Here is a 1153433-nt window from a genome sequence, read left to right as displayed (position 1 = left end):
GGTACTACTTCGACGTTGGCAACCGCGAAAAGGAAAGCTGAAACCCTCGACGACAAACACACGGCTGAGATGGAAAAGAAGAAGAAAAGGCTCGAGGCAGACATGGCAAGCATCTTGCAACGCAAGAAAGACTTCGATGACAAAATGAGATTTTACAGCATTCCGTCAAACCACGCCCGAAGCCGAAAAGTGTTTTGAGGAAATTCAACCATCTACCACACCAGAACCTGGCGAGGAACAGGAGGAGGAAGAGCTGTACTACGGCGATGTCGAAGGGGAGGAAGACTAGCAAACTTACCAGGGCTCAACATCCTCAGAGGTGCAGGACTTGCAGTGGCAAGATCTAGGGTGTAGAATCCTATCCTTCGAGGCCTTTGCTGCCGGACGACATGGGGATCTACAATCCGGTCATCAAAAGAGCTGCAGACACATATGGAGTGCAGCTAGAGGAAGAAAAACCCCAATCTTGCTTCCTTTTGGAAACATTGTTGCCATCACAGACTAGAAGCCAGTTCCTGCCCATGCTCACAAGTGTGCTGGACCAGGGGAAGGAGGCCTTCAAGGAACCTGCTATGTGTAAAGCAGTAACCCCAAGAGCAGAGAAGAAATATAAACATTCTTCAAAGGACCCTATTAGGGGATCAGTACCAGCCGACTCGATTATTACATCCACAGATTCTCCGAATAGTGCATTAGGGAGAAACTAGAAAGAAATTACAAAGGAATCAACAGTACTAAAATACTTAATGCATCTACTATAAAATAAACTAAGCAACACATCTCTAAGGGTGCACTTAGCGGCCATAATGGTTTACTCAAGAGGAGAAACAGCAGAGAGGTTCTTCACCTCCCAAGTAGTAAAGAGATTTCTAGAAGGGACAAAGAGAATCGCACCTCCAAACAGAATGCCAGCTCCAGCATGGAACCTCAACGTAGTGCTAACTCAATTGATGAACGAACCATATGAGCCTATTCACAAGGCAACACTGCACATGCTCAGGCTAAAACAGCTTTCTTAGTAGCTATCACTTCGCTACGAAGAGTGAGCGAATTACAAGCGGTAACACTACAAGAGCCCTACCTATATATACACAATGATAGGATTGTAATGAGAACAGACCCACATGTCATGCCAAAGGTGTTGTCACGGTTCCACATCAATCAGACAATGCAAATACCAAGTTTTAACAAAAACCACCCACAAGCACCGAAAGGGCATTACACACACTAGACGCCGGGAGGGCAGTATTGCACTAAATAGAAAGGACAAAGGAGTGCAGGAAGACAAAGCAATTCTTTGTGTCTTTTGCCAGCAGTTTTTTGGGACGACCAGTTACCAAAAATACCATTGCACGGTGGATTGCACAAACCATACAACTCTGCCACAAACAAGCAGGGCAACATTTACAAGGAGCAGCTCATGCTCACTCAACAAAGAAAGGAGCAACATTTGCATTTCTAGCAAACACACCTATTCAAGACATTGCCAAGCCTCAACATGGTCCTCAGTGAACACGTTCACGAAGCACTACTGTGTAGATATTCAAATGAACAAAGAAGCACAAGTGGGACAGAAGGTTTTGCAACACATATTCAGTAACCAGATCTCATCTGCCACCCAGCCACCACCAAATTAACAAACCGCTACAAAGTCTATGCACAGCATACTGAATCCAGAAAGATTCACGCTGCAAAACCTATAGTTTCTTACCTGTCGGTGTAGTTTTGCAGCTTGAAGACTTTCTGGATTCACTAGCGATCCCACCCTCCTCCGCCAGAAAAATGAAACCGGAGGAAGACTATTAAAACAGGAGAAAGACTTTAAAAAGGAGAAAGAGTAAGACAAGACGAAGAAAAAAGAATCCAACAATGGCGACCAAAGGTGAGAGCTTCCGGAGGAAGCGCGTCGACGTCACGAAGGACACCAAATGGTGGTATATCTACGCCCACCTGGGCCACGAAAAAAGAAAAAAAAAGAGAAGAAATACTACAATTCCAGACCCAACCACTAGATGGCGGAATAATGCCCAGCATAGTGAATCCAGAATTTCTTCAAGCTGCAAAACTACACCGACAGGTAAACTATACATTCACCATCAACAATAAATATTTGGTGTATATATTATGCCTCCCCAGAGACTGGAAGTTGGAGGATTTTAATGCCTGCTCATCTTTTAAGCTCAGAGAAAACATAATTTTGACATTTCGGGTAAAAATGGAGATAGTGTAATCAAATGTTGAGAGAAATCTATGCAAGAGACGGGTTTTTTGAAGGAAGAAGATATTTCTGGGAAGGCTTGGGGATACATCACTCAGATATGATCTTTAAATACGCGTATCCAAAGTAGTTCAGAAACTGAATCCAATTACTGAAAAATTGTTACCACACCTAACGACCGTAAGTCTACAGTATCACTGTTGATGGACATTAAAATGTTGAGTAAAGCCAAACTGTTGAAAACAATAGAATCTAAGTGAAACGTTGTAAAAGCAAAGGCAAAAAAAGAAATCATCAATGTCAAAGGAACATCAGGTCGTAAAGATTTATAAAAAAAACATCATTCTGGTTCTACAGAGGTGCAATGGAATTGTGCAAAATTTTAGACCTCACATCTGAGGGAATCCAGATCTAAAGGGATGTGAGAAATTTTGGACTTGGAACACAGTAGATGTCGAAGAAGTTAGGGTATCCCAATGTACTTTTGCTTCAGAGCACGATAGTTTAAAAAATAGCATCCTACCAACTCTACTTCAGAGTACAATCGTGTTTGGAAAACCAGAGATAAGCTGTCGCACCAGACTCTCAATCATGATCTAGTTAAAAAATATTAAAGAAAAACCTGTGAAGCCGACCAAAGATATAGCTCTAAAAACAGAAGAGATTGTAGTTGCATGGAAAATTTGCATGGCTCTCAGTGCCGAAATAGTAGAATTGAGAAAAAAAAACAAGAGCTTTGAAGAAGCTTTAGCTTTTCACAAATTTCTAAAATGATTGGTATTAAAAGGCCTAGATAAGACCTAGAAATTCTAAAACGTATGCTATCTATACCACCATCGTTTGAGGAGGAACACACACAGGCAGAACTCCTGATGGAGGAGGTAGTAGGTGTTGACCCAAACACAAATGATCCATATTTAAAATCTGATTTACACGATGAGGAAAATGCAACTTGTCAGGATGCGGAGATGCAAGTCACAGGAAGAAGTGAATTGTTAACCCTCTTCTCTAGTTGACAATACATTGTATCATAAATTCATTGAAAGATCAACTGACACTTTTGGGATGCAAATGGACACAGAAGACAATGTTATTTTTCTGATGGAAACATTGAGTCCGCACTACCACTTCACTTCTTGCTAACAATATAACTGTAACTAAACACTTTCCTTAAAGCAGCCACAGCAAGATCTGTACTACCTGAATAAAAAAGAAATATAAGCCTTCTGTGCAGAACCCACAATACTTCAAGTTTCATGTAGGACACAAGTCTTTAATTGAAGATACAATCAGGGAAAGCACTATGCATGGTCCACCACCTCATAATAGCAGTAAGACTTAAGGTGTCTGGAAGAAAGATTGAGACTTTAACAGCTACTCTTTTGTGCTGTAATTTCTAATGCACTTAAAACAGATATGCCAACTAGCAGTGGGATGAAGTGGAGGAATTTATGAAACATCTTACTGAGGAATTAAAAAATTGAGAAACTCATTTGTTTGACCTGGAAAAAGCATTGCTGACACTGCTGACACAGATTCGGCTGGTAAAGTGAACAAATAGCTAACGTCTGGACCAGTCCTCCTACATGCTTGGCTGCAGATCCCAGGGTTAAGACCTTAACTGCACCCCAATACTATAGAAACGGGGGAAAATAATTTTGGAGCTCAGCTGGATGAATTCGTCGAGCACATGGCCAAGTCTTTGTAAGCCTTAATAATGAGTGCTGTTTCATAGAGAACAGGTCAAGGAGGGCAATCCAATGCAATTGATTTTCAGAAGCAGTTCTATTCATCAAACGGCATCATCACGCAGACTGCCCATCAAAACCAGATAGTTTTAGGAAGGGACAAAGGTAGAGGTCAAGCCTCAAAAGAATCTGCACAAACAAATAACGTATTAATCTTGTTGGCTCAACATTAAACAATAGTGCAAGGTAGAGTATAATACTGACAAAAGCTAACCACAATAATAATAAGATATAGGTATATATAGAGAGCTCTTAAGGAAACCACCAACAATATGCCCAAAACTGCAAAATACAAAACAGTGCAATAAAATATTTGAAACAAGACAGGAGTGTACTGAGTATACTTCCTGTTTCCAAAGCAAGACCCAAATCTAAGACCACTACTGGAACTGCTATTTGTAAACTAGGGGGTAGGGATATGGGAGAAGGAACACCAGGGACGTCGGTTTGCAGCTCAATTTTCCAGATGGAGGTTCTTTCAGATTTTTGGAGTCTCATGCGTGACTTTTTCTGAATAGAACACAAGAAACTGTTACTGTCTGCTCTTACATCAACTTAACATTCATGTGGTTTTTCTCACAGATGGGGCATACAGTACTGGCTTTTAGGGTGCCCGCATGAAGCCTGAATTGACTAAGCTGGTGATTATGGGGAAGTGGGTGTCGTAATAGTAGGGTAGCACCTATGTGCCAGCCACAATCCTGTTCAGCATGACTCCTGGATTACCAGATCTGACAACATCCTGGGTGGCAATGCCTGAGAAAAGTGAGTGGAAGGAGTGGCCAATAAGGCCCAGGGGCAGAGGTGGGAGTGACTAGGCTTGACCACCTTTGACAAGCCATGAGGCAAACTATCAGCACACACATCTGTTGACAGTTGCAATCTTGAAAAATAGTTCAGCTGGAGCTTCAAATCCTACATCTGTGAGCTTGGTCTCTGAAGTCATAGTTTGTGCACTTAAATCTGCCAGTAAATTGCATGGCTGTTGGACTTGGCCCTCTCTGCAGGGTCATCCCCCAAAGTCTTTGCCTTTGCCCTCCTGTTTTTTGAACCCATTTTTGTTGGCCCTTAAGTCTCTGTGCACTTTGCAACTGCTAACCAGTGCTAAAGTGCTTGTGCTCTCTCTTTTAAACGTAGTGAAATCGGCTTACACCCCAATTGGGACATTTAATTTACTTGTAAGTCCCTAACAAAGTGGTACATGCACCCAGGAGACTAGATGGTAGCGTTGGACTTATTTTTACATTCCCGTCCTTCAGTCTCGCAGACATTACCTGTGATTTAGGTGGGTCAGAAGCCTTTTCAGTTTTCCATGCTCCCCTTTTGCCTGATCAGTGGGCCTCTGGTGTTCACAAATGTAATGATGGTAGTTGCAGCTCATTTGCGAAAGTACCTTACCTGGATGACTGAAAACTGAAGGTGGACTCATCTAAGTCATAAGCCACCTCCAGCTGACAGCAGGCCTGTTGACATGTTTGAGCTTCTCCATCATTGGTGCCAAAGTGACACCTGACTCCATCACAGCAGTTCCTCTTCACTGGATCCGTTTTGGATATGGTGTATTTACTAGTCATTTATCTACCTCCATGAGTACAAGGCAGTCCACTAATAAGATCCCAGTAAAATGCACATTGTCGATATATTTTTATGATGGCGCCTGAGGCAATTCACAAAGTGAGGGATCTGCAGTTAGTCTCCACCAGAAAAGGCATTACCAAAGACACCGAAAGGAGGAGTCACCTACCTCGTGACTGGAAAAGACTTCTTGGACCAAAAACAAAGTGCAAACATCCGGACCCAACACTAGATGGCAGACTTATGCAAAGCATTTGAATCTACAGCTCTACATGCCAAGAACAGATGCATACTGGGTAAGTAGCATGATCCGTTCAACTCAACCAATCAGTTCGGTTACTGCCAAATGAATCAGAAAGGGCTCTTTATACATTAGATGTGGGATTAGCTGTAATAAAGTACATACAAGAAACTTAAAACATTAGAAAACGTATTTTTCATTGCTCACGCCCCATATCTATTGAGAACCATAGTAACTAAGGACATTATTACGTGATGGATTGTACAAACAATCCAGTTGTGGTTTTTACTCACTTTTATTGCTCAGTACCGGCAATCCTTTCCTTCCTGATGATGTAATTAATCTAAATAAAATGTGACTAAACATTTCTAATGAGTTTGGTCCACTACCAATCATTCACGTTAACTTATCTTTAGTCATACATTCACCCTTTTGGGGAACTGTTGAATATTAACCTTTAAAAACGTAACTGTCCATGATCTGGACAACTTATTTAGGTTAACTAAGCTCAATGTGCCATGAACCGAGTTTGTAACAGACACACTAATGGATGGAATGCTGAACAAATCAGACATTCGCCCCCAGTGAAGAAATCTGGGTTAAATCCATTGTCCTTTTGCTCACCATGCCACCCCAGTTTAGACCAAGCCATATGCAAATCAGTCTTGACCCTGCTCCTCATGGGAACAATTCAGCCCGAACTACCAAGCCAGGCTCTCTCTGGACCGGACACAGGCATCCTGGGACCAGTTTCGGGTTGTGTGAGAAAGTGCCCTCTTTGTGCAGTCACCCCCACTTTTTACCAAACTGTTGATGTACTTTGACTGAGTGTGCCCTGGGTTCCTGCCAAGCAGATACCCATGGCCTATGTTCTTTCCCTAAACTGCAAACAAAACACAATTGCACTCTTTGGGCACAGGTCAGTCCTTTGTAAATGGTACCACAGGTACAGAGGGCACTGTGGCGAGGCCTCTAAGGGCTGCTGCACTGATTGTGCCGCCCTTAGAGACCCTGCACCTTTACATACATACATACATACATGCATACACACACACACACACACCCTCTCACTGGAGGGTGGCTTAATAGGGGGTGTACCCCCTCCCAAGGAAGAGACCCATTGGGCCCTACCTATACCTACTTGTAGCGCCCCTAGTATTTAGGGGCAACCCTGAACCTTGCCTCCTCAGACAAGAACAGACAAAGAAGAGAAGGACGAAGAGCTGTGCTGAAACTAAGAGGAGGAGGATGCCCACTGACTTGGCCCCAGCCCTAACTGCCTGTCCCCATCTCAAACCTGCTCCATCGAAATCCCGGTGTGTCCTGCAGCCAGCAGCCTCAAGAACCCAAAGGACCTTCCCTGCCTTCCAAACCAAAGACTTTGTCTCCAGTGAGCACCGGTTTGCTCACCCACAGACTGTCTCCGGCCAAATCCGCAAGTCTACACCACTCTGCACCCGACGCCTGCGGCCAGAGTTCCAGTGGCCCAATACCACAAGGACTTCTCCCCGGCGATCCTGACCTGAGATCTGGTGATTTCTGACCTGCCTAGAGTCTCCAAGCGAAGCCTGCAGCCTCTTTCAGGAGTGACCGGAGCTGATAAGGAAAACCAGACGCCTGCAGACACCCCTGCGCCCGAAGTCCCACAGCTTTCGGTGCCCCAACCAATGGTATTCCAGCATCTCCAAGCATCCCAACTTACCTCTCCAACCGGTGGTCACCTCCAGAAGATCTACATCCCTGAGCCTGCAGTCTCTGTTGCAACCAGAGAATCCCCATTGAAATCAACAGGGCACCCAACGCCAAAACAGCACCGTGCACCCAGCCTCCCCTGCGCAGCTGTGGGTGTACTTTGGGTGCTAACTCTGATCCCCCTTTGCCCTGAGCCTAATATCAGGAGCTTTGCTCCCATAACCTTGTGGCCTGCTCGTGAGCAGCCACCAACCGGAGGGCCCCTATACCCCCATCGGATTACATTGGGCCTCAGCACTCTGCCCCCGGCCGCCCTAGTGCCCTGGAGGGTGTTCCAAGAGTGCATCCTTGACCCTGGGGGAACCCTGACTCTAACCCCAGAGTACCAACTATCACAACCAAATACTTACCTGTTAACCAATAACCCCATTTTCTCCATAGGAATACATTGACTGTTTTTCATAAATTGTTGTTAGTGTGGAGTTGGTTTTGTATGAGATCATGAAAAACTGCAAATAACTAAAAACTGATTTACTTACCTTTTATTTAAGAAATATCCAGGCATATCACACTGAGTAGAAGAAGAAATCCATAAAGTTATCTGTAAAGTAATCTAATGGTAATTTCCACCGTATTGAAAAGATTTACAAACCTGTAGCAAATACATTTTCATTCAGCTTGCTTGTATTGTTCAACCTGCCTTGAAAAGTACCATTTACACTTACCTGTACCAGGCTTGCTTGGTCCTAGAAAATAAATATAACTAAATATTTTTTTATACTAACAAATTGGCCTGAGTTCAGTCTTTGTGTGTGTGACATCATTTGTTGCCTGAGTGTATACAACAAATGCTTAACAATACCCTCTGATAAAGCCTTACTGCTCGCCCACACTTCCACAAACCGAGTAAGGTGCGATCTACTTTTACCCCTGCCTACCTTTCGGGTACCACAGGATTCTGTGCCCACTATACCTCATTTTGGTATAGTATATACAGAGCCAGCTTCCTACAGGGTGTCATCCCTCATCAGCCAGGTGAACATGAATCCAGTGACACAGTGAGCCCGGGACCTACGTCTGGGCATACCCAGCGCACTTAGGGTGAGAATCAAAGGAAACCTGTTCCAGGATGCTTATTTCCGGTCCAGAGAGGACCAGCCTGTTAATTCGGACTGGACGGTTCCCATGGGGAACAGGTTCAAGACTGATTTGCATATGTCTAGGTTTAATCTAGAATGGCATGGAGAGCAAAAAAACTATGGATTTCGGCCTAAATCTCAGTACTGGGGTGAATGTTTCACATTGTTCAGCATTCCCATCCATCAATTATTTTTTTGCATTTTGTCACCTGAGTGGGACCAGTATGCCAAGACGTGGAGTTAAGCTAGCCTGGGTGATGAGGTATGATACCCCGACACCGGTCCCACATGGCTGGGTTTAAACTAAAACGGCCTGGGGAGCAAAAAAAGATTAAGACCCAGATCTCTGTGTTGAGGTGAATGTTTGACATTGTTCAGTGTTCTGTCCATCAATTGTTCTTTTTGCATGAACCGAGTTTAAAGCATTGCACATTTGCATAAAGAGAATCTACTGTTCTGTTTAAGTACTGGGCAAAGGGGAGGGACATAGTCCCTTTTATCAGACAAGTGCAAAATCATTACTGAATTGTTTAAAGAGTCCCAGCAACTACCTTCAAGAAGAAATCTGTTCATTAACTGAAACCTTGCAAAAAAAAGAACGACTTGGCTAAAAAAATTAGTTTTGCTAATAACTTTGGCGCCATTTTTTGATGAATCTTCACAAAAGTTTCAAAACTAGTACGACAATCACTTCAGCTGCTTTCTGGAAAGTTTTGGGGAGATTTGTCAAACTGGAGGCTAAGAAAAGGGAGGATCCAGAAACTCCTTTTCCATAATGCAATACCCAAAAAGGATTTTGAACATGACTACAGCCCAAACCGCTGAACATTAATTACAACAAATTTGACATAAAGCTAGATCTCCAGTATTGAATCTTTCATAGATTCACATGCTTCAATATTCCCCATAGTCATGGTGAGAGTCTCACTGTATTTTACGAAGCAGTACAAAAAGTACATAGAAACTATTGCAAAAGCAATTGAATTTTAATAACACATTCTCATCTTTATAAAGATCCAAACTTCAGCCAATGAGGTGCCAGCACTGAGACCACAAGCCCCCGCAGACCCACCAAACCTCCGATTTCTAACAGCACATCGTTTAAGGAGTCGCCCTGAGCTCTGCTCAGTTCTTCATACTGGTGAACTTTTGACCCTGACTGTTCCTGATTCCGAATTCTCTTGAAGGAAGTCACTTTAAGGTATTGTTTGGCTTCTTTTTGAAAAGGCTAGAAGGATCCAAGAAGAGATTATTCAGACATTGTAGGTCTTCTAGAAAGGGAAGATTATTCTCTGAGGATCCTCATAAGGAATGCCTTTATTGCCAACATCCCAGTCATATACCAAAGGATTGTAAATACTCCAGAACCATGTCTGCCAAAAATATTAAAGACAAAGGCAAGATTGTTATTGTGGCTACAAAAGAAGTCGGCTCTGATATTGAAGAGGGCTCAACTTGCTCTACTCCTGAGCATAAAAGTAAACATGAGGCTTCTACCTCATCTAAAGCAGATTCAAAGACAAGGGCCAGTAAAGCTTCTGAAAAACTAGCCTCTTCTGAGCCTTCTACGAGCTCTGCTCACAAGAAGTCATCAACTTGTTCTTCAGTGCCTCATACTCCTCACAAACCCTCATTGACAAAAAAGACTCATTCGACGGACCTGTCTACGGCAGCTCCGTCTGACAGCAGAATAATATACTGCGCCGTCGACAACTGCAGTCAGGTCCATGCTAACTGCTTCAACGATGTGACGATACCTTCCTCGGCGGGAGGAGTGACCTCGTTGCCATCTTCGACGGCTGCCCCGGGGAAGACGACATCCTCAACTGCCACCCCAAAGACAACTTTGTGGATTACCTAGTCAATGGCCGTTCCGTCGAGGATGGAGTTTACATCACCCATGCCAATTCAGGGATCGTCCACGACAATAACCATTAAACGCTTATCACGGTCATTGACCTTGTCGACGGAGCGTATGAGACACCCTACCACTGGAATGTAAGTGAATGTCATCAGATCGGACATCCTTGAGCAAAGTATCGCCGCTTCCTCCTTCACACCTTCTAGATATGGAAGAGTAGGCAGATGAAGGTTCGGTCAGACCAGCATATAGTCCATCACAACTGAAGGTGAAATGCCAGGACCCTGACAGCGAGGAACAGTATCAAAGGGATGATTCAGAATTTATGGAGACAGATTATTCCTTTAAAGATTGTACTCAACCTAGGTCACACCGATATGATTATTTCCAACAGCATTCTGATTTTGAGGAGGATTATGATAATATGCCTCCTTCACGAGAGAATACCATTGCGGTATCAATGTCACTGATCACGGACCCCGGACACATTTTGGATGGTTATTACAAACGTTTCCCAGATTCACATACTCCTGCTTCGCACACTCTGACTCTACATGAAAAACAGCAAACGCCTCCTCCAGCACAAGAGAGTTGTGGCCCCTCGAGTCATAACCATCAGGGATGATTACATCGTAAGTGATCTAGAAGATCTACAGAGGAAGGAGACTTCGTCCACAGCGCAGTTCCTGTGGGTGCGTAATGGGATGACTACATTGCACCATCCACAGTCTCCTTCACCTTCTCCAGCCAATTCCCCGCCTGAGGACATTGGGCAGGTTCCAAGAGCTATTGGAGCGAGCCTCTAAAAGGACTCACTTACCTCTCCCCATGAGACAAGCTGAGTGCTTCCTATATGATTTTAAAGATTCCACCAGAAAGTCGATACGGGCCATCACACTGGTGATCTACATTTGGGAGGAGGGACTCAAGGTTATGAAAAATCCAGTTTCGGTGGCTGCAGTAGGTCAGAGAGTTAATAAAAAATATATGGTCCAGGAGTTTTCTCCAGCATGTCACCCAAGACCGGAGTTAATTGTCATGCAGGCAGCATAAAGACGCTCCAGAAGCCCTTCTGCTCTGTATTCAGCACCTCCCAATAAGGATGGCAGAAGAAGGTATGGTATAGGGAAGCGCTTTGCAATAATGGCGGCCATCTTAAGCCGCTAACGCAGTCAGATGTGGTATGACTTGGCACCTTTTCTGGACCATCTCCCTGAAGTGAAGAAAGCGGAGGCCATGCAGAAGGCGCCAGAGCAGTCTCCGAGGTCATGGATATAGAGATGGGTATATCCTCCATCGCTTTCGGAGAAATGGCTGTAGAAATAGTTCTTCGCAGAGAGAACTGACTGACCGCTTCCTCTTCCCACCGGAAGTTCAGTCGAAGAAATGCCATTCAACAGTGAAAATCTTTTCGGAAAGCATATTGATGACACCCTGTAGGGCATAAAGGCCGACACAGAAACAACCTGGTCACTAGGAACCCTCCAGCAAAAAGCGTTTTCAGTCATGTTGAGGAGGTAGAGGAAGAGGTCAATATCAACGAAGATCTTACTTTCTATTCTGTAGAGATCAACCATATGCGCAACAGGGATATCACTGATATGCGAGTCAGCAGCAGTTACAAGCCTCTAACGTGCCACACAACAGTCAGCTCGCCGATGTCCTCCATCTGAAGGAAACACGTTCATTAGATTCCTTACCTTAGAATATTCCCAGGCGTGCCGTCCCCGGAGCCGTCTTCGGACGACGTCGTCCCCAGTTTTAGTCCCGGTCCGGCGTCGGAGTGGCTCCGATGGATGAGCAATTCATCTACCGCCCGGCTCCGTCCTTTCCACCGGTCTACCAGGAGCCTGATGACGGGGACGACTGGGAGGGGTCTGAGGACCCTCTGGCGCAGCAGTGCCAGTTTAATCCGGACTGGGCAGAAGAGCGGGGGCATGCCAGTGGTCTCGATACTTCACCTGACTCTGGCTAGATCTCTCCTCCCTCCGTGGCTATGGAGGAGGGTGCAACCTATTCTGTGGCGCTGCGCAGGGCTGCCGAAGCCCTTCATCTGGAGCTCCCTGCAGCGGCCGTGAGGACAAACCTCCTCACTGAAGTGCTTCAACCTCCAGTAAGCTCCTTGGAGCCTCTACTGCAGTTCAATGAATAGCTCACTGACGTTCTGATGGGCACCTGGTCCAAGCCCTCCACAGTCACTCCTGTGGACCGGAACGAGGCCCGGCGCCACCGCCCTGCTCCGGGCGACCCCAGCTTTCTGTCGGTGCACCCCACCCCTGTGAGCCTGGTTATCCAGGCCTCTACGTCCCAGACCGCCTTCCCGTCTGCTCCTCCAGATCGGGAATCCAAAAGGTTGAAACCGTTTGGGAAGAAGCTGTTTTCCTCCCTCCGTTTGGGGTTGCGGTCCATTAATACCGCATGCCTTTTGGACCGTTACACCCACTCCTTGTGGGATATGGTGGCGGACGTGCTGCCCCAGTGTCCGGAGGAGGCCAGGACACGGCTCGCCCATACTCTTGCTGAGGGGTGGGATGCAGCACGGTACTCAATTCGATGTGGGCTTGACACCACGGACTCGCTAGGTAGGGCGATTGCGACGATTGTGGCGATTCGTCGCCACGCCTTGCTGAGATCCACAAATTTCTCCGGGGATGTTCAGAGCACCCTCATGGACATGCCCTTCGATGGCCATCGCCTTTTTGGCGACAAAGTGGATAGTGCGCTGGATCGCTTTAAGGACTCCAGGGCTACGGCCAAGTCCTTGGGCCTCTCGGCCCCGCGCCCGCAAACTTCCGCTTTTCGCCCCTTTCGTGGTCATGGAAGTAGCGCCCCCGCACGTCCGTCTAGCCACAGACCGCAGAACCAGCCTTAACGCGGACGTGGATTCTGCCGAGGCGGAGCAGGGGGACAGAGAGCCGATCTGCCCCCGCAGCATCTGCCTCGAAGCCTTCCTAGTCCGACCTTTCAGGCCCATTCCACGCCAGTGGGTGGCAGAGTTTGCCATCACCTGCTCCACTGGCGTACCATCACGCCGGACAGGTGGGTGCTGCAAATCGTCCGAAGGGGCTACTCCCTCCCCTTCGAGGCGACCCCTCCAGCAATGCCACCGCAGTACCACCGCATGTCATGTCGGGGGATCACTTGCAACTTCTGCAGGAGGAAGTTACAGCCCTCTTGGCCAGGGGGGCCATCGAGCGCGTTCCTGGCCCAGAAGTAGGTTGGGGTTGGGTTTGTTACTCCCACTACTTTCTGGTTCCCAAGAAGGGCAAAGGGGGCCTATGCCCTATCTTGGACCTCAGGAGCGTCAACGCCTTCCTCCGGAAGGAGAAGTTCAAGATGCTCACCTTAGCTCAGGTTCTGGCTGCCCTAGACCCTGGAGACTGGATGGTAGCATTGGACTTGCAGGACGCATATTCCCACATCCCCGTCCTGCCGGCCCACCGGCGTTACCTGCGGTTCACGGTAGGCCACGAGCACTTTCAGCTTACCGTGCTCCCCTTCGGCCTCACCTGTGCCCCTCGGGTGTTCACGAAAGTGATGGCGGTGGTCGCAGCTCATCTGCGCAGATTAGGGGTTCCAGTCTTCCCCAATGTCGACGACTGGTTGTTGAAAACAGGCTCGCCCCAGGCAGTCGTCTCCCACCTCCAGACTACGGCCGACCTCCTGCATTTACTGGGGTTCTCCATCAACGTGCGGAAGTCTCATCTGAGTCCCTCCCAGAAGCCTCTTTTCATTGAAGCGGTTCTGGACTCGCTCTGTTTCGGGTCTATCCTCCAGAACAGCGGGTTCGGGATATTAAGGCTCCGATTCCAATCTTTCAGCCTTGATCCCGAGTTTCGGTCAGGTTGGTGCTGCGGCTGCTGGGTCTAATGGCCTCCTGCATCCTGCTGGTACATCATGCCAGGTGGCGGATGCGGGCTCTGCAGTGGGACCTGAAGTTCCAGTGGGCTCAACATCGGGGCAACCAGTCCGACCACGTCCTGATCTCGGAGGGCACTGCAAGACAGTTGCAGTGGTGGCTCACGGGCCGCGATTGGGTCAGTGGCAGATCCCTCTCCCTACCCCAACCGGAGCATGTAGTGGTGACGGATGCGTCCCTCCTGGGATGGGGGGGGCCACATGGGAGAGGCAGAGATCAGAGGCCTCTGGTCTCCGGCGGAGTCCCGGCTCCATATCAACCTATTGGAGCTGCGGGCGATCCGGCTTGCACCGAAGGCATTCCTTCCCTCTGTTCGGGGAAGTGTAGTGCAGGTGTTCACGGACAAAACCACCACAATGTGGTATTGCAACAAACGGGGCGGGTGGGGTCGTGGACCCTTTGTCAGGAGGCTCTGCGCCTCTGGACATGGCTGGAATATCAGAGCATCACCCTGGTGGTTCAACACCTGGCGGGCTCTCTGAACGCCAGGGCAAACGAACTCAGCCGCCGGTGCATGATGGATCACGAATGGCGTCTGAACTCTGACGTGGCGCAAGGCCTCTTTCGGCATTGGGGAGAGCCTTGGTTAGATCTATTTGCCACCGAAGAGAACGCGCAATGTCATCAGTTCTGCGCGTTGGAATTTCCAAGGTGGCACTCGCTCGGAGACGCTTTTCGTCGACCGGTCCCGAGTCATCCTTGTGGCTCCGGATTGGGCAAGAAGATACTGGTATCCCGAGCTACTCTGTCAATCGATCCCCCGATTCGACTGCCTCTTCAGGAGGACCTTCTGTCGCAGCAGCATGGGATGGTCCTCCACCAGAACTTGTCCAGCCTCCACCTCCATGCGTGGAAATTGAGCGGCGACAGTTGATGCCATTTGACTTGCCTCCTGAATCTGTGATGTCATTCTGGCAGCCAGGAGTCCCTCCACTAAAACGGTATAGGCCTGCAGGTGGAACAAATTTGGGGCATGGTGCACAGCAAAGGCTGTGGATCCCCTTTCCGCCCCTCTTTCTGAAGTTCTCCTCTTTCTTCTTTTCCTGGCCCAGCAAAGCTCTGCTCTGGGCACCCTCAAGGGATATATTTCAGCTGTTTCTGCCTTCTTACAGCTTCCTGATCAGCCTTCTCTATTCAAGTCCCCGGTTGTTGCTAGATTCTTTAAAGGCATTACTCACATGTTTCCTCCCGTCCCTTTCGTAATGCCTCAGTGGGACTTGAACCTGGTGTTAACCTATCTGATGTGCGCTCCTTTTGAGCCACTTCATAATTGTCCTCTTCGTCTTCTGACTCTTAAGACTGCTTTCCTGGTTGCCGTCACCTCTGCCAGAAGAGTGAGTGAGCTCCAGGCTCTTTCTTCTAAACCTCCTTTCCACTCAGTCCATACGGACAAGGTTGTTCTCAGGACTCGTCCTTCCTTTCTCCCTAAGGTGGTTGCTGCCTTTCACATCGGCCAGTCTGTTACATTGCCCACCTTCTTTCCGCCTCCGTATCCCTCGAAAGAGGAAGAGAGGCTCCACCGTCTGGACCCAAAACGTGCGCTCTCCTATCTGGACTGCAGGAAACAGTTTGGGGTGGACGACCAACTCTTCGTTAGCTACGTGGGCGCTAAGAAGGAGCGGGCAGTGCACAAGCGGACCATCTCTCGGTGGGTCGTTTTGTGCATTAAGGCCTGTTATTCCTTGGCTAAGAAGGAACCTCCTGTGGGGCTGAGGGCCCATTCCACTCGGGCCACAGCGGCTACTACTGCCCTGGGACGGGGAGTCCCTCTGCAGGACATTTGTCAGGCAGCAACGTGGGCCTCGCTGCACACGTTTACTAAGCATTACTGCCTGGACAGCCAAGTCCGGAGAGACTGCTTCTTTGGCCGTTCCGTTCTCCAGGACTTCCTGGTGTGATCTTGGTTCGCAGACCCACCATCGGGGTTGGTATTGCTGGGTTATCTATTCTAAGGTAAGGAATCTAACTAACGTGTTTCTTTCAGATGAACAAGTTACTTACCTTCAGTAACGATATATCTGTAAGAAACATTAGTTAGTTCGATTCCTTGCCGCCCAACCCATCCTCCCCGTTCTGCGAACTGATATCTAGGGTTAAGGTCATCCCTTTCAGGGCCCCAGTGTCGGTTTCTTGCATGGCTCTGCGTTCCTGGCGCGGGAAGCTATGTACAAGAACTGACGTCTGCGCGCGAGGGCGGCGTCTAAGTCCTCCGACGTCATCCTGGCGATCACGATGACGGACGCGGAGCCGCAGACGACGCCTAGCGACGCGCAAGGGTATTGCTCACACAAAATCTTTCCGGATCCAGCCTGACGCCTGGGGATATTCTAAAGTAAGGAATCTAACTAACTAATGTTTCTTACAGATATATCGTTACCGAAGGTAAGTAACTTGTTCAACAAGAGGAAAGTCACAGGATGACTCCAGGCGTAAGTGACACTTTGGTTCCACCAGTCACCTTGTTCCAACACAAGCCTGGTCAGACTCACTACCTGTCCTCTTATTACCAGCAATGGTGCAATATTACATCAGACAAACGAGTGTTTGACATTATTCACCAGGGACACACCCTAGAGTTTGTCCAGATGCATCCTGGCCTCCGCCCTATCTTCAAAAAGCATCAACATCTAACTGAAAAAGGAAATATCAGACCTTATCCTGAAAGGGGCAATACAAAGTTGTTCCACAGCAACACCGCAAAAAGGGATTTTATTCAAACTTCTTCCTAATAAAAAAGGAACAGAGTGGCAAATGGAAACTGATAATGGATCTCAGAGGCTTGAACAAGTATATAAAAAAATAACCCTTCCGAATGCTGTCGGTGCAGGAGATTCTTTTGATGATCAACAAAGGAGACTTTGACATCTCTATAACTCTTGAATGTTATTTTTCACTTCCCCATTCACGTACGGCTTTGAGAATTTCTACGGTTCAGGGTGGAAGGTTGCCACTTTCAATTCAAAGTTCTGCCCTTTGGACTCCGATCAGCGCCAAGGGTGTTCACAAAGTGTATGGTGCCAGTGGCCACTTTCTTAATACAGCAAGGACACCCAAGTTTATCATTACCTAGACAATTGGCTCGTCAAGGGGCCAACATACCACTCTGCAGAAAAATCTTCATGGGCATCAAAGCAGTAGGCCTACGGATAAACGTGAACAAATCATCCCTCATGCCGAGCCGATCTCTGGTGTTCCTTGGTGCAGTGCTGGATACCAAAACAGCAAAGGCTTACCCTAGGACATAATGCATCCACAAGATCTTGCATATAACATTGCAAATACAAAGAAAAACGTCCGTTTCCGCGAGAACGTGCAAATCCATGCTGGGGATGCTTTACTCATGCATTCCACTGATCCCAAACTGCCGGCAATATATGAGGCCGCTTCAGGAACAAATGGATATTCGGTGGATCCAAGTTTAAGGCTCATTTGACCATCTCATTATCATCACTCAAGAAATTCAAGAAGCCCTGTCATGGTGGAAGATACGGGAAAATAGATTTCTCAGCCTAGCCTTCGAGCTGCAAAATCCCAGTACATAACTACAAACTCATTTTCTTCAGGACTTGGGGGGGGGGGGGGGGGGGGGGCACATCTTTAAGAACTGGCGATTCAGGGAAAACGGAACATTCAAGAGGCACAGATGCACAACCACTCTTTAGAGCGAAGACTTAAGTGCTCAAGCAGGGAGGAACAAGATCACAGATTTTATCCTCACAAGCTCAGGAGCTATGTCAATGGCTTATAAAGCACAACAGCGCTCTTCAATTGGAACATGTCCCCAGAATACACAACACGTGGGCAGACTCTCTGTGCAGGCCCTCAAGTCACAAATGGGGGTTGAATCAACTGCAGATTGCCCGGATCTTCAAAAGACTGGGTACACCAAGATTGGACCTGCTTGCAACGACAGAAAATGTGAAAAGATTGCCAGTAGATTCCCTCAGAAAGGATCATAGGGGAATGCTCTTCAGCTTCAATGGATGCATTTCCACCGTTCCCTCTCTTACCAAAGTTAGTTCAGTAGATGAATTTAGAGCCTTGTCGTCTGATTCTAATAGCCCCGGCATGTCCGAGACAAATTTGGTTCTTAGAGCTGTTAAGGATGTCAGTGTCTCTTCACATCCGCTTCCCACCTCTTTACAATCTCATATTTATAACAAAGGGCAGGTGGTACACCCGCAGATAGACTTTGAATGTATCCGCTTGGAACCTCATGACCTGGAATTTGAATCCCTGAATATTCCACAAGACTGTAGAGACATTCTGAATCACTCAAGAGCTTTTGCCTCTAATAAAACTTATGTCTGTAATTGGTGCAAAAATAACAATGTGCAGTCTACACTGGATCAGATATTGCCATACTTGCTCTAGTTAGCAAGATCAGGATTAGCACATTCCTCTATAAAAATGGATTTGGCCGCAATCCTGAGATATCGGAGAAAGCCTGGACATATATTACTTTGGTCTTTCAGAGTGATAAAATAATTTGTGAAAGGAATCTTCAGGGTGTTTGTCGATAAAGCGTCCAGCAGTTTCCTGGCAATTAAATACTGTCCTTGCTCAACTGATGAGGATGCCTCTTGAGCCTATACATAAGGCGGACATCAAATTTGTCTCCTGGGAAGACCACGCTCTTGCTGGTGCTGACATCGGCCAGGAGAGTAAGCGAAATCTAAGCATTCTTTGTCTGAGAACCCTTTATTCAATTAAAAAAGACAAGGTGCTACTGAGAACAAACCCAAAATGCATTCTTAAAGATCCAAGTGCGTTTCACCTGAATGAGCCCATTATATTACCAACGTACTTCCAGGATCCATCATCTTAGGCAGAAAAGTCTGTCCACTCACTGGATGTCAGGCACTGTTTGAGGTTTTACACTAAAAAAAGAAACTTTTTGAAAATCGGATCAATTACTCATATCCTTCGCTCCTCCCAGGAAGGGATACGCTTTGACGAGAAGCAGTATGTACCATTGGATATCATCAGCTATTTATTTTTGTCAAGACCAGGCAGGAAAACCGCTGTCGTCAAAGGTGAATGCCCTTCCAACGCGTAAGAATGCTACGTCCACAGCTTTATTCGCAGGAGTTTCGCTCCCAGACATCTGTAGAGCAGTGACATGGTTGAATATCTATACTTTTACCAAACACTACTGTTTGTATACAGCATGGAAAGTCGATTCGACGTATGGGCAAGCAGTTTTACGCCGACCATTTCAAGGTACACCCTATTTTCCTAAAAATATTTCTATATATATTTGTGTATTTATATGTATGTGTGTATGTATACATATTTGTTTGTGTATGTATACGTGTAGATGTATGTGTATATATGTATGCATGTGTATGTATATAGATATAAGATGAAAATTAGGAATTCTTTGGTTTCTGTTAACGATGTGCATCTATTTTCTATTTCTATAAATTGGTTGACAGAAGTTCCTTTTTTCAGGGAGAAAGTGTCCATGCCTTCACACGCTTTATTTTTACGGTACTGTATTGCTTACTATTCTGATTAAAGCATGTGAATCTATGCAAGATTCAATACTGGAGAAAAAAACAAGTTACTTACCTGTATGCTGTGGTTCTCCAGTATTGACATCTTTCAAAGATTCACATGCGGCCCGCTTACCTCCCTGTTTTAGGCTGTCCAAGCCACCTATACCTCATGACATTTAGCTGGTAGTTCACACTTGTGCTCTAAATCAGATGTATGGGGGCTCTTCAGAGGTTTGTGGTCTCAGGGCTGACACCTCATTGGCTGAAGTTTGGACCTTTATAAAGTTGAGACTGGGTTAGCAAGATTCAATTGCTTTCTAAGTACTTCTTTTTGTACTGCTTGATAAAGTACCGTGAAACTCCCACCATGATGACGGGGGAAGATTCAAGCATGTGAATGTATGAAAGATGTCCATACTGGAGAACCACAGTGTACAGGTAAGTATCTTGTTTTTTAATGGTTCAGAATGAGCCCTTTTTAGGTCAAGCATTCGAGACCTCTTGTATATACTTGTATGTGTATGTTCTTTGTGGGCTCTGGAGATCAGCCCTAGGACTTGTGTGCTTCTGCTTAGGGATTTTTTTTCTGTTCAACTGCCTCTATTTAACTGTCTTGATTGAAAACGACCATTAGAGGTCAGTAAACATCCCAGACTTGCTTTCTGCTTGTTCTACTGCCTCTATTTACTGTCTTGATAGAAAAACTACCATTAGAGGTCAGTGAAATACCAGAATTGTTTTCTGCTTAGGGACTTTATTTTTTGAATTTTTCTGGCAACTGCCTCTATTTAACGTTTGTGATTTAAAAAAAAAAAAAAAAAAAGAAAAAAAGCCAGCAGAGGTCCGTAAAATACCAGAATCACCTTAGCATTCTCGAGATTCCAGTCCATACAAATTGTCTTCCACAAGCACCCGTAGACAATTTGTTTTTCAAATCTTTTGTTTTCAAAGATATGACCACCGAAGGCCCTTGAATTTTATATCAAAAACAGAGCATTGAACTGTACCATTTAGCGCTGAAAGGCAATATTTATCTCCATGTGTTCCCATACTTGGCGTGTCACACATTTTGGTGCTTAAGTTCCCTCCATTTTAAAGAACAGTAATGTTTCAGCACCCAGGCCAATTTGCTGCATAACTAAATACATATAAGGTCCCAAAGGCAAAACTGATTGCATTGCAAATGCTTGTTGTAATTTGGTGTAAATCTGCGAAGTAGTTTTCGAGTTATTAAAGAAAAAGATTTACAGAGATATAGGGAAGCGAATCCTCAGCAGATCCGACATCTCTTGGTGAGATCTGATTGGCTGTCAACTTCAACCAGGAAGTGTTGGCAGCCGTCTTGGGACTCAGGACTGAGCCCAACCCCCTCCCTCAGCCCCCACACAAAAAACAAAAGGGGGCAGTGTAGGAATACCCTGAACTCCCCTAGGCTTGGTGGGGAAATTCCACATGGGCCCCCCCAAAAATGTTCTTTCTTTTTTTTTACATTTTTCCATAAATTCGCAGTGGATCTGCGACAAAGTCTCTCGAGCTTGTTTTTTTAGATCCCTTGGATGGACCAGGTCCTTGGTGGGGGGGAAATAGTTAGATATTAGGGTAGGGGGGAGCACATAGCCCACCTCCCTGGGCTATATTCAGCCCAGGGAACCCATCCCACAGTGGCCAGTCTCATAAACTACTGAGACGTGGGCCCCAATCCCCTAGGGCCCTGTCATGCAAAAAAATAGAAGGGGGCACGTAGCCCCCCGCCTAGAGCCATGAATGTGTGTGGGGACCCAAGCAAGGCCTGCTCAGCTATGTCCCGTGGTACCCACCCTCAGGACACAGCGATTTCCCTGCCCGCACTGGTGTGGGCAGGGAAACCTGTGTTTGCTCTCGCATGGCCAGAGCAATTTCAAAGACTCCACCATGCGAGAGCAAACACTAAGTCCATTTCCAGCCACCTGGAGCATGAAAAATGCTCCTGCCCTTTGGGAGCAGACTTCATCTGTTTCCCTGTCTACACTGAAGCAGGCAGTCAAACAGATGAAAGTAATTGCTCCTGTCTGCAGGGAGCAGCGTTTTTTTACTGCTCCCTGCGAGTGCGAGCAGTTTTGGTTCCTGCTGGAGGCCAACAAAGACACAGTGGGTGCTATGCACCCACCATTTAATGGTCAGGCCCCGGGGGATGGTGTCCCTGGGACCAATTTTGGTCAGGGGAGGTGGGGCTGCATGCCCCCTTCAGATAATGGCTGGGCCCGGGAGATGGGTGTGGCTATTGCCCTGCCTGTCCACTTTCTTGTCTCTGGAAAGCTTAGCCATTCACTGCTCTTTCTCCTCTGGACAGTTTTCGGAAGCCTTCCCATCTACCCTGCCAGACAGAGAATCTAAGTGCCTAGAAGCAAGAAAGTTTGCCTGGTCGGAAGCATGACATCAAAGTCTTTGAACAACACTTGCCTTGTGGTGAAATACACTCATGCAGTGTGGGACGTTGCCCAACTTGGTGTCCCTCATGTGCGGAGTGACCTCAGAGCTCATTTCCTACGAGTTAAGGACAGTCAGGATGCATTGCAGCACAACTTTAAATCGGGTCTGGGTATCTCTGACTCAGTTGCTCACACTATGGGTTCCTCAGTTGTGGATCACGCTTACCTACAAATGTCTAGATTTTTAATGAATGATTTAGCCACTCCCATGGACTGTCCCTTTGATGGCTTCTGCGTGTTTGCGATTCTTCCTTAAACATTTTAAGGCTAGTAGAGCTACAGCTGGTTCCCGAGACCTTAAATACCAATAGCTTCTCTGAGAATACAGGCAATTTGCCGCTTTTAGGGCTTTTTGAGCAGCTTCAGTTTTCTGAGCGGCAGTCCTCTCAGCCACAGTTGCAACAGCCCAAAAATACCTCTGTTCTAACAATGTAGGGCAGAGCCAGTGATAAAGGTTGAGGTACCCAGCATCCCACATTCTTCTTTTCTTACTTCACCCCAGCAACACAAGGAAAGCCGTCCTAGTTTACTTTAACTGGACCAGGAGCTTCTAACAGGCCAGGTGACCTTCTATTTAGTAATCTAGATGGCAATTAATGTGGACCAAAAGGTCATTTAGCTAATGTATATGGGGTATGCCCTTCCTTTCCCACTTGCCCCTTCTATCCTTCTACCCTATCCAAAGATCATCTCTCCATCTTGCAGTAGGAGGTACTGCTGATGAAAGGGGCAGTGGAGTTTGTGCCAGAACAGGAAGTTGGACAAGGATGCTACTTGTGATACTTCCTTGTTACCAAGAAGGAATGTGCTCTTTGTACAATCCTAGACCTCAGAAACCTGAACCTTTACCTCTGGAATATAAAGTTCAGTCTGCCGACCCTAGCTGAGGTCCCGTTGGTGTTGGAAGCAGAAGGCTGGTTGGTGTCACTTTATTTGCAGGACACATACTTTCACTTTCCGATGTGATTGCAGGATCGAAAGTACATTTTGTGGTTGGATCCACTGATTATCATTTCGCCGTACCTCCTTTCGGCTTGACATCCGCACATCAAGCCTTTAATAAGGTGATGGCAGTGGGTGCAGCACATCTTTTATGGTTGGGGATTCCAGTTGGCGGACTAGACAATCAAAGCATAGTCGCCAGGGTTGGTACTGCACCATCTGCTGTCTTGACATCTTTGCTGTTCAATCTTGGCTATTACATGAAGAGGCCCACATCTCACGGGAGCCCCAGCAACAACTCTTGTTCATATGGGCTGTCTGGGCACTAATCTTCTCAATGCCTCCTCCCATTCCCCCCTCCGAGGATCACCTGAAGACTGTACCTTCCATCCTTCCTTCCTGGAAGACGCACAAGTTCTAGTCTTGATGTTTTTAGAACTGCTTGCTCTCCTTTCCTCCTGGTCATGCACCTGCATTGACTTATGAGGGCTCTGTAGTGGTACCTCCACAGGCAGTGGTTCCAGCACTGAAAAAATCTTTTGGAGACTGTTGTCTCCTAGGACGTTGCGGAGGATGCGGTCTGGTGTCGGAACAAGGTGAACCTTCTCCGATAGACATCCTTCTGTCCCCATCCAACTGTGATCATGAGTGTTATCTGCTTGAGGTAGTCTTGGACATCTTCGCACTGTGGGTTACCCCTCAGATGAACCTCTAAAAATGCATACTGTCAACAGTTTTCCATCCTCCAGTATCCATTAAGGTAAACCTTAGGGGGCACTTTTCAGGTGAGATGGAACTTTGAGCTGTGTTACGATGCCCTGCCACCTCCTCGCCCCCATCCCTCATACACTTTTTTTTTTTTTTTGTTTTTGAATTTTTTTTATTGTGCATAGAAAGGGTTACAAACACGGGCCTACAACCACCAGGGCCGGCCGCTAGTAGTTGAAGTGTTCCAGCATATCAGAAAACAATGACTGGCCCACAGGGGCTCCGCAATATCACAGTAGATCAGACTGCACATAAGGGAAATCAGAATACACACTTTTAATATAAGTAACAACAAAAATAAGAATACAAAAATACAAAAAGCAAGGCGAAACGACTTGAGATGGGCGGCGAACCACAGCCGGGGGAGTCAACACCCAACCACCCGAGGGCGGTCAATAAAAGAAGACCTGAGAGGGAGGGGGGGGGCCACGGGAGAACCAAATCTGTACTCCAAAGTACGAGATACACAAGGAACCCTCAAGGATCAGGGGGACGAGGCAACCCCGGACGTATCCACCAAAGGGGGAGCACAGATAGACCCACGATACACGTTCCACTGCCCCCAAATTCTACCCCAAGCCCCCGGTTTACCACGAGCCACATACACAGTTTTCTCCCTGAACATGCACCAGTCCATGTTCTCCTTCCAGACGGACACGGTGGGAGGCCGCTGGGAACCCCAAAGCTGTGCAATATCTCTCTTTGCAATCATGTTCCCCAAGGCCGCCCACCGACCCTGAGCCGCATTGCAGTCATTGGGCTCCCATACATTCAGCACACAACGACGCACCTCCGGCAGCAGAGCGACCCCGGTGACTCGTCTCATGATATCATGCACCCGGCGCCAGTATTCCGCCACCTCGCGGCATTCCCATAGGATATGGAGAAAAGTGGCACTGAGCCCGCAGCCACGCTTAGAGTCCGTCGTCTGAGAACCCCATCGAGACCAAGCGGGGGCCCGTCACATATACACGATGGAGAATCTTAAGCTGGACCAGGCGGAGACGGGCCGGGATGGCCACCTCCTTAGGGGATGACAATATCCCACATACTCTTGATCCTTTAATTTCTGAGAAAGACTGACCAAGGCTGGGCCCAAGTCATTCTTATCTTCTCATTTTACCCAAGAAGTGTGTGGTTTACAGACCCTTCATGCCTCCCCCTATGTCCCTATCTTTGGCTGCCTTTCAGGACAGATCTTCTCTCCCAGTCAGTTGAGAGAGGGCAGGTGTCGGATAGTTCTCGATGCCAATCTGCAGAGCCTCCACCCTCTGAGATTGAGCGGGTACATCTAAGCTCCTTCTAGCTACCACCACAGGTGGTTGCCATCATCTTATTAGCTTGCTGCCTTCCCAGCAAGATTCTGGGAGATGGAACAGGTTTGTTTTGTGGTGTGCAGAAATTGTGGCCCTCTTGCAAGCCTGACTCTCCGATATCCTCCTGTTGGCAATCTTTCGAGCTCAGAGAGGGTGGTGCTGCCAAGGGGTATTTGGTGGGGTTTACATTGTTCCAGCCTTCCTTGTTCAAGTCCCCTTTTGTGTTGAGGTACCTTAAGAAGTTGACAAATGGTGGGGAGTCCGTTTGAGCCACTTAACAGTTGCGGTTGTAAACTAGAAAAAAAATTGTCTTTTGTGGTTGCTATTACTTGGGCGGAGCAACTCCGTGAATTGCAAGCTTGAGTACTTGTTCGTTCATGCTTTTTTTTTTTTTTTTTTTTTGTCCTGACAAACTGGGTTTGTAATCTAGGGCTGCTTTCCCTCAAAGTGGCTACTCCCTTTCACCTGGGTCAGTCCATCACCCTGCCATCTTTCTACCCCCCAACCCCATCCCATGAAGGTGTAGGAGCAGTTGCATTACCTGGATCCTAGGTGGGCAATTCGTTTTTATCTCAATCCTAGTAGGGACATCCGATCAGATGACCAGTGCTTGGTTGGCTGCCGAAGCGATAAATAAAGCAATTAAAAATGCAGTCCGTTTTCCTTAAAGGAAAATGGGGTGCATTTCTAAAACAAAAATTAAAGGTTTTCTTTTCATTTTTTTAAGAGTAGGTTGTGGCCTGTGGGACCACTGCCTGCTCTTAAAAAACGCTGTAACAAACATTCACAAAGGGAAAGGGGGCCCAAAGATTGTCAAGAAGTGGAAATTATCACACTAGATCTTTCTCTGCATTAAAAAAAGTGTTATGCCCTTGCCAAAAAGGAACCTCTTGAGGAAATCCAGGACCATTTTACTCATCGAGGCCCATTCATAGTCTTTTCCCCTAGCACGAGGTGTCCTCATCCCAGAAATTTGTAAGGAGATTTCATCGGTGCCCCTGTACACCTTTGGCCAACACTACTGTTTGCACTCTGAGGTCTGTCAATATAGACACTGTCAATTCTGTGCTCCAAGATTGCCTCATCTAACCTACATCATTCCTCCTCCTGGAAAAGTATTGCTTGATAATCTATTCGACAGGTGAGGAATCTGCAGGTAGAAGTATCTATTGGATGAAAAAGTTACTTCGGTGGATAATCTGTCTACCTGCAGATTCTTTTTTCACCCACCTCCATGTCTCTGATAGATGGATGTACACGAAAAGCTTTAATATGGTCTAGCTAGAGTTTGGCACTACACTCTACGAGTTCAATGTTGGCCCGTCTGTTCTCCTGAAAGACATGAAAAAACTGAAACTGATGCTGCATCAAGATGGGCGCTGCATATGGCTTTGGTGTCACTGTGGACCCAACGTCTCCTTGTATTGTTGACCTTTGAAGTTCCAGTCCAATAACTTAGGCTATTCAACCGGTGACGAATTTGATTGACACCAAAGTTAAGTAACTTTTTATTTTTAAATCCAGTCATATTTATATTTTTAAGGTACATTTGATAAATTCTAATTCTGGAAGGAAAATATATTCTTATAAAACTCGTGTAGCGGTAACAAAGACAATCTAATTTAAACAGCTTTTATCAGAAAAGTAGTTTGCACGTAATCAAAATTCTCACAAGAAAGTCATTTCTCCATCTGTAGGAGTTGTATATTAAACAAATTAACTACGTCCTGTAAACATTTATGTGATGAACCCATATTACTTTTCTATAGTACCAAAGCAAATAGGGAGGATTTCCTCCAGATGCACGATTGTCATCCTCATTTGAACCCAGACGTCATCTGGGTTCCACTCATTTATTTCACCAAGATTTTTTCACATTTGATCATCCGGGTTTTTAGACCTTTACAGTGAGTGAGCCTCACTACCTGGGTCTCACTCATTGTATTTTACAGTTATTGGACTGAGCGTGTTGATCACCAGTGCCTGCCTTTTTAGACCAGGCTGTTAAAGCACAGCAACAGCAAGGGTTAAGGGCTTGCTACACATGAACCTGTGTGTAGGCTGTGCTTGTTAGACTATGTTGTGTGCTGCACAGTGATTGCGCACTGGTAGTCATTCATAGAAGGGACTTGACAAGTATAGGTGCTGACCTGGGGTAGACCTTATACTATTAGTGGGCATTCATGGATAGGTCAGTACGGGTTACTGTAAAATCTGTAGTGCTTTCACTGTATTGTGTGTTAGGTGAAACCTGCCTTAAAGTGCAGTTTTTCTCCAGTTAAGTCTACACAGTCTAGCAACATGTCGAACTGGGGTAAAACATGCAGGTTGAGCTTGATTTTGCAAGTTACAATAGCATACATACACATCTTATGGGACCTCAAGAATTAGCATATTTATCTGGCACAGCTCATAGGCCTTGGTCCAACCTGTGCCAAGTTAATTATTCTGCACCCCCGCCGAGGAAAGGCCTTTGTACACAAAAAGACCAATTATCAGTGATTGACCCAGTTTCTGAGGAAGAAAATGGGTTTAGGGGAAATATGCATCTAATAATTAGCTTTTGTATTGTACCTGGGCTGGGTCTGCAGAGTAGCTCCCACCCTAGAACTGCACAAATTACACAATTTCTTAAGCTTCCCAGGAATTGTTGGTTTTTGAGCTTCTTTGTGACCAACCATGGATACAGGATAACTATCAATACAGTCTTATATGGAAGAATAAGGAATCTGGATTACACCTGCCAATTAATTGCTACGATTTTCATCAGCATTATATAGTTGCCATTTGGAACACTAATTTGTCTCAATGACCCACAAGCCTCAGGATTTTTACCTGTTTTTTGAAAAACAAGATTTCCCTTTCCTAAACTAAGGTAGTGGTGCACCCCTGTCCATGAACACACTAAATTCAATGTTCAGTCTTGGAACGAACTGTTTTTGGTAAACCTTCTATATCTTAGCAGGGAGCCTATCCTCCCCGCAGGTGACCGTTTATTACACTTGAAGGTTTCTTTCATAGAGACTGAAGATACAAGAGATTTTCGTCTTTCTGGTGTCAAGTTGTCCTGGTCCTTTCGATTGAAAACGACTTTCTTTATCAGAAAGGGTAAGCTGTTCAGTGTACAGATTGCGTTCGAATTGGAGTTGGGTTTTGACCTGTTTTTAATTTTCCACTCTATTTTATTATTTACCTTGAATGTGCCTTGAAAAACAGTTAAACTATATAGAAGTTCTGGCTTAATTCATATTTTCTTCGCTTCTGCTCTCAAAGCTGAAAGACGAGAGATATTTACTTCTGATGAATAAGTCCAAATACAGATTCCTCTTTTTAGAATATTCCCCAGGTGCCACACTGGAGACTGAAAATTTCCCCAGGAATACTTCCACATACTGCTAGAAGGAGCCACGTGGCTCCGCTTCGACTCCCTACTGTCGCGTAAGTGATGGAAGTAATTGGGTCCTGGCCCTGTAACAGGAAGATCTGTGTCTTTAGACTTGTTTGGCGCATCAGAACATCTTCATTATTGCGAACCATCTGGCAGGAGCTTTGAGTGCCAGAGTGGACAAGTATAGCAGATGGCATCTGGTGAACCGCAAATAGTGATTACTTTCTGAGGTGGCACAAGGCATCTTCAGGCAGTGTGCAGAACCCTTGCTAGATCTTTTTGACACCATCAAGAATGCGTAATGTCAAACGTTGTGCACATTTTACTTTCTACGAGAAAGCTCACTACGAAATGTCTGCGGGCTAGAATGAAACTCTGGACTCCTGTATGCCTTCCTACTACTGTCTGTCCTGCCCAAAAGGATCAGAATGACCAGGTCCAAGTCAATCTAGTGTCTCAGGATTGGGTCAAGAGACTGTGGTACCTCCAGCTTCTGGGCATGGGTACAAGTAATCTGATCATGTTGATACCTCGGGAGGACATGTTGCAGCAACAGGGCAGGGTCCTCCACCGTAATCTGCGAAATCTGATCCTCCTTTGAGCAGCAGCACTTGGGATGCAGCTGGAAGTGTTGAATGTCTTCCTTGCTGCCAGGCACTTTTCCATAAACTCCATTTATGCTGGCCATTGGTACAAGTTAGTATTTTTGTCTGGTATTCACAAGATTAACCATTTCAATTCAAGCTATCAGACTTTCTTTTGTTTGTTGTATCTTTGGCCCACCAAGACCTTTGCCTGCCTAAACTTGTGACTCCTATCCACGTTGGGCAGTCTATCTTCCTGACTATGTTCTTCGCTCCTCTTTATCCCTCAAAAGAGGGAGGAGAGGCTTCATCCGTTAAAAAAATATATATGTTGTTTGTACCAAGGAACACAGTGTCGGCTGTCCACTTTTTTGGAGCTCTTCAGAGAAAGGGACAGTTATATAGAAGAGGACCCTGTTGAGGTTGATTAACCTTTGCATGAAAATCTGCTACTCACTGGCCAAGAAGCAACCACTTAAATGTCTAACAGCCCATTCCACCATGGCTAAGGCTGCCACCACTGCGTTGCCATGCAGAGTACCAGTACTGGTCATTTGTCAGGCTGCATTGTGGGCTTCATTGTTGATTACACTACTACCTTGACTGGAAGACTGGAAAGACATTTTGCCCGCTCAGTCCTAAAAGTATTTTTGGTCTGAATCCATTTCACAAACCCTCCATCTGGGGGAGTGGAGGGGCAGGTGTGGGTTTGGATGACAAGGGGGGGGTGCAGCTTTGATACCAATCCTAAGTTGAGGAATTTGCGTTTAAAGTATCAGGGAGACGAACAGCCTACTTACCTTTAATAACTCTTTCTGGTGGATCCTTTATCTAGCCACAGATTCCTCATTGCCTCCCAGCCTTCCCATTCGGTGGAGTGACCTCTTTTTATCATTTAAGAGGGTCACAAGTTAGGAAAGTTGCAGTGTGCTGCCTATATGCGTCTCTCCTCTGTCACTTGCATGGCTATACGGAGTCAACGAGGAACTGCATGGCATTGCCTGGCAGTATACTGGAGCATTGCTGTGGAAAGTTTTCCAGACCCAGTCTGGTGCCAGGGAAGCATTCTAAGGTGAAGAATATGCAGATAGCGTATCCAGAAGATGATATATTGTTTCCCATTCACCACAATTGAACAAACCAGCAGTGGATCCTCTGTGTAAATAGAGGCTCACATTGAAAGAAGCTATTTTAGAGGAAATACATTTCCAGCCTCAAGATATTACAGCAGTAATATCAATGACCCTCTAACACCACCACACCCTCCAGAAGAGACACTCGGATATGGAGTTAAAATGGGTGTGATCTTCCCTGCCCCAACAGGAGGATCATGATGATGCATCGAAAAGATATGAAGTTTAAATCTGATGATGAAACCTAAGAGCCATACCCTAATAAGGATTCCTCTCGTTTTGAAACCTCTTATTGCGTTGTCAGCTTTTCAGCATGGGGACACTCTAAGTCGATGTTAAGGATTTTCTAATTCAGTCTCCTTCTCCGTGGGGAAAAAAAAAATCTGTTCCTCCCAATGTTAACGGGTCTCATATCCACAGCAGCGGAGTTTAATAACCCTGTTTATCATACTTGGAGTGTAGCAGATGTACAAGGCAGCGTCCCAGCGCCCTATTTATACTAGATGCTATGTATCCCTATACTCAGTGGGGGTGCACACAGCACTTAAATGTTGAGTGCCACAGGCACTCGGGAAGGTGGGTCTTCGGACAAAGAGCATAAACATAACAAGGCTGCAAGGAAAAGTGTAGCAACAGGTACAGCATGACATGGGGCATAGCGAAGTCTCAGGCTTTGCTTAGCCAGTAAGAATGCCATTGATAGGAGCAAGTGAAGAAGCTAGCACAGCACATTTCAAAACACAATCGTGAGTGCTCAGAAAATGACAAAAAGAGTGGGCAATTATTAAACAGTCAGAAAACAGTCCAGTAGGGCCACAGATGCAGCAATGTCAGCCCCTTAGCAGTATTCCCGAGAACTCGGTCCAAGAAATGGCTTGAAGGCTTAACTTTAACTATGTTTAACTATGTTTTTAAATAGATTACGAAAGAGGGTTGAACCTAGTCCATTTTGTTTCTGCTTTACATGTGATTTTAAAGTCCTTATAGCCTTGGAGATAAAGTAGTGAAAGTTCAGTGGAGCTCGCTTTCTGTTTAAGGAACTTGGAGAACTTTTCAGATTTGGTTGCAGGATCTTCAAATATGAAGTCAGGAGAAGGATTTTGTCTGATTTGACTTGGTCAAAGAGCGGTTTCAGGAGGCCTTCTGGCTGCCCATGGATTTAACTGGTCAGAAGGGGAGAGCATTTGCTTCCATTTGTTTACCAACTTCTGTAGGGATTTTGGGCCAGATGTACGAAGATTAAGAAGAGCAATTTCCTAATTGAGTTTTTCTGTAAATTGCGTTTAGGAAATCGCTATTCCTAATGTATGAGCTTCATTAGCGATTCCTAGTGAGCCACACATTTGTATTTGTAAGGAGATTTATATAGCGCATGTATACCGACAGGTCTCTTAGCGCTGACAGAAGGAGATTTGCAAAGTTAACCCGATCAAGACAGTCCTGGTCATAGGGAACTTAGAAGCTGTCTCTAAAAAGCAGCGTTTTCAGTATCTTTCGAAAGGGGAGTAAGCCTGGTTCTTTCCGTCCGACGTCCGGCAGTTGATTCCAAAGGCGAGGCAAGATCACCGAGAAAGCTCGCCTGCCCTTGGAGGCCAAGTTGCTTCGGGGACAGACCAGATGAAAAGCGTCTGTAGAACGAAGTAGGCATCCCGGAATATACCTGGCCAAACGATCCCTAATATAGCTGGGAGCGTGACCATAGAGGGACTTGTGGGCGATACATAGGGCCTTGAATTCAGCGCGTTGTCTAACGGGCAGCCAGTGCAGCTTTAGAAGCAGAGGTGATGCATGAGACCTTCGAGGAAGGCTAAAGACTAACCTAGCAGCATCGTTCTGTGCCACCTGGAGCCGGTTAGTGAGTTTCTGCGGGAGACCTAGGTACAGCGCATTTCCATAGTCAAGGCGAGATAGAATAGTAGCCGAGACTATGGTTTTCATGGTAGAAGTGGACAGAATGGGGGCCAGTTTCCTCAATTGCCTCATAATACCCGAGCAAGTGCCCACCACAGAGGAGACTTGATGGCTTAGTGAGAGTTCTGCATCAATCTTGATTCCCAAGCTTTCACAACTGGGGATGGGCATGGAGGAGTCCCAAGTTCTTTGGGCCAGAACAGGCCACCCCAGGAGTTGTTAATAGTTGGGATGACGAGGACCTCCGTTTTATCCGGGTTAATTTTCCAGAGAGTTGGCAGTCATCCAGCTAGTTGTGAATCTTAAAATGTTTTGAGCCGTCTCCTGGGCCTGAGCTGAATTGTCAATCCTCAAAATGAGCTGTGTGTCGTCAGCATAATTAAAAACACGACAGTCAAGATTGGATAAGGCGGCCACTAAAGGTTGCAGATAGATGTTGAAGAGCAGCGGGGATAGCGCAGAGCCCTGTGGAACGCCGCATGGAATGACACCTTTCTTAGAGGAACGGTCGCCAAGCTGCACCCTTTGCGAGCGACCCGAGAGGAAAGATTTTAACCAGTCAAGGGCCGAGCCCCTGAGTCCCAGGTCCAACAGACGGCTCAGCAGGATGGAATGACTGACCGTATCAAATGCTGCAGAGAGGTCCAATAGCACAAGTGCGCTCGGCTCTCTCTTATCAGCATTCAATCTAAGGTCGTCGAGGACGGACAGCATAACTAACTCCGTACTATGGTATGCTCTAAAACCTGCCTGACGAGGATGTAGAAGCTTAAATGTGTCCAAAAAGCCAGAAAGGTGTTTTAGGACATGTTGCTCCATGACTTTAGCCAGAAAGGGGAGCTGTGAAATAGGCCTATAATTTTTCAAATCAGCCTTATCAGCTCCTGGCTTTTTCAATAGAGGGTTAACTCGAGCCTCCTTCAGATTACTTGGCACCTGACCCGTGGCTAGGGAGAAGTTAACGAGCGAGAGAATCTGGCCTTCCAGGATTGGGCGAGCCAACTGGAAGATCCTCGGAGGGCAGGGATCGGCCGGTGAGCCGGATTTGATCTTGTTTATCAAGAAGGCCAGCGCTTCTGAGTCCAGCGGTGGGAATTGTGCAAGACATTGGGCTGGTGAAGTTTGAGACGACACCAGTCCTTGACTAGCATCAGTTGCAGGAAGGCTATTGATCTCAAGTAAAATATTCATCACTTTCTGCAAAAAGAAGGACTGCAGGGTGTCGACATCGAAGGGTATTTGAGACGAGGACACATCAACCTTACTGCTGAGTTCTTTTAGGATCTTAAAGGTTTCCTTTTGCTTATTAGGTGCCTCAGAAATCCGAGCCTCATAATATTCAGCTTTCCTTGAAGTAATAGCTCTCTTATAGAGGGCCAAAGCAGCTTTATAGAGGATCAGGTCAGAGGCCTTATAGGCTCTTCTCCACTGTCTTTCTACTTTACGTAGGCTCTGTCTATGTATTCGTAAAGCCTCGTTAAACCAAGGGGCCCCTTTGTTTTTAGGCTTGACTCTTTCCCTGCGTACTGGTGCCAGATGGTCAATGGCCAGGAGGAGAGTATCACTAAGAGACTGGCTGATTAGGTCAATATTAGTATAACCCTCCTCAGGCCTGTACGGGGGGAGTCTATGGAGGAAGTTAGTAAGGTTATCCGACTTGATCTTGTGCCAGCTTCGCACTCTCCTCCACTCTGGAGGTGGACGGGTGGAGGGACCGCCCAGAGGGACCCAGCAAGAAATAAGGAAGTGATCCGACCAGACACATGGGAGACATTTTAAAAGTCTATCTTGCTGGCTGGTAGACCAAACCAAATCAAGGGTGTGTCCCTTGACGTGAGTAGGGCCATTAACCAACTGATGGAACCCCAAGTTAGCCATAGTCGTATAGAGCTGACAAGCCTGAAAATCACGTGGATTGCTGTCCCAGTGGAAATTAAAATCGCCCACAACCATGAGTCTTTGATAGCGTGTACTAAGATCTGATAAGGTTTCGCTAAAGTGATCGCAGAACCCTGGTGAGGCGTCCGGAGGGCGATAAACTGTTAGCAATACAAAGCAAGAGGAGTCAGACGTAAACTTAACTCCTAGGAGCTCCGACTTATCCAGGCTTTCTGATAATATTTTGGTGGCCTTTAGACTAGATTTGAAGAAAGTCGCCACCCCCCCACCTCTTCTATCCTCCTGCCTGTTGTGCCAACAGACATCAAAATCATCTGGCAGGGAGGAAATGAGGTCGGGGACAGATGCCTCCCCCATCCAAGTTTCTGTCAGTGATAAGATATCAATATCGCCATCTTGAAGGAGGGTGAAAATTTCAAGACGGTGTTTGTTTAAAGATCTTGTATTCAAGAGAGCCACTGTCAGGCCCGGCGATTTCACTGAACTAGATACAGGGAAGACTGGGGGAGCGTCAGCGTAGGTGGGAATCACAGCGGGAGTCCTAGAGATGTTTTCCTTTCCCAAAATTGACAGAGTATGGGGTTTAAGCGGAAAGGCCAATGTGGCAAAGGACATCAACTCGGCAGACGAATACCTCAGCATTTGGCCAGGGTTTATGGCCCCTGGTCCCGGCAGGGCGCGGACGGGCGCAGACGGGCTTGCCTTAGGCGCGCCTTCGGCGCGCCCGCTGCGCGCGTCCGCTGCGCGTTCGCTCCAGCGCACTAAAGTACCGTCCCCTACCACCGTCCAACCAATCAGCTCTGCTGTGCAGCAGCTGCTAACTCCCTCCCTCTTGGCACTAGACTGCGCTTAGGGCAAAAGTGGTGAGCCAACCGGAAGTAGGTCAAAGACGTGAATTTTTAAAAAACAAGCGTGACTTTAACACAGGTTTTAAACAAATTTAAAATGCAATTTTCATATGCAAACAGATACTTAAGCGCTGCTTTTGCCGCGACACATGAGGCAGGACTACCAGAGGGCTATCAATGCCCCTCTCGCTTCGTCCGCTGCGCGTTCGCTCCAGCGCACTAAAGTACCGTCCCCTACTGCCCTCCAACCAATCAGCTCTGCTGTGCAGCAGCTGCTAACTCCCTCCCTCTTGGCACTAGACTGCGCTTAGGGCGGAAGTGGGGAGCCAACCGGAAGTAGGTCAAAGACGTGAATTTTTAAAAAACAAGCGTGACTTTAACACAGGTTTTATTTAAAATGCAATTTTCATATGCAAACAGATACTTAAGCGCTGCTTTTGCCGCGACACATGAGGCAGGACTACCAGAGGGCTATCAATGCCCCTCTCGCTTCGTCCACATAGACCTCCCTCATGAATATTAATGGTATGTCGCAATTTGAGACCCCCTAGGATTTGCTGCCATCACCGGGATGGTGGCCTGCTAGGATCAGCAGACCACAATGTCTGTGATTGCTTTTAAATAAAGCAGTTATTTGTTGTTAAATGCAGCCTATTTTCCTTAGAGGAAAACTGGACACGTTAAAAAAGAAAAAAAATGAAACTCAAGTTTCATTTCTTAAGAGTAGGCGGAGTGGGCCTGCTCCTAAAAAAAAATATGAATTCAACCAACCATTCTTGAAGGGAAAGGAGTCCCTGAGGGCACCTTCCCAATTTGTTACCTCCAACTTTGAGTTGATGGTAAATCGAGAATATTTTGCCACCACATTTTGGTCATAAAACATTTGTACATAACACTGCAAATCGGTATTAACCCCTTCAGTGCCACGCCCTTTCCCCCTCCTGTGCCGGGCGTTGCACTAGTGGGTGGGGTTCATGACGAGATAGTCTCGTCATGGGCACAGCGCAACCGTGCTCCATGACGAGACTATCTCGTCATGGGCACTGAAGAGGTTAAGAAGGGATGTCCTAAACACGCCCTTTCCAAACACCGAATCACAAAACCCAAAAATTGTGATTCGGTAACAAGTTACTGAAAATAAACTTGGGTTTTGTACAGCAGAAAAAGCAAACAAACTGTTTCTGCAACTGCAAAAATACTTTCTACATCTGGCCTTTTGTTTCTTGAAATAGATGTTTGCAAAACAAGGAGTAGGTGGTTTAGGGCTACTTACTTTGCTTCAATGGGGCACTAGATCGTACAGAGCCTCTGCTAAATATGGAATGAAGATCGTCCCTTCCAGAGGGTGTGGATATACTCTTTGTAGAGGAAGAAGAATGCTTTCTAGTGGTGGTGGTCTGTTATTCCTTTAAATTGTTCTCCAGCTATTGTTTTGAAAGATGTTAAAAGGCATCCAGGGTTTCTAAGAGCAAAATGTTGAAAGCAGGCTCGATTGGTAACTTTCAAAATAGTAATGTCATCAAATTAATTTAGTTATCAGATTTGAGGGAGAGGTGTACTAAGGAGATAAGTTCTCTGCAACACTGGATGCCATTTCAGATGTGTCTAGATTGGTAATGGTATAGATTGATTAGGAGGATCTCACTGAGATCAATCTCTTAGCAGGAAGAGTTAGGACTGAAACTCTCTGTAATCGCTGTTGAGACGATGGACTAGGTCTAGTCTTGTTTAAAAGGTCCACTCATTTGATACAAGTTGGGTTTCTTAGTACCAGTGCTAGAGTTGACCAACGGAAAAAAACTTGAGAATTGAATTGGGCAGTAGTAGAAATGAGACGTTGCACAAGGTGGTAGTAAGGCATGCAGATGGGGTGAGATAGAAGAGAAAGCAGGTGTGGCCTCTTCATTGAAAGTTCATTCACCTTGGTGGCATTGAAAGTGGCAGAGGCCTTGAAACTATTCTCCCCAAGACCAACTGTTTGACTAAAATCTTAAAGCTATCTTATGTGCTACAGAGCTCCTGCTTCCTATCAACAAAGCACTCCTAGATCCTGTTTTGGCTGCCTGTGAAAAACTTATTTTAGGGACAGGAGTCTACAGACCAATTGCATGATGACAGACCGCTACTCCAGACCCAAAATTTCTGTTGTACACTTCTCTGGAGAGCATAGTGGTTCAAACCCCTTTCCCTCAACTGAACCCTCGTACTCTGGCCCCTCCAGACTGAGTCTCAAAGGCTTAACTTTAATGGCTGAAAAGTCTTCACCTCTGTCAATTTAGTACCTTTGTGTGGTTGACGCTATGTTCGTGGCTTTTGGAATCTGGTGAAAATGACTGTTAATAATCTTCCCGACCACATGAAGTAGCAGTTTTCATGTGTGGTTAATGATGTCCTGTATGCCTCCAAACAGATCCTGAAATGGTGGCTTGGACTCCACTGACATATTGGCTCGATGTCCAAGCAACTAGTGGATAATGAATGTCTGAAAAAGTGGATTGCTCCTTGGAGTTCTACTGAAACTGTCCTGTAAAAGTAGGCTCGCTACGCTTGGCCTTTCCAGAAAGACAGTTTCGCACCACCAGTGTAGTAAATTTTGTGGCTTTTCCTGGCACACTAGTCATAACCGTAACATCCATTCTGAGGGCCTGAGCCCCGCAAATACCACAGCAGATGTAACCCACCCTACCTCCCCCACCGCCTGCTTCCCCCCACCACCACCACCACAGACCTCCTGTGCAGTCTGACATTCCCATTTCTCCACCAAATGAGGGATGATCTGACTGATCAGTGAAGCTACAGAGTACTGCACATCAGATGAAAGGGTTGGGAAGTGATTCCAGATCTTGTACATAAGGGAGGGTGGGGGGGGGGGCGGATTGCACAAATGCATTTTTACATACATATAGGCACAGGAAGATTACATGTTTTGTCCAGAATCACACAATTTTAGATCTAGCTCTGAAGCCAGTATTCAAAGCTGGGTCCCCAAGTTCTAAAGCTAGCGGCTTGAGATACTTCTCCCATTGGTGACCTTGGAGAAAAGCGCCATGGGATTTTCCTCTTTAATTCTTTATCACAACTCTACATCTTGATCTGTTAATTTAGCAGGACGTCTTAATAATGTTGTCCTTGATCAAGATATTTTCATCCTCTGAAGGGGATTGGCCGGTGTACTTGTACTTCCTCTGTTTGCTGCCATTTGCCAATTCTCCCTACATGCTGGTACTACCCAAGGTTCAATGTGGTGGTGTAGCATTATAAGTTCGAGGTTCTACCATTTTGTCTGACAGCTCTTCAGATGTTCAACAAGGTGCTGGTGATGGTGGTAGCTTCACTAAGGAGAAGTGTCCACAAATCTCCATAATTAGATGACTTTCTTGTGAAGGCAGGCTCTCCTGCTCTGGTTGCAGAACATCTTTAGTGTACTAGACCAGCATGCATGACTTGGACTTTACCATCAATGCCCAGAAGATGCCCCTTGTCAAAGATGTCTCAAACAGTTGTAAACCACCTTCAGACAACGACCAACTTGTTGCTATTATTGGGTTTTTGCATCAACATGCTGAAGTCACTCCTCACTCCTTCACAAAGTTTGCCCGTCATTGGAGCCATCCTAGACACGGTGCTCTTTAGAGCATTCCCACCAGGACAAGATGATTATTATTTGCAAGATGGTAGCACAAAGCAGGTGTTAGCGGGGTTGGCCCAGCCTCTGACAGACTCATATTGGCCTGTCTTGATCCAATCGTCGCCGGAAGAGACCGTGGGCACATCCCTCGCTGTGGGACAGTGCTTGTGATTTGTATAGCGCCTCTCTCTCGCTCTCATCTTTCTCATGTGTGCCCTGTGAGAAATTGGGTTGTTGGTTGAGGGGTGTGTGAGCCCTTCTCAAGCAACAGCTACAATCCTGGTCAGTAAACCACCTATATCACTGAATTAACCTGTGCTTATCACTCTGATAGCGAGGCACAAAAGCAGCCATGCTTAACTTAAGGGGCCAATGTGTTCAGTATTTATGCAGCACTCAAACAGTAATAAATCACAAACGCAACACAAGAAAAATCCCACACCAATATAGAAAAATGAAGTCACTCAAACTGGAGATGGTTTCCTTCTTGGAATTTTTTTATATATTTTTTTAGTTCTTGCACATCTGAGTTTGCTCTCTGCTGCAATTTTAAGTTGCATCATAGCCACACATTTACTCAGGTAAGAACAACTGTTGACAGTACATGAAAGCAACTTGCCTGTTATAAACACACGATGTAGGCTGTGTTTTATGGAGTGTAGGCATGTGCTTATGTTTTTATTTAGACACTTCTCGTACAGAAGTTTGGTTAATGTTTACATGAATGTGGATTGTGCACGCCCTCATGGCTTTAATAAGGTGTGTTTTGGAGACGTGGTTGCAAGGGTGATGCTGCAAATCATGTGTGCGCAGATTGTAGTTTAAAGATGCAACTTTCGGGTGCTCTTGAAGGTGATAGAACCGAAGATCGATCCCAAAACCCTTCTTTGCTGATGTTCATTAACTTCTTGAATCAAGTTTGTGTGCTTCTTGTAATTATGCGTATAAGCACTCACTGACACCTGCGGATCATGTGTTTGAATTCCATCTGGGCCATTTCTGCTTTTTATACATCAGTTAGTTGACATTAGCTCAAGAGACCGAGAAGCTAAGCCTATTGTGGTGTAAGCAGTACACATGGTCCTAAAATGAGCTTTACACCTTCATTCTGAGTATGCTATTGTCATTGTAAATATGCTAATTCATAGGTGTAAAACACATAGTTGCCTTTTGACCCAAGCTGGTAACTCTCTCCAGCTCACCTAGTCAATCAGAAGGGGGTTATATTCTATTGCTGGTTCTTTAAATTGTTATGTGCATTTGTAAAGCGCACTATCACCCACAAGTGTATCTTGGTGCTGAGTAGGTTTGTGTGTCTAACCCTACCTATGGAAGGTTTATTTATTGAAAGCAAAATATTCAGAATTTTGCAGAAGAAGAAAGGAGGAGGCTCTGATGTGGAGAGGGTGCTGATTCCACACTTTAGGACTAATGTCAGATAACGCTTTTCCTCCTGATCTGGTTCTGTGTATGCATGGGATGTTGGTAACTAGGAGTTCTGTGGAGCAGAGGTGTCTGGATGATTGGTGGAAGATGTATCTCTTCAGGTAGGTGGGGCTAGAGATGTAGAGTGCCTTGAATATGTGTGTGAGGAGTTTGAATTGAGCATGTTTGTGTATTGGAAGCCAGTGTAGTTCCCCGAAGTGTGATGTAATGTGAGTTCTGTGCGGGAAGTTGAGGATCAGTTGGGCTGCAGAGTTGTAAGTCTTCTAGCGAGTTGCTTGGTGATTCTGGTATAGGGGGTGTTCCCATAGTCCAACTTGCTGGTGACTAGGGCGTGAGAGACAGTTTTTCTTGTGTTGCTTTGGGAGCCATTTGAAGATCTTCCTCGGCATCTTCAGGGTTTGGAAGCCGGATGCAGTGACACTTAAGACTTGTGCAGTCATGTCCAGTTTGCTTTTAATTATTATTCTGTGGTTCTTGGCATAGGTTCTAGATGTGGGTCTAGTTCTGAGTTCAGCCATCCACCAGTTGGAGTCCTATAGTGGGGTATTCTTGCCAAAAAATCACTACTTATATCTTGTCCATGCTGAGCTTGAGGCAGTTGGCTTAACATTAAGGGAACAAAATGAGTAAAAAATGTCACAGTACGATGTCGAGGGAGAATGCACCCAAAAATTCAGAATAGAGATGGGGGGGTCAATCAGTGCTTCGTACTCGCCCCCTTCCTGTTTGCATTGTATATTAACAGCCTGGGAAATGTGCTAGTAAACAAATGTAGCAATCTTCCTCAAATCGGTAATCGTCCGATCCCGACTCTCCGCTGTGCTTACGATGCCATGCTCATAGCCCGTACTCCATTGGGTTTGCAGTCCCACTCACGAACTTTTAACAATTTTAAACAGGATTTAGGATTATTAGTCTATCAAAGTAAAACCTTCATTATGAAGTGCGGGAGCAGGTGCTCTAAGTGCTGCGACATAACGATAGGCAGCTCCAATATCTGTTCTACTGCAACCTTTTCCTATTTGAAAATTGTATTTGATGAGGAGGGTTCGTGGGTACAATCCTTCAATCCCTGAATGCTTCAGTTCATGAAATCCACAACGGCCCTGTGTAATTTTGCAAGGAAACAGGGTAGGAAGCCCCCCAAACAGATGCTAACTATTGACAAAAAAGGCTAAGTGATTGCCCACTGCCCTATACAGGGGTAGGAGGGGGGGGGGGCGAGTGTGGTAACATATCAATTGTCAAACCCTACAAGTGGTGGAAAACGCCTTTTTAAGGCATTTTCTCTCAGTTCCCAGTAGCTGCTCTATAGTTGGATGTCATGCTGAATTGGGGATATCCTTCTTAACAAACATAGGTAAGATCCATCAAATTCTGTGTTGACCTAAGATTTTTGGACATCTGAGCATACCGGACTTAATCCTGACATTATCAAGGCCTGTCTTAAATCCCCTCTTGCCCTTCATATCCCTTGGCTGAAATACATCAAAAACTTCAAAACTTTGTTAAGCCTGAATATCTAGTATATAGATCAGTCGAAATTTACTAAAGGCTGAATATGTCACTGCTTGAGGTTTTAAGGATGCCCACAGGACTGTTGAAGCCTAGTGTACTTAAACACCAAATGATGCTGTTCACGTTTGATATGCAACCCTATCTTGAATCAGTACACGACAGGCATAGGTTTGTTCTAACTCGTTTTAGAATGGACATATTTCCCCGCCTGACTAACTTCCCTAATATAATGGATTGGTCCTCGCCTTTAAGTGACTGTGTCGTCCCAGAGCGCTATACATATTGTTTTCTTCTGTAAATTCTATAAGAGACAAGAGGATGCGTTTAATTATACCATTGTTGAGGTGTTGTGATTATATGCAATGTCGGTCTGCATATCTGTTTTTACAAACTCTCTCTTTTTATTTGTAATATGTCAAGATTTTTATGGGCTGTGATTCATTGCAGAAATTTGTTAGTTTGTAATCCTGTTCTCGAGGAGTATTTTTACTCTCATTTGCAATCACGAGCAGCATCTGAAGCTTGTATTGTAACCCATGTAAATATGATCTTTTGATTTTATTCTGGAGGATGATTTCATGTATTTCATTGCATGCTTTTATGATTTTTAAAGTGAAATCAAATACAGCTTATTTGACTGATTATTTGAATGTGAATAAAATTTTTAAGAATACGTAATATTTTTGACCACCTTTTGAAGGAGGCTACTCGTGGCATCTGATATACATCAGAAAACATACTTTCCTTTAAGAGGAGAAACTGCCATACATTATTCAAATTTCTAGGAGAATGGGTTTAGAGGTTAATTTAAAATGACCAGTAGTTGTAAGTGTTCTTTTGTTGGTAGTCTGCAGCTACTTCTTGAATACACTGAACTACTGCGAGTTGATCTGTGCTCCTTAACTTAGTCATCTTTGAAAAACAATTGCTTTCAATTGTGTACTTGCCTGTTGAGAGATGCACATTTCAACTAGCTGGACGGTAATGAATATTTATGATCACTTTAAGTGCACCCTGAATTTTGGATCACATACACCAATGCATATTCTTGTTCTGCCACTGGGCATAGCTGCTTCATCATCCTTTTGGTTGGATGTGCTGTATGTTTCCACTTCTGTCAAGAAGGAACTAATTTTTCCTTTCATTTTGGATTTTTTTTCTCCCCTATTTGCCTATGCAAACAAACATTGACAAAGCCAGTTAACTCTGTGGTCCCCTTTTAAAAGCAAGATTATTGGCTTTGCCAGTGCTTGTTTAAAAAGACAACCACATTTTTTTATGTTCAGACTGTAATAGGCACAGAACTTACTGTAGCTTGCGACGAACCGAGGAAGGTCCGCAGATGATCTACAACTCCCACAAGTTGATGAGTGGTCCTTCACTTATTCTTCACCTTGGGCCTGCTGTTGAATGTTATTGGTCTGAATTGTGCAAGTGTTGTTAACGCAGTGTAAGAAAGAATCGAAGAGCTCATTAAGTGAAGCCATTACTTTTGAAGGTCTGCCTTGATACTGTTTTACCAATGTTCTCGTTATGCATTCTTTTAATGCTTTTCTATTTTCAATCGATTGCAGGCTATCTCCAGGCTTTGTGAAGATAAATACAAAGACTTATCTAAAGTTGCTATGAGAAGATCATTCAGCGCTGATAACTTAGTGGGCATTCGCCGCTCTAATGCCATCATCTCCTGAACAGAAGTCCCCAACTACAGGGGTAGCACTCTGGTCTAACTAAAGAACACTGCCACCTCCTGCATCACACAACCAGCCAGCTGTCACGGTGTCTTCCAGCAAGAGAAGGGGGCAATGGAGAAAATATGGAGACCTGGCCTACAGACCGCTGGTCCGAAGGAGCACGCTTTGTCGGGGCAAATAAAGAACCTGTATTACAGCCTCAATTTCTCGTCCTTAACGTTTCCAGAACTGCAAAAATAATTTATTTTTAAAAAATCTACTCTTTAATCTACCCCACGACCTCCTTCAGATGTTTGCTTACTGTGTAGGCATATAGATGTGAACTATGTGAGTTTTTAATACGTAATAGTTTTACATTTTAGGACCTTAAACACTAATCATGTGATTGTAGTTCAATTTTTCTTTCCTCTTCATTCTTTTTGTCTTTTCAGTTTTTATCTTTGTTTTAATTTATTTTTAATTTTACTGCATGCAATGAGTCTGTGCAGTTCTAACATTAAGGTATGAGGCTCGTCCGTACAGTAAGCCACGTTGAACCTGATAAAGTGTAAAATTGAAATACTTGTTATTTTTCCCCCTTAAAAACAGTTGGGGATGTTCTCTCCTGTCCTTTGAAAGACTACTAATAAAGCTGCTAAATGAAGCCGGTGCTCTTGGTGCAGCCTGCAGCGTTGCACCGGATTCCGAACGGCACTCGATGCTAATATTTCTCCATGATGGCTTTTGATTGAAGGGAAATAGTGGCAAGAAATTCCATTGCTAGTATTGCTTCTTGATTGTGCATTTTCCTTAGAGTCCATTTGGTATTTCTGAACGGATTCAATGGTGCTGTTCGTGCTACTGCTTTGAGAGAGCTGCAACCTGTATGCTTTTTAAGGCGCTCTCAAGTCAACGGTTACTGCGACTCAGCCACATCTGCATTAAAACACACTTGTGGTTGCGTCATTCTAGTGATGAATATTTTATTATGAGTTTTTAGAATGCCTCCCTGAAAACCCTGCCAGAAACTGAATGCAATGTTCCACGCATCCAATCTTGAATGGTTAACTGGTTTGTTTGCTAGGGTTTCAGAGTACAGTGCAATCCGAATATTCTAGACTCTGGCACAGAGCCACATGAAGCTTTCCTTGATATGTAATTATGTTTGAAGATGGAATTCTGCACCAAAGAACAGAGCTCATACACGACTAAACTGGCAGAAGATTTAAGTCCATGACGTCCAGTATGTTTTTTTTTTTTTTTTTTTTTAGCAATGGAAGAAGGCATAGCGCCTTTTAAATTTCTAGTGAAAGCGAGTTTGAATCTTACTTCATGGCAGGTATTTTCCTGCATGAGTCTCTAAAGAAAGACCCTTTTTGATGTGACGTGGAAGGAGCATGAACAGGGATACATTCTAAAACACTGCGTTCTGACTGATGGTCCTTCAGATGAAACCAGTCATGGAAAATGTGATTTAATCCATCAGGTAAAACTCTTCAAACCCAGAAGTGAGAGCTGCTGTTTATCTCGTATTGCCTTATATTTAGTATTAACAAAAGCTACGTTTATGTTACTCGTTAAAACACCTTTGTTCAGAGGCATGCTGCAAAGATAACTCCTTGTTTGTGATGAGTAGAGGCTTAAATAACATCCTGAAAACTACAGGCAGACCCTCTTTTACTTGGAAGTAGTTTTCTGGTTTTCCCAGTAGATTTGGCGCATTACAGTTTTTCTTAACTAACGCGCTGCCTTATTTGCACCTAACGTTTCTCCATCCTCTACGCACCATTAACACATGCATCCTTTAAAGCATCCCCCCTGACTAAAGTGATCGACAGCAAAGCATAACCATTACTAATTGGCGCCAAATGTTACAAATGCCTTCTTGAAGGATTAACAGCATTCGTATTCATGTCAACTCCGAAAGTCTCAAACGTGGTGTTGGATCAAATAATTTGTCTTTTGGAAGCCCTCTTCTTCTGTTGATCACTTTCTTTCCAACTGTTTTACATATACGAACTGGGTATTTCAAGTACGGAAGCCTCGCGGCTCCTAATCTGTGGAGCCTTCATTAACCGATCTTGGATAACTTTGAAAACAATGTAACGGGCATCGGGTTGTTTTCCTGTCATGTTTATATTAAAAGAAAAGCTAATAATAAACTCTATTTTAATTAAAGGGATATGTGTTTTTGTCAATTATTAACCATTTTCTTTTCTTTAGAAAGTTACCTTCTATCCGGGCATGGCATGAGAAAAATCTCCGAGCACGTTTTACATGAATGCATTTACTTTACTAAAACTTCTTTGTAAAGATCACATGCCCATAGGACGGGTGCGTTTGCCACTTCAAATAAATTATCGGAAAATGATGCTCATGTATACATATGCATTCTGCAGTTGCTAGTTTAAGGCTTCTAGCAGCAGGAACGTCCCATAATACATAGCAGGGGCAATCAAGTAGTTATTTTTTCTATTGTAAGGTATAGACTGATCGTCGACCTCTGTTTTATCTTCTTCAATGCTTTTAAGTGTAATGTAACATAAGAACGACAAGAAAACAGGTGATAATCACACCACTGGTATTAGCCAGCAATCATCCACTGTCTCAAACGTTGTTCTTCAATCCACCTCACCCATTCCAACACCTAATCACCTCATCACGTCCCACAGTCATCCCCGTCCTATAGGCCTGCACATCCAGATGTACACATCTACAACATTCAGACTAAGATACCAAACACATTCCTCCTTAAATATACAAAAACAATACTCTGTCAACAAAAGAACTAGAATAACTACTCAACTACTTGATAGCCAAATCCCAGGAGCAACTAAGCAAGCCTAAACTAATAAAAATAGATCCAGAGCACGACCAAATGTAAAATTGCTATTAAAAGAAATCAGTAAGTGTGCCTCTTCACAAACACCCTTGCAGCACTTTGAGGCAAATTCTCTTGACAATTGACTACTTCCTTCATTCAAACCTCTACTTGCTCTCCTGCAGTCACCAGCTCATTCAGTCTCATTTCACCATTTATTTCCTCGAAGGATTTACTATGTATCACTCAACCTTCACTAATCACTAGATATTCATTCACATCCTGGACATCCGCATCAGCATCCCTCACTGCTTTCCCCCCGATTTGCATAAGGATACATGCAAAATGTTAGTCTGCCTTGATTCCACTCCTTGCATCCTCCACTCTAACTGCTTAAAGCACACCACTAACCCACAACGGATGGAACCACCTTGCTCGTCCTTTTTCTTCACACATGGGCCTCTTGTACCAACTAACTAGTGAGCCTTATTGCTCTTTTCCCTGATAATGCCTCTTCTACAGTCCTTATGTGCATCGTCTTTTCCTTGTACCTCTTGCCCTCAAACGAAGACCACTCGTCTCCCCGTGCTTCTCACCTTATGTGGTGTTGGCCCACATCAGGGCCAATTTGGTGCCTGGTTTATGTACATTTAATAATTCAAATAGCAAAACACCTGTAACTGAATTCAATGTTTTGTTGTATGGTTGTTTCTTCGAATGCATTCTTCCATAAAATGCCACCTTAACTGCCAGTTAAACTATTTGATTACCCTGCTCAGCCTCTCCACTTGGCCACTGGCATCTGGATGGTAGATTTTTTTTAATGTGGGATGCCACATTTTTTTAATTACGCATACAATCTTTAAGAGTACTGTGATCGGTTATCCAAAACCTCAGAGTAACTTCTCTGTTCATGAATGTGTGTCCTAAAATCTTGACACAATCTTAGATGTTATTTTCTCAACCATTTATACCTCAGGCTGGTATGAGTGGTGATAGAGGAAGACTATAGAGAAAGTTTTTCCTTTTCTGGGAGAGACTACTTAAGTATCCATGTTATCTATCACAACCTTCTGCTGGCTGGGGAGCTACAGGAAATGCCAGTGTTTGTAAGTCTACCAAGCTTGAAGTGATAGATGCACAATCAGCCTCACTCAACTGACACTTCCTTACATATCGGTCTGCCATCTCAACAGTACATGGCCACTAGTAGAACCTATGCACCCTTCTCTCAGTTCCAGACACACCTACAGGGCTAACGTGACACGCAAATGCTTTCATGTCTCTGCGCAGGTGGTGGGATAATTGTCACCCCTTACCAAAATTCCCTTGCACTTTACAAAAAGATTTGCCTTCATCATTTGTCCTCTCCCCTGGCCAACCATCCCTGACATAAGCCATCACATCAGACTCCGGTATCAGTCTTCATTTCTTCAACCAGTGCATGTTCAGACCGCACCAAATACCCTTCTCCGATCACCTTCCTCTCATTTAAGATACACATCGTTTTCACGCTCATTCTTTAACAGGATAACGTCAAGTCTTTCATTGTCATGCACTACATATGCAATCAGCTTGCAAACTAAACCTCCCTAGTACATAATGTTATATTTATATACCAATAATTGTTTACCCACTTGCCAGTTGTTCTGTAAGTAAGACACTACCACTTTCAGGAGCCAACGTATTTATCAGTGACATATTACAAAGTTGTTCCCCATAAAAATACTTTGGTCATGTACTACAGTCGAGTATTTGTGAGAGATTCTCGTTCATTGGCCAACTAATGCTTTCTGACTTCCTGAAAGTTATTGATTCATACGAGTGCTCCCTTTTCCTTTTCTTATTTATGCATAAGAACTACACCAATCCCGCTATTGCTTTTCCCTAGTCAATGATTTCAATTATGGTGGAAAATATGGTCTTTTATAAGGCTTAAGTTACACTTTGTCCTGTCCCCCACCCAAATTTACCACCCTTTGAGCAACTCCCTTCACGGTTCTGTTTCGCTTGCATAGTCTTCCACAAACTTAACATTAATCATAAAGATGAACAAAGCTATTTTTTTTTAAAGATACAAGCCCTTCATCACCTTAGTCTCGTTCTGTTTCAGCCGGATACGGTGCGATAATATTTGTATTCCTTACTTATTCTCTAATTATTCTACCTTGTGTAGTACAACATTCTTTGCAGTGTCATGAACGCTCGTTGGACACGTGCAAATTCAAGTGGTGAAACTGGTGGTGCCTGCATATGGCGGCAATAGTCCATCAATGTTTGGAAGGTGATGCCAGTCAAGACATATTTACTTGTACAGACTCTTCAAGTCAGTGGCCAACCTCGGGTCTCCAGAGCTTTTCAAAGAAATCACCACTTTATCCACCCCTAAGGCAAATGTAACTGGGTCTATCATGCTTTCCTTCCACAGGACTTGGAGCAATTCTTTCAGTTTAGCCGTGCATGTTTAACAGGACATTTCCCTCTCTGGTCAATAGAAACTCCCTTCTCATTAATCACTTAACTATATCTGTGTTTCAATGTATCCACATAATATTCGTACACCCCATCATGTGGAATATTCGCTCCTTCACCACCACCCCCTACTTTACAATCCGTGGCATGTTCAGGACTGTGCTCTCATTTCATTTTATCATCTACGCTTGAGGCAGCCTAATATGGAATCTCCTCTCTCAGCCATGTGCACTTTCACTTTGGCTCGGCACCTGTGGAAATCTAACTCTGCCCAGAATTATCCCACAAGTTCTGATGCCAGGTATTGTGTCCTGGTTTTATTTCCGTTTTAATTATCTTTCTTTCTCCCCATAACCTGCCAATTAACATTTTGCTTAAAATGGTAAACTACGATGACCACATCATCTTTTACACTACTTTTATGTTACACTTGCTAACGTTTTACATCGACTTCAGAAAACACCCACATATTTCTACATTAGAATTCAAACTGAAAGCATCCTTTTCTTCCTCCTCTCCTGGCACTAAGCGGGCCTTACTCCCCGTTAAAGCCTCTACACACCCAAAGTGACCTCTCTTCTAACACCTGTTGCAGATTTGATCAAAGCTAGGTACGCTTTAGTATTTCCCAAATGGCTGTAACGCCACCGTTCTCCAAGTTTTTCTGACAACCCCCAAATTCATTATTCATCCTCCAGTTATCTTTGATTCATGTGTTCCTATAGCATTGAAATCACGTGTGCAACGGTCTTCAACATTATATTCTGATTGGTTAACAGTCCTGACAGTATCCGTGCCAGATTTAAAAAAAATGCCCCTGCTCACCACATCCTCTCATGCACATTGTTTTGCTCTTGGTCCGTATTAAAATGTTATCTCAATTGCACGAAACCGCTAAAGACCTAAATATGGCAACATGTTTGTCATTTTCCGGCTAGATAATCCAGTATCGCCTCAATATGTAGTTCTATATTTCTCATGGTATTGATTCCTAGCCAATTTATAAAGAAATATGCCGAAAGCATTTCTACGGAGAAAAGACCCGTTCTGTTATTGCAAACCCAAACTGTAGCTGCCTGAAGTGTACACAACATGTGAATCTACAGAATTACATGGTACAATTTCCAGGACTCAAACGTATATAATTACTGGAAAATTATAATCTTCTAGGGAACAGTAAGAAATCAGATAAGAGGGTGGCCTTTTGTTAGCAAGATTTTATATTTTCAAATGTATTCATTAAAAAAAAAAAAAAGACCAGTGACCAGATACCACATCACATATGACTCTGCCTTATGCATTCTCATTAGAGGCAAACTCCATCAAACGATGACCACAAAGTTCGAAACACAAAGTATTTTTGTTGGACAATCTCAGCCAGATCTGACCCCAGTAACAAAATCTTGGGGGCTACTGTAAGTACTTAGTTGAAAGGGACAGCAAGCATGGTGACAAAAGATCAACAACAACTTAAAGCTAGAATTTACCTACTTAGTCGTCCCTAAACTTATGAAAGCAAATCCTCCGCCTGCAATTCTGAGGGAGAGGAAAATGGCCAGACCCAGTTGCCGCTCCAGAAGTCACTCAGTCCAATCCCCACCCAGCTGCAATCCACATCTCAGCTGGACAGTCTTAAGGCCTATGCTTCACTTCCAAAAGTCGCCACTGAATCTTTCTGGAAAACCCACCGATGCAGTGACACCCTTGATCACCAAAGGCTTTTTGACGTCTGTAAGAAATTAGAGTATTAGTTGAGGGGATTGAGAACCCTCTTCAAATAATAATCAAAGTCCTTCTCAGGGCATCCAGAAAAGCCACTAGAAAAACCTTGGTAGCTTGGCAGAAAGCTGTTAGGCTTAACTTGGAGGCAATGTGTAAAGTATGCATGCTGTAAAGAAACGGAAATAAAGTTAAAACGCAAGAAAAATCCAAAACCGTTTTAATATTTAAAATGACACTAAAATTCCATTAAGTAGACCCGGAAATATGAATTTTGAACATTTGTTTTCAAATTTGCACCAACCGCGGTTATCTGGTTGCGCTAGACCAAAGTCAAAAGTTAAGGCCGGCCGCAATGGATCACCAGTTGGATACAGGGACCAAGTTGGGGGTTAGGACTCACTCCTACAGACGCCAGTAGCAGGGTCCAGGGCAGGTTCAGTTGGAACTGGTTAGCTGGGTAGTTACAGGGGTAGAGGCCTCTGGCATGCTTGGTGGGTCCATGTAGCTCAGACATGAGGTCAGCCAAATGACCTTTGGAGTCTCCTCTGCAGTACTGTGTTCAAAGCAAGCTGGTCCAATCTTCCTTCAGTTTTCAGACGACAGAGTAGTCCTGATCTTCATGGGTCTAGGGTTATGAGGAGGGTTCTAGGGATGCTACATGTATGCCCAGTACCAATATGTTGGATGGAAAATCCCTACCCATTCCCTAACCAATGGGGTAAAAGTTTCCTGGTGGACTCTACTCACTTTTGCAGCACTTCCTGTGTGTTTTACTGGAAACTATCCCACAGTAAGTCTTTCCCTAAATCCAATGTGGCAGAAACTTTCTTCCACTATTCCGAGCTCGCTGTGCCCACCCAGTGGTGTGGTTATGATAAAGGGGAAACTCTCCCGGTTTTCTCCAAACCAGTTCTGGGTTTGCGGTGTCTAAGACAATAGAAGGGAGGCAGCGATGGTGAGAGCTGCACCTGCTAGTTACCGAGTAGACTGCCTTTGAAGCTCAGGAAGGGGCTGGGCTTGATTTGCAGACCCGGAGTACAAGTGATACCATATACTAGAGACCTGCAAGTAAATGATGTGCCAATTAGGCGTATGCCAGTTCTAACCTGTTAAGAGAGAAGAACGCAAGCACATTACCACTGGTTAGCAGGAGTAAAGTGTGCAGAGTCCGATAGACAGGAAAATGGGTTCAGCGACAGAAGGCAAATCTGGTGAATACCATGTGAAAGATGGCCATTTCCAACATGTGAAGCAGAAAGCCGGGAGAATGACCCACCCTCATGGGTGTCCTCATTGCTAAGACGAAAAAAAACAGAATGAGCATCAGATCTGGCGTGTTCAGTTCCTGGGCTTTGTTACACCACTAAGTCCATTCCCTGTAGGGAGATGGACCACCTCAACAGTTTAGGATTCTCACCGTGCATTTGCATCAACCATGTGAGATGTCTGTGATCTGTCTGAACCTGGAAGTTTGTTTTGGGTACAAGTATCACTGGACCGGACCAGGGACTACGTGAGGGCTGAATCGCTCCTAAATACTGAATCTTGAATACCTCATCCTTGATGCTGGTTCTCACTTTGTCAGACAACCTGTCGATTGTATTCTTGACAGGCATGCTGTCCCCCTCCCCATTTCTTCGTCTTGGTTACACTAATCCGTGAACCCTAGAGTAAGTGAGAAAAAGAGGCAAACGACCCCAACAAGTGGCAACAGTCCTTTTGCTGTGGGGTTAGGGGAGATGACCGCTCCTTCCACTGACCCATTTTGCTCCTTGGAGGACAGTAGGTCTTCGAGGGGTTCACTGTCCTCCTCACCATCATCTCTCACCAAGAGCATAGTTACTCCAGACCTCTTAAAGTGGGATATCAAGCAGTTCACATGGAGGACTCTTTTAAGGATTCCTACATGTTTTGAGGTCCACCGTGTAGGTTACCTCCACTTCATGCTCTTCCTTCTCCATCACCCACACCTTTTGGCCAGGCGAATACTCCAGCATAGATTATTCTGGTTGTACCAGTGCTTCATGACTTCCTGACTGGTTCTCAGTGGCCTCTTTCCAGAAGTGCTATCATGTAGCTCACTACATCTTGAGGGGTTTTCATGGAGGCTTGCTCTCGCACCTCCTTCACAGTACTGAGAGGTCCATGCAGAGGGTGGCCTAGCATGTTCTGTGGGACTGAACTCCACTACCTTCTGAGACAATTTCTTGGTTGTAAATAGCAGGCATGGCAAAAGGATGTCCCACTTCTGCCTAGAGGGCTGCGATAGGCCCATAATCCTGCCTTTTAGGGTTTTGTTGAATCTTTCAACCAGCCCATTGGCCTGGGGTTCTTATGGGGTGGAGAGCTTGTAGGTTACACCACATTGACTTCGTGTAGACAAACATGAAGTTGGTGCCTCTGTGAGACACACCCTCCTTGGGGTAAACCCACATGGTTAAAGATCCCCATCTGTGTCCTGGTCATCACTGGCACAGTCACCATTCTTAGAGGGATGACCTCAGGCTACCTGGTGGTTTGATACTCCAAGGCAAGGATTAACATGTTGCCTAAGGCATTCTTGGGGTCCAGAGGTCCAACAATATCAGTGTCTATCCTTTTATTCAGTCTTCCCACTAGCCTGGTAGATTATGCAGGATCTGCAGAATGCAGCTGACTGCGCCCTTATCTGGGGCCAATGAAAGTAGGTGACCAGTTGGTCGGAGGTTTTGGCCTGCTCCAGACATCCTGCTGGTAGAATATAACCGACGACTCCAGCACTGGGGGACCACTAACAAGTGGGTTGACCTATGTGCGGGGACCATACACTCACTATACAGGAGACCACTCTCCCAATAAATGAGATTACCACAGGTGTCGCCAGCTGCCGGGCCCTCATCTTGCCACTGTAAGCCCTCAAGAGTGGGCACTCCTATTGCGCCTTTCAGAACTCTGACTGGGAATGTCCTCCCTTCAGTTTGCCCCCTGGCTAACTCGGGTAGGTCTCCCAGGGCAGCAATGTCTTCTCTGCAGGTTCTGAGGCGTCACCCTCAAGATCAGCCTCCTCCCGGAATGTGGGAATTTGTGGAACTGGTTTCCCCATCCCCTTTCCTCTTGGGAGGCACCGGGAAAACGTTTTCAGGCTCCAGCACCTTCTTACTTCCTGATGGGCTGCCATCAATCTTGTGGTCAGGCACACCCATTCAGGCAAACCCAACATCTCCAGGTGGGACCCGAGTTCCACCTCTTTGCAGATGGTGTCCTCTTGGTCATTTCCTAACACACTCAACAGACATACCTGGACTCACAGCTACCTTTAAGAAACCCGAGCCACCCCCCTCAACAATGCAATGAAAACTAGAGCCACTGAATAGTGACTGTCCAGTGCTGCCGCAACATGTTGGACTACATCAGGGCCTACCTGGTGTGATAACACCAAACAGTAAACATACTTGCATCTGTCTCTCTCAGCACCTCCATCCTCTGCCCATTGATAGTGAGCCACTTTGTATAGTCTTTTAAGTACTGTCAGGCACGTGAGTTTTAGGCACAATCTCCTTGTAACCCACAGACACTAGGGAAACCTCTGCACTCGACCAAAGCCAGCTGGGGCAACTTCCTTCCCCAGCATTACACTGGCGATTCCCACATAGGACTTGAGGTGAAAGTAGCTCAGGGATGACTTCCCATTAAAGCCACCCCTTCTGCTCAGAGTTGAAAAGGGATTTCTTCCCTTGAAAAATCTTTTAGAGGCCTTTATAGAACTCCTTTTGGTTTACCCTATTTCCCTCCACCCTCCCCTCCTACTTCTGTTGTTGGGGACCCTGTCCACCTTTCTTGGGGTCTCGCTGAGGTACCTTCTTTGACAGCGTGGTATTATTCCAGAGGTCAGCTTCCTTCGCAAGCTCTCTGGGCACAGTGAACTTTGAATCAATCAGGTGTTGGCACAGCTCTGCAAAGTAATCACTGAATATGTGCTCTCTCATGCATAGATAGTACAGCCCATCATAGTCACTCACTTTGCTGCCCTTCACCTATCCATATTATACCTTACTAGAGTAATCCGCAAAATGTATCCGGTCTGCTTAGACAGTTTCCGGCAGTCCCTAAACTTTAAGCAGTATTTCTCTGGGGTGAGACCACACCTGTCAACAAGGACTTTTTTCATAGGGGCATACCTCATGCTGGCAGCATTATCTAAGGCCAGTAGGGTATGCCTCCTGGTGACTGGCATATCCTTCTAGAGACTATCCTCCCAATTCTCCTCTGGGATTCTGTGCATGCACAAAAGCTACCTCATAGACTTCAAACCACTTGTCAATTAAATGTTGTACGGTTCCTCCTAATCAAGTAAGACTGTGCGTTTGGACAACATATGCATCAGAATATGGGTCTTAGCCCACGCAGATCATCAGAATATATGGGCCCAATTCCTGGATAGCTCAAGTGCTCTGACTGCCCCAAGGAAATCGTGAAAACAGATCCACCCTTTTGCGGTTACCTTAGGCATGTCCAAAGGGCGACACAAGAAATGCGCAAATTGGCATTTCAAACATTTATTGAAGAAATTGGATTTTTGTGTAAAATACACAAGCTGCAATTATTATTAAATGGAAACATAGCATTGTTACCAGCATTATAAGAATGGTGAAGATGAACAATTCAACCATCATAACGTTATAGTGATTATATGAATGCATGAATATATATCATAATGATAACTCTACCAACCTCTGACTATACTTTAGTGAACGTAGAAAGAAGTGTGATCTGCCAGATCTCTTGAAGCAGTTTAACTCCCCATGTGTATGTGATGTATCCGGAAGTCAGCCTGGTGTAGAACAGGCTGCCATCCTTCTCAGGGTATTGATGGAAGTTAGCAGGGCTGGCAATCAGTCTTAGGTGAATATCCAGGATAATCCATGGAAGGGCTCCTCTAACAAGCGAAGTTTCAGAAGTAGGATATATAATAAAACTGGCTCTGTTCGCACTTTGCCTGAGGCCCTGTACTAAGTCATTTTTTTATATTTCCGATTCAGGTCGGTCTCCAAATAGACAACAACATACAAGAGCAGTGTGCTTTGGGTACTTTATCCTTGAACATAATGTACAACTTTGTGATAAAATGTTTACAAAGAAATGTGCGTTGCAAGCGGAACACTTTCCAAGTATGTTATCCTGTGCATGCAAAGTATGTTAAGTCAGTCTAAAAAAGATGTCAAGTTTAAACGTGACTTTTTAAAATGGAAGCTTTCGTGCACGGCCCTGTTGAAACCCACAGCCGTCATCCACCTTAAAATGACAAAACTACAGTAAGTAGAACTGAAGATACGAATTTTTAAAGTTTAAATTAAAAATGACCCCAAAAAGTGTGGAAATATGGATTTTTATGATCAGTTATGTCCCCTATCTTGGACCCCAACGGTTTCATGTATAAATCACAAGTACATGTATGTTCCCTCCAGTTCCAGTTATGAAGACGCAAATACATGTGCGTCCACCGTTAACATGTCCTCTTTCAGATCCGCCATGAATGGGCCGGATATTCCATTCCTAAGTACGAAAGGCCACCGGCTTTATATGGTTCACTTATGCTATTTTTCAGTCCAGGCGAGTAGGCCCTGATTCTGCCATCAAGCTTTTCATGCCTCAGAACGCTCTGAAAGCTACAGCTACGTATCCTTGGCCTTGCACACTTGGGCCTCAGCCAAAGGGGCCCTGTCACAAGGTACTGAGACAGTATTGAGCACGTTTATCTGCTTACTCTTACTGAAACCACATTCTTGCCTGGTGAAGGAGGAATGAACGCGCCCATCTGCAAGGAGGGAGCCCAGCCCTACTGTCTCTCTTTGTGAGATTGCAAAGCTCACGTCAGTAAAAAGCCCATAGCCCCCATGTAAGGCTTCTGCAGTAAATAAAGTAAATGAAGAAATAGATGCCACATCGGCTCTTGGTGATGAGCAACCTATGTCACAAATCAGTCCCTGCTCCAGACATCGGATATCAGATAATACAAGATGTGCTGGTCGTCTTGACACTGAAGGCCTCACTAACTGAAGGCCTCACTTCCAGACTTGTTCGGTTGCATAGCAACCCTCCCCACGTCAGTTACACGTCATGCTCGAGTTGAGCACAAGTAAGGCAAAGTTCCAGTACAATTCCAGCAGATCACGCAACCCCCTCTAGGTATCCACCCACACATGACAAATTACCCATTATCATCAAGTGGACGCCCACATGGACGCCCACCTTCACGCCTACTTACACGCCCACATGCTCTTATCTCATTCTCTCTTGCTCTTTTGCTTACGTACAATTGAGAAATGTATATATACTGTACTCTGTGAATAATGTTTTGAGAATATTGAGAATACTTTTGAGCCCCTTTCCAGATCCAATTTTGGTGATGGAAATATTCTCCCTTTGACTCGAGTTATTGGAATAAATCCCTTTATGAACCTGATACCACAGACTCAGCCTCTTGCTTTATGCATGATCTTATTGATATTCTGAAATACATAGAGCGTAATATTTTATTTACCACATAATGGCGCCCGAACAGTTTAATCTCTTTCCCCACACGCCGGAGATGAAGGTCCAGTTTTGCCCCTTCCATAGCCGTGACGGACTTCAAGCGCGCACGTCGCGGGTCTTCCCGCCAACTCCCTCAGGCCAACGAAGGGGACAGACTGCGACCAGGCATCCATACGAGGCGGTGAGGAACGCAGATAGTCCTACCCAGAGCCCACCTGCGAGAGAGCTGTGTCCGAGGTATACAGAGGCCCACCAGATTCCGAAGTTCCGAAGTATCCAAGTCACGAGTCCAGTCCAGTCCAGTTTAGTCCAGTCCAGTTCAGTTCCGAGGCCTTCCGTTCCGAGCTACCCGGTGAGTACCATTGCCGGGGAGGCGTTCTGACGTGCACATAGGTTGTGCCGGTCAAGACGGGTTTGGGTACACAAATCCGGTCTGCACTGTTTCAGCAGTGTATCTGTACTGTTTAGCAGTATATCTAGTATGTCTAGTATATAATTCAGAATCACCTAGTTAGTGTCGAGTATTATGCTAAGTGATTAGTTCCCTAATGGCCATCATTGTTGTTCGTTAAATGTTAAATGTTAAATGTTTTAAATACGTTCTACATATTGTGGTGTGAATGACTGTTCATTATTGTGTTTATTGTATTAAGTATGTTCAAGTAATAAGGTCTAAAAATGCGGCTCTTTTCAAAATTAAAACAGATCAAAACCAGAAAAGGGGTACTCGAAGAAGCTGTTCCCATTCCACCTAGGGACACTCCAGGGTTCTTTATGTATCATAAGCATGGCCTAGATGCCGTATTATTTCTTGATTTATGGGTGGACTACACCAAGGATTTACCAGAAAGTCAGAGGTGGCCCGCAGTTGGGACATGGGATGCAGATTGCATCATGAGAGTAGAAGAAGAATTATGGAAAAAGATAACCAGACAGTAACAGAAAGATGCCATTGAATTATGGCGTAAAGAATAGCATAGACGCACAGAGTAAGCGCTCAGAAAAGAAGAGAAAAGTAGGGAGGATTCAGACCAAGCCCGAGAAAACGTGTAAGTTGAGGAAGGTATCCGAGTACAAGCAGATCAAGTAGATAGACAACGAAACACTCTTATGAAAGAGAAAATGTAGACCAGCTTGGAAGGATGCCATTGAGTTTTGGCGCAAGGAGTCACATAGGAGGTCAGAGTAAGTGTTTCACGAAGCAGAGAGAAGTGGAGCAGGTAAAATGAGCGCAGGCTGACAGAGAAAGAAATATTGACGTTGCTGGTATTTATCCCGTCCTTTCAGAGGACCTAGCAAGAGTGGCCCCAGTAGAAAGACCAGTTAGAGTGCCACCGCAAGTACCACGATACATATAATAATGATATAGTAGCCCAAAGGTTCTTGAGCCACCCACCAAATGAACAGCGCATAGCTGGTGTTTACATGGTCCAACATTTGACTACGTTGTCAATAGGAAATTGAGAGGGGTGTAGCTAGAGAAGGAGCAACACCTGTGATTTGATGACACCCCTAATGTACAAAGTGTTAATGAAAAATAATTAGTGAAAAGTTTAGCTTGAGAAAAATTGTGGGTATTTCGAATTTACAAAATTGTTCCAGAATCCAGGTTTGTGTTCTTGGTGGTCCAGTGAGCCAATGTGCTGGGTCAAGTCGGTAAGATTATGACCCCCTGAGTGCAAATTGTATGTAAAAATAATTTTTCAATTGAGCGAATTATTGCAGTTTTTATGGAATTGAGTAGTCTTTTTGTCTTTGACAGCTTCAGAGTGAGGAGAAGGTGGGGGCTGTGTAGAGCAGTATGTGATACAGAAATCGGAGACAGATTCTGACCTTGTAGCCAGCGTAGGTGGGGGCCGGTGAGAGGAGCAGAACAGAGGCACTGCTTAGAAAGCTTCTCTGACATCGCATCTGTGTAATGCCTGCAGCCGGAACAACGAAAAAAGTTGGCTGGCAGCCCAGGCTCAGGCCGCGCTGAGGGGCTATTTTTAACTTCTCTGATAAGACAGGGCAGCTGAGAAATGTAAGTCGAGAAAGATTCCCTTGTTCTATTCTGTGCAAAACGAGTGCCCCGAGGAAATGTCTATGGAGAAGATTTGTTTTATTTTTTAGCAAATGCTATATTGCTTCTGGCCAGAAAGTAAAATGTTGCTCTTGCTTGGAATTTTAAGGGCTATGTGCCTATATAAAAACGATTTTCAAATTCAGACATTTTTGAATTGTGGCCACAAGCTGCCACCAGTTGCAGTGGATAAATGATCCAGTGGTTAAAAGTCTGTGAGGAGAGATGAGAGGTGCGTCTTCGTCTGGGACATTAGGGTACATTGTGACGAAGATGCATAGCTCATTTTTATAAAAGAAAACAAACAGGTTCGTGTGTTCTTCGTTTTTGATTATTATTGCTGATTCTGTTTTTATAAAAGAAAACAAACAGGTTCGTGTGTTCTTCGTTTTTGATTATTATTGCTGATTCTGTGTGTCAGACTTGACACGGTGATTTCAGATGGGGGTGTATAGGGCAGGTAAATAAGTTATTGATTATAAGCCTGACAAATTAAGCAGGCCAGAGTGTTCGCCTCTGAGCTGTAGGTACTATAATTGCGCATCACTGCTCATTTATATATGTTAGTGTAATTGTCTATGCTTTTTGTGCTTGGTATACTGATGGCTTGGCATATGTATTTTATATATGTTTTGTTTTTGTGTTGTATTGACCAGTCTGTTTAGCGTTTAAATACAAAGTTCTCCTGTGCAAGTACAGAGATTGTCGTGACGACGGCAATCTTTGCACAGCGTTTGGCTGGAACTTGTTCACAATTACTAAAATTCACAGACATGATATTACCTTTATCATGCTGTCAAAATAGCAGACAACACGTTATCAGTGTATGTCTAATTGGTGTTGGAGATGAATGAAATAAAAGAAAAAGTTATGCAAGACTAAAATATTTTTCACATGACTGCCTTTCTCTTATAGACAGGCAGCCTCGGTCATATGTTTCCAGATTGGACATTAAGGAACAATTATGATCTGTGCACTCGCGTCTTAACTCTTGAAAGGCCTGTTTTAAATAAGGACTGCCACCCCAGAGTGACAAATGAGGCTCGGTATTTAGGGTAATGAGAAAATATCTGATAGGATTTCCTTTTTAAAGTTTGCTTTAGTAAGCTCATTCTTGTAAGTGGTGGCCCCAAAAGTTGACTTGTTTTTAAATTAGGCTGTTTATTGTATAGGTGGAAATTATTGCAGAATTACTGATTTCTTTAGCAGATAAATTATTAATTATCAACATTAACAACTGTTCTTAAACTTGGTTTTCCGAATATTTAGGTAATTTAGCATTCCTATTAGGGCCTACTAGCATTAATATTGACTTCAGGTTGGTGTAGGTTCATGTAATAGGGACATTTGCATATGAGATGTCATTTGGCTAGCTTATGAGCTAACACAATGAGGTTTGTACATTAATTTGAAGGATTTCTCGCCGTTTCAAATACGCTGTGTACCTCCTATAATTTTGCTTACGCCCAGTAGCTACACACAGGGATTAATAGTGTTGACCAGACACAGGGTTTGATAGTGTTTGACAGCAGTGAAATCTGTTTCAGATTTCCTCCTGTCAAAAAGGGGGGGAAGGAGGAGAATATTGGCTTTCTGCTGGCCCCTGAGGAGGTTCGCTTCCCGCTAGCCCCTTAAGAAATTAAGCCCCTTAGAAATTAGCCCCCTTAGAAATTAAGTCGAGGAAATAGGTATGGTGCTTTCCCCTTTTTCTCATGTTTTATTGTGATCTTTCAGGGGAATTAGTTGTGGGCACCGGAACGTATTCAATTGATTTCTGGTTTTTCCCAGCCCAAGACACAAAAAGACTAAAGTCCTCAAGAACACACTGTGGCATTTGAAGAATTAAAGAGAGCTTTATGTCAAGCACCAGTTTTAGCAAACCCTGATTACAACAAATCGTTTATGCTTTTTGTGACAGAGCGGGATGGAACAGCACTATCTGTCCTAACACAAGATCATGCAGGAAAACACGAGCCCTGTGCTTATTTTTCTAGTACATTAGACCCAGTAGCACAGGCTTTGCCTGCGTGCCTAAAATCAGTTGCAGCAACGGCCTTAGCCATAAGACAAAGTGACTTGATAGTGCTGGGCCACCCTCTGACAGTACAAGTACCACACGCAGTAGAGGTTCTCTTGAACCGGACACAAACACAACACCTGACTGTAGCTAGACTGACAGGCTATGAGCCAACGTTATTTCAACCACACATAGAGATCAGACGATGCAACATACTGAATCCTGCTACCCTTTTGCCCTCCAGTACAGAAAGCGTTTCACCACACGACTGTGTTGAAGTAATACATACCGTGACTAAACCAAGACAAGACTTGACAGACGTTGCACTCCCAGACCCCGACCTAACACTATATGTTGACGGCTCATGCATGAGGACAGGGGCGGGAGAATTAGTGGCAGCATATGCAGTGACTACTGATACTGTAATAATAGAGACTAAAAGAATAGACATATTGTCAGCACAAGCAGCAGAGCTCATCGCCCTGACACAAGCGTGCATAAGAGCTAAGCACCTGAGAGTAAACATTTACACCGATTCTCTGGCGAGAAAGAGGTTTCTTGACCTCTCATGGGGCCAAGATACAGCATGGCCCCCATATTCAAGCCCTACTGGAAGCAATACATTTACCAACAGCCATAGCTATCCTAAAATGTAAAGCACACACTAGAGCCACAGATACCATTTCCCAAGGCAATGATCTGGCAGACGGAACAGCTAAACAGACAGCTCAGACCCCACTAGACATGACAAAGTTACAGGTTCAATAAGTGTCCAAAGCCATGACAGTTAGGGATCCTTCCAAGGATGTACAAGACATACAGACACATGCTACGATGGACGAATTAAAGAAATGGTCGGAACAAGGAGGGGTACTGACTGATCAGGGTTGGATGACAAGGGCAAATCCACATGGCTTCTTCCTGATTCAATGGTACAAGTGATTATAAATACCGCACATAGTCCTGCACACTTAGGAGAGAAAGCAATGATAGATAGCTTACAGAATATATGGTTCAACAAGCACCTGCGTGCAGCAGCGAAACAAAAGGTCAGAACATGTATGATCTGTTGCCAATTCAATCCAGGTAAAGGCATTCCGATGGAACAAGGTGGATTCCATCCACCTGACCACCCTTTTGAAGTGCTCCAAATGGATTATATCCAAATAAACAGATGTAGAGGTTACAAATATGTCCTGGTACTAATGAAGCAGGTGTCCCTTCTGTTAGGGTATACCTGGAAATTCCATTGTGTGCGACATCCTGAAGCAGCAGGCCTTGTAGAAAGACATAAACAGACATTAAAAATTTGCGCAGACAAAGGTGTAGATTGGATGGTAGCCCTGCCGGTTGCCCTCTTTTACATGCGAATGGTAGCTCATTCTAGAACAGGCTTATCTCCCTATGAAGTGGTCTTTGGTAGACCACCAAATATGTGGGGCACTCCAATGCCTAAAAGATTACTGATGCTGACAGATTACCTGGCTTCCTTGATGTCTGCACTACTCTCTTGTTGTTCGCAGGTTGCTGCCGCCTTCCCTGACAACACCCAGGTCAAAGAATACTCCATCGCTCCTGGATGAAAGGCGCCAAAGTCAGTGCTCTGGACCACGGGGACGGCCGTTAAAGTCAAAGTGCACCTTCACCACTCTTTTACAAAGGAAAAAGACTTTAAACTTGGATTTTGGATTTTGAACACCATTTTCTAGAGGAGACTCCCCAGAAGTTTCCACAAAGCTAAACTTTGATCTAAGAAGTCAGAACCCGTTTGATCAATTAAGTCCACTAGGTGGTGAAGCGGTTGAACATGTATTCTGGCTTGCATAAGATCTTGGACAATAACATTGATATAAAAAAAAAAAAAAGAGCAAGATGTGCATCACGATAATATGTATCAGCTTAATACTACATGCTATTTTTCCTCCTATTGCCTCACTCTTATACTCCTCCACTAATGATACCATAAAGCACACATTTAGTGATCTGCCATCCTATGAGCTATCATATCGACTTGCCTTACGCAACAATACCTTTATTCAGATGCTGCACCATTCACATCAGACTAGCAATGCTACAGACTGCTGGGTCTGTGGCCGACTCCCCCCCTATCAGAACTATAAGGGAGTTTTGCCCCTCTTTCTCTATCCGTTCACACACAATGGCTCCTGTGGAGCATGGTTTAGTTTGATTAATTCCCTAGATTCGAATTCCGCAGTTTATCAAGACAACTGGGTATGGGGAAACCTGAACTTAGTTTTGCTTAAAGTCTGCTACCCTAACAAGGAGGGACTTCCCAAAAGAACAGGAACTGATCTAAGAAATGAAGTATATGGATTAGGTAATTTTACACTTAACCTCATGATCCTGAACGTTGAATCTGAAGCTACACCAATCTTGCCCGCCATGTCCGTATTCCCAGTAAAAGGGGAATTATGTATAAGAAAGAATGGCTCCATACACATGGGCCATAGTAAATGCACCACTGTAATAAAATTCAGTGATCAAGGCAAGTCTACATTTAGAGCTTCTCGTCATTCCTACTTTATATGTGGCCAGACCGCATATATACGCCTACCTCTAGATTGGGATGGTACCTGTTACATAGCATTCCTCCTACCACCTGTTTTCCTAGCTCCTCCTGATTCTCATAGAAATACTCATTTAGTACACAATAGACAGCAGAGAGATCTCCCAATTGTCGATTACACTGAAACAGCATGGGAAAAATACACAGATTTCAATAAAGGTTTCTTTCCCTATATAGGTACAGTTACCAATAGTAAGCTGATACGTAGATTAACCAGAACCCTTGAAGCAGTAGTGAACGAAACTATTTCCGCCTTAGGCAATTTAACAGAAGAGCAGTCTGCTATGCGGATTGTTGTGCTTCAAAATAGTCTTGTCCTTGACGTTATCCTGGCCGATAGGGGCGGAGCTTGTAGGGTCATCAAATCAAGCTGTTGCATTTTTCATACCAGAAAATTCGCCATCTGTATATAAAGCCATAACTCGCCTTCATAAGATTGTAAGCCAGATACACCAGAATCCAGGCACCTGGACTTGGTCCGGTTGGTTTTGGAGTGTATTATCTACCTTTGGATGGAGGGTCCTATCCTTCCTAGGTATTGGCTTTCTCATACTATTCAGTTGCTGCTTATGCCTACAATGTGGACCAGCGATTTGTGGTCTGTGTGCCACATCGTGTATTCCACCACCAAGATTTCATTCATCCCGGAAGAAAAAAGAAGAACAAATGATGTTATATGAACAGATCAATGGATTGATGAAGATTGATATCTCTTGACGGGCAAGTAGGGGACAAGGAGGGAATGTGGAAATATGGATTTTTATGATCAGTTATGTCCCCTATCTTGGACCCCAACGGTTTCATGTATAAATCACAAGTACATGTATGTTCCCTCCAGTTCCAGTTATGAAGACGCAAATACATGTGCGTCCACCGTTAACATGTCCTCTTTCAGATCCGCCATGAATGGGCCGGATATTCCATTCCTAAGTACGAAAGGCCACCGGCTTTATATGGTTCACTTATGCTATTTTTCAGTCCAGGCGAGTAGGCCCTGATTCTGCCATCAAGCTTTTCATGCCTCAGAACGCTCTGAAAGCTACAGCTACGTATCCTTGGCCTTGCACACTTGGGCCTCAGCCAAAGGGGCCCTGTCACAAGGTACTGAGACAGTATTGAGCACGGTTATCTGCTTACTCTTACTGAAACCACATTCTTGCCTGGTGAAGGAGGAATGAACGCGCCCATCTGCAAGGAGGGAGCCCAGCCCTACTGTCTCTCTTTGTGAGATTGCAAAGCTCACGTCAGTAAAAAGCCCATAGCCCCCATGTAAGGCTTCTGCAGTAAATGAAGTAAATGAAGAAATAGATGCCACATCGGCTCTTGGTGATGAGCAACCTATGTCACAAATCAGTCCCTGCTCCAGACATCGGATATCAGATAATACAAGATGTGCTGGTCGTCTTGACACTGAAGGCCTCACTAACTGAAGGCCTCACTTCCAGACTTGTTCGGTTGCATAGCAACCCTCCCCATGTCAGTTACACGTCATGCTCGAGTTGAGCACAAGTAAGGCAAAGTTCCAGTACAATTCCAGCAGATCACGCAACCCCCTCTAGGTATCCACCCACACATGACAAATTACCCATTATCATCAAGTGGACGCCCACATGGACGCCCACATGCTCGCCTACTTACACGCCCACATGCTCTTATCTCATTCTCTCTTGCTCTTTTGCTTACGTACAATTGAGAAATGTATATATACTGTACTCTGTGAATAATGTTTTGAGAATACTTTTGAGCCCCTTTCCAGATCCAATTTTGGTGATGGAAATATTCTCCCTTTGACTCGAGTTATTGGAATAAATCCCTTTATGAACCTGATACCACAGACTCAGCCTCTTGCTTTATGCATGATCTTATTGATATTCTGAAATACATAGAGCGTAATATTTTATTTACCACAAAAGCACAAAGGGGATTTCTGCTAAGGCTAGACTGATTAAGGGTAAAAAATGAAGGTCTACCGTGATGGACTGTTGGCTACAGGGACCAGGTTCGTCCTGGTGAAACGTTTACCTTCGGACAACATTGATAGCTCGTGGGGCAAGCTGAATTTGAAGTGTGACTCGACCGTAGACTGCTGAGCAGTGGGCCCCTTGTCCAGTTGTTGTCGAAGGCAGGAAAGTTCCGAGCAGTGAAGTTCGGAGTCCATGCCCAGAAATGCCTGGGCATCTATCTGCTTTGGCTCAGTGTTATCTCGGTTAAGCCCTCTTCATTTGGACTTAGAAACTTTTCGGGAAGTCAGCTCTCCTTCAGCTGGGCCAACCAGCTTGTCAAGGCTGACCTGTGATTCGGCAGCTTTGAAGGCAACCCAGGTCTGTCGGCTCCCAAGGCACAGCCATCACCATGTTTCCTGAACCTTCATGGGATTCCTCAACTTCTGCTTGAGCTGAAAGCCTTCCACCCACTGCACCCTCTGATTGAAGGCCCAGCAAGTACCTCAGCACTTCTCAGGCACTCTGGAAGCATTTCGGAAGGGACATATAGTATGTCAAGTACTCTAACAAAAGTGCTTCACCATGTATTGGCCACTGCTTCCTTCTTGTCCTCGAGGATGACTATGGCAGACTTGGGGCTCTATTTACAGTGGAGGCGAACTTTTACGGTGGCGTGGTGGAAAGTTAAATACTTGCATACCTATAAGCAGACCCCCTGTTTGTTTAAATGATTTAAAGACCCTCAGACCTTTCTCCCGCCAAATTTTCAACAGTGATGTCCTGCACCGCCTGTTCCATAGTTAAAAGCTCTGCCAGGGAGGCCATCCAATTTCCTATCTATTCTGCTCAACAGATCTGACTGCCCGTGGTTTCCTGCATGTGTGTATTCAACTGTAGGAGTGGTTTTTTTCTGTATGGCAAGTCTCGTTGTTGTGGTCGAGGGTACCCTCTGCTTCTTCTGCTGTAGTGCTCTGTATGGCATACATTTTATCTTGCCGGACGTCCCTCCTGGCTGGAAAGGGAGGGATTTCCCAAGGTTACCCCACCGGGATCGCAGTTGGAACCGCATTCTGCTGTGTATTTTTCTTGGGCCCGCAGCCCCCTTTGACCAGGGATCGAAAGGAGTGAGGGGGGCAGATTTCAATCTTGGAGCAGCCGTGCTTCTCTGGTGGGCTTGCTCTTCCCTATCCCAGGGTCTGCCCAGGGCTTTAAGTGGGCCGGGTCTCACCGATACTGAGCACCAGCAGTTTTTAGGTCTCGCCTAGCTATTGCGTAGCAATCGCTATGCGAGACTCTAGTAAGGGGCTCCCAAAAGTGGAATGCATGGCGAGCACGCGCACAATCACGTGCATCATGCCGCCATGCAATCCACTTTTGGAGAAGCGCTTCAGCCCACTGGCGCGTGCACTGGCGACAAGCATGCGGTTACGCGCACAATGACGAGCAGAGGCGACATATGGCTTTCCTCTCTCGTCATGGTGCGCGCACATCGCACACCACTCGCCAGCCAGCCTGCTTTCACTTTAGCGCCTCAGTCTTGTTTTTCAAATATATTCATTCAAACAGGTTCCATCTCAGGCCAGCTCGTCTGCCCCATCTCGAGTCGCTGTGGGTGTAAGGCTGTCATGCAAACATTTGACGTCAGTCGTCGAGTATGTTGTCATGCGTTCGTGTAATATCATTATCCAGTCACAGCGCATCATATGATGACTTTCCGTTTGGTGTCTCTGCCTATCACAGATTCCCAACTTCATTCGGGCTGGGACAGTCGGAACTCTGGGCTCTCTGAGCTTGTCTCGTATCACAAGCCCTTTAGGACTCCTAGTCAATGCCAAGGGAGTAGGGAAACAGCGAGTAAATAAAAGAAAAACCTGAATACCACAAGTGTGGCTCTTGTGTTTTTTTTTTGGTTTATTTATTACTGAGTTTTATATAGCGCAAACTTGACCGGATGGTATAGGGTATCAGAGCGCTTTACACGAGCACCAGTTGCGTTACATGAAGGAACATACATTTTTTTTTTCTTAGCCACGGGGAGATTAAGTGATTTGCCCAGAATCACAGGATGTTGCGTCCCTGCCGAGACTCGAACCCGGTTCCCCAGTTTTGAGGATGACCGCCCTAGCCCTTAGTCCCACTCCTCTCCCCTGGCTGTCGACAATGCATTGTGTGCAGATTTGGCACCTATTACATCCGTCTGTGGGGGAGGTGACGTGTGTGTCCCATGTCACCCCAGTTGTGCGCTTGTATGGTATACGGTACGGCTGTCGGGTCCGTCATCTAATCTCCTATTCCATTTGGTGTGGCTCCCCATCACCCTCCCTCCTCCCTCCCCCCGCAGCCCTCCTTCCCCCTCCTCTCTGTCCTGTTCATCCAGGGCACTTTCTTCAGGATCTGTGTCCACGCCCCCCCCCACCCCCACACCTGTGCTCCCTGCGACCATGTCTCAGCCGTGGGGGGCCTCCGGACTCCCCGGCGTCTTCTTGATACTATAGGTGACCCTTATGTTATAACATACCCGTAGTCTTGGAGTGCCACCAGTTACTCATGGCTGTCATCCCGTATGCCACGAATTTCATCCCGTATGCCACGAATTTCATCCAGCATGCCAGCATTATGCCACGGGTGCCCCATACGAAGAACTTGCCCCAGTATGTGAACACGAGCATTTCCCACAGATGCCTCTTTGCCAAGTACTTACTACCTCTAGTGTGCCAGTGTGTTCCGGGTCCAGTGACCGACCTGCAAGGATGACTACTTTCTCACTCCCTTACGTGAACTCACTCATTCGTATTTACTTGAATTTATGTATTATTTGTGATTCACTTTCACTTTTTTTGTGCACTCTCTTATTGACACTCTGACTCAACCAGTCATACTTTCTCACTCTCGTCCACTCCCTCTCATGGTCACCGTCTCAATCTGACTCTTATTGCCACTTCTTTATTCGCTCTCACTTATATTTACCTAGTCTCACTCTCCTATACTTTCTCGCACATGACTTGCATTCGATGTTAAACTCACTCGTTCTCACTTATTCTTACTCACTGACCCACTCGATCTCACTCCATTACGCTCACTGTCACGCACTCCGTCTCAGCCACACCACCTGCACTGCGGAACACTCTCTCACACTCCCTCACACTCCTAATGCCTTCTCACACTTGCAGCCGCTCTTTCATTAAATCAAGCTCACGAACACTTAGTCTCCCTCAGTCTCACTCCTTGCTTGTTCATTCTCTCATACACAAATGCTCGCACATGAAGTCCTGTTCACGCATTCAAGTGCTCTCCCACCTAGCTGGAAGCAAGCCATTGTCAAGGCCCTTCTGAAAAAGCCAGGCCTTGATCCGGCCGATTTGGCGAATTACCGTCCCATCTCGCTTCTGCCCGGGCTGAATAAGATTGCCGAGAAGTTTGCCAACCGCCACCTTTCGCATTTCCTGGATTCTAATGATCTACTGGGTCGTACTCAGACGGGCTTTCGGCCTGGCCAGGGAACCGATTCGGCCTTGATTTCAATGGTGGAGGAAGGCAGATGCATCTTGGATTCGGGAGGATCCGCTGCGGTGGTCCTCCTGGATCTAAGCGCTGCATTTGATACGGTTGATCATAATATCCTGATCAACCGTTTGGGGAAGATTGGAGTGAGAGGGTCGGCCCTCAAATGGCTCGCGTCGTACTTGAGTGGCCGGACTTATCAGGTCTGCGAAGGCAATCTTCGATCTCTGCCTACCCCCCTTCAGTGTGGAGTACCGCAGGGCTCCTCACTGAGCCCTACGCTTTTTAACATCTACATGGCCCCACTGGAGGAGGTGGTTTCACCCTTCGGGGTGAAAATCGCAACCTACGCAGACGACACTCAATTGATCGTCTCGCTGTCCCTCTCGGAAAGCCAGGGGGAAAAGTTCGCTTCATGTCTTGTTAACATCATGTCATGGATGTCGGAGTCCCGGCTCAAACTAAATGGGACGAAAACGGAGCTGATGCTTCTTGGCAATCTATGTTCAACTCTCCCCAAATCCATGTGGCCGGACAGTCTAGGTGCCCCCCCAGTTCCCAAAGAAGCAATAGAAAGTTTGGGGGTTTGGCTTGAACCTGAACTGTCAATGACCACTCAAGCTAAACGAGTGGCAGGGACCTGCTATGGACTGCTCAGGTCAGTACGGAAGATCCTCCCGCTACTCCCGGAAAACTCCCGAAAACTTCTGGTTCAAGGATTAGTCATGTCAAGGCTGGATTATAGCAATGCCTTATTCCTTGGCTCACCAGAATCCACCCTGAATGTGCTCCAAAGAGCTCAGAATGCGGCTGCAAGAATGCTCACTGGTACTGCCAAAAGATCATCAGCTAAGCCTGCTCTCAAGGCCTTGCATTGGCTTCCAATCCGAGCTCGCATAAAATTTAAATCCCTTTGCATCGTGTTCAAAGCTTTGCAAGGATCAGGCCCTCCAATCCTTAGAGACCTGGTGCGCCCTTACAAACCTACGCGAGCCCTTCGCTCGGATGATGGTAATTTTGTGGTGATACCCAGAGCCAAAAAGGTGAAGTCCGGCGGTCGCCGGTTCTCTATTAATGCAGGCCAACTATGGAATGCTCTGCCGACGGCCCTGCGGAAAGAACCCAATCTAGTGCGTTTCCGCAAGGCACTGAAAACTTATCTCTTCCCCCGTTAGGCTTTGCTTTAGTTGTGTTTGGGTGGTGGTCCTGTGTTTTGTTTCAGCGCTGGGACGCTCAAGGGCAGCCATGCGCTTTACAAATCTCTTTTCATTTCATTTTTTCATTTCATTTTCTCCCACCCACCAGTGTGTGCACAATATTCGCTGTATTTTACCTCCCTCCGCTGCCAACCAATGTCCCGTCCCAGCTTCTGACGCTCCAGGTTTGTTTGGCTATTACCTATTGGTATAATAACAAGCATTGGCATAGACAATAGGTCTCGCTTTTGGGACCTTATAAGTGTTTAGCCATGCAACAGTTGATGTTGTTGCACCAAGGATATTGTGCTGCAGAACTAAATACTTATAAGGTCCCAAAAGCGAGACCTATTGGCTATGCCAATGCTTGTTAAAAGGAGGCTTCGAAACTGGTCTCTATCGGGCTCTGTTTTGTGCCTGGCACAGGCGGTCCGTTTTTTTCTGCACTGCAGTGGCAGCAGGCACATCGATGTGCGCTGCTCACAGGCCTCACTTCTTGGTAGTGGAGACGGTAGGGCATGACGTCATGCCAGGTGAGCGTTGCAGGGGACGGGAAATCCTTTAAAGAGGGTCATTTTCTCTTTTTGAAACTCAGGAGCAGCAACCTTGTTGTGGTGTCACCAGGTATTTAAGTGGAAGCTTTTTCAATATTATATACAAGCCATATATTTATCTTATGCAACTAACTATTGACAAAGCCAATAGTCCTGACTTGTTATAGGTATGATGTTACTTATATCCTATATCTGGATGCATTGACGGAAACAGCAAAATACAAGTTGGGCGGCACACTTTGCTCAGCAACACAGATTTGTAGCTTACGTGTTCAAGCCACGCCCTTAATTGCATTTGCCTCGCCCCTTTGAGAGACCCCATAGTTTTATCATCCTACTTAAAGCCCTAGGTCTACCACTCCATCTGTGGTGTCGGTATGCCGCAACACTGCAGGCTCTTTGCTCCTCGCGTAATCCTATCCACCCCAGTTTCCAGTGCTGCCTGAGCCATCCCTGGAGTGTCTCATTCCCAGGGATGGTTACATTGAACTCGCCACCACCACAGTTGTGGCAACATGTATGTAGGCTGTAGAAGACATGGGGCTGCATACCCACTTGCCACCACTTCAAAACAGCGCATCCTGATATTCTGTGGCACTTCTCAGGCCCCTGGAGGGCAGGTGTTATTTCATCCGGTTCAGAAGTGTAAAATCATATCTGCAGAGTTCACTGCCCATGCTCATTAAAACTTCCACTTCTAATCTTGCATATGAAGGTGACCCGAAGCAATCTTGGAGGTGGTCTGTTCAGAATCCATTAAGTCCTTTGGAATTTCGAAATGTTTCCAATAGTAACCTTCTCCTCCCCTTGTGACGTCGATTTCAGTTGGATATTGGGGATACAGTTCCGTTTTTTGATTATTATTTTTTCCATTAGAGAAATAGTAGAGAAAAATGACATGCAATGTGGAAAAAAATCACCCATGCCTTCTTAAATAAGCGGAAAGGAAACGAGTGAGGGATGAATAAAACGGAATGCGAATTAGCTATTTAACTGAATAGATTGATTCGTCACCAATATGTATCGATACTGATGAAAGAGTTGAATACAACCAGTTAAGAAAACTTTAAAGTATTGTGTAAAAGTTATACAGGAGTGATTTGGGGATCAAGGGTGCCATTGCCTGAAGGTGCAGATTAAGAAACTCCAACCTCCCTTAGTAGGAGGAGGCCTGGTGAATACTGTGCTACGTGCAGATAATGTTGTAATATTTGATTTAGCCCCTATGAAACTTTAGCGGGTTTAGAATGTAATAAATGAATTCTCTAATCGATATTTTTTTAAAGAGTAAAATTGTATTTTTTTAAAATATAGAACAAATTCGATTTTGGTCAAAAATATATATTAATGCTCTAGAAAGAGTAAAATCCCATTTATGTATTGGGATAGTGCTCTATCAAAGCTTTCTAGCAAATTACACATCGGACAACAAGCACGCCAACGTATTTATCATGACAGTGGAATTTCACATTTGTATAAGGTAACAGGAAAATACAAAAATTAACATCTTTGGACAGTCTGAGGCAAAAGTTGTTACTATGAAGCAGTAGAACCTATTAAAATCACACTGACTGTAGAGTAAAATTGGCTCCTGAAAAGAGTTTGCAGGCTTTTGGGGAAATAACTCTTCTCAAACTCAGGTCGCTATTCGACCTGATGGAGCAGGGTTTTGCGAAATAAAACCTGCTCGATCAAACTTCTCATTGTGTGAATCATTAACAAAATGGTGTGAAAATGAACAGTGCAAAACTAATGGAGGATGATGAAAATTGCACAAGCGCAAACGTGTGCTGGAAGAAATTAATGTTTCCAGTATTTTCATAGTAGGCCATAAATGTGAATGTATAATGTAGAAATAACAGCCAGAGAAAATAATAAGGCATACATAATGTATAGAATAGTTGCATAAATAAGTGGAGTTTTGTAAAACAACAATGATAATCCTACATGTATTTATTTTTCCTAGAGCACTGTTCACTGCTTTGCAGAGAAGGCACCAGTAGTGTTTTTTTTAGGTTTCATTGGTTTTCTAACATGCAGGCCGCAAAAGAAAAATATGTTATTTGTTCTTCTAGAGTTCCTGATGATGGTCAAGGATGTGTGGAGGAAATAATCAACATTATGAATGAAATCTATCTCCATGCCGAGTGGAGTATGTGGACACTTTGTAAGAGTTTGATACATAAGCGAGCTGGAGAAATGTTCAAATTAATGTGGAGTGACCAGACACCCCCCTCATTTTGACCAATAGGGTTAGAGGATTTTGTGTGTGATGATACATGGGGGTTGGATCTTTAGTGAATTAGGGTATAACTATTAGTGATAATTTTTCATAGTTAGGCAGACTAGGAGAGACTTTGCGAGAGGAGAGAGCCACGTTGCTATTTCCGAATGTCTTTGGCTGGCTTTTGTTCTGCTAATCTCGACTCTTTGACTTTGCTCCTCAATCTTTGAGGGTGCCCCAGCTTACACTCTCAGCCTGAGGCTAGCTTTCCTTACTATTAGCAATTTATGCTATGGTTATTTCATTTGTGGGTATATTCTCAATTTGCATATATTTTATTTGCAAAAGTCTTTATTCTTTTCTCTTCATCTCTCCACTACCCCTATGTCTCTCCTATATGAGATGTGTTTCTGAGAATTACTGTATTGTTTCTCTTGTGTGGTGATCTATGGTTCGAGCTGTATTGCACCTGATGAGCATTCATATGAATTTAGATAAACGCAAATTGATCTGTAATTAGAGTCTGTGTTTGTTAATGTACAGAGGTCATATTGATTGATTATTTTCTTTATTCAGGTCCCTATTATTAGAATACTGTTAGTCTTTTTCCAATCCGTAACAACTATCCAAGATTCATCAGAGAGGAGAAAGGACCAAAATAGGCAAAGAAAATGGTAACCTGTTTTAAAACTCATGCAGCGTGAAAGGAGCTGTTGGGTATTGATTTGGGTCCACATGGTAAATATTAGCAAAATCCCCTTTCGCTGCATCAGACCCAAGTGAAAATGTTATCTCTGCATTAGCTGTACTGCAGTTAAATAACGAGCATTGACATAGCCAATAGGTCTCGCTTTTGGGACCTTATACGTATTTAGTTATGCAGCACAATATCCTTGGTGCAAGAACAACTGTTGCATGGCTAAACCTTGTACCTTATAAGTGTTTAGCAATGCAACAGTTGACGTTGTTGCACCAAGGATATTGTGCTGCATAACTAAATACGTATAAGGTCCCAAAGGTGAGACCTGTTGGCACATGCCGTATTCTGAGCTTTAACACAATACAGACTGTAGATTGAATGAGTCCTTTTAAAAGCATGGTCTAGCCCCAAACTAAAAAATAACATGCAGTGCGGAATGGAATCTTCCAACTGAAGCCGTGACCTTTGCACCCGTTCAGATCATTCGATTAATGTATTGGCCCCTGGGATAGCAGGAAAGTGTGTTTTGTTAGGGACAAAAGCGAGATCTAACCGCTTATGTCCAGATTTTCAAGCCAGAAAACAAAAGTTTCCATTCTGCATCTGTTTGAAAGCGATGCAGCCCCCTGGATCACATCTGTTCTGAACCTTTCCAGGTGCAGACAGCACCGTTAGTGCCGATGACGTCACTGAGAGCAGTAGCAGAAGCAACTGTAGGGTTCTGAGCGGAAGCAATAAGGGATATAAGCCCACAGCTGTGCTGTCTGGGTTAAATGGGAACTGTGTTTAGGGCCATCAGTATTCAAATTGCATTCATACCGTGCTTTAGTGGAACTACATTTTGTATTCCCTTTCCATTTATCCACTGGAAGTATAGTGATTGTAGTTAGTATATTTCTCAATTGTCTCAACATTTGAATTGTTATGCTTCCTGAATAGAATCCAGCACAGTGAACAGGTTCCAGAGATTTCATGAGTGTCCCTGAAGGGTCTAAAGGTGTGCGAGTGGGTTGTATATGGGTGTTTTCCAATCTGTGATATGAGCAGAGGGCATTCTACGCTATCATGTAGTACAAGCCTGGAATTGAAATCCATCAAATTATTTTAGATGCACCTTTGGGGCCAGTGATCTGTATGGTGTTCTTTAAATTGTGCATTTTTGCAGACATGTGGAATGTATACTTCAGTTATTATGGCCATTCAGCAGCATAAATTTCAAACAATTGCACCGTGGTGCAAATAGCCCATTGAACTCCGAAGATGGTCAGTGGTAACTGGGTATTCACAAATATTTTCAGTATTCCCACACTGTCTAAATGAAACCATGATAACTGGTTCACTAAATGTTGTATAGTGCAGTAAAGGATATGCGTGGCAGATCACCACGTAGCTGCACGATTTTTTTTAACCTGCACGTATGTAGTGGGTTGTTAGAAACACTTGAACAACCTTTTGTAGGTGATTAGCGAGCAAAATGAATGTGCCACCTATAGATAGAGATAACTTTGCTTTATGCTTGCTATACCACGGTGTGTGACTTTCACGGGTGATATCCTGCAAGAATCTTCCTGGAATATAAACTTTTCAGTGCCCTACTGAAGAATAAAGTAATATATCGAATATTAAAAATACTGCTAAATAATGCACAGGGAGACGTAGTCATAATGAGTGAATTTGATTGGGAGGTAGCACTTGTGTAACCTACGGAGGCTGCAATTAAGTCCAGTTTCTGCCCATTGCAGTTTTGACTCCTGCATAGTGTGCTAGTCCTTCGGTGTCAAGCCTCTTTTGCCACCTGTACTAGGAAAGCTTCCTTGCTCGATAACAGTAATAAGACACCCTCATGCATTTCCCGCGGCTCCTCTGCCACCGTACGCTGGCATGTCTGCAAGGGCACAGCTTGAGTGGCAACGGGTCGATATATTGTTTGAGATAAATAAGTGATTACTGAGCATATTTGTTTGCAATAGAAGGTGTAAAAACCTATGCAAACCGACAATAGCAAGAGAATGATCGAAATACTACTTTGGAGTGATGTCAGATCCCACAATTTCTATTCGTAAACTTATTGGTAATAATAGGTCGGTTTGACAGTGAAAGATATCTAGAGCCAGACCTTAAAAATGTGTTGTGTATTCCACCAGTACTGCCATCAGCAGCGGATGCTTATTTAAGTCACCAAGAGAAGCTGGGGCTTCCGAATGCATGCTAGCAAAACAGAGCTTTGAACTAAAGCTGCTGATAAGTAGCTAGAGGTTTCGAAATTCTGAAGAGTAGACATGGGCAACATATACTTTAGTTTTTTACCATAATTGTGTCTCCGACATGTTAAGAGGTAACAGCGCGATTTGATTCTACCGAGAGAAACAACGCTTGAAATGCTAACCAGTGTGTCTGACGCTTTTATTGGTGACGAAATCTGCTGTGGCTACCAAATGCTTAAGCGAATAACTGACGTCCTGTTGTGCGCCACGCGTCTGTGAAAGCGATCACGATCGCGGGGACGCGCTCTGTGGTCGGGGAGGGGTAGAGCGAGGCACGCTGCATTGGAGAGGCGGACTGAGGCGCGCGCGTAATCGCAAGCTAGTCGCCGGGAAAAGCCTTTGGCAGCACTTCGAAATGCCACTGACTAAATGTCTCGGCCAGATCAGCGCATACGCTGGATCAGGCGAGACCTAAAAATGAATTGCATGTTTGTTTGTCAAATGAAACCTATGATTTCGAAAGCAGTTAGGATTGCTAGTTTTGTGGCTGTTAAGTCTTACTGCTGCAAGAAATTACATTTGAGTTATATAAGTAATCTGGTTTAACACAATTGTGTTCAACCCTATCTCTTAATGCTTGCCAAACATAATCTAAGAACTATTTACGTAGTTTAGGTCAGCAGTTACGACACTGACTGTACTGGGAAGCGGGGAAAACATATTGGAAGCAGGAGCAATGCCATTTTTGTAATCTTCTCATTAAGAATCTTGATCATGTTATGAAAACGTTTATTAAACTTCGTGTCACTGAATTATAGACTGCAGAAAACAGGTGAAGCAAAGAATTTTATTTTAGTACCACCTTCTAGTTGCTGCAGAATTTTTAGGTATTTTAAAATATTTAAAATGAAATAACGTTAGATAATTGACAACCAAAATGTTTCATTTTGTGCACTTGGGATACTTTTAAGTGATATTTTGTAGGTCTCGTACATAAATTAATATTATTGAGACCTTCATGTCCCCAGAACAACTGAGAGCTTGCACCGCTGCTCTGAGTTACTCGAGGAGTGAGCCATTTGTTTTTTGTACTCTTTCTTTTGCCTCTGCAGACACAACAACTATCATTCTGTCCGCTGAGGATGCAAGGTATCTTGGATTGCGTCCCAGAGCAGGGCTCTCTAGCCAGGAGGGGAACCTCCTTAATCGAGAATGACTACCGCCTGCTTGCTTCCTGAGCTTTTGTAAACTGGCAGGCGGTGGTGATAGTGATGTGTTAATATGGCAAGACTTGCCTTTTTATAGGATAGGGAGACTTCCATACTGTCTTCCTTTGCCAGTCTGGCCTTAGTTTTGTAAATTGGTCTGCCAGTCCCCTGCAACCAGGTCCTTTACTGTTCCAGTTGGGTGTGGATGTCATGAGTGTATAGCCGAATGAATAAGGAGTGTACACTCCATAATTAACTGTAACAATGAATTTTTTTTTAAATCATTTTCTCTTTGGGACGAGTTTGATGTACAAAATAGAGGATTAAGATAGAAGGACAGACGCTCCATGCATATTGCTGTGCTCCTCCAATGCATTCCTGAAGCCTTTGGGCTATGCCAGACTCTAGGGTGTGAGAGGACAGTAGAAAGTGGTACACTCAAATGCAGAGATAGTCTTTGCCCATGCCTTGCCCTTGTGTTCCCTCGGAGTTGTGTTCCCCCTTTATCAAGATGATAGGTGCAGATTATGTAGGCTTCTTCCTCTATTGTGCTGTTTCTGGGTCCTGTGAGTTTAAGACTCCCAGCCCCACCCCTCCTTATACTCAAAGTAAAAACTATGGCTGGCCTCTCTCGAAGGAAGAAGTAAAGTGATTGCCTGAAACCAGTCCCAAAACCAGGTCTATAGAATCTACATGCAAACTGTCTGAAAACTTGGTGTACGAATGTAACCAAAACCCCAAGTTATTGTTCTAGGACTTCACCAGTGGCAGGACAACATTCTTCCTGGGTGTTGGAGAGATTTCTGTGATCCCGTGCCGGCGTCTCCAACAGCTAGGTTCTCAGTCCGGTAACGGAACATCATGTGGGGTCCAAGGATGTCTGCTGGAAGCACTGAGGATCTGCCCGGAGAAGAGGCTCTTGTCATTGCTGCTGAGAGGAAAGCACCTAAGTTGTTTCTGCAGAAGAAGATTGCCTAAGGGAGAGCCTTGTCCAGCTGCCTGGAAGAGCAGAGCTGACCAAGGGAAGGACTAAATGAGTTCATCGAGTGACTCCTACACTGCAAAGCCCAGGCAAAGGTCAGCACTGCAAAGACCAGTGGTGAGCTCCTGCTCGCTGATTGTGTTTCCAGCTACCTGATGTTAGGCCTCAAGATGGTCCTGGCCCTTCTTCCCTCGCACTGAGGAGTACATTGACCACTAGAGTTTTAAGGGAAGGCTCAGAATCGGACATAATCCTTAGATTCTGTACAGATTTGAGAAAACATGTCTTGGAGCCAATTGGCAATACTGAATCCATGCGGACAGTTTGTGGATAACATTTTGGGGGCATTTTTGCAAGGTCCTTGCACCACCGGAGCATCCCTTTTTTTATGCTCCAGTTGGGCATAATGTTGAGTCATATTTACAAGGCCATGCAAAGCTACCCTGCTTTATTTTTCAAGGCCTTGTAAATATGGCCCCCTTTTATGCATTACTCAGCCTGAAAGGGGCGTTCCATGGTTGTTGCTATGGCTTTTCCCACACAACACCCGTGGATTCTGAGACAGTCACAAATTTATAAGATTTTGTAAACCTGGGAATGCGTCCGATTCTAACTCCTCCCCAGGGGTAGCATTAAAATGGTACAATGAGGAGAAATGCCTTTATTTCTCCTTTTTTTTTTTTTTTTTTTGTTCTTTCCTTGTGCTCTGCATTCTGCAGTCCACATTGAAGGAGCAAAGCACCATCAATGGCCAAAAACCATCATCCCTGCAGTGCAAGCATCCTTGCACTATGGTGCAAAGATGCCTGCATTGACACTTTGCAGTCAATTGTGCGCCAGTGCAGAGGAAAGCACAGAGATGCATCAAATTGTTGTAAATATTCTTCAGCGCCGGGGGTAGCTGTGTGCTTAATAAAATTCTTTATTATTATTATTATTAAATAGGATGCCTCCCTGCACTTTCCCAATGACGCAGTTTGGCGCAGCAAGAAAGCTTGCAGCGCCGTGCTGCATTATTTTCTAGTAGATGTGGCCCTTGCTCTTTAAATGGGTGTGATTAAAATAACATGTTATATATTCACCACCTAGTGTAGCAGAGACATTTCTTTAAACTGCTGCAGGGAGAGCCATTAGAATCTTGTGTTTTTTCTCAGTAGAACACAAATTGTGTCATCAGCGTACATATAAAAAGGCCCCTTCCAATTTGTTGGAGGGGTGTTACTATTTGGCGGGGAACAGCCGTTACAACGGAAGCGTTACAACGCATGCTAATGCAACGCATGCCGTTACAACGCGAAAGGCTTGTTGCAGGGGATAGAAGGTGTTAGATTTAACTCCAACACCTTCCTTACTGTTGCACACACTGGAGTTGGAATAGTAAATTATACTATTCCAACTTCCAGCGTACCTCCGACAGCAAGTCGGGGTAAAGATATGCGTTGTAATGGCATGCGTTGTTATGCCATACAACCATAGTTGGCATAGGTAGGTATTAATCAATATAAAGGGCAATATTGGCTCCATATAGAACTTTGGTGATTTTGAGTTGGCTCTTGATGGTGAGAGATCCACTAATTGGCTTCTGTTAAAAAAAAAAAAAGGCTGTATCAGCCAGAGAGCTATGCTTTCAATTCTGTTTTCTCTAAGTTGAGGAAGTAAAATAGAATAATCTACCGTGCCTAATGCAAAGGAGAGGTCAGTTCGGATCAGAACTCCGACCTGTTAGCTGTTCTTCTGAGTTCATCAGGTACAGCTCCTCCATAATGGAGGTGGCGCGCCGCCCCCTGCTTAAGGAGGAAAAATAAAATGATGATAAAAGCATTTAATTATCATTTTATTTTAGCCTGTCTATCAGCTAATGACGCAAGTCTTCAGTGGGGCGGGGCCAGGCCAGGCAATCCTGTTCGACAGGCATGGCAGTGGTAGGAGAGGTGGGCACTTTTAAATGTGCATGTCTGTTTGGCCAGCCGTTTTAGGCTGGCCAAACAGACATGCGCACTTACGTTTTTCAACCCAGCTGTGTTGCACGGCCGGGTTGGAAAAACACCCCAGGCTCCAATGCACTGTCTGAGGGGCAAACGTAGCAGCTCATAGCAATCCCAATAGTATTCCCACCATCAGAGAAGTGCTGGGATTTTGCACCTAGGAGCCTGCGCAGTCGGAGTCCAGGATCGGAGGAGAGGGGCAAGGCGGCGGCCGTCGGTACATCAGGTAAGTGTAATTTTAATTATTTTTAATTGTGCATTTAGTTTTGATTGGCTTTCTCTCCCCCCTCACCCCACCACTAAGCAATTATAGCAACTGCCACTGAAGTTCATCTAAGGCAGAGCCCATGACCAGCTTCATACTTGCCTGGCAGTCACCCAAGAACTTTTTACCTTCCACATACGCAAGTAACTGGGTATAAACCCACTTTTCCAGAATTTTCCCAAAGAAAAATAGCAGGACGATAGGTCTCCACTTACTCATATTAGCACCTAAGATGGTTGTTTTTTCATGAGGAGTCTAGCCGCTGCTTATTTTCACGTAGTCTGCATAATGCCAGACTTTAAACTACTATGAAATATGGGTAAAGCACATTTGGGAGTCAAGATGGTAAATTCTTTAAGACATTTAGCCTCAAGAAGGAAAGAGGAAGTGGTTGGGTTAAGATTCTCTAGATTATATAGTCCGGGTCATATATAGCCTTTGGTAAGAACAGCTGTCTTAATGTGTACCTAGGAGTTCTCAAGTGAATCAGTAAGCATCTCTGAGCAGATTGTATACTACGGAAATCCACTGTTATGAACTTAGTACCCGACTGACTGGTGATGTTGAACTTAATCAACTAAACAACTTTTAGACAGGTTATTGGAATTTACTTTTCTGACCAAAACATACTTTTTATAATTTTGGATCATTGCTTTACAGCATTTCCCAAATTCCCTAAATTTAGATTTGGTCTCAGCATCATAAGTTTTGCACCATTTATACTGATGTATTGTGGCGTCTACATTTCAAGATGATGCAGAGTCTTCAGTCAATGTAGTATGCCCTGTCTAGGTTTATTTGTTAACTTGAAAGTGTAGTGTCAACAATTCTACATGTTGGAGCTTCCACCAGAGCACCCATTAAGAGGCACATTTCTGCTGAAATGGAAGGCCGGACTTGTGTACGCATTTCCGCCGATAACTCTGCTGCCTCAAGTTCTAAAGAAGATCAAGACAGACTGTCCCCAAGTCATTCTCGTCACCCTGGTCTGGGCCAGGAGATCGTGATACCCAGAGGTTTTGACCATGAGTATTTGTCATCTGATCAGGCTTCCAATTCAGTGGGGACACTTCTCAGTAACAGGGCAGGTTCCCTGCATCCAATTCTCCATAACCTACACCGCCATGTATGGAGATTAAGTGGCAGCAACTAAATATGTTTGACTTGCCAGCCGAGGTAGTTGTAGTTATTCGTGCAGCTACCTTTCCATAGAGTCAATTAATCTTGAGCAATGGGACAAATATGTTGCTTTGTGTAGTGCCCAGAACACACCCCTTACAAGCTGGGATTTTGGATGTTCTTTTGTTCGTCTTTCGTTAGTACATTAAGGCCTTTCAGTGTGCAAAATGTAGAACAAAAAAGAACCCTATCAAGGTGGACAATCCTCTGCACCAAAATCTTATACGCAGTAACCACAAAGCAGGCTCCAGAACACCTGCAGTGCCATTCCACCACGTCCAAGCAGCTGCAAGGGTTTTTGCACAAAAGGTGTCAGGGCTAGATATCCGCCAGGCTGTGACATGGTGCATGCCTTAAAGAAACACTACTGCCTTTGCAGGTCCGGTGGGAGGGGCACTTCGCTGGTTTGGTTCGGCAGGACCTTTCGATCTGAGTCCACTCCCCAGACCCTCCACTTTGGCATGTGCAGCTATAGTATCAATTCTAAAAGGGAAGAATCTGCATTTAGAAGTATTCATCAGAAGGATGTTACCTTTCATAACGCCCTTTGTGGTGAATACTCTAATCATAGATTCCTCACTGCCCTTCCACTCCCCATTTCTGTGGATTGGCCTCTTTGCCATGTAAAAAGTCTCAAGATGGGAATAAGCGTGCCATCTCAGACAATTTGCTCTACACTCCCTATCTGAGAGCACAGAAGGAGAAAGACACAAACAAAAAACTGATGTAAGTGCTTAGATGGGGCTCTGCTTCATCACCTTTGGGGTGGTATGGATTCTCCAGAGTCACACGGTGCCACCTAAAGGTGCACTGAAGCATTGGTTGAAGAAGTCTCTGGATTCAGTATGGCGCCTGGGGATATTATAAAGGAATGAAAGGCGAGGAATATGTAATTAGATAGAGTATCTATCAGAAAGGGCATCGCCAACAGAAAGGGCCCGATTACGATGTCAAATGGACAGTCACTGACAGACCGTCGGTGATGGTCCACCCAACATTCAGGGCCATGGTCTGACAGCTGTATTATGATGCACACGGTCACAGCGCTGTGGTTGGGGGGGGGTAGACGCTCCCTCTGACTGGATCGGAGATCCCATCATGGCGGCAGTTGGACTAGTGATACCTGAATGGTGGCGGCGCCTGCCCCAGGCACTGCCAGTGGGATTACGATATCCATTTTCCTCTGCCTTTTCATGGTGGTCCAACCGCCATAAAATGGCAGACGGAAAGGGCCTCTGGAGGCCCCAATCAGGGCCCCTGTCCCACCTGGGCATTTGCTATAAGGTCTGGGGGCTCACGTGGTGCCCCCCCACACCCATACACCCTGTGCCAGACACCATATGGTGCCTGGTACACGGTGCAGGAATGTTTGTAAACATGCCTTTTGCCATTGGGGCTTGTGCTGCCTCAATGGCAAGATGCATGTTTCTGACCACCTATAGGGTGGTCGGATCGTAATTCGGCGGGCGGGGCTGCTGCCTACCTGTCGGCTGGTCCTGATGCCGCAATGATGGTGGAAGCTCGTCTGACCGCAATCGTAATAAGGCTGTAATTAACTTGTTTGTCTCTACTGGCTTAGGTGACTCCCAATCCTCTAAAGACTGCTTTCATGACACTTCGCTAATAAATGAGAATGTTGGAACTTCCAGAAGGTCTATTAATTTCCAAAGACAAAATATGGATACTCCCCTTAATGCTATCACCGGTAATATTAGCCCTTGATCTTGGTTATTCGCCTCAATTAATTCACATACAATTGGGAAAGAAGGTGCAGTACTTTTTTTTTTAACAATTATTTATCAAATATGCTCTTGGAATGTGGCTCAGCTTCTTTACTACAAAGGAGGAAAAATATCTCCTGGGTACAGTAACTCCTATGATAATCTGCCTTCGAGAAATGTGGGTATGTGATGAAGTTGTATTCAATACATATGATATGGTATGTTGACCAGATACTTGTTCCGTTTGAGGCCAGGCCAAGGGTAATCTGGCTGTTCTTTCAAATACTTCTATTAAATGGAAGTAGGAGAAATTAAGTATGGATTGTAATATTGTTGCATGAGTAAAAAAAAACTATGAATTACTCGTTCGACCCATTGTTATTTAATGTTTGTATTTTTCGAGGATATTCGAATAATTCTGTAAATTGAAGTATTACAATAGATATATTCACACCGGGACTGCACTGATAATATTTTGATCTTTGGAGATTTTGAATGCAAAATTTCAGCATAAACAATAAATAAAAATCGAGATTAGGCTTTGGAAATTACTTGGAATATCCCAGAACCAGTATCTGATCACAAAATCCAAGGCAGATTCTAAGGCAGGGGAAGTTTATCATGAAGTCAAAATTTACAAATTTGTTGTGTGTGCGTGTGTGTAAATGGTCACATTGTTGGGGATATACCAGCTAATACTACTTGGATTGTGACAAATTCCTAGTCATTAATGAATCATGATAGATCTACTTATTGTTTATTTTCATCAATGCTTATTCTATTTTTTCACCTCTTGTCATAGTGATCATAAGTTAGTTTGTCAGACTTTCCTCAATTTAAATCAAATGATCAACTATACTGTGCATCTAATACAGGCATTAATTTACAGGATCTGATTGTAACAACAGCCCAATTTGCTCCTCGAGCGTAAACATGCAGTATACAGCTCTTTATGATTTTATTGATTCAAGAATTGATAATCCGTTGTTTATTTATATCCTCTCAATTTTAGTGTATTAAGTACTGGTATGGAGTGGCAACTATGGGCAGAGCTGAATAGAATAATATGTATGCACTTTCTGTTTTATTGTACAGATGATGTGCAATTGAAGACCAAGCTTTGTGTTCTCTCCAAGAAGCTGCTAAATGAATACCCCGCACAAACACTGGTATCTGTTCGCAAACTATTCTTGGTCACAAACATCAAGATCAACAATTTCTATTACTGAGCAGGAATACTTGTGCTTCACTATTTTATGCTTGAAACATTTCGGACTCAATAGATTGGGTAAACTTAAGTTTCTCATATAAGTCACTTCATATAGCTTCCTCTGCTCTCAGCTGCTCTGCTAATAATAACATTTCGAATTTTGTGAAAAACACCAGAAACCCAGGAGCAGAGGGAGGGTCTTGATGGTATTCCAGTTACAGTAATGAAACATGATCCACTGAGTTTAGGGTACTTTTTTACATCCTGTGTTGAAGGAATGTGCTTTGTTGGGTTTAGTTCCAAATTCAAGGGGGGACTATTATTGTCCCTCTTAATAAAAAGGCCTTTAGAGACTTGCGGCAGAACTACACACATTGTGCTTCTGGGTGCCTGCAGTAAGTTATTCAATCTGGCTGTTGACCCCAAAGCTCTGTTTCTAATTGCATAGGTGTGGTAAATACTATTTAAAACATATATAATTTGTTTAGAAACCAACCACTATATCCTGATCTGATTAATTTTACTACAGCTTTTGTTGATCATGTGTTTGATATTCAGGTCACAACATTTCTGCCAGATACTGTCTGCTGATTACTTAAAGGATGTCCATTAGCTCCCTTGATCTGTCATTGCCTCTCAGGCATACATTTTTTAGAATGGCTGGTTATTGTTTTCAAAAGATTTTAGTCTATTTAGTCCAGGCCCTCGCCATGCACTACTTATGACCTGACACCCATGACATGTTATGTGACATTGTTGTAATATTACTGATGACAACTAAACTGACATCATTGATGACAACATTGTGGATGGGCGGGGCTCAATTAATAGTTACTTGAAATTTCTATAACTGTTTTTTTTCTAGCTTAAAACATTACATTTAAACTGACATTTTCACCTAACTATAAAGCCATCAGTGGAAACAAAAGGTGTGTATATTGCATACTTTTTTCCTTGGAAAGAAAGCTTGAAAATTTTAAGAATCTACAATTATTTGTTATTATATGGACATAAGGTGTAATTACGAGAAAAAAATGTATAAAAATCTTTACAGTGTGGCTATGAGAGGTGGGAGAATGTTGGAAATGTGCCCTTCCTGCAGAGTCACCCAGAATTGTTTGTCTTTTTGTAATCCTATTTATGTGTTGGCTGTAGAACTTTGTGCACTTAACCCCTCCTACCCAGTGGTAGATTCTGGTGCTCCCCTCTTTAAAAATGGTAACATTGGTTTACCTCTGGCACATTTATAATCTCCTTGTGTAGGGTACCACCTGTACCCAGAGCCCACAAGTTAAATTGTACTAGTGCACCTCTGCACTCATTGTACAACCACTACAGTGGAACTGCAAAACATCTCTTCATGCCAGGCCTGCCACTGCAACTTCTGTGTGCAGTTTTAAACTGCCATTTTGCCTGGCAAGATAAACCTTTTATCAGGCCTACACTATCCTTTTTGATACTTATAAATCACCCCTAAGGTAGGCCTTACAAGCCTATAGGGCAGGGTGCATGGTATTTAAAAAGTAGGACATGTATATTTCATGTTTTACACGTCCCGGCAGTGGTAAACCTCCGAAGTCGTTTTGCACTTTGGCAGGGCTAGCGCTCCCATAAGTTAACACTATTGCCTTTATTAAGTGTTAAATTCAGTTTGGGAATAGCTAGAAAAATGGTTCAAGGACACATTTTAATAGTATTTAAATAAAACGTAATGGTCATGTCGGATTTTATATTACAATTTTGAAAATTACACTTTTAGAAAGTTGTCAGTTTCCTGCCTAAAACCAAAAGGCTTTCCTGACAGTGTCTAGTTGTCACCTGACCCTTGATGGCTCATCTGTGGCGAGATATGTATTGCTCCCAACCAATGGGAAAAGGGTTCTGGGTGTGGAGAGGGAGACTTACCCCTTGACAGGATGGCTTTTGGCCTGTGCCTGACACTTTCCTGTGCTTTAGGGATGCCGACCTTGTCACTTGCAGATTTCCCTTTATCTCTCTAGTCAGAATGGGACCAGACCCAGTGGGAGTAGAGGAACTAGCCAGACCTTGTTTAAGGGGTGATAAAGATTTGTCATCTAACCACAGGCTGGCGCTGAGCATAAAGGTGGACCCCCACAGTCCTCCTCAGAACACTCCTGGACAAAAGATCTATAACTGAAAACCATATGGGAGAAACAACTTAATACAAATTAAAATACCAGAATAATCCGAAGGTAAAGACTCAAAATGTTGTGCAATTGGTCTCCTACAAGTTGCAATTTGTAAGGGTGATGAAATGGGGGACCTTGCTAAAAAAAACTCCAAAGGGTACATCGAGACCCCTTTAAACTGTACCCAAAAAGGCAAAGATTTGAAAACATTTAATAAATGTTCAGACCCATGCTGTACACAAGCATATCCCAGGAATCGTATTAAAGTCTAAAGCAATGGAGGAAAAAAGTACTACATTCTTAATAAAATCATATATACATCTTGCCAGGAATGAAAGAAAATGGAGACTAGGAAAGAGAATGCAGGAGCTCAAGCAGCTAGGTGCAATTGGACAAATGCACTTCACAGCATTGCTGAAAATGATGTAACATAATCAAATGGACAATGTATGCTATAAGTAAAAGGTAGATTCCCTCATCGTGGATCTAAAAAGTTGCAAATAAGAGACTTAGATAATGAGTTGATATAGTGTCAACTACCTAGATACTGTACATATCCTGGGTGCTTGTATTAGGCAAAATCAGTCTGTGTCAGACATGTAAGAGGAGTGTTCTTCAGGGAGGTTAAGCACTAGTTAGATAAAGAGATGAGCATGGCTTGGGGAGCATTGGGGGGAAAAAGTCAAAGAAAGAAAGCAAATTGTGATGTTTTGCAACTCGCAATGTGTGACTCGCAAAATGGAATGTACAACAGTGTCTGAGACACTGTTTGCGATTCCCAATGGGGTTGCATATTACCTTCCTCATTAATATTTATGAGGCAGGTCGCAATTTGTGACCCATAATGAATAGCACTCACAAGGATGGTGGACTGCTGGGGTCAGCAGACCACCATGTCTGTGACTGCATTTTAAATAAAGCAGTTTTTTAAAATTTAAATGCAACCCGTTTGCCTTAAAGGAAAACGGGATGCATTTAAAAAAGAAAAATGAAACGTTTCTCTTTTATTTTTCAAGAGAAGGCTGTGTTAGATGGGGACCACTGCTTTTTTCGCTGCCCTTCACAAAGGGGAAGGGGTCCCCTGGGGATCCTTTGCCGTTTGCTACAGACTTACCACCTACTTGAAGTAGGTGGTAACTACAATTGTTTTGCGACCGCATTTGGGGTGGCAAAGCAATTGTACATACCAGTGCGACTTGCTATTAAAAAAAGGGACACCGTTGGCACACCCCTTCCTAATGGCGACTCACAAACCCTATTTTGCGATTCGGTAATAGGTTACCAACTTGCAAAATAGGGTTTGTACATAACACACACCTTTTAAGCAGTTGCAAATGGGCCGATTTCCCATTTGTGACAGCTAAAAAGGGTTGTACATTTGGCCCTCTGTGCCCTACTTAACCCCTGTCTAACGATGGGCACACAAGTTAATGAAATTGGTGTAACACCGAAGTACTAGTTTTAATTTGTGAGAATGATTTTGTGTTCGTTGCTTGCCTCACAAAGCTCCTATAGCTAGAGTTGTGCTCTGCCCTAGATGATAACAAAGGATCCCGGCCCTCTGTGTACTCCACTGGCAACATGCTGGCATTGGCTATTTTTCATAAGGGCATTTTTAGCTTGGCTCATATCAGAAGCCTCCAAGCTATATTGTGTCTTATTTAGAGACCGGATTATGGAAGTGCCCTGTGAGCCGATCAGGCAGTCGGACCCTTTTTTTGTATTACAGGAAAAGCAGCAGTCTTGAGGGCACTCCTAGCATTTCCATCGTGCTAGTGCACATTTAGTGCCTAGACAGTGTGAAGCAGGTGGTCCTTCATTTGTATATGGCAAAGCCTCATGCAAATAATGGGGACTCCTTTCCCCATGCACTGTCCAATTCTGCAGACCATGACTCATGGATAAAGTTCCTCCTACTGCACACAATGCAATCTTTGACATCGGTCATTTTAAGATAGAATGCAAAGCCTCTGTGACACCTACATGTGTTTAGTAACATACTGCACCCTCCCTGCTGGTGGGTCCATGTACCTCTTACAAAGGCAGGCTTGGTCAGTCTGCACTGAAAGATAGAGGTAGTTTCCTTCTTTCTTTCTTTTTGCCTTATTTTCTGTTTTCCTTCTTGCCTTCTTTGTTTTCTTCTGTCTTTGTTCTTTCCGGTTTTCTTGCCTTCTTTCTGGTTTTATTTCCTTCCTTCCCTTTATGCCTTCCTTCCTTTTTTACCTCCCTGCCTTCCTTTCTTCCTTTTTTTGTTCTTCCTTCCTTTTTGCCTGCCTTCCTTCCTTTTCTGCTTACCCGCCTTCCTTTCTTCAATCCGTTCTTGCCTTTTCTCTTTCCTACTGCCTTTCTCAAATGAGAGGCAAGAAGCCAATACCAGACCGATTGACTATTTTAGGTCTGTGTTAGTCAAGACATTTTGACTTTACTAAAAGTAATGTATAACATAGTTACTTATAGGGGTTTTCAGACAGAGTCTGCATTTGTGTCATTCACATTTTTCTTCCACCCACTTCAACTTGCATCAGTAAGCAATGTGCCAGGCCACTTCAGCCATTGGCTGACTTCACTATGAGCTATGGCATGCTGCCCATTTACAAGGAGCACATCCACACACAAAGTATATCCCTTCAGTGCCAGAGAGTACTATAGTAGTGCCTACTTTTTCAGACCGAAAACATTTTTTACATTTCTCCAATACTTTTTTTTTTCTTCAGAGTTTAGGAGGGCCCAAAAGCTTCCTCAGCAATAAAGGTTTGAAAAAATCATGAAAAAAACAAAACACAAATTGTCAAAAGGCTGGCAGCCAACAACAGACCTACTGGCTTTGCCAATGCTTGTCTAAAATTGGCCTTATTAGTCCAGGCTTTACCAGCATGCCTAGTGGTGGTGTGCATTTATGCAAAGTGATACAGTTTGACTGACCTTTACACAGGTGCTTTTAGTAAACAAGGTCAGAGACGATGATGAGTAGTTCAATTCTCCTATTGAAGATGCGTATTAAGAAGCTTAAGCAAGATACTTCAGTATATGGGTTGGGTTTCCAGCTCTCAAATGCCAGTTCTTGGCATATTATGACACAACATTGACTTCTGGGTTACGGGGGTATGTTGTCACTAAGTTTTAGCTATGCTGACTGATGTTCTCATGCAAGTTCCACTATATATATATATCTTTCTGTGAGTGCAGTTGTTCTCATACATTAAAGGAAATGTCCTCACTAATGGCCATGGGACTGGAATGCACCTTGCATATCAAGCACTTCAGAATTTGAAAGGCAAGAAGGACGCATGCACTCTTTTAGGCAATGATAACTTACATGCCAGCTCATTACATTACACACTTCCTAGCTCTACCCCAGTGTTAGAAATGTAGGTCTCTAGTTGGCAATGGTTAGCATATTTATCCAAATAGGGACCTTTGCTTCTAGTCAGGGTAAGAGAGTTACGCCATTAGACAACACCTGCTTACCCCCCTTAGTAGCTTGCCTTGAGCAGATTTTGAAGGGCTATCTGTCCCATAGGATAGAATGGGAGTTATTTATAACATCTTATAAGTATAACTTCCCATTGGGACAAGATGAAAAGATGGAGTTTAAAATGCCTGAACTCAGAATATAAAAAGGCACCTTTTAGTAAAGGTGATTTTATCATTGTGGGCTTGAAAATACCCCTTTTAGAAAGTAGGTATTTTCTTGCTTAGCCATCCTGTGTGCCTCTGCTGGTTTGTGGATTGACTGTCTGGCTTTGGAGTGGCAGGGGCTTGGGATGTGTTTTTATTGTAGATGGCCACGGGGGGAGGGGTTTTGAGGTGTGTCCTGCCTTTCCTGGCTGAATAGAGCTGGGCTGCATTTAGAGTAGGGGGAGGAGATTTCCTAGCAACTGAATGGGCCTGGTCTGCCTTACCCAATGCTATCTTCACCTCCTGCCTGAAAGCTGGTCAAGAGAGGAAGAATTGTTTTTGACTGAGCACTGAGCCTCTCTGCCACCAGAGAACATTTGACTGACAGGCCCTGGGCACACACAGTGCACTGTACTACCACCAACAGGTTGGTGTGAGGTTGACTTGCTTAGGGACACTACATATGTATAAAAAGGTGCATGCATATGTCTTTCATGTATTCTTACTTGTAATTTATATATTTTGTACATGACAATCAAGCAAGATATAATATGACATGTTCAGTAAAAGTGTATATACATTTTTATAAATAGACATTTCACAAAAAAAGGAAATAAGAAAATTATTAATAAAATTATTTAGATTTTGTATACCCATGTATTGCAAGATTTCTTATTGCACCGTTTACAGGCCACTAGATCTAAGAGATATAGGTCTGGCAGGAGTATTTTGTGATGTAACTACCACCAACACCAATCCACAGTCATAACTTACAGAGGGAGCACTTTCACTTTGGCACTGATCAGCACCTCTTTTCTTATTTGTCTCATTAGATTCCCTCTTTGACCTCTCTCCCCACTTTCTCCAAGTTATCTCTCACACCAGTCTGCCTCTTTATCACCTCTCATGTCTCCCCTTCTCTAGCTCTTTGAATTGTCTCTTCATGATCTGTCTGCCATCTATTTCTTTGCTGTCTCTCTCATCCATCTGTCTTCATGACTTTTACTCGCAACTGTCTCACCCTCGCTTTCTGTCACTTCAACTGTCTCCTAATCATCTGTTTTTAGGTCTCGCCTGACCCAGCGCATGCGCTGGTCTGGCGAGACTTATTGAGAGGGCTCCAAAAAGTGCTACCAGGCCAGCCTAGAGCTACAGTGCATGTGCGCGGGCGCCGCGCTTTTCCGTGAATACTTTCGCAGCCGCACGGCCGCTTTGATGTTTGATCGCGATCACTTTCGCGGCCACACTGCCGCTTGTTTAGGACTTGTGACCTGGTTTCCTTCCTCTCTAGGTATTTTCGCGTGCCAGCAATATACATTGTTTCTAAGCTGCATTATGACTAGTATTGAGAACGGTGTGACAGCAGCATATACTTCATGTGACTCAGTATATATGGAATGCAAAATTGTGATATTATAGGCCAGCCTACATAATCGAATAACATATGTGAGCATATATGTATGGGCTAGTTGTATAGTGAGAATGTCAGCAAAGGCAGTGGAGCGCTGTACCGGGTCCGATTACAGAACCTTGCTCAAATTCATTTGCTCAATGGTGCTTTTGTAACATGGGTGAAGCAAAGTGTATTTTTATCAGGGCAGATATGACGCAAACAGATTCACAGTTTAAGTGTTGTTTCGACTTTATAAATTGATTTCCTCATTCAATAGTTTGGAGGTTGTCGTACCCCTCGTGAGTTTAAGGAGTGTTGCACGCTGCATTGAAGTCCCTCGGGGGCCTTTGCAAAGATGGAAGTGCTAGGGTCATGGCAAAGAACTTTGCAATGTGTCTGTCCAGGAAGTTTAGTTCATATACAGGCGGGGCAGGTGGGCTTAATTGAGACCCATTTTTTGAAAGATTAAAACGAAAAGTCTTGAGTTTGAAAGGCCTAAATAACATACTAAGGAGAGGTATTTGACCAGCGGCAACTTCATAAAGACAGAATTTATTAGAGGCCATAAATGAGCTTTCATAATATGATGCAGTCAGGCTCCAGCTGAACAGAAGCTGCATTATTCCATATTGCACAAGTAGAAACATTGTGCTGATACATTTGTCAAGTTTTTTGCACCAGTGAAAAGTTTAACCAGTGAAAAGTTTCTGTAATATGGTTTAACGCGTCTTAAATGCCGACTAGGGACACATTGTTTATATTTAACATAAAAGTGAAACTGTTTTAGAACGGCATACAATATCAGAAGCTGAGCAGATACTTAGTTCAAACGAGACGAGTACAGTCACTAGGGATAAGGGGTGAGGCGGCTATAGGATGGATTTTTTTTTATCTGAAACAGTGGCTATTATGAATGAAGACATACAGTAGGACAGACAGGCCAAAGTCATTGAATTCCAAAGCTGATTGCATTAGAAGGCTACCATAAAATGTCTTCACGTATATTATTTTTTCTTGGTACAATGCATTTGGTGCTGCAAAGAAACATCAGATTTTGAAATGAAAAGACACACTGAAATTGCTACCTGGTTTCTTTCAACAAAGAGAAATGCTATTTGGGTTTATCACATTTTCGTCTAAATACAAATTATAATTGAACTGTTTCTTAATATTGATCAAAACAACAACGGATGATGGTGCACTTGTGAATATTTCAGTGTGATTTTTTTTTTTCTTTTCGTTTTATACAGAGTTAACATAATATTCCCTGCCAAATACGAATGTTCTTCATCTTTTCTAAGATTTAATATAATGAGAAGTAATGTGCTTTTTTATATGTTTATGAAATACTGAAATGCAGATTTGGAACAGCAGTCCCTAATTTCTAGCGTGGCAGAGAGTAATAGCCGCATTTAAAACCATTTTAGCATACCCCCCACAAAGAGCATTGTGGTCGATGAGCTTAGGTTCAGACTCATTTAGGACCGTGTTTCCATTGGAAAAGCATTTTTTGACTCTCCTATTACTTTGGCGTTGTTTGACCAATTGTCATGAAATTTCCCCCCAAATGTGTCAAAGTAGGTTCTGTGAGTCAGCATGGAAAGTTTGGGGGTGCTCCGTACAGTTGGGACCGAGAAATAGAGACGTGACAGAAGGATGCATCTGTAATGGTAATTCCCATCGGAACAGACTGTTGAACATACAGCCTGAACCGCTGGACGGAATTACACCAAATTTGGTAGAAAGGTTGATGTTGTGATGCAGATCATGGTTTTTGTTATTAGGTGCAAATCCGTTCAATAGTTCTTGAGAAATTAAATCCAAACAGTGTAGTGACATCTGTGGTTGTGGATATTGCACAGCGGTTTCACAGTGATCACTGTTAAATTGCGAGAAGTTTGCGATAAACCATGAAAGCACGCCAACGGAAATGCTGTGATTGGCTGGACGTAACCTAAACTGAAAGTTGTGGCCACCATTTTATGCATCAAGGACGGTTCCCGAGGCTGTAATGCTTTTTGAAAGTGGCATAAGGGGTCAGGTTGGAGGTACTCTGATCCCATGTTTGAAAAAATGGGGGTTTTAGTGACACAAGTTATTTGTCCCAAAAAGATTTTTTGAATCACACGCAATATTTGCAACATCACCACGACCGCCGCCCTTGTGTATTATCACTAGTATCAACTTATTTGCAATGCTTGGGATTCTAGCGAAAACAGAAGATCGATTTTAAAGAAGAACGTTATACAAACTACCTTGAAAAATAGGATTTTGAGCAGTGCACTAATAAATTCCTAGGCACAGATGTACGACCAATTGAAGCATGCGTAAACGGGTTAGTGACCCGTTTGCACATGCTAAAATTGGTATGGCCATGTACTAACACAATTTTGCGACTCGCAAATGAATTGCAACTCGCAAAAAAGTGTTAAGAGATTCGCTATTTAGAAGGGGCGCTCCTTTCCAAATAGCAACTCTGTAACCAATGTCCGAATGTTTTGCGACTGTAATTGCAGTTGCAAAACAATCACAAATTACCACCCTCTTCAAGAGGGTGGTAATGGAGTCACAGAGGGGAAGGGGTCCCCAGATTTTTAAGGGCAGGCAGTGGTCCCAGAGACCACTGCCTGCCCTTAAATAAATGAAACAAAAAGGTTTCATTTAAAAAAAAAAATGCATCCCATTTTCCTTTAAGGAAAACGGGCTGCATTAAAAAAACTGTTTTATTTAAAAGCAGTCCCAGACATGGTGGTCTGCTGAGCCCAGCAGGGCACCATACCTGGGAGGGCCTGCCATTCCCAATGGGCTTGCAAATTGCGAGAGGCTCATTAATATGATCAACATGTATAAAGTGGCAGCCGGGTTGTCGGCAACTGCACTACCTAGGCTAGTCACGTTGTATATCCTGTATTAGTATTGCCCACCTCAAATGGCCAGCTGCCACATGACCACAAATAGAAACATGAAGAAGATAGTTGTGAGGAAATATACACAAGCAGCAAATTACAGAGTGTACAAAGTGATATTGAATCAATAGTCATTAGTTGGTGTTGTTGTATGTCTTTATTTCACACACTCTTGGTGTACAGCTTTACAAACAGCCAACACGTTTCGCCCTAGCAACAGCTTCTCCGGGGCTGTAATAGCATACAACATAAACACATTTTAGACATCACTCTTGGAAAATCATAATGGCTCTTATTTGAAAATGGAGCAATAAAACAGTTCAGAGTAGGATTGGACAGTCATAGTCCAAGAGAAAAAAGAATGCGCCTCAATAATCATGCGAGAGGAAGGAATAGCTGTGCCGAGTGAGAGCATTGCTCGAAGTTGAGGAGTTTGTGAGAAGCAAAAGGAAAAAGGAACGCATGAGACAAAAGATCTCCAAAGCCATAGTATAATCCCACAGTGGAGTCAACAACCAAAGTGCCACTCTGTGAAAAAAGGTTTTCAAATGTCTCCTCATCAAATGCTTACCAAACAAGAATTTGCAATGCAATAGGTCTCGCATTTTTTGTTTGTTTTTCACAGAAATGCACGCAGTTGCTTCCTTGTTATGAAACAGCTTATTCTTCAGATATTCTTCCTCATTATTTCTCAGTCACCCTGAACTTTAATCTTTGCCACCTCACCTGTCAGTACCTACAGGAGTTTCATTGACTGCACTAGTGTAGCTGCCCTAACTGATATCCAGGCCAGCGATATCCTTCAAAGCCGAGCACCTCACACAACAACTAAATGATTACACAGGTCGAATCAATAGTAGCCCATAGCAGAAATCACCCACTATTGGAAAGAGAGCGACATGAGAAAAAGGGTTGTGTTGTCCACGATTGATGATGGAGTGAATTCTAGGCAATAATCATCCTGACTTAAAAGCTTCAATCCCTGAGACATTGTCTCTGGAGAGAGGTGTTTCGTGAGGGTAGCTTCACAAATCAGGGGATGCATTACCGAAGGCAAGAACAGCAGATCGATCTATATGCGAACACACACAGCTGTGGAGCACTTCAGAGTTATGGAGGCTTTGTTAGCTTCTGGACTAGGGAATATACCAAGAGCAATCACAGGTGCAAACAGCTGGAGATTTACAGGGCATATTTTACATTACCGAGTGAATGTGGCAACAATACAGGTAAGCGTAAGCAAACAACAGCCAGAGAGGACAAGCTAAGATGCCCTGGGCTGTTTGTGTTCCAATGAAAGTATGGCATCTTATAAATAAAAGTCCAACGACCCATTACCACAGGCCTAGAATTGGGACCTGGACACGAGGGTATCTGAAGGGAGTGGATCTACTTTAAGTAACCTCTACATTAGTAGGGCATTGTGAATAGGGAGGCAGAAAAATAACTGCCTGTTTACGGGTCACTTTTCCACTGCAAAAGTGTCATTAAAAGACACGACAACTGACAAGGAAGGTGGCGTAGCAGGGTCATGGCAACTTGCTGGTGGGAATCATGGCAACCTCCTATAGACCTTTAAGAATGGAGAAGGCTTCATAATCTGTTGACTTATGTCTTAGTAGATTACATTTGGACATATCTAATTTATAAACTGTGGTCTCTTGTGGGAGTTGAACAGAACTGCAAACAGTTTCAGAAGGCAAACGGCCAATGGAAGATAGCCTTACCTTATTTTTTTATACAGAATACATCCTAAAAGGCTGTAGGGCTCAGCTCTCACAAACTACATTTGGCCAATCAGGAAGGAGTTCTTCCTAGTGCAGATGAACAGTCACATTTCTCTAGGGGGCATTCAGATTGATAGGCTAGAGTAGTTTACAAGCTACTTTAATATGGCTGACCGAAATAGAAAAAAACCAAGCATTTTCAATGCAATAAGTCTCCCATTTGTGAGAGTTTGAGACGTTGGCATTGTGAATGACAAGGCCTTTTATTTATGTGTTTTGAAAGCCTGCAAGCGCGCGTAAATATGCACTTTGTACTTATAGTCCTTGCTTACGGAATGCACTGCTGGCAGTAAAACGAGCACAGTTACTGACAGCCTTGCTTCTCGTAAGCAACTACTATAAGTACAAAGTATGAGTTTATGCACTGATTGCAGGTTTTCAAAACACATAAATAAAAGGCTTTGTCATTCACAATGCCAATGTCTCAAACTCTCACAAATGCGAGACCTATTGCATTGAAAATGCTTGTTATAGTCTGTCTCTTTCCCTTACTATTCTCAATCTCCCTTTCATGTGCTAATGTCTATTGCTATCACATTTTGTCTTTGTCAGCTGTATCATTACTGTCTCCCTTGCACATACAAAAACACAGAGATACCAGTCTGTCTTTCTGTTACTGATCTGCCACTCTGCAGTCCTCCTCCTGTCTTCTTTCTGCTTGCCTTTGTCATCTCCCCCTATTTCACACTCACATTCTGTCTCTCACTTTCCTCTTTCTATCATCTTTGTCATACACTGATTTTTTTCGCGCCCCACAATTGCTCCCGACAGCCAAAGACATGGAGACGCCTTTCTGCCATGAAATTGTGTTTCGTGCCTTCCTGAACTACAAAGTTTGCTAAGTGGTACCTCACAGTAGAACGCCTAGCACACAAATGATGATGTCATTGTCAAGATTCACATAAAAGCATTTTGTTTCACAGTAGCCGAGTGTTCCACTCCTAGACGCATTTATTCCCATAAACAGTCTGTCTAAATAACTGCTGGCTACTCAAAGTAGACAAGACTCACAAAAGCCCCCTGTTAAATTTGTGTTACTGTCTCTGCCTTTGAGACATCTTATGACAGGGGTCGCAAAGGCAGTGACATGGGTAGCAGGGGGCAAGTCAGGGGTTGCAGATGCGACCCCTCAATGACGTCCATTCGTGATATCACTGGTACCAATTGCACCAAAGTCTGCTGAGTCTTGTTCTAATGTGTATGCAAAACCCAAGACCTCAGAGCCGCGCTCTACCGAGCCTAGTTCTCCAGGGCACACTTCAGCTTCAGCCATGCCAGAAATGTCTGCCTATCAGATAAGTGCATGAGTGGGTGCTACTGGACGTCTTCTGTAAATAGGGGGCGGGGGCACTGTATATAGGCAATTGAAATGTAGCAAAAACAGAGAATTTGAGCCAGGTTCCAGGGTCTCTGCTTCTATTCAAAATATCATTTTGACAGAATAATCAGTACCATATCTGTACATGCATTCCTTGCCTATATATATATATATATATATATATATATATTCACTTAAAAAACCATAGGTTTCACACATGTTTTAGTTAGCTGGACATTTCACTCGTAAAAAACCAATGAAATTCCCCCGTTATAGTTAGTGCAGGCAACTATAACTCACGCGACCGCAATCCTCTGCTGATGACGTCAGATATTACATCACTGATGACATATGTGTCTTTATGAAAAATAAATATTTGTAATATATGTATAGCTAAAGATTAATGGAAGAAGACATGGGTAAATAAGTGTCTAAATACAGTGATGTAATATCTGACGTCATCAGCAGAGGATTGCGGTCGCGTGAGTTATAGTTGCCTGCACTAACTATAACGGGGAATTTCATTGGTTTTTTACGAGTGAAATGTCCAGCTAACTATAACATGTGTGAAACCTATGGTTTTTTAAGTGAATTTGCAAGGTTTTTTAAATGCTAATTCGTAACTATAACGTGTGTGAAACCTATGGTTTTTTCAGTGAATATATAAACATATAAATATAATCTGCATATCTATATAAATATAAAATCATGCAAACATATACATATATGCAAACATATGCATGGTATGTACATGAAAGTTTGAAAAACTCTAATACAAGCAAAGCTAAAAAGCCACCTAATTACACACAGAATTGCTTTAACTTAAACGAGGGCGAGACCTATTGCATTTTCAATGCTTGTTTACTTTGATTCCATCAAGAAGGCATTCAGATGTGTCCCACATTTTCCATAAATTCTGAATGGTAGCACTCTAGTTGCTCATTAGATCACTGTAGTAAAGCTACTGCTCACCAGGGAAGTCTGCTGCTGGTATTGAAAGTGCATGTTTCAGTCTGCATGTCAGAATATTTTATTGAAATAGAAGAGGATTTGATAAGTCACTCAAAATGTGCCCTAATTTTTCTTTTTTCCTCACTAATCATAATTTCTATGGCAAAATGAACCTCCTCATTGTGTTCCTTTTAAATTAAACTACTCACTCTCTACTACTCACTCGCTACTACTTTCTACTACTCACTCTCTACTACTCACTTTCTACTACTCTCTACTACTCTACTACTCTCTACTACTCACTCTCTACTACTCACTCTCTACTACTCACTCTCTACTACTCTCTACCACTCACTCTCTACTACTCTACTACTCACTCTCTACTACTCTCTACTACTCTCTCTCTACTACTCTCTCTCTACTACTCCCTCTCTACTACTCTCTCTACTACTCACTCTCTACTACTCACTCTCTACTACTCTCTACTACTCTCTACTACTCTCTACTACTCACTCTCAACTACTCACTCTACTACTCTCTCTACTACTCACTCTACTACTCACTCTACTACTCTCTACCACTCACTCTCTACTACTCTCTCTCTCTCTCTACTACTCTCTACTACACTCTACTACTCTCTACTACTCTCTACTACTCTCTCTGCTACTCACTTTCTACTACTCTCTACTACTCACTCTCTACTACTCACTCTCTACTACTCACTCTCTACTACTCACTCTCTACTACTCACTCTCTACTACTCACTCTCTACTACTCACTCTCTACTACTCACTCTCTACTACTCTCTACTACTCTCTCTACTACTCTCTCTACTACTCACTCTCTACTACTCACTCTCTACTACTCACCCTCTACTACTCTCTACTACTCTCTCTCTACTACACACTCTCTACTACTTGCTCTCTACTACCTACTACTCACTCTACTACTCACTCTCTACTACTCTCTACTACTCACTCTCTACTTCTCCACTACTCTCTACTAATCACTCTCTACTACTCACTCTGTACTACTCTCTACTACTCTCTCTACTACGCTCTACTACTCACTCTCTCTACTACTCTCTCTCTACTACTCTCTCTCTACTACTCACTCTCTACTACTCACTCTCTACTACTCACTCTCTACTACTCTCTATCTACTACTCACTCTCTACTACTCTCTACTACTCACTCTTTACTACTCTCTACTACTAACTCTACTACTCATTCTCTACTACTCTCTCTCTGCTACTCAGTCTCCACTACTCACTCTCTACTACTCTCTACTACTCACTCTCTAATACTCACTCTCTACTGCTCCCTCTACTACTCACTCTCTACTCCTCTCTACTACTCCCTCTACTACTCACTCTCTACTACTCTCTACTTCTCACTCGCTACTACTCTCTACTTCTCACTCTCTACTACTCACTACTACTCTCTCCTACTCACTCTCTGCTACTCTCTCTACTACTCTACTACTCTCTCTACTACTCTCTCTCTACTCTCTACTCTCTATTACTCATCCTCTACTCTCTACCTCTCTACCTTTCTCTACCTCTCTCTCTACTACTCTCTACCTCTCTACCTCTACCTCTCTACCTCTACGTCTCTACCTCTACATCTCTACCTCTCTACCTCTCTCTACCTCTCTCTACACGCACACATATGCACATATATGCATTTATATATATGTATGTGTATATATATGTATATACATACATATAAAACATATATATAATCTGCATATCTATATAAATACAAATATAACTGCATGCATACATATACAGATATGCATGTTATTTACATGAAATTTTGAAAAACACTAATAAAAGCAAAGCTAAAAAGCCACCTAATAACAAACAGAATTGCTTTAACTTAAACGAGGGCGAGACCTATTGCATTTTCAATGCTTGTTTACTTTGGTTCCATCAAGAAGGCATTCAGATGTGACACATTTGCCATAAATTCTGAATGGTAGCACTCTAGTTCCTCATTAGATCACTGTAGTAAAGCTACTGCTCACCAGGGAAGTCTGCTGCTGGTATTCAAAGTGCATGTTTCAGTCTGCATGTCAGAACTTTTTAATGAAATAGAAGAGGATTTGAGAAGTCAAAATGTGCCCTAAGTTTTCTTTCTGCAGAACTAGTCATAATTTCTATGGCAAAATGAACCCCCTCATTTTGTTCCTTTGCAAATTAAATGTTTTAAATGTTACCACTTTATTCCAATCAAGATGGCTGCAGGTGTGCCATACCTTTGTCATAAGTAAGACTGTTAGCGCTCTAGTTGTTCTTTAAAACACTCTGGGATTTCTGTCATTGGGCTATACTTGGGCTACATCTCGGTGATATTTGTGCTACATTTGGGCTCTTTTGTCTCTGGTGGCCATCTTGGGAGACTTGTTTTGAAGTTTCCTAATTTCCTCATTTACTGCAGTCTTCTCAGTAGGCATACTGTCAGTTTTTTACTTTGATTCAATGAAGAAGGCATTCAGATGTGTCACACATTTGCCATAAATTCAGAATGTTAGCACTCTAGTTGCTCATTAGATCCCTGTAGTAAAGCTACTGCTCACCAGGGAAGTCTGCTGCTGGTATTGAAAGTGCATGTTTCAGTCTGCATGTCAGAATTATTTAATGAAATAGAAGAGGATTTGAGAAGTCACTCAAAATGTGCCCTAATTTTTCTTTCTGCAGCACTAATCATACATTCTATGGCAAAATGAACCCTCTCATTTTGTTCCTTTTTAAATTAAATGTTTTAAATGTTACCACTTTATTCCAATCAAGATGGCTTCAGGTGTGCCATACCTTTGTCATAAGTAAGACTGTTTGCGCTCTAGTTGTTCTTTGGAACACTCTGGGAAGCTGCAGTAGAACACAAAGGAATCAACTGACAGTCTCTGCCCTTGTTGGATGTACATGTTTTACTGAGAATGGCAGACTTCATTCTCACATGACTGAGAAAGATAATGTGAATTTACAGAAAATATGCTCTCAGTTTAGCTTATAGATCACCTTCCAAACCTCTGTGGGAAAAGCATGTGAAAATAGTTTTCTCTCAAACATGATTCATGATATCCCAGCAGAAGGCTTTTTCACATGGTAAAATCACCTTAGAACATACTACAATTCCTAAAATGAGTATGGTACCATCAACAAATGATTTATAATGTAACTAAAGTCTTAAAACCTTCTATTAACTGCAATGCTTTTTAATGAGGTACTATCATGTATATTGGTCCCAAGATGGCTGCCAACACTTCTTGGATGAAGTGCTGACAGCCAATCAGATCTCACAATGAGATGTGTGGTTAGGCTCCGCCCAGATATGTATATGACTTTACTTTTGATTTTCTCAGGAACTACTGAACGGATTTACACCATATATGCAAAAGGCACATGCCTGACCTGAGGACTACCTCTTTGCCAAATTTCAAGTAATTCTGTTCAGCCGTTCTGGCTGTAGCTGTGTCTAAAGGTCCTATGGAAAAATACATGGGGAAAACGCGTTTTGGGACCCCCCTTTTTTCTCGGCCCCCGCTTGACGAATCACCCCGAGACTTTCAGGGTAGGAGCTGAACGGAGCGCCCCATTAGTTTTGAAAATTTCGCGAGGATTCGTCAACCGGCGCCAAAGTTATTCAAAATAGAATTTTGAGATTTCCTATGGAAACTAGGTTGTAACTATAACTATCTACTGGCGACCGCCAGTAGATAATATATATATATATATATATATATATAGATATATGCCACGGAGTTTTGCTCTGGCAGACCATTTGTACACTATCCATAGGACAGCGTTCTAGATCCACTGAGGCGTAGTTCCCAGTTCCTGATCTCAATTGCACTTAACTGGAGATACTACTGCAGTCTATCTCAGCCAGTTGGGGGAAAGGGAAATGAGGCAGAGAAAGAAAAACATTCCAAGTTGTAGGGAATCTCGAAAAAGTGTCTAACGAATCTGCCGCCCTTTCTGATGTCCTGGAGTCACTTGTAACATTTGCTGCAAAATCTAGGTGCTTGTCTTAAGACTATGGGTGGAGGTACCTCGTGCAATTTCACGTAGCGTAATCATGTGGAATCACCTAAGAATCCCACAAGATTATGCTTGAATTGTGTGAGAAGAGTAACTCTACATCCAAAATGAATGCGAGGATGCACTTTGTGTTAAGAAATAGCGCTAAATACAACAAAACATGAATAGTGAGCCCAGACAGCCACTCACACTCGTTAAATGTGGTCTGGGGGTAGGATTTTCCCCCAACTTTCTACCCGCAATTAGCAATATTTTCTTAGCTCAAAATGCACCCTCCCATCCAAAATGGACTTGAGAATGCATTTTGCGCTAAGAAACAGCACTAAATGCAGCAGAGCACGAATAGCAAGCAGCCCTGGCACTTGTTAAATGTGCTCGAGGGGTAGGCTTTGCCCCTTGAAATTACTCCTAATTATGCAAGGAGGAGTAAACACGTAATTATCGGGAATTTCTAATCAAAGAGTATCGTGGAATTACCAAGATTACTTCAATTACTCTGACGTAATTAAAATTCTGCCCAGAATTGTGTACAAAAGAATAGTGAACAAACACGTTAGTAAAAGCATCCAATCTTTGAGATAGCATAATAATCTTTCTCAAGTTTCTCTAATTTAATTCCTTCTTTCACAATAAAGAAACAATACGAGCCTTTCTCTTTCTCTTTGAACTATTCTGTTTCTGGTGGAAAGAACATTCGATTTCTCAATGGCTCATCACCTGAGGACATGCCAATAAATAATTCTACATTCACTGGTTCCTCGTACCTGAGTAATCAAACAATGCTCTGGCTTACTGGTAACTAAAAGGAACAAAGGGAAAAATATCTCAGTGATGTCTTAAAGCCAGTCTCCATACTAATGAAGCAATGTCCCATAAATCTGAATCATAAAATAAAACACAATCTGCACGTTGACCAATGATATCTTCTTTTGATGGTGCCTAAGTGTAAACCCTCGGGCAGGCGTGAGTAAGGTTCGCAATTTAAATCCGAGTATCTTTAGCGCTTGCGGGTTACCTTGGTTGCTGTAAAATAACTAATCTTGGTCCTTTCTTGTGGCTTCTAGGACCCGGTTTCACGTCTGTGGAGTTGAAGAGAGAAGGTCCTTGATGCTGCTGATAATACAACTAAGATTGCCACCTCTGGAGTAAAAATCAGTGAGTAACCATTAAGTTCAGGAAAGAACCATCCTCTAGAATTATCTTGATAGCAACCAATGGCGCATCAGAAAATACCCAGCCATGCTGAAAATGGCTTACTCTCTCACAGGATTAATAGGTCTTACAAGAGACCTTTTGTCCTGGTCGCAGCTACCGATGCAGTATGTAATTATTGTAACTGTAATTGGCTGTACCCTTGTATCATGCGACTGTTGTAAAGCGCTCTGATGCCTTCAGGCCATGTCCGCCCTATATAAAATTGCAAAAATAAATATAATAAAAAGAAATAGATACAGCACATTCAATAAGCTCAAGGGGCAAAAGGGACTAGATCTACAGGGTATGATTACAAATCCAGATGCAACACAGAGAGACAAGTGCAGTCCTAAGCGCCTTGAACATGGTTATGCTCTAATGTGGAGATGAGGGCACAGATATAGCAATATCACTTTTCTGCTGGGCATCATTGTCTGTGACTTTAGCCTCAGGGGCGGTAAGATCGGTGGGGCGGGGAAGTGGGGGCGGTAAGGCAACAGACAACGGGTTAGGTAAAATTAAATAAAAAAATTAATAAAACCACTTGCCTTGTGCTCGCTACATCGCCGAGTCACCACCCCACCGCTCTTGCATGTGCCGGCCGCACCTGATGCCCAGAGGCTAAAGTGACAGACGATGTCCAGCAGACAAGAGATAGGCACGCTACTTTGCTCAATGTCTTAGAAATAAAATCAATACTGTCCCAGCAGTGCTACTATCTACAAACTTCACTTCAGAGAACTTGGAAAGATAATCAACCAGTACAAAGGCGAGAGGTTTATCCAATGGCAATGAATTAAAAGGGTCAGCAATATCAAAGGCCAGTTTCTACCATAGATAATGTGGCCATTGGGGAATGGGACACATTAGTATGATATTGTTCCTGAGATTTCTGGTCCTGTATACTCAAAGTTCACAAATCATAACACACTTATTAGGACCTCTGTCGATCTCTGGCCGCTAGGAAAGGGTCTTCATGGGTGGGTATTAAGGCACAGACGTGCTCTGATTCCCTATGTTGTTATTCTTTGAGAATATAATGACGTATACCCTCAGGGTATTAATTTGTCGTTTCTCTCAAGGAGTTCACCCTTTCTTCTCAACTAAAAATAGGATCACAAATGTCCCTATGAATCCCTTCTAAAAAGCATCCACCTCTTACAATTTTTTCACTAATTGCTATCAACAATCCCCCACTGTACAATGTAATGTATAGAGGCACCAACACCGCTTTCTTTGCACTCTTCAGCCGTCTGAATATCTGAAATGTAAAGCAGCCAAACTATCTGTAGTCCGGTTTACTTCCAATTACAAATATCATAATGAGACGGTATTCCTGTAACTTGTTGTCAAATTGTGCAAGCAACGCATGAAATTAAGCTCTGCACCAATGACACATTGGCTATTTTTAGGCAAATAGCGCAAGGTACATACATAATTGTGCATGGGCTAATACAGACCTACCCATTTTGGGCGCAAATAAGTTAGCCCCGTAGTTGTAATCGGCTTCTTGGTGCATTAAATGGATTAAAGATGTTTCCTTTGTTTCATGGTCTGGTTTATCCACTGCTGGTTTCATTCACTTTTTTTTCAGTGTTCCATCGGATAATGCCATCCATCCGGGCTGCGCTGCAGGGCATGTATTATAAGAGATGGAAAAGAGATGTGTAATTGAGAAGAAAAATATCTCGCTCCAATGGGAAAAAGAAGGCATTAGATGCTGTTTCAAGCAGCTCACATGTACATACTCTGGGCCATAGATGACTACATAGAGCTTCAGTTTCGATAGGCCTAGGCGTAGATGTGAATAATCGCTGGGCTGTGATTACCTAGAGTTCCTCTCGCAAATAGTTAATTGTAACTAGCTCGACAATTTTTAGGTTCGTGTGGTGTGATTTACACTGAAAATTGTGACATTTATTTGCAGAAGAGTTTTAAACCATGTATTTATTTTTAGGTCTCGCTTTGGCAGCGCATGCGCTGATTGTGCTTTCTCAGCGAGACATAAAGTAATCTGTATGTTGGCTGAAACTCCGTATAATTTGTCATACCACTTGTGATTCGTTTAACTGTGGCATTGCTGTTCTTATCTTGCTTTCTGTTGAATGTTGATCCGATACGTAACTTCCGTGTAGTCCGGAAGCAGCATCGACCAACTACAGTAAACTTACACTGCAGGGCGGTATCTTTCAATGTAAGAACTACTTTGTTGTTTTTTGAGTCTCGCATAGGCAGCACATGCGCGCGCCGCTGAATGTCCTCTGTGCCTTGAACTGCAGCCCCCAGGCCCTCCGTTTACTGCCCTGTCCGCACCGCTCGCTATGCTTTCCCCCTCCCGCTGTCGGTGCTCTCTCCCCTGCAATCCCGCTGTTGGTGCCTTCTCAATGCGCAGGTACTGCCGCAGGCAGGCCCGACACAAGCGCAGCTTGATCTGCGTTCACCCCCACCCGCAGCAGCTGGAGGATCGCCATGTGGGTGCACTATAGATTTCAAATGCTTGTTTATCTTATTTTTGTTTCGCGTCCCCACCTTGCCTTCCCGAACCAGTGATTCTGCGCACTCAAGATTTGCCCCAATCACGGTTTCACTCCCCTACTCATCTCTACCCTTTTCCGTTCCTCATGCATGAAAATGCAGGCAGGCTTAGAAGCCGCTGCTGCGATGGCCATTAACCACTGGGATCGCAGGAAGACTCTGTGCGCCTTTTGTAATCATTTCATGCCATGAACGTCCCAGGATACGCTTTAACTGTGAGCTGGGCTCCCTTGCGGCCGATACTTCAGTGTCAGCGTGGCAGCTGTTTCAGGAGCGCCTCGCTTATTTTACAAATTGCACGTTTGGGATGTACCATTATCGAAGCAGAGCGGGGAGTATTTGTTAATATAGGTTTTAGGACAAATGCTTAAACATGCGCTAGAATTGCTATAAAGTTCTTTGTTTAAAAATACATTCAGTAGCGCTGGTGCGTTTGCAATGTTGCGGAAGTGCCCTTTAGTGTTTTTCGGTACATAAAGCAGTAGTCTTCTGTCAACACAGGCAGGCAACAGAATGCCTAACCTTACGTAAGATCTGCCCAGCCAGCAGACGCGCTTTAGCCTCTTTAAAACAGTGTCTACAGAAGCCGCTGAGTGCCGTGATACAGGTAAAATGACTGGGCAGACACGCCCAAAGCAGACAGGAGGCACGGCAGTGACAGTGCAGAGGTTTTGGGCAGAACCTGTACTCCAGACAACCAGAAACGTCAGCTGATTGGCAACACAGACTTAACCCCATTAACAACTGACATAAAATGAAGTCCCAGCACAACTGAACACCTCATAGTCCCAACCAGCACTGGCTACATAATGGGTGGGCAGCAAGTACATAACCACGCCTGTGCCTTAAATTTCAGACACAGGATGCACTCAGTACAGGCTTCAAACACATTTCAGCATGCACACGAAGCGAGTCGGCAGAGAGACTCGTCTTCCCACCAGGCAGCAGAGGAAGGGCCAACGCAGGCAACTAATACACGGCAGCATTTGCACAGGCAGCAAACACGCACCTCGGTCAATGAAGCTTGCAACTCCACCAGAAATCAGTGGGCAGCCCCCATTTCGTTGACTCCATGTAGTTCCAGTACTGGCAGCAACCGTTACAAACAGGTGACACACCTCCCAGCCTCACCGCATGTAGATGGAAACTAGATCTTAATTCTGAAACTGCACGCACCTTGCTCCGAACCCCTCCTAAGAAGCTCGGGCCTGCACTTCATTCACAGCCGGGCAGCCCCGCTCAACCAGGAAGGGTGAGGGTCTGGTACCGGGACTGGGCAGTGAGAGGTAGTTGTGCCACAATGCAAGAAAACAAAGAGGAGCCTACCATTTGGTCATATGAACTTTTCCCTGTTACGCATGTGTAAGGGTCACTGTGTGGACGCTCCATAATAAACAAACATAATGGCTAAATGCATAAAAAATAGAACACATACAAAGGAACTCTTTAAAGTATTTATGCAAGTTTACACCAAACTTTACACTAAAAAAATAATGCATGAAGTCTGAAATCCCACTTGAAATTCATGCATCTAAATGTTATTAATATAACTGGGTATCAGTATTTTGTTTTTAATAGTATTCGCGTGAGGCGAACTATGCTGCGACAGACGTCTGGCTTGTTTTAAGAATCCCTTAACAAAATCGTTCTGCTTTTGAAGCTGGCATGAAAATAACAAAGTCTGAGTAAACAGCTCTTTCACCCCTGTTACTGAGAGGTCACTGTAAGGTCCTCTTTCGGCACAAAGGGGATGTAGCCTCACGGACTGACTTGCCAATTCTTAAGCTGGCGAACCAGGTTTGAGCCCTGGCATCTGTTACACATCCGGTGATTCCGGGCAAAGTACTCAATCTCCCCATGCCTAAAAACATGATTCTGGTCTTCTGTAATAACCTAGTGCTGGTGTAAAGCGCTTGAATGCTGGTCAAGTGCTATACAACAAAGCGTGGCAGCAGCGAAGGTAAGGGATATAGGGTTAGCGTATGCAAATGCATCCCTTAAAGCACAAATATTACTTTAGCCACCCCCCAAGGCTGCTAGCAGTCATTGAGCACTAACAGTACGCTGTCAGGACATTTTACACATTGTAGCTGACACTTTTCCTAGAGTCCCTGTACCATATGTTTTAAGTTTATTTTATCTATAGCTTCTTTAGAAGCCTTTAGAAGTTAAAAATATTCACTTCTCAACAGAAATAAAAGCATGTATGCCTTCATAAAATATATACTAATGTAAAAAAAAAAAGGTGACATCGCGAAAAAGGATTCTGGGTAACATAAAGGAGTTAGTGCTTGCTTTCTGCCTGCTTAAAGAGTTGGTGTAGATATCTGTTTTGTGTTACTCAGACAGCAGGGCACACAAAAACATATGTGTTAAAGAGCTTGTCTCTCTGACAGGCATAAGTCGCATTTTGAATTCGGCAGAGGGTTGTTTTGCCATTGTCCTGAAGTTCCTTGTACATGTAAGCCAACAGTGCGTAGTTTTATGTAAAAAAACAAAAAACAACAAGAGTTGCAATGCAATAGGCCTCACATTACTGAAAGTTTGAACTATTGCTTTTGCATTATTATTAGCAACACCAATAGCTCAAACAGTAATACGAGACCTATTGCATTGCAAATGCTTGTTAAATATGTGAAGTACCCCAAAGCAAATCTAAAACTGCCCCACGATAACTTAGTGAGTTTCAGTTCTGCCAAAGTTAAGTTCATAAACTGGATCTGTAATCTTGGGACACAATCGACAACAATTATCCCGATTTCATGTCATAATTACATTGCTGAAATCATCCCTTTTGGTTCAATTTTCTTGTTTGGATTAAATTTGGTTTCATGTATTTATTATTATTTATACAATTATTTTGAAACTTTATGTTTGGGTATCTTTTGTTTTTCATAGATTGCTTTTTTCGATTTTTGTTTTCTAGTTACCATCAATGTTATCTTGCTTTTATGGTGTAGACCTCAGTGTACCCCTTCCCTGTTGCCTCCCCATCTGCCTGTGTTGCCAATAACCCTGGGCAGAGTTGCACTACGCGGTACTCTGCGAAGTGCAAAAAAAACCCTCTGCTGCACTACACAGAGCTCCACAAGCGGCAGAGTACGATAGAAAAATGCCATTCGCTGTGATTGCACAGTGCCAGATGCTTGTCCGCACTGTGCAATCATCGCGAATGGCACCATGCACAGCGCAAGCGGTCCCTGCTTTCCTTTTCTGCCGCTCGAGTAGATTTGTACTCGTGCGGCAGCTTTCTCAACGCAAACGGGTTGTTTCTCAACATGAGAGGTCACGAGCATACGCGACCACTCGCAATGAGAAACCTGACCCCCCCGCGTTGAGAAATCTTGCCAGGAGGTTGATTTTCCACGCTCGCGCTCGCCAACTTGACTTTGACGAATGCAAGCGAGGTAAAAACTCCACTCCGCTACGTGGGGCGGAGATTTTCACAACTCCGCGAGCTCTGCGTAACGTGGAGTGCAGAAAACTCTGCAAACTCCACGAGTGGAGCAGAGTTCACCATCCAGGGTTAGTTGCCAGCTCCTTTCTCAGCATGGTGGGGATGAGGCCACTTCCACATTCTACATTTCCCCCTTTACACTTTTCCCCAGACATTCCTTCCTTCTTTTTCCTCATTCATTTTTGTGTGGATGTCTGTCTCGGGCATCTTTGCCTCCACGTCTGCTCCCTCTCATAGTTGCTTATTGTGCGCTTTTCTTCCTGTTTATTAGTAGAGAAACTAGACAGTTTTGATGATCTGCAAGAATGCTCAGTCCTTCTTGGCGTAGGCACTTCAAGAACTAGACAATAGGGAAGGAGTATGAGCACTCCTAGTGATTAGCAGTAGAAACAATAGATACTGGTGCAGGGTTATGGAACACCTACTCTTCCTTCACTGCCTACCTTGTTGATCATTTCGTAGGTGCTGCATGCCACTTTCAAGCTCCCTGGAAGTGGAAGGTGACTCGGCCGGCCTGGCCACAAAACCAGAAAGTTGAGTTTGCCACTTCCAGTCGATGAGCTCACCTGTTTGCTCAGTTCGCACCTTTGTTGCATGAATTGCTAAGCACTGTAGTAGGATCCGTGCTTATGAGGATTAAGATTTTTTTTACCTGACAGAGGAGGGATGTTTACACAACTTTCTAAATGTATTTGTGTACAATTGTAATTGAAATTTGAGATTCTTTGTAAGTTGATTATGTTCTCCAATAGAAGGTGTTCTACTAATCACCTGGACTACGGGGTGTGGAAAAGCAACCTCTCTCCTTGAATGCTGTAGTAGTAGGACTCTGTAACCTTGACCTGCCCATCAAGAGGCTTCCACCTTCTAGAAAGTAAACAATGCTCAGCGAAGGCTTCAGCTTCTTTTGATTATGTCTATTCTGAGTTCCTCTCCGAGACTTGTCAAGAAAACTGGAGTTTGCGTATGTCAGTTCCGATTTCTGTGCTCTCATCTATGCTCTACTGCTACGTTTCACGATGTAATGGCTGAAAAGCATGTGGGGATGCCCGGTCTTACCATAACCTTCTTCAGAAGACTCTTCCCATTGGGAAACCTGGTTAACGTGGTGAAAAAGTCCATCCCAAAAGTGGCCCTGATTACAGGCCGATCAGAGACTCTGAGCAGTCACTGGGATTTTCTTAGTATCATGCCCTTCACTGTCAAAAATGACAGGGTCATACCTACTCTTGGCGGGGATTTGGTCTGGTATTAAACTGTGCCAGAATTTCCTTCCAGGCCTGCCTCCTTGACGTGATGCTTCCAGGGGTTCCAAGAAAAGCAGTTGTGATTAAAGTCCATATTAAGAATATAGAACCTTGCTGGAGTTTTGGTCTGATCGCTATTGTAAACGCTGCTCATGGTGGTACCACCCAAGGGCCTTCGTCTGTCACGTTTCATCATGAGAGACTGACTCAAGATCAGATGGGGCGACTGAACAGTCTCAAAGAGATGTTCAGAATCCTCCAGACTCTAGGCTAACTTCATGAATAAAGTGACTGCAGAATGTAGTTTGTGACTGGTAACATTTCACTGAGTAACTCTATATTGTTGCTTCCCAACACAAGTGATGCTGACAAGGACAATGTCTTTAAAGTCACAACCAGTATGTATTGATATAGTTTATGTTCTAGAATAAAGACATTTTAAATTTGTTATACTTTGTGCACTCTTAAGGTTGTATAGTTTAAGAATTTTAAAAAATAAGTTGGCCTAATGAAAGAACATTTTACCAGTGGCATTGCCGAAAGTCCCCATTTACTACAAGGTAAAGGCAAACAATTGCATAAAATTGTACACGAATACCAGCGCCCACAATTATTTTATCTATCCACTGTTTCATATGGTTTTGAAAGCTCTTTGAAATAATCGAAAGGTGACATGTTAAGCTTTATAAAATTTCAAATTGAATACCAATATATGTATACCATTGCGAGAATGCACAGGGAGTGCGTCTGAAATGTGCCTTCCATAGACTCGGTGTCACAGATATCTTAGCCGCCCAATCAGGGGGCTGACCCTGTTTCCCCTGTGCCACGTGCTTCCAGTGGCGGCTGGTGACATTTGAAAGAGGTGAGGCGGAAAAGTTGGACAATATTACATTTGTAATGCTTGACTGTGATGCCATCCTCGCGGACCATTTAATCCCCATTCCTCTGCCCCCTGGCCTGCAGAAGCAAATGTTTCAAGAATTATGCTTGACGTATTTGTAATTCGTGCAAGAATAGAAACCGATCGACGTGGACTGAAGTACGCACCCTCTCGAGAACGGGAATGTACACTACCTAGGTTTGTAATTTGAACAGCGTTTCCATGTTTCGAGAGTAATAATCCTCAACAAGAGCCCGGAAACTTTCAGCGTTACACTTAGCACTATACCAGCGCCCCCAAATTAAGTTAGCAGCACTTTTAGAATACAAGTTATGAAGCGCTATTTAGATGCTTAAATGCAGTACAGTTTTGGCGCTGCAAAGAACAACGAAAGTGGTCACCGCCAGTGCGTGGACGCCCAGGGACAGGCCGAGGAGCACACAGAGCAGCTGCAGCGCTTTCATGGCGAATTCCGTTCCTTTGTGGTGAGGAAAGGGGTGCTCCTTTCGGACATGAAACGACGCAGGTTTAATATTTAACCTCTCTTAAAATACTACCGAGGGGCTTCTTTGGAAGATCAGCAGCACTGGAATGTGTAAAGAACCCGAACCCAAACACCGCCCCCAGGAGCCTGGCCAGTATGAGGCTGTAAAGCAAGGGATACTCGAATTCCACCGATGCCTAAATACGATTCAAATGTTTCTGCTGCTCAACATGATATGTTGCATAGCAACAAAACGCCTAGGCAAATAAATACAAATTAATATATATTTTAACGAGTGGCTCTGAGGGTCTGCACATTAAAGCGTTTCTCATGTCTTAAAGAGGAATTCAGGGATCTGTGGTGGTAACACGGAATATTTGGTATCTTCTACTTTCCCATCATTTAGAAACGAAGTGACAAAACATGTTTATAACGACAGAAAGGTGAGAAGGGTTACTGAAGCGTGACACATTTGGACGGGATTATGACCAAGAAACAAAGCAATCCATCGGTTTTTTATCACGAACAACCTTGCGACGTGTGTACTGTTTAACAGACGCAAACCCTCTGTCCCCAAAACGACGTGGGCAAGGAATGGAAATACTTCTATAATAATGAATGCAGAGATAGACCCAGCAAGGAACAAGTCGACACAAATGTATGCAGTCATGGCTCGCGGGGGGGGTGGGTCGCGCACGGGGGGGAATGAAATATATATTTTTTTAAACTTACCTCACAGCCGGTCCACGGGTCCACGCCACCTCGCTCACAGACCTCTGATCCCCTGGACGCCTTCACTAACGGTACTGGAGGAGGGGCCTGCCAACCCCTCTCAACCAATCCTGGCGCTGCCAGCAGCGCCAGGATTGGCTGAGGACACAGCTTACGCTACACCCGCCGCCTGCCCATTAGGAGACCGAGGGGCTCCTAATGGGCATGCGCAAGGCAGTAAAAATACAAGTACGCATGACTGAGCACGGAGTAAAAATTAATCTCCATGCCCACTCATGCGCACTTGTGCTGCCTTTCCCTGGCTTGTGACAATGCATGTCAGTCAACATGACGCTGGACCGCCCACGGTCCGACGTCATGCTGACTGACATGCATTGTCAGTTAGTTCTCCCCACCCTCGGCGTCTCTGAACTTAAGTAAACTAAGTTCAGAGACACCGAGGGAGCTGCGGGCGCGGGCAGGTGTGCGGGCGGGGCGGCTACGCCCCAACGCCCCAATGGACGATCTACGCCTGCGTGCTTCAAAGCGCCCGCCCATCTCCCGCAACCCAGGATGCGCCCAAGCGAGACTGGGCTGCGCCACCCTCTTATCATCGCCCTCTCAGTGTTTAAAAACATTTCCTCCTTCTGCTTTGTACAGCTATAGATTGGTTACATGCTGTACCTTCACGGGGCGGGCTCCTATCCGCCAGGCTACTCCTGCTCAGTAAGGATGGGCCTACCAGCAAACATTCTTTGTTCCCTTCGGACGCCTGAGGCTGGGCTGGCCCATCTCTTTGAGGAGGTCCTTACTTTGCCCAAAGGACTTTGCACTATGTTTCCGGCACTTGATGGAAATTTACATTTAATTACCATGGGCAAGCGCAAAGTAACGGGTCGTACCACACTACCCCGCGGACCGAAAAGCATAGGCGCTATGCTTGAGCGACCAATAGTGGTGGTATCAAACGAGATAACTCTAACAGAGCGTAGATTTATTATATTAGCGGGGGCATAAGCTGAGAGGCTAAATATTGAGACATCTAACCCGATTATTGCGGCCTATTTACTCTTAAATCCTGAGAACTCCCCGACTAGCTATTTATGGAACGTTAGAGGGAGATGGGATCGCTCGTTATTGCCTCGTTTTAGGGCCGACACGAACACACGCCTGCTCTGTTTCCCATCAGGCTACCATCATAACTTGGAATCTAGAATGTGCCCCTGCAAAGATATCTCCGGTCAATCAATGAATCGGGCTTGGTGAAGCGTAACTACTCACCCTGTGAGGGTCTCCAGGCACTGGGGGAGGGGGTGGCTCAGTTGAGTGGTGGGATCACCCGTAAAGCCAGGTTTTGGGGTCCCTCCTGAACTGGGGCAATGTGGGAGATTGGTGGCGGGGAGGGTGTCAATCCATATTACATTTTATTTTTTTCTGCGGTTTTTGCTAAATATTTACTAAAACGTTTTCAGTCCTTTTATGAAATCTAGAACTTTAGACCGGCTGCTCAGGCGTCTCACCGCCCCCGCCTGCTTCTGTGTAGGTTCCTTCCCGCGCTCAGTGCGTTCTAGGGGCGCAGCGCACTGTGACTAGCTCCCCGTCCTCTACCCCTACATATGCTTTTACACTGCGTTATTAGCTCTGATTGCTGAGTCTGTTTAAGCTTCTGTGGAGATCTCGGATATTCTTTTGTCCGTTTTTTCCGCACTTTAGCACTTTGTGATCCATCAGTGCTGCATGAAGACGGCGGCGGAGAGGGTTAGTTTGATTTTACCGTATCTATGAACTTTTATGCTACATCGTCAGTGCTGATGAATGCTAAGAAGAAGTGGATATGTAGGCCTGTTTTTCTCGTATTTTTATGGCTGGATTCAATGACCCATGGTGTGATTCAGTTGTATCATGGGGCCTCAGTTTTACAGTGTTGGAATGAAATGAATGCTATTAACAATTCACCATTTTACAGGACTTTCTTTCTCATTCATCCACAAAATTTTAAGCTGCTGGGACACAATTTCCTTACAACCTAATAATATACATTAACTTGCATCCTGTAAAGAATGCTTCTAATTGGCTCTCAACTGACGCTCCTCACCACCCGATCCTATTCAGCGCCTGCAGGGCTTTAAGTGGGCCGGGTCTCACCGGGTCTGAGCACCGGCAGTTTTTTTAAGGAGGCCTCGAAACGGGTCTCTATCGGGCTCTGGTTTGTGCCCTGCCCTGGCACAGGCGGCCCGTTGTTTTCCGGCCTGCAGTGACGGGCACATCGATGCACACTGCTCACTTCTCACTAGTGGAGAAGTTATGGCGTGACAAGTGAGCATTGTATGGGAAGGGAAATCCGTGCTTCTTGTATCTCCCATGTGTCTGCTTTTAAAAACACAAAACTCCGAGCGCTGTTGCGAGTGAGCGTCCCTATTGAATAGGGCACACTGCAAATTGCCACTTCTTTTTTGAAACTTAGGTGCAGCAACATTGTCGCGGTGTCACCTTATAAACAAGCCATAGTTGCTGCTTATTTATCTTATGTAACTAACAACCATTGAGGAAGCCAATAGTCCTGACTTGTTGTAGGTGTGATGTTACTTGATGTATCATATATCTTGATTACAGTGACCGAAACACCAAAATATAAGTCGTGTACTATGGTAAGCACAGCTTTTTAGCTTGTGTTTTAAGCCACGCCCTTAATTACATTGGCCACGCCCCTTTGAGAGAACCTCCTCCCCCCCCCGTTTTTTCATCCCACTTAAAGCCCTGAGCGCGCGCCTGGATACCCCTGCGGGTGATTAGTTCGTGCTTTACAAATCCTTTTGCATTTAGATCCTTTTTACTTTCACCCAGTAGCAGATCATTTTGACCTATTGTCCCTGGGTGTTTTAGAACTAATGAAATAAAATAAAAAAACACCCTGCTGACAACGTTCTGTGTTTTTTGTACAAGATGTCCGGCCCTTGCTTCAACTGGAGACCTGCAAACCAGGAGCCAGGCATTGACATTCACACCTGCGCGCTCCCTTCTCACAGTGTGGCAGGGAGTCGCGTAACTATTAGACACGCAGCCTTTTCGCGATCACCAAAGTGAGGCCTTTCCGTTCTGTAGGAGGCGGCTCGGTTTTGTTTCCAAGGCGATGCACTTCATGGAAACACTCGAGGCGAGACAGGCCGGTGAGAGAACAGCGAGGTCTGTGAGAAAACACGTGTCAGGGGCACCTGCGTATGTGAGGTGATTGAGAGAACAGGGCCAGGCGTGATAGAGTGCCGGAAACAAAAGAGGGGCCGATATTAAGGCACTTGTTATGTAAATGTCAAATAAGTACGTGTGAAAAGACCGGCAAACAGTTGCCTAGATAAGAAGATGGAGGGACCAATGTAGGCTCAATCAGAAATGGACCAAATCCAGAGTGATCGTAGTTTATTTTCGGAGTGCCTGAGAGTGCTTTTCATTGGCTGCTACTCGCATGGGCTGAGTACTAGCACATCTTATTTGTTGCCATCTAGTACCTGCCATCTCCCTTGGAATAGGAGAGGGGGTAACTGCATTGTTTGCAGATGCAGAGAGCCAAGGAGAAGGCTCCCGGAGGAGCCCCTCTGAGCGCCCCTGTGACAGCCTGGCTCCATTGTATCCCGAGGCTGCTGCCAAAGTATTCAGCTCTGGCGCAAAGGCATCGAAGCTTCGGCTGCGCAGGTTTTCGGAGCCTCTATGTCACACTGGGACGACAGTGTAGTGCCCAACCAGACTAGTGATTTTCCAGCGTCAAACTGGTTTTACGCTGAAAAAAAGATTTAGCTTCATTCTGTTTAACTTTTGTGATGCAAACACAGCGTAAAATCTTATTGCTAGTATATGTTTTGCTCATCCGGGAAATTCAGATGGCTGGTTCAGTGGTTCAAAGCAGGGCCGGACTGGGAACTGAAACCGGCCCTGGCGAACTGCTTGGCCGGCCCCCCTGGAGGGAAGGGGGGGAGCGGCCGAGCCGTTTGCTAGGGCCGGTTTCTGCCGATTTTGTTACAGGGGGCCGATATTGCCGACCTCGGTAACAAAAACAGCCCCCCAGGGGCCAAAAACCGTTTGCGTTTTGCTTCTCGTATGTGTGCATGCATCAATGATGTGCTCAGTGCCCAAATGCTGACACTGGCATACTGGTGGGAAGTGCTAACCTGTGTACTCGTACCCAACTCTTGTTTTATTTGTGTCTTAACAAATACAATGTTCTTACCACCACCACCACATGCACCCACTCAATTGGGATTACAGGCAGCAACTGATTCTGCAATTCAATCTGCATAGTCCCTTGGTGGCGACCTGTCAAGGTATTAATCATGATAAAGTAAATGGTTTCGATCTCATATTCTGACCCCACTTGGTTAATCTAAATAATATATCCTTCTTTGATAATTTGAATAACATACCTAACATTGTGGTAGAAAACTCCCAATTATTGAGAAAACTGCATTATAGAATATGATATGTTGTACAAAAAGGATGGACAAAGATAAATATATATAAATCATCAAAGCACAAATTACAGACTTTATATATTATTCTAGGAGTTTTGGAAATACTAGATATGGTATTAATGTCGGCGTATGTATGAATAGGATATTTAGAATTTACAAATTAGAGATGTGGATTCAAAACATGACTTTATTTATTGTCTACAAATATGTATTTATTGAGAACTAATTTATAATAACTTGTATGAATAAATGTTTTTGAAGATAAAATATACATCTGGTTGTATCTATATATTTTTTTTAGGAATCTTCGGTTCACTAGTTTAATAGGTTCCCAAGTGTCTTTTCGCACAATTTATATTTTTGCCCTGACTTTGGAACGTATCTGCTGCTCAGGGGTATACTCTGGTATTCAAACTGTGCTTCACAAACTCAAAACACAAGCTCTACAGAATCTGCTTTCGCCTATGTTTAGTTTGCACCTTGATCTCTCAACAGGGCTGTTGGAGTCCCCCCCCCTCCATGTTATCCTTGGCAGTAATTTGGACCAGACAATCGTTTTGCCTAGCTGTCTTGACAGTTCTACCAGGAATCTTGCAAAGCATCTCTTTCCTCCCGATGTTTACCAAGTAATTGCTTCCTAGATGAATGACCAGCATGTCCAGGAGCGATGTTTCTGTTAACTGCCCCCTTGATTGTCTGGATAAGCTGCCCTCTCTTCATTCCTGGGACTCCAGGTATTCTGCAAACTGGTAATCCTGCTGTGGAAGTTCTGGGTCACCTATCTTTGTGCCCTGGGTATGTGCGAGGGCCGGTCAGCCAGACCCTCTATGGTCTAACCCGTCTCTCTCCTGCTAAGATAAACACAAAATACTAGATCACTGCCCTGCTATCGGCTGGTTGTAGGGAGTTGGGGGAGGGGAGGCAAACCCGGCTTCATTTACACTAACTGAGATCTTATGTAGCCCTTGTAGGCCCTGGATTGCCATCTGCCCAATGCCATAATTCCCTCTTGCTGCATGCCCTCTGCACTGCCGTGGTTGCAGCCCAATATAAAATGAATGTGACCTGAACTGGCATGCCAGCAAAGCTGTCCATCAGCACTTTACACATTACTGCCATGAATTACAATCTTCTGAGATTTTCCCCCTCCGCCTTCACAAACAGTGGTTGCCCGCCCTCAAAGCAAATTCCCATGTACCTCATTAAAAAGCAGGCTAGGCATTGCTTGTGGTCAGTCAGGCACATTAGAGTCACCATTGATGCCTTCACCATCTGTTTCATTTTAGACCACTTGAAAGTTATATCTGAGTTCACTCTCTGAATTCTACCTCATCACTTTCCATCTTTTGTCAGTGCTACCAGTTCACCGACTCTAAAAGCCACCAAAGAATGAGATGGTGAAGGTTGTTTTGACCAGTACAGCCTCAAACCCCAAGGCTGTGTGCCTCTCAATTGCTGTCAATAAGAATCCCAGCTTGTTAGAATATATTGGGAGGTGCTTATCTCTCTTCACTCCTTCCAGGCACCTCCAGCCTCTCATAGCTGTTTTTGTGTAATGTGAACTGATGGGTTAGGTGGGTCTGTGCTCAAAATGTGGACATTTCTACTGCAAGCGCTCACCCTATAAAGAGCTCAACTGCTGCAATACTGCTTCGGGCGTCCTCAAACTCACCCATGTCTGTCACCCTCTTGAAACTGACCGCAGAATTGCAGTATTTCTTTGCTAGCTTTGGCTCCAGTGCATTCTCTGTTAACAGTGAAAGGTCTGGTCTGCCGAAATCCAAATCTTTACCGGGAATGGGGTCATCAACAGCAAAGCCTGAGGGGCCAGACTTCTGAACTTGTCCATCTGGAAGCTAGAAGGCGCATTAGCTCACGAGTTGCCAGTCCCTGTATGGTGGTGGACTGAAAGAAGGTGAAAACAGCGGTGGACTCATATAAAAGGTAATGCATTTTGTCTTAAGAAGCTACCACAGACCTGTATCGTCTGGGCCGACAGCTCCCAGCAACTGTCAAAGAGCACAACGGTTTTCATATAACAACCAAACTGAAAACTAACCAATACATTACTTTTCCCTTTACCCAATAACAATACATTGCTTCAATACATTGAAATTACACTATCCTTTTCCTTACAAAAAAAGAGAGATTAAAAAAAAACATTAACAAATAAACCAAATTAACAAAATTCTTCTCTGGATTGACCATGGCAGTCAAAAGTTAAAACTGTGAAAATAGTACAGGACCAGTGACCCACTGTCCCTGGCATACAGGATAGTGCATGATGATGAAACATAGGTTACTTCCTGAATCTAAGAGGAAGACATCTAGAGCGGCTGCTCCTACGAACAATGGGACTGGTACTTGTTTCAGGAACTGACCAGCTTGTGGAATATGGAGCTTCATCTGATGCTACTGATTTGCCACACACCTCCTCAGGAGCCAAACATCCCTCTTGGTCAACCTTACTACAACACGTGACAACCCTTCCAAAGTTCCACCAGTTGGAACCGTTGACTGATTGCGTTTCCACACACTTTATCCACATCAACCAGATTACTAAACTTCATACCACTTTCTTTGACACGGACTACTTTTTTGATAGGAACTAGATCTCCAACCTCTACTTTCACCTTGCTCACACGGTTGCATTCATCAAAGCATCTCTTTTGTTTAAGTATAGCCTCAGCAATATTTCTCTTGTCTCTAGCATCATGTTCATCCAGCTAAACATCAAATTTGACCCATCTGTTCATTCAATTAGGACAGACTCTGATTGCTGGCTTCCAACCTCTAAATAGTTCAAACGGGGAGACCTGAGAGGTAGAATGTGGACTTGTCCAATAACACCATATCATTGAGCAAATCACATTCAAAACAACACACTTGTTTCAATAGCCCATTGGACAGACTGTGACAACACTTTATTCGTTCTCTCAACCTGGTCATTGGTTTGGGGACGATAAAGTGAAGTTCTAAGATGCTTAACACCACCTGCTTTAAGAAAGGCATTCACCTCTGTATTCACAAATTGAACTCCATTGTCTGATAAAAATTTAATTTGGGAAAACTTTTTCTGAGAAAAAATGATTTTAGGAATCCTATAACAGCCTTAGCATTGGGTTTTGTCACAAACTTCACTTCTGGCCATTTTGAGTAGAGGTCAACTGCCACCAACTAGCATAGTTGATAAGGCAAACAATTAAATGGACCAACCAAATCTATGCCAACCTTCTCCCAAGCTCTAGAAGGGCACTAAATCGGCTGCAAAGGAGGCTTTCTCACTACTATGTTTATTTCACGACCAGCACACAAGACACATTCCCCCACAACAAAGTCAACCTCTCTGTCCATGGATTGCCACCACAAAGTCTGTCTAATTCTACATTTCGTGAAAGTCTTTCCCAAATATCTTTCATGGGCCAGTAAAATCAACTGACGCCTGACACCCTTCAGTGGTACTAACTTGTCACCCCTCTTTCCACTCCTCAGAAACCGCATCCAGCTCTTCTAAGTCCATTACGGCAATCACACAATTTTCATCCAACCCTTGTACCCCTCATTCATACTATCATCCCTCCTTTTAAGCCACCTGCTAGGTCGGAGTCCTGGCAATTGCCCTGCACGGACCATGCTCCGCCAAACCCACTCCATCCTCACTTGACCGTCCCTGACTCTCAGATCAATGGCCCTCCCTCCCTCCTACTCTCACCAACCCCTCTATCCTCACATAATGGAACACTGTAAGTCCACGCTGACCAACTGCTCCCCCTGGAACCTCAAAATACTACCTTAGACCTCTCTGGTACACAGCTAGACCCTTCCTTTTGGCCAGACCTCCCCACTCAACATTTACCCCTCACAGCATTCAGACCTGGTGGCGCGCCTGAACGATTTATCTCTCAAGTTGCACCTCCTCACCGTCGAACTTCATGATCTGAAAGCCTCCTCGATTGTACATCTCCCCCTGACCAGTCCCCTCCTTTCCAGTGCAAAGTTGTCCAGAGCACCTACTAGTGTCAGTACTCACTGTGGTCAGCTTCTCCCTCGATCCTTCTCCAAAACCATACCACTACCTAACTCTCCCTCCCGCCCCAGAAGAGCGAAGGCCTATCTCGCATCTAATGATATCAAGGACTTACTCATTTTCTACTCATTCACCTTAGACACCAACAAGATCACTGAGGGTCAAATTCTAACCATTCACGCTAACCTGTACAGAGAACCGCCTCACAACCCTAGAGGCGTAAATATTGACAACCTTATGAGAGTGAACACCATATAGTCGCCTCCCCCTCATTCTCCGGTCCAACTTAAATGAGTACTACTCAACTGCAGGTCAGCCAGCAAACACGCTTCTGACATATTCGACCTCATCCAACACAATGAGATAGATGTCATCATCCTCACTGAAACTTGGCTCAATCCCGCTTCCACTCCCTTCCTAGACCTCTTAGTGCCTCCTACCCATGACATAATCCGTCTAGACAGAGCTTTGAAGACGGGTGGTGGCCTAGCTTGCATACATCGGAGCTCACTATCGGTCTCCCACTCTGAGTCCTCTACCCCAACCTCATGCGAACACCTTTGTCTCAATATCTTTAGTCACAACCTTCCAGTTTGCAAATTACAAACATTTTACCACCCACCTGGGGACAACCTCCCCTTCTTCGAACAATTAATGGGAATCATCTCTGGCAATGTGGATTCCGCTATGACCCAAATCTTCCTTGGCGATTTCAACTTGCACTGGTCCAACCTCAATGACCAAGCTGTTACATGCCTCAAATCATTCTTAAATGATCATGAACTGACCCAACACTGTGACCAGCCAACCCATAATAAAGGAGAAATTCTGGACCTCATCATCTCCAAAGGTCACACCATCACACTGGACACCATTTCCCTGTGCGATTGGTCTGATCATCACAGCATATTCTTTTTTATCAACTTGGAAGTTTCTCTGAGGAAAGCGCAACCAGCGAAATCGAAGATTTGGAAAAGGGACCTCAGAAATATCAATACAGCTGATCTAGCAACCGACTGTATATCTGCCCTCTCTCCACAAGCTGACATGACCGAGGTACATGCACTCACCAACTTCTACAACTCTACTATTTCTAGCATCATGGATTCCATTGCCCCACTCCAACAAAAAAACGCCTCAACTAAAATGTCCAAACCACGGTTTAACGACAACTTAAACACAGAGCGCTGCCACCTCAGGGCAGTTGAACGCTCATGGAAATTGAATCCATCCTTGGACCAAATAACAATCCTTAGAACGATTAGGAGCTCCTATAACAAACAAATCAAGATTGCTAAGGCTGACTACTTCAGATCCCTACTTAATCAAGCAGCTAATCGCCCCAAGAAACTTTTTGAGTTGGTGAAACAACAATCGGTGGAAACACCAAACCGCTCTGTCTCCGAGGTCAACCCACCCTCTTGCGAGAATCTGGCCGCCTTCTTTACTGAGAAATCCAGACTCATCAATATTGACCTTGACTCCAGGAAAGCACTCTTGCTAGCCGGGGGATCGGCGCCCCCTTCGTCCTTAGCAGAAAAGTTCGAACCGACCGGCCTGAGCACAAAGAACAATGCCTCTTGGGACACCTTCACTCCCCTCAGCGAAAAAGACACCAACAAGATTCTTCAGAGTATCAACCCCTCTAATCATTTTAGCGACCCGTTACAACCGTCCATCTTCAAAGAAATGAAGGAGTTCCTCACCCCCATATGGAAAAAGATTGCCAATGCGTCTCTCGCACAAGGTACGATACCGGATTGTCTAATAGCTGCTCAGGTAACACCTATCCTGAAAAAGCCTACAGGTAATAGTACGGACCTTAACAACTTCCGTCCTAACTCTAACATCCCCACCCTTGCCAAACTCCTAGAAAAATGCGTCCAATCTCAACTCTGTGCCCACATCGAGAATTTCCATCTCTTGGATCAACACCAATATTGCTTCCGGAGTGGGCACAGCACAGAATCGGCTCTCACGCACGTTATGGATGACATTTTAAAAATGCTCTACCAAAATGAATCCTGCCTCCTTATCCTCCTGGATCTTTCCTCAGCGTTTGACACTGTTAATCACGACAACCTCCTATCCATTCTGAAGCACAGGATGGGCCTTTCCGGTTCGGTGCTCCAATGGTTCTCGTCCTTCCTCCACCACAGATCCCAAAGAGTTAAGGCAAAACACTCTCCCTCCCAGCCATCACTAGTATCCATGGGGGTCCCCCAAGGATCCGCCTTATCACCTATACTCTTCAATTTATTCTTAGAACCTTTAGCTAATGCTCTAAACTCCGCGGACATTCTCTTCCATATGTATGCGGATGATACGCAACTTTATCTGAAAATCTCATCCTCGAATTACCTCATAGCACTCAACTCTACCCTAATGACTCAGATCTGGTTAACTGAGAACCACCTCTTGCTCAACACCTCCAAAACAGAATTCCTTCTCATATCTCCCCCGAATCACATCCCCAAGATAGACCTCTGGATGAACCACCTCACTGCCTTCAACTGCTCCCCCCTCATTGTTGACTCAGCCAAATCTCTTGGACTCACCTTAGACAAGCATCTGAACATGAAATCTCATATCAGCAATGTGTGTAAGGGAGTGAATCACCTTATGAGGATACCCCGGAATCTCAAACCTTTCCTCCCACAAGCTGACTTCAAGCAAGTGGTCCAAGCACTTGTTTTACCAAGGCTAGACTATGGCAGGGCTACACTCGGTGGCCTCCCCAAATATACCTTGTCCCCACTAAGGGCTTCACTAATGCGGCAGCCAGATTGCTCACGGGGACTAAAAGAAACAAGCACATCTCCCCAGTCTTAAAATCCCTAAATTGGCTTCCCTATGAATCTAGAATTCAGCTAATGATTGCCTGTCTATCTCACAAAGCCCTCCACTTCAAAACTCATAGTTATCTAGCGCAAAAGCTAGAATTATCAGGAGGGGGCAGACCTTCTCGGAGTGCTAAATCTCTCCTCCTGAAACCTTAGATCTTTCGCAAAAAGAGAACGTGCCACCGATCCGTCTCCGGCTCGGTGCCAAAGATCTGGAACTCTCTCCCACCTGAAATACGCAGAATCTCCTCCAAGGTTACCTTCAAATTGGAAGTAAAAAGATTCCTCATGAACAAGTTCCTACCTTAAAAGGGTCTCGGATCCTCTGCTCTAATGCTTGGACATACACCCTAAATACCGCGTTTGGTGTTATTCTGTATACTGTTCACTTGCTCCCCTCCCAGTTCACTAGGCTCCAGTTTTTTTTCTTACCCTTACTGTCCCTTTCGATTGTAACCTCTTGTTTGATATGCATATGTGATTTGTCTAGGTTGGTACCCCCTCTGATGATTGTACTGCTACTATTACCATCCTCTCCCCCAAAGTGTAAAGCGCTCTGATATCCTTCGGGATCATGTTCGCGCTATATAAAACTTTATAAATAAATAAATATCATCAGTGGAAGCAAACCGAGACAAAAAAATCGACTCAGACATTGTTGGCACCCTGAATATGTGAATATGTGATATTTCAAACTGATATTGTATTAGTTTTGTGGTCAATCCTGCAATTCTAGGGGTTTGGTATTTGATTTTCTTACCAGCCAAGATCACAACAAGTGGTTTATGATTGGTAGAAATCGAAAACTTTGTTCCCCAAATGGATGGTTTGAATTTTTGTACCACCCACCAGCATGCAAGCAGTTCTTTTCCAATTGTCGAGTAATGGGTTTCTGACTCCCTCAGGACTCTTGACGCATAACAAATGGTATTCTCTACCTCACTATTAACTTGGTTTAGTACTGTCCCCAGACCCTGATTGCATGCATCAATAGCAATAAAGCACTTGAGCTCTGGATTAAATGGTCTCAAAATCCGGGAGCTAGTCAACTGTTATTTAATCCAGTCAAATCACTCCTGGCATGTTGAGTTCTATTTGAAGGATACATCCTTCTTCAGAAGAACAGTCAAGGGTTTTATATGAGCTGAATAATCAGGGATGAAATGGGAATATATTTCGCACATGCTCATAAAGGACTTCAGCCCAGTTTTATCAGCCGGTAGGTGTGCATCTACAATGGCACTAACTAACCCTGATCTGGGTTCTTTACCATCCTCTGATACAACGTGCCCAACATATTCAACCCTTGCCTTCCCAATCTCACATTTCAATATTTTCAACACAATTCCTTTTCCTTGAAGGATAGACACCTAATTTAGAATAGCCTCATGTGCCTCCCTTGTTGCTGCAAATACCAACACGATGCCCTGAAAAGTGACTACCCCTTTTACGTCCTTGAGTACCTGGTGCATTATGCTTTGGAACACGGATGCCATGGAGGCTAACATGAACGGCATCCTAGAATACTTGAAAGTACCTCTAGGTGACATGAAAGCAGTTAAGTGTCTAGACTCTGGTTCTAAAACCACCTGATGATAGGCAAATGATAATTCAAGCTTGGAAAACTATTTTGCACCCGTCAATGAAGCCCAGAGTTCGGTCATTTTTGGGAGAGGGTTCAAATCGATGCAAAATGGACATGTTTAGCCATCGTAAATCCATGCAAACCCTCAAATCGCCATTTTTGTTCCTGGCAACAACAAGGGGTAGTAACCACAATGATGATTCACATAACTTTAAAAGCTCTTTCTCGAGGTCTTCTCTTGGGACATTCCACAATTTGTGCTTTATCAGATTAGACCCTTCTTTAACCTTGATTTTGTGTTGGAACTTCTTCATGGTGCCCGGTTTATCTGAAAATACTTTAGGGAACCTGGTACTAATGTTTGAAAAAAGACTTTCCCTAACCACAGTCAGCTGATCTTTACTACCAGGCCTTGGCACTATTTTGAATAGACCTTGGTGGAACCAACGCAGGTGTTGGACCTGGCCCTTTTGCAGGGTTATCCCCAAATGTTTTGACTTCTTCCTCCTATTTTTTCTGACCATCTTCTTTTGATTTTAGAACTATGGGCACTTTACCACTTCTGATCAGTGCTAAAGTTTGTGTGCTCTCCCCTTGGTTTGCACCTGTTTGGCATATTTAATTTACTTGTAAGTCCCTTGTACAGTGGTGTCCTATATACCGAGGGCCCGTAAATTAAATGTTACTAGTGAGCCTGCAGTGCTGCTTTTGCCACCTACTGACTTAGTCCTTCAAACCTATCTCAGGCCTGCTACTGCAGGGCCTGCATACACACTTTACTGCTACATTGACTCGGCATTTAAAACTGCTTGCCAGGTCTTAAACTCCCCATTTAGTACATACAGGTCTCCCCTAAGGTAGGCTCTTGGTAGTCCTATGGGCAGGGTGCTTTGTAACTGAAAAGTAGGACATGTGCCTTTATTGAGTGGCATGCCCTGGTAGTGACAAACAGCCTAATTTCTCACTACTATGAGGCCTACGCATCTCATAGGCTAGCATTTTGAATTTCCTTGTATGTGCTTAATTGGTAATTCATGATCTGAAAGGAGTAGCGTTGCCATGTTTGGTATGTTTAGAATGTTAGTGACACACCCTGCTTATTAGTGTAGGTGGATTTTATATTGGTATTTTAGAAATGCCACTTTTTGAAAGTGGACATTTCTCTGTGCTTATAACTGTGTGCTTTGCAGCCTGTCTCCAATCCATGTCTGGGCCTGGTTGACAGCTACACTTTGTGCATACTTTACAGACATCCATCACACAGGAAGGGTTGGGTGTGACAGGGTTACATCTGCATACTGATAGTCTTCCTGGGCTGAGAGAGAGGGATGCGGGGCGCACTAAGATTTGTATAGGCTGTGTCCTGCCCACGCGCACAGGGCTGATTCACCCCCTATTGATGTCTCGGACCAGGGCTGGGGTTGAAAGGGAGTGTTGTGCACTTCTAAGGTTTCTTATGTGGTACTCCCTGGATCAAAGACATTTTAAGTACTAGCATAGGGGCTCTGACCACATTATGGCAGAACACTTTTGGAACTGGGACTGAACTTCTGTCAAAAGGAATGCTGCGCTACTCAAAGGACTCATCTGAAAGAACTAACTGTTTTTCTGCTTGCTGATCTGCTGCAGCTGCTCCCTGACTCTGTTCTACCTGAGGATTGGTGTTTTGTCAGGAGAAACCGCCATTTGGACTACCTACCTTATGTGCTGGCCTGCTGCTTGCTACCACCCTCTGGGCACCGCGTGTTCTCCAGGGGCTTGCTGGTTGGCCCCTGCTCCCTCAGAGTCCCAGTGCCAATGGAATTGTTGTGGGGGTTCTGAGGCCGACTCTCTTTAAAATAGCGCATGGAGAGCACTTTATATTTCCACTTCATTTGTGCAACCAGCGAGTAGTGGGTGCTTTATTTTCTGACCTCTTCCAAAATTTGCCCTTGGTGAGTGCTGTTCATTGTCCCTGGGACCGGTGTGTCCTCTTGCCCAATTAATGCTCTCCTAATCGATTGCGCCGAGGCACCGTGCCGGGAAAGAAGAGTGGCGTATGGGACTGCACCAACAAAATGGGCCTGACCGGTGAAAGCCGCTTTTGTTTTGTGACATGGGGCAGGAAAGCACTCCAAAGGCTCACTCTGGCCAGCCCTGCCCCCCTGGTCTCAGCAAGGCCTGACACAAAGCTTTCAACGCGCCCGCACTACCCAGGGAAGCCCCATGGCCTACAGAACTCCTTCCCCGGCCCGACAGGCATTGAGGGTGAGTGGGGCTGGAGAGGGAGAGTAGCCCTGCCAGCTGGTGAGAGCAAAGAGAAGGAGATCGGACCTCCGAATCCTGGTGGCATCTCCCTGCTCCCCTCTGCTGATAAACACAGTATGGGACAGTTTTCCTTCTGCAGTTTTACATGTGGGGAACCCCGTGAGGTCCCCCACCCCACCGACAGTGGGTGTGTGTGCCCAAACCTGGGGGGCCCTGGTGCTTGTTGAGTATAGGTTTGCGAGTCAAGTCCTCCACTGGGGCCCCGCTCTGGAGCTCATTATGGGGACAGTACCCTCATATTGAATATTAGGCACACAGGGATTCCTGTGCCCTACATCTGGCTGATGAATGCAATTCTAATCTTGAGACCTCTGATTACCATAATACTCCTAATAGGAATGCAAGTGTCTTGGTGCCCAATGATTGTATTGGTAATTTGTGTGCTTTTAAAAGCCAAGAGTGGTGAATTTATGTACCTTTTTTCCATAACCTGATGCATTTCATGCCCTAAAGATGTACTGATGTTATGATACATGATTTCTACATGGTCAGGATAACGAGTAACATTTCAGGATTTGCATTACATGCACAGTATTTATGACTCCTGTCATTTTGGTCTAAATTTATGTATAATATACGATATATTTTTATATAATCCTGTGTGAAATCTCTTGTGGTGTGTTAATTTTGTTTCTGTGTGTGTTGCACAAACGCTTTACACATTGCCTCTGATTATAAGCCTGGCACCCCGCGCCAAGCTGCCAGAGGATGAGCACAGGCTATCTATGGTGTGTAACTTACTTGCCCAGACTAGAGTGGTGGGTTATACCCAGCTTAGGTGAATACCCTAGCCAACCAGGAAACCCCATTTCTAACTCCCGGATACACAACCCCTTAACTGTCACATAGTCTTTCCTGAAAATGTTCTTGAAAACCAAGGCATCTTCAAAATATCTGGATAACTCAATAGCCCTCCCTTCATAAGAGACTGGTTTCACAGTCAAGAGGTTCAAGACCTGTACCTGACCATAATTCAATGAACAGTACTTGGGTTATCATTGTGATCCTGGCTCGAGTCAACTAACAGTCTAACTGATCTGTCACCTACAATCACATCGGCATACATGTCAACACAATCAGCAGGATCACCAGTGCATACATTCTCTCCAACCACCAGAACCATGTCCTGGAGATCATCTTGTAATGTTTCTAATTGTTCATCACAATCGCCCACACCTCAGTTGGCTACTACATTGTTCCATTTGCAAGACAGGTTAGTTTGCCTTTGGCACACTTTAACAATTTGCTACATTTCCTACAAACGACACTTTTAGCTGGGTATTGTTTACCAGACTTGAAATGTGGGACATTCTCACATCTAAAACAAACATTAGACTGATTTAACTCGTTCCGTGCTCATGACGGAACCACGCCGTCATGAGCCACGGTTGCCGTGTGCTCATGACGGAGTGGTTCCGTCATGCTGCGGCCGTTGGCGAAATTTCCGCCGCAGCGAAGGGGTTAAAGAAACCCTTAGCAGATCTTTAACACAACCTCTTTTGGTGTATTTTTACTTCTCATTCAAATATTCCCCACCACTTCATTTATTTTCTCAATAAGCTCTTTAACAGATAACTGTGACCTCTCTATGCTTTCCGCAATTTGCAATGTTTCATCCAGTGTTGGATTGCTAAGAGACAGTAGTTTCTGTTGGATTAATTTGTTTGCACTACTGGCAAATAAACTGATCATGGACAAGTTGATCAGTAAAGTTCTCAAAGTTACAGTTTGTGACCAACCTCCTAAGTGCTGACACATACACGTCAACACTCTCGCCACTAAGTTGTTTTCTCAACAGAAACTTGCATGGTTGGACTTTCAACCATTTCTCTAATTTCTTCACAGCTTCAGTGAATTCCTCCACCTGTACCTCCTCTGTGCCTATCTGGGAGATGTTTAAAAATTGCGCTGCACTCAAACCCCGTCAGTGAAGAAGCAAACATTTCTTTCTGTCTGCATGGAACCTTGACACTCCAGTTGCCCCCAAATGGGTTTGAAAAGCGTAGAACCAGTTTCTCCAAGTCACCAGGGGCTCTGTTTGACTTTCTGGAAATGGTGATAGCTAGTTAAGACTGCATGCTGAGTGTAGATAGCAAATGAAATTAATTTTTTTTATCGATTTTATATGTAATGTGTATAATTGATTCAAACTTTTTTATTGATTGTATGATTGTTTTATGACGTGCATCTTTTATGGATATCCTTATATCCGAATAAAGATAATTGAAATTGAAACCCTTATCACAACCTTCAAATGTTGGTGAATGGCAACAAAAATGGCCAGAACCCCCAAGTAAATGAATTAGGAAACTTCAAAACAGTTTGTGTATCACTGTTGGACGTGACAGTGATACACAACATCACTACATCACACGAAAAGAGTGTGTGTATCACTGTATAGGATGCTTAAATACTTTCAAAAATCCAAAACTTCTAAAGAGTGTGTATCACTGTTACTCGGTGAAAACATTGGGCTGCGTATACTAGTGTGTGTATCACTGTTGACAATGACGGCATGATACACAATCTCTTTTAAAGTGTGTGTATCACTGTAGCATTCCAACAATATTTGGCTATTTTTATCAGTGTATTGGAAATACGAATTTTTATAGAGTGAATGTCATTGATGAATCGACTGCTAGATTCACAATATAATCCAACCAGCATACAAAACTGGACTTTCTGAAGCCGGTTCCGTCGTATTCAGACTAATGCACAGATGCTATTATGTGTATTGCCCGCGTGAAATGCGTGTTGTGAAACAGGATATTAGGATATAGGATGGCCTAGTTGCACACCCCTAACAATCGGGATGCATGCATGAAGGCGCTGACATAATAAAACAACTGGGAAAATGGTCCAAACACCAACCAATTTTTCAGTAGCGGCTGCTACAGGACGTGGGTGGTGAACGGGGACGGATGAGGAATGCAACAAAAAAAAGTCTTACCTTTTGTGGTCTACCGCCGCCTCTCCTCTGTCCTCCTAATCTTCCTGTTCCAGACAGAGGCAGCAGGAAGCACCTGGGCAGTCAGGCTCCCCTGAGCCAATAACAACACTGCAATGCAGCGCTGTGGTTGGTCTGAGCACCGTGGATCGGCGCTCAGACTGGAACAGGAAGCCTGTGCATGTTCCTGACCAGGCTGTGTATTGCAGCCTGTAGGAACATGCAAAGTGCGCATGAACTGTTTGATCAGCCCAAGAGGGCCGGCCAAACAGTTCATGTGCACTTAGGAAGTGCACATCTCTGGCCAGCCCGCCCCGCCCGAGCACTGATTGCAATAGGGAACATAAAATGATAATAATGATATGTTATTAGCATTTTATTTTCCATTTTGCGCAGTGGGCGATGCTCCTCCACCATAGCGGAGGAGCCGCCACTGCAATACTTCCTAAATTGCCTATGTACGTACAGCGCTCAAGAGTTCACTGTGCGTGCGTAGAAGAACACTGACAATAGTGATACTCGAAAGGAGCGTGCACAGATGATTGCAGACGTAAGTAAAGCGCAAGAAAAGCAGCTTAGATTGCTTGAACTGCGACCATTACTCTGGAGAAATTCGGTGCCAAAAGATAGTAAGCAGAAACACTTGCGGTTATCTGGATGAGTGACCATCAGCGGTTCCAACGAGTGATCATCGTGGCAGCTCCTGTTCCTCCTCGTTGTCATAAAGAGCTGTGGTGGTCGACTTAAAGGAGGCGAGAAATGGCGGTGGACTCAAATTAAAGGTACGTTTAATTAGTATTAAGAAGCTACCACAGACACGTTCTGTCAGCGCAGACAGCTCCCAGCAACTGACAAACATTTCATGCCAACACTCTGCCTAAACTGAAGAACTAACCATTACACCCCTGGTACATGCTTAGCTCTGATCTTCAGGTTACTTTCCAACTGCAGCCCAATAATAAGCCACATCAGCCTCAGCAATAATGGACGTTTTGCTGAGCCACGATGGATTATCTGTTCTATTGCCCTATTGTCTTGCCCATAGCATTAGTTTCAGGTGGTGGGAGCATATATGCATTACTACCACAATATTACATTACATCAAGGAATGTAATGTTCCTGTTAAGACCTTTCACCATCCACTGTGATGGCCATCCTTAGATCATGCCTCATCCCGCTGTCAGCCTCACGTGATGATGGTTATTACCTGTACCTTTTGTGAGCTGTGATAGCCTGCTAGCGTACCACATGTCTGCTGTCATCACCTTTGTAGCGAAGTTTAACATGCCCATTAATGCCTGGACTTTATGTATTGTCGCCTTCTGCAAGTCCATCATCTTGGCTGTCGCTTCTTAGCACCACTACATTGTCTTAGGGGATCCTGGATGTGCGGCTGACCAAGTCCAGCTCTATTTTCTAGGAAACTAATCAAGATGTTGGTCCCATTGTCTTATTTTGTGCCTGCAGAGCCCTCAGGCAACTGTTAGTTTCCTGAATGCGCCTAACAGGCGGGCACATTGTTCAGATGCAGGTCCCCAAGGAACATGAAATCATCTATGTAGTGCAGTTTGCCCCCTTTGAAGGTACTGCTCGTGGAGAACACATTTCAGGAACGTGCTGAAGCTCTGAAAGTAAACAAATGATAATGCACAGCCCACTGGCATGTGTTTGCGAAAGTAGTATTGGACTTCTTATTGAAAACCTAACAAATGGAAGCTTTTCGGGTTAACTGGCAGTAATCTGAATGCTAACCCAATGTCTTCCTTGGCCATCAACGTACCTTTCCTTTTGACCTGACCAGTTCTATGCATTGTCAATAGATGTGTAGAAACTGTGCATACCTCCTGACTTATTCTGTCGTATACTGACTTGCCCTGAGGGAAAGATAAATGGTGGATCAACTGGTATTAGTCCTAGATTTCTTGGGTACCACCACCAGATGGGACCTAACCCGATTCACAAGGTGGGCAGTGTTTTAATGGACCTTCAATTCAGCCCAACAAGCATGCCTTCTGTACCTTTTGATGCACAACTTTCAAATGCTCTGTTGCTGCTGGTGGTCCTCGTGCTCATTTCTCTCTTAAATGGGTTTTAATGTCTTTATAGCATTCCAGCCAGCAGCAACAGAGCATCCAATTTGTTGTGATGAGTGTTGAGAAAGTACTTGAAACTGCTGTCTCTACAGTCTGCTGTCTCTACAGTGTTGCCCATTGCATTGCTATCCCTTCTTGTGTGCCTTTTTCTTTTCCCCTGCTCCTTTCTCCTGTTGCATTCTATAGTAGGGTTTCCCCTACCACATGTGGCACATACTTGTTTGAATTTGCATGCTGAGCCCCAGCAGCATTCGTTCTGCACTAACTTCCACCATAGGGCTGGACCCCCTTCCTGTTGTCTGACTCTTCCACCCAGTATATGCTGTGCCCATTGTAGAACTGGGCTTGTCGTGCCTTGCCTTGAAGCCTGACTGATGAAAGGAATGTTTGTCTTTAACTCCTTTGCCTCCGGCTGCCACCATTTTGTGAATGTAACCTGAACCATCTATGTGTCCCATTCCATGCTTGGCCATGTCTGCATCTCCAGTCGAAGCCACTTATCATAATATAACCAAGTCTCGCAGGGGAATCGTCTGTTTCTCATGTACCCTTGCCTCGAAAAGCCATAAGTCTCTACAATAATGCATGCCATGATCCTAAATGCATCCAGACGGTTGTTGATGTTTTTCTCCTTTATGATTCTGTTCTCCCTTTTGTCTTAATCCTTCTTATTGCTAGTCACTGGTACACGCTTTTTAGGTGTACCTCCAATTGTGAGACTATATCAATGAACTATTTTCTCCAAAGGCACTCTTTTACTACCAAAGAGATGAAGCTAGCTAAGCCTGTTTTCGTGACCATGGGTGCCTGGACTGAACAAGTCCTGATGTAAGAGCCAACCTGTTGGCCATAAAGTGATGGATTGCCCCCATTCCGCTCTGGCTGAAGTTGGCTGCACACATCCATAATGGGTTACTTGAATTGCCGTATGACATTAGCGCTGCATGCAACTTTGTGTGCAAGCTCTTGAGCATGAAGGGCTGTTGTGGTACACTCACCAAACGAGTGAACCCTCTGGATTTAACATTATGTTTGGATGAATGGCTGTGTTTGTGGACTTTCCCCATCCTGCCTTTTAACCCTTCATTGGTTGTGTTTAATAATTGCAAGAGGGTGGATGGTTGGCTCTATCCCCTCTGGGATCACCTACATTGGCAACCTGTGACCTAGCCTAGACTCTCAGCATATCTACTGGAGTGTTTGGTTTTGTAGTTGCACTAAGTCTGCCGCTAGCACTTTGCTATATAGCTGCAAAATGCGCCCTTGCCCTGCAAACAACATGGGTGCAAATAACTTAAGGGATTTTTACACAATTGTGCTCATTTGCTCACCAGTGCTGCTCATGCTGGTGTCCTACTCGTGGACCTTGCTCTGCCGCCTTTACTTCGTATCCTCTCTTGTTCACTTAGCTTCTTAGCCTTTTCTTCAGTTGTTTGCTGCCTTCCTCCAGCAGTTTTCTTTCCACTTGCTACTTTTTCCCTGGATTCTCACTTTTGCTGCCTGCTGCTGCCGTCTATGCCCCCACTCCGTCCGGCGGGCTGTGGTCCTCCTCCACGCCATCCGGTTGGTGCTGCAGTAACCATTCTTTCCTATGTTTAGCTGCTACTGACCATTCTGCATGTATGAGGCTGGCAAAATCCCCACTGACTTCTGTCTGCTCTTCTGCCTTATTTGTCTATGTCTCATGTGATTAGTGCATCAGTCCCTTCACTGATGCTCATCCCGTGCTGTCTCTTGCTTTTGGGCATTGATTCTAGTGCTCTTCACTGTTACTATTCCAAATTATGAGGGTGTAGGGGCATTAGTCAGGGGGTTGTTCCCCTGGACCCGACTGCTGATCTTCACTCTCACCGACCTTCCTGCTGGATTCGTTGATGTTGCTGACTCCGCCCCTTTTGCATCAGTGGCTCCTCCTCATCTAACGCTGCAGTACATGTCTGGGCTGGTACTTTCAGTGTGGCCCTCAAGACTTGTGTTATGTCACCAACAGTAGTTGGTGGTCCCCGGCGATGTCACTGCTTCCTCTTGTCTTCACCTGCAGCAATCTTTTATGCCTCACATGATGCTGCAGCACTCATGTGGAATGGTTACTTTGGTATGGCCTCCAAGGCTCAAGACATATCACAAACTGCTGGTGGTGGTTCTCGCCTGCATCACTGCTGCTTCTAATCTTCTGTGGCAGTCTTCGATGCAGCATACAGCAGGATCTGGGTCATGGCGGCAGATCCTTTCTCCTACCTCGCCGCAAAGACATGGAAAACCCTCCCCACCCTTCTACGCAAGACCCCGGACCTGCTGACCTTCAGGAGATGCCTCAAGACATGGCTGTTCGACCAGTAGCTGCTGCCCCTCCACCCTCGTTCTTTGTCGCCCCCATCCTTAGCGCCTTGAAACCCTCACGGGTGAGTAGCGCGCTCTACAAATGTATTGATTGATTGATTGATGTAACTTGCCTCAACTGGCTGTCTCCAGTGGTGTCTCCAGAAGCTGTTCACTTTCTGGACCCTTTACGCCATCTTTTTGTCCAATGGGGTACCACGGTTGCATTGCTTGCAGGCCACTGGCTGTTCCCTGGTGCTGCTCTCCTGTCCTTTCTTTGTTTAGATGCTAGCGTCAGGTTATGTCACCATCACAGAATTACCCACTGATAGACTTCTGAGGCCTGCAACGCCACACCAATGCTTCTTCTTTGACCGCAGTGCTGCTCCATGCCTCTTGGGATACTGTTCCTCTGCCGATGCCTTGCCACATTCTTCCTGATGCCCAATGAAGAGCCCCTAAATCCACTTAAATCCACCTTCCGTAGGGTAAAATCATTTGGCACCACTGTATGTCATTGGTTATTGCTTTGTGCACCTCAATTGTAATTCACACCAGAGATGGCAATTTTGTATATGGTTGAATATGAGCATAAATTCTTATTTCATTACAACTAATACGGTAGCAAGATTACTAAATTTTATCACTACATAGACAATGTACTTTGCATCTGGACAGGAACAAATGAAGCTCTCAGACAATTCACCAGTTGGTTCAATATGATATTACAACATATCAAATTAAGTATGAGTTGTGAACAGAAGATCAACTTCCTGCATACAGTTACATGGGATGAAGGATATCTAGCAACCAACCTGTATAATAAAGCTACAGATAAAAATAGCCTGCTACAGTATTATAGCTTTCACCCAAGAAGCTTGAGCACTAGCTTTCCATATGGACAATTTCTGAGGATGCGCCCAAATTGTTCCACCAAAGGTGAATACTTTAGAAATGCAGAGGGAAATAATAGTATGACGCTACCCAAAAGAACTGGTGAAACATGCACGCAAACAAGCCTGGTTCATACCATGGGAGGTATTACTGGAAAAAAGGAACAAGAAAAAATAGGAAACTATAGCCTGCATCAACCAATCAAAAGCAAAGATTGATCAATCAGGACTGCCATTTGCTTTCGGGCCTCATAACCACTACCTAACCCAATATTTGCACATAAGAAAAGGAAGTGCATCAGAGATAATCTTTTAAGGGCCTACGCAGACCCCAAACAGAGAAAAAGAAACGGACATCTGACAATATGAAATCTTGATCCTATATCAGGACCCCACAAATATGGTGAATTCTCCACATGTGCCAAAACATTGGAGGGTTTGATACTTTGCTTTAAAAACAAAAAACCATCCACAAAGCCTTCTTGAACTGCAAAACCAGGTACCTAATCTATGGGATTATTTGCTCATGATAAAAACTATATACTGAAAAACAAATCAGCACAAGAACCTGTAAGATGCAAGGTAGCACAGCACCCATAGTAAAACGTTTTATGGAATATAAGCATCAAGAGAACAAACTGAAATTGGCTGTAATAGAGGTGGTCAGAACAGGACAACACAAAGCCCATTTTAACCATAAAGGAATATCCAGCAGGAATGAGTACTGAGACAGTAACACTATGAGATCAACTAAGAATTCCACATGTATATAGCAACATAACGTGAACTTTTTTAAAAAAATATGCAATAACTAAATGGGAACATAAATTCCCAAAACAATTTTAGTTACACAATCAAGAGAATGAATATGTTCCAATAGAAAACAATATACATTAATTAAATCTGCCAACATCCTTCATAAACAAATTAGGCACGGAACTAAAAAACACACATTTCCCAGCAGGTAGAAACTGATGAGAGACTATGCACTACTGAGAAAGTACAAAGACGTGACGAGAAGGCACCTGTAGAGAATGCAAAGGGAAGATATCATCTATCAAAGGAAGGAGCGGGTGGTTAGAGGAGCGCTGCTTGCTACTGAACATGACTCGTCAGACAAATCCTGTGCTGTTTGTACCCTATTGTTTTCTAGTTGGACAGGTGCCATGTACTCTGCTATGCACTTTATTTAGGCATGCTATGTACTTTAGTTTGAGTGCACTGTTTCAAGTTCTGTATAACTAAGTGTACATGCTTGGAATCTATATTTGAGAAAACGTGGTACTGATTAGTTAAAAACCTCTGCTTCCTGTTGAACCCAAGGTTGCTTGTTATGCTTGCTAGTTTTTATTTGTTTACTGCAGCATTAAATAGATGGCCATTATTTCCTACCACAGTTTCCTGCCAGAGACAGTCTTCTAATTGAGAGGAAACACTCAGTAATCTTCTAGAAGTGTCCAGAATAACACTTGCCTGACCGTCTATCAATACTTCTTTCAAACACAGACCACTGTTTGGCCTCGTTAATCTGTCTGCATAGAGACCTCTGTATCCTGCCAGTGCTGTCTTTAGGTTCTGAGCCCCGCTGCCTGCAACAAGAGTATGCTGGATATCTTCACTTGGAAACTGCGGGCCAGCAACGCCTATTGGAACTTTGTCCCTTTGTGATAGCGTCCAAAAATCTTGAACGCTAGAACCTGGTCGATCAGATGGTGCTGCTGTGCTCCTGTTGCCTTGACTACAACCGACATTTTGCTGTTGAACGCTCCAGGTTAGTGCACTAACCGGGCACTTCTAGTTATAGTATCCCCTTTTTCTTCAAGGATACCCTAGCAATTTTAGTTTGAGTAAGAAAGCCATGGCTAAAAGAAAAGGACTAGTTGGGTGAAGTAACACAACATTAAAGAGAGATAAAGATTTTTTAATCATCTGAGCAAAGGCTAAAGGATACACACTCAGGATTCAGATCAGGGGTCTTAACATAATATATTAATCATTACTAAAGTGGTTTTAGACTTGAACTTCAACCAAGAGACCATTCTAGCCCCGTTCCAATAGAGCTGTAGAAAATTGTCGTAATCTAGACCAGAAAATAACTTTAATTTTCTAACTGGACCTCACCACAGAGAGTTCAGACCCTTACCCCAAGGCTCTTCATCGCCTGTGTTGGAAATATTCCAGGAAAAGCATCTGCCATTGCTAACACTGAGCATTCACTTCTTCCACCTTGTCATGAGGTCAAGGAAATGTCAGAATGGGTTATGCTTACTCTTCCAAAGATGGGAAAAATCCTTGATTTTTTTTTAAAAGGGCTCCCTCTTGGCTTCACTCACCATGTATTCAGTAACATTGTATTTCTGGAGTCCAATTCTAGAGTAGATCTTTAGTTTGTCAGAACTTCCCCCATTTAACCTCCATCACCAGAGCCCAGTCCGGTCTAATTCGTAATTTATTCCCGAATGTGAAAATAACAAAGATCGGAGAGATACCTCTCAGCCCTTCAAGGCCCTGCTCCTAGTGCTGGCTTGGGCACTCCATCGTCAGCTCGAACATGGGTCACAGGTCCATCTGAATGCAACTCTCGGCCATTACCAATGGGACAGGCCCGCTCATGCCTTCACTACTTGCAACACTCTTTTTGAGCAGTATTAAAAAATGCATGGAAGTCAGACCTTCCACCGAACCTTGTGGCATAGTCACTTGATCTAAGTAGATGTGCGCATAGAAGCAGCAAGACTGTGTACACATGTGAAGGTATATGGCAAGATGTCTGTTTGTGGGGTATGCTCACAACGCACATTATCACTGCTATTCCTTCTTTCAAATTCTGCCTCGATGCTGCATCTTCCTTCCCCCACTTTCTTTAATGACTTGTCATTCTCATGGACAGATTTGTTTTCTTTAATTGTGTCTCGTCCTTGAATCCTTCTTTGCTCATAGGAGCATCTCCGTCCTTTGATGAGAATCCGGCGGGTACCCCTGCCCTGCGCCTCGTGCATCTCTGCCTCCTCCCTCGGAAGTCATCCCTGCTCTATTCCTACGCTCAGTCTCTCACTGTTGAAGGTATTGAAATACTCGACCCTGCTCAGTTCTTCATGTTGTACTCTGCGGCCTGAAGGGTTGCATGGAATTCACGCTGCTGCTTCCTTGGTGCAGCTGCGCTGCAGTTAAAGCCTGGTTTGATGTTACTTATGGTTAGTCTGTTGTTATCGGTCATACTCCTGTTTTATCTTGTGGAGAACAATTTATATCATTTATAACTTACAACATATTTGTATTTCATTCTGTGCCGCTGCTGACGTTTTCTTGTATACGTATTATATGTGTAACTCGAATGCATTTTGATCAGCAAAAGTTAAATAAGTTATATGAAGCAAAAAGTAAAGTTTGAGAGCAGTTCTAGTTCCTACCACCACAAGGCGCTAGTCACCCGTGCTCTAAGCATATATGCTACCACTCCGAGTCACTGACATTCTTTTCCTTCCATGGCGCGTGTCTCCGAGGCTCTCCTTCTTTCTAAGGTAACCTGCTTTCTAGGAACCAAAAATATTTCATTGCCTATGTTTTAAACTTTAGGTATGTCACGTCAGGATAGCAAACACGGTTACTAAGATAATAGCTCCTATTTAAGGTCAGTGTTTCAGGATCACATCTGCATAAACGATATACTAATGTAAACAAAATGACTTGCAAGCTCTGCATAGGGCTTACATTTGGCACTCGTCATGTGACATTGACAAGAAGGCGCTCTGGCCCCTGTGCTACATACACCGGACCTTGCAGGCAGGAGCGGTTGTTGCATGACCTGCATGGACATCTCAAGGACTTTGAGCAGAAGGCGCCCCCTCCATGCGGCGGGGGCGGCGGGGGCGTCGATGCCAGTCGTGTTGTCCTGGCAGTGGATTTTCGGGTTGGATGCCGGCTCCCTGAGGCTTTGTGCTTCCTCTGTCGTTTACATGTCCAGTCAGTCCTTCTTGAGTTTGTTTCAAAAATAAGCCAAAGGCGATGTTTGCTGTTGGAGGCTCAAGATTTGGGAGCAGGTGCCTGGTCACAAAAAGAATGATCGACGCTCGACATGTACACCTCTGAATGAATCAACACGGTCTAATAATAATTTGCTTTTTAGATAGCGTGTCAGACTGCATTACTGCTATTTCTAAGCGCTGTAAATGACAGGCGCTACTTTACCCATCTTTAGTGGTATTCAAATTAACTATGGGTGACTGTCGTCATCTATTCGAACTTCTGCCCTGCAGATTACTGCCTGTTTCAGCAGGAAACATGGAACCGCTGAGATTTCCTGCCAACTATGTATGTACCAGTATCCACTTCAGCATGACCACACCAGATGTCAGGATCTCAGGCTCACCCCCCACCTGTTCCCACATCGGTCCTTCTACAACCACACATGGGATTTGCAAACTGCAAAGACAAATGTCCCTGTGCAGGTGAACTATGGGATAAAATAAATGTGCAAATTCATAATTTGAAAAACACCTCCGTGAATCGAACATAAATGTAGAATATAGGATTCAGCATACCTGCTTTGGCTCTAATGGTATGATACATTTTATTAAACAAGCAACCTAACCTGTCAAAGCGGCACCAAAAACTGAAAATCAAATGGCGGCCACGAGTCTTCCAAAATAAATCTATTCCATCGATGAACCAGACTTTACTGTATATAGTAATGAATACATTGCTTATAGTGTTTAAAAAATGTGGAAACCCGTACAATCCAAAACATTACTTCCTCTGTGGTTATGTGTGTAATGTAAATATAATGTCATCAATAAAAAGATTTTTTTTTTTTTTTTAAATCACTCTATTCGTTAGATACATGATAGCCGGAATATCCGATGTAACCCACAACAGTTTAATCAAAATATATTTTGGACTATTGTTGAAACATGGCGATATTAAACTACAGTGGGTTGCACCCTGAAAGCTGTCAGATTCCTGGGCAGCTTCGTTGTCCTTTCCTTTCTTTCCCCACCCTGCACTCCCTTTATGTCTTTAGCTTGGTCAGCAACAGAGCAGCCTATTATAGGGTGATCAGACGCCCCGCATTTGCCGGGACGGTGCCGGTTTTCCGGCAGTTGTCCCGGCAGATTTCGGTAAAAGTGGCTCATGTCCCCGTTTTTTGACAGGATAAACTGAAACAGTGAGAGGCACTTTTTAGGTGTTGGAAAGCAGGGCTAGTAAGCAGCTGTTATGAGTAAGCAATTTAATTAACAGGTATGATGCTGGTTTTAAAAATTACATATTATTTATTTTCTTAGTGCCTATTCTGTGTTTCTATGGGGATGAGGGCTGTCATTCTCTGCCACTTTATTTATGTACATTTGTAGTCCTTCCTCTATTTTTGCGAAATGTCCCGGTTTTTGGGTCGCAGGATCTGGTCACCCTAGCCTATTAACATAGACATTCTTGTGCTTAACTGTTGATCTCAACAAGGCGTGTTTAAGTGGGGAAAACACTAACCTTGGGTTGAGGATTAAGGGAGCAGACGTCGGTTTCCGGTTTCCGCCGCCCTGCAGTGAATTGCTGGGTAACCTTGAGCCGGTCACCCCTGCGCGCCTCTGCTCTTAGTTTACCCAGCGGCCCTTGGCTAATAATGACACTTGGTTGTAAAGTCTTCAGGGCAGCGATACTATTGTGCTGGGATTCTTTGCTGTGAGTAAACCCAATGGGCTGTGTAGACAAAAGGATTAGCAAGAACTTCCCAAGCTGGGGAGCCCCAAAAGAGAACCCACCCCCCCCACTGACCGCCCGAGGCTGGCCTGATGGTTTAGTGGCCTGGTCAAGTCCTGACTCGTTTTAGGCCCTTGCTCCTTTCACACTGGATGGCCCTGCTGGGTGAGGTGAGAGGTTGGAAAGGTTGCAGGGGCGTAGCTTCCTGTGGTGCAGCAGGCGCAGTGGCACCGTGTCCCAGAGGCCTGAGGGACCAACTGAACCTTAATTATTGCTGTAATTCTCAGTTAAAACATTGGCCTGGGGACTCCTTACCTTCCTTGTAGTAGGGCCGATGGCACTCTGGCTAGCCACTGAAAGGTTGTTTTCTTGAATGTAGGGAGCAGGGGTGTGCAGAAGCGGCTTCCTATGAAAGCAGCATCATTTTTATTCATGTGTCATGCTCTGGAGCACCTTTGTGTGACTCAGCACTTTACAATACAAGGTCAGTTTGAAAGAAAATAAAATTTGCGCTGCGGTGATGTTCCAAAAAATGCTCAGTAAACGAACAAGATAGATAGGTAAATATTTATAGAGCTGTCAGGCCGTACTTCAGTAGGGCACTCAAAGTAGAGTACATTCGAAATTAGCTGTAATTAAGCTATATAAATATCGTGGTGATAAGTTTAGCAGATAAGTGTTAAAGATTCCAGCCGGCCACCTTCCCTGCATTAGGAGTTACCAGGCCTAGGATTGGGGAAATGATGCAGGTCTTGGCATGACCAGATCCGCTTCTGTGTGCGCCCCCTCCTGTGTGTGCCCCCTCTTCTGGAGCCCCGCGCGTGAATGTTTTCCTTCTGCTTTGAAGAGGAGGAAAATGAGCAGCAACAATTTTGTTTTTTATCCTGTGCCTTCTTGCACTTGGTAAAAACTGTAATAGGGCGGCAGCCTCTCTCCCCAAGATTACCTCTGTCTGACTTGTAGTGGGCCCCATAGAGTAAATAAAAGACCTGTGCATTACGGTTTAGGAGGACTACAAAAGAGAGCAAGTAACCTCAACAGAGTAGGAATATCACCATGACCAAAAGTGGGCTATTTGGCCAAATTTAGTGGTCACATCAAAGCTTTTGGGTGGGAAGAGACATAGACAGGAGGCAACGCCTTGCAGGCCCAAATCCCATTGTGCAGAGGCAGAGAGCACATGAACAGCACACTGACAGGCCAGGTACACAGTAGAAGTCAGCTATGCAGATGGAATTGTAGGGTCAGACCTCTTGAATTCAGGAGTCATCGGTTGATATCCCAGCTCTGCGATGACAAATGATTTGATCTCTGTGTCAACGTTATAAACAGAGTCAGATGTCAATTTAGCGCCTAAGCCCAAGATAAAAAATTGCGTATTTTGTTCTTACTTTATGAAAGTATCAAAACATACCTTCTCACTTCTGCTGCCTGTTCCTAACTACTTTTGTGAGGTACCTGTCATGCCACCTGTCAGAATTATGGAAAAAATTCTAATGCCATATTGATAGACGACCACAGTGTTTCACAGTGCACATATCTGCATATAAGTCAGTCCTGATTATAAATGGGCGGAAACATTCTGACCCCTGTCCAGGCTTTCAAATAATGAGTTGGTTGATGCCACACAAGATGTATGCGTTCAGAACATGGAATCGACTGGCTTCCTTCGACAAAGGGTTTTCCTGTCATCCCTAGGCCTACGCATTCAAGGCGCTCTACAAGGTAAAAGACAGTAAAGTATTCACCCTTTATGAATGGGGCAAGAGAACAACGTTTGGCAGAACATGGACATCTCGTCCTTCAGGATAGGAGTTGGATACCATAAAGAATTTGGGGTAAGAGTGGCCTCCTCTCAGTTTTAAAGTAATAGTGCATGAGATGCAGTAAATGAAGGCCCTCCTCGCCGTACGAAGAATGATCTCATAGCAATAGAAGAACATTCCTGCAAAAAGGTTCTTGTGTAAGAACTGACCCTGTGTGTTCTTGCAATACACCAATCCTGGCTGTTGGAGTACTTAAGATCTCAAGCATTGCTGGGAGGACCTTCAGTTCACCAATCCTCGTTGGGAGGCATTTCAGCATGCAAAATTGCTGAGAGAACTGCACAAAAGCAATTGTTGCTGGGTTGCCCCACCCACCCATAGCTGTTTACTTTAATTTGTCATGCTATAACTTGCCATTTTTACCTTCTCAATTACCACTGACACATTTAGCAGTGCATTGCATTCCACAGTGTAACATTGGGTCTAATAATAAGGCTAAGACGATTGGTCTGGGCCTAGGTAATAGTGGCTGACTAACGAGAAAGGCTTAGAAGAGTTAATGGTGATTTGGCAAGGGTAGTTTAAATGTATAGAATAGGCTGACAGTGTAAGGATATTTCAGGATAACATATTAGGGAAATAGTAGATGAGGAAGTAGTAGAACTGACAGTGGCAGATTTGCTGGGAGAATCTGAACAAGGCGAGCAATTAACAAAACAACATACAGGAGACCACCCATCACTGTAAGAACTTTGTGAACATCAGTCATTGTTGCAAGAACATTGTCATAACCTGCTGTTCGCTGTAATGTATTCTCTCCATAGATTTTCTGTTCCCTGCTGCTCAGCCAGTGTGTGATTTCTTGGAATGTTGATGTGTGCCTATAAGAGTGTCAGAGAGAGTGGACTGAGCAGTTAGGATGCTACTCCTGGTGGGGTATTTACCATGTAACTTGCAACCTAAGCTGTCGTTTCTTCAAGAAACGTACAATTTATTAATCTACATGAACTGGCTACATGACTCCTGTCTACCACAAATACAACAAACATTCAGGACACCATCTCCAGAGGAGCCTTCAGGACACCAATCATTATTTAGAGTAATTTTAGGGTCTCTATAGTTACAGAGAGCGTCTTCAGGATACTTGTTTTGCGTGTGCTCTTGCATGATGTGAAGACACACAAAGTGACAAAGAGCATTGCTGAGTAGATTTACTTACCATTATAAACTTCCTCTGTGTTCAGCGCAAATTTGTGCTTCTTGACAGCCTGCGCAACCCTTAGTAAATCTAGGCCTCAGTACGTTTTGGAGAGCTAACGAGAGAACCTCAAGTAACAGTTTCTAGCTTACTGGTTTGGAAGCAGTAGCCTTTGACACACAGCAGTAATGCACAAACTTTAGTTTACAATCCAAATCCAATAATATCCAAAATCTGCTAAACAAATTATTGTTTGTGCTTTTAGAAACATCGTCAATTCATGTTGCCTTTTTAGATCGAGCATTCAAGACCTCTTGTATATACCTTAGTATATACTTATATGTGTATGTACTTTGTGTGCTATGGAGATCAGCCCTAGGACCTGTCTGCTTCCGCTTAGGGACTTTTTTTTCAGTTCAACTGCCTCTATTTAGCTGTCTTGATAGAAAATGACCAGTAGAGGTCAGTAAAATACCAGAATTGCTTTCTGCTGAGGGACTTTGTTTTAAATTTTTATCGCAACTGCCTCTATTTAACTTTCTTGATAGAAAACGACCAGCAGAGGTCAGCAAAATACCAGAATCACTTTAGTATTCTCTAGATTCCAGTCCATAGAAATTGTCTTCCACCAGCACCCATAGACAATAATATTTTTTTCAAATCTTGTGTTTTCAGTGTTATGACCACCGAAGGCCCTAATTATAGATTAAAAACAGAGCTTTGGACTATACCATTTCCCGCTGAAAGACAATATTTCTCTGCATGTGTTCCCATACCTGGCGTGTCACGCAGTTTGGTGCTTACTTTCCCTCCATGATAAAGAGCAGTAGATGTTTAAGCACCCAGGCTAATGTGCTGCATAGCTAAATACATATAACGTCCTAAAGGCGAGACCGATTGCATTGCAAATGCTTGTTCTACTTGCTGCTGTGGAGGTTTGTTTTGTGACCCTTCTTTGTTCGATATTACCAGGAGACAGATGCAAATGCCGCCCGCCTTGGCAGGCTATCTATAGATGCCTTTGTGGTCATCCAAATCAGTAAGCATTCACGCAGATGCCCGAGTCCCTCCAACACTCGTGCTATCCAAGGTACCAAAGCTATGCTCTTGCATCTGTTTTTACGTTGCACCGGAACAAGGTTTGGCTTCCCCAGTTTATAGCCCCAAAAGGTATTGCACAACACTACGTGTTGCAAACTGCAAGTTTTTCTCTTGGGCACCTGCTCCTCTGTTTCGAAATCAGACTTTAGCACCGGGTAATTGCAAGCATATTATTTTACGGCTTTTCTTAACTTGCTCTTGTATTGACTTAAAGAAAAAATACTAACTGTATTGATTTATCTTTGTGGGTGCGAATTGCGTCATTCATCAAAGAAATAAAACTTTGAGGAGCCATCAAAATCTATTATTTTTTTGTACTTGCCTTTGCATGATGATTTTGTAAACCACACTTGCATTTACATGTTTTATTGTGGAGTTCAACATTTTTAAAAGTTCATAGTTTGCCTAGTGGCGAAGCATAGATTGGTGTCATGGGACATAGGGGTAGGTGGGAGGGTGGCATTGATGCATCATTATTACATCGCCTGCAAGAAATAGAAAAGGCCACATTATGAATCATTTGAACATCTGCTTGTAAAATGTGACATGAACATCCTCCTCGTTCACCTACAGTGTATACTACCCCTGTAAAAAGCCACCCTGAAACCTTCCATGCGTATCCGGACTCGCACAGTTCAAAATGTCTGCGCCTCAATTCCCGTGAATCCGGAGTCGTGTTGACACGTGGGCAGATGATCTGTAAAACGTTTGTGCGCAAGGAGTGGTGGAGGACATGAGCAATTTAAGATTTTCACAATTTGTTGACATTCCGACCCATGGTGCAGGTGTGCCATCTGTTTTCTCAAACGCCTAGCTTCAGCATCAGTCTGAGAAGTTGGCCTGATATATGCTGCCCACTAGTTATAGTGGCCACCCTGTATCAATCCAAACAACCCCTTATGGTGAATAGGTTAAAGACAACCTTTATTGAAAGCTATCCTAGTGGTAGCTATGGAGAGCAGCCTTCAGGCTAAGTCTTGAAGGAATGTAAAGCAGCTTGTTTTACCAGTCTATAATCTCTTGAATGACCAAATGAAAGGACAACCACACCAGGTATATATTTAAAATATATGTATTTAAGATAAAACACACCCCTCTAGTTGCTTTATGAGACTGGAATTCGAAGTACTTAATTTACAAGTTGGCAATCAACAGTAATAGCAGAAATACACGTTTGGGCCCTAGGGGCGTACCAAACCATATCCCAATAAAGTGGTATAAGAACCACGACTGAACTAGACACAAGGCCTAGAGCCTGTAGGATCGCTGGGACCCCAAGGAACCACCCAAGGTAGTGACACAGGGGACCCACGGGGGCCGTGTGCAGTGTTTAAACACAACCATGGGTTCCCGTTAGCTTCTATGGGCAATGTTGCGGTTGGAAAATTAAAGATTAGGGACACTTAGAATTGCGTCAGGACCAAACCCTTTTGGACTCAGGAATTTCTAGGGCTAGCACCCACTGGAGCACCGGAGTACTTGTGTTACCTCACCCGGGGAAGCCGGGTGCATAGGTGTCTTTTGGTGTTGGGTCCCGTCGTCGATTTCAATGGCAGCTGGCGAAGAAGTGCTGCTGCCGTGAAGAGGAGAAGTGTCCGAAGAGATCCAAGCCTGGATCTAGGATGGAAGGAACCTGAAAGCAGAGGGGACAGAGTCTGGGTCACTTACCATTGACCAAGGGCAGGATGGACCAATGGCCACAGATGTCGGGTGCTTCAGGTGAGTTGACGGGTGTCTTGACTCTTCAGCCACGAGGTCCAGGAGGCGTCAACGAAGTCCACAAGCCGGATTCGAACTGCCCCACAAAGTCTGTCGAGTGCTGCGGTATCGGTGACCAGAATGGACCCAACAAGCCTTGGCAACGGGAAGTCTCGTGGAAAGAGAAGGACGACGTCGGTGCAGACTAGCAAGGTCTGAGGGACTCACCCAGCAAGGGTAAGTTGGGGCACGTCTGGAGCAATCAGGAAAGCCCAAGTAGAAGAGGAGTTGCCTTCGTGTGGACCCACTAGCCAACGGGCTAGCGATCGCGAAGGAGCCTCAAGTGGTCAGAAAACTTTGGTGCAGTCAATGCTCAAGGCTGGGGCTACTCGGAGCCCAAAGCAGAACTTCAAGGATAAACAGGAAGTCGATGTACCAGCAATAGTACGTGGTGCCCAGGGGTCACGGTTCCTCGTCACCCATGATAGCTACGGGCCTCAGCTTTGCTGTGGATTCAGGGTAGCCTCAGGGAAGTCAGGAAATCCACCTCTGGTGATGCAGAAACTTCGGCGTCCAGCGGGAGCTTCGGAATAGCAGACCGGACAGTTGCTTCTTTGGTGCCTGCCAAGCAGGGGAGTCACTCCTTGACTCCAAGGGAGATTTCTTCAGTCTTCTAGTAAGGTTCGAATGTCGAAGGTCCAGGATATATATTGCAGAGTTTCGTCCAGGGTAATCTAAAGTTGCAAAGACTGGGTTCCCATACAAAGTTTGGGTGTTGGACATACTCTATGGACCCACCTATGGGAGGGTTTAGAAAGAGGGGTGGTTACACCCATTTCCTTTGTCCAGTTTTGCACCAGAGCAGGGGCAGGTAGCCCCTGCAACCGGTTTGAACTGGACTATGCACAGGGACACCAAGTGTGCCCCCAGTGCAGGACTTCAAAGCACCAGAGAGTGCTCCCGCCCAGCCCCAATACACATCTGCCTGTCTGGGGAGGTGGTTACACCTCCCTGCGACAGGAAACCTATTGTCCAGGCCTCCCCTGCCGGAGTTTTGGTCAGCAGCAGGAGGCCAGACCCGTGTCTGTGGCAGAGGCATCCATTTTGTGATGCCAGGGCTATAGAAAGTCCTACCGGGTTAGACCTGTGTGAACATGTCTCTCCCTCTAGAAGGGTGGAATGCTACCCCCGCCGCCAGAACTGTATTCCAAAGCGTTTGACACCAAACACGACATGTTTCCGTGCAGCCATCCCAAAGTTAGCATTTACCGCGAGGTTATAATGCACTTACGAGTATATGGTCAGGCTGTACCACAAACCGCATCAGAGAAGATACTCCGAACGCTGCAGAGGGGCTCTGCTCATGCAGGGGCACCCTCTCCCATAAAAACCAAGCACTCTGCCTTCAGGATTGTTAAGGCCTGCCATAGGAGTGACTTATAGGTTTTATATGTGTGTGCAATGGAAGTGATATAGGTAGCCTATACCACTCTAAGGGGTGCAAGCACACCCTTACCCAGGCTGCAGTAGCAGACCTGTGGTGCCATTATGGAGTGCTTCCCAGGGGTGGCATAATACATGCTTCACCCCCTGGTAGGCCTCTGAGGTACCTAGGCCCTAGGTACATAGTATACCATATACTAGGGGCTTATAAGGCACTCCAGAATCCAATTAGATATGTACCTAATATACATGCAAACCATTTTAGAGAGGAAGCAGCTAGGCTGTGATCCTGATTAGCAGGGCCACAGCCAGACTAAGGTCGAAAAACCAGAAAAAAGTGGGGGTACCCATGTGAAGCAGATCCTACTCTCCTACAATCAGCATCACGGATTACCAGCTCAGTGCCAGGGCTGACCGCAGCCTCGGTCACTTCACCTCGCCTGAATACATCCATTCAAAGGTCATGCCCAAAGGTCAGGATGCCACAGTTTCTTGGCTGGAAATCTTAATAACATCTAACCTAATGACATCCTGCAAGCATTTCCAAATATTATCTCACATCACCTCACCAGACTGATCAGACATTTTGCTTCACAAGGACCGTCCTGCAAATCTTCCCGAATATGACATCACTCATCTCTTGAGACATTTTATATTACCTTGACCATCCTGCAAGCTAGCACTGGTCATTATAAGGCGACTTTGCTTAAGAAGAATGCTAAATCTTTTAAGGCACATAAAAATAATGTTTTCAAATGAGCTACACAGAATGAAATGGAAGGGTAGGGGCCACAAGAATGTTTGATAGAAATCACGCATACCAGCTAAACGAACAGCAATCCATATACACGATGGCTACAATTTAACAATTTTGCATTTTTACAGAAAAGAAAAGGCTTATTAGGTTCTGCCTTAACTAAAAGTGGTTCTGTGGCAATAATGGTCATGGTCCTGGGAGATAAGATTGGAAGGAAATTTGCAGGCCTGGAATTTCTTAACCTATAAATCAACTTTTCGTTTTTGGGATAAACTTTTGGTCCCAAATACACAGAAGATATCAGCCTTCTGTGCTGTTGAAATAGCAGGAAGTGATTTACAGTGGGCGAAGAAGGTAAAGAAAGGATTGGAAGTCATCGCAGGAACCCTAAAATTAAAACTAAAAATAACTGAGGCCTCACTTTCTAAAGCAGAATTTAAAATAGCCTGTAAAAAAGAATCAAGGTTGGTGGACTTGAAGTATGTAAGGATGTTAGAAATGGGGGTCTCTAGTTGGCAAGGGCTTGCACCTTTGTCCAAGTAGGGACCCATTTTACTAGTCCTGATGAGGTCGTTACAGTCCTAAAATAACCCCTGCTCATCACACCCGCAGTGTGTACAGCGTTTGCACATAACCAACAGTAATACAGTGTAAGCACTACAAAAGGACACCACACCAGTTTAGAAAAATATGCAATATTTTTATGTGTTTAAAACAAGACCAAAAATTATAAAAAAAAAACACAATATAATACTTAGAAATCTTCAGTTATCAAAATAACCTTGAAAAACAGTTCCTTGAAGTCGATATGACCCTCTGGGGCTATCACGGCGTTGTGAACAAACAAAGCAGCGGTGTCGATTTCGGCGTGGAGCAGCTGTGTCGGGGATACCAAAGCAGCGTCGTAAAGCGAGGCAATGCGGAGTGCGGTGCCCACAGGTCGCGGTGCGAGTAGTGGCTCACTGGCGCCATCAGCAGGCATCGTCGGTGAGACCAGGGTCGTGGTGCGGCATTATGGCGGTGCCCTCTGTGGTGCCTTCAGGACACGGAGTCGGCAGCGGCGTCGTTGACGCCGTTGGGTTGCATTTTCTTCTGTTGCAGCACAAAACACACAGTTCCCAGTTCTGAAGGCAGGAGAGCTTGAAGTCTCTGCTGTTCCTGAGACTTCTTGAACAGGGGGCAAGCTCTACCTCAAGCCCTTGGAGAAACTCACAAAAAATATATTGCAGAAAGTTCAGTCCAGACCTTTCACTGCCCAAGACAGAAGCAGCCACTGCAGGCCAACAAAGCAAAGCACTCAGCGAAGTGGTAATTCCTCCTCACAGCTTCTCTAGCTCTTCTTCTTGGCAGTCTTCTTGGTCCAAAGGAGTTCTAAAGTTCTGGGGTCTGGGCCCCAATATGTATACTGCCAAATCCTTTGTTCTCCGAAGGCAGAGAGTGTCTGTACCCAGCCAAAACCAGTTCTGCCCTCTCTGTTGTGGCTTCCTGGCAGGAGGTGGGGACGGCATTGTCAGAGGCAGACCAGGCCAATCAGGCGAAAGGACATCTCCTCACCCTACTCTAAATGCAGCCCAGGTCTATTCAGCTCTTTCCTGACCCACCTAGACTATCTGGAGCCACAGCTCCTCCCCAGCCCCTGTCATCCAAAACCCAGACAGTCAATACACAACACCAGCAGAGGCCTACTGGATGGCTGAGCAAGAAAACACCTACTTTCTAAAGGTGGATTTTCAAACACAGAATGTAAAATTCACCTTCACTTAAAGGTGCATCTTTAGATTCTGAGTTCAGGCATACTAAACTTTATTTTTCTACCTAGTTACTAGGGCCAGTTATGTTTATAAGAAGTTATAAACAAACTCCCCATTCTGTCCTATGGGAACAGGTAGCCTTGAAATAGTGAAAAAAAGAATTGGCAGTAATTCACTATCATGACATTCCACACACCAGGGCATGTCCTACCTTTCACATACACTGCAATCTGCCCACAGGGGTACCTTGGGCCTACCTTAGGGGGGACTCACATGTACGAAAAAGGAAGGTTAGGGCCTGGCAAGTGGGTACACTTTCCAAGTGGACATGGCAGTCACAGACTGCACACAGGCTCTGCAATGGCAGACCAAAGTGTTACATTTACAGGCTGTTTGTGTGGGTGGCACAATCCATTGCTGCAGCCCACTAACAGCATTTGATTTACAGGCCCTGGCACAGTCAGTGCACTTTATTAGGGACTGACAAGTAAATAAAATATGCCAATCATGGAAACACCAATACATAACACAATTTACGGAGAGCATATACACTTTAGCACTGATTAGCAGGGGTAAAGTGCCCAGAGTCCTGAAACCAATAACAGCAGGTCAGGAAAAAATAGGAGGAAAAACCAAAAAGTTTAGGGATAACCCTGCAACAAGGGCAATCTCCAAAAAAGGAATAGACCCTCTGCAAAGCATATGGGAGATTCATGGGAAAACATGAATGTATTCCCAGATTTATCTGCACTTCCGGATGCCCGGTAACGATTAGTTCTATTAAACTCCGGGTAGCCTTAAATGTGCGCTGTGTAAGAGCTGAAAAATTTGAAGTCTTTATAGACCAAGAGAATAACTGCACATGTGGACCACCTTTTCAAAACTTTAATGTTCATGTTTTAATTGATTGTCGTCACTTTCATAGGCTCCGCTGCTGAAACATTAATAAAGTATGAACTGAACATTAAGGGTCACATTTGAAAGGCTTTTCACATTTCAAAATGTCGACTGGGGAAATGGGCTGGCACACTTAGAAAGCCTTGGACTCACTACGCTCGACTCTGTTACCTTTGGTCTTACAAGTGGAGAAGTGTGGCTCACTGGTTAGAGGAGGCAGACCTGGAAGCAGAGGTCAGCCCAGGACCAGGGTTCAATTCCCGGCTCGGCTGGGTCTTGAGTCCATAAATGTCCATGGACTCGATAATTCTCGCTCCAGTGCATACTCAACTCATGGGTTCACACTCTGTGACTCTGGGCAATAGCTTGCTTAATCTCCACATGGGCCCCTCGCGGCGGGATGCCTGGCTTTCACCTTGCGGATACCCTGCCGGGTTATCTCACAGGGGAATACCAGGACGGGTTCCCTAAGCAAGCGCTTAGAGACCGCTTGGTGATTTGCGCTATATAAATTCCTGCACATTTACATTTACAAAGTTAATATGATCACCACCATCTCCAATAAGATAAAGAAGCACAGTAGAAAAAACATAAATCCCCCATCTAAGCTCTACCTAGCCTGCTGGTCTTCATAAAAAGGCTTAAAAACAACCCTGTTGAAGTAAGATTTTTCCAAAACTTTGAGACTACACCACACCCCGCCTACACAAAGCCAGTAACTGAAATCGCCAAAGCATTATTCCCACCACACTTAATACTCCTCAACCACATTATTGATTGGATACATTCAACAGTCTTCCATCTTAGCATTACAAAGTTGCCTATTTGACATGTAACATGCACAATTCATAAATAAACCAATTATTTTCAGTCTTGTGTTGCTGAAAGTGGAAACCTCAGAAAGGAATTCTTTCAAGGAATGATCTCAGCATCCTAAGAAGCACCCCATGTAAAATCATATCAATTGTGGTGTGCTGACTTGATGGCTTTCTATAAAACCACTATCACCCACATCATTACCCCTCAAGTTGCATTTTTCTGCACCTATACCCTTTCAAGGCTTTCACAGACATGTTCCTCCCAGCCTCAGAGGATATCATTGTCAAGATCATCAATAGACTCTCATCCTCCACATTATCTTCAGATCTCTACATCACTAAATCATCACATTATTCTAGGTGGCCATCAATTCAGTCAACACTTAAATTGCTTATGCCTCTCTCATCTTATGTGTACTGTCTGTAAAGTAAAGCATGTAACCATAACTCCATTATTAAAAAATGACCAGCAATACAGAGCTGTTGACTATTTTACACAATCGTCTCACGTACACCCAACATTGCAAGCATTCTTGAAACGGTAGTCTCTTTCCCAAAGTCTTCCCATATGAAATCAAATAATATCCTTAGTTATTTTCAGTCAGGGTTCAGATTTCATGGGGGCAAGCTAACCAGCCTAATGAACACTGGGGATACTGTTCCTTGCTAGAGACAAGGGTCAGAACTGCACAGTGATGGGTCATGACCTCCCTGTGCCTTTGCACACCCAGACCACAATATCGCCCTCTCCTAGTTTGGGATCACCTGCAAAATCGAGAGTTCGGCACCATGTTGATTCCAGTCATTCCCATCAAATTCCACTTAGTGAGAAAACGGCTTTTCTTCTTTTCAGAATCCACAAAAGTGACCTGTGCCCCCCATGTTCCTTCCTGTTATCAGACCTATTCAGCATCTTTGTGGAACCTATTGCAGTCCTCCTGAGTAATCCTAATATTGGTTATCACGTACACACGCTGTGAGTCTCTGGCTGGCATATCCCCATCAGATGTGTCTTGATATCCGACTGTCATTTGAAGTTATCTAGGGTGGGTATAAAGTCTTGACCGTACCTGCAGTGCTTTTTGTTTTTATCCTTTTGGCTGAAACCTTCATCCCCGATACCACTGCACTTAAATCTATTTCTTCATCACTAGCAGGAAGCAATTATCACTTGAGGTTCTCTCTAGCCAGTTACTTGAAATTAGACCATCCTCTCACACTTCTGCCCCCAGTTTCCATATTTTTGTAGATGATTTTAAATCCTTTCATATATTGAAAAGCAGTTACTGATTACAGATTATAAAGGTTAGTGGGCTATAATATCGCAAGCTGAGGTCTCAGTGTTGGGTTCCTGTTTGCTTCTGAATATGGTGGGCCTGAACGTAAGATCTCCTCCACTCCAAATTCAAATTGGCTACGGCCGCACCCGCCTTGATGCCTGCCCCCATCATGGCCTTCTTGCCTAGGTCTGAACCATCAGTTCACAGGCATGCAGCATCCCTGATCCCAGAGCAAAGGATTGCTGGCCTGGCCAGCAACAAAGTGACTGGGGACTAATTTGATGTGACTTTTCACATGTAGCACTCCACTGAGCCTCTCACCTTCAGACCGCCCCACTAGCAGATGGCTGAGCAACTACTATTGTCCCCTCCTGGACGACTCAGCACGTCAGCTTCACCCAGACTACTATGAGCCTTCTCTGCCTCATGTTATCCAGCCAGATCACGCTTCAGATTAAGGCTGCAAATTCCTTCCTCTGGACTTGTTGACAAGTACACACATTAACTATATCTACTATACATAAATAAAAACACAGTGAGTAGAGATTGTAGCTCTAATCCAAAACAGCCATCCTGCCAACTGCCTGACTATTGCAGGCCTTGAGCCCTGCTGTTCCCATTATTTATTTTCAAATAAAGCTTTTTCTTGAGAAAGCTGCTGTAATGGTCCCAATTATACAAGTCTCACAAAACATTTCAATTTCATCTCAGTCCTTCTTTATTAATGTAAAATATCAAGATCAGTGGTCTTTAGTCAGCAAAACTGAATACCTCTAGACAAACCATTATCATGTTTTATCATTTGAGTAGGATTGACACGTGATTTGAGTACCCACTCCTCCCAAGACCTGTATATGGTTTGAATGTCATGGGTCTAAATACAATAAATCTTAAATGCATTTTTACATGCCCTATGACAAATATATATTCCTTCGTAACTTCACTGTGGGTCCCAGCCAAACTCTTAATTCGCAAATGCACTCAAATCCCCGGTGAATACCAAGATATGGCACTATGACAATCACCTTTAGTTTATCACTTCTAGAACTGGTAAGGTGCCCTCATTTGAAGGATGGGATTCTTCACTCCAGCTGGTATGCCCAGCACATGGATTTTCAATTCTTTTTTTATTCTTTTCCCGGAGAGAGGATCTCTGTCTGTCCAGTCTGGCCATCGGACCAGCTTTTTACCTTCCACAGAGGCCCACACAGCGGATCAACCCACACACACATTCCAGTTTGGTAATTTATATAATTGTAAAGTGAGCATTGCTTTCGCTATGGTCTGCTTTCCCATGGCACTAGTGTTACCAGAAAGCTCACCAGCCTCTGCAAGGAGTCTCAGGCACATTCACAGTGCCTGCTGTTTTGCTGCTGATCTGGCGCTGGAGGATTTGGGGGCATATTTGCTTCTATTTAGCTCTCCCAGGAATTTGTGTCCACTGTCGAGCTTCAACTAGGCCTCTCATAGCCTATTCCATCAATGGAGATGCCACTGTCCCTGCATCTTTTGCTGTCTGAATTGAATGCAAAGCCTTGACTGAGGCAAATGAATATATGCACACAAATATCTTTAATTATGGTCACTGTGATAAGGTATATACACAGAAGTCCAGGGGTACGAAAAAACAAAAAAACAAGAAGCACACAGTGCAGTGGACCAAAATAGAACCTGGAGGATACTTAAACTAATGCCTGACCTAAAAAGTCCTCAAAAAGAGGACGTAATCCCATCACCCACCGTGGTGGCATGCTTCATCATATGGGATCTCCTCTTAACCAAACCTGGTTTGGTTAAGGAGCTACTACTCCCAGGCTGAATCTACGGGAGGAGCTCGCGGATGTTTTAATCTACGCTGATGGAAAAAGATCTCCTAAAGATCGATGAAGATAGCCTAAGTTAGGTGAGACCCTATAGTGCAGTGTAAACCTAAGTGATGTAAAATTGACTACAGGAAAAGAAGACTATTTAATGAGAATTTCCCTGTGCCAATATTAAAAGCAGAGTAGTAGCGCGGTCTGACCAAATTAACGAACGCGCTTACAATAAACCAGGAAAAGGTCTACATGTTTCAGCCAATCAAGATCAATAAATTGTGATCAAGGCTTTCTTCAGGACCAAACAAAAAGACTACTGCAACTGCAAATTAGTGCACAAAGCACTAACATAAACAAGTGTCAAAAAATATAGTCAAATGGATCGATACGTCCAACCTTGTACCTCAGAGTCGATTCCAAAATTTAGAATCCTACCGGTCAAGAAGGTAAGTACCCGTATTAAATCGGGACTGCGCCTGCCGCTCCTGGTAGCAACTCAGGGCGTGAGGCAACGCTCTCTCCGTCGCTACCCCGAGCTTCCTTCCTGGGTGCTCCCGGCGGCCGCCGGGAGCACCCAGGAAGGAAGCTCGGGGTAGCGATTCTAAATTTTGGAATTACAGGCTACTGGAGGATGTGCACATGTGCTGTTGCAAGTTCTCCATTCTCATTCTCTGAGTTGGCAGGGCTTTTCACTCCCTTGCCTTAAAAACAAGCATTTGCAATGCAATAGGTCTCGCATTTGCAAAACTTTGAGCTACTGGCATTGTAAATGACAAACCTTTTACGTACGTGTTGGTTTTCAAAACAGATACATAAAAGGCATTGCCATTTACAATGCTAATAGCTTTTGATGTTGGTTATGTAAACTGCTCCTGTGTCAGATCCTAAAAGTACAGAGCTAGTTCATGAATTCAACTTTGGAAGAGATTCTATTTCTAAATATATAACTTAGAAGCCAATATAATTGGGGAAAATGGCTGCGAGAAGCAGCATTCTGCCTTGTTTTTAAACATAAATCGTCTGCAGGAGGGGCACGCTTCCCAAATTCCCATGAGGTGTTTGAGGCTCTCGCTACAGTTCAGAGCTCCTATTACACATGTGGTTCTTAATTCGGCGCTGTGCATTCGAGATGGGGGAGAAAAAGTGCTGTGAGGAGGAGAAACGGAGAGATAGAGGGAACATTGAGTTAGTGGAACACTAGGAAAATTGAGACTTGGAGACCGGACAAGCCAGTTGAACAAGAGGAGGAAGGAAAATAAAAGGTGAAATAAACAAGGCTGACAGCCCGGCAGGGATAGAAGAATGATAAACATCACACCGTACAAAGCCCTGCAAATACACATTTTACAGAACAAATCCCGATGGACACAGGGCTGAAGCTGCCACGCCTCCGAGGGACAAGCTGCCAGTATCAAGCATACACAAAGTGCTTTTCAGATAAGGCAGAGGATAAAGTGTGTCCAGCCATCCTGTAACCAGCCTAGAATCACGAGTGGACTGTAATACGCTTGCCAAAAGCGCCCTGTAATTTCCTGATTACAGGCAGTGCTGATGACACAACCAGCTGGAATCAGCCCACGGCTACAAACCAAGGACGGGGCAGCATCATTTGACTCCATGTTAATGTCTGCTCTGAACCAAAACACTTCAAGGCATCTGGAAACACGGGCAGCGCCGAAGAAGCCGTAGGGTGTTAAGGCTGCACTCGTGGCTGGCATAGGAGCACAGGAGACAGCCAAGGGGTTGTAAGGAGGAAGAAATGGCAGTCAAAGGCGGCAACTATGCGCTTGGATGCCTGGAGGGAGGAAGAGTTACATACTGCAGCAGTGCCCACAGACGCTACAGGTCGAGCACCGGGGAGCTATAACAGGGTAACACAGGAGACACAAGATTCACAGCTGAGTAGGGCAGTGTTGTTCCCTCACAAGAGAGTGATAACACAAGAAGGGTAGGTACTGTGAGAAGAATCCAATACACAGGTTTAACAAGCTGATCGCAGCAAAAAGAAGTGGAGGCATGCTTGTTTTTGTTGTCAGTTCCCCCGGGGCTCAAGCAGGCATCCACTTCTGTCAGGACAGCTGATAGCAGCAAAAAAGACAGAAGTGGATGCCTGCTTCTGCACCCGGGGGGACTGACAAAAAAAAAAAACACGCAAAGCGTATTGGCACCAGATGGCACGGGTGTTGAAAGGACCTCATAGGCGACAGTTTTGTTTGATTGCGGGGGAAAAATGCTACCGCCGGCCACAGCTTGCAGTACATGTGCGCGCGCAGCAGTAATCATGCCATATGGCGCCTCTGCTCAAGCGCGCGCCCGCGCACATGCACTGCAAGCTGTGGCTGGCAGTAGCATTTTTGGAAGCCCTTACTTAAAGTCTTGCCAGATCAGCGCAAGTGCTGGGTCAGGCGAGACCTAAAAAGGATGAACTCCAGGTTTGGATATGCACTCCTGATGTTGGGAAAGAGAAAGATAGTGTTTCCGCAGAGCAACCTATTTAATATCTGCTATGTACACTGGTATGGACCTTTATCTATAACTGAGGCTCAAATCATAAATTCAGCAATAAATCAATGACCGTTAAGCAGAATCTTACCCCACAGCATTGACAGGGAAGGGTCATTTTGCAAACCATGAGCGTTTATTAACAAATTAGTAAAGTTACAATCTCAAGCCAAATCAGTTCAGCACAAATAAGTAGTCAACTGAATTCAGCATGTATTATTATGAGCCAGGAAATTAATTTCGGCAAATGCAAGTACACGTTATTAAAGACAGCATATGCAAAGAGAGATACAATTCCGTTCCCATAAAGGGAAAATCCCTAATGCTAAGCTGATATTGTGGATAAGTTGGACAATTTTGTAGCAGCTGGTGTCAGCAAATATAGCATTGAAAGTTGAACCAAACGAGGGTTCCAAACATAAAAAGGAGAAATATACTTGCACTAGAAAGTATCTATGAGCAAAACTATAAGGATCATTGGTCTCAAGAGAAAGAGGGGACATCCACCTGCAAAAGTGGACAGGGGTAAGTCTCTCTAACTAAAGCTAAAGCATACAACTAAATCATGAAATTCAGATACATTTTCCACAGTTCCCACCCATAGTAAGAACCATTAAAAATTCAGTGCTCCCAATGTACTTGGTATCACCCTCCCTCACGGATAATACAATGACAGATACTTCCGTCATCGCGGCGTTCACAATATCTCGTAAAGGAGGGTCCATCTGCTTTGCCTCCCATCTCGTGCAGTGGCTGAAAACCATGTCCAACCAACTAATTGCAACAAACATGACCTTGACAGAGCAAGTTAACAGAAAATAATTTTTAATGAGAATAATGTTGACTCTGGTGCACGAAACAAAAAAAAAGTTATGAACACACAGAGCGAAAATACAATGTTTAAATGGAGTCTGGAACCTAGACCCACTTATATCAATGCTAAGATGCATATATCCAATTATAGCTAATTTGAAATCATTAACTTCACTTGTTTCACTAAATCTGAATATAAAATATGTGCAAACATATAAGTAATGGTTAAGCATGCTGCGAGTTAACATATTACTAAGTGCAAATGAATGATGATAACTTTGCCTCACCACTCCCAAAGTACACTTTCATAAATAAAGCAGATAGGATTCTAGCCACTTTTCACATTCCTTCAGCTGAATTAACAATACCTGCCTGTGGACAGTATTCTCTCTCATCAGGCTTGAGAAGATTTCTTAACACAGGTCTGCAGCTAAGACTCAAGGTGCTCAATAGACAGATTTCAAAGGAGATTGTTTTAGACCAAACTTGGCATAGTGTCAATGACCTTGGTGACTATTTCCAGCTTTTGTATTTTTTCTGGGCACAGTGCTGAGAGTCTCCAGCTTTAGGCTTCAAAGTACTCTACCAGTCTGATGGAGGAATCATCCATGCAGGGCTGGTAATCCTTTGACTTCCTCATGGATAGAGGCAGGGCAATGAGGCCCTTTCTCCTCTGCCAAATAATAAATATTATAAAACATTTAAACTGAAAACAAGTCAGATGGGCTGTACAATTAAACAGGCTTTCATAGTCATGTATATGTGTTACAAATGCAGGGTATCTCTGTGTATATTTATTATTCAACCTATACTAAATAACAAAATTAAATAATACTATATAATTTTTCTTTGCACATATTCTTCGGGTTGTTAAACAAAGAAAAAACAAGAAATCAAGCAATACATAAGGCAAATGTTTCTAATGAACTATAAATCAAAAGAACATATTCAGAGTATGTGTTGTCTTAGTCATATTAAAAATAAATTATAGCATCAAATGATAAACTTTGAAGCTTGTCGATATAGATGCATAAACTACTAACTGAATTTACCTTTCCTTGGAGCATTGTACAATATTCGTTTTCTATCCTCTTTATCCTACTAAGGGGCCGATTCCAATGCTAAGTCCGTCCGACATCAGTCAGGAGCCGTAACCGACCGACCTGCTGTCGTCGGTTACGGCCCTGCAAGTACGATGCGACCGAACAGGGTTCAGTCGCACTCGTTTACTTCACAATGGGAGCATGCATTCCGAGTGGAATGCATGCTTGCATTGGTAAAAGCAGGGGTGCAGTTCACCCCTGCACCCTGTGGCCGGCCCCACAAGGTGCCTGCCACTGGGTGCAGGGATCAACAGAGGGGCACCATAGGTGCCCCAAGGCCGCCATTCGGCAGCCTCACACCCATGGGGGCCCTACTCGGGGCCCCCAAAGACAGTTTCCGACTGCCTTTTCGTGCCGGAAAGACCGGCACAAAAAGGCAGTGAAAAACTGCCATTGTAGTCCCTCGGCGGTAAAGAGGCAGCCGGGGGAGTACTGATGGATTTCCAGACGGCGGACGGGCTCTCCGAGCCTGTCATCAGCCATCCGGAAATCTGAGTCGGATTCCTTTCCGACCGAGCCCATTGGAATGGCTTGGTCGGAAAGGAATCCGGCTGACACGCTCCGATTCGGTTGGAAGGGCTCCGACCATCGTTGGGAGCCCTTCCAGCCGAAATCGGAATCGGCCCCTTAGTGATACCTCCCCTGAGCAATTTGTTATCATCAAGCAGAGAAACAATCACAATATAGGTTTGACATTAGGAAATACAGACTGTACTTTGCTCAACTATTATACCTTGTTGAGTAAAGAATTTCTTCTTGATAATTTTTCTTTATATACAAATAAAAGTGCTTTATTTTCCCATGAAAGTTATCATCTATATTTTCAGGGTAATAATTTTGTCAAGATCTTCACGTGTTTGCTAGAAACTAAAAGATATTAAAATTTCTCATATATTTTGCTCTGCTTTATAAAGTAGTATCTATGAAATCCATGATATGAAGGAAGGATATTATTTTAAAATTATCTTTGGAGGAAAGTTGCATTCCCAACATTCATTTGTTTTTCTCTAAGCCTTCTTGTCTTTTTTTACACATTTATAACCTACATTTGGCAACATTTCTTCAACCTTTATTTCAATGTATTTAAATGTTTTTTGGGTTCTCTTAAGAAATGTGATAATGTGTATATTTTTGCACATTTACTTAATGATTTTTGACTACCATAAATTCAGATTCCCCTATTTTATTGTGAATAATGCCAGCTTTTCTCTTGGTATCACCATTTTTATTTTCTTCATCTTGAGTTTATTTAAAACATCATTAATTTAATTAGAATTGGTCTCTATTGCTATAGTAGCTTTGGCAGGTGCTTCCCATCTAATATCAGGAACATGTTGTCATAAAACAGATCAGAACCCAACTATGGGGTCTATTAGGATGGTGGTCGGAAAATCTCCCCGAACGCCATGGTAGCGGGAAAAGACTGCTCGCGAGGACCGTGGCATAACCGCAGGTCCAATTAGGATGCTCCGCAGTCGATATCCGACCGCGGCGGTCAGATTCTGATGATTAACATTGTGGCTGCTGCCAGCAGCACCGCCACAGTGTGAAAAAGAGCATGTCATGCATGTCACTGTACTGCGTGGCAGGCACTGCACAGTGCCTGCCACCTGGTTCTGGGACATGTAGGGGGCTACCATGGGTATCCCCACAGTGCACCCACACCCCCCAACACATTGGGGGCCCGCAATGAGCCCTCGGAGACATTCTCTGCATGCCTTTCCATGGCGGTTCCACCGCCGCGGAAAGGCTGGCTACCGCCGGCATCATAATCGTGCCAGCGGTGCATGGCCCTGATCCGCAACAATTGTAGCGGTCCGGCTCTGCCTGCCAGGCAAGCGGGCGGACTGCGACCGGCGGAAAAGTGGCGGGTGGAAAATCACACTGCGTCGGTCACGACCGCGATGCTAATCGGACCGGCGGTTTTCCAGGTTCTGATGGCGGCCATCCGCCCGCCATCCTAATAGACCCATATGACTTTAGAATAGCCCACCCTTTTGTTAAATATTTGCTGTATACCACCAAATGAATATCTACACAACAAACAACTGCAACTCGGCTTACAAGGTTTAGTGAATGCCCAACACAGTGAATATACTTAGCATATTTATTTGTTTCGAAACTGTTTTGCTGTATATCATTCCATTTTCCAGACATATTGTCTGTACTATCCTAGGACTGACCTCTACAGTTCTTAACAACAATTTGCATTTACGTATAGGATAATAAAACTCCATATTAGCTAAATTTTCTCTAGAATGGCTTTCTAAATAGAACAAATGTTAATTTTTTTTTTTTCTCCATAAAATGATTGTTATTAAGAGATGCATACCCTACAACGTCAGATAATTATTCAACAAGTAAGAGATCTGGTGTACAATCAACTGACAAATTGAAGTAAACAGCTTGCTTCACATCATCCAAACTAGATTTATTTACTTTTTTCCCATAATGCCAATTAGTTTGTCGCATATTGTTTTGGACAGAAACGATGACTTCCAGATCCAGAACTTCTATAAAATTCAATATAATTAGCAAGAAACGGATCAAGTTTGGACATTAGTTCTAAGGGTCTGAGATAACTCTCTTTTTGGGCTAATTAAATTTCTTGTCATCTCCCGGGAATGGTAATCCAAATAACTCTAACAACAGATTAAAGTATCTGTAGCCAATAATCTTTTTTTTGTTGGTACTCCTAACTTTGATTCCTAAGTGGATCCATGTCGTTAAGAAATCTCTACTCAAATCTGCTGTATGTCCACCAGAATTTTCATGACATTTAATTCATTTAGGATTTCGACAGTCATATTACATTCATTATTAGCTGGCGTGGATGATGAAACTGAAAAAAGCCTTTAAATAAACAAACTCAGACAGTTGTAGGGGCATATACTAGCTACTCTCAACTTCATTTTTCGCTATTTATGGTAACAGAGTGAAAAAGATCTCACTCGATGTTTAAATGTACACTTGAATTTCTCAACCAAATATTTCTATGTTGACAAGCAAAGAGCCTTTTTGAATCCAAAATGATATGTCTTCATCATTTTAAAGTAGTACAAACATTTCTAAATTATATTTCTTAAATTTTTGCCTGCCTCCCCTTCCAAAGGGGACCCATAGACTTTGAAGATACACCAGCTATTATTTAATTAATGTATTCAATATTTACCTGCCTCTCCCTGTATCCCATAAGGTCCCCATGGGCCCTGGAGGGACAACAGCAATTATTTAATTTATTCATTCAAGTTTTGCCTGACTCCCCTTGTCAAAAGGGTCAATGGGCCATAGAGTGAAAATAGCTAATATTTAATCAATTTATTCAGTTTCTGCCTACCTACCATAGGTCCTGGAGGGACACAAGCTGTTTTTCAATTAATTTAATAAATGTTTGCCTGCCATTCTTGTCTCCCTGGAGGTCCATTAGGCACTCTAAGGACAACAACAATTATTGAATTTATTTATTCAGTTTTGCCTCCCACAATGTCCCCATGGACCCTGGAGGAACACTCGCTATTATTTAATTAATGTATTTGATTTTTGCCTTTCTCCCCCTGACTGCCATAGGGCTCCCATTTTCCCTGACACCAGCAAATATTTATTTAATTTATTCATTTTGTGTCTACCTCCCAAAGGTCTCTCATAGGCCCTGGAGGGGCACCCGCTAATATCAATTTGATTTTTGTCTGCCTCCCATGGGGTCCCATAACCCCAGAGGGATGCTGGCTATTATTCAATCAATCTAATCAGTTTTTCGTGCCTCCCGTAGGCCCCCATGGACCTTGGAGGGACACCAGCTATTATTTAATTTTTTTTTTCTGATTTCCTTATGCCTCCCATAGGATCCAAATGGGCTCTGGAGGGACCTTAACAATTAGATTTGTGCCTGCCTCACATAGGAGGTCACATCTGCCCTCAAGGGACACTACCTTAGCTTTTCGATTGTAATGCCTAACACAGCCCAAATAGTTTATGTATGGGGTACAATATTGTTAAGCATTTGTTATGATGACAACTTGTATTACATTGATTAGATTGCCTAAGTCTCACTGACTTCTTGCTTTAGTTGCGTGCAGGTGCACAAACCACACATGATACTGAAAAGTAGAGAACTCTTTAAATTAGTTGACACAGACAGTAGAGTACTAGGCTAAGTGCATCTGCTCATACTGAGGGGCCGATTCCGGATGCAAAACGTACCGACCGACACGGACCGGCGTCGTACGACCCGTGCAGTATGATGCAACGCGTGTGAATTCCATCCGACACGTACGGAATACAAGCCGTATAACCGAGCCGTAGGGAAAACAGTGATTCGGCCGGAAAACCGACGTGAGTTGCACCGACCGACACGTACCCGGAATGATCCCGACCGACACGTACCCGCGATGTCCGATCCGCGCAGTACGATGCAATGCGTGTAAACCCAGACCGACTCGCACGGAGCCCAAGCCGCATGACCATCACACACAGAAAACCGGGAGCCCAAACAATAGAGATCTCCGTGTCCAACGCGTATGAAACACAGAAGAAAGTCAGCGTGAACGAGGCGGAGAAGCCCGCACGAGCCAACATCAGCATCCGTCTCGGTCAGAAGAACGTCTCCCAAAGGAAAAAAGACAAAAAAAGGACCAAACAAGCAATGACAAAGCCAATAAATATAAAAAAAAAACCTGGGACAAAGACGTACCCACAACTCCACCTATATGAAAGGACATCAATCACTACCATGATCCTTTGCAAATAGGAGACAACAGCCAGCAGCGAACACCACCACACAACAAACACAGACACACTCACAACTCACCCATCACACAACTCACACACCATTAGCACCTCACCAAAAGCACACACACACAGCTAGCGAAACCAACACTAACCCACCCTCACTTGCACCCTCACACACACATCACTCATCACCACCACCCATCACCAAGTCCCCAAAGAAGAATCCAAAGTTCACAGATGATGAGTTAGAAGTGCTGGTAGACGAGATCATCAGAGTAGAGCCACATTTGTTTGGTACATTGGTCCAAAGGACCCCCATGTCACAGAAAACCAAGATGTGGGCGAGGATTGTGGACAAGGTGAACGCACAAGCACCAACAAGGCGCACAAAGGACGATATCCAGAACAGGTGGTATGACGTGCGCAGGAGGGTCAAGAAACTCAGCGAGAAAGATCACGCCTTGAGTCAGTGCACTGGCGGTGGCCCTCCTGCCAAACCAGTCTACTTCAGGACCTGGGAGGAGAAGGTGCGGGACGTCCTACTACCAGAGAGCGTCCATGGTCTAGCAGACATACCAGAGCCTGGTGAGTACACAACCAACATACTCAATATTGTGTGGCAAGGGGACAGTGAAACCATGCACTGTTAGCAAAGCCACAGTAACCAATAGATAATCATCCCAAGATGTGTATGCTAGTCAGACAAACACAATACCTGCCATCTCATAGTGACTTGGAACTGTGTCATGACATGTACAAACCTACCAACAAATAGAGCAAGGCAGTGGCGCAAAGCCAAATGAAAACTGTCAGACAGTTTGCCAACACAAACACACTACCTCACAGTGCAGCTGACTGTGACTGACAGGACGGAATAGTGGGTATGCAGGTGAAGTGAGTGTATCCAAAAGCATGATGGGGTTTGTAGTCACAGATAATGCTCCCCCTCCCAATTGGCCCATCAAGACCTCTCTGAAACATGCACACATCACAGGGAGAGTGGAAAATGACTGACAAGATGTCTGACACTGTGTCCTGCTGTGGGGAGCACAAGGCCCTGGTAGGGGTTGTGCGCAAATCAGAAGCAGGACACCACTGACTGACATCCTGAAAGACAACTTGCACGCCCTTGAATGGAAGCACGTTTCATGGTGGGATGTCTGGCAGGGTGGGAAGGAGGACTGACACCTCTGACAATACTTACCAGCATGTGGAGACACACAACCCTCAACACAAACTCCACACAACTCACCGGGTAGAATGCATTGACCCACACCTCAGTGAAATATCACCAAAAGATACACCGTACTGGGTGCTGCTATGTGAAGCACAGGGGCTCTCTTTGGACTTGTAATCAAACAAGCACCAGGATTTCACAGACAGCCAAGTTGCCATTGCTGTCACACCCCCTCATAGGGAAGCAGAGTCAAGAGGAAGGAAGTATGGGCATGCTGGGAAGGGGGGTGTAGCCAAGAGCATGATGGGAGTTGCAGTCACAGACAATCCCCAGCCACCCACATGGCCCAGCAAGCTCACACTGAACCATGCTCGCCTCACAGGGAGTGGGAAGAGACTGCCAGGATGTCTGACACTGGGCACTGTTGTGGGGAGCACAAGGCCATGCTGGGAACTGGACACCAACAAACACCAGGACGTCACAGTCAGCCATCTTGCCATTGCTGTCACACCCCCTCACAGGGAAGCAGAGTCAAGAGGAAGGAAGTATGGACATGCTGGGAAGGGGGGTGTAGCCAAGAGCATGATGGGAGTTGCAGTCACAGACAATCCCCAGCCACCCACATGGCCCAGCAAGCTCACACTGAACCATGCTCGCCTCACAGGGAGTGGGAATGGACTGACAAGATGTCTGACACTGGGCCTGAGAAATGATGTGGCTGACAATCACACATATGCACTGGCCAAACAAAACCCTGTCGCACATACAGCCATTGCAACCATATGTTCAAAATCATTTTCTGGGGATGCAGTGTCCAGGGGTGCCCCCTGGCGGGCTGGGGAGGTGTGTCTTGCAGATGACAAGTGTGGAAAGCCATATATGGTACATTGCACAAAACACACAGGAACTCACATATACATCATTGACAGGGGACATCTGACAGTGAATGGAATGGACACACCAATATAGCCGACACCATAGCATGTTCGCATTCACACTCAGTGCTGTTGTGAGCTGCATTCCACTCCTACATCGTGCTGAAACATATGAATCCTTCACACAACACACCACTCACTGACATAGACACTGTAGACACAAGGTCTAACCTGGACTGCATTGGAAGAGACATGCTACTCACAGCAGCCAAACTGCAACACACACACCACCGGCCCTCACTGTCATGAGCACTGAAAAGTCAGAGTGCTACCTTGCCCAATCCATGTCACCATGGAGAACATTGACAAGTCAAATCACATATGCGCGTACAAAACTCAGCACCAGACTCATTAACGATGGTGACATCTTCACTTGTATGAAATGAGATCGGAACTAGGAACACTTTAAAAAAAACACTTCCTCCAAAGAGATCACAGGCATACCGGACTGTGACCATGTCGTACCAATACACCAATGTGGCACACAAATACTAGCAAAATCTGCTACCACACATGCCTCAATAGTACAACATTTCCCCAGTGGAATAGCACGTATGTCCATGTTAAAGCTCACATGTGTACAGGGATGACACACCTTTGTCAGCAACGTGATGGCCCTTGAGTAGTAATGGTCATGTACAGACAAATCTATCCATGAGCTGCGCATGCACACACTTCGACATGCACATTGAAATGTTTCATTTTGGCTGGGCAATGTGCAACAACAATTTCAATCTCTGTCCGTGACAACCCGGAACACAGCAGTGTACAGGCAGGCATCCGTTCGTACAGTAGAAAATGTCATGTTTGTGAACCATTGATGCCTGTAGAAACCTAACTTACATTGTGTGTCTCCTCCAAACACAGGTGGTGCTGGGGACACAGCATCAAATGAAGAGGATTCCCAGTCCCAGGCTCTGGTGGACACTGAGCTCTCTGGTTTGAATCTGTCTCTGTCCTCTTCGGATGACGACGTACAACCTGTCACCTCTGGTGTGAGTCATCATGCAGCACCAGCAGCACCAACATCTGCACCCCCTGTACCCACGCCTCCAGCATCTGTAAAAAGACAGGGCACCCCCGCCAACACAGACAGACCAAGGCCACAGAACACCGACAGCACAGGGACACAGGACCCCCCGGTAGCTACAGCCAACACCACCAGCAACATCACCCAAGGGGTCCCAGTGTCACCTGTGCGTGCCGCCGCTGGTCCTGCCCGTGTGGATAGGGGTGCTGGGAGGGGTGGGAGGCAGAGGGCGCATCTTGCAGAGGGGTCTGGACTGCATGATGACCCCCAACTGGCACGCATCATAGATGCGTACCAGGATAGCACCAGAGGATTTGTCCAGGTAGTGGGGATCCTCAAGGACATACAACAGGAGCAGGCTGCCCACCATGCCCGCATGGAGGCAAAGTGGGATGCACTTACAGAAGTGCATCGGGACATACTCCAATGCCTCCGCCAGATCAGCACAAACATGTCCACACCTCCCTGTGTGGCCACAACATCTGTTGCCACACCATCTGCTAGTGCCACAGGGAGGGAGGAGGACTCTGGCGGAGAGTCCCCTGCATCTGCACCGCAGAGGCCTGCACCTGAGGATCCCCCCCCCCAAGAAGAAGAGAGGTCATCTGAAGAAGGACATGTGAGAGGCAAATGTCCCTGCACATCTCCCAGGGCCTCTAAACCTGTTCTGGACAATGTTCTTTGTGCGCAACCCGTTCACCTTGTCCGATCGGACACAACTCGCCCACATGACATGTTGTGCCAATGTAGCAGATGACTGTGAACTTTACTTTGGACATTTCATCTACCAACACTTCCAACTGTACTGTGAACTTTGGATTCAAAACCCAATGTAGAGCACCCACCATCCTGTGCACTATCCTCACACATGTTCGTAAATAAACTCACCAGTACACCATACTTGCCTCTGTTGTGATTCCAACTTGTCATGGAGATGTTGATCTGCTAAACAACACAGTTCATGCCAAATACTACAACAATGTGACCACCGTTATGTGAGTCATGGTGATGTGACACATGTGAGGGAGACACACCACTATGGCACCACAACACATACTCACCATGATCATGTTACTCATCCCACACAATGATGTTGACCTGAAACACATTGGTATGCACAGACACAACACCTATCCACAGTCAGTGGTAACAAGTCCACAGGTGAGGTAAGCAAATGTCACTCAGATGTGGGAAGACAGACAACACACCTAACAAAGCATAGCACAGGCTCATTACACATCAGCAACATGTTTATTCTAAAATAGTTGCAAGGCAATTGTACGTTACGATGGACACACGGTCACAGAGTGTCTGAGAATTGAAGTCCAGGGGTGTGTGGCACATCACTTGATGGCAATTGACTACTCCCACACCGGTGTTGGATTCTGGGTGTTGGGGGTCAGTGTTGTCCAAACAACAGGCAAAGTACCCTGGGAAGGACAGACACAAGACACAGTCAAAAGCACAGTAGAACAGGAGAGAAATGCAATACACATGCAAAAAACATGTCACAAGAAACCTACACAGAAACAAGTTAACAGCACTACACTATTGTGGAGTACAGACCACCTGAATGGACACATCACTGCACGCATCCAGCCAAGTGGCACACAGACACACTCATTGAGCAACAGAGCAGCCACAACACATTTCAGGCTTACACCATACATTGACATAACAAACCTGTAAACTCACATTCAGGTGAAGAAGTTGTTGATGAGCTGTGTGCGGACGTCACCCTCATCATCATCATCCCTGGCATCGTGTCCCAGGCCGGGATCCTCCACAGGTGGCGTAGGTCGGTCAACATCATCCTGGATGAGAGGCACCTTCTTCCGCACTGCCATGTTGTGTAGCATGCAGCATACAAGGATAATTTTGCACACCTCTGCAGGGTCATATGGGAGGGCCCCTCCGGTCTTGTCCAGGCAGCGGAAGCGGCTTTTCAGGAGACCAAATGTCCGCTCAATCACCCTCCTGCTCCGACCATGTGCCTCATTGTAGCGCATCTCGGCTGGTGTCACAGGGTTCTTGAGGGGTGTCAGCAACCACGGCATGTTGGGGTATCAGGAGTCACCTACACACAAGCAATTGAACAATTAGCAGAGTTTTGTAGGAGTGCGGAATACAACATTGCCAAACACACACAATGGTAAACAGTCAGTACACACCGACAAGCCAGGCACGCTGGTCTGGCATCTGTGATATCAGCGTTGCAATGCGACTACTCCTCATGCTGTAGGCATTGTGCGCAGAACTAGGGAAATGTGCACACATGTGTGATACACATGTCTGCAAGACATACCACCAGAACATTGATGGAGTGGAAATGTTTTCTGTTCCGGTATGCCTGCTCATGTGCTTGTGGTGGTATCAGGGCCACATGTGTACCATCAATAGATCCGATGACGTTCGGCATCCCCCCAGTGTATAAAAGGCACCCTTTATCTCAGGGAGTTGAGCTGGGCTAGGGAACTTGATGTACAGGTCAAGGAAATGCAACATCCCCTCCAAGACATCGCGTAGCACACGATTAAACATTGTTTGCGACATACCACCAGCAGTAGCCACAGTGTACTGGAAGGTACCAGTAGCAAAGAAGTGCAGGGCTGCCATCACCTTCACCTCTGGGGTCAGTGCTGTAGGGTATGTCCGGCCAGGTAGCAGATGTGGCGCCAACTGCTCTGCCAACTCCTCAATCAGTGGCCTGGTGAAGCGGTACCGTCGGATGTAGTCGCATTCCTGCATGGTTTCAAGGTCTGGGAACGGTCTATGGACAGCTGCTGCCCTGCAGAACAGAGATGCACAAAGGACGATTGTTGGTTCATCCACCCATGTGGCCATGACCAAGCAAAATATCACATGATACATCATGGCAATACACAATGTACTGAGGTGTGTGCTGTTGGGCATGGACACATATGTCACCTACATGGACATCACCTCACATCTCAAGTCCACATGTCCACTTAAGTCCCATGTAGTGCAATGGCCAATCATTGGGCTGTGCCACCCTACCTATGTACTGCTGTGATGTTAAAAACACCCACCACAGTGACAAGTGATGCCTGATGTCTCCCAGGCATCACAGATCTTTGCTATGCAGATACCCGGGTTCCCTGTATTGCCACATCAACACTGGCATGACATGGCGTATCACGTACACACCACAAGGCAACCGTGAGTCCTACAGGTAGTGGCCACTGTTGTCTCTGCAAGCCCTACATGTACGTCTCTTAGACACACACACAACATCAAGGTTGCTGCACAAACCACATGGATGTGGAGACTGTCTCCCATTGGGCACATTTGATCAGCCACATCTGAGACACAACATGCACATAGACTGTGGGTGTACATCAGAATTGTGGCTACAGGTCTCACCGTGACGTACATGCCATCACCCCCAGGACTCAGGGTGTATGTGACATGTCCGAAACATATCCAACCTGCAACTGTGTCCATGACTCATGCCCATAAATGTACAGTTGCACATCACAGTGGTAATGTGCACAACACACAAAGGATTCTGCCCCCATGAACACGTGCACAGCCTGGGAGTGGCTGCACAAAAGTGCCACCCAACAAATCAAATGTTGCCTCCCCAACACACAGGGAATGCAGCCTTACATGCCATGGGAGACTGTGTGGCCAAAGCTGTAGTGTGGTAGGTGTGCACATGTGTCCCTGGCAAGTAATTGTGTGTTGAAGCCGTCAAATAGTTTCACCAATGAGGTCCGACGCGGGTGACTGCGTATGCATTGCATGGTTCATGACCGAGCCGTGCGTACGCTTTGCCATTGACTGCAATGAGGTCCGATGCGGGTGACAATGCATACGCATTGCAAGGTTCATGTCCGAGCCGTGCGTACACTTTGCCATTGACTGCAATGAGGTCCGACGCAGGTGACAATGCGTATGCATTGCAAGGTTCCTGTCCGAGCCGTGCGTACCCTTTGCCATTGACTGCAATGAGGTCCGACGCGGGTGACAATGCGTACGCATTGCAAGGTTCATGTCCGAGCCGTGCGTACACTTTGCCATTAATTGCAATGAGGTTTGACGCGGGTGACAATGCGTACGCATTGCACGGTTCATGACCGAGCCATGCGTATGCGCGTCGGGCAGGCATGGTCCGAGGCAGGCGTACGCCTTGGCCATTGAATCGTATGGAGACGGGTGCATGTGTAGTTTCAAAATACGCGTTGTACAGTCAGTTGACCGAGCTGGGCGCACCCATTGGCCCTGGACTGTCATGGAGACGGATGCAGATTCAAAACTTGTACGAGTTGTCCGATGGAAATTCAGTTGGATGCCTACAACAATGTTGCAATTTCTAGGGTTTTATGGAGGTGAAGATTTGAACAATGGAGAAGACGTGTACGAGTCGTACATTTCCATGGATTGGCCAGATTCATAGAATGCAACCGTGTTGGACCTACCACTGGGGACACATGGCATAGAGTCTGCCTCTGCAGCACAGATATAAGGCTGGCTGTCCCCCAGGGAGCTCACTTGCCTGCACTACAAGCTACTGGACCACATCCCTGCTACCACTGCTGCTGTCTCTGCATCCTCTGGCTACTGCTATGGCACGTACCCTGGAGAGGGCCCCAGCCTTCACTGAGGAGGAGAACCAGGCCCTGCTGGTCGGGCTCCTTCCACAGTACAGCAAGCTGTATGGGAAACCAGGGGAGCAGGTGAGTGTACATTCCACTGCCTTCCTAATTATGCTTGTTGTCTGACTAGCAGTACTAACAGTGTGTACACCAGTGGCAAGCATACTCACTGAGTACTTTCATCCCCCAAAGTGTGTAGGTACATGTAATGAACAGGTATTCTGTAGCTAAGGTGCATTTGTGCAAGCTTGAACTTCCCAGGCATTGTTAACATGTCAGACATGCAGGGCATTTGTCCTTTTCCATGGGTGCACTACCTGTGTCACTCATTTTCCTTTGTGATGATGACATGTATATCCAACTGTGTGCAGCACAAATATGGGGCATGTGTGTTAATGGACTTTTAACTTTGTCATCCTCACAAGTTGATGCCCAACAGAAGCAGGAGATATGGCTGACCATCGCCCGGGCAGTTCGATCGGTGGGGGTCTACAAGCACCGGATCTGCAACTGCCAGAAGAGGTGGCAGGACCTTCGGGGCTGGACCTGGAGGATCACAAGGGTCCAGCTGAAGCTGTCGCCTCCTCGCAGGAGGGGCGGACACCTGAGCCTGACCCCCCACATGCTCCGGATACTGGCGGTGGTCTTCCCGGATCTGGATGGGCAGCTGAAGGCTAGACAGCAGCAAGGAGGGGGTAAGTCCATGCCTAATCTGTGTACTATGTCTGACATGCTAATTGCAGTCTTTTGGCTTGGTCACACGTCCACATTACGTAGGTCTTGTAGTCCAATACTCATGTCCCTCAATTGTGTGATGCGCCCGCCTCATCTGATCCACAGGTGTGGTCCCTACAGTCTGTTGCTTGTGTCACTAGGGCAATGTGTCCCTGCAGTCAGCTATGCTTCAGCTTCCGGACAGCATCTGTTCCCGTGACTCTGTTGTGTGTTTCATGGGTGGGTCAATTGTTTACCCAATGCCTGAGATCTGACATGTGATCTGTGTGTGCCCTTGATATGTGTTCCAATTGCTGGTCTGACTCGCCACATGTGGCTGGGGTATTTCAAACAAAACCATGCAGCAGGGGACTCCAATTTGTGTGCCTCAGGAGTATGTATATCAAGTGTGTCACACTTGCTTAGCCACCTGACTACTGTCCAGGGCTAAACACTGTTTCACGTAGACCTGGGCAGTCATGCCTACTCAAGGGCATTTAGAAACACTCTGTAATCCCACTCCTGTGTATCAACTTACAGGTTGTGCTTAGTGACATGTGCCTTCAGGTGTCTGCCTCTGTGTCATTGTGGTGTGGCTTCCTGTTACGTACAACTGTGGTGTTCATGAGTTTGAGGGTCAGCAGGATATCTGAGATGTGACAGTCAATCAATCAATCATTTGTAAAGCGCACTACATACCCGCGAGGGTCTCAAGCTGCTTGGGGGGGGGGGGGGGGGGGCGCTACTGATCGAACAGCCAGAGAGACAAGACCTGTGTGACATATAGGTGTGTGATCATTTGACAGTGCACAGTGGTGTATGCAACTATGCACTTCAGGCAGATGGGTTACATGCACAGCAGACTGTGATGTGCTAATGTACAGGGAGTTGTGTTCGCAGAGACTCATATGTCGGATTTGTATGGTGTGGGGTCTTCTGGGTCCCGCATATGTTGTTTGCAGGGGATGGGCAAGTGCACTTGTCAGCTGCAGAGTTTGCTTTACCCCTGAGCTATGATTGTGACACAGTGCATACTGTTGTTGTCTGGATGCCCTGCCCCTGTGACAGGAGACAGTGTTGACTGACTTTCCAGGCTTGCCAGTGCCATGGCATTTAACTTGCTATGAGTGATCCTGCATCGTGTTCAAGTGTGCTCCATGCACCCCATTGTGGCATTGACTATCAGGACATGAGAACATCATAGTGTGTGTTGCTGGCATGCATCACAAGCATGAGAAATGAGTCTCTGCCCATCCCTTCAACCGGACACCTGTACTGAGTCAGCGGCAAGAGATGTGCTGTGTTTATAGTGACATACTCCTACATGTTCACTTGCATGTTCAACAAATGTGTGGGTGGTGCATGTCGGCACATTGGGGTATTAGCATCCAACATGCAACAGACATATGGGTGCAAGTCCAGGAGGGATATGAGTGCCATGGTTAATGGCGCGAATGACAATTTGCTTATTCTAAACAGTGTGAGCACTTTGAGCAGTGTTCAGCTGATGATACCAGGCTTGCCCTGTGATGTGATGTACTCACTGTGGTGTGTGCAGTCAGTGCAGGTGACTGATGTTGTACTCTTTTTTCCTATTTCTATCCAGATACATCCACGGCCACAGGAGGGCTCAGCTCCATGGACCAGGAGGAGTCACAGAGCCTGACTGGGACAGAATGCGAGGAGTCGGGGGGACACAGTGGCATGGAGGGCGAGTGGAACCACACCAAGGAGTACTCCGCACCATCCACCCCAGCTGAGGGCCACAGCAGCTCGGAGGATGACCCCCTTGTGCAGGCGGGTGTCAGCAGCTACCAAACCCCAGCTAGTGAGGCATTCCGCTCACATTGAGTTAGGCACTGCAGTGGAGTCCACAACCACCCGTCTGACTTGAGCACTGCAGTGGGGACTTAGTCCACTCCATCTGACCTGCCCACTGCAGTTGTGCCGGCACCCACCTCATCTGACTTGTGCCCCACAGTTGTGACTGCACCCATTACTTCAGTCAGCTCCACTGCAGTTGCCAGTGACTCTCCTGCATCCATCACCCCTTCACTGCCTCCTTCTGCTGTGCCCTGATCCTGTCTCTGCGGTGCCTGGCCTGCCCCCATGTATGCCCCTCCAAGGGGATGACCCCTGTCCTTACCAGTGCAGGCAAGCAACGTGTGACACTTGTCACTCAAGTTCACTTCTTGTCATTTGATAATGGACTGGCCATTGGCCTTTGTTTTGAACGGACTTTTAATTTTTCATCTGCTGAATAAAGCTTTTTTCTTTATCCTTGTGAATTTGATTTAGCCGTACATTATGTTGATGATGTTTAGCATGAACTTGCAGTTGTAATGCTGTATTTCAAATGATGAATACTGAGGTGTTGATGTGAGGTACTCCATGTGGTCCATGAAATGTGTATCCTATTCTGATCATTATACATATCTTCCTTTGCAGCTAAATGGGTGTGTCATGATTAACAATTAGTGGACACTCTGAAAACATTTAATTTGCATGGTCACATCTGTGGCTTGCACACATGCACATATGATGTGCTTCCCATTGTCCAATTTGTCTATTTCCCTGACTGTGGGCGCATCTCCACTGGACATGTAAGTGTGGGCATCATTGGTGTAGGAGCAACTGGGTCCTCTGTGCAACTTGCTGGACATATGTATTGAGTATGTGCAGATGACTTAAGGGACACTGCCGTACCCAGGCTGTTGTGACCAGAGCCTTCATTGTGTGGTAACTGATGGCTGACTGACCAAGTGTTCTGCTGACATGACTGAGACCTGCTGGGCTATGTTTGGCACAGCTGAGCTTCCACAGGAGTTGAGTCCCCTCAAGTAAGGGTGTTGTTCCGTGATATTGCCACGGCCCATGTTGTGTGTTGTGTGGGCATGTGTGTGTGTCCACATCCCTTTTCATACACAGGCAGTGTTCCCTTGATATGTCCCTGTTGTTGATGCTTGCTGAGTGGTACTGTGTTCATCCCACAACTTTGCCATGGGCTTCCAGATGTGTGGGTGCATGACACACTACTGTTAATTGGTGTTTCATCATAGGGATTTGTCAGTTCTGAGTGGTGATGATGTTGTCAGACGCAGATGGGACACAGTCAGGGGTCCCCAAGGCACTTGTTTGTTCGAAATATCATTTAGTTGTCCCTAGGTGGTACCTTTCAGTGATTGAGACATGTGTATGTGTGTGTGACTGATCCCACTTGTCCGGTTCAGGGCTGCAATGTTTGCAGGTGTCAGCATGTGTGCCTTGTGGTTTTCCTTGGCTTCTGCATTGTCCTAGGACTGTGGCAGGTATTCTGCAGGTTACGTGAGCTTTGACGTCATGGCCATGTACCGCATACTGTGCAGTATGTCTGCCATTCACCAGGGTTGTAAACTGTCCTTGTGTGATGAGTCTGTGCACCTTAGTTCCTCCCAACATTACTGTGTTTGTCATGGGTGCGTGTGCAATGTCACCTGTCCATGTGGGCTTCACAGATGCCCATTGGTGCAGTTCAGGGTGTGTGGTGTTGAGGGTGGACTGATGTAAATGTTTGCATGGATGGGCCCCCGTTTGTCCATGGATGAGGGGCCATGCTGAGTGATTTGTGTTTGTGTAGGTGTGATGTACGTTTGTGGCACAGGACACATGTCTGGGTTTCACAATTTGTACGACATCTACCGTTGTCAGCACAGTGGAGGTGTCATGCATGCTTGTGTCACCCCAATGTCTGGTCCCTGGGGGTAGTGCTGTTGTGTGTCAGTCTCTTGCTGTGTTAGTCTGTGTTCATTCCAGCTTGTGTCACATGTGTCTGTTGTGCTCCCTCTCATCTCACAATGCCTAATTGCCCACTAAGGGGGGCCCATTGATGGGTTACTTTTGTATGGCACTGTGTCCACATCTGTCTCACTGTGGTTCAGCCCCCCTCATGTGTTGTGTAGTTGCCTGGGGATACTAACACACACACACACATGTTGTGTCAGATGTGCAGTGTGAGGTTGCCTGTTTGTGTTTGTCCATCTGCACCAGTGCATTGGTATTGCTGTTGTGGGCCAGTGTCTGGATGTTGTTTTTGTGATTTACTCTGCTGTCTCTGTGAGTCATATCACATCATTGTGCACATTCATCCTGGTTGTTAGGTGCCATTGCTGCCATGGAATGGGAGTTTGTGACCTGACACCTACAGTCTACACAGGTTGTTTTGATTTGTGTGTCTATTTTCGAGATGTGTGTATGCTTTGTGATGGTCACTTCTGCTTTTGTGTCATTGTACACTGTATGCATTGTCAGCCCCCATGGGTGGTGCTTGTCTGCACATGGCCGAGAGTATGTTAGGGTTTCACAGCACTGTTAGCCTCAAAACATCTCTGTGGGTATGGGACACAACCACTACTTTGCCCCAAAAGTGTTTCATGTGTTGGGACGAGAAATCATACATGCTGTTTGGCATTTGCAGCCTTGTCCATGATGACACTTACCTTTTGGTCACTGTGATGAGGGGAGTTTTGGACCCCATCACTACAATGCTCAACATCTGCTGCAGTTTGGAACCCCACACTTAACCTTTGTTCTACACAGTGAGGGGGTGTTATTTTTACATTGCCACAGAGCTAGTGATGCTTGCCTTGTGTAGGCCACACTCTGTTTTTGGCCACACATGTGATGGTAGTTACATTGTATGTTCGAAGTCATGATCACTGTTGTGGGCATTTGTCACAGACTACACATTGTTGTCATGATGTTAGGGGGGATGTATTTTGCTGACTTACCTAATGTTGGTGTATGATGGATGTGTGGCGCATCACACATCCTATGAGTGGGGGTGGCATTAGTGATGGGCAACAGGTCCCCTATGGGTGGGGGTGGCAGTAGTGATGGGCAGCATATTCCCTATGGGTGGGGGTGGCAGTAGTGAAGGGCTACATAAGCCCTATGGGGGGGTGGCAGTAGTGATGGGCAACATAAGCCCCATGGGTGGGGGTGACAGTAGTGATGGGCAACAGGTCCCCATGGGTGGGGTGGCAGGAGTGATGGGCAACATAGTCCCTATGGGTGGGGGTGGCAGGAGTGATGGGCAACAGGTCCCCTATGGGTGGGGGTGGCAGGAGTGATGGGCAACTTAAGCCCTATGGGTGGGGGTGGCGGTAGTGATGGTCAGCATAAGCCCTATGGATGGGGGTGGCAGTAGTGATGGGCAACAGGTCCCCTATGGGTTGGGGTGGCAGTAGTGATGGGCAACATAGTCCCTATGGGTGGGGGTGGCAGGAGTGATGGGCAACAGGTCCCCTATGGGTGAGGGTGGCAGGAGTGCTGGGCAACTTAAGCCCTATGGGTGGGGGTGGCAGTAGTGATGGGAAACATAAGCCCTATGGGTGGGGGTGGTAGTAGTGATGGGTAACATAGTCCCTATGGGTGGGGGTGGCACGAGGGATGTGCAACAGGTCCCCTATGGGTGGGGGTGGCAGTAGTGATGGTCAACATAAGCCCTATGGGTGGGAGTGGTAGTGGTGCTGGCCATACAGCCCCTATGGTGGCCTGTTAGTGGCCAGGATATGGATCCCCTGTGTGTGTGTGACATTTTGCGGGTACATGTCGTTTGTGTGGTGGGTGTCTGACTTACCGTCTGCGCCATCCTCGTCTGTTCCTGATCCGGTCATAGATGTAGAGTACTGGTATGATCTGCGCAATGGGATTCATAATGTGTTCATCTCGTATACGCTGCTTGTTGCTCCGTCTCGTACCCGTTGCAAGCTGGTCTGTCTCGTAGCCGTGGATTGAGTTATGGTGCGAATCGTACCTGATATGCTGCTTTCCCGGATGCTGTGACGTGCTGTATGTGGTGACCCGTCTGGCGCGTAGGAAGTACGCATCGTACTTGTCCGGGCGGAAACTGCTATGGATACTGCTTCCGGGCGACTCGGTTGGGCGTTAGGAGTTAGGGCTCGGACGGAGGATGAAGCTTGAATCACAGCCTACGTGTCGGTCAGATTTTTGGCAGTTATGCGCATCGTACTTCATCAATTGGACGGACCAACTCCAGCGTCAGCAACGAAGACACCATCAAAACCATGAACTCCATCCACTCCGGATCCCCATCGGACCCCTGCCCTTACCACGTCTTCAACAAAGCCAGCACAACCATCGCGCCCCACCTCCGGAAAACAATCAACTGTTCCTTCGAGACAGCAACCTTCCCAGAAAGCTGGAAACATGCCAAGATCAACACCCTTCTGAAGAAGCCCAAGGCGGACCTCAAGGACCTCAAGAACTTCCGGCCCATCTCTCTGCTCCCATTCCCGGCAAAAGTGACTGAGAAGATTGTCAACAAACAGCTGACCCGCTACCTCGAAGACAACAAGATCCTGGACCCTTCCCAATCCGGTTTTCGCAGCAACCACAGCACTGAGACCGCCTTCATCACCGCCACTGACGACATCAGGACCCTGATGGACAAAGGAGAAACAGCCGCCCTCATCCTCCTGGACCTATCAGCAGCCTTTGACACAGTCTGCCACCGCACCCTATCAGCACGCCTCCATGACGCCGGTATTCAAGAGAAGGCCCTGGCCTGGACCACATCCTTCCTCTCCGGCAGAACCCAGAGCGTCCGCCTCCCACCCTTCCGCTCAAAAACCACCGAGGTCATCTGCGGCGTCCCACAGGGATCCTCCCTCAGCCCGACGCTGTTCAATATCTACATGGCACCTCTCGCCCACGTCGCACGACAACATAACCTCAACATCATCGCCTACGACGACACCCAGCTGATCATATCCCTCACCGAAGACCCCCATACCGCCAAAGCCAACCTCCACAGAGGAATGAAGGCCGTAGCCGACTGGATGAAGGACAGCAGACTGAAGCTGAACTCAGACAAGACGGAGGTCCTCATTCTCTGACCCACCCCATCAGCCTGGGACGACTCTTGGTGGCCCACATCACTAGGCACAGCCCCGGAACCCACGGACCATGCACGCAACCTGGGGGTCATCCTCGACTGCACTCTCTCCATGACCAGGCAAGTAAACGCCGTCTCCGCCTCCTGCTTCAACACCCTCCGAACGCTCTGCAGGATCTTCAAATGGATCCCCCTCGACACGAGAAAAACCGTCACCCAGGCCCTCATCACCAGCAGACTCGACTACAGGAATGCCCTCTACTCAGGAACAACAAACAAGCTCCTGAGACGACTACAACGAATCCAGAACGCCTCGGCTCGACTGATCCTCAACGTCCCCCGCCACAGCCACATCACACACCCCACCTGAGAGGCCTGCACTGGCTCCCCGTCAACAAGAGGATCACCTTAAAACTCCTCATCCACGCACACAAAGCACTACACAACACCGGACCCACTTACCTCAACAACCGACTCAGCTTCCACACCCCCACCCGAAGCCTCCGCTCAGCCAACCTCGCCCTGGCCACAGTCCCTCGTATCTGGAAAACCACCGGCGGCGGCAGATCCTTCTCCTACCTCGCCGCCAAGACCTGGAACACTCTCCCTACCAGCCCACGACAGACCCAGGACCTGCTGGCCTTCAGAAGACTCCTCCAGACCTGGCTCTTCGATCAGTAGCGGCCCCCCCCCAGCGCCTTGAGACCCTCAAGGGTATGTAGCTCGCCTTAGAAATGCAGTGATTGATTGACTCCGGGTACGGGCAAGGTAAGGCTACGAACAGCTCTTGGAGAGCTGTCCGACCCGGATCGAAATCGACCCCTGAGTGTTAGGCCACACAAGAAGTAGAGAAGATCGACCCAAAAAGGGAGGTTCTTGTCAAGAAAGTGGTCAATAAGTAGGATTCTTTTGTCAGTATCACCACTGGCATCAAGCTCAAATGTTTTTTTCAAGAAACTCAACACCTGCTACAAAGGCTGGGAGGAGGATCATCTAGATCACCGGCACCAACACCACCAAACAGCATGTCTTTAAGCACCACAGTTACTGCAGTCATGGAGATCCACAAGTCTGGAACTGTGTCATTCAGGCAGCAAGCTGAATCTCCAGAAGACAGACAACAACAGGAACCACAGCCTGCAATACCTGATCCTCCTGAAGTACTAACAGAGCAGGAAGCTGAGTTTGCTGCAGAGCAGTATGTTGTGATTCCATTGGATAAACCAGCTTCACGATTTACACCAAGGAAAAGAAAGAGCACTTCCACATCTTCTCCAAGCCCCCCTTCTGATGATCTTGACTTGGATTGGACCCCGTTGCAGATTTGTCATGAAAGACAATGGACAAGGACGTTTGCCAAGAGTTTTGGAAGTGAGAAAGCTGATGAACTAGTGATTACTAGTGGGCAAAGCACCACAGAAGTACAGATCACCTCTATTCAACCTACTCTGAGTCACATAGGTCCACCAACACTGCATGCAGCCATCTGTTCAAGTCCACAAAAGCCTGCAACAACCTCCACCCTACTGTAGTCACAGCCAGCCCTAGTGAAAGGCAAACGAGACAGCCTACCTCTACCTCAACACGTTCTTCAGGCTTAGGTGCAGCAAGTACCCTCTCCTCCGCAGTTTGGTGCTTCTTTACACTCGGGCCACAGGAGGGGCACATCACAGAATGCTCAACTTGTTGCAAAAAAAGTTAATTATAGTAAGCCTGGTGGACATTAAGGTACCGGGGGCCAAGTAACCAGTCTGAAAAATCAACATGTAATTGTGTGGAATTTGCATCTCAAAAAGATATCTGCTGGTGAGAGAGAAAACAGTGAACTGACAGGACATGATATTGAAGAAGAGGATGGCAGCATCATGCGAAGCATCCTTTGACTGTTGCTCATAGTATGCAGGCATTACCTACAGCAACATCAGAATGGCTCAAAGGACAGATGGATACAGTCTCTGCAAAGAACCCAAGCAGCCTGCCTATTCCCCTCAGGTCACTAGGCTATTGTTCACCAAGGAGTCACTTGAAAACCAAACTCATGATCAAGTCCGTTAATAGAATGGGAAGCTGGCCATAATAGAAGGTTCCAAGCCAGACCAATTTTTCCTCTGTTGCTGTGCCAATGCTGTACCACCAAGTTCTGCAATTGGTTGGTGAATCTGTGAAAGAGAGAGCTATTCAGTCTATCGATTTCACAGCAGACATGTGGACCAGTTGTCAAGCAACAGATTACATGTGCATCCCTGCACACTGGATATCCTCAAGGGAATGAAGCTGGTCCTGCCACTGATGATGTTTTTCACGACATTTGGCGGTATGCAACAGTTGTGATGTTCGCCATGGAGAAACTGCATACAGCTGCCAACATACTGGACAAACTTAATACCAAAATGTATGAATGGCTTGAACCTAGAGGTCTCAGCATTGGATTTGTTGCCAATAGCAGTAATATTATCAAAGCCATGGCAGACAGAGGATACTTCAGAGTCCTATGTTTAGGGTAAATTATAAACCTAATTGTGCAGGACTTCATCGAAAATGAGGAAGTAGTCAACAGCATAGTCATCATCTATCAAAGAATTTTCAATAATTTTAATCATTTGTCTAAACCCAGAAGCAGTTAAGAATCATTCAGCATGCTAATAGAGTACATGTAAAAGCCCTCATACAGGACTCGCCAACACAGTGGTACTCCACCTACTAATCACCCACCTACCCACCTTCAAGTAGTGCAGGTCTATCAATGATTATGTACTTCAAAGGAAAGGGGATGCTACTGAAAAAGTCACGATGATGGAGGTGGACAAATAGGAGCTGGTGATTCAGGTATTACTCACTTTTGAGATTATGACACAGGAAGTTAGCAAGGAGGGGAGTATCATGAGCCAAGTGATCCTGTGCAGCTGCTTCAGAAACAGTTGCAAAAGGTGGAACAAACATTTAGCAATGTCGATGAAGAAGCAGCTGCTTTGGAAAACAGCTTAATCAGTAGCATGAACATTAATCAAAGGCTAAAGAAAGAGTTTGTGTTTTCCCAAGAGTACACCTGTGCCATGATACTGGATCCACAGTACATAAAGCTCTGCCCATTTTCATTCCTTTCTCAAAATTGAATGTCACAATTTACTGTAATTGATCGATAGAAAAGCGTGTGATCTAGAAGATGAACAAGTGAAATACAGTCTTCAACTTTCAGAGAGGGTGGTGACTGAGTCTTCTACAAGTATGCCATCATCATCACAACTGCAGTAGCTCAAGAACTTCGTCAACACATCACATGATGCTAGCTTAGCAACAGGCATTTGTCCACACCATATTTAGAAGTGGCAAAGCTTAAGTGGACAAATATTACAATTCTTCCAGACAGCATCTGCTGTTACTAGCACATTACATTAGCTTTGAAAGCCCAAACCGTCACAAATAAAGGACACATGAGTAGCAACAACCCCACCACCTGGCCTCTCCTGATTGGCATGGTGTTCAATAATTGTGTAATGTGCTGGGGCTGGTGACACCCCTGTCCATCATGTCTGAGGAACTATCTTATTTTTTGTGATTTTGCTGGACATAAATTATATGTATTGTGTTCGCCTTCTTTTGTGGTTTTAGACAATAAATTATTGTGGTAGACTTACTCTTTTAGGACATTCAGATGCTAGCTGTCTGTCCCCTTTCTACACGTATTATAATACATTTTCTCTTTCATCATATGTGCTGACAGTTTGAGTTTATTTCATGTAGGATTCTACAGCAGGACTTAATTCACGTGCACAGGAGCAGGCATAGGAAGTTGCAGACTATCTCAATGGCACAACTGAGGTGTACCTGGATCAAGAACCATTGCCCTATTGGCATGGGAAGAAAGAGGGAACAGTGGCCAGAACTCAGCAGTGCGGATTGGAAGTACTACATAGTGGAAAAAGGTTGTGGCTGGCACGAGGACAACAGATTGGCGAGCGTGAGCGCTGATTTGGTGTTGCTCGCGCTCAACTTCCAAAAGATGCCTAGACGCCCCTTTGTGTGTGACGTCCCTGGCAACGCCTGTGCTGGGATATAAAGTGAGCTGCATCACTACATCTGTGCTTCCCTGGCAACGCCTGTGTCGGGATACACCATGGGGTGCCTCATCGCATCTGCGCACTCTACTTCAGCGCCATATTGGAAGCCGACCCGACACGGAAGACAGAAGAGGAGTGTTCATGCTCCTCAGCATGTGTGGTGAGCAGCGTGCATTGTAGTGATGCACAGACCGTATTCATGCAGTAATTTTATCTTGCAGCGGTGCTATGTTGTACTTCTGAGCAAGTATAGTGAGCAGCATGCATTTCGGTGAAGTGTACAGCATACCTGACAGCAGTCATCTTCCCTTAATGCAGTAAGTGATACGCACACCTCGTTGACCCTTAGAGTTACTTAACATTGATAGTGATATAGTAAGCAGCATTAAGAAGCTTAGCTTCTCGCAGCATATTTAAGTGTAGTGATGTAGTGCATTTTAATAGTATTTATTGATAAAACGTGTTAGAAGACATTTTCTCGGCTTGAGTTCACAGAATTGTGGACTTACACTGTTACTGACATTTCTTACATGACCAGGTGATCCAATGTGAAAGTGGCCTGACTGGAGAGAATATTGTTTTTGGTATGCAGACAGAACATAAGTTGAAAATGTCAACGTACACAAATTTCGAGTTGGAAATATCGTGAAACAGAAATATCGACAGCAAGAATATCGTGGTCAAGAATATCGAATTTAAGGTAAGAAATATCGTTTAAAAAAATATCTAAGTCATTAATATCATTTGCAAAAATATAATTGTTTACAATATCGATTTTTTAATTAGTGTTATGTATTTTAGTATATATTTTAAATGTATGTGATCTATTTTTTTGTATAAGTATCGTTTAAAAAATATATATATATATATCTGTTAAATTTCTAGTAGTTATAAATTTTATTTCAATTAAAGTTTGCGTTTTTCAATTCCGTAGCTGTTGTGGGTTTATAGGGGAATAGGGTGGGAAGTAATTTATTTATAATAAATTAATGATTATTTTTTAATATTTATTTAATTTACATATTATAGTGTTAATTGAGGTAAGTAATTTATTAATTATTAATTGGTTGTTAAATAATTAAATAATTGGTAATTCATTATGGTAATTGTATCTTTTTTTTAGGAGCGGGTTGTGGGGTTTATAGGGGTAAAGGGTGGGAAGTAATTTAATTATCATAAATTAATGATTTTTTAAAACTTTATTATTTATGTAATTTATATTTTGTATTGTTAATTGTAGGAAGTAATTTATTAATAAGTAATTATTAACTGGTTGTAAATTATTATAAATTAATTAATTGGTAATTACGTTAATGGTGTGGTTTATAGGGGTACAGGGTGGGGAGTAATTTCTTTTTAAATAATTAGTTATTTGCTAATAAATGCTAATTAATTAATTAAAATTTAAATATGGCAATTCTGTAATTAATTTTAGATGTGAGTTGATTTGTTTATAGTGGTAAAGGGTGGACATTTTTTTTTTTTTAATTAATTATTAAATAGTTAATTGATAATAATTTATTATTTAAAAATTAATTATGGAAATTATGTAATGATTTTTAGGTGTGGGTTATGGGGTTTATAGGGGTAGAGGTGAGAAAGTAATTTATGTTAAATTAATTAATAATTAGTTGATCATTAATATTAATTCATCAATTGATAATTAATTGGGGTAATTTTGAAAAATGTAGATGTGTTGTGAATTGTGCGGTGTTCCAGGGTAGGAGATACAAAAGATTACATTTATGTAATTAATGTTTTTGTTTATAAATAATTTCACATTAAAAAAAGTTATTTGTTGGTAAATTGTTTTTAAATTTATTTAATATAATATTTGTATGCATTTGTCATATCTATTTGACATTATATTAAGTTTCTATTTTATAGATTTTTAAGATTTCTTTTATATTTTTCAGTTTAAAAAAAAATAATTTGTTTTGGTGATATCTTGTTTGTTTTTATTTTGAACTGACTGGAGTGGGAATATACATTTTTACCCCTCCGCTATCCAACACTTTCTCTACTGTTGCACTCACTGGAGTGGGAATAGTAATTTTTACCCCTCCGCTATCCACCACTTCCCTTACTGTTGTACTCACTGGAGTGGGAATAGTAATTTTCACCCCCCCCCCCCCCGCTATCCAACACTTTCCCTACTGTTGCACTCACTGGAGTGGGAATAGTAATTTTTATTCCTCTGCTATCCAACACTTTCCCTAATTTTACACTCACTGGATTGGGAATAGTAATTTTTATTTCTCCACTATCAAACACTTTCCCTACTGTTGCACTAGCTGGTGTGATTGAGGAGGGGTAAAAAATAAAATACTATTCCCACCCCAGTTAGTGCAACAGTAGGGAAAGTGTTTGATTGAGGAGCGGTAAAAAATAAATTACCATTCCCAAACACTTTCCCTACTGTTGCACTAACTGGTGTGGGAATAGTATTTTTGTTTTTACCTCTCCTCAATCCAACACTTTCGCTACTGTTGCACTCACTGTAGTGGGTATAGTATATTTTACCCCTTCGCTATCCAACACTTTACCTACAGTTGCACTCCCTTAAGGGGAAAATTTAAGTTTAAAGACTTTTAAATAGTTCAATGGTTTAATTTATAATATAATGTTTTTTTATTAGATTGTATGTTATTGGTGTATATATATATATATATATATATATATATATATATACATATATATATATATATATATATATATATATATTTATTTATATGTTTATTTGTACATTTTCATATATACAATTATAAAATAAATTAAAATAGTTCATTAATTGTTCTAAAGTAAATATATATGTATATTACCTTTTATATACGTATGTTTACATTTTTCAAATTAAATTTATTTGTTATAAAATGTATATTAAATCTAATTAATTTTATTTAAGTTGATTTTATTATTTAATATATTTAATATTATTGTTTATACATATATTAAAATCGATATGTTGTACAACTATTTTTTTTACATCAATGTTTTTTCTCTCAATATTTTTGTACTTACCATTATAAATATAGGATGTCGATCTTTTTGACCGATATTTATAATTCGATATTTGTGTATGGGGATATTTGAGGGGTCGATATTCTCAGTGACCATATTTTTTTTAAACTACATCCCGGCACTAAGAAGAAAAAGGTCCTGTTACATAGCCTGGGACCTGGAGGGTTGCGTGTGTACAGGCGCAAATGGAGAAGAAAGTAAGGGCACTGAAGGATGTTTTCAAAAATGCATTGGAAGACTTATATATTCATTATCAACCAACTGTATGCACAGACATTTACAGGTATACCTTTTTCCAGAGGAAGCAGAGTCAGTGGAAGATTATGTCGCAGCTTAAAGAAATTAGCAGTCACTTGTAAATTTGGTCCATTACTTGATCTTATAAGGGACCAATTAGTGATGCAATCAAATAATGCAGGAAGTCAGGAGAAATTGTGGGTATGTGAGGATTGCCCTTTAAATGAAATAGTAACAATTATAAAGAAGGTGGAAATGTCTAAGAGGTGAGCAAAAGCAGCTTTAAAAAGCAATTACAAAGGGGAGGTGGTTCATAAAGTTTCCAGTCCTAAAGAGGATGAAATAAACGGTGGAACCCCGCAGCAAAGGTAATGGGTGGAAGGGGCTTACTAAGAGTAAAACAGAAGTTGAAGACAAATGTCCCAAATGTTTTAGGTGCAGGAATAAAGGCCATATAGCCAGGGACGGAAATTGCCCCACAGTCAGATCAAAATGTGCATTCTGCGGAATCATGGGCCATTTCGCAAAGGTTTGCAGGAAAAACTTGAACAAGGGAGATGAGAAGACAATTCTTTAATGGACAATGAAGATGAGGGTGATGGCAAGAATAAACCCTTGAGCGATGAAGGAGTTCTAAACTTTGAGGATGTGGTTTGCTTAGAGGAGGCAGTTCTGGATGTTAGTACCAACTTGAAGAACAAAACTTTGTGTGACATTATCATAGGCAGAGTACAGTTACAAATTGTTTCTGATTCCGGTTCATCATGTACTGTAATACAACACACAATGTAGGATGATATGTTTGCGAGAGTGTTAAGTAACTGCTTGAAGACGATGGATGTACATCCTGTCGCGTTTACTGGGGAGAACATTCCTATGATTGGATTTGTGGAAGTCCAATTTGAATTTAAGAACAGGTCAGCTCGGGGAAAAATGTATGTGGCAGAGAAGGTACCAACTGTACTTGGGTGGGTATATCAAGGAGCAATAGGTATCACCCTTGATCCCAACAGGAGAGACCAAGTAATGCTACTTAGTGAATATACAAAGTCCATGGATAATTAAGTCAGGGTTGTTCCCTAGGGTTTTTTCAGGGAAAGTAGATAAAAATGTGTGGATTTGTCCACAAGATAGTACTAAAAGTTGGGATGGGTACCTACACCATGATTCTTATCATAGTACGTTTTGTACAGTTTTTGCATTTTCCTCAAATTGGATTTCACTACTGACGGAGACCACTTGCTGCATATTTTTATATTGCTCCAAGCTACATTGTCCTTCATGAATGGTCATGAATGGTTCCCTCCCTCTCAGATTTCTAAACGGACTGTGTCTAGTCCCTGTGGGTACAAAATGGGCAATGGTGTGCTAATTCTTACAAAGCTCAATTTATGTTAAGACCATCATTAGGCAACAGAAATTTCCAGAACATCCTTGGGAGGATTTGAGTATAGACATGCTGGGAACTATCCTTGATGATTAGGGTGAGTCTAAACATTGCTATCGACCATTACTCTAAATGGCCTGAAATCGAAGTTGCTGAAGCAGATGACACAAATACCATAATTGCCTTTCTGGAAAGGATATTTTTAAGGGGAGTTATATCAAGGTCTATACTGAGCAATAACGGGCCACAGTTTATCTCTAAAAAGTATGAGAGCTTTTTAAGCAGAAATGGTTTCATAGGGATGAAAACCCCGGTCTACAATCCTGCCGTGAATAGCATTGTGGAACGCTTCAACAGGGTGGTGATGGGGAGTGTACAAGCATCCATTAATGCTGTTAAGGATTGGGTGAAAGAATTATACAGGACCATTTGGGCATACAGGATAACACCCACAGGGATTGGATACAGTCCGTTTAGAATTCTATGGGGAAGGGAACCATTCATGAAGGACAATGTAGCTTGGAACAATATGAAAATATGCAGCAAGTGGTCTCCCGCAGTGGTGAAATCCATTTTGTGGAAAATGCAAAAACTGTACAAAACATACTATGATAAGAAGCATGGTGTAAGGGATGTATATTTGGCCCCTGGAGATTGGGTAAGAATAAGATTAGGCTACAAGACTAGGAAAGGCAATAGCAAGTTTTCAGAACCTCTGCAGATTGAGGAAGTCTATTCAAAATCAGCCCTTGGATTCAAGCTAGCCTGACCCGATGAGGGGGCGTTACCCCGAAACTGGTCCCAGGATGCTTGTTTCCGGTTCAGGGGAGACTGACTTGGCAGTTCGGGCTGGACTGTTCCCATGAGGCACAGGGTCAAGACTGCTTTGCAGATAGCTGGGTCTGGACTGAGGTGGCGAAGTGAGCTAAAGAACGATGATGGAATCAACCCAGATCTGTGACTGGGGATGAGAGTCTGAAAAGTTTCAGCGCTCCGTCCATCATCTCCTTGTGTTTGCTTTGTTCGCCCTAAGATGGCAGGGTATGCTCAGACATGGATCCCTTGCTCAATTTGCCACTAGATTCAAGCTAGCCAGGCTGATGAGGGGTGTTACCCCGATCCCGGTCCCAGGATGCTTGTTTCCGGTTCAGGGAAGCCGTGGCTTGGCAGTTTGGGCTGACCTTTTCCTATGAGGCACAGGGTCAAGACTGATTTGCATATAGCTGGGTCTGAACTGAGGTGGCGAAGTTAGCTAAAGAACGATGATGGATTCAACCCAGATCCGTGACTGGGGGTGAGTGTCTGAAAAGTTTAGGCATGCCGTCCATCATCTCGTGTTTATTTTAACAGAATGGCCAGGTGCAATAAAAGTCTGGATTGGCAAATGTCTGGAACGGCACAAACTCCATCATCAATGGGTTGGCTGTAGGAGGAGGTAACAAATACAAATGAGAAAATACCAGCTTTCCCCTTGAAAAAGGGAGGTGGAAGATCAACCCATAATTTAATTGCTGAATCTTTGGTCCAGAGCAGTAGCACCACAGAGACACATGTAGGTAGACTAGTAGTGCTACCTAAGACATTTTATAATTTCCTTATATAAGTGTATATGATGAGAAAAAAGGGAACTTGGGGTTGATCTCTGATGATGCATAGCGCCTGATCGGGAGTACTGTTCTCTGATACTTCATGTAGCATATTCTGATATTGCATGTTAACATGTATACTACATTGACCTGTCTAGTTTTATTATTTAGGATATTAAACATTGTCTGCTATCTGTTATTTTGGTACATATTTCTTTTTATTCTTGTTTTAGATATTGAGGGATGTTGTGTATTCCTTTTCTCTCTACCAGCTATAAAACAATACCATACCACAATGTTAGCCTTTTAGTGCTAGTTACTTAGAGTATATATTGTATTACAATATAAGTTTTGTTAGTTGTGTAAAGATGGAAGGTGCAGTATCCTGGTTACCTGTGCCTAGGTAACGGGATGCCACAGGTTCTGGAATGTGGTGGGATGGAAAGGAGTGGGTGGTGACAATCAGAGGAACTACCGCTGGTGAGAGGTTGCCACCAGCTTGCTCACCAAAAAATGTTGAACTTCCTACCTTCATCGTGTGTGTAGTTTTACAAGCAGGCTGGCAATAAAATATCTAGCATCTCCAGTAGCCAGTGTCTTTGGACTCCGTGTTCAGTACAGCTGGTGCAGTTGTCACTGTCAGAAGGACCAGTATCTCTTCTTGAAATGTGAAGAAATTGACACTGATTAATTGAACAAACACTACATGCCATTAACAATAACATGTAATGTTCCTGAAGACAGTACCAGGGATTTGGGCAATTGGTCTACCTGTGTGGCGAGTGATCTTCCTCCAGATGATTCCCTGAGTTTGAGGACAAATTCTATTTTACTGATTAAATAGGAACAATAACACAACAACAGATATGAGTGCTTTAAAAACAAATATAGATATATATGGTTTGAGCTAGTGTGGCTTACTCCAGCTATCGTAGTTAAAATTAAATGGACCATTGTTCACGGCACATATCGTCAATCAAGGAGATCACAAGCCATTTTCTGCCTGGGCTGACTGAACAATGGGAAGTAAGAAAGACTGATTCAATCTTCGGTTCAACAGTAGACTTTGAAAAGAGCAATGGTATAGTTTGCAATGGAAACCTCCATTTCATAAAAACAACTAGAAGATCCCACTCCATCTCTATTCTTTGTTCTAGTTCCATGCTGGGCTGCCAGTGAAGATTCAAAAGACTGCACTGCCTATTTGTAATGTATATTGCTTCCATGGGAAACAAGAGAAAAAAGATACCACGCTTGGAACAGTTTACTTGCGTCAAGAAATAACAAATCACGATGATTTGTGTGATGGCTAGGAGGGTTTGCATAAGTAAACTAAACTTGATGTGTGTTGTTTGAGTTACCATTCTGGATTGCCTTCCATATGTCACTGGGATTGTTACTTTACTTAATTCCTTTTGTTGACTTAACATCTCTAGGTTCTAGTGGGTGGTTGAGAGATACTTAGGGATTTAGAAGGACAAAAAGAGGACATTCATGGATTTTTGTCAAACGGTAGTATAATCAGGGTTATTAAAAATATTTTCAGAGGAACAGCAGGCATCCACACACCAGTTGTCTATGGAATTATGCAAGTTATTCCATATTAATGACTTTATTCATTAGTATCTATCATGGGCAACATATATATTAGTTAGAATGTAACAGGTTTATCTGCCTATGTTAATGACTACTATTAGCCTGTTAACTACATAAGTATAATGCAGACATTATTGACCTGGAGGAGACTCATCTAACTTATAAACACTGAGTGTGGTTGAAACAACTGGGTTTTCAACTAGTAATCTGGTCTAACCAAGCTGCTTCTATCTGAGGTATCACAATTATAATGAACCCAAAAAATGGAGAGGTGGTTTGTACAATGAGTTATAAACATGGTTGCTGAGCAGTAGTCGAGATTTATTTAGACAAAAAACAAGTCGTAATGTGTTCTGTATATTGCCCCAACCAGGACGATCCAACAATATATGATGAACTAGCTTTTGGGCACAATTATAATGTGGGGAGACTTTAATGATGCCTAAGAAGGACACCACTTCCTAGTCAGTCAATTGTATGCAGGTAGTCCACATAGCTATAAACAGACAGATGGAAGTGTTTGACTTAGTTGACGCCTGTTAGGGCTTCCATATAAGCTGAACAAGTTACATATTTCATTCTTACTAATAAAGGGTATACTTGTATGGATTTCTTTTTAGTGTCTGCCAACATGATCTCTAATAATCACAATTGACATTTATCCTAAAACTATCTCTGAGTACAGTTTAACCTAATGAACAATGGCAGTCAGAACAGGATATTTGTTAGAGGACTATTAAAAGATGAAGAGATTCACCAACCGATTACCAAATTCTTAGAATTTGATTTTGGCACTGCAGCTCCATGTTTTATTTTAGATTCATTACATGCATATATATGGGTACCACTATCAGGTATACAGTACACAAAAAAGCTGACAAAGAAAGGAGCACCAAACCGGAAGAAATATTTTGCAACTAAAATCCGAGCATGCGGTTGCTTTAAGCCTTGGGGCTAGTGGTAAACAGGCAGTTTTTCCCCAGTTATTAATCATAAAATTTTGATTACTTTAAACAATGTGTGAGAAAACAACTACTCAATATTTTAGACATTAAAAAATATACAAATACAGCCAGTCTTTCATGGGCGTAATGACATAATGTACAAAGTAAGAAAGGCACAACAAAAAATGTGTTGTTTTTTCACTAGGTCATGGCTTAGTCAAATTGTGGTGTTACCTGGGAGGGCCCCTCCCGTGGTTCCAATTTTCCTGGGATTGTCAGGTTGGTAGTGGCTGAATTCCCATCTTTGCCCTTAGGTTAGCAGCATACTCCATTCCATGCACACACCCCTTTAAGTTCTTAGCTCAACATCATGGTGCCATCACTGATGTAAATAATTGTCATGGAGGAGGCTCCACCATCTCAGAAATTATAGACTGGTGTTTTTTGTCCACAGAAACTGGACTGCCCTGTGCCTTAGTGGTTTCAAGTCACAATTCTTTCAAAGTGGGAGCCTGCTCTCGGCTACTACTGCGATACCCTGTCCAGTATGGGAGCCGTTTGTTAAGTCTTGAGGATGTGGCAGGAGCCAGTGAATTAAAGGAGGATATCGTCTCTTTTTAGATTTTAGTTTCTTATGTATAGCATCAGGTACATAGTTCTAAGCAGGACTGCATCCTCTGGCCAACTGTATCTATCTATAGGCTTTGAACCACCCATACACACAACAACACTCTATTACATCATCATTTATTCTCAGCTTTTCAGACATCAGCTCAGACATAAAGGGGCCTCAAGGATGCTGCAACATGCCAAAGCACCACACACTTACCTCCGATTGGGAGTTCAGCTAGCTAAATCCCCTGCATGCATCTTAGAGTAAAAATAGAAGTACACAGTTTCTGGTGGAGGTGGAAGGGCAGAGAAATTAATGCATTTAGTTAAACATGGGATAGTGGAGGTTGGGAGGATAGTGGATAGGGGAGGTTGCTTTCTGTCTTTTTTTCTGTCTGTTTTCTGTGAGGCAGTTGGAGCTGCACGATTGGATCTGGATTTTGAGGGTATAGAGATAGAGGGAAAGGCAAGGGATGAAATAATATTGCTCAGTGACAAGGTCTTTGTTGAGAAAAGTAGGGAGCATTTAGGAGTGAGTCATGTTCAAAGCCCACTGGCTGGTAGGTAGTCAAAGTAGAATACCTGGAGACAGAAGAAACAATCGGAAAGGTAGTTAGTGAACCATCTGAGGGCGGTGAGAGCATAGCCGAGCGATGGGAACATATAGAGTAGGTAGAGTGATTGTTTAAAATACAGCTGACAGGTAAAGAAAAATAAGTATAGCTAACAAATGGTTGATAAATTGGGCTTATGTATTTGGGGACTTGAAAAAATATATGTTTCAATGGAATGAAGAAATTGAAAGCCAGGATGAAGAGAAATAAGGGGACAGTGAGTGGTTTCTCAGAGATAAAAACTTATTTCAGACTTGACAGGAAATGGCATTTGAAAGACTGGTTAATACTTGGAGGGGGTGACTATGGTGTTTTTTAAGAGTTGAGAGTATATGACAGACAATGCAATTTTGGTAGATGCTGGCGATTGGAGATATATTGAATAAGTCAGAGAAAGAGAAGTGAGGGCATTTAAACAGCAAAAGGTGAGTGGATTTGAGAGGGGAAATTCAATGGTGCACTGGAGAAGGGTGTGTCCATTTTACAGCCTGAGGTCCACTTGTAGCCCACTTGTCCTTTACTAGTGGCCCCCATAGTGAGCAACAACCTTGGGAGTACTTGGGGTACTGTTTACCAGACTGAGCACTAATATTCAGAAAGATACTTAATGGGCAAGCATTTATTTACATGTTAAGTAAAGTAGAGGAAAATAAGCACAGAAGGTGTCTGGCACACAATATCTTTAGTTACACCTTTCTGTTTAAGGCGACTGTGCAACAAATATTAGAAAAAATGATGAATTTTCTTCAAAACCCCAAAATAGTGTATTTCCCTAACTTATGGAAGTCTTTCACCTTAGTACATGAGATCATATCACTGCATTGAATATAATTTATTAGAATGGACAGTTTTCTAACATCAACTTCGAAACATTTATGCAGTCCCCCACCCATTGCTGAGCATAATGCCATTAGTCAACTATGAGGCAAGTCAGTAGTCATGTGTACCCTGTATGCGGCCTAAGTTGTTTCTATATATTGAACAGAATTATAGTCTATTAAATCAAACACAAGAGCAATTTTTGTACAGCGCACATACTGAATTTCAAGGTGCTCTGATATATGATATAAAAGAAAAGTGAGGTAAGGTGACAATTGTATAGGATCACACAATTTGTTCAAGTGGGGAAGCAGGGATTGTTCCCAGTTTTCTTTCTACATTGTGCAATCAGACCACTGGCTAGGTATCTCTTTCTCCCTCTCATTTTACATCAAACGTTAATACTTTGGCTTTAATTTGTTGTGCATAAGGTTAGAACGTGGGTGGCAGACAGAAGCCACATGAAACTTGTTCCTTTTAGGCCTCCAGGATCCAAAAGGGCCTCGAGCTCAGCCAAGCCAGGCATCTTGCTTGGCTTGACTCAAATCTTCAGTGGCTCACAACTACTTCTGTCACATAATGTCAATTAAGAGTACAAAGGCATAGAAAGAATGATTTTACAATTATCAAACAACGTGGTGAAGCAGGAGTACTAACAATATAGAACAGGACTCTTTGTTTCAAGGTCCTTCATTTCTTTTCTCTCCACATCACATTTTTTAGTTTTTTGTATAATTCTTTTTATTATAGACAGCATGATAATTGTATATGTACAGTCATAGGGAATTGAAGTGATCAGGTTAGGTACACATAGGTTCTGGATGGTACATGTTTCTAACTGGTATGTTTGTTAGTTTCCAGCTTGACTAGTAATTATAGATTCATCAGGAGGGAGAAGAGAAGGGAGAACAGGGGGAGTACAAATATTCCCACAATAGACATTCTATTTAGCTGATATTTGGGACCAATTCTTCGGCCACCCTCTAGAGACATACACAGTTTTTTTCCTGAAACATACACCAGTCTATGTCTTGTTTCCATAATTTCAGGCCCCACATCACGTTTTAGTGAGTGAACTATGTGACTTGTGGGTCTTTTAGGATGTAGGGTGGATTGCCACAGCCCCCATGGCGGTGGCAATCTACCCTACAACACACCCCACACCCCACCCATTTCCCCCCCGCGGATGGAAAGACCGTCCGCCGGTTTTTCGCCGGTCACACAGGTGACCGAGCAGAAAAGGGTGCTGATATCGTGGCGTTGTCTGCTAGACACCGCCATCCATATTAGGAAGCCAGCGGGAAACAGCCTTTCACCACGGAAAGGCATGCGGATTGTGCTTTCGGGGTCCCGTTACGGCTCCCTGGGCATTGGGGGTGCACATGGGGGTACCTATGGTACCCCCCTACATTGTCATGGACAAGGTGGCAGGCACCGCGCGGTGCCTGTCACCTTGTGCATGAAAATAGACACAGTGCATTCCCAGCATTGTGGCAGGCGGTGCTGTGAGCACAGCCCGCCACAATGCTGGGAATGGAGGATGCCACCGCCACGGTGGCGGTGGCATCCTAATTGCAGGTGCGGGACTGCCGCACAACTGGCGGCTGGTCCCAGCACCGATAGGGTGGCGGGCGGCATCCTAATAGGCCCCTTGGTGTTTTCTCCACCATGGGTAAAATCAAATGATTGTTGGGTTAAAGTCCTGTTTTCTTATCACATACTTGCTACCAATGTTTACTTCGATTTAATTGCTGCTATCTCTGTAAACAAAAAGGAGCAGAGAAATAAGTTTAAAAAGTGACTTCCCGAGAGCACTCAATTTGTCACAAAGGGAGGGTGAGATTAATAAAACCCTGTCTTCAGGACCCATAATTTCCATCTTACTCATTATGCAACAACTGGGTGTGAGTGGTTCTGGTTAAGAGACTCCGAGACGACTACTCACCAAAGGGATTCCTCTGTGTTGTGTAACCTGTCCAGGCTTTTAAAACCGAGTTCACAACCAGGATATTTAGGCAAAGTGGCAAAGCAAGGATTAAATGTCAAGTCTTCTATTGCCGTGGCTATGACTTCCCCCTGTAGTATGTCTACTGGTGGATCGTTGGGTGTTTGTGTGTACCGACCTCAGTGAATTGCACAACTTATTTGGGGTCTTTGTCAAGGACATTTTATAGCACTATCTTAACTAAGCCTGTTTCTAAGTGCCCTCAATGTTTACAGATAAGAGAATAAAGGCACAAGAAGATTTTGAGGCCTAAGAGTCTGTTTCGTTCTAATTCAATAATGAAGTTATTTCCTTTGTACACGTGGACTCACTAAAAGGAGCGATAGCAATCGGAGAAGGCTTACTCCAGGGTGCAGTGGTGGGATCGCAACTCAGATACAGGATAACATAGTATTGTCCAATCTATGACTCTTATAGAGACTATTTAGAGGACAATTTGGAATGAAACCTTCAAAATAACTGATGACTCGCAGTACTTACACCCTCCCTGGCCTACCCCCTCAGGATCCCTTTCTGCTGGCATCAATTTTATTCTTATTTACGCCACAGATCATACTTTTTGGCCCCTGGGAAAATGTTTGTGAACCCCATGTGCCATAAGGATTAGCAGCTATGCGTAAGGGATTAACGTCCTCAGAGAGTGGTGAAGGTGACAGTGAACCCATTAGATGAGGACAGGTGGAAGGATGAGTAGACGGAGCGGTATTCATGTTCTGTATCTTGGAAAGCAAGTATACAGACATCAGCTAAAATAGAGGGTTTAGAGATGAGAGTTTGAGATGCAGAGGAGCAATTGCTACTTAGCCATAGATGCTTTGGATGAGATCTGATTGGGATGGGATTGAACTAGTGTCTTCTTTTTAGCAGTGTTAAGGACTGTTGTGGTGGAGCTGAGTACAGATTGCATACTTCCAGGTAGAGTACATTGAAGTCTTTGCTCCTCCAGCCAGCTGGCTTCAAAGGATTCGAAACCTGATCGTAGGGGGACAAGAATTCTTCCAACTTGAAAGACCTCTTGAATTAAGCGATCCATCCGGTAGACAAGGGCCTACCCCATCTTGGTTCGTGTAAAAGTAAATGACAATCTTTCTTTTAGAACACTATGCTATGTCGAAGGAAGCTTCGCGAGGGTTGCTTCTGTATGTGTAATGCACATACACCGATTCTGCATTGCCTGGGAAAACTCACATTTCTTTACTCCATCACAGTGTGTATTTATGGAATAAATCTTTTTTTATTTGTTTCTTATCAACAGGACGTGTTACATGTCTGCAGTTAATGGCCGTCAACGGATTTCAAATGTATCAATAAGGACACAGCAATGCGCCTACAACCTGGAGGCCGGCCACAAACATATTAAATGGAAACAGTCTGCATAGCAGATCACGTGCGAATGCATATCAGATTATTTCGCCATTTCATGTAAAACATAAAAAGAATAATAAAAAACATCGAGAATGGACACAGAGACAAAACCAAAGCCCAGAACTCAAACATAAAACTGTGCCCCCCCTCCCTCTTATCCCATCTCCTCTGCACCCATTATTGTTCCTATGTTGCTTCTGAAGTGTTGACTCTAGTATGTTCCGTGTCAACTCCCTTGGGTATCCACACTTTGAGTGGTAGAAGTGAAACGCAAGATTTGTAGGAGCTTGGGGCAGGTTAATTCCCTAAATTCCTTGTTTACAATTGAGATACACAATGGGGGATAGTGTGATAACTACTGCAAAAGTAGCTTAATGCAACTCTTCACATCGCAGTCAATTGCGGGAAAATAACACCGTGTTAACGTGGTATTCTCAACCCGGCGGCACCATGCGATAGACCCACCACAATGTGTCAAATGACCGCGTTAAAACCAACGTGACACTGCAAAAATGTGAAACACAAACCAAAAAAAGCTGCAATGAGGCCAATTACGATACAAAAATCAGCGATAACCAGCGATAGGCCTACAAGTCCCACGTGTCATGCAGGAAAAGGCACCATAAAAGCAGAGTACAAAAACGGTGAGATGCCAATGTACGAGCACAACCCCACATCCGTGACGTAGGACAAATGACCATTGTCCCACATCACATAGGCATCTCCACACAGTCACAATGTACATTGACATGCAGTCTGCATGTAAACTGCGCCAATGCAGACACATGCATGGAACACACAGTGAAACCGCATCTCCCCTTCAAATTACAAGGGACAAGAAACTCCCCCTGCACACGTGTCATTGCCATGATCAATCAACAATGACAGCGTGGACGAATGTAGGGGCAGTGACTCCTGCTTACGTACATGTTGCCCATGTCGTGGGACTTGAGTCACACGGGGCATCCTTGCATCATGGTGGTACAAAACTGACCCCAAAAGGAGCCCTGTTGTCACCTGTAGGTCACAAATGGCAGCCAAAATAGAATGATCTTGAACACACGTAAAACGCCGAAGAGTGGGATACCCTACTAACTGTGACACACAGAACTGGCAGTTCAAATACGTGACACCCCAAACAGCCCCAGTGCACAGAGCCATCCATGAACACATCATAAAATCGTCATCAACACATGTCGCACTCACACCTGTCTGAGTGATGTGCCTGAACAGATAAGTGACATGCACTTAGGGAATGTTATTTTGGAATGCATTTATTTGCACATGCTGTGCCTGTAGTCATCCTGTACTGGCCCATGAGTTCCAAGGACTGTCACAATGTGACGTGTTCATCAGAAGAAATTTGCAATGATGGTGTCCCTGCGGGTAATTCCTGCTGCGGCTGCAGTGGGGTGTGGTCCACCTGCCTCATCTTCTCCTCATCGTCTGGTGCCTCTGGAACTGGTATCCATGGTGCCTTGCTGCGTACACATATGTTGTGCAACACACAACATGCAATGATCATCTTGCACACGATGTCTGGGCTGTACAGGAACCTTCCACCTGTGACGTCCAGGCACCTGAAACGTGAATTCAACACGCCAAATGTGCTTTCCACGATGCCCCTGGTGCGTTTGTGTGCTGCATTGTACTGCCTCTGGGTCTGTGTGTTCGAGGCTCGGTGCGGCGTCATCATCCAAGCGCCGAGTGCATATCCTTGGTCACCTGTGACAGTGCAGAGAGACATGAGTCAATAGTTGGTCCTGCGTGATGTGTTGGCCGGCTCACTGGTTCATTGGTGTGTGATATGTGCAATCTTGTGATTCCTGTATGACATGTACTGCTTGTTGCAAATGAGTGGCATCAATGTGTATCGTGTAGCCTCACTTCTGCTCCTCCCTCCCCCTGATCCCCTTCACCAGTGTGCGCAGCGGGGTTGCATCACTTGCACCCCTACGGCACACCATTGTCATGCCCGTCTGTGCATGTCCACAAGCCTGACAAAGACACAGTGATGTTGTGCACTGAAGGCGGGCGTCCACGTGTGTGGTGGTAAGGACAGAGCGGACACAGATGTAGAGTTCATGCTTGGCTGAACTCGCCCTGCGGTTGAGTGTATACTTTTGGCCTTTGCTGCGGAAATAGCAACACACACAGAAGTTGGTATGTATGATCCCGGACCCTGGGCGGGCTTGCTCACCCTCATGCACCCCTCGGCCGAGGCTGCAATCCGTGGGCATGCGACATGGCAACACTGAATACTACGTGACGGCTGGCGCAGACACTACACCAGAGATACACGCATCAGTTACCTCCTTGTCAAAGCCAAAACTCAACCACGCCCAGAGCCACGTGTCGAATGACCACAGCCCTACGCCGCACTGCCCTACGCCGGTCCACTCACTTATGCTCATAGGGGGGTCCGGAACAGCTACATGTCCCAGGTCTACCCCATTGCCTGAGGTGACAAGGTTGCGCACGCTGTACACAGCACAATGTGATGTCGTATGACCCGGGGCCCTCATGCATACATAATGACCACACGGACACACTGAGAGAATTTGTGGAACTGGCTACGAGCACGTGCGCCCGGCCTCTTTTATTGCCAGGGTCACACGTCCAGTGACGCCTGTGCTGGATGGGTGTTGATAGTGTAAGCAAACCCTCTGGGGTTGGTTGGTGCTGGCAACAACTACAACAGTGATCAGACAATCAGAAGTTCAAAGTTCAAAAAGCAAGGGTTCATGACGTGAGCTGCACAGTTAGTGATCGGCACAGGCACACCCGCAAGGGACAGTGACTTATGGTGCACTGAGATAGGGCCACGAGTGCTGAGCGGGTCCTCGTTGATGTCCAAGGAGAATGTTGTGGAGTGTTACAGGGGACAGTGGAAGGTGTCCATCCAGGGCATGATGCAGAGGGCAGAAGCAAGCAGAAACAGGCAGTATGGAGGAGTTGAATGCTACAGTCTCCTTTTTCCCTAACATGTCAGTATCAGCTACATGATGAAGACAACCCCCAGGCCATAGACTCAGACATCAACAAAGTTCAACGGGAGAGTGCCCATGACTCCCGTGGCAAAGAGTCAGTGGCACCAGAGCTGGAAGGGAATGCAGTCTGCGATGAGGCCTGTACAATGATGTCAACTCTGCAATTAACAAATCAAGGCTCAATTCCAATTGTGTGTCCTATTCGACCGCAGTGTGTGCCAGAGGCAGCGGTCAGTGTGGGGCAACCGCTGTGCAGCCAGTTCCTCCTGGATCTCTAACACACGGCGTTGGAATGGCATGTGGAGAAGATTCCTGGTTGATGGAGGTGGGGGCACTAGAGCTGAGCGGGTGTGAACCCTGCGACGATGCCGTGTCCTGCCTGGGACGGACTGGATTTGATTTGTCTGGGGCCTGCTGGACCAGTGTGCAGGCTTAAGGCAGAAGTCCTCAGGGGCCCACAGACACGTGTTATCTGAATACTATGCACAGAGTTGGTGGCACCACATCGAAGGGAGTATAGGGATTTAACCTCTGCCTTAAATATGCATTGTGTGAACAAGACTCAGTTCCAAATGTGTGACCTACTTGTCCGCTGTGTACGCCGGTGGAGTACATCAATGAAAAGGGAGTACTGCGGGCCTTGCTCGCAGAGGCCGTGATGGTCTGAGGAGGCTGCCAATGTCGCCGGCCTCTCGCTTGGAGCTTGCACCGGCACGTGGTGGGCACTCTTGGAGATACGCAGGTAAGCAGTGAGGCCTGGAATGTGCAGGGGCGGACAAGACTGGTCCTGGGAGCAGCGGCCCGGGCTGCGGCAGACGCCCAGGTTTGCAGGCACGGCCGCACACGGCATCGGCCTCGTGGCGGGGTGAGAGGTGCCACCCTGGCAGAGACGTTGGGCATTCCGAAATGAAAAAGACGCCCAGAGCTGCGTGCTTTTTATTAACACCCCTACGCTAGCCTGGCATACGCCGGGCAAACCCACTCCGCACTCGCTTACAGGGGGGACGTACCAAGCTACATTTCCTTGATCTTCCCCACTGGCTGGGGTGAAATGGTTGCGTCCACTGTCCACAACACTACCACCACCAGTATTATATGTTGACATGGATATGTCTGTCGTCTGCATACTGCAGTCTGTCCAGCACATCCATGCCACACTTGGCATCGTGTACATTCTCATTCATGGGTCAGTTGCCTCCTTCGCACATGCCTGGTTCCCACCTCTCCCCACATTCTGCTATTGTGTGGCTGAGGTGCCATGCCGTTGATGGCTCATGTACATGGCTAGCCAAGGTTACCACAGTAAGTTGTGCTGTCGTGTCTGGTGGGTGGGCATGTTGTTTGGCATGTTGTATGTGTGTTTGTAACATGTGTTTTGCCAGCGTTGTGAGTTGCATGATAGTGGAGTTGAGGTGTGTGGTGTGTTCATTTGATACTTACCAACGAGCACTGCGTTTCCGTAGGTGCCATCCTGGAAGCACCAGTTGATGGACTGTCGGAAGATGTATGAGTCATGCACACTACCTGGGTAGTTGGCGACGACATTAGTGAAGAGTTCCCGGTGGTCCACTATTGCCTGCACATTTATGGAATGCGTGTGCTTTCTGTTGCGGGAATTGTGTGCAGTGTCGGCAGGGGGCACAAGAAGGACATGTGTGCAGTCAATTGCCCCCAACACGCACGGGAATGCAGCTATAGCGTAGAAGCCTTGCTTGGTCTCCAGCTGTTCCTGCGCAGTGTGGGGGAAGTATAGGTACTGGGGTACCAAGCTGATGATGGCATCCAGGACAGGTTTGAGGAACTTGGATAGGGCTGGCTGTGAGACTCCGCCGACTCTGGCAGTTGTTGGTTGGAAAGTCACCGAGGCCAACAGGTGTAGCACAGCCAGCAGCTTTGTCTGCGGAGGGATGTTGGTTATCCGCTGTGTTGGTGCCGTCAGCCTGTGGACAATGATGTTCAGGATGCGTAGGATGGTTGTCCTTTTGAGTCTGTAGTGGGCAATGATATGCTCTGGTGTTAAGTGTGTGAGGCTGGTGAATTTTCTGAAGGTCCGCTGTCTTTGTCTGCGCTGCTTCTGTGGTGGTCGGGTGGGCGGTAGGAGTCTGGGGGAGGTGGCGGTCCTGGGGGTGGTGGCGGTGGGTGTTGTGGCCTTGTTGGTGCTCCGAGCTGCATGATGAGTAGCTCCATGACATCTGTTGTTCTTCAGGTGTGGCTCTGGGCTGGGCTTCCTTTTATGCTGCAGGTTGTCGCCCGGCTTTGCACCAGGTCGGAGCAGTTGTTAATTTCCTGCTGCTAATGCGCCTTATCGCCGGTTTTGGGATCTTATCGCCGATCTGGCTGGTCGTTGAGAATGTTGTGGAGTGATGTTGGTGCGGCTTTTTGCTCGGGAACGCCTACTCTGCATCTCATTAGCGATAGTTGCCGGGGTCATCCGTGGTGATGTTTTTTGAGGATGCTATCGCCGGAAAACTGGTGATATCGGATGCTAGCACCAGCTTGTGAATGGGGCGATAAATGTATCGTGACTTTGGCTGCGCTAAAGTGCCGATTACTCTGCGATAGATTCTTGAGAATATGCCCCAATGTGTTTTTAACAATATTGTTTGAAAATACCAACCCAAAATTAAGGGTTTATCACTAATGCTTCATGTTGTTTGAAAAACATTTTGTTTTAGACTTCCTCTGAAAAGTAATGATATTACATGTTTATAAGCGGAGATAATCATTCTAGTATGGGTGGAAAGCAGCATTCTTAGATGCAGGTGTGTTCAGACTTTGCTCTGCTGCATAGTGAAACAAAGCAGAGCAAAAACTTGAAGGGGTATATACTTTCCAGCACAAAAGATTTTTTTTACTCTGGAAAAGCGCCCTTTTTTGCAATAACAGTGCTTTGCAGATATTTTTAAAGGGGGACTCACGTAGATGGTTCATGTGTATTCCACTGCTAGCAACTAAGTTTTTTAAATGCAAAGCCCTAGCTTCTAAAATTGTCAGACCGGACTTAGCATTAAAAAAAATAACACCTGTTTGAGGCAAGTGCAAAGTTACTGAAATATACTTATTTCTTCAAACAGTTCACGTATTACATGTTTGCTGAACTGTATAGCACACATCCACTGTGTGAAATGTTTTACAAACTTACTATGCATAGACTTTTGCACTGGATGTGCAAAACCAATTCTGCCCATCATGCACGGACCTTAGCATGGCACGAGGCAGCACATTTGTGCACCAGTGCTAGGAAAGACAGCAACAGCAGGCCATATTTAGTATTTTATGGACCTGATTCACAAAGGGCCTCTGCACTTGTGGCGGAGCGGGAGCAGTGGCGTAGATAGCTCTTGTGCTGTCCGTGGCGGTCACTGCTTTTGCCACTTGCGGTGGTCAAATTGAAGACCTCGGTGGATGCTGGTGTTTCCTGCGTTTGCTGCCTGACGGCCGTGGGTAGGGGTAGGGGTGGAATCGGGACTGACGCCCCAAAAACTCATGTGCCTAATGCGGATATCCCCCAAACCCCCCTTTCAACACCACTGTGGCGGAGACCCCACACTGGGAAGTGTCCCTCCCCAAATAAATTCTAAAGGCTGCCGCAACTGGCCACCAGTGCCGCGCATGCGGCCCAATTTGAAAGTAGAAGTGCAAGTGCTTGTTGTTGAAACTGCTGCCGCTGCGACGTCACGTCCCGCGTTTCTTTGTGCTTGTTTGTTGGTTGTGCCTAGGGCCTTCAATCTTGTAGTGCGCGATGACGGCCTCTGGCATCATTTTGGCCAGCCCTCACGTGACGCGTCTCGTGATGAGAACGTAGCAGTGACGCCTTACGCGCTTCACCGCTACGCGCTCTGGTGAGGAGGCAATTCTGCCATGGGGCAGTGGTAGTGCTGGTGGGCGATTTGCTTGCTGGCGGCTGCTGCAGCTGAAGTGAAGGAACCAACCCCTGCCTGCCATAGAAACCCTGAAGTGAGGTAAGAGGAGAGCTCAGCTTGCTAAACATTTTCAGACGGTGTTTACAATACCTTTTTTGAAAGAGAAAAAAACCCTTCATGCTATTCATTATGAATTTGCTAGATGATTGTACTATATATTTAAAACTAATAAACTGTGAATCACCCTCCCACCTCCCCCCTCCACTGGTGACCCCTTGTGTTTCTGTGGAGTGTGAGTATTAACAGTGGCCTTGTTTGTGTCTTTTAAGTGGCGTTTGAATTTTTCACTTTTGCTGATTTGGTTCGTCATGCATGGACGTCCAGGGACATGACCCTTGATGTACTGGGGAAGATGTGTTGGGGCACATATATGCATCTCGTTGTTTAGTTATTCATCTTTACGGTTTTATGCCTGGTTTCTAGCCCTAGCTAGGAGCTTAGTGTACTGTTCAGTGAAGTTAGAGGTAAAAGTGCATATGTTCAAGAGGTTGGTAGGTCCACGGTTTTGAAAGCTTCAATGAGGGTGTCCCAGTCCATTGCAATTGGTTTCTTTCACAGGCATCTATATTCCTCCCTCCGGAGTCCTCCGCTCTCTGCCCCTCCCCACTGAATAACATCTTCTTGCCAGGTTGAGATAGTTGGGGGGATGAGGACTTCCATGCTTTAGTTACTTGACGTTTCGTGAGAAGAAGGGCCAGGTCTATAAATGTAATCTGTGCCGTGCAATTTTTGGCACGGGGATGCAGACCCAACAAACAATTCCCAGCTGAGCATCAGATAGGGCCCCCTATAACCTCTGTTACTTGTGGCCAATAGGTTTACAGGGTAGGGCAAGACCACAGCATGTGTATTAGTTTTGTGTCTTGTGTATGGCATCTGGGGCATGCTGACAACGCTTCTGGATACATAGGTGCCGATCACGATCCGGTAAAAACCGGGTACGAACCGTCGGACGGAGCATATTTTCCGTCCGACGCGTACCCGGTCGTCAAAATATACAAACATGGAATTACGATTCGCACGGAAACACCATTTCCGTACGAATCGTACAAAACCCCGACCGACGATCTTAAACGTACAAATGCGATCCGGGAAAGCGCCGACGTGACGTCGGGACGCACGCAGCCTGCCATTCACGAACCAGGAATTACGATTCGCACCGACGTCATCCCGCACGGTGAATATTTTTCCGGCTGCCAAAAACTGCCGGAAAATCAGGACGACGCGAACAAGGAGTACCGGTACGCGACGGACAGACAGGACGACGCGAACAAGGAGTACCCGTACGCGACGGACAGACATGGACCCGAACCTACGTGTCATCCCGGCCCTCATAGCAGTCGACCTCCTCTACAGGTTCCGACGCAGACGCCGCAGAAGGTCAGAACAACTAAGGGAGGGGGGAAAAGGGGGGGGGGGTGGCAGGACCAGGGCAGGCCACAAAACCCCCACCCAAGTCACACAGCACACATGCCCTGGACATACCTGACCCTCAGGCCCTGGTCACTACGAGGGGGTGGGGGCGTGTCCAGCTAAGCCAGCGACCGCCACAACGGAAGTTCTTGACGACGCGAACCGGCAACACAACCAGACAGGTACATCCCGTACCCACGCCTTAAGAGCGTGGGTACGAGTCGTACCACGCCCACACCTACGTCACCCCAACAATGGCGGGACGGCTCGTACCCACGTGGCAAAGGCCTGGGTACGGCCCGCACAAGCATCACATAGCGTGGGGACGGATATGTATGGACCGTACCCCCACCCAGTATGCATGGAGCGTACCCCCAACCCCAACAGTGTAAGTATGACACGTACCCCCACCCGCATATGCAAGGAGCGTACTCCCCCATGCCAACAGTGTAAGTACGACACGTACCCCCACCCGCGTATGCAAGGAGCGTACCCCCCATGCCAACAGTGTAAGTACGACACGTACCCCCACCCGCGTACGTATGGAGCGTACCCCCCACCCCAACAGTGTAAGTACGACACGTACCCCCACCCGCGTATGCAAGGAGTGTACCCCCACCCCAACAGTGTAAGTACGACAAGTCCCCCCACCCGCGTATGCAAGGAGCATACTCCCCATGCCAACAGTGTAAGTACGACACGTACCCCCACCCGCGTACGTATGGAGCGTACCCCCCACCCCAACAGTGTAAGTACGACACGTCCCCCCACCCGCGTATGCAAGGAGCGTACTCCCCCATGCCAACAGTGTAAGTACGACACGTACCCCCACCCGCGTATGTATGGAGCGTACCCCCCACCCCAACAGTGTAAGTACGACATGTACCCCCACCCGCGTATGCAAGGAGCGTACCCCCCCAACAGTGCAAGTACGACACGTACCCCCACCCGCGTATGCAAGGAGTGTACCCCCCATGCCAACAGTGTAAGTACGACACGTACCCCCACCCGCGTACGTATGGAGCGTACCCCCCACCTCAACAGTGTAAGTACGACACGTCCCCCCACCCGCGTATGCAAGGAGCATACTCCCCCATGCCAACAGTGTAAGTACGACACATACCCCCACCCACGTACGTATGGAGCGTACCCCCCACCCCAACAGTGTAAGTACGACACGTACCCCCACCCGCGTATGCAAGGAGCGTACCCCCCAACAGTGTAAGTACGACACGTACCCCCACCCGCGTATGCAAGGAGCGTACCCCCATGCCAACAGTGTAAGTACGACACGTACCCCCACCCGCGTACGTATGGAGCGTACCCCCCACCCCAACAGTGTAAGTACAACACGTACCCCCACCTGCGTATGCAAGGAGCGTACCCCCATGTCAACAGTGTACGTACGACACGTACCCCCACCAGCGTATGCATGGAGCGAACCCACACACGTGTATGTTCTAAGCGTACATATTGTGAAACAGGAGGGGTGTGTGCAGAGCCCTCCCAGCAGTGCCCAGACACAGGAGGGGTGTGTGCAGAGTCCTCCCAGCAGTGCCCAGACACAGGAGGGGTGTGTGCAGAGTCCTCCCAGCAGTGCCCAGAGACAGGAGGAGTGGGTGCCTATCACTCCCAGCAGTGCCCAGACACAGGAGGGGTGTGTGCAGAGTCCTCCCAGCAGTGCCCAGACACAGGAGGGGTGTGTGCAGAGTCCTCCCAGCAGTGCCCAGAGACAGGAGGGGTGGGTGACTATCACTCTCAGCAGTGCCCAGAGACAGGAGGGGTGGGTGCCTATCACGCCCAGCAGTGCCCAGTCACAAGAGTGGTGTGTGCAGAGTCCTCCCAGCAGTGCCCAGAGACAGGAGGGGTGTGTGCAGAGTCCTCCCAGCAGTGCCCAGAGACAGGAGGGGTGGGTGCCTATCACTCCCAGCAGTGCCCAGAGACAGGAGGGGTGTGTGCAGAGTCCTCCCAGCAGTGCCCAGAGACAGGAGGGGTGGGTGCAGAGTCCTCCCAGCAGTGCCCAGAGGCAGGAGGGGTGTGTGCAGAGTCCTCCCAGCAGTGCCCAGAGGCAGGAGGGGTGGGTGACTATCACTCCCAGCAGTGCCCAGAGACAGGAGGGGTGGGTGCCTATCACGCCCAGCAGTGCCCAGTCACAAGAGTGGTGTGTGCCTATCACGCCCAGCAGTGCCCAGTCACAAGAGTGGTGTGTGCAGAGTCCTCCCAGCAGTGCCCAGAGACAGGAGGGGTGTGTGCAGAGTCCTCCCAGCAGTGCCCAGAGTCAGGAGGGGTGTGTGCCTAACACTCATAGCAGGGCCCATGAAACGCAAAGGGTGGAGTAGCCACAGATACCATGCCCACAAATTTCAGTCAGGTACACAAAGACCCTGCAGTACATGTACCACATGTGTGCGAGGCTGGGAGTATACGCATGCATAGCGCAGAAAAGAAAACATGTACACATGAAGTCATGTCAATAGTCCACATACACAAGTACAATGACTACCAAGAATGCCACGAATGATGCAGGTGGAGACATTGCTCAGCATGCATGTGCAAAGTAGAAGGAGTCCGTCACACACCCAGCTAATGTACACACAGCTCTGCGCTAAATATTGGGAACACCCTGCAGGGAAGATGTCAGGGTACACAGAGGAAGGAATACACCTTTGGACAATTTCACCATGCAGCAACTGCTTACATGAACACAGAAACCTAGCTAACACCGTGTGATGGCACACAGATCCCAGGGTCCCCCCTATGACCAGCACACTACTACATTTCCCACACAACCAACACATGATCACCACCCCAAATCATGTAGCAGCCCCACCAACAGCAATATCAGAAAAGCAGTAGTGTTCAAAGGAAACAAAAATGGCTTTAATCAGCATGATCAAAAATTGTATGTTCGTAGAAAGTTCAATATTTACAAAGCCCATAGGGCAGTCCAGAAGTCACAGCTGGATGGGGGACACAGTGGGATGCGTGTCCCCTAGCTTGCCTGCACAGTTACATTCCGTCGTCTTCCACAGGGGTGAGGGCATCATGTGGGGGGGAAGAAACAGGCACCGCAGGGACAGGAGGGTGAAGGGTAGGCGTCGTGGGTGCAGGGATGGAGGACTCCACCACAGGGGGTGGGGCAGGGCCAAAGGCGGAGGCCAGGATCTCGCTGCACACCTTAGCAAGGTCCTCCAGGGAATCCCCTGCACCCGAAGGAACCACAGGCCCCAAGGAGGGGGGGGTCAGAGGGATGGGTTGCAGCGCCACTGGGGGAGGGTGTAGACAGGGGGGGGAATCAACCACCCTGACCGAGGACTTCCTTGACAGCTTGCGTGGTGGCGTCACTGTGGGGCTCAGGGACAGAGCGGCCATGAAGGAGTCTTTGGGGGAGATGTGGCCAGGAGAGCTGAGGGGAGGGGATTTGGAGGGAGTGGATTGGGTGGAATGCGGACTCCCACTCTGGCTGCGTGTCAAACGTTTGCCCCCAACCCAGTGGGTGTGCCTACTTCACCCTGTGTGTGCGTGTCAGGAGGTGTGCGGTGGACCTTCCCTGCTGGTGTGGTGCCTGTGTGTGTTGTGGTGGGTGCATGCTGACGTCTGGGTGTACGTGGGACAGGCATGGGAGTGGGAAGTGTGGATGGGGCAGGGGTAGGGGGTGAGACGTAGCGCTGCAGGAGACCCACTGCTGCAGTCAGTGTCGAGTCTATCGACCTCAGCAAGCTGCGTTGGTCAGCCTGCGATGAATGAATGCCCTCCAAGTATGCCTCCATGTTGTGCAGTACTTGGCTGTGGCCATGGAGGACATTAAGGATCGCAGCCTGACCAACCTGCAACTGCCGCTGGATGTCCACAGACTCTGCATTGGCGGCAGCAGTGGAGACAGGGGCAGGGGGTGCGGTGCCTGGCAGGAAGGAGACATGTGGTGACCGGGCACGTTGGGAAGGGACACGAGCAAGTGGGAGGCGGCTGATGGCAATGGAGGGGGCGGGGCGAGATGTAGTGCCGCTGTCAGCTGCTGGTGCAGCCGCCGCCCACTCGGAGAGATCATCCTCAGACCCGTCAGCTTCATACTCTGTTGTGCCAGTCGACAGGTCCCCGGCTTCACTCTCCTCCGCCTCAGTCCCACTTGATGTGCCAGCCCCGATGTCACCGCTGGCACTGGTGCTCGGTCCCTCTGCTCCGTCAGTGCCCATGTCTCCCTCCGTGTCCCCCGACAATGCTGTGGGCAGGGTGAAGAGACAGAAATTAATCATACACCTGTATACATATGTCACATGAGTCCAATCTACATAGGTCACAGTGCATAGCCTGAAACAAAAGAAGAGTTACATCTACAAAACAAGGTACATATGTAGGGCATGCAAGACACAGTTGTTTGACCCACCATGCCACCGATAAACTATGGAGAGCATGACACAATAGCAAATGAGATGGAATGGAATTTTGACTGAGGAGCAAGGCCCTGGGGACAATCCAGCACTGCATCTGCACCACACAGCGTGGCAGGAAAGAGGGATGAGCAGGGACCATATCCAGGAACAAGAGGCACATGCAGCATAGGTTATACTGAAAACATGCCCACCATGACTGGCCCACTGCACCTTGAGTGCATGTCCAGACAAACATCACACACTGGCCAGTCCTAGCAAGGAGATATCAGGTTGTGACATGAAGGCCATGCCCGCACCACCCACCCCCTACATGAGACTATTATTTGGAGACACAGGAAGCACTTACATCCCTTAGTCTGGGTGAAATACACATGGGATGCAACAAATCAAGGTTGCACACAAAATACCCAAGGTGCGCCTGTCCAAATAATCATGTACAAATGGCCATCATCAGATGATTGTAACAAGACACACAGGCAATGTCCACCGTGAGTATGAACAAGGAAAATCAGGTCAGTCTGTACAGTGGACACTTGTACTACATTTCACGTCAATATACATTTGGCCAGGGGACAATGGCACAGAGCACAACCTATGCTGTAGACACAGAGATTGTCAACATATTCGGATTACACACATGATACCTAGGAAAATATGCCCCTGGGGACAGTAGTGGCCACACAACTCCATGCTCCTGAATGGGAATGACTGCAACACATGCTACCATCCCCGCACTATGCGTACTGCACACTCATGCACATCATGTCACAGGCCACCACATAGGACATGCGTGCTGTAAGGCCTCACACTTGAGAGCCTAACTCCCATGTCTGGACTCAGCATTAGTGCCAACTGACATGGAACCCACAAGACCAGAACTGGACAGGGCACAGGCAAGGTCCCAAAACCTGTTACACACCACCCCCACACATGATGCTGCAGGCATTGTACATGTGGAGAAGGTGCCAGGCTACATAACCTTGTGACGGAGTGACTTCACACAGACCAGGGAACACATTGCAAGGAGGGGAAGGGAGGCAGGAGAGCACTGCAATACTGTGGGTAACAGGATCTGCACAGCACCATTAAACCCTGGCAGTGCATCCATGGAACAGTGCACTTACAAATGCTGGTGAAACACAACAAACACACATGTACCTACCCCCTTCCTGCTGCTGCATCTCCTGTAAGCGCCTGTCCAAGTCTGGATATACCACCGCCCGCACACGCTTGTGGATGTGGGAGAGACGGCGGCGCCCGCGGTTCTTATGGCTCTCAGGTGAGTCCCCCAGCAGGACCCGTGCGATCCTCCGCGTCCAGCACCGGATATCCTGCCAGCGTTTCCTCACCTGGGACAGGCGCCGCTTCCGACCATCCGCACTCCTCACGGCACTGACGGCGGTCAGCCAGATCTGCTCCTTGGCAGAGGCGCCTACCTGTGAGGATGAACAAGTGACACTACATCAATACACCTGCAACATGTCACAGAGACACATATGGGAACAAATTAGCTGGTTACAACAAGGCATGTCATGCAGCCAACGCATTGCACCTTTGCCATAGGGACATACACCTCTGGGGAAGGGCAAAAGCAGTACGTGCCAGTGAAAGTACACAGGTGGAATGAGGGCAAAGACACAATCAATTATCAAGGCTCACACTGTGCATCACACCCACCCCTCCTTCCTCTGGGCACTGCTGGGAGGACTCTGCACCCACCCCTCCTGACTCTGGGCACTGCTGGGAGGACTCTGCACACACCCCTCCTGTCTCTGGGCACTGCTGGGAGGACTCTGCACCCACCCCTCCTGTCTCTGGGCACTGCTGGGAGTGATAGGCACCCACCCCTCCTGCCTCTGGGCACTGCTGGGAGGACTCTGCACACACCCCTCCTGCCTCTGGGCACTGCTGGGAGGACTCTGCACACACCCCTCCTGTCTCTGGGCACTGCTGGGAGGACTCTGCACACACCCCTCCTGTCTCTGGGCACTGCTGGGAGGACTCTGCACACACCCCTCCTGTCTCTGGGCACTGCTGGAGGACTCTGCACCCACCCCTCCTGTCTCTGGGCACTGCTGGGAGTGATAGGCACCCACCCCTCCTGCCTCTGGGCACTGCTGGGAGGACTCTGCATACACCCCTCCTGCCTCTGGGCACTGCTGGGAGGACTCTGCACACACCCCTCCTGTCTCTGGGCACTGCTGGGAGGACTCTGCACACACCCCTCCTGTCTCTGGGCACTGCTGGGAGGACGCTGCACACACCCCTCCTGCCTCTGGGCACTGCTGGGAGGGCTCTGCACCCACCCCTCCTGTCTCTGGGCACTGCTGGGAGTGATAGGCACCCACCCCTCCTGACTCTGGGCACTGCTGGGAGGACTCTGCACACACCCCTCCTGTCTCTGGGCACTGCTGGGAGGACTCTGCACACACCCCTCCAGACTCTGGGCACCGCTGGGAGGACTCTGCACCCACCCCTCCTGTCTCTGGGCACTGCTGGGAGGACTCTGCACACACCCCTCCTGTCTCTGGGCACTGCTGGGAGACATCAGGCATTCCCCCCCCCCCCCGGGACCCCCACTACAGTACATAGCATGTGTGTCACACCTGGACACAATGGCAGAAGTCACAGTCACAAAAAAGGGACACAGTCTGTGCTAGTAGCTCTGCACTCACCTGATACCCTGGTCTCCCATACAGCAGGGGGTACTGTGGGAGGATCACATCCAGCAATGCCAGGTTCTCCTCCAGGGTGAATGGCTGTGACCTCTCCACAGACCTTGACATGGTTCCAGGGAATCAGGAGCAGCAGCAGTGTGGTAGAATCGAAATATGTGCAGGCAAGTGCTCCCTCATGGGACCTGGCTGCCTTATATCTGCCTTGCTGGCCTGTTTCATGCACAGGAGTACAGAGTGATTGGTCACTCACCTTTGCATCCTATGTTTCCTCCAATCCCTTCAAACCTTGCACAGTCAGTGGGTTCTTATTGTGTTTTTTTCTTCAGCATGATGTCAACCCCACAAACACATTGCAACAAAGTAGATTCATTCCAACTGACTTCTGCTGTGCACCTTCCAGAACAAATTCAAACTTAAAACTTGGTCTCCATGACAACCAGCATGCATGTACGCCTTAATACTTGTCCCTCATGTGTCCCCTATGTAAAATTGAGCTTCACCCACAGGTACGGTGCGTTCCGGGCCCCTAGGGCACCCCAAATGCATAGCAACGGCCCGTACACGCGTGCGTACGTTCACTATCACTATGGGTGTCCTCGCGTATGCGTACTCGTAGTGGTACGGCCCGTACACACGCCTGTACGTTCACTATCACTACGAGTATGCATACGCGAGAACACCCATAGTGGTACGGACCGTACACACGCCTGTACGTCCACTATCACTATGGGTGTCCTCGCGTATGCGTACTCGTAGTGATAGTGAGCGTACAGGCGTGTGTATGGTCCGTACCACTATGGGTGTTCTCGCGTATGCGTACTCGTAGTGATAGTGAACGTACAGGCGTGTGTACGGTCCGTACCACTATGGGTGTTCTCACGTATGCGTACTCGTAGTGATAGTGAACGTACAGGCGTGTGTACGGGCCGAACCACTACGAGTACGCATACGCGAGGACACCCATGGTGATAGTGAACGTACAGGCGTGTGTTCGGTCCGTACCACTATGGGTGTTCTCGCGTATGCGTACTCGTAGTGATAGTGAACGTACAGGCGTGTGTATGGGCCGTACCACTACGAGTACGCATACGCGAGGACACCCATGGTGATAGTGAACGTACAGGCGTGTGTACGGTCCGTACCACTATGGGTGTTCTCGCGTATGCGTACTCGTAGTGATAGTGAACGTACAGGCGTGTGTACGGGCCGTACCACTACGAGTACGCATACGCGAGGACACCGATGGTGATAGTGAACGTACAGGTGTGTGTACGGCCCGTACCACTATGGGTGTCCTTGCGTATGCGTACGTACTGACCGTACACATGCCTGTACGCTCACCATCACTATGGGTACACATACGGCAGCACTCCCATAGTGATATGGGAACGTACACAGGCCCTCTTAGCAGCAGTATGGTGGTTTTCACACATCACAGTGGTGACAGGCAGCACACAGGAAGGAATAGGACGGACATACTTGTCCATGGATGGACATCAAGGCATTGTCTGGGCAGTACTACATGTGTGGGGCACAGGTGTGACAGGCTGTGATGTGGCACATTACTCCTGAGTCGAGAAGGCACCAGATGTATGATGAGATGTGTACAGATGTAATGTGTGACGGTGCAATGTGTGCCAGGCATGCCCTTGACTCCTTTGACATGTGTGCATGTCGTACTGCACACTTGGGATGAGCGTCACTGGCATGGCACGGACACCAACACACGGAAGTGTCCCCTGAGGCCCGGTACAGGGGTTACCACACCTGACATGTGACTACCCACGGTGCACGATGTGTCTATGTCATGTATGTGTGGTGTGTTCCCATTAGCTTGATGTTGGTGCTCCCTCAAAAGCATCAGCTGTTGCAGCAACCAACATGTGTCTGTGTGTAGATTGACATTGCACACTGTTCCGCACACCATGTCACATGTGGTATCGGATGTGAGGTGCGTATGTATGCATGGGACACGGAGTAGCGTAACAAGGACATGTCTGCATCCTCTCTATGAATGTGTGGTGAGTCATGACATGTGCACCTTCATGGCAAGGTGTGTGGGCTGTCCTAGTGTAATGTCATGTGACCTGTGGCTCTAGTGTTCCGCTACCAGTCTCTGCAATCGACATCCTACTTCTGCTGATGTGTGGGTGTATGTCACTCCTGTCTTGCGTCTGGCTGTTCACTTGCACTGGGACACAGCTAATCCCATGCCATGGCATGTGGAGGTTCTCAATCTCCGTGTGTAGCTGGGTCTTGGTAGGAGTGTCACCTGGCAGCCATACGTGTCCAGGGCATGTGGCACATACCTGACTCTGTATGTAGCATATGTGTATAGACAGATTAACATGTGCTCAGTACAAATTAATTGTTGTAGTGGTGCACTCACTCTTCCTTGTCACTTCCAAATTACTGCAGAGCGCCGCCTCTTCCCCGACCAATTCCGGACTTGGCTGCCATGCGGGAGAATGACTGTATCCGGTGCTACCGCTTCCCCCAACGTTTGATTCTGGATTTGACGGCGAGACTGGCACCACACCTGCAACCGCTGCACAGGTATCCTACGGCACTGACACCCAAGCTGAAGGTAATGGCAGCCCTACATTTTCTAGCCACGGGTACCTTTCAAAATACCATAGCTCATGTTGGTGGCATGTCCCAGAGCATGTTCTGCCGTCTGCTGCACGATTTCTTAGAGGCCATGTTGATTCACCTGGATGACTTCATACATTTTCCTACCCCTGAAATGTTGACTGGGGTCAAGTGTGGATTCTATGCCCTGGGAGGGATGCCCCATGTCATTGGGTCCATAGATGGGACACATGTTGCTTTGGTACCACCACAGGCACAGGAGGTAGCGTACCGGAATCGCAAGCACTACCACTCCATCAATGCCCTTGTGGTGTGTCTGTCCAACATGGTGATTTCACATGTCTGTGCTCGTTTTCCAGGATCAGCACACGATGCCTACATCATGAGGCGTAGCAGGGTGCCTGAAATGATGACGCAGCTGCGCAACGAACGAGCATGTGTTGTTGGTGGGTACAGTCTGTCTGTCCTGTATTTTGCGTAGACTTCCAGCACGACCGCTTCTCCTGTTCTAACGATGTCCATGTGCTTTCCATGTAGGGGACGCTGGCTATCCCAACATGCCATGGCTGATCACACCTCTCCGCAACCCCATCACGCCGGCCCAGCTCCGCTACAACACCGCCCATGGCCGGACAAGGCGAGTGATAGAGAGGATGTTTGGCCTGCTGAAGAGCCGATTCAGGTGCCTACACAAGACCGGCGGCACACTCCCATATGCCCCGGCGAAGGTCTGCAAAATCTTCATGGTCTGCTGCATGCTGCACAACATGGCAGTTGAGAAAGCTGTGCCACTCATCCTGGATCAAGATGACGAGGACCATCCACCCGTGGAGGACGAAGGGCTTGGCAATGGGGCTAGTGATGTGGAGGATGTGGAGCCGCAAGAGGACATCCGGACTCGGCTCATACGCGACTTCTTTGCTTAGTGGTGAGTACCAGTGTCTGAGTGTGCACGCATTGGTCCCCGTGTGGCATGTGTTGTGATGTGTGTCTCCACCTGCATGTATGGCACGTGAGTCAGAGGTGTGTGTGGGTGTGTCACTGGAGTGATGGTGCCAGTGATGGTTGTATTTCCCCAGTCATAATTGTGACCTAGCATGTTGTCATCCATACATGTGTCGAGTAAATGCACATGCAAGTGGCTGTTTCCTTTTTTTGGCTGACTTCTTGTGTGTCTCTCTTCCCCAGGTACTTGCGCATGCCGTCTGCTGCTTGCATTGTTGTGGCACTGCTATTCCTCATGGACACGTCATCGTGTGCTGACTCAGCGTTACAGGCACGGACACGTTTGGAAGTCTCCTTAGGGTAAGGGATGCATCAGGGGTGTATTGGGTGTGGCACTTGTTCACGATGTATGCACACTGCCCCTGTCGATGTTTGGTTCCTCTGCAGACATGTTGCATCACCATGGTACACATGACATGCAGCTGGGTACACCTGAATAGATGGTCAGACTTGTTGACAGTCATCAGTGATGGGATAGTGGATTGTGATGATGGCATCAATGTGTGTAACACTGCCCTCGGACACATACGGTTTGCATTGGCTTGACATGCTCTGGGACTTCCACATCAGCGGATCAACGGTGTATGGCAGGCTCTCCGTGAGCAGCTGGGGGTGTTTAGCTGTTAGCCGACACTTGTGTGCCACTTCCATGGCTATCACGCATTTGTGCTGCAGAAGGGGGGTGCCAGTGTTGGACCCACATGTTACTCCACATGAACTGTTCATGTGTACTTCAAGTAGCCTCTGCAATCCCGAAAACATGACTAATAAAGGTGTCCCTATGCCTCCAAGGTGCCTCTTCTCAGTCAATGCTGGTGTGTTGCCACGGTGCATCCAGCATGTCTAGCATGGTTTTCCGTGATAGTGGCTATGTGTCTATGTGTCGAGTAGCAAGATGCAAGCTGTGTGTGTGGGATGTGTATTGTGCATGATGTCCATGACTGTGTGGGTATTGTGACATGTGCCATCCCCATGCATCCAACGTTGGCCAGGCCCCCATTATCTGCATCCACCGGACTCAAGCTTGCAGGACATGGTTCTGCCACCTGTCTACACATACCTGGGTGCCCCCCAGGACACTGGACATGATCCCTGACTTCTGCGCATGACTGTTGCTGTACTCAATATGTCTGTCGGCACGGTTGTGCGGCCACCCCCTCAGCTGGTTGGGCCCATCACGGGTGTGTATGGTGCTCCATGTCTGTCTTGCCTAATACACTGTGACTCGTGTGTCCTGTGCCAGACTCAGGCACCAGGGTGTGGATGGTTGCAGTCAAAAGAGAACTCAGGCATGCTTAGACTTTACAAGACACATGTAAGGTAATAATGCAACCAGCAGGCATCTTCTCTTCATGGTGTGACTTTTTATTTTAGGGTGGGGGGGGGGGGAATGACATGAGTGGCTTTCCGGGTGTTTGGAATCCAAAGTTCAGTAGGGGAGTTGGTGTCCTTGCCATTTGAAATCCTCAGAGTCCATGCCACAGTCTTTGTCAACATTGGTCAGACAGTGACCAGCAAGGCCATGTGGCGGAGAATGTCTTTTGATGCTGTGCTGCTGTTGCTCCAGTGGGCCAGTTGCCAGGCCAGGTGTCCTGGGAGATGGTGCTGTAGCGCCGACCCTCACGGTCTTTTCCGTGGACGACCCGCCCTCCTGCGGGGACCCTCAGAAGCAGGCCGTGACGATGTTTGGGATGCTCCATCGGATGTTTCCTCCTCCTCCTCCTGATCCCTCCCTGTGGGTGGTGATGTTCTACGCCTTCTGGCACAGGGAGGGTTGCCCATGTTGTCGGCCATCCGACGGAGTGTGCGGTGAATTCCCGTGAACACCGTCACGAGCTCAGCCTGTCTGTCCTCCATCCTCCGTTGGTGTTGCAGTAGACAGGCATGTAGCTCCGCATGTTACTGGGCCTGCTGGGTCTTGATCCCCTCGAGGACGGTCACAACCTGGGCCATGCCCGTGGTGTCTTGCCGGTATGTGTCCAGGATGTTTCGGACATGGGAATATACCGGTTCCCCAGCCAACTGGTCAGGCTGGCGCCTCCGCCGTCCTCCACTCCCACCACCCCTGCCCACTTGCACCTGGCCTGCCCTTGTGGGCACATCGGGTCTCCGGGACCCCTGAGGGGTGGCATTGGCGTTGTCGCCTGCCTCCTCCTGGGTGCCCGGGACACCGTGTCCCTCCTGGCCAGCCTGGCTGCTTTGTGGTGGTGGGGCAGGGATCCTGGGTGTCTCCTGGGATGTGGCAGGAGTGGGGGTGGTGGTTGGCCCCGTTGTACCTGACGCAGGTGCTGCAGGTCGTTGGACACCAGAGGGGCCAGGTTGGTCGGGTTCGTCCACAGAGTGGTGAGAGTCGTCGCTGCCGGTGGGATCGGCCTCCCGCAGAGCCGGGTCCTGTGAGTCTTCCCCCCCAGTGTTGGGGGGTGAACCACGAGGTTGACCTGTGTGTGAGAGAGACAATGTTAATTTTGGTCCATGCAACATCCATGTTTCATCAGTTTCAAAGTTGGAACATTTCCTCTGGGAATTTGGATCTGTCTTGCATTCCACTCACAGTGCACTTGTGCATGGGTCTGTCCCTTGGGCACAGCTTTGGCGCCTTTAACTATGTGTGGCACAGTCTTACTTGCTGCGTCAAGTGTGACTGCAGTCAGCAGTGGAGTGGGCAGGTGTGGCGAGCCGTGCATTGGCGCCTTCCGTGTTGCACTGTACGTGGGCACATGAAGTTGTTCCACACACTTATATGATGCAGGTAACTGTCGTTGTGCTCGTGCACAGGTTGTGACATGGCCCTGTGTTTTGCCATGGAGGAGAGGGGGGTGCTGGCACTGGCCACCCTTGTCTACATGCACGCAGTCCACCTGCTGACGAGCAGACATTCCCACACACCACATGGCTGATTTGCTCTCCCTGTGTCTCCCTCCCTCTCTATCCCCCTCTCCCTCCCTCTGTGTGTCAGCCTCCTCCCTCTGTCCGTCTTCCTGTGTCTCCCTCCCTCTCTGTCCCCCTCTCCCTCCCTCTCTGTCCCCCTCTCCCTCCCTCTGTGTGTCAGCCTCCTCCCTCTGTCCGTCTCCCTGTGTCTCCCTCCCTCTCTGTCCCCCTCTCCCTCCCTCTCTGTCCCCCTCTCCCTCCCTCTGTGTGTCAGCCTCCTCCCTCTGTCCGTCTTCCTGTGTCTCCCTCCCTCTCTGTCCCCCTCTCCCTCCCTCTCTGTCCCCCTCTCCCTCCCTCTGTGTGTCACCCTCTGTCACCTCAGCCCAGCTTCCTGAGCACACACTGTTAGCAGATCTTTGAATGGCCCTTGGCTTGTTGATGTGAGTTTGTTTCTGATCTCCAGGCACCCATTGGGTGTAGTGTGTGTCTCTGCGCTGCTGCTGTGGTGGTGTGTGCTGCCACTCTTTCACAGTGTTGGCTGTTCATTAGCTGCTGTCATGTGCAAAACAGTGCCTTCACCCCCATGTGTTAATGCATGGCGTCCGCCATTTGCTGGCGAGTCTTTCCTGTGTGGGGACACACTGTTTGTCTGGCTGTGACCTAGGCCATATGGGCAGAGGGCATTGTTGTCTGCTTCTGAGTTGCACTATGTGATTTTTTTGGGCCCACCCTCCCGCCATCCGGGTTACCGTGTCATGTGTTGGTGTCTTCTGTGGCCTGTGACTTAACATTGTCCAGCTGGGTGCATGGGGCATGGTGGCACCAGTGGCATGTGCGTGTTCATGGAGTGTGGTTGAGTCATGCGATAGCTTGGGGTGGTTGCGTGCCTGTTTGTGAGTTTGGTTGTGGATGACATTCCCCCCATGTGAGGTGCGTTGTTTGTGTACTCACCCGGGTCTCGGAGTCCTCCTAATCCTTCGACTGCCTCCACCGGCAGTATGGCCATCACCCTCTCCTTCCAGGGATGGTAGTGTACGGGTCTGCGGGACGGCCCTCCTCCAGTGACGTTGGCCTGGTTGTGTTCATCCGTCATCTTGGCTCGGACCCTCCTCCGCAGATCGTACCACCTGGCTTGGCATTCCTGCTTGTTCCTTCTGGTGTCCGCAACAGCATTCACAGCTTCGACGATGGTCTGCCACATGGCTGTTTTTTCTGAAATGCTGGTCTGTCTGACCAATGTTCCAAAGAGGTGTGGCTCGACTCTGAGGATTTCATCGACAAGGACCTCCAACTCTCGGTTACTGAACTTTGGATTCTTGTTAGTGGGCATGGTGAGGGGTGTGGGTGTGGATGGTGGGGGGGGGTGAGGATGGTTGTGGGTGTGTGGGTGTGGTTGTGCAGGTGTGTGTGTGAATGTGATGAGGGGGTGTTTGTGAAGGTGGTTGTGTGAAGGTGTGCAAGTGTAAGGTGTGGTAAAGCTTCTAGTTTGGTGCTGTAGGTTGTCTGTGGGGTCTGGCAGCAGTGAGTCTGTTGCAAAGGCTCATGGTTTGTGTGTGTGGGCCCTTTTAATTGGTCCATTGGTGGGTGTGGCTGTGTTTGAAGTTTGGGTGGGTGTGTTATAAGGAGTGGTGGTGTTTTGTGCCATTCGAATGGTGTATTCTTGTGTTGTTTTGATTTGTCCTGGTTGTGTACGTGCGTTTTTAGCGTGTGTACGGGGTGTACATGGGCCATTTTGTTGTACAGTGCTGTCCTTGTGTGTGGCTTGGTGCGACTCGTACATGCGGTTGTGATGTTGGGGCCTGGGGTGCGCTCCGTACTTAGGAGGTTGTGGTGGGGGTACGACTCTGATGTACACGGGTGTACATACACGGTAGGGGGTACGACTCTAATGTACACGGGTGAACATACACGGGTGGGGGTACGACACGTACAGGGGTGTACATACAGGGGGGGTACGACACGTACAGGGGTGTACATACACGGGGGGTACGACACGTACAGGGGTGTACATACACGGGGGGTACGACACGTACAGGGGTGTACATACACGGGGGTACGACACGTACAGGGGTGTACATACACGGAGGGGTACGACACGTACACGGGTGTACATACACGGGTGGGGGTACGACTCTAATGTACACGGGTGCACATACATGGGTGGGGGTACGACACGTACAGGGGTGTACATACACGGGGGTACGACACGTACAGGGGTGTACATACACGGGGGGTACAACACGTACAGGGGTGTACATACACGGGGGTACGACACATACAGGGGTGTACATACACGGAGGGGTACGACACGTACACGGGTGTACATACACGGGTGGGGGTACGACTCTAATGTACACGGGTGCACATACACGGGTGGGGGTACGACACGTACAGGGGTGTACATACACGGGGGTACGACACGTACAGGGGTGTACATACACGGGGGTACGACACATACAGGGGTGTACATACACGGGTGGGGGTACGACACGTACAGGGGTGTACATACACGGGGGGTACGACATGTACAGGGGTGTACATACACGGGTGGGGGTACGACACGTACAGGGGTGTACATACACGGGGGTACGACACGTACAGGGGTGTACATACACGGAGGGGTACGACACGTACACGGGTGTACATACACGGGTGGGGGTACGACTCTAATGTACACGGGTGCACATACACGGGTGGGGGCATGACACATACAGGGGTGTACATACACGGGGGGTACGACACGTACAGGGGTGTACATACAGGGGGGTACGACACGTACAGGGGTGTACATACACGGGGGGGTTTGACACGTACGTACGGGGGCTGGGGGGGTCGGCGCGTACGTACGGGGGCTGGGGGGGTCGGCGCGTACGTACGGGGGCTGGGGGGGGTCGGCGCGTATGCGGGCACATGTCTCCATGGTTGCTATGGGTGTTCGGTGCGGACGGTGTTTTTTCCATACGGTTGTAACGTCTGACGCACGGGATGGATCGTGATTCCGCGGTCGGACTTCACTTTTCACATTTGTACGGTGATTCGTCCGAGGACGTGTCGGACAGGTTCGATACTGTCCGGGTCCCAATGTAGTTTTACAGACCACGTTATGCTTGCATGTGTAAGAAATAGGGAGTCCGGTAGGTTGTGTGCATTTATAAAAACCATGTGGATTAACAGCGTAGCATCCGCAAACAATCTCCCAATTGTGGACACTCCGGCCTGTTCCCATATGTGTAAGTGTTGCGACGTCAGTGAGCCCGTTGGGGTGGGGAGGCCTAGAAGTGGAATATTTGGTGCATATGGAGTTGTCTTTGCCGTGTATTTAAGGGTCAGTTTCCAGTATATGAGGGTGGCCTCGGGTGGGGCATCAGAAGTGGGCACGCCATGAGTGAGGGAACCAACCGCAAGACTTGGCTCCGTTGCTGTCAAGGGAGCACTGCCTTTTTCAAGATCTTGGGGTATGGTGGCAGTTAATTGACTGATCATCTGTGAGGATGTTAACTTTCCTTGGCAATGTTTGCAATGACCCAGACTGATAAAATGGACAAATCAGAGTAAGTGGAGGCAATTGCAGAGTTGAGGAAGTTATGTTTTAAAATGGTGGGAGAAACCGAGGATGTATACATGTCCACATATGGTTTGAGACCTATCAGCCCTCCTGGAGGGCTGTCACTCATAGGCTCAGCAGCACTGCCCTTCCCCCCAGCCCGTGTCTCGACTCGGTGCATGTTTGCATTGTGCTGAGGGGATTACCAGGTAATTGTTTACGCAGCTCTCTGATGGATGTCACATGGGGTTTTTCTGAGTCCCCAGATAGATCATACAGTCTGTGTGTTCTCTTTTGTACTGCCAGTCACCGGTGTATTCAACTGTGCAGCCTTGGACCGTGTCATATATGTGCATGTAACTTGCATGATCGAGGTAACTATTAGCGGCAATACTACGTGTCTTTCGGACCTCTTTCAAGTGCTCGCCGTCCTTTTTCACCACCCCCCCCCCGCAAGGGCGGCAATCTGAGGGATAGCCCCGGGTGCCACAAGCTCTAGCTACGCCAGTGAGTCTCCGCAGTCGCGGTGGAGGCCCCACAGTCGTGGGGGAGTCTCTGCACTCGGTGCGGAGTCTCAGCAATGAAAATTCTTATCATGGAGATTCCGCCCGAGCCAAGGCCCTTTGTGAATCAGATCCTATGTATCTGCGCTGCTTTCTTGGCTTTATGCAACGCTGCGCAGCAACTTTGGTTGTTGTGCTGCATTGCCCTAAAAGCTAGTCATCTGCCCCCTAGCCTCTGCTGTGGGTAGCACAGGGCAGACTTGTCTACAAACAGGGGATCGCAATTGTCCTCAAGATACCCTGCAAATTTGGTGCACATGAGGTTTACACAAAAATGCATACTCTTCAGCTAACACCTAGAAAGGGGGACAGAGAGAAAATAATCTGGGGGCACAGTAAAGTGCAGATGCTTCATCTGCGGGCCCCCGTGCCCCAGACTGCATTATGATTACTTTTATGAGTGTGTCTCATACTACAGGGGACATGCCACAGCTTTCAACACTTCCAGTTGGCCTAGACTGGGGTACGCCCTCCCCACCAGGCTGAAGCTTAACTCGGCCTCGTAGTACCTAATGTGCAATTTAGATGAATCCTGAAAAGATGCGTCACTGGGATAGAAAAAAAACTCCACCTGTTTATTTGGCCCATTGATTGTGGCTATAATAAAATGTGCGTGCTTTTTGGCGCCAATGTTAAAGTGTTGTTTAAACTGCAAAATCTGTAAGAACACATTCACAAAGAAACGCCAATACATGCAGCTCTTTAAACAAAATCAATGTGATAACAGCATTGAGTGAGTCATAAAAGGATTACGCCCAGGTGCTAAAGTCTGATTTTGAAACATAGCAGGTGCTTCAATCAAGGCTCGTTGTTCATAATAAAAAAATTAAAACTACAGGCAGGGCGCCTCAGACAGTGATACACGTTTTAGGGGTGGGCGGGACATGGTGCCGTCACAGAGCTGTGGTGGAATGTGCAAGAAAGAGCGCGAGTGGCCACAGAGACTGAGTCCGGCCGTTTGCTTGTGCAACTCCAGGCTCCTGTCTCCAGGGGTGATAACCACAGTAAGGGAAGATAACCCCCTCAACCTGCACTGCAATCAATATGGTCTGCTTAGTCCTGGTTGGGGGGGAGGGGGGAGGGGGAGTCCATGAATTCCTTGCCTCAAAGGCTCTGAGAAGGAACGTAGAGTGGTTTAATCCATACATTGATTTTATTTAGGGGTGTGTGAAGCTGCACATTTAAACGTTTTGCAACCTTGAGCTGTGGCATGATGCCTGTCTCTGGCACAGTGCGCGGCCTAGTGCCTGTTTCAAAAATAGTGTTTTATGCGCCCGCAGGTCGCAAACTGGCTTCATATTACCCAATATTTCTCCATATTACTGCGTTATTAACAAACAGCACTGCTCAAAAACAGAAAGAGGCAAACCTAGGCTCCTTTTAGCGATCTGTATTATCTGAAAATAAAGCATGAACTCAAAGAAATATTGGCTGAAATCAACTCACTTTTCGCCTTGCAGGCGCCCCTCTCTGAGCTGCGCACGAAAGGCCACCCATGACATGGACCCTGGTGTCATTTAAAAAAAAAACGTTATCAGACTTGCCAAGTGGATAGCTAGCTAGTATAAGAAATAAATGGCATAACTTTGAGAAAATTTTACTGCTGCTGGCGAGTGGCGAGGGCTGCTTGCCCTCTTCTCCCAGACACTCTCAAACCATGCACCGCTGGCCGGAAGCACTCCTAGTTAGGATGGGGCATCAGGCAGAAAATGAATGGACGTTGTAGGGCTCAGTGGCGGCTCCTCCTGCATCGCCCCACTGCTTTTCAGCAGTGGAAGGAACAACAAAATGATAATATCTGAAAGTTACCATTTTATGTTTTTCCTGTTGCAGGCGCGTCAGCTTTGCCAGGCCTGGTGGGCAGGGCTGCTCTGCTGACAGAGAAGGGGAGGGGTGGTTTGCACTCCTTAAAGTGCGCATGTATGTTTGGCTGGGCCCTCTGGGGCCAGCCAAACATTCATGAGCACTTAGCATGTTCTCCACCCAGGCTGCATGCCCAGGCTCCCTGTCCCTGTCTGAGCACCTAGGTTTGGCGCTCAGACCAATCACAATATTTTTTATTTACCCCTCGTCCCCCCTCTCGGACTCTCCACCACCGATCCATGCCGGCCGCCACTGGTAGGGCTGCATTTGCAGGTATTTCAAGGTTGCCCTCTGCGACTCAGGGCTGAGGTTAGCGTTGGTGCTTAATTGAGCCGGTGGTTGCTAGTGGGAGGCACCGGCACTGATTTTTCCACATCAGCTATTTTCCTAAGCCAAGAGAGGGAAAACACACACAAAAACAGTTAGACGGGTGCCGACAAGGATGGAAAAATCCATCACCAAGGGACAAAGCAAGAACCTACAAGAGTGTGATTAACAGGCAGGGAGCATCTGGTATTAAATTAAAGAGGCATGAGGTGGCTTTAGGACTCCACAGTCTTGGCCAAATCTCCACCTAGAGCGCAGCCACTTGCCTCTAAACCAGTGGTCTTCAAACCTTTTTACACTGGGCACCGCTTGAGCAAAATGTTTTGGAGCCAGGCTCCCCTCAAACCTTTCAAGTGGTAGATCGAGATAAGGGTAAGGATGCTACTAAACAGGGGTGAATTTATATTTTGTGAAACCTTTCAAACACAGATAAAAGTGGTGGGGGGCAAGCAGCCATGGTTGTTCAGACCCATGCCTGCACAGGTAACCCAGCAGCAAATTGTTTGCTACTGGGATGTTGGTTTTCTTATGTTAGGACACTTAGCGCATGTGTGCTATGTTGTAAAATCTTGGCATCAAAGTCTATGTGAAAACAGTAATGGCAAGCAGTAATTGCAATCGAAATGGAAATAGAAATAGCAGTTTTCAAAGACTTTTAAAGTTTAAAACGATGTTCATTTACTTAAATAAAAAGTTATTTGGATTGCCCGCACCTTGTTTTGCACAGGCAGATAAAGCAACAAGTGATTTGAGGCTTGGCGTTCATGGCTCTATTCATTTATGAATTCACAGGCCACGAAGAGAGATGGGTTCACTAAAATTGTCTAGGTGCACAATGCATAGAGCTTCAATTAACTAATGCTTGGCAATAGGAACCAAAGAAGGGATCAAAGTGTCCGTGACAACTGGGCTGCAGCATTCTGGATGTACGGCCTCAGAAGAGATACTGCTGGGCTTGAAAAAGGTTTCAACTGGTCTTTGCTATGATGATAGACATATTTTGGTAAGAGGTTATGCCACTTGCAAGGCTTATCCCTGGGGTATTGTTACTGCTATGAATTTTCCACCAGAAGGTGTACTTTGGAAAGTAAGCCAAATATCTGAAAACACACTTTCTGCAAACTAAGCCATACTAAAGTGATACCTTCTCAGTACCTATTGTAACTACCCTAACACTGCTGATGCAGTGCAGAGACTGCTGGAGCGCTATACAGAAGCTACAGATTAAAACAATAATTTAAATAATCAAGGTTAAACAAAACAGGTCAGACAGAGCTGAAGTCATATTCTAGAAAGAAGTGCTCCAGAGTCTTCTATGGTAAAACAAAATGTAACAACTCAGCAACCTGTGGAGCTTGCAATAACTGGGAATCGAAAATACAAGCAATTTTTTTAAATACAATTAATAGTTTGGATAGGTTCCCCTTAGAAAGGAAAGTCATAATTCTGAGATCAACATGAAATTTAATGATCACAGCTTCAATGGGATAACGTTTTGACAAGTTATTAACTGGTGCTTTTATAGAATAGAGTAGAATTGGCTATTAGCATTGCATGGCATCTCCATAAGTGCCCAAAGGAAATGACACGGAACATACACATTGACCAATGTGGAGGGCTGACACATTCATGGCAAACTGACGTCAACTTTACACGGGGCTTGAAATGGAATTATGCAAGTGTAGGTTGTTTACACCAGAGGACCTACTTGCTTTTTAGATGTGCTGATACTCTCCAATTAAAAATATTGCGCATCTGCTGAGAAGTGCTGGCACTCTACCTCTCAAAATAAAGAAGTGCAGGCACTCAGTACCGACCCATTTAAAGCACATAGCTGACAAGATTCACAGGTCCATGTTTGATGTGGTCCTCCAGTCCAGGTTTATTCTTTTGAATTCTGGGACTTGTAGTTCCGACTTATATTCAACTAAACAAGGTTACAAGTTGCAGAAATCAAAGAAAAAACTTTAACTGGAGCAGCACATAAAGCATCGGCCTGGAAAACTGAGCTGGGCTACTGACTTTAAACATTTAGGCATGTCTCTCCTTTCACTACAACTAATACAGTTCAGTTCATAAACTTTATTCGGATAAACATTTGTATCCATAAAAGTACAAAATAGTAAAAAGAAATGTAAGTGACAAAAGAAGAGTAACAGTAAATGCTAATAAAAATGTTCAGTTATAAAACTCAATGTTACAGGTTCGAAGTTGTAAATAAAACGAAAGATTCATTATCAGCGATTATAAATTTATCCATTCATGACTTAGAAACTCAAAGGTTGAGCATTGTATTACGTGCCCGAGTAGCAATTCTCAAAAATGTACTTATACGAAAAACAAGCTCTTCTTCGGTCAAGGCAAGTATACTAAAAAGGCAGAATTCAAGCTAATAGGCCTATTCCTATTAAAAAAAGGATAAAGAAGCTCCTTGCTGTATTTCATGTAATATTTACAAAAAAACGAAAAATGTGAGGTTGATTGGCCACTCACCCCGTCACAAGGACAGGGTACTAAATCAAGTTTCGAATGGAAGCCAAGAGGAAAACACAATGCAAATTTAACTGTCCCTGCTCTCAAGCGGAATAGAAGGCTCCTTTCCCAGTAACTCATAGGTAAAATAAGATAATTTGGTAGAGGGTGGCAGTCCCGCTCAAGAGACATATAACTAGAAACCAAGGGTTTCTTCGATTCCAGCGCGAATCTTTCTGTACTATATGACAAATAGAGGGTGCTTCTGAGTTCTTTTTTATGCCGAGTTTCAGCTTTGCTGGGGTTTAAGAAGATACAGCCTTTATTGATGCTGCATAATCTCTGATATACTCCAGATAGCCAGGGAATGTCCATCCCCTTCTCACACTTCAAACAATCGGTAATAATGTCTCTAGTTAAAGTCGCTGCCTCGCTCTGCTTGACCGATAACCAGAAAAGGGCTGGATGAGCACGTATAAAATCAGTTATATAATTTAAGTTTAATTCTTTGTGGCAAATATATTGTGGGGTGGAGATTGGGATACCCAGCAGTTTCCTGCAAAATCTATTTTCTTCCTGCTGGATGCAGGAACTGTTTGCAGTACCCCAAATCTCGGCTCCATAAGTAGCCACTGGAACACATTGTAGTTTAAAAAATTTTTAAATAGCTAAAATGGCACCTGAGTTCTTTGGACGGGGAAAACTGAAAATCGAATTGATGGTCTTTGAGAACTTGCTCCTGGAATGGGTAAGATGCTCAGTCCAAGAGCCGTTCGCAGCAAAAACCAGCCCACGGTAGGGGAATTTACAGGTGCTTATCAATTTTTGACTACCAACAGCAATAGAGCTGAGCTGGTGTTTCCGAGGGCCACAGGACATTAAAAATTATTTATCAAACTTAACTCTTAGGTCCAGACTATCCATATATTTAACAAAAGACTGTACTAGAATGCGCAGAGAATTTGGGGTGCTGCATATAAGAACCGCATCATCTGCGTTTAATAGCACAGGGAGGGGTTTCCCATTAATCATAGGGATGTCTTGGGTCATGGATACTAGTGATTTGTTCAATCCATTAATATAAATGATAAAAAGAAGAGGGGCCAAGACACGTCCCTGCCTGACCCACCTTCTGACCTTAATGGGTCCTGAAACCTCCCCGCCTCTGCCAATCCTCACTTGTGCCTGGAGGTCTTTGTGTAGATATGCCAAGAAATGGACCAAAGGCTCATCCAGACCATAGGCCAACAGGATAGCCCACAGCTATGACCTCTTAAAAAGGTCAAAAGCTGAGGACAAATCCATGAAGGCCAAATAGACTGGAGAGTATATTTCCCAATTACAAGGCTAAGGTTGAGACATTGTTCATTAGTTCCAACCTTACTGCGGCAGCCTAGCTGGCAGGGCTCTAAAGTGCTACATTTCTCTGACCATTCCAGGATCTTATTATATAAATCTCTGCCCAATATTTTAAGGGTATTATCGATCAATGAAATAGGCCTATAATTACTGGGCTGCGACCTATCCCCCTTTTTAAATATTGGGACAATAATACTCTTTGCCCAGGTGTCAGGTAATGGAGCATACATTAGGTTATTGAAGACGTTCAGAAGAAGCGGTGCCCAAAAGTCCTGTTTCCATTTGATAAGATCTATTGGTAGCCCGTCAGGGCCGGGGCCTTATTCCCAATGCTCTGGTGGATAGCTTCTTCTACTTCGGAGAGTGTTATCTGAATACTGGTAAATGAACCATATTCATACTGGTCGGTCTCCGATAAGGGGGTGGCATAGATTTTAGAAAAGTGGGTTTCCCAGGATTGGCTAGAAATGGTGCAGCTAATGGGAGTTAGTAGCTGTCCCATAGATCGAAGATCCCTCACAGCAGACCAAAATGATTTACCCTTTTTGTCAATTGCAGCCTGCGATAGGGTTTCCCAGCGATCACTTAAGAGTACTCCCTTCCGATTATTAACTGCTATATTGTACTTCTGCCTAGCCAGTTTCACATCTGGAGCACACCTAGGTTTAATTGACAACACCCTACACAGATTCCTATTATCCAGTGAACATTCATTGTCAAACCATCTAGGGCCCTGCTGTCTCAGAGGTGCAGGCTTCGACAGAAGGGTTTTAACAGCCAGACAGAGTTTAGAAAAATCATGAACTACCTCTGGATACGGATAATAAATCTCTAGCCCCGCATTCAGAGGGGTAACATCTATGTGACCCCTCTTGCCAGGCTTATTAGATCTTTTGGGATGGAGGTAGTCTCCTACGCCGATGATACGCAGATACTCATGTCCCTCGCCCAACCGGTCTCCTCCGCTGCCTCCAATTTTAGATCTTGTATGGAGGCAGTTGCTCAATGGATGGTCTGCAATTCATTGAAGCTTAATGGCGAAAAGACTGAAATTCTGATTTTCGGAGGAAAGCAGGATATATGGTCGGCGGAATGGTGGCCTCCCACACTGGGCGTGTGTCCGACCCCCACGAACTTGGCCAGGAACCTGGGAGTCATGATTGACCCTTTGTTGGGAATGGACCAACAAGTAAAGAGGACTATCTCCACCTGCTGGGGTCTACTGAACATCCTGCGGAAAATTAAACACTACCTGTCCCCTCAGGCCAGAAAGCAAGTTGTAGTCGCACTAATAGGCTCAAGACTTGATTATTGTAATGTCCTATATCTAGGCATCAATAAGGGCCTGTTGATGCGACTCCAAATGGTGCAGAATGCCGCCGCCAAGTTCGTTTTGGACTTACCTAGGCGGGCCTCTGCCTCGGCGGCTAGAAAGACACTGCACTGGCTTCCAATTGAGGCCAGAATTTCTTTTAAGTCCCAGTGTTTGATCTATGGGGCCTTGGCCACCACAAGATCTGATGGGCTAAGGGACCTCTTGGTCCGCTATACCCCCACCAGATGTCTGCGTTCCGCAAATAAGCTCTTGTTAGCAGTTCCCCGTGCTCGTAGAGCTAGGTGGGGCGGGAGAGCATTCTCAATCTTGGCTCCTAAATTGTGGAACACTCTGCCGGCCGAGATAAAATCCCTTCCCTCTAAGCAACTCTTTAGGAGAGCCCTAAAGACATGGCTATTTGCCAAAGCCTATCCCCAGCCCTAGATTTGCCTTGTTATGATCTCTGTTTGCTAGGCGCCTTGATGCCTCCGGGCTGAGTTGCGCGTTTATAAATCTCATTTCAATTCAATTCAATTCAGATGAAAACGCAGGTCTCGAAGCCAATCTCAATGCTATTTTGATAGGGTTGTGATCCCCATGGATAGTAGCAACAACCTCTGCGGTAATTAAGTAATCCGCGAGCGAGGGAGAGATAAAAACAAAATCTATTGTGGACGAGTAGCCCCTGCCTCTGAATGTCGGATGGTGATTATTAGTAAAATACACATCTGATCCATGACATTAACCAAGTTATGGGACCTCAAAAACACTGCCAGCTCTACACCCCTGTGGGAAGAAGGACATAAATTATAGGGCTCTGCACAAAAATGCATATCATTTAATTTTGCATTAAAATCTCCTCCTAGAATAATCCCAATAGTATTGCCCGAACATTGCTGATAGTCTAAATTAGAGATAAAATCAAAAAGCTCAATAAAATTCTTGTTGGGAATGGAAAAGAAATCATTATTGTAAAAATTTACCAAATAAAAGGAAACTCTTCTCTTGTAAAGTACAATTTAAAACTTGCAGCTTTTAGTTGAAAGTATCTTAAAACTGCCTCCAGCTGCTACATTAAGCCCAATATAAAGGCCCCCTGATGGTCGGCCCAATTTATGGCGAGATGCTGCTACACTAATACAATGAAACCCCTCGATATGCAAGTTGTGTGTGGCCCAAGTCTCCTGAAACTTTACTACATCTTGTTCTTTAACCAAGCGCAGCCAATCCTGGTCGTCAAGCTTAGACTGTAACCCTGCTACATTCCAACGGAGGATGTTCAAATCTGCTCCGCTGTTATCTCTAGTTGGGGGTTGATCGTCATTATCACTATCAGTTGTTACTATGATTACAGGGGAATCCTCCAAATAATGCTGCTGGTGCTTCTGGGCATTCATCAGTGGTGGTTATCAATTCTGTACGACTAAACTAGAAAGTGCGTTGAACCTGTTGGTTGTCAAAGGCAAGAAGTAGGCATCCCTGGAGGGTTTAGAGGGTGGTTTATAAAAATAACCCAAAGGGAACGCACTAATGTGGGTGTTTTGCGTGGGGGATTGCTCGGAGAGACTCAGTAAATGGCGAACCATATGGGGTCTGCGGAAATTAAGGACAACACAATCGCCATTTATGTCCTTGGCAGAATGACCAACCCACCCTACTCTTCTGGCCATAAGGATGTCATTCATGTTGGAGGAATGGAACCCCTTGTGTTTGTAAAGCCAGTCTACGGACTTGTTGCGCAAATCTGCCCAGGATGCCCTTTGATCTCCAACTAATTCGGGAACTCCAGCCAAAACTAACACATAGGGACAGGAGGCAGGGGGTAGACTTAGCACGTCAGTATTTGGTCTCAAGCAGGCGTTCCTAGGGCAATTCGGAATATCCCTGTTTAAACTTATATCACTTGCAGGGGGACTGGGACGTGAGTGAATGAGACGGCTTCTTCCTGAGGCTAGGTTAGAATTATCTGTATTTTCTAAAGGGACACCCTGTCTTTCCCTTTGTTCGCTATGGGGGTTTAGCCCAGGGAATACATTTATATTGCTGCAATATGTGTGCAGGATAGCAGTTATAATTTCTTTATGAAAGATAGAGCTGGGATGTGGTTCTTGCCCAAATGTGTTACTCATAGAGAATGGAAGTATTCCATCCCTACCAATGTTTTGAACAGAGTTCACATTCCTGCCCATTAGGTTAACCAAGTCAGAGTTCAAACATTCCATTTTCCCCCCACAATAAATTAAAATTCATATCAATTACATTCTTAATGTCAGTTAAGGCATTTTCAATAGGTTTCAGTGCGGACGAGGCAACAACAACGTCTCCCACAGCACCTATATTAGTGTCATTACGGACAGGGTTGACAGAGGCATCAGTCAGTGCGCCCACTGAAACAGTGCAAGTATCCACCAGATTTGTTACATTATTAGCGGGTTGCCAACCTTTTGGATTTTTAGACTTAGTCATCCCTGCATTTCTCTTTCTTTTTGCAGGTTGTGTTTTCACTTTAGCGTTCCTTTGAGGGCATGCCGCCCGTGCTCTAGTGTTGATGCCAAGTGCATCGGGGACGTCCATATTAGGGGCTCCCGGGCTTGGCGATGATGAATCTAAGGAAACAGAGCATACTTCCGTTGGGAGTGACTTATGGAGGGTTTCACGTGTTACACTATCAGTGATCAAGCCGCCTAATGATAGACGGGAGTGTAATGTTACAGGGTCCATGGACAGGCATCGCTCTGTCAGTTCGATTTCATGAGTCAGCAGGGACTCTGCCCTCACAATAAAAGCATCTAATGTCCCCGCTACTCCTTTGTGTTCGCTCGTCATTCCAAGGACTCAAGACGGTCCAGTTATAACACCGCAAGATGGCACAATGACAAGCAATGTATGACAAATCGGATCGTATTACCTTGGAACACGAGTGTAGGTGTTGTTTCCTCGATGAATATCAGAGGGGTGGCCCAGCCCAAACTCTTCCGGCCCCTGACGGACACAGACGGGCCCGCCCTTGGCCCTGGCTTCGCCTGGCGCGCGCCTGCGTGCGTCCCGCGAAGCGGGTGCCGCGAGGTATGTTATAGCCTTCCCCCTGCACAGGTGAGGCGCGTTGATGGCAGCAGGGCTTCCTGGGACTTGCAGTACCCCTCAGTAGGTCACAGTGTCCTCCTCCTGCAGCGAAACTAATACTGAAACAGAGGAAATGCATGTACTATGAGATAGAAAAAAACACCAAGCAAGTAGAGATTAAAACAAAGCTGGGTAAAAATATGTTTTATTTAATTAAAATATTAGTACTTGATGGCAACATTCAGCTACATGACTTAAATGTAGCAAATTATTATTATTAACTGTAGGGGGTGGCAAATATCATGATAACATGCAAATGGCAAAATTAATTATGTTTTACTAACAAACAGACTATAAAGCCTACAGAGTGCTTGAATAAAGAGTTGTAAAGTGCATTCTGCCACACTGCCCAGTCTTCCCACCCACCCTTGCTTCCAGCCTGAGCCTCCAGTGTTCCTGCAAAGGGCATTTTTGTCGATAAGGAGCATTTACATTAGAAGCCCAACTGTCTTTAAAAATAGGGCTACAAAATAGAAAATGACGAAGATAAGTTGTAAACAATTTCGATAGAAAGTGCGAGTAAACTTATGACTCATGAATCACTGGGGGTGTGTAGAGTTGCGCCCCCCCCTGCTGAAGTCTCCACGCCCCCCCAGGCAGGTGTGCCCCAAAGTTCGAAGACCATTGCTCTAAACTGACATCTTGCTCTTCCTTGTCATGATATTTAGGTGGAGGGTGTCAGACATGTCAATCTTTTTCTTTTGTTTATTTTATTTATTTTAACGGTTTCATATAGCGCTGGCTAGACCCAGAGGTATCAGAGCGCTTTACAGGGGTTGGAAGTGGAAACAAGTTACAAAATAACGTTCGTACAAAAAGAAAAAGCATGAGAAAATATGAGCAAAATGTGAAGAACAGTAAATACCTAAACAGAACAATAAGCAGTACATTTAGTCCATAACAGGATTTGGATAGATGTGTCAGCGTGGGAGGCCAGGGATGGAGGGGGGAACGTTTGGAGGTAGGGTGAGACCGAAGAGGGAGAAGGGAGAGGAGAAAGCATTTAGGAGTAGGCAGTGATTATATGGGAGCTAGTAGAAGGAGGGTGGGGGAATGTGTGAGGGGGATAGGCGGGGGAAGTGAGTCAGGTATAATGTGGTAAGAAACGTCACACCATCCTGGGCATGTAGTGGGACCCTGAAAGGTAGCCGGAATTAAGGACCCCAGTATTTGTGGAGAAGGTGTTGCTTCAGATCTTTTTTGAAGCTGACGTATGAGAGGTTGCAACGTAACTCTTTGGGGAGTGAGATCCAGATAGTAGGAGCATAACCTGAGAAAGAGCGTGATTGGGTGGATTTCTTGTGTACCAAGGGAGGTACCAGTATGAGGGTATTGGTGCTCCTCAAGTCTCTGGAGCAGCCCGCTTTTTTTGTGAGAGATACAGTGGGGTTTGAAGATGCAAGGCTTTGTGCGTAATGCACGCGTTCTTGTAGGTGGATCTGCCTCCTGCCTCCTGCCTCCTTTGATTTTATAGTAAAGTTGGGTATCGTCCGAATAGAGGTGATAGTTGATACCTGCTTACTTTAGAATGAGGGTGAGGGGCTCCATAAAGAGGTTAAATAGAGAAGGAGAGAGAATAGACTCCTGGGGAACTCCCAAGGAAACAGGCATAGGTTTAGAGAGGCAATTGTTGATTTTAATGGGTTGGGTTCTGTGCTGAAAGAAGGAGGTGAACCATTCGAGAACAGGACCAATGAAGCCGAACCGATCCTTGAGGGTATTGAGTAAGGTAGAGTGGTTGACAGTATCGAAAGCAGCAGAGAGGCCGAGAAGGATGAGAAGGGATGCCTCCCCTTTGTCGAGGGAGTGATGGATATCATCAACAATGTTAAGCGTCGCAGTTTCAGTGCTACAGCCTTTACGGAAGCCTGACTGTAGTGTGTCCAAAAGGTTAAAAGAGTCGATGTGGTTGTCCAGTTGGAGCAAGGCACATTTTTCGAGGGCCTTGGATAGAAGGGGAAGATTCGAGATAGGACGCAAATTGTTAAGGTCGTTAGGGTTAGCAGTGGCATTTTTGAGGATGGGAGAGATTTGGCCGACCTGGAGGGAGACGGGGACACAGCCAGTGGCCAAGGAGGAGTTGATGATGGTAGTCCAATAAGGCGCAATGATGTGCTTTAATTCTTGAACGAGTTTGGCTGGGAGCGGGTCAAAGGTGTGAGAGGAAGGTTTAAGCTTAGTGATGATGTTGAGGACTTCTCGCTCGGTAACTGGGCTAAAATAAAGCCAAGATGTGTTATTTTTTAGCTGCGGGCAGGCAGGGAAATGTTCAAGGGGGGCACCAGAGTGCTGGAGAGGGACAGAGTCAGGTGGGGGTGAGGGAATCAGAGGAGACTTGGGTGGGAGGACATAGAGTGGTGATGAGCTCTGTGGTGGGGGCATAAAGCAAAGGATAGATCAATCTTGGCAATTTTCTCAGAAAAGAAGGAAGCAATTTCCTTACATCATTCGGTAGAGGCAGTCAGTTTGGGAGGGGCAGAAGCTGTTTGATTTTTGATAATGCTGAATAGTTCCCTAGGTCTAGTCTTGGCTCGGTCAAGCTGAGCGCGGAAGAAGGAGGCCTTTTCATTGAGGATGTGTTTTTTATAATTGGCCCTAGCGGTTTTGAGGAGGGCAAGATTGGGGGGGATGGATGTTGTCTCCATGTGCGTTCGGTCCTCCTAAGCGCGCGTCTCTCATTGTTGAGATCAGCCTTAAACCAGGATTTGGAGGGAATGTTTTTTTGGTAATTTTAATTTGGCCGGGGCAATTTGGTCAAGGACCTCAATGATGGCTTTGTTGTAGTGTTCAGTAAGGGCATTAGTATTTAGTGAGGGAGGAGGAAGTTGGAGTTTCGCTTTGATTTTATACTCCAGATCACCCAGAGGAATCAGGTGAAGGTTTCTGGTTACTTTCTTATGTTTGATGTTTTTGGGGGAAGGGGGAGGAGCAGCACTGTTGATCGTGAAGAGGATGAGGTGATGCTCTGACCAATCAATAGGAACAATTTGCAAAAGGGAAGCCAGGTCTTTGCCAGTAATGATAGCGTCAAGAGTAGCCCCTTTGGAATGTGTAGGTGAATGGCAAAGTTGAGTCAAGTCTGTAACGTCAAGGAGGTCATTGAGGATGCTAACCGAGTGATCAGTCTTATTGTTCCAATGAATGTTGAAGTCACCGAGGAAGATGTTTTTGGAGTTGGAAATCGAGGCTTGGGAAAGTAGGTCAGACAATTCCTCCACAAAGGGCAAAGGGTCACCAGGGGGATGGTAAATGTTGTGTAGCCGAATAGAAGGGGACCCCTGAACTTTTAGTTTGGCTCCCATGTATTCGAAAGAGGTTTGATCAGAATTCTTGATAAGGGTGAGTGGGAGTTCATCTTTATAAATAATGGCTAGTCCCCTCCAATTTTGTCAAGCCTATCTTTTCTGAAGATAGAGTAACCGGGGGGGAGAGCATGTCAAGAATAGATGAGGAGTGAGTCTTGAGCCAGGTTTCCGTAAGGAAAGCGATGTCGATGGCTTCACTAAGGATAGTTTCCGAGATTTCTGTTGCATGTCGTGCAGCCGATCTACAGTTGACCAGCATGCAGTTAAGGGGTTTATGGTTGATTTCGGGGCAGCAGCCAGAATGGATAGTGATAAGTTGCTGTGGGGGCCTGGGTGAGCCAGGGGAGGTAGGTGTACGGCTTGTCCCCAGGATCACGGGAATAGTGGAGTGAGGTGTCGGCGGATCGGTAGTAACAGTGCGATGTGGAGAAGGCATGGGCGGGCCAGTGGAGGAAGGGAAGAGGTTTCTAGCCAGTGTCATCGGAATAGTGGAGTGAGGCATAAGCGAGGCAACAGTCAAGGTACAGGGTTGGTAAGTATTGTTTAAGTCCCCAGGGTTAGGGGAGGAGTGATGGTTCGGAGCTTGGGAAGGTATAGGGAGACAGTTATCAGGAAGTCCATCGTCTGAGAGCTGTAAGGGGTAGGACATCCTTGTAGTGGGAAAGAAGTGTTCGTAAGTGAGTCACCGAGTGAGAGTGGGTGATTGGCTGGTTTAGTTACAGAGAGTGAATTAAAGTCTTTCCTGAGAGATGAAAGTGCAGACGTCAAGATGGAGAGGTGAAGTTCAATGTTCAGAAGCGATTGGGTTAAAAGCGTGGATGGTAAGGAGGAGAAGAGGCCAGAAAGGAGCGGGCATGGCCCCGATTAGCCAGGGATAGAGGAGTGGGAAGTGTACGTGGAGGGAACCCAGGGGGAGGGAGGAGAGGGGTGTTCAAGATGCTCGATTGAGGAAGGCTTGTAGTGTGGGCGCCCACATACCCAGAGGTCTGGTGGTTGCTATGAGAAGATGAGGGGGAAAGGAGCAAGTGAGGATAGGTGATATCATCTGTTTGGGGGTGGGAGTCATTAAGATAGGAGGGGATTGGTATCCATCGTGGAGCAGCAGGGGGGATGATGGGAGGGAACTTAGTGTGTAGGGGGGTCAGAGTAGGGGATCAGTCTGTGGGGGATGAGAGGAGTGAGAGGTAAGAAGGGAGGGATTGGGGTTGGATGGGTGAGCTTCAGGGTAAGGGGAGAGGGTTAGGGTGGCCAAGAGGGGTGATGGAAAATCAGGCGAAGGTGGAGAGGACAATGAGGCATGGGGAGAGAGGGTTTGAGTGGCTAAGTTAGATGTGGAAATGTCATGTGAAGGAGAGGATGCTACAGGAGCAGTGGGATCAAAGGTCTGGGATTGGAAGACTTCAGAGAAAGCAGCGGTATCTTGTAGTGGTGGAGTTGGCGTCAGAAGAGGCGAAGTCGGGAGGACTTCCTGTGAATGTGAGGCTGTAGAAATTTGAGCAGGAGAGTCTACTAGATCATGTAAGGTGTTGAAGTGGTACTCAAAGATGGTGAGATGGTTTTCTGAGGCTTGTATGAGGATATTTCCGGATTTAAAAATAGAGATGCCAATTTCGCCTGAGGAAGTGGAGGAAGGAGTGGTGGACAGATTCAAGCCATATGGGATTTTGCAAGATTTCGTTATGGGGAGGTAGTGGAGGAAGATTATTTTCCATTTAGAGGGGCGTCTGGAGTAGAAGATGTAGTTGGTTTTAATAATGGTGGTGAGGCTTATGTAACTGTCAAAAAATTAGGTTTCTTGGTGACGTATTAATAGTTTGTATTTCAGGTTCTTCTTGGCATTTTTAGAGAGGTTGGGTGGGTAAAGGATGGTCCAAGAGTTGGAGCCAAACCTAGTAATGAGTGGATCCGGTGCAGTAAGGGTGTTGTTGGGGGGAGGCATGGTAATGCAACTAGGGTGATCGAAAGTGCTGGTAAGAGATAGGAGGGATGCGTAAGGCTGGGAGATGGTGAGAGGGAGAAACGTCTGAGAATGGGAAAATAGGCCCCAAAAACCAGAGTAAGGACCTTGTATTACGGTGGCTTGAGACAGAGAGGTGTGGTAATAAGGAGGGCTATCCAGAGGCTACGACCGTAATCTGGATCAGCAGGAAAGGGAAGGCGAGGGTGGTATAGTGATCAACTGGTTGGGGAGAACACACAATCGAGATAGACAGGAGGAGGATGGGAAAGTAACATGGGAAAGTAAGAGAGAGATCAAAATGTTACTAAGGGGCAAAGTGCGGTGTGGAATTAAGTGGATAATTAAGAAGCAGGTAATATAACAGTCAAGGCAATAACATCCAGCTGAGGAAGATCAGTTAGGGTGCATGAGGGACAGTTAGACAGAGGAACATCAGATCACAATTCAAATGAAATACTGTTAGACCAGTGACAGGCAAGGTAAACTTTGAGAAAAATAGCATCAGAATGAGAAAGATAAATTTGGGTACAAATAGCGCATGCGTTTACAAATACCGAGGACATTGACATTGGACATTGATATTAAACATTGACATTAGACCAGGGAATCTCAGGGCACAAATTCAAAAAGGATACAGTTAGACTAGCAGCAAGCAAAGTAACCTTAGAGACAAATAGCAGAAAAATGGGGTGGATAGATTTGGGTGCAGGTAGCGCATAAGGTTACACAAACCAAGGAGCTAGCAGCAGGTAACGAGACGTTTGAGATGTAAGAGCAACAGGAAGAGGTAGGTCAACAGGCTAGTGACAATACAGGAGAAGAATTACAAATTGACAAGCAGCAGGCAAGGAATACATATAAAATATAGCATCTTATATCTTTGAGGTAGAACAAAATAAATAAAGGGGAGGTAGAAAACCTGAAAAACATTAGTGATAATACAATCACCTCATTAAGTAGTTCAGGTTAATACAATAGGTGAGAGGTATCAGGATGGGATTGGTATTTTGTTGCAGTGCTTTTTACTGCATACTCGACCCATAGGTATTGGCGCGCTTTACATGAACACCAGTTATATTACACAAGGATGCAATAATTGTTCTGCTATTTAAGGCACAGGGAGATTAAGTGGTTTGCCCAGAATCACAGGATGTTGAGCCATCTCCAAAACTCAAACCTGGTTTCTGAGCTCCAACGTTACCCCACATCCTCTCCCCAAAACTTCACCTTTGATGAAACCTTAACACTATGCCCATCTTCAGAAGGGTGAAATTTCATCACTTCAAGGGCTACGTTTAAACTTTGCCCAAAGTTAATCATTACGATTTGAGACCAGAATGGTCTCCTTTTAGCAGTTTACAAGGAGCAGTGAAAACTAGAAAGTAGTAGGCCTGCAGATTTCCCTACCACTCCCTCACCCGGTAACACCTTATCTGGTGTTTCGGTACCTGGTGATTTCAGGTCTGGAAACACCAGACCATGTGTTGTATGGTGGAGGATATCTACCCTGGTGAGACCACGCAGCAGACTATTAGGGCATGATTACGACTTTGGTGGTGCAGCGCGGCAGCCTCGCCGCCGCACCGCCAAACCCATGGTCAGGGCCAGATCACGAGTTAAACTCGTGCCTAGAGGGCTTTTTTGGGTGTTTCCTCTGCGGTGCCATTAAACACAGGCACCACAATGGAAAGACCAAAACAGTTCCTGCACGGCATGAACTCAAATGTCCATGACGTGCAGGAAATTGTGTGCATATATAGGGTGTGAGGCACAAGGGGGCCCTGTAGGGCCCCCATTGCTTTCTCTACACCAAGGTTTTCATGGTGGGGAAACTTGTAATATGCTTGCCACGACCACACTGGTCCCGCCAAGCACATTGCGGCCTCTGGACCGCTGCACCACCTCCAGTGAATGGTGGTTCAATCGCTTGAATTGTAATCGGGGAGTTGGAGACTGCCGCAACCCTGCAACACTGGCGGTCCGTGGACTGCCAGACTCATAATTGACTCCTTGGTGTCGATCAGAGAAATGTAAATAGCTTGATCCGAACCCACAGCAAGGAACTGAGAGGTCAAGAATAAGAGCAAACTGTGAAGGTATAATATTGCATACAGGAGTTGCTTAGTGCACCAAGCGGTGCAGAAGTAAGAGTGCTGACAACTTGAGAAAGTAATGCACGTCCTTGGGTGGCTGGGTGAGAAGGTCAATTTCTTAGCTCAGAAGTGCATTAAAAAGAATATTCAACACTGCAGGACACCGACAAAATGTCGCTGACCCTGCATGCCACTGAGGAAGGAATTCCTTCAACACAGTCTCCCACCACAACCTCATCACCAGACTCCACCAAGTCAGCATCAGAGGAAACGTCCTCAAGTGGATTACCTCCTTCTTTACAGGACGCACTCAGAAAATCCACCTATCGCCTTTCGCCTAAGGATTCTCTCTCAGCCCCATCCTTTTCAACACCTACATAACTCCACTGGCAGACATTGCCCGCACCCATGGACTCAACATCATCTCATACGCTGACGACACCCAACAAATCATATCTCTCATGGAAGACACCACTACAACCAGAGTCAACTTCCAGAACGCCATGACCAATGTTGCCGACTGGATGAGATCCAACTGCCTGAAGCTGAACAAAGCAAAAGACACACAATTGATGGACGGAATGCAGAAAAAAATCAAAACATTCACCCCAGTCAAGAGATCTGTGTTAAATCCAGCATTCTTTTTCTCACCAGGCCACCCCAGTTAAACCTGGCCATATGCAAATCAGTCTTGATGCTTGTTTACAGTCCAGGGAGGACCTGGCTTAGCAGTTCGGGCTGGATTGTTCCCATGAGGCACAGGGTCAAGACTGATTTGCATAAAACTGCTTAGCTGGAATGTTAACGCACTCGGGGACAGGGTGAAGCGCACTTTGGTCCTCCAATACCTTAAACGCCACTCCCCAGATGTGGTGCTCCTCCAGGAGTCCCACCTGATGGGAAATACTTGTAAAGCCCTAAATCGGTGGGGTTACAAGATGATCACCCATTCCGGATTCACGGCTAGCTCACGGGGGGTAGGCATCCTTTTGAAAAACACATGCCCCATTTACCTGCAGCAGACACGATCAGACGACGGGGGTAGATATGTGGCCATCACGGGGCGGTGGGAGGGACACTCCATTACTCTGATCTCGATCTACGCCCCACCCGGCCTTCAACATACAACACTCACCGACCTGGGGAAGTTGCTATTGGGACTCCCCGAGGGCATCCTCCTTATAGGTGGAGACTTCACGCGGTGGTCTCGGGCTCCCTGGACCGCCACCCTCCAAGGGACCTAGCTCCCTCGAGCCGCTGGCTACCTGACTTACTTGATTCCCTTGGGCTGACAGACACATGGAGAGCTCTACACCCCACCAGTATCCAACACGCATTCTTCTTGGGAGCCCACAGAAGCCTATCCTGTATTGACTATGTGCTCACCCGGGCCACGCAACTTGCCTACATATAAGAGTTTGAACACCTGGGGAGGGGCATTTCGGACCATTCCCCACTGTGGGCGCAAATAGGGTTGGGAGACACACAAGTGGGAGGGGTCACACTGATTAATCCATGGTACTTGCGGAAACTGATGGTCAAAAAAGAACTCCTAAAAGTGATACGATGGTACTTTCAGGAAAACCAGGGGTCGATCGAATCCCCCCAGACACTCTGGGAGGTGTTCAACTCAGTTATATGAGGCAGTGCTCTGTCCCTTATTGCTGGAGTTAAGAAAGAGAAATACAAAGAATTGGAGAGAATCAAGACTGACATTCTAGACTTGGAAAGGTTGTCGGATGGGGATATAACTCCAGACACATTGCATCTCCACCACTTAAAGAGAGAAGAGTATAAAAACATAGCAACAGATAAAGCCAAGGAATGGGGTGCGAAAAGAGATGGGAGAATCTACGAATGGGGAGACAAGGCCGGCAAGTTGATTGCCTGGCTCGACAGGAAAAAAAGGGCCAGCAGACTAGTCTCAGAACTAACAGTAGAAGACGGTAATATAATCAATAACCCCATAGAAATAGCGAATAAATTTGCAGAACATTTTAGTGAGGTATACAAATCCACTTCGCCCTTAGATGAGGAAGACTCCACAGCTCTCCTGCAGGATATAAGACTGCCTGCGCTTTCCCCAGACGAAAATCATATTTAGAGAGCAACATCACTACAGAAGAGATAGCGCAGGCCATCCAAAGTCTTAAACCGGGGAAGGCCATGGGTCCCAATGGCCTCCCCATAGAAATGTACAATCTCTGCCCTGACATGCTCTCCCCAAATTTGAAGGCAACGTATGAAGAGAGTAGACGTGTAGGCACTTTCCCACCGGATCAGCGTCTGGCCTCCTTGGTGGTGATTCACAAAGAAAACAAGCCCAAAGACAAATGCTCCGCATACAGGCCCATCTCCCTGCTCAATGCGGAACCCAAAATCCTTGCCACAATACTCGCTACTAGGCTATATAAGGTCGTCGGTACACCTGGACCAATCGTGATTTATGCCTCAACGAAACACAGCCCTTAACCTGCGACGGGTGCAAGGAGTTTTGGGAAGGGGGGACACGATTCAGGAGGACGCGATTATACTTTCCCTAGATGCCTCAATGGCCTTTGACACCCTCGAGTGGCCTAATCTAATGGCGGTGCTTGAGAAGCTGGGATTCAGGCCTATTTTCACGTCCTGGATAAGACTGCTGTATGCGGCACCGCAGGCGCAAGTAGTGGTCAACAATAAACACTCAAGTACCTTTGAATTTAGCCGAGGTACTCGTCAGGGGCGCCCCTTATCACCCTTATTATTTGTCCTATCCCTGGAGCCCCTGGTGTCCTGGATCCGACGAGACCCTGTTGTTCGAGGGCTGAAATGGTCGGTGGAGTGGGAGGATCGCATTTCGCTTATGCGGATGATATACTCCTTTTTTAGCCTCCCCCCGCAAGTCGCTTAGGTGTATCCTGGATATCTTCACAATTTTTGGGAGACATTTTGGTTTTTCGATTAATTAGGATTAATTAGGATAAATCCATAATGTATGTGCTCAAGGGAACTCCCCCCAGACTGCCCGACGATTGTCCCATCCAAACCGCCGATGGAGGATTTCGTTACTTGTGAATATTTGTCACTCCTGACCCCAAATTGCATTTCAACAGAAACGTGCGCCCACCTCTACAAAGGCTGCAGCGTGATACTGCCACTTGGAAGGCACTGTCTCTCTCGCTCCTCAGAAGGGCAGCTCTGTTTAAGATGATGTCGCAACCCCATTTCTTGTACGCATTACAGAACGCCCCCAACCCAGTGCCGGCTAGTTATTTCAGGGAGATTGAGGGGCTGCAGAGGGAGTTGCTCTGGAATGGACGACCTCGAATAGCACTTAAAAAACTGGTCCTCAACTGGTATGATGGCAGTATAAGCCTCCCGGACATTAAAAAGTATTACTGGGCTGCCCACCTTATTCCGTCAACCAGGGCACATACCGCAGCCCACATGACCCAGGCTATGCTATGGACAGATGGCTTCTGCCGGGTGGAAACTATAATAAAGCACTACACACATCCCACAAGAAATTTCCACTAACTGGCTCAACTAGACACACAGTACAGATCTGGCATGATGCCCACAAGAGTCTGGGGTGGAGTGGTAGGTTAACCCTGTCCACTCCATTGTGGGACTTTGAACGTCTGGGGCACTTGAGGACCTGCAAGGGTTTTGATAGATGGGATCTCATTGGCATATCATGTATAGGAGATCTTTCAGCCAAAGGGGAGGTGGTGGAGTTTCAGAAACTACAACAACAGTATGAGTTAGCAGATACAGAATCCTTCCGATTTTTACAGATCCGCCATGCCCTATATACGGCTATACTGAGGGGCATGTCGCTCCCGGAATCCTCTCCACTAGGCTAGGCTCTTCGATGGCTTGTTGCAAAAAGCAATTTCTCTTACTTATAAGAAACTGATCAATAATACCCCTCACTCCCTTGAGAGACTTAAGGATTGCTGGGTAAGAGACGGCCTTGAGATAGATGAGGACGAGTGGCGGGAGGCGGTGGCCTCTCCCCGAGAAGTGAGTATCTCTGCCCGACTGAGACTTGTCCAACTCAAGATCCTTCATAGGATATATGTCACAGGGCCTCAACTGGTATGCATGGGGAGGGGAGACGAGGATGAATGTCGTTGAAGGTGTGGGCAAGTGGGTGTATACATGCACATCATATGGGAATGTGACCACATCCAGCAGTTCTGGCAAGGGATACATAGAACTTTCAGGGCAGTCTTGAATAAAGACATACTCCCGAGGCTAAACGGTGTCTCCTTAACATATGGGGCCCCAAAGATCTCAACACCTCGGAGAAAACATGAGTGACACTGGGACTCACTGCCGCGAAACGGGATATTGCACAAAAATGGGGATCGGATGTAGCACATACATTGTTAACCTGGAAAAAGAACCTAGATTGGTGCATGTTTAGAGAGAAAACTGTATATATTGCACGGGGTGTCCAAAGAAGTGGTCCGCAAACTGGGGTAGCTGGAATGCATATAGGGGGGATATTTGTGTGGCTCCTTTGATACCGACAGAAGATGAGACACTATCCCCTTGAGTCCGAACCATAGACCTGTTTTGTTCATATAGGTCCAATTTCAGTATTTGTATTTATCATGTGATAGAAGCTCTGTAATTCGCTATTGCAATGCCAAAGATATTTTTTTTTTTTAAAAGACTGCTTTGCATATTGCTGGGTTCAAACTGGAATGGCATGGTGAGCAAAAATATGATGGATCTAGGCCCAGATCTCTGTACTGGGGTGAATGTATGACATTGTTATGCATTCTGTCCATCAACTGTTGTTTTTGCATTTGTCACCCCGAGTGGGACGGGTATGCCCAGACGTGGGTCCTGTGCTCTACATGCCACTGGAATCAAGATATCCTTGCTGAAGAGGGGTGAAACCCCGAAACCGGTCCTAGGATGCTTGTTTTCAGTCCAGGGAGGACCTGGCTTGGCAGTTTGGGCTGGACTGTTCCTATGAGGCACAGGGTCAAGACTGATTTGCATATGGCTGGGTTCAAACTGGAATGGCATAGTGAGCAAACAAAATGATGGATTTAGGCCCAGATCTCTGTACTTGGGTCAATGTATGACATTGTTCTGCATTCTATCCATCAACTGTTGTTTTTGCAAGTTGAATAAAGCCAAGACAGAAGTGCTTATCTTCACGGAAGAACACCTCTCCATGGGACGAAATGTGATGGCCCTCTGCACTCAGACCCTCCCCCAACCCTGCCAGCCACACCTGCATCCTCAGCATCATCCGGGACAGCAATCTCTCCATGAAGCACCAGGTCAACGCAGTAGCCTCCTCCTGCTTCCACACCCTCCACGTGCTCCGTAAGATTTTCAGATGGATCCCTGTCAACACCCGTAAAACAGTGACCCATGCCCTCATCACCAGCTGACTGGAATACAGAAATCTTCAATATGCTGGAACAACCTTCCATCTCCTCAAATGACTACAGAGTATACAGAATACCACAGCCAGACTCATCTTCAACCTTACCCAAATGGACCAGCATCACCCCTTCTCCCCCCCACCTCCGGAACCTCCACTGGCTTCCCGTCCAGAAGAGATGCCAGTTCAAGCTGCTGGCCCACCCCTACAAGGCCCTCCACAATGCCGGACCCTCCTACATCAAGCACCGCCTGAATTTCCACTAGCGACCAGACAAAACAGATCCACCTCCCTTACCCTAGTACATGTCCCCCTCATCCAGGAGAGCCGCAGCAGAGGTCGTACCTTCTCCTTCCTTGCCGGCAAGTCCTGGAACGACCTCCCACTTTACCTCCGAGCCTCCCTGTCACTCGCCGACTTCAGGAAGGGACTCAAGACCTGACTCTTCACCCAAGGCTCCCCACTTCTCAGAGTCTGGATACCCCCCCACCAGGTTGCTAAGCAGCGCTTTACAAATACTGATTGATGGATTAATTGACCATAACGTACAACAAGCTCAATGTCAGATGTAACAGTTATGGAATGGCAACAAATCCCAGATGAACGTATGCAGATCAGCAGGCAAAGAAAAAGAGATAAAGGCCACATTTTGTGCTGTCACCACCTGCATGAGATTTGTCTTCAACAAAAATAGGCATGGTATTCATTCTAAAGAAAGAGAAGACCACTCATTCTTACTCATACACAGACCCAGCAGTTAGGTAAAAGTCTTCCCCAAGAGGTTTCTCCAAACGCATGGCAGTAGTAACTTCTCGTTCAAGATGCAAGGTATTGTTGTCCATCCATATCTGGATGATTAGTTGGTAAGACCAGCAGTTTCAATGGCGTGCAGGTTTCTCTCCAGCACGCACCTTAACTCCTACATGGAATACGGTTTTCCTTGAACTGGGTAAAGTCATCTATAATGTCATCCCAAAAAGATTTAGGAGCATATTTAATAATATTTTATGCAATGCTTGGCAGAAAGCAAAGCTGAAGTGGTGTGTTGTGTGAAAGGGAGAGCAGAAATGCTCTATATTTACAAAGATATTGTATTTTCTGCTCCCTCTCTATACACTGGCACAATATGTGCTGCCTAGTGCCACCACAGGCAGGATTGGTTTTGTGTATGAAGGGGCACATTCCTGCACAAAACAATCCTTAGAGGCATTTTCACGTGCATCACATGTGGAAAGCGGAAATAACAGCGAGAAATAAAGATATTTCAGCTCATTATGAAGCACAGGGGAAGACAAAGCATTTTGACTCATTCCCAGGTTTACTAGCTTTAGTAAATCTATGAATACGCCAAAATCCTTGGGTGCATGCACGGGAACGCCCATGCTACACCCATGGAACACCTCCCAAGTTGAAATGTAATGTAACGCAGTACAAGCATCTGTGTTGCGTTACATTTCTATACAAAGGCTTGCAAGGTGGCGCAAATCACCCCTTGCGAGGCTCTATAAATATCACTGAATCCTTTGCACATGGCTCTATAAATATCACTGAAGCCTTTGCATTGTTTTTGTGTCACCTTACAAGATGCAAGGACAATGCAAAGGCTTGACAAATCTGAACCATCATTACTAAGAGCCATACAGGACATAGAAGGAAAAGTGTTTTCTTCAGAGAATAAATTCTTATGCCTTCTTAAAAAAAAGCCTTTCTTTTCCTAATGGGTGATACTCTGACAAAAAGAGAGTAGCTTAAGCAATGGCAGACTCATGAATTCCTGCAGCTTCCTGAGTCTGCAAAGAGATCTTTCGGAGTGTCTTGACAATCAGCAGCATCAAGCTTCAAGAAATCGAAAGAAAAGACCGTCATATGCAGAAAGCAGAGAGTATTTGAAATAGCGGTGTATCAGAATCAACATTTTGAAGATGTGCCTGTTGTTCCTGATGCATCGCTTCAAGGCCCATGAGCTCTTCTGGATGAAACCATGGTACAAGATGTTTAGTTGACAGCAGAAAAGTAATTACTATATATAAATAAGTTAGAACCTAGAGTAGTTAATATTTTTACAAGTGTTTTCCTCCTATTGACTCAACAGAAATCTGTAGAAGTCTAAAAGACAAATCAATTCTGATGTATTACACGAGAAAGGATGGAGGACAAGCTTGTCCTTTTGAGGCAAACTCAGACTGTCTGGAAATTGACCCGAAAAAAAGGACTCTCATTTCTGGCCATGCATCTCCCTGGTCAAAATCAAATTTATATTCTTCACATCTAGGGTTGAAGCTTGCCATACCACAAATTATTCTCTAAAGAAAACAATACAAAATGCATCCATGTTTCCAGAAATCATAGGTTTGAGAGAAATGCCCTACCAAATCTCTGTCTAAAGGCATTTCTCAAACACACAAATGGTGATGGGAGGAATGCTTGCAATTTTTCTAACTACTGCCAATTGTTGGAGTAGCATCCCAACCCATCGTTCTTTTGCTTACCATGCCAACTCAGTTTGAACCCACCCATATGCAAATGTCTTGACCCTGCTGCAATAGGAACAATCCAGCATAAAGTGTAAGGTCAGGTCCTCCCTGAGCCGAAACACAAGCAAACCGAGACCGGATTCGCCTTTATTAGTGCTCATCAGTCAGGTATAGCATGGTTGCAGTGGCACAGTGAGCAAGAGACACATGTCTGGGCTTAACTTGCCACTTAGGGCATTACATTAAAGACACAACAGGTGATGGGAGGAATGCTTGCAATTTGTCTAGCCACTGGCAATTGCTTGGGGTAGCATGCAACCCACTATTATTTTGCTCACCATGCCACCTCAGTTTGGATCAAGGCATATGCAAATCAGACTTGAGAAGTCCAGTCTGAACTGCCAGACCAGGTCCTCCCCGAACCAGAACAGATAGATCACTAAGTAGGTTGAATAGGATCTCCTCATCAGTCTCTAGCTGCTCTTTGGTTGTGATGTACCAGATTTTATTTCCTCTGATTGATTTGAATGAAGGCAATTCAAGCAGAAATGGATATAAAATCTCTGTCTGGCAGCAAGAATGTTCCTCAAAGGCTGCACGGTTCCTGTTCTTGAGCACAGGCTTTAGTGGAAGGGTTCCACGTCTTGCCATGGCAACTATTCTTCTGTTTCTGAAGGTTGGGATGCTGGAAGAGGACATACACACAAAGAGTCTGGCTGGGTTAACATTTTCCATTGCTTTGTTCTGATCCTCCACCTGATGTTTTAGGAATTGTTTTGGTAGCTTTGTGTTGATTCCTTATTTGGTCAGTAGGCGTAAGTTTGGGTTATCTGTGCCAGTATGTGACCGAGTGGTTTTGCTTCTCTCTCCCAGGCCATGGCATATTCTGCATTGCAAAGTGTTCCTTTCATGCCTTTATGCTTTCCCTAGTAGGCTGTTCCTGTTTGTTTTCAGCGGGGTCCTGCTGATGCGCCAGAGGTCACTACCCCTGAAGGGAGACTTTGTATCAAGTGTGTTATAAGGGAAATAAGCAGTCCCCTTCCCTTCCACTATACCAAACTGCTTCTGGGACCCGCTCCCGTCTCACTATGCTGGTGTGTAACTGGCTACCCTGGGCCTAAAGAACAAAGGATATCCCTTCCTTAGGTCTCCCTTCTGAATGAGTGGGCTTCACTTCTGTCCCTTCCAAGTAAAAGAAATTCCAGGAACCTCCCAAGCTTCTCTTCCTGAGCTGTTATGTATCACACTCTCAACAACCAACCCAACCTGTCACCAGGCCAAAGCTATATCTGCTCTTGGAGCAGTTTTCACACTTCATTAAGGTCATGAACTGCTCAGGGGCAGCAGCTGACAGCCTAATGCACATCAGCCTTCAGGAGCTTCAGGCAAGGTAAAGGTAACTTTCTATAAGTTATGTTTCATACATTTTTATTAAAAATCTCAATTTACAATTGAATTTTCAAAATATTAAATATAGAGGTTGAACCATTTATGTAGCTTGCCACAATACAGAGATATTAAGGGCCATATCTGCGGTCACGGTCCGAACGCTGTGAGCTCGGTGGGCCACTGTTGTATTACGAGGTGGGCAGATTTCTATTGCAAAGACCACGGCCGAACTATCGACACTGCCAGCACACCGCAGACTGCCCTTGTCGGGAAAAAGCAGCTGCCATAGGGCGGTACAGGGAAGTTTCATCACCGCCCGTATTATGAGTTGGCTTTTCCATGAGCTGACTGCAGCGGTGGGACCGCCAACTTTAAGTCAGCGGAAACAAAGGATTTGGGGTGCATACTCACCCCTTTCTTGTTATTTTGGTCAGAGTTCGACGTGGGGCCCTTTCTTCAGGTATCCCCTTCACAGATGTATCTTCAATCCGAGGATTATGGTGCTGTTTGTGGCGATGTACAGGTGACTCCTTTTTGTACCATATTCCCATTGCCTAGACTGCCCATATATGGGTAGGTGGAATATTTCTACATGTATCATGTGTATGTGAGCATCCGACACATATGCAGTCAAAATACTCACACAGGCTCAAATACATATTGAAAATAATCACCACTGCTGCAAAATCTCTGCAGCGTAATATGATGGTCGGAAGACCACTGGTGCTGCGGGCTCCTGGCGGCTGCGGTGTTCGGTGGTCATACTGACAAACTCGTAATCAGGCCTTAAATGTATTTATTAATTTACACTCTAGATTTCCTCATAGGACTGCCAAGGCCTTCCACAGTGAAAATAGCTTTTAGGGGCTTGTCACTGTAAGGGCATGCGAACATTTAATAGCTACATATTTCATTTTTAAATACTAGGGACCCACCCCTAACCCCTTACTTAGGGGTGAATTATTAATATTCATTATTATTTAAAAGGAAAGATTTTTCTTTGTAAAATGGTTCATTTTGACAGGCTGTACTACAGGTTTAATCTGCAGCAGTCAGGCTATATTGGTAGTCCTGAAGTCATATTTTCCTTGTCACACTAGTGGATTTAGTCCACATGTGACATTTAAATTTCCATGCCATGGGTGTAGTTCTTATGCCATATATTCCAGCCATATAAGAGAGATCTAGATATGCCAGTTAGGGATTAGCCAATTTTTGGCATGTTTTAAGGTTCAGAGCATATACACTGGACATTAGACAGCTGTGTCGCAGTGTGTGAAGTCTAAAAAGCAGCAATAAAATTCAGCAAAAAGGTGATGATCATGACAAAAGCAGTAGTGTACCATGCAGCAATTTTCTGTTTCAGTGAGCTAGGCCTGAAGCACTATGGGTGTGTGCGTGTGATCAGGCTGGAGTCATCTGTATACAGTAAGGCAGGTATCTGGAAGTATTTTATCAATGGAACGACATGTGAGGTTTCAGGACTTCATTGTAGAAACCATTAATGTAGAGTAAGACCAGTAACTTACAGAGGAGGCCGCCCTGTTTAGCCACACACCTATGGCCTGTTTATGATGTTGGGTCTCGGTCCTGGGACCGACTGACCTCCGTTCAGTGGTCCCGACCGGCTAATTATAATGCAACCGAAAACTCTTCGGTCGCATACTCCCATTTCTCAATGGGAGTTTGTGTTACGGCCGTAAACCGGACGTATTGCAAGCTCCAATTGAGAAATGGGAGGTGTTGTTTATCCTTGAGGTGGCTGCCACCAGGTGCAGGGATCAACAGGAGGGCACCTTAGGTGCCCCCTCAGCCCCCAACCAGAAGCCACGCACCTAAGGATGTCCTGCTGTGGGCCTCCAAACACACTTTCGGACATGGAAATGATGCTGGAAACCGTACATTGTAATCCCATGGGACAAAAGGCCTGATCTTTGGGATTGCGAGCTGGTTCTGACTGGCTGACGTGCTCCTTGAGCCTTTCGGAAGCCAGCCAGAATAACCGGCTGGTTTACTTTCCCACCACCACCATTATATTGCGGCGGTAGGAAAGTAAACCGAGCGGCCGATTACGATGCTGCCCAGAAGGCTCCGACCGTTGGTCTGTTGAAGCCTTTATGGGCCGCATTGTAATTGGCCCCTTAATTGTGAACTTCCAGCTCAGACATCCATTTTTGTTCAGTGTCACTTGTGAACTTGTGTTGGATGCATCATTTTTGCGAGAGAAAGCAGTACTGGATCATGCCCTAACAATAAGAGCTAGCTTCACATCCTTTACTTTGGGACAAGGTCAAAAGTCCAGGTGAAGTCTAGAAAGGGGATGTAGCGTGGCAACTTCTTTGCGTACTGTATTTGTGGATGATATGTAGTAATACAAAACATTGAGAGACCCTCTTTAATGTCTCCTTGAATTGGATTTATTATATATTCTTTTTCCGTCAAGTTCACTCTGGCCTTGAGCAGTACTTTTGTGTATATTTTGCAATCAATGTCAATGAGGCAGATGGGTTTGTATGATTTTGGGTCATTTTTGGCTCTTTCTTGTAAAAAGGAACGAATATGCTGCTGAGCCAAGATATTGGACAGGTTTCTGTAGATCAAGTCTTTTAAAAGGTTGCTGTTTGGATTTTTCCCGCCATTTTAAAGAGAGTTGGAAAACTTCTGGGAGGACCATGTTTCGGCCCTGAGCTTTTCACTTTGGGAGCTCTTTGATAGCTAACTTTATGTGCTCCTCCTGAAAAACTGGTTCAGAATTTGAACTTTGGCCATCATTATTTGGTTCTTTTGAGGGGAAAGGAGATGTGGGAGGTAGGTTAGAGCATATAGAATTGTCTTCTGTGAAGACGGTTTTGAAGTGGCTTATCCAAGTTTCGTCAGACATGTTAGCTTCCAGGGGACCATCCTGACACAGCAATATGTGTGGTAAAGACATGCATCTGTCTTTACCACACATGCCCTTACCAGGCATGTGTCTTTACTACATATATTTGTTAAGTGTAAGTAATTTTAGACACTTTATGAATAATTTAGGTTTGTGTTAAATTTGTATTCCATTTAATAGGTCATACAATAACCATTTAAAATAAAAAAAATCGATTAATATGTGTCCTGATGTATGGGTTATAGGGATATTGAGTTGGGAAGTGTATTAATACTTAGGTATTAACTATTAATACCTGGCTATTAAGTTTTAAGTTTTATTTATTATTAAATGAAAAGATTAAATACATTGAAAACAAATTAGGCTACTTATTAGGCATGGAATGCAAGGGAAATAGGGGTATTGGGTGGGGAAATGTATTGATACTCGGGTATTAACTAAGAATACCCGGATAATAATTTTTAAGTTTAATTTAATATTACATCTAATGATTAAATACATTCAAAATAAAATGTAGGATACGTTTTAGACAAGAGCGATGTAAGTGATACAGAGGATTTGGGTGGCAAAGTGTATTCATACTCAGGTATACTCAGGTATTAACTTTGAATACTTTGGTAATAATTTTGAAGTTTAATTTATTATTAAATGTAATGAATAAATAAATTAAAATAAAATATAGGGTACATTTAGGCATGGGATGCAAGGGATATAGGGGTATAATCTCAGATATTAACTATTAATACATGGTTATTCATTGTTTAAATAAAAGTACTGCTTAAAAGTGGATAAAATATATTTAATATAAACACCAAAAGGTAACAGATACCTTTATAATAATTAGAACGTGCAAAATTAAAAGAGCCTTATTAGAAAATATTATTTACTTTTAAATCTTAAATAAAAATTCAAACCAAATTGTCAGGGAAGTTATATAACTTTAATAACACTAGAAACTGTTTTAATAAACATTTAAATAATTCTTTATTAATATAAAAAAAATCCATTAAACAAAATAAATGAGTAATTGTATGCATTTCATTTTACATTATAAAACAAAATTGAATATTTTGGCATATTTCCCCATTGATTTCAATTGTCCTTATTCAGTTTTTACTCCTCAGGTTTTCGAATCTTGATTGTACATCTGTTTCTACAGTTGGTGGAGCGTCGTGGGCAAGATCAGAAGCACTGAGGAACTGCGGTCAAGTAAGATTCACCTACTTTATACAACATTACATGTAGGTTAGCCATTTTGTTTTAGGGAGAGAGTGAAGGAAGTAGCTTGTAGTAAAATAATGTTTAGATTTCTGAAAAGTTGCTTTTAACCATTTTTACATTCTCATACAGGCTATGTTTGTATGCACATGTCTTTATTAGTATGTTTAAAAAAAGAACTTAAATCGAAAATGCTTCTTTATAACCCTAGATTAAAAATAACAGCCATTTTACAATTTTTGGTTGTGCGTTTTTCGATATGTGTTTAACTTTTAGTGAGGAAGACCGCAGAGACTTTCTAGTAAAATGGATGTAATTTTATTTTTGGGAATAATTAAAACATATTTATGGAAAAATGTAAACATTTTTGGGTTTTCTTGGTTTTGAATGGATGTTTCTGTTTTGGTGTAACGAGGAGGGATTTTGAAGTGCGGACACTGTTTAAGACTTTTTTTTTAAGTTTACAAAATCTTTGGGGTTCGCTAGGTTTTGGTGAATGTTTATTTTTTGGTGCAAAGAGGATGAAAATTGGAGTTTGGATTCTATTTACCGGTACTAAATTTTCAGATTACCATAGACTGTTGGTGAATGGATCATTTTATATACCATGCACACTTGAAAAAATAAGACATTGGCAGGTAGGACATTTAAAAAAAAATGTAATGTACAATTTAAAAAATGCCAATTTAATTAAAAGATTCTGTAAAAGCAGGATAATAATGCACATGTTTCCTTAGTACAATTAATAATTTAGGATGCGAGCAATGGACCTCCCAACACAGAAAAGTGTTGGATTTTGGCTAATAATCGTTCTGCCATTACTTTACTTTACTTTTTTTTTTTTTAGACCTGAGGATTCAACCTACTTGTTAAAGATTATGCCTGTCTCATTTTCTGAAAACGCTGTTCTTTTAAAAAAAAATCCAGGAAATCATACAGATTGTGGTGCTGTTTGCCAATTAAACTGTGAAAGAAGTTATGCCAGTCCTTAATAACATTATTTCTTTTTGCACCTACCGCTAAGCAGATCGAGTATCACTTCCTCCTTTCAATTGGAAAGTGTTTCCTCCTGTGACCCGACTTGCTTAGATGGCCAATCCATGTATCTTTAAAATAATTTTAAGGGGGAGACAATTTTTCCTAATTTTGAGTAAAGAAATCAAATTATACAATCACACTGCAGAAGTCATCCACATATTCAGGTGGCACAAACACAAAGCTGTTCGTTTTCTACGTTCAAAATTTCATTTACTGTTTGAGAGTAATCATCTGCTAAGACATCTTTTGATTTTTTTCCAATATGCCGAGGAAAAGTATGAAAAAATCCGTACATTTCGGCATTTGGATACAGTATGAATTGTGTTAATCATCTATAATTCAAAGTTACTTATTATTTTCCTAGGATGTTTGTTTATTGTTTTAGATTTGACAACTGACATAAATGGCGTATAGGTTGATGATTGCTTGTCAGGGAGTAAACAATAAATTAGTAGGACAGTAGTGTGATTACTGTTAGCATATATTGTGTACATTTGGGTAAATGGATGGGGTGTGGATTTAAAAGTGCCATCCATCATCCAAATTTCATTGTTTTCGAGTGTAACCAAGGGGCCAATTATGATGATGGGAAAACTGTCACCGACAGGCTGTTGGTGGTGGTCTCCCCGCCATCGTTGACATGTTCCCCACCCGACATATTACAATGGCGGGCGGGTGTGATGGCGGTCGGAATGTCTGACCACCACGCATCCAATGGGCTCCTTGAGCCCGCCAGTGCGGTGGAGGGGCTTGTAGTCCCTACCATGTTGGTGGTGCCTGCCAGGCGCCACTGTAGAGATTACAGTGTCCTTTCCACCAGCCTTTTCATGGCGGTTAAAATGGAATTTTGGGGGCCCGTAGTGGGCCCCCCTTCTCACTGGCCCCCCCAGACATGGAACATGGGGGGCACCTAAGGTCCCCCCTACAGATCCCTGCACCATGTGTAGGGCTGAGACGCCCCAAGACGTTTCCGGGGCTGCGCTCTAGTTGGAACGAGCACCGCCTACCACACGCTATTTAAAGGCCATTATGGTCGCGCGCAGCGTACGTGCGCAGCGTCGCGCCGGAGGAGCGCCAGAGGAAAGCCCGTCTGTGCCCGTCCGGGCCAGGATGGGCCAAAGGGCCAACCCCCCTGGCTGTCCACGGGTCTACTCACCTGCTACCCTTAGATCTCTCCGACCAGGTGTAACCATGCTGGATGGGACAACATATGCCAGTCTTCGGTCGGAAGCTTTGCTACAGGTAGAGGACAGACCTAACTACACTAGTACACAAGGTCTGATAATGGCCACGCTCAACACACGCTCTCTGTATAAACACCATCTGGAGGGAGGTATTTACACTTCTGGCCGAGGGCGAGATAGACATCCTTGAGCTCTCAGAAACCTGGCTAGGTACCTCATCAACACCGGACATTTTAGCAGCCCTACCTCCCAACTTCGATGTTCTGTGGTATAACCGCCCCAAGGACAGCAGAGGGGGGGGGGGGTAGCAATTATGTTCAAGAAGAATCTTAAGGTGACACAGATTATTGCAGAAAGCTGTGATTGCGCAGAATTATTAGGGATAAAAATATCATTAAAATCCTCATGTATCCTGCTACTGTTAGTATATCGTCCACCACAGAGCTCACCAGATTTTAATGATTCCTTTTTTGAACTGCTGACAGATCTGGCCTCCAGATATAAGTCCCTCGTAGTGGTTGGGGATTTTAACTATCACTGGGACAAGGTTCCTAGGGGGCCCATTGCGACCGAGTTCGGTACTAACCTCGCCGCTCTCCATCTCAACCAACTTGTAGAGGGCCCCACCCATGTGAAGGGCCATACTCTCGACCTTGTTTGGTCCTCCCTGCCACTGATGAAAATCCTAGAAGTTAGCCCTTGCATCTGGTCAGATCAATATCTGATCAAGTGCTGGGTTCCGGGAGACCCCTTATTAGCGGACCCTCCACAAATAAGAAGGAAAGTCCGCCCTTGGAAGAAGATTGAGGCTGATTCCTTAGTCTCGACTCTACTCTCCTCCTCCCCTCCTAAGATGAAGCAGGTGAATCTGGACTCATATACTACGACCTTTACGACCTGGATTCGATCTGCTTTAGATAAGCTTGTCCCAGAACGACTGGAGCTCACTCGGAAAAAAGGAAAAGGTGCTCCCTGGTTTGATGCATCTCTTAGAGAAGAGAAGCAAGCTCTCCGTAAGGCGGAGCGTAGGTGGAGACTGAATTATGGCCTAGCAGAGTCACTAATGTATAAATCACTTCTAGCCAGCTATAAACTGGCTATCCTAGCAAGGAAATCCGCCTTCTATGAGAGTCGTATCAGGGAGGCCACGAATAAACAAAGGGAAACCTTTGTGATCCTAAGGGAACTCACGCAGCTAAACGATAAAAGCTGCGGGCTGGGTCAACCCGACTGCGACACCTTTCAAGGATTCTTCCTCCAGAAGGTACAGGATATCCTGAGGGATATTACCACGCTTTCAGATAGTCCGTCATTGCAACCATGCCTAGACACCTTGCAGCCAGCTGGGGCTTTGAATAGCTTCCCTGATATTGATGGTAAGCACCTGACAGAACTGGTCAGTTACATCAAATCGGGATCCACTATAGATCCCTGTCCCCCGAAAATCTTTAAACTGGCTCTGCCAGGAATTCAACCCCAGCTGCTGCACCTACTGAATGCCTCTCTGGAAGCGGGCTACCTCCCAGCATCTCTGAAGGAAGCCAGAGTCTCCCCACTTCTGAAGAAACCGGGTACTGACACTAAGACATTGAAAAATTATAGGCCCATCTCTCAATTGCCTTTTCTAAGATCTTAGAAAAACATGTCTTGAACGCCTTGGCCAGCTATCTGGAAGAGCACCATCTACTTCATGCCAGGCAGGCGGGCTTCCGGCCACAGCACAGTACAGAACTGGTTATAGCTACGGTCACCGATGAGTTACGAATCAGAGCAGACAACAAACAACCATGTGCCCTGATTCTGCTCGACCTGTCGGCAGCCTTCGATACGGTAAGCCATACCATCTTGCTGGACCGCATCGCGAACCTGGGGATAGCTGGCCAGGCGTTCAAGTGGTTAGAGTCCTTTCTATCAGGCCGCACTCAGAGGGTTCAGATGGGGGACCAGTTGTCCGGGATTAAGGATGTGACATGGGGGGTGCCTCAAGGGTCCGCACTTTCTCCCTTACTATTGAACATCTATCTGCTACCTCTGATGGAAGAACTCACGTGTACAAACTGCGTGATCTTTAACTACGCGGATGACACGCAGCTATTGGTGCACAAGAAGCCCAGGATTCAGTAAGGAATCTGCTTAGATTCACGGTCAACTGGATGACCAATAATTTCCTCAAAGTGAACGCCGAGAAAACGGAAGTGTTGGTACTTACCAACAAGGCCAACCCTTGGGATGATTTGTACTGGCCCCCAGAACTCGGTAAAACTCCCATCCCCGGCACAGTAGTGAAGAGTCTCGGCCTACAGATCGATGCGGATCTTACCATGGCCCCTCAAGTGTCGGCTGTGGTGGGTTCTTGCACGGCCGTGATGCGGCAGTTACGTAAGCTTACCACCATTCTTTCAGCTTCTACGCTGCAAACCATCGTCTCAGCGACTGTTATCTCGAGGCTTAATTATGGTAATGCTTTGTATCTGGGCCTATCGCAGAAGCTGTTGAGGAAACTGCAGGTCGTGCAGAATGACGCAGCCAGACTGATCTTCTCTCTCCCAAGAAGCTCACATGCAACTATACTTCTTCGTAAGCTGCACTGGCTGCCTGTGAAGTTTAGGGTCCAATTTAAATGTCTTTGCATGGCCCACAAGGTTCTCTTTGGCAACGCCCCAGAGTATATTAAGCAACGCCTGAGGAAGTATGTTCCCGGCAGACCCCTACGATCTGGTTCTGTCTCCAATCTGGCCCAATCCAGATTTAATCTAAAAACCAAAGGAGGCTGTGCCCTCTCAGTACTCATTCCCCAACTTTGGAATGACCTTCCGACCAGCCTGAAGGAAGACTCACAACTACTCTCCTTCAGGAAAAAACTGAAGACACACCTGTTTGGAAAGGTAATACCTTCAGTTTAATTGGAGCAGGCAGCGGGCACTGAGGCGTCAGTATGTATGTGTTTTTTTTTGTTGAGCGCTTAGAGACCGGTGGTGATAGGCGCTATAAAAGAACCTTATAACATAACATAACATAACATGTAGCAGACACCGCATGGTGCTTGCTACATAGTGCAGGGATTTGTAAATTGTCCCTTTCTGCAGTGCGGCGGGTGCTGCAGCCAGCAGCACCCTCCACAATGCAAAAAATAGGTATTGCGACCGCCGTGGTTGCGGTCACATCAAAATATCTATGTCTGGACAGCCGACAGCCTGCCAGGCGGTCCCAACCCCCGACATAGGTCTGCCCGCCATCTTAATTGGGCCCTATGTTATGCAGGGTCGTAAAGATAAGAATATGTTTTCTGAGGGTGTTAGTTGTCATAAAGTAGGAAAGGTTTGTGGTTGAAGGACTGTTCATTCTTGGGGAATTGTAATGTTCGAGTGTGAATGAGGAGTTGTTAGTCGGGGATTGCTCGCCTGTTTTTGACATTGCACCATTCCCAGATTGGGAATTGTGGGCAAACTACTAGCAACATGCTCAGGGATGTTCTGGGCTACCTCTCTGAATATTGAACCACATATTTCATTGGAGGTGGCACCAAGTGCTTTGCGCTGTACATTTTCTGTTGCACATGGGTTATGCTCGGTTGCTCTTTCAACTGTATCACCAAGTGTAACATCTTTGCCTTTGCAGCAGGATGAGAAGTACTCTATACACTTTTAACCACTCCTGGGTTCAGTAAGTCTCTCCTTACGATAAAGATATTACAGTATTTTAGGAGTGTATAGCCCCTCTTTGGGAGTACGCATTTGGCTTGTTTTGAATGATTTGAATGTAAATCTTCCTCTTTTCAAAAAAATGTTCAAAATATGTTATGGAAATATTTATTATCTTAATCGTTTTCATGCAAAAATGTTTTAAAATGTAATACTGGTTTTTAGTCTCTGCTTCTGAAAGTTAAAAATGTTATTTGCTGTAAGTCTGTTTGTGGAGAAATGTTATGAATTTAATAAAATGGTTATTTTATCCTTGGTGTCTTGTCGAAAATAAATAAAATAGTTCTGTGAAATCTTTAGGTAAAGAAATTTAAACTAAGGTTATATTTCCGTTTGAAGGAAAAAAAAATATTTTTGTCTTTATAGGAAATATGTTTATGGTTAACTTCTGAGGTGGAGTTTGGCTTTTAGTTGACTATTTGCTTCTGAGGTGCCTCCAAGAAAGTTGTTGGAAGATTTTTCTATTTTTCTTTTCACGATGTAATTCTGAAATAATGCAAAATCGATAAAATGTTTGACATATGCTTTGAAAATGATGGTTCTTGCAGTGAAGAAAACCAAATGTTATGCATTTGAAACACATTTTACTTAAAATGTTTGGATTCAAATTTTGCTTATGGTATCTGATTCTTCTTTTTGTTCCTGTAAAGTAAAAAATGATTATTAGTGTTAGTAAAACAAATTGTTTATTTTCAAAACTGATATTCTTTTCTTATGGAGGATGGTTTGATGTGGTTCTAGATTTGTAAGATAAAGATTAAGGAAACTGTTTAAACTCAGAAATTAATATGTCTCATTATTTCAGTTTATGGCACCATACCAAGTTGGCACAGGGAGGAGTTGGAATAGTAATTCTACCCCCTAGTCAGTGTCCAGCACCTTCCCCAAGTTGGCACAGGGCAGATTCGGAATAGTAAATCTGCCCCCCCAGTCAGTGTCCAGCACGTTTACCGAGTTGGGACTAGGCAGAGTTGAAATAGTAATTCTGCCCCCAGTCAGTGTCCAGTACTTTCCCTGAGTTGGTACAGGGTGGAGTTGGAATCCTGATTCTGTCTCCCACTCAATGAAATTTGCTTCTTTAAAAATAGGTTTGTTGTTGAGTTATGAAAATGTATTACTTGAACATTTCTGAAAGTGCTAGAAAATAATATTTAAAACTTCTTAGAAATGATTTGTAGAAATGGGCTTCAATTTGCTAATCATTATTGTGAGAAATAAAACTTACGTTTGGCAATAGTTGGCACTTTGAAAGTGAGGCAGTTGCTGCTGCTCGGTGTAGGTGTGTGTAGTCACCTCAGTGGTTAATGACACACTGATTACACAATGGTGGATGCCCGTTTATAAACTGTTTTGTGATAAACTCTAAATGAGTTTCAAACAATTTGTGTTGGAAACGTTGAATTTTTCTCATTAAAAACATTATTAAACCTATAATTTAAGTGGTGTATGAATGTTAAGTTATTAATAATGACCTTATCTTGTTTAGTCATCCGCCATCTTATAATAATTGTCAGTTTAAAAAAATGCACTGTAAGGGTATGCATGGTAACAGAAATGCATTGTAATGGTATTCATGGTAAAGGAAGATTTAACATAAATGGATTGCAATGATAGGTAAAGACATATGCGTAGTAAAGGCATGCGTAGTAAATAATGTGTGGTAAAGGCATGCATGTTCAAGGCATGCATTGTAATTTCATATATTCCTTCCAGGATGTTCGTTCTGACATCCAGTCCTTCACCAATTTTCATTCACAATTATTCTTTGACGCTGTTTTTTTTAAGTTGTTTAAGGTGTTTTGCGTGCCTCTTCCTTTTTTCTTCTTACCAAAGTTTTGCAGTCGTTCCTGGCTGTTTAAATTTCCTCCATTAGGGCCTTGGAGTTGATTAATGTTTTCAGTTCCCTCTTAGTATAGCTATAGACATCATTTTAACAGGACACAAAGTTCATTTGTTTAGAGATCTCAGTCTGCTCCTGCTTAGTTGTCTTGCTGCTAATTGTGTTATCTATCCAGGAGGTTTTGATAGCAGATCAGCCAATTGTCCTTTTACACTGTGTTAATTTAATTCACGGTGTTTGGTCTTCTCGCTATTCTTCTAACTTAGGATGTAAAGTCTAGTTCCAGTTCAGTCTCTCTTTGGTAAAAGAAAAAATAATCCCACATACTATTTAATTCTCGAGGTTGTGAAATCTCTTTGAGGGTTATAACCTTGGTATTGAGGAGGAGAGTGTTGTGGTTGCTTTCTATTCTCCACAATAGCCTGCAGTTACCATATCTACTCTACTCTTTGGCTTGCAAGAGGATATAATCAATGACTTTTTGGGTCCTCCTGCATTGAAAATGGGATTTAAAGGATGAGCCTTATATGATTTTGTATAGAGACAACTATGTCCTTCATATTTGCCCTTCTTTTATATCTGTAGCAATTTTTCATTTTCAACGAAAAAAACTGCTGATTTGCCTGCCTTCTTTGTTAAATGTACAGCTCCCTACACACCAAACCATGCATTTTAATCAGAGACATTCACAATAATGGTTTGTATCTAATGACTCCATGGGAAAAGAAATTCTCCGTCTAAGCAAACCTTGGCATGATGAATGGCTGTCTGCATTGGTTTCTGCTATCAATATGTCAAGTGACCTTTCCAAGAATACTTAGCAGAACAGTTTGCCAGTGCTGCTCCCTTGATTTTGGAGAACATTCGAATCAATAGAATGATAAGGCTACTTTATTTGGAGGAATTTCCATAGGGGTTCTAAATGGGCTTTGAGAGACCCCTCGCTAAGGGGCAGACATACCCCGGGAAATGGGACCGCCCGCAATGCATACGGCGGTCCCGCACATACCATTAGGATGCACCCGCCACACTGGCGGGTGCCTGCCATGTTGTACATTGAAATGCAGGGGGGTACCATAGGTACCCCCAATGTGCACCCCCACCCTCCAGAATCCCTAGCGGGCCCCCAATGTAGAAGACCGCATGCCTTTCACGGAAAGGCGTAACCCCGCATGTATCTTAATATGGATGGCGGTGTCTACCAGACACCGCCACCATATTAACAGCTTTTCCACCCGATCGACTCATCAACCGGGCGGAAAACTGGCAGACGGTCTTTCTGTCCGCCGGGGTCCCCCCCTCGCCATAGTAATATGGTGGGGGGGAATTTACATTCGGGCAGGAGGAAATGTCGGGCGGATCGCCACCGCCATGCGGGTTGTGGCGATCCGCTCGACATACTAATGGGCCTCATAGTGTGGGGCCTCAGCAACTAGACTAAGCTTTCTGCTATGATTCTACCAACCGTGTAATTCAAGAGTCAATTGTGATATCATATGTGTTAGAATGATAGAATGTAGTGGTAGTGTGTGGTGCAATGTAGAATGTGTTTGGATACAACTTAGAGGAGAGAAAGTTGAGGAGGTATTAACTATTGGCTGGTTTGTGGGAGCATGGTGATGTATTATATATTGTTCCTTTTATTGAATCCACATTATTCCAATAAAGTGGACCAACAGGAGCAGCAACAACAACGTGGAGAAGTGAATGAGATTAATTCTGATCATCCACTACAAAAATGTTAGATTACTCTGACTCATTTGTAATTGGTGATCTCTCTGCTCAGGTATTTTGGTTCTGCTCTTGGGTAGCTGCTATACATGTGCTTACCAACTGGTCATTGCATCTGAAGCAGCAGATGCATGCTCAGCCATATTGAGTAAGGCATGTGTTGGTTTACACCATCACGTCATCAATCATCGTACTGATCTAAATTGGGTTTGTTTTTAATGTAAATGTTTTTTGTTGTAATCTAAATTATTATATTAATAAAATGTGTTTAAGATTGGAGTGTGAATATTAAATACTCACAAGTCCAACACTTTCCACAAAGTGGTTATATTTGGAGTGGGAATAGGAAGTGCGACCCCTCAAAATTCCAACATATTTTCCAAAGTGGTTAGGTTTGAAATGGGAATAGTAAGCAGGATCCCATTAAACACCAACATTTTCCCCAATGTGGTTAAGTTCGAAGTGGGCATGGTATATCTGATCCCTCCACCCCCAAATTCCTAAACTTTCTCCAATGTGCTTAAGTTTCGAGTTGGAATAGTAAACCTAACTCACCCCCACCGTCAGACCTCCAAAGTTTAACACTTTCCTCAATGTAGTTAGGTTTGGTATCGAAATAGTAAATCTAAACACCTCAAAGTCCAGCAGCTTCCCCAATGTGGGTAAGTTTGGAGATGGAATGGTTCAGACAAGTTACATAAATAGTGTTTACTTTGGTTAAGTTGGTTAGTATAGTTCTATTGTATTTTGTATTGTTATAAATTATGTTTACAATTTTTTCACGCTTCCTATTTTTAAAAAAAAAATTCAATAAAAAGTCAGACCTTTTATTGTAACAATTTTTGTTGACCTTCAAACATATTTCATTATTAAACACATATTTTCAAGTGTGTAATCATAAAAATATATTTATTCGCATATACATTTCTATAAACTTTTCATAGATATTCACAAACATGTTGTTATAATTTTCTACTAAACAAGCTTTCACATTTTCAATTGATATTATTTCAATGTTTTATACATTGTAAAACACTTAAGCTGAGTACCGGGTGGACAGCTCCTGGGGAGATAATGCAAATTAGCCCTCCGGAGCTTCAGACAGGGTAAATGTAGCTTTCTAAAAGGTATCTTAATGCTTATTATAAGTCCAACTTTATGGTTAGATTGTATTATTATTATTAACTTTTTAAAATAGTAGTTTAATTATTTTCCGTGCAGATCCCAAGCTCAAGTTAGCAATGTTAAAGTTTTAATCTGTTCTCTATTTTTCTGTATATGACAGCCAGGTCTGCCACAGTGAAAATAGCTTTTGGGGGCTTGCAACTGTAGGGACATGGTGACGTTACTTTTCTATGTATTCCTCTTACAAAATACCATACACTTTACCTTGTGGACTACAGGGCCTAAACAGAGGAGCCTTTCTTCATATTTAAAGGGAGACCTTTCCCTGTGAAAAAGGGTTATTTTAATACGTTGCATTGCAGGTTTACACTGCAACAGTCAAATTGTAATTGTAGGCCTGAAGCCATGTTTTGCGGACCTACTTTGAGGACCATGCAGAAAAGGCAAATTCTTTTTTTTCCCAGAAATGGAAGGCTGAGAAGCAAGGTTTGACCTTGTGAAGTCACAGATTGTACAACGATCCCCACAGCAACTGCATCAGCCCAGTATATTATCTTATCAGTTTGGGACCCGAGGGGTAGCAGCTGCACTATAATATTAAAACAAAAAATGATGGACGGACTCCTGAACAAATAAAACATTCCCCTCCAGTCACAGATCTGGGTTTCATCCATTGTTATTTTAGCTCATTTTGCCACTTCAGTTGGACCCATCGATTGGCAAATCAGTCTTGACCCTGCTCTCCATGGGAACAGTCCATCCCGAACTGCCGGGCCAGATCCTACCTGGATTGGAAACAAGCATCCTGGGACCAGTTTTAGGGTATCACTACTCATCAGCCAGGTAGTGACACAGCGACTAAGGGACTCGCACCCATGGCCACTGAGGGCGAACATAGCAAACACAACAAGATGATGGACAGGATGCTGAAACGTTTCAAACACGCACCTCCAGATCTGGGTTAAATTAATCTTTCTTTTGCTCATCTTACAACCCCAGGTTGGACCCAGCCATATACAAATTAGTCTTGACCCTACTCCCCATGGGAACAGTTCAGCCTGAAATGCCGGGCCAGGTCCTCCCCAGAACCGAAACAAGCATCTTGGGACCGGTTTCAGGGTTTAAACCCTCATCAGCCAGGCTAGCTTGAATCCAGCGAGCAAGGGACTCACGTCTGGGCAGACATTTGGCCACTTAGGGCGAACATAGCAAACACAGCAAGATGATGGACAGAGTGCTGAAACTATTCAAACACTCAACCCCAGTAAAGAGATCGGGGTTAAATCCATCTTTCTTTTGCTCACCATGCCACCTCAGGTTGAACCCAGCCATTTACAAATCAGTCTTGACCCTTCTTCCCATGGGAACAGTCCAGTCCGAACTGCCAGGCCAGGTCCTCTCCAGATCGTGAACAAGTATTCTGGGACCGGTTTCAGGGTATCACCCCTCATCAGCCAAGCTAGCTTAAATCCATTGGCACAGCGAGCAAGGGAGCCACGTCTGGCCATACCCTTGGCTACTTAGGGCGAGCAAAGCAATAACAACAAGATGATGGACGGAGTGCTGAAACTTTTCAAACACTCACCCCTCAGTCAAGAGATTTGGGTTAAATCTATCTTTCGTTTGTTACCATGCCTCCCCAGGTTGGACCCAGCCATATACAAATCAGTCTTGACCCTGCTCCCCCTGGGAACAGTCCAGCCCAAACTGCCAGACCAGATCCTCCCTGGAATGGAAACAAGCATCCTGGAACAGGTTTTGGGGTATCACCATGGCATGGTGGTGAAAACATAACACAAGCCTTTCCACACACCAACAAAATTCATAGCTGCAAAACGTTTCATTGATATGTGTTACCTTTAGCGAATCGTGGCTATTAACTCAACTGCACTTTACTGCTGGGAGTTCTGGGTCTATAACTGGAATGTTAACATCACAATTTTACGTTCCAGAATACAATGTGATGACTGTGAGAAGGTCAGGACTGACTTAAACGGACATTTGCCATGAGGACACTTGGAAGCCAAGGATGTCTAAACAACAGCAGCAGCACTGCCTTAATGTAGTCAGGCAAAGAGTGCAGGAAAGGAGTGGTGAGCATGCTTACGGCGTCATGTTTCAGGTGCCATGGAATGCATGGCTACAAATTAATCTGGTGTCTTTCAAAATTGTAAAGGTTTAACAGGGTACTGTGCTATTAGCAGGGTTGACCACCCGTGCAATGGTATAATATTAAGTAAATAGTAGGTGAACCACCCACTATCGTGTCAAGGAATTCGTTTCATAAAACATTTGAATGTAGCACTCTTCTTTTTTTAATCCATTAATTGTCCTGTAAACCAGACAGAGACCTGACAGAGTGAGCGTGAGAGATACTGAGATCTGAGAAAAGGTTGTGAGATGTGAAGGGGAGTGAAAGTGCAATACACAGACTTTCTATGCTCATAACAGTCTAAAATAAGCCCATTGGACACACTGCCAGTTGGAAAACACTGCATACGCTGCATTTCTTCTCTTTTAAATTAAATATGTGCTTCATAAGAATCACTGCAAAGAAAACATGTTTTGTATACACTGGGAAAACAGAGTTTGTCTCTATTTTAGGAGTTGGGAAGCTATTAAGCATGGATAAACGTGATTGGGCATTCCAACAATTAGATCTTCTGCTGGGGATCTCATTATGCATCCAGAGGCAATTTTCATAGCATTTGAGAGTTTCTTCGCGTCATTATATGATTAAATAGGACTAGCTTTTGGAGACTGAGAACCGCTTTTTGGACTCTCTCTGTGTCCCGTCTCTCAAACAGATTCTAAATATCAAAATCTCTGTAGAGCAGCTTTACATGGCAATGGCTGATCTTCCCACCTGTAATTTCTCTGGATGAGGATGACTTCCCCAGCAGAGTTCTTCAAGGCATGCAATGCACAAGTGACCCTGATGCTCCATGAGGCCTTTAAAGAGGCAGAATCCTCAGGCTCCTGGGAGCTATTTCTAATGAAGCAGTTAAAACCCTTTTTAAATAAGGAGTAGAAAAATGTATTGGAATATAAAACTGTAAATCAATCTCTCTTGTAAATGCGTATTTTGAAAATGTGTTGGCCGCTATTCTCAGCATAGCCATCCCATCCTTAATCCATTCATCACAGACAGGCTTTGTAGCAGACTGTTCTTCATGAAATACTATGTGAACACTGGCACATCATCTCTGGGACTCTAGGGATATGTGGGAAATGGCCATGGTGATCTCCCTGGATGTCAAAAATGCCTTTGACTGTCTTGATTGGTATTATTCATTCAAGATGCTGGACAAGTTAGACCTAGTTAAAACAAAATTGTGCAAGGTCAAATGGCTTTGCTAGGGCCTTCAGCATGAGTACACTGCAGAGAAAATTTTCACACTAGATATTAGTAAAGCAGGGCACCGCATAGGGGTGCCTTTTATCCCCACTGCTCTTCTTTCTAGCTTTGGACCCTTTAACTTTTGCCATTTGTTCCCTCCACCAGTTTCTGGGTATCCCTACCAGAGCTGGCCCAATAAACTTCTTTTGTATGTTGATGACATCTTAAAGGTGGTGACCAGGCCAAGCTCTTGTATGCTGATACTCATTACCCTACTCGACTATTTTTCAGACTTCTCTGGTTGTAGAGAAAGCGGGGAAAAATGCAAAGTGATGTCTATGTCCTCGGCCATGATGACGGCCAGCTTTGAGAACCTTAACCTGAAATGGGTTTCCAAGAGGAATGCATTATCTAGGCATTAAACTGAATGTAGGCATAGCCAATGTGATGCAGAACAATCTAATACCCTGATATCCAACACTAAATTAGATTTTGCTAAGTGGTATTGTCTTCAGTTATTCCTGTGGGGCCAGACACAGAGCAAGAAGATAGTGACAATGCCATACTAAGAATTGTATTGGAATAAGGCCTGAAACTGTCCCCAGAGTGCTGATAACACACATGACATTAGATATTAAATCATTCATATGGGCCCAGACAGGCCTTATCTGTATAGCAACAAACTACTCATACCGAAGCAGGTGATTTTCGGCTATTGCATATGTATTTTGGCTACTTAGAGCATCATTTGTGCCAATTGCTGTTCTGGAGGTCCACTGTCCTGAACCCATCAATCGGGATGGTCATTGAAATGATATTTTGTCCTGTATTCCGAGCATCAATGCACTTTTCAATTTAAAACACTTACACCATAAATACAAAATCCAATAATTGAGACTATTTTACAAATGTGGAAGAGCAGAATCCTTGGATGCATGGCTCTGCCCCTCTTTAGGTTATCACAGACATCAGGGTGGATGGGTCAGGTTTGTCATAGGCTCTTTGGATGACAGAGGGTATACACTCTGTAGGTCAGTGTAGGAAATGATCATTTTTGGGTGGTATACCCCCAGCATTTTCCCCATCTGTGTTGGCTGTACTTTACCCCTGCTAACCAGTTGCAAAGTGCCTGTGCTCCCCCTTTTGACGTGGTTGGATGTGTGTACTTCTGATTGACATATTTAACTTACACATGAGTCTCTTGTGTATGGTCAAAGATGTACCCAGGGCCTGTAAGATAAATGCCACTAGTGGACTGCAGCATCTATTGGGCCATCCACTAGAGTAGCAGTGTAAACATGGCGACAGGTTTACCATTGTAACCTGACAGCAGCAGTGTTAAAACTGCAATTTGAACTGCCACATTAAACTCTTTAAACAGGTCTAACCCTTCTTTTTGAATATTTATAACACCCCCCATACACCTCCTAGCCCATAAGGGAGGGTGCATGCTATTAAAAAATAGGACATGTAAAGAACTAATGCTAAACATGTCCTTGCAGTAACTAGCACCTAAAAGCTAATTTCAATATAGCAAGGCTAGCTGTTCCATTGAGAAGCACTGGGATGCTCTATCAGACTTAATGCTATATTTGTCTAGGAAACACTAGAAACATAGGAGCCAATTACAATTCCACCCGCCATCGAAACATGGGCCGGTCCCGCACCCCTAATTACGATGCAACCACCACCGTGGCAGTCGCATCCAGCAGTTTAACATTGCGGCGGGTGCTGCTGGCTGCACCACCCGCCACACTGCTAAATGGCCATGTCGTGCATTTCCCTGCACAACGTGGCAGGTACCACACGGTGCCTGTCACCTTGTGCATGGAAATCAGTGCGCAACTGGCTCCCCCAACACAGAGGGGGCCCGCAACGGGCCCCCAAACCCAGCCTCAGTCGGCCTTTCCATGGCGGTTCCACAGCCATGGAAAGGCTGGCTGACGCCAGCATTGTAATCTGGCGGGCGGTGCCTCCTAGGCACAGACATGATTTCCCAGATCTTATCCGCTCCGCCAGACAATCGTAACGATTGCCTGTGGTGGACGCATGGCGGGCGGTCTTTGGGCCACCACGCTTGCGGAACGATTCCCCCCGTCATCCTAATGTGGCGGGGGGAAATAGGCAATCAGATGGCGGAGGGACCGCCACCGCACGGCTGGCGGTGGCAGACCCTCCGCCATCGTATTCGGCCCCATAGTTCCAGGACTCTTTATTTGTAATATTTATTAAAAGCTTAATGCAATGATGAAGTCAGATTTTTAATAAATATTAAGAAAAAGGGTACCTGTAGAAAGTTACATTTTCCCTGCCTAAAGCCTCCGGAGACCTATTTGCATTAGCCTTCAGCTACAGTCCTCTGAGTGCTCAAGCCCTAAATAAGGTGTTAAAACTGCGCCCAGTACGGAAACAAGAGCCTGTGTGTTGGGAGATGCTTTGTTCCTCTAGTGGGATGACCCCTTTGGCTGTGTCCAGGGACTTAACTTACTTAAAAGGTGACTCCCCTGTCACAGACAGATGTCATATGACACCTGGACAGGGCCTTCTTCTGTTTCTCAGTCATGCAGGCACTAATCCCAGGGGGAAGGGAGCTACCCCCTGAACTGGTTTAGAGGGACCACAGATGAGGGGCTGCTCATTACCTTAGATATACCTTTCGATGGGCACATTGGCTCTGCACAAGGGGAAAATAGTTTCAATATTGCAGTTTTCGTCAGAGAGGGACACTGTGGGATTGTTTGCATTAGGACACACTGGAAATGATGCAAAGGTGGGTAGTATAACCCCTGGGAACTTTTACTCCATTGGTTAGGTGCAAGTCAGGTGTCACCCCCACACACAAACTGGTATCAGGCATAAGTGTGGCATCTCCAGTACCCTCCACAGAACATACTGGACATGAGAAAGATCAGGAGAGGACCAAACCTGCTGTCTGTAACATGAGAAGAGCCCATTATGACTGGACCTGTTCTCTCTTGTTCCCAGGACATAGAAGTGTTCTCCAAGGTTTATAAAGCTGACTTCCTGTTCAAGCTACAGGGGCACAGCAAGCTACAAGAGGCAACTCCTGCAACTGACCAGTTCCTACTGAACCTGGCCTGGACTCTGGCCCCAAGTGCTGCTCCTGAGGTGGTGAACCCCTTGGCTGTAGCTGCCTTCACTTCTCCAACCACACCAGAGAACCTGGGTCTTTGAAACTTTCTGGCTCCAAAGACCTGTGAAGGACCAGGACAAACCTGCTAAGCAAATCCAAAGAAGTTGCAGTGCAGCTGGGCTGATGATAGAGGTTTCTCCTACATTGAGCTTTTTTCAGGATGGCAAATCTTCATTGGTGGACCTTGCGGAGATGGTATCTGGCCTTGACCTGCTGGAGGAATCCAAGCTCCAGTTTGACTAAGTGTGAATTAAGAAATATTGACCGGGCGAATGCGCTATATGTATCTTGCCAGTGAGGGAGCTTTCCTGGATGTAAAATTCAAACTACTCCCCCCCGCTCCCCTGTGCTTATGCATCAAAAACCAGCTGCTTAATCGACACCTAGTCCAACATCTATCCGGCCTCATGGAGTCCTCTTTGGCTACAGCCTGCTGCCTTGGATTTTTGACTTACATTAGTCTCAAGTTAAAACCTCTAACCGCGTTGAGCCACGTTTCTGTATCCGACCCACACTCCATTGCAGTCAGCCTCAAATCATGCCTTGAAGTGGTTGGTGCTTAACTCTTTTTTGGTGCTGTTTTTATTTAAAATGTTAAAAACACTTATCTCTACTTCCCCTTATTCAGTGTTTGTAATTTTAGAGTCATTTAATGTATTAAAATATTTTCTCTTTTTCTAAATTGGTTTGGGATTTTTATTGTGTTTAGTTTTGACTTTATCACTGTTTTGGTACTGCATAAATGTTTTACAAATTGCATCTAATTTAAACCTGTAAACTCTGTGTTATAGTTTCCTGTGGCTTTAGCTCAAGTTAATTTCGTGGCACTAGTGGTTTAGCCTGACAAGGCCTGTGTATATTACTTAAGGGGGTAGGCACCCGTTTAACTAATAATTCAATTTCTGATCAGTTAATAAATGATGAAACCCTAAATCCTTTCAGGATCTCAGTTCAGAATATGGGCAAGAACAGTACTAATACTTGCGGTTTTTAGGTCGAGGACTACCGGTCTGCCGAAGGCAGAACCGGAAGTCGGAGATTTAATGACTTGGCGAAGAGGGGCTTGAACCCGCCCCTCTTCTCCCCTGTTCTCCATTGGCTGGCCTCTTGAATGCTGGCCAGCCATTGGAGAAGAGGTCAGTCATTCCGATTAGGCCCCGTCCTTTTCGGATCGGGGGGCGTGTTTTTTGCAAGAAGTCTCATTCTCTCCTCCAGCCAATGGCTGGAGGAGAGAAAAGACAAACACGCCCCCGAATCCGAAAATGCCGCTGCCTTTCTCCGAGGCATTTCTTCTTGACCTCGGAGAAAGGCAGTGGTGTGCCTTTTGCTCTGCCTTGTTTTTTAAAGAATCAGCTCACGTTTCTTCAAAAACACTGTGACGAGTGAGCGTAGGGCGTTGCGCTACAGGCGAACGTCTGGTGACGTCAAATCATCCCGTCCAATGTGAAAGCAGTTAAGAACGATGACATACGAAGAAGCTCTGCGTCACTCGAAAGCCGGAACTTCAGAGATTAGCCACGATCGAAGGAACATGGAACATCGACTATGTGACGAGTGAATGGAAGGTGAGCTGCGGAGCGTGAGGGCGTACAAAATAGTTTGAAAAAAAATCAGAGCTCCACATGGCTGCAGCTGCGCGCTGCACTCAATGCTCGTTTTTGTAATGCTTCTGACGTACCCTCGTGTAGAACAGTGCAGTATACACAACAGTAACTCCCAGCACAGTAATAATATGATTGGCCACTTAGTCTGTGTGTTCTTGCTGTCGATTACGCTGCAAAATGCAGTGGTATTTTTATTACAACCGAAAAGCAGCAGGAATAGTAAATAAAAATGTGCGGGAAACGTCTTTGGAAAATGTTTAACATTTCACTAAAATACTGTAGTACTCTAAACAAGGACGATATGGAGTAACATATGTTACCATGCAGTATCTGTATTTAGGTATGTACACAGTCACAGCAGACAATCACCCACTATCCCAGCCAGTGTGTCTATTTCCCGTCCCATAGCACTTGAAAACTCTAGGATGTGTCACTCATGTAGAATGGTGTGCTGAGTCCAGGGACGCCACTGGCGCTGTAACCATGCTACCACAGTCAGAGGGTGCGGTGTTGCTGTGTGATATCCCAGGTTAAAACATGCGGTATATTCACGACCGTGTACGCACCTACCGCAGAGCACATTTGCCAGCATTGCTTTTTCTTCACAATCACCTCCAGTCTTTTTATGTTGATACCTTTGGTGAAGTAATGTGGCATTATTGGATGACTGACGTAGGGGGATGGCGGAATGGAGTAAAGAGTTCACATAATCAATTTCCATTTCAGTCATTACTGCAAGACTCCACAGACTTCAAAGACTTTGATGTTAGCAAACGTCTTGCGCCTGAATTAGGTGTATTGTTAGTGAATTTTCAGGAGACAGGCTTCTCTTTGTCACATAAAAATATGACATGTTATATATAGCAGGGGCGTTACACAGGCCCCTGCTGCGTAACTCTCCAGGCCTATAAATATCTGCTAAATATTGAATATTCAGGAACCCCTCATCACATTCTGCAGGGGGTGCCCACCATTTTGTGTTACGCCACTGACATATAGGATACATGACGGTCCTATGTTGCTATTGAGCAGTTCTGTTCGGGTGGTATAAAGACCCACGAATGCAAAAACCAAGTCGTTTGCAAATGACACTAGGGCCCCAAGATGGCAATATAAGACCATTTAACACATTGTACCCTATGTGTTATTTATATTGCATTGTATTTGGGGGCTGTCAGCCTCGAAAATATGAGTTTTTTTTAAAAGAGAAGTGTTTTTTTGTAAACAGCGACTGCGGTACAGGGCAGCACTTTTATAAGCTGAGACAAGCAATATTCTTAATTATAAAGCGAAAAAAGTTGGATTTCAGAAATAAACAGTTAAAAAGAAAATCGAGCTGTTCTCTACAAAATGGAGCGAACAACAGGCACTGATTGAAATGACAATGTCCACCCTTTGATAACCTTTCATGAATAGAAAGGTGACTATAAAGGACAATGGTAAAGCTGTGCAGAGTGGTCTGAGGCTACCATTATGATTGTTTCACAAGGAGTAGTGAAATATTTTCCCTGTTTCACCGGGACCTATGAAATATTTCCCTGATCTCTGAATTATCGTTTTTATACCACTGCATTTTGTGCAATAAAAGCACCCAAATATGTAATATATTGCAACAAGAAGGCGGCCGGCTTGCATACTATTGGTCTTTGCATCATGAATCATGATGCTGTCGATCAGGTAGGAGACGGGCCCCCTCACACAGGTATCTGCCAATACTTCCCATCTGGAAACGTTCACTGTAACCGGGGTTCTGTCAGCAATTACCAGACAAACAAGCATTTACAATGCAATGGTCTCGGCATTGGTAAAGTTAGAGCTAGTGGCATTGCTCATGACATTATTTTTGTTTATGTTTTTGTTTTTAAAACATTTAAAGAAACGGCAGTGTCATGAGCAATGCCAATAGCTCTAACTTTAACAATGCCGAGACCGTTGCATTGTAAATGCTTGTTACAGTTATCCAATTGCATCAGAGACAGACTGGACAAGGCCTCTATACTTTTACATCCTTCCCAAATACATGCATACTTATTAAAATGGGGTAAAGATAGGCATTTATGAACATATGATGGAATCCATTCACTTACACTCAATACTAAATGCGATTGGACAGCACTGGCAAACACCCCTAGGGCCCAATGTTTTCAGTAGGGGATTTGTCTTCCCTGATGGAGTCGTATGATGCTCTCCTTAGAGAATTCAAACTGACATTTTCCTACTTTAAACTCCTACTTAATTGGCACTCGTCACCGCTTAGGTTGTATAGAGCAGGCCTAGTACCACAAAGGAACTACTGGAGATGCAGGGATGAGGATTGTGACATAGGCCATATCTTATGGCATTGCTCGAAATGTTCACAGTACTGATCTGGGATACGATCAACTGTATAGGATACCGACAACGCGGCTATCTCTCCTTCCGTGTGGTTGGGATATTTCGGATGATGTAGTGCACACAAAACACAGGCAATGGTGGTTGACCACAGCGCGAGCAGCTGCAAAATGATGCATCCTCAGGCACTGGAGGAGACCTCCACTCCCATCCAGCTCAGACTGGTTGTCCGACCAAGCCAGAATTGCAGACTGTGAGCATAAAATGTATATGGATCTATGTGACTCAATATGAGAATTCTTTGTTGTCCCAGCCATAGATACACACTAAAGGTCTCTCTGGCTTCCCTGGGAGCTGCTCTCTCCCGAAGCTTCCTTAGAGTCACGCCCCTCACTCATTGCTATTTCTTGGTGTGTAAATGGCAGTTGGTTCTGTCCTGTGATTGATAACAGTATTAGGTTGATTTGGGGATCTTCGTCTGTTCATGTATGATCTTTACCAACCTTCGTGATACGGGGGGGGGCGGGGGGGGAGTTGGGATTTTGTTCTATTCGATGCACTATGCTACTACACATTCTACACTCAATTGGGAAAATGCGACTTGCTGAGGGTGTCTTGTAGTTGTGTTCTTTCTTTCATCACAAATGATAAAGATATTGATACAGGACATCTTCCTTTGTCCTTCTTTTCTTCCAAAAATATTTCTCTCAAAATATATTGGGATTCATTCACAAACTGCACTTGCGTAAGTTTACACTTTCGAGTAGATTTACAACTTTTTGGTATTCACAAACTGCACTTTTGTAGTAACTTACACATTTATAAGCCCAGCACTACACATGGCCAACAACTGGCACTGAAACACCTACCCATAGAAAATAATGACAGTAGGGACTAAAAGTAACACCCCAGTAGGAAATTATGTTCAATTAAATTATTTTAAAACGCTAAAAATGTAAATAAATGCACATCAATTTAAAAAATATTGCACATAGTACATATTTATTTTTTAATTATAAAATATGTAATAACCTATTTTACATTTAAAAAATAATGGCACAATAAATGTTATTCGCTTTTAATATTAATTTTAATATTCATTGAATGCTCTATTATTAAATATGTACTAATTTATTTAATTTAACATTATTTCCTATTGGGTTTTATTTTAATCCCTTCCTCTATTATTTTTCTATGGGAGGGTGTTGCAGAAGTAGTAGTTGGCCATCTGTAGTGCTGGGCTTACTACAAAAGTGTAAGGGGCACATCATCAAGCCGGCGCAATAACATTATCGCCGCTTTAGCGTCCGTTTTCGGACAAAAAGCAGCGATAACTTTATCGCAGTATCCGCAAGGTAACGCTATCGCGTGAATCCTTGCCTTAACGCCCTTTTTCCCAACGCCCAGCTATGCATCTCTAATGAGATGCAAAGTGGGCGTTCCTTCCCAAATTAACTGGAGAAATGTCGCTAACCGACATTTCTCCAATTAACAAGGGAATCGCTAACCTGCTTAGCGTTTGGAAAATAAGCGCTGACCGCGCTTAACGCAGGTTCCTGTATGCCTGCTTTTAAGCTGATTTAGCCATGTAATCCAATGAAAGGTGGATTACATGGCTAAGTCCACCCTGCCCTATCAGCAAGGTATCGCCTGTCAAAGTGCGATTATCGCTGGATTTCCAGCGATAATCGCACTGTTTTGTAGCTAAAGCATGGATTTCTATCGCTTTGGAGGTAAGCGTTGCTGATAGCACGCTATCTCCGCGATAGAATCCAGCAATAGCCGGTGATAATTATCCTAGCGCTAAGTGCGCTGAGGGATAATTATCGCCGGTTGTTGCTGATATGCCCCTAAGTTATTACAAAAGTGCAGTTTGTGAATACTGAAAAGTAGTAAACTTACTCAAAAGTACAAACTAACTCAAAAGTGTAATTTATCTTTGTGAATCAGACCCATTTTTCTCACAAACACCTCGGCTCAGTTTAAAACTTCCACGGTTGCTCCTTTCTCCCATAATTCCTTCATTTCCATATCTTCCAAGCATATATACTTGCCTCTGAAAGCAATTTCCCTCTGTCATCTTTCTTGTTCTGTATGACCTATAAACTTTACCAATAAACTTCTGATGGTCTCCAAAACCCACAGATCCTGATAAAGTTCCTGCTATTTGCCATAAAACTGGGAAAGTTTGACACCCAACTTGAATGGACTGGATAAAGGCATAGATCTAGACCAACTTGTTGTACCTTATTGGTGCCTCTCATTTCTGCCTACTCAACCTCGTGCTCTTTTTCTCTAAGAGAAGAAACTTGAATGCAGGCTGGAATCGAACTGTCCAAACCCATACTGGGATATATAACCACAGAACCCTGCAGCTCGTGGTGGATATTATCCCCTTCCAGGACCCCGACCCATTGTTTTTCCAACCCAGCTAAAAACATGATCACCATACACTTTCCTAATATATTTTTTGTGACATCTGAATGGGATGGAAGGCCCTCACAAACCCAGCCGTTTTGTTAACTAAGTCTTCACCAGAAAGGAAATCCTGCGTTTAGTCACCTCCATATCTGATAGTCAGGTCAACCAATTTCTGGTCAATCTTTCGAAGAATACTCTTCCTTCTTTCCAGTGTCGCGTTCCCACTAAGCATGCTGGCCTTTGCACCCATTGATGCAGTTCCTCTTCATCCGCTCTATCTCCCATTCAAATAGGAATCCTCTGCTATCACAAACATTTTTGTCAATGGGCCACGAGCAAAAAGCAATCTGGTCTAACAAGACCTCAGTACTCTGTCCAAGCATTTTCTATTGACCTTTCCTCCTTTACAACTAAACGGCAAAGCATTGGCATCAAGCTCGGGAGTCACGATGATCTTATCAGCTACAGTTGGTCTTGAACATTCAGCCCTCAGCCTAGTTCTCACTTACATAGAAATCTCCTTGGGCAGACAATGATTTAGATACCGAGCTATGTGATGGGAGAGAGACCATTCAGGTGAGGGAGGATGCTTAATTAAGAAAGGGCAAAGATATCGTACCCAAGAGCATCAATTAGAGGTTTGTTTGAGGCCTTATCTGCCTCCCCAGGTGCTTTATTGCAACTCGCCTAAACTGTTTCTTGATCACAATCAAACTCTGAAGAGCTTGAAAGCTCAATGGCTGCATCTTTTGATAAATCTTAGGTTCTCTGAGTTATCCTTTCTGTTTGCCCAAAGTTTTAGTTGCATAAACACCAGCTGGGCCTTCTATCTGCCCATCTGCAATGCCTTCAGTACACTCACTGCTCCTATTTGCATCATCCTCTGGAGATATATCATTTGCCTTCTTACTCTTCTTTCCACCAACAACAATAGAAGACTCAATTTGTCTTTTCTGCTGTATTTGCCCTACTCAACCACGACAACCTTCTTGTTTTTCAAAAGTATTGATCACCTCAGCCCTTAAACTCGATAAATCCTTGACCTGTTGTTCCAACACTGGCCAAAAGCTTTCCAGTTTTCTCATAATTGCCTCATTGATTCTATCTATTAAATTTCCCATTGTTCAATTAACTGAAATTTCAGTTTTGCCATCTCCATTCTCCACATTTGATTGCTCTGTCATGATCCCAATTTATTCAATCTTCCACCATCAAATCTCTAAATCCATGCTTGAATTGATAGCTGTATAAATGCCCCAGTTGTCAAATTGTTACTTATAAAAGCTATTGAAATCATCCCTGGGGTAAGACTTCCTGTAATGAGGCAAGATTTCCAGTGATGGGACGGAACTTCCTGTAATGAGATGACAATACTTGTAATAAGTCAGGGCTTCCTATAATTGGGTGGAACATCTTCTAAGAATGTGTGATTTCCTGTGAGGTGCCAGAACTTCTTGTGATGAACCAGGACTTCCTGAAAGTGGTCTACCTTCAGCGATGTAGAGAAATCACTCTTTCCTTTTTCCGCTTCAGCCTGTTCCTTTCACATACTTATACTACTAGAGTGCAGGCTAACACAAATCAACAGTGACTCTTCTATGACAGTATTAGAGGTCCAGCCTTCTTAGGGCCATATGTATGAAATTTTGGTTTTGCGATTCTCAAATAGCGATTTTTAGAGAATCGCTATTTGAGAATTACAAAATGCTATGTATGTAGGATTTGCAAATAATTTTCCGAATCCTACATATTCCTTAATTGTTAATCGCAAATTGCAATTCGCAATTAATGAATGGGAAGACATTCTCAATTTGCGATTCTCAATTAGAGAATCGCAAATTAAGAATGCAATTTCAAGGGTTCTAGGGTGTCAAAAGGACACCCTGTTGCACCCCTGAAATGTACATGTGTGCACATGTGGCACACATACATGCCCTAAGGGCATGTATGTGTGCCACATGGCACTTTGAAAAATGCAAAAAAGTGAATTTTTCAAAGAAATCGCAAATTACCACCAATTTGCGATTCCTTAAACCCAAATTGCACTTTTTCTGGGCCTCTTACATTGCATTTAAGGAATCGCAATTTGCGATTCCTTAAATGCAATCGCAAAATAAGGAATCGCAAATTTTGCGATTCCTTATTTTGCGAGGATGTTTTCCTTTCATAGTTCCCACCTAGCTAAACTGCCATCGCCGAAATTCTGTGAATTTCGGCGTGTGCGGTCGCAATTTTGAATGATACATATTGTATATTTATCTTGCAACCTTTATCTTGCACGATCGAAACAGGGAGAATGAACTTGGCGGCAGCACCCGTTGTCGCCTAAATGTCCTCAAGCATGCCACTACTGCTGCTTGCAAATATTGTGGGTAGTCATTGCATCATGCATCATGCAGTCTCTGGACCACGTTGGCGCTGAGCTGTGGGCTGGTAGGCAGACTTTAGTATACCATCAGGATGATGTATGCTGACAAACATTGGAGGAAAAAAAGAAACAACAAACATTCTGCTGCTGTCTAATTTCTTTAATTTTTAATGTTTTGTTTTGCTCTACATATCAGCAACAAAGAAACAAAACAAAAATAGACTTCCCTTTGTGTTCATATAAATAGCTAATCTTGATACACAGTTTTCTTTTGACTAGATTCTGAATTCTTTAAGTTTTCACAAAATATGATACATATATTTTTCTTTAGAAGAGAACATAGATTTCTAGCATCCTCCGACTCACACTTACTGTACATATCAATTACAAGTTGTCTGCAGGATACAAACAAAATAGAAACTTCTTCGTGGGTGAATCGCTAATTTAAATGTTTTGATGAGAAAAAGTTCAAAGGTCATGGTTTTCAACCAACCTTTTATCTTATGGAAGAGATCATGAACCTTGTTTGGCACCGTTTAACTATCATCGGAAAGCAACAGTCACCTAAAAGTCACTTTTCACTTGGTATTCATTTGTGTGATTTGCACAACATACACATACCTTGAAGGGCACATTGGACTTCATGCTTTCCCAACAAGGAGACAGAACACTATCTCGCCTGTGTCTTTTTGAAATGTAATGTCCAAAATAGAAGAAGAAAATCGCCAAAGAATATCGACTTTCAGTGGCAGAACAGTCAGCCATATCACTTCCTTCCTGCTTCCACACCGGTAGAGTAATTACCGTGTACTTCGTTTTCTGTTGTACACAAAGCAACTTGATCAGTGTTTCTAGTGTGACTCATCTGGATTTCTGTTTCGGACCAAGAAAGGGAATGTATGGAATTATAAAAGTAATGTTGTTCTTTGATTTTAAATATCACAGCCTGTAACTCACAGAAAACACTGGAACACACACTTTGTGAGGCACCATCTCATCAGCTGGCCTAGTACATTTGGTGGAATTCTGTGGACACACCCAGGGTGCAGGGGGGCAGTGACTCATTCTGGATCAACAGAAGCACATTAGACTAGGTTTTGCCCTTTTTATTTTATTATTTTCAATGTGTTATTTTATTATTTTAATGTATTTCGGTGATTTGGCTTTCTTTCAGTCTGGCTAAATCAATATTTGCATTTCAAAAACCATTGATTTTCACGGCAAACTGTACTACAATATTCAAATCCTGCAGGGGGCCCTTTGCTTTGCCAGGATTTTTAAATATTGTACGAGTGTAAACTCTGAAAAGGTTTTGGTGCTTACAGGATTCAGTCAGTTTCTATTCACTAGAGCATCTGCCTCTTTGAAGCTCCTGTGTGCCGCAGTGCATTGTGGGTATAGTCATGCATGTGTGTGTATATACAGAACTCCATTTTTCACGATGCGTTGGGAAGAGAGGATGCTCAAAGTTAGATCTTGGAAGGCATGTATGTTGTGAGCAAAGGTTTCAATGTGCTCGTGGCAGGAGTGAGTGGTCCTGGCTTTCTCCCTGCATTCTGGAACTTGTAGCGCTGCATTGACCCTTGGAATGAAGGTGTTAATGAAGCAGATTTGTAAGAAAACATAGAAGAGTGGAAACTACTCACACCTGACATAGGGCATTCGGCGATCTATATTAGTGAGCCATTGCATTTTAAAACATATGACTGCATTTTATGTACCACGTGAGGTGAGCTGTGCGGCTTCTGTAAAAAGGAATGGCACCTGTAGCTGAACCAAGTTCTGTAAATCAGATTTAATACAAAAACAAAAAACAATCAATGTCATGGATGCCATGGACTAGACACAAAAGTTAAAGTTTACCCATTCCAAGTGTGGCTCATTTAGGAGCATATACCTGCAATACACCTGTGTAACGTTTGCTAATTTATATATATATTTATTTCATGTAGCTATTTACAGTATATACAAAACATATGTACACAGTGATTATTTACAGTTTGTAAAACGACAAAGCGCAGTTTTGTCTGAAAGAAAGTCCTGCACACACACTTACACACACACACTGTCCACGCGCGCACAGAGCCACACGCACACCTGCACGCACCTACATTTGCAAGTGCCAGAGCCTTGTGTTCCTGTAGTTTCAGTGCAGAGTCTGGCAAAGCTTTAGGCCTCAATCCAAGATGGTTTCCTCGTGCTTTCTGAAATCAATGTCCATGTTGCTTCTTCCCTCCCCTCCTGTCACTCTGCTATGTCATTTAAAACCAGAGAAACTTCTTTCAAGTGCAAACTCTACGAAATCCCCTACCCACCCTCTGAGCTATGGTTGACACTTGTTCTTCCAATTAGACTAAACAATCCTATAATTGCCTGTTGCCAGACCCCCACACAATATAGGCCAAAAAAGTGCAGATGGGCTCTCCGACACCATCAATAAATTCATTCAGACTAGAATTTTATACATGACAGTAACTCATTGGATAATGTATTACTTTTCAAAAATCGGACATGAGAAGTACTTAGATGGAGGTATTTTACTAGGTAAAGTGATGACACTGTTCTAAAGGGTAAGATGTATCTGGTGGTGGGGACGAGGGAGTGGGGCAGACAGGAACTTCGTTCTTAGATCCAATTAATGAAAACTGTGGAATCCGGAGACCAGAGTTCAAATTCCAACCTCCACCGAGACCAGTTTGTGTGAGCTTGGGCAAATTCCTTTACTTGTGTGGCTCAGCTTCTTTACCAGATAAAACTAAGACATGGCTACATAAGCCTACAAACCCACTAACCCAATGTATACAACAGATTTCTCAAACACCACATGTATGCGTAGATGATGTATGGAGTGTTGCAGGCCGGCTGGTGTCTGCTTCAGGAACATACGTGAAGGCTGTTTTGTAATGAAAGCTCGAAGTGACGGCCTTCAGCCCGGGTAAAGTCTTCATCTATGTTGACACATGAACACAGGGTCGTTGCATGTATTGTGAGGGGTCAATAATGTAGCTTTGTGAGTTGTGTCCGATGGTGCGGTCTGCCTACACATGCGTGGTAAAGGATTGGCTGCCCGTTGGCCCACCCAAGCTTTTACTTTTGATAATATATATGTGTCACCAATTTGGAGATCATTACAAGTCATTCAATGTGCGCTGCAGCTGCAGGCATTTAGCAACGAGCTCTGGAGAAGTAACTCACTGACCTGGAAAACTTGAGGGCTCTTCTTTACAAGAATTCTAAGGAAATGTGATACTTCAATTAGTTCAATTGAGCTGTACCAAAACTACAGTTCCCAGAATGCATTAGGTTGCAAAATGAAGACCAGGGCTGCAGTCTTTCAGGCATGGACGATCTGTCAGCTCTAAAGTATCCAAAAATAGCTTTAATATCGTCAAATTTGGTGTAAGCGCTTGTAAAAGCTTTCAGATGAATAACTATAAGTAGCACTTGTTTAAGAGTGAAGGGTCAGAGGGGTGGGGGTCTAGTGGTTATATTGCTGCCTTTTGAACCCAGACGCTGGGCACAGATTAGATCAACTCTGCCGGATGCAATGCAATTCTGGGTCAATATTTTCACTCTGAGTGCAAAAACAAAATGTTCAGTGGCCATGCGGGGGTGAAAAGGAGCCTGTAAGACAGGGGTAACGAGACGGGAAGTGCAGGAAGAGACATCACATACCATCTAGGTACCCCTGGCAGTTGGCACCCCTGGCACTCAGCAGCTCCAGCGGTGGGCTCCCACAGTACCCCTCCTCTGTGCTTCTTTTTATTCTGTATTTATGTTTTTACAAATTAGCGCAGCGGTGCCTTTGTTGACTGCTGGCCCCAATGCTAACGAGGGACCCAGAGGGCTCGCTCTGCCCCCCTCTGTAGCCAGAAATACGTGCATGTGCAAGAAAAGTGTGTCTGTCTCCTGCGGAAACGCGACGCGCCCAGCCGATGGCCGTTTATGCCGCGAGAAAACAGAATGCCCGACGGATGCGTTAATTCCTTTCTGGTAAATGCACGAATAACAATTGACTGACTGCTTTAAAATCGACAAAAATAAAGAACGCCTGTCCCACCTTTCTGTATCCCCATGGTGGCAGATGCGTTCACCTAAGTATTATCAAACGCCATTACATTTTTAGATAAAGAAAACTTAAATACATATGTTGTTCACCAATTTAAAATTCGCACTAAATGTTCAAGTGTTTAATATAAGCAAATGACCTATTACGATCTGCTCTCTGCGTTTGTCAGATGTGAAAACGAGGCACCGGAAAACCTAGTGATCTGCCCAGGATCACACAGTGAGGTTAGGGCATTAGAGCTCATGGTTCCTGGGTAGACAGTCAGTGGCTTAACTATCTTTGCGTGCAACTCTGTCCGAAAGATATACGCATTCATACAGAAGCGTCACCGTGTGAGTTTCTCTTTCATTTGTCCAATGCCGCACGCCGTATGTGCGTAAATACAAGGAAGGAAATGGAACAGGTATTGAGCAACAAGGAAATCTCGACGCTTTGGTTCTCCGGGCCTTGTAACCAGGCGTTGCAAGGTTCTTCTAATTCTGAAACGAAAAGGCTCTAATTTGCTACCAAACACAGTGCTCCTTCAGATTGGATTTAGTCTGGCCATTTCACAATAGAGGGAAACATATTTGAGGGGACTTTTATAGTGGTTCTGTTGTTTGTATTACTGAGGATGGGGAATTTATTTCCAAAATACCCGTCAGTAGCATGTCATGTTTAGATGTGGTCGGTAGGGAGCGCACTTTCTTGCTACCTTCGTGACCGAAATCTAAAGATTTCCACATAAAATAGATCAGTTTGACTATACACCGTGCCTAACGGGGGGCGCTATGCTGATACCCCTACAGGCGGATGCTGCTGTGGATTGAGAGTAGCCTGCCGGCACCTGTACTGATAGAATCATAAAAATTAACACTTTAATCTAACAATGATACTTCTTATTAATAGTGTTTCGAAGTGCATTCATACATACTTGATGGTGCCATTATAAGACGAGGTTTAGGGTAGTCTGTTTTTTTGCAGTTGTTTATAGTGCCAACTGGACTTGGAGGTATTGGAGCGCTGTACATGAGCACCAGTTACAATACATGACATATTTTGGTTGGCGCAGAGAGATTAAATGATTTGCCTAGAATCACAAGGTGTTGAGCCGACGCTGAGACGCGACCCTGGTTCCCCAGCTCCAAAGCCGGCAGCTCAGGGCGTAATACCACATCCTGCACGGGGATTGAGATTCGGGGCTAATAAACATAGACAGAGCAGGTGCGAACCACAATCTTTTTGTTTTACGTTTCGTCGGAATCGAACACGTATGACACCAGAAGTGTTGCCATTTTAGGGTGCCACGCGTTCAAAGCAGGCCTTCAGTGGCCAGAGCGTCTGGCGGGACCAACCCACCCTCCAGCAGAGGGGCGCTGCCTGCCTCAGGCATGATAAGTGATGTCAAGCGCCCCCCCCCCCCCCCACACACACACAGTGGTCGCGTTATAAAACCCTCACTGCGCGAGAAGCTGTTTTCTTCTGACGTAGTTTTTGCAGGAGTACCACATACTTGCTTATAACCACGACGAGCACAGCACAAGCAAACAACAGCAACCTCCCACGTGCAAACTGTGCACTGTGCCGCCGGGGTCGCTGGAGGCTCACGCGTGCTCCTACCCCTCCCCCGCCCTCCTACCGCGTAAATGCCCTTTTGCAAGCTATGTCAAGCAGAACTAATATTTGCCAAATTGGGCAACGATGGTGGGGGCCAAGGACGTAAACATAACAAGTGACTACGCTGAACAGGTCAATTTAATAAGATTCAAAAGAGGAAAAAGCGTTTTGCACTTGTGTAGATTTTATTTGTTTTTTTATATGGGCTGCAGCATAGTGTCCTCCCAGCGCCTGCACTTTGTTCTCAGGTGAGTAATGCCAGTGTTCTCTGACATTACATCTGCACTGGCGACCAGGGTATTAAATCAACGGGCATATCAGGTGAACGCGTTTGTCGTTGTGCTTAGTTTGTAAGGTGCCAAGGTGGCACTCAGTCTGTCCAGTAATGATTTCCTCCTCTTGGTGTCAGACCGGCGAGGTGAAGGTTTGTTTTACAACACGAAAACAGGGTCATATTTGAAGCCCTTACAAACAGCTCTGCGAACTCGCGTTGTATGAGTGTTTTTTTCCTGAGAGTAGGTTAATATCTCTAGGGACCATGCCTTCCTTTTAATTGTATAAGGGTGGATTAACTACTACTCTGAAAGCGGAGCCCTTTGCACACCTACATCACCGCTTCTGCTTTTCATCATCTGCCCTGTCCGACCGGATTGCCACAAACATTTTCCAGTGCTCATTCAAACCTTGGTGTCTTTACTGTATTAAACGTCGTCTCTCTTGTGGAAAGGGTGGACTCCAGCAACAGGAACTGCACCGAGACCCCAAACGCAGGCCACCGGATGAGACACGAGGCGCTTTACAAGAAGGCGACTGGTGTAAGTGCCATGTTTGGCTGCATACAAAGTACAGCACCCACGAAGCAGCATTGCCAAAGACCACACACTAAACACAGGCACACAGAAGGCAGTCACACTACACACGCGGCTTGGGATGAGGTACGGGTGCTGCTGGCAGTAAACTCATTTAAGATGGGGTGTCCAACCCCTTCCAGTGCCCTGCCCCTGCATAAACTGCCCCCTCCCTGGACAATTTACGCGCCAGACCTAAGCTCTGGTGTGGCCCGTCACCCCCACACATTCTAAGAACATTGTAAATACTGTAGGGCAGAGTTCCTGCTCTAACACAGGCCTGCCTCGGTGTTAGGACACCTTTGAGTGACTACTGCACCCCTGTCTCCTGTTCACATAGGGTGCGGGCACCTGTGAACCGCGGGGCAGTACTGTCACTGTCAGACACGGCTCATATGCCTTCAATATGACAGTACCGCAGGCCTCAGTAGGGTTTCTGTGCGTCTAGCTGGTTAGTAGTACCTGAGTTTGTCAGAAGGAGGCAAACACCGGGGGAAAGAGACCCCCACCCCTTCAGTAGTTCCATTTCCAGCACCGCTCTTCAGCTGTAGGCGCTATTCACAGACATGTTGCGCATCCCTCTGCCGCAGTGGCTGTAACCTACACCCATCATTCACTGTCAGAACCCCAGTGTAGGGATGGGGGGCGATGTCAGCTCACTTCCAACGGTTAGAAAGCATCGCCACACCCTTACACCAACCCCGGGCTGCCCAAGCCTGCGTCTCTACCCTCTTCTGCGGGGCCACTAATTCAGCTAAAGAGGAACATGAAATGAACTGTCTCAAGAACCCACGGTGGCAGGCGGGGTCACACGTGTGAGAGTGGTACCTGCTTGGGGTACAGGGGCAGGCTGCCCACACCAGTCCTGGCTGCCAGCGCCCTGCTGGCCTCGCTGTACCCACAGGCGTCCACGGACTTGCCCTCCCGGCAGCACCTGCCCGTGAAGCGCCTCCAGGAGTCCAGAGTCTTGCCTGACCAGATCCAGACCCCGGAAGTGATACCCACCACCAGGCACATGAAGTACTTCAGCATGAAGACGGCGTAGTCTGGCCTCAGCTTCCTCTTGTCCCCGGGGCACGAGCAGTTCTGCGCCTTCTCCCAGGCTTCGCGGAAGTGCTGCTCATAGATGTAGCAGGCGACCACGATGGTGGCGGGCACCGTGTAGAGCACCGTGAAGATGCCGATCCGAATCATCAGCTTCTCCAGTTTGTCTGTCTTGGTGCCACCTTGCTTGATCACACTGCGGATGCGGAACAAGGACACAAAGCCAGCCAGGAGGAACATGGTCCCAGTGAAGAGGTACACCACCAGAGGCGCCAGCACAAACCCGCGCAAGTTGTCCAAGTTCTGGTTGCCGACGTAGCAGATTCCAGCCACCGGGTCCCCGTCCACAGAGCTCATTGCCAGGACAGCGATGGACTTGATGCTCGGGATGAGCCAGGCCGCCATGTGGAAATACTGAGAGTAGCTGGCGATGGCCTCGTTGCCCCACTTCATCCCAGCAGCTAGAAACCAGGTGAAGGACAAAATGACCCACCAGATGGAGCTGGCCATTCCAAAGAAGTAGATCAGAAGGAAGACCACTGTGCACAGAGCGGGTCCAGTGGTCTCATAGTGGACATGGTTGTAGTCTTTGTTGCACGCCACATTGGCATGGCCAACGATGAGCCGGACCATGTAACCGATGGACACCAGGAGGTAACAGGCCGACAGGAAGATGATGGGGCGCTCCGGATATTTGAACCTCTCCATGTCAATGAAGAACGTGGCCACGGTGGTGAAGGTAGAGATGAAGCACAGGATGGACCACAGCCCTATCCAGAAGGTGGCAAAGGTCTTCTCATCTTGGGTGAAGTAGGGTTGAAAGCAAGGCACGGCGCAGTTGGACACCTGGCCGGTCTTGATCCTGTTGTATAATGGGTGAGACTCTTTAAGTATTGGGATGAATGGGTCCCGGCACTTGCAAACCCCATCACATGCGCTGTTTGGGGGCCGTTGACCGTGCAGCGGGGTGAGGTTGTTGTTGGGCCTCCTGGATGGGTGGGTAGGCTTTGCAAAGAAAGGTGGCAGTGTGGTGGTGGTCTCTGTCCTGTTGTAGTCCATGCACAAGTTATCCGAGTCTCCATGCACAGGCAGCATGTCGCAGTCCATCCTTTCTGGCCAAGCAAACCCATACTGCGTCATCAGGGGAGAGCACCCAGATTTAGCTCTCTCGCACACCGACCGGCAGGGGGGCAGCGGCTTCATATAGTCTGCCAGGCAGATTGGCGTGTACATGCTGCAGAGGAAGAACTTCAGGTCTGGGGAGCAGTGGATTTTCACCAGTGGCCAGAACTGGTGCACCTCCAGACCCGCCTCGTCCTGGGTGTCGTGGTTGAACGGGTTGGGCATGTAGGTATTGTTGTAGCCGATGCCCTTGCACATGGGCACAGTTATCTCTTGGCAGACAAGGCCCTTTGAGGCTGCCGTAACAAGGGCAGGGAAGCCCAGTAGCAGAAGTGCTAGCACAAGACCCAAATGCGAGACTGTGGAGCCACACCTTGCCATAGAGCCCATTTTCCACCCCATCAGTGTTCTGGAAGCAGGGGTCAGTTCTGCACCGTTCTCATGATGTCCTCCGGAGTGTGCATTCAGTCCATGGGCAGAGTCTCTTCGAGCTACAGCAAGTGCTCAGATGACATATGCAACCTTTCACGAGCAGGGGGCCATTCTCACAGGGTTGATTGCCCCCAGGAAAGGCATATTTGTACAGCGTTTGCACAAAGGTCCAGTCGCTCTTCTTTCTCAGTTCAGAGTGTTCCTACACAAGCCATATATCCAACCTTGTAGTCCCTTAATGCACACACGCGCTTGTGCATGCACTGGCTCTGTGACCAATCTAAATGTATACAATGTCATTGGTTTCTTCCAGGCAGCGGGGTTTTAGCTTTAGGGGTACCCAGGTTCTCGGGTTACGAAGGCGGGTCCGTGAGGATGACAGCAGGCAGAGGGATTCACGAAAGGACCTTTCCCCGCTCTCGGCTCCTACGTGCTGCACACACGAATCTTCATTAGATGAGCAATAGTAATTTTCCAAGCGATGACAACATTTGACAAAATTTAGATTTTTCTCTTGCAATGAATTGTGATATTTTTCACTCACAGCATTGATTTTTTCTCAGTTCCCAAGTGATTTACCAGGACTGAACAGAGTCCTGTTTGCAACGAAGAGGACGCATTAGTTGTTTTAAGAAAAAGTTCTTCCCGATCCTTTTTTGCAGTCCTTTCCGAAAAGTTCTTGGACTTTGTCTTGTTTTATACAAAAAATGCGGCTCGGCTGACAAGTGCGCGGTGAATAGTTCCGTTCCGAGCTGGCCAGATCTGTCTTGGGCTTCCAAACTACAAACTTTGCAAAGCTGGCGGGTTCCAGATTTATTTCGATTTTTCAGTGGGCGGTGCCCTCCTGTTGCTGCCAGTGCACATGGCTTGTCGTCCCATAGCTTCCTTGGGACCTGTGATGTCCAAAGATCATGCAGACCAGCTCAGACGCACTCGTGGCCAGGACTTCACCCCTGCGTTGGTCCTGCCCGTGGACTCTTGCCGGTGTCGCCCGTCCTGCTGCTCGGATGCGAAATAGTGCACAAGTCGCAGAGACAAACTCTGTCCCAGAGCAGCTCCGGCGGCGCACTCACTCCGTCTCCCCGTCTGGACTTTCTCCCTGTGGGCAGGCTACCTGCACTCAAAGGGACAGTTGAGGCCACGCCCAGCTGTCAATCCACAGCCTCCGAATGCGCGCTCCAGGCCACGCCCTTCTACTCGGCCACGCCCCCGTGACCCGCCCCTTTCCCTTTCAGGCCTCTCCTTTCCAGTCCCTGTTTGTCACCAGCAGAAGCCCGTGTGTGATCAGCGGGGTGGGGATGAGGCCGCGGCGGTCCTTTCTGCAGCCTGTCGCCAAGACTCAGATGGGGGCAAAAGTGTGTTCGCTCACTCATTTATTAGTTTACGTTTCTTAAATACCACGTTGAATTAGATCTTGATACAGTGAAAATCGGAACACATTTCCTTGTTTATTTATGCCCTAATAATAACATTGATATTTAATTAATACCATGTTTACTTTTACAATACGTCTGTGCACTTTTATTTTATTTTTGGTATGTATTTCAGTGTTATATATCGTGCCAACTTCCCAAATCCGAACCATACCTGTATAGGCATAACACCAAAGATAAGCGGAAAACGTGTGCATAGTTTAGCTTAGATTAGAACCCGCCATGCCTAAGTAATTTTTTTAAAAATACATTTTTCTAAAAATGTCCAGTTACGGGCATGGCCACCACCTCGACTTTAACTCACCTGAAATCCATGTTTAAATTACTCCCCTGTTCGTTACTTTAGGACCGTATGTAGTCCAATTAAAGGCTTAGCAACTTTGCATCATTTTTAAAAAAAATTCGCCAGCTTCGCAGAGTGTTTAGATGGAGTAGTTAAAAAGCACAGAAAAGGGAGCGACGGGGGACGTGATGCTCATGGCTGTTGCAGTAATTCCAGGCTGCTGCTGAGGCTGAAGGCAGCCCTGGACGGAAGTGGGAGCACTCTCACCCAGGAGCCACTTGTCAGTCATCAGAAGTCCTGCTCATCTAGGGCGGGGCATCCATCCTGCCGCGGGACAGTGGGTCCGCTGGCATTAACTTGCCCTGAGTCAAAATCAGGAGGGTTCACCTGCCTTTTCAAAGGAAGACGTTTTCCCAATTTTACGGCCGGAGATTAGACCAAACGTCGCAAACACCATCCTTATGACTCTAATGGTGACAACGTCATAGGTCGATTTAATGGATTTTGGAATATAACCATAATGTTTTTTAGTTTTGGTTTTTTGATCGAATTTTGGGGATTTAGTTTCTCAAAACCCTTTTATTAGAATTTTCCTCTTATGTTTTTTAACACCGTTTCCTGTAAACTTTGACTTTGATTCTTGAAATGTAAATTCTGGTTTGAATATCAGCAGCGGTCAATAGAAATGTTTGTGAACCTCTTATTGGCTCCCTGTATCTGGGCTTGGTCCGGGGCTGATGGTAACACAGTGTATATCATTTACAAATAGGAATGCAAATTGCCTCCACTGGGCGAGTGCTAAAGGGTACAGCCGGCAGAGGTGAAGCCAAAACATGCTCTGCCCGGTGCAATGCAAACACCCACAAATACTACATTACTGAGTAATTATGAAGGATTGGCAAATATTTTACACATTTATACCAGAAATTAATTTGTATTCAAATTAACCTAGATTATGCTGTGTGCAAAGTGCAGTTGATTGTTCCATACACCAGAACGTGGCATGCAGAGAAAAAACTCACAATTGAATGTATCGATTGCCGCGGTTTCTACTTGCAACTATGCGCATGAGTAATATATGCTTATTATGCATGAGTAATATATGCACAGCATACATAAGGCCACCCTACGGTTAGGGAAATGGTCATAAGTAGACAATGTATGTGAAAACCCTACACAGGTGCACAACATGCATACTACGAGTACCTTAAGCATGTGTCCTACTGAAATACATGCAAATTCAGGCAACGTGGGAGCAGATGTACTTAGTGCGGCCTCGCACCAGCCCTGTTTTCATACGTAGAGCATATTTACTATGCAAAGATGTGAGATTATGCAGGAGAGCAAAGAAAGAGACGCCGAGCACCCTCCGCCTCACTCACAATGTCGATGAGCCACCCTAATGTTTAAAAAGTCAGGTAAAGCGGTGCAAAACACACCACAACTCTGCCAACATGGCAGGCCAGGAGAAACAGGAGTACACAAGATATGTCAGAGTTGCAGAATTTGCATGCCGTCATCATCCCATGTCATTGTCTTATACCTCTGCGGTGGTCGAAAGGCCGGACAAAAACACCGAGCCCCTGGTATAATGAGTCTCTCGCAGAATTGAAAAAATCCTGTCGTAAAACAGAGAGGGAATGGAGACGTTCCTATGACCCTGCGCTGAAAACTCGGTATTTCACTGAGTTGAAGCTCTATCATAGAGCTATCTGCAGAGCAAGAGCTGCATTTTATGCTCATGAATTTGCTACCAGCCCCAATCCTTCAAAATTGATTTTCAAGGTACTGAAGCACCTTATGAAAAACAGATCCTCATCAGAGGTGATTTGCACAGATTCGCACTGTGATAAATTAGCCTCCTTTTTTGTGGAGAAGGTGGCAAAAATCTATCATGGGTTCGACACACTCCACCAGGACCGACTGGCTTCTACCTCTGTTACGACAGATCTTGAGCCTTTGGCCATTTTACCTGAACTGTCTATTGAGGCCTTTGACAGGTTCAGCCTTAAGGTCAAGTCAGGCTCTCCTATGGACCCGTTAAAGCCAGCCTTCATTAACACACTTTCCCCGCTGTGCCGTGACCCCATATTGAATCTCATCAATATGTCATTGTCTTGTGGAACGGTACCCGCGGCATGGAAACAGGCAGTGGTCACTCCGATATTAAAAAAAACCAACTCTGACCCCCGATTGCCAGAAAACTATCGACCTATCTCCCTGTTGCCTTGGATTGCCAAAGTAACAGAAGCCCATGTCAACTCTGTTCTGTCCGAGCATCTGGTTCGTAACCAGATTCTGGATTCCAGTCAGAACGGCTTCCGGTCAGGACACAGTACCGAGACGGCATTACTTTACATCACGGAACATCTTCGCCAGGTACTTGACTCAGGTCATACTGCAGCGCTTATATTATTAGATCTAAGCGCTGCCTTCGATACTGTGTCCCACCATATACTTATCCAACGCTTACAGGAGGCGGGAGTGACGGATGTCGCCCTCCAGTGGTTTCGGTCTTTTCTGGCAGACCGCTCCTTTAAAGTGGCTATACCACCTGGTCAATCTGCCACCTATCCCTTGGAGCTCGGGGTACCACAGGGATCTTCGTTGAGCCCGACAATGTTCAACCTCTATGTGAAACCGTTGGCTGGTGTCGTCAAACAGTGGGGTCTCACGATGGCCTCATATGCGGACGACACACAGCTAGCGGTGACACTTAGTGAAGACCCTGAGGTGGAGGCCCCCAGATTCCGTGCGGGTCTCTTGGCAGTAGCCGGTTGGCTTCGCACCAACTGCCTTCAGTTGAATGCCACCAAAACGGAGGTGTTGGTCCTAGGTAAGCATGCGGAGTTATGGGGAAATCAGTGGTGGCCATCGGAGCTTGGTGTCACTCCTATTCCAGCCGCTGGACTGAGAAATTTAGGAGTATGGGTAGATTCTGCGCTGACCTTCAGAGATCACACCAAGAAGGTGGCTGCTACGTGTTACGGAATTCTGCGTGGTACTAGGCCGGTCTTAAAGTACTTTGATCCCCCTACCAGACAGCTTGTAGTCCAGGCCTCAATACTTTCTCGGCTGGACTACGGCAGCTCATTGCTGTTAGGGGTGAATCAAGCGGAGGCCTCTAGGCTCCAAAGAGTACAAAACGCCGCGGCACGTGCCATTGTGGGCCTTCCCAGACATTGTTCAGTGTCTGGCACCATCACGGCCTTGCACTGGCTCCCGGTCAGACAGCGAATTAAGTTCAAGGCGCTGTGCCTGGCCTTTAAAATTCTGAAATCTTTTTCGCCGCCGACACTTGTTCCTCTTCTTACACCCTATATGCCTTCGAGATCCTTGAGATCGGAGGGGCTTCATCTGGCCATCTGTCCGCGCTTCAAGCTGAGCAGAATGGGTGGCCGCTCCTTTAGGGTGCTAGCGGCAGGCCTATGGAATTCGCTCCCTGTACACATTCGTGCTCTTGAAGATCTGCTCACCTTCAGGCAGGCGATTAAAACCTTCCTGTTCCCGGTATCTAGTTAATCTCTTTCCTTTTATTGTGTGTTATGTTATAGCATCTGTCAAAGCGCCAGGACGCCCCTTTGCTGGGGCAGCTGTGCGCTATAAAAATACCAAATAACATAACATAACATAACATAACATTGCTTTCTCTTGTGAACTGTTAACCAAAGGAACATGTTCATATGTCACTGTGCTATATTAGGATTGTAACTTATGAACTGCCAGCAACAAAAGGATCACTGTGACAAAAGCAGAGAACCCACTGACCTTCTATGTTCTGCATGGTGCAAGTTATTTGCAGTAGGCATATTAACGCTCTGCTCTACTTTATGATGAGTCAAAACTGCCACTAGACACAAAACTCTGAACTCTCTACAGTGGGAACATTAATCACTAGAGTTATTACAACATTTTTATTGTAGCCTGAAAAATGCTGGACAAACAAGGAGCACTGCAGTTGTTTTAAATCCAATATTTCTGAACATAGCGACCTCCCCTCGAGCTCAGCCCCAGGAGCGGCTGCACCACACGCACCGCCCTAAAGCGGGTCATTCTTACCCACAAGTCCCAGTCTGACCCCTCTGCACAATTCCGGTTCCGGGCTGAGCGCAGTGCGGCCGAAAGGGAGAGAGAGCCGAGCCAAGCCGAGTACCCACTTCAACCAGTCCAAGCATCAGTACTGATACCAACCTCAGGGCAGAAAACTCAGCCAGTTCACCAAACCCAGTGGAAACAGCAAGTACATACTCAAGCTATGACAAATACTACGGGGATCTCTTCAACATCCCCAACTATTCCTTCATCTTCATCTATATGCATAACCACACCATCATCAGCAGAATGCATAAATGAAGCTTCACAGAACAAAACACCACAGAGTAATTTTAAGAATAACATGATAGCTGAACTCTCTCCAATCAATCCTTCAGCTAGCCACAAGGCGCAGCATAAGCCATCAAATATGCAGTTCATAGGAGACTTGACACCTCCTGGACCAATCCAATCTTATCCTGGTTCATCCTTAGGTTTATCAGGACCTCTGAAATCTCAGAAATCTCCGCGAGTAGAAGCCCAGAACTCAACAACAGCAGCTAACTTACTAAATGCATTAACTCCAATCATAACATCAGGAGCACCTCAGAATATGCAAACATTAAAGATCCTCAAAAGAGGAGCCCAATCTACGGCAAAGGGAGATAGCCAACAGACCAACTGGAGCAAGCAGCCCGGGCTAGAGGCACCTAGTGCTGAAGCTACGCCGATCAAACAACATCCTTCTTGGGCAGCTGAAGGATTCACCACTGGATCTCAGAATTCAAATATATCCAACGGCGATATGATTAACACAACTAAGGGTGACCTTAGCTCCATCATCCAGGTTAGCCATAAGCTAAAACCCCCGCCAGCCAACTTAAAATCTCCAAAGCTGGATGAAGGTAGGGCTGCCTTATCCTACTTGGGAACACAGGAATGGGAGGATATGCTGGCAGCATACTCCCCAGACCAACAGACGGGTTCTCCTAAGGAGAAGATGAAGCATCTGCACCCGCCCTCATTGGACAATCAGCCTTTGCGAGGAAAGAAGGAAGTGGACCCAAAGGAGCAGGGGGTCACAAACCAGTAGGATGGTAGTCCCTGGGCCTCCCTCCTAAAAACCATGCAATTGTCAGTAGAGGCGCTTCAATATCAATCAGACAAGATGGACATACAGCTCTCATTATAAAACACTCTAGCAGTATTCACATCAGGGTTCAATGAAAAACTGGGGGAACTCAATACACTTATAAGAAGGGCACAAAAAGAGTCATACCTCCAATGCGGGTGCAGCCAGATTGTGGATAAGCTGGCAACCCTTCCGTCAATGCTTTCCACCACGCTTAATGAACTGAAGAATAGATCAACCTTCACTGCCAGTGCTAGCTGTCCCGCAGTAAATTTAACCGCACTCCCGACAGCGGACAGCAACTTAAAACTCCTCTGCAAAAACACCAAAATTGACCCTCAACAAAGTGTGGGTACCACTGGCAGCAGCGGTGACCTTCTAAAGACAGCTTCGGTTATTTTAACCGAGACAAAAACAAATGCCAAACAACGCCGTCTGTTGAAAAGAAAAGGCCGTAATCAGAAGGCATCTCTGCTCAATCAAGCAGCTACTTACCCAATTTTAAGTAAACAACGTCTCAATTCAACCACTGCTCCAAAAGTGGGCGATATGCAAAATAACATGGCTCACATGAAAAATCTTCAAGTCATAGCACCACCCTCTTGTTTCCATAACCTTGGAGGGCCTCCAACAGGAACAGACGAATGGCCTTTAAAGCAAGATGAGGTGGACCCAGGGCCAGAAAGGAACAAAGTCACCAACAGTCCAACCCTTGATCCTCTCCTACAAACCACCAGCTCTAATCCAAAAAGGCAAGCTGGGCTTGCTGACCACCATAACATCCAGGCCTCAATAAAGGATAGTAACCAGGAGCATACCCGACAGGAAACTGGGCAACTTCTATCCATCCACCCAGCGGGAAAAGACGAAATTATTACGAGAACGATTTGCACAACTCAGATAGTGGCATCCTTAACGGAGGGGAAGCAACCGAGGATAGCTCCGGACCAACTACCTCAGGCTTCTCTTCCTTGGCATCAACAGAGCCAACCAAGAAACTCATCTCCAACAACAAGTACGGAAAAAGTTTCCAATGCCATTCGTACAGTTGTGCAATCAGATCAAAATGAGCCTCACTGGCAAACACATCAAAACATCGACGCTAATGGGACAGGGCAACTCCTTAACCTTTCCCCCAAATGATCTGTCACTGGCCCGAGATATATATTGCTCAAACCAGAGTATATTAGGAAAGGTCGCCACGATCTGCTGAATCGAGGTAACGTTTTAAAACTACTCCGGGCCATACCCACTCTAGCAGACCTGAATACAACAGATCTACTCGCAATTGAGTTTCTTACTGCAGATAACCCAGCCAACCCAGAAACAACAAGGGCACTATGGAAGACTACCGCAACAGCGCAGAGAGTACTAAAGCACCATCTTACCTTTAAAGACTGGGGCATCCAAATCAGCCCCTACCAACCTCCAGCCTACCCAGTACCACTGTTAAACCTGAGCCCAAGGCCAGGCACCAAACAATGCTCAAGGCCCTCAACCTCTGTACTAAGAGGGGCACTTGGCCACTCAACGCCAAGCAGGTCTTTCATCCAAGGCACACAATATGGATCTCCAAGGGCGGATATGCCACGAGGACGCAACTCCTGGAATGCTGAACCAATCACAAGAACCATAACCCTTGAGACAGCAACTCCATGACATAAAAATTATACAGATCTCAGTAACAACAGACAAAAGGAACTAGCGATACGTCTCTGCTCATGGAACGTAAACGGCTTAGAGTCAAAAATCCAAGACCCTGAATTCCTGCAATATCATAATAATTTTGATATCGTTATGCTCCGGGAAACGTGGCTCATGGAACCACTATTTATACAAGGGTTCCTCTGCTTTGACCGACCTGCCGTCAAGGGCAGCAAAATGGGACATTCCTCTGGGGGGCTGGCAACTTATATTTCAACATCATCCATAACAACAGCAGTGATAATTGGCCTGGAATCAGATATAGCTTTAGCAGTCAAACTTACTCTTTACTTGGCAGGGGTACAAAATGAAGTAACACTGTTTAATGCATATATCCACCCAAAACGAACAGCAGTGGATTCAGCAAAGATAATAGATCAAATAACTTCCTACTTAGGCATCGCCGAAACCCCAAATTTAATTCTATCGGAGGACATGAACTTATACCTAATGGGCTCATCCGAAGCACAGGAAGTCTCCCTCCAATCGTTAAATTACAATTTACCAACACAGGGTTCCTCTACGCATGGAAGGCCAAACAGGGTAAATAGACTCCTGCTGGAAGAACTAGAACACCTAAATCTTAGGGCCCTGAATGGAAGAACTGACGGTGATTCCCCCCAGTGGCAAGCTATCACACTGAAATAACAAGGTCGCTCTTAGTTTACACGTTTGTTAGCCTCTCGTTGTTTCAATACTTAGGCTTTAAAATGGGAGATAAATGGGACAGTGATTACCGTCCACAAGAGATCACTCTAGCAGCAACTGCTGCGATTAGTATTCATCCTGCCCCACACCTAGGCTCAAGCTACAAAACGAATTATAAGAGGATTAAGTTTACAACAGAAAGCAAAGAGTCCCTAACAGACACTGCAATCAAGCTTCTATTCGCTCAACCGCGTGGAAAGAACCTGATACAAACCTGGGAATGCTTCACAACTAACCTCAGCAACTTGAAGGCAACAGTCACAAAAACAAGGAGCGTTCCGGCGCAGACACAAGAGAAAAAGCTAACTAAGGATCAAAGAACACAAATAAAGGCAATTAAGAGATTGATAAACGGCTTCATAAGATCTCTACGCCATGAACCAGGCAACACACTGCTCCTTTTATCCCTGCGGCTACAAAGAACTCAACTAAAGAGGCTGAAATGGAACATTAACAACAACAACGAACAGGTTTTCTGGGCAAAACTCCCCCACAATATAAAGCATAACGCCAGTGATCGTTTTTGGAAAACAGTAAACACTATCATACACCCGCATCGGGGGGGACTCACTTCCTACATACTTGAGGAGACTTGGGCAAGCTATCTAAACATCCACTTTAATAGTCAAAGTATTTATCAGCCAACACTGGAGCAGAGCAGCTACGGTCGCACAAAATAACAACATAGGAAGAAGGGAAAGATGTAAAAACTACTTCCCTGATGGCTCCGCTGCCGTTAGCCGCTCCAGGGCAAATGTCACTCTGAATTTTCCTGACTCAAGTCATCATGAAGAGGAAAGGCCACCCGCCACCGATCAACCAACAATTAGGAAACAGATCAGGAGAGGAAGAAAGGAAGGAGCGCCGGGCCCGAATTGTATTCCACCAGCAATGTTTAAAGAAAGGCCGGAAGATTGGGCAGACATACTCCATCCACTATTCCTGGAAGTAAGACGACTGGGCATAATCCCAGACTCGTGGAAAGGCTCAACGATCATTCCAATTCATAAAAGCGGTAGTAAGCTCCTACCAGCCAATTATCGGTTAGTTGCACTGATTGATAATGAGGCCAAATACTTTGCGGGAACACTGTTGGTGGAACTGACAACTTGGGCTGAACATAATGAAATAATTCCGCTAAACCAGACAGGATTCCGAAAAAACTCCGGCACGATATGCAATATTATGGCAATATCATTGATAACGGATGCGACAAAACTAGTGAAAACACAGCTGCATGTCTGTTTCATCGACTTCAGCGACGCATTCGACAACGTGGTGAGGTCCAAATTGTGGACAAAGCTAGCCAGATGGGGGATTCCAAACACCCTTTTATCAATGATAATGTTTTTACATACCGACACCTGGGTACAGGTTAAATTAGGCTCAGGGTCCCATCTCTCAAGAAAAGTTAAGACAACGAAAGGACTGAAACAGGGCTGCGTGCTGGCCCCCATCCTATTCAATTTATTCATGGCAGATTTAACACAGACATTGAACATCTGCAATTCCCATGCGCCTAGAATAGGGGGCACTGCATTGTGCAATCTACTCTACGCGGACGACGTAGTCCTACTTAGCCATACAGCAGTTGGCTTGCAAAATCTTCTTAATGGTCTGCAGGTCTATGTAGAAGAGAACAGCCTTTCAATAAACCTAAACAAAACTAGGACCATGACAATCAACAGCAAACGAAAAAAGAGCCACCTATGGTACCTGGGTGACAAACACATTGAATCAGCGGAGGCTTATAAGTACTTGGGAGTCTATTTAGACAAAGAAGGATCATTCACGCGTCAACAGAAAGAGATCAAAAGGAAAGGGATGATCCTTGCTCTAACCATGAAAGGCTTATCAGCCAAACTACTGGGCCCTACGCTGAGTTCTCTCTTGGTGGTAGCACGGGCCGAAATCCTTCCCACTATTACCTATGGCAGTGAAGCATTGCGCCGGAGAGATACCAATCTTTTGGACAAAACGCTCGTAAAAGCATATAGAACTATGTTCAGCCGCCCGACCTATACCTCTCCGGCACAAATCCGATTGGAGTTTGGCCTCATAAAGCAAACTTGGGCCAGCAACGGAGTATATAGCAACTGTTGGAATAAAATCAGAACATCAAACACTAAAACCTTAAACCACCTGCTGTGGCAAGAACTACAACAGAGGGAGAACTCGCCCGCTAGACGGTACTTGCAGGAGGCTCTGGCAAACACTGGCTTATTGCCCCTATGGGATACACATTGTCACCACTCAATTTTCAAAAAATTAGTGTGGAAGGCATTGAAAATACCGTCATTGGTGGAGTACAAAGCTGCCTTTTCTGCCAGAGCGCATGCTTGGATGACTTTGAACTCGTATAGGACTCTAGCCCCGCAACAATATTTTAATTTGGGCTATTCAAAAACACTGAAACTAAAATTCTTAAAGTTATGACTTGGAGTGATGCCATGCACACAGCATCTCCCCCCATGGAAAAGGGACCCGACCTTTACAGTATGCAGTCTATGTAAAAAAGGCCAGGGGGACATTATCCATACCATCTGTTCTTGCACGGAGATGCTTCAAGAAAGGCGGCAACTGTTAAAAATTCCCTTTAATCAAAGGGGGATTTGGTCAAGGAGGCAGGCAGTATTGGCCTGCTTTGACCCAGCATCACCACAATTGAACATTAGATTAGTTAAACTTCTTGAAGTGGCCCGGGCAAAAATGCCAAACTGACACTAAAATCTTGGGCACCGCAGCTTTAGGCTTATTAGTTTTTGCTGGTGGTGATCCAATTGATGTAGGCGTCTGGGACACTTGTATAGGTGGCTACTGTATGTTTAAATTAGTATTTTAACTTGTAAAATAACAGAAGTGTTTTATACTAACAGCATGATGATATTTTATTACGGAGGCCGTATATTTTACATATGGTTTTACTTTTGCATGTATGCATTGTTTTTAAGTAACTTTGCAAATAAACAAACTTCAAACTTCAAAACTAAAGCTGGACCTCGATGTACACATGAGAATAGATTTGAGGTTGACATTGTCTTCCTGCATATTTGTGTCTTCTAAAGCTCTTAAATTGTCCTGATCCCAATGTTGTGCTCGGCTGTGTGGTTCGAACCACCACAGCTGGGAGTTTCATGTGTCATGATTTTGTGTGTTTTGAGGTTTATGCAGATCGCTCGATAGCCTTTGCATTACTTTCTGTACAGTGGTGTGTGTGCCCCTCATCGACCAATGCTTCACAGAGGATATATCATGAAATACCTATGCATGTGAGCTATGTAGCTGCTGACTTCTCATTCACCATTACACAACCATTAAGTCAGCCACAGCAGCAACACAGGACATATAATATATTTTCTATGAGAGATTTACATTCTATGACCACTTACTAAGTTGTGGCCCATCTACGTACGCCCTGCTCTCAAACTCGTAATTTTTGGGGGAGTGCTGGAAGATTTAGGCATGGTGTGCATTCCCAGGGCACTTGGCCACAACATTCGTGAAGTGTTACCATTTATCACAAGCTGATGGAGTAGGTGTGCTTGTGGTTCCGGTAGAGGTGAGTGGTAGCAGCTGGTGGGTCAAAGCCCATTGCACCCAATGCAATTTGGAATTGGGCTGTCTGGTAGAAGCTGTGCTTTAACTGGCAGGAATGCAGGCAGTGCGCTCTGAGAGAATCCTGCCACCTTGCTACTTGATTTGGATTGACCCAAAGGCAAGTAGATGGAGGTTTGAATGAGTTGGTGTGGCATATGCCCTAGCTGTGGCGGGCTCCAAGCTAGATCCCATCTGGTCCAACAATGCCTTGATCATGTCCTGGCTGTGGTATGTACAACTTGACTATGTCTTCATCTCTGTCTTCGAGCAGTATGATTCTGTGCATTAAGGCCCTCTCCTATTTCACTCTTCTTTTTCTGGCAGGTTGATGTAGGAGCTGACTTTGTCACAGAGTAGCAATCTCTATGGTTGTTTTCTAGTGTGAGCTATGTTGCCTTCTGCTCGTTTTTGTAGTGCTGGTAAGGTTAGCCCTGAATTGTGCACCTACTCTAACCTTGGACTATTTTTCAGCACAAATCAGCTTTTGCCCGACTTTACGTCAAATTGCCTGATGATCATAGTATGTCAGTAGTGCAATGTGTTTGCTCTGGTTTCACCTGAATTGTCCACATTGCATAAAATTAAAGACACAATTTTGACAGGTTCAAGACAGTGACATGACATGCTACAAGATGTTGAAGAATATACCCAGTGCCCACAGGCCACAGCTACAGGATATTTTCAACAGGCGCTGGGGATATCGTACTTGCACAGGATGTGTCTCTAGGCCCTGCCTTCTGCCCCGAGTCTAATGGGCATGGCCGAAAGTTATGCCCAGCTGGTATTCTGTTATAAGGTACACAGGTCCCTAAACAGAAATAGAACAAAGTGTGATGCACTGGGGATATAAATAATATACAGGGAACATCCAATCAACTTTTTCTAAAAAAAGACATTTTATCAATACATACAATTAAAAAGTGGTATGTAGGGGTGGTACTCCTGTGGGGCGCAATTATGCAGGCATCACAAAAAAAAACAGGCAAAGAAAAGTGTGTGTGACCAGGAATGCTCAACTATCTATAACACATAAACACCGCGACCAGTACACAATTTAAATAATCAATAAAAACGAATATGCGAAGAGTCAATCATCATGCATGATTGACTTCGCATATTTGTATTTTTTCATTAGTCTCTTCTTTTTCGTTTCCTTTCTCCTCTCCATTCTTTTGTGGCTACAGGTTTCATTTTGATTTAATTTTTAATGTGTGTCTTATATAATCCACTGGTCGCAGTGTTGATGTGTTATACAGAGTTGTGACTTGTACTGTGCATTTCTGGTCACACACACTTTTCTTTGCCTGTTTGTTTTTCATTTGTAATGCCTGTATAATTGCGCCCCACAAGAGAACCTTCCCTGCATATCACTTTTTAATTTTATGTTTAATAAAATGTCTTTTCAGAAAAAGTTGATTGGACGTTTTCTGTGTATTATTTATATCCTCAGTGTATTACACTTTGTTCTGTTTCTGTTTAGGGACCTGTGACCCTTATAAAACAGTACTAGCCCCATATATATCCTTGGTTTCCCTTGTGTTATAAAACAGCTGGTATTGTGGGCAGTTGTACTGGGCATCGGATCTGAATAAAGGCAGAGCCCTGCACCCACAGATTATATACTTGGGGTTCTCAGGCTCTTGGTACAAGCTGTGGCTGACTGTCCTGCCCTGTGCCCTATACCTGTCACATAAATGGGCAGGGATACTGGGTACTGGGAATGGTTGAAGGTCACATCCAGGTCCCAGTGCCCCCTAGGCATGACTATTGGGTACGCCCAGTGGGTGCTGGGGTACTGACAAGGCCTCAGGCTATGCATAGTGGATAATGGGGGTGCTGGGTGCAGTCATGGGCCGAAGGCCACAGTTTGTATCCAGTGCTGCAGGTGATGTCTCGCACGTGTAGGGCACTGGGCACAGGATGTGACATTCGAACTCTGCTAAGTACCTTTTCCCAAAATGCAATGGTACACAATTAACAGGCATGACGCCATCACCGTGAAAAACACGTTTTCTGTGCATTAAACACACATATATGCATATATAACATAAATGATTATTAAACTTTTGTAAAACTGCGAGATTACTTTAGTAACCTCTGAAAGATGAAATGAAGAGCTATCATAACTAGGGGTGGGCGCAATTTGCGAAATTCACTTTCGAAAATTATCGCGAAAATGTTAAAAATCTCCGCAAACACGCGAAAATATCGCGAAGATGCGGAAGTTTTTTTCCCGCCCGTTCGCGGTATTTTCTGCGTGGTCGCGGCTCGCCAACTTACCCATGCGGTTGCTCGCGGGCGTGGCCATCTTGTTTTCACTGGTCTCGCGGTGCATGATCGCGAGAAGAAAGACGTGATCGCGCGATGCATGACGTTACTGCGGGCGCGAACTGTCGCGAGACAGTGAAAATGGCTACCAACAATCCAACATCTCGTGGAGAACGCGACCGGATCGGGAAAACTTGTCGGCGAACGCGGGGATTCAGGTAAGGCGATCGCGCGCACGCGAGAATGTATTATTTTACAGCGCGAGCAAGAAACAAATTATCGCTAAGCTGCGGAATGCGGAAATTTTTACATTTTCGCGCTTTCCGCGGAACGCGAAAATGCCAAATTATCGCAATTTCCGCGAACGGAATGAAATTTTGGCCCAGGCCTAATCATAACACAGAAGATTCACACACAAATATATATATATATATATATATATATATATATATATATATATATATATTCACTGGAAAAAAAACATAGGGTTCAGGGGCGTTATAGTTAGTTGAACATTTCACTCGTATACATAGAAATTCCCCCGTTATATTTAGTTCAGCTAACTATAACTCACAACCCCGCAATGCACTGCTGATGACATCACATATTACATCACTCATGACATGGTCAGTGACATCACTGATGAAATCACTGATGACATCTCAAATGACATCACTGATGACATCATCCAGTCACTGTGTGTTTCTGTAAAGTTTAAATATGTTTAATATATATAGGGAAAGGCGAATTGAAGAAGGAGTGGGTGTATAAGTGTCTGAATGGATGATTTACAAGGTGCGTGACTGACTCTATAAGTGAGTGGTTAAACGTATCTTACTGAATGCATGGGTTAGTGACTAAACTGTGAATCTCTGTATCCGTCTGTCTGTTGGTGTGTAAGCGGCTGCATGGGTTTGTGAATAACTACATAAGTGTCTATATGCGTTATTGATTGGTTGTCTGAGTATCTGTATGGGTGTCTGAGTGTTTGTATGGGTGGGTTGTGTGTGGCTGTGCATAGATGTGTGAGTGGGTGATTCACTGGGTGCATGGTTTCAAGAGTGCATCTGTGATGGACTATATGGGTGGGTGAGTGTGTGTATGGGTGTGTTAGCGAGTGAATATGTATCTTAGTAGTACATATGTGAGTACCTACATATGTAAAAGGCAGTATATATGTGTGTTATAGTATATAGATGGCTATAAGTGAGAGTGTGTGATTATGAGAGTAGCTGTATGGATGAGTGTGTGCTTGTATCAGTGATTGTATAAAAACCTAAGAATGTGGTAGTATTTGTATGAGTAAGTAAGCTGGCGTGTGTATAACTGTATAGGTGAGTGCATGGGAGTGTGATTAATTATTTACATGACTGACTAGGTGTGTGAGTATCTCTGTGGATGAGTGGCAATGTGTGAGTGTCTGTATAGGTGTATGAGTGTATATGATAGCCGTGTACTGAGTGACTGTAAGTATGAGTGACTGTACGGGTGAGTGAGTGGATGTATGTGTAAACCTAATAATCAGTGAGTGGATATGTAGTTATTGGTGTTGGAGTGTCTATGGTTTTGAGAATGGCAGTCTGTAATTTAGAGTGGGTGTATCAAAAGTTATATTTGAGTGTGAGAAGATGCATGAAATTATCAGAAACACATAGTCACTGGATGATGTCATCAGTGATGTCATTTGAGATGTCATCAGTGATGTCATCAGTGATGTCACTGACCATGTCATGAGTGATGTAATATGTGAAGTCATCCACAGTGCATTGCGGGGGTGTGAGTTATAGTTAGCTGAACTAACTATAACGGGGGAATTTCTATGGTTTTATACGAGTGAAATGTCCAACTAACTATAACGCCCCTGAAACCTATGGTTTTTTCAGTGAATTTCTAAGGTTTTTTAAATGCTAATTTCTAACTATAACGTGCCTGAAACCTATGGTTTTTTCAGTGAATTTCTAAGGTTTTTTAAATGCTAATTTCTAACTATAACGTGGCTGAAACCTGTGGTTTTTTCAGTGAATTTCAAAGGTTTTTTAAATGCTAATTTCTAACTATGCCTACAGAGGTATGACATGTGCTGAAAGAGGAAGAAGTTAAAACTACCACTAATATTTATATTAATATTTATTAAACAATATTATATACTTTTTTGAAAATTGCAAATCTTTTTCATTTATTTTATAAAAGTGTTATAATGTATAATTATAATTTATTTTTATTTTATTTTAATATAATTATATAATCTCCTTTTTAAAAAATTATATATATTTTTTTCAATTTTTTGGGTGGAGTTGCGCACCCAAAGCGCACCTAACACTGCGTGTGCGCATATTCTAGCAGCCATTTTGGAAAAGTCATGTAGGATCCGCGTAGGGACTGCGACGGGTGCGTGGCTTCCAATTATGTCATATATGTATAATATCACGTGGTATGCGCGATAGGTATGCGACTGATGCGCGACTCCTTTTCCCGCGTATTCACGACACATGCGCATTAAGGTACGCGATGCTTGCGCGGTGGCGGGCCCCGCGTGACGTCATATATGTGCTGGGGCGCGCTGGGTGCGTGACTCCCGTCAAAGTTTTTATATTCTAAAATAATATGTATGTGTCTTTAATGTACATATTAGGCAAGAGATTATCTAAGGTATTCATAAAAATAATATATTTGTACCTGTAATAAACTTATATTATTGTTTAATGTATTTTCGCGAAGTCGCGTCGGGTGCGTTCATCGTGAGCACAGGGTGCGCGAATCCCATGTGACCTAAAAAAATGGGATTTGATTGGTTTATAACATTTCCCATTGCAACAGTTGAAGGACCCCACCCATTTTAGTCATTCTGTTTGGACCACTTGATGAGAGACATCTCTTCTCCATCAAGAGCTGGTTTTGCAATTTTTTTGGTGTTTGTTAAAATATTCCATTGGAACAATGGCATCCGGGTCAGAACCTCCTCATCATTCTTCAGATGAAGATATCTTGGAAGAAAATCCACCCAAGCAGAGGCCTGAGTCAGTGGTCTGGAAATTTTGTACCTTTCTGGCTGGACAAAAAAAGGTAAATGCAACAAAAGTCACATGCTCGCTGTGTGACAGGGTCCTGTCGCGAGGCAGTGAAAAAAAATACTTGTGTGGAACTGCGAGTATGTATAAGCATTTACGTACCATTCACCCCCGGAATCTGCACGAGAAGAGATGAGACGTGCAGCAAAAAATCCACCACCAGGTATTGCTAGCACCTCCGGAGCGTCCACATCAACAGCTCCGATAGACATTCGTCCAGAATTCGCATTTCTCCAGCAGCACTTCACTAAGTGCAAAGCCATCATCTGCTACGGTGAACAATCAGTAGATGCTGTTTGCGCAGCACAGCGCAACCATAAATGCAATTTATTTTTTATTTTTATGTTTTTTTAATGCTGTTTAATTCCAAAACCTACCTGTTTACTTTGTTCCATTTTTTGTTTACTTTTTAGAAAAACACCAAAAAAACTTGTTTAAAAAAGAACTATAATTGCATAGTAATGTCTGAAAGTTTGGTTGAATATATGTGTAGAGCATGATTGACTGAAAGAATGCATTAATAGTGTATGGTGAATTTATAGGGGCAGATCTATGAGGAAGTGCTGCAGCATGGCACTGCAAGCCCTTTGGCTGTACCGCGCTGCGACATGTCCGAAGCAAAGGGATGCAAAATATTTACATGAATATGTTGCATCTCTGTGCTTCCCTCTGCAGTGGTGCATAAACTGTAGCCATGCACTGGCACAGGCACCCTTGCACCATGATGCAAGGATGCCTGTGTTGTGGTGAGAGTGTTTTTGTGCAGGAAGGGACACCTTCCTGTATAAAAACAATCACTAAAGGCATTTTCCTCCTTCAATGCATGCTGTGGAATGCAGCACGCATTGAAAGAGGAAACAATGAGGAGAAATTAAAACATTTCTCCTTGTTGCACCTTGCTATGCCACCTCTACGGTGGTGCAGCATTCACACGCATCTCCAGATTTACAATTTCTTTTAAATCTTGAGATGTGTCTTGCTCCATGGGTGTTGTATGGGAACATACACAGCAACACCCATGGAACGCACCTTCAACACAAAGTGCTATGTGTGAAGGGGCCGTATTTTCAAGAAGAGGAAAAACCATGCACAGTGGCTTTTCCTATCTTTGTAAATATGGAGGTGACCCCAGTGCCACCACTACATCACAAAATGTAATGTACTGGTGGTGCAGGGGGCTTGTAAATCTGCCCCATAAGTGCTTAGGTTTTGACAGAGTGATACCATAAGAACATAGTGCCGGATGGGTGATTGGGAAGTGCATGAGACTGACAGGAAGAATCCTAGACTGTATGAGTACTAATTTAGTATTTACCGGAGTGTACCAATAGTATGTATGTGCTTAGATGTTTGTAGGGATTGTGCACAGAATATTGTAGGTGTAGTTGTGTTAGTGCCTAGGCCATTCCATAAGAACATCACTAGTAATTGCAATTATCACAGTGCTGCAAATAGAGTGCATGGTCAAATTATAAGTGCTTAGGTATTGGCAGAGTGATAGGATAAGTAGATAGTGCTGGATGGGTGGTTGAGGAAGGGCATGGGAGTGACAGGAGGAATCCTAGGCTGCATGGGTAGTACTTTAGTATTTAGAAGAGTGTACCAAATAGTATGTATCTGGTTACTGGTCTGCATGCATTGTGCAGAGAATATTGTAAGTGTACTTGTGTTAGTGACTAGGCCACTCCATAAGTACATGACTAGTAACTACCATGATGACAGTTCTGTAAACAGAGTGCCTGGTGAATTTATAATAGGCTAGGTATTGGCGTACTGATAGGATAAGTAAATAATATCGGATGGGTGATTGGAGAACTGCATAGGAATGACAGGAGGAATCCTAGAGTGCATGGGTAGTACCTTAGTATTTAGAAGAGTGTACCAGTAGTATGTATCTGGTTAGAGGTCTGCATGCATTGTGCAGAGAATATTGTAGGTGTACCTGTGTTACTGGCTAGGCCACTCCATAAGTACATCACTAGTAATTGGAATGATTACAGTGCTGCAAACAGAGTGCTTGGTGAATTTATGAGTGCTTAGGTATTTGTGGAATGATAGGATAAGAAGATAGTGCTGGATGGGTGATTGAGGAAGTGCATGGGAGTGACAGGAGGAATCCAAGAGTGCATGGGAAGTACCTTAGTATTTAGAAGAGTGTACCAATAGTATGTATCTGGTTAGAGGTCTGCATGCATTGTGCAGAGAATATTGTAGATGTACCTGTGTTACTGGCTAGGCCACTCCATAAGTACATCACTAGTAATTGGAATGATTACAGTGCTGCAAACAGAGTGCTTGGTGAATTTATGAGTGCTTATGTATTTGTGGAATGATAGGATAAGAAGATAGTGCTGGATGGGTGATTGAGGAAGTGCATGGGAGTGACAGGAGGAATCCAAGAGTGCATGGGAAGTACCTTAGTATTTAGAAGAGTGTACCAATAGTATGTATCTGGTTAGAGGTCTGCATGCATTGTGCAGAGAATATTGTAGGTGTACCTGTGTTAGTGGCTAGGCCACTCCATAGGTACATCACTAGTAATTGGAATGATTACAGTGCTGCAAACAGAGTGCTTGGTGAATTTATGAGTGCTTAGGTATTTGTGGAATGATAGGATAAGAAGATAGTGCTGGATGGGTGATTGAGGAAGTGCATGGGAGTGGCAGGAGGAATCCTAGAGTGCATGGGAAGTACCTTAGTATTTAGAAGAGTGTATCAATAGTATGTATCTGGTTAGAGGTCTGCATGCATTATGCAGAGAATATTGTAGATGTACCTGTGTTAGTGGCTAGGCCACTCCATAAGTACATGAGTAGTAATTGGAATGATCACAGTGCTGTAAAGAGAGTGCATGGTCAATTTATAAGTGCTTACCTATTGGCGGATTGATAGGATAAGAAGATAGTGCTTGATGGGTAACTGAGGAAGTGCATGGGAGTAACAGGAAGATTGCTAGGCTGCATGGGTGGTAAGTGGGAATTTGCACGAGTGTATGAATAGTATATACCTGGTTTGAGGTCTGCATGCATACTGTACAAAATATTGGAGGTATTCTTATGTAAGTGGCTAGACCACACCATAAGTACATTACTAGTAATTGGAATGATTACAGTGCTGCAAATACAGTACACGGTCAATTTATGAGTGCTTACGTTTTGGCGGAGTGATAAGATAAGCAGATAGTGCTGGTATTCGCAAACTAATAGGATAAGTAGATAGTGGTTGATAAGTGATTGCAGAAGTGCATGGGATAGACTGCATAGTTAGAGTGGTGGTAGTTGACATTAGGGTGAGTTTATAAGTGCTTGTGTTTCAGCACAGAGATTAGATAAGGACATGGTTCTGTCAGGATGATTGCAAAAGTGGACAGAGTGATTGGGGCACTGCATGAGTACTACCCAGATTATTACAGGACTGAGTCAGTAGTCTACAGGGGGTTAGGGGCCTGTATAGATTGTTCACATTTGACTGTAGCACTGTGTCTCTTCATGCCTGAGTCATTCTACAAGTGCATGGACAGTGACTGGGTAGGTAGAGTGCTAGTAGTTGACAGCAGGGTGAGTTTATAAGTGCTTGTGTTTCGGCACAGAGATTAGATAAGGGCATGGTTCTGTCACAATGATAGGAGTGGACAGAGAGTGACACTCTGATTGGTGATCTGCATGGCTACTCCCTGGATTTTTGCAGGAGTGAATCTAGAGACTGCAGGGGGTTACGGGCCTGCATAGATTGTGCACATTTGACTGTAGTACTGCATGTTCTAAATGCCTGACTCATTGTACAAGTGTATGGACAGTGACTGGGTAGGTAGAGTGCTGGTAGTTGACAGCAGGGTGAGTTTATAAGTGCTTGAGTTTCAGCACAGAGATTAGATAAGGATATGGTTCTATCAGAATGATTACAAGAGTGGACAGAGACTGACAGTGTGATTGGGGCACTGATGTATTTTAGAAATTAATAAGCAATGAGTAGGTGTTTAAAGGTGTGTATGAATAGTGCCTCGATGAATGTAGTAGTGGATGGATAGTGTTTGGAATATGTAACCTTACCATTACAGTAGTAGATATCAAAATATTGTAAAATTGTTTTTCAGTTGGTTGGAATATTTTAAAGTTTAAAAACCTTTTAACTTTAGAATTAGGATCTGTAAAAGAGAAGAAAAAATACAGTTATAATATATAATATTATCATGTTATAAATATAACATAACTTAAGCATAATATAAATTATTTTTGTTGCCTTTTTTGCTGTTTTCAGAATATATTGAATTTCACTATAAATAGTGATTTCAATGTTACTCATCACATAACAGTGGGCAAAAAAAAACAATCAAGAAGATTGTTTAAAAAAAAAACAAATCTATCAAAAATATTTTCAAAATAGTGAACATCCTCAATAGCATAGCATATAATACAAATCACACATATATAAAATGCTTCTTTGTAAGAGAATTTTGTTACTACAAGATAAAAGAAGCAAAAAATAATTCAATCAATAATTCTTCATAATTTACATATACTCAAAATGATGTTCTTTAAAATATATGCTGTCAGGATATCCCAGAAAAAGTGCTTAATTCACATTAATATCTTTCCTCTAGGCCAAATGATATTCCTGAAATCCTTTATACTGAAATTGTCCAAAGTAATCGTATTAATACAGTTTAACATATACCCAATAGGCCAAATTATGTTTTTAGAACTGTGGCTTTAAGAATATTAGGTATGAATTTGGTAATTTGTTTGGCAAACGATATCTAAAAACTAAATGAGCATCATTACAATATGTCCATCCTTTATTGCATTTTAAATAGACATTGTAATGTCCAGATGTTGTAGAAGGTCCATCGTGGAAAATAATTGCTACTGCTACAAAAGTTCTTCCTGATATTGATAGTTGACTTGCTACAAATTTTTTAATCAAAGTTTCCAATTTTCTTCCATCAGCTGTACAACGTTGTATCATTAAAATTATATATTGTCCAAATTTTTGTATAAATAGTGTTGATAACATTTCTGATTTGCATTGGCTACACTCCATGTTTTGATTTGCTGCTTTAACTAATTTGTTGAAAGACACTGTTTTACAATCTGGTATTGTTAAATATATAAATCTCTCAGTGTCAATGTTAGTGGTAGAAGTAAACGTCCAATTTTCACATTCATGTTCCCATTTATAACAAAGTCTAAATAGATTTTCAATTTGCATTCCTTCCTCTTCTAATACTGCAAGCATATACATTAGAAATTCCTGAGCATCTTATTGCACATTCTGTGTAAATTGCGTAGAACCAGAACATATATCCAAAAGATTCCGAATATCAGAAACACTTAGGATTTTACTTTTCAGTTCTAAATTTTTCAAAAATAGAATACAACAAGGAACAAAAACTTTTTTCTCTATTCTCCATAATATGCTGTAGCAGATTTTCTAGAAAAATGCAACATTTACCACTACATTAGCATAGCAGTTGATACCTGAACTATTTTCTAACTGATATCCGACAATCTCTTCAATAGTGTCCTTTTTCATTAGCCTGATTTTTTTTCTTCTCTTTAACTTCACTACAGATATTCTCATACCTTCTTTTTCGACCTACTACACGCTTTTCATATACAGGATATTCACCTAAATTGGAAGCATACAGTCTCCTTAACCGATTATACCCTCTTACACAAGTAACATCTGCACTAATCTTTCTCTCATCAAAATCAATCAAATACAATCCTGATAAAGTTCTGACTCGGGACAAAGCAACATATGCCATACCCTCTTTTAATACGGTACTTTCAATATTTACCAAAGCACTGTCTACACTTAAACCTTGAGATTTATGAATAGTCACCGCATATGCCAAAGAAAGAGGAAACTGTTTTCTACGAACATACAAATCTTTAACAAGCAAAAAACGAGCAGAACAACGAGCAATTTGTTTTACTTCTTCAATCTGATCAAATTTGATTTTCAAATATTCAATTCCATCTTTTTTTTGATAATTAGCATAATCAACAACTTTTCCCATTGCTCCATTTACTAAACCTTTTTCCACATCCAAATTACGCCGTAAAATAACCCGACAGTTTACACATACATGTAAATTCTTTTCTAAACCAATTTTGTTTTCAGTTTTTCTGTCAAAATAATAGTAATTCCTTCATGCTCCGTTTTATCAATGGCTTCCAGTTTTATTATTTGTTCATTTTCCAGCTTTAAAAGTTCTTCATTGAATGTACAACACTCTCGCAGTGTTGGCATGAGGCAGATTATAGATTTATTTTCTGCAATTTTTTTGTATATTTTTGCAGGATCTATATCACGGGTACTCACAGTATGGCCCGCGGGCCGCCAGCGGCCCGGCAAGCCTTCCTTGGCGGCCCGAGGACCTTGCAGACACCGTACCTCTGCTTTTTTATATCGCCGGTTGCAGCAGCGGAGCTATGGGGGCCGGACGATTCTTTTAAAGACCATTCACTTGTTAATAAGACTTTGTTGTATTTCACCTCTTCTTAGCGCCCCTGAATCTCCACTCTGATTGAGTGGTCCACTCTGATTGAGTGAAGATACAGGGGCGCTAAGAAGAGGTGAAATACAACAAAGCCTTATTAACAAGTGAATGGTCTTTAAAAGACCTGTGAAGTACTTGGGTGCGGCGGCTGTGTGTGTTCCGGAAAGCTGTCTCAGCGCGGGGTGAGGTGACAGCGGGTGACGAGGAGAGCAGGGTGAGGTGACGGAGGGCAGCAGCTAGTGAGAGCAGCGGGTGAGGTGACAGCGGGAGGAAGACAGAGTGCGACAGAGGGAGGGAGAGAGAGAGGGAGAGAGAGAGGGAGAGGGGGAAGACAGAGAGAGGGAGACAGAGAGGGAGAGACAGAGAGAGAGGACAGAGGGAGACAGAGGGAGAGGAAGGGAGAGGGAGGGAGACAGAGGGAGGGAGAACAGAGGGGGAGGGAGACAGAGAGAGAGGGAGAAAAACAGTGATTGAGAGAGAGAGATAGAGAGAGAGGGAGACGGAGAGAGAGAGAGGGAAGGAGAGAGAGGGAGGGAGACAGAGAGAGGAAAGGAGACAGAGAGAGAGGGAGACAGAGAGAGAGAGGGAGGGAGACAGAGAGAGGTACGGAGACAGAGAGAAATGGAGACAAACAGTGATTGAGAGAGAGAGATAGAGAAAGGGAGGGAGACGGAGAGAGAGAGAGGGAAGGAGAGAGAGGGAGAGGGAGGGAGACAGAGAGAGGGAGGGAGACAGAGAGAGAAGGAGACAAAGGGAGACAGAGGGAGGGAGGGAGACAGAGAGAGAGAGAGGGAGGGAGACAGAGAGAGATAGGGAGACAGAGAGAGAGGGAGACAAACAGAGTGAGTGAGACAGAGGGAGGGAGGGAGACAGAGAGGGAGGGAGGGAGAGAGAGGGAGACAAGAGGGAGGGAGACAGAGGGAGGGAGACAGAGGGAGGGAGGGAGGGTGACGGAGGGAGGGAGACAGAGAGGGAGAGGGAGACACAGAGAGAGGGAGATACAGAGTGAGTGAGACAGAGGGAGACAGACAGAGGGAGGGAGACAGGGAGGAAGACAGAGAGAGAGGGAGGGAGACAGAGAAAGGGAGACAAACAGAGTGAGGGAGACAGAGGGAGAGAGAGAGAGAGATAGAGAGAGATAGAGTGAGAGAGAGAGAGAGAGAGAGGGAGGGAGGGAGGGATGGAGACAGAGCGAGAGATAGATAGATAGATAGATAGATAGATAGATAGATAGATAGATAGATAGATAGATAGAAGATATGTGAATGCCGGGTCTGGTGGCTCAGTGGACGAAGGCGTTCGCTGCAGGGGCCTGTGTTCAACCTCATGGTCATAGTTTTTTTTAATGTTCTAGCCCCGCCCCCTCCCCCACTGCCCCCGCCCCCACTGGTGCGGCCCTCGGGCACAAACCACACTGTAAATTTGGCCCCTGAGAGAAAGTTTGTGAGTACCCATGATCTATATTTTCATTTGGAAACAAGTTGGTAAGTAGCCGACTTTGCAAAGCTTGTTTGCCATGTTCTGTCAATACTCCAATTTTTATATCTTGAAGAATGGTTCCATAAACTTCATCATTTGCTTGTTGCATATTTTTAATGAGTTATTTGTACTCAAAATATGACCAAATGTTAACGTTTCCAACACTTCCCAAAGACTTTCTGGTGTCTTCATGCACAAGCGGTTTAAATACTGGTTGCCCTTTTACAGGAGTAAGTTGCAGTAGATCACCAAAACCTATCACATGTTTTCCTCCAAATAAGATATCGTATTCTGTTTTTAAAATTTGCTGCATTCTTAAATGCACAAAGGCAAACATTAAGTTTGAGACCACGCTCACCTCATCAATAATCAGAAGTTTTATTTTCTTTAGCACTCTTGAAACTTCATAACAAGCTTCTCCAGATAGCTTGTGAAATTCCAATTTATTTTCATGTTCCACAGGTAGCATTAGTAAACGATGTAATGTAATTCCTTTAATGTTGTGTGCTGCCAATCCAGTTGGAGCAGTTACAACACAAGACAAATGTGAGTCAGTTATTTTCCGTAGATAAGTGGTCAAAACTTTAATCAAGAAACTTTTTCCTGTACCAGCTTGACCACTGATATACATTCGGATAGGTTGAAATGATGTGCATGTGCATTCTTTCTTTTCATGGAGAAAACCATGGTCGATCTGTTGTCTAACTTGCTGATATATTTCTTTCTGTTCAATATTTAGTTGTTCTTCCAAGTTTTCTAAGTCCATAATATCTTCTTGAGCTTGATGCATTGCTGTTTCCACTTCATTCATGGCGATTGCTACTTAATTTTCAAGAATTGGTTGTCCTAGTGGATCTTGACTCAGAGGTCCAGAACTTTGACTGTCTTGAGAACTGTCTCTAGCAATCTCAGCTGCAATAGAAGCTTCTTGATCAATTTCTTCATTCAACATTTTCAGATAATTTGCAAAAATTGGTCATTCAATGCTATCTTTACATGCATTGAAAATCTCCAAGTAATTCCAATTCCGTACGCCAAGGCTTGAACAGTTGTAAAAGTGCTAAATAGTAAAATTCTCTTTTGTCAGCAGTATCACAACTCAGTTTCCTGTGATTAATCAGATTTCCTTTTACTATGTTTCACCAAACATCCTTCTGAACCAATCACTGCATATTTTCCTTCATTTATGTTTTCTGTAGTATTTTTCTTAAAACTGTAAAATTGCAGCACTTCATAAAGACATATGTTCTCAAGATGACGACTTCTATTTGGAAAGTATGTATTCAACATGTTTGTTTTGACAATATCTGTACCTCCCGGTTCATTTATTGCTAAATATTCGATTTCTTGTATAGGTTTAAGTACTCGATTTCACGTTGCAGCAAGACCTAGACTCACCCAAAAGATCCCTCTTGACTTTGAATATAAACTTGCAGATGACAACCGATCCGAGCATTCGTATGCTCCAATCTCTCGATGGGATAACATCTTCAAACTAAAACTGTACAATTTCTTACTAAGACTCTTCTCGTGGGAAACTTCTTCCCACATTTCTTTCAACTCCGTCTTTTCTGATTTTGTTATGTATGATGTTACGTACCGAGCAATAACAATGGACTTGTCCGCAACATACTGGATATCCATATTAGCATTCCACATTGAGAGAATAACTGGATTATAATCATTGATATACTTTGATTCTTCACTTTTTCTCAAATTGTACATATTTTTGGGAGATTTTCTAGTGATGGTATGTCTCACTGCTGACATGACACTGTTTACTCTTCCTTTGGATATTACTGGACGTGGAAATCCAAAACGACAGTTGGTATAAAACTTTTCCTGCGACTTGTATTTCCGTCAACAGTATTTGCCACATCGATGACTTTGGAATCGTAACACTTGTTGCCTAAAGGTGTTTTCTTCTGTTCTTTTTGGTTAGCACATGTGACATAATCTTCAATAAAAGATAAAACTGTGTCATCCGAATCAGTTCCAAATTTGGGTGCATCCTTGATCCATAAAAGCATATGTACATGAGGAGCACCTCTAGCTTGATACTCCTTTCTCCAAAAGAAATCAATAACTTCTCCAAGAGGAGGATTCTTTTTATTGCAGATAAAAGACATCGTAGTTTCAAACCTAGGGTTGAAATATCTGCATACATTTACAGGATCCAAAGAGCACAATTCTCCAGGTGTCTTGTGTTCAATATTTGTAATATTTGAATTTGCCTCTCGAAGAAATTCAAGTAAATCATCCCAAGCGTATTCAGCACAGCTTAGGGTAAGAAACCACGTAGGAGTTCCTAAGTTCCTTAGCATGCATTTAAGTTCTCCATGACGACGATACCAATACTCATTAATACCACGCTGACATGCCATCAAATTAATCAGTTGAGATTCTAAATGATCGTCTCTCTGATGTACTTTATCCATGAATTTCTTTGCAGAAACATTTTGAAGATGTACTCCTGTTTTTAAGATGTGGTTGATTGCAAATGAAAGTCCAGACAAGTCACTCTCAAACAAAAGATGAAATATATATGGGATACATTGTCGAAAGCTTGGATCTTCTGCATACAATCTTGTTGTTCGATATTCTGATGGAGGAATCTGTACTGATCGTTCGTCATATCGTCCACCTTTTCCAGTTGGGAACAGCTGGGGAAAACAACAAGCTTCCAAACTTTTTTCCCATACACTCATGGGAGCCCCCTTCGCTTTCTTCATTTGGAATAATTCAATAGTATTCCCCATCACTTCTTTTGAATGAAGTGGATGTACACTATAATGTTCATACATTTCTTCACTTTTGGACATGTCAACTTTTTCAATTTGACCACTTGACATTTCACTATCATCTCCTAAAATTATTTCTTCTTCTTCTACATAAATATTTTTGTAGTAATCATTGTTTTTTATAAGATATACTGTTGCCTTTTGCACTTTCCTAACATCAACTAATTCCTGCCAAATTTTCTTACTCTTTGTAGGAACACCATTAACTAGAATAACTAGTGGTTCACTTTCTACATTTTCTACACCAATAGTTTCAATATTTTTCTTTAAATCTAGAAGTACATATACAACTCTACCTTTTAATCCTCTCTGTCAATCTGTAGGAGGCAATTTACCTGTTTTAGGCTCCATACAAACAATAGCCTGAAATGGGTGCACACATTGAATCAGAATAGACTCATATGTATTTAAATCTATCAGTTCTGGAGGAATAGTTACCAACTCTAGATTATTATGGACAGCTCTAGCAGGCATTTTATTATTGTCTAATTTGTCATAACAATATTTACAAATACGCTGATAAGAAATCCCAAATCAAAGCAATTCTCTACCAACAAATAAGTTCCAAACTCCTTCCATTTATCATTATTTTCTCTTTCACTTTTTAAATATAGATCAACAGTCCTAGTCTGATTTCTATAGTGAGTTCGTCGGCAACAAATACAAATGTAATTTGGCCTTTCACACGAAATTACCTTAAACGTTGTAATTTGTTCTTCAAACTTCACTGTACTACTATTTTCCACATTTTCTTCCACATCTACTTTTATCAATGTCTCCCTTTGTCCACTCTCTTCCTCAGGACCAAAGTAACAAAACTCTATTTCATCACAAACTTTTGTAACATTTGATACTGTTCCATGCAAAAAAGCATTGTTTAAGTCATTTAAAATTAGTGCTGGACTTTTAGCATAATACAATCTTCTCACAAACTTCCGCATTTGAGAATGATGTACTGCTAACATTCTAAAATTATGAAAAACACTTTGACATATTTTTCTCGAAAGATAAGCCAGAGAATGACCTTGCAAACCAGTATTGTTTCTTACTCTACAAGGATCTAGTCCTTGCAACATCTTAATCTTTTGTTTAACACTTTTTTTTTACTATAGACTCGTAAGAAATTGCATAAAATTTCAATAGATTCCTGTCGTATACTACAAATACTGCTACAATCCCAAGTATGCACAGGAGCTTTAGGACGTCTCCTTAGAACTTCATCAGCTATCACTTCTTCTACATTTCTGGGAACCATCTTCTCTTTCTCAATTGGACAACCATTTTTAACCTCATAAGCTCGACCACTGGTATCAACTGCAAGCAACAATGTATTGGTTTGAAAATAACTCTCTTCATTAAAAAGGCTCTGAACTTGAACTGTGTTTCCATTCACCCCAAAAAATATCACAAAAGTTACTTCTGTTAATTACTCTCTTCTTCTTACTTTTGGCCTTCATAAAACTTATTGGCTTTTCAAGTGATTGAATTCTGTTTAAAACTAAAATGAATAATTTCCTTTTTAATTCAAAAGCCTTCTCAACAATAGTTTCAATCTGTTATTTCTTTTTATAAAATGCTGATCTTTTATATTTCTTCACATCTTTCAACAAATTAAAAAAAACTCTATTGTAAAACATTCTCTTTCTCATTTCTTCAAACTGATTCTTTCTCCTTTTACCATACATTGATTCTTCAGAATGCATTTTTCCATTAACTTCTCCTTTTTTCTTATTTTTCTTCTTTGTTGTTGGGGCATTCTTTATACGTTCCACATTGTGCACACTGTTTTTAGCCTTTGAAAGTTTTTTAACAAATTATTTTGTTCTCTTACCAGAAGACTTTTTCTTTTTTCCCACATGTTGTAGTTCATCTAATTTTTGCTGTTCTGTTTTCTTCAAATAATGCTCCTTTTTTTGTTGTTTCCTCTTTTGTGTTATTCTAGTCATGGTAAGTGTTTTTTTAATGATGATGAACAATATCTGTCAAAAAAAACTTTATGTATGACATTATTAAAATAAATTTATAAAATATACTATTGTATTACTAAAGAAACACGTATATAACCTTGTACATGGCTACTACTTGGGTAACTGCAGAAGTGAATCAGTACTCTGCATGGGGTTGTGGGACTGAATAGATTGTGAAAATTTGACTGTAGCACTGCGTGTGTTAATGCCTGAGTCATTGTACAAGTGCATAGACAGTGACTGGGTAGGTAGAGTGCTGGTAGTTGACAGCAGGGTGCGTTTATAAGTGCTTGTGTTTCGGCACAGAGATTAGATAAGGACATGGTTCTGTCAGGATGATTGCAAGAGTGGACAGAGAGTGACAGTGTGATTGGGGCACTGCATGAATAGTACCTAAATTATCACAGGCGTGAATCAGTAGTCTATAGGGGGTTAGGGGCCTGCATAGATTGTGCACATTTGACTGTAGCACTATATCTCTTAATACCTGACTCAATGATTCTACAAGTGCATGGACAGTGACTGGATAGATAGAGTGCTGGTACTTGAGAGCGGAGTGATTTTATAAGTGCTTGTGTTTCGACACAGAGATTTGATAAGGACATTGTTCTGTGAGGATGATTGCAAGAGTGAGCAGAGAGTGACAGTGTGATTGGGGCACTGCATGAGTACTATCTGGATCATTACAGGACTGAATCAGTAGTCTGCAGGGGGTTAGGGGCCTGCATAGATTGTGCACATTTGACTGTAGCAATGTATCTCTTAATGCCTGAGTCATTGTACAAGTGCATAGACAGTGACTGGGTAGATAGACTGGTGGTAGTTCAGAGCAGGGTGAGTTTATAAGTGCTTGTGTTTCGGCACAGAGATTAAATAAGGACATGATTCTGTGAGGATGATTGCAAGAGTGGACAGAGAGTGACAGTGTGATTGGGGCACTGCATGGGTACTATCAGGATTATAGCAGGACTGGTAGATGACAGTAGGGTGAGTTTATAAGTGCTTGCATTTTGGCACAGAGATTAGATAAGGACAAGGTTCTGTCAGGATGATTGCAAGAGTGGACAGAGAGTGACAGTGTGATTGGGGCACTGCATGAGTACTACCTAGATTATCACAGGAGTGAATCAGTAGTCTATAGGGGGTTAGGGGCCTGCATAGATTGTGCACATTTGACTGTAGCACTATATATCTTAATGCCTGACTCAATGATTATACAAGTGCATAGACAGTGACTGGGTAGATAGAGTGCTGGTAGTTGACAGTAGGGTGAGTTTATAAGTGCCTGTGTTTCGGCAGAGAGATTAGATAAGGACATGGGTCTGTGAGGATGATTGCAAGAGTGGACAGAGAGTGACAGTGTGATTCGGGCACTGCATTAGTACTATCAGGATTCTAGCAGGAGTGAATCAGTAGTCTATAGGGGGTTAGGGGCCTGCATAGATTGTGCACATTTGACTGTAGCACTGTGTGTGTTAATGCCTGAGTCATTCTACAAGTGCATATACAGTGACTGGGTAGATAGAGTGCTGGTAGTTGAGAGCAGAGTGATTTTATAAGTGCTTGGGTTCTAGCAGAGATTAGATAAGGACATGGTTCTGTGAGGATGATTGCAAGAGTGGACAGAGAGTGACAGTGTGATTGTGGCACTGCGTGAGTACTATCAGGATTATCGCAGGAGTGAATCAGTAGTCTATAGGGGGTTAGGAGCCTGCATAGATTATGCACATTTGACTTTAGCACTGTGTGTGTTAGTGCCTGAGTCATTCTACAAGTGCATAGACAGTGACTGGGTAGATAGAGTGCTGGTACTTGCGAGCAGGGTGATTTTATAAGTGCTTGTGTTTCGGCACAGAGATTAGATAAGGACATGGTTCTGTCAGAATAATTGCAAGAGTAGACAGAGAGTGACAGTGTGATTGGGGCACTGCATGAGTACTATCAGGATTATAGCAGGACTGAATCAGTAGTCTACAGGGGGTTAGGGGCCTGCATAGATTGTGTACATTTGACTGTAGCACTGTATCTCTTAATGTCTAAGTCATTCTACAAGTGCATAGACAGTGACTGTGTAGATAGAGTGCTGGTAGTTGACAGTAGGGTGAGTTTATAAATGCTTGTGCTTTGGCACAGAGATTAGATAAGGGCACAGTTCTGTCTGGATGATTGCAAGAGTGGACAGAGAGTGACATTGTGATTGGGACACTGCATGAGTACTACCTAGATTATTACATGAGTGAACCAGTAGTGTACAGGGGGTTAAGGGCCTGCATAGATTGTGCACATTTGACTGTAGCACTGTGTCTCTTAATGCCTGAGTCATTGTACAAGTGCATAGACAGTGACTGGGTAGATAGACTGGTGGTAGTTCAGAGTAGGGTGAGTTTATAAGTGCTTGTGTTTCGACACAGAGATTACATAAGGACATGGTTCTGTGAGGATGATTGCAAGAGTGGACAGAGAGTGACAGTGTGATTGGGGCATTGCATGAGTGCTATCAGGATTATAGCAGGACTGAATTAGTAGTCTACAGTGGGTTACGGGCCTGCATAGATTGTGCACATTTGACTGTAGCACTGTGTGTGTTAATGCCTGTGTCATTCTACAAGTGCATCAACAGTGACTGGGTAGATAGAGTGCTGGTAGTTGACAGTAGGGTGAGTTTATAAGTGCTTGTGCTTTGGCACAGAGATGAGATAAGGACATGGTTCTGTAAAGATGATTGCAACAGTGAACAGAGAGTGACAGTGTGATTGGGGCACTGCATGAGTACTATCTAGATTATCACAGGAGGGAATCTGTAGTCTATAGGGGGTTTGGGGCCTGCATAGATTGTGCACATTTAACTGTAGCACTGTATCTCTTAATGCCGAAGACATTCTACAAGTGCATAGACAGTGACTGGGTAGATAGAGTACTGGTAGTTGACAATAGGGTGAGTTTATAAGTACTTGTGCTTTGGCACAGAGATTAGATAAGGACATGGTTCTGTCACAATGATTGCAAGAGTGGACAGAGAGTGACAGTGTGATTGGGGCACTGCATGAGTACTACCTAGATTATTACATGAGGGAATCAGTAGTGTTCAGGGGGTTAAGTGCCTGCATAGATTGTGCACATTTGACTGTAGCAATGTATCTCTTAATGCCTGAGTCATTCTACAAGGGCATAGACAGTGACTTGGTAGGTAGAGAGCTGGTAGTTGACAGTAGAGTGAGTTTATAAGTGCTTGTGCTTTGGCACAGAGATTAGATAAGGACATGGTTCGGTCAGGATGATTGCAAGAGTGGACAGAGAGTGACAGTGTGATTGGGACACTGCATGAGTACTATCAGGATTATAGCAGGACTGAATCAGTAGTCTACAGTGGGTTTAGGGGCCTGCACAGATTGTGCACATTTGACTGTAGCACTGCATCTCCTAATGCCTAAGACATTCTACAAATCCATAGCCAGTGACTGGGTAGATAGATTACTGGTAGTTGACAGTAGGGTGAGTTTATAAGTGCTTGTGCTTTGGCACAGAGATCAGATAAGGACATGGTTCTGTCAGGATGATTGCAAGAGTGGACAGAGAGTGACAGTGTCATTGAGGCACTGCATGAGTACTATCTGGAGTATTGCAGGACTGAATCAGTAGTCTACAGGGGGTTTGGGGCCTGCATAGATTGTGCACATTTAACTGTAGCACTGTATCTCCTAATGCCGAAGACATTCTACAAGTGCGTCGACAGTGACTGGGTAGATATAGTACTGGTAGTTGACAATAGGGTGAGTTTATAAGTACTTGTGCTTTGGCACAGAGATTAGATAAGGACATGGTTCTGTCAGGATGATTGCAAGAGTGGACAGAGAGTGACAGTGTGATTGAGGCACTGCATGAGTACTATCTGGAGTAAGGCAGGACTGAATCAGTAGTCTACAGGGGGTTTGGGGCCTGCATAGATTGTGCACATTTAACTGTAGCACTGTATCTCTTAATGCCTAAGACATTCTACAAGTGCATAGACAGTGACTGGGTAGATAGAGTACTGGTAGTTGACAGTAGAGTGAATTTATAAGTGCTTGTGCTTTGGCACAGAGATCAGATAAGGACATGGTTCTGTCAGGGTGATTGCAAGAGTGGACAGAGAGTGACAGTGTGATTGGGGCACTGCATGAGTACTACCTAGATTATTACATGAGTGAATCAGTAGTGTACAGGGGGTTAAGGGCCTGCATAGATTGTGCACATTTGACTGTAGCACTGTGTCTCTTAATGCCAGAGTGATTCTACAAGTGCATACACAGTGACTGGGTCGATAGAGTGCTGGTATTTGAGAGCAGAGTGAGTTTATAAGTGCTTATGTTTCGGCACAGAGTTTAGATAAGGACATGGTTCTGTCAGGATGATTGCAAGAGTGGACAGAGAGTGACAGTGTGATTGAGGCACTGCATGAGTACTATCTGGAGTATTGCAGGACTGAATTAGTAGTCTACAAGGGGTTATGCGCCTGCATAGATTGGGCACATTTGACTGCAGCACTGCATGTGTTAATGCCTGAGTCATTTTACAAGTGCATAGACAGTGACTGGGTAGATAGAGTGCTGGTAGTTAAGAGCAGGGTGAGTTTATAAGTGGTTGTGTTTCAGCACAGAGATTACATCAGGACATGGTTCTGTGAGGATGATTGCAAGAGTGGACAGAGAGGGACAGTGTGTTTCGGCATTGCATGAGTACTATCTGGATCATGGCAGGAGTGAATCAGTAGTCTACAGGGGGTTAGGGGCCTGCGTAGATTGTGCACATTTGACTTTAGCATAGTGTCTCTATATGCCTGAGTGATTGTACAAGTGCATGGACAGTGACTGGGTAGGTAGACTGCTTGTAGTTGAAAGCAGGGTGAGTTGATAAGTGCTTCTGTTTTGGCACAGAGATTACATAAGGATATGCTTCTGTCAGGATGATAAGAGGAGTGGGAAGAGACTGACACTGTGATTACTAAACTGCATGGCTAATTCTTAGTTTTTTGCAGGAGTGAATTAGTAGATTGCAGGGGGTTATGGGACTGTAAAGATAGTGCACAATTACCTACATACTAACTGCGAAATTAGACATTATAGAACCACAAAAACACTTCTCATGCACTTATAAAATCACATATTCACTACCTGTGCACTCCTGTAACCTATCAGGTACCTCTCATTAATTCAGTAAATATACCTACAAATATATAAATGTAATCTAAACAAATACATGACTCATGACATACTATTCTCTATAAGGAGACAACTGCTACATACCAGAAAGAGTAAAATGTAGTGGTTTTCTTTTGAAGTACATATTGCCAATTAAATCTAGAAATATGCAACATCATCAAACTGTACCTCTCAACAGACTTAATTAAGAAGAGTAATCAACAGCACCTTTTTTTATGAGGATTTCTAAAACCACACAAACTGTACAAACTAATTACAGAATTGTAATCATTAACACCCTATATGATCATCTTGCAAACAGCACAGTTGTACCTCATTTTACTGATGCCATTTTATTAAACTGTACCTTTTTAAAGAAATATGCATGCCTAATAAACTGCACATATATATAAACTTTTTTGAAAATACACATTCTTTATCCATATTAAACCAATTATTAATAATTAAGAAGCATCATTCAACTATACCTTTCAAGACACTTAATAATATATATATTTGTGCACATACTATTTTTTAAACAAAGTTCAAATACAATAGAATTATCCCAATATATATCTGTACATTTAATAAATTAATTTAACCAGCAAAGTTTCATGAAAATGTCAAATTTATATTACATAAATCTCTTAAAAATATAACTCACCTTTTAAATAAATCTGTTGAATGAAAAATCTCACACACTCAACCAGGATTTTCTTTTTCACACAGAGAATGTAGATGAGCACACTCTCCAATATAAAACCAGTAATGGCAAACTTTCCCTCTAATTTTCCATACATTATACACATAACCCACGAATGACATTGCTTCCTAGTGTTTTTCAAATAGAAAAACGATTTTCCATTGGTTACAGAGAATAAGACTTTTCAACTGACATCTTCACCCCTTGTCCTTAATTTCAGTTTTCATAGCAACAGTTCATGCAACATTCAACTTGGCTGCCAAGTCACAAGTTCACCACACAATGTTGCAAATGACAACAGCAGGTGTAATTGGCTTTCCAAAGCATGCCCTTATCCTTTCTGCTGTACCTTTCAAACATTTCAAAATAACCAATAAGAGACATACAAAGTAAAATGCACCCTATATTAGAATGTAGAGTGTTCATAAACAGCCAATCAAATCTCTACTTTCTTAAAAACAGCATCTTGTCCACCATTTTAGATAGATTTGATTCTACCACCTACCACCTGCCTTCCTCAGGTACAGACATCTTCTGATTACCTACAGAGATCCCTTCAAGATGCTTTCAGTGTGGATTGTTGGGCACAGCTATGTTTTCTGGTGCAAAAGGTATGCTGAAAGCAGAGGTATTGACAAAGACCTAGCTTTACAAAATGTAGATATTAAATGGATTGGACAGAGAGGATTGAAGTGGCACCAATTGATGCCATTGGTTAAATCCTTTATGCACTTCCAACCCCTGACCTCATGATTGTGCACTGTGGTGGCAATAACCTAGGCACATTGACTGGGGTAGGTCTGGAAATGCTAATGAAGGACACCTTTGCAGAATTGATGTTGCTTTTCCCCCAAACTGCCTTTGTCTACTCTAACATATGCCAAAGACAGAAATGGAAGTGGTCCATTCAATTTTGTCCACAGATTGAGAAAGCTAGAAAAAATGTCAATAACGCTGTTTCTGCTTATCTCAGAGACCATAGTATGGGGTCCATATACAACAACAATCTGCATTTTAATATGGATGGCATATACAGGAGAGATGGTGTACATTTCACAGATGAGGGAAACAGAGTCTTTCTCTACAACTTCAGACTCTGCATCAGCACTTACAAGTAGCTACAAAAATCTCCCAATAAACACAAGGGCTCTTTTTAGAGCCACCCAAGATGCTAACATATAATATAGCTTTTTAATGAAAAAAATCTTAATTTTTTGTATTAGGAGTCGCGCACCCAGTGCGATTCGAAGTCGCGCACCCCTCGCATGCACACCAGGGGGCCGCGCTGGGAGTTGCACACCCCTCGCGTGCACACCACACACTGGCTCCTACCAGTAATTTATATAAGCCCTGGGGACCACATCCCCCGGGGCCTATGCACTTCGTAGGGGACCGTGGGGGGAGCTCCAATGCCCCCACGGTCCTGCCGGCTCCCCGCATCCTGCGGGAGTCGGCATTGCTTTTCCACATGGGGAGCTACTAACATGCAGCTCCCCGTGTGGAAAAGCAATTCTGCTGTGGATTTTGGAAGAGAGAGCAGGTTTCCCTGCTCTCTCTTCCAAAATCCAAACCAGAGTTTGCTATGGTAGGGCGGGAGACGTGCTCCCTCCCTACCATAGCAAACACCAGTATCCCAGGGGTGGGCACCCCGGGACACTGCAGGAGCCGGCCCTGGGGGGTGGCGGTCCCCAGGGCCATCGAAGGCTTCAGCGGGGGGCCCCATGGCCCCCCTCACATCTTTTCCAAAGCCCCGGGGAGGTGGTGGTTCCCGGGGCTCGGGGGTCCAAAATGGACCCCCGCAATTTAACAGTTAGTGCCCCGGGAGGTGGTGCTCCCCGGGGCATGTGGGGGGGCTGGAGCCCCCTCACACAATTTTTTTTATTTTTATTTAAAAAAATAGAGCCCCGGGGAGGTTGCGGTCCCCAGGGCTGCGGGGGCCCCAGCGCTACATTATACATATCCCTGGCCCACCCGGGGGATTAAAAGTAACAAACGAGGAGCACTTGCACCCAGCACGCATTCCGTTCTGTTTTTAAAAAAATGCTTTTTTAGGCCCTAGGGGTCCTTTTAGGAACCCCTGACCAGGCCTAGGGGGTCAGAGTGTTTCTACCCTGCCCCCTTTTCTTCTTTGTTACCTTGATTTCCCTGTTTTCGTCTGACTCGGTTATACCGAGTCACAAGATGGCTGCCAACACTTCCTGGTTTGAAGTGTTGACAGCCAATTAGAATAAAGCTCGTGGTCGGGTAGGTGCGCGAATCCACCACACGGGTCCGCGGATCCTCCGCGCCTCTAAATATCGAAACATTTATTTTTGATTTTCACAGCAACTACTAAACGGATTTACACTATTTGTTAAAAGGTTGCTTTCTGAGCCAAGCAGTACCTTTTTGCCAAATTTGGGGTAAATCCGTTCAGTAGTTTTGGCTGTAGCCTTGCATAAAGTTACCTATAGGAAATTGATTTTTTGACACTTATTTTTTGAATTTCTCAGCAACCACTGAACGGATTCACACCATTTAAAAAAAGGTCTCTTTCTGAACCAAGGGCTACCTTTTTGCCAAATTTGGTGTCATTCCGTTCAGCAGTTCGGGCTGTAGTCTAAAGTTTCCTATGGGAAATAACATGGAGAAAATGCGTTTTGGGACCCCCTTTTTTCACGGCCCCCGCTTGGCGAATCACCCCGAAACTTTTAGGATAGGAGCTGACTGGAGCGGGCTATACGTTTTGAAAATTTCGCAAAGATTCGTCTACCGGCGCCAACGTTATTGGGAAAAGAAAAAATGCTTTTTGAATAGAAACAAGGTCCTAACTATAACTACCTACCAGCAACCCCCAGTAGGTAATCATATATATATCCCGCTCTCGTGCACAAAAGAATGCGAGGCACTCGGGGGACGGATGCCAGACTTGCGGTGGTGCTCCACAAAATATAAACGCTCAGAACCTCCTCAAAGTTCATGAAAGGAGAAACGGCACTCACGGGGCTTCAATGTAGCAGTTTTAATCTTCAGACAACAGACGTGTTTCAGAGAAGTTCCTTCATCAGTGTTGTTTACGTAACGCATTAGGCGGCAACATTTTAAAGCATCATGGGCATTATCATGAAAACAAACAAGGGCTGATGACAAAACGCTCTATTGCGAGCGCCATGTTGGGAGAGTATATCTCTTCGTAATTACAAATAAACACAAAATTGTAATGCGTTACAAGTCAAGATACGTATATTCTATCATGACACCAAAGTTCTATTTAATTAACGCATCGCAAATGTGCTAAAGTAACAATCTTGCCGTGTATCGCCATTGGCAACCTTTATTAACGGTTGCTAGCATGCCCACATGTTTCATATATAATTCTGCCGTATATCGGCATTTACTGGATGCAATTTTAAGAAAAGAAAAAAAAGACCCTAAAAGAAGAACCACTTCACTAATTGTCACAGAGTGCTAATTAATTGCCCAAATGTACTGTCAATTCTTCCCCACTATTCAATCTATTGGGGGATTTCGTCTGTAAGTCCAAAATGTAACGGGACTCCAGTCCCCTCAACCTCAACACTCTATCACCTCCTCTCTCATTTAAAGGTATACAATCAATGCTGAAATACTGTAACAGATCCCTGTTACTTTTGTGTTTTATGGCAAAATGACGTGCCACAGGATAATTAAAGTCCTTTTTTACAATGGCACGCATGTGTTCCAACACTCTCAGTTTGACACTATTTATGGTGCTCCCTATGTAACTAAGTCCACAGGGACACCTTAGACAGTAGACTGCGTGTGTTGTTTGACAGGTCATGAATTTATTGATCTTTTTATCTGGTTTCAAACCATTGACTTTATAGGTTAAAACTATTTTACTGAAGGCGCAGGCTTTACATCTCCCACAGGGATAAAACCCCTTCATTTCATTCAATGTTCCTTGTTTCGCTGGAATACTGTCCAAATGACTATGTACTAGTCTGTCTTTCAATGAGCGTGCCTTCCTGAACGTTATCAACGGTGTCGCTGGGATATCGGCACCAATGATAACATCCGTTTTTAGCACATGCCAATTCTTCTTCAGTATATTTCTGAGCATGTCAGCATCGTCAGAGTAGGTGGTTATCAAGCGGAATTTACCATTCTAGTAAATCTTTCCTAGATAGCAGTCCTACTTTCCTTAAAGTTCTTTCTAGGAGTCCTGCATCATACCCTCTTGCTAAGAATTGATTGGTACTCTCTTTAGCTGCTAAATCAAAATCAGATTCCCTGGAGCAATTCCGCTTTAACCTCAAAAACTCCCCATAAGGAATAGTGTCCTTCAATTTCTGTGGATGACAGCTTAGTGCGTGCAGTGTGCTGTTCCCAGCAGTGGGCTTTCTGAATAAAGCTGTGGTGACCTTTCCATCTTTAATCTCGACTTTTAGGTCGAGATAGTTTGCTGCCACCAAACTAATCTCACCTGAGAATCGCAGATTATTTTCATTCTCATTCAAATATGCTACATATTCTTTGGCCTCAATGACTGTACCTCTCCATACCAAGAAAAGATCATCGATATATCTATACCATGATACTATCTTGGTGGTCCACTTCTCATTGATAGAGGACCAGGCCACCTGCTCCTCCCACCAGCCTACGAATAAATTCACATAACTGGGGGCGAAGCAGGTGCCCATCGCGGTCCCCGAGACTTGCCTGTACAGCTCTCCCTGAAAAATAAAAATGTTGTTAAACAGACAGAACTCTATTATCTCTAGCAGCATGCTGTTATGAATCGCAACTTTTAGTGGCCTTTTTTGCAAAAAGTATTTTACAGCATTCAAGCCTTGTAGATGATTGATGCAAGTATATAGACTGGTGATATCTAGGACTATCAAACAGTAAGATGGCTGCCATTCCAGTGCTTCTATATGTTCTATAAAATTCGCAGTGTCCTTTATGTATGATTTTAATTCAAGTACTGCACTAAACAGGAAATGATCTAGAAATCTTGAAAGATTTTCTGTAAGACTAACCAGAGAAGAGACTATTGGTCTCCCTGGTGGTTTGTTTTTGTCTTTATGCACCTTCGGAAGGTGATAGAAAGTGGGTAAGATAGGGTTGGTAGTTCTCAAAAATAAATATTCATCAGAATCCAACATCTGTTTATCATGCCATTTTTTTATAAGAGCATGCAATTGACGACACCGTTGATAACGTTAAGGAAGGCACGCTCATTGAAAGACAGACTAGTACATAGTCATTTGGACAGTATTCCAGCGAAACAAGGAACATTGAATGAAATAAAGGGGTTTTATCCCTGTGGGAGATGTAAAGCCTGCGCCTTCAGTAAAAGAGCTTTAACCTATAAAGTCAATGGTTTGAAGCCAGATAAAAAGATCAATGAATTGATGACCTGTCAAACAACACATGCAGTCTACTGTCTAAGGTGTCCCTGTGGATTTAGTTACATAGGGAGCACCATAAATAGTGTAAAACTGACAGTGTTGGAACACATGCGTGCCATTGTAAAAAAAAGGACTTTATTTATCCTGTGGCACGTCATTTTGCCATAAAACACAAAAGTAACAGGGATCTGTTACAGTGTTTCAGCATTGATTATATACCTTTAAATGAGAGAGGAGGTGATAGAGTGTTGAGGTTGAGGAGACTGGAGTCCCGTTACATATTGGACTTACAGACGAAATCCCCCAATGGATTGAATAGTGGGGAAGAATTGACAGTACATTTGGGCAATTAATTAGCACTCTGTGACAATTAGTGAAGTGGTTCTTCTTTTAGGGTCTTTTTTTTCTTTTCTTAAAATTGCATCCAGTAAATGCCGATATACGGCAGAATTATATATGAAACATGTGGGCATGCTAGCAACCGTTAATAAAGGTTGCCAATGGCGATACACGGCAAGATTGTTACTTTAGCACATTTGCGATGCGTTAATTAAATAGAATTTTGGTGTCATGATAGAATATACGTATCTTGACTTTTAACGCATTACAATTTTGTGTTTATTTGTAATTACGAAGAGATATACTCTCCCAACATGGCGCTCGCAATAGAGCGTTTTGTCATCAGCCCTTGTTTGTTTTCATGATAATGCCCATGATGCTTTAAAATGTTGCCGCCTAATGCGTTACGTAAACAACACCGACGAAGAAACTTCTCTGAAACGCGTCTGTTGTCTGAAGATTAAAACTGCTACATTGAAGCCCCGTGAGTGCCGTTTCTCCTTTCATGAACTTTGAGGAGGTTCTGAGCGTTTATTTATATTTATATATATACATATATATCACTGAGCAAATTGTCCATTTGACAGTGGGAGCTCCTTAGCCAGCTGGTGCCCGCGTCGAGACCAGGACAGGGTCTCGTGCGAAATCTTACTCAAAGATGAAGTACACGGCACACCTCTTGATGATTTTTAAGTTGTTTATTCAGTTTGTGACTGTCTCCTACGCGTTTCGAACCGTAGTTCCTGATCACGGTAGAGTGTTATTCTAGTCCTTTTTCAATTTCCTCTTAAATACACTATGACTCTTTCTAGTGCATTATGGGTTATGTAGTTTTTACAAACATATTTTTTGCATTTTTACATTTTACAAAACTTTATTGTTTATGGCGCTAATCATTCTCTTATCTGCGTGGCGAGTTTGAGCACCATAAAACAAAGTAATTTAGATCAGGTTTTTACTTTTGTCGAGTAACCTCCATGTAGTGATAGGAGCGGTCCACTGATAGTAGCGGGCGTGCCAATATTGGTAATTTGTCCAATATATTTTATATGATTACACATGGGGTGAACTTGAACTAAGTGTTCACAGGTTAGAGGGCTGAGTGCCCCTTACTTTGTTTTTGATTACTCATGTCGCCAGTTAGATGGAGAGTGTGCGAGCATCATTGTTATTAATGCAACTGCTGTGTAGGTGTTGTTGTCTTTCTCAACACAGTCATGATGTGTACACACAATTCTACTGCAAGCATGTTCTTGAGAGTTCATTGACAGAGCAAATTAGTCGGGGTTTGTATTTCTTGACTTTCTTTCTTTTTCCAATCAGTTTAAAGGTGAACATACATCTCCTCATCCCCATTGAGACCCAGCGGTTGTTTTGTCCTGAATCTCATGATCATGCTGGACTCTAGGCGGCGTAGTTTTTGTACTCTGTTCCCTCCACGTTCATTTGTTGGAACTGTTATTAGTCCTGAGTATCTGATGTCTAGCCAAGTTTTGTCCTTATGCATGGTCATGTGTTTCGCGATAGCGTATGTGTTGTCCATGTTTTGTATCGCTCGGATGTGTTCCAATATCCGTTTCTTAAGGGGACAGATCGTGCTCCCTATATATTGTTTTCCACAATAACATTGGAGAATGTATACTACATGTGTAGATTCACATGTGATAGTTTCCTTTATTTCAAAGGTTTTGCCCGTTGGGTCACTCAAATTCTTCAGGTTTTTGCCGATTTTACATGCCTTGCAGGATGTGCATTTGGTGAACCCCTTAGATCTCATCTGTAGCCAAGTTTCCGGTTTCTTGTTTTCAAAGTGGCTTCTGATCAGGTGGTCATTGAGATTTGGCGCCCTCCTAAATGAGACCAAAGGCCGTTCTCCAATAGAGTTTCCTATGTCTGGATCTTTTTTGAGTACATTCCAGTATTTGGTTATTCTTTTTTGAATTTCATAGCTTTCTTTGCTATAAGTGAGTATAAGCCGTGGTTGATTGTTGTTAGCTTTTATAATACTCTTTTGACTGTCTGGATTGTCCTCTGTGTCTGTGCTGTTCTCTTTACTGCTCCTTTGTTCTTTTTTGGGCAGTAATGTGTCCGCTCTTGTTTTTTGTCTTGCTTTCATTTCGCCACGTCTTATGTCTGCATATTTATATCCACGTTGTTTGAAGTGTTCTTTTGTTTCTTCAAATTTCTCTTCCATTTCCTGCTCCTCCGAGCAGTTTCTTTTCATCCGCAGGAGTTCACCGTAAGGTATACTTTTTTTCAGTGCTTGGGGATGAAAGCTTAAACCATGGAGCAGACTATTTGTTGCTGTTTTTTTGCGGTAGACTGTGGTATGCAGTTGGTTGTCCTTGACGTATACCTTTGTGTCTAGGAATTCGATTTCTTTCGGGCTTATGTTGTAAGTGAATTTTAAACCTACATCATTCTCATTGAGCTCCTCGAAGAAGTCTTGAAATTGTTTCTCAGTTCCTCTCCACAAAATAAATAGATCGTCAATGAATCGTAGCCAAAGGGCTACGTTTGACATGTGGTGGTCGTTTTCCTCTCTCCAAGCTATGTTTTTCTCCCACCACCCCATCATGAGATTCGCATAGCTTGGAGAGAAAGAAACTCCCATGGCGGTACCGCAGCATTGGGCATAGATTTTTTTGTTAAATAAAAAAACATTATTGTACAGGCACAAAGTGATCATTTCAATCAACATCTTGGAATGCTCTAATTCATTCATAGGTCTCTGTTTGAGAAAATGTTGGATAGCGTTCAGTCCCTTTTGATGATCAATTGAGGTGTAAAGTGACACCACGTCAATGGTTACCAGTAGGTAGGTTGGTTGCCATTCAGTATTCATGAGTATTCGCAGAAAGTCCCCAGTGTCCTTTATATAGGAACTCAGAGTTGTTACAAGGGGTGCTAGATAAAAGTCTACATACGTTGATATGTTTTCGTACAGGCTTCCACAACTCGAGATGATTGGACGACCTGGTGGTTTGTTAAGTGTTTTGTGCACCTTTGGGAGGAAGTAGATGGTTGGCATTATTGGGTGTTCAACCATTAAGAATCCTTTTTCATTTTCGGTCAACAGACCTTTCTCTTGCCACATATTTAGTTTTCTTTGTAGGTCTGATATTAGTGTAGCTGTTGGGTCTTTTACTAGATTTTTATAGTTTTTAGTTACAGGAAATGGAAGAGAAATTTGAAGAAACAAAAGAACGCTTCAAACAACGTGGATATAAATATGCAGACATAAGACATGGCGAAATGAAAGCAAGACAAAAAACAAGAGCGGACACATTACTGCCCAAAAAAGAACAAAGGAGCAGTAAAGAGAACAGCACAGACACAGAGGACAATCCAGACAGTCAAAAGAGTATTATAAAAGCTAACAACAATCAACCACGGCTTATACTCACTTATAGCAAAGAAAGCTATGAAATTCAAAAAAGAATAACCAAATACTGGAATGTACTCAAAAAAGATCCAGACATAGGAAACTCTATTGGAGAACGGCCTTTAGTCTCATTTAGGAGGGCGCCAAATCTCAATGACCACCTGATCAGAAGCCACTTTGAAAACAAGAAACCGGAAACTTGGCTACAGATGAGATCTAAGGGGTTCACCAAATGCACATCCTGCAAGGCATGTAAAATCGGCAAAAACCTGAAGAATTTGAGTGACCCAACGAGCAAAACCTTTGAAATAAAGGAAACTATCACATGTGAATCTACACATGTAGTATACATTCTCCAATGTTATTGTGGAAAACAATATATAGGGAGCACGATCTGTCCCCTTAAGAAACGGATATTGGAACACATCCGAGCGATACAAAACATGGACAACACATACGCTATCGCGAAACACATGACCATGCATAAGGACAAAACTTGGCTAGACATCAGATACTCAGGACTAATAACAGTTCCAACAAATGAACGTGGAGGGAACAGAGTACAAAAACTACGCCGCCTAGAGTCCAGCATGATCATGAGATTCAGGACAAAACAACCGCTGGGTCTCAATGGGGATGAGGAGATGTATGTTCACCTTTAAACTGATTGGAAAAAGAAAGAAAGTCAAGAAATACAAACCCCGACTAATTTGCTCTGTCAATGAACTCTCAAGAACATGCTTGCAGTAGAATTGTGTGTACACATCATGACTGTGTTGAGAAAGACAACAACACCTACACAGCAGTTGCATTAATAACAATGATGCTCGCACACTCTCCATCTAACTGGCGACATGAGTAATCAAAAACAAAGTAAGGGGCACTCAGCCCTCTAACCTGTGAACACTTAGTTCAAGTTCACCCCATGTGTAATCATATAAAATATATTGGACAAATTACCAATATTGGCACGCCCGCTACTATCAGTGGACCGCTCCTATCACTACATGGAGGTTGCTCGACAAAAGTAAAAACCTGATCTAAATTACTTTGTTTTATGGTGCTCAAACTCGCCACGCAGATAAGAGAATGATTAGCGCCATAAACAATAAAGTTTTGTAAAATGTAAAAATGCAAAAAATATGTTTGTAAAAACTACATAACCCATAATGCACTAGAAAGAGTCATAGTGTATTTAAGAGGAAATTGAAAAAGGACTAGAATAACACTCTACTGTGATCAGGAACTACGGTTCGAAACGCGTAGGAGACAGTCACGAACTGAATAAACAACTTTAAAATCATCAAGAGGTGTGCCGTGTACTTCATCTTTGAGTAAGATATACATATATATATATATTACCTACTGGCGGTCGCCAGTAGGTAGTTATAGTTAGGACCACGTTTCCATAGGAAAACCTCAACATTCTATTTTGAATAACTTTGGCGCCGGTCGACGAATCCTCGCGAATTTCTCAAAATAGGTGGGGCGCTACGCTCCGCTCCTACCCTGAAAGTCTCGGGGGGATTCGTCAAGCGGGGGCTGAGATAAAAGGGGGGTCCCAAAACGCGTTTTTCCCATGCATTTTTCCATAGGACCTTTAGAACGAGCTACAGCCCGAACGGCTGAACAGAATTACTTGAAATTTGGCAGAGAGGTAGTCCTCAGGTCAAGGAAGTGCCTTTTGTAGGTTTGGTGTAAATCTGTTCAGTAGATTCTGAGAAAATAGCCTTTAAATCAATATATATATCTGAGCCCGCTTACGGTACGCTTACCGTACGCTTACGGTAAGCGTACGGCGGCGTGCGCGAGCGCGATTCTGATTGGCTCTTAGATCTTAGTAAACATTCGAATCGGTCGAAACCAGGAAGCGGCGGCCGCCATTTTGTGTATTTCACTCTGAAAAAAAAGAGTGAAAACAAGGAAAGGGGGCAATGAGGAGAGTTACAGACCCCCTAACATTTGTAAGGGGGTCAAAGAAGGACAGAAAAGTACAAAAAAAACATTTATTGATTTAAAAAAAAATCACGGGGTACGCGTACGGTAAGCTTACGGTAAGCGTACGGTAAAAAAAAAAAAAAAAAGATAAATGAAAAGCAGATTTAAGAGTTTAGAAATTAGGGAGCTCTAAAAAGAGCTGTTGTGTTTATGAAGTCATTTTTTTAGTGGTACCTACAAGTAAGTACCGATGCAGAGTCTAAGGTTCAAGAGGAAGACTCTGTTCCCTTCATCATTGAAGTGCACACCATCTCCTCTATAAATGTCTTGCATGTCATAACGCAAGTTGTTGTGGTAAATGGCACCCATACCATAGTCACGGAGGAAAGCAGAAACAGATTTGTTGACGTGCTTTCTTGCTTTGTCAATCTGTGGACAGAAATGATTGGACCAGTTCCATTTTTGCCTTTGGCATATGTTGGAAAACACAAAGGCAGTTTTAGGGAAAAGTGTAAACAGTTGTGCAAAGGTGTCCTTCATAAGCATTTCCAGACCTACCCCAGTCAAAGTGCCTAGGTCATTGCCACCACAGTGCACTATTATGAGGTCAGGGTGTTGGATTTGAATGAAGGATTTCACCAATGGCATCAATTGGTGCCACTTTAACCCTCTCTGACCAATCCATTTAATGTCTACATTTGGCAAAGCAAGGTCTCTCACCATATCTGTTTTCTCTGCAAACTTTTCACTCCAGAAGACATAGCTGTGCCCTACAATCCACACTGTGAACATCTTCAAAGGAGAACTGGATGCACTCAGGAGGTGTCTTTCAGTAGAATGGCAATAAGAAAAGAAAGACAGTTTGGAAATGGAGGCATACATATTTTTTTAAAACAAAAAGAACTGATTGGCTGTTTCATACCATTCTAGAATAAAAACTAGGCTGTATGTGAAAATTAATAGAAGCATGTTTTGTATTGGTACAAAAAAATGTGTAACCAAAGAACAGTACTATGGATTTGCTGTAAGGTTTGAAAAGTCAAGCACTCTTGCTCTGTGGAATTGAAACATTGTGTGTCGAACTTCTGACCTAACTGCACACAGCAGTGTTCCATGAGCTGTTGCTATGGTAGCAGGCAGAAGTCAAGTTGGGGGAAGGGTACTAGGCAGAAGTCAAGTTGGGGGCAGGGTACTTTTGGAAAAGGGTTGGTTTTCAACCAATAGAAATGTGTGAATACATGTGAAAAAAAGGGGGAAGCACTGAGATTTGAAACTTACATGTATATGTGTGGAAAAATAGAGGGAAAGTTTGCCATTATCTGGTTCTGCTGAGAGGAGAGAGGTGAACAGAACAGAGATCCTGGCTCTGATAATCTGCTGTTTGAGTGTCACATTTCTTTCACAACTAACTAATTTTAAAGGTGAGTTTACAGTTTGAGAGGGGATGTATGTGGTAACTTAAGAAATGAATAATAGAAATGGGAATTGTTTTTGTTGTAGTTACACATGGTGGTTTCATAATGTGTCAGTGTGTAAAAGTGATTTACACTTGCCCCGAAAAAAAAAAAGAGCAGTAAGTGTGCTTTCAAATTGGCAAAGAAATTTCGTTTTGGCACTAATGTGAAAACATGACTCTGTGTGCATAGAAGAATTATAGGCAGAGATTTATTGCGTCTTGCTCTGGTGATTTCACAGTTGCATTAGATGGAAAGGGGGAGCAAATTTTTGGGGGAAGAAGCAGAGGCTTAGCACACACCCATGTCCTTGCCGTGTATAGTCATGCACAGTATTTACAAGCGAGTGGGGTTTTCAGGTTTCAGTCTGTAATGCAAATACATTCAGCATCACTAAGGCTGGTTGCCCTTGGTGGAGTGTAGGCAGTCACAGAGAATGCACATGGTGGTGGTCTGAAAAAAAAACAGCTTGGACACGTGCAATTAAATAAATCAAAAATAGTGGTTTCATAATGTGTCAGTCTGTAAAAGTGATTTCAAATTGTAAAAAGAGATTTTCACTTGGCCCGAAAAAAAAAGAGCAGTAAGTGTGCTTTCAAATTGGCAAAGAAATTTCGTTTTGGCACTAATGTGAAAACATGACTCTGTGTGCATAGAAGAATTATAGGCAGAGATTTATTGCGTCTTGCTCTGGTGATTTCACAGTTGCATTAGATGGAAAGGGGGAGCGAATTTTTGGGGGAAGAAGCAGAGTCTTAGCACACACCCATGTGCTTGCCGTGTATAGTCATGCACAGTATTTAGAAGCCAGTGGGGTTTTCAGGTTTAAGTCTGTAATGCAAATACATTCAGCATCACTAAGGCTGGTTGCCCTTGCTGGAGTGTAGGCAGTCACAGAGAATGCACATGGTGTTGGTCTGAAAAAAAAACAGCTTGGACACGTCCAATTAAATAAATCAAAAATAGTGGTTTCATAATGTGTCAGTCTGTAAAAGTGATTTCCAATTGTAAAAAGTGATTTTCACTTGCCCCGAAAAAAAAAAGAGCAGTAAGTGTGCTTTAAAAATGGCAAAGAAATTTCGTTTTGGCACTAATGTGAAAACATGACTCTGTGTGCATAGAAGAATTATAGGCAGAGATTTATTGCGTCTTGCTCTGGTGATTTCACAGTTGCATTAGATGGAAAGGGGGAGCGAATTTTTGGGGGAAGAAGCAGAGGCTTAGCACACACCCATGTCCTTGCCGTGTATAGTCATGCACAGTATTTACAAGCCAGTGGGGTTTTCAGGTTTAAGTCTGTAATGCAAATACATTCAGCATCACTAAGGCTGGTTGCCCTTGGTGGAGTGTAGGCAGTCACAGAGAATGCACATGGTGGTGGTCTGAAAAAAAAACAGCTTGGACACGTGCAATTAAATAAATCAAAAATAGTGGTTTCATAATGTGTCAGTCTGTAAAAGTGATTTCAAATTGTAAAAAGAGATTTTCACTTGGCCCGAAAAAAAAAAGAGCAGTAAGTGTGCTTTCAAATTGGCAAAGAAATTTCGTTGTGGGACTAATGTGAAAACATGACTCTGTGTGCATAGAAGAATTATAGGCAGAGATTTATTGCGTCTTGCTCTGGTGATTTCACAGTTGCATTAGATGGAAAGGGGGAGCGAATTATTGGGGGAAGAAGCAGAGGCTTAGCACACACCCATGTCCATGCCGTGTATAGTCATGCACAGTATTTACAAGCCAGTGGGGTTTTCAGGTTTAAGTCTGTAATGCAAATACATTCAGCATCACTAAGGCTGGTTGCCCTTGCTGGAGTGTAGGCAGTCACAGAGAATGCACATGGTGGTGGTCTGAAAAAAAAACAGCTTGGACACGTGCAATTAAATAAATCAAAAATAGTGGTTTCATAATGTGTCAGTCTGTAAAAGTGATTTCAAATTGTAAAAAGAGATTTTCACTTGGCCCGAAAAAAAAAGAGCAGTAAGTGTGCTTTGAAATTGGCAAAGAAATTTCGTTTTGGCACTAATGTGAAAACATGACTCTGTGTGCATAGAAGAATTATAGGCAGAGATTTATTGCGTCTTGCTCTGGTGATTTCACAGTTGCATTAGATGGAAAGGGGGAGCGAATTATTGGGGGAAGAAGCAGAGGCTTAGCACACACCCATGTCCTTGCCGTGTATAGTCATGCACAGTATTTACAAGGCAGTGGGGTTTTCAGGTTTAAGTCTGTAATGCAAATACATTCAGCATCACTAAGGCTGGTTGCCCTTGCTGGAGTGTAGGCAGTCACAGAGAATGCACATGGTGGTGGTCTGAAAAAAAAGCAGCTTGGACACGTGCAATTAAATAAATCAAAAATAGTGGTTTCATAATGTGTCAGTCTGTAAAAGTGATTTCAAATTGTAAAAAGAGATTTTCACTTGGCCCGAAAAAAAAAGAGCAGTAAGTGTGCTTTCAAATTGGCAAAGAAATTTCGTTTTGGCACTAATGTGAAAACATGACTCTGTGTGCATAGAAGAATTATAGGCAGAGATTTATTGCGTCTTGCTCTGGTGATTTCACAGTTGCATTAGATGGAAAGGGGGAGCGAATTTTTGGGGGAAGAAGCAGAGGCTTAGCACACACCCATGTCCTTGCCGTGTATAGTCATGCACAGTATTTACAAGCCAGTGGGGTTTTCAGGTTTAAGTCTGTAATGCAAATACATTCAGCATCACTAAGGCTGGTTGCCCTTGGTGGAGTGTAGGCAGTCACAGAGAATGCACATGGTGGTGGTCTGAAAAAAAAACAGCTTGGACACGTGCAATTAAATAAATCAAAAATAGTGGTTTCATAATGTGTCAGTCTGTAAAAGTGATTTCAAATTGTAAAAAGAGATTTTCACTTGGCCCGAAAAAAAAAGAGCAGTAAGTGTGCTTTCAAATTGGCAAAGAAATTTCGTTTTGGCACTAATGTGAAAACATGACTCTGTGTGCATAGAAGAATTATAGGCAGAGATTTATTGCGTCTTGCTCTGGTGATTTCACAGTTGCATTAGATGGAAAGGGGGAGCGAATTTTTGGGGGAAGAAGCAGAGTCTTAGCACACACCCATGTGCTTGCCGTGTATAGTCATGCACAGTATTTAGAAGCCAGTGGGGTTTTCAGGTTTAAGTCTGTAATGCAAATACATTCAGCATCACTAAGGCTGGTTGCCCTTGCTGGAGTGTAGGCAGTCACAGAGAATGCACATGGTGGTGGTCTGAAAAAAAAACAGCTTGGACACGTGCAATTAAATAAATCAAAAATAGTGGTTTCATAATGTGTCAGTCTGTAAAAGTGATTTCAAATTGTAAAAAGAGATTTTCACTTGGCCCGAAAAAAAAAGAGCAGTAAGTGTGCTTTGAAATTGGCAAAGAAATTTCGTTTTGGCACTAATGTGAAAACATGACTCTGTGTGCATAGAAGAATTATAGGCAGAGATTTATTGCGTCTTGCTCTGGTGATTTCACAGTTGCATTAGATGGAAAGGGGGAGCGAATTATTGGGGGAAGAAGCAGAGGCTTAGCACACACCCATGTCCTTGCCGTGTGTAGTCATGCACAGTATTTACAAGCCAGTGGGGTTTTCAGGTTTAAGTCTGTAATGCAAATACATTCAGCATCACTAAGGCTGGTTGCCCTTGGTGGAGTGTAGGCAGTCACAGAGAATGCACATGGTGGTGGTCTGAAAAAAAAACAGCTTGGACACGTGCAATTAAATAAATCAAAAATAGTGGTTTCATAATGTGTCAGTCTGTAAAAGTGATTTCAAATTGTAAAAAGATATTTTCACTTGGCCCGAAAAAAAAAGAGCAGTAAGTGTGCTTTCAAATTGGCAAAGAAATTTCGTTTTGGCACTAATGTGAAAACATGACTCTGTGTGCATAGAAGAATTATAGGCAGAGATTTATTGCGTCTTGCTCTGGTGATTTCACAGTTGCATTAGATGGAAAGGGGGAGCGAATTTTTGGGGGAAGAAGCAGAGGCTTAGCACACACCCATGTCCTTGCCGTGTATAGTCATGCACAGTATTTACAAGCCAGTGGGGTTTTCAGGTTTAAGTCTGTAATGCAAATACATTCAGCATCACTAAGGCTGGTTGCCCTTGGTGGAGTGTAGGCAGTCACAGAGAATGCACATGGTGGTGGTCTGAAAAAAAAACAGCTTGGACACGTGCAATTAAATAAATCAAAAATAGTGGTTTCATAATGTGTCAGTCTGTAAAAGTGATTTCAAATTGTAAAAAGAGATTTTCACTTGGCCCGAAAAAAAAAGAGCAGTAAGTGTGCTTTCAAATTGGCAAAGAAATTTCGTTTTGGCACTAATGTGAAAACATGACTCTGTGTGCATAGAAGAATTATAGGCAGAGATTTATTGCGTCTTGCTCTGGTGATTTCACAGTTGCATTAGATGGAAAGGGGGAGCGAATTTTTGGGGGAAGAAGCAGAGGCTTAGCACACACCCATGTCCTTGCCGTGTATAGTCATGCACAGTATTTACAAGCCAGTGGGGTTTTCAGGTTTAAGTCTGTAATGCAAATACATTCAGCATCACTAAGGCTGGTTGCCCTTGGTGGAGTGTAGGCAGTCACAGAGAATGCACATGGTTTTGGTCTGAAAAAAAAACAGCTTGGACACGTCCAATTAAATAAATCAAAAATAGTGGTTTCATAATGTGTCAGTCTGTAAAAGTGATTTCAAATTGTAAAAAGAGATTTTCACTTGGCCCGAAAAAAAAAGAGCAGTAAGTGTGCTTTCAAATTGGCAAAGAAATTTCGTTTTGGCACTAATGTGAAAACATGACTCTGTGTGCATAGAAGAATTATAGGCAGAGATTTATTGCGTCTTGCTCTGGTGATTTCACAGTTGCATTAGATGGAAAGGGGGAGCGAATTTTTGGGGGAAGAAGCAGAGGCTTAGCACACACCCATGTCCTTGCCGTGTATAGTCATGCACAGTATTTACAAGCCAGTGGGGTTTTCAGGTTTAAGTCTGTAATGCAAATACATTCAGCATCACTAAGGCTGGTTGCCCTTGCTGGAGTGTAGGCAGTCACAGAGAATGCACATGGTGGTGGTCTGAAAAAAAAACAGCTTGGACACGTGCAATTAAATAAATCAAAAATAGTGGTTTCATAATGTGTCAGTCTGTAAAAGTGATTTCAAATTGTAAAAAGAGATTTTCACTTGGCCCGAAAAAAAAAGAGCAGTAAGTGTGCTTTCAAATTGGCAAAGAAATTTCGTTTTGGGACTAATGTGAAAACATGACTCTGTGTGCATAGAAGAATTATAGGCAGAGATTTATTGCGTCTTGCTCTGGTGATTTCACAGTTGCATTAGATGGAAAGGGGGAGCGAATTATTGGGGGAAGAAGCAGAGGCTTAGCACACACCCATGTCCTTGCCGTGTATAGTCATGCACAGTATTTACAAGCCAGTGGGGTTTTCAGGTTTAAGTCTGTAATGCAAATACATTCAGCATCACTAAGGCTGGTTGCCCTTGGTGGAGTGTAGCACTGTGGACATGGGCTTTTTAAAAAATCTGAAAAGTGGTTTCATAATGTGACAGTTTGTAAAAGAGATTTTCACTTGCCCAAAAAAAAGAGCAGTTTGTGTGCATTCAAATTGGCAAAGAAATTTCGTTTTGTGACTATTGTGAAAAGAAATGTAGTAATATATTTAAATACAATAACAGATTTTTTTTTTAGTTTTTTTCAGGTATTGCTGAAGAACAGTGAACAAAATTTAAGATGCCTACAAAATCTCGAGTTCAAAAAACGCTAAAAAAAAAACTATATTTGAAGACAACTGGAGGACCAAAGTTAGTAGAAGATGCTGATGTTGGGAAAAAGAAAAAATCTTCTGGTAAGCAAAAAAAAACAATTCCTAAACAAAATATTTAAAACAAAGAAAAATGTACAAAATGTCTGTTCTCGGAAAAATGTAACAAAACATAGAGAACAGCAAAAAATTGAGAATTTAGTTAATGCAAATATACCTTCTGCAATTGAAAAGTTTAACATAAACAGAAAAACAGCATTTAAAGAGATACGTAGAAAAATGTTTCAGAGAAGAGTTATGTCCAATTTGATAAAGGATATAAAGAAATATAAGCAAAAGGCTAAATATTACAAGAGAAAAAAAGAAATTGAAGCCATTGCAGCAAAAGCATTAGAATTAAAAAGGAAACTATTCATATTAATTTTGAATAGGATGCGTACATTAGACAAAATGGTTAATGTACTGAAATCACATAGCAAAAGGAAAAGAGTAGTGAACAGAACAAACTTTTGTAAAGTGTTTTTAGGCAAGTGGATGCATAGTTCAAGTAGTGAACCTTTTTTTAATGAAGAAAGCTATTTTCAAAGTAATAGTTTGCTGCATGCAGTTGACACCAGAGGTCGTTCTTACGAAGTAAAAAATGGTTGCATAATGGAGAAGGAGATAATGGTTCCAAGAGATGAGGTACAAGTGATGGCAGATGAGGCTATGGGGAGACGTCCTAAAGCCCCAGTGTACACTTGGAATTGTAGTAGTATTTGCACTGTGCGTCAGGAATCTATTGACAGATTTCGAGAGTTTCTAAGAGAATATAGTAAAAAAAGTGTAAAACAAAAGATTAAGGTGCTTCAAAGTCTGGATCCATGCAGAGTGAGAGAGAATACTGGTTTGCAGGGTCATTCTCTTGCTTGTCTATCTAGAAAAGTGTGCAATAGTGTTTTCCATCATTTTAGGATGCTGGCTGTTCATCATACTGAAATGAGAAAGTTTGTGAGACGGTTGTATTTTGCCAAAAGTCCAGCAATAAAGTTAAATGAATTGAATAGGGCTCTGTTCCGAGGAACGGTATCAGATGTAGAGAAGGTTGTTGATGAAATTCAGTTTTGTTACTTTGGTCCTGAACAAAACAGTGCAGAGAAGGACACAGTAAATGAGGAAGAAGTGGAAGAGAATGTAGAACCCTCTGTAAGTAACACATTTAATGATCACATAACAAAATTTGCAATAGTCTCTAATGAAAGACCAAATTTTACTTGTATTTGTTGCCGCAGAACTCATTATAGAAAACAAACTAGGAATGTTGATCTCTACAGAAAGAGTGAAAATGAAGATAATTATAAGTGGAAGGATTTTGCCACATATATATTTCTAGAAAATTGTTTTGAATTGGGTGAAGATCAGCGTATTTGTAAATACTGTTATAACAAGTTAGAGGAAAATAGAATGCCGACCAGAGCTGTACATAATAATTTAGAATTGGATGCTATTCCTGCTGAACTTTCTGAATTAAATACATATGAGTCTATACTCATTCAATGTGTTCATCCGTTCCAGACCATAGTACGTATGGAGCCCAAAACTGGTAAATTACCTCCTTCAGATTTACTGAGAGGTTTAAAAGGTAGAGTGGTGTATTTGCCCTTGGATTTGAAAAAAAATATGGAAACTATTGATGCGGATACTTTGGAAACTGAACCATTAATTATTCTGGTTAATGGTGTACCTACAAAGAATAAGAAGATTTGGCAGGAGCTGGTAGATGTGCGGAAAGTACAAAGAGCAAATTTGTATTTGAAAAAAAATAACAAATGGTATGAATCAATTTATATAGAAGAAGAAGAAGAAGAAGAAGATTTACAAGGAGACACAGAAACACCAACTGGACAAATTGAAAAAGTGGACAAGTCAAAGGAAGAAGAAATTTATGAACATTTTAGCATACATCCTCTCCATTCGAAAGAAGTTATGGGAGACAATATTGATCTCTTTCAGATGAAGAAAGCAAAAGGAAATCCCGTGAGTGTATGGGAGGAGAGCTTGGAAGCTCGATGTTTTCCCCAGCTGTTTCCTAAAGGAAAAGGAGGACGATACGATGAACGTCCAGAACAGATTCCAGCTTCAGAGTATCGAACTACAAGACTATATGCTGAAGATCCCAGATTTCGACAAAGTATTCCTTATTTGTTCCATCTTTTATTTGAAAGCGACTTGTCTGCACTGTCTTATGCAGTAAATCACATTTTAAAAAGTGGAGTACATTTACAAAATGTGTCTGCTAAGGATTTTATGGAGAAAGTGCAGCACCGAGATGATCATTTGGAAACACAACTGATCAATCTGATGGCTTGTCAGCGTGGGACAAATGAATATTGGTACCGACGCCATGGTGAACTAAAATGCATGTTACGCAATTTAGGAACACCAACATGGTTCCTTACCCTAAGCTGTGCCGAGTACGCTTGGGATGATTTACTGGATTTTCTACGAGAGGCCAATTCAAACATTAAAAACATCGAATACAAGACAGCAGGAGAACTGTGCTCATTGGATCCGGTTAATGTTTGCAGATATTTCAATCATAGATTTGAGGCTATGATGTCCTTCATCTGCAATAAAAAAAATCCACCCCTTGGAGAAGTAGTGGATTTCTTTTGGAGAAAAGAGTACCAGGCAAGAGGTGCTCCTCATATTCATATGCTGCTGTGGATCAAGGATGCCCCAAAGTTTGGAACAGATACTGATGAAGCAGTGTTATCTTACATTGAAGAATATGCAACATGTGCTATACCAAAAAGCACAGAAGAGAACAAGTTAAAGGAGCAAGTTCTACGTTTCCAAAGTCATCGGTGTGGAAAATACTGTCGACGGAAATACAAGAGCAAAGAAAAATACTACACTAAATGTCGATTTGGATTTCCTAGACCTGTTCTTTCAAATGGAAGAGTCAACAGTTTTATGTCAGCTGTGAGACATACTATCACAAGAAAATCACCTAAGAATACCTACAACCTTAAAAGAAAAGAAGAATCTAAAAATAAAATTACTACAACCCAGTCATTTTATCCATGTGGAACGCTAACATGGATATACAGTATGTTGCTGACAATTCCATTGCTGTTGCTCGATATGTAACGTCTTACATTACGAAATCAGAAAAAACAGAATTGAAGGAAATGTGGGAAGAGATTTCTCACGAGAAGACTGTCAGTAAGAAGCTGTACAGTTTCAGTTTGAAGATGTTATCGCATCGAGAAATTGGATCCTACGAATGTTCAGATAGGTTATCTTCTGCAAGTCTCTACTCGAAGTCAAGAAGAATAATTTGGGCAAGTTTAGGCCTTGCAGCAATGAGAAATCGGGTACTGAAATCTGTTGGAGAAATTGAATATTTGGCTGAGAATGACCCAGAAAGTACAGATATATTGAAAACAAACATGTTGGACACATATTATCCCAAGAGAAGTCATCATCTGGAGAACATGTGTCTCTATGAAGTGTTACAGAACTACATTTATTCACGGAAAGCTGCAGAAGACATCAACAGTGGAAAATATAAAGTTGTTGGTGAAGAAGGATGTTTGGTGAAGCAAACCAAAGGAAGTTTGATAAATCACCGGAAGCTGAGTTGCGACACTACCGACAAGAAAGAATTTTACTACTTGGCTCTTTTACAGTTGTTTAAACCATGGCGTACAGAGGATGAACTACTGGGAGAATTCCAGAGCTATGAAGATTCTTTTAATGCTTGTAAAGACAGCATACAATGCAGTACATTCTCAACTTATCTGCAAATGTTAAATGAAGAAATTGAACAGGAAACTACAATTGCAGCAGAAATAGCTAGAGACAGTTCTCAGGACAGCCAAAGTTCAGGAACATACAGTCAAGATCCCCTAGGACAACCAATCGTTGAAAATGAAGCATCAATAGCCATGAATGAAGTGGAAACGGCTATGAATCAAGGTCAAGAAGAATTTATAGACTTAGAAAATTTGGAAAGACAACTGAATCAAGAGCAGCAACAAATTTATGAAGAGATCAAAAACAAAATTGATCACGGATTTCTACATATCAAAAAAGAGTGCTCATGCACATCATTTCATCCAATCAGGATGTATGTAAGCGGACAAGCTGGCACTGGAAAAAGTTTCCTAATTAAAGTCATCAGAAGCTACCTAAAGCAAAAAACGGATTCTACTTTGTCTTGTGTGGTTACTGCTCCAACTGGGTTAGCAGCATATAACATAAAAGGAATCACCTTACATCGTTTGCTAATGTTACCAGTGGAGCATGAGAACAAAATACAATTCAACAAGCTAACTGGAGAAGCATCCTTGGAAGTTTCAAGAGTATTGAAGGAGATGCAAGTTCTCATTATTGATGAGGTGAGCATGGTATCGAACTTAATGCTTGCCTTTGTGCATTTAAGAATGCAGCAAATTTTGAAGACAGACTATGACGTGTTATTTGGTGGAAAACACGTCATAGTTTTTGGGGATCTTTTGCAACTTACTCCAGTTAAAGGACAACCAGTGTTTAATACTGTGACACATGAAGACACGAAGAAGTCATTGGGAAGCATTGGAAATACAAATATTTGGTCCTTCTTTGAGTACAAGGAACTTACAACTAATATGAGGCAAGCAAACGATGAAGAATATGGAAGTATTCTGAAAGATATCAGGATTGGAATACTCACAGAAGTTGGGAAAAAAGCATTACAGAGTCGGCTGCTACATAATTTATTTCCAAAGGAAGAAATAGTTGCAGAGAAAATATACAAGAATATTGCAGAAAACAAAAGTGTCATCTGCTTAATGCCAACTCTACGTGAATGCTCAATATTTAATGAGGAGCTTTTGAAATTGGAAAAGGAAGACATCAGGAAATTGGAAGCAGTGGACAAAATTGAGGATGGAAGAATTACTGTCACAGTAACAGGCAAACTGAAAAATAAATTGGACTCACTAGAGAAGAACATCTCCAAAACAGCAGGATTAGAAAAAAATCTATAAGTTTGCATGAACTGTAGAGTGTTTTTAAGGAGAAATTTGGATGTTGAGAAAGGCTTAGTGAATGGAGCAATGGGAAGAGTTGTGGGTTTTATTAATTATCAGAAAAAAGAAGGAATTGAATGTTTAAAAATAAAATTTGATCAGATAGAAGAAGTTAAAGATATTTGTCGTTGTACAGTTCGTTTTATGCTTGTGAAAGACTTATATGTACGTAGGAAGCAGTTTCCGTTTTCTCTAGCATATGCTGTAACTATTCACAAGTCTCAAGGATTGACTGTAGATTGTGCATTTGTGAACATTGGTTCAACTGTGTTCAAAGAAGGTATGGCATATGTAGCTTTGTCACGAGTCAAAACATTATCAGGTTTATTCATGATAGACTTTGATGACTCAAAAGTTAGTGCTGATACAAACTGTGTAAAGGAGTATAATAGATTAAGAAGAAGCTATGCTCCTCATTTAGGTCAGTATCCTGTGTTGGAGAAACGTGTAGTTTCTCGTAAAAGGAGAAATGAGAATATCTGTAATGAAGATATAGAGAAGAGGAAAAAAAAGAGGAGTGATGTAATTGCAAGCAAAAAGAAAAAGGAAAATGAAGAACAGGTTGTAGGATGTCATTTTGAAAATAGCTCTGGTGTCAACTGCTATGCAAATGTAGTGCTGAATGTTGCATTTTATCTGGAAAGTTTGCAAGAGCAGATAATAGTAAATCAGGGAAAAAGATTCTGTTCAGAGCTGAGTCTCCTTTTTCAAAAGCTGAGTAAAGATAAAACTCAAATAGAAAGTGCTGCTGACATTAGAAAACTTTTAGATGTATGTTCAGGACGAACACAGTTTTCTCAAAATGAACAGCAAGATGCACACGAATTTTTGATGTATTTTCTTCAGGTAGTGGAAGAAGAAGGAGTTCCCATTGACATTTTTTTTGGTCTCTCTTATAAATGGGAACATAGTTGTGATAATTGTTATAATATATGTGGCTCTATTGTTGATAATGAAAGGTTTATTTATTTGACATTGCCAGAGAGTAAAACAGTCACTTTTGCAAAATTAGTTAAAGATGCTAATCATAGCATGAAATGTGGTGAGTGTAATTCTGACATGTTATCAACATTAATTTTAAGGGAATACGGACAGTATGTAATTTTAATGATGCAACGATGTAGAGCTGATGGATCAAAATTGGATACTTTAATAAAGAAGTTTACAGGACAGCAATTATCAATTTCAGGAAAAACTTTTGTAACTGTTGCAATAATTTTCCATGATGGACCTACTGTTACTTCTGGACATTACACAGTTTATCTAAAATGTGAAAAAGGCTGGACACTGTGTAATGATTCCCAATTGATTTTCAAACAACGTTTGCCTTTTGATTTAGCAAATTCCTATCTAATCTTCCTGAAACCTAAATTTTAGAGAGACTTGGCAAGATCTGGACAAAATAATTTTACCATTTTACTGGATTACCATTGCAATTTTGTAGAAAAAATATTTTTAAAATTATCATTTGGCCTAAAGGAAAGATAACCAATTGTAATGTGGACTTTTTTAATTTTTAATGCAATTTTGAAAAACCAATAATTTAGAGATAATCGGTAACTTCTGCACATTTTAAATTTTGGAATGCTATTGAACTGCCATTGGAAATTTTTTTCAAAAATGATTTAAAAAATTACTATTTGGCCATGTGGAAAAGTAAGCAATTCTATTGTGGACTAAATAAATTATTCAAAAAATTTTCGTGAACCAAAATGTTACAGAGAATCGGTGAGATCTGGACAGATTAAACTTTAGAATTTTAATGGATTTCCCTTGGAAATTTATTCCAGGAAAAAAAAAAAAAATACTATTTGGCCTAAAGGAAATAAAATCAGATGTATTTTGGAGTTATTTGAGATATAATATTGTGATTATACTTCTCAAACAAACATATCAGACGGTATTTTAAAGAAAAAAGTATTGTTTTTAGATGATATTTTTTTAGAATAATATGCATTTCTGTAATGATAAGTTTAAGTGAGAAGAGATTCTGGGCTTTTTTAATACAATCTTTGTGATTGTTAATTTTTTTTGCCCGCTGTAAAATGATGAATGCAATTGCTTTCACAATTAATAGTGAAATGCAATTTATTCTGAAAACAGCAAAAATAAGGCAAAAATATTTTTTGGTAAAAAATGTAAATATGTGTACTGTATTATTAAATGGTTTAAAAATATTAATACTTTTTTCTTTATTTTCAGATCGATATAGAAAATTTTCGGAAACTACAACCATTTTAAAAACTATTTTTTAAAAAAACAAATGAATAAATATTTTTTTGAGTGAGTATGGTAAGTCAATAATAAAAATTGTAGTCTCTCAAGGACTTTATAATGTGATAAATGATTTTTAGTGTTTTTTTTTAAAAAATAAAAAAAAGGTACGCTTACCGTACGCGTACGGTAAAAAAAAAAAAAAAAAGTTTTTAAAAACAAGTAAAAAAAAGATGGAAGATAAGGTTGGCTCTTAAAAGAACCGTTGTGTTCATGCAGGGACAGAGGAAAGGAAGCATGGGAAAATCATTCAAAGCTACAAATGTGCTGATCTATTTTGTTGTTTACTAGGGAAACACTGGTCTCCCTATGACAAATTAGACCTTTACAAAATGTGCAATGAATATCAACCTTCCGAAATCGAAGGTTCATTTCCAGAGGGCCAGCAAAAGGAGATTCTCCCCCCACAGATGAAGGGCTCACCTGACCTGCAGAAGAAGGAGTAAGCCCTGCAGGTGATGGTCCAGGCTGAGCTGCTGTGGATGTACTGGCTCGTCTTTCTGAAGAGTTACCTCCAAAAAGATGACCATGTGTCCTTCTGTGTACATCCTGGAGGTGTCTCTTCATGGTGTGATTCCCAAAGGAATACTTCCTGTTAGGATTACCTCTAGAAAGTACACGCTTACACAGCTTGCAAGTAACTAAGGGTGCATTCACCTTTTGCTGGCCTTCTGGAAAAGTAAAATAATCCCAAACATAAGAAGGCTTTACTTTCCTCGCTCTCTGCCTCAAGACAGTGCTGCTGGTGCTAGCCTCACTCTCAGAAGAGCTCTGCTGTTCTGCCATCGTATCCCAAAGACAAACCAGCTCCTTCTCCCAAGGGATCACAAGCAGAAATGAGGGGAATGGGTGTGGTGTAGGAGAGTTCTAGAACTGAAAGTACTTTCAACCAATCAAAAGTTGTGTTTCATGATCACATGACCTACCGTACGCTTACGGTACGCTTACGGTGCGCTTACGGTGCGCTTACGGCAAAAAGTACGCATGCGCGTAAAAAAGACACGCGCTTGCGCGCATGCGCATAACAGTCACTCCCCGGCACTTCCGCGTAACGTGCGCGTGTGGCGTAAGCGCGCACGCGACCCACGCGCAGTACGCGCGGCTACGCAAAGTACGTAACTATACGCAAGCAGCGTAGATAGATTACGGGCGTTGCGTAAACCGTACGCTTACCGTGAGCTTACGGTACGCGTACTATAAAAAAAAAAAAAAAAAAAAAAAAAACTGGAAATAAATTTTACATGTTTATTTTAAAAAATTTATATAAAATAAATATTTAATGATTTTAAAAATTTAAGCATAGTCTTTATAAAAGGTAAGAAAATTAAATTAAAAATATGTTTGAAAAAAATGAAGAATAAAAAAAAAAAATAGCATTTAAAAAACCTTGCAAATTCACTGAAAAAACCATGGGTTTCACACACGTTATAGTTAGGAATTAGCATTTAAAAAACCTTAGAAATTCACTGAAAAAACCATAGGTTTCACACACGTTATAGTTAGGAATTAGCATTTAAAAAACCTTAGAAATTCAGTGAAAAAACCATAGGTTTCACACATGTTATAGTTAGCTGGACATTTTACTCGTAAAAAACCAATGAAATTGCCCCGTTATAGTTAGTTCAGCTAACTATAACTCGCGCGCCCGCAATGCACTGCTGATGACGTCACATATTACATCACTCATGACATGGTCAGTGACATCACTCATGACATCACTGATGACATCTCAAATGACATCACTGATGACATCACTGATGACATCATCCTTGTGATAGAGTGGCAGACCTCCTCTCACCTTAATATAAGCTTTGATACACACATTCAAAAATAGAGACTAAAATTTTCAAAACAATGGACATACCAATACCAGTTACAACAACCTCTTCAGTAATTCTAAGATCAACATACACATCCACTCATTCACCAACAGTCCTATACAGTCACTCATACATGTACTCACTCATCATATGTACTCATACACCTATACATCCTGTTACATAATGCCACTCATCCATAGAGTTACTCACACACATAGTCACTCATGCTAGTAAAGAATCAAACATACATTCACCTGCATATACAGTTATACACACACCACCACACTTACTTCTACGGAAACTTACACATACTTAGTCTTTTAAACAATCACTTATAGAAACACATACTTATTCATACAGGAACTCTTTCAATCTCTCCCTCTCACATATACTCACATATATACACCAATAGTCACATATACTAGTTTAAAACATATGTAGTTACTCATAAAGACACTATTGAGACAGTCATTCACTCACTAACACACCAATACACACACGCATCCACCCATGCAGTCCTGCACACATGCTCTGTTCAACACATACAAACAGTGAGTCACTCATTCATGCACCTATGCACTACGTCATACCCCCCACCGAACCATGCAGACACTCAGACTAATACTCAAAAAAACCAACTAATAACCTATATAGACACCCATGTAGCTACTCACCAACCCATGCAGCCACTTATACACAAAGTGAAAAAATGATACAGATATTTACATATTTAAATATTACTCACTAAGCCATGTATTCACTATGATACACTTAATCAGTCAGTTACACAATCAATTTTTCAAAAAGAAATCATCCATTTAGACACTTATATACCCATTTATTCTTCCATCGACCTTGAGATATACATATATAAAACATATTTAATTATCAGAAAAACACACATTCACTGGATGATGTCATCAGTGATGTCATCAGTGATGTCATTTGAGATGTCATCAGTGATGTCATGAGTGATGTCACTGACCATGTCATGAGTGATGTAATATGTGACGTCATCAGCAGTGCATTGCGGGCGCGCGAGTTATAGTTAGCTGAACTAACTATAACGGGGCAATTTAATTGGTTTTTTACGAGTAAAATGTCCAGCTAACTATAACATGTGTGAAACCTATGGTTTTTTCACTGAATTTCTAAGGTTTTTTAAATGCTAATTCCTAACTATAACGTGTGTGAAACCTATGGTTTTTTCAGTGAATATATATATATATATATCCACTGACACATCATGTACATTATGGCAGCACAGAGACGGACTGGCCTTTAGAGTAATCAGGTGGTGCCTGAAGGGCTGGTCTGACAGGTAAGTGTGGTGGCTGTTTATATGGGCTGGGTTTATACCCTGATGGACCTTTTTTAGGAGCCACCACCAATAGCACCACCACCTTCAATACCATCAATACCACCACCACCAATACCACCACCACCAGCAATACCACTACCACCACCAATACCACTACCAATACCACCACCACCGCCAATACCAATACCACCACCATCTATACCACCAATACCCGCACCACTAATACCACCACCAATATCACCACCAATACCACCACCACCAACACCAATACCACCACTAATACCAATACCACCACCACCAATACCACCACCACCAATATCACCACCAATAACACCACCACCATTAACACCACCAGCAATACCACCACCACCACCAATGCCACCACCACCATCAATACCACTCCCACCACCACCACCACCAATACCACCACCACCAATACCACCACCACCAATATAACCACCACCAATACCACCACCACCAATACACCATTAATATCATCACCACCACCACCAATACCACCACCACCAATAACAATACCAATACCACCACCACCAATACCACCACCACCACCAATACCACCACCAATACCTCTGCCAACAAATACTTCCACCATCACCACCAATACCACCAATACCACCACCACCACCACCAATACCACCACCACCACCACCAATACCACCACCACCAATACATCCACCACCAATATCACCAGCACCAATTCCACCACCACCACCATTACATCCATCACCAATATCACCATCACCAATTCCAGCACCACCACCAACATCACCATAATCACCAATACCACCACCACCAATACCACCACCACCACCATCAATATTACCACCACCAATACCACTACCATCACCAATACCACAACCACCAATACCATCACCACCAATACCGCCACCACCACCTATACCACTACCAATACACCATTAATACCACCACCAGCAATACCACCACCAATACCACCACCACCACCAATACCACCACCAATACCATCACCAATACCACCACCTATACCACCACCATCAATAACAATACCAATACCACCAATACCACCACCACTAATACCACCACCACCAATACCACCACCACCAAAACCACCACCAAGACCCCCACAATACCACCACCACCACCACCAATACCACCATCACCACCAATACCACCACTACCATCATCAATACCACCACTAATACCATCACCACCAATACCACCACCACCAATACCACCACCACCAATAACAATACCAATACCACCACCACCAATACCACCACCACCACCAATACCACCAACACCACAAATACCACCAACACCACAAATACCACCACCACTATCACCAATACCACCACCACCACCAATACCACTACCAATACCAATACCACCATCACCAATACCAATACCACCAATACCGCCACCACAATACCGTCACCAATACCACCAATACCACCATCTATGGTGGCTTCTATATCAATACATGGTTACCTTAATTCTATTAATTAATTTAGGTATTCAATGTCTGTGTTCATCCTTTCTCCCTTTTTTTCTAAATTTTCTTTTGACGATTCTATGTACAATGCGTCTGTAATCACCCTTTACCAACACGCGCATGAATATACGCTGATTTTCACTGGTCCAATATGGCGAATTCAGCAGTCCTCTATTTGTGTTTACATTTTTAGAGAAAGCGGTCTCACTCTCTATCTTTTCCATCCGATTCGCACACCAGAAACAGTTTTCACTGTTTGAGCCCGCCTCCTTTGAGTTTAAATCCCACGAAGCGGTGGCAGTTCATTTAGCGTCCTTCCCAGAAGCACTCAATTGCAGCTTCAGAGCATTGCGGCCCGCATTCAGCGTGTGAAGCCTTTCTCCTTGTGTCAGCGATATCTATGGCAGAATTTCCTGACATTGACACCGGCCACTTCTGGTCTGTGTTTTTTTGTTTTTATTTATTTATTTATTTTCATATTATAACAACCGTAAATTACATCAATATGTTCACATGGTTACAGAATACAGTTTAGCATTTGGATATAGCTCAGCAACAGTTCAGCAGTGGCAGTAAGATACATAGCGCGACTTTAGCTGATAGTGTGTATTGAATTGTTATTGATAACCTCATTGATCCTCACTACTAGCCATCATATATGCAGTGAATGGACCCCAAATTTCACGTGGCTTGGAAGCATTTGGCAGTTCTTCAGCATACCACGTAAGTTGATCGCGACAATATGCAATGTCTGCTAACCAATGTTCATGCTTTGGCGCAGGTCTACCTCTCCAGTGAATTGAGACTCTTCGTTTTTTTTTGCTAATAGTAAAGCTATGGCCACCAGTTTGCGATGAACAGCTTTGATTTTGAGCACATTACCTAATAAACATATTATCATATTACAGTCTACCTGCTCGCCCACCATTTCTGTCAGTGTACAAGTAACTGTTGTCCAAAAGTCATAGATCTTGGGACAGCTACATGCCAAATGCCTAAAATCAGCATTATCTTCACCACAGCGTATACAGCAATGCGAGTCTCTTATTTATAAAGTTGTGCAGGCGTATAATACATTTGGTGTATATATTTGTAATGAATGAGTCTAAGATTCCCATTTGCGGTGAATTGACCGTCATCCTACAACATGCAATCCATTCTTCCTCCGCTAATGACTGGGGTAGTATATTGTTCCATTTCTCCATGGGACCCATTTCAGCATGCATTGCATCTGTCTGGGAGGCACTATATAAGTGAGTAACCAGTTTGACCCGTGTCTGCATTGTATATATTAGTTGCAGTGCTGCTAATGTCTGGGGCTCCTCAGGAAAACATGGGTATAATGCCCGCAAGGCCGCTTGCAGTCGGTTATATATGAACGTTAGCATGACTGAGCCCTCCTTATCTCCTACTAATCGTGCAAGCTCAATAAATTTCCCGTCAGGATATAAATCTCACATTGTATGTATCCCCGCGTTTTGCATAACCTTTAGCGAGCCTGCCTCACCCGTCACAGAGAGCGCTTTGTGATGCGACAGCGGCATTGCTGAAGCATAGAATGGTAAACGCTGCGCCCTCTTCCCCAGTTTCTGCCATGCGTGAGCTGTACAGCGCACCGTATCAATTTTGTCCTTTTCAAATACAGTGGTGTTGTTAACAGTCATTGCTTTGAGTGGTGTTGGGTGAACAGCGTCAGCTTCCACCGCCACATGTGATGTGTATTGTGGTGCATGCTGCCAGTAGTAAGCATATTGTGCTTGTGCACAAAGATAGTATAATTGCCGATCAGGTACTGTAAATCTACCCATTTCATACGGTAATGTTAGCATCTCCCATTTAACTCTCGACTTTTTACCACACCAAACTAGAGTAATTTACAAGGCGCGTATTGTATTAAAGAAATGTTGTGTTAGCTTTATGGGAATATTGACGAATAAGTATAAAAACTTTGGAAGCACGACCATTTTGACTAGTGCTATTCTATCCGCAAACGTTAACGGGAGTTTGGTCCATCTGGCGACTTGGTCTGTGAGTCGTGTGATTGCCGTTCCATAGTTAGTCTGTATAATTACCTGCGGGTCTCTATGGATCCACATACCCAAGTATTTAACTGGATCTTCTCCCCAATCTAGTGGATACCCCAAGTCCACCCGCGACGTACATTCTGTCAATGAGAGCAGAACGGATTTATTCCAATTAATGGCAAGTTCTGAGTGCCATTCAAAGCAGATGTATTCCCGAATTAGCTGCTCTAGATGTACTGCTGGTTAACGCACATAAAGCACCATGTCATCAGCGTGCATGGATACTGCCAGCCGCCTCTGGTGGAAGCGCAACGCCGCCTGTGCATGCCACTGACGCAACACACAGGCCAACGGCTCCAGCACTACCGCAAACAACAACGGCGATAATGGGCAGCCCTGCCTTATACCGCGCCGGATCTGGAACGTATCAGATGTTTGCCCATTAACGTGCACACGTGCCATTGGATCAGTATACAATAGCTTGATCCAGTTTGTATCAACATAATGTACCCCCATGCGATACAACGCTGCAAACATATACCTCCAGGAGATGGAATCGAATGCCTTGGCGGCATCAAGTAGGACTGCCGCAGCTGGCAAGGCAGGCTCGAGAAGGTGCAGTACTGCAAATAGTGTCCTCAAGTTGTGTGCCGTGGATCGAGTAGGGATAAACACTGACTGATTGGGCAGTACCATAACTGGAAGCAGCAACCGCAATCGATTTGCCAAGACCTTTGCTAAAATTTTTACTTCCGTGTTCATAAGTGAAAGGGGTCTATAGGACTCACAGTTATCCGGCACCTTCCCTGGCTTTAATAGAGTGATGATCAGTGCTTCACAGAGTGTATCCGGAAGTCGTTGCTGCTCATATGCCTCTTCATAAATCTTGTGCGATAAGGTACCAGCAAGTCAATGTACTCCTTATAAAATTCTGCCGGGAGTCCATCTGTGCCCGTAGCCTTACCATTGGGCAACGCAGCTACAGCTTCCCGAATTTCATCCACCGTCAGCGAGTTCATTAAGAAATCCTGCTGTTGTCGCGATAACCAGACCAGGGCTATGTCCTCTAAGTAATGCGCTATGTCGTCTTCTGTTGCTGTGTGCCTACTGTCATACATAGTATGGTAGTATTGCACAAAGGAGTTAAGAATGCCCAGCGTATCACAGCGAATAGTGTCATCTGCTGCAACAGTTTTCACTATATGGTTTTTATTCCATGGTGCAGCAATTTTGGCGGACAAGGCTCTCCCCGGTCTGCCCCCTCTCGATAGTACCGGGTCACCATCGACGCGACATGTGCCTTACCTCCTGATCTGCCAGATCATTATATTCAGTGACCTTTGATAGGATAATAGCCAGTATGGTTATATCTGGTGTGGTTTCATAGCTACGTTCAAGGTGCATTCGTTCCGTTCAAGGTGCATTAGTTCCTGTTACAACCGCTTCATGGACCCCCTTAAAGATTTGAGCACTCCCGTCTGTAACCCTATGCATATTCCACGGATCGTAACCTTAAATGCTTCCCATAGCGTGCCCACACTTTGTACTGATCCAACATTATTAGTAAAATAGGTTTCTATAGCTTCACGCACCCCCTCACGGAACACCTGGTCTTGCAATGCAGAAGATTGCAACCTCCATTGAAATTGTGGTGGTGTATGTGTGGGTATGATCATGGTAAGCAATACTGCAGAACGATCTGACAATGTGCGAGGTAAATGCCGAACAGTGGTCGTCCACGAGTTCACATCACACGTGGTCAACCAATAATCAAGGTGAGACCATGACTGATGGATATACGAATGGCATGTTCCCTCCAGCCCCTCAGGATGTCTCAGCCTCCAAGTGTCTAATAAATACAAAACTTTCATGCCATCCTTGACAGCTTATGCAGTCTTTTTTACTGTGTACTCTGCAGTGGAGTGGCGTTCGAGTGAAGGGTCTAGCACAACATTATAGTCGCCTCCGCAAATAAGCGCAGCCGGTGGCAAATTATGTATCTTACTCCACAACATTTCATAAAACCCAGGGCCATCTATGTTACGCCCATATATATTGACAATAATCATCAATTTATTAGCGTTCAATTGTAGGCAGTTATCAGTCATCCAACGGGCTACTGAGCTAATTCCCTCACGGAACTTAGCAGCTTCAAGGTCGGAAGCCCCACTTAATGCAGCCGCCAGCTGTGTCATTGAGACGCCCATGGAGCAAACTGAAATTAGCTGACTTCCATCGGCTCCTTGGCCAACAATCTCTGGGTCCTTTCTCCGACGTGGAGTCGGGATATGATCTTTTTTGCAATTGGCTGACTGGAGCTTTGGATTGTCTGATTCCAACTGCTGAGATTAAATGCCGCCGTGTTGAGCCTAATCCTTGGTATGACGATGCGCTTCGACTTTTAAGGAAATCTTGTAAACAAGCCGAAAGAGCTTGGCGTAAGTCATATCTGCCCGACAGGAAATCGGAGTATCGCGCTAGGACTAAGCTTTATCACAGAGCGGTCTGTAAAACTCGGGCTGCTTACTTTTCCCGCGAATTTACCTCTAGCACCAATCCTACCAAATTAATTTTTAAGGTGCTTAAGGATCTCACAGCTAGCAGAGCTTCACTTGATGAGATCTGCTCTGCATCTTACTGTGAGGGCCTGGCCGCCTTTTTTGTGGAAAAGGTGGAGGCCATATATCGTTCCTTTCCTGACTTATCCGCCCCCTTGGAAAAGGAGGAATTTTGTCTAACGACAACATTGTCTCTGTGTTCTCTCCCTGAGCTCTCGATGGAGGAGTTCAATAAAATTGTGGCTAAAGTTAAATCAGGTTCACCTAAGGACCCTCTTCGTCCTGCTCAGTTTAGAGAATCTGCGTCACTCTGTTTCCCTCCTTTGCGTGATCTTGTCAATTTATCTTTAACGTCTGGCTCTGTCCCTGCTAGTTGGAAACAAGCGTAGGTGATGCCTATTTTTAAAAAAACAGCCTTAGATCCATCTAAATTGGAGAATTATCGCCCCATATCGCTTCTTCCGTGGGCTGCTAAACTGACTGAGGCTCATGTCAACGCCATTTTATCTAACCATCTCGATCGCGCGGATATTCTGGATCCTACTCAGAACGGCTTCCGTCCTGGCCATACCACTGAGACGGCGTTGCTTTTTATGGTCGACCATTTGCGAACATTGGTCGACTCTGGTCAAACGGCGGCACTGGTGCTTCTTGATCTCAGCGTCGCGTTTGACACCGTCTCCCATGCTATCTTATTACAACGTGTGGGTGAGGTCGGTGTCAGTAACATGGCACTGGAATGGTTTCGATCATTTCTATCCGATCGTACGTTCAGGGTTGTTACACCTCCCTTTCAATCTAAACCTTACCCTATCGCCCAGGGCGTCCCGCAAGGGTCGGCTCTTAGCCCCACACTTTTCAATCTATATGTTCAGCCGCTGGCTGCTGTCGCTAAACGCTGGAACCTGACTATGGTATCCTATGCGGACGACACGCAGCAGGCGGTTGCATTAAGTGGGGCTTCCGACCTTGAAGCTGCTAAGTTCCGTGAGGGAATTAGCTCAGTAGCCCGTTGGATGACTGATAGCTGCCTACAATTGAACGCTAATAAAACCGAAGTGCTCATTGTCGGCAAGCAGAGTCATCTTTGGGGTGACCACTGGTGGCCTTCGGAGCTTGGTCCTACTCCCCTCCCTGTCACGGAGGTTAAAAACCTTGGGATTTGGCTGGATTCTAGTCTCAGCTTTGTTCCCCACACAAAGAAAACTGCTGCCACTTGCTTCGGGATTCTTCGAAGGCTTAGACCCACTTTCAAATTTTTTGATGCTCCAACCAGACAGCTCATTGTACAGGCTACGATTCTGTCTCAGTTGGATTATGCGAGCTCTCTTCTGCTAGGAGCCAACTTAGCCGAACTCTCTAGACTCCAACGCGTTCAAAACGCTGCCGCCAGAGCTCTGGTCGGCCTACCGAGATTTTGTTCGGCCAAAAAAACTATCGGTAAACTTCATTGGCTCCCTGTCTCTCAGAGGATCAAGTTCAAGTCTCTATGCCTACTGTTCAAAATCCTCAAGCATTCTTCTCCTCAGATTCTGGAGCATCTTATTCAGCCTTATGTTCCTTCGCGCTCTCTAAGGTCCTCTGGTCTCCATTTAGTCACAGTTCCACGCTTTAAGAGGGCTAGGGCTGGTGGCCGCTCTTTTAGAGTACTAGCGGCTAGGCTTTGGAACTCTCTCCCTGCTTATATCCGTGCCATTGATGAACTTCTGGGTTTTAGGAAGGCCGTCAAAACCTTCCTTTTCCCCCAAGATTCTTAGTGTTATGCTCCTGTCTCTGGTTATGCTTTTGCCTGGTATTTTGTCCATTACAGCGCCGGGACGCCCCTTTGCTGGGGCATCTGTGCGCTTTATAAATCTGGCTAACATAACCTAACATAACATAACAATGTACCGCACAGCTTCCCCTGTACAACTATATAGCGGCTTTGCTCATCTTCATCCACATGCAAACTTTCAAACGGGATATTTTTCTTCATTAAAATCATAACACCTCTCGCATATGAGGAGTTAGAGAACATCAAGCGTACCCCCGCCCATCTAGTGGCCACCACTGCCGCTGTCTGCTTAGTAAGGTGAGTTTCCTGCAATAATGCCACCGCTGGTCTGTTTACATCACTGAAGAGGTATTTTACTTGCTAACCATTCATGCCAGATATTGTACCCTTCTGGTTATAGAATTTGTATTTATAATTTGTTCATCTTGGCTTTTCAAATAGGAGTTCATCACCTCGACATCATAGTGACTAATTCGTGCCCGTATCGTTTTTATCAACTTACAACGTAAATATCTGTTTATTTGTCTGAATTTCTGGCCTCAAGCTTGGATTGTTTCAAGGTATGAAACACCTTAGCTTTTAAGAGCCATTCTTTTCAGTTTTACATCATCGTGCGATTAACCTGTTTAGCAGTTGTAATTACAAATCGCCTATTAAAATAAAATATATATATATATCTCCTTATATATAGGAATCCTTTGCACATCATCTTTATTCCATTTATAACACGCCGGTTCCTTTCTGCATCGAGGATTTAGTGCTAACATCGGTCCATCTACAAGATTGTATCTCATCATTATATGAGGTAAGACATAGGACACTTGAAACCACAAGCATTTATATTTAGCATCTTGAGAACATATTTTAGAAGCATTGTTATATATAATTTTCTATCGTTTTCACTATAGAGTGAACTACTTTATCTTTCGACCTTGCTGAATATCTGGTGGCGCTCCCATCTTTTAACAAAGCAGTATAATTGCACAAATACAGAGCAGGGAAGCAACTTATTATGATCTCATGAATATTGGGTAAGAATCTGTCCTTCGCTCTAATCTTGTTGAATTAATTCCATTATAGATGTGCGATTAACCACCATCTTCGTTGTTTTTTTAGACGCTCTTTTTACATCCATCACTGCTAACAGTTTTCACTTTAAAACTTAATGTTTAGACGACCGTCAACAAGGTAAATTTACCTTAGAGAGCACATAGTCTTGACGCACTAACTTGGGATAGTGTCATCACATAGACTTTGACGTTGTCTCTACCACACTATTAAGGTTCAATCCTGTATATACATGGTTCTTCATGAATTTTTCTTTCTTTTTCTTATTCCACGAATTCATGATGTTTTGATTTAAATAAATGGGGACTTGGTTCTATTCTATTAAAATTGCACTGTGTCCCCTTACTTTTTCTTCTATCATTCACTACTCTCAGTCTTTAGTAATAAATTGATTCTTCTTTTTCTTTCTGCTGTGACATTTTAAATAAATTAATTCTTTAAAATCATGCTTCTGATTTAGTAAAAATCCTTAGTAGGACCATTATTATGTGACCAAGATCATCATTTTTGTAATAATTGGGTTTTCTTTCCAGACGCATATGGCTACCTGATGAAGGCGTACCGCTGAAACGCGCGTAGATACAAATTATGTTAGCCATAACCACATTGTTTGGTTGTTGATTATTATATATGTATTGAATTTGATTTTAGGTGTTTGTATTTATTTATGTTCATCAAATATAAAATCATGCTTGACATGCCTTAACACAATATGATGCATCATTAGGCCATCTATGAATAGGATTAATATGTATATATGCTATTAACTATAATGCTATACTCTACCTGTATTACATACATAGGCAAAAGGAAAAAGGAAAATACATCGTATGTCTTGCCACTGATGTTATGTTTCATTTCTTCTTCTATCTAAAAAGAAAAAATATCTCAATACTTTTATGTATAAAAAATAAATTAAATAATATATTTTTGATAATTGATCCTGTTTGGTCACACGTTGTGTTTGTTTAGTATAGGTCCACTTTTTATTCATTTCCTAAATGGTTATTTACACACAATAATTTAACCCTGATTTAGGAACTTTATTCAGGGTACCCCTATTTTCACACACACCAATACCACCAATGCCACCACCCCAATACCAGCACCACCAATACCACCACCACCACCAATACCACCACCACCACCAATACAACCACCACCACCACCAATACCAATACCACCACCTCAGCGCCGCTCGCTCACTAGTAATAGCAGGGGCACTGTACTAGGTCAGAGCTGCAGTCGAAACCATCCCTCCCTCCCTCCCTCCCTCCATGCCTGCCATAAAGCACAGCCCGCCCTGCACCAGGAGGTGAAGACAAGGCCCTTCTACAGCTGGAGTGTTTTTTATTAGGCCAAAGATAGCAGTGACAATACGCAATGCCACACTGCACACTCAAATCATGGAGAGGGCAGGAAATAGCCCCCTCCCCACTCTTCCTCCTGAGCCGCGACAGTGTAATCACAGAATGAAAGGTGTTGAAGTGCTTTGTTACTGTTTATAGCTCAGATCATATGTAACTCTCACTTCACACTTTGTGTCTGTGTAATTTACAACACTTACACATCTTCTTCACTGCACTATTTATCATTACTTCGGAGATGTCGCAGGCCGGTGTCTTCCTCCGATATTTAAAATATAACAAGCGGTCGAGAAGGCCGTTTATTGCATAGCAATAGGTCTTGCATTTGCGAGAGTTTAAGCTATTATTATTATAAATGACAATGCCTTTGATTTATGTTTTAAATCCTAAAGCATAAATAAAAGACATTGTCATTTACAATGCCAATAGTTCAAACTCACTTGAATGCGAGACCTATTGCATTGAAAATCCTTTTTAGGTCTCGCCTGAGCCAGCGCATGCGTTGCTCTGCGAGACATTTAGTTAGTGGATTTTTAGAGTGCTACCAGAGGCTTTTCCTGGCCTCTAACTTGCGTTCACGAGCGCGTGCACACGCGCAGCCGCCATCTGTCTTTCCACCGCCTGGCTGTCATTTTTTCCCCTTCTTATTTGCACAACAAACCTAATTTTTGTTGGTGATGGTGTGGCTATATAATATTATTTTTTCAGCTTTCTATTTCACAAACTCTTATATCTTTTTTTAGGCCCTTTTGAAAAAAACTCTTTTAGAAAAAAGTTTTTTATTGCAAATATCTAAATGGTAATTTTGTACCTTATAGATTATTTGGTGAGATGCTCAGCTATCTAATTGTCCTGATGATGACCATGTACTTGTGACAAAGGTCGAAACGCCGTCGACGCATTTGTGGCCACAATTCATAGAGGACACATTGTTCTGTGTGTTGAAGTTCCAGTGTTGTTTTGGAACTCCGACTTTTATGTAAATCTCTGTTTGTGTACGCCATTTTTTGTCTGTTTATTGAATTGATTATTTGTACCAGCTTGTATGTCTGAGCATTATATTTTATTTAAGAATATTTTATGCTGATGATTAAAGTTGTTTTTTGTATAAGGGCCTTATTTTCCATTTTTCTATCCATTTTTATAATTTGTTTGGTTTTTCATTATTTTTAGGAATACGGTATAATTTGTATGGTTATGTGTTGATCATATATATTTTTTATATGTTGATTATTTTGTAAACACTGTGAACCATTGTTAGGATACATTAGTCATGGCACATAAAGCACAGCGCTCTCCCAAGCGCCTCGCTCTGCCCCTCCCCACCACAGAGCACGTCCCTGCGATCACTTCCCGCTCACTTTTATTTTTTTCCCGCGGCCGCATCAGTTTAATTTTTATATGCTGCTATACATGCACTCCAGGAACAAATGACATTTGCAACCATGATTTACTTTTATAATTGTGTAATGCTGTAATAAAACCACTCAACTCCCCAGAGTAGTAACTCGTTCTGTAAAAACACATCCCGTTGCCAGCAATCCCGTTCTAGCTACTTTGAGGCTTTTTGTGACACAGTATTAATTTATCCCCAGGGAGCGTGGCAAGCGTGCATTTTCTTAAAACCTTCTTCCTGTGCTGTCTGGAAGCTGTTCCTTCGCTGTTCTCTGTCGTCACACCTGTTCTATCCATCGCGCGTGCCAGCGCAAGGCATGTTAGTTCCGCTTTCTTCCTGCCATTTCCTCTCTTATGTGTTTGCACAGTTATCTGTTTGTTTAATTCACACTGCGAGAGGACAATGCCAAAATAGAAATTCAAACCTGCTTCCACGCCTAAATTACAATCTTGGGCAACCTTGACAGATTGTCTTCTATTGCTGTAATCAGGCTCCTCTGCTTGCACTTCCCCCTCCCTTCTCCCCCTCCCTCCTGGTCAGCTTCATTTGTGTCTTCTATTGCTGTAATCAGGCTCCTCTGCTTGCACTACCCCCTCCCTTCTCCCCCTCCCTCTTCCTCAGTTTCATTTGACTCTTGTATCCCTGTTGTTATTAGTTTAAGAATTTACTTAAGGCCCCAAACACTTGGATTGTTTTTTGCTACAATTAATTTTTTTGTCCCTCATGTTGACATACAGCTCTCCCCCGACACATTAAATTAGGCACTGACATTATACACATCTCTCATCCATAAAGTAATAAGCATTGGCATATAAGTGTTTAACTATGCAACAGTTAATGTTGTTGCACCAAGGATATTATGCTGCATAACTAAATACTTATAAGGTCCCAAAAGAGAGACCTATTGGCTATGTCAATGCTTGTTACTGTTGATTTCTCTAATATTACTACAATCATTGCCTGCCACAGGCTCAAAGGCATGTTGTCTCCTATACCTCGCAAAATATCTATACAGCTTGTGTTACAATTTTAAAACTGCCCCGATTTGTAAATGTGAGCCACTTTTTTTTAGGGGAGGGAGCTTTTCATTAGATGCCCAGATATTTACTGTCCTAGTTCGACCCTACGCAGCAGCAGTGCCCAACTTAACCCCTTCGCTGCTGCGGACATTCCGCTGCAGCGCTGGGGGGGGCAGGGGGGCAGCGCGGTGGGCCTGTGCTCATGACGGAGCCGCTCCGTCATGAGCCACAGTTGAGCTGTGCTCATGACGGAACGGTTCCGTCATGACTCCGCCCATTTGCGTTGTCCCCCCGCACAGGCGGGGAAACAGCGCCGCGCAGGCGGAGCGGCCGCCAACGGGAGTGTCATGACGGAACCGTTCCGTCATGAGCACACGCCAACCGTGGCTCATGACGGAACGGTTCCGTCATGAGCAGGGAAGGGGTTAAATGGGATTTTTTTTGTCAACATTCAGATGTAAACAGAATATTGCCTTGTTTTCTCTTAGTTAAATCCTTATTTGATTTCCAGAGTAAAACATTTCCCTTTTATGGAGCAGGCATTGCCACTTATCCTAACAAAGGCTGAAGAAGGTGCAGCTGTGCTGTGGGTGCCTTCCAGGAATGTGCCCTCACACCTGCCAGACGCTGCCACAATGCCACCTCCACGCAGACACGGAGGGCTGTCTGAGAGGGAAGATCTGATTTGAATGCAGGTGGTCGGACCACAATAGGAGACCGGTAGCTTTTATTTCCAAACACTGCGACCTCCTGAGGAATAAAGAGCGCCTGGCTAAACATCGAGAGAGCCCCGAAATAGACAGACATAACCACACTTCACAATGCATTTTGGGAAGTTTTATTTTTGGAGAGAACTAAAAGATCTATTTATACATCTAGAGAGCAGATCACTGAAATAATTAAAGACGACTCAGCATTTTCTAGTGTCTCTTTTTTTCATACCTACCTACACTTTTTGGTGTGCAAAAAAATAGGTCCACAATGTATATACATATAAAATCAATAAACATGCAGAATTTCTGATTGAAAACCTTGGATCACGCTTAGTCGTCTTGGTGCGTGAGCCTAAACAGAACTAAAACGTTCAAATAACACATATTTCATTTATTCCAGAATACTCTCCCTTCAGCTCGATATTAACACGTTTTGTCCATGCGGCTAAACCTTGCATTGCTGTGCCTCTGTAGCGCTGTGAATGCAGACTTAATGTTATTGCTAAACAGCAAGCCGTTGGAAAAGCCCTGCACTTGAACCTGGCAAGGGGGTCAGACACAAATACCTACAGCAGACACGTTAACACACCGAGCTATCTTGCCGTCGGATTTCACGCAGCGTGCACCTCACGTCTTCTCAGAAGTCCATTCATCCTGAGCAAACATAAGGCAATCTGCGGGAAACCTTCCCAGATGCACTTTAAAGAACGTACACAAATCCCAGTTTAAAACACAAGGGGGTATATTAATAAGAAACGGCGTTAAAATTATCGTCGCTTTAGCGGCAGAAAACCGCCGCTAAAGCGGCGATAATGGGCTTGATAATATGCCCTTAAGAATTCCCATAGAAGCCCATGTTCTGGTGTCAACATGGGCGTCTATGGGAATTCTCTGCGGCATATTATCAATCCCATTATCGCCGCTTTAGCGGCAGTTTTCTGTTGCTAAAGCAGCGATAATTTTAACGCCGTGCTTGATAATATGCCCCAAGAATCGCTGTTTGCTCGACTCCAAGTCTGATGCTAGAAATTACTGCTGCAGAAATAATAATATGCGCCTTTCCATTTATTAGTTATATTTTTGGTTCTATTTTGATATAAACCTCGCACCTGTATTATTTATTTAAGAGTTTGCAATGTGACAAATGTATGGCCTTGTGGTCACAACAAAAAACTACAATGCTTACAAATGGTGCCTTGTCTGTGTATTATGATATTTTGAATGGGTAAATACCTATGAGTGGATTGCTTTCTACAGATGGGTTCTAGGTGACATCACATAAGCAGTGAGAGGAAAACTTGAGATATCTGTAGTGTCATTTGCAATGTCACACACAAAAATGGGGGGTCTAGAGGAGATTTAAGGACCTGCGTGGGCACACTCCCCACTCGTAATATCTGCCACACAATGAGCCCACGGGTCCGGGGTACAAGTCCGATAAGTATGCAGACTACAAAAACCATACACCAAAACGGTGCGAGGAAGGGGAAAATCCCTTTTTAAGGATGGTACCCCTCACACACCAGAGGTGTCACGCTTCATCATAGGGGTGCCTTCTCGCATCAAGAACCTAGTCTTGGTGCGGCTACAACACGAGGGAGGAGCACAGGGAAGTTTTCAGCACATATGTATCTAAACACCCTATGTGAGCGTGGTGTATGAATAAATGTGATGAGTAGTGCTGAGGTGTATGTGAACGTGAGTTAAAACTGCTTACAGAGCTAGCTATCAGCAAACTTTATTCAGCTACCCTGTGACAGGATTAAAAACAATAAGCTGAGTAATGAGACTGTCGACATTAGAGACAGCTACATTAACAAAATCAGATTAACATGTTTCGGCCTTCGGTGACCTCTCAAAGTATCATGGCCTTCGTCAGGATGAGAAAAAACAGCTACTGCAAAAAGTGTATACAAACAGAAATTAGAAGAACATTTTTATAGAACCACGGTGTTTCATACTGAACCAGAGATCCTTGTGTTCAGTTGGTTCACCGATGGAACCAATTTAGGTAAAAAGAATTACCGCTTCTGTCCGGGGCTTTCTAGCCACAGGTACATACGCCAACCAACCACTCAAGCTTAGCGTGCTCTTCCAAGGCGTATGTCCAACCGGCAGGATCACGTTCACATACACCTCAGCACTGCACATCACATTTATTCAAACACCACACTCACATAGGGTGTTTAGGATAATTTATGTGCTGAAAACATCCCTGAGGTCCTCTCTACAAGGGAGGGGGTTGTAGCCTATGCCAAGACTAGGTTCTTGACACAAGGAGGCACCCCTATGATGAAGCATGACACCTCTGGTGTGTGAGGGGAACCATCCTTAAAAAGGGATATTCCCCTCCCTCGCCCCCTGTTTTGGTGTATGGTTTTGCACCCCGGACCCGTGGGCTCGTGTGTCATTTGCAATCCCAAGACCGAAAACACTGTTAACGAAAAATAGGATAGGATCGAATTTGTAGAGCGCACTAATACCCATAGGTGTCATGGCGCTATCGCGGACCCATATTGAATTTGAAATTGTGCCGGGCTACCCCAGATGCGCCCCTGTAAGATGATCCCAAGGAGAAGTTGTGTAGGAGAGAAAAATCAAAGGAGAGCCACATAGAAAAACCCTACTCACTCCACCTTTCCGAGGCACCCTATCTCACATCCCTTTTCTACCTTCAAGCAACACCCAAATGTTAAAAAAGACACAGCTGATGTTCTACCATGCTCCCTCACTACTTTCTGCAATGCCCTGCCCACCCCAAAGAATAAAAAAATACCTGTCACCTCTCACCCTTACTGACCACCCTCAGCAGCACTCCCCCTAGCACAAATATTAAACAGTCATTGGCCACATCAATAGGACTGGCCTTTTAAGTCAGCAGCAGAATTATAGAGTTTGCCAGTGCTTGTTTGCTTTGGTATATTTTACAATTCTTTACCATTTCCCAATGGCCAATATGTTTAGAACCAACATTTCAGCCAAGTTGGAAAGGTAGAGAAGAATAAAATATGCCAAATCCTTCTTAGATGCTCGCCCAGGCATGTGCACCCCTGCATATGCATGTAGAGCCATCTTGGATTTTGTTTTGTCAAAGTATATGCTTGTGCATTGATCTGTGTGTGCATGTGTGCAGACACTCAGGTGGCCATTTTGGGATGGTGTTTGCCATTTTTTCTGAGTTACAAAGAATGGTAAACACCATTTGAAGAGGTTTGCTGCCAGCATTGCCCACTCTGGATGAAGTGAACTGTAAGTAGCAACGAGGGCTCCATAGCTAAGGCTGTCTCAAAGGTTAGACCTAAAAGTGGTATTTTGCCTCATTCCAACCATCCTTGCTAACTCCACCCCCTGAATCTACCCAAATACTAATTTGAAAAAAACGAATCCTGCTGGCCGGGCATCCTCTTCCATCTCCCGCTCAGCCTTCTCTCCCAGTGCAATTAAGGACAGACATTGCCTTGCTGATGGTAGCGCTGACTGAGTTATGTCAGCATGGCTTGAAATCTATCAGCCAAGAGTCTTTGCAGACTGTGGGCTGAAGAGGAAACAGTATTTGTTGGCACAAGTGCCATCATTATTCCCTTAGAACTGTAATCTGCAGAGACACAAGGGAACCGGGCATTAGGCAGATCTTCATCAGGGCCGGACTGGGAACTGAAAGCAGCCCACGCAAATTTTGCCAGATCAACCCCCGTCCGGCGCGTAGCGAGCAAGCGTGCTCGACCACTACTAAGGGGGTTTGGGGAGATTCTCCCCCCAAAATATTTTGGGAAAAATACAGACCAAAATGGTGAATTTTACAGCACATTTTTCATTACATATTCAATTGTATCAACTTTCCAAGCACAGTAAATAGTAGATGATGACCTTAACCCCTTCAGTGCCCGCCCCTTTCCCCGCCCTGTGCCGGGCGTTTCATTAGCGGGCGGGGTTTATGACGAGCTGGTCTCGTCATGGGCACAGCGCAACCGCGGCCCATGACGAGACCAGCTCGTCATGGGCACTGAAGAGGTTAAAGAGCACCAGGTTACCAACCCAGTCATATGTACCCATAGACATTCTTTCAGAGAGCACCAAAAATAGACACAAGTAATGAATCAGAGAGAACAAAGTAAAAGTGAGACCAGCCCCCACGTATAGCGAGCAAGCGCAGTGAGCAACCACTACTAGGGGAAGTTTGGGGGGTTGTCCCCCCAAGAAAATGTGGGAGACGGAGAGGCCAAAACAAAGCATTTTTCAACACATTTTTCATTACATGTTAGATTGTATTAACATTTGAAGCATAGTAAATGATTACCTTATAGAGCAGCAGGATACCCAGTCATAAATCACAGATATTCCTACAGAGAACACTAAAAAATGAAATGTCGAGCACGAAACATGAATTTAAATATAACCAATTTATTCTTCATATAAAATAGCATTAAGACATTTAAAAACGCACTTAACTTCAAACAATTGTGCAAAGGTTCAGAGGAAAAAATGTACAAGACAATGTGCAAACATTAAATGATTTTTATATCCTGAGGGCACTTATATGATAATTCACTTGTGTGACAACTTGTAGGACACTTTATGACAGGCATGTGCTTTACATGTGCATCGCATGTGCGCAGCCTTTTGAATCTCAAAATAACCTGGAGGGGAGTACGGAGAGTAATCCCATTTAAATGGATGGATATATGGCTGGATGGATGAATGAATGAATGGATAGATGGATGGATGGATGGGCTTTGATGCGAGGACAAAGATGTATGCGAAGGACATTGTAAGAGTTTGGCCCGACAGCTTTATCACAGTATATCGAAGATAAAGCCCTCGCAGGTTCAAAATACAAACAGTGCACCATCATATATTATAATCGCATGGCCTATGCACACATTGTGTTAATGCATTCAATTAAAAACTCTGGGTTTACAATCCGGCAGATCTGATCAATCTCCCACCCGTACAAAGCCAAATAAAAGCGTAGTAGCCATCTCCACTTATTGTTAGGGCAGACACAATGCCTGCGCGCACCAAATCAACATTTTTAATTATGATGATTGTCACATTGCCAGGTATTTAAAAATGATCATTTGCCCTTAGAAGGGTAGACACTTCCTCCACGTCTATATGGTCACCTGCTATCAGCATCTACATTGTTTTCTGCGGCACTGCGCGCGGCATCGAGCTGCTGGTGCGGGTGGATTTTAATAAATTATAATCATAGTAGCCTGCCTGCCTAAATTAAATTGAAATCGGGTCACTGAGTCATGGACGGTGCATGCGGTGCAACACCAGCATTATGCAGAGAGAGCTCTGCTTGTTTAATGTTTGGTCAGGCAGACTACTGAACTGGCTCAGACTCTGTCTCTGACTCACGGTCGGTCACTGTCAGGGTCTAAATCGCCCCCAGCAACAAAACCAGCCCCCTGTCACAAAACTGGCCCCCACCCCATCCAGCCTACTGGGGGATTTCCCGGTGCCTGGAATTACCAGTTCGGCCCTAGTGTGCATATGCCTCTTCCGGTCTACTCACATATAGGCACACCGTGTGTACATGCCCACAACTTCAACATGCCAGTGAAAGTGAGCAATCTTCACTTAAAAACACATTTGTCCCGTTGAACCCCAGGGAATCCTAGATATTCTTTCATTGGTTGAATTTAATTCATCATCAAGGAAAGCAAGAGATCAAAACTCTGGAGGGTGAGTGTAAATGCAAGTGAGTCCTCAATGGTTGTATGTGACAACACAAGACTGCAAAACACCTTTCACAACAACAGAGACTTAAAAATACAGACTGCCAAAACAATCTTACCCCAATGTCTCTCTACAAAAAATGCATCCTAGTTTGCAAATCAAAAACGAGTCCAACTCCATTTCCACATATATTATTTTGGTGTTAAGGGAGGAGAATTTGGGCCTACACAACATACCACACACGTCCTCACACACAAAGTAACAAAAGCCTACATGGTCCGTATTTGAGCTACACACGAGCTAACGTTTTTCACTTTTCCATCGTTTATTTGCTCACTGGACACAGAAATCAGCTACCCCTCCCCCATTGCATAAAACAATTCATGGTGCAATGCGAGTATGTAAACAATATTATTCGAACGTGTCCCCCCTGCCCTTAAACAGGCGCATCTTTCTGAAAGTCATATGTAAATAGGATTTGATCAATAACTGTGGCATTTGAAGAAAGTTTACAGGAAATAATTTAAAGATAAAATAAATGCTGCTTAGTAGTAGCTATTGTCTATATGGGGTGCGTGCCATTCGCTGTAGACAGTGGACCTCTTCCAGACACGGGTCGTCGTTATGTGGTGTGTACAGGCCTGTGTGTGTGAATACAGGGTGCTATGGGCAGTGAGTTTGTGTCAGGCTGATGTGTGTTGCCCGGGTCGCGCCGCCAAAGGAGTGAACAAAATAAACCATGTCCAATTCCCTAATGTCAGGACGTGCGCAGCTTGCTTTGGCATACACATCGTCTGTGTGTTCAATTTAGATAATAGACAGGATTTCACTTTGCTGTTCCATTTTGGAATAGTGAAAGGGGCGATGACTAAGTTACAACATAGATCGGGGTCCAGGATAGGTCCACTCCGCAAGGGACGTCACTCTCACTTCACAACTGAGTGACTGATTTTCCATGGATGATGGATCGATGTGTACAGTACACTAGCATCAGGGTCACCCAGGCAGATGCTAATGTACACATAATCGCTGCCGCTCCTCGAGTCATAGCCTAGGCCTAGAGCTAGGCTGAGGTCAGCCACCACCTCGCTCCGCCCCTGCTCTCAACAAAATCCACTGCGGAACCGGGCCGGGGCCTAACCTTTTGCTTTTAATTCCGGCCTGGTCGCGACGCCCCCAGACAGTGCCACGAATTAGATCAGGCCAGGTCATAGGATTAGGATTGCATGCAATTTAAACGACTGGACAGACAATAGACTCACCTGCGGGCGGCACACAGGGGGGCTAGAAATAATTAAATTATGAGGTGCCCGTGCCTCTCTTTTTCAGTCGTCACTCATTCTGGCCTCTGAGATGCCTGCCTCCTCGACCTCGCCTCACCAGCAGTCACGCGCACTTTTTATTGCGCGAGCCCCAATCCGCATGATCATCACCAGGCAGACTCCACCCTAAGGCTGAACTGTAAAACCGCGGCGCGCAGACGCGGCGGCGGAGACATCTGCGCGCGGCATGGAGGTGCTGGTGCAGGTGTATTGTAATAAATTATAATCATCATAGTAGCCTGCCTGCCTAAATGAAATTGAAATCGGGTCACTGTGTGTCACGGACACACACGAACGGTGCGTGCGGTGAAGCACCAGCATTATGCATGGTCAGGGTCCAATTCCAAATCAGCCCCAGCAACAAAACCGGCCCCCTGTCACAAAACCGGCCCCCACCCCATCCAGCCTCCCGGGAGATTGTCCGGTGCCCGGAATTACCTGTCCGTCCCTGATCCGCTATTCCCCGCTTGATTTTGCCCTCTAGATCCTGAGGCGAGTCATAGGAACACCAGGGAAGCGAGCACTGTCTCAAGCGCAGTCACAGCGGTGGAAAAACAATGTTTGCTTTTCACTGTGATGTAAGAGCAGCAAATTCTGTGATTTCAGATTTAGTATAGACAGTAATGGTCTCTTACGGAAGTTAGATATGCCTGGGAAGCATCAAATAAGATACCACTATTGCCAGTCGTAACAGCAATTGAACCCAGTAACTCCCACAACATTACAATGTTCAGTCTTTCTAGAAACTGTTTCAGTGACATAATATAGTTGAAAACAATATCAATTCACAAAAATATCTAAAAAAACATATTACTTACAGAAATATCTCCATCCTATACTTAATTACCAACACAAATAGCGATTACAAAAAAATCACAGTTAAACATATCCATCCCTACTAATATCGAAACCACAAATATTGTAAACAAAAATATTGTAACCTATAAATATATATGCACAATATTGACCACACTAAAATTGCAAAAAATAAAGGCAAATTTTACAAAATAATAATCTCATAACTATATTTTACTTTAAACAACAAACAAAATCAAATTCTGCATAAATCAAGAAATTGTCTAACTACATTATTTAAATTTTGAACAATAAATAAACTTGTAAAACTTTCTACAATTAATGTAATTTAAAAAATAACTACTAATAAATAAAATTGAGCGCCAAAACTACACCCAAAACTACACAAACAACTGAAATATATTTCACATTAAAAGAGAAACGCTAATTAGCGAACACCATAAAAGGTAATAACTGACAAAAATATAGCAAACTAAATAAAAACTAACCAATAAAAGCACAGATAACACAAACTAGCCAAGAAACATAAGAAATTACTTAAAAATACAATACAAAAGGAGCTGAAAATTGCAACACTTGCCACACCAAAAACTCTGAGGCCCTGATTACGAGCTTGGTAGTCAAACCACTTGGCCACAGGATCGGCGGTTGGGAGAACGTCGCAAAGCCGGCATCCCGACCGCCACATTTGGAGTTTACTGCTGGGCTGGTGGTGTGCCGCAGCAGTCTTGGTACGACGGCTTACTTCGGTTCACAGAGGGAGCCTGAAGGCAATGCTGGCGCACTGCAGCGAATGCACTGTCATGCGCGCACTGTTGCCATGCACCATGGGTGGGGTGTATGCTACACAGTGTGTGCATGACAGTGCAGGCATGGGGGTACAACATGTGCCTCTAGCCACAATGCCCAATGGGCTAAAAAGCCAGAGGACTCTATTTGGGGCTCCTTTCCTGCCTTTCTGCAAACCTTTACATGAAAATGTCAGCGGAAAGGCAGGTTGAAATCAGCACGCCGGTGCCGGCATAAGCACCGCCTCCATGACCTGTCGATTGTCCCACTGTCGCCACTGTAGGATCCAAGATCCTGGTGGTTGTGGTGTCTCGTGGCTGTCCAACCACCATACTCTTAATCGGGCGGTTGGACCGCCACCAATGGTACGGCAGTTTTGGGACCACCACACTCATAATTATCCCCTAAAGCTTCAAGATAATGACACTCTGCTGGATTAGCAACAGAAAACCAAAAATTATAAACTACTTTCAAAAATAAGTATAACATTTCTTTTAAGATAGTGGAAAGTAACTTTAAAAACAACATACAAATAACTAATCAAACTCTCTATTTTTATTTATCTTACAAACTTTAGATACTACAGAACAAGTATAATACCTTCTGCAACCTACAGACCCACCAATAAAATTTAACAATCGAACATCTAGAAAAAGCACAAAAAAGTGAGTAAAATCAAACCACTTTTAAATATCAGCTAAACGTTAAGCGTAAAAAATATATCTAAAAGCCCTCAACCCCTAGAAATTATCTACAAGTAAACATTTAAAATATACCTAATACAACTTTTTCCCCCTACAGCAAATAAGCCACGTAATCCACATTAGAACACTTCCAACGAAAAACTGAAGAAAAAAACTGCAAATATAATAAACAACACATATGTAGGTATAAAATGCAAAATGTTTGTCAAAGCAAAATTAATATTCTTACAATTTAACTGTATTATTAAACTATTTTCAACAGAATTACAGAAAGAGCTAAATCTATCACCTCACAGAAAGCCACACAATTACCACACTTACAGTCCTGAAAGCACAAGCTTCGAGAATGTTAATTGGAAATGTACAAAATAATGCATGTTATGGGAGGACGTCTATGAAAAATTATGTAATTAACATGAGAGAACACAATCACCCCCTCCAAATGTTACCACATCGAAGTAAGGCATGTTCTTCAAGATTTAAAAGAGGCAAACAATAGATTCCAAGAGAGCATTACTAGAATAAAAAAATATATACTTCCTAATGTACCTGAACACATCGCAGGACAACTACCAGCTATACCCACTTTAAATTGCTTAATAGCACAAACTAAAAAAGCCACCAGTGATACACCTGCTGCCCCTAGAAAATACAAAGTCATCCAAATGCCTAAACACTTAACCCCCACATATAATGATGAACCCTTGCTCCTACATGAGAAGTTAATTAATGACAAACACATTATAATATTTGCTACAGCAGATCATTTATTAAGATTAACCCAATGTCAAACATGGATGATTGACGGAACATTCAAATTGTGCCCTTAATAATTTACCCAGATATACACCATACATAGTTCATATCAAAACACCAGAATACCCCTCAAATATGCCTTGCTGTCAAATAAATAAAGTAGCTCTTACTACGAACTACTAAACTTCATTAAAATTAAAATGAACAACTACTCCCCACATAAAATAATAATTGACTTGAAACAAGCCGTGATACAAACAAAACCTAAACTGCATCCACACACAGCCATTCAAGGCTGTTACTACCACATTATTCAAAGCATTTGGAGACATATCCAACAATCTGCACTAAGGGGCAGATTACTATGTCATTTGAAAACTGTTCCAAACGACTCGGTCTCGGAATCGTTTCCGAACTAATCGGGTCCTGTGAGTCCGAACGACCAATTACTATGCTTCCCAACATCGTTCGGTCGGTCTCGCATTGACTTCAATTGGAGCCTGTTTTCCGCACGAGAACACGGGCTCCCATTGATGAAACGGGTGGTTGGGGAAAACCTTGGACCCTGTGGTGGGCACTCCATGGTGCCTACCACATTGTGTATGGGTGAGAATAGGGGTCCCTTGCGTACCTCCATGGGCCCCAATCAGACAACTCCAGGAAAAGGGGGGAGCCCAACGGGCCCCCAAAGACAGATTCTGCTTTGTATCGGGCAGACCGAATCGGAACGGCTGTCCGAATCGGTCATCGTAATTGCTCGTTCGGAAACCGTGTCCATAGAGCTGTACGATTCAGCTCCAAAAGACTCGGGCTGTCTGAATGCCTTTTGGAACCAATTTGGACTGCCCGAACGGTTTCCGGGCATCATAATCGGTCATTGGGAAATGTGTACGATTCGTACGGAAACAAGGGTTCTGCAATACTGAATACCATTTGGAGCCTTTCCGAACGACATTGTAATCGGCCCCTAAATGTAGACTATGCAATAAACAACCAGTTTGCCTTCAAAATAAAAAACAAATTGCACTAGTCTATGTCCCTGTAACAGAGGTAGCTAACCACTCCAATTTACTTACTGAAAGCCCATTTTACCAACAAAACAAACACAAACTAAGTCTCCTAATTGACTACTTTAAAGACACTTGGGTTAGCAGACTGCACCGCACTTGATACAGATGCTAACCCGAATTCCACATACCATGGTGGAATTTCTATGACAGCACCATGGCTCAAGAAGCCAAAACCAACAACGCTGTAGAATGATGTCACAATGCCTTCCAAGTCACACTAGAGAGAACCCAACCTACACTCTACAAATTCATAGAAGCCTTACAAAAACAACAAAGCTACCACCAACCAAGAATCGAGCGATCAGTAACCCATGTTAAACATAAAATAAGTAAACAAACCAGTAGAATGTATGAAATGCTACAATGTAAATTTTGAATCTTTGTAAATAACAAAGGAGTGCCTACTTACAATCAATAACAAAATTATTGTTATAAAACACCTATCTACCTACACATTATCCAAGAAACCTCATCAAAGGTACGCACCACCATAAATTAAGGACTTTAAAATAAATAATATCTATATAAAATAATATATGTTATATATTGATTAAAAAAACATAGAAAAGACATACATAAAAATAATATGTTTAATAATGAATTAAATGTCAGCACATCAACAATCACTAAGCACAACATTGTTAATAAACACTAAATCTAACCAAGAACATCCACACATAGAATTGTAAAATAAGACATTCAATTACAGCAAATACACAGACGTAATAAAATGTAACATTTCCCACCCATAAATAAATAAAACTTATAGTTGAACTTAGATCGCCGTCCACATCCTTGTTGTCAAAATGTAACCCACCGAAATAGAAAAAGGAAAGTCCAAAAAAGCCTCAAAAAATGCAAAAATGAAAAAGACCAAGGTAAATCCATGAAGTAATCCAAAGTCATAAAGAACCATAAAAAAACAAAAAAACTGAAAAAAAGAAATACTTCAGGAAACCTGAAAAATCAAAGGAAAATGAAAAAAAAATATTGGTTTACAAGAAACAAAAATAATTTCCTTTAAAAATTTTTAACAAACACTGCTCCATGGGATGACACTGACACGAAACACTATTTTCAAATACAACTTACACTTTACATTCCAACTTTAATAAGCACAAAATAGTACATAACAAAATAACATCACAATCTACCAAGCTCTAAGTAGGCCTAACATACAATACTACTGAACAGCAGAACACAAACTACGATTAACTAACCCTGAAATTATAAATAAAACACTGTAGCTACCATTAATTAATTCTACCCATATTCCCCCAACCCTCAAACCTTCTAGCAAAACTTGAAAAGTTTTTACCTTATCTAACGATCAGCAGCAGGTAACCATGACCCACTCCCAGCAAATCCAACGAAAAATGATAGGAATAGACTAGTAAAGTACACTTGAGGCCGATTAAGGTCTGCCACCCTGCTGCACCGCCATACCCGTAGTGAGGCTGCCCGTCAGCTTAGGAGTTTCCTTCTGTCTGCCAGGATGTTTTTTGGCGTTCCCATGGCGGTGCCTTTACAAACAGGCTCAAGCAATGGGAACGCCAAAAACAGTTCCTGCACGGCATGGACTGAAAAGTCCACGCCGTGCAGCAACTGGTGTGAATGCACATGGGGGCACATGTGGTGTCCCCTGTATGCATCCACAGGGCGCAGAGGCATGAGGGGGCGCTAGAGGGCCCCCTTTGTTTTCTCTCTGCCAGGGTTTACATCGAAGAGGAACCGCCATGTAAACCCTGGCAGAGCGGAAATTCCTAATATGCTTGGCGCCACCACGGCAGTCCTGCCAAGCATATGGATGCCTCCTGACCCCTGCATCCCTGCTAGGGAACAGCAATTCCCTGGCGGCTGCAGCAGGCTGTGGCGGTTCCACTGCCCATCTCATAACAGGGCAGTGGGGATACCACCAATGCCGCGTCCCACGAGTCTGGCGGTCCATGGACCACCAGACTCGTAATCAGCTTCTTAGTGGTAAAAGAAATAGCTGCTAAATGAAAACGAAAAAAAAGACTATTTCCATATAGAAAACATTGATCGTTAAGTAAAAATTGTTTATAAATATGTAACATAGTTATAAAATTTGCAAGAAATGTGTTATAAAAATATAAATAATTATGTAATGGAGAAAATAAATAGTACTATAAATATATAAAATAATGTAATGTGGTACTATTTACAAAAAAATTTGAAAAGTATATCAAACCTGTTATTGCAAAAGTGCGCCTAACAAATGTACATGGTTAAAATTTTTTACCATATTTCCCAAAATTTTGAAAAATTTCAATATGTAAAGAAAGTTTAAAAAAATAACGTTTTGTACTTAAAATAAAATAAGAAATGTTGTTAAAACATTAACAAAAAAGCATTTTTATTTTATGTTTAAAGATATATGTGAATAAAAAATGTAAACATATATTATATAAAATAAAAGAAATAAAGAAAGAAAAATATAAAAATCAGAAAGGATAATTTTCTGTCCTCTTGAAAAAAAAGAGTCAATTCTAAAGCTGTATGTGAAAAATGCAATACTTTGGGGCTTATTATGCGTTCGGTGGTCCGTGGACCACCGTACCTGTAGTCGCGGTCCAGCCACCGTGAGCTCGGCGGTCCGACTGCCATATTATGAGATTGTCAGATTGCCTTAGCAAAGACTGCGGCTGAACCGCCAGCACCGCGAACACACCACCGGACGCTGGGGTCATTCGAGGGAAAGCAGCTGCCATAGGGCGGTACATAGGAGAAACACCACCGTCCGTATTAGGAGTTGGCTTTCCCACAAGCTGACTGTGGGGGTTGAACCGCTGTCTAAAGGTCGGCAGAAACAAAGGATTTCCCCTTTCCATTTCTTCCCATCAGATTTTGATGTGGATCCCTTTCTCCATGTCCCCCCTTCACAGCAGCATCTTCACCCCGAGGAATAGGACCCTCTCTGTTGCAATGCACAGTAAGTGCTCTTTATACCATATACCCATTCCCGGGCCTCGCCACATATGTGTTGGACTCCAGCAACGGGTAACTCGTATTTTTCCACAAGTATTATGTATATGTGTACATTCAACACATATGCAGCCGAAATGTGCATTGAAATGTATGGAAATACATTGCCCACCACCGCAAGACTGCCGCAGCTACACTGCAGACACCGCAGTCAACTCGTAATACAGTGGCCGGAAATCCAACAGCGCTGTGATCATCTCACGTTTGCGGTCTATCGGCTTGAGCACCGCAAAACAAATTTTCAGCCCCGAAGGCCATGATTACGAGTACCGCGGTGACAATCGTACTGACGCCTACTCGTCAGACCGACCACACTATTATGAGTAAGGCGGTAGGATTGCCTCAAGCCTGATACAAGACCGCCGCCGCCCACAGGACTGTGGATTTCGCAGCGGTGGCAGTCGAGAAAGCAGCTGGAAATGGCGGTGATGCAGATGCAGACACAGCCTTCAGAATTACAAGTTGCTTTTCCGATGATCTTTCCATGGTGGGAACCCTGCCATGGAAAGGTCTTTGAAACGGCATGGAAGGGGCCCCAAACAGGGCTCCCGGGCATTGAATCAAATTGTAAAGTGTGGCTGGGGCACATGTTGTGCCCCCCTATGCCTACACTGTTGTGCGAGCACTGTGTGCCATGTGTGCATGTCAACAGTGCACGGCATGGCAGTGCAGGCGCTGCAGTGTTGTGGCATTGCCTACAGGCAAACTCTGTGAGCCTAAGCATGCCACCGCCATAGGACCGCCGCCAACACACTGCTGCCCCGGCGGTCATCTCCAAATGCAGGGGTCGGGATGTCCCCTGCTTGGCGGGGTTCTACCGACCGCAGCAACAGTGGTCCGGAGGTTGGACCGCCAATCTTGTAGGCGGGGCTTTAATGATTTACATCTAATACTCACACTGTAATAGAACATATTAGATTTAACATGTTAAATACTAATCTATTTACATTAACTACTTCCACTACTATTAAAACCATTTTAGGTGTTATGTTTTACACTAAAAGGATCACAATTACTATTCCCACACCAATCTGTGCAATTTAGAGGACGGTTTTGGACAATAAAGTAGTGACATCAACTATTCCTACTCCAATCTAAGCCGTTTAGCGGAAGGTTTTGGACACTAAAGAGGTGTCATTAACTATTCCTACTCCAATTCAAACCATGTAGGGTAAGGTGTTGGAACAGTAACGAGGTCACATTTACTATTTCCAGTCCAATCTAAGACATTTAGGGAAATGTTTTGGTCACTAAAAGGAGTGAAATGTACTATTCTCACTTCAACCTAAGCTATTTAATATAAGGTTTTGGACACTAAAATTGTGACATTTACTGTCCTACTCCAATGTAACCCATTTGGGTAAGTTGTTGGACACTGAAAGGATCACAATTACTATTCCCATTTCAATCTAAGCCACTTAGGGGAAGGTTATAAACACTAAAGGGGTCACATTTACTATTCCCTCTACAAACTAAGCAATTTAGGGGACATATTTGGACACTAAGGGGCTGATATTTACTATTCCTACTCCAATCAAAGCCATTTAGGGAAATGTTTAGACACTATTCCCACTCCAATGTAAGCCATGGAGTGGAAGATGTTGGACACTAAAATGGTCACATTTACTATTCCCAGTCCAATCTAAGCCATGTAGGGGAACATTTTGGACACTAAAGAGGTAACTTTTACTATTGCCACTCCAATCTAAGCCATTGAGGGGAAGGTGTTGGACACTAAATTGGTCACATTTACTATTGCCACTCAAATCTAAACCATTTAGTTAGTTGTAGACACCAAAGTGGGTAAATTACCTCTTTCCAGTCCAATATAAATTAATTTGTTGAAGCTTTTGAACACTATGGGCCTTAATATGATATTGGGTGGACTCACGTCCATCCAAATCCATTGCGGAATTGGGACCGACTGACCTCTGGCCAGCAGTCCCGACCGCGGCATTACAATGCATTTCTCTATGAGAGCTTGTGCTGTGGTCGTTAACCGGCCATAGCACAAGCTCACATAGAGAAACGGGCAAATCTGTTCATCCCTGCACCTCAAGGTGCCGGTCACACGGTGCAGGGATTAACAGGGGGCACCACAGCCAGAAGCCACAGGGTTAAGGGGGCCCCTAGTCACTTTCCGGCAGGCTGCCCATGTCAGCAAGCCCGACATGGAAAGCCAGTCGGAAACCGACATCATAATCCCTACGGCAGAAACACCGTCCATAGGGGTTATGGTCAAGCCTCCGACTTGCCGACAGGCTCCTTGAGCTTGTCGGAATCCAGCCATAATGGCCGTCCGGTTTCACTTTCGACTGCCTGTATCGTAATGCAGCAGTCGAAAGTGAAAGCTGCGATGAGTCTCAGAAAGCCTCCGACCTGTGGTGGCTTTCCAAGTCTCATCGTAATGAGAACCTAAATATAACACTTCATATATTTAACAATCATATCAATAGCTAAATAATATTAGTTAAAAGTTTATTAAAAAGCTCACATATTTTATATTAAAAGGATTGTGACATCTTAAAAAATTATATACAATAATATTAAATGATATCACAACAGACAATACATTATTATTAAATAAGTGTTATTAATAGATAATCATTTTGCATCACATATACTTAAATACAAATGGTGAATAAAAAATACAGCAAATAATTAAATATACAACCATTCCACAGCCAACATAAAGGAAAACAATTATTTAGAGCTATAAATGATACAAATTAGGGGGTCCATTAGGATGTAGGGCAGTGGCACCACCGTGGCGCCGGCGGTGCAGAAAAATGCCTTTTTCTGCCCGCCAGCAGCAGACATCACGCCCGCCATATTAGTATGGACAAACATAGGCCATTTCCTGACTGCCGCGGTGCGACGCGCACCGTCATCAAAGTGCACCCGCCACCGCGGCGGTGGGAGCCAATGAAGACTCACTGCCGTGCGGAATGACGTCCGCACCGCTCCACAAATTAGGATGACTCAAGCAAGCAGACGCACCGCAGCGGAGACACCGCCCAACCAGAGACGGCAGAAGCTCGACAGCGGAGCGCAAAAGCGGAGTCCCGGTCACGACCGCCATGGACCCAGCTCTACACGTCTTTCCGGTGCTGTACCTGCTATATCACCAGGAACTCATGGACCGCCGCGGACGCCGCCACAGGTATGCAACAACACAACACACGGGCTGACACAGGGTCCAAATCCACATCAGACACCCTAGGGGGGACAGGGACACATCCACAAGGGCACCCACACATCACCCACCTGCCACAAAGTCACCCCGCTGGATCCTGGACACACAGCCATGCAGCAATATCCCGGTCATGTCACTGCAGCAGTGAACACAAGCAAATACATGCGCACAATGCAGAAGGCAGGGCCAATGCCAGGCATGGGCAGGACACAAAGACCACAGGGCCACACCCCTTCCCAACACACACTAGCACACACCATGAAGGCACATGCCATGTTTCCCTCCTGTGCACCCCATGCACAACAACAAGCCAGGGCAATACACACCCTGCACCGCACAACAAACAATCATGGAGACACACACTGCAGGGGTGGCTGCACAGGAACACACAACACACAGCACAGTAGCACAGGGCCAGGGAAACACACACAACTCCACACTCAGGGAAATATAAATGAGGACAAGTAACAAATGAACACATACAAGGAATTAACATCCAAATGGACACACAAACTGCACAGTCACACATACATAACACAGAGTGACACACACATACATACACACCCCACATGCCAACAGCAAAGGAGCACAACAAATATGGAAACCAAGGTGGCCTGCACACAAATGGAAGGCCATGGAGACACACAACAAGCATGTGTACATCACATCAACACAAGGAACAGAGCACAACACCCTCACACCATCAAAGCACACATGGCTGGCACAGTCAGTGAACTCAAACCACAGACAGCTCAGTGCAACAACACAGGGAGACAGTAAGGCAAGCCACGTATAGGCACAAGGATGAAAGGAAGGCCCTGAAGTCAAACTGTGAACAGCCAAACATCCATACAACTACTTCACAGGAGTACACCAGCAGCACTACACACAGGGCCCATCGACACACCTCAGGACTGACAAACACCAGTAAGAATCTACACACATACCCTCCTCACACCAGCAGCACACAACACCAGTGCCAAACACACTGAAAGCTGGCAATACTTGACAGTCAATACACACACAAACAACCACACACCCTGGGCTCAGCCACAAACATCACACACACACACACACAAGGATGCCACCACACATGTTGAAACAAATACAACAGACAAACACATAGCCCAACAGAAACACACACAGAGCCACAACAACTACAACAGACATGCCCCGTGCAGCTAAACTGGGGAAAGGCAATGGAAGCACAGACACAACAGGAGTACACAACCTCATCACTCAGGAACAATGCACAGACAACATACCACAACACACACAAGAAGTGCACCATCACAGAACAACACAGCCACAGCAAACAAACAACAGATGCACAGGCAGAACAATCACATAGCAAACACAGCAGGACATAAGGGGATGCACACCAGGCAATCACAAGGCAACATACACACACAGCACAGCATGCACAACAAGTTGTGTGTGTGCATCAAGCATACCAGACACACACATACATCAGTGACAGAACAGCAACCCACACAACACCATACAGCACAGCACAAAGACAACAGCACACCCAGGAAGTGAAGCAAAAACACAAACAATACACATACATCCAACACAACACCCAATAGATGCACAAGTCTGGGACACAAAGGCTGAAACAACTTGACCACAGGACTGGGCAGCACACACAGTTGAACTGCATAGGAGCAACCATGACTGACAAACAGCACCAGAACATCACACATGACCCATTGGGGAAATGCCCTGAGTGACACATTGACCCTGGCCAAAGAACTGCACCACAAAGCACAGTGGCACAAATGAAGTCATGGTGAGGCACACACATATACAAACCAAGGGGACAGCTCACACCAAAGTGAAGTGTACTGCATATCAGTAGGGGACATGGCAGGTGTGTACCATACCCAAAGAGAGGGAGTGCAGACCCACAATGGGTAGGCAGCTGAAGCACAGAGAGGGGATGGCATGACAACACACACAACATGCCACACTGGAGGCAAGAATGCACCATGTGACAGCAAGGCATGAGAAAACACAACCACAATGGCAGTGTGGAGCAGCAGGTCTGCACAGTACCCACAAACAGCAACAAGACACATGGATGAGCAACAAAACACAACACTGACATGCCAGTAACACTCTCTGCATACTCACAAGTGACAAAAACAACAAGTAGGAGTCAGACAGAACTGCAAGGACACACCAACACACTGCACAGTGCACAACATACAACTCACACATGGGCATACAACCACATCCACAGGGATGAACAATCAAAACAACACTCCCCACAAACTCACCCCCTTCACACTGCACACTACCTGGCCATCCAAGAACACACATGGAAAGTAAGCCATGGGACTAGGATGACTGGCCATCACAAGATGACCACACACATACACCACTGGGCACACATAAAGGAAAAACACACATACATGATGACCCTGGACAGCCTACCTGCAATACTGTGTGCAGAAACCCACTCTGTGCTGGCAGTGACCCCCCCCCCCCCCCCCCAACATGTGTACAATAGAGCCAACATGAACTAATCAAGTAAATGACTACTGCTAACCATTCAAAATTGACACCATTGCCACCACAAGTATCTGGGTCAAGCAGAAATGAAGACCCTGTCATCCCTGAAAAAAAAGGAGTAAGTGAGCCCAAACATTGACCATGTCGAAGTGCTACACAGACCTTGTGGCACAGTAAACCATTTACACACAGCAAAAAAAACTTTATTCAGTAGGGACACTGACAAAATAGACAACAGGAGAAACTGTCTTTATTCACATATTGCACAGATAGGTACCATGAGAAGAGAAGAGCAAGGCACAAGATGCAGAGCATGTCCATGAGAAGCGGCACAGGCAGGGGGCACACAGCAGTGAATGACAATTCCAGTGGCCAGGACAAAGTGCAGACTGAGTCCATGAGAAGCTGCACGGGTAGGGGTCACACAGCAGTGAACGACAAAGCCAGTGGCCAGGACAAAGTGCAGAGAATGTCCATGAGAGGCTGAACAGGCAGGGGGCACACTGCAGGAACGACAAGGCCAGTGGCCAGGACAAAGTGCAGACTGAGTCCATGAGAAGCTGCACAGGGAAGAGTTCACCACAGCAAAGAGCAACAAGGCCAGTGGCCAGTCCAGGAGAAGCTGCACAGGGATTAGTTCAACACAGCAAAGAGCAACATGGCCAGTTCAGGGTGCAGAGTATGTCTATGAGAAGCTACACAGGGAGGGGCACACAGCAGTGAACGACAAGGCCAGTGGCCAGGACAAAGTGCAGGCTGAGTCCACGAGAAGCTGCACGGGCAGGGGCACACAGCAGTGAATGATAAGGCCAGTGGCCAGGACAAAGTGCAGACTGAGTCCATGAGAAGCTGCACGGGCAGGGGGCACACAGCAGTGAACGACAAGGCCAGTGGGCAGGACAAAGTGCAGACTGAGTCCAGGAGAAGCTGCACAGGGAATAGTTCAACACAGCAAAGAGCAACAAGGCCAGTGGTCAGTCCAGGGTGCAGACTGAGTCCAGGAGAAGCTGCACAGGGATTAGTTCAACACAGCAAAGAGCAACGTGGCCAGTTCAGGGTGCAGAGTATGTCCATGAGAAGCTGCACAGGCAGGGGGCACACAGCAGTGAGTGACAATTCCAGTGGCCAGGACAAAGTGCAGACTGAGTCCATGAGAAGCTGCACGGGTAGGGGGCACACAGCAGTGAACGACAAAGCCAGTGGCCAGGACAAAGTGCAGAGTATGTCCATGAGAAGCTGAACAGGCAGGGGGCACACTGCAGTGAACGACAAGGCCAGTGGCCAGGACAAAGTCAAGACTGAGTCCATGAGAAGCTGCACAGGGAAGAGTTCACCACAGCAAAGAGCAACAAGGCCACTGGCCAGTCCAGGGTGCAGACTGAGTCCAGGAGAAGCTGCACAGGGATTAGTTCAACAAAGCAAAGAGCAACGTGGCCAGTTCAGGGTGCAGAGTATGTCCATGAGAAGCTGCACAGGGAGGGGGCACACAGCAGTGAACGACAAGGCCAGTGGCCAGGACAAAGTGCAGGCTGAGTCCATGAGAAGCTGCACGGTAGGGGGCACACAGCAGTGAACGACAAAGCCAGTGGCCAGGACAAAGTGCAGAGTATGTCCATGAGAGGCTGCACAGGGAAGAGTTCACCACAGCAAAGAGCTACAAGACCAGTGGCCAGTCCAGGGTGCAGACTGAGTCCATGAGAAGCTGCACAGGGAATGTGTGCAAGTGTACCTTTCCATGGTCAGCAACACAGTCAGGGGCAAAAATGTGCAGTACAGGCCCACCTGTGTGAGAGACAGATGTGTTAGGGTGACTAACACTCAGACTTGGCTGTCAGGCGGACTGGGAGCTGGCTGTGTCTTGGGGACTGTCAGGGCACTTGACGGGGGAGAGAGCGGAACAGCTGAGGTAGAGCTATCAGTGGCTTGGCAAGCCAGAGTGCTGTTAGGACCAGGTGGTGTAGTGGCACCTGGAGGTGGAGTCATGCAGATGTGAGACACGGTGTGGCTGGGAGATTGTGGAGGGGTGCCCTTCTACTTCTTGGGGATCCTAAATGGCTTGACTGACTGTTGATCAAAGGGAAGTGGTGTGGGCACAACAGGCACACTCACCTCCACTGCTGCAGCAAGTGCAGGCGCTGGCAGTCCCTCTGGTGATGTACTGGACCCAGCGGAACGCTTTGCCTGGCTTCGCCTCTGCCCCCCTTCCCCTGTTTACTAGGTGTTACCCCTACAGTGCCCTCCGGCCCCTGCTTCACTGGGCTTGGAATGGGAGTTGAGGTGGTTGGTGATTCTGGCTTGGAGCCCTTCCTAGGTGTACCCTTGGCATGCACCGCCTCCTTTTGTGGGCACAGACACTGTACGATTATCCTTGCTCGATGCTTTAGGGGCAGGAGAGTCCTTGGATGGGGATTCCAATGAGGCATGTGTGCCTGAGGTCTGCTGCTTTGCTTTTTGTCCACTGGTGTCACCTGACGGGCTTTTCTCCCTGCGCTCTGGGGTGGCTTTGGTCTTCTGTGAGGATGGTGTCTGCGCCCGGAACCGCTTGGGTTGCTGCTGCTGTGTGCTTCGTGTGCTGTATCGTGACCGTGATCCCTTTCGTAAGACGTGGACACTGCCAGAGGGGTGGACCAAGGGACCGGAGCTGGACTGTGAGTATGTGCCTGTTGCAGGGCAGACGTCACTGTTGATGACAAAGCCTGGACTGTCCAGTGCAGCCCACCCACGTCGGAATGTATGCCCTCCATGAAAGCAACCACCTGGGCCAATTTCTTGTCGTGTCCAATGAAGGCATCGAGGAGAGCTGTCTGGCCTACACACAGCTGGTGCAAAAGGTCCACAGACTCAGCACTGATGGCAGCAGGGGGGACAGGGGCAGGGGCAGCGGTGCCAGGGGTGAAGGACACTCTTCCCCTCTTACTGAGGCAGACATGGGCAGCACCAGAGGAAGTGGCTGGGAGGGTGGGCAATGGCCGCTGTGTGGTGGAAGTCGATGCAGAGTCCCCGTTCCCTGTGCCCTCCAACATGGATGCATCCCCGCTGGCATCGGATGATGTGGTGCTTTGAGTCTCAGGCTGGGACTCCTCCAGCAGACTCCTGTCCCCCTCTGAGGCGCTGGTGACATCTGTGTCACTGGGCTCCTGGGCAGCTGTGGTGCTAGTTTCACCCCCACTGGGGTCCGTCTCCTGTCCCTCTGTAACCATAGGTGATGCTGCATGAGAGAGAGAGAGATGTAGGGTCAGGTTAGTGGCAGCAACAGAACAAACATATGCAAGCAATGCATGACAAAAGTTGACCAAATCTACATGTTGCACACCACCCTGTGCAATCACATCATGCCAACTCACTACATAGACTCAAGCAGTGCGTGGAAACTGGAAACTCAGGCATGAGTGAGCCATGTGATGACCACACAGCTTGTGGCTCTGTTCAAACAGACACACAACTAGTTCTGAGCACACCCAGAGACATGATGGGGGCACACTACTTGTTGCCAATGGCAGAACTGCACGGAACAGGAGGGGACAACACAGACCCAGACTACAACATGACAGTCCACAATGGACATTAGCCCATGCCACCCACCATGTCGTACCTTGGGGACAATATAATGCTGCACATTGCTGTAAGAGGTGTAGGCCTCCCCAATATGGGTGCATGCAATGGACGCATTGATATACGCACAGTCAGATCGGGCACACTGCCGTTCCCTCCCATGGGATTCCCGAGACTACACCAATGCAGAAGAAACCTGAAGAGCACAACTCAGAATGTAATGTGAAGGCACAGCATCCAAATCACCTTTGTAAGTACAGGTAGGGCAAATGCATGCCACAGGCACCTAGGCAAACAGCCACTTACATGCCACAGCATCACACTACCAAAATCAAATAGGCCAGAGCTGGCACAGGCTCTGTACACATGCCGCCACTCCCAGCCAAACTCAGACTCCCAAAATGCTCACCCCTGGCTTGCTGCTGATGCTCCTTCAAACGTGCATCCAGCTCAGGCTGCGTCACCGCCAAGATGCGCCCTATTAGTGGTGTCATGCTGCGCCATGCCAGATGCCCAGTGCGAGGAAGCAGCCCCATGGTCATCTCCGCCACATTCTTTGACAGCCGGCTGATGTCGTCCCATCTCTTGTGGCAGTCGGTGCGCCATCGGTTTGGGACCCCCAAAGCTCACACCTTCGCTGCTATGGCCCTCCACACGGCCTTACGCTGGTGTACCTTGAGCTGCAGGCATGGGAGACAAGAGGAGGAAATGATCAGTGACACAGTGTCATGTACCGACAGCTATCAGTATAGCAGCAAGATACAAAATCATCACATATCCAACGAAATGGCAATCAGAGACTATAGTACAGCTCACATGGGACACCTGCATGGGAAAAGCTGATGTTAAAGCATGCAGGTGTGAGGGGAACACAGTCCCTACACATCTCTTGCACATGCAGGATGCCAGCACTGAAACACCCATGTAGCCTGCCCACATCTCCAGTCCATTGTTGGCTTGAGCAACACATACATCACATGTCAACCTGTGTTTGGGGGTGGACTCACTGTGTCCAAGACTGCGCAGCCATCAATGTCCCTGTCCTGTGAATAGATGAATGTGTCGTGGTGGTCACATTGAGGGACATGATCACACAAATACAAAATGCCATTCACAAGGGCAGTTGTGTGCAAAATACAGTGCTGAGATGGCCCATAGCTGGAGTGGAATGTGAAAAGACTCATGTCATACTCTGTAAGTTAAGTGAGATGTCCTTGTCTTTGTAGGCAGGGACTGTGCAGGCCAGCTGGGCTCACACTGAGATGGACTACAGGGGCACACACAGCCATCCAGCCAAGCAATCACTGTTCTGACTACAGCATGAACAACCTTCTGTGTTACTGTATGGCTGACAACACAACACAGGTCACTCATACATACATATGCAGGGAGGGAAAGCTGTGGCATTGGGTACACACACCCTCCCACTGGAGACAGCATGCCAGGCAGTGCATGACACTACCCCACACTCCCAGGCACATACTGCATCAGTCCAACTACATGTGTGGCCCCCCTGCCCTACCCCACCACTGTTGAAGACTTACCACGACATTTGGGGCACCATATAGCCTTGGGTACTGTGTGAGCACCTCATCCATCAGGACCTCCAGCTCCTCGCTCGTGAAGGGACTGGCACGGATCTTCTCTGTCCTTGCCATCACTGTGGACATGAGACAACACCGGTGGAATTGGGTGGTGAGGGGTCTCAGGCAGCAGTCCCTAGAGGCAGCAGCAGATGAGGGGTCTCAGGCAGCAGTCCCTGGAGGCAGCAGCAGGTGAGGGGCCTCAGGCAGCAGACTCTTGGAGCAGTGGAAATGTGAGGCTCACTCCCACACATATATAGCCCCTGGGGTCGTTTCAAAGGTGCCAAGCTGCAGCAATTGGTGGTTCAGGTCTACCTCTTTCAAATGCATCCGCGATGGCGAAGTACGCCTACCGCGATCTTCAAAATTGCATCATGCCACCGCATTCATGGCTCCCATTGGCTGTAAGGGCATGCTCCATGGCAGTGACACAACGCTGGAGCCTGGGGTGCACTACCACGATGGTGCATCTTTCAAATGCAGCCAATGTCCGCCTCCGCAGTGGCGGAGCACGCCTACCGCGATCTTCAAAATTGCATCATGCCACCGCTTTCGAGCTTCGCATTGGCTCTAGGGCAAGCTCCATGGCGGTGACACGCCGCAGGGGCCCGGTATGTACTACTGCGATTTTAGTGGCAGAGCATGACAACCGCCATTTCCACATGTCTCCATGCCTATCACTACCGCACTTGTGTGAATGGGGGTGCTGGTGACACACCGCCGGGGCCAGGCGATAGCTACCGCGATATGGGTGCCATACATTGACACGAACTCTGCCATTCAGGCGGCGGAGCATGCCAACCGCCATTTCCACATGTCTCCATGCCTATCACTACGGCACTTGTGTGAATGTAGGTGCTGGTGACACACCGCCAGGGCCAGGCAGTAGCTACCGCAATATGGGTGCCATACATTGACACGAGGCTCCGCCAATCAAGCGGCGGAGCATGCCAACCGCCATTTTCACATGTCCCCATGCCTATCACTACCACACTTGTGTGAATGGGGGTGCTGGTGACACACCGCCGGGGCCAGGCGGTAGCTACCACAATTTGGGTGCCATACAATCGCAATGGCCATCTGTCAAACATCAACAGTGCACAGTGCCAACATGTTCACTGGCACATCATTGTGCACACGATGCCAATGTTCCATTTACTCCACTGATGGCTACACATGCCATGTTTGTGTGTGTGTATCGTAGATTGGCCTGTACCCACTCACATGTCACTTATGGATTTGATGTTGGTGTAGGCAGGATAGTGTTGTTCTGGACTGTACAATGTGTACACATGCCAATGTATTGAGGTCCAGTGACAATCACAGCGATGCTCGTCTCAATAAATGATGATCAATTTTGCATTGCCTCTCATGTCTGCTCATGAACACATTCGTCATTCCAGCGCCGACTGTGGTCATTGTGTGGTGGATGTGTGCCAGGTTGTAATGACGCATTAAGGTGTGACAGGTACAGCAGCTAGGTATGAGACAGTGGTTTTGATTAGTTACACATATGCTGGATGCTATACTTCCAGGCGTGCCCATGTGAAATGTGGCCATATCCCTAAGTGCATTCACATTGACCAAGGTGGTGTTTGAGGTAGTTGTCTTGTGTAAGTTGACAGGTGTGCCCTTTGTGTAGCTGAAGGTGTCCCTACATGTAAGCTGGTCTGTTAGTCAATATTGATGTCAGTCATTGTTGTTGTTGTGTCATCCAGAACGTGATATGCTGTGCACATCTCATGATGTATTGCATTGACATGTGTCCACTATCATCTCAAATAGGAGGAGGCCAAATTTGACTCGTCACTTGATGGTGCTGGAGGACATGGAGGATGTTGCGATCATACGGAAATGCCGGCTGGACAGAGCCACCCTGAAAACCCTTTGTGATCTGTTGGAGCCCCACCTACAGCTCCGCAGGACATATCCAACAGCTTTCACCCCTACTTATAAGGTGATGGCAGCCCTGCAATTTTTTGCCACTGGATCGTTCCAAGAGACAGTGGCCAGCCCTGGTGGGATGTCACAACCGATGTTCAGCATTGTGCTGCGTGATGTACTGTCCGCCATGATGCTATACAAGGACAGATACATTCATTTCCCCGGGGGTGCGGAATTGCCAGCTGTAAAGGGAGACTTCTATCCCCTTGGACACATCCCCAATGTTGTTGGGGCCATTGACTGCACCCATGTCGGTCTTGTGCCACCACAGGCAAGTAAGCACATTTACCACAATCGCAAGCATTACCACTCCATCAATGTGCAGGTGGTGTGCCTGGCAGATATGACCATCTCAAATGTGTGTGCCAAATTCCCAGGCTCGGCCCATGACTCCTACATCCTGCGGAACAGCATAGAGCCCCAGCTAATGGCTAATCTTCTTCCCGAGATTGCATGGATTGTTGGTGAGCATGCCTAGTCGTGTGGCGTGCTGTGTGTGTGACCTGCTGCCCTGAGCCTCTGCAACGTTGCAATGTCTATTTGTGTTTGCCATACCTAGGTGACTCTGCATATCCCAACCGTCCCTGGTTGCTGAGCCCACTGCGGAATCCCAGGTCCCCGGCTGAAGTCCGCTACAATGAGGCCCATGGGAGGACATGTCGTGTGATTGAGCGTACTTTTGGTCTGCTCAAGTCACGTTTCCGCTGCCTGGACAAGACCGGAGGTGCACTGGCATACTCGCCCAGGAAGGTGTGTCAGATTGTAGTAGCATGCTGCATGCTCCACAACATAGCCATTCGCAAGGAGATTCCCCTGCTCCTTGATGATGGTGAGGACCCAAGGCCCCATCCTGCAAACCAAGCTGTGTCCAGTGATGAGGACAGTGGAGAGGAGGAAGGTGTTGACCTGCGTGAACAGCTCATCACCCGCTACTTCACTGGACGGTGGGTTTCAATGTGCGACATACCCATTGTCTGATGATATTGCTGTTGTCGTAAAGGGGCATGTGAGAATTGTAGCATCAGACTCAGTGGTGGTTGGAAATGTTTCTGGGACATGTCATTTGGGAACATCAACAGGACGTGTATGTTGCCACTTGGTGGCCATTGTGACATGTGCATGTTTGGTTATCCTGATGATAGGGCTTCTGTGATGTCTGTGATGCCACACCCAGACCAGTGACAGTTGTTCTGTTGTGTTTCCCTAGGTGCCTTCGACTTCTCTTTGCCTACATACAGCCCATGCTCCTGGTACATTGTGATCATGTTGAAGACTGTACATCCTGCAATAAAGACGGAGCAGACACAACAACATGTGTGTGAGGATATTTTATTTACAATGGTGAGATGCAAGGGGGGGTGTACATTTCCATTGTGGGTGGGGTGGAGCAGTGAGTTTACAGTTGTGGTAGATGAGATAGTCGAGTAGTCACCACATTGCTGTGATGACCCAGTCCAACAGACAGATGCCATTCACAAGGCAGTGTGGGGAAGGACAGTTCAAAATGTCAATGTAGTGGTGGAGAGGGTTGCCATCATGGCTGGCTCTGTGACTGGCGTCTGGCAGGTGCTTGGTCTCCAGATACTCCCAGGGTCTTCTTAGGATGGCCCCTTTGTCATTTGGCAGGGGGGCCCTGCTGCAGGGTCAGTGGGGTCTGAGGACTCACCCCTCTCTGTGGGCGAGGGGAGGATGGTGAACTGTCATTTTGCGGCCCACCAGAGGGAGGTGGAGGTGTTGTCTGTGGCGCATGCCTGTCCCTCAGTACCGCCACTTGCTGGCCCAAGAGGTCCACGATTTGTCCCATGCGAGTGTCGATGGACCTCATCAGCAGGATGAGCTTGTGCAACAGTTTGTCCGAGGACCCTGGACTCTGGTGATGTGTTCCAGGGAGTGGGTCCCAACCTCCTGGAGTCCCTGGGTGACCCTGCGCCTCACCACTGTGGGCACCCGCATCCTCTCCCTGCCCTCCTCTGTCGGTGGTGTGTGCTGGTCATCCTCTGGGACAGAGAGGGTGTCACAGGCAGCACTGGTAGTGGTGGTGGTGGTGGCGGTGTTGATGGTGGCGGCTGTGGCCGCACAGGCCGTGACAGCAGGGCTCTCGGGGACGATGGGGTCCTGGGACCTGTTGCTCCCTGGCACACCAGATGGGTCGGCCTCAAGCTCATCGTCCATGGAATCCTGGGAGTCAACATCCGACTGGCTCTGAAGGTTGCTGGTGTTGTCCTCTGCAGTGAGTTCTTGGTCACCTGTGGGTCAGATGTGAAATGGTCATTGCAGTGCACCCGGCAAGCTTTGTGTTAGCTGTGTGTTATTCACTTTGTGTACACTGCACAATTGACATATCATCACATTGTTGACTATGTGCACTACTGTGCTTCCTCACATGATGCAGTGATACAAGCATTACTTGTCCATGGTGTGAGGTGTCAAGGCTTACCATGCGACCGTGCACTATTAAGGTTTACAGAGACTTCTTAAGAAGGGCCATAAGAGGCCCGAAATGCATTGGGCAGGCATGAATATGAAAATCATGGATTATATGTTATTATGTTTCAGACTACAATCAAGATACTTTTTGTGACTTCAACAAAATAAATGTCATTTCTGTATTGAGAGATTGTGAAAATTTTTCTGGCTGTTTTTATTCACATTTATATGGTTGATTTTGTTGAATTGATAAGAAAACTTCAAAAGAATCTTTTTAGCATCAGCTATAAGGGTAAGGTGCTCAGAGGGCAAGTTTTGTCAAACTTGCATTAAGTTAATTACAGGGACTTCTTGCCATCTTGGGCCTGGCACAACATGTGTTTAATTGAGAACTCATTGTTTATTTGTCTGACCTAGCAGACGTCACATCTGGCCATGGACTGGCCATTGTCATCTCCTGCATACCTTTGTCCTGTCATGTGCATATCTTGATTTGTGCCACCACACATGCTTTCATATTTTTCTAATGGTCCTTGTTGCACTTGGCCCATGGCGATGCACATGTAACTAGGTGCTGTGTATGATTGTGCCCTGACTTTCTTCTACTTGTGCATTGGTGTGTCACACTTTGGTAGCTGTGACAGTTTCCTTAGCTTACCTGTGTGCACACTGTGCTTGGCAATGTGGTAGGTATGCCAATTTGTGCAATGAGAAGGCTGGCCTTGTCATATGGCACCATTTAATTGGTGAAAAAAGGGTTGGGTGCACGTACTGGCTACTTACCTGTAAGTTTGTTTGGTGTACTGCAATGGCTTCCAACTGCTTCTGGGTGGGGGAGGGCTCCATCCTGCTGAGGTGTGGGACAGAGGGAATGTTTGGAGTAGTAGTGCAGGCCTCCCAGCCACAAACACCCTCCCAGGGAGATGGCTACCTACCTGTATGTTTGTTTGGTGTACTGCAATGGCTTCCAACTGCTTCTGGGTGGGGGAGGACTCCATCCTGCTGAGGTGTGGGACAGGGGGCATGGTGGGAGTAGTGGTGCAGGCCTCCCACCCCCAATCACCCTCCCTGTGAAGATGGCTACCTACGTGTAAGTTTGATGAGGGTGATGTAATGGCTTACAACTGCTGGGGGGGAGGGCTCCATCCAGCTCAGGTGCGGGACAGGGGGCATGGTGTGAGTAGTGGTGCAGGCCTCCCACCCACAAACACCCTCACTGTGAAGATGGCTACCTACCTGTAAGTTTGTTTGGTGTACGGCAATGGCTTCTAACTGCTCCTGGCTGGGGGAGTGCTCCATCCTGCTCAGGTGTGGGACAGAGGGAATGTTGGAAGTAGTAGTGCAGGCCTCCCAGCCACAAACACCCTCACTGTGAAGATGGCTACCTACCTGTAAGTTTGATGAGGGTGATGTAATGGCTGACACATGCTTCTGGGTGGGGTGGTGGGAGGGAGCCATCTTGCTAGGCTGTGGGACAGGGGGCATGGTTGGAGTAGTGGTGCAGGTTCCCCACTCCCAGACACCCTACCGGGGAAGATGGCTACCTACCTGTGAGTTTGATGTGGGTTGTGTAATGGCTGACACGTGCTTCTGGGTGGGGTAGGGGAGGGATACATCTTGCTAAGCTGTGGGACAGGGGGCATGGTGGGAGTAGTGGTGCAGGCCCCCCACCCCCAGACACCCTCCCGGGGAAGATGGCTACCTACCTGTGAGTTTGATGTGGGTTGTGTAATGGCTGACACATGCTTCTGGGTGGGGTGGTGGGAGGGATCCATCTTGCTAGGCTGTGGGACAGGGGGCTTGGTGGGAGTAGTGGTATAGGCCCCCCACCCCCAGACACCCTCCCGGGAAGATTGCGACCTACCTGTGAGTTTGATGTGGGTTGTGTAATGGCTGACACATGCTTCTGGGTGGGGTGGGGGCAGGGATCCATCTTGCTAGGCTGTGGGACAGTGGGCTTGGTGGGAGTAGTGGTGCAGGCCCCCCACCCCCAGACACCCTCCCGGGGAAGATGGCTACTTACCTGTGAGCTTGATGTGGGTTTTGTAATGGCTGACACATGCTTCTGGGTGGGGTGGGGGAGGGATCCATCTTGCTAGGCTGTGGGACAGGGGGTATGGTGGGAGTAGTGATGCAGGCCGCCCCACCCCCAGACACCCTCCCAGGGAAGATAGCTACCTACCTGTAAGTTTGTTTGGTGTACTTCAATCGCTTCCAACTGCTTCTGGGTGGGGGAGGGCTCCATCCTGCTGAGGTGTGGGACAGGGGGCATGGTGGGAGTAGTGGTGCAGGCCTCCCACCCCCAGACACCCTCCCAGGGAAGATGGCTACCTACCTGTAAGTTTGATGTTGGTTGTGTAATGGCTGACACATGCTTCTGGGTGGGGCGGGGGTAGGGATCCATCTTGCTGATGCTGTGGGCCAGGGGGCCTGGTGGGAGTTGTAGTGCTATCTGTCTGTACACATGCCCCCATGGTGATGTTGGTAGCTATGTTTGGGGTGAATGGGAGTGGGTGAATGTTGGATCTGTGAGCCATGTTTTTGTGAGTGTGTGGTGCAGATGGATGGTATGTGTTCTAGGTGGTGTAGCTTTGTAGTTGTGCAAGACAGTACATAGCAGAGTGGCAGTAGTCATTTGTTTGTACTTACCAGCCTCTACTCCCCCGGCTACTCCTGTGAGACTCTCTGGATGCAGTATGGCAAGCACCTTCTCCTCCCATTGTGCGAATGGTTTTAGTGAAATGGGAGGGCCACCGCCAGTCCTCTGAGCCAGCTCACGATTCTTGCTCCTCCTCTCCTTGACCAACCTCTTCAGATCATGCCAATGCTTCATGATCTCCTTTTTTGATCTTGGGGTGGTCCCTACTGCATTGACCCTTTGGACTATCCTTGCCCACATTTGTGTCCTTGTGGCTAATGGTGCCTGTTGGACCGGGGTACCAAAAAGCTGTGGTTCCACTCCGACTATCTCATCTACCATGACCTTCAACTCACTCTCAGTGAATTTGAGCATGTTCTGTGTGGCCATGGTGTGTGGTGTGCAAAGTGGTTGTGGGTGCAGGAGTGTGAGTGGTGGTTGTGGTTGTGTTGTGTATGGTGTGTGTTGTGCAGGGGGTTAGTTGTGCTGGTGTGGAGGTGGTGGTGCTGTGTGTTGTGTGGCTAGTGATGTTGTGTCCTTTGCCTCTCCTGTCAGCTGAGGTATGTGTCCCTTCTCTCCTAGAGTTTTGCAAGGGATTGTGGTCAGGGAAGGGGCTGGTTTTATACTCAGCTATGTGGCTGTGTCCAATTGGGGTGTTGCTGACAGGTGTGTTGTCCTGGGATTTGTATTTTTCGTTTTGCCATGTGGTTTTGTCATTGGGGTGTGTTTTGAGTATTTGGGGGATATGGCTAGTTTTCTGTGTGCACTTTTTGGCCTTCTTGTGGGGTTTTGGCTTCGTCCGCCATATTTTTTACGGTTCGTCCGCCACGGTGGCTGTGCTTCAGCTCTTCCGCTGGCTCTTCCATTCATCCCATTGTGCGACCGCGGCGGTCGGAGACAGCGGTACGTACCACGGGACCGTCTGGGATATCCTAATTTCCGGTGCGGTGTCTCCGCTATACTTGCAGCGGGTTGGTGTTTTTCTGCCGCTATTCCGCCCGCCGCGGACAGATTTTGGTCATCTCTGCCTGACACGGGCGGTTTTTCTTGGCCTCATCCCGCCGCGGTCGGAATTTTTGGGCATTCAATCCTAATTTGGCCGTTGGTTTTCCGACGGTGCCGGCGGGCGGTTGTTTTCCGCTTCCATGGAGGTCGGGGTGATTTTCCGCCCGCCATTCTAATGGACCTCCATGTATTCATATAATATTTTTTTTTAAATGACATAACAGTAAAACTATATATTACACATAAAAATTGTATAATTAATTCTTCTTTTTCTACAATACACTTTGAAGTAATATTAATCAAATAAACAGACCATTTATCTTTTTTTTTGTGAAGTGGCAGCGTTTATTCAGCGGGCTGTTGGCCAGAAGTTGCAGTACATTTTCTTTATTTGTATTAAATGCTTTTTATTGGTATTTTGTATATTTATATACATCTTACAATCACATATTTGCATTGCATTTGCTTCATACATTTTTTACATTCCTTCTCGAACTGTTTATCTTTTCAATGGTGTAGATGAGGCAGTATGTGCTGTATGTGGTACATAAACTTGTGTGTTCATCTGATTGCTTTATTGTATGCTCACAATGTATCTTTTATTATATAAATATAAAACATTTATATTTAAAACATAATAAATAATGAAAAATCTATGCACTCATACTTAATTTCATATGAAAAATAAGTTCTAAATAATCTACACTTAGGTGCTGATTCCGATCCTGTAAAACCCGGGTGCAAATGGTCGTACGGAGCGTTTTCTCCGTACGACTCATACCCGGGAATTCCACCGTACAAACCAGCAAGTACGATTCGTACAGAAATACCATTTCCGTACAAATCGTAAAAAACACAGTACGGCTAAAAAATACATACAATTCCGATCCTGGACATCGCGTACGTGACGTCCGCACGGAGTCAGGCAGCGTTTTACGGACCAGCAAGTACGATTCGTACCTACAGCACTCCGCACGGCTAGATTTATACGGGAGCCAAAAAGTGCCGGAAAAGGTAAGTACACTGCGATGCACGACAAAAAGGGGGCCCGCTACGCGACATACACGCCATCACCCACATTGTACGTGTCATCATGTACGGTGCGTACCCCAACATTGCATATGTACGGCCCGTACCCCCCACCCCCCTGTATGTACGGACCATACCCCCCACCCGCGTATGTCCGCACCGTACCCCAGGCGTACCCCCCACCCGCGTATGTCCGCACCGTACACCAGGCGTACCCCCACCCTTGTATGTCCGCACCATCCCCCAGGCATACCCCCCACCCGCGTATGTCCGCACCGTACCCCAGGCGTACCCCAATGCTCGCGTATGTATGGACCGTACATACACGAGGATTGGGGTACGCATGGGGTACGGTGTGGACATATGCGGATGGGGGTACGCCTGGGGTACAGTGCGGACATACGCGGGTGGGGGTACACCTGGGGTACGGTGCGGACATACGCGGGTGGGGGGTACGGTCCGTACATACAGGGGTGTGGGGGGTACGGTGCGGACGTACGTGGGAGGGGTGGGAGGCTGGGGGGGGCTGTACGACTTGTACTCCGGACACAAGTGTACTCGGGGTAGGGCTCGTACAAAGTTCGCTCCGTACAGAGCCTTTTCCATGCGCTTGTGTTTTCAGACAGGCGGTACGGATCGTACTTGCGCGCTCGGACTTCAGTTTTACGATTTGTATGTAAAACTGTCCGGGGACGTCTCGTAGACTTTTCCCGAGGTGATTCGTATGTATTTTTCACGTACGAATCGTAGTTCGCCGTTTGTACGGGACGTGTACGATTCGTACGTAAAAAAATACGTATACGAGTCGTACGGGAAAAAAAATCCAGGATCGGAATCGACCCCTTAATATATACATAATTCTAAATAATATTTTAAATGTTTTAAATTTGTACACAATTAACAACACATTAAAATATTTAAACCAGTTTAAATTATATAAATTACTTCATAATAACATATATAAATAAATGCAATTGAGCATTAAACTGTAATTTAAAATGTCTAGCAAAGTATATTAAAAATGTCACATTTAAAGATACATTTTGTTAAACAAATTAATTCAAATAAAAAATGTAGTGTTTATCAAAATAATGTAAAACATTATTTCTAATATTGTGTACTATATTATGTATCAATTTTATAGACAAAATTAATATAAAAAAGAAACAATCTATGTACCAACACATTAAGGAAATGTATAATTTAACAAAATATTTTTCTAAATTGTCCCAAATATATTTTCTTATTAAATAGAGAATATTAAATTTAAAATTACTAATTACATTTCAAAAGTGCCAAATAATTACTAATACATAACATTTTACATAAACTTTAACACACACATATTTCACAAACTTCTCCACACTTTTCCCTTCCAAGATCCCACTCCTTTGACAGTATAAAAACATAAAATTCCACTAATACTTAAAAAGTAAAAATATTTACAAATTATATCAAATAAATTATAAATAAAAAATTAACAACATAGTTTACTTCCAACACTAATCAAATACTACAAAAAACACAATAAAATAACCAAAAAATGATATTAGATACAACAATAATTTAGTAAATGATAATTTTGATAACAATATTAAAAACTACCCTTAAAACTATGTTCAGACCTGCCCAATATGTTCTCAGAAGAAGGCATCCCATTCCACCCCATCAGAATATTCATGAACCTTGCCAATGCCCTGACATCCTTGGAGTACCATAAGCATGGACTTTATTACTGACCTCCCCGACTCCAGTGGCTATACAATCATTTGGGTAGTAGTGAATCTTTTTTCCAAGATTGCGCTCTTTATTGCCCTAAAAGAAATACCCTTAGCCAAGATCCTCACCATGCTGTTTATTCAACAAATCATGCGATTACACGGACTCCCTTCGGTCATTAGGGGCCTGAATTAATATCCCGATTCTGGCGCAGTGTTTGCAAATCATTGGAAATTGATGCCCGACTCTCATCGGCCTATCACCCCCATACGGATGGGCAGATGGAGCTGGTAAACCAGTTTTTAGAACAGACACTGCAATGTCTATTGACCTCTACTCCTAACGTTTGAGAATCCTTATTACCTTTTGCTGATTTGCTTACAATAACTCACAGCATTCAGCTACTGGGGTTTACCCTATCTATTGTTTAATGGGTACGCATCCTCCTATGTTGCCTGAAAACATTGTAATGCACCCTGAAAATGTACTTGCCATACAAGACTTTGTAAAACATCTGGCTGATTCACAACAGCAGGTGTTATAACAGTTACATCAGGCTAAGTTGAGTATGGAAAAACATGCTAACACACATTGACACCAACAGCCAGACTATAAGGTTGGAGACCAAGTTTAGCTGTCCACTAAAACCCCTGTGATTACAAGTGCCAATCAAGCTGCAACCTAGATATGTGGGTCCCTTTTCTATCAAATATTGATTTACCCATTCACCCAGTATTTCATGTGTCCCTATTGTGCCCAGACCCATCCTGCTCCCTTTCCCTCATCCCCTTACCCATTACACTGGATGGCCATTTTTTTTCTCCAGTGTTTTATATAGCGCAAACTCGACCGAAAGGTATCGGAGCGCTTTACATGAGCACCAGTTGTGTTACATTCATTCATTTTTGTTAGGCACATGGGGCCCGATTCACAGAATTAACTTAAGACAAAATCCTAAACTTACTACTTTTGGTATTCACAGAATGCATTTACTACTTTTGGTATTCACAGAATGCACTTAATAATTTTGGTATTCACAGAATGGATTTACGACTACTAACTTTATGTCTGCACTCGGGCCGGAAATTCCGGCCCGGAGGCGGGGCTTCCGGGCCGGAGGCGGGGCTTCCGGGCCAGAGGCGGAGCTTACGGCCCGGAGGTGGGGATTCCGGCCAGTGGCAGAGATTTAGCCATGGCCAAAATCTCCACCTCTGGGCCAGAAGCTCCGCCTCCGGGCCGGAAGCCCCACCTCCGGGCCGGAAGCTCCGCCTCTGGCCCGGAAGCCCCGCCTCCGGCCCGGAAGCCCCGCCTCGTAAAGTTAGTAGTCGTAAATCCATTCTGTGAATAGCAAAAGTAGTAAGTTTATTCTGTGAATCGCAAAAGTAGTAAGTTCATTCAGTGAATACCAGAAGTAGTAAGTGCATTCTGTGAATACCAAAATGGTACTAAGTTTAGGATTTTGTCTTAAGTTTGTTCTGTGAATCGGGCCCCTTGAGATTAAGTGATTTGCTCAGAATCACAGGATGATGAGCGTTGTTGCTGAGACTCGAACCCGGTTTCCCAAATTCATGGTTGACCGACCTAGCCATTAGGCCACATCTTCTCCCCTCTCCCATTTGGAACTCCAAGTACAAAGAATCTTTGACCCTAAGCGTGAGGATAGACACTTGTTTTACTTGATAGTTTGGAAAAGGTATGGTCCTGAAGAGCAGTCTTGGGAACCAGCCTGCAATGTTAATGCCCCTTGCCTGGCTCATTCCTTCCATGCCTATCACCCAGACAAACCACAAACTGAAGGTCATTCCTTGTGGAGGGAAACTGTCACGACCCCCTCATGTGCCCTCTGTGCAGTGGGCCTAGCATGCAGGGCTCATGTGGCTTTAGTGCCTGGCACTTTATGGACCGCTATGATATTCATTACTGATGTTTCCCCAGCACCCTCATGTCCGATGCATCTCCAGCACCCGTAATTTCCATTACACTGAAACCGCTGCAATTATTCCACACATCCCGTGAACCAATGGTTTAACTGCTCTTGCAATACCTAGGGCCTTGGTGTAGTATCTATTAGGTCCCTGCAAGCTTCTCCCAGTATACCATGAGCCAATGGCAAGCCTTGCTCACACTGTTACTGGGGCCTTGGGGTTGTTTACCCTTATGAACGTTCAAGCAAAAATTATACATTCATTTCCTGTTATTTGGTTCCGATCAACAAGCTGCATCTGCCTATTCTGTATGGTCATAGAGAGTGTACTAACACGTGTTTTCCCAAAGGTTTGAGAACCTTCCAGATGGCCATGTGCCCCATGTACTGCTCGCAATTTAGCTATATCCATCAAGCCTTCTAGATGGAATATAAGTTCCACCAAAAACCGAATTGTGGCATGGCCTCACTCCCTGCAGAATGAGGTTCACCCTTCCCACTCACCTGAAGAATCCTGCTGGAACCAAAAAGTGATACAGTCTCCTTAAATTCCATCTGAACTGGTGGTTCCTGTGGCAGCCGCTCCCTCGATGTCTTCCTCCTTGCTCCCTCGTGAATAGCTACTCCGTACTAAGCATCTCCATGAGAGAAGGCTTTGAGATCTTCTTCGAACTTCAAAAAAGTTGAAGAACTAGGCGAAGTACTTGATATCAGGTTAGTGTGCACTAAACCTACTACAGTAGTAAACAGGACCAAATTTCCCTGTCTTCAAAGACTATAGACTTTTTCTCCATTCCTTTTCTGTGATTTACCCCAGCACTTCATGTGTATTTAATCTCCGGACACTCCCTACTACCTTGGTGCTAGAATTATATCACACAAGGATAAGAACTTGTGCTCCGTGTTTCTCTGATGAACAGTAGTGACTGGAGAAAATACTTCAGAGTTTGTCTTTGCTGTATGTATGGACCTTGTACCAAAATCGGTATTTCAAGTTATTCCTAGGAGCGACTCACTACAATCTGTGATTATGATTATTCTGCTCTCATGCCGAACTGTTCTTGAAACCTGTAAGTTTGTATCACTGAAGTTAATACATTTTCATTGTCTGTAGAAACTTGTTAGGATACAGATGGTAACTAGAGACCTAGAGACCTTTGGTGATTGGCGCTCTACAAATATAATCTAACATACCATAACATAACATAACTGCTCGCTTTTGTTATTTCCAGTGCATTGCATCATCGCAAAAACAGAGGTTCTGGTTACAGGCTCATCTACTTCAATAAATGTAGAAGGTCTCAGAAGTGACAAATCCCGTTACGCACTGTCGTACAGCGGTTGAGTAGATTCAACACTGCAAGTCTCGCTTTTCTTATGTAATCCAAAACCCTCTTCCCCCTTGGGACAGTGTGTGTTTTAAGGTTTAGATTCTTAGGCATTAGCTGTCTTTGGGAGAAATAGGAGGCCCAGCATTGGCTCCAGTGCCGTCCCTGCAGTTGAGACCAGGTGAGAGCATGACACCGGGCCAGTCCCTGGATGCCTGCTTTGTGGAATCGTTATATTGGGATGAGGTGTGCGATGGTGTTGAAGGCTGTTGATAGGTGTAGAACGAGAAGGGCTGCCGTTCCCCTCTGTTGGGTATCATACGGATGTCACCCATTGCTGCTATAAGGGTGGTTTCCTCATTGTGGTTTTGGTTTGGTACCTGTACTTCAAATACAATTAAGATTTCATAAGTGGGTACACTTAACTATTTGGTTGGATTATATGTAAAATTATGGTATTACTGATGTGCTGCTATTAGTTGGTTGCAATAAAAAGATTTATAAATAATAAAAATATTTAATAATTGGTATATTGATATCTCCCTATAAACCTCTGGATGTTACATTCTTGTTACAGGTGCATTCTAATGCTAGACTATGCCTGTAACAAATTATTACAGGCATATATAAACACCACTTACTTTTGTGCTGCTCGACTTGAGGTTTTCCTAACTACCCCGGTCCTGACCTCATTTACAGGAGGAGGGAGTCATTGTAGCTGGCAGTCACAGATAATCCAAAGAGTGAAACCTTGCACCTTCCAAACTGTTTGCCATCAGTAGCCGATTGAGCCACAGTGCAGTCATCCTGCTCCATCTGAGGGGTCTCCTATATTCTCTCCAAGATCTCATCTATAGGAGGAAGAAGCCCATCCAGATACCAAGGGGCGCCAACCATTCATAGTCCAGAAGCTGACATCATCAGTTGTGCCAGCCTGCTGCTCTATCCCTTCTGCCTGTTTCTAGAGCTGTGGAATAAGCAATACCTTTAGTACTCTACATGGCCACCGAACTCAATGGTGAATTACAATATCCTTAGAACACACAGGTGAAGGTACATTATCCCATATGTATATTGTACACACTGATGTAGCATTATTCAGTAATTTTTAAATAGCGGTTCAAAATTTTTCACCTTTATTGTTTGTACTGCATGTAAAATAATGAATAGGTGAGAAAGTACATGAAGGTTATCATTAAAATATGTGAGTGAGAGAATATGTGCACATGCATGTAATTCAGCACTTGAGCAGTGACTAAACTAAGTGATTAAAAGCATTAATAAATATATTATAAAGTCAATGAATACTAGAATAAGTGATTGGGATTTTGAGTTCATGAACAGATCAGTGAGCCATTGAATGTGCAAGTAACTGAAATAAGTGTGACTGAATATGTCTGAGTGAATATATAACTGCATGAGTACGCGGGTGAGTGAGTCCATTAGTGAATGAGTGATGTATGCTTGGCAAGTGAATAAGTAAGAGTGTATATCAGTGAGCATGTCTGTCAGTGAATCAATGAGTAAGTGAATTGAGTTTGTGAGTGAAGGAGAGATTATGAGAATAAATGAATGAGTACAGGATTTGATATGTGAGTATATATGCAAATGAGTTAATGTAATGTAAATGTAATGTAATGTAAGTATGCATTTATAAAGCGCAAACTGTCACTTCGTAATGAGCAGATGAGTAAGAATATGAATGAATGTTTATGTGCATTAGTGAGTTTATTTACAGAAGCTAGTCAATAAGTGAGAACGTGTATAAATCAGTCAATGAGTTGATGAGGGTGTACGAGAACAAGAATGAAACTGAATAAGTGGAATAAGTGAGTGAGATCGCAGGCGAGTGTGTATGAGAGCATTTGGTTGAGTAAGTATATCAATGGGCGTGAATGAGTTAATATGTGATAGTGTCTGAGTGAATGTATGAGCGCGTGATTGATGAGAGAGCTTAGGAATATGGGAAGGAGTAAGGGTGTATATGAATAAATGAGTCTGGCAAGTAAACATGTGAATGATGATTGAGTGAGCTTGGATGTTAGTGGGCTACTGTATTTGTAAATTTGCCATGAAGGTATGAGTCAGTGAAGGCGTGATTATATGAGTCAATAAAGCTGTAAAGGTGTGCTGGATTGTCTATGTGAATACTGTGATCTAATCCATCAGAATGTGACCGTGCAAAGTAAAGTGGATATGATATTAAATCAGTGAGTACCTGAATGAATATCCAAATAAGTATTTGAGTGAGAGCACATGCATCTATTTTGGTATGGATGCATGTATTTGTATTTATATAGTGCAAACCTAGCTATACAGCAATGGAACATTGTACAAACCCTGGGGATCAGTGAGCATTGTGAATAATGAGTGAATCTGTGAGTAAGCAATCTACCACACACATTATGCTCTTCTGCACATTGTACCACACTTTAAGAGCCTGCTATTCATACTGTTTTTACGGGCCATGAATTTTTGCGAACGCATAGAAAAGGGCTACAGTATATGCAGTGCCTAATATCTCCCATCTTATGTTATACAGTTTTAAAATGTATTGTCTCTGCCCTGATATTAAGGCAGAAGTATGCTAGTGGATCGTGACTGAGTTTCGCTCTTTGCACAAATGTGTTTTATGTTATAATCAAGCTTTTCTTTTTAATGGTACATAAATAGTTCTCGATGTAATTGAAATTTTCTGACAACTTACCCATGTTACCCTGTACTTGTCCGCTGTGGCCTTTTTTGGGAAACATCATTCTGTCCGGTTCGGAACTCTTTCTTCTAACCTTTAGGTGTGAAGATGTTTCCTAGTTCCGGGTCTTGAGGGTTCTGGTCTATCTGAGGTAGAGGCGACCCTTTTTGGTAGCCACGGTGCTGCTGACAATTCAACGTCAGGGCAGACAGTGCCTTCCCGAAGGAGTACCCGAGAGGAAAAAGCCCTGAAGGGAAAAAACCTCAGATGGAAGCAGTGACTCCAGAATCCAGGCAACAGGACACGTCAAGGAGGATAGTCAGCAAGGAGCAGACGGACCTGATAAGAAGAGGAGAATTGCGGAAGAAGGAACCCACAGGAACGAAATACCAAACTGGAGCAAAATGTCACTAGCAGAAGCAAATAGATATCAACAGGAGCGAAGAGACACTAGCAGGAGCGAAGAGACACCTGCAGGAGCAAAGAGAGTTGCAACGCAAGAAAAATGAGAATTCCAGACCCTTATATACCCAAGGGCAGGAAGTGACGCAACAGGAAAAGGAGAACCACCATCTTGGTTTGGGAAGAAAAGAACCAGACAGAGGAATTATGGGAGGAAGAAACAATAAAAAATGTCCCTAAACCATGACTGCAGGCAACTTATTGTAAGGTCCCTCCAAGATTCAGGTAAGTCTACAGCACCTGGTATTCCCAGGTGGTCTTCCATCCAGGTACCAACCAGGCCTGACCCTGCCCAACTTCCGAGATTAGACTAGACCAGATGCCCTCAAGGTGGTATGGCCGCAGGCAGGCCGCCGCCTACACTGGTGGCGTGCCCCAAAAGAATAGAGAAGTGCTGCAGCGTGCATCTTTGCGTCCAAAAAATAAATGGGGAGCCGCCGCACTGAGCTGTGGCGTGCCCAGTGTCCAGAAAAAGTGCCGCTGACAGTGTTACGGCCTGCGGCGGTGAGTTGGGACGTGCTGTGGGCATAACACTTTCTAGTAATGACCTCTAATGTTTTAACTTTTTAAATGTGTATTTATGACTGATTTCTGCTTGTTGTATGCATTTTAGATGTGCTTTTATGGTCATTAATGTCAGTAAGTGACTATGTGATGGGTGTATGACCCCTACACTATTTACAGAAAGTTTAATTAAAACCATTTAAATCGAAAGTCATTACAAACTGTATGATTAAATCCCTGAGTGGGTGAATGAGAGAGCATGAGTTTACGGGTGACTATAGGAGTAAGTATGTGAATACGTGAGTATGTGAATGAATATGCTAGTGACACAGTATTGAGGAAAATAAAATATCATGAGGCCTATGTGTCCCCGTGTGTTCCCCACCACTCATGTGCACATACATGTAACCTATGTATTTCCCCTCCATGGCCTGTCTATCATGATGCTTATGCTATAACGTGGCCTACCATAATCCAGTCTCCCATGAGAGAAACGACAATTCTGCTCTGAGGCCTACACGTTTTGCATCATGTTTTCCCGCATTTCCATTATTGCGGCTCAGCCAGAGCCGAAAAGAGGTTTCAGACCTCAGAACGCTCTGAAAGCTGCAGCTGTGTATCCTTGGCCTTGCACACTTGGGCCTCAGCCAAAGGGGCCCCGACCGAGGTGCCGAGATAGTATTGAGCATGGTTATCTGCTTACTCCTACCGAAACCACATTCCTGCCTGGAGAAGGAGGGATAAACATGACCCATCTGCAAAGGAGAAAGCCTAGCCTTCCTGTCTCTTTTTGTGCAATTACAAAGCTCACGTCAGTGAAAAGCCCATAGCCCCCATGTAAGACTTCAGCAGTAAACGAAGAAATAAATGCCACATTGGCTCTTGGTGATGGGCAACCTATGTCACGAACCAGTCCCTGCTCCAGACTTTAGATATCAGATAATACAAGATGTGCTGGTCGCCCTGACACTGAAGGCCTCATTTCCAGACTCCAGACTCCCCGGTTGCATAGCAACCCTTTCACACGTCAGTTACACGTCATGCTCGAGTTGAGCACAAGTAAGGCAAAGTTCCAGTAAAGTTCCAGCTGATCACGCAACCCCCTCCAGGCATCCACCCACCTATGACACTTACCTATTATCATCAAGTGGACGCCCACCTTCACGCCTACTTACACACCCACATGCTCTTATCTCATTCTCTCTTGCTCCGCCTGAAGCACTCCTGCTTACGTATATTATTACAAACATATATATACTGTACTCTGTGAATAAAGTTTGAGAATATACTTTGAGAATCCTGGTCCTGATCCCTTGTGGTGATGGAACTATTCTCCCTATAACTCGAGTTATTTGAATAAAGCCCTTTTTGAACCTGATACCACGGACTCAGCCTCTTGCTTCATGCATGATCATATTGATATATAGAAATTCCGAACGCGTAATATTTTATTTACGACATTAATGGCGCCCGAATAGGGACAAATCTCCTTCCCCATGCGCCGGAGATGAAGGTCCAGTTTTGCCCCCTTCCACAGCCGTGACGGACTTTGAGTGTACACGTCGCGGGTTTTCCCGGCAACTCCCTCAGGCCAACGAAGAAGACGGACTGCGACCATCATCCATACGAGGCGGTGAGGATTGCGGATCGTCCCGACCCAGAGCCCACCCTGCGAGAGAGCTGTGTCCGAGGTTTCTAGAGATCCACCTAAGATACGCCATTCCCTGCGCAGCGTCAAGTGTCCGAGGCCTTCAAGTTCAAGTTCAAGTTCTGCTTCCCGGTGAGTTTCTCATGGGGGTTGCAATAATGACGGGTTCATTTAATGAACACGGTAAAGACGTGTCTCACTTGTGAGACCGGTATGTTCAAGAGCATGCATTCAAGAATTAAAGTCCAAGTTTTCAGGTGCACCGATATAACTGTGTGAATGTTATTGTCTTAGTAAGGTTCAGTTAGGTTTGAATGTGTCAGGTTTTTGTGTAAGTTTGTTTCATTGTGATTTTTGTTTTTGTTTGTTCATTGTGATTTTTGTTTTCGGTTACATTCCAACATGCCGTTATTTTCAAAACTGCGTAAGATATGTACCAGGAAAGGTGTACTAGAGGAACCAGTTAACATTCCGCCTAGAGACACACCTGGACATTTCATGTACTGTAAGCATGGTTTAGATGCCGTGTTGTTTTTAGAACTATGGGTGGATTACACGAAGGATTTAGAGACAAAGTATAAATGGCCCATTACGGGAACGTGGGATGCGGAATGCATTATGAAGGTAGAGGAAGAGATATGGAAGAGAAAATCTAGACCTGCTCAGAAGGATGCCATTGAGTTATGGCGCAAAGAGTCACATAGAAGAACAGAGAAAGAGTTCCACAAAGCAGAGAGAAGTAGACAGGAGTCCGAAAAAGCCAAAGAAGAGAAATTACAGGAGGAAGGGGAGCGGGTAAAAAGAGAGCAGGCTGAAAGAGAAAGAAATACTGTCGTTGCTGGTTTTTATCCCGTCCTTTCAGAGGAACTAGCAAAAGTGGCCCCAGTAGAAAGACCAGTTAGAGTGCCACCGCAAGTACCCCGAAAAATAAAACAAACAGCATCCGAAACGTTCATTAACACCTGCCTAGAGGAATCCCCACCAGCATACGTGGACGGATTTTTCCCTGCACCCCCAACGCAAGAACAACTCCAGGAGCTCGAGGACGGCGGGGAGGGAGGATCCGGGGCAACATCAGGAGGGGGGCCGACAGTAAAAGTAGACATCTCCGAATGTATATATGATCCAGATCCAGGAAAGGGCAGAATGCTCGTGTTTTCACTACGGCTTAGACAAGCAGTCGCAGATTTGGAAAAATTACCAGATATGGATAAACATCTAAAGAAAATGTACACATTCATAATAACAGGGGAAGGTCCTGAGTGTATAGCAGAAGCTGTACAAAATAGAAAGGTAATTATTAAGAACTATATCCTTCGCTTCCTAATTAATTGTCTGATTAGGGAAAAAGACGAAGGCGACGGGGACGTAGACCGTTGTTATATTGGTTGGAGTGATCGCATAGATGCCGGTCAGCATGATAAATCAGGCCAGACAGACAACATGTTGACCAAAATCCGAAAGGCAATAATAGCGTCACACGAAGGAGGCCCGAACGAGAAAGCTGAGTTATCATCTGATGACGAAGCAGGGGACAAAGACAGAATACATTATGTGGGCCGTGCCCGGCGATTCGAAAGGCCCAAGGGCCTCAATCACCGTAAACAGGGAACTGCCATAAAAGAAAGATATTCCCTTGAAAGTTTGTTCCAGATCACCGAAAAAGCGGTGAATAAATGGCTAGGTAACGATCAGCCCCTCACCCCGACCGAAAATGAATTAGCACGATCAGCCACCCTGTGGATATCCCAATATGATATATATAATAATGATATCGTAGCCCAAACGTTCTTGAGCCTCCCACCAAACGAACAGCGCATAGCTGGTGTTTACATGGTCCAACATTTGATCACGTTATATGAGAGTCAATATTCTGGTCCTGGTCTATTGTATAAGTTGCTGGACGACATAATACTAGACAGGTGGATGAACATGGGTACTGAACTGATTAATGTCATTCTGGATCAACCACACAAGTATATAGTATACATGACTAGATCCCTGCTTCCCGCTCCACCCCAGGTTAAGGAACAGTCATACGACAAGCTGAACCCCCTACGAGAGGTTCATCCTGTAAAGGATGCAAACAATGAACTGCAACGGGTGTATGTCTACACCCCCTTGTCGAAATTAGAGATACTGGAAATGAAAAAAATGTTACCATCCCATGATAAAGACCCGGGGGGTTTTCACCGAGAACTAAAGGACATTCTTCGCTTAGGAGAATATACATATGCTGACATTCTAAAGTTATTAAAAGTACTATTGCCTGCTGGTATTTACGAGAAGCTGAAAGGACAGGACTGGGAGGTGGGAGAGAAAAGGCTCAGCTGGGATCTGTTGGAAAGAGAGGAAGAGGGAAGAGGCCCGGGGGTTGGTCTGGGTCCCCGAGCTAAAGACCTACCTGAACTCCTTGTACAAGTTTTGCCCAGATTACTAATTACCAAGAAAGAAGACTGGGATGCTATTTCAGCCTGTAAACAGAAACCATACGAGGACACTAGCGATTTTTACTCTAGGTTTGAGAAATGTTTCACTATCAATAGTGGTCTTAAGCCCGGTAGTGATTCATATCCCCATCTTTTCGTGAGCAAACTAGTAGAGAATTCCCTACCAGAGGTGAAGTATAGGGTACTGAAGGTTGAGAGTACTTGGCAAGCAAACAGCCCTTCACAAATGTTACAGATGTTACAATACCACCAGAACAGAATTAGAGAAGAACACGAACAGGACAAGAGACGCATGAGAGACACAAAGATGAAGATGCTGGTGGCCCAATCGACCCCGGCAAACACAAACACGAACAAGAATAGCACGAAACAAAATAATGGGACCTGTAATTATTGCAAGAAGCCAGGCCACTTCGTAAATGAATGTGCGGTCCTGAAACACAATATAGCGATAGGTAAAACAAAGCCACGTCCTTATCCTCCCAAAGAAAATAACACGCATCAGACATCAGATACATTTCCACCGCCGCCGCCGCCTGTCCATGCACCTGCACCAGCCCACGCCACAACACAAATGTATGAGCACGCTCAGACTAACTATCCAGAATACCAAGCATATTCGTGAAGAAGCCCAGAGAGGGAATTCGACTTGCCCCTTATTCCAGTTCCTGTGGACCAAGCGGGTCCCTATGTGCATGCACGTTTACTAGGAAAGAATAAAAAGTTTTTGATTGACACTGGGGCAAGTAGAACTACCATCAGTCATTCTGAGGTTCCAGGGGCACCCCTCTCGGGCTCAAAGAGTATATCCCTGGGCTTTTCAGGAAAGCCTATTATCAATGAGGTTTCAGAACCAGTCTCTTTAGGAGTTGGTCCACTAATACATACAACAGACTTACTGCTTACTAAATCATGTCCAGAAAACTTACTAGGCATAAAAACGTTAAAGGAACTGGGGGCAATTATCTGTTGCTCGCCAGAAGGAGTGCGACTGTATTTACGTGATTTCAAGGGACATTTTATTATGAAAGATATTGACATCAGGCTTCAAAATGTACCACAGCACCTATGGGCACAAGGCCCGACTGACGTAGGTTTCATGAACATTACACCATACCAGGTCACCCTCAAGGAAGGAGTGGTGCTGCCACGGATTAGACAATATAAAATTCCACCTGAAGCTGAAGTAGGGTTGCTGAAAATTATCGATGAACTCATCGCACAAGGGGTGGTGATAGAGACAGAGTCAAACATATGCAATTCACCTGTTCTTCCTATTCTTAAAAGAACTGATCCCAATGCATCACCTGTCTATAGATTAGTTGTGGACCTGCGAGAATTAAACAAATGTGTGGTGCCACAGTACCCTGTGGTCCCGGACATTTCTTCATTATTGACTGCCATTGATGCGAAGGCTACGTTCTTTACAGTTATCGATCTGAAGAATGCCTTTTTCAGTATCCCAATACATCCGGACAGCCAATATCTTTTTGGTTTCAGTTTAAAAGGCCGCAGCTTCAGATTCACAAGAGCACCACAGGGCTTCACGGAAAGTCCTAGCATCTACAGTCAGGCACTCAAAAGACAACTAGACAGTATTCCTATGCCTACCACTACAGCACTGATACAGTATGTAGATGACATTCTCATTACTGCACGATCGGAAACTGACTGTGAAAATGCATCACTCACTGTTTTACATTTCCTGGCTGACAAGGGGCACAAAGTGTCCCCTTCGAAGTTGCAATTCTGTGAACAGCAAGTGGCGTACCTTGGGCACTTGCTATCCAAGGAGGGTAGGCGACTGACACCAGAACGTATTCAATTGATTTCTGGCCTTTCACAGTCCAAGACACAAAAGGAGGTACGTGCATTCATTGGCCTCACTTCATAATGCAGGCAGTGGATTCCCCAGTATGCTCACATAGCCAAGCCCCTAATACAGTTGACGACACAGGAGGTAGCTTCTACTAAAGTCCTCCCTTGGACACAAGAACACACTGTGGCATTTGAAGAATTAAAAAGAGCTTTATGTCAAGCACCAGTTTTAGCGATCCCTGATTACAACAAATCTTTTATGCTTTTTGTGACAGAGCGAGATGGAACAGCACTATCTGTCCTAACACAAGATCATGCAGGAAAACACAAGCCCTGTGCTTATTTTTCTAGTACATTGGACCCAGTAGCACAGGCTTTGTCTGCGTGCCTAAAATCTGTTGCAGCAACAGCCTTAGCCATAAGACAAAGTGACTCGATAGTGCTGGGCCACCCCCTGACAGTACAAGTACCACACGCAGTAGAGGTTCTCTTGAACCGAACACAAACACAACACCTGACTGTAGCGAGACTGACAGGGTATGAGCTGACGTTATTTCAACCACACATAGAGATCAGACGATGCAACATACTGAATCCTGCTACTCTTTTGCCCTCCAGTACAGAAAACGTTTCCCCACATGACTGTGTTGAAGTAATACATACCGTGACTAAACCAAGACAAGACTTGACAGATGTTGCACTCCCAGACCCTGACCTAACACTCTATGTTGACGGCTCATGCATGAGGACGGGGGCGGGAGAATTAGTGGCAGCATATGCAGTGACCACTGCTACTGAAATCATAGAGACTAAAAGAATAGACATACTGTCAGCACAAGCAGCCGAGCTCATCGCTCTGACACAAGCGTGCATACGAGCTAAGCACCTGAGAGTAAACATTTACACTGACTCACAATACGCATATGGGGTAGTTCATGACTTCGGAGTACTATGGAGGGAAAGAGGTTTCTTGACTTCTCACGGGGCCAAGATACAGCATGGCCCCCTTATTCAAGCCCTTCTAGATGCGATACATTTACCAACAGCCATAGCGATCCTGAAATGCAAAGCACATACTAAAGCCATAGATACCATTTCTCAAGGCAATGATCTGGCAGACCGAACAGCTAAACAGACAGCTCAGACCCCACTAGACATGACGAAATCACAGGTACCATTAATGTCCAAAGCCATGACAGTCAGGGATCCTTCCAAGGATGTACAAGACATACAGACACATGCTACTCTAGACGAATTGAAGAAATGGTCGGAACAAGGAGGGGTACTGACTGATCAGAGTTGGATGACTAAGGGCAAAGAAACATGGTTTCTTCTTGATTCGATGGTACAAGTGATCATAAATACCGCACACAGTCCTGCACACTTAGGAGAGAAAGCAATGCTAGACAGCTTACAGAATATATGGTTCAACAAGCACCTGCGTGCAGCAGCGAAACAAAAGGTCAGAACATGTATGATCTGTTGCCAATTCAATCCAGGTAAAGGCATTCCAATGGAACAAGGTGGATTCCATCCACCTGACCATCCTTTTGAAGTCTTCCAAATGGATTATATCCAAATGGACAGATGCAGAGGTTACAAATATGTCCTGGTAGTAGTATGTTCCCTATCAAGATGGACAGAGGCCTACCCAGTCCCTGATTATACTGCTGTAACTACCGCCAGACAATTGGTGCGAGAGTGTTTCCCACGTTATGGATTACCGCGTGTCGTATATTCCGACAATGGTCAGCCTTTCTCCTCTGAACTCATGAAACAGGTGTCCCTTCTGTTAGGGTATACCTGGAAGTTCCATTGTGTACGACATCCTGAGGCAGCAGGCCTTGTAGAAAGACATAATCAGACCTTAAAGATAAAACTAGCAAAGATTTGCGCAGACAAAGGTGTAGATTGGATGGTAGCCCTGCCGGTTGCCCTCTTTTACATGCGAATGGTAGCCCATTCTAGAACAGGCTTATCTCCCCATGAAGTGGTCTTTGGTAGACCACCGAATATGTGGGGCACTCCAATGCCTAAAAAGATCACTGATGTTGATAGTAACATGCTGACAGATTACCTGGCTTCCTTGATGTCTGCACTACTCTCTTGTCGTTCGCAGGTTGCTGCCACCTTCCCTGACAACACCCAGGTCAAGGAACATTCCCTCGTTCCTGGGGATTACGTAGTCATACGGAACTTTGATAGAACGAGCCCTCTTGAGCCAAGGTGGAAGACGCCCAAGTTGGTATTATTGACCACGAGGACCGCTGTTAAAGTCGAAGGACGGAAAGGATGGGTTCATCTTCATCATTGTAAACGCTACTTTGGAAATAACGATTCGTTTAAAAAGGACATACACTCTTCAGACTTTGAGCCCCCTTTACTAGAAGAGACTCCCCAGCAGGAGTACAAAGCTAAACTTAGATCTAAAAAGTCAGAACCCGTTTGATCAATTAAGTCCACTAGGTGGTGAAGCGGTTGAACATGTATTCTGGCTTGCATAAGATCTTGGATACTACTGATGAGAAAAAGAGCAAGATGAAAAGCAAATACTGTAAAATATTACGTGGTAGATGTATAGTGACTTTGATTTTTTTATTTCTTCTGTGCATCACGATAATATGTATCAGCTTAATACTACATGCTATTTTTCCTCCTATTGCCTCACTCTTACACTCTTCTACTAATGATACCATAAAGCACTCATTTAGTGATCTGCCATCCCATGAGCTATCATATCGACTTGCCTTACGCAACAATACCTTTATTCAGATGCTGCACCATTCACATCAGACTAGCAATGCTACAGACTGCTGGGTCTGTGGCCGACTTCCCCCGTATCAGAAGGTGAAGGGAGTGTTGCCTCTTTTCCCATTTCCATTCTCCCATAATGGTTCTTGCGGAGCATGGTTTGCCTTAATGACATCCATCAACGGTGATGCCAAAGAATGTCAAGACAAGGAGTGTAGGGGCGACTGGGTATGGGGTAACTTGAATAAAGTCATGAATGAAGCATGTTTCCCAGATGAAGAAGGTCTTCCCCAAAGGAAAGGTACAGATCTAGAAAATGAAGAGTATCTGCAAGGAAATGCGACCCTCGACTTTATAGTGTTGAATGTTAAGCCCATACACAATTTAGGTCCATCCTCAATCACAGTCCTGCCAGTAAAAGGGAACTTGTGTGTCAGAAAAGAAGGCTCTGTACATTTGGGGCACAGCGAGTGTAACACTATACTGGTGTTTAAAGACAAAGGAAAGTCTTACTTCAGAGCATCACGACACACCTACTTTATTTGTGGCCAGACAGCCTATGTGCAACTGCCCTTAGACTGGGGTGGGACGTGCTATATATCGTTTCTTTTACCACCCGTTTTCTTGGCCCCATCGAACTATCATCAAAATCTCCAACTAGCACTTATCAGACACAGACGAGGGCTCGATGCCTCCGGCATTGACCAGACTGAAACAGCTTGGGAACAATATACAGATTTCAACAAAGGATTCTTTTTCTTCATAGGTCCCGTCCAGAATAGTAAACTGATCCGCAGACTAACAAGGATTCTAGAAACAGTTGCTAATGAGACTGCATCCGCCCTGGGGAACTTGACCCAGGAACAGTCTGCTATGAGAATGGTCGTTCTTCAGAATCGTCTTGTTCTTGACGTCATCCTAGTGGATAGGGGCGGGGCCTGTAGGGTCATCGGTTCCAGCTGTTGCGTTTTCATACCTAATAACGCACCGTCTGTATACAAAGCAATAACAAGACTCCACAAGATTGCCCAAAGCATACACCAAGACCCAGGCACGTGGACTTGGTCCAGTTGGCTTTGGGAAATAATATCAGCATGGGGATGGAAAGTGTTGACAGTCTGTGGACTAATACTACTGATGATATTCAGTTGTTGCCTATGTCTGCAGTGTGGCCCGGCCATTTGCGGCCTGTGTGCTACTGCATGTGTTCCACATCCCCATTTACAGAGCATTGAAAATGGTAAAATAATGCTGCAAGAACAGATTGACTGTCTCATGAGAATAGATATGACACGAGGGTCCACTAGGGGACAAGGAGGGAATGAGGAAAATAAAATATCATGAGGCCTATGTGTCCCCGTGTGTTCCCCACCACTCATGTGCACATACATGTAACCTATGTATTTCCACTCCATGGCCTGTCTATCATGATGCTTATGCTATAACGTGGCCTACCATAATCCAGTCTCCCATGAGAGAAACGACAATTCTGCTCTGAGGCCTACACGTTTTGCATCATGTTTTCCCGCATTTCCATTATTGCGGCTCAGCCAGAGCCGAAAAGAGGTTTCAGACCTCAGAACGCTCTGAAAGCTGCAGCTGTGTATCCTTGGCCTTGCACACTTGGGCCTCAGCCAAAGGGGCCCCGACCGAGGTGCCGAGACAGTATTGAGCACGGTTATCTGCTTACTCCTACCGAAACCACATTCCTGCCTGGAGAAGGAGGGGTAAACATGACCCATCTGCAAAGGAGAAAGCCTAGCCTTCCTGTCTCTTTTTGTGCGATTACAAAGCTCACGTCAGTGGAAAGCCCATAGCCCCCATGTAAGACTTCAGCAGTAAACGAAGAAATAAATGCCACATTGGCTCTTGGTGATGGGCAACCTATGTCACGAACCAGTCCCTGCTCCAGACTTTAGATATCAGATAATACAAGATGTGCTGGTCGCCCTGACACTGAAGGCCTCATTTCCAGACTCCAGACTCCCCGGTTGCATAGCAACCCTTTCACACGTCAGTTACACGTCATGCTCGAGTTGAGCACAAGTAAGGCAAAGTTCCAGTAAAGTTCCAGCTGATCACGCAACCCCCTCCAGGCATCCACCCACCTATGACACTTACCTATTATCATCAAGTGGACGCCCACCTTCACGCATACTTACACACCCACATGCTCTTATCTCATTCTCTCTTGCTCCGCCTGAAGCACTCCTGCTTACGTATATTATTACAAACATATATATACTGTACTCTGTGAATAAAGTTTGAGAATATACTTTGAGAATCCTGGTCCTGATCCCTTGTGGTGATGGAACTATTCTCCCTATAACTCAAGTTATTTGAATAAAGCCCTTTTTGAACCTGATACCACGGACTCAGCCTCTTGCTTCATGCATGATCATATTGATATATAGAAATTCCGAACGCGTAATATTTTATTTACGACAGTATGAGTGAATGGGTGGGTGGGTATGTGACTGAGTAATATGAAAATGGCTGCATGAGTGGATATTTGAATATGTTGAGCATGAGAGAGTGAGTTAATATCAGAGTGAGTGTGAAAAAAATGAGCAGTGTATGCTGTAGGTGGGCAGGTGATTACTTGTGTGAGTAAATTTGTGAGTATGATGTATTGTGTTTTTATGCTACGTCATTGTCCGCTTATTTCGGACTCTTGGCACAGTTGGGCAGAGTTAACATCTTAAATAGTGGGGTTCACCATTGGAGCTGACTCTGTAGATATTCTTTGTCTTCTGTCTGTATTTGAACAGTTTCTATTTTGTGGATAATCAAAATGTATGATGTCCAAAGGGAGGGGTGTTGCTGTCTTCCACAGCACTTGTTTACTGGCCTGTTTTGGGAGTAGTTGTCGATAGTTTTAAAGTGCCCTATCGTCTAACCCATGTGCACACGCTCCATGCTACGATGTAGGCAATTCCAAAGTAAAAAGGAGAATAACTGAAGGTGGAGAGAGGCAGCATTGACACCTTCCTTTAGTCTTGAGTCTGGGAATCCATGAGTCAGTTGTTGCAATTGTACTGGTCTCACCCATCACCTTGTGTGTGTTTTAATTGACAGAGTATTCTAAAATGAGCATTGCAACACTGTGATCTGGCATCTAGTTCATGCTAGTGTAGTCAACATGTCTTGCCACGATAAAGGCCTCTTTTTCCGTTTTGCCTCGGCTCCTCATTGAGTATGAGAGTGTGAGTGTGAGGGGCATGGTTGTTGGGAGTTGGAGGAGAGCTGTTGGAGTAGAAGAGGGAAGATGGATGATGATGTCAGAAGATAGGCAGTCATGAGTATATGGAGATGATGTAGGGACATTTGTGGGTCGTGGTATTTTAGGTGAGGGGTGGGTATAAAACTGCTTGGAAGACGGGGCAGAGGTTCTGTTGAATGGATAAAAATGTGGTGTTGATCAGCAGGGAAATGGTAGTGGGGAGGGTGATGCTGTCAGGGGGTATTGGTAGGTGGACAGGGTCATAGGGATGTGGTGTGGGGTACGGATTGTGTGGTGATATAGTGAAGAGGGAGACTAGTATGGTGATGGGCAGTGATGATGGCAAGGTGTCAGGGAGAAAGTGGGCAGTGCTGGTGCGGTGAGGTATGAGGAGGGTTTTCATCAGGAGGTTGACAGAATTAGATGCATGGAGTCTGGTGTGGGTGGAAATGTGGGTTATCTCAGGAGGTGTGCAGATTTGTGCCTTGAGTGAAGACTGGATAGAAGAGGTAGGCTGAGTAGGACAGATGAGGCTGTGGGTGGAGGTCTATATATCAGAAGGTGAACAGTAGGTGGTACGACGTTGGAGTGTTTGCATGATAACATAAACACAAGCGGTGAGAGAAAGGACATGGGTGACACCTTCCACCCTCCACCCTAATCTGTGCGTTTATGTCTCATCAATCGGTCTGTGGCTGGTTAGTGATTAGTCAATCTGAGAGTTTTGAGTAGGGTGGCTGGAGAATGCTTTGAGGGATGGGATAGGATGGGATGAGTTTTGTAACCTGCCACAGAACCCGTTTGTGTTTGTATGATCAGTGGGTCTCTTTCTTCTACTAAACAGTCCATCTGGGATTGTGGTTTGTCCTAATGTGTGTATGTGATAACTCGAGTCTCTGTTTGTGGCTGATCAGATGAAATCTGCTGTTTAACCTACACCCCTGATTAGGGATATTTTATTATTGCCTCAGTATTCTTATGAGTTTCCATAACGTGTCTTAGAGTTAATCGCGACCCTTTGTCTGTGCCCGCCCACTTGTGACACCCCATCAACCTTGTGTATCTGTTTCTTTCTCTTGCCCCCCAGCTTCTCAGGGTGCACCCCCATTATTTTACTGTCTGATCACTGCATTGCCTGCTCTACATTGTCACTGATGAGTTATATAAAATAAGTTAACGGCAAAGGGCTATTTAATTAAAAAATCAGGTGTTTCCCCTTCCCCACCTTTACATGATGTAAAGCCCTGCATGTAGTAGCAGGGCGGGCAGTAACATAATTCCCTTCTCTGTCTCTTTGTCTTGTGTCCTAGCGTGGTCATGTCTTGGTGTGGAGGGGTGGCCATTTGTCTCAATGTCTAGAGAAGAGGGCAGGGCAGGACAACGAGTGAAGAGAGAGGAGTGAAGGTGAAAGCTACGGGAAAGAGGGGCGTTAAGAAGGGAATTGGGGACAGGAAGGCATTGTCTCATAGGGGCATATCTACAAGCAGGCGATAAAAAATTATCGCCGCTTTTGCGGCCGTTTTCGGCCGAAAAGCGGCGATAATTTTATCGCCTAAATAGCAAGGCCACGCTAACGCGTGAAACCTTGCTTTAGCGTCAGGATTCCTAACGCCCAGCTTTGCATCTCTAATGAGATGCAAAGTGGGCGTTCCTGACCTAACATGACAGGAGAAATGTCGCTAAGCGACATTTCTCCTATCATCAAGCCCCACGCCTGCTTCAGGACTGACTTAGCCATGATATCCTATGGAAGGTGGATATCATGACTAAATTTGTGGGTCCCTATCAACAAGCTAACGCCACATTGCGTGAGATTATCGCTGGGTTTCCAGCCATAATCTCACGTTAGGCAGTTAGCGTGAGGATTTTTATCGCTGAGGAGATAAGTGTTGCTAATAGCACGCTATCTCAGCGATAAAAATCCACTTTACCCGGTGATAATTATCCTCACGCTAAGAGCGCTGAGCGATAATTATCGCCGGGTGTTGCTGATATGCCCCATAGAGAGGAGAAGGGAAAATGAGAACAGAAAGAGTGGCTGGAAGGGGGTGACGTAGTTAGGAGAGACAGGAGCCTAGCAGAGCAAAAGGGGACATGAGAGAGAAGGGCAGGAGGTAGAGCCCTTAAAGGTGGCTTCGAAGACGGCAGGAGGTGGTTTGGAGGGTTGAGGAGGAGTGCAGGAGGGCTGGGTGCACGAGTTTACTGGTTCCTGGTCAGAGCAGGCCACACACTGCAGCTCATCCTTGTAACTCTCTGGAAACTTTACTCCTGGATGTATAAGAAGGTGAACGTGACTCTCCCTACATTATATACGTTCCAGCAGCATCCACATTCACGGATACTTGCTAATATTTCAGCTTGAAATGACAGCTTGGCAGAAATCTGTCGCGTTGTGAACTTTTTGTTATGGAAGTCTGACCTGCTGCGTTGTAACAGATCCATGAATTCATGTCAGTGGAGGAAATTCCGGCGTATCCCGGGTCACAGTTCCTGTTTTGAAATGACACATTTGTTCTAAGCACCCGAAGAACATTTTCAGATTTGTATCTGCACCCTTCCGTGATGTGATTTTTCACAGCGGCCCAGGTTACAAATCGGACAAAGCCATTCATCGACCCTACATGAAGTACTTTTTTGGTGCAAGCTTTCTGCTAAGGTGTCACTTAAGTTATTCAGAATCAGTGGCAATGTGGGCGGAAAAGGGAGAATCTATTGGCCAGTGAGTGAAAATCGGTGGCGTCAAGAGAGCAGACCGACTATTTATGAGGTCAGGATGGAATATGACCTAGAGATCAAGTGAAGGCAAGACCAGCCTCACGCCCTCACTTGAAAGTTTCCAGCCAGATATCAGTGTCTGGTACCTAGAACACCATCTCTGGTCGTTGTGTACACTAATGTATCTAACTCCTCGAACGCAGCTCAGTTCCTCTCTTGATAGATGACAGGCAATGGGATAATAAATGCGATGATTCTTTTTCCGAGGGTTGCAGGATGTGGCCCGGCGACCAACACATGCACCAGGAATAAGGGTCGTAGAAAATGGGAACTAACTGGGAGCAACACATATTCATACTGCGAACCAATCCATCATCCTTCCACTATCTTCCCTCAGGAACTTGGGCACCAAGGAAGTCCCTCGATGGCAGTGAGGCATCAGTAGACTCTAACTTCTCGCTAGTACTGAAGGGAAATCAAGTAAGCAAAGGTGCCTTCGACGCTTTGCAAATCATATATCTCATCTGTCGAGATGTAGGATTCTCTTCCAGTGTGCAGGCCATTATTGCACTATCCTGGGGCTTATTTCTACTTATCCTGCAGCTCAGAATGTGGCTTCCAGAGAGTTTCTTTATCTATGCATGCCCCACGTAATTCCTACTCTACAAGCCCTACCCTGGCTGCCTGAGGCCAAACATATCACACGCCGGGTTCTCTACTTTCCCCACTAGAAGATCCATGGTGCCAGACCGATGTTTCTTCAATTTCCAGACGGCCAAGCTTTTGGAACTTGCTCCCTCCGACAGTAAAGATCACCAATAAAAATGTTGTATACTGGAATGTGATAAACACATTGATGTTCCAAAACTCATGACCTTCTAAGGCACAGTTCATACCAGCAGAAGATTATCTGTAAACCCAAATCTATCTATCCACACCTGTTTTGCACTCTGTGCGTTAGTGCACCTAAAAGTCCACCACACCGCGCCTCGAACACCCATCGGACCTCATGCGTAAGAGTCACTTCCTGCAAAGTCCACAATACAAACTGATATTCTATTAACTACTACTTGATCATCAATATAAAGGTATGTATCTATTCAGGTCGAACGCTAGCCATGGTATGTATCTATGCAGGTGGAACGCTAGCCATGGTATGTGTCTATGCAGGTGGAACGCTAGCCATGGTATGTATCTATGCAGGTGGAACGCTAGCCATGGTATGTATCTGTACAGGTGAAACACTAGCCATGGTATGTATCTATGCAGGTGGAATGCTAGCCATGGTATGTATCTATGCTGGTGGAATGATAGCCATGGTATGTATCTATGCTGGTGACATGCTAGCCATGGTATGTGTCTATGCAGGTGGAACGCTAGCCATGGTATGTATCTATGCAAGTGGAACGCTAGCCATGGTATGTGTCTATGCAGGCGAAACAGTAGCCATGGTATGTATCTATGCAGGTGGAATGCTAGCCATGGTATGTATCTATGCTGGTGGAACGCTAACCATGGTATGTATTTAAGGAAGGGGAACGCTAGCCATGGTATGTATCTATGCAGGTAGAACACTAGCCATGGTATGTATCTATGCAGGTGGAACGCTAACCATGGTATGTATTTATGCAGGTGAAACTCTAGCCATGGTAAGTATCTATGCAGGTGGAACGCTAAGCATGATATGTATCGATGCAGGTGGAACGCTAACCATGGTATGTATCTATGCAGGTGGAACGCTAGCCGTGGTATGTATCTATGCAGGTGGAACGCTAGCCATGGTATGTATCTATGCAGGTAGAACACTAGCCATGGTATGTATCTATGCAGATTGAACGCTAACCAGGGTATATATCTATGCAGGTGGAATGCCAGCCATCTTACACATCTCTGCTGCAGTCCACTGGTAAGCATGGTAACAAAATTGCCCCAAGGTGACTGGGGTACCCTTTTAATCCTCATGCACCTCATACACACTGCCTCCCACACTATTAACCACCACTCTACGATCCTTGTACAACAAACGGGGTAGCCTCTTACTCAACTCCTAGGATATGGTTTTAGCCTAAAAGAGTGAACGGAATGCTACACACATGCTACTGACAATACATTTACAGTCCCTACTGTTGCTGCTTGTTTGGGGTTGACCCAAGCAAGTTGAGTTTCGATGACCTTCAGGGTTCAAGAACACCCATCCGAACCCCTGGATAAACTTTGTTTGGGTCAAAGAGACAAAACCATGGGCATTTTGGGGGGAAGGGAGTGTTTTGGGGTCTGGAAAAGTTGAATATCTTTCGGTGTGACTTAAAAGGCAGAAAGACTAACAACCCTTCCATAGCAAGGTCAGGAAGGGGGCATTAGTTCTGCACCCAGCATTCACCCAGCGCTCCGCTGCCTGAGTGAGTGACATGCCACACCCGGCTGAAAACAGCTCCGCTGAAAAAACACTCTCCCCGGCTGTATCCTGTATTGTTCTCTGTTTATTTAAAATGTCTGTACCAATTCACCGCTGATGTGTAAACAGTTCGGGGAAAAGGGCTGAATGCTACATTAATCTACGTCTTATAAACATTCTGTGCATTAGGCCAGGAGGCGGCCTCAGAAGCACGAGGAGTAGAGAATAGACATACAAGTGTAATGGAGCGGAAAGGTTACCATAATGTATGACCTCTTGACCTTTCAGCGTGTGCTTTGTCTAGGTGTTGTTTCCACTCCGTCCCTACCTCTTCCCCCAGCAAAGTATATGCATTTCTAGAACTTTTTTCTTCTTCTAATAATACGCACCTTCCTATTGCCCTGGGTCCTTATTTGGCATTTACTTTTTAAAAGCGGCCTGCTTTTCTAGTACTGCAGCATTCTTTAACCCGATCGAACGCTGCAACGTGTGTTTCAACCAGGTGTATGTTTTAATCTGTTTGTGTTTGCTTTTCTTTTGTCCAGGTAGGAAATAAACGCCCGTGGACACGTTCCCGGACATTTTGAAAGAAAGTGTTCTGCTTAGAATCAGAGTGTCTGTGTTGCTCTTTAAGACGATCTCTAGCTATTCTTGGTAATTTTGTCTTTACGTAGGGGAGTGGCCGGGGTGGTTTTACCAGCACGCTGTGCAAGTACCATACGCAGCCATCGCTCGCAGACAAGCAAATGTTTATTCATTTTTTTAAATAATAGAGCATATATGTAAAAGTGTCTAGAGGGTTTACAGTTTGGTGAAACAATCCATGAATGCAATGCCATGATTTTGTAGGTCTGTCTTGACAGCAGAGCTGCCTGCATGACCAATTGTCACCACTTCAGTAATGAATATAATGGAGCCGGCTTTGGCGCAATCGGGAGGAGAGTTTCTCTATTTCTCACAAATCATGTTATTGGCTGCTGGGTGTATCATTCCACCTTTAAAGAAGTGCTTTGAATGGAATAGAAAAGGGATTACTTCACATCTGAAAAGTACCCTCAAACATCTCACTGATTGCCACGGTCACTTATTTATCTCATATATGCATTCTCTACAGAAAGCAATCCCTTTTTGCTTCTTTTTCCCAGTATTGATGTGAGAAGTTACACATTGGTTCCTCCGTTTTGCCTCTGTGATTTTGCTCACTTTAGGACTGTGCGAAACAGTGGTAAAGTGCACATGCCTCTCCCCAAAAAACAAGCTGCGCATTACAACTCCCTGCAGACACTTTCAACTTCTCTGTGAGTCCATTATAAATGGTGCCTAAAATTGATCTATGGCTGGGAGATTAGAAGGCCTAAGTAGGTTGCAATGTGTATTTCCATCACCCGTATATATAGCTGGGCTCGGTGTAAATGCACTGCAGTGATTTATGGTAGGGATAAATGCCTCTGCCATGTAGGATAAAACCCTTTATACTATATTTATGTCACACAAAAGTGCGCATTGTATACCCACAGGGCAGGGTGCTAATATGTACATACACGCCACACTACATATTGGGGGTCAGTGTACTTTCACAGTGAACATTTTTTTGGGGGCCCCCTCAACACAACCACAGGATGACACATCAAGAAAGCATGCTGGTTCACCCCTGAACTCCAAGAATCCAAGCGCTCCTGCCTGCGACTCGAAAAGATATGGAGGAACAACAGAAGCCAAGAAAACAAGCACCGCCTAGAGAGCAGCCACCACAGCACACCACCAACTTATCAAATCCACAAAGAAGAAATTCCTCCAAGACAGAAGCCTCACCAACGTCCACAACACCAAAGAACTCTTCTCCATCATCAAGGAATTTGCCAAGCCCAACAGCGAAACAACAGACTCCCCCCTCTCTCAAGACCTCTCCAACAGACTCCACACCTTTTTTCACCTCAAGATTAAGATGATCTACGACAACTTCGACAACCAAGACCTCTGCACCACCAGATCCCACCCCCAGCAACACCAACCAACAGACCCTGCTCACCAGGACCCTACTTACGGCATAAGACACCGTAAAGACCATGAAGAGCATCCACTCCAGAGCACCCTCCGACCCCTGTCCACCGCACATCTTCAAACAGAGCCACTACGGCCATCGCACCCGAACTACACCGGATGATCAACTGCTCCCTTGAAGCCGCCACCTTCCCGATGACTGGAAACAAGTTGAAGTCAACCCCCTCCTGAAGAAACCCTCCACAGACCCGACATACCTAAAGAACTTCAGGCCCATCTCCCTGCTTCCATATGCAGCCAAGGTCATCGAAAAGGCTGTCAACACCCAACTAGCAAAGTTCAACAAAGCCACCACATCTTGGGCATCTCTGAATCTAGATTCCGCAGCAACCACAGCACCTAAACTGCCCTACTCGCCGCCATCGACGACATCCGCTCCCTCCTCGACCAGGACAAAACGGCAGCCCTCATCCTCCTGGACCTCTCAGCTGCCTTCGACAATGTCTCTCACCGCACACTATCGACCAGATGCCACAACACCGGTATCTGGAGAAAGGCCCTTGACTGGGTATGTTCATATCTCACAAGCAGAACTCAGCGAGTCAGACTCCCCTCCTACCTCTCAGCTAAACAGGGACCAGATATGGAGTGCCCCAGGGATCCTCCCTAATCCCCACCTTCTTTAGCATCTACATGGCCCCCCTCAAAACCATTGTCAGAAACCAACATCACTAGGCACAATTTCCAAGAAGGGATGAAAGTCTTTGCCACCTGGATGAAGAAGAGCTGCATGAAACTCAACTCCGAGAAAAGAGAAGTCCTCATCATTGGCTCCACCCCTTCCAGATGGAATGATACCTGGTGGCCCCCAACCCTCAGAAACCCGCAACTTCAACGGACCATGCACGAAACCTCAGCATCAATTTTGACTCTTCTCTTCCAATGAACCAGCAGATCAATGCCGTATCCTCGACCTGTTTCAACACCCTCCGCATACTAAGTAAAACGTTCAGATGAATCCAGATAAACGGTCACACACACCCTCATTAGTAGCAGACTGGACTACGGCAACGCCCCCTCTACGCCAGAATTAACATGAAACTACTCCACAAACTCCAGACCGCCCAGAACGCCGCAGCCAGACTGATCCTAGACATCCCATGTGACAACCACATCACCCAACACCTCTGCGAGCTCCACTGGCTCCCATCGAAAAAAGAATAAGCTTCAAGCTCCTCACTCACGCATACAATGCCCTCCACAACATCCGTCTAGCATACCTAAACAACCGCCTCCTTCCACGGACCCAAGAGACACCTCCGATCAGCTGACCTCTCTGGCGACCATCCCATGCATCTACAAGACCCGAACGTGAGGAAAGTCCTTCTCCGACCTCGCAGCCAAGGCCTGGAACGGCCTCCCCCTCCACCTCCTGCAAGTCCCTACACTGCTCCAGTTCAGCAAGGACCTCAAGACTTGGCTCTTTGGATGACCCCAGCATTCTACGGAGTCCCCCCCTTCACCCTAGCGCCTTGAGACCCTCGCTGGCGAGTAGCTGCAGTTTACAAATCCTTAATTGATTGATTGATTGATATGAAGACCCTGTACCTTGCGCTGACATCGTGTGTGCATGTCAATTGCATGTGTATGTATGGTGCGCATGTGATACCTATTTGATAACAGCGCTGTGTGTGTGTGTGAGTCTGGATACTAAAGTCAGAAGGATCTATTTTGGATGCTTCTGGTTTAGCATGGCACAAGATGAAGAATGACCACAGATTCCCCAGACAGTGGTAGTGTACTGCCTGCATTCCTGTCACTGGAAAGTGGAGTACCAGACACTAAAGTGAGCAAAATGCTACCTTTGGTAATCCTATGAACACTTTCTTATCGTGGAGCTGCTGATTAGTTCTTTCTGAGCACTGTCATTTAATGATTTGTAGAGGTGAGTGGTGAGATTACAGTTTTTGCTGTTTAAGATGGAGAAGTTTCATTCCAGGCTTGCCATTTTGTCTGTTCCTGATTTCTGCTTCACTAAGTCTGATGGCAACTGAATGCAGAGATGTCACACTTTATTTATTTGGGTACTGCTGCTTGGTAGAATCCCCACTGCTACATGCTGTGAGAAGCACCACTTTCCTAAAAGGCTGTGCTTGCAGATCAGCTTGTGAAAGACACCTGAACCAGAACCACCTCAAGTCTGTTCTGAAGCCTGGGGCAGTGGATCTGCATGTATAAAAGTGGTATCCAAACCACCCCACATTTCTCCAGTCCCAATTTCCTCCTGACCAAAGAAAGGAGTGCTTTAGAGCACTTGAATAGCTGCTTTGTGCTTAGGGCTGGTGTCTGCCTGAAACCCAGTCACAAAGGGTTGAGGGGCATCACCTGAAATTTGTTCTTTCTGTTGGGGGAGCTGAGAGTCTTCCTTGTACCTACAAGCCTTCTGCTTGTCTGCTGAGAGCAGGAAGAAGTATTCTTGGCTCTGCTGGAGGAGAGACTATCCAGGAGGAGAAGCCCAGCATGTTCCTGGTGCGGTCAACACTCTGGGAGAGCAGACTACATTAGAGAGCAAAACCATGAGTGACCTGTAATGTAAGTGAGTCCCCCTATCTCAGTTCTTGCTAAAAGTTCCCCCAAACACATAATTAAATCAAAGGGGCAGATTTACTAGAACTAAAGTTGCTGTGCTACGTTGCGTGAGAGGGAGAAAATAAGACAGTACTGTATCTACTAAGATATAGCACTGCTGCTCTATTTACAAGTGCCGGTGCACACACCTCAGCAACAGAGGCCCAAGGGGCATATCATCAACGAGGCGAAAATAAATTATCGCCGCTTTTGCGTCCGTTTGCGGGCAAAATGCGGCGATCATTTTATCACCTAATCAGCAAGGTCACGCTATCGCGTGAAACCTTGCATTAGCGCCTGAATTCTGAAAGCCCAGCTTTGCATCTCTAATGAGATGCAAAGTGGGCGTTCCTGCCCTGACATGACTGGAGAAATGTCGCTAAGCGACATTTCTCCTGTCATCAAGCCCCGCGCTATGAAGCATAGCGGCAAGAACAGTAGCGATAACCCCTGTTATCGCTACTTTCCTTACGCTTGCTTCAAGACTGACTTAGCTAACGCCAAACTTTGTGAGATTATCGCTGGATTTCCAGAGATAATCTCACATTTGGCAGTTAGCGCTAGGATTTTTATCGCTTTTGAGATAAGCGTTGCTAATAGCACGCTATCTCAGCGATAAAAATCCATGTTAGCCAGCGATAATTATCCAAGCTCTAAGTGCGCTTAGCGATAATTATCGCCGGTCCTTGATGAAATGCCCCCAAATTTTCAAAGATTGGGGTCACTTTTTTGACTTAGTCCAGATGCAAAATCTATTTTGGTATTTAGAAAGTAGTGGAAATGTCAATTTATATTGCTATGCAAAAAAAAAAAAAGAAAAGTAACGCAATGCTTCGCATTGTGCTGCCTTGCATTGCTTGGTGTCAGGGAGGCATAGATACTTGGTAGATAAATAGGATTTTTGTAAAATCCTATAAATTATTTTTTAACATGGGTGTTATCTCTCTGTTTACTTTAATAACCTTCAAGGAAAAAATTGGATTGGGAAGCCCCAAATACCTTTTATTCAATTTCTTTATGTGTTTGATGTTTTAAGTTCATATTTCAACAAAGAGAAATACCAGTTTTCACAGATTTTCCCATTTTTGTTTTATTATCCTTGACCTTAAAAATCCTGGCCAGGCTAGTAGAACGCCCGGTAGGTGGCAACCCTCGTTATAGGATGCACAGAAGCATGATTTCACTAGGGGTTAATTTTATCTAACATATCTACCTTCTTGTTTAGGGCTGACTTGACAGTGCAGCAGGGCCTATGTTCCCTAACGGCATTACAGAAGATTTGCAAGCTGGGATGAGCAGAGCAGGCTCACACATTGCCTTTGTATGGTACATGTCAAACTCAAGACACTTAGACATCCAGTCATGGCTCTTTTCCATTCCCTGGAATAGAAACACAAATACACCAAGGGGGCTGAGGCGAAGTGTAGGTGGTTGAGACACTGGAATTACAATAGGGTTATGGTGAGGAACGATTTGTGGGAAAGGGACAGATACCTTGATTCCAGGACAAAAAAGGGATTGAGAAAACATATGTACTATGCCATGAGAACTCTCTCTCGCTATACATACTGGGTGGTTATAGTTAGGACCATGATTCCATAGAAAAAGCCGTTTTTGGTTTGCTTGTAATTTTGGTGTTGTTTGACGAATCTTCACAAAACTTACCAAAAGAGGCGGGTGTGGGACTTATAGTTACTTTAGGGCTAGAGTTATAACTATTTGATATGACTATAACTGTTGAAATTCAGTGGTTTTGCTTGTTTCAATTTCAGCTAACTGTAACATCCCTTTAGCCTTTGTTTTTTTCAGTGACTATATACTTAGTCACTGAAAAAAACCAAAGGCTAAAGGGTTTTTGTAGTGACTAGGAGAAAAGCAAACAGCAGGGGGCTTGTTATTTACAAGCCACTTGCACCACCGGTATGTAACTTTTTGCCATATTAAAAGTCACGCACCGGTGGGCAAGGGGCTTGTGAATAAGTCCTCAGGAGTGGAGTGGCGTTTTTGAAAGATGATTTTGCATGTGAAGATGTTCTTATCGTCACAAACTACGCAGTGCAAATTCTCTCCAGTAAAATGCAGGAGTTCCTGAAGAGCAAGTTAGTTACACACCACAAAACAATGTTGTATGCCCCAAGTGAATGGGTTGGCAGAAAACATGAATAAACTTGTTAAGTCATGTATTAGAAAGCAAGAGGAGCTGGTTGTCCTTTCAAGGATGTTCTGCAAGAGACAATGTGGGTGCATCTCAACACATCAAATAGTGTTACACAAGTCTAAAATTGTGTGTGCTGGAGAGAAAGTATTGCAGGTTCAAAGGTGAATCCATTGTGGCAAAAGTGTGAAACTAGGCACAGGAATCCACAGCGGGAGGAGACAGCTAGGAGGAGAGTTGTGTATCAAAGACAGTTTGATTACAAGAAAAGGATTTTTCAGAGGGAAAGGCGTCTATGTTAAGGATCCAAATGTTGTGAAGAAAGGGATATCAACGTATTTGGGCCCTTACTTGTTCTCTGAGGTGAGATGGAATGTAGTGGTGTTAGAAACTGTTGATGAGTGGAACATGTCTAGGTAGCCTAAGTGTGTGAAGAATGGAAGGAAGTCAATTGATTTGGAATAAAATATGTGTTGCAAATAGAAGTGGTAAGGTGTTGGGCAAGATAAGTGTGGAAAGACCAGGTTAGTGGAGAGACTTCATGATGAAGTGGTAGTTGTGTGTGGAGAATATAGCATGTCCCTTTGTGTATTTTTTAATGCACGTTGTTGACATTAGTGATCTTATTCTATTTCAAGTTTACATATCCATTTATTTGCCATTTTATTGTAATTGATTTTGTTCTCCTATATCATTGTTTATTCCTTACTTCTTGATTTGTGCTCTCTGTTTTATTTGTTTAAAAGTGTAAGACGTGCTGTGGTCTATGTCTCTTTAACAGTGGGTGTCACAGGGTGGAATGCTGTGGGTGGTACATTCCAAGAATGCTAAGAACACTGGATCACAGGGTTGACAGCATCCTGATGGTGTTTACTGGATTAAACAATTAAGGGGCATATTTATTCAGCTGTGACCGCCTTGCCCCACACAAGGGGGCCTAGGGCGCCGCAACTATTAAGTTAAATTTATCAAGCAATGCAAGGCCACCTTGCGTGGCCCGAGTGGCTTGTTAAATGTAGAGTAACGCAACAGAGCAAATTACTTTGGTGCGTTACTCTGCCCCATGGAGGTGTTCCATGGAATGTGGGTGTTCCCACGAATTCACCCCTGGATTATGGTGCATTCCCAGATTTACAATTACTGGTAGACCTGGAAATGCATTAGAATGCTAAACCTTCCCAGGTGAGGCATAATGAGAAGAAATAGCTTTATTTCTCCTCATTGTTTCCTCTTTCTATGTGTGCAGAATTCTGCAGCACACATAGAAAGAGGAAAATGCCTCAGAGGATTTTTTTGTGTAGGAAGGTGTCCCTTCCTGCACAATAACAATCCTTCTTACAACACAGGCACCTTCTAACATGCTGCCTGCATTGGCGTTAGGCAATACATTGTGTGCCAGTGCGAGAAATAGACAAAAATGCATTGTATAATGTTAAATGAGGGGCATTCCTGCCCTCTCCCTTTCATGCAGGGCAGCAAGGTGTCTTGCTGTGCTGCACGATTTCTTGATAAAGTTCCCCACATCTCTCTAGAAATTTACTACATTATTTGGAGATTTAATCTCAACACTCACTTAGCTATCACACTAAAAATGTGTTCACTGTGTTTGAAAATTTAAATGTCTCATGAAACTGCACAAATCCTTGGGGTGGTGTTTTTAATAAAATTGAACAATAATATAGTTTATAGCAACTGTGCAGTATTAACATGTAACTTTAAAAAAAATGAAATGCATTTAAATGCATAATTTGTGGTAGACCACTATACTTACTCACTAGGCCTGAAAAGCTGAAATGACATTGGTTGACCCAAAGCTGACATGACTAAAGAATGCTGACATAACCCAAAATTTCTCAACCTTTCCATGAATGCTTTTTAAAAGAAAAATATTAGTTGTATAACTCTTTTCATATATTTCCGAAGAATGTTTCTATTCACACAAAAATCACTGTTAACAATGATGAGAAATTAGCTTTTAATGGGGAAATAGGAGTTCAAACATGTAGATTCAGCATTTAAACTTGATCTTGACCCTTTTAAATAACATGTATTTTCTATTATAAAAGTGGTTCCTGCTAAATGTTTTCTTTTTGTATATTGATGTTTCAACTTCTACATAGACCATTTTTAATAAACTCAAAATATTGGAAAGTTAGAAATGTAGTTTACACGTTGGAAAGTAGCCCTGAATGACAGAAGAACCCACAAGAACATAGAAGAGATACAATTTAGCAGCAAAGTAAAAATGGCCATCTGCGGACTATTGTAGTCCTGTGAGGAGACAAGGAATGATCCTGTTCTCAGGACAGCATTGAAAGCTGATTGGCTGACTGAAGATGGAAGAAGTAAAAGGTTGCAAAGCTTCATCAATCAATCAGTTGACTTGTAGAGCACTTCTTGTCACTTGTGAGGGTATACAGGTGCTCCAGCGGAAAAGGGCAAATTTACATATTCCCTCTATGTCACAGACTCGTCACCACACTAACTCATTCATACATTCATTCATTGGTGGGGCCCATAACACCAACACTCATACGTCTCACTCGCATCTGTGCACAGGAGAAAAAGAAGCGCTGGATATGTGGGGTACCTTATTACCTGTCAGGAGTAAATATCTTTACATTATATACATTATATACATCTGCACCTATAGAATCCTAACTTTGACATCAAGGCACTCCACCACTTGGTCGATGGACCAATTAGTTGGACTGGTTGATGGTGATTGTCAAGACCAGCTTAACCTCACTACAACAATAAATTGAATTGCATAATTAATTGACTCTAAAAGAATCACAAACACCTGAAATCATTTAAAAGATGTATGTAATTAATTTGCATAAAGAAAATTATCATTTCTTCTCTCACTATTAATTCTCACTGAGAATTGCCATTAATTCAGGACATAAATCAAGAAACTGTTTAATAAAAGTCATGAAGAGAAAATGTAGGTTTGCATTCATTTCATTATTCTCAAAATGGAAAAAAATCAATCCTTGGTCATGTAACTGACAGAGGGTTCCAAAATGAAGGATCAGTGAACCATAGTTAAAACATGCATTTAATTCTAAAGATTTCCTACACTAAAACCTTCCTACCCAGCACTAAAACTCCAACTTACTTAATTAACCCTTGGTCTCCTCAACAACTTCTCTCACCCAGGCTAGTGTCCCTCAACGATCTCGAACCTACAGGGGTCATCAGTGCGCATTCTGGCATAGTTTCAAGCTCCCAGCATTTCTGCAAACAGCTTCTCTCCAATCAGCTTCTGTCCAACTAGCTTCTCGGACACATAACCCCAATTTTGGTCTGATATTTATACTGTGTTTGCTGGCTCTCTACCCACAAATGTTTCAACTCTTGCCGTTTCCCTTGCTCTGATTGGTCAGGACATTGCAGTTCTCAGCTCCCAGGATGTCCGGTCATGACAATACAGTTCTCAGCTCCCAGGATGTCCGTGAATAACTTTATGTTTGACAAGCTGATAGATACAAATTCACTGTCCCACAGTTCATTAGCAGGCATTCAAATGTTTATTGGCAGGGATTCAACTGTTTCCACGTGGTCATTCTTTGGCAGGCATTCGACTGTTTCTCTTTTCTGTACACTTTCTCCCACTTTTCTCTTCAGTATTTCTGAAAGGAAACATACCATCAGTCATATTTGCATTCCGCCATCTTCTCATTCTGTCATCATGACTTTCCTGCCCACACTGTCTACCAAACATGTAATTATACCTTCTTCCTCTCCGATGCCGTTCTCTTTCATACGTCTTTTCTTCCCACTCCGTCAAAGCCTCGAACTGAGTAGGTCTACGTCTCGGTTCTAACCTCATCATTCTTTTTCTTAAGTTTCTTAATACAGCCAAACTAAACGAACCACTTTCTGGAAACGCTAGAACTCCTTCCTCTTTTGTATACTTTGCCCAATTCTCTAACCAAATACATGTATGGTACCCATATTTAGCTACCATAAAAGATGCAGGCGATTTCGGTGGAGGAAGTATCTGTCCTTCCCTAGTCACAATCGGCTTATCCCTTTTAAATAGATTTTTAATTTTCCCAAACCATGATTTTTTCTCTTTCTCAGGTGGATCATAGTACATCATTTTTATTTTTCCTAGTTCTGAATCCCAAGACTTTTCAAATCACTTCCCTTGTGGCTATTCCATATGCTCCCCAATCCCAGCGCGACTCACACTAACGCACCAATCCTGTGCATCTAAGTCACTCCTGCAGTTCTCCAATCCCAGCGCGACTCACACTAACATACCAATCGGGAGCGTCTACTTCACACTGGCAAATTCTCCACTCCTAGCGTGGCTCACACTAACGCACCAATCCGTGAAAGCTTCGTCTCTCTACGGCTGTCCAATCCCAAATTTGTTAGTAACAACATAAAAACACCACCATTGCCTGTTTCGCTAAACCAAAGAGATAGTTTTGTTCATTTACACAAGAATTCTGTATTTCCAGTAGGCAGCGCTTACCTCTACCCTCCCACAGAATTATTTAGTTTCACTGATAAAGTAGCACTTCCCTCTACCTTACCCTTCTAACAAGCAAGAAGGCTAACCGTTTCTCTGGGGATAAAACACATTTGGAGACTACAATGCTCCTGAGAATTAAGGCCAGAGTTTCACGAGAAAACCTGTTGCTATTTCACTCAGGCACATTCACACGGAAAATGTCCTTACCGATAACACACAACGATGTTATCAACTCGAAACCAGACAATGCGTTGTGCGACTTCACTTGCCACACATTTCCCCGTCTACATACAGGGCTACCAGACAATACACTGTGCTACTTCACTTGCCAAACATTTCCCCGTCTACATACAGAGCAACCAACTTCCTACGTCCCGGAAGTCTTTAAACCAATTGACAACATAAAACGCAACACGACTCAACATAAAGTGTTAAAACATAAATCAATAATCACCATACCAATGCAATAAACCCATTACTAATCACCAAACTAGCCAAAAATAACCATAACTCTGCTACCAGAAAACTGCTCCAGCGTAAAAGGGCAAATGTATATATCCTCCCTATGTCACAGACTCGTCATCACACTTGCTCATTCATACATACATTCATTGGTGGGGCCCATAACACGAACACTCATACATCCCACTTGAATCTGTGCACAGGAGGGAAAGAAGCGCTGGACATGTGGTGTACCTTGTTACCTATCGGGAGTAATTCCTTTACATTATATACATTATATACATCTGCACTTATAGAATCCTAACTTTGACATCAAGGCACTCCACCACTTGGTCGATGGACCAATTAGTTGGACTGGTTGATGGTGATTTAGAACCAGCTAAAACACAATTAAAGCTTCGGAAACATTCAATACCTTATTAAAGAATCACAAACTCATTTCTTATTAATTCAATTTTAGTTTATCTAATTTAGTTCACTCTGCATTAGCATATTCAGGGTTACAGTTCAAATAATTCATCTATTTAAGAGACTCCAATCTTTTAGTCTTTAGCATAAAACTTTACATAACATTTATATTTACCGAATTTTGAATATTGGCGACCTTCCGACCACCCTGAATATTATTCCAGTCTCTGCGACACTCTCCAGAAGAACCCGTCAACCCACAGCAATAATCAAAACCCTTCGGATGGAATCGTCCTCTTGTATTCAAAGAAAACACAGGTAAACCAGGAAATCTCCTTCAGTTCGACGCAGTCCCAACGCCAAAGATGGGCATTCTAACGAACCAACGAACCAACCAAAGAGTGGATGAACGAACGAACCCCCCTCTGCCAGTTCATGGACTTTTTATACCTTTTTTCTCCTTACTTAAGGTCAATGTGCAACAATTTAGGGGTAGAAAGTGTTCTGATTGGCTAAACCAATTTCAACTTGCAAGTCTCCCAAATGTTCCCAGGTTTGCCTGTTTCCCATGAGACTGGGCATGACATTTCTCAATTGTATTCTTTTGGGTAATTCACAGGCAAAAAGTTCTGAAGTAACAACATGCAAGCCTTCTCAGGTCCTTCATTGTCCCCTCGGTCATTCGCACCATTCTTCGTCTTGGCAGTCCTCCATGTTCCTATCCTTGACAGGGAACACTCTGGTTCATGTTGGAGGTCGCTTGGAGATCTCCAGAGCCATCCGATTCTGCGCAGTAGACATCGCGCTTACATGACGGTGGCATCTTCAGAACTCCATCTTAAGTACTGCGGCCTAGTAGGCCCGAATGCCAACTTAAGCAAAAACAAACATAACAGTAATTAAAATATAGAAATGAAGATTCTAATGTTTAAACCCACGCTAATCCCAATATATATTAGTATTTTCCTAGCTTGTAGCAACATTTAAACCAATAATACTCACCATTCTGTAGCACTGGAAGTACAAACCATCACAAAACACAAAAGCAACAGGAGTCGTGCAATTCTCTATTTCACCACATTCTAAGGTTAATTTGCGTACCACAGTTAATCATTTAATTGTTTGCCATGCAATTTGCATTTTAGTCCCACGTGTATCTCGTGTTTATTAAGGTGCAAAGGTTGATTAATCGTGCCATTTCACACTAGTTAGTACAAGTTAGCACTTAACATAATTACATAATTAATTTCAATGCAAATAGAGGAGGTATACAACATTTTGTTTTACCTGCTCCATCACAGGTGTGGGCAGGATCCAGTTGATTAGCCGAATAGTTAGGTCTTCAGAGACTTTCAGAACTATGAAAGAGATGGGGAAGTCCGTAGATGAAAGTGTAGCTCATTCCATGTATTAGGTAGAAGGAGCAACCTCTGCATCTGCTATGTCGGATGCTGGGGTGAGGATTAGAGAAAGGGGCATGGAGCTGACGTGTCTGGTGGGCTTATGGAAGTTCAAGCTGCGGTTCAAGTAGGTGGGTACGTAGTTGTGTAGGATCGTGTATGCATGGGTCAGAAGTTTGAACTGGCATTGTTTCTATACAGGGATCCAGTGGAGATCCCAGAGGTGGTCAGGGGGTGTAGGCTCGTCTAGGGAGATCCAGGATGAATCTGGCTGCTGCATTCTGTATGGCCTTTAGTCATCGGAGGAGGTGAGCTGCGATCCCTGTGTAGAGAGCATTGCCATAGTCCAGTCGTCTGGAGATGAGGGCCTGGGTGTTGGTGTGTATTGAACTTTGGGGTAGCCATTTGACTATCGTCTGAGGACATGCGGAGGATGAAGAAGCAAGAGGAGGAGACACTGTTGACTTAAGTAGTTTTGGTTAGCGTGTTGTCCAGAATGAAGACTAGGGGGCATATCAACAAGGGCTTTATCTCTGCTTTTTTGGCTTTAAAAGCCAAAAAAGCAGAGATAAAACTAGCGCCCTATCAACAACAGGGTGCTAACACGCAAATTTGCATGTTAGCACCCTTTTACTTTACGCTTCCCCTTGCATCTCTAATGAGATGCAAAGGGGGCGTTCCAGAGTAAAATAATAGGAGAAATGTCGCTAAGCGACATTTCTCCTATTATCAAGAATGTCGCTAACCCTGTTAGAGACAAAAAAAGCAGCGCTAACCGCGGTTAACGCTGCTTTTTTACGTCTGCTATTCTTCAGACTTAGCCATGATATCCTATGGAAGGAGGATATCATGGCTAAGTTTGCCTGTCCCTATCAACAAGGTAACGTGTGATTATCGCTGGGTTTCCAGCGATAATCTCACGTTAGCCTGTTAGCGTGTAGATTTTTATCGCTATTGAGATAAGCGTTGCTAATAGCACGCTATCTCAGCGATAAAAATTCACGCTAGCCGGCGATAATTATCCAAGCGCTAAGTGCGCTTTGCGATAATTATCGCCGGTTGTTGTTGATATGCCCCTAAGTTCCTAGTGTGGTCAGTGGGGGGGTGGGAGTAGGTCTGAGTACTGAGATCCAGCAGGATGCTTCCAATGGGGAGATTTTGTTTAAAAAAAGCAGTATCGCTGGCTTGTCCAAGTTGAGCTTCAGGCAGTCATCCTTAATCCAGTTGTTGACATCTGTCATGCAGTTGTGGAATTTGGTCTTGGTGTCAGTGGTGTCTAAGGAGAGGGAGAGGATGAGTTGCGTGTCGTTGGCGTATGATATGATGTTGAGTCTGTAGGTTTTAGAGATGTTGGCCAGAGGTGTCATATAAGTGTTGAAGAGGGTGGGTCTGCGTTAGGATCCTTGGGGTACTCAACATATGAGTTCCTTGGGTTCATGGAGAAGGGGCAAGGTGGACTTTTTGCGTTCTCTTGGTGAGGCTCTTTGGATGGCTATGTTCTGCAGCCTTGTGATAAGTGTGTGGTGGGAGACTGTATTGAAAGCTGCTGAAATGTCTAGGAGGATCAGAGCCGCAGTTCTTCCTTGGTCGAGTAGGACTTGGATGTCGTCGGTAGCCGTGATGAGGGCTCTCTTGGTACTGTAGTTGCTGCGGAATCCTGATTGGGAGGAGCGAAGTATGAGGTACCATTCCAGATGTGAGGAGAGTTGTTGGTTGGTGGCATTTCCTAATACCTTGGACAGGAGCAGGGAGATCAGTCGGTAGTTGTTGAGAACATTGGACTCTGCTGATGGTTTCTTCAGTAGGGCGTTGACTTCGTGTTTCCAGTCCTATGGGAAGGTTGCTGTAGCAATTGAGGCACTGAAAAAGGTGGTGGGGACGTGGCTGATTCTGGCTTCTCCTAAGTTGATGATGTGGTGAGGGCATGGGTCGGTTGGGGCTCCTGAGTAGACCAAGTTTATGATGGAGGTGGTGTCTTGTGGGGCGAGTTGGCTTCATTCGGTTAGTTGGATGTCTGTGGTGGTAGCGGGGTGTTAGAAATGGGGGTCTCTAATTGGCAGAGGTATGCACATTTGTCCGAGTAGGGACCCTTGCTTCTAGTCAGGATAAGGGGATTACACACTTCAGATAACCCCTGCTCACCTCATTGGTAGCTTTGCACAAGCAGACAGGCTTATCCCAAAGGCAATGTGTAAAGTATTTGTACCCAAGCACACAATAATTCAGTGAAAACACTACAAATGGACACCACACCAGTTTAGAAAAATAACGTCTCTTTATCGAAACAAAACTAGACCAAAACAGTAAAAATCCAACATATATGCATCAAGACACCACTTATTAAAATGGTTACTTCAAAAATAGAACTGTAGAAACAAAATGGCTCTAACTGGGTCTATTACAACATAAATCCAAAGCATGGTGCCGATCGTGAGGTGTGCGGGCCGGGCACTGAGTCACGCGGACACCCAAACAACAGTACCTTGGAAACGAAGTCAGCAGACGATACACACCGTTGTGGAGTTCAGGCATTGGTGCTTAGGAGAGGCTGGTTGCCAAGGGGGAGGCGAGGCGTTGCGTCTGTGAAGAGGTGAGGCGTTGAGTCCAGGACAGGGGAAGTAAGGCGGCGGCAGTGATGAGGCATCGGTTCTGGTGAGGCGATGCCACATTGAAGAGTTTGTGAAGTCACTCTCGCTGTTTATTATCCCCTCGATAACGGGATGCAGGTGCTGGCGGTGACGGCATTGATGCGAGCACCGCCGTCAGGAAGGCCGATAAATGCAGGGGTCGAAGGGTGTTGGGGCTGTGGGGCAGTGTGTTGGGCACTTCACGAGCAGTGCCCCCGGTCTAGGTGCAGGTCGCAGCATCACTACCGGCATCAGAGTTGTTTTTCTTGCTTTGTAGCACCAACCACACAGTTCTCATGGGCAAGGAACTAGAATTGGTGCCCATTTGAATGCAGGTTTCCACAGATGAGTCCAGGTGCGGGTCAGTGGATTGGAGGTGAAGTCTTTGTGGAACAGGAGGCCAGCACACAAGCCCCCAAGTAGGTTCACAGCAAATTTCCAGTCTTTGTCCTCTCCTAGGCAGAAGCAGCAACTGCAGGCAAGCCCAGCAAAGCACACACTGCAAGGGGCAGTACTCCTTGCAGCTCTCCAGCTGTTCTCCTTGACAGTGGTTTCTCTTGAGTTCAGAAGTGGTCTAATTCTCTGGGGTGTAATGTCCAATGCTCCTACCACATTTTCTCTTTGTTCTCTTTGTGGCAAGAGTCTCTGAGCCCAGTCCAAACCAGTTCTGTCCTCTCTGGTGCAGCATGATCACAGGAGGTGGAGATAGCATTATGCAAAGGAGACACAGCCTATTCAGGAGCAGGTGGAACTCCTCCCACCACTCTAAATGCAGCCGATGTCTATTCAGCCAAGCAATGAGTTACACAGGAAAGGCAGGACACACTTTAACCTCCCTTGTGACTCTCTACAGTGAATGCACATCCCCAGTTTCTATCACTCCAAACCCAGACAGTCAATACACACACACAGCAGAGGCACACAGAATGGTTAAACAAGAAAATGCATACTTTCTAAAAGTGGCATTCCAAAAACCATCTCCCTAAAAAGATGGGCTATTAAATTCTGAGTTCAGAGAGCCTAAACTCCATTTCTCTATCTTGTCCCAGTGGGAAGAAATACTTGTAAGAAGTTACAAATTAACCCTCATGTTAGCCTATGTGACAGATAGCTTTGCAATAGCGAAAAACGAAATTGGCAGTATTTCACTGTCACAACATGTAAAATACACCAGCACATGTCTTACCTATTACATATGCTGCATCCTGCCCTTGGGGGTACCTTGGGCCTACCATAGGAGTGCCCTACATGTAAGAAAAGGGAAGGTTGAGGCTTGGCAACTAGGTGCACTTGCCAGGTCGACATGTCAGTTTAAAACTGCACACTCAGACACTCAGACACTACAGTGGTAGGTCTGATATAGATTTACAGGACTACTAAGTTGGGTGGCACAAGCACTGCAGACCCGCTAGTAGCATTTGATTTACAGGCACAGGCACACTCAGTGCACTTTACTAGGGACTTACCAGTAAATCAAATGTGGCAATTATGGATAACCAATCATATTTACAATTTACACAAGGAGCCCTGCACTTTGACACTGATCAGTAGTGGCAAAGTGCCCAAAAGCATCTAAGCCAGCAAAAACGAAATCCATCACATAGTCAAAAAATACAGGAGGTAGAGGCAAAAAGTCAGAGGAAACCACACCAAGGATGCCAAGTCTAACACAGGGTCATTGTATTTCTTCAAGAAGTTGGTGGCCATGGGATGGGATTTGAATGTTCTGCAGATATTGGCGATCTTGTCGTGAAAGAAGTTTGCAATGTTGTTGCTGAGTTCCTGTGAAGGATGATGTTGTTTATTGCAGCTTAGGGGTTGGAGAATTCTTTGATGATATTGAAGAGTTCTTTGCTGTTATTGGAGCTTGATTCGATGCTTGACGCTAAGGCCTTTTTCTTCAATTCTCTCAACTGTCTGTGGCAGAGGTTGAGGGCTGTTTTGAAGACGGTCTTGTTGGTCGTGTCCTTGCTGGTGCGCCATCTCCTTTCTAGTTTTTTATAGTGTTGTTTAGTGGTTCTGAGGTCTTCAGTGTACCAGCTGGCCTGCTTGGTGGACATTCTGTGGGTGTTGTTGCTAATGGGAGTGACGCTGCCGGTGCACTTGGTGATCCAATTGTTGAAGTTTCCAACTTTCTTGTCTAGGTTGTTGGAGAATATGTGGTGGATGGTGTTGACGGGACCGGGGGCAGGGGTCCATGAGCTGGTGATGTTGAAGTGGACGATGGAGTGGTCGGTCCAGGTGAGTTCTGTTGTGTGGCTATACCTGATATGGTCATTGGAGGTGAAGATGGGGCCTAGTGTGTGGCCTGGGCTGTACGTGAGGTCGTGAACGATTTGGGTTAGTCCAATTTTGTTCCTGCTGTCGAGGAGTTTGGTAGTGTTGATATCATTGTGATCATCGAGATGGAAGTTTAGGTCACTGAGGAAAATGTAGTTGTTAGGGTCTATGGTGAGGGGGTTCGATGAAGTCAACAATGAAGCTGCAGAAGACTGGACGTGGTCCTGGAGGACGGTAGGCGAGGGTGCTCCTGATGGCGGTTTTGATGTTAGTTTTGAGTTGGAAGTTGAGATGTTCTATGTCTGAGGTGATGTCATTTTTGGTGGTGCACTGGATGGAGTCCTTGTGTATGATGGCGATCTCTCCACGAGGGATGTATGACGTTACAACGCATACATTTACATCGCGGTACACTACAACGCGGTTTTTACAACGCAAGTCGTTACAACGACTTGCGTTGGAGGGCGCTGGACTTAGGAGTAGTATAATTTACTATTCCAACTCCAGTCTACATACAGTAGGGAAGGTGTTGGATAGTAAATTATACTATTCCTTGTCCTAGAGCGCCATCTAGCGCAAGTCGTTGTAACGACTTGCATTGTAAAAACCGCGTTGTAATGGCATCGCGATGTAATCCCCGCGTTGTAAACGATGTTTCCCCTCCACGAGGCTTGTTGATGAGGTCAGAGTGGGTGATCTTGTATACTTCGGGTACTGTGGTGGCAATGTCTGGCGTGGAAGTGGGGTTAAGCCAAGTCTCAGTGAGGAAGAGGATGCTGGCTGTGAGGGTGGAGATTAGATCCCAAATCTCTGTGGTTTGTTTGCATAGTGAGCATGTGTTGAGAAGGGTGCATGGTGTTTTAGTTCAGGTGGTGTCTGTGGTGTTTTTGGGGTAGGCCTGGTCGGTGGGCTGGTGTGTGTGCTGTGGCAGGTGAAGTGGCAGTGGGTGCAGGCGAAAGGTCCAACTATGGAGTGTGGGTCAGCACAGTGGCAGTGTTTGTTGCTGCACTCGTGGTCTAGGCTGTAGACCTTGGGGCGGGAGGGCCAAGGGTCGTGGCGCTGGGCACGGTTCAGGCATGGATGGGTGCAGTCGGGCTTCTCTTTGGCACGCCAACGGCCACCCACTGAGCGTGGTCGTGCTGAGGCCTGCATTAAGTAGGTCCTTGAGTGGACAGGGCTTCTATTGGTGGGAAAAACAATGTGCGGGGAAAACCCAGTCGGGGAAAGCTGGGCGGGAAACCCGGTAGAAGAACTTGGGCAATGGCAGTGTCACTGGATCAGACTGAAACGAGCAGGAACTGAAGGCCACAGGCAAGTGGCAAGCTGGGTGCCCAGGTGCCTACTAAAGTGCCTACATGAAATGTGTAGCCTATAATAGTTCGTGTTCCTAAAATAGGTTATCACTTTCCACACGATTTTCCATGCCATTATCCTGTCCAGCTTTCACGCTGCTTTGAGACCTCTTTATGAGAAGTTCTGCTTTGAATTATTTTTTGAACTATTGAGCTGACTTTAATGCTGAAGCTTTATGCTTTTCTCTCACTCTCTCAAACTAGAACTATTTATGGGTTTTGACTGATACCTTTTCCTTGATTCTTAGAAAAGGGATTCTTTCCTTTATGGAACACACTTAATACATTTTATTATGATTTAAATCAACTAATACTGGTCTTGATTTCTGTATCATTGAAATTAATACAAAGTAACTTATGATCTTAAAAAAAGATGATCTACTAAAAGATTTTATTAATAAAACCCTTCAACTCACACCAAACTCTCTTTACTGAAAGAAAATAGATTAGTGATTGTGATTATAATTTATGTGATGCAGAGCTCCTGATTTTCTCTAAACCACTGGTAAAGCTCCATAAGGCCCAAGAAAGGTAAACAAAGCGGGAATTAGTTCGGATGATGGTAAATCAACAACTCTTAAATTAAAAAATGATTCTCGTTTCCGCAAACTATTTCTTTTCTGTCTGTGTTTCACTAAATCCTTACTAACAACACTGTTCTTTGCAAATCACTGCCTTACAAAATCAAAACATACTATCATGGTCAGCACGCAACAGTTTTTCGTTTAAAAAAACAAAGTTATTGACTATGACAATGCTTGCTTTCTTTCCTGTAGATCACCTCGGGAGCTTTGTATTTTCGACAGAAAGCCTTTACTCTAAAGAGACTATTGGCCATGAACCAGGAGAACATTGTCTGAAACTAAGGGGCATATTATCAAGCATGGAGTTAAAATTATCGCCGCTTTAGCGGCAGAAAACTGCCGCTAAAGCGGCGATAATGGGCTTGATAATATGCACTTGAGAATTCAAATAGAAGCCCATGTTGTCACCAAAACATGGGCTTCTATGGGAATTCTCAAGGGCATATTATCAAACCCATTATCGCCGCTTTAGCAGCAGTTTTCTGCCGCTAAAGCGGCGATAATTTTAACTCTGTTTCTTGATAATATGCCCTTACATTTTTAAGGAACTGTATTAAGACTAATCATGTTCTATGTAATGTGCCAACATTTTAGAACATGATCCATACAGTGCTGCTAAACAATGTTATGCTTTACTCCCTTTGGTGCACATTTATTTGCCTCAGAAAGGAACCTAGCATCTGAGTTCTCATGTTATATTACTGCAAGGTTTTTAGGGTTTTGGCAGACCAGGGATGCTTTATACCAGTTACTGGAGTTTTTGACATAAATATCTGTGTTGAGGTAAAAGGGCTCACTGTGAAGAAGAATAGTGTGCGCAATAGCGCCTGCCAGCTAGTTTACACAAATATAGTGCAAGATACTATTCTGCTCTGAGCACAAAGAATACTGCTGTACATTGGCTCAAAGCACGTTTTCAATCACACACACGGGCGCCTGCACCAGTGCAGGTACATTTGGTGTCGAGGGACGCCCCCTGTCAGGCCTGCAGCCCTTACCTATTCCAGCCTCCATCTAGTCCATGAATGACATTCAATATTAATGGTGTAGGCACACGCTACTTACCTTCTACGTTTGACTGACATGGGATAGCACTGCAAATGAAAGCAGGGCTGAAGTGAATAAAAACCACTCTTACTTTTATTGAACTCATCACCACAGTGGCGTAACGAAAATTAAGGGGCCCCCTGCAAAGATATTGAAGGGGGGGGGGCATTCTCTGGACCTAGACATGTGATCTCAGGCCTTGAGCCAGCCACCCACGCATAGTCCCAGAGGGCTCCCCCCTGGAGCTCTGGGCCCCCCGCACCGCGGGGCCTGCGGGGGCTAGTGTGGCATCACCGCCTGCTCACCTCAGCATAATCCTGCCCTGTTTTCTGTATTCCGCATGTATAGTCTATGCATGGATAAAGAAGGACAGGCGTTAATATACCTCTAAGGGAGCAGCAATTATTTTCTAATTAAAGGTGTGCTCTGAATCATAGAGCACACATAAAAAACGCCATTAGTCGATATAGCAACTTACTATTCCCAATATTTTATCACAAATCCCCTTTACTCATTTTTGTGAAGTACGCCATAAAACCAACTGGGTATGACCTTAAGACGTATTTACAAATATATATTGTATTTAAGCTCTCCGCACATTTTGATTCAAATTATCAGTGATTACTGATAGGATGTGGCTATCAATAGTGCAGCAGGTACAGTGGCACAGGGGCTTAAGGGACTCATTTGGTCTCAATTATAGCTGTTTTTTTAACTAACAAACTAAACGCTAGATGGCCCATTTACATTTCTTCTATTAGGCCCACAGCACCCTTGTTTACTGCCGGCGGTAGTAAGTACTTTGCCCTGAATTACCTCAGATGTGTTTCTGTAGTGATTTCCCTTCTGGACCCACTTTGGTTCTCCCTTAGTTTGGCGTCTAAGATGTATTATGCTACCTCTGCTCACTCTTCATAGCCAGATATAATATATTTGTTTTTGTGAGATCATTCTGGGAATACGCTGAACAGGTTGTTTGTTGTTCAGTGACTCTTCTTGGATACAGTTGACACATCTTGTAGAAGGGTGTTTGGAATACTTAACATATATTGTACTGTTTTATTTGCTCGTTCATCAACAGCTCCTAATGGTTAGGACATAACACGGGAGAACAACTGCATCTCCAGCACAATAGTTTTTATCATATGAACTGTACTCAGTCCCCTTGGGTCAGAGAGGAGAATCCCGGCAGAGAGCACTGTTCTGGAAAGACCACAGTTCCTGATATGCTGCTCTCCATACACAAGGGGGCAGATTTACAAGAAACTAACACAGCGCGGTACCGCAAGTCATTTTGCTGCACCTCGCTGTGTTAGTTTGTGTTGTATCGCCATTGCCTGTCCCGATTCTGTCCCAGGGTCAGGCATGGCCGGAACGGGAAGGGGAGGAGCCGCGGGGGGAAGCGGCAGTTCACGCTCAGAAAGGGTACAATAAAGGTGTATTCCTCAGTATGTCCCGTGTCCATTGCATTCCTTTGGGCATGGGGACATGAAACTGGCGACGAGGGTGAGATGAGAAGTCACCCCCCTCCACCTCTTTGCAGATCAAACGAAGCGTGTGCTTCCGCGAGCAAAAGCAGAGCGCCTTGCAGATCAAACAAAGCGCGGGTGACAGACAGCACGTCCTCGCGGCCCACAACCAGGGGAAGCAGCAGAGGGACTCATCAAAGAAAACGTAACCCTGGTCACACGAAGAGACAGAGCATGAAGACAGGGGTAAGCCCAATAAGAATACCCCTCTGAAGATATGACCATGCATGCATAAGTCCCTTTCGGCAGCCATCTTGAGGTCAGGCATATTACACTGGCTAAACTTAATCCTAATACGGCGGCCATCTTAGAGTCAGGCAACATATTCAAAAAGCCCCAAAGCTTACAAAACATCATACTAAGTCTCACAGGCGTCTCTAAAGCCCACTGGAGCCCCATTATATTTCACCATGTCAGACCCTGACTCTTCACAACGAGCCGTGCCTGGCCCAGCGCACAATGCCCCGCCGCCCGGACCGATACTCATAGGAGTATCATACCTACGCCCTCCTTAACCACTACCGCTGACGTCAGGAAACAGCATGGGCCCCACGTGGAAGAGTTGGCTTGAAAACTTTGAAGACTTTATGAAAGGGTCACAAGTTCGTGACCCTAACCAACAACTCATCGCCCAACGCAATCTTGTTGGTAAAGACATTGGACAAATCATCAAAGACTTACCGCCGGCTAATACTGTGTCACATGAAAGCGTGAAAGAAGCCCTGAACAAGAAGTTCCTTCACAAGCGGAACCTCGACTATGAGCGCTACACGTTCAACCTCGCGTTTCAGGAGCCAGACGAACCAATGGGTGATTTCATCTCCCGCCTCAAGCGCCTAGCCCGCCATTGTGAATTCGACAACTTCAACACAGAAGATGCCCTTCGTCTGCGCATCATTGATGGGTGCCAATCTGAGTCATTACGCTGTCAACTACTGAAGAAGCACTACACGCTAGACGAGATAGAAGAACTCACTTGCATCAACGACCAAGCTAAAGAGCACGCAAAGAAAATGGAGGCCAGCAAAATTGAAAAAAAGGAGCAAGCCCTCCGTGTGCACTCTCACACGGAACCGAGGCATCGCCCAGACCGACGCACATCGGGAAGATTTGCAAGACCGCATCATATGAAGTCACCCCACAGAGGGACACAGAACAGTCATTCCCGTAGACAACCTCCGCAATCCTACCGGTGTGGACAAGACTACCCTCACACGGGTCAGTGCCCAGCTATTGGACAACAATGTCACTGAGGCGGTAAAGGCAACCATTTCTAAGCTGCTTGTCAAGCCCGTCGCACGTATACGAGACAGACCAAACAGAGCACAGGGTCACGTCACCATGGAAGGGCTGTACAAAGTCAAAGAGATCATTCAACAAATTCCTCCAGATCCAGTACACAGTCACACAGCTCATACCGATCTCAACGGTTAACATCCAGAGAGTCATCCTCCCTTACTCCTATATCACAAGACAGCGATGAATATGTATGTATGGTGGCAGACCCGGATAGACTGAAGAAGTACCCGCGACTACATATCTGAATTGGAAGCTACTCTGCTAAGTTTGTTCTAGACACAAGCGCCTCACTCAACTACATCTGCGCCACTGAATACCAAAGCATGAATCTGAAGCCGAAATTAGAGCCAGCTGCAGTGCGGTTAAACACTTGGATGTCCAATGAACCATTGCCATGCTTAGGACAATTTCGTACCACGCTGACCTACAAAGACAGAAAAATCCAAGTACAAATTCACGTGATCGAAGGCCCTGAAGCAGCAGATTGCCACCTCAGTTTACCAACGGCGGAATGCCTGAAGCTAGTCGAGATCCTATACAAAGTAGACGACTCGCCAGACATTGTTAACAAGTTCCCAAAGCTGTTCAACGGCCTAGGGAAGCTCGCCCATTTCAAAGTCAAGCTGCACGTCAATGAGCAAGTGACGCCAGTGGCACAGCACCACAGGAAAGTGCCCTTTCACCAACAACAAGGGGTAGATGATAAACTCCAAAACATATTAAAGGCAGACATCATTGAAAGATCAACTGGACCCACTCCATGGGTGTCACCTGTAGTGGTCGTACCCAAGAGAGGCCAAGACAACAAAGTACGCCTGTGCGTAGACATGCAAGCTCCAAATACAGCCATAACGACACCCAGGACCTCACATCAGTGACATGATCACACGCCTGAACGGAGCGACAGTCTTCTCGAAACTAGACCTCAACAAGGGCTATAATCAACTTGAGCTGCACGAACGTTCACGCTACATCACCACTTTCACAACACATCAAGGACTCTTCCGGTATAAACGTCTCAACTTTGGGATCTCATCTGCTGCTGAGATTTTCCAGGAGGCTGTCAGACGAGTGATACAAGACATTCCGAATGCCTTTAACTACAGCAACAACATCTTGGTGTTCAGAGAGACCCAGAAAGATCACGACAAAGCGCTGGATCGGGTGTGCCATGCTCTACTCAATGCCAACCTCACACTCAACCAGGACAAATGTGAATTTCACAAGTCAACTCTCAAGTTTTACGACCACATCTTCTCAAAGGAGGGCATGAGACCCGACCCCGACAAGGTGGCAGCACTCTCGGACACTCCACAGCCGCACATCAGTGATGTTCGCTCGTTCCTGGGAATGGCCAGCTACTGCGCCCGCTACATCAAAGGTTATGCCACAATTAGCTACCCTCTCAGACAACTAACGCGACAAGGGCAAAGCTTTCAGTGGTCTGATGCGTGTGACCGAACTTTCAACAAAATCAAGGCAGCAGTGAATTCGGCCATCAACCTTGCGTACTTCAACCCCAAACGGAAAACCGAAATCACGGTAAATGCCAGCCCCGTTGGGTTAGGTGCGATCCTGGTGCAATATGATGATGAAGCCGACCAACGCCACATTGTCGCTTACGCCAGCCGCAGCCTCACTGACACAGAAAAAGCATATTCCCAACCAGAAAAGGAAAGCCTGGCAGTCGTATGGGCGTGTAAGCATTTTCACCTTTTCGTGTATGGCAAGCACTTCACACTCATCTCCGACCACCAGGCGTTGATCACCATCTTCGGGAACCCCAGGGCGAAGATGCCTCCACAAATAGAAAGGTGGGGCATCCGCCTACAAGACTACATGTATACCATCATTCACAAACCGGGGAAGGCGGAAAATCCGGCGGATTATATCTCACGGCATCCTCAAGCCCTGACGCAGGTGCGCCACTCCGTGGCTGAAGAATATCTCCACTTCGTCATTGACCAAGCCTGTCCACCGGCTATTTCCCTTGAGGCTATCATTGATGCATCGGCAAATGATGTCACAATTCAAAACATCATACATTGTGTCCGCACTGACTCATGACGACATCTAGAAGAACCGAAGATGAACGACACCATCAACGTGCAAGAACTTGCGGCATTCAGGCATGTCAAAGACGAACTCTCCGTCAGTAATAATGGCCTACTATTAAGAGGCCAGAGACTCATCATCCCCAACCAACTGCGACAGGAAACTGTAAATCTGGCACATGAAGACAACCGAGGGGTGGTAGCCACGAAGAAAGCGCTGCGGGAGCGCCTCTGGTTCCCCTTCCTTGACCAGATGGTGGAGACCACACTCCGAGACTGCCCACATTGTCAACTAGTAGGGCAAGAAGAATCACATGCCCCCCTGCAGATGTCGAATATACCAGACAGTGTCTGGCAACACGTAGCTGTTGACTTCTTTGGCCCACTGAAATCGGGGAAAATACATCATCGTCATCATGGACCAATACTCCCGTTTCCCCATCGCTCACCAGATTTCCTCCACCAAAGTGACCACTGTCATACCTGAAATTGACGAAGCATTTGCCGCATGGGGCATCCCCACAGTGGTGAAAACTGACAATGGTCCACCATTTAACGGACAAGAATCAGCAGAATTCGCGAGACAACTCAACTTCAAGCATCGGAAAATCACTCCCTTGTGGCAATGCAACAGGCCGAGCTAACTCACCGTGATATTCAGCCAGCACTAAATGAAGTACTTCGAGCATACAGGACCACACCACACAGTACCGCAAATCAATGTCTGGCTACTCTGATGCTCGGGCGGATCCCTCTCACGCGGATGCCAACTGCAGACACTGTCATACAATCCAGAATCATGACCACAGACCACGAGACCCTGGTAAACCTGGATTGGACTAAGAAGGCGAGAATGAAGGAATATGCAGACCACCGCAGACACGCCAGGACATCTGATATCCGAGAAGGAGACTGGGTGCTGGTAAGACAAGAAAGAAAATCCAAAGCAGACAGCCGTTACCACGATCATCCACTACAAGTAACAAGAAGAAAGGGGACCATGATTACAGCCGAATCTGAGGGTAAGAGAACGACCGCTTCAAAAGGTGCAACCCGGCAGCCTACACAAGGGCTCGAAGACCTGACTGGGACACAAATGTGTCAAGTCAAGAAGAGAGTAGTCATGAAGAACCCATACAAACTTCAGATACATGAGAAGGGAGAAGAGAACGTCCTCACAGTCAATTACATTCCAGCCGACCACGAAGAAACACCCAAAAGCCCGTTCGACTCATTGAAGAACTTTGAGAGAGACATTGAACACTATGAGAAACTCTGAGAAAGACACTGAACGTCTAAAATACAAAAGGGGGAGATGTCGTATCGCCATTGCCTGTCCCGATTCTGTCCCAGCGTCAGGCATGACCGGAACGGGAAGGGGAGCAGGCGCGTGGGGATGCTGCAGTTCGCGCTCGGAACGGGTAGAATAAAGGTGTATTCCTCAGTGTCCATTGCATTCCTGGGGCACGGGGATATGAAAGTTTGGAAGCACAGGGATGCGACATATTTACATCACCATGTTGCATCTCTGTGCTTCCCCCTGCGCGGGCGCACAACCTGCTAACATGTGCCGGCACAGGCACCCTTGCACCATGGTGTAAGGATGCCTGCCTCGTGGGTGGATTGTTTTTGTGCAGGAAGGGGCACCTTCCTGCGGAAAACCAATTGAGGTGATTTCCTCTTCCAATGTGTGCTGTAGATGGCAGCAAACATTGAAAGAAGAAAAATTAGGAGAAATGAAAACATTTCCCCTTGTCACACCTCGTGACGCCATCCCTAGGGTGGCGTAGCATTCTGACACATTTGCAAATTTACGATTGCTCGTAAATCTGGAAATGCATCAGTAAACACCGACAGCAACACCCTTGTCACACCCTTAACATGCAAAGTGTTGTATGAAAAGGGGCGATATTTACAAGCACAGGTAAAGTCATGCAGGGTGGTTTTACATGTGCTTGTAAATATCACTCAGCAGGTTGCGCAGCCGGTCCGACATGCATTGTGACACACCGGCAGCGCAAGGGGCTTGTAAATCTGCCCCTAAGTTTACATTCATGGTGCGGACCACGTAACTACATACAGCAGGTATGAGGTCATAGGCCAATCCCAAAGATTACAAATATATCCTGTGCTCACACAGTAAGGGCATACCTAGACATATATATAATTTGCCATGGTTGGGATGTTTGTCCTATATGCCCTGTTAGTAATGCTAATTACTTTGTATAGTTGCATCTGCCTAATGATTGCAGTCCATTTGCTTCATAGTAGACTTCGATAGTTTCAATAAATGTATAGTAAACTTTCTTTGTGTCTTTCTTTTACTAAGGGCATGTATGAGTGAGTAAGTGAGTAACAAAAGGGGAGGATCTGTTTGCGTGGTTACCTTGAGGACTAGAGGGTCATGTTCTAGGTTTCTGAAATAACATGTTACTTTGGGAAGGTTAGATGTCTAGGTGAGATTCTGTGAGCTAGCCAAGATTGGGCCGACAGTTACTGACGTAGAGAGACTCTGGACTGATTTAAAAGGCCATTGCGCCGCCGGTGCATCACTTTTTCTGATGCACCGGCAGCGCAGTGTGCCTGCCCATATTTACAAGGCCACATAAAGTCACTCTGGATGACTTTTCATGGCCTTGTAAATATGGGCCCCTTTTACTCATTACTTTGAGTGAAAGGAGCGTTCCATAGGTCTTCCTGTAGGTGTTACCATGCAACATCCATGGAACCTGACACATTCTCAAATGTACATAGTTTTGTAAAGCTGGGAATGCGTCAGAATCCTATGCCTCCCGAGGGGAGGCGTAAGAGTGGCACAACTAGGAGAAATACTTTTATTTCTCCTCGTTATTTCCTCTTTCTAGAGGAAAATGCCATCGATATTTGTTTTTGTACAGGAAGGTGTCCCTTCTTGCACAAAAACAATCATCCCTGCAACGCAGGAACCCGTACAACATGACATAAGGGTGCCTGTGCTGGCACAGGGGAAAGCACATTGATGCGTCATATGATTGTTAACACGATGCATCCCTCTGCTTTTAAAATGGCGCAGCTCGGCGCAGCAAAATGACTTGCGTCATCGCACTGCATCATTTATTTGTAAATGAGGGCCTCAGTCCCTACATTCTGATGTCCTGTAGTCCTAACACAATGTTCTGCTTTATCAGCAGAATTCGTGCAACATTTCCTGTTTATTTTCTTATGAATCCATCTTTGAACACACACTCCCTTGAAAAACATGCCATGAGCCTAACATGCAAATGTCAGACACTGAAGCTCTAAAAGTGTAATCGATCTTTTTTTTTAACCAAGGCCTATATTTTAAGTATATATGGTACTCAACTTTTAAACTTCAAACACTCTGTGCAATTCAGCAAGTCCTCTAATAACGTATTTTACAAGAATGGCCGTCATGCTGACATATTAAATGTATGAAACCAAAACAGGACTGACTGACATCGTTTCTAAGTGCAATTGTATTGTGTCGAGTGAAAACAGTAAAATGAAGTGTTGTTAAAAAGATAAGAGGTGCGCTGACCACTTCTACATGGATGAGGGTTCCTCTCTCCATCCTTCACTGGCGGTCCACCGGTGGGGAGGGGCCGGTGGGAGGGGTCGCCCCTCCCCCAAATCTGACTGACACCGATTGGATTGGCCAGGGTGTAATTTGGCTCATCAGGTGGCATGCAGCGAGGGACTGCCTGCTTTGGGATCGCCCGTAAGCTAACCCACCAATCTTGGCATTGTTGTAATGCTAATAAACCTGCAGCAATTTTCTCCACAAAGAAGGTGTCTTGTCTGGTTATTTCGCTGAGAGATTGCTGTATGGGGGGATGGTGAGTGTTGCCGATATTGGCACTATGCTGGCTGCACGGGGTCCACAAAGGAGACCCGCTAAGAGGGCGGCAGCCTCCCAGTGTTTAGGACCCTCAGGGGTTCGGCGTGCTACGTCACTTCCAAGAAGAGGGGGTGGGGGGTTGAGGTACATATACCTCTCCCCACCCACTGGGCGCCCTCTTTACCCACTACCCTGATGCCATTTCCCTCCCTACCGCATACCCGGCGTTCAGGCAGGGTGTGGGGGGGGTTTTGTCTAATGTATTCTTTTGTGTTGCAGGTGGAGTTACAGGGCGATCCAGAGGCTGTAAGGTACAGAAGGGTACCCTCTGCACGAGCACAGTAAGGGTGCTAAAGCCAAATATCCACAGGGAGGTCCTCGCGTTGGACCCTGGAGGAGCGACGGCGCCCCGTTAGTCCTACGGGCGGTTGTGGACCTGAGCAACTGGGGGTTGCCTGGAAGGCTCCGCCCCCTATGGGGCGTGAGCAAGGGAGTGTACTGGCGGTCCACCGGTGGGAGGGGTCGCCCCTCCCCCAAATCTGACTGACACCGATTGGATTGGCCACGGTGTAATTTGGCTCATCAGGTGGCATGCAGCGAGGGGCTGCCTGCTTTGGGATCGCCCGTAATCTAACCCACCAATCTTGGCATTGTTGTAATGCTAATAAACCTCGAACAATTTTCTCCACAAAGAAGGTGTATTGTCTGGTTATTTCACTGAGAGATTGCTTTATGGGGGGATGGTGAGTGTTGCCGATATTGGCACTAAGCCCTGGACAAGCTAGAAGCATGCACATGTCTGCTAAGACCAGGAACTAGCATGGGCTAGCAAGGGCAAACCTAGCTAGATCACTGGGTGTTAGGATTAAAGATGGCGATGCTATTGATACATGGCCCAACATGAGACGAGGCGTACCAGCCTAGAGAGCCACCTGGTCCATCCCACACTATCCTGGCCTGGCTAGGTAAGTCAGGTGCAAAGCTTGCCATGTCCCCGAGGCCTGTCTCTGACATGGCCTTGTACAGTGGGATAAGATGATCCACCACAATAGACAGGGGCGTGGACGAGAGTGCACTGCTGTGGTGCTGTAGCTGCAGCAAATGATGTCTGTGCCTGTTCTAAACGTGCCTGCTTCTGCCCCATGGCTGCTACAAGGCGCAGAGGTCCAGGATCCCTTAGTTCACTGAGGCCGGAAGCAGCTACCGGGTCCAGAAAACACCGGGGGTTTTGTTAACGCACTCCTCACGCCCATAACCAGCCCAGTTTGGGCGCTCCGCCCTTTGAATCAGCAGTCACGAAGGAGAGCCGAACGGTATCCCTGTGGTGATATTCAGAAATCATTGTACAGTTTTAATTCGCACACAGGGTCCCCATTTGAACAGCGAAAATCTGATAAAGTGACACTGAATATAGCGTATTTTTGTTGTCTCCTGATAGCTCTATTAACTATATGCTGGTTTGAAGCAGCTCAAAGGAGTGGAATACATGACATGTAATAATGCACTGTATGCACACATAACGCCGGGCCCAGTATTGCCACCAGGGGCACCGGGGCCCAGAGCCCTGATAACTGCTGTATCTTACTACCTCACCAGCAGTCCAAGGGACAGTTTCCAGCAGGGGTCATGGCACCCTTGCTGTGCTACTGACTGCCATGCGCGCCTGCCCTGCAGGAAATCTCCCCTGCCCTGCTGCTCTCGCCACAATGAGAGGTTTCGATTCCACGTGTGCGGCGTGTCTGGCTCGCTGGGCAGATGTGTTTTTTCTTCTAGCGGAGCGTGGTACAGGCCAGGTGGTCCCTACCCCAGGGAAGGTGGATGCGGCCACCCCAGGCCTGCATATGTCAGCAGAGTGGCGGCTCCCGAGGGGATGCCCGACAGGGCCGACGCCGCTCAGTTCCGGGAGTCTTTTACCTTAGGGCATGTTACATTGAGGCGTCGTGCTTTGCATCGTGAACGTGACAATCCCGCACTTCCTGTCTTGGCGGCAGCCTTTAGGCATTTGAGATCCCCTTCAACTGGTTGATCGAAATTCATAGCGCCCCACTGACCAGCCAAGCATTTCAAGCCAGTTATTATAGTGTCTGCTATAGAAGTGCAGTAATTCACTCCTTCAAACGGGGACGCCTGCATTTCAAGCGTTTATTTAGAATTAAAAATAGGCAATTGGCTTACATCCTTTCCAAAGCACCGCAAGTCAACCAGGCATTCAGAATCCCATGGGCCTGACAACTGGAAACACAAATCAGAGTTTTGGAAGAGACTATGGCTCAGCTCAGATTTACTAACACTTAGCGCCGAATTAGCATCAAACTGTATTGGGATATTTACTTTCCAATGCAAGTCATGAATTGCACTGGGATGAGGCCTGAAGTAGCCCAATGTGCTACTTTCACTCTGCGGACCGCGGGCGGCACATGGCCCTTCCCATGCAACCACAGGCGTTTTGATGCAAATTCCTGCCTATTAACATTTGCAGACAGTAATTTGCACCAAATAATTATGCTTCCTCGAGACAGGCATCAGAGTGGAAAGTCTTGCCAACTATGCAAGTGTGCTGCACTGTACAACACACATAGAAAGTGGGAAAAGAATTGAAGCATAGTATTGGAAGGACGCCCTTCCAGTACAAAACCCATGCTTGACAGAAAGCACACACCCTTGCACTATGGTGCAATAGTATGTGTATTGGTGCACGGCACCCGGTGGAATTATAGTGAGATGGTTCTGGTTTTCTGTCACCCTTTGACACAGTACAGAAACTTCGGTTGCTGCGCTGCGTTGCACCAAAATGTAATAAATCTGCTGCTAATTCTTTAAAGGGGGGGGGGGGGACACCAAACTATAATGTTTCCCCCTTTTAATTAAATATATTACAGATATCAACAATCCGCTTATTGCCTAGTTTGATGAGGAAGGGCAATCTTTTAAAATTTGCTAGCTGTTCCTTTGTCTACCTAAACCGTATGTAAAGCGCTCTGATACCCATCTGGGTCATGTTCACGCTATACAAAACTCTACATAAATAAATAAATTTGTCTTTCTCTCTTCTCTATTGGACTGAGTAATGATCAGTGAATATGCATACTTTGCCTGCACAAATTCATGTACCTAATTATTACCGTAGTACAACAAGGATTCTGCTGTTTCTGTGGGAGAAGAAAGTTGGAGGGAGAGCCATTTGCTATGAAGTTACCCAACTTGTTAGAGGACTGAATGATAAAGTCAATAGAAATGGGCCAGAACCTAGCGAGACCATGGAAAACGACATGGCTGATGCCACTGTACAGACATTACTCTATACACGTTTTATCAGTAAGGTCACCATAACATTTAGAAACGCTGTGAATTAGGTTAATATGTGGTTTAATGCTAAATTTAATGCCAAACTTGAAGGATGCAGCTGAGCATAAGGCAGGCAGGAGTGAAGAGTTACGTTTTGCGCTGTTAAAAAGAAACCTAACACAGGAATAAACCCAAAAACCACTGAAACAGGCACACAACCAACCAGTCTACTTATGCACAGAAATGGGGGTCTTTCATCTTTCACTCAGACCATAACAGTCATCTTGTGAATACACAATGGGTAGCTTTCAGCCCACACTCATTCCATGACAAGGCATCTTGTGAATTATACAACAGATGTCTTTCAATCCTCAATCTTGCAATATGAAACAGATATATTTCAACTCTCAATCATCCTACTTTAGCATAGTCCCATGTGCTTGGTAACCAGTCTGGACTTCGTTGTTCCACCAGGGGCCCTATTATGTATGGGGCGCACTTCCCTGTTTGCGCCTGGGCAAAAAGGGAAAGTGTGCCCTATTACATAGAATGTGTAAATAATGGAGCAGCTTTGAAGTAGCCGGAATGTGTTTCGCTGTGCAGGCGGCAACCCACCTGAATGTTTAAAGGGGATTAGAGATCCCCTTTCAGGCAGGTGCAGTGAATGACTGCTCTCACCTGCAAGGGGATGTCTGGGGGTTCCATAGGATCCCCTTTACTCCCTCCAGAGGGCTGCTATCAGGGGGCACACTGAAAGTGCACCCCCTTTTAGGTGGCTCACTGTCAGTGCGCCCCCTGGCAGCTTCTTTGCCTCTGCATCCGCGTCTATAATAATGTGCGGGTGCAGAGGCAAAGGGATTCCCTCATTTGCATGAAACCACGCCCCCATGCAAATAAAGGAACGCCATATTGAGAAAGGGCAGGTGCTGTATGTGCGCCAGCACTTTCAGTATTACAGAAGGGGCTGTACAAGCATCTGCGGCCCCTTCTGTAATACCAAAGTGCCCAGGGAGCACGCAAAGCGGGCGCAAATGCCCATTGCACCCCTGGGGCACTTTGTGTAATTTGTCCCCAGATAGCTTTTTTACAAGTATGTCTGGGTAGGTTCAGGAAACATCTGGTTCAGTTGAAGATTACAAATATACATCAACAGTATACCACACCAAGACATGGCTCTTCCCTGCTCAGTCTCCCAGTCTCAACTGGTGTAACTATGAGGGATGGGTGAAAAATTCTGTTCTGCCGTTCGAGTTCACAGAGTTTTGCCCACTCCACATTCTGCTTAGAGCGCAGAATTTCGGCAAAACTCCGGCAACAGCTGCGTAGGTTTCTTGTGTGCGGCTTGCTTATGTTAAGTAGGCGAGCGAGAATTTGCATCCCCTACCGTGATTTTTGGTGCTAGAATGCCTCTCCTGAGATTGCTCAACGTAGGCTTCCATGGTAGGTTGTGACTGTTCGTGTTGACAAAGCTGCCACTGGAGTAGAAAATATACTCGAGCAGACAAATAAAGTAGCCCCCTCTGGTGCGCAGCGTGGTGCTATTTGTGCTGATTTTACAGCATGGAAAAAGCTCCCGGCACTAAAAATCAGCGTGAGCAGTGCGATGTGGAGAATTCTGCCTGCTCGCGGAACTCTGCGGAATCTCGCTGAGTTTTTATGTAATCCCGCAGATTTTTGCGGAGGTAAACTCCGAGAGTTCTACCCACCCCTAGCCACTATGAGACCAACACTGCATGTGAAATGAAATGGAGCATCAAACTCATAGTGAAGAAGAGACAAATAGAACACAGGCACAGCAAGATGCAGCAATTACCTATTATGACCACTGGTTTACTTTAAAACAAATTAAGTCTCTCAGTTAAGATCTTGGTGTTATGACAATGACCTTACTGCAGATAGCTGTAGAACAACACAATCTATTGTGCCTTTTAAATGTGTGGGTACAGCAGACATAGATGAAAAGGATCAATTTATTTACCAATCTTAGTTAGATAAGGAAGCTTGTATTGACTCTTGCCTGTCTAGCAAATAAAATAAATAATAACACAAATATCTCTTGACTTGATAGCTAAACCTCACTCACAATTCAGACTAAATATTGAGACAATTACAAGTCCCTATTACCAATCAGATTTCTAAATGAAAATTAGATTACCAAATGGCTACTGATTTAATGGTCAAAAAGCATTAAAACGTTCGATGGAATAACCCAAAGTAAGTTAGTTGGACATTTGGAATTAGTACTCACCAACAGGAATTATGATAGAACAATTGGCTCCGGAGTCTCTGCACATGTAAGTATAGATCGTGGTGGTAAATGTGGGAGGTACACAGGGAATTGGGTGGGAAAAGGGTTAGACTTACTACTAAAGGGGATGGGATAAGGGATGAGTAAGTGGGATTTATGGACTACCAAGGAGAGGTTTAGGAAGGGAAGTCACCCACCCACACAACAGTAAGCCAATTACATTACTCCGGGGGGTGAAGAAAAGTAATTTACACTTTAGATGTAAGTTTATACTTGGAGTTTGTGAATACCAGAGGTAGTAAACTTACTAGAAAAGTGTAAACTTACTCAAAAGTGTAACTTACTTTTGTGAATCAGGCCCTCAGAATACTGGCTGGTCGTTGACAATGTGATGATAATGAAATAAGAACTCTGACTGGACGAATGGAAGTGGGTCAACTGTCTCTAAGAAATAAAACATAGAGTCTGTCAAATATAGTCTCAAAATTAGAGAACTATTGTAATGCACTGGAAAAATATGTTTCTAAATTATCTTCCCAATTTGAAAAAATAAGTAGGAAAATGTCAACAGAAAACTACAGAACCAGCAGAATATAGTGAGGAAGGAACCCTTATAATTACCGTTTGTCCTCTCCTTCAACCTGTTTTTGAAAGCCAAAATAAATAAAGTCCTACACTTTTAATATCTTCATTCACAACTCTCACACACCAATACTACTCACTTATAGGTTCTAATCCCACTTTGAACTATTTGGTTCTGGTGAAGGACACCACTATGATGCATGCATGCCACTTAGTATGGTTGAAGGGATCTGTCCTTTTTTTTAAGGAAATTCGGGTCAATGATAAAAAAGTGATAGAGATCCCGGAGTCCCGGCTTCATCGCCCTGCCGGTGCCCCTCTCTGCCAGGCGAAGACAAGTCCATCAACTTGAAGGGCGTGACACCACAGTACACATTACTGGATCGTCTCACCATCTAACAGCTGCTCATGCTGGCCTGGGCATAGTGCATATCGCTGTCCTAGCCTAGATTGGGCATCTGGCAGACTGTCTTGCTATGATTGGCGATCACTGTGCCGGATTGCCACGCCTAGCCACCGCTATAAATTTCTCTTGAATGAGGTAAAACAGGTTTAGAAAGATTCTTACCCACAGCACCGGACAAATGGACACCCCTCTGGCTCCATCAGTGGTCCCACCTACAGGACTCCAAGCAACTTTGGACTTGGACCCTGATATAAGCAAATTAGACTGTATTCCCGAGGCCATAGAGGGTTCCCTGGCAATCCTAGGAGCAAAGATCGACACAGTTTTCTGTAGACCTCACCCTGCTTTTTGTGCAGGTTTATTGACAAAGTCCACGCCAAGGACACAGCAAAAGCTGTGCTGACTCCCCAATTGAAGGACATGGCTGAGAAAGTGCAAGTGCTAATGGAACAAGTTCTCCAGCTGGAAAGCCGGGCTGAAGATGCAGAGGGACACTTTAGAAGCAACAACCTCCGTACAGTTGGCCTCCCCAAGCGCACCGAGGGATCAGACCCTACCGCATTCAACGAACATTGGTTGCAGTCTATCCTGTCACCAGTGGGCCTATCTGCATGCTTTGTGGTGGAGCAGGCTCACAGAGTCCCCACACTCAGACTTACTCCGGGAACACCGTTGCAGCTTATCCTAGGTAGGATCATGAACTACTGCGACTGCGATCACTTGCTGCAAGCCTCTCGCTGCAAGGGTCCCATCACAGTTGATAACTCTAAGGTGATGATGTTTCCTGATTTCACCCTAGCGGTGCAGAAAAGCAGAACCACCTTTACCGCGATCAAACAACGGCTACATGACCTGGGAATTAAATATGCATTGATGTTCCCAGCCAAGCTAAAAATTTTGACAACACAGCACACAACTTTCTTTACTGACCCTGGGGAGGCTGCTGACTCGCTAGACCACTCTCAGTGAGATCCAGGTGCTATTATGAACTTTACCACAGATTACTGGACACAGAGTAAGCCTAGGCGGCAGCGCCCTAGATGCTGTGGGTGGGGCATTCACACGACTGCACCACCCTCCAGGGACCAGGCCAGAGAGGCCATAAGATCAGCAATTAATGTATGGAATTTACAAAGCGCGAACAGCTGCTCCACCAGGAGCGTCCCAGCACTAATTACAGGTAGGTAAATAAGAACTACTAGCAATTTTCTATCTAAAAAGAAACAAAGAGGAGAGAAAAAAATTCTGAATTTTTTAAAGAGATGAGTCTTTAAGCAGGGTTTAAACGGAGCATCTAAGGACATGCTCCAAAGGTGACCAGGAAGTGAATTCCCCACAGTTTAGACACCAGTAAGGAGAAGGTCCTACCTCCAGCTGTGGATTCGGACAGCGGCTGCCCTATGGGGAGATAAAGAGTACTATCACTTCAGAAGATAGCACGGGAGACACTGCAGCTATTGTATCTTCGGATCGACTACCTAGCGTGACCCTACAAACCGCAGACGAACTACTCTGAGACTCACCCCGTATTGAGCAGACTGCTGCTCATCCCCCCTTCGGTTTGGCTACGGAGTTCCACTCCTGCGGCTGGCATGAGGCTGTGCCCGTCACCTCCTGGCTTGAAGATCCACAGCATAAGAAAGAGAGTGGCTGCTATTGCTGCCATTGCCGCAGTCCCCCTCTCATCATGAGCTTTGCCTGTTGGTCGAGATGCTTCGTACTCCAAAGGCTCAGACTTGGATACCATTGGATACCACGACTATAAGTCATGCTTGTTATCATACCCCAAATTCAAGTGCCCGTTCACTCATTGTTTTGCTTGGAACACCTATATTCCAAAGGGGTAAGTTGTTTAGGTTGGCACATGTTTCTTTGCTCAACCGTGAGTTCTGGGGAGGGAGTTCTAATTCCAATGAAAGCAGTTAAACCACACATAACCACGAGCTTACAGCCTACATACCTAGCACTTGTTTTCTCTTACTCGAGCAAGGGCTACCCTCATGGCCTTGCGGAACACCATTGTCGATCGAGGTCAGCAGGGAGATATATCTTTGCTAGTAATCAAAAGAGGGATAAAGAGATATTTAGGAGTTACAGCACCCGTGCTCCTAAGAGCATATATATAGAGAAGAGAGTGCTGTTCCCAACAGAGGACAGTGGATTCAGTTAGATGTGTGGATCCAATTTTAAAAAAAACACATTGACCCACTTTCAGACCCACACACCTACTCACACATACACTCACCTACACACCAACACAACCACTCACAGAGCCACAGAGCACTCACACAACCACTCACAAACCCACACAACCACTCATACACCCATTCAGCCGACCTTTGGGACCCCCCAAATCCTCTTGTTCAGTTCTGTAAATCCACCATTTGTGGTTGTGCGTTTGCCTCCCTTCCCTCCCCCTTCTGTTGAGAACAGCACTCTCTTCTGTATAGATATATTTTTGCCACATGGAATAATAGGGGAATGAGTAATCCAATCAAACGCTCTAAAATAGATGCACAGCTGAAGTGGCAACGGGTTACTATAGCGTTCCTGCAAGAGCCCACCTTAATGAGATTGAGGGCAGTAGGGTTGCAAATAAATTGAAAGGTCAATTCTACCACACGTCTTATTCTGTTTATGACATTGGCGCAGTGATCTGGATGAGTCTTGGTACGCCTTTGGAATTACTGACAAAAAGATTGATCCTGGAGGGTGCAATGTTCTTCTCTGTTGTCACTTAGATAGTCAACTACTAGTGCTGAGTAGCCTAGATCAATTATAATTTTGAGATGACCTGGCGAGAGTGCTGGCTGACTAGGTAGATGCCTTACCAGGAGCCCCTACTGTTTACAATGCAAAGGCCCTGAAATACTGGCTTAACCATTGGCTCCTGATGGATGCCTGGTGCGCTCAGAACCCTGGAGCTCTTGAGTAGTTGTACTATTTCCACATGCACAACCTACATGTTTGACTGGATCACATACTTTGGTCCCCACACCTACAGAGGGCCGTTTACGTGACTTAATACACTGGAAACATGACCTTGGGCCATTGCCCATTAGAGATTGGCATTTATTGGGCCACAATATCTACACCAATCCCTACCTGGAGACTGCAGCCATCATGGCTGGAGGATCTTGTAGTTCGGGGTGACCTACAATGGGAGATAGTGAACTATTTTCAGAACAATAGGGCTTCCACCAATTCAGGCCTCACTGAATGGGAGGCCTTTAAGGTCGTTATAAGAGGAACTTCTCTCCGTTCCACTATAGGGGTGTGGAAAATACTCTATTTGGAACTCCAACTAGTAGAGCAGCAGTTATGCATGCTGGAAAGGGAGTAAAGTGCTGACCTCGCTAAAGAGAACAAACTGAGTGGGATGCGTAAAACTCATGCCTCATAGAACGTATCAGGTGCCTCGACTACATGAGGTTTGCTGAATTACAACATATAATAGGTAATAGGGCAGGGAGACTATAAGCCTGACTCATCAAACCCCCGCTTTGAGATACCCCAATTACAAACTTAATTAATCTCTGTAGGCAACTGGTTCAAACACAAAGTGACACCAACTTAGCTTTTGAAGAGCACTGTGAGAGTGTATATGCTCCTACACTCCCTAACGACCAGCTGAGAGTGGAAGAATTCTTAGTAGACCTTCCCCTCCCACAAATATCTCCTGACCAAAGGTGAGATTTAACGGAGCCACTTACAGAACAAGAAATAAAACAGACCATACTGCAATTGGCGAACTGTAAGACATTGGGGTCAGATGGGCTACCTACAGACTTTTATGCCACTTACACAGCATTACTGGCCCCCAAACTGCTCACACTATTCAACTCGACTAAGACAGCCGGCTCCCTTCCTCCTACCACCTGAGAAGCACTGGTCACCTCTATTTTGAAGCCCAGCAGAGACCCTACAGCACTGAGTTCCTACAGATAGCTATATATTTTGATCACACACTACAAGATCCCGAGTAAGCTATTAGCAAGCAGTCTACTTCTTTCTGAACTGGTCCATACAGACTAGAATGGATTCATTACATCTCACAATTCGTCCTTGAATTAGAGGCAGCTATACCAAATCATAGAACAATCCCCTGCGACCTTGCCTCATGCAGCCTGTTTTGCTATAGACGTAGAACAAGTCTTTGACACGATATGCTGGGACTACATCTATGCTGCATTGACCCAGCTTGGCTTGGGACCTAACATAATAGGCTAGACACACCTGCTTTACTTAGCGACTACTGTGCAAAAACAGACAGGAAGACACATTTGGGAGAAATATACTATTGCCAGGGGTACCAGGCAGTTTGCCCATTGTCATCTATCCTTTTAGCTCTGGCCCTCGAACCCTTGGCCGCAAAACTGAGAGCCCTGGGAGATGAGTTGGGGATCTGGGTCAAAGGAGAGACATATATCGTCTCGCTATATGCTGAGATAGTCGCACCAAACCTGACGAAAATCAGCAAATTATTGTCCCGTTTTCGCAAGGTTAATGGGATTTTGATTAATTATACTAAATTATGTTTATTTCCATTCCAATCCTCTGAGCTGAAACGTCAGTTATTCCTGGGAGGCCAGAAGCTCAGATGGGAGCGCCACACATTCATATATTTACCTGTCAACATATATCATGAGGAGTAAGACACTAAAGAAGGTAAGTTACACCGAGTCCATAAAGTAACTGCGCTCTCGAATATTCTTCTGGATGAATTTAGCCCTGTCAGTGGCCGGTGGCAGAACACTTTCCCAAATGGTAATGCTCCCATGCCGCGTACACCTTTTTACCAACCTCCCCTTTGTATTACCCAGGGGTGTGTTCAAAGAGTTTGATATGCTGTCAGGGCAGGTGTTCTGGGCATCGGGTAGGTTCAGGATAGCACTTAGCAAACTGAGGCTGCCCAGGGACGGGGGGGACTGGGAGCACAAGACGACCAGAATCATTCCAACGCTGCTTACTTACAATGGGCGGCCTGTTGGCTGGAGGTAGGCATCATCCTGATGACGACTTGATGGGGGGGGATTGCAGACGTTGCTCTTCCCAGGAAAGCGTCTTCATCCTTTACTGCCACTGCTGCCTATCGCTGCATTGCGCTGTTGGAAATGACCTTTAGCATTGTTCACGAGGCGCTGTCACCTACGCTCCAGAAATTCCACTTAAGGGACTGGGGATGAGCAATGCTTCACTGACCCGCTGCGCACTACAATCCTGAGAAAATGCAGGTATAGACACACTGGGGGATCTCTACGGCAAAAAAGCCTTGATACAATTTCCCACATTAGTGGAGCAATTGGACCTCCTGCATGGCCAATTCTTTCTCTATAATAGAATTTTAAAAAAACTATAATATTACTGACAAAAGGCTACCACCGAACCTCCCACACATACATTAGTGCAAACAATTTACAAGATAGGATCTGGACGATGCATGATAACATGGATATAGAGAGCCCTGGTGGAGTACCCTGGGGTGTGCCTACAGCCCTTCAGGGATAAATGGGGCACAGGTCTGGGAAGGTGCTTACACGATAAAGAGTGGGAAAAGTCTTAGCTTGATATATCATGCGAAGCTCGATTTAAATTCATATAATTTAATATCCTACATAGAGCATATCTTACCCCCAGTGCACTCAGCCGGATGTTCCCTTCCACACATGCACATTGCCCCCATTTCCATGTGGACGTAGCGGACTTCCTACACATGATGTGGACTTCCTCCAAAATATGAGCCTACTTGATTGCAGAATTAGGAGAATTAACACAGGTTACTGGTCAAGATGACTTCCACTAGGAGGATGAATGCCTATTAGGTGATTACCCCTGGAGGGCATGACTTATGTGGCAAAGATGGCAGCCGCGTTTTATTAAGGCTCTGTGCCAATTGCCCTGGAATCCTTCGTTAATCCTGCTCTCCCAAACTAACTGCTAATGACACAATGCTAATGCACCTGCCCAGGCCGCAGTGATCCCAGTGGGCCATTTAGTTGCAACAGTGGGTGGATGGAGACCGGTTTGAGGGGCCGGAGCCCTCCGGTGCGGCCGTGTGCTGAGACATGACCAAACGGAAAAGACAGATAAACACTGCCTTCCGCCGTGCTTTTGGGTGAACCATCTGGTGCGTCGTCCCTGCGAAGTGAGGGGCTACTCTTCATTTCTCCCCCCTGTTGCCACTGTTGGAGTTCTCTGCAGCTACATGGTGTGCTTCATCAGGACTCTCTCAGGGGACCCCGTGTCTGATGCTGTTGCCTGGCCCACCCTCACGGACAGTCGGTACACTTAACAGGCCTGGACAGGGCCATGGACACCCACCTGCACCGCCTTTCAGGTGGACGCATGCCCGGCCTCCCACTGTGGGGGCCCATTGGAGGCTGCAACCTCTTGTTGCTCTCTACCTCTTCTCCTGTCTGGAGGTATGACTGAGCAGATCCAGCTGGTGCAGACCACCAGGGCCTACTGCGAGGTTGTGGCTTCTTGCTACAGATGCCTCTGTGACATTACGTCTCAGGCAAACACAACACAGGCCCTAGTCAGTGGTGATGTGAATCCAAGTGTGGGTGGCCCAGATGCCTCGGGGACTGCGCCGCGTACAGCCCCCTTGCTGGGCACGTGGCCCAGGACTGGGGGATGATGCAGGTAGGCCACATCATATAAATCTGCTATTACCCTGTACATGAGCACATCAAATCTCACCGGGGTGGTTAGACACAACTACATCCCGAACAGAATTACTGTCACGGATCCATGCGGATTTGTGGATCCACGCACCAACAGCAATGCCGTGATTGACTAGACGTAATCTGAAAGGAAAGTTGCACCCATCATTTTGTTAATCGGGACTCGGTTTCCAGTGGGGAAAAGTTTATTTAAAAGTGATAAAAGGGTCAGTGTAAAGGTATCCTAAAACCATGGGACTAATATAGGGGTCTGTAAGAGACCCCTCATGGGCAAGAAATTGTCCAAAAGCAAATGTGATTCAGTTAGATGTGTGGATCCCGAACCCAATTTTAAAAAAAACACATCGACCCACTTTCAGACCCACACACCTACTCACACATACACTCACCTACACACCAACACAACCACTCACAGAGCCACAGAGCACTCACACAACCACTCACACACCCACACAACCACTCACATGCCCATTCAGTCACTCTCATTCACAGACCCACACACCCACTCACAGACACACACAGCACTCACACACCCACACAAGCATTTACACACCCACAGAACCATTCACACACTCACCCACACACTTACACAGCCATTCACACACCTACTAACAAACCCACAAAACAACTCACACACCCACACAACCATTTACACACCACACACCCACTCACACACCATTACAGCCACTCACAAACCCACTCACAGACCACACAGCCAGTCACACAGGCACTCACACACTCACCACACACTCACACACCTACTTACACACCCAAAAACTACTCACACCCCCAGGTTATATGGATGTTATTGTTAGCAAATAACATTTTACAAACCTTAGAAATTCACTTAATAACACAAAGGTTACAGGGATTGTATAGTTAGTTCAGATTTTACACTCACAAAACCATCGAAATTCAGCAGTTATAGTTACAGTTATCACAAGTAATTATAACTCGTGCCCTAAGATAACTATAACTATCGCCCTCACCATGCACTGCTAATTATCTCACATATTACTTTATTCATGACATCTTCAATGACATCATTGATTATATCACTGCAACATTTGCAGTGAAATTATAGATGAGAATATTGTGCATGGCGGGGTCGCGAGTTGCAGTTACTTGAGAACTTGAGATTACTCTAACTATAACTGCTGAATTTCTGTGGTTTTGTGTGTATAAAACCTAAACCTAACTATAGTAGGCCTGGGCAGAGTTCGCGGAGTTCTGCCACGCAGAACTCCGAGAAGTGGCAAAAAAACTCTGCTAAGTTACGCATAGTTCCGCGAGCAGCAAGTGCATTGCCTTGTGCCGTTCACGCTGAATTTTAGCGCTGGGTGTTTGTCTTGCACTGTAAAATCAGTGTGAACGGCATCACGCACGGTGCAAGAGGACGCTTCTTCTTTCTGCCGTAGAAGTTCTACTCGAGCGGTAATTCCTCAACAGGAATGGAAGATTTCTCAATGCGAGCAAAAGTGGCCATCCACGACCACCTGCGTTGAGAAATCTCGCTGGGAAGCAGTCTCGCATTGGATTTTGCTCGCTTGTGCTCGCCAACTTACCGTTATTCCGAACTCCGCGGAGCGTGGAGGGCAAAAAACTCAACAAATAGAGCAGAGTTCACCACCCAGGCCTAATAACGACCCTGTAACCTTTGTTTTTTTACAGTGAATATATATGCTACACAGTAGCGGTAGCCCCTGTGGGGCATATTTGCAAGCTGGTTTGCATCACTCTTGCACCACACACCGTGGTGCAAGAGCAATGCAAACCATAAGTCAGGTGCAGGTTTATGAAACCAAACAACACCAAATCAATTAATTTGGAGGAAGGCAACGCATCACAAATCACTGTGTTGCCTTACTTTGCCATGGGAAGGCTTTCCATGAGCATTGCATGGGTGTTCCCTTGCAACTCCCATGGTTTTTGACGCATTCCCAGTATTACCAGAACTGGTAAAACTAGGAATGCACCAAAAAGATATGCCTTCCCAGAAGAGGCATATTGAGGAGAAATATCTTTATTTCTCCTCATTACTTCCTCTTTCTATGTGTGCTGCATGCTGCAGCACACGGAATATGCCTGTCAGGATTGTTGCTGTGCAGGAAGATGCGCCTTCATGCACAAAAACAATTCTGCATGCAATGAGGCACCCTTGCACCATGATTCAAGGGTACCTGTGTGGGCGCTAGGCTGCCAAAAGGGCACCAGCGCAAAGGAAAAGGCAGGATTATGCCGTATTCACTTAGATACAGCACATTCCTGCCCTTTCCCTATCATGCAGTGCTGCGCAGCAAGGTGACTTTCTGTGTTGCACTGCATGACAAGTTTGTAATTTGATGCATCTTCACCAAACTTTCCACAAAAAAGGTTAAGCCAACTCAGCTCCTTCATGAAAAGTTTTGGGGTAGTCCCTCAAGCAGGGGCTGACAAAAAGAGGGGGTCCCAAAGCTTATTTTCCTCATGCGGTTTCCCATAAGAAAATTAAACAGCACTACGTCAAATTGACTGAACAGAATTACACCAGATTTGGCTGTATGCTAGATATTTACTTTTTTCTGAGTTGGTGTCAATCTGTTCAATCGTTTTTGAGAAATTATGGTTCAAAATGTATATATTTGTTGCATCACGGTGCTTCCATGGAGAACATGGAGACTTGAAGCTGAAAACACACAATCTGATTGGTTGGCTGCAACATAAAGAGAAAGTTGTGGTTTCCATTTCATGACTCGGGGACTCAAGTCAAGTCAAAATATCTTTATTCGGATATTGAAACATCCAAGAAAAGAACAATACATTTACACATTTCACAATACAATAATATGAGCAAATGATCTTAAAATAATTAAAATAAGACATTTCTACAGGGTCTGTCCGGGGCCTTAATAACAGGATTACACGAGAATTTATAAAAAGGCTGCGAATTCATAGAGTTTTAAAGTGCAGGGTGCTAACAGCTATAAGGTACGAGATACCAACACAGTAAAATTATTTAAAATGCATGATCATAGCCAGTTTAAAACAATACTTTAAAAAATAAGCTATGACATATTAAAACTTCATAAAACATCCCAAATACACTGTACCATACAATTCATAATTTACATACATCCTCTGTAATGTCTACTGTTGTGTGTAGAATATATACAAGTTTTAAGAGGAGACTTTAATCATAGAACCCAACCCTCTGTGTCCAACAAGCAAAGTTGCTTACACCTCACGTCTAGACTTCCTTAATTTTGCAGCTAGTCTTAAAAAGTTCACGGTGCAAAACAAGGTAAGGGGTTCCGAGGAGAGTTTCAGGTATAAGAGTGCTACCCTAACTTGGGTACTCAGTCCCCATGTCATAGAAAACAAATAAAAATACAAAAGGGGGCAGGAAAGCAGTACCCTGACCCCTGGCCCTTGTGGGGGATGCCAAAGGGACACACCCTGGAGTCAACTCTCTTTTGTGGTGCTTGGTTACTGCGGTACTACCTCAGGCTCAGCATAGCCCCCTGTGTAATTTTGCGGTAGTACTGTGGTGTCATGGAAAAACAAAGGCGAGCCTTGGGGTGCTGCAAGACAGCCAGGACACGGATCTTGGCTGCACCTAGGGGATTGTGTTAAAAAAAAAACTAGAGACTCACGGAAATAAACAAAGGTTAAAGTGACATTATAGTTAGGTATGGTTATAATATCTTACTTTACGTTAAAAAAATACAAGACACATTTACTGAGAAAATCAACCAAGATCTTTGTGAATGGCTTTTAACCATTTGAAGATGCCAGCCTGTGCTTGCGCATGCATACACACAGACAGCCATCTTTAAATAGGATTCCAAGTTTACCCCCGCTTCTGTGCACAGGTGAGGCAGGCAAAGGTGGCCATCCTTCAAAAGTTTGTAAAACATAATTACAAAAACATCTCAAAGCAGGCTGGTTGTGCGCACACATGCTTGCGTGAGCAGAGGTGTCAATTTTTTTGTATTCCTTTTTGTAATAGAAATGTACAACACCTTTAAAAAGAACAAGCATTGGCCACCACCAGACTTATTGGCTTTTGCGAAAACGTTTTAAGTCATCTCGCCAAGCCAAAGAGAGAGCAACCTGTCCAACAGGATCAACTGAAATACTGAGCTCAATTTATCTTGCACTATTCTTTACTTTGAAGACTGGTGTAAAGACTGACTGAGTTTTTTTAAGTTTAACTAACGGCTGCACTCACAAAAAGCACCTTTGCTTTGGGTGCCAAGGAAAAATTAATCATTCTTTGACCACCTGGTGCATCCCTCTCTTTGTTGCTTCTGCTGTCATGTTGTCCTCTGCTAGAGACAATAAAAGGCGAGGCGGATACGGTGAGAGGTTTCATACAAAACTTGCAATGTTTGCCCATATTTCAGCGTGCATTCCTCCTCCCCTGTTCCTCTTGTGTTTTCGCGATGGTGCAAGGTGGTAGCTACATTCCAAGATGCACCGCCTTTTTTTCTTTCTGCAGCCTTGCGGCCACCTACCTCGAGCATTTAGAAATATAAAATAGGCACATTTTGAACAAAAGACACATTTTAATCAATTTCTCCACGCAATTGCATGGTACACAGCGATTGGGAACCAAAAGCAGCCCTGGCAAAAGTGTTCAAACCAGCCCTGCTCCTTCCTCCTCACCCTCTTTTCTCTCTTTCTCCTTCATTCCATTCTCTCTCTCTCCTTCACTCTCTCCTCGCTTTTCTCTCTCGTCTCTGGAACTTCCCCACCCCCCTGGCCTGAGAAATCTGGAGAAAGTGGCAGAGGTGCCAGCAGTGGTCTTAAAAACCGGCTTGCAAACGCTCCTGCCCACCGGGGAAATACCCAGTGGGACATCGCGTACACATTGGTCTGTTTTAATCCTATAGAATGACTGGTACTCCTGAAGAGGGACGAATGAGACTTGTGGCAGCAACCACTGAAGAGGACGCCCGCTGCCCCGGCTAGACTGGAGGCAGTAAACAGAATGTCACTGCTTCATACTGTGTACAAGTAAACGCCTGAATTGAAACAGTAGGTTTGTTTTAGTAGACTTCCTCACAGGCAGGCCTACAAACCCCCTATGATTGGGCAGAGATCACAACTGATCTTCCCTAAATGTACTGGCCTTTCAGATACACTAGCCTCCTCAAAACGTCGCTTCACTTCAGGACCGATGCTAGGAGTTCGGCTCACTTGGTAAACTAACATTCATCAGCCTGCGGGGATGGAGCATTTTCTGCAGATAGGTGCAAATTTATGAGGCATACAGAAGAAGAATGTGCCGCCTTTCAGTGAGATGGTGCGAGGGTGTCTAACAAGGCCCTTTGGACCTGCGTTGGACCCCCTGTACTTTAGTGATACCCCGAGCCAAGTCCAGGTGTTTCAGGGGAGCGAGCTCCCGCATGTGTTGGTCCCAGGCCCTCTGGTAGCTCGCGCGCCTCTTCATACCTTCTCTCAGAAAGCTTTTTAAAAGAGGTCATGGAAAGCGACAGAGAGAGAGAGAGAAGGAGGGCGTGTACCTGGCCGTGTGAGTGTGTGTGTGTCTGCGTGTCTTCCTCTCTCCTTTCTCCATTTCTATTTTAAGGCCTTGCTCATTAGGAAAGTGGCGTCCCCTCCACACACCCCCTCCCCAACCTCAGTATTGTCGTCGCCAATTAGTGCATTGTCGGGACGCACAGTGCAGTTACTGTAGCCAGTGGATGGGTCGCTTTTGTGCGTCTCCACTCGGCCGTGGGGGCAGTCAAGATTCATTTAAGGCCTCACGCAACATGGACCAAAAATGCCATCAAAAAAAGCACAAAAAAGATTTCAGGGAAAAAAAGTTTGGGAAGGCACAGCGCTGTGAGGGGAACGGAGAACAAAAATTATATACTATTCAGGAGTTTGCCTCAACCCATGAAAGGCCCAGTTGCCAGCGTGTCGTATTGAAGCCTCTTTCTTAGAACACAACACGCAGCCAGAGCTTAACAGTAATTAGTGGTCTAACTGTGCAAAGACCACGGTGCCTCTCCAGTGGATTGTTCAAACTTCTGCGTTTCCCCCCTTAAGAAATGAGGGAGGAAAAAAGGGCCCTCCTTCCCCCCTCCAGCAGTCTGCAGAAATGCATTCAGCTGTTCTCTTTTGACCGGCAAATTGGATTTTATTCTCCAAAGCTTGTAGCCAATTATAGAGAGCATTTCGCTGAAAGAACGTGCCATATGTGTAGATTTTGAGTCAAAGTTTTGCTTGTTTCCCATTGCATGAAAGAAGCAATGGCAGTGTGTCACTGGTATAGACTTTTGTTGCTAAATTGTTTCACTTTGGGTGTTGTAATTCTCTGTTTCTTTTGTTTGTTTTACGTTTTAGCATTCTTTCACTTTTCTCCTACAGGAAAGTTGGGTCCTTTGAGGAGTCACCAGTCCCTGGGATGGCGGTGTCAAGCAGATGGGAGGGACGAGGCGGGAGGTGTTTTGCTGGAAGAGAGATGTGTGCCTGCCAGTTTTGCTTTTGCAAGATGCCACATCAAAGAGCTGTCATGTTCTGTGCCACAGGCTGTCTTTAGTGCGCGCTAATGCTTCGTTAGTGCTCGACCCCGGTTGTACAGCTCCAGGGGTAGCTATGTCCTCCTCAACAATGAAAGACAATGAAGCACTGCCATAAAGTGTACTGAGCGTGGGCACAGTTATAAAAAATAAAAAAAACATTGCTGGCAGAAAAGCATACGCTGGACATCCCAGTTCTATGAAAAGTCACGCAAAACAAAAGTAATCTGCTATTTATAAACTGGTTGTGGTGGGATAACAACAACAACATAGTTGTTCATGACAGGGGTGTTATCAATTACACTCTGGAACAACTGGAAGAGTTGGTTGGTTGAAAATAAATATCAATAGTCATGCAGAAGACCATTTAGAGAAATCTAGGTGACTGAAACGTGCCTATGAATACATTATGACCTGCCATTATATATGAGCTGTTTTGCTGGGATGCTGAAGCATGCACACCAGGCATACTGCATTGGGCTGATCTAGTGATATATGATCTGCACAGTTCACATATATTTTCATTAAGTTTAAACACATGTTTTACTTTTATTATCATGGCACACTAAAGGGCGGATGCAAATATGTCTAGTTTTCAACGGTAATAATGTACATGAAGGTTCAGGGATGTTGGCCGTGGATGCTATTGAAGAAGCTCACTCTTGGTCCCACAATGCTAATGTGTATCATTGAGTAGCATATAAGGAATTGGGGAATGGAAGAGAAAGCAGATAAAGCAGAAGTTCTACGACAATATGAGACTTACAGCAGTAAAGGGTTAGAGAAGTACTGAGCCACCAGACCAACAAAGAGTTGCTTTATAAGAAGCAAGCACAGCAATTGGAACAATGGTGGTGAGAAGCTGAAGAGAGCAGAGTTGTACCAGAGGGAGGTATGAAATAAGGCAAGTATCAGCAGGAGTTTGGTAAGTATTATACCAAGTATCAGTAGGTTTATGGTATGTGCTTAAGAGGTAGGTTCCTCAACAACAGTTGCTCTGTGAGGTTGCTCGAGCACATAGATGCGATAGCTAGTGAATTATAGGAGAGAAGTATGGAACAGAAGCAGTGAAGTAGAAGGTCTGACAAACATGACTGAAGTCTTCTCAGACTAAGACATGAAGAATGCAGAGATAAGTAAAAGAAAGAGGTTACGCTGGCAGCTAGTAAAAGTCGATTGAATTGTCGAAGTTGGTAAATATGGAGTGAAATCTCTAGACAGAAAGAAGTAGTGTGAGAACTTGCTAAGAAGAACAGGATGCTGGTAATCATGAAGAACTGGATTTATGCTTTTTAATATATGCCAAAAAAACACACTGATGATGGACGGAATGCAAAGCAAATGAAACATTCACCCCTAGTCAATAGATCTGGGTTAAGTCCATCATTCTTTTGCTCACCATGCCACCCCAGTTTAGACCCAGCCATATGAGAATCAGTCTTGCCCCTGTGCCTCATTGGAACAGTCCAGCCTGAACTGCCAAGCCAGGTCCTCCCTGGACCGGTAACAAGCATCCTGGGACCGGTTTCGGGGCATCACCCCTCATCAGCCAGGCTAGCTTGAATCCAGTGACACAGTGAGCCTGGGACCCACGTCTAGGTATACCCAGCGAATTTAGGGCAAGAAAGCAAAAAAACACACAGATGATGGATGGAATGCAGAGCAAAGCAAACATTCACCCCCAGACAATAGATATGGGATAATCCAATATTCTTTTGCCCACCATGCCACCCCAGTTTAGATCCAGCCATATGCAAATCAGTCTTGACCCTGTGCCTCCTGCGAACAGTGCAGCCCGAACTGCCAAGCCAGGTCCTCCCTGGACTGGAAACAAACATCCTGGAACCGGTTTCGGGGCATCACCCCATATCAGCCAGGCTAGCTTGAATCCAGTGACACAGTGAGCCCGAGACCCACGTCTGGGCATACCCGGTGCACGTACGGCAAGATAGCAAAAAAACACACAGATAATAGACGGAATGCAGAGCAAATCAAACATTCACCGCCAGTTATGCCAGAATAGACCTAGAACATTTTCCCAAACGAGAGTAATATTGGTAAAAATAAATGGACAGCTGTGTGCTGATATGGCTAGGAATTAATGGCCAGAGTGGAAAATTATGCCTCTGTGGCAAAGGTGTAGCTAGGCATGTATTTGTGATGACTGGAGAATCCCTATTGACTATTCAGATATTTTGCAGTTGCAAGCATTGGGTTGCTGCTACTGTAAATATTCAAAGGAGGCGTAAAGCACACACTGCCCAGCTAGAGATGAGTTTGAGGTTTTTATTCTAGTGGTTATGGTACTACAAATGAAAATTTGTAAAGAACAAGACCTCTGAAACGAGAAGTATTATTTCAGCCATATTAGAAGAAGAATAAACAAGCACAGGAGCAGCTTCATACATAGTAGTTTTACAATATCAATGGGATACGGACAGGTCCCTACTCTGAAAACATATTTCTCCATAAGCATTGCAACATTACGCCACAACCAATTAATAATCCTGTTGACAAAGTAATATTTTAAATGGTATAACAGACAGAAAATAAGCAGAATACCACGCAGAAGAATACTGTGATAAAATCAGGACAGTTGAAAGGGAAATTGACACATAACAATGACCCTTTTAGAGATGTCTGTGGAGCTATCTCCTAAGCACTTTGAATATTTGCTGAATATTCTGTTAGGATCAATTCAATAGCTAGTGAGCGGAATATAGTCTAGTGACTAAGGGGGTTTTAATCTATTTTAGTTTTTATTAAACATTTGATTATCACAATTTTACCAAAGCCACAAACAATGAAACACACAGAGAACACTTTTATAAAATTTCTTTAAAAAACCCTTTAAATATTTTATATTTATACAACACATATTTGGGGAGTAATACACCTCATCAATTACGAATACATGTTTTTTTAACCTTTTCTTTAAAAAGGAGACAACATAAGAGAATGCTGTTGAATATCGAAAGTGACACACCATCAGTAAATTACACAAACGGTTCAGTAGAAGGCATTTTTATTCAGTAAGGTACGTTTATCGCAAAGTGCCAGAAAATCATGCCCTCGTATTGTATTACAACATATTATGTTCTAATTATCTTTTACAACGATATCACTTGATTGGAGTTATTAATAGAAAATCTTCACCCAATGGAGTGATATTTTTGTAAATTATATTTAAGGCTCCCTGTTTTCCGTTTTTACTGATTTGTACAGATAAATATAGACAGAAAACATTTGATTTCTTGTCTGTATTTATTTTTAAATGTGGATAAAAAACTGAAATTTGGTTGCTTTTTGAGTAATTCTAAATACTGTCTGCCATGACTGCCAGGCCAATAGATGTGTGGATTGATAGATAAGGGGGTTACTATGAAAATCATTTTAGTAAAGAGACTTTAACAGCAATAGATATAACAAGGTTGATATTGAAATTTGCATAATTTCGTATAAGTGCACTGATTTATCTTCTGCAGGTGTTCATATCATTGAAACCTGACAGACATTCAAGCATGAATGCATATTTATCGGTTAAATAAATGTGGAAATATATTAATTTCAGGTTAATTTTTCCACAAAACCCAAAACAAATATGGATAAATACAGATAACGTTATCAAAATATAGATACAGAAATGGCAAAAAAATAAATACCATAAAACCGGGAGCCCTAATTATATTTAAGCCATGATATTTATGTCATATGATAATTTTGGTATTGATATTGTAACATACAACTAAATGCAACTGTATTCATGAGTACATAAAACTGAGGCAGTGTTTACTATAGGAGGTAAAAAACCTCTTTTAAACTTTGGCAAGAGATAAAATTGAAAAACCTTGTCCAACTGATCTAGAAGGTCTTAACATTTCTGGGGTAAGCATGTTGAAATGTTTAATAATGTCTGGTATGTTTTTTTGGCATGTTACTGTTACTTTGCAGTTATTACATCATACTACTAGTTACCTTGTTTTTATATTGAGGTAACCTGTACAAAAGGAATTGTTACATAGTGTTACTTTACTTCGGGAGCCATTAGATCACAATGGTAAATATAAATAAGTAGAGCAAGGACTAGAAATTAGAAGATTTTAGGATTTGGGATTGTTGGTGTTTAGGAGTAGACAGGGTTCCGGCAGGGGTAGTGTTTAGTGGTAGTAATAGTTTATTAGGCTTCAGTGATGTGTGGGGTTTAGGGGCCATAAGGGTTTTTTAGGGTTTCAGCAAGAGTAGAGTTTAGAGCTAGTAAAGGGTCGTTAAGGTTCAGTCATGAGAGGTGTTTGGGTGCTAATATGTGTTTTGAGGGTTTAGGGATGGGTATTGTTTAAGAGGAGTAAGAAGCTGTTAAAGTCCAAAGATGGGTAGAGTATGGGGCTGTAGGGAGCTAGGGTGATGGGGCACTGCTGGGTATTCTTTTCTTTTTGTGTAAGCATTTAAGGACAGAGGATTAATGACAATGAAGTATTGGGTTATTTTTTTAAGATTCAGGATGTGCACTTAATTTCTGGGGTGTTGGTATCTATTTATTTATATTTAGTGTCTTAGGTTTTAGGGTTGGGTTACAAGGATGATAATTATTTCAGGGGATGGCTGGCGACTAACATTTATGTATATAGGTTATTATTTTTTGGGTGGCTATTTTTTGAGGAGGTTGTGAGTATTTATGTTATTTAATCTTTAGAAGTTTAGTGTTGAGGTTGTTTTTTGTTAACTTTATTTCCACATTGTGCATTTTTAATCAACTGTACAAATACATGCTCCATTTTAATTATCATAAATATATTTATAAACATTAGTAATAAAAAATAATTTACTTTGATGTTTTTAGAACCTATTTTTTAATTAAATATATTAATAAAAAACGTGCAAACTATGCTTAAATAATTGTGAAAATGTTTTCCACGATTTCAATTAGATTTTTCTATTATTTCTACGTTTTTCATGGGTTTCAATTAGTTACAGCAGAAATTAAAGTTTTCTGTTTTTACCACCACCATTTTTTAAACGTTTTCCTGTTGATGCATCTGTTTCTTCAGTTGGTGGGGCATCATCTTTGAAGACGGAGGGAGTGGCTGCTACGATCAGGTAAGAATTATTTTTTTAAATAAACAATTACTTGTTAATAGGGATAACTTTATTGCAGTCTAGGGGTAAGGGAGGTTATAATTATTAGGAAATGTAGTTTTTGTTATCATAGTTTGTGACTGCCTGGTAACGTGTTCTTCTATAGGATTTTTTAAAGAAACTAAAGGGTACCCGTAAAGTATAAAGTAATTTTACTGTATGGTACTACTATATTCTTTGTTTTCAGGCTTTTAATGTGTGTTCTGTGTTTTAGTGTCTGGGGGCTATATGTATCAAAAAAGAGTTTTGCGATTCTCAAATTGTGATTTTTAGCGAATTGCAATTACAGAATCACAAAATGCAATGTCTGTAGGATTTGCTAAATATTTTGCGAATCCTACATATTCCTTATTTGGGAATCGCAAATTGAGATTCGTAAATAAGGAATACCTTTCCATTCATTCCTTTTGGCTAGGAGGCCCATAGGAATGAATGGGAAGACATTCTCAATTTGCGATTACCAATTAGAGAATTGCAAATTGAGAATGCAATTTCAAGGTTGAAAGGGTGCCAAAAGGACACCCTGTTGCACCCCTGCAATATGCATGTGTGCACATTTTGTGCACATACATGCACTAAGGGCATGTATGTGCGCCAAGTGGCACTTTGAAAAAGCAAAAAAGTGCTTTTTTCTAGAAAATCACAATTCACCACCAACTTCAAGTTGGTGGTAATTTGTGATTCCTTAAGGCCAAATAGCAAATTCTGGTGCTTACAGAACTGCATTTAAGGAATCGCAATTTGCAATTCCTTAATTGCATTCGCAAAATAGAGAATCGCTAATTTTGCGATTCTCTATTTTGCGATGGCCTTTTGGGATGATACATCCCAAAAGGCTTTTTCCCATTCGCAAACAGGCAGATTCTGAGAATGGCTTAATGGTGCTTTGGCTTCAATTGTTAAGTGGTTTCAAGTGTAAAACCTGACTTAATTTCTTCCTGCTTTCTTTTGTCCATTTGTATTGGAGCATTTTTTATAGTACGTAAAGACCATACTTATTTTTGGTTTTATTAATGGCATCGACTATGAATTATATTTTGAAGGCATGTGCATTTTTGTTTTCTTAAACAGGAGTACGTTTGTGATTAACTTAAGCTTGACTTGTTTACTTTAGGCTTTCCAGAAGTGATTTGTTAAAAATAAAAACTATCACATTTTGGATGGTTTACACCTTTTAGAATGTGAATTACTAATATGGATTACTATGGAAAGGAGATAGCTCCAGATAGGATTTGGCTTTATGTTTATTATCTGAATTATGAATTCAAATTTGAACAGTGTTTTGTGTTCTGTTCGTTTTTAAAGTTGGGTGGATAATTAGAAGATAGGGTATGATTATAGTCAATTAGTATTTTTAAAGAAAAGGCAAGCACGTAAGGTAATTGTTAGAAAGAAATCAGTAATGTGGGATAGTGTATTTATGTAGATGAAGAAAATATGTTATGCCAAACCTGCGTAGAATGGTCAATCCATGTGTCCTTGAAATAATTGAACAAAGAACCTTATTTTTGTTCATTGCTTGAAAAGTAATTAGATCGAACAATTACAGTGTATACATCATCTACTTGTTCCAGAGGTACGAACTCTAAGGCAATTTCTTTTATTTCAAATTGCAATTTGCCATCAGTCATGTAGTTCTTCGACCAGGGATTTTTTTCTATTTTTCTTAACATATCCTAGGTAAAGTGGTAGAAACATCCCTGAAGTTGGGTGCACTATAAACATTTGTAATCATTGAAATCATTTATAATTCGGAGTCTATCCGAATTTCACTGTTTTCAAGTGTTACAAGATTAAGCAGAGTAGCAAAAATATGATTTTTTTTTTAGAGTTATTTTTATTATACAGAATAAAAGGTTAATTTGAAAAGGTCATGGTTAGTTCCTCAGGAATTGTTCTATCAGGGCAGGTTTTAGCCTGGGGAGGAGATACTTACTTGTTTTCCAGAAACTTGTTTTCCTGTTAATAATTCTCTTTAAATTTGGAATGTCAGGCATTTTCCAGGCAATATGCATGGGACATTTTGTGTAACCTTCTTCAACTCTGAACCAGAAGGGTAATTTGGAATTTGGCTAGATCTTTGATTTTGCTGAGCTGTTCCTCTGACCACAGTGCCAATAGCAGAGTGTTTTTTCTCTGACGTTCTTTCAACAAAGTCCCCAGAGTAATCACTCAGCCCCTGCAGATGCCAGAGAAATAGTTGACATGCTTCCAATTAGAACTTGGTTCAGTATGTCTTTCTTTACAATAAAGGTACCTCATATGTTTTAGTAATTGGTTCCCCCCATTCAACATGACATAGGCTGCTGGGGTCATGTGCTCTATATTTTTTTATCTTTTGTTTAAATAGATTATAATTGAAAGAAATGTGTTTAATGCCATGGTCTATATGAGAAAACTGTTTAAATGTTTTGAGTATGCACATTTTTGTTTAGATTTTGTTTGAAGGCTGCACTCAAGTTAAGAGGTTTTCCTTTTCAAACAGCCTGTTCTTCTGTTGTTTTTTCTCATGTGATAGTCTAGTTTCTCTTTTCTGAGGACACTAGTTTGCAGTGAACAAAAAATGTATGTAAGTCTCATATTTCATTTGCCTGAATTTTTTATTGTTTCCCATAAAGAAAATGTATTTTTTATTATTTGAGATATTTAAAAATGTATTTTGTTATTATTTGTGATATTTGTACTTTTTAAACAATATGTGCTTTAAATAGCACATTTTTCTTCATAATAGTTTGCAGAAAGAATACATGTTAGTTAAATCAAAATTGAGGTGACCAGTATTTCTCGGGTGGTAGCAGGGAGGGAGCTGGCTGTCTTGGCCGAGTTGAATAGTGTGAGTAGTTTGGGGGCCAGTAATGCTGCGTAAGTGGCATAAACTTCTGCAGGTAGCCCATCTGACCCTGATGTCTTACCCTTAGCGAATGGCCATATGGTTTATTTTATTTCTTGTTCTGTGAGTGACTCAATTACATTTCTCTTTTGGTCAGGAGATATTTGAAGGAGTGAAGGTCTGCTAAGAATTCCTCCACTCTCAGCTGGTCGATAGGGAGGTTAGGGGTCTATAAAGTCTTGTAGTGCTCTTTAAAAGCTAAGTTCATTTCACTTTGTATTTGAACCCGTTGCCTACTGAGATAAATTATGTTGTTATCTGAAGGTGGCAGTTTGATGAGTCAGGCTAATATCCTCCCTGCCCTATTACCTTCTGTATGTTGTAATTCTGCAAACCTCATGTAGTCAAGGTACTGATACATTCTATCAGGCATGAGTTTTATGCATCCCACTCAGTTCGCCCGCTTTAGAGAGGTCAGCACTGTACTCCCTTCCCAGCATGTGTGTGCCGCTCTACTATTTGAAGTTCCAAATAGAATATTTTCTGCACCGCTATAGTGGAACGGAGACAAGCTCCTCTTATGATGACTTTAACGCCTTGCATTCAGTGAGTTCTGAGTTGGTGGAGGCCTCATTGTTCTGAGAATAGTCCACTATCTCCTGTTGTAGGTCGTCCTGAACTACAAGATCCTCCAGCCATGACGGCTGCAGTCTCCAGGTAGGGATTGGTGTAGGTATTGAGCCACAATAAAGTCCCATCGCTAATGGGCAATGGCCCAAGGTCATTTTTCCAGTGTATTAAGTCATGTAAACGGCCCTCTATAGGTGTGGGGAAGAAGTATACGATCTGGTCAAACATGTAGGTTGTGCATGGGGGAATAGTAGAAGTACTCAAGAGCTCTAGGGTTCTGAGCGCGCCAAGCGTCCATCAGGAGCCAATGGTTAAGCCAGTCTTTCAGGATCTTCACTTTGTGAACAGTAGGAGCTCCTGGTAAGGGCAGAGGTGAACAGTCAACATTTAAGTCGAGCACACACTTGTAGTCATCCCCAAGATCCAAGAGGCATCTGTCCAGTCAGCCAGCACTCTCGACAAGTCAACTCAAAATTAGGATTGATCCATTTTAGGGAAGTATAAGCTACCCAGGACTAGTAGCAGGCCATCTAAGTGACTACAGAGAAGAACATAGCGCCCTCCAGGATCAATCAGTGTGTCAGTAATCGCAAAGGGCGTACCAAGGCTCATGCAGATCGCTGCACCAATGGCATAGACAGAATAAGACGTGTGGTAGAATTGACCTTTCCATTTATTTGCCAACTTTCTGTCCTCAGTCTCATCAAGGTGGGTCTCTTGCAGGAACGCTATAGTAACACGTTGCGGCTTCAGCTGCGTGTCTATTTTATAGTGTTTGACTGGATTGCCCATCCCCCTAATATTCCATGTGGCGAAGATATATCTGCCTACTGACCTCATAAACTACAATGGTGTTCCTCAAGGCCATGGGAGTAGCCTTGCTCAGGTAAGGGAAAACAAGTGCTAGGTATGTATGCTGTAAGCTTGTGTGATGTGTGGTTGTAGTGCTCTCATTGGAATTAGAACTCCCTCCCCAAAACTCACGGTTGAGCACAGAGACATGTGCCGACCTAAACAATTTAGCCCTTTGGAGTGTAGGTGTTCTGGGCAAAAGAACTAATAAACAGGCACTTGTATGAGGAGTGTCATAACAAGCCTGCCTTACAATCGTGGTATCCAAGTCCAAGCCTTTATAGTACGAAGCATCTCAACCAACAGGCCAAGCCCAGTGCGGGAGGGAGGAACTCCAACAATGGCAGTGATAGCAGTCACTTTCTTGCTTATGCTGTGGATCTTCCTGCCAGGAAACGGTGGGTGCAGCCTCATGCCAGCCACAGGAGCAGAATTCTATATCCAAATTGAGGGGGAGGGGGGCAGTCCGCTCAATACAGGGCAAGTCTCATTAGAGCAGTTTGTCTGCGGCTTGTGGGGTCACACTAGGTAGTCTATCCCAAAATACACTAGCTTCAGTGTCTCCCGTGCTATCTTCTGAATTTTCAGGACCCTCTATGTTCCCATAGGGCAGCCGCTGTCCAGATCCACAGCTGGAGGTAGGACCTTCTCGCTTCTGGTGCCTAAATTGTGGAATTCACTTCGTGATCACCTTCGGAGCATATTGTTGTAACTTGCACTTTAAATGTAATGTTCTCTTTTAGGAATGCTACCATGTCAGCATCGGAACGCGTTGACCTCAGTAGTTGAGAGTCAGCTGTAGCGTCCGGTTGCTGGACTGGTTTATCTGGTGGGTGTATATTAAACCTATCTTGAAGTTTCATGGACTGACCTCGTTTTATTACTGGCAATGAGGATGGGATCCGAACCCACGCGTGCAAAGCACAATGGATTAGCAATCCATTTTACCTAACATCAATGAAGCACTGACAAAGTTAGGTGGTGCTCGCGTTTTCAGTGTTATAAACTTGTCGTTGGCCTACCATCAGGTAGGACTCTAAGGCCCTAACTTCATTTGTGACACCGTTGGGTTCCTATAGGTTTATTAGAATGCCTTTTGGGTTGGCGAGTGCTGCTGCATGTATTCAAAGAATTATGAAGAATGTTCTTTCTGGAATAGATTCAGTTCTATTTTTCCAAGATGACATTCTTGTTTTTGGACAGAATAGAGACAAGCATGATGAAATACTGTTCAAAGTGTTGTCCAGGTTGTAGGGGTCTCACTCTCAAGAGAGAAAAATGTAAATTCAGGTTCAATTCTGTATCGTATCTGGGACATTCTATTTCTGGTGAGGGAATAAGTCCCAAAATTGACCTTGCCGAAGCGATTTTGCAGGCCTCAGCTCCTTCAAACAAGGATCAAGTCAAATCTTTCCGTGGTTTGGCTGAGTTTTATTCAAAATGTATTTACAATTTTGCATGTGTTGTACAACCTTTGAGATTATTACTAAGAAAAGGGGGCTGATTTTAAATGGTCAAATGAGTGTGAAATTGCCTTCAAGATTATCAAAGGTGAGATTTTTGCCTACCCTGGGACATTTTGATGTACGAAGAAAAACATCCTCACCACCGATGCAAGTTTACGAGGTTTGGGTGTTGTTCTGTCCCAAATGGTGGATGGTAATGAGAAGGTCATTGGTTTTGCCTCACGTTCACTGAAGGGAGCTGAAGAAAGTTATTCAGTAATTGAACGCGAGGCGTTGGCCTGTTATTGGGCCATCAACCATTTCAGGTTCTACTTATGGGGCGCACTTTCCCTTGTTCGCACTGATTATAAGCCCTTAGTTCATATGTTTTCATGCAGGAATGGCGAGAGTACTACTCTCAGAATTAAAAGGTGGATTGAAGGACTCTGGGAATATAACTTTACAATTGAATATTTACCTGGTCTTAGGAATGTCCCAGAAGATTTTCTCTCCAGAATGCCTGTTGGAAATGCCTTATCTTTTTCCCTTGATTGTGCTGTGTCCTGGGTAAACGAATGTGCTCTCCATAAACAAGAATGGGAGTCTGGTGCTGCTTGTGATGAAGCCACAGAACCACTGATGGAATTTGTTGTTAATGTTTGGCCTACTCTTTCTGAAATTCCCAGTATTGTCAGGCCTTATTGGAATGTTTGTGACGAGTTAAATATTATCGATATTGAACGTTTGAGAGGTGATAGATTACTTCCTCTACACTCTCTCAGAGGGAAAAGTATTAACTTAGCACACAAAGTTCATCTGGGGCATAGCTTTACCAAGGCGAGAGTCAGGGAGTCCTACTGGTGGCCAGACATTTATAAACAGGTTGAGGAGGTTGTCAGGGATTGCACCATTTGTGCTGCCAATGATAAGCCCAGGAAGCTCAACGCTTTCTCCTGTGGCTCTTCCTGAACGACCCTGGTCCAAACTTGCCATCAAGATAGTTGGTCCTTTTGAGGTTTTGGCTTCCACTGAAAGGTTTGTGGTTATTTTGGTTGACCACACTTCTAAATGGATATCTGCATGCTGTATGAGTTCTGTTGTTAGTAAAAACATTATTGAATTTCTGAAGGATATTTTCGTCTCTGAAGGAATACTTGATGTTCTGGTTTCCGATAATGGTGTGCAATTTACTTCCCATGAGATGAGTGATTTCCTTAAAGATCTCTCCATCACCCACCATCGTACAGCTCTCTACTTGCCACAGGCTAATGGTTTAGTGGAGAGTATGAACCGGCTTGTGAGAGCCTGTGCCCAGACTGCTGTCGAGACTGGTTTCCCTCTCAAGGGAGTTCTTAGAGAAAAAATGTAGGCACACAGGAACACACCCAACAATATCACTGGTTGCTCTCCCTAGGGGCAGGTTTGCTGGTTCAAAACTTAATCCCGTATGGTTGAGTGTCATGGACAGAAATAAGACTGTAGCTAATTGGAGAGTCGGGAAGTATCAGGATGATTACAAACCGAGGTTTGATGCCAAAATGGGTGTGCGCAAATGCAACTGGAAGGTGGGTGACCTAGTGTTTGTAAAAAAGGCTGTGTGGTCTCCCAAAGGTGAATCCAAGTTTTTAGGTCCTAAACGCATCATCAAAGTTATGAAAAATGTTGTTATGCTCACTGGTGGTGATATTTGGAGTATGTCCCGTCTTTCTAAATGTGGGAGTGGGGATGGTGGCGATGGTGGCATTGGTTTTGAAACCCAGGTCAGACATCCTTACAATGGGGATGGCGTGTGTTTGAGGGTTCAAGTCAGTCAACTTCATTGAAGTCCTAGACCTTGTCAGGGTGTTCGTTCTGATCTCTCTGGACGGCCTAGTAGATCCAGAAGACCGCCTTCACACCTGCAAGATTATGTTCTTCAGTAGAAATGTTGCCTGATGCTTTGTTGTTCTTTGAATCTCTTTCTCTTTTGTTCCTTTCCATATGCTCTCTTGTTGTTGTCACTCTGCTCTCACATCTTCTTTGCTTCTGTTCTTTTTCTCTTCTTTCTTTTTGTTTTTATAATGGGAAGATGAGTTGTAACTTGCACTTTAAAGGTAATGTTCTCTTTTAAGATTGCTACCATGTCAGCATCGGAATACGTTGACCTCAGTAGTTGAGAGTCAGCTGTAGCGTTCGGTTGCTGCACTGGTTTATCTGGTGGGTGTATATTAAACCTATCTTGAAGTTTCATGGACTGACCTTGTTTCATTACATATCATCAAAGGCCTTGTTTGAAGCCTGCTTAAAGACTCATCTCTTTAAGAAATTCGGAATTTATTTCTTTCCTCTTTGTTCTTTTTAGATAGAAAATTGATAGTCATCCTGCTTTACCTACCTGTAATTAGCTCCAGGACAATCCTGGTGGAGCTGTTCGTACATTATAATTTACATTCATTCATCGCTGATCTTATGCCCTCTGTTGGCTGGTCCCTGGAGAGTGTCACAGTACAGCAAATGCCCCATCCATGTCATCCAGGATGCAGCCGCCTGGTCTTACTCTGGGGCATATCATCAAGGGCAATTTCGTCGCTTTTTAGAGGCACTTTTTGCCGCTAAAGCAGCGATATTTTTATCGCCCTAACAGCTGTTAGTGACAGTTTACTGGCAAAAGCGCCCCTTGTCAGCACGCCTCCAATCGCATTGCTAATGAGATGCAATGGAGGCGTGCCTGACAAGAATCCCTTGGGTAAATATCGGTAACCCAGCTTCGTCATATTGACAAGGAGGGTTAGCGATATTTAAAATCATGTTAAGTATGCCTTAACGCAGGAATTTAACGTCTGTTAAATTCCTGACTAAGGCATACATTACATGGGGGGTTGATTGTGTGACTAAGACCACAGGCCCTATCATCTAGGATATCGCTGTTTTCCACCATGGAAAACGGCGATATCCCCACTATCTCTGGAATTTTTATCGCCTCGGCGATGCGCGTTGTTGATAACGCGCTAACCGGGCGATAAATTCCAGAGATAGCCGGCGATAAATATGCAAGCGCTAAGCGCGCTTTGCGATATTTATCGCTGGACCTTGATATTATGCCCCGTGTGTCCAATCATCTGCGGGCAGGTTCGGGAGGGCACCTGGGTCTCATTGGAAGTGGTTAGCAAGTCCGCAGCCTTCCTAGGGTCTGTAAAGAAAGTCGTGTGCTGTGCTGTCATAATTTTTAGTTTTGCTGGGAACATCAATGCATCTTTAATTCCCAGGTCAAGTAGCCATTGCTGGATCATGGTAAAGGTGGTTCTGCGTTTCTGCACCGCTATGGTGAAAACAGGAAATATCATAACCTTAGAGTTATCAACTGTGATGGGACCCTTGGAGAGAGAGAGGCTTGCAGCAATTGATTGCAGTCGCAGTAGTTCATAATCCTCCCTAGGATTGGTTGCAGCGGAGCTCCCAAAGAAATTCACTGTGTGGGTACACTGTGAGCCTGATTCACCACAAAGCATGCAGATAGACCTACTGGTGACAGGGTAGACTGCAACCAATGTTCGTTGAATGCGGTACGGTCTGATACCTCATTGGACTCGGGGAGGTCAACTGCAGCACTCGCACTTTCTCAGCTATGTCCTTCACTTGTGGAGTCAGTGAGCTATTACTGTGTTCTTGGTGCCGACTTTGTTCTTAAGCTTGCGCTAGTCGTGGTGAAGTAAGCTGAGGTCTGTGACCAGTGTGTCGATCTTTGCCTCTAGGACTACCGGTCAACCCACTATGGCCTCCGAAAAATTGTCTAATTTGCTTGTATCAGGGTCCAAGTCCAAAATTGCTTGGGGTCCTGTGGGTGGGTCCACTGATGAGCCAGAGGGGTGTCCACCAGTCTGCCTATGTTCCGCCTAATGTCTTTGAATAGGGCCGGGGCGATTCTCATCAGTGCAGCCCGGGGGGACTGCAGCCTACCAGGCATTATGGGCAGGCCTCTTCCTCTGTCACACCATTCTGCAAACACACCCCTGGACTATCTGGCCCTCGATCCAGTCCCTTTGGGCAAGGGGAACACTCCTGGACTGATTGTATGGACTATGCCGGTTTCCCCCCACAGATGTTGGTAGATATGCTTAGTCTGGTAACGGAGCCCTGAATTAAGTGTCTGCCATGTTTGGTGTTTGACCACAGACCCCCACCCCCAGAAAAAAGAACCACCCTGCTAATATCAAACTTTGACTAAAATCACAGATGTGTATCACTTATCTGTGAGGGGAAAGCTCCGGGATTGATTGTTTAGGTTCCAGGAGGAGTAGGTGAAGCTTGTTGGCAGGACATGCCAATGCTCAGCGAATTTTGTTTTTTAAAAAGAACATATCCGGTGTCTAGTTTGCTTTCTATCCCCCTCGGAGCACAGCGAGGGGATAATCCCTCAATTTCCCAACCAGCGGAGCAGAAAAGCTGTTTGATCTTTAGGTATGGGGATGTGACCCAATACCAGAACAGGCTGACACCCACGCCATTATTTTTAAAAGAAAAACATTTCCTGGTGTCTAGTGTGCTTTCAATCACTGGAGAGAGCAGATACGTGGGGTAAATCCCATAATCTGCCCTCCTCAGAGAGGGAGAGAAAGACTTGGCACTGTTGGGAGGGTATGCAGCCCAATGCTAGGATGGGCCAGTCTCCACCCTATTTTCTTTTCAATAATGCTTATCCATGGTGCCTATTGGACTTTCTGCTCCCTGAGGTGGGAAGATTGGGGATAACCCCCTCAATGGAAGGTTTCCCTTCCATTCCTTTCAGGTCAAACAAAGGATTCCCTTCCTGCACAAAAATAATCATACCTGCAACACAGGCACCCATGCACCATGGTGCAACGGTGCCTGTGTTGGCGCACAGCAGCCCATTATGCACCAGTGCAGGGGAAAAGGACAGGAATGCACCATATCTGATAGATTCGGCGCATTTCTGCCTTTTTCTTTTGCCGTAGGGCAGTGCAGCAGGAAGGCTTGTGGTGTTGCCCTACGGCAAAAACTCATAAATGAGGCCCCTAGCGTTTATGTATCTCGTACAGGGTTTGGGAATCAGCTCACAAACTACAAACATATTTTATTTGACCTCCCTAAGGTATGCTCGCTCTTCTCTTTGCAAGTAGTGCTTCCTCAAAGCCCTCAACTCATTTGAACACTACAAGCCACTTGTGAATTTCTATCAGGTTATGGTACACCTGGTTACATTTACTGATGCTAACAATGGAGCATTGCCTATGAAGGACGGCACATAAACCTTCCATGACTGCTGATAACAAGGCTTTATCAGACTCTTTGCTCAGACCCAGAATACATGAAGTAGACAGTACTGTCAGAAGCAGTATAACACAGCTCCACTCGGGGGCTTGGAGAACCTTATGGCTTGGCTGAAAAAATGATATCCTCTGGGAAGGACATAGTTCTGATCATTAACAGTATATGAGCGGGCTGAGGACCAACTGGAAAACACAGTGCAGGGAGTCAGTATGGAGCATGGTCTATCCATGGGATGAAATCCCCGGCATGGTCGCTAAAGGGAACCTCAGCATCAGGGGGACTAGACATCTATATCAGGTGATGCAAACATAAAATCACAAATGGGATGTGGGTGAACAACAGGCACAAGCTGTATTTTAGACAGTAACAAATAGTCATATCAGCCAAAAGTACAAAAGTACTGACAATGAATGTGCTGCGGCTTCAGTCATACTGTGAACTGACACTTAATTGATAGCGTTTTTCTTTTCTGGGTGATTACAATTTTACTGATGGATTGTTTTTTGCTATACAAAGAAGAGCATATACATGTCAATGCGTTCAGTCTGCATCAGTCTTTCATCTTGTGTCAGCTTTTAACAAGGCAATACAATGTATAATAATGACTCAAAGTAAATAGCCGAGAAGAACATGGATAACAATTAAAAGGAGCTCACCACATTATTTCCTGATTTAAAGCAAAAAACAATATTGGCCATTCAATCCTGCATTCTGATATTTGAAGATATTCTGGAAACACCAGAGCGATCAATTCCGCACAAATTAGACATAATACTTTTTTGACGCTTTCCTCCAAAACACTTAATAAGCATTCTCTCAAACCATACAAATGCATTATGTCACAGAAAACAGACATTGAATCATAGCCAAGCCAATTAACATGTTTTTACTAACTGGGTCCGGACGAAGTAGGTGAAACACCATCTCTTCAAGCAACAACTTGGCAAGCACTCGGATGCTGGACCATCCCTGCCAATTTCCTAATCCCACATCACCCACTTTCTCATCCAGTGTTCCACTGCACATTCCGTCTGTGAGTCTCACCTCAGCAACTTTGCTGTCTCCAATATATTGATGCTGTATCCCCCACTACTTCTGCCTATCCTTCTGTTCTACCTACTATAATACCCACAGAACGCCCTCCCTTTGTAACTGAGCCAGTACAATGTAAGTCACCTACATATGTATACATCTAATAGTCGTGGGGGGGGGGGAGGCCTAATATTAAAGGACTAGAAAAGAGCCACAGTCCATGATTACAAGTTCAGAGCTAAATTCTGATCCCTGTGCAAACAGACATTTTCACAGGGATTGAAATTGCATGTTTGTGATAATAATCACACCCAACTTTTTCCCACCTGACAGATTTCAGCAAGTTGAACTTGAATAAATTAATCAGGGAAAATGACTGGAGTAAAAAGGTAAAATATGTAGAATTAAGTAAATTAAATACCTATTCTGCATTTTATGATGATATCTAAGATGAAAGCTTGGAATCGAACGTATTTACCATACCCAGTGAACTCCTCACCCCAGGGTGATAGCACTTTCAAGCTGTACTAACAACTCTCTCTGTTCTGCACAACTTGTAATCAGGTCCTAATTTTATTGATATAGCTGTATGACAATCTGTGAAAATCATAACGGGCATACGTTTGTTCCACCACTCCTGCAAATATAATATTTTTATGACATTTGGACTGATATTAATGAAATATTTTATCTTAGTAGTTTAAAAAAAACATTTACAATAATATCATAGTAACAATAGTATGATAATTACACTATAAAACATATAGGATAAATATTAATTCTATATTAAAAATGTTCGATTAAAATGTGTTATTGAAAATATGAAAAACTTCTTTAACTTATGAAAATGTTAAACGAATACTATATACAATTAGTTTGAATCTACTCGAGGACTGAAACCTTAAATACAGTGGCTAATATGTCAAAAATGTTGTTCATATGCTTGACACAAGGATGCTCTAAGGTTGCATCCAGTGGTACTACAGTTGGCAGTGTTAAAGATTTCAACTTTGTCTTCTTGATAGATAGGAATTCCATTGTGCTTCCTATGATTTTACACTAGATTCCCTTGAAGCATGAAACTGTTGCTTCCATTATTGTTCTAATTCCATAGATGTTAAAATTGTTCTCCAGTATTCCTTATGTGCGTCTGAGTTTTGGGCATATACAAAAATATGTTCTATTGTTTCTTTGTAAGACTGACTTAGACAATAGAGTGTTGACCCATTAGTAGTTTTGTTCTATGCTTTATCACATTGTGATAACGGTATATAGAGGAGTCAAAAGCTGAGAAAATAGTTTTTTGGGTGAATTAATGTTTTTGTCCAAATATGATTGTCTTTTTGTTGCATATGACTAAGTTAAGTAATTTTCATTATTATAATGTGTCCATTGTTCAACGTCCAGCTCAAAGTGGGTCAGGTTTACTTCGTTATAAATTACTTCAGCTCAATCCTAGTCATCTTTGTCAGAATATAACTAGATGGCAATCCATATTCCCCCAATATTGATGATAGGTGATGTTGAGTCAGTGAATTATTCTTTCCGGGAGAATTCAGGATTTCCTTCTTAATCATATTTAAATGTATTCTCCTTGTATACAAAACAGTCACAAATGCAGTTTAAGAGAATTTTTTTTGTTTGCTGCAGTCAATGAAGGTTTGCCAAGTTTAGCCTAAATTTAGAGTGATGTGTTGATGCTCTTTAGATTCAGTATGTTACAAACATAATTCAACCACAGCTTGTCAAGTTTAATGAGAATTTGTTTTTTCCGGACTAGTGTTTTATAGGTGATGGAGGGGTAATTTCGTAACTGTGGGACCAATATCTTCCGTTCCTATGTTTGAAAAAATGTTTAATTGCACTTGTGATATTGGTACATTTATTAGTAGGACCAGTAATGTGTTTAGGCCTATATTGTGGTTTTTTTCCTTTTTAATTATATTAGCAGAAAAGTAGTGGGGGATCATATACATCCTTGTTTTGAGCCACTATTAGTCTTAATTCTTGAAGACAGGCCATTTCCTTCATTGAACTTTATCTGGACCCAGATATCTGTGTTGAATACGACTATAAGATGTAATAGTCATTGGTTAATTTCCCAAGAAGATAATTTAATTCAGAGCTTGTTTGTGTTTACTGTGTACACTCTCAAAGGCAGATGAGTAATCTATAAACACGTGTGTATATTATTTTCTTTTGTTTATAAGGCTTTTATTGTCAGACAGTCCTAATATTATCAAGCATTAAGCATCGTTTTCAGAAGCCTGTTTGGTGCTATTTTATTAAGCCTTTATCTGTTGCTCATTGTGAAAGGAATTTTAAAACAGCTTTAGCAAATATTTTACATTTAGCATCTAAAAGGGCAATCAAGCAGTAGCCTTTAGATTCCTGCCTTGGGCTCCTCTTGTAAATAGGTTGTAAGATTGAACCTTTCCAAGAAACAGTAATGTTGCCAGTTTGAGTTAAGCTTTTGAAAAGTACCATTCAAATTTTGCTCCATCTGTGCATGTCTCTTTTCATAATGACGATATGCTGTTAGGTACAGGTGTGCAAGATGACTTGCTGCCTATTATTAATTTGGCTGTATGCTCTTCAGTAAGGCCATAATAAGAGATACCAATCAGATTTTGAGGATTACTGAACACTACTTCACTTCCCAGTTTTATAAGTGATAAAACGATCATCTTTTTTCTTGTAGCGTTTTGTGCCACACCTGATCAGGGACTAGAACGTACAACAATGTTTTTAATTTGATTTCTTCCTGAAGCTCTATCCAGAGTTCTTGTTGTTGTCTTTTTACAACTCAATATTTAGAGGTTTAATACAGTTGTCGCCTTGCTTTTGCGAAGGAAGATGTAATGCTTGTCTTAGCCCATTTCGATATAAGCGCTTAAGACTCTGTATTGTAAAAATGTGCTGATGCTTGTGACTTAAATTTTGTCAATATTGTACGAAATGTAGATGATAAGAAATCAAATATTTTTAATGTTAGCAATTCTCATAGTTTGACCCAGGGAATTTAACCTTTTTTCAGATGTGATGTTCAAGATATCTTTCACAAAATTGTCGTTCCCACAATCTATTGACTTGGTAAGAAAGATTGCAGTTCCACCTGATATATTTTGTATTTATTATAGTCACGTCCCTTACTCAAAAGTGTTTCCGGAGCTTGATGAGGCTATTTCAGAGTTATGAGCAGTGGTTCGTGTCACTTTCTGCTCTGGAGTCAATCTTAAAATTGATGCAATTAGAACATTCTGAGGTATGAATGAAGGTATAATCAACATTGCTTCTTTTCGCAGAAGATTGTCAGGTGAAGCATGCCGATACTTAGATTGATTGAAAGAACATCGGACGATATTTGGGTGCTTGTGTATTTCTCACCAAATCCAACAGATGCTAAAGGGATTCGATCATTACTAGAGTTTAGAATACAGAACAACAAGCGCATTAATATTTAACATACAGATATTTTTACAAACTTTTTTCAAGTCTAATAAACTTTTATATTTTTCTCTATACTATACCATATACCATCGGGAGACTCCACAGTCCATGTAGAAATCTGCGTTTGTTTAACTATAAGGGAAAAGTTCTCTATTTTTCACCGTAGGGAGATCTCCTCAGTCGTGGCGGAAATGCACTGGAAATTAATTAGGCTTTGCCTCCTTTCGTTCACCTATCGTACAGCTCATTAGACTTTTCCAATATTTAGATCTTTAGGAAACTCTGGAAAAACTGTATCCAGAGTGAGGAGCAAGGTTGCTACTCTTGTCAGCCTGCCTGGAATTACGCCAAGATTCTCCTAAAGTTCTACTCGTCTGTCCTGCTGCTGTTGCTGCTCTTGCACAGCATGTCTCCCAAGAAGTCCTTTGTGTTGTCTAAACTTACTGTATTTCCTACCATGCGACAGAGATAGGCTGAAAAGAATTCCACTTTGTGGGGCATAGGCGTTGGCAAACATCTGTTGAGTTCCTTGAACCCTGCATCATCAACAGAGACAAGACAGACCTTACATGTGTAGTGAGATAATAATAATAACAACCCGGTATGTGTAAAGCGCGATCTAATCCCCCCTAAGGGTCTCAAGGCACTGGGGGCCGTCGGGAAGATTAAGCGAGCTATTGCCCAGAGTCACATGGTGCTGGGCTGAGCTGTCGCCGGGGAGCCCCATGCTTCAGAGCCGCTGCACCACACCTCTCCCAGATGGTGGTGAATCACCCTGGTCAACCCACCCCTCTTTGCAACACCTTTTATTATTTGTCTCCACTTCACTTGCTCCATTTGACCTGCCCTTTGTTGGAGCCTAATAGTCAGTTGGCTAGCCATATCTGTTGACTCGGGGGGCCTATGTGGTACTCTCTTATCTCCATGTGCTTTAGGGCATAGGCCAAGAAACAGCTAGCCCTAGAGCTCTGGAACCAGTCCCAAGGAACAGTGTCAAACGTGCAGCTGCATGTCTAGTTCAAGTTGAAAAAATTAATGTTCAAAATCTTTTTACTGATGATACTTTGGACTTTTTTTTAAATATTCTACATGGTATGTGCATACATAGTGCAAATTGATCCATCAACAATTTTAAATGTTTTTGTCCAACGTTGATTCTTCAAAGCTGATGTGTTGTTAGCCATGATAGAACATTCATAAATTATAAGCCTCGATGCATTTTCAGGTCACTGGGACCCTTCGCAGGGGAAACCTATAAACCAACAAAATAAAATGCACATTTATTCGACTTCAAAACTAATGTCCTCATGGGAAACTCACAAAACGAGGGTAGTACCCACAGAAAAAAATCCAATTACCCTTGCTGTGACTCTTTGGAAATAGGATCACTGAACTTAGAAAAGTGAGAACACATCCGTAATGTGCATGTCTGCGTCATGCCAACACGTCTTATGAAAAACTAAGCAACCAGACTGAGTATATGTTGAATTGCGACATGACTGAAACCAGCATCACCGTGAATCAAAATCCATTAAAAAAGCCAGTGATTCGGCAACTGAGTGAACAAGTGATGGATATAACACAAACAATGCACTGGAACTGAAAACAAGCATCCCAGAGAACGGATTCAATATCGCTGACGTGGTGAAACACATAAATCCATTCCCAAAGAAAGAGTGCCATGTAGGCGGCACACAATTGCATGAATACCCTATGCCTGAGCTTACCTGTAGAAGCAACTAGTACTATGTACGTGTGAATACCGGCCTGCCAAGCTAAAAAAGGACATTAGATTTTATACATTCTAGCACTGAAGTAAAGAGCTTGTGAATGATGATGGGCCCCACTATGTAGCATGTCAATGTTTTAGAAACCTTTGCTGGTGAGGTCCAACTCAATAGCAACATGAAAAAGTGAAAAAAGAAATTAAAAAGCGGGAAACACATTTCACACAGTGCAAAATCCCTATATCAAATAAACTGAAAGAATTATTAAATGACAGAGTCTAAATGCTAAACAGATATGCATGAAATACATTTGATACAAACCTGATCAACAGAACAGTTCCAATACCATAAAGAGGGCATTGTGAAAAAAATATGAAAAACTAAGCATTGCCAGGCATTGTAATCCATCTATAAAAAATTGAAAGTTAACCAAATTAGCGAACCATAGACATTAAAGAAACCACAACATTTCCATTCTCTCATTCATCCTCATAGGTTGCAAGGTGTTTAAAAGTTTTAAAACTTATAGTATGGGCAGTGGACCAAAGCACATATACAGCACCCATACCATTAATCACCAAAGCATTTTATATCAAATAATATTAAACATCTTTGTGTCCACTTCTCCGTATGCACAACCTGCCCATAGGTTACCGCTTCACAAGGAGATATGAACCAACAAAGCAGAGTCGGAGATGCACCACAGATAAGTAAACATATGTATAGAGTGAGAAACGAGCAACAAGATGTTACGGTCAAATATGGCACTTCTATAAAGATAACAATGTAAATGCGATCCATATGTTAATTGCTTCTTTTATTAAGGTATTTTTCAATCATAAAAACATCAGCCAACGTGTTTTGTCAATTTAGACATTGGACTTCTTCAGGGCTGTAAAATTGTAAGGCGCCTCTGCCAATCACAAAGGTGCACCTTAGTTAAGGACAGTTACCAAATGGCTAATATCAATTATGGCATCTGGATGGAACTGAGAGAACAGTCCAAGCAAAGAAGCAAATCTCAGGAACAGAAATAAGTACCCGGTGTAGAGAAAACTGATAGACAGAAACAGTGGAGTCCATTACCACAGGTTCCATCCTGAATCATTGGAAAGACACCTTTCATTTTCTCAATGTACCAGGTTAAAGAGAATAACATCTAATACAATTGAATATGAAGAAATACAAGAATCTTACAAGGACAGACTTTGAAATCGTGATTATCCAGATATTATTCAGGCCAAATCCATTGAACGTTTGAGTAAAACTAACGACATCACACTATTGAAGAACACTTGTAAAGGAAACTACGAGAATAACTGTTATTTCAACATTTTCTTCTAAGTGTAATACCATTAAGAAGACAATCAACAAGAGATGGGAACTATTACAATCTGAAAAAGATTCTGGTGATTTATTCAAAGAAAGACCTTTGTTTGCTCTCCAGCGTTTGCTCAATTTTAAGGAGGCCCTCTCATTGAAAGACAATAAATCACTAGGAAAGGGTTTTTCCTTCTTGCTCTCTTGCAAAGATTTTTGCAATTCATCCTGTTCAAGTCTTTTGCTGATCTCCTGTTTAACCAATGTGATTTCTTCTTCAAGTGGACTTTGATCATTCCTCGATGATGAGAAGAATCAAATCCAATGAGCACTTATTTAAAATAGCATACCAGCGTTCAAAACGGTGAACACCCGAAATATCGATTCCAAAATATCGACTGCCCAGAATATCGAAGTTTAAATATAGAGTGGACAGAATATCGAATTATCAAAATATAGATAGGTCAGAATATGGAAATTGGGGTACAAAATATCGATTCCCATAATATAGAATTTAAAAATATAGAATTCCATAATATCGAATTTTAAAATATAGATTACCATAATATCGAATTAAAAATATAGATATGTATAATATCGATTTTTTTTTAGTGTTATGTATGGTAGTATACGTGTTAAAATTATCTATTTTTGTTATAATGTATGTTTAATTTATTTAAACTAATGAATGTTATGTAATTTAATTTTTGCGTAATTTAATTCCGTAGCGGGTTGTGGGTTTATAGGGGAATAGGGTGGGAAGTAATTTAATTATGGTTAATTAAATATTAATTATATTTATATGTTTTGATAATTAATTGATTGATAATTAATTATTAATTGGTAATTAATTTTTATTAATTGGTAATTAATTTATATTAATTGATTAATTGATAATTATGTTAATTGTATTTTTTATTATTAGGAGCGGGTTGTGGGTTTGTAGGGGAATTGGGTGGGAAGTAATTTAATTGTAATAAAGTAAATAATTATTTTTTTATTTATGTGTATTGATAATTAATTGATAGTTAATTATTAATTGGTAATTAATTTGTATTAATGGGTAAATAATTTGTATGAATTGGTAAATAATTAATTTCAAAATTATTTTTAGTAATTGATTAATTGATAATGTTAATTGTATTTTTTATTATTGGGAGTGGGTTGTGGGTTTATAGGGGAATTGGGTGGGAAGTAAATTAATTGTAATAAAGTACATAATATTTTTTTAGTTATGTGTATTGATAATTGATAATTAATTATGAATTGGTAATTAATTTGTATTAATTGGTAATTAATTTTTATTAATTGCTAATTAAATTTTCAATGGTAATTAATTGTTATTAATTGGTAATTAAATTTAATTAACTTTTTATTGGTATTGATAATTAATGTAATCTTATTTTAACAATAAATCATTACTTTTCCTACTTTTGCACTCTCAGGAGTGGGAATAGTATTTTTCACCCTCCCGCTATCCAACTCTTTCCCAACTGTTGCACTCACTGGAGTGGGAATAGTAATTTTTACCCTCCTGCTATCCAACGCTTTCCCTACTGTTACACTCTTTGAAGTGGGAAAAGTAATTTTTACCCCTACACTATCCAGCGTTTTCCGTCCTGTTGCATTCACTGGAGTGGGAATAGTAATTTGTACCTCTACGCTATCCAACGCTTTCCCTACTGTTGCACTCACTGGAGTGGGAATAGTAATTTTTCCATTCCCGCTATCCAACGATTTCCCTACTGTTGCACTCATTGGAGTGGGAATAGTAATTTTTACCCCTACGCAATCCAACGCTTTCCCTACTGTTGCACTCACTGGAGTGGGTATAGTAATTTTTTCCTTCTTGCTATCCAACGCTTTCCCTACTGTTGCACTCTCTGGAGTGGGAATAGTATTTTTTACCCTCCCGCTATCCAACTCTTTCCCTACTGTTGCACTTACTGGAGTGGGAATAGTAATTTTTACCCTCCTGCTATCCAACGCTTTCCCTACTATTGCACTCTTTGGAGTGGGAATAGTAATTTTTACCCCTACGCTATCCAACGTTTTCCCTACTGTTGCACTCACTGGAGTGGGAATAGTAATTTTTACCCCTACGCTATCCAACGTTTTCCCTACTGTTGCACTCACTGGAGTGGGAATAGTAATTTTTACCCCTACGCTATCCAACGTTTTCCCTACTGTTGCACTCACTGGAGAGGGAATAGTAATGTTTACCCCTACGCTATCCAACGTTTTCCCTACTGTTGCACTCACTGGAGTGGGAATAGTAATTTTTACCCTCCTGCTATCCAACGCTTTCCCTACTGTTGCACTCTTTGGAGTGGGAATAGTTATTTTTACCCCTACATTATCCAATGCTTTCCCTACTGTTACAGTCACTGGAGTGGGAATAGTAATTTTTACTGCTACGCTATCCAAAGCTTTACCTACAGTTGCACTCACTGGAGTGGGAATAGTAATTTTTCCCTTTCCGCTATCCAACGTTTTCCCTACTGTTGCACTCTGTGGAGTGGGAATAGTAATTTTTACCTTCCCGCTATCCAACGCTTTCCCTACTGTTGCACTCTTTGGAGTGGCAATAGTAATTTTTACCCCTACGCTATCCAACGTTTTCCCTACTGTTGCACTCATTGGAGTGGGAATAGTAATTTTTACCCTCCTGCTATCCAACGCTTTCCCTACTGTTGCACTCTTTGGAGTGGGAATAGTAATTTTTACCCCTACGCTATCCAATGCTTTCCCTACTGTTACAGTCACTGGAGTGGGAATAGTAATTTTTACTGCTACGCTATCCAACGCTTTACCTACTGTTGCACTCACTGGAGTGGGAATAGTTATTTTTACCTTCCCGCTATCCAACGCTTTCCCTACTGTTGCACTCTTTGGAGTGGCAATAGTAATTTTTACCCCTACGCTATCCAACGTTTTCCTTACTGTTGCACTCACTGGAGTGGGAATAGTAATTTTTACCCCTACGCTATCCAACGTTTTCCCTACTGTTGCACTCACTGGAGTGGGAATAGTGATTTTTCCCTTCACGCTATCCAACGATTTTCCTACTGTTGCACTTATTGGAGTGGGAATAGTAATTTTTACCCCTACGCTATCCAACGCTTTCCCTACTGTTGCACTTACTGGAGTGGGAATAGTAATTTTTACCCTCCTGCTATCCAACGCTTTCCCTACTGTTGCACTCTTTGGAGTGGGAATAGTAATTTTTACCCCTACGCTATCCAATGCTTTCCCTACTGTTACAGTCACTGGAGTGGCAATAGTCATTTTTACCCCTACGCTATCCAACGCTTTCCCTACTGTTGCACTCACTGGAGTTGGAATAGTAATTTTTACCTTCCCGCTATCCAACGTTTTCCCTACTGTTGCACTCACTGGAGTGGGAATAGTAATTTTTACCCCTACGCTATCCAATGATTTCCCTACTGTTGGAGTCACTGGAGTGGGAATACTAATTTTTACGCTCTCACTATCCAACAACATCTCTACTTTTTTTACATTACTTTTATTATGTTTACATTTTAAGCTTTTTTATATTATATTATGTATGTTTTAGTTAATTGTTTTTAATAATTAATTACTTTTATATTATTTTTAATACATTTAAAAAATTCGATATTTTAGCTAACTATATTTTAACATTCTATATTTTGGAATCGATATTTTAGTACTTACCTGTTTGTAGATAGGGAGTCGATATTCTGTCATTCTATATTTTGGCGTCGATATTTTGTGTAGTCGATATTTTGTCTCTCGATATTAAGTCACTGAACCATTCAAAACATCTTTTGTCCCCCTTACAGAGCATTTGTGCAGAGTCACTCATAAGCCATGGGTATTGTTTTAGCCTTGTGATATTGAATTAAGGTGGTGGATTGTTAATGCTCAAAGAATTTTCTCTGCATCAAATTCTACATGTGTCTGATCTGTTGTGCCACAGTTCCTGTGAATGATTCATTTTCCTAATGAGGGCATACATTTCAATGTCCTCTTCAGAAGTATATGCCACGGTATTTGCTCTATTTTTGGTTAAGTGAACTATCTCTTCAAAGGACATCTTTTTGATGGAGTAAAAGAACTCTGTGGACAGTACCAATGGAACTCAATAAATCAGAAGTACTGTAGTTGCACTAAATAATATGTGGTATGTAAACCAATTCGTATCATCAAAATGTTAAACATTGGGTTACATGCCACATATTGTTGAGTGCAACCAAGTTATCTTGGGCAGCTGCCCCTTGTGTGCTCGTTGGCACTCTTTTGGTCAGTGCACTTCCACTGCACCCCCCATCAATGTTAATGAACTTGCTTCTGCAGAAGATTTATGCTTCTCCTTTTAGTTTAACAGTTGCTTTGTCATTTCCCCATGCAGGTTATTCTAGGTACACTGCGATCATTAATGCTTTTCACTCATCGAACAGTGTATTTAGCATTGGGGCTAAGGTTTTATACCTGTATTGTGTACTGTAGCTTCTTTGATTGTGCCGAGTGACCTAGCTCAGCTGCGGCTCCTCCACTATGGCGTAGGAGTTCCCCCCCCCACCCCACCCCAACTACCAGCAGCCTCTAAACGGCAGGAAAGGAAAAATACAATGATAATAAACATGTTTTATTATCGTTTTTTTTTTCATTTACTGGTGAGTCTTTGGGCAGGGCCATGGGGGACGACAGGCACAGGAGGAGCCATATTGCACTGTTGTCAGTGCGCATGATGGTTTGGCCGGCATTCTCAGGCTGGTCGAACCATCATGTGCACTGAAGCTGTCTCCAATCCAGCTGCATTGCTGGGTTGGAGACAGCAGGCACAGGCTCCCAGTTTCCCTGGGAGTGCAAATCCTCGGTACTCAGGCCAGTCCTTACGCTGCTCTCATGAAATGGTGCAGTGGAGTCCGGGAGCCTGTGCATGCGAGAAGAGGAGCAGAAGAGCGTGACGCGGCCGGCTGCAAGTACATTTTTAAAAATGTTTTTTTAGTTTGTCCCCCGCTTGACCCCCTTAAGCACGCTCACCAGTCTTCCACAGCACCAGCCACTACTGACCTAGCTAGAGATTATCCCTTCTTGTTCCCGATCACTGGCTCTTTGTACTATTACTGTAGATTGCATATTCTGTTATGTGTTCTGTATTACTGTGTTGCATTGTATCTAGACGCAAGGTCTCCAACCTTTTCTGCAATACAAGCTACTTATCTACAATGAAAATCATCCCAAGCTACTAATATTATTAGTGTTGTCGTAGTGACCACATCAAGCAAGATTACATTAGTGACCAGCATATGCAAGACTGCCAGCAGTGATCACCTCAGTGAATCAGGCATGGTTGCAAGTAGTGATGTAAGGAATGATTTGTCAGCGTGGAATGCCTCTTCATCAATAGTACATGATAGCCATAGATGCAATGTCCCTGACACCAGGATATTATTGGTAATGTCTTTGCAATGTTGCATGCTTTATCACTTTAATATCAGCTCTAAATATTGTTTGGAAATGTTGCCATTTTTCTTGAAACAGCTGCTTGTGAGGATTGAAAATGCACACTTTTATGTCTCGAATCTTGGCATACGTATATTGTTAGAAATGGGGGTCTCTAGTTGGCAATGGTTTGCACCTTTGTCCAAGTAGCGACCCTTCTTCCTAGTCGGGGTAAGGGGGATACACCTCTCAAATAACCCCTGGTCACCCCCTTGGTAGCTTGGCACGGCAAATAGGCTTATCTCAGAGGCAGTGAGTGAAGTATTTATGCATGCATACAGTAACACAGTGAAAACACTACAAATGGACACCACACCAGTTTAGAAAAATAAGCAAACTTTATCTAAACCAACAAGCCCAAAAACAACAAAAATCCAACATACAATAGTGTAAAAATAGCTACTGGGCAAAATAACCTTTAAATTGCAGGAATAACGTGAAAACACAGTTCCTCCGATTCGGCTGCTCCGTTCGGGGCTACAGCGTTACTGAACGCGACAGAGTCTAACAATTCCAGCCAACCGCGTCGGTACGGGTCAGCTAAAGTGTCAGCCGACTCGGAAACGTACCTTTCTTGTTACAGTCAACACGCCAGTGCAGGCAGCAACTCGTTGACGGAGTCGCTGAGACCAAGGCCTGCGTTGCAGGGTAAGACGGTGCTTGATGCGGTGCTGGCAGGTCATGGTGCAGGGACAGAGCCGGTTGATGTTTGAGTTGGCAGAGACGGAGTCGGTGAAGTCTGTACAGCATGTACCGAATCGGTGTGGAGTGCGGTGCCGACAGAATGTGGTGCAAGCAGAGGCACGTTGACGGAGACGGTGAGACCAGGGTTGCGTTGTGAAGCGAGGCGGTGCTCTCTTCAGTGCCTTCAGGACACGGAGTCTGTGACAGACTCGGTGACAAAGTCGGCTGCTCTTTTCTTCTGTGGTGACTTGAACCAGCGGAACCAGAGACAGTGCCCAGAAGGATGGTGAGGTCTTTGCTGTTCCTGAGACCTCTTGAACAGGGCGTAAGCTCCACTTCAAGTCCCTGGAGACACTTTGCAAGTAGGATACACACACAGTTCCTCTCCTAGGCAGAAACAGCCACTGCAGGCCAACCCCTCACAGCACACAACAAAGGGACAGTACTCCTCCTACAGTTTCTTCCAACTCTTCTCCTTGGCAGAGGTTCTTCTTGATTTCCAGAAGTAGTCTAAAGTTTTGGAGTCCAGGCCCCATTATTTATACAGCAAAATCATTTGTTCTCTGGTGGCAGAGAAGCCCTGTGCCCAGTCAACACCAGTTCTGTCCTCTCTGGTGCAGCTTCCTGGCAGGAAGTGGAGACAGCATTGTGTAAGGCAGACCAGGCCCATTCAGGTTAAAGGAAATCTTCCCCTCCTCTAAATGCAGCCCAGGCCTATTCAGCCCAGCCCTGACTCACCCTGGAAAGGCACCACACACCTAACACCCCCCCATGACTGTCTGAACAGAATGCACATCCCCAGCCTCTGTTACTCCAAAACCAGACATTCAATACACAACCTAGCAGAGGCACACTGGATGGCTAAGCAAGAAAATACCTACTTTCTAAAAGTGGTATTTTCAAATCCAGAATGTAAAAATCACCCTCACTAAAAGTTGCATCTTAACATTCTGAGTTCAGGCATACTAAACTTTATTTTCCCATCTTGTTCCCATGGGCAGTTATGCTTATAAGATGTTATAAGCAAACCCCCCATTCCATCCTATGGGGACAGATAGCCTTACAATAGTGAAAAACAAATTTGGCCGTATTTCACTATCAGGACATGCCACACACATCAGGGCATGTCCTACCTTTCACATACACTGCACCCTGCCCACAGGGGTACCCTGGGCATACCTTAGGGGTGACAAACATGTAAGAAAATGGAAGGTTAGGGCCTGGCAAGTGGGTGCACTTGCCAAGTCGACATGGCAGTAACAGACTGCACACAGGCTCTGTAATGGCAGGCCTGAGTTAAATTTATAGGCTGCTTATGTGGGTGGCACAACCAGTGCTGCAGGCCCACTTGCAGCATTTGATTTACAGGCCCTGGGCACACACAGTGCACTGTACTCGGGACTGACTAGTAAATCAAATATGCCAATCATGTAATCACCAATCCATAAAAATAATAACACACTGATACCCTAGAGAGGTATATATGCTGCAGGTGTGTTTATTCCAACTCCACGACCGAGGCCACAAAGGATGCCCCTAGCTCTCTATTTTTAATTAGACAGGAAATGGAAGTTACTGCTTCCGGTTTGAAGTTCAGTGCTAAATTTTGCTGCTACTGTATGATCACTTCCTGTTCTATCAAGGGGCGCAGGAATGGAAGGCATTTCTTTACCAAAGATTATGTCGATAAGTTCCGTTTTCTGCCCCTTTCAAGTGACCATAAACCTACAGAAGCTACATTTAAAAATCTCTGCATACCTGTGGTACGTGTCGGCATTTCCTGTTGATATCAACATCCAAGTCTAAGAAAATGGCGTCCTTGTTTGTACCTTGGACTTTTTTCTTGGTTGAGTTTTATTAGCACTCCCGAAGGTAAGAATGGAGATCAGTCCACGAACAAAACATGAGGTCAGCAGAGCTTCCCCCCACCCTACCCTCCCTCTGAGCACCGCCACGACAAACCCACAAATGAGTTTACCTTTGGTGTATGCACACATAAACATATGGCGCTGTCAGCGGTCATTTATCACAGAAGGTTTGCAAAAAAACCACATGCAAGGCAGATGGTGCCAGCAAAATGTCAGGTTCTGGCTGTGCAGAACACCAGCGTTAATGATTCTTTGTCCCTGAACACAGTTAATAAATGAGAAATATATTTTCATTTCACAGGCTCTGCCGTTCTTTGCTCCTGAACAGTTGCCAAGCCTATTGCGAGTGAAAATCCAGATTTACAGTTGCCTTTCAATTTACCTAAATGAAGGACCTAGTCTGAAATCTATGAGGCCATGCTGTTGATTTGATTTGGATCGGCTGGGTTCTTTTACATTATAACTCGGTTAACTCTGTGGGTTAACACACCTTAGCTTGGATTTGCTAACATTTGAGGCAAAACAGGGCAGCAACCAAATTTGCTGCGCTACCTTGCATCAAAGCAAAGGAGAAAAAATGAACCATATCTACTAAGATTTACCAGATTTTTCTCTCCTCGTGTGCTGGGGCACTTTTGACTGCCACGCACCGGCGCACACACCCTGGCACCATAATGCAAGGGTGTTTGCGTTCTCTAAAACTGAGCGCCATATTTATGACCCATTTTGCGTCGCTCTAGAACCACCCAATGTGATGCAAGAGAGACGTAAACCTAAAGACAGAATTTTGGAGTAACGCAACACAGCCCAAATGGCAGCATTGTGTTACTCTGCCCTGTGAAGGCATTCCAAGGATTTTGCGTGAGTTTTCCCATGCATCTCCAGTGATTTTTTACACATTTTCAGATTTACAGGAACTTTTAAACCTAAAAATGCGCCAAAATCTTGCACCCTCCCAGGGACGGTGTAGCTAGGAAAAATATATCTATTTCTCCTGGTTTCTTCCTCTTTCGATGACTGCTGCATTCTGCATAGAAAGGTGCCCCTTCCTGCACAAGAACAATCCTGCGTGCAATGCAGGAACCTTTGCACCATGGTGCAAAGGTGCCTGCGTGCATTGGCACTAGGAGCTAAAAGGGCGCCAGCGCAGGGGAAAGGACAGGAATACGCACAAATTAGTCATAATACTTTTTTGATGCTTGCCCCAAAACACACTGGGCCATATTTAGGAAGAGGTTCGCATCACACTTGCACCATGCAACATGGTGCTTGACCAACGCAACCCTAAATGCGATTTATGGCGCCATACAAAGCCACTTTGCATGGACCTGAGTGGCTTCATAAACCGAGGGCCATATTTATGACCCAGTTTGCGCCATTCTTGCAGCACACAACGTGGTGCAAGAGAGACACAAACCTTAAAGCAGATTTTTGAAGCCATGCAGAACCAATTTGCGTGACCCCCATTGGCTCCATAAATCAGGAGTAACGCAATGCAGCGCAATTCGCTGTGTTGCATTACTCTGCCCTGGAAAGGCATTCCATGGGCATTGCAAACAACTACCATGGTTTTTGACACATTACCAGATTCACCAGAACTGCTAAACCATGGAATGAGACAAAAAGTTACGCCTTCCGTGGGAAGGCGTAACAAGGAGAAATATCTATTTTATTCTGCATTTCCTCCTCTTTCTATGTGTGCTGCATTATGCAGCACACATTGAAGGAGGAAGATGTCTGCCAGGATTGTTTTTGTACAGGAAGGTGCGGTTTCCTGTAAAAAAGCAATCCTGCATGCAAGAGAGGCACCCTTGCACAATGGTGGAAGGGTGCCTGCTTTGGCGCTAGGCTGCCAAAAGGACGCCAGCACATGGGGAAAGGACAGTAATGTGCTGTATCGCCTTAAATATGGTGCATTCCTGCCCTTTCCCTGTCTGGCAGTGCAGTGCAGCTGGCTTGCTGTGCTGCACTGAGTGACTTGGCCATAAATGTGGCCCCTATGTTTTATACTGAAATGCAACACTTCCATTACAAAGCAATCCTTTAAGACTTTTACTACTGTCTGTGTGTTGTAAAAAAATAAGAAGAAATGAAAAATGTATTTTCACTATGCCTGTCTCAAGGAGGTATAAGGTTTTGACACAGTTCCCTGTCTATGAATGTTTTTAATAGGATTCGCATCAAAACCCATCGATGGTTGCATGGGAATGCTTATTACTACCCATGGAATAACATCTTGAGGGAGAGTTGAAAAGTATGTATTTTTTCATCAATGAGGATATTTTATCGCATATGGTTTGAGAACGAGGAATGTCCATTGCTTAAGGTTGTAAAAATGCGTTGGCAATTTAAAAAATGTTTTTTTGGTTGGATTGGCTTCATCAATTTGGGTGGGAAAAAAGGCCTTTTTTGCTGTCTTAATCTGACCATGCTAAGTTTTGAAAGCTCTTCTGAATTAAAGCAGGTCATCTGCATTATACGCTCTACACCATTTCCTTCCAGATGTATACTGTGGCGCTGGACCGGAGGGCTGAGAGCTCTGTTTATTCTTAAAGGAATTGTTTTGGGGACCTGGCCCTGGCAGAGGGGAAGGTAATCTACTTGACTCAATCAGAAGTCTAAATGGGGTCAGCATATGGTCAGACCAGACCTGCCGGTCCATTACCAAACTGGGGTTATTGGAACACACTCCATCCAGGATATGCCCTGCAGTGTGAGTGGGTGAGGTGACCAATTGTTGAAGATCAAAATTACTTAAGGTGTCTATAAAATTGGCCACCTCTGAATTGGTACTTCATGCCAAATAGAGGTTGAAATCTGGCAGAATTGTAAAATCGCATAGCGAAGTACAGAAGGAGCAAGAGCTTTTCCTAGGAAAATGAGAAAGAAGGAGCAAGAGCAAGGGTGTGATATAGGCATACCTTATGACAAACTGGCAGGGTGGCTGATTCTGGTCATGGTTAGGCCCCGGACAGGTGCAAACAGGATTATCTTCAGCACACCAGTGGCATGCCCACTGCACGCGTCTGCTGCACGTCCAACGCATCAACCCTCTTAAATAGTAATTGCACATGAAAAGAACTAGAGTGCCGACAACCAAAAATGGACGCTCTAAGCAGAACTCCGATAGCCCAGGAAGTGGAGTTCACTTTAAGTGTGAGGTACGATGTACCAAGGTAAAAGTAATTCAATAATTAAAATTTCCCCCTTCATTGACATTTTTTTTTAGATCTCACATTAAAATGCCCCCCCAATTTAGTATTGAACACAGGTAAAACAAATGAGAATACAATCTCAGCGTTTTAGGGGGCAAACCAACCGCTGCATGTCTGCGGCATCCACCCACTTAAATAGCTATTACACATGAAAAGAACTAGAGCACCGACAACCAAAAATGGCCGTTCTGAGTGGAAGACCAATAGCCCAGGAAGCGGGATTCACGTAAAGTGCCAGGTGCAGTGTGCCAAGGTAAAAGTAAGAAAATAATTACAATTACCCCTTCAGTAAAAAACAGATTTTAGATCACATAGTAAAAGTTTCTCTGGGAGAGTCACCCTCTGCTTTTCTCCTTACAGATGGCATTTTGATTCTGCCGCATGTTGTGCTTCACTTTTTTTCCCAGCTTCCTGGTCCTCTGCTGGTCTTGTGACTATGGTTGGCTGATAAAGTACGTGCCCTTGCCTCCCTACTGAGGTTATTTGGGTCTGTTTGGTTTTACTGGGCTTTGGACAGGGGTTGAGATTTCTCTACTTGACAATGCTACAGGCTTCCATTGATGGATAAAGATTACCCCTGCTTGGCCTTTGGGGGGTTTGATGTGTAGCCACCTCTGTGTGCTCCTTGTTGAGGTTGGGGCTGGTGAGCACTCACTATGTGTGAGCACTCTTCACTGGTGGACAAAAGACTTTCCCGTTTCTTTTAACTGTGGAGTGGGTTGGACTTGGGATTCACCATATGCAGCCTATGTGGCTTGGGATTTGTGAGCTGTGTGCCCTGGCCTCCCTGCTAAGCTGATTGTGGACTGTGTGGTACTGTTCCAATGTTCAGGATACCCTTACTGGGCTTCCTTCTGTGTGTGGGGGCCAGGAGTGCCTGCTACGTGTGGTTCTGTAACCAACTTTACTGGAAGAAAGGTTATTATCCCCTGGTTCTTGAGGTGCAGGCTGGCCTTGTACTTCCCCTGAGCTTACTACTTGGCTTGGGATTTGCGAAAGGTGTGCCCAGTTTTGCAACCTTTTTGTGTCCCTGCATCCCTGCTGGGCTTGTGGGAAATGTAATTCTGGTTCCGCTGTTTGGTCAGGTCTTTCCTGACCCCCACTGGGCTTGGCCTTTTGTTTGCTTTTTGCCTTGTTGAATGGCCTGGTACTTATGGGATAGGGTTGTGGCTCCCTATCCCCATCCATGACCCTATCTATGCCCCTTCACATTTGTTGTAGGGTTTTGTGGTGGGCTGCCACCTGTACTTCTTGCTTGTGTGTCTGTGTGACAAAGTTGGGCCTACTCTTTGTTGGGTGCCTCCTTCATAGGGTGGGAAATAGTAGTATTCTCCCTGTCTACCTTTGTGTGCCTCAGTGTTTCTTGGGAGGCGGCTTTGCCTCCCTTTTCCACCCTACATCCCTTTCTGCCCATTCCCTTTTTTTGTTTGGTGTGGTGGGTTGTGTGGACAGGATATTTGATCTGTTCTATGTTAGCATGCTCTGGGTGAATCTGCCATATTTTGTGCCTCGTTTGGTCTCCCAAGCTAATGTTTGTTGGGTGTGATCTTCTCTGCCTGGGGTTGCTGCTCATGTTCCCTTTTTTCTTTGGATGGATTCTAGTGCTAGGCTACTCCTTGTGTTTTCCACTTAATTGTTGTTGGGATTGGGCTTGTGTGTTGCTTCTCTGATTTTCTCATATGATTTCGGCTTTGTGTTATCCCCCATGCCTCACTGCTAGTGAAAAAGTGGTGTATCTTTGTGCCTGTGCATCTGTCCTACTCCCATCCTGTTCTTGTGCTTGAGATCTGTAGGTGATATGCGATGCTCTGCCTCTTTTGCCTCATTTTGCATGTTCTGGCGCATAGTTGAGTTTTGCTTCGGGCACGTGTCGTGTTTTGGGTGGATTTCTCTGTACCTGCTTGGTATCATGTGGGCGTGTTTTCCTAACTATTTGTTGAATCCCTATGACTTGCTGGATCTGTGTTCCTTGGTACATCTTACAGCACCGCCATGTCAATGTTATGTTGGTTATTAGGATACTCTTGGTGAGACTGCTGCTTTTTTTACAGATGGCCTTAACCCTTTTTTGTTTGTGTTGGTGCACAGCCTGTCACTGCTGTCTTGGGATTGGTCTCTTCAGTTTGCCTGAAACCTTTGATTGCTGGTCCTTTGGACCTCTGACTGCTTCTGTTGCCCCTCACTTTGTGTTGCTTAGAAAGGGGGAGCAGATGTTTGTTGGCACAGTATGGGTCTTAGCAATGTAGATTGTGCTTCGTCTCCCTCCTTATTCTCTGCAGGCTTAAGGCTGGGTGATCTAGATCCAGAGGTTGAGCACTCCTGCCTATTTAGCGTTAGATGTTTTGCATCTCCTTTGCCTTGCTCGATGTTGGGCTTTCGTTTTTTTTAATGTTGTGCCTTGTCCATGGTCGTAGCCCTATGGCATCCATACCCCAACTATTTTGGAAAGGGTGTACAAGTCCTGTTGTAGGTTGCCACAGTCGTTTTGGAGTATGCACTTTGCCACTGCAGTGTACTGAAATATAGGTGATTATGCTTTTTGTAATGGTGATACCCTTCCTGGTCCTTGCTTGGTTTTGTTGCGAAAGGTGGCTTCTCCTGCTGGTCAGATCTATTGATCTTGATTTGGGTCCTCCACTCTGGAGCCTCTGCTGGTTCCTCTAGGTTAAGTAGTTGTACCCGCTGCTTGACTTTCGGTGGTGGGTTTGGGTTAGGTTTGAGGTCTGGGCTTTAATTCTGCACTCCTATTAGTTTGAGGTTTGGTCTGGCCTGGGTGTGCTTTAATGTTGTATGACTTATTGTTTGAACTTTGTGATCCATCTCTTTCTTACCTTCTTCTTGTAGGGTCTGGTTACAAACTGACCTTTGTTGGACATAGACCGCCCCTGCTCATAAGTGAGGTGGTTAATCACTTGCTTTGGGTTCTCTGGTGTTTCTCAGCTATGTTGGATCCTGAACTTGGCTGCTTTTCCTGCACTCTGGTGTACGTAGTGTTGCCTGTCTGCCAGTCACTACCTGGCCCTGGGTCCTTTTTTAGCTTGCAGTATTCTCAGCCACGGTAAGAGATGTGGGGCCGGGGGAAAGGGGAGGGGAGGATGATTTTGAAAAACGACCACAATGGAAAATGAATTAATTAATTAATTTCCCCTCATCGTCGTTTGTCAAATCCTCCCCACCCGGCCTCACTGCCCCGCCGCTCTTACCTGCATGGGCCGTGGCTGAGTATTCTGGCCTTTTAGTTAGGGGCAATGGCGTTCAGCTGAGGATAGGATTTTTCTCTGGTGCATTCTTGGGATTCTTTCCCTGGTGTATCAGATCCACTGAGCTGGTCCTTACCCTTTTGCAGGACTTGGATCTGTGCTGCTGCTGTCTGGTCCAGGATAATCTCTTCTTTTCTTCTCCCCACATCTTTGGTGTGGTATGTGTATGCCCTCCCCCCCATGTATCCTATTGTGCTTGGAGTTTGTTTAATTGTGTGCCTTGATCTCATGTCCCGGGCTGCCTTCTGATCTTCTTATGCGTCTTTCTTGTATCTGACCCACCTTCTCAAGGATTCCCATAATTTATGAAAGATGCTATGTTTCTCACATGTAGTTAGGAAACTTTCCTTAATGCTGTTTTTTACATTACAACTGGGAATTCCATGACCCTTCTAGTTTGTTTCCAGAATAAATGATCACCAAGGTCAATCCAGTTTCAAAGCCGCAATGAACATAGTTTTTAAGTCCACTCCTGGGTAAATGGCACATTAATTCCCAAGTGCTAACTACCCCTCACATGTAATTATTAATATGGAGACACGATACTGCCATTTTGTTGGGTAAAGCTACAGATGTGCGAAGTTGTAGAAAAAATGGAAAGCTCTGCAAGCAATGGTAAGGCCAATAACTGGAATCCACAGGAGACTCTGCTTGCTTCTGAATGACTATGAAACAAACAAACAATGTGAGTGTTGGGCCTCTTAAGGCATGGCAAAGGTGGAGCCAAATCCAACATACCAAATAACAATGCTTTGCTCCACCATAGATCATAGTTTTTACTCCAATCATTCTCCATAAGGACTTAATTCTAGTCGAAAATTATAATCACCTATTATTTTTAAGAAAATTATATCCAACAATTCTCACTTCATTCAATGAAAATAACCATGTTTAGGTTAGTATGACAGTCCAAAAAGGTTTACATTTCTTATGGAAACGTTTAAAAATCAAGGTGAATTCTGCACCTTTCTACAATATGTTTTCAAATAATTCTTGAAAAAGTTTTTGGATATTTCTGCCACGACAAATAACTAGAATCTAATAGATAGAAAAAGAGTGTTTTCCTTCTAAAGAGTCTCCATCTGTATATCTTGTCTTTGTTCCCACTGAGGGTGATGTGGCCATTGTTGGCTATCTTACTGGGACAGGTCAACAAACTTTTGAGACTGTAAATCATCAAAACTTCACTAAATTGATTCACTTATTAGTACTGCATTATAAAGTAGTTCAAACTATATTGCATGAAATATTACATTTATGAGATCTTCATCAGCAATTAAATTTTTTATTTATTTTTTATTTAAGAAGTTTTATATAGCGCATTGCCTGACCCGAGGGTATCGGAGCGCTTTACACCAGTTGCATTGCAGAAAATCACACAATACATTAATAGTATATGGCATGGATGGAGAGTTACAATTCGTAGCGAAACCATGAGGCGCTGAGGTCTTGGAAAGTCTTAGAAGAAAGTTAATGTCATGAGCAGTGCTCCACTTTCAAGGAGAAGTGACGAGAACAAGGTCAGGGGCGAGTCGGGGGTAGAAGTCTTGAGGACACAGAGTTGAAGCAGTGCGAGGTGTCTGCTTCAGCGTTCCAGCAGCTTCTATCGGTTCACTAGGGAATGGTCGAGGAACAAGACTTTGAGCTGTCTTTTGAATTTTGCAAAAGATGGAATAGTTCCGATGTAAGGGGGGATAGGTTTCAGATTTTGGGCGCGTTCCCCGCAAAGGACCGGGCCGCGGTTTTTTGTTTGCGTGTTTTCAGTGGGATGAGTGTTCGAACTTCTGAGGTTCCTGGTCTGACCGCCTTTTTTGAGTTTGGAAGCCAGATATTCCGGTTTGCCGGTGTGCAAGGCTTTATGCGTGAGGCAGGCTGTTCTGAAGCTCGCCCGCATTTCAACTGGGAGCTAATTTAGTTGGCTGCCGCATTGAGAGTTGTTTTGAGGGGAGCAAGATGTGATTTTGCTATTCCTGAGAGGACTGCATTCCCATAGTCTAGTCTTGACAACACCAATGATTGGGTGGCTTGTTTGAAATCATTGGGCGGGATGAAAGGTTTAATTTTGTTCAGTAGCTTCAAGTTAAGGAAGGCGCTCTTAGCTGAGTTCCTAATGTGTTTGGTCATATCCAATTTCGGGTCTAGCGTGATACCTTGTGATTTTACAGAGTCAGCCAGGGTGTGGTTCCCGTTGAGCGCATCTATAGCTTTTAGCCGTTCCACAATTTGGGGGTTCTCTTCTTTGTTCGAGATGAGGAGTATTTCCGTTTTGTCTTGATTAAGTTTGAGGTGGTTACTTGACAGCCAGTGTTGGACTTCTCTCAATGTGTCGTTAGGTCTTTGAATGTCCTTGATGGAGGAGGTTTCCAGATAGATCTGAGTATCGTCCGCATACAGATGGAAGGAATGTTGGCTTTGTTGAGTAGGGTGGTGAGGGGTTTCATGTAAATGTTGAAAAGTTGCGGGGAGAGCACTGAACCTTGGGCGACTCCCCTGCTGACTGGGTGTAGATCGGACGTGAAGTTTTGGATTTTGATTCTTTGGGTGCGGTTGTGTAGGAAAGAAGAGAACCAATGGACGACCACCTTGTCAAGTCCGGCCCTTTCTTGAAGGACCTTAATGAGAAGTTTGTGATCGACCGTGTTGAATGCTACCGATAGGTCTAGGAGAATGAGGAGGCAGCAATGGTTCAAATCAAGTGATTTGTGGATATCATCAATGATGTTGAGGATCGCGGTTTCAGTGCTGCAGCCTTTTCTGAAGCCAGACTGATGTAAGTCAAGGAGGTTGATACTATCCATGTGTTTGGTTAGTTGTTGGAGCACGCATCTTTCCAGGATTTTGGATAGAAGATGTAGGTTGGAGACAGGTCTCAAGTTATTCATGTCCTTTGTGTCAAGGCCAGGTTTTTTCAGCAGTGGCGTGACTTGTCCAACTTTGAAAAATAAACAACAGTATCTCAACCGGATTCAGTAGAAATAAATACACTTGTATGTACACGACATTACAGGCAGAGAACAAAAGAGAGAGACTTCAGATTAATCGTTGAATGTGCTCAAGGCATCATATATTTAAAAAAACAAAAAAAGAGAATAAACACGACAGTTATAACAGCACTGTTAGGCATGAATGCAAAGGCAACCCTAGAAAACTAAGTACACATTGTGCTTGTGACAGGACGTGATGGCGCAAGTGACAAAGTGTGGAACACAGCGCTAGGCGCAAAGTGAAAGGTGAGATACAATATATATAGGATAGTTGGTTCAACACAATGATTTTTTTAAGAGACTTAGATACGATTTAGAACGATTTCATGAACCAAAGAAGGATGTGCGCCATAAATTGCACTGGTGTGGAAAGGTCGACGGCGTTTTGATCCTATTGAATTAGGATCATCATCAGGACCGGGTAGCCAAGATAGAGTGTGCTGTGGCACAAGGCGAAGTGGACCCAGGGGTGGAGGGGTTAAGTCCTGGGAAGAGGCGGCAGCGTCGAGGGACGTCTGCAGAAGATATCGGTACTCAGGAGTAGAATCGCCCCATAAAAGAATGAGGGAGGCAGGGTCGGAGCTCCGATCCACTGCAAGGGGGACCGGTGTTGATTCCTATTTAATGACGGAAACGAATCCTCGAAGGCTGGGGGGTCAGTAACGCCGGGCCGCCACAGACGTGTGCGGGTTCTACGGTGTCTCGAAACTATTAAGCAGTCTGGAACGACTCCGCTTCTCAGGGAGCTGTTTATGATCTTGCACCAGAGCGGGGCTAGGGAGAGTTTCAGCTTTTTGGTCAGTTTGGGGGGGGTAAAGGATCTAGGACGTGAGATGAGGGATTGGAGATGGAGATCAATTTGACTATCTCTGCTTCCTGAATGGGGTGGAAGAGTAGCCAGGGTTGGGTAGGGGGTTTGGGAGCATTATCATATGCCCCAGACGTGCTGCTATTGGTGAGGGGGGTGGTGTTGGTGTCCAGTGAGAGCCTGATCTTCGTGATCTTGCCGTTAAAGAAGTTGGCGAAGTTGACGCACAGTTCTTTGGAAGCTGGCACTGAGGACGTAGCGGGCTTGGAGGTTTGTTGCCTGATAAAGTTCAAAGAGCGCTTTGGGTCTGTTTTTTGCGCTGTCTGGCATGGTGCAGAAGAAAGTATTTTTTTTGTTCTTAATGTGCTTTTTTTACTTCCTGCGAACTGCTCTGAGTTGTTCGTGAAGAATAACGGTAGGATTGTTCCTTCAGCGTCTTTCTGTGGCTCTTAGTTGTCTCCTTTCGGAGTTGATGTCCGAGTTAAACCAAGATCTGGAAGGAGTGACCCTGCTTTTTTTTTTATTTCAGGGGAGCTAGTTGATCAAGCGTGGCCATCATATTTGAGTTGTAGAACGAGGTGAGTTCAGTTGTGGTGAGGTGCTCATTGGTGCTGGGGAGGAGCGAGCTTATCTTTTCTTCTAGGACGAGAAGGGGAATCAGGGTTAGGTTTCTAGCCCATTTGGGAGGGTCTTGTATGTGTGGCTGGGATAGCATTTTTTGGTTGATGTGAAATAGGATGATGTGGTGGTCCGACGAGTTCACAGGGAGGATGTGGTAGATCGTAACTGTGTCTCATTGAGCGATAATGGCATCCAAGGTTGCTCCTTTATTGTGCGTTTCCTCTGAGCAATGTTGGGATAGATTGTTGTCACAGAGAAGATTGTTTAGGGTTTAAATTAGCGAGTTGTTCACTTCATTCCAACGTAGGTTTAGGTCACCAAGAATTAGGTTGCTAGAGTCTCCAAGTGAGCAGTGCGCAATCAGGTCGGAAAAGTGTTCCCCGAATGCGGAGGTGTAGCCTGGCGGGTGATAGAGAAGATGACAGAGTATTGCTCTATTATCCTTTGTCTTGATGTTGGCAGTAAGACATTCGAAGGTGCTGTACTTGAAGGTGTCCATTTCCACTATGGCGATGTTGTCCTTGTGAATGATAGCTACACCTCCACCTCGTTGATCCTTTCTGTCTTTGTTGATAATATTAAAGCCTGGGGGCACAAGCATATCCAAGCTTGGTGAGGAGAGGTCATTTAGCCAAGTCTCTGTGATGAAAGTGATGTCTATGTCAGGAGATAGGATGGCTTCTGCTAGTTCAGTTGCATGCTTGGAGGCTGATCTGCAGTTTATGAGCATGCAGTTGGTGGAAGACCCTTCTTTGCTGAGGTTTTTTCCAGGGGGGGCCCTACGTATGGCGGTGAGGGACGGCGGGCGTCGAGGGGGTAATCTCTTCTGAGACCCGTGATCACTTGGATCTTGGATTTTGGGGAGGCTGTGGGGGGAGAGTCGTACGTTGAGGCTAGATCAACCGCTTCTTCTGAGGACATTGCGGCTTTGGTTCTTATGGGTCTCTGTGTCGGGATCTCTGTAACAGTTCTTATGGGTCTCTCTATCAGGGTCGCGAGGGTGGTTAAGGATCTGGTAGGGCGCGTTAGTTGGTTGGAGCTGGTCGGAGTGGGAGCCCTGGGAGGGGATTTCCTGGGCTTTCGGGCCTTGTCGAGGTTAGTTAAGATTTCGCTTAGTCCCAGGAATATCGTTTCAAGCTGGCTTTCTACTAGGGCGAGACGCTGCGCCATGTTTTCCGGGGCGGGGTTGAGGGAGTCGTGGGTAGGGTTGTCCCGTGAGGTGGTGGGTGTGTCTGAGTTATGGTGCCTATTGTTGCTTGTGTTGTCCATGGTGCCTCTGTTTGGGACCTTGGGTAAGGGGTGCAGTGGGTCGTGTCATGATTTCATCCTCCTGCTCTTGATGCCTACGGGTGGGGTAGTGTAGTTTGTGGTCGGTGCTGGCAGGGCAGGGTCATGATGTTGTTGGAGGTGAATCGGGGGGAGGCTTAGGTTGTCGTTCATCGGGGAGTTGGAGATCACGATTCGTGGGGGCGGAGGTGTGGGTGGTGAGTCGAGAGGGGATGATGGTGGTTTTGGCAAAGCGCGCGGGAATGGTTGTTTGATTCTCCTGGTGAGACATATTGACTGTGGGTAAATAATGGGTCAGGGAAGGTCGAAGCGTGTGCAAGTGGGCGTTTCGGAGTGAGGGGAAGAGGGAGTCGAAGGCCCCTAGGTTCTCATTGTTTGCCTGTATCAGGACTATGCCGTTCGAGTAGATGGTCACAGACATGTTCCCGCCCCGTGTCGAGCGGTTGGTGAGCGAGGTCGTCAATTTACAGCTATGTGTAGTAATCGTGGTTTTGGAGATGTGAAGTTGCGTTCTGAACGTGGTGTTCCAGTTATCGGGTCTTTCTGTGTGGAAGATGAGATCCATCTTTATCTGCCCTTTGGAGGAGCAGTGATATGTGTACGTGAATAGTGTTTCTGGATGCTGTCTAATCAGTCTATGTTTGAAGTTTCTTTTTGCTTTAAGGGAGATGTTGGGGGGGACTAATCACAAAGGAGTTCGCGCCGTGAGGTTTCAAGTGGGTCGGTACGGTGGAGGTTAGTGAAAATTGGCATGCCCGGTGACATTGTTACGTTTCCTTGAAAGGGGGACCGTGATTCTGATAGGGTGAGTGATTCACACTAGGTAAGGGGATGCGGGTCACGAAGTGAGATTGGAAGGCGAGGGTAGGCCCACACTAATAAAGGGACCAAGGGTCTATGGTTGGAAGTTACCCTCGGCGTAGGGATGATGAAATCAGGTATCTGTGATTAACTGTTGCCCTGGTCTGGGGTGAAAGGAGGTCAGGATGGTAATGTGTGGTGTGGGGGACACTAATCTGCTGTAGACTGATTGTATTGAGAGGTGGACTTACCTTTTGAGGTCTGGTTAGGAAAGAGAGCGGGCTTGATAGATTGCTAGCAGTGCACTGGGGTAGGTTGTGTTGCTGGGCGCTTCAGCGGGAGGTGGCTGTGATTTGCCACCTTAAGTTGGGTCAGGGAGGTAGGGCTTAACTGACCTGTTGTGCTGCCCTTTAGCTTCCTTTCACTGCCAAGGCTTCCGTCTTCAGTAGATGTTCGGGCACTTGATCCCCAGATTGGGTCGTTGGAGTGACTGCACTCACAGAGCTGCAATTTTGGGGTCAGGCATCTGAGTTAGTTATCAGCTGGTCTCTGCCTCCTTACTGCCTGAATCCGCTTGTCGCGGCGCGTTGCTGCATGAGGCTCTTGCCGTGTACCTTTGTTTCAGTTTAGATGGGCACATCGGAGGGGTTACGTCGGCCGTGTGAGGTCTCGGACTGGGCCAGGAGTGTTCATTAGAAGTGCTGTGTACCAGAGACTTTTATTTTTGGGCTGTGGATTTTCTTTATTGCCGTGACAGCCGTGGCAATCAGGGGTGATTGATGTCAAAATTCACAAGCTAAACTCCCTGTCATCGGTTCTCAGGGGTCTCAGCTGCTCAGTTTCGGGATCCGGGTGGGTTCCTTGGATAGCCAAGTGTGGCCATCTTGCGATCAGGCATATACGCTGGGGTAATGGTAATAATGTCAGGTCTGCATTTCTTTGATGGGTATTGCCCAGCGGGTCTAAGGCGAGGGGCGTGAGTGGCCTAAGAAAAGGCCCGCTTCGTTTGGGCGGACCAGGGGTCACCAACGGCCGGGAGTTACCCTTTGATGACCATCACAGGGTCAGGCAGGTCCGGCAGTTGAGTGGAGGTAGGACTATTCTTCTCTGCGTTCCAATGGCCGTAGGCTTAACGCCGAGTTGTTAGCAATTAACAATTCGCAAAAAACATTTGGTGAATTGGTTTTGTGGCGTTAGTTTCTGTTTTTAGCGGCACATAATTCCCCGTGGGACCATATGTATGCCAGTGTCAGCCATCTTGAGGTCAGGCAGCCTCAAGATGAGGGATGGTGGTCCATACAGGTCCAGTGACGGTTTTGTCTCTGTCCAGGCCTCCTCCGGTCTGGTCGTGGAAGGTGGAAGCCGAGATATGCTACACTGAATGGTCCGGTGCTCAGCGGGACATAGTAGTCGTTGGGGGGGAGGAGCCAAGAGAGGACCATGAGCGGCATCTTGGGGTCAGTCAGTCGCACTTGCGGAACTTCGTTCTGTGCAGATCTGGAGGAGAGTTCATTCCGAACCAGGTTCCTGGTAACCGTGCCCAGGTGTGGTCAACAGTCGGATTCGGGACTCTTGCGGGTCCAAAGCGGGGCTGTCTGGGGATCGCTTGGTGGGTTCCACCGCGATGGTCACCTCAGCAGGAGCACTTGCCATCCTGGAGGCACCGGGCGAGGGACGTTGTTACCTTGCGATTCAGGCTCGCCGCTGTTTGGTTCTGCTCCTGTTCGATTCCGGTGAGTCCCGGTGAGGAATGTTGATATTTGAGCACTGGTAGAGGAAAGAAGCATCAATCCCATATTCAAACCTGAATTTTCAAGGAAGCATAACACTGCTGCTAAGAGTTGAGTCATGTAGCAGAATAAAAGAATGATGAAAGGATATTATTCGTATGAAAAGTAACTGCAACACTCAAATCACATAAGGTTGAGATACAAACTGTAAAGTGGATCATTTACCAGTGAATTAGTGACCTGGCACATTTATATTATCGAAATATACACTCAAGGTTCACCATTCCTGGTGAAGACCATATACAAGTAATTGATGTCTATGACACACTATTCAGCGAGTTAAGAGAACTTACTATGGATGCAACATTACAATCATTTGGTCAGTGTGTGAGAAATCAGTTTCAGATTACGGGTTCTCCAGGTGTCAGTTCCACAGAAATCCATTCCCACCCAGTTCAGACTTAGTTTTCCAAGGGTCCTAACAAGTTACAACCTGGCCTCAAGCATACAGAGGTCTGAACGCTCAGCTGAACAGGTAGATAGAACCAGCGAAGGCCCTTTACGGCCGGAGCTGTGAAGTTCAGGCCTGAGTCGTCTGCTACTGGTTTCACTACTGAGTTGGAGAGGGAGTGTCAGCTTAGGACAGCAAGCATGGAAAACTGTGCTTGGTAACAGTGGTTTTTAGGCCTTCTTTGCCTCTGACTCAGTGCATACCTATTTGGCATGTTTATTGTGTTTTCCCTTTCCTTGAGTCCCTTGGTAGTTAGCTCCTTTTGAGGCAGGGCTCTACTGATTTTCCCTCTGATCTCTACTTTGCTGCAATACTCCTCATATGGCATTCAACCATTGGTTTTGGGTTGCTTACCGAAATTCCAAGACTAAAGCTCCACTAGATCGATGCTCCCTATCCTTTTGGTTCTGTGGCTGTATCCTGGGAGCAGGGGGCCTAGTTACAGAAGGGCATATTTATGAGAGCCTTGGCTTCATGTTTGCCCCACGCAAAGTGGTACATGTGTGACGCAATGCTCTGAGTCAGATTTATGAAGCCATGCAAAGCCACATTGCAAGGCTTTGAGTGGCCTAATAAATCTTAAGAAAGGCAACACAGTGCAAATTGCTGCGTCACCTTACTCTGCCCATTCCATCGGTGTTGCGGTGGGTGTTCCCACGCAACTCCCATGGGTTTTGACGCAGTTTCAGTTTTCATGGACCTGTAAACCTGGGAATGCGTCAAAACCTTATGCTTCCCTAGGGCTGGCGTAACAAGGAGAAATAGCTTTACTTCCCCTCTTTCTATGTGTGCGGAGAAAAATGCCTCTATGTATTGTTTACATACAGGAAGCTGCCCATGCCTGCTCTTAAACAGTCCTGCCGTCAACACAGGTACCCTTGCACTGTGGTGAAAGTGTGCCTGTGTTCGCGCTAGGCTGCTGAAATGGCAACAGTGTAGGGGGAAAGGACAGGAATGCACCGTACTGGATAAATAAAGTGCATTCCTGCCCTTTTACTTTGACGTAGGGCAGCGCAGCAATGTGACTTGCTGTGCTGCCCTACGCCAATTCCCCATAAATTAGAGTTTCCCCTACAAAATCTGTGTAAGTACCATAGTGGGTATAGGATTTTGGAGTAATTTGTGGTTGTTATAAATCTGTTCTAATGTGCGGTGTACTTTTGTTATAGAAAACCCAAAGGTCTAGCGAGTCCTTGTAAATTCCTGTGATCTACTAAGTCACCCTAAAATCTAGACCTCACCTGTCTCTCTCGCTCTCTCCTTATCACTCTTTTCGCTGGGGAAAGTGTTATCTTCCTGTGTATTACTTGTCACGCGGAGGGTGCACTGTTGTATGGAGAGAGGTGGCTTTATCTCTGCGCCTGAGAAATCATGACCAATCTCAAGTCCTAACAGTCTGAGTTTGCCATATCATAGTGACCTTCATGGAGTTGAAAATCCAATAAGATTTAGGCGCTGCGGGCGGACTGACGCCGCCACGGATAGCACGTGCCTTAAGTTGCTCCCGGGCTGAGGTTGCCGAGCCTTGGTGTGGCTGCTCTGATTGAGCTCTGAGGGGAAGAAGGAAGATGGCGGACTGACGTGCCACGGAGAGCACATACCTTCACTTGCTCCCGGGCTGAGGTTGCCGATCCTCGGTGTGGATGCTCTGATTGAGCTCTGATTGATGTGATGCAGTAGCGGAGATCGTTTATGGCATTCTACTTATTATAGAGATATTCTCAAGGAGACGGGCGAAGATTATCCCTGGCTTTTATGTTCCCGATACAAACGCGGGCGGCTCATTGTTTCTGGCAGTCTGCCAGAGCTGCGAGGTGGCTGGTGAGACGATCTGCCCTCAACTACATTAGGCTGATCTTTGCGAGCCGCATAGCAACTATGGCTCCACAACAAGGAGGGAGAAATCAGCGTGTAACTGAGGCAGCCCTTCTATTGTCAGAAAAGACTGACAAAATCGATAAGGAAGTTGTGGCTGCCCAAACAACTTGAGCAGAGACGGCGGGACGCCGCATAGGCAATGCAACAAAGACACACAGTTCCCAGTTAGGAAAGCCTATTTTAATGCTACTACATTCTGGGAAAGCTACGGATATTTTACAGACATGTGGATTAACATCAACTACTGTGGAGCAGACTATGGCAGATGCTTTATTGGAGGCAGTTCATCAGGAGGTCCCTGAGTTTAACAATGTTGCTACTGGTTTTTCCGGCAACATGAGGAGCAAAGAGAAGGATGATCAGGCTCGGGACGCTGAGAATGACATTGCACTACAAGGTAACTCTTCTCTGCATACTGCTTCGATTTTAGGTGCTAGAAACACTGCTGCTGTTAATGTAATATTCCTTTCCGCTTGGTGATTTCTCTGATCGCAGCGCTTTATCTACCTCTCAGATAAGCCCTACTATGGATAAAATAACTACTGGGTCAAACATAGAAGGGCTGGTACAGGCTCCTCTTGCTATCGCTGGAATAAGTCTTGGGCTTGACTGCTCACAGATGCATGGTGGACGGGCTATGGAATCTAATCTTGAGAGTCATGATATGAACGAGGTAGAGGCAGAGGCCAGTACTAGCACACAAACAGCTAGCTGGACCTCAGATTTAAATAGTGACTCTAATGGCAGCATTAGTTCACTAGGTGAGGTCGAAAATCTATCTGCACCAACTTCAGCTGCTGGTGCCGCGAAGTCTATATCTGATGCTATTACCAAGATAAATAATACAGAACTAGAGAAACGGGCTTGTATTTCTAATAGCACCTCTTGCCGTGCCGAGAGGAAATCAAATTCTAAGAAATCTACTAGGAGCACAGCAAAAGGTAAGAATCATTCAGTGATATCACGAGGCGCTTTAAAGGCACAGCCAGAAAGCAAATCATCTGATAAAGCAAGTCCTATTCACAAATGGGTAGCTGCTAAAGGGGAAGTGAAAGCTATAATATCAAGGCTGTCTGGCTCATCTTCTGGTGGTGGTATTCCTACACCTGCAACCCCTGCCTCTTTAAACTTCACTTCAGGAATTGAATTGCATGGGCAGGAGACACCTAATGGCACTGAAATTGTGGATGGAGAAGGGGTCTTCATATGCCCGAAATCGACTGTAATCACGATTCCATCGATCACATCTAATGATGAGTCTGGTGATGAGCCTTTGTTTAAAATGATTCTTCAGGCACTTCGCGCTCAGAGAACAGTGATACAGGAGCACTTTAGCCAAGCTAAGGCGGATAGTAGCTTACTACAGCAAGCATTGTCCGAGGTATCAAGCAAAGTGGCCGGCCTGACACAAGAGATTTCAGAATTACAACGACGTGTGGTACATACAGAAGATCAATGTGCAGCTACAGCTAAATCCATTAAGTCACATGATGATCAACTGGTGTTTCTTATGGATAAGGTTGAGGATTTAGAAAATCGTCAACAAAGACACAATCTGAGAGAATTTGGTATACAGTAGGAGAAAGAAGGGTCTGACCCGCGGGCCTTTTTGGTACAGCTTTTTCAGAGCTGTTTCCCTGACTTATCGGACTAGGACTGGGACTCGCAAATACAGAGAGCGCATAGACTACCACCATTTATAAATCAGGAATCTAGAGCTAAGAGGCAACATCCGCGTCCCATGATTATTTATTTTGGTAATTTTTTGTTATGCCAAACTGGTGTTTTCGGGCTCGTTATCATTCTCTGCAAGGAAACTATGGCACAGCGTTGGAAACTTTGCCAGATGATTGATCCGATGAAAGCTGCTGGAGCTCAAGCTTTTCTTCAAGAACCTGCGCGCCTAAAGGTTATACGGAATGGACATACATGGACTTTATATTCGGCGGATGAGGCCCAGCAGATACTTAACTCTTGGGGGGTATCTGGGTAGGTAGGACTATTGACAAACTGACCTTCGAATTATGTTTATTGATTATTGGCAGTTAGTTTATCTGTCTCCCATTAAGGTCTTTTTTTTTCTTTCACTATATGTCGTGAGACAAGGATCAACTGATTGTGTTTTGGGACCATGAGGGGGTTTTAATTTTCACGCCTCGGCGGCAATCTCCACAATGGGTAGCACAGGGGTACCTCTGCTCTCTCTCTTAGCTGTCAGGTCATCGACGGCATGGGTGGGGTGATTTCTTCTTCAGGAATCTGGGGGGGTCCTTTCGGGGTGGTAGGGAGGGCTGCATTCACTGATAGAGTTAGGAAGGAGGGGGATTTCAATAATGAAAGATTGATGGGAATGGACCTATGTTTGATTATTGTAATGGTTGAAACAGTTTCAAGTTGGGTTTTTCGATTGAATATAAATCTTTTGTTATCTTTTGCTCAGGTATTAATGAGAGCTAGGGAGGTAAGTATGTTCTTTTTTTGTAATTTGTTCATCCAAATCCTTTATGGAAATGATTAAATGCCTATGTTGGAATGTGGCGGGCCTAAATTCTGCCAATAAACGTCAGATGGTTAGGGAAGAGCTCAGACATTATAAGCCTCATATAGTTGCCCTCACCGAGACTCATTTAGCTCACAAAGATAGACATTTTTTAAGACATTTAGGTTATAAGGTACTTGATTGTACCTCTCAGACCGTTTCTATTAGAGGAGTTGCCATTTTGATAGACAAATCATTTAATTGTACCCTCCTCAAGGCTGCACATGATATTGGAGGCAGGTGGATAATCGTCCAGGTTTTGATTAAAAATCAAAAGTTTGTATTATGTACAATATATGGACCAAATTCTGATGAACCTCAGATGATTGATACTTTAGCAATGGAACTATTAGAATGGCAAGGCGATCTAGTTGTTATGGGTGATTTTAATTGTATTCTTAATCCTAAAATAGACTTTACCAATCGGTCTGCCTCAATTAGGTTGAGGAAAGTCAGAGCAGCAATCTTAGAGATGACCTGCCTGCTTAATCTCAAAGATATATGGTGATTTTTATTTCCTTCGTCACCCGGTTACACCTATTATAGCGCACCACATAAACACTATTCCAGGATAGATTTGGCCTTTGTTAATAACAATATTCTGAGTACGGCACGGTGTGAGGTGTGCCCTAAAATTGTATCGGACCACAACCCTATTTTATTGTTATTTTTGATTGGCTTTACTAGCAGACAACTGCGTTTGTTTTCTTTTCCACAACATATTGATTATGTTCTATCTGTTAAAAATAACATTAGGGATTTTTTGCCCGACAACGAGGGCACTGCTTCCCCTTAGTAGTTTGGGATACACTCAAGGCTTATATAAGGGGGGGGTCACTCAGCAGTATATTGTTCAACAGAATATGAGTAAAAACACTGCTCTTAAATTGGCTAGTGAAGAGGTTCTGCAGCTAGAAATGGCTCATGCTGCAGAAGTCAGGATACAAGGGCTGACGCAGGCACACTCGCCTATCTATCTGTCTCTGATTGAAAGAACGGCGGCACTGGGGCGGATATTCAAGGAGAAAATAGCGGCCAGATTCAATGAAAATCGGGCTATGCAGTATGAGTATGGGGAACAAATCGGCAAGGTCCTAGCACATCAATTTTCTGACAAAAGTGCGAGGCGGGAGATAAAAATTATCAAAGGGAAGGCGGACAATTGCATACACAACCACGGTCAATAGTAGAAGAATTTGCCCGCTATTATTAAAACCTATATAGCAATTCGGGCTTGTTTAATGAAAGAAAATGTCTTGAATACGTTGGAAGCTGTGATTTACCTAAGCTTGAGGAAGAACAAGTATGATCCTTGAATATGGCTATTACCAGGGAAGAAATGTTTGATGCAATAAGGGCTCTTCCATCGGGCAAGGCTGCTGGCGATGATGCCATACCTGTTGAGTTTTATAAAATATTTAAGGACTGTATGGTGCTGTTGATGATCAAAGTAATACAAACTATGTGAGAATGGGGATGCACCTAAATCGTGGGAGACAACAAATATTGTTTTTTTTCTTTAAAAAAATAAACCATCGGACGAACGCTGGTCGTATCGCCCCATCTCACTTATTAATACAGATGCTGAGGTATTTGCAAAAGTACTGGCATCTCGCTTAGGATCTTTTGATTTCACAACATCAACACGGTTTTATACTGGGTAAAGATACCATAGCACATGTATATTCTACCATAATAGCTTTTGACGCGGCGAAGAAGCTAAAATTGGAAATGGGAATGGTCATGCTTGATGCGGAGAAAGCATTCGACCGATTTACATGGGAATGTCTCTGGGCCACCCTGTCGGGCTTCAATATTCATGGTTTATTTTACACTTGGTTTAAGGCTCTGTATAAACAGCTGAAAGCAAAATTAGTCTATCAACAAACACAGTCTACTTCTTTTCCGATATCTAGAGGTACTCGTCATGGCTGTCCCCTTTCGCCCCTTCTTTTTGCTTTATACATAGAACCATTTATAAGGTTGCTCTAGGCTAACTTACTCATACCTCCGGTGCAATTAAAATCAGGTGAACTGAAAATAATGGCATATGCAGATGATATAGCCGTCTTCTCTGCAAATGCTATAGAAGCTGTAGGTGTAATTCAGGTGGAAGCCAGAAGGTTTGGCATTTTTTGAGACTATAAACTAAATATAGAGAAGACGCAGGTCCTTCTTAATTTTCATACTAACCAGATAGTTTCTGGGGCCTGCTCGGTTGCAACATACTTGGCAGTGCTTTATCTGGGGCTATAAACAACCTCACCATGCAATAAAGTATTTGAAGTTTTCATTTAGACAGGGAGAGCTTCAATTACCTGATTTTAAATATTACTTCTGGGCCTCGTTTGCTGGGCGACTTCATAGCCTTCTTTCTGTTGGTGCTCCAGGATGTCTCTATAACCTAGCAATTGGTGCCAATAGCAGAATGTTTTTATATAGGGTTAATGACCCGAACTATTTTAAAAGAGTTCGATTTAAGACCCTCCGAGACATAACCTACATCTGGCGAGAAATAGTGTTGAACTGCTCCTTACCCGAAATACATGGTAGTATACCACTCTGTGGCAATCCACAATTTCCGGAAATATTTCATGACGCACAAGCGAAGCTTTGGGCTAGTCACGGGCTGAGCCAATTAGGGCATCTATATGATACAAATGGTTTTCGCACTTTTGATGATTTACAAAGGGGAGCGAGTCTCCCAAAACAATCGTTTCACAAATACTTACAAATTAGAGATTATCTTCGAGGGTATAGAGGTATAAGAAAACTTGTAAAATCAGATATCATGACTTATTGACACTCATCAACAAAGTTAATCATCAGCCAGGCTTACCAGTTATTCTCTCAAACTTGGGGCAATGATAATTGGAAGCTGGTATCTAAATGGTGTGAGTTATTGGGGCAGCGGGTTACCTCTGTGCAAAACGAAAATGCATTGGCCACGCTAGATGCTGCCGTTTGCTCCACTAACTTAAAACTGCAGCAATCTAAAACCATTTGCATGCTTTATTATACCCCGAACGAATAGCTCGTTGGTCAGCTGGTAGGGGTGCTGTTATGGGTGATAAAACTAAATGCCCAAAATGGGGATTAATTGCTGCAGATAGTCTGCATATGTTTGATACTTGTCCCGATTTGGCACTGTTTTGGAAAGAGATCGATCGGATAGTTACAGATCGGCTTGGCCTCAACCTGTAACTAACCGAGGCTGAGAGGATGCTTGGTTATAAGATGATGCTTGGTCAAGGGCTAACGCATTTTATCTCTGTCCTTTTAGTCACAGCTCGTCTCTGTATTGCAAGAGCATGGATTTCGAAAGTGGCGCCCAGGTAACCAGAGTGGTGGGCAATGCTAAATGAAATATTTGAAAGGGAGAAAACTATAGCAAAAACTAAGGGGGTCCGATCAAAAATTCTATCGTATCTGGGGACTCATGGCTAACTCATGGTTAAATCTTTAAGTGCTAATTCTCTTAATTCCTTTTCCCTTTCTTTTTGTTTCTCACCATCTCGTTCAATTCTCAGTACATGTATCTATCAAGTTGTAGAGAAAGATTTTTTTTATAGCTCGAACTGTATACTTCTGTTTTCTTATGCTCTTGATTGCCTTTTTGTAATGTTGGATTTTTTTTTTCCCCCTTCTTTACGTTGTCTATTCTCGGAGACTAATACAAAAATTTTAAAAAAAGATTTAGGCACTGCCTGTTAAGAAATAGTGCATTTTTTTTTAGACTGCATTAACATGATAGTATCTTGAACTACCAAAAGTTCCCCAAATAGTAGCACAACCATCACTACTATTTCCCCCACAGCTTCAGGAAATATCATTGCACTGAGCGGTGGAGGCAATGGCATTGGGGTGAATAGATTAGCAGCAGTACCGGAATGACCCCCTCCAGAGAAATAGTCTGGCGATACTCACACCTTCTCTGCATTCCTGACCCAGTGTAAACTTCATTTCCTAGCTTGCCCACAAGCATTTACAACTGATCAAACCAAAGTCTCTTTCACTTTGATTTTATTTATCAAGGGGTGCATTGGCGTGAGTTGCCCCACAGATCCTCAATCGACGTTCCCAACTATGGAATTACAGCTGGTTTCTGAAAGATTTCAAAACTATATTTGGCAATAGATAAACCACGCAAAATACTCAAGTGAGGGTTACTGACCTGTGGTAAATAATTTAATTACCGGGACTTAATTTGATGCGGAAAATCTATAACAATAGCTCAGTAAAATAAGAGGCAGAATCCGTGGTATTAGAGGTTCGGAACGGGCTTTATTCCAGAATCAATTTAAATTGAGGAGCTCCATATTCCATCACCGCGAAGGTTCAGGAAGTGAAGGACCCCCTTTATTGACAGATAATCATTTTTATACAATAGGCATTACAGTGAAACAAATGCAGGAGGTGTAACAGTTGATAGTAAAGATAAGAACATACATGCGTCACTAAAGTAGGTGTAACTGGGCGTAGCTTAAAGAACGTCATTGGATATGACGTCATAAATGGGTGGTTCCATGAAAGAATTTCGCAATGTCAGCAGAAATACTTGGTAGAGATGCGCACGCAGCAGCATGACGTGTGATTGACGTGTAACTAGGGGATGAAGAAGACTTGACATTTAGCTCTACATGTGGAGACAGAAGTCTGGGGTTATGTCAACCTAATCCCAAATCATATCTAACATCCTATGTTTAAAGAACTGTGTTATCCAAAAAGAAAGGTCTTCTTAGGATAGAATCTTATTCTATACTGACTATACTGACTGTTAGTGCGTGTACAAGCGTCTAAGTGTCTACACTAGATGCGAGGGCAGAAATCTTTCATAGTAATAGGGCTATGAATTACTTGCATAAAGACAGAGAAGCCGGGCCTTTTGCTCGGTAGCTGAAAGAATGTTTACTTAAACTACTAGACAGAAATGCATTGGATAGGGAGCGGAGCAGAGCAGATAATCTTGAAGGTGAAATACAGTTTTTTGGCAAGCAACAGGCTGGAGTCAGGCACCGTTAGCCGCGCAGGGAGTAGGACAAAGTTCATGGATACAGATGCGAGCTCAGACTGAAGCTTTCAGAGGCAGAAGGCAGAAAAGGCTTGATGGCAGAATCAGGGCCTACTTGCCTGGACTGTAAAATGGCATAAGTGAACCATATAAAGGCGGTGGCCTTTCATACTTAGGAATGGAATATCCAGCCCATTCATGGCGGATCTGAAAGAGGACATGTTGGCGGTGGACGCACATGTGTTTGCGTCTTAATAACTGGAACTGGAGGGAACATACATGTACTTGTGATTTATACATGAAACCGTTGGGGTCCAAGATAGGGGACATAACTGACCAGAAAAATCCATATTTCCACATTCCCTCCTTGTCCCCTACTTGCCCGTCAAGAGATATCAATCTTCATTAATCCATCGATCTGTTCATATAGCATCATTTGTTCTTCTTTCTTCTTCCGTGATGAATGAAATCTTGGTGGTGGAATACACGATGTGGCACACAGACCACAGATCGCTGGTCCACATTGTAGGCATAGACAGCAACTGAATAATATGAGGAAGCCAATACCTAGGAAGGATAGGACCTCCCATCCAAAGGTAGATAATACACTCCAAAACCAACCGGACCAAGTCCAGGTGCCTGGATTCTGGTGTATCTGGCTTACAATCTTATGAAGGCGAGTTATGGCTTTATATACAGATGGCGAATTTTCTGGTATGAAAATGCAACAGCTTGATCCGATGACCCTACAAGCTCCGCCCCTATCGGCCAGGATGACGTCAAGGACAAGACGATTTTGAAGCACAACAATCCGCATAGCAGACTGCTCTTCTGTTAAATTGCCTAAGGCGGAAATAGTTTCGTTCACTACTGCTTCAAGGGTTCTGGTTAATCTACGTATCAGCTTACTATTGGTAACTGTACCTATATAGGGAAAGAGGCCTTTATTGAAATCTGTGTATTTTTCCCATGCTGTCTCAGTGTAATCGACTATTGGGAGATCTCTCCGTTCTCTATTGTGTACTAAATGAGTATTTCTATGATAATCAGGAGGAGCTAGAAAAACAGGTGGCAAAAGGAATCCAATGTAGCAGGTACCATCCCAATCTAGAGGCAAACGTATATATGCAGTCTGACCACACACAAAGTAGGAATGGCGAGAAGCTCTAAATGTAGACTTGCCTTGATCACTGAATTCTATTACAGTGGTGCATTTACTGTGGCCCATGTGTATAGAGCCATTCTTTTTTATACATAATTCACCTTTAACCGGAAATACTGACATAGCGGGCAAAATTGGTGCGGGTTCGGATTCGACATTCAGGATCATGAGATTAAGCGTGAAATTACCTAATCCATATACCTCATTTTCTAGATCAGTTCCTGTTCTTTTGGGAAGTCCCTTCTTGTCAGGGTTGCAGACTTTAAATAAAACTAAGTGCAGGTTTCCCCATACCCCGTTGTCTTGATAAACTGCGGAATTCGAATCTTGGGAATTAATTAAACTAAACCATGCTCCACAGGAGCCATTGTGTGTGAACGGGTATGGGAAGAGAGGCAGAATTCCTTGATAGTTCTGATAGGGAGGGAGTCGGCCACATATCCAACAATTTGTAGCATTGCTAACCTGATGGGAATGATGTAACATACTAATAAAAGTGTTGTTGCGCAGCGCAAATCTATATGACAACTCATGCGGGGGAAATTCACTAAAAGAATGTTCAGCAGCAACATTATGAACATGTTTAGAAATAGGATAATATATGTGCAACAATATACTTGCAGCTATTATTAAAAGACATAAGAAAAACAAAATTAATAACGTCACTGTACAATGACTACGCAGTGATTTACAGTACGCATGTTTTTTCATTCGCTTCCTTTGGTGTCTTTCTCTATTCAGGTCTAGGGGATTCATGTCAGGGACAAATTCGACCGATTCACCTTGGAGAGGACTTAAACAATCAAATTGTCTGACTTGTTGGACCGTAGTTTTAGTCTATATTGTTCTGAGTTATTTTGTTCAACCAAAGGAAGCTTTGAGTCTGTCTTTGAGGAAATACAGGGTTTAGTCTCTATATCAGATGGTAGTCCATGAAATTTCTTGATATGACTTGAATGTATCCAGCCTTTTCGACCTTCGATCTTCACGGCTGTCCTCGTTGTTAACAATACGAGCTGAGGCGATCTCCACCTAGGATCCAGCTGGGACTTCCGGTCAAAGTTCCTCACTAACACCAGATCCCCTGGAATTACGTCATGGGGTTTCACCTCGGTGTTGTCGGGAAAGGCTGCAGCTACCTGTGAACGACAAGATTGTAGTGCAGACATCAAGGAAGCCAGGTAATCTGTCAGCATATTACAGTCAATATCAGTTATTTTTCGTGGTATAGGCGTCCCCCACATATTTGGTGGTCTACCGAAGATCACCTCATAAGGGGATAGCCCTGTTCGAGAGTGCGCTACCATTCTCATATAAAAGAGTGCAACTGGTAGGGCTACTACCCAGTCGACACCTTTCTCTCTACATATTTTGGACAATCTAATTTTCAGAGTTTGATTATGTCGTTCCACGAGACCTGCTGCCTCGGGGTGTCGGACACAGTGGAATCTCCACTGATAGCCTAACAAAAGTGAAACGTGTTTCATTAGTTCGGAGGAGAACGGCTGGCCGTTATCTGAGTAGACAGCACGTGGTAAACCGTACCGTGGGAAGAATTCTCGAACTAACTGTTTGGCAGTAGTCGGGGCAGTGTAATCTGAAACCGGGTATGCCTCTGTCCAACGGGAAAGAGCACACACAACTACAAGAACGTATTTGAATCCTCGACATCGTTCCATCTGGATATAATCCATCTGGAGGACTTCAAAAGAGTGATCAGGAGGCTGAAATCCACCCTGTTCTACGGGAATGCTTTTACCTGGGTTAAACTGACAACAGATCATACAGGTACGGACTTTTTGTTTAGCTGCTGCTCGTAAATGTTTGTTGAACCAAATGTGTTGAATGCTGTCTAGCATAGCTTTTTCTCCTAGGTGCGCTGGACTATGTATAGTGTTAACGATAACTTGGACCATTGAATCAGGAAGGAACCACACAGATTTTTCCTTCGTCATCCATCCTTGATCCGTTTGGGTCCTCCTAATTCAGTCCATTTCTTTATTTCTTCTGGTGTAGCATGTGTCTGTATGTCGATTACGTCAAGAGCGGGATCCTTAACCGTCATGCAATGTGTTGGTGTCGGAACTATTGTCTTTGTCATGTCAGACGTGTGAGTTTGAACAGTCTGTTTAGCTGTTCTGTCAGCTAAATCATTGCCTTGGGAAATGATATCAGTAACTTTCGTATGAGCTTTACATTTCATAATTGATATTGCAGTAGGTAGATGTATTGCATCTAGTAAGGCATGAATAAGGGGTCCGTGCTGGATGTGGGTACCGTGGGAAGTTAAATAACCTCTCTCTCGCCACAGCACGCCGAAGTCATGTACAACTCCGAATGCATAACGTGAATCAGTATATATGTTGACTTTCTTATTCGTAGCTTGAATACAGGCTTGTGTCAGAGCGATGAGCTCTGCTGCTTGAGCTGACAAGGTATTAATACGATTTGTTTCAATGACTTCAGTGTCTGTTGTGACTGCATACGCGGCCACTAACTCTCCTGTACTTGTTCTCATACATGAACCATCTACATACAACGTCAGGTCTGGATCTGACAATGGGACGTCTGTCAAGTCTTGTCTAGGTTTCGTCGTGATAGTGATAACTTCAATACAATCATGTGCAAATGGGTCTGTTCCGTTTACTGGTAACAGTGTGGCAGGATTCAATGTACTACAACGTCTGATTTCTATATGTGGCTGAAACAATGTTAATTCGTAACCAGTGAGTCGTGCTATAGTCAAGTGTTGTGTCTGTGTGCGGTTCAAGAGAACCTCTACTGCATGTGGTACTTGTACTGTCAATTGGTGTCCTAACACTATGGCATCGCTTTGTCTAATTGCTAAAGCTGTTGCTGCCACTGATTTCAGGCACGCAGGCAGAGCCTGAGCTACGGGATCTAATGTACTAGAAAAATAAGCACACGGTTTGTGTGATCCTGCTTGTTCCTGTGTGAGTACTGACAAAGCAGTACCTTCGCGTTCTGTAACAAAGAGTGTAAAATGTTTATAGTAACATGGTGTTGCTAAAACGGGTGCTTGACATAAAGCTTTCTTTAGGCTTTCAAAAGCTTGTGTATGTTCCTGTGTCCAAGGGAGGACAGTCGATGTGGCTGCCTCCTGTGTTGTCAACTGAATGAGTGGTTTTGCTAGAAATGCATACTGAGGGATCCACTGCCTACAATATGAAGTGAGACCTATAAAAGCCCGCACCTCCTTTTGTGTCTTGGGTATTGGCATGTTAGCAATTAACTGGATGCGATCTGGTGTAAGCTGCCTTCCCTCCTTGGACAGCGAGTGACCAAGGTAAACAACTCGCTGGACACAGAATTGCAGCTTAGAAGGGGACACCTTGTGCCCCTTTTCGGCCAAGAAATGTAAAACCGTCAGTGAGGCTTTTTCACATTCAGGTTCACTTCTAGCGGTGATCAGCAGATCATCGACATATTGAAGCAGGGCAGTGTTGACTGGCATGTGTATACTGTCAAGTTCTCGTTTCAGTGCTTGGCTATAGATGCTGGGGCTTTCCGTGAATCCTTGAGGTGCGCGTGTGAATTTAAAGCTTCGTCCATTTAAACTAAATCCGAACAAGTATTGGCTTTCCGGATCTATTGGGACGCTGAAAAAGGCATTCTTGAGATCAATTACAGTAAAGAATGTTGCTTCGGAATCAATAGCTGTCAGTAATGAAGAAATGTCTGGAACTACGGGGTATTGTGGTACAATACATTTATTTAATTCGCGCAGATCAATAACCAATCGATATACTGGCGGAGCCTTTGGATCAGTTCGTTTAAGAATCGGAATTATCGGTGAATTACATACATTGGAGTCGGTCTCCACAACCACTCCTTGGCCAATAAGCTCGTCAATGATTTGCAGTAAAGCCACTACAGCATCTGGGGGTAACTTGTATTGTCGCATTCGTGGTAGTACCACTCCTGCCTTTAGTGTGACTCGATATGGTGTAATGTTCATGCAACCAACATCTGTAGGGCCTTGTGCCCATAAATGTGTGGGTAAAGTCTGCAGTCGGGAATCCATGTCTCGGGACACATAGTGCCCTTTGAAATCACGTAAAAACAATCTTACTCCTTCCGGAGAACAACATATTATAGCTCCTAGAGCTTTCAAAGTTTTTATACCTAACAAGTTTTCTGGGCATGATTTAGTAAGCAATAAATCTGTAGTTCGTGTCAAAGGACCAATCGTAAGGGGAAGAGGCTGTGATACTTCGTTAACGATAGGTTTTCCTGAAAACCCAAGGGAAATATTCTGTGAGCCTGAGAGGGGTGCCCCTGGAACTTCACTACGTTTTATGGTTGTTCGGCTTGCCCCTGTATCAAGTAAAAATTTTCTATCTTGGCCTAATAGTTCACTGTGTACATAAGGTCCTTCTTGATCTACAGGGACCTCGATAAGGGGTAAGCCAACTTCCCTCTCTAGGCTGTTTCATGAGTATGGTTGATAATTAGGATAGTCATACTGTGCTGTCTGGTACATCTGTCGTGTCGTTGTTTGTGTGGCAGCAATGGGCTGTTGTGGTGGAGCTGGCATGGACTGTTGCGGAGCTGGCATGGACTGTGCATGCTGCGGAGCTCCTTGTTGATTCTGATCCTGTCTAGGTGGCCGTGGTCTTTCTTTTGTATTACCTATGGCGATATTATGTTTTAAAACTGGACAATCGTGTACATAATGACCTGGCTGTTTACAATAGTTGCACGTCCCTTTTACAGGACCTGTTGAAACACTGGACTGTGTCATACCCTTTTTATGACCGTCAGCTGGAACTGTCTGGGAAACTAGCATTTTCATTTTCGTGTCTTTCATGCGTCTTTGTTCATGTTCTTGTTCCTCTCTAATTCTATTGTGATGGTACTGTAGCATTTGTAACATTTGTGACGGAGTGTTACCTTGCCAGGTACTCTCGAATTTCAATACTCTATTCTTAACTTGGGGCAAAGAATTTTCAACTAACTTTGTCACAAACAGATGTGGATACGATTCGCTACTTGCTTTTATTCCACTATTTATACCAAAACATTTTTCGAATCGGGCGTAGAAATCACTAGTGTCTTCATCTTGCTTTTGTTTACAGGCTGAGATTGCACCCCAGTCTTCCTTTTTCGTAGTTAATAAACGTGGCAGTACCTGTACTAGTAAACCTGGTAGTGTTTTGGTCTTCTCCCCAAGCCCTGCACCTGGACCTCGAGCTTTTTCCTCGTTTTCGAATGCTGTCCAATCTATCTTTTGGTCTCCCACTTCCCAATCTTTTTCCTTGAGTTTTTCGTAAATGCCCGCAGGCATTAATACCTTCAATATCGTCATAATGTCTGGATAGGTATACTCTCCCATGAGCAACATGTCTTTAATTTCACGGTGGAAACCCGCTGGGTCTTTGTCATGACTGGGTACCACCTTCTTCATTTCCAATAGTTCTATTTTAGATATGGGTGTGTATACAAACACACGTTTAAACTGATTGTCCTCACCTTTTATCGGGTGCACTTCACGTAAGGGATTCTGTCTATCCATATAGTACGTCGTTCTTTCCTTGATGGGCAGTGAAACATGTTCGGGACATACAAAAAGAATGTACTGCTTTCTGAATTCTAGTATTTCTCTAATTAACTCAGTACCTGAACCTCTCCATTTATTCGTGAGTAATTTAGTCAATATATCAGGTAATGGACCAGGATCGGAGTGTTGGCCTTTATATAATATAAGGAGTTGTTGAATCATATAGGTACCAGCTAAACGCTGTTCATCTGGAGCGAGGTTCAAAAACGTGTGTGCTAATGTATCATCACTATATTTTCCGGGACTGTCAACCCAATGAACGGCTGACCTGGCTAATTCTTGTTCGTCCATAGAATCAAGTATATGATAACCCCTTCGTTCTCGGAGTAGGTTGTCAGCGGCTTGGAACGAATGTTCGGGGGACCTTATATTTATTATAGGAGTTTGGAAATTTCTGCTATTATCTGGACGTACCGGACGTATCGGATCAGTGAAGCATCTAGTATTATTGCAAGATCTTCCTCTACCTACATAGGCCATGGTTTCTAACTGTCCTGTGGGCAGTTCTAATTCCTCCTCTTCCTCGGTTTGTTCAGGTTCGTCTACTGCTAATCTGTCTTCGTGTATTCGTTCTATTTCTTTGCGGATTTTTCGGCACATAGCTACTATACATGATCGTTTATCATGTCTCCCCTCTGATATATTCTGACTCCATGTGGTAAGAATTTGCATTTCTTTCGGATTTACCCCTGGTCGGTCTTGATTTCTAATCACACAATTTATGAGGAAACGTAACAGTTCCCCCTGTATTTCCACTTTTTGGTACTCCATGGCTCTGTCAATACTTTCGGAATCTCGTCCTGACTGGACAAAGTGATATATATTTTCTAAGTGCGTAGTCATTCCTGGTAGCTTCCCTAAATATATAGCAGCTCGTCGGATACGTAATGATGCTAGCATCATTTCGTCCCCTTTGCCGGGCACCGGGTCATATCTACAATCTATTAGAAGTTCCTTGAGCGTGTTGGGAGTTACTAGTTTGGGTGTACGTTGGTGAGCTAATTCTTGAAAGGAAAGTTTATTTACTCTGGGTGGCGTGGAAAAAATGTTTGATGCACCTCCGGTAGCCCCACCTGGGGTGCTGGATGTGAAAGGATTCGTCGAACGTGATATAGCAACTATAGGTGTGGATACAGATGTCGAAGCAGATGTGCTTGCCTGAACTTGTGTCGGAGTTTGCTGTTGCGGAGGTACAGACGGAAGAGGGTCTTGGCGTTGAACCCCCTCTGCAGGCGGTCTATGTGGCGCAGCATTAGTATACTCGGGAGCTGCGTCGTCTAAATACGAGGAAAGAAAAACATCTTCTGCGGTTCTGGGATGTCCTTTGGGATGTACCTTTATCGGAAACAATGGGGGTGGCAAGTCTTTTGGTATCTCCGGCGTAGCCTTAGGTAATCCTTCGGCCAGGAGAGGATACATACCATTCATAAGGGTATTTCGTTGTCTGTCTACTTGTTCTGATTTTACTCGAATACCTTCTTCAATTAATATATTTTCTCGAACTTTATTTAAATTCTCCTTACTCTTCTCTTCCTGTCTACGTGCTTTTTCTGTACGTCTATACGATTCTTTACGCCATAATTCAATGGCGTCTTTCTGTGATTGTCTAGCTTTCTTTTTCCATAATTCTTCCTCTACTTTCACGATGCACTCTGCATCCCAGGTCCCAGCTGCGGGCCACCTCTGACTTTCTGGTAATTCCTTGGTGTAGTCTACCCATAAATCAAGAAATAATATGGCGTCTAGGCCATGTTTATGATACATAAAGTACCCTGGAGTGTCCCTAGGAGGAATGGGAACAGCTTCTTCGAGTAACCCTTTTCTAGTTTTGATCTGTCTTAATTTCGAAAAGAGCGGCATTTTGAGAACTGATCTGATCTGATACCTAATTTTGAACACGTTTAATACAAGGAAACACAATAATGAACAGTCATTCACACCACAATATGCAGAACATATTTAAAACATTTAACATTTAATGAACAACAATGATGGCCGTTCACTAAGCATAATACTCGATACTAACTAGATAATTCTGACTTCATATACTAGACATACTTGATATACTGCTAAACAGTACAGATACACTGCTGAAACAGTGCAGACCGGATTTGTGTACCCAAACCCGTCTTGACCGGCACAACCTATGTGCACGTCAGAACGCCTCCCCGACAATGGTACTCACCGGGTAGCTCGGAACGGAAGGCCTCGGAACTGAACTGAACTGGACTCGGACCGGACTGGACTCGACTCGATACTTCGGAACTTCGGAACTTCGGAACTGGTGGGCCTCTGTATACCTCGGATCTTGCTCTCTCAGCTAGGCTCTGGTCGGGATACTTCGCACTTCTCACCGCCTCGTCTGGGTGTTGATCGCAGCCTCAGTTACCCCCGCTCGGCAGGAGGGAGATACAGGAAATCCTGTGGGTACGCGTTGTTGTCCGTCCAGCTGTGACAGGAGACCGGGCCTGCAACGCACCTCCGGCGCGTGAGATGAGAAAGTGTCCCTGTTCGGGCGCCATTTATGTGGTAAATAATTTAATTACCGGGACTTAATTTGATGCGGAAAATCTATAACAATAGCTCAGTAAAATAAGAGGCAGAATCCGTGGTATTAGAGGTTCGGAACGGGCTTTATTCCAGAATCAATTTAAATTGAGGAGCTCCATATTCCATCACCGCGAAGGTTCAGGAAGTGAAGGACCCCCTTTATTGACAGATAATCATTTTTATACAATAGGCATTACAGTGAAACAAATGCAGGAGGCGTAACAGTTGATAGTAAAGATAAGAACATACATGCGTCACTAAAGTAGGTGTAACTGGGCGTAGCTTAAAGAACGTCATTGGATATGACGTCATAAATGGGTGGTTCCATGAAAGAATTTCGCAATGTCAGCAGAAATACTTGGTAGAGATGCGCACGCAGCAGCATGACGTGTGATTGACGTGTAACTAGGGGATGAAGAAGACTTGACATTTAGCTCTACATGTGGAGACAGAAGTCTGGGGTTATGTCAACCTAATCCCAAATCATATCTAACATCCTATGTTTAAAGAACTGTGTTATCCAAAAAGAAAGGTCTTCTTAGGATAGAATCTTATTCTATACTGACTATACTGACTGTTAGTGCGTGTACAAGCGTCTAAGTGTCTACACTAGATGCGAGGGCAGAAATCTTTCATAGTAATAGGGCTATGAATTACTTGCATAAAGACAGAGAAGCCGGGCCTTTTGCTCGGTAGCTGAAAGAATGTTTACTTAAACTACTAGACAGAAATGCATTGGATAGGGAGCGGAGCAGAGCAGATAATCTTGAAGGTGAAATACAGTTTTTTGGCAAGCAACAGGCTGGAGTCAGGCACCGTTAGCCGCGCAGGGAGTAGGACAAAGTTTATGGATACAGATGCGAGCTCAGACTGAAGCTTTCAGAGGCAGAAGGCAGAAAAGGCTTGATGGCAGAATCAGGGCCTACTTGCCTGGACTGTAAAATGGCATAAGTGAACCATATAAAGGCGGTGGCCTTTCATACTTAGGAATGGAATATCCAGCCCATTCATGGCGGATCTGAAAGAGGACATGTTGGCGGTGGACGCACATGTGTTTGCGTCTTAATAACTGGAACTGGAGGGAACATACATGTACTTGTGATTTATACATGAAACCGTTGGGGTCCAAGATAGGGGACATAACTGACCAGAAAAATCCATATTTCCACAGACCATTGAACAGTCCCCACAAGACTTGTTTTCGTATATCAGTCTCTTAAAACAATTGTTGGTTGAGATTGTCTGGACAGATGAGGCAGCGGCTACTGCCTTCTACAATGGCCTTGGAGAAAAAACAAAAGATCCTCTAGCTCTGGAGGTAAATCGCCCTGAATTTCTGAATGACTTGATTAATTTAGTTTTTCAAATTGAATCACAACAGAAAAGGAGAAACGAACAACACCTGGATTTTTTCAGGCTACTTCTACTCCTATGTCTCGTCCTGAGGGTTATGGTTAGGAGCCCATGCAGAATGGTAATATGAGAAAAATACTGACATCAGTGACACAGAAAAGAACACAAGGACTGTGTCTCTATTATGGGGGAGCAAAGCACTTTTTATGTAACTGCCCAAAGAAGCTAGGAAACTCTTCGGCTCGACTTTGAATGGCAAGCCCAGGTAGAGCCCTCGTATACAGAAGGGATTTGCCTCTTCCAAGACTCATGATTGCATGGCAGTAGCATTGACGATGCCAGCTAGTTCTTTAACCCCTTCCCCGCTCATGACGGAACCGCTCCGTCATGAGCCACGGTTGCCGTGTGCTCTTGACGGAGCGGTTCCGTCATGCCACGACCGTTGGCGGCCGCTCCGCCCACGCGGCGCTGTTTCCCCGCCTGTGTGGGGGGGACAGCGCAACTGGGCGGAGTCATGACGGAACCGCTCCGTCATGAGCACAGCTCAACCGTGGCTCATGACGGAGTGGCTCCGTCATGAGCACAGCGCCACCGCGCTGCCCCCCGTGCTGCGGCGGAATTCCCGCCGCAGCGAAGGGGTTAAAGTGGGGGGTCTTACTTGATTGGGGCACCTCTGGCTGCTTCATGTATACTGCATCACAACACTCCAAGCTTCCATTTAACAAGACAGCTTTAACGGAGTTTATCCTCGGTGTGGATGGCACCTCCTTAACATCAGGAAATGTGGAGTGAGACACTGCTCCTTTAGAAATGCCCATTGAAACTGGACACCTTCAAGCCATAAGGTTTGATCTGACTGAGGACCCTGCTTTCACTGTGATTTTGCAAACCAATTAGCTGTGTACAAATAACCCCCAGATTAACTGGGTTGTATGCAGCATTTTCGCACATCCATTTTGTGAGAGTCGCTGTTTCCCGAGGGACGGCATGCTCAAGGAACAACCTATGTCATTTTTGACTGTGACTATAAACTCCAACCTCTTAGAAGTTCAAGAGCCTTTTAAAGATGTTTTAAAAAAGAAAGTTGAGGCTCCATTACCTTAACACGGACCGTACATGTGTGCCATTTATAATTACAGACTGATGCAAAGATTCCTCATGGAAATATTTACACTTTGAATCCCAAAGAAGATCAGGTCGTGATAGAATATTTTGATGAAAACTTAAAGAAGGAATGTATGCGTGATTCCACATCCCCTGCAGGAGCTCTTGCCGTTTTCATCCCAAAACCTGGAAGAGATAACTGGCCTTGCATTGACTATTGTGAATTGAATCAGATCACCCTTAAAAAAAAAACTGTTGCCATTAATTTCTGTTTTGGTATAACAACTACAAGAGACCAAGATTTTTAAACTACATTATTTGGGAGGAGCATATCATCTTGTTTGTGTCCCAGAAAGAAATGAATGGAAAACCTCCTTTATGACATGTTAAGGGCATTTTAAATATCTGGTGATACCTTATGGCCTGTGCAACATTGTTAGAAATGAGCGTCTCCAGTTTGCAATGGCTTGCACCCTGTCCAAGTAGGGATGGTTATTCTAGTCAGGGTAAGGGAGTTATACACCCAAGATAACTCCTGCTCTCATCCCCTTGGTAGCTTGGTACTTGCAGTCAGGTTTATCTCAGAGGCAATGTGTAAAGCATTTGTATAAACACACAGTAACACAGTGAAAACACAATAAAAGATCGAGATATGCGGCCTCGGTTCCGTACTGCTGGGCAACGTCGATGAAGAACTTGTTGCACAGGTGCGATGCCTCAAAAGTCTGGACACACTGGGTCGATGCGGCAGTGGCAAAACAGACACTACATTGATTTTACAGCTGTGAAGCAGGTGTTGCCTCGATTTCTTCAGCCGTAGAGCAGGGTCTGTGTCGGAGTTGGAGCAAGTGGCTTGTACATCGGAGACACAGTGCTCGAGACTCGGGCTGTGGCGATCTTGCTGCGGCACAGCAGGTGCTACGTTGATTCTTCAGCCGCAAACTGGCGATGCGATGATTTTTCAACCTCATGGTTTTGCTGCAGCAGGAAAAGCAGGCTGAAGGTCAATGCATGGATTTTCTTCAGTTCTTGCAGAACTGGAATTGGCACCACTTGCAGGTCAGAAATCCTAGCAGAGGACTTCAGGGGCTGCAGGTGAAGTCTTTGATGGCCCTGAGACTTCTTAACAGGAGACAAGCACACACAAGCCCTTGGAGAACCTTGTCAAGCAGGATACAGAAATCAAAGGCCAGTCCTTTCACTTCCCAAGACAGAAGCTGCAAGCAGTAGGCCAGCACAACACAGCAACAAGCAGAGTGGCAGTTCCCCTCCTACAGATTCTCCAGCTCTAGTTCTTGGCAGAATCTCCTCTTAGTCCAGAAGTGTTCTGAACTTTTGGTGTCACAGTTCCAGTACTTATACCAGTTTCTGCTTTTGAAGTAGGCAAACTTCAAAGGAAAGTCTTTGTAGTGCACAATACTCTGCCTATCCCTGACCTGGCTCCAGAAACACTACAGCGGGGTGGAGACAGCTTTGTGTGAACTCCTCCCACCATTCTAAGCCAGGAAGACCCATCAGCCGGCACTCATCAGGATATGCATGGCACAACTCAGCTCCCTTTGTGTGAGTGTTAAGAGTGAATGGACAAGCACCCTAACTTTCACCCTTCCTCAGATGTTGATTCTACAGGCAGACAGAGGCACAGAATGGTAAAGCTACTAAAAAGTGGCATTTTCAAACACGCAATTTGAAAACCAACTTCACTATAAAATATATTTTTAAATTGTGAGTTCAGGTATGCCAGACTCTAAATCTCTATCTCTTCCCAATTGGAAGTTACACTTGTAAGAGTTTACAAGCAGCTCCAATGATAACCTATGAGAGAGATAGTCTATTTATTAGTGAAAAATGAAATTAGCAGTATTTCACTATCAGGACATACAAAACACACCAGCATATTTTCTGCCTTTTAACTACTCTGTACCCTGTTCATGGGACTGGCTACCTTGGGCCTACCTCAATGGTGCCTTACACTTAGCAAAAAGGAAGGTTTGTGTCTGGCAAGTGGGTGTACTTGCCAGGTCGACATGGCAGTTTAAAACTGCACAGACAGACACTGCAGTGGCAGGCCTCAGACATGATTGTAGGGCTACTCATGTGGGTGGCACAATCAGTGCTGAAGGCCCACTAGTAACATTTGATTTACAGGCCCTGGGCCCACACAGTGCACTTTACTAGGGACTTACCAGTAAATCAAATATGCCAGTAATGGTTAAACCAATCCCTATTACAATTTAGATAGAAAGCATATGCACTTTAGCACTAGTTAGCATTGGTAAAGTGCCCAGATTTCTATAGCCAACAAGAACAGGTCGGAACAAATAGGAGGAAGAAGGCAAAAAGTTTGGCGAATACCCTGCAAAAACTGCCTGGGCCAACACACACCCAGCAGCTTTCCAATCTTTTACTATTGATACTTTTTGAGATTTACTAGACTCCTTTTTCATCATTTATCTGCAAGACATACTCATCGTCTCCAATTCTCGAGAGCTGCATAGGGTTCCTGAGAGAACATTACTGGATTATATAATGGCTACTTCTCTGTATGCTATAGGAGACAAGTGTATATTGGAAAACAAGGAAGGCACCTTTTTGGAGTTCCATATTTTTGACAAAGGTGTCCACATGGATAGCAAGGCTAAAACGTTAAGAGACTGGCCTTCCCCCATCCACCGTTAGATAAATTCAGAAGTTCTTAGACTTTGCAAATTCCTACCAACAGTTCATTGTAGATTTTCCAGGATTTTCCTCCTTGTTACTGAGATCACCAAAAAGTATTGATGAAGAAACAGATTTTATACAACTCATAGGCCTTTACAACAGTTCCCATATTAAGAGACCCTGACCTTACCTTACCCTTATAGTCAAAACAGTAACCAACTCATATCAGGGGAGGCTGGTACCCTTTGAAAGTGGTGGGGCAAAATCAAAATCAAAATAAAACACCACCTCCCTCTAAAACCCCAAAGAAAACCACCTCTCTTTCCAGAAGCTCAAAATAAAATATCCCCTCCCTCCAAAATAAAACAACCACCTCCCTCCAAAAGTAAACAATAACAACTAGAATACAATTTTAAATAAATGATACTTATCATCAGCTTCACATCCTCCTCATTTGCACTTCTGAATCTGCAGTCGAGCTCCCCTAATCAATCCAGACACTGCTCTCATGCTTTTAACCAGCATGAGAGAAGAGCCTGGATTGGATTGAGTGGGCTGGCTGGACACTCATTCAGGCCTTGTAGGCCTGTGCTAGGTCTCCACCCAGCGGTCTAAGACAGCTGAGTGGAGAGCTTCAAAGTGTGCATGTCACTTTGGCCGGCAGAAGACAGCTGGCCAAATTGACATGTGTACTTTGAAGCATCCATCCAGCCACTGCTCCAATACTGTGCTGCAGATCGGCAGCAGAGGACAAACCCCTCATGTCCCTGGGCTCTGGTAGGCTAGCTATTGCAGTGTTCCCTTCGGAAAAATAAAATGTCAATGAAGTCTTTTCATTGCCATTTTATTTTTTCCTGCATGGCTCTCAGAGGGTGGCAGGGTGATGCTACCCCCCACTCGTGAAGAAACTGCCATTGCCTCATATACTGTTGGGGCAATATTGTCTAAGAGTAATCTCTGGACGCAAGAGCTTCATCGAGTGCCTTATGTTTTTCACAATTTAAATGCAGCAGAAACTACACTATTTATGACAGTGCATTGTTGGCTATTTGTGTAAAATTCTGTCACTGGAGACATTATTTGGGAAGAAGCAGCTTTCCCATGATGATCGGGAGTGAACATAAAAATCGTGGCTATCTAAAATCAACTAAGTGTATGAACCCTGAGCACACATGTTTGTTCTTTCTTCTTTACATAGATTGTGCAGCAGGCGCAGTCAGTCAGAGTGCAGGGCCCGGTTGGTGCAAATCCAACTTTTCAACATGTATCCTACTTCTTCTTTTAGTTTCAAGCAGCAGATCTGAGAGGCACTGCCCCTCTCAGATACTTATCCAGTGTTATCTGGGGTTACACAGGAGGGCATTCCTGTCCAATGAGATGCAGGGCAACACCCTAGAGCATGACCATTCCCTCCAAAGTGTGGCACAGTGGTCGCCCAGAAAGCACTATTTCTCCAGAAGTCTCAGCAGCGAGGCAAGAGCCGGCTAAACCAACCTCCAGGGTGGCTCATCTCCATAGACTCACTCCCCCTGGCATCTGCACATTCCTTCCTTAAGCTTGCCATCTTGCTGTGGTGTAAATGAAGCTGGTATCTTCAGCCTGGCTCCTCCTCCTTCTGAAGATCATGGTTTACGACCCCTCCCCCTTGCATTCCTATGCAGCAGAACCCTATCCTCCCAGCATTGCTGTTTCACCCCAGGGGCTACTTATCACCTCATCAAAGCAGCTTGGCTAATCCGCTCAACTCTGACCACTCAGAGCACATCACTGGAAGGCTTACAGACAAGAAAGTTAATAATTCCTTGAATGGTAGTTTTCAGTGTTTCCTGGTAGGAGTTATAAATTCATAACTTCTTGCCATGTTAACCTATGTGGCTGGGGATCTGCAATGGGGTAAATGAACTGGGCAATTTATCCATCACCAGGGCTTATAAAACATCTTTTATAAGGACACTGCCTATATCTACAGAACCCCTCCACCCCTGGAACACCTAGGGGAGACTTTAGGGGTGCTGAATATGTAAGCATATTGCAGATCCTCGCTACACAATGCTCCGAGCCCAAAAGTCTATTTAGGGAAGGACTTTACTAAATTGGCGGTAGTGAAATGTGCAGTTTCACTAAACCTAAGGCATATACAACCTATTTTAGAAGGATCCTCCTTATAAGTACCTGACTCCCACCACTGGGACACCTAGGGGAGACCATGTGGATACCTAATATGCCAAAATGTTGTAGTTTATTAATTTATATGTACCCCAAAGTCGAGTTTGGGCACAATTTACATGTTCAAAGCAGTCCTGCAACACAGAGCTGATTTAATCTCACCTCAGCAGTGCACATATCCAAGTGCAGAAAGGGCTGCTGGTCTCTAGACTGTCATGCCCTATTATATACTAGGGACCTAAAGGTTGTTTTGATGCCCTATTATGTACTAGGGCCTTATAGGGGAGTCATGCCAATTATAGGGGTACCCTAACCCATAGTGTACCCTAGTGTATGTAGATGTTGTCACTGTATTCTAAGTGTGTTTGCAGCATAGCGCTGGCCCTGGGCCAGGTTTGGCAGAGCCCAGGGACAGAGTCAGTTATCACCAGTACCAGTCAGCAAAAAATGGGGGTGCCCAGGGCACAAGATGACTTTGCAACACTCGCTTACCGAATCCTTAAAAACTGAAGCACTGCTGGATCGATGCTCCCTACCCTTTCAGTTCTCTGACTGTATCCGGGGTTCTATAGCAAAAGTAAACAACACATTAGAAACAGATCTATAAGAACCATTAATTAATGCAAAGCCCAAACACACTATGGTGCTTACCGGGGGGGTCGAGTTGGGCAACCTCTGTAATAAGCCCCTTGGCTACCAGGATACAGTCACAGAACTGAAAGGGTAGGAAGCAAAGATCCAGCATTGCTTCGGTTTTGGACGATTCGGTAAGCGAGCAAAAAGCAATAGAGGAATTCCAACTGGTGAGTATCACAGGACTGTAGGGATTAGAGAGAAGAAAAAAATGGTTAGGTCCCTGCTTTAAAGGGAGATAATTGTGGAGGGGTAATCTCCATTTAAAGTAGGGACCAACAAGTTTTCTTCTTGCCTCTGATCCCTCCAGTCTGGTAATATTCACCAGTTGGCATTCCTCCATTGCTTTTGTTCGCTAACCGAAACCTCTAAAACTGAAGCACTGCTGGATCAATGCTTCCTACCCTTTCAGCTCTCTGACTGTATCCTGATAGCTGAGGGGGTTGTTCCAGAGTTACTCGACCCCCGCTAGGCACAATACAGTGTTTGGGCTTTGCAGTATTTAATAGTTCTTATAGGTCTGTTTCTAAAGTGTTGTTTTATTTTGCTATTGAGACCTGAAGGGTAAGCCATTCGTAGTAAATTCTTTTGATGTGCTGAACCACCATACCATCACTACTCACCTGCTTCTCTCTCTATCTCCTTACCTCTCTTTTCACTGGGAAACCGGTATCTTCCTGCGTGTGACCCATCATGCGGAGGGTGCCTTGTCCTAGAGAGAGGCAGATTATCTCCGCTCCTGAGAAACCAGGACCAATCTCATAACCTCCCTGTTGACCTCCAAAGTCATGTTCTTATTTATAAAACTGATATGATATTTTTCAACTGGGGGTTCACTGCATCCACGTTTAGGAACACATATGAAAGGGAACGCTAACAATTGGTAGAACTCAAGAGTCAGATCTTATACACAAGATTCCAACCTTGTGTCCATACATTCAACATGAACACGACACTGTGGAGCATTTGAAGTATTTATTTTTCCTATACATGTTTGCCTTTTGTGACCTCTGGCCTCTAGGTGCACAGCAGAGAAGCATGGTGTTACTGTGCATGTTTACTTGGCCATGTAAAAAACACAGTATCAAAAGAAGACAGAGCTCATTTTTGTATAGGTTTTTATTCAGTCAAACTCAAGTGGTGAATGCCAGATACTTGAGCATCTACACAGGTATCACAACTACTTCCACAGGCATCAGCAGACTGTATTTTGCAAGGTATAGCATTGAAATATTTTCCCTTTCTTATTTTATATCCTATCACCCATTACTCCACTCCCTTCAATCAGAACTTTAAATGCCAAAGTAGAGTTAAGCATTTCAAGGTTACCACATTGAATCTCTAAGAAAGCAAGGATTGTACCTCCACACTTGTGGGAAGAGTTCCTACGCAGCAGAGTCTCCAACAGATCTGGGGTATCTGGTCAGAGGAAATCCAGAGCCTTTTTTATTTTCAATGGATCCTGTCTTTTTGATTTAGCACAGGGCATAGCTGTTTTTATCCATAAGGGACACATTTCACAGCAGTGTACTTTATGCATCTAGTGTAAGTGGATTGCCCGTGCCTAATGCCCTTACCGAAAGATTGTTTGAACTTGGCCCTTGAGGGGCACAGATTTTTAGGATACACACATGATACATTTGTATTCATTTAAATGTGGCCACATATCTTCGGTGGCTATCCTGCAAATCTTTCCTGGATCCGCTCCTTGTAGACCTACGTTATTCAAACTCTGCCTTATAAGCATTGTTAAAGTGAACAGAAGCAAAATGTCTGTCCTGGTTACCTTCCTCGCCTAATGCAGGGCTAGGGACCAAAATGTCCGAAACAGGTTGATGGAGGTAATCTCTTCTCAACTCCCCCTCACCACTTAACTAAGGGGCATATCAGCAAGGGCCAGCGATAATTATCGCTCAGCGCGCTTAGCGCGAGGATAATTATCGCCGGCTAACGCTGAATTTTATCGCTGAGATAGCGTGCTATCAGCAACATTTATCTCAAAAGCGATAAAATTCCAGGCGCAAGCTGCCAAATGTGCGATTATCGCTGGAAATCCAGCGTTTATCGCACAATGTTTGGCGATAGCTTGCTAATAGGGCAGGGCAGACTCAGCCATGATATCCACCTTCCATTGGATATAATGGCTAAGTCAACCTGAAAGCAGGCGTAAGGAAAGTAGCGATAACCACGATTAGCGCTACTTTTCTTATGCTTGTTAGCGTGCCCATTGATAATTGGAGATATGTCGGTTAGAGACATTTCTCCAGTTATTTTGGGATAGAACGCCCACTTTGCATCTCATTAGAGATGCAAAGGTGGGCGTTAAGGGAAAGGGCGCTAACGCAAGGATTCACGCGATAGCGTGACCTTGCTGATAAAGCGATAAAATTATCGCCGCTTTTCTGTCGAAAATGGCCGCAAAAGCAGCGATAGTTTTATAGCGCCGCCTTGATGATATGCCCCCAAGAGTCTCTCGGATATTTGCATATCTTTTTTGAACCCTAGCTCTACCCTTTCAGAATGGCATTCCTGCAGAAGAACTCGACAAACAGTATGTGGCTTTACACAATGAATTATTAGATTGTTTTTTTTCTCAATATGGACACCAGGTAACCTGCATGTCCAGACTTATTACATAAAAAAGTATTTTGTCAATGAAAATACTTACTTTAGTAGTTATATACAGTTGAGCCCTAGGTTACTTAAATTTAGTACTGGGGGGCTTTTTAGTTTTAGTTTGTTTTTTGTCTGTTATCCATCTTGCTATCAATATGTTTTGGTTCCATAGTGTAAAGTATTTGTTTCTTTTGATACTTGTAATCATTTTGTCTCCATTTATTTCTTACAGTCTCATTTGAAAATATGAATGGTTTCCAGGGTGTTCCACCGCCTTTCAACACTGATTAGCAAAGTTGTCTTCCCGATGGGCCACACGTTGCGACTCGCGGTTAGATGGTGTCATATTAAAGACTGGCTTTACTGAGAAATGTGAGGAGATGCAATGCAAAACTATAGCAAAAGAAAAAGTATGTTTTTTTAGATAAAAAGTTGTATGAAAGAAAGAGACTGGCCCACATCGCCACAATATATGACAACAGGTCTTATACCCGACATATCTAGAAATTCTGTCTACACAAGAAAATCCCAAGATGTCACTTATAGGAATTCTGCTGTATAATTTGAAGTAACAGTAGCTACAGGTTCTGATATGACCATAGGAAAGCTTTTTTTTTTTACTGAAATATGCAAATCAAATACAGAAAACCCATCGAGAGTTCTATTGCCACAAATTCATGAGTCAGGAATTCTGATACCAGGAGGGGAAGTAAATAAAATTTACAAGAAAGGAGGTCAATGCAGCCCTAAACGAGGTCTAATGAGAATGTAAACACAATGAGGGCCAGGCCAGGCTTTGGCTAACTACTCTTTTTAGAATTCAAATAAATTGGTAAACTATTGTGATTAGAAATACAATTGGTGACATAATGCCAATATGTATTTTCGTATATATATATATATATATATATATATATATATATATATACATACACATACACACATATACATATACACACAAATAATAAATAGAAGTCATCAGATGACAAACGCATGTATAAAACCTGGCCTTATGCACATGTATCAGACCAGCTTCAAATAATTATTAAAGCCATCTCAGTCACCGTTTTTAAGTCTTGAGAGAGTAAAATCACATCAGCGATTACACGAAAGGCTGCCAATGAATGTCTAAAATGCAGAATATTCACATTATTTCAATAGTATAATGGGCACTTGTATTTTTGGGTTTCCAGCCTCGGAAATCCCTTCATAATTATAACATCCAATACCAAGCAATTTGAACGAAATGACACACCACTGGTGCATTGCAATTTGACGTGTCGCCAATTCCACAAATACACAGTAAATGATATGGTGCATGTGTCGACTCTGTAAACATTCCATTTCTAGAGCAGAAGTTTTCAAGAACAAGCACAAACTTAACCCCAAAGTTATATTTGCTTCATGTACAACAGTCGCGACTTCATATTTTCTTCCCTCCTGCATCCTGTGCTCTTTCTGCCTGCAGTGTGGGAACATCTCTCAAGCTCCCTCTTCCCTGTGGGACTGCTGTCTCTCTCCAGCTACTGCCCGGCCGTCACCAAGGCCGAGGTGTTTCTGCAGGGGCTTGTTGACTGGTGACTTGTGAGGGACCAAGACTACTCGTTGCACAGGGCAAATGGCAGCACCCTGCATCAGATGAGTGAGGTCCATGCGCAGGCACGTGTTCCACAGAGAGACATGTCAATCAGCGAAAGGTTCCTTGAGTATATTTCACAAAGGAAAAATGATACTACCAAGATACATTTGTCTTTTGAGATGGATGAACCTTCCACATTTATGAGGGTGAGTTACCTCAATTATTAGCACAATGCAAGGCTTTTCAAAAAAAATATATATATTCATGGGGATCTTACATTGAGTGGAGATATACTTCTGTAGCCGACATACTATGGAAACGAAGGAGAATTTGGGCAAACTTTGGGGATTGTTCCCCACAAGCTGAACCAGAGCACTGTTAATCTGTGTTTTTAGAGATCCTGGAGGAATTAAATGAACAGTTGCCCCAAAGTCCTATCCCGTCTGCTGCCCACCGCTATAACTTCTGTGAGGTGGGACAAGCACAGAGGAGTTTCGGATGGTTTTAAACTGTGACTTGAAACATTTGAAGTAGATGTCAAGGCCCTTCGATGGGCCATGGGGAGCAGACATGATCTTATTTGCTCATGTATTAGTCTGAAAAATATTGAATCTGCAGGAGGACAAAAAAAAAAAAAGTTTTTTATGATAGTAGGCAAATATTGGTACGCGCCTCTCTATTCGTCCACTGAAAATGGTTATACCAGGATATTTCACGCCCACGTTGTCCGAGTTCGCCTGTGTTCACACTCAAGGAAGTCATTATTAGCAAAGCACTATTAGGCACTACTACTTCTATTAAATATCTTAGGAAACAGGGCCCTCACCATTTAGTCACTCTCTGACCCCCAATGCCGACCGTCAGAATGACAAATGTCAGGCAATGAACTAAAAGTCACTTTGTCACGAGTTTGCACAAGGATCGTTCCTCAGGAGCTATGGCGGGGAACAGACGAGGAAAGTGCACAGTCTTGTACAAGTAAAGTGCTGCTCTTAAAACATTATACTAGAAAGAGGAGGAAGCTGTACGGTACAATGCTACATAATGCGCCTGGGAGGCATGCCTTCGCGTCATGGTTTCTGTAAATGCTGCTCTGGAGCACACTAAGAATAGATAAGTTACATAAATAAGTCGTCGAGGGAATGCTGATGGTGCAAAAAAAAGGCAAATGTCTTCTGCAGCGAAGTTTCTGTGGTCAACCAAAGTAAGATGGACTGGAAACGCGTGCCACAGGGAGTGGAAGCAGTGCAAGTGAGACACATCTTTAATGGGCGGGGGTCGCTGATGTCCACTGCCAAGTATAACTCGGCTGGCCCTCAAGTGAAGCCACCCAGGCGCCCCTGTCCGAAAGGAAACACAAGGGAGGTCAGACTCCAGTGTAACCGACTAGATTCTTATCCCAACTAAGATCTCAGCTTAGCCCACTAACCAAGAAGCAGTCTGTGGAAAAGGGAAGAGCTGGGAGCTTTCAAGAAGCAGGTGATTGGGAGGAAGACCACAAGTCAGGTGTTGTGGTAAGGCAGCTCAAACATGCTGCACGCCTCCTCAAAGCTTTCGTCCATGTCCAGCCGCTTCCAGAAGGACGTCTGCTTCTTCTGCAGCTCCCGTCGAACGCACTTCGGGCAAGGGACAGTCTTCGACTTGCACTCGGCGTGAAAGACAGCGCCACAACATTCACATCTACAAAATGAAAAAGTTGACAAAGTCATAAAATGTAGGCAAAGTTTATCTGTACAGTTACGCAACTAATTTGACAGCGAACTGGTGAAGATACACAGCGCCTTTAAGCACCCGGCCATCAACTTCAAGAGAGAACGCCCATACACCACACGACCACCCACTTCAGCAGAGGTCTGAAATTAGAAGGAAATTCTAGAGAACTTACATTTTGAGGGACGTTTAATTTTGTTTTACCTATATTCCAGATTTTGAGAATGTTCACCATTATGCTGATTGAGGGTCACCGGTGAAGAATGAGGGTTTTGAACCCCTAATTTCGAAAATGACCAATGGCTCCTGGGTTTACAACAGCACATTATATTTCCAGTCTTAAAATGGAACTTGAGCCCTCACCCCGCCAATAAACATAAAAGAAGCATTAGCATAAGAATAGGTCTGGCCTTTCCAGAATGGTGTAAGCATATGTCACAAAAATAAAAAAGAGAAGAAAATATGTCACCACTTAAACATAGCCATCATATGCTTGGAAAAAAAGTAAATAAAAAAACCACACTGATATACTATTGAAGTTTGTTTTAAAAATAAGAAGGCTTTCAGTTGCGCCATACATTTTTTCCTATTATCTGTGTAGGAGATGAGAATAAATCACCACTTAATCAAGAACTGAAATGGCAGGTATTTGCAATGTCACTAGAACACTTTAAAAAGGCATATGGAATATAAATCACCATCTAACTGGGCACCAAAGTGAAGACAAAAATCAATAGCTGGCATTTAAAGTTAGTGCTAAAATATAATGAAAACCAGGCTTTGGACCAGACTTATCACGAGGAAAAAGAACACTATTACTAGGCGGATGTGAAAGATGTGCACAGGCTTTGTGCACTCACTAAAAGTGAAGGGAGCCAGTGGGTAAAGGGGGCTGACCCATTTCCATAAGCTGTTTGCTGTAGAGGAGGGAGGCAAAATGTGAATGACAATTTAACTGACCAATGGCTGAAGTCCACTGACCAAAAGTCCCTCTATGTATGTATTTTAGGTATGATTTTGAAAAAAAAATAGACTGGAGCAACAGCTAGAGTCATCTCAAAGGCAACACTTAATAATATTTTCAGATCCATGGTTAAATCACACCCAAAAACAATCATCTAATCAGTGCGTACCAGACGTAAGTGTCAGAATCCTCAATAATTAGCAGGGGCACAAGACAGGAATATGTGCAACAGCAGCTAAACCATTTGCATGCTTAGTACACAACATGGGGACAGATTGAGGGATAGAGTTACAGGGGATACAACACATAATATCACTGTAAGTGGATGACCTCTTGATATACCTTTGATGTCAGCACAAGCATTGGACATTTCGGGTTGGAATTAAAGGGACATACATGGGCCTTGCACTTAAGAGTGAACTCTGGGAAATCTTGCATCTCCCTGATACACTGAGGTGAAATTAGAGAAACTATGCCAAGACGCCATGTTCAAATTAGTTGGGAATAGACAACATTTAGGTATCTAATGGAACAAATTTCCAGAACAAAGCATAAGGTGGTTGATCGCAACTTAGCTAAAGTGATTTCAGCCTTAAGACTAACCTAAAGTTCTGTACTTGTCGCCCATTATCAATGATGGATAACAAAAATGGTGATGCTTCCTAGACTATTATATTTCTTGTGAATTTGCTGGTATTCTTGACAGCCCGCTTGTCCACGGAACTCAGTGGGATGCTCGCTGATCATAAAGGGAAGGAGGATAGCACTCAAATAAACGATATTCCCAGCAATCGAGGGTGGACTAAGAGTTCTCGATTTTGAGCTCCATTACTGTGCACCTCAACTACCGTGGATCTCAAAATGGTGTACAACACCTGAAGCACAAGACGCAAAGATGGCCCTGAACCAGCTGTAAAGAAGGTGTTAGAATGCAATGGGAGGAAAGGAGGACAACCTGGTCTATTTAGAGGTGGCAGGTACAGGTGGAAGCAATGTATGAAAGGAGGCAAAATCAGTTATACACACACACCTGCAATTCAAATAGTGAGTCTCCTGGGACTGAGGGATGCTGGAAATGTACGTATCTTATAAATATGAGCGAAAGTAGGATTAACTAAGATCTGAGACCTGAAAGAAAATAAGGCGAAGAGAGACTTTCCGGTTTGCCTGGAGGCCAAAATCAGATATGCTCTGATGCAAGTAACAGACACAACAAGGAGGTAAGCCTAAAATATTTACAGTACTGTAGTTACTTCAATAGGAGGTGGCAGGCGACTGATTATATCACTATATAAAGCGCTCCTAATGGAGACCAAACTGCACTTGACTCCCCTCAGAGACAAATAGTCCCAGGATCTGCCAGAATTCTGGAAGTCACTGATTGGACTCTAATATAATCTAATGCACCATTAATGTCAGGGTCAAACTGTTATAGTTCAACATCTTACATGGGACCTATCTCCCCCTAGCAAATTACGTACCATATACAATCACCCATTTGCTTACCTGAATGTAGGTCAGATGTTGCCCAGAGATGAGGGAGTATTGGACTAAAATAAGAAAATCATAGATGAGGCTACTGGGAGAACAAGTCTCCCCAAAGCTTAATGCCTAGATCTCGGTAAACTAAAAACACTACCAAGTTCTTGGAATTGGCATCACTAATAGCCAAGCGTTGGTGGTAATGCAGTGGAAATCAGTGAAGGCGCACACAAAAGATGAGTGGAGGTCCATGTTGAAAAGATGGGCAAAATGGGAAGCAGAAGCTTTACAAATAGGAAGGAGGAGAGTAATGATAAATGCTGAGGAAGACAGTGAATAAAAAGCAGAAGATAACTGAAAACCCTGCACCAGAACAGATGAGTCTTAGACACGCCGCAGCACAGGCCCCTCTTCACTCTACTCAGCTCACTATTTCTGTCACCCTTGAACCCAGCGGGGTTGCACCACGGACCCACAGTTTTTTTGTTTTTTTAGTAGCACATTTCACTAAGGTTTTGTAATAGTTTGCACTTGTACAGCAGGGGAAAGAACAAGGAAACATCCGCTGGGTTGCCATTGTAAGTTGATAGGACACATCCAATGAGTGCATGAGATATGGGCAAGTGGGGAGGGAATATGGTTTGGGCCCAAGATTGCGGGGAAATGTCAGCGCACCTCCGGTACCGGAATGAGGTATCGCAGCACGGCAAATTGTGGGGGGCAGGGCACTGCCTGCGGGGTCCAACGACTCATTCCTTGTTCAAGGATTCTTTGCTAGAGGTGGAAAGCAGACAACCAGCATAATCTATGAGCGGCCAGTTCTGCATTATCTGGTCCTAGGTCTCTGTGTAGTCTGGCCTGTGCTGGCACCTTTAAGCCTCAAGCTTAATAAAGGTGCCTTCACATTCAGACCGCTTGGAGAGTTCACATCTCCAACTCTGTATGGGACGACCAGTGGGGGACTTCCAAAACATGGACAAATCTGAGCGGGGCAGGACAAGAGCAAGGTAAGCAAATTTAGTGACAATTGCTTTGGAGCTGCGTTTAGGGAACAGTCTAAGCAAACAGATAGCCTAGGTCCCATGTAGGTTTTGGCCAGTGGCAGCGTTAAGGAGGCGGGTGATGGTCGAACAAGCCCATAGCATCTGGTAAAAGTCCTCCCCTACTAACTGACATCTGGGGCACGAAGCCTGCACTCCCTGGAGCATTTTGCTAAGGCGGCTAGGGGTCAGATATACCCTGTGTAGGTAATAATACTGGATGAGATTAAAGTGGGCGTTACGAGCAATCCGAGGGGGGTGTTGGTTAGGACAGTAATGTAATATAATCCAGATTTGTAAAGCACGAACATATAATTTCTTAAGGTTTCAAGGCACTGGGGGCCATCAGGGAGATTAAGTGAGCTATTGCCCAGAGTCACATGCTGCAGAGCTGAGCTGCCACCGGCGCCCATGGTAATGAAGACGAATGCAGAGTAAGGGGAACGGCTCCATTGCCAAGGGAATAGCAATGGCAAGAGGGGGCAGCCCTGTCGTGTGACTCTATCTAAGGGACACCGTGCTGAAATAGTGGGACCAGTCCTCACACAAGCCACCAGGTTCATGCACAACAGTGGTTCCATGCAAGAAACCTCCTGGCCAACCCCATGCTTCCCATTCTGAGGTTGAGGCAATCCAAACATAAGGAATCAAAGGCTTTCTCGATATCCTCTTCAATTGCTACAGTCTTAGTTTGTTCAGTCATTGACGTTTGTAAAACGTGGATCAGTTGTAGAATGTTCGCCACTGTGCTATGGGTATGGATAAAGCCTGACTGATCCTCAGGGATGAGGTCACTGACATGTAGAAGCACCCTGTTGACTAAGGGCCTGATTACAAGTGTAGCAGTGTGGAAGCGGGCTGCCATGCCAGTGCCCCGCTCCCACACTACCAAACTCGTTCACCTACTGCCCGCCAGATTAGGAGTTTTCTCCTGGTCTGGCGGGCACTGCTGTGGTGGTCCTAGATGGTGAGCCTTAGAAAGTCACCACAAGAGAACTGGGGGCACATACTGACAGGGGGGTGCCACATGTGCCCCCCTGCATGCAATCCCTGGATCCGGGGGCCATAGGCGGCCCTGAGAGCCCCCTTAGTTTCCTCATTGCCACCCTTTTTAGGGTGGGCTCACCGCCATGAAAACTGTGGTGGTGAGGAAACTTGTAATATGCTTGGCGGTGCCGCAGCAGCACCAGCAGCATATTGCAAGCCTCTGAATGCTGCAAGATTGCCCGGGATCACAGATCCCTGGTGGTGCCAGCTGTCATCTGGCAGTCCGACTGGAAAACTCATAATACAGTGGTCGGCCCGCCAGTGCGGTGGTGCCTGCACTGCCACCGTGGCTGCGGCTGTCCATCAGGCCACCGTAGTCATAATTAGTCCCTAAGACTGTACGTAATATTTTATAGTCAACATTAAGGATAGAGTGGGGTCTATAAGCGGATACACTATCAACATTCCCGCCCTTCTTCAGAAGAGTGACCAACAAGTCTTCTAGTAGTGTTGAAGGGAGACAGCCAGAGGACTTTGCCTTGTTAAACAAATTAGTCAGGATAGGGGTGAGGGTATTAGCATACAGGGAATAGAATTCTAGGCATAGGTCATCTGTGCCAGGAGTCTTGCCATGGCCCAATGCCTTGATGACTCCCCGTTCTTCCTGGGCCATTATATCCCCTCCCAGCGCTTCCTCCTTCGTTACAGGGAGTTTTTGGTTGCAGCATCCACGACATAGTCATGGATGAGATGAGTGCAATGCTCCCTCTGCCGCATTTAGAGCTAAGTGTAATAGTTGAGAAAGATTCCATTGATCTCGATTTGGGAAAACACTGGCATGTGAGCAGCATAGCGCAGACGAAGGATCTGGGAACCTCGTCGATCAGGGTTGGCCAGTCACGCAGACTGTCTTCCAGTCTTTTAGCGCTCACTGTGCGCATAGTCATACATTTTGGGGCGCTCTATGAGTGTAAGAAGGTTTTCCCTTTCCTGACGCAGGCGGTCAGATGGGGCCGGGACACCAAGTGGCGGCAACTCTAGGTCAGGCAGTAGATTTTCATGTCAAATAATCTCTGCATGTAGTTGAGCCCTGACCCCTGTCGTCTTAGCAATGCAGTGCCCTCAGATAACCAACTTGAATGTGGAGAAGATGCTGTGCCCTCATTCTCAGTGAAGGAATTCTGGATTGCATCCACAAGATTTGATCAAAAGACCAAGTCATCTAAGGGAGCAACATTCAATTTCCACGTGGGAATGGGCTGTCTGGGGGAACCGCAGGTGCAGGATAACAGAAGTGAGTTGTGGTCACAGTGGGTTTTCACAAGGTATGCGGTTTGGTGTACCAGGTCTTGAAGTGTGGCGGTACACAGGAAGGTGTCTAAGCAGATGTATAGGTCATGCATGCCAGAGTAGAAGGAATATGCATTGCCTCTCAGGTTATGAGCCCTCTAGCAATCCGTGAGAACTCATTCAGCCATCCAAGAGCAAAAAAGCAAGTACTCTCTAGCAGCGATGCAGAAAGAGGGGGTGAATCTGTCCAGGTTGACATTGTCCACACAATTCTAGTCCCCACCCACCAGTAGAGGGTTGTGCAAGAGAGCAGTGATGTGAGGCGTGATGAAGGACAGAAAAATCGGTTGGTCTACTCATCTGGGCAAAGAATGGAGCCCCAAGAAGTACCCAAATCAGCACTCCCCCCAGCTAATGTGGAATAGGTAGTTCCATAGAGCTTACCCCACCAATATTTTGAAGGGTTAGACTATCCGGTATTGTGAGGTGGGTCTCCTGGAGAAATGAGACCTTCTGAGAAAGGCTTTTCGGTATTGTTTATTAGGAGAATTAAGGCCTTGTAAGGATCCACAATTGATAATACACTCTAGAGTTATGTGAACACAAGGCTCTGGAAGTGTCTCCCCTCAGTTACAGAGGAAGAGTTTAATATATTGAACTACTAACTTCACAGAGTATGACCAAGTGGTAAAATGTATACCATGCGGACATATTATTATGAACTCGCTACAAAACATCCAACACGAGAAAACACATCTAATCAGCTCCACACTCATAACTAAACTAAGTTGTCTGTCACACTGCATGGCAAACAAGGAATAAGCAAAATGAGTCGTCAGTCGTGGCTGGCACGGATTGGGGGTGGCGGAGGGGGTTAACAGGGAGGAGGGTAGTAGAAAATATAAAAATCACTTACCTCCTCACTGGCCGCATCTCTCCTCAGCTTCCCCTCTGACGAGTCCAGAATGGAAGCAGGAATATTCAGGCTTCCCCTAAGCCAATTACAACACTGCAATGCAGCGTTGTGATTGGTCTGAGCGCTGTGGTTCGGCACTCACACAGGGACAGGAAGCCTGTGCATGTTCCTCACAAGGCTGTGTATTACAGCCTGGTGGGGAACATGCAAAGTGTGCATGGCTGTTTGGCCGGGCTAGGGCGGCCAGCCAAACCGTCATGCGCCCTTAAGTGATCACCACTACTTCCCCTGCTCTATGAGTAGCCTAGCACTGTTCCGCAAAACTGTCTCAGCAGGGAAAACTAAAATGATAACAACAGAGTGTTATCCTTTTATTTTTCCTTTTTTGCACTGCTGAAAGCAGTAGGGCGATATTCCTCCACCTTAGTGGAGGAGCCGCCACTGTGAGTCGTACAGGAACAACAGCATGTCAGAGAAATGAATAAGAAGCAAATTCTGCGGTTGATAAAATCATGTGAATGTAAGAAATCTCCTCATGAGCTGAAAATCAATAAAATATTTTTAAATAGTTTAATGTATGTATATTTTTATTTATGCCTTTTGTGAATACACGAGGGTGTGATTACATATGTAATCACAAAATGTATAAATATAAGAACACAAGACATAAAAAGTAATGATTTAGCCTGCCTCTGAGGGTAACCTGTGTGGAACAAACTCACTAGCCTCTCCAGTTAGGTACTATATGCAAAAATAGGACAGAAATATATTTTTTATTAAAACTGCATACATCAAGTGCGTCTCTTAAACAGGCATCAAACCTCATTTGTATTCCGAGCTCCACTCATGGCTGCAGTCTTAGCAATAGTCCCTTTAATGGAAAACGACATTTACACGCTTTTTTAAAGTAAATGATGAGAGGTAATAATTCCTTTTGATCCTGATTCTGAAACCCTTCTCCTATTATCCACATTTATAGCCTCTTCTGAAAGTAGTCCCAGAGGCAATTCACATAATTGAGTATAAGTATTCACAAGGCTCAAAACGAAACATGGCCCCTATGTGCAGCCAACTTACGGAAAAATATGGAGGGAGAACTGGAAGACAGGTAGAAACATAAAATGAAGACATGTAAGGAATACACAGTAGTTTAGAAAGGAATTATCACCATCAACAGAACTAAACTACCAAATCAAAAATATTTTCAACTTATCTGAAATGATGTCAACAATTTCCCGACAAAACAAAGCAGTTGGGAACTAAAAAGAACGAAAGGTGCGTTCGGGCTGCTCATCTGGAATCAAGTACAATTTCCGATTTTGGAACTTGAAAAACAATTTTCCCTGAAAATGAATTGTAAAATATAACAGAAAACAAATTCTATGTGCCGGAGTCTGTTGTGTTTGAAATACAGAAGTCTTTTCTTTTGTTAGATAACACAAAATATGGGGCCAGATGCATGCAGAAACCGTTTTGCGATTTCTTAATTACAAATCCTTGCGATTCGCTATTAGGAAATCGCAAAACGACATGAATGAAAGTGTGTTGAACACTTTTTTGCGATCTCAAATGACCTAACTCATGAATATTAATGAGGTAGGTCGCAATTTGCGACCCCTTAGGAATTGCAAAAATCACAGTGATGGTGGCCTGCTGGGGTCAGCAGACTACCATGTCTGTGATTGCTTTTAAATAAAGCAATTTTTTTTTTTTAAATGCAGCCCGTTTCCCTTAAAGGAAAATGGGGTGCATTTCTAAAACAAAAATGAAAAGTTTTCTTTTCCTTTTTAAGAGCAGGTTGGACCACTGCCTGCTCTTAAAAAAAACGCTGTAACAAACATTCACAAAGGAGAAGTTCCCATTTGCGAATGGGTAAACACCTACTTAAAGTAGGTGGTAAAATGCGAATGTTTTGCGACCGCATTTCGGTCACAAAACATTCCAACATACTGATGCGATTCGGTATCAGGAAGGGACGCCCTAAACACGCCCCTTTCTAATAGCGAATCGCAAACCCATTTTGCTATTCAGGAACAGGTTACTGATTCGCAAAATAGGGTTTGCTACATCTGAAAAGCATTTTTTACGTTCGCAAACGGGACGATTCTGCGAATTGGCCCACTTGCGAAGACAAAAATGCTTGATATATGTGCCCCATAGTTCCCAAAAACAAATATTTCTCACACAGAAGAAAAGCCAATTGTTTTACAGGAAGAAAACAGGCATTTTGTCAGTCCTTGAAATGACAATTTTAATGGTAAAGGAGTAACTTTCAACAGAAAAAGAAAAGCACATGTGCATCTGCTAAGAAGCACTGACAAAGCCAAAAGAATTGACTTTTTAATATGAAAAGTGTTTGTGTGTTAAGCATGAATGTGTGTTTTAAGTACAATGGGGGTTGGGGGCAAATTGCCACCTTAAAAGGACTGTTAATATGGTCATCTGGGATGCAGTGTTGTGCTGTAAGGGTACCACAGTACTTGTGGTAGTTAGTGCAGAGCCGGGCTGACAGTGCATTGATGAGGTTTGGCAGTGTGATGTGTTGTGGTGATTGCATGGAGTCAAGACCGTCAATGTGTGATAAACCATGGTGGAAAACGGAAATGTGGTGTTCTATGGAATAGAATAGCGGAATGCCAATACAGGTTTGATACTGCAGTGGAGTGGGGTGGGGTCATAGTAATGTAGTGTCGGGTGCTACTGCTAAGTTACGGCTGGTAGGCGGGTGCTATTCTCTTGTAGTGCTAACATGAAGAAAGTATTGTAGCGGTAGAGAGGGATATTGTAGTGCCCTGTGTGTTAGATCAGGACTGGCATGGTAGGGTGTTCCTGGGGAAAACAAAAATATGATGGGTGGAAGGCTTGAATAGTTCTCAGCCACAGACAATTACTCAGTGGTAGTACAACACAGTTCAGTGGTAGTGCTTTAATAGGAATTTAAAGTCGGGTGTTATTGCTGCTGCTATGGTTGGAAGCGTTCGGAGATGATAGTGCAAGTGTGTAGTAGTAGAGCACTGGTAGAATAGATAATAAGGTAAGTTGACAAGGTGTTAACGGAGTAGTGTGGCATGGATGGTTGTTATAGGTGGTAATAATGCAGTGGTGATGGTGGTAGTACAGTGTTCAAGCCACGTGACTGGAAGGTGGAAGTGCAGTAGTGTGGGGTGGTAGCGCAGTGCTGGCAACGCATGAGCAATGGTAGTCATACAATGGGAATAGTAGTGTGATGCTGTAAAGCTGAACTAACAGTAGTGAGTGTGGATTGTTTGAGTTTTTTCATGGTAGGATTCTAATTGGGAAGTGTTGCTGAGGTGAAAGTTAAGCGCTGGTAATGGTAGTGCAGTGTGTTGGAATGGTAGCATGGTGGTATCACATTGATAGTAGTTCAGTGGTAGAGAGTCAAATACCAGCGATGGTAGATCAGAGTGGGCAGAGGGTGTGGCAGTTCAGTTTTACATTGGCAATACAATGGTGGGAGTGGTAGTAGTGTGGTGCTAGGAAGTGGTAATGCTAGGGTGGAGGTGATAGAGTGTCTACCATGATCTGGTAGTTCAATGCTGTGGAAGGAAAGCAGTACTTGGATGGTAGAGTGCCATTGGAGGGTGGTGGTGAAGTGACGTGCAGTGGTAGGAGAGAGGTAAGGTGATATAATGAGTATGGATGTGTGAGACGGCAGTGGTGTGATGTTGAGTGGACGTCCATTGTTGGTTTTACTAATCCAATGGTATGTTGGTAGTGCAGTTGTTGTAGGTGGTGTTTGGAAGTGTAGCCCTGGGGTGGTAGTGCAGTAATGGGGTGTAGTACTGGCCAGTGCACTGAACATGGATGCCATTTTGGTGGATGTAGGTACGGTGCAGCACTTAGCTCCACCAATCAGCACCCCCAATGCAACGAACCATCGAAAAACCAGACAAGCCCCACTGAACATTAGAGTTGTAATAAGACGTTAGTAGATTAATTAGCGCCTCAAGAGATCTAAAGCTTTTTTCTGATGATCCGACACTTGAATTACATCAACCAAAGTGTTTTACCAAAGGCTGCAATCACTTTCGAGTGTAACAGCCTCTGTCACATAGTGCAACATCCTCTTTTACAAGACATGCAGTTTGAGACACAAAGCAGGAAAAGAGATAATTACTTTCTTGCTCTTTCTTTTCCTTTTCTCATTTCACTTTTCTCTTTGTTCCCATCGCCACTACGCTTAGGTGAACTTTACACTTAGAAAGTAATAATAATAATTTGAACGCGCACTCTCTCAGCTGAGCACAGAATGGGCCAATGTATTCCTATCACAGTTGTTTTTGTGTCTAATGGAAGCCTTTGGCACACTGAATCTACTGAGCATAATTTCTAGAATGTGAAGAAATATGCATAACCGACTGTTCTGACAAAAATAAATCAATGCACAATCGATTATGCTAGAGTGTAATGGTCACTATATTGACACGGATAAGAGGATTATTCTAAAAGAACTGACAAAAGTGGCATCTCAGATGACGTAGGTGGCACAGCCAAGAGGATACTTTTTAGCGCCAATATGAATGAGAAATTAGCTTTTATATATGTTGTGCTCACCACTAGGGCATCCGAAGCGAGGCCACCTGGGTGGCGAAGGCTTGGCCATTTGGGAAGCTGTGTTTGTGCATTAATACTGACAGCATTGTCCTATTAGAAGGAGATTCTTTTGTAAAGGACAAGATGGGCTGAGATGTAATGTTGTCGTGTACAGCTCTGAGAGACTTGAACAAAACTCTCATTTACCATCAATGCACCAACATCTCTGATACCTGATGTGTTCAATGCCCTGGCAATTTCAGTGGTAGATACTGCTAATGCACAGCTATACACTGCCAGTATCCTGCATACTCTATTTACGCAAGTACCACAGCCATCACAGTTGTAGTGAGATGTGGGAAACTCAAATCCAAATGGAAGGAGTTCCCTTCTAGAGATGTGACCTCTGGGGTGCCAGGACTAGGTTTGTGTTCATTATTACACCCATAACATAACCGTTGCTCATAGTGGTTGGTCTAGTTCCTCACTGCAGCGGCCAGATATCAATGGACTTGGAGTTTTCAATGGGTCGATCAAGCAATGTTCCGGTCTTTTTGGGTGTGATGAAGAGGAGAGTTCCCACAGTGTAAGCATTCCTGCTCACCTGTTCTTTGTGCGGAGCAGACAGGTGCTCTGCACGGTGAAACAGGACAGTGTGATTTTAAGAGGACGCTGTCTATCATCCAACTAAAGAAATTGTTCTCAAACAAGTGGATCAAGTTCATGACACCTGTGATACCAGAGTAGATCCCTGTGGCATGCCACGTCATCATTTGACGGAAAACCAAAAGATAGGAGGAACACTATATGATACTCATATGACTTAGTCGAGTGCTGGACTTGCAGAGAAGCTGCAAATGCAACCAATTGGATGCTGTTAAGCTGCTCCATTTCAGCCACACAATAAATTTCACAGCATCTACAGACATGTCTATCTGTTCATGGCGGATGTGAGTAGGTGTTTCAGCTCTTGCTATCTGTTGGAAAAGAAAATCTCCTGCACTGCTCCAGAGAGCTGTGGTCCCCTGCCCTGTATCCCTGAGTGAGCATGACACTCACACAAGCCTACAGAGGGATCTTTGCTAACTGACTCTAGACCCCGTAGGTGTGCTGTGATGGCAAGGTGGCACCAACACTCCTTTTAGGTCAAAGTGTGGCAGACAGCTGTAAACAAATTATTGGAAACAAGTCAATATGCCCATTGCTTTGCATTTTTTTTTTTTTATTTTGTTACTCTTATCTTCTTGCTTTTTTCCATAGTTTTATTTATGTTAGCTCATCCATCTAGTCTTTGTCCCCCTCATGGAACATAGCCTGTTTACTATCTCTCTTGATGGCTCCTTTTATCCATCCACAAGTGTCTGCTTTTTTGGAACTTTTATCTTTTTCTAAAAGCACTCAATGAAAGTGCATGTTTTCCCTCCCCTGAGAGTGCATGGGTTTTTACCATTCAGCGTGTTTGCCCGCTCCTCTCAGCATATTTATTTTCATAACATTATGAAAATTATATCTTTGCACAACTTTGCCAATCAAGCTGCTCTTATGTATTCTTAGTTTTTTTACAGCGTCTCCCTTTGAGCTGCTCTCCCGTGAACTTTAACTCAATGTTGCTCTCTCTTGTTGGTTCACTTCCACACCCTTCCATGTTTCTCTGTCTCTGTTTATTTCCAGCCCCGTGCCCTCCATGCTGCTTTTTTCACCCATGCTCTCTATGTCGCTTCCTCTCCGAGACCCCAGTGTCTCTTCCACCTGCCCTCTATGTTGCTTCTCCCACCCTCCTGTTGCTTCCCCATGCTCTGTGATAACACCTGCCGTGTTGCTTCCCCACACCTGTGTTCTTTCCCCCACCTACGTTCTTTCCCCCCACTTCCTTTTTGTTTACCTATCTAGCTCGGATCAGTAAAGATTAAAATTAAAAACGCTGGTGTAATTTTTCAGGCATTTGCATATTTGGTGCGTGCGCCTATAAAATGATGTAGCCGACCATATAGGCTTGAATTGCTTGTTTTTTAGCTATGCTGACCACCATCAAGGATGCAAGGATGCTGAGCAGCATGGCTAAAGTCCTTGGCAAAGCCAATAGGTCCCAAGGCGAGAACTAATGGCTTAGCCAATGCTTGTTTAGGGAGTGGTTACTTTCATCTCTCTACCTGGGCTTTGAGAGACTTGCAATGGTTGCAGCATGATTAATAGTAATGGGGCAGGTCTTTTATTGGTACCTTTCAGTGAGGAGTGCTTACCGGCCTCCCTATTGAAAGATCCACTGTATCTCCCTTATCTTAGATGCTAGCTCTACATTGTGTGTGGCTGTACGCGCCTATGCATGGGGAAGTGTGAGGTCCTAGAGTGTGATTAGCCATGTGCACAGTGTGCAGGCGGATGTTCAATGCATCTCACATATCTGTGGCTTTCCAAATGGAGGCTGACTTTGTGATAAGCCTGCCCAGGTCTCACATACACACTCCCTAGACCAGCAGAAACCAACGCTGTTCATGAGACGTACATTTGCAGATCATGTAATGTCCATGCTCTATGGGATTTGAGAAGCCACCCAGAATTCAGAGTTGCAGGAGAGTTGACTGGTCAGCCTGCCAAAAATACTAGATCTATGACCAGTACCTTGCGCCAGGATTTTCTCTACACCCAAGGAGGAGCAGTACACAAATGTAGCGTAGAAGACTGTGTTTTGAAGGTTGCATATGATGGTGTCTACATTTCTTTCAATATGGGGATCATCCTTGTCCCAAGACCCAAGGAGGAACACTGCTCTAACCGTCCTGCGTGAAGAGAGACTGTATTCCACCTGCTGCCTGAGAAGCAAAATGTGGACTGTGGGTTTCAGAAAGAGAGCCCCTGCCAGTAAGGCCCAGAGGCCAGAAGAACTGTACTGGATCTGTGTAAGTCACTAGGAGACTGCACCAGCTCCAGTACAGGAGATCTCCCTCCAGTCAGTTGCTCGAGTTAGTCATCATTCTGATGCACAGCGAAACTGGGGCAGAGAGGAAATAGTTGGAGCCTTTTGAAGCTATGCATTTAAGCCTGATTCAACCCTGGCCCTATCTGTGCAGTGACTTCCAGTTACCTCCAGAGATCTTGAGGAATACCTTGAGACTTCATCTTCTGGCTTGGGGAATCAAAGAGGTAGCTGAAGGGGGGTGTCTTGAGCTTGGAACCTCAATGTGCAGTACATTGTCTCCAGCTATGTCTTTGCTTCAGGCAGTCATTGCTACTGCCAGGGACCTGTGGGCACCCCAGGAAAGGAATTTTGTCAAAGCAACCATTGGGCATTATATATAGACCTGAAGATTTTGTGAGCCATCTACACAGGTATTCTGGCAATGGAGAAAACTAAGTGCAAAATGAGTCAGCCTCGTTGGCTGGCAGTACCCAAACAGATTGTGCCTCTTTCTTATGGGCACTGCCACTGATCCCTTACTTTACCCACTTTAAGAAATGCTCGAATATGCCAAGACTGGGCGGCCATTTTGCTCTTTTTGGGTGAAGGTTTCACTGCTGTATTAGGTCCGAAAAGGTCTAACAGGTGCATAAACATTCCCTAGAAACATCATTAATGTTGCACCATCACCATCTGGAACTGGAATTTAAGCACTGCAAACAAACAGAGTGTATTCCATCTTTGAAAAGTAGGGAGTTTAGCTCTACTGCTTTGAAGGGCATCATGACCGATATTTGAGCTACTGTTTGTGGTCCTGCCATAATTTGGGATCCTCTGAAGTCGCTGAATCACGAACATGCCCATGAACCTGTTCTCTGTGAAACTCAGTAGATCAAGGTAACTGTGCTTATACCGTTTAGCCCATACACATTCATAGCGTTCGGGGTCATATCTCTGGACAGGAATCTAGGGCTATCTGGGTTTCTTTGCCTATCATTGTTTTTGTGTAATATACATGTCTTTTGTGTATTGAGGTTCTTTTTCACAAAATAAATAACTGATTGTACAACATGCTATTAGACGGAAGAGCTATATTCAATCAATCGATCAATCTGGACTTGTATTGAGCGCCTTATGATCCGAGAGGGTATCCAGGCGCTGAATTGCATTCTGAATGTCTGACAAACAGCAACTGTTTGAGTAAGCCCTCAATTGCTCTGGCTCGCTACCCTAAAAGAGACAAATGCTAAATATGCGTACTTGAGTAATTCAGTTTGAGGTGCAACACTACTGTGGCCCCATGATCCCAGTGGTAAACCATTCCAAATACTGCACATGGTGTCCAGTAATCTGCGACTTTCCTGGGACTCCAAGGTTCTTGAAAACTGTTGAATCACTAATATAGATTCTGGATCCATTCCAACCATATAGAAATAAGTCTTTGAACTACCTGAAGCCGGCAGTCTATCCACTCTCTTATGCTACATACTCTCTTAACAGAAACACAAGCAAGTCCAGAGCAGGACAGCCTCATTTGGGCTGACTGATGAAGTGCAGCTTGGGTTTCTACTGCACAGTGACGTTGAGGCCCAGGTCTAGGCATGCCAGTGCCACACAGGGCACCCACTTAAAATAGCAAAAGAGTGATGGGTGTCAATGGAAGAATCAGACAGGTCCACTAGTAAGCAATCATAATGCCTTGCATTCTATCGAGCCTGCGCCATTACACAGACCAACCGTATGGAAATCACTCTTGGCCTGTCCCAAAAAAGAACAGCCTAGCCCCAAATACTAATGTTAAGCAAGTATCACTGCCCATGCAAGTAGAACTTCAATAACTGCAAAAGACAGGTACTCAGGGCCCTGAATTGTGTTATTTTGAACAAGAAAAAGTCAGAGCGGACAGATACGTTACCAGAAACTTTGTACGCATATGGTTGTGTTTGCAGAGCATTCACTGATGCTAGTTGCAGGCCTACAGTGTGCTCTGCCTACATCCTCGAGTCATAAATGCAGTGCACTGTTCTGCATTCAAGGGGCATTAATCTAGCGCCCTCAACTCCATGCCAGGGACAATAACCCACTACAAGGACTGCTAGCACACTACACTGCTCTGAATCCTAGAGACACTAATTACATTGCACCTTAGGGAGAAAAACGCCACACTGTATGGTATACAAGGCGCTCCCACCCATCTCACTGCGCTGTACCGCAAAGCTAATCTCCTACCACAATGCACTGCATCTTGTCTACAAAAAACGACTGATACGCACAGTATCGAGGGAGGCCAGCACATTATTACATTGTACTTTTATAACCATGGGACACCAGCCCGCAACAATGCCTTCTTTCCGACTAACACTAACCCACTAATTAGCACTACATGGTACCACCTCAATGACATTAACACAACACAACGCACTGCCCAGTCAGAACACCAACTCAACACATACACTGTATCATAGAAGCAATGCCCGCCATAGTGAAAAAGTCTTATGGACAATGCACTGCATTCTAGGGGCACTAACCCAAGCAGTGCTTCTTACAGACAGTGACCCATCACACCACACTGGTACCTAGGGGTACTACACCATTGTTTATCATTACAATAAGTCAATAAACATGACAGTGTTTGGTCTCTCCACCGCAGAGCAGCGCAGCAGCAAACAGTGCACTTCAGGAATGAATACCTTTTGGTTCTTGCAAGGAGATTGGTAAAATAGGGCCTCCTGAGGGGAGGCCTCCGTGGCTGCCACCTCGCACCAGGAGTGACACCTCTGCCCCCCAGTCTTGCAATCTGGAAAGGGAGGAAGGGCGGTAAAACAAACAGAGAAGGTGCACGCACTACAGAAATCCATACACCTGTCACCTTAGGCAAACAGTGACAGAAAAAACGATCATTTGGACTGAAAGAAAGGATGATGGGTAGGTGTGTAACAGCATGTCTAGAAAACGTTAAATCACTTTGAGCTGACACTAATGTTGCAATTACCGCCTTAGTACCGCCTGTTAATCAGTGATCTACGTGTTTCTGAAGGTAGCTGCAAGGAAATGATTGATGGCAGGAACAGTTTTGTGTTCGTTCCCTGACACTCCCTCGTGTCTGCTGATAACTCCCTGCTGAATGCCAACACGGTTAGGAGCTGGTGACGCTGCCACCCGTAAGCTGGCAGCCTCGGCCAACCGCAGCGGCGGGTGCGAGCCAAAGGTCGCTGCGCGGGAAAGAAACCAGCAGATAAAGGTGAGCAACTGAAAAACAATAACAACAATAAATCACTGCCCTAGGCACTGATTAACTCAGGTGCGGCCAGAAATGCTTATTCCAGAACTTGAACACTGGCACCACCCTAGAGAAGTATTTTTTCGAGGAAGGGACCGGTCCTGCAGCTGCTTCTTGGGTGAACACTCGCGCGGTTGTACGGGAATCACGTTTGATAGCATCACACTCACATTTTCCGGGACCTGCGACTAGCTGCTTAACACACAATGGTTAAGCAAACTCACAGTGGCATCATTATAGCAGATTTTGTTCGGACAGTGTCATGCAAAACCCAAGACATTTCCACGTGCTTGCATAGCCTAATATGGTCATTTTACACCGCTAGAGACTTGCCCAGTCCAGCAATGCTAGAATCTTCCACCCAAACAGTCCGCATGAAATACTGAGTTTGTAGTCCAACCTCAGTAAAATCAGTTCTCTCCACAAAAGAGAGAATTCGAGAAAAGTCAAAGATGTCACCCTGGTTTATAGGAGAATAATGTGGCTAACTCGAGCTTGAGGAATCCAAATGTGGGACGCAACATACGTGTCCACTCATGGGAGTGGGGATACCCGAAGGTATGTAAAACAGAGTTGTTACCAAACGATCACAGGGTTTCTCTGGAACTCTGTTGTCTGGTTCCGAAGGAGTTACACAGCATGAGGTGTGCCGGGCCAAAAAAAGTCATGAGTGCTGAAGCCTTTCAGAGACACCCATTGGCCACTCCAGAAACGTGTGATTTCTTCTCAGAAACTATATATTGTGGGTCTTTAGTATAGTGACTCACTCAGAGAGACTGGATTTTTCACTTTGCTTTATGGTCACAGTGCTTAATTTGTGCCAGTTATTGAAGGGTAAGGGCAATGGGACTTGTTTCTGAGGACCAGTACTTAGTTTTCCCACCAGACTAATACCCTGAGAAACTCAGGCGAACTCCTAAAAAACACTTTGGGCCCCTGCCTTTATTATTTTTTAACCAATAATCATTGTCTAATCAAATTACACCAACAATAGGAAACATCAACAGATTCATGTTTTTTTTGTAAGGCTACTAGTTGATAAAAATGTGAGCCAAATTGAGACTGATCCCAGTAGGAGTAACTGTAGTTATACACATGTCCCATCTGTGAGGCACATGCTTATTTTGACACCCTAAATTAATACAAAGTCAGGCCTTCCTTCCTATTAATTTAAGGAGGATTTAAATTCTACAATACTGTCTTGGGAAAGGAGTGGTTTTGTAGAGAGTTAGGAATCAGAAATGGAAGGTGTTTGCTCTTTATGACTCTGAGAAGAAAGCATTCTCTAGCTCCAAATTTGGTGCCACCCATCCATGGTTAGACAAATAAAGTGTACATTAGAGACATGACCTCTGCCTCCTAGGTGGTAGATTGTACCTCTAAGGTAACTGGCAATTACCTAAAACGTCTTTCGATCTAGCAACACTTTTGTGGGGGCACTTATGCGGTGTGCTTCAAAATTAAAATATATAAACAATGACTGGTACTCATGTAAGAGTTAGCTGTCCTCAGAGATATTTTAGAAGTTATTCTGCTTGTGTAAATTAAACTTTGGTCTTGAACAGATGTGATACTTCCGTTCATCAGCAGTAGAACAGTCGCCAACACTCAGTCATCTCAGAACACAATAGTTTAATTGCAATTAAATGTGTTTCCTCCCACCTCTGTTGACAGTATCCAATGTATAACAAAGTGATTGATGGGTAACAGGAAGAGTTTGCGTCCTTGTAGGATACTGCACTTTTGCCAAATGCTGTAAGATCTTCTTGCATTTGGGGCACTACCCCATTTTGATGTTGATTTTTTGCAGCGCACTACACACTTGTTACGGCTCTCCTTTTCCAGTGAATTTCAGCAACTTTTTCCTTCAAAGAAACCAACCCGCGCCCAATGCTAAAGTCCTGTGCCACCTCCACAGGAAGTACTTGGCAGCTCTTGTTGGAGTTAAACTCCTGAGTCTGAGTCTTGGTGCACATCTCCGGAAAGAAAGTGGCCAGTCTGTGAGGGCTCTCTGCTGATTTTCACGGGTACAAAAACAGCTGGATGAACTGGAAGACCAATAGTATGTTACAATTTTTTCATCTGTGTTCGTCCAATATTAGGTGTTCAGAATTCCCACCAAATACAGTCCCTGATTCACTTGAGATCACAAAATACCGTGACCCTTACTAAAAACACTCAGGGCCCAATTTAGATATTGGAAGAGAGGTTCCTCCATCATTTATAGACGGGCGGCCCTTACATTTTGTATCGATCTAACCCCATTTGGTCCTGCCAATGAAAACTTCCTCCAACGGCCCAACGCAGTAGGCACTGTTGGAGGAAAGACAGTAAACTGCCAGCCTTATTTAAGATGGATGATGTAATGTCTTTTCTCCTACTCAAGGGACAGAAAAAAATAATGACCCCTACCACACCTCACACCCCCACACAGACCATGGGAACAATTCCCAGGGTGTGGAGGTCATTACTTGTTTGTTTTTCTGAAACAAACTCCCAATTTGGACGTTAGTTTCAGAACAAGACATTTTTGAAAAGTTTGGTGAACGGCAGTCAAAACAGATGTCAGTCGTGCACCAAACATTTTTTACATAAAAAATAAAACCGCTGTGATAGCCAGAGATGACCGCTGGGAAACTTGGTATAGTTTGCCAAGTTTTCCATCAGCCATCAATAGTTCAATTTGATGGACCCTGGTTTTTTAGGATGGCGGTGAAAATGTCCTTCCCCCCCCCCCCCCCCTGATAGATGTAGTACTATCCGTCAAATCCTAAATCAGGGGCTAAGGTACAAGCAGTGCCAACAAAAAAGGTGCAACTTAAGCAGAACAAGGACTCAGTGCACTTGCTGCTGATTGGAGAACATGTTAACATTCCATCTCTGAACCAGCACCACAAAGCGCCCTCTGTGGAATGGGATTGTCATTTGTGTCAGGTAGTACCTAACTCAAGTGCTGTGACAGGGACTCTAGATAACTCTCGTCTTTCTCTCTTTAAGTGAATTCTCCCTTCTGACCTAGAAGTCCTTTGAATAAACTCTGATGCAGAACAATAAGTTATCAATACTGCAACTATACAGCACCCTCCAAGCTCCATCAAGCAGATGTACTGGGAGGAACTTGAGTAAACCGACGGGCCACAGAACAGAATTTAATTACGGCCCTCACAATGAGTAGCATGGAAAATGGCCAGGATTTTCCACACCCGTGAGATATTGATACCTGGGATACTGGTAACTACGAGAGTGGGTAACATCTGGACCATCACAAGATGAATAACCAGGGAATCAGTAATTCTGGTCCTAGTCTCCAGTTAATCCCCATTTCTTCCTGGGTGTTCACACACAGATTTTGACTACTTTCAGCATCTGAAATCTCTTTATGAGAATGAACAGATCAGTGAAAACACTGCGGGTCTCATAATTCTGAAGCAGCCTACTGTTATCGCCCCAGACAAATCAAGAGGCCACTCCTAATGCGAGCCAAATGGTCTCCTTGATACTTTGGAAGCTTCAAAGCTATATTCAGCCAGGCGAGGTTCGCTAGGGTTTCCTCTGCTCTGCTGATAAACTATTTACCCCACAGATACGATTGAAGGCTCAGGTTGTGTACCCTATACAGGTCAATGCTTGCGTGGTTGTATATCCAGAATGGCGCTGCCTCGTGGAGCTCAGCCACTTTCCCCTAAGAGCGCATGAGGCGACAGGAGTCCCCTTGAAGGCACAGCACGATCAGCTCCCAGCTAAGTGTCATTAAACCCTAGAACACAACCAGGGAAGCGTGAAATAAAAAAATGGCCCGAGATTTTGTACAATAGCACAGGCTTTGCAGATCAAAAAAACAACAGGAAGAAAAAACAGGCTGGCGTAGTCTGGGATGTGTCAGAAGCAGCAGTTAGTGACACACTGAGTGAAGTATTACACAACAGAAACACAGGATCTGGCGCTGAGTAATTGACAAATCACCAGAGACAGAATAATGATCAGGCAAAACCTGACAACCGTCGCAGGCGATTAATCACCCTCCGTGTGAGGCTGTCAAGGCGAGGCTGGCAGTGTGCCCTCCATTTTTTAGCATGTTTTATGCTCATTTATGTTCTTATGGCTTTCCCAGGTTTCTTGCAAATTCCCTGAAACGTGGCAGAGCTGTGAAACATTAACTAATCATTAATTTGACACTTTTAGTTCAATAATATCTCTTTCAGACAAACACAGAGACACGTGTGAGGGCAAACAAGGTCTGCCCAGTCTGCCCTCTTGCCCACGTGTTCCACTTGGGCGTAGATGTTTGCCACCCGCGCTGCAGACTTCTCATACAAAAGGGTGATAATGTATCCCCAGCTCCAAATAATTATGTCATTTGCAGCTCGGCCTCGCTGGAAGCTACGAATGCGAGTCCACCTGCAACCTCTGTTTTGTTACACATGAACCTGCCGTCACACACAGCTTAGGGGTGACTTGTCAGCTACTGCGTCTCACCAAACAGGTTAAGCTCATAGCTCATCTTATCTGGTCACAGTGAGTGTCTGTCCCGCAGGAAACTATGCTGTGAATATTTGTAGAGGGTTGGGAAAATACCCCTCACTTTTGGGACTATCAAGTCCAAAGGTTTCAAGAGGACCTAACATAGCGTTGAAAGTGTTTGGCTTGAACAAAACTTGGCACCTTTATGTAGCGACCATACATGGCTTCCTCCTTTACTGTTGTCTAGGCAATGATATATAACCAGAGAACAAAGACCTGTTTGATTTAACCCACCCCACACTTTCTGTAGGTTTTAACAGCACTTTAGGAACCTCGCCTTACTATCTGTAGCATTGGATGGCTATCACAGGAATGGGTCATGGGGCAGAAAATTACAATATAGTTCATATGTCCTGGCCCCGCACATGAGGGTGCTCTTTACTATGTAAGATGCCTTACTGCACAGAGGTGTGGGCATAGCAGGCAGACAAGCCTTGCATTGCACCTTTACCTGCAGAGTTCTGTGCCAGCTAAGGACTCGCGCAGGGAAAGGGCAGCTGGTGGACGGCTGAGGTCGCGGTGCTTCCCTCTGTGAATGAGGGACCAACTTGGCTCTCATCCTGCAGCATCTTTAACACAGCCGCCAGGCACAAAGTACAGCCCATGCCCGCACTGCACATCATCCCCGAGGTTGTGCACATTCAAATGAATGTTAACAACTACAGACTTTTTCTGTGAATTTAGTGATGAGCAAAATGTACTTTTCCCCAATCTGTAAAAGCCAAAATCAGCATGTATATATGTATGTATGGTTGTGGTTTTTTTATAGCGCACATCTAGGTGAATGGCCTAGTTCTGCGCTTGAAACAGTGGAGTACCGTAGGGCGCTCTACGGTGTCAAAGATGCAGTCAAAGAGTGATTGGATGGGTAGCTGGTTTCTGAGATTGGAGGTGGACTCTTATTGTGTTGTTTTGCAGTGTGTTGTAAACACACTTTGTTACATGTGGAAATATGGACTAGAAATTATTATCGTGATTCAAAAAGCCATTTACAGCCATAAACCTATGTTCACAGCCACAAATGGCTCCAGGTACAGCTGTCAGTCATCCATAAAGAGATGTGCAATATGTGTAAAAACAGCGCGGTGAGGGGGTTGGGCAAACAACACGAGGGATGAGGGCATGAGTGTGGGGAAACAACAGACAGATAGAGGATGGTGGGGTGGTTGGGAACCATTGACAGCAAGAGAAGGGCAGGGATGGGAGAAAACAAGCAACGGACAGCGTGAGGAAAGCGGGGGGGGAGGGTTAAAAAAAACAGACAGAAGGAGGAGGGCAGGGGAACAAGCAACGGATAGCAAGATAAGGGCAGGGGGTGGTATGGTGAAACAAACAATGGGCAGTGGGAGGAGGGCGGAGGTTTGGGGTAATAGACAGCGGGAGTAGAGCAAGGTCAGCAATACAAGTGTGCTGCAGGGGTGAAGGGAGAAACAAGGGGAAGGGGCGGGCAGACCATACAGTACTACGCACTCTTATGGAGTGCCTGGCAAAAAGTTTAAAGAAGTAGATGGAGCAGAGCGTGGGCAGTGGAAGGACACTGGACGCAGACAGGAAGTGGTGCTAGGTCCATGCTCCACGGCAGCAAGAGAAACCCTGTAAAGAATGCAGGAGGAGGAGTTGAGCAGCCAGCAGGAAGCAGGAAGGGTGACCAGTAAGAAGCAAGGAAACAGGAGTGACGTGGAAGCCAATCAGTGGTAAGGAATGGATGGGTTCTAAGCTAGTTTTCAGGTGTTTTTTTTAATTAAACAATAGCTTTCGCTGACAGCACATGTGCGCTGTAGGTGAAACCTAAAAAGCACCTTTGGAAATCAGGCTCCAGTGACCGAATGCGGGGTTACCTTGTGTATAGTTCAGTTTTGGGGAAATAGCAACTATCACGTGATATTTCCAGTACTACACGTGGAAAGCTATGACAGGTCCGCATTCCAAACGTACACCATAAGTCACACATTTACACTTGTTCATGGAAGTACGTCATGTGAATGTTCGAACAATGTAAATGTGAGTGGTTTTGCTTTTTGTTTTTATGAAATGACTCCTATGTTTTCCAAGTCGATAGATGCAGCTATTAATCTGGTTCATATATAAGACAAAATCATAAGTTCTCTAATAAGTAAAAATTATTAAGGGCTTCGAAAAAAGGATCATTAATGTCCAGTATATGAGGTGTCAACGTCAGAAGACACTGTTTCTGTACTGTAACATAAAGAGAGCTTGGAAAGACCACAGTGACCATGCACTCACATTTCTGCAACCGTGACATACTGAGAAGGCGAAACCTCTTTCCCTCTTCAGTGCTAACAGCACAAAAGCACACTTGGCAAATGGATAGCGCGGGACCGCTGCCAGCGGCATATGGTTTCCTGCGTGGGACTTCGTGGCACAGTGTTTACTTACAGATCTCTACAATGCGCGCGATTGCATCACACTTCTGTACACACTTAAGGAAGCCGATCTGTACACATTTGTTTTGTGTATATAAACGATAATATACACCATGGATACTTAACTCAAACGTACAGCCACACACTGAAAAACTGCAGTAAGATGTTGACATTCTTTGAATCGGGCCACACCTAGGTTGGGTTAGAAAAGAGGTGGCTGGAGGAGAGCCCGGCCCACAGCTGGCTTGTCATGTGCCCACATAGCATGAGTGACACCTTCAACTGGACGACAGCAGATTGCATTCTGGGAACTGTAGTTTCAACTTGTCCACTTTAACTGGGAGCCTAGAATCCCCAACATAACAAGGTCCTTGTCATATATTATCTCAGAGTTATACCAAATAATTGAAATGAACATCACAGTTAAGTTGTGTGGAGGTAAGCGATGAGAAGGAGTGGGAGGGACTGACAGGCACAGTGATTAAATGGAATGCCACTAGATGGGAGGGAGTGTGTGTGGCATTTTTATCCAGTTTACACCCTATTTTTGCAACTTTAGGCTTGGTTTGTTAGATGCATTGCACTGTAAGCACCTACTTTTTAGGTAAAAATAGCATTAAAACTTGCTCCACAAAGCCTTAACCCGATGCCACTGCCATCCTCGTGTGTCCTCTACAAGTCACTGACACACAGCAAGGTGGAGAGTGGTTTCAGTTATTATTAGAGAGGTGCATATGGCTTTCCCATGGAGGCAGGTATGGATTACCAAAAAGTGGGTAAATGGGATCTCTTTTCCTCACAGAGCAGTAAGGGAAATCGGCTTCGATGGGTAGGAGAAGGGCCTTATGGACAAAACTCTCTTCTAGGTAGCCTAGAGCAACATTCAGAAAACAGATTTGTTTGGGAAGTTTCAAACTTTGAAACTTATGAGCTTTTTGCTTCAGATTAACCCCCACTGTGACATTTTTTTACGGGTATTTGCAATTTCACATACAATAGTTGAAATTAAAACTGCCCATTCGTTCAGACTTACAACACAAACTATATTTCTTTTAAAACAGCTTGGGTTTTTATTCGTTCACTACTCAAGTGGCCTTCTTGCCCCTTGGAGTGTAAACACACAACAGATACTTAAGATTTTCGTCTCTGTGTAGATCGCGTCTGGACAGATCAATAATATAGCTAAATTGCATGCTCAAAAACATGATCTGCATAAGCATGAGCCTTGAAAGTTTGTCAGCTGGTCCCAACTCTTTCAACCACAATGTAAATGCCATATTGAACATGGAAACTTTTTAGGATAAACTTGGACACAATGTGCTCCTATGTCGGTTCATTGACACAACATCGTTGTAAGAAATATCGATATAAAAAATATCGAGTTAAAAATATAGACAACAAAAATATCGACTCCTGTACTTAAACAGGTACGTACAAAAATAATGACTAAAAAATACAGATGTTAAAAATAAAGATGTATAAAATATTGGCTTTATATACATACAAAATAAAATATATATTAAATATATTAAATATAATTTTAATAAACTAAATGTAACATACATTTAAATAAAATATAATAAATAAACGTAATAAAAAAATAAACACAAACATAAAAATGTATACATATATATTTACTTTAAAAAAAGAAAGTATTATTTTTAATTTATATTAAACTTAAAAATAATATAAAAATACAATATATATTAATGATTTAAAATATAAAAAAGCAAAAATCTATAATTAATTAAAGTATTAAACTATTATAAAATATTTAAACTTAAATTTCACAATACAATCAGTGCAACAGTAGGAAAAGTGTTGGATAGCAAAGAGGTAAAAATAAGTATTCACACTCCAGTGACTGCAAAAGTAGTGTAAGTGTTGGATAGCGGAGAAATTAAATTTACTATTCCAACTCCAGTGAGTGCAACAGTAGAGAAAATGTTGGATAGCAAAGGGGTACTATTACCACTCCAGTGAAAGCAACAGTAGAGAAAGTGTTGGATAGCAGTGGGGGCACAAATGACTATTCCCACTCCGAAGAGTGCAACAGTAGGGAAAGTGTTGGATAGCGGAAGGGTAAAAATTACTATTCCCACTCCACTAAATGCAACAGTAGGATAAGTGTTGGATGGCGGAGAGGTAAAAAATGTTATTCCTACTCCGGTGAGTGCAACAGTAGGGAAAGTGTTGGATAATGGAGGGATAAATATTACTATTCTAACTCCAGTGACTGCAACAGTAGGGAAAGTGTGGATAGTGGAGGGGTAAAAATTATCATTCTCACTCTGGTGAGTGCAACAGTAGGGAAAGTGCTGGATAGCGGAGAGAGATAAAAATTACTATTCCCACTCCACTGAGTGAAACATTAGGAAAAGTGTTGGAAAGCGGAGAGACAAAAGTTACTATTCACACTCAAATAGTTAAAACAAAAATTAAAAAATATTAAAACATTTAAAAAATCATAAAAATAAACAATATTTAAACCATGTAAAATCAAACATATTAAAAATATAAAAAGAAAACATATTAATAACAAATAAAAACCTACAAATATATAAAATAAAATAATACATTTACAAAACATAATTATTTTAAACTAGAACATATTTACAAACAAAAATGTAATTAATACATACATGTATTTATATTCTTTCCTACCCTGAACCACCACACAAATAACAAAACACTTCAACATTTGTAATTACATTTACTTACATAATTAATAATCAATTAAAAATATTATTAATAAAAAACGAACATGAAATGACTACAAACACTTTAACAGTATAATATCCACAATTCACACATAAATAAAACCATAAATTAATAAAACACAATTAAAACTTATTTTTAATTAAAAACTATTACTATTACCAACTAATAATAAAGTGATTCAAATGTATTTAATACCCACCCTTTACCCCTTTAAAAGTACAAACGCACACAAAAATAATCAATTACCCAAAATAAATATTGATTAATTCATTAATATATAGTTGTTAATTAATGTTAAATACAAATTACTTCCCACCCTTTACTCCTATAAACACCACAACATACACCTAAAATTAATTACACAATTACCATAATTAATTACCAATTTATAAACGAAAATTAATATCCTGTTATTTCATAAATTAAAAAAAATAAATTACTTCCCACCCTCTACACCTATAAACACCACAACACACACCTAACATTCTACAATTACCAAAACGAATTACCAGTTAATTAAAATTAATTAACCACCAATTATTGATTCATAAATTAAAAATAAATTAGTTTCCACCCTTCACACCTATAAACTCCACAACACACACCTACAATTAATTACACAATTACCATAATATTAACCAATTATTAATTAATTAATAATAAATTACTTTACACATTTAACACTATAACATCTCAACTAAACAAATATTAATAAATAACAAATAATCAATCAATTTAATATAATTAAATTACTTCCCATCTTATTCCCTTATAATCCCACAACACGCAACAGGACTAACACGCAAAATTCAAATTAAAAAAATTAATAACTACTAAAAACTTAACACAAATATTAAAAGTACAGTTCTTTTACAAAAAACATCCAACACATATAAAATATATACTAAAATACCTAACAGTACTAAAAAACGATATTTTTAATAACTATATTTTTGGAAACGATATCAAACACTTCGATATTTTTAAAATCGATATTTACTTACCTTAAGTCGATATTCTTGACCACATTATTCCTGCTGTCGCTGTTTCTGGACCAAGATATTAATGACTCGATATTTGTGCAACTATATATTTTTTACTCGATATTCTGTCTCTGAGCCCCTGTATCAGTATATCTTTGAGTGACTATATTGATGCAAATGTGTTCAGAACATTAGCTTTATGTCCCTCATTGGCGTGCTGTAGCTTCAGCCTAAAACCCCTGCTTACACTCTGTTACATCTGGAAGCGATAACCTTGCTCACATTTTCACATTTCACACTACGTCACTACGTCAGAAGATGGAACTGCCATTCAATGCAACTGATGGTAACAACAGAGAAATGACCACTTACCCAACACTGGAAGGGAGGAAGAGAGCAATAGGCTTCTCTGGACTTATTCTGTGGACGAGGTTCAATCCCCAGTCAGGCCCTAAGGCATCAGAGCTATTGGCATTCAAGACCGAACATACAAATACCTGAATTTACCTTGTTGAGGCACTTCACTAAAAAGTTAACATTTAGGTGCTAAATGTGACAAGCTCCATGTGAACTTCGGTTGTAAAATACTCATGCTTTGGTGACTGTTAAACATTTCTACCTACACAATGCGTAGATTGCACATGGAATAAAACCGGGTACTCAAAATCTTATTAAAAAGGGACACTTCTGGTTTTGCCCCCAAAGTATTGATCTATATCTACTATACCCCTCATGAAACAACACTAACGTAAATTCAACTCAATGGACTAAAAAAGTCTCCCACCTTCTGTCAAGCAATCTTCCTACGGTGTTACCGAATGATGGCATGCATGTACAATAATGTTAACCAAACGGGGTAGGAGAGGCTCCTAGTGTTATTAGGTAGTGACTCTGATATGTCCTCCCCATCACAACATATATACCTTCTCACCTCAATCATTCTGTTGCTATGTGGCAGGTAAGCAGCATGACAAAATTCTGGCAGTTGCATGCTAAAGATAGTTCTTGGCAAATGAGTCACCCATTGTTTATGGACAGCATCAATGGCAAAATTCTGGCACTGTTAAACTACCAGTATTTTTTGGCATAGAGGAGGAGCATCTATGGATATCTGGGGCACCCATGACAAATGCTAGTACTGGCACAATAAGGTAAAAATTGGGTGGCACCCCACTTCGCATTTTGAAAAATATGGTGTCAACTAAAAAGAAGCATCAGATTCAATGGCTTGGCATACCATAAATGCAAAAACAACAGTTGATGGAAAGAATGCAGAACGATGTCATGCATTCACCCCAGTACAGAGATCTGGGCCTAAATCCATCGTTTTTTTGCTCACCATGCCGTTCCAGTTTGAACCCAGCCATATGCAAATCAGCCTTGACCCTGTGCCTCATGGGAACAGTCCAGCCCGAACTGCCAAGCCAGGTCCTCCCTGGACTGGAAACAAGCATCCTAGGACCGGGTTCGGGGTTTCACCCCTCTTCAGCCAGGATAGCTTGATTCCAGTGGCATGGAGAGCGCGGGACCCACGTCTGGGCATACCCTTCCCACTCGGGGTGACAAATGCAAAAACAACAGTTGATGGACAGAATGCAGAACAATGTCATACATTCACCCCCAGTAAATGTAAATTGTAAATTGATACTTGTATAGCGCACTACTCACCCGCAAGGGTCTCAAGGCGCTTGTACGAATACCGCTGTGGAACCCATCCTGGCTTTCCCTGTGAGGCGTCCACTCCTGGGCACCCCCAAGGTGGAGGCCAGGCATCCTTAGCGTTGTGGGGGCCGTTGTGGAGATTAAGCAAGCTATTGCCCAGAGTTGCAGAGTGGGACTCCATGGTTGGAATGGCACCGAGGCGAGAATTATCAGGTCCGTGGAATCTTTGAGCCCAAGACCCGCCGAGGCGGGGAATTGAACCCTGGTCCCGGGCTAGACCTCTGCATCAGGGTCTGCCGCTCTAATCATTGAGCCACACTTCTCCAGTACAGAGATCTGGGCCTAAATCCATCGTTCTTTTGCTCACCATGCCGTTCCAGGTTGAACCCAGCCATATGCAAATCAGCCTTGACCCTGTGCCTCATGGGAACAGTCCGACTCGAACTGCCAAGCCAGGTCCTCCCTTGACTGGAAACAAGCATCCTAGGACCGGTTTCGGGGTTTCACCTCTCTTCAGCCAGAATAGCTTGATTCCAGTGGCATGGCGAGCATACCATAAAAGCACTTAAATATTTAAGGAGTACCATTCATTCTTGGCTTTTTAGAAAATGTATGTAGGCATTGTGATTTAAAATGCACAATTTAATACTCCTGTTTTAAAAACATTCTTTGGGGGGGGGGGGGGAGAATATAGGTCCACACGCTGGAATTCAGGGCAAGTATTATGCCCCACAACTTTCAAAAATCACCTGGTCCGTCCAGAAATCCAACAGGAAATGAGGCAAAGTCAACCAGAAAGAAACCTGACGTTTAAAGGAATATTTATTATAGTGGAGATAAATAACAACTTCTTGTCCTTGGACTAAATCGAAATAAAACCATACCATTTTATTTATTTTTCAAAAGCTATTATGGGGCTATTATAGAATGATGGACTGCGTTATTTGTCAAAACTCTCCACAGTTAAGGTTGTCAAGTAAAGCTTTGCTTTGATTTGTGACTACTGTAGTACATTTTCATGAGGCCCAGTAGAAATTTCCCTCACTCCAGCATAATCTTGCATAATTCCAGGAATTTCATGGTCAACTTGTTAGGTGAAATTCTCAAAATGACGCCATTACACTAGGTGGAATAATTACACCAGATTTGTAGCAAAGTTTTAGAATGGGAGCATAGGAACAATGCAAACAGCCAAAAGGCGAGTGTCCAACATGTGTTATTTGCACTATTTATTAGCTCGAAATGCACCCTTACACCCCAAAAAAGTGGACTCAATGACACATTTCAGACAAAAATTACATCAGTAAATGCCGGTTGCGAATTTCACATCATTTCGCTTAATTTTTGCAGAATTTCATATAACTAAGGGAAAGCAAATTACACGAATTTCACACAACCCTTATTTTCAGATAATCTGTAGGCAAAAATACACAGTCTTCGTGAGGATGATATGTATTATTCCAAGCATGTTTGGCATTCCCTCGGTGTTTCACAAATAAATTGCATGTACCCATGTACGTTTAAGAAATACGGCCTCTTTGGAGGTTGTGTAATTTACTACTTACTAAATTATGAAATGCCGAAACGTTGAAAATAGATAGCACCACCTACACAGTTTATCCTAAGACAACACAAGTCAAAACCCAGTAGCAACCATCTATTCACCATGGTACTGTGAATGATACACTCAGATCGGAGCAAACACAAACCCACAGATATCCATTCTTGGGAAGATAGATGGCACAGTTTTACTTTATCCCCTCAAGAAGAGCTCTTTACTCCAAACCTCCATTAACCCCCTTTATTTTCTACTGATTCTGTGCTTTTCTTTCTTTAGGTTCCCATGCATGCATTCTTTTTTGCATGTTTGCTTTGTCGCACTCCTATTATATACCACGATACTCCCTTTAGGTACTAAGCACTATTTAGCTTGGTCACACACTTCCTTGAATTTCACGGGCAGTTTCATGATCTTAAGTCCCCAAGTCATATGCTCTTCAACTGGGTGGTGTGGCCCTTAAAGAAAATACACATCTAAACAAATTGGCTTGTTTTCAGGTGTTTGTGGTGCTCTATGCGGGAAGTTGCTGCTCCATGTCACAAAGGAGATTGAAACAATAACAATCATTTCGTAAAAAAAACCTAAGCATTGTCCACCTGCATTCCACCCAAACCCACACAGGGTAAATGAGAGCAGGCACGATGTCCTTAGAAAGAATACTCAAGGAAGTCACTGGGAACAATGTGTGCGCCTCTCCGAGTCCCCAGAACATATATATATCTGGTTGACTACTTGCGCTTCAAGTTTTCAGTGGGAAGAGGTACACACAAAAATATGTTAATCTACAATTTCATGAGAAGTAAGAAGGCCAATAACAAATAACTGAGAAAGAATGTTGAGTGCTAGATTGAAGCCCGACATACAAGAAAACTGCCTGAATCATGAAAGAGTTTTTTGATGTGCAAGAGCATCCATTTTCTTTAGTTTTATAGTTGTTATTGTTATTTAGTATTTGCATAGAACACAGTTTGCCTTGGTTGTCTGGGGTCCGACTTTCCAAGTGTTTCCCTTGTAGGAAAGTGCCTGACTTGTATTTGTGGAGTTGTGCGGTCGGTTAATAAGGTGAGTGTATCAGTTGTAATAAATTGTAAGGTTGTTGGTTGGTGAGACTGGAGGGTTGCACCAAATTGAGCATTTAGTTCCTTGGCTGATGACAAACATACAAATGTTAAGAGTAGCGGACAGTAGCAAGGGCTCTTGGTAAGCAATAACATTTTGGGATAAAGTTGACGAGGTATCTGTTACAGCTTTGACTCTTATTTTAAAAAGATCTTATTACCAACATGTTGGCCAACGTGTTGCAAGGTATGCTTTTCCTGCAGGTAGAACAGACAGATAACTCTGACAGGATTTCTGTACTGGTGTGGAGTATTAGTAAGAGAAGTAATGATATGGAAACATGTTGAATGACCCGTGGTTGAAACTGATACAGTCAACAACGAAATGCGACTTCACATCTAATAAGGAAAACTCTATGATATTCACTGATATACCTTAGTGTATTTTCAACAAGTATCAAGTACTGACACCCATTCTGTTATCTGCGGTTGTTCATAGTATGGACATCCAACCCAATGAATAGTTTTATTTTGTGCTATGAAGTTACTAAATACTTAAAATACTGAGGAGTTTTAATAGCTAATATGACTAAGCATTTCCATATTGCCTATGATTTGATGAAGTTATAGTTTTTCTATCACAGGGGCAGAACATTTCAAGTGTTTAAGAAGAAATTTATATGAAAAAATAAATTCTGTACTGGAGGCAAACACATTCAGTTGTTGACAATGAGGGGCAAGTGCAGTACCCCTCAAACATTTTGGCATGTATAAACCCTGTCAAAAGTGCTATTGGTTGATGCCTTTTATCAGACCCCATTCTGGGGGTCAGAGGGTAGCCTGGGGCTACTTGGCTTTAAACATGGTGAAGAACTTCTGGCAATGTGTCCTAGGGTTCTGTCCTACTAAGGCATTGCAAACTGGACTAAGTGCAACCCTTACTACATTTGACTCTCACGTAAGCGGGGGCAAAGGCGAATACCATTTTAGGCAGAGAGGCGGCCCAGGCCCTTTGCAGCAATTTGAAAAGAAAGTGCGGTAACGAGGTTTCACTAACAGTGCCTGCAGCTCAGCGACACGTTGTGCAGAAGTGATTGCAATAAAGAAATCGGTCTTAATGGTCAAATGCCAGAATGATCGGTTATGGAGGGGCATGACCGAGGTGAGGACCAAGTTAAGGTTGAAGCATGATAAATGGTTTCAAGCAAATCATGTGTTAAGAAATTGAGAAAAGGCATCTCAAAAGGTGACTGCAAGAGTGAATGCTAGTCTTGCAAAGTGCGATAGGGCCGACTTGTAAACTTTAACCTGCCCATTGAAAAGCTTTCTGTTTCAATGATAAAACCATAACTCATCTGAAAATGTATCCTTCAAGGTATCGAGATGGTCCCAACAAAAAGCCATAAACTTCTTCCAACATCCTAAATAGATGGATTTTGTCGCCGGACGTGTGGCTGCCAAAAGTCATACCCACCGCCTCAGACAGCAAGTAAAAACTGTTCAGTTGACACTGTTTGATCTCCTTGCATGGAGGATTAGGTTGTAGAGATTCAGGTGCAGGACTCTGCCCTGCTGCTGAGATGAGAGGTCCTTTCGAAGAGGCAACCAGACGAGAGAGCAAGTGGTATGGGTAGCACACTCTCCTGGCTCTATCCAATGATATCAATATCACTTAAGTCCTGTCTGTCAGGATTTCCTTCAAAACTTAAGGCATGATGGGTAGTGGTAAGAATGTTTACATGAAGCCAGTGTCCCATTATAGATGAAATGCGTCTCCTAAGGGCCTACCTGGTGGGCACTCCGGGGCACAGTAGTTGTGACACTGCACATTGTCGTCGATGGCAAAAAAGATCCAGCCAAGGTAGATCCCGCTGGATGAAGATGTCTTAAGCCGCTCTGTGAGGAAGACTCCATTTGTGATCCGCCAGACAATGGCTGCTCAGTCCATCCTCTCTGGCATTCAGAGACCCTGCCAGGAGATTCGGCACCAGAAAAATCCCCTACTATTCAAGCCGCCACCAAAAGCACAAGGCCTCCTGGTTCAGGTCTAAGACTCCGCTGTGCCCTACTTATTGCAGTATTTACTACATGGCAGTAGTGTTGCTTCTGAGAACCTGTACCAGCCTTCCTTTGATGGTCTGTAAAAAAACTTTCAAAGCTAGCCAAATGACTCGAAGATCCAACAGATTGAAGTGGGGCTAGTGCTTAATAGGAGACCTCAGACCTCTAATTTCACCTATTCCAGGTGATGCCCACCCAACATGGAGACAATGTATCTATCACTACTGTGAGTTTAGGACATGATAGGGTGGGCGGTCCTCACAAGCCAGGTTGGTGTCCGCTTGCCACCGCTGAGGATCACAGGCCATCTCCTCTGGGTTACAAATGATGTTGAACAGACTACCGCAATGCTGAGCCCACTTACCCAGAAATGTTCTGCTTTAGGGCCCACATATGTCATATAGCACATGGGACAGAGAGAATGCATTAAGATAGGAGCCCAAGTTGCAACCATCATTGTGCTGTCTTACACGTTTGACTGATTATCACAAAGAGGCAACTTGTGGTGAAAACCTTACTTCCTGAAACCCAGATAACATCAGCTAAGGTGTTTTGTAGGCAACACCAACCAGCACCACTGGCAAAAAACAGGTCACATGTGTAAGCAGTGAGGCGCTGAATGACTACAGACTCTGAATGCTCTCCCAGCTGCATCCATTGTGGTCAGTGTGCACAACTACCACTGGAAATGAAGACTTCAGGTTCAATTGGCATCAACACAACAGATTTCGAGGACCAAATCCATATCATGATTTCAACCAAGTTCCTAGAGGTGATCCAGTTCGCACTCAGCGATATACGTCAAAAGTCACTCATGCATGTGAAGTTCTGGGAACATGATAAACTCATTCTAAATAAGCACTGATAAAGCCAATAGCTCTTGCCTATTAGACATACTGGCTTTGCCAATCTTTTTTTAGCAATGATGTGCAGCATCGTGGCTGCTGTGCAGCATAGCTACATAATGCAGTGCGCCTACATAATGACGTGTTTTTTTGTTGTTTTATTTACTGATCTGGGATGATTCAGTAACTAAAAGAGAATGGAAAATCGCTGTTTTGAAACGCAGAAGAATTGGGGGAAGGGGTGAGGGAGAAACAACACAGTGGGTGAGGGGAGAAGCTGCATGGCAGGTGGGGAGAGAAGCAACATGAGTGAAAGATAGCAACATAGACCAGGGAGAGGGAGGAAAACACACGTTGGCAAGAGAACGCCACATGAGTTTGGGTGGGTGGAGAGAAACACATGAACGAGAGAGAGAGTAACATGGAGGCGGAGAAAAGAACATGGGAAGATAGCTGGAAAAGACCTGCACTCTCATGGAGTGGTTAAAGCAAAAAAAAAGTTCCTTTAAGCAGGCAGTGGAAGGATAGAAACCAAGGATTATATTCATCAAAGTTTTGTGCCACCCTTGCGCCACGCAAGATAACGCAAAAGCATCGCAAAAAAACCTAGATGAGATTTACCAAGCCACACACAACCTCACCTAGCGTGGCCCTGTCATGCTTGGTAAATCTGGAGTAACACATGGCAGAGAAACTCGCTGCCTTTCGTTACTCTGTCCCAGTTAGGGGTTCCATGGGTGGAGCGTGCACTTTCCCACGCATCGACCCATGGATTTTGGTGCATTCCCATATTTACCATGAGTGGTAGACCTGGGAATGCGTCAAAATGCTATTCCTTCCCAGGTGAGGTGAGGAGAAATATTTTTCTTTTATTCTTGTTTTTAACTCTTTCTACATGTGCTGCATTCTACAGCACATGTGGAAAGAGGAAAAAGCCTCAAAGGATTGTTTTTGGACACAAAGACAATCCTGCCTGCAATGCAGGCACCCTTGTGCCATGGTGCAAAGGTGTTTATGTTGGCGCTATGCAGCCCAACTTGCGCCAGAGTAAGGAGAGAGCAGGAATGTGCCATATCACAATAGATCTGGCTTATTCCTGCTCTGTCCCTTTCACGCAGCGCAGCAAGGTGTATTGCAGCGTTGCGGGAACAAAGTAAAAATGTGGCCCCTGGTAATCAAAGAGATGGTAAAGAGGTTATGCTCCATAGGAGGGACAAACACAAGATTCACATTTTGGGACACAATAATAAGCAGGAAAAGGAGAATGACAGTGAAGTCAACCAATGATAGGTATTGGCTGGACTCCAAGCCCCTCTATGTTCTTATCAGGTCCACAATAAGTCTTTCTCAAACAGACATTACAAGCTGTCCTCGACCTAAAAATGGATCCGACCAACGATATCCTAATTACTTTAGTTCTGTGTAATGCACTGAGGTTAACAAACAAAAAAATGGCTACCTGTTGAATATAGCACAGCAGGGAAAACATTTTGTTTTCCTGAATTACACGCTTGTGTGAATACTCCACCCCATCGGTTTTGCACGGGAATCTGATGCCTTCCCTGCTGTGGGGCAGGATGCAACAGGACTGCCAAGCAAGACCTACAAAACCGGCTAATTAGCGGCGCTGATTGTGTTTGTTTTGGAACCATTTACTAACAAAAGAATGTGTCACACTGATTAGTGAGGGAAGGGTAGGTAATGTTTGTGTATTCAAAGCCAGGTGAGTGCATAATCCAGGTATTCAACGCGTTTGCTTAAGGACTGACACAAATGAACACCGTGCAAACAACCTGGCCCAAGAAAACGGCCAGCCCTTTCAGGAGGGTCGACTGGTGCCTCGCATTGTCCCGGAAAGAAAACCCGAGTGAAGGAGAAAAATCACCTTTCAAAACCTGGGCCATCCTTCACAAGCTAAAGTGCAACTGCAAACAACCCTCCGACGCTGGGACGTTTCTGTGAAAGGGCTTTTCCTCTCAATCAGGTGACGTGGGGGAGAGCGGCTCTGGGAGCCACTGAGACTGTGTGTTTACTGCGGCCCTTCACGCTCCAGAAATGGCAGGCTAGAAAATGCACAAGGATGAGGTAAAGACAACACGACCTTCAAACGGTCACTTTAATGAATGGAGAGGGGGCAGTGCCGTGGGTGGTGGGACTCCGAGTGCGCGGGGCGCCGGAATACGAGGCCTCTGAGGAGTTACAAAGTACCACTGCCCTTAAAACCAGGTCGCCATGTTGTACGCTCATCTTTCCAGTGACCCAGAACCAAATTTAAGGCCAAGGGCAGTTACTGATTGTGAGACTGCAAAACAAACGCCAATGTCACCTTTTACACAGACAAAACAATACTAACTGCACCTTGTAAAAAAGATTACCTATTGTGGCATTGACCCTTCAGAGGATTATATTTATTGTAGATTTTGAAGCACTGGTGACAACAAGAAAGAGCCCTCTGTTTCCCATAATTATACGTATAGAGCGCTTTAAATGGAAAACATGAAGTGCAGATACTCAGCAAAGGGAGCAGTGGACTGGGGGTGGAGTTTAGGGCGGGCTTAAGGGCAGTGCGGAGGGCAGGAAAGGACTAGGTTTTCGACCTTTCTAAGCTCTGTATGCAAGAAATTTGTATGCATTGGAAGAATGTCTGATGTATCCGTCCATGAGTTTTTAAACTAATAACCATTTATATAGCACTTATTTACAGTGTTTACTATTATCCAAGGGAATCCTTTTTCAGCAATGTTAGACTAACAAACTATTGAGGGAAAACAGCAAGGTTCTCAATGTATGCCTTGTAGTTTGCTTGCATTTCCTTGAAGCAGGATCCTATGTCACTAAGCCTATATGACAACGATGTTAACTTGTGACCTGAAGGTAACACAAGGATCTCTGCAACAAAAACAATAACCAACGGAGCTATCTACATATCATACATGATATGTATGTTTTATACTGTTCTTTTCAGAAGGCACATTGGCCCGCCATGCAATTTTATGCTGAGTTGAACCTTTGATTAGAATGCACACAGAACTTTCCAGCAAGTACATTCACTACCCGAATTATTGAAATTGCATGGTTCCCTGGTATTTGAACTTCAGTCCGTTGTGAAGAGTTAAGCAAGCCAGAATAGAGTTATCACATCTGTCCTGTTATCAAAGCTGGCAACCTGAGCAAAACTTACAAAACATTTTAAAGGCCCAAAAGTTCCTCCACTCCTAGTCCAAAAGAAGCAACATTCTGAGCAGAAGTTCGGCCTATTAACTCTCATGTTCCAAGGCTCCAGAAGGTGGATGATCACCAGTCAAGCCAAGGCCCAGGCCCTAATTAGACTGGAACTCTGCACATGTGTGGGTAAAACACAAATCATAAGGTAGTGTCCTCAAAGAACAAGAGCAACCCAACACACCCATTACCATTCTGTCTTTACCCCGCCATGTGAGCAGAATGGTTTCTTTTAGATCCCGGAGTCCTTTGCTGTTTCTTGTTAACGTGAGGTGGCATCCTCCTTCCCTCCTCCAAAACAGTTTCACTTTCCTTTTTAGTAGGGAATGAGATTCATGGCAATCTGACCTTCTCTAAAGCAAAAACCTGAATGCAAAACGAATTGTGTTTTTTTATGTGACAAATATGAGTCAAAAATCATATATCTCCAATCTTTGTTCAAATTCGATGCATGTTTGTACAGCCAGGAGACAAATTCTTAACCTCTTTGGTCCAGCTGTATTTAGCAAGGCCTAGAGGGTGATTAGAGACAAATACACGTTTCAAATGTGGTTTTCAATTTGGCAGTCACTAACTAACAAATGCTTCTGACCCAAAACCATGTTAGGTTTAATTCTAGCAGTGACATTGCCTGGCTCAAGAACCATCTCTCTATCGTCCATAAGCTTAAATGTGCAAGGCCTACCTCAAGATGAACAAAATGAAGTTGGAGCTCGTACATGGGCTCAAACATCACCGAAGAAGCAACATTAGGGTCCTGTACTGGCTCAATGAAATGAGTAGACTGCTTCATACCTCAACAGCACAGACAAGTTCCTGCGATTCCAAATCAACACCTTCTCTAGCTTCAGGAAAGATATCTCACACCAGACAAACACCGTCTGGTATCAATTGTGTCTACTCTGCAAAGTGGAACTTTTCCTCTCTGAAGACAGCATTAGAACAGGTGTCCAGGTGCTGTTACTAACACCCCTAAGAAATGGTCTTGATTGTTCAGCATTTCTAAAGACAGCTTCAGGAAGACTGACAGTATAAATCTCCACCTGCAACATCCTAAAGACGTGTTGCATTACCTGCAAAGTAATCAGAGATGGCACCCACATTAACGTGTAAACAAAATCAGAACACCAGAAGGAAGGCACAAGACCCACAGTAGAGGAATCACCTGATTAGACACCAAGAAATTATATTACAGCATACTGACTCATTTTATATTGTGTACACATTACAATTATGTGACCCCTGAGCACTTAGGCAGTAGAAATAAAAAAAGAAAACACCAGGTCTTTGCTTGCTAAACTCCAATGGTGTGTAAGCAGGGCACAAGTCCTAAAAAACAGAAGTGGGGGGACTAACCTAATTAATCAGTATGCAGGTGGCATCACAGCGCGTGACATTACGACGCGTGACATCACGGCGCATGACATCACAGGAAGTGGCATCACAAGAAGTGACATCAGATCTTAAACCCTCACATATATGTTTAGCAGGTCTGTCATTTGAGCACATTTCGAGTATACTTGCAAACCCTCCTGATTTAGGCAGAAGATTCACACTTTTGTAAGCTTCACATGAACCAATGTTACCTTTTGTCAGAGCAAAGCTTCTTTTACCCATAGTGCTTTAAAAGGCAAAATAGTGATATTTAAATTATTACAACGCCTCCTCAGTGGTCCTCCAAGGGTGACGAGGGGTGCGCATAGGGAATACTGGAGTGAGTGGCAGGCAGGTGAAGGAAAAGAAACGTGAAGTGACTGAGAGGAGCAAAAGCACAAGAGACAGCAGGAACACACATGCGCTCTCATTGAATTCTAAATGAAAAATATAAAAGTAGTTACCTAAATGTGAGTAGAGGAAGGCTACAAAGTAAGCCAGTCAAAATGATGGTAAAGATGATATGCTCCAGTGGAGGGACAAACACAAGAAGAGGAAGGCAAGGCATCAAATAAGAAGCAAGCAAATTAGAGTGACAATAAAGCCAAACAGTTGTAAGGAATGGGCAGGCACAAAGACCACTACAGGTTCTTGGTATGGTCCACAAGCGGGAGGAAGTTGTCTGTAGGCCATATCAAAACCCTGTGAATCAGAAGAACAAGACGTATGATTGGGCCTCCGACAAGGACAGGATAGAGGGTGAGAAAGTTGGGCTCAGCAAAACATGGAATTGGAATATCATCACCTATTTAGTGTTTGGCAAGAATCCATCCAATATAAAGGGAACTTGGGGCATAATGAAATACAGTAACAACAAAAAAACGTGGGAGAAGGTCCAAGGGAAAGATTTTAAAGACCAGCAGGTTGTAAATCCCCTTAACCGAATTACTGTAACACTGGACAACCTGGGTCTGGTGCTGGGTCAACAAAGATAAACAAAAGGCATAACCACTCATTCTGACATCTCTAGTTAGAGAAGAACCCTTTAGGGAACAGAACCCATCAATCACCGAGGAATCAGTGTGTTGTCATCATCTGGGTCTGTCTCTCTTGACACACCACGCCAGATCTAGATAGAACGGCCTGGTCGTGGGTCAAGGGAGGTGGCATACAAGGGTTGTGATCAGATCTCCACCAGATATGACGAAAAAGTAAGTTCTCCTTCGCGTGAAAGGGGTTCAGCAAAGTGCAGCACTAAATCAAAAAAATGTGAATAAAAATGGCTAGAGAAACTCAAAAGTGCTTTAATCGGTAGAGTACCTCTGCCAAAATTAAAAAGCAAAATGGCAATTTAGCATAAATACATCGTCATTATGCTCATTGTCCATAGTATTTTGGTCGACATGTTTCTGCCCACTGGGATCTAAATAGTATCAAGGGCATTCATCAGGACCTCAATATTGCTGCTACTATGAATAAGTGAAAGTGTAAAAGTATATTATATTACAGACATTCCTACCACCGGTTGAGCTCCATGGATGTCAAAACCGGATACCTAGGAAAGTGAAAGAACATAAATAAGGAAATGCGGAGAGCTATCCATGTTAACATGACCAGCAAACAACAGTATAAATATACCGCCATACAAAACACAAATTTGTGTTGGTTACATCTAAAAGTGTATTAGATTGCACTTACCCTACAATTATGGGTGATACCCTCACCTCAACCTGGTTCTACTCAGGGAAGGGGGCCCCGCTCTGATAAAGGGGAGAAGAAAAAGAAACAGGGCTGTTGTAAAACATGCCTAAATCTTTATGCTCCCCATCCCAAATGACTAAGAAGTATAAAGTTTATCCATGTCTCTGAAAATAGGTGGAGGCACAAAGTATGGCAATGATGTCCTAGTAAGGGTAAATTACCCCTAATCAGAAAGAAGGAAAGGAGGAAAAAGCCCTTGAAAAGACCCAGAGGGCTCTCATAAAAAACGCTAGTGTTAAGGACTCTTATGTTGTCCTAGAAAGATTATAAGGCAATCCCAGAGTAAGAGCCAAGCTTACCTCTCCGTCGGTACCCCAGGGCGGTCTATGAGTAAAGACCGGAGGTACCGACGCGAGCAGAGAGGGAGTGTTTTATAGTGTACTGAATTGTAAACAGGTGAGTCTGTTACAGCGGGGTGGCTTTAGTGAAGCCTGTTATGTTTGCAAAAGCGTGAGGACCCCAAAGCCAATAATAGGTACAGCGCATGCGTTAAAAACGCGATGAAAATTGTAAACAGAAGGATCTGTTACAGCCAATCGGCCTCGGTAAAGCGCGATGACAAATGTAATTAGATTGATCAGTTACACCAGGGTGGCTTTAATAAAGCCTGTAATGTTTACACCGGCGTAAGGACCCAAATGGCAATGATGAGTACTACGCATGCGTTGTGATCGCAATGAAGTGCGTGTGTATTGTATTGGAGACACTGGTCTACTATACCTCCGATATCGAGTACTGCGCATATATTGAAAGCGCGATCGAATGCGCATGTGTTATGTTGGAGACGCTGTAGTGGTACATCTCCAATATAGTGGAGCGCCTGTACTGGATTCCCACATTAAGTGAATGTAAAGGAATTGCGGCAGGTTCTAGTACCTAAAGCGGCTAATGTATATGACCGCTATAGTCACTATATAAATTATATTCACGAAGGAAGTTTCTAAAACATAACGTAAAATCTTATAAGAGGACATCATCTCAATCAAACAACCTCTGTAAGCATGTGACCTAAATCTCTCATTTAAGCGTGTTTGAATCGATGGGCATGCGCTCATATCTATTTCGACAAGGAGAGAGGTGTGTGGGACTTTGTCAGACCCGCGGAAACAGAAAAGGGGAAACTATTATGACTGAGTTTGGCGAGATAACCTTATGGTTGGTTCAGTATGTAAGTACAACAAGTTCAATAAGGAATTCATAGACATAGTGTATTGTATAAATGTTAAAGACCCTCCAGTTGAACGTATCACAAACTATGTACACCATTTTCACAGATAAGGCAAATCAAAAAGGGGCAAGTCTGACTGAACAGATTAGAAGGTGTTTATCAAGGTGAACTAAGTAAGAGACGTACTCATTGATATCCACATAGCTTAAAGCAAAAGCCAGGGAATATCGTCGTTGAGTCCTGTGGTGTCTGAGTGTAGACGATAAACCCATCTCTGTTCTCTACAGAGGAGAAAACGTTGGATGTCCATTATATGTTGGGGAATATAGGGTTGCTCAAGTATTACCCAACGAAGATCTGTTTCTCTATGGCCTGCCGAGATGAAGTGATTAGTAAGTTTAGTGGCACTCTTTTTGCACCGAATGGTGCTCTTATGTTCTGCTATTCTGAGTTTAATTTTTCGAGATGTCATCCCCACATAGTTCATTTCGCAGGGACACTTGATGAGGTAAATGACCCTCTCGCTGTTGCAATTAGTATGTTTATCAAGCCGCCAGGGTCTACTTGTCCCAATGTCGACCTCAGTAGTATGTGATGTCTGGGGACACACCGAACAGTTCCCACATGGAAAGTGACCTTTGACTGGGGGTAGGCCCCACAGGGACACCTCCGCAGATCTCTGGGATGCTCGAGGGCGTGTATGTATCAACCGATCTTTAATATTCTGGCTCCTTTTGTAGGCAAATAAAGGAGGAGGTAAGATCTTTCCTTCAATTTTGACCACTCTCCAGTTCTTGAGAATACTCTTCTTAAGTGCGTTAGAATGGCTGGAGAAAGTGTTGACACATGTTATCCGGTTCTCCTCCGTGCTTGGATCGCGAATTCGTTTTTCCAGGAGAGCCTCCCTGTGATTGTTAAGAGCTCTCTTCATCGATGTCTTCACTGTTCTCTTTGGATATTGCCTATCCAGTAATTGAGCAGAAAGTTGATTGGCATGTTCGCAATATTTGGAAGTTGTTGAACAATTGCGTCGAATGCGGAGAAATTGCCCGAAGGGCAAATTTTCTCGCAGAGCTCGTGGATGGAAACTCTGGAAATGTAACAAAGAGTTCCGAGCCATCGGTTTCTTATATAGTTCAGTCGTGAGTATGCCATCCTGAGAGCTGATCATAAGATCCAGGAATGGTAGGTTCTTTTTTGAAGTCACGCAGGTAAACTTCAGAAAATCATTTTGAAGGTTTAGCCATGAGTGGAAATTCTCGATTGTGTCAATAGGGCCTCTCCAAATGACCAGGATGTCGTCTATGTACCGTTTCCAGGACAGAATGTGGCCTAGAAACGGATTGTTGATAGACAAGACCTCAGCCTGCTCAAAGTGGTGAACATAGAGGTTGGCCAAGGAAGGGGCAAAAATGCTCCCCATCGATGTTCCGGAGATCTGAAGGAACAGCTGGTCCTCAAATTGAAAGAAGTTTTCTTTCATAGCCAGAGTCGCGCAGAACATGATGAACTCAACTGGTGTTGTGCTCTGCAGATCTTGTGTTTCAAGGAGTGTTTTGATGACAGAAAGAGTCTCATCCTGTGGAATGAAGTTTACCTGCGTGACTTCAAAAAAGAACCTACCATTCCTGGATCTTATGATCAGCTCTCAGGATGGCATACTCACGACTGAACTATATAAGAAACCGATGGCTCGGAACTCTTTGTTACATTTCCAGAGTTTCCATCCACGAGCTCTGCGAGAAAATTTGCCCTTCGGGCAATTTCTCCGCATTCGACGCAATTGTTCAACAACTTCCAAATATTGCGAACATGCCAATCAACTTTCTGCTCAATTACTGGATAGGCAATATCCAAAGAGAACAGTGAAGACATCGATGAAGAGAGCTCTTAACAATCACAGGGAGGCTCTCCTGGAAAAACGAATTCGCGATCCAAGCACGGAGGAGAACCGGATAACATGTGTCAACACTTTCTCCAGCCATTCTAACGCACTTAAGAAGAGTATTCTCAAGAACTGGAGAGTGGTCAAAATTGAAGGAAAGATCTTACCTCCTCCTTTATTTGCCTACAAAAGGAGCCAGAATATTAAAGATCGGTTGATACATACACGCCCTCGAGCATCCCAGAGATCTGCGGAGGTGTCCCTGTGGGGCCTACCCCCAGTCAAAGGTCACTTTCCATGTGGGAACTGTTCGGTGTGTCCCCAGACATCACATACTACTGAGGTCGACATTGGGACAAGTAGACCCTGGCGGCTTGATAAACATACTAATTGCAACAGCGAGAGGGTCATTTACCTCATCAAGTGTCCCTGCGAAATGAACTATGTGGGGATGACATCTCGAAAAATTAAACTCAGAATAGCAGAACATAAGAGCACCATTCGGTGCAAAAAGAGTGCCACTAAACTTACTAATCACTTCATCTCGGCAGGCCATAGAGAAACAGATCTTCGTTGGGTAATACTTGAGCAACCCTATATTCCCCAACATATAATGGACATCCAACGTTTTCTCCTCTGTAGAGAACAGAGATGGGTTTATCGTCTACACTCAGACACCACAGGACTCAACGACGATATTCCCTGGCTTTTGCTTTAAGCTATGTGGATATCAATGAGTACGTCTCTTACTTAGTTCACCTTGATAAACACCTTCTAATCTGTTCAGTCAGACTTGCCCCTTTTTGATTTGCCTTATCTGTGAAAATGGTGTACATAGTTTGTGATACGTTCAACTGGAGGGTCTTTAACATTTATACAATACACTATGTCTATGAATTCCTTATTGAACTTGTTGTACTTACATACTGAACCAACCATAAGGTTATCTCGCCAAACTCAGTCATAATAGTTTCCCCTTTTCTGTTTCCGCGGGTCTGACAAAGTCCCACACACCTCTCTCCTTGTCGAAATAGATATGAGCGCATGCCCATCGATTCAAACACGCTTAAATGAGAGATTTAGGTCACATGCTTACAGAGGTTGTTTGATTGAGATGATGTCCTCTTATAAGATTTTACGTTATGTTTTAGAAACTTCCTTCGTGAATATAATTTATATAGTGACTATAGCGGTCATATACATTAGCCGCTTTAGGTACTAGAACCTGCCGCAATTCCTTTACATTCACTTAATGTGGGAATCCAGTACAGGCGCTCCACTATATTGGAGATGTACCACTACAGCGTCTCCAACATAACACATGCGCATTCGATCGCGCTTTCAATATATGCGCAGTACTCGATATCGGAGGTATAGTAGACCAGTGTCTCCAATACAATACACACGCACTTCATTGCGATCACAACGCATGCGTAGTACTCATCATTGCCATTTGGGTCCTTACGCCGGTGTAAACATTACAGGCTTTATTAAAGCCACCCTGGTGTAACTGATCAATCTAATTACATTTGTCATCGCGCTTTACCGAGGCCGATTGGCTGTAACAGATCCTTCTGTTTACAATTTTCATCGCGTTTTTAACGCATGCGCTGTACCTATTATTGGCTTTGGGGTCCTCACGCTTTTGCAAACATAACAGGCTTCACTAAAGCCACCCCGCTGTAACAGACTCACCTGTTTACAATTCAGTACACTATAAAACACTCCCTCTCTGCTCGCGTCGGTACCTCCGGTCTTTACTCATAGACCGCCCTGGGGTACCGACGGAGAGGTAAGCTTGGCTCTTACTCTGGGATTGCCTTATAATCTTTCTAGGACAACATAAGAGTCCTTAACACTAGCGTTTTTTATGAGAGCCCTCTGGGTCTTTTCAAGGGCTTTTTCCTCCTTTCCTTCTTTCTGATTAGGGGTAATTTACCCTTACTAGGACATCATTGCCATACTTTGTGCCTCCACCTATTTTCAGAGACATGGATAAACTTTATACTTCTTAGTCATTTGGGATGGGGAGCATAAAGATTTAGGCATGTTTTACAACAGCCCTGTTTCTTTTTCTTCTCCCCTTTATCAGAGCGGGGCCCCCTTCCCTGAGTAGAACCAGGTTGAGGTGAGGGTATCACCCATAATTGTAGGGTAAGTGCAATCTAATACACTTTTAGATGTAACCAACACAAATTTGTGTTTTGTATGGCGGTATATTTATACTGTTGTTTGCTGGTCATGTTAACATGGATAGCTCTCCGCATTTCCTTATTTATGTTCTTTCACTTTCCTAGGTATCCGGTTTTGACATCCATGGAGCTCAACCGGTGGTAGGAATGTCTGTAATATAATATACTTTTACACTTTCACTTATTCATAGTAGCAGCAATATTGAGGTCCTGATGAATGCCCTTGATACTATTTAGATCCCAGTGGGCAGAAACATGTCGACCAAAATACTATGGACAATGAGCATAATGACGATGTATTTATGCTAAATTGCCATTTTGCTTTTTAATTTTGGCAGAGGTACTCTACCGATTAAAGCACTTTTGAGTTTCTCTAGCCATTTTTATTCACATTTTTTTGATTTAGTGCTGCACTTTTTTGAACCCCTTTCACGCGAAGGAGAACTTACTTTTTCGTCATATCTGGTGGAGATCTGATCACAACCCTTGTATGCCACCTCCCTTGACCCACGACCAGGCCGTTCTATCTAGATCTGGCGTGGTGTGTCAAGAGAGACAGACCCAGATGATGACAACACACTGATTCCTCGGTGATTGATGGGTTCTGTTCCCTAAAGGGTTCTTCTCTAACTAGAGATGTCAGAATGAGTGGTTATGCCTTTTGTTTATCTTTGTTGACCCAGCACCAGACCCAGGTTGTCCAGTGTTACAGCATAATGAAATACACCTAGCTAACCAGCTGGTCTCCTAAAACAGAAATATATGCCACCAAGGATGACAATTTAATGTGGTTATTAATTTGCTGTTTGCAAGAAGGCACAAAAATATCGGTTTAGGATCACGTCATATTTACAAATGTCCATATCTTTATACCACACCTGCTTGTAGACGTGTCCTCAAAGGGGTAAAGAATTTCGCCGTTGTTGCAAATCTCGCAGATGAAACCCTTTTGGCTACAAAGGCTGCAGTTGTACACATGCGAGGTGGCAAACTTGATCGCCTTCCCCAGGAAAGGAGCCAATTTACCGTCAACTACCTGGAAAAGACAAGGAAGAGAACGAACAAAGTGTCAACATTCCTGTGGGAGATTGCGTGGATTAAGGACTTGGCGAAGACTCAGGAAGCCATTCTTTCTCAGCCCAGTGTTCTTAGTTCAAATCCGGCTCAGAATACAACTTATTGTTTTTATTATTATCACAATTTTCTACAAATATTTGAAATCTTAAGGTTTTGCTTAAAAGAGTGGAGGAAACGGAAATCTAGTTCTGGAGAAATGAATATGAGCCAATTTTTTATAATCACGCAGGTGAAGACAGTAGCGATTCTGTGACATTACAGGATAGGGGCAAGGTGTCGCAGAGTGCCAGAATCCACAAAGTGGGGTTTTATAGTCGTCATCAGGGAAGATAGGATTTTAGTGCTGTTTTTTACAAACTAGTAAGTTGTGCTGTCAATCCTGAAATTGGTTTCTATTCACATCTACAGTTTTCCATAAGCACAGAGAGAAGTTGCAGAGCAGAACATGGCATGTATTTTATAACGCGTTTTGCATAAACTGAGGCTAAAAAAACGTTTTCGATCCCTGACCATTTTACACAGATAAAGATTTGTTTTTCAATTTTCTCTAGAAATTTGCCTGCCTCCTCTTTACCGAAACGCGTAAACCGTGCGGCCGGTTTAGTTTCTTCTACTATCTAACATTGTTCCAGAATCAGAAAAAATATTCTATTTATTTCACATGTGAGCAAAAAAAAATGTAAGGAATAGTCCACAAATAGCCTGGATCGAGCACGAGCCAGGAGATTTAGTAAATGAAACAAAGAAAAAGCTCAGGGTATGACTGGCTGGTACATTTTGAGATGACGCCTGGATTGCAAACGATTCATACAATGTGTACTGGGACAGTACTGGTCTACTCCTTAGCAATGACCCTGAAGGGGAAATCTAAATATTTGAGCATTCAACACAGTATGTATCGAGCAAAACCATGGTTAGCACTGGGACTTATTACACCCAGCAGCTGTGATATTAGGAGTATTTAATAGTGAATTTTATTGGGACATGATCGACTCCTTGTAATTCTGCAAAGACACTAACAAACGACCAAACTAAACAATAGGAAAATATATATGGCCAGGAATCTATGGCGCCTTGCAATCAGCAGATGTAATATTTGCAGCCCGTGGTTCAACATGGAAGGCGCTTTGAAAGCAGCCCTACAGCAAACATCAGTATAAAGGGAGTTCAGCCAGGAAGTTCTTTCATTTCAGCTGGAATGACAGCTCCAGAGCTCCGAGGGACAGGTTACCTTTATCATAAGAGGATTAGTTACAAAGAAGGATTGTGTTTGTGCTCCGGTGGTGAACCTGGTGGCCACAAATAACAGTGCTTATATTGTGAAGTATCTTACAGAGCAAGGTTACGCCATCTTCAGCACATAAAATAGGTGCGCTGGGGTGCTACACCTTGTCTCACAGAGCATTGGCTCAGCATGACAGCTACAGCAACCAGCTCCTAAGCACAAGAAGAGTGGCAATAGGTTTCTGGTGACCTCTATGCGCTCGTTGGGTCCACACAAGGGGTTGAGATTAGTTTGATGAATGAACGTGCTAGTATAATCACACAGGGCAGAGGAATCTAGACAATACAGAGAGGAACACCAGAATAAAAATTAAACAAATTAAGATCTTAGGGTTGCTAAATATTAGACACCAGTCTACACGATTCATTCACACCATGTGGACTCTGCCTGGCATCATGGGAACAGCCAACATTGTGTCTCATTCGTTTATGAATATTGCCCTGGGTGGTAATGCTGAAACTGTACAGTTCCACATGTGTGATCAGAAGATATATTTATGTATGTATCTATGTATGTATTACTTCTATAGCACAAATCCAGCCAAAAAGCAGCGGAAACAAAGATATCTTGCTGAAACATGATCATTACATCAACATAACCTTTCCGGCACGCTGTCGCCTGAATGCATTCATTAATCATACAAGATATGAGTAGATACTAACTTGTTAAATAACTGATTCATCTTTTCATTCCATTCCTTTACAACTCTATGGAACGAATTTTAAAAAAATGTAATGCTTACCGGCTAAAACACACAACTCTCTCTTACGTCATTGCACTTTCTTATTCTTAAAGATCACTTACGTGGGTTGTCCATATACCAAAAGAATCCATCTTACTTGCATCATTACAATAAATCCTCTCACAAGATCAGTTAAACCATTGACTTGTCTGCACAGGAGCTTCAAGGCAGGAAGGTTGATACTGCAGCAAGTACCATAGATATTCGAGAAGTTAGAATAAAATAATCTGTAAGCACGTCTACGATGCAATAAAGACTTTTCAAAGGCCTATTTAGTAACACGTTGGCCTTTTCACTAACTTACTCTTAAACCGATCACGGAAAAAGGTGGTTTCAAACGTGTTATAGTTTAATAGACATTTTCAGACAGAATCTGGGATCAGTTTTAGGTAGTTTACCAACAAGGTCTGAGAGATGCGAGGTATTTTGGGTGATTTCACTAGTGGTATAGTTCAAAAAGTCATTTTCTGTAAAAGCCTGTGAGCATTTCACTGTATTTTAAGGCTGGACTACGTCATCACATATCATCAAAATCAGCCAATAAAACTAAAGACAAGCTAATAAAAAAAGGTCAGAGTACTACACAGGGCAAAACGATTTGGGCAGCAAGTTTGCTTTTTTCATGTATACTTTTGCAAAATTACTTAGAAAACACATTTACTTCATTTAAAAGACGAAAAATAAAAATGAGTTAAACAATCAAATTCACAAGCACAGAGGGCCCGATTCACAAAGGGTCTCCCCGCTGGTGGCGGAGACCCCGCAGCCGTGGCGAGACCTTGGTACTGCAGTTACCCATTGTGGGCCCACCATGACTGCGGAGGCCCTTTGTGAATTGGGCCCCAAATGTATTACTACATAGACAATTAAGGATGGCTAAATTAATGCATAAAGACTGGAGTCTGTTAATGTGTATAATTGGTCCGTTCAGTGTTTTGAATCTGTACATGTATGATGTGTGAATGTGCATATGCACTTTGCAAAATCCAGGCCTACAGCCATTGCCAATGCTAGTTTCCAAGAATTTCTCTAAATCCCTTGTAAATTCAAACAGGGTAAGACTAGATAATAGTTTTAAAAGCTCATATACTTCAGCTGCATGCGCAAATATAATCTTTTTGCCTCCAGTTGCTCCAGCAGGCATATTACCATTCTTATGATCTTTACTCAGTGTTTTTGCCCCATAAATGAAATAATGCATCCATTCACCTTCTGGCTAGTAATGCCTTCTATCAACCTGTAGCATTCATTACCCCTCATATTTACTATTCACTCCGTTGTTTCACAAGAGGTCACCCACCTCTCTGGCAGCCACTACCATAGTTTAATTTAAATTCCTCCTCTGTATCCATAAAGGGCACCCTACCTCTCAGTTTTTGCTTCTGTTTTCCTGTCTAGACTTCTGAACTCATTTTTAAGAGATCTTCCTCTTATCTGGGATGATTGTCCTCAATAGCTTTGGTGTCAGAGTTGGGTGGAGTGCAGAAGCTTTGGTTTCACTTTGGAGTCTACCTTTGGTTGCATGCGGGGCCTGCGGATGAAGGCGAATGTTGGAGTTTCTCCTTGGGCTAGTGCCAGCCATTGGGATGACTCCTAGTGAATTGGGGTCTCATCAGCACCCAGCTTTTCAGCAAGATGCGTCTGGTGGACATCTTTCCTAGAGATGAATTGGATGGAAATCCATTGCAACATTCTCTTAAGGAAACAGGGTTGCAAGAACTGGGGGTGGGAAGGATGATCTGTCTTCCTCCATTCAAACGATGACCTGCACCCAAGTAAGTTGATATTCTGTCGTAGAGGTGTGTTAGCCTTTGTTGACATTGATTGGCCCTGGTTGGTACTGAAATGGAGTGAAAGCAATCTGGTAAAGGAAGAAAGAAGAGTGAAACTCCCATAACTGAGGAGGATTCAGGATCAACAGAATTGTCTGACGCCCATATCAGAGTTTTAATGACTTACACACTTATTGAACTTATGGCTAAAGAGAAAGAAAACACAGAATTTGTTAGTATCCCCTATGTCATGCCCCTCTTCCTGTGCTTTCTAAGATATGAGGGTAGTTTGGATTCTTTTATCATTCCTGGCGAAAGAGGGAGTTAAGAAGATAAATAAGGAGTGTCTTTCCTTTTGGGACATACTAAAGGCAATTTAGGATTTCCTCTGAAACAAGTGGCGGAGCCTAGTACTAGTTATATTTTGTTTTCCAAGTTTTAGAGACTGGTTAACAAGAGGTTACCCATTATTCCTGTTGTGAAGGACACCATTTTAAAAAAATTGAAAGATATGAGCAAAACAATAATTTCTCCTGCCGTGACTGGTCCATGCGGGCTGAGGGGCCATGCCCCCCACCTTTTGCCGCTCACGAACAGTGTCTGTCAGGCTGAACAGAGGTCAGCTTGACAGACACTGTTCGTTTTCAGGTCACGGAGCCAGGAGCCAGACATGCGCTAAGTGCGCAGGCTCCTAGCTGCCTGAGCTGAACTTTGCTGGGCTGAGGAAGTCACAGCTCCTGTGGGCATGACCTCAGCTCAGCAAATGTCCCTGAGGCCCTCCCCTAAGTGACGAGGGGTAGTGTCACTCATTGCCTCGCACCTGGCCACTTTAGTTTTAAGCCCAGTGACACTTCATCGGAGTGTGGGGTGGGTTCAGCTGTCTCACTGACCCCATCACACTCTATGATGACATTGGGACTGCTGCCTTCCCTCATTGGCTGACCTAAGGTCAGCCAATGAGGGAAGGCAGCAGTCCGAAGCCTTCTGAGACCTACGAGGCAGAGCTGCAGGTAGGTGTGTGTGTGTTTTTTTAATTAATGTTTGGTGCAGGCGTGTGCGTGTATGTATGAATGTTTAGGAATGTGTTGTGAATGGATGTGTTTGTATGTGTGTGTGTGTACATGTGAGTGCATGGCTGTGAGTGTGTATGTATATATGTGCATGTGTGTCCCTTCGCCCCCTTTCCACCTAAACATACCGGCTGCCACTGAATTTCTCTCTATTTAAACAGAATGTGTACTGTGGATGGTGAGGATCTTCCTCAAACAGTGGCATTTGAAATGCTTTCCAATGTTGTGTTGTGCAGAGGTGCTAGACGATGCCTTACTTCCAGATCCGATAACATAGAAAGTAGACGGAGCCTACCCTGATCTAAATGTAGCCATGTGACCTTTCCTCTACTCTTCTTATGCTTCTAAGAGATTAGTATGAGATTTTCTAGCGTTATCTGCTGCAGTGCTAGTAGAGCACGACTGTGACGACCTCCATGCTAAGATGAAATTGCAAGTACATTTTCTGAAAGATGCATCTTTTGACACCTTTCATGCTATAGATATTTCCTATGGAGCAATTATTAATAACTTTCTGCTTACTACCTCCTGGATCGACGCTGGACCGCCCTTGGTCTTCTCTGCTGTTCTTTTCACCAGCAACACGCCGGACCCGCTCCGCGGGTCCCACAGTGCACCAACTCAGCGCGGGAGTTGTTAGAAGGGGCTGCCTGTCACCTGGGGTGAACGTACTTGGACCAGGGCTGCGAGCAGCGGGGACTCCATTGTCCAGGAGTCCCTGCGAGCCCAATTACCTACACCTGGGCTGCTCTCCCTGGCCGACACGCCCCCTCACCCAAGCATCTCCCTATTTTAAGAATACAGGTCCACGCTGCGCGGGAGCGCCCGGGGCTAAGCCCGGGCAAAGGGCGGGCCCTCTGTGGCCCTCCGAGGCACGAGGAGACCGGACCGGGCCCATTCCATAACATATTGAGAAGGACTGCCTGAGTACTTATACACTTCGCCTATTTCTAGTTATGGGCGCGATATTGGAGAAATATCCACCCCTAAACTCAGGAGGTACCAACAAGGGTACATTGGATGATTATTTTACCAGGGTCGCTTTGGTTATTGGAAAGGAGACTGTTCTAGCTGAACGTAGGGCAGAGCGCCGTCGTTCCGTAGAATGTATGAAAAACAGACCGCCCTCGGATTTTTTGCTCCATAATACTCCTTCCGAGCTAAGCTCTCCTATTGCTACCCAGGACCTATCATCTATAGATAATGTTCCTATATCTTTACGAGATACCCCCTCTCCACCTGTTATGTTTAACAATTCGCATGTTCCTAACAACATACCTCCCTCTAGTATCCCTATTATTGTAATTGATAAGATTATGGATTCTTCTTTATCAGAGGTTAAGGTTGCCAAAAAGAAGGCTGGGAAGGAAGTTATGTCTAAAGCCCAAAGACCCCCTCCCACTAAAAGAAGAAAGAGGGTGGGTGTCCTACAAAGAAGTAAGATTAAACATTCTGATTTTGGCAAACGATCAAGGCCCATTGTAGACATTGTACCTATGCCAAAGTCTAGTGTATCACCTACTCCACCTATAGTGGCTCTTACGGAAATAAGTCCAAACCCTACATCTCCAGTCTCGACTGCATTACCCTCATTTGACCTACCCAGCCCTTCACATTGTCTGCCTAAGGAAGTTCTGCATGTTGCTCCCCTTGAGAGTATTGAACGATTATTAAGGTCATTTGTATTACCTATAATGGAAAGGTTAAAAAAGATGGAGCAACGGTTGGGGGACCTAGAATTGGCTATCACTAATATGGGGGTACTTAAAGACTTCGTAAACCTAGTACCCCCCCCTTTCTGTAGTATCAGTGATACCTTCCACTTATATAAATAAAAATGGTAAGGGTATTTTTGGTAGTCAACCTAGGGTTACACCCCCCAAAGCAGTTCAACAACTAGCACAACATGATCCTGGTGAAGTAAAAAAGGGAGTGAAAGAATTTCCTAAAGGGAACACACAAGATGAGAGGGAAGGCATTTTCTCAGTCAGGTCAGCGGACCAGTTGAGGTGTCAAGTTGAATTACCCCCAGAAGCGGTCCCCTATGTGGTAGTGCTCACGAGAGTTCCGATACTGGAAAAGGGCAAAAAGGAAGGGTTTTTTGAGCTTAAAAATAAAACTATGCATTGGCTTACCCTAAACAAGCCCCTTCCCTTCAATGTCAATGGAGAGATATTGCATGTTCGACGACTCCCTTGGCTGGGACGTAGAGCTAAGGACATCGAGGGGGATTTAATTGTCATCAATTTTAGAGATCCTAGAGCTGTCATCCACATTCTTAATTACACATCAAGCAAAAGTAGCGGCTCTATTACGCCTCGTGAACTGACATATTTTTACCCAAGATCCTCAGTTACCCATAAGATGCATTCCGGGGTTTTAGCTCGAACACAGATATACCTGCCTGTACCACCTATGCCTCTTGAAAATCAGCGTACAACTTATGCACCAATTTCTGTGGCTTGTGAAAATGCATCCGATTGGGTCACTGTACCTTCTAGGAGCAACAGAAATGGTTTTAGGAGGACAGATTATCGGCCACCATTTACCCCGTTGGAAGTTGCAAATAGATTTGATGCCTTTTCAGGCTTTGATGATTGCGATTGACAGGGGGGGTTCCTTATTAATAAGCCCACCACCATGGAGCATCAGGACGAGATCATTGAGTCAATTTCTCTGGTGCAAACTTTTTCACCAGAACAATCTATTCATCCTGTAATTGCTCCTCCTTTTTCCTTTGACCAGCATGTACCGTCCCATAAGCTTGTATCTGCACCAGAAGCTGGCTCTGCCATGACTAACGACCTCTTTGGTTCCTTGCACAATGATCCAACTAGTCGAGATCTAACGACTACCTATGTCAAAATCCTTTCTTGGAATGTGGCAGGACTTAAGAGCAAATTACCCATTCCTGAGTGGGGCTCTTTTATGGCCCTTCACGATATTTGTATGCTACAAGAAACCTGGGCACTAAAAAATAGTTCAGCCCAGGGATTTGCTACATTTGACATTTTGGCCAATAAGGGCGAGAGGGGTAGACCTGCAGGGGGATTGTCCATATGGGTTGGCATGCACTTGGGAGTCAAGGCAACACAAATTAGTACTAATTCGCCGGACGTTCAGTGCGTATTGCTATCTATACCAAATGGGTCAAATATCGCCCTGTTTAATGTATATTCAAGACCAGCTAGGCGGGGCCTTGTGTCAGAGGCTATTGAAACTTTGTTGACCCTTATTCAGTCAATGGACCCTTCTAATGTGTTAATTCTGGGTGGTGATTTCAACTGTCATTTCGAGCCACTCATGGATTCAAATATGGGTGGCTCGGATGACGTTGATTCACTGTGGGCTATCCCTCAACCATTGACTTCTCGGGTCAAGGCTTGGACCCCTTTAGTTTTACAATTGCAGTCATTTGTGCTTACAACCTCATTACGAGCCTGTAATGGGAGGGTCGAGCCGGACAGACCAGGGAAAGCAACATTTTATCGGCTTAATCAGTCCTCAATAATTGATTACATTTTCTTGGAGGCTAGGCATTGGGATAGGGTGCATGAGTTCAGAGTTATTGAAAGAAGTGACAGTGATCATAACGCCCTGGTACTCTCACTCAAGATGGGGAGCTTTGGGCTTAAATGCCAAATTTCGGATGATCATTCTGCCACTGTTCCTTTAATCATAACAAACTGTAGGCGCAAAGTTAAATGGCCAGATTTCCAGATGTCCGCTAGCAAGCTTGCTGCCTTATATAAGACTATTATCCCATTTATTGAGGAAATGGGGAAATTCGGTCACTTAGGCAGGGCATCTGAAATTCATATCAACTTGGTAGCAGCAATCAAAGATACTCTCTGTCCTGAGAGAAGGGTTACTCGCCCACGGACTACGCCTCTCCAGTGGTACAATGCTTTATGCCGGGCTACTAGAAAGGCACTCCTTAGAGCTTTAAAAACCAACAATAGGGAAGCCGTTAAGGCACATCGTTCTGCTTACAAAAAGGCACTTAGTGACGCAAAAAAGGAATGGGAAGTTGCTAAATGGGAGAATCTGGGTTCTGCACTTGGTAACAATAATTCCAAACTATTTTGGTCCATAGTAGCAACTGGACTCAGTGGGCATACCCCGGTTCTTGCCCCCAACATCGCCCCTTCTGTTTGGGAAAGCCACTTTTGTGCCCTTTATGGCACTTCTGAGTCTGGTGGTATGGTTGTTAATACCATTGAATCTCAGCAATCCCATAGTGCTAGTGGAACTGAAGAGTATGTACGGCCAATTGCCGTCCGCCCATGCCTTTCCACAGATGAATTAATCACCTTGCGTGAGGTAGAGATTGCACTAGGAAACTTGCTCCCAAACAAGGCTCCTGGCTTGGATAAACTGCCAGGGGATCTGTTTGGGACGCAACCAAAAATCTGGGCCCCCTATTTAGTCACCTTATTTAATGGTATCCTGCAGGGTGACGATCTCCCGCCCACTTGGTTAGGAGCAGAAATTGTGCCGATCCTAAAAAAGGGCTGTCCTTTAACCCCTTCAAATTATAGACCCATCAGCCTAATTGATACATCACAAAAGCTGATGGGGAGGGTTATCCTTGATAGGATCCTTGGGTGGATCGAGGAAAAGGGGATACTTTCCACACTTCAGGCAGGATTTAGGTCTGGCACTTCTACTCTGGACCAGATATTTCGCCTGCAGGTCCTGTACTGGAAAACAGCTAAGGTGGAGGGTGGCAGCCTCTACCTTGTGTTCGTGGACCTGCGGGCTGCCTTCGATCTGGTCCCACGTGGGAAACTCTGGAGAGTGCTTGCGGATATGGGTCTTCCACCCTATTTGTTGGCTATTCTCTCGAGGTTATACCTAAATAATTTTGCGCAGGTAAGGTGTGGAAGGTATGGTGAACTCACAGATCAATTTCCCGTTTTAAAAGGAGTTCGCCAAGGGTGCGTTTTGGCACCTACCCTTTTCAGCCTTTATATCAATGGCCTCATAAAACACTTGAATGGTGTGATTAATAATGACGCCCCTAGACTGGCTACAGGTAGAGTGCCTGCTCTGATGTTCGCGGACGACACACTTTTGTTGTCCAGAACATCATCGGGCATTCAAAATACTCTTGATGGTTTTGTAGAGTTCTGCCATCTCCGGGGGTGGGAAATCAATATAGGAAAAACAAAGTTCATGATTTTCAACCCCCCTAAGCGCACACGTCCTAATCCAGTACTTTATGGTAGCCCCCTGGAAAGGGTTAAAACATTTATCTATTTGGGCGTTACCCTTACAGAGAAATTTGATTGGCATAAGCAGATTGCTAGATCCACGCTTAGGCTCACACAGTTAGCGGGAGGACTAAGCAAAGTTTTTAAGGAATCCACCTTCAGGCCAGTCTCCCCCGCACTTAAAATATATAGCCACCAAGCAAGAACGGCAGCAACTTACGGGGCTGAACTCTGGGGGCACAAGCAGACCTTGGATCTCAAAAGGGTGGAGCAGTCTTTTGTCAGAAATTTAATTGGTCTACCGCCTAGTACGCCTTTGATCCCTATCAGATTCGATCTTGGGTTATTTCCAATTGAGGAGATCATAAGCGCTAGACCAATTATGTACTGGAAGAGGTTGTGGTCTGTTTCAGAATTGGCTGACTATAGAGTAGAATTTTCTGAGATTTGGCCTATTCTTAGACATAAAGCGATCCCTTGGCTTCAGCATATCAGTACAGCTTGTACTCGGCTTGGCTTCTCCGGACTATGGGATAGTCCGGAGACTAATTGCATTGGGATATCTAAGAATATACTCCTTTCTCATATTCATATGCTAAACCATCAGATGTTAATGAGCTCTACATCATTAGTTAGGCTGTCATCTGAGTTCCTCTTAATAAAAACAGAGCCTAAGGCCGAGGAATTCATGGATTTAATCGAACCTCCAGCTGCCCGTAAGCTGTATATCCAGCTAAGACACGGCACCCTTCCCATAAGGTCTTTCACTTCTAAATGGACCAAATCGAACACTGTAGCTTGCCCTGCATGCACCTACAATAGAGAATATCTCTCATGTTTTGTTTTTCTGTCCTGCCTATTCTGCACTTAGAAAACGTTGGTTGATCCCTATTTGCAGGAACTTGGGATTCCTGCATTTTACACAGGCTTGCAGGATATTGACTTACGATACCCATCCTCCTATTGTGTTTGCAGTTTCTCGCTTCCTGTTGTATATGTGTATAGGCAGAACTTTTTAACTTAACTGTTGTATTTATTGCTTTATTTTTTTTTATGTTTCTTGTACTTTTTATGGTTTGTTGACCGAAATAAAGTTATTACAACAACAGCAATTATTAATGGACGTTGTTACATCTGAACTCATAGTTTGAAGATGTAGAATCTACAGAAGTCTGCAACACTTCGTTCTCCTTTGCCAGGCCACAATTTATTTGGTTCCCAATGGGATAACCTAATGCATACATTAATTAAGAATAGGAAACATGCCTTGCTATTTACTAAGGGACCTAGAAGTTCAGAGGCTTCCAAATCTTCCAAGATAGCTCAGTGCAGGCACGAATGCTCGTGGAGGTGCTGTTTTAGAGGCAAAAGATGCAGTCAGACATTCAAAACCTTTTCGGCCCCTTTTTCAAAAGCTGCACATTGTTACTGACCTTTCAGATTAGCAGAGGTTGGGTTCAGCTGGAGGCGTAATCTAAAAGTTCCTTCGTGGTTGGCAGGAATTAACTTCAGATTCCTGTGTTCTGGAGATAGTTCAAGAAGGATGAAAACTTGAACTTTTATCTATGTCACTAGATTCCAGCATGTTGAAGACCCCTGGTCACAAGAGAAGCAAGTGGATCTTCAAAAAGGAATTAAAACCTTGTTGGACAAGAAAGCTAAAACTTTGGTTCCTCAGGAGAAGTCGGACAAGGGGTTTAATGTCATGTCTTCTTGGTTCCAAAAATATCAGGCGGTTTCAGACTCATCATCAATCGGAAGTGAGTAAATCAGTTCGTACAGATGATACTCTTTAAAATGTACACCCTTGAGAATATAATGCCATTGATTGTACCACGGCAATTTCTAGCAGCTCTGGATCTAGATGTTGCTTTAAAAAAATATATGTATATTAGTTAGAATGGCAAGTGATAGAAGATAAACCATCCAGGCAAAACCTCCCATGCAAAGAGGCAACAAAACCGTATAAGATTTGTTATGGATCAAAATCACAGTTTACGTTGGTGCCACGAAGCAGTCGTACAATAAAGCATAATATCTTCAAGACTACCTTTGCTATTTATCAAAGGCCTAGGAGTTTCAGACCCCTTTTAATGCCCAGATGTAGTTTGCACCAAGAAGTCTCACCATGCGTGTAGTAGGTGAACGCCACTATAAGGAAGACAACAATGCACCAGTCTGGTAGAAACTCACTCTTTATTATGCGAGTCCGCAACACTTTTGACCATCGGCATCTTGCTTTCCAACTGCCGGGTAGAATACAGAGAATTAGAGGTTTATCGTCAGTACGAAGAGTAAAGGGTACTCCATATATATACTTGAAAATATTCTATACCCCACCACAAAGCCAAAGCTTCCATTTCAGTTTTGGAGTATGTGTGTTCATCACCACAAAGAATTTGGGATGCAAGTCCTATTACCTAAACCCGCCCTCAAACAAAAATTGCTGTCGTCAGTTATAATTATACTTGAGTCCTTAGTGTTAACTGGTTTCAAGGCGTTTGGCATCAACAATGGTTTTATTGATATTATCAAAAGCATTCTGACATGATTCACCCCACTCAAATGACACACCTTTTTTTAATTTACTCAATGGGTTAGTAATATCCGGGAAAAAAAAGAACACATTTTGAATAAAATTCATCCAATCCCAGTAATGATCTAAGCTGTTCTTTATTATTCACAGCAGGAGCATTATTGATAGCCTTTATGAAATTCACTTTGGGCTCTAAACCAATAGTAGAAATGTGATGACCCAACTAATCCACACCAGGGTCAGCAAATTTGTGCTTGTAGCAGCAACAAGTTAATTCCCTCATTTGCAAGATCCTTAATACTCTCAAAAGTCTGGAATCATGTTCTTCTTAACTACATGCATATACTAATATATTGTTCTGAAAGTGTGAGACCCAATCACAACCATTAAACACCTCTTTAGCCTATCACTGGACTACCGAAGAGGCCGATGCTAACTCAAAGTGCATACATTTGAGCGATATGCACCACCGGAGTAACACAGGAAGTGAGATGTTTAGAGTCCTCAGGCATGGCCACTTGACTTGCAGCAGACATATCCAAAGTGGTGAAAACTGAAGCATCCTTAAGGGTGGACAGAATTTCTGAGATCTTTGGGAGCGATTTTCCATCCACCCAGATATTCTGATTGAGGTCCCTTAAATCTACACACAAATTGATTGAATGATCCCCTTTATGTGCTAATACAATTAGAACAAGCCACTCTGATCCCTTCATTGGTTCAACAACATTGAGTTTCGTTAATTTAGCAACCTCCTTACGTAAATCACTTCTCTAGGATAAAGGCACTCTCTGTACCTTGTGCACGACTGGTGTAGCACCAGCACCTGTTTTTAGAATGATTCTGTGTTGAAATCCAGTTAGTTTATCCAGACAACTTATGAAGACTGAAGGAAATTTGTCCTCTCAATAATGCCCAGGCATCACATTTATTCATTCCAATTTACTTTAAGATATCACACAGTCAGGGTGATTCGGGTCCAAAATGATATCCTGATCTCCTTGATCATTCCATCCCAAAATATTTGAGTCTTCTTTTGCAACATTAACAATGCTAATAAATCCAAGCTGAGGTGATAGTTCACAGGAAGCTTTAATAACTTTAACCACCGACAGGTTCCTTTAACAGGTCATCTCTCCAGTGTCTCCTTTGCCAGCATGCCAATCTCATTCAGAACCATGAGATCCACATTCTGTCGCCAGGACAACTACTAGGTTCTAAGACAAACACATTAGGCAAACAAGCAAATTACAACACATCCCCTTTACAACAAAACAAAAACTTAAAGCATACCCAGAACAAATGATACAACTATATGCAGAAGAAACAACATACCCATAATCCCACACAATCCCAAGACTTAAGAAATTTGAGGTAGTAGATGTTAATATAAAACATAATCCTCAAACTTTGAAGGTATGAATCTCTGTCTACATGACTTTGCAACACTACCACCCCTTCCCTCCGGAACACAACTAGGAACATTGGCTGCACCCAGATTCACACCATCGAACTTAACCAACCTAGACATACTCCAAGTATAACCATTATCCAAAGTTACAACATTTCTTTTTATCCTTGTGATGACAAAAGGACCAGAAAAATTTGTCAACCCTTCATGGCAATGTTTCACTTTCTTCACCCAAACTTTATCACCTACATTCCACACATTTTCCTTCACAGACCTTTTGTCATCATAACGCACTTTGTATCTTCTTTGATACTCAACAAGCTTAGACCTTTTTTCTTCCGCACTCACACCCTTGCTCACCCACCTTGGAAGCCAAACGGGGTTTAATTTAGAACTCGCCAATCTTCCTCTCAACGCCTCAAAAGGAGACTTTTGAGAAATCACATTGGGAGCTGTACGATGTGCCCACCAGGTCTCCCTCAACACCTCTCCCAACGGAACCTTAGTATCCAAAGCTCTCTGAACACAACTTTTGACCACCCTATTCATCCTTTCCGTGAGACCATTTGCTTGCGGGGAATACAACGCAGTCTTTTGATGCACTATGCCTAAACCCTCAAGAAAATCTTGCATCTCCTGGGAGACAAATTGTACCCCATTGTCAGTCACTAGGAACCTGGGTACACCTTCTGAAACAAAAACATCCTTCAGCAACTCGATCACCGTCCTAGAATTCACTGTGCCCATGCACTTAGTGACCACCCACTTAGAGGTATAGTCCACCAACAATACAACAAACCTCTCCTGGAATGGCATCAACTCCAAAGGGCCCATGATATCCAACACCAACTTAGTCCAAACTGCATCCGGAACTTCCACTGGCGACAGGGGAACTTGATTGGTCACATGAGACTTGTCATTGATAGCACACAAGTGACAATCCTTCACCACTGACTCCACCATCCTATCCATCCCTGGCCACCAGTACCTTTCCCTGACCCTTCCTTTCGTGAGACTCCTACCAAGATGCCCTTCATGAGCCAAATTGATTACTTTATCTCTGAGAGTAACAGGCGGAACCAACCTATCACCCCTCAACAACTTGTCTTCACAAAAAGTCAAATCATCCCTTACACACCAAAATGGCTTCAATACAGGATCAAGATCTTGAAAATTAGGCCAACCTTTAGCTACAACCCCTCGCAGAAATACCTCATCTTGAGCAGCACTTGACAACCACTCTTTCTCAGAAATCGTCTCCTCCACCACCCAATTCACACATGGTGGCTCCTCCCAAACCTCATTCCCACCTACCGGTAACCTAGACAGACAATCAGCTGACTTGTTGTTCAAACCAGGAATATAATGAACACGAAAATTGAATTCCTGTAGCCCTTCACTCCACCTTTTAAGTCTGGGAGTCAAATGATCACTGTGGTGACTAGAGTATATTTGAACAAGAGGACGATGATCACACTTCACCTCAAACGGAATCCCCCACAAATAAAACTTAAAATGGTGTATCGCCCAATATACACTCAACGCCTCCCTTTCAATACACGAATAGTTAGCCTCCGCATCCCTAAGGGCTCTGGAAGCAAATGCCACAACCTTCTCCTCCCCATTCTCCACCTGCGAAAGCACCGCTCCCAAACCCTTAAGACTGGCATCAGTCGTAAGAATGGTTTTTAATCTTGCATCAAAATGCCCCAAAGTTGGCATGGCTCCAATCTCTGACTTAACCAACTCAAAAGACTTCTCACACTCTAGCGACCAAACGAAATGCGCTCCTTTCTTTAACAAAACCCTAATCGGTTCCACCACACTGGCAAACCCCTTCACAAACTTGGAGTAAAACTCCGCCATACCAAGAAAAGATCTGACCTGTTCCTTGTTCTCTGGAGCAGGAGCTTTCATAATACTCTCAGCCAACTTAAACTTCGGTTGTATCCCATCACCAGAAATGACATGACCTAGATATGTTACAGATTTCAATCCTACCCTACACTTTTCCTTCTTGAGGGTGAGACCTCTTTCTCTCAGCTTACACAACACCAACCTCAACACTTTCTCATGCTCACTTCCACATTTCCCGTAGACCAGAATATCGTCTTGAAAGAACAAGACCTTGGGAAGATCTCCTAGCACCATCTTCATAATCCTCTGAAAACAGGCTGCTGCCGAAGCTAGCCCAAAAGGCATCCGCAGAAATCGGTAAGCCCCTAAAGGGGTAACAAAAGATGTTAGGTGTCTTGAACTTTCATGAAGTTTAACTTGATGGTACGCAGACGACAAGTCCAACACACTAAAGATCTTTGCCCCCTTCAACAAACTAATACACTCAGAAATGTTTGGCAATGGCTGTCGATCCACCCAAATCCATTCATTTAATCCACGCAAGTCCACACACATCCTCACAGCAGACCCACCATCCTTGGGTGCCAAAACTATCGGAGACAACCACTCTGATGCCTCAATCTCTTCAATCACTCCCAAATCCAGTAGCCTCTTCAACTCTAGTTTTAACGGCTCCACCATCAGGTTCGGTACTCTGCGCACCTTATGTACACAAGGTTTGGCCTCATTCTTCAAAATAATTCGGTGCTCAAAGCCACTCAAACATCCTAAGGCATCAGAAAACACATCCGGATAGTCCTTGACCAATTCCTCACTGACATCCCCACCATCAATTGACGAAATTTTCCCACATGAACACTCACACATCTCATCCATCAGCATGACTTGGTTTCTTGGATTGGTGGCATTGGGATTCAAAATTATTCCCAAATCACGTTGATGCCTCCATCCAAGTAAATTATCTCCCCTCACAGCAATATACACTTTTCCTGTTATTTCTCTCTGTTTAAAAGTGATCTTAGCAGTTGTATATCCTACAATGTCCACTCGAGAACCCCCATAACTAAAAGGAGCAATATCTGGAGGTTGCAACATTACACTTTCCAACCCAACTACCTCATCCCAAATTTTGTTTCCAATCAGTGTGAATGGAGAACCAGAGTCAGCCATGACAGTGAAATTGTTATCATCCACCGAAATGTCACAAAAAGGCATAACCACCTTCCCGGAATCCACTTTGTCTTCCACCACTGAAATATTAGATATAACTAAGGTACGAATCATGTCAGAAGAACTTTCCGCATTGTGACTTTTTCTTGAGGATTTACAAACCCTAGCATAATGTCCCTTAATTCCACAATTTAAACATACTGAGTCTCTGGCATAACAGTTAGGAAAATTTGAAGAATGCGAAAAGCTTCCACATCTGTAACAACGTACTCTCTTAACATCATTGCTATTTTTCACCTCCCTATCAAAAACACGCTGTTGACGAGGATCACGCTCATTCCGCACTTGAGTATCCTTCTCTCTATTACTTGCGGTATGTGTATGAGTGTTCTTGAAGGTACCTTTATTCTTTGATCCTGATGACACTTTGGCAATACTATCAGAAAAATCACTCTCATCATCACACCCCGACATAGAGTGTACATTTCCTTGGGGTCTCTTCACATTCTCACTGTGAGTTTGATCAATGTCCTCTTTGTCTTTCCTGATCTCCTTCACCCACGAGGACGTATTTTCCACCCCTTCCACAATTGCGATTGCTTCAGCTAGTGAGGGGTTTTTAGACAGCAACTTCCCTTGTACCCTTGAACTATTGGTGCATCTGACGAGTTGATCCCTTACCAAGGAATCCGACAATTCTCCAAAGTCACACGTACGGGCTAATGTTTTTAAAGAAGCAACGTAAATTCCAACTTTTTCAGTAGGACCCTGAACCCTTGTGAAGAACCTATGACGTTCCAAAACCACATTAATACGTGGACCAAAACATTGTTCTAACATTGTCATGGACATTTCATAAACATCCGATGGTTCTCCGTCCCCATTACCAATAGTTAGAGGATCCATGCTGTCATAAGTGTTTCTGCCTTCAACACCTAAATTATGCAATAGTATTGCTTGCTTTCGTACAGCAGAAAAATGTTCTCCCCCAATGGCTACTAGATAAGAGTCAAATAGATTTCTCCATCTTTTCGAAGGAAGAAGCGGTTCCCCCTTATCTGATAAAAATGCTGGTGGTTGAGACATGCTGGTGGAGGTTGCCATATTTTATAAAGTATTTAAAATGTTCCCCCTCAAAAATCAAATCAATTGTCTCACCTTGAGTGTTCTTCACCAACCGGAAGCCAGTTTTTGATGTAAAAACCAAGAAAATCGCTTAACTATGGCAAAACGCGATGTAAAATTAGTAGCCCAAACCAAAATAGCCGCCACGTTTACTGACGCTATGCATTAACATAGCCCAATCTAAGATGGCCACCACACTTTATGACGCAGTGCGCAACGTAACGCGATTGTCAGTATCACCATGTGACAACTCAACACGATCCAGGCGTTCTTGAAGCCGCGTGAAGATCGTTACCATGGAGTCAGCAGCGCTCTTGAACCAGCCGCGTGAAGATCGTTGCCATGGAGTCAGCAGCACGCATAGGTGCTCGCGAAGCTTTCAAAACGAGTAAGTGAGCAATGGTTGTTTATCGTATGTCCACAAAGTCCATGAATTCCATATAGTATCCGATTTCGGAAGTCGCTGTAATATCCTTGCGATGAGCAGTAAATCCAGTGTAAATCCAATCCAGTAGCTGAACGTAGCTTCGTAGGTTAAAACCTTAAATCCATAGAGTCCATCAAATATGGGTTCGCAGGGGAATCGGTGGTTGTAGCTTGTCCCCAATCAAGCAACTCGTCGCCAGTAATAAATCCAAGCTGAGGTGATAGTTCACAGGAAGCTTTAATAACTTTAACCACCGACGGGTTCCTTCAACAGGTCATCTCTCCAGTGTCTCCTTTGCCAGCATGCCAATCTCACAACTACTAGGTTCTAAGACAAACACATTAGGCAAACAAGCAAATTACAACAAATGCACGTGGCTTTCTTGCTTTCAAATTCAAGAATAGCTTCAAATTCTCCTTGAACTTCAATTGTTTCCCAGCAAAAGCAAAGATTTTGATGGCAGATGTCCTTAACACTGAGCTTTCTCAATACGTCTGGTCCAATCAGTATAATGGGTGAACCCAAATCAGCCATAAGTTGCACATTAACATTATTCATGAGAACATGCAGGCTTCCTGCTAAAGGATTTCAATGTCAACACACATATGTCATTCAACGTGTTACCTTCCTCTCCACATTGATCCTCAGTAATGATTAAAACCACATCTCAGTTATCACCATATACATTTGAGTCACCCTCATCAAGTTGAGCTACTGTCATTTTGTTTATGCAGTGGTACATCCTATGAAAAGGACCTTTATGATTATAATTAAAATATATTTGAGTAGCAGTCGAACATGACTTAGAGGAAACCAATTGTGATCTGTTGACACATCTGAAGCAAATTGGATTGATGGAATCTCTTCTAAAATCATGTGAGAATTCTGGTTTAAACCCTTGAATTTTTCTCATGTCCTTCTATTCATCTTTACACTATTTTTGTCTCGTATTGTATCTACTTTATTGATAGCTGCTATATCCATAGAAGTTGATAGTTCCTTAAAATAAGCATCTGAATTCTCCATAGCTCTAGCTGTAGCTATTGCAGATTCAGGATCTGGGTTCTCTGTAGATAATAGTCTCTCTTGTATTTTCTTGTTATTGGTTTTCTCAATCAACTGATCATGCATGCTCCCATCTTTGAATTCTCAATAGTTAGTATACAGCCATTTTCCTCAACGCCGATAGATAATCACTTGATCCCCCCGTTCCCTCCTTTATAGAAATGTATCTCTCTCCAGGACTACATTCTTATGAAGCGGGAATCTTTCATTCAAGGTTTTGATGACAGAGGCATACTCATCAACCATCTCAATGGGTATCAGATCCCCCAAAGCATTTTCTTGGTGTACTTGAACTTCAACTTCTATTGGGGGTAGGATTATTAATACAGATTGGCCTTCAGGACCCAAATTGTGGATAAGTAGGGCCTTTTTCTTTTTATTCATAAAAGTATCCCCATCAGTAGTCTCAAATATGCCTCAAATGCATTCTTTCAACACAACCAATTCAAAGGAGGTCTGCCAGGTTCTGTTAGAAATGGGGAAGGGGCTGATCTTCCATCCATACTAAATCCAAAAGATTATTGCAAACACAACAAGACCTCTGCAATCCAATAATGACGATAAGAGCAAAGAAACTTGTGCTAAAGTTGACGGGAGGCCAAAATGGTGACAAGTGCACACATAGTTAGGAGTACAATTTCTTTATAAGTAACCAGATGCACAAGTAATATTTGACAATTTCCATGAGATAGACTGCCCAAATCAAAATGGCATTGCTAGCCCCAGGCAATGTTTGATGGTATAATAAAATGAGCCCATTTCAAAACTGTGCCCATAGAAATACCTATAGAGGACATCTAAGCCAATCCCAAATGGTGCTTGATGAAGTTCAGGTAGAAAAACAGGAGGTAACCTCTTCAATGCAGGAAACAAGAAGGAAACTTTGAGGAACAAGAGGCAGCCATGCCCATTGTACCGTCTGTACTGCAGGCACAATTGGGGCCCCACCTCCAACCAGGAATGTGTCCAGCAACAACTATGCGGATATGAAGAACAGCAAGCCAGTGGTTAAGGGTCTGCAAGCCCACTCGTCACCACTATAAGGAACGCAACAACGCACTAGGCTGGCAGAAACTCACTCTTCATTAGGTGAGTGCACAATGAGTCTGACCACTGGTTCCTCGCTCGCCAACTGCCTTTTAGAATCTGGAAAGTGTGTGCTGTTAACTGCGTGAGGCACAAGAACAGTGTGTGAGGCAAGAGACAGACCCCATACTCTCCCCCCTTAAAGGATTGGGTTATGGGTGAGAGAGATCCTCAAAGCATATATCTAGTCTAGTTCAGCTCTGGGCCTAAGCTTATCACAGTACATTTGACGGTGTCTGTTTCTGCAGTGGGATGCTGTGCACAGGAGCAGTGGACTGTGTCTAGAGGGCCTAAGTGTGCTGCGGCCGCTTCAATAGTGCTATGTGGTAGGAAAGCAAAGCGTAATACCAGTAATGTGCATACTGTTCATGAACACACAAATGGCATAATTCAAAATTGGGATACAAGAGACCTCGTTGGTTAAAGGTAAGAGTCAGCACCTCCCATTTTAATATGGGTTGTTTACAAGCCTACGTAAGCCTAATCATGCATGATCTCAGTCTATTAAAAAACTGCCTGGTGAGACAGAGGGTATATTGCTAAATAAATGTAAGAATTTAGGCAGTACAATCATTTTGGTTTAAGCTATTCTGCCCACCAGGGTGAGGAGCATCCTGATTCAGATAATTACCTAATCTTCTAGCCGTCTGATTGTTCTGTCATAATTTTCCCACCAGAGATTCTATAAGTCAATCAACCAATTAATCAATGCCATCTTTATTCGATTTTTGTGCAAAAATCATAAAAGCATATAGTTTAAAACATCCATATTACATGATAAAAAGTGCATGAGGTACTTTTAAATACAAATTACTCGATAATACAGCATTTAATTCCTACAATAACTTAAAAATAAATGTTGTCATCCTCATCGAATTTCATATAAGAATTCCTATCCTAAAGTTTACAAGATGCTATTAACTTTATAAAACATTCATTTTCTAAAAATTGTAGTGATAAAAGTGCTGGTCTGCATTGTCTCAATCCTAACAATCTTAAAATTGGTAAAATCCATTGCCGTCTTTGCATTACATGAAATTTGCAAAATAATACCACATGCATTGTTGTTTGCTGAGATTGTTTATCACATGGGCAGCTACTTAATGTTGTAGACCAATCGTTTTATTCAGGAAATCTTATCAAGCGATGAGAAAATCTGTGTCTGAAATGGGTTAGGACGAAACGGTCATACCCACTTAGTGCAAAGTTTAGATACGGCTGCATCTCATAAGTGGTGGGTATGAGTTGGTTAGATTGTACCGACGACTTAGCTGCCTCGACAGCAAATCTATTTGCATCCATATGTGTCAAGCAGCATTTTTTTTAAATGCTTTCTGGTGACAGAATGTAAAATTCCAGGATTATTGAAGTATTCAATGTGGCCGAAATCATTCATAAAGGTTTTTATATATTTCAGCCAAGGAATCTCCAAAGCCCGATCTAACAAGACGCTATCCGTTAAAATGTCACAATTAAAAGTGGTTTTTGGAGAAGTCCAGATCCTCTGCCACAATAGAACTGGTTGGACTTTTATTAAGCCTGAAATGTAAGGCAATCCTACTTCTGAGTGGCATACGTAGGTGGAAGTACAATCTGGGATCGCCAAGAGATATTTTAACAAAGCGTTCTCCACCTGTTGTATAAGTTTGGTATCGCGATAGCCCCACACACCCGCAACATACATCGCTATACTAATACATTTTGCCCTATAAATTTGTAGAAGCTCCCCAGGTGGTTTTCTGCCCAACTTCTTTGCAAAATTGGCTAGGGCTGCAGTAGTTTTCATAAAAGCATCCTCCTGTTTTTACAGCCTTGTCCCATGTCCCCTTATTATCAAATAAAATACCTAGATAAGGAAATGTTTTGGTCGGTTCCACCTTTTTATTGCCGATAAAAATGCCCCTGCACCTAGAGCTATTTTTACCACACTTCATTATAAAAGGTTTTGTAATATTAACTCGTAGACCCAGCTTCTCCATGTACTTGGTATAACTAGTGAGTACCCTTTGGAGTCCTAGTTGTGAAGTACTTCACCGCGGTTGGTCTCCTTGCCAGGGGAAACTCTAGGGTAAATTCCTGTGATGCAGGAGTCAGGGGGGATACAACTATTTTAGACCAGTTAATAGAAATGCTGGTCAAGCGAGCAAACTGTAGAAATTCTCTAATAATAGTGTCAGGGTTGCGGACTTCTGGTGTTACATTGTTCACCTGAACCAGTGAACTTCTGATGCTGAGAATTATGCTAATGAACCCAGTGAGAGACTCCCACGTATGGAAAAGATTCATGAGGTTATCAAAGCCAAAAATGAAGATTTAGAAGCCCGCTCTTGCCACAACAACCAGTGCATAATATGTAGTCAGTTTTGATCACTGGTTCATCACCAGGGATATTGGAACATGGATACACAGATGAAGCATATGCCTGAAACTCTCTCTGATGATGCTCCAGTCCTCTTAGAACTTGCCCTTCCTGGCCCTCGACATAAGAAATTCTCCTGTATGCTTCCACATCATGCCTTAAGAAATTCTGTATTTTGTACAGAAATTCACAGTACTATTTAGGAGTACTTCACCTGCAACGTCCAAACAGTCAACAGTCGTAGTAAACTATGGGATGCATTCAAAGTAGTTTTCCATGGAGCATGCATGCCCAAACACTCCGTAGGCTTAAAGGCCCTAAGACCTCAACTCGTGCAATTTATGAATGAAATCCCAGGCACTCAAGAAACAGCATTGTGCTTCGGGAGATGCATGGGTGCCTTGTGACATTAACATTAAACTAGTACAAAGAAGCAGCTGACAGGCAGGATAACTACCTGCGTATGGAGATGACAGCCAGGCTATTTGGCTAGGGAAATAGCCAGGAGAAATTGTTGGGACATTTCGCTAGATACCCTTGGACTCGTGTGGATATTAATAAGCTTTGTTCTGTTGTTGCCAAATTGGCTTACGGAGCAGAGAATGTCCTTCAGGTATACACTAATTTCATCTCCAACCTTTATAAGGTTACTTCCAAGCCAGCACTAGAGGATATGAATTCCTTCCTTGACTCTGTTGAACTGGCATGACTTGAGGATGTGCACCGTCAATATCTGGATGTGCCAAGAACCACAGAAGAAATAATTCAAGGTATTCAAAGCCAAAACTCCTTGACAAGATGATCCCCTAGATAAGTTACACAGGTATAAAAACATACACAAAATCGGAATACTAATTCCGAAGCCATTTTCCACTCAGCACTAGCTTTGGTTGATAGTATTCATTGCACTGCCCAGAACGTTGCACAGCCTCGCCGGAAATGCCATAGCACAAATCCAAGCGTAGGGCAACGCGGCATTATAATGTATGATGGAAGAGCTTCTGTCTTTCAAAGCAAGACTGGCTTTGGAGCACGAAATGGAATATTGTTGAAAAAAAAAAGTTTATGTTCAATCTGTGTAACCTGTGAGGCTGCCACTGTCGGAGACACTCTTATCTTCTGGCCCCACCCCAAACAAGATCCTAAAATGCTTATTTTATATGAGCTTTATTGAACGGAGATAAGCGAAACTGTCTGCATTGCTTTTAACTGAAATTTCACCATTGCTGCTTGCTGAACTTTCTGGTGACTCATATGGTTAAAAAATACAGTTGCTATAAAAAGACCCCTCCCAAGCTCCCAGGGTTTTATACCTTCACTAGTCAAGGACGTTTTCCCTCATTTTCCTCACATCTCAAGCAATCTAACACAATGCCGCCTTGTTTTTCCTTTCCAGGCTTCCCAAGCACATTGCCAACTCCCAAATTAATGCTAATTGAATGGACTCAACGTCTTCAACTGTCATTTCAGTTTAAAACTGCTAAATACATGCTCACTTATTATAGATTTCATAGGACCAAAATCAAGAACCAACAAGCAATGGCAAAGCCATTGAGTGCAAGGCTCTTGACTGTGTTAATACTTGTTTTCTGATGTCATGGTTTTTGCAAAACATAATTGCTGGGTAAGTTGCCGTGTCCTTGTCAACATAAATAAGAAAGAAATATTGAAAGTGAAAATATTTTTGGGTCTTAGAAAGAAAGCACATATTGCCATTGTAGTCCTTGCCACTAAAAGAAGCTACTTTGTGAGAGTGTGCTTCTCGTGAAAGGGAAGAATGCCGTCACTCACAGGGAAGTTAGCCAATGCCTGAAGAAGGCTGACCCACTGCCCCCCATGCTGAATGCTGTATTAGGCTGAAGAAAATGTGAATGACACAATAGCAACAGTATATAAAGAGAGCTGGCTGAAAGTCCCTTCAAGTAATTATACTATATACTCAAAAGGTCTTGGCTAATGCCAGACCTAAAGATGGCAAACACATCAACAGGTTTGATAATCTAGCATTTCTTCTACCCATATCAAGAATAGAGGAGACTGGAAGCCCAACGAGGGCCCGCTACATGCAAGGGTCGTGATTCACAAACAAACACCCATAAAACTACATCTGTATAGTACTCTTCTGCACCAGTGTAGCATTACAAATGTTAGCAATTCATACCAGGAAAGCCGTGCCAGTCTCAGTTGTCCAGGAGTACTACAGGGAAGGTTTTAGGACATCAGTGTCGGTCAGGCCTGTCAGGCACTAGGGCTAGTCCAGATGAGCCATGTGAAAGAAGCAGTGTGCCGGCCAGTTCTTGTAGTCCAGTGGGCAGTGATGGGCCACGTACTAGCACTTTTAAGCTGGCCCATCTCACAGGACAAGAGTGCCCGTCAGGCCAGTCTGACACGGCATGACATTACAACTCCACATTGGGAAATGGCTGCCCGCTCTGCAAATGCATATTTTTTCACTTTCTTTTCAGAACGAGGAAAGCATATTTTCTCATAAAGAAACCCATTCTGATCAATACACTCGTATCCATAAGATTCTGGCGTAAGTTGGGCTAGAACTATACCAGTCAGTTCACTTTTTCACGATTTGTGTCTATAAATGCTGAACTTCTACTGATAAAAATAGTACAGTTAAAGAAAAGAGGAAATTCAACAATATTTGGTAGTCATACGTATGCATGAAGGACAAATTGTGGACACTACCCACACCTGTAATTAAAAAACGGGTATAACCGACTAATGTAAGTAAATGTTTTACGTAAACACGCATACGATCCGACATGCACACTGTAAGTCAGCACGCGATAACAGACTAACACTTGTAAACTACGCACATGTTACACATTTTAGAGTATACAAGTCTACAACCATACTTTTGTTATTCGCCACACATATGCAGAGACTCATACGTTATTGCATAGGAAATCCACGGCAACCGCCTCATTTCTAGTGTGGGGGGTGGGGTGGAGTTGGTCATGTCATGTCTCTGGGTCCACATATATTGCTAGTTTCTAATCCAGTTCTACCTGGTCTCTGGCAGACTAACAAAATGGCTCTCAAGGCTCCCAACCCAGGGTGGGTCTCGCACTAGGCTTTGCTGAAACTAATAAGTACACATTGCATGTACATGTATGCATATAAATGAACATGCATGCATCACTCGAACTTAACCCTATCGCAAATTCAGTGGAATAGAAGGCCTGTCGCTGGCCCTTACTGAAGGAGGCGGCATGGCCGCCCTACACCAAATTGGGTACAACCCACCCATCATCAGGGTGCTGAGGGTCCCTCAAACACCGGGACCGGTGCCAGTGCACCTGCTGCTCTTTGACAGCTACACCCATGCTGCAATGACCACTTTACAGTGTAACTTGGCATCATACTGCGCAAATATGTATGGGTAGAATTAGGAACAGTACATGGTATTTGGGAGAAACCCGGCTCAACGGAGCTAAAAAGCATTCCATCAGACATTTTATACCTAAGAACTAGAGCTCGGTCTTGTAAAGAGTTCAAGTATAACTCCGCCCATCCAGGTCTGGGCTGTTCCAAAGACGGCCAGAGAGGATTCTCAAGTTATATTTTCATCTAATTAGAAGTGTATTTAATTATTGTAAATATAGGTGCTATGGTAGCAGTAGGGCTTTGAGCCTGTAAACAGGGGCCGATCTAGTTAATCACTCTGCGAACCGGTATGAACAATACATTGTATTCATTAGAGTTATTGCGCGATGAATCTTTGTCGATGTGAATTAAGCACAGACAATTTCTTGCATGCCTACTCCCGGCGCAGGCCTGCCTCCTCCGGTAAATACGCCACATACAAGCACAGGAGCATCGTCGAAAGGCCTCTGAATCCGGAGCTTTTCACTGGCCATCAAAGGCCCCCGCGGAGGAAGCGCCTCTTTATGAAAGGTGTGAAAGTGGCGCATGAAAGCGGGTAAACAGCCCACTTCACTCCCAGCCAAGACGAGCTATTAGCATATGTCTCTTGTCACAAACACACAAAACATATTTTTTATTCAGGAAAAAAGATGTTTTAATTGCTATAAGCAATCCTTAAACCACACAAGGCCTCTACATGCCGAACAATGAGCTGCGAAGACACGCTGGTCAAGCACCTCTTCCCCCTGGCTCCCCATTGTGCGCTGCTCCAGGTGCCGGCAGGACGGCCGTTCCCAAGCTGTGGAGCCGTGGGAGAAGTCTCCAAGTATCGGAGGCCATCAAAGGCACCGACGGAGATAAAAGCGTTCTGCGACTGGAGAGATAGCTGCGGAAGCATCAATGGTGCCACGGCTGAATCGCCAGGAAGACTCTCATTGGCTGAGATCAAGACTGGCAGGATGACAAAAGGCCCTTATTGGGCACCGTCAAGTGGTGCGTCAAGGAATCATTTTGAGTTCTTGGTCCGGTAAGGTATTCACAATGTCGCCAGCATTCTGAAGATTGCACTCTGATGCGTATTAACCAAACATGGGAGGACACATGACTGAATTCTTTTGCAAGGGTCACATTTTCTTTTTTGCCAGTCGCTCATACCCACATTGTCTGACATATGGCTGCTGGGATTTAACGCGTTTTAGGTAAACACGAATTTGTAAGTAGTTATTACGTTAGTAGAATTCAACTGAAAATATTCTCTGCTGGCAGTGTTTGTGAGGTAGTCTCTCGGTCTCAAGCTTATAGGCGAGCAATTGTTAATTGGGGAAAGGGAGCTTGTGAATCCAGAAACATAGAACCCAAGAAAGCTTTCTGTTGTTGAAGCTCGCCAAAAGAAGTGCAAGGTATAATGTTATGTTATGTCATTTGTATTTGTTGAGCGCGCAGCTACTCCGAAGAGTGTCCCGGCGCTGTGTGCTGCTGGGGAACCCATCCTGGCTTTCCCTGTGAGATGGTCCCTACTGGGCATCTCCAAGGTGAAGACAAGCATCCCCGGCGCTGATGGGGCCGTAAGTGGAGATTAAGCAAGCTATTGCCCAGAGTTGCTGAGTGGGATCCAAGGTTAGAGTGGGCACCGAGGCGAGAATTATCGTGTCCGCTGACCTTGGCCCAAGACCCTGCCGCGTCGGGAATCAAACCCTGGTCCCGGGCCGACTTCTGCTTCCGGGTCTGCCGCCTCTAACCAGTGAACCATAATGGTAAGGTATAATAAAATGTTGTTGAAGATGAGGGTGGTGCGTTCCTTTTAGGGGTCTGCAGCACAGGGGTATACTGAATTCAGTGATCGGCACACATTAATATGGCATTTCTGTAAAGTCTTTCTTCAGATAGCTCCGAAGTTTGTGTCATGTAGGGTCCCTATCAAAATGAAAGTGCAGATAACAACCCCACTGATGGGAAGGGAATGTCCTTGGATTGTAAACAGGTATGTCCCCATGTCCTAAGTGCCCGATGGCATGGGAAACTGGTTTACTGACTTTATTTTGGCCATTTACTTACCGATTGCACATAGGCTTAGGAGTAAAGCGAAGTCTATGACCTGTCCAATGACCTGGAGAAAAGCACCAAGTGTGCCCTCATGGTAGCAGACTTTACCTGAAGTGCCTTGATGCCTGCCTTCCTCCTGAGAGAGGTAAGGACTGGACCTGGCCCTGTGCGTAAAGAGGCTGTCTAATATAATCCCAGCATTTCCCATGCGCGAGAAGCAACCAGACAGAACTGATTACCTCAGAGTACAAAGCCAGTAGTGACCAGTGTCATCAATGTTAAATGAACGGGGAGATAAGGCAAACTCCTGTGGGACTCCACACTATAATCCAGGACAGGTGGTTTTACCACTTCATTGGAGACATGCACTAACACAAATGTCACTACAACATGGGCTCCCGCGAACGAGAGGGAATGTTACCTTCGTGGTAGAGGCCCACGAAGTGTATAAAATGGAGGTATTCTATTCATGGGTCACATTCCAGACAGTAAATGCCAACTTAGGGAATTTTCACACATACACTGGCGTAGCAGTACCTAATCAATACAGAACATATAAGGATTTAGAAATCCCACTAGCTTACCAGGAACACATGAACTGGTTCCTAGGTGCCCTACCACATATATTGGAAAACGTTAGACTAGGTCCTCTCAGTAATGAGGGAGCAACATGGAGAGTCTTAGGGCCAGATGTAGGTAAATGTGAAATACCGATTCCTTAATACCGAATGTTACCGATTCGGTATTAAGAAATCGGTATTTCCTATGTAGGTAAAGATTCGGTAAAAAATACCGAATCCTTAATATTCCTTATTACCTTATCGGTAATTGAGATCCGGTAATAAGGAATACCTACCCATTCATTTCTATGGGCTTGGAGGCCCATAGTAATGAATGTGAATACATTCACTATTAGCGATTCGGTGTTACCGAATCGTTAATAGCGGGAGGTATTTCAAGGGTGCCAGGGTGTCCAAAGGACACCCTGCTGCACCCCTGAAATGTGCATGTGTGCACATGTGGTGCAGATACATGTCCTAAGGGCATGGATGTGTACCACATGGCACATTAAAAAAAGCAAACAAGTGCTTTTTGTAAGGAAATTGCTACTTACCACCAACTTGAAGTTGGTGGTAAATAGCGATTCCTTAAGGCTGAGGTGCACTGTTTTCAGTGCTTCCTACATTGCATTTAAGGAATCGGTATTACCGATTCCTTAAATGCAAGAGCAATAAGGAATCGGTATTTACCGATTCCTTATCTACCGATTCCTTACCTACATCGCACATGGCTAAATACCGGTCGGTAACTCTGAAATTTACCGAATTTCACAGTTACCGGCCGGTATTTAGCCACCTACATCTGGCCATTTGTCGGTTACACACCAAATCCAGATATAGCAAACATTATAGACCTAGAGCTTGGAGTACATTACAAAGATTTAGTTACATTCTATAGATATCTAGTACAATTCGTTATGCAAACCATAATGGCTATCCCACAAAGGGCTGCTCAAGCTGCACAACCACAATTGGCTATGCCTGGAATTAGTCCAGTAACCATTAATGCAATAGTGGGTAAAGTTCCCAGCTGATGAGATGCCGTTCTGGATTGCACAAAAACAATCAGCTGGAAGCAGTTTTTCGACATACAGGACCCCAAGAAAAATATAAAACCCTATCAGACATTTCAGATGGATTTTTCTGCCAAAACATAGCACCTGAAACAGGTACTGGACACCTATGAGGGTTTCACGCCATCCCATTCATCATATGTGGTAGTCTGCAGTAGTTTGCAGTGACAGTGACCTTGCATGCCCATGCTATAAGTACAAGTATCAAGTATAAGTTATTGTAAGCAAGCTGTCTCTGTTTTTCAAAATCGTTTAATGTGATACATCTCTTGTCAATCACTTCTGAATAGGTTAGTGTACCTACATAGATCCCGTATCAGGTAGGATTCACCTGGGATATTGGTAGCCTATATGTAATAATAATAATTGTCTATGTGGCTATTAGAGCCACTTAAGCTAGATAAGGGATCCTTAAGCCTTGAAGAATGCCCCAGATCTATTACACTATAATTTGTGGGCAGAAACATGTTGGCAGATAAAAGATGGGTCTCAGTCATTGTCCTCTGTTTACCCGCTCATCTTTGTTTTTAGGTCTCGCTGAGCCACAGCGCTTGCGCTGGCTCGAAGAGACATTTTGTATGTGGGATTTTGAAAGTGCTGCTGGCTGGCCTAACGCTTGCGTTCACGCGATCGTGCACGCGCGCAGCCGGCCGCCAGCAGCACTTTGAAAACTCGTGTGCGTCATCGCGATCACTTTCGCTTTCAGAGCGATCGCGATGATGCACGCGCGCACACAACTCCCGCTTCTCCCCCTCCCCCACCACATTTTGCGTCTCCGGCCGCTCGCGCGCGGCCAACGCTTGTTATCTCATGAAGGTGGTTCTTAAGCGAACTCGGTGCAAACGTGATAATGTGTCTGTGCCCTCTCTTTGTAGGCATGGTGTCTTCACCTGTTCTAGGTTTTAGTGAGGAAACCCATGCTAGCTGTATATTATTACAAATGATAAATTCACACCAGACTGGGCGTTATATCGCCCCCAAAGCGCATCCTTGAATTGTGGAGACTGTTACGGTATCTTAGCTCAGCTGCGTTTCGGGTCCCTTTGCAGTGTGCTGCTGGTGTTACTTTCAGAAGATGAATAAATTATTAATCACTCAGTAAAAACAGTCTTGTCCAGGCATATTTCTATCTTTTTTTTATTGACAGTATAGGAACCGCTGAGGCATTTGATCGTATATTGTATTTGAAACCCGGTTGTGATTCTGCTCTTTATTGGCGTCTTGGGCTCAGTTTCCTTGTGGTGTTGCCAGGGCCTTTGGCAGATACTGATACTTAGTTTTGAGTGAGTCGATTTCCCTCTTTGCTAAATCTTTACCTTCTTATAGTACACAAAATACAAGATTGGAATTCACCTCCCCAGCGCACCTGATGCGCCGAATACTTAAATATAACGCAGTTTTGTTTGCATGGGCTGCTTCTATAAAAGTCGGCTGACAGCCGCATAATTACAAACCGAGCTCCGCAAGCAGAAAGGCCCGGATCCAATCCATTCCTTGGCGGAGCCTTCCATGCAGCTCAGACGTTATGATAGCTTTGTCTCCGGACAGCCAAGCAGCAATGTAATGTCAACAATGTATTGTCGTTGCCATTACCCAGTCATTCATTATTATAGCTACGTATGCACACTCTATTTCAGTCAATATTACACTGTCTGCTTCTCCACATTATGATGTTGTGTCACACACTACTGGGAGTGAAATGACATTATAAGGAATCAGGTTCTGGTCGACTTCATCATGGTATTTTAGAATTTCATGTTAACTGATACTTCGTGATATGTTAAAGGTAGTTTTATTCCAAATAGCTCCCTCGCTGTCTACCAAGTGCGCTCTTCACACATCAGTGTTACGGATTCTTGACAGGTCATTTAGGCACTCAAGTATTTCCTTAGCAGGCTTCAATTTAGACTGCTCAGGATGCATATAGCCGAGCGCCCAGACAGAACGCACATTACTGGATACACCCGGCTTCCAGTGCTGCCTTTTGGTCACGAGGGCGCTGCTTACTTGCCCCTTGTTATAAATGATGGGCAAACGTCAGTTGCCCTGGTTTTATTTACCCTTTGGGATCCTGCTGGGGTTTGCTCATATGTGTGCCGCAAGATATTCTTGCTGTGCGCGCCCAAGGGGACTTTTTGCACACTGTCATTTTCAACAAGTGCCCTGGTTGGGTTGCTTCCCTGTGACCCATTCATTCCCCCTCCACCACCCCAACACCACCACTTTATGCTCACACAAACTTTGTAAGGCAAGTTACGTACGAGGCGGTTTCTGACGCTGTGCATCATATATGCTTTTTGCGCGTGAGCCGTTTGCGCTTCTCGTAGTCGCTTCTTGTGTTGTGGGGAGCAAAATGGTTTTCCGTTGGGCCGCCGCACCTCGGGGGAGGGAATTGATTAGAGGGCAGACTTCCCTGGCAGTAGCCATGGACGAGATCACCGTCAGGTGGTGCCAGCTGACAAGTGTCACACAGCCATCTTTGTTTTTTTTTTTATCCGACACCTCTTTGCCAACCGTGGAGTGCGGTTGTGTTTTTAGCACTAGGCAAATGGGTTTCAAAATCTCAGTTTAGAGTGTGGTTGGCAGGGTCCGATTGGCCTACAGGGCAACCCAGAGGTCTGGTCTGGTCGTTTCTTTGTTGTTGGCGGGCCTGTTTTATACTGCTGTACAACAGAGTTTAAACACATTGTCAAAGCCAATAGCTCTGGCAAAACACTTATAAGATCCCATAGGCTAGACCTATTGGCTATGCCAATGCTTGTTAGATATACCAAGGGTCCTCACCAACAAAGGTGAAATACTGAGGAGCGCCAAGGAATGTTTAGTTAGTCTGGATCCCGCCTTGTCCAGTAGTTTTTATCTAAGAAATCCCTCCTTCTTTAAAGTCCACCCTGGTGGCACTGACCTACCAGGGTGGGAAGAGGTTGCTGACGATAAAGCATGACACTAATGTGTGTGAGGTTTCCTCATCCATAAAGGATGACTTTCCTCATAAACTTGGCAGAAGCCCTGTGACTTCCAAACTTTGGACTCTCAATTGTTTCTGTAGGACTGGAAACAATCTATCTTCTATCTCTCATTTCTCATCTCTTGTGCTACGGTACTCATTTTTGAGATTACATTGTTATTTCGGGGTGACGTACGGTGGCCTACCTATCACCACTCTGATTATGTGTTAAAGGTAGCAGGTACGTGACCGCATTTAGCGCTCTAAGCTCTCAAATGCAATTCTGTTGATTGCCCCATGGGTATATGAATAGCTCCAGGCTATTTTCAGCTTGTGTAACAAAGCTTTTTGATGACCAAGCATTGGCCTATGTTGATGACATATACCTAACAGATGATGACTTAAAAACACACTCAACCGGAGTAGATTGCATAATTCTAGGATTTGCTCACATGGGTAATAAATGTCACTTCAAAAAACCATAGATTGCCTATCTCAGTGTCCTGTTCTTGGGATACAAGTTGTCAAGTGAAGGCAAAAGAAGAGTGCGATTTTACAATCTCCAAACACACTGAAAAACTTCCAATCAATATTGGGTTTTCTAAATTTCGGCAGAGCGTACATACCAGATTATGCACATTGAGTGAAACCGTTTTATGACTAATCGTCCAGACTTTTCAAGGACACATTGGACATCTGAACACACACAGATTTTATGTTCAGTGCAAGCTGACACGTTAGCTTCAAAACACTTACACACACGTGTTAACACCACAAATTTGGTGATTCGCATATCTGCAGGTACATCAGGATACACATATATCACATTCAATGATGGAGACGCTGTACCAATTGCATAAAAATCACAATCATATACAAATACAGAGATGCGCTTTGCAACAACAGAAACGTTCCTGGCAGCAGTACAGGTAGCTGTAGAGAAAGAAATATCATTGGCCACTGGAAAATTAGTAATTGCCATGACCCCGATTCCAACCTTAGAGGCTGTTACGAAGACCAGCGTTCCCAACGTAAAAGCTTTACATTCAAGCTGGATACAATGGGCCAACTCACTAACTGCAACAGAAGTAGATTCTGTCTTTGAATCTACAGTACAAACACAAGCAGACCTTCAATATGAACATGAATATCCTCTGCCCAATGAAATAATGCCTTTAGATCAGTAGGATTTTATAATCTACACTTATGGTTTTGCCCAGCATGCAGTAGGGACAAAACACTAATACTCTTCCTCTTGCACAGAGGTCAAGGGTAAAATGAGGGGTGGAGAATTCCAACCTCATAAAACATACAAGCAGTCACTTGGTGATTGCACTGCATAGCTGGCTGAACTGAAAGCTATAATTCTAGCACTTGAAAACACAGATCCTGAGTTCCCCACACTTCTAGTGTGTGATGTGTATTATTGTGTCCAGTCTTACAATTAGTATTTACAGTATTGGAGCCAGAATGGATTCAGAGATTCTGAAGGGTACATGATCAGGCATAAGATGGTTTGGGGACACGTGGATAAATTTAAAGCAAGTTTACCATGGGCTCATGTAATTTACACCCTGAGCCACCAACGTGTAGGAATACATGTTGCAGGAAATTAAATGGCTGATGAAGCCACCAAATCAATAGTGCATACTGCTGCATTTGCGGCAATAATTCGTTCCAGTACGAGAACAGATAAAGACATCATGACACCTGTGAATGCTGCGCATAATGGTACACTCTCACCAAAAAGATTTCCACTAAAATACTCCTACCAGTTAAGTGTGCAAAACATTCCATTTGCTCATATTCCCAGAGTGGGGAATAGAGTAATACCTGATTCAAACCATAGGTTAGGAATGATCCTTGCAGCACATGAGGGTCTAGCATCTGCTCACGCAGGGGTAGCGGCTACAATTTCACTATTGCAGCAACGCTATTGGTGGCCAGGTCTTTACAAACAGCCTAATGACTATGTCTTTAAATGTGTCATTTGCCATCAAATAAAAGTTTCCACCACAGCTCATCCACCACAGACACCTCTATTGATCTCAAACAAGTATATGGCTTGTGTCTATTGGGACCATTGCAGACCCTTACACTCAGATGGGTCTTACAAATACATCATGTTAGCAGTGAATTCCTACTCTCGATTCCTATGGGTATGGCTACAGCAATCTGCTGACACTCTAACTGCTATAAAGGACTTGCAAGTCTTTATCGGTACATATGCTATATCCACATTCCATTCAGTCCAGGGTCTAGCGTTTGCCTCTAGGGCTTACAGAGACACCATGGGAACACTGGGTGTTACTGTGCATTATTCCTGACCATATCATCCCGAGGGTAGCGTGGTCACGGAGACGAAAAATCGTGACTTAAAGAAGTCTTTAACAGCTAGTGTGTAAGATTCAGATCACAGTTGGGTTCAAAACCTGTATCGGGTACAGATAGCCTTGAACAATCTGCCTAGGAGATTTTGGGTGGTCGGACTCCCTATGAAGTCCTGTTTGTGGTTAAAATGTGGGTTCCAGACCTTGACACTCCCAGTACAGGTGGAAACACCTTTCGATATCAGTGAATGTATAGATGTTTTTCAGGATCTGAACAACTGCAAAGACAATCAGAGCAAAGTCCAACAGAAATGTTCCTCCACTGGTGAAGTGAAGCAAGCACTGGGAACTCCTGGTTGGATTCCAAAGATTGGGGATCTAGTACGGGAGAAAATAATTGACAAGAAAGAAATCAAGCCATCTTACCTGTGCCTGTCCTGGCTGTTGAAGGTACCAAAACTGTACTTTTACCGCCCCTTGCTGGTGGCAAACACAAGAGATTTGTGTCTATTGATTTTATCAAAGCACATCATGTGGCTATTTCTACATAGTAGGCCTTGAGGGCTCCTGAGTAGTTACCTGCCTCCTTTCACTACGTTACAGGAAGTCCTGTTAAAAGCTTTAATCAATAACAAAATTTATCCTACCCGGCTAGGGACAGCTAACATTGAAGTGTCACTATTTTCAGTAACATCTGCAAATACTATACAATCATCATGTCTGACCATACAGAGTTCAACTCTACAAGCAGACAAGGATGGAGACTATAAAAACCCACCATTAGAGACATCTACCAGTTCTACACAGCTCCATAAGCCTCCCACTTTTGTACAAACATTCTCCAGCTATTTTGTTGACTTCGATGATTTTTTCGGAGTCGTCGGATCCACTGCCACAGAGAGGACCACATGAACTTTTCATTTGGCTCTAAAAGGCATACCTTATCCCATCATGGATATACATTTGAATTACAATTACATTACTTTTCCTCTTCCTTTGGATTGCATTTGTGACAGTCTTTTTCTTGCTTCTGAATGGACACTATCTCCCTGAATGCTCTGCTGTGGAACTGGTAAATGAGGTTTTGAAACCCCATTCTTCATCACACAAAGTGCGAAGAGACCTTTCCCTGATTTCAGCGGTTCTAGTTCCAGATGGAATTGTTTGGGATAAGGTACCCTATGATATATTTGGACCAACAGAGACAGTCCCCTGTGTTTTCTGTATTTCCTGACATAATGCCCTCACTCCAGGCACTATCACTGATGATTGGGACATTCAAACTGTACAAGAAATGCTTGCTGATTTAGAGCATTATACTATATTAAAAAGTGTAGAAATGTTTGACTGTACATCTAATTAAGATGTCATTTTTTATTTTCACAATTATGATCACTATTATTTACATTAAGCAAGTACTTCACCTGCAGTATTAAATTGGAACACTGCCCTACACCACTCCCGGGTAGCTCAAAGACATTTGCACAGAAGTTTGCATATTTTTCTGGTCACAATCCAGCAAACCCAGAGTCCTATTATTATAAACTTACCCCTTCACTGGCAAAGAAATATATGATAACTGACCAAATGTATTCTGCAACTTTCATTTCCCAGTTGATGACACAAAGTTATGACTTTTGGAAAGACAATATTCATTTAAAATCTATGTGAGGAATTAGAGATTGGCAGGTTCAGGGGAACAAGGCTTTATTTAGAGCATGCCTCATACCGAAATAACTCATTTTCATGAATAAAACTGTGCAGCAGATGTCCTGTCTCGGCTTGGCCAAGATAAATGGTCTGAATACACCAAAAATTCACACTTTTGCATGGTATGAGAATTGGCAGCAATTCACAAATTACACAGAGGACACATCCAACAGCATGCTTAGAGGTGGGATATACAATTCTTCACTTTCCAGTGCAGAGGGATGGGTACTGTGGCCGTACGATACTAAGGGATGTCAGACATGTTTTCTTGACAACAAGAAAGGCTCCACGATCAGTAGGCCAGACCCATTGTATATGCAGATAAAACACGCAGTAGTGGTCACAACATACAGAGTTGGTAAGTTGTGCCTAGAGAGGCTCAAACATTCAATGCTGACTGAGGTGAAACAACACGTGTATCTTCTTTCTGATTACAGGGATCTACAGGATTTTTTGTAAGGTCCTTGCATTCATGTCAAATGCGCTTTCTGTATGCAATATACAATGATGTGTGGAAAGTTTCACAACAGGAAGCTGCTGTGAGAATACGTGAAATAGGGCAAATTTAGAGAAGGCTCTAGCAGTGGTTGCCAATGGTATGACTACATTATCCATAGGATATATTCTCTGGGTAACATTGTATCATCTGTTATTGACATCATACAGTGTGACGTCCTTTTTGCAACATGGGCAATCGCAGCTTAGGTCTATCATGCTACTAAGCTGGACTCCTCAGACTTTACGCACTGGTCACGTTCCATGAAAGCACTTAAATACCACTAGTTTGCTTCTACCATACAACTTAAAAGAACAGACCACCATGGTCAGAAAAGACGTGACATACACTATGCTGCAGATAGAAAAGTTAGAAAGTTACCATTTTCTGTTGTGGAGGTACCATCAGCGGATTGGATGAGACATGGGTTAATTTCTCTGCCAATTTCAACTTTTCACTTTAATTACTGCTTGCAACACCATCAAGTAGGCAGATATGAAGCGTTAGGGGAAGGTTTTGTATATGAGGCATGGGTCCTACCTTTCACTTATTGCTGTAGGAATGGTACGACTGAGGTTTTTCTTAGCGGTACAGACTGCAAAAACACTTTAGTACATTCTCTAGTTTGCAGGGAGGTTACACTCCATGGTGCCTTCAATGCATCCAAGGCAAACTTGTCATGTTATTTGAAAAGTTCGCCAGCGGCTGCAATTCATCCAGCGTACAGATTGCTTTGCAATTGGAGCTATTTGATGCTGAATGATCAGGGTTGATGCCAAATGAAACCACGAATACCATATCTGGTGACGGTTTCTGTGGTTGTGGCCTGTTGTGCACAAGTGCTTTTCCACCTGCCTGTACGGTTATGGACGCAACAATATGGCCTTTGAATAAAATTTCAAATGTGAACTTTGATGCTTTAAGCTTACTGACAGCCTTTTTGTTTCAAAAGGAAGTGGCCTTAACATCTGCATGAGAGATGTTTGATCTTCAAGTTGCAAGGTTTTCCTCAAAAATACAGTCCCTACTTCGTACCAATCTCCCACACAACTTTGAGGAGCTGGTGCACTGCATTTTTAACATCTCAAATACAGCGGGGGTTGCACATTGTTTTAAAACAATTGACTCTGGGTTGGTTAGTAACTTCCAGATGGTCCTTTGGGTTATTGCATGTTTCATACACTCAGTTCTTGGAAGCATTTTTGGAGGCTTACCACTTGTCCTGTTCCTGGTTGTCGTGACACTGGATTTATTTTATTTGCTCCGCAGTGGGTGTTCCATCTAATTTCGAAATGGGGATGGCACCATCACATTTGCAACTGTGTTGTGAGAGATTAATTCAGTCTTTTGGCACACCCTTGCTTCGAGAACTGAATGACATCTGGCTCTTGTCGTTTAGGCCTGTCTGGCTACATTGCGCGCAGCCTATTTTCCTCTGTCAGCTGTGCACATTCGAGTGCACCCTGGATATATGCTTTGGAATGCAACCAGTCCAATCTACAGACATAGAGCTGCTGGTGGATCCCTTAAAAGCTCACTTGCACAGAAGCCCTGCGTGATTGCCACTACTTCAAAACACATTTTATGAGCTTTGCTGCGATGATTCAGCTCCTGGTGTTTTGGATCCAGGCTTGTACTCTGCTGATGCACTACTGGCCTGGGCTGCTGGGGAGGGGGGGGGGTGTATTTTGAACATGTTTATTCATTGGAACCGGTGAGAGGGCTGCCAGCAGAAACATTGTCTGCAGTAGCTAGGAAAGATAATTTTTTGTTTACTCCTCGAAACATTTAAACAACCTGGCAGTTCCAAGCAGTGAAGATATTCTTAATTCGTTTTTTTTAACTCACTAAATTGGCTTTCTTTATGCTTTTATTATTAAAGAGCGCAACGCTTTTATGATTTTAGGTTTTAATACATGATTAAATCTATATTTTTAGCATAGTTTTTAGGGAGCTTTTTAGTCGCCTTACGTCCAAGTTGTGGGTGTTATGCGGTCACATTAGGCCCGGGCAAGAACACAACCATTTACATGCTCATGTTTAAAGTTGACATCTTTATTGAACGTTGACATTTGACACACATTTGCTTGCATGCCAGTATGGGATAATAAACTCTGCAAATACTTTGCTTACATTTACACTTCTTCGTAGGCATATTATCAGAACCTTCTGCACGAGACCTAAAGTTCAATGTTGTTATTTGTTATTGTTCGCTCAGCGACAGCTCTGTCAGGATAAAATTAATAATGGTGGCATGACTGGGGCTCCGGTATGACAACATGGATGAAGCTGGTCATATAAACAACATCACTCCTTTGTCAAGGAAGAGGAGCAATTCGCTGACACTGTCAAGGTCGCCGCATGCCAGAATTCCAGCTTACGTGAACCCTAATTACCCCCTGAGAAGGATGGTACCAAGCTCTACACCAAGACAGGCTTACAGTTGAAACATACACACAGGTAACTGGGGAGTTAGATCACTCTTAGGGATTCTGGCAGATTCACCCACCTTAGGCACACTAGGATAGGGAGCGCTAAGTAGGAGCATAATTATAACTATACTCATAGAACCCTCGTCTACAGACCACCCGGACCCTGACCACAGTTCAGCGACTCCATTGCCGACTTCGTCAGCACACACACCCTCGCCTCCACGGACTACATCCTCCTCGGGAACCTGAACTTCCACCTCGAGAACAACAACGACGCCAACTTTTCCACCCTGATTGACAACCTCGACAACCTCGGACTCAGACAACTCATCACAACACCCACCCACTCCGCCGGCCACACGCTCGACCCCATCTTCTCTGCAAGCTCCCACGTCTCCTTCAACCACACCACCGAGCTCCACTGGACCGACCACCGGTGCATTCACTTCACCTTCTGGAAACCCACCATGCACCACCGCACCCAACAGGTGCCACGCAAAGTCACCGAAGACCAGCTATCCACCACTCTCACCCGAAGTCCACCCGCAGACCCGACCGACCCCGCCGCCCGCAACATTAGGCAGTGGATCGACAACTGCGCCAACACCCTTGCCCGCTCAAGAAACCCTCCAACAGCCACACCAGCAAGAAAGCCAGCTGGTTCACCGAAGACATCCAGGCCTCCAAGCAAACCCGCCAAAAGCTGGAGAAGAACTGGGTCCGTGAACGAACACCAGAAAGCTACGCAGCCCACAAGAACGCCACCCGCAGACACCACCACCTTATCAGATTCGCCAAAAGGGCCTCCTTCAAAAACCACCTAGACAACAATGCACACAACAGCAAAGAGCTCTTCAACATTGTGAAGGAACTCTCCAACCCCAGCTCCAACACCAACGGCATCCCACCTTCGCAAGACCTGTGCGAATCGCTGGCCACCTTCTTCCACTGCAAGATCGCAGACATCCACAACAGCTTCAACGCAGCGACCGCCCTGACAACCACTGAGACCCCCGCCCCCACGACCACTATCCGCACCAACTGTCTGCTCTCCTGGACCAACATCAACGACGACGACACCATCAAGATCATGAACACCGTCCACTCCGGATCCCCGTCAGACCCATGCCCTCACCACATCTTCAACAAAGCCAGCACCACCATCGCACCCCATCTCCGGAAAGTCATCAACATTTCCTTCGAGACAGCGACCTTTCTGGAGAGCTGGAAGCACGCCGAGATCAACGCCTTACTCAAGAAACCCAAGGCAGACCCCAAGGACCTCAAGAACTTCCAACCCATCTCCCTGCTCCCGTTCCCGGCGATGGTCATCGAGAAGGCCGTCAACAAACAACTGACCAGATTCCTCAAGGAGAACAGCATCCTAGACCCATCCCAGTTCGGGTTCCGCAGCAACCACAGCACCGAAACTGCCCTCATCGCAGCCACCGACGACGTCAGGACCCTGCTAGACAATGGAGAAACCGCGGCCCTCATCCTCCTGGACCTGTCAGCCGCCTTCGACACGGTCTGCCACCGCACACTATGAACACGCCTCTACGACGCCGGAATCCAAGAGAAGGCCCTGGACTGGACCACCTCCTTCCTCTCCGGCAGAATCAGAGCGTCCGCCTGCCCCCCTTCCGCTCCGAAGCCACCGAGATCATCCGCGGCATACCCCAGGGCTCATCTCAGCCCAACGCTGTTCAACATCTACATGGCACCCCTCTCCCACATCGTCCGACTGCACGACCTCAACATCATCTCCAACGCCGATGACACCCAGCTCATCCTTTCCCTCACCAAGGACCCCCACACCGCCAAAACCAACCTCCACGAAGGAATGAAGGCTGTCGCCGAATGGATGAGGAACAGCCGACTGAAGCGACTGCACTAGGAACAGCTCCAAAACCCACCGACCACGCACGCAACTTAGGGGTCATCCTCGACTCGACCCTCTCCATGACGAAGCAGGTCAACGCCGTCTCTTCCTCCTGCTTCAACACCCTCTCATGCTCCGCAGGATCTACAAGTGGATCCCCACTGAAACGAGAAGGACGGTCACCCAGGCCCTCGTCAGCAGCAGACTGGACTACGAAAACACCCTCTACGCAGGAGCCTCGGCCAAACTCCTGAAACGGCTTCAACACATCCAGAACGCCTCAGCACGCCTGATCCTCGACATCCCTTGCCGCAGCCACATCACACCCCACCTGAGAGACCTGCACTGGCTCCCGGTCAACAAGAGGATAACCTTCATGCTCCTCACCCACGCACACAAAGCACTCCAGAACTCCAGACCAGCGTACCTCAACAGCCGTCTCAGCTTCCACACCCCCACCCGCCAGCTCCGCTCCGCAGACTGCGACCTCGCCACCGCCTCCGCATCCGAAGAGTGACCACCGGCGGCAGATCTTTCTCCCACCTCGCCTCCAAGACATGGAACATCCTTCCCATCCGCCAACGGCAGACCCAAGACCTACTGACCTTCAGAAGACTCCTCAAGACCTGGCTCTTCGAACAGTAGCAGCACACCCTCTCCCCCCCCCTCCCCCCCCCATTTTTAGCACCTTGAGACCCTCACGGGTATGTAGTGTGCTTTACAAATGCAATGATTGATTGATGTGTAAACCTGTATTCTGTGTAACTGCACAATGGTTGAATTGTTCATTTTCGTTACCATTCTTGTGATGGTGATTACTCTGTTTTGTTCCTTTCTATTAATAATTGCAGCACACATATTTTACACAAGAATCCTATTGCTTCAATAAATATTTGCAATGCTAAATTGAGCATTTCTTGTGTTTCCCTTTTGGCATGCATGAGTTACCAAATGAAAAGGCTTTAGATCTGTTTCCACGATTCCATGGGGAGTAAGGGTTGTCATCTTCTGAGGTTGCACATACCATCTGTTACCTTGTTAGGTTAGGGGTACAGATGGGTACACTGTAAGCTAGTCAGGACTAAGGCCAACATATCCTGATGGTGCTCGTGGATTCAGACTTGCACAGTTTTGACATTTAAGTTGTCCAAAAATGAGAAAGTGTGAGCCGTATAACAACATAGGTATGCGCTCCTAAGTCCATGGGATAACCAGCCTGCCCCATGGAATTGGATTTGCTACATTCAGCTTTTAAATATATTGGAGTGTGCAGATGTGAGGAAGAACTCTTTGGCATCACTCTTGATTAGAATGGCAGGTTGCAGTGGGATCCTCGGGTCTTCAGTGTTGGTTAAAGATCACTTGTGAGCTACTAATTTAGGATTCTTTCCCATGCATATCCCTTATTTGCCAAGGAGTACCACTTATGTGCCTGACTCAGTGTTTTTTCCAAAGGCGGGCAACAAAATAACATTTTTTTAACCTACCTTTCCATATGGCCGCTGTTTCTCTTCTCCTGCATATGTGCTCATAAGTTCTGGGTGGGTGCGGGGGGTGGGAGGCAACTGTTTTATCTTTGTTTTGGACAGGGGTTTGTCTGTCCCAGGTGGTCTGCACCTCTGTGCTGATTTAGCATTTCTTGGGACAATGTTTTTAAGACGTCAAATTCATAATGACAGCCATGGTTGCTGTAGGCGAGATTTGCACATTTAGGTGACTTTGCATGCTGTACATATGTCACCATGCGTTTCTTGCTTTTACTATTTATTCACCTGCTTTTTCTGGCACTGTGAGACCATAGCCGGGGCAACTGGCAACCATGCTTCTTTCATATGTGTCTTTTTGATGTGGAAGCTGTCAACCAATATGGTCAGATGGCCACAGGCTATTTCTCATGGGATCCTTGGGCCTCCTCGTACCTGGTGCCTTGTGAGTGGCTGTAATTTATGTGTTTGTTCCCTGCCTTTTTTGTTCAAACCTACAGAACACCTGACTATGACACATGACCTATAAAAATGTGGTCACAATAAGCTGATAGGTTGTTTAGTGAGAGCTAAGTCATGAGACGTGCTGTGCCCGATGATGTCTCTTCCTGTGGGATGGTGGGTGATCTATATATGGGTTTCTCACATTGGTTACAGATGAGAACACATTGTTCTAGTTATCTGCATGCATGGTTTTGACACAAACATCTGATGGTGATTAATAGTAATGTTTTTCCCGGTGGGGGGGGTATGCCTTAGGCGGAAGTAAATATGTTCTGCTGGGGAGGCCAAGAGCAATATATCGGTCTTAAGGGCTTATTCGGGGGTTTAGAAAATATTGATACTGGCCCTGGTCTTTCTTCTCTATGATTAGGGGAACACACACTCTAGGGCCTTGTGAGGACCCTATTTGATGTGTAGGCTAACTATCAATGTGGCTAAGATTGCAGGAAAGACTTTTTACACCTCCGTAAGTTAGCAGTTAGAGTTCTGCTGGATGTCCTTGAAGGAACTGTATCTGGGGTGTTAATTTCATCTGTCACTGACAAGAACTGCTAACGCTTTTATCGAGAGGTTGTAGTTTTACCTTTATTGGGTCTACAGGAACCAGTACTCCCCCCTACATGCATCTTATTTAGTTTGTATGTGAGTGGTTTCTCTGGCATTCGGAAAGGTCAGCGCTTGTTTGGAAGTCATGTTTTACAGGATGTGTGTTCATGTGTTCATTTCCCTGGTTGTGACCTTCCACTCTTCATACTGGCTAGGCAACCGTCTGTCTGGTTGCTGTTTCCTCTCCTATCATACTTTTGGTGAGTTGGCAGGCTTGGTTTTCCCTCTCTGTGTTTGGGTCTTTTTGAGCAAGGACTGTGAAGACCCTGTGCTAACTTCATCTGTGGCCAAGTACAACCTTTTGAGAAAGTATTAGGATTGGAGGTACATTTTTTACCTTTTCTTAGTGAAGGCTATGATTTGGAGAAATGAAGATTATAGATACATAAACAGGCCATTTATATGGCACTTACCACATACTGAACTGCCTAATGCCCTTCCTGCTCCATAAGTAACTATAAATGTTTATTTAATTTTTTTGACTTTTGTTTTCTCGAATTCTGTTAAACCTTCATGTAGCTAACTGCTTGTGGTATTCAGTCAAACCCAAGCCTCATTCAGGTCAATTATTTGAATGAAGTAGAATTGAGAAAGACTGAGTCTAAATTAAATTGATTAAAATAAGGTTCTGTCCTTTTGATGGAAATCATGAGCCACGTCTTGAACATGCTCATGCAGACACAAATGCCCTTAAAGTTCTCACACAGTATGAGACAGGAAGTTTACTCTTGACCTGGAGTCAGCTTGCAGGAAAGCAAGGTTTCATAAGTAGAATAGGGTCCAAAGTGTTTTAGACGTAACACTTTCTATTATTTAAGTGCTTGGCGAACAGCAGCCATGCTGATCAACGGGATCATATAAATCTCAACTTGGAACTACATCCATTGAAAAAGGGTTAAGGGGGGAGTGGAAGAGAGAAAAGGATATGCCTGGAAAATCCACAGATTATAGAAATTATCTGCTTTTCTGTAAATTCATTAAATGCATATTTCATGAACTGGCAGGGATAGTTTACAGATGCAGACATATCAGCTGTGTTTAAGGCTTCCCTGGAAAAAACAAGATTGATCCAAGTAACCCTTAAAATACATAAAATGGATCTCAGCTCAGTGTGAATGCTCCTGTTCCTTGCTTCTCTTCCAAAACTTCTACCCTCACATTAATAGGATTCTATTTTCCTCATCTGTTTTTCCTCTCTCCTAAGTTTTGTGGCTTATACTGGCTTCCTTGTGCATAATTTTCTGACATACCCTGATATTTTCTGAAAGCTGTACAGGGATGAGAAATTAGAGGTTATGTAAAGAAGCAGACCTCATGAGCTGCCATTCAGTGCAGAAACATTGAAATGCTGAAACGTTTGACACCAGTGCCATATTACACTATTAGACACCCCAAAATAGACACAAGGAAATTGGGATTGTCATTGCTGCCACCAACGTTTCAGCACTGTTCAGCAATTATAGATTCCATCTGCAAGCATGTTTTGTGACTGTGGTAGTGAAGATTTATAGAAGTGCGTTTGTGATAGTTCTTTGCAGATGCCTTGGAATAGCCAGGCTAGTATATGTTTGTATGTTATTGTATTTTTTATTTGCAGTGTATCCGCCTTATGTGTTTGTTACCTATTTTAGTCAAAATGAATATTTGTGTTACTGATTTGAGGTCAAATATAGGCAGTCTGTTGCTTTGCACAGAATGTTTAATGCTAGTAATCTAAGGCAATGACTACGTTTAATTTTTGTAAACAAGTTTTCAAATCTTTTCTTAGACAAATTCGAACAGAACCAACAACAGTCGGTTACCTTTAACATCTTTGTATGGGTTCAGCAGCATGTTCATGTGAACCGATCAGGGTGAGGGAATGTTGTGGCATGTACATGTGACATGAGGGCAATGCAATTATCTTGTCCTTCTGTAATGGTAACTTATGTTTCACTTACCTTGACTTGGCAGGTATTTCCTCCTCTGCTCAGTGACATCTGAAGCCTGATTATCCCCAAAGAACTTAATGCATAGCTTAGTGGTGTCTTTTGTGAGTGTTCCTAAGGTTTACCTTCTCACTAACTGCTACTTTGTTTTTGTCAGGTAAATTATTTTCATCATGCTCTTGTTGAACATTAGGAATGAATATTCTGAGCCTGCCCACCTACAGACCTCCCTCCTGCATTCAGCAATTTTAAGTCCCTGAGCAAACTTTGGATGCATGGATATTGCATTATTTTGCTATAGATAAAACCATGTCTATAAATCTGCATTCCATCTTCACTATACAGAGTTGGCTAAATAGTCCCTGCAAACAGCATTTGGGAGTAATTGGCAGTATAAAACCTGTTATCTTGGTCGTCTTTTAAATAACGTTTGCCCAGAATTTCTTGCAACTGCATTCCATGTGAGTGAAGTCTGTCTTATCTTTGCGACAACATGGGCAGCGGCCTGGGTAAAACTTCTAAATCTTTCGCACTAAATTACAGGTTAGGTATGAGTGGTGAAGATAGCTGCATTGAATAAGTTAAAATTCTCCAGTCCTTTATAACCATTTCAGTTTTTTGCCCTGGCTAATAAGGATAACCTACTCTATAGGATGGCAGGTTTCCTTAAGAGTCTACTGTTGAGCAGAGGTTTGTCAAGCACTGCAGTGAGAGGTAATTTTGTTTCAAGGGCGGCGACAAGAAAACCGGATTAAAGTCAATGTTGGATCATTTTATCATCTAAAATGTATATCAATTATTTTGTTACTACCACAACTTTCTCACAAAAATTAAATCTGCTACCATAATGAATGATATTTTAGAGTCCAGATTGGGTTTTTAAGTAGTGGATTTCATGAGAGTGTTTAAGGAAAATAAATGTAATGATATTTAAAGCTGGCTTTTAGGAATCAAGTCATGAGGTAGGGGGCAGAGGACCACCGAGGATCCAGGTAGCTGGAGCTCTGTGTCTTGTTTTAAAAAACCATTTAGAAGCACTGTAACTGAGACGGAGAATTTACCATCAAATCTACTCATAGATTAGTGTTTATGTAACGTCTGATGAGTGAAAATTAAATTACTCTTTTATTCCAATTAACAATGAGTGTTCCCATTACCTCTCCAATCCACGCCAAACTAGTGTATGCAACCCTCAATCAAAATGTGTTTTTAACAACATGTCAATACACCCTCTTTATTTCTTTCATTCTGAGAATATTGTTACCTTCTGGAGAGCTGAACAGTTTTCTGCTTACTATGATCTACTGCTTCAATCAAAAAGCACGGATTAGCCTTACTAGACAAACGTTTTCCTGTTTTGATCCTGCACACCTGTCTTTTGTCAGTGACAGGGAATGGACTAAAAGGATTTGTCTTCTTGACATTTCTGCAGTTTTTGACATAGTAGATCATGGTATGTTGAAGAGGTGAAAGTTTGAAATGCCTCATTTTAATACATCCAATACTTCGTTCTCATAATCTTATAGTTGATTCCAGTTTCATGAGTTATTCCTTCTCTCAAATATGTTGGGAGCTGTTCACAAAGAAACATTTTATATGTGAGTAAATCTACAGTTGTAAATTTACTCTTACACTTTATTGTACATTTATTACTTTTCGATATACATCATTTATGAATAGATTTACTACAAAGTGTATATTTACATGTCTCCATCTCTCTGAACTCATGGGGTGGAACCTAATGTAGGAGTGCGAAGTTACTAACAGGAAATTTTCACAAGTTTGCGGAGATCTCTGCCACCGTGGCAGAGATCTCTACATTGTAAAGTATGGGGGAAAGTAAAAAGAGTCTATTGAACTTAAAAACAAATAGTACAATATTTTTATGATAAATATTAATGTAAATTAATTTTATAAATGTATTTTAAATGTGAAACAAAACATTGTTACAACCCTATTAATTTTGAATTCAATCATTAATCAAATTAAATATGTTAAACTAAATTAAAATTATGTATTAAACATTTATTCAAAAATATCCCACCTAAAGTAAAATATTATTTTTATTTATTATGAATAAAAAAATGTTGAGTAAAGGGAGAAAGGCACAATGAAGGCAGGCTGCCCGAGATGGGGGCAGAGGTGGGTAACCACTGTGTGTCTGAAAGCGGACCTGTGAAGCAAGAGTTGTCATCCTGATTCGTTGTGCCAAGGAAACTGCTGGGAAATCTTACAGATGGCTGGAGGAACTGACCGGGAATGTCCAACATCAACATGATCATCCAGAGAATAGGAAGGGTTATGCGAGAGCGAGGAAAGATCACTGACCCTCAGATTGTGAGAACCCGAGTCTGCTAAGGAGTGCTCTGTTCCTCCTTGGCAGTTGCCAGCTGCCCTTGGGTTGGGTAAGACTGTTCGAGGTGGTCAGGCCTGCAGAAAACTTGCACAAACATAGCAGCCAGGTGAGGCTCACTGAACTCTTAAGGCCAAATATATACTTTGTTTGCCTGGGACTACAGTGGGATGCATCTGGGAGTCGCCTCTTGGGTATTCCACCCAGGACAACATTATAAGCTGATCGTAAGAAGCTGAGGAGGTAATTTCAGAGTGCTGATGCCAAGCTTTGTATGTTACATGAAAATACTCTTTTTTTCATGAAAGAATGAATTTGATTGGAAAATCAACTTACTGCTGTTACTGCTTGTACTTTGTATTGTATGCCTGTGTATGTGTTGCACCTCAAAGAGCCTTGAACTGCTCGACTCGAGTTACCACTGGGAGTCAAGTTCTGGACAGGACAGTACTGGGCCCAGTTACTTAGAACCCGTAGAAGGTCAGACCCTGGGACATTCAATCAATCAATCAATCAGGGAATTGTAAGTGCGCTACTCACCCGTGAGGGTCTCAAGGCGCTGAGGTGGGGGTCCGCAGATCTGTTTAGCCAAAGAGCCAGGTCGTGAGGGTCTTCGTGAAGGTATTCAGGGAGCGGGCGCGTCTGATGTCTGCCGGTAGCTCATTCCAGGTCTTGGCTGCAATGTGAGAGAAGGATCTTCCGCCTGCTCTGGCTCTGTGGATGCGTGGGGTTTCGGCCAGTGCGAGTTTGGAAGATCGGAGGTTTCTTTTGGGTAGGTGGAAGTTGATTCTGTCATTGAGGTATTTGGGTCCGTTGGTGTGTAGGCATTTGTAGGCGTGAGTAGGTGTTAGAAGGTGGTTCTGACACTATGGGCCGCCCAGATTTTTCGCTCTTTGAGCACCTAATTGTTGAGCTTTTACTGTGGGGGAGTCTCATAAGTTGGGACTCACCCACAGTGAACTCAGGATGTAAGAGACTGCATGGGGATTTTACTGGTGTTCCCCTGGCTTGACCAGGCCACTGCGCAGCAGCTGGAGTAAGGGACACTGGGCTGGTTACATGCAGACACATGTGTACATGCGTGTGCACATGTGTACGGGCTGCGCAGGGGAGATTCCTAGCGTGCGCAGTCTAGGAGCAGCTACAAAGTGAATGGTGTGGCAGGACTTATGCAGTATTGGGTGGTGACATGGAATAGGCTTTATACACTGAAAAGAAAAATGCCAGGGAAAGTCAGTGTGTTTTACTGTGTTTTCACTTCATTATTCCCCGATGGGGATGTGGGGCCCATGGCTAGATTAACTTCATTTAGGCCTACAGATTCCAGACACGCACTTAAGTCCAATGTAGCGAATGTGAAAATAAGTATTCTGCAGAGTCCAAAGTCATATTTGTACTGCTTTTGGGTCATCCAGAACTGTCATATTTCTCTGAGCCAGCCATGACCAGATCCAGGCTGAGGGCTGACCTCAGCTGGATGGATTGATAACCTTTCTTCCACAAGCGAGGGCCTCCTCTCCATGAAGAGATGATGGGTGGGGCTACAGACTCATCCATCACTAGGTGCCAGGCACCAGGCTGCACCAAGGAGGGAAGGAGTTGGGTTTCAGAGGCCATGTGGCCAGAGACACTGGACAATGCCATTTTTAACAAACCAAGAGGCTGGACAAGAAGGAGGGAGCAGGGGCAGGGACGTGATGTGTCGCTGTTTGATAGGACCAACAGAGACTTCCTGCCAGCCCCCTACTCAACTTTTAAAAAGTGCCTGCACAGGAAGAGAAGCGCTCTCTGGGGTGTGGTCTGCTGAGGCTGAAGGTGCTGGAGCCTGGCGCAATGGGCAGTTGGAAGGAGAGACCCCCTGACTGCCCCCAGGACCCTAACAGCACCAGAAGAAGAGCCTAGGACCGGTGCGCAGGAGCAGTGGTCACTGCGCAGGGAGAAGAGAGGCCACGGAGGAGAGCCAGGCGAAAGGCTGCCGCAGGGATCCAGTGAAGACAGCACCCTGCTGAATCAGAGACCCCGAGGGCGGAGGAGAGTGTTCCCAGTGGCTGGGGCTGGTAAAGAGGAGCATGAAGCGCCCCATAATGCCTCGCCAGGCATTTGGAAATCTGCTGTTTTGGTGCTTTATGGCCCCCAAAGGAGGGGGGTCACCCTCACTTGTGAAAAGGTGCTGGGGGAGCTACGGGAGAAGCGCAGTCTTCCCCCCCCCCCCCAGCACGAAGAAATCTGCCATTTTGGTGCCGGGTGGCCCACAGAGGAGGGGGTCACCCTCATGTGTGAAAAGGGGTGCAGGGGGGCTGCAGGAGCACCGCAGCCTCCCCCAGCATAAAGAAGAACAGTCCACCCATAAGTTTCATGGGGCATCTGAAAGAATAACCCTTCAAGTGCTCAGCCATCTTTAACACCTTCTAGGCTGGAACTTATGTTCTACAGCTGAGGGTGTACTATGAAGTGCATCATATAGTGAAGGGCTGAGTTGTTGATGTCTGGAGAAGGGCATCCCCTGGAGGTGAAGTGGTGTAATTGCACCGAAATGCATTTACTATTAGTTATTTCTTTTTAGGTGGACTGAAAGTCACATGTGTAAAGTGAAGTACCTGTGTAAAGTGATGTTAAGCTAAATGGAGTTATGTTGCTGGACCTTCCTGCTAGGTGGTCTGGCTGTATTTACGTAATCCCATGCTTTTACCTGTGACTCATTTTACAGTGAAGAGGCGCACTGCAGGAGAAGTGTAGTTGCCAGGAATACTTCTTTTGAAGGGACTGTAAGTCACATGTGTAAGGAGATGTCATAAGCCAAGTGGGGCTATGTTGCCAGACAGTCCTGCTAGGATGTCTGGCTGTATAGGCGCAATCCTGTGATTTCATCTGTGATGCCTTTAGGGACTGTAATTGCAATGCATTCAAATGATCAACCAAGGTGATGAGTACTGTCATTCTAAAGTGTGCGTAAACATGGATTCTTGCTGCTGCGCTTAGGTGAAGTCCCCAGATTGCTAGCCCTTAAGATATAGAGGTGCATACTTTATGGTCAGTAGGAGGTGCTCAGTCAGGGTTATGTGTCACCAAGGCAGGTTTACCCCCTTTTAATGCTTGTTGAGGTAATGCGGTGGGTCGCCACTGGGATGGTGCCAGTGCGCATGGCCCTCGCTCCAGGTTATGTTCAACTATCTGCATTGGGGGCAAGTGTGCATACATGGGAGTGGTGGTACTAGACCCCACCCCCCCTTTGCGGGTGGGGTGGAGATGTTATGCAATGTCACAAAGTAATTCCAACAGCTTATGTATATTTGTAAATTGGTGCATAGTATTGAGTAGTGTGTGTGTGTTTAATAAATGTACTCTTACTTTTATAAAGCAAAGTACAGACTGGACAATCAATTATTGAATGTTATTTTTGTGCACCTGCAAATGGCGATTACTAGCCCACACCACCTCCCTTGAGTAAGCCTCAGACTGCTCTGCAACGCTACCCTCTGAGAGTCAGGCGCTACAATTGGGTGTTTGGTTCCCAGTGAAGGACAAATGTAGTCATGTTATTTGTGCAGGCCTCACAGATGCTGCCTCGTTTTCCAACAGTAGGGATTTTGAAAGTGACTCTTTTCTCCACGGGGAGCCAGTGGAGACTTTGTAGGTGTTGACTGATGTGTTCGTGTCGGGGGATGCCGAGGACAAGTCTGGCGGCGGTGTTCTGTATTGTCTGGAGTTTGCGGAGTAGGGACTTGTTGATGCCGGCATAGAGTGCGTTTCCATAGTCCAGTCTGTAGGTGATGACTGCGTGGGTGACTGTCTTCCTTGACTAAGGGGGGATCCACTTGAATGTCTTGCGGAAGATGCAGAGGGTGTTGAAGCAGCTGGAGGTGACGGCGTTGACCTGTCGGTTCATGGTGAGTGATGAGTCGAGTACGATGCCAAGGTTCTTGCCGTGGTCTTGTAGTGGAGGCGGAGTTTTAGATGACACACATTGCTTTGTTAGCATAAGCGTCTTAGATGTTAGAAACGCCATCTTGCCACTTTTGCTGCTTTTGCACACGCCACTGCAGATAGATGTTATTATTTGAAAACTGCTTGCTTGCCTTTTCTTCACATGACATTCAACTGTCTGTTGTTTATAACCCTAGACGTGCACTGCGACCTTGGTCTGAACATTGTGTGCAGAAACAGTCTGTGCCACCAAACAATGTATGTTTTTAAGTTAAGGTTGATCGGCCCTACGCTCTAGCCATATGTCAGGACTCTTTTTGTAACCATTTAATAGCACGGGAGCAGAACGACGATAGGTCCCAATGCCCTCCTCAGAACACTTCCTGTAAGGTTCTTAAGTCCGCTCCAGGTAAGTTCCAAGGGGGGAAAGGGGTAGGGACAGAGAAGAGACAGCTCCAATATCTGCCTGTAGCTTCTTCTTTTCTTCTTACAGGTCTGACAATAATTACATCAAGGTTAGAACTTACTTTAAACTTGTTACGAATCTTACTCCTTACTCTACATTAATTCCTTATCTTACCAGAATGTCTTTGGATGCTTGCTACTCTTCTTACTTCTCTTATTCCTTTTTGCTTGGAAGAGAAGTCTTCACTCAACGCTCTTCTTGTTTTAAGGGTCGTGCTGCTCAGGACTTATTCTTTTATCCCTTACACAAGGAAGAAATTATCATTAGTGTGGAAATGGATTTATATTTACTGAAGGTATGTCTTTCCGGTCTCCCTATAACTTACTGTGAAAGGCGTGAGTGAGATGGTGTTTCTGGGTTCTGTTTATTATGAAGAATGGCAAGGATATTCTTCTTTCCAAATTAAAATAGAGAGAGTTTATAATTATGTTACCAATTAACTGACGAGAAAATCTCTCTGCTGAATTTTTCTTTTGTTTTGAGTTGAATAGTATTACACCACCATGGTTTCTTTTTATTTATTCTAAGAACTACTTGAAACCCTTTTGTGTCCTTAGGAGTTTACCTTTTATTGGGTTTAACGCGCCTTCGATTTTAACTCCGCTTGTGGAGAGGGAATGACGCGGTAATGTAAGGATAATCACTCGCGTTTAAAAACCTTGCATCTTCATCAAGAGACAGCTTTCTCCTGACTACATGCGAGGAGTCTCCAACAGCTACAAGGTTTTCAGCCTTATTATCCGAGCCTGGAACAAGACTGGGAAAATCTCTGTGGCTGACGCGACACTTGAATAAATGCGTCCGCGTCTGACACCAAGTTTTAATTTATGCCCAAAACACTTCCTTAATTGCGCGACGCGTAAGGAAATGCGCTCGCGTTTATTATCTTCTACTTTCTCGGAACTCTTCAGAACGGAAGAAATTCAGCCGCCTTCTTTATGTCGCAGCGCTTGAATGAATGCGCTCGCGATTGACGTTCCTGGAACACTACCTCCTCAGAGGGAAGCCTCTGTTGCCTATTTTCCTGACGTTGCGCTCGAATGAAGGAGCCCACGTCAGATCTTTCACTTCACACTTGAAAATGTTCTTAAAACTCAACCCTTGCTGACAGGAAATTTATTAGTTGTTTCTGAGGCATTCATAGCGTATATCTTTTACTTCTGAGAAGGAAACTTTTAAGTTGGCAATTTGGCTGATTAATTTTATACCTGAGGAATTTTATGTCTAAACAGCTTTTACTCACACTAACCTGAATCTGAAGGGAAGTATCATTCACCGACGAAACTAACCCCGCACATTCGCAAGCTACCCTAGCTGACTATCACGACGCAGGAATACAGATGTTCTTCCCTCAGCTTCTTCAGTGAAGTGCACAGTAGAATGTTGGAACACACTTCACCAACTACCCTGAATCCTAAAAGACTAGACTGCTGACAGCAGAGTGCTGTAGCAGTATGTGCATGTTGGCAGCCATCTTGGAGTTCCACCGATGCCAACATGCACCCCAGCTTAATGGATTAGAACACTTTTGGTAATCTTGCGAAAGGGAGATAGAAGCCAGCAAAGCGTTACTGGGAGGAAACCTCCTGTGGGTCCTGACACCATAACACGCACACAGCTGCAAATATCTGAAAGTCGAGAGCTTTTAATATTGCCGTTTGCATGCACTAGACACACATTCTGGAGAAGACCTTTTCCAGGCGCAGAGTAAAGCTGATCCTGTGATGTGATTCACCTAAGCTGATCTTTACGGTATGGGGTTCCCCATTCAAACCTGGAGACCTTCTATTAGTATAATAATACTAGTTTACTAGCGAAGGGAGGGTGGTTGTATTCCACTGTCATTTGTAATAAGATTTCTCCCTTCATTTTCTATGGTATTGTAACAATGCTGATGGTTTTAATTTTAATCATTTGTCTGCTTATGTTAGCCAAAGTTCTGCATCTTCGGACACGTAGTTTATAAAATAAACATTTTAAACTTTACTGTGTCTCTGAATACTCTTGTTGTGGACTGATATGTGAATAATAACGAACAGGTATCTCTGATTCTCACCATTCCTGAGAGTACACTAAGTCGCATGTTCTGGGTTGTCTAATCATTGGTAGCTCCTATATGGTATGAAGAGCGAATGAGACACTGATGCTGGTCAGATAGGGGTTCTGGGTACTGAGGTGAGTTTTTGGTACACCGCAATTCACTGAGGTCCTGGTTTCCTGCACATAGTTCTGTGCATGAGCAGAATCCATCCCTGCAACAGTCTGAGGGGTTAGGTGGGCTTCCGAGGGCAGTTGGCCACCAGGTGCTGTGCCATGCAGATGGGGTGGTACCGAGGACGAGGACTTCTGTCTTCTCTGTGTTGAGCTTCAGGCAGCTGTTGGTCATCCAGACTGCAACGTCTTGCATTCCTTTTTGGAAGTTGAGTTTGGCAGTAGTGGGGTCTTTGGTGAGGGAGAGGATGAGCTGGGTGTCGTCGCCGTAGGATACGATTTTGAGGCCGTGTTGTCGGACAATGGCTGCGAGGGGGGCCATCATGTTATGTTATGTTATGTTAATTCCACTTGTAATGCGCTCGGCTACTCAAGAGTGTCCCGGCGTGAAGAGGGTGGGGCTCAGGCATGATCCCTGTGAGACTCCACAGGTGATTTTCGTGGGGTCGGAGAGGAAGGGTGGGAGACCGATCCTTTAACTTCTTCCTGTGAGGAATGATCGGATCCAGACTAGGGTTGTTCCTTGTATTCCTGCATTGTGTAGACTGGGGAATAGTGTGCGGTGGGAGACGGTGTCGAAGGCCGCTGATAGGTCGAGTAGGATGAGGGCCGCGGAGTGGCCTTGGTCCAGGAGGGTGCAGATGTCATCTGTGGCAGCGAGTAGGGCGGTGTCTGTGCTGTGGTTGCTTCGGAATCTGGTTTGGGATGGGTCGAGGACGGCGTTCTCTTCAATGAATCGTGTCAGTTTCCTGTTGACTGTTTTCTCTACACTTTGGCTGCGAAGGGAAGGAGCGAGATGGGCCGATCGTTCTTGAGGTCGGTGGTGTCAGCTGTGGGCTTCTTGAGCAGAGGTCTGATTTCTGCGTGCTTCCAGTCGTCTGGGAAGGTGCCTGTTTTGAAGGTGGTGTTGATGGTGTGTTGTAGTTCGGGTGCGATGGCAGCGGCTCAGTGATAGGCGTGAGGGGGGCAGGGGTCAGTGGGGACACCAGAGTGGATGCTTTTCATGGTCGACACGGTGTCTTCGACCGTGATCGGTGTCCAGTTGGAGATGGTGGGCTGGCTGGTGTTTCTGGGGGTCCATCTGTGGCACCTGGTGGATGGTCGATGAAGTTGTCGTAGAGGTTTTTTGATCTTGAGGTGGAAATAGGTTCCAAGCTTGTCACAGAGGTCTTGGGATGGGGTGATGTCTGTGGCTTCGCTGCGTGGGTTGGTGAATTCTTGAATGACACTGAAAAGTTCCTTGGAGTTGGTGGAGTTGGCCAGGATTTTGTTGTGGATGAAGTTCCTCTTGGTGGTTCTGATCTGGTTGTGGTAGTCCGTCATGGCGTCCTTGTAGGTGGTGTGGTTTTCGGTTGTGTTGGTATTTCTCCAGTTCTTCTCCAGGCGTCTGCAGGTGCGTCTGGCTTCTTGAAGAGCGGTGGTGAACCAGGCGGCTTTCCTGGGGTGTTTGTCGGGATTGAGTAGCGGGGCGAGCTTGTTTGCGCAGTCGGAGATCCAGGTGTGGAGTTCTCTGGCTGCATCATTTGCGTCGGGTGCCCAGGTGTGGTTGTCTTGGGTGAGGGTGGAGTTAAGTTCCTCGTCAGTAACCTTGCTCCAGTTCCTTCAAGGGGGGCGTGGAGATGGTTTGGGTGCCTTGGGTTTGTTGATGGCGAAGTGTATGCAGTGGTGGTTGGTCCATGGCGGCTGCATTGTGTGCCTGAATTGGATGCTGTTTCCTGCCGCGAAGATGGGACATAAGGAGTAAAAGGCCTCCTCAGCCCCCATGGTTGGGCCCAGTAGCTCATGCTTGCCCCATGTCCCTGGCAGTCTGGAAGGGGTTCTGAAAGTTATTCATCCATCCTAAAGGTTTGAAGTTCTCCCTTAAGCATCCTAAAAGAGTGCTATTATTATCCATGGAGATAAATGGATGGTTCCTGCAGAACCTGTATAGCTCAAAAGGTGAGTTTTGCCATTAAGTAGTCGTACTTTATGTTTGGGCAGTATGTCCCGTGCCTGGCCTCTGGTAAGCAAGCATTGTGCCTTTAGTTTCCCTTCTAGCAAGTCTCTAAATATTTTCATTTCTTAGTTCACACAACAATCATGTGGAAATGGAGACTCTGAGCTGGGCTATGTGGTGTGGAGGGGCACAACATGTGCAGCGCTCTTTTCATGAGTGTAACTATCATCACCACACTGGGTGGAAGAGGACTGACAGTGGTAACAGTGAAAGATTATACCTGCGGGACAGGCTTTTGTAACTTGCCTGGACAGGGAGGGTTGCCTACTGGCCTCTCCTGTTTAAAATGGTCTGGCATTTCCCAGCAACCAGATTCTTCATACAATCTGTGTGGAACGTGGATGTTGCATACATTTTACATGTATAAATAGCAGGGTGAGCATGGGGAATGTATGTTGTTTTTGAATGTTAAAGCACAGGAATACCTTCTGGATCTCCTGTTTGTGGATGGTACTCACAATGAAGATTAGAGGATTTACGCCAGAGAGCAGGACCCTCAAAAGTATTCCTGAGGTCTTTTGAGGCATGGAGAATAGGTGTTAGACTCTGTTTGGGGGCGAAGGGGCTACTGGGCCTCAGCTGTGGGGGCTTGTGTCATTTGTCACTTATGACTCAGGATCTGTCCTATTATGGCTCGAGAAATTGGGCCATCTACAACGCCTTCAGCCCTTTACTCTCAGTGGTAGCAATAGAGAGCAGTCACAAGCTTCTCAGTAAGGTAGTGTGGGGGCAAATCACACTCAGAACTCAACAATCATCTAGTAGCACAATAACTGATTGTCCAACCTAACGTTTGTTTTTTGTAAAAAGGAAATATTTTAATATACTTAGAAAGCATAATACAACAACAACATCATTTAGGTACAGATATCTCACTGAAGTGGGCCACTGTACCCCAGGATCAGTAATTTCGCCTTCCATCCGCTCTCTTTTCCCTTTCTCTAGGTTTCGAACCTGGTACGGGCAGGTGAAGGTTTTCAGGCACAGGTGCAGTTCTTCTCTCTTTCTAGAGCTTGTCGGTTCAGTTACTTGTCTGAGTCTAAAATGATCTACTTATCTCACCAATGCAAGGCTCTGATTATGACAGGGAGCAGCAGCATGCTTCAGGCTCAACCTCACTCTTCTGGAATGAGACGTGACAGCTCTAGTGCACTGGCACTTGAATCAAGCCTGCAGGAACAGCAGCGGAGCCTGCCACCCAGTGTTTGTGTAGGCTCTGACATCAGTGATGGTCTCTGGTTAGTCGCAGGCCTGCTCTAGGGTGTCAGGTGAGTTGAGGGGTGGGCTGTGGGGTCAGAGCAATGGGGTCACTGCGAGACACTTATTAATTGACGCAACTCTGACCTGGTTCCCGGAGTGGTTGGGCACCCCTTCAGTCTCTCAGTAGACAGGTCATCTTACAGGTGCTTCAGGACCTTTTGAGGTTAGACTACAGGTGATGTCCCCATATCTTTGGGAAGCTGGCTGGCAATGTATACCAGATTTGGTTCTTAGCAGTCCTCTAACTAGTCTGCAAAGCACTCCCTTGGTTGGTCAGCGAGAACTTGGAATTGGAACAAGTGGGTCAGCAGCTCCCACTTTTATATAGTTAAAGCAGACAGGGGACATGGATTCTCAGTCTGCACTTTTATAACTGGTTGGGGTTGGTTATTCTTTCACTTGACCATACACAGCAGGGTCATCTCCAGTTTGGAGCATCCACAAAAGAGGCACAATAAGGTATGAGCTATCAACAACTGGTTATTAAAAGCCACATTAATTAGTGACTGCAAAGGAGACAAAAGGCTGGCTTCTTCTAAAGGACCCTTCACACTCTGAACACCAGAAACTGAAGTCCGACCCTACACCCCGCTTCATCTACCCAATAGCTTCGCTCAGAAAGCCCCTTCTTTCCACACTTCAGTGTCTAGCTCTCCCCCTTCAGCTTCAGGAATGTAAGCAATACATTTCACCTGTCTGGGAAAAAACCTCACCTCCACCAGGTGCACATAGACAGGCCAGGCGCTTCCAGATTTGGAACCCATGGTTCTCCATTATTGTGGTTCACTTTTACACACAGGGCATGCACCACACAGGATATGCACATGTATAACATGAACTGGGATGTACGTGGTAGGATATGGTTTATCGCCTAGAAGTGGAACTTTTCACAATTGGACCAGTAGGCCTTGACTCTCATAACACAGATACAAAGATCCGGTCACAACTACTGGTTCACAAGCATGGTATTCTGTAATTGCAGCTCTACATGCTAAACCTATGACAGGAAGGGCAGTCCACTATCCAACGAATGAGTACACGCTTGATGGCCCCTCAAGTTTCAGCACATCAATCATGTAAAATGACAAGCCTTTCATGCACACCCTAGATTAGCGTGAGGGTGAGGCTAAAATGAAAAACTTGGATACCAGATACTTGCAGTTGGGCATCAGGGCAGTGGAACATGACTATACACCATGTAGTAGACATTGCCGTCCCAACAATAGGAAACATAGGGCCCCTTTGAGAGACAGTTCTTGCATGTTTTCTGATCCAGTCTTATCCAGAGGTGTTATCTCCTTCAGGCCCAATAGACTGTAAAGTAGCGGACTGAAGAAGCCTCTCCCTCCGTTGTGCCTTTGTTTTGGATTTCTCGTCATGGAGTTCTCAGCCCCTTGTGTCTGTCCAGCTGACCCTGGGAGACAAAGATTGTAGCTTGAGCAGTTTGGGATGAATACCCAAACGGACAGGAGCTTTTTCAGGACTTGCACTGCTGTTCTTATGTCTTATGTTTTCTGTGCTGACTGTTATTTCTTTACCATACACTAAATAAACACATTAGGAAATTAATAAATCCACAATCTCGGACTACAAATTAAGTAAATTGAGTATTATGGGGCAGACACCCTGTCATTGTTAAACATGGTGTTGAAAAAAGACTTAAAAACTAATAAGTTCCAGAGCTGGTGTCCACGACTGCCACTTCCTCATCCATGTTAGGAAACATAACCTGAAGTACAAGAAATCCTGCCACAAGAATAGGAACCTGCCCTGGCTGCTGTGAAACTGAAGCAGGTACCTTTGCCGAGGGAAGCTACCACAAGGAAATCCCTACCAACTGCTTGGAAGAGGAGGAGCTGACCAAAGAAAGGACTAGACGGATACACCTTTGCTACAGCTGGGCTGCAAAGCTAAGGGGAGATCGGCACTGAGAGGAATTTGCGGTTAGTTCCCCGGTTGCAGACAAACTGGGCCCTGTGTCTATCTTAGCCCTTCTCATTGGCCTGGGACAGTTCAGTGGGGTTCTCAGTGAGACGTGGAGCTTCTTAACCCCCTGATTGTATCCCACATTGCACAGCAGCAGGGAGAGCTGTGTGCGCTGCTGTGGTACTGCTGAAAGCCTGACAGATTCCTTATATAAGTTCCTGATGTGCACAGTGCTTTTACAATGAACCATGATTTGAGCGTGACCACTAGAAGACACCTGTAATCTCCCTTCTGACTCCCGTTTCACCTCCCGTTGATGTCTCCATGGGACTGTACACCAGGGGGGGGGGGGCTCTCGATCTATCCGCATGGGGGGTAAGAGGAGGTAATCGACTGGGATCCAGCAAGTTTGAACAGCTTTAGCTGATCACGTCTGCCCCTGACTTTGGTACAGCCTCATTGAAAATGTACAAATACACACACTGGAAAGAGAAGGAGTAAGGGAAGCCAAGACTAGAGAACAGGACACTGTCATGGCAGTGCGCCCCTGCAGAAGCATCGGGAGCAATCGCAGTATAGTGGTGTATCGCTCCAATGAGTTAGCACAACCTTTAATTTAACATTTAGATAACTAATAATCCTCGAAGCCGGTCCCAACTGGCCTGCAGAGTATATGGATAAGCCAGAGTATCAAAGCCAGTCAGCACGGCTCCCTGCCGATACAATACTACCGTAGAGCATGGCCTTGTCAGACTGTTATGAATATGGTCGCTATGTCGAATATCTGGCTGTGTGATCATAATTAGGGCTCCCGGTTTTATGGTATTTATTTTTCTGCCATTTGCATCTGTATCTGTCCATATTTATTTTTTGCCTATTTTATCTGTATTTATCCATATTTATTTTGTGTTTTGCATATAAATTAAGTTGTTAAACTGTACATTTCCATATGTGTTCAACTAATAGACTTGCACCTCTTACTTTGATGTCTGTCGTGTTTTAGCTATTTAAGCTGCCAAATATTACATAACAATACATCCATTGGTAAATACTAGCATTATACCATAAATGTCTTATTTAAAAAAATGTCATCCTGTTTTTTAATTAACCATGCTGTTCATCTGCTCAGCTGCTGGCCTGTAATTCATGAAAGACAGCACGCAAAGTCACTTAAAAGAAGCAACATTTTTTGTATTTATCCACTTTTAAAAATAAATACAGACAGAAAACACATTGTTTTCTGTCTGTATTTATCTGTAAAAATCCGTAAAAACGGAAAACAGGGAGCCTTAATCATAATGAAGTACTTTTTCCGACCCTAATACCTAAAACAAAAGGACTGACTGGACATTGATTCATTAAACTTTATCCTTTGTGTCACTGCGTTCTGAATCTATAACCAAAAACACCTCTATGAGCGAGGCTTGGATTGCTCTGACTCGCTACTTTAAGGGTCAAATGCTCAACTAGTGTATATGGTGCTCAGGCTCGGTCCGCACTGCAGTAAGGCCCCAAGACATAAGAGGTCAACAGACTCTGTGGCCACTGAGCAGGTCCCAACCTGACTTATCTGGCAGAAAAGATAAAGTAAAAAAATAACCCACTGATGCCAAAACCTATGAGAGGAATACTTACATTCCTGATGAAAAGAACTGATCTTATATTAAGAAAATGATCAAGATCTGCATGCTCCTAGTAAGATACAATGCTGCTGTAATGAGGCAGATGACCATCTACATTGACAAAATATAGCAGTAGAAGCAACTCTTCCTATTATTACATGCAACCTTTACTTCCAAGTTTCAGACTGGGAACTGTTGTGGGGTTCCCTTAGCATAGGCCAAGTACAGCAGACGGGTGTTTAAAGGAAGCTCGGTATTTTAGCCACATCAGGGAATTAAAACAGTCACACAAGCTGTACATTTCTCTATAGAGGTTGTCAATAATGTTTTGGGGAATGGCTGGCAATTTGTTCCTTTTGGCTCAGTGTTTTGTTTTCCCTACTGTTAAGGGGGCTTGTGGGCACAGCGTCGGTAAAAAGTATGCAGTGTGACAATGCATTGGTGCAATCATCTTGGATAGCTCAAGGAGCTATCATATGTATGTATGTTCTTATATAGCGCTCGACTTACCCTTGGGCATCTCGGCGCTTGCATTGGGAACCCGTCCTGGCTTTTCCCTGTGAGATAACCCATACTGGGCATCCCCAAGGTGAAAGCCAGGCATCCCGCCGCGGGGGGGGGGCCGTAGTGGAGATTAAGCAAGCTATTGCCCAGAGTTGCAGAGTGTGAACCCATGATTTGAGTAGGCACCGAAGTGAGAATTATCGAGTCCGTGGACACTTGGGCTCAGACCCTGCCGCGTCGGGAATTGAACCCTGGTCCCGGGTCTGACCTCTGCTTCAGGGTATGCCTCCTCTAACCAGTGAGCCACACTTCTCCACCATCATATTCGAATTTTAGAATCATACAGGGCAGGGGTGGTATTCCATCCAATTGCTTCTTTACAATAAGTAGGGCCAATAGTTATAGTTGTCAGATTATGATATTAAACAGTATAAAGGAGAAGCTTTCATCTTAGTGACGTGTCCCCTTGTGCAGTTCCCTTATTTCAGGAATTGACAAACTGCCCCTTTGTCAAATAACTTAGACCTTATTTCCTGGGTACACCTGTATTAAACTTGCCTATGCAGGAAGTCATAGAAGGATCAGATCTTCCATGACGCCTTATCTATTGAACATGTACTTTAGTCCTGCCGAATGATTAGGAGAGTCTCTCATGACCAACTTTCCATTTGCTTTTTGTCTCTCAGAATTCCTGCAACATTGTTATTGGAACAGTCCTTGCATGTAGAAGCGAGTTTCCCCTTTTTCATGACTCCGAGCTGCCTTTGACAGGAACAGACAAGGGAAGTGGAAGGGGAAGCGATGTACTATTTTACCTATCACACCCACTTATACATAGGAATGTTTGTGTGAGATGCCGAGTAATGCTGAGTGCAAGGGAAGACGCTTTGAAGGTGAGGTGTGTGTGTGTGATGCGTAAGAGATGACACATGTTTACAGTTAATTACTGTTGGTTGAGGCTGGATCCCTTGTTAGACCTATGCTGGTTATGATGCTTCTCTGGATCTATTAGCTAAATAATTAGAAACATAGATGGGTAACAGTGACTAATGCAGATATTTCTTACCAAGGTATTGTGAGTGATGCCAAACAGACAACCAGAATAAAGCTAAAGTGATGTATGATATCATTCACAACCCCGAGCTGAAACGCATCCCCACTATTTAATCACCCATCTACAATTTAATATCATGCATGCCCCTCCTCACCCCAAATAATTTGGCCCGGCTTTCAACAGCTATGCAGGGGTAATGGAGTCAAGGGGAAGGCTTACATAACATAACCACACCTGCCTCAGCCCTCTGTACGGTATTGCACTTGCTTTCCTGCTACCAACCCCCACCACTCTCTGGACATCTCTCTCCTCCACCAGCCAAATATCTGAAAAGAATATTGAGCACCCTCCCATCCTTCCATATCCTGCCACACTCCATCACACTGAGCATTTCCTTCTTGTCACCTTCCCAAATATTACAATTAAAATGCAGCTGGTGCTGTGGCTCGCACTTTCGGCAACCTCTCTTCAATTCCTCACCCAAATAGCAAAAATGCATGGCCTCCGGCCACCCTCCCACACCATCTTCTGCAACACCCCTCCTTCTCCCCATCCAGAGTTGGACTGTCTGCTCCATCGGAGCAAAAAGCCAGCAAAGCATTGTAGGACTCGCCAAGAGCTAAGTTGGGACAGCCAGGAAATCACCTGCGAGGTCACAACTTTGGGAAAAACACTTTTGTTTTTCAAATGCTGTGAATAACCGATGGAGAATCCAGAATTCGTCTGAGTGCCAGCCATGCATCGAGAATTATAGATGGGTAACATGGATTTTTTCAGCAAGGAGCTCTGAGTGATTTCAGACAATGTGAGCAGAGTTCTCCTGCGTCTTTGCGATTTCACTCACAACCCCAAGGTGAAAAACATCCTCTGTGTTCACTGTTGCCTGCCTACAATTTCGTCTTATGTATGCCACCCAAATCACCTGCGCCTGCTTTTGAAAGCTGCAAAGGAGCAGAGGAGCAACGAGGGAGCCCTACAGAACACGGCTTCACCAGCATCAGCCCCTGCCTTGTGGCCAGAGGGTGGTGAGTTTGACACCCAAACTCACCACCCTCTGGCCATTCCTTCTGACCCCATCCAAACTGCAAAAAGGATGCATGACATGCTACCACCCTAACCCACCACCCTTAGCATTAACTCGTATCTCCCTCTCCCAAATATATATAAAAAATATCTGGCATACTGCCACACATCCCCATCACCATCTATGCATTCCCTTCCTCCCCCAAGTAATGCTCTTCACTCGTACGCTAAGGGTGGGGAGCAGACTGTGTGATGGCATCTGCGAAAGCCGCTCATTAGTGCCGCATGTAGTTCCTTGTGTACATGGTAAAACAGAGGCTAACAGCTGAGACAGAATGTGGCTTTTGGCTCTGGTAGCTCTGGTCGTCTCCAATTTGGAGCACCCACAAAAGAGGCACTCTCGCACTCTCCAGTCACCCTTGGATCTGTGGAGACCTGAGAAAGTCAGAAGATGGGGGGTGAGCTTACTAGCTGCCTCACTTGTGTCTCTGGAGACCCGGATGAGGTGGCATAACACAGGGGAAGCAAGACCTGCCCCATATGACAGCAACAGCGAGAAACAGCCTTTGTAGCTGTTGTTCCCACTGTTGATACGCCATAGTAATTAATGACGATTTCAAATCAAGTTAATCAAGCAAATGGCTCTAAATGAGAGTGATGCATAAAAAACAGAATAATAGAAGGGTCGCTGTCAATAACAGGATTGTTTCCACTTTGGCGTCAAAAGCGACAGCAAATAGACTATGAGGCATTTGCAGCTAGCATTAATGTGCGCAACTCACCATAATACCGAGCGGGAGCACAACTGATACTGCACTACTCTGCCAGGATCCTGGTTGCCCACGAGCAGGAAATGGAAGGACTTCCCTTCCTGCTTATCGGAATGTGATCCAACCAATCCTGGAGCTACTCTCATCAACAGAAGAGTAGCTCCAGGATTGATTGGTGCAGGCTTGCCCAGCACTCATTTTGAAGCTTGAGGCCTGTGTCAGTAATCTCCAGGCTATTTCACAGACTTTGGATTGCTGGGTCTACAGTAAGCATGTCAGGCTGGCAGTCGCAAGATGGCCAACCAATCTGACATGCGCACTGTAGGCCAGTGCAGTCATCCTGTGTTTGCAGGATTCAGCCCTGCCCCCACCCTTGCGCTGTACACAGCGCTAGCCGGTGTGGTGGCAAATAAATAAAATGGCATTCAGATGCCATTTTATTTATGTTTGTTTTCCTGCTGCACTCGCGGCAGGTGGGGCAACGCTCCTCCGCTCTTGAGGAGGAGCCACCCCTGCTACGAGGGCTGAGTTGGAGTTGTCTATGATGTCACTCGGTAACCTATAGTGGAAAACTTGACATCTATAGATACCCAAGCAGGGTCCCAAATGCACCCTTCATTTGGCCAAATTTTTCTAAAACTAAACTTGGTGTCCTGTCAATCTCCTTGTGGTTTAGAGCTCCCTCTCCCCAAATAAAATAAAGAAAATACCTGGCCCACAGCTACCCCCCTGACTGATCTCGGTTAATGCTAACCCACAATCACAAATTTAAAAAAGTAAATATCTGGCATCCAGCCTCCCCTCCCACTCTCTGGAGCTTGCCTCACACTCCTCACAAGAGTCCTGTGCTAAATTGACTGTTGCTCGGTCTATGTTGTTGTCAATACAGACAGAGATTACCCGTCAACTGCTAAACTATACAGAGAACCACCTTGTATTCTGCCTTAGTTGCGTCTAAATAAATGTGACACAGATGGTTGACGATCAATCACCATTCAACCACTTACTTTTGACATCATAACAGTGAAAAATAATTTTGTTTTTTTTTACTGCTGTCTCACAAGAGCAGTCAATACCAAGTAGCCTAATGTATAAATCAATGTTGCCGTTGCATAGCTTCCAATTCACAAAATCACGGGGTTTGTGAATGAAAAAAGGCTTTTTGTGATGTAATAATCCTAATTTGCGATTTGGTAACAGGTTACTGAATCAAAAAATGGGTTTAGAAATCCATAACTGAACGCTATTTGAAAAGGACATGTTTTAGGTTATCCCTTTGGAACAGCGATTCATTAAGGTATGTGACTATATTTTGCAACCGAAATCCAGTTGCAAAACATTTAAATTTTACAAACAATTCAAAGGACTTGTTAACCCATTCACAAAGGGGAAGAGGCCCCCTTTGTACCCCTTTCCGTTTGCGTATGTTAAAAAAAATATTTTTGGGAGGGTAAGCAGTGGTCTCAGGGACCACTGTCAACTCTCAAATGAACAAACAAACAAATAACATGTTCTTTTTAAATGCAGCTACGTTTCCTTTAAGGAAAAAGGGCGGAATTAAAACAAATAAAAGTTGACTTAAATTAAAATAGGATCACAGATATGGTGGCGTCCTGACCCAATCAAGCAACCATCCCTCTGATGGTATCATATCGTGGTGAGTTGCAATTTGCAAGCCACCTAATAAATATTTATGAGATAGGTTGGATTGCGACCCCCTGCGATTTGGAATTTTGTGAACCGACGTTTTTGTACTGAGCTCGGTTTGCAGAAATCAATTGCAAAAAATTGGGGGAGCAGTTTGCAACCACATTTAGCGAATGGGAATTTCCTACATTAGGCCCCAAATTCCTAATCGGGAATATGTGCTAAACCCATACACAACAAAGGAGTTACGTTCTACACTATTGCATTCGGTGAATCCTTCCAATGAAGACCTCCAAAACTAGTCTCACCATTCACACTTTTTTTTACCTAGAGCCGATTTCAATAGAGAGGATGGACTACCAATGACAGGAGTGGAATCTTCGATTGTCTAATTCACATCATTAATAAAGTAAGAAATGTGGGCTGAAAACAAAGCTAAAGGCTTTAGAGTGGTAAACTATTGGCCCATGTTCTGGTCAAAATTTGCTGTTTTCACTGCTGTGTCAAAACACAGCACACATAACATGCAACTTCTTGTGCACTAAATTCAGGCCTATGAGAAACTAAGAAAAGAAAAACCAAAGTAAAAAATAGAAAAAGAAGCTTAAAAAATCTCCCAGCCAGTTGTGTTCTTGGCTAAATTCTACTGCTGCTATTTTTACCTCCTAAGCTGTCCACAAACCTCCCTGTAGAGCAGAAGGCTTCATGAGCACTGGCTACTGTGCACGTGTGGGCTGTAACTTTAATATATAATTAACCTTCCTTTTCAGAGTGGTTAGGAGAGGCTGGCAAGGCATGTGGCCACTAAATATCAGCTGAGCTGTCGACAATTTCGTAAATTATATACACACCTAAAATATGATCTGCATGTGGGGGTTTCTGCTCAGCATCATGAGGTGGGAGCCTGTAGGAGGGAAACTAATTTGCCACCAGCCAGCAGTTTAATTTACTACGAATGGTACTACTGCTCCTTGTAAAAACTCATTTTAAACAGGAATATTTCTTCCATTTGTTTCCACAATCTAAAAATCCATGTATAATAATAAACAACGTTTTATATTTGTGTGTACCCTCCCATCCCCAGTCTGTGAATCTCTCTGCGGGAGGGTATAGGTGGATATGTATATTATTTTGTGTGTGCCTTTATGTGCCTTTCTTATTTTCTTTAAAATTCACTTGCATACTTCCAATATACATAAGTTAAAAGGATAAAAAGTATTTAAAATGTGCGTAGCCTATCACAAATCTTAACAGTGTCAGCTACATACCATAGACTTATGCGTCAGATTACATGCACACATTAAGGTCCTTAACCTTAATAATGGAGTAGGACACTCTCTGGGGTCGACAGGTAAATAAAATATTTATAATGTTTTTCGAAGGACAGGTAAATAATTTACAAGAGTTATCACTACTGGAAAGCCCCCTCTACTTGAAGTACATGTTACACCTCCTAACATCTGCCTCTACGGGTCTGATTTAGCGTTTGGCGGACAGGGTACTCCATCGCAAATAGTCCATGGCAAATGTGACGGAGCACCCAGCCCGCCAAACCTGAGGTCTGCCCGCCTCATTCAGAGATAGGCAGACTTTAAACATTCTGTTGACAGAGCCCTCACTGACTCCGTCGACAGAATACTTCCTCTGATTGCCCGATGAACTAGGGGCTGTCAAAGGAAGGATATAACACCATCCGCCCGATTTAAGGTGGATTGTGTAATGTCTTTTTTGCCCTGCCCATCACGGCTAGGAAAAAAACTTGGTGGTGAACGACAGAAAAAACCCTAATTTAACCCCTATACCCTGGAAGAAATCTTCCAGGGTTTCGGGGGGATGGGACAGTAGTTGTTTTTTTCTTTTTCTCAAACTCTCACTTAGGGAGTTTGTTTTAAAAAAAATATAAAACTTGAGAAAGTTTGGCAGACGACCATCATGACTGATGGTACTGTCCGTCAAAGTTTTCCTACATTAAGTTAAGTGCAACATAAAAGTGTATTTGTCTAGGTAAAGCAGTATGGCACAGAGGAAGAAAGAGCAGAATGACTGCAGAATTTCGAGCGTTACGCCAAAAAAGTGGCAGGTAAATGCTTTGGCCACCTACGTGATCTGAAACTCATCCTAGGGGTTTTTGACGCTTCTACCCGACAAGTGATTATTCAAGCGGTGGTTCTGTCAAGTCTCGACTACTGCAACGGACTGCTACTTGGCGTAAATAAAACTGTCACGAAGAGACTTTAAAGGGCACAGAATGCGGCTGCCCGCATTCTTTTCACCCTCCCTAAGCACTGCCATACCTCCCATCTCTTGTACCGTCTACACTGGCTGCCTATCAAACAGAGAATTCAGTTCAAAACTCTCTGCACCACCCATAAGATCTTACATGGCCAGGGCCCCCAGATACTGCAGGGGCTCTGTACATCATATGTCCCAGCACAAGCACTGCGCTCCGCAGAACTGCATCTGGCCTGCACTCCTAGGGTGCGAAGGAGCAAAGCTGGTGGGCGCTCTTTTAGGTCCTTGGCCCCAGCCCTATGGAACTCTATTCCACTCACTGCGTGCAGCACACAAGATCACTGGGCATTTAGACAACAGATCAAAACCTGGTGGTTTTCATCCATCTAGCGCACGTTGTGTGTGCCTGCTGCGCTCTTGATCCCCAGGCTTTTAACAGACTATACCGGGCTGTCTCCATCTGGTAAGCATCACTTTGCCTGGTCACCCATCCGCTAGCGCTGGGACGCCCCGATGTTGGGGCAGCCATGCGCTATACAAGTACATCTAACATAACAGTACAATGATTTACTCATGTGCAAAGCTACACATCTGTAGAGCTTTATTCAATTAGAGCTCCAGCTCAAAACAGGATTCTTTTTGAATGGCTTCTTAGATCTAGCTGTTAAACAACATGTTGCTCCATTTTGCAAAACACATAGAACTCATTTCCATCTGTTGTTAGCTCCTGTATATAGGACCGTGCATGGTATTAGGTGCAGCTAGACAAAGTACACATGCCTATATAAAGATTTGTGCATCATTCTCTTTCTGTTGGTCTCTGAAATTCTGCCAGTTTCTCTTTGTATCTCTGCTTACCTTGTTTCCATGCACTTCTCATGATCTCTCAAATTGTATTCTATTATATTTGTATTTATATAGCGCTTCCTCCAACTGACAAGGTGCCACCTTTCAAGGGGCTCTCTGGGAAAGTGATCTTTCACTCTGTGTCACCTATGAGTATTACTTTATCACAACCCCTCTCCCTCTCTCTGACTGCCTGTACCTCTCACTTGTTCTCTCTTTCTATCCAGTATCTTGCAATGGATCTTTGGGACGCCGTGTTACACATATTTAATCTATTTTTGGGTGACCCCATTTCTGAAATTCTAAGCATACTTAAATATTATTTGGCATCATACAAAAAATGTGTAAACATATTTAAAGTTGTTCCGAACAGCGGAGTCCCAAAATGTGCTATTCCGGGGCCCAAAAATCCTTAAAATGACACTGGGTAGCACACTATACAGCATGGGGAGGATCATAGTTGGAAGAGTGTTGAATTGCACTATGGCTCCTTTGTGGGAAACGTTTTGGTGTTGTTTGTGAGTAAGAAGAGTGGTGCTATTATTTTGTATTGGGCTGATTCACCGACGCATGTGAGGATGGGAAACAGGAGTGAGAGAAAGTACACATACAGTTTACATTGATTCATTATTGTGCCTGATTGAGAGGGTCTTTATTCAATCCACCCGCAAGTGATAGAAGCAGTAGCCAAGGGCATGTAATAAATACAGATAGTCATGGCAAATAGTCTATAATTATATATCACCCTGAAGAAACAAGTGATTGGCCCACAGGCACACATTGAATGCAGTCAGCCATTGTAGATAACTTGAGTCCATTCCAGGATCAATAAGGACTAAACCATGGAAATTCATGGGAGGAACATTGCCATATTGATACTCTTTAGACGCTACCCAGGAGTGACCTAATGGAGTGCAGCAATAACAGGCAGCCAGAGTCTATGCTCCATAGGTTCTACTGAGCTTGACTGGAGAACAACCCACAGACATGCCCTGAATACAGTTAGAGATTGTGAAAGATATCAAGAGTTTCCTCAGGGGCATTGAAGATTAACTTACAGGCATACAGCCATAGGGAATGCGCTCTAGAAGCGTACCATGAGTGAAAGTGTAGCAATCTGCAGCCATGAATTGTTTACAGGGAGTCAGAGACCCAAGGACACAGCCGTGCATGAAAGGCTACAAATTAGCTAAATTAACAAGATAAACAAATGTGACAAGTCACAAATCAAGGAGACCATGGCATAAAGGCCAACGCTTACAAATACCATTCACAGGAGTCTGTGCAGGAGCGATGGAGGCAAGACCAAGGAATACCAAGGTGCCAATGTAGAGGGTCAATGGAGAACATGGAGTTAAACAGCCACTTCAGTAAAGATTCTTTAAGGTCCACACAGAGGTGGTGGAGGCACAACCCAAGGAAATTCACTGGAGTCTTAGTTGAGGGTCAATAGTGACCATCCATAAAAGGTCAATGTGCTAACCAAGGAATTCACAGGTACCACAGTAGAGGTTCAGTGTTGTGTCACACAAGGTGGAGGAGGTGCACCCAAAAGACTATAACATACACTTCACTAGAGGATGAGCTCACCGAACCCCAGCCAAGCCGCCGACAACCTCACGAAATGGATCTCCACCTGCGCGGACGAGCTCGCCCCTCTGAGGACCCCGCCCAGCAGACCCGGAAGCAAGAAGGCCCCGTGGTTCACCGACGAACTCAAGAGCTCCAAGAAGAACTGCCGTGCCCTCGAGAAAGCCTGGAGAAGAGACCCAACGCCGGACAACATGACTACCCTCAAGCTCGCCACCCGAATGCACCATCAACTGATCCACGCCACCAAGAAAACAGCATTCAAGGACCGGCTGGACAACAACGCACACAACAGCAAGGAACTCTTCAACATCGTCAGAGAGCTCTCCAACCCCAACGCCGGAACCAACGACATCACCCCATCGCAAGACCTCTGCAACTCCCTCGCCTCCTACTTCCACAACAAGATCGCTGACATACACAACAGCTTCAGAACACAACCAACGCTCCCCACGACCAAACCAACGCCCCCCCACCACCACCCTCAACGCCTGGACACCGATCAACCTCGAAGACACCATCAGCACGATGAACTCCATCCACTCCGGATCCCCAACCGACCCCTGCCCTCACCACATCTTCAACAAGGCCGACGCTGTCATCGCACCCCACCTGCGGGACATCATCAACACCTCCCTCGACACCGCCACCTTCCCTGAGAGCTGGAAGCACGCCGAACTCAGCGTTCTACTAAAGAAACCAACGGCGGACCCCACCGAACTCAAGAACTACCGCCCCATCTCGCTCCTCCCGTTTCCAGCCAAAGTCATCGAGAAGACCGTCAACAAGCAACTGGCAGCCTTCCTCGAGACGACTGGTTCCCTCGACCCATCCCAGTCAGGCTTCCGGGCCAACCACAGCACCGAGACCGCCCTCATCGCTGCCACCGACGACATCCGAACCCTGCTGGACAACGGAGAAACAGCGGCCCTCATCCTCCTGGACCTCTCCGCGGCATTCGACACTGCCTGCCACCGCACCCTAGTGCAGCGCCTCAGCAACGTCGGGATCGAGGAGAAGGCACTGGAATGGATCATCTCCTTCCTCACCGGAAGGACACAGAGTCCGCCTGCCCCCGTTCAGATCAGAAGCCACGGAAGTCATCTGCGGCGTCCCTCAGGGCTCCTCGCTCAGCCCCACCCTCTTCAATGTCTACATGAGCCCCCTTGCGGCCATCGCACGCCAACACAACCTGAACATCATCTCCTACGCTGATGACACCCAGCTGATCCTCTCCCTGACCAACGACCCCGCCACCGCCAGAGCCAACCTACACGAAGGGATGAAAAACGTGGCCGAGTGGATGACGACCAGCCGCCTGAAACTGAACACAGACAAGACGGAAGTCCTCATCCTGGGCTCCTCACCCTCCGCCTGGGACGACTCCTGGTGGCCCCCCGCCCTGGGCAACGCACCCAAACCGACAGACCACGCACGCAACCTGGGCTTCATCCTGGACTCCTCCCTCTCCATGACCAGACAAGTCAACGCCGTCTCCTCGTCCTGTTTCAACATCCTGCGCATGCTACGTAAGATCTTCCGGTGGATCCCCACCGAGACCAGGAAGACAGTCACCCAGGCCCTCGTCACCAGTCGACTGGACTACGGCAACGCCCTCTACGCCGGTACCACCGCCAAGCTCCAGAAGAGACTCCAGCGGATCCAGAACGCCTCGGCGAGACTCATCCTCGACGTCCCCAGACGAAGTCACATCTCCAGACACCTGAGAGACCTGCACTGGCTCCCGATCAACAAAAGAATCACCTTCCGGCTCCTCACCCACGCGCACAAAGCCCTACACAACCAAGGCCCGACCTACCTCAACAGCCGCCTCAACTTCTACGCTCCCAAACGCCACCTCCGCTCGACCAGTCATGCCCTCGCCCTCGCCGCCGTCCCCCGCATCCACAGAGCGACAACAGGAGGAAGATCCTTCTCCCACCTGGCCGCCAAGACTTGGAACGCCCTCCCGACCGACCTACGCCTGACCCAAGACCACCTCTCCTTCAGGAAGAAGCTCAAGACCTGGTTGTTCGAGCAGTAGCGGACCCCCCCCCCCCCAATCGCCTTGAGACCCTCCGGGTGAGTAGTGCGCGTTATAAATGCCTATGATTGATTGATTGATTGATTGATTGATTGAATGGTGTCCATGTTGAAGCAGTGAAGGTGTACCTCACTGGTATGGTGATATTCGGGAAACCAATGGAAGGAATGTATTTGGATTAACGAGAAAGGGAAGGGCTGAGGACAAGTTTAAGGGAGGATGAGGACCAAACAGCAGGATTCCTGGTCTGTGGTCCAGGTACTTATAGGACTGAACAGGGAAGGCGCCACAGGAATGCACCCTTAACCTCTCTGGTCTGCTTTGCAACTGTGCTGTATGCCCAGAAAGGAGAGGTTAAATGGTCTGGAACAGGAAGAGAGAAGCAACTATCTCAAGATGGTGGGTCAGGTGGGAGAGAGCCCGAAGATATTGGTAGGGCAAGTGCCAGCAGCAATGCACATCACAAGTGGATCCAAGATGGGCGTCACGAAAAGTGCAAATACCCAAAGTGCATTAACAGGATATATATTTCCACCCTCAATAGATCTTTCATCTTAAATGAGTTTTCAGACATATCCGAGACACCGTACACAAGGAATGGTCATGTGGGCCTTCCTGTTGGAGTCTCAGCCTCCATGCCCATCTCAATATAGCCACATCTGCTAGATTCCACTGCAAACATTAAAAAAATCTTTAAAAACTTTGGGAAAGACTTGAAACTAGCATTGAGGCCATGGGAATCTCTCAACATGACTATGATGGCTGACCCATCCTCAATGAAACTCGACTTGCCCTGTCAATGGCTGCTCTGATGCTACTTAAAACGCACAATAGGTGATGGGAGGCTGCTTGCAATAAATCTAACCACTGGCAATCGCTCGGGTCGCGCTCTCTAACCCATCATTCTTTTGCTCACTATTCCACCTCAGTTTGGACCGAGTCATATTAAAATCAATCTTGACCCTGATCCTCATGGGAACAGTCCAGCCTGAACTGTCAAGCCAGGTCTTTCCTGAACTGGAACACAAGCAACACAGGAACAGTTTTGCCCTAATTGTAGGTTCATCAGCGGGGTACGGCTTGGTTCCAGAGACACAGTGAGCATGGGACACATATTTTGCATATGGCTAAGTCCAAACTGAGGTGGCATAGTGAGCAAAAGAACAACGGGGTGGAGTGCTACCCGGAGCAATTGCCAGTGGGGTAGACTTATTGTAGGCAGCCTCCCATTACCTTTTGTTTCATGTTGCGCCCTATGTGGCATGGGTATGTCCAGACATGGATCCCATGCTCACTGTGTCACTGTAACCAAGCTGTACCCCGCTGATGAGCACATGACATGAGGTGGGACCGGTCCTGGGATGCTTGTGTTCCGGTTCAGGGAGGACCTGGCTTGGCAATTCGAGCTGGACTGTTCCCATGAGGACCAGGGTCAAGACTGATTTGCATATAGATGGGTCTGAAACTAAGTGGCATGGTGAGCAAAAGAACGATAAGCTGGAGTGCTACACCAAGCGATTGCTAGTGGTTAGACTTATTGCGAGCAGTCTCCCATCATTGAATTCGTGAAGTGATCAGCCGTCACACTATTTCTGACTAGAATTGTCTCAGTTACTACCTTTATCTACCCTTGGGTCACATATTGACAATGCACTATTTTAATTGTCTATCATCATGTTGGCACAAATAAATACTTGTTTTTATGTTTTCCGATTGTCAATCAGTAACCAACTTTCAACAAACTCTACTGAGTTATTCAGCAATGTATTTTTTTATGTACTCCCAAGCTTTAATCTCTAACCACCTTAATGATATAATATTGTGATTTCATGTTCTCTAAGGCCAGTTTATGAACCACTCTCGATTCCTCCCTCTTTCTGTGCACGGCTCTTTTACCCAGGCGATTTTGGTTTCTCAGACCTACTGCTCCTCACAATGGTCTCCCTAAAAATACAAAGGGTCTGGTACTCTGCATGTTTGTTCTCATATTTCACCTATTCTCTTCACATCTCCTCTCTTCAAAAACCCACTTCTTTCCCCCTATGTTTTGTAATTACCATTCTGGTGTAACATCACTGATGACCCCTAAAATGACATCACCAATGACATCGCTAACATGTATAAGGACAATGTGTGATGTCAAATATCTGCACAACAAGAGAGCACATAAACAGTTGAAGACACAGTCTATACTTCTAAGAAACTGAACATAACCCAGTGCTAAACGCAGTCTTTACAACTGTTCAACAATACATAGACTGCCCGGTTCTGCAAATATGCATGCTCGGAGGTCGATATCTCAGCAAAGATCTGGTTCCAAATGGCCACCCACCATGCCTGTGGCTGCTGTAGGAGTATACGGAGGGGCAAGGTCTGTGGTGCGTGAATCGACTGCCCACGTGCATGTTCATCAGTCAAGGGTGTTTCGTATAAAGCATGGACGCAGACCATGCTCTGTGGGTTCTGCTTATAGGTAAAGATTGCAAGGCATGGCCGGAACGTCATCACTTGCGGACGGTAATTGCAGGCCATAGCACTGTGGGAACGGGTACGGAGCTTGACTGCAGGGCAGGTCCAGACAGCTCTAGGAGCAGTGGACCATTTGTGTTGCTGAAACAACTCATGAAAAACACACAAAAAACTGCTGAAGCAACATTATGGTCCTCTTCTGAGATCACCTAGGCTGTAAAACACTTTATAAATTCCTTGAAAATACTTCAGCTGAAGGGAAGGCATGTACAAAGCAAACCCCAGAAACAACTGAATGCACCAGGTACGGTTAACTGGCATCAGCAGTGCTTTACAGGGGAAATAAAGAACATCAGCGCTTTATTCCGCTTGGTCTTGCGCTATATGCAGAACATGTATAGAATGACTGCTAGGCATGCCCTCTGCCCCGACATACAGGGACATTCATGGCATGGTCTGCTGCCAAGTCCTGCATGTAATCTGCACAGGGCATTGCCTTTGGGCGTGCACTTATTACAGGGTATTTACAGGAGCCGTACACTGTGTGTGGCAGAAGGCGCACGTGCAGCATGCAGTAAAGCCATCTTTGTTGAGTGAAAGGGAGAAGGTATTTGCGCTGCACACAGGGGTGCAAGGTGCAATGCTTGTAGTGTACACATGGGCACAGGGTACGGAAAGTATGGCCTGTGCCGCTATTTCATAGATGATGTCATTTGGGATATCATGTATGACGTCTCGAGTAGGGGTATGGTTAAAATAGCCAGTGCATTTCAACAATGCTTACTTTTAGAACAATTTCCATAATGCCCGAAACTGAAATCTCAGACCACAAGAACATTAACATGTGATCTTAGCAGAGAGATCAGTAGCATCCTTGAGCACATTTGTCAAGGAAGCATGTATGTGTAGTTATGATTAATACTCACTGGAGGTTTTTTGGGTTGGTTAATAGTTACTTTAGCACTAATTGTCGAATCTGCATGAAACTTGCCAAACATTACCCAAAGTGATTCAGTTGTGGAATGTCAAGATTAGTACAGATCCACCCATAGAAGGAAATGTTAAAAGGGGGTGTGGGGTTCAAAAAGTTGCATTTCCCATTCAAAATCAATATTCTTACACATGTTTGGTCTCATCTACCAAAACTACTGCACGGGCTGTGGGTTGCTTATGTATAATGGCATCTCATTAGCACACAGTTAAATGTAGGCTTTGCCGTGAAATTTCGCACCGGTCATGGAGTTTTTCCCACTGCGCTCAGCGTAGAGTGCGGAGTTCTGAAAAACTCCTCAGAGCGTAGCAGGATTTTTTCCTCGCTCGCACTCTCCAACGTTAAGTAGGTGAGCGCGGGCAAGGAAAATCTTACTCCAGACCACCTCCCGGCGAGATTTATCAACGAGGGCGGTCGAGGATGTTTGCTGCCACTCGCGTTGAGAAACCTTCTATTGACGTTGACAAAGCTGCCGCTCAAGTAGAATATCTATTCGAGTGGCAGAAAGAAGCAGTGCCCTCTTGCGCTGCATGTGGTGCCATTCGCACGGGACAAACAACCGGCACTAAAAATCAGCGCAAACGGTGCTACGTAACGCACTATGCCACTTGCAGAACTCTGTGTGGCGCGGCAGAGTTTTTGGGAACTTCGCTAACCCTGCCCAGGCCTAGTGAAATGAGGATATCACATGATGCAAATCTGAGTGTTGACTCAGGTTTTGCGACGAGCGGCTCCAGCACCAGTGCAAAGAGTATAGGGGATAATAGGCATCTCTGTATGTTAACTCCTGAAATATGTAAAGTTGGCAAAATTAGGCCATTAATTCTAACTAGTGCTACTGGGCTTTTATAAAATAGCCTACTACTGTCGACAAACGGATGCAGCATTCCCATGCAATGGAGTATATTGAATAGATAAGCCAGTTCCACGGAATCAAAGGCTTTAGTGTGTCTGAATAAATTGCTGACTGCTCTATTTCAGGGTTATTCTTTGCATCAGGGTAAACAGTGTTTGTAGATTAGGTGGACTGTCCGATTATGAATCCCGCTCAGTCCAACAGATCCAGGTTCAGTAGAAGTGGAAGTAACCTGATCAGTTTAGGAAAACGTTTTTCGTCACAATTGATTTAAAAAAGTGTCATATATGAGTCATATTTATTGGGTGGCTTTCCTGGCTTAACCGGAGCAATAAGCAGCTCCTCTCTCATTGAGGGGGAGGCTGGTTCTTGGAATATGGCTATTAAACGAGGGGCCACTGAATCGGCAAACTCTTTAAATAATTTGTTCAGGAAACCATCAGGGCCAGAAAGCTTTTCCTGCAGGCAATTCCCCGCTTACCTCCCTGATCTTACCTGTGGGAAACTGCTGGCTCAGGAATTCTCTGTGCGAATCACCTAAGCCAGGGCAGTGTTGTGTAGGTATTCATTTATTTGCGATGGAGCGCTCTACGCCTTAGGGGAGTACAGATCAAAGCAAAAGTTTACAAAACCTTCCAAAATGTCTTCAGCATGTAAAGATTCTTCTCGCCATCACTAATGAAACAGATGATGCCACTGGCTGCCAAGGGCTGTCTAATTAATTTGGAGTTTGATTTGCTAGGCCGGTCTCACTCCACATATCTACGGGCAGCAGCATGTTTACATAGAAAACTAATCTCCCAGTTTTAGACCTCGTTAAATTCAGTAATTTTGGCACAGAGATTGGCCAATAATGATGTATCCCCAGCTTGCATGTGCTCAGCTTCTAGTGCCTTAATCAAATTCAAGCCTAGTCATGTGTGCTCTAAGGGATTTAAGTACTCCCCTCTACTTGGCTATACAGAGACTGCGGACCAGCACCTTAAGACATAGTGCTCATTTCCTCACTGAACGTAGATTATTGCTTAAGTAGTCAGCTATTTTTTCCTCAGTTCTTCTCAAAACACTCCACCTAGAAAAGCCTTCAGCTGAAGTCTCCAAATTGTGCTACTTTGAACTACTAGCGGGGCATGCAATGACAAAGGGACCAGTGCTTGATCAGAGAAGGTGTTGACTAAGTGCACCACATCTGCGATCCTGGAGATGACGTCACGTGTAGTTAGCCAGTAGTCTAGTCTTGACCACATATTGTGGGCTGATGATATAAAGGTTCCCTCTTGGCACAGCTGGTTTCTCACAGCCAACTGTCTTTAGCACCAAGTTGTTTTTATGCCAATGACCAAGCCGCAGCTGCTGTCCAAGCCTGACTGGGGTATGTGATATGTTCAGTTTTGCATCTATTACGGTTTTGAGGTTCCCACCCCAGATAATCACCTTAAGAGGCATAGTGAGCATATTGTTCCACAAATCATTGAAGAATTGTGTATTACCCTTGTTGGGGCCTTAGTTGTTGGTCATTGTTATATGTTGACTTACGAGGATACCTTGAACAATTATTTACAAATCTTGCCTATCTGCTTCTGTATGGATGTGCAGTAATTGTGTTCTGTTTCTGAAAAGAATGGCAACACCTCTAGCATTTGAGGAGTAGGATGAAATATAGCAGTGTGATGCCCACCCTTGTGCAATATATGTCCTCTGATGCTTTGGTTAGATGTTCTCTTGCAGGAAGGCATCGTCTATCTTGTGTCTGTTCAAATATGCTATAAATTGCCAGGTCTTGATAGAGTTGTTAAGCCCTTCTGACGTTCCAAGTCAAAAGGTTATAGTGAGGGCTATTATCAATTGTGAGCAAGGTCGCACTTGTGATAATCACTACGATGTGACGGGATCTAAATATCCCTAGATGATATGGGGTCAGTGTATATTGTGCTACGACCCATTCATTTTGAGTGAACTATCAGCATGGAGCATGGTGTGACTAACCCAATCTTCTGCCCACAATAAGCTTGCAAATATGAGTATCCCTTCTCTGCCCTCCCATGCAGTATGCACATCCCAAAATAGAAACTTTCCACTTAAGGATACAAAATATAACAGCAGAATTAAGGGCTTGTTTACTCTGGGGAGAACCACTGATGCCAGCCAAAGACCTCCAAATTCCAGGACGTGGCCAGAGATGAGTATTACAGAGCTTGATCCAAAACTTATGTAGCCCACATAGTGCCTCATCAGGGACCATGCTAATGTACAGCTCCTCACTGGCCCCTGGAAACACAAAACAAGTGGCTACCTTTATTCTTCATAACTTGCTTGCCAAGGTTGTACTACAGCTTGTTCACATTTAGTAAGTGGAATATCCATGTAAGCCAAGCCATGGTGCTGATATGTGTGTTAATAAAATCCATGAGGTCTACGCAATGACATTGCAGTTTATAGAGTAGGGAAGTCACTCTGAAGTTAAGCTGGATCTGTAACATGGCATTTAGAGTTACTAAGACACTAGGAGTCACTATGGTATGGTGTTGCACCATCTGTCTTGTGTTGTCTCTGGTTCCAGAGTTGCAGAGTCTTCAGGTAGGGTGCGACTTGCTGCGACCTGTTGAAAATGTGTTTCTTTCCTTGGTGCATTATTTTCAGTGCACTGTGTACAGCATTGAGTATTTGATCTCTGCTGGCTGCAATCTCACTGGCAGGTATTCTCTTTGCGCGGCCTGCAATGCCAAACTGAAATCAGGGTCGATCTGTATATTGCAGCCATTGAAGTTTAAATCTTTTTTCCAGGGGCCACGTGAAGCACTGCATCTCTGCCTCCATAGTTCGTCTGACCCCCAATTATTGGTCGCGCGGGTGCGGCCAGAGGAGGCTTTGGAGCCAGAGAACCATAAATCACTCTTCTCTCATTGTTGCTGGTGGAGGTTTGCATCTGTATGTAAAAGATCTACATTTTGTACACAATCAGCATTTCTTTTCCCTGCTGGTTCTTCTTGAAAACGGCCAAGGGTGGAGGATAATGTGTCTATGACAGAGTTGCAGTTTAAGCACATTACTTTTCAGTGTTTCCCCTCAAACATTTATCTCTCACCCCACTAAGATGGCATGAAGCGAGTAATATCCCTAGCGCACTAATAAGCAATTGCCAGCAGCCTTGTGAGCCCTTAGGGTCTTGAAAACGTGCACACCTTTCCAGCAGCAAGTAGGTCTTGCAATACAATGTTCTACTAAAACATGCAGGATGTTTGAAAACACTGTTGTGTTGGCTTACCCCATCTCAATTTTCTTAGGGGCAATTACAAAACAGAGGCAGCCTCTATTGACCTAGCTAAGCTGAGAGAATAGTTCCTTTTAGTAAACAGACAATCTCTCTCCCGAAAATAATCGAAAAGCGTTAAAGATTTTCACATAACTGTTCCCCTGTACTATTTTTTTGCATGCACACACCAATTACACAACTGCTTACTGGATGGTTGATGTGTCTTTCTTTGGAAATGCAATAAAATGTTCCCCAGCTGTTGCCAGGGAATCACAAGGCCCTTCGATAGTAAAAAAAAACATTATGAGTGGATAGAAAGTCCCTGCAAGGTGGGGGCTAATTTCACAAAACACCTCATGACCCCTTCCTGAAACTCATTAATGCAAAGATGATAGATTAAGGAGAGTGCTATATTGTAGGCTGATATAACTAATGGGTTGAACTAACTAATACGGAATTGATGGCCTTTGGAATTTTTATAACAGTGTTTTTTTAATCTGACCTAACCAAAGTTTCTTTTATTTTATTTTTTGTCTGTGCATGGGCAATTATTTATTTGATTGGGATAATCTTGATGGTTGACTTTTGTTAGGGATACAGCATATCTTGACTTAGTTTTACATGGTAACGGGGACATTTTCAGATTCGTTTTTTCTTTTCTGCCTAGTAGCCAAGTTGTTTGTCAACAAAATGAAGCGGGCTGGACTGTTCCTATTGGAGCAGGGTCAAGACTGATTTACGTATAGCTGGGTCCAAACTGAGGTGGTGAAGGGGGGAAAAAGACCATGGGTTGAAATGCTACCCGGGTGGTTGCCAGGGGTTAGACTTATTACAAGCATTCTCTCATCACCGTTTGGTCCAGTTGTGTAATCACGCATGAGCATCTCCTGGAGCTCACATCTCTATATTAACACAGTTGTGGTGTGGAGTGCAGCTGATTCGAGCAGTGGGTGTACCAAAGGCAATTCTGTCTGTAACACCCAGCTCTAGTCACTATGACCATTTAACAACAGCCCTACTCCACAGACAGCATTTTCGGCAAGACCTTCTGAATCTTAATCCAACTATGTATGCATCAGAATCCAGTTTTACAACCGATACTGATTTTTAAAAAGTCTTCTCAGCGGGCGGAAAACATCACTTTTACTTGGAGCCATGTAAATATGTAATTCAGCAAATCCACTGCTTTTTGGAAGATACATTTCATTTGTTGGCCCCTTTTTAAAGCCCTGTCTTTACCTAAGCACACTACTGAGATATATGAATTCATTCTGAACTACAACTCAGATGCTCTGTTTTTAACAGAAACTTGGTTACGTGATGGGTCATATCCGAATTTGACAGATGTGATTCCTGATGGCTATAAAGACTTGAACATAGATAGACTCCAGAAAAAAGTTGGGTGGGCAGGTATTGATTTTCAGAGACTCTTAATTTCCACAGGTAAATCTGGAAGCCCCCGAGCAGAAATTCTGGGATTTAAACTGGCTCTGACCCCTCTATTAGATACAACAGTCTTCTACAGTGACCACCAGGGGAGAATGCCAGGTTCAGGTCTGATATTTTTAATTGTTTGTTTGCTCATTTTCTTTGATCTGCCAAACTCTTCTTACTGGGGGCTTTAAACATCTGGGTGGACTGCCCCGAGGAGCCTGATGCATCAAGTCTCATCGACAACACGTAGCAAATAGTGCCCCCCTTGGACTCACTCAGATTGCAGACTGTTACATCCTTGAGGGAGGGCACACTATCAAAGGAATTTTCTCCTCTAGCAATAATTTTCTCTGCTAAGGAGTCCATGCCTGTGTCATGGTCCGATGTAAAATAATTTTCTTTGATTTGGTCTAGGAAAAGCCTACAAGTTACCATTTTGGTCGAGCTTGGAAGAAAATAATGTTGGATAAACTCCAGCAGACTCCAATCCAATACCATCCTTCAAAGGAGTCTTCAACATGCAAATCATAAGTGTTGAGTCTCAGAAAAACTGGATATGTCAGCCTCTCTGAGGCGCTTTCCCTCCGTCTGCAAAAGACCATCAGCGTGAACCTGGGGGGGATGCCAAGCTGTGAGACTGCCACCCAATCAGTCGTCATTCAGAGCAGTGGAGCAGGGGACTGCATAGGGATCCTCAGTGCGCCCTTCATTATTCAACATCTATGTTACTCCCCTTACCCGCCTCATTAGATCATATGGCTTCGCATTTATGTCCTACATAGGTGCGTCCTCGCTGCCCCTCCGGCTTGAGGATCCAAATGGCCTTACTAAAGAAAGGTTTAAGTTATGTCTGATAGTGGTGGAGTCCTGGATGTGGGAGAATGTGATGAAGGTAAATTCAGATTTATTTTATTTGTTGCTAGCCAGAAATAAGTGAGTCAAGCCACAGTTCCCTCTAGGGTGGCAACAGCAGCACTTTATTCCATATGTCTGCAGTGCTTGCAATCTTCATTGGCTACTAAGTATTACAAAAGTCTTTTTTAAAGTTTAAAAACACTCGGTGGGACCTGTTAGGACAAAGTAGATTTTCTTACAACTGTCCACACCGCAGCCTCCGCTCTTCTACTGTGCAGTGCATGTGGTGTCAGTTCCTCACTTCAAGAAGTGTAGGGCAGGAGGCCGTTCTTTCTGTGTGTTGGCTGCAAATGAATGGAATATATTGCCTTTTTTTTTTGTTGCAATTGTATATAGCGCAAACTTGACCCACCGGTATCAGAGCGCTTTACATGAGCATCAGTTGCATTACAGAGAGACACATTAATTTTTGGACACGGGGAGAAAACGTTTTTTGTCCAGAATCATAGGATATTTGAGCCTCCAGTCAGACTCCAACCTGGTGCCCTAGCTTCAAAGTCGGCCGCTCTAGCGGTTAAGCCACATCCTAAGAAGGGAGACAAACTATCTTATTTTGGCTTCATTCCTTCTGTCATGCTTTTTTTTTTTATTACTCACTTTGGATCTGAAGTTTAAGGTTCTAGAGAGGGGTGGGGCTTTCAGCCCATCCACATCTGGCCATCCATGCAGGTAGCGAGGCTTAGAGCCCGGCACTGCCGAGCCATCCCTCCCTTCCACAAAAACAAATAACAAAGAGTTCTGAGGCTGCCATCAACATCCTGGGGTGGTTGTCAAAACCTTGATGGACGTCAGCTGCACAGAGCCTCCAAACATGAGCTGGAAACCCGCTCCCTGCAGAAGTTTAGAACTCTATTTGTGGCACCGTGTGATATCGGGCCGATATCATGTGAAACACAGTGGCACCGTGTGAGTTGGCACATCAGCCTCTATGCTATCCACTCATACTAAGAAATGATGCTTTACACATATGCCAAAGCACACGATGACCTTCCTTGATTGCCAAACACTAATGACACAATCCTATCAGCACCTGCACTTGCTTTTTGCAGTCGGAAAACGTTTAAAAAAAACACAAATCTTAAAATGTACTTTTTGGGGGAAAAAAACACTAAGGCTGCCCTGAGGTAAGCAGCCTCAAAATGCACTAAGACATGTTTCTGTGTCCCCAAGAGCATCCCAAGTTGCCACACATGCTCGGTTGACTGAGGTGATATTCACACGGGTCAAAATCCACTCACATGAAAATATGGTATTCTAATAGGGGCTAAGGAAAATTATGATGCCTCAATGCGAGAGCAGGTAAGAGATAACATCAGTGACTGGGATGTTTAAAAGGATGTCGAGCATTTCCAATGAAAAATCAGAGACACCTGGGACTAATGGAGGAGGTGAAAGAAAACACTGGCATGGTGGAGGGAATTGAATCGTTTTAATGCTGGAAGTGCAGGACTTTGGAAAGTTTGGAGACAGAAAGCATGTTGTCTTATATGACGTCAGCAGTACAGAGATATATCATCCAATCAAATGAGTGAGAGACCGAAAGGTTCCTGGGTGGGAGAATCACAAGAATGGGGGAGAAAGCCATTGAATCAGAATCAGGGAAGTGAGACAGGAAACAGAACCGTCTAATCGTGAGAGAAGGACTGAGCAGTATATGTAATGTTTTTGTGCAATTTTATTTACTTGTATGACAAAACATATACCAAGAACACAATACATTCAAGTACGAAATCTGAGGTACATTTTTCCCTAGATTGGACATCGGATCTGTCCAGAGGCCCAGAGCAAACTTCTATCTTGTGTAGTCAACATAGGACCTTTATTTCCTCCTGAATCAATCAGGGGAGCTGTGTGGACAGATGGGTCCTCTTCCTCCTTATTAAGGTCATCTCTCATTTCTCACCATTCCCGGAAATCGTAAGGGAACCTCTCATCTTTTCTCACCATAGACTTTCGGATCTCCTCAGCTACCAACCATTTATTGGCAGGCTTTCTCTGAAAGTTCAGGTGGGCTGATGTTTGCAATCAGTGAATCACTATTATTTTGGTTAGCAGTGTTGCCCAGGCTACAAATCAATAACGTTTTTCCTTTTTAGGTCTCACATGGCGTTGCAGCAAAAAGCGCTGCTCGCTCAGCCAGAGATTTTGTGGATGAGCGGTTTTCAGAAAGGGACTCGAAGCCCTGCCCCTCATTTCCATTGGCTGGCATCACCGTTTATGCTGAACGGTGGCCTGCCATTGGGAATGAGGGTTTTTTGTTGACGGCCTTTCGCCTCCGATCCGGACTGGGTCGCCTGCTTTGCTGCTGTCGCAAAGCACTTAGTTATCGTTATGGGGCCATGTATTTCTAATTACAAACACATGGCCCCATAAAGACAAGAGATCAACGCTTGTAAGCAGGAGGAAATACCCCCTAGAAGCGCCTGCAAACAGTAGCAGAAAGTTGACGAAATGCAGACCTCCCTCCCCCATGTGAGCTCTACCACCGATCGTAGCTGAAGAGCCAACTCCCCCACCGTATCAGTGCCGTAAATAAGAGAGGGTTTGGGGAGAGGGTATATTCGTTTTCTAAACAAGTTTCCAGTTTTTTAAATTATTTTAAAGACAAATAGATGATACATTATAAAATATAACTACATAATACTAATATACAGTGGAAATAAATATTTTTCCTTTCACAAAAGATGATTACACAGTCCCAAACATGCTTGCATAATTTAGCCTTGAGTAAGTCATTGAGTGTGATGCTTTGCATAGTCTCAAACACGGCTTCAGGGCGCTTCGGACTGAGACGTGTCTACAACACTTAGAGGCCCGCATGACAGAAAGGAGTCTCTCCTCATGGAAACAGGATGGAGAAGGCTTCCTTGGCCCTTACAGAGCCAGTACAATGTCGAGACAGTCTGCTTACCGATTAGGGTTTATTGTCCAGCAGCCATAGTACGTTGCAGGGCTCCACGGATTGTGCTGCGCCCCTTTCTCAGACCTCCAGGCAGATTTTGACTAGGGGTGCAAATTGGTATTATTAACCAGCTCAGTGGCCCAGTCCTGGAAGGAGGAACGACTGAGTCAGCCCTGGCATGCTTGGGGGCGGAGTAAGCAGCATCTCAGCAGCAACGATGTTACCTGCAAGCAGGGACATTCTGAGGATGGAGGATAGAGCTTGCGCTAAAGTAGGGATGACTGGTTTTTCATAGTTTGTAACGACGCATGATAAAATGTATACTGCGACAGATTGTGAACGTGTTAGTAAAGGAGTAATTTATATTGCTGTTTTATTTCAAACATGTGCTATCAGTGGTGCTGGAACATAGGGTGCAGTCCATCGACATCACCGGACCATAGTGCCTATATTGTACTTTCAAAGTAGCTGATATAGCTTTTAAGATAGCTGTACTTTACTTTGTAACGCACGCATGACTTTTTGTATCTATTACAAAACCTCTGAAGTGCTCTGACTTTCTCTGTTCCCCTATATCCCATTAAGAATGTCACTAGTTAAAATAACAAAATATCCAAAAAAAGCAGTCAGAGACCCAAATAGTAGACCCAGCTTTCTGCATTTAAAGAATTAGCAGCACTCAAAGGTGCCTGTCACGAGGTGGTTTGAACTTCAGCACACAGTAAATGCCTCAGGACTAATAAATAAAGGGATGTCCATTGATAATTCTCTATCTGAACTACAAGGATTTATGAGTGGGCTGCAGCACCCCTTCTTCCAGCGCCACTGTGTGCTGTCGAACAATAATACACAGCCCCCCGGTTCCATCGCCTCTCATTTTCAGTGCTGGGCCCTGGTGCATCAATTTGTTAATTCCAGGCCCCCCGGCAGCAGCGCATTCAGAGGTAGGCACTCGCCTTTATTTCTAAAGAAAAACTACAAACTGGGCCTTTTCCTATAAACTAGCAAATTTATTCTGACAAAAGACATTGTGTGCCTGGATGTGTGTAGTGTCGTCAGCCCTAGTGCGCACTACATCCGAGCCCTCGCAACTTTCCTTAACCCCGACCTGTAAGACTGATTCCAGTGTCTCTCCCGTAGAGCCGCTCTGTTACTGAAAGGCCATCCCTGTGTTCGCTCTCCCTGTTTTCACTGGCGCTGTTGACTCGAACATCATAAAAATTATTTTGACCACATTGGACTTACCTGTCAAAAACATGTAAAAGATACAGTGTAATTTAGTGTGCTAAATTATTGCTGCAGCTGTCAAGCGCCTGGTAACAGCAATGGCGCTGTCAAGCGTCTAGAAACAGCAATGGCGCTGTCAAGCGTCTAGAAACAGTAATGGCGCTGTCAAGTGCGGGGAGGGGCGCCAGCTCTGCGGTTTGTGACATCCCAGAGTCCAGGCTGCTCTGGGCGCTACGCTCCTCTGCGGCAGGTGCTGGCTGTAACAGAGCTGGTGGTAATGGGAACATCACGCGCAGATCACCTCGCCCTTGAGCGCACCAATTTTCACGTCGCAAATGCAGGTTTTCTCATAGGGCACCTGATAGCATGGCCCGCAGGCTATAGAACTGCTTGCCATCGGCGAAGGGCATATTTTTGCAGCTGGGAGGTGGTAGGGTTTTAGCGTGGGCGGCACGGCTTAAGGTGTGGGGCCCATTTTGATGGTGGGTCTAGTGGGGACACATTTTCATCAGTGTGAGCTTAACCCCAAGAGTAGCCAGAAAATTAAATTACCTCTCTATCACCCAGAGCACAAGTCCTAAACAAGCATTAAAAATTCAATAGGTCTCGCCTTTCATTAAGTTAAAGCCATTTGCTTTGCTATACAATACCATTAGCAAAGCAAATGGCTTTAACTTAATCAAAGGCGAGACCTATTGCATTTTCAATGCTTGTTTTGAATTTGGGCTAAAGATCCATTATGCAAATGTGTTAGGGAATGAGTTACTCAGTGATCTAGTGCTCCACTTAGTGAAGCCACCACCTGTGCTACCATACATGTTAGACAAGCCAGACCATCATGATGGCCACTCTAGCATTCTTGTGATCTAGTCAGATATTTTTATATAATGTTGTTTATTTCATTTGATTTGGGATGTCTGGGTCAATGGCACAGAAGCTTTTGTCCTGATGGTTAATATGTCTAATTACAACTCTGAAGACTTGGATCAATTGGTGCAGTGTTCTGCCTTTCTTTTCTATTTGACATGGTTCTGGCCTTACAAGACCATTCGTTTCTGTCCTTGCCTCAAGGTGCCTGCCCAGCAAGGCTGCGCTCTGGCCAGCATGCGGCAAAGTGAGCACTATATTGCGGATGCAGTTGGACTGTGCCAGTCTGGCCTCTGTCCCTGGCTTTCAGCATGGCAGTCAGTACCATTGGCCGTGTGTCATTTCTGGATCAGTGTTGGGGTCAAGAACTTGTTGGTATGTTTCAGCACCTTACAGGGATGCTGCCTGTCCTGCTGGAATTTCGTTTGACAGCTATCAACATTGCACAGTTGGTGTTTTGCATTTATCTCTGGGCACCAGAAGTGCAGGGAGGTATTCTCCATGTTTCATATTGACAGTCCTTATTGTCTGGTGTTTCTCTCATCCTAGAGTAGTGAGTCAGGGGTTTACATGCTCCATATGTTGAAGGCATGCCCAAAACCCTCCTCTTCAGGCCTGTTGCATGGCTCTGTGAGTTGCAGGCATGCCTATGGAATGTCTGATCACAGGTTTGGTGCAGACATGAGTACCTTATGTGCCCTCGGCATGGCATTAAAATGACCTGCTGTTGAAGGTTGGGCCGTGCGCCTTCTAGTGTATCGGTTTTGGCCTTAACCATTAATGTTTCCAATCCCTGGCCATGAACTGTAGCTTGTCAGCTCCAAATTGTGGTTATAGTTTTGTTTTTATGTTAGGAGATCCATTTCGGATGTCGGCTGGGCACACGCTGCCACAGGTTCTTTGGCACCCAGGTACTCCAAAGATATTTGCATCATGTGTCTAATGACCACTGCCATAATTCTCATTTTAGGCTCTTTGGGATTCCCAGCTGTGGAAAGGAGCAACCTCCCAGAGATTAGCTTCTGCCACCAGGGTATTGTCCCAGCTGCAGCACCTAACTATCACTTTCTGCAGAAGGATACATTCAAGCTTATTCTCTATTGAAGCTGGGACTCTGAATGTGAGTGCCAAGGCTTTCCATGTGCGATTTAGGGTTCACTCCCCACTATAGGTCCTACATCTGCCTGAGAGTTCGGGTGGGGTTTCAATCCAACTGAGTGACATTTCAGTTGTTTGCGTTTCTTCACATCACCCTTTTGAAGACGCACGTGTTGCTGGTACCGAACACTGTCTGGCACTCAGCTTACAGGTCTCTGCAGCTTTGCATTCCTGCACTTTGTTGTGGGACTTCTATGCAGTTGCGAGTTCTTCGCCTTGGGCTAGGTTATTGTCCCATTGTTTTTACTGTGGATCTAGTGTTGTAGGTCTGATTCTTGGGCTTCAAGTTTCTTGTCTTATCAGACCTGGTGGCTCATCTGTATTAATGTATGTTCAGGGGCAGTTCTATTGATTGTTCCTTCTATGTTCACCTGCTATCATGACACACCATCCTGCCCATTTAGTTTTAGAAAATGAAAAAAGGACTTTTCATCCCGCATTCCATGCTGCAGCTTCTTTAAATGAGGTTTGCCTGGTACTTGGTCCTTGGCTTCCTCACAGCCTTGACCAGCCTTATTATTCCCCGACTCGATTGTGACTGTTATTGTCCTTCACTGCCCGTAGTACATTCAATTATTTTGCTTCTGTGCAGACTGATTTGGCGGCCTCCCCATTCTAGATGTGTTGCTAGTCCTGTGGGGCTCCCTGATGTAAGGGCTTGTGGGATTGTGTTTGATGGGTGGCAAGTTCCTTGTTTCTTTTGGTTCATACACACCTGGCAGATCTGCATGTCTTCGTTCAGGTCTGGTTCACATGGATAGGAGGTTGTCCAGGTGTTATGTGTATCTGTACACAAGAAGGGGCTCTTTCTTCCTCACTGATTTGATTAGTTTTCTTGCCCCTACAGTGCTTCACCCCCTTTGTCTGAGAGCGATGCTGGGACTACCAAACCTCACCGCTGTCTGTTCCAATCTCTTGTTCAATTTTTTCTTCCCTTTTGGGTGTTCAGGCCGATTGTTGCATGAAGAGGGCTACTTGAATAAACCTTTTTCTGTTACCAGAGGTAGTTCTGTTTCTTGTTTTTGGAACATGTAGCTGTGGGCTGCCACGTCTGTTCAGCATCTATGCCTGCTTGCTTGGAGGCTGCTCAAGCAGGGCTCAATGGATGACCTGTGGATCAGTATCGTTTTTCCATCCAGCCTATGTTCTACTCTGTGCAGTCCCTTGTAGCTATTGGACTCTGGAATGCTGGCTACATTTTTCGCATCTTATAGGTTTGCCATTCGTCTATCTGTGGACTGTTTCCACATCTCTGTGGCTCGGACATCGCTCCTTCATGCCCTGCTGGCATCTTCTGTTGGTTCCATCTCTGTCTTGGTGGCCTTAGATTGGTTGGATGGGTGACTGTGTAGCCTGTTTGTGCGATGGACTTTAATTTGGATTTTCTCAGCCAGGATGGCTCTTTTTTTCCAATGCCACTTTCAGCTCCTGTGGACTCAGTCTTCTTTTAGACTGCTCCATTCTTTTCCCATTTTTAGGTCTCACCTGTGCGCTTTCTCTTTTGAGGCATTTTGTTACCTTACAACGGGCTTTGAACAGGTCCATTTCTTACTATCGCTTGTTCCTCATCCATTTTCCTTCCACCTACCCTCCGTTGTCCGTGTGCCTCTCCAGCCCCTCCTGCAAACTCTCTGTTGTCCATGTTCTTCCCGAGCCAATCCCACACACTCTCTGTTTGGGTGCTTCACCGTTTGCTTCCCCACCCCCTTTGGCTTACCCTCCATTGTCCATGTGCTTGTCCCAGGCCCTTCCGCCCACCCTCCATTGTCCGTGTGCTTGTCCTAGCCTCTTCCACCCACCCTTTGTTGTATATGTGCTTGCCCCAGCCCTTTCCGCCCACTCTCCATTGTCCCTCTGCTTGCCCCATCCCTCCCACCGACCCTCTATTGTCCATATGCTTGGCCCAGCTCCTTCCTGTCCGCCCACCTGCGTCCTTGTGCTTGCCCTAGTCCCAGCCCTTCCAGTTCTTCCTCTGTTGTCTGTGTGCTCCTCTAGCCCCTTTCCAACTGCCCCTCATTGTCCGTGTGCTCCTCCATCCCCCTCGCCTGTCTTGTACCCCCACACACGTCCTTCCCAAACTGTTCTCCCTACCTTCATGTTGCCTCGTCTCCTAAGCTACTCCCCCAACTGTTTGGAGAGTGGGGTGCGGGACGAGGCATGGGTAAGAGAGGCAAGATGGGATGAGGAAACAAACGGATAAAAATAATTTTTCAAAAGTACTGTGGTGCTGCTAGTCCTAATGCAATAGCCACTTCGTAGCCCTTTTATTTTCAATTATTTTTAGCTATGCTGAGCAGCTGCTGGCAACAAATCATTGTGAAAGTTGGCAATGCCCTTGCTGTACAGCATGAACAAAAGGCATTGGAAGAGTCAATAGGTCTCAAAGGTGAGACCTGCTGATTTTGCCAACGCTTCCTTTCCCTAGTCCTCCAATCTTCATGATTTTGCCAGTCGCTCTGCCTTGACAGTCATGGGTTCCTTTCTCTTTTGGTTCTATATTTGCACGCCTTCCATGGTCGCTCCGAGAGGCTTGTGGGGTTTCCAGGTGACTCCCTCAATGGCCTTATCCACTTGCACTAGCCTTGTGGTATGGCAGCTTTCGTGGACATCCAACTTCGAGATGGTGGATTGCTTTATCCAAAGTCTGCTGCTCGTCCTCATGGGTTGTTGCTAATTTCTTTATGTGCACTCCTGTACTGTATGCCAGTTGGTCCCAGCTCAACTGTAAGTTTGATAGAAGTGTTTCTTATCATTTTGCAGTAGAGACGTTCAGACGTTACACCTTTGTATATCCTCATGGGCCATGACGGTGATGAGTAAGGCAATAAGATGATAATTTTCTGATTAACTAGAACTAATCCTCAGTACACCAAGTCTACCCTTCCTCATCTTCAGAGCTCTAGCCAACCTTCTCCTTCCCCACTTTCGCTATTCTATTACCTTCATGGGTCTCTTGCTTGATGACTACAGGATTTGGTTCTATACAGAAGGAAAGTTATACCTGGGTATAGAAGACAGGGTTAAACAAGCATTGGCAAAGCATATAGGTCTCACCTATGCAAGAGCTATTGGCTTTGCTAATGTGTTTTAGCCATGTTGTACACCAGTGTGGCTGCTGTTCAGAATGGCTAAAAGTTAGTGGCATAGAGGAGAGTAGTGTGGCGTGTTTAAGAGTGGAATGGCGAAGAGTGATGTAGAGTGGAGTGGCAGAGAGTGTTGTGTATTGGAGTAGCATACTGTGGAGTCGTGTAGAGTGACATACACTGGAGTGACAGAGTAGAGTAGACTGGTGTAGAGTGCATTGGCGTAGAGTATTGCAGAGTATAGTGGCATAGAGTGCAGTGGCATTGAATGCAGCGGCATACAATGCAGCGTTTTAGATTGCAGTGGGGTAGATTAGAGTGGTGCACAGTAAAGTGCAGTTGTGCAGAGTGGAGTGGCGCAGACTGGAGTAGTGTAGACAGGGCATGGAGTACAAGTGTGTGGAGTGGGACAGTGTTTAGTGGCGTAGAGTTGAGTGATGTAGAGGGCAGTGGCGTAGAGTCGAGTGGCATAGAGTTCAGTGGCGTAGAGTAGAGTAGTATATAGTGGTGTAGAGTATATTGCGGAAGAGCGCAGTGGTATAGAGTGCAGTGTCAGAGTAGATTAGAGTGGACTAGCATGGAGTTTCGGGGCATATAGTTGAATTTTACAGAGTAAAGTGCTCTGGAATACAGTGTATTGGCATAGAGTGTAGTGGCATAGAGTACAGTGTTGTAGAGTGGTGTAGGGTACTGTGGCACAGAGTGGAGTTGTGGAGAGTAGATTGGTGTGGCCTAGACTGGAGTGGTGTAGAGTGGAGTGGTGTAGAGTGCAGTGGTGTAAAGTAGAGTTGCGAAGAGTGAATTGGTATAGAGTAGAGTGGTAAAGGGTAGAGTAGAGAGGCATAGTGTGAAGTGGTACTGAGTGCAGTGGCGTAGAGTTGAGTTTTGCAGAGTGCAGTAGCGTATAGTGGTGTAAAGTGGAGTGGTGCAGCGTAGAGTGCAGTATGAATGGTATGGTAGCGCACTGCCATTACAGACAATATATTTTCAATTGAAATTACCATTACATTTGCACAGACATACAGTTTTACTAAAAAAACTATATAGTGCACAAACAAAAACGTATGTAAATTGCATCACCTAGTGTAATGATTTGTTTTGATCATATTAAAGTATTTGTTTCCAACACACTTCTGAAATGACAAAAAACGTCCTTCATTTGTGTTCCTAATTCTGATATATTCTGAAATACTTACACAGTACATTTAAATGTTGTGTGCTAGAAAAAACGTCTTTCCTCCCACCAGTATCCAGCAAGACAGTCACATAAGTCCTCTAACTTTGAAGTCAGAGAAAGAAAAGTAAACAAGCACCCTCGGATGACAGCACCTGACATTTGACCATAGCCTTTGAATGCACAGCAACTGTGACAAGATAAGAACAAGATTTAAAGGCCTGTTTACAGAAAGCGAGTTTGTGGAAGAATACAATTAACACACTTTAAGCAACAGGATGGACAAACTGAACCGGGAGTGACTAACGCAAATAAAGCCAGCAAATAGAAAGCCAGAAAATGTGAGTTACAAACCACATAACCAATGGTAATCAAGAGGCGGAATGCATTCCGAGGTCATCTTTCTGAAACTTCCCAAAATGTCTATAGCAAACCAGACAGCTGCACTGTCTGGCAGGCTGCGTCCTATAAATTGTATAGGAGGTAAACGAGAAGCCATGTTGTCAGCTTACATTAGGGTTAGAGTCCGCCCATTGGTTGGCTTTATTACCTCTACGAATTGCTTCCTTTTTATTCATCAGCTCATCTGGGCTTCACTTCCTCTTCTTGTATGTGTCCCTATCCTGGAGCATGGAACCATTACTTGCGTCCTTCCACTGCTCACTTTTGAAGCACTACCTTTCTTTGGGATAAGCATGTCTTTTCCAGCTGCTTCCCCTGTATACTACTCCCCCCCCCCCCGCAACCGTGCACTGTGTTGCTCTCTATCACCTGTGTGCATCTCCCAACCCTCTCCTTATTGTGCTCGCTCTCTTGTGCTTCTCCCCCCTGCATTGATTTCTTGTCTGTGTAGCCCCAAGTTCCTCTCTCTAGCCATGTGCTGCTCTTCTACACAGCGTTCCACCTTCCTGTGTTGCTTCTCACCTGCCCTCTGTATTGCTTCCCGCCACCAGCACCCTCCATGTTGCTTCTTGCCACCCGTGCCTCAAAGAAAGAAAAAACACTTTTGTGCAACTTTATAAAATACAATAAATTATATTTACTGATCCAACTCATATCGATAAATAAATAAGTGCCCATATCATTTAGTAGGCGTATGCAGAATGAGGTGGGTGGACTAGTCATAGTGACTTCTTTGTTTACTCTTTAGCCATGATGCACAACATCGCTTAAAACAGTTGGGATAACCAGTAGGTCCCAAAGGCGAGTCCTATTGCCTTCACCAATGCTTGATTAATACTGATTCTTGGTAAATATTTGCTTTTAAGCATCTTAACACAGCACGTTGTCTAACCCGCTAATTGGTCGGAAAAGCCTCGGATAAGGTACTGTAGCTGACAGAGGTTTTGTGGTGTTATAGTGGCCTAATCCAAAGTCACACCTGATTACCCCTGGGGCTGGTGACGGCTGGGGTAAAACAAAACTGAGGTAACGGGGATACCGAGTACAAGACCTGTCACGCTCTGTTTTTCTGCCTGTTAAGTTTGAATGCTCCTAATTACTTATCTGTCCTCTTTAAGGGCTTTGATGAACAATGGCGGGACGTCGGGGGTTGGGGGAGGAGCTAAGGATACGCACGGCGAAGGCGCGCGAAGCTTCCATAAACTTGGGCCCCGTTCGAACCGTCTGTGTGGGAGTAGGTGGGCGACAAGAGAGGGAGTGGGGTCGTCTGTCTGTTTTTCTTCAGGCCCTGATTCAAGAGTGGGCGCGGGCTTCCCGTCCACAGCCAGTGACCTGCTGTGAGCTGCCAATCAAGAACAAATTGTCCCCGTGCGACTAAAAGACATCACCTGTTGATCAACGGTTTCCTGGGTGAAAGGGCAGCGTTGCTGTAGAGAGGCCAGTGCGTATCTTTTGTGCAACCGGGTCTTTGCCTCGCCTCAACGGCAGAGCATCGTAATGATATAACAATAAGAGCATGGCGAGAGCAGGGGGTTGTGGGGGCAGGAAGAGACTGGGGGAAGGGACGAGAATATGAGCGGAACAATAGAGGGGCTTCATTATAAGTTATGAGAATGTGTTTTGACTGCTGCGGGGGAGAAGGCGCATTTCACTGCGACCATTATGTAGTAGTCATTTCAGCACTTAGGGAAAGCACTTTTGATGAGTGGCCTAAGGTGAGAATGGGCTCCCAATCTGTACGCAGAACTTAGTGAGGGACTCGTGAAATTCACAGCACCCAAGGTGCAATCGCCCAGCTGCCAGCATTAGGGCTGGTCGGTGCTCTCCCATGGAGCCCCACTCTCCTGCTGGTTGGGGACCCTCCTGAATGGAGCCTCCTTGCACTGCAGTGTCCAGAGGTACTTTACTCCACCACTGTCTTCTTAGTAAGCTGTGTTGTCTTGAAATTCCCCCATGTGTCATCCCCACTCCCAAAGACGAGGGATCAGGTCTGCAGAAACTATGGGCAATCGAATGAAAACCGTAGAGTTCCAAATAAGGGCATTACATAAAGCTGTATATTGCCTTCTCTCTGTTCTAACATTGCTAAATAAACAAACATATAGCACTGTTCTTTTGTTTAGATTGTTGCTTCTGTTTTATGGTTTTTGCTTACTTGTGGCAGCACCCAAACACTAACTAACCTGTTTCCAGACCACCATTCTCTCTCTCTCAAGCAAAATCAATAGGGTGTAATGTCCAAGCTACTGCGCTTGACATCATTAGTTTATGATCACAGCGGGGTTGAGGTACCTTCTACTGATTATAGGGAGAGGAGGAGAAAAGGGGTAGTTTTAGCTTTTAAATACAGATAAGAGTAGGAATAGCACCATCTGTTATCACCGCTTTCAGATCAGTTATTACACAATACACGTATTAAAGAACCCAGCAAATTCAACGCCTTCATTTGTTCAATACTTCCTGAATTCTTATCAGGGTTTTCCTGCGTCAAAGCCTGAATCTTTAAATTACATTTGCCAGGAAAGCCTCCACCTTTTCAATTGCGTTTTCATTATAGCTGCAATTTAAATTGAATTTCCTTCATTTAAATTGATTTAGCGAAAGTGGGCGATATCTCAGGCGCCTCTTGTTAGCTCTTTCTGTGGTGGGAAGTGCCTCCAGGCTTCCTCCAAATTTTTACTTTTCATCTGTCTTTGGGCTAAAGCTCATTTAATTCTCCCACCTGGTCAGGTAGATTAACTGATTTCCAATTTCAACGAAAAAGCGGCGTCCACCATTGGAAGGTGGTCTCCTTCACCAAGGCGGTTTGCTATGCCACGCCTCAATGCTGTGAGAAGGGAGGCTCGTGCTTTGCGATGCACTTTTCTTGTTGTGAGTGCATCCAGAGAACCACTCTATCATAAACATGCGTGCCAAGCCTAAATATCATGCTCTGGAGTGGTTGCAGATAAAGCCTGGTATGCTGTATATATTATGTGGTCTCATAAGACAAGTGGTTCCATGGGACTCACTCAAAATAACCCGTGATGTTAAAGTACAAGCCCATCTTGATCATATACACAGATCACAATTTTACTATTCTTTAAATAAGGTGCGTAGAAAATGTAATTTAAAAAGTGCACACTGCTCAGTACTGCATAGGTGCAATAGTGAAACAGTTAAAGTAGGCTACATAGTATGTATATACAACAAAACTATCAGTCCAGCACAATTACTGATTCTGAATCCAGAATTATTTCATATTAAATGATCTCCACGTTAGTGTCGATGTTTCGACCCACAAATAATTTATGGTGGTTCTTATCAGGACAAAACATTAGTGCTAGATGTTAATTATATTTTATTAATTTCTTCAGTGTCTCTGTGCATCCTAGTACCTGTATCTGCTGGCCTACAAGTACCAGGATGCAAAACATGTATTTAATATGTCAATGCAGTTAATGGTTTGCACTTTGAGTACCTTCATACAGCAAGTATTAGGCTACAACTAGAACGACATGCGGGCAAGGAAGCGGGGGCTAAATTTTATTCATGCCCAGAGCGCTGTCAGAGCAAAGCCAGGCCCTGCTTGCCCGACACCCTTCCATTGCACAGGGAACATGGAATGGGGATACAGCATGAAGATTTAAACCCAGTTACCTTTCCACTGCTACTTGTTGTGCTGGAGTTTGATCCTGACGCTGGAGGACTGAGGAAGCGTCTTGAGGCTCACAGCTAGCGCTTTGTAAGGCGCTACCTTTCGCCGGACCCGCTTCCCGGATCCCGCTTCACGGTGCTGTGGTTTGCTGAATCCTGGACACATCGCACTGAGGGCTTTTGGTAGACAGGGCTGCGAGCGAGAATACTGCAGGACTCCAACTTCCAAGAGTCCCTGCTGTTTCCTTCACCCAATCCACCTGGTGACGCTCTCCCTGTAGGCCACGCCCCCTTGCAATCAGTGAAAAGATTCTGGACTTTGAACCTCGGCGGTTACCTTTCCACTGCTACTTGTTGTGCTGGAGTTTGATCCTGACGCTGGAGGACTGAGGAAGCGTCTTGAGGCTCACAGCTAGCGCTTTGTAAGGCGCTACCTTTCGCCGGACCCGCTTCCCGGGTCCCGCTTCACGGTGCTGTGGTTTGCTGAATCCTGGACACATCGCACTGAGGGCTTTTGGTAGACAGGGCTGCGAGCGAGAATACTGCAGGACTCCAACTTCCAAGAGTCCCTGCTGTTTCCTTCACCCAATCCACCTGGTGACGCTCTCCCTGTAGGCCACGCCCCCCTCTACACCCAATCTATATCAAACGGGTCACTGCTCCGCTGCGCGGGAAGCGCCCGGGAGAAGCCCGGGACAAGGGCGGGCCCTCTGAGGCCCTCAGAGGCACGAGAAGGCTAGGCTAGGCCAGTCCCCTAACATCTGTCTATCCGCATACTGTTCGGCCAGAGTACCCCCACCTGTCTTGTGACCTCCTCGCCCCATCTGAGAAATGTTTTAGAATGTTTACAACAATCTGAGAGGTTCTGTAGACATAGATTATCAGGCCTAGGATTAGTTCATTAAATTTATACCTTAGAGAAAACTGCCAAGTATTTCAGCCTAGATGCACTAAATAGTAATTTCCCCTACACTTTTTATCGTTTCTCATTGTTTGTTTGTGATGATGACAAAGAAATTAAGGTCTGGGAGAATACTGGTAGGAAGATCAGGCTCAAAAACCAGATCGAATCCCCTCCGAAATAAGCTCAGCCAAGCCACTAATTTGAAAAGCACTTGCCAGCTTTTTAATCTTTGGGAAAGGGGTAAGAATAAAGCTATAGTGGCGGACAATATGTCGGAGGATATTAAGGACTCTGGAGCTATCCATTCAGACATATTACCCAATACTTCGAGAGAGATGCCTGAAAATAAAAAGGTAATTGTGGATAATAGTTCAGTAGTAACAAAAGTAGCACCTTTGTCCTCTGAGTGTGGTTTTTCTCCTCCCCTATTCTCTACAATGAAAAATATTATTGAACTGGTACCAGAAGTAGTCATAAAAACAAAGAAAGACATAGAACAAGATAACTTGCATATAGAGAAAACTTCACACGAAGAGGCCCATCATACAGTAAATATATCGCCAACAAAAGATTCTTTCAACAATGGTCTGTCTCCAATGGTCCTTGACAAAGACCTATGTCAAAGGTACATAGAGACTGACCTGGTCAAAGCCGAGATTGACTTAAAAACCCCGGTAACATCGACCCATGCTGGCTTGCATCTTTACAGTAGTACCCCTTCCAAGTCCTCACACTCAAATTTTTCCATAAGCCCCAATTTAAATCTGATTGGGATAAATGCACTACAATGTCAGGGGACAGACAAACCCATTTCTGATTCCCTCCATATATTAGAACACTTATTGTCGTCCATTTTACAATTATTGGAAAAATTTGTGGGGGGATCCGACTGTGTACTTGATACAGTGACCCAAATTTTGAAAGTTTTATTGGGCACTCAAAAAGAGAAGGATGCAGTCCAAAAGAAGCAGTCCTCCTCTGTAGTATCAGATGAGGTAGGAATAAAAGATCAATTATCTGTAGTTAATAATGTTCCAAATAGAGTATATGAGGATGTAAAAACAAGTGCTACCCAGCCATCCCCCACCCTAAATTGTTCTTTAGTTAATGATTCAGAAATTAAATTTTGTGGGGAACTCCCTCCAAAAACTGGGAATGATCTTTTTCCTATTTTTAAGAAGCAACAGGGAGAAGGAGATAGAGAGGTGGACGCCACTCCGGTAGGGAATGGTAATAAAGGGAAGTCAGTGATAATAAAAAAGAACGGAAATAATAAGAGGAAACTATTGAGACGGATAGAAAAAAATAGGCGGAGGAAAATCCTCTTTAGAAAACATCTTAATTCCCCCTTACACAATGAGGTATATCAAACTCAGGTGGTAGCTGAAAAGGATAATAACCCTGAAAATAAGATCATTAAAGAAAATATTGTGCCTCCGCCCTTGGCTACTCCAGCATTATTATCTACTTCCCCCCCCCCTCCCCATCATCAACAATTGACACAAATATCCTCTTCCAACAAGTTACCATCAATAGGGATATAATTGGGTCAAAAAATCCAACATTTTCAGGACAGAAGCAAAACCCCTCCGGCCAAGTAGCTCCAATACTTAACCCCCTAGCAACATCTTTCTTGGGAGTAGTTGCAAGAGATGTCCCGTTAATAGAGTCTAAGGAGAAAAGCATAGATACCGTATGGGTAGAATTTTCTCCCCTTTTTGATGCTGAATGCATTCTGAACAGATCCCTCTTGCTTAAATATTTTCAAGAATCTGATAACTTGAAACTAATACAATCAGCCGATCTAGATAGGGTACAATTATTAAAATCAGAAGTGGGGATGGTAACTAGGGTGAAGTTCCACTCCAAGTTAGTAGCCAATCTAATTCTGCAACGCTCAGAAGATCTGCAGAGCAGAGGAATAGATGTAATCCCGATGTTGGGGCATACTAGACAAAACAATATCCTTAAATCCCAAACTCGCCAGAAGCCCCCCTTTTCTCTGTTGCAAGCAGCAACAGGTAGTATAAATAAGGTGGGTGAGCTTACAGAGTTAAAAATATGCAAGTCTAAGGATTCTCGTTTAGTATCCTATGCTAACCCTACCTTGCCATCTTATCAATCTGATATCGGAGAGGAAAATGTTCAATGGAAATGGCTTCCCAGAGTTCTTGCAGAAAGATCCCTAAATAAACAACTATCTAATTCGCATCTTTAGCAAAGAATTATTTATAATATCCTGGAATGCAGCCGGTTTAAAAAACAGTCCGGAGAAAACGGCATTCCTTTTGTCCCTGGAGGCAAATATAATGTGCCTCCAGGAGACATGGTGTACCGATAAAATTCAAATAGGGAAAGATTATTATGTATTGGAAGGTAGCGCCACCCCGAATAAAAAAGGACATGCCAGTGGGGGGATAGATTGCCTCTTATCGAACCGAATAAATTGGAACTATGTGCACTATATGGATCCGAGTAAACTCTTCCAAGTAGTAACCTTATTTGAGTCTGGCAATCCTAAAACTGGCAATCGTCTGGTTCTGATAAATGTCTATATACCACCGGAAGCTGGTTTTAATGCAATCTTAAAAAAGGTTTTCTTGCATAGCCAGAGTATCAGGGAGAAAGATCCAACGGCGGCTATAATTTTAGTCGGGGACCTGAATTGCAAGATCTCCAACTCAAGCATAAACTTATTCTGTGATAAACTTAGAGAAGAAACTCTCCATATTCCTCAGGCAGCGTTTCCTAAAAATATAAAAACAAATAAACGTGGCAAACTTTTACTAAATGAGTTGGCAGAAATGGATGGGATTATTGCAAATGGGAGACTCCCCTCGGATTCCCCGGCTAAATTCACGCACAAATCCTACCAAGGGGAATCGATTCTTGATTACGTAATAATGGGGTCCCAATCATTTGAGTTATTGAAGGATCTCGATATTATTGATACACCGTTAAGTGATCACAGAATCCTCTCCATCTCGATGAATGTAAAGCCATCTAAATGTGATCAGTGGTCTCTGAATAGTGATCAAACAAATTTCGGTTCCAAATCAGGAAGGTGCTACTGGAACGCAAGGGCGTGTCGAAATTTGGAAGAAATGCTCGATGTAGCAATATCTGAGCTTCCTTCCTGGTATGGCTCTGAAATTGAAAATTTCTCTCTGTTCTTGAAGTCAGTGATAACAGGGGCAAAAAAGCTCAATAGGAAAAAGTCCTTTGGAATATTTACTAGCCCTCTGAGACTGCTTAACATAGAAATTAATAAATTAGTAAGGGCCCAATATTTAAATAGATCTGTTGTTATAGCACAAAAAATAACAATGTTAAAAAGGAAACGGAGAAGGCTATTAACCACATTACGCAAAGAAAAAGAGGATGCTATCTGGGTAAAAATAAGAGAAGCTGCTATTAACGGGGAATTGGGGCAATTTTGGTCCCTTATAGGTGAGGGGTGCGGACTGAGAACAAGCCCTTCACCCATCCCTATTGAGGAACAAATATGGAGGGATTTTGTCTCTAATCTTTATGCAAGCAATAATACGGTGACCTCGCAAGTACGGCCAAACGAAATGAGCTTGTCTTTAGAGCCATTTACAGAAAAGGACATAGACTTAGCTATTGGAGAAATGAGGCACTCCGGGGCTATGGGCCCGGATGAATTGCCCATTAATGTACTAAAACAGAACAGGGCTAAATGGAGTATGCTACTCTGTCCAATTTTCAATATTTGTTTATCTAGAGGTAAGGTTTTACCCTCTTGGAAGGGAAGTATCCTGGTACCATTGTTTAAAAAGGGAGATCGTTTATCCCCTCAGAATTACCGCCAGATTGCACTGTTGGATGCAATCGGCAACGTTTTTACAAGATGTCTGCTCAAACGAATAAATGATTGGGTGGAGCATTTAAATATTCTTCCTCTCGAGCAGACAGGTTTCAGGAAAAACCACAGTACCATGGACAACTTAACAGCCCTCCAGGTAATAACCGATAAATATATTGGAGCCAGAAAGGGGAGTGTCTATGCGGCATTCATAGATTTCTCCACGGCCTTTGATAAGGTCGACCGACAAGTACTGTGGAGAAAGCTACATGCCCTGGGAATGCCTCATAGACTCTTATGCTTGGTACAAGATTTGCACGATAACACGTGGTGCAGAGTGCTATTGGGGGGTGAAAGGGGCTTATCCCAGCTTATTCCATCGGCAAATGGCCTTAAACAGGGCTGTCTTTTAGCTCCTCTTTTGTTTTCCCTTTACGTTAGTGATCTCCCCCTTATCATATCTGCATGCGAAGGAATTGCCCCACATCTGGGAGACAGATATATCTCTTGTTTAATGTATGCGGACGATATATTAATCCTAGACCTTACTCCAAAAGGCCTTAACAACCGTCTGCATTCATTATACGCATTCTCCGAAAACCATTTCCTGAAAATAAACATTTCCAAAAGCAAGGTAATGTGTATGGAGGGGCGAAAAAAACTGAAGTTGGAACACATTAGCTGGGAGCTGGGAGGCCAAAAATTAGAAAGAGTAAAATCATACGTATTTTTGGGTAAGGTTGTAAATAGCAACTTGAGCAACAAATCCCATATAGAAAATAGTTCCCGCAAGGCAAAGTCGCAGGGAAATGGGTTAAGAGCATTATACAAATCAACCGGTAAAAGACACTTTGGTTATTTGCTGGAGGCTTTCCGGGCAAAAGTCCCCCCAACTTTGCTTTACGGCATAGAACTCATCGACCTAGTCGAATGGGGTTTTTTGGACATTATCGAGGGTTCCCTCTTGAGAAGCTTAACTTCAGTTAATAATAGTTGCAGTGCAGCAGCCCTTCGTTTAGAATTCGGTCTAAGAAGTAGCTGGCCACAGGGTCTGGCAGGAGTCATTCGCTGGGTTATCTGTTTGGTCAAAGGAAAGCCAGCCACACTAAGATCCCTAATCACAAAAGAGTTGATGGGCCCACTAAAAGAGCATTCGATTCTTATAAAGAATTATAGGAAGGCCATTACACTCTTGGACTTAGAGGAAGCCACTCTTTTAGACCTTTCTATGCAACAATTAAAATTTACATTAAAACAAGCCACATGGATGCTAAGCTACGAAAGGGATCGTAACTTGATTGTACAAAAGAAGGGGGCCACTCAAGCTGTTGATTCCTATTTGTTTAAACAAATACAACCTTACGCCTCCTGGAATATACCCCACGGTTTGCGCCGTTTTTGGCTGCTTCTTAGGCAGGATCTCCTTCCACTGAATAAGCCAAATGGCATGGTATATCTAATATATGTAACCTTTGCAATATCTCAGTCCAAGACTCTATACATGTCCTGCTAGTCTGTCCAGCATTAATGGCCCACCGTCGTCTGTGGGTAAAGCCTGTATGTATTCAGTTTGGTATTTTATCCGCAAGATCTCTGATAGATGCTATCTTCAGTCCCCCAAACGAAATTTTCTGTAACAGAATTTTTAACTTTTTCAAATGTTTTTTAGAATTGTATTAGATGAACGGTATGATAATCTGTACATTTTTTGCTAGAAAAAGTCGATTATATGTGGACTCATTTTATTATATTTTGGCTGTTATTTTGTAATATGTGGATCTCCAAGGAGTTCCAAAATCATATTTAAATAAAATTGAAAAATTGAATTTAAACCCAGTAAATCTGGGCCCACATGTTTTTCCCCATTCGGGGGAAATACTTGTGGATAGTCAGATCTAAGTGCGGGGGTACCAGCTGGACATTTTTTATGGCCTCAGGGTAACCCCACATATAATTCTGGTATTTTGTAATTGGAGCCTAACTTAGATGAATGAGGAGGGAGGAACGATGGTGGTTAAACCTGGTGAAAGACATCAAAAACACCAGACTAAGGTCAATGAAGAGAGGAAAACGATGAGGTTTGTGGGGGAAAAGACGCGAACATAAGAGGAGAGATCACAAAGGGAGAGGAGAAGCACAATTTTGAGGTGACAATTTAGAAGGGGCATATTAGAGTCACAACGGTAGTGAAGAATCAAGGACACAATTGGTATTTTTATTCCATGAATCAGAGTCTGTGCATTGATGTCTCATCGATGGTGAGAATGGGCCAGAAACCTATACATCTTTGATTGGTCTCTGACACAGGAGAATGCCAAGTTTCCTTCATTATGCCTAGACCACTCTTCCTCATCCCTGTCAGGATTTCAGCCAGTCTAACAGTATACATAATGGGCTGCCCCACCCAGATCATGAACTCATTCAAACCAATGATGAAGTTCACTTTTTCACAACTCTAAGAGCCATACTGCTAAACTTGGAGAGGAAAGCTTCCTTACTCTGCATGTGGTGATGCTGTAAAAAGGTATGAAGATATGAGGGGCCTTGCGAGGCTGCTGTCATACAAGTGTCTCTGACGAAACCTTTAGCCTCCGCATTTCTGTCACGATGCAGACATTCCCCTTGTTGATTGCACATGAATACCTTCTGGCAGGGAAACCTGAAGCACTGAGTACGCAAACAGTATTGCAACTAAATAAGTGTGGCCAAATATACCTTCCCCATGGGCCTATTGTCTAAAATGCGATCAATAGGCTAATTGGTGCATAGAAGATCATTGGTCCTATAGCAAAAACAAGCAAACTTTCTAAGGAGAGGATAAAAAAAATGCAAGACAAAAATTCTTTAAATCCACAAAAAGAGGACATCACTGTATGCCTGAAAAAGGGTAAGACAAATAATCAAATTTCTGGGCTTGACAATTAAAAACAAACATTCCTTACCTAACATGTAGGCACAAATCACCTTGTTTCTTTATCTGTGTGCAAATAGTATTGATCATTTATATGGGTTCATAGGAGCTGCACAGCAAGCAGAACCAGCAGAAAATCCCATACATCCTTTCCAATTACAACTGCTCAAATGGATATTTGACCACTGGAGTCAGACGATAATCACAGGTAAAACCCGTTCTAAAGAATATTTGAAGCTTTGAAATGTATTAGACCTATCCCCTTGGAGGTACACCAGCATTATTAAGCTTTACAGTCACTCTTAAGTGATAATTTGGGAGGAACAGAACTGTTGTACACTTTTTTTAATGAATGTATTGGTAGTTGTATTGTACAAACCTAGTCAGTGAGCAACATTTATGTGAGGCAGGTCTTTTTAAGGTTCCAATTGTGTGGTCTGGCAGTGTTTTTAGAAGATATGCGTCTCCAGACTCTTTCTGATTTGCACCACGGTAGGAGCTGCTCTGATGTTGATGTCGATGATGTGAGACATATTTGCTGTGTATATGGAAAAGGCTTGCTTTCTTTTCTCCTTGCATTTCTTCATCTTCAGTCACGCAAGGTCCTAGCAATTGGTTTGGCACTTTCCACCTGATGTGGTAATTCTTTTGGCAGGTGTAAGGAAATTCCTCTTTTTACATGATCACTTAAAAAAGTTTTGTCTGATGCTGCTGGTTTTTCGACTCAGAGTGCACTGAGGCCTGCTAACCAGACCTCGGTACCAGTGCTCTGACCCTTAAAACTGTAATATATGATTGGCTTATACCCAAATGGCCTAACTTAACTTACTTATAAGTAAGTGCTTAGTATATGCTACCAGGAATACCCAGGGCCTGTAAGGTAAGCTGTCCCTCAAGGCTGCAGCAGCACTTACTGAGCCAACCTGAGTGTGAGAAAGTAATACATGTCTCCCAGCCTGCCATTGCAGACTGGTAGAGCAGTTTTACACTGCTAAGCCGACTTTGCCAATAAACTATTGGAAAAGCCACTACCTCTTTTTAATAAATAAGTCACCCCCACAGCAGGTCTATCAAGTCCCAAGGCAGGGTGCTGTATATTAAAAAGTGCAGCTATCCTGACTGAAGAGGGGTGAAACCCCGAAAACGGTCCTAGGATGCTTGATTCCGGTCCAGGGAAGATATGGCTTTGCAGTTCAGGCTGGACTGTTCTCATGAGGCACAGGGTCAAGACTGATTTGCATATGGCCATGTCTGAGCTGGGGTGGCGTGATGAGCAAAATAACGATGGATTAAACCCAGATCTGTGACTGGGGGTGAATGTTTTGCCAATATGCAACATTCCGTCCATCATCTTGTGTGTTTTGTATATTAAAAAGTAGCAAATATACTTTTATATGTTTTAACAGTAAAACCCACAAATTGTTGGTTTTTGCTGCGGAAATACTAGTAGCCCTATTGGCGAGTACAAAGTTAAACGCTGACACCTCAGCAGCTCTAACTCCTGAAAGGGATTATTAAAGTTGGCAATTCAAGGTATCAAAACAATCATAACATTAAACCCAATATGATTCCCATGTCGAATTTAATGGTGCCCAGGTTCTCCAGTGGCCATTCGCAGATGCTGGCCACAAAACAGACTTCTGCCCTCCTGAGGGGAAGCGTGAACGACACCCAGAAAAGGAAAGAATAGAGGCCTGCCATTGGAAGAGGTGTCACCTCTCCCTGGCAGAAAGCAACAAGGGTGGGAGCCCAAAATGCGAGCTTGAAAGGGGAAGCTGCTATTAAAGGGCAAATGGTTGACACACAAGAGGGACTGTTCTTTTTTTTCTTCCAGGTAGACGGGTTGGCACTGGGGAGACCAGTTGCCAAACCAGTGTTTTTGTGGGTGTGTAGCACTCAGGTACCCACACCTCTAGGGTCTTGTAACTTAGTGGACTAATGCTTCCACTGTAGGGGCCTGTGTTCTACCTCGTAATCACAGGTTCAAATACCAGCAGATTTCATACAAAAACAACCTTGTTATAAAGAACACATTGTAGTCTTTAGAAAGTTTGTTAAATGGGTATTATAATCTACTCCTAGGTGTGACTCTGCTAAATTATCTAGTAATGCCCACCTAAAAGTGTTCCTCATTTAAAAATGATCAACCATCCACAGCTATTCTCACACCCACCGAAGAAAAAATGTGAGAGAAGTCAGAACGTGCCTCATGTAAGCACCATCCATGGAGCTACTGGTTGGTACTCACCAGTGTGCTCGTTCTGTCATCATCGGCAACTTTCTTGACAGAAAAGAAGAGACGTGTGACCTAACGCTTAGGCTCATGTGAAGTGGTGAAACAATAATAACGTGTAAATGATGGTGTCATCTATCATGTGTCCAAGCCCCGTAATGTGAAAAAAAGTGAATAAATCTCCTGCTTAAAAATGAGTTGTGAACAACTATACCCCACATTCTTTATTTTAGTAGTATCCACACTCAGTTAAAAGAAACAGCATGTTTTAGACCATTTAAACTTAAACGGCAGTCATGTTTCATTGCCCAAAGAGTTTTTGGCAAATTCATCAGGACTCGGGGACGCATCTACACTTCAATGATGCTGTGGATCGGGTGGATGCCAAGTGGACTCCTACTAGCAACTCACCGAGGGGGCTCAGAAAGTTAACCTCCCCCGCAGAACTCAGTGCAGCAGGAAACCAATGTACCGCCAAGCCGATAGTACTAGTTCATATGCTTCAAATACCGGCAGGTCAACTCAGCCTTTCATCGTTCCAAGGTCGATAAAATGTGTACCATTGAGTTGGGTAACACTAAATATCTGTTATTCTGTGCCTTGATACCCTTTATGTGATACATGCACTTTACAAATACATATGTTACATTAGGTTGGACTACCAAAATCCACACAATGAGAATGGTTCATCCATCTTGGGAGTTGCCAGAATAGGGAACTCTGGGATAGCTAGATGCCACCCATTTCAGCAAAGATTCTGGTAGCCCAGTGGCTTGTACCCGCCACATCACAAATATGGCACCTCTGGCACCAGACCTCAGATCACTTCTGTATGGAGAGAGGACAGAAGAAGGACTGCTGAGCTGTTCCCTGGACCTGGCAAGACAGACTGAATCAACTGGTGAACTGCACCTGCTGAACATTGGGCCAGCATAGAGAGGACTGTGCCTGTGGTCCCTGGCTCAAAGAAAAGTCACTCCTATGCCCCAGAAAGAAGAAGTGAATTCCAATAGTCAGTTGGCTGACTTCCTGTTACAGCACCAGGGCCAAACAAGCTGAAGAAGCCCCTCTCTGCAAGTCAGCACCCCTAATCTCTTTTTCGCCACTGACCACCGACGTGCAGCTTGGAGACCCATTCCTGATGCTCAAAAGTTACACCAGAGTCTGGCTGACTCAGGAGATTCATCGGAGTGCAGTTTGGTCACCCATGGAGGACACTAGCACTCACCAAAGGGAACTGCTAGTTTTGTTGTGACCAAAAAGCAGTAGTCCAGGGGCAATTGGACTTTTGCTGGACCTACAAGAAATTGCATCAGGACTACTTCATTTGAAGTCAATGGCGGTTCCCTCATGGAGAATGGAACCAGACTGGATGCTGCTTTGGTGACAAGATAACTGTCCTACAACTCCTTACTGGCCCCCTTGACATGCTCCCTGCTGGAGTTGGTCACCCAAAGCGGGCCCGAGTACTCAAACATAACTCTTTAAAAATGTTACAAAGTTTCCACTAACCAAGGTAGTAACCAATGCTTGTTTGCATTGTGAGCGAAAAGCTATGATTTACATTTTACTTAACAAGCTATATGTGTGGAACCCTCTGGTCAATTTTGTTAGCTTTGATGTCTAAAAATTCATAAAAATAAGTTCTATTTTCATAGATTTGTGTTAGATATTTTTTGTGTTGTGCGATTCTCTTATTTTGTAGTTTTGGTATGTCTAAATGCTTTACACTTGCTCCTTTGTTTAAGCCTGACTGCTCAAAGCCACAGCTACAGAGGGTTGGGCTAAGGTTTAACGAACTAGTTTGACTGGACCCAAGTAGGTATCGTGAGTGTATTACACGGTGAGGTCAAACAAGTACACCATATAATATACCACTTTCCTTACAGCAAGTACGTACGGGTACAGTTTCTGATGACCTCATAGATGATGTATCTGGTCTTGAAAGTAATGCTGGCTTGGGGGTAAGTCAATGTAGTTACCTTACTGTTTGGGTGCTGTGCCCGAACGTGTTCAAGCATTCCTTGAGACATAAATGCTGTAGAGTGTAAAATGCCATTCATAGATGAGAAAGTAATTGTCTCTGGGGAGGCCACTGAGACGGGCACTGTCTCCTTCAGTTCGAGACGGGATCAAAACCTGCACTGCTATCCTGAAGTTGGTTTTAGATAGGCACAGTTTGCATTTATTCAGTAGATAGAGCTGACACCTTCTTTGCAATTTTTTGGTCTCGCGCCTAGCGATGCAGTGCACAGGATTGCTCGCGCAGCGAGAGTCCTTTTGTCCGGGGTTCCGAATCGGACCCTGGAATTGTACACGCTCGTGCGTGTGTTTTTAGTTTTGGCTTCCGTGATTGGGCTTTGAGTGCGTGTTTTTTTTAAACAGAGCACGCAATAGGCCAAAGGCGGGCGCATTGCTCTGCCCATGGCCTATTGGTGTCTGTTACGCGCACCAAAGCCCATGTGGTTTCAATTATTGTGCCCAGACATGGGCGCGATAATTGAAAACATACGGCTCGCTGTGGCGCGCGCGCACGCACCACTAGCGGGCATGTTTTTTTTTTTTTTTTACAATAAGCGATCGCTTTCAATGCCGCTTGTTGTAAATGAGACAGGACACGTTTAGATTTGTTTTAAAAGGAGAGGGGGTGCCCCGGTACTGTACTTAAGTTTTCTAAGTGCACCTTGGTACCCCTGTCCTCGGATATCCTTCTATTTATGTATTTATTGTATTTATAATGTGTTATAAAGCGCTAACATGCCCATCACGGTATCAGAGCGCTGTACGGTGGAAGAGCTGGTGAGGGTTGCAGTGCAGTAAAAACCCTGTTACTCGAAAGTATTACATGTACAACACTCTTTTTGATATGAACACACGTTGCGTCCGTCTGTGACACGTGTGTGTTGTGGGTCCCCAGCAAACACACACGGTGCGTACTTACTGTGTACTTCCCTTACACATACATGTTACCAAGACACTCTGGGCTCCAAGCGCCCCTATAGTGATAAATCTGTTTTATTCTCTCTGAAACAGCACTTGCAAACACTTCGAAAACCCAAGCCTCCGTTTGTACATGAAACACACAGTACTTGGTTTTATGCCGTGCACCCGAGTTTAATGTGTCCATGAAGAAGGCATGAATGTTCCATAGGGCCATGTTTTTATAAGTACATGCCTATTACAGTTTGTAAGTAGAGTATTTCACTCCGAGATATAATATGCAAATGCAGTGAAAACACGGTGCATGCTTCTGCGTACACCCAGGTCCTCTATTTATGTTATATGCACAACAAATCTGTGCACTATCGCCACTTCACATATACTTCACGTGCTTGTGCACACGCCAGGCCCTCTGCTGCACGTGGTATCGGTGTACGACGACTCCACAGATACAATGTGTGTTCACCCTAGGTTGGCTTCTTCAGACACACTGCACACGTCAGGCCCTCTGCCGGATGTGGTATCGGTGCATGACGAGTTCACAGATACGTGTGTTGCACACTTGTCGCACCCTCACTTCTTCAGACACACTGCACACGCTTGTGCAGGCGCCAGGCCTCTGCTGCACGTGGTATCGGTGTACGACGAGTTCACAGATACGTGTGATCACACTCGGCGCACCCTCACTTCTCCAGACACACTGCACACACGCCACATCCTCTATACCTGATATCGGTGCAGGACAGCTCTCAGCGCCTCGAGGCCTCGCCCATATTATAAAGGCACACGTCTAGCTCGTCAGCAGTTCACATTTCTTTGTGAAGTTTCTTTCTTCGCCTTCGCGATGTGAGGTGTGGGTTTGAGCGGCTCAAACACGACTCCCGGTTCCGCCGAGACTTTATCTCCGGCACCGCTCGGATGAGTGCAGAGAAAGAAAATAGAAGGCTTATTCTGGTCTTTCTCCATAAAAACGGCGGCAGCAGCAATCAGCGTGAGAATAGCAGAGTGATAATGACGATAATAATTACAATGACGTAATAATAATGAGAGTGACGTCAGTCTTTATGTTAATAACAGTGATATAGATAATAACAATAATAGCGACGTCCGCTATAATAGATTTACGTGGATAATAATAATTATAATAATCATGACAGCGACAAACGAATGACGCACAACACTGGTACAAGTAAGAGTGCACAGACAGCGATAACTATAAAGCCCGGCCATTAATGAGCTTGTCACTAGTGCTTGTGTCCTTGTGACAATGAACACTGCAGCACAGACCACAGAGCTCAGGCGCCTGAAGGTATCTCTTGTGAGTCCCAGTCCTGGCACCCCCACGCCGCATGTGTGCTCTGCACCTCGGATACCCGCAGACCGCCGACTGGGGCCCGTGAGGGGCTCCTGCTCGGGGGCTGTGGAGTCCGGGCGTCCATTCACGCCCTTTCATGCTTGTGTAAGTCACTTCGCAGGGCCACACATGTGTGCACGAGTGAGTGGCGAGAGGCGTGTCTGGTGCAAGGACGGGTTTAAAGCCAAGCTTCCAAGGATATGTGGGCAACAACCACCCGTGGCACTACTGTGGGGGGGGGAAGGCTCCTATACTTGCAGCCCGTCATTGGGGTGCGGGATAGGGAATGGCTATTGTAGTGGGTCCTAGCAGCCCGTCATTGGGGTTCGGGATAGGGAACGGCGATTGTAGCGAGCCCTAGCAGCCCGTCCTTGGGGTTCAGGATAGGGAACGGCTATTGTAGCGGGCCCTAGAGGCCCGGCATTGGGTTTCGGGATAGGGTATGTACAACAAGCATTTGCAATGCAATAGGTCTCGCATTTGCTAGAGATTGAGCTATTGGCATTGTAGATTACAATGCTTTTTATTTATGTGTGGGTTTTGAAAACAAATAAATAAAAGGCATTGTCATTACAATGCCAAAAGCTTAGACTCTGGCAAATGCGAGACCTATTGCATTGCAAATGCTTGTTTTGAATAATGTGTTCTTTGAAGGAGAGGCCTGGCTGAGTGAGACACAGACTCAATATGATTACAATAAACTAATTAACGCAGTTTATTTACAATATGTGTGCTCAACCTCAAAAAGGTTTAAACTGTTAACATATAATCTTAAAGGAAACCCAATACATTTCGGGTGTGACCCTTCATCAGGGACATAATAGTACACAATCACATGCTTTTTATGAGCATGTAGTTCCACGTTCTTTCTAGTAGCCACCGGCTGGAACAAAGAGAACAAATAATGAATGTAAGCAGCTATACAACAGATCCGTTCTTGCCTTCACTATCACCCGTGCATAGTGAATTGAAAATAAGTGAAGACATACAGAGAGAGAGAAGAACACAAAACTTAAATAAGCTGAAACCAAGGCCCTGGAGCTGTGATGTGAATAAGATCATAGAAAGATATAAAAGCATGCACGCAATGAAGACTTGTGAGCTGTAATTCACAAGATAAGAGAAGTCTGGCCTCTAGAGAAGTCCGTGAATGAGAATCTCTGTGTGACATAAAAATTTAGAAAAGAGCCATATCTTCCTAAACACGTGATATACGCGTTGTGTTCACAACTGTGAGTCTGATCCTACCTCTTACTTTCTTCATGGAATAACGTGGTGAAATTGTATAACCTTCACGACGGAAAGTGTCCTGTGTAAATCATTGAGAACGTCTCAACTTTAATGAGTGAAAAGCACTGTATCAAAAAATGACCCCAAGTAAAACCAACTTAATGACACCTGTGCCGCTGGAGCTTAGGATAATAATATCAGAACCGGCTTGGTGAAGTGGAGGTAATCTGTGAACAAGAGACAGAGCCAAATGTAGAACGCGCAACACAGCAATCAAAATCCCTAAAACCGCTAACCATTCTATGTGTCCCGCTTACCGACTGTGCATGCAAATTGCTTGAATATGGTTCAGTGTCACACTTGACTGGAGTTAGGAAGCTGTAGATAAAGAATCCTATCAGTCATGAGCCATCTCGAACGGACATAGTCCAAGTCTTAATCTCAAATCGCCTTAATGTAGTCCCCGCTTACCGGATGTTATCGCTCTGCCATGAAACAAGTCTCCCTGATTCCACCTTGAAACGGAGCCGCCCGCCGTCCGTGTATAAATACATATGTGACATCTAAACGTCATCTAGTATGCGCGCATGCTCGGAAAGTTCAAGGAAATCCTCCTCAAAGTGCCGAGTTTGAAGCAACTTTATTGATGACAACTCAATAGCCATGTGAACACACATGTGAACACACGAGAGATTAAACGCGGATTAAGTTATTGAGTTATAAGTAACTCCAGCTAAAGATTTAATAAAACGTTCATCAAGAAGGAAGCCACCTGGAGTGAAAAATATTCAGACTAAAAAAGTATGCTTGATTATGCGTGTGTGAAAAGCTGTCATTTTAACATTTAGCAATTTCAATAGTCCTAAAGTGTAAACAGGACACAGCTAAGAATGTTAAACGAATGAAATAAGGATGATAGTGGGAGCAAGATCGGATGTACAGAATATGATGCCACAATGCTGAAATATATTTAAAAAAAAATAAACACAATTGATGGAACATCAAACATGCAGAAAGATAATGTCACTCAAAGACGATGCAAAAGTTGCCCATAGCTTATAGAAAACATAGCATCTCATAATGGTCATTAAGACCTCTTGGAATAATGGTATCTAAAAATTTTATCCGAAATGTTTCACGTTGAGCTAACTTGGTGTTCATGTCCGTATAGACTTTATATGTTATATTTTCCAAGATAGTGAATCTTATTTGTGGAATGGTGTGTGTCATGTCTAACCAATGTGCTGCTAGGCAGGAGTGTCGATTCTTATTACGTATCATACTTTTATGCTCTATGATATGAGTTTTGATTTTGCGTGAAGTCCTGCCCACGTAGATGAGTCCGCATGGGCAACGTATAGCATAGATGACTCCTTCCGAGTTGCAGTCCGAAGTATGTCTCAGTTTTATGGATTTCCCCGTGTGCAGATGGTCAAAAATATTTCCTGTGATGACATTTCCACACTGACCACAATTAAAGCACTTTCTCATACCCTTGAATCCCGATATCAATTGTGTAGGTTTTGGTTTCAAAAGTTCTCTCAAATATTTAGAACCGGTATGTGCAAAAATCGGTTTGTCCTTGAATATTCCCAGGAAATCTGGCTCCTGTGCCACAATTTCCCTTCGCTTTCTGATGATCATCTTTATTTTCATTGCTTCCACAGAATGTTTCAGCACAAATACTTCACCTTTTGTTTGGGTTTTTGGTTTATTGATAAGAAGATCATCACGTTTTTTCATGTCTACAATGGACCTCGCTTTTTCCAGAATCTCAGGGGGGTATCCCTGTTGATGATACCTCTTTGCTTGACCTTGAATGAACGTGTCAGCTTCAGTTGGGTTCGAGGAAATCCTCTTAATTCGGATAAACTGTGACACCCGGAGGTGTCTTTTCAATGAGACCGGATGAAAACTTGAAAAGTGTAAAGCGTTATTTTTGCCCGTGGGTTTACGGTAAACGGATGTTTCTAGGCCTGTTGTTATACTCCTGATTTCAATATCCCAAAATTGGATCTTGTGTGACTGAATGTTGTGTGTAAACTGGATGCGAGGATTACATGAATTAAGTTGTGAAATATTGTCCTCAAGTGCTGCTCGACTGCCTTGCCATATAATCAAAATGTCATCTGAAGGAGACAGTAACTTAGTGATGAACATTTCACACAGGCTCTTGACATCTGAGGAAAAAACGGCTCTGAGTAAGGGAATGTCTTTCATTCCTTCTTACACTTCTAATGCCCTGGAATCTGAGATTGCACTGTTTAGGTTCATGCAAAAATTACGACTGAGGTGGTTCTTTCACTCATGTCCTAATCTACAAACATCCACCCAGATACAGTACAGATTTCGACCTAAAAGCAATTTTATGGCACCTATTTCGCATAAAACTTTAGACACCTTTGAATTACTTGTCAGAAAAGACATTCAGAGTATCCAGTATCAACAGTCCAAGCACAAGAATCTAACAACTCGCAAACAGAAGATTTTAAGATCTTTGAGCTCAGACACCAGTCTCATGTTTCAACCTGCAGACAAGGGAGGAGCCATTGTGGTAATTGACAAAGAATTTTATGTTCTGAAAGTCAATGAACACATACTAGATTCACATACCTACATTCAGTTACAATCTGACCCCACAAAGGAATTCATGTTGATTTTGGAACATATTCTCAATCATGCACAAGAGATGGGATGGATTTTTGACACCACCAAACGATTTTTAGAATCCTCTAATCCACAAACACCCCACCTATATATGCTGCCCAAGATACATAAAAACACGCTCAATCCTCCATTCCGCCCCATTGTTGTGGGATGTGGCTCTAAACACGAACCCATTGGTCAATATATTGACTTTTATCTACAACCATTGGTCCAGACATGGAGCTCCTATGTAAAAGACACCACAGATTGCTTGATCAAATTGGAGAGTATAAAACATCAACTACATGAAAATACTTTACTCTGCACAATAAACGTGGTGGCACTGTATACTTCAATCCCTCAAGGTGAGGGGATTGAAGCAGTGGAATGGCGGATACTCAACAGTTCACTGGAACAAGAAAGGGGCATATTCCTGTTGAAATTATTGGAGTTTTCATTACATCATAGCTACTTCACTTGGGATGGCAAATTCTTTTAACGACAAACTGGCCCTTCCATGGCCTTTCCCCGAGCCCCATCATATGCAAACACCTACATGGCATTGTTTGAAGATAGACATATCATGAACAACGCACAATGGCAAAGTGGCAAAGTGATCTATTACTGTACATGAGATACATTGATGACATTTTGATTATATGGCAAGGCAGTCGAGCAGCACTTGAGGACAATATTTCACAACTTAATTCATGTAATCCTCGCATCCAGTTTACACACAACATTCAGTCTCACAAGATCCAATTTTTGGATATTGAAATCAGGAGTATAACGACGGGCCTAGAAACATCTGTTTACCGTAAACCCACGGACAAAAATAACGCTTTACACTTTTCAAGTTTTCATCCGGTCTCATTGAAAAGACACCTCCAGATGTCACAGTTTATCCGAATCAAGAGGATTTCCACGAACCCAACTGAAGCTGACACGTTAATTCAAGGTCAAGCAAAGAGGTATCATCAACGGGGATACCCCCTGAGATTCTAGAAAAAGCGAGGTCCATTGTAGACATGAAAAAAACGGGATGATCTTCTTATCAATAAACCAAAAACCCAAACAAAACGTGAAGTATTTTTGCTGAAACATTCTGTGGAAGCAACGAAAATAAAGATGATCATCAGAAAGCGATGGGAAATTGTGGCACAGGAGCCAGATTTCCAGGGAAGATTCATGGACAAACCGCTTTTTGCGCATACCCGTTCTAAAAATTTGAGAGAACTTTTGAAACCAAAACCTACACAATTGAAATCGGGATTCAAGGGTATGAGAAAGTGCTTTAATTGTGGTCAGTGTGGAAATGTCATCACAGGAAATATTTTTCACCATCCGCACACAGGGAAATCCATAAAACTGAGATGTACTTAGGACTGCAACTCGGAAGGAGTTATCTATGTTATGCGTTGCCCATGCGGACTCATCTACGTGGGCAGCACTTCACGCAAAATCAAAACTCGTATCATAGAGCATAAAAGTATGATACGCAATAAGAATCGACACTCCTGCCTAGTAGCACATTGGTTAGACCTGACACACCATTCCACAAATGAGATTCACTATCTTGGAAAATATAACATATAAAGGCAATACGCACATGAACACCAAGTTAGCTCAACGTGAAACATTTTGGATAACATTTTTAGATACCATTTTTCCAAGAGGTCTTAGTGACCATTATGAGATGCTATGTTTTCTATAAGCTATGGGCAACTTTTGTAGGGTCTTTGAGTGACATTATCTTTCTGCATGTTGATGTTCCATCAATTGTGTTTATGTTTTTTTGATTATATTGCAGCATTGTGGCATCATATTCTGTACATCCGATCTTGCTCCCACTATCATCCTTATTTCATTTGTTTAACATTCTTAGCTGTGTTCTGCTTACACTTTAGGACTATTGAAATTGCTAAGTGTTAAAATTACAGCTTTTCACACACGCATAATCAAGCACACTTGTTTTCACTCTTTCTTTTGGTTATCACATCTTTTTTAGTCTGAATATTTTTCACTCCGTGTGGCTTCCTTCTTGATGGACGTTTCATTAAATCTTTAGCTGGAGTTACTTATAACTCAATAACTTAATCCGCTTTTAATCTCTCGTGTGTTCACATGGCTATTGAGTTGTCATTAATAAAGTTGCTTCAAATTCGGCACTTTGAGGAGGATTTCCTTGAACTTTCCGAGCATGCGCGTATACTAGATGACGTTTAGACGTCACATACGTATTTATACACGGACGGCTGGTGGCTCAGTTTCTAGGTGGAATCAGGGAGACTTGTTTCATGGCAGAGCGATAACATCCGGTAAGCGGGGACTACATTAAGGCGATTTGAGATTAAGACTTGGACTATGTCCGTTCGAGAGGGCTCATGACTGATAGGATTCTTTATCTACAGATTCCTAACTCCAGTCAAGTGTGACACTGAACCGTATTCAAGCAATTTGCATGCACAGTCGGTAAGCGGGACACATAGAATGGTTAGCGGTTTTAGGGATTTTGATTGCTATGTTGAGTGTTCTACATTTGGCTCTGTCTCTTGTTTACAGATTACCTCCACTTCACCAAGCCTGTTCTGATATTATTGGCCTAAGTTCCAGCGGCACAGGTATCATTAAGTTGGTTTTTACTCGGGGTAATTTTTTGATATGGTGCTTTTCACTCATTAAAGTTGTGACGTTCTCAATGATTTACACAGGACTCTTTCCGTCGTGAAGGTTATTCAATTTCACCACGTTATTCCATGAACAAAGTCAGTTGTAAACACGACGCATATATCACGTGTTTAGGAAGATATGGCTCTTCTCCAAATTTTTTATGTCACACGGAGATTCTCATTCACGGACTTCTCTAGAGGTCAGACTTCTCTTATCTTGTGAATTCCAGTTCACACGTCTTCATTGCCTGCATGCTTTTATATCTTTCTATGATCTTATTTACATCACAGCTCCAGGGCATTGGTTTCAGCTTATCTAAGCTTTGTGTTCTTCTTTCTCTCTGTATGTCTTCACTTATTTTCAATTCACTATGCACAGGTGATAGTGATGGCAAGAACGGATCTGTTGTATAGCTGCTTACAGTGATTATTTGTTCTCTTTGTTACAGCTGGTGGCTACTAGAAAGAACGTGGAAGTACATGTTCATAAAAAGCTCGTGATTGTGTACTATTATCCCCCTGATGAAGGCTCACACCCGAAATGCATTGGGTTTTCTTTAAGATATGTTAACAGTTTAAACCTGTTTGAGGTTGAGCACACATGTTGTAAATGAACTGCGTAAATTATTTTATTGTAATCATATTGAGTCTATGTTTTTGAAACAAAGATATTGCAGAATGATGTGCAATTCAGCAAAATATTAAATAATTGTGTTACTGATTACATTAAAAAAATGTGTCGTTTGGTTCTATTGTACTATCACATAATATAGTAGAAGCCTTAAGGACTTCACAATAGTGCGCTACGTGACAGGTACGGAGTTTTCCATAACCTTTTTCGATATTTGAGTATCACAGGTCTTTTAGGCTGGACCTTAAGCACACAGCAGCATGCTCAGAATCGTTTGAGTAAATCAGTTTAAACACAGCATAACAGGAGTGCAGGTTGGTACTCCAATTCTTTCAGTATTGAGTGAGACACTAGCAATAACGAGGATATGGGAGAAGTGCATCTTGATGGATTGAATTAAAGATGGGCGATGGTAGGATGTCAGAGTCAGTAGTCTTGAGAGAACAGAGGTTGGCATTGAGCTCAGCGTGTGAGATGATGTCAGATGCTGACCTCTTGAGGGTGGAATGATAGGGCCATGAGCCAGAGCAGATGTCTCTTTGTTGTTTCTAATTTTGCTTATGTTGTTGTTGAAGAAGTAGTTGATAGTGCTGCAATTATTTTCTGAATTAGGACTTGGTTGGCTGGCAACTGGACAGATGCAGTGCTTGACTGTCAATGCATGCTCCTTATGCCTAATGCTTAGACTGAGAAGGTCACTTTCTGATGTGGCAGTTTTCTCCCCTAAACCAGTAACACTTGAAGAGGAGTGGACATTTTTATTTAAACTGGTACAGATGGCAATCTCCAAAGCACGGTAATGCCATAGGCAACAGTCAGACATAGGTGCAAGTTCACTAAGCAGTCACCATGTTAGGAATCCCACACGGTAGTTTTTTCAGATCTTGAGCAGAAGAATTCATATTGTCAAACATTAACTTTCCCAACGGCAGTCTTATCTTTATGAGTGCAAGATACAGTAATTCAGTCTTTTGTTCTCTAGCCCTAATTTACCTGTCCCATGAGGCTGCGGTTTGGTGTGGCAATGGATTTTGCGTTTGTCATGATCGCAGCAACTGCATCTATGTTGGTGGCACATGATCGCATGCATCAGTCTCAATCCTCTCTCAGGCCGCTGGGTCAAATAAAGTAGCAGGCCTGGTTAGCATGTATTCCTCTTTGGCAGTAGTAACCACCAAGCCGGAGGCAGGTTCTTGCTTGAACTTTTGTACATTCTTATTTTTCTTTGTATTATTAACAATGTGCAGAGCACATATTTATTCTCAATTTTATATGTGTACACTGGCATGATGCTTCTGCACTCAAAACAAATTTGCTAGTACATATAGAAGTGTGTTTTCTAGGCTCTTGCTAACTAGGCCTCAATTTAGGCCTAAATACCATCTTGGTCAAGATGGATGTCTACTTCTGCATGAACAATATTTTTAATTTCTGCAGCACACAGTCAAGCAGTCATGTTAATTTCCATTGACGTGTTTCTTGCTGTTTTTGATGAAAACTTATGAGCATGGTCGCAATAATACTTCTATTCACAAGGACCTTCTGCTAGCACATGGTATCCAATTCATTCATAATAGTTTACTGATGTCCATGTAAGTAGTTTGTCCCGCCATCTCCAGATGACATTAACATAGAGTGAGCCGAATCAATATTCATTTAGTGGGATAGTGCTTAGGTGCTAAGGCAATATGACTTTTGATAAAACTGCTCTGTTTTGCAAAGAATGCAATTCTTTTGCTCACGCTATGATGATTTCACATTTTTAATGCTAGTCTATGAGAAGATTCATATAGGAAATTGGGTTACTGATTGAGGGGGGTGAAACCTTACTCAAGCTAAAACCACTATTTCTGTTAGGGTGAAGTCACAAGCAAATCCCAAATTAACCTGTGCTTAATCCTCTGGTAGCTTCGCAAAAGCAGTCAAGCTTAACTTAAAGTCAATGTGTGAAGTATTTATGCAGCACTTAAAACAGAATGAAGTGAAAACACAACACAAGAAAAATTCCACACCAATTTAGAAACATTGAGAATCAAATTCAGTAAATTAGTTGAGACCAAAACAACAAAAGTCCAATAAGAATAACTGGATAGATGCAATTTTAAAGATGTAAGTGAAAATAGTGTCTTAAAGCACAAAGTGCAAACTTTGGTTATCTGGTCGTGCAGGACTGGTACAAAGTCAAAAGTTCAGGCCGACTGTGATGGAGAATAGGCCAATACAGGAAGCAAGTTAGGCCTGCTGAACACAGTACCTTGAATCCTGGTTTGCAGAGTGTTGTGACATCCCACGTCGAGGAGACTTCGCACAGCAGACGTTTTGAGAACATGTGGGGCAGTGATGCGAAGACTTGCTTTGAGGTGCGTCACGCAGCAGCGGTTCTGAGGAGCTCCGGAAGGCGTGCGTCGAGGATACGTAGAGCAGTGGTTCCTGTGCGGGGTTGCGCGGCAATGCACCATGCTGTATCAGTTCTGCTGGTACCACAGGTGGGCTGCCATAACACCTTCAGGCCCACTTCCAAGAGTAAAGGACAGGGGTGGAAATACTCAAGACTCACAGAAGACAGAGTTTAGGTGCTTTGTTCAAGATGGTTGGAGCCTTTTCTGTTCCGGAGTCTCTGATCAGGAGGCCATCCAACTAGCCCTTATTGTCACTGATGCTTTTTTGGTTTTATGAGCTTTACAAAGTCCAAATTACTCCGGTGGTCCTGGGATCAAGATGCAGGTCCAGTCCTCTTCACTCAAGCAGCAGTCAACAGGGTAGCATTCCTATTGCAGGGCAGCACAGCAGTTCTTTTGAGTCTTCTACAGGTCCAGAGGTGTACTGAAGAGTTGAGCCTGAGGGTCAATTTTATACACCTGGTGCCCACACTGAAGTAGGAGACAGTTCTGGAGGTTTCCACCCCCAGAGGTGCTTGGAATGTCCTGACTCTCTGCCCTGGTCCTAGCTTGTCTGGAGTTAGAAAAGACTAGTGTAAAAACTACCTTTGTGGGTGTGCTGGGCAGAGCCTTTGAGATGTGGAAGTGTGGTAGGTGACAGCTCCTCCCCCACATCAAGTCAGAGATGGCCCATCCTGCCAACACCAACTTCTCCTTTCTCTCCCTGTCTGAGAGCAATATACAAAGACCAACTGCCAGCTACACGTAGTCATGTGATGCAGGAAGAGACTGCAGGCACCAAATGGTCAGGACAAGAAAATTGCAAAAAGAACTATTGATGGACAGAATGCAGAACAATGTCATACATTCACCCCAGTACAGAGATCTGGGCCTAAATCCATTGTTTTTTTGCTCACCATGCCATTCCAGTTTGGACCCAGCCATATGTAAATCAGTCTTGACCCTGTGCCCAATGGGAACAGTCCAGCCCGAACTGCCAGGCCAGGTCCTCCCTGGACTGGAAACAAGTATCCTAGGACCTGTTTCGGGGTTTCATCCCTCTTCAGCCAGGATAGCTTGATTCCAGTGGCATGTCCATCAATAGTTCTTTTTGCATTTGTCACCCCGAGTAGGACGGGTATGCTCAGACGTGAGTCCTGTGCTCTCCATGCCACTGGAATCAAGCTATCCTGGCTGAAGAGGGTTGAAACCCCGAAACTCTCCTAGGATGCTTGTTTCCAGTCCAGGGAGGACCTGGCATGGCAGTTCAGGCTGGACTGTTCCCATGGGGCACAGGGTCAAGACTGATTTGCATATGGCTGGGTCCAAACTGGAATGGTATGGTGAGCAAACAAACAATGGATTTAGGCCCAGATCTCTGTACTGGGGTGAATGTAGGACATTGTTTTACATTCTGTCCATCAATAGTTCTTTTTGCAGGACAAGAAAATACCAACTTTCTAAAAGTGGGATTTCCAGAATTGTGACTTAAAATTCAACTTTATCGTTAAAGAGGGGTTTAAATTATAATTCTTAGACACCAAACTCAATATTCTTGCTTGCTCACAAATGAAAGTATCAATTATTAAATGTAATAAGGAAACCTAATGTTATCCTATGGGACAGGTAGGCTTTGCAGTAGTGAAAAACAACTTTTTCACTACGAGAACATGTAAAACATAAAAGTGCATGTCCAACCTTTTAAATACACTACACCCTGCCCTCTGGACTGTTAAGGGCCTACCCTAAGGGTGACTTATATGTTTTAAAAACGGAATGTTTGGGCCTGGCAAAATGTTTATTTTGTCAGGTCGAAATGAAAATGTAAAACTGCATACACAGGCTGCAATGGAAGGCCTGAGACATATTTAAAATGCTACGTAAGTGGGTGACACAATCAGTGCTGCACGCCCACTAGTAGCATTTATTTGCAGGCTCTGGGCATGTGTAATACCACTTACTAGGGACTTAGAAGTAAATTTCATGTGCCAATTTGGAGTAAGCCAATTTTACTACGTTAAAAGAGAGAACACAATCACTGTAGCCCTGGATAGCAGTGGTAAAGTGCACAGAGTCCCAAGGCCCACAAAAATGAGATCTGCAAAAATGGAGGAATAAGGCAAAGTGTTTGAGGGAAGTCCGACCTAAGGTTGACATGTCTAACAATTTCCTATTTAAACCTCTGATTTTGGGGGTGAACCAGAAGATTTTCCTATGTTAGTAGGGATGCTGTACGTTTCACAGCTGTTTATGCTGCTCACATGGGACTTACATTATTTTTATTTGCACATTATTCTGTATGCCCTATTCTGAGAGCCTTCATGGCATTGACTCCATGCTTTTTTGCATTTATGATCTCTGTACCACACCCTTTTAATTTTTGTAATATATCTTTTAATCTAGAACTCAATTCTTGAGTGGGCTCTTACTTACTTGACTGTATTTTAATATTCTGTGGGGTGCCCTAGCTTCGGCACACATTACTTCATGAAATGGAGGTTTAGCACCATTTCAGATTCATCAATTGTGGACAAATTATTGAGGTAAATATTGTGAAGTGTACAGATTTAGATGCACCCTTGTGCCTAGAAAGCTTTGGTAGCAGAGGATGGCTGCGAGATAAGGACACCTCGTTTCCGGTCTAGGAATCACTTTTTGCTTAGTTTTAGTGGATTTTCGAGAATGGAGTTTCCCAGTGGATTACTTAACAAGTTCCTGAGCAAAGGGATTGTAAGTATGCATAAGGCAGACTGATTCTTGTGTTTAAGAGTGTTCTGGTGTGTTTTTTGAGCTACTGTGTTTGTATGCCATGATGGGCTGTTATGTTGCATGTGAGGTTTTTGGTTATGCAAGGCAGATTCTTGGTTCAGCTGATGGTTTGATCACTGTACTATTGATGTACTTTTCTTTTTTGTGATTTGCGTCGAAGAAGTTTTAGTTTGATTATTGGTTGGTTTAGTAATCAAATTAGTAGGGATTTAAGATCTCAATATATTGTTGTTGAACTTGTCTGCAGGAAAGGTAGTGTGTTTTGTGAGACACTGCATTCACACAGATAGGGATTTCTTTCTAATGAGTTTCTTTCCTAGGGTTTACGTGTCTAAATAAGTTGGTGATATTTGCTGTTCGGTACACAGGAGTGAGTAGACTAGCCAGAAGGCGGACTGCCGCTGGATGGGGTCTGGTTCAGTGTGAATTGACTTTGACAAGTGCTGCGGAGGTACTGGTCTTGTCTCATACACTGATGGGATGCAGAGACAGTAGCAATTTTCCATGGTGTCGGATATAGCTGCAGAATAAGCGGGTACGAGTGTATAGGCCCAAGGATTGACAGGACTTGCAATAGTGAGTGCATCCGCAGGTGCGCCACCTGAAAATACATTGATAACTTTGCCCTCGTCCAGCAGATACACTACTATTGTCTCTTCAGTTTTAAAAAATGAATTTGGAGAAATTGTACCGGGGCAGTTGATTTAAATTTATTGATGTCTTCGTCGAACCATAATATTTTATCAACAATGCAGTGAGATGTGTGAATAAAGCACATGATAAGCTTGACGAGTTAGCTGATGAGTGCAAGGTTGACATTAGTCGAATAAGGAATGTACAAAGAAATTATCAGCTGGATTTGAATAAAGAGGAAATACAAGAATTGGGCTTGGTTATTTTACAAGCTCATACTCGGAATCTAGTTGAGAAAATGAAAGACTGGAGAGATTTGAAGACATACTGTGAAAGGTGGAAGAAGAAAGTTACTACTAAATAGAAAGCTACAGAGGCAGGAAGAAAACCAAATGGATCCGTTAGTGAACCAGAATTGGAGACAGAGTCTTAATTTCCTCTGAGAGAAGTGCATGGAGGTAATTATGTACATGTGCCATGGACTTAAGGTGATTATTATGCATTTTCAAAAATTCCGAGGGGAACCTAAAAGGTGGTACAAAGAAGGTCATAGATTTATGACAATTAAAAAAATGCATTCAGTTTATTTGGATACATTATTTGAGAATGTTATTCCTAGTGATCTATGGTATAAGTGTAAATTGCTGTTGCTTAGCTAACTGAGGAACCAGTTAGAGTTGCATCCAACAATGTTTCAGCTGGTATAGTTGCTATTAGATTTGGGGATCTGTGGTTGGCACAGGTAGGTACTTGTGACAAGTAGGGACTCTTGCCTCTCGTCAGGGTAAGGGGGTACACCCCTAAAATAACCCCTGCTCACCCCCTTGGTAGCTTGGCACGAGCAGACAGGCTTATCTCAGAGGCAGTGTGTAAAGCATTTGTGATCACATACAGTAATCCAGTGACAACACTACAAATGGACACCACCCAGGTTTTATATGAAAAATAAGTATACTTTATATAGATTTACCACAAGACCATAAACGAAAAAAATACACAATATTATTACTTTAAGATGGTAGTGTTTAGCTTAGTTCAGTTCAGTTCTTAAGATGCAACACTTTGCGTCAATGTACCTTAAGATGTGTTGCGCTTCCACGCCAAGCAATGTCGCAGCCAAGGAAATGCGGCAAAGTTCTGGTGCAAAGAAATAAAGACGTGAAGATCTTCCAGATGCAGCACGATTCTCCGGGGATGCAAGAAGTTCTCGGTTCGATGCGTGGGCTGCAGCGGCGACACCCTTGTTCAGAAGTGCGACGGCAACAGCTCCAACTGCGACACTCTTCTCCCACGATGCCTGAAGCTTCCGCACAATGCGACAACTACAGCGGCGACATCCTTGTTCAGAAATGCGACAGCAGCAGCTCCGACGGCGGCGCAGTTCTCGGGGATGCGAGGCGCTTTCTCCAATGCGGTGCAATGCAACAGTTCCAGCAGCGACACCCTTGTTCAGAAGTGCGACAGCAGCAACAGCGACGGCGACACGCTTCTTCCTCGTTGCGAGACTCTTCTCTCGATGCGGTGCCTGTGCTACAACTCCAGCAGCGACACCCTTGTTCAGAAGTGCGACGGCAGGCAGCAGCAACGGCGACACGCTTCGGCTTCGTAGAGTCGCGCTTCCAGCTCCTTGCGACACGCAGTCCCTCAGAAGGCCCAAATCAGCAGCAGGCACTTCCAAAGAACTCTGGGGAGCTGGGGGTTGAAGTCTGTTGTCCCTGAGACTTCAGCAGGAGGCAAGCTCTGTTCCAAGTCCTTGGAGATCCTTACAAGTTGAAATAAGCACACAAAGTCTCTACTCCTTCCTTTGGCAGTCAGGCAAACCACTGCAGGCCAATCCCCCAAGCAGCACTTCAGCTTGGGGATAGTCTCTCCTTAGTTTCCTCAGGTTCCGCTCCTCAGTAAAGGTTTCTTCTTGTTCCAAAAGTGATCTAAATTCTTGGGATCAGGGTCCCAATACTTATACCCCAAAATCCTTTGTCCTCTGAGGGCAGAGGGGCCTTTGCCCAGTCCAAACCAGTTCCTGAGCACTCTGTTTACCAGACTTCTCATTTCCTTTCACAGTGTAGGGCAGAACCATCAGACACTCCACATGAGGTGGAGCCAGCATTGTGGAAGGCAAGTACGGCCCTGGAGCACTTTGTTGTCAGGATTCCTTCTCTTCATTTACTGTGCAGGGCAGAGATATCAGCCACTCCCCAGGAGGTGGAGCCAGCATTGTGGAAGGCAGGCACAGCCCTATTCAAGGTTCAGGTGTAACCCCTCCCTCCCATCTAGATGCAGATCTCTCTTTTCACCACTGGGCTGACTCATCCTGTCTCTTGGAATCCCCCAGCCCTGTCACTCACAGAAACCAGACAAAGGAATACACAACCTAGCAGAGGCAGGCTTGAAAGGTTAGGCAAAAAATACCTACTTTCTAAAAGTGGTATTTTCAAAACACAGAATGTTAAAACCACCTTCACTAAAAGATGTATTTTATCATTCTGAGTTCAGGCATACTAAACTCGAATTTCTACCATGTTCTCTGAGTCAGTTAAGATGTAATAATCTAACAGCCCATTCTGGCCTATGGAGAACAGGTAGCCTTGCAATAGTGAAAAATGAAAATGGCTGTAATTCACTATTAGGACATGCCACACACATCAGGGCATGTCCTACCTTATACTTACAATGCACCCTGCCCCTGGGCCTACCATAGGGGTGTCTGATATGAAGAAAAGGGATGGTTTAGGGACTGGCAAGTGTGTGCACTTGCCCAGTCAGCATGACAGTACCAGACTGCACGCAGGCTCTGCAATGGCAGACCTTAGACATATTTTACAAGGCTGCTTCTGTGGGTGGCACAATCAGTGCTGCAAGCCCACCAGCAGCATTTGGATTTACAAGCCCTGGGTACACTCAGTGCACTATACTAGGGTCTGACAAGTAAACCAAATCAGTCAATAATGGAATTACTAATCAATACATTAATTTACAATAGGGAGCACTTGCACTGTGGCACTGGACAGCAGTGGCACAGTGCCTAAAGCATCTAACACCAGCAAAAACACGTGAGGCAACAGCAAAAAATGGAAGGGAGACCCACTCCAATGGTGCCAGGTCTAACACGTGTCCCCTCCTGTGGGGAGAACTACCCTACCTCCTGGGAGTTCTCATCACTAAGGTGGAAAAATCTGGACAGACGATCAGCGTTGGCGTGTTCTGTACCAGGGCGGTGTTCCACCGTAAAGTCCATACCCTGTAGGGAAATGGACCACCTCAACAGCTTTGGATTCTCACCCCTCATCTGCATTAACCATCTGAGGGGCCTGTGGTCTGTCTGAACCCGGAAGTGAGTCCCAAACAGGTAGGGTCTCAGCTTCTTCAGTGCCCAGACCACAGCAAATGCCTCACGCTCAATAACACTCCACCTCTGTTCCCGTGGAAGTAGCCTCCTACTGATGAAGGCTACAGGTTGATCTAGGCCCTCCTCATTCATCTGTGACAAAACAGCCCCCACACCATGCTCTGAAGCGTCTGAACGATAAACTCTTTGGAGAAGTTGGGTGCCAGGAGCATGGGCGCCGTGAACATGGCAGCTTTCAGGGCCTCAAAAGCTTTCTGACAGGTGTCAGTCCAAATCACTTTCTTGGGCTGCTTCCTGGAAGTCAGCTCTGTCAAGCCAGCTCTGACAAACCTCCTGTAGTACCCGGTGAGTCCTAAAAAGGCTCTCACCTCTGTCTGGGTTTTGGGGGGTTCCCAAGCCAGGATGGTTTCAATCTTGGGCTGCAGGGGCGCCACCTGGCCGCTCCCAACTTGGTGTCCCAAGTACACCACGGAACCCTTCCCGATCTGGCACTTACTCGCCTTGATCATGAGGCCTGCCTTCCGCAGCGCCAGCAACACATCCCAGAGGTGGTGCAGATGTTCTTCCCAACTGGCGCTGAACACTGCGATGTCGTCCAGGTAGGCGGCACTGAACTCATCCAGTCCAACCAACACCTGGTTGAGCAACCTCTGGAAGGTGGCAGGGGCATTCTTCATCCCAAAGGGCATAACCCGGAACTGGAAATGCCCATCTGGTGTGGAAAATGCTGACCTCTCCTTTGCCCCATCAGTCAAGGCGATCTGTCAGTACCCAGATGTTAAATCAAACGTGCTGAGGTACCGTGCAGCCCCTAGCCGATCAATGAGCTCATCAGCTCTGGGGATGGGGTGCGTGTCAGTCTTCGTGACCGAATTGAGCCCTCGGTAGTCGACACAGAACCGGAGTTCTGGTGTGGCACCCGGCGCTGCAGCCTTTGGGACCAAGACCACTGGGCTGGCCCAAGGACTGCTAGAGGACTCAATCACCCCTAGCGCAAGCATCTTTGAGACCTCCTCTTTGATTCAAGCCCTCACCCTGTCAGTTACCCTGTAAGTTTTATGCTTCACAGGTAAGCTGTCTCCTGTATCCACATCATGGACACACCAATCTGTGATACCAGGAACCAGGGAGAACAGGTCAGAAAACTGTACCAGCAACTGGCGGCAGTCATTCTGTTGCTCAGGGGTCAGGGTGGAAGAGAGGTTAACACCATCCACTGACCCATATTGCTCCGTTGCAGACAGGAGGTCAGGAAGAGGCTCAGTCTCCTCCTCCATTCCAGCATCTGTTGCTAAGAGCATGCCCACTTCGGACCTCTCCAAATGGGGCTTAAGGCGGTTGACATGCAGGACCCCCAGGGGGCTCCTGGGAGACCGCAAGACCACCAAGTAGGTAACTGGACTCTTGCGCTCCACAACCTCAAACGGTCCGGTCCACTTATCTTGGAGTGCGCAGGGCTCCACTGGGGCCATGACCCACACTTTCATTGTGGTATTACTATTTATAAAGTAATAGTTTTGTTGTATTTGTAGCTTTTATATGTTGTATTGTTATTTATGTGTTGTTATGTTGCCTGTTTTCAGCCTTGAAGAAGTTCTTGTGTAGAACGAAACGGGTTGGCCGAGTTTTATCTTTCTATACTACAAGAAAATAAAAAGAAATACTAAGGATACCTTTTCGGATTTGGACTCTTTTACTGGTGCACCTTCCTCTTTTGCTTCTATCCTCTTCATCTGGCCCTCAGTTGAGTTACTCTACGGCGAACTCCGGAAGATTTGTGCACAGGAATTGAATATAATTTTGAGACATTGGGATTTAAGTGCTAAACCAGTAGTCAGTCGTAGTCTCTTTTGTTTCAGCACACTTTCTGACCAGGCTGAAGCTCTACCAGAGTGGCATTCTGGTCATACCATCGCTTCATCTTCTCCTGGCTGGCTTCCGAATTCGCAACAGTGAGTTGCCTGAAACGCCTAGTCTGGTTCCTGGAGGCCAGCATGTAGCTATATACATCCTGGGGAGGTTTCCTGGGAGATTGCTCCCATCCTTCCTTGACCAGACTCAGAGGTCCTCTGACGGGGTGTCCATAGAGAAGCTCAAAGGGACTGAACCCTAGAGATTTCTGTGGCACCTCACGGTATACAATGAGTAGGCATGGTAAGAGGACGTCCCACTTGCGCCTCATGGGTTCCTCAAGACCCATTATCATGCCTTTCAGGGTTCGGTTAAACCTTTCAACCAACCCGTTTTCTTGGGGGTGGAAAGGAGTGGTGAACTTGTAAGTTACCCCACACTCCTACCACAGGGACTTCATATACTTAGAGATGAAGTTGGTTCCCCGGTCAGACATTCCCTCGCGAGGGAATCCCACTAGGGAGAAAATTCCCATCAGTGCTCGTCCCACCACGGGGGCTGTCACTGTCCTCAGAGGTATGGCGGCCGGGGTACCGGGTGGCATGGTCCACCAAGACCAGGATGAACCTGTTACCCATGGCTGTCTTGGGGTCCAGTGGCCCCACAATGTCAATCCCCACCCGTTCAAAGGGGATACTGACCACAGGGAATGGCTGGAGTGGAGCTTTCTGCTTCCTCCCACTCTTTCCACTTGCCTGGCAAGTCTGACAGGTCCTGCAATGGGTGTCTGAATGCTTGCGCATTTGGGGCCCAATGAAAGTGGGTGACAAGCCTTTCAAAGGTCTTGTCCTGCCCCAAATGTCCTGCTAACGGCACATCATGAGCCAGCCCCAGTAGGAAGGCTCTGAAACTCTGGGGTACCACCAGCACACGGGCTGACCCAGGTTCAGCAACCTTAGGCTCTCTATACTCCCAGTAAATCCAATGTGATCCTGACTGATCACCTGCTGCCTGGCTTGCAGCCTGTCGCCGCAAACCCTCAAGAGAAGGGCATTCTCTCTGCTCCCTGCAGAATTCTTCCCTGGAGGGGCCTCCTTCTTGCTGCCAATGGGTCAGCTCAGGCAGGTCCCCCAGTTCAGCTACTTGCTCCCCGGTAGGCTCCAGGGCATCCCCCTCAGGGTCTACCTCCTCCAGGGTCGTGGGAACTTCGGGGTCGGTTTCCCACGCCCCCGGCCTCTTCTCTCTAAGGCAGGTTCCTGGGCCTCCCTCCCAGGCTCCAGGTCCTCTTGAGCACCCCTACTGGCTACCATTGACCAGGTGGTCACACACGCCCAGTCAGGCAGACCCAACATCTCAAGGTGAGTACTCTTCTCCACCTTTCCCGAAGGTGAGCTCTCTAAATCGTTCCTCAACAAACAGTCAACAGGCATGGCGGGCCTCACAGCTACCCGAAGAGTACCAGAGACCCCCCACTCAAAGGGAACCTTGGACAATGGCTCTCTGTGTTGTTGGCGGCAACAACTCGGCAAAATGCATGAGGGACAATCTGCTCTTGAGACACTAGGTGACACTTGACAGCTGTCACACTGGCTCCTGTATCTCTAAGAGCCTCCACCTTGTGGCCATTGATGGTCACCCACTGCCCATATTTCTTAGTGTTCCTGGGCAGTTGGGTCCCTGGGACCACCTCACAGTCTCCTAAGGAGACGAGGGACATCTCTGCGGGACCCCACCCACCTTGGACATTAATCTCCTCCCTAAAGGCTACGCTAGCCATCTGCCGGGCGGCGCACCAGTGGGTGCTGTCTTTCCAAATAGGCGGCACCTGTGATCATTCGCCTTATGACCCAGGTCCCCACATTTGTAACATTTCAGGGGCCTCTGTGGAACAGGACTACCTGTCAGGACCCCCTGCTTTCTCTCAGGGGGAGGCTGGGAACCTTTCCCTTGGTTCCCTTAGGGATTACTTTGGGGCCCTTTACGGAACTCCTTCTGATCACCAGCTGATCCGCGCCGCCAAGAAAACTGCATTCAAGGCTGGACAACAACGCACACAACTGCAAGGAACTCTTCAACATCGTGAAAGAGCTTTCCAACCCCAGCGCAGGAAACAACGACATCACCCCATCGCAAGACCTCTGCAACTCCCTCGCCTCATACTTCCACAACAAGATCGCGGACATACACAACAGCTTCAACAACCAACCAACGCACACCACGACCGAACCACCACCCCCCACCACCACCCTCCGCGCCTGGACTCCGATCAGCACCGAAGACACCGTCCGCACGATGAACTCCATCCACTCAGGATCTCCGACCGACCCCTGCCCCCACCACGTCTTCAACAAAGCCGACGCTGTCATCGCACCCCACCTGCGAGACATCATCAACACATCCTTCGACACCGCCACCTTCCCTGAGAGCTGGAAGCACGCCGAACTCAGCGCTCTACTCAAGAAACCCACAGCGGACCCCACCGAACTCAAGAATTACCGCCCCATTTCGCTCCTCCCGTTTCCAGCCAAAGTCATCGAGAAGACCGTCAACAAGCAGCTGGCCGCCTTCCTTGAGATGAATGGATCCCTCGACCCCTCACAGTCTGGCTTCCGAGCCAACCACAGCACCGAGACCGCCCTCATCGCCGCCACCGATGACATCCGAGCCCTGATGGACAACGGAGAAACAGCGGCCCTCATCCTCCTAGACCTCTCCGCGGCATTCGACACTGTCTGCCACCGCACCCTAGTACAGCGCCTCAGCAACGTCGGAATCCAGGAGAAGGCTCTGGAATGGATTATCTCCTTCCTCGACGGAAGAACACAGAGAGTCCGCCTACCACCGTACAAGTCAGAGGCCACCGAAGTCATCTGCGGCGTCCCTCAAGGATCCTCGCTGAGCCCCACCCTCTTCAACATCTACATGAGCCCCCTCGCGGCCATCGCACGCCAACACAACCTCAACATAATCTCCTACGCCGACGACACCCAGCTGATCCTCTCCCTGACCAACGACCCCGCCGCCGCCAGAGCCAATCTGCACGAAGGGATGAAAGAGGTAGCCGAGTGGATGACGACCAGCCGCCTGAAACTGAACTCAGACAAGACGGAGGTCCTCATCCTAGGCTCTTCACCCTCCGCCTGGGACGACTCCTGGTGGCCCCCCGCCCTGGGCACCGCACCCAAACCGACAGACCACGCACGCAACCTGGGCTTCATCCTGGACTCCTCTCTCTCCATGACCAGGCAAGTCAACACCGTCTCCTCGGCGTGCTTCAACATCCTACGCATGCTACGGAAGATCTTCTGATGGATCCCCACCGAGACCAGGAAGACCGTCACCCAGGCCCTCGTCACCAGTCGACTGGACTACGGCAACGCCCTCTACGCCGGCACCACCGCCAAGCTCCAGAAGAGACTCCAGCGGATCCAGAACGCCTCAGCCAGACTCATCCTCGACATCCCGCGAACCAGCCACATCTCCGGACATCTCAGAGACCTGCATTGGCTCCCCATCAACAAAAGAATCACCTTCCGCCTCCTCACCCACACACACAAAGCCCTACACGACCAAGGCCCGAGCTACCTCAACAACCGAATCAACTTCTACGCTCCCAAACGCCACCTCCGCTCAGCCAACCACGCCCTCGCCGCCGTCCCCCGCATCCGAAGAGCGACAACAGGAGGAAGGTCCTTCTCCTACCTGGCCGCCAAGACCTGGAACTCCCTCCCAACCGACCTGCGCCTGACCCAAGACCACCTCTCCTTCAGGAAGAAGCTGAAGACCTGGCTGTTCGAGCAGTAACGGCACCCCCCTCCCCCCAGCGCCTTGAGACCCTATGGGTAGGTAGTGCGCTCTATAAATGTCCGTGATTGATTGATTGATTGATTGTTTACCCTTTCCCCCCCCCACTCTTCTGCTGGGGACCCTGCCCACCTTTGGCTGAGTCTCCCAGGTGACCCTTGTGGATCCTTGTGCTAACCCAGAGGTCCGCCTCCTCAGCAAGCTTCCTAGGGTTAGTCAGCTTGCTATCCATCAGATTCTGGCGTAGCTCTGGAAAACAATTATCAGACAAGTGCTCCCATGCAATCAAATCAAAGAGACCTTGAAAATCATTAACCTTGCTGCCCTTCACCCAACCACCCAATGCTCTGCAAAAGAAAGTGACATATTCTACCCAGGTACTGTTTTCTAACTTTTTTCATTTCCTGAAGCTCTGTCTATAGAGTTCAGGGGTCAAACCATACCTAGACATTAATGCATCCTTCATGTGGCTGTATGAATTGTGGATGTCTGAAGGCAAGTCTAACAGTGTGTCCCACCCCTCACTAAGGAACCTTCCCCACAACCCCACTCCCCAATCTCTCTCAGGGACCCGGTGGGAAGACATGGCTACCTCATAGGCTCTGAACCACTGCCCAATATCATCATTTTTATAAAATTCTTTCAACCACATCTTTGGGAATGTATAATCTAGCTTCCACAGGCACTGACGGTACGCTGCCACCAGAGGGAGTAACCTCTAAACTCTTGGTTTTAAACTCCAACTCCCTCAAAACCTCTTCATGCTCAAACTGTAACCTTTTTTTCTCTATGTCTAATCTCCTATTTTCTAACTCCAGTTGCCTGTTCACCTTGAACTTGGTCATCTCCATTTCGTGCCTCCTAGATCTCTCTCTGTCCTCCAACTCTTCTGGAGGCAGACTCTTGCCAGAAGCACTGCTACTTGCGGGGGAAGGTACTTTTCTTCCTCCTTGGTCCACTGGCCCTTCCAGCTGTACATCTGCATGGTCATCCCCCTCGTCAATTTCAGGGGTTTTCCTTGCTTCTACCCAGGCCTCAGCGCCTTGTAGAACTCTTCCTTCTTGGTGCACCCAACAGTGGAAACCTTGAATTTCTTGCAGAAGTACTTCAGCTGTCTTGCTTTGTAGCTTTCTAGCTTCTCTTCTTAAGATTCACAATCAATAGAGGCTACAGATTCTGCTCTCTCCATGACAACTGAATTTGGCATCTTTCAAAAATAGAAAATTCAAAAAGGAATCTACCAAAAAGTATGTGGTTGCGTTATGGTCTGCACTCACTAAGTAGTGTTCACCAATCACTGTACATAATTCACAAATGCAAGTCCAGAATCCTCACCGCTGAGTTCTGGTACAAAGAAATAAAGACGTGAAGATCTTCCAGATGCGGCACGCTTCTCCGCCGATGCGAGAAGTTCTCGGTTCGATGCATGGGCTGCAGCGGTGACACCCTTGTTCAGAAGTGTGACGGCAACAGCTCCAACTGCGACACTCTTCTCCCACAATGCCTGAAGCTTCCGCATGATGCGACAACTACAGCGGCGACATCCTTGTTCAGAAATGCGACGGCAGCAACTCCGACGGCGGCGAGTTTCTGGGGGATGCGAGGCGCTTTCTCCGATGCCGTGCAATGTGACAGTTCCAGCGGCGACACCCTTGTTCAGATGTGCGACGGCAGCAACAGCGACGGTGACACGCTTCTTCCTCGTTGTAAGACTCTTCTCTCGATGCGGTGGAGTGGGACAACTCCAGCGGCGACACCCTTGTTCAGAAGTGCGACGGCAGGCAGCAGCGACGGCGACAAGCTTCGGCTTCGTTGAGTCGCGCTGCCAGCTCCTTGCGACACGCAGTCCCTCAGAAGGCCCAAAACAGCAGCAGGCACTTCGCAAGTACTCTGGGGAGCTGGGGGTTGAAGTCTGTTGTCCCTGAGACTTCAGCAGGAGGCAAGCTCTGTTCAAAGCCCTTGGAGATCCTTACAAGTTGAAATAAGCACACAAAGTCTCTTCTCCTTCCTTTGGCAGTCAGGCAAACCACTGCAGGCCAATCCCCCAAGCAGCACTTCAGCTTAGGGATAGTCTCTCCTCAGTTTCTTCAGGTTCCGCTCCTCAGTAAAGGTTTCTTCTTGTTCCAAAAGTGATCTAAATTCTTGGGAACAGGGTCCCACTACTTATACCCCAAAATCCTTTGTCCTCTGAGGGCAGAGGGGCCTTTGCCCAGTCCAAACCAGTTCCTGAGCACTGTTTACCAGACTTCTTCTTTCCTTTCACAGTGTAGGGCAGAACCATCAGACGCTCCACAGGAGGTGGAGCCAGAATTGTGGAAGGCAAGTACGGCCCTGGAGCACTTTGTTGACAGGATTCCTTCTCTTCATTTACTGTGCAGGGCAGAGACATCAGCCGCTCCCCAGGAGGTGGAGCCAGCATTGTGGAAGGCAGGCACAGCCCTATTCAAGGTTCAGGTGTAACCCCTCCCTCCCATCTAGATGCAGATCTCTCTATTCACCACTGGGCTGACTTATCCTGTCTCTTGGAATCCCCCAGCCCTGTCACTCACAGAAACCAGACAAAGGAACACACAACCTAGCAGAGGCAGGCTTGAAAGGTTAGGCAAAAAAATACCTACTTTCTAAAAGTGGTATTTTCAAACACAGAATGTTAAAACCACCTCCACTAAAAGATGTATTTTATCATTCTGAGTTCAGGCATACTAAACTCAAATTTCTACCATGTTCTCTGAGTCAGTTAAGATTATAAACATGTAATAATCTCACAGCCCATTCTGGCCTATGGAGAACAGGTAGCCTTGCAATAGTGAAAAACGAAAATGGCTGTAATTCACTATTAGGACATGCCACACACATCAGGGCATGTCCTACCTTATACTTACAATGCACCCTGTCCTTGGGCCTACCATAGGGGGTGTCTGATATGAAGAAAAGGGAAGCTTTAGGGACTGGCAAGTGGGTGCACTTGCCCAGTCAGCATGACAGTACCAGACTGCACGCAGGCTCTGCAATGGCAGACCTTAGACATATTTTACAAGGCTGCTTCTGTGGGTGGCACAACCAGTGCTGCAAGCCCACCAGCAGCATTTGGATTTACAAGCCCTGGGCACACTCAGTGCACTATACTAGGGCCTGAAAAGTAAACCAAATCAGTCAATAATGGAATTACTAATCAATACATTCATTTACAATAGGGAGCACTTGCACTGTGGCGCTGGACAGCAGTGGCACAGTGCCCAAAGCATCTAACACCAGCAAAAACACGTGCGGCAACAGTAAAAAATGGAAGGGAGACCCACACCAATGGTGCCAGGTCTTACAGTTGCCAACAACAGAGTGCAGAGATAGAATATTTGAAAAAGAAGGTGTCAGAGAAGGAAGTGAACTGAGCAAAGATCTTGACAGCCACACAAGAGCCAAAAGAGTTGCTGCATACTTACTATGAGAGACTTATGCAAATTCATAAAAAACACAGCAAAGTTGAAGATCCTGAGAAAGAAGGTGTGTGCAGTTTCATGTCAGCTTTTGTTATGGGTTAGTCAGCAGTGTGTGATGTGTTGGCAGATTAAGGGTACTAATGAAATTCGTAGTATGTTAAGTACAGTAGTGAATGGTTTGATACCAAGCAAAACAAGATTAAAAAGAAGTTGATGGTTGCCCAGACAAAGCAGACTCAGAGAGGTGTCAAGAATCATATGTGTTCTAAATTTGATTTTGTGCCACCTGACAATTCCTGAATGAATGGAGTGAATCTGATGCAAGGTGCGAGAATGGGAAATGAGATGGAGCAGATGCAAATATGGATTTGCTGAAGAAGACCACTGCTTGTCATTTCTGCAGTAAAATCGGCCACTGGAAGCAGGAGTGAAGACAGAATCTAGACCAAATCCAGAATTAATTTTTTCCCCAACTGCAGTGAAATGTAAACCAAAAGCAGACCTAGTTAGTGACCCAAGCCTAACCAGCTCCTGTCCAAAATTCCCCAAATCAAGGGCAATTCTATACAAATATGCAGTGGATCCAGTAATGTGGATAAACATGAAAAATAAAATGCCTTACTGTGCAGGGTACCAGCAGAATTCATTGATTCAGAGTAAGTTACCTCAGTATTCCACAGAAATTAATTCCGGTTTATGGTGCCCTTAGAGGAGAGGAGGATTGCATGCTTGCTGCAGTCCAGGAGGTAGACCAGAGTGGCCTATATGTAGCTGGTGAGGTGAATTACTTTCCGTGTCATATTGGTAGACACATGTGCTACCTGCTCTGTGATTCATTCTGTGGAGGTTGCAAACCTACCCCTCTACGGAAGAGTTCTAGGCATTAGCAATAAACAGATTTTTTTCCAGGTTACGGCACATGCTCCTGTTAAAGTAGGAGTAATGGAGAACAATCATCAGTTCATATTATGAGATTGAAGAACCGTTCATTTGTCGGGAAGATACTTGGTTTGCAAGATGAACTGTGTGAATTACTGCACACTGGATGGTGTTGCAATTAAAATTCAGAGTTTTAAAATTAAATTACATGATCAAGAATTCCGTTGTTTCTAGTTCTTACAAAAGATGACCTACCCCAGGATTTAAGACAAAGGAATAAGTATGGTATTTCACAGGTAAAAAGAAAGGATTCATAAAAAGTGCAAAACCTGTCAGAATTAATGTAAAACTCAAGCTTTCACAAGAGGCAGAAGATGGCATTAATGCCTTTATTAAACAGATGATAGAACAAGGCATTCTGTAAGAGGCACTTGGTAGTCCTTTCAACTTACGATAATGGGCAAAAAGAAAACGAGTGGTAAATGGAGAATAACTGAGGAGAATAAATAAAATAGTGAATCCATGTTGTCCTGTGGTACCAAATCCTGCAGTAATATTGTTCCAAGATTCCTACAGATGCTGAATGGTATACAGTTATTGACTTAAGCCAAGCCTTTTTTTACATTCAGAGCAATGGAAAAAACACTTGGCATACGTCAATGACTGCATGGGGATAGTCAATATCGTTTCACATCCCAATTCCAAAATAATGTCTTAGTTTGGTGTTGAATTCCATAGTGGTGTACTGAAAGTCATTCCATTTTTAGTCAGATCCCAGAGAAAGATTTGGAGGTTTTACAGTTGCCATGTAACTCAGTCCTGGTGCAATACACTGATGACCTACTTGTTACATCAAAGATAAAAGGAAACTATAAACTAGATATGATTGCACATCTGAATCATTTAGAAAATGGTCACAAAGTTTCCCCCACAAAGAGGCAGTACGGTAAAAAATAAGTGATTTGTCTTGCTCATCACATTGAAAAAGGAGCAAGGAAAGTCTTAAAAGAATGTGTTTCTGCAATTTGTAAAAATGATTCCTCCATGCACCCACCCTGGGAACTGGAGCCTACTGCAGTCAGTGAATTCCAAACTTTTCTCTGACAACGAAGCCTTTAATAAGGCTAGCTCACAGATATATTAGAGATCCAACACCACTTGATGAAAAATGTATGGAAGCCTTTCGGGATTCAAGTGAAAATTATGCAAGGCACTCGCCCTGGGAATGCTTGGTTAGGATAGGGAGTTGTACCCCTTTTGTTTTGAGAGAGGCGGGTGTGAATTATCAGTGCTAACCCAAAAACATGGGTGGGAGATCTTAAGGCCAATTGCCTACCAGTCAGCTGTGTTGGATCGTGTAACTTTAACTCTTCCAGAATGTCTGAATGGGTTGCAGATATTTGCATTGCAATTGATCAAAGTAAAGGAAGTTTAAAGGGAGATATATTGATTGTGTTTGTTCCTCATTCAGTTGAGATCTTGCTGACCGTACTATGACTCAGAGTATGATAAACAGCCGCCTGACTAGGTATGAACAAGTCGTATTGGTAGCTGAAAACATCTCTATGAGAAAATGGAATTCTCTGAATCCCGCAACGCAGCTTCTTGTCTCAGACAAAGTAAGTAAGACCAAGAGAGAAATTATGATGATGAACATGAGCATGTAAACATCACAGAAATATGCAACAAACCAAGACTAGATAGAAATTACTCTTAAAAATGGCTGAACTGATTTTGTTTGTAGATGGTTCTTGTTTGAGAGACCATCACAGAGCATTGAAAGCTGCCTCTGCAGTGCGTTCTAAGCTATTGAATCATCAAACCTGACTAATGTAACTTCAGCATAAGTGGCAGAGTTGACTGGACTGGGAAGATCTTGTTGCCTTGCAAATAATATGACTGTGATGATCTATACAGACAGCCAATATGATTTTGGAGTGGTCCGTGATTTTGGGCAGTTGTGGTCACAAAGAGGTTTTATGACATCCTCTGGTACACCCATCAGGCATAGTTCCTATCCTCTTGATTAGCTGAAGGCAATACAGCAGCCAAAACAAATTGCAGTTGTCAAGTGTAATGCCCATAAGGTTGGAAATGACTTGGTCAAGCTGTCACACAAATATGTGGACCAGATGGCAAGATACTGTACACTTGACAATTAAACCCTGAGACAAAATGAGCAGACTGGAATGCTAGAAACAGACTAATGAGGTGAAAGGTATAAAGAAAATGTACATGTTTCTTCTGGAACACAATACAGACTTATTTGAGTGAACCAAGGGAACCCTTGCAGGAGAAACCAGAGGGTGAGAGACAAAAGTGGGAAAGACCAGGAGACAAAAGAAATTATCAGTATGCAAGACTGAATGGTCCTGAAATTTTTAATTTGAAGTTCTGAACTTAATAGAGGTATCCAGATGAATAAGAATTGAGAAAATTAACTGGAAAAAAAAATTCCTTGAGAGCTGCATTTTGATTATTGTTTTGATTTAGATGTTGGCGAAGGAGGAACTCCATTGCAAAAATGGCAGAGTTCTCTTGCCATCACGACTATGATCCACGTACCCGATTTAAATGTGGACGGACCATAGTTTGACGAAGTTAGAGACTATTCCATCTCCATTGTGGTAAAAATAATCTCTCAGACGGAGTAAGGGCAGTCGGAGAATTGGCCACCTAATTTAGATGGGCAGGCATGTAGCTGGAAAACCTGATGGTATGGGGAACTGAAAAGTGCGCAATGCCCACTCACACTGGTGGAGGATGGGCTGAATACCCAAATTTAAATCAGACCCTACATTTTGAATTCTGATAGTGATTTTGTTTTAATTTTTGATCTCCGTAGAAATGGCATACAGCAGATATTGTGAAATAGTTAGCATGGCCTCCTTAATAATTATACTAATAGTATTAGTTGACTTCCTATTGGGCCTTCTTTCTCTGGCAGGATATGACTGCCAGAGGTTCAACTAACTACAGTGCATAATAGAGTTGGTAATAAACTGATCCATAGGGAAAGTTTAGTTACTAGATTTAGTGGTAATACTTATGTAAAAATGTCGGGTGTACATATTGATATTATGCGGGTTGAGAATTGCATTGTGGGTACTTTTCTTCCTTCTTCTGCAGGTAAAGGTGAGACCTACTTACAGCCTCCTGTTCGTTATGGACTGTCAATGGACTGTCATGTAATGTGTTTGTTAGTACAATCTAATGAGCAGGAGTTCCTATAGCCATATATGTCGGATTTCAATATTTCACTAAATAATCATCCTGTTTCTAAATAAGTGAAAGCTGAGTAAGAAGTAAGGTTTTCAAATTTGCATCAGAGATCAAAAATGGAGCATGAGAGAAAGGGTGAATTGTGTATAGTACGTAGTTAACCTACAGTTAAGACAATAGAGTTTGTGAGTGACAGTGAGTATAAAAGAAGTTACGTTGTTAGTGGTGGTTTTCTGGTTGGTGAAGAACTAATTCTGAGATAAAAAATTTCTGTGTGTGGTAAGACTGCTTATTTCAACCAGCCCTATGATTGGGTGGGTTCTAGTTATTTGGGTTTAGTATTTCCTAGGGTGTTTCGTGTGACTGGAGTGAATAAAGTTGCTGGTCTGAAGGGAGTAATGGTTTTGGACAGATAGTATTAGCTATATTAGAAGCTATGATTCCTTCTATAGGAGTGGCTATGAATGATGTGAAAATTAGTTCATTATCTAAGCTTGTGAAACAAGTTGTTTCTAACACTGTAGAGCCCTAACCCAAATTAATTCTGAGCTAATTGCAATGCATCCAATGAATATGCAAAATCGATTAGCACTAGATATCCTTTTCATGAAGAAAAGCGGAGCTTGCAGGGGAGAGAACACTTTGCTTTTGTTCCCGATAACTGTATAGTTGTTAACGCTTATGTCAACAATATTACTTATATTTCTTCTGAAGTCCACACTTTAGAAGAGCATGGCTTGTGGGAAGCAGCAAGTTTGGGTTAGTGAGATAGGAAAGAGGTGTAGCAAGGTTGGTGAATGGATCAGTAGTTTGGGTGGGGGTATGTTTAGGACTACATTAACCACTACTGTAATTATTGTGTTGATTTGTGAAATTGTCCTGTTTCATTTGTTTAAATTCCTTGAAGTTATATTTCTAAATTGTGGGTGTAAAACGAAAACAAGATCTTCAAAGAGGAAAAGAGAGGATGCTGAGATGGAAAATATCAAGTATTGAGTTCATAATCAAGTGAAGCTGTTGAAAGACTCAAAACATGCGAAGCAGAAAGTGATACATTCTGTGTTGTAACTGATCAATTAAATGCGGGTTTTAGTGATTATAGAATGATCAGAAGTGGATGGTTAGATCTTTTATCCATTTAATATTTTTGTGTATAATTAACAATCTGCAGAACATAGATTTAGTCTCAATTTTATATGTGCTCACTGACATGATGCTATTGCACTTGAAACAAATTTCTTATGGATAAGTAGGCCTCAATTTAGTCTGATCGCCATCTTGTTCAAAATAGATGTTCCTTCCTGCAAGTACACTGTTCGTTATTTCTGCACTGTACAGTCAAGCAGAGTATTTGACATTGCTCTTGCTGTTTTTGACTAAAACTTTCCAGCAAAGTTGCAATAATGTTTCTTTTCACACGGACCTTCCGCTAGCTTACTTTACTCTATTCATTCATAATAGTTTACTGTTGGTCATTTAACTAGTTTGTCCTTCCATCTACAAATTGAATTAGCATAGAGTGGGCAGAATTATTATTCATGTATTGCAATGGTGCTATGGCAATAGGACACTGTATAAAATTGTGCATCGATTTGGTAAGAATGTAATTCTTTTGCTAACACCATGATAGGGGCTGGAAGTAGGATAATCATGCTGGGGATCAGAAGGTGAAGGGGCAATAAAGAGGTTTTTAAATTTAGTTTTTATCTTGTCATGATTGTTCTGTGTTCAAAGACAGAGGTCAAATGTCAGGCTACATCTTCTGCCAAATTACTGCTTATTCCTTTAACATGGAGATGGTTGTTCTACTTTTCTTTTCTTTCTCTGACTGTAAAGTAAGAGGATTTTGTAAAGTGAACTATGTGACAAACTTGCTTCGGTATAGGGAGTGCGTAAGGAAAGACTGTAGCATGCCAATTATATTCGAACACACAACATCAAAATACCTGTAAATGAACTGTATACATTTTTTTACGTATATCAACCATTAGGAAAGCACACAAGGGTCATTTTTTTGTAATACTGAATTGTGACGGAAACAAAGATTTTAAAAGGATCAAAACAAATCAAGACACTTTTTTGGGTGATGAACAAATGATATTTGCTGAAACCCTATTTCCACAAATCATTTCTTTCACACTGTATAGTTTTATCAGTAAAACTGCATTTAGAAATGTAGTTTCTGGTTGGCCAGGGAATGCATCTAGGCCAGCCAGAACCCACCACTCACTCTAGTCAGGGAAAGTCAGATACACACCAAAGATAAGCTGTGCTCACCCTTTGGTAGCTTGGTGCAGAGCAGGCAGGCTTATTATCAGAAGCAACGTGTAAAGCGTTTGTGCAACACACTCACACAGCAACACAAAGAATACACCACAAAAGAAACTCCACACAGGATTATGTAAAAATAGATGTACATATTAGGCACTTAGCAAGACCATAACGACATGAATCACAAATAATGCAGTACTCGTTATCCTAATCTCAACTAGAACAAAGTAACATCCATCATAAATACTTTGCAGGTATTGAACAGCATTAGGGGAAATCACATGAAGTATAGTACAAACACAGGGCACGGTGCACTTCTATTATGCGTTATACGGTACATTTCTGTGAGCCCTGTGGACACAATTGCATTTAGACCAAAATGTAGGACGCAGGAGCACCTGTACGCCTACTAGAGGTGATTCGGTAATCTGATATTAAATCCTCAAGTTGTCCTGCCTCTATATACGACCTTGAGCCGTTCTCGGGGTCCTCTCCAGAGGTTTCCCCCACTAAATAGAGATAAAACAATACTCCGACGGTCCGTCCCTTAAGGAGAGGGTAGGAACAAACTTAAGGATAATACAAGGACACCTCGTTTGGTCCCTCGCATTCCGAATACACAGTTACAGACTCAGCTGCCCGCAATTGGAAAGTACCTTCAAGAAATGGGGGGCTCCCCAGGCCAATCGTCCCTCTTTAGGTTGGTGCTGCCCATGGGTTGGCGGGCCTCAGCAGCAGGGCCCACGTATTCCGAAGAACAGGCTTCCTTTTGGGGTGGACCGCAGCCACTTCGACATCACAAGGTGTCTCCTTGATGCCTCTGCAACGTTCCACAAGGCAAAGGTGGCTCCATGAGGATATAAACATCAGGGAGGGTACGGCCTTTCCTGAAATGCTATCTGGGGCAATGAAGCGCTGTCCTTGAATTTGTAATTGCCCAACTCAGAGTCCCACAGCAAGGAGAAAAAGCAGAGTATTTTCTTGTACTGAGACTCTGAACGAACATGGGGCATCCCCGCTCTCCCTCATCCAGCCCTAGAGTATCCATTGGCATCGGGACCCGGGATTCGGATGCCGTTCCTGCTAGAACACCCTGCTTACAGGCCGACTTGATCTACCGGTGCTCGGGACAATCTGGAGCGGAGTTCGTGGCTGGTGAGCAGAGATCCGACGACCGAGAGCGACCGGCCCCGCCATCTTGGATTCAGGCGTGGAGGGATCGACTCGCCCCTACAAGGCTAGGGACTTTATCTGAGCCTGCCGGCGACTGCCTCAGGGGGCTAAGACACAGACTCAGACCGGGGGTTGGTTTTCACCCTTCGGCTCCCCACCCGGCCTGGAATTGATAGCAGCCTGCTAGTTCGAGGCCAGCGGCACCATCTTGTGAGCCCTGGACACCAAGCCAAACCCGCATACCGATGGCCTGGCGAGTGGGGCTCCGCCTTTTGCAGGGAGCGAGGCCTTGCAGGCTGATCAAGACCCAGAGCGGGCTGGACTTGGGCCCCGCCTGCTTTCCTGCACGGCCCTGTGGGGGGCCTATCTTACACTCTCCGTCGCCGAGGCCGGGCTGCTTTGCTCGGCGTTGAAGTACCAGCGGCCCGAGGCCCTCAAGAGTCTCCGCGACATCCCCCAGGATACCAGAATAGGATGATCCTGCCGGCAATGATGCAAGGGGCTGTTAGAAGGGCCAGCCTCAGGGAAGGACAGAATATGTACCTGACCACCCTGCGCCCCACGTTTCCGGGAGAAGTAGCCGAGCACTGGCAGGAGACCCCCTCAGGGCTGGGTCCCGTACCTAAGATCGTACACACTGATTTAGCACCATGCAACACAGAGACACCACTCCGTAGATTCTGAAGTACGTATGCTTTATCTAGAAATATCAGGATCTTTATGATCCGCAGAGGCGTATGTACAAGTAGAGCAAGGGCTCACAAAGTCTCGGTTGGGGTAGGGGAAGCAGGACAGTCTTAGGATCTGGGTCAATGCGGGAGTGTATCCGGCGCACGGCTCTCAATCCTCGAGCCGGGGGATACGAGACAGTCTTTGGGGCCCAGCCGGACCAGAATGTCTCTTGAGTGCGACCAAATCTGCAGGGCTCGAGTAAGGGTGTTGGAGGTCGGACAATCTTCCAGGAGCCGCGAGTCGCTCAGCAGGGCTCAGAGTTCTCAAGGGTGCAAGGTGAGACGCGACCACGTCAGCAGGGCTCGGATGTTTCTAGGCAGAAGTCCGTCTCTGCCAGGTGGAGCCGCGACGCTGTCTGCAGGGCTCACCGAGGTTCCAAGAGTTCCGTCGGATTTTGGGAGGATGTTCTTCAGCCGCGACCACGTCAGCAGGGCTCGTTTCGTTCCAGGATTCAACTGCCGAGGGTCCCAGAGCGCCCCTTGTTATAGGGTGACTCCTCTTTGATGTCCGGAGTCCTCACGGGCTGGGGTCTTAGCGCCTGGGGGTCGTTTGTTGGGGTTCCTGCCACGCGGCCCTTTGATCCTTTCAAAGCGGGGTCGGGAGGGATCCCAGACACGCAGCAGGTGTGGAGCCAGCCCTCAGGGTGGCCGGAGGGGCGATCGAAACTATCTCTTGGGAGGAGGCCAGGTGTGAATGAAACTACTCCTCCCTCTCCTGTTCACCAGGAGCTCTCTCTACCCCCAGCCGGCATGGCGCGACTAGGCCGGGGTTGCGCTTGGGTCGAGGGCGGCCATCTGGGGTGCTGGGCCGGGTCACTGGAGGCCGCGAGGCCGATGGAAAGGGAGAGTGCCCGGTGTCGGGAAGATGGAGGGGAGGACGTGGGTAGCCCCGGGTTCTGGGTCGGGTAGGCTACGTTAGTCAGGGTCTGGATGGCCCACGCCACGAGGCCGGGTCCAACAGGGGCGAAACTGGTTGGTCCTGCCTGGGGCCCTCCGCACCCTGCGTTGACCTGCTTTTGGACCCTATCAGCAACTCCATGGCAAAGTAAGAGGGGGCACGAGGATTTGTCCCCGTGGAGGGTCACTGCTTTGTCGGGCAGCGGGTATCTCCCCGCTCCCTTCCCCCTCTCCTAGCCTGATAATGGTCCCGAAGCACCCAGTGGAGAACCTGAGGGGGACCCACCCCTGGGTAAGCTGCCCCCAAGACCACAACCAGCATCTACAAGTAGAGCTACAGTTGGAACAGGCCAGTTCATTGACCCTGTCCCTTAGACCTCTCCTCTTACCACTCTTGACCTTGGGGTGAGCTGGAGGATGAGGAGGATGGCACCTCCCTGTAACACCATGACCAATGCTCTCGATGGAACTCTGACAATGCCCTCTGGGCGGAAACTGTAGCTGTCTGTACTTACCGCGGTGCCCGAGCAACCTTACATGATGCCCGGTGGAGCTGTCCGAAGCAGCTATAGAGAAGTTTGGCTCTGGTTCACCCCTCGGCCGTCACCTACCCAGCCGGACATCGGACATTGTTTTCCTCGTCTCCCCGTTGTGTTTCCTACCTGCATTCCTTACCCCTGTTTTACTTTTCCCCCTCTACCTATCACTTCCCATTAGACGTGTGTACGTGCTAATAACTCATATTATTGTGTAATATCATGTTTCTTTTCTGCAATGTCTATACTTAAGCTATGTAACTTGTAACTCGCTGATCCTCATGTAAAGCGCTCTGATACCTCCGGGTCTAGCCAACGCTATATAAAACTCTTCAAATAAATCAAATAAGCCAACAAGCCCTTGGAGAACACTTGGAAGCACAAAGAAAGGTGGCAGGCAGCAGGCCAGCACTTTAAAACAAGTTGAAAAGTGGCAGTCCTCCTGCAGCCCATGTTCAGCAGGCTAGCACACCAAAGTAGGTTGTCCCAAATTCTATTCCACCTGACAGCATAACAGTCAGCCTGGCAATGTGCAGATATTAGAGCCAGCAGCGTCTGATTACAAGTCTGTGCAGTGTCTAACACAAGGGGTCAGAGCCCCAGTACTTATACTCAAAAATGTCTTTGATGAAGTGGTGATATCAAAGGAACCCTTGGAAGTGTGCAACAATCCCTTTCAGCGCAGCCCTGGCTCCAGACGATTAGTAGGCGGTAAATCAGCCCTTTGTGCGAGGGCAAGGACACAACCTATTCAAATATGAGTGTGAACCACCTCTCCCTCTCCCAGCCTAGGAAGACTATCAGTATGCACAAGAATGCAGATGTATTCCCTGTCACACCCAGTATGTGTTGTGGTCATCTAGAAAGTATGCACAAAGTGTAGCTGTCACCCAGCCCAGATGTGTATTGGAGTCAGGTTGCAAAGCCCAAAGAGTCATAAGCACAGAGCAATGCTCACTTTCTAAAAGGAGCTACCACTTAAAAGTATATAAAGGAATTCCCAATGCTAGCCAATGAGAGGAGTAGGCCTCACAGCAGTAAAAAATGAAATAGGCTGTTTGTCACCACCAGGACATGTCCCACATAAAGGCATGTGTCCTACCGTTTACTTGCACAGCACACTACCCAGAGGGCTGCCTAAGGCCTACCTTAGGGGTGTCCGATTTGTAAACGGGAGTTTAAGGCTTGGTAAGTAGTTTTAAATGCCAAGTTGAAGTGGCACTAAACGGTTCACACAAGCCCTGGCGTGGCTGGCCTGAGACAGGATTGAAAGGCTACTTCTATAGTGGCACAAGCAGTGCTACAGGCCCCCTAGTAGCATTTAATTTACAGGCCGTGGGTGTATGGTATACCACTGTACAAGGGACCTATAAGTAAATCAAATATGCCAAACAGGTGTAAACCAATCATACCTGGTTTAGAGGAGATAGCACATGCACTTTAGCACTGATTAGCAGTGGTGGGTGAAGTGCCCAGAGTCCCAAAGTCAACAAAAAGAATGACAGAAAAATTAGTGGAGCAAGGCAACACATTTGGGTCCAGGTCCAACACTGCATATCTGTATCAATCTAGTTGCCACTTCAATGAAAAATGTGCTGTCTCTGATCAATAGTGCACTCCCACACCATGCTTTACTAATATATTTGTGACAGTGTGCGCCAAAATCCATCACAAGCTATATACTACACCCACACTACTCTCCTGCTCAATGGACGTGGCTCATTTGCTACACTTATTTCCTTGTGAGACACTTACATTTTTCACAATCCCTATGCCTTGAGAGACATAACATTGATGGCAGCACCCCCACTCTGAAAAATGTTTAGCACTACTGTGCACATGCATGATGAATTAGCACTTTTAATGTTAGCTAGTCTTTGCGATGATTTTCTAAATACACCTCCGATTTTGGGGTGAGTCAAAAGACTTACCAATGCTACTAGGGATGCTATCCATTTCTATGCTGATTTTGCTGCTCACTTGGGACTAATTTTGATTTTCCCATTATTCTGTAATTCCCTATTATGATACCTTCATGGCATTGTCTCCATGCTTTTTGCGTTTATTATTTCTGAACCACACCTTTTGTAATAAATCTTTTACATCTAAACTAGAGCTCAATTCTTGAGTGGGCACTTATTTACTTGACAGCATTTTGTTATTCGGTGGAGTGCCTTAACCTGGGGACTCAATGCCCATGAAATTGAGGTTTACAGCTGTCTCTGATTGACTCGGGTGAGTTATTGAGGTAAATATTTTGGTCTGTACAGATGCAGGGGTTACTCTGTACCTACATTATCTACTTCAGCAGCAATGAGAATTCTCACAGGATGCATCTCATATCAGGCAGCTGCAACAAAGTCCCTCTGATAACGCTGCAGGTGTGCTGGACAGCACTTCAACTTGTAGTTTTTCAAGCAGTTGCCACATGCATCGAGCAGGAGGACCAGGTGACTCTCCACAATTTGATTCGGTGCTGGTTTCACTCTTTTTAAAAAAAATCTTTTTATTAACAAAGCTCAAGAGACCATACAGTACAAGACAGTTCCATAAGTCCATACATGGAGAGACCACAGAAATCAAAATAAAGCCAGCTATAGAGGTTCTTCCCGTCAATGCTTGTTAATTTTGCATGAAAACAACTAGGGCACTCCAAGACCTCTGTACGTGAACACTTCATGATGACGGGATTCCGTCCTTTAAATATATCTTTAACAACATACATTTTTCTTGGATGTGTTGATCAGGTTACAAAATTCTTGCCCTCAGTGAGTCGCGCTTGCTCAGTGAAACAAATATTGACAAATCCAATAGGTCTCGTCTACACAAAAGATACAGGCTTGGTCAAAGTTTTGTTTAGCCAAGTTGTACAGAAGCACAACTGCCATGCAGCATGGCTGAAAGCAAAGTGAAGCATTGGCATAGCCAATAGTTCTCCCCTTTGGGATGTTATAATTTTTTAGTTATGTTTTATATTATTGTATGTGCCTTGTGAGACGGGCAACTCCGGCGTATTTTCTTAAACACGCCCCTTACCGGCGGCTCATGGTAGGCTCATTCCACTGGTCGGCTGAGAGAGTCAAATAAGGTGTGAACCAGCAAGTCTATCAGCAGCTCCAGCAAAGCATGCGGACATCTTTGAATGGAAATCATCCAAAAGAAGCATCCACCAGGCAATATAAACATATATTTTTTTAATTTCAGATTTCATTAGGTTCTTCGCAAAATGACTTCAAGAGTCACAATATCTACAGAAACACACTGTATTAAGGCACCTGTTAAGTCTAGCAATATTTTAAAACATATAATTTACAATAACTTCTCAGCTAGCTCACACTCGGGAAGCTTTTACCTTGCCTACTATTGGTTAATCAATTGACCTTTCCATCCCGCCCCGGCAGCTTATGAGCACGATCAAAGTGCAGGCTGCTGTTCCGGTGCACCGCAGTGAGGCAGGTACGTCACGACTACAACTCCCTTCTGCCTGTCTTAATTTACAGCACAAATGGCTTCATACGCCACTGGAATAGCGCAAGCTACACTGACTGCATAGAAAAGAACCAAAAGTTTTACTCAGGCAGGCTGAGAGCATGGGTGATTTCCAATTCCAACATCATTAATACAATTGTTTCGGATGTTACTCTGACGTGACAACTCATGAATAATGCATGCCACAAATACACACGGTTCAGTACATCGGCCAGTTAAAATAAATAAATGAGTAAATACAACATCTCTGCGTCAACTACCGTTCACTCAAGCTCACAGACAACTGCCAAACCCATATTGAATTAGCCTTGCGCAACAAAATAACTGCTAACGCCTCATTGTTGCTGATGCGAACTAATACGGAGTTCTAGAAGTTTTCCAAATATGTATATAATAAATTTAAGGTTACAAACATCAATTGTCTCATTTTCAGAATCACAATGTACATTTCTTGATTTGTAGGTGGCAATGACTACAAACAGGAGTTCTATGAAAGTTAAAGGAGAAGACAAAGAGATCAACTAAACTTGTGCCAAAGCGCACATTTACCCATGAATAGCTGTGCTCTTCTGACCCTGGACTCCTGCAGAATTTGGGCTGTGCGTGTGCTGGGGTGAATGTATGACATTGTTCTGCATTCTGTCCATCAATTGTTGTTTTTGCATTTGTCGCCCTGAGTGGGAAGGGTATGCCCAGACGTGGGTCCCTTGCTCTCCATGCCACTGGAATCAAGCTATCCTGGCTGAAGAGGGGTGAAACCCCGAAACCGGTCCTAGGATGCTTGTTTCCAGTCCAGGGAGGACCTGGCTTGGCAGTTCGGGCTGGACTGTTCCCATGAGGCACAGGGTCAAGACTGATTTGCATATGGCTGGGTTCAAACTGGAACGGCATGGTGAGCAAAAAAACAATGGATTTAGGCCCAGATCTCTGTACTGGGGTGAATGTATGACATTGTTCTGCATTCTGTCCATCAATTGTTGTTTTTGCATTTGTCGCCCTGAGTGGGAAGGGTATGCCCAGACGTGGGTCCCTTGCTCTCCATGCCACTGGAATCAAGCTATCCTGGCTGAAGAGGGGTGAAACCCCGAAACCGGTCCTAGGATGCTTGTTTCCAGTCCAGGGAGGACCTGGCTTGGCAGTTCGGGCTGGACTGTTCCCATGAGGCACAGGGTCAAGACTGATTTGCATATGGCTGGGTTCAAACTGGAACGGCATGGTGAGCAAAAAAACAATGGATTTAGGCCCAGATCTCTGTACTGGGGTGAATGTATGACATTGTTCTGCATTCTGTCCATCAATTGTTGTTTTTGCATTTGTCGCCCTGAGTGGGAAGGGTATGCCCAGACGTGGGTCCCTTGCTCTCCATGCCACTGCAATCAAGCTATCCTGGCTGAAGAGGGGTGAAACCCCGAAACCGGTCCTAGGATGCTTGTTTCCAGTCCAGGGAGGACCTGGCTTGGCAGTTCGGGCTGGACTGTTCCCATGAGGCACAGGGTCAAGACTGATTTGCATATGGCTGGGTTCAAACTGGAACGGCATGGTGACCAAAAAAACGATGGATTTAGGCCCAGATCTCTGTACTGGGGTGAATGTATGACATTGTTCTGCATTCTGTCCATCAATTGTTGTTTTTGCGTGCGTGTGCATGTGGCATGTGAAGGGAGGGTTGGTTAAAAAGAATGGCGCGAGAGAAGCGGGGGCAAGTGTGTCCGGCAGCACTAATTAAAAGCAGATGGTGACACGACCCCGAACAGATGGCGCCCCTGCTCGTAGCCGTAGGCCGTGGCCGGATACATTTCCTGGGAAAGGTGGGACATGCCCCGCCTTTGCCCAATTGCGTGCTGTCTTTTTAGAAAGACGCACGCAAAGCTCAACAGAAAAAATGCTAAAAAAAAACACACGCACGAGCTTGTGAAAAGTCCAGAGTGATTCCCAGAGGTCGTTTCCCTAGAGCAGCGCATGCGCGCTGTGCTAGGCTCGACCTAAAAAGGCTATGATGCGGTTAGCGCTGGCCACATTTTGGCTATGCTGCACAGGAACCACTCTTCAGTACAACATAGATAAAACAAATTGACAAAGCCAGTAGCTGTTGCATAGGCGAGACCAACTGGCTTCACCAATGCTTGTAACTATTTAGATATATTAAAACCATGATTGTTCATGCATGTAGCTATAGCAGTTATTTTGCAGTCCCTCTGTCTGTATTTTTACATATGACGTTCACTGTGGAAGATGTATTAATTTCCTAAATATTCAGGGCACAGACAGACTTAATGCACTACTGAGCAAAAAAAAACATTATTCACAATGCGTTTCCGATTGAACCATTGCTCTTTTGATTAAGTATTCCCCTGTCTCCTAGAAATACAGGTCATCCTCATTGTGTGTAATGGTTGCCACAACATGTCCGACCACGATATAGATACAAGACCCGGAACAAAAGGAAGAACCTAGATGTTCAGAAGGGGAGAATTATCAAGAGCAGCAAAATAAGGGTGCAAAAAGGTCTTCTTCGTGGATGAACATTAAACAAATTGACCATTTATTAAACAAAGAAGATGCTTTATTCATCATTCACAAAATATTTCCTAATAAACTAGACAAATGGGCAAGTGAATAATAGATACAAATTCAAGTAAGATTGAAAACGCTTATGCAGGTTTCCCTAATGCATTATAAGTACTGCATATCCATGAGCATTACGTGCAATTTAAATTCATCTTGGTAATATGGATATTGATGCATTTGCCCAAAAAAATGAACTATCGTTCTTATTAATAGAATCGTCAATCTTAACTGGATGTCTACCTCAACACGCAAGTACGTAGTCAGGCAGGCCCTGCGACCTAGGCCCAGGTTTTCTGATTAATAGGTCACAGGTAGGAGGGTGTATTGCACTCAGGCAAACACTCGGGTAGGAAACTCTTGATCAATTCCGCAGATAGGCGCATCGACATTACAATGGTCAGTGGAGATTGCCCCAATAAAACGAACATGGTCGGTGGGGGTAGGTACTCCTAAGAACATCTTAAAGTCACATGCCACATGAGTAAGGAACACTTAGCCAATCAGGGCCAAGCTCATGTAGCTCCCCATGTCGGACATCTCGATGCACACACCACTGGCCACACTGTAACCACACTGGTCAAGACCCACAATTGACCATTAATTTATGACCTTAAAGGCAGCAACTAACATTCCTCACCATATACGGTAGTCCGGAAATCTTTTATGGCTGCTGTAATATTGTATTTAAAGACGCTTCAAACTCGATGTTAATGGAGACAGTCCTCAGACCCAGTGCCTGTAACTGTTCTCCCGGCTACACTGTTTAATTAAACAAACTGTTCCTGTTTTGCCAAATGTCGCTCGTCTTCTGTTGTTTAAGGAAAACTGATTCAAGCAACATTTTGGTGAGCTAGATAAGAGGATTGGGAACTTATTTCCGACTGCAGCCAAAGGAAATTGACCCCACCCGGACGGATTCACGTTGCGCAGCGAGAAAGGTGGACAGGCACCGCAATTAATTGGACGTTCTACTGAATCCCAAAGGTGGAGGTCCTTCCTGAATCCGCCGTCAAAGAGGGTAAGAGACTACATCCGAACATAGCATACTGTAAAAGTATTTGGCGTATGGCACACTGTGAAAAGGTAACTTAAACGCCCTGCCACTGATGGGGTATGGCATATTACCTATTTTATATGTCCCAACTTTATCAGTCATAAAGCGGCCTCGGAGGCGTTCCAGCAGAAGTCACTTTTGTTTGATAGCTGACCTCTAGCTTTGAATACAGTGTATTACTGTGTATAGCTCTTGATAACTCCCAGGACGCTGTTTTTTTGTGACATAGCTAATCCTGATTGGGTGGAATTGACACCTCAGTCATATAGTTTTTGAGTTCAATGTTGTCCCAGGGCTAAACTGGTTTCATAACACTTGTAGTATTTTAAAGGAGTGTGGGAGGTGTATCTAGCTTGACCCTGGGCGCTACAGGGTGGACTTTTTATAGAGAAATCTTAGACCCAGGTAACTGGGTGTAACTTGTTTATGGCAATGAGGGGCTGGTGATTCAATAGTTATTACTAACGTGTCTGTGATTACCACCATTGTCTAGTAGCGAATAGTGACAGACTATCCAGCTCACTTAGGAAAGTGTTCCACGCTAGCCTTCTGTTGCTAGTGGATAAATTGAAAAGAACAACTACGTTTGTTTTAACAAAGTAATTTTTTCTGTTGACAGCCATTGAAATGTGTTATTGTATATGATGATATTGCCTTGATCTGAAAATAATATCACGTGACAATTTGAGTTTATGCAGAATTTATTCTAACACATAGCATATTTGCCCTGTGTTAGAGTGCTACATATACAGGCTATTCATGGTTTGTTAAAATGCTTGTTTGAACTGTTTTAATGTGAAAAGTGTAAGAGCTGAGCTCATAGTACGTAACTTGTACTAGTGCACCACATACAAATTGCCCCTACGATGTGACAAACCAAAATTAGGACGACATCAATTCAATTGTATTATCCAAATTACCAAAATTGTCATGGATTCCCCACTAAAGCACATGGAGACTGGGTTTCCCAAACAAATAAAAAGACCTATTAGGTTTGCCTAGAGTGGCATTTACACACGAAGGCACACCCATTTCCTTGACCTAAGGAGAGATCATTTGACACAAACACAATTGAGCACACTAAAACACATAATAAAAACATATCCGGTCAAAAAAGAGACTAAAGGGAGGCTACCTGTGGGCTATCTTTGAAGAGGTTCAACCTGATAACACCATGATGTGGATAGCAAGCAATGCATCAGCACCTCCTCCGCCATATGCAGAGATGGACATGCTCACACCCACTCCCCCTGCATTAGGATATTAAAAGGCAATAGTTGTAGAAGTCGACGAACCCCCCCCACAATAGATGGTCAGACCGAGAAATCTAAAACCAAGCCAGCCAAGACGCCTCCAACATACCCCACTTTTCCAGGAAAGGTCTTCAAAAGCTCGATTCCCATCCACCACACTCGACTCATTGCACCTCAAAGGCGGGTAAAATACACATTCCTACTAAGTCAGGCTTGTGCAAAAGTGTGTCAGGGAAGTTTGTGGCAGTCCATGGCAGTGATATAGCGAGCTCAGGATATGAAGGGAGCCCCAGCCCCCCGGGAACCGATGACAAGGGTGGGGTCACAGGGTTTACCCAGGGAGCCAAGGAGGGTACGGAAAGCGAATCTGAGGGTAAAGATAGACTGACTAAGGCAGCATGCGACTCTGAGCAAAGAGAACAAGCCAGACGGCGCGAAGAAGAGAGGCACGATGGGTGGCTCAAGATAGAAAAGGCATGTAAGAGGGAGTTTGAGCAAGGCTAGAAGGCAGTGCACTCTCCTCATGAGAGAAGCGCAGCCAGGTACAGGAAGCCACGCTGGGAAGAGTCAGAGGTCGATGAAAGGCTGTTAGCAGGGCTCAGAGCAACCTCGTACAGGCATAGGAAAGGGGTTGACCAAGAGATAAAGGAACAAGGCAGCCTGGTACTTACTCATCCGGGAGGGAGAAAAAACAAGATTGCAGCAGTGCATGCACATGAGGGGAATAGTGATGAAGATGCGCATTGCTCCTCACGGGTGAAAGACAAAGATAGGCAAACCCCAAGGGAGATAATGGCTAAGAGGGAAGGCAAGATCTTTGTGTACCCATTGTGCAACTTGTTAGCTGACTGGACTGAAGAGAGTGGCCACTATGGCAGGCCTTGGCCAATGGATTGATCGATTGAGCCAGATGATATGGCGGTGGTGTAGAACTGCATCAGGCATGAAGGAGGAAATCTGAAGTTAGACTTCCTCTACATGCAGCGATGCCTTGTGAGACGGGAGCGCGATCTCGAGGGTTGACCTGTAGAGTCACCTAGTATGAAAGTGTGCGAGTTACTACAGAAGGGCACAATTGGGATTGGATACGTGACATGGGCCCAGATGGACAAAGAGGGGTTGAGAACCAAATTACCGCCATTGCTGGATGGGGCAGGGAAGTAGATTACATGCTTCGAGAAGAACTCCGTAGGTATAAACCTAGCGATAGGAATTATCAAGAGTCTTCTAAACAGTCTAATTGGGGAACAACCGAACAGGGTGATAGCCCGAGCTTGCATTTCAGCAATCACGCTAACAGATACCCAGCATGATGGAGCTGCATTTAATATGCACCGGATCTGGACTGCCCTAAGGGAATTATTCCCTGACCTCCCAGATGTAGGAGGACTTATGGGAGAGACCATGAAGCCAGAGGAAAGCATAAACAATTTCTTGAATAGAATGAGGGGGAGATGGGGACAGGAAACCGGACAGCTGTGGACCGATAAAGGCCCACAAGTCACATTTTTCTACAATATTCTTAAAAAAGGGTTACCCACCGACATAAAAAGTGGGCTGACCACCAAACTCTGGTCAGAGAAACAAGGTCGCATACTCCACTACAACGGAAATAAACAAGAAAAGGATAGAGAGAAGTCAGAGAAGTAGGCCCTAAGAGACACTGCAAAACTTGTATAACACAAGTTGAAAAAGACTGCACTTGACGGGACAGCGATGGTCACCACTGTACAAATGGCACCAGTCACAATAGGGGCTCACACTGCAAAACTTTAGAGGTTATCAAGCAGGCAGTCTAGGAGCACAACCAAATTATGGTAGTGGAGGCCAGGAGGGCTGGTAGCAACCAGACCCTAATGAGTGCTACTATTGCCACAGGTGGGGTCACCTGGTAGAAAGGTGCCAAATGAAGGCATACCGTGAACAGCAGAAACAGCAGAGGTCAGTAAACCGGGGCCGCCTACCATAAACTACCACAAATGCACCTCTTCAGTACCAAGCACAGGGTAATCAGAACATGCCCTATGCTTAGCAGCAGGGAGGTCCGCCGGTCGCCTCACAACAGCAGCAGAGGTCCACAAATTGGGCAAACTAGTGGCAGCAGCAGCCACAGACAGGGAACGCAGAGCAACTGGGACCGGGGCCATAACCCTAGCAGGGAAGGGTGACAGTGTGGGGAGAAAGCACCTTCTCACAATCACTAAACCAAACTCAACAGTAAGTAGACAAAGACAGGAGATAATAAATAATATCAATTGACCTAACCTCAGGAGTACAGCCCTGATAGCGAAGACAAACAGCATCCACCTTGCCTCCTTTCTGGAACAGAGAGGAAAAAATACTACAGGCAATAATTCGGAGATCCAAAAGATTTACTTATTTCCAGGAACTCAGGGATATTGTTGGCCATGTCGACCGGATAGCCGCACCATGTCCAGGTATAAATGATGAGTCTATGGAAACACAGAACAGCACGGTTTGCCCAAAGCGCCCCACAGAAAACTAGGCCCCACTCTGCTGGCTGTCTCCCCAGGGACCGGTTGGCTGGCCAAACCCACAGGGGCAGGGCAGTCTTATGAGGGGGCAGAGCAAGAAAGAAAAAAAGCAATGTAAAATATATATCAGTGTGGAGAGTATGCACCCAGGTCCCGCAGCCAAAGACTAAGGGGACGTACTCAAATCACCAGGTCAATAGATCTCCATCTCCTCGGGCCTCACGCCCAAGCCTGACATTTCCTTCATGGCGTGCAGTTCCAACAGCACCCCCAAATTGCTCCGCAAGCCTATAGTGCAATGAGGCCTCCCTTTCAGCTATGAACGAAGCCCATCCTTGGTGTCGGAAACCTTCACAGAAGACTCCCAGGGGACCTAAACCAGAATCTACATTATCACAACAAATGTTATGTATATTTCTGTGTATATGTACCCTCTGTCTACTGTGGGTAGTCCTACACCCACTTACCATTAAGGAACTGCTGGGTCAAAAGAGATTCACAAATGGAGAACGACAGCACCTGCATAAGGACCTCTCGTACATCACCTACAATTGCACTAAATCGAACACTGGAATACCACATGCACTACATAGAACCCTCCGACACAACACTTCGTACCAACACATGACCTCAGTCAGATCCCAAGCATCAGCTAGGCCATGTTATGTCTGTTCACTAATCCCACATGTGATAGGCACAGATAGGCTTTACCTGTCCCAAGAGGTAGCTCAGAAAAGGCAAAGTGCCTCATTCACCTTTACTTATGTAGGATAAGGGCCAAGATCCAGTCTAACAAAATAGAACCTCATAGGGTCATTGGAAACCTGACCTAATACTCACCAACCCAACCTCGTTATGCCTCTTCACTGAACCCAAGATATACAAACCAAACTGGATAGAATGTGTAGGAAGGGCGCCATAGGGGAAGACACTGTTTAGTCCCATGATTTCCCAGAGAAGATATTCTTGGAGGTAGCAAAACTCCCAACTCAGTGCACAAACACATCCGCTCCAGCATTTACCTGTGGATCGAGGGTGGCCATTAGCGTATTGGGGGCGGTCTTCTTTAACTACAAGTTGTATTCCGATGTGGGGTTCCTATGTAGGGCCGTCCAGCTCGGGGATAAAAAGGGGAATGGATCACTAGTTGGAGGGTTCAATGAAAGTATGGCTAATCCTTGTCAACAAATCTGGGACACCGAGGTGGGTGGATACACTTGACTAGAAGGGAAGGGTTAACCCCTGATTGTACGGAAACTTACACTAAATTCCTTATGTTTCAGAGGAAAAGGGACACTTCCAAAGGGCATGAATGCTAACTGCGGAGTGATTTTGCACATTCCAGATATGCACTTGGCCACCTCGACGCTGATGGATTTGTCCTGGCAGTGTGGTGAACTCACATGAACCAAACTGTTTCTGGTTGAAGGGGACTGTGCTCCCTTGTGACCTAGCACACCCCGACCCTGGACATTCTAGGAGAAGAACTAACAGAGTTGCACCAATCTTGCCAAAAGAGAGTGGTAGACTATTTTGGCTGAGCTCAGTTCAAAGACATTCCAGAAGAATTCACGCTGTTCACGGAAGCACAGCTGGGGGTAGGTGGGTGGATACCCTTCTTCACCCTACAGACAAAAGCAAAAACCCGCTTGCTTCAGATCATCCGGTGACCACAGTGTTGCACAAACCTTGCCAAAAGAGAGTGGTAGACTATTTTTGCTGAGCTCATTTCAAAGACATTCCAGAAGAATTCACGCTGTTCACAGAAGCACAGCTGGGGGTAGGTGGGTGGATACCCTTCTTCACCCTACAGACAAAAGCAAAAACCCGCTTGCTCCAGATCATCCGGTGGGAAATGCTCAATTCGATGAACAGCATTGAGCTCAGCCTCAATACGATCAAGGAAGAAATGCAAGCCATCCGCCTCATGTTAATGCAGCACCGATATGTGCTGGACTTAATGACCACAATAGAGGGAGGAATCTGCGCAAGACAGGCACCACCTGTTGCACATTTATTCAAGTGAACAATATGGACAATGGAACATTGACACTTGCCATCCAAGCACTGCATACCTTACCAAGAAGTATATGTGAAGAAGTAAGTGCCCCTGAGCAGGAGTGGTTCTCAAATTGGTTCTCCTGGCTCACACAGTGGATATCCAGTCTGTGTAAATCACTGTTAACAGTTATCATTGTGTTTCTATTGGTTTGGGGGTTGTTCAATTGAGGATCACCTGCGGTAAAAAAAACAGTACTCAAACTAGATAAAATGCAAGCAATTAGAAAGTTTGTCATAGTCAAGAGCGAGCAGAGGGAACAGCAGGACCCAAATAATGGTGCAAAAGCATGAGTTAGATAGTGTAGTTGAAGAATCAACTAGAGGGGGAAATGTTAGTATGGATATTACAGTGTTTGCCCACAAAAATAAACTATCGTCCCTATTAAAAGAATCATCCGTTCTGAACTCAACATCTACCTTGAGACGCAGGTACGTGGTCAGGCAGGCCCTGCGACTAGGCCCGGGGTTACCGATTGATGGGTCACAGAAGGGGAGCGGGGGTGCATAACTGTCAGGCAAACACTCGGGAAAGAAACTCTTGATCAATTCCACAGATAGCCACAGCGACACTACAATGGTCTATGGAGTTACCCTAATAAAACACACATGGTGTGAGTACGCATGCCTAAAAATACCATAAAGTCAGATGTCACATGAGTTAGGAACACTTAGCCAATCAGGGCACAGCACATGTAGTGAACACCCAATCCCCATGCCGGATATACGGACACATACATCACTGGCCCCACTGTGACCACACAGGTCAAGACTCACCTGCAGTTACCATTTACCGTTAATTTATTACCCTAAAGGCAGCAACCAACATTCATATATAGTATGCCGGAAATCTTTTATGGCCGTTGTAATGTTGTATTTAAAGAAGCTTCAAACTCGATTTAAATGGAGACAGTCCTCAGACCTAGTGCCTGTGACTCTGGGTTGCACTGTTTAATTAAACAAACTGTTCCTGTTTTCCCATACGCCTCTTGTCTTCTGTTTTTAAAGGAAATCCGATTCAAACAACAACCTAGGGCCTTAAAGATCTGAAATAAATAGGTGGCTTACCTGTTGCAGATCTGCAAGGGAATACAGGTGAATCTGCTGGAGAAGATACTCCCGGGGAAAAATTCTGCAAATATCAAGGTAAATGCTTGTGATTATTGATATATGGAGAACACAGCTTTCCCTAAAGATAGGAAGAAATAGGAAACAATAAACTGGTCGAAGTAGTGGACAAAGATTCAAAGAAAAGACACCAGGACATCGTGTTAGATGTACTGATTGTTTGAATTACTTCAATTTCAACAAAAAGACTACCTAACACCGTAGGATCGCATTTGAAAAGGGGTGAGGGAGCTTACCAGAGGTCACTTCGGGGCCCTAGAAAACACAATACATCTGTGGCATGCAGACGTTTATTAACAAAAAGAAGGCAGATTTAGTTAAATGTCAATTCAAAACACTTTTTTATTTATTGAAATTTTTTATAGTATACCATAACATATACGTACCATAATAATACATCAACACGAATTCAGGCAAGTCCATCGTTTGACATTGCAGTGTAAATTTACATTGTCCAATCCATTAAGTACAGCACCTTCTACCCACGTTTATCCACACTTTTATATAATGATAATCACTTATTTATAGAATGTTGGGCCTCCGAATGAGATAACAAATAATCCGTAAGGGGTGACCAATAATCCCTAGGTGTGGAGCTAGACGGAAGTTCTTCTTCGTAAGTTTTCAACATGTCTTTACAATATATCATATCCGTTAGCCAAAGTTTGCTGCTAGGGCAGTTCTTACTATCCCAACACACGGAGACACGGCGTTTCGCTAACAATAGAGCTATCGTGCAGAAATTCTTCAGAGACCGCAAGTGCTTCACTTGATCTAATAGACAAAGTTGTATCGTGCATTCCATTATATTCTCCAACATTTTACCCGTAAGATCTACTACTTCCTCCCAATATTCCCTAACCTTGGTACATTCCCACGCTAGATTAATAAAATCAGCATTGTGCGTACCGCAACGTTTACATCTTGCGTCTTCTCTTAATCTGCATTTGTGCAATTTCAGAGGAGTGTGGTACATTTGATGTAAGTATTTATAATGTATTATTTTGAGGTTACCATTAGGGGTTAGCATTTCAGTTAAAGCACAACAAGCAGACCACTCAACCTCGTCTAGTGGTGTAATCAAATACCCATTCCATCTTTCTCTAGCTTTAAGGGTGTTGTCTGCTATGTCCGCCTGCAATAATTTGTATAGTTTTGAGACTAAATGTGCGTTACTTGGATTAGTAATAACCAGTTGAAGGGCAGACAATGTAGGTGGCTCTGCCGGAAAATGTTGATATAAGTGCTTGATGGCCCCTCTTAGTCTGTGGTATGTGAATTTAAATAATAATGACTGATTATGTATAAAACTGAGATAAGTTGTCTCCAGGAACACTCCATGGTTATAGAGATCCCCCATTGTATCCAGCCCTACCGGTTGGAGCAGGTGCATACCTGCTTCTTCCTGTGTCACTTATAGGTCCTGATGATGGCGGAGTGGCATTGCAGGTGCATATAGTGGGAACGTATGTGCCAATACACCCATGCGTTGCCATGCTTCGTTGGTCGTGTGTATAGTGTTTATTTCATTTCTGGCTATGTGTGAGCGCTTATGTGTGACAATGTTTTGTAGTGGTATAGGGTGGGCGTTCCCGTCCTCAACCGCTACACGGGTCAAATATGGTACTGGGTGAAACCAATAGTGAGCGTATTGCGCCTGCGCACATAGATAGCATAATAAGAGGTCTGGTACCGCAAAGCCTCCTTTTATGTAGGGCAACATTAATGTTTTGAGTTCGATGCCCGCCCATATCAGCCGTGTTAGTAATGACTTTAGTTTTAGGAATACTGGGGCAGGTGGTGTTATAGGGATATTGTTAAATAAATACAGAAACTTTAGTAGTATCACCATTTTAACTATAGCTATCCTGTCCGCTAGCGATAGAGGGAGGTGAATCCAACGTTCTATTTGATCTTCTACTTTTGTTATTGTGGTACCATAATTTGCCTGTATTACTGTTGCTGGGTCTCGGTGGTACCAGATACCCAAGTATTTTACTAGTGCATCTTGCCATTCCAGTGGATAGTCTGTCATGTGTGGTTTTGCATGCCAGTGGTTCTAAAGCAATCGCGAATAACAGGGGTGATTGTGGGCATCCTTGCCTTGTGCCCCGGGTGATTGGTATCTGGTCCGATATATGCCTATTTACCTTTATGCGTGCCACTGGTTTGGTATATAGTATTCTGATCATTGCATGAGGACCGACGGCATGCCCATTTTAGTTAGCACCGTGAACAGATATGTCCATTCAACCGTATCAAAGGCTTTGGCAGCGTCCAGTAGTACAGCTGCTGCCTCCAAGTTGGGATTCAATTGGTGCGACAAAGCAAATAGTGTGCTGATATTATGTGATGTGGACCTTGTCGGAATAAAGCCCGATTGGTCAGGTAGTACTATATTTGTCATGAGGGGCTGCAATCTTTGTGCTATTATTTTCGCTAATATTTTTGCGTTCGTATTTATCAATCATAACGGTCGATATGATATGCACTGATCTGGTTCTTTGTCTGGTTTCAGCAGTGCGATTAATAATGCCTCACGTAATGTGGGAGGGAGTATACCCTTCTCATATGCATCTTCATACATGCCTGCCTGGTATGGGCATATCACTTCCTGGTATTCCTTGTAAAATTCGCCAGTGAAGCCATTTGGCCCTGGAGCTTTCCCATTAGGCAGGGACTTAATGCCAACTAGTATCTCTTCTTTTGTGATTGGTTGCGTAAGAACTCCCTCTGGTTGTCTGAGAGCCATGCTATAGCTATATCTTCCAGATAATCCATGACTTCCTTAGTATAAGCTGTGTCCCTAGAAGTATACATTTCTTTATATGTGTCCATAAAGGCTCCTAAGATGCCTTTGATGCTGTACTGTGTGTTACCCTGACTATCCTGTATTTTAAGAACTGTGTGCGATGGGCGATCAGTGTCTATTTTGCGTGCTAGTACACGCCCTGCCCTGCCCCCTTCACCAAATGTTCTGGCATTGCGTCTAAGGTGTATATATTTCAGCTCGGCCGCAACGTAGTCCTGATATTCTGATACTGTGCTTCTGATGCTGGCAAGGGTGGCGGCATCTTGTGTGCGGTCATAGTCTTGTTCTAGATCTTTTAGCTTTTGTTCACATCTGATGAGTTGCTGCCTTATGTCTTTTAATACCCCTGCGTTTGTGCTGATACAAATACCACGAATTGTGGCCTTGAATGCCTCCCAGAGTATGCCAGCATCTTCCACGGAGTGTGTATTTAGGGAGAAGTAGTCTACTATAGCCTCCCTAATTGTTTCTTTATACAACGGATCCAGGAGAGCTTTATCATTAAATCACCTTGTATAGGGTGGTGGAGTATAGTTAGGGAGCGCTAGTGTAAGCAGAATTGGGTTGTGGTCCGACATCGTTTTCGGCAAATGTGTGATATCTTGTACCCATGTGCCGGCCATTTCTGTCACTAGCCAGTAATCTAAGCGTGACCAGCTGTTATGGATTGTGGAGGTGTGGGTGCTTACTAACTGCTGTGGGTTTCTTTCACGCCATACATCCACCATACAGAATTCTGCCATTCCATCATGCAACACTTTTGCCGCTTTCTTATGCAGCTCTTTCATGCACCCAGATCTGTCCAGGTGGTCATTAAGTGAGACATTTAAATCTCCTCCCCAGATTAGATCCATCTCAGGTAGTTCTCTCGAACCTTTCCATATTGCCTGAAAAAACTCAGGGTCGTCCATGTTAGGGCCATACACAGTTACCAGCCCCACATGATGCCCATGTAAATGTCCTGTAATTATAGCATACCTCCTCCCCTGCTCATCAGTTATAGTGTGTTCCACTTGAAACTGGACACCTTTTTTAATCAGTATAAGTACACCTCGTGAGTATGAGGAATATGATGAAGACAAGACTATCTCTGCCCATCGTCTACCAATCGTGTTTTTGCTTGACTTAGGTAAGTGAGATTCTTGGATCAGGTCTATTTCGACCTTATGTCTGTCCAAGTAAGCAAACAGCTGCCTTATTTTTTTGGGGTTATTAACACCCCTATGTTCCAAGTTAGCAGTCGGATTTGCAGTGACCTTTTATCGACGTTCATTAGAAGTGGTGCACGTTACCCCTGTTTGCGTCATTTAACTGGTCAATGTTGTGGTACATGTATCTCATGGATCGGACTCTATGAGGAATGATAACTGTCACGTCAGGTTGTGTTAATAAACACTCTGATTTGCCTGTGGAACAAAAACTACCCCATAACCCCCCACCCACTCTAGCATCGCAAAAATTCCAAAGACATACCCCCAAAACATAAACTTTTAACATTTCAACTGTGTAGGGGCGTACCCACATGGGGGTCGCTAGGTGCCCACATACTCATCCGTAGTGCGGATGTGGCCAGAAGTATATGTTAGTAGTTTGGCCGATGATGTGTTTAATTGAACACGTAGATATTGTAAAGTATCTTAATGGCCGGTTCATTTGCAAATCACTATATGTTATAGCATAGTGTGGTTTGATGCAAATCGTTAGGTCAGTATAAATTACAATGGATAAAACCAGCAGATTCCATCCTGTGGGTGCATATCTATACCCGCACAACAGTGTCTTATTGACGCAGTATCATTGTCCATAGTACTGGAGCTCCATGTTCTACTCACAACACATAGTCCAGTGTCTCATTGTTCGTGTTGAGAAGCGATTATCTTCAGCAATATTATACATAGAGTCAGTGGTTATCTCCTACCTTAGATGGGCCTGGATCAGTAGTTGAGTACTTTACCCTGTCCATATTTCTGGGGACTGCTGGTCCTCTCTGGAGCAAGAACATTCAGCGCTTTATAAGGTTAGTCCTCCTCTGAGCGTTGCGATGAGCTACTTTGGTCCGGGGTCCTTCTCCTCTGCGGTATCTGTTTCAAATAGTCCTGCACAGCACTCTGCGACGTGAAAATCTTGGTGCGACTTTCATGTACGATCTTTAGCCTAGATGGATAAAGCATTGCATACTCCATTCCCAGCTTGTGCAGCTTCTTTTTCACCATCAAGTATTCTCTACGTGCTGTCTGCACTGCCACAGTGAAGTCTGAATAGAAGGAGACATTGTTATTTTGGTAACATATATCCTGTTTGTCTCTTGCCAGTCTCAAAACTGTATCACAATCCCTGTAATTTAGAATGCGTGCTATAATGGGTCTTGGAGGTGCTCCTGGACGGGGCTTTGGCGCCAGCGTTCTATGAGCTCGCTCCACAATAAGCAAGGGCGAAAATGTATCCTCACCAAACACCTCTCGAAGCATAGACTCCACGTAATCTTCTAGTCGTCCAGTATTTGTGCTTTCCGGAATACCTACAATGCGTAAATTGTTGCGGCGGGACCTCGCCTCCAAATCTTCATTCTTATTTTTAATGCTCTCTAGCACCTTTATCCAGGTCTGCGCACTTCTTTGCTATATCGCTCGATGCATCTTCAACCGCCGATAGTCTTTGTTCTGCTGCGCCAATACGTTCCCCCTGTTTGTCCAGCATAGCAGCCATATTGTCCACTCTAGTTGTGAGGTTGTCTATCTTCTCATCTATATTTTGCACACTTTCTTGGATGGCATGCAGCGTTGCTTCCATTGCTGTATCTTTAGCTGGCGTGGTGTCCAACTCCGTGTCTGAGTGAGCAGATGTGGATTTGGTTTTGCCGCGTTGATCAAAGGACAGCTTCGGTTGTTGCCTGTCTGGCTTACCCATTTTCATATAGTGGTGATATGACACTGTAAAGGAGGGATTTTGCTGTTGTTGGTGTGGTTTTCTTATATCTCCAGATTCACTGCGAGTAGTGTGTCGCATTTGGAGCTCAGAATCACAGCTGTATTATTATAACCCCCACTTCTGTCTCACACGGTGTGGTCGCAGTTGCGCACTCTAGGGTACAGCACCAGATGTCCAATGTTAGCGTTAGGAACACTTACTATGCTCTACGATGTGGCTTCCACATTGTCTGTGTTGGAAAGCGTCTTGGTTGTGGCGTCTTTACAACTCCCGGCTCCAACATCACTGTGGTATCGGAATGTGATGTAATTTGAGGCAGGGGAAAGTCTGTGTAAAGTCCCTGTAAAAGCGTGAGGGTTCCACAACTTGTCAATACTCCCTCTGTGCTGCAATAAGCTCACCTGCACTGTGTTCACGACATGCTCCCTCGTCTGGCCATCTCAGGTGATTGTATGCTTTTGTGCTCCCGCTGCATTTCAGAGAGGTATAGATGTAGCCGATTAGTACTGCATTCCGTAGCGGGGCTAGACAAAATGGCCGCCGCGCAAGCCGGAACGTCTTTTGGGGACAGTCATCGGATCTCGAGTCATGCCAGGTGCTTCCGCCGTCATCTGTATTGGGTAGGGGCAAATTAAATGCTGCAAGAGCAGATAATCTTTTAAACAATGCGCGCGATTACATGTTATGCGTGCGTGCGTCAGTCAAGGTACAAGGTACCCTTGGGTGCTGGAAGCGCTGTTTGCTACTGGTGCATGCTGCTATTGCACAGCTCTGATGTGCTGTTTTTTAAACTTACCCCTTCGTTTTTCATTTGTATTTTACCTCATTTGTTTTGCTCTGTTTTTATTCTGTGGCATTGGATGTTCGAGCTATTTCCCCAGTCACGCATCTCTTGCACTCTAAATTGTTGTATCCACCGCTTTTAGAGCGGGTCCCTGCCCGGTAGAGCTCGATATTGCCGCCATATTGGGGGTAGGAAGGGCCGTTTTGGAGCGCCATTGTTGTTAGCGCTCTAGCGCTCCAGTGGTCAGGTCGGCAGCCTACTTAAATCCCATACTCAGGTGGGTCAGTCTGAACAAGGTACCCTTGGGTGCTGGAAGCGCTGTTTGCTACTGGTGCATGCTGCTATTGCACAGCTCTGATGTGCTGTTTTTTAAACATACCTCGTCCCTCAGCCCCACATTGTTCAATGTGTATATGGCCCCTTTGGCGGAGATAGTGGTCCCCTTTGGGGTCCAGCTTGTGAGTTACGCCGATGACACTCAGCTGGTGTTCTCCCTGAATCAGTTCAGACAGTCTCCGCTGCAGTTACGTAACTGTTTAGAAGCTGTGGCATGTTGGATGGATCAATCCCACCTTAAACTGAATGGCGGGAAAACAGAGCTACTGTTGGTGGGACGGCAGGCCTGCTTTGACAACGCGACCTTCTGGCCTTTGTGTATGGGGCCGGGCCCTATCTCTAATCCAGAAATTAAAAGCCTTGGGCTCTGGCTCGATACGGAGCTAACTTTTAGAACTCAGGCTAGGAAGGTTGCTGCCACCTGTTTTGGGATTCTAAAAACCTTGCGAAAAATCCTCCCACAACTGCCGGCAAGGGCCAGAAAAATCCTAATACAATCTCTGATCCTCTCCAGGATAGATTATGCGAACGCTCTGCATTTGAGAGTACCAGCCTCCACGACCAAACGGCTTCAAGTCGTTCAGAACGCGGCGGCAAGACTTCTAATGGGCGTCAATCACCGCACATCAGCTAAACCCGCCCTGAAATCTCTTCACTGGCTTCCGGTGAAAGAGCGGGTTTTCTTTAAATCTTTGTGTATGGCACATAAACTCCTCCACGGGAAAGGTCCTCCCATCTTGGAAAATTTGGTCATTCCTCACAAATCCCCTCTAAATCTTCGATCCAATGATCAGAACTTGGTAGTGATCCCTCGAATTAAGAGATCCCGTTCGGGTGGGCGTCTTTTTTCACTTAACGCCTCCAAACTTTGGAACTCCCTTCCTCTGATGCTTCGCCAGGAGCCTTGTCTGCTTGTGTTTCGGCAGAAGTTGAAAACCGGGCTCTTTCCGAGGACTTAAGTCGTGTTTTTTGGTCTAGTTAACGTCTTTCCTATTTTCCTTGGGCTACCCTTGTTGAGCGCTGGGATGCTTTCGAGTAGCCATGCGCTATATAAGAGCTTCTTCAATTCAATTCAATTCAATTCAAGGAGCTGTCGGTTGTCTGCTGGTTATCCTTATCGCGCTCGCACTTATCTGCCAGACGGTTAGGGTTGTGCCGCCGCTCTACAAGCATTGTCACCAGTCTCTGCAGGTGCAGAAGGTGTGTCTGCTCATCCAGGAGTCAATTAATGCCGTTTTGCTTCCCCAGAGTTTTGTTCTGTGCGTGCCGCCATCTTGTTTCGGCCGATGACCTCCGGGATACAAACAGATTCTTTAAGTTTTCTCCGGCTACAGTGACTCGGCAATAGCAGCTGATCTATTTTCCGGTAGTTGATACCTTCTGACATTGGTATCTGTCCGTCTACGATCTATTGTGGCCAAACACGCATCTTTTTAACGATATTGTGTTCTGGCCGGCAGAGCAGCACTACGGTGCAGCCATTCCGCAGTGTGCCCTCTAGGGCCCGCTGTTAATTCAAAATACTTAGTAACATTGTTATGCCTGCAATTGACCTCAGTAAAATGCAGCCTTTCGAAACACCATTGTAAAACCTGTATCTCAAGAAGATGGGAGGTGGCACCTCCCTTCAATACTGTCCCTCTGCTGAGGTGGTATTTTGGAGTTCAGCTCATCTGTACCACTGATGTAAGTAAAGCATACGACAAAGTGACTGAAATAGCTCCTCTGAACTGGTGTTCAGGCCTTAGTGGACTGGAAAATGATTTGGCCCCTTTCAAAGATATTATGAAGTTTGCCTAGTGCAGGTCACATTCGAGGCACAACTCCTGATCTCACTGCATATTACCAACCAGTACACTCATCTTCAAGTAGAAGTCTAGGCTCTGCTGCAGCAGGCATTTTAGAGGTCAGCAAAACTATTTTGTTGAATTCCTTTTGATTGCCATAAGAAAAGTTTGCCCTATAAATATCTGTCAGTCTAAAAGCGTGAAGATGTGCTACTAAGAGTGTTGGAGGATCTAGTTCCATTGGGAATGAAGATCTTTGGCTGCTCCATGCTGTATCTGGTGAATTTGCTCGACTAGTATAAAAGAGATTCATGTGGCGTGCTTTTCGCCTTGGAAAAAGTTAGCAAGTTGTAATATTCACACCACTGCCAGTCAACAAAAAGCATACAGCAGATAGATTCTTATTTGCACTCATCCCACAACTTTGCAACTACAGCCCCTTTACTCATTAAACATCTGGCAGTTGGAGCCTCCTACAAACTCAGGAAAGACTGCAACACCACACCAGACTCTTTTTCAATAATATCGGCGCTCTTGATATCTTAATTCTGCCATCTTACCTGCCTGGGGTTATCTTAGCAGCACGTGGTGCACCATGCTAATTCTTCAATGTCTCCAGCGAAGCTCTGCATAGAAACCAGCCGGTGTGTAGACAGACTATGAAGAGATCCTCTCCATGGTACCCTAACTCTCCTGCTCATTGATGGCCTCCCCACATTCTCCCCTCACTTTATAACAATATGCTATACTTTTCCTTAGCGACTACTATTGCATCTATGCCACTATTTTGCCACTTTTACAATTACAACTGGTGCAAACTTGCATCCCCGTTTGCAGCCCTTGCCTAGAGGCCCAATAGCACATTATTTTAAAGAAGGGATCTTACCTGTAGCAAAGAGCAACCACCAGAAGTGGCAGCAAGCAACTAAAGGAACTTGTTTTTATATATAGCGCTTCATACCGCAACACTTCCGCTGTTTCTAAGTATGTTAAACAGCAGGCATCACTATACACAGATTTAATGATACTAAATTCTCTAGCTTCAGAAGGTTGGAAGGCTGATTACCGCAATTTGAATTTATGAAGCTGCAGAGCACAGAAGATGCTAGCAGTGGGCCTTAAATCACAGAGCGATTTAAATGGGGTAGGTAGCAGCACAATCCAGGCCATTACATTGGCACAGGGCGGAGGTAAGAGGTAAGGGTGAAGCATCAACTTGTGCCACTTTCCACTGGCCTCTGGGCGCCATTCTAGGGTTGTAGCCTTACTGACTCGCAGAGCACATTTTTATGGGGCAGGCCATCATGCATTGGTCTTATGGTGCCATCACCAACAGTGCTGCTGTGGACTTTTGTTGACTCCTGTATTGAGATGCCTGTGTGTGTTGAGTGGGCGGAAGTAGAATCCACAGCAGGAAGTCATGGCATGCGTCAGATTTAATGTCTGCTCTAGTAGCGAGACATTCTCTTCTGTAATTCCTAAAAGCACCAAGCCACAAAGGGTGGCTGCTATTTTCTATAGCGGGCCCCAAGGACATTATTAGGGTTCAGTCTGACCTACTCGTTTGCCTTCCTGTGTAAGTTTGATGCTCAATAAAAGCAGAGTCGAGAGCTTCCGTTGCGCAGGGAGGGGCTCAGTTTAAAAACCCAGCAATCTTCAACTTTCATGAAACTAAATACTTCGTCTAATTTCAATCTAAAGCCTATATGCAATTTAGTGTGAGCCAAACAGCAAGAAGGTAACTAACTGTGTTCCAGTGCTGGTTGCCTCTGTTAGCTGACTTCGTCAGTCTTATCATGGGGCTCCAACCCATGGAAACACTGAAGGGACAGGAGGACAGAGTTCAGCCTGCGAGTGTTCAGCTAGGACTATTGTGGCCTCGTAAAATCACACGACGTGTGGCTCAGCACAGTTACCCTCTTTTCCGTAAACGCCTGATTGCTAGATATCATTTGATCAAAATGTATCGTGTTTTAACTCAGGTTCTATTCACATTACAACTATCTCTGGCACGTGTCAGTCACTTGAGCACTGCACCGTCGCCGATTTCTTGTCGGTACAACCCTGGCATCATTTAACGTGACTGCAAAAACTTCACGATCGCCTTCAAATGTATCTTGCTCTGGCAGTTTTATCATTTTTAGACTTGCGAAAACTCGGATGTATTAGCAGATCATTAATTTGCTAGTTCTTTATTTTGAGAGGCGGACATTTATTCGGGTACTTGAGCATTATAAAGAAGGACACAAAAATGTTGCTTACGTTTATCTCGAAACAAACCTTCAGGATAAAAGGCCGGTGTTGCTAGGTACAGAAGGAAGACCATTCACACGAACATCACTACAATATTAGCCGCATAAAAACGTCACAGTCTCGACTAAAGTCCACAGATTATGTACATGTGCAGTTTGTTCTGCAACAATTGACTGGGTTATCTACATAAATAAGGCACCGAATTTAGAAAAAATTTAATCATAAATAGGAATTTCTATAGATCATGGAAATGAACAAACATGTAGCAAACTATGCTTGTTATACCCATTCTCTACCATGATGTCGTTTGAAACCTTTTGAAGTTTAATTATGTGATACTCATATAAATTCTGGTATACTGCTTTTCCTCAAATCTGTAAGGCCCAGCCCTAGCCAATATATCATTCCTTGAGAGCTGCTTGAGTTGCACTACTGTCTCTCAGCAGTGGCTCCAGATCCCTCTACTGCCCCTGGGCCTTACGCCATTCCTCAGGAGAGGACTGCGCTCTGCTACAGAATGGCTCTCGTGGTAAAGGCATCACCTAGGGCAGCGCCCAGCGAAGAGAGCACGTTCCAGGTCTTTCTCTGAATGCAAAAGTAATTTTCCTTATTCAGTAGAAACATGGTATGCAAATGGTAGCATGCTCTTTATTTTCTTCTTGAGCATTTATAATAATTACTGTGCAAGCGATAAGCACACAGTTATCCCAAGAAAGGTTTCAGTCTTATTACTTTAGGTATACTTGATTTTCATTTCGGTTTCTTTTCATTCATTTCTCAGACCCACTACTCCAGTTCTGATTTAAACCATAGGTTGTTCACCTAGTGGTTACCTGAGCGTTCTTTCAGTAACAGGTTTCCCTACAAGGTTTCTTTCTCCACCTTCTGATGGCAGCAGAGGATTTACTTGTGTTACCTTACAGAGTCCCTCTTCTCATCGCTGATGATAAAGAGGAGGGCTCACGTAATGTATAGGTTATCTTTAGAGTTTCCTAATTGCACCAAGAGGTGTAGGTTACATGCTATCATACATTTCCTTCAAGGAAACAGGTGATTTACTTATGTTACAGGCAACTTTACAAGGAACCTATCTTATCGTGGATGGCAAGAGAGAGTCCCTATGTCACTGCGAACACATATATTAGACGTTACCTTATTTATTTCGCTTAAGGTAACAGAGAATTAATTACTTATGTATGTGACCTTACAGTTCTCATGTGAACAGATGATTCAAACATCTCACAAGTCACCTTGGAGCAATCCCATGAAGTAAAAGATGAGTCATCTATTTTGCAGGTTATCTTACAGGGTTTCTTTCTCACACCAAGAGGCAATAGAAAAGGCATTTATCTTACAGTTTACCTTACAAAGATTTCTTATGGTAACAGGCCATCGACTTATGTTACCCTGGTCAGCTTCTAATCCATGATGGTATGAGTGTCACAGCTCGTACCCTACTTCTGTTATCTCCACAGGTTCTTTCTTAGTCTTCAGCCGGTCACCACACAAACAGGAGCTTCTCATTTGGAGCCTTTTTGAGCACCTGGGCCTTTGTTGTCGCTTGGCCAACTTCTGGCCCACTCCCTGCCTGTCCACCAACAGATGTTCTCCCTTCACTTTAGTTAGACTTTGCCTACACGCAATCTTACCTGGACTTGCCGCAAAGGGGAAACTTCTGCCTCGGGGGAATCCTGGTCGCTCCACCTGACACCACCGACGCCGTGAGGGGAACGGCATAGGAGGAACCACATCTCCCAGTGCGCCACGCTCCCGGCGCAGCGGGTGACGTCACCTCGGTCGGCCGGAACACCAGAAAAGCCGCCGGGTGCCACCGCAGCGCGGGACGCGCGCGGGCAGCGCCCGGGCGAAGCCCGGGCCAAGGGCGGGCCCGTCCTTGCCCGTCATCGCCAGGAAGAGACTGGACTGGGCAACCCCCCTAAAGACGTACATGTGATTGATGCCATCAGGTACTACTTATTGCCTTTATAAAACTTGTGTTGCATAGAGTGTAGAGATTGTGATACACGGTGACAAGTAAACAAGATATCGAGTTTATATTCACTGCGTAAGTCTGCAGTCTAGTGAAGCTATATTCTATTTGGTACTTGTATTTGTGCCATTACCATGCCAGCTAAAGACACGAAAGGGAAAACTTCAAAAGTCCCATATTCCGGAGCAATGGACCAATTTATTACCAAAGTCAATTGTGTGATTGACCAGGAAATCACGCTCCTGGAACATCGTGTATCCCAGGATCTCGCGGCGGCCAGGAGGTCTTCGCTGGGTCATATAGCCAATGTTGGTACCCCGGCTCCACTTATCATCACTAGTCCCGTAATGCCATGTTCTGACACTGATGTCTCGACTATTGATTTATTGCCTAGTGGAACAGTTGCAGTGTCAGTGGGTGAACAGTCTTTGGTCTCTGAATCACTGTTGAGTTCACCCCGTCCGTTACCATCTACACATAGTGCAACTACAGGACCATGCACTAGACAACTGCGAGATAGGAATCTTGGGGCTGTCCCTAAAACTAAACATGGTTATACCCCCACAAATGGTGGTAAGGCTAAGAAAGGAAGTAAAAAGCCAAAGCCTGCTAACCACTCGAGATGCCCCAGATCGTCTAATGCCCATCTAGAGCAGCATATACCAGCTACACCGATCGACAAAAATGCACCCCTAGTTTCCCCTTCACCTGTGGTGCAAATTGCTAGTGGGGGGGCAAATGTTATAACTAGCGGGGAGGGATTGTGCCATGACTTGTCCAATATCTATGACGCAATTAGATCTCTTCTTCAACCTATAAAGGATAGAATAAACAAGATTGAAGATCATTTGTCTAAGATTGAATTAAGGCTTAGTGGTTTTTCCTACTCTAGAAGCAATATTGACCACCCTGGCGCTTGTAAATCATCGGATAACACCCGAGTAGAAACTGTTTTGGCCGTCCCACAAAACTTGCCAAGACTGTCCATGATCTATCAGGACCCGACTACAACTAATAAATCTGTGGTCATGCCCGACCATGAGCAACCTGCTCAATGTAAAGCGCCCCAACATAAGCACGATGCCAAGTTTTCTACTCCTGTGACATCAAGGGGTAAAAATATCCCAAATCTACCACCTGAAGCTGCCCCATTTGTTGTTATCTTAACAGGGGTTCCCTTACTGGGTAAACAAGAGGTTGAGTCCCCTACAACTTTGAGAAACAGGGTTGTGCACTGGCTCAATAAAAATAGACCACTTCCACTGCACAAAGCCTGTAAGATAACTATGGTCAGGAGGGCGCCATGGGTTGGTCATTTGACAAAAAACATAGAGGAGGACTGTATTTTAGTAAATTTCGATGACCCCACCATAGTCGATTATATTTGTAACTGGAATGACTCTAAAATAGATGTGTCAATTAAGGCCTTTCCTCTGACTTACTTTTACCCCCCTGGTCATTTTACCACCAAATTTGATGGTTGGGAAATTGTGCGTAGAAATGGGAGGGGCCCTGTACAAGGACATTGGCCTAGACATCCCTTTCCCATAGACCCTATCCCATTGCAAAATCGGTTTAGTAGCCTGGAGTCCGTTGATTGACTGGGGGGTGATGAAAGTATATTGGGTTGCTACTTATTTGACGATATAAACACCCATTTGAAGGTAATAAATGTCCAAAATGATCACATTACCAGTAATGAAGAGACAACGGGGGCTAGATCAAATGTTGTACCTGGTATATTACACGAGGAGGAGTTTACTGTAGCATCTCCGATTACCCAACTAGAAGTAAGAAGTATCCCTGTGGAGGGTGTTGTTAAAGCTATAACAAGCCAAATAACACCTAAAAATGTAATATTACCAGAGGTAGGTCTTAACATCATGACCTGGAATATAGCTGGTTTAAGTTCAAAGTTAAATACTCCATTCTGGAATGATTTTATTACACAAGGGTTCGACATTATTTGCCTTCAAGAGACTTGGTATAAGGAGGCAATCCACGTGGAAGGCTATATTACATATTGGGCATCGGCTGTGAATTCGGCAGCAGGAAGGGCTAAAGCCGGACTCTTAATTATGGTTTCAACTAAATTAACTCAGTTCAAACCTAATACTTACCACGAGGGGTCCTCTTATGCCCAGTATTTACGACTGGAGCATGTTGCAGGCAAGGATCTAATTATTATTAACTATTATAATAACACCTTTGACGCACGTAGAGCTCCTATTGTTTATGAAATAGGTTGTGAAATAGATAAGTTGTTGGCCGGTTCTAGGAACCAATCGATTTTACTGTGGGCAGGAGATTTTAATATACAGGCCTGTCAATATGTTGATCAAAGGATTTGTGGCTTTCTGGGGGAAATGGGTGACAATGTTGACTCCCCACATATCCACTTCCCTCATGATGATTATGGAAACTCCCTTAATAATTTGATAGCTAAATTGGATCTAGAGTTACTTGACTGTTCACTGAAAAAGGGCAATATTAAATGCCCAACCTTTACAGGCAGGGGTGCCCACTCTAATATTGACCACATACTTCTCTCCTGCAATACTGCTTATACTGATTTATGGGTAACAGAGCAAGCAGTAAGTGATCATAACAGTATCTCTGTAACTTTGCTGACGTGGGGAAATGTACATCCAGACACCACCACTTTTATTGGAGATATTGTTGCAGTGAGACCAAATGGGCCAAGAATTAAGTGGACCAATATTAATCCGGTTAAACTTCTGGGAGAAGTTATTATTAAATGCAAAACAGAAATTGACTACTGCCTAAGTAACGAGACAGTACCTGCCATATTGCTATCCAAATTCCATCAAATTATTTCTGTTATTGCTGGCTTATTGACAGGGAGGAGTAGGCCACCAAAAAACAGGTCTGTTGGCTGGTTCGACAATAACTGTATACAGGCTTTGTCGAGCTTAAAAGCTGCATTGGATATTAAACCTAGGGATAATACCCTTATTAAAGCTGAACGACTCAAATATAAGACCTCCCTGAAAGTCCGTAAAAAAGAAATACAGGAAGAGCTATGGCATAAATTAAATTTAGCTGCTAACACAAATAATAATGCTCTATTTTGGGAGACAATTAATTGCCCTTTCCTTAAGAATGATACCATTCCCGAAATAACATCTTATGTAAATTGCAATGATTGGATTGATCATTTTTCTAATATTTTTAATCCCGATAGGTTGGTTTTAGATTTGTCAGATAATCACAACTCTGTATGGCCATTGTCACCTCTATCCATTAGTTTGGAGGATGTCTATCTGGGGCTGACAAAAAGTAAAGGGGGCAAAGCCCCAGGTCCAGACGCTGTCCCCGTGGATTTATATAAACAGGAGATGGATCTTTGGGCACCCATTTTAACTCGCATTTTTAATGCTGCTATTGAAGGTAAACTTCCTTCGACCTGGGGACAATCTATTATTGTCCCCCTATTTAAGAAGGGTTCTAGGTCCGAGGCACGAAATGATCGCCCTATCTCCCTCCTGGACTCATCGATTAAAATTTTGAGTAGGATACTCCTTAATAGACTGGAGATATGGGCAGAAGAAAATACCATTTTATCACCAGTCCAGTATGGCTTTAGGAGGGGAATGGGTACAATGGAGCAGTGTCTGAACCTCGACCTCATAATAAATAAATATGTCACGGTCAAAAAAGGGAATTTGTTTTTATGTTTCGCCGATCTTAGTAGTGCCTTCGATCTGGTCGAACACTCTATTCTATGGCCAATACTACTGGAAATGGGCGCCCCAGCAGATATTGTGCACTTTTTGGCCAGATTATACGAAAGGCTCTCGTGCAAAGTTCGTTTTGGACCGGACGGGGAATCTACTCCCTTTTTTAGAGTGACTCGAGGCATCAGGCAGGGCTGTGTCCTGGCCCCATTGCTTTTTGCTTTATTTGTCAATCAAATTGACTCAATTCTTAGGCAAGTCCCTGCAGATGCCCCCAGAGTAGATGGCGACCCCATTCCAATATTATTATATGCGGACGACGCCGTCCTCTTGTCACGTACTCAAATAGGCCTTCAACGTTTAATTAATTGCTTCTGTAGGTTTATTGATGATAGGAAACTGTTAATTAATAAAGAAAAAACTTATGTAATGACCTGCGGGAGCAAGAAAGGTGCTAAAAAGACGTTCTTCCTGGACGAGTATAAAATTCAATCCGTGACCAGTTTTTGCTACCTCGGTGTCACATTTTCTGGTGATGGAAAATGGGATAACGAATGTGATAATGTGCACCTTAAAATGGTAAAGAACATTAATGGAGTGTTTAGATTTGCCTCCAAGCTTGGGAATAGTAGAATTAACGACATGATTTCGATTTATAAAGCCAGATGTATCTCCTCCGCTTTATATGGTGCTGGAGTTTGGGGGCACCATACCCTTAGTGGTAAACATATCCAACTCGATGAGAACTCATTTTTGAGACGTCTACTGTGTACCCCCGCATCAGCTTCCACAGAATTAATTCACAGAGAGGTGGGGCTAGACTATATTGAAGATCTTGCAGCCCTTCGCCCTCTGACTTTATGGCGTTCCATCTGGTCTAAATCCGAAACCTTATTTACACAAAGAGTAATAAGAGATTGTCTAAGGCTGGACCATTGTCTGTATATACCTTGGCTCAGACATATCTATTACTGGTTTAAGCTCCTTTTTAATCAAGATCCCTTTTTAATTCCCGAGGAAGCTGCCAGTATATCTAAATTAGATCTCAAGGTGTCTTTCTTACGATATACAAGACAATCTAGAGATCCTGTCCGTCTTAACCAGCGTACTTACGTCTTTTATGGTGAAAATAATTTAAACGAAGGTTTCCAGCCATATTTGACCGAAGTCACAAGAAGATCCCATCGCTTTGTTCTCACTCGGCTAAGGCTTGGAATAGTACACCATCTTGTGTCCTTTCCTATCACCAGGCAGCATAGTAATATTTTATGCCCATGTGATGATTTATCCAAACAGAGTTGTTGCCATTTTATGCTTTTTTGTAAATTTTATATATTTTTAAGCCGTCACTTTTTAAAACCTATCTTTTTAAAATACAATGTTCGGACCACAAAGAATGCAATGCAGTTACTGTTTAATCTGGAGAGTGCAGATATATGTTTTTATACAGCTACCTATATTTTGAAATGTATGTGTGCCAGGAAATCTATTATCATGTAATTCTCTTGGCCTTTCATAAGTTGCATTGTCACTTTAGCGAGTGAGCAATATGAGCGACTCTTTGCACATGTCCAGAATTGTGATTTGCACTTTACTTGGCATTTCTTTGCTGTATCCTTGCTGCTATGTTTGTTCTTTGGTCATATAAATTGAAAGTTTACTGGAACAATTTTATTTGTTTTATATTGCTCATCCCATCATGCACTGGCACTTTATACGGGGATGGTAACTTGAATAACTGTTGGGGTAATTGGCCTGTATCCCGTTATTTTTTAAAGTTTTATTGTATGATGTTGTGTGTTATTTTATGTCTGCTATGTGGCTGTTTCAACATGCCGAATAAAGCATTTTTGAACTGAACTGCCTGCTTATCTTACCTTGATTTTTTTACATTTATTCCACAAGTATAGACTATGGTACCACCAAGTGCTGGAGCGCTACACATCCATACCAGGCTTTTCACCCAGAACTAACTAAAGCACATTCCTTCTCCTGACACCCTCCATCCTCCTAGATGACTCTTCTGTAGTGCTGAATGTAACTCACATTTAGTACCTGCACACACTAATGGACGCCTACATTTGAGCTCATTAGCACATCTCACTGTCAACCGTCAACACGCAGCTGTTCCTGATCTTACATCACCACCTTTACAGATCTGACATCTTGTGCCCTGTTAGTCTTTTGAGGTAGGACAGAATCTATCTGAATTATCCAAACCTTTGCTGTGCCTCAAGACCCTTTTCCAGTCTTCAAACGTAGTTGGCGACTTTTACATTTGTGCACTTGGTTTAATGCTGCTGTGTTATGCCACATGTGATGTTTACCATGAGATCACCCTCTTCAGAGTCCTTGGCAAAAGTGTTAGTCTGCAGAACTTTAAGTCAGCAGCAGAGCCTTCTTATATGACAAAGGCTTCTCTAAATAACAGCAATCAGACTCAACAGTACGCTACCATCCCTCCAGGAAGGTCAAGCGATATTCTATGGGAAAGGCCTTCTTTGCAAGCACCAATAAAACATGGCTCCCCGGGAGCTACCCAAGCAAAAGAGGGGCGGCGAGAAAAATATCCCCGGAGTACACCCTGAAGTAAAAAGACGGTGATGAAAATATTTTCTTAACTAGTCTGATAAACCTTTTTCCTGATGAAGGCATTGTGGCTTATGCGAGCGAAGAGCATCGCTTACTACAACATTAAAACACAGAAACAGCCTCTTCCAGGTTAACCAGAATAGACCGGTTTTATTGCATTCAATAAAGATATTCATCCCGTTTCTGTGGATTTATCATTTTGATACATAAGGAAATTAAGGAACTGGTGAATAACGTTCTTTTTTCAGGAATATACCATTCTGTTCAGAACTCCTGGTTTCCAAGTCGACACCATAACATTTTCAAAAGGGCTGCCAGTTTGTCCCCGGGCATTGGATCATGAAAAAGAATTGCCAAGCAGAGTGTAAAAACAAGCTTAAACGATTTTTATTGCAATTTTTACTCTACTTACCTATTTTGACTCGATTGCAAATTGCGCTTGTTTGTTCCGTTTTTTGCCACAATGCCAACCAGTGATAAGGCAGTTTACAAAGAAGGAAGACAACGCATCTGTGCCTCTCACTGTGCCATAGCATTGCAGCACGAGAAATCTGGTCGCACAGAATGGTACAAGCCTGGTGCAATTAGAAATGGCGCCGGTAGGGTTCACCGCCTGATTTAGTAAAAATGGCAGATGTGGTGCTTTCACTGGCTAACCAAGGGACCACTAAATGACTCCATCCTTTCCACCTGAACTTATCAACCAGAAACTCTGCTGGACCTCTGAGCAGAGCATGTTGCCAATGCCCAAGTCTGGGGGGAGCCATTTCCCATTGTTGCAACACCAGGCTTATAACAATATTTTTTTCTGTTCCCAAGAGTGTTCTTAAAAAAGGCAGCTACCGTGGAAAGAATGTGGCTGCGCAGTCCTGATGCACTCCCCAGCCTCCTGCAGGATGAGCACGAGGCCGGCTCACAAAGCGGTCTGGAGTGGAGAGGCACTCAGAGAGAACCCTGCTCAGGTCACCTTGGAAACAGCTAAGCGCGAGAGCCTCGGAGGAAGGGAAAAAACATATCAAAAGCTTGTTCAAGATCATATTTTGTGCGGACCCAATTTAAAAAGCACACCGTTGAACAGTGGTAAAGACGAACAGCTGTTAAAAGCTTTTAGGGCACACTGTAAATCTCGGCCTCCCTGGATCCGTATCTTGTCAACAAATTGCATTAATTTGGAAAACAGGGCCTGGCAGAAGTGGAGAGGAAAATTCTACCTCTCCCTGTGAGAGGTTATAATTACACTGCATTTATCATTAACGTTTAGTTCACGTGGGCCTCTCTTCTTAGTTCCGAATTATCAGATTTAGCAGGCGAACGGGCGCGTTCTCCGGCGGCGCGAGACGGAGCAGAGGGCAAATGGAAATTCACTGCGTGATCGGTATCGGAGAACTGTCGCGTTCTGTCGTGAGACTGCAAAGGCGCATGCGCCTGGATTATGAGGACTAACTGGCAAGTCAGTAACAGGAAATTCTTACTTAAAAAACAAATGTTTCTCAGTTAAACCCTCTTTCGAATAAATGCTGTACAAGGCGTGCACCAACCCAGAAGGACTCGATGGAGTGAGCCGAAGCCTCAGGGAATGATGACCCTGTGGCAAGCCCCTACAGGAGGACTCAACAACAGAAAAATGAGGGGGAGGAAGGGGAAGCTTCTGTGAATGTTCAATAAAGCAGAAATATCAAAAGGACGGCAACGCCATAGCAAGTGGCCATTGACCCTGACGCAGGCAAGAAAATGAGCCCTGTCCACTGGTTGGGTAGTATGCGACAGCACTCATTTTGGTGCACGGAGCCCCTTACACCCCAGTCCATTGCGCTTGTGCTCTAAGGATAGTTACAGCCCTGAAAGATTGTCATGGCAAGTGCAAAGGGAGTACTCAACACCACACACAGGAATAGCCTGATATGATTCATAGAGCGCCACTCAGTCGCAGTCATGCTCAACCCAGCTGCTTACTTTTCTGTCACCCGCTCATCGTTTACTTCCTTCATAGCATCTCCTCCCTCACACTATCCTTAAAATCATACCACCATTAATTTGTGGGCACAAATCAGGGGTAATTAGAGTTATGCTAGAATTAAGGAATAGAGAGGTGACTGGATAGTGTGAAAAATATGGAATTGTAACTGATGACTTCTGCCATTGGCCCAAATTCACAAAGAAGCTTGTAAAAGGCATGCTTCTATTCCTCACAGGACTCTTCCTACGATTTCAGAAGGTTTATAACTGAGATTCACAAAATCCCAAAGCATGCTTATCTAATCTAAGAAAATCCTTGATTCGAGTATGTATACTTAACCCTAAACCAACAGAAATGTGCCTGTATTTGGTGTAGGCACCTTCACTTATTTCCGTTTACTTTCACCCAAGGGTACATAGGTTTCACAGTGTGAAGTTTTCTTCCCTGCCCCTTCTGTAAATCTGGGGGCCTAAGAGTCTTCAAAATCTCTTTCCATTTTCACATTTCTCCAGGTTTCAGTGTGTAAATGCGGTGGAGAATTTCATTGAAAATATGTGTGAACATCCATCAAATTTAAAACCTTGTGGGGATTATCACTTTCACAGCGCCCCCCCCCTGCCCATCCACTGTAACACACATCTTCTGATCCTTAACACTAAATTTATGATGGCAGAAAGTTTGCCATAAAGGTGGATTTTACACAATATGGATGCATTTGTACTCAAAATAATAATTAGTGTTGTTTACTGTTTGTTAATTTTGAATTGCTAATTGTGGCATATGTGATCATAAAAACATTTTTTTGCAAGAGACACTTAGGTGTGAAAAAACAGCTGTAGATAGGAAGCAATGTCTCTAAGTGACACAGTGGAGCTGCATTATTGTTATTATTGAGCAGGTCAGCAACAAAGCATCAATCAGCTCAACAACACCCACAAGTAGCAATGATAGCGTTTAAGAAACAAAGAAGTGGAATTCAAAACCCTCAACCTAAAAAGTGATGTTGAGAATGAGATGGCTACCAATCCAGCTGGCTGCTGTGATCCGCTCCAGCTGGAGTGCAAGCAACTCCGCTTCACCAGGCCACGAAGCGGCGAGTAACAATATTCAAGGCCAACTAGAGCTAGTGTTATTTCTTAGAGGGACATTTGGACACAGCACATATTCACAGAAAGGTGTAAACTCAGGATATATTTATTTTGGATCACTTATTAATTAAACTAATCTGGGCAGGGTGATAAAACAGCTGTAGTCCAAGACCATCACTCAATAAACTCTTGAGATCTTAGTAAAATTTTGAAAAGGAACTCTCACTCTGCCTGGCAAGCAATGAGCCTCCCCATAGGTTTGTCCATATATCTTCCATTATGCTTAAGATGATTTATGCCTTCTGTTGTGTTGCACCCGGACTCTACAAACTAGGCATTCGGCAAGCTGTAGTTCTATCAAGTCGTAGAAACGGACAACCATTACTGGCACACATGTACCCGGCAAGGCCTGCCTCCTGCGATGCAGCAGCTAGCGACCAGCTGTATTCCCAGAGACCTCCTGTGTTGTACTGGATTATTTTGTATTAGCAGTGAGTTTGAAGTGTTTATCATACCTGAGGTCCATATAGAACATTGTTTGTAACAAGCACAATCAGTTTGTACTAAGGTTCTGTATTGACTCAATGGCCTGGTAAAATATTCTTCATTAAATTTCTTTTTTTCATTTTAAAGCATGCTTGACTATCATAAGGGCTTGTGGTGCTTGTTAAGCAGCAGAACAAATGAAGTGCTAATTACCACTGACAGGTGATTGGGGGAAGAGCCATGAATCCAATCGCTTGCAAAATCAATGCTGTATAGCGTGATTAGAAAATCCTTCATTATCTGGAAGAAACTCTCAATACGAAGTAGAATTACAGGCTCAATTTCTGCAACAAACTATCACTTTTAATGGAAGAAATTCAGCAAGCAGACGATTCTCACGCCTCCCGTTTTCAATCATCTTTGCTCTACTATAAACAGGAATAGGTCCAGGTTTCATACTTCTGTCCCACTTGGACTCCAGCTCTCTAAAGTACTTTTGGAATGATGATCAGTTATAGGATATCATTGTTAATCAGCTTATCATTCACTACTATTACTGCAATTCTTAAGTTACTTTTAAATAACTGTATCTTGAAATTCAGGCTTCGTTTTAAACAATTTGCAACTTCCGAGAAGCCATGTGAATTTGCTCAGCACCAACTCTAACTTCAAGCCCCTCCTTTCAGAAAAGATGCTCTACAAGAACACGCGCACTGACGTAACACTTGGCACTATCCACAGGGGACTTCCTTTAACAACTGCGTCGTTTTTAGGTTCAGAAAGTGGGATAGTAGGTGCAAGTTTTGGTCCAGACAGCAAACAGGTTCTGGAACTCACACTGAATAATTCCAGTCAGGGCAGCAAACATGAACAACAAACCTGCTCTTCCACCAATTAGTAAGCACAGTTTTTAGTTTTCAGCCACCCCTTCCAGACATTTCTCATTTCTGTCCCAGGTTGTGGTTCACCCGCACGTGAGCCTCATTCCCGATTCCTCCAGTGGCGTCCACAGTTTACACCATGGCTCCCAATGTACCTATTTAGGGCAGGCATTATAAATAATTCTTCCATTAAAGAGCTCCCAGGGTCTTCAACGAAAATGGACTGCAGCCATCTGGATTTTCTCAGAAACAAGGACCCCTCAACCCAAGTAAACCTTTGAGTCACTCAGGGGATACACGCATTTCCAGATTAATTACGTGTCAAATAGTTCAAAATCATTTTCAAGAGTAAGAAATGCATTAATAATTTCTAATGCATAATTTGTGCACAAACACATATCACCCTTTTAACGTGGGACCCAAGCTTGTTCGGCGTGCGTATATATGTATCTTAATAGATTTATATTTCAGGGGGAATGCCGCTAAAACTGATTATCAGCAAAGTTAAAGCCCCAAACAGAGCGGAGTTGCCAATACAATTAATCATCTGCGTTTTTGGGGAATTGCTGACAGGAATATTAACAGATTGTTTCAGTTTGTTTATATGGACTGACAGGCGTAGGATGCCAGTGTTCACCTTCTGTGGATTAATGCTTCTCCTTGCAGGAGCGAAGCAAAAGGAAGAATGGAAAATGCTTTTTAGAAGGGGACAGACACACAGGGCCTGTTTTCTGTCTGCCCTTCAAGGGGCAGCACACAGTTTGTTTCACCGTACCTTTTTTGGAACATTCTTATGTAAGTCGAAATGGGAATACTACATATGAATCTAGAAACCGTGCACTTAGCTGTACAGATTTCCTGGCAATAAGAGATAAGTGTTAAGAGTTGTATGCCATGCGAGCCAGATTGGAAGCTCTGGTTAATGGCAGTATGAAATCACTGAGAGAGACATTCATTTCCACCCACTTTGGGGGGCGGAGCCTCAACACATCACCTGGAGGGGACATTTGTGTTTTTTTTCTCAAGGGATGAGCATCAGATTTAAATACACTTTTTAATAAACGGGTTACTAGGTGGTGCTAATGTTCGTTAAAGGATGGAGCAGTGTTTGAAAACTTACGCAATAGGCGCCTAAGCAGGTGATTGGCAGTCCTACAAGGCACCTTTAAGGTCATTTAAACAATATGAAAAGCCCTTTTGCAGTTGGAAACCCTATGATTTTGTGAATCGCAGGGTTTCTGTCCTGCAAAAGGGCTTTGCCCAATGGTCCCATGGTTCGGCGTCAACATGCTAACAACAGCATTTTCTTCCAAGTCAGACTGTACACTACCCTACAACAGCACACATTAAGAAGGAACTCTCATACAAACTGTACAGCCTGAATATGCAAATATGTCTCTATCAAGGCACCTAACAGTGCTTGCTGCTATGACATACAGGCACATTTGCCAGTCAATGGGCACCTATGCCAAGACAGGAAATGGTAGCCAACTTGGAACAGCCCTCTGGTTTCTCTCGCCTGAAAAAACATAAAAATCACACATAAGAGTGACATGCAAACTCTACTAACCAAACACCTTTGCAAAACTGAATTAGACTCTGGTCTGGATAGAAAAGTTTGAACATCCATACTCTGGTCTATCGAAAGGCGCTGCTATACTAATGGCAAATTGTGAGCTATAAAACTATTAATGAATAATAGATTAATGGGAGAGGAACACACAGTAGTAGATTCAGGGACTTTGTTTGTGGTGTAACACCCTGCATCCAAATTAATGAACTCTCGGCAGAAAGTTGGGTCTGAGGATCATGATTCGGCTCTGCTATCTCTGTAATTTGTTTTGTTGTGAATCAAGAATGAAAATCAAAGCAGTGACATTTGATGGAAATAATAGAGAGAGAGAGAGAGAGAGAGAGAGAGAGAGAGAGAGAGAGAGAGAGAGAGAGAGAGAGAGAGAGAGAGAGAGAGAGAGAGAGATGGAGACCCATCTAGTGGCTGAATTTCAAAATGTGAAACCAGATAACCTGGATTCAACACCAGCTTCTTTGCTAATCCAAATTCTGTGATCCTAGCCACATATTTTATTTCACAGAGCCTCCTTTTCTGTATTATCTCATATGAGCGCACTTTTAAATACTTGAATTCAGGATGTGCACTGTGAAAGCACCTCTTATATTTGATTTAATAGACTGTAACTTTCCCCATCTTTAATTAGAATCTAGGCCATGTTTAGGGATACATGACTACTGCTTTGCCTCTTCGTTCACTAATTGTTGATGTGGGTGAGCCATAAATGTTCCTAAAAACAATCACTTTTAATAAATGTCTGTCTATGAAGTGATATAATCTGATGTACTAAGGTAAAATGCTCCTGCATGTTAGAAAAATAAACTTTTTTGAATTATGAAGCAATTGTATAATATTTTTACATAATTTATGTTGCACGATAGACTTGCCAAATGTTTTCATGGCGAGGCTCGTGCACAGACTCCAACAGCCAATCCAAACCCATGACTTGGCTCGCCCTACTAATTTTCCTGGATGCCCGCCTCTAATTACTACTCAGACTTAGTACATGGGGCCAATAGACACTTGATAACGGATCTGTAAAAGGCAAGGACTAGAAACATGGAGCCCTGCCCCATGCACCGATTTGACAACTCTACCATAATGTCTTTTTGTAGCAGAGATGAAGACGAATGCATGCTGTGAAAGCACACTTAAAATAAGTGATCCCAGGGCAGGCATTCCAGGCTGTTGTGTTGTATGTAACTGTAGGTAAGAGTTCCGAAGGAGAACTACCTAGCCCAGGTAGAACTGGTACGGGAATAGCTTTAGTGGGGTTGTTTAGCGTGTGACACCCCTCAAAAGCTTTTCATTTGGTAGTTGGGTCTAGAGGCCCTGAGTCAGGTTCTGTGTTGGTGTTTCTCGTTGTTCTCATTTCCCTAAGTGGTTTTAACATGCTACATTTTTGGATTGGGAAAATAAATATATTTCACCCAAAAAGTTGTATATCTACACACAAAAAATTACTAATTGAAAGGGTAAAAATGTGCTCCTTTTTGGAATTCACAAACATTGGAAGCAGTAGGCTTTGATAGAAGTGCCAGTCTCATGTTTCCTGGCAATAATACTGGCAATCAAACACCCAAAAGGTGATGGAATACATGCTTGCAAATAGCCTAACCAGTGGCAATCGCCTGGGGTAGCATTGCAACCAACTGTTTTTCATCCATTGTGCTACTCTAGACAGAAGCTCATCTGCTGCAAATCAGTACTGACACTGATCCTCATGAACATAGCCCATACTGAACCTTGGTCATCTCACCCCTCCACCCTGCAGCCTACTGCTTTTTTAGTTGGGACATTTGAAAATCATACCCCCCCCGATTCCCACTGACTAAAAGTTACACCCTCGGGAACACAGTGGAGGTAGAATTATATGACAGCTGTCAAGCACACACACACTTGTGGAGTGCTTTAACAAAACGAAATGTAGCACCTGAAAAACTTGAGCAGTGGAAGGACACAGTAATGTGTGCATGTTCCAGGGGAGAGACAAACACAAATACAGGAAGGAAAGAAAGACTATGGAAGCTGAAGAATTAGAAGGAAGAAAATGAGACAATAGTCTAAGCCTCTCAATAATATCTTCACTTTAGTCTGTAAGGTAAACTGGACAAGTCGCCCACCATACCTGTATTACACTCAGAGTTTCTTGATTATTGTGATATTTTGTATTTTCATATTCTTTTGTATTGCTGTACTCTGCACTATATTAATGCAACACTTTTTCTCTCTTCTCTCCCGCCGCTATCCCTCTCAATCCAAATAACTAATATCCACCACTCCAATTACTTTCATATTTCACTATACTAATTCACCACTACTCCTTTATGGGTTCCGGAGTAGCGTGCTACTTGCCAAAAAAAGCGCTTCAACACCCATCAGGGGTAACAAGCACTATATAAATGCAAACCTTGTTCCCTCTTCTATCCCTCCGCTATCCTTCTGAATCCAAATAACTGACTAACCTATCCCCCACTCAAAAAACTTTCATATTTCACTATACTAATTTAACACTAATCCTTCTTGGGTTCCGGAGTAGCATGCTACTCGCCGAAAAAACACTTTGACGCCTCGTCAGGGGTAGTAAGCGCTATATAAATGCAATTACAATACAATACAATACTCTATTTACTCCCTATGAATTTTAGTTTTTGTAAAGCGATTTACCCAGCATGGAAATTCTCCATGAAGGCTTCCATCCCACAAAATAAATTCTATGGCAGGACCAGGCGGCGAGGATTATGCTCTACTTTCTTCATTTTAATCAAATAGCAGCCTTATTACAATAACCATGACCAACTAGAAAACTACGTTTCCAATAACCCCAGGGAAACAATGAAGTTTGAAAGAAGAACAGTCAGTGTGCAGACAGGCACCCTCCGCCTCAGCAAAAGCTGCTGTCCCTCCTCGCCCTTCCTCTTTCCTTAAAGCTAGCAGCTGTGTCAGATAAGTGTTGGGACTCCGGTCCTTTTCCCATTTATTAGTTATGCTGGTATTGTTTTAATGTTTTATTGTTGTGTTCCCGGTTATAGGCTCACTTTATTGAGGTGAGTGAACGTCCGTTTCAAGTGGCTGCGGGAGCGCTGCAGTGCTCCTTCGTGGGTGCCCTCCATTTGTTTTCTCTCACTGGAGGGCCTTGGTGTGCAGCGGTCCACTGGCCGCTAGATGATGCACGCCCTCCTCATGTCGGTCTCCAGACGCTTTTCAACTCGTTCGGCCGCGGAGCGTAGAGCATGTTAGTTACAGGCTTCGCTGAGTGCCTCTGCCCACTGCAAATACGAGAAAAGTGCCACTGCCAGCCTGGAGCGTGAACACCCTTCTGGGTAAGGTTTCTTCCAGGAACACTGACTCATGTATAAGGGCAGAGAGTGCCAAGGCTTCAATACTGTGTTTGGCTGTCTGTTTTAGCAACTAAGGGCGATTCTTCTGCCAGGGCCTTCCCCCTTGGTGGGTAGGTTCAGGGTTATCTATACCTGTACTGTTTCAGTGGCCTTCCAGGACCTATCGTCTACTGTTGTCCCTGCCTACAGGGCTTGGGTCTGCACACTCCCTCATCACTAAAGACCTCACAAGGTCTGTTGAAGGCTACAGGTCATTACTGGGGACTACCCTCCACACAATCTACCCCTCTTACCTGGTGGGTGGCCACTATACCAAAAATCTCTGTAGTGATTTCCCTGTGGGGTACTTAACACATTACTCATGGAGGAATACGGGGATTACTCTGCGGAGGAGGAAGACGTGTCATATTTCCTGGTCACAGACGAGTTCTGAGATGTAGTTAAGTCTAATTGGTCGCACACTGCTCCACCTACCAAGCGTGTTACCCCAATGAAAAATGGTCCCTGAGGTCAGCGTCGGCGAGTACGCCTATGCCCGTGTAATGCATGCAAGTATGAGTAGCGTTAGCCATCCCTGGACACGTGTTTCGAGGTAGTTGCCTCTCGTCAGCAGGGAGTAGGAAAATGTGTAGGGTTGCTGTGTAAGCTGCTAAAATCGTTATCAGGTAAAGTACCTCTCGTAGCGCGCAGGTGCGTAACCATGAGCCCGTCGGCTCCACCGGCTCCAGGGAGCCTGAAAATAAAGTTAAGTCTAATTGGTCGCACACTGCTCCACCTACCAAGCGTGTTACCCCAATGAAAAATGGTCCCTGAGGTCAGCGTCGGCGAGTACGCCTATGCCCGTGTAATGCATGCAAGTATGAGTAGCGTTAGCCATCCCTGGACACGTGTTTCGAGGTAGTTGCCTCTCGTCAGCAGGGAGTAGGAAAATGTGTAGGGTTGCTGTGTAAGCTGCTAAAATCGTTATCAGGTAAAGTACCTCTCGTAGCGCGCAGGTGCGTAACCATGAGCCCGTCGGCTCCACCGGCTCAAGGGAGCCTGAAAATAAAGTTAAGTCTAACTGGTCGCACACTGCTCCACCTACCAAGCGTGTTACCCCAATGAAAAATGGTCCCTGAGGTCAGCGTCGGCGAGTACGCCTATGCCCGTGTAATGCATGCAAGTATGAGTAGCGTTAGCCATCCCTGGACACGTGTTTCGAGGTAGTTGCCTCTCGTCAGCAGGGAGTAGGAAAATGTGTAGGGTTGCTGTGTAAGCTGCTAAAATCGTTATCAGGTAAAGTACCTCTCGTAGCGCGCAGGTGCGTAACCATGAGATGTAGTGGATGCCTCCCTAATTGGGGCAGTGTAAGATGTAATGGCCCCTCTGGAGAAGAGACTGATGGATATGGCATAACAGTGCTTACAAACACTCGCACCGAGAGAAGACCTTCCAGGGCCTTCGGCCCCAAAACCTCCAGAGCTAGCCTTGGCCCTCCCTTCTAAGAATCCGCATAAACACCCGCAATCCTCTGGGGTGGACGTGGACGCGTTTGCAAGGTTGCAGAAGGTGTTTTGGGGCACCATCCCCCCTTCACTCCCCAACCTGCCTACCCAGGCGTACCCCCTCGCAACCGCGTGAGACCACGCCCAATTCACCTCCCCTCCCGTCTGATGGCTCCTCCACAGGCTTGGAAGGCAAATCTGACCACAATCGATCTTGGTGACCCTCCTCTAACCCCCCCCCCCCATGTAGGCCCTCAGCACTCTGTGGAGGATCCTAGTGACTCCCAGTCAGATCTCCTGGTTCTGGAGCAACTGCTGCACCCTTGTTCTCGGAATGTGTGGCAGGTGACAAGGTGGGCAAGTATGTGGCCAGGAGGCTCCAGGAACAACTCAATCAGGAGGTCATGAACCGCCTAAGGGTGGATTGCCACCACCTGTCTTTGGATGGGAAAGAGGCAGTCACCCCGGAGACAGATGCACGGATGGCTACTTTCCTAGCCAAATATATTAAAAAAACAGAAGAAAGGCATTGACTGCCCCTGGCGGTCATGCCAGGACAAATTCCTGGACAAAACAGGTTCTTTTGTACAGATCTTCGATATGGTGGAGGACGCCAAGGCATACAGGGCCCTAATCGCCCTGGAGGTCCTGTCCAGCTGGGCCCAACGGGCGATAATTTTCCTCGGCAACATCACCTGTGCCATCTCTATGGAGAGGCGCAGGTCCTTGATCATAAAATTCAACCCCAAACTCGGGGAGTTGGTGACATCAGAGGCAGGCCATGTGGTGCAAGGTGGGCGCTTTGGGAACCTGTTCGTCAAAGAGCTTGAGAAATTCGTGTCAAGCTTTTATTCTCTGAATAAGGCCCAATCTACTGTTAAGCGCATCTTCAATGTGCGTGTTTTCTATGGGGCTGGCAGTGGCATGGAGCGCTCAGCTGGCCATTCCCAATACTGCTCCTCCGTCAGAGAACCACCTTCGTATCGAGGCCAATGGCAGGACTCCTCACACTTCGAGGGGTTTTTACCCCCACAAGAGGGCGCTCGCACCACAGAGGCTACCGTAATGAAACCAGAGGTGGAGGGTCCAGCTCCAGTTCTCACAGTGAGCCTTTTGCTGACTGCATGCAGTTGTTTGGGGGGGTCGACTTGCAAACATTATAGACAATTGGCGAGCTCTCATGTCCGATGCCTGGGTACTCCAAACAGTTTAGGGGTTCCACGTAGAGTTCTACGTGTCCACCTTCAACCCCTATCACCCTGTCCCATCTGTTTCTCAGGTCAGGAGGCTGCTCTTATTCAACAGAAGGTTCTCAGACTCCTCTCCAAATGGGCTATTCACCCTTCAAATCCTCACCCCTCTGGTTTTCTAAGCAATCTGTTCCTGGTCCAAAAACAAGAAGGGGGTCAGAGCCCAGTGATCAATCTTCAGCAATTCAATGAGTGGTTGGTTTACCGGCACTTAAAGATGGAGGGTATTCAACTCCTTCGCAAACTCTGCCAGCCTAATGACTGGATGGTCCTCCTGGACCTCAAGGATGTCTACCTCATAGTCCCGCTATTTGCTCCTCATCGCCGGTTTCTTCAGTTCCAATGGCAGGGTCAAACTTTCGAGTTTACCTCTTTACCTTTTGGCCTGCGGTAGGTTCCTTGCTGTTTCACTAAGGTTCCGAAGACAGTGATGGAACGCTTGAGGGCGTCTGGGGTATGCAATAATAGTGTAACTTGATGACATGCTGCTGATGGACCAATGCCCACATGCTTTGTCCCGTCATTGTCACGGATGGCGGTGGATTTACTACAGTCGCTGGGGCTTGTGATCAATCAAGCAAAGTCAAGCTTCTCCCCATTGCGCTCAATTTAGTGGTTTGTGATCTGTTCAGTGGAGACCAGGTTCAGCCTTCCTTCCAGCAAAAATGTCCAAAACGCATCATGAGATGAGGAGGACACTGGTGATACCTCAGACCTCCCTTTGCCTGATAGCCGGGGTGGTAGGCCTGTTGTCATCCTCCATTCAGGCCTGGGCACCTACACATTTGGACCCCTCAGCGCTTAAAGGCATCCCACCTGCACGGCGGTCTTACTTATTCCCAATACATTCCCTTGTCCGACTAAGCCAAGGAGGAGCTCAAATGAGGCATGGAACGGTTGCACCATTTTCCGCTCAGACCCGGATCGCGCAATCAAGTCTGATGCCAGCAGTGTAGGCTGAGGCTCTCATTGTGGGGAGTTCACCACTGGCGGAGGAAGGTCCATCATAGAACAGTCCCTACATATCAACTGCCTGGAGCTGCTGGCGGGTTCCTTTGCAGTCAAGTTTTGGACCAGAAATGGGTGCAATCATGCGTCCTTCTCAAGAAGGACAATGTAGTGGCGGTCCACTATATCAATAACTTGGAGAATACGCGGTCTGGGACCCTGTCGGACCTGGCCAAGAATTTTTGAGAGTACTACCTGGACGATCCTGTGTCAGTCACGGCGGAGCATCTCCGGGGGTCAGCCAACCAAGTAGCGGATTGGCAGTCCTGCTATCTCTGAGACTCTAGTCTGTGGAAACTTCTCCCGACAATGTTCAAAGCTTTTTCCTTCTTGTGGGACCAATTCACGATTGATATGCTTGTATTCCAGCTCGATCCTCAATTTCTCTGGTACTTCTGCTGAATGGTGATTGACAGCGCAGGTGCGCAGGCAGAGGGTGGATCTGGTAGTGATCACTCCGGTGTGGAAGTCGCAAGTTTGGTTTCCAGTTCTGATGGAACTTTTTTGGGCTTCTCCAATCCATCGACACCATTATTCTCATCTCCTGAGCGATCCCTCAGGGAATCCCCATCACCTGGTAGCAGCTCATCATGTGGAGGATTACAGATCTCAATTGCAATTCCCTGGCCTATCGAGAGATGCTGCAGATCTCTCTCAAGCTTGGGCAGACGGTACAGTCAAAAGGTACCAGTCGACCAGGTCTCGATGGATAAGTTAGTGTCTGCAACGAAGTCTGGATCCCGTGGGTGTTGAAAATTGAAATAACGATGTGAGTAAGCATTCACTAAAGACATGAATTCCCCTTTTATGACCGAGTTTCTCCCGTTATGTTGACTAAAGTCTGGACTCCATTTTGTATTGTCATGCCTCCACGTGCGAAGCACGAGAAGAGTCCTATCTTCGTGTTAGTTGCTCTTGTAATCTGCCTAGTAACAGTCTATAAATAGTCCCTTTGTCCGTCTGGCGCATGCCCAGACTTGACCACATCTGTTATCAGTTAGTCCTTGCTTGACCATGTTTTCGCGGGCTCAGGAAATTAGTTCCTCCGCCCACATATTGATTCTGTATCGAAAATGACCATAAAAGGTAATACTCTTTGCCTCATGTTGTATCCACCCACTTATGAGCCCCTCTGTTGTGTATAAAAGGGGACCGTGTACGCAAGTTTTGTGCTACCCTATGCAATACTGAAGAGTGTTGTATGGGTTGTAGGACCACCCTTAAGGGTTAATAAACTTTGTCTTTGTACTTTGCAGTTTCCGTGCCAACTTCCTTGTAGATTCCATTTGCAGGAGAGCGAACCCTTGTGTCCTGCTGGCCTAGCTGGGGCCTATACTCATCAATTGGCGCCCGTCACGTGGGGCTCATCGGCGACTCGGATGCTCGAAGGACTGGTCGTGACGAAGGTGAGGAATTTGGCCGGGGATGTGATCACTGCCAGAGGCACTTTAGTCCTGGCATCCCGAGGTTTTCTTCCTCCCCTTCCGAGCTGACCATCTGGGTGGCGCCGGTCCTCGACTGAGACCTCTTCTGTCGGTCCTGCCGTGACAGCCGTTTGGGCGAATTATGGAGCTTGGCAGTTGGAATCTGGACACTCTTGATTGGTAAGAACCGCTGTACGGTACTTGCTCCGAGTTTTTGAAGCCGGGTTTGGCTATTTGAGTTTGATTTGTGATGACCGGTCATATCTTGTATTGATTATTGTGAGAATATATGCGTTGCAACACATATAGGCAGGTAATGTGGAGATATTTCTCCGAAGTTGTGTAAATTTGAACGGCACAACGTTTAAGTGCCATTTTTGATAATACTGCATATTTTGCATTATTTTTGAGCATGCCTGCTTTTAGAGCACTCCGTAAGTGGTGCTGCTGCTTTGGAAACCGGTTAAACCTCGAGGAATCTGCTCCAGCCCCTCCAGAGGGGACGCCTAATAGGGATATGTATGTGAAGCATGGTCTTTCTTCTATAATGTACAGCACGGTATGGAGGAAATACACTAAAAAGGATCCTGAGTTACGATGGCCTTTGTATGGATCATTTGATATGCGTAAGATTGAGTATGTGGAACAGTGTATGTGTAAACGGCGTGCTTGGCAAGACATGTTTGAATGTGTGCGATTATGGGTGAAGGAAGTGCGTGAGCGAGAGAAACATGAGAAAGCGCTGTTTGATAAAGAGCAACGGAAGAATGATCATGTGCGAGCACAGGAAGCGAAGCGTCGGGAGGAAAGAGAACAGACGGAGAGACAAGAGAAAGAGCGTAGGCTGCAAGTCTCGGGTCAATATGCTGTCCGTCAGCCACTTTATCCTGTCCTTACTAATCTTGACGATGATTTTTATTTATTAGATCGCTCTCCGCCCCCTTATGTTGGCGCGTCTGCCCCGAGGTCACAGGATTCTGGATCGGCTTCGGGTAAGGTAGACACGCGGTCCATGTTATCGGTTGACCGAATGGGTGAGCTTCGGCAAGTTTCCTTTCGTGCACTTAAGGGCAAGTTATCCCTCGCTGAATTGTTGGACTCTTGGGAAAAGTGGCAGGATAGAGAGAAGTTGTATTTTTTGGGACACTTTTCTGATGAAGTGATTTCTGTTTTTCGGAAATATTCGGCAGTTTTTGAGCCTGATGATGTAGTATTAGATGCTAAAGCATTGCGTAACGGTGTTTTTTCTCCCTCTAAGGCGCCTGATGCGGCTCGACGGCTGTTTGCATTGCGGGACGCGGCGAGTGACCTTAAAGAGAGAGCGCGCCTAAAAGCAGAGGAGGAAAAGCAGTCGGATTTACGTGTCGGTGATGACCAATCATCTACCTCCCACTCAGATAAGAGCGACCTAGTGCATGCTAAACCAATGCGAGAGGCGGCACCTTTGTATGTTCCTCCTAAAGGAGCGGGAACTAGTGCGGATATTACCTCCGCCGATGCTAAGGGATATTTTGTGTACAATTGGGTTTATACTCCCTGGCATAGGGCTGATGTTATGGCATTAAAGAATGCATTGCCTGATCCCCGCAAGAATCCAGCGGCCTTTTACGAAGAAGTCGAGGGGGCCTTGAATTCTTGTACTATGACCTTAGCAGATATAGATCTGTTCTTTGGGCTTATTTTACCACCGGATATGTGGCGATCCGTACGGAAGGTGGACGATGTTGCCGCTTTTAAGGCTCGGTGGTCTGAGCTTGAGGATGAGGATAGGGAGAGGAAGCCCGCGCAGAAACCACCTCAGATTATCCTAGATCTCCCCGCTGCTATTTTGACCAAGTTAAAAACAATCATTCCCCCTAAAAAGATTGACTGGAATATGTTAGCTTCGTGTAAACAGAAAGTTGATGAATCAGTTGCAGATTTCTTTACGCGCTTTGAGGAGACATTTCATGATTTTAGTGGTCAGTCACTTACGGATGATACGGGTCGACACCTCTTTGCTGATAAATATGTGGCGAATTTATTACCGGCAATAGCAGCCCGCCTAAAAGCGAGTGAAAGTTCTTGGTCCACCGCGTCTCCGACAGCCCTCCTGACTATAGCTCAGTATTATGAGCGTCAGGAGCAAGAAGCGAAGGGGCAGGAGGAGAAGAAGTCGAAAGATTTAAAAACGAAGGTGATGTTAGCGCAAGTGTACGGTCCGCATCGTCGGGGTGTCAATAGAGGTAGGGGAGGATCTTATGGTCCTCCTTTGGGCCGATCTGATTTGAATAGGAATCAATGTGCGTATTGTAAACAATCGGGACACTGGGCCAGAGATTGCCCGGCGTTGTATGCATCGCGTCAGGGGCATAATCAGGGTGGACCGAGAGGTAGAGGGGGTTCTTCGAATTTTAGAGGGAATTCTAATGATCACGCTCGTTTTGAACCTACCGGGCAGCAACGAGATAGACCTAATGTCTTTGATCGACAAAACCAGTACCAAGTGTCAGGGACTGACCGCTCTGGGTACCATGATTCACAGCATGCATAGGAATGCGTTGGATGGGGGTTAGAATCAGTAGAGGTGCCGGTTGATCAGAAGGGTCCTTATGTATCAGCGAAGGTTTTGGGTTCTACTGATCAGTTCCTAGTGGATACAGGAGCGACTCGTAGCGCGCTGTCTAAACAATTGGTTCCGAGGGCTCCCCCATCTGGCTTAATGGTTACATCGGTAGGGTTTGACGGTACGCTCTCCCGAAGCCCTCTTTTTCGACCCCTCACATTCCAGGTTGATTCCTTTTCTGCACCCTGTCCGTTTCTGCTTGCCCCGAACACGCCGGACAACATTATGGGTCTTGATATGCTCAAGCACTTCAGAGCTACGATCCGCTGCTCCCCCGCTGGAGTGCGTGTGATATTAAATGATAATCACCCTCTGTCTGAACGGATGTGTGTGGTTGCAGAGGATACTGTGTTAGCAACTCTCCCTCGTACTTTGTGGGCCATTTCGGATACCGATGTGGGACAGATGGTGATTCCGCCTGTCCATATTAGTGTCCAGGAGGGGGCGGTGTTACCACCCCTCCCGCAGTATCGTATTTCCCAGGAGGGGGAGGAGGCCCTTATACAGATTGTGCAGGATTTGATTAAGGTGGGAGTAGTGGAGGAAGTTCCCTACAACGTCTGTAACAGCCCAATTTTACCCATCTTGAAGAAGGATACGGATGCCAAAGTTTATCGGTTTATAATTGATTTGAGGGAGGTGAACAAGATCGTGATACCTCAGTATCCAGTGGTTTCTGATATCACGACGTTGCTCACTTTGGTCCCGCCAACGGCGACCACGTTTTCGGTTATTGATTTGAAAAATGCTTTCTTTTCGATTCCTATTCATCCCGATAGCCGATACCTTTTTGGTTTCACTCTGAATAACAGGTCTTATCGCTTTTGTAGAGTTCCTCAGGGCTACACAGAAAGCCCTAGCATTTACAGTCAAGCCTTGAAAAGACAATTGGACTCCTTTGTTTTGCCCGAGGGAGTCGCCCTCATACAATATGTCGATGACATCTTGTTGGCGGCTGACACTCCGGAGCTGTGTGAGAAAAGCACATTATCCTTGCTTTCCTTTTTGGCATCTCACAATCACAAAGTGTCGAGGAGGAAATTGCAGTTCTGTAGACCAAAGGTGACTTATCTGGGTCACCTTTTGTCTAAGGAGGGGCGTGCACTCACACCAGATCGTATTCAAGTAATTTTGGACACGCCAGTGCCTTCCACGCAGAAGGACGTGCGTGCATTTTTGGGTCTTGTTTCTTTTTGTAGGCAATGGATATTAGGGTTTTCACACATAGCCAAGCCATTGTTAGCCCTTTTGACAAAAGACACACCTATTCCGCTTCCTTGGTCAAATGAGTGTGACACTGCCTTCCAGCAATTGCGACAGGCCCTTTGTTCAGCACCAGTGTTAGGGACCCCTGATTATACAAAACCCTTTTCGCTGTATGTGCATGAGAAAGATGGATGTGCATTATCAGTTTTAGTGCAGATGCATGGCGACAAGCAGCGCCCTTGTGCGTATTTTTCGGCTGTACTTGATCCTGTTGCCCGAGCATTGCCTGGTTGTTTTCGCTCGGTTGCGGCGACAGCTGTGTCAATACGCCAAAGCGAGGGAATTGTGTTATCTCATAAGCTGTTGGTATTAGTCCCCCATGCTGTTGATGCCCTGCTTAATCAGACAAAGACGCAGCATTTGACCAGTGCCCGTTTAACGGGATATGAGTTGACGCTTTTGGCTCCTCATATTACGTTAAAGAGGTGTGTAACGTTAAATCCGGCTACATTGTTGCCGTTCCCGGAAGCTCAGTCTGAGGCACGGAAAGCACATGATTGTATTCTTGTGACTGAGGAACAGACAAAGGGTCGTATTGATCTCCAAGATACGCCCTTTCCAGATGTAGATGGAGAATTGTGGGTGGATGGATCATGCCTGAAGCTACCAGATGGTACGACCTCAGCAGCGTATGCAATTACCACACTGCAAACAATAGTGGAGACAGCACGCATACCACAGAAATCAGCTCAAGCAGCGGAACTGATAGCATTAACACGAGCATGTGAGCTCAGTACAGGATTGTGTGTGAATGTTTATACAGATAGCCGCTATGCTTTCGGAGTAGCGCACGATTTCGGCCTACTCTGGAAGGAGAGAGGGTTTCTAACGTCGCATGGAGTACAAATAATGCATGGAGAGTTAGTTCACAACCTTTTGACTGCATTGACATATCCGAGGAAAATTGCTATCATTAAATGTAGTGCCCATAAGAAAGTGGTTGATAAAGTCGGAGAAGGGAATGCTTTGGCAGACCGGGTGGCACGGGAGACTGCGATGCAGCCCGGTGCTACTGCCATGTATGTAGTAAAGTCGCAGGTAGAAAGATGGCACGATGCAAAAAGAGAGGTGCTGGAAATACAGAGGACCGCTTCTGACAAAGAACGGGAGCAATGGTCCAATGATGGAGAATTGGATGATGAGGGTTGTTGGAGAAATAAGCAGATGGATAGATGGAAGTTACCCACAGCTTTTGTACAACCTATGGTTCAGATGGCACATGGGCTAGCACATGTTGGAGCTTCCGCAATTCTAAAATTGCTTACTCAAGTCTGGGAGCATCCAGAGATTGCTAGCACGGCAAAGAGGGTAGTGCAGACCTGCATGATTTGCCTAAGGTACAACCCAGGAAAGGGTACTCGAACTCCAGCAGGAGGATTTGCGACACCTACTGCACCCTTTGAGGTTTTGCAGATGGATTACATCCAGCTTGAGCGCTGTAACAATTTGAAGTATGTTCTAGTAGTGGTATGTGCCTTTAGTAAATGGGTCGAGGCATACCCTACGAAAGATAATACTGCAATGACTACCGCCAAGATGCTATTGAAGGAGTTCTTCCCTCGATATGGCGTTTGTAGACTGCTGTGGAGTGATAACGGACCCCACTTTATAGCGGATGTTATAAAGTATGTTCTGAAGGGTCTGGGCATCACCCAGAAGTTCCACGCAGTGTTTCACCCTCAGTCTGCAGGACTGGTCGAGAAGTATAATGGTACACTGAAGCTCAAGATCGCTAAGATCCAAGCTTCGACTTCTTTGACTTGGCCAGATGCTTTACCGCTGGCATTATTGTCAATTAGATCGATACCGCACTCTCGAACTGGTCTTACACCGTACGAGATTGTTTTTGGACGCCCAATGAATATTTGGGGTCCACCACGACCTAAGGCTGTGTATGATGTACCTTGTGTAATGATGAATGATTATCTGGCACAGTTAACGGATAACTTGGTTTCTATTCATCAACAGGTCCGGGAGGCGCTCCCTGATCGGTCCACCGGCGAAGGTCACAGTCCCCGACCTGGAGACTATGTTATGGTGAAGATTTTTGAAAGGACGAACAGCTTGGAGCCGAGATGGGTTGGTCCTGAGCAAGTCCTGCTTGCAACGAGGACGGCTGTGCGGGTTTCCAACCGAAAGAATTGGATCCATTCCCTGCACTGTCGCAAAGTGCCGCCCGGATTGGTGGAGCCTGCTGTATTGACCGACCATCGAGAAATCCTGACTGCGGAGAAAGGCCGTGCTGTGGAACCGAATGACACTGAGGAGCTCTTTCCGGACCACGTGATTCCTGGAGGAAGGCGATATCATCTCAGACCAAGGAAGTGAATTCTTCAGTATCAGGACACGTTGTCAGAACGGCCCTTGGGTTAGTGAAACGGAGAGCCAATGAGGCAAGGGGGGGGGGGGATCAGCCCTGCATTAGTGTAGCGACACCCGTCTTGGCCCGCTGGTGAAGAAATCAACCGCTGCCTAAGGGGAAGAGTTCTGACAACCTTTTAGTTTCAGGAAGAAATTGATTTTTCATTCTGACATGGAGAAAAAGAAAATCCTTTGTGCAACAGGTTTTATGTTCACAGTAGCTATTGTTGGGATAACCACATGGTTTGTGGAGGATGTGACTCCTGCTCGAAAGTTACTTGTTTTGACTACTCCAGTGCCTGAGGAGCACTACTTTTATACACTACCGTATCAAGAGTTGAAGCATCGTCAGTCTTATTTGAATAACACTTTCATCCAGATGTTGCATCATACCCATGTTGCCACCAATGCTACGAACTGTTGGATATGTGGCATGATGCCAGCTCACCAGAAGAAAGGAGGAACTCCGTTTATACCCCTTCCTTTCTCTCATAATGGCTCCTGTAGAGCATGGTACACCTTACTTTTTGCCACCCGGAAACCTACAGTGGGACGATTACTCTTCAGACTTAATAGGGAATGTCATCAAGATAAAGATGGATATCCGCAAGCGAATGGGACAATTTGGGAATGGGAAGAGTATCGACCGGACAATGAATCGATTCCCTATATTTTCACGAACACCAGAGACACTGTGGGGAAAGACCGATTTGTGATTCAAGTGGCACAAGCTCAAGCGGACCTGTGTGTCCAGAGTGTGGGTTATATTCCTGTGGGTGTTAGTGATTGCATCACTATCTTAAATATCGACGGGTTGAATAATAGTACCTTCTTAGCATCCCATAATACATACTTTGTGTGTGGAAATAAAGGTTATTACCGTTTGCCAGCCGGTTGGTCTGGAGTATGTTATGTAGCATTTCTATTACCTCCTGTATTCTTGGCACCTGCATCTTATCATAAAGATTTGAAGTTGTTGAATAATGTGACTGTAAATAGGTATAAACGTACTCTATCGATTGATGAGGTGGACCAAACTGACACTAGTCTGCAGCAGTATATTGATTTTAATTTAGGATTGTTTTTCTTTGTTGGGGCTGCCCTAAACAGTAGGAAAGTTCGAAGGTTAACAAGAGTTGTAGAGGCTGTGACAAATCAAACCGCTGCTGCTCTTGGGAATCTTACGGAAGAATTGCAAATTACTAGAATTGTTGCATTGCAGAATCGTATGGTGTTAGATGTTATGTTAGCTGACCGAGGTGGAGCTTGTAAAATTATCGGAAGTAGTTGTTGCGTGTTTATTCCTGACCACACGCCATCAGTTTATAATGCTATCAATAAACTGCATAAAATTGCAGCTGAAATCCATACAGAAAATGGCGCTTGGACCTTTTCTGGATGGTTTTGGGCATTGATCACCACATGGGGATGGAAGGTTCTAACTGGTCTCTGTATCATTGTAGCAATTCTGTTTTCCTGTTGCATTTGTATCCAATGTGGTCCTTTACTCTGTTCCCTATGTGTGTCACTCTGCATTCCTGATAAGAAAGCTATTGCCAATGTCACTTACCAGAAACATCTGACTAAAGAAATAGAAGAAATGATGAAGATTGATATATACGATGATTATTCTAATAAACCGGATGTCTTCAGTAAATGCTGAAAGGGTCGTCTGTTGAAAATTGAAATAACGATGTGAGTAAGCATTCACTAAAGACATGAATTCCCCTTTTATGACCGAGTTTCTCCCGTTATGTTGACTAAAGTCTGGACTCCATTTTGTATTGTCATGCCTCCACGTGCGTAGCACGAGAAGAGTCCTATCTTCGTGTTAGTTGCTCTTGTAATCTGCCTAGTAACAGTCTATAAATAGTCCCTTTGTCCGTCTGGCGCATGCCCAGACTTGACCACATCTGTTATCAGTTAGTCCTTGCTTGACCATGTTTTCGCGGGCTCAGGAAATTAGTTCCTCCGCCCACATATTGATTCTGTATCGAAAATGACCATAAAAGGTAATACTCTTTGCCTCATGTTGTATCCACCCACTTATGAGCCCCTCTGTTGTGTATAAAAGGGGACCGTGTACGCAAGTTCTTTGTGCTACCCTATGCAATACTGAAGAGTGTTGTATGGGTTGTAGGACCACCCTTAAGGGTTAATAAACTTTGTCTTTGTACTTTGCAGTTTCCGTGCCAACTTCCTTGTAGATTCCATTTGCAGGAGAGCGAACCCTTGTGTCCTGCTGGCCTAGCTGGGGCCTATACTCATCAATGGGGCATGCGTTGTTCACATCCTAAACTTCCAAGCCTCTCTGGAACGCCTTCAGATCGGTCAATACGTTCAGATTAAACATCTCAGCAGGTCATGCTGTGATTGTGGGCTTCCAGTCGGAGAAAACCCTTTGGTTAAGATACTGCTCCGTGGCATTAGACTGTCTCTTCCCACAGAGCCCAGACACGCGGTCCTTTGGGATGTCAATAAAGTTTTTAACCTTTTGTCCTCTTGGCCTAGCAACATGTATCTCTCCCGGAAACAGCTGTCGGTCAAGCCCGTAATTTTTTGTGTGTCTTATTTCCTGCAGGAGAGTGTCTGATGTTAGGGCCCTCGATATTTTGGGAAGGTCTTTTACTCCGGAGAGGGTCACATTTCATGTCGCCCGAAGAACCAAGTGTCATTCCCGGGTAATTTCTTCCCCAGTCTTTCCTGATGTTCCCAAGTTGTACGTTGTCAGATGCATTAAGGCACATGAAACTCATGGGGGAAGCAATTGTTGACTGCTTTGAGGAAAGCTTTCTTAGCAGTCTCTCCTCCGACCACTGCGAGATGGGTTTAGTGGATAATGCAAGCAGTGGGGATTGACACCAAGTGTGCACTCCTCTCGTTGCACAACTGCCTCAAAAGCTTTTGCTTTAGGAGCCCGCTTGGAGGATATTCTGAATGCAGCAGACTGGCCCTCAGATTCAACAATACAAGAGGTTTTATTTCAAACCAGTCTCCTCCATTGCGGCTCTGGTATTGGACAAGCTTTAAACTAGCATAATACTTGCCTCTAGGTCCTGCCATAGAATTAAACATTTCCTAGCTATTGTAACTTAAAATTTCAATTCTATTAAGGACTTGGAAGCGAGGATTAGTCCACCCTTCAACGAATTATGACACACCCGGGTTATTGGATCAGTTTATGGATGTATGCAAGGCATTTTCCTTTGCACTGGTCGTATTTTGAATGATGTTTTTCTGGAGGTTACAAGTGTTAATCATTTTCTCCTGTCTGTGGTTATGCGGTTGTGATACTTGATGAAGTTCTTCCTCAGGTTGATAACTCTCTCCCTCTCGCTCATATGGTTGGAGTCTTCCAAACAGGAATTAAATCTTCCACGGGCAGCTTGTTTACAGGAAGAAAGAGGAAGGTTGAGGAGGGACAACATCTATTGCTAATGTGGAAGGTGCCTGAATGGACACTGACTGTTTTTGTTTCAAACTTCATTGTTTCCCTGGGGTTATGGGAAATGATGTTTTATGGTTGTTCATGGTCGTAATATGGCTGCTATTTGACTAAAATTAAGAAAGTAGAGCAAAATCCCTACCTCAGAGTCCTTAACAGAATTGAAACTTAAAAATAGCTAGGACATTTTTTATTCTCTGGCCCTGACTGAGAAATTCACAAGTATTTTCTTAGGTGACTGCCATTATCTGTGGGTGTGTACATACAATTAAACACTGCATTTATATTCTCACATCAAGTGTTAGGATGGCTCTTTTCTCTGTGTAATTGATGCTTTTAATAAAACAAGAATTGGCAAAGCCAATAGATCTCTCTTTTGAGGCCCTACTGTACAGCATGGGCATTGCAATGATTTGTAGCCATGCTGTACAGAAGTGTGGCTTCTGTGCAGCATGGCTAAAAATCCATTTTTAAAAAGTGCTGTGTTGCAGCTAGTGCTAATGTGTTTCAAAAACCAAATATTGCACTATTGGTGGCTGCCTCATAGTGTTTCTTTTAAAAATCTTTAGCCGTATTCTCTCACCTCATATCGGTCCTCTCCACCCAAGACATACCCCCAACCCACTCCCCCAAAAAACGGGGGAGTGGTTTGGGGGACGAGGCAACACAGAGGGAGTGAGGGGAGGAGGGGAGAGAAGGGTGTGGGTGGGGGAGAGAAGAGGCGAGAGGGTGTAGGGTGGCACGTGGACAATAGAAGGTGGGTGGGAGGTGCTAGGGCAAGCACACAGACAAGAGAGGGTGGGCGGGAGGGGCTAGGCAAGCACACAAACTATGGAGGATGTAGTGAGGGGCAAGCACATGGACAACAGAAGGTGGGTGAAAGGGGCGAAAGGGGCTGGGGCAAGTTTACAGGCTACAGAGGTTGGGCAGGAGGGGTTGGGAAAGTACATCGAGAAGCACACAGATAAAGGGTAGGCTGCTGGTGCTGGGTAAGAATGCAAACAACAAATGACATGCGTGAGTGTCAATGGGAGCACACAGACAACGGAGGGTGGGCAGGAGGGAAATGGGGAAGAAACACAGAGGGCAGAGAAGCACATGAGAGAGACAGCTGTCAAACACACTCACTCTTACAATAAAAAAAAAGCAGCACATGAAAAAGTGAGTAGTGGAAGGACACAAAAATGTATCCATATTCCAGGGGAGGGACAAATACAAGAAAAGGAAGAAAAGTCTACAGAAACTGACTATTAAAGGTAAGCAAATGAGAGCGACAATGAAGCAAAGCAATGGTAAGTAATGGGAGATCTCTAAACCCTCTCTAAGGTGACAATCTCACAACAGACAGCGTATGTGTTGTCTGTGGTAAGACCTAAAAAAACAGAAGTGCACCTGGGCTATATTCCAAATGGTGCACAGACAAAGATTAAAAATTCAAAACCTTGGTGTTATTCCATTGTGGAAGGGCAGCAATATGGATTAAGAAGAAATATGCAATGGGAACAGTCTATGAAGCAGAAATAAAATTGGAAGGATAGCCAGACAGGACTTCTGGAAAATAGGTTGAAAAGGTTAAGCAGGCTAAATTAGATATTCATGCTGAAAGAAGCATTCTAAGAAAGAGTACAGAAGATGCTATCATAGCTCTAGTGAGACATTTTTACTCGCTCATGAATATTCGTAACAAAGATTTTTAAATCTTTAAGTGATGTCATCTCATTTTCCTTCACTGATCTATGTTTGGTCATTTTGCATTTTTATGACACCCCCTCCTACCAACCCCAATTTCATTTGCAAAATTACTAAACTGATCATGACTGACTGTTCTGGTTTCACAAAGCAAGCCCCTTGGAAACTTCCACTGACCCAGTTGAGGCCCTGAAGGTTAAGAGAATAAAGGCCTAGCAAAGAGCCAGCAAAGGTTAAAAGCAGCATTTCAAATAGTCTTGTTTCCTGCACGCACCTCATTCAAGGTGCTTGCAAATCTGGATAAAGCAAACTTTTGTAGAATAATTAATTGGTTCCTTTTTCCAAGAGCTGGATTTTGAGAAGGTTGACATTTTAACATATTTTCGTTATGTTTGATATAGCACCCAAGTTCAATAACAAAAGTTTGAGTAATCACAGCATGTCTCTAACTATGCTGATAGATGCCCACGACATCTCCAGTGTGCCATATCACCATTGCAACCAGTTTAATGGAAAACATTATTATGAATAGGATAAAGAAGGCACCCAGTCCTCTGACAATGGCTAGTCACCACCAAAAACAGGACCTGTTGTGCAGGAGGATGAGGTTGGAGAGCGCTGACCAGAAGCTTCTCATCGTCAGCAGCAGTTCTGGCCACTGTTACCACATCTGCATGATGATGGAGAGACCAGTTGCAGTCTTGGGAAAGAAGTCACACGTGCAAAAGGAATCTGAAGACACTCTTGTAGAAAAGGCCCATGAGCAAGTAAGTGCAAGAGTCAACAGGTATTAGACCATCAGAAAAATCAATCACCATCAAGGCACATGAATCAGCTAACTATAAAAATCATCCAGGTGCCTTTGCACTGAATGCTATAAGGGGATTTATTTAGGAAATAAAGTTAAAATAAGGAACACATAACAAATACGAATTTACAAAAAGGCAAACAAAGAAAAAGCAGAAACAGAAGGAAAACGCCACACCTGAACAAGCACCCACCTGGCAAACAAATCCCGTAATGCTGAAACTATGATGGGCTTATTGACTACTGAACCTTGCTTCTTGCTCTGAAATGTATACGTCAAACACACAACCTTGCGCCATGACAGAAACTCAGCAGCGGTACTCTGAGGCCAGCCCAGGGCCTTACGGTGTCTACACTTAGATATGCAACAGGACTCTTAAATTTCTCTGAAAGAGCTGTGTACTACATCCGCAACAATCAGTGCCAAAAGAAAATGCCCCACAGTTGAATGCTGCGCCTACAACTGGGAGGTACACAGTTAAGTGTCCAGCAAATGTTGATCCTCTTACTTGGTAATGAGACATGGGTGGCATGCTTTTCCTAAGAAATTGGTTAAAAAAGCCAATGGTTTTTCAAATAGTTCAGAAGGGATATTGATAAAATATTCAATATGTCATACTCTTCCAGGCAAGCCAATCGTTGCCCATTTTGCTACGAACGTTTGTGAAAGGTGGCTAATGCCACAAATTTTTTAGAAATTGAAGCAAACAGTGCATTTAACAGCAGAATTTTCCACTATGTCATACATTTTAAAGGCATTTAAAAAAAAAACATATGATTTTTTTTTAATTGCAAAGCATCTGCTTTCACTCATACATTACACTTAACCACCCTAACGATTCAAGTACATTTTCAGTAATTTAGCATGAGAGAGACGTTACTTATGAGAAATATAGTGCCATCATGTATGGCACTAATGTTAATATTAGGGGAGATTTCTAAAGTGCAGTGATCATTAGAAGGTCTCTTAATGCTAATAAACATAGAGCTTGCAGACAGAAACAAGGACCTTATTACGACTTTGGCATGCCTGCATTGGCTTTGGGCCGGCACAGCACCACCAAAGCCGCGCAAAGACCAACCGCGTGATTACAAGTTGAACTCGTGCAGGTCCTATTGCCGGTCCCACAGTAGTGCCCTAAAAAAGGGCACCGCAATGGGAATGGCAAAAATGTGCCAGAACTGTGGGTGCAAACAGAGCTCCCCTGAATGCATTCCAATGGTGGGGGGAGCATGGGGGCCCTGTAGGGGGTATTGGAGGTGGTATTGGTGGTGGTGGTATTGGTGTTGATGGTATTGGTGGTGGTATTGGTGGTGGTGGTATTGGTGGTGGTGGTATTGCTGGTGGTGGTATTAGTGGTGGTATTGGTGTTGGTATTGGTGGTGGCATTGGTGGTGGAACTGGTATTGGTATTGATGATGGTGGTATTGGTGGTGGCAGTGGTATTGGTGGTATTGGTGGCCATGGTGGTATTGGTGGTGGTGGTGGTATTGGTAGTGTTGCTATTGGTTGTATTGGTGGCGGTGGTGGTATTGGTGGTGGTGGCTGTATTGGTGGTAGTGGTATTTGTGGTGGTGGTATCGGCATTGGTGGTGGTGGTATTGGTGGTGGGATTGGTGATGGGATTGGTGGTGGTGGTATTGGTACTGGTGGTGGTATTGGTGGTGGTATTAGTGGTGGTGGTATTGGTGATGGTGGTGGTATTGGTGGTGGTGGTGGTAGTTCTGGTGGTGGTAATATTGGTGGTGGTGGTAATATTGGTGGTGGTCGTGGTGGTGATATTGGTGGTGGTGGTATAAGTGGTGGTATTGATGTTGGTATTGGTGGTGGTATTGGTGTTGGTGGTAGTGGTGGTGGTTGTGGTGGTAATATTGGTGGAGGTACTGGTAGTGGTGGTACTGGTTTTGGTGGTGATGGTATTGATGGTGGTGGTGTTGGTGGTGGTGGTATTGGTGCTGCTGGTTGGTATTTGTGCTGGTGGTGTTATTAGTGGTGGTGGTAGTGGTATTGTTGGTGGTGGTATTGGTGGTTGGGGTATTGGTGGTTGGGGTATTGGTGGTGGTATTGGTGGTGGTGGTATTGGCGGTGGTATTGGTATTGGTGGTGGTATTGGTGGTGGTGGTAGTGGTATTTGTGGTGGTGGTATTGGTGGTGGTAGTGGGGGTGGTAGTTGTGGTATTGGTGGTGGTGATATTGGTGGTGGTTTGGTGTTGGTGGTATTGGTGGTGGTGGTATTGGTGCTGGTGGTGGTATTAGTGGTGGTGGTGGTAGTGGTATTGGTGATGGTGGTGGTAGTATTGTTGATGGTAGTATTGGTGGTAGGGGTATTGGTGGTGGTATTGGTGGTGGTATTGGTGGTGGTATTGGTATTTGTGGTGGTGGTATTGGTGGTGGTAGTGGTATTGGGGGTGGTGGTAGTGGTATTGGGGGTGGTTGTGGCATTGGAGGTGGTATTGGTATTGGGGTGGTGGTGGTATTGCTGGTGGTGTTGCTGGTATTGGTGCTGGTGGTGTTGCTGGTATTGGTGCTGGTGGTATTGGTGGTGGTGGTGGTGGTATTGGTAGTGTTGCTATTGGTTGTATTGGTGGTGGTGGCTGTATTGGTGGTGGTGGCTGTATTGGTGGTGGTATCGGCATTGGTGATGTTATTGGTGGTGGTGGTATTGGTGGTGGTATTGGTACTGGTGGTGGTGGCAGTGGTGGTTCTGGTGGTGGTGGTGGTAGTGGTATTGGTGGTGGTGGTATTGGTGGTGGTGGTAGTGGTATTTGGGGTGGTTGTGGCATTGGTGGTGGTATTGGTATTGGGGTGGTGGTAGTATTGGTGGTGGCAGTGGTATTGGTGGTGGTGGTGGTATTGGTGATGTTGGTGGTGGTGATATTGGTGGCAGGGGTGGACTGGCCGTAGCAGGCACCAGGCAATCCCCTGGTGCGCCGCACAGGTGGGGGCCGGTTTTGGGCCCTGGGGGGCGTTTTTGTTGCAGGGCCGTTTTTGCAGCATAGTGGTGGTGGTATTGGTTGTGGTGATGGTATTGGTAGTGTTGGTATTGAGGCTATTGGTGGTGGTGATATTGGTGGTACTGGTGGTGGTATTGGTGGTGGTATTATTGGTGGTGGTATTTGTGGTGGTGGTATTGGTGGTGGTGGTATTGGTGATGGTGGTGGTATTAGTGGTGGTGCTGTTGTTGTTAATAAAACAGGCTTTTGAAAACAACCCTGTCAGGTGGCCTTAGTGCAGATGACATGTAACACAGATGTGCGGTTGTCAGCTTAAAGCCCATTTGCACACGATTATGTGCTACCTGGAATTCACTTGACGTAATTCGCTAATCATTTCTAAATCCATTTTATTTGGGGAGGTTGAAACAGACACGAGATAATGCAGGGTTAAAGTGATCGAAAGCGGGCGCCGGTGTTACGGGGGCGGTCGTGCTGCTTAAAAAAACATGAGCGGTTTCAGCTGAAGCAGCGCATGTTCGGCCTACAGTAAGGGAAACTCAATAAAGTAAATAGGGCTTACAGACTAAATAACAGGTCCAGTGTAACAGCCGAGGTAAAGGGGCCAGTAGCCATGGGAGGTTACAAATGAAGACAAGGCCGTACTAAGGAGGGACTACAAGCCTAATAGTGAAACCGAAGGCAGCATTTACGAAAGATAATGACTCAAGCTAATGCAAAATATGGGCGGAGAATGTGCGCTGTCTTCCCTTCCATACTCTACTACAGCAGTCTCGCAGAGCAAGCAGAGTATGCGCGCTGCCGCTAGGCTCAACCTAAAAATGACCATATTGGAGTTGGAAAGGAAACTGAAAGCACTCGACACCTTTAAACCAATAGGCAAGCAGGCCTCTTCAGCACCACTCAGGCTGTCCAGCCATACTTACCAAACTTAACAATTCATAGAGAAAGGAGACTCTTTGCTTTAGCATGAAGCAGTATGCTACCATTAAACACGATGAACTGTCCTACACCAAAATTTGGGGACACACTTTCAAAAGCTTATTAAACAAAGAACAAGTGGAGAGCGATGGAGATCTTCTTGCTGAGCGATCTCTCATAAGAAATAACCAAGCTTTTCTTGTGAAAAGCAGGTAACGTAGAGAAAAACGCCTGTATGCACAGACAGATGAAGCATCTATGTATTATTATGTACGACATTTTTCTCCATTTTTATTTCTTCTCTTTTGTATAAATATTGTAAGTCATTATTTTGATATCTTTTTGTATAATATTTTGATATTTTTGGTGGGCTTTGTGCGTGCAAAAGGCAGCCTCCGATGCTGAAAGCACCTATTAAATAAATTCAAATTCAAACTTGATATGTGACAAGAGCTTTTAGTTTTTTCCTTAACATAGGAAGGGAAGAGATGTTTAATCAATTCCATAGGATGAGACTCTCAACAAGAGAGGGACAAAACCGTAGAAGCTTTAGCACCCAATTTGGATCATTCAAAACGAGGCTAGGTCAAAAGGGAGCAAAGGAGGAACACAAGGATCGGGCAGGTTGGTATTTACAGATTTTAAATTGAAAGGACTCAGGAGCTACACCACGGATACGAATGTGTATTTTGTAAGAGAGTTTGCTCTGAATTGGGAGCCGGGGTACTGGAGTTAAAAGAACACTGGCAGAATTGGCGCCAAACATTGAAAAGAGAACAGTTTTCCGGGTATCCATGGTAGATAAGGCTCTTAGGAAAACGGAAATTACTTAGCAAAAGTGTATTCAAGAATCTTAGCTATTGCTGGGAGTCACCTTATGTGCGATGGGTGGCATAAACTTCAGGCTCGAGATTAATTTAAAATAAATATTGCTTTCACTATACCCTGTTTTAATTTGTTGGGTACAACTCCTACGTTATGGGAGATGCTGAAAATACAGAGAATAAATGTACTTATTGCTGGACACTCCATTCGAATGAAGTGAAAAAGTACAGCGTCTTAGAGCGATCTGGATTTGCATTTCAGAAGGAGAGTGGAAATATCACCTGAGAGTGGGCAACATTTCTTTATGAATACTGCTGCGCTTGGAGCTTGATTAGGCTGAATAAATTGTATTGTATTGTAATTGCATTTATATAGCGCTTACTACCCCTGACGAGGCATCAAAGCGCTTTATCAGCGAGTAGCACGCTACTACGGAACCCAGAAAGGATTAGTGTTGAATTAGTATAGTGAAATATGAAAGAAATAGATGACATATGGTCTTAACCTTCTCTAAGAAGTAAATGCTATGGCATCGTAGAAATGTTGGTAATCATTTTAGTATGCTGAGCGATTAGTTCGAAGCAGTTATTTATAAGCAACTTGTTTGACTTTGTGATGTGGTTTATTTATCTCAGAGTACTTTGTGCACTATTTACATTCAGCCTTCCTAACTTCATGATTCAGCCTCTGAAGCATTACATTAAATTCTGCTTCTTTTCTCTCAAAGTGCAATTTGCTCCACTATGGGAAGGGCCCAATTTGTAAAACCAGAGTAACTTCACACTGATCATCTGTTTAAGGAAGGGAGCTGAAATTTTTAAACAGTGTATTTAAAAGATTTTTGCGTAATGGCCTAATATGAGAAGTGTTTATCACCACTAAGATGAAGTAATGATCCGCCCAAATCCTAGGAAATTTTAAAAAGAAGGCAATAAGATTAGGTGGAGCCCATCAGCTAAGTGAGAAGGGGAGTCTACCTTCTGTATGAGACCACAGCCATGGGCATGGGATAGAAGAAGTTGAACAGAAGATCCCATGAAGGAAACGGAGAAATAAAATGGGGTCTTTATAAACTAGCAGGTGGACAGTTGAGTCTGCATTTGCTTGCAACCAACCCAAGATCCTTTAGCAGCCCTAATGACAACCAGATGATACCCAAGACGAACCATATATTGGGCCAAATAAAACCTTCCCTCAAAAGTGAAGGTGGCAAAAGGCAGGTTCGCAGTAACGAGTGAAAGGATCAAAGTATCTGCCTTAGAGTTTCATAAACCTGAAAGTAAGGTGGTGCCCAGCGAATGCACGTTGGAGTTTGTCCATAAGCATAACAGATGGCAAGACATATCATCAGCTTCTGATCACAAACTGATTTTCCATGGACCAGAAAAAACATACATCGGCAAATATGATCTGCGTAAATTGACTAAGCTAACCCACTCTTGTTTCAGGAAGGAGTGCAACACTAGTGTCATGATCACTGTTATGACCTGAGTAAGACCAAAAGGAAACATTTTAAATCATAATGCCAAATGAGAAAATCATGAGCCCTCGTTGCAATTACCACAGCAGCACATGATAACTCTGCTGAGATTACTTCTCTACCCGGATTACTGCCTGCTGTGGAATACAGTTGTGCATTACATTTAGAAATGTTGTCAACAACATTTACCCACAGTGTTAAAAAATGAAAGTCAGATGGATCACATATTTCCAAAATCAGATGAGTTATCAATGATGTAACTGGCCAAACATGTATTCTAAATAATTCAGCAGCTACGCAAACACTGACATTGTTAGACCTTTAGCTGGTAAATTAATACCACTGACCACAAACATATTTAATTTAGGAGCATGGATATGGCCCCTTCAGGACTTAACACCTGTGTCACTGTTGCTGGTCCACTGACAACACATAGTAATAGCTTCAGAAGGCAAACATTGATCATGCTGTTTACACATTTTAAGATCTAATCTGATTTAGGGTTGCAACATTTCAAGGTCTCCAATGACCTTCTATAAAAAGCACATTTTGTATGGAATAATTAAAAAATATGAATTCTAATGCTGTTCGAAGTATGATCAACCCACCTCCTTCGGAGGTCTTCTGCCACCACTGCTCTGCAGCTGAACAGGTACGCCCGCAGAGACTTCAGCTGCTGCCTTAGACGTAGAACAAGTGCAAGCGGCTCGACGTGCCTGTAAAGCATTGGATTTTCTTGTTGTATATCGATTAACGGCTCCTCTTGTACGTACTCCAAAAACTCCTTTGCTTGCTTGGACACCTAAAAGATATAGATAGGATTTTAGGATGTTAGATATGCTTCCATTTTCCCAGCCCTTTTCTTACTCTACCGAAAATCATGGAGGTTTTGTTTATGATTTTCTCAAGCAAATATATCTTTTGTGTTCTTGACACAAAATTCTGTCACAGGCAAACATTCAAAGTCTATGATTTGCACTTGCACAGTAGGTGCCGCAAATTAATCAGCAATATCCATTGATTCAATGGCAATGTGTTACATGGAAATTCTGCAGTTTAAGTTTAAAAAAATAAACATATTTGTTAAACCACCTGAATGGTCTCTACGCCTACTGTTAAGGTAGTATCCTGGAAATTTAAAGGGATCATTACTACCATTAAGCGTTTTAGGTTTTCTATATTTCTTCTTTATTCAGCGTTCTGAACAAAGAAAATGCGGACATTATAACATTGCAGAAGACATGCTAGCTGCCGATATATATCTGCAAAATGCACATAGTACTAGACAATGCTCAAGTGTATATATGCCCAGTAGGGTAACAATTAACATCTGTTATTCAGCGCCAAAGTACCATTTTGGGTGCATGTGCGCTCTACAAATACACGTTATGGTTATGTTATATAATGTGTGCCCCTCCCTGCAGCATGTAAAGCATCTCCTGAGTTTCCCCACATCTCACAGAAATTCATTGGCCTTTGGGCGGAATAGGATTTGGGGTACCCTTATGGTTTGGAGGCCCTCTACACAGCAGGGGCCTGTGTTTCGCCCCAGTCTTTACCACAAAGAAACGTAAGAAAAGTAAGTGATATCATTCTATGGGAGGGGATTTCAAAATTACCCTGGAGGCTTGAATCGTTAGATTGGTAAGAAACCATCGCCTGGATAATACCATTGTCTGGCTACATCTTAGTAATTTTGTCTGACTCTTTGACTATATGCTGGAGGTCTAACACATTCTTTAACGAAATTTAAATTCAATGCGAATTTAGACAGGGAAATTACTCCGTTCCTTGAGTTGAGCAGGCTAAGCGTATGTCTTGTTAGGTGCTCTGCAACCACAGCTTTGGTGTAAAACAGCTACTGTGCTGCAAGGGAAAAACATTAGTTCTGAAGTCCACAAAGCTTAAGAAACAACTTAAAATGCAGGGACGTAATTGTGCCTGCTTTTATCCACCCCATGATTTACTTACAATGGGCTAGGCATGCATTCGGCGATTTTATAAATCTAAAACCTGAGCAAGTTTTACAAAAGATAAAGATACTCATTGGAGTTGGAGAAAAAGATACAATAATCTGCTTTCCAATAGTAGACTCAGAAAGGCTGAGGTGTTGTGGTAATTAATTCTGAAGAAGGGACAGACTCAATTTATTAAGTCATGACAATATTAGTTGGACATGTGTAGACTTTGATAGGCTAGTTAGGGAGTCATACTCAGAAGACATTACTGTACTGATGTTTCTACTCTCTTTGCTAGCCTGTCTTTGCCAGTTCTGCTACAGGAACACAAATGCCTTCTTGCTACCTACAGTGCAGATAAAGAAGTCTCACCAGCAGCGGTGGTGGCTCATCCTAATGGGCTGAGGGGCCACACCCCGTCACACATTTTGTCCAAAAAGAAGATTGTCAGGCTGAGCAAAGGTCAGCCTGACAGACACGCTTTATGTTCAGGTCAGGAAGCCAGGAGCCAGACATGCGCTAACTGCGCAAGCTCCTGGTTGCATGACCTGAACTTTGACGGGCTGATGATGTCACTGCTCTTGTGGGCGTGACCTCTTCAGCCTGGCAAAGCACCTCAAGGCCCTCCTCCTCCTCGTGACAAGTGGGAGCATCACTGATTGCCTCAGACCTGGGCGCTTGATATCTGGGCCCTGAAGTGCACAGTGCCGAGTGGCAATCAGCGACACTTCATCACAGAGCGGGGTGGGGTCAGCAGTCTCACTACCCCATCCCACTCCGTGACGAGTGAGGGCTTCTGCCTTCCCTTATTGGCAGAGGCTGCAGTCTAAACCCTCCTGGGATCTCCGAGACAGAGCTGCGCATGGAAGTGCAATTTCTCTTTTAATGTTTGGGGCGTGAATGAATATTTGGGAGAGAGTGTTGTGAATGTATATATGTGTGCATGTGTGTGTGCTTGCATGGGTGTGAGTCAGTGTTTGTGTGGGTTTGTGTCTTGTCCGCTACCCTCCCTGCTAAAAGTACCCGCCGCTACTGCTCAGCAGCAATTAAGCATCCTAAACTTGATAAAGCATGTGGTTTAGATGGCTTCCCCCCCCTGAATTTTATAACACATTCTCAAAACCCTTTCTCCATTATTGGTGCAAGTGTAGCTGAAATTTCTTCCTTAGTGGTGTGAAAACTACTTAAATGAGCTCAGCTTTCAGCAATGTTGTCTTTCAAAAGTCCTAATAATGCTGAATTTTGCAAAACATCACTGCAGCTGAGAGAAGCCACATTGGAAGTAAAAATATATAAAGTCCTATTGAAAACCCTGCAATTAAAGTTAAGCACATAGGGCCGGAAAATAATCGCAAAAACAATCATTGGAAAAGCCAGTAGATCGAAAAAGCCAATAGGTCTCGCACTTTTAACCTGGTGGCTTTTCCAGTGTTTTTGCCGATGCTGTGCATTATCATCAAAGATAAAAAAAAAAGTGAGACAACCCCTAGCGCAAATACGTGTGCATGCGATTACCTGTCAAGATGATATGGCAGCCTAGCGTGATGACAAAGACATGTACATGCTTATTCGCATATGGCATGATTAGGGCGCCCTTTTGTTTAGTTTTTATTTATCGTTCCAACATGGTTGCACCACTTGCAACAGTAAATTAAAAAATAAATATATATTTAAACGTGTGCGAAAGTACATTAAAAAACAGAGTGGTCCAGCAGCAAACTGATAAATGAAAATTAAAAAAAAATGTTTTATGGAGAGCAATGGGAGAGGTGGGAGAAATGGAGGCGAAGGCAAGGGAATAGTCAACAGAGGAGCAATGGGGAGTGGGCGGAGGAACTTGAGTCATGCGAGGAATAATTTTTTTTTTTTTTTTAAAAAGACAAAATGGGGGGGGGGGCTACAGATGAATTGAGAGCTGTTGGAGAAGAAGCAATGCAGAGCATGTGCGCACAGTATTTTAAGAGGGAAGTAGTTCCCTGAATGAGAGCAGTGGAAGAATGCAAGTCATCCAATCAAAATGATTGTAAAGAAGCTTTGCTTCAGTGAAGTAAACACACGAAGAGGAAGGAAAGCAATAAATAGGAGGCAAGCAGATTAAAGTGTCAAGAAAGTCAAACAATTGGGCTGCTCTAACCCACTTACGTTTTTGGTATGGTCCACAAGAGGTCTTTCGGCAACAGATAGCTAAAACCGGTCTGGACAACAAGGTAAACAACTTACTAAACTAAATGATCAGAGAATGATTGTCCGGGTCAGAACCTTTTTGTGACAAACACAACGTTACAGAAGAGGTAGCTAATAAAATCTAATAAGAGACAAGAATACAAGACAACTTGCATTTGGGCGCGTTTTCATTTTCTACCTGGAGATCACCTGAGTTTGGGGAAGGACATCCCTGCATACGGAGGTAGCTTTGGAATGTAAGACCCCCATAAAGTAAAAGCTGCAAGCTCACAATTGGACCCCGGCATGACCGTATCTGAGGTTTTTGTATGCATTCCAAAGAACATGAGAATCTGACATCAGTCTTCATTCTAAATTACATATTGATTTCTGCATCAAAAGGCAACCAACTGCAGGATCTTCAGCACTGAGACAGAACAAGTTATTTGACTTTGAAAAGAAATTTGAGATCAAGTCATTTGCAAAAGACATTTTGTGGGCTTACCCAGAACTTACAGGCGCTTACAGCCCACCCATTGTTTATCACTGGTTGGCCTTATTGTCACTTATTCAACGGCTTTCCTATGCTTCCTCTGTTCGCTTTTAGGGAGCTACTTAATTCTTTTAGTTTAAGCACTTAATGCGAGTGTATGTGTTTCCCAGCTGTCTCCCTGGTGTACTTTTCTCACTTCCACACTGCTCTCCCTTGCCCATGCTGCTCCCTCACGCTTGTGGGTTTCTCCATGTTGCTCTTTTTCCCTCATGTGTTTCTCCCGTTAACCATGTTCTCTCGCTCCTGTTGCTTCTTCTCCCACCCACCATGTTGCATCACCCCCATACTCTGCTCCTACAAGCTTATCCATTTCATTTATTTTTCAAAAGTGCTTTTGCGTTATGTTTTTAAAAAGTGCCCCTCTTCTAAATTAATTTACAGATCCACCTCGGATCACAAAAGAAAAAGAAAACACACACCTTTGTAGGTGAGCCAACTCACATTTTGTGTTCTAACCTATGCTACAGAGCAACATGACTAAACAAGCATTGGCATAGCTAATAGGTCTCGCTTTTGGGACCTTATAAGTATTTAGTTATGCAGCATAATATCCTTGGTGCAACAACATCAACTGTTGCATGGCTAAACACTTATAAGGTCCCAAAGGCAAGACCTATTGGCTATGCCAATGCTTGTTACGCTGGTTATGCTCTCCAGGCTGGGATAGTCAAACAAAGTGCTTCCCTGTTTTCAATCTCTCGGCGGTCTTTTCTTCTCGAGGAAAAAAATACAACTGTACGGTTCCATCACTCTGCAGCTCCGCGCTTTGCATTCACAGGTACGTCGACAATAATTGTGCATTTTCACTTTTTGGCTTTGTCTTTTTATAAATTCGACGAGTGCTGATAAATACTTTGGAACATCTGTGTATGAAATAACATGTCGCAGTCGTCTAGGTCCATTGAAATGGAGCGTGCACGCATGGTCGGGTATCCTTTCACCCTGACTAGAAACAGCGAAAAAGTTAGGATGAACTTACAAAACAGGCGTTGTTTTAGAAAACAATTGTATAGCCAGCGTTGTGATTGTATGTTGAAACTAATCCTGTTTTACGAGTGTCATGTTAAAATGCACTCATTGTTTCATGAAAGTCTCAAAATAGTGTACAACACAGTCGAATATAATGTTATCGCAGAAATAGAGGTCTTTGTTGTCTTCCGAGAAAGGGTCGCCCTCCTGGAATGTGTGCTCCTTAATAGGAAGGCGTTTTTTCCTCTACTGGGAGACCAAAATCGTCTCTTCATTGATATTAACAGCACACTAGAGATGCTCGCCACGGTGCAGAGAGCAAACAGCATGGCCGCTGAGTGGGAATCCTGATCCAGGAGGGGGGAAGAGGCCAGCCTCGCATCTCGTGTGTGTGGCAGGGCCTTGGAGAGTGTGCATACCGGGCTTTGTCACTCCCTGCCGCCGCCGTAGCTTTAATCTGTGGGTACCTATTGACGCAGATGCTGAATATTAATTATGCTTCAAATGGAAGTGAGCAAATGATTTAAAAATGAATGGATGAACATTCCCTGTGTTCACATGTCCCTATTAGACTGAGAAAACGTAGTAAGGGAATATAAAATAATAGTGCCACAGTACAGTATTGTGTTCAGAGTTGTTCACAGTGTTAGCTGCTTATGTCACTCACTTTACTTTTCTTGCCTTGTCTGTGTAAGAAGGGTGTAGGGTATCAGAGTTTGCTGAACTTCTGCAAACTTATTAGCATCAGTGGCGTCACTAGGGTTGGTGTCACCCGGTGCGGGTAACTCATGGTGTCACCCCATCACGACTTACCGCATGGACCTCCTCCGCTCCGAGTCCACTAGTGGACACAGTTGGCAAATAACGGAACCATACAGAATCCTTAGTAACGTTTGTTAATTTTAGGTCCTCTATTTACAAAGGCCATAGAAGGGTTTTGGACCGCCTACCTGCACCTGGTGGCATCACCTGAGAATAACCCCATGAACCACAGTGAGTACCGAGGGGTGGGAAGAGGGCCCACATGTATGTATTGAGCCATATAAAAATCTTTGTGCCTTCTGCTGAAGGTTTTTTCTTCGTGTTGTTTAGGTCATCAGGAGGAAGGTCTTACCTTGGGGCGCCAAAAAACTCCCAGAGGCAATGTCTGCTCAATAACATGTTGCTTTATTGTGGAGGCACGTGCAGACATGCAGCATTATATGCTTGGCATCCGTCATGTTCTAAAGCTGAACGTCCCAATGCACACAGACTCATCTCCGAAAATAAAATGCTTCCTTGTTGTGGCCTTATGTCACCAAACCACACTGTGCCCACTGCACTCAGTGAGATGTCACAAAACCCCATTCTTATTGTTTGTTTTCTTTGGGTGTCATTTTAGTTTGCCCATTGAAATGGCCACTAAATTTGCACAGACATTCAGTTTTACTGATAAAACTATATTGGTGACAAATGATGATGTGTGGAGCTTGGGTTTCTGTGACCATTCATCATTTGTGCATCAATGAGTTGCGTGTTCTGATTTGTTTTAACCCTATTTAAATCTGTGTTTCCATAACTCTTCAGAACTAAATGGGCTTTGTGCTTGGTTTTCTCACAGGTGAATGTGTACATTTAATTTACAGGTATCTACATTTTGTTGTGGGTTACAAAAAATTATGGCCTTCCCTTTCGCACTCCCTGTGCCTGGCAATATTGTCATATAATTCACTTTACTTTCTCTGACCACAACGTGAGAGAAGTTTGTAAATACCAATCCTTCACGTTGAAAAAAACATAAGAAGCAATTTGTCAGAAGTCAAATGTCAGGTCATGTCCTCTATCTTTAAAGCATAGGAAATGTGACAAGATAAATACAGAATTTACAAGCATCTTTATATATTGCTCGGACTAACTTTCAAGACCCACCAAAAGTAAGCTCGACCCTCCAGTGGGTCCTGAGCCACAGTTTGGGAAACGCTTTGCTGCTAAGGCATGCAACCACAGGTAGGGAAACACAAATGCAGACAGACTATTTGTGCGGTGCCTCTGTGTAACCTGTCACTTTCTGTTTGTATTTTTGTCTGTGCCCTGGATTTTTTGTCCTAAACATCTGGTGCTGCTTTTCTTTTTGTTCCTCAGTTTACAGTGCAAGTGCCTTGCCACATGATGGGGTTGGGGTGAATACCTAGTGGAACTGAGCTGCTGACCTAGGGAGCAGGGGTTGAATCCTTGTCTAGGCTTAGCAGTTTTTGTGGGCAAATCACTTAATCTTTCGCTGCTTAAAAAATGAAAAAATGTGTACGTAGTATGGTTTTGTTGTTAAGTGCACTAATGCCCTTGGGACAGTTTCACGCTATAAAAAAACTGCATAAAAAAATGTCCAGTCTGGGGTGACCTAGAAAGAATCATGCTCCACTGAGAGACCACATACATTGTCTGTGTTCGTTTATGCATGCCTCTGTTTACATACGTTAGCAAGTTCTAGTCAGACTTGCTGACTTTGTCAACGCTCGTTTTAATAGGTCCAGCAAAAGTAAATAAACTGACTTGAAATTTGCTGGAAAATCCTTATATGCATGTGTTTACTCACGCCATAAACCCCTTAGGTATGCGGTGTTTACGTTTAAAAGGCATACGTTTCATGACGTTTTTACAGTGGGTAGTTTAATAACAAGAGGTGCATGGCACAGTGGCGCAACCGCCCTGACCTTTCTCAGTACCTATCAGCACGTGATGCAGGTGCACTTGTGAGTGGGTGGATGCAGGGGTACTCGTGAGTGGGTGACATTGCCTTTGTCAGACAGCAGCCCTCATGCATGCATCTCTTCCCAGGGGCATCCAAGCTGACTCCAGGTGAATCACTGTAATGTTACATGAACTGTAACTGCAGTGTGTGTGGTCTTCCGGGTACTACGAGCAGCACGAAACATCTTACCTTTTAAGACTTCACTGTGGTGGTGGCTGGGCCCCTACCGTATGGGTTCTGCTTCTGCAAATCGCCCAGCAGCCCTCCCCTGCCGAGACTGTCTCTGTCTTCACGCAGTCTAAGCACGTGGTGATGGTGCGCGTCAGAGGAGCACAGCGCGGGGGCTGGCCCAGGGCCGTCATTGGTAGCGCTATAAGATTGACGGCCCTGGGACCCACAAACTGGGTACGCCACCGCCGCGCATCGCACCATCACCACTATGCTAGTAGGTGGTGAGTGCGTGGCGCTGGCGTGCACTGCAGTATTTGTTCCTCTGAGTCCTGATTATAAAGCAGTCAGAGGCAAGGCTGCAGAGCTGTGTTACACTTACACAGCGTAACCAGATTCGTGTCACCCAGGGCCGGCTTTAGGGCTGGTGGCGCCCTGTGCGACAATGTTTGTTGGCGCCCCCCCAATGACCACCTCCACCTCGGATTCTCTCACTAGCACCCTTTAACAGTGACCAAGTCTCCATAACCACACCCTCTCAGATGCATTGAATTAGTTATACAGCACCACTCATACCAGTGTAGGGTGTCCGAGCACTTTGCATCACACACACATTACACAGAGACAATCAATCATACGTGTGTAAATCAGTTTATAGGCAATGTTACATAAGCCAAAGAACTAAAAGTGTAGGAGTCACATGTCATCCATACTGGTAGGCAGTATAGTTTAATAGTGCTTGGTGTGGAGAAGCACAAACTCAGAGTCGAAAAAGAAACAGCCTAGTTGGGAGTTTTCTTTAAAAATAAGAATCGATTTCTAGCCAAATTAACCCTTTTTGCAACATTAATCAATGCTCTAATAATGTATATTTTACGGTGTGTATGCAGTTCTAGGATGAAAGATAATAGCTCACTGTTGTATATTAGGACTTTAAGTTATAAATTGCAAGTAACAAAAGGATGTCTCTTTGGAAAGCAGTAACCTGCAGATCTGTTTACATCATACGCACTCTGTAATCTACTTGGTACACGTTCTTTGCAGCAGGCACATTAACCCGCTGCACTAACTTCACATAAAAGTCAAAACCTCATCTATACAAAATGCTGATCTCTCTCCAGGAAGATAATTAATCACACGAGTTATCTTGACATTTATGTGAGGCCTGGTAATTGATGGGGGAAAGAAACGCTGCAGCAGGTGCTTCAAAAGCATAATAAACTTTCAAACACGGTGTCTAAAGCCGGCCCTGGTGTCACCCCATACGATGGTGTCACCCGGTGCGGTCCGCACCCCCCGCACCCTCTTAGTGACGCCACTGATTAGCATATGCCATCTCACTGGTCTGCTGGAGAGCAAATTAGTGTACAGGACTGGTGGAACTTGTCAACAACGAGTACACTAGCCCACGTTCCTATTCTGCAATAACACATTTACAAATACCTCATCTAATTACTAACAAGTTACGTTTCCACGCAGACCTCTCCCATCCCACGCATCCGTAGAACCACAGCCGGAGGCAGATCCTTCTCCCACCGCACCGCCAAGACCTGGAACACCCTCCCCCTCATCCTACGACAAACCGAAGACCTTCTTACCTTCAGGAGACAACTCAAGACATGGCTGTTCGACCAGTAGCAACAGCTCCCTCCCTCTCCCCACCCTCAGCGCCTTGGAACCCTTGTGGGTATGTAGTGCGCTCTACAAATTGCATGATTAATTGATTGTTGATCATAGAAAAGCTCTTGTGAATAACCAATCACTGATTTATATATTTATTTTTGCCGATAAAATGCTGCACACTACCAGCAGTAATGGCACCGGAAAAGCCCAAATGCCCGGCCTCCACAACGTACCCAACACCGGTCGCTGTGCTGAAATATAAAGCACAGCGCACCTGTGTGCATAAAACATATGCACAAGGTGGCCGCCACGGTAAATAAAAAAAAAAGCAACATCTTCACAGTTTTTAAATACACAGAACCTCTGCTATGTGTTCCTGCACAATGCTCTTCGCAGTAACCTGAGAGCAGCAGGCATGTTAAGGGCCACGAAAACAAAAAGTGTGGCGTTAGGTAAACTAAAGTTTATTTGAAGTGTGCCTGCAGAAACTGACGAGCAAAAAAAAAAAAAAGAGACCCACACAGCGTTTCCCTTGCGGGAGCGAGCAGGGCCACCATCTGTTTGCAAGATAATTACAAACAGATGTGGCCAAAGCTCGCTCTCGCAAGGGAAACGCCAAACCTGCACGCGTTGCAATTGAAAGCAATGCAAAAAGCGAATAGATTCCAAGAGGTCCCCTACAAAGCATCGCAGGTGCGCTGCGTAGGCGGGACCTAAAATCTGGCAAAGCCAATAGGTCTCTTAAGCGAGACCAATTGGCTTTGCCCATGCTTGTTACGTTTTGGAAAGTGTACAAAATCGTTAAAGCTAGACAGACATGCAGAATTATACAGATCTTGTAGTAATGCCATCAAACATTAATTGTTTGACGTGATTATTCTCACGTTAGCCATAAAGGCGCATTTCCCTCAGTCGTGAATTCACATGTAAAATTTACTAGAGATGCATTATGGTTACCTTGATATATGCCTTCTGTATACCCTGTGAAAATCAATAAAGCATTTTGAAATTAAAAAAAGAAGAATAAAGATCTTATAATTAAAGCTGCAACTTCTTGATTAATAAATGTGTTCTTTCTTGATACAAAAATTCTGTTATAAAAAATATAAAATATGTAAAAATAAAAAATACTAGTATAAAATGCCTCCTAACTAGCTTTAGAGAATCTATTCTATTACCTTGTGTTTAGACGTGTCCCAGTTGTGCACGAGGCGGGCTGGTATGAGGAAGCTGTCCTCCACGTGGCATGTAGTGCAGTAGTACCACGCGCTATAGCTGCACACCTTGGCTTTTCCGTTGTTCAGGCCGATGGGTCTCTGACAACCTATGAAGGACAGAAAATAAGTTATTAAAAGAAGTTCTGGCTGTACACCTCTGTGCAGAAGGACTCACAACCAGTTAGTTGATGACTGGCACCCAGAAAGCAATGACCAGGAAAGCTGACGATACGCACAAGGGAGCACTCCTGACTTGTGCCTGACAACTAGGGTAGAAAATATTGCACAATACAATGTTGGACCATTTTTACCTGTATGTAATGCTACTGACGGCAATGCACGTGCGTCATTTTTTGTAAATACATTGCATGCAATCAACCCACTGCCTTGGAACGAAGCCTACGATACTAAATAAACGAAAAGGAAGAACCAGAGAAGAACGAGCTTTTAAAAAAACACCACAACCACGGGATAAGAGGAGCGAGTATAAACACTGTCAAACACTGTGCAGCTGGGCTCTCAGCTGCATTACTACTGATATTTCGGAAACAAACTGCCTCTGTATATTAGTTAAATAAAACCTGTGCATGGGAAGTCCGAATCTCCTTCCTTAAGCCTTGCAGTAAAAAAAAGTGATGCGATCTTGTGGCCGGTGTTTGAATCGTTCGAGCGCTACCGTCTGACTGCGTCCCCTGTATTCCAATCCTCCTCCTGAAACTCAGAGGTAAAGCACAGAATACCCCCAAATGTCCGAGGAGCTAATTTACCACTCTAACTCCAGTCGTCGAATATTTAGGGAAATTGTTTTTGTGAGCACTGCCATCATATAAGTGAAAGGAGAGATTACCAATTTCATGTCAGTCAGTGCCATGCATACCAAAGGCTAAGGCGCATAGACCAGTGCTTAATGTGAGCCAGTGTTTTTCGATGCTGGGACCAGCACTTAATTGGTAACACCAGCACTTATGACAGTTTGACACATGGTGGCGCTGTTTGTCTAATTTAGGCAGTGGCATAACAACACTTGTTTATCAATTCAATATATTTAAAAGTGACTCGCACAAGCTATTCTTATAACTTTGGGGGCCAGGAGTAGTCTGAATTGTCACACTTGTAAGTGTGTGATGGTTAGTAGTTGTGTTGTTACTCTCATTGGCTGCGCTGGTAGATGCAATGGGTGGTGCAAGCAGCAGTTCCATACTGATGAGGTCCAAGGCACTTTTAAAACATTTTTTTTTACAAATGAAGCACTGCCATACACAGGTGGAGAACTTAAACAGATAGAACAATGAATGTACAACAATGATAGAAATGCTTGAATCAATCGAAACCACTTGTACCTACTCTGGGCACATTTCGGTTCCTTCTTATTTGAGCTCCTCTGTGCCGATACAGACAGAGACCAACCACAGGAAATCAAAAGTGCTTGGCACACAACCGGATGAGGCAGAATCACAACTGCTGGCACAAACCTTGAAAAGTCCATTTGGCCTTGACGTCCATCAATGACTCCACCAGTGTACACTGACTCACTTGCTTTGCCAGTGCTTATTATTATCTGTGTAATGGGCCCGCAGCCCTGGGCCATGCTGGTCTACATCTTTTACAGGTTCTTCATAGCAGAAACATGTAGACTGGCACAGCAGACGTTCAGGTCCACTTCATCAAGTCCTCTTACTGTGCAAGGCCTCCTTGTTTAAGCCTAACTGCAATATGTGCCAATCTATTGCACCAAACTTGGTTATGAGTTTGTTTATTTGAAAGTGTACTGAAGACAAGCTGCAGTGGACCTGTAGTCATTGGAAAGAATTCTCAGGTTCGACCATTCTATGATCATACACCTCTTAATTTGGTTTGAGGTATGCAAATTCTAACTACATAAACTATGTGCACCCCTATTATGAATTAAAGCGGAAGTTGGGATCGACCTTTGTGCCATGCCAGGCCCACTGCCACCTGTAGTACAGTGGAGCTGCACAGATGATTACTCTGCTTTTTCTCATACTCATGGTTTGCCCATGAGAATATAAAGAACTCACACAACGTAAATACGCTAATAAATTATCCAAAATAAAAAAAGGAAAGCGACTCTTATATTTTGTAAAATGAAAAGCCAAATAATTAATGTAAGTACACATTTTGTTATTTAAAAATAGCAATGTGGCATGAACTAGCAGTTGAAAACAGGTTAAGGGTTAAAGATAGGGTTGGCTATAATTATAGTAAGGTACAGATAGGTGCAGCATGAGGGTTAGTTCTAGGGGTTATGGTTAGTGCATAGTTTAGGGATGTTGTCAAGCATTCACCATTATGAGTCTGTCTTGACAGTTCACCTACAATTAGTTAAAAAAAACTAACTTGTATTTCTGCGGTCGTCATCTTAAGTGTGTCATTTGTGTATTTCTTCAATATGGTACTCTTTGTTTTCACATACATCAATTCCAAATATATATCAAATAGATATATATTAAGTAGATATGAAATATAGAACACATGTTTCGGATGTGAAAAGGTAAGATAATATTGTGAAAATGGTCTTTAGTGCTTGACCAAAAATTCAATAAATGTATTGATCTATATCTTCCCTTTCCACTTAATTTGCAACTGTGAAGCCGATTTTGTTTATATGATTGTCTAGGCAAAGTGAGAAAGTTACTTTATGTCCTGGATAGTCTCTGGGCTGCAATTCAGAGACTACGAAAAGTGCATTAATGTCTCAGTACACAGTCTGGTCACACACCTCTACTGAGTGCAAGAGTCAGTAAGACTGATCCTACTGTGGGGTGGTATTGATGAGACGGGGAGTAGACTCAAACTCTAAACCTTCATGGGAAAGGTTAGCTGTATCACCTTTTCAGTGACGTCTAGGTGCCTTACTTGGACATCTCAGGGTCCCCTGTGCAGTCTGCTATCAGCTTGTCATGTAGTCTGATGACCATGCGCAGCAGGAGACATCTGTCAGCTGACGTGGGGACCAAGACAGCAGATACTTTCGCAGCCGTCATAATACACATCTATACTATCCAGATGTTCCTTAAACATATCACATGAAAGAGACAGGGACCGAGCAGCAGAAATCCGAGGCATAACACAAGCCCCTGCAACCCCTACAGTGCAGTGCCCCCTCCCCCAAACCATTCAGGAGACCCTCAAACCTTGAGGGGGATCTCATTTAGCCCAAGGCCAACGAACATCTACGTGATATGGGACCCTCAGGGGCCCCTCTTCACATTCTGCATTTTGCGTGATGCCACAGGCAGCCATGACATTGTTTCTGTGAGTTGGTGGAGGGACTCTATACCTGCCCAAATAGTCTTACACTTTGTGGAGCTTGCTGTATGCCTGCCAGTGCCAGCCCTGTGAGATTTGACATGGACACCTGCAGAGGGAGAGGCTGAGGCAGCCAGCACTTAGAGGAAATGCCCTGAAAATCGGCAGCTCCAGTCTTGGCACAACAGGTACTGTCTTCGCTGCCCCTTCATTGAGCTTTGTAGGGTTTGAAGCCAGTTGATGGCATTTTTCATCCTCACAAACTCCTTTGCCCCTGGAGATGACTGCAAAAGCATTCTATACCATGGAAACAATGTAGTCTCTGTCAGTTTGACTTAGAAAATGATTTCCTTTCTCATTGATCCATGTTAAAGCCCATGAACAAGTCTTTCCTCTCGCTGATGTCAGTTTATAAATATAGATTGTTTGCTCACGTGATGCGCATTGATTTGTCCAAGGTAACATATCTCCTTGCATCGTACAAACCAGCATTGTGAAATCCTTGGCAAAATCTACCCCCTCCTTCAAAAACAGATCAACAACTAGAAACTAAACATTGACTGTGTGCTGGCAGAATATCTACGACACAGTTTAAAGTTGTTGTAACTGGTTTATGATATATGTTGAACACTCGTTTCACTGAGTGATTTAGCACTACTGAGTAAATAGTTACAATTATCTTACTGAACATGAGTGATACATTAACGATAATGCTTGTAGACTACCTTTGCAGAGAGACTATTACGCTTTAAAAAAGATCAGATTCTTTACAGATGGAACAGCTTGTAAACTCCTAAAATAATCTCACAGTTTCTCAGAATGGTTGGACTATGGAGTGGGTTTATGTTTTCATGATTCCTAAATGCCTTCTTCTGAATTTGTTTGCTATTAATACAAAGCATTTTCCTCTTTGAAATATTTTACAAAATGTGTTGGGAACTGTATCGGTGAGATGTGTATGCATGTATGACTTTGTGAGTAACACAGGCATTTTATTGTTTGAATCAGTGGGTAGCCAGTGGAGCTTTTGTAAGTTGGGGTCATATGATCAAACTATCAAAGATACTATCCAAGAAATTCCAAGATCGCACAAGTGTTATGTTTTTAAGACTTTTAAAAATATATATTTTTATGGAGATCCGATAAATTGCATTAAAATGCAACCTTTCATGATATGTGTACACCAGCTTTAAATACACCAATAAAACACATTTCATGACAGAATTCATCCAGGAACATAAAAATCTTCAGAACATAAAACTCCACGTAAGCTAAGTACAAAGAACAGATCTGAAACAGCTGACTTCTTGGTTAAGCCTCCAAAAGTGCATAGAGTGCTAAATGTGCAAAAACGCAATAAGGTGCGATTCAGACTTCTAGATAGACCCTGTCTCAATGTGGGTATCATTGGAGGAGCAAATATAGTAAGCAAAATTGTGTTGCCAAAGATTAAATCGGTGTAGGGAGAAACACAGGGAGACGTAGATATGTAGGGTTTTCTTTGTATTTAAAATCGATTAAAACATGTTGGACATATTAAACAGCATATGTACAAGCACATGGAACGATAGCACTGCGTTACAATAATGAACATGTAACTGATAGGATACTGTGCACAACTGCTCGTGAAAATTGTGACGGCGCAAGTGGCACGTGAAGTGGTATATACAGCGGTGGTGTAGGGCGCAACGAAGAACAAAGTGGTACAACAAGTATTACATATTTAAGACATTCAGGCAGTCAATGATGTACGCCCCACGTGACCAGCATCACGTCATGTTAACGCTTCCTGGTTCCCTGCTTTCAGTTCCTGCCGGATTAACGCCGGCCCCTTGAACATTCCAAATCACTGCTTTGCGATTGATTCCTGCTTCCAACTCAATCGTAAGTATGGATGCTCCGTAGCTCTCTGCCACCCCACCTACCCCCGGTCCACGGACTTTACCTCACAGGCCTGTTTCCCCCCCCCCATCCTTTCCCCTCCAGATTTCCCCATCCATTGGTTTCCGGACCCCGCCTGAATCTCTTCACCCGCAGTAAGTTTCCTTTATTCACCGTAACCCAGCTTTCCGATCCAACCCCTCCCCTCCCTCACTGTCTTCTTTCTCTTTCCAGCATCTGTTTGATCTCACGGTTCCCGGATTGACTCTGCCGCCCTACCGACCGCAGTAAGTCATGTTGCGAGCCTTCCCCTTTCCCCCCCCCTTCCTTTCTTCACTTCCCCCCAGCCCTCCCCCCTGCGGACCGCACTGCTCGTCCTTCCTTGGCTTGCCGCCTTTTCCACCTCATTGCTTTGCAGCCCTTATTCATCTCTCCTGCCAATACGTGGCCTTCTTTACTTAGCCCGCAATGCTTATCCGCACTCTTGCGTGTCACCTCCTCCACTATATACACCACGACATATGTTCTTGGGATCCGCTCTCCAATTATCCCCACCTCGCCAGGACTCTTCAAGTCGCCCTTCCTTTACCCATCCCTGTCCCCCTCTTTTGCACTGTATCCTTTAATAACCATTCACCGCAAGCGCGTCGTCCACTCCCCGCCACCCGCACTGTTCTCCCTTCTTCTCGTGTTTCCTCACAAGGTCCTGTGACCAGCCATCCTAATTGTTCACAAATTCATACGCCGCCACGGCCCTTCATTTGTTTCAGCACCCATGTCAGCTTCCTTCCATTAGCCCCTGCGTCGTTCCCCCTGCGTCGTTCAGTGATTAAGGCACTAATACCCCTCCCTCCACTTGCAGCCCTTTTTCCCCCCTGCCCTTTTTGCAATTCACTGCCTTCCTTTACTGCCGCCACGAGCGACCGTAAATACAAGCGTTTTCTTTCCTTTTTTCTACTCTTCTGTCCCTCTATGGTCCACATCACCCTGAGATACGTTTCCTCTCATCCTTAGCACTGCCTTTAATTTGTATGTAGCCAATCCCGATGATGGCTTAGACTTCAGCAGGCCGAAACGCCGTCGACTTCAACAGCGTAACTTCTGGCGCCCCCTTGTTACGGACATCCTATCCATTGTCTTCTGTAATTTGTACCTCATTGACTGCCTGGATGTCTTAAATATGTAATACTTGTTGTACCACTTTGTTCTTCGTTGCGCCCTACACCACCGCTGTACATACCACTTCACGTGTCACTTGCGCCGTCACTTTTTTCACGAGTACTTGTGCACAGTATCCTATCGGTTACATGTTCATTAATGTAACGCAGTGCTATCGTTCCTTGTGCTTGTACATATGCTGTTTAATATGTCCAACATGTTTTAATCAATTCTAAATACAAAGAAAATCCTACACGTATACGTCTCCCTGTGTTTCTCCCTATGCCGATTTAATCCTTAGCAACTCAATTTTGCTTACTATATTTGCTCCTCCAATGATACCCACATTGAGACATTGTCGTTTGATATAATGTACTGCCCCAGTCTCGCTGTGGTTTACGGACTACCTCCTGTGGTCTGATACTGTTTTCTAGATAGACCCAGCGGCTTCGTCCATAAACCGCCCCCAGAGTTTATCATATTTCCAAATCTCCCATTACGCATTGCGTATAGCTGTTCATTATTTCATACATTGTTCATTTTTCCTAACCATTCCCCCCCCCATTGTAGGGATCAGCAGTGTCCGCCATTTCTAGAGTAGCGGGGATTTGGCCACTGCCATCACTACATATAATAGTTTTACGAGTTGCATGGTTAGATCAGCCACAGGATCATACCCCAGGACTCTCCACCACATAATGGAAGCTAGTGTAACCTGCCATTCATTCTTCAAATATTGAAATATTGCATTCCAGAATTCCTGAATAAGATGGCGCAGGCCAATAGCATGCACCCAATTGGCCACAGCCCCCGAAGTACATCGGAAGCAGTGGCCAGACAAGCTGGGATTGACATGTGAAATAAATTGCTGGGTTCTACAGAACAGCCATTTACTAAAAAATAACATTTAACGCTAATTGTCTTTAAGACTTTGGGCCTCATTATGATGTCGGTCGGAAAGCCTCCAACTAACTGTTGGGTTCTCCTGGACCGCGTCGGAGTCCTTTCAACAGACTCGGTCGGGTTGTATTCTGACTGACCGACCAATTACGATGTTCGCGGTCTTGATGCAGCCCGCACGGTCTTTCTGAATCAGTTCCGACAGGCTCTCGGAGAAATCCTGTCGGTTGGAACCGCATCGTACACCTCTACGGGCAGCATTTCCAACCAAACGAATACAATATCGGTTTCCGACAGTCTTTCCGAATCGGCCTGTCCGACACGAAAAGGCTGTCAGAATGTGACTTTGGGGGCCCCTGGCAGGGCCTACTTTGGTGCATGGCCTCCGGTTGGACGCTGAGGGGGTACCCAAGGGACCCCCTGTAAAGTGCACTGTGTGGCAGGCACTGTGGAGTGCCTGCGATCGGGTGCAGGGTTTTCTGAAAACACCCCATTTCCCCATAGGAGCCTGTGTGTTCGGGCAGGACACGGTCTCCCATAGGGATCAATGGGACTCCGACCGAACAGTGTTCGGTTGCATCGAAATCGGTCGGGTGGAACCGCTGACTCCGAGTAGGTCAGTTCCGAATTTGAGACGGTGTGGGGCAGAAAGTTTCCGCCCGACATCGTAATGAGGCTCTTGATGTGGAATGTTATGTGCTGGGTGTTCTCTTGCTTGCTCCAAAAGAGTGGTATTCCATGCTAGTCAGTTACAGCTTATGCTGTTAATTTCAGGCTCAGACAGGCTGTATTAAACTCATCTTGTTTAACTTACAAGTGGTCCAGATCAGTCATTTAATACATTTTTTGCAAGAAGCTGCCAGCCCTACAGCCCGCAAGGTAATGAATGAAGCTGTCTGCGCTCTGATCCTTTGTCCAAGGCAGTGCCTGCCATCCCTCTGCATGGAATCAGGCTTGGTGGAAGCTATGTTTCATAGCTGCAGCCCCGAAGATTAAGGCATGCCTGTGCCTTCCAGGTATTTTGTCTGCATGCTACAGAAATCAAGGCATTGGGAGAGCTTAGTGCACAGCGCGTACCTTAACCGCACTCATGACCAAAGTGCTGGAGGAATTAAGACATTGAGCGCGAGCCTTAGCAGTGCTCGTAATCTGTCGCACTCGTAATCTCTACTGTGATATCCTTTTGTGCAGCACCTGAAAACCCCATCCACGTGCTAACATGCTAGGATTTCTTCGTGCCTGGCACTTGTCCAGGGATACTCTTGATGTGATGGCTCTTTACTAAGGAAGAAAAGAGTAAAAAGGACAAAAAAGCGAAAAAATAGTGAGAGATCATACATCCACTCACCTCCTCTGACACTGTCTACTGCTGGTTTATCTTCCTCTGCTGCTGAAATCAACTCGTTTTTATTAGAGAAAAAATACCTACTGCTGTGAACACTAGTTGAAAAAAAGACAAAAGACTGCCACCTACGACCTTTCCTCTACTGCGTTTAGAAAGAGGCTGGATCTACATTTGTTACGATTGCTGCACTGTTGATCAGGGTATTATGATAATTCTCAAAAAGTAATTTATGAATCTTCTTTAACAAAATAAGGGGGCAACATGGAATCATCACCTTTAGTTGCTCATCCACCAATTCTTGCCTCTACCTATTCAACTGGAAGATTGGATAGACATGTTTTACAATTACTTGTTAGCACTTGATTGTCAAACCTTCAGAACTGAGGGGAAGAAAGCTATTCTTTTAAAATTCATTGGGGTGTGCGGGTAACACTCAAATATCTTCCTGAAGTATTTGATTATTATGGGCAGAGAATACCTTATGTGTATAGGGAAGATAACCTGAGACTGGAGCATAGGTATGCTAAGGAAGCAAATGTCGCAATGATAAGATATAAGTTCAATATGCAACCACAAATGCTGGAAGAGTCCATTGGTGTGATCGTAGCAAGGGTACAAGAATTACCAGAAAAATGGCAATCTCGCAACATAGACCGCAGAACTGATTCATGATCAGTTAATTGTTCAATGTGAAAGTAGAAAAATTCAAGAAAGGTTGTGTGCTGCTTAAAAAATCTTACTTTGAAGGACTCTATTGACATTGCAAAGGTGCTTGAAGAGTCTGAATTTTGTATGAGGGAAATTGGGGAAAAAGGTGGAGTGGGTGGCAGTGAATGTGGCAAGAAGAGGTAACGGCTTCTGGCAATGTGAAGACACAAGAAAATACTGTGGGTTTGGTGTCTAAAGGTTCAACCAAAACTCAAAAACGTCATGAGAAAAAACAATTTAACAGAGTTTGCCACGGGTGTGGGAGTAACTTGCATGGAGTTGCCTTGAAAGCTTTTTATACTATTAGTAAGAACTGTGGTCGCGGGTGTCATTTATTGCGTATGTGTAAAATATTTTACCAAATTGAAAGTAGCAGTAACAGAGAAATTACAAGAAGATAAGTTGAGTAATCAGATCTGAGTTTGGGTCATGATGAAAGTGGTGAATGGAGTATAAAAAGGCCAAAAGCATTGTTTGAAGTGTTGGGAAGGGACATCGAACCGATGGTTGATACTAGGTCAATGTACATCACTGTGCCCCAATATATGTTTGAGAGAGAGTGGCCCAGAGTGACACTGCTACCCAAAGACATTCGCCCGGGAAGGATTCAAGGAGAACAGATTGATATTCTTGGCTCTTTTAAGACTAACTTAAGCTTTCTGACTAGAGAGATTGAATGGAAATTGTATGTTGCTGAGAGGACACATCCAATTATAGGTTGGATGCATTAATCTGACTTGCTTATTATGGTTGATCCAAGGGCTTCCAACCAAGTGATGGTGGTAGGAAAAATGGGTGTCGATGACATACTGGATAGTGTCAAGGGAGTGTTTATAGAGGATCTTGGAGAACTCAGGGATATTGGTATAATATAGTTGTCAAGCCAGGTGCAGTGGCGGATAAACACAAGTTGAGGGAGGTCCCAATAGTGGTCAGGGTCCAAGTCAGGAAGATGTTGAATGAAATGGTATGGAAGAGAGTTATAGAAGGTTTTAATTGGGTCTCACCAGTTATGATAATACAGAAGGCTGGTGGCCGGTTGAGATTGTGTGTAGACTTGAGGAGTGTTAATCAGAACATTGTCACTGACACTTTTCCCCAACTCAATAGAAATTAATTGATTTTTCTATTGAGTGGTTGCAAATTCTTTTGGATTTCAAGAATGCATGCCATAGATTTGCTTACATAAAGACTCCAAGAATTTAACAGCATACCTAACCATGGCACTGCATTCTTAAACATGAATGCCATTAGGATTGTTATCGGCAGCGAGTGTCTTTCAACTGATGATGTCTCAGGTGTTCAAGGGTTTATCCATTGTCACCTTTTTTCAAGATGATATTCTCATCTTTGGAGCGACAAAGGAACAGCACAATCAAGTACTAAGGCAAACCTTGGACAGGCTGCTTGAGGAAGCTCTAATCCTACGTAAAGATAAATGTGTTTTTTTGGTCAAGGGGATCGAGTATTTAAGACTCACAATTTCAGGTGAAGGGTGAGACCCAAAGGAGATCTTCTTGATGCCATCAGGTGTATCTGCTTCGCCTCAAGACAAAGATCAATTAAGGTTCCTTATGGGGCTGATTAAAAACTATTCAATGTTTTTGGAGAACTTTGCTGCAAAGACTGAGAAGGTAAGAGTTGTTTTGAATGGATCAAAAACTAAATATGTTTTGTGGGAATTTTAGTGCCATTTGACACAAAAGTGCAAACTGCATTGACTGCAGACGCCATTGGTGTGGGCATTGGAGCGGTTTTATCCAAATTGCACAATGCTGCAAGAAAAATGGTGGCTTTTGCATCACACTCTTTGACTGAAATTGAACATAATTATTCTGTGATTGAGCATGAGCTGATGGTGGTGGCTTGGAGTGCTGAATATTTTATAACATGTTTGAGGGGTGTGTGCTTTAAACTACATATTGACCACAAACCGCTTATCAAAGTGCTAACACTAGGTGGAGTGGGTGTGGAATCAGCCAGGTTATCAAAACCTGTTGTTTCTTTACAGGAGCACCGTTATGATATTGAACATATCCTGGCTGGCGAAATGCCAAGGCAGATGGCATCTCTCATTTGCTTAAGAATTGGCGGCCTGAGGATGAAGGTGCTGTGATAGCTAAAAAAAAAAGCGCAGGAGCCGTGGCATGTTTGGATGATGTGGTGATTGTGTCAGTGGTATGTTCACCAATGATGAGTGGGAACAAGAAATGGAGGCTGATGATGTATTGAAAGAAGTGAATTTAATGATTGTTAAATGATAGCGTAGAGAGTGTGCTGTAGCTCCGGCTGTCATCCTGTTTGTCAAAATCTTGGATGAGCTCTCTTTATATATTTATCATTTAAAAAAAATATCTTGCTACAGGACTGGAAAAGAAGTCGAGTGTTTTGATCTGCGCAGACCAATTAGTATATAACATACAAACAATTAGGGGCTAAGTCAACGCCAATGCGCGCTTTGTGGATACTGAAGGTTAGCGTGATTAACAGTGCAGAAGGCAGCACATAAATCGAAAAGAACAAATAGAGATGAATTTCCTGTAAAAAAAAAAACAAAGCATATCATCTACAACCTATAACGAGGCATCTCAGTACTACAACTCGGCCAGAAACTTTATTTAAATTCATCTACGTTTATTGTCAATGATGTCACACACTGTTCAATGAACTCTGCGAAGACAATGCCTGAGAAACTGAAAATTATTAAGGTCTTCAAAATCAGCTGAAGGTTTCTATAGTAGGGCCAATCTTCAGGTGCTATGTGAGAACACTTAGCTAAAGGGATGATTTCACTGCATTAGCTCAAAATGTCAAGAACCGGCAAGCAATGCTTTTACAGATAATCATTGGAATTGGATCTGTGAAGGGGTTAGATTGTTTTATTACAGCACGGACTACAAAATCCAGCCTACTAGCCCTGGATTTACTGCTGAAATTCTAATTGTAATTTATCAGACGATTAGGATGGTGAAGTAACAAGAGCTTAATAGCCTTAACTCAAACCTCCAAGAACTGGGCAAATTCTTTGCATTTGGCATCAAAATCTGTAACTGTGAGAGAATTATTCGCTGATTTGATGAACAGTTGTCTAGGTCAATTGTTCAAAGTGTCAAGAAATTGATTTGTTTGTAAGTTCCATCTCTTCAACTGCTTTTATCGGACCAAGGGTTATCTAGATTGGAGAATGGTGGTGACTATCTCCATGTATACTTCATCGCTCTCAAACCCTTCCTTCTTCGTAACGCGCTCTAGAGAACGATGGTTTACTTTGAAGTGGTTGTAGCTTGTCAAGACGTCCATTCATGCATTCAGTATACTTAATAGTAGCGGTGCTGACACCATGATTGGGTAAGATGGGAAGATTGGGATGACCCTAGCCATTTAAAGACCCACATCTTGCATGCTTGCTATATTTGCTGCTGGTAGGGCAAATCTGTCAACTCCTGCTGGTGGCATCGTATATTGCCACATAGTCTGGCCTACCTCGAAAATTGTAACCTGGTTGTGGAATGGCAGACACCCCTCTCATTTCCTAGCCTTGCTCAGAGTCATTTCATTTAATATCTATTCACGTTGAAAATTCAGATCACCTGTTTGTAGCTTTCAGGCTGCTGTATTCTCCGTTTAGCTTCACAATGGCCTCTGCTCCGATAGTCTTGATGACCAAGTAATGAAAACTGCTGATTGCTTTGAAGTTGCATGGTTCAAAGGGACACACAGCTTCCAGTGTCAGGCACCAATGGCGACATTTGCTTAAAATGAAGCAAGGAAGGGCTCGGAGACAAAAGAGGCGAAGGGAGGGATCAATACTTTGAAATCCTCAGACAGCAACGGGTTAAACGCGGTGCTGATGCAGCGGTGGATGGGGCTTTTGATGGCGAGGATCAGACTTCCAGCCAGCTGCGGACACACTGTTCTCATCATGAAAAACAACTTTCACTCCCCCCATCAAAGGAGCTCTTATCTGGAAATCAAATGACGCGGGCTGTGTCTGAACGCAGGAGCGAAGGATGGGGAATCGAGGCTGTAATATTAGTCCTAATTCAGAGGCGCACTCGGCAAAATAAGGATTATTTTCTCCACTTTGCGTAATTCGGCGGTCCCGCGGAGTCTGCTTGCAGCCCCTGGCTTCTCTAGCTCCAGGCAGAGCACAAATGGAGAGACAACATTCAAAGAGCTGGTTGATTTTCAGTAGAGCAATTTAAACCCACTAATGTAATGGGGAACTGTAATTTGTGGCACTCGTAGAGAATAGTACTGTGCACTAAAACTCTTATTAACAAATAATCAGATGCCATACTGAATTATAAACGCTTGCGAATAAACAATTACCAATTTAAAGAACTCACATGGAACAAGTTAATTTATAGATAACTGTGTGCTCAGGTGCACATAGATAAGTGTGGCAATGAAGAATCGATCAATAGTTATGGCATTAGGCGAATGTTCGTTTTCTATTTACGTGATCATATATTTCTCTTTGGGGTTTGTAGTATGCAGCGTTCCACTGATGTATCATTCATGAATAAAGCATTTCACTTTAAAATATATGTAATTTATGGCACTGTGTGCATTTTTGTTTTAACCAATTATTACATCAAATGGAAAATAGAATTCAATATGAGCGGATGCAATTGTAGTCTATGTTTACTGATTGCTGCTAAATTCGCTGGCATACTTTTGTCTATCATATGTCTCTGTCAACTGCAGTGCTTAATTTGAGCCGGTGGCTGCCAGTGGGGGGCCACCAGCGCATATTTTTGGGGACAGGTACTTATTTTTCCACATTAGATATTGACTGAGAGCAAGAGAGGGAAAAACATCAACAGGAAAGAAGGGGGAAGAAAATAATAGAATCCCTGTCACCATGGGAGAATGCACGGATAGCAAGAGTTAGATCATGAGGGTAGCAGTTTCTAGTAGTGGTTTAAAGAGGCCAGAGGTGAATTAAAAACTATGAAACCTTGCTATTCGATACGCCAATGTTTACCTGCACCGGCTGGCGGCTGCGGGCTTCTGAGGAGAGCTTCGGGCACCAGCACTCTTTCTTTTACAAATTAAAAACTGGTCTACTAAAGTGTTTAACTGTCACATTTTTAACCCCATTATCTATACCATCTAATGTCAAAGCAAGGTAGAACCATCTACCATGTTGTTATTATATGAAAGTGCAGGGTGATGCATAGGTGTGGCCACTTTATTAACTGCTACGAAGATGGTTTAAAGTCGTTGTGGGTGAACTGCTTGGAAACTGTGCTGCTACTCGAGGCCAATACTGGTTCATCCATGATTGATGATGAACAGATGTTAAACCAGCCCGCAAACCTCTCTGTTGCAGCTGCCAACGAACGGAACCCGGCATTAGATCCCTGAGCCAAGCCTAGTGTGGAGTAGCGGCAGTTTATTGAGATTACTCTTGCTATTTTCAAAGTCATGCAGCTCCACCAATGGGAATCCACCACGCACAAGGGATTCCATGGTGTACGTCTGACGTAACAAGGGTAGGGACATACCACCAAATGGCGCTCCATGACACCCACTCAAACGAAAGGAACACCACAGAAAACATCATTCCAAGCCCAATCACTAGTGAGCGGAATAATGCACATGTGAATCCAGAAAAGATTCACGCTGTAAAAGCCAAAATCATAAGATGCTCTTTACGTCAAAGGATGCTTCTATGCTTCAGACACATTTTCTAAATGTGCTTTGCTTAGAGAATACTGGTTTAACTTCCAGGGCTCCAGTGACCCTGGATGACAGCCAAAGCCTTCAAGTTGAGAACCAAGATGTGAGCACAACTGATTAAAACCAATGAATTACTTTCCAATTTAACACAGAACTTCACTAATATTTGTGTCACACATTAGGATGTGCACAATACCACTTTATGCATAATGTTAATTCTATATTAGCTTCACCACACTATTTTGGAGAATTTTCATCAGGGTAGGGGTAAGATTTAAAAAGGGAGATAAAAGAAGTGTTCATTTGCTAATCACTTTGTCACTGTTTGATGAATTCACATCACATTTGTTAGACATTTAGTAGGCTTATCCTTCTCTTGGTTATGTCAAGGTTTGAGGAGGTTTGTCTAGGTGGCAAAGATAAATGGGGTCAATAAAAGTTTCTTTTAGTTATAACTTTGTTGCTGTTTGATGATACTTTGTGAATTTGGCAGACAGTAAATTAAGCCAAAAGCAAATCCAGACCGGCCTGCCTCAAGGCTGTGCATTTCGCAAAATGGGTACATGGTGGGTGAATGCAGTGCATAATAATTAAGAAGCCATGAAATTTACTAAAAAAAAAAACACAGTTAACGGCTAATTATGGTTCAGTGTACACAAAACAGAAAAAGTTCTGACATTTATGATCAATGGAGTGCAACCCACCATGCACACCATAATTCATACCCCCAGCAACCTCAGTACAGCCCTTACAAAATGGCACGTGAAGTATAGTGATCTACAAAGAGCAAAGCAATGTGGCGGTATGAGTAAGGATGTGCATTCTGCTTTGCACACCATAACCGGTGAATTTCAGGACCTGAGACAGAAAGAGAGATTAAAAATAAACGTGAGCTCTTTTTGTAATGACTCCCATTGTAGAGGCTGAGATGAAGCATCTCTCTATGTAGTTATCCAGCAATATATTGATAACCCTACCTACCTCGCATGCTCCTTTATCAACATCAAATACCACTGAAGCCCCTCATGTGCCATTGGTTTCTACTACTAGCCATAGTCAGAATTTATCTAAAATGACAACCCCTTGTGAAGGATGGCAGCCGCCCCATTTTACTACGAGGAACTACAATTATGCCAAGAATGCCTGCTCCATGTAAAAAATGAACAGCATTATGCCAGGATGTCACTATGCCAGGATTAGCTCCAGCAGTGCCAAGAATGATCTCAATGTGTCAAGGATAGGCATGATTAGCCACTGCCCAAGGGTACCATTATACAAAGCCACAGTTATGCCAGTGAAAGTCACAATTATGTCCAGAATGCCATAATATACCAAAGATGATCTCTGTTAGCTGCTAACCTGGACCACAGTTATGCTATGGAATATAATGGCAGGACAGTCACAATTCTGTCCTGAATGTCCCACAATATGTAAACAATGCCCCCCCCCTAGGCCATGGCCCTGATTACTCCAGGCCTCTATTTTGCCAGAACAGCCACAGTCATATGTAGAATGCCCACAATACAACAAGATGTTCAACATGAACTGCTTGCTAGTGCCACCACTCTATCCTGGTTTGTCATAGGAAAGAGGGGGAAAAAAAGGCAAGTCCCACCTTAGACATGTTAGATGACATGCTCCTCTACCTGCATACCCATCACACAGAACCCACATGCAAAGCGAATGAAGACTTCCACGAACAGGTTGCAGCTTTCATGATACATTTAAATATATGTTCAATACAGATTCTTCTTTCATATAACTGCAACGTGCCGAGCAACCATCTGAATGTACACGTAGGAATGTGCCTTAACACTCCACAAGGGTCAGCCGCCACTGGTCACAAGTCACTTATAAAAAGTTATTAGATGTAACAAGTGACATAATTCTCATATTACAGATGGATAATACAGTCAGAACACAAGTGTAGTAAGAAAACAACTTAAGGTTGCTTATAAAGAAAAAATATACTTCCATGTATTATAGGACCATATTACATAGTTACCATTAGGTATCACTATGTATTTGTAAATGTATATTTTTTCAACATGGTGCTCCCTCAGAAAGCAAAATAGAATTGTTATCAGCATGAACATATTTGTTGGGGGCTCATTGGTGATTATTGCATTTTTTGGTTGTGACCTGTCCTTGTTACATGGGGGGCAATCTAGGCAATCTTATCTGGCATAATAGAGGCCCGTTGTTGACATACTGGGACATTCTTGACAACAATCTGGCAGAACAGTGAGCTATCAACATGTTTGCAACTTTCTTACAATATTCTCACTGTACACCGCATAATCGCTGCCTGTCCTGAAAGCACTGGGGCATTTTGACATCATTTTGGCGATATCTGCCATAATAGTGACCATCACGTGACATTTTGTGGATATGCCTAACAACATTTTGGCAATCCCTGGTATAACAGTTTCCAATCCTTGATATATTAGGACATATGTCATATGAACATTTGTTACATGAATTTTGAGATCCCTGGCCTAATAATAGTGGGAAACCCTGTCCAAATGATGGTGTAACTCACTATCATATGATGGACATCCCTGGGGTTTGAATGTGGTGAATGGGTGTGAAAGACAGAATCTGTGCACATGTGGCAGAAAATACCTGATGGGGGGTGTGGGGGCAAGTACTTTTTAAATAAAAACGAAAAGTTGTTAGTTTAGGACATAAATCATGCTTTGTTCAAGTAAATGACACATGTTTGTCTTTGGGACGTGAACATCTTATTCAAAACTAAACCTGTATTTGATAGGAGGTAGAGCAGTTGCTCTCTGTTGCTCATGGGAAGCCCTCCATATGATACGTCTTGGAGGTTTAGTAGTACCTCCAATAGGACACTCTGCTGTCGCTCATGGGTAGGCATCCATACAATACTCATTGTATGTAGGCTTAAATATGCCTCCAATAAGTTTCTCCTTTGTTGCTCTAGGGTGGACCTCCATATGTTACTGTTCGAGGTTTAACAGTGCCTTCTAATAGGTTATTTTCTGTTCATTCCCTGTCGTTCAGGGACGGTGCCAATATAATATACCTAGGCAGCTTCACAGTGCTTCATATTGGTTACTCCTCTGTCACTCATGGGTTCACTCCTCCTAATACACCTTGGAAGTTTAACAGTGGCTTCAATGGTTTGGGTCTCTGGTGCTGCTGTGCGAGTTCCATATGCCACAACAGACTCCAATTCTGCACATCAATAGTGTTATCTACATGTGATATTGCCCACCCAAAAGAAGGCATCTACCTGAATGCGTGGCTGCTTCTACTCTCACTTTCTGCACAACATATATGCTTCTGTGCAGCCACACATGCACACTGTACACCCACCATGTCATCATGTGTTGCGCACCCCACTAACATCTTCCTTGTGTAGACAAGCCACAAACAAAAGCAAACAGATAGAAGGTTAATAATTTGCAAAGGAGTAAACCTGATTAGGTCTCAACATAATTATCAATGAAGCTCATGAAATACTACTCAACAAATGAAAAATAGAGACCAACAATCACAAGAGATATGATTGGTTTTAAGGCAGAAAGGGCCCCATGCATCAATGAATAAAACGGTTGCAAACAGGCAGAATCTCAGAATCCGCCCCTTTGTGACTGGTATTTTTGCATTTGGGATCCATCATCCCAAATGCAAAAATTGCAATTTAAGTAATCGCAAAATTTGCGATTACTTAAATGCAATGCATGATGCAAATTGCAATAGCGATTTCTCTATTAGGGGTCGCAAATTACCGTCAAATTAAACTGGACGGTAATTTGCGAAAACTTTGAAAAATGCACTAAAGTGCAATTTCAAAGTTACATGTTACTTGTTACACACACACATGCCCCTGTGGCATGTGTGTGTGCAACATGTGGTCACATGGCAATTTCAGGGCACCCTTGCACCCTTGAAATTGCATGCGCAATTTGCGAGTACCTATTTGGTACTCGCAAACTGGCAATGCAATTTCCATTGATTCCTATGGGCCTCTAGGCCCATAGGAATGAATGGGTAGCAATTCCTTAATTGCAACTCGCAATTTGCGAGTCGCAATTGGGGAATGTTTAGGAATCGCAAAACTTTTTGAGATTCCGACATGCAAAGACAATTGCGATTCTTTAATTGCGATTCTTTAAACATCGCAATTAAAGAATCGCAACTGCCTATTTTGATGCAAGTGCACCAAAGCGCCCTGAAAAAAGTGATGTAAAAGTCTGTGGTTGACCGGGGCCTTTGTGAGATTTTATGCTGACTGCAATGGAGTGGAGGTCGGGCAAGCCAAGCATGTTATATCCATAAACGTTTCTATCGAGGGGCTTCGATGTTATAACTGTGCCGATAACTGAGCGAAGAGCTTACTAGAGGTTCTGCAGGGCGAAGATGAAGCAGTGGTGCTCGCACTGCCAGGCAGCATGTTCTGAGAAACACAGAGCACTTGAACTACCTTAAATGCTCTAATGACTTTGCCTTCGCAGCCACCTAGAGGGAAGACAGGGTGTGGATGGCAGCAGTGAGATCACAGAATGTTGCACAGTTTGAAAGAGGTCTAATGTAATGATGCTTATGCAGTTTTTATCTGTAGTGTTTCCTCTATCCCCATATTTGCTTGCAGCAAGCTTTCTTTTATGTTTGGTTCTGTGTTGGCATGAGCTGATCATAACATGTTTAGTACTGAATGTGTCAGCTTGTGCGGCAGTTTCTCCTTAGCATGTTCAGATTTCTTCTATCTTCAGATGCAGTCTGACCTTCACTGAGGAGGGGCGCACTCCCGTGAATACGCTAATACTCGCAATAAAGTATTTTTATTGAAAACTCGGAACATCTTCAGCTTCTTCTTTGCAGGGAAGCATACTTTACATCTAACTTGGGAATCTTCTTAGTTTACCATATGAATACCATGATTCTCAAAAAAGGAGTATCAACTAACTTGATGACTGGTCCTTTCCAAGACTGTGGTCTGTCCATTAGATGTTAACAGAGATTCCAAATGTAAGATGAGGCATGGTCTTTTCCTAAGACATCAGATATTTTTAGTACCATATATAAGGAAGTATTTCCAAATGAAAGGTGAGCCGCAATACATTTATTTCCTTATTTTTTTTATCACCTTCTTCGACCATTTGTTTTAATTTTTGTCCCTCATTTTTGTTCCTTACAGTTGGAACGTTCTACTGGATCCTACTCCAGGATGCCTAGCAACTATTCCACATTGTGTAGTTATGCACCATTTGCAGTACACATTTACAGTGAATGCGCCATTTGCAGTAAACATTTACCACAAACAAATGGGAATAATGCAAATGGAGTGCGAGTGGCTATTGCTCATGGTGCTTTTGTTTTTTGCAATTTTTTGAAGCACTAAATTCATCCTCAAGTCCAAAGTTGATGCAAGGAAGCATTTCGAGCTAAAATACAGTGCCAAACACTAGTTTTACATTTTGCTTAATTATGTATATTTGTCACAATTTCAAATAATTACACACAAGCAAATTACGCAATTTTCACAAACCCCTACTAATAAGATCGTCAATTAAGCTTTTTTTATCCTTTGTGTTTTCTTCTTAAGTGGGACCTTCTTAAGATTACATTTGTCACCTTCCACATCTACTAATCTGTGCAGGGTGTCACCATTTCTATTTGGAGGAGTCGCTCTTTCCTCAGGCAATCCATAAGGGAATCAATAGACTTTTACAATGTCCAATCCTTTATATTAGACAACCTTTTGGAGCTCATAATCGTCCAGCTGGGGAAGATCCAAGGCTTATGCCAGCAAGAGATCTTTGAAGTCAGATTCATTGTTGTTGAGCTCCTGCTGATGCAATGGGTTTTTGTGCTGAAGCTCAGAGGATGACAGAGCTGAATTTCATAACCACTGAGCCTGCTTCATTGCTGGGATAGATTTGCCACCTTGCACCAATTCAAGGATTTACCTTCTGGCTTAGTCACTTTTTTGGATCTCAAAATTCAGCTAAGGGGCAAGCCTGATAACAGTTGGAATACATGACTCCATGAGGCTAGATACCTTTACTGCAAGCTCCTGCTGAATGAGATTTAAGAGTGGCAAAAGCTCAGAGCATTACAACCTGGTTTACTTCTGTGCTTAGGATATTCTATGCACCTAGGAGTTCAATCACTTGACTTTGAAGGGAGTTCCAGGCTGTGGCTGCCGGAAAAGGTCAGGAGTCCTTGAGTCTTCTTCCCACAGTCACTCAGAGTCTTCTTCTTGAAAGAGGTTGTCTTCCCTGGTACAGGAGTGTTCTGAGTCGGCGGTGGTTAGGTGACAGTTGTATCCTGTGAACTATCCAGTGATTGAACAATTCTTCCACACAAGCCTATGCAAATCCCCTGCCTCTTATTGCAGCACTTCCTCTATTGGTGTAGTGCAAACCTTCCCATGCTCTGAAAACAAAATAGATTCCACATTCTCTACCGTAAAGAGATCTGTCGATTCCCATAGTCACTCCCCTAAAGAGATACGGTATGGTTCTCTCGGCCAAAACTGGATCTCCATCTTGCTGATCCTGGGAATGGCAACATTTCGTGCCAGCCCTATATGGCATCGCCAAGTGAAAGGAAGAACTGTTAAGGCAGAACTTCTGTCACACTTCCCAAATGTACAATCCCTGTTAACTGCTCACTTGTTGACACAATTCCTGCTTTCCTATGCCATTGTGTTCCAGAAGCAGGGTGGTTAATAGCCAGGCAAAGATATGTATTGGGCCCCTGGAATAGGGATAACTAGTAAACCAGTTCTAAACTGGGTTTCTCTTAAGCAGCACAAATTACATATCTTTAAAGTTACTTTTTCCACTAAAGTTATCAAAAATGTACTTTCAATAATGAATTATATTCTTCAAATTAAGTGTAAAATACATTTAATCACCGCTCAAGCATTTTTCCAGGCAGAGATATAAAATACTCATTTTATTTATACCTAGGCATATCCATGAAAAAAGCATCTTTCTGTACTCAGTCAAAAGAACATTTGCACAATTGCTCACTGTGAAGTCATACTATTCTCAATATTTATTATGCTTAATTTTTGTAAATAAACACTCTGTCCCTGGGCTAATAAGGCCCCTTTTAGGGGTGACTTTTTCAATACATAAAATGTATTTTCATACAATGCAAAGGCACTTTTCTTTGCCTTCTAAAGTGCAGCCCAGCCACAAAACAATAGTACTACCTTTAGCCATTCATTTTGTCATATAGTTGGGTTGTGGGGTGGTATAAATACACACTGCAGACCACTTGGGTCATTTAACATCCACATCTGCATTTCTTGCGCTATTTACTGTGGTATAATGTGGGAGTTAAGCAAGCTAATAGATTAAGCCAATGCACGATAAATATTTTAGGGGAAAAGGAAAATCGCTGTGCCACTGTTTAGCAGTGGCAGAAAGCACTGAGTCTTTTATCAACAAATATCAGACAGGAAAAAAAGATACGCCACACCAAAAATAATGTCCTTTTTTACAACACCTTTTTTCGACTATGCACTTCTAAGCGCCCAGGAACTCGATGTATATCCGAGTGCTTCATAGCCTTACCAGGCAGAGGTATGAAGTGCGAGACATATAATGTAACCAGGTCAGCCAGACAAGTGCTTTAGACCTTGTAAGGGGTGTAGGAAATTAGATTATTATTTGGGGCCGGTGATTACCCAAATGAAGGAATAATCCCAACCCTTATCAGGGAGAGGCCTCTTAGGGCCAGATGTACCAACAATGCATTTTGCGATTCTAAAATAGTGAATTTTAGCGATTCGCTATTTTATAATTGCAAAATACAATGTATGTAGGTTTCGCAAAACAAAATAGCGATTACCACATATTCCTTAATAGCGAACCACAAATTGCAATTCACTATTAAAGAATGCATTCCCATTCATTCCTATGGGCCTAGAGTCCCCAATAGAATGAATGGGAAGGCATTCGCAATTTGCGATTATCATATAGGTAATCACAAATTGCGAATGCAAATGCAAGGGTGCCAGGGGGCCATACGGCCCCCCTGATGCACCCCCAAAAAAGGTAAGTGTGCACATGTGGCGCACACACATGCCCTAAGGGCGTGTGTATCCACCACATGGCACTTAGAAAAAGGCAATTTTAAGCATTTTTCTGAGGATTTGCAAATTACCACCAACTTGAAGTTGGTGGTAATTTGCGATTCCTTAAAGCAAATTCACATCCTGAGAATGCTTCTTGCATTGCATTTAAGGAATCACAAACGTGGTTCCCTAACTGCATTTGCAGAATAGGTAATCGCAAAAATTGTAATGACATATTTTGCGAATGCCTTTTGGGTTCATACATCCCAAAAGGCTTTTTACCGTTAGCAAACAGGCCGATTCTACGGATCGGCCTGTTTGTGACCAGTAAAACCCTTGATACATCTGGCCCCAAGTCTTAAAATTAACTTGAGCTCAAACTCCGGTAGCTATGGCACACAACAGGCAGGTTTAAATTAGGGATATGTGTAAAGTATTTATGTAGTAATAAAACAGTAATTAAGTCCAAATGTAAACAACAACAAAAAAAATCTAATTAGAAAAATAGAATAGAATTTAATAAATAAAATGACACTAAAATGGCTAAAATCCAATAGGGGGAACAGGACATACATTTTTAAAGATTTAATGGAGAATAGTGCCAAACAATCATAAAGCACCAATGGCAGTCTATGGTCACAGTAGATCGCCACGTAGGCACAATTTCAGGCTGACCGCGATGGAGCACAGGTCAATACACCAACCAGAGTTTTGTCCCGTGTCCCAAACCAAGATTTTACCTTCTACTGTAGTCTTTTAAGTCGCAATCAACCATAGGAATGCGCTTCTAAAACCCCCCAGGCCCTCAGGAGACACTCTGGGTGTAAAGCAGAGGACAACAACAATGTCCAGTCCAGCTCCAGATGCCATTGGCCATCTGGGTACTTCCAAGAAAAGGCCTCTTGCAGCTTGTTGTCTCCATGTAGCCACACAGGAGGTCAGTAAAGTGACCCTTGTAGTCCATTTCTTTGTCTTGGATACAAGAGGGAGCAGGTGCAGTCCTTTAGAGCTCTTCTCTGGTCACAGATAGAAGGTGTAGTCCTCTTCTGATCATCTGCAGGTCCAGAAAGTGTTCTGAAGAGGGTAAATGGGGATGCCACATTATACCAGGCCCTAGCTAGTGGGTGGGGGTGGCTCCTGGACCAGGGCCGGACTGGGAACCAAAACCGGCCCAGGCAAAGGGCTCGGCAGCCCCCACCCCCCCTTCCCGGGGGGTTGGGGGTGCCGCCGAGCTCTTTGCCAGGGCCGGTTTTTGGCCGATTTTGTTACAGGGCCAATTTTGCAGCTATGCTGCAAAAACGGCCCTGTAACAAATACGGCCCCCAGGGGCCCAAAACCGGCCCCACCTGTGCGGCGCACCGGGGGATTGCCCGGTGCCCGCTACGGCCAGTCCGGCCCTGTCCTGGACCCTCCTTAACCAATACCCAGGCCCTGACCTACCTACGTACTTCCCATTTGCCTTACTGCAAAGAGGGAAAAATGCAAAGTGTTAGGGAAAATCCAAGATGGAGACAGTCTTTGGCTACACTAAACTTATGCCTGAGGGCTGGGTGTGTGTGGGCAGTGTACTATGGCAATCATATTGCCCTTCCACATCTAATACTTAAATTAGATGTGACTATGTAAACACAACAAACCCAGAAGCAGCAGCGTGGAAGGACATAAGCTGGGTCCTTCAGCAACCAGATAAGGATGCACACAATTGTCTTGGTACCTGTTCGCTCCCTTTCAAGTATGCTCTAAGTGTTACATGTGGCTCAACAAACCTCTCACGCAGGATTTGAGCTGGTTATGTTAAAAAGGCTGCTCACAGCGCCATCCTTCTGAACTCAAAGGAATCATACCTGCCCCATCAGTTCGATCCGTCAATCAGTGATCTATTGTGTAGCTCGTGGCCTGGGAAGAACTGTATTGGCAGGCACTAAGGGAGGCCTCCCTCAAGCGGGACTCTAGCCACTTCTGGAGCACAATTAGGACCAAGAACAGACCCGACCAAGATCTCATGACCTGTAACATTACTAGTGCGACTTGGTTTGATCACTTTTCCAAGCTTTATTCTTTTCAACCTGAGAGTGAGGGTGAGCTTCCTTGCATGGAGGTCTTCCCCTCTCCAGGTTTATTGAATATTAATCTATTCAATGAAGGGGAAGTGGTCTACGCCATCAAGTCCATTGTCCCCCAGAAGGCAGCCGGCCCTGACGGTATCCCTGGTGATGTCCTTAGACTAGATCCAGTTAAATGGGGGAAGCTCCTCTCAGCTTTAATTAATGCCATTGCCAATGGCGCTCCGGTCCCTGAATCCTGGAAGGGGGCTGAGGTAGTCCCGATCTTTAAAAAGGGTGGCAGGGACGATCCTGCCAACTACCGCCCTATCAGCCTGATTGACTCAACCCAGAAGGTCATTGGGAAGGTGATCTTGGAGAGGATGCTATCCTGGGTAGATGAGAATAAAATTCTCTCAGACTACCAGACGGGCTTCAGGGTCGGGACAGGTACTATAGAGCAAGTTTTTAGACTGCTCCTTATCTACTGGAAGGTTGTTCTTCTTGGAAAGGGTAGTCTTTATCTCGCCTTTATAGATCTTAAAACAGCCTTTGATCTAGTTCCTCGTCCTACCTTGTGGAATGTCCTAGCCAGTATGAAGATTCCATCTTACTTATTGGCTCTCTTAATAAAAATACATGAGGGAAATTTCGCACAGGTGCGTTGGGGCTCCCAGGGCCAAAAAACAGAGAGAATCCCAGTGAACAGGGGTGTTCGGCAGGGATGTGTTCTCGCCCCACTCTTTTTTCACTTTATGTGAATGGTGTAGTGGAGCACTTGTTGCAAGTCCCTTCGGATGCACCATCCCTGGCGGGCGAACATATTCCAACCCTCCTGTTCGCTGAGGATACTCTTTTACTATCCAAAACACCCATGGGTCTCCAAACTTTACTTGACAGATTTCAAATCTTCTGTAATAATAGAGGGCTCATTATAAATTCCACCAAAACTAAATACCTTATTTTGAATCCCCCTAAAAAGTTAGGATGGCCCCCTGTCCTGAATGCAGTTAATCTTGACAGGGTAAAAGAATTTGATTACCTGGGCATTCGCATTACAGACACAATGCACTGGTCAACCCATATACAAAAGATGCTTTTAAATCATAAGCGGGTTACTGGAGCCCTCCTTAGAGAGCATCGTACTTCCTCGTCCAGGCCAATAGCACCAGCCCTCGAGATATATAAAGCAAGAGGCGTAAGTTCGGCACTTTATGGTGCCGAATTATGGGGCCTTAACAATATTGACGAGCTTACCAAGTCTGATTCCAGTTTCTATAAGGAACTGATGGCATTACCCCAGAGTACACCTGTGGTACCTCTGTTACTGGATTTAGGGTGCCAGGGATTGAATGACATGGCAAGAGTTCGCCCCCTTCTCCTATGGGCCCGGCTCTGGCGTACCCCGGAGTTAGTGAAGTATGCCGAGGGCCTGTCTGAAATACTTTCTATGCCTTCCTGGCACAAAATCAAATGGCTAAAGGATGTCAAGACCCTGCTCTATGACCTTGGCCTAAAAGATGCTTGGGTGAATAGAACTTCAACCCCGAAAGCTGAACTAAAGATAATATACTGGAGATGGGTCTCTGCGAAGAGGATTTCTAGTTCTCATGGTGCTAGATGCACCATCGAGTTCTTAAGGCTTAAGGATGAAGTGCGTTACGAGCCTTATCTTGACATTATCCAAAAGCCTTTCGACTGAGCACTTTATTTTAAATTTAGGGTTGGTACACTCCCAGTGCGCGAATTAACTGCACGCTGGAAGCCTCCACTCCAAACATCAGCATTCTGTCCTTTCTGCGAGTCCAGAGTTGAGTCAATTGCTCATGTTTTGTTTGCATGTCCTGAATATAAAATTCCAAGGACATATTGGCTCAAACCTCTCTGTAGAGAACTTGGGACTAGAGACTATGCTATAGCTTTGCGCATCTTTAAATCTGATACTAGAACCTTGTATGTCTTCGCACTATCTAAGTTTCTAAGGTGGGCATGGCTTTTAAGATCTAAAGCCCTCGCAGTCCAAATATAATGTAGATTTTTTCTTTTGCTATATTGACCGTTTTTATCTTCTCTTAAAGAAATTGTCCTATTTATTATGTTTATATGTATTTTTAAACTTTCATCTGTTTAGGAATATTGGTGATGTTATTATCATTTTATGTTTACACTTTGTGATTTTATGATTGTTCATGTTTGTTTTAAATTGTATGTGCTTTTAAGATATTCTTATATCGAAATAAAGCTTATTTCATTCATTCGTGTAGCTCGTGGGAGGCACACCTTTTTCATACCTATTCAAGTGCTAATCTCTGGCTGGGAGAAGTTGAAGAGCAAATGCAAATGAGTTACTAGGAACTCCAGACAGGGAAAACGTAACTTTCTAAAAGGTACTTTTCCCTAATAATTATTACAATTCTGATTTCATCATTAAAAATGTATTTTTAATACCTATTAAACATAGTTGTTTAGTTATTTTTCGTGCTTGACCCATCCCTGAGATACAGCTTTAGTGCTTTAATCTGTATGCTTGTTTCCTAGATAGGATGCTAGGCCTGCCGTAGTGAAAATTGCTTTTCCGTGCAAGTCACTGTAAGTATATGTTAACTTTACATTTCTACATGTCCTACTTTAAAATACCATGCACCCTGCTTTGTGGGCCACAAGGCCTACATAGGGGTGACCTATTATTACTTCAAAGGAAGGATTTGACCTGTCAAAAGGCTTTATTTATTGAAGTCATTCAGCAGGATTTACACTGCAGGAGTCAGTCTACACAGGGTAGGCATGACTAATGTTTGCCCTGCCACTGTAGTGGATGGCACAAAAGGTGCAGTTCAGTTGTGGTATTTAATTTCCAGGACCTGTGTGCAATTTCTATACCATGTGTAGGAACCTATTTGCAAGTTAAATGTGTGAAATAGGAATAAGCCAGTTCAATCATGTTTAAAATGGAGCATAGGCATACAACTGGTTAACAGGGGTAAAGTACACAGAGTTCTAAAGCCAGCAAAATACAGGGTCCTTCAAAAAGTGAAAAATCTGTGGTGTCCAAGCAGGCGGATTTCCTACAAGGTGTATTGAAAGTGCTACATAAAAAAATTATATAAGACAAAACCAGCTGGTGCTAAGAGATAAAACAAGTATGTGTCTGCAAATTAAAACTGATGTGCAAACATTTTTTGTACTGAGTCAGTGAAGTTTATTGCTGGTCTTCGTTCCTTAGAAAAATGCTATTATTTTTTTATTTGAGTACCTGGATTTCATCATCTATATTGATATTTTCATTTTTATTTTATGCTTGAAGCTGCCTGAGGGTGTAAAATGGGTTAACCTGCCTGATTTTCTGTCTGTAAGGCTCTGTCAGCAGACTGCTAGCAATGCAGCATATACCTGTAAGACGTGTATAGCTCTGGCCTGTGATTGTGAGTTGGAACAATATTTGATTTTCCCACCTTCTCCTTTCAAATAGAGTCTCAGTCATGAAGCTATGGCTGAGAATCTACATGGAAGGGGAATGTAAATAAAAATAAAGTGGAATGAAGAAGTGACGAATAAATACATGCATATTGTGAAGAAAAAATGATAAGTGCATTTAGCCGATGTTTCATGAAATAGTGCTGATAAATCCACAGATTCGCCACAAATTACTTCCCGCAATAGCACTACATCTGGGGACTTTTTCTTATTGTACAACAGTACCGCTGCACTTTTAAATTGGCTATTAAGCCCATTACCATTACCATTTCAAGAAATTATTATCGGGCCAGTGTGGGCTTTAGTCTCCCTAGGGACATCCTGTACCAATATCAGGTGTAGTATGAAACCCGGGTACCTGTTGCTTCCCATTTAAAACGAAACAGTGCAACAACAAAACTTCCCAATATGCCCTGTCCTCCCCAAGTCCCCCTTCTCACACTTCTACCCTAGAAATATCTGTCACCCCAAATCATAGCACCAATAAAGAGAAAACCAAACAGTGTTCAAACTAAATTAACACAGTGATCGTAGGATTGACACATCCTGCAACCCCCAAGTCTTCCGAGAGGGTGCAGTCACACTGGACTGTCCCGAGTTCGATGATGCCTGAGGAGAGATCAGGTGATGCTTCATGTGTTCAGATTAGATGGATGTCTGGGAAGCTTTCCAGCTAGGTTACCTCCGACCTCCTGTTCCTGCGACTACTGAACCCCTCTCTAGCCCATGTAAGTACTTTGGGTGTTGCTCCACCCATGACCAAATGTTCTCCGTTGTCGGCCAGGTTAGTCAGCAAGCACCTCCCCAGAGTTAGCTATGAGGGACAAGGCCATGGGCCACCTCAGCCTCCGGTGCTCATGGTCCACCCACTGTCACTGCTGGCCACCCCAGCTTCCACAGAGTCCAGGGTCCAGCCAGAGGGTGATCCATTGGTAGTAGCTCTGCTGATGATCCCACCATGCCCATGTGATCCTAACAAGAGGCCTTGGGTTTGAGAATAGGGGAGTAGTAGCATCCCACACCAACACAGGCCCATGGATACTCTGAGCGCCGTGCGAAGTAGATTCAGCATGCATGCTTGCACTCCCACCGGATCCACCCCCATTCCCTGTTATGGTGTGTGTGTCGCAAGGGGTGGCCCCAGAGGTGCTGCTAATAGCAGCTCGAGAGGCCTGCAGACTATTGTCTTTCCTCCCCCTCACTGCAACCTGTAATGTGCTCACCACTGCGGTACTTAATAGTGGCCGCCATTTGTCTTAAGAACCGTTAGGAGGGCTTGGTTCCACCTCAGGATTCCATTGAGATCATGTGAATCTGTAACCCTATCACTCTGTCGTGGGTGGGGGGCATAGTGGAGGGGTGTATATTAGCAACATGGTCAGGATGTTGGTGTATTCCGTTGGGTGAGCCGAGCCTGCAGTTACTGCATCTACACAGGCATCTTGCCAGGCCCGTTTTACCACAAATTTAAAGTTTGCTTGTACGGTGGCGAAAGTCAACCCAAACACCACTGGAAGGGTCAAACCTGGCTGACACACTAAGTATTGGAATGCTTAGTCCGTCCCCATTTATGTAATGTATATTAAAATTGCACCATTAAAAATGTTTACCCCCACTACAGGAGTCTGGCATGCATGTGGCTCTGTACATTTAGGGTCAGTATTTTCACCCTATTAGCCACCACTGGGGTTTACTCCCTTTTGCACAGTTTAATAGTAGTTTACTCCTTTTCAGAGAGTTACATTTTTATTAGAAAATAGTATGCATTTGTTCACTCAATATTTATAAAGAGAAACTTTGGATCTCTCTGAGAGAATAGCCTTGTAGGTCCTACAAAGTTGTTGAAATCCTTTGGCCAGAAGAATAAAAAATAATGCAACATCGCTCTAGAAACAGAAGGCCATTATCATAAAATCAATTTTCTCTGCATGTAAATACTTGAAGAAATATAAAATATTTCACTTAACATAACCCCATATTTTAAGGAAATGTAAGAAACAACTAATAAGTCGAGAGAAAATTCACACAGACCTGCTCTTTAAAGGTGCAACTAAGCTAAGCATAAAAAATCTAGGGCCATATGTACAAAAAATTAGGAATAGCAATTTCCAATTTGCGATTCTTATCAAATTTCAATTTGGAAATCACAATTCCTAATGTACTAAAGAATATATTTTAAAATAGCAATTCCCAGTGGGGTCGCAAATCGACCTACCTCATGAATATTAATAATGTAGGTCGCAATTTGTGACCCACTAAGAATCACAGCAATCACAAGAATGGTGGCCTGCTGGGGTTAGCAGACCACCATGCCTGTGATCACTTTTTAATAAAGCAAACTTTTTTCTTTAAAATTAAGCCTGGGCAAAGCACTACGCTACGCTCGCGTAGTTTGCGAAGTTTGCGCTACTTCGCACTACGCGAACTGCACGTAGCACAGTGCGAACACGCGTAGCGTAGTGTTGTGTAGTGCTGCGGTCATTTTTTGCTTGCTCGCGGTCCTCAACGTCAAGTTGGCGACCACGAGCAAGCAAAATGACATCCCAGCGAGACTTTTTCCTTGTTCGCGATCAGCAACATCAAGTTGGCGATTGCGAGCATGGAAAATAAACCTCCCGGCGAGATTCCCAACGCGAGTAGGTCAGGTTTCTCATTGCGAGTGGTCACGTATGCTCGCGACCGCTCGCGATGATAAACTACCAGTTCGCGTTGAGAAAGCTGCCGCTCGAGTAAAAATCTACTCGAGCAGCAGAAAACTACAGCTCGCACTGTGCAAGATGCCATTTTCAATGACTGCACAGTGCCGGTTGCTTTTCCGCACTGTGCAATCATTGAAAACGACATCTGGCACAGTGCGAACAAGGTACTACGCAGTTCGCGAAGTGCTACGCGTATCTCGCGTAGTGCGAAGTGCACTTTGCGTAGCAACTACGCCCAGGGTTATTTAAAATGCAGTCCATTTTCCTTAAAGTAAAACGGGATCCATTTCCAAAGAAAGATGAAACTTAAGTTTCATTCAGTTTCATTTTAATTTTAAGTTTTTAAGAGCAGGCAGTGGTCCCACAAAAATGTACCTTTTTAAATTCTCAAAGGGGAAGTGGTCGCACGGGGACCCCTTCCCATTTGCGAATGGTCGCCAATACCTTTTGGTAGTCAGTAAAAAATGAATGTTTTGCCAAGGCAATTCGTTTGCACAATATTAATACGTACTACTGTGAATTGGTATTTAGAAGGGACGCCGTAAAAGATGCCCTTTCCAAATACCGAATTGCAAACCAAAATTGCGATTCGGTAACAGGTTACTAATCGCAATTTGGTGTTTTTACATTTACAATGTTTGCAGTCACAAAAGGGAATCGGGCCGTTTGCGACCACCAAAAATGCTTCTTAGTACATATGGCCCATAGTAACCAAATAACCTCATGCACTGCAAAATGGAGAAGTTTATTTACAATCTCAAAACCTAGGGCGTCTAAGGACCAGTCAATGACCTCAATTACTTAAGCCTGGCTCTTCATCAGTCTGCTACTAACGCGCGCCGTTTGTTTCAGTACAGTACATTTATGGTACAAAGAACTGCAGCCGTGCGTAATTAAATAAAGTTGAATTAAGTTAAGGACAACAGCTGAAAGGCTTGAGGACGCTGGCGAGACAACAATGGACAGCACCTGCTCCCGCCTGGAGCCGGCTTCTGGGAACCATCTTATCTTCAGACACAGTCACAGCTCACTAAGTTTTCCTCAATTACAGAACAAGCCTCGATAGGGTGCGAACAAGTTTGCTCCAAATCTTAAAATAAAATAAAACGTCAAAGAGAACGACTTGTACGAGGATCGAAAGATGCATCTTATAGCCCTTTAAGAGGGAAATGCCTCGATATTTCAAGCATGAGGCGTATCAGAGATATTTGGGAGCTTCCTAGATACCCTTTAGTGGAGGAGATATTTGTAAACACAAGTGAGGAGCGCCTATTTTGTGCCGGAGGTTGCAGGCAGTGAGCACTGGCACTTACTTTTGGGAACCAGGACTTATTTTGTTATCATCAGACCTAGAGCAAACGAGAGAAAACCAGAAAAGGAAGAAAGAAGGAAAATGAGAAAAGCTAGTATATTAGGGACAATAGGAGAGCTGGGATGAAAAAGAAGCTGTAATAGTGGAGTCAAGAGACAGGAACTGTAGAGTGGTAGAGGAAAGTGGCATGAGATGGATTCAAGACTGGGCAACGTTGGTATTTAGCAACCCTGGCATTCTGCATCAGGCTCCAAACAAAATCTTTGGGCTCATGCATTTATTATTCATATTTTTATTTATTTATCAATTAAGCACTGAAACTGAGGTGCTAGAGGACATGAAGTGACTGGCCCCAATCGTAAGCTCGGCGGAGCAAGGCGAACTAAAGGAGCAAGTCAAGACTCCGGAACTTTTAATTACATTGCGACATCTAATTAAAATGACAAACACAGCATGCTAGATGCTGGCACAACTAATGGTCTCAACCGGTATTAAATTCTAAGATTGAATGTTTATGGATGTCAAAGTTTAAAATTGTGTTGGTTAAAGCAATTCCTTCAGCAGCCATAGTGATGAAATCTAGGATCTGAATTAAGTAAAATACACACCTGTCCATTGCATTGCTTTATGCATATGCCTATCTTGTGTGACATTGAATACGTGTGTTTCACTCTTGCGGCAGGCCAACACTATAATACAGTGATCCTGAAAAAAGAGTAGTACTATGTGCTTTACTTTGTACTATGGCTGGAATGGCTACGAGCACCAATATTTCAGGAGGTGTTGTTGACAGTGGGCAACAGGAACCATTTATTGGCAATGTTGGGATTTTAACTGAACCCCTGACCCCAGGATGAATACCAATGAGTCCAAATCTTGGGAGAGGCTACTTTGTAGGCACATACAGACAAAACAAATCAAGGAATACAATGAAATATCTAATGAACATCTAATCAACATATAATGAAAGAATTGAAAGATCAGTCCCGGCGATCAGGGGATGTCGAAGCAAGGTAAATCTTCATTCCTACCATGAATGCTGTAGTTTCTATTGGATGCCAGGGTGAAGTGGATATTTGATAACTCTCTGGTCTCTTAGATTATCAATTTGGCTAGTATCAAGACACTGAAATAGGGAAATGGTAGTGGCTAAGTTTCAGTCAACCACTAACTAGTTTAGGAGTCACCCAGAACCTCTTTGAGAGGCGGCATTCACACATATACCTTCAGTAAGAGAATACAACAATTGTTACAGGAGTTCTAAAAACAAAGGCCTTTAAACGTCTAGTTCTGAAGCACCACAAGGACAGTCCAGGATCAGGGACCCAGTGTGTAAAACACTTACAGATGTCAATATTTTCATACGGTGCTTCTGTGACTTTGGGCACTTTTCAGAATAGTAGTTATAGGGCTAGAGTCCATACTGTGTACATTACCTGTGATTTGAATTTTGGACAGGTGTAATGTTTTATTTATTTTTTGCATCTGCATTTCACCAGGAAGTATTCCTCTTAGTGTGTTTCTGGGAGCATGATAGCTGTGGACCAGCTAATCTCTGTGTCTATCGTCACTAGAATAAAGAGTGCAGGCTGCCAGATTTGAGTGAAAGCAGAGACAGCAGAAGTTCTGCTTCATTGCCTGAACCAGTGGAGCCAGCTCCTTTTGTCAGTGATATACCCAGCCAATGCTGGAACTCATTGACCACATAGCGCCATATGAACTGACCAAGAACAATAGTAGAGTAGAGCGGAATAATTGCAAAATGAATGAAGTGTGTGTAAGTATCCTGAAGGTTAAGATGTATGGTTCCTTTTGATAAATGATGGCAGTCTCATAAGCATCCTTCCCTTTGGAGGAATTACCCGCTAAAGATGTAGTGCTCTGTGGCACTGAACTACCCTCCTAGAGAGTTTCATTATGACCGAATCAGAAGCAGCTCCACTTCTAAAATGTAGGTTTTATATCTCAGATACTGCACCAGTTCTCCAAAGCTCCCTGTAAGTCAGGATAATTAAATGAAATGCTTAACATTTTATGGCTTTTTTCCAAACACTAACTAGGTGGAAATTTCTGGTATTATTTCTGAGCACCAAACAGTTGATAAAAGTGTTCTTCAAAAGTATTCAAATCTCTATAGGTCATATACACTTCTAATTTTACTCATAGTGATAGAACAGAAACCAAATTTAAGAGAAGGTTATCTCCAAACTGATATTTCTTTAAAACCTTGAGAACTGCAAGGCAGAATTTGTCTACTTAGATCTAGATGACCTTAAATGCTACTGCATTCAAATGACACATGTATTACAGGTTGTCAACGTTAATCAAGACTATATTTATCTAGTCGTACAGGAATAGTTAATGCTTAAACTACTACAATATAATATTGGACATACAAAAATGTATACCACATTCTGTTAATAAATTATCCATGTCATGTTTGAGAAGGGAAATCTCCTTGTCTATTCAATCATAATATATGACCCTTGCTTAGCACACACTAATGCTTAAAAGGATCAAAGGGGTGCTACAAAATCTAACAATATGTAAAGATGAAATTAAAGGAGTTCACCACGCTAAAACCTCAACAGTTGTCCAGAAAAAACAGTGGTATAAGAAAATGATAACTGGTTAGGAAAAAATCTAGATGTTCTGGTAAAATATGTAAATTCTTCCTAATTGCAGTTAAGCCATTTACAATTTCACTGCAACCTCCAACATCCACACAGATATTGGACTCCAAGGGGGTGCCTGGTGGCTCCAGTCCATTTATGGATAGCGCTGTTGGATGCTTAGTGCCAAAAAGGCATGCAATTGAGTGTCCTGGCAATTCTTTTTTTGGCCTATTATTAAATGTTTTGGGATGGGTTAAATTATTTATTCAACAGTTTAAGAGGTATTCACTTCTGGATAACTAAGAGATACACTAATGTAAGAGTGACACAGCAAATACCCTTTACACAGATTATCTTTGCATTACCCATCAGTTCTATATAGCAGCAAGAGTAAATTGAGATGCCCCACAAATTTCACGAGAGGACTTTGCAGAAAAAGTCACTAATACTTCTTTATTAGATGTATCAGTATCGGAAGTAGTTAACCTTAGGTTTGGTACATCTTCACTATTACAGCGGATCAGCCTGAACCAATTATGTATGCCATTGGGTGCATTACACTGGACTAGACAGTAGCTAAATGCTTTCAAAATCAATATCTCAGTGTCTGGCAGCAGGTAGGGGAGTTCCCAAGAGACAACTTGAGGATAATATCTGTGGATCTGTGGTTGGATGGGACTCAAACCTGAGAAACCAGAGCTGATACCATGTTACTGGGATATGAAGACCAAAGATGTGAGATAGTCACCAATACAACCGAAAAATGTCCACGACCCAAAGCACCACCTTCCCGGGTTATACTGTAAAGACAGCAAAAGTAGAATTTTGGCAGACAGTGCCTATTACTGCCCTTGTTGGTGAAGACACTTCTCTTGGTCAAGCTGTGAAGAAAGATCAGATTACCAGCATATCATGAAAGAGATTAGTGTTAATGCAGATTTATGATGGGTGTTTGGGTCACACATCACAGCGTTAAGACCCATGACACATCACAGGTCAAGGTTCAGAGAGAGTAGCTAAAGGAACAGCTAGGAATGTAGAAATATTGCCCAAAAAGGAGGGGCTGGTATTAACCCATGTTTTTTGCTTGAGAAGAAGGACAATCCAAGGCCACCCAAAAAGTGTGCTGGTGAAGAAGGCTGTACTGAGAGTTTAGCAGAGTTTATACCCATCCCGGAGAAGGAGCGTTCGTCCTACTGACAGGCAGCATATTGCCAGATTGCAGCATTATCACATGGATAATTGTCCAAGATAGTTAGCCCACTCTGGCATCTCCGCGCTTGTGGTCACCTGGATGGCAGATGTTGGACTACAGAATTCATGTGACAATCAACACCTTGAATTTCAGTAAAGGGGTGCGGATAATATTTATATTCTGCCATTTCCAAGATCATGGCCTATCCATAAAATACTATCTGAGAGTTTTATCCAAAGATGTCAGTTCACATTTGACTCATATAGAAAGAGGCCTTTCCTGGAGATTAATACATCAACATTAATTTGTTCCCCTTTTTGTCTGTACATTCTTCGCATCCTTGTTACGATTTTGTCCCTGATGTTTGCTTCTAGCAGTTAGCACTTCTGGATATTTCAGTACCATACCATTTCTTCAGTATTAATTTTCATATTAATCAAGAACTGCAAGATTGCCAAGAGAGTTTAGTTCCCTTTGTGATTTTTTCACTCCGGTATGAAACCCTTTTAAGTAGGCACTTATCTTTCATGTGCACTGTTCTATGCTGGGTGGCACCATGATTACTGGAATCAGTCACCCTTTCCTTGGGCAATCAAGAAAGGGACTGAACAGACCTTTATAGCACTCAGTCCTTCACAGTTAAACACTATTCTTCTGTAACTCTTCCTTGGGGTGGCTCTATGATCTGTCTCCTCTCCTTTGCCAGCCATTCATGCTCATAATCTGGAAGTTATGTTCGACAGTGGTTCAAGTTTTAAGGCAAATACCAATCAGTTGATGATGATGTGTTTTCTTTTATTAAAGGTACCGACTGAGACATGACCTTATTATCTCTTTCATACACATGTGCAACAAGTCAAGGCTAGACCACTGGAACTACTTGTTATTTGGCATGCCATATTTTCCGATTCAGAAATTGTAGGTTATTCCAGATTCTGAAGCTGATTCTTGTCTCGAATAAAAAAATCACACATCTCTCAATATTACCTTATATAGGATGCCATCAGTTAACATATTGGTACCAATTCACAAAAGCATTTATTTGTACCTGCAGTAATAGACTTTATGTTTGAATCATCATCTGTATTACAGTGCAGGACTTAAGTTCCTCAGGAATCTCATTGCCCCCTATTGCCCTGCACGAACCCTCATATCCTCTTTCAACTTCTTGCATTTCACTCCATGTAGCCTTATGGGAATAATGAACAATTGTTACATTTCTGTCCTAACCTGGCAAATGTTGAATGTCTCCCCTCGTGATATTAGAATTACACTCAATCATCTATGTTTTTATGAGAAACTTAAATTGTTGCTTTTGATGTAGAAGATGCACAAACTTCTGGTTGCATCCAATTATCTGTTTAATCACTATTATATCATTTTCAATATCACTTACAGGTCTAAGAAACATAGAGATCAGGATATTAAAAAGGAATCAAGGTGCCCCAAGTGTGGACAACTTGTTTGTTTTATATGTGGTCATACTACAATTTGTAAAGCACAAACAAATCCACTGTAAAAGCTTGAAGGTGGGGGACAAATAACAAACAAAATAAATAAATATGAAACAAAAGAAAACCAGAAGCAAATTAAAAGTGGCTTATCAGGGTCTGAGAATTTAAGTAACTCTTAAAGGAAAGCAAATCATTCAGTGTTTAAAGATATGAAACCCTTTAGCTTTCAATAATTTGCTGTCATTCATATCACATCTAGAGCATGGGATAATTAATTTAGGAAAAATAATAGATTGTAGACATCTATTGGAAGCAATACATTGTGTTACATGTGCCAAACAAGAAGGTGATCTATTTTGGATCATCTCCACAGAGATTTATGACAGAATATTGAGAACAACATACGCTAACACCAGAATATTGTGTCATCAAAATTGTCCACAAAAATATTGAGTTTACGTACTTTGTACGTAATCTACCAAAATATTAAGTAAAAAATTTGTCGACAGAATATGTACCAAAAAATATATAGAACACAGCTATACCATTATATGTACTTTAGTTAAAATAGTAAATACAAAATAATAATGCATGTAAAAATAAAACATTTCAATCAGTAATGTAAATAAATATATTCTCTAAAAAATGATAAATATAATTGAACAATTTTAAAAAAACATTGCATTAAAACATTAGCAATTACTTTAAAATAAAAAATAACACATATGTATAAGTAACACATATAAACGTATTTAAAGTTAATATGAAGATAGCTTAATTAATGTGAACTAAATACATAAGAAACACTATATAGATACATATACACACACACCCTTTACAATATATAAAAATATTGAAATATTTTCTAAAATTACATTACAAATATTAACAATACCGTAAACATTAAAATTAACATTCACTAACAAAAACATACACCAACCTTAATTTTAAAATAAAAAAAAAAATTAAAGTGTAAATAAAAAACTACAGTTATTTTTTATAAAAATATAAACAGTAACGGAAAACAAATAACCACAATCAAAAATGATACTAGCAAAAGTGTTGGTGTTCACATGGGCAAAATTACTATTCTACCTCCATTTTAGGCAAAAGTAGGGGAATTGTTGGGCTATGTCGCGGGACAGCGCGCGGGCTGCGCCGGGCTAAGCCCGGGACAAGGGCGGGGCGGTCTGTGGCCGGGCCGGGCCATTTCACTTGGTCCTATTGTACTGTTGCATTTTGCAGAGTGTCCTGTAAGTCACTATTCAGAGGACCAACTTTGGGTATTTTGCTAACAGTGTCCAGCCCATAGTATTATATTATTTGTTTCGTTCTATGATAAACTGAGCACATGGCAATGTCCACGTGCTCGGGAAAGGGAGGTGGGTCAGGCGGGGTTAGTGGCACCTTAGATCATTTTATCATACGTGCCTGCTCTGTCCTCGAAAAGGAAATAGCCATTACAGAACGCCGACTCTCTCTCGATCAGCTTAATAGTAAACGTTCCTCATTGGGCCAAATAGCATCGGCTGTTTCCCCTGCTACAGAAAGTAACCAAACAAATAGTACTAGTTTGGGGATAAAACAAAGTATGGCGATCAGCTTGCATACAAATCCAGATAGCTCTATGGGTCATGGGCCTTCATCACAGCTAAACTTGTCGTACTCACCACAACTGGCTATTTCAACAGTAGCTTCTGAGACTACTGTTAACATAATTCCCTCCCCTCAAATTCCAGTCTCCCCTGAGCCAACTATCATCCCAGGACCTAAAACTGCTCCAAGTAAAAGGAAACGAATGGGTAGCGGCCAAAAGGGTGACCATGCAAAAGCTCCAAAGAAATGTAAAACCAAATCGTGCAATCCTAATAACAGGAAAGCGGGTCGCATAGCGATATTGACAGCTCAACAACAGAGGACACAACCATCCCCTATGCACCCAAATAACCCGGTTCCCCAAACCCCTGTAGAGCAGCTTTCCCCAAATTTTGGCCCATATGGCCCTGAGTTTCAATCTTTCCTTGTTGGCCAACTCGAACTTCTTATTAGATCTTTTACACTTCCTTTGATTGAAAGAGTGAAGACACTGTCTGAGAGACTTGAGAGATTCGAGCAGGCCTCTCTAGACAATTTCTTTTCTCTTAAATCATTAATTAAGTTGCATTCGAAGATTGGCCACGATAATCTTGTCACTGCAGACCCCCTTCCTAATACCCAAAATGAGCCTATCTCTAATGCTGCCCTGCTACATCCAAATACTGCCCCAACTTCAGGGCCTATGAATGGAGCCAATGTACCAGGACCCAATCCCTTAGTATCTAGGCCCATCCTGGGCAGAAAAATCACGGAAAAAAAGTTAGCTCCTGGTCTAACTAAAAGTCATGGAAATTCTGATACACTAGGACACGAGACAGAACCCACTCGGAGTCTCTCTAAATCACCTAGTAAGGAACCTATTCAAGACCAATTGAACGATAAAGTCACCTGCACCCAGCTAAATCTACCCCACATTAATTTGCCACCAGAGTGCCTACCCTTTGTTGTTGTCTTAACCGGAGTCCCTCAGCTCAAAGCTGGCAAGCTTGAATCCTATATCGAAATAAAAAACAAAACAACACATTAGCTTAACACCAATAAGCCGCTTTTAAGGCATCTGGATGGCCATGTTCTCCATGTTAGAAGGGTCTCCTGGGTGGGAAATAGACCTAAGAATACGTCCGGTGACTGCATTCTTGTAAATTTTAGGGATCCTCGTGTTACAAGGTCAATCTGTAACCAACAATCAGGCCCTGTTACCAACGGTATAAGATGTCTCGACTTAAGTCAATTCTATTCAGATTCTGTATATTTCCATCATTCACAATCATTCTTCCATTCGGCTTATGAAGGGCTTCATAAGGGGGTCTGGACTTCCAGTAGCATTGATTACTCTATTCCTGCCTTTAGTAGAAATAGAGAACCTCACGGCCACTATGACTCTTATTGACAAGGAAACCCTGTCGTGGCTGGAACCTATATTTCCGCTGACGATCAAAATAACGGAGATACAGAAACTTCTACTGAAACAGCCGGGGATCCTCTACCTAACATTTTGAGCCTCCACGCCCAGCAGCATAGACCACAGTCTACTTTAAACCTCCAGGATTTAAATCTTTTGTCATCGCCCCCTACACCTAACTCGTCTCAGGTTACCTTTAGTTCTACCTTTCCTCCTACAACACAGGATTTAGTTACAGACGTCCCTCCCCTAAGGGTCCTAAGTTGGAATGTAGCTGGCATTGCTAGCAAATTAGATCTCCCAAATTGGAATTCCCCGATAGAGCCCTATAGCATCTGCATTTTCCAGGAGACTGGGAGCACAGTGCCCCACCATATGGTTGGCTATACCACCTTTTTTGTGCCGGCCATCCTATCTGCGTCTGGGAGAGGACGCCCTTCGGGCGGTCTTCTTATCTGGGTCAGTATCTCTCTTGGGTGTTCCATTAGGCAGACCCCAAATATCTCTCTCGATATTTTAAGGCTTACACTCAAGGGAGCTCAGGGAAGGAAGTCTCTAGACATATTTAATGTCTTTGCCAGGGGCTTAAGTGGAGGAGCCTTGTCACCTGCACTTACACTTCTTGAGGGCGAACTGCGAAAGTGCCATCACGCATCCCACGTCCTGATAGCAGGAGACTTTAATTGCTCTTTTGAACCCCTTGCGTTATTAGATTTTCCTGATTTAATGGAGGATGATGTCAAAAGAGGCATTCCGATCTTGACACTGCCCCCCATCAGGAGATGGACAAAATCAGTTATACACATGAATACCATGTCCCTAGAGTTCGGACTAAGGGCGGCAAATGGCAGAACAGCTTCAGATCTGCAAGGCGCTCATACTTATAATAGGATAAACCATACCTCGAGGATAGATTATATACTCCTCGATTTTAAACTTTGGCCATATGTGGTGGACATGAAAATAATTCCCTCTGACGACAGCGACCACAACCAGTTATCCTTAAGTATGAAACCCTTATGGGAGGGAGAAAATGGCTCTTTGATTCCCCCGATAACTAGCTTCATGCCAACCCTTGAGGTGTGCCCCGCAAATTGTGAGAGGCGCTTAAAATGGCGTAAAGTGTTGCTTGACGAAGCGAAAGTCCAGTCGATTGGGATAATACTGGGCGTAGCTCAAGTCGAGCTGGCCTCGCCTAATACCCACGAGGCAGCTTATGGCAAGGCCCCAATCGTTTTTCAAGGTATTATTAAAGACCTGGGGAATTTATTCCGAGTTCAAGGTAAAGGCGGGCCATTGAGGGGGGGGGGACAAGCAAAAGCCCATGGACGGCTGGTACACACAAAACTGTAGGCGGAAGAAATCCGCCCTTATCATGGCCCTTAAGAGTAGGTCCACACCAGAGATTCAGCTAGCCAGGAAGGAGTACAGGATCTGTGTGTCTAATGCCAAAAAGGACTGGGAGGAACAGTATTGGCAGGCATTAAGAGAGGCCTCCTCAAAACGTGATTCAGGTCCTTTCTGGAGTATTATCAGTACCAAAAACAGACCAGCCCACGAACTTTTGACATGTAACATCACTAGTGGGGTCTGGTTTGAACATTTCTCCAAACTTTACTCCTCCCCGCCTGAGAGAGAGGGGGACCTTTTTCCCATGGAGGCTTATGCCTCCACGGGTACATTGAACACTGACCCTTTTACCGAAAGGGAAGTGTTCAATGCTATTAAGTCTATCGTCCCCCAGAAAGCAGCAGGCCCGGACGGTATCCCTGGAGACGTCCTTAGACTTGATCCATCCAGATGGGGGAAGCTTCTCTCTACCCTAATTAATGCTCTTCCTAACGGTGCTTCAGTCCCTGGATCCTGGAAGGGGGCTGAGGTTGTCCCGATTTTTAAGAAGGATGCTAGGGACGACCCAGCCAACTATCGCCCGATTAGTCTGATTGACTCAACCCAAAAGGTTGCCGGGAAGGTGATTCTGGAAAGGATCCTATCCTGGGTGAAAGAAAACAACATCATTTCAGACTATCAGGCAGGCTTCAGGGTCGGGACAGGCACCATAGAACAAGTCTTCAGACTGCTCCTCATCTACTGGAAGGTTGTCCTTCTTGGAAAGGGCAGCCTTTACCTCGCCTTTATAGATCTCAAAACAGCTTTTGATCTAGTTCCTAGACCTACTCTGTGGGGCGTCTTGGCCAACATGAAGATTCCCCCCTACCTATTGGCTCTACTAATAAAACTTCATGAGGGAAATTACGCACAAGTGCGGTGGGGCACACAGGGTCAGAAAACAGAGAGAATCCCAGTGAACAGGGGTGTCCGCCAGGGATGTGTTCTTGCTCCTACTCTTTTCTCACTTTATGTGAATGGTGTAGTGGAGCACCTGCTGAAAGTTCCTTCCGATGCGCCATCCCTGGCGGGCGAACGCATTCCAACTCTCCTGTTTGCTTATGATACTCTTCTGTTATCCAAATCACCTATGGGTCTCCAAACTCTTCTTGATAGCTTTCAAACTTTTTGTAATGGTAGAGGCCTTATAATACATTCGGCCAAAACGAAATACCTAATACTCAATCCACCCAAAAAACTAGGGCGGCCCCCAGTTCTGAATGCGGTTAATCTTGAAAGGGTAAAAGAATTCGACTACCTGGGTATCCGCATCTCAGATACCATGCGATGGTCACCTCACATACAAAAGATGCTTTTAAATCACAAGAGGGTTACCGGCGCCCTCCTTAGGGAACATCGTTCTTCCATGTCTAGACCAATAGCCCCAGCCCTAGAGATATACAAAGCTAAAGGTGTAAGCTCGGCACTTTATGGCGCCGAATTATGGGGTCTGAATAACATCGACGAAATTTCTAAGTCTGATTATAGTTTCTACAAGGAACTGATGGCATTACCCAAGAGCACTCCACTAGTACCTCTGCTAATGGACTTGGGGTGCCACTCGTGGAAAGACTTGGCAAAAGTCCGCCCCCTTCTCCTATGGGCTCGGCTTGGCGAACCCCTGAGCTAGCCAAGTATGCAGAGGGACTGACTGAAATATTGTCTATGCCTTGTTGGAACAAAATTAAATGGCTGAAAGACGTTAAAATCTTGCTTTGTGACCTAGGTCTCAAAGATGCCTGGTTGAATAGAACCTCACCCCCGAAAGCTGAATTGAGGAAATTGTATTGGAGTTGGGTCACTGCTAATAGGTTTTCCAGTCCTCATGGTGGCAGAACCACCATTGAGTTTTTAAGTCTTAAGGATGAAGTGCGCTATGAGCCCTACCTTGATATTATTCAGAAGCCTTTTGATCGGGCTCTCTATTTTAAATTCAGGGTCGGTACACTTCCAGTGCGCGAATTAACCGCACGCTGGAAGCCACCTTTCCAGACATCATCATTTTGTCCTCACTGTGAGACTAGAGTTGAGTCAATTGCACATGTTCTGTTTGCATGTCCTGAATATAAAATCCCAAGGACCTATTGGCTCAAACCTTTGTGTAGAGCTTTGGGCACAAGAGACCATCTCACAGCTTTGCGCATTTTCAAATCAGATACACGACCCCTGTATGTTTGCGCATTATCCAAGTTTTTGAGGTGGTCTTGGCTTATAAGATCAAAAGCCCTAGTAGTCCACACATAAGCAGTCTTCTTGCTACATCGCTTGTTGTATTCCTTTTTATGAAATTGTCTTATTTATTTTGTCTATATGTATTTTTTATCCTCTGTACGTTCTGGAAACCTGGTGATAGCACAGTCTTACGACTACTCCTGAGTCTTTTTATATATTTGTTTTATGTCATAATTGTACACGCTTTTAAGATATATTTATATCGAAATAAAGCTTATTTCATTCATTCATTCACTATTCTACCTCCATTTTAGGCAAAAGTAGGGGAATTGTTGGGCTATGGAGGGGTTAGATTTACTATTCCCACTCCAACGTAAGCAACAGTAGGGAAAGTGTTGGAATTTGAAAGGGTTAGATTTATTATCCCAACTCCAATGTAAGGAACAGTAGGAGCAGCATTGAGCTTTGAAGGGGTTAGATGTACTATTCCCTCTCCAGCATAAGCAAAATCGGAGAATATCTTGGACTTGGGAGGGGTTAGATTTTCAAATCCAACTCCAATCCAAGCAAAAGTAGGGAAACTGTTAGACCTTGGATGGGTTTGATCTATTAGTTCCATTCGAACGTAAGCAAAATCATGAAAATGTTTGACTATGGAGGGGTAAAATATAGTATTCCCTCTCCAATCTAAGCAAGATTAAGAGAAGTGATGAACTTTTAGGAACTAGATAGACCATTCCAATTCCTAATCATTTAAAAAAATAAAATGTATAAACCTAACAAATAATTAAATAAATACAATAATTAATTGAAATCAAATCAAATCATTAAATAATGAAAAAAATGAAAAAAAATGATTTCAATAACTTTCTACCCTATACCCCTAAAGCCCCAACTACCCACTACTTAATTATAAATTACTAATAATTACATACTATACAAACAAATTGTAGAAATCTTATACATAAAACATTATGAGAACTAATGAATGATAAATTAATTAAAAACAACATTTAATACAACTTTATTAAACAAAATTATATACAACAATATTTAAAAACACAATATTATAAACATAAAAAACAATATTCTGCTCCGCAATAATTCTGACTAATCAACACATTGTTTCACGATATTGCACCACAATATTTTTGATACACTATTTTGGCCATTCACCCTCCATAGCAGGCTAATAATTCTTACCTCTATTAATACATATTTTATCTTTTTACAATAGTATGCCCATTTATCACAGCCTCAAATCTCTACTTTACAGGAGAGAACACTGTTCAAGGTCATACCCAGATTCCTGAAAGCGTTTGGAATGCTTCCAAAACTTGTTAACCAATAGAAAGAAAGAGCGCTGGAATTAGCACAGTATAGGAGCAGGCCCTCTGTCATATCTTTAGAGGTACAGCCTCACACCAAGACAGTCAGTTACCATGTCACGTTGTTTTCACTTTGGAAATCAATAGAAGACTGTGAGTCAGGATTGACTGAGCAGTGGCAGAATAGATATTTAAAAAAATAAGAGACACCGAGTAGATGTTTGGAGAAACCATCAGGATAGGGATAGTGCATCGACTAAAGCTTCCCAGTGAGATCTGCTGATCTCCCATCAGTGAGAAAAGACAAGATCTGTTGGACTTGGCCCTTTCTGTAGAGACATCCCCAAACGTTTTGCATTCACTCTTTCTATTTTTGTTGAATTGTTTTTGTTGGCCTTAGGACTCTGCACGCTTTATCACTGTGTGAAACGGCGTCCCGACAACCCCAACCGGAACACCGTCTTTCCCCGAATTTACCTCCTTCGCCAGCCCCGGGACTGTATCCCCGGCTTCATAATGCCCCCATAAGGACTCGACCTGAGACGCCAGCAAAACACCGGAAAATCACACCCTTCCTTTCCCCACAGAGACCAACCAGAACATCGGGTCAGACAGCCTCAAATATCGCGGACTCCGGAAGCTCCGCCCCTATGGCAGCGACAGCACCGGATAAAAAGGAGAACCCGGAAGTGCGAAGGGTCGGAGATTTGTGGCAGGAACCTCGGACTGGAGGACGCGAAGGAGAAGAGGCAAGAGACGGAGAGCAGACGACTGAAGCAGACGTGTGGACCGAAGAGTGGTGGAGTCCACAGGAGGTGGCTGTAGAGCGGCCGTAACTCAACGGGAGAGTTACGGCGGACCGCGTGAGTGCCTTTAACCTCACTAGTTTACTCACTAGGAGTCCCCTGTATAGTCCTTGTATACATTCCCCTTCTCTTTAGCATTACGTTCCCTGCACTGTATTATAACTGTATAGCACTGCACTGTGTGCCCTGCCTCGTCCTTCACGTCCCGACCGAACACCCTTTCTTTTTTCCGCCCCGTATTCCTTTCCCCCGGTCCCTTCCTTTCCTCACTGTCTCGTTTTTCCGCCCCTTCCCCACACACCCGGGTGACGGTGACGGGAGCAATGATCCTCCGAAAAGGATAGGACTAACGGTCCCTTTTGTTCCTCTTCTTGCTCCCTGCCCTCCGTGGATTCTCCACGTCGCCGAAACCTCCATTGGAGCCGCCGAAGACCGCAACCAGCATCGCCGGCCTAGAGTGGATCCAGCACCCGGACGTCCTCCTTGTTTACCTTGTGTTCTACCTTTGTGACTCTTCAATAAATCCCTACTATAGCACACTACATACGGCCTCCTCGCTTGCTTTTCCGGCCCGCTGCACACCCAGCCTCACACACTGATAACCAGTGCTAAAGTGCTTGTACTCTCTCCTTCCTTTTCAATAAATAAAAGCTACCCTTAGGGTAGGCCCTGGACAGCTCCAGAGGGAAGGGTGCAATGTATTTAAAAATCAGGAAATGTACTTTTAAGTTTTACAAGTCTTAAATTCCTTTTTCACTATTGCAAGGCCTATCTCTCCAATAGGATAACATTGAAGTTGCCTTTTTACATTTTATAAGTGTCATTTCCAAATGGGAATAGATAACCAGATCCTGTTGGTGTCTTTAGTATGGGGTGAAAAGCCCTATTTAGTGGTGAAGTCAGGCTTTAGATCACAATTTTAAAAATGCCACTTTTAGAAAGTTGGCAGTTTTCTGCTCTTCGTACTTTTGTGCCTACACCCTGTATTGGATCATATGACTGGGTGTAACTGTCAGTTATACTTTGTGAATTCCTTCCAAAATGTTACACTATAGAGTGATTAAATGTGCCTGAGTGGGACATCTTCTGGCAGGATGGGGTGGTGGAGCTGACCACAACCCCACTTACACCTAAATAGACTGTGATCTGCCTTCCCACAAAGGGCCTAACAACCATGCATTGCCACTTCAACCAGCTTGGCGCCAGGGCAGGCATGAAATTCCTTGTACTTGAAAGCCACTCTAGGAACTTCACCCACCTTCCAGAACCAGGGCACCAGGGTATAAAAGAAGGACCTCAGACACCAGCTCTTCAGTACACTTCTGGAGCTGTGTATACTCTGCCAGCAAGAAGGACTGCTGTGCTGCTACAATACAAGGACTGCCACTCTGCTGGACTGCTGCTCTAAAGAAACTGCTGCACTGCTGTGCAGACCTGCTGCTTTCTTGCCGGGTGAGAAAAACTGGACCTGCAACTTTATTTTGAACCCAGGACCCTAGAGTGACTCAAAGAGCCAGTCTGCCGGCCTCCTGATCTGAGCCTCAGGGACATAAAAGGCTCCTCAACCAGTTCCTGGACCAGCTGCAGCGAGTTCCTAACCACCAAGAGGTGGCTCTCGGATCCTGGTGTGGCTCGTGGGCTCTTGAAATCAAGCTTTTGGGCTCTTTGTGGGTATAAATCAGAACTACGCCGCTCGCACCGAAATTCAGAGTGAGCTCCCACCAGCCTGTCTCTTCACACAGCAAGTATCAATCGCCTGCAGAAGACTGCCACCAGTAAGCTGCAGCCCACCCATCTCTGACACCGGACCACTCTTCCCGCCACACTGACCTCTGCCTGCAATGCTCTCCTTGCTCCCCTAGACCCTCTCCAACGCGAACGGCACTCTTGGCACAAAACTTGAGAAGGTAAACCTTCAGCGGGACTAATCTGGGATTGTATCTGATTCACGCTCCATCACTTGTCGGCCTGAACTTTTGACTTTGACCCAGCCCAGCACGACCAGATAGCTGCGGTTGGTGCTTTTTGGCACAATTGTACAGTTTATTCTTTAAAAATTCATAGCTCCGGTTCCACTCTATGGATTTTTGATGTTTTGGTCTTGTTTGATTTATTAAATTAAACTCTAGTTTTCTAACCTGGTGTGGGATCTATTTGTGTGGTGTGTTTCACTGTTTGAAGTACTGCACAAATACTTTACACATTGCCTCTAAGCTAAGTCAGACTGCTCTGTGCCAAGCTACCAATGGGTGAGTACAGGTTAATTTGTGGTTTGCTTGTGCCTTACCCTGACTAGAATTATGGTTGCTGCTTGACCAGGGCTTACACCACAGTGAATCTGTAACCAATTTTCTAACAAGATCCAATTCAGAATCTTTCCCCTAATGTTCATCCTCTGGTCCAGGTGATCAATGACAATCTCATAGTCCTTCAGTGTCGAAAGATGGCAACAATATTAATGCAGCGGGTGTCCCTCTGGTCATTTGGCCAAGTAACTGTTCTGTAAACTAGAACTATTGTTTCACAACTTCTAAATGGCTGAAAGCAGGTGAACAGTGAGTAGTTTACTCAATTTCCATCAGTTGGGGAGTAACTTTGGCTTCCATCGTTATTCCTAAATAAGGCATTGCAGAATGGGTTTATAATGCATAAGATTCATAGAAATCAATGTACATTTTTTTGACAATGGTTTTTATTGAGCAACTCAAGCATACAATACACAACATGGGCATAAAATATATACCGGCTCCAGATAATAACAAAGTCATCTCAAACAAATAGACATTTAGATGGTTATAATCTAGTCCACATAAAAAACTGCTAAGTAAAATATGGGATAGGAACTGGGTAAAGAGGGGGAGAAACAGATGGATATATATCACTGTTACTCTATGCACCTAGACTTCTCCTTGTAGGTATGGACCCTTTGTATTGTGGTAGTTGTAGTCTTGGTTCACTTCGATGAAATTAAATGGACTAACAAAGTAGCCAATTGTTAAAGTAATATCCAGGACAGTGTGGTACCGAAAGTTTAAGGGGCCCCCCTGCAATGTACACGGATGGGCCCCAACTCCAGATTTTATCCGAAACGCTCAGACCCGAGTACTGTGCTGAGGGGGCCGCCTGCAGCTGGGGGGCCCCCTGCACCGCGGGTGATGCGGGGGACTGTGTTACGCCCCTGACCCAGGACTGTAAACTTGAAGGCAGGCACCATGGGATTACATTGGAACCATAAGTGTGATTTATCAATGGGTACAAGTACATAAAATGCTTAAATAATGACACAAAAGAAGTAGATTCTGTGCCACAAAAATTTGTCATTTATAATGAAAAATGTGCCAGCCATTGCAGCACTATCCTGGAGAGGGGGCTGGTGCAAACAATCACACGTGGGATATCCAATGAAACCAAACTGAAAGAATTATTTGCTGAGAGTAAGTGAAGCATGTCTACACTGCCATAGCCACTGTTGCTCTTGGTGTAGACCCCATATCAAAAATATTACACATTTGCTGCCACTGCGGAGTAGTTTTTAAGGGTCTGTATGCCTCACACTTCCATATCAAATATGACTGTTATTGTCAGCACATCAAACCTTAACACCAACACCTTGGTAATCAATGATTCTGACAGTGATGGTAAGAGCAAATCACCTGGCTTTTAAAAATCCCAAGAAAACTCAGCAGGAAAAACTGGAAAGAAGCTATAGATATGAATGAGTCCATTAAACTTGCCTGTGTACTCTCAGAAATCATAAAGTGGACATGTTTCCCATGAGAAGCAGTTCTGGCAGTGTGCTGAACTAAGTGCTCAATCTTTCTTTGGCTTTGTGCACTCTGCCTTGCCCTACCCCTCACTTTCCCTCCATGTGCCGCCTCTCCTACACAGACTGGAGTTACGCAGGAGGATGGCACTGAGAGAGTCAGACAAAGAACATAGGGCCTTAGTTCCCCCAACAACATACATATGTAGTCCAGTTACTCCATAACTGTAATGATGTGGACAACTCTGATGTGGACAACTCTTCGGCCAGTGACATATTCACAGGGGTCACTGTACAGAGTACTATAATAAGAAGGGTTGCCTTAATGGTGTGATCATCTTGCTAGGCTGTGGTAATTGACCCCCTGATGTTGGGGATCGTGTAAAATTTGAGGCTCATAATAAGGGTCATCCTTGATACTGTTCCACCCTCAGATTAGCACAAATCCTACTTGGATTATACATAAAGACAGAGTTTAATGTTGTACATCAACATAGCACTTTATCTTGTTTTTCTTAAGAGCATCTCAAGCTTGAACCCCCTGGGGTAACAAGCAGCCAGGCCCATCAGGGAAATGATTGATCTTCGTATGCACTATTCCTCTAAACATGAGTTTAAGTAGTGTTTCAGAAATGGAGCAGCAGGTGAATGTGGCCACTTGACATGTCTTTTTGAGAGTGACCATGAAACACTTCACTATTCCATTAGCTAGAGGGCACAGAGGCATTACTTTCCAATGTTTGAAAGTCAGTTTAATTGTAATTGATGGATTACTAGCACCAGGGCACCCAAGACTGGTGTCCTAGTGCTAGAAATGTGAATACAGCAAAAGTCAGAATGAAGGCTATAATGAGAAAAAGTAGGTTTTCGGGTGTTTCCTGCAGATCGTATACAAAGGAATGGTCAGAAGAGTGGAGTGGAAGATGATAAACAAAAACTAATTTGCAGTAGGGCAGTCAGGCCACAATAGTGACTTGGCCAATTGTTTTCCACAGATTTCATTGGATAAGAGGGCGGTGATGAGTTTGAGTAAGTTGCAGTTTATCCAATCAGCAATGGACAACGTGCAGTAGTGAAATCTGGACTGAAGAGATGGAAAGTCCCCATCTAATCTTAGTATTATCTGGGTATCATTCACATAAAAAAATTAATTAGACCAAAAGAGCAAATAATAGTAGTCAGAGAAGTTACAGAAAAATTAAACAGAGTGGAGCTAATGGCCGAGTCTTGGGGTATCCCACATAGGATATTTTTGTTAATTTTGAAACCGAGTAAGGAAAACTGCTTGAGAGCAGCGAGATAGAAATGAGGTAGGTCCTTTAAGGGCATGACTCTCGTGCCAGCCTCGATAAGTTGCTGAATCAGGATGGTGTGGGAGACGGTATCAAAAGTGGTGGATAAGTCCAGGATAGAATTTCACTGAGAACGCCAACCAAGACTGATTCTATACTAAACTCTGGGCGAAAGCCGGTTTGACGAGAATCATAGGACTGGGTCAATTTAAATTGAGTGGAAAGCTGGCTATTCATATAAGATTCAAGAACTTTTAATGATGGAGATAGCAAGGTGAATGGTCTGTATTTAGATAACAAGTTAAGGTCCATGGAAGGCTTTTTCAATAATGGGATAACACGCTCTTGTTTCCACAAACTGCTAAATTTCCCGGAGCCAAGAGATAGATTAAGGAGTCCAGTGAGTTGTGAAGCTAAAAGAGGAGTCCATAAGTTAAAATATTCAGCCAAGCAAAGATTGAGAGATGATCCAGAAAACATAAGCAAAATTTCCGCAAGTACATATCTTTCACCTCTGTGTGGGAATCATGAAAGCGTGAGTGTCACTGTCTGCAAGATTGCCTTCAAGACTTGACTTGGGAGTCTGTAAGATGTCCATAAATTTGTTATGAAAGTGATCAGACAAGTCATCTCATAGGGTCTGCAAAGGCACACACAGGGATTTACATCAGTTTGGAGACTTAACGCTACAAAAAACATTAAAAAAAGTTATTTTAATCTTTTCAGTACCACTTGGATGCAAGTTCCAGAAGAACTAATTCTTGTAGTGTTTTCAGGTGTTTTGTATTCACTGAGAGCTTTCAGGTAAATGTCTTTGTTGGTGTGGGAATAAAATGATCTCTATTTGTGTTTAGGCATTTACAGTATTGTTTCATTTCTTTAACAGAATTGGAAAACCAAGTGGAGGGATTGTGAGAGTAATACTGTTTAATCGGTTTAATAGCAACAGATGTATCCAAGGCAGCTGTGATCCAGCTGTTAATGGCTACCCTGGGGTTGTTTATATTAGAGAATATTCTGGAGGAGCATCTGAGAGGACTACTGCCACCTTAGTGACAGATCTTCATCATGGTCTGCTCTGGCGCACAAAGGTTGGCTTGGGCAGGTGGAGGCTTTGAAACATTTTGGTTGAGTGATCAATCCACGCTAGTGAGAGACATGCAATTATTGACCAGGTTAGGTTACATAAATAGCTGGTCAAGTATGTGGCCACATGGGTGGGCCTTTGTACTACCGCTTTAGGATTAGAGTTGGGACAACCATTGAGAAGAGGGCAGGCGTTTTTATTGGTTGGAGAGTCAGCAAGCAGTTTAAATCACCAAGGGGGATCATATTTTTGGCACTGACAAAGTGATACCGTAAGTCCAAGAAAAGCATGACCGAAGTTTATATTATTGGGGGAGGGGCGATAACCTAGAAGAATGTTATTGTAAATTCAGGAGAGATACAAAGCTCAATATACAAGAGCTCAGCTTCTTTAAAAGTTAAGTAGTCTAATGTCCTAATAGTTAGCATGTTTTTACAAATAACCGCTCTTTCACCACCTTTTGGGAGGCGTGGTCAGATCAGGGAAGGCAGGTAGTATGGCCAGGGAGATATCAGCGTAATAATGCTGATTGAGCCATGTTTCGGAGAGAAACAGTCTGTTCGCTTGATTATCAATAAGGTCATCATTTAGCCGTGCATTATATTCAACTAGAGATTGTATAAATGAATTAGCAAACAATTATTGCTTCTTTCAGAAGGCTGTCTTTATAACTGTTGCTTAGGGGCCAGGGAATTACGAAATTACGAAGTAACAGTCTGTATAAGAAGGAGAACGGACATTTAGTGGCACATTCTTTGAATTCTCTTTCTCAAAAGGCGGGACCACTGTCCGACTTCTCTTCTGTATGGAGACCAAGTGGACAAAAATGCTGGCATGTGCTGGTTTGACTAAATTAGGTGATGTGCTACAAACAGCGACTAATTAAGGGATGTGTGAAAATCCATCAGTGACAACTGCAAAGAAGTCAACTGCAGCTTAGCTCCACATACTTGTGGGAATCTGTGACATTTGTGTTGTTTTTTTGTACGAACAATGGCATACTCGACATTCACCCACCTCTTTTTTATGACTTCATCAAGGATTGGGAGCCAGACCTACTGTCGTATGAGTCTCTTAGTGGCAACAATGCCTCAGTGTCCACTGCAGCCTACAATAAACTATTTGGACTCTCAGTGAGTATGAAATGATCAGGCAAGTCCTTCGCAGTGTTAAACCACTATGGTGTCAAGCGAGTGCATCATATACATACCTGAATGCTTTGAGATCCTTGATGCAGCTCTGCCCGTGTGTTTTGTGTGCATGCTCAGGTTCTCGCCATCTTGGTGTGTTCAGGAGGTCAGCCACTATGAACAAGGTGGGGTCAGTCATGTTCGGACAATGTCAACATAGCGATGATACCCTTCAACTACTAACTACTTGGCTGCCAACATAGTGAGAGGGAATCTGAAGAGAAAGTTAGAAAGGTGTTGTCTTTGCCATGAAGATATAGGATTTTGAATTTATAGTCCTACAAATGAAGACCTGCTCTTTCTATCTGTGGTGGCATCATCGTCTTGGGATTTTCAAATACGGAGTACTGAGCCTGATGCTCAGCTTTGACAGTAAAAGATTTTCCATATATGAACAAGTAGAACTGTTCCTCCGCCCACACCACAGCAAGGATAACCTTCTCTGACTGTGAGTGGGCCTTCTCTGGGTTTGAGAGACTCTGACTAGCACAGGCAACAACCCGCTGAGGGCTTCAGAATCTATGTCTTTTTGAGAAAGGAAAGCCACTGAAGCAAAAGGGCTTCTATCAATGACTAGTTCCATGTGCAAAGAAATGTCAAAGCATGTGAGATTTCTTGTTTCAGTCATTCTATCGCAGATAGCCTCAAATGCCGAATGGCACCGAGGTGACCATTTTAAAACGTGCCTCTTCTCTGAGTTCATGTGTAGCGGTGCATTGATTGACAGAACATCAGGTATGTAGTGTAAACAGTAGCTGGCCAGTGCCAGAAAGGATTGAAGAGCTGGGATGTGTTCTGGTGTAGGAGCCAGCATGGGTGCAGAGACATTTTTTGGGAATCCGAGTGCATACTTTCCTGAGAGAAACTGTGGCCATAACATTTTAGTGAGTATGCTCCAAAGTGGCACTTTGTTTTGATGAGTGTGAGATAAGCATACTCAAGAGCTTGGCAAACCTTAATCAGTGATTTGTCATATTCTTGCTTGGATTTGCCAAAGACTAATACATATTCGCTGTAGTTTACTCAGTTGGGTATTACTTGACTAACCCATTGTATTTCTTCCAGTAAAAGCAAAACACTAATCAAAAGCTAGAGCTGGGGAACTTACATCAAAACTAACTACAGAGAGTTGCAAAGCTGTTATGTAGCAGGAACCTTCCTCTAGTTCTAGCTAATGGTAGCCTGTATTTAAGCCTGGATTAGAGAACACACAGGTTCTATTTAACTGGTGAATCATTACTTGGATTCTTGGTGATAAATTGTCTTTCATGTTATATAGTCAAATGTGGTCAAAGATGCATATTTGCCCTTCTGCTGGCCTTTGACCCTGCTACAAGTTTGATGATATCTTGTACCAGAAGGTACTGAAATTTCACCTCGACTTGTTTTTCAATACTGAAAGGGATACCTCTAAAGTGTGAGCCACTGGTTTAACTGTTTCATCTGTGCAGAAGAGGTAGATTTGTCTCTCTTTTCAATTTTTCCATATAAATTTAACCTCTGCCTGACACCTCATTGAGGCCCGGTTTGATGGCCTTCTTGAAGCTCAGAAGACATCCAATGCCTGCATCAGCCTTCACTGCCTAGATGTCCATAACAATAACATGAGAGCACTGTGTAAATTGAGGGTGAAAGATTCAGAGACACTTGTGAGGATATTTGTAGACACACGCGTAAACAGGAACATCCATCAGCAGAATGTCAGGCTTGAGGGGTAACTTGGAGAAGGCATTGTCAGCATCACATTGATGTTAGCCCTTGTCTACTAAGAAAGGGTCCAGTGATCCTTCCACATAATTGTTACGCACTAGTTCGGATAGACCATTATTGTCTACAGACTGAATGCTGCCTTGCTGATGGAATCTTTTGCATTTGTGTCACACTCTGAATCTGACGATGTGAATCCAGACAATGATCTGTAGTGAACTGTGACCTCTCTGGCTTGGTGCTGGGGGTGAGTTGTGTGCTTTTATTTTCAGTAAGGCGATGATATGGTCTTGATAGCAGGAGAATTGTTGATTGAAGGTCTTAGCATACTTTGTCTTCTGCAGATGCTATGAAATGGTCTAATTTACCATAGCTATGGCAATTGTCTTGTGAAACTGAGCACATGCCGCAGTGCAGTAGATATAAACCTCAGCAAGGGCATGTGTGTTAGGGTGCTTGCTATGCTAGGAATATGCTCTTAATATGGTTGATGGACTCCTCTATTAGATGGATGAGCTTTTATCAACCCATGACCTGTGCTTGGTATTTGACTCTACAAAATCTTCTGCCATGGCAAGAATGCCCTCCAGTTTCCTTGCTTTTTGTACTAGCTTCTGGGAGAAGGGATCAGAATTGCAGCCCATAACTATTTGCCAGTGAAAGGCTTCTTCACAACAGTAATTATCACAACAACAGTGGTGAACACGTTCTTTCAGCATTTTTAACAAAAGAGGCAATTGTTAACAAAAGAGGCAATTGTTAGAGCATCTTGTTTTCACTCTTCTCGCGGTGCATGATCGTGAGAAGAAAGACGTGATCGCGCGACCAATGACATTACTGCGGGCGCGAACTGTCGCGAGACAGTGCAAATGGCTACCAACAATTCAACATCTTGTGGAGAACGCGACCGGATCGGGAAAACTTGTCGGCGAACGCGGGGATTCAGGTAAGGCGATCGCGCGCGCGCGAGAATGTATTATTTTACAGAGTGAGCAAGAAACAAATTATCGCTAAGCTGTGGAATGCGGAAATTTTGACATTTTCGCGCTCTCCGCGGAACGCGAAAATGTCAAATTATCGCAATTTCCGCGAGCGGAACGGAAATTTAGCCCAGGCCTAATACTTTCCATCTTTTTTTAGATCTCGCTTAGCGTTGCAGCGCGAATGCGCTGCCATCGCTTTGCGTTACAACAAACAAATGATGGACGGAATGCTGACAATGCAGACATTCTCCCCCAGTCAAGAGATCTGGGTTAAATCCATCGTTCTTTTGCCCACTACGCCACCCCAGTTCAGACATGGCCATATGCAAATCAGTCTTGACCCTGTGCCTCATGGGAACAGTCCAGCCCGAACTGCCAAGCCATGTCTTCCCTGGACCGGAATCAAGCTGTAGTGTGGGAGCTTCGTGGAAGCTCCACCCACTCTCTGCCCATTGGCTTTTGTCTTAAAGGCTGCCTTCTGATTGGTTTGAGGGTTGTTGGTCCCTCCGCATTCATCATTTGTATCCTTCCACGGCTATTGGCCCCTTTACTCCTAAAACTATTTTCTTTTAAGTCTAGCCTAGCGTTGCAGCGCAAATGCGCTGCCGTCACTTTGCGAGGCATGCAGTATATACTGTAGTGTGGAAGCTTCGTGGAAGCTTCGCCCACTCTCTGCCCATTGGCGTTTGTCTTAAATGCTGCCTTCCGATTGGTTTGAGGCTTGTTAGTCCCTCCTCATTCATCATTTGTATCCTTCCACGGCTATTGGCCCCTTTACTCCTAACACTATTTTCTTCCCTGTCTCCCCACCCCACCGCCCCCTTCCTCAGTCTGTGACTTCTCTCCCTCCCCACCCCCCCACTCACGTTCACGTTTTCTTGCCTGCCGGTACTTCCGTCTTCGTCTTTATCATTGCCACCTTGAATTATGCAAGTTCAAGATGCATGCTGTACAAAAAATTCTCATGTTTAATGAACTAGATTTTAATATTACTCTAAATATAATAAGAGTCTAGGCAACATTCGGGGTATGCATGGCAACTGACGCCTCTTAGTTCACAAATGGCATTGTTGTCTGGCGGGAGGAGCGGCAGTGTTTTAACTCAAGCTTAAAACGTGCACTTTTAATAACATTCTCTCAATTCAGTGCTATAATCTTGTGTACTGAGGTGACGCGCTAAAGAAATGCACTTTTTTGAATTCTGAAGAGACATTATCACACATTTACATCATGTTTACTGTATGATTAACATGCCGATCATTTTCAGGGCTCGCCCACTGGCTCGTATACACTTGGCTCGTCTCCGGCTGGCTCTACCTGCTAATTAATATATTGCCTCACGCACCTCTAACAAAGAGAGATGAATGGATACATGACAGTGAGCCTGGTAGATGGTAGAGAAATAGACTGGTGCAGACAAACAGACAAAGTAAGTCTCCATTGCCTCACGTCAGAATCATCACTTTCAATAACCTGGAAATCTGCTGGCAACTCCCGCATGCCCCAACCTCATCCCCCTCACCTATTCTTAACAGAAGCAGCAGATTCTGAGCTGTGCCCTGCTGGTGCAGGGGAGCACGGCAGAGTCTGTAGAAGCGCTGGGATCCCTAGCCTCTCCGGGTGGGCACCTAAGCCTTCCGGGTGCCTTCACACTCAGGATAAAGGAATACATTTTGTTCTGTGCTTTAGTCGCCCCTATGTGAGCACTGTCTGGTAGATGGAGGTCTGTGTTAATAAACACATTCAGAGAGGTGGTTGTGTACAAACAAACAACAGCCACAATACCGTACGTTTTGAACATGTAGTCAAATATCTGCTCATCGAGTACCTCATTGACTGATCGTTCCATGGCACCACCAAAATTACATTTGGATACATTTGCTTAACTGTAAAACACTCCCTTCTATGGGTCATTTAACAACTCAGGGCTTTGGGGTTAGGTAACCTACTTTGGATGCTGTGTAAAAGAGTAAATACAAAAATTAATGCAATGAAACTAAGCAACCAGTACTGTCTAAACACTGTGAAAACTGACACGCTTTCTGGCATTTTGTTTAGTTAATGTCGATTTTCTCATAGATGCGAGTAAAGTACTCTTAATGAAATTTGCACACTTGTAACTAATAGCACCGGGCGATTTCCATGTACCCCCAAAGCCCCCATGCCCCCCTGGCAAACTTCATTGCCTCCCAGTGCTTGGGGGATAACCAAGATGCAGGAGAGTGAGTCAAATAGTCTAGAAAATGAAAGAGAAACCGGGATTCGGTCCCATGCTCCGATCCTGATCGCGTTGGTTAGTCAGTAAGCACTACTTTTATTAATGAGTTTTGCATTAGTAAAGCACCACGGAGTGCATGTGTGGCGACACTTCACCCATGAGGTACGTGCCAAGCAATTGTTGACACAATCCACACTTTGCGTCTTTTTCAATATATTTATTACGAAGTGCAGTACCTTTCCAAGGGATTTTGCACACTACATACATTCACTCCAAAAATAAAACGTGTAGGTAAAAAACATTGCCATTTACAACGTCAATAGCTCTAACTCACAAATGCGAGACCTATTTGCATTGCAAATGCTTGTCTTATCTTACGTTATTTCGAGTGGATCTGTATTCTTTCTTACAGCAAGACTAGGAAATTCCAAGGTTAACGGTAGTAAGAGTCTGTCCAGGACTTATATAAGAAAACATTAAAGGAATCTTGAAAGACTCCTTATAGCACTGATCTTTTCCCACTAGGAAAGTAATAAGACTTTGAGGCACACTATCTACCCCTAGGAAATCACTAGTCGTCCACTTATTCAGTATAGCGCTATATAGAAAACCTGACCACAAATGTTGCATATGACTTGTGCATTCAGATAACAAGACCACGGGATGTGTATGTACCGGTAAACTTTTTTTTTGCAGAAAACAGATCCTTCTGACATGCACCCGAGACCTGCACAGTGGTACAAATAAAAAAGTACACAAAATTACAAATTAAAATGCCTAATTTATATTCCCGGTTTTTCAGACTACTAATAATATTCTTTTTTGCCTAACATCCAGTTAAATCTCTTTACCAAAGAGCGAAGAGAAAGCCAAAACAACCAGCAAATGAATACTATAAAAAAAAAGAACAAAAACCCTTCCCCAGATGCAACCGACATACTGCTTCAGCAGTGATTGATTCATTGTCCGTCAATTAGCCAGCGCAGCGGGGCTCCAGGGGGTAGGAAGAGCAAGGGGGACAATGGCTGCCCATTTCTATTGCAATTTAATCACTTTTACTAAATAAATAAAGCAGCCCCGAGGTGCTGTCATGTCAAGGGAATTTATAACAAAAAAACCCTCAATTTTTTGATTGAACATTACTTTTTTCCCTCCACTCCAGAGGACAAGAGAGAGTTTTTTGCCGCAGACTTAAGTTCTATTTAGGAGTTTTTCAGCTTTGATTCCCACTCGGTCCCTGCCACTTTCTGGCACTTATTTGTCATGCCAAACAAAGAGGGGATTTGTACCTCCTGTACGGTCTCAATTAGGAATGGCTTCTGCTGTATTATGTGGCATTCAGACAAGACACAATGACGATAATTATAGGAATTTGCACTAAATGGCTGAAAAATTCACAGCAAAACTTCGCCTCCCTCGAGTTCCCGTTTCCAATTTAACCCCTCCTCGCAGGACAAAAAAACACAGAGAGGCTTTGAATGGCTGCAAAACGTAATTACCGACTGCCATCCCATTAGGTTAAACAGCAGCTTATGAATCAAAACAACCAAAACCTCCTGTGGTGAACAATGCTTTTTGGGATCCGCCAGGATGAGGGTTTATTCTGTGCAGTCTGCTTCGTGTGAATCAAATCCCCCTCGAACCCCAAATCTCTCTCAGAAACAGGATGGAATTTTCTCTTCCAATGCATCGAGTATTCATGGAATGACACACAGAAGCCAAAAGCGACTGAGACGCGAGTCAGAATTGCAGAATTGCCATCTGCTCTTCAACGACTCACAAAATAACGTTGACGGGCCCACCCCTGCAGGCATCTCTTATGCCAAAGACCGGGCCTTAAAGCTACTGCGTAAAGAAGTAGGGCCGAATGGGTGGGACCTTCCTGAGCCCTATTCACATCTTGATCATTCGAAGGCGATTTTTTTTTATGATTAAGTGTTTTACCTTCATATCACATTAACATGTTCAGATGGAAAAATATTTACTGTGTGTTATTCATGGTTAGATTGACTATAGCTAGTTAGGCCTGTATTTTAAAATGGCTGACGTCTGGTTGCCATCTTGCTTCACATGTCTGTCATTATTTCAGGAGAAGCCTCTTCTGCATTTACAACGTGAACGTGGCCTTAGTCTTGTCCTCATGTGAAATGCTTTTCTTTTGAACAGTAACTGCAGAATGTCCTAATGAGTCGCTAGTGTGCATCTGTAGAACACAGCTTGGCACCATGGATCTCATTATGTTGCAGATAGCTGTAAGCTTGAAGGACATAGAAAGAAGCATTACAGTGTAGTAGATTGAGAAAATAATGAGCTTAGATATCTGCTTGTGCCTTAAGCAGATTGGATATGGGACCCATGAGTAGGTGTATCAAGTGCTAGAATTGTGTGATTTAAGCTAACGCAATGTAGACGAGAATTCAGAAGACTCTGGCAGATTCTTCTCCAGACCCTTAGTGAGAATGCGTTTTTCTCCTGACTGATTGGCAGATGCCTTTCCTCACTAAATTATTTCCATTTTAAATTATTTTTTATTAATCTGCTTCTAGCTTATATTTAAATTTCATAATGATTGATTTGCATTCAAGTACTGATTATCGATTAACTACAAATTTTAATGATTTGAATTATTAAACTTGTGAATAATTTAATTAACCTGTATGGTTTAAAACAATAACCACACTCTCTCTTCCTTGTGGAGCCTAATGCGCTTCCCATTATTGAAATGCATTTGATTTGATCTCTGGCCTCAGTTGGAAATAAAGATTCATCAGAAAGTGCTCCGCGGGCCCTGAGTTCCCACCAGAAGTTTCACCGGGAAAGCGCTCCAACATCTACATCTGAGCATTCTGGACCACTGAAATAAAATGAGTTATCTACAATAGCATAGAAACCCAAGATCATAAACTTTTGCTCGGGGCCATCAAAAAGCATGTATACTCGAGAATTCAAAAGTTCAGAGTGGTGTATTACGTCACACTATTAGGATTGAGGATTTCCTTTACATTATTGTCATACTGTCTTGAACAACTACTAGTCATATCTGTGCCCAGTAGAGAAAATGTAATTTGACAGTAGGAATTCATAAGTCTTGGGAATAAAACATACAGCTGACTGCGGGAGGAAATACTAGCCAAACTTGCCCCTAAAACCTGAACAAAAGGCCCTCAGGGGGAAGAGAGTTCAAACAATACGGTTCCCAGAAAGTGCTGCACCAGGATGGGTGGGGGAAGCAATAGCATCCAATAAGTCTCTGGAAGCTACAGATGAAAAATCAAGACAGAACTACAAGAACTCCTCAGTGAAGGTGAGCACCCGTACATTTTCCTAGGCAGACCATATGCAGTCGCCTGTTTAAGACATTGCAAAGGGCCCTACTGCCAAATCTGGAAGAAATGCACAACGGTGTACAGTAACAAAGTGCTCATCTTAAAGGGCTCGAGATGCAGAATCTCATGAAAAAGGGAAGTAAATTTAAATAGGTCTTCAGCATTACATTTTTTGAGATTTCAAGAGATTGCTGTGGTTGAGGCGGTGGTGTCATTAGGTCATTGGGGGAGTCGGCTCACTGATATAACCCTATACATCTGATACCTTTACGATCCAGGGAGGACAAGATGTTCTGGAAGAATGATGCAAGCCAATCTCTATGACAAGAATGGGGTACGAGGGGGTAGGAAGGAACAGCACCACAGAGGACCTATGGTAAAAAGGGAAGGGCATGATAGGGTGTGCTTCAGGGAGGTATTTACTACATAGGCCGCCCTAACCTGTCAGTAAGAGGTAAGTTGTCCGTCAGAAAAGAGGTGTATTTACCAGGTCCTTCACATTTCCCCAGCAAGAGGGGGCTGCTCTAGGGAAAGCCTGGGAAATTAATGAGGCAGTTCAGAGGAGGCTTAACTGCTGGGCAGAAAGGAGGCGTCTTTCGCTTTTTCAGTAAGTGTGGAGGACAACAGCCTCCTGAGTAAAGAAGAAGGAACTTCGTACTACTACTCTCGTCACTCATTCGCCAAATTTCAGGAACAAGGAAATGCACTGTACTATCAACCAAAACACTAGGGGTGGGCGGAATTTGCGAAAGTGACTTCCGCAAATTATCGCGAAAATGTTAAAAATCTCCGCAAACACGCGGAATTTTCGCGAAGATGCAGAAGTTTTTTTCCCGCCCGTTCGCGGTATTTTCTGCGTGGTCGCGACTCACCAACTTACCCATGCGGTTGCTCGCGGGCGCGGCCATCTTGTTTTCACTCTTCTCGCGGTGCATGATCGCGAGAAGAAAGACGTGATCGCGCAAACAATGACATTACTGCGGGCGCGAACTGTCGCGAGACAGCGCAAATGGCTACCAACAATCCAACATCTTATGGAGAACGCGACCGGATCGGGAAAACTTGTCGGCGAACTCGGGGATGCAGGTAAGGCGATCGCGCGCGTGCGAGAATGTATTATTTTACAGCGCGAGCAGGAAACAAATTATCGCTAAGCTGCGGAATGAGGAAATTTTGACATTTTCGCGCTCTCCGCGGAACGGGAAAATGTCAAATTATCGCAATTTCCGCGAGCGAAACGGAAATTTAGCCCAGGCCTACAAAACACTGCATATTACTCCCTGACATATGAGCATGAAGAATTGTTCAGAAAAGACTAATTCAATTGACTCGAAATTAGACACCTTTAACATATTGCATCTATCCTCACATCATATTGGGAGATGAATTATGTAACACCGTCCATTACTGAACTTTTGATCCCCTCAAACATTTATTTAACATTTGTGTTCTCCTATATCTCTGGCAACAGTTCAGAGTTAAAATAGAGTTCATACACCTTTAGGTCTCTTAAAATCTTATGGAAAATATTTTATGGCCACACCCCATAAGGAAAGCTATGAAAACAGTTCTTTTCATAGCAAAACGTAAGTGTTACCTAAATGTAAAGCGCTGACAATACAAATGTATATAAAAACAATCTCTGAAAACTCCAACAACAGTAGCATAATAGTAAAACCATAACTGTAATTCAAGCCACATTAATGTGGAATAGTGGTAAACACTGGTAATACCTTTTCTGAAGTCCAGCACCCTAGTGCTGAGATAATTATCTTATAAAAAGTGCTGATCAGATAGCTGTATCAAGGCAATCTTTTCACAGTGGATTTCAAGTGTTGGTTTGGCATGTAAAAAAGACAAACATTCTTGCTTACCAGCACACTTGAAACTCTGAGCAGTGAGTCCTCGCTCCAAGGCCAATGTTGTCATGATACTAAGGAAGCTTGTGGTAACCGACTGACGCTTGCTCTTTCCACGCATAATATTTCTAGGCTGGTCTTTGGGTTTGGGTCTAAGTGTGACCTGCAAGTTCTGATCCAAACGTCTTGCAATACTAGCAGCAGATGCTAAGGCTTCCATCCATTCCTGGGCTTTTTGATGAGTCTCGGCTCTGAGTCGTAGAGTATCCTGAGGAAAAACAACCTGAAAACATGAGTCACAGTCATCGAGAACATCCATTCGGACAGCCAGGCACACATCAGTGTTATAGCTCAATAGGGGGTCTTCATCCAGTCTACTGGGCTTGTATGCCGTCAGGTGGGACCTGGTTAGGACAAATGTAAAGGCTTTCCAGTTATTTTTAACCGTTAATCTGTAGAGTGTACCCAATTTGAAAATATTCTTTGGATACTCTTTTGGCCTGTTGGTCAAGAATGCTGACTGAAGAATGCTATTGGACTCCTTTTGCAGATCATGAACTTCTGTAAAGTCACTGTTATGACCTAACATTTGTGAACTGTCCATTGCTTTTTGCTCATGATTGACATAATCTGGCACCACAGCCAAAGAGCATACTCCTTCCCAAAGTTTCTGACCCCAGTCTAATGCCTCCCACGGGGAATCCGCCTTTAGCTGCAGTTGAGTGTTATCCAGCAAGACAGCATCCACCAACTTTGTTTCATGGCTACCTGTGACAGTGATGCTTTGGAAATGTGAAAGCGGGAACTCAGTGAAGAGATTCTGGTTGCCACTGCTGTTGAGACAGTAGAGGTATAATTTATAAGGCGAAAGCTCAGCATAACAATTTTGCCAGTGGTTGTCATGGTTCCTTCTGGTTTCCACATGTCCCTTCTTCAGAATATTTGGGAACGTAGGCTTGTCTTGCTCTGAAAACAAATTGAAATAATTAGTATATACAGTACCTGAAATTAGTGTATACAGTGACCTGAAATCAAATATATGTTGGAGTGAGACCAATGTTTCATTAAGGATAGACAAGTTGCACCCTTCGACTGAATTTGACAAATTTTAACCATCATGTCGGAATTCAGATGGGTCGTACTCAGCCAAAAAAAACACAAGGCATTCTCGAATTCATTTATTGCATTTAATCACTAATGTCTGATACTCTAAAACCCCATCCTACTCCCCATTCAGCCTCAAGGACACCGGCAGCACTATAAACTACCCTTGACCCTTGTTTTAGGTGCTTTCGTGTAATGCCCTGATAACTGTTCTCCCTTTTCTCTCTATTCCTCCTCTTACCTCGCTCCCTCCACCTCTGCTTCCCCTTCACAGTTTATGAGTGCTGCAATCTACTCAGATTCCAAAGCAATGTCTTATCTTATCTTTGTACAACATGTTGATGAGACTTTTGAATCAAGTGAATAAATACTGTTACTATTAGAAATGCAGTATTTGATAAGCAATCACAATGCCAATACCTTTATAAAAACACATTAGTAAAATATAAATATTATTGTGTGGAATAATGCAAACATGAAAATATAATTATTACCCTGTGGAAGAATTATGAAGAAATTCCTCTCCATTCTGTTTGTCAAAGTTTTAAAATGTTTAAGGTTGGAGGAAGGAGGTCTTCGCCTTCACCTTCAAAGTTAGCAGATAATTGTTTTCCATCTATCACATAAGCTGTCTTGGTCACTCAGCTCAGATGAAGCAAGCCACTAAATTCTTTAGGTGTTACCTGTTGGAGCGTTCCAATCTCACTGTGTTTTGACTGGTTGACTTGTATCCTTCCCCTGCTGTCGTCAGACCTTGCATTACAATCCAAGAGGGACTATTTGCTCTCTCTCTCTCTCTCCATCTCATATTGCTCCCCCTACTCTTTTTCTGCCTCTGCTCTCCTTATTAAACAAGCATTGGCCAAGCCAATAGATCTCACCAACAAGTGGCATGGGCTATGTCAATCATTTGTAGTCATGTTGTACAGCAGCTACAATGGAGAGAGAGTAGGTGTGTCCACCATGAGAATGGAAGGAAAGAGGGTAGGGTGAGCAGCATGGAGAACAAATGGAGAACAAATGGAAGATGGGTGGGGCGTCAACTAGGACAACAGGGGAAGATTTTGGAGAGACCTACAAATAAGCCTTCAAATTCCAGATTGCTTACCAAATCCCTTCAGCTTCAACGCTGCCTGTTGTTTTATTAGCAGGTGACCATATTAAATGCTGTTAGAGCCATTTTCAAGCCAGCCATCCTAGCATGCATCCAGCCATATTTAAAATAATTCTTTTATTGATTTCAAAGATAAAACACTGCAAAAGTTTTCAATTCCCTTTTGGCACAGAGTCTCAATTACAGTTAATCATCTTAACTCCCGGAACTCGCAGTTAATCTAAATAACAGTAAAACAGATGATCCAAGCTAAAAGTTTCTGTTCAAGAGTAGGAAAGTAAGATGTTGTAACATATAGTTTACTGACCTTTAACTACTGCTTGCCTATAACACAAGTATAAAATAATTTCCTGGACCCACGTCCGGACGACACTCTTGCAATTGCCACTTGACCTACGGCCCCAAAAGAAACAACTAGCTCATCAATTGATGAGGCATATGCAAGTGTCTTGGTGGTCAAACTGGTATAACATGTTCTCCATGTCTCCCCAAACTGTAAAACAGGCAGCCAAAAAGAAATGTATTCGGCCTAAGGTTTATGAGGCAGCTATTCAGGAAATCCTCTGTCATAGCTTGACACCCCAAACCTGATCACATGCAGCATCCCTGATGACAAGCATATCCGTAGAAGTGTCTAACCCGCTTAACTCTATAGAGGGGCAATGAAGGCTAAGAAAATACAGAGGGATAAAATTGATAATCTTGCCGGGGATATAATTAAAGTAATATTAAACAGACAGATGACCACAAAGGACTAAATAGAAATATACATAACCCTGCCAGCAGCAGTAGAAACATCGAAAGTAAGATCATTTTCAGATTTTCAATTTTCATTGCAGGAACAATTTCCAAGGTAGATTTTACAGAGCTTTGATGAGTTTGGGGGTGTTCAGTGACAGCAAGATAAGTTACTTCCTTAATGACAGCTTTTTTATGGGTCTGCATGGCAGTTAAAGAGATGCAGCGGAATCATATATTCAAACCTATTTATCGGATTTATGCATATCTGTTGTTTACCAGTTTTCACATAATAGATACCGAAGGGTAGCAAGAGAGGTATGTAGTAAATCCATCCTCGAGAAGGTAGAGAAGAGATCATCAAGGGTTTTTAATATCAGTAAGGTGAAGAAGAATTTTACAGCAAAGCTCAGAGTTAACAGTGAATACTCATACTATTTATGCGCTAGATGTGAAAAATGTAATATTATATTTACTACCTTGCTGAGTATGAAGAGGGGCCATGACTCATGAAAGGTGAAGCATCACTTGGGTCATGATATGCCTTCCCTTCGATATATAATCGCAGTATGTAGCAAAGTAGACTGTGTGCATCTGCATATATTATTTATGTCTTGGCATATTTCATAAGATTTTTCTAAAAAAGGCATTTAACCCAAAAACAGGGATGCGAGGGGTTACATTTGTGTAGTGATGTAAAATCCCTTGCATAGGTCTGTTGTCTATAATCAGGAATGCTTCTCTGTTGAAAGTCAATGTCACATGCAATGTGTTCCAGTAGTGGCTGCTGCCCATTCTAAATGGTGGGGTAGTGCGGGGGCAGCGGTGGGAAAAATAAATAAAAAATAAACATACACTTACCTTCTGCTCCCATCCTGCGCAGCCTCTCTGTTCCCAGAGTTTCAGTTGTTCCCAATGAGCAAAGTCTTCCAGCTCCCCACGCAATCCCAGCACTTCTCTCATGCTATTATTCCCAGCATGAGAGAAGTGTTGGGATTGGACAGAGTGGGGCGTTTTCATGCTTCAGCAGGGACTGGGAGCCTGTGCTCCAGAGCCCTACATATATCTTTGAAGAATAGCCTGGAGATATCCAGGTGTGCATGCTGGTTTGGCTAGCCACAGATGGCTGGCCCAACCAACATGCGCACTTTCAGTGGCCACTACTCCTTCTCCCCCTGCTGGTGACTGCGATCTGGCGCAGCCCCGTACCAGACTCACCGACTCCGAAAACTTGGCCGAGTCAAAGGAAAATAAAATGACAATAAAAGTGTTTTATTATCATTTCATTTTATTTTTCATTTTCTTCCTTTAAGCAGTGGGGTGGTGCTCCTCCTCCATCATACCAAAAAAAAAAAAAAACAATGGCTAAAGTAACGTTATAGTTAGGTCTAGTAATAATATAATATCTTACTTAACGTTAAAAAAACATAGAAATTCACTAAACAACTAATTTAAAATTATAGAGTTAGGTGAAATTTTCACTTAAAACATACCTTTTTAAACACTGAAATTAACCAGTTATAGTTCTCTGGGGTAGCTATAATTGCACCCCTCTATGCACTGCTTCTAACCTCACCTATTACTTAACTCATGACATGTTCAATGATATCATTGATAACATCACTGATGACATCTCAAATGACCTCATTGAGGTCGAAGGCAGGGCGCGGTGGGCGGTTGGCCACCCGCAGGGCCATTGGGCAGGCCCTATAGCTAACCCCACATCATACAATGGAAAATATAGTTCCCAGGCAACGTATATGACTAATAGTTCAAATTGATAAAGCACAGAAATGGAAAAACAAACAAATAATGCAATTCACAATTTTAATTAAAAAAGACATATAAAATCACATGTAGTGAAATAACAATATACAATAAAATTGGGATTTTCAATAATACAATTCAACAATATATATTACACATAGTGGCAAAACATAAAAAATCTTCACGACGCGCGTTTCGGCACAGAGTGCCTTCGTCAGGAGTAGCCACAACAGATTTATGTAGTTAGCAGGAGGTAGATCAATGACATATATATGTTGGGGAAATATCGGCCAGAAATATTATTTCTTCCTTTCCTTTATTTAGTTCCCTTCTTCTATTGGTTGATTCCTAGTAGGGAAAGGGGTGTTTTTATTCGTTTTCAAACCAATTGGTTGGGAATTTGATGTTCATGTGCCAAACCGTGATTTATCTTGTAGGAATATATTTAATGGGAGAGATAAAATCTGCGACTCTTAATATGCAATTAGTATCAGATGATATTCTGACAACTGCTCGGATACGGCGGAACGTGTAGATAATGGGTTTACAAGTGAGATGATAGCGGAACTGGGAGACACGCATATAATTATGCAGGATTGGTCTCACTGATCGGATAACAAAGTATCTCGATTGAAAAGTTGCTTCCGCTCGCAAAACGTTGTGTGATGTGAGACCACATCACACAACAGGAAGAAATAATATTTCTGGCCGATATTTCCCCAACATATATATGTCATTGATCTACCTCCTGCTAACTACATAAATCTGTTGTGGCTACTCCTGACGAAGGCACTCTGTGCCGAAACGCGCGTCGTGAAGATTTTTTATGTTTTGCCACTATGTGTAATATATATTGTTGAATTGTATTATTGAAAATCCCAATTTTATTGTATATTGTTATTTCACTACATGTGATTTTATATGTCTTTTTTAAATAAAAATTGTGAATTGCATTATTTGTTTGTTTTTCCATTTCTGTGCTTTATCAATTTGAACTATTAGTCGTATACGTTGCCTGGGAACTATATTTTCCATTGTGTTCATACCCTGTCCCAGGAATCAGATTATTCCACAGGGGGTCCTTGATACCCACATGTAACCCCACATCATATACAGCGATGGAAATTTTCTTTACGTCAAAAAACCACAGACATTCACTGAAAAAGAAGGTGAAAGTGACAACATATAGTTAGAAATTGTAATAATGTCTTACTTTACATTAAAAAACCTTAGAATTTCACTGAAAAAACTGAAGGTAAAGGTAGGTGAAATTGTCAGTTACAACTATAATGTTTTAAATAACAAAACCACATAAATTATGTAGGTACTGTTATCTCAAGTTACTATAACCTGTGCCCTAAAGTAACTATAACTCACATCTTCGCCATGCACAGTGTTGTCATTAATTATGTCATTTCAGATGCTGCAGTGATGTTATCAATGATTTCACAGAATGCCATGAGTAACGCAGTATTTGAGGTCATATATGAGTGTGAGTTATAGTTTCTTCAGTTAACTATAACTGGTGAATTTCAGTGATTCTTAGAATTCAATACGTTATGTTTCACCTAACTATAACATCACAAACGTTTTTCAGCAGATTTCTGAGTTTTGTTTTTTTACTTAATATATTATTAGCAGCTCTAACTATAACATCACTTTTACCTTTATTTTTTTCAGTGAATTTCTAATGTTTTTTTTTAACATAAAGTAAAAATATAAAGGGGTGACATTTGAAGTAAGGCAGACCTGCTGGCTTTGTCAAAGGGTATAGACACCAACATTTAAAGGGTAGGCCTAGTGTGTGGGTACTCACAGACTTTCTCTCGGGGGCCAAATTTACAGTGTGGTTTGCGGCCAAGGGCCGCACCGGTGGGGGCGGGGTCAGAGGGGGAGGGGCGGGGCTAAAGCAAAAAAAATTGTGACCATTAGGTTGAACACAGGTCCCTGCAGCAGGCGCCTTCGTCCACTGAGCCACCAGACCCAGCATACACAGATCTATCTCCCTCTCCCCCTCCGTTAACCTCCCTCCCCCTCCCTCCCCCCTTCCTCCCTCTCTCCCCCTCCCTCCCTCTCCCTCTCTCCCCCTCCCTCTCCCTCGTCTCTCTCCCCCGTCTCTCTCCCACTGTCTCTCTCCCCCTGTCTCTCTCCCCCTGTCTCTCTCCCCCTGTCTTGCTCCCTGTCTCCCTCCCTCCATCGCCCTCCCTCCGTCTCCCTCCTCCTTCTGTCTCCCTCCTCCCTCTGTCTCCCTCCTCCCTCTCTGTCGCCCTCCCTCTCTGTCGCCCTCCCTCTGTCGCCCTCGCTCTGTCACCTGTCTCCCTCTCTGTCTCCCTCCCTCTGTCTCCCTCCCTCTGTCTCCCTCCCACTGTCTCCCTCCCACTGTCTCCCTCCCACTGTCTCCCTCTCCCTCCCTCTCCCTTCATCTCCCTCCCTCTGTCTCCCTGTCTCCCTCCGTCTCCCTCCCTCCGTCACCCTCCATCTCCCTCCCTCCGTCTCCCTCCCTCCCTGTCTCCCTCCCTGTCTCCCTCCCTCTCCCTCTGTCTCCCTCTGTCTCCCTCCCTGTCTCTCTCTCTCCCTCCCTCCCTCTGTCTCCCTCCCTGTCTCTCTCTCCCCCTCCCTCCGTCTCCCTCCCTCTCCCTCTGTCTCTCTCCCTCTGTCTCCCTCTCCCTCCCTCTGTCTCCCTCCCTCTCTCTGTGACCCTCCTTCTCCCTCCCTGTCTCCCTCCCTCTCCCTCTGTCTCTCTCCCTCCGTCTCCCTCCATCTCCCTCCGTCTCTCTCCGTCTCCCACCCTCCCTCTGTCTCCCTCCGCCTCCCTCCCTCCGCCTCCCTCCGCCTCCCTCCCTCCGCCTCCCTCCCTCCCTCCCTCTCCCTCCGTCTGTCTCCCTCCCTCTCCCTGTCTCTCTCCCCGTCTCCCTCTCCCTCCATCTGTCTCCCTCCCTCTGTCACCCTCTGTCTCCATCCCTGTCTCCCTCCCTCTCCCTCTGTCTCTCTCCCTCTGTCTCCCTCTGTCTCCTCCGTCTCCCTCCGTCTCTCTCCATCTCTCTCCGTCTCCCTCCCTCCCTCTGTCTCCCTCCGTCTCCCTCCCTACTTCCGTCTCCCTCTCCCTCCCTCCCTCTGTCTCCCTCCCTCCATCTCCCTCCATCTCCCTCCCTCCCTCTATCTCTCCCTGTCTCTCTCCCTCCCTCTGTCTCCCTCTGTCTCACTCCCTCTCCCTCTGTCTCTCTCCCTGTCTCTCTCCCTCTGTCTCCCTCTCCCTCTCCCCCTCCCTTCCTCTGTCACTCTCCGTCTCCCTCTCTGCCTCCCTCTCTGCCTCTCTCTATCTCCCTTACTCTCCCTACATCTCCCTCTGTCTCCCCCAGACTGCGCCTCTCTGTCTCCCTCTCTCTGTCACCCTCTGTCAACCTCTGTCTCCCTCCCTCTCCATCCCTACGTCACCCTCTGTCATCTCACCCGTGTGTGTGTCAGCCCTCAGCCCGGGCTGAGACAGCTTCCCAGCGCGCACACACACAGTAGCACTGAGACAGCTTCCCAGCACTCACACACAGCCGGCACCCGAGTACTTCACAGGTCTTTAAAAGACCATTTACATGTTAATAAAGCTTTGTTGTATTTCACCTCTTAGGCCCCTGCATCTCCACTTTGACAATCACTGGAATCCCCAGGCCCCCACAGAGCAGAGTCTCAGAGTCCGGGCTGCTAACACTATTTAATGTTTTTTTTAAAACACATGTAGGATGTCTGCAAGGTCCGCGGGCCGCCGAGGAAGGCTTGCCGGGCCGCTGGCGGCCTGCGGGCCGTACTATGAGTAACCCTGGCCTAGTGGCATTAATCAGGAGGTGAGAACATCAACATACGTAGAAACATACCTATTGACTTTGTCAAAAGGTCTCTAATAACTATAATACAATTAATATTTCATAAATACACACACTTCAATATTTAATAATATTTATTAAAAAAATTTTTTAACAACATTAGTTTTTAGCATTTTTGGGGACACTAAATGCAGCTACCGAACCAACCACAGAGCGTCCCTACACTCTAGTTGAAGAGCATACAGCACCAGCTCAAAGTGCTCTAAAAATAATGGAAAGCTCTTCTGGGGTCAGAATTTGATGACTCAAGGGCCTTACTGCAATTTCTTTTAAGTGTAGCTGGGGGATGCTGCATTGCTGGGGGATGCTGCATTCCTGCAGGCCCCACAACATTAAAGAAAATGATTGATGGTGCTCTTTCCACTTTTAGGAGCACCAGCAGGATCCAAAAATATAATTAAAAAGTCCTTGCGGGACATTATGGGGTACCTTTTGCCTAGGAGCAGTGAATAATAATTGAATATTTTTATGGAGTGTTCCAGTCCTACCCGGGACACTCACAGATTGGTGTTGTTTTGTGGGCCGTGGGGGGGGAGGTCTACTGCCCCTGGTGGCTCACCCTCCTGGGATGCAGGCAGGAGCAGGTAACATATTTATTTTGTAATTTTTATATGGGAGCCCGATTCCCACCCAGTCACCCACAACAGTCCTGGCCTTGGGGCCCATGAGGGAGGCTCATGACAACCCAAATAATCGATTTCCTGTAGAAATGTGGTGCTAGCCATAACTACTGTGTGCCCCCCCCCCCCTCCCTGAGACTTAAGCCCTGGGGACCCCATCTCCCAGGGACACTACTTAATATAAAGAGGCCACGTGGCACACCTCCCCAAGCCTTATTAGGCCCTGGGGATCCCATTCCTCAGGGCCACTTCTGAAAATATCGGCCCCAGTGAGCCATACCCAGGGGCCCGCATTTCGTAAAGGTGGGTGCCCGCCCAGGGCACCCACCATATACTCGTTGAGGGCTGTGGGTGTTCCCCAAGGCCCCAGCCGGCTCCCCACATACAGCAAAAGCTGGCATTGCTACCGTCCACAGGGAGCTCTCTCTGGGCAGGACCAACATTTGTATCTGTTCCCTGCCCGCATCACTGTGGGCAGGGAAACAGATCAAAAGTCTGCTCCCAGGCCGCGGGAGCATTTTCAAACCTCCCCTTTGCTTGGAACAGACTTTGTGTTTGCTCACGCTTTGTGGGAGTTTTGAAAATATCCCACCAGTGGGAGCTAACACAGGTTTCCCTGCCTGCGCCGCTGAAGACAGGAAAACCGCTAAATTCTGGGGGTGGGCTCTACGGGACATAGGTAATAGAAGGCCCCGGGTAATGTGATTCCCGGGGCAAATTAACAGGTCAAGGAGGACGTCTCCATTCCCCGGGGGAGGGGTCCCTGGGGCCTTTAGAGGCTCGGGGAGGGGGGCCATGTGCCCCCCTCTCCTTTAAAAATACAGTGGGCCCACAGGATGGGGTCCCCGGTCCCCTAAAACTCACTTTGGGGCCTGCACAATGGGGTCAGGGAAGGGGGGGTCCCCTTCCCTCAAAAACAATATAGGCCTCAGGGGACTGCATCCCCGTTGTCGAAAATGGCCTGGGGACACCTAAAAAAGATATTGGTGTCAGTGGATGTAGTCCTCAGAGCTGTAATCAGCCTGGGGAGTGGGGCCGTGCGCAACCTCCTCCCCCAAAACAATAAGCACCTCATTACCCTGGGCCCTGGCCCACCCTGGGGGTTTTGCAATAAATGCAGTTGTTTTTGTTTTTAATTTTGCAGCGGATCTTCACATTCACATTAAAATTTTAAATAAATCTTTTTGGCCCTAGGTGACTCCACCACCATGCCTATGGGTCAGGGGGTCCCTATCCTGCCCCTTTATGTCTTTTAAAAAAAACTTTTTATAGAACCTGAGACTGAGTCCCGAGTCCTATGATGGCTGGCACCACTTTCTGGTTGAGATGGTGGCAGGCAATCACATTTCAGATTGAGATCTGTTGGAATCTGCAGAGGCTCCGCATCAATAGATATACAAAGAGCATTAATTGTTCATAAACTACTGAACAGATTTACACCACATCACAAAAAGTGCTCTTTCTCAGCCAAGATCTAGCTTTTTGAACAAATTTGGTGTAAACCTGTTCAGTGGTTTAGGTTGTAGCTGTGTCTAAAGTTCCTATGGAAAAATGAATGGGGAATATCCATTTTGGTACTCCTCTTTTTTCTCAGCCCCCCGCTTGACAGATCAGTCCAAAACTTTCCATGTGCAGACTGGTAAAAAAGTAGCAGCTTTTTGGAAAGTTTCGTGAAGATTCGTCAAAAAGCGCCAAAGTTATTTGCAACACAAGAAATGCATTTCCTATGGAAACACCTCGATCTTAACTATAACAAACAAGTGGCAGCCACCACTGGGAGATATATATATATCAGAACCAAAAATTGCCTGCTGAAAGAGGGCCTCACACAGGTACGTATCTTGTGCTAAATCTTTAATGAAGGAAAGCAATGACCAAAGGCAGATTGCTGCAGTCCTTTCCCAACGTGTTTCATGCTTTGCCGCACTTCTTCATGGTCTCAGGACAACGTGCAAAGTGAAGGTTTGGCAGTTTCTACTCGCAGCATTTCAAAGGTTTTCACCCCACTCAGGTGGGCGTGACCACCCGCGTGGCCTGTTGGTTATTGAAGTGCCTCAGTTTTCCTTCTGTGAGTCGCCGTACAGTCACTAAAATAAACATTTTGTAATTCCCAAGTGGGTTGCAATGGCACGGGTAGCCCTTAATCACGCTTTTCACATCCTCCATCTGCGATACCTGTCCTTCATGGTTCTGATACATATATACATACATATATACATACATATATACATATATAGGGTTAAAGTAACGGTATAGTTAGGTAAATACGTCAGTGACAACGTTAAGGTTTTGAACAAAAAAAAGCACAGAAATTCAAATCATTCAAGCTTCTTTTTTACAGGATGCCCCCTGGGGCTACAATACAAACAAATCAGCAAGTTTTGCCACTGTTTAGAATTCATTTGTTGATGGTATACTCATTTTAGGAATTGTGGTGTGTTCTAAGGTGATTTTACCCTCTGAAAAACCTTCTGACGGGATATCATGAATCATGTTTGAGAGAAAACTATTTTCTCATGCTAGTCCCATAGATGTTTGGAAGGTCTCCAGAAGCTATAATGAGAGCATATTTTCTGTAAATTCGCATTATCTTTCTCAGTCATGTAAGAATGAAGTCTGACATTCTCAGTAAAACATGTACATCCAACAAGGGCAGAGACTGTCAGTTGATTACTTTGTGTTCTACTGTAGCTTACCAGAGTGTTCTAAAGAACAACTAGAGCACTAACAGCCTTACTTATGGCAAACTTATGGCACACATGAAGCCATCTTGATTGGAATAAACTGGTAACACTTGAAACAATTAATTTAAAAAGGAACAAAACGAGGAGGTTCATTTTGCCATAGAAAGTACGGTTAGTGCTGCAGAAAGAAAAATTAGGGCATGCTTTAAGTGAGATCTCAAATCCTCTTCTATTTCATTAGAAAATTCTGACATGCAGACTCAAACAATCCCTTTCAATATCAGCAGTAGACTTCCAGTTAACTCCCTGGTGAGCAGTAGCTTTACTACAGTGATCTAATGAGCAACTAGAGTGCTAACATTCTGAATTTATGGCAAATGTGTGACACATCTGAATGCCTTCTTGATGGAATCAAAGTAAAAAACTGAAAGCATTTCCTACTGAGGAGACTGCTGTAAATGAGGAAATTAGGAAACATCATAACAAATAAATCTCACAAGATGGCCACCAGAGAAAAAAAGAGACCACATGTAGCACAAATATCACCCAGATGTAGCCCACATATAGCCCCATAACAGAAGTGTGCAAAACACTTTTTACTTTTTTTTTGTTGCAGTTTTATATAGTGCAGACTTGTCAGGTATTGGAGCGTTGCATCTTACTTGGACCCCTTATTGCATATTTTGCACGAAGCACATGAGATTTATCTTGCGAAACATTGAACTTTACTATTCTGTTAACCTGAAGTTGCTCTGAACCGGGCTGTGTAACGCCCGTTTTTACCTACTGGTTTTAATGAATTCTGACTGTATTGTATTAAGAAAGAGGATTTGCTGTTTTATGTATACTTTTATGATCTATGTTTCTAAATCTGATCGAATAAAGTTTAATGAATTTAATTGGAGTCTCCCAAGATGGCCACCAGAGAAAAAGGAGCCCAAATGTAGCACAAATATCACCCAGATGTAGCCCATGTATAGCCCAACGACAGAAGTGTGGAAACCACTTATTATCCTTTGATTTTTTGCAGCTTTATATAGTGCAGGCTGGTCAGATATTGGTGTGCTTTACATGAGCTTTGGTTATATCATAAAAGGACAAACTCATTTTGGTTGTAGGCATGGGGAGATTAAGTGATTTGACTAGAATCACAGAATGTCGAGCTGAAGCAGAAATTCCAACTTGGTTCCCTAGTTGCAAAGTCTGCAGCTCTGGAACACCACATTCTCTCCCCTAAGCGTAACATTTAATCAAGTGGTCAACTGGATAAAAAAAACAAAGATAACAAATAATTTAAAAGTGCTTTGTCGTTATTTGAGAACTCAGAAAATATGTCCTCATTTTAGTTTTTTAGAGCACTAACCATAATTTCTATGCAAATAAGACCCTCTCATTTCTATTATTTCTAAAGGAAATGCTTTTGGTATTACAGTTTTGATTACATCAAGATGACATCAGGTGTGCCACACTTTTGTAATGAATATAGAATGTTAGCAATCTAGTTGTTCATTAGGATACTGTTGAGAGGCAGAGGTCAGGGGCACGGACTCGGAAAATTGAAGGCAGGTGGGAGGGTGTAGAGGCAACAATTTGACCACACTGGGCAGGCAGGAAGGGCAGTGGCAGCACAACATGGAGGGCAGTGGAAAGGGGGGCATGGGCAACAAGCCAACAATGCAGGACAAGCAAGAGAGGCTATGGCAATATAATAGACCATTGAGGGCAGAAGGAAGAGGTAGTGGTAGTACAACCATACATGCCAACAGAGATGATTCAGGCAGGAAACACCCAATGTTTTTAAGCCCAAAAGGGCTTTATTTTATCTATCTCTTGTCTACAATCTCCTCTTTTTCTATGCAAGTCAATAGGAAAAATCAATTGCCAAGTTGTTTTTCCAAAATCTCCCTCTTGCCAGGTTCAAAATGTTAGCACGTATGGTACATTGGATCATGAAAGGCAGGAGGAATTGGGGTAGGGACATGGACTTGGATAACAGAGGACAGGAGGGACATGGACAGGTGCACCTAACTGACCTTACAGGGCAGGCATCAGGGTTTGCAGCAGCACACAGGGCATGCGGGATGGCAGTGCAGCACAACAAACCATGGAAAGCAATAGGGAGGGGACAGGACCATGCACATGGACAACAGAGAACAGAGGGGAAGAGACAATGGCAGCAAGCTGGCCATACTGGACAGACAGGAGAGAAAGCTCCAGCATAACGGACCATAAAGGGCAGGAGGGAGGGATCACAGGCATGACAATGGAACAGACAAGCCAGGAGGGAGGGAATAGGGGTCTGCACATGAAAAGGTAGGGCAGGGGGCTAGGCAGGACAGGCAAGCTGACCATGGAGGTCAGGCAGGATGGGCACTAGAAGCACAACACACCATAGAGGACAATAGTGAGACTACAATGGCATACACACAGACCATGGAGGGAAGGTGGGAGGGGGTCAGGTGCAGCTAGCTGACCACACAGGGAAGGTGAGAGGCGCTGTGGCAGCACAGAAGACCATGCATGGCAGGCAAGAGGGTTAGTGGGTGCACAATTTGGCCATGATAGGCAGGAAGGAGGGTGCAGGGTATGCACAAAGGATCATGGAGGCTAGAAGGGAGGGGTAGGAGCTGGGCACAGAAAAGTGAGTTCAGGGGAAGGAGCCTCACAACGGACCACACGGGCAGGCAGGAGGAGCAGTTGCAGCACAACAGACCAGGGAGGGCAGAAGGATGTGACAGTAAAATGGACCATGGAGGACAGGAGGAAGGGGATAGGGGCATGGAACGTGGACAGGCAGGGTGGAGGTGGTAGGGAGAGGTTACAGTCTTCTGACAATGCTAGGCAGGTGGGAGGGGAGTGGAAGCTCAACAGAAAACTCAGAGCAGATAGAAGGGACAGGTCCATGGAGCATGGTGGGCAAAAAGGATGGATCAGGGGCATGCATACAGACATCGGAGGGCAGGTGGAAGGAGAATAGGGACAGTAAGCTAAGCACAGAGGCTAAGCAGGAGAGCAATGATGGGCAGGAGGAGTGGACTGGGACATCATGCTAAATGAAGGGCAGTGGCAGCACATCAGACCATGCATGGTAAGAGGCTAGTGCATGGATTCAGACAACAGAGGATAGTAGAAAGTGGATGGGGCAGCAAGCTAACTGTTCAGAGAAGGCGGGAATGCCAGTGGCAGAACAACGGCCACACAGGGCTGTAATGAGGGAGCAGGGGCATGGACTTGGACAATGGATGGCAAGGGGAAAGGGAGAGAGGAGCCGCAAGCTTGGGTGGGGGGCAGCACAATGCCAGACCAGGCCCTGCTTCCAACCCCCACCATCCATTGTGATAGGCATCTTACTTGACATTAAAAAAACAAGAAATTCACTGAAATAAACAAAGATTACAAGGACGTTATAGTTAAACTAAGATTTCACTCGTACAAAACCACTGAAATTCAGCAGTTATAGTTACCTGAGCTAACTCTAACTTACGCCCCCGCAATGCACTGCTTATGACCGCAGACACTACATAATTCTTGACATGGTCAGTGACATCACTCATGACATCTCAAATGAGCTGTGAATGGAATGGAACTATAATCACTAGAACTTTATTTAGGAATAGTGTGTGTATATTAACACCCCTTTTTATTCTTTTTCTTTCGTGTAAGAACCTCTATAATATGCCACGAGCCCAGATCTATATGGCCGATAGCCTTTCACTTTAAAATAATGTGGAGTCCATTGTTTGCAATTGTAAGTATGTTTATTATGAACAAGTCACATTGACGAACATGCAGGTACGGCCAGTCACGGGGCAAGATATGCTGAAATTACATTGTGGGCCTATTAACACTTGTTTATTTTTCTTTATTGTATGAATTCCTGAATTTTCGCATCTTGACCAGGCCAATACGGCTGACAGCTTTTTGGTTTAATGTAATATGTAGTTCTTTGTTAATGTTGGCAACTGGAGCCATTTCTACATTTAAATAAGGAAGCTAAAATGACGTCTTGTATCCTGATCAAGGTTTGGACTAGCTGAAATGCGTGGATTGCGTCATTTGTAGATTTAATACTTCCAACTACAACCCGAGTGCTGATTCCTTCCTTGTAAGAGTGGGAGGAGATTGAATATATATATATATATGTATATATATATAAATATGAAACAAACGACCACCTCCCACAGTAGCACCATGGAAGAAGGCTACGGACACGAAGTGGCTCAGGATTCGGCATCTTCTTTATTTGTTCAGGTCACCCTCAATCCCAAGCACAAGGAGAGACACGTTTCAGCCTCCAAGAGACCTTTATCAATCTAGTTTGGCACTAAAATAACCCTGTGTTATATAGCCCTTACCACTGGACTAATGAGTAAACATAGAAAACATACTATAAGGTATGCAATTCACTAACAGCTAAAATACTTCATATGCATGCTGACTACAGCTGAAAAGCAGCATTAAATGAGATAAGCCATATCATACATAATAATGCGCGCAGTGCATATATTTGATTTAGCATGTAACACCAATGATAAATACAGCATAGACAATTGTACATGTGAATTATATCAACATCCAGCACAGTGGGATTAATGCGGGCATTGAAACTGTGCAGCCAAATCTAAATCCTGTGTTGCCATTGTGTCATGAAATAACAAAATTAAAACATCAATCTTGCCGTTCATTGCTGTTCATGTCCCTTAAGATTTGTCAATACCCCGGTTAAAGCTCTCCCGGGCTACTAACAAATCCGTATCAACATGACCTCTGATCCAAAGAGCAAAGTCACAGTGAATTCTGCCGTGATAATGACATTGCGCTGCTGCTGATAAGTGGCACGGGGACCGGATAAAGTGTAGTCTCATCTCGGGGTTACATATTAAAACAAAGAGTAAATTTGTACCTCCAAGTCAACCGAGCACGTGCTCCAAACCCCTCGAGACTTCAAATCCCATAATGCAACTGCATTGTCAGCAACTCCGTAAACAATCCAAATGCTGTTATAATTGCAGGGTCAATGTCCAAGGCGTCTTACACCAGGGCAAAGGCAATTGTTATTCGAAAAATATATTGAAAAACGGTCGAAATAAAATAACTTAAAAAACGGCACAACCTCGGGGTTGAGGGGGACCCATCCTTAAAATCGATAGAGCCAAAGCCACCTCACTACATCGGCATTGGCCTCTGCAGTGCCCAGTAACCAGATGGTGTCAGTTTCTGGGTAAGGCATTTCTTGCTGATGAAAACACCGATCTCATGTTGGCAGTTGCAAGAACCGCCCCGCTACGAGACCCACATCCTCTACCACAGTCATCCTCGTTCCTCTTCCTGATCACACAACTGGGGGCTCCCCCAATAGCACTCCAGTACTCCTCCAAAAAGCTGGTCTGAAGGGAGAGCCACAAACAACTGGTGTTCCGTGAAAGCATGACGACCGCTCATGCTGCATCTCAATGAAACAAACGACCACCTCCCACAGGAGCACCATGGAATAAGGCACGGACACGAAGTGGCTCAGGATTCGGCATCTTCTTTATTTATTCAGGTCTCCCTCAATCCCAAGCACAAGGAGAGACGCGTTTCAGCCTCCAAGAGGCCTTTATCATTCTAGTTTGGCACTAAAATAACCCTGTGTTATATAGCCCTTCCCACTGGACTAATGAGTAAACATAGAAAACATACAATAAGGTACAGCTAAAATTCTTCATATGCATGCTGACTACAGCTGAAAAGCAGCATTAAATGCAGGTAAGCCATATCATACATAATAATGCGTGCATATATATATATATATTTCTCAACCAAAGCACCCTCGATTCGAGACTCACTCAATGGTAGATCAATTCAGCAATTCAGCTCTCTTCTCGGATTCAATCTCCTCAACCTCCTCGCCTATATATACACACATCTTGCTTCTTTCTGCACCTCTCTTGCCTCTTTCTGCACTTCTCTTGCCTCTTTCTGCACTTCTCTTGCCTCTTTCTGTACTTCTCTTGCCTCTTTCTGTACTTCTCTTGCCTCTTTCTGCACTTCTCTTGCCTCTTTCTGCACTTCTCTTGCCTCTTTCTGCATCTGTCTTGCTTCTTTCTGCACCTTTATTACGGTTTCTGCACCTCTATTGCTTCTTTCTCTACCTTTCTTCCTCTTCTGTACCTCTCTTGCCTCTTTCTGTACCTCTCTTGCCTCCTTCTGCTCTTCTCTTGCCTCTCTCTGTACCTAACATGCCTCTTTCTGTGCCTTTCTTCCTCTTTCTGCTCCTCTCTTGCCTCTTTTTACCCCTCTTACCTCTTTCTGAACCTTTCTTGCCTCTTTCTGCAGCTCACTCTCTTCTTTCTGCATCTCTCTTGTCTCTTTCTGCACCTCTCTTCACTCTTTCTGCAGCTCACTCTCTTCTTTCTGCACCTCTCCTGCCTCTTTCTGCACCTCTCTTCCCTCTTTCTGCAGCCCAGTCTCATCTTTGTTCATCTCTCTTGCCTTTTTCTTCACCTCTCATGTCTTTCTGTACCTCTCTTGCCTCTCCCTGCACCACTCTTGCTTCTTTCTGCACCTTTCTTTCTGTTTCTTCACCTCTCTTGCCTCTTTCTGCACCTTTCTTCCTCTTTCTGTTCCTCTCTTGCCTCTGTTTGCACCTCTCTTGCCTCTTTCTGTACCTCTCTTGCCTCTTTCTGTGCCTCTCTTGCCTCTTTCTGACCCACTCTTGCCTCTTTCTGCACCTCTCTTGCCTCTTTCTACACCTCTCTTCTTTCTGTACATCTCTTGCCTCTTTCTGAACCTTTCTTGCCTCTTTCTGCAGCTCACTCTCTTCTTTCTGCATCTCTTGTCTCTTTCTGCACCTCACTTCCCTCTTTCTGCAGCTCACTCTCTTCTTTCTGCACCTCTCTGCAGATCACTCTCTTCTTTCTGAACCTTACTAGCCTCTTTGTGTACTGCTCTTGCCTCTTTCTGTACCTTTCTTCTTTCCGCACCTCTCTTGCCTCTTTCCGCACCTCTCTTGCCTCTTTCTGCTCTTCTCTGGACTCTTTCTGTACCTCACTTGCCTCTTTTTATACCTCTCACCTCTTTCTACACTTCTCTTGCCTCTTCCTCGCCGCTCTTCCCTCTTTCTGCAGCTCACTCTCTTCTATCTGCACCTCTCTTGCCTTTCTACTCAACTCTTGCCTCTTTCTGCACCTCTCTTGCCTCTTTATGCACCTCCCTTGCCTTTATCTGCATCTCTCTTGCCTTTCTACTCAGCTCTTGCCTCTTTCTGCACCTCTCTTGTCTCTTTCTGCACCTCCTTTGCCTCTATCTGCACCCCTCTTGCCTTTCTACTGAACTCTTGCCTCTTTCTGTACCTCTTTTGCCTCTTTCTGCACCTCTCTTGCCTCTTTCTGCACCTCCCTCTTTTCTTTCTGCACCTCTCCGGCTTCTTTCTGCACCTCTCCAGCTTCTTTCTGCGCCTTTCTTCCTTTTTCTGCATTTCTCTTGCTATTGCAGCTTTCTGTACCTTTTTCCTCTTACTGCATTTCTCTTGCCTCTTTCTGCACCTCACTCTCTTCTTTATGCACCTCTCTTTCTTCTTTCTGCACCTCTTTTGCTTCTTTCTGCGCTTCTCTTGCTTCTTTCTGCACCTTTCTTCGTCTCTCTGCACCTCTCTTGCTTCTTTCTGCACCTTTCTTTCTGTTTCTTCACCTCTCCTGCCCCTTTCTGCAAATTTTTCCTCTTTCTGTACCTCTCTTGCCTCTTTCTGTACCTTTCTTGCCTCCTTCTGTTCTTCTCTTGCCTCTTTCCACACCTCACTTGCCTCTTTCTGTACCTTTCTTCCTCTTTCTGCACCTCTCTTGCCTCTTTCTACACCGCTTAACTCTTTCTGCACCCCTCTTGCCTCTTTCTGCACGTCTCTTGCCTTTTTCTGAACCTTTGTTGCCTCTTTCCACAGCTCACTCTCTTCTTTCTGCACCTCTCTTGCCTATTTCTGACCCACTCTTGTCTCTTTCTACACCTCTTACCTCTTTCTCAACCTCTCTTGCCTCTTTCTGCACCTCTCTTGCCTCTTCCTGCACCTCTCTTGCCTCTTTCTGCACCTTACTCTCTTCTTTCTGCACCTCTCTTGCTTTTTCCTGCAGCTCTCTTGCTGCTTTCTGCGCTTCTCTCTTGCTTCTTTCTGTACCTTTCTTCCTTTTTCTGTATTTTTCTTGCCTCGTTCTGCACCTTTCTTCCTCTTTCTGGACCTCTCTTGCCTCTTTTTGTATCTCTCTTGCCTCTTTCTGCACCTCACTTGCCTATTTCTGTGCCTTTCATCATCTTTCTGTACCTCACTTGCTTCTTTCCGCACTTCTCTTGCTTCTTTATGCACCTCTCTTGCCTCTTTCATCACTTCTCCTGCGTCTTTCTGCACCTCTCTTCCTTTTTTTTTGCACTTTTCTTGCTTTTTATTTACTTCTCTTGCTTTTTTCAGCACTTCTCTTGCTTCTTTCTGCACCTTTCTTTCTCTTTCTGCACATGTCTTACCTATCTAGGTGTAGTTAGAAATTAGAATTTAAAAAAACTTAGAAATTCACTGACAAAAACACAGGTTTCAGGGATGTTATAGTTAGAAATTAGCAATTAAAAAAACCTTTGAAATTCACGGAAAAATCACAGGTTTCAGGGACGTTATAGATAGAGATTAGCATTTAAAAACCTTCAAAATTCACTGAAAAAACGATAGGCTTCAGGGACATTATAGTTAGAAATAATCATTTAAAAAACTTTTGAAATTCATAGAAAAAACCATAGGTTTCAGGGACGTTATAGTTAGAAATTAGCATTTAAAAAACCTTAGAAATTCTCTGAAAAAACCACAGGTTTCAGGGACGTTATAGTTAGTTGGACATTTCACTTGTACAAAACCAGAGAAATTTGGCCGTTATAGTTAGTTGAGGTAACTATAACTCGCGCACCCGCAATGCACTGCTGATGATGTCATATATTGAATCAGAAAACACAAGGAGATGATGGACGGAGTGCTGAAACCTTTCAAATACTCACCCCCAGTCAGAGATCTGGGTTGAATCCATCATCATTCTTTAGCTCACTTTGCCACCCCAGTTCAGATACAGCTCTATACAAATCAGTCTTGACCCTGTGCCTCATGGGAACAGTCCAGACCGAACTGCCAAGCCATGTCTTCCCTGGCCCGGAAACAAGCATCCTGGGACCGGTTTCGGGCTAACAGCCGTCTTCAGCCAGGCTAGCTTGAATACAGTGGCAAAGTGAGCAAGGGACCCACGACTGGGCATACCCTGCAAACATAGGGCAAACAAAGCAAACACAAGGAGATGATGGACAGAGTGCTGAAACTTTTCAAACACTCACCCCCAGACATATTACATCACTCATGACCTGGTCAGTAACATCACTGATGATATCACTGATGACATCTCAAATGACATCGTCCACGTGGTAATCTGATGCACCTCCTTACACCCCAATATAACCTTTGATACACCCACTCTAAAATACAGACTACCATTTTCGAAACCAAAGACACACCAATACCAGTTACTACATACCCACTTACTGATTCCTACATCTACACACGCATCTACTCATTCACCCAGTCACTCATATAAGCAGCCACTCATCAATACAGCACTATCATATACACTCATATACCTAAACAGACACTCACACACCGTCACTTACCCGTAGAGCTACTCACAGAGTCAGTCATGCAAAGAATCAATCACGCTCCCATTTACTCACCTATACAATTATACACACACCACCTCACTTATTCATACATATACTAACACATATTTACTCTCATATACAATCACTAACACATGCACACACTCATCCTTACAAGTACTCTCACAATCACTTACTCTCACATTTAGTCATTTATATACTCCAACACTCACATATACTGCCTTTCACATATGTAGTTACTCACACATGTACCACTGAGACATCTAAACACTCATGAACACACCCATACATACATTCACCCACCCATACAGCCCTTCACAGATGCACTCTTGAACCTATACACCCAATGAATCACCCACTCGCACATCTATGCAAAAAGTCACACACCCCCACCCACCCACACAGACACTCAGGCACCCATACAGATACTCAGCCAACAAATCAATAACCAATATAGAAACTCATGTAGCTACTCACCAACTCATGCAGCCAACCAACACACCAACAGACTGATACAGACATTCACACAGTTTAGTCACTAGCCCATGCATTCAATAAGACACGTTTAATCACTCACTTATACAGTCAGTCACGCACCTACTAAATCATCCATTCAGACAGTCATACACCCACTCATTCTTCAATACACCTTGGTGTATATATATATATATATATATATATATATATATATAATTCACAAACTTTCTTCTTCACAAGGAGGAAACCGCACACCAGAGATTGCGAGTAATCTTTTTATTGCAAACGTGCAATTATCATCACCAAACCATCACCAACGCGTTTCAACCCCCATGGGTCTTGCTCATGGTGTGTGAGTCCTATATTTGTGTTTGCGATTTATAGTTCTTGCATTACTGCCAATTAAGAGGCATTATGGGATATGTAGTTTCCAAATATTTCTGGCTTTCATGTGCGATCTTTTGGCTTATATTTTCCATTCTCTGAGAGACTGCATCTTCATTGCATGTATGATGATCTCCATGTTCAGTGTTATTGGTGCATCCTCATAATTTTGTTCTGCATTTTCGTTTGTTTGTGTTTGCTCATTAGTTTTTCTTTTTCTTTTTTTTCTCCTTTTTTTCAATATAATGCTTTATTGAGAATGACACTATTTTTTTGACATCCATCCTTAGTTGTTTCATGGACAGTTCGTCTGATATTCCACCAATTTTAATAGGCCTTTTCTTTGATTTGTATCTGAGTGGCCTCTTAATTTCATCTTTTGATTGAGGTGGATTCCAAATGTTACAACTCAATGACTTCAATAATGGCTAAGTGCCCCCAAATTGTGAATTTGTGTCGCTTATAGTTTCAGAAGGTTAACAGTTTTGCTGAACATTTGTTTTATGCAACTTTTACAGGAGAACATGCAGTTCCTCGTCCACATTCAGACCGTATGGGGTCTTGGTTTTGAACCGGATTATCATTTTTGACTCTAATCTCTGCAATTTTAGGGTTCTGTTGGCCCCTCTCTCATTTTTTTGAATAGTTGCCAGACCATAATATTTTATGTCTTTCCAAGATTTTTCATTATAAGTTTTTAGATGCTTTGCAATTGCATAATTGGTGTCATTGTTATGAATTGCTCTCAAATGTTTGAGAATTTGTGTTTTTTAAAGGGCAAATTGTACTTCCTATGTAGCGGAGTCCACAGTGGCATTCGATGACATATACCACAAACGCTGTGTCACATGTGATTCTTTCCATGATTTTAAAGGGTATCCCCATGAAGTCTGTTACCATTTGTTTGTTCTTGCCTATTTTGCATGCCTTGCATTTATTGCAGTGTACAAATCATTTTTGTTTCTCTTTTAGCCAGTCTGGTTGTCATATGGCTCTTGACTAGCTTTTCTTTCAATGATGGTGATTTCCGGTATGAGATCTTTGGTCTCTCACCAATTTTGTCAATTAGTTCCGGATCTTTTTTGATGATATGCCAATATTTTTTCAGGATGTTGACAATCTGATAGTTTTCCTTACTATATGTTAGGATGACTCTGATTTTGTTGTCTTCACTTTTCTTGTCTTTTCTCGATAATGTGCTTGCACTTGTCATGGCTCTTGCTTTGTTCTGTCCTTGTTTTACATCTTGGTGTCTATAGCCTCTTTGTAAGAAGAGCCTTTCAGTTTCTTGAAATGTTTTCTCCATTTCTTCATTGTCTGAGAAATTACGCCTTCTTACTAGAAGAATGAAGAAGAAAGTTGGTGAATAAGTTATAGTTATAGTTATCTGAACTAACTATAACTGGGGAATTTCAATGGTTTTTTACGAGTGAAATGTCCAGCTAACTATAACATGTGTGAAACCTATGGTTTTCTAAGTGAATTTGCAAGGTTTTTTAAATGCTAATTCCTAACTATAACGTGTGTGAAACCTATGGTTTTTTAAGTGAATTTGTAAGGTTTTTTGAATGCTAAGTTATGTATGTTTTATTATATTTTTTATATATTTATTTTACTATAAGCTACCTATGTATATAGTTATAGATTGACTGTATCCTGTAATATGGAATGGCTTGTTTAAAATGTTTTTTATTTTTTTTAAGGTTTTTCACCGAGCGCGCACGGTGCGCGCACCCCGCGATTTTTTGAAAAATAAAAAATAAAAAATGTTCACCCTTCGGGGTCCTTCAGGGACCCCCTGACAAAGGCTAGGGGGTCAGGAACTCTCTACCCTGCCCCCTTTTCACGTTCTCCACCTTTCTTTTTCACTGTCACACACAAAATACACAAAATGGCGGCCGACACTTCCTGATTTCGACCGATTCGAATGTTGACTGACATGCAACCACCAATCAGAATTACGCTCGCGCACGTTATGGTGCGCGCACCGTGCGTGCACGGTGCGCGCTTATAGATGTTTATGTGCTTTTAAATGCAATTTTCTCAGGAACTACTGAACAGATTGACACCATATATGCAAAAGGCACATGCCTGACCTGAGGACTACCTCTTTGCCAAATTTCAAGTAATTCTGTTCAGCCGTTCGGGCTGTACCTTCGACTAAAGGTCCTATGTGAAAATGCATGGGGAAAACGTATTTTGGGACCCCCCTTTTTTGTCAGCCCCCGCTTGACGAATCACCCCGAGACTTTCAGGGTAGGAGCGGAGCGCCCCATTAGGTTTGAAAATTTCGCGAGGATTCGTCAACCGGCACCAAAGTTATTCAAAATTGAATTTTCAGATTTCCTATGGAAACACGGTCCTAACTATAACTATCTACTGGCGACCGCCAGTAGATAATATATAGGCCAAGGTGTATTGAAGAATGAGTGGGTGTATGACAGTCTGAATGTATGATTTAGTAGGTGCGTGACTGACTGTATAAGTGAGTGATTACACGTGTCTTATTGAATGCATGGGCTAGTGACTCAACTTTGTGAATGTCTGTATCAGTCTGTCTGTTGGTGTGTGGGTTGGCTGCATGGGTTGGCGAGTAGCTACATGAGTGTCTATATTGGTTATTGATTGGTTGTCTGAGTATCTGTATGGGTGCCTGAGTGTCTGTGTAGGTGGGTGGGGGTGTGTGACTTTGTGCATAGATGTGTGAGTGGGTGGTTCACTTAGTGTATAGGTTCAAGAGTGCGTCTGTGAAGGGCTGTATGGGTGGGTGAGTGTGTGTATGGGTGTGTTCATGAGTGTTTAGATGTCTCAGTGGTACATGTGTGAGTAACTACATATGTGAAATGCAGTTTATGTGAGTGTTGGAGTATATAAATGACTAAATGTGAGTGAGTGATTGTGAGAGTACTTGTATGGATGAGTGTGTGCTTGTGTTAGTGATTGTATATGACAGTAAGTATGTGTTAGTATATGTATGAATAGGTGAGGTGGTGTGTGTATAATTGTGTCGGTGAGTAAATGGGAGCATGATTGATTCTTTGCATGACTGACTGTGTGAGTAACTCTGTGGGTAAGTGGCGGTGTGTGAGTGCCTGTTTAGGTATATGAGTTTATATGATAGTGCTGTATTGATGAGTGACTGCTTGTATGAGGGACTGGGTGAATGAGTAGATGCGTGTGTAGACATAGGAATCAGTAAGTGGGTATGTAGTAACTGGTATTGGTGTGTCTCTGGTTTCAAAAATGGTAGTCTGTATTTTGGAGTGGGTGTATCAGGGTGTGAGGAGGTCAGATTACCACATGGACGATGTCATCAGTGATGTCATCAGTGATGTCATTTGAGATGTCATCAGTGATGTCACTGACCATGTCATGAGTGATGTAATATGTCTGGGGGTGAGTGTTTGAAAAGTTTCAGCACTCTGTCCATCATCTCCTTGTGTTTGCTTTGTTCACCCTAAGTTGGCAGGGTATGCCCAGACCTGGGTCCCTTGCTCACTTTGCCACTGGATTCAAGCGAGCCTGGCTGAAGAGGGCTGTTGGCCCGAAACTGGTCCCAGGATGCTGGTTTCCGGTCCAAGGAAGACATGGCTTGGCAGTTCGCTCTGGACTGTTCCCATGAGGCACAGGGTCAAGACTGATTTGCATATAGCTGTGTCTGAACTGGGGTGGCGAAGTGAGCTAAAGAATTATGATAGGACTCGCATACAGTGAGCAAGACCCGTGGGGGTTGAAATAAATTGGTGATGGTTTGGTGATAATTGCACGTTTGCAATAAAAAGATTACTCGCAATCTCTGGTGTGCGGTTTCTTCCTTGTGAAGAAGAAAGTTGGTGAATAATTTAAAACGAGGACTGGTCCGTCCTCGACACCGGCACCCGCAGTGAAACAGCGTGCTTTCCTTGGGACCAATTGGTGTTATATATATATATATATATACACACACTGAAAAAAACATAGGTTTCAGGCCTGATATAGTTAGGAATTAGCATTTAAAAAAACGTAGAAATTCACTGAAAAAACAATAGGTTTTAGGGGTGTTATAGTTTGCTGGACATTTCACTCGAACAAAACCATTGAAATTCCTCCGATATAGTTAGTTGTACTAACTACATCTCGTGCGCCCGCAATCCACTGCTAATGATGTCACATATTACATCATTCATGACATGGTCAGTGACATCACTGATGACATCTCAAATGACATCACTGATGACATCACTGATGACATGTTCTGCTTGGGTTTTCGGATCAGATAGAACCCGCTCATCAGAGCCTCACTAACCCAGCCAGAACGTTACCCTCTCCCTAGGGCCTATTTACAATAGTGCAACCACATATATCTACCACCTAAGGACAGGGAATTCCTACTATACATACCAAGACCTCTTATAATCGGCGGCCTCGCGATCCCATACGGATCCAGACCTCTCTGCCCATACGACAGTATCACAAGTGGCGGCCTCGCGATCCCATACGAATCCAGACCTCTCTACCCAGACGGCAGTCTCAGCACAATCGGCGGCCTCGCGATCCCATACGAATCCAGACCTCTCTGCCCATACGACAGTATCACAAGTGGCGGCCTCGCGATCCCATACGAATCCAGACCTCTCTACCCAGACGGCAGTCTCAGCACAATCGGCGGCCTCGCGATCCCATACGAATCCAGACCTCTCTACCCAGACGGCAGTATCAGCACAATCGGCGGCCTCGCGATCCCATACGAATCCAGACCTCTCTACCCAGACGGCAGTATCAGCACAAGTGGCGGCCTCGCGATCCCATACGAATGCAGACCTCTCTGCCCATACGACAGTATCACAAGTGGCGGCCTCGCGATCCCATACGAATCCAGACCTCTCTACCCAGACGGCAGTATCAGCACAAGTGGCGGCCTCGCGATCCCATACGAATCCAGACCTCTCTGCCCATACGACAGTATCACAAGTGGCGGCCTCGCGATCCCATACGAATCCAGACCTCTCTACCCAGACGGCAGTCTCAGCACAAGTGGCGGCCTCGCGATCCCATACGAATCCAGACCTCTCTACCCAGACGGCAGTATCAGCACAAGTGGCGGCCTCGCGATCCCATACGAATCCAGACCTCTCTGCCCATACGACAGTATCACAAGTGGCGGCCTCGCGATCCCATACGAATCCAGACCTCTCTACCCAGACGGCAGTCTCAGCACAAGTGGCGGCCTCGCGATCCCATACGAATCCAGACCTCTCTGCCCATACGACAGTATCACAAGTGGCGGCCTCGCGATCCCATACGAATCCAGACCTCTCTACCCAGACGGCAGTCTTATACAACAGTTCATCCTATGATCACCATAACATACAAAAAAGGGAATCAGTCTCACTATTCATCAGATCACACAAGGATTGCCAGTTCAAGCATAGCCTGTTCTTTGGTTCGAGGGGCTCCTCTTTCCCTTATTCAGTTACCACTTACCTGATCAGGGTTAACATCTGTTCATGTAGCCGCAGCTGACTAGAAGAATAGGCTACCCTCTCATACAAGAACATGCAGCACATGTTGGTTCACTACAAACTGGGTACTTTATTACTCATTACATACGCAATCACATAACATTACAATATAACACATAACCTGCAAAGAAAAGTGAAAGATTAAGTTGTACACTCTAATAAGAAAGGGTCGACATCACCTTAATAGTGTGTAGCCTGCACTCAGTGGTCATCTAGGTTCCCTTCTCGTCTGTGCCTCGGCTCGCCTGGAAGTCACACCTCCGCAGTCACGGATACATGTCTGCACCACTATGCGCTGTTCTCTTCACCCTTCTCCGAGTCACTGGGACCTCTTCCTTATCGGCTACTCTCTCCTCTCTGGCTATTCTGCTAGGAGAGTATCTGTCTCTCGGTTCTTCTCCGCCTTCAAGATGGCGTCTGTCTTCCCTGGAATAAGTAGTAGCTTTACTGCTAACGGCTAGATGCCGCCTACGGACTGAACATGTAACTGCCTCAGACTTTCACTAATATAGAGGTGCGTTTCCTCATGGAAAATTCCGGCCCGTAACCTGCCGCCCACCAAATTCTTGTACCTCCCCGTACCAAGGACACGTTCCCAGCCGGCCGGCCTGATGTAGTGTCTTCGGCATGAAGAAAAATACAATCCTTCGATAAGGGCCGGCCTGAACCGGTTCTCTCCAAGCGAATAACACCTCATAACTAAAACATTACATTTGACCTAGAAGCATCCCAAGCTGCCGGAGCAGAAAGAAAGATGGAGTCTCTCCCGTTTGAGGCCTACCAGGCCTGAATTCAGCACGGCTCCATGAAATACCCTCACTACAGGACAGGTTATCCCTAATACTAACGAATCTATCCCCTAGGCTATGTGTGCAAGCCCTGATCTATGGGGAAGAGCACAGAATCATGTCGAAGTGCCTAGTAAATAGGCTCCATTCACTACTCTAACCCTTAGACTAGAATGATAAGAGACTGAAGTCACATTCAATCATTCCTTCTCACAAGAAGGCCGGGAAAATCGAGCAGAACATTTCACCCTTGACTTCAGTCTATTATACATTCATTAAACAGAACTAATATCTGTGGAAGAATAATATGAAACAAGACTAACTGATCTATGTCTAGTACCAGGTGTGCAGAATTGAAGTAGTGAAGGAATACACTGAATAAAGCAACAGATAGAAATCAAAATGCCGATAATAACCAGAATACCTCCTAATACCTGACGTAACATATGCAAATCAGGTAACCAATTAAAGAGCCAGTCAAACCAGCCCTGGTCAATGTGTTTTCTAACTTCTTCTGTCAAGTCATGTAGTTTGTCAATGTGAGCTTGAATGGATTTTGTATGATCAGACAAGTTAAAACAACAAAGACCCTCAAAGTCAGAACAATCGTGTCCATGTTTAAGCAAAAGATAATCGATGGCCGCTCTATTTTGCAAGATAGCTCTACGTTCACCCTGGGCGTCTAATAGCATGTCAGACAGGACTGTAGAAGTATGATTGATGGATTTTACCATCCAGCAGGCCATTTTCCCAATAGATTTGGCATTATAAACTGCCAAAGCAGGAACACCAACAATTGAAATAGCCAGGCTAAGGTATTCAGACTTGGAATATAAATGCAAAGATGAGTCACAATCCTCCTGTAACCTCACTGTATCTCGAATCACGAGAGTTGGCATTCGGATGTGATGAAAACATCAACAAGCTCAGTCTAGTAATGGCACAAGGGCCTCCAGAAATATTTGCGGGGATATATGGCCAGGAAGTATTACCACATGAGAAAAGCCATCCGGCAGGTAGTAACATCGTGCGATAATGACTGGGGGTAACTACCAAACTCTTGCAAGTCATGTTATTCTGAACAGAAGTACATGTTTTCGGTGTCCTTTGAAGGCACAAAGTTCGTTCATGAGCGGTGAATGAAGTGGCACCTTTCAATCTTAAACGCATACATTCAGAAATCGCACTAGGATCACAAGTAAGGAAAAAACACAAATCACCCTGTGTGATATTATAGGTAACTATTTGGGACTGGATGGGGGGTATCGGGTCTGACAGTACAGTACACAAGGGGCAATACTCATGGGCAGCAAAATCGCCCAGAAGAACATTGGGGCGAGCATTCGATATATTAAAAATATGAGTCAAAGTCTCCAATGAAGCAGGGACAGCAACTAAACAAGTCGCTAGAATGTCAGACACCGATCTCATCGGTGTCAAGCAGAAATGAGGGGCTTTAGTCACTTGTTTGGCTAATGTAATCCAAAAGTTCGACGACGAATCCCACGCAGCGAAGGAACGCGACACTCGGGTTCTCAACTCAGCCCGGGTTGATGGGATCCCTCCTCTCTCGTCGTACCAGCCCAAAAGGAGTCCAACGCCGACACATCCTGCAGCAACAGTCCAAAGAATGATCTGAAAGAGAATCAAATACAGGCATTATTCATTCTCGTAAGTAACATTTGTCAGCCGGGACTGCTTTCCAGCTATCTTTCCCTGGTCTCATAACTAAAATGGTGTTGTCTTGACCGGTTGCAATGACTTCAGCTTGTTCAGGGGGATTCTTAGGCGACTGCACCCAAACTCTGGCCCCAGGATTATCTGTGGAGCCAAAACCTTTCTGGCCTCGTACAGTTAGCAACGTTGGGGCAGTGCCTTTTGTGATCTCACCACTGAAAACAGGCATTATTAGCAATTGAGCCACTCGGTCAGTTTGATGTATCAGTAAGTCAACCTCACTGCTATTCAGCAGGAGCACCTTAATCTCTCCCTGATAATCACTGTCAATGATCCCTCCAAGCACCTGAACGCCTTTTACAGCCAGCCCCGATCTAGGGGCGATTAATCCGAAATTCCCAGTTGGTATATGAACACCAACACCAGTTTCAATGATGACTCGATCCTTACTTTTTATAACGGTGTCATCCATGGCATGCAAGTCTAAACCTGCCGACCCTGGGGTCGCTCTACATGGAGCCAAAGCTCCGGGAGTAATTTCCCAGTACATCACAGTCTCTCTGATTTCATTGGGCTTAGCATCAACATTCGGAGGAAACAAACGCATAAGTGGGGATTCAGCATTTAGAAAAGGACGGTTATTCAAAATCAATAGCGCTTGAGGCAAAAAGTCTCGCCAATTTTTATACTTGTCATCTGTTAATTTACGTAACTGATCTTTCAGCAGGCCATTCAACCTCTCCACAAGACCCGAGGCCTGTGGATAATATGGTATATGAAACACCCATTCAATATTGTTTTCCACACAGAATTCCTGTACCAATCTTCCACGAAAATGGGATGCATTATCAGATTGAATTTGGAATGGCACACCATAATACATCATAATCAATTCCACTGTTTTAATAGTATTCAATTGGGTAGCTTGCTTACAGGGAAGGGCCACCAACAGGCCACTGTATGTATCAACAATAGTGCAAACATATTGACAATTCCTACTCATAGGAAGTGGACCAATGTAATCAATCTGCCAAATTTGAGCGGGTAATTTCCCGCGATGTAAATGACCTTTAACAGTTTGGGGCACTTTGCGCTGCCTGATATGCTGACAAATGGGACAATGTAGAATAACATTTTTGATTTAATCTAGGGGAATATAAATTCCTCGATCAGCAGCCCACCTGCTAGTGGCTTTCTCTCCAAAGTGTCCTGCTTTCTGGTGGGCCCATTTCGCCAATCCCGCAATATCAGAATCTTGCCTGTCCACCACTGCCTCAGCAATTTTAGATTCCTCATCTGCAATATTATGAAAGAATTTGTCAAGAGAGTCTATCGGGGTATGAGCATCCACATGGAAGATTGTAACAGTACTCTGTGGGAGCATTTCCCAAATCTCCTGCCATAATTCTTTTCCCCACAGTTCTTTTGAATGGATTTTCCAACTATGGGAATGCCAAGTCGGTAACCAAACTGCCAGTCCATTGGCAGTAGACCAAGAATCGGTGAAAATATGACATGTGCCAGGTAACTCTTGTTTCAGAACTTGATAAACAGCATAGAGTTCAGCAAATTGACTGCTCTTACCCTCACCAGTTGTACTCAGCAATTTTTGTGTGATCGGATTATAGGACACCGCCTTCCAATGCCGTTTCGTCCCTATGAACCTTGCTGAACCATCCGTAAACCAGACATGGTTTCTGTCCTCCGCCGACAAATCATCAAAAGGTCTACCCCACTTAACAGGAGACTCCTGTACTAAAGGTACGGAACATTCACTCTCAGTCTCAGTCGATGGCGCCCGTGCCACCTGCTCATGCAAAGATGCAACTCCTTTTTGTCCCACACGTGCCCTGTCTTGTATATACCATTTCCATTTAATCACACTCGCCTCTTGAGCGTGTCCAATTCGGTGAGTTTTCGGCGAACTCATAACCCACTGCATGATAGGAATTTCAGGTCGCAAAACTATACCATGTCCCAAAGTCAATTGCTCGGTATCCACCAGAGCCCAATAACATTCAAGTAACTGTTTCTCAAAAGGTGTATAACGCTCACCAGCATCAGGTAACTTTTTGGTCCAGAAACCTAACGGTACTCTACTCTTGCCTTGTTTCTGCCACAAACTCCAATTCGCATAAAGGCCTTGTACAGACACATTCAAATCCACGTCACCATCACATACAGGCCATAAATCCAGAGCATGCTGAATTGCTTCTTTTGCCAGACTGAACGCATCTTGCTGTGGTTTATCCCATTCAAATGCATTCTTTTTACGAGTGACATGGTACAAAGGGGCCAATATTTGACTCAAATGAGGAATATGCTGGCGCCAAAAACCAAACAAACCAATGAAGCTTTGGGCTTCTTTCCTATTTCTCGGAACTGCAAAATCAAGAATTTTCTGTTTAACCTGAGGGATCACTTCTCGGTGCCCCTCATGCCAATTAATACCCAAAAATTTCACAGCCTGGGACGGACCTTGTAATTTGTCCGGGTTGATTTCCCAACCTTTCTCACGCAGGCACTCAATGACTCTGTCCAATTGGGTCTGAACTTCTTCTTGTGTTTCGCCTTGGATCAAAATATCATCAATATAGTGACATATCTGAATTTGCGGATGAACCGGTACCTCAGCCAAATGCTCTGCCACCAGCCGGTGACATATCGTAGGACTATGCACATAGCCCTGGGGAAGACTTCTAAACGTCATCTGACGCCCGTTCCACGTAAAACTGAATTGTTCCTGACACTCAGGGGCAATCGGAATCGAAAAGAAAGCATTAGCAATATCAATGGACGCATACCATGTACCTGGATGTTTTTGGATTCTTTCAATTAGAGTAATAACATCCGGTACTGCAACAGTCAAAGAGGGTGTGTGTCTATTCAATTCTCGATAATCAACAGTCATGCGCCAAGAATTATCACTCTTACGTACAGGCCAAACAGGATTATTCCAAGCAGAAGTAACTGGGGTTATAACTCCTGCATCCACCAACTCCTGAATAGTGGTACTAATCTCTTCATGACCACCTGGAATACGATACTGCTTCTGACGAACCACTTTTGTCGCCTGGGGAACTTTTATGGGGGGCATCCTTAAACGACCAACCCGTACAGGTCTGGACGATATATAATGTTTAGTTCCAAATTGGTAACATCCATCATCTAAGTGCAAAGTCATTCCTTTCAAAATATCAATTCCAATTATGAATTCTAAGAGTGGTACCACTAATACAGAGTATTCTTTTCTAGGAATTCTACCTATTCTCATTTCAAGTAAAGTTTGAACTGCGGGAGTTTCCTTTCCACCTAATCCGGTAATTGTAAAAGGCTGACCTTTAAACTTCTTTGATTTTCCATGAATAAGAGTGGCCTCCGCTCCTGTATCTACCAATGCTCGGGCCCTTTGGATATTACGAGGTCTCCAATAAATATCAATATCTACATAGGGTCTATTATCTCTGTGAGCCCATCTGTGTACTGGAGCTTGACCTATTTCCTAGTCATTTTTACTGCGTTCTGTGTACCAGGATATATCAGGATAAAGACTCTCGCGTTTCCCAGGTATCGATACCTCCTGTTCATATCCATCTCCATTACGAAATGGATTCCTGTCCTCTGCATTGTACTGCAGGTTTCGATCGGCCAATCTGTGTCGATCCTCTCTCCTTCTCAACTCAGGGGATTGATCCCTATCATCTCTACATCTGCTGTTAACATAATCATCTCTCCCCCTCTCTCTTTCCCCCTCTCTCTCCCTGTCTCTCTCACGACAGGGGGACAAATCACGTACATAACGTCGATCATCACGACGATCAGAGCGCCCACAGCGGTCGTCATCACCGCTACCGTCAGAAAAACCACGATCACACTCAGTCGTCCGAACACGCCGGGCACCCTCCTTTCGATCCAAGCCACGTTTGCGAAACATCTCCCACAAACGAGAAGTAGTCTCACCGTCAATGTCCTCCTTCCGCACACCATCGGCCATAAGACCAAAAAACATATCACGTCTAGTAAGTTTATTGTCACCAGGAGTACGAGTGTCAGGCCGGGATTGCCGTTCAGGTTTAAACCACTCACCCAACTCACCGAGTTGGCGTACCGATTCCAGCACCATAGACAATATGTTACCAGTCTGATTAATCAATAAAGTCATCATGACCTGCTTATAAGCAACAGGGGAAGAACGAATAATACGATTCCGCACAGAAGATGTCAACAAACCATCAAGCAACCTGTCAGCAGTATTCAGAAAAATTGCCGTTTTCATCACCTCCTCTTTGAGACGTTGTGCAGCATCGCGCAAAGTATACCACGGTTTGTCATTCACAGGCCAGTCAGACTCAGTAGGATATTTTTGATTACAACCCTCAGTCGCCAATTGAAGCAAAGAAATTTGACCACCAACATTAAAGTTACGAAAATGATCCTGTACAGTAGAATCCGAACTCAAGGAACAAAACTTCAAACAATCGCCAGCATCCAACATAATGCCAGCAGCGCCCAGTTCATAAAGGCGCACCATCCATGTGAGTAAGGTCTCACCAGCTCGCTGCCGAAATCTCTGTAAAATATCACTAATTTCTTGTTGAGTAAAATCCTCCAAAGAGTCTAAAGCAATACCATTCGGAGCACCGGGAGCCTGCTGCAACTTCCGCCGAAAAACTGGATGCACCGAGACCGCGGGAAGAGCAACACAAGGAGCTCGACCAGTACACATAGAGGAACAATCAGTGTAAGAAGCATCGACTCCACTCGAAGGACGAGCGCAATCATGGGGTGCACCATCAGAGGCGCAAGAAGCAGACGTACAATCACGGCCGGAGCGAGAGGACTCGCGCTTGGCAGACTCCTCACCCGAGGAAGGAGAATCACTCGAGTTCCAGATATTACCATCCCATTCATCAGGATTCCAATCCAGTCCGGCTTTCGCCACGACCAGACGCACCTTTCGCGTCGAAACCCGACCACGCCGATTCTTGTATTTATAACGAGCATTTCGCACAGCCGCCCTCTCGGCAATAGTTTGGTACGTCTCAAGTTTGTCAGCAAGCAACTTATTTTGACACCGCAACAAAGTATGAGCATTCTGAATCTCAACAAAGTTCGCTTCCACATCCTTATGCAATTTCTGCAACTTCAACAACCTCTCATGCAGAATCCTGTACGCAGACAGAACAATCCAACCTCTGCGCCCCAAAACGGGAAGCTCATCACCCTTAGACACCGGCGCCTTCTGTAAACAAGTAATCACATTAGCCGGCTCCGCCAGCTCCAAAAAAGAATTCCAATTCTCACTCAAACCAGTAGAATCAGCCCACTCACGGGCTAAGGCCTCATAAGGCGTCGAATCCCAGCCGGGAATATCAACGGGCAACTTAAAAGTAGATTTCGACTTCTCGGAAAAGAAAGAAAAAGAGAAAAAGAGAAAGAAGAAAGAGAAAAAAAAAAAACTACACACACAATTATATACAAATAATATACAAACGAAACCACGCACGCGCCGAAAGCAAACACGATAAAACCACAACGCACACAGGTTTCGTAAACGGTTCGTGACGCCAAATGTTCTGCTTGGGTTTTCGGATCAGATAGAACCCGCTCATCAGAGCCTCACTAACCCAGCCAGAACGTTACCCTCTCCCTAGGGCCTATTTACAATAGTGCAACCACATATATCTACCACCTAAGTTCAGGGAATTCCTACTATACATACCAAGACCTCTTATAATCGGCGGCCTCGCGATCCCATACGGATCCAGACCTCTCTGCCCATACGACAGTATCACAAGGGGCGGCCTCGCGATCCCATACGAATCCAGACCGCTCTACCCAGACGGCAGTCTCAGCACAATCGGCGGCCTCGCGATCCCATACGAATCCAGACCTCTCTGCCCATACGACAGTATCACAAGTGGCGGCCTCGCGATCCCATACGAATCCAGACCTCTCTACCCAGACGGCAGTCTCAGCACAATCGGCGGCCTCGCGATCCCATACGAATCCAGACCTCTCTACCCAGACGGCAGTATCAGCACAATCGGCGGCCTCGCGATCCCATACGAATCCAGACCTCTCTACCCAGACGGCAGTCTCAGCACAAGTGGCGGCCTCACGATCCCATACGAATCCAGACCTCTCTACCCAGACGGCAGTATCAGCACAAGTGGCGGCCTCGCGATCCCATACGAATCCAGACCTCTCTACCCAGACGGCAGTCTTATACAACAGTTCATCCTATGATCACTATAACATACAAAAAAGGGAATCAGTCTCACTATTCATCAGATCACACAAGGATTGCCAGTTCAAGCATAGCCTGTTCTTTGGTTCGAGGGGCTCCTCTTTCCCTTATTCAGTTACCACTTACCTGATCAGGGTTAACATCTGTTCATGTAGCCGCAGCTGACTAGAAGAATAGGCTACCCTCTCATACAAGAACACGCAGCACATGTTGGTTCACTACAATCTGGGTACTTTATTACTCATTACATACGCAATCACATAACATTACAATATAACACATAACCTGCAAAGAAAAGTGAAAGATTAAGTTGTACACTCTAATAAGAAAGGGTCGACATCACCTTAATAGTGTGTAGCCTGCACTCAGTGGTCATCTAGGTTCCCTTCTCGTCTGTGCCTCGGCTCGCCTGGAAGTCACACCTCCGCAGTCACGGATACATGTCTGCACCACTATGCGCTGTTCTCTTCACCCTTCTCCGAGTCACTGGGACCTCTTCCTTATCGGCTACTCTCTCCTCTCTGGCTATTCTGCTAGGAGAGTATCTGTCTCTCGGTTCTTCTCCGCCTTCAAGATGGCGTCTGTCTTCCCTGGAATAAGTAGTAGCTTTACTGCTAACGGCTAGATGCCGCCTACGGACTGAACATGTAACTGCCTCAGACTTTCACTAATATAGAGGTGCGTTTCCTCATGGAAAATTCCGGCCCGTAACCTGCCGCCCACCAAATTCTTGTACCTCCCCGTACCAAGGACACGTTCCCAGCCGGCCGGCCTGATGTAGTGTCTTCGGCATGAAGAAAAATACAATCCTTCGATAAGGGCCGGCCTGAACCGGTTCTCTCCAAGCGAATAACACCTCATAACTAAAACATTACATTTGACCTAGAAGCATCCCAAGCTGCCGGAGCAGAAAGAAAGATGGAGTCTCTCCCGTTTGAGGCCTACCAGGCCTGAATTCAGCACGGCTCCATGAAATACCCTCACTACAGGACAGGTTATCCCTAATACTAACGAATCTATCCCCTAGGCTATGTGTGCAAGCCCTGATCTATGGGGAAGAGCACAGAATCATGTCGAAGTGCCTGGTAAATAGGCTCCATTCACTACTCTAACCCTTAGACTTGAATGATAAGAGACTGAAGTCACATTCAATCATTCCTTCTCACAAGAAGGCCGGGAAAATCGAGCAGAACATGACATCATCCAGTGAATGTGGTTTGGTTCGTTATTTAAATATGTATTATATATATAGAAATTTGCATTGAAGAATGAGTGGCTATATAAATATAAATATCTGGATGGAGGATTTAGTAGCAGTGTGATTGACTGTTTACTTGACTAATTTATAGTGTCTCACTAAATATATTGGATAGTGACTAAACTGTGTGAATATCTGTATCACTTTGTCAGTTGTTGTGTAAACTGCTGCACCAGTTGGTTACTAGCTACGTGAAAGTCTATATTATTTATTGATTAATTAACTGAGTATTTGTATGGGAGAGTGAATGTGTGTGTGGTTCGGTGGGGGGTGTGTGACTGCCCAAAGATGTGTGAAAAGTTGATTCAGTAGGTATATGAAGTTAAAACTACATGTTATAACAGTTGTTTGGGTGAGTGAATCTCTCTATGGGTGTGGCGATGAGCCAATATATGTCTCAATGGTACATGTCCAACAAACTAGGAAAATAAAAGCCAGTGTATGTGTCAGTTGCTGTATATAAATAAGTATACATAAGACTCAGTGATTGTATGAGTGACTGTATGGATAACTGTATACTTGTAATAGTGTTTTTATAAACACACTAAGTATGAGTTATTATCTATATGAATAGATGAAGTGGTGTTTTTATAAGTGTATAGCTAAGTAAAAGTAAGCATGAGCCATTGTTTGCATAAGTGAGTAGGATGACTTCATAAATGATTAGGATGTGTGCTGGTGTGTAATGTCGATATAGGTGTATAAGTATATTTGATAGTGTTCTATTGATCATTGACAGCATGTATGTGTGAATCTATAGGTAAGTGATTAGATGTGTGTATAGATCTAGGAATCACTGAGTGGGTGTTTAGAAACTTGTATTGGTGTATGAATGGTTTTAAATCTGGCACTCTGTGTTTTACAGTGAGTGATTAAAGGTTATACTAGTGTATGATGAGGTGTATCTGATTGTCACGTGGATGATGCCATCAGTGATGTCATTTGAGATGTCATCAGTGATGTCACTGACCATGTCATGAATGATGTAATATGTGACCTCATCAGCAGTGGATTGCGGGCGCGCGAGATGTAGTTAGTACAACTAACTATATCAGAGGAATTTCAATGGTTTTGTACGAGTGAAATGTCCAGCTAACTATAACACCCCTAAAATCTATTGTTTTTTCAGTGAATTTCTAAGGTTTTTTAAATGCTAATTCCTAACTATATCAGGCCTGAAACCTATGGTTTTTTCAGTGAATTTCAAAGGTTTTGAAAATAACAATTTTTAATGTATTAATTGTTAAACTGATTTTTTTGATACTGATTTTAAACTATTTATTTTTAGATATATATTTTTTTATTTACATTATAATTGCAATATAAAATATACTTTCTCAGAATGAATTACTTTAGTTTAAATACTTTGCAAGTAGGCAATAGACTTTTAAATACAGTAGTTGCAGTTGTTGCAATGGGCAACACAATTTCAAACACAATGCAACATTGAGCTCAATGTGAATTTCTAGTCAAATGCAATTAGTTACTTTATGGATTACATCTCCTGTAAACAGTTGAGTAAAAGCGTTTTGGTTACAGTAGTTATTTTTTAGGAATATTATTGTATTTTAAAAGTTGACACTTAGAAAAATGTTCACATAGAATCACCAATGTTATCCTAAGGCAGAAAATTCACTTAGCAGGTAAGTAGTGTTATTGTTAATTTTTCTTACTCAGTGGTGGATCCTGAATCCAGCACTGGCCAATCTCCTGTAAACAGTTGAAAGAATGTGTTTAAGTCATACAGACTATTTTTTAGGAATATTTTTAGTTTGTGAAAATAGACACTTAGAAACTTTTCTAGTGAAAACTACACAATGGATTCCTATCGAAGGAAATACAAGTTACTGGTAAGTACGCTTAGAATTACTTTTCAGACTCAGTGCTGGGCTAAAAGATGCAGCCCTGGGTTCTCTCCTGATAACAGGTGAGTAAATCGGAATTCGTGGTTCGGCTGATTTTAGAGGAATATTTGTACATTTCAAAAATAGACACAGAAACTTTTCTGCTGAAAACCACACAATGGATTCCTATGGTAGGAAATACAAGTTACTGGTAAGTATGCTTAGAATTACTTTTCAGGGTCAGTGCTGGGCTAAAAGATGCAGCACTGGGTTCTCTCCTGATAACAGGTGAATAAATCGGAATTCGTAGTTCAGCTGATTTTAGAGGAATATTTGTACGTTTCAAAAATGGACACTTAAAAACTTTTCTGCTGAAAACCACACAATGGATTCCTATGGAAGGAAATACAAGTTACTGGTAAGTACGCTTAGAATTACTATTCAGGGTCAGTGCTGGGCTAAAAGTTGCAGCACTGGGTTCTCTCCTGATAACAGGTGAGTAAATCGGAATTCGTAGTTCGGCTGATTTTAGAGGAATATTTGTACAATGGTGAAGGAAGGGGGCGGGGCCTGAGGTGACGGGTGCAAACACGCCCTGTGGTGCGTTTTAAGTTGGGGAATTAATTCCTATTCAATCCTGAGGTCCCCTGGGGGCCAACCAGCCCACCAGGTACCTCCAGTAAGTGCCAGGGAGCTGCATTGCAGAGAGGTGTTCAGAGGCCACCACCCTTTTTACAACACTCTACAACACAGCTCCGTGGCGCTCACTGGAGGTGCCTGGTGGGCTAGTTGGCCCCTAGGGGACCTCTGGATTGAAGAGGAATTAATTCCCCAACTTAAAACGCGCCACAGGGCGTGTTTGCACACACATCAACTCAGGCCCCGCCCCCTACCTTCACCACTGTGCAAACGCACCCCGTGGGGTGTTTTAAGTTGAGGGATTAAGTCCTCTTGAATCCTGAGGACCCCTGGCGGCCAACTAGCTCACCAGGTACCTCCAGTATGCGCCAGGGAGCTGCGTTGCAGAGAGGTGTTCAGAGGCCACGCCCATTTTTACAACACTCTGCAACGCAGCTCTGTGGCGCTTAGTGGAGGTACCTGGTGGGCTAGTTGGCCCCTAGGGGACCTCTGGATTGAAGAGGAATGAATTCACCAACTTAAAACGCGTCACAGGGCATGTTAGCACACATATCACCTCAGGCCCCGCCCCCTACCTTCACCACTGTGCAAACGCACCCCATGGCGCATTTTAAGTTGGGAGATTAAAGCCCCTTGAATCCTGAGGTCCCCTGGCGGTCAACTAGCCCACCAGGTACCTCCAGTAAGCGCCACGGAGCTGCGTTGCAGAGAAGTGTAAAAAGGGGCGTGGCCTCATTACATCTCTCTGCAATGCCGCCCCCTGGTACATACTGGAGGTTCCTGGTGGGCTAGTTGGCCCCCAGGGACCCCCAGTATTCAAGAGGAATTATGATCCCCCTCTGCAAATGAGCCAGGGGCCGCGTTTGCAGAGTGGTGGAAGGAGGGGCGTGGCCTCCGGACCGATCTCGTCTTTTTTTTTTTTTCCAGAAGGGGGGCTGTGTAGCCCCCCTTCTGGAAATTTGGCCATGCCCCGGGGACCCCATCCCCGGGGCATGGCCCTTTTTTTTGTATTTTGGAGGGGGGCTGCCTTGCCCCCCTCCTGTGGCCCCTTTTGGCCCAGAGGACCCGTTTTTTTTTTTTTTTTTTTTTTAGGAGGGGGGCCATCCCCCGGGGCCTGGCCACCTCGTTGGGGACCATGGGGGGTCCCCAATCCCCCCATGGTCCCAGCCGGCTCCCCGCCTCCTGCGAGAGCCGGCATTGCTTTTCCACATGGGGAGCAGCTAACATGCAACTCCCCATGTGGAAAAGCAATCTGCTTTACTTCATTGAAGCGAGAGCAGGTTTCCCTGCTCTCGCTTCAATGAAGCAAAGCAGTTTGCAATGGCAGGGTGGGAGCCTCGAGGCTGCCGCCCTGCCATTGCAAACAGCAGTGTCCCGGGGTGGGCACCCCGGGACACTGCAGGAGCCGGCCCTGGGGGGTGGCGGTCGCCAGGGCCATCATTGGCTCCAGGGGAGGGCGCGCGGCCCCCCTCCCACTTAATTTAAGGCCCCGGGGGTGGTGGTCCCCGGGGCTTGGGGGTCCATAATGTACCCCCTATGTTAAATAATTAGTGCCCGGGGAGGTGGCAGTCCCCGGGGCATGTGGTGGGGCTTGAGTTCCCCCCCCCCCCCCACAGGGTTTTTTTTTTTAAACAAGCCCTGGGGGTGGTGGTCCCCGGGGCTGCTTTGGGGCCATGGGCCCCCCCGCATACATGGACATAAAGCCCCGGGCGGTGGCAGTCCCCGGGGCTGGGGGGCCCTCTGGGCCTTCCATTATAATATACATATTGCCCCTGGGGCTAAATAAAAACGAGGCGCGGAAGCCCGCGCTTCGTTTTTTTTCGGCAGCGGGATGCGCTTCCGGCAGCGGGAAGCGCATCCGGCGATTTAAAAAAAATATATATATCTTTTTGGGGCCTTCGGGGTCCTTGTAGGACTCCCTGAGCAGGCCTAGAGGGTCAGGGTGTTTCTACCCTGCCCCCTTGTCGCATTTTGCGCCTTGTTTGGGGGGTTTTCTTGTGCCTCGGTTCTACCGAGGCACAAGATGGCTGCCAACACTTCCTGATTCAGAGCGCTGGTACCCAATTAGCATTCAGCTCGTGCTCGGGAGGGTGCGGGGAGGGTGCAGGGAGGGTGCACGGATCCTCTGAGGCCATAGATATATCTATCTTTTTAACTCTAATTTTCTCAGGCACTACTGAACGGATTTACACGATTTAAGTAAAAGGCACAAGTCTGAACGGAGGACTACCTCTTTGCCAAATATGGTGTAATTCCGTTCAGCAGTTCTGGCTGTAGCTGCGTCCACAGGTCCTATGGGAAAATGCATGGGGGAAACGCGTTTTGGGACCCCCCCCCCTTTTTTCTCGGCCCCCGCTTGACGAATCACCGTGAAATTCTCAGGATAGGAGCGGACCGGAGCTGGCCAAAAGTTTGGAAAATTTCACAAAGATTTGTCAATCGGCGCCAACGTTATTTCAAATAGAATGTTGTGGATTTCCTATGGAAAATAGGTCCAAACTATATCTACCTACTGGTGACCGCCAGTAGGTAATTAATATATATATAAAAACATATCTAAACTTTCCAGAAACACACAGTCACTTGATGTCATCAGTGATGTCACTGACCATGTCATGAGTGATGTAATATGTGACGTCATCAGCAGTGCATTGCCGGTGCGTGAGTTATAGTTACTTCAACTAACTATAACGGCCAAATTTCTCTGGTTTTGTACAAGTGAAATGTCCAACTAACTATAACGTCCCTGAAACCTGTGTTTTTTTCTGTGAATTTCTAAGGTTTTTTAAATGATAATTTCTAACTATAAAACACCAGGACTCTCTCTCGCTGGACAATCTGTGTTCCTGATTTATTGCATTACCAGCAATGGCGATGTGTTCTGGCTCACTCCTGAGCCTTCTTCACATACTGTATAACGTGTGTGTATATATACATTCAGACATTAAGCTCAGCCTTTGTGTGCAATATTAAGGTAAATCAGGCACACTCCATGCAGCCTATTTAACATACATATTTAGCCTCGGCATGCCAAATCAAAAGCTATTGTTTGAAATTCACATCCATCTCTTTAAAGTGGCCATCTTTTTCCTCACTTAATCCAATTTTGTGGGAGAGATGGGAAGGCGAAATGTGCAGCTACAGGGCAGACCCGGCCGTAATCTTGCACTCATCTACGACAGATGGGATTTTAAAATCTGCACAGTAAAAAGCCAAACCCCAAACCGCTGGTTACGCCATTTTTCTCCTGTGGTTTTTTATCCAGGTGCCCTCTCCTTCACCCCACGGAGACAGAGGCTCTTAAGTACAGTGTTCTGAGAAATAGAAAGAAAGCACGTTGGCCTTTTTGACCCAAAGCCTTGAGCAGCTTTCACTCGCTCCCAAATTAATTGTGATACAAATGTTCTTTCTAAACATCATGCAAGGGCTTTAGATGGTTGAGTAAAATATTCCATTAGCACCCCTCCTCTCTGCACCAGCACCTAGTACTTCCCTCCCTATTGTGCAGTGACACAGGTCATGTACATTTCCCCTTAGAGCCTTCCACTCACACGAAATACGATTTATTTCAATTAATATTAACCTATGGAAAAATGAAATTAGAATAATAACCAACATCCTTGATGTTCTCTTTGCACTATTTTTGCACAAATACAGATCAAGACAGCATCTTCAGAGAATCAGTGACATTTTATTTAGCAGATAACAGATTTACATTCAGTCTACTGAATTGTAAAGAAAAACTTCTGCCCTCCAACTGTCGAGAGCCGCCCCTCACCCTGCCAGAAAAAGGTACACACATAAAAACACATGCACACACATTCTCCTTGCCTTAGCCCTCCTCTCCTGTCTACCTTTCTCGCCTAAGATAAGGCTCCAAGGCCCATTTTCATGAAAGCGCATTGGAGTCAGACATGACCCTTGCAGTCATAAAACACAAGAGATGTAGTTGTCATCTCCGAGGCAACGCTCTCAGAATTTGTAATGGCTCCATGGTAGGGGACAACAATGGAGTTTTATACTAAAGTGTAGTTCTCGTTCAATCACACAAAAATCTCTCTCTCCAGGTGCGTGTATAATGGTATAAAGAGGGGTGAAGAGGTTTAAGCGACTGAAAATCGGAAGCAAGAGGAAGGGGCGGAGCCAGCAGCAAAGGTAATGCACCCATTGGCAAGATTTATCCAGGTTCAACAGAGGTAGGACACGATTTGATGTACTTTCTGGTCTGTTGCATAAACAGATGGTTTCAGTTAAAAAAAAAAAAACCTGTGACAATTCTACCTACTGTGTGTGGGTGACAAGATATTTTTTTTTACAAAAAAGAAATAACTACCGAAAATCACACTAATGATGGCAAGGGTGCAATATTCATCCATAACTAAAGAAAGGAAAGACAACAGCCATTGAGATTAAGAAGGAAAAGGAAGGAATTCCTTCCAAGTGAGTGTGGGACACTGGAGTGGACCCATAATTTAGCCCCATAAACAGCTGTAGTCACAAACCTTGCTAAATACATGGCCAAGGCAATCGGCACTGATGGACTGGTAAATTGACTACTAGATCTTTGTACACCTGCTGTAGAGTGCAAAAGAGATTTCATCTTTATAATTCTGGCAAGCTCAATGGAGGACAGAATGTCACAGAACTAGATTTAATTCAGATCCAAGTTGCTGGCCCTACTAGTGTGAACTTACTTTACTTATATAAAGATTTCCTTGTGCACCTCGTGGTAGAAACATCCATTCTACTTGTATTGATGTTATATTTTCCCTTTATGGTGGCCTTTTCACAACATTACATGCAAAAAACCCACCACATATGACGCCCCGAGACTGAGCCACAGTCAAACCAGCTCACTTTAGGAACTGAATAACCAGATAGTAAGTCATGAACACCAGCATGTTCACTGGGTTCAAAGAAAACCAGATGTGCGGTGTCACCTACACTTTCAGGTTAATCGAATAAGCAATTATGTAGCTATGTAATTGAGGATTGGCAACTTTACAAAAACTCAAAACACAAAAGGAGAGGGGGAGTGTACGCCACCACACGTCCTCCCAAAGTAAAGACCCAAAACACAAAGGTATGGTGGCTTCTGCAACACTATTTTTATCAGTGTTATGGTACAGATCTAAATTACCATTATTCTGGCATGGATAGGGGAAAGCACAAGAGGAGAAGAAAGACCAACCTTATTGGAAGAGGAAGCCTCACTCATATAATGTGACATGCTGAATCATAGGCAACCTCTCCCCATCTTGATAGGTCAATACCACAAGGGCGAACTCGACCTCCCACCATACCCAATGGAGGGAGTCCTTAAATAAGATAATTTCATGGACAAAAACAGGGGGATCCAGAAAAAGTAAAAGTACCTAGAGATAACCGGGTTTCACCTTTATTAGTGGAGACTTCTGGTGCTTACCCCTATCCACGCCAGAATCTTGGTAAGTTAGGTATCAGTGATTTGTACCTAAACACTGATAAAAATAGTGTTGCAGAAGCGCCCATACATTAATGTGTTTCGGAACTTTACAAAAACACCACACATTTTGCACAGCTACCAACGAGTAATGTCTGTTTAGTGTGTTTGTATTACGTTTTATACTAATCAATGTAAATACATTTAATTAAAAAAAAGACTACTATCAGGGCATTAACCACGATGTTAATGGCAGCACGCATGTAACTGCTGAGATTGTGTCTACGATATAGAAATAAAGCACCTACGATGACAATTGATTTAGCCATCTAAAATTCAATATTGATTAAAAAAAGCTTGTGACTAATCAGGTAAGCATTAGCAACATATATTAGATTTCTATTGTTTTTATTTTTTTGGGACCAGGGAAAGACAGCTTCTTGCCATCTCTGTGACAAGTCTTTTTTTTATACTTTTATAAAAAGGGATCTAAATATTTCAGCACAAAACACTATGACAAGCTGGAGTCCTGTCCGGGTAATACCTTGAAATACAAACATTTATTTTAAGCGTTAGTGCTCAGACTGGGATGGAAAACTATCCTCTCTGCAACAACGCTATTCAAGACTAAGAGAATACAACCAGTATGGAAGCAGATGGCCATGAGGTCATTATCAATATCATGCCTTTTATAGTGTTAATCCACCCTCACTTAAGGGTCATTAGAATCCTTCAGGGTTTAATGATAAAACATTATAAAAGCACCGCCGCTGCATAAAAACACAATGTACAGTGTATTTTCAGGTAGTAAAATCAATTTCTGAAAGCAGCGCAGTCGGGCTGCAGTTGAACGGTGCCTTCAGGGTACACAATGTGGACTATGGCTGCAGCCTAATGCTATTAATGAGCAAGAGACCGGCCATTAAACTCAACTTAATTTCCAGCCTAATTTCAAAATGAAGGCCATAAAACTGGATAACACGCATAGAATCTGTGATGTGTCTGATGTAATTGTGGCTGACTGAGTCCATGTCACCGCATTGCTGCTACTCAGCGTGTTTGCATTCAAACATCTGCCGCTAGTTGATACTGCGGCTCAAAAATCTTGAAAGGCTACCTTGCTTAAAAGGATTTAAAATCCTGGATCTGTCAGTAAAGATCAGACAATCTCATGATGCAACTCAAACTCCTTAAGCACTGCTTTTGTCTTTGCACTCAGGAAATTAATCTTCCGTGGTGTAAACAGGGGTGTAGCTGTCAAAGGTGCAGCAATTTCACCTGGCCCAGGGCATTGAGAGGCCCCCTGCACCACAATATCGACTATCAACATGAGGGCAAAGGCCCCATTTTCCTTAGGTGCATTATGGCATATGGCACTGTTGCTACAGCACCTGGGGTAGGTTTTTCTGATAAGATCCCTCCACTTTCTTTACAGAGTAAATGAGGAAGAAGTTGTTTTTAACACCGGATCCATGAGGAGCAGACTGATGCAAAGTGCAGAGGTCCATTGGCTACAAAGAACTGGCTGCAACAAGTGGTCTAATAAGGCGACTCTTGCCTGCTTCTGTGATTGTACCTTTGCCTACTGTTTAGAAAGCTGCAGGGGTTGATGGAATCACAATAGTCAGTCCTAAAACCAAAAGTAAAACCCCACATTTCTACTTTGTCAAAGGCATACATCAAACATATTTGTGCACCTATACATTTGTGATAGAAAATGTGGTTTTCTGGTTTTCATGCAATAACTTTTTATTGGTATATCAATGATATTTCAGAGGCACCTAGTACATAGAACACCAAACAGTAAAACAAAGCACATATTTGAGCAGAAATATATCACAAGGCATCATGCACTCAATACGAAGAGCTACAAGCAGTGTCAAGATTACAATAGCACAACGTAGGGCATTCAAACTGGGCGAGGACAGGTCAGGGCTATCACCTTTGTTACAGGGTATCAACTGTGAGGTTTGCAATTCAATGTATTAACATCCCAGTAAGCATCAGTGAGCATCACTCTCCGTTGTGTCAGGAAACGGGAACCGCAAGTCCCTTCTATGGAAGACCAGGGTCACCTGAGCCACCCCTAATGGGAGGATGTGAAGCTGTAGATCTGGCTTGTATCGGCAGTCCCTGCTTGTCCCATGGATGGAGAAAGGGTACCCAGACCTGGGTGTACATGTCCATTTGGTCATTCCATTTGTATATAATGCATTCGCGTTCTGCGACTTTAGCCAGTTCAGAGAGCCAGTCGGTTCCATTAGGCATCAACAGTGTCTTCCATCAGTACTTTCTATGACAACTTCGACTAACAGAACCAAGGCACTGACCCTACACCTTCCATCAGCAGCTCCACTCAGCCGACCATCCTCGCCTGGTCCCCACTCACCACAGAAGACACCGCAAAGACCATGAGGAGTAAACATCCGGAGGACCCACAGACCCCTGCCCGCCACCCATACTCCACAGGTGCGCCACCCATACTCCACAGGGCCAGCCACGCCATCACACCAGAACTATGACGGACAATCAACTGCACCCTCGAAACAGGTACGTTCCCCGACTACTGGAAATGCGCATAAGTCAAACCCCTCCTCAAGAAGCCCTCCGCAGACCCGACGGACTTCAAGAACTACAGGCCCATCTCCCGCCTCCCCTTCACCGCCAAAGTCACTGAGAAGACCATCAACATCCAGCTAACGAACTTCATAGAATCCAATGACATCCTAGATACATCCCAATGTGGCTTCCGCAGCAACCACAGCACCGAGACCGCCCTCCCAGCCACCACGGACGGCATCTGAACACTCCTCGACTAAGGCCATACTGCAGGCGTTATTCTACTAGACCTCTCAGCAGTCTTCTACACGGTCTCCCACCGTACACTAGCCGCCAGACTCCACGACGCTGGCATACAGGGAACTGCCCTAGAGTGGATCCACTCCTTCCTCGCTGGCTGAACTCAAAGAATCAGACTCCTGCCCTTCTTCTTCGAACCCTCAGAGATCAGATGCGGAGTACCTCAAGGATCCTTCCTAAACGCCACGCTATTCAACATCTACATGGCCCCACTCGCAACCATCGTCAGAAAACACAGACTCAGCATAGAATCCTACCCTGATGACACCCAGCTCATCCTCTCCCTAACCAAGTAACCCAACATCACCAGGTGCAACTTCACGGAAGGAATGAAGGACGTGGCAACCTGGATGAGCAGCACCGGCCTGAAGCTCAACTCAGAAAAAACGGAAGTCCTCATCCTCGGATCCTCTCATTCCATGTGGGACAACACCTGGTGGTCCCTCGCCCTCGGCACCCACCCCCACGGACCACGCCCACAAGGTCGGCATCAGACTCGACTCCTCCCTCACCATGAACTGACATATCAACGCTGTAGCCTCCACATGCTTCAACACCCTCCGCATACTCCGCAAGACCTTCAAATGGATCCCCCCAAATCCAGGAAGACCGTCACTCACGCACTCATCACCAGCAGGCTGGACTACGGGAACGCCCTCTATGCCGGAATCAATAAATCTCTGCTCCACAAACTCCAGACCGCCCAGAACGCCGCAGCCAGACTCGTCCTCAGCATCCCACTACAAGACCACATCACCCAGCGCCTACGAGACCTCCACTGGCTCCCCGTCGAAAAAAGAGTGACCTTCAAGCTGCTCACACACACCTACAAGGCCCTCCACAACACCGGACCCCAATACCTCAATGAAAGAATCTCCTTCTGCGCTTCCAAGAGAAACCTCCGCTCCGCTGACCAGGCCTTGGCTGAAATCGCCAACATCCACAGAGCCAGATCAGGAGGTAGATTGCGGCCAATACTTGGAACGTACTCCCGCTCAGCATCAGACAAAGCCCCACACTGCAAGCCTTCAGGAAGAGCTTCAAGACCTGTCTTTTCGAATAACGGGAGCTGCCCGATTTCTCCCCTCCCCCCCGAGCCTTGAGACCCTCACGGGTGAGTAATGCACTCTATAAATCCCCGATTGATTGAATAAGTGGTATAGAATACAGAGTTTCGCTGTAGCCAAATCTGTCGCCAGCAATCGTTCCCCTTGCTTTGTGGGGCTCTCGTAGCCAGGCTTGTCGTGCAGGAGGCCCAACCTGAGCGAGGGTATCAAATGGACCAACTCTGAGTCACCAAGAGCGGGCCATGCAACCAACCAGCAGTCAGCGTGTGCTGGGCAAGACCACAAGATCTGTACCTTGTCACATCCCCCTTGTCCGCATTGCCAGCAATCGTGGTAATGCAACTGGCCAGCCCTGTGAAGTCGCACCGGGAACAAGTACCAATTGTGCATCAGTTTAAAATAGGATAGTTTCAACCCGACTTCCCGGAGAAATGAATTATGGGTCTCAAGAAGTGAAGGAAAATGTGGCTTTCTAATGTACTAAACTCATTTAGCTATTTAGTGACATGTCACTGAATCACTAAATGGGCTTTGCAAATCATAAGGAATCCCTATTTGGAAGGGGCATGTTTAGGGCTTCCCTTATAAATAGCAATTCATTATGGTATGTGTTAGACTTGGCTTTTTCAGCGGGTTTACTCCCAGACTTTTTGCTCTCCTGTTTTTTACTCTGTTTTTGTTGTTTTTTGGACTCTGGGTACTTTACCACTGCTATTCAGTGTTAAAGTGCATATGCTCTCCCGGTAAACTGTGTTTATGGATTGGTGATTCCATGATTGGCATATCTGATTTACTGGTAAGTCCCTATTACAGTGCACTGTGTGTGCCCAGGACCTGTAAATCAAATGCTGCTAGTGTGTGCTAGTGGGCTTGCAGCAAAGATTGTGCCACCCACATGAGCAGCCTCTAAATGTCACTCAGAGCTGCCACTTCAGAGTCTGCGCACAGTTTGGAACTGCCATGTCGACCTGGCAAATGCACCCACTTGCCAGGCCCTAATCTTCCCTTTTCTTACATGTAAGACACCCCTAAGTTAGGCCCAAGGTAGCCCCATGGGCAGGGTGCACTGTATGTGAAAAGTAGGACATGTACCGAGGTGTGTGACATGTCCTGATAGTGAAATTCAGTGTATTTCGTTTTTCACTATTGAAAGGCTATCTGTCCCATGAGATAGAACAGGAGTATATCTATAACAGCCTATACATATAACTTACCATTGGGACAAGATAGAAAGATGGAGTTTAGTATCCCTGAACTCAGAATATAAAAATGCATCTTTTAGTAAAGATGATTTTTATATTGTGTGTTTGAAAATGCCACTTTTAGAAAGTGGGTATTTTCCCTGCTTAGCCATCCTGTGTGCCTCTGCTGGTTTGTGGATTGGCTGTCTGGCTTTGGAGTGACAGGGGCTGGGGATGTGCATTTTTCTCAGATGGCCACTGGGGAGGGGTGATGTGTGTCCTGCCTTTCCTGAATGAGTCAAGGCCTGGCAGAATAGAGCTGGGCTGCATTCAGAGTAGTCGGAGGAATTTTCACTAGCACCTGAATAGGCCTGGTCTACATTTAGAGTGGTGGGAGGAGATTTCCCTTGCACCTGAACAGGCCCTGTCTGCCTTGGACAATGCTCTCTCCACCTCCTGCCGGGAAGCTGGACCAGAGAGGACAGAACTGGTTTTGGCAAAGCACAGAGCCTCTCTGCACCAAGAGAACAAATGAATTTGCTGTATAAATATTTGGGCCCAGACCCCAGTATCTTAGATTACTGCTGAACTAAGGAACCTGCCAAGAAGAAGGGCTGGAAAAGCTGTCAGGACGAACTGCCACTTTGCTGCATGCTCTACTGTGCTGGCCTGCTGCTTGCTGCTTCTGTCTTGGGCGGGGAAAGGACTGGATTGTACTTTCATCCTCCTGCTGTTAGAGTTTTCTCCAAGGGCTTGAAGTAGAGCTTGCCTCTTGTTGGAAGTCTCAGGGAGATAAAAGACTTCAGAGAACTCACTGGAAGGAAGGTACCTGCCAAGAAGAAGAGCTAGAAGAGCTGCCAAGAGGAGTACTGCCCCTTTGCTGTGTTGTTGCTTTGTTGGGTTGGCCTGCAGTTGGTGCTTCTGCCTTGGGCAGTGAAAGGACTGGACTGAACTTTCTTTACTTGTGCTACAAGGGCTAGAAGTAGAGCTTGCCTCCTGTTCTGAAGTCTCAGGAACTGCGAAGACTTCACCAACCTCTGGGTACCGCTTCTGGAACTGCAGTTTCAGTCACCACAGAGGGGGGAAAAGCAACCGACTCCGTCGCCGGCTCTGTGTCCTCAAGGCATCGCAGAGGGCACCATCAGCATCTCTTACTGCAACCCTGGTCTCACTGACGACGACAACCACAGGACAGCCACAAAAGGTACTGTTTACAAGTCTGTCGATCCCCCTGACCGACGCGGTCAGACTCAACTGTTGGATTCTGTTTACAGCACCGCGGTAGCACTGGACGGAGCTAATGACTTCAAGGAACTATGTTTTTATAGTATTCATGCAAAGTGCATATTTTTAAAGTGCTGTATGTTGGATTTTTGTCGTTTTGGTCTTGTTTTGGATATATAATAATATTGGCTATTTTTCTAAATTGGTGTGGTGTCCTTTTGTAGTGTTTTCACTGTATTACTGTTGGTTATATGCAAATGGTTTACACAATGCATCTGAGATACAAGCTACCAAGGAGTAAGCAGGGGTTATTTTTGGAGTGTAACTCCCTTGCCCCGACTAGGAAGAAGGGTCCCTGCTTGGACAAAGGTACCTACCTCTGCCAACTAGAGACCCTCATTTCTAACAGTTTGGCCCCCATTAGGATGGCGGACGGACTTCAGTCCGCCCCCCACCCTAGCGGTGCTGTGACCGGCCACCAGTGGTGAGGCGGTCCCGCACTGCCAATCAGGATGCGACCGCCACCCTGGCGGTCGCATCCCGCATATTCAACATTGTGGCAGGCGGTGCTGTAAGCAGCACCCGTCACAATGTTGAAAATGCATGTTGTGCATTGGCATGCACAATGTGACAGGTGCCTGTCACCTTGTGAATGCCAATGTAGGGGGTACCATGGGTACCCCTAAAGTGCAGCCCCCCACTCCTCCCACCCCCCGGGGGCCCGCATCTGGCCCCCAAAGTAAACTCTGCATGCCTTTTCATGGCAGAGTCGCCACCATGGAAAGGCATTCCACCGCACACATCATAATATGGATGGGAGTGCCTTCAAGGCAGCACCACTATATTATGGACCTTTTCCACCCGGCAGGCATATCGTGACAATTGCCTACCCACGGAAAAGCGGCGGATGGCCTTTCCGTCCACCGCGGTACCCCCGCCATGCTAATGTGGCGGGGGTAAATGGCCATCCGGCGGGGTGTTTTGGTGGGTGGATCGCCACCACCAGTCGGAGGGTGGCAATCAACCGGCCATGCTAATAGGCCACTATGTGTTAATATTTTGTGACCGAAATGCGGATGCCAAACATTAATATTTTACCGACACCTCAAAGGAGGTGGTAACCTGTTTGCAAATGTGAGGGGGGTACCCTTTGTGAATGGTCAAAAAATAATTATTTTGTAGGACCACTACTCTTACAAATGTTTCTCTTTTTTTGTAATTGCATCCAGGTTTCCTTGAAGGAAAATGACCTGCATTAAAAAAAAAATATATACTTTATTTAAAAGCCATCACAAACATGTTGGTTTGCTGACCCCAGTGGGCCAGCATCCCTGTGATGAGAGCAACTCATTGCAGGTAGCAATTTGCAACCTACATCATTAATATTCATGTGGCAGGTCAAACTGCACTGTGATTCAGTATTTTGTGAACAGACCTAATTAATACAAATTCACTTCACACAATACTGCTAGATTCACTAAATGTAGGTGCACAAGTTGTAACCACTTTTAGTGAATCCTATATACGTACACCTGGCCCTATGTCTCTACGATACTTCCCTGAGTCTCTGAGACAACTTAGGCTCTCATTCTAAGTCGTGCGCAAATCCTTAGACAGGAGAAATCTGAGGTACCTGGATCTGAATTCTAACAGCAAAATCCACTTGAAGCAACTAGCAATCCATTAAGAATCAGTACAGTACTAAAAATGTGGGCAGCTATTTTTTAGTGCTTTTCTGACCTCTAAGTGATGCCCAAAAGTATCCTGACAGTTTTTAGAAAAAGGTAATTTCGCAACCTTTAACTGACAGGAACTAACATTTACGATTCCCACACGACGTTCAATGAGAAGTGATGCACTTATGCATGCCACGTTAGTAGAGCATCCTTAAATGAAACGTATGTTACAACATTTCTTTTAAAGGATGCTCTACTGGTCTCTTTGATGCATGGTCTACACTAAAACCTCAGGACGTGGGATATAGTTTTTTTTCGGCTCCCCACCAGACCCATGCTAGGGTTGATTATTTTCTTGTGTCTCGAGATACTGACAAAATCCAACATAATAAAATTCCCTCGGGTGATGTCCAACCACAATCCATTAGTGTTAGAGATCTCATTCCAGACAGCTAAACACCCCATTTCTCGCAGGACCTTTAATAGAGCGCTTTTGTACGAGGACAACTATGTGCAACATATGAGGGATTGGATTCCTAGATTTTTAGAACAAAATAGGGGAAGCGCACAGGTAGATACAATTTGGGATGCATTCAAAGCTGGGATTACAGGGGAAACAATGAGATACGGTTGGGCTGCACAAGCAAAAGAGAAAATCTATCTCCAGGAGCAATACCGGAAATTGAGTGAAGCTGAAACCCAGTTGGTACAGGCTCTCACCAACAATGGAGAAGTAGAACAGGCACAAGCCTAGGTGGTTATTGTTAAATCTTCAATTATAGAATTGTCATCAAATAAAGCAGCAGGGAAATACTGTGCTTGGCGGTCCAAATTGTATGAGTGTGGTGAAAGAGTGGGTCGCGTGCTGGCGATCCGAGCACGCAGCGGGTAACCCAAGGGGTTATACTAGCAATAGAGGATCCCGTGGTAGAGACGGTTACAGAACCTCGGGAAATTTTAGCTGCCTTCCAACGTTTTTATCAGAAATTGTATAGTGAAGATATTAGCAATGATGAGGAAATGATGCAGAATTTCCTGGTGGGGGCTTCAGGGCAGACATTTTCTCCAGATGAGAGGGAGGCTTTAGAGAAACCAGTAACTACAGAGGAGATTCACGGTACTATTAGCTGATTGGCAAATGGATAGGAAGTAGGACCAGATGCCATACCTGGAGAATTTTATACATTGTTTGCCTCTTCCATACAAGAAATAATCAAAGATGAGTTTTTGAAAGCCCAGGATGGGCTAGGTGCCCCGGGATCTTAGGGAACGGATAGTATAGTTATATTCCCCAAGAAAGCTAATGAAATGGGATCTTATCGCCCTATTACCTTAAAAAATTGCGACGTTAAAATATTCGCTATAATTCTTGCTGCGCGCCTTGCGGTTATTATCAAGAAATTAGTCTCCTCAACCCAGCATGGGTTTGTACCTGGTATCAGTACAATAGATCACATTCAGAGGGTTATTGCTCTTTTTGATGCAGCAGGTATTACCAGGGATCGATCGGGCTTATCCTGCTCAATGCAGAGAAAGCTTTTGATAGGGTCTCCTGGTCTGCTTTCATGGGCAACCTTAACGAACAGAGGGCTAGGAGAAAGATTCATTATGGCTATTAACACAATGTATAGAAACCCAGTAGCAAGAATATCAATCAAGGGGGAAATGTAGTATCCGATACGGATTAGTAGAGGGACCTGTCAAGGGTGTCCATGCTCTCCCCTATTGTTTGCACTATATGTAGATCCGCTTGTTAGAAGAATGAATCGAAGCTAATAACCTGATTACAGGAGTGCAGAGCGATGGGGGGGGGGGGGGGACACGAAAATACTGGCTTATGCCGATGACCTCTCGATTACTACCTCAAACCCCCTAAATGCCTTGAGCGAGATTGAGAACGAAGCTGACATTTTGGGGAGTTATCGGACTATCACTTGAATAAAAAAAAATAAAAAAAAACTCAGGTCCTGGTTGTTAATGGCCTTCAGAGAAATGATGCACTTGTGGTTCAGAAAGCAATATATCTGGGCGTAGAAATCGTGTCAGATGTTTCTAAAATTACTGAACACAACTTGAACCTCCTAATTTTTAAATTCAAAACTGAATTTAGCCGTTTAGAGAACCTTAAGCTTACGATGGTAGGGAGGTGCAATGCCATTAAAATTATTTTTTTACCAAAGATTTTATATTTCTTTAGGGCTATTTCTCTGACAATCTGCAACTCACGGTTTACTACTATGAATCAACTATTCTTCAGGTTTATCTGGGCTGTCGCCCTCGAAGAGCACTTAAACTGCTAACTCTGCGTGGAGATAGAGGGGGATGGGCAGTGCCTAATCTTCGATTATATTACTGGGTGTCAATGCTACAGAAAATGGGGATATTGCTTAATGAAAAGGATGATACAATAATGTTAGGCTCAACTGCTTCTATTTTTGAGCTCATTTTAGAAACTGAGGCTATGGGGTGCCTCATGCGACACATAGTATTTAATAACTATAAAAGGGTCAAATTTAAAACTTTCATCTGTGCTTTAAGGTCTGGACATCGGTACGGAAACAACTTGGCCATGGGCGCATTAATGACTATACACCAATATTCAAGAACAATTCTCTTCCAAATATTTTTAATGATGGACATATGAGGTATTGGCATGATAAAGGACTTAGGATAGTTGAAGACACTACAAATAAGTCTGAGCTGTTATTATTTGATGTTATTAGAGATAGGTTTGAGCTAGATAATCGACAGTTATTTAAATATCTCCAAATAAGAGACTTTATAAACAAAAAGACGGGGGTGCCTGTGGTTTTTCTAGGGTGAGATTGATGGATGAATTATTTAAAGGGTCAAGTACAATAGATGGAATGTATAAAACTCTGAAGGATTTAATGCCAGATGACTTGACCAAACTTTTAGAATGATGGCAAAGTCTGCTACGGATTCAATAAGGAGAGAGAGAAGACTCACTTTATTTGGCACAGACATCATTCATTGCGGCTAATCTACAATTACAATGTTTTAAAACATAGTTTTATTTGTATATCACACCAGCTAAGATTGAGAAATGGGGTAGGAGACCAGGTTCTACATGCCCCCGGTGTCAGTACCAAGCAGCAGATAGTGTACATATGTTTGCCACATGTCCAGCTTTAGATACTCTGAAACACAATGTTAGCAGTATTTTGTCAACTATGCTAGGCAGAGAACTTGTTTTATCGCCACAATGGATTGTACTGGGCGTGGGGTGCCCACTTTCTTTAAGCCAGAACCACTCCTTTTTATTTATTGCCATGACAGTTTTTAGACTCTGTATAGCTACTCACTGGCTTGATCCTGTTCCTCCATCTGGTCAACAATGGCTTGAACGATTTCTAGCAATATATAGATTAGAGAGGGCAGTATATTCTAGAAAAGGCCGTAAGGCGAAAGCTAAAGGATCAGCTATCTGGGCTCCCCTAATGAATTGGCCCCATATGAATTGTGAATAATCAGTTTTGAATATAGTTAATCCTAGACTAAAATGATATTTGGAATATGAAAAGGCATATTTGTTTTCACCCTGCTTTTCATCCTTAGTAATATTTGACAATTAAATCTGGTCAGCACTGGGGGGGAGAGGGAAGGGGTGGTAGGGAGGCTCTGGGTTAAATCTTTAATTTACTTTTATATATTTGTTTATTCTGTTTTGTCTATACTTATGAAAATGTTAATAAAGATCTTTAAAAAAAACAAGAAAAAAAAAGAAACGTATGGTTTGACCACTGTCGAAAGAAGACCATTCAGCATGCTGAAACACAGATGATAACAATCGTCAATAACATAGTTCAACTCAAGAAAAGTCTTTACACAAACCACAATTTCACTTTTGTCACTATAAATCTGTTCACTTGACTTTGAAGATTCAGGATACCTTCACTGAGATTTGGATTGCCATAAAGAATAATACCTGGCAATAACCTAAACAGAATTTGGGTGCATGAAGACGTCAATTTCTGCAATTTAGTTGTCTCAGAGTGTATTGCAGTCTAGCTTCAGCTGGAAAATTCTTGCAGAGACAAATCTCCTACAGTTCTAGTGGCTCAACCAGGTTAAGTGTGACTTTATTTATTTGGTGTTTTCTTTAGGGCGAACTTGACCCTGCGTAGGGTATCAGAGCGCTTTACATTTGCATTTCCAAAACCAGTTATGTTACCAAGTCATCAGTTGCTGTACAATGATTAGAACTAAACATTAAGCTTAAAATACATATACACAAGGTGAATGTTAATGTTCGATGAGAGGTAGCAAGAATATGATCATGAAAGGACCGTTGATGATAGCGAGTCTGTTGAAATTATGGGAGGTATTTACTCATATAGAAAATGTTGCCTCCTTTTTTAATGCAGCGATGGATGGGATTCTTCTAATGTTAGGAGGGAGAGCGTTCCAGATTCTAGGAGCTGTACCGGAGAATGCTCGGCCATAAGTTCTTTTCTTACGAAAACGTGCCGGTTTCAGTAATAGATCTGCGTGGCTCCTGGAGACCCAGCAACCTCCTGATAGTGTGAGTTTCTGGGCTAGGTACCCTGGTGTTTTGTAATGTATCGCTTTGTGTGTGATACATGCCAACTTGAATTAAACTCTTGCTTCATAGGGCAACTAGTTGAGTGCTCTTTCAAATGAGGGGTGATGTGGTCGAATATTTTGAATCCAGTTATAAGTCTTGAGGCCGCATTAAGACAAGCTTTCAGTGGGGCTGTTGAGATCTTGGGGAGCCTGCTGTCATGACCCCTCTAGTAAGCTCCTGTGTCTATTCGAGAAGAAGATTGAACATGAATAAATACCCACATTGGCGGAAACTGAGTCCTGTTTGGAAGGCAGCTTTACGAGCAATTTTGCGGAAGACGCGAGGTCCGCCTTGTCAATGCAACAAAGGAAATTAGTTCACTTCCTGATTGGGTTCTTGGTCTAGTTGTTTTGACCCGAGAAGATTCCCAATCAGGAATAATGCGCCTGCGCGAGCCACGCGTGGCGCACTTCAACCGTCTTTCTGTCACAAGCAGCAGCGTTCTACAGCTCTGAATGGAATTGAGATTTAATGTTGGGTTCTTTGGAGAGTCTTAGAGACGACCGCATATGTGCGCCTGATGCCAATAATAATTGTGATTCCTTCGTACCACAGAATTGTTGACAGTTTCCCTGCATAAGTTGTGAACGAGGAAAAGCCTTGGAACATGGGTATGGTGAGGGAGTAAGCTTCTGTGAAGAGAGGCAATCTCCTGAATTCAAGTAAGGACTTTTAAAACTTTTGATAGCAATATTCAGTCAGCACGTCAAAGAGCAGCATTTTGAGAGCAGTAAGCAACCTGACCGGCCTTTCAGCCGCCAATCCTGGAATATGCTTTAAAAGAACTAAGACTCTTGACAAACCACATGTAGTAGAGTTAGCATGCAGCGCTAATTCAGAGAAGGACACTGAAGCTCCAATTCTTCGCTAATTAGAAACAGAGTTGTTTGAGAGACTCAATATAGAAGAATAGGGCTTACTTCTGGAGAACTTTAAAAATTCCTTTTGAACAATAGCATTCTTTACATATACTTACTGCTCAATATTGAATACATTTACACTTGTTTGTGACAGAAGGTAACTCATTATGTGCACAGAGTGAATTGACAGGAAATTCTTCCAATCGATCTAAATACTTCAATTCACTTGAGAGAGGCTACCCCTCAGTGTAAAAAAAGGTAATTAGGGACAGAAATTAGGTAATACCTGTTAAGTTTCTAGGTTAGGGACATCAGTAATTGTTTGTGCTTATTTGCAGGTCCCTAAGCTGAACCACGGAAGAAGGGCCATTACCTGAGGCAGTCTCTCTTCTTATCTTCCCACTCCCCTTTCCCCCGAGCTGAATTCAGTAGCAATTCATCATTCGGACTGCTGCGGACGACAGTTTGGGGGATTTGTGGAACAGTCATCGCTTCTGAGGAGATCGCAAATTCAGTTCATTTGACAGATTGAAGTGCCAAACCTCTTATTGAGGATTTAGATCTCCTCCCGAGCTATGATGGCAGAAGGGATAGAATTGAAGGCTTTGGCCACCATTTTAGATGGGACGCAGAAGCAATTAAATGACTCTGTAGAAGAAAACAAGGCCTTAAGAGCAGAAGTAAGAAGAACAAGTCAGGAGTCAATTTAGATTAGACAAAAATTAGAGGAGATATCTATTGGGGTTACGCCTGGGTCAGGTTTTAAGAGTCCTCAAGTTTTTTCAGGCAATCAGTCCCCTTCAGAAGTGGCCACACAAGTCATACACGCAGTTTCCCCAATCATTCCTTTGGCACCCCCAGAAAGATTCAGTGGGGACCCTCAGAAGGCTCAAGTATTCCTAACTCAGTGTTCACTGCATTTTTTGTGTAGACCAGTGATTTTTTCAGAGGAGCAATCTAAGGTGGCATTCATGCTGTCTTATCTGACAGGCGATGCGGCAGCATGGTCAATGTCCTTGGTAACCCGGAATGACCCATTGTTGTTTAATTTTGAGAACTTCAAGGTTGAATTTTTAAGAATTTTTGATCGTCGATCTGCATCTCAGGCCTCAGATAATGAATTACTGGAATTGAGGCAAGGCAACAGAGATTTGGTGGGATACATCGCACACTTCAATAAATTAATAGTAGAAACTAATTGGCCAGAATCCAAACGAGCTGCAATTTTTTATCGAGGGTTAAAAGATGAGTTAAAAGATGTTTTGGCTCAGATTCCCAGTAAACCCTCTGAAGTGTCTGAACTAATAGATTTGGTGCTGCACTTAGACCATCGGATTAGTGAGCGGCGTAATGAAAAAAGAAGAGACGTTCGACCTTTTCCTCCTTGAATAGATAGGGCAAGAACAGAAACTCATCGCTCTTCAGAATCACAAATTAATGAAGAAGCAATGCAGATTGGATCTATTCGTGGTCCCTCAACAAAAGAAGAGAAAGAAAGACGCAGATCTAGTCAATTGTGTTTGTATTGTGGACAAGCTGGACATTCCGTAAAAGAATGTCCGACAAAAACCCAAAGACCTCTCAACTGTTAAAAGGTCGGCTCCATCTGTAGAAGGGGTTGCACAGGTGGAAGCGAATTTCAACACAGCTCCAGATTCCCAGCAAATAGCTAATACGCTACAGTCATCTGCACCTCACCTTGTGATAACTTTCACAGTTAAAGTCCGAGATTTGGAGTTACATGGAGTCTCAGTGATGTTAGACTCTGGTGCAACAGGAAATTTTTGTGATATAAAATATGCTCAACGAGTTGGAATTAGATTCGTCAAGAAACAAATTTTAGAAGCCGTTCGAGCTGTAGATGGAACCAATCTATCCTCTGGGCCCATCACTCACGAGACAGAATTGATTTGTTTATCTGGGTTGAATGGACACACAGAATTGATTACCTTTAATCTCATCGATGCTCCACAATTCCAAGTAATACTGGGCTTACCTTGGCTCACAGAACACAATCCCAGCATTGATTGGAATCAAAGAACTGTGCAAATGAATTCATCTTATTGTAAAGAGAATTGTTTCAAAGAACCAATCCATGAACACAAAGAATCACCGGTCAAGGAGTTAGTTCGTCATCCAGCCATCATTTGTTCTTTGGCAACAAAAGAAATCCCATCTGAATATCAAGAACTAGCTGCGGTGTTTGACAAGAAAGAAGCAGAAAGACTTCCCCCTCATCGTCCCTACGATTGCAAGATAGAGATTGAGCCAGGAGCCATATTACCATGTAGCAGGATTTACGCACTAACCGAAACTGAGAATCAATACCTCAAGACCTATCTGGATCAGTATCTAGCGAATGGTTTCATCCCTCCTTCTCAATCTCCAGTCTCCTCCCCTTTATTCTTCATTCCTAAGAAGGATGGAGATCTCAGAACTTGCATCGACTATAGAGCTCTAAATCGGGTGACCATAAACAATCGTTACCCCTTACCATTGATTTCTGTTTTGTTAGATCAAGTTAAGAACGCAAAGGTCTATACTAAGTTGGATTTGCGAGCGGCATATCATTTAATTCGTATAGCCCCAGGAGACGAGTGGAAGACATCCTTTCGCACTCGATATGGCCTTTTTGAATATCAAGTAATGCCATACGGGTTGTGTAATGCCCCAGCAGAATTTCAACATTTTGTTAATGATGTGCTCAGAAAGTACTTGGACAGAATTGCAGTAGTCTACATAGACGACATATTGATCTTCTCTAATAATGTTGAAGAACATGTTTCTCATGTCAAAACCATTTTAACTAAGCTATTGGAAAATCATCTTTATGTAAAACTTGAGAAATGCGCCTTTCATGTGGATAAGGTGGAGTTCCTGGGATTTGTTCTTTCTCCAGAAGGAGTTAGCATGGATACCGCCAAGATCAAGGCAGTCCAGGAATGGCCGCCTCCAAAAAATGTGAAAGAGATCCAGAGTTTTATTGGATTTTTAAATTTTTATCGAAGGTTCATCCCCGACTTTTCGCTCAAAGTTGGTCCCCTCACTCGACTCCTGAAGAAAGGAGTCCAATTCGATTGGTCAAAGGAAGCTGAGGAAGCCTTTCAATGTTAAGAGATCTTTTACTCAGGCTCCAAATTTGTTGCATCCCAGAATCAAGGAACCATGTTTTGTAGAAGCGGATGCTTCAGACTTTGCAGTTGGAGGAATTTTATCTCAACGACACTGTAATACAGGCCAATTACATCCGGTGGCCTATTATTCCAGGAAGCTAACTCCTAGTGAATGTAATTACTCAATAGCTGACAAGGAGTTGTTGGCTGTCAAGTGTGCATTTTTGGAGTGGAGACACTATTTACTCGGAGCGAAACACAAGGTCCCATTTTATACAGATCACCAAAACTTACAATTCTTAAAATCAGCTCAAACTTTGACGGCACGACAATTAAGTTGATCATTGTTCTTTGTGGATTTTGAATTTGTACTCACTTTCAGACCTCGAACAAGTAATATCAAAGCGGACACCTTCTCCAGAATAAATGCAAATGTTTCAGAAACTCAAGAAATAAAACAGAACATCATCCCTGCCGAGAAAATTATAGTCACAATCTCCAGTGTAGACTTAAAAGAAGAGATCAAGGATTCAATGACGGAAGAGAAGATGAGCGAGTGGACCAGAGATCAACCAGAAAGAGTAATTCGAGAAGGTCTCCCATATCAGAATCATAGATTGTATCTTCCCACAAAAGCATTACAAGTCCTGTCATGATGAGTTGCTTGCTGGTCATAAAGGAATTTATAAGACCTCAGAATTGGTGGAGCGGAATTTTTGGTGGCCGGAGATGAAAGCCCAGATAAGACAGTATGTTTCCACCTGTGAGAGATGTTTAGAGGGGAAATCAGATCACTTCGCTCCACAAGGCCTTTTAATGCCCATGCCTACCCCCCTCACCCTTGGCATACAGTCTCTATGGATTTAATTGTAGATCTTCCTACAAGTCAAGGTTTTAACACCATCCTGGTTATGGTAGGCATGTTCTCCAAAATGGCACACTTTGTTCCCTTAAAGGGTATTCCAAGAGCTTCTCAGTTAGCACAGATATTCTCTCAACACATAGTGAGGCTACAGTGTCAGACCGTGGGTCACAATTTGTTTCCCACTTCTGGAGAGCCTTCATAAAAACATTAGGAATTGACTCCCGTTACTCCACCAGCTTCCATCCAGAGACTGATGGACAAACGGAAAGGGTAAACCAAGTTCTAGAGCAATATTTAAGACTCTATTTACAGGATCAAAAGTTAGAATGGTCAGAGTTGGTTTGGGCAGCAGAGTTTGCTTATAACAACGCCAAACATTCCTCTACTGGTTATACCCCTTTTTATTTAAACTATGGAAGACACCCCAGTTTATTCTTCGAAAAAGAGGAAAAATCAGTTCCAGCTGTAGCAGAGTTCGTAAAAGAGATACAAGACACCCTAGTGAAAGCTAATGAAAATTTAGTCAAGTCTAAAAGTTCTTATAAAAATCAAGCAGATAAGAAAAGAAGGAAGGCCCCGGTATTTAAGACTAGAGATAAGGTTTGGCTGTCAACAAAAAATTTAAGGCTAAAAGAAAATCGAAAATTTCAACCGAGATTTATTGGTCCTTTTACAGTGGATCGTACAATAAATCCTGTCACTGTACAACTGCACTTGCCCCCTTACCTAAAAGTACATCCCGTATTTCATGTGTCCCTTTTAAAAATAAGCCCACCAGAATTACGCCCTCTTGCTACACCAAAACCAGTATTAGTTGATTCAGTTGAGGAGTACGAGGTAAATAAAATTTTAGACTCCAAAATTAGCAGAGGCAAATTGTATTATCTGATCGATTGGAAGAATTTTGGTCCAGAAGAAAGGTCTTGGGAACCTCACAGTAATGTTCATGTTCCAACACTAACTCAAGCCTTTCACAAGGTCAACCCAACGAAACCCTCTTTGATAAAGGGATGCTTCTTGGAGGGGGATACGGTCATGACCCCTCTAGTAAGCTCCTGTGTCTATCCGAGAAGAAGATTGAACATGAATAAATACCCAAATTGGCGGAGACTGAGTCCTGTTTAGAAGGCAGCATTACGAGCAATTTTGCAGAAGACGCGAGGTCCGCCTTGTCAATGCAACAAAGGAAATTAGTTCACTTCCTGATTGGGAATCTCGAGTCAAAACAACTAGACCGAGAACCCAATCAGGAACAATGCGCCTGCGCGAGCCACACGCGGCGCACTTCAACCGTCTTTCTGTCAGAAGCGGCAGCGTTCTACAGCTCTGACTGGAATTAAGATTTAATGTTGGGTTCTTTGGAGAGTATTAGAGACGACCGCAAATGTGCTCCTGATGACAATAATAATTGTGATTCCTTCGTACCACAGAATTGTTGCTAGTTTCCCTGCATAAGTCGAGAACGAGGAAAAGCCTTGGAACATGGGTATGGTGAGGGAGTAAGCTTCTGTGAAGAGAGGCAATCTCCTGAATTCAAGTAAGGACTTTTAAATCTTTTGTTAGCACGAAATCAATATTCAGTCAGCACGTCAAAGAGCAGCATTTTGAGAGTAGTAAGCAGCCTGACCGGCCTTTCAGCCGCCAATCCTGGAATATGCTTTAAAAGAACTAAGACTCTTGACAAACCACATGTAGTAGAGTTAGCATGCAGCGCTAATTCAGAGAAGGACACTGAAGCTCCAATTCTTCGCTAATTAGAAACAGAGTTGTTTGAGAGACTCAATATAGAAGAATAGGACTTACTTCTGGAGAACTTTAAAAATTCCTTTTGAACAACAGCATTCTTTACATATACTTACTGTGCAATATTGAATACATTTACACTTGTTTGAGACAGAAGGTAACTCATTATGTGCGCAGAGTGAATTGACAGGAAATTCTTCCAATCGATCTAAATACTTCAATTCACTTGAGAGAGGCTACCCCTCAGTATAAAAAAAGGTAATTAGGGACAGAAATTAGGTAATACCTGTTAAGTTTCTAGGTTAGGGACATCAGTAATTGTTTGTGCTTATTTGCAGGTCCCTGAGCTGAACCACAGAAGAAGGACCATTACCTGAGGCAGTCTCTCTTCTTATCTTCCCACTCCCCTTTCCCCGGAGCTGAATTCAGTAGCAATTCATCGTTCTGACTGCTGCTGACGACAGTTTGGGGGATTTGTGGAACAGTCATTGCTTCTGAGGAGATCGCAAATTCAGTTCATTTGACAACTGGCCAGAGTTGTGCATCCATACTCTATTCTTGATATGACAAATGGCTGAACTGCTGTTTTGAGATCTGACTTATTTAAAAACGGTTTCAGTTTTCTGAGGTAGCTTAAAAGGAAGCGGGCATTTTTTGCCATCGTGTTAATATGTGATAGCATGTTCAAATTTTTGTCCAGAATAAATCCCAAGGATTTGGTGGAGTCAACAATCTTTGGAGTACACTTTAAAGCCCTGATTAGGTTGGTCCATTCTAATATACTCGTTACGCTTTTCTGGGGCGTGATCAGCAGGAATTCGGTTTTATGTGGGTTAAGCTTCAGGTGGTTGCTGGTTTGCCAATGGATGGTTCTCATTAGTGCCTGGTTCATGATACCTATCTCTTCTGTTGATGTGACTTTGATGTACAGCTGTGTGTCATCTCGTATATGTGGAAAGAAATGTTTGCTCTTTTAATGTTTCCGTGAGTGGCTCTACGTACAGATTGAATAACGCCAGGGATAGTGTTGACCCTTGCAGAACTCCAATTGTATTTCTGGTTGAACCTGACAATGTTTGGTTGACTATGAATTTTTGCGATCTGTTCTCTAGGAAGGAGCCAAACCATTTTAGGACTATTTCCTCTAATCCTATTCTATTTTACATGCGATCCAGTATTTTGGCATGGTTTACCGTGTCGAAAGCCGACAAAAGGTCAAACAAGATTAGGAGACATGTTTCGTTATGGTCAAGGGCAAGTAAAGCGTCATCCACGATGTGCAGAATTGCTGTTTTGGAGCTATGGTTTGGTCTGAATCCAGATTGGAAGTCATTTAACAGATTGAATTCCGAAATATGATGGCTCAATTGTTGTTGCACACATTTTTCCAGGACTTTGGCTAGCATGGGAATGTTTGTTACTGGTCTGAAATTGTTGGGCTCAGAGGGGTTCTCTGTTGGTTTTTTAAAAATTGGAGTGACTTGCCCAGTTTTTAGGTAGTCCGGTATTTCGCCTTGTGTCAACGAAGCATTGATGACCTTTGTCCATGACGGGATGAGCAGATGGTTTATTGAAGACCAACACTTTGCAGGTATGGGATCGTTATAATGATTGTTAGGTTTAATGGTCGAAATGATCTTTGAAATGTCTAGTTCACTGATAGGCTTGAATACTGACCAACGAGCATTGTTTTTTGGTTTTTCCAAATCTAGTTGATATTGATGTTCATCGAAGGTGCTCTTAATGATTTCAGGGTCTTCAGCTGCTTTTTTGAGCTCCACCTCCAGTGAATTTGCTTTGTCTGTAAAAAAGGAGGAGAAATCTTCACTGTTTAAGATCGTTTTATAGTAGCTGGTGCAGATTTGGCAGATTTATTGGATTGAACTTTTCGCAGATCGAATAGTTTCCTTGGTCTGTTTATTGCGTTATCCAGTTCTTTCCTGAAGAAGTCTTTTTTTGAGTTTAAAATGCTTTCATTGTAGGCTTTCCTGGACTGTCTCAGTTGGGTTAAGTGGGTCGATGAAGGGTGTTGTCGCCATTTTCGCTTTGTAAGTCTGAGTTGTCGTCTTTCTTCATTTAGGGCACTGTTAAAACCAGGTTTTTTTTCTTTGTCAGTGATCCTTTTGAATTTTAAAGGGGCTATGTCCTCAATAATGCTCGACATTGTATTTTTATAGTACTTTGTGAGGTCACTGACGTCAACCATGTTCTTTGGTGGTTGCAATTCTATTTCACAGTGAGCTGTGACCTTATCCATATTGATTCCTCTAGTGTCTTAAGGACATGCCCAGATATTCACATGACTCTAATGGGTCAGATTGTATTTTTGTGATGATAATGTTAAATCTATGTATACAGGCAATGCCTTCTCCCGTTTTGTCTTGCATGTCCTGTCTCATAATACAGTGGTTCGGGGGGACTAATAGATTGAGGCATGGACATAAAGGTTTGGTGCTTTCGCTTAAGGATGATGTCAATAACTGTAAGACAATCAGGAATAACTAAAGCCCAGATGTCCAAAGCCATTTAGTGGTCGCAAAGCAAGCGATTTGCTAAATCACAGAGTTTGCGACCACAATTTTCTTTTTCAATGTACTAAACCAATTCCACGATTTGGAGACATGTTACTGATTTGCAAAATATATTTAGAAATGCATTCCTAATCGCAGTTTGGAAAGGGCGTTAAGGGAGTCTCTTCCAAATTGTGATTCGCAATGCTATGTATCAATGTTTTGCAACTGTAATTTAAGTCACAAACCACTGAACTGCACATGTAAGATTTCTAACCCAGAGGTGCAAGGATTCAGTTCTGTGCACCAGTGCTGAGTATGAACACCCTGATTGACTCCAGTCCCAAAAGTAGCCCGCCAGCCTATCTTTGCCCATGCATTGTTTTCAGGTTAAGGGGTCCTAGTAAACAAGTTCAGGAAACAGTCAAATACCAAATAAGTATTTTGTCTTATGAACAACACACTCAGTCATTGCATTAAGAAACTGGGACTTGTAGTTTTGAAACTGCTTTAAAAAAAAAAAAAAAGTCTGTCTCACGTGCATAAATACAAACAGTAACCATTCAGAAAGAGAATACAATAGGAGAACAAATTGTAACTGTCAATGAGGACAATAATAGAATTTCTAGCATTTTAGCGAGTTGCATAACATCCTATACTCTTACTGCTATTTCTAAAAGCTCCACTAATGTTCTTAGCAAAGATAATAAATAGAACCCCAGCCTGTTGAGTTTCTAGGATGGACCACACCTCTGACTGTTTGTTATCAGAGTAGTGTTGAGGGAGGGAGAGATGTGTGCCTCGATGAAGGACAGGAGTCCCAGCATAGCTCCCAGCTTTTGCAGCTAACTCTTCAATTGAGAGCAGACCTGGATCAGTTTATTTGGTTCTACTTAGCTTGGTGATTAATGTATAGTTTCAATATCATGTGATACATTGAAATACTTATCTATGGTATAAAGACATTCTAGTGCACCTATTCCTAACATTGGATCCTAAAGATGGCCTAAGTTACCTTCAAATGCCTGGAAACTTCTGCAACCACCTACTTTAACGACACAATCAAACATTCTCACTCCTTATCTCCCCAGCACTTGGCCAAGGTCCACCTCCTTTTTTAAACATATTTTTTTATAAGGTTCTGTAGTTAGACCAGTAACAGTTGATCTTTGCACAGTTATATAAATGAAAGATTACGATGATAAGAAAGATGCATCTGTATTGTCTAGGAGAGTTTGCAAGTTATATAGACAATACAATCGTCAAGTATCATAGTATCAATACAAAGTACTATAAAAAAAGATCATGTTGCAAGAGATGATCTGGGAAATCAGGCCAAGAAACCACTTCTTATCTAGTAACCGAAAGAGATATGGAAAGGGATAACAAAAACAAATAAACATAACACTCTCATAAGGTCTCTTTATTGAGAGAATAAGACATAGCTAGCCAAGGTTGTGTATGAATGAGGAAAGAAGAAGACGAGGACTCAGTGGTAATCATGGACTACGGAAGACCATCAGGCAGTAAAACACGGGGGGATAGGGAGGAATTGCAGCTTGAACTTCAAATAAAGGGGTGTGGAGGGTTTTGGCAAAGTCCACTTCCAATGTGGGAAGTCTTCTCGGACACAGCGGCCTTGTGGGTGCAGAACCAACACTATCAGGAGTATCTGTGTGAGAGGTTCAGACAGCAGGGCACCCATAAACAAGAGCCAAACCCTGTAGGGTATCTAGTCCTCACACAAGGTGGTAGGGAGTCATAATTGGGCCCCTCCTTCAGGGTGGTCCCATCCCAGTCTTTGTCAATCAGGTAATTTTTGAGGCCGTCACCTCATCCTTACGCAGGGCTTTTCTTTCCTCTTGGGCCCAATGCACACCACGGTGCACCAGGATGAGGGCGAAGGAGCGGTTGCGGCATTCCAACACACAGTTATTGCCTTTTTGGCTAAGAGGAGACCTACATCAAATAATCAAATGGCTACTCTGCTATTTTCAGGTCAGTTGAATATGTCTAGGGCGCACGCCTCCCAAGACCACCATAAAGATGTCCCTGTACATGTTGAAAGATCCCGATCAATATCTTCACAAAAGCTAGATAGGAGTGGGCCGTGCCACAACATATAGAGGAAATTAACAGCTTGGACGGGAGCTCAGATCTTACCCACGAAAATGTTATTAATTGTAGCAGGGGAGAGATAGGCTCTATAAAGAATACAAAAATTGAATCTGTTTGAACCACGCATTCCTGGAAACAGAATGTGGTTCCTCAAGCACTCTATTCCACTCTATCATGGAATGCCCTTCCGATTTCATTCTTCTAAGTGTACTTCAAGCGCTGGAGGGGGGTAGTCAGTCGGGATAAATGAACCCTATATAGCCAACTGGCAACTCGTCTACCTGCGGCCTTTGTGTATAGCGTGTGTGTAGGGAGAGGGGTATCGGGCTCCAAGTTCAGAACTACCCATTTGTACCCAAGTTAATGCATTATCACCACATTGGTGAGAAATTGGTCCTCAGAAAATCTGTGGTCTGAGACTGATAGCCATCCAGTTTCCTAATTGGTTTGTTCCATTTAAGTTACGTTCCATTTCAATGAACATGTGGCTGCCCACAAATGCCTGAATACGATATCCTCTGATCACAACCTTTAGGGTCTCCCATTCCAATGCTCTAGTTGGGACTGAACCTTCATGGTCATCAACAAAGTCAGTTAGCCGAAAAGCCAGTGCATCATTGAGCACACCGTATTCTGGTATCTATGTAGGGAACCTACAGGTGGGTACCGGTGAGACTGGTTTGCCCTAAACGAGACTCAATACTAAGGGGCTGTGATCCGAGATATCATGAGTCAAATAGTCCGCGAGGTAATGTGGGGGCAGAGTGTGGCAGTGCAGACTATTCTGTCTGGACGTACAAACAAGACTGCACAGGGGAATAAAAAGAGTACAGACAAAAGGTACGGTCCTAAAGGCACCAGGCATCAGCCAGGTTTCAACAGCCAAGCCACTGTAACAGAATCGCAGCATTGGGAACTGCCTGTGCTCAGGGAAGTGGGGGGTGAGACCTGTCAAAGGCAATAACTGGGATGCTTTAAAAGTCCCCTCCCAACAACAAGAAAGGGCCCATTGGGCCAAACGATCTGAGAGAGCATTAAAAACACCTGTTGGCTGGCTTGCGGGGCATAAATAATTCCAATGTCCAGGGGCTCTCCATCCAACTTCCCTTCAAGTAGTTCCTACCCTCAACATCAATCCTATACCTATTATCTACAAAAGGCAGTACCCAATTTTATCCATACTAGGGCCTCCTTGGTGTAAGTGTAATAGTTTGTACAATAAACCTGACCTCACCAGTGTTTCTGCAATGTAGACCCTTCTTCACTGTTTGTATGGGACTCCTGAATGAGGGCTATTTGTATATTATGTTTCTTCAAAAGAAAATGAATCTTATAGACAAAATGTCCCATTGCATGTCCCTACAACACAACCTTTCGTCTTCTGCCAGGAACAAAAATTATAAAAGAGCGCATCAAAAGAGAATAACAAAATATGCAACAATAAACATCAAGAGAGGGACACAACTGGCAGCTGGTCCAAACAATGGAAGAACGTCGCAACACATTGCATGGGGGGAGTGGCGAGCCTACTACTGAAGCATGTGCAGTGTAATGTGGGCTGCCAATATATTGATAAGCGATAAGTGAAGCTACCCAGGAGGGACCTCAGGAGGGAGGAAAGATATAACCTGGAAAACATGAGACACAGCATGCCCAACTGGGGTGTCCTGCAGGCACAAAGGAACATGCACTATATTAAATCAGGAGATTGGTAGACACAGGATGTAAACTCCAGATCCAGGAGTCAGAAGTGGGGGGTACATTCATCACCCCAGTAGCAGAGGAGTCATCTCCCTTTGAGGACTCCATGATGAAGAAATCAAAGCCTCCCCTGGGCTTTCAAGAAAAGCTGCAGGGAGTAAGGCAGATTGTCGTTCGCTGTGTTTGCTCCTGAAATGGAGGTCCACCCTGAGCCCAGGGCTGACGTTGCAGTCCTCTGGGCCTTGTATTCGGTCCACTCTGAGGTTCTACCAGGTTGAGTGGAGGACCCCTGACCCTAGGCCTAATTACAGTCTGCTGCTGGCACCTTAACAAAATATGTCTTCTCACCCATGATAACCCAGAGCCTGACAAGAAACAGCAGAGAATACTGAATACCAAGTTTGCGAAGTATCTTTTTAACTCCAAGATACAATGCTCACTGATGCTGTATGATCAAGGTATAACCCAGTAAGAGCATGATGAGATGAGTCTTCCTCTTAGGTGTCTCAGGTGTCCTCGCTTGTTTCAGAGCGTGAATCGCGTCATCCAGCTCTCAAAAGTGGTGGAGTCTGACAACCATGAGATGTGGGGTAGGCACGAAAGGGGTCTGCAAGTGGGGACCTTGTGGGTGCGCGTGCTGGAAAAAAAAGGTGCACATGGAATGGGCTGGGGTGAACTCCCTGAATCACTATTCAAGGAAACCAACAGCCTTGGACCCCTCTGGCATTCTCACAATGCAGATGATATTGCAGCTGGAGAGGCTCTCTGCGTCCTCCGCTCTACCTGCCAAAATGTGCACAAGCTCTGTAAATTCTTTAACTTTAGATGCAACATGCATCAGTGGTTGCACCTCTAAGATGGTTTTCTCTGCCAGTGAAACTCTTCCCATCTGATTGTGGTTGTCGTTACATTGCAAATTGAAGTCAGCTGTGATAGCATCTATCTTTGCCTCTACCAATGTTCTAGATGGCTCAATGGCAAGCAAGATACAGAGTAATTTGTCTGCCTCAGGTGTCTCAGGATGGGGCTCCACAGCTTCTACGCCGTCCTGGGATGGGTGGACATGCAAACCTTGAAGTGCAGCCCATGTAAATGAATCCAACAGGTGGCCAGAAGGTGTACCCAAAATAGTCTGGAGGAGGGTGATAAAGTTCCTCAATAGATGGCAGGATTCAGGCCAGGTCAAGCCAGAAGATCAGAGAAAGCAGTTACATGATCATACAGAGGGAAGCCACAACCCTAGACTGGTTTACAATGCCGTTTGACTGGAACCTGCTTGCTCCCACTGGACCAGTGGTAGGGTAGCACAAGCAGTCCCACTGTAAAAATGGGCATCTCAGGTAACCTCGGGTCTCTGTGCAACCCCTGCTCCAAATGCTTGTGTGGTGGGAGCCCCCACAAGTCCAAAGGGGTCTGCAAGTAACACCACACCCAAGACACAAGACCTTAACTCATCAGTGAACGTCACAATCTCCAGGGGATTACTGCACTCCCAGGACGGTCCTGACAAGTCCCTCTGGGAGGGCCTGATTAGGGCCTGGCTCACCTGCCCTCCAGGACCCTCCGGTCTGCTTAAAGACAGGGAGGGAAAGTCGATAGGCCATGACTCATCCCTGGAGGCCTTGACTGCCCTCTGGTATCAGAGTAGGTGTGCGGCCAGTCCAGGAGCCTTCAACAGTTTAGGCCCCAAATCCAGGTAACCCAATCTCCTGAAGAAAAAAAAACATCCTGTGGGATTTTTCACTCCCCACAGCCCTGCACAGCAAATGCCAACTCTGACCCCCGGGCTTGACTTCACCAGAGCCAGACAGTTATAGTTCTAGTCCGGACGTGCGAGCCTCTGCTGTAGGAGTCTCAGCAGAATGAAGGGACCCCCGTACATCAAATATGGCCCAAATGGAGCAGCCCAGTGGAGACTCCCAGCCAATACTACCTCAAGGACGTTGTTAGATGGGGCTAGGCATGCCTGAAGAAGGAGGATTCAGTTGGCCTTCACGATGAGCTACATTTGAACACATCTGCTGTGTTGGGCTCTTAGCCGTGGCCCTCCCAGCGAAACCTTCTTATGGTACTCAGAGCCCAATGCAAACGCGAAATAGCTATTACTAGCCTAAGAGCCACAATGGCACCGGAACCCAAGGGTGTGAATGGCCCACTGCAGCACAATTATTACTGTCTACTACTACTAGTTTGGTGCAATGGTGGACCATTTTTCAAGCTGAAGTAAGGGCCCCTGGCATTCTTGCCATGTCACTGGCATCATGATAGATGCAGTTTGTTCACTTCATTTTATTCACATTTCCATTGTTTTAGCAATCAAGTACTTTGCTCCGCCAATGCTTGAAATCTCACGAGATGTGTTTCATGGTTCTTGTCACTCACTAGACAAGAGTATTCTTTCCATTGGGGGTGATTACATCATGTTTATCAGTAGCAGGGGACAAATTCCAAAGTAAGTGTTAGTAAAGTCCCACAGGCTTGGAAAATAATTTGACTTACCTCCTACTCTAAAGGAGTACTTTAACACAATACAGGTGTGAAATTTACACTGGACATGTTGCACACATTTTCCGTAAAGAATTTTAGTAGAAGAAGTTACATTGTTTTAGCAATAGTGCTTGACTGTGAAAACTTTTGAAATGTGATCATAAAAGGAAGACTAATACTATATGCCCAACACCACTGAAATGATCTCAGCCCTATGAGGCAGTAAGGCATTAAGTACATCACATTTGCTAAATATATTTATTTATTTAGGTATTTTTGTGAAATACCAACATGTTACCTAAAGACCAACTGAGCCAGGTAGTGGAAATCATAGTTGTTTCTTCTGCTGATGACCGATTGCACTCATAACCAGCAGACTGGACTACGGGAACGTCCTCTACGCTGGGATCAACAAGTATCTGCTCCGCAAACTCCAGACCAACAGAACACCGCAGCCAGACTCGCTCTCGGCATCCCACGACAAGAACACATCTCCCAACACCTGCTAGACCTCCACTGCCTCCCCATTGAGAAGAGTGACCTTCAAGATACTCACCCACGCCTACATTTGCCTCCATAACACAGGACCCCAACACCTCAACAAAAGAATATCCTTCCACGAACCCAAGAGAAACCACTGATCTGCTGACCTCGCCCTCGTCAAAACCCTGTGCATCCGCAGAGCCAGAACAGGTGTAAGAGCCTTCTCGTACATCGTGGCAAAGATCTAGAACGAGCTCCCGGTCGACATCAGATACATGCAAACCTTCAGGAAGACCCTCAAGACCTGGCTCTTCCACTGACCGGAGCTGCTCACCTTCCATCCATCCCCCACCCCAGCGCCTTTAGACTCTCACAGGTGAGTAGCGCGCTTAACAAAATCCCTGATTGATTCATGAGCTGCCTTCAAGTTCTATCAAAGGTGATGAAGGGATATAAAATCACACTTTATGATTGAGATATTGTCTCTTTTTTTAAAAGGGCAATGATTCCACTGGAGGAACGGCGAAAGACAAAAATCCCCTTGAAACAATGTGACTTCAGGGCTTATTTGAAGGCTGTTAGTTCAGATAAATCCTCAGAGTAGGGTCAAGAATATTCCATATCTCGAGAATTTTAATGCTTTACCGCATTTCTCGAAATCATTAAAGCGCGAGAACTTTAATGCTTTTTACCTCTGTTTCTCACAGATTATGTTTGCAAGGAAGACTCAGTTGAAGTAAATTGCCAGTTACATAGTGGGGGAGCACCTACCAGTATTTTCATCTTTTCTCAACAAAGGCTCTTAAGATAATGTACACAATCTGAAGTTTCATCCTTTAATACACTTGGAGACAATGGATATTTCTCCCGGCTAGAGTGATGCGTTCCAACTTTCTCAGATTTAAGCAAAGCTCTACTGCTTGAATTTGGATCCTCTCAAGGTTCTCAAAATTTTTATTTGGTCTCTTTAACATCACATGTTGCAATAGTCAATCAGAGAAAGAATACAACTCTGGTGAGTTCAAGTCAATGTTAACTTTAAAGCAAGAGGTCCCCTCTCAGCAAATGTTAACTACTCTATTGTGTAAAAGAGAGGTACTAGTCAAACCAGACCTACATTTTTCATACTGTTCGCTGAAGAAGAGTAGCTCTCAGTATCTGTGTTTGTTGGAACAGGATTCTGTTACATGCTCTGTCCCTTGTCATCAATATCTTAGTTTTAATTTCATGTAGGCACAGAAATATTTCTTTCATTCAATGTGAAAATGTGTCCAGCAGACTGACATTTTCTTTTCGATGTCCTTGTTTCCCAACTGGATGTGGCCCAGTGTGTCAATCAAACATATTTGTAACTCTTGTTGAAATATCAGGATTACCTGTCAAGCACAAGCGTATAGATGTTGAACAGGTGAGAGACAAGAATCTTGTGAGATACCTCAAAATGAACCAATCTCATCTGTTGGCTGCTGTTTGGCAGGAAGAATCATAACTACTGATGAGCTGTACCTGTGATGCTGGCCAGTTTCCCCAGACCTGTCCACAAAGACATATGTAGCTGCAAAGTATGGCAACATTAGGACCTCAGATATAACCATGTTGCTGTTGTCTACTGTGGATTTAGTATGCCTTATGGGACCAAAACCAGACTTGAGATCATAGAGGATTTTGTGTTATTCAAAATGGTCTTGAGTTGGCACAAATGCACTTCAAACCTTTGCTTAGGAAAGAAAGGTTTGATATTAAGCAGAGGTTAATCAAGGCACTTGGATCTCCTGGCTTTTGCTATCAATGTCTCTTGACCAAACCATGGGAGAAGGAGGCATTCATCAGCTATGAAGTGATACCAAAGGGGATGATGGACGGAGCGTTTGAGCAAATCAAACAGTCTGGGTTTAAATCATCATCATTATTTAGCTCACTCCACCACCCCAGTTCAGACATGGCCATATGCAAATCAGTCTGACCCTGTGCCTCATGGGAACAGTCCAGCCCGAACTGCCAAGCCATGTCTTCCCTGGACCGGAAACAAGCATCCTGGGACCGGTTTTGGGTTCATAACCCTCATCAGCCAGGCTATCTTGAATCCAGTGGCAAAGTGAGCAAGGGATCCATGCCTGAGCATACCCTGCCAACTTAGGGCGAACAAAGCGATACCGAAGGGGATGATGGACGGAGCGTTTGAGCAATTCAAACACTCACCCCCAGTCAACTGATCTGGGTTTAATCCATCATCATTCTTTAGCTCACTCCACCACCCCAGTTCATTTGACACCCCGAGTGGGAAGGGTATGCCCAGGCGTGGGTCCCGTGCTCTCCATGCCACTGGAATCAAGGTATCCTGGCTGAAGAGGGGTGAAACCCCGAAACCGGTCCTAGGATGCGTGTTTCCAGTCCAGGGAGGACCTGGCTTGGCAGTTCGGGCAGGACTGTTTTCATGAGGCACAGGGTCAAGACTGATTTGCATATGGCTGGATTCAAACTGGAGCGGCATGGTGAGCAAAAAAACGATGGATTTAGTCACAGATCTCTGTACTGGCATGAATGTGTGACTTTGTTCTGCATTCTGTCCATCAACTGTTGTTTTTGCATTCATCAGCTATGGACATCTGGGGACACAGTGCCCAAGAGGCCTTCATCAATGTAGCCGAGCATGGTTCAACTTGGGTGTTAGGAACTATTAATGATGCCACTGGGGCAAAGTAAGTTTTCCTGAGTATTGAAGATGTTGTGACCTATTTTCACAACCTTTGAGTCATAGAAGTAGAGCAGATGATCACATAGTTGGGCTGAACTGATTGGCATACTTCTTGGAAGTTTCTTTCTAATTTAGATCTTAAGGTGTTTGTTGGCTTACTTATCTGCTCGCAAAAATTGTAAGGAACACTAATCCCTCTTTGATCCCACACAGCTCTGTAGTATCCCTTCATTTGATCTTCTATTGATCTTCTATTGCTTTAGACAAACCCCAGCCCCTGACTTCTTCTAACAACGCTCAAAATTAAGGCTTTATCATAATGCAACTGTTTAAGGGCTTCCCACCTTTGAATGACTTTCAGAAAATACCACAGCAACGACATTGAAGGTCTTCCAGGCAGACCAGCGAAGTGAGGAGCGCCGCATATTCAAGCCGAAATCCATTCTCATGTACAGTAAGGGTGAAACCAGGACTGATGAAACTTGGTAAAGACAACATTGCCGCTACACCTCTGCAGGGGCACTCCACTCTGACACATACATGCCATGAAATATACGGTGAAGGTGTGAGGCGAATTAAAGTCCAGAAACAGAGGCACCACAGTCGGATTCGTAGAATTAATTCTATGGCATGTTCCGTGAGAGGCTCTATGGAGTTACCCATCCATTAGAAAGCTTAAGAAATAAAACAGGTCCAATTTAGGCTAAGGGGCATTATGAAGTTACCTTTCCATTAGAGTGCTTAACACCTTCAATTTAACTAGACAAGTTCGAGATGTAGGCAGATTTGAGAATGCGATCCACTCTAGAGGTCACAGTAGCGCGTTTCTGTTGAAATGAATTAAAAGCATGCAAGTCAAGTACTGTATTTCTAGGAGCAGTTGAAAGAAAAGTTTAGCATATGTCATGTATTGCAAAGATGAAAATTATTTATTGGAAAATACAATGCGAAGCGTGAAATGAATCAACAATCTGACTGGCCTTACCGAGCCACTTACTTTAAAAACATAATAGCAAGCTTCATTTCATTGAGCGTGGCCAATCCGTACTTTCTATGCAAGCTTGAGAGGAGCTTGCACAGTTTTATTGTTGAGAGGTAGGCAAAAAAGTCAGGAAGATGATCCTGTATGATTACTAGGGGTGGGTGTAACTTGCATAACTTGCTGTAGCGAAATTACATCAACATGACTCAAATTTAAGATGGAATTATAGGTGGAATGTAACCCTGCATTTAGCACTATTTTCTTACTGCAAAATGCATACTCGCATCCAGGGCCGGATTGGGAACCAAAACCGGCCCTGGCAAAGTGCTCGGCCCCCCGGGGGGGCGGTTGGGGGTGCAGCCGAGCACTTTGCCAGGGCTGGTTTTCGGCCGATTTTGTTACAGGGCCCTGTAACAAACACAGCCCCCAGGGGCACAAAACCGTCCCCCACCCGTGCGGCGCACCGGGGGATTGCCCGGTGCCCGCTACGGCCAGTCCGGCCCTGCTCACATCCAAAATTACCCGAGTACACATTTTGCTGGAAGAAAATAGCGCTAAATGCAACAGAACAGGAACAGCAGCTGCTAGTGCTCTGGTCCTGTGCTCTTGGGAAGGCAATTATCAATGAAGTCAAGGTGGCCCTTGTTTTTGAGGAGTGGGAATCGTCAATGACAGGGGATAACATAAGGAAAACGCCTGCTGACTTAAGGGTAGTTTTTGGGGGAAGATTGATTTATGGATAGATGAGGTAACCTTTTTTGGGAGTGTTAGCCAAATTGTCTACTAAAAACAGATTTATTTTTATAGCGGACACTGTAAAATGCTGCCTGTAGGAAGTAAGCATATCTCATGAAGGACATTTGGAAGTAGTTATCAGTAGGCACAGTTAAATCTAAATTATCGGTGGCCTATATTGGACTAGCAAGTAGAAGCGACAAAATGAGTTCAGTGTAGAGTAGCAGAGGGTTGGTAATCCAGCGATGCCTCGTGAGCCCCTCAGGATCAGTCACGAAGAAGCATCACTACTGATATTATGGACCCTATGATATAAATCATCACCCTCGGATGTGTTTGTTGTCATTACTGTATAGAACGGTTCACTGCAGCGAGTGAATGAGAACGTTACTAAGACTAGGTATCTTTGTGCCATTTTCCCACCAATTTATAGGCAGCTTTTTGTTGATGTAATGTAGGGATGGAATGCAGTGTGTTTCTCTTGCTCGTCTTAGAATCCCGATTCAGTAAACTTACTCAGTGTGATTACACCTGACCTGATGTTGCTTTCCTCTTTTTCTGGCAGATTGAAGTCAGAAGAGTAGGGGTTCGCCTTTTCCATACACACATTAAGCCATTGCTGAAATGTGATGGAGTGTGTTTTTTGGACGAAGAAAAAAAAGGATGCAGTAGCCATTCTGGAAAACCAGCTCTCCATCAGTATTGAAACTGTGCTGGTCCTTATGTGGCACTTCAGACTAGAGGGTGCGAGTGTGGGGTCAGGATATCTACGAGGCAAATGCTGAAAGCTTTATGTTAGTCAAATCAATCTGAATGTGTGAGATAATGGGGAATGAATAAAACGTGTGCGTTATGGATGAGCTATGGATCCATTATGTGATACCAGCTGCTACATTCACTCCAGAGGTTTGTACCAACTATGAGTACGAAAGTCAGGTATTAGGAGACCCAGGTAGAACACACTGCAGCAGTAGAGTCTAGTAGGATCTTGGGCTTTGATTGATGAATAAAAGTTAATATATCCATATATGATGTGATCAAGGCCGCATGTCTGGCGGCCGAACCGCGTCATTTGGACACTTGATGCTTGAATAAATCATCATTTAACTCTCAACTTTGCCTTTGGAGTCTATTTCCTGGTGTTGCGCCTTTCTTTGGATGGTGGAACCCCTGGGATCCTGCTGTGGAAAAAACAAAAACACAAACAAACAAAAAAAAAAAAAACAAACAAACAAACAAACACACACACACAATGACCAGTGGTCTTACAGATGTCATGAAGGAATGCGATTTATGCTTCTATACTGGATAGCTGTATATTTGTTTTGATGCTGTAAGACACAGCCTTGAAACAACATTGATTTCGAATAGAATGCATACAAGACACCGGCTTCCTTTTGTCTTCAGAGCTTTTAGAAGGCTTGAAAAGATGGGTGTGATGTCCAATGGGGTGGGGCGGGGGGGGGGGTGAAGTAAGCTCTAAAAAGGACAAAACTAAGAATAGACCAGAGTGGAATATGGCTGTCTGTGGGACCACCTCAGATCAGTGATGGCCCACAAGGATTGACAGGACCCTGTTTGCAATGGAGGATTTGATTAAGTGAGCACTTTCACAGCAAAATGCGCAGAGTATGATCAATGGCCCATCAGCTCACGATGGAGAGGTAAACAAGATGAATGCTCATACGTCACCTTTATTGTGGATTATGAGTAATCCACATAGTTGTGCTCTTGCTAAGGACTCAGTAATTCAATAAGGACCTGGGCTGAAGTTTGAGGTAAGGGATTCCAGCAGGCAGGACCAAATAGGTCATATTAACTTGATCATTAAACAAAGTATGATATGAATGCTATTAAATAGGGAAACAGTACTTTAAGACAATAATTTATTCTAAACAAAAATGGCTTCTCTACATGAGTGATATGAAATCAACAATTGAACAAATGGTTTGAACAAAGTAATTGTGTGCACATAGAACATGAAAGCAACACTTAAACAGTTGATTATATAAAGCTTGTAGGGCCAAATGTGTAGAGCATAAAATGCCTCAGTAGATTACAAGTATGTAAAGCCGAGAGTGCCACGGCTGAGGTGAGTAAGAAACACTATGCCAAGAAAATAAGGAAACGTAAAGTTCAAGGACTTGGAATGATGTCTAGTATACAACGAATAATGAACAGTTTCCCTTGATTCTCTGATAATACAATTATACAATTTTGAAACATAAATTATTAGACACTCACTTGTCTGGACCTTTGTAGTTTCAGCTTGTTAGTGACAGGTTCTGCTGAGCATCTTGGAGGGGCTTTGTGTACCTCAATTTCTAAACAGAGCTGTGTGTTTTATACTGTAAAACACTTCTGTCTTCTTGACATAGGAATAGTGACCTGTAAGTGTAATTGCATTTGCTTCTTCTCACTCAAGTGAAATGTTGTCTGGAGCCAGTAATTCATATTATTATTGTAATTAATGTTCATGCATTACTTTGTGATAAGTCTAGAACTGGTTATTTCAGTGTGTGTAAAATCACATTAATTTAAAAAAAACGGTCTTTGTGGGAATATTCACCATAGAAAGCTTTCTTAACTCAAATGTGCAGAGTGAATTACATTGGAAACACGTTTCAATTACCGATGGCGAAACAAACAGTGGATATAAGTTAATTTGTTAGTGGATCAGGAGAAGTAATCTCTAAATGTGCCTCAGGCATTTGAAAAATGTGTCTCTGATTTTATCTTTGAACACCGAGCATTTGACTTACCAGGAGTCAATCAAGCAATACATCAATCAATCAATCGGGATTTATAAAGCGCAGCTAATCACACGCTAGGTTATACAGGCGCTTGCAGGTTCCAGAGGCTTATTCGAACAGCCAGGTCCTGAGGGCCATTCGGAATACCGGAAGTGAGGTGATGGTCTGGAGGTGTGAGGGGAGGCTGTTCCAGGTCTTTGCTGTGATGTGGGAGAAGGAGCATCCTCCATTTCTGCTTTGGTAGAAGTGGAGAGTATGGGCAAGTGAAAGGGAGGTGGAGCATATTCTTCTTGACGGTTGGCAGAAGTTCTGGTGGTGGTTAATGTATGCGAGTCCTTAGTTGTGCAGGGCCTTGTGTGTTTCGGTCATCAGCTTGAATCGGGGAACATCCATTACAACACATGCGTTATGTCGCATGCATTTACGTCGCAAGCATTACAGCCCACTACCCCACGTACCATTACATCGCATGCGCATTTAAAACGCAGATGCTTTTAAATCGCATGTGGTGTAATGGACGCGAGGCGGGCGGCACGGACGAGCACCGAGACAGAGGCGGAGGAGCACCGGGACAACGCGAGGAGAAAGAGGTAAGGGGGATTATGCTTAGAGTGTAGTGTTTAGGGTTTAGGGCAGTGTCTGGAGATTGTGCTTACAGTGCAGTGTTTAGTGTTTAGGGCAGTGTCTGGTGGTCGTACTGTAGGGCAGTGTGTTAGGCGTAGTGTATTAGAGTTTAGGGTTTAGGGCTAGGGTTTAGGGAAGTGTAGGCCACTTTTTTAGGCTTTAGGGTAGTGTGTGTTATGTAGGGCAGTGTGTTTAGGCGTACTGTCTTGGGGTTTAGGGCTTAGGGAAGTGTAGGCTACTTTTTTAGGCTTTAGGTTAGTGTGTGTTATGTAGGGCAGTGTGTTAGGCGGACTGTCTTAGGGTTTAGGGAAGTGTAGTGTACTTTTTAAGGCTTTAGGGTAGTGTGTGTTATGTAGGGGGTATTCGGGAAACAAATCGTGATTTTAAAGCATGCGGGGTGTTTGTGTGCGTTGTGAATGTATTTTGCATGCACTTCGATACGCAATCGAAGTAATGGTTTGCGTGGTGAAAGCGTGCGTTGTGAATGGCCATGCGATGTAAAGACGCCGATGTAAAGGTATGCGATCTTAACGCTTGCGATGTAGCATCATACATCCGCTTGAATCAGCATCTCTTCTGTGTGGGGGCAATGTAGTTGCCTGAGGTAGGGTGTGATATGTGTTCGTTGGGGAAGTCCGACAATTAGTCTGGCTGTGGTGCTCTCTATAGTCTGAAGTCTCACTTGGAGGTGTGCAGCGATTCCGACATAAAGGGCGTTGCCATAGTTCACTAGGCTGGAGATGAAGGCCTGTGTCACAGTGCATCATGAGTGTAGGGGTAGCCATTTGCATGCACAGAGTGAGGAAGCAGGAGGAGCACACAGCGTTGATCTGTGATTTCATGGTGAGCTCATTGTCATTGATGATTCCAAGGATTCTAGCGTGATCAGAGGGAGTGGGTGTACTCCATCTTGTCTGTTTTCATCCAGTCAGCGACGCTTGTCATGTATCTGTGGATGTTGGTTCTGATGGTGGTGGGGTCGTTGGTGAGTGAGAGGATGAGTTTGGTGTCGTCTGCATAGGAAATTATATTGAGACCATGGGATATGACTATGTTGGCCAGCCGAGTCATATATGCATTGAAGAGTGTGGGGATGAGTCCTGGGGGACACCGCAGGTGATCTCCAGGGGTTCAGAGGTGATGAAGAAAATGATCCATCTGATCGAGTCCCCTTGGATGCTGAAGTGGTGGAGGCCTTCAATCGGTGTGAGGTGGGATGAGGTGTCGAAGGCTGCCAAGAGGTTGAAGAGGATCAGAGCTGCTGTTTCTCCTTGGTCTAGAAGGGATTGGATGTTGTTATGCTATGTTAAAAAGTTTATATAGTGCCAGGTTACTCCATTCGGCGTGTCTCCACACTAGGATTCCAAGAGGCCACAAGAGTCCCTTAATATGGTATATTGATACATTGATAAATAGATAATAAATAGAAATGCCTGAAAAACCAGGTCTTGAGTTTTTCCCAAAAAGTGACTTCTGAGCTCTCCAGTCTCAAGTCGAATGGGAGAGAATTTCAGAGCTTGTTGGCTAGGTAGCTGAAAGAGCGATGTCATCGTTGGCAACGAACAGGGCAGATTTGTGCTCTTATTGCTGCGGAAGACGGATTGGGAGACATCGTGTAGCTCGTTCTAAACCATGTGTGTCATGAGTTACTTGTTGATGATCTTTTCCCATACCTTGAATGGGAATGGGAGCAGGGAGATTGGCCTGTCATTTTTGAGTTCACTGGGGTTGGCGGAGGATTTTTTGTGTAGGATGATGCTGCTGGCTCAATTGGTGATCTGGGCATTGTAGTTCTTCACTCCCTGTTCGAGGATGGTGGCTGTAGCAGGGTTGGAGGTTTTGATGGCGTTCGTCAGCTGGTCTCTTAGTTTTTGTTCCACCTCTGGTGGTGGCTGCTGGTCATCTTGGGAGTGGAGGTGCGGGGGATGGAGATCCTGAAGTGGACGACGGAGTGATCAGTCTATGTGAGTTCTGACATGGCTGTATTTGACACAGTTGCTGGAGGTGAAAATGGGGTCCAGCGTGTGTCCTGCGGTGATTGTGTAGGGTTGTGGATGATCTGGGTCCATTCGAGGCTGCTCCATACTGTTGAGGAGGTGTGCAGTGTTGTTGGGGTCGTCGATGTGGAAATTTAGGTTGCCGAGGAAGATCTAATCCTAGGAGTCTAGGCTAGGGGTGCAATGAAGTCTTCAATGGTGTTGCAGAAGCTGGAGTGCGGGCCTGAAGGTCGTTATGCGAAGAGGCCATTGATGGTTGTTTTGTCGTCCATGTGGAACTTGAAATTGAGATGTTCCATGGGAGTGGTGGAGTTGTCGGAGGTGGTGGTGCACTGTATGGTCTCATTGTGGATGATCCTGCTCCCGGCTTGTTGATGCGGTCCGGGTGAGAGATTTAATATCCATTGGGGATCGCTGTGGCAATGTCTGGGTCAGATGTGGGTTTGAGCCAAGTCTCAGCGAAGAAGATGATGCTGGGTGCAAGGGATGAGATGAGGTCCCATAATTCAGTGGAATGCTTGCATAGTGATCATGTTGAAAAAGGAAAAGGGATCATGGGAGCTGGTGCTGTTGTTCAGATGATGTCTGTGGTGTGTTTGTGGTTGGGCTGGTGTGTGGGCTGGTGTTTGTGCGGTTGCAGGTGAAGTGGTAGTGGCTGCATTAAGTAGGTTCTAGGGTGGACGGGCCTTCTCTTGGTGGGAAGAACTGTGAGTACAAAATCCCATGCGGGAAAATCCCAGTGGGAAAACCTGGGCAGCTGTGGTGTCACTGGATCAGTCTGAAACAAGCAGGAACTGGTGACCACAGGCAGGTGGTAGGCTAGGTGTCCAGGTGCCTATAGATGCAGCTGCGCTGCAGCCTGCATTGAGTAGGTCCTTGGGTGGGAGGGGCTTCTGTTGGCAGCAAGAACGAGGAGTGGGAAAACGCAGGTGTGATAACGTTCTGGTTCTACGTGCTATGTTCTCACGTGGAACCAGGACTTCGCTGTGTTCTGAGACGGACAGTTGGTTCGGCTCGTTGATGGATGGGGTTAATTAAATAAAGCCTCTCTCGCATATTGCCTATAAAAGGTTCAATTGACTCTATTTCACTGGCGACGATCGCGTGTAATGCGCAGAAGATTTAACCCCAACATCGGAAGGTATAACTAAAGCCGAAAAGATGTACGGGTGCGTGATAACGGTTAACAAGAAATATATGGAAACGGAGTAAGGAGCAAGTACCTGTGTTTGAGAAGCATTGCCAGGAAGGGTTATAGCGCGTGGCTGTCATTGGATCCAGAGAGGTGTTGTGGTTTGGAAGAGAGATAACGCTGTCTTGTTGAAACGCAAGGACCATCTGCGTTTCACGGTGAGTGACGTGTCATTATGCTGAGCCCAATTGCCTAAGGAAACAAGGCTGCAGGCAAGTTCAATGCTGCGCAAAGAAACATGCCCAAATTCCTGCGAAAACAAGACCGAAGGTTTACGTCAGGACGACGGCGCCCATTTTAGGTGAATTCTTTGTTTGTTGGTAAAACAAGCCCAATTTACCATAAAGAAAGGATCAAAGGTTTGCGTGGGCGGTTTTACCATTAAACTCTTCAGAAAACAACAGGAAAGGATACAAATTTGTTTATTAATATCTACATAAAGGAGAACAAGAGGGACACAGAGCAACTAAGGTCCAGAGGTTTAAAAAAAATAAATAAAGTGTGTCATCACGGTGATAGGCACACCTTGACTCTAGAGGGAACAACATTTTATTTTAAACATTTTTTTAAAAAAATTTTTAGACAAAAGAAAGGAACTTATTTGCATTGTCAAGAAAACTGATAATTTAATTTTTTGTGATTTGAGAAATAATTTTAAGAACTTGTAGGAAAAGAACGTTAATATCTTTCTTTTGAGATGCAGAATGTAACTGCACCCCCGTTTTTCCTGTCAAATCCAGAGGAACCCCCAGTGAAGTGGAAAAAATGGAGGAAAACTTTTAAAAATTATGCAAGAGTGTGTGGTACAAATTTGAGTGCAGAGAGGAAACAAGCATTGCTCCTTCACTGTTTAGGTGGTGAGGGACAGGAGGTCTTGGAAAATTTACCAGAGTTGAGCCCTGCGGTTCAAAGGGGATTGAATGAATACGAGATATGTATCAAACAATTAGATCTGCATTATCTTCCAAAAGTAAGCACCATTATGGAGCGTTATTATTCTGGTTTAAGAGAACAAGGTAAAGAGGAAAAAGTAGAGGAATTTGTGACTGCTCTAAGAAAGTTAGCTTCGAGTTGCAAATTTGGTGAGCTTGTGGAGGAGAGAATACGAGATCAGTTTGTCTTAAGATGCAGCAGTGATAAAATAAGAGAGGAGCTTTGGTTAAAGGATGAGCCACCGTTAGAGGAAGTAATGATTATTGCTAAACGGGTGGAACATATGCTCAAATGTGTGGGGGAATTGAGCAAAGTGGGAAAGGTATCTTCTCATGAAGAGAAAGTGGAAGAGATTGCGTGTCAGGTTAAAAGGAAAAGTGATTCAGTCAACTACAAGGGTGGAGAGGAAGAAAAAGAAAATAAGGCGGGGAGTGTACCTCAAAAAAGGAGGAGCATGTTGGCTTTTCAGGGCACATGTTATCGATGTGGTAAATTTAGTCACAAAGCAAATGCGAGGGAATGCCCTGCTCTTAAGGTTATGTGTAGCTCTTGTGGGAGGAGGGGTCACTTCACTAGGAATTGTCATTTTCGGACTAATCCCAACAGCAAGAATGAAGTAAGAGAAGTCTCTTTCCAAGTGAATGAGTGTGGTGTGGAACATCCTACTGAATGGGTCAAGGTGGGGGATGTAAGGATCAAAATGAAATTCGATTCATGCTCTCATCTTACATTCATTTCTAAAGAAGAATTAGTGAAGAGTTTTAAAGGAAATGTAAAATTGTTAAAATCAGATGTTAAACCAACAGGTTATGGGGGTACTCTCATAAAAATGTTGGGGTATTTCTTGAGCTGTGTGGAGTGCAATGGAAGGTTTACTGATGCAAAGGTATATGTGGCGGAGAAAGGAGACAATTTGTTGAGTTGGACTCATCAAGCACGCCAGGGTATAATCCTCAATCCGAATAGCAACCCCCCTGTGCAAGTACAGTCTATTGAGAATGTGGAAAACAAATTTATAAAGAAGTTTGAAGGTTTGATTAGAAACACTTTAGGTTGTTTAAAAGGGTATAGCCATCAAATTAAACTTAAGCTTGGTGCTAGATCCATTGCAGCAAAAGTAAGGAGTATTCCTATCAATGTACAAGAAGGAGTTCAAACAGAGTTAGATCGGTTGCTGAGTGTTGGGGTGATAGAACCAGTGGAGGCTACAGAGTGGTTGGCACCCTTAGTGGTAGCGAGGAAGGCCAACAATGAGATTTGTCTATGTATAGATCTTCGGGCTCTCAACAAAGAGGTGGTGGTGGACAGGTTTCCGCTTCCTAATATTGAGGAAATGGTTTCGACATTGGAAGGTGCATGCTATTTTAGTACCTTGGATTTGGCATCAGCATATCACCAGGTATCTCTTAACAAAGATTCACAGGAGTTGACTGCGTTTGGAACCCCCATGGGGGCATTTAAATTTCTAAGGATGCCTTTTGGTTTGGTGTCAGCAGCATCTGTTTTTCAGAGAATTATGAATGATGTCATCAAAGGGATTCCTAGTGTTAGATGTTATCAAGATGATCTTTTGATATTTGGGAAAAACCTCGAAGAACATGATAGAAGAGTTATAAAGGTTTTGGAGAGATTACTCAAAGCAGGTCTGACTTTACAACGTGACAAGTGTAAATTTGGGGTAACAGAGGTTGATTATCTTGGTCACCACATTTCTGGGAGCGGAGTCAGACCAAAAAAGGAGTTGGTTGATACCATAGTGAATTTGAAAGAACCGTGTTCAAAGGAGGAACTTTCCTCTTTTTTAGGCATGGCTGAGTTTCATAACAAATTCATTAAAAATGTTGCTGATAAAACTATTCATCTCAGGAAGTTACTGTGCAAAAATGCAGAATTTGTGTGGGATGAGGTGTGTAAAGAAGAGTTTTCAGGAGTTAAAATGGATCTTAAGAATGCACCTGATTTAAAAGCATTTAAACCAGGTGATGCAACTTTCATCATGACCGATGCAAGCAAAAAAGTTTTGGGTGCTCTGCTTTTTCAGTCGAGAAATGGTCATGAGCATTTGGTTGCGTGTGCTTCAAGATGTCTTAGGGGTGCTGAGCTTAATTACTCGGTCATTGAAAAAGAGGCCCATATTTTGGGCGCTCAATAAATTTAGGAAATTTGTTTGGGGCACCTCTTTTACTGTAAGATCTCATCATAAGCCTCTAAAGGAAGTTTTTGAGAAAAAAGGTCTTGACTCTATCTCCTCTAGGATCAGGAGGTGGGTTATCTCTTTACAGGAATATCATTTTAATTTTGAATATATTCCTGGAAAAACTAATGTGTCAGCTGACTGTCTCTCACGTTTAGTTGACGGCGTGGATTCAAATAGTTTGTGTTGTGAGGAGGGGATGGAAGATGAGTTTGAGGTTAAAGTGTGTGACATCACTTTAGGTGTGATTAAAGAAGATGAGTGGAAGGAGGTGTTGAAGAATGATTCAGAATTGGTGGGTGTGATGGATTTATTGTCACAAGGAAAAGAAAACAGTCTTGAGAAACCATGGTCGTTAGTTTCTAATGAATTAGCTGTTGTGGATGGTATCTTAACCAGAGGCACAAGATTAGTTCCACCAGAGTGTTTAAGGGAAAATATTATTCAGATTGCACATGAAGGACACATGGGAATTTCAAAAACCAAAGAAAGAATCAGACATGATTATTGGTGGCCAGGTCTGGATCTCATGGTAGAACGAGCAGGACGTGATTGTGTTCCATGTTCATTAAGTGACAAAATTCTTAAACCCAGACTTCTACCTATGGTTTGTAGGAGATTACCCATGTGTCCTTGGGATGAAGTAGCGATTGATATTGTTGGTCCTCTATATGGTGAACATCAAACTCCTTATCTGATTGTTTTGTTAGATTTATACTCTCGGTGGATTGAAGTGAGCTCTGTGAGAGACATAACTACTCAATGTATAATCCCATTTTTGGATTCCATTTTCAAGCGTGAAAGTTTTCCATGTTCCTTACTATCAGACAATGGGCCACAATTTTGTTCACGTGAAATGGAGGAATATTTAGTGAAGTGTGGAATTGAACACAAGAAGATTTCGCTTTATCATCCTGAGGCTAATGGAGCAATTGAGAGGTTGAACAAAACATTGAAAGTGAGTATACAATTGGCGAGGGTTAACTGTTTAAACTGGAAGGATGAGTTGCAATGTCGAATTTCTGCTTACAGATTTACACCTCATTCTACAACTGGAAAGACACCTTTTGAGTTGTTTAAAGGAAGATCTCCGAACACCATTTTGTGTCCAGTGTGGATGACTTTGGACAAAGGGTTAAAAGATAAAGGTATTGGTAATTGGAGGGAAAAGGAAATAATTCTTCAAAGGAAAAGGAAGATTTATGTTGACAAGCATAAATCTGGTAAGATTGTTAAGTTCAAAGTGGGTGACCGAGTCAAGGTCAAGGCTCCGGTTGGATGTCTAAATTGGTCAAAATTCACCGATATAAAAAGTGTGGTGAAACTGTTCAAAAATGCTGTTAAAACCAATGATGGACGTATCTGGAATCATAGTCGTGTTGTTCATATTAGTTCAGGTTGTAACCGTTTTTGTGAAACTGATTCTTCTGAGGGTATCTCTTCCCGTTTGGAACTTAGGCCAACGCGCAAGAGTGTAAGGGTTTGCAAAAGCCCAAGTTATCTTCATGATTTTGTGAGATGTTAATTTTGATGTTTCTGGGATAGATGGTCATTTTCATCATCCTTCTATGTTTTAATGTCTCCTGTTTTTCATCTTATTTATTCTTTAAGAAATTAAGATTTATGTTTTTGTGTCGTTTAGTTGTTCTTGCTAAAAGATTCATTTCATTTTGAGAAGGAAGAAGTGTGATAACGTTCTGGTTCCACGTGCTATGTTCTCACGTGGAACCAGGACTTCGCTGTGTTCTGAGTCGGACAGTTGGTTCGGCTCGTTGATCGATGGGGTTAATTAAATAAAGCCTCTCTCGCATATTGCCTATAAAAGGTTCAATTGACTTTATTTCAGCGGGCAGGAAAACCCCAAAGGGAAAACCGGAGTAGCGGTGGTGTCACTCACTGCATCAGTCTGGAACAAGCAAGAACTGGAGGCCACAGGCAAGTGGCAGGCTAGGTGTCTAGGAGCCTACCAATGATAACTCAATTTCTAAGGCCCAAATGCGGAGGACCAGGGGGGAAGGAGGCCCTGCTAGGGGCCCCTAAAGACACTTTGACAGCCTTTTGAAGTCAGAAAGTCCGACAAGTAAAGGCTGTTGGAAGGTGCCATCATAATCCCCACAGCAAAAACACCATCCTTAAGGTATTATGGTTCAGTTCCGACTGGCCGACGGGCTCCTTGAGTCCATCGGAACGGAGTTGGATTCCCCAGCCGATTTGAACTTTGCCTGCCACCATCCTAATGCGGCAGTCGGAGTTTAAACCTGCCGCGTCGGTCGGAAAACCTCTGACCGATGTCATAATTTGGCCCAAAGTGTCTGCTTCTATTAGGTGGCTCTTGTGGGTATTTTTATGGGCTCAACAGGAAGATACCTATTTTAAGTAGGAACTAAAAAAAAGAGTAGACATCCTAATCAAAGCACTGATGGTAAAGACAGAGCTATAGATATGAAAAGATCTAATGATAATAAACCCATAGAGAATAAATCCTACTGCATATTTTACTTTGCTCAAGAAAAGGAAAACAGTAACACAGGAGCAGGGAGCAGGACTAAATGTAACATACAGCAGGAGAATGTAGAAGTACTGCAGATAATGCATACAATGAAAAGACAATGAATAAAGTGTGCTTCAAGAATTACCATTGAAACAGTGCAGTAGTCTCCAGTATTGTTTACAAATGATAGGCTGACAAATGCCAAAGAAATACAACTTGTGGGTCACCACAAAGACAAAAGAAATGTTGAAACTTTGCATTGGGGGTAGGCAACTCTGAGAATTTTGACTTCTTGGCAGAGACCGGACTGCACGTTTAGAAAAGAGAAGCTGCTAATCTATGATAAATTAGTTTTTTAGCTGATTACAAAGGTGGGGTTGATGTCGAGTTCAGGAGGCCTCTAGTGAGGTGACAGTTGAATGGATAACTCGCAGAAGAGTAATACTACGGTTTTCTCACCGTTAGGCTTCAAACAATTTGCCAGCATCCACCTGGCAACCTCAGACATGCAGAGGTGAAAGTTGGAACACGATTCTTCCAAATTATCTGAGATGGAAAAGTATATATGATTAACATCTGCACGTGACACGACTTCCAGTCTGAATATAAGCCTAATGGATATCATTTGGGTAATACAGATATTAAATAGCATGGGAGTCAGAGTAGAACCCTCAGGGACTCCACAATAATGGGAGAGGCATCTGAAGAGTTAGGGAGTAAAGAGGTAATCTGAGTTTTCCCAGAAAGAAAGAGACATAGCCATTTAAGCGCAACCTTGCAAATGTGTATATTTAAAAAAGAAGAGTGTCAGACAGCTGCTATGGGGTGGTGGTAGTATGCACCATATCGCTCAGGGGAAACGCAGCAAACCAGCTGTTGAGGGTGGGATAGCGACTCCTGACATGCACCTATACTAAAGGGTGGCGCATCTGCTTATCATAAATGAATGGTGGTTTAAGGGCTTAGCAGACCCGGCATACACAGCAGAGGGATTGATACTGGGCAGCCGAGACCTCCTGCACCTGCTTTATGGAAGAGCTGTTCCTACAGCTCCCCCACCAGCCACACGAGTAGTGCTTAGGGTATGGAACTCAGCCCTGTGGACCGTGGGGTGGGCGGACACCCTCACATTGGAGACCCCATTGTGGCAGGGTACTAGAGTCTCACAGGTAATGGTCCTACAGGGCTTTTCGGGGGGCTTATGGGGAATGTGCTTCCTAATGGGATGCTTAAGTCCTTCCAGGACCTGCAGGGGGAGTATGACATACGCCGCACAGAGTTCTTCTGGTATCCGCAGGTCCGCCACGCCCTTCTGCTTATTATACAAACAGTGGTAGATATCCCCGAATCTTCCCAACTGTAGGGCATAATCCTCTTCAAAAACCTCAAAGAGCAAAAATTGTCAGAAATGTATAAAACGCTATTGTGCAATGTACCAGATAACATGGTGCGGGGGCCGGAGGGCGTGGGAGGGGGGAACAGGGGCAATTGGACTACAATGACTGGAGAGTGCAGGTAGAGGCCCCCCAGAGAGTCAGCTATAGCCTCTCAATTTAGATTAATTCAGCTGAAAGTGCTACAAAGAGTATACTATACCAGAGTCAGGCTCCATCACATGGGCCTCATCTCTATGGGAAATTACCTGAGGTGCGATGATTTACAGGGAGACCTACCTTACTCGTTTTGGCACTGCCCGGTCCTGGACCACTTTTGGGGTGCTGTGCTGTGGCGACTCGAGAGAGTGCTGGGATGGAATATTCCCCAAGACCTCAAACTCATCATTCTCTATATCACAGGTCATTTGGGGGAACACACTATCAGAGAACGTTTCAGTGGTTGGGCCTAATTGTTGCTAAGAGGGACATTTCTAGGGCATGGAAGGAGACAGAGGCCCCCAGAAACACTTTAAGAACTGGAATGATGGACAGAATACAGAGGGATACAGTTAGAGCCCGGCACAGACAGGCCATGGGCTAATGACGGGGATATGGAACTCCACAAGGCTGACGGTCTCAATGCACAAACAAGGAGACCGGGCCACGCCCTGCTAGAATATTGTTTGTGGTTTTGGTGATTTGGGAAATGTGATAGTTTCATTGCCTTTTTACTGTATTACAATATGCTACTGTACTTTATACGCGTACCATGCCCGACATGCCACTTCTTTCTTGAGCTGTAAAATCAATGAAATGTTTAAAAAAAAATAAAAAATAATAAAAAAAGAAAGAAGATAGTGGAACCATGTGGGAGATCACCTCAAATGATGCGGATAGATCAAGGCAGCAGGGTTGTCTTGATTCAGCAACATTCAAATGTCATCCATTACTGACAGTAACACTGCCCTCAAGCTGTGAGCTGGCTAAATTCTGACTGCACAGAAATCCAGAAGGTTGTTAATTTTCAGGAACTTGGATATTTGTCTGTTGATTGCTTTCTCCAATAAAGTAGCAGGAAAAAGTAGTGCGGCAGGAATGCTATATACAAATAAAAGATTTCATTCAGGATAAAGAAGGAAGGTCATTGCAGGACTCCTGAGACACCAGGGCAGAATTGTTACAAGCCTCAGGATGCAGCTGCCTTTTCACGATGGAGGTATGGTGAGCTGTAACTTCGCAGAAGTCATGGTTTTTGGGGCCAGAAACTTGACCTTGATGGCACAAATGAGGCATTGCTACTTTTTGATGACTGCTCTGTAAATTAATATTTGCGTCCTACGCTAAACGCTATTGGTGTTCAAGATGCTTTCGGTCTCACTTTTCCAGTGGTAGGTTGTTGGTATACCAAGGAGCAGACATAGGCGCTGGAAGTAGGGGTGTGGCGGGTGTTGCTGCGGCCCCTGAATTGCCCATGATGGAGTTCAGAATGTGAATAAGCAATAAAGATGCCTTTACATTTTGTATTAGCCTTGTCACATTTACTATGGGTTCAAAGACAGAGGTCAAATGTCAGGCTATGATTTCTGACAAATTGCTGCTTATTGATTTAACATGGAAATTGGTATTTACTTTTCTTTCTCTGACTACAAAGTAAGAGGAGTTTGTAAAGTAAACTATGCGGCAATCTTGCTCTAGTACAAGGAGTCTGACAAGAAAGGCTGTAGGATGTCATTTTTTTCTAACAAAACGTAAGTACCTGTAAATGGGCAGTCTACATATTTCAGTATATATGAACAATTTAAAAAAAAAAAAATCACAAATCAAACACTTTTTTTGTAATTCTGAAGGGTGATGGAAACAAAGATTTTTAACAGAATCAAAACAAATTGAGACACTTTTACTTAGTGATGTGCAAGTGATAATTATTTGCTGAAACCCTATTTCACAGTAACTGGGTCAAGAGCCTCCAAGAATCAGAGTTTAAATTGCTGGGCTGCCATGGAGGGATCATGGGATGCAATAGATAGAAGGAGGCAAGTGCTTTCACAAATGTATCTTGCCTAACTTTAATCCAGGATCCCTTTACGTCAACAGATATGTGAGGGGCCTGGATGAAAGAGTTGGTTTGATCAGGAATAGTAAAAGGAACTGCATAGTGATATGTCAAGGTTGGGCCTGAGAAGGCCTAGTTGAGGGCCTCCTTCCATTTTTTCCCTAATACGGTTCCCCTGGGGTTCAGAAGGTAGGGGACATGGATCACGATGGATGAGATAGGAGACGTTTTACTGACAGAGGGACATGCCTGAGGGGGTAGGGTCGGTGGGAGGAGTTCTTTAGTTTAGAGAAGTTGGGGGTGAGGGATGAGGGGGGAAGCGGGGCGGGGTGGTATTCACCTGAGGACTCCTTCCAAGATACCGATTATGAGGAGACGCTTGGGAACATCTGCATGGGTCCGAGCATGGGGAGAGATGGTGGAATAGAGGGGGGGTAGCCCATATTGCCTGCCCGATGAGAGGACTGATAGTGGGAGGGGAAGGGGGACCCTATGATAATAAGCGGGGGGACAACCCCACTGAACTTTACTTGCACTGTTTGATCATATGATGTGCACACTGGGCGGTTTTTCCTATGCTGATGCCACCTTGAAAACCCAATACAAATCTGTTTACAAAAAAAAAAAAAATTGTGATATGTCAAGGTTAATGGAAATGGATCCATCAGTGTCATAAGACTGTGGTTGGTAAAAATAGGGTCTAATGGGTGCCTAGCCTTTGGGGAGGAAGTAGAGACCCTTTGAGCGGGTTCTAAACTATTGAGTGCGTTTAAGAGAGTAGTAGTTTCTCCACTTCAAGATCATGGCAGTAAAACTTAAGATCTCCTAGGACTAAAAAATGTACATATTTTATGATGACTTACTAAATGCTGATCATGGGCAGACAGAGGGGCCATAAGGTAAAGCTACAGGGAAATAATTTACGGTAGTCAGCGTAAATGCAAAGACCATGCACTCTGCCTAGCCAAACTCAGGGTCTCAATGAGAGTACAAGAGTAAGTGGAGTTGAAAACAATCGCCAATCCTCTGCCAGGTTTACCTTAGTATTTTTTTCAGAAAGAATGGAGTATAAGGTGGAATGGCTGAGGCGATATTGGGGGATGAAGCATCTCTAAACCAGGTTTCAGCGGGGAAAAAGATGTCCGGTTTGTGAGATTGATCAAATTATATATATCCAGATGTTGCTTTGGAAAGATCGAAAGTTGATCAGAAAGCATTTCACTGCTGTGTCTGACGCATTAGTAGCCAATAATAAATGAGTTGCAGTGTGTGTATGTGGCGGAGGCTAAGTAGGAATAGAGGAGAAACCAAAATAGTAACAAGAAAAAGGGACTGTTATCAGTTGTTCTGATAAAAGATGTATGTAACACTGCTGAGGTGTATGTTAGGAGTCCCATGTGAGCGAAACACGATGGCCAGGTTTTTTTTTAATGCAAAGCACATACAGATGCCTTTGGTGAGCCCCCAGCACACTCACTCCACACAGCCACATAATAGTTGTTCATTGCAATATGTGTCATGGCCAATGAATAGGTTCAAGCTCTAGAGGTGTAGGGTGTAAAAAATAGGGGGAGAAGGGATAGCCCAGCCACTCCTTTGTCGACCTCTAAGCTTCCTTAGTTGAGCCTACTGGGAACTAAAAGCAAAATGAAGATAATATAAACAATAAATGGATAAAATAACTAACAGTCAGTGTGTGCAACAGTTGTGGAGTCAGACAACTCAATTGCTAAGACATTATAAAAAATTCCAAACTTTGACTAAAACTCCCAGAAACCTCAAGGGAGTAGTAGGAGTCCAGGCAGCAGCACAGCCAGATCCAGTCTGGGCAAAGAGCTGTGTCCGCTCAATGGCTGTTCATGGCAACAGCGGGCGTGGCCAGTGAAAGGGATGGAGTGCTGGAGCACTAACCTAGGAGTGTAAAAAAACAGGGGAGAGAACAAAGGACCTGATTTAGATCTCGGCAGACGGGTTACTCCGTCACAACGGTGAAAGATATCCCATCCGCCAAAATATAAATCCCATGATGTCCTATGGGATTTGTATTTCGGCGGATGGGATATTCCTCTCCATTGTGAAGGACTAACCCATCTGCCAAAATCTAAATCAGGCCCTTAAATCACCAAAGTGGATCCGAATCACTCCTTGAGCGACTTAGTGGTGGAGCCTACTACAAACTAAAAACAAAATGCAAGTCACAGTATGAACAATAAACATATTAAACAAGTGAAAAATGGTGCAAGTGACTATTGTTCATTTCGCTGTGGAGCCAGACAGCTCCAATTCTAGGAGAGTACAATCGACTCAAATCAGTGACTACAGAATCCTCCAGGGAGTAGTCGGAGTCCAGTAAACAGTGGGGCCAAATCTGCTCTGCTGTAGATTCAACAAGCACTTAGGGCCAAATGTATAAAAGCAGAATGCGGGAGCAAACCCTACGATTCACAAAACATGCTTTTTTGAATGTGTCAATCCTCTGCTGTGATTCGATAAAGCCTTTTTGAATTGCAAAGCAAGGGGCACGAAAGGCACACCCCCTCCTGGTCGTGATTCACAATGAAATGTATCAGTGATTTGGGACCTTAATTATGGTTGGAAACAATTTAAAAGTTACTGACTCCTCAAAGGAGGGTCAAAAGAGAAGCAGTCCATGTTGGACATTTTTCCATTTGTGAATTGTGTCAGACATCCTTGGGCGGGGACATAGTGGTCCAGAGGATGACTGCTTGCTTGCTTCCATCGATTTGTTCTCCAATCGATGGATTTTATTTTTTAAACCTGCACCTGTACTTTTATGGAACACAGACACCGTATCTGTTTGTTTCTGTGCCCAGCAGGGGACTCCAGGTCCCAGAACACACCAGAGTCCCAGGAGGGAGGAGCCTGCCAGCAGCGCTTAAAAGCGCCGACTTCTACCCGCGCACGGGACGCTGTATCTGTTTGTTTCTGTGCCCAGCAGGGGACTCCAGGTCCCATAACACACCAGACTCCCAGGAGGTAAGCACCGAGTGCGTTATGCCACTGTTGTAACTCATTCAGACACTCGACATAACAGCTGAATGTGATGTGGAAGGGGGTTTCTGGTGACCAGAATTGTAAAATCAATGGCTTGCATCCATTTTACTTGAGGTGCAATAAGAACTAACAATGAGTCAACCCAACTGGGATCGCTCCCCCACTACTTGAGGAATTCACATAGGACACATCCTGCAGCCACCCAGGGGAAAGCAGGAGCACGTCCAAGAAGCCCCCAAGAGCCTCTCTGCGCTCCTATGCTGACCTGGTACTCCGATGTCATGGATCACCTGACCACCATCTTTAAAAGAGCAGATGAGAGCCTCAGCCAGCCCTACACAAGTGAAAGCAGCCACGCTCGGACCATGTCCTCTACTCCCTGATCTGGCACTGGATTGGCTGCGAGGCTCACCCTCTCCTTCACCTGAACTTGTGCCTACAAACAGCACCGCCACTGATGCTCACACCTAACTCCCACCAGTGGCATCCACCGCAGGGCTCAGGAATACATGCATGGAATGGTCTCCTTGAGAGCACAACGCTACCCCCATAACCCACCACCAACAACAAACACTGGATTAACCACTAACCTTGGATTCCAAAGCAGCGTGCTGCTCGGCATAAAGCGCTTCAAGGGCTAGTCTGGGGTAGTAACTACTACACAAGTGCAATAACAATACAATGCAAAGGAATATCACTTATGCAAGTGGGCCCAATTATGTGTTGCAGAGGCGGCGGCGGAGGGGTAGCAAGGCTCGGGCCTTTCTCGAGTTGTCCGTAATTTGACGAACAAACCCCGTACCCGGCAATTAGCAAAAAAACATGACGTGGTATTGACTGATTCGGAATTTTAGGCCTCGGGAACATTAAACGATGGAGATTTGCTAGTCAGTGAGAGGCCCTGACAGTTTCAACTATTTCCCGGGTGAGAGATGGGTTGAGGTAGCTTTTCAGGAGGAGTTTCCACTTGTATGTGGTTTTGATGGAGTATGAAACATTTGGCTTAAACTCTCCGTTATCTGCAGCACTCTGTCGCCATCGTGGCTTCTGCCTGCCCTGATGTCAGCTGTGTTTACAGTCCAGCGAATTGAATAAACTGTCTGTATCGAAAATCAACACAAAACCTTCTTTTTAGGATTGGGTAAACATCAGACGTAACAATAACCACAATTCGCCGTGCAGATGCGCACCGTGAGCCAGTTCGGAAGGCATCCAAGGGGGTCCAAATAATTACAGGCAGGACCAAAAGATTATTTTAAACGGTCCTCTGCATGTCAATAATGGGTATTAGCAGAGCTAGTGCGCTTCTTAATTTAGCGTTGCAGCTTAGTAGTTACAAACAGGGTTCTGATGCAGTTAGATTTAGGTTCAACTATGTACAACACATAAACGGATCCCTAAAAACAAAAAATAATTTAGGTAAAATTTGCATTGATTTAGTGGTTATGAAAACACACCTAATGGCCATTTCCCTACCACTGTCCAGAATGCTTCCCTTTTCTGGAAGCAGCATTGGCCGAAACTTTTGTAGATTTTCTTACAACCTGACAACTCGGACATTTCACAAAGTTGCTTGTCAGGCACTATTGAAGGTGACAATCCAAAAACGTTTACAAATGTAGGTTTTTTTATTGGTTTAAAAAAGCTTTATTAAAGTAATTTCAGCAAGAGGTACATCATAGGGAACATGTCTATAATATGATTACTACGTAAATATGTAAGAGAGACATACGGTAAATAAACAGAAAGATAATGCACTGTGTAACAATTAAACCAATGACCGAAACTATGCAAAAGAGTAATTTATGAAACCAGCAATTTGTATTTTGTAATTTATGAGAAGTAGAAGAGGGAGAGAAAAAGAGGAAGGAAATAGGAAGGGGTGAGAGAAGAGGAAACAATAGAATTATATGACCTACATGTATCATTAATTCATATAGTTGTCAAGTACTTACTAACATTGTGTTAAATTAAAGTGTTTTAAGTGATTAAAAAGAAACTCATGGCAGCTGAAATACAGTATTACTAACCTGGATCAGAGCAGAGTTTCTAGATAACGAATGTAGCTTTTAATGGCAAAATATGCGCTCCCAGCCATATTAGGGTAAAAATTCCACCTCCTAAGGTGAGTGGTCTTGATAAGGGTTCCAGAAATGGTTTCCTCTCTGCTGGAGGGGTGATGGCAGGGTCAATACTGTCTGCCAGGCCATACTGCAGCCATGTTACTCTGGTGATGGTGCAGCTGCCCCCCTTCAATGGAGGGGTCCTCTTAGGCTAGCTCCACGCAGAAAGCAGGTTCAGATATACACCCATTACTGATAGGATTATTAACTAGATCAGACCCCCGAGGACCCACTGCACCCCGATAACACCAGCAACACCAAACCCAGTGTCGATACTCATTCCACCACTGTATCTCACGACTAGCAGTGCACAAGGTTCCCATGCAAATGAGTGTGTCTCATTTGCAAAGGAAACACTCCATGCTAATGAGGTCAACTCGACTGAGAAGAAGCGTGGCCGAGTGTTCCCGCAGCCTAGCATTAAGACCTGCTAAGTACTCCACAAACTATTGGTCATGTTCACATAATAAGCAATGGTTACCTTTGGTCATTAACCATAATAATGTTACCACCCAGCCCTGTGCTACAGCCATTTACAGAATGTGGGGGCTTGAAAAATTCAGAGAGGCAAAACATGGTAACTTGTTTCTCCGAGACAGCCCCGATTCCAACCTCTACTCTCAAAGAAAATACTGTATGCCACTTAGAGGAAATAATGTGTGCCACTGTGCAGGTCCAATACCTGATTATGTATCTTGAACCTGTGATACTAGACTAATTAGGGAACGATAAAGATGCTTATTCACAACCATACGGGTACCTTTTTCAGATGTCGGCAGTTGTAACTGTCTTATGTGAGGTGGACTCACTTCAAAGCATTGTCTTAGTGTGCGATTATGTTCATACATGGCTTCCGGAGCCCCAGGAGCATGCAGTTGCGGCGCCAGATATCAAAAGTAAATTGACAGAGTCTCATTTTGGGACTAACTTTAAGGGCTGATCCGCTTAATATATTTTATAAAGATATTAAGGGAATTGGAGGGCTTAGTGTTGGTAAGAGGCACCCTTCAGGAAAGTTCTCTCTCTCACCACTGTTGTCTGCACTGGTCATGGAGTCTTTGTGGAAATGGCTCGTGGACTGGGGCATCCAAGTAGGGGGCAGAACACACACAGTATTGAAGAGCACAGGCAACATTACTACAGCGAATCCTACTTAAAGAATTGGGTGACTCTTAATCTCAGCCGTGCACATGATCTGGAGAAATTCTTCAATCTCCTGTTAAATATACTAATAGGTTAAATACTGAATCTGACGGAACCATAAGGACGAGTGAAGAAGTGAGGAGCGCATATTAAAGTCCAGATGAGGAGTCAAGGGCTAGCAGGAGAGGGAGGACATTGGATAACAGTAACACCCGCTATTGCTTAGAAATGGCAGTAGTGCAGTTTGAAGCGCGATATAAAAACAAGTTATTCGTTTTCTTGGTGCTAATAAAAAATCCCATTCGGATGCAGAAAGGCAAAACCATATCTGAATTTCATTATGAGCATACTGCCTGACAGAACAAGCAATGGGAAAAGCCAGTAGGTCAGGGCTTAATGTGCTAACCCATGCAGTCTTGAGCACATTAAAGCCACACCAGGCAAGAAACGTAAGGCATATTGTATTAAACACTTCCTTGCCTTCCATACAGTCCTGCTTTTGTTTCTTTGTCAAATTGAACATGGATGGCAAGTGAGTCTGCCTCATAATCCTGCAGTCTCTTCAACATTGAAAGAAAATAAGGACATTAATAAAGAAAATGAACCCTTTTTTTTCCACAGTGGCAACCCCTACATAGAACTTGGTCTTGCCTCCTACAGCACACATGCTGAACTCTGTTTCCATTCTAGTTGTTTTCTCTTTCTATCACAGTTTATTGTGCCTCCCCTCCACATAGTAGAGAAGACACACTACGGAGGTTCCATGCAAGAGCTTATCTGGCTATTTATCTGCATTTTGATATTCCTATCTGTGGAATGCTGGAGTAGAATTGGGTCTTTGGGAGAGAGAAGAATTTAAAATAAAAAGCATTTTCAGTAGCTGTGGTACGAAGAATTTCATCTTGTAAAAGTAGACTGTTAATACGATACACTATTATCATGTAAACCCTACAGGGATCTCCTTGCTTCTTGGTGAGTGCCCCTCCAACATTCTGCGAAGACTTAACTAACCTCACCACACAGACTTACTCTCTAATTTAGAATTTCATGCTAGCTTTCCTAATTTATAATTATACACTGACATGTAGCTTTGGAAACCTTGCCCATTTGTAAGTTCCCCATTGTGGCCATGTTGTGACAAATGATGGATCAAAATAATTCTACCCAGTTGATTAAGTTATCAAACTTTTGCTCCGCCCCAAATATACTGGCACTCACCTGTATTTCCTTCAGCATCTACAGAGGCAATCTCCTTGTTGCGAGGTGATGTTACAGATAGGCTGCTGCGATGCGTACCCTGGCTTGAGGAGCGCTGCAGAGGTGCTGGCTTGATGACCATACCCCAGTTCACATGGCTAGCATCTGAACGTGATCGGTTGTGCCCTCGCCTAAATTTTGAGGGTTCCTTTGTATTTGCTAGTGTATCATTCACAGAATGAGGCCGGTCCTTCCGGCGCTGACACAAGTTGAAGACATTAAAGGAAGAAGGCTCTCTTTGTTCCGCCCAGGCAATGTTATCTGGGATTCCGTTCCTAGGTGAGACAAACTGATCTTTGGTAGGAAAGCCATTCTGTGTTTTGGTGTCCAGAAAGCTACTCTTACAGTGTTCCCAAACAGTACTACCTCTGCCCAGAGAAGAGCTGTCATTCCGTGCATTGTTGCGGTTCGCCATTGTGGTCAATACTTCATGTCCTAAGAGTTCCGGGACCTCCTGGATCCCAAAAACATCGTTTTGCTGCCCAGGTTTTTCCAGTTTGGTATCAAATGAACTGAAGAAATCCTCAGTAGCCTCCAAGGCCGGGCTAATGTCGTCAACCTCGAGAGCCTCCATTTCAATCCCTGCCAACAGATTTTGCTTTCTTCTGTTGAAAGGTTTCAAGTAGGAACCAGAAGGTGAATGGATGTGTTTGGAAGGACCCTGCCCACTAGAATTTCTTTATTCTTGAATTTGTTGAATGGGTGCGGGCAGCTTGCATGAGCACCAGTAGAGAGGATGGCCATTTCCTATCTTAAGCATGTGGTTTTATTTGCATATTTAAGTTTTAATGTGCAAGTCTTCCAAGCTTTTACCATTTTAATTTTATTGTTGATGGCTTTTGGTGGTGAAACTGCAAGCGACGCAACGTCTTGTGGACTGTATACGGACTCTATCTTGATTTCCTGTGAAATAAAGCACATTACACTTTATTGAAACATGAGCAAAGTCCCATTGTGACCGCTTAATCATTCTTTTCCCACACTTTCAGTCACCTCTTTCCTAGCCCTGGACAAAGGGCTGCGATTGTATTCCAGCCTACAGATTACACATGTATTTGCTTTGCTGAATCAGAGCCCAGTCTGAGAAGGGTGTGGTACCAGATAAGAAGGAGCGAAGGAAATCATTTTTATTGCTGGAGATAAAAGTCTGAGAGCAAAGAATTTGTGCACTGATATCGTTGCAAGTACTTCACATGAAGTTGTAAATAATTTAACACAAGGAGCCAGATTTCTGATATTCATTTTTCAACCAAAATAAAGCAAACAAGCAATTGCACAAAATAGGAACCAGGTAATATTAAAATAAGGACATTTGGGGAGATCTAGGGCAGGATGCCTACTGCCTTTTGTTTATTTTATTTTTTGCCTACAGTATATAACAAAGTGACATACATAACAGCATAATGCATCCTTGAATTTGATGCAACTATCAGTTTTAAGGCTGCAGTGAACAAGAGAAGTGATAGCATTTTACGAAGACAAATCAGTGACATTATTGGAAGTCTGCAAGTACAAAACAACTGGAAGTGGAAGAGAGAGAGTGAGTAGTAATAAAAAAAGACTGCTGCTGAACCAGTAATATATTTTACGACACTTTATGTGATAACTGAAAACCCTGTTAACAAAAAGTAATACTGCTGGCACACATTATAGGTTAACTCAATAAATAAAATAAATACCAGCAGCCCTGTGTACCAATGTAAAAAGCTGTGTCGGCTGAGCACTGGAATCTTTACAGGGAAGGGCACTTTGAGCCCCTGCCAAAATCTCAAAGACCAGGACTAATGGACCTGCTCGGCCACCGCTCTGGCATGTGGCCGGTAAAAGCGCTGTAGGGCCGATGGAGGGGAGAAGTCAAGAGAAACAGCCACTCCTCAATGGCTCTAATCGAAGAGGGCGATCCCTCAAGCCACTATGAGGTGGACCGACACTGCTTGGGCTGGTAAGGGAGAAAAGCACAGTTTGCCATGTCAACCAGACTGCCATCGGGGACTCAAGTAGACAAGTGAGAATCGGATAGCTTGCACAAAAAGGCTCATTCCCACCGTTTGAAGAAAATCTTGAGCTCCGCTCTTCATAATAAAATTTAAAAAATACTAAGAATCATTTGAAAGTGGAATTGAGAAGAATGTTTAGCGGTAGTGTCAGTGGTCCAGGCCTTTATCATCATGGGCAAAGGCTAAGTATGAGCAACATGTCTCAATAATATTTGAAAAGGACTCGTTAAAATTATCTAGGCAGAAAAGCAGGCTATGAAAAGGAGCGGATTTAGAGTTCGGAGTATACGCACTCCGAATTTAGAGATTTCTGCCGGCCCAGGGGATATCACTTATCATTAGCAGCAGTCGCAGATCTATCTGTCAATCATGAAAATCATTTAGCAGTCACCAGGGGTCGCAGCTGCGGCCCCTGGCTGGTCTCTTCTGACCACTAGCACTGACTGCCCGTGCAACCCCTGGCCTCAGAGGTGGCAACATGAGTGTCAAGAAGGCAATGGTGGCCTTGCATCCCTTATTTGCTGTCAGTTTTTCATGACAATAATAGTGAATAATGTCCTACTATTCATTATTATTGTAATAAAAAATAGAGCACGCTTAGCTGGAACCAGATTTTTGGTAGCAGCTGTGGTAAGTAAAACGTTTTAAAATGTATGTTGTGTGCATACTTACTGGTGAGAACATGTTTATGTGAGAAAGTGTGTGTATGTGTGAGCATGCGTCTGTATGTGTAAATATGTGTGTGTAAGTGCCAGTGACAGGTAGTAAGTCGAGTTGTGCTAGACTGAGGCCCAGGTTTGCTATTGTTTGATGCAAGGCAACTCTGCACCAAAGTTGCTGCTCTGCCTTGTGTAAAAGAGAGAGAGGAAACATGTACCATACCTTTTAAGCTAAGGTCCATTTTTCTCTTGCTGGTGCATTTTAGCAGCCATGGGCCATCACACACACCTTTGTGCCATAGTGCAATGGTGTGTGTATTCTCTAAAGCATAGGCTTTGGGGAACACCCATGCACCACCTATGGATTGCCCCCTTGATGCAAAATAATGCAAGGAAGCACATAGAATAATTTTGAGTTACTTTGGGGTACTATCCAACGCAAATAAGGATTGGCGTTGCTTAATATATCTGACTGTAACATTTTGCGCCAGGTTTACATCACAAACGTGACATAAACCTCTTGCCAAGCATTAGCAAACCAAGGCCTGACAAAATACTGGCCCTGACATCCTGAGGTTATTTTTGACATAAGGGTCACCTACGGTAAATGGGCAGCTTAAGTTGCAGAATTCTCACACTTGCATATTTTATGTCATCTTTGATAAAATGGGCACCCATGCAATATGGGGAATGCCATAACAAAATGCAGGCACAATGGAGGTAATTTTTGACCAATGAGGGAACCCACACCACATTTTGAAAAAATGGGGTCAACTCTCTGGGAATGTCATGTTTCATTGGCTTGGAACACCATGAAAGGATCTGAATATCTAATGAGTGCCCTTGGCATTTTAGCAAATTTATGTGAATATTGAGCTTTAAAATGCATGATTTCACCCCGTTCTTTTCAAAATATTTTTTAGTAGAAACCCCCTAGAAGAGGTCTGGCATACTAGTTTTGCTTGCTCACTACAATTCAGAGTGCGTATTGTGCCCCTGAACTTTTAAAGCTCATGTCAGCACCATTATATGGTTACTATCTTAAAAAAACCTTTGTGTTATGCTGCTATACTAATTATGCAGTTATTATGGAAATTCAGAGATATCAATTGTGATGTTAAGGTGATGTGACATGCCTTCTTTGAAAACAATCAGGGCCAAGGGTCATATGATGTCACTTTCTGTGATGTCATTAAGGTCAAGGAGTATGTGATGTGGGTTGTCATCTTGACTAGTACACAGTAATAGGCTATTTGTTGTTGACAACTGTAGCAACAGATGTCAATGTGTGGAGCTCAAGGTGCTTCTCTGTGGGACAGTCTTCCATCATGACCAACCCATCCCCTAGAGTGACTGGCACACATCGACCAACCACATTTTCTACCTGATAGATAGATAGCACCCCATTGGAATCAAGCCATCTTTTCCGCTAAGGGATAAGACATCATACTGACTTACAATTTCCTCCTGAGAGATAGGGCCCCATGAAGACCAATTCCCCTTTAGAGGGGCCAGTCTCTATTTCGTAGGAGTATACATTGTCCTCAAGAACTCATTCACCACCTATGAGCAATGGTGGAATTTAGTCTGTGAAGTGGCCACTGAGCAACATGTCAGTGCAATACAACACACCCTACACAAGAAATAAAACGCATCCTCCCGCCCCCAAAAATTTCAAGCTACGGTACGAATGACAAAAAATGTGTTTCTGAGTAGATCACTCTCAAGAGCCTCCATTGTGCCTTGGATTACTTGTTTCCACCTACCAATCATATCCTGACATCTGTAATCTTGACCGCATATAGGTCTGTGTGTCGCACTCCATTTTCCAGATGCCCTTTAAAATACTTCATCCCTTCTTGTTGTATCTAAAATAATAAAAATATACATGGACAGTTTTTGGATTATTATGTAATGTCTAATTCTCACACTCCAGTTTGGTCAGGGACCCCCTTGGAGTACAAGTTACTTACCTTCGGTAACGATGTATCTGGTAGAGACGATTCTAGCCGCAGATTCCTTGACGTAGAATTATCCCCAGGTGTGAGACTGGACCTGGAAAACTTTCTTGCCCAGCATCGCTGCGCGCCGGGGGGCGGTACCTCACAACTCCGCCCGACGTCCTCAGCGTGTGTGACGTCAGCGAGGCCACATAAGCAACCACCCCGGTGCGCTGATGTCAGTTTGCTTCTGAGAACTTTTCCGCGCCACAACGTGGAGCCATCACAACAAAACTGAGGAGAGCATGGGAACAGTGTGAAAAAACCAAAGAAACAAAAGGAGCGAGACAAAAGGTGCGAAACAGCACCCGGTGGCACCGAGGCGCCAGGAAGCTAGAACAGGAAAGCCATGCAGGAAAAGAGCAGACCACCTCTGAGGAACAACTGTGCAAGCCAGGCGATAGCAGCAGTGATCACCAAAGTACCAGAAGGCCACAGCAGGGAAAGCGCAAAGCTCCCCTCCGTGGAACCACCGTGCAAGCCAAGGCGATAGTCAGGCTGAAGGCACAAGCAGCGGAAAGCACTGTAAGAGAAAGAGAGAGAGAGACTGCAACCACAGACCACAGAGCAAAGGGCCACATGACCGGAACAGAGGAGCAACAGCAATCCACCCACAGACTACACAGTCAAGGAAGGCCAGAGCCTCTGAAATGAGCAGGAGGCCAAGGACAGGCAAAAGAACCCCCAGCGTAGAAGACCGCAAGGGGATCGGAAATTGTAACAACAAAGGGAAAAAGGCAAAAACACACACACACTGACCCACGAAGAAGTGGCGGAACCGGCAGAAGAGAAAGAGAGACGGAAGACGGCCCCAAGCCGGCCACCGGAACACAGAGGCCAAGAAAGCTAACCCACAGCACAAAAGTGCGGAACCGCCACAACACGATGCCGCAGACAGCAGGCCAGACCGGCCGAGCGACGTAGCGACAAGGAGAAGGACAGACCCAGCTCAAGCTGCTCCAAGACAATTGGCAAGAAGATCGCACCTGCGACATACCGTGATGCCACAGAGAGCAAGAGCCCAAAAAGGGTGACTACACCTCCCCAGCACATGACAGAGCTATGTAATAGCTACAAGTACCCCACATAGGGTAGGTTACGTCCCAAAAACCATGGGAACACCTCTTAGGAAAACATTTACCAAGCAGCCAAGAAAGAAAGACACGGAAGGCCTAATCTCAGGCCCTACCGGTCTTACCAACAGCCAAAACCACAAGTCAAAAAGGGCCGGACCGCCAGCCAACAGCACCAAGGGCCCAACAAAAGGAGCCTAAGGCACATAAACCACACAGAACACACAACCGAGGCTACTCGTTACAAGGCCCCAGGAAAACAACGGGAGAACACCTCCCAGAACACAGACCGACATCCAGGTCACTGAGGGGGAGGGGGAGGAGGAGGAGGACGAAGCCCCGCAAGAAACCTCAGAATGGCAGAATCTGCAGGGGCGTCGAACAAAAGAGCGCCATCAAAGGGAAGGTCAACCAGTCGTTCTCTAACGTTCTCAATGAATACACTATCCCGCAGCCAGGCATGGCGACGAAGGGCCACCGAAGAAGCCATGGTACGACCAAGCACCTCCGAAACGTCCAGAGTCGAGTGAAGAATAAACGCCGCCAGCTCCCGGCCATCCAACACATGGTGCCGCAGATCAACACTGGCACCCTCCTGAGAAGCGGAAGACATAAGGGACTCCGCCGAATCCCATAAGCAAGAAGTGGCTCTAGCCAACACACAAAGAGTGTTAAGGGCCTGCAAAGCAGCACTGGAGGAGGCGAAGATATTGCGCCCCCCAGGAATCTAACCAGCGGGCCTCCTGTGATGGGGGAGACAACACCGATGGCAAGGAGGGAAAGGCAGTCTGTAAAAGAGGGCCCCTGGTAGAAGGGTGGAGGAAAAGACAGACAGGATCATGCGGAGCAGGACGGTGTCGGTGCAGAAGTGGCTGGGGCACCGGGTCCCCCGTGGCAGGACGCCCCCAGGCCCCCAAAAGAGAAGTGTGGAGCGAAGCCTCGAAGGGAAGAAGCAGCACCCAACCACCAGAGCCCTGATGGAGAACCTCCAGCAGATAATCCGTGGGGAAATGGGCCGCTGGATCGCCCATGAGCAAGATATCCGCGGCCGTGGAAACAGCCTGAGTGAAGGCAGCAATCGCCTCCATAGGGCCCCGCGGAGGGGAAAGCAGTTCCTCCGTGGGCGACGGCTGCAAGCTAAGGTGGCCGTCCCCCAGCCCAACCGGAGGAAGGAAAGGTCAAGCTCGGAAAGGGGGAGGGTGGACCGATGAATGGGGAACTGAGGTGCCTCCGGCGAAGACTGCGGGTGCGGTGAAGAGCAGTCCTTGGAAGACGCCGGGGAAAAAGCCACGACGCGGTGACCCATCTCCGGAGAAGATAAAACAAACAGCTGCCGAACCTCTGGGGAAGAGGGGGCATCTGAAGACGAATCAACGACCTGACGCCGGCATGGCGCCGTAGAGTTCGCCACCGGTGTCAGGTCAACATCGACCGGCGCCGAAGTGGACGCCGGAACGACCACCACAACACGTGGCGCGGGAGACTGGGGCTGGGTCGGAGCCGGGGCGGCTAAGGAGCGGCGCCGAAAAGGCGTCAACTCGGCCTCCGACGAGGCAGCCGCCTGCGTGGAGGGGGGCCCGGGGACACGCCCCGACCCCTAGCCGGCCCCCGCGGCGCCGTCAGGGCCTGCAGCAGCCAGCGCCTGAGTGGCATCATCTCGGCCTTGGACAAGGCAACTGCCTGCACAGGGGACCGAGGGGGACTCGAGGACATGCCCCGAGCCCCGGCAACCTCCAGCGACACCATAGGGACCCCCGCGGGAGTTTGCGGTGAGGCAGAGGCACCGTGGTCCGAAGGAGGGAACTCCGAAGGGCCGCACCCCAATGGCACCACATCTTCAGAACCTGGAGCCGAACCTGTCGGCGACGCCGCAGAAGTCCGAAAGGAGTTTCATCCGGCGCTCCCGCCAGGACTTCGGCTTCATTTGCTGACACGCCTCACAGTCCGTGGAGTTGTGGTGCTCCCCCAAACACCACATACAGATGGGGTGAGGATCCGTCGCCGACATCTGGCGCGTGCAAGACAAGCACGTCTTGAAGCCCGAAGGCATTTGCACACTGTTCTCAAGAAAACACTGAAAGCGAAAAAAGAAGGTCTTAAACAGGCCAGGAACACGATCCGGATCCGCGTTGCATGCGGAAAAGAAGAAAACTGACGTCAGAGCGCCAGGGTGGGGCTTATGTGACCTCGCTGACATCACGCCCGCGGAGGACGTCGGGGCGGAGTTGCAAGCTACCGCCCCCCGGCACGCAGAGATGTTGGGCAAGAAAGTTTTCCGGGTCCAGTCTAACACCTGGGGATAATTCTACGTTAAGGAATCTGCGGCTAGTAGTCTCTATCAGATTTACAGTTTTACCTATGCCTGTGCCTCTGCCCCACATATGTTCGAGCTTGTCCTGCCCCCAACCTAATGCCTCATTTTGGCCACTGTTCATCCTCCATCACCTTATACCACCCTTACACTCCAATCTAGCCTGTGTCCTCCTTACTTTCCAGTCTTACTTTTACCCTTGCGAATGGCTAAAGGGGTAGTCTAACCCAGGGTTGTCCATTGTAGTTCAATGGGTGCTATCAGGTGAGACCCAGCTGTCCAAATGGGAAACCCCTAACCCATTAGACCAAGTGAAAAGGACAGAGTTGGGTAGCTGGTTAATTTTTCCCAGATACCCAGCTCTAACTTTCTTCCATTTTCATATTACTCTTACCCTTGCTTGTGCCAACCTGGAACCCGGTCTGGTGTTTGTGACCTCTTCCACTCTAATCTGGCCTTTGTCCCCCCCCACCTCTTCACAGTCTGGCTCGTACGGCCCTTACACTCCAGCCTGGCTTGTCCCTGCTCCTCAATGCGTCCGCTTCTTTTTTCCCCTAAGGTGGTCCCTGAAATATCAAATTGTTAAATCCGACCATGACTGAAACGCTGCAGTCACTGTACACATTAGGAGCCCGAACTGAGGTTTAAGTATCCCCAATCCTCCCACCCGCCCCCCAAACACACAGCTGGCAGGTGAGGGGGGCCTGCGCTCCCACTCGACTCACAAAGTCACACTCAACAGTAGCACTTTTCACAATTAACAGTGTCAAAATAACATTCATTCCAATGAAGTCATAATCTGATTTTTTTTAAATGAGATTAGCTCAGGTACAGCAAAGGGAAAATAAGTTCACAATAGTCCTATGGTTTGTAGCTCCCATTGCTTTCTAGTGGTTATATATATCACATACACAGATGGTCCATTAATTCTTTTGGAAATGGGAGCCAGTAAATTTGAAAATGAGAAAGGCCCAGTACATTTATTTTTCTGGCCCTGTTATACTAACAACCACACAAATAAACATTTAAAGTTTAATTAATAAATCAGCTCTTACAAGGGTGACAATGAGACAAAGCTAGGAGTGAGAGAGAAAAAAGCAGGAGAATTGAGAGGTGCAGGAGAGAGAAAGACAGCAAAGAGAGTGTGAATAGTAAGAGGTAGAAGAAGTAAGAAGAGGAAAAACAAAAAAGAGAGCAAAATAAACCATGGGGAGAATTAAGAGCAAAGTGCAACAGAGAAAGTCACATCAATACCCATCAAGTCTGGCAACAATGCAGAGCTAAAGTACATGACTGGCTATTGCGGATTTGGGTCAAAAAGCCATTTGATTTATTCTGGTGCACGTGTTTAAAACTTACATTTTAGTATACAATAGTGAAATAGCTTGGCTGCTAGTACACATATAAATCTTTACTCTAAAATGACACTACCCATGTAGTAGTCTGTGGCACTCCCAACTATTTGCCTAGTCAGCAGCATATTGGGCACCAGTAATTGTGCAGCAAGTTTGTGTGTTGCCCTCTCTTGTCTTTCATCTGGAAGTGCTAAGCTCTTGTATAAACAAGCTCCATGCATTATATCAGCTAGAGGAGAACTCACTGGTGCGTTTAACTATAATTTGTTAATATAGCCCACCGATACCTGTTAGGGGAGGAAGGCTACTGAAGGTGGGGTTAAATATGTTATGGTAGGAACAGATGCTAAAATGATGTGAAACTTAACGAAAACAGGGCTCAGTGAGGCAAAGTGGATCCCAGTGGAAGAAGAATGTTTTTTTGTTCCGGAGCCACAACAAAACACACTTAGGGACCGATTCCGATGTCATTCAGAAGGCCTCCGAATCGCATTTGGTTTTCCCGGATCCGATTTGTAGCCCTTATTTCCGACCGAATCGTACACAGGTCTGAACGACCAAGTACGTTGAGAAGATCGCATATCCGCCAACCGAACCGTTTCCGGGACCCGAACCTGTCCGTACGACTTGTTCGTAGCTGAAACGTGCCACGCTGTGGAGCCGAATTGCAACCAAGCGAGTACGATGCACGATTCAGACAACCGCTTCGCCTCGGTCTCAGCGAGACAAAACGGCTGTCGGATGCGTACTTCGGGAGGCTGTAGTAGGCCCCCCTTCACCCGGGGCCCTCCGAATCGGTCACGGAGTTTGCTCATGGGTTCCCCGGATCCAGGCATGTACAGTGAGGCGGGCCCCCTGGGGTGCCCACCACAGGGTGTAGGCTTTTCCCCATCCACCCCTTTTCTGCAATGGGAGCCTGTGTACGCATCTGTACACAGGCTCTCATAGAGTTCAATGGAAGTCCGAGCAAACCGAGTCCATAAGCATACATCAGCATCGTACTAGCTTGTTCTGACTCCCTGAGTATGTCTCGCTCGGAAAGTCCTTCGGATCTGAGTCGTATCGGAATCAGGCCTTTAGATGGAGCAGCAACAACTGCCACTCTCTAAATTGTTGTGGCATGAAGCTACAGTCTGAGTGAAAGTAAATACAGAACATTCATGAAGGAAAACAAGAAGTCATAATACATCTCTCCAGCAGCAAAAGGACAAGTCATGCTACACAAAAATTCAGAGATTACAACAAATAACTTTCATTTAAAACCTTAAGCCCCCCCTGAAGAAAGGCAAGAGGAAGCCAATATTTGAAGGGGTTTGCCTCCCAATTAAGGATGATTTTAATGAATTTATAATGGCTTGTGTGATGATGTTGGTGACTAGGCTCATAGCCCTTTGGGGCAGGGCTTGGTAGGCAGCCCTACTGAGCAGACACCCTGTCCTTTTGAAATTCTCGATCCACAGTCCTCTTGTATGTTTTATCTGCATGAGATAATACACCACTACCCCTACCACGTAGGCCCCTGTGGTATCCAAAGGACCACTAACAACGACGACAACATAGCCTCAGCAATTTCGAATGCTAAGATTAACTGTTGAGACAGGACACTACCATAAAATATTTGTATGTTGGACACTTATCGATGTGATTAAGAATAAGACTGCATAAAACCAACTAATGAATGTATTCATTATGAAAAGTATTTAGTTTTTGATCTCCATAACACTATGTGGTTTATATAATTGTTACTTTGAGTTCACATCAGCATTGTGTGTGGTATATAAGTGTCATTTTTGTGTTTTCTTGTTGAATAATGTATGATGAAAAGCATGTGGGCTGAGAGAAAGATCCACATTGAATAAAATTCATTTTTGGGCAACGCCTATTATTTAATATGGTTTGTTCGTCTTTTTGTATGCCAGTAAGAAACAGAAAGCCACACATTTCCACTATAACGCATGAGAAGAGTGAAGAAACACAGGGAAAATACTCCAAAGGAAAAAGGCACGCTTATAGGCCACGAGACCCGGATGCCATATGTAGATTTAAAAGAATGATTCAATGAATCTATGGTGAAGGGGGTACAATTTGGAGTAATACTTTTAGAAAGTTGGCATTTTTCTGCCCCTAGCCCTTTTGTGCCTCTAGCCTGGCCTGGGTCACATGACTGGCTGCAACTGGCCGACTTTGTGAATTCTTCTCAGACAGTCACACACTGGAGGGATTAGGTGTGCCTAAATAGGCCATCTGCTGGCAGGATGGGGGCGGAGCTGAGCACAGCCCACTTGCAACTTAATGGCGTGTGCACTGACTCAACACAAAGGGCCTAAAGACCCCACATTGTCACTGCAGCCAGCCCCGAGACAGGGCAGAGGAGGCAGGAAATTCCATGCACTGTCTAGAAGCTTCTCCCATGTTCCAGAGGAGGACACCATGGTATAAAAAGGGGACCGCGGACACCAACTCTTCAGTACTGTTCTGGACCCGTGGATACACTGCCAGGAAGAACTGTTGTGCTGCTGGGAGGACTGCCACTATGCTGGACTGCTGCTCTGAAAGACTTCTGTCATGCTGGATTTCTCAATGTTGCCCGGCTGCACTGCTGCTTGGGTACAAGGACTGGATCTTCTTACACCGCAGGACCTCCAGAGTGACTCACAAGGGTTAATTTGTTGGCCTCCTGTTCAGAGTTACAGGGACACAAACATCTTGTTGCATCTTCAACCTGCACCTGGACCCAGCCCAAGTGAGTCCTGCACCTTTGAAGTGGTGCTAATTGTTCCCAGATAGCCACATCTAAAAGTGGGGAATTAGAACATTGTTGACTAAAACTGCTCTTAGAAACAGGAGGAGACTGGGACCAACCAGCTTGCCTATCTGCCTAAAAATACAACACTCTTTTCCTGGCCCAACAGTTCAGTTCAGGCCCACAAATTTCACAATTCTCACCTCATGTTCCTTATAGCAACTCATAACGTCGACATCCTGCAATACAACATCCACCTTCCTGGCATGTTCTGTAAATAACCTGCAAGAAAAGTGTGAAAAGAAAGTGCAGTGATGAGCAAACAGAAAAAGGGCAACCGAACATTGCATCACTTTTTAACCTTTTATCATGCCGTCTTACATTGTTCGTAATTTACATTTCACACACAGTCTGCACACAAATATTTCATATTTCATTTCTAGTGTGTGTAATTGGCTATCCAAAGAGACTGTTAGACATGACAGCCTTTGGTGTGGTCCTTCCTCTCCTGTTCTATGAAATTTGTTTTTGTTGGCATTAGGACTCTGTGCACTTTACCACAGCTAACCAAGTGCTTGTTCTCTCTCCTTTAAACATGGCCAAATTAGTTTACTAGCAATTGCCACATTTAATTTACTTATATGTCCTTAGTAAAGAGATACTACATGCACCCAGATTGTAAATTAAATCTTACTAGTGAGCCTGTAGCACGTAATATCCTCCCACTTAGATAGCCCTTTATTCCCTTCAGTGCTGAAGGGTCCGTGCGCGGGCGGAGCCATGACGGAGCGGTTCCGTCATCCGCACAGCGCAACCGATGCGCATGACGGAACCGCATCGAAAGGGTTAAAACATGTCTCAGGCCTGAAATTACAGCCATGGTGCAGTTTTAAACTGTCAATTCAACCTGGCAAAATAAACCTTTTGCCAGGCCTAAACCTCCCTTTTTAATACATACGTCACCCCTATGGTTGGCTCTATACAGCCTACAAAGCAGGTTGCATTGTATTTAAATGGTAGGGCATGAGATTTTAAGTTTTACATGTCCTGGTACAGAAAAATTCCCAAATTCATTTTTCACTAAATGTGAAGCCAACTTCTCCCACTGAATAACATTAGGTTACCTTATTGCATTTAACCCCTTCTGTGCCCATGACGTGCTGGACTCATCATGGAGCACAGTCGCGCTGTGCCCATGACGAGTCCAGCACGTCATGAGGCATTCCCTTTAATTAAAAATAGCCTCGGGAGCTGGGGAGGCCCCCCCCCCCTTTCAGTGTAGTGACGATCGGCGCGCACGTCGCGCTGACGTCATTACACTGAAAGTGAAACTGAAATGAGCCAAGAGGCTCATTTCAGTTTCACTTTCTACGTGCTCAGGGGGCTATCTCAGCCCCCTGAGCACGTAGAAAGACGGGAGAGGTATCGTTGGAAAGGGAAGAATCTCCCCTTTCCAATGGTACCCCTCCCCAGTGGATCCCTGCTTGGGGATCGCCACAGGAGGGCGATCCCCAAGCAGGGATCCACCCACTAGACACCAGGGAGGTGGGAGCGGCCCCTTGGGCAAGAGCCTTTGCTCCCCCTGGGGGGCAGATGAGGGCATTAGCCCCCAATCTGCCCCCCGGAGGGGGGGCAAAAAGCCCACTAGACACCAGGGAATTAAAAAAAAAAAAATAGGGGTCGGGGCATGCCACCATTACAGCCTTTCTGCCCCCCCTGGGGGGCAAATGGGGCATTGGCCCCAATCTGCCCCCCGGGGGTGGGGGGGGCAAAAAACCCACTAGACACCAGGGAATTAAAAAAAAAAAATAGGGGTGAGGGCTGCCCAAAACGGGCAGGCCCATGCCCCCACTCCACCCCCCCAATTATTACAGTCTTTCTGCCCCCCCCGTGGGGCAGATGGGGCATTGGCCCCTAATCTGCTCCTTCGGTGGGGCAGAAAGCTCACTAAACACCAAGGATTTATTTTTAGATTTTTTTTAGGGTGGGGGCTGCCCGAAACGGGCACGCCAATGCCGCCACCCCCGCCACCATTACAGCCTTTATGCCCCTGGGCAGTTGCCCCCAATCTGCCCCCCCCAGAGAGGCAGAAGGTCCACTATCCACCAGGGATTTTTTTTGTGCAAGTGTTTTTAGGGTGCGGGCTGCCCCCCCCCCTCCCCCCCCACAAAAATGACAGTCTTTCTGCCCCCCAGGAGGCAGATGGGAGCTGTAGCCCCCAATCTGGCCCCCCCTGGGGGGCGCAGAAAGCCCACTAGAAACCATGGATTTTTTTGTTTTATTAGTGTAGGGGCTCCCTAAAATGGGCATGACAATACCCCCACCGCACCCCCAGAGAAACTCCAGTCTTTCCACCCCCCCGAGAGGGTAGTTGGCGGCAGCGGCCCCTGATCTGCCCCCTGGGGGGGGCAGAAAGCCCACTAGGTGCCAGTGAGTACGCAGGCTTTTTTTATGCGTGGGGGTGGGGGCTGCCCAAAATGGTCATACCAATGCACCCACCCCCACAAAAAATAGCCACAGTCTTTCTGCCCCTTTAGGGGCACATCGGGATGAAACCCCCTTCCCCGATTCCCCCCCAGGGCGGCAGAAAGCCCACTGGGCTCCGGCTTTTTTTTAGCAATGTGCATACCTGTGGATTTTGGGCACTAGCGCAGTTGGCACGTAGGCAAACCTAGCAAACCTGTACTTTTTTTAAACTAGACACCGAGGGGAATCCACCCACTAGACACCAGGGAGGTGGGAGCGGCCCCTTGGGAAAGAGCCTTTGCTCCCCCCAAATAACGTTGGCACCATTGAGTCTTTTTGCCCCCCCTGGGGGAAAGATGGGGGCATTAGCCCCCAATCTGCCCCCCCGGGGGGGCAAAAAGCCCACTAGACACCAGGGAATTAAAAAAAAAAAAAAATAGGGGTGGGGGCTGTCCCACGAGTGAGGCACAGTTTTTAATCGGGAGACCCGGGGGAACGCTGGGTGGTAGGAAATTTGTGTCAGCCCAGTGATGCCACAACTTTCCCACACAAAAATATGTGAAAAAGGTGATTTTTTCAGCTAAAATGGAGGTTTGCAGGGTATTCTGGGTAAGGAAACGTTGGGGATCCACGCAAGCCATACCTCCCTGGAATCCCCAGGGTGTCTAGTTTTCAGAAATGTATGGGTTTAGTAGGTTTCCCTAGGTGCCGGCAGAGCTAGGGTTCAAAAACAACAGCTAGGCACTTTGCCAAAAAAAGTTCATTGTTCACTGCGAAAATGAGGTGTGTCCACGATGCATTTTGCGCCGTTTCCTGTCGCGGGCACTAGGCCGACCCACACAAGTGAGGTACCATTTTTCTCGGAAGACTTTGGGTAACGCGGGGTGGGTGGAAATTTGTGGATCCGCGCATATTCCAGAACTTTCCACCAGATAAATGTGGGGAAAAAGGTTTTTTTGGGCAATGTTTTAGGTTTGCAAGGGATTCTGGGTAACAGAACCTGGTGGGAGGCAGTCAAGTCACCCCATCCTGGATTCCCCAGGGTGTCTAGTTTTCAAAGATGTATAGGTTTGCTAGGTTTCCCTAGGTGCCGGCAGAGCTAGGGTTAAAAAACTCCAGCTAGGCACTTTGCTAAAAAAGGGTAATTTTGCATTGTGAAAATGTGGTGTGTTCACGTTGGGTTTTGAGCCATTTCCTTTCGTGGGCACTATGCCTACCCCTACAAGTGAGGTACCATTTTTATCGGGAGACTTAGGGGACTTCAGATTTGAAAGGAACCATTATTACCTATTGACTTTCGATGCATTTCTGCCTTCCAAATGAAAGACATGGTGTAAAAAAGAAGTCAGTCTAAAAAATGACTGATAATTCTCATGCTAGTATGAGTATTCCCAAATTCGGAAATGTGCAAATATCTACTGTTTCTAAACTCTATATTTTGTTCCCATTTCAGAAATACATAGCTGTCTTTCATACCGATTTTTCCATGTACACATTTTTACAGAATAATTACTATATACCCGGTACATAATAAAAAACCATTGCAAGTTGCTGCTCAGTTTTTGGCTCTGGGTTCATCGGGTTCTTGGTGAACTTACAAGTCCTATATATCCCCACAACCAGTAATGTCCAGCGGATGTAACGGTATATTGCTTTCAAAGAGCTGTCATAATTAGAAGAAAGTACAGGTGAAAACGTTGACACAAAAGGCGCTTTTTTTCAAAAAAATTTCAATTTATCCTATATTTAACTGTTGGTTTCTATAAAGAAACCTTGATGGATCTACACAAATGACCCATGCTGAATTCAGAATTTTGTCTACTTCTCTAAAATGTATAGCTCTCCAGGATCCATTATTGCTTTTGTACCCATTTCTACCATTAACTGGAAGGAGGTCGAAAGCACAAAAAATAGCAAAAATAGGCGATGTCCCAGAAAAATGCCAAAAATGTGTAAAAAATGTTGGGTGTCTGCCAAAAGTCTGGTATCCCCTAAAAGCTGGGAAAATGGTGATTTCAGCCCCACAAACCCTTTTTTGATAACACTTGCAGGGAAAAACCCAGATGCTTTCATTTGCAGCCCGTTTTTCCCATTTTCCCCCCAAAAAACTAAATTTTGCTGAATTGTGGCTAATTTCTGTGACCCCTCCAGGGGAATCCACAAACCCTGAGTACCTTCAGAATCCCCATGATGTTGGAAGAAAAGGCTGCAAATTTAGCGTGGATACCTTATGTGGTCAAAAAGTTACAGGGGCCTCAGCGCGCACTACCCCAAATAGCCAAAAAAGGGCGTGGCACAGGAGGGGGAAAAGGCCTGGCAGCGAAGGGGTTAATATGTGCTAATGTTTTATAGAGAACAGGTAGAAATGTCCCACTAGAAACTTTCAGCTTCCAAAATAGAAACAGATTATGAACATAGAAATCTTCATTGCGACTATGTCTAGTGGCTCCCCTATGACACCTTCTCCTGCTGGGACACAGCCTGCTGTCATGCCTTACTGAACTTTACCTTCTAGGGAACTTTTCTTTAAAATGTCTTCTAAGTCTGAAGGCAAACCGAGACCGGGCCCAACCCAACTCATGCAGCCGAACCACGCTCCATCATAGCTGGTCTTAACTTTTGATTTTTCCTCAGAATCATGTGCACAGATACCAGCAGTTGACATTTTGATCTTTTAGGCACTATTTTTCGCTTAAAACATCAGAAACTAGTAATTATGGTTCTATGAATTGGATTTAATTTGTTTTGGTGTTATTCTAGTCATTACATTTTGTCTATGTTTCAAAATTGATTTGGGATTTTTCTTGTCTTGTGTTTTCACCTTATTAATGTTTGTATGTTGCATGAGGTATGTGGTATATAGGCATGAATTCACGAGCAGTCAAAAAAATAAAAATGGAACATCGAAGTAATATACGTTGTAAAATATCCCGCACAAAAACAAGTATATTCTATCGCACTGTAGGCCACTCTTCAAATGACATCTGCTGGACAGTGTTGGAGGCACACCCACACATGCATTGTTCAAAAAAGAACATGACTGGATTTTCCCTCTGTCCACACACACTACTAGTCTCAATGATAAAATTCCATGGAGTGAATTGAATTGTTAATACTGCTTTTCCCCATTACATGAGACATTCACTTCAACTCATATAACAGCTATGAGTTAAGAGGGCATTAACTATCTCTTCTGCCCACTTACCATGTTGACTACCATTTAGTAGAATGCCACACACCCTGTTTTATTTAGGTGATCTCTACTTGATCCTTCCCCCTGTATTTAACTCTCTACAGGTTTACATTGGTATGAGATTTCACTAGCGACTCTGTGTTGTGTAATAACTTAATTGGGGGCTCACATGTTTGTTTACCCCTTATGTATATTGAAGGCATGAACTTACTGGCAGCTTCTACATCTTATTAATTGACGTAAGACAACCCACGTTTTACATTGCTACACAAGACTAGCCGTCTTTACTGTTTTTAATACCTGCTCTCTACTTCCATCATGGCACCTGAATTTCCCACCACTCCGTCCCAGTGAAACATGACCAAACCAATATAAGCACTCAGCGGTGTAGGTCCTCCTCCGAGCAGAGGTTTACATTGGTAGGGTGCGATTATAACAGTGCACTAACAACCCAGTGATGTGCAGAAGCCCAATCGGGTACCGACATGATTTTTTACATCTAGCACCAAACTGTGGCATATGCTTATTGGCGGCTTTTACTCCATATTCAGTGCTGTATTTCACATCCTCTTGGGTGTCAGATAGCCTGACTAGGACATTGCTGCCTGCACTAATTGCAATACCTGCTGCCTACTTCCAACATGGCACTCATATTTCCTGTATCTTGCACTGCTTCCCTGCTTCAGTGAATCATGTCTGAACCAATACCGGCACTTTGCGGTCAAAATATTGAGTCCCGCCCCTAAGTGTCTTCCTCTTCCAAGGAAGCACAGTCGGGGTAGGGACTTTATCCTTCACTTACAGGGTAAGACGCGCTCCCTTAACAACTCCTCTGTTTTCTCACACGCAGTACGCTCATTAGCGTTTCCTCTGCCTTCTCTAGAGGGTGTGACCGTAACCCTAATTGGGTCAGTTCTCAAATCCTCTTCACTGAAGTGATAAATTCACAGTGGAAGCGTCCCTGTTGTGGCCTCACAAATATCTCCCCTTTGTTTGTGTAGGTGTTGTTTTGTTGATTCACTATGCTTGTTGCATGCATGTTTCTCGGGAGCATGATCTCAGCACTGCACCGCATGCCTCACAGAAAAACGTGCGATTCATATTGTGTATTCATATGTTTGCTTTTTATGTGTTCAAGGATGGTTTTTACTGACAAACGGGTACAAATCTACCACAATTTGGTTATAGGACGGTGTTCTACTTTGAATGCAGCGGTACAAAAGGGGGTGGTGATGGACAGAGCATCAGAACCAATCAAACACTCACACCCAGTCAACAGATCCGGGTTTGATCCATCACCGTTCTTTAGCCCACTCTGCCACCCCAGTTCAGACATGGCCATATGCAAATCAGTCTGACCCTGTGACTCATGGGAACAGTCCAGCCCGAACTGCCAAGCCATGCCTTCCCTGGACCGGAAACAAGCTTCCTAGGACCGGTTTCTGGCATTTCACCGTCTTCAGCCAGGCTTGCTTGAATCCAGTGGCAAAGTGAGCAAGGGACTCGCGTCTGAGCATACCCTGCCAACTTATGGCGAACAAAGCGGTACAAAAGGGGGTGGTGATGGACGGAGCATCAGAACCAATCAAACACTCACACCCAGTCAACAGATCCGGGTTTGATCCATCACCGCTCTTTAGCCCACTCTGCCACCCCAGTTCAGACATGGCCATATGCAAATCAGTCTGACCCTGTGCCTCATGGGAACAGTCCAGCCCGAACTGCCAAGCCATGCCTTCCCTGGACCGGAAACAAGCTTCCTAGGACCGGTTTCTGGCATTTCAGCCGTCTTCAGCCAGGCTTGCTTGAATCCAGTGGCAAAGTGAGCAAGGGACTCACGTCTGAGCATACCCTGCCAATTTATGGCGAACAAAGCGGTACAAAAGGGGGTGGTGATGGACGGAGCATCAGAACCAATCAAACACTCACACCCAGTCAACAGATCCGGGTTTGATCCATCACCGTTCTTTAGCCCATTCTGCCACACCAGTTCAGACATGGCCATATGCAAATCAGTCTGACCCTGTGCCTCATGGGAACAGTCCAGCCCGAACTGCCAAGCCATGCCTTCCCTGGACCGGAAACAAGCTTCCTTGGACCGGTTTCTGGCATTTCAGCCGTCTTCAGCCAGGCTTGCTTGAATCCAGTGGCAAAGTGAGCAAGGGACTCACGTCTGAGCATACCCTGCCAACTTATGGCGAACAAAGCGGTACAAAAGGGGGTGGTGATGGACGGAGCATCAGAACCTATCAAACACTCACACCCAGTCAACAGATCCGGGTTTGATCCATCACCGTTCTTTAGCCCACTCTGCCACCCCAGTTCAAACATGGCCATATGCAAATCAGTCTGACCCTGTGCCTCATGGGAACAGTCCAGCCCGAACTGCCAAGCCATGCCTTCCCTGGACCGGAAACAAGCTTGATTCCGGTCCAGGGAAGACATGGCTTGGCAGTTCGGGCTGGACTGTTCCCATGAGGCACAGGGTCAAGACTGATTTGCATATGGCCATGTCTAAACTGGGGTGGCGTAGTGGGCAAAAGAACGATGGATTTAACCCAGATCTCTTGACTGGGGGAGAATGTCTGCATTGTCAGCATTCCGTCCATCATTTGTTTGTTGTAATGCTTTTCGCCCTAAGTGGGATGGGTATTCCCAGACGTGGGACCCGTGCTCACTACGCCACTGGAGTCAAGCTATCCTGGCTGATGACGGCTGATAGCCAGAAACCGGTCCTAGGATGCTTGATTCCGGTCCAGGGAAGACATGGCTTGGCAGTTCGGGCTGGACTGTTCCCATGAGGCACAGGGTCAAGACTGATTTGCATATGGCCATGTCTAAACTGGGGTGGCGTAGTGGGCAAAAGAACGATGGATTTAACCCAGATCTCTTGACTGGGGGAGAATGTCTGCATTGTCAGCATTCCGTCCATCATTTGTTTGTTGTAACTACTTTGAATGCAAGCACCAGAGATGCCTTTCACTGTGTAGATTAGGGTGTGTTAGGTCCTGAAGAATTGCCACTTGATCCCTTTGACAAATATAGGCGAGAAACATGTTGACCCATTAACAATTCACTAGGCTATTTAGGATCATTGCATCCTCAGGTAGCAAAACCACCCATTTTAATTAGACATAAGAACTCATTCATTAACATTTCTTGCCTTTGAGCGTCTTTCACTCTATTTTAATACACTTTTAGCTTTTTCATATCTATTGCCACCAATCTACACCACTAGCCCACACACCCTCACTTCATTAAATGGCAGCCGGTGTAAAAATCTATGGCAAAGAGCCCCTTCACGGGTGCCAGTCAGAGTTTGCAGCGCCAGCCCGACGAGGAGCTAGCCCAATGAGGAAGCATGACAACCATTTGGGTGTGTGAGGGCTCTTGCTCCTATTGGAGCACTCTCCTGAACCTCTACACATTGTCCTCATCTACCTTAAAAAGGAACTACATACTCTTGTTTGACTATGGCATAAATACTCTACATATTGCCTCTAATGTAAGCCTCACTGCTTTGGTGCCTCGCACTCGGAGGGTTAAGAGTTGGTGAATTTAGTTACTTTTGTAGATCACCCTGACAATGATTGTGGTTGTTTCCGAAGTGGGGCTGCCACCACTCTCAACTAATAACCCAATTTCTTATAGTAAATAATTACATATCACTGCCAGAACAGAGGTGGAGAAAGGGTAGGCAATTCGAAGAAAAATGTTTCCATGAACGAAAAATACATGTAAACAAATATTTTTGCAAGACCCTATTTCCCAAGCCCTATTTATTTGCAATATCTGTACAGGGCATACCTTTGAAAAGTAAGTTAGTGGAAAACAGATGTCCACAAGGAAAGGTGTGTAAATTATACAGTACCTTCATGTACACCTGGATGTTTTATGAACCAGAAAAAAGGAGAGCATCTTTGCAGTGCGTAGGCATTTGATATTGCATTCCTACATTTTGTAATGTTTTTAATAAATCGAAAATTTTAATTGGAATTTACTTGTCGTCTCAGTCGAAATTTGCATCACAGATGAAACCCCGAGGTAAAGGGTTGTGATATGAGTTGTCGTGGCAAATTATTATTTTCTACAGCGTGTGAATTAGAAGTGAATGTGTGCAGTAAGGTGACAGATAGGACCCAATATTGTTCACCCACTAATCAAAGTGCTGTACAAATAACAAACAGAACATTCACAAACAATCAGTTCCTCATGAACACAGGACTTCATAAAATATTACATTAAGTTTGACTGTTCAGGCTGAAGTAGATGGGATTGTAACTTTGGTGAAATGCAACTGATTAATCTCTTTTATAGGTGTGTTTTTGTATTGGCATATCCAGTGGTCAATTTGTAAAAGAAAGCGTGACAATTTCCTGAAGCTCTGTTCAGAAGCCAGTGGCCAAATACTAAGGCTCCATAGTCTTAAATCAACTTCTTACTTCTTTAATCCTCTATAAGACCTCCCCTGCTCCTTTATCTCACAATTGCAGGTTTCTGCTCCTCCCTTTATGAGAGTTTTACCCTCTTGCTTTTCCTCCATATTTCTTATCTGTGCGTTTTCCCTCTTTTGCTATTGGTAAATGTCTGATTCAGAAAAATAAGGACTGGGCCCCAAAAAGAAGTGCTGTTGCCCCCAGCGGCAACCTCTGGTTTAAATTAAGTACTGGGCATGTCCCTTCCCGTGCCCCTCCTTAATTTTCCCTTTCCTCTCCCGTGCCACACCTACATTTACACCAACATTATAGATGTACAGGTTTAGGAATCTCTGCAGTTGTGGTAGTGAACTTCTGCACATGAGTAATCGTAAAGATGTAGGTTGAGATGTTAACCAGTGCCTTGGTAAAGTGTATTTATTATTACGTAAAATAGCACTACAAGAGTATTAACCCCTTCATTGCTAGGCCGTTTCCCCTCTGTGCTAAGCCTCTTTTTTGGCTATTTGTGGTAGTTCGCGCTTAGGCCCCTGTAACGTTTTGTCCACAAAAGGTATCCATGCTAAATTTACATCCTTTTCTTCCAACATGTTGAGGATTCTAAAGGTACCCAGGGTTTGTGGATTCTCCTGAAGGGAACCAAGAAATTGGCCAAAATACAACTAATTTAGTTTTTTTAGGAAAAATGGGGGAAAAGTGCTGCAGAAGAAAGCTTCTTTTTTTCCACACAAAAGGTATGGACAAAGGGTTTGTGGTGCCAAAACCACCATCTTCCCAGCTTTCAGGAACAGGCAAACATTTGTCAGAAAACCAAAATGTTCTACACAGTTTTTGAATTTTACTGGGGCATAGCCTATTTTTCAAATTTGTTGTGCTTTCAACCTCCTTCTGATTAGTGGTAGAAATGGGTGTGAAAGCAATAATGGATCCAGAGAACTATATATTTCTGAAGAGTAGACAAAAATCTGAATTCAGCAAGGGGTCATTGGTGTAGATCATTCAAGGTTTTTCTATAGAAACTTTTGAAATAAAAAAAAATGAAATCAAGTTGTAAAAAACTGCCATTTGTGCCAACATTTTCACCAGTAACTTCTTCTACGTATTGCAGATTGTTTAAAGCAATATACCATTATGTTTGCTGGACCCTTCTGGTTGCAGGGACATATAGGTTCACCAAGTACTTGAGGTACCCAGAGCCAATAACTGAGTTGCGTCTTGCAATGGTTTTTCATTGTGTACCGGGTATATAGCAATTCATTTGGTAAAATATAAAGAGTGAAAAATAGGTATCAAGGAAACATATATATTTCTGAAATGGGAACAAAAATATAGAGTTTAGAGGCAGTGGTTATTTGCTAAAATCCAAAATTGTGGGTACCCATACAAACATGTGAATTAGAGGACATTTTTCAAAATGGCTTCTTTTTTTACACACTGTCTTACATTAAGAAGTGGGAAATTGCAAGAAGGTCAATTGGTAATAACACTTGTTCTACTATTCTGCGTTCCCCTAAGTCTCCCAATAAAAATGGTACTTCACTTGTGTTGCTAAGCCTAAGGGCTGCGACAGGAAACATCCCAACATGCAACGTGGACACATCACATTTTTCCAGTGAAAACTGACCCTTTTTTTAAAATGTGCCTAGCTGTGAATTTTGGACCCTAGCCCAGCCGGCACCTAGGGAAACCTAGCAAAACTATATATTTTTTAAATCTAGACACTCAGGGAAATCCAGGAAGGGGTGACTTGTGTGGCTCTCACTAGGTTCTGTTACCCAGAATCCCTTGCCAACCTCAAACTTTGTAAAAAATAAATAAATACATTTTCCTCACACTTCTGTGATGGAAAGTTCTTGAATTTGTAGAGACCCCCAAACTTCCAGCTAGCCAGCATTCCTCAAAGTCTTCCGATAAAAATGGCACCTTAGTTGTGTGGGTAGGCCTAGCACCCATGACAGGAAACGACCAAAATCACAACATGGACATAATACATTTTTCCAGTGAAAACGTACCCCTTTTTCACAATGTGCCTAGCTGTGGATTTTGGACCCTAGCTCTGCTGGCACCTAAGGAAACATAGCAAACCTATGCATTTTTTTTTAAACTAGACATCCAGGGGAATCGAGGAGGGGGTGACATGTGTGGCTCTCACCAGGTTGTGTTACCCAGAATCCCTTGCAAACCTCAAACATTTTGGGTTTGGTAGGTTTCCTTAGGGGGCACCTGCATTTTAGGTAACTGGTTCGGCGGCCATCTAGGGAAACCTACCAATCCTAGACATTGCTGAAAACTAGACACCCAGGGGAGTCCAGGGAGGTGTGACTTGCATGGATCCCCCAACGTTTTCCTACCCAGAATCCCCTGCAAATCTCAAATTTAGCTAAACAAAATCACAGTTCCAAGGGTTCAAAGTCCACTTTCCCCCTCCATCCTCTAACCATGTGGAAGATCTGGGACAGCACGTTTCAGGGACTGGTGCAGTGCTACCCGTCTCACTCAGAGTTTGTGTGCTCAGTTTCACCGTCTTCGTCACAGTATGTAAATCTTTCCAATGCAAGTTCCTTTCTCTTGTCAGTCTCAGTTGGGGCCCAAAACATGAGTCTGGCCCCTCCTCGCTCTTTTGAGAGGAAGACTTGCCAGCTGTGAGGCCGCTACTCAGAATTTAGCTGGTGGGTAGGCTCTAGAACCGCGGGTGCTCTCCAGCTGTTCACAGGCCTTCCTCCAGGTTCAGGTGAGTCAGGCGCTGTCAGAGGTCACAGAGCCACCGAAGATGCAGCTCAGACACTACTCGCACAGTGATGAGACAGCGGCTTGATCCACACAGGCCGAGTCAGTCGTCACAGCAGGGCAATCTGCTCACTTCATCCACGCTTCTTAAATTGCTGTGATACAATCCACTTCGGGGAAAGTGTTATGGTTCACAGCAGTGCAGTCCACTTGAGCACACTTCAGGGAAGTGCCATGGTAAACGTCATATAAGGAGTCAGTGATGCAGTCTGATTTGGACATACTGTAGGACAGGGCCACAGTGCAGGCTGCTTTCATGGTCACAGTGATTCAGTCTGATCGGGCATACTCTGGCAGTGCCACAATAGGTCCATTTGATGCATGAGCCCACACTCCAAACCAGAAGCAAGCTGGTCGCTCTCTCTTGAGTCTCTTTGGCCAGATGAACCCTCGGCTCTGGATTCACCTGCTTCTGGCATTGTCAGCCTCCAGATGCTTCAGGACAGGGAGACAGCTCTCCCTTTCAGGTTAGAAACAGGTGATATCTCCTCACCTTTGGGAAGGTGGATGTTAGGTAGACACCAGCTTTGGCTGCACAGCAGTCTTCTGGGTACTCTGTGGAGCACCCCCTTCCTTGCTCGAAGAGAACTTGAAACTAGACCATGTGGGCCAGCAGCATCCACTATTATAAAGGTATCCTTGCTTGGGACATGGATTCTCTGTCTGTACTCAAAGCGAGTTTGGGCTGGATCTTTTTTCATGTGTTCCTTCCAGGCTATCTTTCAGATACAGCTTTTGTGCAGTGTAATGCTTCTAAATAGCAGGGATTTCTTCAGTTTAGAGCACCCACAATGAGATCTTTTTGCACCTGGCTGTCAACAGTCTCTCTGAATAGTGATCAGTCTGTTTTCTCTTTTCCTGACCTCCCCCCAGGGACCCTTCACACTCTGAACAATAGAAACTGTAGTACCACCCTTCTATGTACAAAATGATAGTGCTCAGCAGGACTAATCAGCAGCTCGTTGCAGCAAAAAGGGCCACATTAAAATTCTAAAGGGAGTGCTATCTCCTATTTCCTCACTTTAATTATGCGGGCAAAAATGCACTTAGATTTCTGTATATTGGAATTATCTAAGGATTTCCCAGAGTACTCATTGGAGCCTGTGGTTGCTGCATTTTCACAGGAATATTCCTGCTCCTATGAGATTAAATAATTTGCAAACACAAAATACACCCAAAAGTACAAGTAAACCTACAGATGTGGATTTACAAATATCTTTCAGAATTGGTTCACATCTGTGCATATCAGATATTTTCTGCATCTCATCTTGTAGATTTCTGTACCAAAGGCAAGGAAAAAAGGTGGAATTGTGCATGTCTTTCTTGAGCAGTCATCTTTCTTCGGTGTAGTTCAATTTCACACAACTACCAACGGAGAACCAACAGCTGTAACGGTTTATGTTCTACATAATAAAATAAGTATCCTGCACTGTACTGTATTAAATTAACTGTGCATAATGAGTGACTTTGTATATTATATGTATCAAGTCTGAAGTTATACACATACTTTGAGGACTCAATATAGATGGCTCCTGCTGTCTTTTGAAGGATACCATACTCCTCAGATTCAACCCCTGCTCAAGATGGGATGGCTTTTGTGCCAACCTGAGACTCTTTTGTTGACGTGGGACTACTGTCCGTAGTCTTTGTTGTTGAGTTGCAGTGGTGCTAGTGCCAATTTTTGCAAATTAATAATCATGAACAGTTATTTTTTTCTATGTCAAAGAGGTGTGGCCTACCAGCCCTACTCAGGTTTCACTTGAAAATGGTACGCATACCCCTGTACTGACAGTCTGCATGTCAAGTGTGTGCATGAACTGAGCATGTGTGATTCATACATTACAGCGGCACTCTGTGTGGAATGTGACTATGTTTGCCGGTACCATTGGAATCCATTTTGGATGGCCCCCGACACAAAATGAAGAATGATACAGCTTCCAGGCAGAGCAACTATTTTACTTTAATTCTTGTGGCGGGAGATTAGGGACCATTATACTGATGTGAGGTAGTATGGAAAAGACCTCTAGCAATGGATTCCCAATTAGGTATTTTATACCACTGCCATTTGGTGGATGGTAGGGAAAGATTTGTAAGTCGTAAAGTACAATGAGACTTACTTGTTTTTGAGGACGTGTAGGGATCTTTAAAAGAGATGAAGCTGAAGTTCAATACAAATTTGTGGAACAGCAAGTCGGATACGTATTTCAGTGGCTCCCACTACAGACCCAGCACTCCAGAGAAAAGGTTTATTGAAAAGTTACCAAACTTTCTTCTAGTGCTCAAAAAACCACAGGAGCATTGTTCTAAGACTCCCAGGAACTCAGGGTAGGGCACTGACTAGCAGGATGCCAGGCATATGTCAACAGCAAAGACCAGTCGCTTCTGGTTAGCTGTGCACCTTATGGTAACCACATGAGAGGTCAGCCAACAAAATCTTGCAGTCAACGTATTGGCCCTGGTTACAAAAGGGAGCAAGTCCAGTCCTTATGGGCTCGTTTCATGTCACAGACAACAGGTCTAATCTTCTGCAGATCCAAAAAGAGTTCTAAGGAAGGTGCCTTGGGTGCCACATATATGCCTGACACAAGCTAGTGGATGGGAGTGTTCCCTAATCAATGGAGTAAAAGATCCAAGGGGCAACCCTATGCCCTTTTGCAGCAGTTCCTGTTTGGTCTACTGCACACAATCCCACAGTGCACCTTATTCCCAAAAATCAATTTGGGTAACCCTTCTCCCCTTGTATAGAGTTGTGTGCCCACCTGGAGGTGTAGCCAACATAATAAGCAGTCCCCTCATGAGTAGTCACTTAAAACCAGTTCTGGGAGTAGCTTTCCTCCCACTGTGTTTAGTGCCAGCATAACTATGGGGACAAAGGCTGGAAACTTTCCAGGTTTCACCTAACATTTACTTTTGAAAGGGCAGTCCCCTACGACGGTAGTTAAGTTCTGGAGCCCACTCAACTAGTCTTCCTGACAGGGGAAAAATGCCTCCCTCCTGCCAGACTGGGAACAGTCTATACACTTTATTCCCACCTCATTCAGATCAAATACAGGCTGGGCAGTGACTATACGGCAAATGAAAATGAGCCTGCTGCTTCACACAGGGTAAAAATATCCTTAGAGTATTACATTTCCAACATATTTATTAGACATCAGATTGGATGTTTATTGAATATAAAAATAAGCTTCCAAATAAGGTTTGTGGGTGGTACAGGTCAAATGTTATAGATTAAATTGTATAATCTATACTTTGACTTTTCCTGTGTGCCAGTTACAGGCTGACCAATGGTAAGGTTGCTTTCCGAATGATCAATGGGGGAACACACCATTTTTAATGTCACACATGTTCCACTCTTAAATATTATGCACCCTATCTTGCAGACAGCAAGATGTGTTTAGGGATGACTCATTTAATGTTTAAAAGTAGGCTTTCCAACCAGTCAAAAAGATGGTTTCACAGGTCAGTGCAGCAGGGCTCAAGCTGCTGTTGTTGGGCTACACATAATAGGCCTACAGCCATATGTTGTAGGCCCACTCTGTGTATGGCACAATAGGTGCTGCATTTCACACAAAGCGTTTTAACTTCTAGGCTATGGGTATATTTTCTATATTCTATACTTGGGCCCTATAGGCAAGTTAAATATGTCAATTAAGGATTAGCCAATTTAACCATGTTTAAAGGGGGAGCACAGGCACTCTACACCTGGCACAGAGCACAGGGTTTTAAGTAACAGTGCACAGAGTTTTAAGTCCAGAAAAACCTAGGGCACAGAAAAAGTAAAAATATCTGGGGGGACCATGTAGAAAAGAAGGATTTCCCACAGACATCATACTCAGTTCCTAAAACAACATGTGTATTATGGCGTGATGTGGAGAACTACACATAACTTTCTAAGTAAATGCCAAGTAAATTCGCAATAGATAGCTTGTTTAAAGATTTACACTCAATTTTATTTAATACTTTCCTAGCAAGCCTCGGGAATATCTACCTAAGGTTGTATGACGTTACAACGCATGCCATTACCCCGCACACCGTTGCAATGCAAATCTTTACCCCGTGCGCTGGAAGTTGGAATAGTATAATTTACTATTCCAACTCCAGTGTGTGCAACAGTAGGGAAGCTGTTGAAGTTAAATCCAACACCTTCTACCCCCTGCTACAAGCCTTTTGCGTTGCAACAGCATGCGGGGTAATGGCATGCGATGTAATGTATGCGGGGTAATGGTTGTTTCACTCTGCCAAACATTCAAAAACAAGTATAGACAAACATAGTTATTTGAGTCAATATCACTAGTCAAATAAAGGAGAGTGCAGGTAGCTGGCACAGGGCAACACTAGAGTCTTATTTACATTTTTAAAAGTGCTATTTGTTGCATATCTGCTGAATGGTCAGCATCTTACCTGTTTACAATGCAATAGCCGAACAGCCCATGTGGCAAAATAATTTGCTGAAATGCTTTACTGGGGGGACTATAACGTTGAATGTATTCGTTGATGCCAGGTTAGTCATATAACTAGTTATAAATGTTGTTCCTACACCTAATCTAAAAAAATAAAAGAAATCCACCACACGATCCCAGCAGACAAGGCAACTACTTGTTCAAAGGTTGGTCTTTCATCACCATCCATGGTAATCACCTCACTCTAATAGTTATGCTCTTCAGAAGGAGGGAATGGATGGAGAGGCTGGAAAACTTGTTCTTTTTCTGTAATTGTGCAGTGTGGGATATCCCAGGATTTCCCTGGCCTCCCTCCCCATAAAAACAATATTGGTAATAATAATACACTATTACAAGCTTGACAATTCCCTCCTTTGAAGGAGCTGTGTTTTTTAACTCAGTTTAAACGCTTACTGGTGATGTAGTTTGCACCTTACTAAATAAAAAATACCATAAACAAATAATGAGATGTAAATACTAGATGTATTGCCAATTTGGGTTGCTTCCCAGTTTCTGCACCCTCTGGGTACTAGATTTATTTGGACTAGTAATTTTGAAACAAGCAATTAATGTAGGGACAGGGATGTATGCCAGTGATGAAGGAATAAATCAACAAAGCCACTGCAAAGTGCAGAAATGTAATCCTGCAATCCTTAAAAAGCAGAAGCACCCTATAAGTTAATTCATTTTGGACACTTCAAAATATCTTCGATCAGTTGTGTTAGAGAGGCCAGTGCCGGCCTTAGTGCAGTATTTCAGCATTTTTTACTGTTTCATTCTCCCTTGCCTTACAGCCATTACAGTATAAATGCCATACACTATACTTAGATTGGCCTTTAAACCTTGATACAATTATGCTTATGTGTGTATAAAGAAATAGGACAGTTTGCAAGAGTTTTAAGCAGGGAATCTGCAAGAGAGAAGGCAGACGCCCCATCATACATAATACAACAAAGTAATGAATAATATTGTAAAATGAAGTAAATAAAATTCCCCAAAAATATGCACAGCTTGCAGTAAAATTAGAGTAACCGCCATTTATATGTATGTCTGGAGCCAGGACAAGGAAGGGCAGGGTCTTGTGCACTACAAAGACTTTTCTTTGAAGTCTGTCTACTTTAAAGGCTGAAATGGGTAAAAGTACTGGACCTCTGACACCATATACTCAGAAAACTTCTGGATTGAAGACATTCTGCCAGGAAGAAGACCTGTGTTGCTGTCAGGAGGGACTGCCACTTTGCTGTGTCCTTTGTGGTTCAGGCCTGCTGCTTGTTGCTTCTGTTCTTGGAGTGAAAGGACTGGATTTTGCCTTCTACATCCTGCTTTCCAAGTTTCTCCAAGGGCTTGAGTTGAGTTGCCTCATGTTGGAAGTCTCCGGGCCATCAAAGACTTCATCTGCCAGCACCTGGGCTCCTCTGCTGACAACCCTGGTCTACCAGGTGGTGCCAATTCCAGTTCTGGGCCCTTGATAGTGAATTCTGGTGCTAAAAGAAGTAAACCACGCATCAACTTCAAGCTTCACTTCGGAATCCACGCACCTTTGCAATAATCGCCGCATCACCGCTGCGTGTGGGTCGACATCGATGCCATAGAATTGACGCATCATGCTGTGACATCGATGCATCATTGACACCACGTTGCCTTCTGGAGCCGAGGTATCACACTCGCAATCGGAGCATCACCTCCCCTGCACCTAGCATTGTAACTGGGTGTTAGCGGCACAATGACCCTGCACCGCCTCCAGAAACTGAGGCATTACTTAATACAAGTGACTCATCACCTCTTTTGTGCAATGCCCCATCTCCAAGCACCAATGACCTGCATAGCAGTAGGGAACCGACGCATCATCTGCTTTAATGACACCTCCCCTGCGCCACGCATCATCTTTGACAAATCGAAGGTTTTTTGTCCTGGTCAAGCTCAACCATTTATTTCTAAGAGCTAGAACTTTATTTAAATTTGAAAATTCATATCTTGACTGGTGTATGCTGGATTTTTGTCTTGTTTTAATTAGATAAATATTGGCTATTTTTCTAAACTGGTGTGGAGTACTTTTGTAGTATTTTCACTCTGTTACTGTGTGTGTGTGTGTACAAATAATTTACACATTTCCTCTAAGGATAAGCCTGACTGCTCTTTCCAAGCGACCAAGGGGGTGAGCACGGGTTATTCTGAGGGTGCAACTTACTTACCCTAACAAGAGTGAGGGTCCCTACTTGGACAAGGTGCAAACCACTGCCAACTAGAGACCCAATTTCTAGCAATGTGCATTTATATAGAGAAGGAGTCCCCTCTAGTGCCTGGGACTACAGGCCCACACATTTTATGAAACAACAAGTCTGTTAAATGCAACATAAATGTTTTTGTAATAAGGTTTTACAAAACAAAACATTGGCAAAATCAAACGTTTAGCAGACAACGCAGGACCTATTGGCTTTGTCAATACTTGTTTAGGATTGTGGGCTGCACATGAGCAAAAGGTTTTTCATTTTAACAGAATTATACGTCGCCTGAGGCAGAAATATAGGCCTCAAACTTGAGTGGCGATTAAAGATGAGGCTTAGTAAAAGCAACCTGTTTTAGGAGTTTACAAAATGCAAATGGTATTTTCTACAATATGCACGGTATCTAGAAAACGGTCAATACCTTCACTTTGAAGAACTGGACTGTTCTTCCCGATTTTCAGGCACTATCTCCAGTTCATAATATGAAAAGGCCCTGTTTATCATGTTCATTGTCTTGAGACCTGGCCTTATATTGTGGACGTACATCAATGTTTTCATTCAAAGTACCACAAGAATATTTGTTTAATAATTCACGTTCTCCTTGGTCTACCTCAGCACACGTTTCCCCTTTTCCTTCTGTTCCTACAGTTCCACTCTCGTAATATCTTCTGCCACAAAGATATACAACTTGTGTGGCACTTTATTTGACCATTAATGCTATTTTCCCTTTGCTCTGCTCTCCCTTCATTATTTCTATTTTTACTGTTTCTGGTCTTCCTATTGATGAGATAAACAAACAAGTTTCTCCGTTACCTTTTCTGCGACATATACTGCAAACTTCTTTTATTTTTCTTGTGGGACATACGAGGAATTAAGTGGGTGCTTTGAGTTTGTTTCCTATTATCTTCCATATTTTCATTATTTTTTTTAGTTCAATATACCTTATTCTTCACAATGCATTTGAGCCATGCACTGCGTGTAGTTAGACCTCTGGATTCATCAGATCATGAAGAGGATGAAGAGGATGAAGATATCTCCTGGGCGGTTTGGTGACTTGTTGATAGGCCTGGAGTACAAGCCCCTGTTAAGCCTTTTATTTCATTTTATTTATTCATTTTTTATTATACAACACAAATGCCACAAATGAGTTCTACCGCTAAATAAAGCTCCTCAAGGATCAAGTAACAATGCCTCTTTATAAACATAAAAGGCCAAGTTGTAGTCTTGTTCCTAAAGGTAAGGTAAAGGTATGTACAGCCAGAGAGAGGGCCTTTAACAACCAGTTTAGCACAAAGCAGAAGGACTATAAGGCTAACAAAACATTTGACCCACTGAGGATAGAATTTTCTATATTAAAAAGAGAGAAACAGAACGACAAATATTTCAATGATGGAGCAGACATTGAATATGAGCGAATATTAGCCTTGAACCACCCAATTGTCTTCAATGGAGCACCCAACATTCCAATATTCTAATATAGCCTTATAGCTCGCTGTAGTAGGCTATTCGGCACGGGCCTTTAAAGGCGATATAGCCCAGCTATGTGGGCTATAAGGCTATTAGAACATTCCCCCACTAGAGGGCAGGATGTTCTAACAGATAAAACAAAGGAGTTAGTGAGCCCAAGGGGATTTAAATCCCCTTTGTTTCCATGAGGCCTTTGTTCACAGCAACACCAGTGAACGACAAACATTGGAATGTTGTTGCTCCGGGCTTCTACCAGCCATTAGAAGCCCGGTGCACTTGATTGTCTTCAATGGACCGCTCAACATTCCAATGTTCCAGTACATTATGGAAGCAAATTAATCCAAGGTGTGGTTAAGAACGTTCAGTGTACTTTCTTGTTGCTGATGGCACTGGCCAAAGAACCCCTATTTTACAATGTCACAGGAACATACAATGGAACCTTTAATACACCGAAGACTGCCCTACGATTACTCCTTTGCACTGGGCATTTCAAATACAGTAGAAAGTTGTGAACATTGAGACAAAGCCAAAGACTGACATCATGTGAAGTTGTGAACATTGAGAGGAAGCCGAAGCCAGACATCATGTATGATCTCCTTCCAACAGATTATCTCTATCACAGTGACTTTGTGGAGACGAACACCGACTCATATCACGTAAATCATGAGGGAACAGGACATCCAGCAGCAAATATGGAGTCAAAGGACCATGTTACAACCAGGGTTTTGTGGGGCCCTGTGTCAAAACGTAATGCGCGAGGCCCCTCTAATTTTACATAAGTGACACACTCAGCTCAGGAAGCTTCTTTGTGCAGACTCCTCCTGGGCTGCAGCTCCTCCTCCTAGCCTCCTACAAGCACCTTTTTAGGTCTCGCCTGACCCAGTGCATGCGCCGGTCTGGCGAGACTTTTTGGGAGGGCTCAAAAAAGTGCTATCATGGCCAGCCTAGAGCTACAGTGCATGTGCGCGGGAGCGAGCGTCGCGCTTGATCGCGATCACTTTCACTTTTGTGATGTTCTCCGTGAGCCAATGCTTTTTTTTTCTGTTTATTACTTCTATGTAGTAATGGTGGCACCCGTGCTTTAGCTTGAACATCTTAGGCTAAAGTCGGGTGCTGAGATTGCTTCAAAAGTAAAGAAATAGACAATTCTTTTGGGACCTTATAAGTATTTAGTTATGCAACTGTTGCATGGCTAAACACTTATAAGGTCCCAAAAGTGAGACCTATTGGCTATGCCAATGCTTGTTTACAGCTATGGGGCTGAAGGTGTGAGAATTGTTTGGGGACTGAGAGTTAAAACTGTGGGTGGGCCTAAAATGCTGCACAGTGGGCGTCCCCCAGTGTCTCTGAATGGTCTTGCAATTGGGACAAGAGGAAGTGTCTCCCTCCCCTAGGCCTCCCAACACTATCCCTGCGAGGCCCTGGGAGGGGGCCCCTCCCATGGACCCTAATTGCAAGGAGATATCTTTCTTTCAGTTGGATCGGCAGGGAAACAAGAGGATACGCCACCAATGGCCCTGGTTACAGCCCTACCACAGCTCGGGGGCTGCGAGACCTGTGAATCAGCGAATGAGACCCAACACTTGCAGGGAATACTTCAGACCGCATGGTAACGCGCACCGAAGACACGTCCTGCAGGCGTCTCATGGAGTATATTAAAATGGAAAAGAACCTCATTAGTGGTGTAATCATGATTGAAGAACGTCTCTTCACACGCGGCCGATACTATCCACTTAGGAGGCTGTGTTCACGTGTCTCAAGGCCGGCACGGTCAGTCCTTGCCCCGTGCCTCGAGCTCATGGGGAGATTGATTATTCTGCAGAGCGTGCCCGGACCACGTGCCTTGTGTCCGATATGGACATTACGTCAGCCCCTGCCCATCCTAGAGCATCAAGGCGCGCGCTAGGGAACGTGCCCTGACGGGGAAAGCTGAGATCGGCGCAGGCGGTGGATGGATATGCTGAACAGTCAAGAAGGTTGTTTTGACTCAGAGAGAAATATGTACGTGCTCTGCGTACACAATGAGTGCGAGCTCCTCTCCGGCCCTGCTGTATTCTGCACGCACTTGCCCTGACAGAGTCAGACAGTGCTAAGGTCGTGGGATTCAGGCTGGGGCGCGCTGGGAGACTTTGTCAGCAGAAATTATGTTGCTTACTACACCAGGCATGCTACGGAACGGACCTGATTCAGGACTGGTGGCCTGTTCTGAAGGTCATGTCTGTGGAGGAGAATGAGTGACTATTGACAGCCCAGAGAAGGGCTACCGAGGCAGTGCGGGTGAGGCTATGGGGAGATTCAAAGTTCAAAATGCGTAAAAAGGGGAGCAAATGCGGAGATATCACCTACTGAGTCAATAGGCAACTTTCGTTAAAATAAGGAAATAGAAATATATTCTATATAGACCAAGAGTAACACAAACTTGCACATTTTTGTAAACAAAATATAAACATCGTTTTGCTTCCTTGCCACTGCCTTGAACACATGTGTAGTGGGATGCCTGGCTGTGTTTTGCTAGTACAATTAGCGAATGTCCGCCTGAACACTTTATGATGCAAGGCAGTTCGCTTACCCGAGGGGGCGCCTCTTACCTGCATCTTCCCACCAATTACAAAGTGACATTTCAGGCTTCCAGAGACAGGCAAAAAATGAGTAATAAAAAACAGAACGAAATGGTGCAATCCTTAATGTCAAGATAGGTAACACATTCAAGAATCATTCAAAGATCTCAGAAAACAACTGTGATCTTTAACACCATCAACTCTACATGTATTAAGAAAACAGTAACTAAAATCACAAAAGTGACATTATTGAAAGGGTAAAAATGCTCAAAATAGGACAAAAACCCCCAAACTTTCTCATAAACAAAATTACCCTAAATCCCGGTAAAATAGACAATGTATATAGATGTCCATATTAAATGTGGCAGTTATGATCACACCAACCTTTTAGGTTCGGGCTCCTGCATGAAGACAATCTCATTAATTCCCCCTTAATGTATCTGGAGAGCTCTACAAAAGCCCTCTAGATTTCCATATCTCCAGCGTTTTCATTTAGACAAAAATATGGCATAAAGTGGCCCTGATTAACTTGGTTAAAAACCCCTCTGAGTTCACGCTTTCCTACCTTATACACAGCCATTGGTTCCAGTCGTGTTAATACCGTCCACTAGTTCTATGTTTCTGGGCGACACCCCCCATCCATTTTTGTAGTTAAGAGCTCAATGCTCTGTGGGTTGTGATTGCTTTAGCAGTAACAATGGATATTTAAATTAGAAACAAAAGGTCTCAGATTTTCCAATACTAAGCTACAATTTATTGTGCTCCCTTCCACTCTGCTTAAAAAAGTGTGTCCAAATGGGGTGGGGATGCTAACCTCATTCCCAAAGACAATGTTATATTTGGCAAGTAAATCCTATATCGAATCCCCATAGACATCATGCATAAAGTGGGTCTGTTCATTTTATTCTGTGTCAAGGTATTCACATACTTCCCTTGCTGATAAAGGACAAAGATGTGTGTTCACCCCCCCCCACAACCCCTCCCACAATCTGAGGAAAAATGTTTCCTGTCCACTCTTAAAACGCAGGTTTTTAAAATCTTTATCCAGCCTGTGTAAGACCTTGGTTTTGTCAAAGTTAAAAATATTACTATAGAAGTTCACTATAACCAGACAAGTACCCTTCAACTTCTCTATGTCTATCATTTGGTAGAAAGGGGCACCAACAAGATACCTGGTTAGCCTCCCAGGTGCAAAGGTAGAAATATGTATAGAAAGGCCAATTTAGGATGTATGCAGTTGCAGGGAGGGATTGATGCGCTTTTCAGGTTTGCATTAAGGCTTTGCCACAAATCTGTAAAGGAACTTATTTATATTTACAGGTCTAAATGTATCCCCGTTGGATTACATGGAGCATGAGTTTGGCGTTATATTAACTTCCTCTCCAATACAAAACAGCTTTTTACACAATTTGCTGTCAGTGCCCAAGAGTACAGCCAACATAATCTGTCAAGATCAAACAGGGAAGAATTATTCACTGGACTTGATAGCCATCGCCCCTCTCGTGTTATGGCATAACATTTGGCATTCTTTGGATGCAGGACTATCAAGACTAATGCTTATGCATGGTTTATAGCTTGACAATGTGGCCCAAATTCCATGGTTTACATATCTGAAAAGTACTTTCAGTGAGAAGGGTGTCCCAGATTATTACAATTTTCCAGAATCGCTAGAACTAGTATCCAAGGACGCTATGAAAAATTATATTTCAGTTATAAAGATAGGTTGCGTAACTTAAAGGCCCACTCCATGCAGACAGCTGTCATCTTGCACACTTTATTGTTCTCCCAGTAGTCTTTTTCTAGTCTTTTCTTTACATGCTGGTAATATCAGGCAACATCATATTGCTTTACTGTACCTTCAACAACTGGACTCCCCTTAGATTTGCTATTCGGTTCTAAATTATATTAAAGCAGCTTTGACTATTAGAACACAGTATATCACTCTTGTCACACTAAGTTTGTATATGCGGTTTTGATTTCCTGTATGGAAAGCTATATCAGATTGTGACAATTTTATTGTGCTATATGATTGTATTTTATGATTGAATTGATCTATTTATCTGCCTTTGTTTATATGCTTTAATGGCTTTTCGGTAAATTAAGGAACCGTGATGATGGCATAGAAACGCCTCCTTTGGCACTGCCAGAATTAGAATGCGTAGTTGGCAAAAGGAAAGAGGTATATCCATGAATATGTATGCTTTCGATGACCCATGTTTCCTGGAAGTGGAGGATTGAACACCCTATAATAAAAGGTTGACCAAACTTTGTTCTCTATTTTACCTTTAAGCCCCGCCACATTCCAGAATACAAAGATCTTTCTGGTAACAAAGTGATTGGCATGAACCACGGCCCCCTTGTTTAGTTTCAAACTGGCCTCTTCTACGATTTGCTGCATGGGCATAGCAAGATGACATAATGGGTCAGAGAGGCCCCCCTTAAGCACTACTCTGAATCAAGGGGAGGCACTATCAATCAGTCACTCAGAGGGTTTGCCACCAGCTCCGTGCCCTTCAATGGTCAGAATTAGATTTATCCTTTAGTTGACAATAAGAAAGTTAGTCTACACCTACCAAGTCCCTCAACAGAAGGAAAAGATTGAAGTAGGGATGTTATACCCTTCCAGAGAATAGTTACTTAAAGCTATTGTGTTTGATCCTCTAAGGGTCGGGCATAAACATGTGGCGTTTAAAAAAAGCCTAGGTGGACAGCTGTGATCTGCGAGAGGAGGGAAACATTAGGCGTCGCTCTCAAAAGTATCACCTCTACAAAACTTGATCCAAAATTCAAGACAACACAGTCACTCACGCATGTTTTTCTCCCTCTTCTCACCCATTTTACCACGAAAATATCATTTAAAAGTTAATTGGTGAGACGAAACTTTTTCACCACACAGCGAATCACCTTGTTCTCAAGCTCCATCCAACTCTCACTCGGAGTCTGCTCAAGTGGGGGGACATTGGTTAGGGCAATACATAGGGTGTGGAATCAGGGGGTAGGTCCATAATGTTCTGCTGGTGTCGGATGGCGTTCTATCCCCTGCTGGGGTCTTGTGGGATTGCGCTTGTTTTGTCGGTGCTATGAGGCTTTTTCGGAGCCACTCTGCTATCTTGGGGGGAGGTGGAATATCCAACCCACTTTCATTAGAAACGAATCTAGACTGAACCTCACCTATAAGGTGGTTCATTGAGACCATGAGTTACGTTGTTATCATGTGAGCGTGGAATTAACAATTTAAGATCTTTAACAATCTCAAGACAGTTTGCCACATTAACTTCTACCTCCTTAAAGCAACTACTAAGGGTATCCAAAGTGTCTCTCACCTGAGCTGCAATGGCTCGGGGAGTGTATTCTGAATGACATACCAACTTGGAAGGAGAAAGATCTTCTGTTAGTAGTTATTAATTGTGTTGTAACTGGCAGCACTGACAGCGGCACTGGGTGGTGCAAGCTGAAGTGGCCTTCTGACTAGGGCCCTGATACTAATGTCTTTACAAATTAAGCACTGGTGTGCATTAATTTGCGGTGAAAATTATTGAAAATGCTGGGGCCGGGGTCCTTGGCTTCAAGTAGTCAGGGCCGGACTGGCAATAGCGGGCACAGGGTGTTTTCCCGATGGGCCGGCAGGGTGGGGGGCAGTTTTTCAAGCAGTGGAGGCCAGCTTTGTTAATCGGGGCTGGTTTTTCAGCAGTGCTGCAATATCGGCCCCTAACAAAACCAGCGGCAGTGCTAAAGTGGAAGCCCAGTCTTTGTCCTAACTCAAACACTGGCATTCTCAACAGCGCACATCACTTTAACTGCATAGAAGAAAAGTGAAATATCCTTGTAGGAACACAACGATACGAGCACCCAGCCCGGTACAAAAAAATAAAAAATAATCACACAGCAAGCACAGAATTTCACGGATGAGGAGCAAACATGCAACTGCAAAGGAGGGGCAAGGTGCAAGAAACAGATTGCACCTCTCCCTACAAATCTAACTGTACCACTTACATTACTGGGCCTCGGTGGCACTGCACCTGCTGCACTAGTGATGCATACATTGGCACATGAAAGCCAATAGATCAGTCTTTTACCTAAAAATGTATGTTAAGCACAATATGTTATATTTAGTACCCTCCGTGGCTCCTCGTTCCGCTTTCTACTCCTCTAACTAGTTTTTCTTTTTTTTATTAAATTAAAAAAAAAAAAAAAACTTCAAGATGGCCAGCCATGCGCATTCATCATGACGCACTGGTGGCCATTTTGGCATAACATTTTCTGTGAAAAAAGCACTGGCAAACCCTATGGCTCTGACCTTTAGAGCTGATAACTGCTGGCCTGGTCAATGCTTGTTTCTATTTATGTGCACTCGATGTAGAGATCCCAATGTACCGACTCCCTAAGTGTTTAACTTGAGCAAGTTTGGAACTACCAAATTACCCCTGTAATATTTAAAAACAACAGTCTTCTTTGGGAACCATCCTTTAAATCCTGGAATAATTTTTGTTCGCATGTTGCAGGTGGTTGAGTGCTTAATTTGAGCCAGTGGTTTCCAGTGCACTGCACTGGTATTTAATTGTAAACACCAGTGCTTATGTTGGTCTGCCACATGTTGGTGCTGTTTATTTAATTTAGAGATGAGCACAACAACAGTTGTTTGTCAATTAAATATACCTTAAAAAGGACTAACACCTGACCCCAAGCCATTCTTATAACTTTGGGGGCCTGGAATAGTCTGAACTGTCACACTTGATGGAGTGTAATAGTTAGTAGTTGTGTTGGTGCTGCCATTGGCAGCACTGGCAGGGGCAATGGGTGGTGTAAGCTGCAGTGGCTTCCTGCCCAGACCTCCGACACTTATTTTTTACAAATTAAGCCCTGTGCACGCATACTTTGTTAGGCAGGCAGAGGCTTACGTAGATTGAAGTCACCCCCATTGGTTTGCATTACACCCCAGTACACTGGCATGTGGTTCTACAATGGAAATACAGAGGTTACGGGTGTGTGTTCGCAAAGAAGAAGAATGTGGGGAACTTAGAAGCTTGGTCTTGTGTAGATCCTGAGAGGTTTTGGCCAGCAAGGTTCCCCTTACATAGTAATGACGTATGATGTATATGACATTGTGAGGATAGATAACATTAGGTATGTATAACAGCTAAAAGGCATAAAAGTAACCTTTGTAATCTCCACAGCACCACCGTTCGTCTCAGAAGGAGGAGCACAAGTACAAGGGTGTAGGCAGGTCTGAAGTTATGAGGCTGCCCTAACTTGGCCCGCGTTGGGTAAGGGTGTTTATCCAGGCGCCAGCGGCTGAATGAAGAAGATAGTCTCGATGGCTGAAGCCGAAGCACTGCCAAGCATTAATACACGTCTGAAGGTGCAGATGATGGTTTTATGGGCGTGTGGTTTACCACAATAGCTATCTTTATCGTTATGCCTCTGTAATAAATAATATAATGTGAAGCTAGCACCACTCAGCAGCACACACGAGGTGTGTGTATTTATTCTATTTTTATTTCAAACTGGGAGCTTTCAATAATACAGATACACATTCCTAATGGATAGTTAAGTGTATTGGTTGAAATCTTTGAGCAAAACAACAAGAATTACTAGTAAGCTTCTAGTATATGTGCTATCGTTTCCTAAGGCACAGATGGAAGATGGGGTCTTTTTGGTCCATATGGACACTCAGAATTGCAGAGATGTTGCACTCATGCCAGAGAGGATGACTACACATTTAAGAAGCTGGTTAATAAATGTTTATTTTTAACTGATGGGATATGCTAGCTGCTATGAGGTCATTTGTGTTTTCTCTGTTGTATAAATACATCAAATGTTCACATATGTGCACTGGATATGTTACATAAGCAAACAGCAACGCACACCACATGATGCTATACAGAGGAAATGTACAGCACCAAAATGTATGTGGCCAATATCCAGGAGTCTGTTGTTCAGTAGACATAGGATTATTTGAACAGCTAAGTTTTATCGTATAGAAAAGTTTTTCAGACTCTTTGGTGCCCAATATCTATGCTCCGACATTGTTGTTTGGTACATTTGAGGCCCACCAGTATACTTGGCTTTTTAGTGACTGTAAAGATTCCTCCCGTGAAGTTTAGGTGAAGGCCCCATGCAGACACCAATTAAAGGACAGTGAAAGCTTTCTACATATCTTTTGCAAGCTTGCCAGCTGCTGGTCATACGAGGAGCGAACGCCAGACGGGCTGCCTAGTTTATTTATCAATGTCATAGCCAATAAACTTTTCCTGAATTTCTAAACTAGATTATGATAATTAAATTGAGAGATTTGTTTAAAATCAGTGAGAGTTGGCATTGGATCCAATATGCCCTATTGAAAGTCACCGCAGTGCTGTTTTGAATGAATTTCGAGTAGCCATGAAGCTCAAACCCACTTCAAGACCAGATACAGACATCTCCTCATTACAGCTGTTCATTTCCTGATATGACCAGTGTGACACCCACTATCCGTGGCCCCCACAAGTGCTCCAGAGTTTCACAATGATGGCAGCTGCCAGTAACATTAGCAGGATGATGATGCAGTGGCCACAATGTCTTTGTAGCAAAGCGTTCGAACTGTCTGGATGACCCAGAGGTTGAGCGTGTGAAAGAAGTTTCAACATCTGAGAAGATGTACCGATGTGGCCAGTTGACAGCGTAAGAAGCGACTACAGCCACTGCAGTAAATGGAGTGGCCTAAATAGCAATTGTGCCACTCTGAGTCAAGTCAAGGGAGTTGAAAGAAATTATAACAAGAAGGATGAAACCTTCTTACTGCTGTAGAATAAATTGTGGTTGAATAAACGTTGCTTCGGTGTGGCTTGCTACAAAGGATTATGCTTGGGTCCCACTGACGTAGCACGAAATGTGCTACATTCATTGATCCTCTGGGAAAGATGGGACTGGGGGAGCAGGAAACAAACAAGCTTCGGGAGAAGTAGAAGTGATTATGAGCATTTAGCAGATATTTGAGAAAGAAAGCCTCTCTTACCACTGCACTCCGCAAAAAAGAAGCTAAATGGCAGCTCGAAGTAAATAATAAATTGGTTAAGTACCAGGTTTGCATGGTAGGTAGGTGGCTTAAGTCTAGTGAGGAGCAACCAACCCAACAAATAGGGAGGAACTTAATTTGCCTAGCCCACTCTTCCTATGCCCGCCCCCTTTCTTATTTACTTTACTCAATATTATTTGATTGCTCAATTACACAGATTCTAAGGTCAAACAAATTAAGGATACCACTTTTAAAGAAAGCTAAAAAAGATTCCTATTGTCCCACCATAATATGGCCATTGAAAACTCAGACGGGGCATAGAAGCAACTCCTGCAGATGGCAGAGGGGAGATTTCATGCTAATTCTGTGGTCAACACTTAAGATAAATTGTATGGCAGGGCTAATGACACTGAGGATACTCAAGAGCAACTGTAATCCCCAACCTCAAAGAGGGCTTAGACGTGAAAGCCATAATCCATCCGCTTGGAGTATAATAATCGAGGAAGGTGTTGGAGGTCCCAAAAAAAATCAACCCCTGCTATATGGCTCTCTCAAAGCCTACAATTAAATCAGTCTTGTGAAGCATGTAGAGTTAGTGGAGTCACCTTTTATGAGAGATAGTTGAGGGTTATCTTGATCCACTGGAGCACTATATGCAAAGCTTGTGATAAGTTCACAATAGGAAATAAGAACCAGAGGTATTCTTAGCACTGAAGCATTGTTTTTTAAGGGCTCGGGTATCCCAGGTGGAAACCTGTAAGATCATTGAAAGACAGGATTTTTTTCTAAGGAAAATGAATTGCAAAAGCTGAAAATTGACACGGGCAAGGGACTCTGATGTCTGGATTTACAACAAACATCAATATTAGTAAAAAGGAAATGGGAAAGAGTAAGAAGCAATAACAAATGTAGAACTCAGAATTTCGATTAAGCACGGAGTAAGGCAGGGTTGTATCCTTCCTTGCCCCTGCGCTATTCAGCCTATTGATGAATGGAGTGGTGGCGTGGATGGACAACTGTAACCATGATGCCTGAAATCTGCGGGCATCAGTACCCCAGTACTGATACTCGCAGACAATACGTTGCTGTTCTCCAGAACTCCCATGGGCCTCCAGGATCTGCTGGACCAGTTCACCTCCCTCTGCGCAACCAGGGGTCTTGAGTTAAATGCAGGAAAATCCAAATTCATGGCGATAAAACCTCATTGTTCATTTAGTTGCCAGATGATGGTGGAAGGCATACCCATCGAACGACTAAAAACCTTTGATTACGTGGGTGCCAAACTCACTGGCAATCTATCATGGGCGCCATAGATAGAGAAAAGCAGGAATATACTGTAACACACAGCAACTGTGTAATAAGAAAATTCAAAGCCACTTCCAGTAGAATAGTTTCACCAGTTTTTAGAAGTCTATAGGGCAACAGCCCTTGCCAGGGCAACTTATGGAGCAGCAATAGGGGGAAGTGCTGACGTTACTCCCTTGGACTCAGCAGAAAATAAATTCTTTAGGACAATGTTTAACCTACCAATGAGCACTCTCTTGCTACCCATCCGCTTTGACTTAGTGCTGAATAGAGTTGATCTATTGGTGATTTTAAAAACATTACAATACTGGGTACAATTATGAACAAAAGTGGAAATAGCTTCTTATTGTGAACATATTGAGCTAGACAAAAGTGTAGTGACTCCATGGCTCAGCTTGATCAAACACTATGTGCATCTATTAAAATGGAGGAACTATGGCAGACAAATGTATGACGTTACATCGTAGTCTTTACACTGCAATACGTTTATAACGCCAGTGCTTAATTTGTGCCGGTGCTTTCCGGTGCTTAGCACCGGCACTTAAATGACAGGGCCGGGTCTACGCATCTCGCACGTGCCTCACATGTTTTTTAAAATTTACCCTTAAGTCTGTACTCGGTGCGTTGTGCAGCTTCAGTGACAGCGTGTTCAATATGAGTTAGTCACAGCGGTTAACAGTGACTGGTTGCGGCTGTGTGTGAGACGACTTCACTTCTCTTAATTAGCTGACTGCCCTGAGGCTGCCTGCCGTGCCGTGTAATATAATAAATTATGTCGTGATCATGGCAGCCGCGGGATGCAGCCCTTCGTTTACTTCATACAGTGAGTGGGTGCATGCAGTTGACTGTGCGTGCGTTGCAACTTGCCAGTGGGCGGGCCGCGGGACACAGTACACACACACGGCGGCAGTACTTCATACTGACAGGCACACTCACTGATTTATTGGGGCGCCAGGGGCGGGCTGGATTTGGATTGTGATGGGGGGTAGGGAACGGGCTGTATGCGCAGTGCGCGACAGCGTGCATTGCGCAGATTTTTTCACATGGCCACGCCACGCCCCAGCATAACCACGGCAGCGCACTGCTAACCAGGACAGCGTGAGTCATCATCCATTATTCAAGCCATCCGCTGGCCGGCGCTGCCCGACCCCCCAAAAGAAGACGACGTTGAGGGCAGGGCAGCCTGTGTGCAGGCCGGCATCGGCCGGCAACAATGTGAAGTACTGTCTGGTTCTGCTGGTAGCAAACAGCATTAGTGCACCAGGCCGCCTAATCCTAACAAATCAGTTATCCACACTGAGCCCGACCGCCCACCACTGAGCTGGACAAACGGTAAGAAGTTAAATGAAACAGTGAGTTAGTCAGCTGTAGTAATGCACAAAAGCCCTTCATCTGTTTGTCCCAAGGATTTTTTAAAGCTTTGTCTCTGTGGTGCACAGCGCGCGCACAGACGAAAGAACGGCCCTCTTCGGCATCTAATACACCTACAGTTTTCTTCCTTGGGCAGTCACGATAGGCTTGGGGACCGGGGTATTGGTTAAGTTGAAGGTCCTTCCCGGACCTCTGCCCTTCCAGCCTCCTACGCTAGTCCTGGCCCGGGGGTGGGCATTGTGCTTGCAGTTGTACACGGCCAGAGGCATGATTCATTGCCCAGGGCAGGGCGCAGGCCTTGCTTTGAACTCGTCACTTACCGGTGGTACACTTCACAGTTCACTTCATAAGTATACTATGAAGTGAACTGCTTCGGCTGAAATATGCCTGCTTTGCTGGGCGGTCTTCATATTGATGCCTTAGGATCTATTCTGGCAGCGTTTATGTCCCTCGCTTCTGGCTGTGGGTTTATGTTTCTGCTGACTTGTAGTTTGCTATTTTGGTAATTACCCCGGTTGCAGCCTGCTTTTCTGGGTACACTGGCTGTGCCATTTCTCTTTTGGGTTTCTAGTGCCTGTTGGAAGTAGAATCGGAGTTAAGGGGTTACCATTAGACCTGGGCTAAATTCCCGTTCCGCTCGCGGAAATTGCGATAATTTGACATTTTCGCGTTCCGCGGAGAGCGCGAAAATGTCAAAATTTCCGCATTCCGCAGCTTAGCGATAATTTGTTTCTTGCTTGCGCTGTAAAATAATACAATCGTGCGCGCGCGCGATCGCCTTACCTGAATCCCCGCGTTCGCCGACAAGTTTTCCCGATCCGGTCGCGTTCTCCACGAGATGTTGGATTGTTGGTAGCCATTTGCGCTGTCTCGCGACAGTTCGCGCCTGCAGTAATGTCATTGGTCGCGCGATCACGTCTTTCTTCTCGCGATCATGCACCGCGAGAAGAGTGAAAACAAGATGGCCGCGCCCGCGAGCAACCGCATGGGTAAGTTGGCGAGCCGCGACCACGCAGAAAATACCGCGAACGGGCGGGAAAAAAACTTCCGCATCTTCGCGATATTTCCGCGTGCTTGCGGAGATTTTTAACATTTTCGCGATAATTTGCGCAAGTCACTTTCGCAAATTCCGCCCACCCCTAGTTACCATGAAGAAAATGAAGCGTTCATGCTGTGCCTTTCAAGTGCCCACAGAGAGGAGAGGAAACTAATTTTATAGTGAGAGACAGTCAATCACAACATAAAAATATGTTTCTGTGATTTGATGACAGATGCCGCAGTAAAGAGAAACTGTATGAACATATATATATATATATATATATAAAGAATATTTAAAGATGTTACAGATTCACATAGGATAAGAGAAATAACTAATTATGTGATGTCTTTGAAAAGGTGACGGTCTCCCCAGTAGACAAACTACAACCCTGTCAGACAGATATGGTGGTGTTTTGTCACTGCTGGGACACCTACTTAAAAGGTAATATTGTTTTGGACAAGTTGCAAAAATCTATTCTATTAGGAATGTCCATAAATTTGTTTAATCAGTTAAATGCCACCAAATCATTTTACTATTCAGTCTGTGAGTGCTCTTTCTGTTCAGTACTTCTCCAAATATTTCTTCTTTGAACTCCTGCTTGCTTTCACTTCCAGCCTCCTAGTCCAGGCCCGGGGCATTGTACTTGCACATGGTGCCCGGCGCCGGAGGTATGATTGCTCAGGGCAGGCCTTAGGCTCGTCACTCGGTGGTTCACTTCACAGGTCACTTTATATGTATGAAGTGAACTGTGAAGTGAACCACAGAGTGAGGAGTCCGAGGCCAGGCCTGCCCTGAGCAACCATGCCTCCGGCCCTGGGCACCATGTGCAAATACAAAATCCTTAATGGCATTGATTTTTTTGGTTTGTTTATGTTGAGGATTCAATTATGATGTAGCACTGCACTGCATGGTCGAAATTCTCAATATAGAAATGCAGGATGCAGTTAGTCTGGGACCTGGATCATTCGTATGTCTTCAGCTGTTCTGTTCAGCAGAATGTGTGGAAGAGAAAATAAAAAGCGGTTTGAAGGAAAGAGACTGTAGGATTGTCAGACATTTCAGCTGCATGCAGTATCATGTGCTTTGGACTTAGAGCTATCTCTTCAGTTTGGTTGCCTTCAATGCACAGGTGGTACTATCTAGCCCTCCTCTAGAGATGCCCGTTAGACGGAGAGACATCAAGAAATATAGCGAAGAAACTTTAGGAGTGGTAGTAGGGTACAAGAGAGGTGAGTTAGACACAGAGCTAAAGTAGAAAGAGGTTAGTAAGAGAGCACTTGAGGCAGCGAGAAGTAGTTAAAGCACTGGCAGGTAGAATGTGGGCAGTTCCAGTACGAGAACTATATAGGGGTGCTAGCTAGAGAAATCAGGGTGAGGAAAAGAAAGAGGTAAAATGTGAAGTGAGGCGTTGAATGATAAGGCAGGTGTAGAAAGGTAGAAAGAAAGGTAGAATTAGAGTGCTGAAGGGCAGAAAGAGGAGATGTTGAGAGTAAAGAGGTAAAGCAAAAAGACATAGGTGAGGTAGTGAAAGAGAGCTGAAGGTGAAACAAAGCTAGAGTGGTTGAGGTAAAGAGGTAGAGAGTAAGAGGTGGGATACAAAAGTTCATAAAGAGAGGGAGAAGTAGAGGTATGGTTGTCGGTGAGGAAGGGAGAGTGGGTTGATACTGGGAAAGGGGCACAGAAAGATGAGAGAGGGACAGAAAAAAAAGGAGGTAGAGAAGGAGAGGTGTAGTAAGAAAGAAGTAAGACAGTGAGAGAGGTGAAGGGAAGAGTGGTAATTTTTAGGACAACACTCTGAAAATTGTTCCAGCGCCACTGGCCTGGGTGCCTTTGTTTGACATTTTCATGCTTTCTGGCCTGGGTGCCTTTGTGCGATGTTTCCATGCTTTCTGGCCTTGGTGCCTTTGTGTGACGTATCCATGCTTTCTGGCCTGGGTGTCTTTGTGTGGCGTTTTCATGCTTTCTGGCCTGGGTGCCTTTGTGTGACATTTCCATGCTTCCTGGTCTGAGACTGAGTACTTATGTGTGACATTTCCAGGCTTTCAGGCCTGAGGGCTTATGTGCGACATTTACATGGTTAATGACCTGGGTGCTTATATGTGACATTTCCACAGTTCATGGCCTGGGTGCTTATGTGTGACATTTCCACGGTTTCTGGCCTGGGTGCTTACGTGTGACATTTCCATGCTTTCTGGCCTGGGTGCTTATGTGTGACATTGCAATGCTTTATGGCCTGAGGGCTTATGTGTGTCATTTCCATGGTTAATGGCTGCGGTGCTTATATGTGAGATTTCCAAGGTTTATGGAATGGGTGCTTATGTGTGACATTTCCATGCTTTCTGGCCTGGGTGCTTATGTCAGGTCATCATTTACGATTTACTACGCTTTGAAATTTAATACAGCTGAATATGTTATGGAAAATGTGTTGTCCACCATCTTGGTCTTTCTTGTTACAAAATGTTCTTGAGGGGATAATTCCCCCCCAAACACCTCTAGCAATCGTTAGGCACAGGGCAGGGGAACCTCCTATCAAAACCTTACTATGAGGAATGCTCCCTTGCTGAAATTCAGATCGGGTATTACATCTGACTTTTAGCAGTGCCAGTTCAGGATGTGGGTGGAGCCAATAGAGTAAGTGGGTGGAACCAGTGGAAGAAGTGGGTGGAGCCGGGAGAGTGGATGTGGCCTCCGACAAACATTTGAGCACCTGCACTTCATATTTTACAAATTAAGCACTGTATAACGCAGTCCTTACATCGCAAGTCGTTACAACGACTTGCACTGGAGTGCGTAGGGATGGTGTTGGAATAGAAATTCATACTATTCCTAAGTGTATAGCGCCATCCAGCGCAAGTCGTTGTAACGACTTGCGTTGTAATGGCCATATTGTTAACATATCGCGGTGTAAAAACCGCGTTGTAACGGATGTCTCCGGATGGCAGACATCAGCGACAATGGGAAAAGCCACATCCACTAGGGTGAATAACATCTACTGGGACTACATTTTAAACAAGTTATGGAATGATAAACGAGATAAGGGCCTTACTGCAAAATTCCTTCTCCATAATATATGCAAAGTTTTGAGCCATATCTGGACAAAATCATGGCCAGTCATGTAAAAAAAAAAATCAATACATAAGGTTTAGAACTGGTAACATACCCCATTAAAACATTCACAGCTAGATGGGTTAAGGATACCACCTTTCCAGCCTATTGTCCTTTCTGCTTTTCGGTACTGGAGACAAAAGAGCATTTTTTATTTTTTTTTGCCAGTGCTAGCTGACTTCGAGAAGAAGGTGGATTTCTCCCTTATGCAGGCCGCAAAGCATTCGACATTTCTGGGAGGCACAAAGGCTCTTACGATGTGATACAATGGAAAAATGTGTCTTTGCTACATCCAGGTACTTAAACTGGGCGTGGCGAGTGCGATCTAGGCAACTTGATAGGTGGCAAGATAACTAGTCCAGGTTGAATAAACACACTTGTCATTCCCTTTCCTTAAACCTGCTTTACACGAGCCTACACCACATTTATTAAACTCAAAATTCCTAGGAAATGGTTTACCCAACTTCATCATTGATTTACACAGCAGACCCCTGTTGGAAGTTTCTGTAATCAATTTTTAGAGGATAGAGTATCCATATTATAAATATGTAACCCTAAGATTGGTGGAAGCTAGGGACAACTTCAGTCTTTGTTGTATTCGCTCAAGCTCATAGCTAGCTCAAAAAAGTGTGTAAATACCCAGCCTCAAGTTGATAGTCATCGCACTCTGTGAGCCTCACATGCTCTAGTTTAAAAACCTCAAATGCTATTATATGTATTCTATGCCTCATGTGGATGAACATGCACTTAAAAAAACCTGACTATTTGTACCTTGTAATTTAGAAATATTTTAAGTAAGTACGATCAACAGCTGATTGTGTTCAATTGCGATTATCCTTGGTTTTGTATTGTAAATAGAGATACATTGTTCCCCCTTGTTTTTCTAGGTCTCGGTCTGACGTAAGCAGCGCATGTGCTGCCCTCGTCATACAAGGCTTCTTGGGATTGATACGATTCCAGAAGCCTCGTCCCAGCTCCGCCTTCAGCTGTGATTCGTGCGTGTCGTTTGGCGTCACAAATTATGCCAAAGGCAGTGCAATGATTGCACTGAAGGCATGTCACTCACTGCTTGTTGCCACCCTGTCTCCTTTTATCCACGCCCAGCGGGATTGGATCTTACTGGCGGCGGAAGACAGTGTCTCCTAATTAGCCGCTATGCACTTTTTTTTTTATCATTCCCCTTTGGCAAAGGCAGCCGCGTGTTTATAATTGCATCACGCTTTCACTATAAGTGAAAGCGTGATGCAATTATAAACACGCAGCTGCCTTTGCCAAAGCCGAGAGCTTTTTATGTATTTTTTTCATAGCGCGAACAGAGGGCGAGAACTAGACTTTTACTCGTTGTTTGCTTTTTTCGACCACTGTGAGATTGAGTGATTTGTGCAGAACCACACTGTGTTGTGCCGAGGTCGGCTTTCGAGCTTGGTTTCCCATTATTCCACTGTTGGCAGCTTCCTGTGTCCCTAGTCCAAATGAGATGTTGACAAGAGTCGTCAAATTTGCGGAAACTGTTTTACCTTTTCCTCTAATATTTATAAACCACATCAAATTCAGGGAAATTTGGAGACTATGATCATGAAACCTCTGAACATTTGGCTTTTCCTTGCCGTTAAAAGTGTTAGCGATTGCATGATTGATTGAATGAAATTTTGCAGTCAAAGCTGAAGGGGTGCGTTTTATATCACCATCGTGCTCTTTCCTGCTTTATACAGATGTGGACTAATGTAGTTCCCAAAAAAACTCGGCCGGTTTAAAAATGCACTCAATAGCCTTACGCAGAAAATAAATAAAAGATTGCTAAATGGGGTGCTCTGATTTCTTGTAGAAGTGCGTGATAGTTGGTGGCATGGTACAGGCATAGGAAAATATTGATTGGCCAGTGAGAACAGGCCAAGGGCTTCAGAGGACAGTGCCGAAGAGTGCACGAATGCTGACGGAGAAGGGAATCGGTATACTGTGCCCTAGCCAATGCAACCCCCTTTCCTGTTGCATTGGTATATTCCAACTCTCTTACCATACAGCGACGACGTGCATTAGGTGCTGCAGAATTTAAAGGGGCAGCGGGGGTACAGTACTCTTGTAATTTAGAGATTGCAGACTACAGCACAGACATTTATTAGAAAAAACAAATTATTAGTTGGTGCCCCAACCATAATTCCAGTAGTGCCTGGTTGTATCCAGGATAACTGCCTCTGGTGTTGATCATCATAGCTCTTCACCACCCCCGTCGTACATAATGGTAGTTCCCGGCAGTAGGTCTGCTAGTAGTGAGTGACAGGAGATGCCCGTGCCGGGTTAAAAGCGGCCGCCGAGAGCTGATGGCTGCATACTCTCCTCTCACCGAGGCTGACCATCGAAAGAGCGGAAAATGGGCGCAGAGGAGTTATGTGCGGTACTGGAGAGGACTGCTAAGCGCTTCTACCTGCCTGCCGAGATGGTTATGTTATGTTATGTTACTGATTTTTGTACCGCGCACAGCTACCCCAGCAAAGGGGCGTCCTGGCGCCAGAAAAGGTAAACACAACAACACAAAATGCAACGGGTTACTAAATTTTATTAAAAAGAAACGTTTTAATGACACCTCTGAACCTGGTTAAATCTTCCTCAGCACGGATGTCGTAGGGAAGAGCGTTCCAGAGCTTGGCAGCTACTACTCAAAAGGAGCGGCCACCCGTCCTATTCAACAGAAAACGGGGAACAACAGCTAAGTTCTGGCCCAAGGATCTCAAAGAGCGAGAAGGGATGTACGGAGTGAGAAGATTCGTGAGAATAGGAGGAGCCAAGCCTTTCAAAATTTTAAAGGCCAGGCAAAGCACCTTAAACTCAATGCGCCGCGCAACAGGCAGCCAGTGGAGAGTATGCAGTACTCCGGACACTGAGCAACGTTTGGGCAACCCAAATATTGCTCTTGCAGCGGCATTCTGCACTCGTTGTAGCCGCAAAAGTTCAGCCTTGTTCGTGCCTGCAAGCAGAGCACTGGCATAGTCTATCCTAGATAGTACCGAGGCCTGGACCACCAGCTGTCTCGTGCTGGCATCAAAGAATTTGAGCACCGGCCTAATGCTCCTGATAATGCCGAAGCAAGAGGCAGCCACCTTCTTCGTATGGCAGGTGAAACTAAGTGAAGGGTCCAGCCAAACCCCGAGGTTCGTTAACTCCATTGCAGGAGAAGGGATCATACCTAACTCGGGGGGCCACCAACTATCATTCCAACATCCAGGAAGCTTACCAAACACCATCACCTCTGTCTTCTTAGTGTTCAATTGGAGACAGTTCTGATTCATCCAATTGGCCACCGAGCGCAACCCCTCACAGAAGTTGAGGGCATCCATAGCGGAGTCCCCACTTAGTGTGACCGCCAGCTGCGTGTCATCCGCATAGGAAACCATTGTCAGGCCCCAGCTTTTGACTACAGCAGCCAGCGGCCTCACGTAAAGATTAAAAAGAGTGGGGCTCAGAGATGAACCCTGAGGAACCCCCGACGTGAGCGGGTGAGAGGTGGACTTACCGGGTGGTATCGCAACCTGGAAGGATCTGTTGGAAAGAAAGGAGCGGAACCAGCCTAATGCCGACCCCCTAACCCCAGCTTCCTCTAACCGCCGCATCAAGATGTCATGGGACACCGTATCAAAGGCGGCACTCAGGTCTAACAAAAGGAGTGCCGCTGTTTGTCCGGTGTCCAGCACGGAGCGCAGGTGTTCAGCCATATATAGCAGGGCAGTCTCCGTGCTGTGGGCTTTACGGAAACCATTTTGCGTGGGGTCCAAGATGTTAGCTTTATCAAGATGGTCCGCCAGGATCCCATTCACGTGGGTTTCGATGACTTTAGCAGCCCACGGCAGCAAGGAGATGGGGCGGTAGTTCTCAGGTTTAGTGGGGTCGAGGGTAGGCTTTTTCAGGATGTAAGCGGGTCAAGGCTCCAAGGGGAACCGTTAGATGGCCCTCCACAGAGGGGCCTCCTGAGTGGACGCCCCTTAGCTAGTGTGGGAGGTGGTCGTGTTATGGGTGCTTGGGACCAAGTCCTGACATGGCAGGTAGACGAGCAACCTATGCTGTGAGATAGACACAGCACCGTGGCTGGATGCCTCTTACCTTAGGTCCCACCCTCCAAACATGCACCCTGACTGTCCATCACTCCTAGAGCTGTCCCTTTCGGTTCTAGTTCTTAGAAGTCTTAGCAACGTTTTGAGATTCATAAAATATGGGCATCCGCAGGTAAAATATCTCAGTGCATTAATGCACTTGTTTCAGAGAGGTGAAGGTCGCCTGTGGTCTCAGGTTCAAATCCCAGTTTGTCGGAAAACATTTGGAGACACTGAGCACTTGAGGGAAATACTCTTAGTAACGCATGTGAACTTCTTGGGAAGTGTGAACCAGTCACACACAGGCATAGGGGAATCAGTCTCACTCACGCCGCATCACGGAGTACTCTCACAAAAGGTTGTAGCAGGGGTTTAAGTGGACTGGGTCTTGCCGGTGCTCAGCACTAGGAGTTCTAACAAGCATTTGCAATGCAATAGGTCTCGCATTTACGCAAGTTTAATCTATTGGCATTGTAAATGACAATCCCTTTTATTTATGTTTTAAAAACCAAAACATAAATAAAAGTGATTGTCATTTACAATGGCAATAGCTCAAACTCGCGTAAATGCAAGACATATTGCATTGCAAATGCTTGTTTCCTATATGATAGTGAAACTATGAAATTAATTGCCTATTAGCTTAAGGAAAGTAGAAGATATGGGGTGCTTCAGAAGGCAGCTGGAAGCCTATCTAATCAGGATGAGTGGGCGCTAAACTTAGTGTGAGCGCTGGGAGGGGCGTTCTGGGTGGCCAAGCACTTCACAAGTTCCCATAAATTGAATTGAATTGACATGCACAGCCATCTCGCAATCGCCTTTGCATAACTCCATAATTGAAGCTACATGTTGGCAGCCTTTTATTACGAGAAGCCTTTGTGGTACCCATACAACTCTAAAGCATATCCCACATAGGCCACACTGCATTCACAAACATACATCTCCATCCATACACTTGTACCTTGTAGGCTTAACTGTCTCATATTTCACTTCTTTTCCTTCACTACACACTATCGGCACAGCGAACCAAAAATGATAAGAACACAACTCATCATTATGCACTACATCGAATCACAAGCCACACCGAAACACACTTACTCCCCTCCGAGCACACCAATGGAGTAATGTGCAATGTATCTGCAAGTGTGCTTTGCAACGTACATTACCATCTTTAAATTTATCTATCTCATTCTGAATTTATTGCAAGTCCATTAAAAAACGGATAGTAAAACTTGATTCATCAATAACGCCCCCAATCATGTCTAGGGAGGAGTTTAAATCATGCAATAGAAGAGACACCTCTATTGTGTAGCTCCTCTTTTTGTGGGTGTTGGGACTGGAATGTCCTCTGCATAGTGTACAGTCATGTTCCCCCCACCATGTGTATCTGGTACTCTGGTCTGTGATGTTGTCCATGGAGTCATGATAATCTAGGGTGTACCAGAGCCCTAGGCCTGTCCCTTGACATGAGTCAGGTCCTGGCCTGTCCTGTGACATGGGGTGGGGGTCGCACGAAGCATGTCCTCATTGAAAGACAATGGAGCACTGTCCCTGTCATGGGTTTCGCATATAGAGTGATGCTTTCTGTCTTTTGCGAATTCATAGTTGTGACCAACTTCTCTCTTTTGTTATCTGGCTGTCAGTCAGATCTTGTGTCTATTCCTCCTTTTTTCCTCGCTTACGATGCACCCCTTGTAAACTGACAATGTGGGCAGTTTGTCAGTCAGCAATTCATTTGCCTTAAGGTAATGACTGGAGAAAGAGATTTTGAAAAGTTTTTATACATTTCAGACAGGAGCTCATCCTCCCCACAGGCTTTGCCGTTTGTATGGAAATGACCTGTTGTTGCCATTGCATTTTCCTTTGAGTAGTGTGGAAGCAGAATTTGGGATACATGGTTCTTATCTACGTTAATTCCCATTGAGATGCTCTGAGCCCAATTCACAAAGTCTTGTAAGAGTATGTAAAAGTATGTACAGGAGTGCTACTAGCTGTGATAGAGGATGACTGAGGTGAAGGAGGGCAGCGTTTTGAAGGTGTTTATCGGTTAGCGGACATTACACCTAACCTCATGGCAATGTCATTTGAGAAGAACAACAGCCATCCACATATGTTCTGCAGAGGTGTGTTGGGGTAAACTTTTCTATCTATACAGGATTTACTATTGAAGTGCAACAGAGAGCTAGATACACCATATAAAATGCTGTGTTGATTAATTATTTTGGAGATAAGAAACAGTGAAGCAACCTTTCTAAGTGACATCTACACAAACTCCTTGTATTTATGCTAATAAGAAGAACACTAAAGAAGAGGACCTGAGGAAGGTGGCTACGAATTATTGAAACAACCGAAACATGCTTTGACCGTGTGTCTTCCCTGGTCTAGACACATTGACGGAAGAAGGAAGCTGGGTCTCCTCTCTGTGTCTCCATGAGAACTTCTGGGGATTAATGATTAGTTTGTGGAGTATGTGTTATGATTGACTGGTATGAATGGATGAACAGTTAGGGGTTTGTGGCTTGGATTTTATCCTCTTGCTTAGAAAGCGATAAAATTAGTATTATGGAATATTGTACTTTCAATGTAAAATTGGGCATATAGGAAACAATCATGTCAAAAGTATGTAGTAATGGAGTTTTGTTTGTTAGAATATAGTGGGTTAGTGAATATGTATTTAATTAATTCTTAGTAAATGGATCGGCCAGCAGGCTCTTTTAGTATACATTGTTCTGTTGTCCCCCTTTCCCAGGCCGCCAAATAATTGATTATGGGTACCCTTCATTGAATGGTCCAGGAGTGTTACTACTTCAGTACCGCAAAATGCTTTTTTGAAAACGTCCCAAAATCATTAAACCATACCAGGTTTCGACCAATGTTACTCATTTAATATGCTTGTAGTGCACCATTAACCAAGGATGTGGCATTAGGCCAGAGCTGCAGACTTGGAAACTAGGGAACCAGGTTCGAGTCTCAGTGTCAGCTCAACATCCTGTGATTCTGGGCACATCACGTAATCTCCCCATGCATCCCAAAAATGAACCTGTCTTTGTGTAATGTAACTGGTGCTCATGTAAAGCGTTCCAATGCCTTCGGGTCCACTTCGCGCTATATAAGACTGAAACAAAAAATATATACTTATATCTTTGTCCCCCCTCCAAAATCCTCCCACCCGTGCTTGCCAGAGAGGCAACACCCATAACCCACTGCACGCTGAACAGCATCAGGACAGTGTACTTTAGTTTGCGCCCCATTGCTGTCCGCCTACTGACACCCCCACAAATATGTCATTGGTAAAAAAAAGCGACATCGTATCATTGATAAAAATGTGGATTGCGAATGGTTTTATATTTCCTAAATAACTGCATTGTGCTTGTCTGTGTGCCCGACTGCCAAAAGTGAAATCAGACTCCCCTATATCTTGAATTTGGATCGCTCCGTGCAGCTGAAATAAAGCGCCCGCCCGCGCACATGCACTGTAGCTCTAGGCTGGCCTGGTAGCACTTTTTGGAGCCCTCTCAAAAAGTCTCGCCAGACCAGCGCATGCGCTGGGTCAAGTGAGACCTAAAAAGCAGGTGCCGAGACGGGTTCCTATCGGGCTCTCCAGTTTTGCCCTCACTGCCTTCCAGGTAGCTTCAAACAGACTCGTTATAGTTCAATCACAGTCGCATCATTTCAAATTGAAGAATTTTCAATATCATATATACAATGATGCTTATTTATCTTATGCTCCAAACAAAATGGCTTTATATTGGATATCTTCTGCCTGAAATTGATTATGCTTCAATCGAAAACAATAGGAGAAATACATCCCGATTTTCTTAAATGTTCATTCTTCCTAAATGTTGGCATGTAGCAATGGCGCAGAATAAGGGAGCGATGCTACGCTGGGAAAACAAATTAGGCTGTGACTCTATTGAAGCGATCCCGAAGGTACACGGATAAAAAACATTTTGCGGCCGCAGCATACGGTGCAGATGCTTGGGGTTACTGTGGAAAGCGCAAACTATTTTTGTAAGGCCGTCGCATCCACTCGACTCCTTTGCATGCGATGGTCTTTTCTGTCTCTTACCAGCGCTCTCTCATTCCTCACAGGACTCCCCGTGCCCCAGTACTGCTACCCGGCCCTGAGCTCCGGTGCCGGCAAGCGTAAGCGGGGCTGTCACAGTTTGCACAAGGCTTGTGTACGCAATTAGCGACGCCAAAAACAAGCATTGAAAATGCAATAGCTCTCGCCTTTCATTAAGTTAAAGCCATTTGCTTTGCTTTACAATACCATTAGCAAAGCAAATGGCTTTAACTTAATCAAACGCGAGACCTATTGCATTTTCAATGCTTGTTGTATAACCTACTGATTTTCGCACAGTTGTATTGTACATTTTATCATTATTTATTTGTGCTGCACTTTTTTGGTTTCTTTTATAAAATGAAATAATGTAAATACTTGAACAACAAAGAGGTGAAAGATGATTAAAAAAAATGTGTCTTGTGTGCAGAAAACCTGTTAGTATAGTGAACAACATTTTTGCACAAACTGAAGTCTGTAGAAGAGATATTCGCTGTCAGTGTAAAACGCGTTTATTGATTCACTAAAGGTTTGGTGGATTCAGTCTTAAACTGTTTTTTCCATACAGCTAAGAAGTGAACCGGTTTAAAACAGTTTTAGAAATGACCATATGAACCTCCAGCATTTCTTGGAGGCTGTGGTTTGTGTCCTGGAAACACTCGGCCAGGTTTGGGGATGCAGGTAGATCTTCCTCTCTATATCACAAAAAAGAGAGACTAGGGAAAAAGCATTCTCTGACTCCCCTATCATCAATGAAAACTCACTTAACAGAGAAGCGCTAAAACCAATAAGACCCCTTGTTCTGAAAAAACAAGGGCGAAGAGGTTGTGCTATACAACACCTTCAACAATTTAGTGCAATTAAAAGAGGATAGTGCACAGAGGAAAAGACAACACTTGTCTTAATACTGCCCTCACACACTTTGCAGTGTCGTGCTTTATCATAGGGCCACATCTGACGTCCAGGTGCAGACCAACACACTGGACGGAGCGCACTTTTTTTGTCTGTATGAAGATTAGTGGTGAAGGTACAGAAAATGTGAAGGAACAGACGAACAAAAAAAAACCTTACTAAAAGGTGTGAAGGAAGAAATATATTCCCTTGAAAAGGGACCAAAGAGTGCAGACACACACAATTAAAACTACCTAAAAGGAACCCATTATCTCTCTTTATTCATGAAACCCCTTGGTAGGATGAAAATTTAAAGATCGGGATAATCAGGGGAGGTAAAGACCCCTATATCCCTGCTGCGTATACCAACATGTTTATGGCAATTTTTTCACGCCCAACAGGGTCGCTCTGGCATTTGTCAGGGTGTTGGTCCCACGTTATCTGGTCTTAACCCCTCTTTGGAGTTTTTTTACCTTACTTCATCAAATTGGACAGTGCCGCAATCTCGTGTACTCTGGAAAATTTCCGAGAGGGAACAATTTTCTGTGAACAAAAAGTAGAACATATAATTATTGTTCTACTCCCTCATTTCTAACTCCTCACATTGTTCCTTGATACTACATCCTCTCAATCACCGCACCCATTAACATATCGTGTCTTAAAACGATGAGGAACCAGCCTCTAACATGTAATTAAATCGCCCTCACCAAGTGTTCACACTGAAATACCACCACGAGTCTGTGGACAAATGTAAGGACTCTCTTGTGCTCCTTATTCGATCGAACATGTCAAAATCCAGAGACCCAGTTACTAACCCACTATTTGACCCCAATAGTTAACAGACACTCACTCCTAAATGTGTCCTGCAAACTTACAAGGGTTTACTAGCAATTCTCTAAACCCGGGACCTTTGTGGGACCGTGGTCTTGTAGTCACACTCTAAAGTTAACAGCATAGGGAAGGAAGAAAACAAAAGTGTGTTATAATCAGATTGTATTCGGTAAAACTGTCTAAAGACCCCTTGACTCCACCGTCGATGACATAAGAACGCCATTACCTTGTTTTTAAAGGGACGAGGATGGTGATTGGTGGTCTATTGAGAGACACACCCCTCAATTAGACGCGTCTATATCGTCACGTTACGAGCTCGCAAGCCTAGCCGAGCAACATTGAAAGAGGACACTCTCTCGATCTTATAATCAGAGGCAGCAGCCATCTTGAAGATGTACGTGACATCTATTATTTCCATCTAAATTAATGTCTGAATGAAAGACCGCTATGGTTAGAGCGGATAGTCTATTGTATTGCCTTCCCAAATAGCGTATATCTTAACCTAGACTTGTTCATCAGTCCTGCGTCAAATAATACAATTATCAATTGTATTGCCCATTCTAAAGGCTTTTATCTTAGCCCCGGTTGTTTCATCAATCCTGTGTCCAATTATTAAAACTTACACGGAAGACCCAAACATCCCCAAAAATGTGTCTTTACCGTATTACTGCGAAGTTATTCATTTCAGTAATACAGCTTGTGGTCCCGCCGTAACAGGCATCTCAGTGAATATCGGGCAGATACCTTTTCCGTTCATTTATATTAAGCGCTCAGCCCCTAACATCACCATTCAGAGTCTTTATTTCTATGCTGCAATAAATGGTGCTTGACAACGCGCCTTGCAGATGTCTCTGATAATGTCAAATCCATACTTTTTCTTGCTCATTTTCATTTAGTGCTCAACCCATAAAGTTGGAACCATGTTATACAATCGTTCAAACCCTGAATGCTGCTTTTTAACCTGTCCACCCAGCGTTGTTCTCGAACCAAAAGAAAACTGGAAATACCCACAGTGTTGGGTGGAATAAAAGGTTTATTTAATACTGTCCACCTAAGATCTTGTTTGCTGTGTCTTTCCTCATGGAAATGGGCCGTCAGCTTAGTGTTTTTTTTTCCACATCTTATTGTGCTCATATGTTCCAGGATGCGGGTTTTAACCCGACGGGTAGTCATCCCGACATACAGCAAATTACAAGGACACCTTACGAGATAGATGACATTCTCTGTATTGCATGCCGTGTGTTTCCTCTGCTCCCAGAGGCGACTAGTTCCGATATCCACCATTTTTCCATTCAATGAAAGAGGACAGCCCTGCAGTAACCACACGCGCAGTGCTCCATCACAGGAGGTAAGAAATGTTCTTGATTCTGTGCATTAAAGTCATTCGTCACCAGCCTGGGACTTGTGTTAACAATCATGTCTTTGATACTCGTGCTTTTTTTGAACGAGAACAGAGGCTTAGGTTGATCTAACCCATTGGAATTGAGAATTCACCAATTCCTTTGTATTATCTTTTTGAGATGGTTCGATGCCGTGTTGAATGTTGTAACACAAATACTGCTCTCAACTTTTTCTTTTTCATTTGTTTCCAATAAGGCCTCCCTATTGCAATTTCTTGCTCGTTTCTGGGCCTTTTTGATAACATGTTCTGGGTAGTCTCTGTGTCTAAGTTTATCACTCAGATTTTCCGCCTCTTTTTTGTAGTCCATAATTGATGAACAGTTCCTACGGAGTCGTAGGAACTGTCCATAGGGAAGATTTTCCCTAAGAGAGCGGGGATGGACTCTGAAAGGATAAAAGATTATTCCTATATAGACACTATTAACTAGCACTTCGTTCTCTGCTCTTATATTCAGATCCAAAAAGGGAAGTGAAACATTTGTCATCATGCTCGTAAAAAAACAAAAAAGGATTTCTTTGATTTGATTTGAGCTTGTATTTATAAAGCGCGCTATCACTCCGCGAGGAGTATCTTGGCGCTAACGTCATACGGTGGTGAAAACACAGAATGTTGACTTACTGAGAGTAGTTAGATCAGAGCAAAACAACAGTCGTCCGAAATACCATAGATCCAGGTTTTGAGATCTTTTCTAAATGAAAGTTCAGTATTACAGAGCTTGAGCTGGGCTGGCAACTTATTCCATGCTCTGGCACCCAAAAAGGCTAGGGTTCTTGCGCCTTTTATTTTATATCTATAGTTGGGTAGTTTAAGAAGGTTTGCCAAGGAAGATCTAAGTGGCCTAGTGGTAGTGTAAGGAGTGACACGTGCCGACAAAAATTTGGGACCCACCTTCATTTTTGCCCTAAATGTAACAAGAAGAATCTTAAAAAGAACTCTTTTGTGGACCGGGAGCCAATGGAGTTTATTCAAGGCGGCAGATGCTGAGGATTTTCTGGGAAGTTTAAGTACCAGGCGGGCTGCCGCATGTTGTACCACTTGAAACTTCTTTAAGACTGATCTGTTGACTCCAGCCAGTAGCCCGTTACAGTAGTCCATACGAGAAAGTATCGGGGCCACTGCTATGGACTTTCTAGCAGACAAAGGGAGAAACCTGAAGAATTTTTTTAAGGTTTTGATTAAGCCGAAGCACATTCCTGCGACTGCTTTAGTGTGGGGAAGAAAGGAGAGGGAGTTATCAAATTGGACTCCTAGATTCTTGGCTACCTTGACCACCTCATTTCTCTGATTAAGCCAGCCAAGAAAAGTCTCTGCCAAGTTTCTGCTTCCTTTCCAGATGATGAGAACATCATCGATGTATCTGCGCCAGACCCTAATCTGGTCTGGGTTGGCAGATGAGAACACCATTTCCTCTTCAAATTTAGAAACATAAAGGCAGGCCAGACTAGGGGCACAAGAACTCCCCATGGAAGTTCCATGGGTTTGAAGATAAAACTGATCTTCAAATTTGAAAAAATTCTTAGTCAGCGCTACCTCGGAAAAAAAGACTGAGAATAAAAGCACGCGGAGTTTGGTGATCCCATTCTTCAGCAAAAAGCGTATTTTCAACCACCCTCAAAGTTTCTTGTTGGGGAATATTTGTATAGAGTGACTCTATATCGAGCCCGATCATCAGGTCATTGTTAGGGTTAAACTCCAGATCTTTGATCAGGTTTAAAACCTCCCTCGTATCTTAAGGACATGCTGGCATCTTCTGAACAAGGGGGCGCAGAAAAACGTCACAAAATTTGGACAAAGGGTTCTAGAATTAAATTGGTACCAGAAACTATAAGGCGCCCAGGTGGTGGGTGAGTAGGTTTGTGCACTTTAGGCAAAATGTAAAAATAGGGGACAATAGGATGTTGTTTGCACAGGAAGGAAGCTTCCTTCTGACTGATCCAGTCATTTCCAACTGCCTCTTCGACATAGGACCCAATCAAGACTCTAAGGTCTTCTGTAGGATCGCCGGGCAGGATTTTATAATTCCTTCTGTCATTTAATAGACGGAGGCATTTGATATTATAAGCATTTCTTTCCTGAATCACGATAGCCCCGCCTTTATCGGTGGGTTTTATGATTAACATTGGATCGTCTCTCATTTAAGGCCTGCCATTCAATTTTTGATAAATTGAAGAACGGCTTATCACTCTTCGATATTTCCATCAATTCTACATCCCTCATCACAGCCTGCTCGAACACTCCCACCTCTGGGAGTAACTGGCCCACACGGGATTTGTTCCTCAATCCGGTGTCGTCCTCTCTCTCAGTTGTCTCCCTGCCTTCAAAGAACACTTTCAAGCGAACACTCCGGAAAAATCCAGCCAATTCACACTTCAATTTAAAAGAATCTAGCTGATTTGTTGGGACAGATCCCAATCCCTTAGACAAAACCCATTCTTGTGTCTCCGTCCATGTCCTGTCACTTAAATTCATCCCTAAGTGTGTTCTCTCTCCCAAGAAGAGTTAATATGCCTACTAGTCTTGGGGGTCTAGAGGCCCAGGCACTGCAGCGGGAGGTTGTGCAGATTGGGACCCTGCCCCCCGGACTCCTTCCTGCAGAGCAGCTTTGGGGCCAGTGGGCCAGGACCCATCTGCACTTACACAGGTCTTCAGACTACTGGGCGAGCCTGGTCAGTGCTGCGGGCTACCCACCCAAAGTGGAGAGGTTGAATCAGGGGGCTATCAGGTTTCCTGTGCTAGAGGTACTGGGGAACTCAATCCTGGCTGCACGTGTTGCCCCTGGGACAAGCAGGCAGCATTGCACCGACACTTGGTCGGTCTCAATGCCCGGCGTCTGCTGACGATCATAGGGAGAGACAAGCCACCACTACATACACAGACACAAACTAAGATGGATAGATATAGATATACCTCCATGGCGATAGGTGGTGCAAAGTCCGGAGGACCCGCGCCTCCACTCACGGCTTTTGAGAATTTTCTGAGTCCGTGGTTGACCAAGGAGATTCTGTTGGAGATTGTCCATATGAATGGACTGCAGACGCGGCGGAGTCAGAGATTCCTCGAAATGACTCTACTTCTGCCCTATTGTGACAAAACATCCCCACACTGTTTGGGGAATGGTAAACTACTTCTGGGAGACAAACGAGCAAACCTTCAATGACGCTCAACAATCAGATTTGAGGCAAATTAGAAGCCGATTTGTTATCATGTACTGGAGGAGGCTCCCCCTACACTGACTACAAGTTTCTTTTTGTTGTTTACTCTGTCTGGGGTCTTGAAGGGAGGGCATACGTTGAGTGTATGATGGGGAGGTGGAGTGGGTATCAGACATTTCCTAAGTTGGGGAAGTGGGTAGTTAAAAACCATGTAAGGAAAAGGTGGGGAGGGGGTGCAGTGGGGATTTTCATTCAGGTTGTCAGAGTTGGGTTTAATAGTGCACAGAATCACTTGACACCAGCTGGGCAGGCACCGAGACGGAAACCCCAAGTGGGACACCCACAGCCCACAGAGCAATGGGAGGACAATAACACGGCAGATGGCCCCAACACAGTTCCGCATTGATGGTCCTCTCATTGAACGTCAATGGATTGGGTTCAAAATTAAATGAGGAGTGGTTATGCAGAACATATGACAACAAGCTCCAGACCTAGTGCTCATCCAGGAAACACAGTAAATGGGTAACACTTATAGTTATGTATACGCCCCTCCGAGACTCCAGAAACATGTATTTGAAGTCCTGAACCCCATCCTTTTAGACACACCTGTTGATATGCGTTATTAGAGGAGGGACTTTAATGAGGTCATGGATTGGGAAATTGATAGGAACCCACCCTGCCCGCTACAAGCTAGAGCACCAACTGCACTAGTGCGATTTACATGCACACTGGGCCTGGGAGACATTTGGAGTCAAACACACAATGCTCTTACACACACAAATGCACAAGAATGTCGTAGTGATGGTAGTAGAGGTGTTGTTGGTGGTGGTAGTAATGGTGAATAATCAGGGTGATGGTGGTAATAATAATTCCATTGGTGTTGGTTGAAATAGTGGCAATGGCAATTGCGGTGGTAGAAATGAGGCATTACATTAAGATCATAAAAAGGTTACACATTGGCCCTGCACTTCTTTTGATACACATTACTCATAAGGGTGGTTGTCAGGTACCTTGCTTACAAACCTGTCAGGTACTCAACTTAAACAAGCATTGGCATAACCAATATGTCTTGACTTTGGGACCTTATAAGTGTTTAGCCATGCAACAGTTGATGTTGTTGCACCAAAGATATTGTGCTGGATAACTAAACACTTACAAGGTCCCAAAGGCGAGACCTATTGGCTATGCCAATGCTTGTTTTTTATGTCCTTGGTGGTATTGGTTGTATATTGCCCATGGGGGGATGAAAGGTTAATCCCCATCCTATTGCCTCTTAGAAGATGAAAATGGAGGAGGGGCTTAGCTGGGGTCAGAAAGGGCTCCTCCAGCCCTACATCCGTGGTGACATGGTAGTGGGGCTCATGCATGGAGCCAGTGGCCCAAATTAATTCCATTGCAGAAATTCCCCATGGGAGGGTTTCAAGAGAAAAGGAGAGGGTCTACCGTTTCCCATGGTGCCTTTCCATTCCCCCTAGCCTCCTCGCCCCCAGGAGAAGCACAGCCATCATAAAGACAACTACTCACCTCGTGCGTTGGAGATAAAAATGTTCCAGAAGAATCTAAATGAGCCATTGCTAACATGATCTATGCTCACCCTGCTACCTTGCCAATCAGTTTTGGCCCGGAGGCACAGAGGCTCGCTCTCTCAGGGGGATGATAGTGAAATGAAAAGTGCTCGGGGGGGGGGGGGGAAGTGAAATGAAATCTTAGAATACGCGCCCCAGCAATTCGCGCAAAACTGTGGCGACTCGAGCCGTACAAAGACAGCTCGTTATCTATGGCAGTATTAAAATTTGTTCTGTAACATTTCAAAAGTATATTCCTGCAACTGTTCCCCGTTTGCACTTTTCTGTCATTTTCTGTACTTGAAAATTTATATTTCAGAACCCTTTATTAAAAGTATCAGTGGGTAAAACTTCTTAAAGTGTTTTCCTGGGGGAAAATTATTGGAACGCTGGAGCTGTGATTTCACATTTTTCTAGAGTATTTTCCCTTCAAATAGAAATTGTTTTTCTCCTAATAGGCCAAGACAGCCGGTTTGATAAATGTAATTTAGGGTCATTGAAAAGTCCATTGAGAAGCGGCCAGTAAAGAACCGAAGCAAATCATATTTTAGATGTGCTGACGTCACACGCTATATGCCAAGTTTACCAAAGAATTGCCCTTTAGTGTACAGCAGCATGAATATGATGCTTCCTGAAAGTGAAAGGGCTGTGAGCATTCCCCCTTAAAAATCTATGCACTAGAGAGGCCAATATTTCAGAGGAGTGTTCTTTGAGACAGCCCCCCTGCACTTGGAGGCTGATGTTGAACATCTGGAGCTCAGCTCTGCTGCTAGCTTTAACAAGGAATGCGTGTGAGAGAGAGGGGAGGAGGAGGTGAGCTCGGGAGTGGTGCTTGTGTGCACGCGCAGTCTGCTCATTTTCAAGCACTGCACTCGTGCTTGTGGCGCGCCCCTGCTCGCTCCCGCAAGGTGGATGCTGCCACAAGCACGAGTGTGTGCTTGAAAATGAGCAGAGCGACGGCTAAAGGCTCTCCTATGCAGCACATGCGCGCTGCGTAGGTGAGACCTAAAAAGAAATGAGTGGCCCTGACAAGCATGTCATGGAAGCGGGGGAGGAGCACAATGTGGGCAGGGGGACACAAAGCAAAAGATGATATATCTGTGAGATGCAATGAAGGGCTCTCACGGATGGTGAGGCAGAGCAGAAGTTGGTACTACCATGAGCTACCTTTACAAGGAAGGTGAAGTAGAACAGAATTCTGGACCGTGGAGCCACATTGAAGCAGTGACAAGGAAGAGGAGGCACAGCAGGAATCATATCTGCCTTAGGCCACGGTAAAAATGAAGGAGGGTTAAAGCCTGGACTGAGATCTCACAAAATGTTGGGACAGCCATTTTGGTTCAGGCCAACCCAGTGTGAAAATACAAAAATAAGACTCTAGGTGTCAATCTTAATGTAAAGCTCGAACTCAGGTCTTGACAAAAGCTTTAAAAAGAAGACTCCTGCATTGAAAAAAATAAAATGGCAAAGTCAATAGTTCTCGGTTTTTGTTAGTGACAGTGTATGGCGATAGTTGAACAACACCGGCCCTAGAAAGAATATCCCACAATGAAGCGACATTTTGAGCTAAAACAATGTGAAGGCAGAGAGTGAGGCCAATTTCCTGAACAGACTATATTAGCAGAGGTAAGCTTTACTCTCACAGATAAGGAAAGCTATGAAAAGGAGGTAAACAATATAGCTGATATTGCAAGTGATGAACTTAAAAGACATACACTACAAAATATAGATACTTTTACAAAATATAGATACTTTTATTGGGACTATCATTTAATGCAATACCCCTTCATTAAAGATGCTCAACTCCTGCACGCCTTTGGTTTTAAGTTCCACACTATTGTAACCACCTTTGCAACATAACAAAGTTCTTTTTAGGTCTCGCCTAGGCAGCGCTTGCCCTGTCTCTTCAAGACATGCTGTATCTAAGATATGGGCTTGAAAAAATACCCATCTTTTTCATTGGTTCTGGTTGCTGTAGCAATGCTGGGTTTTCAATGGTGAGTACACTTAGTAGTCCCTCCTTTTGGAATTTTGTATCCTCCCATGAGGACTGCCCCTCTTACATGTGTTCTTACTGTTCAGGTTATTTATATTTAGAGAGAGCTCTTTTTTTGGCCTGCCTCATCCCTCCTTAACTGTTCTGTTTACCTGCGCAGTGAAACTTCTGTTGCATCGTTTGCTTGCCGTCCCTTTATCTCCCAATCCTTCCCTTCTCACAACACTGTTCCATCTCTTCATATCCCTTAATCTCAGTGCCTCCCCTCACACGTCCCACAACACTGTTAGCAGGCCCCACCATCCCTCCGAGGCCGGGCCCCCCCCACCACCCCTCCGAGGCCATTACTGTTACTGGTTTTTTTTTAACTTTACATACGCTTTTATTTATATAGTGCACCCAGCCATTAAACAATCAGCCCTTATCACAGGATGTTGAGACTGACGGCTGACTCAAACCGGGATCCCCAGCTCACCAGTCGGCAGCTCTCACTGCTGTGCCATATCTTTTGCCTAGCCATGTTGCAGGGTGCAATATTATATGTGGCCAAAAGAAGTTCAAAAGGACTCCCAGGGACAGCCTGTGGTACTGCACCCTCACAACACTACTTGTTTTCTGTGCATTCTGTGGCTTGTAGCAGGACCATGGCACGTATCCCGACCAACTCAATAAACTATTGCACTCTGAGAACAAAAAACTGCAAACGCACAATACAGTGGCCTTGCTGTCACAGGGTAAGGTTGGAAAACTCATACTTTTCCTATGGTGTTAAACTGTACACACGTGAATAGACCTATTTCCCTTACTACTGAAGCCATCAGCTACAGTACATGTTTGTTCCATTCTCAGCGCATGTGGTTGTTGTTTTTAGTAATACGATCTCACTTACCAGAAGCCTCTCAATACTTTTTTGGGCATCTGCTGTTGACATCATATCATTTCATATCATCATAGAGTCATTAGTATGGTTTGTTACTTTAAATGGGTTACCTATATTTTTAACTACACTACGTATTTTGCCACTACACCAAAGCGTGGGTTGGTAAATAAATTAAACCAAAACAAAGGACTCCCGAAGGACGAGGAAGCACAGTTTTATGTTTTGTCCCATTAGTGTCTTATCATGTAACAAAGACATTAAGTGAGGGGTCTTGCTCCAGCCAGCAACAGCTGAAAACCTGGGGGCATTTGCATTTGAATACTTACAAATTCTGCACTCCTACACAAGGGTGGCCAGGTATAATCATACTATGTACAAGCATACATCACCATGGCTCTTTCTTGCAGCCGTTTTCACTTCAGGAGATCAACACCTATAACCTTTTACCAACATCTGATTGAGGCTCATTAACAATAGGTCAGGCCCTGGAATTTTAAAGTATATAATGGAGCAAACTCTATATTAGACTTTTGCTTCATATTTTGTAAGCAGCATTTGGCATTATGCAGTCAAAGGTGTTTTTAAAATATTGTTTTCCCAAATGGAGACCTGCGGGTCTGTATTTGCCACACTGGTGTGGTGAAACAGGTTGATGCTTTGTGTATGAGTAGGAAGCAAGTGGTCACCAATAAGAAAGGGGGAACCCCCAAAGGCGGGATAGAGAACCGGTAAACAAGGGGTAATGGGCAAAGTACTTCAGAAAGAGAACAAAACCGGTTCAGAGAATCTGTACTATGGCCTAATAGATAGGTCCTTGATAAAGAACAAGACAAAACTGGAACAAAAGTACTCAAGAAGAGTTAAAGGTATAAGGATAGACCTTTCATGTTTATTTTACCTTTTTTATGTCGAAAAGTTCATTTTTCAATTTATACAAATATATTCATCATACAAATAACATATATGGATATAATCCAAACAATCACAATACATCAATAAATATACATTAATCAAAAAGCAAAGTAGGTGCCCCGCTAGAACCTAAACTCAACCATACATACATTCAATCAGAACCACATTCATAACATCAAAACACATTGTGGGTGAACACAAATGATCCTAGGGTGTTCAAATGGATGAATTGCTTGTATCTCATCCAAAGAAAGCCAGATGGAACTTCAGAGAAGAGAAGGTCATCGAATCAAGCGCCAACGCGCGTTTCGGTATAGGGCCCACAAGGGAGCCCCACCTTCATCAGGGCGTAGACCAAGGATAATAGGGGGCACACACAAAATTAAAACAGGCGTTTTTGGGAGGCCATGGATAATTCGCCTCCAAGCTGCAGTGGCAACACAAAACAGTGTCCTTTGGGAGCGTCAGGTAAGGCTTACTGTTAACAAAGGTTTTCTATTTTCCTAATGGGGAAAGGCATAGTAGTGGCGCTTAAGTCGTGAGCGCCAAAGATCTACTAGCATTCGAAGTGAATCCAACGTATGCGCAAACCCGGAATGTCCCAGTGGAGCTCTTTGGAAGATAAAGGTATGTGGGACTTCAAAGGTTTGAAAATAACAGATGAATAACTAGTGGTCCATGTCCAGCGTAATATTGACATACATCAATAAAGTTTTGGTTCACGAAGGGTTGGGATCCCCAAAATAGTCCGTGTCAAAGGTTCGGGGAAGGGACAGCGTCTCTATCTCCTTCACGGTCTCGGGAAGCAAGTGGTGTTACAGTTCTGTACTGTCTCGTCTACTGAGAATATATATCAATCACCTTTTATGAATCTCTTTGTGTTGCTTTTCTCTTTTGTACTCAAATATGGGTTTAAGTTATTTAGGAAGCAAATATAATATTATTTTGAGCGCTCTTTGTGTAATTGTGATGTATTTACACTTCTGTCAGTATGTTTGTGTGACTGATAATGAACTTGCGGATTATATTTATGGCACTGAAATTATTACAAACAAGCATTTGCAATGTAATAGGTTTCACATTACTGAACGTTTGAGCTAATGGCGTTGCAAATGTTAATGTTTGTTAGTTTTTTTCTTGTTAAAAAATAGCCTAGCAGTAGCACAAGTGAAAACATTAAATCGATGAAGCAAGAAAAGGGTGCAGTACCACAGGCTGTTACTAGGTGTCCCTGTGCAGTTCTAAAAGGACCTCTATTAGCAGCATAAGATACTGTCCCCTTACTTATGCTACAGCTGGGATATTTTTTAACAAAAAAACCAAGTCTAACATACATCATTATTTGCAACACCAATTGCTCAAACGTTCAGTAATGTGAGACCTATGGCAGTGCAAATTCTTGTCTTTACGTTATATCCAAGGCAGAGGAATGCAGAGGTATGTTCAATGAAAGTCAGCAATCAAAAGAAAGTTCCATGCATCAAACAAATATGTCTGTAACAATATGCTCGAACACAAATAAAGTTAACAAGTTAGCAATGTTTTAAATCAAGGAAATGCCAGATTCTTTATACTGGTCACAGAGACACACCTGTCTCACAGTGAATAATGTTTCCGATTGAACTGAAACTTCACTGTATATCTGCTGATTTTGTTACACTGTTCGCACAGACACGAGTAGGATTCCTATTTCTCTGGAACCTCCCAGTTTACTAAATAGTGTCAAATACACAATTAAATGTTGTTACCAAACTATTACTAGTATATTCCAGCATATCAGCGTTCTGCCAATGGATGAGGATACCTCCATAATTTAAATGGAATTAAAAGGGAATTATAGATACTTTCTCTTACCCAAAAATCCCTTAGTCTCAAGAGCTCTGTAGTGCTTTTTATGAATATTTTTAACACATTAGTAAATTTTGCACCAGTATTGTCATTTTTGTGCCTATTGCTTGATACGTTTATCTATTTACCCAACGTTTAACTACTGCAAATCACTTCTTTTGGGGTTCCCTTAGGGTTAAGATCCATCTGACACCTCTTTATTGATCCCATTCAGTTTCCTCAGAGCACAATCGATAACGTACAAGGCGATGGGTCAATATATCTGTGACCCGAAAAGATGAATGGAATCTGGACAACTCAATTACTTTGATAATAATTTATTAGGTTGTAACAGCTATATCCAAAAGTCAGTTGCTTGTGCCCTGAAGAAGTCCATCTTCTTGGACGAAAAGCATTGGCTGGTCTACCTTATATGTAGTTTGATACTCCTGATTAATAAAAGACGACTTGAAGAACAAATTTGGGATACAGATTGTATAACTGTTAAAGTATTATCGTGTTAGTACACCAATTGCTCTTTTTGTGGAATAATTTAGGTCCAGTAGGACCGCACCTTGACAGTGGGTGCTTGGTTTGAGTGCACACACTTTGGGATACATTCCCCCTCATTCTAAAAGTGATATATTGGGGATATTAGGTTAGATGCGAGCCAGCATAGGGTTTCACTGTCAATGTTTGTATGAAATAACAATGAAGTTGAAGAAACGCACTACCAAGATGTTTCAGATTTGAAAGGTGTAGCGTGCTACTGGGGATTCACTTTATAGTCCGAAGAGCGTAGAATGTGTAAAACAACCAAGTTGCATCTCCTGGTTAGGAGATGTCCCCCTGTGCACAGCTGTTGGTCCCAACTAATGGGTAAGAATTTAATCCAAAATAAATAATTCTCCAATTGGATCAGTTTATTTTTGCTGTGATGTTTATTTACATCAATCTGGGATATTGCTTCATATCAAGTATTATGAATGTTTGAGGCGAAAATCCATATGTGCAAATTCAATACATCAATTCCAATGCATTTCGGGCAGCCCAGTGCCCTTCATTAGGGGAAAACATCTGAAATTAAATAAATGCAAGCTTTTACATAAAGAAATCACCCCAACTGGTTATAGTTATGCTTATGAGATAGAAAAAACCTTATCTCCCACATATGAAAAGGAAGAATACGTGAACAAAAATGAAGGAAACGAGACAAAAATATATCAATAAACAAGTCGGTGCATATGAGAACGTGGCTGAATCAAAGTTGTGAAAAGGTGGACTGCAGCGCGTGCTGGCGGTGATACGAAAGGTGCGGCTTATCAGTGTGTGTACATCACGGCAAGGGTATTACGGCAACATTCTCATATCATACCTCATCTGCATAATTATAACCAGTGGCGGTGCTTTGTTCATGTAAAAGCTTGCATTTATTTAATTTCAGATGTTTTCCCCTGATGAAGGGCACTGGGCTGCCCGAAATGCATCGGGATTGATGTATTGAATTTGCACATATGGATTTTTGCCTCAAACATGCATGACACTTGATATGAAGCAATATCCCAGATTGATGTAAATAAACATCACAGCAAAAAGCAACTTATCCAATTGGAGAATTATTTATTTTGGATTAAATTCTTACCCATTAGTTGGGACCATCAGCTGTGAACCGGGGGACATCTCCTAACCAGGAGATGCAATTTGATTGTTTTAAACATTTGTATGAACCCATTCAGTTTCCTGTTTGAATTCTTGAGATTGTCTCCTATATTGTTACCGTGCTGCTCATTGAAGGGCTCTGGTAAACTGCATTCACCTTGTTTGTAATTTCTACCACTAACCTACTGTTTTTGAAAAACACCTCCCAGGCGTTGCTGTTTAGGCAAAAAAAGCAATACATATTTTCCTGATTATAATTACCATATGATTCCAAGTTACTAGAAGCAGAGACGTTTAGCACTGGTTTTAGGATCTAGATCTGGCACTCGAACAGATGTGCAGCAGAAAATGCTTTGTGTTGAATAAATGGCTAAACAGCAGAGGGTGATGATCCTTGCAGTAACATCCTGTTTGATAAACAGTTGAGAAGACACTGGTCTTTAAATGTTATGCTGCAAAAACGTTTGTCACTCACTAGCTGCTGTGCTCCACTGAAGCATTCATGACGAGTGAACACGTCTAAAGCGATGAAAACGAAATATTAGATGACATTATAGCCTTATAGCCCGCCGTAGTGGGCTATACCAGCTATTAAAGGCCAGCTGCAGCGTTAAAGGCCTGAGCCGAAGGCGAGGGACTAGAACAAGACAGCAGGACTTTAATAGCCGTTATAGCCCTGCTACGAAGGGCTATAAGGCTATTTGAACATTCTGCCACTAGAGGCCAGAATGTTCTAACAAATTAAACAAAGGCTTCAGGGAGCGCGAGGGGATTGAAATCCCCTCAGGCTCCCTGAAGCCTTTGTTCACAGACACAAGGAAACATTGGAATGTTGGAGCTCCGGGCTTATACCAGCCATTATAAGCCCGGAGCACTCCAATGTCTACAATGAAGCTCCCAACCTTCCAATATTCTAATAATATTTATCAAACTTGAAGAAGATCTGCAACTTTGGAAGGATAAACCACATTGACCACAATGCACTGGAAGGACTACTGAGTCGGGTTTCATTTGAAACATACATCTGAAGGCCGGTGTTGAGTGCCAGTCCTGTTTGGAGTACAGAAACCACATGGATGTTGTTTTGAGTAAAAGCAGAATATTAACCTGGCGCTAGTAATGTGTATGGGATGTTGGTGTTATTTGCAAACTAGACATATACATTGCACTAAGGTAGGAGATGATGTATAAACAAAGTGGTTGCAGTTAGAAACTACACAAAACAATGCTCTGGCATCCATACTTGGTTTAGTACAAACAACATTACCAACAAGGTTACACTCTGCTATTTCAAATGTGGACTGTCCAGGGGACAGGCACCCATTCCAGCTGTGGTACAGTCTATAACTAAACCTCTAAAGCAATTCATGGACATAAAAAGGAAAGAGTGTTATAGTAGGAAGCTGACCTACATCCATTTTCAGAACCAAAATTGTGCTAACTATTGTACTATAAAATGAAAAACAATAATTATCTATTACTTATATAACCCTTTATCCAAAGTAACTTACATAGAACAGTTTTATATGAAATGACTTATCAAATTGAAATTAGCACTGAATTTACTATCACGAAATGATGGAAGGTTTAATCGACCTAACTTGACTTAAATTGAACGTCCACCCTGTACATTAACCAGACCTCAACAGCAAGCAGTTAACTTGCTGAGCTATCTTAACTGTTTTATTGGGAAGTGTATTTTCAGCAGCCAGAAATATCAAAAGTGCAATGGGCCAGGCACCCACACAAAGAGACTAGTCTGCTCGAATGATTAGACTGGAGCTGAACCAAGATTAAAACAAAAGTACCTTTTATTCAGCCAGTACATACCAACTTTAATAACTAAAAGTCAAATTTAGAAAGTGCGGATAGGAAGAGGTCAACGTGTAAAATAACACAATGACACTTTCAAAGACGAAGAAAATGCTTATTCTGCAATTGTCTGAAGTGCCACACTACATTAATGTTAGGCAAATTTGCAGGGTTTTAAGTGGGATGAAAAAAGTGTGCGGTCTAAAAAAGGCATGGCCTATGTAGATATAGGCGTGCCTTAAACACATAAACTACATTTCTGTGATTCCCATAGTGTGCCATCCTACTAGTATTTCGGTGTCTCTGTGAGCTTTTTGTTATTGCATCCATGTTTATAACACAACTGACATGCACCCAAAAGCAGCCTGGACTGTTGGCTTTGTCAATGGTCGTCTGTGTGCGTTCTGTAGAGAAGCCAAGGATTGGATGAGCATGTATCTGGAACACCTTTCTGAGCCCCTGAGATGCACTGGGAGAAACTTGCACTGCCTTCAGCCTAAGGTCTCTATGGTCGACTTTGATCATGCGATTCTGTAATTCCTATATAAACGGCAGTCACTAGTTTCTTTATAATTGGCGACTTGTGATGCACCAAGTCGCCAATTATAAAGAAAAAGCGTAAGAACTGCACTATTATTAGGTTATTACAGTCGAGCTCTGAGTCACTATGCCGGATGCCAGAGCCAGTAAAAGGCAGGTGGGGTCATGGAGCATAATTTAAAGCAACTGTTTAAAGCAACAAACTGAATATTGCTTTTCTTTCTTCTGCTGCATTTTATCTGACATTGACAAGCAGATAGAATATGTTTAATTTTTGCACTCCTTAGATAGAGACAAGCTAGAATCTTTCTGCATGTTTCTACACGTTTCGAGATACTTTTGTCCACAAATGCGAAGGGCACCACAGAAGAGAATTTCCGTAGCAAATTAGTCCAATCCAAAACAATCTTGTTTCCGAAGTGTCCTGATTTGTCATATAGAATTTTCAAATGTATCCAAAAATGGATGTCTTCCACCATGTATTATCCTGATTGGTGATCCATTCCTATTCTACATAGGGCCCTCACATATCCAGATATCAACTTCAAGCAACCGCGTCTCCCTGCAATCGCAGGAAGAAGCGGTCTCATGAATTTGATATCAATGCTTACCAAGGTACCATCCCTCCATTGATACATGTATTAGTAGGAGGGTAGTCGTTTTGATCTGGATATGAACAAATCATGACGCCCTGATGAAGTCCACAGGCAGTGGACAAAATGCGTTGGCTGTTTTTGTGTCAATCCTGTGAAAAGCACTTGGGAAACAAGATTGTTTTGGATTGGACTAATTGGCTACGGAAATTCTCTTTTGTGTTGCACTTTGCATTTTTGGACAGAATTGTTTTGATCCTTGTATCGTTCTCTGGAAACAATGGGAGCAGTGAATGTGAACGCTATGTTGTTCTAATCTTATGTACTTTGGACTTATTTTGGGCTATTCAGAGGGTGGTGGTGTTGCCACATAGGTTCGCTGTTTCATTCCTTTTTACATTTCGAGATATTGCAGGTTTTTTTTTAATTGACTTGCATTGAACAGTTTCCAGTGCTTAATTTGAGACAGTGGTGTCTGGTGCTCTGCACTTAATTGTCAACAGTGGCGCTTGTGACAATCTGCCACATTGTGGCTCTGTCTGTCTAATTTAGAGATGAACACAACAACAGTTGTTTATTAATTCAATATAGATTGAATATGATTATTACCTGCCATCTAAGCCATTCTTATAGCGTTGGGGGCTTGGAATAGTCTGATTTGTCACACTTATAGTAGTGTGATAGTTAGTAATTATGTTGGTCAGTGGTGTTGTGAACCCCCTGCTTTCACAGCTAAAGCGGGGGTGATGTTGACAATTATAGTTATTTATGAGCCTGTCCTGTCATAAACGCTGCAGACAAAGCTCTTGAAAAATGAAAAGTAAAGAAAAACGATAACGGAGATCAGGGGTTAACCACAGCAAAGAAAGGGAATGAGCGAGAGGGTTGAAAAGAAGAGCGAAAGGAAAGATATATGAAAATAAGAAAGAATCTGTGAATGAAAGGATGGATGCAAAGGTAAAAGGACTGATGGATGCAGTGCCGTCTTAACGCAAGGGCCCGCTGGTCAGTTGTCCAGGGACCCCATGCATGACTAGAATTTAACACTAATTTTCCGTTAAACATTTTTATTGCTGTGAGTGGTAGTTTTGGCAGGGCCCAGTGAGCTGCTTTGCCCCGGAGCCTATAATGCTGTTAAGACTGCCCTGGATGGATGGAGGGGTAAAACAAGATTTGCACTGGTGGGTGAAAGAAAGTGGCTGGAATAATGAAAGGCGGAATGAATGGGTGGGTGGATGGATAGATGGGTGGCTGGATGAATGGAAGGGAAAAATAATAGATTGGTTGGCTAATAAAAATAGGTGAATTGATGGATGGATGGGAAATGTATGGATGAATGGTTGGACGTATGAATGGAAGGATGGATGGATGCATGACTGTAATATTGATAATTAATGATTGATAATTAGTGATTTTTATTATAATATTATTATTATGAAAGGGTAGACGGCAGTGGCGTAACGAAAGTTGAGGGGGCCCCCCTGCAAGGTACGCGGAGGGCCCCAGCTCCGGATTTTATGTGGAGCTCTCTTACCTGAATAGTGGGCTGAGGGGCCCCCCTGCAGCTTGGGGCCCCCTGCACTGCTGGGGCTGCAGGGGCCTGTGTTACGCCCCTGGTAGACGGATGGAATGGTAAAAGGAGGGGCGGAAACATGAAAAGATGGATGGATGCATGAAAGGCATAAAGGATGGAGAGATGGATGGGTAGAAGGCAGGATAAAGGGACCTCATCTAGAGTGGGTGGAGTTTGCTTGCTTCACTCACTTGCTTCAGAGGGATGGATCAAAGAGGGGGGCATTTACATTTTCTGGCTACTCCCTTGGTGTTGGTACTATTATTGGCAGTGCTAGCAAGGGCAGAGTGTGAAGCAGGCTGCAGTGGGCTCCTGATAAGGGACTTGGACTTTTTACTTTTTTTTTTTTACAAATTAAGAACTGACGGTTTCTAAAATCTGTTTGCAACACATATCTAACAGGTATTTTAATTGCACTAGAGGTTTCATTCGTATTCTTCGTGTTAGCAAACGTGCTTGCTCTTTACTATGAAAGAGCTGCGTACCGAGGTGTTAAATGGTTTATGGGAAAGGTGATGTTGTGACCATGTATTATATGGGATAAAATGCCCCCTGGTGTATATAAGGATATTGCAAATTACCTAGGAGTTCATTAACCTTATAAAGGAACTCAGCCTTTGGCCTCGTTCCTCTATATGGTTATGGAACACCTTTGTGACTTGCAATATTCTTATAATGTACCGCAGGGGGTACTTTATCCCTTACATAAATACCTAGATGTAGCTCAGCTAAAAGCATGCACTATACAAGAGTAATATGCTGAACGAAAAAAATGCAGAAACACAACATCCTGGGAATAGCTAACACTCTAATAGAGTGCAAGATTCACTAAAAGGGAAGCGGTGTGGTGCAGCGGCCAGGGCGACTGACTCTGGAATCTGGGGATCACGGTTCGATCGCCAGGGGTAGATTAGCCCAGCACCATGTGACTCTGGGCAATAGCTTGCTTAATCTTCCCGACGGCCCCCCAGCGCCTAGAGACCCTCACGGGCAATTGTTCTCGCTTTACAAATGTGGATTATTATAAACCACGTACATTATAAACAGGAACAAAATCACTGAGATGGATTGCTTGAACATTTGTTACATGACATGTTCAGGATTCGTCAGTGTTTTTCCAGTAAAGATAAGGACATGACTCTAGTGCTCGATAGGGACCTACTTCAAAGTCCATTCTAAATTACTAATGGGTCTTAAACCCGGAGTGACTCGACCACTTAAAGCCATATGAATTCGCATTTAGTGCCACACTGCATTGTTAGGAAAACACTTTTGGCCAGTTGAGTCTAAAAAATGGCATGGGGCTGGCGTCCTCAGATTAAGGACTTCAGTCAATCTGTAAACTGTAGAGATGCGATTACCCATCTGTGACGACTGCGAGTTCTTGCTGTTCCCTTTTGGATTACATCATCAGATTCTCGGCATCCCTTGGGGCGTAACCACGACACGCCTCAGAATCTCTGATCATCACTGTAATGCAGCATCCTTTAAAGGACCACGGGGAACAGGATCTCTAACCCTTCATTGCATCTGTTCGCCCCACAGCCTCCCTACACAGTCCAAGACAGCCAAACTATAAGGAACGACACACTGAGGCTCGGACCTTAAAGCGCAGGTGCTTGTGGGCGTTGCTTTGGAAAACCTGGGGTCATTTTTAAAAGACTGACACAGCCCCCACTGGAATACATGGGTGTTTCGAGTTATATAGCTCAAAGTGCAGATACCGCAAACACATTGACACAACAGGAACTGCCCCTCCCAGGTGGAGACCCAGCAAGACAAAACTGTCACACCTGTCTGTTTACTATGTGCGTATAAAGGCAAAACAAAACATAACCAGAGAGGCAGCTGGCATTTCCATTTGAGTGAGCAGACCACACATACAGCGGCTTGGTTTTACCACTAATAATAACATGACAAGATGACTCTACGCGAGGCTATATGAAAACAACATTTCAGACAACAATGCAAAACGCAGCCTTAACAATTATTCAAATGCAGCACCAGAAAGCAATTTCTACCCGCACGCATTGATGGATAGGTTTACCTGAATGCCGCAGCTACCACGGGGTGTGGTTTGTTACTGGTTTCTGAATTCGGTTCGTATTTCAGCGTATAAATCTGTATTTAGGACCGTGAGCCCCTGGTCTGCAAGGGCGAACATTGCTACGGTCTATTGATATGTTGCTGCTGTCATTGTTGGGGTCAGATGGTGCCTGCTTGTCGGCTTCGTTTGCATCTCCCTTTTCAGTCCGTCGCTCTAATGCTCCCGGGTGGAAACCAGTGCTGAGCAGCAAAAAGGTTCCGGGTTGTCAACGTGCGCTCAGCCTATCTCTGGAAGCGGACTCAGACTCTCCTCCTGGTCGCTCCCTATGTGGAAACGCCTTTCTATCTTTTAGAGGCGATTTCACTGTGCTTTAATTTTCAGACTGTAATCTCCATGAACGTTCTTCTGGTTCAACCCCAACCACTCCTGCAAACTCTCTATTTTCTTTTTTAGTAGAAAGATACATCTCCTTTGTTCCTTAACAAGTTAGGGTACTTTGTCTTTATTTTTTGAATTTTTAAACTGTAGTCTTGCATTTACAGTAGAATAAGAAAAATTGCACATTTTAGGATGCAAAAGCTAAAACCAACCCAGGATTATATAAACAACTCACACCTGACATGGGCCAATCAGAGAGCTCAGAAAAAATTGTGGCTGTTTTTAAGCCAATTTGCAGATTTCTAAAATATCACATTCAAATGTAAGTTAATAGGTAAGTTACATGTTCCTTCTACCGACATTACCAGATCACCACTCAATACACAGATTTCAATTCTGATGCGGAAAGAGGGAAGCATTTAGTACCCACAACAAAGACATACCCCCATAGTATAAATAGAGCAGCACATAAACCATTTTCTCTGTTCTTGATACGCCCAAAAATTTCATTGTCCGTGTGAAAAACGAAACTATAAAAACAGGCGAAAACCTAAAGGAAACCACATGAATTCCTCTCTTCCTAGGTGTACGTCGATGTGAGACTAATCTTCTTCATGTCAGTGATGGAGCAGGGTTTTGAGAAAATAAAGCCTGCTCGGATTAAGTCCTCAGTAACACTAACAGTGTGCTGTGGTGAAAATAACGTGCAAAAACACAAAAACATGGGGATATGCATTTGTGCATGCGTGCACTAATTGGTGGACTAATGCATGAAAGACTAGGCCGCATTTCATTCTGCTTCGGAATAAAATAAAAATAATGCCACTTTTGCATATTAATGCTCTCGCTAGGAATATAACTCGGGATAGTGCAATGGTGGGTGGTAAACAGTGAGAAATTAATTTCATGGAATTAATAATGTCTGTGTTTTGTTCATCGTAGAGAAGCAAGCATGGGGCTACATTTCTGCATGCCAGTAGAGGGTTAAAGAAATAATACGAATTAAATAAGCTGAAGGTAAAGGCTGATAACCTTGTATGTCTGCCAAGTAGCGGAAGTATGACCGTGAGACAAAGTAGAAATGTACAAACTTCTTCCGCAGAAGCGGCGGAGGCGAACAATGGATGTCTAGAGACTTGCAACATGTTACTTGTGGGCAGTGGTGGCTGGTGACATTTGAAAGTGGTGGGGCGTAAAAAAAGGGTCTAAATGTGTTTTGTGTCATAGCGAGCCTGATTGACTAAAGGGGAACTGCAGGACCCTCACGCCAAGGAAATTTTGAAGAACAAAAAAAAAAGGCCCAAAGGATGCAGGTTAAACCACATTTCAGAAAGCAAGAATATTTATAAAAGTAGGTAGGATATGTAGACTTGAAATAATTAAACACATTTAAAACTGTCCCATATCGTGCTTCATTCCTGCTTGCACCCGTGCCATCCATTTAGCCTGACTGCATTATTTTAAAAGAATAGGGAACATTGGCGTTAGCCGCCTGACCTTATTGCCAAAGAAAGATGAACTATATGTCACCTCAGGTCTCCATTAGGGCCAAAGATTGGGTGGCGAAAACAGTGACCAAGTCTCCATAACCACACTCTCTCAGATGCATTGAATTAGTTATATAGCGCCACTCATACCAGTGCAGGGTGTCTGAGCACTTTGCATCACACGCATATTACACACAGACATTCAATCATACATGTGTAAATCACTGTGTAGGAAATGTTACGTAAGCCAAAGGACTAAAAGTGTAGGAGTCACATGTCATCCATACTGGTAGGCAGCATAGTTTAAGAGTGCTTGGTGTGGAGAAGCACAAACTCAGAGTCGAAAAAGAAACAGCATAGTTGGGAGTTTTCTTTAATAATAAGAATCGATTTCTAGCCAAATTAACCCTTTTTGCAACATTGATCAATGTTCTGTACTTTGCAGCGTGTATGCAGTTCTAGGATGAAAGTTAATACCTCACTATTCTATATTAGGACTAAGGACTTTAAATTATACATTGCAAGTAACCTGCTGATCTGTTTACATCTGTAATCTACATGGTACACGTTCTCTGCAGCAGGCATATTAACCCTCTGCACTAACTTCACCTAAGTCAAAACCACAACTATACAAAATGCTGATCTCTCTCTCCAGGAAGATAATTAATCACACGAGTTATCTTGACATTTATGTGAGGCCTGGTAATTGCGGGGTGAAAGAAACGCTGCAGCAGGTACTTTAAAGGCATAATAAACTTTCAAACACGGCGCCCCCAGGATTCCAGCACCCGGTGCGGTGGCACCGATCGCAACGCCCTAAAGCCAGCCCTGACTGGCATTGATACGGCACCGGAGGGTCTAAAATAGTAATGAATGTACATAACTATTTTAGGCCTAAGGAGGGCCTAAAATAGTTTTGTACATTCATAACTTCACAGTAACGGCCGGCATGATGGGGGTCGTCACGGGGGGTGGAGGCGGGTGGGTAAATGAAAGAAGATTATAAAACTTACCATCCTCGTCCTGCAACATCTTCTGGATGCGTTCCAACTCCCGCTCCGTCCTGCAACACCGCAGCTTCTGGATGCGTCCAAACTGCCGCTCCCGCCGTCCTGAAGTCTCGTCGTCATGTCGTCATGAATGAAAGGCAGCCTCCCTCCCTCCGCTCTGCCAATCACAACGCTGAGGCGCAGTAGAGAGCGCCCCAGCCGGGACCATTTTCGCTATGTAGAGTGGGCGCCGTGGGCGGTGCTGCTCGAGGGCATGGGGGGAGTGGCTTGCCCAGTGTTGTGCATACGGACTGTTTGATCGGCCCCAGGGCCGGCCAAACAGTCCCTATGCACAACACTGGGCAAGCCACTCCCCCCTGCCCTCAAGCAGGACCGCCCACCCCCGATCAGGCACTTCTGCTTTCTCGCAGTGCGAGAAGGCAGAAACATAAATGGTAGTTATTACCATTTATGTTTCTGCCTTCTCGCACTGCGAGAAAGCAGGGGGGCGGCGCCCAAACGCCCGTATGGAGGAGCCGCCACTGCTTGTGGGAGGAAATGTGGCTAAAGTAATGTGAAAAGTGTATAACAAAGAACGCTGTGAAAATATGAACGTGACTATGGTGGTGTGATAGAACATCCCCTAAATTAGCCAATGAGAGACTGAGTTTTCTGTAAATGTTTCAACAAATGTGGGTTGGACATGTAGTTTTAGGGTATAATTGAGGTACCCTGGGGGGTGTGGTTTAGGTGGTTGACAGAGTAGGTGTTGCCCAGAGCTAGTGGGAGATCGTCGCTGTCCGTCGGTTTGCTGTTTCCAGATAGAGGCCTACCTGTTTCCTGTTCCTGTCCCGTATCCAGTTTCCTTTTCTAATCTTTGTTCCCTGAATCTTTCTCGGGGGACCCCCACTATCCCCATGGCCAGGGGTTGGAATTTCTCTGAATAGCTTGGATCAGTATAGCTAATGTTCCGTACTTTGCATAATCATTTGCAAATGTATTTTGTCTTTGAAACTTTTGTCCCTTCACCTATCCACTCCTTCATTGCATTTGTTCTTTGATATGAGTTTGACACTGTTGGCTTTGACTAATGTTCTCTCCCTGTGATAAATGCATTGTTTGTCTGTGAAACAGTACAAGATGAGTATTTTACCTTAACATTATTTTGAAATAAACACTGTTAACCTTACATTGAGTTTGTGATTATTTTAGCAGTATAGATAGATGGATAGTAATAATTATTGCCATCAACTTCTCAACTTTAGGTCCATCGACCAGAGGAAAAGAAGTTGATATACAGGCTCAGTTATGTATTTATTGTGTTAGGTACGAGTCCTTATTATGAACAACTGATTTTCTTTACTTAAACTCGAAACAGCGCAACAGGGATTCATGAGTTAGGTGAATGAGTATGGGCCTGTGTTTGTGTTATTATTGATTATCGATCCCTGATTGACGCGCTGGATCACAATCCAAACTCTGATATGAGATATTGGCCATGATTGGCACTAGGAGCAATCAAAATACATCCATTAAGATCAATTGTGGAGTGAGCAGACTCAATGGTAGGATAATATTCGCCTCCTTTGTCTTTAATAAAATCAGGACTCTGCGTCACCAACTGGCTAAGAGAATCTACAATTTCATTACAAGACCGAAGGTTTGAAATATGCATGTTCAAGGCATATTCCCCACCCTCTTTGCTGCATACTTGACAGGCTTACAGCAAAAAGATTTGAAAGTTGAGACCCTGGACCAATCTGTGGACTTTAAAATGTCCTCCAATCTAGCCCTAGCCCAGAATACTTTAGAAGCCATAGCACCTCTACCTGTGTGTGTCCCAAAGTGACTTGTGTCCACACCTGCCAAAGCCATCTCCCCACTAACCTATATATGCAATTTAGCAGATGAGAATGGAACAAATGGCTTGAGTGACGCTATGAGCAACTGCCGGACAGATGACCTTAGTTTCTTGGTTACATGAACATACCATATGAGATATCTAACCACACACAACGTGGAATGCAAAGGGAAAGATGGTAATTCCACATATGTGGAAGCATTCATAGTACGTCTTGTGATATTAAAATGAACCTCAAAACTCCAATGGGAGAAAAATGCATCGCAGTAATGTCCAATGTCTTAACATCCAACACACTCCTAAAGGACACCAAGAATAACGATGTTACCTATTTTGCAGACAATACCTTAACCCCTTGCATGCCCGCCCCTTTCCCCGCCCAGTGCCGCGCTTTTTATTAGCGGGCGGAGTTCATGACGAGCTGGACTCGTCATGGGCACAGCGCCACCGCAGCCCATGACGAGTCCAGCTCGTCATGGGCACTGAAGGGGTTAAATGATAATCTGTCATGATCTTCCCACAATTGGAACAACTGAAAGACCAAGTTCACATCTCATGCAGCCTTAGGTGTGTTCATGTGTCTAATCCTCTTTAGCAATCTACAAATGAACAGGTGCTCCCCAACTGTTTTGCCATCAACCTATTGGGATCCCTTGGGGCTATTACTGGCCTAATCCTCTTACTTTTCTTCTGCACCAGAAAAATATTGCAGACAAGCCCTCTGGGATGCCTGCACTAATAGTTACATCATACACTTTGAAAGCAAATCCTGTACCTCCATAAAGATGAAATCAGCACCATCGTGTCAGAACTGCATCAGAGAGGGCAGTCCGAACAGGCCCCGGGGGAGTCTAGAGATCTATATGTAACACTTGAACTATGTGATGGATGCAAGAGTCTTCTTAAATTAATACCCCTCTTGCACAAAAAGGGCTAATCTGCCTCCTACTTTCATGAGGATGTACGAAAGAACTCTTACCTTGAACTCCCCCGCCTCTGAATTCTCATATATCAGTGCCAAAATATTTGCCCCTTTTCTGTTGCTGTTAGAACATCGGCTGTGAATATTGTTATTGGGGGCCTGTAGTAGTTTGAATGTCCAGCAAAACGGCGCTGTATCCACCGGCCCTGAAGGAAAACCGATCAAACATACTCATCAGTGAGAAATAGGCTGTGTTCAGTGATGCACAAGCTTGCACATATTGACCAATTTCTCTTATTAAATGGTCCACAAAGAGAACCTTGAGAGTTCATACTGACCTCTGACCCTGCCAGTTCCCCCATATTAGGGTCTCTTCTCTCATAGAAGCCCCTTCTGTCATTCTTAGGGCAATCCAGCATTTGCACTGTCCAAATAACAGACTGTCCCTGGTCCCATCTAGAAATTACTTCCAGATCTAGATGCACCCCCAAGTTTTTGGCTTCATCTTCCAGGCATAAGATTTGTTTCAAAGGGCCAATAGTGTCTAACAACTTATCCTGGCAGGAAGCCCAGGCACTGCCTATACCTCTTCTGTGGTCTCTTCTGCTTTTGCCTATAAAGTTTGTAATTTTGTATCAATTGCTGAAGTAAAGGTTGCCTTATCTGAAATGGATGACGTAGGACACTCCACTCTCATTTGAGCACTGGTAGCACGGTCAATACGATTTTTAATCCTTGCTTTCACATAGTCATCCACAAATTGGGTGCTGTAGCAATCCTGAGTCCAATATTGAATTAGAGTCTGAATCTAGAATAACTGCTTGTGATTTATCAGCCTTTGCCTTCTTTACCACAGGTGGGGGAATTATCATCACCATAATAAGTGTCATTATCATATATATATCATCCAAGTATACTTCACTTACATTTAAATCCCCAAGTCAGCAATTATTGTGGCCACCAACCATGTATGTATCTGAATCCTGCTTTAGGGACTTTAAGTTCATATGCTCTCATGAAATTTAACCACCACCAATTTCATAATTTTCATATCTCAAACAATTGTCAAGCAATGCCATGGGATTATTTTTCATACATGGTGTGCCCCCCCCCCCCCCCCACACCCTCCGGTGTGACCAAAGAACTGGTAACTGCGATTGGAAAAAAAAGCGAATGTCCAGGGCTACATTGTTTATTGTCGAAATGTCAGCTCAGATTTTACCAGAAATTTGGAGAGGTTCATCTTAAAAACATCCTCCTCTGTAACATTAGCATTTTCCATACAGTCTGCACTATTATCACTATTATTATTCATAATGACTGTGTTGGACCCAGCCCTTTTTGCAGGGTCACCTCCAGATGTTTTCCTTCTGTTCCTCAACGCATTTATATTGGCATAAGGACTCTTTGCACTTTTTTCCTGTTAACTAATGTTAAAGTGCTTTTGCTCTCTCTCCGTGGTACAATTAGCATAAATATGATTGGTACATTACATTTTCTTGTAAGTTCCTAGTAGTCTCTGGTAAATGGTCTACATGTACACATAGCCTGAAAATTAAATCCTACTAGTGGACAGCAACACTCGTACGACCCACAAAAGTCTGTGTGTGCATTGTTAAACTGTCATTTCAACCTGACAAAGTAAACCTTTTGTCAGACCGAAACTGTCCTTTTTAATACATTTAAGTCACCCCTAAGGTAGGCCTTAAAGATTCATAGGGCATGGTGCATTGTTTTTAAAATGTATGACATGTGTACTAAAGTTTTACATGTCCTAACAACGAAAAACTCTGAAGTCATTTTTCACTGTAGTAAAGCCTCTCTCTCCCATTGATTAACACTAGGTTACCTTTTAACAGTATTTCTTCCACAACACATACATAAGAACCTTACACCAGGCTTACCTTGCCTTTTCTCACCCTAAGACTGTTTGGAGCCTTGACCAGGGGAAGTTGAAGAAGTTTATAGACCCATTTGTGTGGATAGGACAAAGAGTGCCCACACAACGACTGGCATCAGGTATAAATATTGGACCTCCTCATCCATTCATCAGAACACTCCTGGACCTGTTGAAGATTCAAAAGAAGGATTGCCCTGCTGCTTGAAAGACTGCCTAGCTGTCTGAGAAGGAAGATTGGACCTGCTTGTCTTCATCCCAGGCTACCCAGAGTGACTCCAAGAGTTAGTAGGCTGACCTCCTGTGTGAGTCAGAGGGACACAATAAGCTTCAGAGGCCCACCTGCAACTGTACAGCTGACCTGCTGAAATTGACTTACCTGGATGTGTAATTGGACCTGCCTGAGGCCTGCTACTGTCCTCTGCTGGAGTGAGTTCTGATCCCCAAGAGGAACCCCCAAGTCCCTGGACATTTGGCTGTTATCAGTGGAATCTCTTCCAAGAAGAACATTTTAAAGCCCTGAATTTTGTGCACAGCACGACTGCAAACAGGTCAGTTTGCGCCAACACTCTTCTGCCCACGACGACCACCAATGCAAAGCTCTGGTAAGACCTGCTCTTTGCACCAATAGAGACCATCTGTGATGACCGGCAACACGAAACCTTCACTTAGCACTACGGAAACAGCAGCCTGCGAAGGCCGCCAACGCGAAACTGCAGCAATAACCGGATCTTCGTGCTATAGCAAAGACATTTCGTGACATTCGACCTGCTCTTTGTCTCAAAAGCCTCCTTGCGGCCTCATCAGCCTGAACCTGTGCTTTTCCCCTGGGCTAGTACAACCAGGTGACTGCAAGTGGCACTTTGTGCTTTTAGGGGCTAGTTTCATGAAAAACGTTTAAAAGGAATATGTCTAGTTCTACTGATTGGAGTTTTGTTGTTCTGACATCATTTTATTATTTAAAATGCACTCAATATCTCTAAATTGGTTTGGTATTTTTCTTGAATTGTGTTTTTACTTTATTGCTGTTTGTGTGCTGCATAAATATTTTACACATTGACTCTGTGCTTTTGTGCCAAGCTACTAGACGGCTAGGCACAGGTTCATTTAGTGACTTTTTGTTGTTCATACTGACAAGGATTGCGGATGTTGCTTCCAACCCCCTCAAACAATAAGCCAATTTCTTAAAGACTGTTTAGGCAACAATTAGGGAATTGAACCCTTACAGTGTTGTTTTTAGCAATTTCAGTTGTGCAGATCCAATATGAAAGGCAATTCCCCAACCAAAAAAAACCACGAAAAACTTTGTATTAAATACAGAATTTAAACAAACATTGCAATGCACTTATTTTGTGCAAATAAGAAAAAAATAAAACCAACAGGCATTTGTGCGTTTTCACTCAAGATTCAGTCTTGAACTTCAAACACCAGCCTGAAAACTCAGCACTCTGCAGCTAGGCCAACGCTCACTTTCAAATATTATAACAACAATAGTTTTGCTGTTTACAGCAGACTCAAGGGGAACACTTGCACTAACAGCAGACTCAAGGGGAACACTTGCACTAACACTGTCTCCAGCCCGTTCTACAAATACTATGTATCAAGTCGAACACATTGCCAACCACTGAATCTGAATGAGATACAAAGTAGCTTGGCAGCCCTGCTATGGTTGAACCAGTATCAATTTAACCGCAGTGCTCCTTGTTGCTAAAGCCAAACCACAAACACGCTTAAATTCAGCAATTAAGCCCACTAGGCACACACATAACTTTGTTTTTACCTGCATCAAGAAACGAGGAAATGGCTTATGGACTGTCCTAGTTATACTATGAGGGATGTGTCTTCGTTGTGGTTACTTCCTGCCTAGGGAGAAAGGATTAGGGGGGTCCTAGTTGCTTTAAAAATGCAGCAAGAAAAGAGGCTATAATATGAGCCTCCCACCGGTGTTGTAATAAGATTTAGGGCTGAGACTGAAAAAAGAGCAAGCAAAATCAACATTTTTTGACAAAAAAGAAGTTCTTCCTCGTAAGTAGGGAGTTTAGCATATTATGCTCACGCTTCTTGATTGTCTAACTACAGTGGCCAGGTAGTAGCCCTTCCCGGACAAAGAGCAGCAAGAATGGATCACCATTCGTAAAAGGCCAGGTGTAGTAGAAGTGACAGTGCCCTACACCGCCAATAGCCTCCAATTTTCTGGTAAGGCAAGGGCACAAAGATTGCATTACAAAAAGTATGCTTGTTTTCTGGAGCCCTGTTTAGTGTCTACTTCAGTCACTACCCATGTGGCTGATGCAGTGTGTGTCTACTGACATGACCCTCCAAACAGGTTGATCTGGGTCCTTAAGACGCTTGGATCCAAAAGTCCCATACAAACTGCAACACCATGAACTGCCTGTACATGATTACATGTCCCTGTCAGAAATGTTACATTGAGATGACAACACGGACAGTGAAACGAGGAATAACAGAGCACTGCAGTAACATCAGGTGCGGCAAGACAACAACCAAAGTGCAAACCCATTGCACTGAAATGGGCCACACACCAGACAAGTTACACTGGACGATACTTGAAGCTCATGCCAACATAACCCAACAAGCCCTCTTCGCCAAAGTGGTCTTGCCACACATCAGACAGGACTTAATGATGACTTCCCTTGGGGGGAGGTGGCACGATAACACACACACAAACACACACCCCTCACTATACATTTTGTGACAGATGACATCTCAGAATCACCGCATATGTCCCTTTCTTCTTTATCCCTCTATAAGACTAATAGCCACCGACCCTCCGAGTCGGTGCAGCACTTCTGTGTGGGTGCAGCACTTCTTCCATCCCAGGGGACTGTGTTCAAAGAAGCCAGTCTCATCCCGCTTCTCATCCTCCTAGGTCTCTTCTGAAACTGGTATATTACATGTCAGTCTTTACATTTACGAGTGCCTACCTTTTCACTTCTCTGAACGCCCTCCCTCTGAATCTATCAACTCCTTGGTAGTAATTCTTCAATTCCAGGGGCGCACGTTCCAAAGAGCCAGGATTTCCTCACATTCGATTGGTTATGCAAGGTCTTCTAACAACTTCTGTGAGCCTCTGAGCAACGTAATAATTTTAACAGTCCTAGGAGCTAGGATTTACTCGCATTTATTGATTATGCAAGTCCCTCAGCAAACTTCTGTGAGCCTCTGAGTACCTTTCTAATATTAAATGTCTCCCCAGTGGATCTCCGCCTTACAGTGTTGCCACTCTCATATGTCACAAATGTTCTCTATAAGCGAGGCACACCTTTACAAGAAGGAGCCCACTTTTTATTTTTCAAAATGGCACCTGTTTTTCCACTCCATTGAGTGTACGGAAGTGTTCTAGTCTCTCTGCTCCCTATGTCCACATGATGATAAGACCGCACTCATCCGGCCCCAGGTATTCCCGGTGACGGCCAGATGTGGGTAGGTTGCATGCTTTGGAGAACCTCTAGTTGAATAAGTACTGGGTGCCCACATTTCTACTTTTGATAGAACTGCCATGTGACGCCCCCCTTTTTATTTTTATTTTCTCTACATATTTTGCTATTCGTTTTGTTGTTAGCGTACTAATCGGTGCTAACATCTAGTCACCGGCATCCGCAATACTCTTCTGCCTAGCCATTCACATGCAGCAGCTTACTTCTATAGCCCCACATGGCCTTTTTAGTCCCATGCTTCGGTGAATCTCCAGTGGAGTATATACTGGGAGCCTTTGTTTCTGCTTCTGACAGAATCGCCATGCGGTGCCCTCCCTCCTTTACGCATTTGGCTATTCGTTCATCCTTTCTTAAACACACCAATCTGTGCAATTATCCATCCACTGGTGTGAGAAGTTGGCCTGGTATATGCTGTCCACTAATTAAAGTGGGCACCCTGTACCAGTCCAAACAACCCCTTATGGTGATAGGTTAAAGCCAACCTTTATTGAAAGCTATCCTAGTGGTAGCTATGGAGAGCAGCTTTCAGGCTAAGTCTTGAAGGAATGTAAAGCAGCTTGTTTTACCAGTCTATAATCTCTTGAATGACCAAATGAAAGGAAAACCACACCAGGTATATATTCAAAATATATGTATTTGAGATAAAGGATGGAAGGAACCTGAAAGCAGAGGGAACAGAGTCTGGGTCACTTACCAGTGACCAGGGGCACAATAGTCCAATGTCGGGTGCTTCAGGTGAGTTGACAGATGTCTTGATTCTTCAGCCACGAGGTCCAGGAGATGTCGACGACAACCAGGAGCTGGATTCGAGCTGTCCCATGAAGTCTGTCGAGTGCTGCGGTGTTGGCGACCAGAATGGACCCAACAAGCCTTGGCAACGGCAAGTCAAGTGGAAATAGAAGAAAGACGTTGGTGCAGACCAGCAAGGTCTGGGGGACTCACCCAGCGAGGGTAAGTCAGCGCACATCTGGAGCAACCAGGAAAGCCCAATCAGAAAAGGAGTTGCCTTCGTGGGGACCCACTAGCCAACGGGCTAGCGATCGCGAAGGAGCCTCGAGCAGTCGTACTTGAAACTGGCCCCCGGGTCACTCGTGGAGTGGAGGCCAGAGATCTTCGGAGCAGTAGGTGCCCAAGGCTGGGGCTACTTGGAGCCCAAAGCACAACTTCGAGGAAGACCAGGAAGAGGATGTACCGGCAAAAGTTCACGGTGTCCAGGGGTCACGGTTCCATGTTACCCACGATAGCCACGGGCCTCAGCTTTGCTGTGGTCTCAGGGTAGCCTTGGGGAAGTCTGTAAATCCACCTCTGGTGATGCAAAGACTTCGGCGTCCGGCGGGAACTTCAGAGATGCAGACCGGACAGTTGCTTCTTTGCGGGGAGTCACTCCTTGACCCAAGGGAGATTTCTTCCGTCTTCTAGTTGAAATAGAAAGTCGAAGGTCCAGGATATATGTTGCAGAGTTTCGTCCAGGGTAATCTAAAGTCTCAAGGACTGGGTTCCTATACTTATACTAAGATAGAGGGTTGGACATACTCTGGGGATCCACCTATGGGAGGGTTTGGAAAGAGGGGTGGTTACACCCATTTCCTTTGTTCAGTTTTGCACCAGAGCAGGGGCAGGTAGCTCCTGCAACCTGTTTGAACTGGAAAATGCACAGGGACACCAAGTGTGCCCCCAGTGCAGGACTTCAAAGCACCAGAGAGTGCTCCCGCCCAGCCCCAATACACATCTGCCTGTCTGGGGAGGTGGTTACACGTCCCTGTGGCAGGAAACCTATTGTCCAGGCCTCCCCTGCCAGAGTTTCAGTCAGCAGCAGGAGGCCAGACCCGTGTCTGTGGCAGTGGCATCCATTTTGTGATGCCAGGGCTCTAGAAAGTCTTTACCGGTTAGACCAGTGGGTACATGTCTCTCCCTCTAGAAGGGTGGAATGCTACCCCCACCGCCAGAACTGGTGGGGGGGGCAGTATTCCAAAGTGTTTGACAGCAAACATGACATGTTTCCGTGCAGCCAGTCCAAAGTTAGCATTTACCGCAAGGTTATAATGCACTTAAGAGTATATGATCAGGCTGCACCACAACCAGCATCAGAGGAGGTACTCAGAACGCTGCAGAGGGGCTCTGTTCATGCAGGGGCACTCTCTCACATAAAAACCAAGCACTCTGCCTTCAAGATTCTTAAGGCCTGCCATAGGAGTGGCTTATAGGTTTTATATGTGTGTGTAATGGTAGTGATATAGGTAGCCTATACCACAGTAAGGGGTGCATGCACCACCTTACCCAGGCTGCAGTAGCAGACCTTTGGTGTCATTTTGGAGTGCTTCCCAGGAGTGGCATAATACATGCTGCAGCCCCTGGTAGGCCTCTGAGGTACCTATGCCCTGGGTACATAGTATACCATATACTAGGGCCGTATAAGGCACTCCAGAATCCAATTAGAGATGTACCTAATGTGCATGGAAACCATTTAAGAGAGGAAGCAGCTAGGCTGGGGTCCTGATTAGCAGGGCCACAGCCAGACTAAGGTCGAAAAACTGTGAAACACCAGCAAGAAGTGGGGGTACCCATGTGAAGCAGATCCTACTCTCCTACACAACCCCCCCAAACGCAGGGACAATAAACTAACCTTGACCAGTTGAGTCTTCATGTTCTAAGTGGAAATACCTAGAGAGTCCATCTGCATTGGCATGGTAACTCCCAGGTCTGTGTTCCACTGTAAAGTCGATCCCCTGTACGGAAATGGACCACATAAGCAGTTTGGGGTTTTCACCCTTTATTTGTTTTAGCCATAAGAGGGGCTTATGGTCTGTCTGAACAAGGAAGTGAGTACCAAACAAGTATGGCCTCAACTTCTCCGGAGCCCAAACCAAAGCAAAGTCCTCCCTCTCAATGGCTGACCAACATTTCTCTCTAGGGGTCAGCCTTCTGCTTATGAAAGCTACTGCCTGATCCTGACCTTCATCATTCAATTGTGACAGTACAGCCTCTACCCCCAATTCAGATGTTCGGACAATGAACTTCTTGGAGTAATCAGGACTCTGTAGAGTGGGAGCAGTGCACATGGCCTGCTTCAGGTCATCAAATGCCTTTTGACAGCTAGCTGTCCACTGAACCTTTTTGGGCATTTTCTTAGAAGTTAAGTCATTCAGGGGGGCGCTAGGTGGCGCACGTCCAGGATGGCCGCACTAGCGTGAGGCTCTGGTAGCCCGATGTTTTAATCCTTAAATTTATCCTGTTGTTGACCGCCCTGCAGAGTGGAGGCGACGATCCTGGCTGGGTGAGGCCTGGGGGCGGACTCGCTGTGCTCCGCGGCCGTGTTGGACGGATCTGCCTGCTGCTGCGGCCCCTAAAGGGTCTGATCGGAAGGACTGGCGGAGCAGAGTGGAGCGCTGTGTCGGCATCGGCTGGTACGGCAGCCCGTGGCCGCACACGAGGTCACTAGGCCAGAAGGTACAGGCGGGCTGTGGCGGGGGAGACTCGGATGCCGCGGTTGCTACTGGCGTCTGCCGTGTATGCTCCCATAGCTCCTTACAGACGCGGCATCGGCGGGAGGGGACTCGACCTGTGACGCGCAGGACACAGGCTGGGCCGGAGAACGAGAGCAGCGTTTCCCCTGGGGCTATGCTGTGAAGTGGCGGAGCGTGTGAAGCTACTGGAGCGGCGGCTGGGGGCCTCAGCGTTGGTGGCCAACTGCACTCAGCATGAAGGAGAGTGCTAGTCGAACATAAAGAGCGGAGGAGCTGTGGGGCGACCGGGGACGAGACTGGTGCACATTGGAAAGGCGCTTCAACCGCATGGGTGTGGGGGGCAGTGCGTTACTGGAGATTGCTGGCTTTGGAAGGACACCTCGCCGTGATGTCCCTTACGTGCTGTGCCTCCGCGTCTCGGCCGCTCTGACCACTGCGCCATGGGTCACTGCGGAGCGGGGCATGGGCCTTTGTCCTGGGGACCCCAACAGTAAATCGGGTGCATCGCGGGGAGCATCTCTTTTCAAAACATAAGCGGTCACCGGTCTGATGCCGCCGCGAGATATCCTATATTCGCCCCAGGTTGTCGCACAGGACTGAGACTCTGGTTACTTGGCACACGGGCCTGGTGTGTGGGCGCAGCAGGACTGGTGGTGGCGGGAGATTCCATATTTGCAAGCACTACTAGTGGCGCGGTTGGCGATCCTGTGGCATAGAGCGCCGGTGTCGGGATTGAGCTGCTGAGCGGGGGGACTTGCCCTTACGTGCTGGTGGTGGGGTGATCTTCTGGCGGTGTGTGGGGGTGGGCCCTGGCTGCAGTCGCCCTCCTAAACGGGCATCGAAGGAACCACTAGTGTCATGTGCGGCTGGAGGACTAGAGGAGCTAAGGGAATTGTAGGCATGTCCCCAGTTGGTCTGATACCAGTGGCCATGGGAAAATCGGACGCTAAGCAGCCGAAGGTGCACTTTGAGATGCTGAAAAAAGGTCCCCGTGGCTTGTCAACGGACCCTGCTGTAAACACTGAAGCGGTGGCGGCGGGTGGGGGGACGACGCAGGAAAATGATGTGCACAGCATCCTGAAGGAGGTCACGTTGGGATTTGCCACCATTGTGGATAAGGTCGACAGTTTGTTGACAAGAATGGACGCTATTGCCTACAAATTGAAGGGGCACGATGATGGGCTGAAGGAGGCAGAGAGGCGCGTGTCGGACACAGAGGACGTGACCTCCAGACATGAGACACAACTCGCCCACATGGACAAGCTACTCAAGATCATCGCCTCGAAGAACGAGGATTTGGAGGCGCGTAGTCGGCGCAACAACATACGCGTGATAGGTATCCTAGAGTCCACAAATACGGGGAGAATGGAAGAATATATCGAAAAGCTGCTCCTGGCCGCGATTGGGGCTGACTCCTTTTCCAGCCAGTTCATTGTTGAGCACGCTCACCGCTCCCTTGGGCAGCGCCCTCCCCCCGGCAGTGCCCCAAGACCCATCATAGCGAGACTCTTAAATTACAGGGACCGGGATGTGGCGCTGAGGGTGGCGAGAAGCAAACAGTCTCTGAGCTTCGACGGGAACACGTTCTCCATCTACCCGGACTTCATGCCGACGGTCCAGGAGGAGCGGCGCAAGTTCACTGAAGTCAAGGCCAAGTTACGAATAGCCCAAATTGATTACGCATTGTTGTACCCAGCGAGGCTTAGAGTGACCCACCAGGGTCAGCAGCATTTTTTTACAAAGCCCCAACAGGTGGAGGAATTCCTCAAGAAAGTCAAACGAGCGTCGCGCACTGACAATACCATGGAGGCATCGCAGAAGTCCGCACAGTTGGCGGCGGAGGAAGACACGTAATTGTACTGTAATCCTCAACAGTGTTTGACGAGACAAGGGGTGGGCTTGGCTGCTTGTTTCGACCTGGGACCCAAGGTGTGAACAGAACACTTTCTTTAGCGGAGGTCCAACTCTGAATAATGCTGAACAAACATCGGGCACCCTCTGCCTGTACGGGCCTCGGGTGTGACTCAGAGGTGGGCCCGTGGGGCAAGAGGTTTCCGTGCTGCCACCTAACAATGTCCCCCAACGGGTATCCCCCTGGGGCAGATCCCCGCATATCTGTTGCGGGGAGGATACTGGTGTTACTGTTTTTGTTGGAAATTGGGGAGGGGTGGGTGTGTCATTCTGGCAAGTTGGGGGTGCTGCAGTGGGTGGGGGTGGGTGGGAAGGGGGGTTGGTAGGGTTGTCACGTGACAGTCATTTCGCATGAGATGGGCATTGATGTCTTGGAGGTGGTATCCGATGCTTCAATGGATGTATGTATCATTCTTGGACAGGACTGGGCTTTGCACAGTGTACGGGCTGCGGAGGTTTCTCCCAGGGGGTCTTCTATAAGTTGTTGATATGTGATGGGATAAATGGCAGATAATGAAGCAGGAGCATTGAATATTCTCACTTGGAATGTCAGGGGCATGGGGGATCCGAGGAAGAAGAGACACATATTGGCATACCTGGACAGGCACAGGATACACATAGCCATGCTACAGGAAATGCATCTCGCTGCCTACCGTCCGAACTCCTTTGCACAAAAATGGGCAGGCTACAGAATTTTTTCTTCGTATTCAACCTATGCGAGGGGTACGGTTATCCTGATTAAGAAACAGGTGCCATTTCAGCTCGTGGGTACAACTTGTGATTCGCAGGGTCGCTAATGTCTGGTGTGGGGACGGCTGGGATCGGTAACAGTCACACTAGCTTGTTGCTATGGGCCTAACGTAGACACACCGGAGTTCTTTACATCCTTATGGGCTAGGATATTTGGCATAGGCTCTAGCCACGTTATATGGGGGGGGACTTCAATGTAACCTATGACCCAGGCCAGGACAGGTCACACCCTGCACCCCATCACTACACTAAGGCGTACGTGGCTCTTAAGGATATAGTGACGGCCTACCATTTGCTGGATGCTTGGAGACACACTCACCCGCACGCTAGAGAGGGAACGCGTTATACGGCGCAGGCAGCGGCATGGGCTCGGCTAGATTATTGGTTGCTGTCTCGGGAGTTGGGGCCTGCGATAGTATCAGTGCAGCACCTAGCCAGAACGTATTCAGATCATGCCCCAGTTAGGATCACGTTGTCATCCGCAGATTTTTACACCCCACGCAGAGCTTGGCGTCTGCATGCTCCCATTTTGTTGGATACAGTCTTTCAGACAGAGCTGCGGGAAGAGATACAGGATTTCTTTGTCCGTAACAAGGGCTCGGTGACTAGTGTGGAAACTATCTGGGAGGCATTTAAAGCCACTATCCGGGGGATCTGTATTGCTAAAGGGGCCGGAGTGCTTAAAGACATAGGGCCCGATTCACAGAACTAACTTAAGAATCCTAAACTTACTGCTTTTGGTATTCACAGAAGTTAGGATTTTGTCTTAAGTTCGTCTTAAGTTTGTCTTAAGACAGACTTAAGACAGACTTAAGACAGACTTAAGACTTAAGACAGACTTAAGACAGACTTAAGACAGACTTAAGACAGACTTAAGATAGACTTAAGACAGACTTAAGTTAGGATTTTGTCTTAAGTTTGTCTTAAGTCTGTCTTAAGTCTGTCTTAAGACAAACTTAAGACAAAATCCTAACTTCTGTGAATACCAAAAGTAGTAAGTTTAGGATTTTGACTTAAGTTAGTTCTGCGAATCGGCCCCCTTGTCCGCACCTTGAGTAAATTGGAGGCAGAGCTGAGATCACTGGAAGCGCAATTAGCGATGTGCCCAAGTAGTACTACCCAACTCAAAATCAGGGAGACGCTGTCGGAATATATGGATGCTGCGTAAAGGGAGACTCGCTTCCGGGGGAAATTATGGGTGGCGCGCCGATATGGAGAGGGAGGAAGACCTGGTAAAGCCCTGGCACAAGTAATTAGACAGGATCGACACTCGAGGTGTGTGCTAGAGGTGGAGGACGCGGATGGCATGATTCAGGGGGACACAGCTCATATTCTCCAAACATTCACGCATCACTACGCCCAGCTGTATACCACCCAGAGGGACAGTGCCTTAGACTTGGGCAGCTTTTTGGACGATGTGGAGCTCGGTTGGCTGAGTGATAGGCAAAGGGAGTTCTTATGTGCACCATTTGAGTTGGATGAGGTCAGGGAGGCTATCATGGGTATGCAGTCTGGGAAAGCGGCGGGGTCGGATGGCATCCCCATAGAGTTTTACAAAACATACGTCGATCTCATGGCCCCGATCCTACGAGAAGTGTATCAGGAGTCCTTGGAGGTTGGCTGCCTGCCGGCCTCTATGCGGGAAGCCATCATTGTCTCTCTTTTGAAACCGGGGAAATCGCCCAGACAGTGTGACTCATACATACCACTATCTCTCCTCAACTGTGACGCCAAAATATTAGCCAAACTAATTGCCACTCGACTGAGTATTCTTATGGAGAATTTAATTCTCCCGGACCAATCGGGATTCGTGCCCGTAAGAGCCACCTCTCATAACCTACGAACACTTTTCGCGGTTTTAAATAATGTCTCACCGGATCTGCCATTAGCTGCTGTTTTTTTAGATGCCACTAAGGCATTTGATACCATAGAATGGGATTATATTTTCGAGGTTATCCTGCGGATGGGCTTCCCGCCACTCTTCTTATCTTGGATCCGTCTGTTATATAGATTGCCGGTTGCCAAGGTGCTCATAAATGGGCAAACGTCGCATGCCTTCCATATCACCAGAGGCACGAGGCAGGGATGTCCATTGTCCCCGCTGCTCGTTGCCCTGGCGACAGAGCCGCTGGCGGCACGATTACGACAGCGACATAATGACAAGGCTTTACGATGTAATATGCGGCAGATCCTGATATCATTGTATGCCGATGACATCACGCTCTATATCCGGGACCCGCAATTCAATTTGAACCCGATATTGCGAGAATGTATACCCTTTGGGGAACTATCGGTGATTAGAATCAACTGGGGGAAATCCTGTAGCTACCCGCTGACGGCGGCGATGGGACAGTTCCCGTTAGATTACCCATTAGAGTGGTGTGTGGACGAGCTGCGATATCTCGGTATTCGGGTCACGAAAGACAGGGAGGAGCTCATGCGTTTGAATTAAGGCACCACTATGACTTGTATCACCGAGCCTATTAGTCGCTGGATAACCCTTCCCCTCTCACTGGCGGGGCGGGCCTCCCTCATTAAAATGGTGATCCTTCCCCGGCTCCTGTATTTATTTCTAAACATCCTGTATTATCCTGGGACCTTTTTCTTCAGGACACTCCACTCTGAATTGACGCGGCTGGTGTGGGGAGGAAAGCAGCCGCGGCTGCAATGGGAGATGCTCATTCGGCCATATGCGCAGGGAGGGTTCGGAATACCGAATTTTGAGCTTTACTACCTTAGTGCACAAGCTCGTTATGCATACCTTTGGGTGAAGCAGCCACGGTACATGCCGCAAGTTGCGGCTGAGCATTGGCTCGCACATCCCACCCCATTAGAGGGTGTATTTTATGACCGGTGCACACCTAGAGACCGAAATCCGACCACACTCACTTGTACTACATCTGCCTGGCAGCGTATTGGGCACATGCTGCACGCAAATTTGATTTATTCCGCTTTACTGCCTCTTACTTATCACCCGAGCATACCCCTGCTCCAGGAGAGATTGTTTCATCTTTTTAAAGAGCGCGCACGCATCAGTACGTGGGGGGACTTATACTATAATGGTAGCTTCCGCTCGATTGAGCATATCTTCCAGGGCAGGCGGCAGACTCCGATGGATGGGCCCGATTCACAGAATTAACTTAAGACAAAATCCTAAACTTACTACTTTTGGTATTCACAGAATGCACTTACTACTTTTGGTATTCACAGAATGCACTTACTACTTTTGGTATTCACAGAATGGATTTACGACTACTAACTTTACGTCCGCACTCGGGCCTCAAATTCCGGCCCGGAGGCGGAGCTTCCGGCCCAGAGGCGGGGCTTCTGGCCGGAGGCGGGGCTTCTGGCCGGAGGCGGGGCTTCCGGGCCGGAGGCGGGGCTTCCGGCTTGGAGGTGGGAATTCCGGCCAGTGGCGGAGATTTACAAAAGGGGGTGGTGATGGACGGAGCATCAGAACCAATCAAACACTCACACCCAGTCAACAGATCTGGGTTTGATCCATCACCGTTCTTTAGCCCACTCTGCCACCCCAGTTCAGACATGGCCATATGCAAATCAGTCTGACCCTGTGCCTCATGGGAACAGTCCAGCCCGAACTGCCAAGCAATGCCTTCCCTGGACCGGAAACAAGCTTCCTAGGACCGGTTTCTGGCATTTCAGCCGTCTTCAGCCAGGCTTGCTTGAATCCAGTGGCAAAGTGAGCAAGGGACTCACATCTGAGCATACCCTGCCAACTTATGGCGAACAAAGCGGTACAAAAGGGGGTGGTGATGGACGGAGCATCAGAACCAATCAAACACTCACAGCCAGTCAACAGATCTGGGTTTGATCCATCACCGTTCTTTAGCCCACTCTGCTACCCCAGTTCAGACATGGCCACATGCAAATCAGTCTGACCCTGTGCCTCATGGGAACAGTCCAGCCCGAACTGCCAAGCCATGCCTGCCCTGGACCGGAAACAAGCTTCCTAGGACCGGTTTCTGGCATTTCAGCCGTCTTCAGCCAGTTTTGCTTGAATCCAGTGGCAAAGTGAGCAAGGGACTCACGTCTGAGCATACCCTGCCAACTTATGGCCAACAAAGCGGTACAAAAGGGGGTGGTGATGGACGGAGCATCAGAACCAATCAAACACTCACACCCAGTCAACAGATCTGGGTTTGATCCATCACCGTTCTTTAGCCCACTCTGCCACCCCAGTTCAGACATGGCCATATGCAAATCAGTCTGACCCTGTGCCTCATGGGAACAGTCCAGCCCGAACTGCCAAGCCATGCCTTCCCTGGACCGGAAACAAGCTTCCTAGGACCGGTTTCTGGCATTTCAGCCGTCTTCAGCCAGGCTTCCTTGAATCCAGTGGCGGAGATTTAGCCATGGCCAAAATCTCCACCTCTGGGCCGGAAGCTTCGCCTCCGGCCCAGAAGCCCCGCCTCCGGGCCGGAAGCTCCGCCTCCGGGCCAGAAGCTCCACCTCCGGGCCGGAATTTCCGGCCCGAGTGCGGACGTAAAATTAGTAGTCGTAAATCCATTCTGTGAATAGCAAAAGTAGTAAGTTTATTCTGTGAATCGCAAAAGTAGTAAGTTCATTCTGTGAATACCAGAAGTAGTAAGTGCATTCTGTGAATACCAAAATGGTACTAAGTTTAGGATTTTATCTTAAGTTTGTTCTGTGAATCGGGCCCGATGTCTTTATCTATATTCGCCTTAGACATGCCATTCGGTCATTGGCCTCAGACTTTCCTGCGGAACCGCAGACCCTAGCTCCGCTTCAGCTTATGCTCAAAAGCACGGCATGCAAGCGATTGGTCTCCCTAATCTACAAGACCGTGCATGCCCAGAGGGTGTATCCAGTCGCGCCTTCCCGGGGGCGCTGGAATGATGAACTGGGGTTCACACTGACCGATGAACAATGGGAATATTGTAGTCTGCAAACTGAAAGGGTATCGGCCAGCGGTAGGTTCCGTCTACTCCATTATAAGTTCCTACACAGATTATATTATACCCCAGCCAAGATGCATAGATTTAACCTGCGTGACTCGGATAGCTGCGATAGGTGTCGTGCTCCTGGGGCGGATTTCCTGCACCTGGTATGGGACTGCCCGGGAGTGCGAGATTATTGGGGGCAAGTCTTTGACGCGTTAGCTCGGATGACGAACACACAGATGGAGCCCACACCATTGATGGCGATACTGGGGTTTGTGAAGCCTGTTCCCGCGGCAAATCGTAAATATGTTGCGCTGGCCCTTCTTGTGGCTAAGAGGCGAGTGGCCTGTCGCTGGGGAAGAGAGCGGGCGCCTAAGTTTAAGGATTGGATTGATGATTTAGTGATTTGCCAAGAACAACTTACAACGTATGCTGAACTGCTCCCTGTTCCCTCTAGGCCTAGAGACATTTGGGCTCCCTTAAAGTGTTATTTACTAACCCATTCATCTGGACCTGCCACATCTGAGGTCACTGAGGCTGAGCACTGAGGTTCTTTTCCGTTCTATTGTTGTCTGGGACTACACACTGGGGATCCTTCTTTCACATCAGGGCAGCTGATATCTGAGAGGCCAAGGATGGGTGGCGGTATGGATTTCTTAATATACAGGTGAGGCCTTCCTTTGAGGAATTGTGGGGTGGGAGCGTTTATCCTCGGGAGGCACAGGGGATGTCCATGCTAACATGATGAAGGGTGAGACCTTTGATCATTAACAAAAGATGGGACCCTCTTGTTCGAGACAGGTCTACATTCCCCTATGGGGGATGACTATTCCCCGCATGGTTATATGGACATAATGAAATACACAGCTGTTAAGGGAGGGCGGCGAGTAGGTGGAGTGTGAAACGCTGCTGCTCATGTCATGTGCTATACTGATGTACTGCTTGAATGTGCCCTGTATCATGCACCAATGTATTATTGTACTGTCTGTACTCTCCTGCGAAGAGATGAAGTGTCGAGTACTGCTTGTAATGGTAATTTTGATTGACTGTCTGGTGTTAATTGGTTGAAAACAATAAACAGAAGTTAAAAAAAAAAGTTAAGTCATTCAGGGGTGTTACTATTGATCCGTACCCCTTGACACATCTCCTATAGTACCCAGTCAGGCCTAAGAAGGCTCTCACCTGAGCCTGGGTGGTTGGAGCAACCCAGTCCATGATGGACTGGATTTTGCTCTGCAGTGGTTGAACCTAGCCTCCACCTACAAGATGGCCCAGGTACACAACCTGACTCTGCCCTATCTGGCACTTGGTGGGCTTGATAGTGAGGCCTGCCTTTTGCAGGGCCTCCAAAACATTCCTTAGGTGGACCAGGTGATCCTCCCAGGTGGAGCTAAAGACAGCAATATCATCTAGATAAGCTGCACTGTAGGCTTCCAGACCTGTGAGAACTGTATTCACCAACCTTTGGAAAGTGGCAGGTGCATTCTTCAAACCAAAGGGCATCACCACAAATTGGTAATGCCCACTTGGGGTCGAAAATGCTGTTTTGGGCTTTGCATCATCAGTTAGTCTGATCTGCCAGTAGCCAGCTGTCAAGTCAAATGTACTAAGGTACTTGGCTGAGGCCAAAGTATCCATAAGCTCATCTGCCCTTGGAATTGGATGGGCATCAGTCCTAGTGACTGCATTGAGACCCCTGTAGTCTACACAAAACCTCATCTCTCTTTTCCCACCACTGGTTTGCGTTTTTGGCATAAGGACCACTGGACTAGCCCAAGGGTTATCTGAGGGTTCAATCACTCCCACATCCAACATTTTCTGGACTTCTGTCCTGATACAGTCCCTGACATGGTCAGGTTGACTATAAATCTTATTTTTAATAGGCAGACTGTCCCCGGTGTCCACTTCATGAGTGCACCAGGTAGTCTGACTTGGAGTCAGAGAAAACATGTTTCTGAACTGATTGAGCACCTGTCTGCAATCAGTCTGCCTGCCAAGGCCACACCATCAACTGACCCATCATCAGGGTTCTGTGAGAGGAGGTCAGGGAGTGGGTCACTCTCTTCCTCCTGTCCCTCATCAGTAGCCATGAGCAAGCCCATGTCAGCCCTGTCTACATATGGCTTTAGCCTGTTGACATGGAGATCCCTGTGGGGACTCCTGGGAGTTCCTAGGTCTACTAAGTAAGTAACTCTCCCTTCTGTTCAACAATAGTGTGGGGTCCACTCCATTTGTCTTGGAGAGCTGCTGGGGCCACAGGCTCCAACACCCACACTTTCTATCCTGGCCGGTAAACAGTCAGTACAGCCTTTTGGTCATGCTAGGCTTTTTGCAGTTCCTGACTAGCCTCTAGGTTTTTAGTTGCCTTTTTCATGTACTCAGCCATCCTGGAGCGGAGGCCAAGTACATAGTCCACTATGTCTTGCTTTGGGGGCTTGAGAGGTAACTCCCATACTTCCTTCACCAAACACAATGGACCCCTGACAGGGTGACCAAACAAAAGTTCAAAGGGGCTGTTGCCAACCCCCTTTAGTGGCACCTCCCTGTATACAAACAAAAGCCAGGGCAAGAGAATGTCCCATCTTCACCTGAGCTTTTCTGGGAGCCCTTTAATCATGCCCTTTAAGGTTTTGTTAAACCTTTCAACCAAACCATTGCATTGTGGGTGATAGGGTGTGGTGAACTTGTAAGTCACTCCACACTCCTTCCACATTGCTCTTAAGTAACCAGACATAAAGTTTGTGCCTCTGTCTGATACTACCTCCTTAGGAAAACCCACTCTTGAGAAAATACCCAACAGGGCTCTTGCCACCACAGGTGCTGTAGTGGTCCTAAGGGGAATAGCTTCTGAGTACCTGGTAGCATGCTCCACTACCACCAGGATAAATCTGTGCCCAGATGCTGTTTGGGGATCCATGGGACTAACAATGTCAATCCCCACCCTTTCAAAGGGCACCCCCACCACAGGCAGTGTTATCAGGGGGGCCTTTGTAGTGCCACCTGCTTTGCCACTGGCTTGGCAGGCTAACCAGGAGCGACAAAACTCCTTTGTGTCTTCAGATGTTTGGGGCCAGTGAAAGTGAGGGACAAGTCTGTCCCAAGTCTTGTTCTCGCCCAGGTGTCCTGCTAAAGGAATATCAAGGGCTAGGGTCAATAGGAAGCCCCTGAATTTCCGAGGTATAACCAACCTCCTGGTGGTACCAGGCTTGGCGTCTCTACACTCTGAATACAGGAGTCCATCATCCCAATACTCCTTATGGGGACCACTAGCATTCCCAGCAGCCTCGGCAGCAGATTGCTGTCTGAGAGGTTCAAGAGAAGGGCAGCTCTGTTGCTCCTGGCTCAGATCTGCCCTGGAAGGGCCCTCTGTCCCCAAGAACTCAACCTGATCAGGCTCAAGCTCCTCTGGGACAGATCCTTCTTCAGGACTGTGATCATCTCCCTCAAGAGACTGATCCTCCTTCTGAGTCAGGTGGGAAGGCTCTGCCTTAACCCTTCTGCTCCTCCTCTTGGATGGCACTTGGTCCATTATTCCAGAATCCAAGGTCTGTTCAGTTTCAGACATTTTGCCCTGTAACCTGGTCACAGCAAACACATCTGCAGGGATGCCCAGCATTTCTGCATGAGTCCTGAGCTCTACTTCTGCCCAAGCTGAAGTCTCTAGATCATTGCGAAGCAAGCATTCGACTGGTAGGTCTCCATTCACCACAACCTTCTTAAGGTCAGTTACCCCTACCCAGTAAAAGTTAACAACTGCCAGAGAATGGTCTGTTCTGACGTTGCTAGCATTGGTTACTTGGTACATTTCACCAAGTATAATCTGCCCAGGATCCACAAGATCTTTTGTCACCATAGTGACACTTGCTTCTGTGTCCCTGAATACCAAAGCCTGTACTCCATTGATTAAAGGCTGTTGCCTGTACTTGCCCAAGTTACTGGGACTCACAGAGGGGGTCATATCCATGCCCCCATCACAGACAAGAACAGCCTGAGTGGTTTCACTGACTAGACCAGAGCCCAACTCAGTACCCAGGGTCAACCCTACTTAACCCTTGACTTTTGTATTCCCACCACCAATTGTAACTGCACTAGGGGGGCATTGGTGGGGGCAGGAGTATTCTCTTTGGACTTGGTGCAATCACTGGTCCAGTTTGTCTTCTGCTTACAGACTTTGCACCATGGTTTCTTTTGGCCTTTCCCTTTGTTAGACTGTGAATCCCCACCTGAAGAAGATTTTTGGGGCCCTTGTGAAGACTTCTGATCTTTACCCTTCTCCCCACCCTTGTCAGAGTTCTTAGAATCTTGCTTCTTAGGGTCACCACCTTGGTTCTGTACCTTCTGCCTCACCCTGGTTCTGACCCATTTGTCTGCCTTCTTTTCCAATTCTTGGGGAGAGGTCAGATCAGAGTCTACCAGGTACTGGTGCAACAGCTGATTTTGACAGTTATTAAGAATCTGATCCCTCATTATCAGATTGTACAATCCTGTGAAGTCATACACCTTAATACCCAATAACCAACCTTCCAGAGCCTTAGCAGAGCAGTAAACAGTCCACCCAGTCTTGATTTTGTGCCTTTTGGGTATCTGTTGTAAGTAGATTAGGTAGGCATCAGGACACGTCTTCAGGTTGTAAGATAGATTTATTAAGATAGCACAGCAGAGATAAAGCACTTCGCTAGCTGACCAGACCATCAACTGCCAAGACTAGAACATTCACATACCAGATAGAACACTCATAGGTAGTGAGGAAGGTTGAGGAGACATAAACACAAAGAATGGACTACTGACCCCAAGTAGCCATAACAAAGCAAGCACATATATACAACATATCTTCTTCCTTTACAGAAAACACAATAAAGGCTTCAAACACCCAACAAAAGCTCAAAGCATGAAAAGGAAAAGCAAGAAAACATAAAACATGTAGGAGGTCAACGACCTCTTGGACTTCCAGATGACGAAAGCAAAGGGCAGGATAAGAAGAGGATCACAATGAGAATCATGACGAATATCACGATGACATGACCACCTTCTTCCCTTCGATTGACGAAAAACAAAAAAAAACAGTCTACTCTCTACAATCCGTCTTTGTGGCCATCAAAAACGGGAAGAGACAGCTTACGCACTCCAATCAGTTTTCCGTCTGTCGCGGCTTACTGCACACAGTTGAAGATATAAAAGTTCAACAAACGCCTCTAATGCTCAACAGTTCTGGAAGAATGCTTCCTAAGAAAAATTTTAGCCAGAGTTCTTACAGTCCAAAAATGACGTTCTGGTTCTTTTCTTGGGTTAAAGGCCTCACGATGTAGTTCGGGCCTCTACATAAAACTTAAAATTAAATTTCTTTGTTGACAAACTGTCTCAGTACTAAGGGCTAAAAAGCCCGGCTCTAGTCGCGGAACATTTGTACCGGTAGAAAGAACCTCCATGTCACGATTTTGTCTCGTGGTACTGGAACTCTTGTCGTCACAACTCTAGGTCGTGAACACTCCTGGTCAAAGGACACATTCCCCTTTCTTTTCCTATCCCGGTACTGATTTTATGACATCTGTTGTCTCCCGCTAGATAGGTTGGAACTTTAGTTCTCACATTTTACCCCCTTTTCCTTTGTCTTCGTCTCCTTACGGTTTTCCATTTACTTTGCAACTTTTCCACTAGCGTCTTTCAATTTTCATTTACTTTGCAATTTTCCATTTGCATTTCAACTCTTTAAAATTTACAAAACTTCAATACTTTTGAAAGGTGGCATCTTTTGTTATCCTTTATCTGCCACACCTGCTATCGAACTGCTCTCTGTGAACGCTAGAATTAAATCAATTACACTCTCCAAAACTTGATGCCGGTTGACGAAGATATTTTTTTTTCCCCTTTCATCTTAGCTACTTTACCATATATATGTGCTATTGAACATCGCCACGAAAACAATTACTGTTCCAGTTCTTAACCTACACGGTTTTATAACTCTGACGCTGTTCTCACTTTAATTCTCACTGCCGTAGATTTATTCCAGCTTACCCATGCGAATCAAAAGAGCAATGCAGGCATAGGTTTTACTATTCACAAGGAATATTTCCATGTCACACTCCTTTTGCTAAATGAAAGTGACAATCCACATTATGAAACACTTATTACAAAAAAACTCTTTAGAAAATCCACCAGGTGGCACCCTGGTAAGTGGATTCATAACTTTAACCTCGACTCGTAAAACTTACTAGCGTTGTTCCTGTTGCTCTTGTGTCAAGGATAAACTTGGGGCGCCTGGTCGCGCACCTTCTAGATTCAGCAGATGGTACCGATTCCTTCCACTTTTCTACACCAGCGTTACGTTTTTAGATGAGCACTGAGTGTTTACCTCTCGGTATCCAGGCAACCTTCCGCTGACACAAGTCTTCACGCGAACGCTGAAGTAATTACGTCTCTACGTAGAGAGACGGTGTTGACGCCACAGTATCCAGGCAACTTTATCCTTCTGCGCATGTGAGGAAATAAGCTTTCTCTCGATGATGAACTGCTTTGTCGCGTAGGGTCCCGCAGATGCGATTACCATGGGAACCACCCAACAACATTGGCTTCCTGACGTTGCGTGTTGCGCAGTGACGTGCACACGCTGGCAACACGGAAAGAATTCTTGAGGATTCCTTAACCGTGACGGTGGACAGATGACGCCCACATGGAATGCGCTCTCCGCCGACACCACCGGAGATTCCAAGACGTCATCATTTTCAGGATGGCAGCGATGATGATCGGTCTAAACAGCAACGGTAAGGCGGAGGCTATGACACGCCTCACTGCTCTCTTCAAAAGTCTCGTTTTTCCACCAGATTAACGCCGCTTGTCACAAGATGTCTCGTTGAAACGAAAAAAAAAAAAAAAAGTCTCATAACATGCCTCAGCCAAGCATATCGTTTACCGCGACACACAGTTCCAGCTAGGTTTAAAATATGTCAGTTTCAGGAAAACATACACGCATCACGTTTGCTATTGCTGACATGTCGCCTAGTGTGAATATTCTTTAACGGAGATGAGCTCATGGCAGCGCTTAACAGAAAGTGTCCCACATACCTGTCAGGTCGTGTTGAGACAGGATAGACAACAAATGGAGTAGTTTAGATGATTTCCTTTAGTTTCTTTTTTCTTTTTAAGATTTTCAAGCGTTACTCAGGTTTTCAGTTTCTCAGGTTACCAGTTTCTTTCACCTTTTTAGTTAAATAACTTGCAACATATATCTTCTTGCTTTCAACGTTGCTCATTTAAATAACTTGCGACAGTTTTTCTTCTTCTCTTGGTGACTCTGTCGGTTTATTCATATTTTGGTTGAAAATTTCTTCCATACAGCAGGTTTCTTTAAGTTTTGCGGCATACCAGTGGTATCTTATTTATTCCAGTTGCTTTCAGCCGCAGATGGATGACAAGGTGTCTTGGGTTCTTGGTGCGAAGTGTTTCTCATGCTGCGCTGTGCTTCTGCCTTGGTCTGGCCAGTCAATTCGTCGCCAAAATGTTGTAAGTAGATTAGGTAGGCATCAGGACACGTCTTCAGGTTGTAAGATAGATTTATTAAGATAGCACAGCAGAGATAAAGCACTTCGCTAGCTGACCAGACCATCAACTGCCAAGACTAGAACATTCACATACCAGATAGAACACTCATAGGTAGTGAGGAAGGTTGAGGAGACATAAACACAAAGAATGGACTACTGACCCCAAGTAGCCATAACAAAGCAAGCACATATATACAACAGTATCCCTGAACTTTAACCTGTATTGTTCAGTGGTGAGGCCAAACCCATCTATCAGTGCAGTTTTCAAGACCTGGTAATCAACAGCAATCTCTTCTCTTACAGTGAGGAGTTTATCTCTACCTTTGTCTGCAAAGGAGAGCCATAAGATTTCTGCCCACTGACCTTGAAGGACCTTCTGTACTTTACAGGCCCTCTCCAAGGCAGTTATCCATTTGTGGATGTCATCCCCACTCTGGTAGGGAGGGACAATCTTACTTAGGTTTCTATGGCCATAAGACCTCTCCCTATCTCTAGGGAAGTTGCTGCCACCAAGGGACTCTAGTCCCTCCTTTTTTCTAGCTCTGTAGAGCTCTAGGGCTTCCTTATCTAGGGCCATCTGCTGTTTTCTGAGGTGAAGCTGAGCTTGCTCATACTTCAGCAGTCTCTCTCTCCTCTCCTGGGAGGTTTCCCTCCGTCTGTGAGAAGAAATAGAGGTCTCTGCAGATGAGGTAGACTGGACAGACTCCCTTGAGAGATATCTATCCCTTCTAACCCTACTTTCAACTCTTCCTGGAGGGACAAAGAGGGGAGCATTGTGCTCTTCCTTGTCATCCTCATCCAGTGGAGCTCGGTTGTCCAGATCCTGATCATTGTCATCAGTCTGGTCAGCAGCAGAGGTTGGGCCAGGGGGAGTTCCACCCTAGGTCCGCCCTCAACTGCTGGCCCACCCACTCTGCCTACCCCTTCAGACCCACTAGGCCCTGAGAGATCATCCAGCCTGAGTATCTCCAAGAGTTGCTGGGTGGTTGGGCTTTTGCCTGTCTTCAACATAAGGCCCTAAGCTGAGCAAAGGTGAGATCCTCATACTTACAGGGGAGAAGCCCACTGGCTTCTGGCAGGGACCCACTGATTCCTGGCTGATTAGACATTACTAGTGTGGTGTGGTGTATTACACTACCTACACTAGTGTGGCCTACTAAACTCTCTTGAGTTGTAGAAAGGGTGTGCTAAGCCCTTGACCCACAACTCTAAGTTCAGTAGAACTTACTGTTTACTAAGATTGATATTATATGTACCTAAGGTACCTTTAGTGGTTTTCAGTTGATCAATTCAATTGAGATTATCTGGTAAAACAATAGCAAGCTGGAATCCCACACACTGCACACCAATGTGAGAATTTGGCCTGGTATATGCTGTCCGCTAATTAAAGTGGGCACCCTGTATCAGTCCAAACAACCCCTTATGGTGACAGGTTAAAGACAACCTTTATTGAAAGCTATCCTAGTGGTAGCTATGGAGAGCAGCCTTCAGGCTAAGTCTTGAAGGAATGTAAAGCAGCTTGTTTTACCAGTCTATAATCTCTTGAATGACCAAATGAAAGGACAACCACACCAGATATATATTCAAAATATATGTATTTAAGATAAAACACACCCCTCTAGTCTCTTTATGAGGCTGAAGTTCGAAGTACTTAAGTTACAAGTCAGTATTCAACAGTAAAAGCACAAATACACGTTTGGGCCCTAGGGGCGTACCAAACCATATACCAATAAAGTGGTATAAGAACCACGACTGAACTAGACACAAGGCCTAGAGCCTTTAGAAGCGCTTGGGCCCCAAGGAACCACCCAAGGTAGTGATGTAGGGGACCCACGGGGGACGCGTGCAGTGTTAGAACTCAGGCGCGAATCGCCGTTAACTTCTATGGGGAAAGTCGCGGTTGGAAAATTACAAGTTAAGGACACTTAGAGGATGACTACAAGCAAACCCTTTTGGACTTAGAGGTGTCTAGGGCCAACACCCACGGGAGCACTGGAGTACCTGAGTTACCTCACACAGGGAAGCCGGGTGCATAGGTGTCTTTTGGTATTGGGTCGCGGTGTTGTTTTCAATGGAAGCTGGCAAATAAGTGCTGCTGCCATGAAGAGGAGAAGTGTCCGAAGAGATCCAAGCCTGGATCGAGGATGGAAGGAACCTGAAAGCAGAGGGGACGGAGTCTGGGTCACTTACCAGTGACCAGAGGCACGATAGTCCAATGTCCACAGATGTCGGGTGCTTCAGGTGAGTTGATGGGTGTTTTGACTCTTCAGCCACGAGGTCCAGGAGGTGTTGATGACAACCAGGAGCTGGATTCAAGCTGTCCCACAAAGTCTGTTGAGTGCTGTGGTGTCGGCGACCAGAATGGACCCAACAAGTCTTGGCAACAGCAAGTCAAGTGGAAATAAAAGAAAGACATCGGTGCAGACCAGCAAGGTCTCGGGGACTCACCCAGTGAAGGTAAGTCAGGGCACATCTGGAGCAACCAGGAAGCCCAATTAGAAAAGGAGTTGCCTTCGTGGGGACCCACTAGCCAATGGGCTAGCGATCGCGAAGGAGCCTCAAGCAGTCGCACTGGAAACTGGCCCACGAGTCACTCGTGGAGTGAAAGCCAGAGATCTTCGGTTGAGTAGGTGCCCAAGGCTGGGGCTACTTGGAGCCCAAAGCACAACTTCGAGGAAGACCAGGAAGATGATGTACCGGCAAAAGTTTACGGTGTTCAGGGGTCATGGTTCCACGTCACCCACGATAGCCACGGACCTCAGCTTTGCTGTGGACTCAGGGTAGCCTCGAGGAAGTCTGGAAATTCACCTCTGGTGATGCAAAGACTTCGGCGTCCGGCGGGAGATTCAGAGTTGCAGACCGGACAGTTGCTTCTTTGGTGCCTGCCAAGCAGGGGAGTCACTCCTTGACCCCAAGGGAGATTTCTTCCATCTTCCAGTTGAATTAGAAAGTCGAAGGTCCAGGATATATGTTGCAGAGTTTCGTCCAGGGTAATCTAAAGTCTCAAGGACTGGGTTCCTATACTTATACTAAGATAGGGTGTTGGACATACTCTATGGGAGGGTTTGGAAAGAGGGGTGGTTACACCCATTTCCTTGGTTCAGTTTTGCACCAGAGCAGGGGCAGGTAGGGGACCCACCTATGGGAGGGTTTGGAAAGAGGGGTGGCTACACCCATTTCCTTTGTCCAGTTTCATGCCAGAGCAGGGGCAGGTAGCCCCTGCCACCGGTTTGAACTGGACTATGCACAGGGACACAAGTGTGCCCTTAGTGCAGAACTTCAAAGCACCAGAGAGTGCTCCTGCCCAGCCCCAATACACATCTGCCTGTCTGGGGAGGTGGTTACACCTCCCTGTGACAGGAAACCTATTGTCCAGGCCTCCCCTGCCGGAGTTTCGGTCAGCAGCAAGAGTCCAGACCCGTGTCTGTGGCAGTGGCATCCATTTTGTGATGCCAGGACTCTAGAAAGTCTTTACTGGTTTGACCAGTGGGTACATGTCTCTCCCTCAAGAAGGGTGGAATGCTACCCCGCGCCAGAACTGGCGGGGGGTAGTATTCCAAAGTGTTTGACACCAAACACAACATGTTTCAGTGCAGCCAGTCCAAAGTTAGCATTTACCGCAAGGTTAAAATGAACTTAAGAGTATATGGTCAGGCTGCACCACAACCAGCATCAGAGGAGGTACTCTGAACGCTGCAGATGGTCTCTGCTCATGCAGGGGCACCCTCTCACATAAAAACCAAGCCCCCTGTCTTCAGTATTGTTAAGGCCTGCCATAGGAGTGACTTATAGGTTTTATATGTGTGTGTAATGGTAGTGATATTGGTAGCCTATACCACAGTAAGGGGTGCATGCACCACCTTACCCAGGCTGCAGTAGCAGACCTGTGGTGTCATTTTGGAGTGCTTCCCAGGGGTGGCATAATACATGCTGCAGCCCCTGGTAGGCCTCTGGGGTACCTATGCCCTGGGTACATAGTATACCATATACTAGGGACTAATAAGGCACTCCAGAATCCAATTAGAGATGCACCTAATGTACATGGAAACCATTTTAGAGAGGAAGCAGCTAGGCTGGGGTCCTGATTAGCAGGGCCACAGCCAGACTAAGGTCGAAAAACAGTGAAACACCAGCAAAAAGTGGGGGTACGCATGTGAAGCAGATCCTACTCTCCTACAACTGGCATTTGCCATATGCACCTGCCTAGTCACTTCCACTTGTCTTGAGACGCAGCGGCTCACTTATACTGCCTCATATGGCCCTTTTAGCATTGCATTTCTTGTGGACAGACCATCCGGGGCACTACGGAGCCGGTGAGAGCTTGCTTACGCCCCGCTGCCCCCATTTGTATAGCTATGCGTTGGCTTTACATGGGGATTATAGCACCAGCGCTTCCCTATACTGTGGGTCGCGTCCCCAACCCGCACTCCAAAGAAAGCTTTTTGCAACATTGACCGGCTTTACACTTTCTGATACGATCTACAACACGACGGGCTGAACAACGGACTGAACTAATTACCAGACATTGTTTAGAGCAAGCTCCTGATGAAGGGCGTTGCCCGAAATGCATTGGGCACTACTTTGAACTTGAAGTAACAGAGCCACAACCATATAATTTGGATGAAGCAAATTGAAATGAAATTTGGATGTAAAGAAGTAATAAATTCAATTTGACAAGTCAACCACAAATGAATAGTTTCTTTGGAGTGCGGTTTGGGGACGTGACCCACGGTGTAGGGCAGCGCTATTTGAAGGATTCAGTACTACCTCATACTCAGGAGGATTTACCATCCCACACCACCCACCAGGATTAAGGATTAAACAATAGTTAGCAAAAAGGAGTGCGTAGTCCCACCTATAGGCCACACGATTATAGCACCAGTACAGAAGATAAATATAGGCAGGCATGTAGTTGGATATATTTAAATTGCTGCAGAGGGATGCCAGCAGCAAAGAAGCATGTAAGACAGAAGAAAAATAGTTGGCTTGGAGGCCCTGGGTACCCACTAACATCTCTACATGCATCGTAGCGTTCACGATCCACACAGGCATAATGTGTTAAAAATTCCCATAATGCTGGGTAGCACTGTTCGAATATATATGGACCTAATATGATCAGTCTAAATCAGATTTGGAGGCTTAATATGACTCTTGTATGATGAGCTATTCTTCATGAGAGAGGGATAATAAACTGTGGCTTTAGTACATGACCCGTGACTGGCAATATACCTGAAAAGGACAGTTGCAGCAGTTTTAAAGAAAAGTTTTAATTTAATAATGGTTTCCAGTGGCAGCTGCTATGGGGCCGTGGTAGGGCAGGCAGGAGGGGGGGATTTAAAAAAAATGAAAGAAAATCGCACTTACCTGGCCGCCGCCTCTCATCCGTTCTTCTTCCGTCGGAACAGCAACAGGAAGCACCCAGGCTCCTAGTCTCTCCCAGCCAATAGCAGCATTGTGATTGGTCTGAGCGACGTGGTTCCGTGCTCAGTGAGGGAGTGGGAGCCTGGGCATGTTCTCCAACCAGGCTGTAATACAGACTGGGTGGAGAACATGCAAAGTGCACATGATGGATGGCCAGCCCCAGACGGCAGGCCAAATCATCATAAGCACTTAAGTTCACTTACCACACCTCCCCCTGTTGGCTGACAGCCCAGCCCCGCCCACCCCTTTAACAAAACTGGGCGAATACCATAAAAATAAAATGATAATAACGCTGTCACCTTAGCAGAGGAGCCGCCACTGGTTTCTGCATTCCAAATCATGGACTACATGTTCAGTGCCTGGTGTACATCTTGAGATTGATGAAGGGCAAGAGGTAATGCAGGCCAAGCTGAAGAAAGAGATCAAGGCAGGCAAAATCAGGGGCGGCTGGGATGCATGAGCTTTAGGGGCAGTGCCTCCGTCAATTATGGGAGGAGAAAGGGAAAAGCGCATGAATACCAAAGCAGATCAGCACCAAGGGCTGGCTGCTTCCTAACAATCTTGTCGGAACTCTTTTTTTCTCACTTGGGGAAGTGGTATTATCTGCACATGTGTGTATCAGGTGAGGTCCTCACTCGCCTTAATGTAAAAGGCTAGAGACTGAATTAAGGCAGCGGTGCGAGTGAGTGAAGTATTGTGGTCTCTGATTGACACTGGTACTTTCCTCTGCTTGTGCTTCACCTGGACCTTGTCATAGTGATTTTAACTCAACTAGGACCATACAAGCCATGAGGAGAGCAGTTTGTTCTGTTGGGTGCATTCGCAGTGGTTGTGCCAGGTGCTTCTAACTGCAGCATGTGAAAGCCTTGCTCTCATTTTGATGTACTAATTACTCAAAGAGGGGTAGCTTGTTATACGGAAAAGTGTGTGTGACTACCCTCCTACCCCTTACGTCTCAGACCACATGCTATGTACTTGTTTCTAACCTCCGCTTTTACCGCCATTCATTGCGCTTCACAAAAAAAAAATCCGACTTGAAAAATGTCCAAATGTATGTGCTCCACAGAGGCCACTTTGGACTTCCCAACATGACAGGTCCAGACATGGCCAAAAGGGTGAGGACGCTTTGAGTGGCAAATGCACTTGCGCTGTGTGAGCTTTCTAAAGAATAGCAGCAGGCTAGACTTTAAAACAGGTACGCCTGATAGTCACATTGATGTTCCCTGTGGAGCTAGGATCTTGGAGCAGAGTCTCACTCTTGACCATTGCTGCAAATCTGCTGTGTACTGACTGCTGCCATAGATGGTGACATCCAGTAGTATTGGATTTTGCTTTTAAATCGACAGCACAATGTGTTCTGGGATATTTAGTTTCGCATTTGCCGGTGTAAGCACGGGCCTTCAATTCTCAGTTAGTCAGAAATGTAACTAACCTTGGTGCAGCAGGTGCTTTGGCACCAGGGCCCAAAGCAGTAAGGGATCTGTTTTACTGACGTTTTATTCTACAGTGAGATTTTGTGAAAATCGCATTAAGACCCCAGCATCCTTGCTATACTCCTGAAGACAGGGAGCGCTAAAGACGTCATATGAGGCTTGGGTGGTCTTTGCAGCTTAATATTACATACAAAATTTACTGACTGCACTACGAGTGAAGAGCAAGGCAGTCTGGTTACAGGTGCGCTGCTTATTGGTATTATAACCATAGTCATAAATTAGCTCAATATTATCAAAAGTACTCCTTCAGAGTTGCCTAAAACTTGTAGTCTTTTAGCCGATTTATTTGGGGAAAGCATGCGTAAAATGCACTATTTTGAAGATCTAGTGTTCAGGATTGTTACAGTGAAGAACCCCACATATCCCTATTTGAGCTTGCACGCTTCACTCACTCACTACCTCATATTTGGGACAGGTGTTTACGCCTACCACTTTTAAATTTAAATCGCCACCACTGAGCAGAATGGCAGCCTGTTTCACAACTTACCAATACTCAACTTGATGATTTCACCAATAGGGCTAGTGCTGAAAGATGTGGCAGCGAGAGTTGCGCCTGGTTCCTCACCTATCCTGGCCAGACGCTGGGTGTTTAAATTATTTAATTGATAAGAAGGAGTGCTCCATCAGTTACAAGGGCTGGAGGAAGTGATGACAATGGTGCAGAATTATGGAACAGGAGTAGAGATGAGAGGCTAGCAACTCATCTGCTTTCAGGCTCTTATCAGCGTACTCCCAGATTGCCCTCAGCTGGGAATATAGTTTGATGGCCAATACTTTGTTGATTAAGCAATGCCCATGTGTGTTCGGTGGCTTATGCAGCATTTGAGTGTTTCAGCACACTTCTGAAATGGGTGCTGAAGTCAGTGGCGGACTCCAAGCAGATGATCCATTCCTTGGATACATTTCTATTTCTTTGGAGGGCAAGAGGCCCAGGAGGGTGTGCAAGGTTAATGGCAGCGATGAAGCATGTGACTAGTGATCTTGGGGTCCCACTGGCAAAAGGAAAGACAAAGGGCCTGGCCACAACCTTGACATTCCTGGGGATTGAGCTGGACTTGGTAACCATGGTTTCCAGACAGCCTGTGGCAAAACTGGCAATTCACAGGATCTGTTGAGAGAGGTGCTGGTGAAGGACAAATGTGAACTGATGAAAGTACGACAAGTTTTGGGCTACCTCAATTTTGCCTGCACAGTAGTGTTTCTTGGCAGGGCTTTCTGCAGACAGCTGCCTTTGTCCATGAAGAGGGTCTCAAAACTATATCAACATAACATAAGTATTTGTAAAGCCCACATTCACCTAAGGGTATCTTTGTGCTGAATAACAGATGTTTATTGTTACTCAACTCACTGGTACTCATTGTATTGACCTCAAAAGGATAAAAGGCTAAGTGAACCTGCCGGGATTTGAACCTGTGACCATGAGATCAAACACAGGCCCCTACAATGTATGCATTAGGCACCACACCTAACTGGGTACAGTTCATAGAAGGAATGAGGAAAGATTTGATATTGGGAGATTTCTAGGTGACTAGAAAGGGGTCATGATGTGGATTCCCGGACTTGTATGAATGAGTTATCAGAATATTTTTTGATGCCGTTGTGGTAGGGGGGTTTGGAGTGGGAGATGATGTGAAGAAAAGTGGTTGACTGATTGGAAAGTGCATTGCCACAGCATCATGTTTTTTGAATTTTTTCCAGTACTATTGGCTTTGGAGAGTTGGCCAACAGATGTGTGATGTTCATGATTGACAACGAGGCTGTAGTGAGCGTGTTCAGCAAGTTGTCAGCATCAAACTGGTCGGTATGAGGGTGTCCTAAATGTGTGGGGTGTTTGTGTATGTAGGAATGGGGAAAAATAAGATAAAACTGTCTATAGTATTAATTACAGTGGTGTAGGTGGTGGTCAGATGTTGAGGTACTAATTTGACAAGGTGCACCCCACATCCTGGTCCCTGATGCAGCCCGACAAAGTAGAATCATATCCTGGGCAGCGAGAGACCCCAGGAACCGGGACCCCGAGAGTTACGATCAATACCAACTGGCCACCTGCTCAATAGTGGTGGCAGTTTTGTCCGTGGAGGCTTGAGAGGATAAGGTGGCAGGTGCAAAGTAATCTTCGTCCCTGGCTCATGTGTTCTAATAGAGATGATTTTTACATCTTCAGTTAGCTTAGGCTAGTGGGATTCAGCAGGCATGTTCGCTGGATGGCAGTAGTCCCAGTAGAGTCAAGATGTCAGTAGATGTGACCCCAAGCATAAGGAACCTCACATAAGTGCAGACATCTAAAGCCAGGCACTTAGGTCCCCCCTAATATATCAAGTCTTATGCGTATCCACCAAAGGGTGAGAACATTTAAAAGGTGGGTCACTGAATCTTTCAGAAGGTAATATCTTTGGTGTCTTAACCCAGATCTGCTAGAAGTTTGGCCATCCCTTATCTTGTTCAGCTCACTCTTGATGTATTGAGTTTCATGCAACTCCATCAAGGCATGGTAGAGTTAAAAAGGGGTTTCAATTCATGGTTATTTGCAAATAATTTTGGCGCTGGTTAACACATTGATATAATATTTGATAGGCTGTTAGCAAGTTGAGCTCAGAGCAGGAATTTCAAGTTTCTGGCAGATCTGATAAGCAAGTTAAAGAGTTGATAAAAACGTCTTTTTTTGCTAATACCTTTGGTGCTGTATGAGGGTGGCAGAATCTTAGTATGTTTACCATGCCCTTACAATAAGGAGTTTCATGCAAGTCCATCAACAAGAGGGCAGCTCTGGGGCACAAAAGTTTTCATTTGCTAATAATGTATTAGCCAGCCGCAGACTGCCTACTGCCGATGAGGCATTTTATTCATAGACCCTATTTTTAACGGGTTGGCAGACAAAACTTTGGTACCATCAATTCAAAATGGAGCTAAAGGGTTCTTTGTCCAGTGGGGGCCTTTATTTTTAAATGTAGATCCATGGAAAGTCTGTAAACCTGTGTTCAAGGACTGTCCAAACACTAACGGTCCCCAACCCTTTCAAGGCCGCTGACACATCTTTGTATTACTAATTTCTTGAACTATATTAAACAACTCCAAATCAAGCACCTGTACTTCTCTGAGTTAATTTTACTTTCATTCCAAGACTGCTATAATTCCCTTCAGTGTTTCTTTCGGTAGCACAGAGCAAAGATTCTTATGTGAGTTCAAACGGGAACTGCTTCTTTTCCAACGCCCCTTTCAGCTTACCAACATTCATGGCTTTGCATGAAACTCAAAATATCACAAGTAAACTAGCATAACATAACAAGTATTTGTAAAGCGCATGTTCACCCAAGGGTGTCTTGACAATGAATAATAGATGTTTATTGTTACCCAACTTAATGGACTCACTTTATCAACCTCAGAAGGATGAAAGGCTGAGTGGACTCGCCGAGATTTGACCTCTGACCATGACGTTGAGCACAGGGCCCTACAGTAGACACATTAGCCACCAGACCCGGCTTACGTGGTAAGTGTCTGCCAAGTGTTATGCATGTCTGTAAAACTGAACCACAGTTATTAGCAAATAATTGATTGCTATTTAACTTGCCCCCCTCACAAATCTGCATAAAACATGAGATTCCTGCACTGGGCTTAATGTGCTAGGAGTCTGCCAAATTGTATACATAGTCATTACAGAGCACAACCACTATTATTACATGAAATTGCTTTTGCCCTCCCTTTCACTTTGCCCTCCTTGATAGAGCTGCACGAAACTTGCCATGCGCAAAGAAGATAAAATGAGTTAATATTTGCCATGTTACATGTGCTTTTATCAAAAGGTGCATAGTTAATAGCAAATTAACACATTGTTACCCACCCCCTTTTAAAAGTGCCCCCCTTTGATAATTGTGCACCCATTTAAAAATAAACAGAATAAGCTAAACATAACAAGTATCTGAGTATTTCTAGCAAATTTGTAACACAGCACTAAAGTTATGGGTAAAATAGCTTTCCAACTGTCAAGATATATTTAAAATGTAACTTCTTAATATCTACTATGAACACCACTAATTGTTTCTAAACTACTAAACAGATTTTCACTCATCCAACAAGTTTGAACTTGGAGCTAAGATTTATGTAATTGCATTCAGCAATTTTTTTCTGTATTGGTAAACAACAGTTCCTAAGGCAAATAAAATGGGAAATCGTACTTTTGGTAGCCCTCTTTTCTTCGCCCATGCTTTACAGATTAACACAAAACTTACCATAAAGGACGGACTTTTTTTGTATAGTTTCACGCAGATTTGTCAAATGGCACAAAGGTGTTAGGAAAATGCTGAAGCCGGAGGAACTTATCAATGTCACCTGAAACTTGAGATAGCAATATTGGGCCATATTACACATGTTACTTCTTATACATTTTTTGTATTACATGACTTAGTAATTGATTTTGGTAGTCGTGAAAGTCTTGGTCTTCAGAACATGAAAGAGCAATAAATAAAGATGCCTTTAAATTGAGTGTTTATCTTGTCACATTTGGGGGCCGATTCCGATCCTGTATTTTTGTTTTCCGTACGACTCGTATCCGTAATTTTTCCCGTACGAATCGTAGAAGTCCCGTCCCACCCGTGAAGTACGATTCGTACGGGAAAAATACATACGGATCGGCCCGATCTGAACGAATTCGATCGGGAAAAGTTGTACGAGACGGACCTGGACACTTTTCCGTACGAAGGCTAAAAATACAGTCCGACCGCACAAGTACGATCCGGACCGGCTTTTCCGATTTAGGATTCGTACGGAAAACGTCCCGTACACGGGGAATGACTTCACCTGCTACAAAGCAAACATAGTACGACGCATATCCCGGGAAAGGTAGTTCCCGGGGCGCGAGTTATACAGGGTTACGAGTTGTACAGGCCCCCCCATGCATATGTACGCACCTCTCAACAACGTCGCGTATGTACACACCTTACAACAACATCATCGCGTATGTACGGTGCGTACCCCAACATTGCGTATGTATGCACCCCACAACAACATCATCGCGTATGTACGGTGCGTACCCCAACATCGCGTATGTACACACCCCACAACAACATCATCGCGTATGTACGGTGCGTACCCCAACATCGCGTATGTACGCACCCCACAACAACATCATCGCGTATGTACGGTGCATACCCCAACATCTCGTTTGTATGCACCTTACAACAACATAATCGCGTATGTACAGTGCGTACCCCAACATTGCATATGTACGCACCTCACAACAACATCATCGCGTATGTACGGTGTGTACCCCAACATCGCGTATGTACGCACCCCACAACAACATCATCGCGTATGTACACACCTAACAACAACATCATCATGTATGTACGGTGCGTACCCCAACATTGCGTATGTAGGCACCTCACAACATCATCGCGTATGTACACACCTAACAATAACATAATCGCGTATGTACAGTGCGTACCCCAACATCGCGTATGCACACACCTCACAACAACATCACGTATGTACGCACCGTACATAGGCAATGTAAAACAGCACAAGGAGGGTCTATTCGACTCGCACAACACCACAAAACACGTCTACAGTGCACAAAACATGGAAATGACTGACCTGGCCACATCCAAACAGGCAAACAGAGGGGCAAACTCACAACCACCCCTTATAACACACCCACCAAAAATTCAAACTGAGGCCCACCCACAAATGGACCAATAAAAAGGGCCCACAAACACAAACCATGAGCCTTTGCAACAGACTCACTGCAGCTAGAGAGCACACACCAACAGCTGCACCCATCCACCTTAACATATACACCTTCACACAACCTCCTTCACACATACCCCCTCTTCACATTCAGACCCACACCTTCACATTCAGACCCACACACCCACAACCATCCACACCCTCACCCCACACCATGCCCACAGACAAGAATCCAAAGTTCACAAGGGAGGAGCTGTAGATCCTTGTCAATGAAGTCATCAGAGTCGAGCCACAGCGGTTTGGAACATGGGTCAGAAAGACCAGCATAGCCGAAAAATCACGCCTGTGGCAGAGGATCGTCGATAGGGTGAATGCTGTTGCACCCATCAGAAGGACCAGGACTGAATGCCAAGCCAGGTGGTACAATCTGCGGAGGGTGGTCAAGCGAAAAATTAATGATGAATACGTCCAGAGCAACATCACTGGAGGTGGTGGGCCCCGCAGACCAGTACATTTCCATCGATGGGAGGAGAAGGTGATGGCCCTGCTTCCGCCGGTGGGAGTACATGGACTTCAAGGACTTTCAGAGACTGGTGAGTACACAAACAACTTACGTAACATGGGGGTAATGGCATCCACACCCCAACTACACAAAATGCACGCAACTACCCCCAAGCCCTCACCGGCCAGAACCACAGTCAAAAACAACGCTAATGCCAATAACATGTGTATGCCCGATTGAGAAAGCAAGGCCATGCTATGTCCCATGCTACACGAAGCACCAACCCAAGAATGGATGTCCCGTATGCTGGGAGGGTGGGTGCCACAAAACACATTGTTGAACTCCAAATCAGACACAATTGCCCTCATCCCATATGGCCCAGGTACATACCCATGCACCATGCGCAATGCACAGGGATTGGGAAAGTACTGGCAATATAGCTGACACTTGGCCCGGTTGTAGGCAGCACAAGGCCCTCCTGTGACCAGTGCAAACACAAACACCAAGACAACAAGGTCAGATATCTAGGACAGGAACTTACACTCACTGTCATGGCAGCATGCTCCATGGGGGGACAGCTACATCACCTGGGAGCCCCAGTGCCAAATCACACTACACCCACCAGCAGGCCCTGTCACACACACCCCTTACACAAGCAGACACCCCTGGGACAGGCAATGGATTTACCCACTGTCACAATGGACATGTAACACAACAACACCAATACATAGCCGAAGAAGCATCCAAGCCAAAAATCTACATGTCAAAGACTCAGGAGAACATATCAATCTGTCCCCCGCAACATACCCATCCACAAGTGAACATTGAGGAGAATGCTAGGCACATACAACTACCTGGAGGAACAGTGCCAACTTGAATGTGTATGAAACATGGATGTTGCATGAAACAGCATTAACATTGTCTTTCTCCCACATACAGGGCAACATGATGAATCTCCCCCCAACAATGGGGGTGAAGAATCACAGTCCCAGGCTCGGGAGGAACCTGATCCCACCGGCAGCGACGCCTCTCAACACTCCGCGGATGACCCCGACCAACCTGGACCGTCTGGTGTCCAAGCCCCTGCAGCACCTGGTTCAGGAACATCTGTGCCAAACACCACCCCCATTCCTGCCACATCCCAGGAGACACTGAGGAGCCCTGCCCGCAGTGAACAGCTGAGCCAGTCTGACCAGGTGGGACAAGGTGCGCCGGGCACCCAGGAGAAGGCAGACAACACTGCCACTGCCATCCCTCAGGGGTCCCGTAGACCTGATGTGCCCACAACGGCAGCCCAGGCTCGTGTGGGCATGGGTGGAGGCAGGCGGAGGCGAGAACCTGACCAGCCAGCTGAAGGGACCGGTATGTCACATATAGACAACATCATGGACGCATACCGGCGTGACACCAGGGAGTTCAGCCAGGTAGTGGTGACCCTCATAGAGATGAAGAACCAGCAGGCCGAGCAACACGCCAGTCAACAAGAACACCAAGGATGGATGGAGGCAAGACTGGTTGAGCTCCTGGCGGTGCAAAGGGACATAAGCCATTCACTCCGTCGGATCGCCGACAACATGGGCAACCCTCTCTGTGCCACCAGGCGAAGACCACCACCAGCCACAGGGAGGGAGGAGGAGGAGGATTCGTCCGACGGAGCGTCCCAAGCATCGTCAAGGCCTGCATCTGAGGGTCCCTGGAGGAAGCTGGGTTGTCCACGGAAAAGACCGTGAGAGGCAGCGAACCATCCACATCTCCCAGGTCACCTGGCATGGCACATGTGCGACAGCATCACCTCATTGACTGACATCATCTGCCACATGGACTTGCTGGTCACAGTCTGACCAATGATGCCAAACACTGTGGCCGGGACTCTGATGACTTCAAATGCCAAGGATCCCATCTCCCCCTGTGAACTTTGGATTCTATGGTCCCTGTATTGCACCATTTTCTGTGCACAAATCACGCCCCAGACCTATAATAAAAAAATGTATAATTGTAATTTGATGTTGCAGTCATTTAGCATGAGTCCACAACATACGTGTGGGGATATGTCACAGTATACCTGAGTGTGGAACTAACTCCAGTCATCCATACACTTGGATCTGAGTCCGGTCGAGGACACACATGGGTCACAATGTATCACCAAATACAGACATGGAGCCCAATACTCACCCGTGATGCCCACAAGCTGTTGAGGGGGGGCTTGCAATACTGCTCAGACAGACCAATTTGGCAGAGTATCATGAAGGTGTAGAGGTCATGGGTCATGTTGAGGTGCCCGGTGGAGGGAGTCCCAGGTCTGTTTGGCGAGGTGGGAGAACTATCTCCTGCATGCAGTTTTTCTGTGGATGTGATGAATGGTGGCCAGGGCAAGGTGGGCTGCACGGAGTTGAACCTGGTGGCCAGGGCAAGGTGGACTCCACGGAGTTCAGCCAACGGGGTGTTGGATGACAGACGTCCAAGGTCGGTTTTGGGTCTGGAGTTGTGGACTGCCTCCTGAGTGTGGTTGAGGAGTCTGAAGGTGATCCTGCAGCAGACAGCGAGCCATTGTAGCTATCTCAGGTGGACAGTGATGTGGCTGGGGCGGGGGATGTTGAAGATGAGGTGTGCGGATGCACCCTGGATGTGGACAACTTCTCCTGCAGCTTTGCTTTTGTTCCTCCGTAGAGGGCGGTGCTGTAGTTGACCCGGCTGGTGTTGTGGACCTGGGGGACGGTCTGTCTTGCCTTGGAGTGGATCTATCTGTGGATCATTTGCAGCATGCGGAGGGTGTTGCAGCATGAGGTCAGATGGTGTTGAGTTGCATGGTAATTGTGAGCGATGAGTCCATGATGAACACCAGCTTGCGTGCGTGGCCACTGGGTGCTGGCACGGTGCCCAGGCCGGTGGGACACAAGGAGTTGACCCAGCCGTAAGCAGACAATCGTCAGATGATGACCTCAGTCCTGTCCAAGTCCAGCCTCAGGTGGCTGATGTTCAGCCATTCATCAACGGATCTCATGCCTTCTTGAAAGTTGGATCTGGCAATGGCTGGGTCTTTGGTGAGGTTGAGGAGCAGCTGAGTGTCAATGGCATACTAGATGATGATGAGGTCGTGTGCGCATGTGATGGTGGAGAGGGGGGTCATGGAGACATTGAAGATCGTCACGTTGAGATATTAGCCCTGGGGCATGGGCCACATGATCCCAGTGTACTACATGCTGCAGGGTGGAGGCCGACTCCCTGGGCCTTGCTGGTGAGCTACTTGTTGATTTAATCCTGGGCCCTCCTCTGGATACCAGTGTTGGAGATGTGTGAGCTGACAGTGTGGTAGCACATGGTTAGGCTGTCCGGTTTTAGGTTTAAACCTATAATAACTGACTGATAAAACCCCACTGAAAGAGAAATAGCCCTCATCAGTGAACACATATAAACACTGAAAAAACACCTGCACAACCACAAACTAAATGCCATTCAAAAAAAGGAAAACGAGAGTGAAAGAGTAATTTTTTTCTTCCTGTTGGGGCCAATACGATGTAACTTTGTTATACACGCTAGTAGTAAAAAAGCGTGGGCTAACATTATTCTGCTTGAGTTTTGTTGTTTAGGGATGCCACTAAAATATTGTTTCTTCTTCCTTTTGTTTTTTGTTTTACAGTTTTGTGGTCTTTGGTCTAAAGATGCAGGGTTTAGAAGCATGTTTTAGGTCTTGTTTAATTATTTTATAAACAGTAGAGAATCAGGAAATATCAAAATCATATTTGATATTTTGGCTGTGTTTGATTCTTTCACTGATAGGTAAAATGGCTGGTTTCATAAGAATCTATCTTAATATGTGTCATCACATTTACCCACAGAGAATGGATAAAAACCCTTAATAAATCAGCGCCCACTTTCTAGTGAGTCAGCATTGATAGTAGGTGAATTGCCAACACCTCAGGCTTTAAACATTCAATGCAAGGCATAGTGACAAGTATATGTGAAAAGAGCGCTATCACCAAGCATTTGGGATAGTGGTTAAAACACAACACCAGACGTTTGGAAAACACAGAACGCAGTGTCACTAGGAATGCTCTGCAAAAAAGGTTCTTTCCAAGTTCAACAAAGATTGGAGTGATATTGTTTGTATTTGCAGTGATTCAGCTATGTATATGAAAAAGTTGTGTGATGACCTGTCAAAACTGATACCTGAGCTGAAGTGCTTCCCTGTAAGAGATCCTTGCTACTTGTTAGATGGTATGCTACAAGCATCTTTACAATCTTCAGAGTTAATGATGAATGATTTTGACATTTTTCAGTCCATTCTGGTGCACTGTTTTCTTATGCACAGGAACTAAATCGCAAATATTTCTCGCTTTGTGTGCCATCAAAGAAGGAGTCATCCCAACTATGTCACTCAGCTGGTGGTTCTCAGTCCTAGAGGCCACGAATGCTATATTACCCATGTTGCAACCGTTTACAGAATTTTTGCTGAGTGATGATGCCAAAGGCAAGACATGTGAGGATCTTTGGTCACATATTAATAGTGATGTGAAAAAAAGTACACTCTACTGCATTCTTGGATTTTTACAGGAAAACATAACTGCTGAAGTGGACATAATAAAAAACACTAGAGTCTGAAAACACCCTTGTCTGCAAAGTGTTCAGCATAATTGGTGTAAATGTGAAACATCTCCTTGAGAGTAGGCTGGGAGACACCTTTAGTGACTTTGGCACTGCAACATGTTTCATGTTTGAGTGCTTGCCACTTGGTAAGCAAAGCAATGGTGAAGAGCAATTCAGGAACTTTTATTTTACAATGTATGAGAAATGGCTCGCAATGATGCATAGAAACGTCCCTTCACCACCAATGGCATTTGAAGTCGATGAAACCTCACTGTGTTACTGTGTTCTAGATCCCTTCCATGAAGGGGAATTTCCTCCGTAGTTTGAAAAAGGGCTGCTTCAGTTTTCACCACTTCAATAACTCTGAGGGCATAAGTGCCCAGATCAGCACAAATATTGCAGACCCTGCCCTGAGAATCGCAATCTTCAAGTGAACCAGTATTGGCATGGAAAGCCATGTCAGTGGCCAGAGTTAATTATTGTGTACTGGCTATTTTGGTGTTGCCCATCTCAACTGCCAATGTTGAGAGGGCTTTTTCACAGAAGTTTACATGGGAAAGAAAGAAAGAGCGCACATGACCAAAGACTCACTGAAGAAGTATTGTATGGTGTACTAAAATAGGTTTAATTCCAAATTACTTACACTGTCTATATATCATGCGTAGCAGTGCAGCAAGCAAGCGATAATAAGAGCAAAACGTTCCAAAAACACCAGAAAAACACTGTTTCTGTAGTTTTTAATGGCCGAAAATGTGTAATCACTGATAACCACTGTTTTTGTAAGGTATTGAAAGCACTTGAAAACACTGAAAACACCCCACCAGAATTTACCAAAAATAGAAACTGAAAACAGGAAAGCCTACACATGGTGTAGAATGGCATTGAGAGGTCAAGGGGGGTGGTCTCACCATTGTTGAGCAGGGCAAAGTTGTCATCGGTGGTGGCAATGATGACGGTTGCAGGGGTGTGATTACTGTGGAAGATGTTCTGGTGCCGGTTGCCTGGAGCTGTTTGCACGGAGGAAGTTTGTCAGTTGCTCGTTGAGTGTCTTCCTGATGACATTTGCTGGGTAGGGAAGCAGGGTGATGTTCCAGGAGATCCTGCGGTACTGCCATCGGTTCTTGAAGAAGGGCCTGGTCTCTGCATGCCTCCAGCTCCCATGGAATGTGGCAAACTCAAAGGAGACATTCAGGATGCCCTGGACGTGGGCTTCAAGGATGGGAAATGATGTGGTTGAGATGTTGTGTGGGAAGGGGCCTGATGGAGAGCCAGAGTGGATGGTGCACATGAGCCAGGTGGTGTATTTGCTGCTGATGGGGGTCCAGAACCTGAGGGGGGTTTGTCCCGCGGATAATAGTGCTGTCTGCCTCTGTGTGCCAATGCAGTCGTGTATGGCCATGAGCTTGCAGTGGTAGAAAGTTGCAAGGGATGTGATCTGCCTTGCAAAAGTGGGATGTCTTTTGGATGGAGATCTGCTGTCAGTTCACTCACAATGCTGATGAGCTCCTTGATTTCGTGTGTTTTGGTGCCTCGGCTCTATCTGAAGGATCTCCACTTGTCCTTGCTGGTGATATGGTGATGGCTGTGTGTGGCGTTTTCCAGGGCTGTAAGGTAAATGAAGGTTCTTTGTGTTGCAAGGTTTGCACAAGAGTCCGGCTAGATCTGTATGAGTCTAGTAGGTCTGCCTTGTCCCAGGTGGCTTAACTGTTGTTGTGCTTCACAGGAAAGTCCGTCAATGTGGCAAGATTGTTGGATCAGTAGCTGATCCAGTGTGTGAGGTTGCAGGGTGTGGCGGTGGTGTTGGTTCGAGTGTCCCACACAGCTTGTCTGTGGTGACTTACATCAAGCATCTTTGGGGGATCGGTAGCGGGGTGTGGGGCAGTGTGTTGCTTGTCGGAGACGTGGATGCAAATGTTGATGGACCAATGTTGGATGGTGGTGTGGTTCTCCTCCAGCAAGAAGTTATTGGCCCCCAGCCACATGTAGCCTGTGGAGGTGAGGGCGTGCGTGCAGATGTACGTGTTGATGGCTTTGCGGAATTGTGGATGTAGGCCGGGAGATCTGTAGATGAGTGTTACTCTGAGGGTTGCCAGGGGGTTGGAGCAAAACCGGATTTGTGACTCTGAGGGTGTACTTGGGAATAAATTGCAATTCATCCTCCGGGATTGTTATTGCCATCCCTGCGGATGATCTTGTATCCGTCTGAGATGGCAATGAAGAAGTTGTGTGCTGAGGATGCTTTTGTCCAGGTTACTGTCAATAAGGTGATGTGTGGGGCTGTTGTGTTGAGGAGGTAACAGAGTCCAATGGCGTGCTTGTGGACGGAGCGGGTGTGGAGTAGGTGGCACATGACCTGGTTGTTCTGACAGGGTCTGGTAGGCGGGGCAGCGCTGTGTAGGCAGGTGGAGTTGCACACTCAGCTTGCGAAGGTGTCGTGTGTGCGCTTAGGGGTTGGCTGATAGCAGGCGGTTGATTGTCTGGAGGACTTTGCTTGGAGGGTGGCTGCAGCATGAGCCTGTTGTGTGACATGGTCATGCAAGGACCAGAGGGTCGTGCACTGTGCACGTTGCAGGCGCAGACGATCCTGCCTTTGGCACGGCGTTGGTGCAACAGTGGCACAGACAAGCTGCTGGCTGCATTTAGAATGGGTGGAGGGGGAAGGGAGGAGCATTTTGGAGGCGTGTGGGTTGCAGAATCAGGGCACTCGGTGGGGCGGTGCCGCAGGTGAGGCAGCAGCAGGCGGAAGGGGTGAGAAACTAGGCAAAAATTAGCACACAAAGACAAGGAGGTCAAAAAGGCACAGTGCAACAGGTGTATGTAAAGGAAGGAGTGTCAGGTTACTCATGGGTCACTCAGAGAAAATGTATGAATAATCAGCAAAAATGACGGCCACAGGATCAGGCAACAAAAAGCGGAGCTGTGCACAGGAAACACACCGTCAGAAGGCGTTCACGTCCCGTTGTGGGGAGAAACCTGCACAAATACATACACAAACAGGTACTTCATGCACAATACATATAATGAGCCATGAAGAACTGCATGCATGTTGCCGAAGTACACATACACCCATATGCTCAATCTTTGACAATTATGCCACAGATGACGCATGCAAACTGGCAAGAGATCTGCAGTGACAGAGATGAGGCACTTCGGATTGTGCTGAACACCTTTATTACACAAACTCACACTAAGGGAAATGCATCCATACGAACAGACTCACAGGTCAGTTGACAGAACATGTGGGACATATGCTGGACCCCCCCTTCACAACACGGATGTTGTAAATCCCAATGAAGTGGCACACAAGTTAAGGGGATGAGCCGAACACATCCTCCTGCACACGGAGAGGCTGCAATTCACCATAGAGCCTGTTGTTGTGATGTCCCACACTATGTCCACCAGTAGCATCCGCAATGTTTCAGAGGCAAGGTTTACGCACATTGATGCCTACATCAGACTCCACACTCCACTACAGATGATTGTCAAGAAGGGTGAATATCATGTCATGGGAGTGATGCTACATGTTACATGCTCCATGGTGAGAAGACATGTATGCATGGTACTACAACATGCACAGAAGCAGTCCCCACACATTCCCAACCTGTACCATCACCAAAAAACCTTGCTGCTATCCTTACCCAAACTGACATTTCCACATGTCCGTGCATGGCACGCTGATTCAGCACACTTTGCAATCCTCATGAGGAATAGCAGGAGGACAAAGATGACACGAGCAGACAACAGGCGCAAAAACCTGGGAATGACAGACACACAAGAAGTCACCTAAAACAAATCTCGCCGCACACATGGTAAGTTACGAAACATGAACAATGTTGGACACATGCAAATTTCAAAGAAAGTCTCTCCGCAAAACTGTGTGGCATGACATCATCACTCGAGTGACACATCAGTACACACATCAAAGTCACTTTGCATTCAGTCAGCTGGACACAGACATTGCAACACATGCCACTCAATGCTACAAGCTTGCACACTCATACCCAGTGACTCACCATTATGAGAAGAAGTTGCGTATGAGCTGACTCCGGATATCATCCTCCTCCTCCTCATCACTTGCCTCGTGACCAAGCCCTGGATCCTCCACGGGAGGATGTTCCTGCTCATCAGGATCAAGGATGAGTGGCACTGCCTTATCAATGGCCATGTTGTGCAGCATGCAGCACACAATGAAGATTTTGCACACCTTCTCCGGTGCATATGGGAGGGACCCGCCTGTCTTGTCAAGGCACCGGAATCGGCTCTTAAGGAGTCCAAACGTCCTCTCAATCACTCGCCTGGTCTGCCCGTGTGCATTGTTGTACCGGTGATCTGCAGCTGTTCTCGGGTTGCGGAGAGGTGTCATTAGCATGTTGGGATATCCAGAGTCCCCTACATTGAAACATCATGTAAATAAGTGGGTCAGGAGATGGCGTAAGAGCCAAAGATACCGCAAAACACAGGACAAACAAAGTATACCCACCAACAAGACATGCTCGTTCGTTGTGCAGCCGCAGCATCAGTTGTGGCACCCTGCTACGCCTCATGATGTAGGCATCGTGTGCTGATCCTGGAAAACGTGCACAGACATGGGAAATCAGCATGTTAGCAAGACACACCACAAGGGCATTTATTGAGTGGTAATGTTTACGGTTGCGATAGGCTTGCTCCTGTGCCTGTGGTGGTACCAAAGCCACATGTGTCCCATCAATGGACCCAATGACATGGGGCATCCCTCCCAGGGCATAGAAATCACCCTTGACATCTGTCAACTCCTCAGGAGTTGGAAATTTGATGAATTCGTCAAGGTGCTCCAACATGGCTGCCAAAACATCACGCAGGACACGGCTGAACATTTTCTGTGACATCCCACCAACATCAGCTATGGTCAATTGAAAGGTATCTGTGGCAAAAAAATGTAGGGCTGCCATCACCTTCATCTTGGGGGTCAGCGCAGTAGGATACCTGTGTCGCGGTTGGAGGTGTGATGCCAGCTTGTCGGTCAAGTCCTCAATCAACTGTTGAGTGAATCTGTAACGTCGGATGCAGGCACGTTCCCTCATGGCAGCCAAGTCTGGCATTGGTCTTGGGACAGGCGGTGCCCTGCAAGACATTGTTAGGAATAATGAAGATTGAGAGTCTGCCAACATCAATATCAATGAACATAGCACATGCTAAACTGCTACAAAACATCAGGTAACTATGGAGTCTGGTGTGTGCAATACATCCAGGACACATATGCCAGCTTGCTGGCACTCCTACGAAAAACCAGATACACCTGTTGATTGTCAAGTCTACATGACATGCCCTGAAATGAGCTGGGGGCAAGTCTGAGTGAACAGCCAGAGATATCACCGGAGTGACACACATCCACATAGCTGCATTGGAAGGATGTCATCTCATCCAGACAGTTGACTGCAAGGCACACGCACAGGTCACATGGAATGTCAAATGTACATATGACACACATTGCTATGAAGGGGTACACATGACAACAATTAAACACAGCCATTCAGACGACGCAGACATGTATGCCTGGGAAAATATGATGTCCGATGCACACAGACCCTACAGCTGTGGGAATCCACATGTGGCATGGTGTGCGTAGATGTGTGCCATGCCCATCTCCACACAGACCCATGTTGGATGCACCAACAGCAGATGCAGTTGACGGAACACTAACAGCAAGCTCATGGGAACACATGACACACACCTGACATAGTCACATAGGGGCGCGCTGATCGTGACATGTCAGTTGATAGAGTGTCCCTGGCCTCAGGAGACAGGTGCGGGTGTTGATGACTGTGCCATCCCACTGCTGCTGTGCATGACACTGTTGGACTACAGACACACATGTGGCAAGTATCAAGGTGATGTGTGCCACATAATTGCCCCATCACACATGACATGTGTACACAGGTCATCACACATCAATTGTGCAACTAGATGAAATGACCTGTGCAATATCACTGGCTGACACACCTAGGGCCTGCACATGAAAGTATGCAATGACAAGTACTTGATGGACATCCTTGTGCGACTCGTAGCCCTCCATTCCTGGCATGTGTACGCCTGTATTACCATTGTAAGCATGTGAAACGCACCGTACACACGCAATCATCGCGTGTGTACGCTTCGTTTCACTATTGTACTTGTGCCATAGGCGTACGTGTGAAACGTACTGTACATCCACAAACATCGCGTGTGTATGCTTTGTTTCACTATTGTACTTGTGCTGTAGGGGTACGTGTGAAACGCACCATACACCCGCAATCATCGCGTGTGTACGCTTCGTTTCACTATTGTACTTGTGCTGTAGGGGTACGTGTGAAGCGCACCGTACACCCGCAAACATCGCGTGTGTATGCTTCGTTTCACTATTGTACTTGTGCCATAGGGGTACATGTGAAACGCACCGTACACCTGCAATCATCCCGTGTCTATGCTTTGTTTCACTATTGCACTTGTGCCGTAGGGGTACGTGTGAAATGCACCGTACACCCGCAATCGTCGCGTGTGTACGCTTCGTTTCACTATTGTACTTGTGCCGTAGGGGTATGTGTGAAACGCACCGTACTCCCGCAAACATCGCGTGTGTACGCTTCGTTTCACTATTGTACTTGTGCCGTAGGGGTACGTGTGAAACGCACCGTACACCCGCAATCATCGCGTGTGTACGCTCCGTTTCACTATTGTACTTGTGCCGTAGGGGTACGTGTGAAACGCACCATACACCCGCAAACATCGCGTGTGTACACTTCGTTTCACTACTGTACTTGTGCCGTAGGGGTACGTGTGAAACGCACCGTACACCCGCAATCATCACGTGTGTACGCTTCGTTTCTCTCTTGTACTTATGTCGTAGGGGTACGTGTGAAACGCACCGTACACCCGCAATCATTGAGTGTGTACGCTTCGTTTCACTATTGTACTTGTGCCTTAGGGGTACGTGTGAAACGCACCGTACACCCGCAAACATCGCGTGTGTACACTTCGTTTCACTATTGTACTTGTGCCGTAGGGGTACGTGTGAAACGCACCGTACACCCGCAAACATCGCATGTGTACGCTTTGTTTCACTATTGTACTTGTGCCGTAGGGGTATGTGTGAAACACACCATACACCCGCAAACATCGCTTGTGTACGCTTCGTTTCACTATTGTACTTGTGCCGTAGGGGTACATGTGAAACGCACCGTACACCCGCAATCATCGCGTGTCTATGCTCCGTTTTACTATTGTACTTGTGCCGTAGGGGTACGTGTGAAACCCACCGTACACCCGCAAACATCGCGTGTGTACGCTTTGTTTCACTACTATACTTGTGCCGTAGGGGTACGTGTGAAACGCACCGTACACCCGCAATCATCGCGTGTGTACGCTTCGTTTCACTATTGTACTTGTGCCGAATGGGTACGTGTGAAACGCACCGTACACCCGCAATCATCGCGTGTGTACGCTTTGTTTCACTATTGTACTTGTGCCTTAGGGGTACGTGTGAAACGCACCGTACACACGCAAACATCGCGTGTGCACGCTTCGTTCCACTATTGTACTTGTGCCGTAGGGGTACGTGTGAAACGCACCGTACACCCGCAAACATCGCATGTGTACGCTTCATTTCACTATTGTACTTGTGCCGTAGGGGTACGTGTGAAACGCACCGGACACCCGCAATCATCGCGTGTGTACGCTTCGTTTCACTATTGTACTTGTGCCTTAGGGGTACGTGTGAAACGCACCGTACACCCGCAAACATCGCGTGTGTACGCTTCGTTCCACTATTGTACTTGTGCCGTAGGGGTACGTGTGAAACGCACCGTACACCCGCAAACATCGCATGTGTACGCTTCATTTCACTATTGTACTTGTGCCGTAGGGGTACGTGTGAAACGCACCGTACACCCGCAATCATCGCGTGTGTACGCTTCGTTTCACTATTGTACTTGTGCCGTAGGGGTACGTGTGAAACGCACCGTACCTGTGTGTGGATTTCAAAATTACATAGGGGACACATAAGGGACAAGTATTAGGCCCTAAATGCATGCTGGTTGTCATGGATACTGAGTTTTCAGTTGAAATGTGTCCATCAGGTGTCCTGGAACAGTCAGTTGGCCACAAAATACAATGTTGCAAAGTGGTTGTTGACTTGACATGATGCTCAAAATTTGAACGATGCGAATGCGTGTCATTGGTGTATGTTTAAAGGGATTGGAGTAAACGTACGATGCAAATGTGTCTGACCAATCACTATGTACTCCTCAAAATGAATGCCCCTCAGCAAGACAGATATAAGGCAGCCAGAACCCATGAGAGGGCACTTGCCTGCACAACTTTCGAGTCGACCACACTGCTGCTGTCTCTGCTTCCTCTGGACCATGTCACGTACTGTGGAGAGGGCCCAGCCATTCACCCTGGAGGAGAATGAGGCGTTGCTGGCCTGCCTCCTCCCACAGTACACCAAGCTGTATGGGAGACCAGGGGAGCAGGTGAGTGCTGACTCCACTACCTTTGCCTATGCACCTGTTGTGTGACTGTCAATGTTGTGTCCAGGTGGGACAGACATGCAATGTTGTTTAGAGTGGGTCCCAGGGAGGGACATGCTGATGTCTCTCATGCAGAGCATGATGCAGTTCCTGTGTGCACTCCTCACTTGCATTGTGCTTACAGTGACTTTCCCTGCATAGTGCATGACACATTCAGCCTGGCAAATCCTTGGTGGCTTTTTTTCCTATTGTCCTGAGGTGATTCAGTGGTCCCCCCAGTGTGACAGGTGACTGTACCCACAGATGTGTATGAGTTGAGTGGACCTGTGGTGAGAGTGTACAAATGATGTGTACGACCTCATGGACATTGATGTGTGTGAATGTTCCTTGTCATGTGGGTGAGTGTCTATGTGAAGTGTTGCACCACAGCTGCATGGAGGAGGCAACAGATCTACCCATCTGAAGTAAGCCGTGCTGTGTGTCTGACTTGCAGAGCTAGCACGACACCTGTGACACCCCACTGGCAAGTGGCACATGTGCAGAGTGAGGGTTGTATCCGCTGTTGTCAATGACAGGCGAGTGATCTGTGCCTGGGTGTGTCTGTCTAGTCTGCTGAGGGTGCGTCAGTGGAGTGGGACATGTGACTGCTTGACACGTGCTGGCCATCAGCCTGCTGTTGCATGTGCTGCACAGTGTGTGCCACGATCAGTGAGTGTGTCGCACCCCTCATACCACCTGTTGACTTTCAATGCCATGTAGTGCATTGGGGCTTGCACACAGGCCAATTTCTTATTGTGAATGATGCAATTCCTGTCAGCATCCTATGCCCTGTTCAACATTTAAAAGATGTTCAAATGTGTGTCTCTGGGACATGGAGCAGGTGTATTGATGTTGTGTCACTTTGTCATCCTGACAGGTAACAGCCTACGAGAAGGGGGAGATCTGGCGGGACATCGTCAGGGCCGTGAGATCTGCGGGGGAGCGTATTCGGAGCCTGCCACAGGTCCGCAAAAGGTGGCAGGACATCCGGTGCTGGACCCGGCGGGTCGCCCGGGTCCAGCTGGGGATCGACACTCCTCGCCCCCATGGCGGGCGCCGATGCCTGACCCCCCACATGAGCCGTGTCCTGGCGGTGGTCTTCCCTGACCTCGATAGGCAGTTACAGGAGAGACTGCAGCAACAAGGGGGTAGGTACATGGCTGTTTGTTGTGTTATGTGTCACCAGCTTTTGGAAGTGCTCTGTAGCCTGGATATACTCCCAGAGTTTATATGTGCAGTGCATTTTCTGTTCCCCAATGTTACCTGGTGCTCTTTTTCATCCCTTCCCCTCCTTGACATGTGTCCCCTGGTCTGTGTGTAATCACATTTGCACATGGTCATCTAGGGTTCCAGTAAATCTAAGTGCACATTGCTTTCTGCATCATGTGGGAGGGTGGTCTGTGACTTGAGTTGGTACCTTGCCTGTGCCATGACCTGTTCACTATGTTGTGGGTCCATATTTGTTGGCACTGATGATGATTCTCAACATAGGAGTGTGAGGTTTCAACTGAACACCCTTGCAGCATGCATGACCAATGTTGTGGCCTCAGACATGATGTGCATGAGTGGGAGATATGCATAGTGCCATGACGGTTGCTCATGGTACAGTCAGCTCATTCCAGGAACACGGAGCAGTGTGCCCACTACAGTCCCCTGAGACACCCTGGCCTCCTAATCATGTGTGTCATCCAACACTGTGCACATTCTCTGTGGGTTCAGCATAGGTCTGCCTCTGTGGCATTGGTCCCTGGCCTAGTTTGTATTTTTCTAATGTGTGCTACATGTGTCCACTGGACAGGGATACACCATTTTGCTTGTGCATACTCACACTGGGCAGTGTCTGTGTGGCTATTCACAACAATCTGTTGATGGTTGCTTGTCACAAATATGTGTTGCCAGCCCCAGGAGGTGATGTTGTGTAAATCTAGCAATTTTTGATGCACAGGTTTTGTTACCCTGAATAAGAGGTGTCACTTCTTGATCTGTATCAATCACATTGACTTAGGTATGGGTGGTTGTGTGGGAGAGGCCTACATGGACACCCCTGATTTTTCCTTGCCAGGTCTGACCTGTGTGTGAGAATTGGCTGTACACAGAATCACCGTGCAGTGCCCCTGTGATGCTGGCCAGTGCTTAATGTTCGTGCTTTGCAGCCTGTGTCATTTTTTCAAAAACATGATTCCTGCTCATACAGTTTTGGCACCTGAGTGTGGTTCAGATGCAACGCAGTGTGGACTTTGTGTGCTGACATCAGTGTGGACATTCTGGCTTGCCATGAGGGTGTCTCCACAGTACAGCTATGCTTTTTAACAAGCCAATTGCAGGCCCAGTAGCTTATGCATTGTCCTGGGTGTGGACATTGGTGCCACTCCAGATGACAGGCAGTTGGTCATATGTGTAGCCAACTGTGTAATCAGGTGACGGATGGCCATGTGACAACTGATATAATTCAAGTTGTTACTTGTCAACAGTTATTCATGTTTTAAATGTGATAATTTGATGATTTGTGTTAAGAACACTAATGTGCCTGCATGAAAGATGTCTCCCAAGGAAGCGCACACCAAACGACATTTCCACTTTCATGGAACACGCTGGCACCTTTGCAAAGAAGCCACGGTTAGAATTAAATGGTGTTGCAGATTCTCCATATACATGTTCCCACAGTGGTTTTGATTTTGAGAGACTCCTTTGTTGTTGGTGATACAAACTAACAAGTCTCAAGACATCAAGACCTCCGTGGGCCCTTGCATATGTACTTTCTGAAACACCATTCATTTCTAACAGTGGCTTCTTAGAAACGGTGCCTGCTTCTTCAATGACAGTGTAAATGTAGTTTTGTGTGCACTGCCTTGTGAGACATATTTCATGCAGGCACATGAGTGTTCTTTTCACGAAATGGCGAATTGGCACATTCAAAAGATGTCGATTGTGTAAAGTATTGTGAGTCCCAAGGTACCAACATTTTTTCGTTTTGTGTTCCAAAGTACTTACAGGTCTCTGAGTGTGGTGACACCTTGAGTATTGATGTGTGTCAGTTTACGTTGGGTGCACCACTACTGTTTCTTTCAGAGTAAACAAGAGGTGGCATGACTTCATTGTATTGCTGTGCTCACCGGTTCACAGACACTAGCTTCTCAGTGTATTTCTCATTCAAGTAGTGGCCTGGTGAGTTCTTTATTTCCTTGTGTCCAAGTGGCATAGTGGGTCTACCAACTGGGCAGTACAGGGCTTACATATGTGCGGAGTAATCTAGCTGTTACTCATGATGCATTGCCTGATATGCACCGTGACCAATTGTTTTTGTGCTCATGTGTCAGATGTATACAGGTGACTGATGCATTTCGGTTTCTTCTCCTTGCCCACAGCATCATCATCCGTAACAGAGGGAGACACCTGCACGGACCTGGAGGAGAGACCCAGCGACAGAGCCACCAGTGCTGTAGAGTCAGGAGGAGACAGTGGCACGGAGGGCGAGGGGAGTCAGTCAGAGGACCTGTCTGGACACAATACCAGCTACGACGCCAACGGGTCCGACGCTGACCTCCTCGAGGAGGCGGAGGCTGCAACACCACCTTGCAGCATCCCCACATCTGTCCCCGCCTTCTCCATTAACATCTCCGCCCTCCCAGTTGCTCCTGTCCCTTCTGTCCGTGCAGAGGCCCAACATGTCTCCTTTGGCCCATGCACCGCACCCCCTGCCCCTGTCACCCCTGCTGCCCTCAGTGAAGAGTCTGTGGACATACTGCGGCAGTTGCAGGTTGGGCAGGCATCGTGCTGAATGTCCTCCATGGACACACTAAACTGCTCACACAGATGGTGTTGTTCATGGAGGGCATGTCAGCAACGATGTCTGACCAACGCAGGATTCTGCGGTCCATGGACTCTTCCCTGACGGCAGCAGTTACTCTCCTGCAGCGCTCCGTCCCCCCCTACCACAGACCCATCCACACTTCCCTCTCCCATGCCTGTCCAACGCACACCCAGACAGTCACCGGCACGCACCCCACCAGACACAGCTAGCACACCCCCAAGTAAGGCAAAGCGCACACCTCCTGGCACGCACACTCAGGGGGATGTAGGCACACCCACAGGGTCTGGGGACAGACGACATACACACAGCCACAGTCGCAGTCCGCAGTCCGCAGTCCTCACAACCCTGTTCCTCCAAAACCACTCCCCTTGGCTCCCCTGCCAAACGCTCACCCATAAAGATCTTTATGGGTGAGCTGGACCTCGCCCCCACTGAGCGACCACCCTACAAGCGGCGAGGAAGTCCCTCACCATGTCGACCCCCTCCCCCAAGAGCACTGCACCCCATCCCTCACCCACCACACCCTCTGTTGACCCTGGGGAATCCTCTGGTGCAGGGGTTAGGCTGGACGTCCTAGCAGCAGTGTGCAGCGCCACGCTCGCCTCCACCTTCGGAGCTGCCCCACCCCCTGTGGTGGAGACATCGCCCCCTGCACCCGCCACACCTACCCTTCCCCCTCCTGTCCCTGCGGTGCCTGGTACTGCCACAGATGATGCCCCCCCGGTCGACAAACTCTGAGGTTCCTTTGTGCAGGCAAATAAGGGGTAGACGCGGTCCCCTACGTCCCGCCTTGGACTTGAAATATGGACTGGCCATTGGCCTCTGTACCAGTGCTTAGTTTGTAAAATATTAAGTGCAGGTGCTCCAATTTTTTTATTAGGCCACACCCACTTCCCCTGGCTCCACCTACTTCCACCACTGGCTCCACCCACATCTGTATATGCTCCGTCCAAAATTCTACAACTGGCACTGCTGAAAGCCAGATGTAATACCGGAGTTGAATTTCAGCCAGCGAGCCTTCTTCCAACATGATTTTGATAGAAGGTTCCTCCCCTCCAGCACCCCAAGTAAATTTTGAAAAAAAAGTAAATCACAAAGTGCATTTAAAGCACAATTTTGGCATAAATTTGCTAAAATCACTAATGCACTGAAAGGGAATACATGAAATATTCCTTTGCTTTATGTGACGATTCGGGGAAAGGAGAATACTGGGGTATATCCTGGTCCCTGTATCTTAGAGGTCAGCCTGAACTTGTGACTTTCCCCCAGTCTACATCGACCAGATGACCGCAAGTGGGGCTTTGTGCTTTTAGGTGAAATACCTACAATAAATCTTTAAAATTGCACATCTGCAGTTCTAACAATTAGATTTTTGTATTTTTAGTGTCAAATAATGTATTACATTTTAGTCTATTTTTCTAAATTGGTATGGGGTTATTCTTATGTTGTGTTTTCACTTTAATACTGTTTGTGAGAGCTGAATAAATACTTTACACATTGCCTCTATGCTAATCCTGACTGCTTTTGTGCCAAGCTATCCGAGGGTTAAGCACAGATTAATTTAGTAACTTCTAAGGTTCACCCTGACAGGGATTTTGACTGTTGCTTCAGAAGGGCTCACACCCTCCCCTTCATTCAACAACCTAATTTCTCACAACAGCCATTCAATTTTCATCTTGTACATACACTGCACCAAGATTTGACTGTGACTGTGGTCACTCACCAGGGATAGTGGAACACCCTCTTTTACTAAGTAGAGTAAAACTTCAGAGCAATCAGGAGAAGGGGCAGGATAGAAAGAAGGCAGCGCTGAGAAGAGAGGGACCAAGGAGAGGGAGGGTATAAAAGAAGGCAATACTGAGAACAAAGCAGGTAGGGGTAGGGAGAGTGAGAGAGCAGGCACTGCTGAGGGGAGACAGGGATGAGGGCAAAAGCAGGAAACGGGCTGAGAGCAGAAGGTTTGTAGGCAAGAGGTTTGGGAGGAAGAGAGAGAGCAATGATTGCTGAGGAAAGAATGTCCAGGCATGAAGGGATTGAAGAGAGTGAGGTCAAGCCCTTGTGGGGAAAGAGGGACTAGATTGTGGAAGGCAGAGAGAGCAGGCTTTGTTGGGCAGAGACTGGAACTCAGGCAGGACCTGACTCTCACACTGGGGCATGCATCGCGCCTTCCCTGCCTCTAGCCTTCATTCTGAGATATTAAAAGGAGTCATCAAACTATTTAATATTAAACAGGTTTTACCTTGTTTAATTGTTTTTTTGCGTCGATATGTGCAATTGGTACCACCTAAAAAATGCATCTTTGATTTTTGCTCCCCAGCCATTTGAGAAAATAGTTTCCATTTACCAAGTTCTCGTGCAGTTCTTTCCTTAGTCTTATAACCAGTTACCTTTTGCCAGCAGTAACTCACTATAGATATTCAGGTGCTGCATGACCTCTCTCCCATCCACCATGAAGTTTTGTTGGTAAAAATCACAGTATTGTAGGTTAGAACCTTTTTATATTTGAGCCAAAATAAACCTACCTCTACGGAGAAAATTATGTAGGTTTGTATGCAAATCACTTTATTCTGAAAACTTATGTCAGAAAGTCAAAGACAAAACGCGTGAACAAAATACTTGAAATGATGCTCAGACATGAAAAATATCTGGTGCCTTTTAGGGGTCAGAATCACTGAAAAGACAGTTGATGAAAACTATTATTATAACAGACCCACTGAACAGCCCCAATAGCCATGGATTTTGGTTCCCTTTCATTTTGTAATTGACTTCTGCTCGAACAAAGCATTACAAATGTAAAAGTAAGGATGTAATACATTGTAGTATAACTGAACAAACTGAGATCTGTGGTGTAACTTGATTGCCACAGGGCTAAATGCAAAGATGGAAGGTAGGCCGCCTAATAGCGCCTATCCCCTGATTGGGTTATAAAAGGACAATATAATTAAGCTTCAGTGGGCCTTACACAGCCCTGGAACCCAGCGCCAATAACCATACCCCTTATTGCGATACAATTATAAATGGTGCTGGATATTGCCTTCTCTTTCCTAAATTGCCTTTATAAATGAATGCACGATTGAAATAGCATTGTCTCTCTGATCAGCTACCATGCCCTTCCTCGTCCATGTGCTTCCAGCCATCCTTTGTATTCCTTGGGTTCCTGCTATCTCTCACTCTCAATTGAAGCCCAGTGCGGAATACACAGAAGTGTTTGCTCAAGTGATTGTTCATCTGTATTGGAGAACAGGTAGAAAGATTTGCACAAGAATGCAAGTGTTACCCGCAGACACCATTCAACACCATCACACACCCATTTTAATTTCAGCAATTATCAGTAAGCGGGGTGCCTGCAGATCAAATCAATGCAGGACAGCCGATGAGTGTTAACGGGCATTTCACAAAGGGACGCCCACTCACACCTTGTAGCTCGAGGTAAAGCGGGCTTTTTGTGTGCTTGAATATGTTACACTTGTCCTTCAGTCACAAGATCGTATTTGCATACATATAGAGTGTAGGAACATGGGTACCAAATAGCATAGAAGTCAGATGTGAATCCACCGCTTATCAGCACACAGTGTTTGAAGTTATTTTTTACTTGCTGTTTTATAACATGTAAGATACACACATACCCACCCCGTCTCACACAATCAGCAAGCACACATATACACACACACACAACCCTCCCCCCCCACCCCCCCCCCCCCAGGGCCCATCCACCTTCACTTTTCTGCTCAGTGAGGAGGGTCAGGATGATACGATGATGGCTGGTCACAGCAGGTCACCACTGCGCTCTTCGGTTTGTGATCTAATCTGTGCAGGCCAGGTAGGTTGGTGGAGGTGTCTACAGTTCAACTTAGCTTGCCATACATGCTACCCAGCTACTCCCGGTAATGCTGCCCCTGCCAGGTTCACGCAACACAGCAATAAAGGGGATGGCAGCTTTTATACAGCGGCAGTACAGGGCAGCACATGCACACCGAGGTTCCACAGTGACTATGGCCAAATTCAGCTAGTTTAAGTTCAAGTGTGAGCTGATTAAAATGATGCTACGCACTTTTAATTTTCTCCACAATATCGCATACACAATATCGCATACAGTTTCTCTTGAACTTTCTCAGCCTGCCTCCCCCACTCCAGCTCACCCATCAGTCCCTCCTCAACCACAATTATCCAATGGAATTTGGATATTACGATGTTCCATAGGGAAAGGCAGGCATGCACTGCGTCCATCACCCTACCCAAAAAAAAACAGCGTTGGTTTTGGCACGGTCTGTGGCGGCATATTATTGGAATAATCAATGGCATCCCTAGTTAGCTGGCTTTGCTTAGCTACTAGTACTAAAGTTAGTTAGTTTACAATCACTGCTTAAGTGCTTAACTTCTAATCTTACCAGTGCTTAATTTGTGCCACTGCTGCCAGCCCCCTCAAACTAGCGGAAGCAGCTGAACACATGCTAAAAACCAGCGGTCATGCAGTAGATGACATCACAAAACGCAAAACCTGCACTGACATCATCAAACTTGCATTCTAGAACACCTACTATTGGTTATTGACAGAAAGAAGGAGCGCGGGATTCGCAGGACGATCCCCTGTAGCAGCTCAGCTCAGCTTCATGTGACTGGCCAATAGCTCACTTAATCTCCCCGGCAACCGTCAGCACCTTGAAACATTAAGGGCTGATATGCTCACGCTTTACAAATAGTAATTATTATCATAAAGATGCAGGACTTGATAAAGAGAACAGTGTTTTTCTGTACACTTGACAGTCTCTTTAACACCCTCTTTCGAACGGTGCAGTCCAGCATTTTCCACTAAGCCGCACCTTGAGCTGGAGTTGGACTAAGGTGCTGCACTTTGTAGACCCCTTTAAAAATATGTTTTTTTCCCCCTCTTTGTTTCCGGCATTCGTGCTTTATTTCTCTTCCACCCTGCTTTCCAGCGAGCCTGGCACAGTTAGGCCTCTCTGGCATGAATGTGTAAACTCAGATCCCTAGGGCCGCAGTGGCTGCGAAGTCCCTGGAAACCCATTTTGTGCAGTCAATCGAAGGGGCCCCTGTCTTGCTGATGGTCCCTGCAAATTTGATAATATGGCAAGTAAGTGCCTGTGTGTGTGTGCTTATGTGCCTGTGCATGTGACCGTGAGTGCGTATGTGTGCATCATGCTTGCACATGTGTGAAAGCATGTTTGTGTATGGGTTTTCATGACTGTGTGAGTGTATGTTTGTGCTTGTGTGCGCATACATGAGTGCTTGTGTGTGTGTATTGTATTGCATTGTAGTATGTACATAGGGCTTCCAACTCCTGGCAAGGTCAGACCGCGCTTGTTAGACATAGGTTGTCTTACCAGAGAAGTGTGGGGTGAGGTGTATGAAGTTTAGAGATGTGCAGTAAACGTGGTGCAACGGCGTTGCTGCACATAATCATGAAGTGCTATGGAGAGTTCGAGAATGCACACATACACTTACGTAAATAAAGTTTGTATTGAAAACATTGAGGAATCCACTTACCGTCTCTCGTGGTGTGCCGGCCGGCAGGGACACACACTGGCTGCACTGCACTGCCTTGTGCCTTTCCTTTAATTAGTTCGATTGATTAGACCGCGGCGGCCTGGTGCTGCCTACTTGCTACCAGACCGTCAGCACTGTACTACTACTGGCTGCCAGTTGATCGATGCCTGCACAGGGCGGCTGCCCAGCTCTGCCCTTTACGTCGTCGTCGGTCCGGTCAGGGCGGGCCGGGCTGACAGCGTCGATGATGACTCATGGGGAGCTGCAGTAGTTATGCTGGGGCGTGGAAACTGGTGGCAAAGTGAAAAACAGCTGCGCATGCTACCGCGCGCACAGCCACTACCCCTTCAGAACCTCCAGCATGGCCTGCCCAAATAAATCAGTGTGTGTGTGTGTGTGTGTGTGTGTGCGTGTGTGTGTGTGTTCCGCAGCCCGCCCACTGGCAAGAGGCAAAACAGTCAACACTGCACTGACTGAACGAAGAAGTGCCACGTCGGCCCGCGGCCGCCATGACATATATATGTTTATTAATAATTTGACTATTCTCCTGGACTTGGGCAGGGCTGCAGGCTAAGTGTTTAAGAAGTGAGTCGCAACACTAAACGCCATGACACTGACTCGTCGGGATACGTGAAAAACACGCTGCTGGCCTGTGGCTGCACCAAGTACAGTAAAGGTAAATTTAAAAAAACATCACTGTGGACGTGCGCAGCAGATGCATAGACCCGGCCCTGATAATTAAGTGCCGGTGCTAGGCACCGGAAAGCACCGGCACAAATTAAACACTGCTCTGTACATAGTCTATTTTTCGTTGTTTTTTTTGGTGCTGAATAAAGCCGTTATTTTTACTTTCAACACTATTGCATTTCAGGTACTTGATGTTGGTGATGAGGCTTCTGGAGTTGGTGTTCTGGTAATGTGTTAGGGTTCTGAGAAATGTTTTTGTATGATGGTCATGAGGTGGACCATGGTATCTGTGTGCCATCACAATGTCTCTGCAAAGAATCATTGGTAGTGTGTGTTAATTTTGTTTTGAGACATTGTCCCAAGGAGTGTTCATTCCTCTGTGGCACCTCACATCTTCCCTGCAAACAGTTGCACAATTGTTGTGCTGACCTGTGTCAACATTTCCTTTGTTGGTCATGGATCCCTTCAACAATGGCCATGCCTGCTCACCGATGTCTCCTGCTGAATCGTCTGTGCCATCCTTGCTAGTACTGTACTTGTGTTTTGAGTATGTCGGAATGCCTTCAGGGACAAATTCCACCTTTTCAGCACTATGCATGTTTGTAATCACGGCCTACCACACAAATGGTACTTGTTATGCAGGGTATTTGGGCACCTGACTGACAATTGTGGGCATTGTATCTAGGGGAATTCCACCCTATTCCATCTATGAGAGACAACATCTTGGTGGCTGGACCAGCACCTGGACATTCCTATCAGTCCTGGGATGTGCGTGACAGTGTGTGTTCCCTTTGGCTATCTTAGTTTTGTAGGCAGTTACATGACTATACAGTCTTGTGGCATGCTATCAGGGTGTGTATTGTGCTGCATCTGTCATGGGTGGGTATGCATGTGTTATATGTCCTCACACCCACATGTGGTGTGTCATGCAGTGTGTGAAATACATCCATCCTCCTGGGAGTGGGACACTGCTGTCAGTGATGTGTTGTTATAGCACTATCATCATAGTCCAAAGTTAGGGCTGCGTCCATACCACCATGTAGGTGTGGTCATCTGATAATGATGTACACCCCCCATAGCTCTGTCCACTGCTGGGAGTCCTCTGCACCCACCCCCATGTCTCTGTCCACTGCTGGGAGTCCTCTGCACCCACCCCCATATCTCTGTCCACTGCTGGGAGTCCTCTGCACCCACCTCCATGTCTCTGTCCACTGCTGGGAGTCCTCTGCACCCACCCCCATATGTCTGGACACTGCTGGGAGTCCTCTGTACCCACCCCTATGTCTCTGTCCACTGCTGATATTCATCTGCACCCACCCCTATATTTGTGGCCACTGCTGGTATTGATCTGCAGCCACCCCCATATCTCTGTCCACTGCTGGGAGTCCTCTGCACCCACCCCCATGTCTCTGTCCACTGCTGGGAGTCCTGTGCACCCACCCCCATATGTCTGGACACTGCTGGTATTCATCTGCACACACACCTCATATTGCAGGCCACTGCTGGGAGTCCTGTGCACCCACCCCCATATGTCTGGACACTGCTGGTATTCATCTGCACACGCACCTCATATTGCAGGCCACTGCTGGGAGTCCTCTGCACCCACCCCCATATCTCTGTCCACTGCTGGGAGTCCTCTGCACCCACCCCCATATCTCTGTCCACTGCTGGGAGTCCTCTGCACCTACCCCCATGTCTCTGTCCACTGCTGGGAGTCCTCTGCACCCACCCCCATGTCTCTGTCCACTGATGGGAGTCCTGTGCACCCACCCCCATATGTCTGGACACTGCTGGTATTCATCTGCACACACACCTCATATTGCAGGCCACTGCTGGGAGTCCTCTGCACCCACCCCCATATCTCTGTCCACTGCTGGGAGTCCTCTGCACCCATCCCCATGTCTCTGTCTACTTCTGGGAGTCCTCTGCACCCACCCCATGTCTCTGTCCACTGCTGGGAGTCCTGTGCACCCACCCCCATATGTCTGGACACTGCTGGCATTCATCTGCACACACACCTCATATTGCAGGCCACTGCTGGGTGTCCTCTGCACCCACCCCCATGTCTCTGTCCACTGCTGGTATTCATCTGCACCCACCCCTATATGTGTGGCCACTGCTGGTATTGATCTGCAGCCACCCCCATACCGCTGGCCACTGCTGGGAGTCCTCTGCACCCACCCCCATTTCTCTGTCCACTGCTGGTATTCATCTGCACCCACCCCTATATGTGTGGCCACTGCTGATATTCATCTGCAGCCACCCCCATATGGCTGGCCACTGCTGGGAATCCTCTGCACCCACCCACCCACCCACCCCCTTGGAGCAGTACACTGCTGGCCTGGACCTGCACACATACCAATATGAAGGTAACATGCAGGGCCAGTCCGTAAGCCCACATTCCTGGGGTGTGTACGCCTCGTATCCCAAATATACTAGTGCCGTAGGAGTACGCGTGAAAGGCACCGTACCCACGCATTCATTGCGTGTGTACGGTCCGTATCACTGTTCTAATGGTGCCGTAGGAGTACGTGTGCAACGCACCGTACCCACACATTCATTGCGTGAGTACGGTCCGTATCACTGTTCTACTGGTGCCGTAGGGGTACGTGTGCAACGCACCATAACCACGCATTCATTGCGTGTGTACAATCCGTATCACTGTTCTACTGGTGCCGTAGGAGTACGTGTGCAATGCACCATACCCACGCATTCATTGCATGTGTATGGTCCGTATCACTGTTCTACTGGTGCCGTAGGGGTACGTGTGCAATGCACCGTACCCACGCATTCATTGCGTGTGTACGGTCCGTATCACTGTTTTACTGGTGCTGTAGGAGTACGTGTGCAACTCACCGTACCCACGCATTCATTGCATGTGTACGGTCCGTATCACTATTGTACTTGTGCCATAGGGGTACATGTGCAACGCACCGTACCCATGCACGCATTTATTGCGTGTGTACGGTCCGTATCACTGTTCTACTGGTGCTGTAGGAGTACGTGTGCAATGCACCGTACCCACGCATTCATTGCATGTGTACGGTCCGTATCACTATTGTACTTGTGCCATAGGGGTACATGTGCAACGCACCGTACCCATGCACGCATTTATTGCGTGTGTACGGTCCGTATCACTATTGTACTTGTGCCTTAGGGGTACGTGTGCAATGCGCGTACGTGGCGTACCCGGGCTCCGTTTGCATAGCGGTTCGCGTCGGACTCTGCTTTTCCGGCTGTGTTTGGCTCCTGTAAAAAAAGAGCCGTACGGAGTGACGTAGGGACGAATCGCACTTGCTGGGCTGGAAACCGCTGCTTGAATGCGTCCGGACGTCGCGTACAAGCTGTTCCGGACCAGAATCGTTGTTTTTTTTTACCCGTACGGTCTTTTGTACAAAACGTACGGAAATAGGCTTTCTGTACGAATCGTACTTCCTAGGTTGTACGGAAAGTTTACCGGGTACGAGTTGTACGGAGAAAACGCTCCATACAACGATTCGTACAGCCTTTTTCTAGGATTGGAATCGGCCCCTTGGTGTGCTTCAAAGGTAGAGGTCAAATGTCAGGCTATGTCTTCTGACAAACGGCTGCTGATTCTTTTATCATTGGGATTCGTGTTTAGTTTTCTTTCTCTGACTGTAAAGTTAGAAAAGTTTTTAAAGTCAATTATGTGACAGACTTGCAGGGTACGCGCGTGAAAGGAATAGCTGTAGGATGAAATTTTTGTAACACATAGCATTAGGAAAGCAAAGCTTAAGTACTTTTTTATAATTCTGAAGTGTTAAGAGATGTTAATAGGATCAAAACAAATCAGGACACTTTACTTGGTGAATCACAAATGCTAAATATTCACTGAAACTCAATTTCCACTGATTATTATTTGTGTGCTTTATTGTTTTATAAGTAAAACTGGAAGCCCGTCCTTTGATAATATATTTGTGACGGTGTGATTCAAAATGCACCACCAGCTCAATACTACACTCTTACCTCTCCTGCTGAATACATTTGCTATATTTGTTCCTTATGTGAAGCTAGGGTTTTTCACAATCCCTATTTCTTCAGTGATGTAACATTGATGTCAGCATCCCGAGTCTGAAAATTGTTCCAGCACCACCGATCTATATTACAAGCCCAGTTTTAACCAAACCCTTGAAAGCATTCCAAGCAATACTCCGAGTGAGCCTTCCAATATTTGTTGCTGCTGTTTTTTTTTACTTCACACAGCCATTTCAACAGAGAATATATTAATCATACATGATCAAACATAATCATCCTACTTGCGTATGACTTTCTCACATAAAATAGGAACTATGGATTGAGCTGAAGAAATTTGAATCTGGAAAAACCAGGTGTGATTGTCAGCATTTGCACAACATCCTTTGAATCTGCGCAAATCACTTAAATTCCATGCTTTAAAATAAATCTGATCTTCTGTAATGTAATGTAGTCCAGTGGTCTTTAGCTTTGGGTTTTCAGTAAATTTCTAGGTTTTTGTTTTAACATAAGGTAAGACCTTTTCACGATACCGAACTATAACAGTAGCTTAACCGTCGGCCAGGTCATGCGGCCAACCCAACGGCAGGCGGCCAGCCCTACCCAACACACAGCCAAATGTCATGAGTGTAGGGGGCTGGCAACAGTGACCTCTCCAAAAAACAAACACGTGCTGAGCCCCTGGGGGTCTCACCTGGCTGAGAATGGGAATAAAGTTTCTCCTGAGAAATTAGAGTACTTTCAGAAGAAAGTCATATATCTGGCACATTATATAGAAAAGGGAGTGAAGTGAGTGTCCCCTGAATGCACAGAGACAGTTATTAAAATGAAGTTCAGAACCACAGAGAGAAGTGCAAATGTTCTTGGACATAGTTAGCTAGTGCCGACAATAGATCCCAAATTTTTCCTTTGTGGCAAAGCCTTTAATGAGGTCGATGCACACTGATGTCAATGACCTGGTACCAAAGGATAACAAATGAATGGAAGCCTTCCAGGAGCTTAACATTTTGCTTTTCAGCACACCCACTCCTGGAATGCCACACTATACTAAAGAATTACTACTCTTTTGCCATGAAAAAGATGGATGTGCATTATCAGTACTAACACAAGCCCTTTGGGAGGCTACTCCCCCTTTCCCTCTCCGTTTCTAGGTCTCGCCTAGCTATTGCGTTTACGCAATTGCAATGCGAGACTCTAGTAAGGGGCATTTAAAAGTGCCCCCAAAAGTGGATTGCATGGCGAGCACGCGCACAATCACGTGCATCGTGCTGCCATGCAATCCGTTTGGCATCGTACTTCAAAGGGTCCGCTCCCCTGCCTGGAATGCACTCCCCCGCACCCGCCAAGCACGTGCGCCACGCTCCGCCAGGCTTCTTTTGTTCATTGTTTTCACGATAGCGTGCACACCGTGCTAAATATTTAAAGTGGTGGCCGAGCTTTTGTTTTGAACTTTACAAAGATTGATTTAATGCTGTTTAACAGCGCGGCATACAGCGCTTTTACTTTCATTGCATCGGACACGCTCTGTGCGGCATACAGCGCTTTTACTTTAATTGTATCAGACGCGCTCTGTGCCCTTTGATACTGCTGTGTCCCCAGACTCACATGACACCCCCTGACCCCACCCCCACTACTCAGAAGCAGCGGTGCCACCGGTCTGATATTCTTCACATTTAATGCAGGAAGACGACTGCAACCCACAGGCGGCTGTTTACCTATAAACAGCGGTAGAACGCAATTATCGGCCAGCTTTCAAAATAGGCACTTTTGTAAGGTCCAATCAATCAGTGTTTTTGTGAACATGAGTGCCCTCAGTATATCACGCCTCTGAAAGCACGATGACGTGTTCAAGCACTTCTATACAGGAAAACTAGATATCCGCACCGGATGACGTCTGAGATGAGTTGTTGCCTAGGAGGCAGGGAGTGCATGCGCTCTGTACAGAATCTCCTCTGCGCTGTTTACAAATCTTTGAAACACTTGGCATAAACCTTTACAGTGCTTAGTATGATTTGTTCAAAATGAAGTCCCGTTTGTTGTTGCAGTACTACCAGTAAATGAGTAAAGGATTCTAAGACCTGTTCCCTTCACTTCTTTTTGGCTCTTCGTCCACCATCTTTAAAGTGTCCGTTATTGGCCTCCTGTGTTGACAGTGAGCACAGCGTGAAAGAAAATGCAGCAGAATTAAAGCATATTTAACTTACCTTTGTAGAGCTGTCTGACCAGATGTGAAATCTAATTAACTTATTTAAGTGGCGAGAAAATTAAACTTCACCTCCATGTTTCTACAGTTGTAGTGTTATTTTTTAATTTTAAAATTTCATTTTTCTGATGGCGCTGCATTGTTTACTTGCCGTGCAGATGCAGATATAACTGTCCATTTGTTCTTCTGACTTCATGGTAATGGACCTTTTACATCCGCCGACTAGCCGTGCAGCGCAGGATAATGGAGTTATATTTGTTAACAGGCAACAGGTCTCGCATTTGCGAGAGTTTGAGCTATTGGCATTGTAAATGACAATGCCTTTTATTTGTGTGTTGTTTTTTGAAACAGCTAATTACAAAACATTGTCATTTACAATGCCAATAGCTTAAAGTCTCGCAAATGAGAGACCTATTGCATTGCAAATGCTTGTTGTACTTCTAAGCTACTCTTGAACGGGTGGCATTGCCTGGTTGTCTGAAAGCAGTTGCAGCAGTGAGCCTTAACATTCAGCAAACCGAGGAGATAGTGATGGATAACCCCCTAATTTTAATGGTCCCTCACTCAATTGAGATTCCCATGACTCGTACCCACAAGCTCATTTGACAAACAACCACTTAACCCGCTACGAGAGAATCAGTTTGCCAGCTGTAAATGCTTCCTTCAGGAGATGTAACACATTAAACCCTACCTCTCTGTTACCGATGTCAGAGGGAGATGATGAGTGAATTTGATCATGACTGTGGTAGCGTTACCTAATTGTGCACAAAACCAAAACCAGGCATACTGGATGTACCCCTTTCTAAATCTGATCATACTGTTTTTTTTTGTCTTATTTGAGAGACTGATGTGGTATTTTAAGAGCTGCGTAGGCAGTATGCATTTTAAGTGGGATTGTGGAAGCATCCTACTTGTGCCATGTAACATCTGCACAAGTAGTTGAATTGATCGCCCTCACCAGAGCCTGTTGAACTTCAGAAGTCTCACAAGTCACCATTTACACTGATAGTAAGTATGGGTTTTGATTGGTGCACGATTTTGGGAAGTTGTGGTCAAAGCGATGTTTCATGACATCTGCAGGATCCCCCATTAGTAATGTACTGTATGTTTTCAAATCTGTTGGAAGCTTTGCAATTTCTTTCCTGCCGAAATTGTCATGGTTAAGAGTGATGCACACAAGAGTGGAAACAATTTTAGTCACCAGAAGCAATCGATATCCAGACGAAGTTGCCTGATACTGTGCTCTTGAGTTCATCACCTTTCACATGGGTGTGCCTTGAAATGCAGAAGGAGAGACTATCTCCAATATGCTGCTAAATACAGTACATACGTTTCATGAACTGAGAGAATTGAAACATACGGCCTCAGAAATAGAGAAGGCAAAATTAGAAAATATGGGATGTGTGAAGGATGCCTGTGACATATTGGTGTCTAATGATGGGACTCTGGTTCTGCCCGATTCCATACTGCCTTTTATGGTACGGCACATGCATGGCCTCACACATGTGGGTAGAGATAGAATGATGTCTACTTTACAATCATATTGGTATAATTCTCATTTTAGATCGATGGAAAAGAATCAGTGTCAGCGTTGTGCCACATGCCTAAAGCAAAATGAGTGCAAAAAGGTTGTAGTGACCATGAGCCACATTGGAAAGTCTGATAGTCTCTAATAAGTTGCTATATTATTACTGTGGGAGTGAATACCGGGGGATGTCAGTTCATCTTGAATTGGATCAAGGAACTCACTTCAAAAGCGAGGTGAGGCAGTTGTTGTGCACAGCATTAGGGATTGATCAAAAATTCCATTGCAGCTACAGACCCAGGGCTTCTGGTATAATAGTGAGTTTGATGGGACGCTCAAAGCTAAATTCGCCAAGCACCGTGCCTCCATGTCACTAAAGTGGTCTGATGCTCTCGCCTGATGAGTATCTGAAGAACCCCCTGTAAGTGAACAATATTGTCTCCTCATGAGATATTGATGGGGAGAGCCATGCAAATTCCTTCTGTTCCTGCAGCTGCACTTATGAATATCACAGATGACCTGGTTCTTCAAAGGACTGGCTGATAAGGTGTGCTCTACCTCTCATAAGGGTGATACTGCTACTCCTGCCATCAGAGAATCCCCAGGACGTGATTTGAACTCCGGCGATTGGGTTCACATAAAGAAACGTACGCAAGCCCTGTCTGGAGGATCGCTACAGAGGGACCTATCAGGCGATCCTGGTCACCAACACTGAAGTTATTTGTGCTGGTCTGCTGAACTGGATACTTGCCTCCCACACCTAGAGGGTAAGACTGGAAGAGAAAGAAGTGGAGCCAACATCAACAAACTTCTTGAGTCACCCTAGGTTTGAAGTTCCTGAGACTTTTGAAGAAGAAGTCCAGTCTGAGGGCCCACAGTCTCCATCAGCAGAGCATCATCTGGAACAGCAGCCAGGTGTAGGTATTGTGACTCCAGCAACTAATATAATACCAACCACTGGATTGCGGATACTCATTCATCGGGACAGTGAAGACCCATGGAAAGCTGAAGCAAGCCTGCTAAAGACAAGATTGCACGAGTCAGAGGGTGGCATGGAACAAGGAAGTTCCACCTCAGAGACTGAATCAGCTTCATCAGAACCACAAATTTCAAGTACCTCTAAGGATTGAGGCTCGACTAAGGGAAGCTGGCCGATGACTACAACAACCTGAACGAGAATATTGTCTTCTAGAGAAATACCAGAGACAATAAGGGAAGTTAATTATCATAAGCAGAGCATAGCTGAATAACCTGACGTTGTGAATGAAAGGCTAGACGTGACTACTTTCAAATGATGCAAAAGAGAGAGAAAGGTCGACTGAAAGTATTCAGGCCTGGATTGGACAAGCCTTGGCAAAATCAATTTTGAATCTCATGATTGCCTGACCGACATTGATGAACCTCCCTGAAACCAAGACAAGACACGCAAAGAGCTCATTTATGTTGATCACTGACAAATGAGGAAAAGGATGGCCATAGAGTTAGGGTAACAGTAAAGAGGATGGTATCTCCTTAGGCCTCCAGCTGACGAGGAATAAAAACTCCCCGTAGCTTTCGAGATATGGTAGTGATGGTAGGGAGGAACCTAGAGGACTAGCCACCACAATCTGACATTCTGAGATTTCATTGATCTGATTTAAGCCAACATGGTGCAGCAGTACTGCAACATTTTGCTTGTAATTTAGGCGGTTGCTATTTCTGTTTCTATGCTTGATTGGCTGTGAAATATTTATCTGTTGGGAGGTGATATCCCTCATGCTCCAGTAAATGCTTCCGTTAAATTTGTTGTTGATAAACTAGTACACTAGAGTAAGGTTTCACACATTCCACAACAGGAAAAGTGTGTACAGTTGCTCTCTGAAAGGCTAATAGCGTCAGCTCTCTATCTTCGAGGTAAAACTCTGGGAAGCCCCATTGCTGGCGCAGCTATGCGCTCTATAAAACCAACCACATAACATAACATAAGACAAAACAACTCAAATTTTCAAATGTTAGCCGAATATATGGAAGGTATGGAGGTAGAAAACTGTTAAGTGTGTTCTAACCGTCCAGCCTCTGAGGCTGAGGGGGAAGTGTATTTTCATTTACCCCTGTCTTATTCATT

The 1153433-nt window shown here is 44.4% G+C and overlaps 3 protein-coding genes across 9 annotated transcripts in view; 1 reads left to right on the top strand and 2 right to left on the bottom strand.

The window, feature by feature from the left end:
• The window catches only part of CCNYL1 (cyclin Y like 1), a 332747-nt gene extending 287153 nt beyond the window's left edge, over positions 1-45594 (top strand). The window contains exon 10 of the mRNA XM_085648879.1: positions 43318-45594. Coding sequence (XP_085505005.1) covers positions 43318-43434 — 117 coding nt within the window. The 3' untranslated portion in view covers positions 43435-45594. The remainder of the gene's footprint in view (positions 1-43317) is intronic.
• Positions 45595-282738: 237144 nt separating this feature from the next.
• Positions 282739-292798, bottom strand: FZD5 (frizzled class receptor 5). Its single transcript, XM_085648878.1, has one exon. The coding sequence runs from the start codon at positions 291672-291674 to the stop codon at positions 289914-289916; it is 1761 nt and encodes a 586-aa protein (XP_085505004.1). The 5' UTR covers positions 291675-292798; the 3' UTR covers positions 282739-289913.
• Positions 292799-557382: 264584 nt separating this feature from the next.
• Positions 557383-1078049, bottom strand: PLEKHM3 (pleckstrin homology domain containing M3). Of its 7 annotated transcripts, none has more exons than XM_085648873.1 (10): positions 1077828-1078049; positions 1010824-1010902; positions 1002905-1003006; positions 998444-999385; positions 896625-897575; positions 832647-832792; positions 821915-822108; positions 769224-769287; positions 607440-607597; positions 557383-559724 (listed from the first exon to the last, which is right to left on the bottom strand). In XM_085648873.1, exons 4-10 carry the CDS (start codon positions 999054-999056, stop codon positions 559547-559549), a joined length of 2304 nt encoding a protein of 767 aa, XP_085504999.1. In that variant the 5' UTR covers positions 999057-999385; positions 1002905-1003006; positions 1010824-1010902; positions 1077828-1078049; the 3' UTR covers positions 557383-559546. The 7 variants fall into 7 exon arrangements, with proteins under 7 accessions (XP_085504999.1, XP_085504997.1, XP_085504998.1 ...); XM_085648871.1 differs by having other exon boundaries at positions 559415-559724; positions 769224-769344; XM_085648872.1 differs by lacking the exon at positions 1002905-1003006 and having other exon boundaries at positions 559415-559724; positions 769224-769344; positions 1077828-1078042.
• Between the last annotated feature and the right edge of the window lie 75384 nt (positions 1078050-1153433).

Source organism: Triturus cristatus, chromosome 3_2, assembly GCF_964204655.1.
Source record: "Triturus cristatus chromosome 3_2, aTriCri1.1, whole genome shotgun sequence".
Taxonomy (NCBI): Eukaryota; Metazoa; Chordata; class Amphibia; order Caudata; family Salamandridae; genus Triturus; species Triturus cristatus.
The sequence above is the reverse complement of the archived record's forward strand: the minus strand, read 5'-3'. Positions and strand labels throughout refer to the sequence as shown.

Excerpts from the sequence above, each read along its gene's own strand:
- FZD5 (XM_085648878.1), bottom strand. The coding sequence starts at position 291,674 with ATGGGGTGGAAAATGGGCTCTATGGCAAGGTGTGGCTCCACAGTCTCG.
- PLEKHM3 (XM_085648871.1), bottom strand. The coding sequence starts at position 999,056 with ATGGAGGCTCTCGAGGTTGACGACATTAGCCCGGCCTTGGAGGCTACT. Across the intron at positions 769,345-821,914 it reads GCAGAAGACCTCCGAAGGAG|GGAAAGCTGTGTTCTCCATA; the intron begins GTGGGTTGATCA and ends TCCTATCTTTAG. Across the intron at positions 559,725-607,439 it reads GAGGACACGTCTACAAGCAG|ATGTGAATGTTGTGGCGCTG; the intron begins GTGTGGTATAAA and ends TTCATTTTGTAG.